General features: G+C 41.7%; 2 protein-coding genes across 4 annotated transcripts; both read right to left on the bottom strand.

The window, feature by feature from the left end:
* Positions 1 to 143,380: 143,380 nt before the first annotated feature.
* Positions 143,381 to 194,454, bottom strand: hgfb (hepatocyte growth factor b). Its single transcript, XM_063072792.1, has 18 exons — positions 194,315 to 194,454; positions 190,315 to 190,468; positions 183,970 to 184,082; positions 180,385 to 180,499; positions 177,570 to 177,712; positions 177,149 to 177,269; positions 176,424 to 176,542; positions 175,478 to 175,643; positions 172,341 to 172,474; positions 171,174 to 171,276; positions 167,008 to 167,138; positions 165,427 to 165,456; positions 163,710 to 163,821; positions 161,793 to 161,867; positions 157,896 to 158,039; positions 155,588 to 155,694; positions 153,403 to 153,548; positions 143,381 to 147,199 (listed from the first exon to the last, which is right to left on the bottom strand). The coding sequence occupies exons 1-18, from the start codon at positions 194,364 to 194,366 to the stop codon at positions 147,014 to 147,016; spliced, it is 2,151 nt and encodes a 716-aa protein (XP_062928862.1). The 5' UTR covers positions 194,367 to 194,454; the 3' UTR covers positions 143,381 to 147,013.
* Positions 194,455 to 313,475: 119,021 nt separating this feature from the next.
* LOC134359480 (voltage-dependent calcium channel subunit alpha-2/delta-1) lies at positions 313,476 to 1,075,473 on the bottom strand. Of its 3 annotated transcripts, XM_063072791.1 has the most exons (39): positions 1,074,555 to 1,075,473; positions 999,498 to 999,579; positions 995,227 to 995,343; positions 815,536 to 815,595; positions 745,105 to 745,149; positions 715,161 to 715,281; positions 612,157 to 612,288; positions 588,229 to 588,298; positions 578,594 to 578,644; positions 578,392 to 578,491; positions 516,746 to 516,904; positions 510,551 to 510,655; positions 501,906 to 501,984; positions 501,739 to 501,788; positions 497,293 to 497,382; positions 470,172 to 470,240; positions 467,820 to 467,894; positions 466,497 to 466,571; positions 453,270 to 453,326; positions 448,480 to 448,551; positions 446,969 to 447,040; positions 445,971 to 446,032; positions 439,729 to 439,805; positions 434,680 to 434,740; positions 431,714 to 431,811; positions 383,618 to 383,702; positions 377,697 to 377,759; positions 373,249 to 373,352; positions 372,097 to 372,192; positions 360,701 to 360,768; positions 357,284 to 357,322; positions 352,680 to 352,751; positions 345,690 to 345,842; positions 343,158 to 343,210; positions 339,856 to 339,911; positions 336,619 to 336,748; positions 333,936 to 334,048; positions 329,332 to 329,414; positions 313,476 to 321,112 (listed from the first exon to the last, which is right to left on the bottom strand). In XM_063072791.1, exons 1-39 carry the CDS (start codon positions 1,074,650 to 1,074,652, stop codon positions 320,996 to 320,998), a joined length of 3,309 nt encoding a protein of 1,102 aa, XP_062928861.1. In that variant the 5' UTR covers positions 1,074,653 to 1,075,473; the 3' UTR covers positions 313,476 to 320,995. The 3 variants fall into 3 exon arrangements, with proteins under 3 accessions (XP_062928861.1, XP_062928859.1, XP_062928860.1); XM_063072789.1 differs by lacking the exon at positions 453,270 to 453,326; XM_063072790.1 differs by lacking the exon at positions 453,270 to 453,326 and having other exon boundaries at positions 448,480 to 448,536.
* Between the last annotated feature and the right edge of the window lie 65,421 nt (positions 1,075,474 to 1,140,894).

The raw sequence follows: 1,140,894 nt of genomic DNA, 5'->3' as shown, positions 1-1,140,894 counted from the left end.
CTGCTAAGTTAGCGGATGAGTATGCGTTGACGCATAAAATGAAGTTTTCCCCGAGTAAAGGCTACCAGAAGGGTAGTCAGGATGGCGGGGAGAGTCCGCCGGAAAAGTCAGAAAGTAAGCCGGGGACTAGTGAAAAGGATAAGGTAGACCGGGAGCAGTCTGGTAGGAAGTCTCCTGGGGTCGTCTGTTATAATTGTGGGAAAGCCGGACACTTTGCGTCCAGGTGCTTTGCCCCAAAGAAGGGGACGGGAAAAGGAAAAACGGCAATGTTAAATGGCTGTATTGAGCTGTTAAACGAACCGCTAGGGAAGGACAGGTCTGAAAAAGTCCAGGAAGGGCGCGAGATGTTTATCTCGGCCGGATTGGTGTCAGTGAAGGAGAGGTTAAAACCAGTTCCAGTGCGGATCTGGAGAGACACGGGAGCGTGTCAGTCACTAATACTGAAGAGTGTATTAGAGTTTAGCTCAGAGACCCAGACTGGGGAGGTAGAGGTCAAAGGTGTTGGGGAAGGGACAGAGTCAGTCCCTTTGCACCAGATACGCTAACAGGGCAACCTGGTCTCTGGACTAGTCACGATCGGGGTGAGGTCCGAATTACCGATGAAAGACGTGGAAGTCTTGCTCGGTAATGACATCACTGGAGGAATCGTGTTCCCAGTCGTGAGATTGACAGGTCAGCCTGCCAGCATTGAGGCCCCACCCATGGACTCACAGGTTCATCAGGGGCCCGCGATAGTGAATTTAGCTGAAACGTTTCTGCCAACCTTGTATGAGACGGGGTGTAGTGAGACAAGAGGTAGTGAGGGAGCTGGGACTGATGTAGCAGTAGCCAGGCAAGAATTTGTGCAGACGCAGGAGCGAGACGAGGGGCTGAGGGTTTCAGCAGAGACAGCTCTCTCTAACACAGCTTTAACAAGGGAACTAGTAGGCTATTGTGCGGGGGAGGAAGTGCTAAGGAAAAAAGGGAAATTAAGTACAGTACCCGCAGATGAGGAATGGGGGGTGGTGCAAAAGAGTTATGGGGATGAGGTTTTTAACATGGCCCACGAGGTACCCCCCGGTGGACATTTTGCGGTGCTGGAGGAAACAGTTGGTGGAATCATGAAAGAGATTTACCGGCTGCCCAGGGGGAAGAATGTTATTGATCATGACCGACGCGAACTGAGACGGTCACCGGCTTTTGATATGTTAACAAACCTAGTCGGTGTTAGCGTGGAAATCAATGAAGCTAGGGGCCCCCTGATAAGAGGAAAAAAACATTTTGAAAAGATTAGGATGGGATCGATCAGATGGGAGAAGGCTATTGTTTTGGCCAGGTCTACTGATAAGGTCTCTCCCTTAATCCCCGAACAAAGCGAATCTTTAGAAGAAGTAATTAAACGACTCGCACCTGTGTGTTTGATTGTCCCGAGGCAATGCAAAGAACTGGGACGTTGGGTGATTGTGGTTACAATAGGTCAACCTAGTAAACAACACCCATATTTTTTGAGTAATTCAGTGACTAAAGGGCTGATGAACACAGAGGTGTGTATTGGCAATTTAATACAGCTGTCTGAAGCCAGTTTGATAGTTAACCTTGAAAAAAATGAATTCGGCCACACGAGGGTCACTTACCTGGGAATTGTGGTGACACAGGGGCAGCTGGCAGTGATGCAAGCTATAGTGCAGGCTATCGCTGACCTCCCAACCCCGACAGACAAGAGGGCCCTCAGAAGGCTCTTGGAGATGGTGGGGTACTGCAGGAAGTTTTGCAATAACTCTGCGGTCAATACCCGTCCCCCTCCTACTAAGCCCTTGTGAGAGAAAACTGAGTCGGAATGGGACGACCCTTGTTATTGTGGTCCGGGACAAAACCAAATGAGAGGTTACATTGGTCGCAATTCATCAGTGTTTTTGGCCACTATGAAGTTTGCTGAGCTGGAGCCTGGTCTAAGGGATTATTAATAACACGTGTAAAAGGAACAGAAAATGCGATGACTGTCTGTCAAGGTGTTGACAGCTTCAAACTCGCTGTGTTAGCCAAATAGCTGATAAAGATGTATATTTGTGGATGTATCAAATAATGTATTCATGTTTGTAATTTTTACCTCCCAGTAAAAATCCTTAAAAGGGGGGGAAGTGTGACGAGAATACACATAAAATTAAGATGTTTGCTGGCGGGGGTTAGCATCAGTGACATCAGCAAGTGGTCTGCCACCTGCCCTCAGGGGAAGGAGAGATAAGGAACAATGGAGCAGCATCTGGAGATGTGTAATGAAGGGACGGGGGAGAGAGAGCTGTCTGGAGCGGCTCCCCCCTTTGAACCTTGAACTGTTTGAAGTGATGGACAGGCGATACCCCAGCAGGGGGATAAAAAGGGACCGGTTCGCTAAGGCGACACACACGCCACCCGAGGTAACGAGACCCTGGAAGCGGTACGCTTCTCACGAGTCGGTGGGAAGTACCAGACAACGGCCAGGGTGGAAAGGTACGACCAGCAGGAACCCGGTGTGTGTCCGCCCTTGCCTGGGTGCCGGGTTCACTGCAGGGAATCGACCGCATCTGGAGGAGGGGTCACAGTCGGTGACCTCAGGTGACATCACCAAGGACCTGCCCAAAATCGCCGGTCTGTGAGTGAAGCCGTGTCTGAATGATCAGTTGTTCCTGTTCTCTCTCTCTCTCCCCCCACGTTGTCCATCGCCATGGCAACGATTACTGCGAACTGAACTACTAAACTGGACTGAACTTTGAGTCACTTTGAAATTTGGTCATTTACCCCTAGACAACGATAGAGCTTGATTGATGCTGTTATCTTAATTCTGTGCACATGTGTGGTTATCATTGCTGAACTGTTGAATTTATTATCCTTTCGATTACTGTGTTGCTTGTTTCTCTAATAAAACTTTCTTAGTTCTAGTAATCCAGACTCCAACTGAGTGATCTATTTCTGCTGGTTTGGCAACCCAGTTACGGAGTACGTAACAGGCCATACTATTTTAATGAGGATATATACTCACTAGCCACTTTATTAGGTACATCTTTCTTTTGCACACTGGATGAATGCCCAAGCTGATAAGATCTTTCATTGAATTTATTATGGTTATTATTCTGTTAAGGATTTATTGAATCTGCCCACAAGAAAATGAATCTCAGGGTTGTACGTGGTGACATATATGCACTTTGATAATAAATGTACTTTGAACTTTAAACTTTAAGCTTAGTGCTGTGTAGGACCACACTGCTGTCGCCCATCCACTTCAAGGTTCGATGCGCTGTGCATTCAAAGTTGCTTTCCTGCACATCACGGACATAACGCAACACCTTCCTGTCAGCTTGAACCTGTCTGACCATTCTCCTCTCACCTCTCTCATTAACAAACAAAAGAGAATCTGCAGATGCTGGAAATCCGAGCAACACACACAAAATACTGGAGGAACTCAGCAGGCCAGGCAGCGTGTATGGAAAAAAGCACAATTGACATATTAGAGCTGAAACCCATCGGCAGGACTCATTAGCAAGGCGTTTTCACACACAGCACTGCCATTCTGTGGATATTTTTGGTTTATCCTCATTATTCTCCATCAACTCTAAAGACTTGTGCATGAAAATTCTAGGACATCAGCAGTTCCTGAGATATTCAAACTACCCCGTCAGCACCAACAATCATTCCACAGACAAAGTCACTTATATCACATTTCTTCCCATTCTAATATTTGGTTTAAACAACAACTGAATCTCTTGACTATGCCTACATGCTTTTATCCACTGAATTGCTGCCACATGTTTGGCTGATTAGATATTTGCATTAACGAGCAGGTCTGCCTAATAAAGTGGCCGCTTGAGTGTATATGAAGTTGAAAAAGGCACTTAGATAATTTTGTTTGAGAAACAAATATCATTCACAATTTTTGTCTTTGATTGTAGGAGTCAAACGATGGGGAAGCTGTAAAACTAGGTGGAATGAATTACCATGAACAATTGATGTTTTCTACTACAGCAGCTCATCTTGGACAAGGAATACTGTTGACTTGTCTGCCTTAGTTTCAGAAAATTCGTACATGTACAATAGTGAGATGGCACAGTGTAAATGGATAAGTGAAGAATAAATAACATGGAAAACAGTTGGATGATGGGACTATTCAATTAGAAAAGATCCGAATATATATCTGAAAGTTGTTATGATGAATTGAAAACTCAGTCTCTGCATCAATGTTTAATGCAGCAACAAATGGAATAAAAATGAATCTATTTATTGACATGTTACTTCAATTACAGTAATGCCAAAACTGGATCTGGTTTTGAACTTTGTCAAGACGTCCTAAACATTCAGCAGCAAATGTCTGATTTTCCTCTGAGTAGCATGTACAAACTGTATATTCATATCTGTAGGATGAACAGTGGATAACTTGTTAGTAGAATGAATGGAAGTGAGGTCTTCTGAGATGAAGAATTCTGATGAATTAGTTTATCCAAAGGATGCAAACTATGGTAAAATGCTTTAAACAATTCACATTATCTTCTTATCTCCTTCACTTTCTTCAGTGGGAAGGAAAATTGGGCACTTGCAGATGATCCCCATTCTACAGTTTTATAGCCCTACCACAGTGGAATGTTACATCCACTGTTTATTCATCGAATTATACTAAAAATGAAGTCCTGTGTTTTATTTCCTTTGGGATATTTCCATGTAAATGCTTCTGATTGTTCTTGATAAAACTAAGAGAATAAACAAAAGAAACATCTATTCTTGGGTTATATTCTACACATGCTTAGGGACACAGATCGGTTAATCTGATAACAAACCATCAACATAATTTTTGATTCAGAAGTTTCCTCACAATAACAATGACTATCTCTTACTGAGTAGAGAGTTTCTCCTTTTGTTCTTAGCAAGATCCTCAGCGAGGCTTTAAGAAACAAGAGGGTTACAAGTGAATCATCTCTATGTAGTATCATTTCCATAATTTCAAAATCAGCCATAAGGAAATACTACCTCAGTTAAAGTTGGACTCAACAGTCAGCTAATAAATTAACTAGCAAAAAGTTGCCCTAAGTTTCTTTTGAGTTTTGTTAAACCTTGTAGGAGGAGAGTTTTCAGAAAGGAAATGGAACAATTTTGTTTCCAGCTTTGCCTATTTGATTTCAAACTTCCTTCACTTACCACAGTGTTTTTTCCTTTAAATATAAAGATTACATCCTGTGTCCTAGTTTTCTATCCTAAATTAATGAAGCTTCCACCATCAGTTTCTTTGGTGAGTACTTCTATCAGCTTGTCAGTACTGGAGGGTAATGTCAACATGAGCCTCACTGATGTCATCTACGGGTGCTACTCTTTTATAGCATACTTGTACAGCAAGGTAGCTCCATTAACACATACATTTCAACAGAAATTTCAATTTCTTATGCCTGGATGCAAATTGTATTTTCTGTCTGATATTATGCCAGCAATTGAAATTAACATCTGATCTCTTTCAGATATACAACCTCACTTACTTTCAAGACCACAATTACTGCTTTGCTAATAATTTGCACTTTTATTTTCAACACTGTGTAGTCAACTATATCTTTGCTACCAAATTACGTGAAATCAGAATTAAGTTTAATGGTTTCCAAATTTGTATTGATGGCAAGGAAGGTGAGAAGCCTAAAAACAGATTTAATAATAGGTCTCAGCAGGAAGCAACATTTTATTAAATTAACATGTTTAATTTTGGAAAATATGATTTCTTTCTTCAAAGATTAAAATGCTAAACACAAAATAAATCAGCATCTTGCACATTATGCAAAAATACAGCCACATATTACAAACAATCCACAACATGTGCTAGTAAAGTACATATTCTGACAATTAGATTAGATTAGATTATGAGGACACATCATCCTCTTTTATTGTCATTTAGTGATGCATGCCTTAAGAAATGATACAATGTTTTTCCAGAATGATATCACAGAAACACATGACAAACCAACTTAAAAACTAACAAAAACCACGTAACTATAACATATAGTTAAAACAGTGCAAAGCAATACCGTAATTTGATAAGAACAGACCATGGGCACAGTAAAAGTCTCAAAGTCTCTCGAAAGTCCCATCATCTCACGCAGACAGTAAACCTCCAGTGCTGCAAACTTGCCGATGTAGCACCCTGGAAGCATCTGACCACAGTCTGACTCCAAGTCCGTACAAAAATTCCGAGCCTCCGACCAGCTCTCCAACACCGAGCACCAAGCACCATCTCTGCCGAGTGCTTCAACCCCGGCCCCGGCAACAGGCAATAGGCAAAGCCGAGGATTTGGGGCCTTCGCCTCTGGAGATTGTCAATTGCACAGTAGCAGCGGCAGCGAAGCAGGCATTTCAGGAGTTACTCCAGGTGTTCCTCCGTGCTTCTCACCACTGTCTCCATCAAATCCGGATTGTGCACGGCCCCCTAGTTACACATACAATATTCTCTGTAAATTGTTACACAGCAAATCTGGAGCATTAGTAGAGTGTATGTCAACATACTATGTCAGAGAGAATTCAACTGACATATCTCTGTGAGCACTGGCTAAATTACTACTGCTGCTAAATCAAGTGAGTCATCAAATCGAGAGGTAGATATTTATCTGGAGAGAGGATTGAGGATTAAGGGATATGGACCAAACTGCAGACTGAGACTGAAGATGAATTGTAGCCATGGTTAAACACACTTTTAGGCCAAATATTTGGTTTGCATTCCAAGGAATTATGGGATTACCTCACCAATGTAACTATTCTTAAAGTGCGCCTATAGAACCTATGCAGGTAATTTCATTAATTGTTGGTGTTACTATAATACAGAAATGATTCTGGCCTCCTGTCTACACAAGTTTCAACTTGATAATGAGCCAGATCTGAAGCTGTGCTTGATGTTTTCCTATCCCCAGTCCAGGATGTAGAAGTAGTGATGGTACTAGAGAAGACTCATTCAATTACCCCACTCATTGGAGAGCAGAAATCAAAACAGCTCTACAGCTCTGCATCACACAGAGGATGTATTTACTAATTCATCATTTTTCAATTGTATGGATCTAAATAATGTCTCAATGTATGAGGTAAGACTGCAAAATGATTCACAACAAAATATCTGGAGTGTTAAATCTTTGTGCTCCCAAAGGTGGAGAGAGCAGCAAAGGTCATAACTGTCAAAACTCCTAAATGAGAGTGTCATGCTCAGAGAGATCCAGAGGATGATCAGGAACTCCAGCCACCCCAACCAGAAACTGTTTCAGCTGCTTCTATCTGGCAAATGCTACCACAGCATTAAGGCCAAGACCAAGAGGCTATGGGACAGTTTCATTCACCAGGCCATCAGATTTACCTGATTGCATATCTGACTGTGCATACATGTATACAAAAGAGTGATGTATACACTCTTAGTATTTGGGCAATATCCTCCCACATTTCCCTTCCTTATTGCTTGTAATTAGCGATGGAGATACAACATAATGATTTTTACTCCCTCATGTTGTGAGATTGATGCAAGGAATAAAATTCTAATTCTAAATTCTAATTCTAACTCATAATTCCATTAAAATATCTCAAGGAAATGTAAATTTTATATTGACAAATATCAATAATGAATCAAAAAATCCTTAACTGAGTTTTCACAGCAAACATTTCAAACAATAGGTGCTCAGTTGTCTGTCTGTCATGTATGACTGTTCAGAATACTTGGAAGAGCATATAATAAAAACAAGCCTTTTTTGAAGGTAGATGCAAATTGTGAACAACATACATCAAAGTTGCTGGTGAACGCAGCAGGCCAAGCAGCATCTATAGGAAGAGGCGCAGTCGACGTTTCAGGCCGAGACCCTTCGTCAGGACTAACTGAAGGAAGAGTGAGTAAGGGATTCCCCCTCCAGCTTTCAAATCCCTTACTCACTCTTCCTTCAGTTAGTCCTGACGAAGGGTCTCGGCCTGAAACGTCGACTGCGCCTCTTCCTATAGATGCTGCTTGGCCTGCTGCGTTCACCAGCAACTTTGATGTATGTTGCTTGAATTTCCAGCATCTGCAGAATTCCTGTTGTTTGCAAATTGTGATCTTAATTACTTCTGGGAAGTTAATTCTTGTAGAAGAAAGCTCTAATTTATCCATCTTCTCTGCCCTGTGTGGCTGTTGAATAAGTATGATTTTCCAGACTCTAAACAAAGAAGATAGAATGAATTATTTTATATTCATTTTGTTACTTAACAAGTTGAGTGTGCTCAGGGGTTATTTAGCAACAGTGATATCACGAACACAGTTGAACTTATGAGGGTGAAATGAATAGGAGGCTATATAAGACCATACAGGAGCATAATTAGGCTATTTGGCCCATCGATTCTGCTCCACCATTTCATCCTGGTTGATCCCTTTCCCTCTTAGCCCTAATCTCCTGCCTTCTCCCTGTATCCCTTCATTACCTGACTAATCAAGAATCTATCAACCTCTGCCCTAAATATATTCATTGACTTTGCCTCCACAACTGCCTGTGGCAACAAATTCCACAGATTCACCACTCTCTGGCTAAATAAATTCCTCCTCACCTCCATTCTAAATGGATGTCCCTCTTTTTTGAGACTGTGTCCTCTGGTCTTAGAATCCACCACCATAGGAAGCATCCTCTTCAGATCCACTCTTGTGAGGCCTTTCAACATTCAAAAGGATGCAGTGAGATCCCCCCCTCACTCTTCAAAATTCAAGTAAGTACAGGCCCAGAGCCATCAAATGTTCCTCATATGATAAGCCTTTTAATCCCAGAATCATTTTTGTGAACCTCCTTTGAATCCCCTCCAATGTCAGCACATCCTTTTTTCAATAAGGGGCTCAAAACTGATCACAATTCTCCAAGTGAAGCATCACCAGTGTCTTATAAAGCCTCAACATTATATCTTTGCTTTTATATTCTGGTCCTCTTAAAATGAATGATAACATTGCATTTGCCTTCCTCACCACTAACTCAACCTGCAAATTAACCTTTAGGGAATCCTGCACGAGGACTCCCAAGTCCCTTTGCACCTTGGATTTTTGAATTTTCTCTCCATTTAGAAAATAATCTACACTTTTATTTCTTCTACCAAAGAGCATGACCATACACTTCCCGACACTGTGTTCCATCTGCCACTTTTTTGTCCATTCTCCTAATCTGTGTAGAACACCACTAGTCACCGTCAGCCAATCAGAAAAGGCTCTCTTTATTCCAACTCTTTGCCTCCTGCCAATCAGCCAATGCTCTATCCATGCTAGTTTGTTTACTGCAATATCATGGGCTCTTAACTTGTTGAACAGGTTCATATGTGGCAACTTGTCAAAGGTCTTCTGAAAATCTAAGTACACAACATCCACCAATTTTCATTTTTCTATCCTGCTTTCTATTTCTTCAAAGAAGTCCAACAGATTTGTCAGGCAAAATTTTTCCCTTAAGGAAACCATTCTGACTACAGCCTATTTTATCATGTGGCTCCAAGTACCCCAAAACCACACTCGATTCCAAAGCCTTCCCAACCACTGAGGTCAAACTAACTCACATACAATTTCCTTCCTTCTGCCTCTCTCCCTTCTTGAAGATTTGCTGTATTCCAGTCCTCCAAAGCCATGCCAGAATCTATTGATTCTTGAAAGATCATTACTAATGCTTCCACAATCTCTTCAGCCACGACTTTCAGAACCCTGGGCGAACACCATCTGTTCCAGGTGACTTGTCTACCTTCACACCTTTCATTTTCCCAAGCACCTTCCACACATCGATATTATTAGGTGAAGTAAGGTGGGACGGGGGTGCAACTGGAGAACGGATACTACCACTTTAAACATATTCAATGACCTGGCCTCCACAGCCATCTATGGCAATGAATTCTACAGATTCACTATGCTCTAGCTAAAGAAATTCCTCCTCATCTCTGTACTAAATGGATATCCTGCCATTATGAAGCTGTGCCCTCTGGTCCTAGACTCTCCCACAATAGGAAACATCCTCACCATATCCATTGCACCTAAGGCTTTCAACATTCAATTGTTTTCAGTGAGATTCCCCCCCCCCCCACCATTCTTCCAAACTCCAACAAGTACAGGTCCAGAGTTATCAAACGCTCCATCATTAGTACCCCAGTACATGCTTTCTTAGATGTGAGTCCCAAAACTGCTCTCAATACTCCAAACACAAAAAGATCTGCAGATGCGAGGTCTCTTCCAGGAATGCCTAACCTGAAGAAGCTGAAATCTTCCCTTCAATGGGAGTGCAGTGAAACTCTCTCTCACTATTTCCTCTCTGTGATCTCTGCTGCCTTCTGACTCTTTGACCATGTGCTCACCTATCACCTACTATCTTGTACTTCTTTCTCCCCTCTCCCCACCTTCTTGCTGTGCATTCTCATCGTTCTTTCTAGTCCTGATGAAGAATCTTGGCTCAAACATCAACTATTTACTCTTTTTCCTAGATGCTGCCTGGCCTGCTGAATTTCTTCAGCCTTTTGTGTGTGTTGCTCAATACTCCAAGTGTAGTCTGACCAAATAAAGCCTCAGCATTACATCCTTACTTTTAATTTCTAGTCCTACTACTTGTCCCTCCAACTCTTTTGTCTGCAAACTTAACCACAAAGCCGTCAATTCCATCATCTACATCATTGTCATATAACATGAAAAGAAGCAGTTCCAACATTGACCCCTGCAGAACATCACTAGTGACCGGCCACCAACCAGAAAAGACTCCCTTTATTCCCACTCTGCATCCTGCCCATTAGCCAATATTCAATATGTACTTGCAACTTTCCTGTAATACCATAGGCTCTAAAATTGGAAAGTCATATATGGCACCTTGTCAAAGACCTTCTGAAAATCCAAGTATACAACATCCACCTACTCTCCTTTGTCTATCCTGTATACTATTTCCTCAAAGAATTCCAACAGATTTGTCAGACAGTATTTCCCCTTAAGGAAGCCATGCTGATATTAGCCTATTAACCAAAACCTTATCCTAATGATGGCCTCTAATATCTTCCAACCTGCCTATAATGTCCTTTCTTCTGTCTCTCTTCCATCTTAAAGAATGGAGTGATATTTGTAATTTTCCAGTTCTCTTGAACCATTCCAGAATCTAGTAATTCTTGAAAGATCATTAGTAATGTTTCCACAATGTCTTCAGTTATCTCTTTCGGAACACTGGAGTGTAATCCATCTGGTCTTGGTGACTTATCTACCTTCAGACCTTTCAGCTTCCCAAGCACCATCTCCTTAGTAATAACAACTACGCTCACTTCTTCCCCCGACACTCCCAAATTTCTGGCATACTGCTGAAGTCCTTCACAGTGAAGACTGATGCAAAATACTAAAGTTTGTCTGCCATTTCTTTGTCCCTATTACTGCCTCTCTGGCATCAGTTTCCAGCAGTACAATATCCACCCTTGTCTTCCCTTTACTCTTTATACAGAGTATTTGACAAAAAAACCTTTGCTATCCTTTTTTATATTATTGGCCAGCTTATTATCATATTTCATCTTTTCTCTCCTTACGGCTTTTTAGTTGCCCTCTGTTGGTTTTTAAAAACTTCCAAATGCATGAACCTCCCACTAATTTTTGCTATATGATATAACTTTACTGCCATCTTTAACTTCCCTTGTCAGCCACAGTTCACTTATCCTCCCTTTATCATGATCTTTGACATGTATGTATCCTCTGCCTTCTAAATCACCACCAGAAACTCCAGCTATTGCTGTTCTGCCGTCATCCTTGATAGTGTAATCAACTTTGGCCAACTCCTCAATCAATCCTCTGTAATTCCCCTTACTCCACTGATATATCTGATTTTATCTTCTCCCTCACAAACTGCAGAATAAATTCTATTATACATTTGTATTATAATTACTGTCTCCTAAGGGTTCCTTTACCTTAAGCTCCCCAATCAAACCTGGTTCATTACACAACACCCAGTCCAGAATTGTCTTTTCCCTAAACACAAAATACTCTGCAGATGCTGGGGTCAAAGCAACACTCACAACACGCTGGAGGAACTCGGCAGATAGTGCAGCATCCACGGAAACGATCAGTCAATGTTTCGGGCCAGAACCCTTCGTCAGTCTCCCATTGTAATTTGTATCCCACTGTTATGGTCTGGATCGGGGTCCCTTTAAATTTACCTTGTTTATGTTACGCTCCGGACCGTTGATTCCCTGCTTTCCCATGTCCCTCGGCTTTGGTGATTAGAGGCAATTAACGCTTGGCTGAACCGGTAGTTTATAGTCTCCGGCTTTCAGCCATTCGGCGCGGGAGCATCTCCAAAGTCATCAAAGGTACGGTGTGCTGATGTCATCTGGCCAGAGAAAGCCTAGTCTCTGCCGAAGCGAGTGCAGGTAATTCGCCCTTCCTCACCGGAGCAACCCTGTCCAGTTACCTTGCCGAAGCGAGCCTGCAAAGTTTCTTCATCAAGGTGGGTCCATCAGTTAACCCGCTGGAGAGAATCAGGAGCCTCTGTCTGCTGTTCCTGGGCCGAGTCTAGAGCTCGCCATTACCCGGAGGGTCCAAGTATCAAGTCCTGGCCCTGGCGGCATCCGAGTACCTAGTCAAGTCCTGCCTGGCGGTCTGTGATTCCTGTCCTACCACCCTCCCCCGTCTGAATCTCTTCTCTGCCCCTCTCTCCTCTTGCCCTCGTCTGTAGCCCTCGGCTGCACCTCGGTCTAGTTCTATCGCTGGAGCTAGATAGGAACTGTGTTGTTCTTTGGAGTTTGCCTTGCCTTGTCCTTGCCTCCGTGGGGTAAGTCAGGCTGTCTTGCCGTTGCTCTGCGGGGGGGTCCTGTCTTGTCTTGTCGTCGCCTCCGTGGGGTAAGTCAGGCCGTCTTGCTGTTGCCCCGTGAGGGTCATGAGTCCCGGCCCTATGTCCTGTTCCCAAGGAGGGGTCCCGGCTTTGTGTTCTGTGTATGTGTCCATGGTTACATGTACCTGCTCTTCCCGAGACCGAGGCTCTGTGTTCCCATGTTCCTCCTCTCCCTAGCCCATGTCATGTCCTTGCCTGGTTCTGGGGTCCAAGCCAGAGGCAAGACCCAGATACTGGGTCCTTGCCCAGTCTCTGGCTCGGAGTCCATACCCTAGCCTCTTCATGTCTCCTCTAGTTCTGGGATCCAATCCCGAGTCCTAGCCCAGACCCCTAGTCCCAGACTAGTCGTAGTCCTGAGTCCCTATCCAGTTTGTTACTCCTGCTCCTGCCTTGCTCTCCTGGTATCGAACAATAAACTCAATCTAAGTAACCTCACAAGATGTGTCTTGCATTTGGGTCCATCCTTGCTCCCAATGCCCCCGCCCATTGTGACACCCACATCCTGGCTATTGTTTGGAGGCCTGTATATAACTCCCATCGGGGTCTTTTTACCCTTGCAGTTTATAAACTTTACCCACAAGAATTATACTTCTTCCAATTCGATGTCACCTCTTTCTAAGAATTTGATTTCATTTTTTTTACCAACAGAGCCAACAGACTGCCTCTGCCTACCTGCCTGAACTTTTGATACAATGCGTACCCTTTTAAAATTTTGTCCCTATATATCACAACCCACTGACTGCAGTTTAGCCCTGCCATCTGCCTGTCCTTCCAGACAGTCTCACTGCACATTGCATTTAGTTGTATTTCAACTGCCCCATCCTCCACCTTATTACTCTGGTTCCCATCCCCTTGCCAAATTAATTTAAACCCTCTCCAACAGTTCGAGTGGACTTACCATAAGGATACTTGTCCCTTTCAGGTTCAGTTGTAACTGTCCTTTTTGTACAGGCCGTACCTTCTCCAGAAGAGATCCCAGTGATCCAGAAATATGAAAGCCTGCACCCTGCACCCTGCACCAATTCCTCAGCCACACGGTCAAATGTCAAATCAAACTATTCTCACCCTCACTGGTGTGTGGCAGCAGTCCAGAGATTACTACTTTGGAGGCCCTGCTTTTCAGCTTTCTACTTAACTCCTTATATTCTCTTGCGTTTTCCCTTCTCACCTGCCCATCACTCCCTTCTGCTTCTCATCCTCCTTCCCCTTATGCCATGGTCTACTGTCTTCTCCTATCAGATTCCTTCTTCTTCAGCTTTTACCTCTTCCACCTATCACTTCTTAGCTTTTTACTTCATCCTCTACCCACCCCACCCTTCCCCAACCCCACTAGTCTCATCTTATAGGCATCCGTTGGTCTCATGAGATGATGGATTTGCGCCTTGGCAGGCCTGGGCAAGGTTGTGTGGAAGACCTGCAGTTGCCCATGCTGCAAGTCTCCCCTCTCCATGACACCGATGTTGTCCATGGGAAGGGCATTAGGACTCATACAGCTTGGCACCGGTGTTGTCGCAGAGCAATGTGTGATTAAGTGCCTTGCTCAAGGACACACACGCTGCCTCAGCCAAGGTTCCAACTAGCGACCTTCAAATCACTAGACGAATGCCTTAACCACTTGGCCACGCGCCAACACATCTACTCCCTGACAATTTGCAGTCCTTTCCCTCATCCCCCCCACCTTCTTATTCTGGCCTCTGCCCCCTTTCATCCCAGTGCTGATGGTGAAGGCTGAGTCATTGGGCATATTTAAACAGAAGTTAATAGGTCCTTAAAGGTGTCAACAGTTATGGGAGAAGGCTAGAGAATGGGGTTGAGAGAGATAATAAAGTAAGCAAGATGGAATGGCAGAGAAGACTTCATGGGCCAAATTGCCGAATCGTACTGTTCTGTCTTATGGCCGCTCCAGAGATGCCGCCTGACTGCATGGGCCCCACCTATTCCTGCCTCTTCGTTGGCTACATAGAACAGTCCATGTTCAAAGCTTTCCCCCGTTATCCTCCCCAACTCTTCTTCCACTACATTGACAAATGCATTGGTGCTACTTCATGCACCCATGCTGAGCTTGTCAATTTCATCAAAGTTGTCTCTAACTTCCACCTACCCTTAGGTTCACTTGGTCCATTTCCGACACCTCCTTTCCCTTTCTCGATCTTTCTATCTCCATCTCTAGAGAAAAACTGTCAACTGACATCTTTTATAAACTTACCATTTCCCACGGTTATCTGGACTATACCTCTTCCCATCCTATCTCCAGCAAAAACGGTATTCCCTTTTTTCAGTTCCTTTGCCTCACTGCATCTGAGCCCAGGATGTGGCTTTCCCTTCTAGGACGTCAGAGATGTCCTCATTCTTCAAGGAATGGGGTTTCTCTTCCCCTACTATTGATGCTGCCCCACCCGCATCTCCTTTACTTCCTGTATAGCTGCGTTTACTCCATCTTTCCACCACCTTAACAATTTCTCTTGTCCTTGCCTACCACCCCATTACCCGCTGCATCTAACACAGCATCTGCCGTCTCCAATGGGATCCTACTACTAAACATAAACATATCTTTACCTCCACTCCCCTCCACTTTCCGCTGGGCTCACTCCCTCCATTAATTCTTTGCCCATTCATTCCTCCCCACTAATCTCCATCCTGGTACTTATCTCTGAAAGTGTCCTAAGAGGGAGGAGAAGATGGCGACGCAACGCAGCACGCGCTGCCGTTCCGAATTGATGTCGTATCTGTGAAGTAGGATGCCGTGCACAATCCTGATTTGATAGAGACAGACGTGAGAAGCATGGAGGAACACCTGGAGTAACTTCTGAAATGCCTGCTTCGCTGCCACTGCTACTGTGCGATCGAGAATCTCCAGAGGGAAGGCCCCAAGTCCTCGGCCTTGCATATCCCCTGTTGCCGGGGCTGGGGTCGAAACGCTCGGCAGAGATGGTGCTCGGTGCATTGGTGTCGGGGAGCTGGTCGGAGGCTCGGAGTTTTCAGACGGACTCGGAGTCGGACTGTGGTTGGATGCTTCCAGGATGCTGCATCGGCAAGTTGGCGGCGCTGGAGGTTCACTGTCTGCGTGAGATGATGGGACGTTCCAGTGACTCTGTGATTTTACCGTGCCCATGGTCTGTTCTTATCAAATTGCGATATTTTTTTGCACTGTTGTAACTATATGTTATAATCATGTGGTTTTTGTCAGTTTTTCAGTCTTGGTTTGTCATGTGTCTCTGTGATATCATTCTGGAAAAACATTGTATCATTGCATGCATTACTAAATGACGATAAAAGAGGACTGAGCGTCCTCATAATCTAATCTAAGTGTTACACCTGGAAGCTCACCTCCTCCCTCACATCCATTCAGGACCCCAAACAGACCTTCCAGATGAAGTAACACTTCACCTGTTAATCTGCTGGGTCTGTCTATTGTGTCCAATGCTCAATGCTTTCTCATCAACATTGACAAGACTCATCGTAGATTGTGGGACCGCTTCATTGAGCACCTCCGCTCTATCTGCCAAAAGAGGAATTTACTGGTCGCCAGACAGTTTAATTCCGATTCCCATTCCCGTTCTGGCATTTTGTGCCAAGATGAGGCCACCCTCAGGGTGGAGGAGCAACACTTTATATTCCACCTGGGTAGCCTCCAACCTGATGGCATGAATATTGATTTCTCTTTCCAGTTAAAAATATTTCCCTCTCCTCCTCTCTTCTATTCCCCACTCTGGCCTTTTACCTCTTCTCACCAGCCTATTACTTCCCCCCGGGTCCCCTCCTCCTTCCCTTTCTCCTATTATCCATTTTCCTCGCCTATCAGATTCTTCTTCTCCAGCCCTTTACCTTTCCCACCCACCTGACTTCACCGATCAACTATTAGCTATCTTGCTTTCCCTCTCCCCATGTTTTTATTCTGGTGTCTTCCTTTTCAGTCCCCAAGAATGTTCTCAGCCCGGAACAGCAACTGTTTATTCATTTCCACAGATGCTGCCTGATCTGCTGAGTTCCTCCAGCATTTTGTGCATGTTACTTTGGATTTCCAGCATCTGCAGACTCTTTTGTGTTTACAGTTTGCTGAGTTCCTCTGCCATCTTCTGTGTTTTGCTCAAGATTTCCAGAATCTGCAAAATCACAATATGTTTGCCTAGGGCATATTTTTGATCATTGAAAACTTAGGAGGTCAGCTTGCTGCATTGAACTGTTCCGAGAAAGATTAAAATAATTCCTCACATTAAAAAAATTGAAGAGAAAGCATGAAAATTGATAATTACCAACACCTACAGCATGTCCATCAAAGTGATCCAAAGGCTGAAAGTCAAGTTAACAAACCAATTAAGCAAACAGTAATATTTTTAAATGGATAACATATTTCAACAACAGTATTTAAAAAGTCAAATTAACATTAAACGAAAACAATTTTCTATGTGAAAATATCAAATATGCATGCTAATGCAATCTCTTATCATTTTCATATACAAGAAATCCCAGTGAATATGTAGGCTGAAGAGAATAATTACAAAAAGCATCATTACCAAGATTAATTCTGCTTTCATTTGCACTAAACAAGCATGAATCAAATACCGTTCTAAAATATCTTAACTCTTGCAAGCCTGCTTTTTCAAGTCACCATTCACATTCAAATATATTTCAAAGATAAGCTAGAACAAATAGGTTGATAAATATCTAAATGTAATGTTGCATTTACTGAGCATTTGAAGTGGTAACTCATTGATAGAAGGATAAGTGCTGTATATGTCTTCATTCATAATCTGTTAACACCATATGTTTCAAATTAAATAAAGAGCCAAGTTCAGATGTAAAGAAGGATGTGTTCACAGAGGTACATTATTCCTAGGTGATTAGGTCCCAGATTGGCTGGAGGCAGCATAAATGTTAATTGTTTTATGATGTGGGATTAACTTTGAACTTTAACCCAAAATGAACTTCCCCCTAGACACACAGATATCTAACAATTCGAGTTCAAGTAAAACAATACCTGCAGAACCCATACTCGCATTTGGGATCAATTTAAGTTAATAATTCTATGTAACCATTTAGTTTTTGAAAGGAACACTAATCGAAGTTGAGAGATGTATGTGCATCAAGGAGAGTGAAAACATAAACCTTCATCTGTACAGGAAGCTCGCTCACATTTTGTGTGCCGAGCACAGAAAGGCAACATTCCCCAAGGCTGAGGTTAGGATCATGAGGGAAACCATAGATTTCAACACCTGTTACTGACTAATGATGTGACTACCATCGAACTAAATTGCTGCCAGACAAGTGTTTTCGTTTTCAAACTCTGCAGTAATTGTTTTAATCTTTTTAATGCAGCAAGTGCGTACTGTATCTTAATTCTACAAGATGCATCAAGTGTAACAATTTTTTTTAGGGCTTTTGATAATCTATCCTCTGGGAAGCTGACGAGACGAGCTGCAATCCGGGTTTTGCATTATGTCCAAATTTACACCCGACTGTAGTCAACAGAGAGTAATATTAAGCAGAATTCAAGTTGAAGATCCTCTCATGGTTTCTTGTCCAACATGTTGCGACAAAATTGCCACCTCTGCATCTCCCTGTGAATTCCTTTCATGTTGGTTAGATTAAGCGTGAATTTTGGTGCTACAAGTGCTAAGTCACTAACAATATTGGGCACAATATGCACATAGACAGCTGTATATGCTTCATGAGGGTGCTAACGTATACAAAACCATTGTCTGCTGGAAGTTCATGTGATTGTGACATTAATCACTGTGCAGGGAGGATTTGTTTTGTTTAGTATCACGTAGGAGTAGAACATTCCATATAACACTATTTCATTCATTCAGACAGCAGTATGACACAAAACCAATAGAAAGAACCCATTTTTGGCTCTTTTCAGGAAGAAGGTACAACAGACTCAAGACCCTCACCACTAGGTTCAAGAACAATTATTAATCCTTCAACCATCAGGCTCTTGAACCAGAGAGGATAACTTCATTCACCTGTCACCCACACCTATGGACTCACTTTCAAGGACTCGAGTTCTTGATATTTATTGCTTATTTATTATTATTATTGTTGTGTTTTCATTTTTTTCTAAGATCAAGCTGCTAAAGCCTGAGGTACAGGGATAGCCAAGCCCATTCATTTCTCAATTTCTTGAAACCTTCAGACTATTCCAGTGATGTTTGGTATCTTGGTTTTCTGGAGATTTAAATAAATATTGCAGTGTATGTCTAATTTTTAATGCTATTGTGTAGTAACTTTGGGATGATTCTAGTTGTAGATATTGCTATTAGGACAATGGATACACTGTTCATTTTCATTATTATTATTTTCTTTATTTTTGTATTTGCACTGTTTGTTGTCTTTTGTGAACTGGTGATCCACCCTGTTGATGTGATCTTTCATTGATTCTATTACGGTCATTGGATTTATTGAGTATGCCTGCAAGAACATGAATCTTACTGTTGTATATGTGACATATACGTATGTACTTTGATAATAAAATCACCTTGAAATGATTAAAGCTATCACTCAATTGTAAGGGATAGCTGTTGCTGGATATGAGACTATTAGAGACAGGAGCAGAATTGGGCCATTTGGCCCAGTGAGTCTGCTCCACCATTCGAATATGGCTGATTTATTTTTCAACTCAACCCTATTCTCCTGCCTTCTCTCTATAACCTTTGAAACCTTTACTAATCAAGAACCCATTGTCCTCCGTTTTAAGTATACCCAATAACTTGGCCTCTACAGCTGTCTGTTGTAATGAACTCCACAGATTCACCAACCACTGGCTAAGGAATTTCCTCCTCATCTCTGTTCCAAAGACGCATCCTTCTATTCTAACAAACAAGAGAAAATCTGCAGATGCTGGAAGTCTAAGCAACACACACAAAATGATGGAAGAACTCAGCAGACCAGGCAGCACCTATGGAAAAGAGTGAACAGTCGACGTTGGGCTGAGACCCTTTATCAGGACCGGAGAAGAAAGATGAGAAGTCAGGGTAAGAAGGTGGGGGCAGGGGAGGGGAAGAAGAAATACAAGGTAGTAGGTGATACGTGAAACGGGGGGGGGTGGGCGGGTGAAGTAAAGAGCTAGGAAGTCGATTGGTGAAAGAGATAAAGGGGCCTGGAGAAGAGGAAATCTCGTAGGAGAGGACAGAAAGCCATGGAAGAAAAGGAAGGGAGAGGAGCACCAGGGGGAAGTGATGAACAGGTAAGGGGAGTTCTTCCAGCATTTTGTGTGTGTTTATTCTATTTTAAAGTTGTGCCCTCTGGTCCTTGACTCAAAGTTAAATATCTCTGTCAATTAGTATGATTGCAAAAATGTTTAGAGTTTTAAGGGATATAGAATTAGAAAACACCTACAGAGAGTATTGTTTCAAACACTGTAAAAAGTTTTTTTGAGTTCAGAATAGACACCATAGAACCATAGAACCATAGAAACTACAGCACAGAAAGAGGCCCTTTGGCCCTTCTTGGCTGTGCCGAACCATTTTCTGCCTAGTCCCACTGACCTGCACACGGACCATATCCCTCCATACAACTCCCATCCATGTATCTGTCCAATTTATTCTTAAATGTTAAAAAAGAACCCGCATTTACCACCTCGTCTGGCAGCTCATTCCATACTCCCACCTCTCTCTGTGTGAAGAAGCCCCCCCCCTAATGTTCCCTTTAAACTTTTCCCCCCTCACCCTTAACCCATGTCCTCTGGTTTTTTTCTCCCCTTGCCTCAGTGGAAAAAGCCTGCTTGCATTCACTCTATCTATACCCATCATAATTTTATATACCTCTATCAAATCTCCCCTCATTCTTCTACGCTCCAGGGAATAAAGTCCTAACCTATGCAACCTTTCTCTGTAACTGAGTTTCTCAAGTCCCGGCAACATCCTTGTAAACCTTCTCTGCACTCTTTCAACCTTATTTGTATCCTTCCTGTAATTTGGTGACCAAAACTGAACACAATACTCCAGATTCGGCCTCACCAATGCCTTATACAACCTCATCATAACATTCCAGCTCTTATACTCAATACTTCGACTAATAAAGGCCAATGTACCAAAAGCTCTCTTTACGACCTATCTACCTGTGACAACACTTTTAGGGAATTTTGTATCTGTATTCCCAGATCCCTCTGTTCCACTGCACTCCTCAGTGCCTTACCATTAACCCTGTATGTTCTACGTTGGTTTGTCCTTCCAATGTGCAATACCTCACACTTGTCAGTATTAAACTCCATCTGCCACTTTTCAGCCCATTTTTCCAGCTGGTCCAAGTCCCTCTGCAGGCTCTGAAAACCTTCCTCACTGTCTACTACACCTCCAATCTTTGTATCATCAGCAAACTTGCTGATCCAATTTACCACATTATCATCCAGATCATTGATATAGATGACAAATAACAATGGACCCAGCACTGATCCCTGTAGCACACCACTAGTCACAGGCCTCCACTCAGAGAAGCAATTCTCTACCACCACTCTCTGGCTTCTTCCATTGAGCCAATGTCTAATCCAATTTACCACCTCTCCATGTATACCTAGCGACTGAATTTTCCTAACTAACCTCGCATGCGGGACCTTGTCAAAGGCCTTACTGAAATCCATGTAGACAATATCCACTGCCTTCCCTTCATCCACTTTCCTGGTAACCTCCTCGAAAAACTCCAACAGATTGGTCAAACATGACCTACCACGCACAAAGCCATGTTGACTCTCCCTAATAAGCCCCTGTCTATCCAAATGTTTGTAGATTCTGTCTCTTAGTACTCCCTCCAATAACTTACCTACTTCTGGACGTTAAACTCACCGGCCTATAATTTCCCGGATCACTTTTTGATAAACATTCATTCAGAATGGGACACACTTACAGGTACACTACATGGTGTAGACCATGCCGAATGAGCTGAGGGCATACAGAGTGGCCCAGCTACTGGAAGACAGAGGGGGACAGCATAATGAATCATGTGCCACAGATGTTCAGAGGGCAATAAATTTTAAAATAATATGTGTCAATTCTGCATTTCAGAATGTATTTTCTGACTGAGATCTCTCTCAACCAGTCTAGCCTCGTCCGCAGTCTGATAAAAGGGCAAGGACTGAATTGCCAATATCTATCAGTCACCTTGGCCAAGCTCCTTCGCTGAATAGCATAGCGGTTAGCATAACACTTTTACAGCTTGGTGAGTTCTGGAGTTTGGAGTTAAATTCTGGCACCTTTCTGTAAGAAGTCTCTGTACGTCCTCTCGGTAGAATGCATTGGTTTTCCCTGGGTGATCTGATTTCCTCCCACACTCCAAAGACATACCGGGTAGGTTAATTGGCCATTGTATATTGCCCCATGATTAGGTTAGGGTTAATTGGGGTTACTGGGTTGCTGGGGTGGCAAGACCTGATGGGTCAGGGGGGCTGACTCTGTGCTGTATCACTAACTAAATAAATACATCCTTTCAGAGATGTTTACAATATCCAACCTTCAGCACAAGGGAGATCACTAGCACTTAATGAATAAAAATCTGAACACATTTCACTCTCTCTTGCCTTGGAGTATCACATAGGTACACACTAGACTTGCGAAGGTTGCGGCCTTCTGCGTGGTGATTTCCACCGTGAGCATTTTACATCATGGCTAAGACGTTCCTCAATGCAAGTAAGTGAAAATCAATGTCCATCCTCTGCTTGGTCCTAGGCAATGAGCAGTGCAGGGGAGTGGCTGATAGGCTGACAGCAGACATGATGTCCTCAAACTCAACCAACTATCTTTCCAATGTCATTTAAAGCACATGATGAAATCAATGGGGCTAACTTGGTGAATGTGGTAAACCATATATATATATGTTGTAACTGGGTTAACTGTCTGGACACACCCTTCTGCTGACTGCCCCTATGACTCCTCCCACAGACCCCTGAATAAAGGTGATTTTGCCTTGCTCCTCCTCCTCAGTGCAGGGGTAGATACTCAGCATGGAAGTCATATTTTACTGTGAATAAAAGCCTTTCAGTATTTACCCTACTTCAGTCTATTGGGGTTATTGAAGGTGCTTCAGTGACAATGCGAATTCAGTAAGAAAGGGGTAATGGCATATAGCAAGTATTATCTGAAATACGTGGAATCGGTTTTGGGTGGCCAAACCATTGTTTTTTGCTCTCTATACCATCCTAGTGTATTGAATGTCCAGTTTCTGGCTGATCAGCTGTATGTCACAGAGTCTCACCTTATGAAGCCTCCTCCCTCATCAATTGCTATAAAGGGGATGGTTGCAGAGAATAGAAAAACTGGAGTAAGAAGGGAAGACCTCAGCAACCCCTTCCTGACCAGGCTGACCATCAACATCCTACCTAATGGTGTTAGTAAAAAATGCAACACCACTTTACCAATATCTCCACAGCTTGTCAGCCCACTCCAGCTGATCACCGTAGCATCCACAAGGCAAAGTAAAACTAAAAACAACCAACACCACAATTTTGTCTATTAATGTGCCACCCAAAATATCAACTAATCACTCCGGTGAATTTGTTATCTGTCTTTAACATGGTTTTGCCTGTCCAACTTTTCCTTCGCAGTGCTAAATCAGTGGCTGTATTAAAACTGTTGCAAGGCTGCTGACTTTCAGCAGAAAAGCCTTGCATTCAACATCAAGCAGTTCTAGCCTGAAAGTTTGGCATATTCTCTGCTTTGGTAGCCAGCTCAACTAGGTGGTGTTACTTCATCTGCTGTCAACATTTTCTCTGCTCCTTGTTTGGGGGTGTATGTTCTGCACCTCCTGCCTCCCCAACCTCCCATCGCCTTTCTCACCCTTCATGCTTCGTAGGAGAGAGTATTGCCACCACAGAGTCTTACCATAGCCATGAGCCCAACTTCTTGTAGCACTTCCAGCCTGGGAAACTAATCAAGGCAGAAGTCAGCTAGTTTTGTGAATCATTGATGACCACAAATTGACAGCCTTTCATTTTTTTTCTCTAGAGAGTACCCAAGGAAAATTGTTCCATTCCAGTGACATTTGGACAAATACAACCCTATCAAAAAATAACCTCAGGTCTATTTCTGGAACATTTCTTGATGTTTTGGGAAGACCAGAATCAGACGCTGTTCAATTAACCCGGGCGAACAAGGTAGCTGAGGCAACAGCCTAAACTTCATAAACAAGTGTGTTTGCATCTTTTACAGTACAACTCCTTACAATTGTGTCACATTTTGATGTGTGCCCTGGTATGGGAGGGGACTGGTAAGAAGGGACTGATGAGGATATTTTCCTGTTTGCTCAGATTAGCAATATATTTCAGTTAATATGAAATATTGCTCCAGTGAATACCAGAAATGCAGTCTCAGGAGCATGACACTGTTTTTTTTTTGGATAATCTTTCTAACAAAATGTAATATAAGAGTTTTGCTCCACTAACTACGTTACCATTTTCTGCTAAAATGTCTGGCTGTCATGGGCACCGGAAAGGACGTCCCTCTAGAATTGAGCAATGTGATATTCTTGATGACAAGTCTTAATTTCATGATTAAATTATAATGGAATTAATTTTATACATTATATTCAGGTCTAGGGTGAGGCAATTGTGTCATGCACCAATTTTGCCTGTCAGGATGGTGAAGAAAATGAATCACTTTCTAGAGAAGATTTAATCCAGGTGAATTCACTTTGAACATTTGTGCTAAACAAATCACAGCAAATCTTCAATATTTGATCTGTTGTACATCTTGTTCCATCAGAGAAATTATGACTGTAAAAACAGAAACTAGATTAACTATTAATCTACACTAATATCAGAGAAGAGTTTCTTCCCCTAATATCCAGGGGAGGAGATAATAAAGGAAACAAATTGGCAGAAAAATAGAAAACAATAATGTGTGGATCTTCTTTCTAGTTTCTTTTACAATGTTCAAAGTTCAATGTAAATTTTATTATTAAGTACGTATAGTATAGTATATGTCATCATATACAATCCTGAGATTCATTTTCGTATGGGTATGTTCAATTAATCTATAGAATAAAAGCTACTTCAGAATCAATGAAAGATGACCCAACTAGGATGTTCAACTAGAGGGCAGAAGACAACAAGCTGTGCAAATGCTAAAAGAAGAGAGAATAATAAAATAAATAAGCAATAAATATCAAGAACATGAGATGAAGGATCCTTGAAAACGAGTCCATTGGTTGTGGGAACATTCCAATGATGCCACAAGTGAAGTTGAGTGAAGTTAGCCCCTTTAGTTCAAGAGCCTGATGGTTGAGGGGCCACAACCATTCTTGCACCTGGTGGTGTGAGTCCTGAGGCTCCTGTACATTTTTCCTGATGGCAGCAGTGAGAAGAGGGCATGGCCTGGGTGGAGGAGTCCCTGATGATGGATGCTGCTTTCCTGCTATAGCATTTCATGTAGATGTGCTCAATAGTTGGGCAGGCATTGCCTGTGATGGACTGGGCCGTAATCACTAATTTTTGTAGGATTTTCCATTCAAGGACATTGCTGTATCAATACCAGGCTGTGATGCACTACTCTCCACTACACATCTATAGATGTCTGTCAAGTTTCAGATGTATTGCCAAACCAGATAACATATCACATGTATCTGTTCTCATATTATCCTTCTAGGACTGGTGAGATTTCAAAAAGCATTTTAGAAATGTCTTGTTTAACATTAGTTTTGCACTGCCATTTCTATGGATATTTCACCTTATTCGCAGGGCCTTTGAACAATTATGATGGCCAAAATCTGGGGTGCAGGGCAATCATTTCCATGAATGTAAAGAAAACTTCTCTTTCTATGCAACACACACAAAATGCTGGAGGAACTTAACAGGCTAGGCAGCATTTATGGAGAGGAGTAAGCAGTCGACATTTCGGGCTGAGACCCTTCTTTAAGACTGGGAAAAAAAATGAGAAGTTAGAGCAAGAAGGTAGGGAGAGGGGAGGAAGAAGTACAAGGTGGTAGGTGATAGGCGAAACCGGGAAAGGGGGAGTGGTAAAGTAAAGAGCTGAGCAGCTGATAGGTGAAAGAGATAAAGGGGTGGAGATAGGGGAATCTGATAGGAGAGGGTAGAAGAAAGAAAAGGAGGGAGGAGAACCAGAGGGAGATGATGGGCAGGTAAGGAGATGAGGTGAGAGAGGGAAACAGGAATGGGAATGGTGAAGGGAGGGGCAATTGCCAGAGAAATCGATGTTCATGTCTTCAAGTTGGAGGCTACCCAGACAGAATATAAAGTGTTGATCCTTCACCCTGTCTATGGTCTCATCATGTAGTCGTGGAGGCCATTGACTGACATGTCAGAATGGGAATGGAAAGTAAATTTGATTGAGTTGCCGCTGGTAGATCCCCCTTTTTCTGGCAGACGGAGTGTAGGTGCTCGTTGAAGTGGTGTCCCAATTTACGCCAGGTCTCACCAATATACAGGAGTCCACACCGCATTCCTTACCTGCCCATCACCTCTCTCTGGTGCTCCTCCCCTTTCCTTTTCTTCCATGGTTTTCTACCCTCTCCTATCAGTTTCCCCCTTCTTCAGCCCTTTATCTCTTTCACCTATCAGCTTCCCAGCTCTTTACTTCACCCCTCTCCCTCTCCCGCTTTCAACAATCATATACCACCTTGTACTCCTTCCTCTCCTCTACCCACCTTCTTGTTCCAACTTATTCATCTTTTTCTCCTGTCCTGATGAAGGGCCTTGGCCCAATATATTGACTGTTTACTCTTTTCTGTAGATGCTGCCTGGCCTGCTGAGTTCCTCCAGCATTTTGTGTGTGTTGCTTGGATTTCCAATATCTGCAGATTTTCTCATCTTCTCTTTCTATGCTTGGCACAACAGCTTGACAGGAAAAGCAAAATCCTCCACCATCTTCTCTTAAAGCTTTCTATAACAGTCTCTCCACTCATTGAATAACTAAGGAGCCACTGGGTATCTGGGGTGGGGGGTAGGAGATAATGTGGGAAACCTCATTGGCTATCCAATATCTCCATCACATTCACTTTGCTAGATATGGACAGCACACTCATCAATTTGTACAATGTTTTGCTAATGAAGGGAGGTTTCCCCATTAGTAATACAAAAATACTAAGTTATTATCTATCTTGTTATATATATCTAAATCACCTTCAAAAGAGTCACCAATGAGAATATTGTGAGTTTAGATACACCTTAAATTCCACAGGGTTTATTACGAAAATTTCATTTTTTACATTTTAAATAAAAATATCAACATTGTCTCACTTCCCAATAAGTGAATGCAGATCTGTCATGGATATTTACAGTCTAGGGTTGGGGGACCTTTTTGCCAAGCTCAGCTTTTTAACACAATACCAGCCAGGCTTGTTAGGAATGGTCAAGAAACAATAAGAAGAATGCCAGCAAGACAGGGGTGACTAGAATCCATTCCTCTGCCTTCGGTTTCTGTGCCAGATGACTTGCTCATCTGCAACTCATTGCAACTTCAGTATTCAAGGAGATTGGGAAAATCAGGTTGGTGTTGGATTGCAAGAGAAGGAAGTTGTTGAATGCCTACAGGAAGGCTTTTTAGAGCAGCACATGCTTGCGCCTACCAAGGAAAAGGCTATCTTAGATTAGGTGTTGTGTAATAACCCAGATTTTATTAGTCAACTTAACACAAAAAAAACCCTTAGAAGGCAGTGATCATAATATGATTGAATTCATATGGCAATTTGAGAGGGAGAAGCACAAGTCAGATGTATCAGTTTCACAATGGAATAAAGGGAATTGCAGAGGCATAAGAGAGGAACTTGCCCAGGTGGATTGGAAGGGAGTAGCAGCAGGGATGACAGCAGAACAGAAGAGGCTGAAGTTTCTGGGAATAGTTCACAAGATGCAGGATAGACATGTCCCATGGAAGAAGAGGTTCTCAAATGGCAGGAATAGGCAGCTATGGCTGACAAGGGAACTTAAGGACTACATAAAAGCGTAAGTCATGATTTTTTTGAAAGTCATGATCTTTCAAGAATTACTTGATTCTGGCATGGTCTTAGAGGACTAGAAAACTGCAAATATCACTCCACTCTTTAAGGGTAGATACAAGTGTACAAGATGATACATAGAAACATAGAAACATAGAAAATAGGTGCAGGAGTAGGCCATTCGGCCCTTCGAGCCTGCACCGTCATTTATTATGATCATGGCTGATCATCCAACTCAGAACCCCGCCCCAGCCTTCCCTCCATACCCCCTGACCCCTGTAGCCACAAGGGCCATATCTAACTCCCTCTTAAACATAGCCAATGAACTGGCCTCAACTGCTTTCTGTGGCAGAGAATTCCACAGATTCACCACTCTCTGTGTGAAGAAGTTTTTCCTAATCTCGGTCCTAAAAGGCTTCCCCTCTATCCTCAAACTGTGACCCCTCGTTCTGGACTTCCCCAACATCGGGAACAATCTTCCCGCATCTAGCCTGTCCAATCCCTTTAGGATCTTATACGTTTCAATCAGATCCCCCCTCAATCTTCTAAATTCCAACGAGTACAAGCCCAAGATAGAGTGGGCAGCCAATCCCTTTTCTCCAGGGCAGCAATGACTAATACAAGAGGAGGTACTTTATTATTTTAAAGTGTTTGGAGGAAAGTATAGGAGGGATGTGAAAGGCAGTTTTTTTTTAACACAGGGAGTGTTGGGGGCACTGAACACACTGTCAGCGGTTGTGGTAGAGGCAGATACATCAGAGAGATTTAAGAGACCCTTAGACAGGCATACGGATTAAAGCAAATGGAGGGCTATGTGGAAGGGAGGGGTTGGATTGATCTTTGAGTAGGTTGAAGTGTTGACACAACATCATGGGCCAAAGGACCTGTACATGAACCATTCATTGGAGGAATAATTATTTATTTATTCAGATATTGTGCAGTATAGGCCCTTCTGGCGCTTATCAATCTCCCAATTTAAACCTAGCCCAATCACAGGACAATTTACAATGACGAGTTAACCTACTAACCAGTATGTCTTTGGACTGCAGGAGGAAACCGGAGGTCCCAGAGGAAACCCACGCAGTCACAGGGAGAATGTACAGGCAGCAGCGGGAATTGAACTCAGATTGCCTGTACTGTAAAGTGTTGTGCTAACCACTACACTACTGTGACTCCCCATGAATATGATTACATACTTCATGTTACTTCTATAATTAACAATTTTGAATGTACCTTTTATATTGGTGGGCTTTAGGAATCAGATAGTTTTAATGAACCTACACTGAACCTTCAAAAGTTCTGGCTGTAAGCCACTCCCCAGGACGAGAAAATTCATGTAGGTTATACTTATGTGAATATTCTCGATGATGATTTTATAATTGTTCTCAGAAATGAATTGTGTTAGTAAATTCATAAATAAATAATTTGTTAGAGTCTTCCTCAAATCCAGAAACTCATTAAAAACACACAGGTTCTTTACATTGAGAAGTAGGATTACAGTGCACATGGGATGCTTCATATCTGACAAGGTAGGCTGGATACATTATGACGGTTTGAGTTGACACCAAAACTGGCCCAGGAACGAGTGACCAACATTTAGAATTAGAGACACTGTGGGTGCACTTACCTGCCACAATCAGGTAACCGAGCTGGTCATTTGGAGAATCTTTGTCTGAACAATGAAGCTGAAGAAAGGGAGTTTTAATGGTGGAGTATATAGTAAGCTGGGTTGCAAACTGGAGGCTCATCATTTATATTCTATAGAAATAGAAGCAGCAAATGAAATAGATGTCTTCCATATAAGGCAACTGAAACTATTTTAAAATTCCAACTCAAATTGGATTTCAAGTCGTTTACTTTGGAATTTTATAATGTTGAATTTCTAAATCTAAAATCACTGAAGTATCTTAAATTCTGAAATCTCAAATCTTTGAAGTGCCTTCAACCAGCAGAGAGAGCAGATTAAAGATACTTCTATGATTTAAGGTCATTATTTTTATTTTAACACTATTAATTTCTAAAATGGCTACTTGCCTTTAAAACAGATTTAACTTAAAAATAAAATTACTCTTTTACATTCTTGTTTTGAGGATAATATTTGAATTAAAGGAACCGCCCAACCGGTGCATAATGAGGTCACAGCTAACACATTAGATGCATTTTTTATTCCCTGGCATCTTTCATACACATGTGCACGGTTGAATATTTCACTAAGAGACATTGAACAGGATTTGCTGAATTGGGCCCGTCACTCGCAGACCCGACACGCCTGTACTTACATGGGCTGGCATTAGCACCCTCTAACCTGACAAAATGTTCTCGATAGCCTCTGGGTCACGAGCGGAGTGTTGAGATCCCACCTACAGAATGCCACTGATGGGACATGAATCTGGGGGGTAGAGTTTTACTTCTGTCTGCTTCTCTATCTTATAGTCATATGATGCACACACCGTGGCCTGGGTCATTTTAATGTGATGACCAAGCTAGGCTGAAAAAGTGCACGAAGGGTCCCAGCCCGAAACGTCGACTGTACCTCTTCCTATAGATGCTGCCTGGCCTGCTGCGTTCACCAGCAATTTTTGTGTGTGTTGCACAATATATGTGGTAGGCTTTTTAATATTTTATAATATATTTTCTATTAACTTATATTCATTAATTATATTATTAAATAAATAGATTATTCTTCTAGCGTTTCTAATAGATCTAATTATTCATCACCAGAGACAGAAACAGTTGAAGAGACCTCAGACTCCTGGTGTAAACTGGACTTCGGATCCCCTTCCTGAGGCCCAGCGCTGTTCAAAGAGCCCACTGCCTCAGAGGAAGCCAGAGCCTTCCATCGAACCAAAGCCACATGGCAATTGTTAGTGTAGCTGTGGGGAACGCGCAGAAGCTAAAGTGAGGTGTTAGCCAGGATCGACACGATTCAGTCCATGAAAAAACAGAGGGCTATTCAAAAGCATCAAACTAAAGAAAAATGGTGTCTCCTGGTACAAAACCTCAAACTCCCATTGAAATTAATAGATCCTCTACAAGATCTAAAAGGAGCATGGGATTTTCCAGTGTTTTATTAGAGAGTTCCAGCAAGTCTGGGCCTGTGGCAGGATAAACACAATGTTCAGTCACTCAGTAAGTCTTGGACTCAGTCTGTGTGCATAGGTACATGACTTATTTAAATAAGTGCATGGTATAAGTCCTTCCGGCCTTTGAGCTGCACCACCAGCAACGCCTGATTTAACCCTAACCTAACCATGGGACAATTTACAATGACCGATTAACCTACTAACAGATACATCGTCCGACTGCGTGAGGAAACCGTAGCGCCCGGAAAAAATCCACGCACATCACGGGCAGAACGCACAAACTTCTTAAAGAGGGTGCCGGGACTGAACACTGAACTCTAGCATCCCGAGCTGTAATAGAGTCGCGTTAGCCGCTACGCTACCGTGGTGCTCAAGTTCTAGCTCGATTGGCCGACTGCCAACGGTTCCGTTCTGAACCGTGGCCCACTAAACCGGAGCTTCAAAATCAGAAACAGAATCAGGTTTATGATCACTGATGCATGCCGTGAAATTTATTGTTTTGTACAGTACAAGACATAAAAAAAATTAAATAGTGCAAAAGAACAATAATGAGGGAATATTTTTTGGCTGATGGACTATTCAGAAATCTGTTGGCTGGGGGAAAGATGTTGTTCCTTGGGACATGATGGGGTATTAAAGGTTTTTCCATTATTTTTTATTTATAGCATTCTGGAACAGCTTGATGATCTGGCTGTGAATTGCACTTCTGTATTTGACATCATAATCAGGCACAACAGCGATGCAGGTGGATGGTTCCCTGGTATCATGGATTCTTGATTACCTGACTGGCAGACCACAGTACGTGTGCTTGCAACACTGTGTGTCCAACAGAGTGATCAGCAGCACTGGGGCTCCACAGGGGACTGTCTTGTCTCCCCTTCTCTTCACCATTTACACCTCGGACTTCAACTACTGCACAGAGTCTTGTCATCTTCAGAAGTTTTCTGATGACTCTGCCATAGTTGGATGCATCAGCAAGGGAGATGAGGCTGAGTACAGGCCTACGGTAGGAAACTTTGTCACATGGTGTGAGCAGAATTATCTGCAGCTTAATGTGAAAAGGACTAAGGAGCTGGTGGTAGACCTGAGGAGAGCTAAGGTGCCGGTGATCCCTGCTTCCATCCAAGGGGGTCAGTGTGGACGTGGTGGAGGATTACAAATACCTGGGGATACGAATTGACAATAAACTGGACTGGTCAAAGAACACTGAGGCTGTCTACAAGAAGGGTCAGAGCCGTCTCTATTTCCTGAGGAGACTGAGGACCTTTAACATCTGCCGGACGATGCTGAGGATGTTCTACGAGTCTGTGGTGGCCAATGCGATCATGTTTGCTGTTGTGTGCTGGGACAGCAGGCTGAGGGTAGCAGACACCAACAGAATCAACAAACTCATTCGTAAGGCCAGTGATGTTGTGGGGATGGAACTGGACTCTCTGACGGTGGTGTCTGAAAAGAGGATGCTGTCTAAATTGCATGCCATCTTGGTCAATGTCTCCCATCCACTACATAATGTACTGGGTGGGCACAGGAGTACATTCAGCCAGAGACTCATTCCACCGAGATGCAACACAGAGCATCATAGGAAGTCATTCCTGACTGTGGCCATCAAACTTTACAGCTCCTCCCTTGGAGGGTCAGACACCCTGAGCCAATAGGCTGGTCCTGGACTTATTTCATAATTTACTGGCATAATTTACATTTACTATTTAACTATTTATGATTTTATTACTATTTATTATTTATGGTGCAACTGTAACGAAAACCAATTTCCCCCGGGATCAATAAAGTATGACTATGACTATGACTATGACTAACTGCCTTCATTCAGAACTTCTGAATAAACTGCAACTCTTATTATTCTTTACTTCTAAGCCAATGACTACAGTTTAACACAGAATTTGTATGTGAATATGCACACAAGGACTGAGCTGCAGTAAAACAATATTTCAAGTTTCAGCAATACACAAGACGTTCTTCAAACACTCAAATGGATACTAACGATACTATCTGGATTAAGTTATAAGCAAAATATTGCAAAAGCTTTATATCTGAAATGAAAGAGAAAATGCTGGCATTCTCAGTGGTAGGCAGAGTTGGCCTTTCAGTTAATGACCTTTGAGTTGGTATTGAGTTATTTGTTTATTCAAGAAAATTGTCTATTTTCTACAAAAAAAAATGTGCGAATGTGCTTATGTTTCCATATCCATGAAGTTTTGCTGTACAGAGTTTATCAGGATGTATCGTGAACATTTTATCTGACGCACTATCTTCAGTCATTTAGGAACGAAAGCTCCAAGTTCCATTTGTAATTTAAACTCAGATTTTCCATCTGTGTCCTGGATTTTGAGATCCCCTAGAGAGGAAATTGCTTCACTGTATCTACCCAATTGAATTATCTTGTCATTCTAAACACTTCAATTAAAACACTTCAATTAAATCTTCTACACTCACGAGAATACGTTAAATTTATGTAATCTGTCCTTATAATGACGATCTGGTATCTTTCTGGTAAATCTTGTCCAAGGCCTAGATATCACTCCCCTGAGAGGCAGCACCCAGCACATTTGTAATAAAAGAAGCTTCACTTCCTCCTTCTTTCGGGTAAGTCACAGACCAAGATTCTAGTTATAAAATATAATACAGCCTCCATTAAATCAAAAGTGCCAAAAATGAGTAAGGCAAAAGGAGTGCCTTGACAGCAGATACTTTCTGATACTTTACTGTTACGTTCAGAGTGACCGTGGTAAAGCTGGTCTTCTGCTTCTGTGGGTCAGACTCAAAAATATCATTATTCAGATCCACTGCCTGCACAGTCAGCGAATAGTGGCCCACTGTTTCTGCATCCAATAGGTTTGAGACCTTTAGCCACCCTGGTAGCCAGGCACCAGAAACATTCTGAGAATGTCAGAAAATGCAAAACATAACATGCATTTCACTTAGATGTTTCTGATATTAGAAAGTTACCGCAATAGAAAAAAAACAATGTTTACAATAATTTTAAAGACATCAAATATAATAAAACCAATGCAAGGGGCTGAATTTAAGTACTAGTTTCATGCTTATATATAGAATTGCTCCTTTTTAGCTAGTGTTTATCATTCAGGGTCTTGTAATAACTTGGAATAGTGTGTGCAGAATCTCTTGAGTAGCAATCACTGACTGAAGATGAGGAACAAAAGGAAAGATTGCAATGCTCTCTCTTAATAATTGAACGTTGTTGATGGAGGCTAAGTCTGGTAAAGACATCATGGAGTCTTCGAGTCATAGAAGAATACAGCACAGAAACAGGCCATTTGACCCATCTAGTCTGTACTGAACCATTTAAACTAACTATTCCCATCGACCTGCACTTGGACCATAGCCCTCCATACCCCTCCCATCCGTGTACATATCCAAGCTTCTCTTAAGCGTTGGAATCGAGCTCACATGCACCACTTGCGCTGGTAACTCGTTCCACACGCTGATGATCCCTGAGGGAAGGGTTTTCCTCTCATCTTCTCCTTAAACTTTTCATCTTTCACCCTTAATCCATGACCTCTAGTTGTAGTCTCACCCACTCTCAGTGGAAAAAGCATGCTTTGCAATCCCTCATAATTTTGTATAGCTCTATTAATTCTCCCGTCGATCTTCTATGTTTCAAGGAATAAAGTCCTAATCTATTCAATCTTTCTTTATAACTCAGGTGCTCCAGTCCCAGCAACATCCTTGTAAATTTTCTCAGAACTCTTTCAACATTATTTACATCTTTCCTGTAGGTAGGTGATCAAAACTGCACAAAATACTCCTAATTAGGCCTCACTAATGTCTTATACGACTTCAACATAACGTCCTATCTCTTGTACTCTCTGTGATTTATGATGCCAATACGCCAAAAGCTTTCTTTATGACCTTATCAACCTGTGACGTCATTTCCATGAATTATGGTTCAGTATTCCAAGATCCCTTTTTTCTACCACATTCCTCAGTTCCCTGTCATTCACTGTGTAAGTCCTACCCTGGTTGGTCCTACCAAAGTGCAAAACCTCACATTTGTCTACATTAAATTCGATCAGCCATTTTCAGCCCAATTTTCCAGCTAATGCAGATCACGTTGCAAACTTTGATAATCTTCCTCATTGTCCACAATATCCCCAATCTTGGTGTCATCTGCAAATCTGGTGATTCAGTTAACCACATTATCATGCAGATCACTGGTATAGATGACAAATAACAACGGACCTAGCACTGATCTCTGCAGCACTCCACTAGTCACAGGCCTCCAGTCAGAGAGGCAACCATCTACTACTACTCTCTGGCTTCTCCCACAAAGCCAATATCTAATCCAATTTACTAACTCATCTTGAATGCCAAGCAAGTAAACCTTCCTGACCAACTTCCCATGCGGTACCTTGTCAATTGCCTTACTAAAGTCCATGTAGACAATATCTACTGCCTTGCCTTCATCCACTTTCCTAGTAGCTTCCTTGAGAAACTCTATAAGTTTGCTTAGACATGATCTACCACGCCCAAAGCCATGCCGACTATCCTGAACCAGTCACTGTCTATCGAAATTCAAAATCAAAGTACATTTATTATCAAAGTATGTATGCAGAATAGAATTCTGAGATACATGGTCCTGCAGGCAGCCAGGAAACAAAGAAACACCATGGAACCCATTCAAGAAAACATCAAACACCCAACGCGGGAGAAAAGAACAAATTGTGCGAATGGCAAAAGGCAAGCAGACAACACATAGAACATCAAACATCAAACCAGGAATCCAGCAGAATTCAGTCTAGCTCAGTTCATTGTTGCACCGTTAGCTCAAACCGCTCAGAAGAAAAGAGCAAATAGAATCGAGGAACTCATGCAACCTGAACTCCAATGTCCCCCCAAAGGATTCCACAGTCTCTCCAATCAATCCTTGCTATGTGGATCCCCAGACTCCTTCACTTTTCTCTGAGAGCAGCTCGCGAGAGGGAGAGGAAAGCAGGTGAAATGCAAGCAGTCGGCACCGAGCACCTGCCCGTCTTCCGCCCTCGTCCTTGTCACCCTCAACCTTTCTTGATGCCTGAATCGGAGAAATGCAGTGGAGTCAATTATGAACTCACATCCTCGACGCCTCAGTCACAATGTTTGAACATCGACTTCTCTAACTTCCGCTAATGCCCCACCTCCCCCCTCGTACCCCATCCGTTATTTATTTCTATACACACATTCTTTCTCTCACTCTCCTTTTTCTCCCTCTGTCCCTCTCACTATACCCCTTGCCCATCCTCTGGTTCCCCCCCCCCCCACTTTTCCTTCTCCCTGGGCCTCCTGTCCCATGATCCTCTCATATCCCTTTTGCCAATCACCTGTCCAGCTCTTGGCTCCATCCTTCCCCCTCCTGTCTTCTCCTATCATTTCAGATTTCCCCCTCCCCCTCCCACTTTCAAATCTCATACTAGCTCTTCCTTCATTTAGTCCTGACGAAGGGTCTTGGCCCGAAACATCGACTGTACCTCTTCCTGGAGATGCTGCCTGGCCTGCTGCATTCACCGGCAAATTTGACGTGTGTTGCCTGTACTCTCAAAATTTCACTTTTGAAGGGCTCCCACTTCCCAAGTACACTTTTTCCAGGGAACAGACTGTCCCAGTTCACATTTGCCAGAACATTTCTGATACCATTAAAATTGGCCTTTCTCCAATTTAGACTCTCAACCCATGGACCTGACCTATCTTTTTGCACATTTACTTTAAAACTAATGGCATTATGATCACAAAGTGCTAAGTGATCTCCTAGTCAAACTTCTGTCACCTGCCCTGTCTCATTTCCTAAAAGCAGATCAAATACTGCATGTTCTCTCATTGAGACTTCTACATCCTGATGAAAGAAACTTTCCTGAACACACTATCCCATCTAGTCCTTTTACAGTATGGGATGCCCAGTCAATATGTGGACAGTTAAAATCACCTACCATAACAATCTTATGTTTCTTGCAACAGTCTGCAATCTCTTTACAAATTTGTTCCCTCGGACTGCTGGGTGGTCTGTAATATAGCCCATTTAGTGTGGTCAGCTCCACCCACAATGCCTCACTAGTCAAGTCCTCCAGTCTGCCTTGAGGGAGCACTGCCGTGATATTTTCCCTGACTATTAATGCCACCCCTCTTCCTTTAATCCCTCCTGCTCTATAGCGGGAGGAGAAGATGGTGGCGAGATGCAGCTTGTATCGGCCACTCTGGTGGTGATATTTGTTATCTGTCAAGTAGGGTGCCATGCACAATCCTGATTTGATGGAGACAGACATGAGAGCATGGAGGAACATCTGGTGAAACTTCTGAAATGCCTGCTTCGCTGCCGCTGCTACTGTGTGATCCAGAATCTCCGGAGGGGGAGGCCCTGAGTTCTCAGCTTTGCTTGTTGCTCGGCAGCTGGGGCAGGGTCGAAGCGCTCGGCAGAGGATGGTGCTCGGTGCTCGGTGTCGGAGGGCTGGTTGGAGGCTTGAAGTTTTCATATGGACTCAGAGTCAGCTGCGGTCGGGTGCTCCCAATGGTGCTGCATCGGCAAGTTGGCAGCACTTGGAGGTTCATGGCAGGGAGAGTTTCTCCCTTCTACCGTCTGCTTGAGATGATGAGGCTATTGGAACTTTGAGCCTTTTTTTTACCGTGCCCATGGTCTGCTCTTTATCAAATTACGGTATTGCTTTGCATTGTTGTGATTACCACAATTCTGTGATATTGGGAGCTGTTTCAGCGATTTAGCATATTTACCGATCATTTAGCGAAGAAGACATTCAGCATACACATGGCCTGAAATCATTTTGAAAAAGTCACATTTTAATTTAGGAAATATTTGGGAAAATTAAGTTGAAGGCAACTTGTATAGGGTTCCATGTAGAATCCGGGAGGGATATCATTGTTTCCAGCTGCAATGCTGTACTTAATGTTGTCAAATGGTAGATCAGCATCAGAAAATTTTACAAAGCCCACAACTTTTCCAATTGGGCTGTTTTCAGGAACTGTAAACATAAAACCTTGTGACTTGGGATTCCATTCATTCCTACATGTTACATGCACAATCAAAGTAGCTGTGCCTGCACAAAACAGACAACACACAAATGAGCAAAGTGCAAAGAAAATCAGTGATATTCAAATCTGATATTGAGATTACCATGAGATTACACATTTCCTACAAAGGAGGGAGCTACAAAAGATGATGTCCACGTTAGCCACAAAAGAGCTACAGTACTTAAACTATTTCTGCTTCTTATGGACATGAGAAAGTCTCCAGACTCTAGAAATCCAAAAAAACACATACAAAATGCAGAAGGAACTCAGCAGCTCTGGCAGCATCTATGGAAATGAATACACAGTCGACATTTTGGGCTGAGACCCTTCTTCAGGACTGGAAAGGAAGGAGGAAGATGCCAGAATAAAAAGGTGGGGAGAAGGGAAAGAGGATAGCTGGAGAGTGATAGATGAAGCCAGGTAGGTGGGAAAGGTAAAAGGCTGGAGAAGAAGGAATCAGATAGGAGAGGAGAGTGGATCATAGAAGAAAAGGAAGGAGGAGATGACCCAGGTGGACATGATAGGCCACTGAGAAGAGGTGAGGGGACAGAGTGAAGAACAGAAGAGGGGAGAGGAATCAGAATTAAAATGTTTGGCTGCCGGGAAGTTCTGCTTCTGGTGGATGGAGCAGAGGTTCTTGACGAAGTGGTCCCCCAACTTACGACAGGTCTCATCAATGTAGAGGAGACCACATTGGTAGTACCAGATACAATAGACAGCCCCGGCAGATTTACAGCTGAAGTGTTGCCTTACCTGGAAGGACTGCTTGGGGCCCTGAATGAAGGTGAGGAAGGAGGTGAATGGGCAGGTGTAACACCTAGGCCCCTTTCATTAAACACCTCCGCTCCATCTGCCAAAAGCAGAACTTCTCAGCGGCCAAACATTTTAATTCTGAATCCCATTCCCGCACCCGATGCAGCCTCCTCTACATTGGTGAGACCCGTCATAAACTGGGGGACCACTTTGCTGAGCACCCCTTTAGATCTTCCACCTGTACCCTACCATCGTTTTACTTCATTCCCCCTTCCACACCCACCCACCTTCCCCCTCATCTGGTCTCACCTATCACCTGCCAGCTTGTATTCCTTCCACTGCCTCCTCCATCCACTTTTTTTGGCCTTTGCCCCTTGCCTTTCCAGTCCCAAGGAAGGATCTCGGCCCAAAACGTCAACAGTTTATTCCCTTCCACAGATGCTGCCTAACTTGCTGAGTTCTTCCAGCATTTTGTGTAGAATGTACTCTGGTTTTATTTTGCCTTCACCATCTGGTCAGGAGGAACCTATATCACACTTTGGGATGAAAATACTCTCCCTTCAAATCCTTCTATCAATTTCCCAGGAATCAGTCCTTACTGATCATTGCTCTCCCTGCCGAGGGAAAAGTGCCTTTCCCCTTTACCCCACTTGAGACTCTCATCAATTTAAACAACATGGACACTCACTTGTTAAAGAGGGAGTTCCACCATCTGAAGTTTTGATTAGTATTATATGTCTGAATTCTTGACCTTCAAATGTTGAATTATCATAATCCAAGCCTTTATGACCAACCTAAGTACATTTAAAATATAGATAAGAAGTTATTTTCTCCATTATCCATCAATACTAACTGATATCAATGTCACTTTTTGGTATATATTTTCTAATGTACTTGCTCAACAACGTTTCACATGGAGTCACAGCAGATTCTAATACTGTACTGATACAGAGCTGTTTTTAAAAATTTGTTCTCAGGCATCAAGTCTCCAAATATTAACCACAAAATAATCTGCAGATGCTGTGAACAAAGCAACACTTTCAGTACACTGGATGAACTCAGCAGGTCGGGCAGCATCAGTTAGAAATGATGAGTTGACGTTTCGGGCCGAAACCTTCGTCAGGACTGGAGAATGAAAGATGGGGAAGGATTTGAAGAATGCTTGTAGCTTCAGTTGAAAGACCAGTAATTTGAAAGACAAAGGGGTGGGGGAGGGGAAGCATTGACGTCATAGCCCTGAAAACAATGGGTGGTAGAAGAAGGAGGCGGAACCATGAGGGAGCTTTGGGAGGGGGTAGAGTGACATAGGGATAGAGGAAGGAAGGGGGAGGGAATTACCGGAAGTTGGAGAATTCTATGTTCATACCAAGGGGCTGGAGACTACCTAGATGGTAAATGAGGTGTTGCTCCTCCAACCTGAGTTTAGCCTCATCATGGCAGTAGAGGAGGCCATGTATGGACATATCTGAATGGGAGTGGGAAGCAGTTGAAGTGGGTGGCTACTGGGAGATCCTGTCTGTTGTGGCGGACGGAGTGGAGGTGCTCGACGAAGCGGTCCCCCAATCTGCGTCGGGTTTCACCGATGTAGAGGAGGCCGCACCGGGAGCACCAGATGCAATAGATGACCCCAACAGACTCACGAGTGAAGTGTTGTCTCTCCTGGAAGGACTGTTTGGGGCCCTGAATGGTTGCAAGAGAGGAGGTGTAGGGACAGGTGTAGCACTTACGCTTACAGGGATAAGTGCCGGGTGGGAGATCAGTGGGGATGGACATGCGGATAAGGGAGTCGCGGAGGGACCAATCCCTGCGGAAAACGGAGAGGGGTGACGAGGGAAAGATGTGCTTAGTGATGGGGTCCTGTTGAATACTAATTTTATATTTAATTTAATATTTAATAATTAATTTAAATTAAATTTAAAATTAAAATATTAATTTTAAAGGTAAAGCAATTTCAGAAATAGTGTGTGAAAACAGGTAAAGTTATTAAACAGGCAAATACTAGGTAAAAAAAATCGCAAAGCAGATGAATATTTGTACATCTGCAGTACATAGACAACCCTCTTGGTTTCTAGTACCAGAACCACTAGTGAGGACGTTGCAGTACTCTCTTCCAATCCCCCCTCCATCTCCACCTTCACCCCAACTCCCCACCCTGTTTACTTAATTTAATTTAATTTAATTTCCTCTCTCCCACCACCAAATATTAACTTTACTTTGTAAAAATGGAGGAAAGTTGCACAGAAGATCAACAATGATATCAATGAACCAAGAGTGTTCTATAAACTGTCGAGACATATAACATATAATAAGGAAAAAGAAGCATTTTTTATACTGGCCTCTCATGACTTTTGCAGTAGGCATGCAAATATTTGTTTATGCAGATGTTCAACTGTAAGTAACAGGAAACCATCTGCATGTTTAAAGAATAACATCATGAAGTACTATTTAAATTTATTTAAATGGAAATCTCTGCAATTACCAGCTGTCTCTGGGTCACAATATGATTCCATTTTTACAGATATTCATAAGTTGATTTTGTTTGTAACTCTGAAAATGCAAAACTATCACTTGACTTGGCAACCTCACCTCCAAGTACTGCAAAGAATGGCCTCGGGAGGGTGAGGGAACTAGTTCTGTTTTGTAGGAAAGAATGTGTCTACATACATTGGGCTTCTGAATTTAGTAATATTATGGAAGCTCACTTGTAAGTCAAGCACTCGTTATTTGTGTATGGCCTGTATTTAAGATGAACCATTGTAATGATAGGAAACTGAAAGAAAGTGACAGTGACAAGAATAAATCTTGAACAATCCTGGGGACAGGGTGGGGAGTTGGGGTAAAGGTGGAGATGGAGGGGGGATTGGAAGAGAATATTGCAACGTCCTCACTAGTGGTTCTGGTACTAGAAACCAAGTGTTCTCTATGTACTGCAGATGTCCACAGTGCAATGGGCAAGCACCCTTTCACAAATATTCATCTGCTTTGCAATATTTTTTACCTAGTAATTTCCCATTTAATAACTTTACCTGTTTTCATTTACAGTATTTCTGAAATTGCTTTACCTTTAAAATTCCTGGTCAGTTTTTGATAATTTTGCTCACTGAAGTGAAGATAATGCAATATGTGATTTTTCTAAATATAAAGTAGCAGCTAATGTGTAACTGGCTATGCAGCACAATTGTCAGTGTCTTCATGGTAATAAATATATATTTATAGTTTATCTATCCTGTAACAAAATCCAGAAAATGTATTAAGATAGGGCGTATCATTCAGAAATTAAATCATTATTAAACACTTGGCTCAGAAATTACTTGAAAGTAGCTTCTCAAAAAAGAAATATTGCTGAATTATGTGGCAATACAGTTTATTAATTTGAAAGGCCATTAAAACATCAAGAAAATACAGCATCTTATATTTGCTAAATATATGGATAAAGAACATAAGAAATAGAATTTGAACTATTCTACCATTCAATATGAATATGAGTGATGTTTTTATGTCAACTTGATTTTCAAATGCTATCTCCATTTCTCTTAATTCTTAGTATCCAAATGTCAAAGGAATACACAGAACCCTATCAGAAACAGTGGGGAACAACAGCTCTGAAGTAGGGAGCTGAAAGAAATTAGCGCTACTAGAAAACAAGTATAGGAGATATTAATACAATTAATATCCAAAATCTGAAGACCTCTAACCCAGGGTTGGGCATTTGAAGGACGTGGTTGTAGAGATATTTGGAGACACTGAATGTCATCTTCCAAAATTGCATAGATCCCAGTTTAATTATAACAGAGCAAATGTAACATTACTTAAGGAGGGACAGAGAGACACACAAGAAATTATCAACTTGAATGGACAGGAAAATCATGTACCTACAGTATGTGTTTCCTGCAATAATTCTACACTTCCCTTTTGCCAGTCAATATGTAAGTCACCTTGTTCAATGGTATGATTTTGAATAATACTCATAATTACTTTCCTGTTCCATTTAATAACTATAAAAGACTCACACCTGCATCTCTTTTCTAAACTTAGCTAACCTGACTCCCATCATTAATCTACAGAGGACTATGTACTGCTCACACTGGGTATAGGAAAGCACATGCTGAGGACCACAAGTTGTGGTTCCCTCCAAGTTACACTCCAACCACACATGGCATTTTATTTTAGTGATCCTCTGTTCTTGCCGGGCCAAACTGCTCCCTATCCAACTCCATTGTGAGGCTAGCTTGAAGGTATGAATTGTATCAGTTAAAAAAAAGTCGTATCAACTCCTCCTTCCAGCTATAGGAATTGGGCAATTAATCATGGACTTGCCGATGTGGCCCCAAGCCCAGAGAAGAGTAGAGTAGAGAACAAATGGTTACACAGCTGGATCCACATGGCATTTCGTTCCTGCGCAGGCACAGAGCTGACAAAAAGTACCATTACTTCAGTTCAGAAGATCAGGCTTCTTTCTCATGAGCTTATGTGACAGTGGGATGGAACAAAACCATACATGTTCTTCATTCCTTCCAATTCGTTAATACTTACTTCTATTTCATTTTCCCAATTAAAAAATCTGCCTTTTGAATAGGAATCCAGCACCATACCGTAGGTAAGATGATTGTTGGGTGCAGCCAAATCATTATCCCAGCAATTAAGGGAGACAACTGGTGTACCAGGTGGGTCCGTTTCAGTGAGTACAACACTGCAAAGGAAGGTGAAATAGAACATCATTGTTCAGAATGGAAAACTCATCCTAACTTTATTGAATCAAAACTCAGTTCCATAATAATTCCATGCCTTGAACACTGAATTATTTGAAATGTTTAATTTCCCTCTTCGAAGTTATATGATGATACATGGTCACAAAAATAGACACAAGAATGTGACCTTGAGAGAAAGTTGTGTATATTTGGCAAGTTTGTGCAAAGTGGAACAGAGGTGATTCTGTTCGAAGTGGTTTGGTTCTTGGTTTAACTTTCTATGGATTCAGTCATCACAATACTTGGTATTGTTGGTTTTGATGGGATGTAACGTGAACAGTACTTTGCGTTAAATCTAGAATTTTTCTGTTGTTCATTAGAGATGACTACAGTGAGGTGATTAAAATATGTGTCTCACAAGAATAAAATCACAATAACTGAATAAAGTAATGTATGGATCTATTTCTTTTAGAGCAATGACTCCCTTTAGCACTGATTATGGAATGATAACTATGCATGGAAATTGATCTGCTCTCTCTCTCTCCTAGGCATAAACATCACCGAGGATCTCATGTGGTCCTGTGGTACCTTTTTCAACACACTGGCTGTGTGGTAAAAAAGGCACAACAGCGCCCCTTTCACCTCAGACAGTTGAAGAAGTTTGGTATGGGCCTCCAGATTCTAAGAACTTTCTATAGGGGCACAATTGAGAAAATCCTGACTGGCTGCATCACTGCCTGGTACGGGAACTGTACTTCCCTCAATCGCAGGACTCAGCAGAGAGTGATGCAGACAGCCCAGCGCATCTGTGGATGTGGACTTCCCACTATTCAAGACTTTTACAAAGACAGGTGTGTAAAAAGGACCCAAAGGATCATTGGGGACCAGAGTCACCCCAACCACAAACTGTTCCTGCTGCTACCATCTGTGAAATAGTACCGCAGCACAAAAGCCAGGATTAGCAGGTTCTGGGACAGCTCTTGCGGGATGTTAAGGATAAATTTGTCCCGGTGAGGAAGATAAAGAATGGTAGGGTGAAGGAACCATTGAAGGAACAAGTGAGGTGGAAAATCTAGTCAGGTGGAAGAAGGCAGCATACATGAGGTTTAGGAAGCAAAGATCAGATGGGTCTATTGAGGAATATAGGGTAACAAGAAAGGAGCTTAAGAAGGGGCTGAGAAGAGCAAGAAGGGGGCATGAGAAGGCCTTGGCGAGAAAGGTAAAGAAAAACTGCAAGGCATTCTTCAATTATGTGAAGAACAAAAGGATGACAGGAGTGAAGGTAGGACCGATTAGAGATAAAGGTGGGAAGATGTGCCTGGATGCTGTGGAAGTAAGCAAGGTCCTCAATGAATACTTCTCTTCGTTATTCACTAATGATAGGAAACTTGATGACGGTGAGGACAAGATGAGTGAGGTTGATGTTCTGGAGCATGTTGATATTAAGGGAGAGGAGGTTTTGGAGTTGTTAAAATACATTAGGATGGATAAGTCCCCGGGGCCTGACGGAATATTCCCCAGGCTGCTCCATGAGGCAAGGGAAGAGATTGCTAAGCCTCTGGCAAGGATCTTTATGTCCTTGTTGTCCACGGGAATGGCACCGGAGGACTGGAGGGAGGAGAATGTTGCCCCCTTGTTCAAAAAAGGTAGTAGGGATAGTCTGGGTAATTATAGACCAGTGAACCTTACGTCTGTGGTGGGAAAGCTGTTGGAAAAGATTCTTAGAGATAGGATCTATGGGCATTTAGAGAATCATGGTCTGATCAGAGACAGTCAGCATGGCTTTGTGAAGGGCAGATCATGTCTAACAAGCCTGATAGCGTTCTTTGAGGAGGTGACCAGGCATATAGATGAGGGTAGAGCAGTAGATGTGATCTACATGGATTTTAGTAGGGCATTTGACAAGGTTCCACACGGTATGCTTATACAGAAAGTCAGAAGGCATGGGATCCAGGGAAGTTTGGCCAGGTGGATTCAGAATTGGCTTGCCTGCAGAAGGCAGGGGGTTGTGGTGGAGGGAGTACATTCGGATTGGAGGGTTGTGACTAGTGGTGTCCCACAAGGATCAGTTCTGGGACCTCTAATTTTCGTGATTTTTATTAATGACCTGGATGTGGAGGTAGAAGGGTGGGTTGGCAAGTTTGCAGTCGACACAAAGGTTGGTGGTGTTGTAGATAGTGTAGAGGATTGTCGATGATTGCAGAGAGACATTGATAGAAACCATAGAAACCATAGAACCTACTGCACAGAAACAGGCCTTTTGGCCCTTCTTGGCTGTGCCGAACCATTTTCTGCCTAGTCCCACTGACCTGCACATGGACCATATCCCTCTATACACCTCCCATCCATGTATCTATCCAACTTATTCTTAAATGTTAAAAAAGAACCCGCATTTACCACCTCGTCTGGCAGCTCATTCCATACTCCCGCCACTCTCTGTGTGAAGAAGCCCCGACTAATGTTCCTTTTAAAATTTTCCCCCCTCACCCTTAACCCATGTCCTCTGGTTTTTTTCTCCCCTTGCCTCAGTAGAAAAAACCTGCTTGCATTCACTCTATCTATACCCATCATAATTTATATACCTCTATCAAATCTCCCCTCATTCTTCTGCTCCAGGGAATAAAGTCCTAACCTATTCAACCTTTCTCTGTAACTGAGTTTCTCAAGTCCCGGCAACATACTTGTAAACCTTCTCTGCACTCTTTCAACCTTATTTATATCCTTCCTGTAATTTGGTGACCAAAACTGAACACAATACTCCAGATTCGGCCTCACCAATGCCTTATACAACCTCATCATAACATTCCAGCTCTTATACTCAATACTTTGATTAATAAAGGCCAATGTACCAAAAGCTCTCTTTACGATCCTATCTACCTGTGATGCCACTTTTAGGGAATTTTGTATCTGTATTCCCAGATCCCTCTGTTCCACTGCACTCCTCAGTGCCTTACCATTAACCCTGTATGTTCTACCTTGGTTTGTCCTTCCAACGTGCAATACCTCACACTTGTCTGTATTAAACTCCATCTGCCATTTTTCAGCCCATTTTTCCAGCTGGTCCAAGTCCCTCTGCAGGCTCTGAAAACCTTCCTCACTATCTACTACACCTCCAATCTTTGTATCATCAGCAAATTTGCTGATCCAATTTACCACATTATCATCCAGATCATTGATATAGATGACAAATAACAATGGACCCAGCACTGATCCCTGTGGCACACCACTAGTCACAGGATGCAGAAGTGGGCTGAGAAGTGGCGGATGGAGTTCAACCTGGAGAAGTGTGAGGTGGTACACTTTGGAAGGACAAACCCCAAGGCAGAGTACAAGGTAAATGGCAGGATACTTGGTAGTGTAGAGAAGCAGAGGGATCTGGGGGTACATGTCCACAGATCCCTGAAAGTTGACTCACAGGTAGATAAGGTAGTTAAGAAAGCTTATGGGGTGTTAGCTTTCATAAGTCGAGGGATAGAGTTTAAGAGTCGCGAGGTAATGATGCAGCTCTATAAAACTCTGGTTAGGCCACAGTTGGAGTACTGTGTCCAGTTCTGGACACCTCACTATAGGAAGGATATGGAAGCATTGGAAAGGGTACAGAGGAGATTTACCAGGATGCTGCCGGGTTTAGAGAGTATGGATTATGATCAGAGATTAAGGGAGCTAGGGCTTTACACTTTGGAGAGAAGGAGGATGAGAGGAGACATGATGGATGTATACAAGATATTAAGAGGAATAGATAGAGTGGATAGCCAGCGCCTCTTCCCCAGGGCACCACTGCTCAATACAAGAGGACATGGCTTTAAGGTATGGGGTGGGAAGTTCAAGGGGGATATTAGAGGAAGGTTTTTCACTCAGAGAGTGGTTGGTGCGTGGAATGCACTGCCTGAGTCAGTGGTGGAGGCAGGTACACTAGTGAAATTTAAGAGACTACTAGACAGGTATATGGAGGAATTTGAGGTGGGAGGTTATATGGGAGGCAGGGTTTGAAGGTCAGCACAACATTGTGGGTGGAAGGGCCTGTACTGTGCTGTACTATTCTATGTTCTATGTTCTATGTTCTTCCACCAGGCCATCAGACTGCTTAATTCATGCTGACACAACTGTATCTCTATGTTATATTGACTATCCTGTTGTACATACTATTGATTATAATTTACTATAAATTGCACATTTCACATTTAGACAGAGATGTAATGTAAAGATTTTTACTCCTCAGGCATATGAAGGATGTACGAAATAAAGTCAATTCAATTCAATTCAATTCAATTCTCTCTGCAATGTGAATACACCTCTGCATGCGTGTCTTTATTTAATTGATATGTAGTTGCACAGATACAACAAAAAGCATTTGAAAGTCTGTTGCATTGAAGAAACAAATTTTTGGTATGACATTAAATACTTACTTGTAAATTGACGGGTGGCACTGAGGGGCATTGTCATTAATATCAATTATATTAATAGTTGTTGTTGCAGTGACAGAATGGACCCAATTGGAGTCATATGCTCTAATTTCCAGTATCTGGTTATGAGGAAAGACGGTGTCTTCATAATGAGAACGATGTGTCAGTTTAAGTTCACTTGTATCTATGAAATCCACAAAGCAAAACAACTCATTTAAATCGCTTCTGTTGTGAAAAAAATTGCTTTCATGGAATGAAGATATGTTGGAATTCAGAAACATATGTCAATATCTGTTCATCTACGAACGGTGATTCCAATATAATCAAATTTAGTACAGAAGTGAAAAATGTCAAAGGCAAAGTTACTTGAATGGTAAAGAAATTAAGTTACAATGAGGCAAAGGTTCATGCCTAGATTGAATAAAAGTGGAAATTGGAGAAAAAAATGGGGTAAGCAATGGAGATTATTTATAATAGACAATAGACAATAGGTGCGGGAGTAGGCCATTCGGCCCTTCGAGCCAGCACCACCATTCATTGTGATCATGGCTGATCATCCACAATCAGTATCCAGTTCCTGCCTTATCCCCATAACCTTTGATTCCACTATCTTTAAGAGCTCTGGCCATCTCTTTTTTGAAAGCATCCAGAGACTTGGCCTCCACAGCCTTCTGGGGCAGAGCATTCCATATATCCACCACTCTCTGGGTGAAAAAGTTTTTCCTCAACACCGTTCTAAATGGCCTACCCCTAATTCTTAAACTGTGGCCTCTGGTTCTGGACTCACCCATCAGCCGGAGCATGCTTCCTGCCTCCAGCGTGTCCAATCCCTTAATAATCTTATATGTTTCAATAAGATCCCCTCACAGCCTTCTAAATTCCAGAGTATACAACCCCAGTTGCTCCAATCTTTTGACATATGACAGTCCCGCCATCCTGGAAATTAACCTTGTGAACCTACACTGCACTCCCTCAATAGCAAGAATGTTCTTCCTCAAATTTGGAGACCATAACTGCACACAGTACTCCAGGTGTGGTCTCACCAGGGCCCTGTACAGCTGCAGAAGGACCTCTTTGCTCTTATACTCAATTCCCCTTGTTATGAAGGCCAGCATGCCATTAGCTTTCTTCACTGCCTGCTGTACTTGCATGCTTGCTTTTAGTGACTGATGTACAAGAACACCTAGATCTCGTTGTGCTTCCCCTTTTCCTAGCTTGACTCCATTTAGATAATAATCTGCCTTCCCGTTCTTACACCAAAGTGGATAACCTCACATTTATCCACATTAAACTGCATCCGCCCACTCACCCAGCCTGTCCAAGTCACCCTGCATTCTCATAACATCCTCCTCACATTTCACACTGCCTCCCAGCTTTGTGTCATCGGCAAATTTGCTAATGTTACTTTTAATTCCCTCATCTAAATCATTAATATATATTGTAAACAGCTGCAGTCCCAGCACTGAACCCTGCGGTACCCCACTAGTCACTGCCTGCCATTCCGAACGGGACCCGTTAATCACTACTCTTTGTTTTCTGTCAGCCAGTCAATTTTCAATCCATGTCAGTACTCTGCCCCCAATACCATGTGCCCTAATTTTGCCCACTAACCTCCTGTGTGGGACTTTATCAAAGGCTTTCTGAAAGTCCAGGTACACTACATCCATTGGCTCTCCCTTGTCCATTTTCATAGTTACATCCTCAAAAAAATTCCAGAAGATTAGTCAAGCACGATTTCCCCTTCGTAAATCCATGCTGACTCGGACCAATCCTGTTACTACTATCCAGATGTGTCGTAATTTCATCTTTTATAATTGACTCCAGCATCTTTCCCACCACCGACATCAGGCTAACCAGTCTATAACTCCCTGTTTTCTCTCTTCCTCCCTTCTTGAAGAGAGGGACAACATTAGCCACCCTCCAATCTACAGGAACTGATCCTGAATCTATAGAACATTGGAAAATGATTACCAATGTGTCCACGATTTCGAAAGCCACCTCCTTAAGTACCCTGGGATGCAGACCATCAGGTCCTGGGGACTTATCAGCCTTCAGACCCAACAGTCTATCCAACACCACTTCCTGCCTAATATAAATTTCTTTCAATCCATCCATTACCCTAGGTCTTTTGGCCACTATTACATCTGGGAGATTGTTTGTGTCTTCCCTAGTGAAGACAGATCCAAAGTACCTGTTCAACTCGTCTGCCATTTCCTTGTTCCCCATAATAAATTCACCCGCTTCTGTCTTCAAGGGCCCAATTTTGGTCTTAACTATTTTTTTCCTTTTCACATACCTAAAGAAGCTTTTACTATCCTCCTTTATATTCTTGGCTAGTTTACCTTTGTACCTCATTTTTTCCTCCGCGTATTGCCTTTTAAGTTACCTTCTGTTGCTCTTTAAAAGTTTCCCAATCCTCCGGCTTCCCACTCATCTTTGCTATGTTATACTTCTTCTCTTTTATTTTTAAACTGTCCATTACTTCCCTTGTCAGCCACGGCTTCCCCTTACTCCCCTTAGGAACTTTCTTCCTCTTTGGAATGAACTGATCCTCCACCTTCCGCATTATTCCCAGAAACACTTGCCATTTGCTGTTCCACTGTCATCCCTGCTAGGGTATTGTTCCATTGAACTTTGGCCAGCTCCTCCCTCATAGCACTATAGTTCCCTTTGTTCAACTGTAATACTGACACTTCTGAGTTTCCCTTCTTCCTCTCAAATTGTAGGTTAAAACTTATGATATTATGGTCACTACCTCCTAATGGGTTCCTTACCTCGAGGTCCCTGATCAAATCCGGTTCATTGCACAACACTAAATCTAGAATTGCGTTCTCTCTGGTAGGCTTCAGTACAAGCTGTTCTAAGAATCCATCTCGGAGGGACTCCACAAACTCCCTTTCTTGGGGTCCAGCACCAACCTGATTCCTCCAGTCTACCTGCATGTTGAAGTCCCCCGTAACAACTGTAGCATTACCTTTGCGACATGCCAATTTTAACTCTTGATTCAACTTACACCCTACATCCAGACTACTGTTTAAACTAGACGAGATAAAAACAAGTACGAACGTACATCTCAACATTAAAAGGTTCTAAAACTAAGGAAAAAGTTGAGGTATTTGGTCAGCTCAGAAAATTCCACTAAAGCTGGATTGTGCTGGACCTGATCAGTTGTGGGTAAAATATCCAATGGTGGATCTTTGATCTTTCAGGACTGCAGATAAGTGCACAGGATACAGTGAGCTTTTAAACTCCAACAGCAAAGAACTCACCACACATGGTGCTTCAGTACATACTGGTAATACCATCACTTCATCCTCTAACTAATAACTTAATTACATTTACAGATAGAAATACACCACACTGGTTTCCCTCTAAAGAGAACATCGGAAAAATATTGTTCACAATTACACACAGTCATTATAAATTCGGTAGACTGGCTTCCTGAGTTAGTTTAACATCCTTAATTGTGTATTTGTTTCTTGTTTTGTATTTGCTCCTGGTATTGAAGAACTTGCAACCTCAGTTTTCTCAGTATCGTGTGACATAAAAACATACTTTTCTGTAACTCTATAAGGTGATGAAGACATAGAAGATACTTGCATTCATCAGCTGGGAGAGCAGGGAGCAGGAGGTTTCTGTACAACCCTTATAAAACATAGGTTGGGCCACAGCTGAAATACTGTTTGCAGTTCTAACACAGAACTGTTGAAGGGCTGTGATTGCACAGGATAGGGTCCAGAGGAACCATAAGCAACCCCGAGATTCATTTTCTTATGCACACACTCAATAAATTCATAATAGAATAATAACCATAATAGATCCAATAAATTACTGCACCAACTAGGCTTTCAACCAATGTACAAAAGACAACAAACTGTACAGATACAAAAATAAATATTACTAAGAGATAAATAAACAATAAACATCAAGACCATGAGATGAAGAGTCCTTGAAAGTGAGTCCATAGGTTGTGGGAACATTTCAATTATGGACAAGTCAAGTTGAGTGAAGTTGTCCCCTTTGGTTCCTGGTTGAGTGGTAAATATAAATGACTTACATGAAAATGCAGATGGGATGGATTAGTAAGTTTGCAGACAATATGAAGATTGGTGATATTATAGATAGCATAGAAGATGGGCAAATATACAATGGGATACTGATTATTTGCAGATACAAGCAGAGAAAAGGCAGGTTGAGTTTAACCCAAATATGATGTGTTTCACTATGGAAGATGAAATATAAAGAGACAGTTCACTGTGACTTCCAGGAGAATGTGGTGCACAGAGGGATCTTGGGGTTCATGTTTATAGCCTCTGAAAGTAGCTACACAGGTTGATATGGTGGTAAAGAAGGCATATGGCATGCTAGCTTTTTGTTAGTCGAGGAGGTGAGTTTAAGAGTTGGGAAGTTATGTTGCAGCTTTATGGAAGTCTAATTAGGTTACATCTGGAGTATTGCACTAAATTCTATTTGCCCCATTATAGGAAGGACATTCAGTCCTTGGAGAGGGTGCAGAAGAGATGTACCAGGTTGATGCCTGAATTCAAGAGCGCGTGCTAAAAGGAGAGATTGAACAACCTTGGTTATTTTCTCTGGAGTGACAGAGTCTGAGGGAAGATCTGACAGAGATTATGGGAGACTAAATAAAACAGATAGCCAGTACTTTTCCCAGGGTTGAAACGTCTAATACCAGAGGGAATGCAGTTAAGGTGAGAGGGAGCAAGTTTAAAGCAAATGTGCAGAGATTTTTTTTTATTTACGCAGAAGGTTGTGAGTACCTGGAATGGGGTGTCTGGATTAGATTAGCTGGGCATTTAATTATTTAATTAGCTTGGCACAACACTGTGGGCTGAAGGGACTGTTCCTGTGCTGTACTGTTCTATATTCCAAGAAATTTCCTTCAATTTTATGATAAAATGTGTCAGGTCTTTTGTGATGGAAATTAATTCCCTCTTCAATAAAGAATAGTGAGATAAAACAGAAGTAACCCTTTAGTCGTTGGTTAAGAGCCAATGATAGGAATTATTGAACACCTGCAGATGCACTGACCAGTCACAATCAGAAAGATTTTACTTCTCCGATCTCTCATATAGAATTCTTTGAATAAATCACTGATGATAGGTAAGGGATATGCTCATTGTGGATTTTCAAAGAACTTTCCTCTCTTGCCCTTCCATCCTATCACAAACCATTCTGTGTTCTTTCTTGAAGTCTCCCACTTACATGGCTGTATTTGCTGAATATTTATACTCATTGACCACTCTATTAGGTACACCAGTTCCTTAATGCAAATATCTAATCTGTCAAACATGCAGCAGCACCTCAATGCTTAAAAGAAGGCAGAGATGTTCATAAGGTTCAGTTGTTGTTCAGACAACTGGGAAAGAAAGGTGATCTAAGTGACATTGACTGTGGAATGATTCTTGATGCCAGGTGAGGTGGTTTGAGCTTCTCAGAAACTGCTGATCTCCTGGTATTTTCAGATATAAATGTCTCTAGACTTTACCAAGAATGATGCAATAAACAAAAAAAATCTAGGCAGTTCTGCGGGCAAAGGGTTAATGAGACAGGTCAGAAAAGAACGGTCAGACTGATTTAACTGATAGTAAAGCTACAGTAACTCAGTAATGATGTGTTACAACAGTGGTGTGCAGAAGAGCAACTCTGAATACACAAAACATTGAACTTTGAAGTGAATGGCTACAGCAACAGAAGACCATGAACATACAGTCAGTGGCCACTTTATTATGTAAAGCAACATAAAACATAAAGCAAAGGAAAAATAATTCCCCATTTTTTCTTTCTTCCCAACAGCCTTACACCTTCATTGAAATTAATAAAATCAGGGATCTTGCATGGAATCCAGTTGCAAATTCCTCCGTACTAATGCTGGGAACTCACAGTAAGACTAATCACTGTTACCAGATTCCATGGGGAAAACAGTGACGGAGCATTTCGACACGTGCACATTTGACTAGGGCAAGCACAGAAGTCCTGACTTACTGCCAATGAAGTAACAATATATCATTTTGGAACCATTAGCATTTACCAACAGAACTTGGCTACTTTTGTAAAAGTCTAAAAACCGATATTTATCCTAATTTATTCGGGGTGCTTGGAGAATAGGAACTTCCAAGAAAAGTCTCCAGCCAGCTGTTCAGGCTGAAAATTTCCTTGCCACAATGACTCTAAAGTTCATAAATTCTTTGAACAGTTTAATTAGAAGTTTGCTTGAAAAAGGTTTGTGATGTTCATGGAATAATGAGATCAGCTGAGTAGGTCTTGAGACCAGTGTTGAAATTTTTGAGTATTGAAAACAAACTGATTCATCTTTCTTTACGAACTGCAAAATAACAGCAATTATTCAAATCACATTTCAAAAACAAAGTGAAATGTATAAAACTCACCTTCCTCAATCGTGAAACCTTTGTGTTTGCTAGCAAATTCGTAGAAGACTCTATCATCCACATCTTTGTCAGTTGCTGTGAATGTCGTTGTTGTTCGTCCTTCGTAGTCGAAGATGACCATGGCTTCAAAGTCAAATGGGAGATTGGTGGCTGTGGGTCCGGAGGTGACTGATGAGGCCAATCCAGGCCCTGAAGGCTTGCCCACATGTGGGACACAAGTGGGTGGGTGCTGTCGTGGCAGTGGATGCTGCTCAGGCCTTGCGCACAGCACGCTTTCGTTGCGCCTCGATGATGTGCCTGACTTCAGCTGCACGGGCTGCTGTGGTGATCTTGCTGCGCCAAGCTGGACGGTCGAGGGCAAGCGTCTCCCACATGTTGATGTCGACACCCAGGCCTTGGAGGGACGCTTTGAGGCAGTCTTTGTAACGTTTCTTCTGCCCCCCGACTGAGCGCTTGCCCTGACACAGTTCTCCGTACAGCAGCTGCTTAGGCAATCGGCTGTCTGGCATTCTGACCACATGTCCAGCCCACCTGGCTTGGGCTTTCAGCAGGAGGGTGTAGACGCTGCAGAGCCCAGCTCGTTCCAGGATTTCCGTGTCGGGGACTTTGTCCTGCCACCTGATGTGGAGGAGTCTGCGGAGACAGCTCAGGTGAAAGTGGTTGAGCTGTTTGGCGTGTCTGCTGTAGACAGTCCAGGTCTCGCTGGCGTAAAGGAGGGTGGTAAGGACCACTGCACAGTAGACCTTCAGCTTGGTGGTAAGGCTGAGTCCTCTCCGCTCCCAGACGTTCTCACGGAGTCTCCCAAAGGCGGCGCTGGCTTTGGCAATCCTGTTGTTGACCTCAGCGTCTATGTTCACTGCGCGAGAGAGTATGCTGCCCAGGTAGGTGAAGTTGTCGACTGTCTGGAGGTTCTGGCCCTTCACCGTGATGCGCGGCTCCTGGTATGGCTTTCCTGGGGCAGGCTGGTACATAACTTCGGTCTTTTTGGTGCAGATAGTGAGACCGAAGTTGTCGCAGGCTTGTGAGAAGCAGTCCATTTCATGCTGCATCTCCTGCTCTGTGCTGGTGTTGAGTGCGCAGTCATCAGCAAACAACAAGTCTCTGATGACAGTCTCTTGCACCTTTGTAACTGCCCGCAGGCGCCTAAGGTTGAACAACCTGCCGTCAGTCCTGTACCTGACGTGGATTCCTTCTTCGTAGTTACAGAAGGCATCTGTCAGCATGGCAGAGAATACCATACTGAACAGAGTCGGGGCAAGAATGCAGCCTTGTTTGACACCATTTGTCACTGGGAAGGCCTCCGACTCGTCGCCGTCATCCAGAACTTTCACCATCATACCGTCGTGGAACTGCCGGACGATTGTGATGAACTTGCTGGGGCAGCCAAACTTCTCCATGATCTTCCACAAGCCTTCACTGCTGACCGTATCGAAAGCCTTGGTTAGATCGACAAAGGTCATGAAGAGGTCGCTGTGTTGCTCCTGGCATTTTTCCTGGAGTTGGCGCGCAGCAAAAATCATGTCCGCGGTCCCACGTTCAGCACGGAAGCTGCACTGGCTTTCTGGGAGCAGACCTTGCTCAAGATGTTGGAGAAGGCGGTTGAGCAGGACGTGGGCCAGAATCTTCCCCGCAATGGACAAGAGGGAGATGCCTCGGTAGTTGTCGCAAGACTGGCGGTTGCCTTTCCTCTTGTAGATGTGGACTATGCTGGCATCTTTCAGCTGTTGCGGGACCTGTCCCTTTTTCCACATGGACTGGAAGAGTACAATCAGCCTTTCCATCATGACAGGGCCTCCTGCTTTGTATACCTCAGCAAGGATTGCATCGGGTCCTGGCGCTTTGCCACAGGAGAGTTGCTTCACTGCCTTCCTGACTTCATCTACTGTGGGGAGGGTGTCGAGGTTCTTGTTGATCTCTACCTGGGGCAGGCGGGCAATGGCCTCGTCGTTGATGTCGGCAGGGCGGTTAAGGACGTTGTTAAAGTGCTCAGCCCACCGATCCAGAATCTGCTTCTTCTCTGTCAGCAGCTGCATCTCATCTGCGTTGAGGAGGGGTGAGGAGCTGGAGGACTGGGGTCCGTATACAGCCTTAAGTGCATCGTAGAAGCACTTTATGTCGTGGCTGTCTGCATAGCCCTGGATTTCATCGGCCTTCTTGCTGAACCAGCTGTCCTGCATCTCGCGAAGTTTTTTCTGCACCTTTCTTCTTGCATTGGTAAAGGCATCTTTCTTGGCTAGTGACGTGGGGTCGTTCTGATGCGCTCTGTAATGTTGATGTTTCTCCGTTAGTAGTGCCTGTATTTCTTCATCATTCTCATCGAACCAGTCTTGGTTTCTTCGGGTTGCTGGTCCAAGATGTTCGAGGGTGATAGTGTAGACAGCGTCTCTGAAGGCCGTCCACTGTTCCTCAACGCTGGTCCCGTCTTCCTGTGGTGTGTCTGGCAGTCTGCCTTCAAGGTCATCGACGAATTCTTCTGCAACCCTGCTGCTTTTCAGCTTGGAGACATTCAGCCTCTTTGCAGTCTTCTGCCCTTGGGGTCTTCTCATGGGCAGAATGCGAAGCCTGAACTTGGACACAATGAGGCGGTGATCAGTCCAGCAGTCGGCACCACACATGGCTCTCGTCACTCTGACATCCATCCTGTCCCTCTTCCTGGTGATGATGTAGTCAATCAGATGCCAGTGCTTCGAGCATGGGTGCATCCATGACGTCTTCTTACGGGTGGGCAGGCAGAACAGGGTGTTGGTGATGACAAGGTCGTGTGTGGCCACGATATTGCCACAGTGGTTCCTGCAGCCTCATTATCGAGAATGTTTATAACATCAGGCGGGTTTCTTAGTAAACACAAATTAAAATAGTTCAATATATTGTCAACTATCAAATCTTCATAAAGTAACTTTAATCATTATCAGTTCAGCTCCATTGAAAACCATGTTCTAAAACTGGATACAAAGGCACGGTTGTGCAACAACTTCACACTTTCACAGAGTTGATGATAATCTGATCATTGATAATCAAAGGATAACCACTGCCCAGGGCATCCATTATATCCTGCATTCTGCTTCTTTTCAGCAACACTGAAACTATTATTAATTCATCTTGTTTCCACGCAGTCTCTTTCCCTTTTCCTTTATAATTGTGAACAACTGGTATTTGGTCTTATCTGCCCATTAATAGAAAGCTCTTCCAAGTCCAAGCTCTGACACGCCAAAGCAAGTTTCAGTCAAAGCATGTCACATGCGGGCAAACAAAACCAGCTTATCCAATCTCCCCCTATAATTAATGAGTTCTAGTCTAGGCAATATTTGGTGAATCTCCCAGCTCTCTCCAGCACAGTAACTTTTATCTAACTAATATTGTTGTAGGAGGAACACTGACCGAGAAGGATGAGAATCTAGCTCTTCTTTGATGTGCTTTTTTTTTATTTACCCAAGATATCAGATGAGACAGTAGTTTAACACTACATCTAGAAACTACCACCTCTGATGACACAGTATTCTGTTAGTCCCATACTGGTGCATTTGTCTTGATTTTAGGGATTAATTCTCTGAGCCATGAACTCACCAACTTCTAATGAAAGACAAAATCCTACTGGCTGAACCAATATCTACCTCTCTCACCAGGAGAACAGTCTAACAGATTCCCAAAATAATTTACATTTTTTTTATCCTCAAGAGTTTGGAGTGGGACTTGAATTGAGATCTTCTGATAAGAGGTGAGAACACCATCAACGTCTTCCAACCATCAGTAAGTTCAAGGGTGCTGTCTGAGAAGTCTAGCAGCCCAATCATTTCACAATTCCTTAGCAAGGGCAAATAAAGATGAGTAAGGACAAGTGGAACAGCCATTGTTGGAGTGGAGCAGTGTTAGAGTGGAGAGGTTTTGGCTCAATAGGCTTCATTGAGAACAAGCTGGGGCGAAGTAAATTTCTGGTAAGTTTCTACTGTGTTCTTGGTCTGTTGGAGCATTGTTAGTGTACTAAGACTGTCTCCAGAGGCTGTGTTCTGTTCTTTACATAAGATGTAGGAATTCTGCGAGACCTCCAGCGTCCTGATAACCATATCTGCATGAGGTGCACTGAGCTGCAACTTCTCAGAGAACAGGTTAAGGAACTGGAGCTGCAGCTCAATGAACTTCGGCTCATAAAGCAAAATGGGGAGGCAATAGATAGGAGCTACAGGGAGGTAGTCGCCCCTAAGTAGTGGGAGGCAGGTACCTGGGTGACTGTCAGGAGAGGGAAGGAAGTGGGTTACCATTGCAGAGTTACCCCTGTGGCTGTCCCACTCAATAATACGTATACTACTTTGGAAGCTGTTGAGGGTGATGACTAACCAGGGTGGAGGCGGCTGCAGGGAGCCGCAGTGACAATGGAATGAGGCAGATTCATGGTTTGACATGGACTAAATGGGCCAAAGGACTTGTTTCTGTGCTGTTGTGTTCTGTGACTCTATGAGAAGCCAAGAGAAAAAGGTGGCAACATCACAAAATTCCTGATATACACATCTGCCAATTTCTGCCATACCATGCCCCATCAGTGGTTTCCATGTGGACCTTAGAATCCACAGAGCTGAAGTGGAAGCACGTCATCCTCAATCCTGAGGGACAGCCTATGAAGAGAAGGTTTAAAATCATCATGGTCTAGACAGCTTAGGTGTAGAGTAACCGCTTGAATTGAAGAGTTCAAAATCTAAAGCACATAGCATACTGGTGAAGAGCAAATGAACCAAGTGAAACAAGGATTCATTTTGCTCTGGAATGTACTGCCAGAGGGAGTAATGTAGGTACATTCAATTACAGTGCTCAGAAAGGATCTAGATAAATATCTGAAAGGGAAAAAAGGAATGCAAGGCTATAGGGAGACACTGGGAGTGGGGGAGTGTGTTTGGGACTAGTTGGATTTTTATGACCAGATGTTGGTGAATCTGTGGGATTCTTTGCCACAGAGAGCTGAAGTTGATAGGTTCTTGATTAGTGAAGATGTCAAAGGTTACAGGGAGAAGGCAGGAGAATGAGGTTGAGAGAGAAAATGGATCAGCTGTGATCGAATGGCAGAGCAGACTTGATGGGCTAAAGGGCCAAATTCCGCTCCTATGTTTTTTGGTCTTATGGACATGGAGAAAGTATGGACAGGCCAAGTGGCCTCTCCTGCTGTGACTAATCTGTGATTCAGACTGCAGCAGAAATACAAACAAGGATATCAATGTGATGTGGGGTTATGGATTCTCTCATACAGGGTGCCTATCCTAAATTACGCAGCACAATACAGTACTTCTGTGCAATTTAAACAGAATATGTTGAGTAAATAGAACAGATCCATTGAAAACTGGGTGTCAAAAGTCAGGTTACAGCTGTTGAGTGTTTCCATGATCTGTCTGATCTCATTTTGGGCTGTCTTTCTGCCATGCTTTGATCTTAATTTACAGGTTTGTCGATTTTTTTCCTTTGCCATACAGCTCAAAAACTGAAGCAAATCTCTCCAGAGGTTTATTAACTCCAAACTGGCCAAATACCTTTGAAGCAACACCTTAAAAAATCTTTAAAAACCTCAACTCTTTCTTTCTCACATTACTGCCTGCTGCAAATTGAACCACACGTATGGTCATAGAATTCTAGAGACCATTAGGGACTCTTGGAGAGTTTGTCATTAGGGTGCCATGGTAGCGTATTGGTTAACACAACGCTATTACTGCTCAGAGCATTTCGGAGTTCAGAGTTCAAATCCAGCGCTGTCTGTAAGGAGTTTGTATGCTCTCCCCATGAACCGTGTAAGTTTTCTTCGGGTGCTCTGGTTTCCTCCCACAGTCCAAAGATCTGGTCGCCTCACTACAGGAAGGATGTGGAAGCCATAGAAAGGGTGCAGAGGAGATTTACAAGGATGTTGCCTGGATTGGGGAGCATGCCTTATGAGAATAGGTTGAGTGAACTCGGTCTTTTCCCCTTGGAGCGACGGACTATGAGAGGTGACCTGATAGAGGTGTACAAGATGATGAGAGGCATTGATCATGTGGATAGTCAGAGGCTTTTTCCCAGGGCGGAAATGGTTAGCACAAGAGGGCACAGTTATCAGGAGTAAGTTTTTTTTTAACGCACAGAGTGGTGAGTGCGTGGAATGGGCTGCCAGTGATGGTGGTGGAGGCAGGTACGATAGGGTCTTTTAAGATACTCCTGGACAGGTATATGGAGCTCAGAAAAATAGAGGGCTATGGGTAACCCTAGGTAATTTCTCAGGTAAAGACATGTTTGGCACAGCTTTGTGGGCCAAAGGGCCTGTACTGTGCTGTAGGTTTTCTATGTTTCTATGTTCTATGTACCAGTTAGTACGTTAATTGGTCATTGCAAATTGTCCTGTGATTAGGCTCAGGTTAATTAGATGGGCGGCCTGGCTGTGTGGCTCTGTGGGCCTCTCTAGGTCTGTAACCAAAAACAAAAATAAATAACCCGAAATGTTCAAATTGGTCATTTGTAATTCAATATCCTATGTTAAAACTTTCGCCGATTGTGACTTCCCAAATTCTTTCTACCATCTAGAACACTGAAGCTAGGAATGTGGTGGAATAATCTTTCTCGTTCTGACAATGTTCAAGCTCAAACCCATCTCTGAGGACCTGCAGCTCCTTAAATATCACTTAAGTAGTCACTCCTCAACACATAGTGCATGTAGCCAAACACTAACAAAATGCAGTATAGTCATTTATCCTGGGTCCTCTGACAGCATCATTTAAACCCACAACCTCACTGCCTAAAAGCGCAAGGACAGTGTCAAGTCTAACAGCTTCAGCCATTCTGCTTCTGACTGATACACAGACTCACTCCTCAGATGATATAAATAACGACCGCTTCCCTATAATCATGTCCAGGATGCAGAACATGCTCAGAAACAGGCAGAACTCGTAAAGAAGAAACACGCACATGGTGTTCTTAAAGGGGAAATTTAACTACATTTCATAAAAATAACATTACAATGCATGAAGCAGGTGCCTGGGTACTCACTATCTCCAGTTCACAGATCACCCTGCCCTAATCACATAATTATTGTCCCTTTAATGCACTGGTTAAAATTCTGAACCTTCCAACATCAGAGTGATTTGGAAGTACCTTCATCACGAAAGCTAATCGGTTCAAGATGAAAACTCACTGTTATGTTTTCAAGCCCAGATAGTATTGAGTGAAATAGCAAACCTGACCAGCAATATTCGAAGAATAAAGTAGTAAAACTTCTAGGAGTGAGAAAACAACAGGAACAAGCACAGTCAAGAAGAGAATCACATGGCACAGGAAGCTGAGGAACTGCTAAATCTTGCTACAAATGTGTTATTCATTACTGATGTCTGTGGTGACTTACTGAGTATAGTGACAAACTCTAGTAAGTTCAAAGCAATGATGGAATCTACTTGTAGGGGTATAAATAAAACATGTTTATCCAAGTCAAAAGTATGAATTTTGGGCCATTGGTTTTGAATGTGGAGAAACATGTGATTGAGGCTAGAACAGGAGGGTGTGGCACATCACAGATTAAATAAATATTGAGGTTGTGGAATACTTTTCCACAAGAAGTGGTTGAAAGGGATAGCACTAACACATTTAAAATAAAACCTAATATGCACATGAGCACAATGTAAAGAGAAGAAACTAACTGAAAGACAACACAATGGGAAATGGTGTGTGTGTGGAATGCTTAAACTGTAGGAGGGATTCAGAGGGTTGGGCAGCACTTGTGGGGTAGGGGGAAGGAATTGTGAATGTTTCAACTCAAAATCCTACATTACGATTGCGGTTGGAGTCAAAAATTAAAAGAAGAAGAGGAACCATGAGACAAGGGCCAGAGGTGAATGGTGAATCAAGGGTGGGCATACTAAAGGCTGGAGGGCAGATCAGAAACAGAGAAACACACAAAATGGTGAGGGAAGAGAAGATGGCGACGCGGCCATTCCGAATGAATATCGATATGCGTAACTAGGCGGGCTGTGCACCAATCCAGATTTGATGGAGACAGCCATAAGAGCACGGAGGAATACCTGGTGTAACTTCCGAAATGCCTGCTTTGCTGTCGCTGCTACTGTGCGATCGAGAATCTCCGGAGATGAAGTCCCCAAATCCTCAGCTTCGCCTATTGTTTGTTGTCGGGGCCGGGGTCAAAGCGCTTGGCAGAGATGGTGCTCAGCGCTCGGTGTCGGGAGGTGGTTGGTGGCTTGGAATTTTCAGACGGACTCAGAGTCAGACTGTGGTTGGATGCTTCCAGGATGCTGCATCGGCAAGTTGGCGGTGCTGGAGGTTCACCGTCTGTGTGAGATGATGGGACTTTCGAGAGACTTTGAGACTTTACCGTGCCATGGTCTGTTCTATTCAAATTACGGTATTGCTTTGCACTGTTGTAACTATATGTTATAATTATGTGGTTTTTATTAGTTTTTAAGTCGGTTTGTCATGTGTTTTCGTGACATCATTCTGGAAAAACATAGTATCATTTCTTAATGCATGCATTACTAAATGACAATAAAAGAGGACTGCGTGTCCTCATAATCTAATCTCATCTAAATCATGGAGGAACTCAGCAGGTCAGGCAGGATCTATGGAAAGGAGTAAGCAGTCGACCTTTCAGGTTGAGATTCTTCTTCTGAAGCATCATTTCCATGGTGCTGCCTGAACTACTGAGTTCCTCCAGCATTTTGTGTCTGTTGGTCTGGATTTCTAGCATTGCCAAATCTCTAGTGTTTAAGATCAGAAACAGAATCAGCTTTATTGTCACTGACATATGCCATGAAACTTGTTGTTTTTCAGCCTGGTAGTGGATAGGGAAGGGTCAAAATAGGAGACAGAGTTTGGTAGAGATAGGGACAGACATAACAAAAGAGGAAGATAGAGCCAGGAGGTGTGAGGGGGAGGGTGAAGATGAGACAGCTGCTGGAGGTTGATATGCAGGAACACAAAGTCTATCAGTGCTGGAAACTGTTAAGTAAGCAAAGTAATATTTCAGGCCATTAGGGGGAAGGTCAATGGCAGATGAAACCAAGATTCTTAATCCTAGTGCAGGGTTTTGACCTGAAAAGTCAGTAATTTCCACCCCCACCCCTCTTCCCCATAACAGATGTTGTTCAATCCATTGAATTCTTCCAGCACATTGTTAGTTGCTCCAGATTCCAACATCTGCAGTCTCTTGTGTTTTCCAAAATCCAGGGCTCTCCTAAAAAAGAGTACTGGCAGATCACCTTCAATTCACTAATTGCAGAGTCTCAAGAAGATGACTCATTGGTTACTCTTCAAAGTCAATCAGGAACGGGAAATAATTTTTTGCATTTCCAGGGTCACAGGCTCATCATAGAGAATCAGCATTGACCAGATTGAACTCAGCCTGTACTTATGATGCAGATGTTATTTAAGTTAATGGGAAATTACCTCTGAAAGAGTTTAGTTTTTTTATTGAATGCTCAAAACCAATGCACAAATGAGGGCAGACTTTCACATCCCAGGTTATGGAAATGGAACCGAATAAGTAAGCTGGGTTCTTAATGCTACAGGTTACTCACAAATAAACTAGAGATTGATCATTGAGGTTCTGGATGTCAATGGTGATGGTACCCGTGCATGATTTTGGTGGATCCTTTCCCACTTCATTCACAGAAATGATTAACTTGTATTGCTGTCATAAAGAGAATTCAGCATCTATTACTCTTGAGATCATTCCAGTCACCAGAAAACCCTCCTGATGCCTACAAACACCTTCATGCCTTGGTCATAATCAATTGACTCATTAGTCCTGGAGATGATTCCTTGTCTAGTGTCCAATGTAAGGTATCTCGCAGCACCACCGTGATCACTGATTACAACAAATTGGATAGAAATGGATGGTTAATAAACTTAATTGTCACTTAATCATTGATATCTGCAAAACTAATATTTAATAACATAGGGTGGGATTTACCTGGGAGAATATTAATGCACACACACACACACACACACCACACACATAGCTCAATAAATAAGCACATACAGCTCAGTTTCCTGGAATCATCATGAGTAGAAAAGCAAGGCCAAATCATTGCTCAGTTCAAGAACAATTTGAGAAGATGACTGCACTCTGCGCATTGGCATTAAGATTAATTGTAACATCATTGAGAGGTTGAGTGTGACGAGGTCAGAGTGGGACTGGGTAGAAACCCGCAATGACAGGATCACTGGATAATATCTGAAGGATGAACTGCTAACTTCAGATGTAGTTCTTTAGATTTTGATTACGTCCACTGAGCTGGCTAGTTTTATGATGTAAATCAAATGAAGAGTTTGCGTATTTTTCTTACTTCAATTTCTTCACGGGGGTCAGGATCTTTTGCAATGACGTTGTAGACTGATGCAGCGGCAGGGAATTCTTCTAGAATTGTTGCTGAGGCACTTGTTCCAAATGTTACAGATTAACACTCACTGTGAATAGACAATTTGCATTAACATGATTAAGATTTACATGGCATTTTTGTTCCTATATTTTTAAGCATTATATGTTTGCCCAATATTAATGCTGATCATTGATCCAAAAGACAGGTTTGAATCCCACTATACAAGCTGAGGAATTTACAATCTAGTAAAAAATTTGGAATGAAAAGAAACAAAAAAGACGCAGTAATAGAAAATTTGAAACTGCTGTATTTTTATAAAAATCGATGTTGTTCAGAGATGCCTTTTAGAGAAGGAAATCTGCCCTAAGTATGACTCAAGGGCCACCAATCTGGTTGACTCCTCAGTTCAGAGCAATTAGAGAAAGGTTAAGTATTAGGATTGCTAGTCATGTTCACATTTCGGGAAAGAATTAACATTATTAACTAGGAGCCTCATCTTAAGAAAGTAAACACACAAGAAGTAGAAATCATGAAATACTTACTAATTTTTGTTTAAGATATGAAGAAGGGATAAAATATAATTCAGCAATACCATGGCTTTACCGGAAAATATAAGTTAAATACCAGCTAAATAAAATTCCTTTCAAAAACATGGTAGAAAAACTTGTTTTAAGTCAATTTACCTCTCCGTTAGTTCTAATACAGACTGCTATTACTTATAAGCACATTTAGGGCAAGGAACCAAGGTCTTTACTGGATGTGTCAAAACCAGAAACACAATTTAACTTTCACCTGGAGTAAATGACTTCAAGTATGTCATTGTAATTGTCATTGTAGCTCTATAATTTATGCACAAACATAGCTAAAACAATAAACCTGTGAAACAAACATGAACTGGGTTTCATGCTGCTGACTCACTGGTGTTGTCCTGTGTCTCTCTTCCTAGCATAGTCATAGTCATGGTCATACTTTATTGATCCCGGGGGAAACTGATTTTCGTTACAGTTGCACCATAAATAATTAAATAGTAATAGAACCATAAATAGTTAAATAGTAATATGTAAATTATGGCAGTAAATTATGAAATAAGTCCAGGACCAGCCTATTGGCTCAGGGTGTCTGACCCTCCAAGGGAGGAGTTGTAAAGTTTGATGGTCACAGGCAGGAATGACTTCCTATGACACTCTGTGCTGCATCTCGGTGGAATGAGTCTCTGGCTGAATGTACTCCTGTGCCCACCCAGTACATTATGTATTGGATGGGAGACATTGACCAAGATGGCATGCAACTTGGACAGCATCCTCTTTTCAGACACCACCATCAGAGAGTCCAGTTCCATCCCCACAACATCACTGGCCTTACGAATGAGTTTGTTGATTCTGTTGGTGTCTGCTACCCTCAGCCTGCTGCCCCAGCACACAACAGCAAACATGATAGCACTGGCCACCACAGACTCGTAGAACATCCTCAGCATCGTCCGGCAGATATTAAAGGACCTCAGTCTCCTCAGGAAGCAGGGAGATTCACCATCTGATAGTGCACATCACACTTAATCACTTATTCACCACAGAAAACTTTGGATGCTGGATGGGTGAGATAAGTCAGCAATTGCATTTTTTTTAATGAAGTACTATGCTTCTTCATCAACAAAAATCTTAAATTTGATGGATTTGTATGGTTGTGGCATTGAATTACATTTTGTCATTTTAGCTAAGGGAGGACTGGACTTTTTATAACCTATGAACGTGTTGACTGCTGCCCTTAATCTCCATTCAATTAAACTTTCCACTGGAGCATGAATTTATCCCATCACTGATCATTTACTTGCACGGCTGTAGCGGTTTTTAAAAAATGTGTTTGAGGAAACAGATCTAAGTATGAACTCTGGGAATACAATAAGACTTATTCCAGAAACACTAACTGCAGGTTGGTCAGAGCCAAATTTAGAAAGATTAAACTTGCTCCAAGTGTCTTTGATCCAATAAAAGAAGTCATTTTAAAGAATGTGGTATAAATAATGTAAAACCCAATGGCTCATTTATTGCTCGCCTGTCATGCTGCCTATAATTTATCAATTCCTCAAGAATTATTTGTCCATGGAATTATTTGTCCATGAACTTATTCTCAAATAATTCCAAACTTAATAATTCTCAATCATTTGGAATTTAAATCAATCAATTGGCTGAATCCAAATATTATTATGATATTCAAAAGTATCTTTATTCTTCCAGAATTGTGCAACATATGTTTTTTTTTTACATTTGTTGACTTGGCTTGAAAAAATGTCATGGATAAATAGTTCCAAGTTTCTGTGGAAGTGTTGTCCACAGCTGTGTGGGTAAAGTCATGACACTGAGATGCCAAATGTGACCGATTATTCATTAATTCTACAGTTGGGAAAACAGCTGGTCAGGAGCAAGTTACAATTTGGATGTGCTTATCTACACTGCTGAGACTTTTTAACAATTTCTTCAACTTCAACAAAAGAAATGAGTAACAGTCACTGGAAGTTAACTGAATAAAAATAAATATAGAGTTACTCAGAGATGATGAGTTAATTTGTTATGAACTCATCCATATGGTTTATGGGGCCAAAATTCATGGTCCCTACCCTAAATGCTGTTATCTACTAAGCCAGGACACCATTTAGGAGAAATCAATTGGCTTCAAAGTCCCTGCCATCGACATCAGAGTTTCTGCCATAGACAGAATAAATCAGACAAGTTTTTCAACCTTGACTGCTGTTCAGCAATTCCTTCTGTACTCGAAGGCCAATTTTCACCTATAATGTGCCTTTGGGGATTTTTACTATGTAGGAAGAGCTATATAAGTGCATTTATATTTGTGTTTTTGCTTTTAGTTCTGAGGAAGGTCAAGTATGATTGTGATGCTACCAAGAACCTGCATAGCCCTAGAGGCATGAGGAATTAGGCCAGAGGACACCTACGGGAACTTATGCTGGTGGGTTGATTATCTTGAGAGAGGAAGAGATCAGTAAATGAAAAACATACTGCCTTCTTCATATATCATTTCCATAAAACATTTCTAAATTAATTGAATCTGCCTCTGCTCTACTTTCTTAAAATCAGATTAACTATTCCAAAAATTAAATCAGAATTTGAAAAATGTCCCACCAGCTCCTTGTGTAAATGCAGAATCACAGATTGGTGTTTCATCCACATTATCGACAAGGACCGTCAGGGTGTAAGTGGAAGTGTGTTTGAGATCTTTATCTGATACAAGTATAGGTAGCAGGTAGGCATTTCTCAGATTAAGGTTGTCATAGTCCAATGGCTTCACCAAGGTTATTGAAGCACCTTCAATAACTCCAAGAGACTGAGGTTTGGTAAAATACTGAAAGGCTTTTATTCGCTGTACAATACGACCTCCACAGTGAGTGTCTGCCCCTGGACTGAGGGGGAGGGGCAAGGCAAACACCTTTATAAAGGACTCTGTGGGAGGAGCCACAGGGGCAGTCAGCAGAGGTGTGTGTCCAGACAGGTAACCGAGTTACAACATATATACATGGTTTACCACATTCACCCCTCCTTTTTTTAAAAAGAGTCCCGCGGGGTGAAGTGACTGACAATACTCACAACAAGTATATTTACAGGTCAAGTCTATCAGGCGGTCGAGTCCGTCGCTGTGATCTACGTAGCACCGGCGATGGCGGTTGTGCTGGCTCCGGCCTGACTTGAGATGCCAGCACGTTAGGCGTTGTTAATCCCTCGTGCGTGTGCGTCGCGCCCAGTATGGGAGTGTCGTGTGGTGTCTGTGTAGGGTTTGGAGTGCGTAGTGTCTCGTTGGTGGGTATGGGGTCAATAGTCACCACGGAGTGTTCAGGGTAGGGGCCGGGTGCTCCTGCGGGTGCCAGGTCGTGGATGGAGACCGTGTCCTCCCGCCCATCAGGTAAAACCACGTAGGCATACTGGGGGTTCGCATGAAGTAAGTGAACCCTCTCGACCATCGGGGAGTATTTATTGCTCCTTGCATGTTTCCGAAGCAGCACTGGCCCCGGGGACATCAGCCAAGTTGGTAGCGTGGTTCCAGTGGTCGACTTTCTGGGAAATGAAAAGAGCCGCTCATGAGGGGTGGCATTGGTGGCTGTACATAACAGGGAGCGGATGGAGTGGAGTGCCTCGGGAAGGACCTCCTGCCAGCGGGAGACCGGCAGTCCCTTTGACCTGAGGGCTAAGAGTGTGGCTTTCCACACCGTGCAATTCTCCTCTACCTGTCCATTCCCCCCGGGGATTATAGCTCGTGGTCCTACTAGTTGCAATTCCCCTAGCCAGTAGGTATTGGCGCAGCTCGTCACTCATAAACGAGGACCCTCTGTCACTGTGGATATAGCATGGGTATCCGAACAGAGTGAAGAGCTTGCGCAGGGCTTTTATGAAGTGGTAGTGGTGTCAGGGCAGGGGATGGCGAAGGGGAACCGCGAGTACTCGTCAATAACGTTAAGAAAGTACAGATTGCGGTCGGTGGAGTGAAGGGGGCCCTTAAAGTCAACACTCAGTTGCTCAAAGGGGCGGGTGGCCTTGATGAATGGTGCCTTTTCGGGTCGGTAGAAGTGCGGTTTGCACTCTGCGCAGACTTGGCAGTCCCTGGTCATCATCCTGATCTCCTCAAGGGAGTAAGGCAGGTTCCGGACTTTCACGAAGTGGAAAAGCCGGGTGATCCCCGGGTGGCAAAGGTCTACATGTAGGGCGTATAGCCGGTCAATCTGTGCGCTGGTGCATGTTCCCCGGGATAGGGCATCGGAGGGCTCGTTGAGCTTCCCAGGCCTGTACATGATGTCATAGTTGTAGGTGGAGAGTTCGATTCTCCACCTCAGAATTTTATCATTTTTGATTTTGCTCCGCTGCTGATTATTAAACATGAATGTGACTGAGCGCTGGTCAGTTAGCAGGGTGAACCTTTTGCCGGCAAGATAGTGCCTCCAGTGCCTAATAGCTTCCACTATGGCCTGGGCCTCTTTCTCTACCGCAGAGTGCCGAATTTCAGGGCCTTGAAGGGTACGGGAGAAGAACCCCACCGGTCTTCCTGCCTGGTTGAGGGTAGCAGCCAGCGCAAAGTCGGAGGCGTCACTCTCTACTTGGAAGGGAATGGCCTCATCCACCGCATGCATTGCTGCTTTGGCAATGTCCCCTTTTATGCAGTTGAAGGCCGCGTGGACCTCGGCTGAGAGGGGGAATGTGGTGGACTTGACCGGGGGCGGGCCTTGTCTGCATAGTTAGAGACCCGTTGGGTGTAATATGAAAAGAAGCCCAGGCACCTTTTGAGGGCTCTGAGGGTGTTGGGAAGAGGGAGTTCCAACAAGGGGTGCATATGGTCGGGGTCAGGGCCAATGACTCCATTCTCCATGATACACCCAGGGATAGCAAGTCGGGTGGTCCCATATACACACTTGTCCTTGTTATAGGTGAGGTTGAAAGACTTGGCTGCTTGGAGAAATTTTTGGAGGTTGTTGTCGTGATCCTGCTGGTCGTTACCGCAGATGGTGATGTTATTCAGATATGGGAACGTGGCCTTCAGTTGGCACTGGTCCACCATCTGGTCCATTGCCCTCTGGAAGACAGATACACCATTCGTGACACCAAAGGGGACGCGCAGGAGTTGATAAAGCCTGCCGTCCACCTCGAAGGCAGTGTAAGGGCGGTCCTCCCGGTGGATGGGGAGCTGATGGTAAGCAGATTTTAGGTCTATGGTCGAGTACACCTTGTCCTGTGCTATCTGATTGACCATATCCGCGATGCGGGGTAGAGGGTACGCGTCGAGCTGCGTGAACTTATTGATGGTCTGGCTATAGTCCATGACCATCCTATTCTTCTCCCCGTTCCGAACAACCACCACCTGCGCCCTCCAAGGACTTATGCTTGCCTCAATGACCCCCTCCCTGAGCAGCCGCTGTACCTCCTGCTTTTAGTTGCCACAGGTTTACAGTCAGGGGTCAGGTTGGCGAACAGCGGTGGGGGAGGGATCCTGAGGGTGGAGAGGCCGCAAGTGGTGTCGGTAGTGTGGCAGTTGGCATGATGTTGGGTGGGATGTACGGGTCGGTGTGTGTGTGTGGTCAGTAGCGGGGTATGTGACATATCCCTACAAAACAGGGGAATTATGACAGTAATTGGTGGGAGGGGCCCATCATACTTCATTGTCACGCTTTTCAGGTGGCTCTAGAAGTCGAGCCCCAATAGGACAGGGGCACACAGTTGAGGCAAGACCAGTAACGTAAAGTCTCGATATTCTGTGCTCTGCACCACTAGCGTCGCTACACAACCCCCCCGGATGTCTGTTGTATGCGACCCGGAGGCCATGGTGACCCTCTGACTTACCGGCCGTATCATGAGTCCACAATGCTGTACCGTGGCCAGGTGGATAAAACTCTCCGTGCTGCCTGTGTCAAACAGACAGCTTGTCCTGTGCCCCTCCACCAGGATGGCCATTATTGACCTTGCGAGCTGGTGGGGAGCGCTTTGGTCGAAGGTCACGGAAGCCAGGGTGGGGTCGCTGTCTTGGTCCGGCACGGTGGGGTGCCCCGTGAATACCCGTTGGTCGTAGGCGGTGGGAAGTGGCGCCGACCAAGATGGCCGCCCCCAAGTCTCGCACGTGGTGGCGGCGTGCAGGGAAGATGGCCGCCCCCATGTCTTGCACGCGGCGCTGCTTGATCCTGCTCGCGGTTTTGACTTACAGACCTTGGCAAAGTGGCCCTTCTTTCCGCAGCTGGAGCAGGTAGCTTGTCAGGCCAGGCAGCGTTCCGGGGCTGCTTCTCCAGTCCGCAGAAGTAGCACTTCGCGGACTCACGACTGGCAGCAGCTGAGGTCGGTTCGCCGGCGGGTTGCGGGGTCTGCGGTGCCCACGAGGCCTTCGGGGGATCGCGTGCCTGGAGAGCCTCGGAGTTATGCAGAGCAGCCTCCAACGTATCAGCCAGCTCCATCGCCAAACTTAGGGTAAGATCGGCTTTTTCCAGCAGCCGCTGGCGCACGTACACTGACCTGGTCCCCGTGACGAAGGCGTCTCTCACTAGGAGTTCTGCATGCTGCACCGCCGTCAGCTCCTGGCAATCGCAGGCTCGCACGAGCGTCTGTAGGGCCCAGACAAACTCAGCACTCGACTCCCTGGGCCGCTGTTGCCGTGTCACTAAATGGTGCCGAGCATAGACGCTGTTTATCAGCCGCAGGTATTGTCTTTTGAGTGCGCTCATCGCGCCGTCGTAGCTCAGCTGGTCTCTGATCAGCAAATAGACCTGTGGACTGACCCTGGAGAGTAGAACTCTGCACTTCGCTATGGGGTCGGTCGCTTTAATCTCCTCTCGGTATGCTTCGAAGCAGGCCAGCCAGAGTTCGAAAGCGTTTCCAGCTTCAGGCATTTGCGGATGGAGGTCTAATTTGTCTGGTCTCATTGCATGTTCCATGCTTTAAAATGTACAGCGAATAAAATTGAAGCACCTTCAATAACTCCAAAAGACTGAGGTTTGGTAAAATACTGAAAGGCTTTTATTCGCTGTACAATATGACCTCCACGGTGAGTGTCCGCCCCCGGACTGAGGGGGAGGGGCAAGGCGAAACACCTTTATACAGGAATCTGTGGGAGGAGCCACAGGGGCAGTCAGCAGAGGGGCGTGTCCTGACAGGTAACCCAGTTACAACATATATATATGGTTTACCACATTTATATCTCCAGAATCTGAGAAGAAAAACATATCATCAAAAAGTGTAGTCACTGCTCAGTTTTTCTTCACCATGAAGGCTGTGGTTTCAGAATTATTTGATAAAGAAATATAAAACACTCCAGGTTGAACCTGAAGAACAATGGTGATATTCAATCCTAAGAGCAGTATCTGGGTGTTCTATACAATCACCGCTTCAATAACCCATGTGGGGAAGGCAAGGGCAAGCAATTGGAGCCTGCTCAGAAGTTGAAGGAGAATCACAAAACAGATATAACTTTCTAATTGCTGGTCATTATAACCCTGCATGAATTATCTCTGAGTCAAGAGATTGACATTCAAGTTCTTGTGAATCTAACGTGTGACTTGGAAGAGGCAGATGGAATACAGTGCAGTGAAGTGTATGGCCATGCACTTTTGTAGAAGGAATAAGGAATAAATGGGGAGACTTTATAAGGATTTGCTGACATTGGAGAGGCACCAGAGAAGGTCCATGAGACTGATCATGGGAATGAAAGCGTTCGTGTATGAGAAGTGTTTGATTGCTCTGGGCCTGTACTCATTGGAGTTCAGAAGAATGAGGGGGGATCTCATTGAAACTTATTGAATATTGAAAGGCCTACAGAGAGTAGATGTGGAGAGGATGTTTCTTCTGGTGAGGGGAGTCTAGGACCGGAGGGCACTGCCTCAGAATATCAGAAAGAGCCTTTAGAAGAGAGGTAAGGAAGAATTTCTTTATCTAGAGGGTGGTGAATCTGTGGAATTCATTGCCAAAGATGGCCATGGAAGGCAAATCATTGGGCATATTTAAAATGGAGGGTAATAGGGTCTTGATTAATAAGGATGTCAGTGGTAACAGGGAGAAGGCAGAAGAATGAGGTTGAGAGGAAAATGGTTCAGCCATGATGAAATGGCGGAGCAGACTCAATAGACCACATTTTGCTCCTATGCCTTATGGTCTTAACATGCATATATTTAGATTGATTCACAGTAATATTAACAATTTGTAAATAAAGTTGGGTATTTCATAAGAAATAAGACTGCATGTTTTATAATTGTACAAGAACCTGCACAAACCCCCAGACTGTCTGACTGCATTCCACAACTTTAAAGTGAGGTAACTGCCATTTTACAGGATCTCTTGATGGTAAACTTCCACAAGTGTTCCATTTTGGCTAGGAGGTTGGGAGAACTTATTACTCTTCATCAAAATATCATTGTCCAATCTCTTATATCAACCCAAGAGATTTTGAAGAGTCTCGGTTTAACATTTCAATTGAAAGGCCATTTCTTACTCTGTAATCTCCATTAATATTTCACTGAACTGGCAGCCTAGATTCTTCTGCTGAGCTCTCTGAAGACGTATTTGTACCGGCGACTTTTGACTCAATTAATTCAAACTACAGAGGATTAAATGAAAGCAATCAGAAATGTACAATATCCTTGGACCTCTGAGTAGTTACAATTGCATGCACTTGCCTTCCCCCACATAGAATACTTGAATACTGATTCTACAGCACATTCAGCTTCTGCTTTTGGAGCTGAATTTTAGCATTGTTGAAATGTAAATGGAAATCCTGTCTCAAAAATTCACATCTAATTCCACTCATCATTGAAATAGAATTAGCAAGAAACAGGTGAAAAGGATGTGTATCTGTATATTCAGGGTGAGAGTACATTACAAAAGGCAACATTCTTGAACAAGTTCTTGGTCCTTGATTGCCTCTTTAGTTCATATGTGTGCTGACTCAAATTTCTTCTTTATTCTCCCTCTTAAATATATCTCAAAAAAGCATTCGGCAGTTCAGGGAACATCTGCAGAGAGAGATAATCCTTCATCAGAACTGGAAAGTGAGAAAATCAGCATGTTGAGAGGTGGGAGGTTGGTAGTTCCAAGAGAAAGCCATTATGTGGAGATCAGGGTTACCCACGTAACATTATTACTTTTGCTGCTTTCTAACTAATAGCCGGACGAAGGCAATAAATGAGAAAAAGAAACAAAGAATGTGCGGGAACTATGAGGTGCAGAACACAGCAAGTAATAGGATTATCTCCTCTCCTCCTCAAGATAGGTATTGATCTGCATTAAGATGTGAAAGGTGGTTGCATCATCAGCATTTCCAGTTAAAATAATATTGATAGTGCGGAAAACACAGATAGCTGATATTAGTGGAGACCTAGCAACAGGTATGTGTTCCATCAAGATGCAGTGTCCAAGGACTCACAATAATGTGTATCTTGCAAGTTCCAGTCTCCACAGGACTGTGAATAGTATCCGGGCATTTCTTAGATATGCTTGTTCTTTATTTGAGCTTATGCTGTGCACAATGAAGGACAGTTTAACACCAAAAAAAAACCATGGTTGAGCCCGTACTTATCTTCATGAGATAACAAGAAATATATTGCTCTGGCCCTAATTGACCAAAGCACTGAGGGTGGAACTGAAGATGTAGTTTCATTACTTTTGTTCTGAACAAAAAATGTTGTGTGGTTAACATTCCTGGGTTAGTGAACAATATAGCATTTAAAATGACGTGATTAAATGTCAAGGTTCCTGGCAATCCTCCATAAATTAAGTGTGTTTGCTTCTTAGTATTAACGAAAAAATTGACAAAGGGAACAAGTAACAAACAATGGTCATGACCTCTATCTGATCAGGTTGCTTGTAATCTTTGGTATGGTTCAAGTTTCCTTTGCTTTTGTTTTCATGCATTTTATAAAGGTTAAACTACAGTTCTGTGCAAAAGTCTTAGGCACATATACATAGCTAGGGTGTTTAAGACTTTTGCACAGTACTGTAGTAATTTTATATATTGCTCTGTACTACTGCCACAAAAAAAAACAAATTTCAGGACACACGTGAGCAATAATAACCCTGATTCTGATATGGGTCTCTAGCATGGACTGAGAGTGGGGAAGGGCCAGGGAGAGGGGAATCATGGTTGGGAAAAGGGGAAGGGAGAGGGGAGAGAGTGGGAAGCACCAGAGAGACATTCTGCAATGATCAATAAATCAATTGTGTGGAATCAAATGACCTTCTCTGGTGTCTCAGAGCTGGGTGTGTCTGCACCTTCCCACATCCCTCCAGCAGCTCTCCTCATGTGTCATTCCTAACATCCCTTGCTCCCGCCACTGGCTCTTCGCACCATGTTGACAAGTACAGTACAGTACCAATTTCATCCCAGGATAATGGTCCAGCTCCCAAAGGATAGGATTACTTGTGTTGTGATCATACTTCATCAATAAGATCTCTAATGCCTACTTCCCTCTGGTAGGAACTCTGCTTATTCATGGAGACTTCTGGGCAGGGTGATATGGCGATAGTTCAGAACCAGCAACCTTCCCTTGCTGAGTGATCTTCAGGTTTAATTGGGATTGGATCTAGCAGGCCATATGACTCATGTCCACCTGCCTACTGCCAGGAGAGTAACATTTATATGTAGTTGCATAAACTTAACTTTATGGCTATTGGGATTAGTCACGGGTTTCCCAATTCTGATTTCTAGACTGTGAAGAGCTAACGCTGTGTTGAAACTCAGAATATCAGAGTCCCTGAGCTTTTATGAATATTGTGTTAACAGTTTTGAATTTCAATGTCATTTACAATGAAGACATTTTCGGAACTATCAAATTCGCTGTGCTATTGCAAAAAAATATTCTGGCCTATCCTCCCTTTGTTGGAATAAAGTGATGGTGAAGATTGCTGAAAAAAATTACATTGTTCACTTAAATGTTTGTAGATGCACCATTGTCTACTAACATATAGATTTGTGAGCTACAAGTTTTCATTTCTTCACTGCTGGGTGTTCTGAGAAGGAAGGCGAATGACAAACTCATAGTCAGCATAATTAGAATTCTGTACCGACTTTAACGCTTACTATGATGAATTTTAACACAATGGATTTGCTGAATGACAACCTCAAGAAATAGTTGAGTTTCGCGTTTCTGCACAGAGGACATCCTGCTTTCTGTCACCACGATGAAAGCTCCAAGTTCTACCCATCTCTACCCATTTTGGTAACCATGTTCATACCAACCAGCAAGTACTCACCCATACTCATCCAATTTATCAGCATTAGGTACATAGCCCTGGCAATTACAGAGCTTGACTAGATACTTCTTAAATATTGTGAAACTAACTGCCTTGGACACCCTCTTAGGCAGTGTGCCCAGATTCAAGCCAACTTCTAGGTGGAGAAGTTCTTCCTGAGATCTCCCCTATCTCCCTCAATCTCATGAAGCCACTTAGTCAGAATCAGAATAATGTTTATAGTCACTGGCATGTGTCGTGAAATTTGTTAACTTAGCAGCAGCAGCAGCTCAATGCAATACATGATAATACAGAAAGAAAAATTAAATAAATAAATCAACCAATCAACCAAACACAGTAAGTATATATACATATATTAAATAGATTTTAAGAAGTGCAAAAATAGAAGATTTTCTTTTTAACAAAGTGAGGTAGTGTTCATGGATTCAATATCCATTTAGGAATCCATTTAGTATCCATTTAGTGGATCAGGTACAAGGATGACTTGGAATTACACTGAATAACAGGTGTAATCAACATCACTATCAGCTTCTTAGCAGTGTGCAAATGCAGCAACAGCACACTGAGTATATTTGGTTTTACTGTTCAGTTCTGCATATATTTTCTAAGTTTTCTGGCTTGCACAGTGATTCAATGTTAGAATTTAACAGATTGTTCATCAGCCACAGGTTTAACTACTTGGATCAATGTTGTCATTATCAATATTCTCTTTCTTTCCACAACTTCTGTCCCAATCATTTCTACATATTTACAAAATCAATACTAATTTGACTCTCCTCCCCCAATAAAGCACCACTCAGCACACATTTGTCTGCAAAATCTTCCCTTTCTCCAATCATCGTGCTATTCATGTGGTCACATACTTTTTAATATAACAAGCCACGAAATTTACCACAAAACCCTAGTCAGATTTCTTAACAAATATTTCTAAAAACCCAAGTAACACACACAAGTTGCTGGAGAGGCCCAGCAGGCCAGGCAGCATCTATGGAAAAGAATGGCTTCGATTCCCAGCATCTGCAGATTTCCGCTTATTTGTGATTTCTAAAACCTTTTTACACTTACTGGTTTTATTTTCAAAGTATTTCTGACACAATGGGTCTGGACTGATTAGTTCTACTTTCTCCAAATGTTTGCTGGTTCCAACCCATAGATTAAGAAAACAGTAAATCTAACTTCGTTTGGAACATCCCAGCATTTTATTTTAAAAAACTGATCAAATCTGGTATTGTTTTTTCCCCCCATAATTTAATACTTCATTTTCTCCACTGTAAAATCTTTTACAATCAATGGATTCTGAAAACTCTGAGAAGATAAAACCGAGACTGTAGTGTATTACAGCACAGTACAGGCTCTTCAGCCCAAAATATTATGTTGACCTTTTAACCTACAGTACTTCAAGATCAATCACAAACAGCATGGGTCCCAGAACAGATCCCTGTGGAACTTCACTGGACATGGAACTCACAGGCAGAATACATTTCATCTACTAGCACCTTCTGCCTTCCGTGGGCAAGCCAATTCTGAATCCACACTGCCAATTTTCATGGGTCCCTTGCCTCCTGACTTTCTGAATGAGCCTAACATGGGAAAACTTGTTGTACACTTTACTAAATCCATGTACACCACATACACAGCTCTATCTTCATCAATTTCTTCCTTAAATTTAGAACTTTGGATAATAATCTTCTGGACGGAACTGTTGTATGGTTTTGAATCTGCTTTGGAAATGGTGACGGCTAGTTGCATGATATTTCTGCTCTCCATTGTAGACATTGTTTCACTGCGATCTAGCCTCTGTCTTGAACATTCTTGTATGATCAATGATGCTACCAAAAGACTTCTTTATCACCTTCTTTATTCAAATTTTTGAACTCTTTTGTTTGCTCCATTCCTTTCGAACATCTTTTTTCTTTCATTTTCAATGTGACGGATAACCCCTCCCCCTCTTTTCATTTTAATGTTGATCTAATCTCCCTACACACCACAGCAAATTTCTACTACATGTAAATGTATATGATGAACTAAGCTAATTTTTGATCCTTTTCATACATGCGACCCCAGCCTTTAGTACTCTGACTGGCTTCTTGTTGATTGTACAGTTTTTATCCTTTGCTCTTCCTTCACACATGATCTTTTGTTCTGACATACAAGTCTTCCTTCTATGCTTTCCTTCCAGCTTATCTGTACAAGATCTGTGTTTATAACATTTCGTTTATCTCAACTACCTCATCTGTTTTCTGTTCCAATGGTGGTCCAAGTGACATTGTGTTTGTCACTACCCATCTTCCTTTAGATTTTTAAACTCTAGTTTATTCTCCATTTATAGTCTCATAGGAACTCCACTGACACCTGGTTGAATTGAGGCATAAAATTCTTTAACTCTCAACTCTCCTGCTTTTCAGCTACTCTGTAACACCTCTCTGATCGTACACCAGACATGATATAGACCATAAAAACTGTAGTCTTCAAACAATGGCTTCCATTCGACATAAAAGCTAAAGATCACAGCACTCCAGACACGGAAGGATTGCTGAACCCTTTCTTCATTATGTGTCAGGTCTTCGAACCCCATTTCATTGTGATGTTGGCAGAGTTTATGCTGATACTCAGAGCACTTTCACTCCCTAACTTGTCTCCTTGTATGTGCCCTTCAACTCTGGAGATAATTATATACAGAGTGACCAATTAACATACCAAAACATTCTTTGTTATGTGGAAGGAAGCCCTAAACACCCAGGGGACGCCCACTTGGTCACAGGGAGAAATGTGAAAACTCCACACAAATAACACCAGAGGTCAGGATTAGACCTCCGTCACTGGACCAGTGAAGCAGCAACATTGCCTACTGTACAACTACACTACCTGATAATGGCCCCACCTTTGAAAATGCTCTAAACTGAAATGCCCAAGGTCCATGTCTGAACAAGTAGCATGAAACATCACTTACTTTCATTCAAATTAAACCCATCCACTGGCCTTACAAACTTATAAGTTGCCACATCACATTTGCAATTATTGTCCCAGTAGGCTCGTTTTCGGAAACTTGGATTGTATCTTGAGGAAATATTCTGCAGAAGCAAAAAATATATTGCTTTAATGATGTATTTTATAATAATTATTTATAGAGTTGTGACAATATTTTTATTTTTGCATGCTTTGAAATACTTCTCCCCTTTGCAACAATATTCTTGCATCATTTATTTTTGTAAAATATTCATTTTTTTATTATTTGGTAAAAAGAACTGAAGTTTGACAGAGATAACAGGAAACTTAGGAAGTATCAATATTTCTGAAAGGATATAGTATTTGACAAATTCACTGGAACTTTTTTGTAACCAGTAGAATAGAACCAGGGAGAACATGTGATTGTGGCAACACACATCAAAGTTGCTGGTGAACACAGCAGGCCAGGCAGCATCTCTAGGAAGAGGTACAGTCGACGTTTCAGGCCAGGACCCTTCATCAGGACATTGTTGCTTGAATTTCCAGCATCTGCAGAATTCCTCGTGATTGTGGCAACATTGGTTTTCAGAAAGCTCTTGAAAAAGTCCCACAAGACAGGAGAATGGATACAAGGGTTATCCTGTCTCACTCAATGCTTGAACAGACTTAACATACCAAAGGACCTCCTCTTCTTCAAACATTCCTGAGAAGATACTAGTTTTAGAAAGACTACAGTGCTGGAAATTGCCCCTGTGGAATATTATTAGAATTACTCTTTGCCTATTCTCAGAAGAACATAGTAGGTGAACAACTACTACATTCCTGTTGTAGGCAAAAAGAAGTTTAAAAATAATTTCAATTTCCACAAAAGAAAACCTAAGCTGAAAAAGTAGCTCATCTTACTTGAACACAGGTGGTTCATCTTCCAGATCTTGAACGTGGACCATGAGAGTTCCTTGGCAGGAAAACTGTCCTCTGTCTTCAACTCGAATAGCAAGCCTGCGTGTCTGTAAATAGGGAGGCAAGTCTTGGTTTTCTTTTGGTTTCAAAAATCACTTAAAATTTAGACCTGTAAATTATTCCAGCCAGAATACTTCCACTAATACCCAGCTACACTCAAAAACTATGATTTTATTTTGTTGGATAAGTTCATCAGAAAAAAGAATAAAATGAATGTTTATATGAACACTTTATCTGAGGCATTTAGAACTGAGCTTCTGTTCATTACCTTCAAACCGAACCGAGCTCAGAGAGACTCTTCAAATGTTAACGGCTATCTGGTTGACTGGTCCCTATCAAAGAGTAATTTGTTTCAGAGGGAATGAACAACAGAGTGTCAATCATGTCCCTGGATGTTTGAGCAGTGATGATCGGTAAAAGATGGGAGATAAGGGAAGCAGCAGCCCCACTTACATACAAGAAACCCAGCTCTGAATGTGGCCTCATTGGCAATACACCATCCCCTAATTGTGGGTGTCTTAATAAACATATTGATGACTGAGTTTGCTTCCTGATATCTCAACTCAACCAATCTCAATTCCTACTACAATGGCAACTAATGTGCTTAGCTCTTAAAATTGGAAAGCAGCAACAAAGCAGATGTTAAGAGAATAAATAATGATCTAATCATTTTTTTTTAAATTGTAATTACACTTGAGTACTAAAGAATGACAATAAACAATCTGAAACTAGGTTTTGATCTAATCAGTGAGAACTCTTGTTTCTTCATAAATGTTAAATAATTCCTTCAAGAAGCCAACCAAATCATAAGCTTAAATGTAGCTTCAGTCTTCCTGATTTAGCAAATACTTTACCCACTAACTTAAAGTTTATACATTTACCAACGTAAGCTATACATAAAAAAGAATTTTCTATTATAATTATAATAGGGTGGCATGGTAGCCTAGTGGTCAGCACAATGCTTTACAGTACCAGAGACCCAGGTTCAGTTTCCACTGCTGCCTGGAAGGAGTTTGTACATTCGTCCTGTGATCATGCGGGTTTCCTTCCACAGTCCAAAGATGTACCATTTGGTAAGTTAATTGGTCATTGTAAATGATTAGGCTAGGGTTAAATCGGCGGATTGCTGGGTGATGTGGTTCGAAGGGCCAACTCTGTAAAATCAATAAAATAAAATATTTTACTTGTCCTTTCAAAGTACAGGGTGAGTGTCAATGATTACCTTCTTTTGCAAAATGGGTTTTACTGAAGGATATGCTGATCCACATCTGTACATATATTCAGTGCTAAGTGTACATATGCATAACAGCAACAGGAGTGTTTTAGTCTCCAGCAAAAGACAGGAAGGATTGACTGGTCTGCGTAAAGCTATTAGCTGCTAAGATGCAATTGCCTTCAAACTAACGTACCCTTAACATTTCAACCGACTTATGTACAAGTATATCTATTGAACCAAGTCGTAAGCGTGAACACAACAGTAAGTGTCAGTTAGATTCTAATCGCCAAGGCCAAATCAACTCTGTCTCAAGAGTAAAAGTTGCTTGTTGAGCCTGTTACATAGCGGGGTCTGATATCTCAGTCAGCAAAATTGGCTTTTCATTTTCCTTTCTTTAATAACTTTTGCTAAGATAGTTCAATTTTGATTTTGCTTGTGTTTAGGACATACTTTTAAATGTCATCTGTTGAAATACAATTGATATATTCTTCTAGAACTCTAGAGAAAGATAGGAGGATTGATGAAATAAAGAACTTACATGATATCCTACATCATAGTCCACTGAGGAAACAATCAACACAGCACCCGATGCTTGATCAATTCTGTACACATTTCCACAATTAATTGGATATATATCCTTAATTTCAATCTTGTACTGAATTTAAGAGAATTACATAATTAGTTTCAAATCCAACATAATACCACACTGTCAGGAACTCCGTATCTTAAACACCTTAAAGAGTATCCAGGTCCTTTTATGTCCAATGCTCAATATAACAAATATTACAACAAAACATTCATCTTCATATGGATTAGGAATTTACCTTGTAGCTTCCACCTCAACCAACAAAGAAGTTGAGATGATGAGTGGGCAATCTGATCTCCAGAAAAACAAGGAAAAAGAGCTTTGGGAATTTCCAAAATTGTGTTAAAATTGAAGACGTGTAAGGACTGCGTGTACTCATAAACTAATCTAATCAAAATTCCCAGAATGAACGGTTACTGATCTATAACATGTATCTCCTCTTCAATGTCTTGTCATTAGTATCCCCGTATAATGTCAGTGATCCTAATAAGTTTATTTTGATAGCTTTGTTTAATTATAAGAAAGCTATTCAGATAACAAAACAATGCTTATAAAAACCACGATGCACATTGGAACTGTACAGAAAGGAAGTACCTACATTCAGAATATCTCCACTATCTTCATCTTTAGCACGCATGGTATAAGTGAGGGTGCCGATGGCAATATTCTCAGTAATGTTCAGAGAGTCTAAAAAGAGTTTATCATACTGATTTGGAGAGGGCATTCAGTGGCAAATAATCCCATAGTTATCAGAACAATAGATTTTGAATCACCTCGTGCATGTTTAAGCCTATGTAATAGCACGGTCATTTATATCCTGCTGTAAATCAAAACACAAATGAAATTAAAATCATAATATTTAAATTTCTGGCATTAATATTAGGCATATACATCTCAGGTTGTTCTGGTGACCTGTAATCTATCAGGTATCCTGTGGTAAATCAGTAACCTCCTCACATTCCCAAAGCTTTCCAACCATCAATGAGTAACATGGCAGGAGTGTAATAAAATAAACTGCATTTGAATGAGTGCAACTCCAATAATTTTCACAATGCCAGACTCAACGCAGGATAAAGCAGTCTACCTGAATAGCATCACAAACAGCATATGTTCTACCACTAATACACCAAAACTACAGTGTCTACCTTCTACAAGATGCATTGCACACTGTTTGGGCAGACTGGCAGCACTTGCCACTTGGTCTATCACCAAGAAGGACCAAGCTTGAGGGTGCACGGAGACACCACCACTTGCAGGTGTCTCTACAATCCACAGAACACTATTGTTGTCATGTCTGGAATTTGCAATCAAATGGCATTGTGCGTTGTCTTCATTAGAAATGACTGAACTGTCACGACCCCATTTTCAAGGGCAATTACTGGTAGTCAATTAATGTTGGCCTTACCAGTGACAGCAACATCTTAAAGACTGAAGACAAAAAGAAAATATTGAAGGGGGTGGGACAGATAGCTCATGTAAATCAGCTGTTAAAGCAGATATCTTAGTCCATAAAAGGAAAGATAGACATGTATTTCCACAGCATCTTTAGGATCTTTCACAATATGAGTATGTTTTACATCTACTCAAATATAGTTGAGATATAGTCACTGTTGTGTGAGGAATGGCAGCTGAATTGTGGCAAGGTCCCATAATTTGTTTACCATTAGATAGCCTTTTGTTTAAGTCATACAAAGTATTGTATAAACATTGGCCGTGACAAATAACTCATACTAACATGTCACTTCTAATGCTGTAGCATTCCCTTAGTCCTTCAGCAAAATGCTAGACTGCATTTTTTAAATTGAAATTTCCAGCGATGATCCAGAATTACAGAATCACCAGATGATTCCACTGTCAGTATACACCTCATTTAGAGCTGTGTCTCGTATGCCAAAGTGGGTTGGCGATCGCAGCAGAATCTGAATGGCAAGTAGAAGTCTCATTTAGACTTTATTAGGGAATGGTGCTCCTCCCTGTTCCATGGTTTTCTGTCTTTTCCTTTCAGGTTTCCCCTTCTTCAGCCCTGTATCTCGTTCACCAATCAACTTCCTTTACTTCTTTACTTCACTCCCCCTTCCAGTTTCACCCATCACCTATTACCTTTGACTTCTTCCTCCCCTCCCCCCACCTTCTTAGCCTGACTTCTTCTCTTCCTTTCCAGTCCCGACAAAGGGTGTCGGCCCAAAACGTCGACTGTTTACTCCTTTCCATAGATGCTGCCTGGTTTGCCAAGTTCCTCCAGCATCATGTGTGTTTGTGTGTGTGTGTGGCTTTAGATTTTATTAGGACTGTGATGTGAGTGCCTAATTTTCTTGATTATCAATATCTTTGTACAGCACTCAAAGGGTTAGCATCCAAAATGCAGAAAATGACGCAGTGTAATTTGTTGACTGAACTTCATATTTGCCAGAGAAAGGTCTTCGTTAAAAGTCTGTTTCTTTCAAACAACTCAGTACGAATCTGCAGCTTTAATTAGTCAATTATCCCAAAGGGCAAAGCAATCTGCACACCAATCCACTGTAAACCTCACTAACTTGATTTCTGAATGACGGGACTGACTGCAAGAGGAGATTGAGCTGAATGGGTCAATATACTCCAGAATTTACAATGAGACCTCAGTCTCATAGCAATATTTAATGTTCTTTGAGGCCTGGGCAGGGTGGATGATGAGTGGCTGTTTGCTCCAGTTGGAGATTCCAGAATACTTAATCCCAGGATAAGAGGGTCAACCACAGGGCTGAGATAGGGGATAAATGTCTTTACTTCGATGCTTGTAATTCTTTAGAGTTGTCAACCTTGGAGAGCTTGGTTGCTCAATTGTTGAATAATTTAAAAGCTACGATCAATAGTTTCCTCTCACATCTACGCCCCATTGATCATAATTCCTTTAACATCTCAGTGAATATCAATGCATGCAGAGGCACAAATGAAAGAAAATATTTTACGTATTCCACGGGTATTTCTCCACAGATCCAGAATAAATGATACGAGGTAGAGATTTGTTCAAAGAAAGGAGTGGTGAAAGTGAATATATTCATGTATTTTAGGAAAGAATTGTATAGATTCTTGCTACTCAAAACTTTTCAGGGTTTTTATATATTATTATTAACTACTGCAATACTACCACACTTATTCCCCTCTCTCCTCATCCTAACATTCCTTTAGAACAGGGGTTTCCAATCTTTTTTATACCATTTACCCCTACCATTACTGAGGGGTCTGTTGACATCAGGTTGGAAACACCTGCTTTAGAATATTAACTAGTCAAGATATAAGCGCACAGGTAAAGTCTTTGTGTTGGAAACCTATGGGCTAGCCAACTCTAGTTTTAGTTGAAGTAAAGAGGACCGGAAATTAGCCAAAAACTTAGATGTGTTGGGTCCTGACAAAGCTCAGCTAACATGGATGGAGCTTTATTCAGTTCAAAGCTGCTGTTCATCTAAAAACAGGCCATCCACAACAGAAAGGCGGTGATGGGAAAGGGGTGGTATAGTCTGAATGAGTGCTCTTAAACAGATAAGATAGAAACAATAGGTCCGGTAAGCCACTTAGAGTTGAGATATGGATAAATCTCTTCAGCTGGAAGTTTGTTATTTGAAATTGTTAACCTTGGAGAGGATAAATATCATAGAATCATAGTTATACATCATGGAAACAGGTCCTCCAGCCCAATTTGCCCATGCCAATAAAGTTGTCGACCGGAGCTAGAAATTTACCATTTGCCAAAATCTGACCAGAGATGATAGAGGACCATGGAATAAAGGGAAAAATGACATGCTGAGCCTTCCCTATCTACAAAGCTACCTAAATGACTTTAAAATATAGCAATTGTACCCACCTCTACCATTTTCTCTGGCAGCTCATTCCACATACTTACCACCCTCTGTATGGAAAAAGTTCCTCCTCAGGTCCCTTCTAAATCTTTCTCCTCTCATCTTAAATGTTGCTATCTAAGTCTTGGAAAGAGACTGTGACAAATCACCTAATCTATGTCCCTAATGATTTTATATGTTTCTATAAGGCCTCCTACATTCCAGAGAAAATAGATCCTGCCTATCAAGTTTTTCCTCATAACTCAAGCCCTTGCAACTCTTTTCTGCACCCTTTCCAGCTTAATGACATCCTTCCTATAGCTGCCAACCAGAACTGCACATATTGTAACATTCCAAGTGTGGTTTCACCAATGACTCATCCAATTATAGCATTTGGTCCCCACACTTGTACTCATTGTCCTGAACACATCAACAGTTTTTTTCACCATCTTATCTGCTGTGTCCATTTTTAGAGAATAAAATTCCAACAGAGAGAAATTAGAGTCCATCACATACTGGAGTCATGTCAGGATCCTCAAAGAGAAGACAAATTTCAAGACATTTAATCTATGTAAAGAGACATCTCATGAAATTTCTTTCCAGTTGATTATGGGAATTATGTACTTTAGATAGATAGATAGATAGATATACTTTATTGATCCTGAGGCAAATTGGCTTTGGTTACAGCCGCACCCACCAAGAATAGAGCATAAATATAGCAATACAAAAACCACAAACGATCAAACAACAATATGCAAATTATGCCAGAAACTCAGTGACATCCAATCCTTTGACTTTACTCCCTCCCACACTTCAAAAGATCCCATTGACTTTGATAGGGTAGGTGTCAGAGATAAGACCATGAGACATAGGAGCAGAATTAGACCATTTGACTCATTGAGTCTGCTCTGCCATTCCATCATGACTGACCTATTATTCCTCTTATCCTCATTCTCCTGCCATCATCCCATAAACGTTGATGTCCTTACTAATCAAGAATCTATAAACCTGTGCCAGTGTCTCCACAGCTGGCTATGGCAATGATACCTGTCAATTATCTACTCTACACTCCAGAATACAAGCACCCAAGTTACACAAATATACCTATAAATCTTTGCACCACAAAATTGTACATTTGTCCCATTTCACTCTCATCTAAAAAAATAAAAGTAATATACCTTTTCCTGGAACAAACTTTGATTCTTCACATACAGGAAGGTCATTCACATCTTCGATGGACACTTGCAGAAACTTCTGGTCAATGTAAGAGTCCTGTTTGAGTTGTACTCCCAGCTGAAATATTTTTTGATTCTTACTTTCAAAGTTAAACACATCTGTTGTAAACATGACACCACTGTCTGAAATTAAGAGAAAAGTTTATAACAGTTCTCTCAATAACTGCAAGAAGATAGTAAGTTTTTAAAGTGTAATTGGATAAATGTTAAATCCCAGGAGACTGGCAATTTGTAAGTTATTCACAGCACCCTGTCTGGCACCAACAATCATTCTACAGTCATAGTCACATTTCTTCCTCATTCCGATGGTTGGTCTGAGCAACAACTGAACCTCTTGACCATGTCTACATGCTTTTATGCATTGAGTTCCGGCCACATGATTGGCTGATTAGATATTTGCATTAACAAGCAGGTGTATCTGATAAAGTGCACACTAAGTATATAAAGGATACTCATTTTTCCATGAGAAGGGTGTAAAAAAAGGAGGTCATAGGTTTAAGATGAGTTAAAGAGTTATGGAGTATTACAGCATGGATACTGGTCCTTTGCCCCAACGAGTCCATGCCAATCACATGCCCAACCAACCAGTACCAATTTCCTGCTTTTTGTAAACATCCCTCTAATAGCCCTTCATGTATCAATCCAAGTGTTTCTTAAATGATATTATTGTACCTGCTTCAACTGCTGCCCCTGGCAGCTCGTTCCATATACTCACCACTCCGTCTGAAAAAATTGCCCCTCAGTCCTTTGTAAATCTTTCAGCTCTCACCCTAAATTTATGCTCACTAATTTAAGGTTCCCCTACCCTGGGGAATGAATTGTTGCTGTCCGCCTTATCTATGCCTCTCATAAGTTTAAACACTTCTCTAAGGTCACCCTTCATTTTCCTCAGTGTATTTTATTTATATATTGAGATACAGCGTGGATCAGCCCTAACCGGCCATTCAAACCGCAACTCCTGATTTGGTGCTAGCCTAATCACAAGCCAGTCTACAATAACCGATTAACTCACCAACTGGTACATCTTTGAACTGTGAGAGGAAACCGGAGCACCCTGAGGAAACCCACGCAGTCACGGGGAGAAAATACAAACTCCTTACAGGGAGCAGCAGGAATTCCAAGAGACAAAGATCTAGTATAGTCAACCTTTCTCTATTACTCAGACCATCTAGTCCCGTCAACATACTCATAAACCTTTTTTGTACTCTTTCCAATTTAACCACATCTTTCCTATAGCAGGGTGACCAGAACTCCAAGTGCAGCCTCACCAACATCTTATACAACTGCAGCACAATGTTCCAACACCTATACTCAGTGCTCTGCCTGATGAAGGTCAGCATGTTAACTCTCCTTTTCATCATTCTGTCTATCCTATTCTCCCTGTCCCACTGTACTCTACTATTCATTCAATTTAACTCACGCTATCTGCTTTGAAATCCTGTCTCCACTGCTTGGCCACTTCCCAAATTGATCAAGATCCTCCTGTCGATCTACAATGACCTTCGTCCTTATCAACGACAACTCCGAAAGTCATGTTACCTACAAACTTACTGATCAAGTCCTGTTTGGCCCAAAATGTTGAATGTTTATTCCCCTCCATAGGGGAATAAAAGCTGCTTGACTTTCTGAGTTTCTCCAGCACTTTTCCCTGTCAATATTTGTGGATCTGTTTCCTTATAGTATGCGGCAGCCCCCTGCGAACAAGATACAACCACATTTTTTTGCCATCAGCTGAAATTAATTCAACTGGTGGCTTCTGAGAGGGTTGCAAGACCAAAGGTGCCCTCTCTGCACACCAACCATATCATCAGTGGAAGGTTGGGAGAATGCCTCAGGTTTGAAAGAGCCCCTGCTGAATTTCTGAAGCTTTTCTAACATGAAGCTGGCAGATCAATGCAGAAACACGCTGCGTGACAATGAGGCCAAGCATCTGTCATGTGATATATCCTATCCAGGTTGTCATTTGGCAAATTAATCCTAAATTACTTACCAGGATTGATTTCAAATCCAGCAACTGAAGGAGACAAGGAGAAGGTATAAGGGTCAGTAGTCATTATGCTGGTACCTTTGGCTGTGGTTACTATGGTTCCCACAGGTTCATTTTCTTTCACTTTTGATGGATTACTCTCAAAGTTTATTGAGGAATCAATCTCTTGAACACTTTGAAGGAAGATACTGTATTGCAATTAGTAAAAGAACAGGTAGAAACTAAATCACTTACCAAGCCAGCAAATACAAAGACACTGGGTAAACTCACTTTGGTAAGTTATCAGCTGTATAAGCAAAATCAGGTGATGGAGTGAAAACCACATCTTAAAGCGCTCCTGAGAGAAGGAGATGTAGAAGACAGTCATGGCCAGAGGATAACCACAATGGAACAGCCAGACAAACAGCGTGGCTGTGCTGAACTTCTAAAAATGGCAATAAAACATTGTAAAGGTATTTCTCTGTTTGTACAGGGAATGTACAGAGAGGTGATATGACCACTACATTGAGTTAAATACAATAGAGGATTTCACCAGAATCTATTAGTCCAGTTAGGAAAACAAGGAACAAAATTAATTACATCAGTAAGAGAGAAGAAAAATGTACCCTCGAAAATCAATATAAAGAAATATAATGAAATTTTATTATCACAAACAAGAGAAAACCTGCAGATGCTGGAAATCCAAGCAACACACACAAAATGCTGGAGGAACTCAGCAGGCCAGACAGCATCATACTCCTCATCTACTCTTCATCTTTTTTTTCTCCAGACCTGCTGAAGGGTCTCGGTTTGAAACGTCGACTGTACTCTTTTTGATAGATGCTGCTTGGCCTGCTGAGATCCTCCAGCATTTTGTGTGTGTTGCCTGAAATTTTATTATGTTCATCAATTTGGGCTATTGTAAAATACAATTAAAATGTATCCCAATAAGTTGATTAATTGTGTACAAAGAAAACCAAGTCAGCATACACAGGTATATGTCATTATAGGGAAAACTCAGCACATCACAGAGACCTTGCTTGCTCCGGTAATCAAAATATGGTTCCCAATAACAGTCTAACGGGTAACTAACACAGAGGTTGACTGAGCTTTTGACAGAGCATGAGATTATAAACATAATGGATTGGTCACCATTAAAATTGTATATGATCCACAATAAGATTAAACTAGTTAAGGAATATTGTTGCAATCCAATAACAATTAATACAGCCAGGGCTTGAAGGGCGGTGCGACAAATTGAGGGCAACGCAGCGAAAATATTACTTTTCACTCCAATAACCGGCAGTCCAGATTTTCAGCCTGGTATAATGGATTCTGGATTTAAACTTTGAATTTCTAAGGGTATTTTCCATCTAGAAGATTTGTTCGATGAAGGAACGATGATGTCTTTTAGTCAAATAGTACAGAAATTTAACATACCCAATAAGGATCTTCTTCATTTCTTTCAGATGAGAGATTATATACAGAAAAAAACATCATTCTTAACTGATTTCTATAGTTCTGACATAGAAAAGAGGGTTTTTTGTTCTAAGGGTGAAGTCTCCATTGGTACTTTTTACAGCATCCTGAGGGAATGTTCTTGTGGAGAGGCAGAGCAGCTGGGAAAGGTCTGGGAGGAAGAGCTGGGAATAGAAATTACAGCTGAAACATGGAAAGACATCTGTGATAATGCAAAGAAAATATCAGTTTGTAATAGAACTGAAGAACTGCAACTCAAAATTCTGCATAGAGCCCATCTGACTCCAGATCGTTTCTCGAAATTTAAGATGGTGGTTTCTCCAATGTGTTCTAAATGTAAAGTAAATACTGGAACTTTCGCCCACTGTTTTTGGACTTGTCCCAAGCTTCAGGCACACTGGAGTGATATTTTGGGTGAAATGGAAAAGATTCTGAAGATGGAGCTTGAACTGGACCCAGTGTCTTTTCTCTTAGGCTTATCCAGCAGTCGTATTATTAATGCACACCAGAAAAAACATTTTAACATCCTGACTTTTTGTGCGAGGAAGAACAGTTTACTTTGCTGGATATCCAATAAGGCCCCTGGACTTTTTGGTTGGCGTAAGTTAATCCTGGAATACACTCCTTTGGACTTTTTGACATGTATGGTACACTCAAAAACAAATAGTTTTCATAAAACATGGCAACTTTTTCTGCAGTATGTAGATGTAAACCAGTCTGCTATACTAATAACGGCTTTTGTATAGGATGTTGGGGTGATGTCTATATTTTGATGTAAGTGTTCTGATAGCTGATATCTGTGAGGGGAAGAAATGTAAATGTAAATGTATCTGTAAATTGAAAGTTTTGTTGTGCTGAGCAAAAAAAAATTAAAAGAAAGAAATTTGGCTACAACCCAGAAATATAAGTTCCTAAATATGTCAATGAGGTATCATCATTGTATTAAAAATAAAAGAAATGGAAAAAAATTGTGCATGATCAGAAGGGTAGAAATGAAAGATTTTAAGCCAATCTCATTGTTCCTAACTGGGCTAGAAAACCTTGGGAATTATAACATAAGAGCAATGTTTTCAGCGTTACATAAGAAACTCATCATTCCCTGTATCTATTCTCAGCATGTGGAAATATTCATTTTGTGCCTGATAGGTGAACAGTGAATGCTGTAGATGCCAGGACACTTCCATAGAAGTATTACTGACCTCCCTCCTGCAACAGTATATGGCAAATTCTGATCTGTGCAGGTATTTCCAGCTCCAGATGAAAATGAGCTCAATCCATAGGTCGCTAATCTTTATTATGTTAATGATTCAGACCTATACATAACATGGGTGACAAGGAAGTTTACCGATTATAAGGTTCGTCCATCGTCATCGATGAAGACCTCGACACCATTCGTACTTTTTACGAGGTCAAGTTGCTAGCTCGACACTCAACCCTGCACGGATGGAAAGCGTTCCCGGGAGCGGCTCTACTAGATTCAAACTCAGGAACCTTTGCTGCCAGAGTCCAGCACTGATGTCGCTGCGCCACCAGCTGGCTTGATGGTGTCGAGACTAACGCTTGATTTGGATTTAAGTGAGGGAGAGTTGCGCAGCGTCAGCCTCACTCTCTCTTCCCAATTCCCATCTGGATCCAGTGGCAAGACAAGAGTCGAGACGGCTGGAGATGGGACTAGGCGCAGTGAATGACCAGGACGTCTTCTGTGTCTTGTCGTGCTCTACACGTTCCATGACGCTTGCAGAGACCGCCTTCTTGACCGTTGGACCTTCCATTGGTCTCGTCCGCTCAATCCGCCGGAGTCTGTCTTCACACGCTGGGATAGGCAACTCCCTATCTCACCGAGGGTTTGGGACCCGTCGGCTACCCTCACCTGGTTTAGCCGGCTTGTCGAAGCCGTTGCCCGGGGTGTGGCCGCTGTCGCATGCAAACAGCTACGGGGAGCCACAGGTGAGAGCTGAGTGCCAGGTGGGGACCAAAGGTGGACAAACCGCCCTGAGAAGAACGCGACATGTTCCCCCACCAGAGATGCTACCCCCTCCCTGACGCCCCATACACCCCACAGATTATACAAAAGTTGGGAATTGACAATAAGAAGCAATTCTTTGGACAGCACTGAGATTCGATTGGACAGAAAAGCGGCAAAGTAATTAAATACAGAGATACTTGAGGTAATGTAAGGGGGGGGGTACAACAAGGTAAAGGGATATGCAATAAGTGGTCAAACATTCAGTGTCGCAGAAGGTCAGAAGAAGTGTATGTTCCTAGATCCTAAACCATAGCAGGAAAATCAATAAGAACAACTTCATAAAGTATACCAAATGATCTTCATTATTAGCTGAGGCACCAAGGATTTCAATTTTATCGGAAGTAGCCCTTCTCCGCACTTATCAGTCATGGACAAGAGATTCCCTGGAATCAGCGTTTATGTTGAATTTCTTCAAGGAGGCATAGAGCACCTCCTTAAATATTTTCCCCTGCGCACCTGCTAAGACCTGAACTGTGGCAAGGGCTGGAATAGACCACCTGGTATCTGGTGTCAGGCATGCAGCATAAGCAGACAATCATTGCATAAAATTGCCCTCCTTCATACCCTGACAACCACATTTGTGGAAGAATCTGCCGTCAAGAAGCCTCAGCAGTCGCCTCTGCTGGAATAGGAGGAAATTATGCTCAGTACAAGGGGCTGCCTGAGAAGAAGATGAAGAATGCACTAAAACAAATGAAAATTGTACACATAACAAGTACATGGACATAATTTAGTAAGCAGCAATTCTGAAGAGCGAGCACGCACCTGAATCATGATGATGAGAATCGAAGTGACGATTGAATAATATTTAAACCTCTAAAAACTTTTCCTCATAAAAGTATTATTTAAATAAGGAACAAGAGAAAATCTGCAGATGCTGGAAATCCATCAACACACAGAAAATGCTGGAGAAACTCAGCAGGCTAGGCAGCATCTACGGATAAGAGCACAGTTGATGTTTCGGACCGAGACCCTTCCAGCAGGGGAATTCCTCTAGCATTTTATGTGTGTTATTTAAATAAGGAATTTGTTTAGAAATGGAAGATAGTGGGTTTAGATTTGAGGAGATTTCTAACATGTAGGTACTAGTTTCAGAAATCAGCTGAGCATTGCTTAAATTCACCAAACATCAATGAACGAGGAGAGAAGAGAGGAAAGAGAACTATAAGACCATAAGACCACAAGATATAGGAGCAGAAGTAGGCCATTTGGCCCATCATGTCTGCTCCGCCATTCAGTCATGGGCTGATCCGATACTTCCAGTTATCCCCACTCCCCTACCATCTCTCCATACCCTTTGATGCCCTGGCTAATTAAGGTACCTGATCCTGACCAGTTAGTTCCGGTCAAGATGGCGCCCATGTACTATGCTCCTTCAGTCAACATTTTCTGGATAGATCATGAAACCACATATTTCACTTCTTTTGTGTCTTTAATGTTTGTTTTTCATCTTGGATGTAATTCTGGAACTGTTGGAGCCTGTGATTTGCTGTTTGGAGGTCATTTGGGTGTTTCAGCGCTCTGCAGTCTCCAAGAGGATTCCAGAAGGCAGAAGTGGTGTGTGCGAACCTCATGGCAGGCAGGCTGTGGGACTGGGTGTGAGCCAAAGTTCGATACCATTTCACCGATGAAAGCTTCTATTGCACACCAATTAAAGTGACAAGAGGAACTGAAATATTGAGGCAAATGCAGAATGCAGAAAGTGACCACTCTGCTACCGGAGAGGGAGAGCCTGCCGCTGGGCCTGGAGAATGTTACCCAGGTTTTCTGTGTTTTGTATATGGACTTGGACTTTAGACTCATTTTCAGTCTTATTGTTTTTTCAGATTTTGTATTTTCCACCCAATCTTTGAATGTTTTTTGCATGGGGAGGGAGATTTGGGGGTTAATTTGTCTCTTCTATTTTTGCTTGTTTTTTTGTGTGGGGAGGGGGATTTGGGAGTTGATGTGTCTGCTGTGTTTTTTGTTCATTTTTTTGTGCAGGGATATGGGATTTGGGGTTGATAATCATGCTCCCTTTCTATTCTTCTTTGGTTTCATGGCTACCTGGAGAAGAAGAATTTCAGAGTAGTATACTTTGATAATAAATGAACCTTTGAACCTTTGAACATTTGATAAGATAGCGAATAAATTCAAATGTACAAAGGAGCAAAACAAAAACAATTAATTGAATTAAAACTGGAAGACACAATAAACTGAATGGTTTTGAACCTCTCAGGTCATCAGCTCTGAATCTCCAGATGCTGCTTTGCTGCCAGTTAAACTGGAAGGTTAAACACAACTCTGTAAACATCAAGCAGATATACACTATCATTCTACTCCAAAAATGTCCCTCAATAACACTGTTTCCCTATATCCAAACCTACTTTTAGAATCTAGAACATACAGCATAGTATAGGCTCTTTCAGCGGGTGATGTTGTGCTGACCTATTCTAAAATCACTTTAACATTTCTGTTCCACATAGTCCACTATTTTTTTTTCATCCATGTACCTATCTAAGAGTCTCTTAAACATCCTTAATGTATCTGGCTCTACTACCAACCCGAGGCTGGGCATTCCACACACTCACCACTCTCTGTGTAAAAACCCTATCCCTGTCATTCCCCTATACATTCGTTCAATCACCTTAAAAGCATATCCTGTCAAACCAGTTAAGGTCTCTCTGTGAAAAGTCTCAGGCTATCCACTCTATCTATGTATTTTATCATCTTATACACCTCAATGAAGTCACTTCTCACCCTCCTTTGCTGTAAAGAGGATAGCCCTAGCTTTCTTCTTATGATATCCAACCTAACCAATTGACAATTTCCATTAAAACAGCCAACTTTAAAGGTATAGGGGTACAATTTATGATCTAAAGTAGATAAAGCTGACTAGACATCTGTACTATTTTCTGCCAAATATTGCAATGAAATCTACGTGCAATATGCTGTTAAGTGGCTTTATTTCTTTCTGAGATAATATGTCATTTATATAGAATACTGACTGAAGTAAACTATTTACTGATTAATACACAGTAAGTAATTAAATAGCATTCTATTTCTGTAGTCCTTTCCTAAGGTTGAATTGGTTTTCTAATGGGAATGAAAATGTTTATACGAATTACCTAGTCACATCAATTTTCAAGTTGTATAACAGTTAATTAAGTGAAGCAATTAGCATCTGAAAAGGTTGCACTTTACAAATGATGGCAGGGTGCATGTTTTGACACATTTTGATGAATTAAGCAATTATTACTATCCTTGTGACTGTTAGAGATGAATTCTAAAGTCAGAGCTAGTATTCTGATTCTCTATGTTATACAGACACATTATTTTATGTCTCACATTTCAGCCGAAATGCCTGAAATGATTCAATATTTAGCTGTAATCTAGTAAGTGATTGCTATTACAGATGACAGGTTACCATATCAGCTTCCTCTGCCACAGTTTCGGCACATCTATCGTACCTTTGCAACCACACCTGGATAATGCCAGGCAAACCATAAACTTGGCAAACATATCTCAAATGAAATTTTCAACCACCAAATAATAAATAGACAGAATTGTGGCTGCCCAGGCTCTGGTCTACAAACTGTAACTAAAGAACATACTGTACTGTAGATTGACACCCATAATTTATCAACTCACTATGACTGGAACAGATTTCATACCTATAGATGTTCAGATTGGTATTGTATATTGTTTTTAATTATAGAGAGACAAGCATTGGAGCTGTAACATTGCGCTGAACTTTGTACTCATGGGCCTTTTCTACTTGCTCTTGTTCAAAGAGGTTATTTTAGATTTGGTGTGTCAAGTTCCTGTCAGCAAATAGGATAGTGCAATGCTCACTGCAAGGAACATTCGAACTATCTGAACAGGGTGAATGGCATGTCTTCTTCATCATTTAGCCGGTGAGAAGATAGAGACACTGGACAGCATAAAGAAAAGATCAAGTAGATGGTAACGCTCATCAGGAAAGAATGGACGTGTTTAGAGCTTCTCCGGAAAAGGGAAAATTGATGGGTGACTTAGCAGGCATTTTATAGAGATCACACAGTTTGAAAACACAAAATACTCTGTAGATGCTGGGGTCAAAGCAACACTTACAAAACGCTGGAGGAACTCAGCAGGTCGGGCAACATCCGTGGAAATGATCAGTCGACGTTTCGGGCCGGAACGAAGGGTTCCAACGAAGGGTTCCAGCCCGAAACATCGACTGATCGTTTCCACAGATGCTGCCCGACCTGCTGAGTTCCTCCAGCGTGTTGTAAGTGTTACACAGTTTGAAAAGGTGGATGCAGAGACAATGTTTTCAATTGTGAAGCAAGTCAAAGCTAAGGGCAATAAATGGATTAGTCAGTCACTAATTAAGGAATTCAGCAGAAACTTTTCCATTTAGAGGGTAGACTCAAACACAACGAGCAGTTGGGGGAGCTCAGTGCATTTAAGTAGAATAAATATCAAAAAGAAAAGACCAAATAGTTATGTACATAAGTCTGAATGACAATGGAAATATGAAGGCTAAGGAAGGAATCATAAGCCATTTGGGCTGAAAGCCTGTTTTTCTAGCATACCTGTATATTAATGTAATTCTCATAGATAATATTAAAGAATCCTTAATAAGCACTGTAGAATCAGTATCGGGTAGTGTCAATCAGAGACTATTTAATTCAGAGTCCAATCAGGCGCAAAAAGAGGAATAATGAGAGAAATTTTAAGGCCGGAACAGAGGAGAAAAATATTATAAAGAAATGTATTGTTTAATATCAGTAACTATTATAGACTCAAGAAATAAGATCCATAAAATTGATTTCCCTAATGGAGAGATATTCTTCAGTAAAATTTAAGTTAATGCTTCTTCTAGAATGCTGTTATACTTGAAATGGTTCCATCATGTATTTTTCCTGAGCAGTTGCATATAGGTATGTATATTGAGCAGACTTGGAGAAAATAAGGAATACTTCCCAAAGTACGACATCCAATATTCACCATTTTGTATACTAAGGTATAGCACAACGATAATTCATGTGAAAGGTACCATTTGCATATAGCTACAGAAGGGTAAGGCATCTTGGACAATAACATTTTGAATGGCATATTTAATGGGGATGTGCTAAAGTCACAGCATGGTCTTTATATACTTCATATAGGAAGCATATTGGGAAATATATGATATTGCATTTTGGTAAAAGGAACAATATAGTGCACTACTATCTGAATGGGGAGAAGCTTCAAACATCACAGGTTCAAAGGGACTTAGGAGTCCTCATGCAAGACTTCCGGAAGGTAATTTACAGGTTGAGTCTTTGGTTAAGAAGGCAAATGGAATGTTGGCATTTATTTCAAGGGGAATAGGAGATAGAAGCAACGAGATAATGCTGAGCCTTTATAAGGCACTAGTCAGGCCATACTTTGAGTATTGTCAACAGTTTTGGGCACCATATCTCAGAAAAAATGTGTTGTCATTGGAGAGAGTCCAGGGGAGAATCATGAAGATGATTCTGAGAATGAAGGGGTTAACATATGAGGAGTGTTTGGTAGCTTTGGGCCTGTATTCACTGGAATTTAGAAGAATGTGTGGGGATCTCATTGAAACCTACCAAATGTTGAGAGGAATTGATAGGGTGGACGTGGAGAGGATGTTTCCTATGGTGGGGGTATCCAGAACTAGAGGGCACAGCCTGAAAATTGAGGGGCGACCCTTTAGAACAGAGGTAAGAAGGAATTTTTTTAAGTCAGAGTGCAGTGGAGGCCAAGTCAGTGGGTATTTTTGAGGCAGAAGTTAACCATTTCCTGATCGGTCAGGTCATCAAAGAATATGGCGAGAAAGGTATGTGGGGTTGAGTGATATCCGGGAGCAGCCATGATGGAATGGCAGAAAGGACTCGATGGGCTGAATGGCTGAATTCTGCTCCTATGTCTTATGGTCTTATATGTTAACACATGACTACTGTTTCCATGACTGTACTACCTACCCTTAACAATCACTGTATTGTAGACATTCAACTTAGTGGCTCTCAACATATTTTGGAGCCTTGGAGAAGTCACTGTGGCTTGGTAAACTTTATCTGTAATCTGTAATCCTATATTCTAATGAAAGCAAACAGACTGGTTGTCCTGGGGACAAGAGTTCTTTGTATTTGCTGAAGGTTGATACTTATTAAAATAAAATGGGTAATTTGTTTAAAGGGAGCCAATAAATCTAAGAAATTATCACACAGAACTAATGATATCAACGAGTTTTTCATATGATTGATGCCTTCATTTACACAACAGAGTGAGCAATTTCCAGGAGTAAATCCAAGAGATTGGGGGGTTCGATAATTTCCATCCATATCCATGTCTTTGTGAACTTGCCTTGAATAATATTTAAGGAAAATGCATTTCTAAATATGTCATGATCTTAGAAATAAAATTAGACAGCAATGTTAACCTTTATTGACATCATAAATGAACCAGATTCCAAGTAGTTTAGTATTTGTGGTCTTTTATATATGTCCAACAAAAGAAACAGGAAACTTTGGCTGGAGAAAATGGAAGAGTTAATAATGGACATGAATGTACCTTGAAAATTGTGTAAGTTGATTTGGTATTGATGTACCAGGCTGGGTATTCTCCTTTGCAGTGATTATTACTCATTTTTGTTGAGCAGCTTTAGATGAAATTTCTAAAATGATCACTGGTTAAGAATTCAAACTTTAATCCCAGCACCCCACACGTAGTCAGCACTTAGAGCAGAAATCCATCAGAATCTGTTCATTTCTCACTTAATTAATGCTTCCACTTTGGAATGTTTTCAGTGTCCAAAGCATGATATAAACACAGGTTGTTGTTCATCACTCTGTTTCTCTGGTGTTTGCTCACAGCCGTGAGCAATTTCCATGAGTGAATGTATGCTCGAATTTTTATTCATTCAAAGTTCTGAAACAGACCACTTCTTGAGGGTGAATAGGTCAGACTGTGAATGTGAAACTGAGTATACAGAGATATCAGCAGTTGACTTGGAGTAAAGTTACAGATTCAGATGCTGGCTGGATAGGCCACCAGATGGATTAGGGTAGGTTAGTGATTTATCCAGTTCTCATAAGCTAAAACCAGGCATGTTATGTACATCACAGTAGAAAAGGAGCAGGGAAAGGTCCTTGAATCCTGCTTCAGCAAATGAAGATGGTGGCTGGTTTTCCAGCTCTGTCCCATATTCCTGTCCACGTCTATTAAATGCAAAGTTCCTTCAGTTTTATTCCTGAAAATTGCAAATGACTGAGTATCCAAGCCCTAAGAATCAGAGAGCCCAGTACGTTCACAGGTTCTGAAACGAAGAGTTATCTCCTCCTCGAATTTCCTTAGTTTCTCCATCCTGGCATTTTACCCAACATAGACTCTCCAGACTGAGGAAAGTTATGAAAAATCTTGTCCTAATCTTATGAATTTCACTCAATTCAGCTTACATCTTCCTCAAACATCAGGTAGACTTCAGGTGAATTCTCCTGCACATTATGAATTTGAATAATTGGATATATCTTATTTTAAATCTGAGAACCTGTTTCACTGAATTTGCATGAACGTTCAACCAAAAGTGTCAAATCTTCACTCAAATGCTTTCACTATACTACATATTTATCAGTTGTAAATTGTACATATTCTGATGCATGCAAATTCCACAAGGATGATTGAAAGTATTGCACAAAATTTGAAGTTAATATGAAGTACTGTAACAATAAACCACTGTCATGTCAGGAATTTTTGTCATGGCTGGTGAATTGCTTATTTGAAGGATTCACCAGAACTTCAGTATTATTATCCATTCAAACTTTAGCCACAAACATTGAAAATTGATGTGCTATTGTGTAACTAACAATGCCACATCTATGATCTGTCATAGAAGTCCCTTTAATCTATTCCAGTAAATACCAGAGAAATGGAATTATGAACAGCAACCTGTGTTTATATGATGTTTTGAACACTGAAAACATTCCAAACTGGAAACCATAATTTAGTGAGAAAGGAACAGATTTCGATGGATTTCTGTTCCAAGTGGTGACCGTGCGAGGGGTGATTAGATGTATAGGCTTGAATTCTTAACCATTTGATCATTTTAGAAATTTCATCTAAAGTTGCACAACTAAAATGAATAATGCTCACTATTCAGGAAAATATCCAGCCTCATATGTCAATACCAAATCAACTTACACAATTTTCAAGGCACATTCACATCCATTATCAGCTTTTCCAGTTCCTTCAACCAAGTTTCCTGCTTCATTTTGTTGGACATATATAAAGGACCGCAAATACTAAACTACTTGGAATCTGGTTTATGAATGATGTCGATAAAGACTATTCTTGCTGTCTGATGAAAGAAATTTCATTCCTAAGATCATGACATATTTTAAAATATGTTTTCTTCAAATATTATTCAAGGCAATCTCACAAGGACATGGATAAGGAAGGAGATCTTTGAACTCCTGAATCTCTGCAGATATCACATCCCCTGATTTAATTCATCTAATGCATTACTGAATTAAAATGCAGCAAGTAAGTTTGGAAGTCATGTTTACAATGTAAGGTCAACCCACTGCAGTTCACTTAAGTACAGGGAATGTGTTCAAAGCTTCCATGCATGTGAAGGAGCACCTTCACTCTGTTGGTCACCCGTGATTTCAATTTTAATTCTTCTTCCCATTCCCATTCTGACATGTCAGTCCATGGCCTCCTCTACATCCACAATGAGGCCACTCTTAGGTTGGAAGATCAATAGCTCAATACTGTCTGGGTAGCTTCCAACAGAACATTGACTTCTCTTACTTCCAGCAACTTTTCCCTTTTCACATTCTTTCATTTTCCATTCCACATTCTATCTCCCCTCGTACCCTTTCCCTCCTCCTCACCTGCCCATCATCTCCTCATGGTGACCTTCCTGTTGCTGGCTTAGATGGTGAAAACTACTGTGAACTAGCTGACTACCTACGCCTGTCCAAGGAGGGAATACTGCAAGTCAGAGGGTTCTCCAGGAATGGTTGCACCTTAGACATTGAATCATCTTAGAGATTGATTCGGTAATTGAGCCACTGATAGAGACAGATGAGCCTAAAGCACTGGAGCCATTGCAGTGTTAAAGATGGACCTTATGCAATCAGAACAAGGTCGGGTTGGACTGTGAATGGACCACTGAAAGGAGACAATGGTGATGGAAGAGACTGTGCTCAGCCGGAGCTGACAGTTAACGGGATCTCAGTTTTGAACTTGGATGAGCTTTGGCAGAGGCAGTTCAAGGCAGACCTCCCTGAATGCAGTCAAGATGAACAATCTGGTGTGTCAAGAGAGGACCACAAGTTCATGGCGTAGGTGACGAATTCTGCAAAACTGATGGATGGCCACTACCAGATCAGTTTATCTTTGAGAAAGAAAGAGATTAACATGCCAAATAACAGGAAGATTGCAGAACTGTGTGCCCTAAATCTATGGAAGAGATTTAAGAAGGATTTGTCATTTCTCAGTGACTACACAACATTCATAAAGGATATCATTTCCAAAGATTATGCCGAAAGAGGTGCCGGCAGAGGATCTAGATGCAGCGATGGGAAAGTCTGGTATATTCTACATCATGGTGTTTATCACCCCAGAAAAGTGAAACTTCATGTTAAGTTTGACTGTGGAGTGATTTTTCAGGGAATATCACTTAATGCTCTGGTGTTACAAGGACCAGATCTTACTAGCACACTGATTGCAGTCATAAGCAGATTTAGAAAAGAACCAGTGGTGATCATGGCAGAAATGAATCAATGTTTCATCAAGTTAAATTACCAGCGGGAGATGCAGATCTGCTGTGGTTTCTCCGGTGGCCTGATAGTGACCTCAGCCAAGATATGCTGTACTTTAGAATGGTGCTACATCCCTTTCTAGCAACTTCGTCACTGAGCTGTGCCAATGAAGAAGTGCAGAGAAGACAATGAAGAACAGTTCAGCTGCGAAACAATGGATAAGGCTTTACATTGCTTCTGCATTGATGACTGCCTTATGTCAGTGTCCTCTGAGAAAGGAGAGATAGCTCTCTATCATGGCCTTGTATCCATTTGCGTTTAAGGCGGCTTTCTACTCACAAAGTGAAGAAGCAACAGACATAGTGTGCGAGCTGTGATATCAGAAGAACAAAGAGCGAAAGACAGGAACAATATTGAATTGGATCAAGACATACCTTCAGTGGAGACGGTACTGAGTGTGCAATGGAGCATTCCATCTGATACTTCCAGGTTTAAGATCACAATCCAAGATAGATCACCTGCAAGAAGGGGGATCCTCTCCACAGTTACTTCCGACTATGATCCTTCAGGAATCTTGAGTCCAGTGGTGCTATGTATGTAAGAAAGAGCATGGTTGTGATGGCACAATACCAACATCAGTTGCTCATGAGTTGACAAGCTGGCTGCAAGAACTCTACCAGCTGGAAAACTTGAAGGTTGTTAGATGTTTGGAACCCCAGGAATTTGGAGGAGTTGCTGCTGCCCAATTAGTTACGCAGCTTTAAGTATACAAACGAAGATGGCTGTGGAGAAGTGACCTACCTATTGTTACACAACATGCCTCAGGATGCACAGTACTTATATCATTGGAAAGTCTAGGGTAACTCCATTGCAGTCCATTTCCATCCCCCATATGGAGCTCACCACTGCTATGATGGTAAGCCGCATTGGCACGCTGTGAGGAAGGATTTGAACACGCTGCTTCATAATTACATTCTGTGGACTGACAGTATTTCTGTGCTGAAGTATATCAAAAATGAAACTTCCAGAAATTCTTGAAGTCTCACAAGCAATCCGGCAGGTGTGGCCTCTAGAGGGTTGAAAGTGAAAGCATTCCTAAAGATTGAGACATGGGTATCAGGGCTTCAGTGTCTGTTTCTGCCTGAAAGCAAATGGCCTGTGAATGCTCATTATTCTGGAGAATTGCTGCTAGATGATCCAGAAGTCATGAGAAGTGTTACAATGAATGCCATGCAGATTAAAGAGAAGATGGACATGGTTACACATATAATCCATCACTCCATGTTCTGGACCTGTTTGAGGAAGACAGTAGCCTGAAGTCTTAGATTTAAGAACCTGCTCTTGTTTCTTAGTTGGGAGAGGAAGCAATTGGATATTGCTCTTGCTCAGTCTTCCTTGGATGAAGGGTTTTTTTGGAAAGAGAGATTGAAAAGGACAAAGGTCAGATCGACAAATGTTGTCTCTCAGTGGAGGAGCTCAGAAAGGCTGAAATGGAGATCAATGAGTTTTTCCAAAGAAAGGTATTTCCAGATGTACCCTCAAGTTTGCAAAGGAGAGGAAGTGTGAAAAGGAGCAGCCATATTTTCAAGTTCAATCCAGTTCTTGAAGATGGTGTCTTGAGAGTAAGTGGATGGTTTAGTCAGGCAGCCATGCCTGAAGAGTCTAAACATTCTCTTATACTGGCAATGGATCTTCTTACCTTAGGCATGTACATCAAGAGGTGAGTCATGGTGGCTGTAACCACATGTTATCCAAGTTAAATTAATTTCTAATATCATTATAAGATCATTTATTATTTTTGGCTTCATATAAAGGATTGAACATTCTTTTTTGACTTGGGACCCAGTTATTTGGAAGCCTGGTATATAGTGCCAAGTCCCTCGTTCAGTCTCAAAGCAATTTTGCTTTGTTTTGAAGTACAGCTGAACTACTATACATATTGTTGTTATCTCTTATGCAATTGAATGTCTATCTTTGCAACATAGCCAGACATGTCTGCTCTTTTAAAGATTTATGACAGTAATTGTTTACGAACCCGTGAAGTTGTCCTTTTTCTGCCTTTTTTTTAAACTCAAATATCTTTCTCCTCAGGCAAAGAAAAAAAAGTGCAGCAGTTTTTTTAAACTTGAATGTCTCGCAGAGCTTCAATGGATAGGTAGTTGTTTCAGGTTCATTTAAAACTTCCTCATTGACACAGTTATGTTTTCTAACTCAAAAACATAAAACCAATTGAAAGAAAAACATGGGCATCCAGAGGAACATGTCTTAGTTGTGTTTTTACTTTAAGCGTGGTGGTATGATAATGTATGCCATTCACGTACGTTACATATAACCCACAATGCATTATGTAAACAACAAAGAATGTTTAATCAAGCAATATATTTATAACATAACTAAAGTATTAGTATAATATTAAATACACAACATTGTTCAACTTCTGACGAAAGTCCGAAACGTCAACTGTACCTCTTCCTATAGATGCTGCCTGGCCTGCTGCGTTCACCAGCAACTTTTATGTGTGTTGCTTGAAATTCCAGCATCTGCAGATATCCTCGTGTTATTGTTCATCTTCAGTGATTTCTCTTGCCCTTCTGATTTTCAAATCTGATGGAGGATCTCTAACATCGATTATGGACAACTGACTTTCTATAGGTGCTTCATGGCCTGCACAGTTTCCCTAGCAGTTTATGTTTTTATTTCAAGTTTTCAGTGCATACCGTTTTTGTTTCAATTCCATAACATTATTCAAGTAATGTTGAATGGACAGCCTGTGATGGCAACACCTGTAATCTACAGAGGACCATTCTGATCACTGTATCCACCATGAAGAGGCACTTGGGATGCAAGCATCAGGCCCACCAGTGAAAATGAGGTGATTCATACAACCAGGAGCCTGCGCCCAAGCCACATTCCCCTTTGCAAAGAGTGATAATGACACGATGCCAGGTGGCATTTGGGCAACAGAACACTGCTAGACAGAATGAAACATCTGTGGCATATGGAGAAGAAATGCAAGATAACCAGGTGGCTTGTTTGTAAGTATCACCTCTCACAGATCTCTCCTGCATTGCATCATTGTGCAGGAAGTGTTAAAACCTGCCTCTAACTTAATATCATTAGCCATGAAATGAGGGATATAGAAATCCCAAAGAGACACAAGAGATCACAGGAATAATTGAGTGATACGTAGAATCCAAGATACAGCCTAAAATTTTTGTCACAAGTAATAGCATTCAAATCACTAATGGTTCATTGCCTGCGTTTACTTTTGGACAAGCTTCAAGAAGCAAACTCACTTTTGGATGCAAAGTAATGCGGGCAGTCTCTGTTCCATTAACCTTGCCATTGTAACTGAGTTTTATAGGAGAACCATTGAGAGTGTTCTGACAAGTTAGATCTCCATCTGGTATGGGAGCAGCTGAGCATTGGACCAGAAGTCCCTATGAAGGACTGTGAGAATGGCTGAGAGGATCGTAGGAGTCTCCCTACCATCCATCGGGGACATTTATCAGGAGCTCCGCTTACGCAGGGCCCTTAGTTTTATTAAGGATCCCACCCATCCATACAGAATCCTCTTTGACTTTCTATCATCAGGCAGGAAACTCTGATGCATAAAAACAAGAACGGTTGGGGCGGAGATCTTAATACCTGTTTATCTCCAGCTTTGGACCGTTCGGCTCCTTTACGGACTTTACCTAATAAATCTGCAAATTTGATTAATTTTTTCCTTTCTGATTCTGGGTCGACGGACATTTGGCGTTTTCTGCATCCTCAGGAAAAAGATTTTTCCTTCTTTTCACATGTTCATCATTCCTATTCAAGAATTGATTATTTTTTCATTGATTCTCGTCTCATTCCTTCAGTGATTAAATGTGATTATGATTCTATAACCATTTCGGATCATGCTCCACTTAAGCTTTCTATTAAAATTATGGCCAATATACCAAACAATAGACAATGGCGTTTTAATTCGCTGTTGCTTCAGGACTCGGACTTTGTTAATTTTATGAATGAACAGATTGAGCTTTTTTTTACAATTAACTATACAGAAGATATTTCGGTTAACACTCTTTGGGACACTTTTAAAGCCTATATTCGGGGTCAGATTATTTCGTATTCCGTTGCTTTGAGGAAGAAACAGAAGCAGGAGGAGATGGCAATTGTGGACAAGATTAAAGAAATTGATAAGAAATATGTTATGGCTCCTTCTGAGGAGCTATACAAACAAAGAACTGAACTTCAAATGGAACACAGTTTATTACTCTCGTCCTCGATTGTAAACCAATTAAAGAAAACAAGAAGTGATTTTTATGTTCACAGTGATAAAATTGGCAAGCTGCTGGCTAATCAATTGAAATCTAATTATGTTAAATCTCAAATCAATCAGATTTATAACCAAAATGATCGATTGATATTGGATCATGTGGGGATTAATCAAACCTTTTGTGATTTTTATTCTTCTTTATATCAATCAGAGTCTCCTCGAGATTCTAAATATATGAATGATTTTTTAGATAAGTTAGACTTCCCTCAGATTTCACGGGATATGTCTTCTTTATTAGATACTTCCATTACAATGGATGAGATTAAGAATGTTATTTTTTCTATGAATCTGGGGAAAGCTCCTGGCCCTGATGGATTTACCGTTGAATTTTATAAATGTTTTGCTTCTTTATTGATTCCTTGGCTCTATAAGGTTTTTGAGGCTTCTTTGAAACTTGGTAAACTTCCGGAATCTTTTAATAGAGCATCAATTTCTTTAATACTAAAGAAGGATAAAGACCCTGCTCAATGTGCATCTTATAGACCAATATCTTTATTAAATGTTGATTCTAAAGTTTTTTCTAAGTTATTAGCAAATAGACTAGAAAAAGTACTTCCTTCTATTATTTCGGAAGACCAAACGGGTTTTATTAAAGGTCGTTACTCTTTTTATAATATTCGTACATTGTTAAATATCGTTTATACTCCCTCACAAAATGTTCCTGAGTGTGTTATTTCTTTAGATGCCGAGAAAGCTTTTGATAGAGTAGAATGGCCTTATTTATTTAAGGTGCTTGAAATGTTTAATTTTAGCTTGAAATTTATATCCTGGATTAAACTGTTATATTACTCCCCTGTAGCCTCGGTTCGTACTAACTCTTTAAACTCACCTTTTTTTCCTCTCTTTCGTGGTACTCGACAAGGCTGTCCTCTTAGTCCCCTATTATTTGATATTGCATTAGAACCTCTTGCAATTGCTATTCGAGAATCTTCAAATATTACTGGGATAACTCGGGAATTAAAGTCCCATAAATTATCACTCTATGCTGATGATTTACTTTTATATATTTCTAATCCTGAGAGATCCATTCCTGCTGTTTTAGAGTTATTAGCACAATTTGGTCTTTTCTCAGGTTATAAATTAAATCTTAGTAAGAGTGAACTTTTTCCGATTAATAAACATCTTCCCTTATATTATAAATTTCCATTTAAATTGATTAATAATTACTTTTCATATCTTGGGATTAAAATTACTTGTAAACATAAAGATTTATTTAAGACTAACTTTTTACCATTAATAGACCATATTACTCAACTTTCATCTAAATGGTTTCCCTTATATTTAACTTTGATTGGTCGTATTAATGCAGTTAAGATGTTTTTTTTGCCAAAATTTTTATATGTGTTTCAGGCATTACCAATTTTCGTTCCTAAATCTTTTTTTGATAAAGTTGACTCTAAAATTTCTTCATTTATTTGGCAGAATAAGAATCCGAGACTGGGTAAAATACATTTACAGAAAGCTAAGAGAGATGGAGGTTTAGCATTACCTAATTTTAGATTTTATTATTGGGCTATTAATATTCGACATATGAAATTTTGGTTACTTGACCGGGACATATTATCTATTCCTAAATGGGTAGCATTGGAATTACAATCTGTTCAGGGTTATACACTTGGTTCTATTTTAGGTTCCTCTCTTCCTTTTGATTCGAAACGCCTTAAGCAGGTCTCTAACCCGATAGTTAAATATGCTTTGCGCATTTGGTTTCAATTCAGAAAATTTTTTGATCTTAATCAATTCGGGTTAGCGATTCCTATTTTAGGTAACATATTTTTTCCTCCCTCTTTTACGGATCGCGCTTTCCAAACTTGGAAGACTAAGGGTATTTTACGGTTTTTGGATTTATTTTTAGATGGTTCCCTTATGTCTTTTGAACAATTATCTAATAAATATAACTTATCAAGAATACATTTTTTTAGATATTTACAAGTTAGAAATTTCTTAAGTACTATACTTTCTTCCTTTCCAATGCTCCCTCCTATATATATTTTAGATTCGATAATTAACCTTAATCCATGTCAGAAAGGTGCATCGGCTATGATTTATAATATTATTATGAAACTTAGGAAAGCTCCATTTGATAAGATTAGGGTAGATTGGGAACAGGAATTGGGGCTTACCATTTCTGTGGATGATTGGGGGCAGATTTTACAATTAGTTAATACTTCCTCTATTTGTGCTAAACATTCCCTAATTCAATTTAAAGTGGTTCATAGAGCACATATGTCCAAAGATAAGTTAGCGCGTTTTTACTCGCATATTAATCCTTTCTGTGATAGATGTTCGGGACAGATAGCCTCTTTAACTCATATGTTTTGGTCTTGCCCTACTTTGGAAACTTTTTGGAGAGATATTTTCAATATTATTTCTAAGGTATTAAATATAGATATCTCTCCTCACCCTATTACTGCTATCTTTGGACTACCTAAAATTTCTAGTAATCTTTCCCCTTCAGCCCGTAGAATGATTGCATTTCTTACTTTAATGGCGAAAAGATGTATTTTACAACATTGGAAAGAGCTTAATGCCCCAACTACCTTTTTTTGGTTTTCTCAGACGATTTTATGTTTGAATTTGGAGAAAATTAGAAGTAACCTTTATGATTCTTCATTTAAATTTGAACAGATTTGGGGACCTTTTATTCGATATTTTCATTTAATGTAATATTTACCCTTCTTGTTTTTTTTCACTGTTTTAATGGAGGTCGGGATTGAGGACGTGATTTTAAGTTTAACTCTGTTTGGTTTCAAGTTAGCCCATTGCTTTGCCTTGCTTTTAGTTAGTTGCACAGTGGGTTTTTTTTGGGGGGTTTTTTTTTCTTTTTTTCCATTGATATATATAAAATTTAGTAAACTATTATGTTATCTTGGTTTCTTATGCTTAAATTACATTGTAGTATTTTCTTTTTGGTATTGTTATCTTTTGGAATTTTATTATACTTTAACATTGTATTAATGTTTATATGGCTTACCTTTTTTGTATACTTACTCAATAAAAAGATTTAAAAAGAAAGAAAGAAAGAACGGTCAGGGTGGGAACAGTTACTTCCCTCAGTCCAGTAGGCTTCTGAACACCCTGCTGCATTGCTTTTGAAGTGTCACCGGTTAATCTGTTTCGTACCTTACAATATTTAATTTATGCACTTTACTTTGTTTATATGCATAATTCATCTGTAGATTTTATCCTTAGTCATTGTGTGTTATATGTGTGTTATGTTTACTGCTAATGGCTGCTTAGACACTAATACACACAGATCTAAAAGATGCAATCAGTACAAAATCAGTGAGCTTCTGATGGGAACTGCAACTTTTAAACATGATTCTCAGCATTAAAAAAGTTAAATCATTGAAAATTTTGTGCTTTGTTAAATGAAATGCAACTAAATTTCTAAAGATATATTGGAAAAATATATTGGAATATATTGATATATTGGGAAAAAAGTAAAGGAGGTAGGGTAGGCTTCATGGTCAATAATGCTTGGTGCGACCCCTGGAATGTGTACGCCTTCACGTCTTTCTGTTTCCTGAATCTGGAATACCTTGTGCTGCTGCGCAGACCTTCCTGGCTGCCGAGAGAGTTATTATCACAGCTATGTATGTTCCGCCGCAGGCTGATACTGACCTGGAACTCAGGAAACTGTACGAGACCATCATCACCCCGGTGATTGTACAGCCGGACGCTGCTTTCATTGTTGCCAGAGACTTTAATCGAGTGTCGCAAACTAAAGTCTCTCCAAGTTTTGTCGACACATCCTGGTGAGCACACGGGGAGATAGCATACTTGACCACCGCTACCCTCCCTTCCGCAACACTTACAAAGCACTCCTTCATCCACCGTTTGGGAAGTCTGGCCACTCCTCCATCCTTTTTCTGCCTGTGTACAGGAAAAAGCTGAAACAAGAGGTGGCCATAGCTAAAACCGTCCACTGATGGCCTGACCAAACAGTCTCCATGCTACAGGCAAACACGAGGAAATCTGCAGGTGCTGGAAATTCAAGCAACACACATAAAAAATGCTGGTGAACGCAGCAGCCCAGGCAGCATCTATAGGAAGAGGTACAGTCGATGTTTCGGGCCAAGACCCTTTGACAGGGCTTCCTGATGAAGATCCTGACGAAGGGTCTCAGCCCGAAACGTCGACTGTACCTCTTCCTATAGATGTTGCCTGGCCTGCTGTGTTCACCAGCATTTTTTATGTGTGTTCCATGCTACAGGACTGCATTGATGACGTCAACTGGAATGTCTTTCATGATGAGGATGTGTCCGAGTTCACAGGAGGGGTCATGAGCTTCATTTGGAAGTGCTCGAGATGTTGTCACTCCAGAAATCGGTCAGGGTCTATACAAATCAGAAACCCTGGATCAACAGTTCCGTGCGCACTGCATTCAGCACAGGAGACAGAGCTTTCATCGCCAGTAACCACCAGGAACTCAAGAGATGCAGCTACGATCTACGCAAAGTCATCAAGGCAGAGGAATGACAATACAGGGAAAAGATTCAGACAAAACTCTCCACCAACAACACACGCAGTTTATGGCAAGGTCTGCATCACATCACAGACTTCAAAGCTCAATGCAGTGGTACTGCCAACATCACTGTCTCTCTCCCAATGAGCTAAGTTCTTTTTTAACTCTCGGTTCGATGTCACCAACACTGAGCCCCTGAGGAGAGCCGCCAAAGCAGCCTGCCCCATGGTCACCTCTGAGGCGGAAATACGCAGGTGATTCCAACAAGTGGACAGTCGCAAGGCTGCAGGACCAGATGACATCCTAGGGTGGGTACTCAGGATGTGCGTGGCACAACAGGCAAGTGTGTTTACAGACATTTTTAATCTCTCCTTCTCCCAGTATAGAGTGCCTTCCTTCTTCAAAATATCCACCATTGTCCCTATACCTAAAAAGACCAAGGTAACATGTCTGAATGACTGGCGTCCTGTCACACTCAACTCAATAATAAACAAATGCTTTAAGAGGCTCCTCAAAGACTACATCTGCAGCATACTACCACCCACACTGGGCCCCCTACAATTCGCCGACCGACACAACCGATGTTGCAATAACCACAGCTCTACACACCATCCTTACACACCTGGAGAAGTAGGATGCTTATGTGGGAATGCTGTTTTTGGACTACAGTTCAGCATTCAACACCATAGTTCCTTCCAGGCTCGACAAGAAGCTCAGAGACCTTGGCCTTCACCCTGCCTTGTGCAGCTGGATCCTGGACTTCCTGTCAGATCGCTGGCAGGTGGTAAGAGTGGGCTCCCTCACCTTTGCCCCTCAACTCAGGAGTCCCCCAGGGCTGTGTCCTAAGCCCCCTCCTTTACTCCCTGTATACCCATGACCATGTCGCCACCCACAGCTCCAATCTGCTAATTAGATTTGCAGATGATACTACATTGATTGGCCTAATCTCAAATAATAAGTGTGGTGTCAAGAAAACAACCTCTCCCTCAATGTTGCAAAAACAAAGGAAATGGTTGTGGACTACAGGAGGAACGGAGACAGGCTCACCCCTATTGACATCAATGGCTCTGTGGTTGAGATGGTGAACAGGTTTAAGTTCCTTGGTATGCACATCACCAAAGATCTCACTTGGGCAGTAGTACCGGCTGTATGGTGAAAAAAGCACAACAATGCCTCTTTCACATCAGACGGTTGAAGAAGTTCAGCATGAGTCCCCAAATCCTAAGGAGCATTCTACAGGGGCACAACTGAGAAAATCTTGACTGGCTGCATCACTGCCTGGTATGCGAACTGTAGTTCCCTCAATCGCAGGACTCTGCAGAGAGTGGTGCGGACAGCCCAGCGCATCTGTGGATGTGAATTTCCCACTGTTCAGGACACTTACAGTGACAGGTGTGTAAAAAGGCCCCAGGGGATCACTGGGGACCCTAGTCACCCCAACTACAAACTGTTCCAGCTGCTACCATCTGGGAAACAGTACCATAGTATTAAAGCAACATACATCAAAGTTGCTGGTGAACACAGCAGGCCAGGCAGCATCTATAGGAAGAGGTGCAGTCGACGTTTCAGGCCGAGACCCTTCGTCAGTATTAAAGACAGGACCAACAGACTCCGGGACAGCTTCTTCCACCAGGCCATCAGACTGATTAATTCACGCTGACACAATTGTCTTACTGTACATACTAATTATTACAAATTACTATAACTTGCACATTTCACATTCAGACAGAGACATAATGTAAAGATTTTTACTCCTTGTGTATGTGAAGGATGTAAGAAATAAAATTAATTCAATTCAATTCAAAAACCTCATTTCAATCTTGCTGTCCTTAAAAACGAATTTCACGTTGGAAAGATTGCTATTCCTTCAGATAATACAAAAAAAACGGTTTTAAAAATAAATAAAATAAATTTTATTATGAAGTTATTTCCAGTGTTTTCAAGCAACACACATCAAAGTTGCTGGTGAACGCAGCAGGCCAGGCAGCATCTTTAGGAAGAGGTACAGTCGATGTTTCGGGCCAAGACCCTTCGTGCAGATTTTCTCGTGTTTCCAGTGTTTTCATGTCCACTTTAATCCATGCTCGTTTGTATTGAGCTTTCTGTAGCATATTTTAAAAGATAATGAAGATTAATGCTTTTTTCTTTTGAGGTGTCTATGAGCATTTTTCAAACAGCTTTATTACTCTGCTTACTGGATTCCATTGTCACAACCATGGATTTGACAGTGCAGCAGACACGGCAATTGCACTCGTGAATATGCACGTATCAGCTAATTATTATTTCATAGCTCCATTCATTCCGTCGTAGTGTTTGCTGAGGTTTGAACTCAGAACATACCTATGCTTTGTTATCTGCATTCTGCCTTGCCTGAGAAATTGGGCTGTTGAGTCAACTGACTCTGAAGACTAGCGGTATTTGTTTTATTCTTAACTATTCTTTTCAGTCATAGTGTAGGCTTCGTTTTCCATTTGAGTGTTTTAGTCAATGACCCTGTTTGGCTTAGCGTTTATTGTTTTCTTTTTCCCTTTAACACTGATCGCATTAAAGGCTGTGAAATATCGACCCGCTACAGTGTCTTTCACCCCGCACTTGGGCCGTGTCCGAACCTGGTGACATCCATGGAATGTAATAGAAAACATGCCTTTCAATATTCTATGGAAAAAAAAAGTGGGCAGTATCAGCATTGCAGACTAAGATGCCTAAACCAATTATCCATTTATCATGAATTTAGAACATATCATGGGGATTTGTGTGAAATGGTTCTGCAATTAAATTGCCAAAAAAATCAGTACACAGGATAGATCTGGTTCATTGGTTCCCTTCAAAGGAGGAACTATGTCTGGTTTATAAGTGGCGCCAGCTTCATAATAAGTTACCAACCCACAACTGACCTCTGAAGTGTTCTGGTAAGACATTAACTAATTCAATGACAGGAAATAAAAACAGAAGATCCTTAGCAAAACTCAGCAAGTCAGGCAGCATCTGCGGAAAGAGAAGCAGGTAATGGCTTCAATCTGTGACCCTTTGTCAGAACATGAGTCACCTGGTATGGAATTGGGACGCAGCAAAGACCAGCATAGCACTGATGAATGTGCAGATTTCTCATTAACAGCCAGGGATACAATGAATTGGGTAGCTGTTCTGCAGAATAGGAAGCTACATACAGATGAAGACACAGTTGTAGAAAACAAATAACATCCCTGGTCCTTCCTCATGATCACTGAGTACCTCTTGTCCTACTTATTGGACAAACTGATAGCAGAGGCTACACCAAGGTACTGTACATAATGCAGAGCGAGTATTGTTTCAGAACACCAGGAACCTTATGATTCTTCTTCTCCCTCAGCAACTGAAAAACATTTATCCTTGGCAGAAGCACGTAGAGTGGCAAATGCACAAATGAACTCTGGATGGAGCGTCTCATCGCCATCACCAGGAATGACTCAGCAGTGCCACCACTGGCCAAATGTTGTGTGTCACAGAAGTCAGACTGGACCTGCAGCACATGGTGAGCGGTCCAATGCAAGGGGAAATTACTGTGTTATTTTATCTGTTCCAGATGCATCTGGTCTTGTCAAGATCTAGTCACAAACTTCAGAGAAAATCATACTAACTGTGTTTGTCCTGTTTCTTCTCAATATTATCCACAGGAGAGAGTGGGAATTTACCCCAACCCTGAACTCCAGTAATTGTCTATAAATCGAAGCAAATGTAAACTGAAAACCAATAAGATCTCCTATTGATAGATAACCTAGTTCTCTAAGCTAAACAGCAGATAACACTGGCCACATTGGAACAAAGTTCACACTACATCTGCTATGTGACAACACTAACTTTATCTAACATGTTACAGCATGCACACTATTAGCAGTGAGTCATGAATCAATGCACGTCATAATGAACATGGCAAATGAGAGAATAAATAATGTATGAATATGAATAGTATCATCAAATATTATTTACGTTGTTCTGCAAAACCTCAAAATTGCTCAAGGCCTTTTTTTCTCTGCTCCTCTGTTACAACTGCAATTTGGAAGTGAAATTGATGTTTGGATTAAGAATTACAACATGTATTTAAGTGGCTCATACTCACTGGAAAAACAAATGTTGAGAATAACTAATTCCATATGCAATATACAATTTGATTTCAGTCAAGGCACCCTATATAGGCAGCTGAAATTCTATTGTGTATTATTGAAGAAATTCAAAAGAGAATGAGTATAACATTAATAATCTATCAATAGTAAACAAGCTCTAAATTAGCCAACAGTAAACTACAACTGAAAGCTAGAGGAAAATCAGATTTTCAACTAAGTAAATCAATAAAGGTTGTATGTCGGTACTGTAAGATCAAGAGGCAGAGCCAAGTCTGCAATGCTGAATGTCATTTTCATATTCCTCATGTTTACGAAGCAGCCTTACTTGAGTGTTTTCTTCGAATATTGAAAGGTGCGGCTTTGCAGGCATAAAACTTGGACGACAACTCCAAAATCTAAGAAAGTAAAATAAACCCAGTTCCCAATGAATGATTTCCCTAAGTGCTACAATATTGAGAGAACGCAATTTCCAACTCCAAAAATAAAGCAAGGGAGAACACCATTTTTGTTTGCTCTAGGATCTTACATCTAATGTGTCTTGTGCGATCCAAAATAATCCCCAGCATTCTTTGCAACACACACGAAACGCTGGAGGAACTCAGCAGATCAGGCAGCATCCATGGAAGTGAATAATCAGTTGACGTTTCGTGCCAAGACCATTCTTCAGGACTGAAAAGGAAGCAGAATAAAAGGGTGAGGGATGGAAAGGAGGATAGCTAGGAGGTGATAGGTGAAACTAGGCAGGTGGGGAAAGGCTGGAGAGGAAAGAAATTGATAGGAAAGGAGAGTGGACCATGGGAGAAAGGAAAGGAGAAGGAGATCCAAAGGGATGTGATAGGCAGGTGAGAAGAGGTAAGAGGCCAGCGTGGAGAATAGAGGAAGACGGGAAGGGGAAGGGAACCTTTTCTTACCAGAAGGAGAAATCGATAGTCATGCCATCAGGTTAGAGGCTACCCAGACAGAATATAAGGTGTTGCTCCTCCACCTTGGGAGTGGCCTCATGTTTGCACAAGAGGAGGCCATGGACCATTATGTCAGAATGGGAATGGGAATTGGAATTCAAATGTTTGACCACCGGGAAGTTCCACTTTTGGTGGAAGAAGCAGAGATGCTGAATGTAGGAGTCCCCCAATTTACGATGGGTCTCACCAAAGTAAAGGAGGCTGCACCAGGAGCACAGGACACAATAGATGAGCTCAGCAGATTAGCAGGTGAAGTGTTGCCTCACCTGGACGGACTGTTTGGGACTCAGAATGGAGCTGAGGGAGGAGGTGAATGGGCAGGTGTAGCACTTTGGCTGTTTGCAGGGATAACTGCTGGGAGGGAGGTTAGTAGGTAGGGATGAATGAACAAGGGAATCATAGAGGGAGCAATCTCTGCAGAAAACAGAGGGGGAGGAGGCGAAAATATGTTTGCTGATAGGATCCTTTTGGAGATGACACAAGTTAGGATGATGTGTTGGATGCTGAGGCTCATGGGGTGGCACGTACAGAAAGGGCAAGGGGAACTCTATCACTGTTAAGGTGGAGGAAAGACAGGCTGAGCACAGATGTTCAGGAAATAGGGGAGATGTGGATGAGGGCAGCATCAAAGGTGGAAGAAGGGAAACCTTGTTCTTTGAAGAAGGAGGACATCTCTGATGTCCTGGAAAGGAAAACTAGATGCTGGGATCAAATGTGGCAGAGACAAAGGAACTGAGAAAAGTGATTTACATTTTTACAGGAGTCAGGGTGGAAAGAGGATTAGTCAAAATAACCATGGATTCTTTATCCTAATTAAGAAGTTTTGCAGTTTAAAAAGAACACCTATGCACACCTTGCAAAAACCCATTAACCTCTTCCAAATATCCAATCAGTTCATCTCCACAACCTCAAGTAACCAGTTCTTTCCACTCTTCAGCAGAAGTCCTTTCCCAGCCTTAAAAAGAAGTTTTCTGGAAAACAACGTATCTTGAATTTAACTAAAACTGAAAAGAAAGCACCTCCAGGATATTGAAGGCAGAGAACAGGAGCCCATTTCAGCCATAGAGACTGCAAAAAAGGATGCAGCGGAACCACAGAGAAAGGAGGTTAGAATGTGAAATGCACAAGAAATGTCCCAGAATGGTGCAAAAAGCCAAAAATGTTATCGATGTAGCAAATACTCCCAAGATGCAAATGAATGTTGGTTCGAAGAAAAAGTTTGCAGAAGTGTCAAAAACAAGGTCACATGGAGTGTGAAAGGCAGACAAAAAGCACAACCGAGTGAAAAGTCTCAAGCACAAAACTAATCAAGTGCATAAAGTGACCAAATGTAAAACAGAATCAGACAACAAAGAGTCTGACAGAGGTGAACTGTTATACCTTGAACTGCATTTGAGTTCAAAGAAGGGAACCTCATATTGTGGACATGTCGTTGACAAGAATGCCTTATGTAAGTCACAAGAGAAGACTGAAACAGGGCTACAGGCGCCCAAACAGAAAATGTGTCACAACTCTGGTCATACTTGGGACTTGTAAATTATTACCACCGGTTTCTCCTAAAGATTGCTACGGTGCTGCACCCATGAATGCACTGTTGCACACAGGAGCAAACTGGGAACGGTCAGAAAGATGTGAAAGTGTATTCAAGGAAACAAAGAGATTAATAACATCAGATGAACTGCTCACCCATTTTGACTCATCCCTGCCATCAGAGTGGATGCAATGCATCTCCTTATGACATTGGAGACATTTTGTCATGTATTATGAAAGATAGATCTGAAAGTCCAATTGCATTTGCTTCAAGATTGCTTGGGAGAGCAGAACACAACTACGCGCAGTTTGACTGAAAGGCCGTTAGTCTAGTATGGGGAATAAAGAAGTTCCACCATTACCTCTATGGACATAAGTTTATACTAGTGACAGATCACCAGTCCCCTGTGTCCATTTTCAATCCCAGGAAGGGAATTCCAGTGATGACTGCTACCCGGATGCAAAGTTGGGCACTGTTCCTATGACGTAGAGTTCTAGGGTACCAAACAACACAGCAACACTGATGGCTTGTCACGCCTTCCACTACTGGCAACTGAAGAAGAAAAGTTTTCATACTGTGATCTGGCAGAAGTGTTCCACACCGCATTGGTAGACGAGTTGCTGGTAAAAAATCTAAAATCTAAAAGGAATGACCCGACACTATCAAAAGTCTATGAAATCACGATGCAAGGATGGCCAGCTCATGGCAACCCCATGTTTCCAGAGTTCTCAGCAAGATGAGACCAACTGTCAGTATGTCAAAGAACGCTGATGTGTGGATCTCGTGTTGTGATACCCTCTAAACTATGCACCAAAATGTTAGAGAATCTGCATGAAGGAGACCTGGGTATTGTCAAAATGAAGAGTCTCGCCCAGAGAGATGTATGGTGCCTGGAAATAGATGAACAGTTTGAAGACTTGGCTAAAAGTTGTTCGAGATGCTAAAAAGTCAAAATGCACCCCCATAGGCACCATTTCACCCATGGGAGCAGCTGTTGTCACCGTGGCGAAGAGTACATATTGACTTTTAGCTGGGCTATTCATGGTCTCCATGTTCCTGATTGCTGTGGTGTTCATTCGAAGTGGCCAGAGGTTATACCAATGAAGTTAACAACCTCAGCAAAGACTATCTTCACCAGAAATGGCTTAACAGAACAGATTGTGAGTGACAATGGACCACAATACCTGTCAGAAGAATTCCGACTGTTCTTGAAGAAAAATGGTATCAAACATCTCAAGTCAGCTCCTCACCAACCAGCAATGAATGGGTTAGCTGAAATGTTCATCCAAACATTCAAGAAGTCCATTAAGGCAATGGACAAGGAGGACATTTCTCTACAGCACAAGAAGGACAATTTCCTTTCTGTGTATCGGAACTCTGTTACTGCAATGACAAGTCAAACACCTGCAGTGCTGTTCATGAGCAGGAATCTGAGATCTTGCATAGACCTCCTGAAGCCAGATCTACAGAGAGAAGTACATAATAAACAGTTCAGCCAGTTGCCAAGTGATACACCAAGGAGCTTCGATAATGGACAGGAAGCCCTACCGCGGGATTACCGAGAAGACAAGTGGACACCTGGTAGGATAGCTATAAAAACTGGACCACTGATGTTCTCAGTGGATGTTGGAGATAAGACATGAAGATGTCCATGGGCTGGATACAGGATACTCAATTGAAGAACACACCTGAGTCAACTGCGTTCAACAAGATGGACACATTCCAGTCACCAGACTTACCTCTCAGTAATGATGTTACTGACACCTGAAGCCAAGAACATTGTCTTAGACAAGACACCTGCTAAACCCAATGCCACTCCAGGTCTAGAGGTGCTATTCTGAAAGAAAGAGAGCATCACGCAAAAGACTGAGACTTTAGAACAGTGAAGTTAGTTATGGAATGTTATTGTGCAAGTATGTTTATTTGAAATGTGGCTTATGAAAGTGAAATTGAATGTTTTGAACACACACAGTTTTATGTTACATTAATGTGAAGGGGGAGGAAATATAAAGTATTTCTTTTAGAGCTATAATCCCCCCATTAGCACTACGTATGGACTGATAACTTACCTATATGTATTGATCTGTTGTCTACGCATGCACTGTTGTCTACACGTGCGCAATGTTGTTCTCTCTCTCTCTCCCTCTTGCTGCAATGTGAATACACCAGTTAAAGCCATCTCCCGCGTGCGTGCTTTTTATTTAATCAATATGTAGTTGTGCACGGGCACAACAGACACTGTGAGTGGAAAGGAACTGAGACAGGCAACTGTGTTTGTGGTTAGTGCTGAAGGCAATAACTTTGGTCAGAATGGTCTGACAAAACTGAGGCAGTTCCTCTACAGATGGAGGTAATTATAAACAATTTTGATTTGCCAATGAAGATGATTATTCTACAGAAAGTCAAGCAGCAAAAGATATCTCCTCAGCAAAGTAAAATGGCCACTATTTTCATATTTACTATATATTCAGCAACATAAAGTCTAATGTTTGCACTGTGTACAAACATTATAATAGTTTTCAAAAGTACTTAATATCTGAGAGATTTTCTTATCTCCAAATTGATATAGGCTATTCCATCAAATTTGAAGTAGAAGGTTATACTTTATGAAAACAAAGCATTATGATATATTAAGCAAACTAATTTCTTTTTCATCAACATGTTTGAATGTAAAACGTGTTAATGAGGCCTCCCTCTGTCATCTGGATGTAAGTGCCATGCTCTGCAGAATCTTCCCTCCCTTGCAGGTTTGCTGCAGGTTTTTTCATGCACTTCCTTCAAAACAAAATATTCACATGAATGAGGAACTCATATGTCAGGGGTACAAGTTTTCTTCACTGGTTAATGAATGGCCTATGGCATTTAGCATTGCCCTTTCCCATTGCATATCAGTGAGACTTTGTGAAGCAAGTTGCAAAAGATTTGATGCATAAAGCTACTACTCAAAGGCCTGAGTTATATATAAAGGTAGGCAGGCTAGGTGTTTATTCTTCGGAATATAGGAACATGAGGGGTGACCTTATATAAGTGCATAAAATCGTGAGGGATATAGACAGAGTGAACACACACAGTTTTTCCTTGGGAAGAGGAACTAAAAACTAGAAGGTATAGGTTTAAGGTGAGAGGTGAAAGTTTTAAAGGGGGCCTGAGGGCAACTTCTTCACAAGGAGGGTGGTGTGTATATGGAATTCAGAATGAGATGCCAGAGGAAGTGTTTGAGGCAGGCTCAACAAGAACATTTAAAACATTTAAGTAAGTGCATACCTATAGGGTTTAGGAGGGGTTTATAAGGATTTGGGTCAAATACAGGCAAATGAGATAAGCATGTCAGCATAGATGAGTTGGGCCAAACAGCCTGCCTCCATACTCTTTTACTCTGTCTCTAATGGCACAGTGAGCGAACAGGTATCTAAAACCCCAGTGAACAGGATATCTTCTTAAGCTATAAACTCTCAGGCTTCCAGCCAAAAACAGGTATCATTTTAACCAATGTTTCGATGACAAACTCTGCCATCTTCATCAGAGATAATGCCTGGGCATGTCTAGTCCGGTGGTATTTATACCCCTGTTGTCCGTCCCTCCTGATTGGTTAATCGAATTGTAAACAAGGTGGGACAGCAGAAACCTGATTGGATGAGGACTAACCAGTATATAAGAGGTATCTTTATTTGCCACCTTTAATTACATTGTATCATGACCATTTGTGTCATTTAATAGCCTCTCACATCAGCCTGTATCATAAACCCTCTCTTTAGTTCTTTCCTCTGTACATCATCCTCTCTCTCTTCATCTTAAAACCTGTTTACCTCTACCACTCATCTGTTACTGATGAAAGGACATTAATTCTACTTTTCTCTGTAGAAATGCTGCCTGACCTTTTCAGCACACCCAACTTTCATTGTTATTGTTGCAGTAGTTTAAATGCCATCTTCCAGTTTTAAAAAATAGTTACATAATTTTACATCTGTAAGTATTAAAAAACATATGTTCCAATAGTCACGCACAGCAAGAAGCACAGAGCAGAAAGCTTGTAATTGAAAGACACTGGCTTTAAAAGAAAATAATAAAAATCCCTACTATTCTTTCCTATTTGTTAGAACTGTTTTGTCTCTTGTATAATGTATATCTGACTTTTTAGAAATAAATCAATGTTCTTTTTAACATTTGCATTCCACAGAAAGTAATCTCCAATGTTATTTTCCTTCTTATAAAGTGTATTCAATGCAAATGTTTCAAGAACATAACGTGCTACCGATTCCATACTCTACTCTCCCTACAACCATGGCTGTGTGGCTAGGCTCAACTCAAATGCAATCTCTAAACTTGCTAATGACACAACTATTATTGGCAGGATTTCAGATAGTGACGAGGAGGCGTACGGGAGGGAGGTAGATCAGCTGGTTGAGTGGTGTGGCAACAACAACCTTGCATTCAACATCGGTAAGACCAAGTAATTGATTGTGGACTTCGGGAAGGGGAAGTCAAGGGATCACACACCAGTCCTCATCGAGGGATCAGAATTGGAAAGGCTGAGCAGTTTCAAGTTCCTGGGTTCAACATCTTTGAGGATCTGTCTTGGGCCCAACATATCTCTGCAACTGCAATGGCTTCATTAGGGGTTGAGGGGATTTGGTATGTCACCAAAGACACTCGCAATTTTTTACAGATACACCATGGAGAGCATTCTGATTGCCTCACTGTCTGCTGTGGAAGGCCACTACACAGGATTAGAAAAAGATTCAGAAATTTGTAAACTCAGCCAGCTCCATCATAGGCACTAACCTCCCAGCATTCAAGACACCTGCAAAAGGCAATGCCTCAAAAAGGCAGCATCCATCAATAAGGACCCCCATTAATCTGCCCTCTTCACATTGCTATCATCAATGAAGAGGTACAGGAGCCTAAAGGCACACACACAATGTTCCTCCCCTCTGTCATCAAATATCTGAATGGAAAATTGGAAAATGAACTCATGAACACTACATCAGTATTCTTTCCTCTTTTGCGCAGTGCCTATTTAATTATGTGTGTGTGTGTGTGTGTGTGTGTGTGTGTGTGTAATGTCCTGGTTCATATTTTTACCGTTATGCTGTATGTATTTCATTTTGGCAGTTCTGTAAGAGCAGTCTGTTCTGTTTCCAAGCTTGTTTGGGTTATTGCTGAAGATAGGAGATGAGAAGAAATGTGTGCCATCCAACTAGGATGGTCGAATTAAGGGGAGGTTTCTCCAGTGAGGGACACTAAGGTTAGGCTTGGGGCTTTTGTTCGAGAGGAGATGAAGAGAGAAGATGCTGGGGAGAACAGGTTGTAGCATATGATCCGTTGGGAAACCGGTTTGTTTGAGATGGATTGTGAGTGACGGTTGGAAGGTGGTGTGTGCTTTCATGCTGACCGAGGGCCCAGCGCGTGAGTGAGAGAGAAGTTCAAGATGAGCTCCAACTTGTGCACGCTTGACTGTTCAATTAGAATGGGCCCTTTTCTTTTTGTTATTATTTACTCACCCTTTAGTTAAGATTCATAAACATAATTCCTTTAATCGTATGCAGTGTGCTGTCTGTTATTATGTGGCATTAATTTGTAACAGGGTAGCAAAATACACAGCATCCACACAGACCGGGGTTTGGGGTGTAAGTGCACCTCAACCTCATGAGTTTGGAGGGGCAGGAGGTTGTCTTTCCTAGACTTATGCAGCCAAGGAAACTGGGGTGTTTCATATAGATATATCTCTTATTGTCATTTACAATTTTTATTACTATATATTTCAATGTACAGCTGCTGCAAAAGCAACATATTTCACAACATACGTATGCTACTGAGATTAAACCTGATTCTGATTTTGATTAATGAAGCTTTATCTTAGGTAATTCGTGAGATGCCTATTTCTTTTGTTAGGTTTGGAATCTGCAAAGCTTTCCCGTCTGCAAAATTGTTGGTGCAGTGGACAGTGAAGGAAGTTCGAGTCTAGGGTTACAACAGGATATAGAACAATTTTGAAAGTGAATGGCATGGAACTTAACTCAGTCGCATGTGAAGAATTGCATGTTGTGAAGTTAAAGTGGGGGAGGGCATACAGAGTGAAGAGCAAGTCTCTGGGAGTACTCAACAGAGAGGCATTCAGGTTCAGGGCATGGTTCCGTAGAAGTGGCAATACAGATCAACAGAACAGTGAGGAAGGCACATGGCCTACTTGTCTTCATCACAAACAAGAGAAAATCTGCAGATGCTGGAAATCCAAGGGTACAGCTGACATTTTGGGCTGAGAACCCTTGGGTGGACTGTACTCATTTCCGTTGATGCTGCCTGGCCTGCTGAATTCCTCCAGCATTTTGTGTGTGTTACTTGTCTTCATCGTCAGTTTAAGAGCTGGGATGTCACTTTATAGTTCTTCAAACCTTTGCACAGTGTGTGCAGTTCTGGTTGCCCCACCATAAAAAAGATCTGCGTGAAGCTAGGGAGAGTGCACCTCCAAGAGGATCACAACCTTGTCGTAGGGTTTGGAGGCTTGTGTGTCTCAATGACCTGGAGATCCATGTTGGCTCCAGTCAGTGCCTTGTGCTTTAGCTCTTGGTAGGGTCACCCCCATGTCAAACAGGTCAAGGGTAGAGGCCAGACTAAGAGTAGTCTCCAGTCCTCCAGGTTCAGGCGTTCAGCTCAGGGCTAACAACCCTGAGTGGTCAAAAGAAAGTTGTTATGGAAACAGCCACGAAGAATCCTGCTTTATCTGAGTGTGGATGGACAGAGATGGAGGGCATTCATTGCTGCCTGAAACACCAGCAGCATAACTGGCAGTAAGTAAGAGAGAGTGCACAAAAGATTTATAAGGGTTTTTGCCTGGCTTGAAAACCTTGAGTAACAAAAGACTGGATTGGCTGTGTTTGCTTTTCCTGAAGCAAATGAGATGACATAACAGAGGAATATAAAACCTATGAGAGGCAGACGTGGGCTAGATAGCCAGTATCCATTTCCATGGAAGGGATGTGTAAAACTTGGTTTAGATGAGAGAGAGGACGTTTGAAGGGGATTCTGAGCAGTCAACATTTTACAGAAAGGGGAGCTGTTATCCGGAATGAGTTGCTGAGGAGGTGGTACAAGCAGGAACAGTAGCACAAGACACATCTGGACAACAATGGAGGGAGGGACATGGAGGGATCAATGTGGGTGTGGGATTAGAACAGTGAACCTTCTATAAATGGTCACTTGAAATATGAACAGATTGTTGTGTACTTAACATTTCAGTAATACTAAAGTAATCTTTTATATATATATATAGGTTGATTAAGCATTCTTGTTTGTTTAAGTAGTTCATTACTGGTAAAATGTACCATGTGATACATGCATCTTGCTTAAATTAAACTCAAATGTAGAGCACATTCCCAGACTCCCATGTCTTTATTCGAATTAGGTTAATGTTTTGAAGTTCCTAAAATGTAACGTTGGCAACGAGGTATTTTTAAAATGAACCTGAGACAGCTATTGATCTGCTGAAACACAGTGAGATGTTTGACGTAAAGAAAAACACAGCCCAATACAGGTAGAGCCTTTCAAGTTTATTTTTTAAGCAGCACACCTCTTGTTGTTCGAAAGGGAAAGTATGATTGAGTTTAAAATAAAAAGTCAGAGAGCGGAAGAATTCACATGTTCATTAAGAGTTGAGTACTGGGTGATACTTTAAAAAAAGAGCAGAAATAGCTGGCTATGTTGGAAAAATTGATAAGCTTGATTACACAACAGTAACTGAAATATGTATACTGAGCTAATTCAACAATATTTTGAAGCAAATGAAATAGCAAATGAGAAATTTTGCTCAGTGCATTGGATTTAAAGGCATGCAGTTTGCTTTGAAGTTTAACCGTCAGAACCAAACCAGCAGAAACGAACTTTGCTGATATTATCAAAGTAATGCAGGAACACTTGGAACCAAAACCACTGTTAATTGCAGAATGCTTTTGGTTTCATAAGCAGAATTAAAAAGAGTCCATTTCAACATGCATGGCTGAATTGATTATCTGAGCATTGTCAGTTTGGTAATGGCCTGAACGATCATTCAGTTTGTGGAATCTTAAAAAGAAAGCATTCAAAAGCATCTCCTAACTGAAGCACAACTTACATTTAAAAGAGCAGTTGATATCGCTGTTGCAATGGAAAGCACAGACAGAGACATAAGCAAGTTAAAATCTGCAGATGCAGGAAATCCAAGCAACATACACAAAATGCCAGAGGAACTCAGCAGTCTAGGCAGCATCTATGGAAAATAGTACAGTCAAGAATTACGGGCCACGACCCTTTGGCAGGACTGGAGAAAAAAAAAACTGAGGACAGGGACACAATTGAGTTGCGGTCAGGAATGAAACTGAGCATGAATGAAGTTGCAGTGTCTAAACAGAAACCAGCCTTGCTGAACAAATGGTGTACCATCGTGGCAGGGACTCACTCTCATACACCAAGCAAATGCAGATTTAAAGGTGAGATGTCCAGAAAATGCAACAAAGTAGAACACATACAAAGAGCATGTCGGGCAAACAAAAGTAAGTGGACTGCTCAAGTGGGAGACAAAAAGCTGCTTGTCAAAATAGATGCAAAGACCAAAGCCCAACTTGATGAATGGAAGGCCAAAAAAGAAAGGAGTCAAAGGAGATATGAAAAGAGAGGATTTGTCACATGATGCTGTGGATGAGGAAATAAAGAGGAGAGATCAAATCATAAAGGGAGCAATGGAAGGATTAATATGTGAATACTCCAGTGAACTGAACGCACCTTCCCAAGATCAAGATGCACAAATTAGAAGAAGGAAAAAGAAGAAAGGCAGCTACCTTCCCGCAGGGCCACTTCCCGCACTCCCAGAGTCAACTCCTACAGCCACCATGGAGGAGGTCCCAGAACCTGAGATTGTTTTCACAGCCAGAAGTCTCACCTACCAAGCAGACTGACCTACCTTGTCAGGAAAGATGCTATCCCACAAGACTAAGAAACCCTCCACAGAGATTAAATCTTGAGGCCAGAAGGGGACAATTTAAAATTTACTATGCTGTGGATGTCTGTATATAGTAGTTGTATCATATATTATACTGTGTACTGTGTATAGTTAAGATGCATACTTTCGTGAGTTGGAGTTTATAGCTAAGTAGGAAGGGAGTTGTGTATTTAATATTTCATTAGTGTTTGAGTAATATTGTAGATATATTGGTTAACTAAGCATTCTTGTACATTTAAATAATTCATTTTGGGTTATTTGTATAAATACATGAACCGCATACGCCTCCACACTATGTGATGCCTGCACGCCTCACGTAAAGTAAACTCGAAGCTAGACCCTCAGTCCTGGACTCCTGCGTCTTCCTTCGAATTAGTTTAATGTTTTGAAATTACAAAACATAACACAGATGATCTTGAGAAGATTTGTGGAGGGAGAAAACAGAACTGACATTTTAAATTTAATGATAATTTACTCACATGAAAAAAATAAATCTATTTGTTTCAGTTGTCTTTTCTTGCCTTTTGATATACTGCTCAGCTATTAAAGCTGGTCCACAAAACAAAGAAGTTCTATTGACCTCTTGTGGCCAATGGAGATGTTCCTGAACCCTCTCTTCAATTTTTTGATGTATCAGGGTACAGCAGGCAAAATTGAGTTTCTCAACTGATTCCGAGGGTAAGCGGAGTAAAGGAATGGACTAAAAGGTGCAAGTTTAAGTTTTCTGTTAGCAGCAAGTCATGATTCTGCCAAATCTACAATTTCATAAGTACTGTAACCAGGTGACAATTGAATATCATTTTTTTTATTGTTAAAGCGCACTTACGTATTCACCTTGGTAATGCTAAACCAGCTGCCTGTGCCTTTAAGAGAAAACGGTGATGTCATTTTGTATGGGTGGAGTAGAACGGAGAGTTGTCACGTTCTAGAATGGATGTCGGATACTAGTTGTATGGTGAGGAAAGACATTGTACATGTGGATGGGCTAGATTTTCACGAGTAAGGTGATCAGCTATAGATTGCATGATTGGGTGATGTTCCTTATTGGCTTATTAGCGTGAGTGAGGAGAACCCATTTCCAGGTCTAGCCTGTATGTGTTTGGAAGTTATGCACGTGTGTGCCAAATAATTGCCACTACTTTATTGGTTTTGTATTTTTTTTAGTTATTTTCATACTGCATACGTAATATGTTACAATCTTGAAATTAAACCAAGATTGTAACAGCAGGAACAGTTTTTTTATTTCATTTCATCGTTTTTATTTTGATACCCTCTTTCTGCATTAAGACACCTAAAACAGATAAAGGAATTAAAGACCCGAAGAAGTATTTACGTGTTTATTTCGCCCCAGGCTACAAAAGTATGCTTGGCGATTTCTTAAGCCATCTAAGACAGCAATAATGCATAAGTTGCAGTAAAATTACACACCTGTAGGAAAGAAATCAATTTGCTAGCTTTCTTGATACTACCCAATCTTTGGAAAATCAAGCAATGCTAAAAAGAAGTTGTGAAGAGAAATATTAAAACTGTATGGGTTCAACCCTAAATGTCATGGAAGTCAAAATGTAGTGAGAGAAAGCTCAGCTTTCATCACAAAATCTTGGTATTGGCTAGGTCTGTTGAAAGATGCCTTGCATCCAATCTTGGCTGATGAAAAAATAACCGGAAACTTTGCTTATGAGTGCTCAAACCTGTTTACCCATAACACTGCACAAGAGAGAGAACACCTAATGCTTGGTACACCGTGCTGCCTTTCACTTTCAAGATCCGTGCATGAAAATTGCTTGCTCTAAACAAGGCAGCAGAGAAGTTTTCTGAATGTCATGGTGCGACAAACAATGTACAACTCCAAGCCGAATCAAATCAACTCCAAAGCAAACTTCATGGAATAATAGACTAAGTAATATGTTTCAGAACTCATATACACAGAAAATATGCTGTTGTCTGCACTTGCAAGTAGGGACCCAGCCATATGAAAACATTAAGCTGATTGAAATTTACTGGTCATTTGTTTTTTCTTATCTGGAAGTTCTGTTCCATACTATTTTCTTTCTAGTATTTCTCATCAAAGTTCATTTTAGTAAGTATTTTCATTGTCTATTGGAATAACATCCACTCTATAATAGCCTTTCATAATTTTCCTTGCACAGACACCACATTTAATATAACTTCAGCATCTTGTAAGTAATTTTATCCATCTGTGAAAGGAGAATAATTGGAAACTAATGTGTCCCCAGGCCTACATGTTTCTCATCTTCTAACTTGTAATCTTCGTATTAAGGTCATTACATTCATATGATCCACATTAAAAAGTTGCTTGCCGCAGGTTGAACTAACCTATAGATTACTAGCGTCAAAGAAGTGCCTGACTATACAACATTTATGCCGTTTAATGGGCTGTAACTCAATTTTGATAACTGAATACTAAAGCCGAAGTTTATTGAAATAGATTTAAAGTTATGGCAAATCTAGTGGATAATGTGTTTACAATAATCAAATGTCCTCTGTAGACCCATTGTTTATGTTTATTATTAACTGACTCTCAGTCTTGGCTGCAGATATAAAAGATTAAAATTGCATCATGTTAAATTAAACGTTATTGCATGTTGTTATAAATGGGAATTTGAGGCATATTTGTGAAAAATGACAAAAAATTTGAGAATTGAGATAATTGTATGATGATCCCATTTTGATAATTTCACCTCAATTTAAATATATTTGCATATTTCAAAAACATTTATCCGTTCAAATTATCCTCTAGAAGTTTCTCCAGATAAAGAAAATAAGTTGGGCCAGTCTTCACCAGAAGGTTTACGAGAATGAGAGGGCTAATGTGTGAAGAGCATTTGATGGCTCGTGCCAGAGTTTAGAAGGATGAGGTGGGCAAGATATCTCATTGAATTCTATTGAATACTGAAAGGCCAAGACAGAGCTGACATGGAGAGAATGTTCCCAGTAGTGGGAGAGTCTAGGACCAGAGCACACAGCTTCAGAATAGAGGGATGTCCCTTTTGAACAGAGATGAGGAGGAATTTAATTAGCAAGAAGGTGGTGAATCTATGGAATTGATTGCCACTGACAGCTATGGAGGCCAAGGCATTGGATATGTTTGAAGCAGAGCCCGATAGGTTATTGATTAGTAAGGGCATCAAAGGTCACAGGGAGAAAGCAGGAGAATTGGATTGAGGGGGATAACCAATCAGCCATGGTTGAATGGCAGAGCAGCCAAATGGCCTAATTTTGCTCCCATGTCTTGTGATCTACTATGACAAAATAAGAGAACACTGGGATAATTCTTTTCAAAACCAGCAGATAACCACATCATTATAATGTTTACATCTCGTGGATTCTTGGTTTACATGTATATTTGCTAGTCGGTGGTGTAGAGGCATCGGCACCAGATTTCAGAGGCGAATGGACCTGGGTGCGATCTCAGCCGGCCCCTTGCACGCTTTCCGTCCGTGCAGGGTTGAGCAGCAAGCCAGCAACTCGGCCTCGTGATAAAAACAGACAAATGCTAAGAAAGTGACTGAGAATGCCACCCAGTGCACCCCAAGGTGCGAAAAGGAACAGCAAATACGTATATTTGCAGAGTAATACAGGAATAATCACAGAGAGTTTAGGCGAATAGGTGATAGTTCAGATGCAGAGAGAGACTGATAGGGCAGGTGCTGAAAGGATGCTTCTCCTCATGGATGTAAGAACAGTTTCACAATAAGAAGTCTTCCATTGAAGATGGGGATCAACAGATTCTCTCTTCTCTCTTTCGGTGGATGATGAACCTTTGGAATTGTCTACCTCTGACGCTTGTGAAGGCTAAATCACTGAGTATAATCAGGGCTGCAATAAACAGATATTTGGTGTGTAGGACAATCAAGTGTCACGTGAAACAGACAGGAAAGGAGAAGGGAGGGCCAGAACAAAGCAGCCATTATTCTTATTAGATGGCAGAGAATATCTTATTCCTACTCTGATGTCTTATGTTGTTATTCTCCAGTGTACGTCTGGTTTTCAAAGTTATCTGAATCTGCACATATGCATACTTTACAGAAATGATCCAACTTGTCACACAGTCTCTTTGCACTTATTTGCATGTAGAGCACACTATTCCCCCTTTAAAAGAAAGAATGAAACTAATTTAACATTCCTCTTTTTAGTTTTACTAATTAATAACATTTTCAATTAGTGGTGTCATTTATGTTGATCCTAGAGTCTTTAACAGACTTTGTTGATGTGACAACCACTCCCCGACTCACTAAAGCTGTCTCTTCTCCATCCTTCAATCATCTTTTCTTCAACAATTGTAGGGCTCACTTCCAGAGTATCTTCAAATTCACAAACTTTATCATCGAATCAGAATCAGGTTTATTATCACCTGCATGTGTCGTGAAATTTGTTAACTTAGCAGCAGCAGTTCAATGCAATACATAATATAGAGGAAGAAAAATAATAATAAATAGTAAATAAATAAGTAAATCAGTTACACTATATGTTTATTGAATAGATTAAAAATCATCCAAGCCTCATATCACAGCCAGCCTCCCCTCATCGCTGGATCCTCTACAGTTTGCTTATCGTCCAAATTGCTCTACGGAGGAGGCAATATCCACCACACTGCACACAGTTCTCTCTCATTTGGACAACAAAGACACTTATACCAGAATCCTGTACATTGATTTCAGTTCAGCATTAAATACCATCATCCCGCAGAGACTAGTGGAGAAACTGTCACTGTTTGACCTTAACACTGCCAGGTGTCGCTAGATTCTGGAGTTCTTGACAGAGAGACCACAGTCAGTCCGTGTTGGCAGGAACATCTCTAACTCCATCACACTGAGCACTGGATCCCCACAAGGCTGTGTGCTTAGCCCATTGCTGTTTACACTGCTAACACATGACTGTGCAGCCAGATTCAAGGAGAACCTGATCATTAAATTTGAAGATGATACCACAGTGGTGGGGCTCATCAGCAAAAATGATGAAACTATGTACAGGGAGGAGGTCAAACACCTAGAGAGCTGGTGCAGTGATAACAACTTGATGCTTAATGTCACCAAAACCAAGGAGATGATCGTCGATTTCAGACGGTCTCAGCCTGAGCACACACCCCTCAGCATCAGTGGCTCCACAGTGGAGAGAGTGGAAAACATCAAGTTCCTTGGGGTGCAGATCTCAGACAATCTCACCTGGTCCAAGAACACCACTGGGATTGTGAAACGGGCCCAGCAGAGACTGCACTTCCTGAGGAAGCTTAAACAAGCATCACTCCCCACTAACATCTTATCTACATTCTACAGAGGCATGGTTGAGAGTGTGCTGACCTTTTGCATCACAACCTGGTACTCCAGCTGCAGTGCTGTCGACAGACAAGCCTTGCAGAGGGTGGTTAGGGGAGCAGAGAAGGTTATTGGGGTCTCCCTACCTTCTGCCCAAGACCTCTTTCAGAGTCGATGCCTCCAGAGACACAGTACATCATTAAAGACCCCTCACACCTTCTCCATGAACTGTTTGTTCTTCTGCCATCAGGCAAACATTACAGGAGCATCAAAACTAAAACCACAAGGCTACTAAACAGCTTCCTCCCACAAACAGGCAGACTGCTCTACCTGACTCTGCTTTTGGACACTTTTAACTCGCACTGGACACTTATAACTTGATTTTAACTGACGTGTGGCTGTTGTGTTTTTCTATTTATTGTTATGTTTATTATTTAGTGTTGCGTTTGTTATGTTATGACCTGGGAAACTCTGTCTCATTCTGCCCTGCAGAGCTGATGTACGGTTAGAATGACAATAAAGTTTTTTGAATCTTGAATCTTGAATCATACTAAAAACGGAAATTATATATATATAAATAAGTGAGGTATGGTGACAAGGCAAGCCAGCTTATGGCTCATCAGTTGAAGCGTCAAGCTGCATCATGACTTATTCCCCAGATAAGAGACACGCACCAAAACTTGACAAGCAATCCCAAAGAGATTAATAACATCCTTGCAGCTTTTTATTCCTCTCTGTATACTTCAGAGTTTCCCTCAGATATAACAAATATGGAACATTTTTTAGATAATTTGGAAATACCAACTCTTGAACCAGAGGAGGTGGAGAATTTAGATCGGGCTGTTGGACAGGAAGAGATTAATAATGCCATTATGGCTATGCAGAGTGGTAAGTTCCCAGGTCCTGATGGTTATCCGATAGAATTTTATAAGAAATTTAAGGATAAGCTCATACCGGTCCTTCTAGAAATGTTTCAGGAATCTTTGGAGAACGGTTCCTTACCCCCTACTCTTTCACAGGCAGCTATTTCACTACTTCTTGAAAAGGACAAGGACCCTGCTCAATGTGCATCTTATAGACCAATATCTTTATTAAATGTTGATTCTAAAGTTTTTTCTAAGTTTATTAGCAAATAGACTAGAAAAAGTACTTCCTTCTATTATTTCGGAAGACCAAACGGGTTTTATTAAAGGTCGTTACTCTTTTTATAATATTCGTACATTGTTAAATATCGTTTCTACTCCCTCACAAAATGTTCCTGAGTGTGTTATTTCTTTAGATGCCGAGAAAGCTTTTGATAGAGTAGAATGGCCTTATTTATTTAAGGTGCTTGAAATGTTTAATTTTAGCTTGAAATTTATATCCTGGATTAAACTGTTATATTACTCCCCTGTAGCCTCGGTTCGTACTAACTCTTTAAACTCACCTTTTTTTCCTCTCTTTCGTGGTACTCGACAAGGCTGTCCTCTTAGTCCCCTATTATTTGATATTGCATTAGAACCTCTTGCAATTGCTATTCGAGAATCTTCAAATATTACTGGGATAACTCGGGGATTAAAGTCCCATAAATTATCACTCTATGCTGATGATTTACTTTTATATATTTCTAATCCTGAGAGATCCATTCCTGCTGTTTTAGAGTTATTAGCACAATTTGGTCTTTTCTCAGGTTATAAATTAAATCTTAGTAAGAGTGAACTTTTTCCGATTAATAAACATCTTCCCTTATATTATAAATTTCCATTTAAATTGATTAATAATTACTTTTCATATCTTGGGATTAAAATTACTTGTAAACATAAAGATTTATTTAAGACTAACTTTTTACCATTAATAGACCATATTACTCAACTTTCATCTAAATGGTTTCCCTTATATTTAACTTTGATTGGTCGTATTAATGCAGTTAAGATGTTTTTTTTGCCAAAATTTTTATATGTGTTTCAGGCATTACCAATTTTCGTTCCTAAATCTTTTTTTGATAAAGTTGACTCTAAAATTTCTTCATTTATTTGGCAGAATAAGAATCCGAGACTGGGTAAAATACATTTACAGAAAGCTAAGAGAGATGGAGGTTTAGCATTACCTAACTTTAGATTTTATTATTGGGCTATTAATATTCGACATATGAAATTTTGGTTACTTGACCGGGACATACTATCTATTCCTAAATGGGTAGCATTGGAATTACAATCTGTTCAGGGTTATACACTTGGTTTTATTTTAGGTTCCTCTCTTCCTTTTGATTCGAAACGCCTTAAGCAGGTCTCTAATCCGATAGTTAAATATGCTTTGCGCATTTGGTTTCAATTCAGAAAATTTTTTGATCTTAATCAATTCGGGTTAGCGATTCCTATTTTAGGTAACATATTTTTTCCTCCCTCTTTTACGGATCGCGCTTTTCAAACTTGGAAGACTAAGGGTATTTTACGGTTTTTGGATTTATTTTTAGATGGTTCCCTTATGTCTTTTGAACAATTATCTAATAAATATAACTTATCAAGAATACATTTTTTTAGATATTTACAAGTTAGAAATTTCCTAAGTACTATACTTTCTTCCTTTCCAATGCTTCCTCCTATATATATTTTAGATTCGATAATTAACCTTAATCCATGTCAGAAAGGTGCATCGGCTATGATTTATAATATTATTATGAAACTTAGGAAAGCTCCATTTGATAAGATTAGGGTAGATTGGGAACAGGAATTGGGGCTTACCATTTCTGTGGATGATTGGGGGCAGATTTTACAATTAGTTTATACTTCCTCTATTTGTGCTAAACATTCCCTAATTCAATTTAAAGTGGTTCATAGAGCACATATGTCCAAAGATAAGTTAGCGCGTTTTTACTCGCATATTAATCCTTTCTGTGATAGATGTTCGGGGCAGATAGCCTCTTTAACTCATATGTTTTGGTCTTGCCCTACTTTGGAAACTTTTTGGAGAGATATTTTCAATATTATTTCTAAGGTATTAAATATAGATATCTCTCCTCACCCTATTACTGCTATCTTTGGACTACCTAAAATTTCTAGTAATCTTTCCCCTTCAGCCCGTAGAATGATTGCATTTCTTACTTTAATGGCAAAAAGATGTATTTTACAACATTGGAAAGAGCTTAATGCTCCAACTACCTTTTTTTGGTTTTCTCAGACGATTTTATGTTTGAATTTGGAGAAAATTAGAAGTAACCTTTATGATTCTTCATTTAAATTTGAACAGATTTGGGGACCTTTTATTCGATATTTTCATTTAATGTAATATTTACCCTTCTTGTTTTTTTTTCACTGTTTTAATGGAGGTCGGGATTGAGGACGTGATTTTAAGTTTAACTCTGTTTGGTTTCAAGTTAGCCCATTGCTTTGCCTTGCTTTTAGTTAGTTGCACGGTGGGTTTTTTTTTGGGGTTTTTTTTTTCTTTTTTTCTATTGATATATATAAAATTTAGTATACTATTATGTTATCTTGGTTTCTTATGCTTAAATTACATTGTAGTATTTTCTTTTTGGTATTGTTATCTTTTGGAATTTTATTATACTTTAACATTGTATTAATGTTTATATGGCTTACCTTTTTTGTATACTTACTCAATAAAAAGATTTAAAAAGAAAGAAAGAGAATTTAGATCGGGCTGTTGGACAGGAAGAGATTAATAATGCCATTATGGCTATGCAGAGTGGTAAGTCCCCAGGTCCTGATGGTTATCCGATAGAATTTTATAAGAAATTTAAGGATAAGCTCATACCGGTCCTTCTAGAAATGTTTCAGGAATCTTTGGAGAACGGTTCCTTACCCCCTACTCTTTCACAGGCAGCTATTTCACTACTTCTTGAAAAGGACAAGGACCCGACTCAATGTGGATCATATCGCCCCCATCTCACTTTTGAATGTGGATGTGAAAATTTTGGCTAAAGTGCTTGTGTGCCATTTAGAACGCCCCCTTCCCGAGATAATCTCAGATGATCAAACAGGTTTTATTAAAAATTGCCATTCTTTTTTTAATATCTGTCAACTGGCTGATGTGGTTTATTCACCCTGTGCCTCTCCGAGTCCAAAGGTTGTTATCTCCTTGGACGCAGAGAAGGCATTTGATAGAGTGGAATGGGTATACTTGTTTAGTGTTTTGGAGAAATTTGGATTTGGCAGAATATTTGTAGCCTGGGTGAAGCTATTATACCACTCGCCTTTAGCATGCATACCGACGAATTATTCTCCAACTGACTATTTCCCATTAACACGTGGCACTCGCCAAGGCTGCCCACTGTCCCCTCTTCTTTTTGCAATTGCAGTTGAGCCTCTTTCTATTGCACTTAAGTCAACTACGTTATTTCAAGGCGTTAGGAGAGGGAACATGGAACACCGTATATCCCTATATGCTGATGACCTCTTACTTTATGTTAGCAACCCTGTAGGTAGTAATCCTGCTACTGTGTCATTATTAGGTCAATTTGGAGCCTTCTCTGGCTATAAACTGAACCTTCAAAAAAGCAAATGCTTTCCCATTAATAACTTGGCCCTACAGATCCAACAGGAATCTTTGCTTTTTCCTTTATCTGAAGATGGTTTTGTATACCTAGGAATACACGTTACTCACTCTTTTACATCTCTGTTTGAAGCAAACTACAGGCCTCAGGTTAGCCAAATGAAGGCTGATTTTGAGAGATGGCGCAGTTCACCCCTGACTATAGCTGGGAGAATTCAATCAGTGAAAATGACTATACTTCTCAGATTTCTTTATTTGTTCCAGTGCTTGCCAATTTTCTTATCTAAGACGTTTTTCAAGTCAGTCGACCAAGCTATAACCTCCTTTACTTGGGAAAATAAGGTCCCAAGGGTTAATAAGCGTATTCGCCAAAGAGATCGTGACATAGGTGGAATGGGCCTTCCTAGCTTTGTTCATTATTACTGGGCATCGAACATTCAGAAGGTATTATTTTGGCTCCACTGGCCAGATATAAACTGGTGCCTGCTTGAGACACGGTCTTGCCACTCCTTGTCTCTCCCAATGTATTCTTCCTTGCCATTGCTGTCAAGGATGCTGTCCAAGTTGCATGCCATCTTGGACAATGTCTCCCATCCACTACATAATGGACTGGTTGGGCACAGGAGTACATTCAGCCAGAGACTCATTCCACCGAGATGCAACACAGAGCCTCATAGGAAGTCATTCCTGCCTGTGGCCATCAAACTTCACAACTCCTCCCTTGGAGGGTCAGATACCCTGAGCCAATAGGCTGGTCCCGGACTTATTTCCTGGCATAATTTACATATTACTATTTAATTATTTATGGTTTTATTACTATTTAATTACTTATGGTGCAACTGTAACGAAAACCAATTTCCCCCAGGATCAATAAAGTATGACTATGACTATGACATTGAAATTCTCTCAATTCACATCTAACCTCGTCGTGCTCTCCACACTCAAAATTTTTAATCAATTTCACTGCCATTGTAAGTTCACATCAGCTTCAGTTTTAGATCCCATTCATAGAAACCATCTATTTCCCCCCTCTACACTCGATTCAGTTTTTAGACAATGGGGTTTGAACGGTCTTATGCGCATTAAGGATTTGCACACTGGTAGTATATTTGATAGTTTTGATGACCTGTCCAGTAAATATGGCCTTCCGCATAACCATTTTTTAAAATACCTGCAGATTCGCCACTTTGGCAAGGAAAAATTTCCCTCTTTTCCTGATCTACCACCTGCTATGGTGTGGGAAAAACTCACTCTTAGCTTTAATGATAAAGGGCTGATCTCTGTACTATACTCTCAGTTGATATCTTTGGGAATTCAAGATCTAAACAAAACTAAGACTAGGTGGGAGGATGACCTTGGTATGGATCTGGCTGAGGAATTTCGGGCAAAAATCATTGAAAAGGGTTCATTCCTAGTCATGCTAGACTGGGGCTCATACAATTTAAAGTTTTACACAGGGTACATTTAAGTAAAGCCAGGCTTGCTGACATATATCCTAGGACAGACGCTGGCTGTGACAGATGTTCCTTCTCTCAGGCTGGTTTAGTGCATGCATTTTCGTCTTGCCCTCGGCTTTATGGTTATTGGACACTGGTTTTTAAAATTATCAGTGAGGTTTTGGGGGTGACACTGAGACTTTGCCGCTTATAGCTGTATTTGGTGTGGCAGATGATGCTTTGGGTTTAAATGCAAACCAGTTGGATATCATTGCATTTACATCGCTTTTGGCCCGAAGGAGAATCTTGCTGGTCTGGAAATCTGCCACTCCCCCATCTGCTGCTGCTTGGTTAGAGGACGTAATGTTTATTCTGAAACTAGGAAAGATTAAATTTACTCCGAGGGGGTCTGTGAAAAAGTTCTATTCGAAATGGGGACATTTCTTGTCATATTTTGGGAGTCTTAAGTAATTACCTACCAGTTGAGGGCATTTGATTGTACTTGGGGATTTGCCCCCTTTTAACACGCATATTGTTTACCTCATAGGGTGGTTGATGCATTGTAATATGAGTGTATTTTGGATCATCTGACAAGTTGTGGATGTGCGTGGGCCTTCGTTTTGAAGGAATGTGGAGGTATGGCTGTGAAATGTCTGTACTTGTATTTGTGAAGTGTTGTATTGTAAATGTATTAGCTGCCATGGTATGTTTGGGGAGGGCGGGTGAGGGGAGTTTTGTTTAGGGGTAAGATATAAAAGCAAAATGGAGGAAAATGTAATGCATTACATATTCTGTATTGTGTCATTCCTTCAAAAAAAATAATTTTTTATTTGAAAAGTGAGGTAGTGTTCATGGGTTCAATGGCCATTTAGGAATCGGATGGCAGAGGAAGGAGCTGTTCCTGAATCGCTAAGTGTGTGCCTTCAAGTTTCAGTACCTCCGTCCTGATGGTAACAGTGAGAAAAGGGCATGCCCTGGGTGCTGGAGGTCCTTAATAATGGACGCTGCCTTTCTGAGACACGGCTCCTTGAAGATGTCCTGGGTACTTTGTAGCCTAGTACCCAAGATGGAGCTGACTAAATTTACAACCCTCTGCAGCTTCTTTTGGTCCTGTGCAGAAGCCGCTCCTCTCCCCCCAATACCAGCCCATCAGGTGCTCTCCACGGTACATCTGTAGAAGTTTTTGAGCGTATTTGTTGACATACCAAATCTCTTCAAACTCCCAATGAAGTATAGGTACTGTCTTGCCTTCTTTATAACTGCATCGATATATTGGGACCAGGTTAGGTCCTCAGAGATCTTGACACCTAGGAAATTGAAATTGCTCACTCTCTCCACCTCTGAACCCTCCATAAGGATAGGTTTGTGTTCCCTCGTCTTACCGTTCCTGAAGTCCACAACCAGCTTTGAATTCTTAAACAAAAATAGTAAAAGTTTAAATTTCTGTGTTGACTTTAGTATGTATCTACTACCAGATACTTTGGTAGCAAGATTAGATTGATAGTTAGATCTCCACTTCTGATCCCTCCATGAGGATTGGTATGTGTTCCTTCATCTTACCCTTCCTAATCATCTTACCATTATTCTCTTGGATACCTTTCTCTGAGATGTAGACATTTTGTTCAACATTTTAAGCTTCTCAGTCATTTACTAGACTATTCTTGAAAACTTCCCTCCAACATCCTAATTATCATCTGTGGCCTGCCTACTGGATAGCACCTGAACCCTGTGATGTTATCGGAACCTAAACGTAATTGTCACAATTATACTTCATTTCAACTGCCGTGCTTTCATTTTCCCTCCCAGATTCTGCTGACCCATTCTGAACTTTCTGTGCCCCAACATGTCTACATAAGTATATCCTTATTGTATATACTGATCTCTGAGCTTCGCTACTTGAAACTAGAAACATGAAGGGACATGTCATCTCACTTCTTTTCACGAGCCACTCGAATTGAAGTTACTTGAAATCGGAGACCACTGTCAAAGCCAACCTCTCCTGTCACAAAAATGGACTTTTTCTATCGTGTAGTTAGTGCTCATGTAGGACCCCACTGATTTACTTCCATTTTGAATGGCCACCTACCAACAGCAGGAAAGAGTCCACATTCCTCCAAGATCCGATCTCAACTCACCCAACATTAATCCGTGGACAATTTTCACATTTGGAATCGTGCTCCCGGTAGATGGAATTTACAGAATTAAACATATTGTGAACTTGCTGCTTATCTCTTTTAGGCCTTCATCTATTGCTGTGACTAATGTTAAAGTTGCAAGGTCCTGATTTCATATTAACAGTGCCCAAGTACTCTAAGGAATGTTCTTCCATTATTCTGCAGTACCTGATTCACCCTTGGCTTATGGGCACCTTTGATGGAAAGATTTTATGTTCTATTCCAAACATGTAACCAAATCAGTCCAGTCATTCAAATTGTATTTATACACTTGTTATGATACTGAATCCCTCGGCAACACCTGAGCTATACCCACCTCTATTAGGATAGTCATCCTTTACTGCCCTTCTAGTCATCTAACTAATCAATAAACTTTATCTTCAAAGAATTCTGCAGAAATGGGATCTGGTTTCTTTATCACTTTAATATTTATTTCCAGTAATTGTAATTGAAATCCTGTAATTTGAGTGTCCTACATATTTCCATAGAATGCATTTGCCCGGAATATAATGCAAACAAAAATATATCAACCACAATGTACTTAGATATTTTTGAAATCAAACAACCATAAAAAGTTTCACGTTTAATGTATCAAAAACAGAAATTCTATCCAACTAGCATAGAAACAATTTATACAGAATTTTATGAAATACGAGCTATTTCTTCTAAGGAAATTAAACAGTTATGTCATCTAGTCAACAATTGACCCTTAATAATAGTAAATAATGAGTTATTTGCTGTCATTTAATTTGAGAACGCAGATTATTCATGAAACTCAGCCTGATGCTGCTTCCAAAGATGGTAATAGGGATTTAGAGCTTTAAACATAGGTCTTTGGTTGTTTTTCTTGCCCTTAATCCAAAGATTAACTTTATTATCTTTATTTATTAGCCATGCTGAAATGGAGTCTGGGTTGTATAGTAGAGTTAATTCAGTGAATATATCAGATCCTCAAATAGACGGTAGAAACTAGGAGTTAAGTTTAATATTAAGTCACTGGTTAGTTAGCTGACCTCACGACAGATGTAGGAGCACAACAATCAACCTTACTGAAGGTGTGGCTGGCAACGGTGTAACATGGTGAATATTCATCCACTGTGGTATGTGAGAAATGCCCTGCACAATGAGGCACTCCATTCCCCAACCTGCCTGCTCATTGGCCAGATCTCTCTGAAATCCAGCTTCGCTGAAGTCACAGGAACAGATTTTTAGAATCAGATTTCAAAACAGGCATGTGACCACAAAGGATGTTTAGCACTTTTAATAGCACCAATCAGACTGATTATATTAATATATCGATGCAGATATTATTGGTAAGAGTCACCCATCGCTTTCCAACCTTCTCACCCACTGTGAGCGCTATATTCTTGTGCTTCCTCAGTGATTTTGTCTTTACTGAGGTGCGTTGAAGAATCTGGCCAGCAAGCAAGCAGTTTGAGGAATGCAGTGTCATTGCTCAAATCCTGGGAAAATCAGGATTTGGTGATCAGTATATATATATGCCTCAAGATTGCCTGGAATAGGTCATTTTCAACTGTTCATGCTCTAGTCAGCAAAGACACCAAACATCTGTTCAACACTGGCTGGACAGTAATGACTGGAAACATGATGCAACATGCCCCTCGTGTTTCTCTCAAACACCTGTTTTGACAGGGTCACAGAAATCCTTGGGAAGGATGCCATAAAGAGAACTTGCCCATTTGTCCACATCCATCCATCCAAAGGAGATAAAACAATGTATCTTTGAAAGAATGTCAAGAATCTTCCAACAATCATCAATACAATGCAGCTCTCGAAGGTGTATGGTCGCACGGGGAAAGATGTGCTGTTGCCACTGTTTAGGTTGTATTTTATATTTTGGAGCCAAGTCTGCATTGATAACAGGACACGGTTAATTTTTGGGGTCCAAGTAGAAACAAACTAGCTAACTGCCCGCAATAAAACTAAAATGCTGCAGACACTCAGCAGGTCGGGCAGCGTCTATGGAGAAAGAAACAGAGTAATATTACAGGGCAAAGACACTTCTCTTGCTTCTCTCTGCATGGATGCAGTCTGACTTGCTCAGTGTTTCTAAAATCTTCTGTTTTTATCTTAGGCTAGTCATTACCCCTATGATGACCTGTGTGGGTAATCTGGAGTTTTCACTGTTCTTGCACAAGGCACAGTGTGAGTTTATTCCAATTGGGACTGTAGTCCAGAGGCCAGGGATTATGATGCAATTGGGCATATTATATAACTAGCCGGAAAACACAGGACTGCAACAACACACATGCACTTCACAGACTGCTGTGTTCAGCTAAAGATCCCGATAATTAGAAGCAGTGCTACACTTGGGAAGGTTACGCCCAAGTTCCACAGGGTAACTGCCCAGCCAATTCACTGTGAAAATTCAAACAAGAGCTCAGTGGCAAATAACAGTACTGTTTGAAATAGACTTCCAGGCCAGCAGGTCCTGAACTCAAAGGCTTGTGATCGCAGAGTCCTGGGGTTGAAGCCCAGAGGTTGGTGAGTCTGGACGTCAAAGACGAGAGGTCAGAGCCTCAAGGTCGGCGTCTGATGTCCAAGAGCCAGGGTCATGGTCTGGAAGTCAAAAGCTCAGAGGCAAACTGTCCTGGGGTTGGAGGCCAGTCTGTGTGTGTGTGTGTGTGTGTGTGTGTGTGTGTGTGTGTGTGTGTGTGTGTGGAAGGGGGCTTGTGTTCTTGTTATTGCTTGTTGTATATTGGCTGTGTGTTATTCTGCTGAACATGATGGATATGCAGTGTTGGTGCCGAAATGTGTGGCTGCTCCCAGCATATCCTCAGACAGTGTTGGCTGTTGATGCAGGTGACAGATTTCTCTGTATGTTTCGATGTACATATGCTTAATAAATAAATCTAAGTGTAAAAATTGTTTTGTAAAAAAATGCACGTTCACTTCCAAAGTTTTACAAAGTCTGCGATTATGGGAAGATACTGATAACGGTGAAAACTGGGAACATTTCACCTCCTCTCTTGGCCGATGGTCACAGCTGGATCCAAATGTTTCTGCTCCCGTTGGGGGTCATGACTTCCATCCTTCAGCCAAGAAGTTCGAGTCTTTTAAAACATGTGGCATGCAGCCTCGGCAAACATAGTGAAATATCTGCCGGGCCTTTTGCATAAAACCAATGAAGGTTCATGCTTGGGAGATCATTTTCATCACTTAAAGTTCCCCTTCACACACATCCTGAGGGGAGTCAAACCCATGCCCCTAAATATTTTCACCAACAGCCTCTTATTTTCACCCCTTTAAGATGGAGCCATTAGATATAGCTCTCATCAAATGCCACTATTCAGATCAGGGTTCCCAATTTTTTTTTTAATGCCATGGACCAATACCATTAAGCAAGGGGTCCATGGATCCCCGTTTGGGAACCGCTGATCCAGATGACTAGAATTATAGTAAGGCTGCACTTGGTATTTATGACTCTTACTCAGATGATCTAAAGTTCACTGACCAACTCTGGTGGTGATGCCCCATGTCAGATATAGTTGAATTTCCTGTGCAGAATTTTACTGGCCACATAGCATACCAAAACAAGAATAAACACCTGTAAAATATTGTTAAATATAATATTTTTATTATGTACGGATCATTTTGTAACAAAAATATTTTCAACATCTTTTAGATAAAGTGAGGAGAGAGGATATCTGGATATTGATGATACGAACTACCATTTTATAAGACGGTCATTTTGGATTGACATAGTACGAATGGCTCCTTTGGACAAATGGTTACGTTTCTCCTGCTCAACAGAAGATACCAATCTATATTTAAATATTTGCAGAATGTTTAATACACTGATTATTTAACAAGTCAATAGTTGTTTACAGAATTGTGCAACACAGATGATATTCACTGGTACCAAAAGTGTCACAGAAAATAACATTAATATACATTTGAACTGCTTGTTAAATATTAGCATAAAGTACAAAACAAGCAGCTTTTCTTCCACAATGGTTTATCTACATAGACTACCATAGTGTAGATAGAGGAAAACCTAGAATTTTTATAAAAGTGATTTCAATAAATAGAAACTGAATTTTAGCCCAGTGGCTCAAGCCTGGTTCTGCTATACAGCTTTATACAGCAATCCCATTCTTTCAGTAACATCGCTATCTTTACAGTACCCCACAGAATTAAAATCTTCAGGGCATATTTACATTTCCTGTTCCACATCAGCATCAAACATACAAAGTTAAAGCCCTCCTATCTATAGAGTGAAATGGAGAGAAAATATTTCATTCTACTAAGAGCATCAGCAGTACATCAGCAGAAACTGCAGGCAGGATTCCAAGTCTTAGACAAAGTCAGACAAAAGAACACAAAATTCAACATTTGCTTTTGAATTACCCTTACATCTTCACAACAGCCTGCTTGCATGTTTTTTTGCTCTTTTGGGAGTTGGAAACAGAAGAACAGGCAAAATTCAAAATTTAATCCCGTACGATCTTTGATGAAATAAACCAGTTCTTTGTACAAATTGAACTGCACAGTTGAGAAAATATTTTCTTCAAGTGATAAAGCAATGAAGCAAACAATACTCAGAAACATGTCATCAATGCACAGGATTATTCCAACCACTGCTGTCAATATCAAGGTAAAGGGGAAACATAATAATTAGAACTTTTCTTCTATGGCAATACCACGGGATCAAGCATGGCTTATTCCACTCTGGTTATGTGTGTTCTGGGGTATTTGATTTGTGAGAACCACAGACCATTCCACAAAAGGGGCAGATAGTGACTGACAGGCTAGGTGAGTGGTTATCTTACAAGGTGGTGAGCTCCTGGTTTTCTTTCCACTTGGGAAATCCCAGGGGTCAGTGGAGCTGTTAAATTTCTTCTAGGAGGCTTTGAGCACAGCTTTGAATTCTTTCCTGTGTGTGCCTGATAATCTGTTCCCATAACCAAGCTTGGAATGAATTGTCTGCATTGGGACTCTGGTTTTGAGTGTGCAAGTGACCTGGACTGCCCACTGTTGCTGAGTCACTGCCACCAGGGCCTCAGTTCTGGTGCTGTTAGCTGGAAGGGGACACAGATGTGGCTTCATTTATCCTTCCAATGGAATTGGATTTTGTAGAGGCAGAATTGTAGCATCTCTCCAGTGTCTTAAGATATCTGCTGTAGATCAAGATCTCAGAAACATTCCATAATTAGGGATTACTGCCACCGGGTGAACCATGAATTTTATGCCAGGTTTGTGGTTCTGATTTTCAAAATAACCTTTTCTTCAATCAACCAAAGGGAGTGTTGGTGCATTGACACTATTATCAATGCTTGCCTTCACCAAAATGTGTCTCCTGAAATGTGAGAAATGGTTTATCTTGTCCAGGGTCTCACGATGAACCTGTATTGCCAGAGGACAGTATCCAACAAGGTCAAGTTGATAGATGGCCTTTGTCTTTCAAATAATGAACGACAGGTTCATCTTCTTGAACACCACCGCAAATGAGTCAACTATACAGCAGATTCTACTCGGCCATTGCAAATTTGTGCCACTTTAAATACTTTGAACGCCATCTTGACTCAGGTAAACTCATAAGGTTTTACTTGAGGATCAAGAATTCAACCTGGTTGCTTTTCATTTGCATGGTCTCACCTCAGCAGTGCAGACACAAGCATTGCAAGAACACATAGAACTCCTATTAAGCCAGAAAGAAAGAACTGCTTGAATACATAGCAGATTAAATATTTTCAATGACAAGATAAATACTAGTTCCGATGATAAATCACTGAGCTGAAACGTTAACTCCCTTCACAGATGTTGCAAGAAACACTGAGATTTTTCAGCTGTTCTTATTTCAGATGTCCAGCATTTGTAGTACCTTGCCTTTATCAACACACTTCTACACCTTGCCACAATCTGATTTGTTATTGCAGTCGAGTGTGACGGTGTCCAGTTCAGGCAGTCACTGAATTGCACAGTTCAGGAACTGGTTAACGTTCTCTGAAAAGAAACGGTAGACTAAAGATAGAAAGTTTATCAGCAATTTGAATTATTTCTATTCCCAAACCAGCTCAGTAATGGGAAAGACAGGGAAAGACAGAAATAAACTACAATAATGACAATGAATAAATGGAGCTTGTACATTTTTAAACTCTACTTAAAGCTTGACCAATGCACATAATGCAAACACTCTTAAAATGATTATTCAGGCATCAGCTCCAAATCCGGTTTTCTTAGTATCAGTTAAACAGTTATGAAATATTAATCACAATCAGAGAAAGAACGGTCATTTGAGAATAAACAATGTTCAGGATTTCTGATTTATACCATAGTTAAGTCACAGGTCAGGAGGCAACGGGGCAGAAAAATATTGGCTAGCTGTCAAAGAAATAGCTTATGCAAAGAACTTGGTGAATATTTTACAGCAACTTTGTTCAAGAAGTAGCAGAAACACCAAATGCTGCAACGAACATTGGAAGGCTGAGAATGGGATTTATTTTTTTTAGATCTCATTCAGCTTTCCTAAAATGATCTGGGTTAAAAATAATATCCAGTTCTGGCCAGCAGACAGGTAAAGAATTACAAATGTCTGAAATAGAAACATATACCTTGAGAGAAGCAGGAAAGGTTATTCTCCTTTTCCAGCCCATTGCACACCTCAGTGACTCAGGGAATAGATCGAGAGTGAGGTGCCGCTCAGGTTAAGAAGACAGCACTGAATAGTTTTTGTTTTGCATTTGAAAATATATAAATGTACTTTGAAATTATTTTAGTTCTTGGAGGTAAATACAGACTTGTGCAAGAGACTTTGGAATAAATATGTAGAAATTAACTTTTAATGATAGCTTCAACAACATGATTAAAAATTGAGGAATTGATTGTCAAAGAATTAGATTAATATTTGACCTCAAAAAAATTCCAAGAAATTAACTTGAAATAAAGCATTGAAATTTTAAGGAATGTACTGAAATGCTTGTTCAAAACTGGGTAGGCAGCCTTGCCTAGTGTGCAGAAATAGATTTTCTATTGCAAACTGTATAGTTACGTACAATATTTCAACCGTTTTCTCAAAATCGTGAAACATGCTTCAGTTTGTCCTGTAACCATTCAAACGTAAACACAAATGGAAATAGTCTCTCACAAACAATGAGCAACAGATCAGACAAATCACTTGTCAAGTATCTAAGGACTTGACAAGTATCTGCAGCAATATAGCTCTTCAATTGATAAGTTATGTATTTAATAATTAAGGATTTCTGTGACATACAGTATAATCATCTCCATACATTGTTATTTCTTCTGTATGTCCTAAACACTTTATCTATCCATGATATATAATAGGACACCCTCACAAAAATTCCAGGACGTTTTGGTCTTGCGCAGCCTCGGCCAGGAATGATAACACCTTGTAGTAACGTTTCACCACTTTCTTCACAGACCAGAGGACCACCATAATCTTTCTACAAAACAAAAGCCAGAGATGTAAGTAATTAGAAGGATTAATGTCTTCATAAGTTTATTACAGATGAGCTTTGCTCTGATATTTGGAGTTAGTAGACAAAGTCTTATTTATGAAATGAAGCAATTTTATCCAGTAACGGTTGAAGACCCACATGCACAGACCAGCAAAAAGCCATTTGAAGACTGAGCCACCCAAGCATTAAAAGATATTTGATTAACATCTAGACTTAAGTATTAGGATAGAATTGTGCAAAAACACACTTTCTGTTCAGGGCCATAAGTTAGAGAATCACAGATGCAATGAAAACATGGGATTTTAAGATGAGAGTCAATGAACAGAGTTGAGAAATCTGAACATCACCCAGCAAATGTTTCCAAATGCACCAAAGGAAACTAGGGAGCTGGTATTACTGCTGTTGCCACAAATTAAAAAGTTGAGGTTTTAACAACCTTTTGCTTATTTGAAGTTTTATGAACTTTAAGCCATCAGGTCAAATGCCAGTGGGAAATCACAGTAGCCATTGATGGTGAAGGAAGAAGAAAAGCAAATCATGATATTTAGTTGTGGCTGATACACCTCCATCTTTCGCAAAACATAAAGAGAAAGATGATTCATCGATAGTGGATTTAGCACCAATTTGGATTCAACAGCCTGATGGCCAGGCCTTCCACTCCACTCAGTCAGCACTGTGGAAGTCTAGGTAACTAACTGACAGCACATTCTATATAAAATTGACCAGGCAATTGTAATTCATTTTCACATTAACATAAATTGCTTTTAATGAGCAATGAAACAAAAACTCCATTCACTGCAGTTCTGGCCTCCCACATGCACACAGTCTTCACCCTCACCTAACAGTGAACACACACAACAATAGTCCATCCAATCATTTATTTTTAAACCAAAACAGGGTGCAATTCAAAGAATTAAAGACTCCAGCAGTTGATGCTAATTGTTCTGCCATTGTTCAGCACTACATCATCTTCTAATTCTAGCTACTAGCAAGCACTCATCTCGACCATAAATTAGCTGTAATCTTTTAAAAGGATGCTTATTTCTGCCTTATTGTAAAGTGAAACGACTTTATAACCCAAGGCCAACAGGACCAGTCAGTTTGTTACTGTGCCAACCTCAGAAGAAAATGTGAGCAGAAGCCCAGCACAAAACACTTATGTTCAGTTTCCCAGTGCTTTTTTTTCCCCAGATTTTTGACTTTGATGTTCTGTTGAAATAGCCCTAGTGTACTTTAAGAGTCTGTTGGGGTCATCTACTGTGTCTGGTGCTCTCGGTGTGGCCTCCTGTATATCAGTGAGACGCGACATGGATTGGGATCTACGCTCTGTCTGCCAGAAAAAGTGGGAGCTCACAGTAGCCACTCATTTTAATTCCACTTCCCTTCCCCATTCCGATATGTCCATCCATGGCCTCCTCCGCTGTCATGATGAGGCCACACTTAGATTGAAGGAATAACACCCTATATTCCGTTTGGGTAGCCTCCAGCCTGATGGCATGAACATCGATTTCTCAAAATTTCGGTAATGCTCCCAACCCCTTTTCCTTCACCATTTCCCATCCCCTTTTCCCACTCTCACTTTATCTTCTTGCCTGCCCATCGCCTCCCTCTGGTGCTCCTCCTCCCTTTTCTTTCTTCCATGGTCTTCTGTCTCCTTCACCAATCAACTTCCCAGCACTTTACTTCATCCCTCCCCCTCCAGGTTTCATCTATCATCCTGTGATTCTCTCTCCCCTCCTCCCACCTTTTAAATCTACTCCCCAGCTTTTTTTTCTGCAGTCCTGCCGAAGGGTTTTGGCCTGAAATGTTGACTGTACTCTTTTCCATAGATGCTGCCTGGCCTGCTGAGTTCCTCCAGCATTTTGTGTGTGGGGCTTGGATATCCAGCATCTCTTGATTGTCTCTTGTTTGTCATCATCATCTAGTGTCTTTGTCTGCAGTGATCACAGCTTGGATGGGGGCCAGAAATTTATGACATATTTCGATAAAAATAGTTTCTTTTCTTAACTTGAAAAACCCTTCTTGTTACTGTGGATGAACAACAAAAGATTTACTGTATATCCTTTCCTTACTATGAGGGACACAGAGAGTTGGAAGGAGAAGGACAAGTTACCGCAATCAGGATGCAAAGGATAAACATGCGTTCACCTCACTGGCAGCTGCCCACAAAATTTTCCAGACTTCAGATTGCACAGTTCCTCCAAGAGGATTACAACCTTGTCGTTGGGTTTGGAGGCTCGCGTGCCTCAATGACCCGGAGAACTGTGTTGGCTGGAGTCAGGGCTTTATGCTTTGGTTCTTGGTACGGTCAGCCATGCCAGACTTGTCAAAGGGTAGAGGCCAGACTAAGAGTGGTCCACCAGTCCTTCAGGTTCCGGTTTCAACTCAGGGCTATCACCCCTGACTGGTCAAACAAAATTGTTACGGAAGCAGCAATGAAGAACCCTTCTACATCTGAGTGTGACGGTATTCCTGAGTCTCCACCTGGGACATGCATGACTGACAGCAATGAGAGGAAGCTACTCACGTGATGAAGGAAGCCCTGAACACTAACGGAGGTGGAGGACCTTCATTGCTACCAGCGGCATAATGGGCAGTAAGTAAGAGTGCACAATTACCATGATTGTACAATATTAAATAAACAACACTATTTTTGAAGGATTTGTGACAGTGAGCTGCTGAAGTAACAGCTTCTTCAGGTAATTAGACTACTAGCTAAGGATATGCTGCATAAAGACCTGTTTGACCCACACAGGTTGGGAAACAAATTTATGCCATCTACGGTATTCACCATTGCAAGTTCACTGTACAGCCAGCACTAAACATATTTGTAATATGCTTTATTATATTAACAAGGGGTCAGTTTTGTAAATATCTTGTACTAATTCAGGCTAACCTCCTCTGCTTAAGAGGATGCAGACACCGTTGTGAAAGTGATTACAACTTTTCATAAGGCATAACATGACCAAAACAGGAAATTGCTGCTGAGAATTTCTGGCATTTTCTGTTCTAGTTTTTAGATTTCCACCACTTACAGCTTGTTTTGATCTTCATCAACATAATACATAACTTTTGGCAAGGTACTTCCTGGCAAGCTAACACAGAAGGTTAGACTGCCTGGGATCCGGGGTGGTGGGGTGGTGGGGTGGTGGGGAGGATAGTGGAATAGGTTCTTAATCGGCTCAGTAGGAAGCAGACAGGGATGGTTGAGAATCATTTCCCAAACAGCTGGCCTGTGTATATTGGTGCAGTATAGTGGATGCTGCTGGGACATTTGGTTGTAAGTTAAGTAAATGATTTGGATTTGAATGTACAAGATGTGTTTACCAAGTTTGTGGTTGAACTAAAATAGGTAGTGTTGTAGATAGTACAGAAGATTATGAAAATTTACAGGGAGACCTTAATCAGCTAGGTATGCAAGCTGAAGATTGGCAAATGGCCTGCAATCCAGATAAATGTGAGGTTTTGCCCTTTGGAAATCAAACCAGGGTTTGACTTACATAGTGAACGGCAGAGCCTTGGAGAGTGTTGTGGAACAGAAGGACCACGCATTGCGGGTGCATGTTTCGCTGAAAGCAACGTCACAGTTCAAGAAGATCATGAAGGTGACATTTGGCATGCTGGCCTTCAAAATTATGAGTTCAAAACTATGATGTAGTTATGTAAGGTGTCGGTGAGCACTTGGAGAATTGTGCACAGTTTCTGTTTCAAGAAGGATGTTATTAAACTAGAAAGAGTGCACAAAAAGTTTCAGGATGTTGCCTGGACTTGGGGGCTGAGCTACAAGGGGAGGATGCACGGACTAGGATTTGATTCCCTGGAAAGTAGGAGATTGAAATATGATCTAATAGAGGTGTACAAGATCATGTGGGGCATAGACAAGGTGAAAGGACAATCTTTTGCCCAGAGAGTGGTATTAAAAATGAAAGGGCATAGATTTACGGTCAGAGGTAAGTGACTTAAAAGGGACATCAGAGTGTTCTTCTTCATGCAAGGGGTATTTTGAACGAGCTGCCATGAAGAGTGATTGAGGTGGCCACATTAACAACATTTAAAAGCCACCTAGATCTGTGAATGTATAGGAAGGGTTTAGAGGGTTGTGGGTGAAATGCTTTAGATTGGACAAGCTCTCTGGGCATCACAGTTGGCATGGCTGAGATGGTCAAAGGGCGCATTTCCATGCTATATGACTCAAGGTCTCCATTGCAACATCAGAGGAAAGAAGCTCTTACAGCAACTGGATAGGACACAGAAAAGAGGCCAGATAGTTGCTATCCATAGGACATTATAGACAGAAGCTGAAAAGACAGTAGGAGAATACAACTGTGGAAATGAATGCTATCAAGAACCTGGATGTAGTAACATAAAATAACTTAAAGCCCTCACCAATGCAGTAAAGTTCAATGGGTGCATCAACAGTTTCCATATTCAATTGTAACACTTACCAGAGCCACTGCTCATTGCATCAGAATTCATCCTTCAACACTAACAATATCTAACACCTGAAGAAATCAATTCAACCTCTTAGCTCAAAGTAGCAAACTGTGAGCAATCTGTAAGTAAGTGATGATTTCTCTTGATCTTGATGGAGCTAACGTGCAGAATCCCCAGTGTAACTACTCAGAAAAATGCAATGGGTTCACGCTCCACCAATGGACTCCATGAGGTATTCAGCAACAGAGCACAGACAGTACAAAAGAACATGTTCAGGATTTGTGCAAGTAGCCGAAACTTAGTGATGCTCTTGCTAAAAGGTGCCGGTAGCTTGACATACAATGCTGACATCTCCCAGCAGGTTCTGACCCATTATTCTTTTCTTGTTTTAGAATATTCACTTTGCCAGTTAAACACTCAGAGAGCTGCAAGTATATTGTGTTAAGATTCAATGCATAAGTTAGATAATGGTCTGTTTCATACCCAGAGCTTGAATTTTTGGTTTTAATCAATAAGAGCTAATGAAGGTCATCTCCGAAAATGATATTTTCAACTTTTTTAAACAAGACAATTCTATACCAATAATAAAAATGAATTTCATTAATTTTGCTTCAAAAATGCTACATGTGACCTTCAAAATCACCAGGTAGAGTAATAACCTGTATTCCATTTTGTTTGCGAACAATGGTGTTACAACACTGACCCAATTGATGGTGGTAAATGCTATGATGTTAACGTCGTATTATTAATACTAGCTTCAATTGCATTTGAGAGAGACTTAAAAATTGATGCATCACTTGACTGGTTTTCTTGTTAATCAAGAAAATCATTTTGTTAAACTCAAATGCAGGTTGAAAGCTGAACAAACAAAAACATGTTCATGCATCGTTCCCTTAACACGGATGGCACAGTTGATGTTGCTACCTCAAACTCCATCAGTCCTGACCTTGCACATCTCACATGTGGCTTCTGCACATTTTACTCAAGGGTTTTCTCCAGGTGACCATTTTCCTGCTAGATCCCAAATACATGTTACTCTGTTAACTGGCTACTGTCCCATAGGATGATGGTTGTGGTTCCTTTCAGTCAGTTAGTGGATACCCCACTCCTCAGAAAGGAACGGCGTGTGCATGAGTGGATTTAGGTGAGGAGGGGGTTGTACAGGTCCAGACCCACCCTCTTGAGATCGGCTCCCAAATCCAGTGTCATGGTGGAGTCCAAGACAGCTGGGAAAAGTTCTGTTGCAGTGAATGGCCAGACAAAGCTTCGATGCAAGGGATGCCCTTTCCGCGCTTCACGGCACGTGTTTGTTAGGTGGCCGTTGACCCTACGAGAGGGTTCATCCACCCTTTGACAGGTCTTGTTTTTCATCCTGCAGGGTGTCTAGCCACCCTCCTCACCAGGCAAGCCTGGTGGGGGAGCCAGTTTAGTCGCCGACCACCCGACCATGCGACAGGTAGTACTGGGTTACATGGTACCAGTAGCACTCAGACGAGTGACCTGACAGACTGGGTACTGTAAATATGTGGCAAAAGAAGCAAAGGAGAATTAGCGGGCATGTGAGAAAGAATAAGTTGCAATGTTACAAGGGAATAGGAAGAGAGAAAATGGGACCAATGGATTGCTCTACTAGGATCTGGCATGGACCTAATGAGCCAGGGAACACCTCTCTGTCCTTAAGTAATACAGTTTTGCATAAAACTCTAACAGTTTGCTAAAAGATTACATTTTCACCTTCTCGATGATTCTCTTACCTCACATGTACCAATAGTTCCATCTCCATTAGCTGCACAGATTTCAGTTTCATTAACATGGAAGCTTCCCTGGTGGTACTCATTGCATTTCTTCGGCCCAATGATATGGACCTGGGCTACCTTTAGCTCACCTTCATAGCCAGTACCTGAAGGTAAAGCAATAAAAAGACAAGTTTAAACTACCTGCATAATCAGCTGGTTATATAACTTTTCTCTAGTGATACACGTGCAATGGATTAACAGGATGTCAAGAAAATGCTACCAATAAAAATCTAGCAAGTAGCTTGGGAAGAAGAGTTGATCGGGAATCTCTTCCAGCTGCCAGATGTTAATGTTAATGCATTACTCAATGCTAGAAATATTTTGTTGACCACAATAGATGAGGAACTGGAATAGAAACAGAGACAGGAATGGAGCCATTCTGTTAACTCTATGGGTGTGAGACACTTACACAAGTGTAAAGAGACAGACTCATGGCTTCAGCCAAATCAGTTGAATCTTCCTTAAGGGAAATAAAAACGGTGTCAAAATGTTCTCACCAGCAGAAACAAGGATGGGTGGGAAGCTGCTAAAATACATTGATCTCCCCACATATGTCACCATATGAACCTCTTCTGCTGAAAGGAATGGAGGACCTATGGGAAAGGTGCAAGATCCTGGATTATCATGTTTGTAATGACATCACTGTGAATCCATCTGGTCTATCAACCAAAGTGGCAATGGACTTCTTGTCAGGCAAAAACCACCAGGAGCTGGAACCTGGGCTAAAAGGACCCAAGAAAAGAACTGAATTTATTTCTAAAACTCCCCTGTTGTGGCCTCAATTGAGTATATTGTAAGTCTTCCTCCCCAGTACTCACATCTTCCCCAAACTGATCTCTTCAGCACCATCTCAAGGTTCCTCAGCCTCATTTCCCAACAACCTTCTACTGAAATTGCATTATTACAAAAGGAAGAATATAGGTTTTATAAAATAGCAGAGTTTGCCTTCATGGTCAATCCTATATTCTTCCTTTCCCTTTTCCCCCACAGTGCAATGTTACCAACTGATTTGTTGCCACTAGCAACCAAAGCAAGCCTTTTTTAAATTAGGCATCTCTCCAGCTAGGAACAATCCAGCTTTTAAAAAGTTATTTTAAAATCCAGTCTTCACCATTTAATCATTGTATTAGTGTACACTAGCCAGATTAAGAAAATCCTTTAAAGCATGACAATAAATAGCTGTGTCTCAGAAAATGAGTCCAACTTGAAGAGTCTTTTGTGAGTCGATGGAATTCAACTGGAGGTGAGTCCCATTGTGAGATCTTGGACAATGTACCAGGACAAAACACTAGAGACCCAATTCTGAGCAACATCTTGGTATACCTTTTCTGCATACCTTTAGTTTAATAACATCTTTCCTGTAGCAGGGCAGTCAAAACTGTACACAATACTCCAAGTGCAGCCTCACCAACATCTTATAATTCCACAATCTTTTGTGTTTATGCAACCAATTCCAACCAGACCACGTAGTTGCAATTACCAGGGCCACCACATGCTGCTAGTTAATGCTGAACGTATTCACATGGTGAAGATTTTAGCTTTCTTTAGCCAGGTGCTACTGTGGCAGGACCTCCATTATCGAATCTGCCAGACTTTTAGCTCTTTCAGTGAAATATCCGGCTGAGTTCCACTGGCCTGTGCAGCCACTTCAGCACAGCATTGAAGATGTAAATGTACCTCACTATTTTTCAAACTTGACATCTCAGACTCAACATAGGGAGAGAAAAAAAACTTTTCCCTTTGCTTTGCTTATTTAAGCAGATTTCCTCTTTGTTGAATAATACCTTCATGTTCTGAGAGACTGATTAAGATATTTAAATTCAGTGGATGGTTTCAGTGCCTGGGGTTTAAAACCAAGTCAATAACATGCCGACAGGAAGAGCAGAACATTATCAATCAGTCTAATCGGAAAGGACAGAGAGAGCAGGCAGCAAAATGAATTCTCCAAACTTGGGGCAAGCTACTCAATTCCCTTTGGACGGTGAGATATTAACCTTTAGTATTCATTATCAATAAAACAAAATGAGGGGCCCACTTATGGGACAGCGATGAAGTTACATGATCCAATGTAGCCTATGTCGCCGTTGAGAATATCTGGGAAGAAATCTCCACCTTTTCAAATGTTAAAAATGCAATTATTCACCTTTGGTTTCTCCCCATCCAGAAATATTACAGGAGACACCTTCTTGTATTACACAGTGAGGCATAGGTAGGGTAATTTTGTAGACGTAATCAGTGAATTTCACCGGACTGAAAAGGAAATTTTAAAAAACCCATAAATTAAAGCATGAAACTGGCAGAATTTCTGTGCTTGATCAAATTCTGCTTGTTAGATATCCAAACGACTACCTTTAAGAGAAAACAAAGAGTCAATAAATAATTGTACACAAGTCTAAATCTTACTTTGATTCTATGGGGTTTTTTTTCTCAATGTACATCTTTGCAAATTTCTGCAATGTACCTTGTCTGCTTCTTGGAGTCAGGATGGCTTTAATCAGGTTTCTTAAAGGTGCCAGGCTATATTAACAAACCCACCAACAAAGGGAAGATTCACAAACAAAAAGCACTGTGAGAGGGATGGAGCAACTGTAATTCTGAAATACTTCTGTGAAAGATAGCTGCAATTTAGGTGGTGGGGGGAGGGTCTTACTCAAAATCAGATTTGATATATTTTATTAAACCAGTTATTGTGTGTGGGCACATAGTTAAGGCATTCGACTAGTGATCTGAAGGTCGTGAGTTCGAGCCCCAGCCAAGGAAGCGTGTTGTGTCCTTGAGCAGGGCATTTAACCACACATTGCTCTGCGACGACACTGGTGCCAAGCTGTATCAGCCTTTGCTCTTCCCTTGGACAACATCGGAGTCGTGGAGAAGGGAGACTTGCCGGTCTTCCATACAAACTTGCCCAGGCCTGAGTCCTGGAGAGTGAGGACTTTCCAGGCGCAGGTCCATGGTCTTGCAAGACTAACGGATGCCTTTAACTTTTATGGCACAACACTCTCAGGAACACAATTTTCTGAAGCGAGTGAGCTGTGAGGAAATAACTGAACAAGTGGGAAAGGATCTCTGCCCCACTCATTTGATTTTAAGTGGAAAATCTGATCAGTTCCATGAGCAAACCTTATTTTCAGAGAATCAGCCGGTTATCGGCATTAGTTGTACTACTGATAGAAGCATATGAGACTCAGTGAGAAAAGCAATATTAATGAGTGACAAGAGCAGTACAAATGCAGAGGAAGGAAGGAAAAAGCAGAAGTACCTCTGCAGAGCCAACAGCAGTAGGGAGATCAAACACTGGAATTATTTAGGGCTCAAAATATACATATAGGTGAAAAAGTGGACAGCTGGAAATAGCTGCCTGTTAGCTTGTTAAAATTGTTTGTAGCAAGATCAGAAACTGAATGTTTTAATATCTTAAGAGCCAGAAATAACATCTGGCTCTCAATCCTATCAGCTGCAACTGTAACCTGCATTAACTGCCAACTTCAGACAACTTGTGTGGACGTCCAACAAGGCCAACCCTCTGCCTTAGACATGGTACTGGCCCACCTTATGCAGAATTTTATGCTGGTGGGGCAATAGGTCACTCGCTGTGGACATGATCCAGACAAGTTATGTCAGATTAGCACAGCCCACAAATGGCCCTTTGGCCCCATCATATCCATGCTGACCCTTTTGTTCCTATACACTAATCCTATTTGCCCATACTCATGGAATTGTAGAGTTGCATCCATCCATTCTGATGCTTTGGTATGAATTCCACAACTAATCCATTGCTTCATTCTCTCACTTGCAACTTACTTGACGTCAAATGGCTATCTAAATCTCTTTAAGTTTTGTGGCATCTGTTTCAAGCATTCCCATCTCACACACTGGGGCAGGAGAATGTGATGGTTATGTTACCGATATGTATGAGTTCAGCAACAGCTGGGAATTGAAATTCAGGCAACTAAGTCATTTGGAATAAAAATTTTACAGCAGTAATTGCAGCCAGTTAGCCACTGGATTGTTGTAACAACTCAGAGTTTACCAGCGTCTTCAAGGACAATATTTCCACCCTCATTCATTTTTGGTATGTATCTGACTCTGGTCCCACAAGAAAAGTGGTTTCTCAAATGACCTAGCAAAATGCTGAGATTAAAGCCAACTTGTATTGGGCAAGAAATGTTGTCAATCAAATATCCCATAAATTAATAAGAACAAAATCACTCCGTGATCCTTCATCTCCATAAAAACTTTCTGTAAACTATAACTGGCTAGAAACATTTTGTTGAAGACAAGTCATTTTACATTCTCCCCTCCTGTTTTCAAGGATAAAACTTGGTGTAACATTTCCTTTGCAGCACTGGGAAAAGTTGCATTATCAATAAAAATAGAGAACACTTTAATGGATCTTGGCCCAGGTGCCCCTCTTTGACTATAAATTCGTAGCTGAGTGCTCAGTGACAAACCTGGACAACTTCAGCATTGCAAGATTGGATCCTTCAGGGCCACAGATTAGCTGAGATATTTCTCTCACTTGTTTGTGAGGTTCTTCGCTTGGGTCATCTTTGAGGATTCCCATCACAGCTTCATATCCTTTCAAGTCTTGATTGCTGAAAGCAAAAACACATACTATTACAAATGACTCTTTCAATCTTCGAAAGACATCACTTTCTGCCTGAAATCGCAAAATGGATGTATAGAAATATACTATCACATCAAGTAGAGTTTTGAATGGTAAATACATGAATACTTGATTCTTCTTGTAAGCTACTGTGCTTTTTCAAAACAGATAGAAAATGTAGCATATTAGAAACAGGAGCACGAGTGGCCATCTGGCCCATGAAGCCTGCTCTGCCATTCAATAAGATCTGGCCACGGACTAAGCTCCACCTCACTGTCTTTTCCCTATACCTCTTAATTCAGTTTCTATGCAAAAATCTATCTAACTACATCTTAAATAATTTAATGAGGTAACCTCTATTACTTCCCTGGGCAGAGAATTTCACAGATTCACTACTCTGTGGGAGAGCAGTTCCTCTTCATCTCTGCCCGCTATCTACTTCCCCAAATCTTGAAGCTATTTCCCCTAGTTCTAGTCTCACCTACCAGTGGAAATAACTTTCCTGCCTCATTCTCAGCTATCCCTTTCATAACTTTATATATTTGCCTAAAACATACGGAGACAAAGTTTCTAAGAGTCAGTATCTCCTGGGCCCAATATATTGATGCAGCTACAAAGAGGACATGTCCCCAAAGACACTCACAAACTTCTACAGACGTACCATGGAGAGCATTCTAACTGGCTGCATCACCAGCTGGTATTGGAGGGGGTGCTACAGCAAGCTGCAGACAGTTGTAAACTTAGTCAGCTCCACCATCGGCACTAGCCTCTGTAGTACCCAGTTCATCTTCAAGGAGCAATGCCTCAAAAAGGCAGCATCGATCATTCAAGCACCCCCATCACCCAGAACATGCTCTGTTCTTATTGCTACCATCAGAAAGGAGATCCAGGTGCCTGACAACACACACGCAATGATTTAGGAACAACTTCTTCCCCTCTGCCATCCAATTTCTGAGCGGACATTGAACCCATGAACTCTACCTCACTACTTTTTTTATTTTTACTTTTTTACTACTTATTTAGTTTAACTAATTAATATATATACTTACTGTGATTCAAAGTTTTTTTTCTCTCTGATTATTGTACTGCTGCTGCAAAGACAACAAATTTCACGACATACAGTATGCTGGTGATACTAAACCCAATTCTGATTCTGAAAATCCCCTCTTATTCTTTTGAATTCCCAGGCAACTCAATCTCTCTTCATAGGTTAACCCCCTCATCTCCAGAATTAACATGGTGAATGTCCTCTGCACAGCCTCCAAAGCTAGCATATATTTTCTCAAGTGAGTAGACCACAACTGCATGCAATATTCCAGATGTGGCCTCACCAGTAACTACCCTGTAGCAGTATAACCTCCCTGCTCTTAATTCAGTATCTCTCAATCCTGTTGTCTTCTTGGTAACCTTTTGCGATTCATGCATAAGCACTCCCAAGTCCCTTTGCATGTCAGCTTGCTGCAATATTTCACCATTTTAATAACAATCTGATCTTCTATTTTCTTTCCAAAGTGGAAGACCTCAGATTTATGAATATTGTACTCCATCTGCCAGATCCTTGCTCACTCACTTAATGTATATACTGTATGTCTCTTGGCATCCTCTGCATAATTTCTTTCCCACTCATCTTAGGATCATGAACATTCATTGTTCTTCAATGCTTCACTTTTAGTTTCAAAATGAACAAAACAAAAATAAGGTTCAAGATGACCACTTGCAAAAATGATAACACCCAAAAGATAGCAATGGGTGATGACTGCTGTGAAAGCCTCTTACAGTGATATAATGCTTGTGTGCATTTAAATGAGCTATCATAAATCACTCTTAACATTATTCAAATCTGAAAGCTGCCAGATATTTCAATCAACATGAAATGTACTGACAATCTCAAAATGAATGCCTAAAATTGTTATCGTGGTCTGTAAGATTTTTAAGTCATGTTTTCGTATAGTGAGACTAAAACTGATCCAGTACTAACTACTAATTACTGACTCTTCATCATCACCATGAAGTCTAAATTACACAACAGGAAGTCACTAATATTAAAGACATGTAGGATTATACCTGGGCTACTTCTAAAAGCTGCATATTTTGTTGGATTCATCATGATTACATTTTGTTTGGATCAGTCTCTGCTTTTGAAATCCTCCTTTTCCCCAGTTCATTCAGCTAGAAACATTCTGTCCCCTCATGAACTGTTAATAAATTGCATGCATTTAAAGTGAGACGGGGCAAGTTCAAAGGACATGTGCAGTGCGAGTTTTGTGTTTACACAGAGAATGGTGGGTATCTGTGCTGACTGGAGTGGTGGTGAAGGAATTCTAGAGGCTCCAGAAGTGAAACGATCTAAGCAATTTGCAGGCAAAATGGATTAGTTTAGCTGGGCATTGGATTATTAATTTAATTAGCAGAGCACAATATTGTGGGCCAGGGACCTGCTCCTGTGCTGTATTGTTCTGTGCTCTGTATTAACTAGCTTCAAAATGAGCATGAATATCATCAAGATGGGAATGAATACTCATAACATTTGAAGTCTCTGATGAAGGTTCTTCAGTTTGAACTGCAAACTATTTCTCTTTCTGTAGGTACTGCCTGGTCTGCCGAGTGTTTCCAGCATTTTCTGTGTTTTTTAAATATTTTCGATGTCCATCACTTTTAATTAATTATTGCTATTTATTTTGAATATCTTGTCTGAATATTTTGCACTAATTACCCACAGTTGCTTCCCTTTTAGTTTTTGATAGTGTTGACTAAAACTGACTTCCATAGCCACATCTTTCCTTAGCAAACGCCTCCAGTTCTATCTCATCCCCCGTGGGCTCCAATTGAAATTCTACCCTTCACAGTTCAGAATTCCCAACTATTTAAACCATCCAGCATTTCAATACACTGTTCTCCATGCATCCTGAGAAGAGCATGTGCACGTCCTTGAACTCTCTCTGAAACACCAAGTTGCTCCATCGCAAAATTGTTGTTCATTCAGTGCTGTAATAATTCACTTTTTCCTTCCTCTGGTTTCAAAGGCAGCAATCTTCTACAGTGCTTGAATTCCAAAACCCCTTCTAAATTTACCTCCTCTAATTTCTTTTGACCTCATCTCTCTCCCTCAATTCCACGGCTCACTATCTGTTCTCTGCTTCCTCTTTCTAACCCCAGATGATCTAGTTCCAGCTTCTTCCTCCCCTGTTCCCACCTCACTGAATCCTGAGCTCAACATAACATTGTATTTTAATTCCACTATCTCTACGTCGTCCCCATTTCCTTGGCTAGGAATGGTCACCCCAAACTGAATTATTTCTTTCACCTCCAGAATTCCCATTTCATTTTGACATCTCTCTGGTGTTCTTACCTCTCCAGACCTACTCAGCGCAAGCTGCCAACATGGCATTGAACACCTTGATACTTACTCAACTAACCCACATCCTCCTGACCTTGCAGCACTTCACTCAGTATGAAGCAAGCCTAATATATTTATTGCTTGGAGAAGGGTCTTCAATATGAAACCTTAACCATTTCTTTTTCCACAGATACCTCCTGTCGTGCTAATTCAGCATTTTTGGTTGTCGTTACGAACACTCAGGTGACAAAGCGATTCTCTCCTCTGAACTTCCACAGACAGTTTTCTGTTTTAAAATCAGAAAGGATTCAACTCTGCTCACAACACTGAATGCTGTGCCACGTGTAAATATAACCAAATGTTATAGATTTTGAACAGATTGTTAAAAGAAACAAGTTTTAATACCATGTGTAGAAACAGAGCTTGGTTGTGAGAACCCAGTCCTCTTTGATCAGGGTCCCTCCACAGAAATGCTTGTCCCTGAAAGACAGAGGAATAAGTTATCATTAAACTGTTACAGAAAGAAACCCAAGACACCTACAAGTTAAAAAAAACCACAAAATCCCTTTGGGGATGCAAATTGTAGGAAATACTCATAAACCCTGAACACAGAAACCTTGGGTTGTACTGTTGGCATGAATCAAACAGTAACTAATTGTAAATCAGGTCTGTAGGTCTGAATGGTCTGGTCTATATAGGTCTATATGTTGTGTAAATTCACTTCCTATTTTAGAAGGTGCCTGGGATTATTCTGGGGGCGGGGGGGGGGGTTGTAGTGCTGGTTAAAGGGGCAGTAAGGAAGAAGAGTATCTGTATTTTCATTCCACAAAAAGACTTCATGGTAAGTTCAAAAGTACCTGAGAAGTCAAAAGAAGGCTTCCAAGCTGTACTGGATTGTCAAGCCAAACTAATGCAAGGTTCTCAGCCAGGCTTCATGTGTGGTTGAAATGGATTTTGAAGTCAAAAGTTGTTGCACATACATATGCCATCCCAGAGCAAGTCAATGGGGTTTCATCATCTTATTGTCCATAAAGCCAACAGCGGATTAACATTAAAGTCATTCAACTGTAGTTTACATTTCTTGAGTACCATGATCCTCAGTAGTAACTCAATTAAATTGTCCACTGATTCCCTCACTCACTAGATAAGCCCCAGACCAACCTCAATGTTTTTGAACAAATATTTCCGTATATATAATGTAAACATTGAGGAACCATTCATTTTCACATGAATTAAGTGTTCAGTTTCCAGATACGTGTTCCAAGTGTATGAATGCTGTAGTATCACTGTGCAGTCCTTGTTTACATAGCCACACATTATAACTTTTATGACTGGCCACTGCTTGAAAGTATCAATACCATCAATGAAATTCATTCGGAGGCAGGTTCTTGCTTAAGTCGATGTCTTCTATGTAGAATTAGCGAGATACCCATCGACCCTATGCTTCTAATAACTAAACTTAACTTTAGAATTCTAGTAATACAGTACACACACACACACACACACACACAGAGCAACTTTTCCTACCTCTACCCTCTTAACTTCTTTGTTGTGTCCCACTGTTACAATTTGTAGAATAGATCACAAGTGTAATCCTCAAGATCACTAACATGGCGGTGCATGTTTATAACTGTTTTATGTTGTTCTGTTAGGCAATATCATTTGTTTTTAGTTATTTATTATCAAAGTATGTGTGCTATATATAACCTTGAGGTTTGTGTCCTTACAGACAGCCACAAAACAGAAAGAAACCAATAAACAAGGGCTGTCAAACTCCCAATGTGCAGCAAAAGAAATTGCGTAAACAATAAAAGCAAGCAACATTCAGAATTGCAAAAGTGAGTCTGCAGCCACGAAGCCATCACTGCTGCTGATCTGGGAGCCCGTTAGTTGCAGGACACAGCCTCAGTTTAGCACAGAGATGCGTAAACCTTGCAGAGCAGCAGAGTGAACACTGCCTCGTCCCTTTCACCGGCCTCTGCACTCTGACCTCCTCAACCACACAGACCAGGGAATCACCCAACAAAGGTTAATCTCCACAAATCTCCGGGTCAATATGTTCAGGACAGGGAGAAAAAACTAATTCTAAATGTAAAATAAAATCAATACCTGTGTGAAATTCCAAACATCGGGGCATCAAGACAAGGAAAGGAACATAGATCAAGTAAAAAATATCAAATCCTCTATCAAATTTGATTAAATATCAAATTAGGATATCAGCATTTGTTTTTTACAGTGAACTCTTTCACAGTGAGAGAAAATGAGTTCTTTCACATTAATTTATGCCATCAGGAAATTTGTTACCAGTTCAGACTGGCTTACCTGCGCCGCAGACTGACCATCCATTTAAACATTCTGGGTTTCGCTGGAAATCCATGCACTATCCTTAGTCCCATCTTTGGTGGAAGGCATTTGCCATTGTATGCCGACTGATCTGGGAAGAGAGAAGAGTTTTATATTAACCCTTGGGATTGACATAAATTGCTGAAACTTGTATTGCACATTGTTGATCTGTGATGGATATTCACTGTCCAGGCAACACACACAAAACGCTGGAGGAACTCAGCAGACTGGGCAGCATCTATGGAAAAGAGCAAAGAGTCGACATTTTGGGATTTTGTGTGTGTTGCTTGGATATCCAGCATCTGTAGGTTTTCTCTTGTTTATTCACTGGGGGGGGGGGGGGCTTTTTGCCGAGCTCAGGTTTCTAACATAGCAGCTGACACTTGCAGGGATCAAACAGTTGGTTTTGAGTTGGTTGACCTTCCAACCAATTTTTTTTACTCAGCTTCTTGTTGTAAACAGAAGCCAGTCTTTAAATCTTAATGTAAACGGAAAGCAAAATTTAGACTGAAGTTAAAAAGACAGCTTTGCAAACAAACAGCGCTGTCTGTAGAGCACGGACTGGTGGCCCACAGCACAAGGCTAATTGATTAAGAGATGCGGTGTAACCCAAGGGGTTGTGTTAATCAGTCCTGCATCAATCCAGAAAACATTGGCTATGTTATTGAGTTCAAGGAATTTTGCAGACCAAATTCTGCTCAAACTGTAGGCTTTTGAATTAACATGAAGCAAAAACTATCACTTTGCACATCCAGTAGCTGATCTACCAATGGTGGGAAGATTTGTGTACACAGCATTAATTGTGGGCATCTGGGAAATCTGTCCCCAGAAACTTTTAGACGACCTGCGTGAAAAGGTACCTGAAAAAAAAATCATGTTTGTGAAGTCGTCCAAGATCCTGATGAAGGGTCTCGGCCCGGAATGTCGACTGTTTACTCTCTTCTCTAGATGCTGCCTGGCCTGCTGAGTTCCTCCGGCGTCTTGTATGTGTTGCCAACATTTTGAAGTAACCCCTCTCCCCCACAAGCCATTACATTATTATAGTTGTTCAAATGAACTGCATACTATTTTGCTGCATCTGTATTTCAAAGCTCTACACATATTTCTGCTCAAATTTCTGAATCAGATGCTGTATGAAGAGAAAATAAGCTTGAATAAAGAATATCGAAAGCAGCTATTGACATGTAGGAAGTCCTGAACTCCAGCAGAGATGGAGGGTCCTTCATTGGGGCCCTAAATGCCAGTCGCGTAACCGGCAGTAAGTAAAGAATATCAGAAGAAAAAGAAAGAACATTTTTCAGAGCTATCAAACAAGGTATTGGTCTATAGTGGGAGGTGACGATAATAATAATTTTCAACAAAATTCAAAAGCAGCAAGGAGGCAGGAAATGTGTGAAGATTCTGCTCAAGATGTAGGCTTTTGAATTAACGTGAAGCAATAGGTTTCTTAGTAGACATGAGATCTGAGCAAAGAAACTAAGTCAAAATGTTTACAATAAAACACTCGAGGACAAGGCGAACTCTGCTTGGTTGACTGCTGAGCTTGGCAAAATGTTTGCAGACATTTTGGCTCCAATTGAGAAGCCATCATTGGAACTGAAACATCTACAAACATTTTGCCAAGCTTGGTGATCAACCAAACTTCCAAATACCAACCCGAGCTACCAATATTCTGCAATATTTCAAACCAACTTACTTGTTGAGGGCTTGTTGACTCTTCTCTCACCTGCATAGAAAGGACACCAAAGTTAATTTTTCTTGAATCAAGAGAATAAAAGCCAATATGATAAATATGAAGAACAAAAAAGCAGTTTGAGGAACTTCATGAAATCAGATAAGATTCATCCACCCTGGATCATTTCAATTTTATTAAATGTCTTGCCAAGACTACATTGATTCAAAAAGGGGTATTCAAAATAAACTATGTTTTGATTACTTAAATTGCAGTGAGAGTCCAATTAAAGTAAGCCGCAAGTTTCAAGAAGCAATATATCACAGATTCAATGAGTATGCATGAATTCAAATAATCTTAGTGAACTGTTTGTAATCCTCCACTAAAGATGACCAAAACATCAGATTTATTCCATATCAATGCCAAAAATTCTTGCTTAGTTTTTATATCTGCAGCTGCATATGAGAATGTCTTCTTGGAGAAGTATGAAAATCTGTTTAGATGGGGAGCCATAATTAGTTTATAAAAGTCATAAATAAAAGATTAATGGATCTTAAAACATTTCTCAACTCAAGCTTGAGAATTCAAAGTTAGGAGCAGTAAACATTTAGAACAGGCTTGAAATGAACATATTAGCATGCTCTCATTTGGACTTAGAAAAATGGAAATGATCAGGTTAGTTAAAATAGATGCCTTTTTCTGTTCCGTAGTTTTGGTGTATATATGTTCAGTTACGGCTAATGTGCATTAGCCGTTATATTCAACTATTTTAATGGTAATGGATCACTATTACCTTAAACTTCAAAAGAAAACTATATCATATGTTTAGGATAGCAATACCTGAACTCAGTTTAGAGAGATGACTGACACAATAAAGATCCACTCTATCCTTGCGGACTGAATTCACATACTGCACATATGCTCACGAAGAGCCCAACTACGCGACAGAGCTGTACACGTTCACTGAAACGTTCCAAAGTGCACCTCTATGCAGACATGGTGCATTTATGGCACCCTAGTTAGAACCCATCAGCAGAATAGTAATTGAATGAACTAAAGATCATTGAAACACCAAAGCAAAGTGAAATGTGTCATTTGCATCAACAACCAACACTGTTCAAGGATTGTGCTGGGGGCAGCCCGCAAGTGTTCTCACGCTTCTAGCACCAACATAGCAAGCCCACAGCTTACTAACCCTAACCTGTATGTCTTTGGAATGTGGGAGGAAACCAGAGCACCAAGAGGAAACCCACACAGTCACAGGGAGAACATACAAGCTCTTTGCATTCAGTATCTGATTGCTGGCACTGTACATTGTTACAGCATAAGCTGTAACGTTACAGCTACTCTACTGTGCCATCTCCTTCAGCACTATTAAAGCAAATGCACTAACCCTGAAATGTATCTCAATATTTAAACTGTAGGATATCAAATGCATGAAGTAGTGTCAGACACACACACACACGTAAAAATAAAGCTAGATTATCAGAGCCTTGTTCAGAACAATGGATCCTGACACCCAACTCTTGATCATAGTTGCTGCTGAGCAATAGTTTATAGAAGGTGGACTTCACACTATCTGGTCTTAGAAGATCAGGTACTTACAGGGTTCAATAGCACAGTAGTCCCAAGGAGTGAAACGATCATTGGTGTAACACCAGGGACCATGCAGGTCTCCATCCGGATTGCGACAGTAATTCTGCACCAAATTTGCAGGATGAGTGTACGCAATGGATCTGCACACAAGTGAAAAACAGCAGTTACAGAATGAAGACTCTTCTCCAAGCAAACATACCAAAATGAGATTAAAGTCACAATTATTAATCATTAAAGATCATATAGTGTGTGCTCCACTGCCTAGTGACAGGGTAGAGGGTAGTGAATAAGCAAATTGATTGAAAATGTGAAATGGAAACCTTCCAACGATATATTAGGATCATTGACAAGCACCTCTCCAGTGCTACAGAATTACACAGCATAGTGGGAATACCAGCAATGCAAATCAGAGTGGGATGAATTAGGAAACTTCTACCCTGGTTGTAAAGGAGTAGGCGTGAGGAGAAGATAGTGGTGCGATGCAGCACGCGTAGCCTCTCCGGTGAAGTGATATCGTAGTTGTAAGTAGGATGCCGTGCACAATTCTGATTTGATGAAGACAGATGTGAGAAGCAGAGGAACATGTGGAGAAATTTCTGAAATGCCCAGTTCGCTGCCGCTGCTACTGTGTGATCAAGAATATCCGGAGGGAAGGTCCCAAAATCCCCGGCTTCGTCTGGTGCTGGCGACCGAGGCTGACGTCGAAGCGTTCGGATAGAGATGGTGCTCGGTGCTCAGTGTCGGAGGGCTGACCAGAGTTCAAAGCTTTCGGACAACTCAGAGTCGGACTGTGGTCGGGCATGGCAGGGAGAGTTTTCTTCCTTCTCCCATCTGCGTGAGATGTGGGACTTTCCGGAGACTTTGAACTTTTTTACTGTGCCATGGCCTGTTCTTCATCAAGTTATGATATTGTTGCACTGTTGTAACTATATGTTATAATTATGTGGTTTTTGTTAGTTTTTCAGTCTTGGTCTGTCCTGTGTTTTCGTGATATCACACCGGAGGAATATTGTATCATTTTTTAATGCATGCATTACCAAATGACAATAATCTAATCCTCAGCCTTAGATTATGGCTCACTACTGTGGCAACCAGTCACACATTTACAGTGCTTAAATTGTTTTTGGATTTGTACAATGTTGATTCGGCAGTGGAGTTGGTACAAGATTTAACGGCTCCCTAATACATCTGAAAAAGCAGCACAACAGCTACACACTGCAAGGATTCAGACTTCTTTGCAAACAATTGTGCAGGGTAGAATATGTTTGGGAAATGAATGGGCATGCTGGTAATAGATCAATGGAATATTTAAAACAAGATGTTTGCTCTTCAGAAAGAAGAGTGTGGAAGTATTTAGAAATAATGAAGAAAAATGGTAATCAATCTATTGTGTAAGTTTTGCAAATTACACCATCATCCAAGTCACTGCTACCTTTAATCAGTTAAGTGTTGAAGCAATCTTTCAATAGCATTGTAAGCTTCACTCAAAATAATCAGCAGAAACAAACCCGTATTTTACTAAGTTTAGAAATAAAAATTGTCGACTTGAGTGGGTAATATCAATGATGAATGTGGAGAATATAAGAACATGGTAAAGGTTGACACTTACTTTTGGAACAGAATAAATGTTAATTCATGGTTAAACCACAGAATGCAGATTGTTAAATGGGCTTATTACTGTCCGGTAAACCAGGGTACTGAGCTTGTCCTGCATACTATCATACAGATTAATTTATTGCAACAGTACATCAAGGTAGTACTCGGCAAAATGCTAATACTACCAAATGAAGTGTTACAGTTACAGAGAAAATACAGGTAGACTGCAAGGTGCAAAGTTATAACAAGATAGATTGTGAGGTCAAGAGTCCATTTTATCATCCTATTAGTAGTCTTATTATAGTAAGATAAAAGCTGTCCTTCATCCTGGTGGTACATTTCAAAGTTTTTTTTAATCTTCTGCCTGATAAGGAAGGAGGAGAGGTAGAAGAAAGAACACCTGGGGTCTTTGATTATGCTGATAGCTCTACTGAAGTCATATCTCAATTTTCTGTGTTACGTACCCCGTAACTGGGTTGCCAAACCAGCAGAAATGGATCACTTAGTTGGAGTCTGGATTACTGGAACTAAGAAAGTTTTATTAAAGAAATAAGTAACACAGTACTCTAATAGTAAGGATATAAATGCAACAGGTTAGCAATGATAAAACACACATGTACACAGAACTAGGATAATAGGATCAATCAAGCTCTATCGCAGTCTAGGGGTAAAATTATCAGTCTCAAGTGACACAGAGTTCAGTTCAGTTCGCAGTAATCGCTGTTGTGCCATTGGCGGGGGGAGGAAGGGGGAGAGAGAGAGAGAGAGAGAGAGAGAGAGAAGAGCGAATGATGATATTCAAATCGGATTCAAACAGACCTTTGATATTCCTCGAAGTTAGCTTTCAGGCGAGCCCTTTGTAATGTCTTCTGAGGTCACCGACTGTGACCCCTCCATTCCGGATACGATTGTTCTTCTGCGATGAACCCGGCACCCGGGCAAGGGCGGACACACACACCAGGTTCCCGCCGATCGTACCTTTCCACCATGTGCGACTATGGTCGGTCCCGCGACCAGACCTCCAAAACTCCCACCAACTTGTGGAGGGGGGCACACCACACTTCCAGGGTCTCGTTATCTTGTGATCTCATGGTGCGTGTCATGCCTTAGCGAACCTGTCCCTTTTATCCGCCTGCTGGGGTATCGCCTGTCCATCAAACTTCAACCAGTTCAGGTTCAAAGCAACCGGTCTGACAATACTCGGAACTGTGTCTCTTTTCGTTAATCTCTCTCGTCTCTCATATTAGCATTTTGAATGTTTCCCCATTGTCTCTCTTATCGGCATCAATCTTCTGATAACTTGGTCTTTTGTCACACCTGTAAAGGTCAGCATCATCTGATTTGAATGCTGCAATCCTAGACTTCAGTATAGAATGGATCACTCGTAGTTTACTGTTTGGGAATACCTGGATTGTCCTTTTTGGTACACAATCATCAACATACTTGTAATAAACGTTATGATAATGATATACTCATCTAGGCTGCTTGCTGAGTCTTTGTACATGGACCAGTTTACCAATTCAAAACAGCCATGTAAAATCTCACTTGTTCCTTCAGAGCAGTACTGTATGACTTCCCGTATGGATGCTCATGTTTCAGCTTCTCCCTGTATACAGGGAGAGGAGGCACAGCCTGGTGGTCTAATTTACCGAAGTGTGGACAAGGGATGGCTTGGTAGGCATCTTTGATGGTCAAGGATGTTTGGACCCTTGGTGGGACAAGAACCATGTTGGTAGTACTTTGGTAATGTGTTCTTGAAGTTGGCTTGGTTGACGTCACCAGCAAAGACGAAGGGGGCCTCAGATTATTCCGTTTCAAGGCTGTTGACCACAGAATGCAGGATTCACGTCTAACTGGGATGGAAATATAGACTACTGTCAGGATAGCTGAAGTGAACTCCTGTGGCAGGGAGTATGGGCGACACACTGGATATTCCATGCTGACTGAGCAGGAGCTCATCAGGACCATCACATCTCAGCACCATGAGGTTTAATTAGGAAACACACCTAATCAAACTTGGCTCAAGGAAGCCGTACAGTCCATCTGGTGAATTCAGAAGATCTCCGTTTGAGTGCAGCAGTCACGTGAAGCAGGTGTAAGCCATGTTTACATGAGATAGATCACACAGCAGTTCCGCTGTTCTCGTTGGTAGATCAGCTTTGTTTTCAATGGCCAGAATATTAGCTAGTAGTCAGCTGGAGAAATGGAGGGAGGACTTGATCTCACACTATTTCTGTCAGGCCTGCAATACAAACTGAGGTAAGTAGCTGTGATGTAGCTTCCGAGGTCAGTGGAGTTAGCTGCACTGGGAGGTTAACTACAGACCTGGAAGTCCTGCAGTGGATTGATCAGGACAAGAAAGCAAGTGGATTCTTCTAGGCAGATCTGGATTTAGTTTGCCTGCAAGGCAACTTGCTGTTCCCGGATGTATCTGAAATGCTTATTAATTGCCAGCGCTGTGTGTGGACATTTGTGTGGGTGGGTAGTGTGTGTGATTCATCATTCTAAATATTGGATACTGGGGCATGCTGTTCTTTTGCTTTCCCCAAATCCACAGCTCTCAGAATTGTTTCTCTTACCTTTCGGAGTCCTGACTGTGGTTTTTCCATGGTGCACACGATAGGCCAATCCTAGTTTTAGCCACAGTTCCTGTGTAAGTTGTTCCATTTCCTTGGTAACACTCTGCACAAAAAAAAAACATGAAGTAAATCTTCACATATCAGCTTGAATTCTCATCTTATCTTAATCTTTCTTTTCAACATCTTTCCCATATTTTCTTCCTTTATCTATTTCTCTTAAAGCCATTGACTCAGAATGCATGTAATTTCACAAGGACTACTTCATCCAGACTGTCTCAATGTGCAGACAACACAATAAGGCAACACAGCACAGCTGTGCAAAACATTCATTGTCCATTTCTTCTACCTGAAGTATCTAAAATCCTATTTATACCTTCGGAAAATTTTCCCTGAAATTTAGTCTTCATTCATACTGTGGGAAATTCCAAATGAGCATTGAGCTATTGCCAGTTTTCACTGGTCAACAAGGTCCTGCAGTGGAACTTGTGCGCTTTGGACCTTCCAAGCTAATGTGAGGTTTTGACGAATCTCTGCTGATGTTAGCTGCTGGTTTCAGAAATGCTGATGAAGACCTCAGCAGAAAGCCATTGGCTGCACTCTAGTTCTACAAGCCACTCTCAGACGCTGACTGCCACATGCAACATGATGCCAGCACACACTGGGGCTTGTGCACAGGAACGCATATGGGTCTGTTCAGTCCATCTTATATTCATGGTTTTGTGTTTTTATTTTATTTATTTAGAGATACGGCACAGTTACAGACCCTTGCAGATCAATGCTGCCCAATTACACCAATGTCAACAATTAACTTGCAAACCTGCACATTTTTGGATTGCAGGAGGAAACTGGTGCACTGGGCAAATGTACAAACTCCGTGCAGACAGCAGCAGGATTGAAACCAGACCTCTAGCTTTGTAATAACATTATGCTGACCACTATACTACTGCGTCATATGACTGAAGATAATTGCAGTCGCTGTCAAAAGGTGAAAAGGCACACTACATTGAGGGAAAGACAGTAACTCAAATCCAATACATGGAAAGGTTCGTTTAAACAGTAACTCAAATCCAACACATACACCTCCACATTTAGAAATACTCTCATTTATACTTGAAAGAAATTTTTTTAGGATAATTTAAAATCAAGAGAGCCACTTGTCAACTTTACCTTCAGAAGGGGGAGTCTCTTTCTCGCATCGCGGTATATGAAAACAGTAGGCTATTCGAATTTCAGGATCTGTAGTGAAACACCAGGGGGCTTCCGCTCCATCAGGATTCCTACAGTAATTTTTGTTCAGGTCTCTGTGGAACAATCATGAGCGAATATTACAGGAATGCTGAGACCTGGATAATGGAAAAGCCTGACCTCTTACCCCATACAACATTACAAAATATGATATTCATGTTGAAAAACACTTGTAACTCAATATACAAGATCTAAGTAATTAATATATTCAAATACCCAAGATCTATGATACATTTACCACTAAATTCCAAGCTCTGTGTTATGTTATCATAACTAATAGAATTTGGAGCACACTGAGCCAACAGTCCTACACTATAGTATCGAATGAGCAAAACACAGTCCTGGATTGCAATGTCTAACATCCTCTCATTGTGGATACAGAAAGAGTGAAGAACAATACAACTTCCCTGAACCTACCACAGAAAGTAAATAGCAATCTTCATTTGTCAGTTATTGAGAATAATTCTCCTTTACTGGAGGTATTTTCCCCATTGTATTCACATGTATTCTGTCTTATTCACTGCCCCCATGAGGAAAGGTTAATGCTGTTCTCTGCACATCAAACTCTATCCTCTTCTTAATCCAGTGTACGGCCAACTTGTCCTTAACTCAGTTTTATTGTCCTTGATTAATTAAATGCTAACTTTTGTCAAAACTCTGATTTTTGTCAATTCTGATTTGATGGAGACAGACGTGAGAGCACGGAGGAACATCTGGAAAACTTCTGAAATGCCCGCTTCGCTGCCGCTGCTACTGTGTGGTAACCGGAACCTCCGGAACTGAAGGCCCCGAAATCCTCGGCTTTGCGTGTTTCAGCGGCCAGGGAGAAGTCGAAGGCGCTGGGCAGAGGATGGCACTCGGGAGGCTGTATCGGAGAGGCTGGTCGGAAGCTCGGTTTTCGGACGGACGGACTCAGTGTCGGCTGGGGTCGGCCGCTTCCAAGGTATCGGCAAGTTGAGGGTGCCTGGAGGTTTATGGCAGGGAGTTTCTCCCTTTTGCTGCCTGCTATTGGGGACTCGGGAGTCGATCGACTCGGGACTTTGAGACTTTTTTTTACTGTACCCATGGTCTGTTCTTTATCAAATTATGGTATTGCTTTGCACTGCTGTAATTATATGTTATAATTATGTGGTTCTGTCAGTGTTAGTCTTTGGTTTATCCTGTTTTCTGTGATATCACTCTGGAGAAATGTGTCATTTCTTAATGCATGTATGCATTTCTAAATGACAATAAAAGAGGACTGAGTGTTCTCATAAACTAAAAAAAATCTAAAGCTTTATCCTGGGATGAGGGATTTCATGTTTTAAGGAATCAAGTAATCAGGTGTTTATTCATTTTATTGCCAACATCAAAACTGAGCAAGCTTGATTCCTTGCATTAGTGCAGCTAACGGTGTGATTGGTTGCAGTCTGCTTCCAAAATTCTATTAAATTTTGATCTTAAACTTCTCATTTGCTGCTGTAAGACGTGAAGGACACACATTTGAAACCACAACCACAAGGACACACGTTTGAAACCACAACCACAAGGCTGGAATGTTAAATAATAATTATCAACAATGATAAGTCATTCTCAGATGGACGATGGAACCGACTCAATGGGCCAAATGGTTGAATTCTGCTCCTACGTCTAATGGTCTTAAGGTCTAAATTGACTTCAATGAAGCGGAATGCCAGAATCAAAACTGGTTTTCTGTTAGTGCTACTACATCACTGTTCCAGGGATCTGTGTTCAATCTTGGCCTTGGGTTCACATTGTCTCTATGTTTGATTGGGATTCCCATGGGAGGTGTGAAGTGGTTTGAGGGCTTCAGTTTCCTTTTCCTAAGACATGATGGAGATTGGCCTCAGTAATTTATCAGCATGTATAGGTTAATGGCAAAGAAAAAGAATTAAATGGGATGTGCAAGAGAGAATAACTTGCAGTTAAGAGCTTGGAGTACTGTGTGCTGTTTAGGTGACCCTGATTTTATTGAATGAGTTCAGGAAGGATTTCCCAGGATGCTTCCTGGATTTGCAAGCCTGAGTTACAAGTCGAGGTATTTTTTTATTCCCTGGATTGTAGGAAATTCAGGGCTGGAGGGGTGACCAGATAGAGGTATACAAGATCATGAGGGACATAGACAAGATGAAAACACATGATCTTTCTCCGCCAAGGAAAAGATACTAAAAACAAGAGTACAACACACACAAAATGCTGGTGGAACACAGCAGGCCAGATAGCATCCATAGGCAAAAACACAGTCGACGTTTCTGGCCGAGACCCTTCGTCAGGACTAACTGAAAGAAGAGATAGTTAGTGATTTGAAAGTGGGACGGGAAGGGGGAGATCTGAAATGATAGGAGAAGACAGGAGGGGGAGGGATAGAGCTAAAAGCTGGAAAATTGGGCAAAGGTTTAAGGTCAATGGAGAATATTTTAAAAGGGAAATCAGGGATAGCTATTTCATGCAAAGGGTGGAGCATATTTGGAATGAGCTTCCAGAAACAGTGGTTGAGGCAGGCACATTGACAATATTTAAAAGACATTTAGATGAATAAAGGGATAAGAGAGGTTTTGAGAATTATGGACCAAACCAAATGAGACTAGTTTGCTGGCAACACAGTCAGAATGGACGAGCTGGGCTGAAAGATCTGTTTCTATGTTGTATCACACTACAACTCCAAGTATGGCAAATGGGACTAATGGATTCCTCCCCAAGAGCTAGCATGGATCCAATAGGTCAAATGGCCAGCTTCACTGGTGCTATAAGTATAGTATTAAAAATAAGTTCTTAATAATTCTTAGATTTAAGAGAAGAAAGGAATAAATATATATGGTGACCGAGTTGGACAATGGGAGAAGGACTCTTGTGGAATATAAATACTGAAGTTGACCAGATGAGCTGAATGGCTTATACATTCTTCCCAACTTTTTGTTGAAAGCAATTATCTCATAAAAATATATTATGTGGAGAAAAAAAACCCCACACCATATGGAAAATATTACTAACTCATAAAAGGGAAAGAAAGAAGCATACACATGGCTTATAAAACCTCAGCTGAAGCCTGGATTACTCACTTGCACTTATAGTCCTCAGGAATGAAAGTGTGACGGTGAGGAGTCTGCGAATCCCACCGTTGGCAGGGGATTCCCGAAGGGGTGGTATTTACGGTTCCTCTATAACTCTTGCCAAGCCCCTTGAAACATTTTGTGGTCATCTCCAAATCATGGTCACAATTATGAACTGAAAAATTTCAAAGATTTTTTTTAGAAAGGGTCGTTTAGATAACTGAGTTGTTTTTGACACTTGGAAGTTATTACTGAGCTCACAATCCCAGCAAAGTACAGGGAGGAATAAACTGTCTTTGCCATTTAGCACTGGACATATTTCCCTCCTGATATTCAGGTCAATAAAATTAATTTCCAGCCCACAGTTTTCGGAGAAATGCTAAATTATATTCATGATGACAATTAAGTTCATAGATGCTCCTGCTCAAAATAAATAAACGTTTTAATCAGCAAATATCTTGAAATGATCTATTATATAAACTTAGAGATTGAGGAAGTGCACAAAGAAAGAAAAAAAAACAAGTTGAGAAGCTTTGAACTGTCTCCTGCATTAGAAAAAGTCCCTGGAGTGACGGTGGTTTAGTTAGATTCCCAAAGGATTAGCTGAACTCCAAAGTTCAGTTTCTGAGTCATTTATGATCAGAGGAGGGGAAGGGCGATTTTGCAAATAACACATATTAGTCACACCAGACATCACTAAAAAGATCATTACCTCTGTGTTCAACTGCTAACAATTCAACGCAAGAGGTGCAGTCACTACACCTTTCCCTCTCAGCTAGTGTAGAGTACAAAGGAAAATAAGAATCACACTACTGTATTCGGAACTGAATGCTTTTAAAAGTTAGAGAAGTGACCAGCAAAGACCAGGGACTTCAGCATAAATTGGAGGGCAAGTAAGTGGGAAGCCAACTTCTCTTATTTTCTAGCAGTAAAAAGAAAATAAATATTTACTCACCACATTCTTTAATTGCACAATATTCCCAAGGGGTCTTGGGGTCAAGCGTATAGCACCAGGGCTTAGCAAGGCCATTTGGATTTCGGCAGTAATTATCATCAAGCCCCTTATCAGGAAATCTGCACAGTAAACCAAAACAGTTGTAATGGCTGATTTGAATTATTCTCATTGCAATAGAGAAACAAAAATCAAATTCAAACTGACCCAAGAAGTTCCATGTATCCCAAGAAGAGGGAGTGTTCTACAAAACCAACAAATATTTTGGAACATAACAACCGCACAATTATTCTATGAGGAATTATTATATTTACATAACACTGCCATTTCAGGCAAATGATGGAAATGATAAGCACATTCAGCTTTCATGCAAATCTCCATGATCATGGGTCCATTGCAAAATTATAACAGCAAGTACATCAGCCTGAGATTTTTTTTTTCCCCATCCAAGTTAACCATCCTCAAGATTTCCATTACGCCAGATCAAGGGAAGTTTTCTGAACACTCTTGACAGAAGCTGTAGAGCCCATTCCAGGTGAATTCTTCCACTCAGTCCGAGTTCAAAGTACTGGAGCCCTTATTTATTTGTTAATTTGAATTCTGCAAGTTGGCATTAAATAGCACTTAATGGCTAGCAAAGTGGATCAACTTAGCTGAGTCATTTAGAACACTTTGTTTGATGAAGAAGTGTGAGACAGCAAGCGTCCTTGCACTACTCTGTCCCTCACCGTTCAGGGCTGAATCTGTGTCGATGCGGCTCTTGCAGGTCCCAACGCTGACATTCCTTTCCAGACACTGTGTGGTCCATGGGTCCTCTGTAACTTTCCCCATTACACATCATGCATTCAACTAAATATCAAAACAGGACAATTCTTAAAAAGAGGTTTTAACATGTTCATCAGTGATGACATGTAAATCAAAGAAGGCATGAAAAGGCTGAAGTGAATGAATATTTATGAGCAAGGTTGTTTCCTCTCATCGTACACCATAAATATCACACAAGGCAAAGCCAAAAGTATGAGATACACATTTTAACTACAGACTCTTAATTTCACTGAACCAATTCTGCAAACCATATTTAAATCTAGAATTTTAACATTTATGGAAAATAGTTTCATAATATCTGAGCACTTCAAGAGACCATGTTACCTTCTGAACATTGCGGAATGGCACAGCTCTCCGCCCGAATCGTTGGATCCGTTGTAAAGCACCACGGGCCTCCTTCATCGCCTTTTGGATTCCTGCAATAGTTCTCCTGCAGCTTCTTATTCCATTTATTTGAAGGCAAGAACCTAGTAAAGCAGATAAAATTTGGATCCAGTCAAAGATATACGCAGCCCATATCCAATCTAAAAAAAATTATAAAATATATTGAATTTCAAAGTGTGCAACCAGATAAATTTAACATCATCTGGACTTTATCAATTTCCTTTTCCTCTCTCCTCTCAGAACATGCTTTTAATCTAGTTCATTCGGGTGTAATAAAATGTCATCTAGATTAAGATTGAAAAATCTCAGTTCAGTTCCATGAATTGAATCAACAGCACAGAAAATGCCGGATTTGGTCATAATTAACATGTCTATTCAATGACACCAATGAAAAATGAATGACTTATTACTGGGTTTTACTCTGCATTTGATCACACAATATGTCCTAAAAGGAGAATGACACCAACATCTAATTCAGCCTAGATATTCTTCAACCGAGTGCAATCAATAAGGATAAGAAACTCTGCATTGAAAAAAGATTGCACTTATCCCTTTCCATTTTCTGAAAGCTCAAAACACCAATCTAAATGGCAAGCATTATATTTGCTGCATCTTAGTTAGTCAGAATTACATATCTCTATCTTCGTTCATCTTCTCATTGCTACTACCAAGGAGGAGGTTTAGGAGCCTGAAGGCACACATTCAACATCTCAGGGAAAGCTTTTTCCCCTCCGCCATCTGGTTTCTGAATAGAACCCATGTACACTACCTCACAATTTTTTTCCCTTTCTCTTTGCACTATTTATTTAATTACCAGTGACATAAAACATAGTTTTGATTGGAAATCATCTTTAAGTATTAAGATTAAATTAAAAATTATTACAGCACTAGTTTGATATCCATGTGCTCACTAAACCACCATGGGGTGGGGTAAGGAGTAGGATAAGGTAAAGTAATCGCCTTTATTAATTGAGGAATTGAGTTCCGGAGTCAGGAGGTGTGTTGTAGCTTTATAAAACCTTAGTTAAGCCATTTCTGGAGGATTGCATTCAGTTCTGTTGCCCTCATATTTGAATGACATTGAGACTTCAGAGAGGGTGCAGAAGATCAACATGCTGCCCGGATTAGAGGTTAGACAACCTTAGGTTATTTTGTCTGGAGTAGTGGATGCTGAGGGGAGACCTGACAGTGGATTATAAAGATTATGAGAGGCATGGATTGAGTATATAGCCATTATCTTTTAATTTCCCTCAAGGTTGAAATGTCTAATACCAAAGGATACGCATTTAAGGTGAGAAGGGTTGAGGTTCAAAGGAGATATGTGAGTAAAGTCTCCATCACATGCCCCACCCACCCCCTGCAGAGAGTAGAGTATTTTCTGCTTGGAATGAGCTGCCTGAGGTGGTGGTGGCGGCAAAGATGATAGGGGTATTCAAAAGGCATGAATGTGCAGGAAATGAAGGGACGTAGGCATTAGTTGAGGAGAAGGAATTAGATTAGTTGGACATTAGGTTGCTAATGTAATAGGTTTAGCAGAACAGTGGGATGAAAGTCCTGTTCCTGTTTTGTACTGTTCTATAAAAGAGGAAAAAATCCACTTGTAACTTTTGTTTCTAAAAATGGACAAAGTACATGTAGGGTTTTGAACAAAACATTAACCATACCTCTATCTCGACAGATTCTGAACTCCTCCAACATTTTGTTTTTTGTAATAAAACTAGATTCTGAAACCTGGTTTAGATTTCAGTCAAATTCAGACTGGGAGAAACAACTACATGAACAATAATTAGTAATTTACTTGAAACAAGACCTGTAAATGCACGGTTCTAAGTATAAAAGAAATAAATTTATACTGAAAGGAGTGAATCTAAGAATTGTGCAGGTGACACGGGTCAAAAATATCCACATCTTTTTGAAGTATGCAAAGAGCATTAAAAATGTGGTTACAAAGCATATTTCTTTTAATGGATAAAGGGTTGTTACTTGAACATTCTGACAAAATCCCTGAGAATGTCTCAAGATGGATATTTATCATGTTTTCAATAAGTGCTGATCAGCTCACAAAGTAATTTTGTGAGTGAAACTAAAGCTTATGCATTTCCTTTACATTTCCTTAGAAAAGCCATAAAAAATGTCAGAACATCTGCAAGTTACTAATCTTCGAAGAACAAGAGCATTCTTTTGTGAGTGATAAGAAGTATATTGGAAGAATCAAAGGTTTAGCTTCAATTACCTCCCTAGGGACTGATAAGTCAATAACATATATGTAGGAGGACTGAAATCTTTGTTAAACGATTAATGAAAAGTACATTTCTCTTTTTGGAAGATTTCTTAACATAACCCAAGAATTAAAAACGATTTTTCTACACATAGTTTCATATTCATGATAGTTTGTAATCTTTCTATGTAGCCAATTATTTTTTTCTTAATTCTTTTCTGCTATTGTCACAGTTTTCCAACAAGAACACATTTAATCAGTGAAGTCAAAGCAATTGGTGTCCTTTCATTGGTGAGATTTTGGAAGGTTGAACGAGCAGAAGAAAGTAGAGTAAAAAAGGTCAGTAACTAAATAAGATTTTAAAACACTGCACATTGTAAAACAAAAGAAATAGAAAGTCCCTAGGTGTGTAACTGTTAAGCACATTCACAACCTTGTCAAATGAACATAAACATGGTGGGTATAGCTCCTTTGGAACAGTTGCCATTAATGAAATAAATAACATATTTCAAGTCCGAGTATGCTTTTAAAAGTTACCGATGGTCATGTGGGATTGTCGAATTCCAGTACTGACAAGTTTGTCCACTTTCTGTCACTGACTTTGTACCCTGGTAGTTTTTTCCTTTCCCAATAATGCATTCTCTAATGAAATCTGCCAATAAAATTAGAATTCTGTTCATACCAAACACATAAATTAATACATCTCATCTATTGCAATATGTATTAGAGGAAGCATTTTTCTAAATGAAATACTTTCAAATGTACACAATGATAAGACGAGTACTGAGCCAGTATTCCCTGTCTTGACTACCCAATGCACAGAACAGACAAGGAGGAAGAATTTCAGCATCATAAGAAAAATCCCCTCACTTTACATCATGGTCAACATTCTTCAGATGATAAATTAAAGTAAGGGACCTTGTGAGGGAACGAGAGAACCAGCAAATTAGGTCTTGAAATCAAAATTATCTTTCAAATTTTAATGGATCCATCCCAAGCACATCTGAGTTTCCGCAGATTTCTTAAAAACAAAAGGGTTAATAGAATAAAAGTGTTAGGAATATAGAAATGAGAAATTAAGAAATCAATAATGGAAATTAAAGGAGGGTGAATAACTTAAACAAGAATTTTAATGGCCAAGTACACAAGTGACTAGGAATGCCTCACAGCTGCGAGAGCCTAGGTTCGAGCCCGAACTGGGCAACTGTCTGCCTGGAGTTTGCCTGTCCTCTGTAATCAAATCAATTTTGACTGAACGATCCACACACCTTCCCCTTCCAAAACCTGCTGATGAGAAAATTTGTTTACTGTGAATTATGCCTTCATTAGATTAATAGGCAAAGGGAGTTGCAGAGGATTAAGAAGCAGGAATGGCAGTAATAGCTCTGCTCTGAACCAATATTGGGCAAATGGCTTCTGTGCCACACTAAGTTACAGAAAATTGTTTCACTGTGAGGGGAATTAAATATCAGTACTTCCATTATACAGACCAATGGTGAGACTTCACCTGAAACACTGCACAATCTTTTTCTCATTATTTAAATAAAGATACAGTTTCAATGAAAACTGTTCAGAAAAGGTTGATTAGACTGATACCTGAATGCATAAACGTGGGACATGCTGAGCTTATATCTGCTCAGGTATAAGAGAGTGAGAGGCAACGATACAAGTCCTTAAAGAATCTTGACGTTACCGTTCAGGAGAGGATGCTTTCTCGCGGGAGAATGTAGAACTAACTTGTTACAGGTTCGGGAAGTGACATTTTCTCTCAGGGGTTATAACACCACTGAGAGAAAATATTTAGAACACCCTTCCACCACAGGATGAAGTGGGGAAGAGCAGGATGCTTGAAAGCGGACCGGACAATGAGGAGATGCCGTCGAGAAGGCAGAGCAAAGCGAGAGTGAACCCGTAAGGCGGGTGGAAGAGAAAATGCTGGATAATCCGGAGTGCAAAGGGCAAAGTAAAGGTGCAGATTGGGCAAGATGAAGCTCAAGTGGATCTGGAAGGGATACAGTGACGTGTGAGCAAGCCGACATGAAGGCATGATGGCCGAGCACACCGCGTAGGGCTGAACCAGGAGCAGGGATAGACGGAGTGAGGGAGCAACTAGCCAAGGAATTCGGAAAAATTATAAGATGTGATTGACAGTTGGCCGGGCACTACGAATAGATGCTGAGTGACAAGTCAGCTGACAAGGTTGGGTGAAGCAAGAACAGGTTGAGTAAACCAGGAAGAGCTCAGAATTAGCAGGCGGCGGGGCATGGAGGTGGCACAGGGGCGGCAGGATGGCCCAACTGCATCTAGCAAACTGACCGGGCAGGGTGAAGCTCAGACAGATCTGAAGGGGGTAAACTAAGGTGTTGGGCAAGAAGACCTGAAAAGAGGAGTATGTTGCAGAGGCTTTGTTATGTATGAGTTTTCATGGATTCTAATGGATTTCTTTATCTTCCTGCAGGCACCTGCAAGAAAATGAATCTCAGGGTTGTATACGGTGTACACGATAATAGCTTTAAATTAGAGCGGATCTGAATGGGTAGCAGGATATACAGAACGAGGGGGCAAGCAACTGGGGAGTCACACCACAGATCAAGCGGAGAGATTAGAAGTGGACCAGACAACGTGAAGTGGTCATGGCAGGGAGGAGCAGAAAGGATGCAGCTAAATAGGATTCGTACAGTATGCACAGGGGCAACATGGACATGGTGGGCCGAATGGCCTTTTACTGAGCAACTGAAGCTCTGTTTCAGTCATTTTCAGTCAAAGAGGGTCTGAATGTTTTAAGGCAACGTTAGATAAATGAGAGTTGAAAGGTTGCCTGGGGTGAGGGTAGGAATTAGAATACAGACAACACACAATGCTGGAGGAACTCAGCAGGCCAGGCAGCATCTATAGAAAAGAGTAAACAGTCTACATTTCGGGCTGAGAGCCTTTATCAGGACTGGAGAGAAAAAAAAGAGGAGTCAGAGTTAGAAGATGGGGGGAGGGGAGGAAGAAACATAAGGTGATAGGTCAAACCAGGAGGGGGGGGTGGTGAAGTAAAGAGCTGAGAAGTTGATAGGTGAAAGAGATACAGGGCAGGAGAAGGGGGGGATCTGATAGGAGAGGACAGCAGGCCATGGACAAAAGAAAAGGAGGAGCACCGGAGGGAGGTGATGGGCAGGTAAGGAGATAGGATGAGCGAGGGAAAAGGGGAAGGGGAATGATGAAGCAAGGCTGGGGGTGCGGGGCAATACCAGAAGTTCGAGAAATCGATGCTCATGCCATCGGGTTGGAGGCTACGCAGACGAGATATATGGTGTTGTTCTTCCAACCTGAGTGGGGCCTCATCGCAACAGCAGAAGAGGCCATGGACTGACATGTCAGAGCAGGAATGGGAAGTGCGATTAAAATGGGTGGCCACTGGGAGCTCCCGCTTCTTCTGGCAGAGAGAGCATAAGTGCTTGACAAAGTGGTCTCCCAATCTATGTTAGATCTCACCGATATACAGGAGGCCGCACCAGGAGCACCAGGTACAGTAGATGACCCCAACAGACTCACAGGTGAAGTGTACCTCACCAGGAAAGACTGTTTAGGGCCCTGAATTGTAGTGGGGCAGGTGTAGCACTTGTTCCACTTGCAAGGAAAAGTGCCAGGAGGGAGATCAGTGGGAAGGGATGATTGGACAAGGGAGTTATGTAAGGAGCGAGCTCTGCAGAAAGCAGAGAGTGGGGTGTGGGGGGAGGGAAAGATGGACTTGCTGGCGGGATCCCATTGGAGAGGACGGAAGTTAAGGAGAATTATATGTTGGACGTGGAGACTGGTGGGGTGGTAGGTGAGGACAAGAGGAACCCTATGCCTGGTGGAGTGGCAGGAAGATGGGCTGAGGGCAGACATGTGCAAAATGGAAGAGGTGAGGTTGAGGCCAGCATTTATGGTGGAGGAAGGGAAGCCCCTTTCTTTGAAGAAGAATACAGAATTACGATTACAGCACGATCAGCCATATTACTGAATGGCAGAGCAAGTCCTAGGCTACTCCAGCTCCTAATTTGCATGTTCCCATCACCTCTCAATTAACAATTAGCCTGTAAGTACATGCTTCCTAAATCATATCAGGCACTGCTTCAGTTTCGTTGACCTTACCTTTTCTCTCATACAGGTCACATTCTGAACTCTGCTTTCCTTTCACTCCTTTTGTTTTGCTGTTAAATGACAGCAGATGACATTTCTTCTCTGTCTTAACAAAGAAAAAAGCCCTGTAAACCAAAGCAGCAAGTTAGTCCCATTTTGCTTAGACCCATCACAGGACTAGAAGTAAACCACCTTCTGCCGAAGTGAAACTAGCTGCAAGGAGCAATGGGATTATCCGACCCAGATGCAGAACGCACAGACGAATAAACATAAGACACCAACGCTTAGTTGCAATAGTTTCACTCACACAAAATCATCTGAATAAGTCCCATTATTCTGGTGCAGAAGTATGTGCAATTTTAAGAAAAAAATTGCGTTTCATTCTATTCTTGCATCTGTGATCTTTTGAATTAGTGTTGGGATATCATACCGCAGTTGCACCAGGCATTGGTCAGCCTAATTTAACCTATTGTGAGCAGTTCTGGTCACCGCACTGCAGAAAAGATGTGGCAGCCCCAAAAAGCGCACGGCAGTGATGTTGCAGGATATTGTCTGAATGATAAAGCTTCAAGTGATTGTATAGACTAGGATTGTTCTGACGCGAGTGCAGGAGCCTGCAACTGGCTCACTGGTTTCCTGACCAACTGACCAAAAACAGTAAGGATAGGGAGCAACATCTCTGTCATGATTAATCTCAACACCATTGCCCCAGATAGCTATGCCTTTTGCCCCCTACTCAATTCCCCGTGCACGTGTGCTTTTATGGCAAGATTCTGCTCTAACTCCATTTAAAGTTTCCAAAAGATAAGCCACATCTCAGAGAACAATGAATTGCAGGACAGGAAGGAGATACAAAGCTGATTTACATGGTGTCATGACAACAACTTCTCCCTCAGTGTCAGCAGAACAAAAGAGCTGGCCATCACTTTCAGGAATGGGAGCACTGCACATGCTTCTGTTTACAACAACAGTGCCGAGGGCAACAGGGTTGAGAGCATCAAATTCCTAGGAGTAAATATCACCAACAGCCTGTTCAGGTCCAAACACATAGATAACAGAAACTAGAAAGCTCACCAATGTCTTTACTTCTTCGGGAGGCTAAAGAAATTTGGCATTCTCCCTCACCAATTGTCATTGAAGCAGCATGGAAAGCATCCTATCTGGATATATCATTGCTTGATATGGCAACTGCTCTGCCTACGACTGCAAAGAGCTGCAGAGAGTCGTGGAATCAGCAGGCAAAAGGTCACTCAGGGGATCTCCTGCTCACTTTGCTCCTGGGTTGCCAAGCTGGTCCCTTACAGATCTGGGTGGCAGGTAGTGAAGAGCTCAGCTCGAGCCAATTGCCTGCCCCTCTCCCAGAGTTACATTTGTGCCAAGGTACTCTTGGAGAAGGAGCGCACAGACTCGATGGGCACAATGGGGGATTTCCAAGGACACCAAGCCTCTCAGGGATTCAAATATTGAAACTGTAAATAGCTTATAAAGTCCTGATTATTCTATAGTGCCAGTTGTTGAATAAATTTATGTTTTAATAAGGTGGTGGAAACAGTTCAGCACATTATAAAAACCAATCTCCCCTTCATGGACTTTGTGCACTTCTTGCTGCCTTGGTCAAGCAACCAATATAATCAAAGACACTAACCATCATGGTCATTCTCTCTTCTCTCTGCTCCCATTGGGCAGAAGATACAAAAGCTTGAAAGCATGTACCACTAGACTCAAGGACAGCCTCTACCCACTGTTATAAGACAATTGAACTATCCCTCAGTAAGACAGGACATCACAATCCACCCTGTTACCAACTGATACCTTATTGTTTGCCATAACTGTAACACTATATTCTGCATTCTGTTATTGTTTACCTAACACTACCTCATTGTTCTGTTGGAATGAAATGAACCGTATGGATGGTACCTCAGTATCTGTGACAGATTACCAATTTATAAAATATGAAGAGCATTGGTTAAATCGTCACAAATGCAAAGTTTTTAACTAGGGTGCATAGGTTTAGGCTGAAATGGGAAAGTTTTAAAGGCAATCTGAGAAGCAGATTGTTCACATTTTAGGTGGTGCGTATGTAGAACAAATTGGCGGAGGAGATGGTCAAGGCAGATACAATCACAGTGTTTGAAAAACAGTTTACAGATACATGAATAGGAAAGGAACAGAAGGATATAGGCCAAAGGCAGGGAAATGGGAGCATGTAGCTAGTTAATTCAGTCAGCATGGGTGGATGAATCGGGTTGATGGGCCTGTTTTCATGCTGTATATCTCCGTGCCTATCCCAAGTTTGTTACTAATCTATGCCTAACTAGCTAATGTCATCTAACGCAGTATTTAAGTTGCTACAAAATGTCCATTTTGTCATTTGACTCATGTGGAAGGTGAGTTTATGATGAAGAAAAATAAAAGACTGTATAATCTGAGATTATACTTTTAGACTATATAATCTCAGTTTATACAGAGATTTAATCTGCAAGTGGCCACAATCTTTCCAAGACCATTTGGGAGTGGGAAACTGAAGGATAATTGGAAAATTGGGGATTGTATCAGATTCCAAGTAGCCAGGGCTTTCCTGAAAGAAGAGAAAGCTGCTGATATATCAAGCATGTCAAGTTATTTTCCAATTCCCTTCAACTCTGATGTTATGAACCGGAAGCCTTTATTAAGTTGCCTCAATATTTTTTTTCCCAGTACTCACTGCCTCAGAAACAAGATACCCTAGAAGCTAATACTGAAGAAAAAAATAATGTATTTAACTTAATGCTTCCTTTGAAGGTGTTTCAGTGTCACAATATGTACACCCAGTGGCCACTTTATTAGGGATGCCAGCACACCTGCTTGTTCATGCAAATATCTAATCAGCCAATCATGTGGCAGCATCCCAATGCATAAAAGCATGCCGACATGGTCAAGAATTGAGGTTATTATTCACACCAAACATCAGAATTGGGAAGAAATTGATCTAAGTGACCTTGACCAAAGAATGACTGTCAGTGGTTTGACTATTTTAGAATCTCCTGGGATTTTTACACACAACAATCTCCAGAGTTTATAGATAACGGTGCAAAAAAAAAACACAAAGAAAACATCCAGTCATCAGCAGTTCTGTGGGTAAAAATGCCTTGTTAATGAGAGAGATCAGAGGAGAATGACCAGACTGGTTAAAACTGACCGGAAGGCAACAGTAACTCAAATGACCATGCACTACAACAGTGGTGTGTAGAAGAGCATCTCTGAATGAACAACACATTGAACCTAGAAGTGAAAGGGCGACAGGAGCAGAAGATCACACTCCTGAGCCTAATAAAGTGGCCACTGAGTGTATGTACCAGATCACACAAACCTCTGTGATGCTCCCACCTATTAATTAATTCCAACAGAGGCGAGAGAATGATGACTTTTAAAATGGGCCACATTTCACCATCACCCAACATCAATTTCAAGCCACCGCTGGTATTTTTTAACTAACCTTACATGTACATTGCTAGGACTTGAGGGACTGAGTTACAGTGAGAGGGTGGACAGACTAGGACTTTTCAATGAAGCAAAGGAAACTGAGAGATGATTGTAGACGTGTAATAAAATGATGAGGAGTATAGGTAGGGTGGACACACTCAGGTCTTCTTTCCAGGGTTGGAGAATCAAGAGCTAGTTTGAAGTGACAGGGAAAATATCTAATAGTAATTTGAAGTGATTTTTTTCAAACACAAAAGAGAGTATGTATGAAATGAGCTGCCAGAGGAAGTGGTTAATGCAGGTACAATTAACAATTTTTAAGCCAATGGACAGATAAATTGATAGGATTGGTTTACAAGGGTATGGACAAGCACGGGCAAATGGGGCTAGCTCGGGTGGATATTTGTTGGCATGGATCAGTTGGGCTGTTTCTGTACTGAATAGTTCTAAATCACCTCCACAAATCCAGCTTCATGAATTATTTGTTTCTCAAATTCCTCTTCACCTGCATTGCTGTCTCTGAGCGCATGAACCATCCCACTACCACGGATGTGCCTCAGTGCTACTGAGCATCCATTATAGGTACTGTATTCGGAAGTCTGAATTTGAAGGAAGGACTTGTCGCATCGAATCAGAATGTGACTGAGATCTATTCGGCCAAGAAGATGCAGAGCAGGTACATGAAGGAGAAGAGGTAAAATGGGACTTAATGAACTCCCAGTCCAGAGTAGCACATCTTAAGTGTGGTTGTTCCTGGAGTGATCAATGATTGCTCATCAAATCAATCTTGGCTAATCCAACCACACTACATGGCAAAAGGTACTGGATACAACCCAGTTTATCACAGTTAAAGCCCTCCCACCATTGAGCACATCTACAAGGAGCATGGTTTCAGGAAAGCAGCATCCATCATCAAGGACCTCCACCGTCCAGGCCATGCTCTCGTCTCACTGCTGCCATCAGGCAGGTGTTACAGGATCCTCAGGTCCCACTCTACCAGGATCAGGAACAGTCATTACCCCCCAACCACCAGGCTCTTGAACCAAAGGGGATAACTTCACTTGCTTCACTCACCCCAGCACTGAACTGATTATACAATCTATGAGCTCATTTTTAAGGACTCTACAACTCATATTCCTGATATTTATTTTTTATTATCATTTTGATTGTTTTTCTTTCGTATTGTATTTGCACAATTTGTTGTATTTTATACATTGATTGTTATATGGTTTTTCAGTAATTCTATTATGTTTCCTTATATTTGCTGTGAATGCCTACAAGAAAATGAATCGTATGGTATCATATATGTACTTTGATAATAAATTTACTTTCAATTTGAACTTTGAAATCACTTGATGCAGATTTGACCTGGAAAAGTGAAAGTGGCCAGTGACATTTCCAGAGTAACAGGATATGACCTAAATGTGGTTATTATATTCACTCCAGGGAAAGGTCAATCATGTAGAGCTGAACGTATATTGTGACATAATCAAGTCTGAGGTTATTATACACTTATTACTCACAGTAACGCTGCCAAGCTCCCCTACTTAAATATCTTTCTGTTTACTCCATTAAAGACTACACGAATCTTTCATCAGAGCTTTTGCTGGACTCTCCTCCTTTCCCTTTTCCCATTCAGATTAGATTTCTCTCCAACCTGGCGGCGTGGCACTAATTTCCATTTCCTCCATATCACAATACAGTCTCCAACAACACTCCCAGCTCACACCTGCACCTCTACTTCAAAGCATGCTCATTTGATAAAACTTTCCAAAAGTAATGAATCTAGTCTCTATTTCGTCTCCAACTGATCTCTCTCACACACTTCCACCTTTTCCTTCACCTTCCCAACAGTGCCATTCACATCATATGCTTGCTACCTCCACTGCCCACACCTCACCACCAAGCAGCAATGCGGAAACAGTGTTTGCATGGGTCAGCTGGTCAAACTGCAATGGTGAAAATTAGATAATGAGGATACGCAGTCCTCTTTTGTTGTCATTTAGTAATGCGTACATTAAGAAATGATACAATGAAAATGAATACTTAAGGGAGGGAGGATCTATGTATAATGTTAACTCTGATGTCCACATGGGTGAATGAACAGTTAAATGGATGTAATATAGAAACTTATGCCTTCATGCTGCATACATAATTTCAGAGAAAAACACTCCCTATCAAAATATTTTCTGATCATACCAGCCAACATAATGAACCAATAAAAATTCTTGGAAACCATATATATTGACAAGACTTTCATTTGAATTAGCACAGAAAAGTATCAAATTAAAATTAAATAGAAGAACCTACTTTCAATTTCAGGCTGTTTAAATTGCCAGTTCAAGTCCGCATTACATACAGTACCTGTGCAGTTACTTTGTCATCAGTAAAGTGCATTAATACCAAGAAACTTTCATGGAGAGTGGAGAATGCATTCAGAATGTAGTTCTAGACCTTAAAACCATATCAAGGCAAGGTGGGTTTTTACAGTGGCTCCCACTCAATGCACCAAAGTAAATCAGAACTAGCTTCCCCTGTAATCAGCTGGAGTAATGCTCCACTTACTGGGAGCAGCTTTGGGCATCGAGGCAAGTGCAGAGCATCATTGCGTCTCCATAGTACTCCTCATAGAATTCTTTGTTCTGCTAACTTCTGTCAGATCCACCCAGGAAGCAGTAAACAACAACTGTTGAGATACCAAGGAGATTTTAAGCTTCTGAGGCATTTAAGAGTGATAGTGAGAAACTGGGGATGGATGCTAAAAGAGAAGGTTGATAAGGTAGGAACGATCAGGCAACTAGTAACTGTTCAATGGCATGCAGCTCCACATATTCCAATTGTGTTATGTGTAATGCCCAGATTATACTTGACCTGTAATATTCAATGCTTATTTACCTGCAAACAAATCTTTTGTATTTTGTACATCGCTTTGCACATTGCTCAACAGAGCGATATTCCTGAGTTTTATGCGGTAAGGACTTAATCAGCTGAAATCCAGATGTTTTCAGGAACTCATGAAGGGCGTTTTTTGCTGTCATGGATACGTCCACTGAAAAGAAAGGGAAAAATAAATATTAAACAAATTGCAACTATTTCTGTACCTCGAACGAAGGTCATTAATTGACCGCAGCCATTGCAAACACAGGGCAGGGTTGAGTTCTGATGCAGTGTTTATTCTTCTTAATCTGGGGTGTCTAAAACTTGCACCATAGCTCAAAATCTTCTGGAAAATTAATATTAGTTTTATGTTCCTTAGACCATATATAAAGGGCAATCCTTAAAGACACACTCCAGTCACTGGATTCAAAGTGCAATCCTATTTGTTCACTTCATTCACCGGAAACAAAGGACGAGCCTTACTGAGGTCTTTGGTTTTAGCCATATACTTTATTGACCTTTGCGTTTTGCTTGTAAATGGCCCTCTAATCCCACGAATAAACCTTTCCTACCTCTCATCTACCTGAACTCTGCCATTTAGCACAGAACTACAACTCTCAGTTTGCTGTCAAGGCCGCCCTGCCATCAGTCAGTACAGCGCGCCACGTTTCCTTAAATTTAACTTCCTTGGTCAAGTCTAATATTATTTATTTCTAAATCAAGTAAAACTCAAAGTAAATAATAGTTGACCCTAACGTAATTCCATTCTTTCTACTTTGATAAACATAATTGTAACACATTTCTTTAGTGCTTCCAATAATTACTTAAACACCGGTGTGTCTTTATTACAAGTTGTACGCAGCACTTTCCCAAATGCTTTTTGCAAAATCCGCATGTTCTGGTGCACATCATTTATTCAAAAATGACCTACCCGATGGCAATCCCTAATTCTCCCAGTGTTTACTCTTGTATTATAGTCTCTGGTAGCTTGCCAAGAATGAAACAGGATTAATCCATTTTAATGTTCCGTTTACTCCACTCTCCTTCAATAAGAATTCTCACAGTCGCCCAGTCTTCAAACATTCTATTCCTTTCAACAGCAAATTTGTTAAAACTTAGAGATGACAACTCTGATGCTAATTTCAAACTCATTTCAGCAGCGACATTTGACGATAAGTTTAACTAAGCAGCTGGATCTTCAAAGAGCATCCTACACCGTCTCTTCCAACTACACACAAGTCCGGCTCAAGGAAAGCTGTGCATTAAAGAAAGCTTTCTGGTGCATTATCACAGAGCACATTTCAGTCTTATTTTATGAATTACTTGATGTTTATCCATCATTCGCCCTTCACTGACATTAATTGCACCATCAATACCCAGATGCTCTTGTACTGTCCCATAATACAGGATATCACCGGCTGTTTACCCGCAGGCACCCAACATTTGTGGATTCCTCTGCTGGTCAAGAGTCACATCGGCAAATCTCCTACTGTTCTTGTCAGCAGGACACACGATCAAATTACCAGCCTACATTTAGCCTCGCTCTTCATAATTCCTTTAAATTGAGAACTGACCGATCACCGCAGCCAAGTTATTTCTGATGACCAAGAAGCAATGTAAATGTATATTTGTCGTTATTATAAATTTTAAAATCTCAAACACATGCAATCTAAAGAGAAGTGAAAATAAGTCAAGTCAAGTTTATTTTCGTGTAACTGTACACATGTATATCGTCAAACGAGACAACATTTCTCCGGATTAGGGTGTAAAGCATAGTAGTACACATATAAAACACAATAATTTAGGAAAGTAAGAATAAAATCTACAAATGAATTACGTTCAATAAACAAAGTGACGTGCATAAATTAAATATTGCAGGTTACATAACAAATTAAGCTGTGTCACTTCCAATGAGATGCGGCAGGGGTTCAGAAACCTCATGGCCTGAGGGAAGAAGCCACTTTCCATCCTGACCGTTCTTGTCTTTACGCATCAGAGTCTGTTGTAGAAAGTCAAAGAGGATACTGGGTGGATGGGTAGGATCCTTAATAATACAAACGTACTAAGGGCCATGCGTACGCAGCGCTCCTGATAAATGTCCGCGATGGATGGTCAGGAGGCCCCTGTGATCCTCTCAGGCATTCTGACAGTCCTTTGTGGGGACTTCCGGTCCGATGCTCTGCTGCTCCCACACCAGATGGAGGTGCAGTTTGTCAGGACGCTCTCGATAGTACTCGTGGGGGAAGCATCGCCCATCTAAGGTCTCCGCACGAAACCTTAACACGGTTTCTTGAGTCATCCAAAGGTTCTACCGCGTTCTTCAGCCAATGTTTTCAACTGCTTTGAGGTTCCCGATTTGCTTCTCGCGTGACTGATCTCCATGCCCAGGTCTCGTCTCAGATCCCCGGAGAATCGGGACTAGGAAAGAGCAGCAGCAGTCCAAATTAGATTTTCTAAACTGCAGACACAGCTGGGAAAATGGCACCTCCACAAAGTAAAACGGTTGTTTGTCCATTGTGGAACGAACTGCCAGGGGAATTTATGGATGCGAGTTCGATTTCAACATTTAAGAGAAATTTGAATAGCTACATGGATGGGAGGGATATGGAGAGCTTCGGATCTCCGAGTTCAGATCGATGGGACTAGGTAGATACATAGTTTGGCACGGACCTGATGGGGCGAAGGGCCTGCTTCTGCGCTGTAGTGTTCTGGACTCGGATATCTCTCACCGAAAGTTAAATAAAGAGTCGCTTATAAATGTCAAACTGATTAACAGGCTGAGCAGGAATAATCGTTAAACCATGTACAGAGCATATGCAAACCAAATACAGTACTTATTGTACACTCGACGCACAGCATACAAAGTACAATCCTCATTTAACATTCTAGCTCTGGCCGGATAGATTTTTAAATCATAATTAAACAAATGGAATTAAAGATGACAATAGTAAAGTGTGTACTTGGGCTTGATTCAGTTGTTAAGGTCAATAATGACTCAATTAAACAATTGTCGCAGTACAGTATAAGTGCTAGCTCTCTGGGCAGGTTTCAAGTGAAGAAGTTTCTTCGCCACGTTGAACAAAACCCAATCAAATTCTTTCTTTTTGCCAGCCAGGATTGTCTCCCTAAATTAATTCATTCATTAAAGACAGAATCTCATCAGTAGGAACAGTGAAATTAGTTTAGCTCTTCCATATCTATTTCTGAATGAAACCTAAAGGATGGTAGCGGAAGAGGTAAGAGAGTCCCTTCACCCTGCCCCTGATAGGGGGATGGTTGAGTTCTGGACAGTTGCAAAGTTAGCAGGGAGGACTCAGCCACTCTCGGAAAAAAAAACACTCCACCAAACTTTCAATGACACTACACGAGGGGATAATCCGCAGGGAGCATCACAATCTCGTCGGACGTTTCACTGCGTATTCTTTATCAATGAGACATTCAGAATAAGACGGGCTGTGGGGTAGGGAGAACCGTCAACTCAAATGGAACAAATATGGAGCTCCCATTGACTGTTCCGTAAAATCAGACAACGTTCCACGCGAAAAAAAACCTTCCAATAACACAAGGCAGTGAAGAGGTGAAACAAAGCCCTGCATTAATGCCTGCATTGATGGTCCAGTGTCTGGTGAGAGAGGGGTAACATTGCATTCGGAATTTTCCCGAAAGGACCCGAGTTGTTCATTGCGATGAAAGGAGAAATACCCCAAGCCGTTTCCAACAAGTGAGGTGCAACCTGTGGTGAGACGCTGAAGACACTAGGCCCATTCCAATTCTGAATAACAGCCACTAATTGTCTCTCAAAAGTCTGTCTTCTCCACAGTAACAAAGTAACTGCAGTTGCATGATCACAGTTCAAGCGCCCTCGGAGTTTGACTCCTTCAGGAACATTCGCCTCGCTATTTTAAGTTCGAGTTATCAGTTGCGGAGCATTGCTGGATTCAGTCAGCGCTTCCACTGAGCTGTCACCACTTCCACACCGCTTCAGACACACGCACACACAAAGTAGGAAACATCAAACCTGCAAGGATGGAGATGCAGAGAAACGACAGGATTCTCGCGGTCCCCAGCATGATGTATGTCAGCAACGCGCGCAACTATCCGATGGTGCTCTTGGGGTTTTATCCTCTTGTTGCAATGTTTTGCAAACATAGCCGGGAAAGTGCGTTTTATTCCCGTAAAATCTGTTCCCAAGCCAACCAATCCCGTTACTTCCCCGCCCCTCACCGATCTCCACCAGTCCCCGTGCTGCTCCGCTGATTTGGAATATTTTGGTCAACACATTGCAGAGTGAGGATTCCAAACTCAGGCAACCGAGGTTCCGGTGATTCCTGGCAGAGGTTAGAGATTTAAATATAGAAACCAGCAATCACCGAATCATGATCCCATAGCTAATGTCTTGGAACACATTGCTTCGCTAGTGAACTAAAAACAAACACGAGAAGCTGTTTTAGTAATTGTCACGTAATTCCCCACGGTGAAGACATTGCAGAAAAAGGTCACTTATTTCGGACAATTCAGTCATTAGCTGTCGAAAAAGTTAGCGCACTTTTTGATTGGTTCCTTAACACCCCGACTCTCTATGACTACGGAGTATGATACAACAACCCTGGCACTCTGTGACAGGGCAGATGATAAATGTAAGTGACATCTAGGACTGGGACCAAGGAAATAGTACATCTGGTGCCCCGGGAATCACCCCGTTGGTGAGACTAAAACTTGCTGTAAAACTTTGCCAGTCTTGCGTACACCTCAGGCAAGCGATTTGGAATTAATTACAGTAATGGGTCACAGAAAATGATTTTTTAATGTTCTGCAGTGATGTTGATCTAAAATGATCAACCTGTTTTTGGGCCACTTATTACATTACAGGAAAGCAGCTGTACAAATGCCGCGGGACTATGTTTCCAGCGTAAGACCAGAACCTTACAGTCAGAACCACATTGAGAATGTCCGAGGTCCTGACCTCTTCAGACACTTGGGTTATCTAGCATCAATGCCCCTTTGCACCCATATGTCCCCTGGCATAAACCAGAAACAGACCTGGATTTAAATACTGTTCACTCTCCTTTTAAGGACCCCTTTTAAGGATATTCCAAGGAACTTGACAATGAAATACTTGCGAAGTGTATTCATCAGAGCATTGTTAAAAAAAAGGTGGAGCCAATTTGCCCTGCATGTGCTGCTACAAACAATAATTTGATAATGTCCAGAAAATCCAATTTTCATGATTTTCATTAAGATAAACATTGTTCAGGTCACTAAAAAGCAAAGATATGGTAAATAGAGACTAAAGTGGACTATTGTATGTGAGTCTGTTCACCCCATTATAGGAAGGATGTCAAAGCTTTGGAGAGGGTGCAGAAGAGGTTTACCAGGATACCGCCTGGATTAGAGGGCATGTACTATAAAAGGAGGTTGGAGAAAATTGTGTGTTTTGTCTGGAGCCGTGGAGGCTGAGGGGAGATCTGATGAGATTTATAAGATTACGACAGGCACAGATAGATACAATATCTTTTTCCTCGGGTTAAGTTGTCTAATACCAGGTGCGAGGGGGTAACTTTAAAGGAGTTGTGAGGGGCAAGCTTTTTTTACACATCTGGAATGCACTGGCTGGGATGGCGGTAGAGAGAGATACATTAGGGACTTTTAAGTGACATTTAGAGAGGCACATGCATGTGAGGAAAATGGAAGGATATGGATATTGTGTAGGCATAAGGGATTAGTTTAGATGGCTAGTTGATTATTAATTTATTTGGTTTAACACAACATTGTGGGCCAAAGCACATGTTCCTGTTCTGTACTATTCTATGGTCTAAGTGTGTGGATACAGATATCCTACATTATAATATACCAGGGGTGCTATAATTTATGCATTTGCTGGGGCTCCTGGGCAAATTGGAACTGTGTCCTAATTCACCCTCCCCTCACTCCCATATGGGCTGAACTCAAAGTGACTTCAGCTTCACTGAAATAGATGCACATTGCTTATGTAATGTGTCAAGTACAAGGCAAAATATTACACTATAATAATATTGAAAAATGAGTCCTGTAAATATATTTATAATTTATCACAATTGTTTTTCACTTACATTCTTAGTATGTGTTAGCCTCTTTTTCTACGCACGCTATTTGCAGTTTCAGCATAGCCTTCATTGACAAAAGTTCTTCAAAGTTCACTCACAATTGCTGATACATTTTCCTTGGTGGAGGATTCATGATCTGTAAAATTACTTAAGTCATAGAATCATACATCAGTCTACCTTATCCATGGCAACTATTAAATACCCATTCAAATATAGTCCAAGCCTGTGGTGCCTTGCTGATTCAAATGTCCACACAAATACTTCATTGTGTGTTGTGAGGGTATCTGCCTCTCCTACCTTTTTAGGTAGTGCATTCCAAATTGCAGCAACCCTCCAAAACAAATTTCACCACCTCCCCTCTGACTCTTCTTCCTCATCTTGAGCACGTGATCGGTTGTTTAAGATGTTATGGAAAAAGATTTCCAACTATCTATGAAGAATTTCTGAAGATGAGGATTCTGAATGAATTAATTAATCGGGAAGTCACCAAAGGAAGTTATCCCTGGAGAAAACAGAAGTGGGGGGAGCAGCTGGCAGAATTGATGAAGAATGAAGTGATGGTGGGTTGAAAGGTATGGACTAGGGGAATGTGTTCTCGTCAGTCATGTGGGGGGGGGGTGTGGTAGGAAGGATGAGAAAATGGAGGTGATGCCAGAGAGGAAGTTTAGATAAGGAGCATTGCTTCTCTCAGACTTCTATTAAATCTTCTGTTCTCTTCCTAAACTGGGCTTGATTGCACAAATTAGCACTCTTCAAAAGTCAATACTTTCCAAGTATAGCAGAAATTAATACATTTACAGTCCAAACTATTCATTCAGAGGAATATCTTATCATCTATAATTATTGTAACCACCCTCGGAAACTTGCCAGTAAAGTATGAACTTAGGGTAAGTAGTAATCTCATTTTGTGATTGTCATGAAATATTATATAATAGATTGTGCAAAACTTGTAATGATAATAGGAATTGGTTTCATATGAGGAAAAAAGCCTACAGAGTTCATATCTCAGTCAGCAAAAAAAAACCCTGTTTTGATTTGCATACATCAGTACATCATCCATGTGTTAAATCCCATGCTTAAAGTTTATGTGTAACATTGTTTGTGCTGAAGAGAGTGGAAACATCTGTATGAGTGAGAGGACTGAAGCAGAAATGGTGAGTGGTATTGTTTGTCTGATGCCGGATATATGAATAAGCGCCAGATACACGTCTGGTTTTAGAGTGGAACATGCAAGTCATACTAAAGACTGCTGTATTGCTATATGTTAAAGCAAGGATTATTTTATGATGTGCCTCATTCATTGTTCTTGGAACTAAATCAAATGCAATATCCACCGTCAAGTAGGAAAAAGCCATTTAAGCCATCCCATGTCCACAATTCATTTGAAGTGTCTTCCTGAAGCTGTCTCAATGGCTGAAACATTAAGAATACTTTACGGCTCAGATGCCCAGGTCTACTAAAGATGCAGCAGTCTAATTGTTTATTTAGCAATACAGTGCGGTTTAGGCCCTTCCAGCCTTTGAGCAGCGGCACCTTAACGACACCCCAACAAACCCGATTAACCCTAACCTAACCATGGGATAATTTACGATGACCATTTAACCTAACTGGTACATCTTTGGACTGCGGGGGAAACTGGAGCACCCCCAGAGAAAACTGAGGCATTCCACAGGGAGATTTCTGGAATTGCACTCTAAACTGCAGAAAACCACGAGCTGTGATATGGCCATGCCAACCGCTACCATGTCTTCAATTGTCATCTCTGCTCCTTGTAATCAGCAGTAAGCTGGGGGTTTGCTTGCCGGAAATCCCGAAGTCATTGTCAATGAATTGTGCTGGGCAGCTGGGGGAAGTCTGGCAGTGGGATACAAAAGGGGTTCAGCAAAGGCACAGTGAGCCCTCCTCACCACTGATTTCACTGTTACCAAGGTGATCCAAAGATCAGTGCATCCTGTTTCCCAGAGCAAAATTTTCCCTAATATTTTGGAAAGTGAAATGAAGCATTAGACCAAACACTGGAAGGGAGGTGTTGGTCTGAATCTGGGGTTCTGTAGTCAAGACAGTAAGTATCTCCTTTCAAATACAGTTCACAGACTGGATTTACCTTCTGGGAGAAGGCACAGAAGCTTATAAGACCCTATTCAACAACAACTTCCTCCTTCCTACCATCAAACCTCTGAACTAATCACTTCTTTCCCATCCCCTTTCCAATGGTGCTGCCAACCTGGTGCTCCGACTCTGAACTCTCCCTCTCTAAGTTATTCAGTTATTGTCAATTTACTTCAGACTACACGGCTACCTATGAACCATTCTGTTGCTTTTTAATCCTTGCTCTATTTAATGTTGTATTTATTATCACCATACACACTGTTTACTCTGCAAGCTTCACATGAACAAGGAATTTCATTACATCCTGGTATCATAACAATAAATTAATCTGACTCTGAATTTTGGAAAATTGTTTGATTTTTACCCTTTCAGATTCCGACTTTTGCTCAAGCCCTTGGATCTTACTCAGAACTTCCCCCAATCCATAGGTTTAGGTCAGTTTTCAAAGATGTGCTGTTAGGTGCCCTGAATTCACTGACTACCTCATAGTGCTCTTGTACCTCCTGGTTCAGATCTACCCTGGGAGCTCCATAATGTTAATTCTACCATTTGCCATGATTCCTCTCCTGGAAAGATATAATCGTCTGGAAACAAAAATTTACGAAGGCAGAAAACTGGGAACAATGAGAAAGACCCTTGAAATCAATAAAAACTTTTTTTTGGCTGTTGATGAGCAAAGATGCTGTCAGAATAATATCTACCTACAATGGTCTTTACTTAAGTGGCACTGAACCGAGATGGCAACAAGAGTCAACCAGATTGGTGCATTTGGAGAGACCATTGAGAATGGGTAAGGATGGTAGATTTCCTTTTCTGAAGGACGTCTGTGGAGCAGATGTATTGTTAAGATAGCTCATCATAGTCACCAGCAACTTCAATTTTAAATAACCTTACATACAATCTTGACCCAGTGCAATTTGTCTACCACCAAAACATGTCTCCTGCAGATACCCTACACTCATCCCTGGAGCATCTGGTCAGTAAAGACGCCTACATCAGATTATTGTTTATTGACTACAGTTCTACCATCAATTCTAGTATTCCAAGCAAACTCATCACTGAACTCTGAGTCCTTGGAGTCAATGCCTCCTTCTGCAGCCAGATCCTTGCCTTTCAGACCCACAAACTACAATCAGTAAAGATAGGCAGCAATACCTTCTCCACAGTTATTCTCAACTCTGGTCCTCCACACGGTTGTGTCCTTAGCCCCCTACTGTACCATCTGTGTACTCATGACTGTGTGGCCAGATTCTGCTCTAGCTCCATGTACGAGTTGGCAGATAATATCACTGTTGTGGGACACATCTCATATACCAATGAGTTGGAGTGCTTATTGACATAGTGTGATGAGAACCACCTTCCGCTCAATGTCGACAAAGCATATGAGCTGTTCATTGACTTCAGAAAGAGGGGAGTTCGCGTGTTCCTGTCTACATTAATAGTGCTGAGGTTGAGAGAGCAGAAAGCTTCAAGTTTGTAGGTATGAACATCACCAATAGCCTGTTGTGATCGAACCACATTGATATCATGGCAAGAAAGCCTGCCAATGCCTCTGTTTCCTGGTGGCTAAAGAAATTCAGCATGTCACTGTCCACCCTTACCATTTCTTATCAATACACCATAGAAAGCATTCTGTCTGGATGTCTAACAGCCAGGTATGGCAGCTGCCCTGCATGTGATCACAGGAGACGACAGAGAGATGTGGACACAGCTCAGCACATCCTGGAAACTCACCTCCCTCTATGGACTCTGCCTGTACTTCTCATGCCTCAGTACATAGCTAATGTAATCAAAGACCTCACCCACCCCATACATTCTCTCTTTTCCCTTCTCCCTTCAGGCTGAGGATACAAAAGCCTGAAAGCCCATACCACCAGACTCAAGTACAGCATCTATCCCACTTAACTGATCCTTGAACAGACCTTTTCCACAATAAGATGGGCTCTTGACCTCACAATCTACCTCGTTCTGATTATGCACTCTATTGTTTACTTGCACTGCACTTTATCCTGCATTGTTACTGTTTTACCTTATCCTATCTCAATACACAGTGTAATCATTTGGTCTATAGGAGCAGAAGGAAAGGCAAGCTTTTCGCTGCATCTTGGTACACATGACAAAAATAAAGCAACGGGCAATACGTAACTTCCATAGCTATCATGGGACTGGAGCTCACATCCGTGGTTTCAGACTCTGGGCTGCCTGCCTAAAGGTGGACAAATCAGTAAGCAAAGAGAGGACGAGGGTCCATGGACATTCTCATGCTTTAGGGTGGCAGGGCCCAACATGCAAATACAAAGGAAAAGATTTAAACATTACCAACTCTGTTCAACTACAAAGATTCAAAGGTTCATTTTATTGTCAATGTATGCATGTACAATACAATTCTGATACTCATCTTCTCCCAATAGACATGAAATACAGAAAAACCATGGGAGTCTTTGAAAGAAAAGACGTCAACCCCTCCCCCCCAGCATGAAAAGGAAAAAAGAAACAAAACTTGCAAACCCTACCCCCTCAGCCTCTCCCTCACAGAAAGAAAACTAACAGATTGCCAACACAGAAAACGGTGGCTGGAACACCAAACTCCAAACCTCCCTCGCACTAAAACCAACAGATTGCTCACTCAGAAAGCAGCAGCCAGAACAACAAAAACCCAAAACCCCCAACCCTCTCCTCGCAAAAAAAACCAGCACCAAACCCCCAAGCCCCTCTCCCACACTCAAAAACTGGCAGGTCACCCACACAGAAAAATCAACAAGAACTACAGGAAAGATGTGTAAACCATAGGAAGGGTGCAGAGGAGACTTACAAGCATGTTGCCTGGTTTGGGGAGCATGCCTCATGAGAATAGGTTGAGTGAACTTGGCCTTTTCTCCTTGGAGCAGCGGAGGATAAGAGGTGACCTGATAGAGGTGTACAAGATAATGAGAGGTGTTGATCATATGGATAGTCAGAGGTTTTTTCCCAGGGTTGAAATGGCTAGCATGAGAGGTCATGGTTTTTATGGTGCTTGGAAGTAGGTACAGAGGAGATGTCAGGGGTAAGTTTTTTTACGCAGAGAGTAGTGAGTGCATGGAATGGGCTGCCGGCGGCCGTGGTGGAGGCGGAAATGATAGGGTGTTTTTAGAGGCTCCTGGATAGGTACATGGAGCTTAGAAAAATAGAGGGCTATGGGTCTGCCTAGGTAATTTCTAAGGTAAGGACATGTTCGGTACAGATTTGTGGGCCGAAGGGCATGTATTGTGCTGTAGGTTTTCTATATTCTATGTTCTATGTTCAAATACACAACCTGTATCACCCAAAAGGACAAGGGCACCTGGCATTTAGGACCACCATTACCTATAGGATCCTCTTCAAGACGCACAGCTTCCTAAAAAAAGCAGCTTCTGATCCTTCACCATTGTTACAACGCGCACCCATCTGTGCCAGCTTCCGAGATTTAGATGCCCTAACCCCCCGGAGTATAGATAGTTGGCGCAGCCCCTTTAAAGATTTAGGATAGTAAGCTAATTGGCAATCATGTATTGGGCAGCAAGGATTGAACATTTAAGGAGCACCTGAATTGAGGTACAGTGCTCCAGGGGTCAGATTCACTGCTGGAAATTCTTCAAATTTGATTTCACATTCAAGGTATTGAGTTACATGTCTACTTTGTATGGATTCCTGCACAGAGAGATGTTGAGGGGAATGTTTGGCCAAAAAAAATGGTTAAAAGCTCAACTGTGGATGTAGACACTCCATTTAACAAATCAGAAGCTAAGGGGTTGGTGGGGCTAAGAATGAAGTGATTGTGGCAAGACCAGTGGGATAATAGCCATAAGGGGAGACCCCTTTACAGAATACATAAAACCGTTGGGTTGATGGCAGAAGGGGGTAAAACAAGAAGGGAAGGAATTATATTGACTGGACTTAGAATGGGCACACTATGCTTAATTATCCCTTATATCTTGTTGGAAACCATCACTCTGTAATGTGTAGGTTTTGTCATCATTGTGAAACAGTTGAACATATTCTTTTACGAGTGAAGCATATAAGGTTGAATGAAAGTGAACGCTCTTTGGGGGTTGATTGTTTTCATTTAAAAACTTTACTAAGTTATAGAGGTGACTTTAATTCACAGTATTGTCTTTCATTACTTACAATCTATGGGATATTTTGGGGTAATTTAGTTTTCATTTAATAAAGAACTAGTGGGGGGTTTATTTCACAAACAAGAGAAAATCTGCAGAATGCTGGAAATCCAAGCAACACACACAAAATGCTGGAGGAACGCAGCAGGCCAGACAGCATCTGTGGAAAAAAGCGGAGTCGACGTTTTGGGCCAAAACCCCCCAGCGGTACTCAGGGGTTTTGACTAGAAACGTTGACTGCGCTTTTTTCCATACATAGATGCTCCCCGGCCTGCTGAGTTCCTCCAGCATTTTGGGTGTGTTGCAGGGGTTTTACTTCCCAACTCTCTACTCCACACTCCAGTCCAGTTGGTGGCAGTAATGCACCTCTAAGTTGGACTGCCAACCGCCTTTAAAAGTCAGAAGAAGAAGGTTCGGTGCTCAATCGTAAGCCTACTCATGGTTTTGTCTAGTGTTTGCTTTGTGCTCGGATTCTCAATCCAGTTTGAAACCATGTCTCAGTCCTTGCCTCAGATACTCCAGCATTTGGGTCCAAGCCATCCTTGTCAAGGACTCTGCTCACAGAACGATTGAGCCAACATGAACCCAGCAGAGTATCGGAGCCTTTTGTCAGCCGTGGCCAGCTACAACAAGAACATTTCAAGACAGAGTATGGAAACACATGACCTCCAGGCAGGGCCGGATTAACCTAGTAGCAAAAGTAGCATATGCTATGGGCCCCACATATTCGAGTGTCCCGCCGGCACTAAATGCTTGCAAGCTGCAGTTTGGTGAAATCGGCGTCTCTCCGTATTCTCTTGACTGTTAGAGTGAGTTTTGGGTAGATGATTCATTTACACTTAAATAAATGACTTCAGCCATCAGTCTTCTGTTCTTTGACAAAGTACTGTGGATTGAGATCATAGCAATGCATTTCCTAAAAGCTGTGAACCCAGTTTCATTTGTAATAATGCATCTCTGGCGCCTCTGAGACAAGAATGCTAAGTTTACAGGTAGTTGCGAAGACACCATATCTATGCTTTTTGAATATGAATTGTCCTCTATGCTAACACGTAACATACCAAATAATATATTATGGATTTTAACTTGCATTCCTAAAGGCCATGAATGCCAGCTTAGGCATACTGGCACCGGTAGAATGAATTTAATCAAAAGATGTGAAAACTTCAAAGAATTGCCTAGACTTTTAACTATGAACTGCCCTTTGTGTTTAGCAAATAAGTATCGAGCCTCAATCGCAAGGCGGTTAGACCTGTTCTGCCAGGGGTCTCTACCTGCTGTAACCTTGTTTTGTCGAATAAAGAAACTGCCTTGTACTTACCGGTAACGCAATGTTCTGTGATTTCATCCACGCCATAACAACGACGATCTGGCAATGCTGTTGTTTTCATGTCGGGGGAGCTGCATGCTGCATGGTACGGTATGTGTGTGCAGGTGTGTGTTGGCTCCTTGCTGTGTCGTGGTGACCTTTGTGCCATCTCCCACGCTCCCAAGCTGCTGCAGCATGTGCTGTTACCCCGCACCCTCCAGCGGCGCCGTGGTGAGCCTGCAACAAGATGCAACGAAGGCACTTCTTACACAGCTTTTCTGCAATAAAACAAGCCTTGGATGACATTTCAAATAACAATGATCAGGAGGCTGAGTGTCGACAACAGGCTCGTAGACTACTTTCAACCATGATGAAGTTGGAAACAGGAATAATGGTTATATTGTGGGATCAAGTATTACAGCATTTTCAAATGACCAGTGCTTCTTTGCAATCTTCTGGCCAAGACTTGAACACAGCTTGTGCACTCTATGAATCCTTGCATGGATACATTCAAGCTATGCGGTCTACTTTTTCAGACATTGAGCAAAAAGCCAAGGATCTGACTAAGTGTGAAGATTATCAACAGCAAACTCAAAGAAAACACAAGCAAAATCTTGCGTATGATGATTTCAGTGGTTCCAGCGCTCTTGAATCACTTGTTGAATTTCAAACGTCTTCTCAGAAGTTTAAAAGCCCGACACTTCTTGCCATTATTGACAGCTTTCTTTCTGCCCTGTCAAAAAGGCAGAAAGCTTATCTAAAAGTGAATGGTGTTTTTGGATTCCTTCATCAGTTACAGGTGTTTACACCTGAAGAGATCGTAAAGAGGTCATCAAATCTTATTAAATCATATCTGGAAGATCTGGAAGAAAGTCTTAATGAAGAATTTGTGCAGTTTACTGAACTGTTGAAAACTGATCTTGCTTTTCATATTGGCGCCAAACAAGACCTGGTAGAGTTACAGTTGTACCGTTTGATAACTGACAATTCTTTGGAGTCACGTTTTCCAAATGTAGAAAATGCCTTGCGCATCTGTTTGTCACTCATGGTTACCAACTGCAGTGGAGAACGCTTATTTTCAAAACGGAAAAGGATTAAAAATGAACTAAGAAGCACCATGGGTCAAAACAGACTGAACAATCACACTCTAATGAGCATTGAACATGAACTTCTGCGTGAAATAGACATTTCCAGTATCATCAACAAATTTGTTCATGCTAAATCTAGAAAATGTAACTTTTAAGTTGTAGTTTTGTTACTTCTGACATTTGAAATTGATACCTACTTGTAAGTAATACTATTACAGGTTTCCCCCGCTATCTGAAGGTAGGGCGTTCCTATCAGGCTGTTTGTAAGCCGAAAAGTCGTAAAGCGAAGAAGCAATTACCATGAATTTATATTGGAAAAATTTCTGAGTGTTCCCAGACCCAAAAATTAACCTACCAAATCATAACAAATAACACACAAAACCTAAAATAGCACAAGCATATAGTAAAAGCAGGAATGATATGATAAATACACAGCCTATATAAAGTAGAAATAATGTATGTACAGTGTAGTATCACTTATCAAAATCCAGAAGACAGCGAGCCAAAGTCGATTTGGAGAAAAAAAAATCGGCACGTACACACATGTGCACACAACTGCACGCACAAGGCTTCACGGTCATGGTAGTCTTTCTCGGGGTAAACACACATATAAAGCGGGCGTCTCTTTTCGTAAAAGCAAAAATCCTCTTTGGTTAGCGAAAACAGGTACTAATGTAGGTCTTTCATAACAGCGAACTGTCGTAAAGCGAATGTTCGAAAAACGGGGGCCACCTGTACTGAAGTGTCAGGCATTTGTCGTATTATCTGGTGTATAGCAAATGAAAAAATTGAATTACTTTACTATGCAAGTAAATAATTTATATTTTAATACTTATGTGCATTTTTAAAATTTAGGGCCCCTTTATAACATATGCTACAGGCCCCGCACTAGCTTAATCCGGCCCTGCCTCCAGGTCAGCATGAGCAAACTATCGCAGGGAGAAGCTAAAATCACTCGGGTGAGGCTGTCGGTTCCTTTGTGGAACCAGTCCTTCTTCTGACCTTGGAGAAATTTGATGGTGACCCGGGTTTTTGCTAGGGCTTCCTCATCCGATGCTCATTAGTGTTTGAACTCCAGCCATCTTGGTTCCCTGGGAAACGTGGAAAGATGGCCTTCAATATCTCTCTTTTGACTGGAAAAGCCCTGGCCTGGGCCACCACGCACTGGGGACGCAGGTCGAAGATTTGCACAGATCTGGAGGAAAATGTAGCTGCCATGAGAAAGGTGAAAGTTGTTCTATCACTCCCCAGAGCCAGCCAAGCCTCAGACCGCCTGATGAAGACCGGACAGGGTGGAGGTCAGCAGCTAACTATGTGATTGAATTTCGGACCTTGGCCCAAGAGAATGGCTGGAGTAGGGGGGCTTTGATGACAGTATTCTGGCACAGACTGAAGGATGCCCTCGCCTTGGGAGAACCAGCTGAGGACTTAGAGCTTTTGATCGACCAATTCATTCATCCCAATATTCGTCTGGCAGACCGTAAGTGGGACTACGTCAAGAGATCCAAGAGGGCTAAAACCCGAGCCCAGACTCAATGTATCATAGTTTCGCTCCCCCCCCCCACCCCCGATCTCGGACTATGATCCGCCTTTGTCCTGCTCAGGATCCCGTCGAGCCCATGTAAACCAGCTGCATAAGAATCTCTGCTGATCAGAGATTCCGGCGTCAGAGTCGAGGTTGCTACCATTACCGTAGGCCGAATGTCCAAAGCTGCAGGTGTTGGGAGAACTGTTCAGACAGTCCGGTGTAGGGAGGACTATGGCGAAAGCTGCACCACCCCTGACCTCACAGCTAAGGACGGAGATCTCCTGGGGTATGAACCGACGAGTGGTGAATGCTTTTTTAGACACTGGAGCAGGAGGAATTTTCCTGAACTTGGGGAAGTTCAGGAGAATTATGTAACTCACCCTCCATTATATAACTCACATTTGAGATACCCTAAAGAGTCTCTTTGATCATGGACTTTACGTCAAGCTGAAGAAGTCTGAGTTTCACGTAACCAATATTTGTTTTTTGTGCTTCATTATCTCTAATGGCAATCTCAAGATGGACACTAGTAAGACACAGGCAGTCAGAGATCAGCCATCCAGTGTGAAGCAGGTCCAATGATTACTGGGATTTGCCAACTTTTATTGAAGGTTTATCAGGATTTTCAGTTCAGCAGTGGCTCTGCTGGCTGCACTAACCAAGAGATCCACAGGTCCTTCAGTTTGGACTACTAAGGCAGAGACTGCTTTCGCAGATCTCAAACAGCAGTTCATGACGGCTCCTATTTTGATCGCACCCAACCCAGACCTTCCCTCCATCATGGAGGTTGACACCTCAGATATTGGAGTGGGTGCAGTGTTGTTTCAACAGACACCTTTAGACAATAAACTGCACCTGTGTCTGTTCTTTTCCAGGCGACTATCCTCGGCAGAAGTGAATTATGACATTGGGAATAGAAGGCTGCTCGTGGTCAAGTTGGCTCTGGAGGAATGGCGTCACTGGTTCTGAGGGGACAAGATCCCTTTTATCATATGAATGGACCACAAGAAGCTGGCTTATATTCAGGAGGTCAAGAGAAAAAGCCACATGGTCTCTTTTCTTTAACTATTTTAATTTCAACCTGATCTATCCACCAGGATCTTAGGACCAGAAGCCAAATGCCTTGTCCCTTCAGTGTGACGAACCTGAGCGAGAAGAGCAGCCTATCATTATTTTGCCCCAAACCAAGGTGATGGTGCCAATTCATTGGGAGATCAACACATTCATTCGCAAGGCCCAGGTGCAAGGGAACAGCCTTCCGGGGCAGTTGTTCATTCCCAGTCCCATACGGTCTCAGATTCTTCAATGGGGACATGCATTGAGATTAATATCTCACCCAGAGATTGCCAGGACCCTCAAGTTCATTAAGAAAAGATATTGGCGGCCTGGAATTGTGAGGGACGTCCATCAGTAAGTGCTGGCATGCAAGGGGTGTGTTCGGAACAAGGAGTCCTATCCACAACCTCAAGGGCTCCTTCACCCTCGGTCTGTTCTGACAAGACCATGAGCTTCACTTCTCCATGGACTTTGCCATGGGTCTTCCTCCTTCCAAGGGGAAGACTATTACAGTAATTGTAAAATATTTTTCGAAAGTCTGCAAATTCATTGCCTTGGAGAGACATCCATCTATGGTGGATTGTCCTACAGCAGGTCTTCAGGACCCATGGTTTTCCAGTGGATATTGTGCTGGATCACAGTCCGCAATTCACAGCAAGTTTCTGGAGGGTGTTTTGCAAACTGGTCGGAGCAACAGTGAGACGGTCCTTTGCACTTCAGCTGCAATCCAATGGCCAGATGGAGCGGGTGAACCAAGATATAGAATCTACCCGAAGATGCCTGGCCTCTGAAAGGCCAAACAAGTGGAGCAACATCTTACCTGATGGGGGCAGAGGTCACCCGCAGTACTTTAAGACATTCAGATGTCTCCTTTTGAATTCTAGTTTGGGTATTCTCCACCACACTTCCCTGAGCAGAGGCTGAAGTTCCTGCAGCTGAAGATCTTGGCTGATGCTGCAAGGAGAGATGGACTAGGGCAAGGGAGGTTTTGTTAGCTTCTACCCAGAAGGCTAACGTAAAGGCTGGTCGCAAAAGACAGGCACCAGTCTTGCAGCCTAGGCAACAGGTCTAGCTGTCGACTCAGGATTTGCCTCTACAAGTGGAGTCCTGGAAATTGGCACCAAAAGTTCACTGAACCCTTCGGGATTCACAAGAAAGTGAACCTGGTGTCCTACACATTGCAGTTCCCCAAGAACCTCAAGATCAATTCCACTTTTCACGTTTCCAACTTAAAGCCTGTGAACACCAGCCCATTAGCCACACCACCATTAGCCCCACTGCCACCCAGGTCTGTTGATGGGAGCAGGATTTTACCATGAGAAGAATTCTGGACTCACATACCATTCAAGGCATTCGGCAATGTCCCATGGACTGGGAAGGATTTGGACTGGAGGAGTGGAGCTGGGTGAAAGAGACATCCTGGCTCTGACTCTCATCCAAGACTATAAACATCAGCCCTCCGAGCAGCCAGGGCCATCAGGAGTCGGCCATAGGGGAGGGTAACCTGTTATGATACGCACTCATCCACGCCATCTTCTATGGTTTAGACGGTCTCAGTCCCCGGAGTACGAATAGCTAGCACCACCCCTTCAGTGATTTAGGACAGTTCTGCTAATTGCCAATCATGTTTTGGGCGCCAAGAATTAAGCATTTAAGGAGCAGCAGAACTGTGGTTCGGCACTCAACCATAAGCCTTCTTGAGATTTCATCTAGTGTTTGTTTTGTGCTCAGATTCTCAATCCAGTTTGAAACCGAGTCTCGATCCTAGCTTGGATACTTCTGCATTTGGGTCCAAGCCATCCTCATCAAGGGCTCTCATCACAATCATCTCTAGGTCTAAGTACTGGAATTCCCTCTCCAAAAGCACTATGGGAGGACCTTCACCAAAAGGACTGCAGCTCTTCGGGTGGCTCTCCACTGCCTTCTCAAAGACAATTAATGGGTAATAAATTCTGGCCACGCTAGTGGTCATCAGATTCAAAGTTGAATTATATTAAAACTTAACCACTAAACTTGACAAGATCTATCCTAGTTCTGAATCACTTTCAGCTCAGATCACCAGTTTCTTACTACATCCAATATTCCAACTGGGCACAAGTAAAGTAATAATATGTTAAATAAGATATTTAAATAGGGTATCAACATCAACTAGAATAATATGTTCTGGTGAGCTGATTCTTTCTATATGGATTTCACAATGTACTGTAATTTGCGCAGTTTGTTGAATTACAGCTCTGTCAAGAAAGAGCATAATAATAAATGCTGCTGGAACTGTATTCCCTCCATTTCCATGGAAGAAGGTTCATTGATCCTGCCAGTCATAAAGCCCTGAAAGAGCTAAAGGAGGACAAATACCAGCCGAAACAGCAGGTTATGGTGATGGTGGAGCACAACTTCTGTTTACAGAAGTTATAAACAAACATCATGTAGTTTTCCAAAATGGTCTGGATACCATTCAAGTTTATCAGAATGTCTGATGTATTGATAAATTATAATGAACTATGATTAAAAACTGTTGCCTGACTAATAACATTTGTTTAAAAAAAAAGCTATTTGGCTCATCTATTTGAATGACTTCAAGCCCAGAGATGTTTTAGTATTGGTCAGAATATATTGTGAGTGAATTGATATTCTGGGAAAAAATTCCTGGTGTGTAGACTGGAAAAACCAGGTTGATAGTGGACCCCAAGAAAGGGAGTTTGTGGAATGCCTCTGAGATGGATTCTTAGAGCAGCTTGTACCGGAACCTACCAGGGAGAAGGCAATTCTGGACTTAGTGTTGTGTAATGAACCGGATTTGATAAGGGGACTCGAGGTGAAGAAGCCATTAGGGGGTAGTAACCACAATATGATAAGTTTTAATCGACAATTTGAGAGGGAGAAGGGAAAATCGGCAGTGACAGTATTACAGTTGAACAAAGGGGACTATGGAGCCATGAGGGAGTTGCTGGCCAAAGTTGACTGGAAAGATACCCTGGCAGGGATGACAGTGGAACAACAATGGCAGGTTTTTCTGGGAATAATACAGAAGATGCAGGATCAGTTCATTCCAAAGAGGAAGAAAGATTCTAAGGGGAGTAAGGGGTGACCGTGGCTGACAAGGGAAGTCAAGGACAGTATAAAAATAAAAGAGAAGAAGTATAACATAGCAAAGATGAGCAGAAAGCCAGAGGATTGGGAAACTTTTAAAGAGCAACAGAAGATAACTAAAAAGACAATACGGGGAGAAAACATGAGGTACGAAGGTAAGCTAGCCAGGAATATAAAGGGGATAGTAAAAGCTTCTTTAGTATGTGAAGAGGAAAAAATTAGTTAAAACCAAGGTTGGACCCTTGAGGACAGAAACGGGTGAACTTATTATGGGGAACAAGGAAGTGGCAGACGAGTTGAACAGGTACTTTGGATCTATCTTCACTAGGGAAGACACAAACAATCTCCCAGATGTAATAGTGGCCAGAGGACCTAGGGTAACGGAGGAACTAAAGGAAGTTCACATTAGGCAGAAAATGGTGTTGGATAGACTGATGGGACTGAAGGCTGATAAATCCCCAGGGCCAGATGGTCCGCGTCCAAGGGTACATAAGGAGGTGGCTCTAGAAATCGTGGGGGCATTAGTGATCATTTTTCAATGTTCTATATATTCAGGATCAGTTCCTGTCGATTGGAGGGTAGCTAATGTTATCCCACTTTTTAAGAAAGGCAGGAGAGAGAAAACAGGGAACTATAGACCAGTTAGTCTGACATCAGTGGTGGGGAAGATGCTGGAGTCAATTATAAAAGATGAAATAGCGGCACATTTGGATAGCGGTAACAGGATCGGTCCGAGTCAGCATGGACTTACGAAGGGGAAATCATGCTTGACTAATCATCTGGAATTTTTTGAGGATGTAACTAGGAAAATGGACAAGGGAGAGCCAGTGGATGTAGTGTACCTGGACTTTCAGAAAGCCTTTGATAAGGTCCCACATAGGAGATTAGTGGGCAAAATTAGAGCACATGGTATTGGGGGTAGGGTACTGACATAGATAGAAAATTGGTTGACAGACAGAAAACAAAGAGTAGGGATTAACGGGTCCCTTTCAGAATGGCAGGCAGTAACCAGTGGGGTACCACAAGGCTCGGTGCTGGGACCACAGCTATTTACAATATACATTAATGAATTTATATGAAGGGATTATAAGTAACATTGGCAAACTTGCAGATGACGCAAAGCTGTGAAATGTGCGGAGGATGTTATGAGAATGCAGGGTGACTGGGACAGGTTGGGTGGATGGGCAGATGCATGGCAGATGCAGTTTAATGTGGATAAATGTGAGGTTATCCACTTTGGTGGCAAGAACAGGAAGGCAGATTACTATCTGAATGGTGTCAAGTTAGGAAAAGGGGAAATACAATGAGATCTAGGTGTCTTTGTTCATCAGTCACTGAAAGTAAGCACGCAGGTACAGCAGGCAGTGAAGAAAGCTAATGGCATGTTGGCCTTCATAACAAGGGGAGTTGAGTATAGGAGCAAAGAGGTCTTTCTGCAGTTGTACAAGACCCTGGTGAGACCACACCTGGAGTATTGCGTGCAGTTTTGGACTCCAAATTTGAGGAAGGACATTCTTGCTATTGAGGGAGTGCAGCGTAGGTTCACAAGGTTAATTCCCGGGATGGCGGGACTGTCATGTGTTGAAAGATTGGAGTGACTGGGCTCATATACACTGGAATTTAGAAGGATGAGAGGGGATCTGATTGAAACATGTAAGATTATTAAGGGATTGGACACGCTGGTGGCAGGAAGAATGTTCCCAGTGTTGGGGGAGTCCAGAACCAGAGGCCACAGTTTAAGAATAAGGGGTAGGCTATTTAGAAAGGAGCTGAGGAAAAACTTTTTCACCCAGAGAGTTCTGGATCTGTGGAATGCTCTGCCTCAGAAGGCAGTGGAGGCCGATTCTCTGGATGCTTTCAAGAGAGAGTTAGATAGAGCTCTTAAAGATAGTGGAGTTAAGGGATTTGGGGAGAAGGCAGGAACGGGGTACTGATTGTGGCTGATTAGCCATGATCACAGTGAATGGTGGTGCTGGCTCGAAGGGCCGAATGGCCTACTCCTGCACCTATTGTCTATTGTCTATTGTTGCAATGCGTATCCTGGAATTCCTCACTTGTGCACAGCTAAATGGGAATTGAAGATGGTGTGGTCGGGTGGGCGTGATGGTGGAAGCGCCCACCCGCTTCCGACCTCTTGTGCCATCTCCGAGTTCAGTGAATCATTCCACAAATTATTGTGCTGACAGCCCTTATACAATTTATATCTGAAAGTCAAAAACCACAAACCCTGGAAGCCTGAAATAGAACCAGAAAATGCTGGGAACACTCGGGATCTGTCAAGGGAGAAATATGCTTAACATTTCAGGCCAATGTCCATTCATCGGAGCTAACGTCATCAGAAGACAAGTATTTTTAGAGTTGCGGACATGGGGAGAAATGGAGAGGCCAAAGGGAATATCGATGATGCAATGGAGACCAAGGTTGCCCATAGGATGCAATGGATTCTGGCGCCACCCAGTTGAGGGAAATGACTGCTTGTTAATCATTGCTGAACTTCCTGGTGAACTTATCAGTGCTGATAAACAGAGGAAAATAAATGAGAGTGATAGAGAGGGAAATACTGGAACTGTGAAATGCAGAACACAAGGGTTTCTGGAAATCTGAAATGCAAGAGAAATGCACATACTCAACAGATCAGGACACATCAATGAAGAAAGACAGACCAAATTAGTGTCGGACGGATGATCTGATAACAGATCAGAACTGGGTGGTTCCAGTAGATACAGGGGAGGCTGTTATCTGAAATTTTTGAATTCAATATTGAGTCTCAAGGGTTACAACAGACTTAAACAGAAGACAAGTACTTTTCCCTGAGCAGCGTATCTTACTTCACATCTCCAACAGTTGCTGTTTGTTATCAGTCAGACACATCAAAGTTGCTGGTGAACGCAGCAGGCCAGGCAGCATCTCGAGGAAGAGGTACAGTTGACGTTTCGGGCCGAGACCCTTCGTCAGGACTAACTGAAAGAAGAGACAGTAAGAGATTTGAAAGTGGGAGGGGGAGGGGGAGATCCAAAATGATAGGAGAAGACAGGAGGGGGGGGGGGATGGAGCCAAGAACTGGACAGGTGATTGGCAAAGGGGATATGAGAGGATCATGGGACGGGAGGCCCAGGGAGAAAGAAAAGGGGGAGGGGTGGAAAAAAACACAGAGGATGGGCAAGGGGTATAGTGAGAGGGACAGAGGGAGAAAAAGGAGAGAGAGATAAAGAATGTATGTATATAAATAAATAACGGATGGGGTACGAGGGGGAGGTGGGGCATGAGCGGACGTTTAAGAAGTCAATGTTCATGTCATAAAGTTGGAGGCTACCCAGACGGAATATAAGGTGTTGTTCCTCCAACCTGAGTGTGGCTTCATCATTACAGTAGAGGAGGCCGTGGATAGACGTATCAGAATAGGAATGGGACATGGAATTAAAGTGAGTGGCCACTGGGAGATCCTGCTTTCTCTGGCGGACAGAGCATAGGTGTTCAGCGAAACAATCTCCCAGTCTGCGTCGGGTCTCGCCAATATATAGAAGGCCACATCGGGAGCACCAGACGCAGTATATCACCCCAGCCGACTCACAGGTGAAGTGTCGCCTCACCTGGAAGGACTGTCTGGGGCCCTGAATGGTGGTGAGGGAGGAAGTGTAAGGGCATGTGTAGCACTTGTTCCGCTTACAAGGATAAGTGCCAGGAGGGAGATCAGTGGGGACGGATGGGGGGGACGAATGGACAAGGGGGTCGTGTAGGGAGCGATCCCTGCGGAAAGCAGAGAGAGTGGGGAGGGAAAGATGTGCTTAGTGGTGGGATCCCGTTGGAGGTGGCGGAAGTTACGGAGAATAATATGTTGGACCCAGAGTCTGGTGGGGTGGTAGGTGAGGACAAGGGGAACCCTATTCCTAGTGGAGTGGTGGGAGAATGGAGTGAGAGCAGATTAGCCCTCAATCCGCAAACACCTGAAGCTGGAAACGCTTTCAAACTCTGGCTGGCCTGTTTCAAAGCGTAACTAGAGGAGATTAAAGCGACCGACCCCGTAGTGAAGCGCAGAGTTCTACTCTCCAGGGTCAGTCCACGGGTTTATTCGCTGATCAGAGACCAGCCGAACTACGACGGCGCGATGAACGCACTCAAAAGACAATGCCTGCGGCCGATAAACAGCGTCTATGCTCGGCACCGTTTAGCGACACAGCAACAACGCCCGGGGAATCGAGTGCTGAGTTTGTCCGGGCCCTACAGACACTCGTGCAAGCCTGCAATTGCCAGGAGCTGACAGCAGCGCAGCATGCAGAACTCCTAGTGAGAGATGCCTTCGTCACGGGGACCAGGTCAGTGTACGTGCGCCAGCGCCTGCTGGAAAAAGCCAATCTTATCCTAAGTTCGGCGATGGAGCTGGCCGATACGTTGGAGGCCGCTCTGCATAACTCCGAGGCTCTCCAGGCACGCGATCCCCCAATGGCCTCGTGGGTGCCGCAGACCCCGCAACCTGCCGGCGAATCGACCTTGGCTGCAGCCGGTTGTGAGTCCGCGAAGTGCTACTTCTGCGGACTGGAGAAGCACCCCCGGAAACACTGCCCGGCCCGACAAGCTACCTGCTCCAGCTGCGGAAAGAAGGCCACTTCGCCAAGGTCTGTAAGTCAAAACCGCGAGCGGGATCGAGCAGCGCCGCGTGCGAGACGTGGGGGTCGCCATCTTCCCTGCACGCCGTCACCACGTGTGAGACATGGGGGCCGCCATCTTCCCTGCACGCCGCCACCACGTGCAAGACATGGGGGCGGCCATCTTGGTCGGCGCCACCTCCCACCGCCTACGACCAACGGGTGCTCACGGGGCACCCCACCACGCCGGACCAGGACAGCAACCCCACCCTGGCTTCTGTGACCCTCGACCAAAGCGCTCCCCACCAGCTCGCAAGGTCAATGATGGACATCCTGGTGGAGGGGCACAGGACAAGCTGTCTGGTTGACACAGGCAGCACGGAGAGTTTTATCCACCCGGCCACGGTGCAGCATTGTGGACTCATGATACAGCCGGTAAGTCGGAGGGTCACCATGGCCTCCAGGTCACATACAGCAGACATCCGGGGGGGTTGTGTAGCGACGCTAGTGGTGCAGGAATATCGGGACTTTACGTTACCGGTCTTGCCTCAACTGTGTGCCCCTGTGCTATTGGGGCTCGACTTCCAGAGCCACCTGAAAAGCGTGACAATGAAGTATGATGGGCCCCTCCTGCCAATTACTGTCATAAATCCCGTTTTGTAGAGATATGTCACGTACCCCGCTACTGACCACACACACACACCGACCCGCGCATCCCACCCAACACCATGCCAACTGCCACACTACCGACACCACTTGCGGCCTCTCCACCCTCAGGATCCCTCCCCCACCGCTGTTCGCCAACCTGACCCCCGACTGTAAACCTGTGGCAACTAAAAGCAGAAGGTACAGCGCGGGGGACAGAGCTTTCATTAAGTCGGAGGTGCAGCGGCTGCTCAGGGAGGGGGTCATTGAGGCTAGCACAAGTCCTTGGAGGGCGCAGGTGGTGGTTATTCGGAACGGGGAGAAGAATAGGATGGTCATGGACTATAGCCAGACCATCAATAGGTTCACGCAGCTCGACGCGTACCCTCTACCCCGCATCACGGATATGGTCAATCAGATAGCACAGTACAAGGTGTACTCGACCATAGACCTAAAATCCGCTTACCATCAGCTCCCCATCCGCCAGGAGGACCGCCCTTACACTGCCTTCGAGGCAGACGGCAGGCTTTATCAATTCCTGCGCGTCCCCTTTGGCGTCACGAATGGTGTATCTGTCTTCCAGAGGGCAATGGACCAGATGGTGGACCAGTGCCAACTGAAGGCCACGTTCCCATATCTGGATAACATCACCATCTGCGGTCACGACCAGCAGGATCACGACAACAACCTCCAAAAATTTCTCCAAGCGGCCAAATCTTTCAGCCTCACCTATAACAAGGACAAGTGTGTATTTGGGACCACCCGAATTGCTATCCTTGGGTGTGTCGTGGAGAATGGAGTCATTGGTCCTGACCCCGACCGTATGCGCCCCCTGTTGGAACTCCCTCTTCCCAATACCCTCAGAGCCCTCAAAAGGTGCCTGGGCTTCTTTTCATATTACGCCCAATGGGTCTCTAACTACGCAGACAAGGCCCGCCCCCTGGTCAAGTCCACCATATTCCCCCTCTCTGCCGAGGCCCACGCGGCCTTCAACCGCATAAAAGGGGACATTGCCAAAGCAGCAATGCATGCGGTGGATGAGGCTATGCCCTTCCAAGTAGAGAGTGACGCCTCCGACTTTGCGCTGGCTGCTACCCTCAACCAGGCGGGAAGACCGGTGGCGTTCTTCTCCCGTACCCTTCAAGGCCCTGAAATTCGGCACTCTGCGGTAGAGAAAGAGGCCCAGGCCATAGTGGAAGCTATAAGGCACTGGATGCACTATCTTGCCGGCAAAAGGTTCACCCTGCTAACTGACCAGAGCTCAGTCACATTCATGTTTAATAATCAGCAGCGGAGCAAAATCAAAAATGATAAAATTCTGAGGTGGAGAATCGAACTCTCCACCTACAACTATGACATCATGTACAGGCCTGGGAAGCTCAATGAGCCCTCCGATGCCCTATCCCGGGGAACATGTGTCAGCGCGCAGATTGACCAGCTATACGTCCTACATGTAGACCTTTGCCACCCGGGAGTCACCTGGCTCTTCCACTTTGTGAAAGCCCGGAACCTGCCTTACTCCCTTGAGGAGTTCAGGATGATGACCAGGGACTGCCAAGTCTGCGCAGAGTGCAAACCGCACTTCTACCGACCCGAAAAGGCACCATTCATCAAGGCCACCCGCCCCTTTGAGCAACTGAGTGTTGACTTTAAGGGCCCCCTTCCCTCCACCAACCGCAATGTGTACTTTCTTAACGTAATTGATGAGTACTCGCGGTTCCCCTTCGCCATCCCCTGCCCCGACACCACTACCACGTCAGTTATAAAAGCCCTGCGCAAGCCCTTCACTCTGTTCGGATACCCATGCTATATCCACAGTGACAGAGGGTCCTCGTTTATGAGTGACGAGCTGCGCCAATACCTACTGGCTAGGGGAATTGCAACCAGTAGGACCACGAGCTATAATCCCCGGGGGAATGGACAGGTAGAGAAGGAGAATGGCACAGTGTGGAAAGCCACACTCTTAGCCCTCAGGTCAAAGGGACTGCCGGTCTCCCGCTGGCAGGAGGTCCTTCCCGAGGCACTCCACTCCATCCGCTCCCTGTTATGCACGGCCACCAATGCCACCCCTCATGAGCGGCTCTTTTCATTTCCCAGAAAATCAACCACTGGAACCACGCTACCATCTTGGCTGACATCCCCGGGGCCAGTGCTGCTCCGGAAACATGCGAGGAGCAATAAATACTCCTTGATGGTCGAGAGGGTTCACTTACTTCATGCGAACCCCCAGTATGCCTACGTGGTTTTACCTGATGGGCGGGAGGACACGGTCTCCATCCGCGACCTGGCACCCGCAGGAGCTCCGGGCCCCTACCCTGAACACTCCGTGGTGACTATTGACCCCGTACCCACCAATGTATGTACCTGCAAGACACTGCGCACTCCAAACCCTACACAGACACCACACGACACTCCCATACCGGGTGCGACGCGCACGCACGAGGGATTACCGACGCCTAACGTGCTGGCACCTGAAGTCAGGCTGGAGCCAGCACAACCGCCATCGCCGGTGCTACGTAGATCACAGCGACGGACTCGACCGCCTGATAGACCTGACCTGTAAATATACTTGTTGTGAGTATTGTCAGTCACTTCACCCCACAGGACTCTTTTTAAAAAAAGGAGGGGTGAATGTGGTAAACCATGTATATATGTTGTAAATCGGTTACCTGTCTGGACACACCCCTCTGCTGACTGCCCCTGTGGCTCCTCCCACAGAGTCCTGTATAAAGGTGTTCGCCTTGCCCCTCCCCTTCAGTCCGGGGCAGACACTCACTGTGGAGGTCGTATTGTACAGCGAATAAAAGCCTTTCAGTATTTTACCAAACCTCAGTCTTTTAGAGTAATTGAAGGTGCTTCATATACACACAACCTTTTTCTCTCTCTCCTTTTTTTCCCTCTGTCCCTCTCACTATATCCCTTGCCCATCCTCTGGGTTTTCCCCCCCTCCCCCTTTTCTTTCTCCCTGGGTCTCCTGTCCCATGATCCTCTCATATCCCCTTTGCCAATCACCTGTCCAGCTCTTGGCTCCATCCCTCCCCCTCCTGTCTTCTCCTATCATTTCGGATCTCCCTCTCCCCCTCCCACTTTCAAATCTCTTACTAGCTCTTCTTTCAGTTAGTCCTGACGAAGGGTCTCGGCCTGAAACGTCGACTGTACCTCTTCCTAGAGATGCTGTCTGGCCTGCTGCGTTCACCAGCAACTTTGATGTGTGTTGCTTGAATTTCCAGCATCTGCAGAATTCCTCGTGTTTGTATCAGTCAGAATCAGGTTTACTATCACGGCATAGGTTGTGAATTTTTTTTTAACTTTGCAGCACTGTGCAATCCAATACATGATAGAGGAAAAAGCTGTAAATTACAGTAAGTATATATATATATGTGTGTGTGTGTATCAAATAGTCAAATTAAATGAATAGTGCAAAAACATAAATGAGGTAGTGTTCATGGTTTCCACGTCCATTGAGAAACCGGATGGCAGAGAGAAAGGTGTTTCTGAATCGCTGAGTGTGTGCGTTCAGGCATCTGTACCTCCTTCCTGATGGTAGCAGTAAGAAGAGGGCATATCCTGAGTGGTGGGGGTCCTTAATGATGAGCACTTCCCTTTTGAGTCACTGCTCCTTGAAAGTGTCTTGGACATTACGGAGACATTACACCCATGGTGGAGCTGACTAATTTTACCACTCTCTTCAGTTTACTTCAATCCTGCACAGTAGCCCCCCCCCCCCCCACAATACCAGACGGTGATGCAGCTAGTCAAAATACTCTTTATGGTACATCTGTTGAAATTTTCAAGTTTAAAATTTCCAGCGATTTCCTTCCCCACTGCCCATATTTACCTCTCCGTGTTTAAATTCCTCAGAGAGATCGGCTCTGATTAACAAGTATTCATCTCTTTCTCATAAAAATTAGCAAAAGCAACCACACCACTTGGACAATCTTGTTCCCCACCCAATCGCAGAACTTCCCTTTGTTGTTCCATCCCTCCTACTCTCTGCAGCTGAAAACGTGCTTGTTCCCTCATTATTCCAGTTCTGACGAAGGGGCACAGACCCATTTTTCTCTCCTTCTCCCCGAGCTGCCTGACCTGCTGAGAATTCCCCACAATTTTATTTTAATACAGTTTATCTCTGGTGTCTTGGCTTTGTGATGGACATTTACTGTCCAGGGTCAGGCAGATTCTTGCTAAACTCAGCTTTTTAGATCAGTAGAAGAAAATATCTATGATTCAGGAAGTTTATTGTTAATCCTGCCCTCATACTCTTTGCCCATCTTCTTGGGAAAAAATATTGTCCAAGCTCAGAAAGCCCATTCTTGACTTAAATGTGACTGCAACTCAATCAGAAGAAACAACATTGTCTATGTTAGCCTACAGGTTCTACCATCTGACCTAACCAATGCAGTTGTGAAATCACCACATTCAGATGAGGACACGGCTAGATGACTTGCATAAAAAATAGATATAAATATTGGAGGGCAGTAAGGGTGGGGGGAGAGTTCCAGAGAGGAAGATATGAAATCCACTCCTCAGCCTCAAGCCAAGAAGTATCTCTTCCCAGTCCCTCTTCCTGCAGTAGAAGGTATATTTGTCCTTAACTCATTGGTATGTCTTTCTAGTTTGTCAGAACCATACTTGCATTTGGAAATAATTTGTAAGATTTTAATCTCTGTTCGAATTACTCCTCAAAAATATGCTCCATTTAAATTAAATAGACAAATTTAATCTGGTTTATTAGCTGGAAGTGTTTGTTTCTTTGTTGGTTGGGGGGAAGGGCGTCCATCATTTGAAATAATAATTATGAACAGTTAAATCCCTTCAGGAAAGACAGTTAGGTAAATTAGTCTTTGAGCTATAGGCTGATATAGTATAATCTCCCTAATACGAGGATACTAATAGATACCAATAGCTTTAAGATTTAAGGCTTTGGCTTACTTAGGACATTAGAACAGTTCCACAGAGTATTATCACCGACAATCACTAACACATCTAATGCAGCCCTGTTCATTTGAAAAGGGTAGCCAACATTGCCGAACAGAAAAGTTTCTCATTTATCATTATTTCATAGTACATTTGTTTTTAATTAACAGAATTTTAGAAAGTTTCTAATTTATTTTGAAAGATATTTAAAATGTTTTAATGATTTTATTTGTTTCTAGAGGCTGTTAATCATGTGAGCTGATGCTCTGAGAAGGCCATCAGGATAGTTCATAACTTGGTTAATATCACTCTCCGTCTAGTCAATGCTGCAGCTCATCTTGTCTTATAGAAGGGGTCATAGCAGGGATTCCGACTGTGTTGGAAGCTCTACAGACACAAACAATAGCTGTAGCTGTGGGGTAAGCTGGTCCGCGCGAGGCACTGGTTAACCACTGTACAATCCTGCCCATCAGTCATAAGCATTATCAAATCTGATAACAACTCTGTGTAATGTGCGTGAATAAGAATTCAGATCTAACTAACGTAACTTCTTGTTTATAAGATAAATGCCATGCCTGAGTATGTGATCTCCAATTGTATCCACGTTGTGCATCCTTGTATACTCGAATCTCACAATCGCTTGTTGGTAAATTAAAACAAAAGTGAGTGTTTTTCAATGATTGTTCCATTCACTCTCACATACAGAGTAGAAAGCAAGGTTTGATTAGTAACTGCACACAGGAAGTAATGTCGTTGAGATTGTCTCAACGTGTATGAGTGGTTGGGCTAAATTGTTCTGGCTATGGCCAGCAGCTGCAAGGCACTCACCCATTCAAACTGAAATCTTTGCACTTGTGTGCACTCAGCCCAGTTCTGGGACATTCACAGATTCATGGGGCTGAATAACTGTTCAGTCCACTGCAGATGTAACTATCCTGCATCTCATTCACATGACCCAATAATAATAAGAAACAAGTTTTCCAATCTTTGAAGGAAGGAAGATGGAGATCCATTTAAGCACACTTTTGCACACTTGAAGATCACAGACTTCATTTTGTTCAACACTGGTGTCCAGGATGTCATAATATATGTCTAACAAGGTTATCTCAGTAATGCAGAATAAATGAGAGTGGAAAAATGAAAAAAATAGATTCCAGTGAAGAGCGCTATCATTGTCCATATATGTAGTACAGAACAGCATAAGATGGCCATCCCCCCCCCATGATTCATCTGTTGTTGGCCCCCAACCAACATGTATTCCACACTCCCCTCCTACCCCTCCTCACAGTCCCCCACCCTGCTCTCATGACTATACCCCTTCCCCACACGAAACCACCACAGTGGGCTTCAGGGCTGAACAGGTGAGAAGATAGTTGAAACGTCTCATCTCAAGCAAGGCTGCAGGCCCGGATGGTGTCAGTACCAGGGTGCTCAAAGCCTGTGCCCCTCAGCTATGTGGAGGACTTCATCATGTCTTCAACCTCAGCCTGAGTCTCCAGAGGGTTTCTGTTCTGTGGAAGACATCCTGCCTCGTCCCTGTGCCAAAGACGCCACGCCCCAGCGGCCTCAATGACTACAGACCGGGGGCATTAACCTCCCACATCATGAAGACCCTGGAGAGACTTGTTCTGGAGCTGCTCCGGCCTATGGTTAGGCCACACTTAGATCCCCTTCAGTTCGCCTACCAGCCCCGACTAGGAGTTGAGGATGCCATCGTCTACCTGCTGAACTGTGTCTACGCCCACCTGGATAAGCCAGCGAGCACTGTGAGGGTCATGTTTTTTGACTTCTCCAGTGCGTTCAACACCATCCACCCTGCTCTGCTGCGGGAGAAGCTGACAGCGATGCAGGTGGATGCTTTCCTGGTGTCATGGATTCTTGATTACCTGACTGGCAGACCACAGTACGTATGCTTGCAACACTGTGTGTCCGACAGAGTGATCAGCAGCACTGGGGCTCCACAGGGGACTGTCTTGTCTCCCCTTCTCTTCACCATTTACACCTCAGACTTCAACTACTGCACAGAGTCTTGTCATCTTCAGAAGTTTTCTGATGACTCTGCCATAGTTGGATGCATCAACAAGGGAGATGAGGCTGACTACAGGGCTACGGTAGGAAACTTTGTCACATGGTGTGAGCAGAATTATCTGCAGCTTAATGTGAAAAAGACTAAGGAGCTGGTAGTAGACCTGAGGAGGGCTAAGGCACCGGTGACCACTGTTTCCATCCAGGGGGTCAGTGTGGACATGGTGGATGATTACATATACCTGGGGATACGAATTGACAATAAACTGGACTGGTCAAAGAACACTGAGGCTGTCTACAAGAAGGGTCAGAGCCGTCTCTATTTCCTGAGGAGACTGAGGTCCTTTAACATCTGTCAGACGATGCTGAGGATGTTCTACGAGTCTGCGGTGGCCAGTGCGATCATGTTTGCTGTTGTGTGCTGGGGCAGCAGGCTGAGGGTAGCAGACACCAGCAGAATCAACAAACTCATTCGTAAGGCCAGTGATGTTGTGGGGATGGAACTGGACTCTCTGACGGTGGTGTCTGAAAAGAGGATGCTGTCCAAGTTGCATGCCATCTTGGACAATGTCTCCCATCCACTACATAATGTACTGAGTGGGCACAGGAGTACATTCAGCCAGAGACTCATTCCACTGAGATGCAACACTGAGCGTCATAGGAAGTCATTCCTGCCTGTGGCCATCAAACTTTACAACTCCTCCCTTGGAGGATCAGACACCCTGAGCCAATAGGCTGGTCCTGGACTTATTTTCCTGGCATAATTTACATATTACTATTTAATTATTTATGGTTTTATTACTATTTAATTATATATGGTGCAACTGTATCGAAAACCAGTTTCCCTCGGGATCAATAAAGTATGACTATGACTATGAATATTGGGGATCACAGTGAAGGTTAAATTGATTTTCCAGCAACAACCCTTTAAATCACATAGTCTTCTTGACTAACTGTGTGATTTGCTCTTTGTCCAAATTCAAGTTAGAAATTGTACTGCATATGTTGATGATGTTATCATAAGCACAAGTCACAACAGAGAAACTCCTTTGAGCAAAGCGCAACTACAGCAGAAAGAGATAGGTCCAATTTCCAATCAAATGCAATTTTCCATGAAACTTAGGAATTTTGGAAAAATATCAGCTAACTGATATTTTGAAGACTGGAGGTTGAAGTTCATCATGACCAGAGCCTTGTTAACTTATGAGTTCAATAACTTGCCAGGTACAAACTCCCTAGCGATTATAATTTTTCTGCCACAATCAAGAGAAAATCTGCAGATGCTGGAAACCCAAGCAGCACTCAAAATACTGGAGGAACTCAGCAGGCCAGGCAACATCTATGGAAGAAAGTACGGTCGGCGTTTTGGGCCGAGATCCTTCGGCAGGACTGGAGAAAATAAGATTAGGAGTAGATTTAAATGGTGGGGGAGGGGAGGGAGAAACACAAGGTCATAGGTGAAACTGGGAGGGGAAGGGGTGAAATAAAGAGCTGGGAAGTTGATTGGTGAAAGAGATACAGGGCTGGAGAAGAGGGAGTCTGATAGGAGAGGACAGAAGGCCATGGAAGAAAGAAAGGACGGTAGGAGGAGGAGGAGGAGGAAGGAAGAAGTTTCAAAACCCAGACCACTGCCATCAATGTGGGTTCCAATGACCTCAAACACCTCCTAAGTGCCGATTGTGGAACCTCCAACTCCGACTCCGTCCTTGACCTCCAGGCTGGGTTTTTAGGCGCTGCCGCTGGAACCCCTGTTTCCCCTTCCCCCACCACCATTCTGCAATCCAGTCTCTTTCAGGTCCCATCACCAGCTGCTGGGCCCTCAGAGATTCCACCGTTCTCTCACCCCACCACCCCTGAACACCCCAAACCTCCCTTCCCCTCAGACACTACCAACCCCCTCTTCCCTCCGATCCCAGCTCTCATCTGTGCCGGATCTTCACCATTCCCTTTGACCTTCCCCTCTCTGAGGCAAAATGTTCTGTCTTAGGTGAGGGCTTCACCTTTGTCCCCCTGCAGCCAAACCTCAGTGAGTTCTGTGCCCGCCACAGCATTGAGCTTTTCTTCCGCCGCCTCCATCTCCAAGCCTACTGTCTTTGGCAAGGACTCTCCCCTCCACTCGGATGACCCCTTCTCCCGTCTTCAACCCTCCTCCTTTTCCTGGATACCCTGCCATGGTTTCTGCCTGCTCTGGACCTATTCATGCCAACTGCTGACAGGACATCAACCAACCCAACTTCAACACTCCTCCCTTCAATTCGAACCTCACTCCTTCCAAACGCTCAGCTCTCCACCCCCCTCTCTAGACTAATCCTAGCCTCACCATCAAACCCGCAGATAAAGGGGGTGCTGTAGTAATCTGGCAGACTGACCTCTACCTTGTTGAGGCCCAGCGACAATTCTCAGACACCTTCTCTTACTTGCCCCTCAACCAGGATCCCACTAAGAAGCACCAGGCCATTGGTTTCCACAGCATCAGTGATCTTATTACTTCTAGAATTCTACCATCCACTGCCACCAATCTCATGTTCCCACACCCTGCATCTCCCATTTCTACCTCCTACCCAAGATCAACAAACCTGCCCGTCCAGGTAGACCCATTGTTTCAGCTTGCTCCTGCCCCACTGAACTCATATTTGCATACCTTAACTCTGTTTTATCCCCCCTTCCTACCTGCATCCGTGACACTTCACACACTCTGGATCTTTTCGATGATTTCGTTCCCTGGCCCTCATCATCTTATTTTCACTAAGGACGTTCAGTCCCTATACATCTCCATCCCCCACCAGGAAGGCCCCAAAGCTGTCCACTTCTTTCTGGACACCAGACCCAACAAGTTCCCCTCCACCACCACTCTCCTCCGTCTAGCGGAACTTGTCCTCACTCTTAATAACTTCTCCTTTGGCTCCTCCAAATTCTTTCAAACAAAAGGTGTAGCCATGGGCACTCACACGGGCCCCAGCTTTGCCTGGCTGTTTGTTGGCTACGTGGAACAGTCAATGTTCCAAGCCTACATTGGTGCCTCACTTTTCCTACGCTACATCAATGACTACATTGGTGCTGCTTCCTGCACCCATGAGGAGCTTGCTGACTTCATCAAATTTGCCTCCAACTTCCAACCTATCCTCAAATTTACCTGGTCCGTTTCTGACACATCCTTCTCCTTTCTCAATCTTACTGTCTCTATCTCTGAAGACAGTTTATCTGCTGTTGTCTATTATAAACTCGTGGACTCTCACAGCTACCTGGACCTTATCTCTTACCACCCTGTTACTTGTAAAAATTCCATCCCCTTCTCTCAATTCCTCTGTCTGTTCTGTATCTGCCCTCAGGATGAGGCTTTTATTCTAGAACGAAACATAGAAACATAGAAACATAGAAAATAGGTGCAGGAGTAGGCCATTCGGCCCTTCGAGCCTGCACCGCCATTTATTATGATCATGGCTGATCATCCAACTCAGAACCCCGCCCCAGCCTTTCCTCCATACCCCCTGATCCCCATAGCCACAAGGGCCATATCTAACTCCCTCTTAAATATAGCCAATGAACTGGCTTCAACTGTTTCCTGTGATGTCCTCCTTTTTCAATGAAAGGGACTTCACTTCCTCCACCATCAACACTGCCCTCGATTGCATCTCTTCTATTTCACGCATGTCTGCTCTTACTCCACCCTCCCACCACCCTTCCAGGGATAGGGTTCCTCTTGTCCTCACTTATCACCTCACTATCCTCCATGTCAAGCACATAATTATCTGGAACTTCCACCATCAGCAACAGGATCACGCCACCAAGAACATCTTTCCCTCCCCCCACTTTCTGCTTTCCGTAGGGATTGTTCCCTATATGACTTCCTTGTCCATTTGTCCCTCCCCACTGATTCAGGAAGCCAAACAGACACTTCACCTGTGAGCCTTTTGGGGTCATATATGGTGTCCTGCACTCCCGGTGAGGCCTCCTGTATATCAGTGAGACCCAATGTAGATTGGGAGACTACTTCACTGAGTACCTACACTCCATCCGCCAGGAAACGTGGGATCTCCCAGCTGTCACCCATTTTAATTCTACTTCCCATTCACATTCTCATTGTCAATCCATGCCCCCCTCTACAGTTGTGATGAAACCACACTCAGGTTGGAGGAGCAACACCTTATATTATGTCCAGGTAGCCTCCAAGTGATAGCATGAACATCGATTTCTCAAACTTCCAGTAATGCCCCCTTCATCATTCCCCATTCGCATTTCCCACTCTCACCTTATCCCCTTACCTGCCCATCACTTCCCTCTGGTGCTCCTTCCCTCTTTTCCTTCTTTCATGGCCTTCTGTCCTCTCCCCTTCTCCAGCCCTGTTTCTCTTTCACCAATCAACTTCCCCGCTCCTTACTTCACCCCAACCCCCAGTTTCACCGATCATCTTGTGTTTCTCTCTCCCCTACTTTTAAATCTACTGTTCATCTGTTTTCCTCCAATCCTGCAGAAGGGTCTCGGCCCAAAAAGTTGACTGTACTTTTTTCCATAACTGATGCCTGGCCTGCTGAGCTCCTTCAGTATTTTGTGTGTGTTGCTATAATTTTCCTGTTTTACTTCCTGTCAGCTCACAATCTACTGTTATATCAGGGATGTTACTTGTATCTGCTACAATAAAGGCTGATTTATTGGTGTTAATTATACTCTGTCCAACATTCTGACTTGCCACACATTTTGTTTTTCCTTTACAATAGATACTGTGTTTAACTTTGTTAATTAATGAAAGATGGTCCTACCCTTGGGACACGTAGTAGAAACACTACTCCACGTGCTTAGACATTTGTGAGGACAGGATGTACGACTAGGATACAACCCAATACCTAACATAATATCTATGCATGAGAAAGACAGAACAAATAATTGTGATTATGGATAGTTAGTTCAACATTGAAGTGCAAAAGAACATAGAATCTGAAGACAACAAAACTGCAAGTAAACAAATAGTTGACTTGGATTTCAAAAGGTAATGTCTTGCTTGACCAATATTCCAAATAATTTACGGCATAAACAGATGCTATTGAATCTATTGACTCAGAAATCTCGGCCTTCACCCTGCCTTGTGTAGTTGGATCCTGGACTTCCTGTCAGATCACCAGCAGATGGTAAGAGTGGACTCCCTCACCTCTGCCCCCCTGACCCTCAACACAGGTGCCCCCCAGAGCTGTGTCCTAAGCCCCCTCCTTTACTCTCTGTATACCCATGACTGTGTGGCCACCCACAGCTCCAATCTGCCAATTAAATTTGCTGACAATACTACATTGATTGGCCTAATTTCAAATAATAATGAGTCAGCCTACAGAGAAGAAGTCATCACCCTGACACAGTGGTATCAAAAAAACAACCTCTCCCTCAATGTCACAAAAACAAAGGAGCTGGTTGTGGACTACAGGAGGATTGGAGAAGGCTCACCCCTATTGACATCAATGGATCTGGGTTGGGTTCAGAGGGTGAACAGCTTTAAGTTCCTTGGCATAAACATCACCGAGGATCTCACATGGTCTGTACATACCAGCTGTGTGGTGAAAAAGGCACAACAGTGTCTCTTTCCCTTCAGATGGTTGAAGAAGTTTGGTATGGGCCACCAGATCCTAAGAACTTTCTATAAGGGCACAGTTGAGAGCGTCCTGACTGGTTGATATGGTAACTGTACCTCCCTCAATCGCGAGACTCTGCAGGGAGTGGTGTGGACAGCCAAGCACATCTGTAGATATGAACTTCCTACTATTCAGGACATTTACAAAGACAGGTGTGTAAAAAAGGCTTGAAGGATCATTGTGGACCTGAGTCACCCCAACCACAAACTGTTCCAGCTGCTACCATCCAGGAAACGGTACCGCAGTATTAAAGCCAGGACCAACAGGCTCCAGGACAGCTTCTTCCACCAGGCCATCAGACTGATTAATTCATTTTGACACAACTATTTCTATGTTATATTGACTGTCCTGTTGTACATACCATTTATTATAAATTACCATAAATTGCATATTGCACATGCAGACGAAGACATAACATAAAGATTTTTTATTCCTCATGTATATGAAGGATGTAAGTAATAAAGTCAATTTGAATTCAATTCAGTTCAATTCAATATTATGGAGTGATATTCATTTCATTCCCCCTGATCTTTACCCCATAGCGCTAAACATTACTTTCACTCACAAAGACCTAATGTAGATGTGACAGCAACTATCTGCAGGATGAACAAAACTTGGGGCATCCAAAAGATGAAACAAATGGTTAAGATGCATTCAAGGTTTAGTTATCACCCTATCTGTCACTCTGAATATTCATTCCTTCTACAAGCAATGCACAATAGCATGATGCACTGCAGTTATATGTTAAGTGGCACCTCTTACTGACTTGGAATTATATCATCAGTTCTCTGTTATTAGTGGTCCTAAACCTTGGCAGTCCCACACAACAGCCCCGGGGGTGTATCTTCACTAGAAGTACTGCTTAACATAGGCAACTCACCACCTCATTCTCAAGGGCAATTGTGAATGGACTGTTGTGACTAACTGAAACCGGGCCACACAGAGGCTGTAACTGGGAAAGATAAAAGCCTTTACTCACACAGCAGACCTCCAGAAGAGAGAGTCCAAGAGAATCTCACTCTCCTGAAGTAATTTCTAGAAACATAGAAACATAGATAAACTACAGCCCAGTACAGGCCCTTCGGCCCACAATGCTGTGCCGGACATGTACTTACTTTAGACAATGCTGTGCCGAACTTTAGAAATTACCTAGGGTTACCTATAACCCTCTATTTTCTAAGGTCCATGTACCTATCCAGGAGTCTCTTAAAAGACCCCATTGTATCCGGCTCCACCAGCAGCCCATTCCACACACTCACCACTTTCTGTGTAAAAAACTTACCCCTGACATCTCCTCTGTACCTACTTCCAAGCACCTTAAAACTGTGCCCTCTCGTGATACCCATTTCAGCCCTGGGAAAAAAGCCTCTGACTATCCACACGATCAATGCCTCTCATCATTTTACCTTAATGTTTTATACTTCAAACACAAAGATAACAATAAATGATTGACTGTGTTTATATTGCTATAATCACCTAATGAACTTTAACATTAAATATAGTCAGGTACACCATTTGCAGAACTACATGTATGCAATGCTAGCACATCCCAACTAGCAGACCTTCTTTGAATTTTCAATATTGGCGGCTGTTACAAAAGCCTCTTGAGTACAAACTCCGGACAATCAAAATGAACTTATATTGTTACAGTGTTGAAGGATGGCCTCATGAATATATGACTAACCAGAAGGTTAAATGACAAAACTGACCTGTCCTCAATAGTGCACGAAATAGCAGGGGCATACCTTAACCGATGTGCTAAAGGCAGAAACATTCATCTATTGACAACCCCTATGCAGTTTCTATGGGACAGCTAGCCAATAATATAAGAATGTACTATGTCTAGAGATTCATTTCACTAGTCACAATGTGACCTGTACTAAAAAGAACGGGTTACACCTGAACCCGAGGGGGACCTATATCCTCTCTAGAGCTGTGAGGAGAGGGCGATAGGAACCGGAGTGATAGGGCTGGGAATGGGGCAGTTGGTATACACGCAGATGCAGTGTGTACTGAGACTGTGAGGAAGGACAGGCAGATGATAGGGGGAAATTGCAGTCAATAATAGGATAAAGTGTAACAGGGGTCAAAATTGAAAAGAGTGATGAATACAGGACTGAAGATATTGTATTTGAATGCACGCAGTAGACAAAATAAGGCAAATGATCCTGTAGTGCAGTTAGAGATGGGCTGTTGTGACGTTGTGGGCATCATTGAGTCGTAAGTGAAAGAAGATCATAGCTGAGAGTTCAACGTTCAAGGATACACGTTGTATGAAAAAGGTAGAGGGGGTGTGGTGGCTCTATTGGTAAAAATTAAAACCAGATCCTTAGAATGAGGTGACAGAGGATTGGAAGATGTAGAATCCTTGTGGGTAGAGTTAAGAGGCTGTGAGAGTAAAAAGACCCTGGATGGGAGTTACATATATACAGGACTCCAAACAGTAGCTTGTATGTCAGTTATAATTTACAATGGCATGTAATAAGGGAAATGTTGCAATAGTCATGGCGATTTCAATATGCAGGTAGGTTGGGAAAATTAGGTTGGTGCTGGATCCCAAGAGATGGAATTTGTAGAATGCCTATGAAATGGCTTCAAGAGCAGCTTGTGGCTGACTTCACAATGCTAGTTTGGGTATTCTGTCATGAACCAGGTTTGATTAGGAAGCTTAAGCTAAAGGAACCCTTAGGAGCCAGTAATCATCATAAGACAGAATTCACCCTGCAATTGGAGAGAGAGAAGCTAAAGTCAGATGTATCATTATTACAGTAGAGCACAGGGAATTGCAGAGGATTAAGAGAGGAGCTGGCCAACGTTGATTGGAAGGGATGACATCAGAGCAGCAATGGCTGAAGTTTCTGGAAGCTTACTTGTAAGGCGCAAGATGAAGAAGTATTCTAAAGGCAGGATGACACAATTGTGGCTGACAAGGGAAGTCAAAGTCAAAATAAAAGCAAAAAGGGGGCATATATTAGAGCAAAAATAAAGGGAAGTCAGAGGATTGGAAAACTTAAAAACCAACAGAGGGCAATTAACAAGCCATAAGGTGGAAAAGATGAAATATGAAGGTAAGCTAGTCAATAATATAAAAGAGGATAACTAAAGTTTTTTTAAGATAGGTAAAGAATAAAAGAGAAGTGAGAGTGGATATCAGACTGCAGGAAAATAATGCTGGAGAGGTAGTAATGGGGTGCAATGAAATAGCAGCAAACTTAATAAGTATTTTGTGTCAGTCTTCGCTATAGAAGACTCCAGCTATATGACAGGAATTTGAGAGTGTCGGGGAGCAAAAGTGAGTGTTGCTGATATTATTCAGGAGTAGATGCTAGGGAAGATGAAAGATCTGAAGGTAGGTAAGTAACCTGGACCAGGTGGACTTCACCTCAGAGTTCTGAAAGAGGTGGTTGAATAGACTGTGAAGGCACTAGTAATGATCTTTCAAGGATCACTACATTCTGGAATGGTTCTGGAGAACTGGAAAATTGCAAATGTCATTCCACTCTTTAAGAATGGAGGGATGCAGAAGAAAGAAAATTATAGGCCAGTTAGCCTGAGTTCTGTGGTTGGGAAGATTTTGGAGTCCACTATTAAGGGTGAGGTTTTGGCGTACTTGGAAGCACAAGATAAAATAGGCCAAAGTCAGTACGTCTTCCTTAAAGGGAAACCTTGCCTGACAAATCTAATAGAATTCTTTGAGAAAATAACAGACAGGATAGGCAAGGGAAAGTCATTGGATGTTGTTTACTTGAATTTTCATAAGGCCTTTGACAAGGAGCCACACATGAGGCTTCTTAACAAGATAAGAGCCCGTAGTATTACTGGAAAAATAGCAGCATGGATAGAAGATTGGCTGACTGGCGGGAGGTGAAGAGTGGGAATAAATCTAGTCCTTTCTGGTTGGCTGCCGGTGACAAGTGGTGTTCTGCAGTTGTTGGCATTGGGACTGCTTCTTTTCATGTCATACTGTATGTCAATGATTTGGTTGACAGAACTGATAGCTTTGTTGTCTAGTTTGTGGATGATACAAAGATAAGTGGAGGGGAAGACAGTGTTGATGAAGCTGGGAGTTTGTAGAAAGAAATAGACAGATTGAGAGAATGACAAAAAAGTGACAGATGGAATATAGTATAGTGAAGTGTATAGTCATGCACCTTGGTAGAAGGAATGAAGGTATGGATTATTTTCTAAATGAGGAGAATATTTAAAAATCAGATGTTCATAGGGACTTGGGAGTCCTTGTGCAGGATTTCCTTAAGGTTAACCTGCAGGTCGAGTCAGTGGTAAGTAAAGTTTGCACCCATTTAAAGAGGACTGTCGGGACTAGGCCAATGGCAAGAGTAGAAGCGACAGGCTTTGGCTCATTCAGGCTTCAGCAAAAGTGGGTTTCGGCGAGGCAAATTTTTGGTTTTTCTTTGCATTCTTTTTTGAGGAATAGAGAGCATGTCGGTAGGGTTAGTATTTTGCTCTGGGTGTCGGATGTGGGAATCCTGGGGATCTTCCAGTTTCCCAGATGGCCACATCTGCGCCAAGCGCATCAAGGTGCAGCTTCTGAGAGACCATGTTAGGGATCTGGAGCTGCGGTTCGATGACCTACAGCTTATTAGGGAGAGTGAACAGGAGACAGAGAGGAGCTACAGGGAGTTAGTCACCCCAAGGCTGCAGCAGATAGATAAGTGGGTGACAGTCAGGGAAGCGAAGGGAGGAGCTCAGACAGTAGAGAGCACCCCTGTGGCCATCCCCTTCAGTAATCGTTATCTCATTTTGGATGCGGTTGAGGGGGATGACTTGAGAGAGGAAGCCCACGGCGATCAGGTCTCTGGCACTGAGCCTGGTTCCATGGTGCAGAAGGGAAAGAGGAAGCTGAGGAATGCGGTAGTCATAGGGGATTCCATAGTGAGGGGAACAGACAGGAGGTTCTGTCAGCCTGATAGAGATACTCACTAGGTGTGTTGCCTCCCACGTGCCAGGGTACGGGATGTCTCAGATCTGGTTCAGCATATTCTGAAGGGAGAGGGTGAACAGCCAGAAGTCTTGGTACACGTTGGTACCAATGACATAGATAGAAAAAGGGAGGAGGTCCTGAAGAGAATTCAGGGAGTTAGGTAGGAAGCTGAAAAGCAGGACCTCTAGGGTGTAATCCCAGGTTTGCTGCCTGTGCCATGTGCTAGTGAGTGCGAGAGTAGCACAATCAGGCATATTAATGTGTGGCTGAGAGACTGGTGTAGGGGGCAGGGCTTCAGATTCCTGGATCATTGGGGCCTCTTCTGGGGGAGGTACAACCTGTACAAAAAGGACGGGTTACACCTGAACCCAAAGAGGTCCCCTATCCTATCGGGCTCATTTAATAGAGCTGTTAGGGAGGGGTTTAAACTAATTTGGCAGGGAGATGGAAACCAGAGTGATAGGGTTGAGGAAGGGGAAACCAGAAATGAATCAAAGATAGCAAGGCAATATCAAAGAAGATACTAAAAGATTTTTAAGTATATAAAGGGTAGAAGAGAGTCGAGGGTAGATATAGGACCAATACAAAATGATGCTGGAGATTTTGTAATGAGAGATGCAGAGATGGCAGAGGAACTGAATGCATATTTTGCATCAGTCTTCACAGTGGAAGATGTCTAAAGTATACCAGACATTCAAGAGTGTCAAGGAAGGAAGTTTGTGCAGTGAAAATTATGGCTGAGAAGGTGCTCAGGAAGCTTAATAGTCTGAGGATGGATACATTTCCTGGGCCTGATGGAATGCACCTTTGGGTTCTGAAGGAAGTAGCTGGAGAGATTGTGGAGGCATTAATTGATAGATTCTGGCATTGTACTGGATGACTGGAAAATTTGCAAATGTTACTCTGCTATTTAAGAAGGATGGGAGGCAGCAGAAAGGAAACTATAGACCTGTTAGCCTGACGTCGGTGGTTGGGAAGTTGTTGGAATTGATTGTTAAGAATGAGATTACGGAGTACCTGGAGACACATGACAAGATAGGCTAAAGCCAGCATGGTTTCCTGAAAGGAAAATCCTGCCTGACAAACCTACAGCAATTCTTGTGGAAATTACAAGCAAGGTAGACAAAGGAGATGCAGTAGATGTAGTGTACTTGGATTTTCAGAAGGCCTTTGACAAGGTGCCACACATGAGGCGGCTTAGCAAGATAAGAGCCCATGGAACTACAGAGGAGTTACTAGCATGGGTGGAGCATTGGCTGGTCGGCAGAAAACGGAGAGTGGGAATAAAGGGATCCTATTCTGGCTGGCTGCTGGTTACCAGCGGAGTTCCACAGGGTCGGTGTTGGGACCGCTACTTTTTATGATGTATGTTAATGATTTGGACTTTGGGATTAATGGATTTGTGGTTAAATTTGCTGATGATACAAAGATAGGTGGAGGACCGGGTAGTGTTGAGGAAACAGAGAGCCTGCAGAGAGAATGAGATAGTTTAGGGGAATGGACAAAGAAGTGGCAAATGAAATACAATGTTGGAAAGTGTATGCTCATGCACTTTGGTTGAAGGAATAAATGGGCAGACTATTATTTTGACGGGGAGAGAATTAAAAATGCAGAGATGCAAAGGGACTTGGGAATCCTTGTGCAAGGTACCCTAAAGGTTAACCTCCAGGTTGAGTCGGTTGTGAAGAAAGTGAATGCAATGTTGGCATTCATTTCTAGAGGTATAAGATATAAGAGCAGGGATGTGATGATGAGGCTTTATAAGGCAGTCGTGAGACCACACTTGGAGCATTGTGTGCAGTTTTGGGCTCCTTATTTTAGAAAAGATATACTGATATTGGAGAGGGTTCAGAAAAGATTCACAAGAATGATTCCAGAAATGAAAGGGTTACCGTATGAGGAATGCCTGGCAGCTCTTGGGCTGTATTCCCTGGAGATCAGGAGAATAAGGGGGGATCTCATAGAAATATTCCAAATGTTAAAAGCCCTGAACATATTAGATATGACAAAGTTATTTCCCATGGTAAGGGAATCTAGGACAAGAGGCCACAACTTCAAGATTGAAGGACGTCTATTTAGAACTCAGTTGCGGAGAAATTACTTTAGTCAGAGCGTGGTAAATCTGTGGAATTTGTTGCCATGAGCAGCTGTGGAGGCCAAGTCATTAGGTGTATTTAAGGCAGAGATAGATAGGTTCTTGATTAGCCAGGGCAACAAAGGGTATGGGATGAAGGCAGGAGAATGGGGATGACTGGAAAATTTGGATCAGCCCATGGTGGAATGGCCTAATTCTGCTCCTATGTCTTATGGCCTTATGGTATCAGTTGGAAATAAATTACTGACAGGTTTTTAATTCCTGAACCTTGTCCTCATTTTAGTTCATCCATAATTTTTCTTAAAATAATGTCACAACTCCAGAATGATCCCTAATATGAACAATAAAAGCTGGCCTTGTCAGTCATGCCAAATCCTAAGAAAATAATAAATCAAAAAATAAGGTTCCACAAGTACAAGAAAGGGAAGGTATGTTAGCATTATTTCGAAAGGTTTGGTGGGAAGCGAGAGATTCATCACTTCTTTCAAGACGCTAAATTGAAGTTCATCAGGATCTGAGTCTTGTTAGCCCATGGATCCAATAATTTGCTTGGTGCAATTTCTCTAGTGATTAGAATTTTCCTCTGTTACTTTCAATCAGTTCACAGTTTACTGCTGTCAGGAATGTAGTTTGTAGCAGCTACAATAAAGATCTCTTTAATTTATTTGTCATTTTCTTGTTTTCCACTATAATTTCCTAGGTTCATTTTCTATAGGATCAACACTCGCTTTGTTAGATCTTTCCTATCACAATATCTATTGATACACAACTTGGTTTTAATATTTCTGTTTACTCTGGTACTTCCTTATTAATCTTCATTAAGTATCAGATTAATGTTTTTGGTTATTACTTGCTGCTACGGATATTCCATTCAATCTTCTGACTTGCCACACATCTTGTGTGATTAGTTGTTTTTTTTTACATTTAATACTTTTGCGTTTAATCAATTAATGATAGTTGGTCCTACCCTTGGAACATATGACAGAAACACTACTCCACAGCTTAAACATTTCTGAGGAAAGGGTACACTGCTAGAATACAGACCAATAGCTAACATAACACCTATGAATAAGAAAGACAGAATAAGAAACTGCAATTATGGATCAGTTAGTTTGACATTGGAGTACAAAAGAGCATTGAATCTAAAGAAAAAAGTAGATTATCTTTCTGGCAGCCAAAACTGTAAATAAATAATCAACTTGGATTTCAAAAGGCAAAGTCTTGCTCAACCAACATCCCAATCTGATGTTCATTTTTTTTCCTGTGCTCTTTATCCCATAGACCTGGAAATTACTTTCGCTCACAAGGACCTCATGTAGATGTGACAGTAACTATCCACAGAATGAACAACATTCAAGACTTTTAAACTTGGATGTCTAAAGAAATCCCTTTGCCCAGAAAAAATGGTCCTCATACCCACAGATGAAACAAATGCTTACAATGCATTTAAGGTTTAATTATCACCCTATCCATCACCCTAAATGTTCATTTCTTCTATCACCAGTCCTGATATATTAACTTTTTAATCGCTTACCATAGATGTTGCCTGACCAGCTGAGTTCCTCTGGCAGTTTGTGTGTTTTACTCTGCATTTCCAGCACCAGCAGAATCTCTTGTGTTTTTATTTTCAGTACAAAAGTTCCAATAAAATCTGTCAAATTTTAACTGTTTAGATTGTCCATTGCATTGTATGGAATCTGCCCTTCTGAAAATCTAATTAAGTTGTGAATTGTAATATTCTGATAATGCCCCTTCCCAAGCTATTTTGCTGAAAACAATGACAGAGGGCAATTTTTGTTCGCTTTATCAAATTGTGTTCATTCAGGTGAACTGACAAACTCATCTCAATCTCTGAGGAAATCTTAATTGGCCACATGACGCCGTGACAGGTCTGATCCATTTAACATTCGGGTAACCAATGCATCCAACTGTCCATTTGAAATGGGAATCCTGGCCAACTTCCTGATCCCAATGATCAAAGAACCTCTTTATACAAATCTTCCACTTGCAGTTTCCAATTCCTTTTATTACTTTTCCACAATGTGGGCATTGTATCTCCGTTTATGTTTAAGCCGTTGTTGTGTTTACTTCATTGTAAAGGTTAGACAAATAAATTCTGATTGCAAAATAAGCTGTGATCTTTGTCAATATTTAGTAAGAAATTGGGGAGAGCCTGGAGTGCTTCAGCTTTCAGTTCTGCTTTACATAGATGGTTCATGTCAATTTGAATTTAGTGGTCTTATTGTAATTGACGTTTGTGCAAGGATAGATATCCCTTTGAGACACCAGTAGACTTTCAATATTTGTCACTACCAAAAGACATAACAATCCATTTGAACTCCAGTTTTAATCCATTTTCCAGAAGGCGGCTCCACAGGGAAAACAGGCAGCACCAACAGCAGGGAATGTTCCAAATCTGGGAGTGATTCAGGTCCCACACTGTTCACAGCTTGCCCGAGTTCTCATGTGGCTTACTAAAGATTGTACCTTACTTATTATAATGAAAGGCTCACTGAAACAGCAGTATTATTTTAAATTGGAATATCTGGCCCTTCAGTAAGTTCAAATGCACATACACAAGGATTCTTATGGAAGTAAACTACTGGAAACTGTTAAAATGGTTCTGAAATATTTTAAAAATTAAAAGCTCATAAAAGAAGCAGCTGCATATTTTTGATATGTGACTTTCTGAAATACAGTCGGCCCTCCTTATCCGTGGGGGATTGGTTCCAGGATCCCCCGCGGATACCAAAAAACGCAGATGCTCAAGTCCCTATTTAACCTATGTCAGTGCTGGCTTGAAGGGCCGAATGGCCTACTCCTTCACCTATTGTCTATTGTCTATTGACTTTAGGACCCAGGGGAGTTTTGGACCCACCGCCCGCAGCTGCTGCTGAATCCACAGTGTTTCTGTTCCGTTGACGGAAAACGATCACGATTGAGAATAAAGTGGAAATAATTAAGCAAACAGAAATAGGTGAAACACCATCGGTCATTGGAAAAGCATTAGGCTGCAGCCAGTCAACGATCGGAATAATTTTAAAGGATAAAGTGAGAATAATGGAGTATGTGAAAGGCCCTGCTCCGATGAAAGCTACAATTATTACTAAGCAACGCAGTGGTTTAATTATTGAAATACGTACATTTCTTAAGTGTTTCATATGCATAGAAAGGTAAAATATATACTAAGACAAACGTTTCACTAACTGATGCTAAATAATACCGGATGTACCTGTTCCGACTTAAGTACAAATCCGACTTAAAGACTGCCTGTACTTTAAATCATATCTAGATTATTTATAGTACCTAATACAATGTAAATGCTATGTAAAATAGTTGTTATACTGTATTGTTTAGGGAATAATGACAAGAAAAAAAAGTCTATACATGCTCAAACGAGTGCCGGAGAGAGAACTTCCAGGTTTTCCCGATCCGCGGTTGGTTGAATCCGTGCATGCAGAACCCTCGGATAAGGAGGGCCGACTGTACTTCGACTATACTTTCCATTTACTCCTGTGTAAAAATCATACAATACAGTACAACTGAAGAAATAGAAACCTTTGAAGCAAATTGAAGTATCTGTATACCATTATCTGTAAAAATCTGCTCTATGACATGAAAGGCATGTTGGTTATTATTTATTTTGTTAATTATATGTTCTTATTACATGGATATTGCTGGCAATGCTGGTTTCCTTGCACAGTTGGTTTATACTATGTTGAGTTCACTCCCCTTGGCCTTAACTTTATCTGTGGGCTTATATTCAAAGATTCAAAAAGCTTTATTGTCATTCTAACCATACATCAGCTCTGCAGGGCAGAATGAGACAGCGTTTCCCAGGAGCAGTGCAATCATAACATAACAAACGCAACACTAAATAATAAACATAACAATAAATAGTAAAACACAACAGCCACATATCACTTAAAATCAGATATAAGTGTCCAGTGCAAGTTAAAAGTGTCCAAAGCAGAGTCAGGTGGAGCAGCTATTTAGCAGTCTGACTGCCTGTGGGAGGAAGCTGTTTAGTAGCCTTGTGGTTTTAGTTTTGATGCTCCTGTAACGTTTGCCTGATGGCAGAAGAACAAACAGTTCATGGAGAGGGTGTGAGGGGTCTTTAATGATGTACCGTGTCTTCTGGAGGCATTGACTCTGAAAGAGGTCTTGGACAGAGGTAGGGAGACCCCAATAACCTTCTCTGCTCCCCTAACCACCCTCTGCAAGGCTTTTTTGTCGACAGCACTGCAGCTGGAGTACCAGGTTGTGATGCAAAAGGTCAGCACACTCTCAACCACGCCTCTGTAGAATGTAGTTAAGATGTTAGTGGGGAGTGATGCTTGTTTAAGCTTCCTCAGGAAGTACAGTCTCTGCTGGGCCCGTTTCACAATCCCAGTGGTGTTCCTGGACCAGGTGAGATTGTCCGAGATCTGCACCCCAAGGAACTTGATGTTTTCCACTCTCTCCACTGTGGAGCCGCTGATGCTGAGGGGTGTGCGCTCAGGCTGAGACCGTCTGAAATCGACGATCATCTCCTTGGTTTTGGTGACATTAAGAATCAAGTTGTTATCACTGCACCAGCTCTCTAGGTGTTTGACCTCCTCCCTGTACATAGTTTCATCATTTTTGCTGATGAGCCCCACCACTGTGGTATCATCTTCAAATTTAATGATCAGGTTCTCCTTGAATCTGGCTGCACAGTCATGTGTTAGCAGTGTAAACAGCAATGGGCTAAGCACACAGCCTTGTGGGGATCCAGTGCTCAGTGTGATGGAGTCAGAGATGTTCCTGCCAACACGGACTGACTGTGGTCTCTCTTTCAAGAAATCCAGAATCCAGCGACACATGGCAGTGCTAAGGCCAAGCAGCGACAGTTTCTCCACTAGTCTCTGCGGGATGATGGTATTGAACGCTGAACTAAAATCAATGTACAGGATTCTGGCATAAGTGTCTTTGTTGTCCAAGTGAGAGAGAACTGTGTGCAGTGTGGTGGATATTGCGTCCTCCGTAGAGCGATTTGGACAATAAGCAAACTGTGGAGGATCCAGCGATGAGGGGAGGCTGGCTGTGATATGAGGCTTGACAGGTCGTTCAAAACATTTCATCACTATGGGGGTCAGGGCAACGGGACAGTAATCATTCAGACAGGCTATAACTGATTTCTTTGCTACAGGGATGATTGTGGAGGTTTTGAAGCATCTGGGGACAATGGCTTGACTATGGGAGATGTTGAAAATGTCTGTCAGGACATCTGTTAATACACCAGCACATTCCTTGAGCACACGTCCAGGGATGTTGTCGGGACCTCCTGCTTTTCGTGGGTTGACCCTGACAAAGGTCCTCCGTGTTTGCTCTGGATCAATGATTGGAGCCGGCTGGTCAGATGGTAAAAAGGGACTGGCTCTCCCCCTTGCTGTAGCATTTGATGCTTCGAAGCAGGCAAATTTCTCTTTTACATGGTCACACGTTTCCTTTGTTTTTTCTTCCCCCAACCTACACTGCAATAATCTACAATCATCAATAAACCAGTCAGCATACCCTTTTAGGATATTGGAGGAAGCCAGGATACTTGACCAGATTCAAGTGGTCACAGGTGAACTCCACATAAACAACACCTTAGGGTGGGGCCTAACCTGTGTCTCCAAAGCTGTGATGCAGCAGTGCCAACTGCCGTGCCTAACTTCTCACCATCTCTTGACAGTTCCTGAAATGAAGAAGCAACCACATCTGTGGCTCTGGAACCACCCAGAAGGCTGACTGGGTAAGGGTGTGAGATTTCCTTCCCTGAAGAGCCAAGGCCTGACTCAAAAAAGTTAACTCTCCAAAATCTGGAATTATTCTTATGGGACATATGACACCATGAAATTACTCCCGAATAATGCACAAGCTGACAAAACACGGAGAAAGAGAGAGAAACATTTAATCGAAATACTTGGGAGGAAGTGAGCAAGCAATAAAAACTGAGAGAGAATGGGGACAAAGAGGCCAAGAGCAACACGTGCTAAGAGCACAAAAAATAGGGGAAGGGGTAGGCCTTTCTGCTCCTGAAGCTTACTCTACCAACCAATCAGCTCTTTGTCCATTGATGCCTGCATTCCTCAGTGCTGAGGATGTTTGTCTATTCTGAAGTGTCCAGTGAGCTCTGGAAAGTCGTGCAATTATGGTAAAGCATCTTAAACTTCATTCTGAAATCCTCTCACAAAATTAAATATACCATTTATACACTGCACTTTTATGTTAGCTTTCAATGTTGTGTACAAGGACACCAAGATTTCTTTGAATATCTATATTTCACAATCACTCACCATGTAAATTAAAGTTAGCATTTCCAATATTTCTGACAATACTTTTTCATATTGTGCTCTATCTGCCATGTTGTTGTGTAATAACGTGAACAAAGCCATCAGAGAGACACTGAAGCTAATGGAAATAGAAGTGTTTTATTCAACAAAATAAGACATTCTTGGAGGAAGAGCCCTGTTCAACCCAATATTACATGACATTTTAAGGTAACAGCAGGACAATTCTATAGTTACAATGTATCTACAATGCTTCCTTTGAATCACATACAGTATAGTTTTCACAGCTCCTTCTTCACACCAACACTCCAGACACACAAAACAAATGTTAATCAGCATTGTCTGGTTTTCAATCAACTGGTATCCACCGACCCAGGAAAACTATTCTTAAGGCCGCATTTTAAATTTAATCTACAATCCGTGTTCATGTCTGAAGAATAGCTGCTGTTGAACTTAATTACCCTAACTTTGGAATACACCTTAACAGTTGCCCAGTCAATTAGTTTATCAATCACCCCTCAAAATCTTTTCACATTCTCATTTACTATTTATATTCTGAATACACCACATCCATTGATTTCCTCTTGTCTACTCTACTGAGCATTAAAGTCTAATAGTTCAGTCACATGACATAAGCATTTATTATTCACAGACCCACAATGTGAAGAATGGAAACACGAGGAACATGTACTGAGGGAAGTTTTGACAATGCTAAAAAAGAATGGGGAGTGACGGAGAATACAACATGCACTGTGAAAGGAACAAATTGAAAAGCACAAGTGGGAAATGGAGAGAAAGAACAACACAAAGATGATGAGAGATTAAAAGTTATGCATGCTGGGTGAAGGGCAGAAAGACTGACAGAACCATTGGAAGAGAGAGAAAGCAAAATAGAAAGGCAAAATGGTCAAGAGAAGTATTCTTGCAAAAGAACAGTGAGTAATACATCCTGAGAGATTGACAGAAAGGATGAACAAAGTCATCAGAGACCCACTGAAGCTAATGGATACAGAAGTGTTTTATTCAACAAAATGAGACACCCTTGGAGGAAGAGGCCTGTTTGACCCAATATTACATGCCATTTTATATGCTAAAGATCAAAGGTAGCAGCAGGACAATTCTATAGTTACAATGTATCTACAGTGCTTCCTTTGAATTACATATAATGTTCACACCCCTTCTTTGCTCCTGCACACCCAAAATGAACGTAAATCAGCATTGTTTGGTTTTCAGTTAACTGTTGACTGCAGCTCCAGGAAACTATTGTCCAGGATTGCTTCTTAAATTTAATCTACAATCCATGTTCAGGTCTAAAGATTGTTTGCTGAAGTTAATATTTCCTATATACCCTAACTCCAGAACATGCCCTAACAGCTGCTTCCACATCGACAGACTCTGGAATAAAAACAGGAAAAGCTTATTTATCAGTATCATAAATTAAAAAGAATGGCAACTATATAAAGAAAGAACTTCCATCAGTAGATGGATTGAAAGTGTAGCGTAACTTATGATAACAAGACAGAGTTGGAAAAATGGGAGTGACTCATTGGCAAGCTGTGCAAGGACAGATAGCTTACAGATTCCTGCAACAGTCTGGCACTGGGTCTGACAGTAAGCGTGAATGACATCCTTTTCAATATGGATGTGGAGAGCATCCCAGCTCAGTATTTGTGGACGAACTAAAATGTTGCATCCAGGGGCTAGTACCTCAGTTCCATAATGCCATCTACATTTGTTACGCAGTGCAGGAGCTGTGGATACAACTACTCAAAGGAGCTTGCACAGCTTCATAGCAGGCAGTCATCAGTGCATTACCATGATTGCTATGACACTCTGCCAATCAGGGCATGAACATGCTGTCCTCTCTCAGGAAAGCATCTCCTCCCCCTCCTGCATTTCAACAGTGTCTTTGCTCTTGTTTATCAGCAGCCAGGCTGGGCTGTGGCATCTGATGCAGAAACAATAGAATTACAGGTGTTGGCATGTGGCCAAGTGGTTAAGGAGCTCGTCTAGTGATCTGAAGGTCGCTAGTTCGAGCCTTGGCTGAGGCAGCGTGTTGTGTCCTTGAGCAAGACACTTAACCACACATTGCTCTGCATCAACACCAGTGCCAAGCTGTATGCGTCCTAATGCCCTTCCCTTGGACAACATCGGTGGCGTGGAACCTTGGAACCATACAACCTTGCCCAGGCCTGCACCCTGGAAACCTTCCAAGGCGCAAATCCATGGTCTCACGAGACTAACAGATACCTAAGAAGAAGACAGGTAGGATTAAAGAACAAATACAAGAAATTTGACAGAGCTGTAGTTAAAAAGGTGTTAATGAAGAGGGCATTGTTGGCTGCTATATTTAGGTGAGGTCATAGTACTATAAAATGCTGGCAAGTGGTGGAGTCAGGAGGGAGGTTCTAAGGATACACAGAAATGGATACAGGATTGCTTTCATCTTCCTCAGAATTACTGAGTGGTTCAAATCTGCAACCTACGATCACTTCAAATTAGCTTATTTTTAAAACAGCAAATTTGATCATCAGCTGTCTCAAAAATCTAGACCTCCATGAGAAGAAATAAATAGGTTTTACAAGAACTGTGAGAGTATTTGCATGGGAACTGAAAAAGCCCTAAAGGTAAAGTCAATTCAACCTGAATAATATATAAAAATATAATTGAAAAGACAGTTTGATGCCGGACTGCAGTTTAATATGATGCTGTGATTAAAATAAAAACTGATTCTAAACTCTTGAGTCTAATACTTTATGAAGGGAAATACAGGAAAAATAAGGAGAACAGTCTTAGTTCGACTACTCCTCTCAAGACTTTGCAAAGTGCATCACACCCAATAAAAATCACTTTTGAAATAGCAAACAGTAGATGTTCAATAATCCAGCAGCCAATCTGTACACAAACAATAAAGGCCACAAGCAACTACATTACCCACTTTTGGCGCCGGCAATAGTGAAGTCTGGCTGGAAATCAGGGAATCATTCTTGCTCTTTCTCAAATACCACCAGGGACTTCTTGTGCCCACCTACGAAGACAGGTAGCACCAGGGATGGATGACTGCAAAGTTCAGCATTTGCTGAGTGTAACACCAATGTGTCATCCTGTATTATGCAATGCAAGGCCTGAATGAGAATTTAATTCATGGCCACCTGCTAAACCAGCTCTTCAGGAAATCAAACACAAATCTGCAGTTAGAGGGAGAAGTATGCATATAAATAGTACTTACATTTCAAACACTGAACTTCCATCAGAATTGATGTGATATTTGGAAAAGATAAAACTAGCATTGCTTATTTGCCATTATTTCCCTGCATTGCATATGTCAACCACACAGAGATGGGAATCGGAGAAAGGCCTTCAGGCCATGGAGCCTATTTTACCATTTGATAGGATTATAAACGATCAGTAACACCTTGTGTCTGCCTTGGTTAAGTAACGCTTTCTGAAAAGTTTCCATCCATCTGAGTTTTGAAATTTGCGAATACAGTAACTCTCAACTTCAAAAGCTTTGAAGACCGTTTCAGATTTCTCAATCTCTTCACATAAAGAAGAGCTTCCAACCACTATTTGTCAATGGCTCAGGTTGAATTTAAGGTTATGGCTTCAATACTTTTGTACAAATGTTGTGGTTCTTTGTTCTGGATTTTCCCTTCAGACTAAATAATTCAGTTTCTCTTTCATCCTTTAATCATCTGAAGACACTCAGGTTGATCACTGATTAATCTTTTATCCTCAAGGAAGGAACTCACAAATGCATCCTTTTGGCCTACTTTTAATTTTCCCCAATTCCTTTCAAATTACCAATCTTCACTAATTTCTGCCTAATATTTCACCCAAAATAGCCTCTTTCTTTGTTGTAAGGAAATACTGAAATAGGAAATATGGTGAATAAGTTACAATAGAGCTTGCCCTTTGAAAATGTCACGGGTATCTTCACGACCGTGTAATTTTGGTGTGGACACTCTACATCCACTATTGGGAAATTGTATTCTGAATCACATCCTTCATAGAAATGTCAATCCCATTGTGAAATATTCGGGTTTTTCAAAGCAAATTGCTAAGGAGACCACAGAATGTTTTCCAATCACAAACAAGAGAAAATATGCAGATACTGGAAATCTAAGCAACACACACGAAATACTGGAGGAACTCAGCAGGCCAGGCAGCATCTATGGAAAAGGGTGCAGTCAACGTTTCAGGCTGAGACCCTTCATCAGGACTGGAGAAAAAAGAATGAAGAATCAGAGTCAGGTGAGGGGAGGGGAGGAAAAAACTGGGAGGTGGGGGTAGGGGTGAAGTAAAGAGCTGGGAAGTTGATTGGTGAAAAAGACACAGGGCTGGAGAAGGGGGAATCTAATAGGAGAGGACAGAAGGCCATGGAAGAGAGAGAAGGAGGAGGAGAAACAGAGGGAGGTGACGGACAGGTAAGGAGATAAGATGAGAGAGGGGAATAGGAATGGGGAATGATGAAGGTGGAGGCACTTTACCAGAAGTTCGAGAAATCGATGTTCATGCCATCAGGCTGCAGACTGCCCAGATTGAATACAAGGTGTTTCTCCGCCAACCTGAGTGTGTCCACATCGCGACAGTAGAGGAGGCCATGGACGGACATGACAAAATAAGAATGGGAAGTGGAATTAAAATGGGTGGCCACTGTGAGCACTGGATTCAGTGGATGACCCCAACACACTCATAGATGAAGTAACACCTCACCTGGAAGAACTGTCTTGGGCCTTGAATGGTAGTGAGTGAGGAGGCATAGGAACAGATCAAGCACTTGTTCTGCTTGCAAGGATAAGTGCCAAGAGGGAGATCAGTGGGGAGGGATGAATGGACAAGGGAGTTGCATAGTGCGCAATCCCTGCAGAAAGTGAAAGTGGGGGGGGTAGGGGGGAGAATGTGCTTGATGGTGGGATCTCATTGGAGATGGCAGAGGTTATAGAGAATTAAGTGGATGCAGAGGCTGGTGGAGTGGTATCCCTCGTGGGTGGCGGGAGTACAGGGTGAGGGCAGACATGCACAAAATGGAAGAGATGCGGTTGAGGGCAGCATCGATGATGGAGGAAGGGAAGCCCGTTTCTTTGAGGAAGGAGGACATCTCCTTCGTTCTGGAATGAAAAGCCTCACCCGAGAGCAGATGTGGCAGAGATAGAGGAATTAAGAGAAGGAGATGGTGTTTTTACGAGTAACAGGGTGGGAAGAGGTATAGTCCAGGCAGCTGTGAGAGTCAGTGGGTTTATAATGGATATCAATAGATAAGCTCCCTCCAGAGATAGAGGTAGCGAAATCAAGAAAGGGGAGCGAGGTGTCAAAAATGGACCAAGTAAATTTGATGGCAGGGTGGAAGTTGGAGGCAAAGTTGATGAAGTCGATGAGCTATGCATTGGTGCAGGAAGCAGCACCGATTCAAACTTCGATGTGGGAAATGCTGGGGAGCGATGTAAGCTTGGAATGTAGACTGCTCCACGTAACCAACAAGATGGCGGACATAGCTGGGCCACGTACAAGTCGCTATGGCTACCCCTTTTGTTTGAAGGGAGTAGGAGGGACCAAAGGAGAAGTTACTGAAAGTTCCACCAGTTGGAGGAGAGTGGTGGTGGAAGGGAACTGGTTGTGTCTGGAGTTCAGAAAGAAATGGAGAGTTTTAAGGCCTTCCTGGTGGGTGATGGAGGTTTATAGGGACTGGACATCCATAATGAAAACAAGATGATCAGGGCCAAGGAACGTGAAATCAACAAGAGTGTGTGAAGTTTCACGGATGTAGGTAGTAAAGGACTCAACCGGGGTGGGGGGCGGGGAGGTATAAGACTGAGTCAGGGTATGCAGATATAAGTTCAGTGGGGCAGGAACAAGCAGAAACAGTGGGTCTACCTGGACAGGCAGGTTTGTGGATCTTGGGTAGGAGGTAGAAATGGAAGGTGCAGGTTGAGGGAATAGTGAGGTTGGTGGCAGCGGATGGGAGATCCCCAGAGTTAATAAGGTCGGTAATGTTGTGGGAGACAATGGCCTGGTGCTCCTTAGTGGGGTCCTGTTTGAGGGGTAAGTAAAAGGAGGTGTCTGAGAGTTGTCACCAGGCCTCAGCAAGGTAGAAGTCAGTCCACCAGGCTATTACAGCACCCCCGTCCTATCTGCAGGTTGATGGTGAGATTAGGATTAGTGCAGAGAGAGTGGAGAACAGTGCATTTGGAAGGAGTGAGGTTATAATTGGAGAGAGGAGTGGTAAAGTCGAGACGGTTGATGTACTGTTGGCAGTTAGCGATGAAAAGATTCTAACTGGGCAGAAGACCAGAGTGGGGTGTCCAGGAAGAGGAGGAGGGTTGAAGACGGGAGATGGGGTCATCAGTGCGGGGCGGAGAGTCCTTTCCAAAGAAGTAGACACGGAGATAGAGGCAGCGGAAGAATCATAGCGAGGGCATAACTCACTGAGGTGTGGGCACAGGGGGACAAAGGTGAGGCCCTTATTGAGTTCAGAACGTTCTGTCTCAGAGAGGGGAAGGTCAGAGGGGATGGTGAAGACCTGACCCAGAGGAAAGCTGAGGTGAGAGGGGGGAAGAAGGCTGGTAGTGTCAGAGGGGAGGATTGGGATGTTCAGGGAAGGTGGGGTAAGAGGAAGATGGAGTCGCGAGGACCCAACAGCTGGCAGTGGGACCTCAGAGAGACGGGATTGCAGAGTGGCAGATAATTAAGAATTAATTGATTTTTAATACCAAGATTATAAACTAACCCTTCATAATTTAAAATACTTCTGATATACAAATTGTTTTCACGATATAAGTATACGGGATTTAACTGAATTTCAATGCCATTTCCCATTTTTTTAAATTGTAGCTCACAGTAAATATTATTTGATATGATTGATAAATTTTTAGTCATCAAGTTGTAGAAAAGTACAGCACAGAAACAGGCCCTTCACCGCTTCTAGTCCATGCCAAACCATTTAAGCTGCCTAATCCCATCACTCTCTATACCCCATTGTGTTAAAGTGACTGGCAAGGTTGAATAATCTCACAAAACCCCCTCTTTTTAAAAAAAAATCATAATGACTGATTTGCAATTGGAAGCACAATTCTTCTTTTCCCCAGTGCACGGGATGTCGGTGTCATGGACAAGAGCATCATTGCTGTCTGCTCCTAAAGTAGAATGAGGTGCTACTTAAATTGCTGCAGCTTCTTGAAGTTTTACAGTGAAACCAACAGTTGGGAGACCATTTCAGAAGGCAGGTAAAATACAGTCCATTTGTTGTGAGTCTAATGACTCAGTCGCTGAATACAGAAATGGGTCCTTTGGCTTATCACATCCATACTGACCTTTTAGTCTAGCTACACTATCTATACTATAGTGGTCGCCAACCTTTTTAAGCCCCAGATCTCCTACTTCGGCCTTAGTGAAAGGCAAGATCAACCTACTAAATCGTTTAGTCACACGCATGTGCACCAGGCAGAAAAGACCGGAAGTAAAACCCCGCAACCCAGAAACAACCTCTCTTTACAAACAGCTTTCCGTAGCAGGAGTATTGCTATATTACCATTATCTTAATTAGTATTACTTATTTTTATAATGCTCACATTACAACACCTTTAATTCTATGTTTCATTGTTTAATTTTATTTCCGCATGAAAAATAAATGAATAAAATTTGACTGTTGCACTCAGTGTGATGACTGGGGCTGAATACTTTCTGCTAGTTCCCTGAAATTTGGCTCATAACTACAGACAGCCAGTCTGAAACAGTCTGTGAGGTGTCGTCAGTAAGACAGCTCCTGTACTTAAATTTCATAATTTTCATCTATTGCAGCACAGCGCCCTCGCAAACCCTCTGACAGACTGAATATTTGAATGGATCGTTTCCTTTGTTAGACTGAATGTTGAATCTGCCACGTTTTTCAGGGGTTTTGTATTGGTAAACTGTTACTGAGACACTAGTACAAGTTTCAGAGGTATGCAAGATAATGACACTACTGTTTTTTGTTTCCCAGTTATTTACATTTGGGGGAATGTTGGAATTTAGAGGGGGAGAAGTGTTGCAATGCGAGCATTATAGAGATAAGTTAACACAAATAAGGATAATGTTAATATAGCAATACTCCCGCTACGGAAAGCTGTTTGTAAAGAGAGGTTGCTTCCGGGTTGCGGGGTTTTACTTCTGGTCTTTTCTACCGCGATGCATGGCAAGGGAACTATGTGCACTGGGCAGAAAGAACGGAACTAAAACCCCGCAACCCGGAAACAATCTCTCTTTTACAAACAGCTTTCGGTAGCGGGAGTATTGCTGTATTACCATTATCCTAATTAGTATTACTTATTTTTATAATGCTCACATGACAACAGTATTTGTGTATTTATTTTTCTTTTTTTTTGGGATCTACTGGGAAAGTCTCAAAGATCGACCAGTTGGCGACCACTACTATACTAGAATCATCCAATCAGCAGAAAAAAAACCACAGGGGAACCAGATAGGTGTAGTACAATATTAAATGAGTTCTCTTCTAACTACACAGGGATAATTTCTATTGTGGCTTATCTTAGAATCATATAGAGTTACGACATAGAAACAGGCTCTTCTTCCTACCAAGTCTGCAGTGATCATCAACCGGCCAGTTATGCTAAACCCACACTAATCGTGTTCTCCTCACCTTCTCATCAACTACCCCCAGACCCCACTACTCATTTTGACATGGTAGGCAATTTACAGTGACCAACTAACCTACCAACCTACACATCTCGGGACATCGAAGTAAACTGCAGTACCTGGCGGTAATCCACTCAGTCACAAGGAGAACATGTGGACCCCATTGTTTAGAGAGCTTAAGGTAAAACAACCCTTAGGGGTAGTGATCAAAATATGAACAAGTTCACCCTAAAATTTGAGAAGGAGAAGCTAAAGTCAGATGTATCTGTATTACAGTAGAGTAAAGGGAAATACAGAGGAATGAGAGAGGAGTTGGCCAGAATAGATTGAAAAATGAGCATTGGCAGGGCTGATGGCAGAGCAGCAATGACTGGAATTTTGGAAGCAATTCGGAAGGCACAGGATATATACATCCCAAAGTGGAAGAACTATTCTAAAGGAAAGATAACACAACTGGGGCTAACAAGAGAGGTCAAAGCTGACATAAAAATCAAAGAGTGGGCATATAATAGAGCAAAAATAAGTGGGAAATTAGAGGATTGGAAAGCTTTTAAAAACCAACAGAAGGCAACTAAAAAGTCATTAAGAAGGAATACGAAAGTAAGCTAACCAGTTATATTAAAGAGGATACCAAAAGTTTTTTCAGATACATAAAGTGTAAAAGAAAGGCGTGAATGGATATAGGACTGCTGGGGAGATAGTAATGGGGGGCAAGGAAATAGCAGACAAACTGAATCACTCTTCACTGTGGAAGACGCTTGCAGTATGGTGGAAATTCCAGGTGTCGGGGACATAAGGTGTGTGAAGTTACCATAACTAGAAAGAAAATTCCTGGGAAACTGAAAGGTCTGAAGTTAGATACTGTAAGTCACCTGGACCAGATGGTGTACACCACAGAGTTTCTGAAAGAGGTGGCTGAAGAGATTGTGGAGGCATTAATAACGTTCGTTCAGGAATCACTAGATTCTGGAATGGTTCTAGAAGACTGGAAAATTTCAAATGCCACTCCACACTTCAAGAATGGAGAGAGGCAAAATAAAGGAAACTATAGGCCAATTAATCTGACCTCAGTTGGGAAGAAGTTGGAATTGATTATTAAGGATGAGGTCTCAGGGTATTTGAAGACACACGATAAAATAGGCTGTAATCAGCATGGTTCCCTCAAGGGAAAATCTTGCAGGTAAATCTGTTAGGATTCTTTGAAGAAATACCAAGTGTACTTAGATTTTCAGAAGGCCTTTGACAAGGTGCCACACATGAAGTTGCTTAACAAGCTGCGAGCCCAGGGTATTACAGGAAAAATTCCGGCATGGATAAAGCAGAGGCTAATTGGCAGGAGGCAACGAGTGGAAGTATAGGGAGCCTTTTCTGGCCGGCTGCCGGTCACTAGTAGTGTTCCACAGGGATCTGTGTTGGGAACGATTCTTTTTACATTATATGTCAGTGATTTGGATGATCAAATTTGTTGCAACGTTTGCAGATGATATAAAGATAGGTGGAGAGGCAGGTAGTTTTGAGGAAGTAGAGAGGCTACAGAGGACTTAGACAGATTGGGAGAATGGGCAAAGAAATGCCAGATGGAATACAGTGTTGGGAAGTGTATGGTCATGCACTTTGATAGAGGAATTGTAAGAATTGAGTATTTTCTAAATGGAGAGAAAATACAAAAAACTGAGGTACAGTGCAAAGGCACTTGGGAGTCCTTATGCAATATTCCCTAAAGGTTAATTTGCAGGTTGTGCCAGTGGTGAGGAAGGCAATTCCAATGCTAGCATTCATTTCAAGAGAACTAGATTATAGAAGCAAGGATGTAATTTTGGGAATTTGTAAAGCACTGGTGAGGCCTGACTTGGAGTATTGCGAGCAGGTTTGGGCTCCTTATCTTACAAAGGATGAGCTGAAACTGGAGGGGATTCAAAGGAGGTTCACAAAAATGATTCCAGGGTTGAATGGCTTGTCATATGAAGAGCGTTTGATGTCTGTGGGCCTGTATTCACTAGAGTTCAGGTGAATGAGGGGGTGACCTCACTGAAACCAATGAAATTGTGAAAGGCCTTGATAGAGTGGATGTAGAGAGGATGTTTTCTACAGTGGGAGTCTAGGACCAGAGGACACAGTCTCAGAATAGAGGGTAATCCCTTTAGAACAGAGATGAGGAGGAATTTCTTTAGCCAGAGAGTGGTGAATTTTTGGAATTCTTTGCCACAGTGGAGGCAGTGGATATATAAAGACTGTGGAGGCCAAGTCTTTAGGTATATTTAAGGCAGGGGTTGATAAATTCTTGATTGGTCGGGCATGAAGGCATACGGGGAGAGGGCAGGAGATTTGGGCTGAGAGGGAAATGGATCAGCCATGAAGAAATGGTGAAGCAGACGCAGTGGGACAAATGGCCTAATTCTGCTCCTATATCTTATGGTCAGGATTGTACCTGGGACTCGGGTTCTGTGAGGCACTGGCTCTACCAGCTGCGTTACCAGTGCTCCAGTTGTTTCTTGAGCAGGTGCCATTTTTTTGGTAGATCTCTGTAAGGGTGGAGTTTACAGATATGTGGGTGGAGCAGGCTTTCTAATGGATGAAAGGCAGCCTCTGTTTTGTTGTAAGTAACAACAATGAAATTTTACAAACATTTTCTGTATTAAAACCCTTGATTCTACACTGTTATTGTTTCTCCTTGTACTACCTCAATGCACCATCGCAATGAATTGACCTGTATAGATGATAGTGATTAGCACAATGCTTTACAGTACAGGTGACCCAGGTTCAATTCCCTCCGCTGCCTATAAGGAGTCTGCACATTCTCATAGTGACCGTGGAGGTTTCCTCCAGGTGCTCTGGTTTCCTCCCCCAGTCCAAAGACATACTGGTTTGTAGGCTAATTGGTCTTCATAAAATTGTCCCCTGATTAGGCTAGGATTAAATCAGGATGTATCTCCGTACTCAATGATTCTCGCTTTATATTTATCTTATTAATCAAACTTAAATTCCTCATCTATCATAGTGGAGCAGGATTCTTTCTTTTCAGAACGTTAGTCCAGGCAACTGGTCTCACCACCGACTGATGAGGGCAGGGTGGTAGATGTCGTCTACATGAACTTTAGCAAGGCTTTTGGGAAGGTCCCACACAGTAGGCTGGTCCAGAAGGTTAGATTGTACAGGGCCCAGGGTGAGCTGGCCAAGTGGATACAAAGTTAGTTTGGTGAAAGGAGTCAGAAGGTGGTAGTGGAGGGTTATTTTTCAGATTGGAGCCTGTGGCCACTGATGGGTCTATTGTTGTAGTTAACATCGTTGATGATTTGGATGAGAATGAAGTTGGCATGGTTCGCAAGTTTGTGGATAACAGCATAACTGATGGACGGTGAAGGTTATCCAAAATTACAGTAAGATCTAGAATGTAGGCCAATGAATGGCAGCAGAATTTAATTTAGACATGTATGAAGTGTTGCATTTTGTTGGGTTAAACAAGGGCAGGAATTACACAGTAAATGGCAGGGCCTTTGGGAATGCTGTAGAACAGGAAAAAAAAACTAAGGATAACAATATTATAGTTCCCTGAAAGGGCAACACAACTAGACAGTGTGGTGAAGTCATCACTTGGCATACTTGCTTTGAACAGTCAGGCCGCTGGGTATGAGTTGGGACATTATGTCTGAACTGAACGAGTCCCTGGTGAGACCACTCTTAGAGCATCGTGTGCATTTATGGCTGCCTGCCTGAAAAGAAGGATGTCATTAAGTCTGAAAGAATGCAGAAAGATTCACAAGAATACCAGGACAAGCCTGATACAGCTTGACTTATGAGAGACTGGTTAGTCTAGTCTATCTACACATCTCATAACCTTATAAACCTATCAGATCTCCCCTCGACCTCTACTGCTCCAGAAAACAAATACATTTGCCCCCCCCACATAACCTCTTCGCCAGGCGGCATCCTGGCAAATCACTTCTGCATCCTTTCCAAATCCTTGACATCCTTCCTATAAAAGGTGAACAGAACTGTAAGTATTACTTCAGATGGGCAGTTTTATAAAGCTGCAACATAACTTCGCAACTCGTGGCCAAAACACAAAATGCTGGAATTCCCCTCCTCCACAGATGTTGCCTGACCTGCTGAGATTCTCCGACATGCTTTCAAAGCGCAAAGTAAAATTATTATCAAAGTACATAAGTGTTGCTATATTCTATCCTGAGATTCATTCGCCTGCAGGCACTTACAGGAAAAAGAAATACAATAAACCTTTACAAAAAACTATTCGTAACAGGCAAAGACCGACAAGCAGCCAATGTGCAAAGTACAAACTTTTGCAGATAAAAACAAGACCAAGAACATGAGTTGTAAAGACTCCATGAAAGTGAGTCTGTAGGTCAGAGCAGTGGTGAAAGAAGTTATCCACATCAGTTCAGGAAGCTGATGGTTGTGGGGTAATGATTGTTCATGATGCTGGTGGTGTGGGATCTAAGTCTCCTGTACCACCTTCCCAATGGCAGTGGCGAGAAGAGAGCATGTTCTGGAGGGTGGAGGTCCTTGATGATGGCTGCTGCTTTCTTGTGGCAGCGCTCCACGTGGATGTGCTCAATGGTGAAGAAAACTTAGCCTGTGATCAAGGGGTGGGGGCTGTATCTAACACTTTCTGTAACATTTTCCATTCATGGGCATTGGTGTTTCCATACCAGGCAGCAATACATCCAGTTCCACTGCGCGTCTATAGAAGTCTATCAGACTTTTGCTGACCTGTCGGATCAAAACAAATCTCAAAGAGCTCTGGGACAGGACGAGGCAGCTCTCGAACAGGATGAGAACATGAAGCCTTGACTTGGTACTCAGGAACAGCCAAGCCTTGGACTTGGGATGACAGGAAACTCAGAACCTTGGACTTGGGACAACAGAAATGCAGAACAGAGCCTTGATCTAGGGCACAGGAACACAGAGCCTTGGACTTGAGAGATAGGAACACAGGGACATGGAATACAGAGCCAGGACCCCTCCTTGGGAACAGGAATTAGGGCCAGGACTCATACACAGAACCAGGACCCCTCCTTGGGAACAGGACCTGGGGCAAGGGCTCTACACAGAATGCTGAACACGACAAGATGGTACCCAACACAAGATAGTGGCAAATAGCCAGATCTACCCAGCAATGGCGTGGGCGCAGAGACAGTTCCCAACACTAGGTAGCGGCAAACAGCCAGACCTACCTAGCAAAGGCGTGGACACAGAGACAGTTCCAACTCAACTATAGACAGTTCCTTATCTTGACACAGCAAGGCTCCAGTGGTGGAACTTGACGAGGTTGCAGGGCAAGGCTCCAGAAGGAAGGGGAAAGGAAGGGAACAGTACAGCCTCAGGGTAACAGCAAAGATGGCCTGACTTACCCCACAGAGGCAAGGACAAGATACTGACAAGACAAACCAGCAACCACACTTGAACCCAGGGCCACTTATATTCCCAGACCCAAGACGAGCATCAGTTCCCTATGATTAGGCCCAACTGAAACAAGGGACAGCCGCAAGATCCGGAGTCCGGAGTCCACGGACCGGACGGTGAAGCGGAACACGGACTTCACAGACCAGACATGACAATGACTTCTCAACTTTTGAAATCAATTTCTCAACTAATAAGGGAAAGCATGCCATAAGTCTTCGTTACCCCACCCTATCAACTTGTGTAGCCACTTTCTGGGAACTAAGGATCCCTCTGCTCATTACTTTAAGGGTCTTGCCACTAACAGCCCCTTTACATTTGATCTCCCAAAGAATAATACTTAGCATTTGACCAGGTTAAACTCCACCTGCCATATCTCTGTCCTGATCTGCAATTGATTGATACCCTGCTGCATTCTTTTCCAGGCTTCTATGCTACTCAGACCACCACCATTCTTTGTATTATCTGCAAACTTAATAACCCACACATCTATGTTTTCATCCAGATCATTTATATGCAACACAACAGCAGAAGTGCTAGGACTGGTTGTGTTCTCCACAAAACACAACTGGGCATGGATCTCCAGCCAGAATAAGTCCCATTGGCCAGTACCTTCAAACTACTATGGGCAATCCCATCCTGAATCTAAGCAGCCAAATCACTGTGGATCCCATGCATCTTAATCTCCTTGATGGTCTCGTCAAACCTTACTAAAATCCACGTTGACAACATCCACAGCTCTACTTTCAATCACCTTTGTCACCTCCATGAAAAACTCACGTTAGTAAGGCATGACTTGCTGCGCTTTAAGCCATGCTGACTGTTCTTAATTAGGCCATGGTTTTCCAAATGCTCACAAATCCTATCCTTAAGAATCGTCTCCAGTAATTTCCTTACCACTGATGTGAGACTCACCAGTCTATAGTTTCCAGAATTATCTCTATTTCTCTTCTTCAATAATGGAACAGCATTAGCTATTCAAGCTCTCGGGGACCTCACCTGTGGTTCAAGGCCCCAGCAGCCTCATCACTTACTTTTCCTAATAACTTCAATAGGTTCCAATAGAAATGTATACAATATACATCCTGAAATTCTTTCAGGATGAAACTTGGAGTATATCCCATCAGGCCTTAGGGATTTATCCAACCAATGACACCCAAAACTATCTCCTTCTTTATTTTGAAATACCCAAGCAAGCTAACAAACTTCAAACTGATCTTCTAGTCCTCCATGTCCTTCTTTTTGGTAAATACTGATGCAAATTACTCATTTAAATCTCACCCACATACTCCATTTCCAAGCACATGTCCCCTCCTTTATTCCTGAGTGGTCAGACTCACTCCCTAGTTATCTTTTTGTTCTTGATGTAGTAAAAGAGTCCTTTTCTGACTTCTTTATAATTCTGAAATGCTCTGGTTGATTATAACTTCCTAAACCTCACACATATTTCCTTTTTCTTCTTGATTAAATTCACCACCAGTTGACATCCGTGATTCCTTTACATGTAAATCTTCCTTACTGGAATACATTTGACCTGTATTCACTGCAGTTGGTTTCAAACACCCTCTGCATGTCCAATTTAATACTCTCCCACAAGGCCCATACTTATCTACATCTGTAGCTACATTAGAACTGAAGGAGTTGTGATTACTGTTCCCTGTTGTCACACAGAAATTTCAATTACCTGGCTCATTACCCACACCAAATCCAGTATGGCCCTTCCTCTTGTTGGACTATAATTAATTAAGAAACCTTCCTGGATGTATAATAAATTATTCCCCATCTAAATCTTTTGAACTAAGGAGGTCCCTGTCGATATTGGGGAATTTGAAGTTACCCAATACACCAACCCTGTTACTTTTACACTTTCCCCTAATCTGCCTGTATATCTGTTCCTCATTATCTTTATGGTTTTTGTATATTCCCATCAGAGTTACTTGACCCTTATTTATGAGTTCTTCAAATATAGAGTCAGTGGATGGGTCCTCCATTATGTCCCTGATTACTGCTCTCTCTCTCTCTCTCTCTCTCTCTCCCTCACACACACACACACACACATACACACACACACACACACACAACATCACAGAGCATGGATCAGTGCTAGAAACTACTCTAAATTCATCACCATTGTTCATAAGTCTGCTAACATTAAAACACACACATTCCAACTTGTCGATCTCATTGTGCCTATTACCTTTCTCCTGCTTGTTCCCACTGGCCACATGCACTGAAAAACATTATTCATAGTGGGAGGTCACTTGAGAGATACACTTTGAAAAGTGACAGGACATTTGCTGCAAATATATTTTTATTAAATAACTTAACAGCCATCAATGTCTTGAGAATGTGAAACAGTCTGAATTTCCTGTCATTGTAAGTTACACAGGGGAAACAATAGATCAATGTCTATGTGGATGAGACTATGTTGAAACCCACAGGATCAGAGAAGGAACCAGACTTGGAATCCTGCCACTTTACACATTGTCATATACATATTGGTTCTGTCAATAAATATTTTAAATGTTTGTGTATCTGGACAGCCATCCCTCAATGGCAAAAGGAGGCTGCTTTGAAAGTCTGGATCCCCAAAAAAAGTTTTTGAATGTTCACCAATGGTCTTGTCAGTTGGAATATACTCCCATTGTAAATATTGAATTGAATTGAATTGACTTTATTTCTTATATCCTTCACATAAATGAGTAGTAAAAATCTTTACGTTACGTCACCGTCTAAATGTGCAATGTGTAGTAATTTATGATAAATAGTATGTACAACAGGACAGTCATTGTAACACAGAAATACAATTGTGCCAGCATGAATTAATCAGTCTGATGGCCTGGTGGAAGAAGCTGTTCTGGAGCCTGTTGGTCCTGGCTTTTATGCTGCGGTACCAGTTCTTGGATGGTAGCAGCTGGAACAGTTTGTGGTTGGGGTGACTTGGGTCCCCAGTGATCCTTCAGGCCCTTTTTACACCCCTGTCTTTGTAAATGGCCTGAATAGTGGGAAGTTCACATCTACAGATGGGCTGGGCTGTCCGCATCACTCTCTGCAGGGTCCTGCGATTGAGCGAAGTACAGTTGCCATACCAGGCAGTGATACAACCAGTCAGGATACTCTCAATTGTGTCCCTGTAGAAAGATCTTAAGATCTGGGGGCCCGTAGCAAACTATGGTAAACTATGCAATTGTAATTATTGATGTGGTATTTAATCACCTCTTATTTTTGCTATTCAAAATAAAGATAAATGTATTTTGATTTCAGAAGCATTCTACTGAGATTCTCCGAGGAGATTCTTCTAGTAGGTCTCCTCCTGAATACTTGCTTGTGCTGAATAAAGTTCTTCTTATGTCTGCAGCTCCAGCCTTCACATGAGTTATCCAAAATCACAACTTAATTTATTCAGCAGGGATAAAATCTGTATAACTTGCATAAATAACTTCTTTGCTATTTTGAACTAGAGTTCTGGGTCACCCCTATGTTGTTTTGGAAAGTCACATTAGAGCAAGAACCACAGGACAGTTTTGTCAGGTTTCTTCAGTAACATTGAATTGAAGCTGGCATGGTTAGGTTCAGTAAAGGACATACTACTAATCTATTTCAAATTATCATGATTGCTGGCATTTAACCTCATAGGTTTTTAACCTCACTGCCCCAGGTCTTTGGGGAAGAAAACTCCCGCTGCAACAAATGAGCTTTGCTAATGAATGGGTGGATATTGCAATATTGGAAGGGAGTGTAAGAGTGCTCCCAGATGGAGTGTGAGAACTTGATAGACTTGTGAAGAACAGGAGACACGTTCTTCATGATTGAAGGTCATCGAAAATGTCAGGTCCACTGGGAAAATTCACTGCTGCGTGGACATCAGTAAAAATATTCTCATTTCACATCGAAAGGAAGGAAAGTAAAGATTATTGGACTTCGAACAGCTCAGCAATGTCTTGAAGTTGAGATGATTGATCACGACCACTAGATAGATAATTTGTGATATTGAAAATCATGATATAAGCTGTTTTTGTAAGAACACAACCCTCATAAAACAGTGATCACCCACCGATGTAAACAGTAGGGCTATTTCATAAATTCAAGGGAAAAAATTATGATAAATACTAATTAGACCAAATAGCTCTTCTGTGCACTATGTTGTCTACATACTTATGCAAGTTTTATACTTTGGCAAGACAAGGGAAATATTACATTTTTATCAAAAGTTGTGGTCAGCTCTGTGTGACAATGCCCTTTTAATTTGAGAAATAAAACCATATGTAAAACCACATGATCCAGTCATGCTCTTCAACTTTAGTATTGGGAAACATTGGAATTTCACACAAACTTGCCTTGAGGAATCAAATCAGGATGCTGTATTCACAATTGTGAGGAACATTTCAGAATCAGAATCAGAAACACGTTTATCATCACCGGTATGTGTCATGAAATTTGTTAACTTAGCAACAGCAGTTCAGTGCAATACATAATACAGAACAGAAAACGATCAGTCAATTGCAGTATTGGTATATTGAATAGATTAAAAATCATGCAAAAACAGAAATACTGTATATTAAAAAAAAGTGAGGTAGTGTTCACGGTTCAATGTCCATCTAGGAATCGGATGGCAGAGGGAAGAAGCTGTCCCTGAATCGCTGAGTGTGTGACTTTAGGCTTCTGTATCTCCTACCTGATGGTAACAGTGAGAAAAGGGCATGCCCTGGGTGCTGGAGGTCCTTAATAATGGACGCTGCCTTTCTGAGACACCACTCCCTAAAAATGTCCTGGGTACTTTGTAGGTTAGTGCCCAAGATGGAGCCGACTAAATTTATGACCCCCTGCAGCTTCTTTTGGGCCTGTGCAGTAGCCCCCCACCCCCCCCCCATACTAGACAGTGATGCAGCCTGTCAGACAGCTCTCCATGGTATGTCTATGGAAGTTTTTGAGTGTTTTTGCTGACATACCAAATCTCTTCAAACTCCTAATGTATAGTTGCTGCCTTGCCTTCATTATAACTGCATCGATATGTTGGGACCAGGTTAGGTCCTCAGAGATCTTGACAGCCAGAAACTTGAAACTGCTCACTCTCTCCACTTCTGATCCCTCTATGAGGATTGGTATGTGTTCCTTCACCTTACCCTTCCTGAAGTCCACAATCAGCTCTTTCGTCTTACTGACATTGAGTGCAAGGTTGTCACTGCGACACCACTCCACTAGTTGGCATATCTCGCTCCTGTGCTCCCTCTCATCCGGGGTGCAGTGCTAATTTTTTAGGTGCCGGAGCTGACAAAAAGCTTGCCACTCCCTATATCTTCTCTCTATATATGAGGGGTGATTGATAAGTTCATGGCCTAAGGTTATACAGCTCTCGTTACATACATGTGCAGTTCAACTCTTTGAGTGATTATGCAGAAAGTTTGAAGTTAATAACTTTTGTGGTATTTCTGTTTCAGATAAATGAAAATTGCTAGGTTTTCTAAAATTGACTCCTTCCACCTTAGGCCACGAACTTATCAATCACACCTCGTACGTCACACCCAATTTGTGTACCTGCTCATTTCATGTACTGAGCAACTTCCTTGTCCCATTCATGTAATGAGTAGGTACACGAATTGGTGTGACATATATATATATGAATAGGGCTTCTTATAATGTCAAGCACTAAACCAAGATGAAAGAAATATATGAATTCCAGAGCTCCACAGAAATATAGTGATAGTTAAGACATTAACAAGATTATAGCCTATCACTACATTTCAGTGTATAACTGGCACAATAAAACAAATAATACTTAATTTAATAATATGACAAAGTATTGCACGGTTGCATTCACTAATTATTATAAAATATAATTATCAAGCAAGTAAAGAAGAAGATGGTAATCGTGTATTTTACCAACTTAAAAGCAATTACCTACTTACCAGATGCCACCAATGAGAAGTTTCTCAATATTTTCCACAAAGGGTCAGGCGTAATATGTGTTCGGGGGTCTGAAGCAACTCTTGTCCTGGCGTCATCTGCTGATCTGTGGTACCGCAGCCATGATGTGACATACAGCTCAGGATTCCACTGAACTAGAGGAAGTCCATGTAGTTTAACAAACGTAAGTACTGATACATGATCTATGAGAATTCTTGAGTGTGTTGTTGATATTCTCAATTTCATGTGACTGAATCCTCTCTCACACTCAGCAGTACTAATAGGAATAACTTGTGAACAGCTCAGTAATGGGCATAAATCTTGGGGGATGCGGTGTCTACGATCCTCCACATAACCTCTGAAGGCACTTATTACAGAGGAAGAAGAAAGCTTAAACCTCTTACAGAGATATGATATTGCAGCTTCTCCATAATTAGGCAGTAGTTCAGTTGGCCAGATATCTTTTTCAAGTACACACATTTCATTTAGCAGGGATTTATACAAACTTTGAGGTTTAGGAGTTTGAGAACCTTTCAAGGATGTTGTCGTGAACATACAGTGCTGCAAATTGTTTATAAGACTAGTAAGAAACTGTAGATAATTAATGGAGACAATTTTGTTGTTGCCTTTTAAGGTAATTTCTCCAAACTTCGCCTTTTCAACTGCCTCTTGAGCTTCTAGAGCTTTTTTGTACCAGGTTGCTCTTTCAGTCCATGTGGTGATCTTATGCTCCATTGGATCAGTTTGTCTGCATAAACAATCGTAGTAGTGTGTTTCTGTAAACACTTTGACAGTAAACCAAGTTCATGCAACGTGTACATGAGGAATTCTGCAGATGCTGGAAATTCAAGCCACACACATCAAAGCTGCTGGTGAACACAGCAGGCCAGGCAGCATCTCTAGGTCTCGGCCTGAAACGTCGACTGTACCTCTTCCTAGAGATGCTGCCTGGCCTGCTGTGTTCACCAGCAACTTTGATGTGTGTTGCTCATGCAACGTGTCATACATTAGAGCTAAGTCCAATAGAAACTGTTCTGAAGAGAGTCTTTTCAACAGACCTTCGTAGGTTTTTCTGTCACTCCCAGATCTTGTTTCATCCTTCATTGCTTTTTCAAAATGAAAACACAGTGCTTCGTAATTTTGCCACACTGCTGAAACTGTTCGAAACAAGGTAGCTACCCACCTGGTGCCCAGAACACGGCCTATTTTGCAAATTTGTTATTCTAGTTGAGAGGCACATTCAGACAGTTCCTTTTGATTTAGAGGTGATCTACTGTAAACAGAGTACAATTTGTCCATAAGTGATTGAAAATGATTTATTCCATGAACTTCTCTCACCGAATCACCTACTGCAAGTTCTAATCTGTGATTTAAGACAGTGCATCACATCACATCAGGGTAATGTTCCTTGAGAATTGTAGCAACCAGATTTAACACCAATCATTACGCTCGCCCCATCACTAGCAAATGCTACAAGGTTCTGTTTCAAGTAAGAGTCATCAAACCCATGGTTATTGAGATAGTTCAATAGATTCTTAGCAATTGTTGCAGCTTTCTGATCAGGCAGTTCAATTAGATCTAAAAACATAAAATGGGGATCACCTTCCTGATCACTTTCACATTTCAAATAAACTATTAGGGCGGTCTTAATGCTCAGGCTTGTTGATTCATCAATGAGAACAGAAAATTTGCCATTTATCTGCTTGATATGCTGACAAATTTTCTTTTTCATATTAATGGCTACATGATTAATTATCTCTGTAGCACTAGTGCGGGAATGCAGTCCAATTCCAATGTCAATACCATTATTTTTTTGAAGTTCCAATAAGCCAAAGTGATCAGAGTATGGTCTGTCATTCTGAGCTAAATAATATGCAGAATGAATAATAGAACAAGTTGCCCTTAGATGCGAAGCATTCATAGTGTCACATAATTTTCCAAGAGCATCTTCACTGGCTATATTTTCAACACTTAGAGCAGCAGTGTGAGCTTTTGATAGTTTGTGATCAACAATTTTTTTTCTGAGAGACTTCAAGCATGTATGTCGAACGGCTCCATAATAGGATACTTGGTTCATCTGCCATTCATTTGACAGCCTCAAACCCTTAGAAGTGAAAAGTGTCAGATTGCTTTTGTTTGCAACTGCACATACTTTACACCCAAGTTTATCATCCTTGAAGTCTAACCAGGGATGTTTCCTTCTTTACCTTCCACATTTCTTCAGTCCAAACATCCGAACAGAGATACAAGCCTGACTTCACAGGACCATAAATTTCAGAACTGCATTTGGACCCGGTTAGAAAATTTGAACTAGAAGCAGGCGAAACACAGCTTTTGTCACTTTTACTGTTATCAGTCTCTTGTATGTTATTCTTGTTACACTCCTCAGCTTGTTTATGAAAGAAAAAAGTTAGATTTAGATTTAGATTAGATTATGAGGACACTCAGTCCTCATTTATTGTCATTTAGGAATATGTGCATTAAAAAATGATACAACGTTCCTCCAGAATGATATCACAAGAAAACACAGGACAAACCAAGACTAAAACTTACAAAACCACATAATTATAACATATAGTTACAACAGTGCAAGGCAGTACCATAATTTGATAAAGAGCAGACCATGGGCACGGTAAAAAAAAGTCTCAAAGTCCCGATAGACTCATCATCTCACGCAGGCGGTAGAAGGGAGAAACTCTCCCTGCCATGAGCCTCCAAGCGCTGCAAACTTGCCGATGCAGCACCATTGGAAACACCCAACTGCAGGGGACTCTGAGTCCGTCCAAAAACTTCAAGCCTCCGACACAGACTCTGAGCACCATCCTCTGCCAAGCGCTTCAACCCCGCCCCGGCCACCGAGTAACAAGCAAAGCCGAGGACTCGGGGTCTTCCCCTCCGGAGATTTTGGACCACACAGTAGCAGCAGCAGCGAAGTAGGCATTTCAGATGTTCCTCCGTACTCTCACATCCGTCTCCATCAAATCAGGATTGTGCACGGCACCCTACTTGACAAATAACAGACATCACCACTGGAGTGGCCGCTGCGAGCTGCGTCACGCCGCCATCTTCTCCTCCCCGTTGCTTGCTTAGAAGCCATAGGGTTGTTAGTGAGAAAAATTTACTTTTGTATTAGCGAGTAATCTATGGACCACCACAGATGTAGCTTTACTATTAACGAGTGCTGGGGAGAGACTGAGGATCTGTGAAATGGCAGGAGGCTACAGCAGGGTATGTTGGGAAAGCAACGGGTCGAGCGAGGAGGAATTCCACAAATACCTAAATAAAAAACAGTCACAGCTCCAGGATTTCACCAAAAACGATCAAATATGCTAATGTTATTAGTGGTATTTTCCCCACCAGCCACCACCCCCCTCCCATACCCCAGCTTCCGTAAAATTCCCTCTATTTAATATGCAGCCGCTGTTAAATTCCCTGCTTATTTATTTTAATTTTTTTTTTACAGAGGTGCTGGAGCGGTGTTCCAGTGAGCTCCTGCAGCACTGCACCCCTGCTCTCATCACCACCTGAGATTCTACCAACAATCGCTGTATCATCAGCAAAGTTATAGATGATATTTGAGCTATGCCTAGACACACAGAGGTGTATGGTGTGCCCAGGGAGGGATAGCACCTCTGGTGGGGGGCCTGCCATGCCCTTTTTCAGGGCAGTTCGACCACCATTGGTCCCCATCTGGCGCTCAGCTCTCACCTGTGGCTCCAAGTAGCTGTAGCACGCGCAGCGGCCACACCCCGGTAAACCCGTCTCGGCAGACGGGCCAAACCAAGTGAGGGTAGCCGATGGGTATTCGATCCTCGGTGAGGTAGGGGATCTGCCTGTCCCAGCGTGTGAAGTCTGGCCCTGGCAGATGGAGCGGAGGAGACCGATTAATGGTCCAACGGTCAAGAAGGTAAGCCAGCAGGCGTTGTGGAGCGCTAAGAGCACGACAAGCCACTTAGACGTCCTGGTCATCCACTGCAAGAGCTGGTGATCTCTTTAAACTCACCCAGCAGTAGGCAGAGGCAAACCACTGCTGTAACCTGCCGGGTACATGATTTCCCAAAATATCAGAGTGGCGTGGAAGGGAATTGTCCACCAACTGGAATTTCCAGATGCGACCTAAAGTGAGCAAGCTAGCCACACAGTCATGGGTATAGAGAGAGTAGAGCAGTGCGCTAGGCACGCATCCCTGAGGTTCACCAGTGTTGATCATCAGTGAGCAGGAGATATTATCACCAATCCGCACAGATTGTTATGGAGTCGAGGATCCAATTGCAGACGGAGGTACAGAGGCCCAGGTTCTGTAACTTCTCAACCAGGATTGTAGGAATGATGGTATTAACTGCTGAGCCATAGTTGTACATGCGATGTTGCCTCCAACCTCGTTCAAATTTGTGCCTTCACCCTTGAAATAGCATTCCACAATTCATACCTGATTTTCTGGTACAGACCTGAGTTGCCAGCCTTGAAGGCCACAGATCTAGCTTTCAGCAGACAACATACCTCCTGGTTCATCCAGAGTTTTTGGTTTGGGAATGTACAGCAAACTTTGTAGGCACACAATCACCCACACAGGTTGTAATGAAGTCGGTAACAATTGCAGCATGCTCATCCAGATTTGAAGAAGAATCCCTGAATACGGTCCAGACCACTTGCAAACAGAGTGCAAGACTGTATTGGCACAACAAACATAGACAGTACATGTTCACATTATGTATCTGGTGCAGCAAAGGTATGTGTTGATATAGCAAAGGCCCTATGATGGATGGGGCAAGGGAAGCTGCAGCAAGCTCCTTCCAGTTGCAACAAGTAGGATTAGTGTCCACAGATGCAAGACCAAATGTAAGCAGTCCTATACTGAAAAAAAAAGTTAATTTAATCTGCTAACATTTTTCTTTCTCTTACTTCTGCATGGCTAAGAATTACAAGAATTTCCTTACACAAATAACTTGCAGAAATGTTTATCAGTCTAGCAATTAATCACCAGTGACAACAAGCTTATGACATTTCCTTAGGACGTAAGCTGCACTGCACTGATACTTGGTCCACACTCCAAGCAGTCTTATACTGAACATACTTTATATAACGTTGTACTGAGTGATGATAAATGACGTGTTATTTTCTCTGGGGTATCAGATAAAGGGCAATGAGAAATAATGTTCTGGCCTTTAGTTTGAGATTATGACACCTCACATCATTGTTAAATATCACAGATGCAAATAAAACCTTCTAGACAAACCAAAATGACTGATAAATACCATCTTAGAAGCCTAATTATATTTACATTATCCATTTATTCACCTGAGGTCCCATGGGTCATAACCACAATTAATTCCTCGGCTCTAGTTAGTTATTCACTCGCACCATTGGTGAATGAACAAGGTCTGACTACTAAAGAGATTGCAAATGAATATTTTGAAAAATCAGGAGCTTTGGGGGAAGGGGAAGGAGCAGGGTTTGAAAGATGCAAGTGAGATGTCTGAATACGTAAGGAAGCAAAGTGAAGAGCATAATTAAAATTCATGTCTGGCTAGAAAATTTTAACACATTTGGAACATCTGATTCATTGGGTGGTATGATCCACTTGGTTTATTAATGAAAGACATGCACACACAAGCACAGTAGTGATGCTTACAGAGTTGGTCATGGTGAGTTTCACAAATACTCAAGCCCATGTTCATGATTGGTCTGATAATCATCTTTCCTTATTCTGCTGAAATAATGACAGATTGTCTAAGCATAGAGACTGACATAATTGTGGAACTTATAGATTTTCAGAAGGACCAGACAAGATATCTCTTTAATGATTTGTATGAAGATTCAGAAACGCTGAAGCACTGATCAAAATTTCAAGGCTTTACAGAAGTCCAAAGGTTAGGATGAAAGAACGCTGCTTGGTTCAGAACACAGTGCATGCCAGTGACTTTATATGCATCTAAAATAAGAATAGTTAGAAAACAGTAAAGGGAGGCTGCAAAAGGCATCAAGTGTTCATGCAGTCAATATGGAAAAGTACACAAGATATATTTTAGGAAGATAAGTGGAAAGGAAGCAAATGAAAGATGCTTTTGGCATGATACTCACAGTACAAATAAATAATTACTGTCTCAGTTAGAATGGATGCCTGTTTATGGAAAGGACATTGCAGCTGCAGAGTTCAAACAACACTGATTTATCAAAATATAGTTGTATGGTTGTGAAATCAAGTCTGCTAAGGTGCCGCAGTGAGAATGTTTTTACAAGGGGGAAAAGTGAGAGACTTGAAAATTGCATTTAAAATTATGGCACAATAAAGAGAAAAAGTGATCACTCAATTGAGACCACAGTCAGAGCATTCACATCATATCCCTGAATCATTCTCTTGTCAGTAACTAAGTCAGATCGCTGCGCCTGGTAATACAGAAGTAATAAGGTCATAAGACCATAAGAATAGGAGCAGAATTAGGCCATTTGGCCCATCGAGTCTGCTCCACCATTCAATCATGGCTGATCCTTTATTTTTTTCTTCCTCAACCCCACTCTCTGGCCTTCTCCCCGTAACCTTTGATGCCATGTCCAATCAAGAACCTATCAATCTCTGCCTTAAATACACCCAACAACCTGGCCTCCACAGCTGCACGTGGCAACAAATTCCACAAATTCACCACCCTCTGGCTAAAGAAATTTCTCTGACTCTCCGTTATGAATGGACACCCCCCGTATCCTTAGGCTGTGCCCTCAGTGACATCAGTGGAGGGACGTGAGTTGCTCTGATTGGGAAGCCAACAAAGAACAAGAGTCAGGAGATATGGAGCTACAAAATACTTGCTAGAAGGACTCAGTAGGTCGAGCAGCTTTGTTTTGGGGGGTGGGGAGGCATCAGCGATGCTTCTGGTCAAGACCTTGCATCAGGAAAGAGTGGAGAGAGAAGATAGCCAGCATAAAAAACAGAGAGAGAGAACAACGAGATAGAGACCAGTAGGTGATTGGTGAACCAAGAAGGAATGAAGGATGACAGGTTTATGTAGTCAAGTAGGGGTGAGCTATGGGTGGAGTGGGAGACCGGAGGCAGGCAGGGTGAAGGGGAGGGTGAAGGGGGACACCACTAGGAGGGTGATTTGAGAATACAAAGGCTACCAGTGCTGGAACCTAAGTAAGTATGGACATCCAGAATGGTCAGGTCAAAGTCCCAACTCCATTCCATTTCAATTTATCTTCTCATTCAGATTCAGAACCAGAATCTCACACTTGTCCCTACATCCTCAGCCTTTTCTACTGCCAGGGAAAGGTCAGCACAATGTGGAGGAACAGTACCTTACATTCTGCCAAGGTGATCTACAACTAGTGGGAGGAATGTTGTTTTCTTTCCCCAATTTCTACTGTGTCTACACAGGCCTGCTTCCCCATCCTTCTGATCTACATCCAGTCCTCTTTGTCACCTTTCCCATACTCCCTATACAGCCCACCTTCCTCCCTGCTCTGGAACATCACAGTGTGTCACTGTCAATGAATCACTTGGAAAATCAATTTTTGTTCTATTGCCATTGGACTGGTTTTGTGATTGTTTCCGCAAACTGTATCAAAGCTGTACATAAAAATCTGCTACACTAATTTAGACAAAAATGTTATACAATTAATAATTTCAAACTATGTTAGTAATTTCCATCTGAAAATATGTTTTGTGGTTTACAAAGGCTCTTAACCAATGGAAGAAAGCTTCACATTGCTGTTGAAATTAATTCATTGTGCGATGGCAGGCCCGAATGTAAGTGGGAGATTTTCTATTTCCCTCTCAAATTCGACCAATAAGATGAATGTAACTGGCTCCCAACTGCAAGTTTCAGATTACAAGTATTAACCATTTCATATTTCCATGTGCCCACAGAGTTTTTTATATTAATTATAGATCCAGCTTGACCTATTCTTGCACTGGCTTAAAATGGAGGGAGAGAATAAATGTATTATGCATTCCAAACCAGATTAAAAATTCTAAAAGAATTGTAGTTTACCTACAGAAAAAAAAGGGTTTTGGTAACTTAACTGCTGAACTCTGCAAATCCGGTGAGCTAATAAGAATGCAAAAAAAAATGTAGCAATAGAAGGCCCTAGCAATGTCATCTAATTCAAGGTTCTCTGCTAGTGGAAATATTACAATCCACCTGCCTTGCATCTGAAGGATCTTGTATATTTCAATAAGATATCTTGCGTCCATAGTACCCAGTGCATCAGAAAGGTGATATTCATTACTAACAGCCCCCGTCACCCAGGGTTGCCCTTTTCTCACTGTTACCATCAGGTAGGATGTACAGAAGCCTGAAGGCACATACTCAGCGACTTAGGAACAGCTTCTTCCCCTCTAGCATATGATTCCAAAATGGGCATTGAACCGATTGCTCTACCTTACTTTTTAAATATATATTACTTGTGTTTTTGCATTGTTTTAATCTATTTTATATATATTTACTGTAATTGATTTAATGATTTATTTTCTATATTATCACGTATGCATTGTACTGCAGCTACTAAGTTAACGAATTTCACAACACTTGCCAGCGATAATAAACCTGATTCTGATTCTGATCACCCCTTCTCCTTGTAAGCTCTAAAGACTATAAACTTAATTTACATGCTCATGATAAAGTAACACTCTCATCCCAGGAACTAGCCCAGTGAAGTATCTTTTGACTGTCTGCATTAATTGTTCATCCTTTCTTAGATAAGAAGACTAAAGCTTACAAGTGAATAGTAATTCAGTTGTGGCCTCACTGGATTATTGTACACGATACTTCAGGTACCTGAATAGACTATTGAGAAAAGGAGTTTCAAATGGAATATAACATAGTGCAATCGTCCACAAACATCTCCTGAAAGTTCAGAAGTCTATGTGTTTGCCACCAGTTTGTGGCATTGATACTAGGTAATCCCAGTTTCTCACTGTCAGAATGAAATTCCAGACTCTGAATTCTTCCCATTTATCATTGTCCATGAAATTGCTCTTGTTGCTTGTCTTAAACTTTGGAACCACAGGCTGTCAAAATGAGACTTTACCTTTTTGGCACATGGAACACTATGAGGTTGTAGATTGACAAGACTGTGGTAATGAAAGTCAATGAAATTAAAGCAACAGCTGAAACTGGGTCATCTAGATCTCCGTGCATGGATAAAAGAGGGAATAGCAAGCCTAAGCAGCAAATGACTGCCACACACATCAAAGTTGCTGGTGAACGCAGCAGGCCAGGCAGCATCTCTAGGAAGAGGTACAGTCGACGTTTCAGGACGAGACCCTTCATCAGAGATGCTGCCTGGCCTGCTGCATTCACCAGCAACTTTGATGTGTGTGGCTTGAATTTCCAGCATCTGCAGATTTCCTTGTGTTTGCGAGCAAATGACTGTCAGCAACTTAACACAGAACTATCCATGAACTAGACTTAGTTGTATCACTATTAATAGAAAGCAGCAATGTAATGGTCTCAATAACAAAAAAAATCAGGCATCTTGGCTACAGTTCTATATCTGCGCATATTGGTATGACTAAATTTCATACTAAATTTATTCTAGTCACTTGTGGTTTTCAGAATTCTCCAGAAGTTTTGAATACAACAACCTTTAATGCAGTGTAAAATATCAGGTTTTGCTTTGACTTGTTCATTTACCAGGAAATATGCAAATGAATTATGTAAAACATCATGGAATATACTTTGCATGATGTTGCTTGTTCTGAAGACATGCCTATTCATTCCATGACTCTCCTGCTCAGGTAGACATGCTGAGATTCCCAATTAAAGCAGTATATTGTTCCTTTCCTGTTCCACAATGACACAGCTAAGCCTTTACATAGGTACTAACCCTATGATAAGCCACTGACATTGCTCCTTGCTACCATAGCTTGCTGTACTATCCCCTTGCATTGCTGCACATGGCGGACTTAGACTTAAACAAGGTTCCATCATGAGGTTGCAGGAACTATTACCAAAAATAAATTTTGGTGCTACAAAAATCAGAAATAAAATTTAAGTGGAAATTAGTGTTATTCATCTATTCTAGGAAATTAAAATTAACTGAGAGATTGCAGAGAGATTTAGGCCAGTTAGAAGAGTGGGCTGAAAGATGGCAGATGGAGTTTAATGCTGATAAATGTGAGGTGCTACATTTTGGTAGGTCTAATCAAAATAGGACATACATGGTAAATGGTAGGGCATTGAAGAATGCAGTAGAACAGAGGGATCTAGGAATAATGGTACATATTTCCCTGAAGGTGGAATCTCATGTGGATAGGGTGGTGAAGAAAGCTTTTGGTATGCTTGCCTTTATAAATCAGAGCATTGAGTACAGGAGTTGGGATGTAATGTTGAAATTGTACAAGGCATTGGTGAGGCCAAATTTGGAGTATTGTGTACAGTTTTGGTCACCGAATTATAGGAAAGATGTCAACAAAATAGAGAGAGTACAGAGAAGATTTACTAGAATGTTACCTGGGTTTCATCACCTAAGTTACAGAGAAAGGTTGAACAAGTTGGGTTTTATTCTTTGGAACGTAGAAGGTTGAGGGGGAACTTGATAGAGGTATTTAAAATTATGAGGGGGATAGATAGAGTTGACGTGGATAGGCTTTTTCCATTGAGAGTGGGGGAGATTCAAACAAGAGGACATGAGTTGAGAGTTAAAGGGCGAAAGTTTAGGGGTAACATGAGGGGGAACTTCTTTACTCAGAGAGTGGTAGCTGTGTGGAACGAGCTTCCAGCAGAAGTGGTTGAGGCAGGTTCGATGTTGTCGTTTAAAGTTAAATTGGACAGCTATATGGGCAGGAAAGGAATGGAGGGTTATGGGCTGAGTGTAGGTAGATGGGACCAGGTGAGAGTAAGAGTTCAGCACGGACTAGAAGGGCCAAGATGGCCTGTTTCCATGCTGTAATTGTTATATGGTTACATGGAAACCTGATTTTTATTACCAATTTGCTTTCATAACCTCATGAAGGGCTAGTCTTTATGCATCAAAAAAGTTTGTGATTTATTTTTAAGACAGAACGATTAATCTATATGCATATTACATCAAGATTAAGCTTCAGACGGGTTGCTCTAATTAGTGTAATTACCAAAGTCCAGCCTCTCCATTCCAATGTGATCACAGTTTGTCCACACACTAAGAAGCAGACTATTGAATATCCATTTACAGTATACCAGTACACAAATACACCAGTTCCACTCACTTGCAAATGAAGCAGCAGCAGAGGATGGACTAACTGCATTGGAGTCATTTTCAGCCCACTGTTACCTAGCATGTGCCACATCAATGCCTTTAGCATTGGTGACACAGTGAGCATACGTACAAGAGCAGGAATGTGTGTAGGATTTCATGAGACGGGCCTCACTGTGGTCTGGCACCAGCCCATGTTTACAAATCCCTGCAGAGTTTTCATTCTTACTCAAAAATCCTGATTCATTATTGCAAATTAAAATCATTGTTCTAGTTCAAAACAAATGCAGAAAACTGAACTCCTTGTTCAGTCAGTGTCATGAGGTAAAGTCCTGCTGGGGTAATTGAAGAAGCTTAAATTAAATAGAGCAATAGGAAATTTAAAATAATTGTTCTTTCTGAGATGACCATGATGTTGCATCTTACCAATAAGCCTCAAAAGCTGTCTTGTCATTTCCTGATCTGATCTACCCGTGAGCCCGTCTCCATGTTATGGTTGATCCTCCACGGTTGTCAGAAGTAGTAGAATCATACTATTCTTTTATCCCCCCCAAGTCATCACAGAAATGCAGCTAGACCTCCAAACACCTTTTGAGAGTTTTCAAAGATTCCAGCAGCATACAGATGAGGCAGAGAATGGCAGATGAAGTTTAATCCAGACTAGTGTGACAGATTGTACTTCGGCATGTCAAATCTAAGAGGGAATATACAGAAAAATGGCAGGACCCTTGGGAGCACTGATGTTCATAAGATTTTGGGTTGCAAGCCCATATCACCCTGAACATGTTTGCATAAATAGCTATGGCAGTAAAGGCAGCATACTTGCATTTGGGATGCTGTGTATCAAAGTAATAACACTTGTTAAATCACATGAGATTACTGTGACAGAGCATAGTACAATACAACACATTATGGGCTCTTTTGCCCACAATGTTATACCAACTGATATAAACATATTCCACAATCAATCTAACCCTCCTCCTACACAACCATAAGCCTCCATTTTTCTTACATTCATGAGTCTTATACCCAGGAGTCTTTTAAATGGCCCTATTGTATCAGCCGCTATCAACAGCCCCAGTAGTGCATTCCACACTGTAAAAATCCCAACTCTGACATTCCCACCACCCCATACTTCCTTAAGTGTATTGGGCATTGCCACCCTGGGAAAACAGGTGTTTGCTGACCACTATCTGTATGTCTCAATCTTATACACATCTACCAAGTCACTTCTCATTCTCCAGCACATCAAAAGAGAAAAGCCCTGGCTTGTTAAACTTTCCTCATAAGACACACTTTCTAATCCAGACAGCATCCTGGTACATCTCCTCTGCACCCTCTCTAAAGCTTGCATATTCTTCCTATAGTGAGGCTACTAGAACTGAACATAATACTCCAAGTGTGGTGTAACTACGGTTTTACAGGTCTGCAACAGCACCTTGTGGTTCTAGAACTCAATCCTTGAATACCAAAGATCAGCAAATCAGACAACTTCATAACCACCCCATCAACTTGCATGGCATATTTGTGGGATCTATTGATTTGGACCCCAAGATCTCTCTGTCCCTCCATATTGCTAAGGATCCTGTAATCAACTTTGTACTCTGTCTTCAAGTTCAATCATCTACACTAAGTGTATCACTTCATTTTTCTGGATTGATTTCCAACAGCCACTTCTCCACCCAACTCTACATCCTGTCTATATCCTATTGTAACTGATTCCAACCTCTACACCATCTACAACACCATCAACCTTCATCTTCAGAGTTACTAATTCTCACATCCACTTTCTCATCCAAGTCATTTATTTAATAATAATATGTTTTAAAATCTCAAGGATCAGAGGTCCCAGAACAGATCACTGCTGAACATCACTAATCATTGACCTTCAGGCAGAATGTATGCCACCTACTACCACCAACCTATGCCTTCTGTGAGCGACTAATTCTAGATGCAGTAGCCAAGTTTTCATGGATTGTATGCCTTGTGACTTTCTGAAAGAGCCTACCATGGGGAATCTTGCTAAATGCCTTACTAAAATCTATATCCGGCGCCTATAAAAAGTATTCACACCATTTGGATGTTCTCATGTTTTATTGTTTTACAACATTGAATCACAGTGGATTTAACTTTACTTTTTTGACAATGATCAACAGAAAAGACTCTTTCATGTCAAAATGAGAACAGATCTCTACAAAGTGGTCTAAATTAATGACAAATATAAAACACAACATAATTGATTGCATATGTGTTCACCCATTTCCAGTCAGTATTTAGTAGATGCATCTTTGGCAGCAATTACAGCTTTGACTCTGAGTGGATAGGTCTCCATCAGCTTTGCACATCTGGAAACTGCAATATTCCCCCATTCTGCTTTAAAGAACTGCTCAAGCTCTGTCAGATTGCATGGGGAAAAGTTCAGCTACAAATTCTCAATTGGAATGAGGACTAGACTCTGACAGCCACTCCAACACATTAACTTTGTTGTTTTTAAGCCATTCCTATGCAGTTTTGGCTTTATGCTGGGGCTCACTGTCTTGCTGGAAAACAAATCTTCTACCAAGTTGCAGTTCTCTTGCAGACTGCATTAGGTTTTTTATCCAGGATTTCCCTGTATTTCACTGCATTCATTTTACCCTCTAGCTTCACAGCCATCCAGGGCCTGCAGCAGTGAAGCATCCCCACAGCACGATACGGCCACCACCATGCTTCACGGTAGGGATTGGGTGTTTTTGATGATGTGCAGTGCTTGGCTTACACCAAACATAGCGTTTAGTCTGGTGGCCAAAAAGCTCAATTTTGGTTTCATCAGACCATAGAGCCTTCTTCTAGCTGACTTCAGAGTCTCCCACATGCCTTCTGGCAAATTTCAGCGAAGATTTCACGTGAGTTTTTTCAACAGTGGCTTTCTCTTTGCCACTCTCCCAGAAAGCTGCGACTGGCAAAGCACCCGGGCAGCAGCTGTATACGCAGTCTCTCCCATCTCAGCTACTGAAGCTTGTAACTCCTCCGCAGTTGTCAGAGGTCTCTTGGTGGCCTCCCTCACTGGTCCCCTTCTTGCACAATCACCCAGCTTTTGAGGACGGCCTTTTGAGGAGGAGAGAAAAGACTTCTGTCGTAGATAAGAGAAGTAAAGTTGGATAAGTTGCTGGGACCGGATGAGATGTACCCCAGGCTACTGTGGGAGGTGAGGGAGGAGATTGCTGAGCCTCTGGCGATGAGCTTTGCATCATCAATGGGGACGGGAGAGGTTCTGGAGGATTGGAGGGTTGCAGATGTTGTTCCTTTATTCAAGAAAGGGAGTAGAGATAGCCCAGGAAACTATAGACCAGTGAGTCTTACCTCAGTGGTTGTACATTGATGGAGAAGATCTTGAGAGGCAGAATTTATGAACATTTGGAGAGGTATAATATGATTAGGAATAGTCAGCATGGCTTTGTCAAGGGCAGGTCGTGCCTTACGAGCCTGATTGAATTTTTTGAGGATGTGACTAAACACATTGATGAAGGAAGAGCAGTAGATGTAGTGTATATGGATTTCAGCAAGGCGTTTGACAAGGTACCCCATGCAAGGCTTATTGAGAAAGTAAGGAGGCATGGGATCCAAGGGGCCATTGCTTTGTGAATCCAGAACTGGCTTGCCCACAGAGGGCAAAGACTGGTTGTAGACGGGTCATATTCTGCATGGAGATCAGTCACCAGTGGAGTGCCTGAGGGATCTGTTCTGGGACCCTTACTCTTCGTGATTTTTATAAATGACCTGGATGAGGAAGTGGAGGGATGGGTTAGTAAGTTTGTTGATGACACAAAGGTTAGAGGTGCTGTGGATAGTCTGGAGGGCTGTCAGTGGTTATAGTGGGACATTGATAGGATGCAAAACTGGGCTGAGAAGTGGCAGATGGAATTCAACCCAGATAAGTATGAGGTGGTTCATTTTGGTAGGTGAAGTATGATGGCAGAATATGGTATTAATGGTAAAACTCTTGGCAGTGTGGAGGATCAGAGGGATCTTGGGGTCCGAGTCCATAGGACGCTCAAAATAGCTGCGCAGGTTGACTCTGTAGTTAAGAAGGCGTACAGTGTATTGGCCTTCATCAATTGTGGAATTGAATTTAGGAGCCAAGGGGTAATGTTGCAGCTATATAGGATCTTGGTCAGACCACACTTGGAGTACTGTGCGCAGTACTGGTCGCCTCACTACAGGAAGGATGTGAAAGCCATAGAAAGGGTGCAGAGGAGATTTACAAGGATATTGCCTGGATTGGGGAGCATGCCTTATGAGAATAGGTTGAGTGAACTCGGCCTTTTCTCCTTGGAGTGATTGAGGATGAGAGGTGACCTGATAGAAGTGTATAAGATGATGACAGGCATTGATCATGTGGATAGTCAGAGGCATTTTCCCAAGGCTGAAATGGTTGCCACAAGAGGACAGAGGTTTAAGGTGCTGGAGAGTAGGTACAGAGGAGATGTCAGGAGTAAGTTTTTTACTTAGAGAGTGGTGAGTGCGTGGAATGGGCTGCCAGCAACGGTGGTGGAGATGGATACGATAGGGTCTTTTAAGAGACTTTTGGATAGGTACATGGAGCGGAGAAAAATAGAGGGCTAAAATAAAGGGTAAGCCGAGTAATTTCTAAGGTAGGGACATGTTTTGCATAACTTTGTGGGCCAAAGGGCCTGTATTGTGCTGTAGGTTTTCTATGTTTCTATATTTTCTATGTTTTCTATGTTTAAACCTAAATGTATTTTGGTAGATTGCCTTAAACCAGCCCATCAGGATTTGGAGGATTCTGCTACCAAGCCCCTGGCATCACGGCATAACCATGAGCACGTCACACACCTTCGGATGAGCCAAAGTCACCTGCTGTTACTCCATCCCTTTAATTATTCACTGGAATGTGTTTCCTCCTGATACCTGTCCTCTGCTGATTTTTATGAGGATTTTTCCTCCTGTTTAAAGTCAACGCAGGACCCGATCCAGGTGGTCCGTCTGAGCTCCGGACAGTTCATCCAAGCTCCAGACAAGCTCACAATGCTGGTTTTAGTGAGTTCTTGGGGAGAGGCCTGTGTAGGGTAATCTGATTGTTGGAAACGTACATAATTCACCTTCACTGAGTTGTTGTTTCACTTTCAGAGGCTGGTCTGACGTGATGATGTAATTAAGAAAAGGGTTTTTGTGCGCTTTGACTCCCATTCGGTTTTCTGATGTTCCATATATAAGTTGCTATGGCTTTTCCAAGTCATAAGACACCTCACCTCATTTTATTTGCAAAATTCTACAGGGTGAATTATGTGATTTTAAGCCCCGGTCTGATGTCTTTAGGGTACAGTGCCTATAAAAAGTATTCAACCCCCCCATTGGAAGTTTTCATGTTATATTGTTTTACAACATTGAATCACAGTGGAATAATTTTGCTTTCTTTGATACTGATCAACAGAAAATACTCTTCCGTGTCAATGTGAAAACTAAGTTCTACAAGTTGGTCTAGATTTATTACAATTATTAAACTCGAAATAATTGATTGCATAATTACTCACCCCCTTCAAGTCAGTATTTAGTAGTTGCACCTCTGGCAGCAATTACAGCCTTGAGTCTGTGTGGAAAGATCTCTATCAGCTTTGCACATCTGGACACTGTAATTTTCCCCCATTCTTCTTTAAAAAATTGTTCAAGCTCTGTCAGGTTGCTTGGGGATCATGAGTGAACAGCCCTTTTCAAGCCCAGCCACAAATTCTCAAATGGATTGAGGACTAGACTCTAACTTGGCCACTCCAGGACATTAACTTTGTTGTTTTTAAGCCATTTCTGTATAGCTTTGTTTTTGTGCTGGAGGGGTGGTCATTGTCTTGCCGGAAAACAAATCTTGCATCAAGTTGCAGTTCTCTTGCAGACCGCATTAGGTTATTATCCAGGATTTCCCTGTATTTCGCTGCATTCATTTTACCCTCTAGCTTCACAGCCTTCCAGGGCTTGCTGAAGGGAAGCATCCCCACAGCATGATGCAGCCACCACCATGCCTCATGGTAGGGATGGTGTGTTTTTGGTGACATGCAGTGTTTGTCTTATGCCAAACATAGCGTTTAGTCTGAAGGCCGAAAAGTTCAATTTGTTTCATCAGACCATAGGACCTTCTTCTAGCTGACTTCAGAGTCTCCCCCATGCCGTCTGGCAAACTCTACCCATGTGGGTTTTTCAACAGTGGCTTTCTCTTTTCTACTCTCCCATAAAGCTGTAACAGGTAAAGCATCTGGACAACAGTTACATAGAAAGGTAGAAAACCTACAGCACAATACAGGCCCTTCGGCCCACAGAGTTGTACCGAATATGTCCCTACCTTAGAAATTACTAGGTTTACCTATAGCCCTCTATTTTACTAAGCTCCATGTACCTATGCAAAAGTCTCTTAAAAGACCCTATCATATCCGCCTCCACTATTGTTGCCGGCCCCCCATTCCACACACTCACCACTCACTGCATTAAAAAAAACTTATTCCTGATATCTCCTCTGTACCTGCTCCCCAGCACCTTAAACCTGTGTCCTCTTGTGGCAACCATTTCAGCCCTGGGAAAAAGCCTCTGACTATCCACATGATCGATGCCTCTCGTCATCTTATATACCTCTATCAGGTCGCCTCTCATCCTCCATCGCTCCAAGGAGAAAAGGCCGAGTTCACTCAACCTATTCTCATAAGGCATGCTCCCAATCCAGGCAACGTCCTTATAAACCTCCTCTGCACCCTTTCTATGGCTTCCACATCCTTCCTGTAGTGAGGCGACCAGAACTGAGCACAGTACTCCAAGTGGGGTCTGATCAGGGTCCTATATATCTGCAACATTACCTCTCGGTTGTTGTATGTGCTGTCTCTCCCATCTCAGCCATGGAACCTTGTAACTCCTCCAAAGTTGTCATAAGTCTCTTAGTGGCCTGCCTCACTCGTCCTCTTCTTGCACGGTCCCTCAGTTTTTGAGGACGGTCTGCTCTAGGTAGATTTGCAGATGTTTAATAGGTTCAGTAGGTACGTTTAATGTCGGAGAAATATATACAGCATACTTCCTGAAATTCTTTTTCTTCGCAAACATCCACAAAAACAGAGGAGTGCCCCAAAGAGTGAATGACAGGTAAACATTAGAACCCCAAAGCCCTCCCCACCCCATGCACAAGCAGCAGCGAGGCAACAACCCCCCCTCCGCCCCCCACCACCCCCCAACAGCAAAATAGCATCGGTGCCCTCCACCGAGCACTCAAGCATGCAGCAAAGAATCAATAAGGACACGGGCTTGCAGTACCCCAAAGACGACTCGTTCACCCAGTGATTTGACGTACCGCAGGCTTTCTCTCTCTCTCCCTAATAAGGGAAAAAGAGGTGTCCCCGTTTCAGAGTGAGAGGGGAGACATAAAAAACAACTTGTTGATTTATGCTATTAAAAGTCTGATGTGTTGCTTGTTCCCGAGCTCTACACCCAGAGAGTCGGCTCCAGATCTCCGGTCTCTGGACTCACAACCCACGGCAGCTAATCCACTGCGCCCGATGTTCCGTGTTCTCCAGCGACGCCTCATTCAGGGGCACTGGCCTTGAATCAGCCCATCTCCAGGGACACAAAAATCCAGCACCCTGAAGGCACGCTAGCTTTCCAGGCCATGTCCTTGGGATATCAAACAGCGGCCGGTCGTGAGACCCTGAAAGCAAGTCCCATTCCCACAAAGAACTGAAGTCAGAGTGTAACTCCAGGTCAGGGACTTCAAAAGAACCTTGAAAAGGAAAAAAAATGAGATATCAAATATGGGAATAGAGTTGTTTCCGAAGATGCTAGCAAAGGAGTCACCATTTAGTGCCATCTTGACTTTGCTCTGCCCTCTGAGTTCCATATTCTTTCCATTTCTTGATGATTGACTTAACTGTACTCCAAGGGATATTCAGTGACCTGCAAATTTTCTTCTATCCATCCCCTGACTTGTGCTTTTCAATAACCTTTTCACAGAGTTCCTTGGAGTGTTCTTTTGACCTCATGGTGTAGTTTTGCCACGATACTGCGTCACCGGTAGCTGGACCTTCCAGATACAGGTGTATTTTTACTACAATCAATTGAAACACCTTGACTGCACACAGGTCTCCAAAAACAAATCTCCATTTAACTAATTATGTGACTTCTAAAACCAAATGGCTGCACCAGTGATGGTTTGGCACGTCATATTAAGGGGGGTGGGTGAATACTTCGCAATCAATTATATTGCTTTTTATATTTTGAATGTAATTTAGATTACTTTGTAGAGATCTGTTTTCATTTTGACATGAAAGAGTCTTCTTGCTGTTGATCAGTGTTAAAAACAGCCAAATTAAATCCATTGTGATTCAATGTTGTAAAACAATAAAGCATGAACACTTTGAATGGGGGTGAATACTTTAGGATGGTTATCTTCCAAGGATCACTGCTGTATTGAGTTCCTTCACTGGACAACAATAACTTTTCTTTTTTACCCGAGCTCCTCAATACACACTTGTTCAGATGTTACCTTTATGTCAAGAACATAAATTCTCCTTCATCTCTGGAGTTCATCTCTTCAGTCCAGTTTTCCATCACTGTTGAGATGAAGTGTGGAGCTGAGTGGTTCTGGGGAACTCAAGACGGACTTTTGTTAGGGAAATTACTTTGCTAAGGCAATTTGTTTAAAGTTGATCACATGTAAATTAGACATGGACTTCGAAGTAAAGAGAGCTTTATTCACAATATCATGCGGAGTGGAACCTCTAACAGTGGGTTTTGAACAAATAATACAGAGAGCACAGTTCCTTTTATGCAGGTACAAATCGATTGCAAAAGCAAAGGCTGTTCGATTAACTTTGTAAATTAGAAAAGATAAGCTAGGTTCACATGCAGTTCTCTTGTGATAAACCAAACCCCTAGCAACAGCCAAAACTGAAAAATTCAGTCTTCTGTACAACTTCTGTACAAAGTTTCTCTCATATCCTTGAGTCTAATTCTTACAAGATAAACAACTGCAGGTATTTATTCTAAGAGTCGACTCTGCTGAAAGCCAAGGTCATGTCTCTCACAAACTAAGCTGCAAACTAGTTTCCAGACTCAAAAAGCCAATATTAACCTCTTTGTCTATCAAAATCTTTAACTCACAATATCTTCCTCCACAGTCCCTTCCTTTTTGATCACAAGATCAACCATAAATAACAGAGTTACCATATGGGACCTCATAATCCAGAGGTAGCGGTCTCATTTTAAATGTTCCTCTTTATTATACTCCAGGTCATAAGTACCAGCAAGGGATTATAGAGATGGGGCGACTCGTTAAATGGGGTAGGGTTGCACATCTGAGTCAAGTGCTCAAAACACACACCATGACTATAGTGATAATAATCCCATAATGCACTAGCCTTCTCCACCAGCCACCAAAGGGCCTCCAGCTCCCAGAAGGGTTATAGTTATGGAATTCTTCTCCGATCTTACGTATCTGTTTTACACTTCTCTAGATACGGTTGGCTCAGTGGATTACTTTTTCAGACTCACCAGGAATATAGATACAACTTTCCTATCCTGGTCCTCCTTTCTCAGCTAAAATAAAATCGAAGTCCATCCTGTTTTTCAGGGCCGCACTCGAGTGGCTAGTACTTCAGCAGTTAAGCCTAACTGTGTATTATAAGCACAGGTAAATCTGGAAGCTGAAGCAATAAGCCCATGTATTGTTACCCACCTCATTTTCCTTCAGTATTTGTTTTTTCCAGTGCACTATTGGTCTCCAGAAGAAAAGGATGATACAGCTTACACTTCCTTCCGTGCACCCAGTCTGCTTTGCCTCATACCTTGACCTCTTTATAGGTAATTATCAGAACTTTATAGGGTCCCTTCCACCTAGAGGGGAGAGAGAGAGCCTTTTCCAGTGATCTAATAGATACATAATCACCTGGTTTAAATGGATGTGTATTTCCTTCCCCTGATTTGGCAGGGCTGCGGTCACTCTCCTTGATGTATTCTGATAGCTTCACCTAGAGCTTTTACTATTTACCCATCAGCCCGTTCAGCACAGTTTGGGCACTTGTCAAAAGGGGTCTGGAACCTGTGGGCATAGGTCTTCCCATCAATGCTTCAAAAGGGGTCAACTTAGAAACGATAGAAACCATAGAAACTACAGCACAGAAACAGGCCTTTTGGCCCTTCTTGGCTGTGCCGAACCATTTTCTGCCTAGTCCCACTGACCTGCACACGGACCATATCCCTCCATACACCTCCCATCCATGTATCTGTCCAATTTATTCTTAAATGTTAATAAAGAACCCGTATTTACCACCTCATCTGGCAGCTCATTCCATACTCCCACCACTCTCTGTGTGAAGAAGCCCCCACTAATGTTCCCTTTAAACTTTTCCCCCCTCACTCTTAACCCATGTCCTCTGGTTTTTTCTCCCCTTGCCTCAGTGGAAAAAGCCTGCTTGCATTCACTCTATCAATACCCATCATAATTTTATATACCTCTATCAAATCTCCCCTCATTCTTCTACGCTCCAGGGAATAAAGTCCTAACCTATTCAACCTTTCTCTGTAACTGAGTTTCTCAAGTCCTGGCAACATCCTTGTAAACCTTCTCTGCACTCTTTCAACCTTATTTATATCCTTCCTGTAATTTGGTGACCAAAACTGAACACAATACTCCAGATTCGGCCTCACCAATGCCTTATACAACCTCATCATAACATTCCAGCTCTTATACTCAATACTTTGATTAATAAAGGCCAATGTACCAAAAGCTCTCTTTACAACCCTATCTGCTTGTGATGCCACTTTTAGGGAATTTTGTATCTGTATTCCCAGATCCCTCTGTTCTACTGCACTCCTCAGTGCCTTACCATTAACCCTGTATGTTCTACCTTGGTTTGTCCTTCCAACGTGCAATACCTCACACTTGTCTGTATTAAACTCCATCTGCCATTTTTCAGCCCATTTTTCCAGCTGGTCCAAGTCCCTCTGCAGGCTCTGAAAACCTTCCTCACTGTCTACTACACCTCCAATCTTTGTATCATCAGCAAATTTGCTGATCCAATTTACCACATTATCATCCAGATCATTGATACAGATGACAAATAACAATGGACCCAGCACTGATCCCTGTGGTACACCACTAGTCACAGGCCTCTACTCAGAGAAGCAATTCTCTACCACCACTCTTTGGCTTCTTCCATCGAGCCAATGTCTAATCCAATTTACCACCTCTCCATGTATACCTAGCGACTGAGTATTCCTAACTAACCTCCCATGCGGGACCTTGTCAAAGGCCTTACTGAAGTCCACGTAGACAATATCCACTGCCTTCCCTTCATCCACTTTCTTGGTAACCTTCTCGAAAAACTCCAATAGATTGGTCAAACATGACCTACCACGCACAAAGCAATGTTGACTCTCCCTAATAAGTCCTTGTCTATCCAAATGCTTGTAGATTCTGTCTCTTAGTACTCCCTTGGTGGTCCTGTTAACATGGTTTCTCAAGGTATACTGTTACATATCCCGTGAGCATGACGTAATTACCTCATGATAGCGGGGTGATGTGATGTCACGTGATGGCATGGTATAAAAGAAAAGCCCGCCACTGTGACACAGTTCTCATTTTTATTTTTGGTGCAACGTTGTTGTTGCCGGTCAGATGTTTTGGAGATGCTACCGGTTTTGTTTGTTGCACATTCATTTTCCTCTTACAGTTCAGTATTGGAGAGTGAAGACATTACCAGTGTTATCCAAACCCAAAGGATTGGGTAAAGTTAACGTCGTTCGGCGTCTTGGGAATGATCGACCTTTTTGAATTTTTGTCGGGAATTGAGGCATGCACACTTGAGTTAAACCCCTGCAAGGTCAGGAAGGTTCGTGCAGTGACCACCCTCCAGCCAAACGGTCAGTTCCTTCAGGACACTTTATTTCTTCATGATTTCTTTGGACAAGGAAACTCCCGGCTGTGATCAGCAGATTCATCATGACTTCGAAGGAATTGTTGTTTCGGAGAAGTCTCTCCTTAATGACTGTATAAATCTCTTGGACTTTTGAACTTATCACTTTAAGTCTGTGCTAGGATGAGATCTCTTAAAGAACAGTTTACAAGTCTGACTGCTTTTTCGATATAGTCGCCTAACTGTTAACTTCCGGTTAAGTTAGCCGTCTGTTTATTTTTCAATGTTTTTGAGCAGAGGTTAATAAACCTTGTGGTTTGTTTATAAACCCTGTATTAGTTTCATATCCATTGCTGCTGGTGCATAACAATACAGAGTAATTAGCAGCACCTCACGTCATTTCAATCCCACCTTTTGGCATCTTTAGCTTAGTGTCTTTTGGTACTCCTTTCACTCTTTTCCCTACTTCCAATGATTGTGGTTATTAGGGCCCATGTCACTCCCAGGAGAATGCAGGGCTTGCCCCAATTCTTTAGTTAATTTCCTCAGAAAGTGCATTCCTCTGTCACTACTAAATTTACAAGTAATCCCAAATCAGGGAATAATCGGGAGGAGAAGATGGCGGCGCGATGCAGTTCGCAGCGGCCACTCCGGTGGTGATATCTGTTATCTGTCAAGTAGGGTGCCATGCACTATCCTGATTTGATGGAGACAGACATGAGAGCACGGAGGAACATCTGGTGAAACTTCTGAAATGCCTGCTTTGCTGCCGCTGCTACTGTGTGGTCCAGAATCTCCGGAGGGGGAGGCCCCGAGTCCTCGGCTTTGCTTGTTGCTCGGCGGCCGGGGCAGGGTCAAAGCGGTCGGCAGAGGATGGTGCTCAATGCTTGGTGTCAGAGGCTCAAAGTTTTCGTATGGACTCAGAGTCCGCTGCAGTCAGGTGCTTCCAATGGTGCTGCATCAGCAAGTTTGTGGCACTTGGAGGTTCATGGCAGAGAGAGTTTCTTGCTTCTACCATCTGGGTGAGATGATGTGGTTATTGGGATTTGAGACTTTTTTTACCGTGCCCATGCTCTGCTCTTTATCAAATTACGATATTGCTTTGCATTGTTGTAGTTACATGTTACAATTATGTGGTTTTGTCAGTTTTAGTCTTGGTTTGTGCTGTGTTTCTGTGATATCATTCTGGAGGAACAATGTATCATTTTTAATGCATGCATTTCTAAATGACAATAATCGAGGACTGAGTGTCCTCATAATCTAATCTAATCTAATCTACTTCATCAGTAATTTATCCACTGTCCTAGTGTCATCTATTCAAGTGAGAAAGGCCTCTAAACATTTAGAAACAATGTCCAATATTACTAACAGATATTTATATCCCCCACCTGCTGACATACGTACAAAGTCTATATAGTCAAAGTGCAGATTCATAAGTGGAATGGCTATTCACAGTTTTACCCTCAGCTGAGATGCAGGCTCCAGTGAGAGCAAATAGTGCATCGGCTTGCGCTGATGTTCCTGAAGGGAGGGAACCCACTTCCACTACCACATGAGGAGTCACCACAACATACTCAGCCAGTGTCTCAAAACCATTGGGTTTACACGATAAAACTCTTTCTCGGAGGGGTGGAGAGAAGTCAAGATGGTGCTAAATGGCGACTCCTCTGCTTGCATCTTCGGAAGTAGCTGTATTTCTATCTTAGACAGCTCTTTTTTTTCCCTTTTCAAGGTTCTTTTGAAGACACTGACCCAGAGTTACACTCTGATTTCGGTTCTCACGACCAGCTGATTTTTGATATCGCGAGGACACGGCCTGGAAGGCGAGCACACCTTCAGGGTTCCGGGTTCTTGTGGCTCTGGAGACAAGCTGTTTCTGGGCCCGTGCCCCTGCTGAAGCGTCGCGAAACGAACACGAAACATTGGGAGCAGCAGGTTCGCTGCCGGGTGTTGTGTGTCCAGAGAGTGGTGCCTTTCTGGGGTTGACCCGCTGGGCGTAGAGCTCGGAAAAGGCGACGCAGCAGACTTTTAACATCATAAATCAACGAGTTGTTTGTTATGTCTCCCCTCTCGCTGTGAAAAGGGGACACCTCTTTTTCCCTTATTAGGGAGAGAGAGAGAGCCAGCGGTATGTCGAATTACCAGGTGAACGAGTAGTCTTTGGGGTACTGCAAGTCCATGTCTTTAATGATGCTTTGCTGCACGCTTGAGTGCTCAGTGGAGGGCGCTGATGCTTTTTTGCTGGTGGGGGTGGGGGGGTCATTGCCTTGCTGCTTCTGCATGGGAGGAGGGAGCTATGAGGGTGTTTTAGGGTTCTAACGTTTAATTGTCATTCATTCTCTGTTTTCGTGTTTGTGAAGAAAACGGATTTCAAGATGTATATTGTATACATTTCTCTGATATTAAATTTATCGATTGAATCCATTGAACCATCAGTCAAAAGAATTAGATCTGGGTTATTTAACGGGGTAGAACACAAGTCAGGACGGTCAGGACGGGGGAGGTAATGGCTTCTACAGTCAGTACACAGTTATGTCGTACGGCATCATCGTGAATGGTAACAAGGTTGGCCGGATTAAGGGTGGGTGCTCTTTTAAAAATCGAACTTGGCTTTGGTAATAGCAAACCCCGTTCGCCTTGCTGCTGTTAAGTGTTGTGTGGCCATTGGACTGAGGAGTAGCGTCACTGTGTGAGGAGTTAATACTGTGCTGGAGTGTTTCAATATTGTAGGCGTTGCCTTTTCGATCATCACTGTCACCACTACAGCTCCTAGGCAGCCAGACAGGCCACTTACCGCGGGTGGTATTTGAGTGGAGTAACATGCCATCGGTCTTTTCAAGCCACCATGTTCTTAAGTCAGCACGGCGCTTGCATATCCCCCTTTTCACTAGTATATAACTGGAAGGACTGCCCAAGGGCTGATGTGCGGAGCAAATCCTTCTTCAGAACCTCATATGCCTGTTTCATCTCCGGGCTCCATTGGATTTGAGACGGTGCGACCTGTGGTCCAGCTGCCCGTTGCACAGCGTCATAGGTTCTGTATTCAGGAACCCGGAGTCGACGGTAATCTGTCATTCGAGGAATGCATCCGTTTTTTTAAATTTTCTGGTCGAGGAGATCGTGCAACGGCGGCACACGTTCAGGACTAAGTATTCTAGTGCTGCAGAACAGAGCCCAAATAGGTAACAGTTGTTCGGCAGAAATGTAACTTAGATAATGAGGTTCGGTGTCCATGGGCCGCCAGCTGGTTTAACAATTCTACAGCCAGCTGCAATCCGCCAGTGTCTTGGAGGCCAGCGGCAGATCATCAGCATATTGTAAAATGACACTGGTGCCTGGCAACAATAATGTGTTCAAATCGCTTCGTACTGCAGCTGTATATACCGCTGGGCTCTCGGTGGAGCCCGGGGCAACCTCGTCCAGGTATATTGGTGTCCATTATACGTGAAGGGGACAGGCATTGACTGCCCTGATGCAGAGAGACCGAGAAGAAAGCGGAGTAGAGGTCAATCATCGTGTACCATCGAGATTCGGATGGCATAGCGGCCACAATGGCATTTGTGTCCAGTACAACCGGGAAAATGGGCTGTATTATCTAGATGACCGCCTGCAAATCTTGCACAAACTGCCATTCATCCAGCCTGCCCAGTTTTGGGATTGACAATATTGTGCCTAAAAGGATTTTGGGATTTGTCACCGTCACTCTGGTATCGGGACCAAAATAGGTTACGCCAGTCGGACGGGTGCCCTGGATTTGCTCTTTTAACCGTTTCACCATCGGAGCCGGGTAGTTAGACTTTATTCCCAGGGATACATGAAGTACGGAGTGGTGTCCTTCCAGGAAGTAGTTGTCCCGAGAAAGATACAGCTGTATTTCAGCGGCTCTACCTTCAGGGCTAAAACAAATGGCTCTTAAAGCACATCTTGTAACGCTCTCCATTCTGAGCCTAGGTTTTCTTTTTCTATCCATCATCAATTTGAGTGAGAGTGCTACTTCGGGTCGCAAACGATTTAAAAAGGTTTGCACCGCTGATGGTGCACTCTGTTCCACGCATCTTTAAACTGAAAAATGTAATCTGTTACGGGCTTACCGCTTTTTTTCTCTGTTGGCATCTCGTGACCTCCCCAAAATCACTTTGCTGTCTGGCTCCTGCCTGGATTGTCTCGTTAGCCTATTCTAACCATGTCTGTCTGCATACTGGGGTTGCCTTCACCTCCATCTGCATTCGGGACCCAATCGCCATTTGTTCCCCCGGGTTTGTACTGACCAATTGTGGAATGCGAAAGGTTTCCTAATAGGCTTAGGGAGTCACTGATCATACTCCTAATATCTGCAGGGGTCCTGGGCTTGAGGATCGGTATATCTCCTACAGTTATCCGGAGTACCTGCGTATGGGTTGTACTATCAGGGAGCCCACTTTCCCAATGGCTATCGTTAGGTCCTGCTACCTGCTCTCCCGGCCTGTAACCGCATGTGTGCCCCTACACCCTGTGTAATGTCCACAGGTTGTGACTGTTCCTGTTCCATGGGAGCTGAGGCATTCCCTGTGCTCGAGGCAAACCCGTTTCTATGAGGGAAGCTGGTTCCCGGAATAGAACTGGGACAATTGTATTTGTTGTCGCAGCTATGCTGTGTGGCGGCTGTGCTAAACGTTCTTTCCATAACAGGATCTTGCGGCAGCCTGTCATCTAGAATTTTAGGATAGGGCCTCGCAGGGGGAGAAAGCGGTGGAGTGTCTACTTCCATTTTTTTTTGTATTTTTTCCTCCTCCACCTTACATTTAGGTTTTGGTGGCTGGTGAATTTTGGCCACTTCTTCCCATTTATTGAAACACCACATAATGTATTACAAAATTTATCTCAAGTCCTCATCCCTTCCTTTGGTCTCCCCTTTCCAGTAGCAAATTTTCTTTAATCAAAAGAGCCTCCATATGGCCATTCTCCCTGGCTCTACCCCATATAAATCACTAGAGAGAGTAATCACATACCTGCTATCTCCACCTTCCAGCCAGACCACTTCCGCCGGGGAGCCCGGATGCACTGGGGCTTACCCAGAAGCTGCTTAGTCTTCTTATACTGTTTTACCCTTTTCTCAGTGTGTTTATTCATCGGAGCACTTGTCAGTGGATCAACAGGCCTCGAGACTGTGTCTTCTCTTCGGGACAGCGCTGGTAGCTTTGGCGCATTTGCTTTCATTAATAGCCATTTCCTGCCTGTTAGTTTTAAGTTAACCTGTAGTCAAATTTAATTAGGTTTCAATCACAAAAACAATTTCTTTACCCCATTTCTGGTCAGGATTTATCCCAGTTTTAAAAGTCCCTATTGTCCTTTAATTTGACTATTCATTGGACTCCCAGTGAGTCTCGGACCCTGTCTTCCATCTACTGCCTTGCACCTCTACAGGAGTTCAGGGATGGTCATCAGCCGGGCTGGCACATCGTCTGCACTGGACTTGCCCTACTGATTTTGCCTCCCCTGGAGATTCACAGTGGCTCACAGTCAGATATTCCCCACGAACGTTTCCCAAGTGAAACTCACATTGTCAGAGAAATTTACTATCACCGGGACTCGCTTGGATCCCGTATCTATAGGGATCTCATCCTTGTCGCCAAATTGTTAGGGAAATTAATTTGCTAAGGCAATACGTTTAAAGTTGATCACATGTAAATTAGACACGGACTTCAAAGTAAAGAGAGTTTTATTCACGATATCGTGGGGAGTGGAAACTCTCGGGTTTTGAACTCCAAACAATTCAGAGCACAGTTCCTTTAATGCTTGTACAAGTCAATTGCAAAAGTAAAGGCCGTTCAGTTTACCCAGTGAATTAGAAAAGATAAACTAGATTCACATGCAGTTCTCTTGTTATAAGCGAAACCCATAGCAACAAAATCTAAAATTCCGTCTTGTGTACAACTCTATATTAACAAATGGTTTGTCTCATATCCTTGAGTCTATTTCTTACAAGATAAGGAACTGCAAGCATTTATTCTAAGAGTCGACTCTACTAAAAACCAAGGGCAAATCTGTAACAAACTAAGCCAAAAACTGGTTTCCATACTCAAAAAGCCAATATTAACCTTTTGTCTATCAAAATCTTTAACTCACAGTATTTTCCTCCACGACTTTGCTGAGTAAGTGATATCTGAATAAGTGCCATTTAATAGCAATGTTGTTGACAGCTTCAATCACTTTGCAGATGATTGAGAATGGATAGTTCCGTTTTTCCTGCTTTGATGTGCTTTGTTTATTGGATTTGCATTAACTTTCCTTCTCATCTGAAGAGTAAGTAGCACTTATGGTTTTCAGCTGGTCAAATATCACCTAGCAGGATATTCCTTCCAAATAAACTCAATACATTTAGCAACCAGCAGATGGCGTACCACATTTTAAAAATTGCATATTAATTCTATTAAAAGTTCTTTAGGATTGTTTGACAATCCTATCATGTAAGAAAATATTTTGAGCTTTTATTGTTTATAAACCTTCATTTAAAAAATATAAGCATACCAAAAGGCTCTTGTGGAGTTATTCCTGATGTAAAGTGTTCAGTTTACAGACTTGAGTCTTTTTAAACTTCCTTTTCTTCTGGCCAATATTCATACCCACTCATGACGATAAACTTCATATGGACACTTGACTTGCTTCCAAAAGGAAATTCACCTCCAGTAATTTTTTAAAAAATGACTTGTGCGCAATCAGTGGTAACCAGTGTCAGCAGTGGGGTTAGCAATAAGTCATAACCACATTAAGGATTCTTTCCTTAGCTTGATGATATTAAAAGAGGCCACAAACTAGTTCTGAATTAAAAACATCATAGCTGACTTGTATTATTAAAAAATGTTTATTATTAGCCATGAGGATTGTAAATAGGGTTACCCCCTTCATTCGGGCACTTGGATGTGTCATGCTCAGCTTGAACACCTTTTATCAGATAGTTGTGACATTTGAGATCCCATAACATTTGAGCGAGCATTAACTGCACTCTCAGCTTGCCCCCTCTGTAAGGATCAGAATAAAAAAATATAGAATAGTACAGAACAGTACAGCACAGTATAGTCCACAAAGCTATAACCTACTCCAAGATCAATCTAACGCTTCCCTCCCATAAAGTCCTCCATTTTTTATTTGATCCATGAGCCTATCTAGGAGTCCCTTGAATGTTCTTAATGTATCTACCTCTACCACCACTCCTGGGAGCATGTTCCAGAAATGTCCCATTCTCTGAGCGAATTGCCTGCTTCTGACAATCACCCCGCATCTTATACTTTCTAACAGTCACCTTAAAATTATGTCCTCTCATTTTGGCCATTTGCATCCTGGGTTAAAAGGCTGTTTGTTCTGACAATGCTTCAAAATTGCATCATACTTCACCTTCCCCCAGTTGAATACTTTCACATACTCTCTGCTCCTATCCCTGTCCAAAGCTATGGTGAATATCATGAAGTTGTGGTCACTGTCTCAGAACTGCTCACCCACTGAGAGATCTGTGATCTGACAAGGTCCATTGCCTTGTGCTAGATCTGGTATGGCCTCTCCTCTAGTTGGCCTGTCCACATATTGTGTCAGAAATCCTTCTTGGACACACCAATCAAATTCGGCCCCATCTAAACTTTTTGCACTAACGGAGGTGCCAATCACTATTAGGGAAGTTGAAGTCACCTATGACAACAACTCTGTTATTTTTACACCATTCCAAAATCTGTGTCTGGATCTGCACCTCAGTGTACCTTTTCTTATCGGGGAGAGGTCTATAGAATCCTCACAATAGAGCAGGGGATCCCAACCCGAGGTCTATGGACGCCTTGTTTAATGGTATTGGCCCATGGCATAAAAAAGGCTGGGAACTCCAGCAAAAGAGTGATCGCTCATTTCCTGTTTCTGACTTCCCCCACCCAGATTCAGTAGATGGTGTTTCCGTGACATCCTCCTTTACTGCAGCTGTGATACTGCCCCTGACTATCAATGCCGCTCTCCCAGATCTATGCTCTAAGTTCCTCACCCTTGCTTCTGATACTTCTCACACGGAAGGAGACATATTTCAGCTCATCCAACTGCCTGTATTTCTGCCCTATTTACCGCCTATCTTTACTTCTCTGTACATTGCAGCTACCTGTATAACAACTGCTCCATCTTCTGCCCTATCATTCTTTCCCCCTGCCCGCTGTGAACAGCTCTATTAATCCTGCCTACAGGGATATTGGTCCCCCTCAAGTTCAGCTGTGACCTGTTTCTTTTGTACAAGTCATAACTTCCAATGATCCACAAATATGGAACCATGTCCTCTCCCCCAATTCTTGAGCCACACATTGATTTGTCATATCATCCTATTCTCACCCTCTCTGGTGCATGGCACAGGCAGCAATCCAAAGGTTACTACTCTTGAGTCAAGTCTAATTTATTCTCATTTACCTATATACATGTATGCCGTCAAATCAGATGTTTCTCCGTACAGGGTGTAAAGCACAGTAATACGCATAACACACAATAACTTAGGGAAGTGAGGATAAAATCTATAGATGAATTGCATACAAAATAAACCAAGAAAGATGCATAAATTAAATATTATAAGGTACAGAACAGATTCACCGGTAACACTTTGAATTGGATGAGGCACAGAGTACAGAAGCCTAATGGCCTGAGGGAAGAAGTTGTTTCCCATTGTGACCATTGTTGTTTTTATGCATTGGAGACTCCTGCCTGATAGTAGAAAGTCAAAATGGATGCTGGATGGATGGGTGGGATCCTTGATAATACTATGCCAGGCTCCCGATAGGCGTCCCTGATGGATGGCATCCTCAGCAGTTCTTGCTTTTTAGCTTCTTCCTCTCACAATGGTGGCTCTCCTTAAAACTCGCCTCTTTTTATTGGCCACCCACACAATGAGACCTGCTCTTTTCAACGGTTCCCATACTCACAAAGATTTCCCTCTCACTATTCCAAAGTGAAACTAACCATTTACTCTCCATTCATACACACATTTCTTTGTGAAACCACGGTATCTAAAATTTGTCTAGTATTTATTGCTTTTGGCACCAGATCCACTTGCTTCTCCATACCTACTTAACTCACGTGACAGAGGAATCAATTCCCATTGCTGGAGATGAGAGCCTGAGCTAAGTGAGATATTAAGAACTTCAAAAGATCTCGACCCTTACAGTATTCCAAACCACCTACAACCTTCAGATGTATGAGGGCACCATGGGAGCAGACAGCCAAACTACTCCAGGAGGTGGGATGATTTTTTAACCACTTTGACACCAGTGCCTTATTTCTTTTCACCATAATTCATACTTGCTTCATTCCAGTCTGGATATCTACTTATCAAGCTCGTACACCCCTTATATTATCACCACCTCCCTCCTGCCTTTCCGAGTGGTACATCAGTTGCATGGACCCATGCTTTTGATCTCCTTTGGTGTTGTTGCCTTCCGTTTTCACTTTAAGACTACTGACCATTCCTATCCTTGCCCTTCTCAATCCCCTTGCCGTCCTTCTTGCTGCTTTCTGAAATGAACTCTTAGATTGGAAGCACAGTGCTGGCCAGGGATGAAAAAGCACTAGTTTGGGAGGAGAGGGACCTGTTCCACGTCCTGTCCCATTATCCTATTGTTGCCTCTGTGAAGCGACTGTTAAACATTATGCATCAGCTTTCATCTTAATGCCTACTGCAAAGGGAACAATGGACTTCTTATGCTCCTTACAGTTCTATAATGAGCACCTTGTTCACTGTAAGATTTAGTTGATGGCTGCAGGGCTTCCCTGCTGTTCTGTGTCAGCTCATTGCTGTAATGAATCTGCAATTCTCATTCCTTGCACTTTCTACTCATGTAATGTCATTTGCTGAACGAGAAGTTGGCTTTCAATGGCATGGTTTGAATGTCGGAAGCAATGCTTCACCACAAGATAAAACATAGGCCTGTCATAATTTTATGATGACATTACAGAACCTTGTCAATTCACAAAAAAAACACCACTATTCCTATATAAAAGGCTTGACTGGGTACCAACATTGAGCCAAGAGGTTTGTTCCATTTTTGGACAAAAATCATTTATAATTACCAGACTGGCTTTTCAGATCAATCAACCATGATAATTAAGCCAGCAAAACATTAATTAAAAACAGCTGTTTTGTCTCCTATGGATGTTACAATCTTGTACGAATCAACCATAACAATTGTCTATTTAGAAACAAGTGTCACACTATCTGTCAGTGAACTAAATAAGACTGGCCTGTTAACTTGGAACTACAGTCCGTAAATACAGGAGATAATTGCAGTAGCATAAACAAGCCTTTTCTTGGCATTAAATGGCTCCAATTAGAAGGAGATCGGGAAATTGGGTGTATTGTTGGGAAACAGAAAATAATTGACATGATATAGAGTTAAAGGTGACACAGAGCACACAAAGGACCATGTCTGGTTCTAAACAAAATCTGTCAAACAAAACTAGAAGAATTATTCTGATATTCCTTGTGTCTTCTTCAAAAGGCAGGCTCGGCATGGCACCAAGAATGACTAATTAGCTCTCTTCCCAGAGAAATAGGTCAAGCTGTGATACAAAGGAGCCTTAGAGTGAAACCATAGAAATTCTGGTTATGTAGTTATATATTGCCTGCAGGATGGACAAAATTAGCTGAAAACCGAGTCTCACGTTCAGAAAGACATAATAATGGTCTTGTCACACTTGAAATGAACAATATTGCCTATTTTGTTTCAGGTGAAAATTATCTCTTAAAAGTATCGATGCCTACAAATGAGTCAAGTCTTGCCCACAAAAATGAAAGGCATGATCAGGATTATATGCATTGTGTTTGTATCATTTTTAGAATTTTCTTCTTCCTTCCATTAAGTACTTCACTCTTATTGTTTGAAGCATCAATTTAATTCATGTGACAAGAAGAGAAACAGCAATTCTGGCTTGAAATAGAATTGCTTTATACCTAGCAAACTCAGATGGTGCACAGTCCACTAAGTAACATATTCTGTAAGTGATTTACAAAATCTTTTGTATATTCACTAGCTGTCAACAAATTATACTTCTAGTTTTGCTAATTTTTATTTCAATCTAAATAAAATCAATTTAGTTAAACAATCAAAAACCTTTTGGGAAAAATGAGCCATCCATAATTTACTTCCGAATTTGTGAAATTTTTAACTTTGAACAAAATGCGACCATACCTTGCTCGCAATAGTGTGTTTTTTTTTCACTCTAATTGATAAATTGCTTCTCTTCACTGAAGCTTTTACTCAAATTCTCTCAAAGTTTGAGGCTTTATCTTTTAACTTTGGAGTTTTAACTTCCAAAAATGTAGAGCACTCTGAGGGACTGCCAATGACATCACTCTCAGGTCCAAGGAGGCACACATCCCCACTAACCCTAGGCTCACCCCGATTAACCATGGTCACACCCCCACAAACCCACAGCCGCTACACTACCCTATCCTCCATACCTCACCACACAACACTCCACAACCTTATCTCTCCCAACCCCACATCTACAGACACCAGCCCTACCCTCAAACCTAATTCTAAGGTCTAAGGGGGCACCCCTCCCCCACTAACCCGAGGCACACTCTGATTAACCCTGGCCACACCCCCACAAAACCAATAACTTTTGTAAAGCGTGAGCAAGATCCAATAAAGGCAAGTGTTGGACCTGGTTAATGAAGGCCTGGACCAGATTAAAGTGGCAGGGTTGTGTGACACTGAATCTCAAATGACGAGATCAAGAAGCACAAGAGGGATGATTCGCCCACTGCCCGCATACTCTTTGTGTGTCAACAGGCACTGGAGTATCTCTTCAACTGCAAGGGCTTCCGCGCTTTTCCTAATAGGTTTTGAAAGAAACTGGAAATTGAACCATGATCTTTTTTCTCTCTACCAGGTCTGGTACTAATTTAAAAGTGGAATGATTGCTGTTTTCTGTTAAGGCAAGCAGAATAAGAACATGAGTGAAGAGGAAAAGGATATATTGACAGGATTGCAGGAAGGAGATGAGAATGCTTGTGCGAAGCGCAGGACAGTCAAGATAAATGACCATTTTGTATGCTGCCTCGGAGAATACAACTGATCGGTCGCTTTCACTGGGCATGTGCCATTGAAGCTGTGGATTACGTAACACTGCTGAAGTCAGCTCTATTGGGACTGAATTGAAGAGGAGTCCACATCATTGTATAACATCCTGCACAAAATGCTGGAAGAACTCAGCAGACCAGGCAGTGTCTAAGGAAAAGAGTAAACAATCGAGATTTTGGGCCGAGACCCTTCTTCAGCACTCGGTGGGGGGGGGGGGGGGAGGGTTGATATCTGAATCAAATGTGGGGGGGAGGGGAAAGAGGCTAGCTGGAAGGTGATAGGTGAAACCAGGTGGGTGGTAAAGGTCAAAGGCTGGGGAAGGAGGGATCTGATCAAAGCGGAGAGTGGGCAATAGGAGAAAGGGAAGGAGTAGGGGATCCGGGGGAATAATAGGCAGGTGAAAGTGCAGAATAGAGGAAGTAGCAGGGGGAGGAGTTTTTCACTGGAGGGAGAAATCAATATTCATGCCATCAGGTTGGAGGGTACATTGTTGTACATGTGCTCTTATGACCAATACTTGGACATGAATGTCTCCTATAAATACATGCAATTTTTGGGAAGCTATAAACTGATTAGAGCAGTGATATCTCTAGACAACAGGAACAGAACCTGATTTTCCCAATGAGACGGGAAGTGAAATTGATGCATGTTTTATTCATAAATATTTATTTTGAATTAGTTTTGAAATGCACACAAACTTTGAAATCGAATAAATAAACCTCATCATATTGCAGCGTTTCGATTTGTAGAAGAAAAATAAGTTAACAGAATCCATTACATCACACAGCATTTTTCCTCTGGCTTTGATGCTTGCCAAAAATATGCAGGAGCAAATTGTGCAAGGCATCCTTCCATTCTAAATGTTTACACACTAGCTCTGAGGCAGGCTTGCAGCGCTCACTAGCAGCTGGCAATTTTTGGGAGTATTTTTTCTGGTTTGGGGGTTTGGGAGGAGCCAGCAAACCGAAGGAGGCTGCTAAGTGGGAGCATATTTGAATTTGATGCTTTATAAAGGACTGCTTTGCCAACTTCTCCTTTAGATGGTGTTGTAAACTGTGGGCAGTAACCCTTAATATACAGTCAACACACATCAAAGTTACTGGTGAACGCAGCAGGCCAGGCAGCATCTGTAGGAAGAGGTGCAGTCGACGTTTCAGGCCGAGACCCTTCGTCAGGACTAACTGAAGGAAGCGTAAGGGATTTGAAAGTTGGAGGGGGAGGGGGAGATCCAAAATGATAGGAGAAGACAGGAGGGGGAGGGATAGAGCCAAGAGCTGGACAGGTGATAGGCAAAAGGGATACGAGAGGCGAGAAGATCATGGGACAGGAGGTCCGGGAAGAAAGACAAGGAGTGGGGGGGGGGACCCAGAGGATGGGCAAGGGGTATATTCAGAGGGACAGAGGGAGAAAAAGGAGAGTGAGAGAAAGAATGTGTGCATAAAAATAAGTAACAGATGGGGTACGAGGGGGAGGTGGGGCCTTAGCGGAAGTTAGAGAAGTCGATGTTCATGCCATCAGGTTGGAGGCTACCCAGACGGAATATAAGGTGTTGTTCCTCCAACCTGAGTGTGGCTTCATCTTTACAGTAGAGGAGGTCGTGGATAGACATGTCAGAATGGGAATGGGATTTGGAATTAAAATGTGCGGCCACTGGGAGATCCTGCTTTCTCTGGCGGACAGAGCGTAGATGTTCAGCAAAGCGGTCTCCCAGTCTGCGTCAGGTCTCGCCAATATATAAAAGGCCACACCGGGAGCACCGGACGCAGTATATCACCCCGGTCGACTCACAGGTGAAGTGTTGCCTCACCTGGAAGGACTGTTTGGGGCCCTGAATGGTGGTAAGGGAGGAAGTGTAAGGGCATGTGTAGCACTTGTTCCGCTTACACGGATAAGTGCCGGGAGGGAGATCAGTGGGGAGGGATGGGGGGGACAAATGGACAGTATGTGGTTAATCAGACAAACATCATGCTGCAGGATTATTACCTCTCCCAAAATGCAGGGCTTGCTAATAGCTATGAACAATCTAAAAGAGGCAACCTACACACTGCATTTTGAAATAGGATATGTACTAACAAAATGTAACCACAACAATGTTCCATCCTCTCCAGCTTATTTAAAAGAAACGTTCTATCCGGTCTTTATATCATCTTGTTAGAAAGAATCCTACTTATGAAGGAGGCTTCTGCTTACAGATGCGTGGCAACTAGTAACTTCTGGATGAGAGAGTGTTGGCTGTTAAACTGACTGTGTTCTTCCTTTTTCAATCACCTATTTCAGGTTCACCAATGGTGGACTGTGCATATGATGCTTTATGGAATTATATGTTTTTCTTGATGGCTTGCAATCACTGAACCTGCAATGGTCATAACGTACTGAAGTGTTATGTTTATCCGGTTATGTTATACGGCTCAGAATGTTGGACAACGTGGTTTTTGGGGAGGATGCAAAGAATATCATGGACGAAACGAATATCTAACGAGGATGTCATGAACAGAGCAAACACAAAAAGAGAAATAATGTACGAGATCATGAAAAGGCAACATAACTTCACTGGACATGTGATTAGGAAAGAGGAGTTATGGGAAAGATTGAAGGGAAGAAAGGGAGAGAAAGACAAAGACAAATGATGATGGAGACAGCAGCCAGAGAACTGGAAATGAATACCAATGAATTGATCCACTTGACCCGAAACAGGAGTGTGTGGTCCATGGCAATCAAAGCTCAAACTGGGCACAGCACCTGATGATGATGATGATGACAGCATGGAAACAGGCTCTTTTGCAGAACACTTCCATCTGTCTCCTTTTTTGGCTCAATGAAGTGATGAATTATTAAAATACAAGAACTGACTATTTCTGCAATTAGTCATTGAAAATCACAAACAATTATCAAAATATTTGAAAAGTCAGTTCCCATTTCATACTATGGCCTTTTGAGTATCTCTGGTAATTGTATTAGTTCTTGTAGATATGACATTGTTTGCTTGTTACACTAGATGTTTGTTGATTGTGTGTTCAGCCATGGAACTATTCCTGTAAACTATTTTAACTATTGTTTGGTTTTAGGATTCTTTCATGGCTCTTATGAACAACAATATGTTCTACTTGCGTCTGTGGGATGACCGTAACTCAAAGCAAGTGCTTTAATAATTTCATTTTGAACTCTTTGTAAATCTTCAGTGTGTGTTTGACATATTCTTGATACACATCTTCTAGAGCTTGCTTCCATTTCTGAATAAATTGTAGTTGTTAACAGTGATAGAACAAGAATACAAGGAAATGGACTGCTGGAATATGTCACAAGGGCCTTTAAGACTGCCCCACTATTTGACGTGATAATGGTGATCTAGGTTAGTTTAAACACAATTTCTGCGCCAGTCCCCTGTAACTATCAATTCCTTAATATTTCAGATATTTATGCCTTTCTATATAAATTAATGCCTGGCCTCCACCACCATTGAGAGCAGAGGATTCTAGGGGTTGACTACCCTATGAGAGAAAACTCTTCTCTGCACCTCAGTTTTAAAATGATTGGCTTTATTTTGTAGCCATGTGCCCTTACTGTGAACTCTCACAGCAGGGAAATTATCTCAACATTTCCTGTGCCAACCTGCCTTGCAATTTTATATGTTTGAACAAAATCACCCTTCATTCCTATAAACTCCAAAAACTACAGACTTCAATTAATTTGAGCCGATTTGTCAAACAAAATCATGTTAGTAACCAAGTTTGATTATCTTCAGCTTTTCTAAGTGGTTAGCTATTTCCTCTTTGGTTGTTGATGCTAGCATCTTGCCAACAACAAATGTTAATTAGGTGGCCTGCATTGCCTGCAATCCAACTTCTGCTTGGAACTTAGGTTGTTTTGAAAAATTTCAACCAATGGCTCCACCATCTATGCAGTCAGTTCCTCTAAAAGTTTTGGGTGCCATGGTAGTGCAGCAGTTAGAATGACACTATTGTTGCTCAGGCCGTTCCAGAGTTTGGAGTTCAAATCCGGCACCATTCTCTAAGGAGTTTCTGTACATCCTCCCCGTGGAATGTATAAGCTTTGGCTTACTCCCACGGAGCAAAGACTTACCAGGTAGGTTAATTGGTCAGTGTAAATTGTCCTATGCTTAGATGGAGTTACATTGGCATTGTTGGGGTCACTGGGGTGGCATAGCTCAAAAGACCGGAAGGTAAATATATAAATAATATCCATGGGTGTAAGCCATTTGGCACGGGCAATCTTAGTCACACATGTTTCTCTGATTGTCCACCTGCACTATGTTTCTTCTGTAATTGTAACGCTTTTTGTTTGTACTTCCTTATCTACTGGTGTGATGTGGGCACGTGGCCAAGTGGTTAAGGCATTGAACTAGTGATCTGAAGGTCATGAGTTCGAGCCCCAGCCGAGGGAACGTGTTGTGTCCTTGAGCAAGGCACTTAATCACACATTGCTCTGCGACGACACTGGTGCCAAGCTGTATGGGTCCAATGCCCCTCTCTTGGACAATATTGGTGTCGTGGAGAGGGGAGACTTACAGCATGGGCAACTGCTGGTCTTCCATACAACCTTGCCCAGGCCTGCGCCCTGGAGAGTGGAGACTTTCCAGGCGCAGATCCGTGGTATCGCAAGACTAACGGATGCCTTTACTTTACTGGTGTGATGAAATGATCTCCATAGATGGCCTGCAAAACAGGTTTGCACTGTACACAGTATATGTGACAACAATAAACCAATTCCCTTTATCCTTTACAATATCCCTAATGTTTGAAACCAGCCCATCTGTTATCTTAGGGATATTTGCAGAGAACTCCATGGTGAAGATTGATGCAAGAAATTGATTTAGCATATCTGCCATTTCTTTGTTTACTGTTATTAATTTATTGTCTTCATTCCTTGGAGATCTTATAACTACCTCAGTCACCCAGTTCCTTCTTAAATATCCATAGAAACTCTGTTTAAATATTATATGCTAGTGTCTGATCCAGTTGCTGAGTGATCTAGGGAAGTGTTGGGTCTGATGGCTGTTCGTATTTGATTGGTTTGGCTGGAGAAGGAAGTCTCAGCTATTCAGAGACTCTGATTGATTTAAACGTATTTTGTGGCACTTGGGCAGATCTGAGGATGCTGAACTGGGACAGCGAGTGGTAACATTGGGGCAGGAAAAGCCAAGACAGCAGAGCCCAGTTTATTCAATATGATGCTTAATGTCCTTCTGCCTTCACAGGTATCTTTCGGCGGGAGGAGAAGATGGCAGCGCACCGCACGTGCGCAGCTCTCCGGTGAAAAATGATGTTGTATCTGTTAAATAGGGGCCGTGGACAATTCTGATTTGATGGAGAATGGACGTGAAAGCACAGAGGAACATCTGGAGAAATTTCTGAAATGCTCGTCCCCTGCTGTCGTTACTGCGTGGTCGGGAATCTTTCGGTGGGTAGGCCTCAAAATCCCTGGCCTTGCCTGCTTTTGGCGACCGAGAAGGTGGTCAAATCATTTGGCAGAGATGCCACTCAGTACTTGGTGTTGGAGAGCTGATCAGAGCTCGAAGTTTTCGGATGACTCAGAGTCGGATTGTGGTCGGCATGGCAGGGAGAGTTTTTCTTCCTTCTCCCATCTGTGTGAGATGTGGGACATTTGAGAAACTGAACTTTACTGTGCTCACGGACTTTCTTCATCAAGTTATGGTATTGTTACACTGTTTGTAACTATATAATTACATGGTTTTGTTAGTTTTTTCAGTCTTGGTCTGTCCTGTGTTTTGTGATATCACACCGGAGGAAATAATGTATCATTTGTTAATGCATGCATTACTAAATGACAATAAAAGGGGACTACGTGTCTTCATAATCTAATTTACCTTTGCCTTTTGTCCTTCTGAGCTATGGAGGGTAGGAGAATGGAATGTTAACAGTGTGCCTTTCAGGGAAATAAGATACATCAGCCATTAAAAAGACAAAGTGAAAGGTTTCCTGTATAAAGTATTGTTTTGGTATGATGCGGGAATGCATGTGGTTGAGTGAGAATGCGGGGTGGTGGGTGATAATAAGCAGGAAGTATGATGGAGGGAGAAGGGAGGCAAGCTGCAGTCCAAAGGATTACGGCCTGACAATAGGGTGTATACAACCTTCAAAATCAGTCCTTCAGCTGTCAATATATGTGGAAGTCAGACTTTCACTCCCTGTTGGTTAACTAAATTGAAAGAACTGAACTTGTACAAAGTATGCCAAGGTAAATGAAAATCAATTGACTAACCAACTGTGAATTTATGATGGATTTGAATAGCCTCCGGTTATGAGGTTTAAACAAGGGAATTAAAATGGTCAGGAGTTGGCGAACTGAAGATCACTGCTAGAGGTTCGAGTGATCCTGGATGGATGAGGGGTCAGTGGCCACTTTTTCCCTCATTATAAACTCCAGTTAAGATCAAGACTTTCTGTAAAGCTAACAAAATATGTTACCGAAGGGTCTTGGGCCAAAATGTTGATTACTTTTATCCATAGATGCTGCCTGGCCTGCTGAGTTCCTTCAGCATTTTGTGAGTGTTGCTTGGATTGCCAGCATCTGCAGATTCTCTCTTGTTTAAAAATGTTTTACAATTAACATTTTCTCATCCCCTGATCTGCTCGCAAGTCAGGGCCAGCATGGGCTGATTTCCTTGGACCCAACTGGGTCTGAGATGTGCGATTCGGATAGCGTTGGGCATTAGTGCCTGACACCAACAGACAGGCTGGTGGGGGAAGAAAACGAAGGAGCCAAAGGCTGAATATTTGAGTAGTCAATTCAACCGGGGGCGGGGGCTTTGCACTTAGAGATCATGGTGTGGCGGATTAGTTTCAGAGGGGTAAGTGGGTTGAGCTGGTGCAGCACCAGCAGGTAGGGCAGAAGAAAAGATGAAGGTAACTTAGTGCCTCACAGTCCAGCGCTATACTGGGAAGCACCAATGGCAGGGTGAAGTAGTTCAAGTCACACTGCATATCCTGTAAAAGGAATTCCGCATGGAAACCTAACAGAGAAATTACTTTGAAGGGTTCGGGCCACTTCATCTCTGGAATTACCCTACTAAGTCTCCAGAGTGATATGAAAGACTTGAAACTGTAATGATTCAGAATCAGAATCAGGTTTAATATCACTGGCACACTGTATGTTGTGGAATCTGTTAACTTTGCAGTGGCAGTATAATGCAATACATGATAAATATAGAAAAAAATGAATTACAGTAAGTGTATATATATATAATAATTCAATTAAGATAAGTAGAGCAAAAGCAGATTTTTTTTTTAAAAAGTGAGGTAGTGTTCATGGATTCAATGCCCATTTAGGAATTGGATGGCAGAGGGGAAGAAGCTGTTCCTGAATCACCGAGCGTGTGCCTTCAGGCTTCTGTACCTCCTTACTGTGGTAACAATGAGAAGAGGGCATGTCCTGAGTGATGGGGTCCTTGTCGATGGATGCTGCCTTTCTCAGCACCAGTCCTTGAAGATGTCTTGGATACTACAGAGGCTAGTGCCCATGATGGAGCTGACTAATTTTACCACTCTGCAGTTTTTCAACCTGATAAAGGCAGACTTTCAATTGTAGAGTGTTGAAGAGCAGAGTTTTATGTAATTCCGCAATTACATAACTGAAATTATTTGCGAAGGTACTGTATCTGCTTTGCACACCGATTCTGCTTGGCTGACCCTCCAAGTGGGTTTCATTCACATTGCACATCTAATGCTATTTCACAGGCAATTCTGCACCTATGGTGCTGAACATGTAATATATGTTCTTGCCATAATTGCTCAACACGCCACTGAAGTATACTAAAGACTGCTCAGGAAGTATACAAAAAAATTCCAGATACATTCCACTCCTCTCTGTAGCGTTTAACCCCTTGTTCTTCTCTATAGGGAACTGAAAAGCAAGATTACAGGCAGGCCTGAATAGGAGACAATAAGTTATCCTTTTGCACATTCCTGAAACTTCACAACAAAAGAAAACAGCATTGCTTTTTTTTAAAATGATAGATCTAGCTAAATCCAAAGGATTTAAGTGGGAAAAAATATTCAATTTTTCTGAGTAACAATCTTCAGCCCCACAGGAGATTCTGGGAGTTTTGGTGTCAGCTACGTATTTCATTAGGGTGGTTTCTGTAGTTCCCTGCACCCAGTGATTTGTTTTACAGGGATGAGCGGAAGACAATATGCCATCAAAATATCTCAAAATCTTTGATAACATTTAGTATTTCTCTATGATGTTTAGAACAATACCTTTTTTCTTGGATACGGCTTTCTTTCCTGCTGTGAATATTTTTAATTATAATTCCCAATCTTAAGTTGCTAGTCTAAATCGATAACCTCCTCCCCTCCCTGCCAATCTCAACTAGAAATCATCAAAAAGGATGTTATCATTAACCTAACCTAGGTACTCATTCATAGTTAGCATCCAAAGTGGATCTTTGACTTAATCTCACCTAAATATCTGGCGAGGGCGAGGAGGAACATTGGTGCCTCTCAAAATCTCTTTTTCTGTCAACAAAAGAAGCATCTCAGCTTGGAACATCGACTGTACTCTTTTCCATAGATGCTGCCTGGCCTGCTGAGTTCCTCCAGCATTCTGTGTGTGTTGCGAGCATATTGTTAATGTTGAAATTACTTTGTAGTCTTTAGCAAACAGCATTTGAACACTCCATTCAGTTCATCTGTGTCCGTACTGACTACTTGTCTATATTCACCCAACTTGCCAGAAGTATACCTTAGCAATTCAACTGCACCTCAAGATCTCCTAGATCCTTCTTCCAACGTCACACAATAGACTTTAAGGAGAACTGAGGGAAGGTTTTGCACTCAGAGGATGGTGGGTATGTGTTATGAACTTCTGGAGGAAGTGTTAAGAGGCAGGTGTACAATTACAATGTTTAAGAGCCATTTGGATAGGTGCATGGATAGAGTTTAGAGTGATACGAGCCAAATTGAGACAAATGAGATAAACTGTAAATAGGCATCTTCATCGGCATGGACAAATAGGGCATGTTTTTATGCTGTTTAACTTCATGAATCTATAATCAAAAGTGATTCATTTACCAGTTATCATAAATGTTCCTTATGGGATTTTTGTATCTGCAAAGGAGAGCACCTCTGCTTTCTCAGGAGTCTGCAGAGATTCAGTGTGTCATCAAAAACCTTGGCAAACTTCTATAGATGCGTGGTGGAAAGTGTATTGACTGGCTACATTATGGCCCGGTATGGGAACGTCAATGCCTTTGAGCAGAGAATCCTACAAAAGTTGGTGGACTTGGCTCAGTACGTCACGGGTAAAACCCTCCCAGCCACTAAGCATATCTACATGAAACATTGCTGTAGAAAAGCAGCACCCATCATTAAAGATCCTCACCACCCAGGCCATGTTCTTTACTCGCTGCTGCCATCAGGTAGAAGGTACAAGTGCCTCAGGATTTGCACAATCAGGTTCAAAAACAATAACTACCCCTCAATCATCAGGCTCTTGAACAAAAGGAGATAACTTCATTTATTCCATTTCTGGTGTTCCCACAACCGATGGTCTCACTTTAAGGACTCTTTGTCTTGTTATTTCACGCTCTCATTATTTATTGCTATTTACTTATATTTGTATTTGCACAGTTTGTTGTTCATTGATCCTGTTTACAGTTACTGTTCTATAGATTTGCTAAACATGCCCGCAGGAAGAAGAATCGCAGGGTTGTATGTGGTGACATGTATGGTAATAAATTGTACTTTGAACTTTGAAGTTAACAACAATGATGATTCACTGTGCGTACAGAGCATGAGTTCTTCCTGACAAAATGGCAGCTAATGACACAGATATTGTACACTTCAGATGTTCTCCATCTACTCAACAACATTCAATTCCCTAGACCTGGCTACCTCATTTTTACCATGTTTGTGCAGTCCCTATACTTCTATCTCCATCAGGAAGGGCTTAAAGCTCTCACTTCTTTCTCACCAAAAGATCCAACCCATTCTCCTCCACCACAACTCTCCTCTGTCCCTTGCACTTGACAATTTCTCCTTCAGCTGCTCCCATTTTTTCCAAACTCAAGGGATAGCTTTGGGCACCCACATAGACCCCAGCTATTTCATTAGCTATGTAGTATAGTCCATGTTCCAAGCCTTCCTTAGTAACGCTCCCTCAACTCTTCCTTTGCTACATTGATGACCGCATTGGTGCTGCTTCATGCACCCCTGCCGAGCTTGTCATTTTTGTCAACTTTGCCTCCAACTTCCACCCTGCCCTTAAATTCACTTTTTCAGACATCTCTTTCCCCTTTCTCAATCTCTCTGTCCCCATCTCTGGAGACAAATTCTCCACTGATATCTTTAATAAACTTACCGATTCCCATGGCTAACTTGACTATACTTCCTCCCACTTTGTCTCCTGTAAAAATGCCATTCCCTTTTCTGAGTTCCTTTGTCTCCGCTGCATCTGTTTCCAGGATGCAGCTCCCCTTTACAGGACATCAGAGATGTCGTTCCTCTTCAAAGAATGGGGTTTCCCATCCTTCACCACTGTTGCTTTACTCATCTGCATCTCCTCCATTTCTCAGACATCCACACTCACCCCATCTTCCCACTGCCTTAACAGGGATAGAGTTCCTCTTGTCCTCACCTATCACCCCAGAGCCCCCAGATCCACGCATTTAACACATTATTCTCAGCAACTTCCGTCATCTTCAACAGGATCCTGTTACCAAACACATCTTTCCCTCACCACTCCCCAACTCCCTGCTTTCTGCAGGGATCGCTCACTCCATGATTCCCTTGTCCATTCATCCTTCCTTACTAATCTCCATCCTGGCCAGTGACAGAATTGCTACATCTTCCCATTCACCTCCATTCGGAGCCCCAAACAGTTCTTCCAGTTGAGGCAACACTTCACCTGTGAATCTGCTGGTGTTGTCTATTGTACCTGATGCTCCCAATGTGGCTTCCTCTCCATTGGTGAGACCGATATAAGTTGGAGGACGGCTTTGTCAAGCACCTCCATTCCATCTGTTGAAACCATAATTTCCTGTTGTACGACCACTTTAATTCCTTTCCCCATTCCTGTTCCGACATGTCGGTCCATGGCCTCCTCATTTGCCACGATGAGGTCAGTCTCAGGGTGGAGAAGCAACATTAAATATTCCATCCATGTGGCCTCCAACCTATAGCATGAACATCAGTTTCTCCTTTGATAATTTTTTCCCTCCCCCTTTCTTCTTCTTCTATTCCCCACTCTGGCATCTTACCTCCCTCCCTATTAACACTCCTGGTGCCCTTCCTTCTTTCCTTTCTCCTATCGTCCACGTTCCTCTCTTCTCAGATTCCTTCTTCACCAGTCCTTTACTCTCCCTCCCACCCAGCTTCACCTATCACCTTCTAGCTAATCCTCCTTCTCCTCCCCATACCTTTTTATTCTGGCATCTTCTACCTTCCTTTCCAGTCCCGAGGAAGGGTCTCAGCATGAAACGTCGACTGTTCATTCATTTCCATTGATGTTGCCTGACCTGCGAGGTCCTCCCGTGTTTTGTGTCTGTTATTGAAGCCAGTGGTGGGTACAAGATGTTCAGTGAGTGCTTTGATAGAAAAAAATATGAACTTGCGTGAGACAGTACTCCGGTGGGAAATTGCAGTACAAAGCTGCTTGGACCCTTTGTGTGCACCTCTGCATGTAGTGAGGGTGCAAAGGAGCGAACGAAACCATTACACCTGAACCAGTTTCTTCCCAATGAAAGAAGGAAAATCTGACAGTCAGCTAAATCTTGACCCAGACAGAACTGGGATGACCCAGGACTGATGTAATATAGTTCAAAAGAATTAAGGAAGTTTTAAACCATTAGAACAGAATTAGGTCATTCAGCCTTCTCTGCTATACAGTACCATCATGGTGGACTTATTATCCATCAAACCCATTCTCCTACTTTCTCCCGTAATATTTAATGCCCTGACTAATCAAGAATCTATCAACCTCCCCTTTAAATATATCCAAAGACTTGGCCTCCACAGACACCTGAGGCAATAATTCCATAGATTCCCTATATTCTTGCTAAGGATATTCCTCATCATCTGTTCTAAATGACAGCTCACTATTCTGAGGCTGTGCCCTCTGGTGCTGATTCCCCCATGAGAGGAAACATCCTCTCCACATCCACTCTATCTTGGCCTTTTTAATATTTGGTAGGTTTCAATGAAACTCCACGCCATTCTTCTAAACTTTAGTGAGTACAGGTCAAAAGCCATCAAATGCTCCTCACACTGTAACCCTTTCATTTCCAAAAAAACAATCTTGTGAACCTCCTCTGGATCCTCTCCAATGCCAGCAGATCCTTTCTTAAATAAAGGGCCCAAAACTATTCACAGTACTCCAAGTGCGTTCTGAGACCTTACATCCTCGCTTTTATATTCTAGTCCACTCAAAATGCATTCAAAAATTGCATTTACCTTCCTCACCACCACCTCAACCTGCAAGTTAACGTTTAGGGAATCCTGCAAAAGGATGCCTAAGTCCCTTTGCAACATGACTTCTGAATTTAGAAAATAGTCTACACCTTTACTCCTTCTACCAAAGTGCATGACCATACACTTCCCTACATTATATTCCATCAGCCAGTTCTTTGCCCATTCTCTTAATATCGAAGTCCTTCTGCAGACTCCCTGCTTCATCAACACTACCTGCATCTGCATCTAGCTTTGTATCATCCATAAACTTGGCCATAAAGCCATCAATTCCATCATCCAAATCATAGACATGTAACATGAAAAGAAACTGTCCCAACACTGAGCCCTGTGGAACACCACAGGGCACTGACATCCAACCAGAAAACGACTCTTTATTCCCACTCGTTGTCTCCCGTCAGTCCTGTAATACCCTGGGGGCTCTTGTTAACCAGCCTCATGTGTGGCACCTTGTCAAAGGCCTTCTGAAAATCCAAGTAAACAACATCCACTGATGATCCTTTGACTATCCTGTCTATTATTTTCTCAAAGAATTCCAACAGATTTGCCAGGCAAGATTTCCCCTGAAGGAAACCATGCTGACTTTGACCTATCTTATCATTGAAGTTAGACTAACTGGCTTATAATTTCCATTGTTTCTGCCTCCCTCCCTTCTTGGGGACTGGAGTGACATTTGCAATTTTCCAGTCCTCCAGAACCATTCCAGAATGTAGTGTTTCTTTGAAGATCTCTACAAATGTATCCACAATCTCTTCAGCCATCTCTTTCAAAACCCTTGGGTGTAGTCCATCTGGTCCAGGTGATTATCTCCCTTTCAGCTTCACAAGCATCTTCTCCTTAGAAATAGCAACTACACTTACTTCTACCCCTTAAAATTCTCATACTTCTGGCAACCTGTTAGTATCTTTCACAGTGAAGGCTGACACAAAATACTTTAATATTTTAAAAGCAAAATAGACAAACACAAAAAATTTAAAGCAATCACTTGAACACAATCATTTTGCTCAGAAACTTAAAAATGTTTAGAAGTAGCTAAATTAATAAAAAAAAAACTCTCTGTCTTGTGTAATTTCAACTCTATTGATATCAATGGGGAACAGGATCATTATTTGGAAGAGTATGGCAAGTGTTCAGTTCCTCAGAGTATTCCAGCAGTACTAGGCAAATAAGCAGCAAGTCACCGACAGTACCTTCTGGATGTGTTCATTCACACGTCCTCACACAGAAATCCAAAGTTGCTGCGAGTTGCAGGTTGCGCTAGAAATTGGTATGAATAATGGCAAATTTTGCCAATTTTGCCTTCATTATCAAGTGCTTTATGGATGAAGTAAAATCCTTTTCTTTTTTGTTGATGCTGCACATCTAACGTTCATCTGATACTTCATTATTTTGAGACCTCATAGCTTCATGCAAAAACTACAATGCCTTCATTTCTCATACAGTCCGCTCTCAAAGTAAAAGAAAAAGCTTTCACAAATTCAGCATGGTGAAGCATTTTAATGATTTAACTGATAAATCTTTTATTCTGAATATATTTGCACAAGAATAAAGTAACACAACATTTCTAAGATTATAAACTTTTTTTAAACAATATTGTACAAATTTATACAAAATTTCTTTCAGGCTTGTCAGGTTCCACAAAACGTTCAGAAAGCACACGAAGACCATAAATAAAACAATCCATTAAAGCAGGACCTGGGCACTCTGCACTATGGTCAACAACAGCACGATTCCCTTCATTCACATTGTAAGACAGCTTTGCAATTTGCAACCCAGTAAGGCTACAGGGCTAGATGATTTTGGGGGAAAAAAAGCTATTTAAACCTCATATAAACACGCACAAACAGCAGCACTGCTCTTCACCAATTCATCTAACAGCATAAGCTTTAAAGAAAAATCAACACCAAATTGTACATGTGAAAGGGTCTTCAAAAATTCACAGTTCAAGCATAACAAAAGCTGTTTCGTTGAAAATATGTTCAAAACCAAACTGTCTACGAACTGGCTAAGTTGTGGATGCAACAATTCTGTTTTAATTTCTTGCAATGAATCTGAAATTTTGATTTTTAAAAATCAACTATTAGACTAGAGTGTCATCTGTTTTCCTATTCACAGTTCTGGCTATGTAATCTCAAATTTGTGGATGAATACGTATTATGCATTATGCTTCTTCCTCTGTTTACCATGTGACAGTGGAGGATTAATGAGAAATGAAAACAAAAAGGATATTGAATGATACTGTCAAAATAGTTAGTTAAATTGTGGTCAGTGTCCAGTTTAGCCATCAATTGAAGAATGTACGCTCATTTAGAAACATAGAAAACATACAGCACAATACAGTCCCTTCGGCCCACAAAGCTGTGCCGAACATGTCCCTACCTCAGAACTACCTAGGCTTTAGCCATAGCCCTCTATTCTTTTAAGCTCCATGTAGCCATCTAGGAGTCTCTTAAAAGACCCTATTGTTTCCGCCTCCACCACCGTCACCAGCAGCCCATTCCACGCACTCACCACTCTCTGCGTAAAAAACTTATCCTGACATCTCCTCTGTACCTATTTCCAAGCACCTTAAAACTATGCCCTCTCGTACTAACCATTTCAGCCCTGGAGAAAAGCCTCTGCCTATCCACGTGATCAATGCCTCTCATTACCTTGTACACCTCTATAAAGTCACCTCTCATCCTCCATCGCTACAAGGAGAAAAGGCCGAGTTCACTCAACCTATTCTCATAAGGCATGCTCCCCAATCCAGGCAATATCCTTGTAAACCTCCTCTGCACCCTTGCTATGGTTTCCACATCCTTCCTATAGTGAGGCGAGTAGAATTGAGCACAGTACTCCAAGTAGGGTCTGACCTGCTCCATTACCTCTCGGCTCTTAAACTCAGTTCTCACTTCTATTTACTGAGGGACTCAGTCAATTCTTTGAGCTAATACAAACTTTGTCAATTTAGTTTATTGGGATAAACTAAATGAATAATTCCATTAACTAAAAAAAAATCAGCTCAAAAGAGAGACATCAGAGTGGAAAGCCCAATAGTGTTTAAAGAAATGCTTATGAGAAGAGTGGAAAAATCTTAATACTGTCAAAATATGCCCTTTGTTTAATATTTGGATTATTTCTACAGAATATCCACTAGGGGAGCTCAATCTTGCTAATACTTAAGATAGAGAAATGATCACATTTGGGAATCTATAAACCAGTTAAGGTCACAAGTTACGGTCAAATTTTAGGATCATTCTCTGAACCTTTATATACTCACTAAAGAGGTTGGAGACACAAAAGAAACATCAGAAGCTGGAATCTGGAGCGAAATATAAACTGCTCAAGGAACTCAATGGGACATGCAGTAGCTCAGAACGCAAAGATTGGGTTATGACCTGCAGTTTGTTTATTTGTTCACTGAAGAGTTATGAAGTATTATGAATATGGCTTTTGGGAAAAGGAATCACGACCCATTAGTCCAAAATACTGGATGAAGACAGCTCTGTCAACATTGTCATAAGCTTACTGAAAACGGTATACAAAGTGCTACTCACTAATCTACTAAATGAACTTTGGTAGGATTGGAAAACAATTTCTGGATAAACTAGGGAAATTTTACAAAGACAAAGGGCTTCTCTAAATAGAGTGCGTGCAGTAAAAATTACGAGAGGAATCTTCAGCATCCTGTGTTTGGTTGGCTGCCTTTCATATCTATATCAATGACCCGTATGAGGTTATTTGGGGGAACTGTTCATGTGTTCATGGTTGGGGAAAACTTTAGGCAAATGCTAGAGCCTTGAATACAAGATAAAATTGCTTCAATGAGATTTAAATATGGTGGGGAGATGGCCATGGTGACAATGAATTACTAGAGCTAGCACCAGGGCTCTGAGCTGCTCAATAATGTTACAATACATGCAAGTAATAATTCTCAACTGGTGCTGTGGGACAATGACAAAGACAAAAACGAAAAATGAAATATGGTTTTTCATCTCAAATGATCCAATACGAATAATATTTTCACAAAACTAAATTGAAATGTCAAAACAAGTCTGCTATTGCACTTGATAGGAAGGGAGATTTAATTTTGAAAAGAAACTCTAAGAAATATAAATTGGTCTCTTTCCAAAAATGTGCCATGTAGAGGGAACGTAAACAGGCCTGCTTTAACCTCTAAAACTGGCAGCAAGAGAAACAAGAAATGGGAACTTCGTAAGGAATCTTGCTCATCACAGAGAATGCTCTGATAATTCAAGCCTTTGTTATTGCCTGCGATACCCATGTGATGAAACTGGATCTACGGTATATGTGGAAGCTTATCATTCTAACAGAGAATGTCAAAACTAATTGAACTCTGTTAAAATAAAAGAGGATTCAGAAAAAAGGTTATAAAGAATGAATCCAGCATTGTGGAATAAATTCTTGTCATTGGCAAAGGAGACGGAGCAAATTCTGACTTCAACCTCATTTTATACTCACATTAGGGGAATCAGACTCAAACTTTTGGAATTCTTAAGCCACAACAAACAAGAATTACATAATTGCTTCATTTTCACTTTACAGGAGGAACATTTGATGAAATAAACGTTTTGAGAAACAACACCTATTCCAAATTCATATTTGGAACCCATTCACTTGACATTGATATGAGGTCTGACTATGTATTCTGACCGCCAGTATTAACTTGTTTCTTTGTTCAAGAAGAGAATCTGATTTTAATTGGAAGAACTGGTCACTTTCTGCAAAGCTGGATTGTCAGGAAATGAAAACCAGGAAAGGAACATCAGCAGCAAACAGTTACTATGGAAGGGAACAGATTGCCAATGCCATTCTGAGGGCTGTGTGCAGCACGAGAGTAAAACAAGAACTTTGCCAAAATCAGCATCTTATGAAAACCCTGCTTATCTGAATAGATTAGTAAAATATAATAAAGAGCAACCAGGGAAAGGGAGTACTCAGAGTAAACAACACCCATGATTAGAATTAAACAAATAAAAGAATTAGAAGATAATATTTGACAATTTAAAATTTATAGCTCCCAAGAGGAACCCTCTCTGCTAAGATTAACTTGAGTGGAATAATTTACCTTGCTATCACAGTCAAACTAAGCATAACATACACAAGCTTAGCCAAAGCCCATATTTGATTTTCAAATTAATGGTAATCACATTGATATTACTCAGACCTTTATATTAAGGCTTTCCTTTTATTGGCTGACACTGGATTAAAAGGGTTTAATAATATGTTATTCTTAACATCACTATTAATTGAAATGCATGGAGTTTTACAGCTCATGGTCTACCAGAAAGTGATTTCAATCAAAGAATTTGTACATTCAAAGACTGCACAACTCATCTTTATCATCTTATATCATCTTGTCATACCTTGCTACCTCTTCAAATTCCTTTGCACATCTTGCCGTGTCAGAACCAGATACCCGGGAAACCTAAAATTGTGAAGGCAATTCAAATAATCCTCAATTTAATATCAGAAGAATTTACAAAATTTACAGGAATTATTTAATGGCACTGTGCCAAATTCTGCCAAACACTTATGTGCACTTTCTATCAGAAATACCTCTTCCTGAACCTTCACTATGGAAACAAATTACTAAAATAAAAAAAAGTTTTGAACTCATGTATGCAGACCCTTCTATCATGATTGGCACTGTTCCCACTAAGCTGTGCCACACTTCCATACGTATAGCCTTTGTTCCCAAGCTGCTGGAATTGGATGCAACTAGAAAAAGTTTATGAACTGTGAAAGAATTGTGAAATGTGACAGATTTTCTTTGCTGTATTGCAATGCATGAACCCCACAATTAATAAGTAAAATCAAAAGTATGTGATTTTTCAAATTTCATTCTAAATATTCATAGTATGCCTGTTATAAATTTCAGGTGCAGTTTTCAGGCTGTGTAAAAATTTCCAGCTCAGTGTAATGGTTGGTCCAGCAGCTGTAAATAAAATCAGCGGGGATATTGGTGATTGGCCATTCTTTATGAAAGGAAATGGGGAATTTTCTGTGGGCTAGTTGTGTGGTGTGAGTATTTGTGACAAAGTAGGTATAATTTAGAAAGTGATTCATAAAAGCAGGTTGCAACAAAAAAAAATTGTACTTCCTAGCAGATACTCTTTTGGTATTTTCCAAATGATGTGCAGACTGTTTTAGCATCTTTTTCCGATTGTTAAAAAATGTTAAAGGCAGTATTTCTGAACAAGGTTGGAGCTGCTAATGAGCTAACACTACAATTGCATAGACAACTGATAGTTTCCTTGGGTGTATTGCCTTTTTATTCAAATTATAATGGTGCATGTTAATGAAGCCAACCCAATGTAATTACTGACCTCTGTACAAAATCCCCAATATAAAGAACAACGTAGGTATATTTGGTGAGACAATGTAACACTAACACAAATTAACCTAGTCTATTTTGGATTGGGTAAAAGCTGGTATTCAGTCTAGTTTTGGCTCTTGAGCAACATACACAAAAAGCTAGAGTAACTCAGCAGCTCAGACAGCATCTTGATTCTCTGGAAGTGCAGTACTATGCATCAGTTTGCTGCAGGTATCCATTGCCTTGATTTGGGAAGAAATACAAAATGGAATGGTATTACAGGGGATTATCATTCCTTGAAGCAGATAATTAATATCACCAGTGATGGATGGGGGTCAAAATATTTGCTACTGAGTATGAGATAAAAATATTAATTTAGTTTTGGTCTTTTCCAGGTTGACAAGGTGTAATGAGTGGTATGCTGCAGGAATCAGCTTTCAAGCTTCATCCCTTTTACATTAAAAACTTGGACGAGAGCATCAATGGTTGCTAAGTTTGTTGATAACACAAAGGTTAGTATGAAAGAAAGTAGCTGAAAAAATATAAATCTTTTAATGGATGTAGGTGAGTGAACTGAGTTGGCAAAGGGTCGGCACAACATTATGGGCCAAAGGGCCTGTACTGTGCTGTGCTGTTCTATATGTTCTACAGATCTGGCAAATGGAGTATAAAGTGTGCAGCTGTAAAGTTGTCCATTTTAGCAGGAAAATGCAAGAAAAAGTATACTATCTAAATAATAAGAGATTAGACAGCTCTGAGATGCAGGGGAATATATGTGAACATGGGCATGATTTACAAAAGGCTAGTATGGCAGGCAGAAATGAAGAAAGATACCTGATTAATTAAGAAGTTCTGATAAATGATCCTGGCCTGAAATGCCAACAGTTTGTTCCCCTCCATAGATGCTGCCTGACTTGCTGAAATAATGAGAACATAGAGCAGTTCAGCATGGTACTGGCCCTTCGGCCCATCACATTGGGCCAACATTTTTCTTTCATTCACCATTAGTTCCTCTAGCATTATGTATTGTAAGGGCAAATGGACAGAAAAAATAGGTAGGTTTTCCTTCAGTTACTAGGGCATTGACGAGACCACATCAGGTGTACCGTGCATAGTGCTAGTCTCATTACTTAAAGGAAGGTGGAAATTTGTAGAGAGCAGTTCCGGGAAGGTTTACTGCATTGATATCTGAAATGGGTGAGCTGTCAAGTAAGGTTAGATAGGATAGATAATTCAATTGAAACAAAGATACTGAGCACCTAAAGCAGTTCAAAAGTAGGGTATGTTGAAAAGAGGAACATATTTGAGAGACTGAGTGACCTACTTCCACATCTAATTGTTTTATCAGTTGCAATATTCTCAAGTAGCTCAAAGGCTTGATCTTTCAAGGTTAAAAGGACAGGAGCTAATATTATTCAAAGATTATGCATTCTGGGATGGAAAACTAGAGTACGGTGTTTAATTAGCTAAGCTTTATTCTTCTTTAATGTAGTAATTAAAGGTAATACAACCCATGAACTGGCCCTGTCACTGCAAGTATAAATATATGAAGCTTCACCAATGTGACAACAGAATAAAAAAGTTTGAAAGATGTCCAAAAATGATGGCTAAGAGGAAAAAGCCACACAATGTGAAAATATATATTTGAAGTATACATGTCCTGTGAATAGGAAAAGAGTAACTTTATCAAATTTGGATAATTCACAACCATTCAGGATCATTGCACGCAGCCCATTTAAGTGCCTCACATCAGTAATGAACGACCCTTTTGTCTTCACAGTTTAACTATACAATATCTGAAGTGAATTATACATTCACTCTGATCAGAGGATTATAGGAATCACAAACGCCTTTGCAATTGCTTTGAGGCAAGATCTCAGGCAAATATTGATTCAGATCCTTTGAATCAGACTCTTCATTGAATTCAATTAACTTGCAGGATTGCAGCGATCATGAAAAGGCTTGAAAAACATTTACGTATCAATCCAGCGCTTCAAGCAAGTAAATAAGAACAAAAGCAATATTCTAACCATTCTTTGCGATTGACTGTAGATGCATCTAATCCAGTTTTCCCTACAATAAGTCATCGTGCTAGCCCCAGCCAACAAGCTGTAGAATTCAATACAATTGAATAATTAATCATCCTTGTTTTATAATTCCACTCCATTTTGAAACTTAATCATCTAAAGAAGTTAATTTGCTTTAGAAAATCAGATGCGTCTGGGTTGGCAAAGAACAGTGTAAATGGTTTCCCTTATCTCTTATAAATTAGCTTTTGGCATTGGATATGTGAATTTGGGAGATGGGCATGTCCATCCTAAATGATGGTAAAATACTTTCTTTGCAGTTCAGGTCTTGACTAATTTTCAGAATCCTAAATTGCTTTTGGTTCAGTGTTCAGGACATAATTTACAGTTTAACTGATCTCCAGTATCTCCATGTAAGGTAATGAGTGGCCAAATTTGATGCTTTATCGAGAGTTTTAAAATTTTGAGTGAAGATTACAAAAAGTAATATTTCGAAATAATGAGAAATTAATATTGTTTTTCAATTCTTATAATACAAATGAAACCAAGATTAATGAACTGGCTAGAATTTCTTTGATGTACAAAAGTATCCATTTAAGGTGCCAAATTTTCATGGCTGCTCATAGCTGGATGTTTTGACCTTGCTGCCACCTGCACCCTCCTCATTTGTAAACTTTATCAGCAGTGTTGGCCAGATGGCAAAAAAATAATCAACCCTGCTAAAGCAGCATTTTAATCAGAATATGATAGCATATGATCTCATATTTATACCGATCAATTCAACAGGGATACTTGCATTGACCTCAGAGGGAGCTTCAAGACACAGCCTCAATATAACAGAAAGTAAATGTGAGGGTGAATTATTTGAGGATGTTCATGCTTGCCTGTTAAGAGAGATTACAGAAAGGTGAGGTTATTTACTCAACCTATTAAAAATAGGATACGCTTCCAAAAGTGATAAATATTGGTATTAGTTTTTTTTATTTTACATGCTGCTTGCATTATACTAGTGGCTCACTGGTGAGTTAGGTACCCAGCTGTAAGTAACGCCACCATTTGAACATGTGGCCAGTGGATTATACTGCCTGGGCAGAGATACAAAATGTATATAAATTACACTTGTTTTAGCTTTTGGGAGATCAAAATCTGCCTACAATTAGAATAGTTTCTGTAGTCCACTGGTTAACCCGTTACCCTGACTGTGAGGTAATGGGCTGGTCACATGCCGCTGTGACAATTTCATAAGTCCCAAATCTGACACAGAATTTTGCACAGCCTACTATCAGATCACTAAATATGGATGCTGTAGACTTTTTTAAAAAATGCCATGGAAAATATTCTGGGTCATTTAAAAGGAAAGCAATAAAAGTAGAGTTAATGAAGTCCTCTGTTAATTTGATGTTGCAGCAAGAAATGCCAACAACTTAAGGCGTGCAGGCAAAAGGGTCATAGAAAGTTGTGGACTGCACTTAAAGTCAGCTTCCTCAGGCAAAGGCTCTGAACCATAGTGATTTTAACCAGCTGCACAGTAAAACTATCTTCCTCTTACCCAAAGTATATTAAATACTGTTCCTGTATAGAATTAATATTTTATTACTTACATACCATGAAATACTGAATCGTCTTGCAAATATTTTACAGTAGACCTCTGTTTGAATGAAAATAGATGGCCCAAACAACCAAAAAGTTGCAATGATTTGCAGCCATCTTAGTTTTTTTTACTGATGCAGTTTAAATTCATTCGACGTACTCATTATTTCAGGAAAGTCCTTCCTTTCCACATTCCCTGGATATCTGATGTTGGCAGAGCAATCATTCCATGTTAATATAAATACATTGGAGTTATGAATAAATGAGAAAAAAATTACATAAAAGAACCTGTATATTCTCAATAAAGGCTCCACAAACATGTACTGAAGATCCTTAGTATTACCCCAAAGCTCTGTTCAACTTGAAGGCACAACCTTTTGTGTTTTGTTGTCATCGTAATATCCAGGGTTGTTTAACTGCACCTTAATTGATTAGTAAATAAAATTTCTACCAGATTCTGTACGAATTCCCAAATTACACATCCTTATTTGACATGTCTGCTATTACTAAATTTCCCTATAGAATTAAACATCTTCCATACATCAACTTTATCTGTTTTTCAATAAATTCTAATTTCATTTGCTACATTCCAACTATGATGGGAATTTTCCTGTAATTCAATTAAATGACTTGTATAACTCTTACTTCTCATATGTTGCAGACATTGGTCAGAAATAGATCATGAAAATCCAGCCCTCATCTTAATACTAGCCATTCAAAAGTAAATGATATCAATTTTGAGATGGCATTTGAGTATCATTCCCAATCTTCCAGCCTGTTCACTGCACTTTGAGAGGTATGTTTGACAATATTCAGTTGCTTTAAACAGTTAAATTACATATTACCTAAATTCCACATCAACAACAGTTCACTCATTCAATCGCCCTTGTACATTAACTATACTCCAATATTAAAACAAAAAAAGAGAAAATAGTAGCAGCATTTCATGCAAAAAAAGCATCAGTGTCCAAACTCAATTGCCACAATGACAGCTTTTTCATTCACAAGCCTTAACACAATTTCTTGTGTGGGGTACAACAATCATTATGCATTTGCTTCAGCAGACATGAAAGGCATCAAGCATAGAATTATGGCTTAATGATAGGGAAGAAGAGGGTAACAGGCATCCTTTGGTAACAGAATAGCAAACAATAACATAATAGTATAAGCCATAGAATAATCAGTGGACTTTGGTGTTTGAAATGGTTGCAATTACTGCTTAGTATCCAACATGGTAATGTCTAAGATTTCCGATGCCTTTTGCCATTGGGACACATGATCATATGTATATATTATCACCCCATTTAAATTATGTTAAAATTAATTACAGGCAGCTAATATAAGCCATGAACTAAGAATACCCTTCATCTTATTTCAAGAAAGCTAAACAAAATATGAACCTGATGATAAGTAAATCTAGATATTTTTAAAATCATTTGTCTCTTTGTATAAATGCATTAACGTTCCCATAGGTTGCCTGGCAGGTTTCAGTACTGACAATCCAATTTGCTACCATTGTATGAATGTTACATTTCTTTTAAACTTGACAATGGAGCACCTTAACCATTCTTCATATGGAGAATCAACAATGAATCTTTCACACAGTGATACACCAGGATATGGACATGGTCAGTCTTCTACTGCCTGGGGACAAATGTTTCCCTGGTTTAATCCAAGGCTACGGAGAGGTGGGTCTAGAAAGCTGAGATGGGTGTTCGTTCTCTGCGGTCATGATGGATAAAGCCTGGCACTGCTTAGCAGCCAGAGCAGAACAAGCTGAAAGCCTATCACGGACCATAAGGATGGGCTCAGACTAGAGCTCCCGCCACACTCAGAATCATCCTCCTGTTCCCAAGGGGAGGGAAAAGAAATACAATTAGTCACACTTCAATTTGTAGCAGCACTTGTCAGTTGATCCCTTAAGCTGAGGCAGCATCTACACACATTTCATTTTGCTTCGTTTTTGGAGCATTTTAAAACATCCGTGAGTATTACTCTGATATTCAGCATTGTAGGAATTATGATGTGTATGTTTCTTTAATGCCAAGGATAGACAACTCCATCTCTTGAAGGTAGTATCCAGCTTTGGCTACCAGCACTGGCTAAATGTGAAATTATTACAACCAACAGCCAGAATGTTTAGTACTATCAATGAAAGGTGAGTTTCCCCCCATTAACCGACAGGATTAACTTTATTTGAAACATACGATGAATTCACTGAAAATACTCAGATTTTGCCTTTCAACCACATATTCCTTACATTCCATCTGACCACCACAAGGAAAATGCACACTTGTGTAGATAAGGGAATTAAAAATTCCTATTCTCCTGACATGTGACAAACTTTCAATTCCTCTGGCATCCTATGCACTGTCTGAAAAATCATTTTGTCCTGCAAGCAATTGTGCAGGTCGATGTGCCATTCCCTATCAAACTGGTATCCACACTTAAGAAATAGCCTATGCATTAACTAAATATTTAGACTCTCAAACCAAAAAAAAACTTACAAGTAGCAAACTTTGACCTCATTTTAAAAATGGCAATTTTGGTTCAATTAAGTTTTATAATGAGACTTTGAAAGGGAGATTATCATTTACACAGAATAGACAAATCACAATGTCTCCCATATTTTACTGTTCATTTTACATTCCCCTGAGGAAGAGCAATTTCCTTTTTAATTACACAAACTACTCCAGTGAGGAGTAGTGCATTAGACATCAGGCTTCATACTTTCTATCCTGGATGACACTTCATGACCTTGAAATAGCAGAAGTAATGTTCTGAGAAAAATAAACTGGGAAGTGTGCAGAAAAGATTAATCTTTTGATTTGTTCTCCTGTGCCAAGCTAACCATGTGAGCCACAGCTGGCAAAGAGGCAAAGAGTGCTATTAAAATGATGCCAGTATAATTCCTCCATTCTTAATTTTGGTGGGGGTGGTGCTGGCTGTTTAGGCTGAGCTCTAATCAGACAGCCAAAGGTTATTATATAAATTGGGTTGCCATGATATAGGTGGTGCAAGATTGTGATGATAAGATGAATGCAAGGTGATTCTACTAAAGATGGCTGTGCACATTTATAGAATGCCTGAAATGTGCAGAAGTATGAATTAGTTTGTAGTGTTGGGTTGGTAGGAAATGGTAATGGGGCAGTTATTTCAGACCCAATAACTTCTGTGAGCTTGGCTGGTATCTGATCATTGTGGGAGACAATCAAGAGATTCCCTCCTTACGGCACACATTTTATGCCTTGCACTGTAACTTGGCCAAAAAGGTTGAAGGTAGCAGGAAGGTGAGCAGCACCTGCAGTGATTACTATGTTACCTCATTGACAAGGTTTCAAACCACATGGGAAGCACAGAACCAAATTCAGTGAAGATTAAACTGTTAGGAGGATAATTCCACTTGGTCTCCAAGGTGACAGTGACTCTGTATTTGCAGCAGATGATGCTGCACACCCAGACCACCATGCATTTGTCAGTAGGTTTTCTTGCAGCACAACACATTCATCATCTTAATTGTGGACATTCGGATCCAACAGACACAACAAATCTTGAAATCCCCTCAGATGACTGCGGGCAGCATGGTTCCAGGGTGGTCCAGGCAGTGGAATTAGTGCTTGAACACTCTAACAGTGTGATCCTCACTGATGCTGCTGTGCATGCAGTTACACACTAGGAGCAGAAGCCTCGAGGGCTCTCCTTGTCCAATAGCCATTATTTGGCTTATCATTTTGTGTTCTTGAGGACAGGAAGTGAAAAGTATTGGGTTTATGGTTACTATTGTTAAACACAGCCACAATGATAGCTTCAGTTAATTCAGCTACCAGTTCTATACCCTTCCAGCTGCCCCTATCCATTGATTTCTGCAGGACGGAATAGGATGGTAGAAATAGGCAGCAAATTCAATGGAATTCATTTCAGCTTCAAAACTGATAAGGAAGCTACATTAAGCAGATCCAACATTAAGGGCCTCCAACACGCAAGACATGTTTATTTTTCTCATTACACTATCAAAAAAGGTGCGGGTGCCTACGGACACAAATTCAGCATTTTAGGCACAGCATCTTCCCTCTGCCATCAGATTTCCGAACAGAAAATTAATGAACCTATGAATACTACCTCACTATTCTTGTCCTCTTTGTGCATTAATTGAATATTTTAATAAATATTGTAATTTATAGCATTTTTACACCTTGCACTGTACTGCTGCCACAAAAGAACAAGTTTCATGACATATGTCAATGATATTAAATTGATTCTGAGACCGGATATTAAGTGTATCCCACTGAAACAAAGCATGAATCAGAATCAGGTTTATTATCACCGGCATGTGTCATGAGATTTGTTAATTTAGCAGCAGCAGTTAAATGCAATACATAATAAAGAAGAAAAAAGCACAAAGTAAAATAATACTAGTAAAGTAAAGGCATCCGTTAGTCTTGCGAGACCGTGGATCTGCGCCTGGAAAGTCTTCACTCTCCAGGGTGCAGGTCTGAGCAAGGTTGTATGGAAGACCAGCAGTTGCCCATGCTGCAAGTCTCCCCTCTCCATGACACCAATGTTGTCCAAGGGAAGGGCATTAGGACCCATACAGCTTGGCACCAGTATCGTCGCAGAGCAATGTGTGATTAAGTGCCTTGCTCAAAGACACAACACGTTCCCTCGTCTGGGGCTCGAACTCACGACCTTCAGGTCGGTAGTCCAATGTCTTAACCACTTGGCCACGTGCCCACAAAAATAATACTATAAATAAATAAATCAATTACAGTATACAAATTTGAATAGATTAAAAATCATGCAAAAAACAAATAATATATATTTTAAAAAGTGAGGTAGTGTCCAAGGGTTCAATGTCCATTTAGGAATCGGATGGCAGAGGGGAAGAAGCTGTTCCTGAATCGCTGAGTGTGTGCCTTCAGGCTTCTGCTGAATGGCTGAGGTACAAACTATGGGGAAATCACAGGCTAGGGAAAACTGTGATGCAGTAGTATGGTGCTAGTCTGACCATTGTTTGGACACGGTTTCAAGCTCTGTTCAGAGAGAAGCAAAGATGATTTTCAATTAAAGGTCAATTCAGAACTGACATCATTTCAACAATAGTCAATCATTGCAGGGAGAGTAATAAAACATCTCTGCAATTATTTAGAAAATAATTTGAAGCAAGTTTGGATGCCAAGACAAATTAAATAACTGTCCTCATTTGTAAGACTGAATCTATTTTACACTCTTAACAAATGAGAGGAACACACTTATATTGAAATAAAATGTGATAAAATGCTGCCTAACCTTAAAAGGAAATCATTCATTCCATTTTATCTCAGCAGAATCTAGCACTTTAACATTATAGGTATCAGAACATAAAGAGATTGCTATCATAAAAGTCAAACAATTTTAAAAGGAAAATGTAATTCAAGGAAGTCAAATCAATACTACTGTTTGGTAATTTCTTAATCATTTAGATCTGCTATTAAACTGTGATTCTTTTGTCCTAAGCTTTCTATCAGAGGGCCTCAAATTCCAGTTTATGGACCCTTGATTGCTGCCCACTGCCCAAAACACACAGTATAAATAGTCTGAGTCTCCTGTCTGCGCATGCATCGAAATCCTAATCCTCAACGTAGTTATTCAGTTTAGCTGCAAACAGAGTAGACTGGATGATTTATACTTCCAAGAAATGCCAGCAGTGAGAGCCTCATTCCAGAATGGTCAAACCAACTATTCTAACACTCACTTCTGCTGTGAGGCATCCATCTGTGATACTGGTTCAGGGTTTATTTCTCCATTAGTACACCTTGATGAGCTGGGCATGCCCCAAAGATTACTTATTAGCAACAAATTTATATTTCTTTGATTGAATTTATCAGCCCTCTGACTGATTCCATAAAATCCACAGCCATGCTGGCCTTGATCTATCACAGGCATTCTCTCTACCCTATGCATAATAGATCCATTTCTCCCCCATCCTAACCCAGGAAATTGGGAGAGTGATGAGATTTAGAAGGGAAGGGTATTGTTTACAATGGCGTTTATTGGCTACATTGTATAAACACTCATAAAATTTTTAAAAATGTAGTTACCTACTCTTTTGAAAACCTCACACTGACCATAAACTAACTTCCGTCACAAACCTGCATCATCTATGCTTTTACTTTTATGTCAATAGTTTGTGATTTATTTGTACTTAACTAATACCTGCAATATTTTTTATCTATTAAGAGAACAAACTATGAAGCCTATGAAAATAAATTCAAATATATCAATAAGGAAAGCAAGAATAACATACAAGCAGTTACTTGTTCTAAGAGGAACTCAAGATGGATAACTCAGTGAAAACTTATTCTAGTTCAGAAAGGAAACTTAGTTGTAAAAACTTGCTTTGCAAAGTATCACACGAGAGTAAGTTCGCTCTGGACCACAATTATTCGTAGGGAGTTAGTTTCACGTTAATATCACACCTAAGAAGGAAACTAAAGAACAAAATCCAGTGAAAGTAACTGACCCTCCACACCACATCAAAACTTGCAGTAAAATGAAGAGAGGAGCTGACACCACGGCAGGGGCGCGACTCGTTGTGCATATAGGCTCATCCTATTAACAACGGGCAAAGTAGCAAGAAGGAAAAAAAGGGAACACAAAAAAAAAGACATAACAAGATGAGTTCATGCATTTTTTTGCTGGCTGCTGGCAGAGTTAATGCGAGCATCCACCTAGAGCAGAAAGTCACAGTGTAAATCACAAAACAGAAAATACCCCACTATTAACAAATTAAAAACACACACAATCACACGTCATCAGCAAAGACATCAAGCTTGTGAGCAACAGTGTTACTGTACTTTCAGGCACTGGATATACTGGGAAGCACTTATGCTACCTTGGTCATCATGAGAGATGAGGAATATTTGACCTTCAGCAAATTGAACCTGAGTTTATGCATAAACGCATAATGTGGATTTGTTCTGGTGACTAAATCCCCAAACATTTATGATGAAAGGTAATACAATGGCACTTTGTTTAATTGGATTTGTAAACTTCATCCTGAGGTAGCTGTACCTCATTTAGGATCTAAACAACGAAATTTTCACTTAGCATATAAATGATCATTGCTACTTTCAACTCAAAGAAAGAAGTTGTGTCTCTTCGACACTTTTAAGAATGTTTAGATAGGCACGTGAAAGTGATGGAAATGGAAGGATATGAGGGCAGAACACATTAATTTAGGTGGCTATTTGACTATCAATTTAATTGCTCTGGCACAACACTGTGAACCGAAAGGCCTGTCCTGTGCTCTACTGTTCTATGTGCTATGTTCTATACAATTCATAAATTGTATGGGTAAAAACCACTATACAGGTATTGTAAAGTTAGAAAATTCAGAACAAAGCAGAAATCATTTTAATATATGTACGCAAGCAGGTGGGGCCTCATTTTTGGCATTGTCTCAGGAAGGCAACAGAGAGGCAGCTCAGATTTTTTCTTGGTTCATTGGTTAAGAGTGTATTGGAACCTTGGTAGCTCTGAGGATGCTGTCTGCTAAAGATGTAGCTCACACAAAGAAGTGAAACAAACACAGAGAGTTGAAGGAACTCAACAGGTTAGGCTGCATCTATGGAGGGAAATAAACAGTCGACATTTCAGGCTGAGACCCCCCTCATCAGTACTTGACTCAAAAAGACAACTACACATTTCCCTCAATAGATGCTGTCTGGTCTGCTGAGTTCCTCCAGCACTTTACGTATGTTGCTGGAGATCCCCAGCATCTGCAGAATCATCTGTAACACAATAAAGTGCTCAGAGTTACAATGGTCACAAAAGGAAATAAAGGGAAAGTTGGAAATATACTCCTTCATACTAAGAATATTTATCATTGTCATGAATGCTTTTTAGACATGGATTCAATACAGTGGCATGCAAATGTTTGGGCACCCCGGTCAAAATTTCTGTTACTATGAATAACTAATCGAGTAAAAGATGAACTGATTTCCAAAAGCCAGAAGGTTAAAGATAACACATTTCTTTAATATTTTAAGCAAGAAAACTTTTTTATTTCCATCTTTTACAGTTTCAAAATAACAAAAAAAAAGAAAAGAGCCTAAAGCAAAAGTTTGGGCACCCTGCATGGCAGTACTTAATAACACCCCCTTTGGCAAGTATCACAGCTTGTAGACACTTTCTGTAGCCAGCTAAGAGTCTTTCAATTCTTGTTTGGGGGATTTTCGCCCATTCTTCCTTGCAAAAGGCTTCTAGTTCTGTGAGATTCTTGGGCTGTCTTGCATGCACTGCTCTTTTGAGGTCTATCCACAGATTCTTGAAGATGTTTAGTTCAGGGGACTGTGAGGGCCATGGCAAAACCTTTAGCTTGTGCCTCTTGAGGTAGTCCATTGTGGATTTTGAGGTGTGTTTAGGATCATTATCCTGTTGTAGAAGCCATCCTCTTTTCATCTTTGGCTTTTTTACAGATGGTGTGATGTTTGCTTCTAGAATTTACTGGTATTTAATTGAATTCATTCTTCCCTCTACCAGTAAATGTTCCCCATGCCACTGGCTGCAACACAAGCCCAAAGCATGATCGATCCACCCCCGTGCTTAACAGTTGGAGAGGTGTTCTTTTCATGAAATTCTGCACCCTTTTTTCTCAAAACATACCTTTGCTCATTGTGGCCAAAAAGTTCTATTCAAAAGGTTCAAAGGAATATCTAAACAAGCCTGATGCATTTTGGAAACAAGTCCTGTGGACTGATGAAGTTAAAATAGAACTTAAGCACTTGGGTGGATTAATCATGCTTTGGGCTTGTGTTGCAGTCAGTGGCACGGGGAACATTTACTGGTAGAGGGAAGAACATAGAACATAGAACAGTACAGCACAGTACAGGCCCTTCGGCCCACAATGTTGTGCTGACTCTCAAACCCTGCCTCCCACATATGAATGAATTTAATTAAATACCAGCAAATTCTGTAAGCAAACATCACACCGTCTGTAAAAAAGCCGAAGATGAAAAGAGGATGGCTTCTACAACAGGATAATGATCCTAAACACACCTCAAAATCCATAATGGACTACCTCAAGAGGCGCAAGCTGAAGGTTTTGCCATGGCCCTCACAGTCCCCTGAGCTAAACATCATCAAGAATCTGTGGGTAGATCTCAAATGAGCAGTGCATGCAAGACGGCCCAAGAATCTCATAGAACTAGAAGTCTTTTACAAGGAAGAATGGGCAAAAATCCCTCAAACAAGAATTGAAGGGCTCTTTAGCTGGCTACAGAAAGCGTCTACAAGCTGTGATACTTGCCAAAGGGGGTGTTACTAAGTACTGACCATGCAGGGTGCCCAAACTTTTGCTGTGGGCCCTTTTCCTTTTTTGTTATTTTGAAACTGTAAAAGATGGAAATAAAAATGTTTTCTTGCTTGAAATATTAAAGAAATGAGTCATCTTTAATTTCATGCCTTTTGGAAATCAGTTCATCTTTTACTCGCTTAGCTATTCACAGTAACAGAAATTTTGACCAGGGGTGCCTAAACTTCTGCATACCACTGCATATATAATTTTTTTAAAAGAGGGTAGACTTCCTTTGCTTAAAAATACTCTACAATGTGAGATCTTACTAATACTTCCAGAGCTTGCAGATTACTGACTTCAATTACTGACCTTCCTAAATTGAATTCACAGCAGAGATAGAACCATTTGTCATTTAATAGGCATTCTTCTGCTGGAGAGTTTTATGATTTTATGATATTATAGAGTCAATCCATACAGGAAAAATTAGGCTCCATGCACTGGAGACTAAAGTCCAGTCATAATTCACTGGATTTTTTTTTTTGCCTGAAAGTAAAGTATTTGAAGAAAGGATATCGAAAGCTGCAGTTAATTTTATGTTAACATTCCAAAAGAGTTATGGTATGTTATCAAAATAAAGAAACTATGGTCCAGAGCAATGTCACATTTGTGCAAGGTTGCTGTCTGGACACATCCTTGCCAGATGCTACTTTTACAAGTAGCCAATAGCAATACTTCCTGATATTCATTCACTGCACTCTCGTCTCTGTGAATCCAAACCTTGCATACTTACGTGCTCATCAGAATCAAAGCATACATCGGGACCTTTCCTGTGTCTGGGATTCTGAGCTAAAAGGCAAGGATCTGGTCCATCAGCTGCAAAGTTTCATTAAGGAAGAAACACTGTATAATAGGAGCCAACATACATTTCATTGTAGCTTACTTTATTATTCCCATTTGAATTCATTTTGTCGGCTGTGAATTGTGTGGACATTTTTATTCCATTTAGTGAGGGATTGCATCCTCAAAAGGCAAACTGATGAAATGGGCAAGATTGCCTGTATTCCTACAAAATTTCACAGCTTATCGATGCAAACAAAGGAGCAAATGCAATGTTTTGCTGAACTTTTCTCAGTTCAGCAAGAGTTTTACAGGGAAAACAAATAAACTAAGTACAAAACAAAACTTCTAGAAACTTCAGCAACAGCAACAGGGTAGTTAAGGATCGTACACAGAGAGGAACAGTAGAATGGACATTCAAGTAATCTGGGAGGAGTTCATTTTTGCAGGATAAGTATTTATTCTGCCAAATGAAGCACATCTTAAATGTTACCCTGAATTTCACCATTAAATTTTACCTAAATTCTTTGCACAGCAAGCCTGAGCGAAAACTTTCAACAGAGGGACTTAGTGGCTGACCACCACCTTCTCAAGGGTGATGAGACATGGCCAATAAATGCAGGACTTGGCAACAACTCTACATGCAAAGAGAGATTCCACATAAAATTTAAAATTATAAGCCAATTGGGCCAGAAACAATATTACTGAAAGTGTAGTCTGGTATTTTGTGAAAATCAGTAACTACTTGGGATATTCTAGCGAACTGGAGAAGAAATGGCATTCCCAAGATAGTGACATAATATACAGGCAACCACAAAGCCCAGATGCAGACTGATGAGTGAACTGTGGTTGCTGAACAATCAGAAAATACAGCCAATTATCAAATTTTAAAAATCTGCACAAAAATAACCTCCTATATGTGATTTTAATATTAACTAAATACAGGTGTCCCCCACTTTTCGAAACCTCACTGTTACGAAAGACCTACATTAGTTACCTGTTTTCACTAACAGAAGATGTTTTCACTGTTACGAAAAAAGGCAGCGCGCGCCCCAAGCAGCCGATCTCTCCCGGATTCGGAACGGTATTCTCGCCGCCATTGCTTAAACACGTGCTTGTGAGCATCCGTTAGCAAGATGAGTTCTAAGGTATCGGAAAAGCCTAAAAGAGCTCGTAAGGGTGTTACACTTAGCGTAAAACTAGACATAATTAAGCATTTCGATCATGGTGAACGAAGTAAGGACAAAGTGAGTTTGGTTTGTGGAAGTTGACGAAGATGATGTTGAAGAGGTTTTGGCCTCCCCTGACCAAGAACTGATAGATGAAGAGCTGATGCAATTGGAAGAGGAAAGGATAACAATCGAACCAAATGCAGTAGCCAACGGACCGTAAGTGAAGTCATCCAGGAACTGAACGTGAGGCAACTCCGTGAGATTTTCGCTGCAATGATAAAGTATGACTTTAATTTTGAGAGGGTACGTCAGTTTAGGGCATATTTGCAGGATGGTTTGAGTCCTTACAAAGAACTGTATGATAGAAAAATGCACGAGGCTAAGCAGTCAAGCAAGCCTTCCACATCAGCCACAGCAGACGACAAACCTCGACCTTCGACATCGAGGCAGGCAGACATAGAAGAAGATGAGCTGCCTGCCCTGATGGAAACAGATGACACCCCAGCGTCCCACCACCCCAACCCCCGGGCTGCAGAGAGATACCGATCTGCGAAGAATGCAGCGGTAGCCGGGAGGTACGCAGCACATCTTTAAGAAAAAAAGCCGAAATAAACAAGCTAACTAATTAGGTGCTGCCTGGCATCTAAATGTCGGCCCAGATCAGAGGCAATTGCTGATTGCGTCGCCTCTGATCTGGACCGACATTTACATGTCAGGCGGCACCTAATTAATTAGCTTGCTTATTTCGGCTTTTTTCTTAAAGATGTGCTGGGTGCGTTCCGGCTACCGCTGTACCCTTGCATGCTTCATGGATCGGTATCAGTTCACTGCCCAGAGGGTGGGGGCCACTGCACCACCCCAACCTCCGACGACTCAGCCTAACACATCATCATCAGTGTGCTCGATGTCTTCCCAATTCCAGTAAGTGATACTACCCTGTACATACATTATTTCTACTTTATATCGGCTGTGTATTTTTACGTGTTATTTGGTATGATTTGGCAGCTTCATAGTTTAAAGGTTACTGGAGAGCGCTTGCGCCGTGTTTCTGCCGAGAGCGCTTGCGTGAGATTTTTGCTACAGAGAACAGTGCAGCAATGACTGTGGAAAAGTATTTCTACTTTATATAGGCTCTGTATTCATATCATTCCTGCTTTTACTATATGTTATTGTTATTTTAGGTTTTATGTGTTATTTGGCATGATTTGGTAGGCTATTTTTGGGTCTGCGAACACTCACAAATTTTTCCCATATAAATTAATGGTAATTGCTTCTTCGCTTTACGACATTCCGGCTTACGAACCGTTTCATAGGAACGCTCTACCTTCGGATGGCGGGGGAAACCTGTACTTGGAATTCAGGTTTCGGAGATAATGGTATTGACATTCTGGTGGGGGAGTCTATATAGTAACAAGCTCCAAAAGATCTTTTAAAATACTGCATTGGAGCATTCTCAATAATACAAAATATGCAGGTACTGAGATGAAGGCATGGACACAGAATGAAGTCGTGACCTAACTTACAGTGTCAGGATTGACACAATCGTACACAATACTAAAATTTCCTTCTAAGGATCGAACAGTGTGTCCTTTTGTTCTCTGTCAATGCTGCTGCTCCATAATTAAAAGTTTCAATGCTGATAACCACTCAGAAATTACAACAAGTTGTGCCAACACAGCAAAGAAACACTGCGGTCTCACAGTTCCAGTGACCTGGGGTCAGCCCTGACTTTCACTGTTGGCTTTGTGGAGTATGCACATTCTCACAGTGACCACGTGGGTTTCTGAAGGGTGTGCTGAGTTCTCACACATCCCTAAGAGGACCTGATAGGATAATCGGCTATCATAAACTAACCCGCAATGTTGGTAAACGGCAAATAAATAAAAAGGGGATTGATAAAGCTTGAGATGCAAAATAAGTTCCAGGAATATAGGCAAATAAGTGGGCTGGGAGATGCATGGGAAGGAGATTGATATTATTGCCCTGATAGGGACACAATGGCTTGAGTGGTCTCCTGCTGTGTCATCTCACAATGAGTTAGTGGCCACGTACTCAGACGAGGTATGTTGGACTACCAAATGGTAACTATAACTCAACAAATATAAACATTCTGGTATTGTATGGTGGAGGTGCAAATAAGAGGTATCCATACTTTATAGTACTTGAAGCTGAAACACATAAGAGATTCGTAGATACAGTCACCTTTAAATACCTAGTGGATATTTTCAAGACCCAGAGACAAACAATCCGAAATATATTTAAAAAGATCATTTTGAAAATTAGCTACAGAAAATGGAGTTCAGTTGTTGAAATGAGTGCTAGGGAAAGTCTATTACCTGACATAAGTTTCGAACAAGTATAGGTTATTAGTGCGTATTCTGGAGTTAGGGTATATAGCATATATTAATTTCACCAGGACCAATCTTCAGACCTGAACATGAATTGTAGGTTAAATTTGAAATGCAGCCCTGAACAATAGTTTTTTTTCCCCTAGAGCTGAAGACTAGAGTTGATTGCAAACCAGACAATGCTGATTAACGATCACTTTGGGTGTCTGGAGAGTTGGTGTCAAGAAGGAGGTGTGTGAAAACTGTATGTAAATCAAAAGAAGCACTGCTGATACATTGTAACTACAGAATTGTCCTGTTGGTACCTTTGATCTTTAGCATATAAAATGTCATGTAATATTGGGTCCGAGTGGGCCTCTGCTTCCAGGAGTGTCTCACTATGATGCCTGTTGCTCATTTTTGTTGAACACACTTCTATATCCTGGCACAGCTCTTGTCTCTCTCTGGTGAGTTTGCTCACATCACAACAGAAGTTGTATGGAAAAATAAAGCAATTAAAATCTTTACGGTATCCATAAGGAAGAGTGAGAATGCTGTTGTTCTATTGTTACTATTGTTCTGCCGAATGTTGTAGGCGTGTTATGTTGGTGTCGGAATGTGTTGTGACACTGTGGACTGCCCCCAGCCCACCTTTAGGTTGTGTCAGTTGTTAACACAAACCATGTATTTCACTGTATTCCTTGATGTACACGTGATAAATTAATTAGCCTGAGTCACAACAGGAACTTGCTACTTGTTGGAGAAGCACTGAAAGCTACCCAACTATCATAAATTAGAGGTCTCCTTCGTCTGCGTATGGAGCCACAAGGTGATCGAGCGCCAGCACAATTTCACATTAGACCCACTTGTAGCTTTTGCTAGTAATTGTACATTTCAATCAACCTGATACCAAATTCCTCGGAGGATCAGAGACATTAAAGCTCCTGATGATGGGCAACTCCATCCCATCTTACACTACTGAATTGCTGATTTTGGTATCACCTTCAATCTTAAGGTACATTTACATTGACATCCAAGTCATTTTGAATGGAGGATACACTTTTGCTCTGCTTGCATTAGAGGCTTTGAGTCACAGGACTGACACGTATGCTTGCTCTCCACCAGTATGAACACAAGGTTTGTATTGGAGAGTTTCTCCGCATGGTAAAGCCTAAAAAAAACAGAAAAATCAGGTTATTGTTAGTAGAAACAAGAACTGGAATTATTTTTGAATAAAAATACTTTGCTAATGAATAATAACCAAAGGGGAAAGATGTGTATTGATTCTGTATAATTTCTGAACAAAGGATAATCTATTATCATTGTCTTTTAAAATATTATTATATTAACATCAAATATGTGTTAAATGCCTCAAAATGGATTATAGAGAGCAGTAAAGCAAATAAAGGCAATAAAGTGAAATTGGAGAATCGACAAGATGAAAATTTGTTGCCACCATTCATTCATTGCTGTGGGATTATCTTTCCAGAATATTCCCTCTCCACTTTGAGCAGCTATCAGCCAAATATTCTCAGGAATCTTTCAGGATGTCGCATTTCTTCAAGAAAACTTCATGCACCTTCCTTTTCTCTTTCTCCCAGTAACACAGGACATGATGGCCTGGGCTTGATCCTGATATCAGGTGTTTCCTGTTCTCTAGCTGTAAGGATGTGTTGATTGGCAGGTTAGTTGCTCCTCCCAATTACCCCTACTACAGGTGAATTGGTATAGGGTGCGGGGAATAGATGGGACAAGAGCTTACAGGGTTATATATGAGAAAATTGGGTTGTTGTGAATGTTCCTTGGTATTATCATTTCAGATGATTTATCCTGGGCTCAACATGTAAATGCTATAACACAGAAAGCACAGCAGTGCTTCTACCTCCTTAGAAATCTGTGAAGGTTCGTCATAACGTCGAAAACTTTGAGAAACTTCTATAGCTGTGTAGGGTATAGTATATTGACCAGCTGCGTCACAGCCTGGTATGGGAAACACCGATTTTCTTGAATGGAAAATCCTACAAAGAGTAGTGGATATGGCCGAGACCATTTTGGTTAACCCCCCCCGCCCCCCCGCTTCCACTGAACACATCTACATTAAGTGCTGTCACAGGAAAGCATCATCTACCATCATGGACCTTCACCACCTTCACCACCCAGGTCATGCTCGCTTCTCACTGATGCCATCAGGAAAGAAGTACAGGAGCCTCAGGACCCCCAGCACCAGGTTCAGGGACAGTTATTACCCCTCAAGCATCAGGCTCTTGAACCAGAGAAGTTAACTTCACTGAACTTCACTTCAATGGACGGTTCCCACAACACTTTCAAGGACTCTTCATCTCATGTTCCCGATATTTATTATTTTTTTCTCTTGTGTATTTGCAAAGTTTGTTGTCTTTTGCACATCGGTTATTTGTTGATCCAGTTAGGCATGGTTTTTTCACTGATTCTGTTACGTTTCTTGGATTTACTGTGTTTGCCTGCAAGAAAATGAATCTCAGGGTTGTATACGGTAACATATATGTATTATGGTAATAAATCCACTTTGCCGAATTTTTGTTCTGGAATGGACTTGTTCAATCGAATGGCCTCTGCCTACTTTGTAAGGAACCTCCTCCCATCACGAGGTCTGGATCAGAATGTCTGTTTCTGGAGCTCAGTGTCAGGCAAACAACATGGCCTGGCCAACATAACTGACTAGAGGGCCTGAGTTATAGGGAGACATTGGTCACGTTGGATCATTCTTCACTGGAGTGCAGAATGAGCAGGGTCACATGGAAGTTGATATAAAATCATGAGGAGTATGGATAAAGTGGATGTTCCTATTCTTTACCCCAGGGCTGAGGAATCCAGAACTAGGGATCACAGATACAGGATAAGAGGGGACAAATTTAAAAGAGACCCGAGAGGTCACTTCTGAGGGTGCTGAGTACCTGGAATGAGCTGCCTGAGGATGTGGTCGAAGTTTGCATTTATGAGGCATTTGCGTAGCTACTTGAAGGGGAGCGACTTGGAGGGTTATGGGCTGATTGTGAGCAACTGTGCCTAGTAGGGAGATTGCCATGGTCAACGTGGACTAGTTGAGCCAAAGGGCCTGTTTCTGTGCTGTATTACCGTGTGACTCAATAACGGAGGGTATCCAGGACATCAATATAGGAGATGTTGACCTGGGAGATGATGCTGACATTGGTCCCCTTATCCTTCCAATGAATTGGAGGATTTTTGCACAGAGAGCATTGGTACTTTTTCCAGTGCTGAGAGATCGAGAGATGCCCACGCCCCATCGACCACTTCCTGCCCTCCCTGTGAAAGACTCTCCAGTTCCACACTGGCTCATTAGCTTCCCGAGAACTCACAAACCAAAAAGGGGAGTTAAGTAATTCTTGAATGGCAGGCTGTGAATTACGAAAAGCGGCTGTCAGATTCCACTTTTGCTCCCTAAAGGGAATTTTTTGAGGGTATATTTTTTTCAAATGACAGCCAGTTGGAAGCATTGGAAATATTTCAGTATTATGAAGTACTGCGTAGACCAAGATTTCTGAGGCTAAGCCATCAAGGGATCAGGGGGTATGGAGGGAAGGCTGGTACAGGGTTCTGAGTTAGATGATCAGCCATAATCATACTGAATGGCAGTGCAGGCTCGAAGGGCCGAATGGCCTACTCCTGCACCTATTTTCTATGTTTCTATGTTTCTATCATGCGGACAGAGTCCAACAGTGCCATCTTTTGCTGGCGTCTTACCTTGAGCAGTTGCCACAATCCACAAGCCCACTGAAGGAGGATTCATTGTCATAAAAGTAATACTGAGTTTGTTCAGTGATACAGCTTGATTTTGATAAAGGTTCAGAGAAGTCTTCAATGTCGGCATCAACTGCAGACCAACAACAAAGGGTAAGTGAATGTCAAGCTGCAATGTTCTTTGTACCGCAAAAAGAGTGCAGTTAGTATAATACAGATAAGTATATAAAATAAATCCCTATAATAAATGTTTAAAATATTGCATTTAAAATATATTCCGTGGCCACTTTATTAGTTACACCTGCACGTTCGCTCACTAATGCACTTATTTAATCAGCCAATCATGTGGCAGTAACTCAATGCATAAAAGCATGCAAGCAAGGTCAAGAGGTTCAGTTATTGTTCAGACCAAACATCAGAATGGGGAAGAAATGTGATCTAAGTGACTTTGACTGTCGAATGATTGTTGGTGCCAGATGGGGTGACTTGAGTATCTCAGAAACTGCTGATCTCCTGGGATTTTCATGCACAACAGCCTCTAGAGTTTACAGAGAATGGTGTGAGAAACAAAAAAAAAAACAACTACCCAGAGAGTGGCAGTTCTGTGGGTGGAAATGCCTTGTTAATAAGAGATGTCAGAGGAAAATGGCCAGACTGGCTCAAACTGACAGGAAGGTGACAGTAACTCAAATAATCATGCTTTATAACAGTGGTGTGCTGAAAAGCATCTCTGAACACACAACATGTCGAACCTCAAAGTGGCTGGGCCACAGCAGCTGAAAGCCATGAACATAGGCTCAGTTGCAACTTTTTTTAGATACAAGAGGTACCTAATAAAGTGGCCACTGAGCATATATTCAGGGATTAGTGTTGTGTATTTAATATTTCAATAATATTTGAGTAATTTTGTGTGTATATATACAGATATATCTTCATTAAGCATTCTTGTTCATTTCAATAATTCATTACGGGTTATATGTATAAATACGTGAATTGCATACATCATCACGCTACCAAACGGTAAGTTTGTACCTCACTTAGAGTAAATACCTAGTTAGACTCACATTTCAGACTCCTATGTCTCCACCTGAATTAGTTCAGTGTTTTGAAGTTATAAAACGTAACAGTTAGTACCTTAAATGGAAAGGCAAAACGTCCTCAGTAAGGCTCAGTGGCCTCTTACGAGACCGCTAGTTAATTTAAGAACCACTGGCTACCAAAGAAGCTGTAGCCTTTGTACTTCGGTAAGACACAGACTGAGGAAATAAGACTGAAGGCTTTAGAAAAAGATGCTTAGTTCAAATGGATGAAATCCAGAGGGAGCCAGGTTAGGGAGGATTAGATGAAGAAAATAGAATTTACCAAAACACTGGTTTACATTACATGGGAAGTAAATTTGGAAAAAGAGAAGATGGGAAAAGAGAGTAACAACTACATCCACCAGATAGGGTAAGATGACAATTTAGGATTCTGTCAGGCAGTTTCCACTGCCTCCTGAAATACGTTTGATCTCAGCTGGGTGTTGGAGATTCAAGATTCAAGATTCAAAGATTCAAAAAACTTTATTGTCATTCTAACCATACATCAGCTCTGCAGGGCAGAATGAGACAGCGTTCCTCAGGAGCAGTGCAATCATAACATAACAAACGCAACACTAAATGATAAACATAACAATAGTAGTAAAACACAACATCCACATGTCAGTTAAATCAGTTATAAGTGTCCAGTGCAAGTTAAAAGTGTCCAAAGCAGAGTCAGGTGGAGCAGCTATTTAGCAGTCTGACTGCCTGTGGGAGGAAGCTGTTTAGTAGCCTTGTGGTTTTAGTTTTGATGCTCCTGTAACGTTTGCCTGATGGCAGAAGAACAAACAGTTCATGGAGAGGGTGTGAGGGGTCTTTAATGATGTACTGTGTCTTCTGGAGGTATCGACTCTGAAAGAGGTCTTGGACAGAGGTAGGGAGACACCAATAACCTTCTCTGCTCCCCTAACCACCCTCTGCAAGGCTTTTTTGTCGACAGCACTGCAGCTGGAGTACCAGGTTGTGATGCAAAAGGTCAGCACACTCTCAACCACACCTCTGTAGATTGTAGTTAAGATGTTATTGGGGAGTGATGCTTGTTTAAGCTTCCTCAGAAAGTGCAATCTCCGCTGGGCCCGTTTCACAATCCCAGTGGTGTTCCTGGACTAGGTGAGATTGTCTGAGATCTGCACCCCAAGGAACTTGATGTTTTCCACTCTCTCCACCGTGGAGCCGCTGATGCTGAGGGGTGTGTGCTCAGGCTGAGACCGTCTGAAATCAACGATCATCTCCTTGGTTTTGGAGATGAATTTCCCAGGTTTTTTTATTAGGTAAAGCAATAAGGCAAAGTTTGGGTGACTGATTGCATGGAAAAAATTAAATGGCAGTGCATAGCAGCAAACTTCGAGCTGCTGAACTTGATGCAAATCTTAATCTGCTGATTCTCCAGCGCCACACCAATAAATAGATAGGGTTAGGAGTCTCTTGGTGTCTGATGCAGCCACTTCATGTTTACTCTTGAAAATTTCCACCACATCATTAACTACATCAAACAGCACATCTCCTATTAGCCCTCCTTTGACAATTCCAGGCCCGAGAAACACCTTGGTATTCATAGGGTCTTGCCAATGCAAAAAACTTAAAAATATTTAAAAAGACTACTAGCCTATGTATCAACACCAGGTTAATTTCCTGAATAAACTGATTCTATAAGCAAATTATGTTCAAATGCTCTATGCTGGCACCAGATTTGCTGACCATATTATAACACAGTAGATCAGTTGCTTTCAACAGCATTATCCTGATTCCTTGCAGTCCCCCACCCCTCTGACTGTGGCTTCCATGCATAAGTGTTTTATACTTTAAACATATTTGCTTATTACTTATAAATATATTTATGTGGAATAAATATCAGTCACAAATTCTCCAGTTATGCAGCAATATGTCTGTACATTCATCAGCCAGTAACGGAGGACAGACGTCAATAAAGTTGGGTATGTTAAGCAACCATTGAAAGATACGTGGGGCTAGATGGTTACAGGAAGCCCAGTGATAAGGAAGTCCCAGGAATACATCCAAATTGGAATTGGCAACCACCCTGTCATCTTAATGAAATACGCAGTCAAAGCAGAAAATCAAGGCATAGTGTGAATGGCCGAAAGCTCACTCCTCCTCCCATGATTTGTCATTAATAGTCAATCCCGAACAAATGCTCATGTACCTGCTTCCAGAAAACGTGGCAAGGTGAAGCTGAGGAATAACTGTTGCAGTAGCGACCTGGACAGCAACAGAAAAATAAAAGAATGAAACAGTGCTCTCATGAGTGGCAGAGTGTACTTTTCTCATTCATAACCTGGGCAATTATTGCCATAACTCATTCTACATAGACCAAGGATATTAAGGAGGTGTTGTTATCTGCTGTGTTTGATTCCCAGCCAGGCAGTTAAAAATGTTAAGTTAAAGTTAAAGCTAGCCATGTCTGTTGAAAGTTAATGTCAGAACTTGGTAAATCATGAATTATTTAGCAATTCCTGGGAATATATTAAATAATCTACACTAGAAAAATGGTTAATACAACCAAATTTTTTCACCAATTACATATAATTGAATTTCTATTGTGAAATGATTTATTCATATTCCCCAATCCTTTTGCCACTTAATTAGATCATTTCAATTACTGCAATATTGTTGTTAATATTTCTAGGAAAGTTCTGAAAAATTGTGGAGCCTACTTATAATAAGCACTTTCCTGTTGACATTGTCATTAATCAAATAAGATTGTTAGGCTCAGTGTTCTACATCAAATCTGCACTCACAGCCAATTAGATAAAATTTACCCTTTCCTGTCTGATCTCCAGTCACCTAACCAGAGGCAAAGGTTTAAGCTGCTTTGGGCGACAGAGTTGTTTCGATTGAGGAAGGGGTACCGGACTAAAGAAAGTCGATACATTCTCCAGAGGGTTACAGCTTTACTGCCCTGCTTTGTCAAGTACTTTCGCTCTGGGATATCCCGATGGCCATCCATTTCAACTTGATTGCCCATTCCCATTCTAACATGTTGTTCCATGACCTCTTCTACTGCCACCCAGAGGCCACACTCGGGTTGGAGGAGCAAGACTTCATAATCCACCTGTATATCATCCAGTCTGATGGCATGAACATTGATTTCTCCAACTTCAGCTGATTTCTTACTCCCTCCACTTCCTTTAAACTCTGTTCCCGTTCTGGTTCCCCTCTCACCCCTCATCTTTTCGATAGCCAATCACCCTCCGGTGCCACTCGTCCTATCCTCCTTCCCTTTCTTGAATTGTCCACGGCCTCTCCTACCAGATTCCTTCTCCTTCAACCCTTTGCCTCCGCACCAATCACCTCCCAGCTTCTTACTTTATCACACGCACCTGCCCACCTGCCCCCTCACCTAGTTTTACATATCACCTGCTAGCTTGTACTCGTTCAGCTCCCCCCAACCCCAGCCTTTGTATGCTGTCTTTTTCCTCCTTCCTTTCCAGTCCTGATGAAGAATCTTTGCTCAAAATGCCAACTGTTTATTCACCTCTGTTGCGTTGCCTGACTTGCTGAGTTCCACCAGAGCTTCATGTGTTTTCTGGATTTCCAGCACATGCAGAATCTCTTTTGTTTATCATTTCTGCTGATTTTGTTGTTAATCTAGGTGTTTTATGCCCAAAAGCTACAAAACTACTGCATCACCTTTCCAAGTTGCTGGTGAACGCAGCAGGCCGGGCAGCATCTCTAGGAAGAGGTACAGTCGACGTTTCAGGCCCAGACCCTTCGTCAGGACTCCTGTACCTCTTCCCAGAGATGCCGCCTGGCCTGCTGCGTTCACAAGCAACTTTGATGTGTGTCGCTTGAATTCCTGTTGTTTGCAGCACCTTTCCCTGCTGCTTGCAAAGAAGCACCATTATTCCTCACACAAACATAGAAACAATCTTTTGTCTGGTTCCCTATCTGCACTCTTCAAATGTACCAGATAGATACATAGAGAGTCATAGAGTCACACAGTACTGTACAAAAGTCTTAGGAACATATATGTATAGCTAGGGTGCCTAAGACATTTGCACAGTACTGTTGTAATTTTATGTATTGCACTGTACTGCTGCCACAAAAAAAAAGTTTCATGACAAAAATGAGTGACGATAAACTTAATTCTGATATGGGCCTTTATTGTGGACTGAGAGTGGGAAAGGGGCAGGGAGAGGGGAATCATGGTTGGGAAAAGGGGAAGGAAGAGGGGAGGGAGTGGGAAGCACCAGAGAGACATTCTGTAATGATCAATAAACCAATTGTTTGAAATCAGATGACCTTGCTTGGTGTCTCAGGGCTGGGTGTGTCTTCACATGCACCTCCCCATGTCCCTGGCACTCCTTCTCTGCCACCTGTCCCACACTTTTCCCACAATGCTCTACCCTCAGCAATCCCAACGTCCTTTGCTCTAAGAAAATATACAAACTTGCTCTCCGCTCCACGTTGACAAGTACTGTGCAAATCTCTTGGGCACCCAAGCTGTATGTATGTGCCTAAGACTTTTGTACAGTACTATAGAACACTACAGAACAGAAATAGGTCCTTCTTTTTCACCATTGCTTTCCTTGCTGTTGGGTGCATCTGTTCGAATGTGGAAACTTGCTTATTAGCTCAGTTGCATGTTAGTCCAAAGAACAGGAAGCATTTAGTGAAGAAGCAATGTTGACAGCAAGCCTCCCAAAAGCATTTAATAGAGGCAGAGAAGTTGTTTCCAGTGGTAGGTGAGACTAGAACTAGGGGTCATGGCCTCAATATTTGGGGGAGTAGACTTAGGACGGAGATGAGGAAGAACTGCTTTTCCCGGAGAGCTGTGAATTTGTGAAATTCTCTGCCCAATGAAGCAATGGAGGCTACCTCAGTAGATGTATTTAAGACAAGGTTGGATAGATTTTTGCATAGTAGGGGAATTAAGGGTTATGGGGAAAAGGCAGGTAGGTGGAGATGAGTCCATGGCCAGATCAGCCATGATCTTATTGAATGGTGGGGCAGGCTTGATGGGCCAGATGGCCTACTCCTGCTCCTATTTCTTATGTTCTTAGTGGCACCAACCTTAAGTGAGCTAATCCAGCAAAATAAGCACCAGAGTGGTAGCAGAGTGACAAATCCAGAAGGGTTCTCAGATAAATCACTGCTACCTGCATTGGAAGAGTACTGCACTGCTGTATTTAATATTGTTTAAGCAATGAGGCCCACAGATGCTCCTCATCCAAACAAATGTGGGCAATGGAGGCACCGTAAGATTAGATGTCCGACATATAAAATTAAAAACAGATGTTTTCCTACATTGTTTCCCGAAACGCCTATCAGACTATATTCCGCAGTCACCCACAAGCACGAAACCCAAAATATTTGCACAATGATTTAAGATGAATGGGTGGCCCGACAAGGTGCCTGCTTCCTGCTGCCTACAAAACCCACTAATTTATTAATTTAGCTTAAACAAAGTAAATCTGATATGGAAGAAATATGAGAAATACTTACCATGCTGCACTGGACGCCCACCAACCTATGTTCAAAATATCGACTATGCTGGGCTAAAAGTGATTTCAGAAACAGTATTATTAATTCAGGACATTGATACAGAACCAGCCATGATATTAATTGTTTCTAGTTATTACATGAGCATTGACAAATATGACATTCCGATGTATAAAATGGAAGGGGTTGACATTGAAGAGTGGTTGGAATCACCCTCTAGCTCTCTGAGAATGGGTTTTCAGGATGCCAATGTTCCCTCTGTCTACAAGACTGTATTGCTTGTTGTTTTCAGGGCATTCAATTCAGCCAGCATTAACTGTGATGAACAAGTCTGCTGAAATCTATTAAGTTGATCCATATTCCAACAAAATATATTGAAGTATGCATAAATAACAAGCTTGGTTCACTTAAGATATAATAATGTCACATCAGCATTGTAATGAAAATAATATATAACTCCCCAGCTAGACTGACGTCCTGTTTGCCCAACTGATTCACTTGTCATTATCTCCACCTGAAGGGTGGGGCCTACACTGAGGGAAGAAACTAGCAGTTTAGTTCTGCTCTTTCTGAGGTGTTACAAATGCAGCCCCATGCTGTCCAATCATCAGAGAAAAATGACAAAGCAGATGGAAAAATTCTTAGGGCCAAGGACAGTTCTCCTGTGTAAAGTGTGCAGCCGTGTCCTTGGGGTGAAGTGACAAACACCTTTGTTTATGATAAATGCAAATCCTGTAGGACATCTCCCTGATCCTCACAGATTCAGTTCTTCAGGGCTTCACAGACCCACTTGGCTTAATGTTGCTTTGAAGCCACACACTGACTTCTGGAACATGGAAATCGAGAATTGAAATAAGATGCTGAAAACACATAGCACGTCAGGTGATATCTAGAGCCACAGAACAGTGCAGCACAGAAATAAGCCCTTCAGCCCATCTAGTCTGTACTGAACTACTAATCTGCCTGAACCCAGCGATCTGCACCCAGACAAAAGATCTCCATACACATCTCATCCATGCACCCATCCAAGTTTCTCTTAAATGTTGAAATCAAACCTGCATCTCTCACTTCCACTCGCAGCTCGTTCCACACTCTCACCACTCTCTGAGGGAAGAAATTCCCCCTCATGTTCCCCTTAAACATTTCACCTTTCACCCTTAACCCATCAACTCTAGCTAGTCTCACCACAGTGGAAAAAGCCTGCGAGTATTTACCCCTCATAATTTTGAATACAATACCTCTATCAAATTTTCGCTCATTCTTCTACAGTAGGGAGCAATGTCCTAACCTGTTCAAATTTTCCCTATTCCTCAGGTCCTGTCAATATCCTTGTAAATTGTCTCTGTATTCTTTTGATCTTATTGATATCCTTTCTTTAGGTAAGTGACCAGAACTACACACAGTACTCCAAATTAGACCTCACCAACATCTTTTACAACTTCAACATAATATCCCAACTGTCGTACTCAATATTTTATGCCAGAAGTTTTCTTTATGACCCTATCTACCTGTGGCACCACTTTCTCAGAACTATGGAGCTGACTTCCTCGATTCCTCTGTCCTTCTGCACTCCTCGGTGTCTTATTGCTTACTGTGCAAGTCCTACCTTGACTGGTCCTCCCAAACTGTAGCACCTCACACTTATCCGCATTAAATTCCATCAGCCATCTTTCAGTCATTTTTCCAATCGATCCAGGTCCCACTGCAAGCTTTGATAGCTTTCCTCGCTGTCCACTATGTCCCCAATCTTGGTGACATCTGCAAATTTTCTGATCCATGATCATCTGGATCATTGTTATAGATGACAAACAACAACAGACACAGCACTGATCCCTGCGGCACACCATTAGTCACTAGTCCAGTCAGAGGAGCGACCATCTACTACCAGTCTCTGGCTTCTTCCACAAAATCAATGCCTAATCCAATTTACTACCTCACTTTAAATGCCAAGCAATTGAACCTTCTTGACCAATCTCCCATATGGGACCTTGTCAAAGGCCTTGCTAAAGTCCATGTAGACAACATCCACTGCCTTGGCTTCATCAACTTTCCTGATAACTTCCTCTACAAATTCTATAGTTAGATCAATCTGTGGAGACAGTGTTAATGTCTCAGGTGAGGACTGATGGTGTGGTTCCAGCCTGAGATACTACCTGACTTGCTGAGTGTCACCAGCATCTTCTGTCTTTAAATCAAATTTCTAACTCTGGAAGAGCTTTAGATTTTTAATCAGGGAGCAGAGGTTTAATAAAAGACAGCAGGGCTCAGCTACTGGCTATAAAGTCACTTTGCACCATGATATTCATGACAGTACAGTATTTGGCATTAGATAGTGTGGTTCTGTAGCTTTCAATTGTCTCTCATTATAAAGTCAGTAAAACATTTTTAAAGATAAACTCTGCAAACTAGATAAATCATGTGAAGTGAAGTTTTATACAAACTATAACTTCATCCACTTGGCAATCTTTTCAGCATTTGGAGGCTTTGTCTTGGAAGAACAGGTACATTGAAATTGATTTTGTTAGCTTTACTTACAACGTAGACTGAACGAAGCCCAGCCGCAGCTTTTGTCTCACTTTCTGGATCACACACAGACTGGAAATCGTAGGATTTATTGAAGGCATACAGTGATGTGTTTAGAAGACGTTTCATCAGGCTTGGGTCAATCTCACCAAAGAATTTGCCAATCTGAAACAACAAGAAAATTGACAGAAGGATTTGATTTAAAATCCAGTGCCAGGAACTTCCTCACAAATTCTCTGGATCAGTCTCCATAGGATTAGATTAGATTAGATTCAACTTTATTGCCATTGGGCCGAGTACACATACAAAGCCAAAGAAATGCAGTTAGCATCTGACCAGAAATGCGAAGAATAGTGTTATTTACAAAATAACTGCAAATAAAAAGTAAGTGCTATAGCACACAAATATAAAAGTACTGAAACAGTACAATATAGATGCAATCATCCTTAGCGCTGTGATGTGAGGTTCAGCAGGGTCACAGCCTCAGGGAAAGAAGCTCTTCCTGTGCCTTCTGGTGTGGGAACGGAGGTTCCGGTAGCGACTACCGGATGGGAGGAGAGTTAAAAGTCCATGGTTAGGGTGAGATGCATCCTTGATAATGCTTTTCGCCCTGCCCAGGCAGCGTTTGTGGTGGATGTTCTCAATGGTGGGCAATTGTGTGCCAATAATCCGCTGGGCAGTTTTCACCACACGCTGGAGTGCTTTGCGGTCCAATGCGGGACAATTGCCATACCCCACTGAGATGCAGTTGGTGAGTATGCTCTCAATGGTACAGTGGTAAAAGTCCATCAGTAAATTCTGTGGATCAGTCTCCATAAATCAAAGAAGTGGATTTTGCAAAGTTGGAATGACTAGTCAGGACAAACATCAATGAAATTCCAGATGTGTCAGTTACTTTGCACAATTAATGACGTACTTGATACATAAAAATCAGCAGTCATTGTCAAAAACACTACAGATACAGCAATAAGGCAAAATAGTAGCACCAAATGGGCTGTTGCATTAGTTTATAAAATAACAGCGTCTGCACTAGCCAATCTTTCCTTGAGTCAAACACTCTAAAGGTGTTGTCTCACTTGCTGAGGACTTCCAACATTTCTGCCAACATGAGGCTTGGGCTAGTTTGCAAGCCTCCCACCAGACATTGTGAGATATCTGATCTCTTCAGATCTCAGCAAATCCTGACTGACCACCTCATAGAAAGATATGGGAAGTCTGCAGTGGCAATAGCTAGCTATCTTCTTGTCTGCCTAGACACTGCAGGTAGTGGGATCTCAAACATTTTCATGAATAAAGTAGCCAGTTTTAACTGAGCCATGTTTAGTTTATCCAGGATGAATAGCTAATGGATTTAGCATCTAAGCGAACATTTGAATCCACACTATTTGTGCCGTGCCCAGTAGAGCTGAATGTAGATGGATATGCCGTGGTATTTAATTGAATTGTTGAAGGCTGCTTAGATGCCTGAAGGTATCTCTTCCCCTCCCCTTCTTTCTTATTCTGGCTTCTTCTCCCTTCGTTTTCAATTCTGATGGAACACCTTGGCCTGAAACACCGACACAGATACTGCCTAACTCCATCATGGATCGTCCCAGACCCGGCTGTGAAAGGAAGAGGGCTGGCCATGGGGCTAACAGCTCCATCCCATAACATTCCAGTGCTGCACAAGTGCCAGAAGAAGTTACAAGGATTTCATTCCTGGGAGAGGAAGGGTCTTTGAAGTTGGGTTATTCCTGGGAGAGGAAGGATCTTCGAAGATGGGTTATTGCTGAGTACAAGTTGAAAGACTAGCCCAGGGCAGAGGACTCCGGTGAGCTATTGTTGGCGGCCTATGTCCTAGTAGGGGTGAGGGGCTTCAGAAGAAGAAGAAAAGATACTGCCTGACCTGCTGAGTTCTTCAGCATATTACGTTGCTCAGAAAACCTGATTTTTTTTTATTAATTACCTTCTTTCAAGCAAGTAAGAATACTGTTAGAAGTGGTGTGTAAGATTAGTTAGTGCAAAAATACACAACAAAAAAAAAGTATATTTCTGCCCCACAGAAATAGTTTGTATAGCTAAAAAGGCGCTAAAAATAAAGAATAACCCTTCCACTGGAATTACCTCTTAAAGCTAACTTCTCTTCACTGGAAGTCACATGATTGTAGTGGTCTTTCTAGTAATTCTATGGAAATTAGCAGGCTGGGATAGTCCAGAACAGATAGGGCAATGTAGATGAGGACTTGATTGAACATGTTAGGAGACCAAAATATTTGCCATGGTTTTCTAGAAAACATAAGTTTTAAGTGAGTAGGCGTGTTTTCAGGAAAGAAGGTGTCTAACAAAATGGAAGAAAGATATCAGGTCTCTCCTAAAGTAAATACCTCTTTGGGGAAAATAAAGTACTCACAGGGCCTGTTCCTGAGAAATTAATCTTTGGAGAACTACATCTCCAGAACTTACTGCTGTGGGTTTAATTTCAATACTTAAGAGATATTTGGATAGGTACATGGACGAGAGGAGTATAGGGGCCGATGGTCCAGGTATAGGTCGATGTGACTAGGGAGGTTAATGGTTTGGTACAGACTAGATGGGCTGAAGGGCCTGTTTCTGTGCTGTAGTGTCCTACGGCTCTCTGACTCTACCTAGGTGACAAATTTGTTGAATATAGATGGTCACGGGGTGTGGCTGGAAATAAAGAAGCCTTTTAAGTACAAATGACGACTGAAGAGAGTGGTTCCTAATAATCAAAGTGCTGACTGATTGAATCAAGTTATGATCAGGTGTTGATCAGAAACTGGGGCATTCAAGTTGCATAATGGTCACACAGGGAAAGTGATGACAAAAATAATTCATCACGGACCTTCTTGCTTCACGCTGGTTAAAAGATGACAATCAACCCTCTGTTTGATGGTGGAACTGTACCTCATCTCCAAAATGTTCATTAAAATACCAAAAGCATATGAGATTCGGCACATGCTTGAAACCTTGAGCAACACGCTCACAAAATGCTGGAGGAACTCAGTAAGTTAGGCAGCATCCATGGAGGGTATATAAATAGTGTCAAGACTTTCACATTTGAAAGCTTGAGGATTCCTGCAGCATCAGGTGACCATGTGATCTCTGTCTCGGAGGCCAGTGTTAAACTGTGAACCCTTACAAGCCATCAGGGCCCAATGGAATTCCTGGTAAGGCTCTGAAAACCTGTGCCAATCAACTTGTGGGGGTATTCAAAGACATTTTCAATCTCTCACTGTTACAATGGGAAGTTCCCACATATTCCTTAGCAGGATGATGGCGCCTAATGGCGTCTCCCTTGCTTGTATCTTCGGAAACAGCTCTATTGCTATCTTTGATATCTCTTTTTCCCCTTTCCCCTTTCAAGGTTCTTTTGAAGACCTTGACCTGGAGTTACACACTGACTTTGGTTCTTTGCGGAAATGGAACCCGCTCTCGGGGCCTCATGACCGGCCACTTTTCGATATGCTAAGGATGCAGCCTGGAAGACTAGCGTGCTTTCAGGGTGCCGGATTTTCATGGCTCTGGAGGCAGGCAGATTCAAGGCTGGTGCCGCCAAGGGACACCTCTTTTTCCCTTGTTAGGGAGAGAGAGAGCCTATGGTATGTGGAATACTGGGTGAACAATTCCTCCTTGGGGTACTGCAAGTCTGTGTATTTATTGACACTTTGCTGCACACTTGAGCGCTCGGTAGGGGGTGCCGATGCTTTTTTTCTGGTGTGGGGGTCGTTGCTTTGCTGCTGCTTATGCGTAGGAGGGTTGAGTTGGGGGGGGCCTTTGGGGTTCTAACATTTAACTGCTATGCATTCTTCAGGGCAGTCCTCTGTTTTTGTGGATGTTTGCGAAGAAACAGAATTCCAGGATGTACATTGCATATATTTCTCTGACATTAAATGTTCCTATTGAAACCTATTTCACAAGTGCCCGAGAAGAACAGCGTGAGCTGCCTTAATGACTATCGTCCAGTAGCACTCACATCTACGGTGATGAAATGTTTGACAGGTTGGTCACGGCTAAAATCAACACCTGGCTTAGGAAGGACCTGGACCCACTGCAATTTGCCTATCGCCACAATAGGTCTACAGCTGACACAATCTCAATGGCTCTTCACACGGGCTTGGATCACTTGGACAACACAAGTTGGAAGTATCAAAAGTGGTCATGAATCAGCATACAGCAGGGAGATTGAAAATTTTGTTGAGGGGGTGTAATACCAACAACCTCTCACTCAGTGTCAATAAGATTAAAGAAATAATTGTAGTAGAAGGAAACCTGGGGTCTATGAGCCAGTACTCATCAGCGAGTCAGAGGTGGAGAGGGTCAGTAACTTAGTGGATCCAGAACTGGCTTGCCCACTGAAGGCAAAGAGTGGTTGTAGACGGGTCATATTCTGCTTGGAGGTCGGTGACCAGTGGTGTGCCTCAGGGATCTGTTCTGGGGCACTTACTCTTCGTGATTGTTATAAGTGACCTGGATGAGGAAGTGGAGGGATGGGTTAGTAAGTTTGCTGATGACACAAAGGTTGGAGGTCTTGTGGATAGTGTGGAGGGCTGTCAGAGGTTACAGCGGGACATTGATAGGATGCAAAACTGGGCTGAGAAGTGGCAGATGGAGTTCAACCCAGATAAGTGTGAAGTGGTTCATTTTGGTAGGTCAACTATGATGGCAGAATATAGCATTAATGGTAAGACTCTTGGCAGTGTGGAGGATCAGAGGGACCTTGGGGTCTGGGTCCATAGGATGCTCAAAGCAGCTGCGCAGGTTGACTCTGTGGTTAAGAAGGCATACGGTGTATTGGCCTTCATCGTGTGGATACTCAGAGGCTTTTTCCCAGGGCTGAAATTGTTGCCACAAGAGGTTTAAGGTGCTGGGAAATAGGTATAGAGATGTCAGGGATTAAGTTTTTTTACTCAGAGAGTGGTGAGTGCGTGGAATGGGCTGTCGGCAACAGTGGTGGAGGCAGATATGACAGGGTCTTTTAAGAGACTTTTGGATAGGTACACGGAGTTTAGAAAAATAGAGGGCTATGGGTAAGCCTAGTAATTTCTAAGGTAGGGACATGTTCGGCACAACTTTGTGGGCCGAAGGACCTGTATTGTACTGTAGCTTTTCTATGTTTTTATGTTTTCCTGGGTGTCACTATCTCAGAAGACTTGTCCTGGACCCAGCATATAAATATAATCACAAAGAAAGCACAACAGCATCTTTACTTCCTCAGGAGTCTGCAGAGATTTGGTATGTCATCGAAAACCTTGGCAAACTTCTATAGATGTGTGGTGCAAAGTGTCTGCATTACGACCCAGCACGGGAACACCAATGCCTTTGAGCAGAAAATGCTACAAAAGCTAGTGGATTCAGCCAGTATATCATGGATATAGCCCTCCCAACCATTGAGCACATCTACATGAAAAGTTGCCACAGACAATCAGCATCCATCATCAAAGATTCTCACCACTCAGGCCATGGTCTTTTCTTGTTGCTACCCTCAAGTAGAAGATACAGGTGCCTCAGGACTCATACTATCAGGTTCAAGAACAGTTGCTACCCCTTAACCATCAGGCTCTTGACCAAAATGGGATATCTACACTCATTCTATTTCTGGTGTTCCCACATCACTGACAATCAGCACTAGCACACAACAGGGATGTGTGTTTAGCTCACTGCCCTACTCTCCCTTTACCTGTGACTGTGTGGCTAGGCATAGCTCAAATACCATCTATAAATTTGCTGGCAGAATTTTGGATGGTGACGAAAGGGCATACAGGAACGAAGTAGTCCAGTTAGTGGTGTCGCAGAAATAACCTTGCATTCAATATCACCAAAAGAGCTGATGGTAGACTTCAGAAAGGGTAAGACGAGGGAACACAAACCAAACCTCATAGGGGGAGCAGAAGTGGAGACAGTGAGAAGTTTCAAGTTTCTGGGTATCAATATCACTGAGGATCTAACCTGGGCACAACATATTGATGCAGCTGTAAAGAAGGTAAGACGGAGGCTATATTTCATTGGGAGTTTGAGGAGATTTAGTTTGTCAAATAAAACACTCAAACACTTCAATAAATGTACCCTGAAGAACATTCTGACTGGCTGCATGACCATCTGGTATTGGGGGTAGGGGGGTGGGGGGCTACTGCACAAGATCAAAGTAAATTGTGGAAACTGGCGTAATGAGTCAGCCCCTTCATGGGTACCAGCCTCCGTAGTATCCGAGACATCTTCGAGGAGCAGCGCCTCAGAAAGGCAGCATTCATCATTAAGGACCCCCATCAACCAGGACATGCCCTCTTCTCATTGCTATCATCAGGAAGAAGCTACAGAAACCAGACGGTACACACTCAACGATTCAGGAGCAATTTCTTCCCCACTGCCATCTGATTTCTAAATGGACATTGAACCCATGAACACCACCTCACTACTTTTTATTTCTGTTTTTATTTTGTACTACTTATTTTAATTTAACTAGTTAATAGACAAATACCTACTTAATGTAATTCATTTTTCCCTATATTTATTTATCATGTATTGCATTGTACTGCTGCGGCAAAGTTAATAAGTTTCATGACGTGTTGGTGATATATAGCCTGATTCTGATATTTCTAAACTCCAATATTTTTGAAATAAAGGCTAATACGCATTTATATCTTAATGTATCTGCCTTCTAGTTACTTGTCATTTACCTAGATTCCTGTTCTTCATGCTTTTTCATTGAGATAATAATCTGCCTTTTGATTTCTCTTGCTGAGGTGCATGTTGTCGTCTTTCCCACACTTGCTAAGTTCTCACCCACATTTAGGGTATTTATATTCTGTTGCAGAGTCACAATATCCTCATCACAACATGCCCTTCCACCAGCACGCCAACTCACAGTATCACTCAGTTCTCCCTTACTTTAAAATTATTGTCAACCTTTGTTTTGGATAAAATTGATTTACTTCACAAACAAGTATCAGATGGAAACGTAACAAAAATCTCAAGATCAAAATGCAAAGAGCTTAAGGCACTTACCTTTCCAATATATTCATCCTGGTTGGACATTAGTAGGAATCCACCGTCATCCAATATAACACAGTCAAAGTGCTGCAGAGAAAACACCACCGTAGGTGAACACCTTCTGAGCAAGGAATTTTCTTTTCAGTTCAGTCCTAAATTTCAGCCATTAATCATGAGACAAAATGCTAGATTCTGCAGTCAGATGAATCAGCCTCTCAGCTTTCCTCATCTGTCAAGCCCCTCAAGAACTTCATATTGTCGTAGAGAATATATGTCAGTGGGAGTATGCCAATGTTATTTAGTTCCCTCACAATCCATATCCACATGTTAGGAATCAGCCAAATGAATCTGTGTAGTACAGTACATGTTCTAAAGCAAGCGTACCTTTTCCTTATCCTTACTCTCTTACTACTTTTTAACTCTCTTTTACTCTCATTCTACAGCATCATCACTATAGTGTAACACTTTTCCCTTTCTAATTCTTACTTTAGACAAAATCTATTATTTTCCACATTATACTCCACATGCCACCTTCATGCTCACCCAATATCCCCCTGCAGATTTTACAACCTCTTTACACTTCACTTTCCCAGCAAAATTGGATACATGACACCCCATTCTTTCATTCAAGTCATTAACACAGGATCAAAAATGGCTGTGGACCCAGTATTAATCCATGGCCTCTATTCTCTGGGACAAGAATGGAAAGCCTGAATTCTAGTTCTGTTAGTTCTGAGGTGGCTAACTGTAGGTTTTCGTAAATAAAACAAAGTGAGGCATTTTATGAGTGAGAAAAACCATAACACATTTTATTGAACTCCAAACCCTGACCACAAAAGCACGCTGAAAACCTTTTCACGTAATTACGTCATCACATCAGATCAGCCAAATCCCAGCTCAATGTCGACGATTGTGAATTATGTCCATTTCACTAATTACGTTACCCTACAAACAAGTCTGATATGGGTGGCGGATAATTTCTGAGGTGATGCTCTCCTCCCAGTGCTCACATATGGTCTCCATGTGTTCCTGATACATGACCACCCAATAATTACAACTTGAAAGGAAAACCTTGGCAAGGGACCTTACAAAAGATTGTGGATTCTTAAGCACAAATTAAATCTGATAAAAAAAAGTCAGCTTTTTTTTTCGTGATCTTTTGTACTAGTTTAAAAACATTCAGTTAGAAGTTGGCCCTGCACACAACTCTGACCAATTCCCCAAAGCAAATCAATTGCCCATTGACTGATTGGGTAACGGCATTCATTTGTGTCCAAGACTCTCAGGGTTCTCTCCAGAATTACGCTGAACATTCCAGGTGAAGGGTCATAAAGTTTCATCAAAGCAAATGAAAAACAATGACTGAGGCCTAGAAATTAATATTTGAGTACCACATGTTTCTTTAAAATGCAAGGGTTTGGTGCATCAGATAAATTGGACCTTGTAGCATCGTGTCTTTGTATGAATAATGGACATCAATGTGAAGTGACACCAATCATCAAGCAACAGGGACTTGATACCGCTAAAGGCACGTGCGCCATACAGAATACATGGATAGGACTGCAAGGCCCTAAATGGAGAAAACTGACTAGCATGTATAATACTTAAAGGGAAGCACCATTGCTTACACTTTAGATGGAGAGTCTGATACAGGGGCAATCAGCTCAGGTGCAATAATGGAGCCAATTTGTGTCAGTTGAACCCTTCTATTTTTAATGCAATTCTGCCATCAAAATCAACAAAACCCCCAGAGGCCTGCTCCAGTACTGGCCTTGGTACTCTTCACATCAGTTAATCCGAGGCTGTTCTATGACTTCCAGCAACAGCTGCTGCTCATCCCTCTCCCTTAAGAGCTCGAGCCATAGCGTAATGTTGCTCACAGGAATGTGGCCAACATGCAAAATTATGTGTGCCCAATTACACAAAAGGTTATGAATCATGATAGTTACCATGACAGGGTCTTTCATGCATTACATCAATGAAAACTGTTTCCATCAGCAGATAGACAGAGTGATGCAGGAGTCCCAGACATGTTTTTAGATGAACATGGGTTTCTAACTCTACTGCACCTCAAAATAGCTACCAGATGACGCTACATTTTTAAAATCAGTTGGAGTTATTTATTTATGATCAGATCTTTGGGTGACACAGTGATTATATTTCTTTATCTTTGTGACAAAATCTTCCATTGTATTAATCAAACTACACCAAATTAATATTCATAAGTATATCAAGGAATTATTAAAAGCAATTTATTATTTTAATTACATTTTTAAAATTTCCTGTTTGCACAAGATCATTGCATATTCTACATTCAAAAATATGTAAGAATTCATGTCCAGATTGCAGTACTTTACAAAAATGCTGATATCCAGACGACATCGGCAACTGCGCAAAAAGCAGAAACTCCACTCTGTACACTTCAGAGCCCTACCAGTTACTGTTGTCATGGGCTGCCTGAAGTTTATGTTATGCATTCATAGCCAGTGATGAGTTTAACTGCTATTAATCAATCTATGTATTTTCTCGGAAAAGATACTTACCTAAATGACAGAAGATATTTCTCTTTTAGGAGTTAGTTAACCAACAAAACAAAATGCATTTGACTGAGCCAACTAATATTTACATTTCACATTGAATATATACATTGTAAACCATGTCTAGAATATTAATGGGATTTATTGTCCGACAAATCAGCTGGAAGGATCAGTGTGTCTAAATAGTCATTTTGCAGAGGGCAAGATTATTCAGAGAAACATTTGCAGATGTTGGGTATTCTGAATCATTTTTTTCTCGCCTGTATTTCCCTTGAATGAAATCTACAAAATTTATCAAGTACTATTTAGATAAATGGTGCTAAATGGTTTCCTTTCCTGATTTTCCAATTTGTGCCATAGATTTATGATTAACTTGATTTCCTTTGGCACAACTCCCGAAACTTTTATTGCCCATCCAAGCTTGTCAAATCAAAGCTATTCTTGACATTTTAAAATGATTCTTGTTCGTGTTCTACCATTAGATTAAGCTCCCACTAACAGCATCCTGTCAGCAGTTTTATAAATGTTAAACTGCCTAACTACCACACAGTAGTTCTTTATCTTCTCCTGGAAAACAACAGCTGGATTCAATTTATTTTACTTTTTGGAGTAAGGATTAAAAAATGCACATTAACAATTAGTTTCAGACAGGTTTACTACACTGACCAGCCAAGGACAAGCTCATATCAAAATTTATATAACAGAAACTGGAGTCTCCAGTACAGAACAGGACCCTCTATAGAAGAGTATTGTTTTGGCATAGAAGGAAGCCATTCATTTCATGAAGATGATTCTGGCTCCTGTTAGAGTAATCTTTTCAGACCCTTTTCCACCATTTTTCCTCAAAGCCCTTAATTTTTTCTCTCTCTCTCTTCAAATGCCTATACAGTTCCCTCTGGGAATCACCGATTGATACTGCATCCATCATTCCAACATGTTGTGAGCTGCAGATCCTAAATACAATATGCATAAAAAAAGCCTTGGTCCTTGAACGATCTTGCAAAACATAGCACTTCTTTTTACTGACCCCACCTAGAACTTCCATGATATCCATCAAATCTCCACAAAGGTTTCCTTCTTCAATGGAGAAGAATTTCAGCTTCTCCAACCTGACCTTGTGACCAACATTTCTCATCTTTGGCAACATTGTGGAAAATCTTTTCTGCATCTTATTTGGGATCTTCTCATTTTTGTAAAGTTAATTCTTTATAACATGATGCAATACTCAAGTTGTGGAGAAAGGTTTATAAAGTTAACAATAATGTCCCTCCTTTTGCTCTCAATGTTTCTATTTATATAAATCCTCAAATCACAAATATTTAATAATCTCTCTTTCAATATGCTATTTACACAGACTTATGCACATAAATTTAAGAAGTGGATCCTCTTCAGAAGAACTGGGACATCCTCACCCCTGCCACAGACTCACAACTTCAGGGAATTAAACTCTCCCTGGTTAGAATAAAACTTAGCCTGGAAAATCCATCATTGCAAAGGTAAGTGATCACGAACAAACACACAAGTTGATCATGTCATGAACTCACAGTCATACAGCATGGGAACAAGCCCTTTGACCAAACTTATCCATGCTAAGGTGCCCATCTCATTTGCCTGCTTTTGACCCATCTCCCTCCAAACCTTTCTTATCAGTGCATGTTTCCAAATGTCTTTCAAATGCTGCTATAATGATGACGGGTCTCGACTGTTTACTATTTTCCATGGATGCTGCCTGGCCTGCTGAGATCCTCCAGCATTTTGCGTGTGTTGCTCGGATCTCCAGCATCTGCAGATATTCTCCTGGTGTAACGATTCTACTAGTTTGACAACTTTTTTGCCTGCTTTTGACCCATCTCCCTCCAAACCTTTCTTATCAGTGCATGTTTCCAAATGTCTTTCAAATGCTGCTATAATGATGACGGGTCTCGACTGTTTACTATTTTCCATGGATGCTGCCTGACCTGCTGAGATCCTCCAGCATTTTGCGTGTGTTGCTCGGATCTCCAGCATCTGCAGATTTTCTCCTGGTGTAACGATTCTACTAGTTTGACAACATGGGTGCAGTAAAGGTGATCCTGGTCTTACCTTGCTATTTTTTGTGCAGTCACAGATCTCTTGGTAACACTGCAACAGGAAGCAATTAATTAGTACATTCATAATTTACATGCAAAATACATAAGTTACATCTGCTAAATGTGCCACTGTGATAATTCACCCTGGGAGAGATGAGGCAAAAGGCCTCTTACTCATTGATACAGAATGGACAGGGCTGTGAGGTCTCCAAAGACCTGAGTAACCGGCAACGGTATAACACTGTGGTGGCCATATTGTTAGCACTGCTCTGGTACTAGTAATCAAAAAATCAGTAGAAGTGTACTTAACTCTCATCAAGGTGGTAGCAGATTATGGGCTAGAGACTGCTTTACTAATGATACTAAAATAGCAGTAAGCAGCACTCTAATGCTGCTTATGAAAACTGCAACAAGATTAGGAACCTCTACTGCGAGGTCCGTAGAATAGCACGTTTCCCCACCTTTGGTTTCAGTGCAGCATCCTCTACTGATGCAGTTTCCCGTAGCTATTGCCATTTGGTCCGACAGCTGCTACTGGTTGCAGCCGCATCCCGAGGTAACGTCCCTCAGCAGGAGAGCGTTGCCACTGGACGATTGAACGCTGCTGCCAGGAGAGTGCTTCCAGGGGGGCAAAATGACCTCTAGAGGATGGCGAAGGGCTGAGCCTTGGGCGGGGGGGGGGGGGGATGCTATTTTACATGGAGACAATGGGACCATGGCAAAAAGTTGCATCGTTGTCCTTTGAAGTCAGAATGAAGTGTGTAACTGCCTCATGGCACAGGAAGATGTCTGGGTGCCAGGAAAAGTTGACAAAATCTCTCAGAGTTCGGGTGACCCGCTTAACACAGGAATTGGCAGTAATACGGGCAAAGGAAGTTCTAGCACTTAATGTAGCTATAAATTAGAGTTATAATGGTAAAACAATAACCAGAAAATTGCTGGAGTGCTGTAAAACCAATCAGATTACCTCATTTCAAATGAGATGCTGGAAATCCAAGCAACGCACACAAGATGCTGGAGGAACTCAGCAGGCCAGGCAGCATCCATGGAGAAGAGTAAACAGGCAATGCTTTGGGCTGAGACCCTTCACCAGGCAGTTCCAGCATTCTGTGCGGGTTGCTTGGAATACCCCATTTTGCTTGGGGAAGGAACACCTTGGCTTTTATATGAAAACTGACCTACACCAAAATGGTTGACACTTAACTGCCCTCCAAAATGGCTGAGCAAACCACTCAGTTCAAGGGCATTTGGAATGGACAGGGAATGTTGGTGTCAACAGTGGTCCTGAAGGCTCATGAATAAACTTAAAGGGAGATCGGTGGTGGAGAATGGGTTAAGGTTACAGTTTTATCCAAAGCCAATTCCAGGAAGAGACTTTTTGGAAGGGGGAGACTGAGGACGAACTAAAAATTAAACGAGAACTGGAGCTAAATCTGTACTCACCACAGCACGCTGGTGCCCCAGAGAACATTACACGCCCTCAAAAGGCCACAGAGAAACTCACAGAACACTACACTTCCTCATTTTACTCATGGTCAGATTTCTGAACTGTCCATGAACCCATAAATACTACATCACTATTCTTCTTTTTAAATGTCATGGTCATACTTTATTGATCCCGGGGGAAATTGGTTTTCGTTACAGTTGCACCATAAATAATAAATAGTAATAAAACCATAAATAGTTAAATAGTAATATGTAAATTATGCCAGGAAATAAGTCCAGGACCAGCCTATTGGCTCAGGGTGTCTGAACCTCCAAGGGAGGAGTTGTAAAGTTTGATGGCCACAGGCAGGAATGACTTCCTATGACGCTCTGTGTTGCATCTCGGTGGAATGAGTCTCTGGCTGAATGTACTCCTGTGCCCAACCAGTACATTATGTAGTGGAGGGGAGACATTGTCCAAGATGGCATGCAACTTGGACAGCATCCTCTTTTCAGACACCACCGTGAGAGAGTCCAGTTCCATCCCCACAACATCACTGGCCTTACGAATGAGATTATTGATTCTGTTGGCGTCTGCTACCCTCAGCCTGCTGCCCCAGCACACAACAGCAAACTTGATAGCACTGGCAACCACAGACTCGTAAAACATCCTCAGCATCGTCCGGCAGATGTTAAAGGACCTCAGTCTCCTCAGGAAATAGAGACGGCTCTGACCCTTCTTGTAGACAGCCTCAGTGTTCTTTGACCAGTCCAGTTTATTGTCAATTAGTATCCCCAGGTATTTGTAGTCCTCCAGCATGTCCACACTGACCCCCTGGATGGAAACAGGGGTCACCGGTGCCTTAGCCCTCCTCAGGTATACCACCAGCTCCTTAGTCTTTTTCAAATGGTTCAAATGGTTAATATCAGAGCATGTATACAGTACACAATCTGAAATTCTTACTCTTCGCAGAGATCCGAGAAACTCCGATGAATGAATGATAGAAACAGTAGAACCCCAGAGCCCCACTCCCCCCTCACAAGCCCATGCAGCTGCAGCAGCATCAGCCCATGCCCCCCCCAACTTGCGCCAGCAGAAGTACTGACCCCTCACCCCCCCCCACACATCATGTAAGGAATAGAAAAATCCCCCAAAGAGACCTTGATCTAGAGTCCATCAAAATCTATAGTCCATAACCCAGCACTTTGGTATCTCAGACAGGCTCTCTCTCTCCTGCAACAACGAGATCATAGACCAACAACTCGCTGTTCTGATCTTACAATCATTCGCATCGTTTTTTTTTTGCAGTATTTATTTTATTTTCTCATGTAACTTACAGTAATAGTTTGTCTTGCACTGTACTGCTGCATGATACATCAAATTTCAGTGACAATAAACCAGATTTATGTAGATATTTATTTTTTGTCCTTCATTGCCTTCTCAATTCAGGAACAGGTAAGAGTTAATTACATTGATAGGTCCAGAGTCACAAACAGACCAGAGACACAATCCAGGGACATTAGTGAAGCAGATGCGTTTTCACGACAACCCTGTAATTTCACAGTCAGCAAGAACGAGTCAAACTCGTTCTGACGCTTTTCATATTCACACATGGAATTCCCCAGAAAGGTGGAACATCCCAGACTTGCTCACTAACTTATCTGGAATCATCCCACATGCTGTCTCTATCTCTAACAGGATTTCAAAGGTAAGTTATGAATTATGGGGACTTTCAAGGTCTCAGACTCCAACTTCCTCAGGGAAAAATTCTTATGTCCAGGAACTTTTGACCTTCAGTGGGGCGAAAGGAAACTGAAGTCACAAGTACAATTATAAACATCAGTTAACAAGAAAGGATCTGCAACTGATTGTCCAAAATAGTTTCAACTTTAACAACAATTGTGGTTATTGTTTCTGAAAAATATTATCATTAAAGACAGCCACACATTACCCACAGCCACATTCCATGTATGACTCTGTAAATCACTCGTTTCATGCTCTTACCTTGCTCTTACTGACTACTTTTGTGAAGTTTTCCATCCAGGTGTTTACATCAAGCTTCACTCCGACAACTGCAAACCAATCAGAAATCTGTGCATCAGTACGTCCAAAGAGGTAGCAGCAGGAATTATGCTTCCTTCTTCTCATTTTGAAACTCAAATAATCTACTGTATTTGTCATTCTTTAACCAATAAATAGAAGAGCTATTTTCCTACCATCTTAGGTGAAATAAAAACCAGCATTGCTCTTCCTTCCTTGTGATTCTAACTGGCTGAGACTGGAATCACACTGAGCAGTACTGTATACAATCTGTGGTATGAAATCACACAGAAGCTGTTCATGCTCTTTAGCTGAAATAAGTATGCTGACAGCCTTTCAAATAAATTGGGACACACCCATCAGCTTTGAAGAGGTAAACACAAAAGATTTTGCAGATGCTGATTATCCTGACTAACAAACACAATACACTGGAGGAACTCAGCAAGTCAGGCAGCACCTATGGCAAGGAATAGTCAATCTGATGGGCTTGAAATGTTGACCGTTTATTTTTCTCCATAGATGCTGCCTGACCCGCTAAGTTCCTCTATAATTTTGTGTTTATAGCTTTGAATAGGTAAGCAATGTGCAGAACCAAGAAGTTTCTGGAATGTGCACGTGTTATGTCCATGCAACAGATGTGCAGTGTCGCCTGTGAACAGGATGCAAGAGAACAATCAACCACTTCTTGTGAGTAAGGTTTATATATTGTTCTGTGCCTTCTTCTGACATTAAAATAGCATTATAAGTCACCCTTAAATTACAGAGTGTGCTGAAAACACTCAGTAGGTCAGGTAGCATCTGGCAAACAGCTACAGCTAATGTTTCAAGTCAGGTATTTTTGCAGTATAGAGCTTAAAAAAGATAAAACAAGTTAAAATTGCCCTAAGGGCAGAGTAGGGTGGCCAGGCCAAAGGGAATATCTGATAAGGTGAGGCCAGGGTTGCCACGGGAATGAGCTACAGCTGGAGTCATCTGCTTCATAGTTTAATGAGGACCGATAGTGACAGACAGGCAGCAAACAACAGAACATATAAAAATTATGGAATGAGGGAAGTTAGAGAGAACAGAAGCAAAGGATCATAGAAGCTGCAAATTGCAGAGCTGTAAGAAATGGCCAGCAGTTCAACTGGAGCTAATGGTGAGAGAAAAATGAATCTAATATTATAGATAGATGACAATAGCACAACGGCCCACTTCCAACATGGAGAGAATACACTACCTGGAGTTGTCAGGCTTGCACAGTCAGACACTTCCCAGTCCTCACTCTGCTAACAGGAGTCACCTGCCACTCACTTCCAACTCATCACCTGCAGCCTATTTAAACCCTGCTCTCATTCATAGCCCCGGTTCATCCATCAATTCAGTCAGACTCAACTATTTGTTCCTGGCCTTCAGTTACCTTGTTGCCTTGCTTTGTTCAATATCCATTCTCTCTTGTTTTGTGGCCTCTCATGGCTTGTTATTTTGCAGTTTTTTATCAAAGAGATTGTCTCCATGTTTGGGTTAAGCCTCCTCTACATTTCCTGACAGGATAGGTGAACCCACAAATGACCCAACAGAGTGTGATTGCCTAAATGAAGCAGTGCATCGACAGGAGCACACAATCTCGCAGCCCCAGGAAACCATTGACCATCTGCTCACCACTCTCTTCCAACTCTCTGTCTCGATACTGCAACCCCGTGCCAGTCAACCACCTCCCTCGAAGCCCCAGATTCCCATGCCTGAATACTTTGACGGATACCCCCCCACCCCCGCCTGATATTGCAATTCCCTGTACCAGTGTGTCTTACACTCATCCTCCAGCCATCTTTGTATGACTGGAGGCCGAGCCAAGCTTGTCTTCATTGTTTCTCTTTTGACTGGGCAAGCTCTGACCTGAGCCACTGCTAAATGGGACAACAAAACTCCCCTTTGCAATAAATATGAGGATTTCACTGCTGAGGTATGCCAGGTTTTGACCATCCAGGAAGTGGAAGGGGGCAATGGATTGGATACTCCACCTGTATCAAGACTAACGCTGAGTGCTGGATTACAGAGTGGAACTCAGGACACCTGCAGCGGAGTGCAGCTACCTGAGAGATGCCCACCAACCTCGAAAGCCTCATCGCTCTGACCCTCTGTGTTGACAAGCATCTTATGGAACAACCCTTAACAGATCATCAGCCGGAACCCCAGTTCTGTTCCCAGACCACTTCAGGCAGCAGGACCCTCATCAGCAATACCTCCAAAACTATGGAGTTAGGGATCTCTCCCTTAACACCACCCCCACCCCCCAACCAAGAGCGGGAGAGTCAGTGGAGAAAAAACTTGTGCATTTACTGCGGAGCCACTGATCACCCATGTATCAAATACCCGCTGCATCCAGGAAGACAGCACCACCAGATAGAAACAAAAGGCCTTCTCTCTGGAAAACTCCCCTCACCTTTGTTCCAGCACCATAACTCAACTCACTCACTCTGTCCTCCTCCACTCCCCGACGCCTCTTTGTACACAGGAGGCTCAGGTGGATTCCAGTGCAGCAGGCAACTTTCTGAACTGGACTCTGTGTGTGCCTATCTCTAACCCCTTCTACATTATGGCTTTTGATGGATGTCCTTTGGGGCTTGGAACGCACACAGCCTGTGCACATAAACATCAAAGTGCACAGTGAGTTCATCTAATTCCTCTTTATCGACTCACCCAAAACTCCTCTCATCTTGGGCTACCCCTGGCTCTCCAGTCACGACTTTCACTTTGCCTGGTCATCCGGTTCTCTGCTAAATTGGGGACTCACCTGCCAGACCACTTGCCTGCAGCCTCAGCTGACCTCACCTGTGGAGCTGGAGGAAACTCTCGACCTCACCCAGTTCCCACTGGAATATCACGACAAAGTCATTGCCTTCAGTAAAAGGGAAACAAGCCTCACAGACCATACAAACTGCATGATCGACCTCCCCTGGGCACCACCCCTCCTCCAGGTGTCTGTTCTCCCTCTCCCCTCCTGAGATCCAGCCCACGAATGAACACATCGCCAAAGTGCTGCACAGTATGGCTTCATTCCATCATCCCAGCGCCGAGCTGGTGTGGAATTTTCCTTTGTCAGAAAGAAAGATGGGAATCTTTGTCCTTGCATTGACTACTGTGGATTAAAAAAAAATCATTAAGAACAGCTCCTGTCTTCCCTTGATGGATAGTGCATTTGAAACATTCTGCAGGGCCCAGGTCTTCACCAAACTGGATCTACAGAGCACGTACAACTTGATCTGCATTCACCATGGGGATGAACAGAAGATGGTATTCATAACAACACACATAAAAGTTGCTGGTGAACGCAGCTGGCCAGGCAGCATCTCTAGGGAGAGGTGCAGTCGACGTTTCAGGCTGAGACCCTTCATCAGGACTAACTGAAACATCGACTGCACCTCTCCCTAGAGATGCTGCCTGGCCTGCTGCGTTCACCAGCAACTTTTATGTGTGTTGCTTGAATTTCCAGCAGCTGCAGAATTCCTGTTGTTTATGGTATTCATAACACCCATTCACCCCTATGAATGCCTTCCAGACTTTCTTCAAACCAGGCATTTTCCAAGTCTTCCTCTACAAGATCCTCCAAAGCATGCTGGATAGGTATATGTTCATCTGTCTTGATGACATCCAAGGACTGCCAAGAAAACATCTGGCACATCCGTTCAGTCCTTCAGCATCTCCTTGAAAACCACCAATACTGCAATTTAGTAAAATGCCAGCTCCACACACCACTCACATCTGTCCTGGGTTATGTCCTTTCACCCCAAGGCAAAACCATGGACACAGAGAAAGTGAATACCGTCAAACAGCTACAGCACTTCTTGGGCTTCTCCGAACTTCTACCACTGGTTCATCAGAAACTAGAACCAAATCACCTTTCCTTTCACGTCTCTCACCAAGCCACCTACCTCACAGAGAACATGGTCCGTTGCTGTGGACCACACTTTCAAGGAACTTAAGAGACACTTCACCACCTTTCCATTCTCCGCCATCTGAACCCTTCCAAATCTTTTGTGGTGGGGTAGATGCATCTGAAAGTGGAAGCATCTGATGTGGGCACTGGGACTATCCACTTCCGGTGAGGACCAGATGGGAAGACACACCCTTGCACAATTTCAACTCCACACAGCACCGTTATGGAGTAGGAGACGGGGAGCTACTTACCATGTTGGAGGAATAGAGACATTGACTAATGGGGAATGTCGAACCGTTCTTGACCTGGACTGACCACCAGAACCGCATATGCATGCAACTCAACCCACGTTAGTCTTGCTGGGTCCTCTTCTTTGAACAATTCAACTACACCATCACCAACCAACCTGGCTCCAAGGACACTAAAATGGATGGACTGTCATGACAGTTCGACTCAGCCAAAATGGAGATCAACTCTAAGCCCATCACTCCATCCTTGCAGATCACTGCCCCACTCATCTGAGATCTTGAAAACCAGATCTGCCAGGCCCTATAACATGAGCCTGTTCTAGCCAACACCTCTGACAACCTGACACGGCGTACCTGGTTTTCAAGATCCCAGTACAATTTTTCCAATCAGCACCCCTCTGGGCTCCTGTGGCTCCTACCAGTCCCTCGAAGCCTGTGGTCCCACATTGACCTAGATTTTATCACATTGTGGATGGGAAGTGCAGTACCTGATCAATTGGGAAGGGTCTGGCCTGGCGGAGAGGTCTTGGATGCCATCCAGTTTCATCTTGGATACATCACTCATCAAGGAGTTCCACCAGACCCTTCCAAATCACCATGGGCCATCAGATGTGGCCGTAGGAGTGGGGGATCCTGTCAGGCCTGTACAGGGAGGCGTGTCCCAGTCTCCACTCAGCTAACAGGAGTCAGCTGCCGCACATTTCAACTCATCACCTGCAGCCTTTTTAAACCCAGCTCTCATCCACAGCTCTGGTTCACCCGTCAAACCAGTCAGCCACAACCATTTACTCCTAGCCTTGTTGTGTTCAGTATCTCTTCCCTCTTGTTCTGAGGCCCCTCATAGCTTGTTATTTTGCAGATTATTATTAAAGTAATCATTCTCCGCTAAATCGTCTCCACTCTCTGTAGTTGGGTCAAGCTTCGTCTACATTTCCTGACAGAAGTTGTAGAAGCAAACATTCCTTAATTTATTTGTTTTTCAATGTTCCCTTCTTCAAGCACAAAGTTCAAAGTAAGATTTATTAACAGAGTACACACGTCACCACATACAACCCTGAAATTCTTCTTCTGCGGGCATACTTAGCCAATCTCTAGAACAGTAACTATGATCTAAGCATCAGGGACTGTAAACTGTAAACAAATGGTGCAAATGCAGATATAAGTAAATAGCAATAAACATAGAAACATAATAAACATAGAAACATAATAACAATATACTGTAAAAGAGTCCTTAAATGAGTGTAGCTACCCGCTTCTGTTCAAGAGACTGATGGTTGAGGGGTAATACTGTTCTCGAATCTCGTGGTATCTGAGGCACCTGTACCTGCTGCCTGATGGCAGCATTAAGAAAAGAGCATGGCCTGGGTGGGAAGGATCTTTGATGATGGATGGTACTTTTCAATGGCAGCATTTCTTATAGATGTGCTCAAAGGTTGGGAAGGCTTTACCCATGACGTACTGGGCCGAATTCATCACCTTCTGTAGGATTTTCTGCTTAGGGGCATTGATGTTCCCATACGAGACTGTAATGCTGTCAGTCAGCACTTCCCATCACACGTCTATAGAGGTTTGCCAAGGTTTCCAGTGACTGCCTAACCTCTACAGACTCCTGAAGAAGTAGTGGCGCTGTTGTGCTTTCATTGCAATTATACTTATATGATGGGTCCAGGACAGGTCCTCTGAGATAGTGACCCCCAGGAATTTAAAGTTACTGACCCTCTCCACCTCTGATCCTCTGATGACTACTGGCTCTTGGACTTCTGGTTTCCCTCTCCTGAAGTCCACAAGCAGTCCCTTGGTCTTATTGACATTGAGTGAGAGGTTGTTGTTATTACACCACTCAGCCAAGTTTTCAATCTCCCTCCTGTTTGCTGATTCAGCACCCCCTTTGATACAGCCCACAACAGCCGCATCATCAGCAAACCTGTAGAAAGTATTGGAGCTGTACTTAGCCACACAGTCATAGGGTTAAAGCAAGTAGAGCTGGGGGCTAAGTACACATCCCCACACTGCTCCTGTGCTGCTGGAGATTGTGCAGGAGATGTTTTTGTGAATCCGAACTGACTGGGGTCCACAAGTGAAGAAATCTGGGATCCGCTTGCACAAGGGAGTATTGAGGCTCAGGACTTGGGATTTTACTGGTTCGTTTTGAGGGGATGATGGTGTTAAATGCTGAGCTGTAATCGATAAAGAGCATCCTGATATCTGCACCTTTGCTGTCTGGTCTTTTCAAAGACATGTGAAGAGCCCACGAGATAGCACCTGCTGTGGACCTATTGGTTCGGTAGCTGAATTGGAGAGGACCCAAGCCACCACTCAGACAGGAGCTGATATGCTTCAACACCAGCTCTCAAAACACTTCACCACTGTGGACGTAAGTGCCACTGGACGATAGTCATTCAGACAGGTTAGTGCGCTTTTCTTGGACACCAGTATGAATGAATGAAGCCTGCTTGAAGCAGGTGGTTACCATACATTGCCGGAGTGAGAGGTTGAAGATATTTGTGAATACACCAGCCAGCTGCTTGGCACAAGACTTCAGTACTCGGCCAGGTAGTCCATGCTTTCCTTGGATTCACTCTCTTGAAGGCAACCCATACATTATAACATATAACAATTACAGCACGGAAACAGGCCATCTCGGCCCTTCTAGTCCGTGCCGAACTGATACTGAGACCAAAGGAGACTTGGGGGTGTACGACGGTTCCTCCCTCTTCTGGTGGTCAAATCGAGCATAGAAGGCCTTGAGCTCATCTGGAAGCGAAGCTCTGCTGTCACCCATGTCAGAAGCTGGCTGAAGGTTCTGGGAATAGTTCACAAGGTGCAGGAAAGCTATGCCCCACAGAAGAAGTTGTTCTCAAATGGCAGGGGTAGGCAACAGTGGCTGACAAAGGAAGTTAAGGACTGCATAAAGGCCAAGGAAAGGCCATATAAGGTAGCAAAAGTGAGTGGGAAGTTCAAAGATAGGGGAGTTTTTAAAATTCAACAAAAAGAAACTAAAAAAGCTATAAGAAGGGAAAAGATGAAATATGAGGGCAGACTAGCCAATAATATAAAGCAGAATACCAAAAGATTTTTCAGTTATATAAAGAATGAAAGGGAGGCAAGGGTTGATATTGGACCACTGGAAAAAGATGCCAGTGAGGTAGTAATGGGGAACAAAGAAATAGCAGATGAACTGAATGGGTACTTTGCATCTGTCTTCAATGCAGCAGACACTAGCAGTGTGCCAGAGGTCCTTAAGTGTCAGGGAGCAGGAGTGAGTGCCATTCGTATTACAAAGGAAGAAGTGCTAGGTAAACTCAAAGATTGTCCCTCTTGGTGGCGCAATAATATCAGCGCTGGACTCCAGTGCGAAGGTTCCCGAGTTCGAATCTAAGTCGAGTAGAGTGTTGGGCTAGCAACTCAGCCTTGTAAAAACAAGAATAACTTGCTACGGAAACACCGTCATGACAGTGCCCCGATAACTCCACTGCCGAGTTAAGGGCTATTCTTCTTCTTCTTCTAAACTCAAAGGTGGGTAAGTCACCCTAAGCTAGATGGACTATATCCCTGAGTCCTGAGAGAGGTTGCCGAAGAGATAACGGATGCACTGGTCATGATCTTTCAAGAATCACTTGATTCTGGCATGGTCCCAGAGGATTGGAAGACTGCAAATGTCACTCCACTATTTAAGAAGGGAGGAAGGCAAAAGAAAGGAAATTATAGGCTAGCTGGCCTAACTTCCGTGGTTGGGAAAGTGTTGGAGTCTATTACTAAGGATGACGTTTTGAGGTTCTTGGAGACTAATGGTAAAATAAGTCAAAATCAGCATGGTTTCAGTAAAGGGAAATGTTGTCTGTTGGAGTTCTTCAAGGAAATAACAAGCAGGGTGGACAAAGGAGAGGCAGTGGGTGTCATTTACCTGGATTTTCAGACGACATTGGATAAGGTGCCACACATAAGGCTACTTTACAAGATAAAATCCTATGGTGTTACAGGGAAGATACTGGCATGGATAGCAGAATGGCTGACAGGCAGGAGGCAGCAAGTGGGAATAAAAGGGGCCTTCCCTGGTTAGCTGCCCATGACTAGTGGTGTTCCTCAGGGGTCAGTATTGGGAAACGCTACTTTTCAAATTGTTTGTCAATGATTTAGATAATGGAATTGATGGCTTCGTGGCATAGCTTATGGATGATGCAAAGATAGGTGAAGGGATAGGTAGGTCTGAGAAAGCAATACGATGGCAGCAGAACTTAGACAAATTGGAAGAATGGGCAAAAAAGTGGCAGATGGAATACAGTGTTGGGAAATGTACAATAATGCGTTTTGGTAAAAGGAACAATAGTGCGGACTATTATCTAAATGGGGAGAAGGTTCAAACATTAGAAGTGCAGAGGGACTTAGGAGTCCTTGTGCAAGACTCCCAGAAGATTAATTTACAGGTTGAGTCGGTGGTAAAGACAGCAAATGAAATGTTGGCACTTATTTCAAGGGGAAGATTGCCTCTTGCTTCTTTAAAGGCAAGGGGATAATGCTGAGCCTTTATAAGACACTAGTTAGGCCGCACTTAGAGAATTGTCAGCAGTTCCGGGCCCCATATCTCAGAAACGATGTGCTGTCATTAGACAGAATCCTGACGAGGTTCACGAGGATGATTCCGGGAATGATGAGATTAACATACGAGGAGTGTTTGGCAGCTTAGGGCCTGTACTCACTGGAATTTAGAAGAATGCGGGGGATCTCACTGAAACCTACCGAATGTTGAAAGGACTAGACAGGGTGGATGTGGAGAGGATGTTTCCTATGGTGGGGGTATCCAGAACTACAGGCACAGCCTCCAAATTGAGGGGTGACCCTTTAGAACAGATGTAAGGAGGAAATTTTTTTAGCCAGAAAGTAGTAAATCTGTGGAATGCTCTGCCTCATTGATTTCAGTCTAGTCTGAAATCTCCACTTTGCCTGAGAGAAGACTGTCCGGACATCATACCTGCACCTCTTATCATTCTTGAATCCCAGACTTGAATGCCTCTAATCTGACTCTCAGCAGATTTCATTGTTCATCCAGGACTTCTGACTGGGAGAAATCCTGAATAATTTTGTGGGGACACACTCATCCACAGCTGTTTTAATAGTCTGTATCGACCCTGGTGTAGTCATTCAGGTCCTCAGACGAGCTGACTGTGCCGTGGGAGGAGGGATGGGAAGAGGCCCACAAGAGAAAGGCCTTGAAGTACCAGCCCTTCGTGCAGGAGTGTAAAGACAAGGGATGGCAGGCATGGTTGTTCCCTGTGGAGATCGGCTGCAGAGGTTTCACAGCCAAATCAGCATGGCAGTTGTTGTCAGATCTGGGCCTGGACGAAAGGAGCAAAAAACAAGCAGCTCGCTGGATGGGAGAAGAGGCAGAACGAGCCTCTTGTAGGATTTGGAGTAGGCGAGTGGAGGGAACCTGGAAGCCAGGAGCAGATGGGCAGTGATTTTGCCACCACTGCCGGCCCACCAACTGGAGAGTGTCATCGTTAAGGGTTGAAACACTCGGTGAAGGTTGGGAACCACCTGATGACATCTGCTCCTGGCTGAAGGCTACAGTTACCTTATAAGGTAACTGGAGAATGCACCCTAACAGGTGCTTGTAAGAAGTTCTTGAACATGACCCAGTCCACTGGCTCAAGACAATCATGAAACCGTTCCTCAGCCTCCTGCAACCACCTCTTAGATGTCTTGATTGCTGGAGCCTTGATCTTTAGGCTCTGTCTGTATGCAGGTAGCAGGAGTACAGACAAATGATCTGACTTGCCAAAATGGAGTTTCAGGAAGGAACGACGGGCTTTATTTTAATTTAAAATTTCCTTAGTTTATAAACTGAAAGATGTTATCTAAAATTTAATCATCATGGCCTGGCCTAATCCCACTACAGACAGTCCCATTGTCCCATGTATCTCTGCCACATCCTCTCTGCAAATAAAATCTTCCTATTTCTAGCATGGGTTTTTCAACCTGAAATATTCCTAGTTTCTCCTTAAACAGAGACACTAAACAATCAGTTGGAAGAACTCAGCATATTGAGCAGATCAGTGGGAGGAAAGAAACTGTCAATGTTCAAGGTCAAATCCCTTCTTCGGGGCCTGACCTGAAACGTGGCCAATTCCTTTCTTCCCTCCGCTTCTGCTCGACCTGCTGAGTATTTTTTTCCCAGCAGATTATTAGTGGTTTCAGATTCCAGCGTCTGCAGTCCCTCATGTCTCTTTGAACAGACCCACTGAGTGTTTCCAGCATTTTCTGTATTTATTTTAGATTTCAAGCACCGGCCATTTCTGGGTTGCCTTGTGAGTCACGCTGATGTTTAAAACCATTGTCATGCTATGCAAAATTAGCGTTGTTGTTTACAGCCAAGCGCCTTCTGTGAATGATTTGCAGGTTCTTGTGGTTGTTTCACTTTAATTTGGCAAGCACAATCTTTACTGGGAACTCTTAAAGGGATATCTCCCTACATGAAGCCATAATTTTGAGTGAGGAGTATTCCCTATGAATGAATGGAAGCTGCGGTTATAAGAAAGGTGTGCTCCTGGAGAAAGAGGCATGGACTCTGTGTAAGAGTAGCAAAGTGGAAGTCTATGGGAACAGTTCAGCAGTCTTGATAGGAGTAGACCAGTGATGTCCCTTTGAGAATTTGAGCACAATCTCTAAATGTCTGATTTTGGGGAAGTCTGCAATCAGAGATGCGATAGTGTCCCAAACACGAAAAAAATCTGCAGCAGTCCTGATGAAGTGTCTTGGCCCGAAATCGTTTTTTCTTTTCCATAGGTACTATCTCCAGCATTTTATGTATGTTGTTCTGGAGATAGTGTCCAGTGCCACAAGTCGAGTTAGGCCTAGTCAGGGTTCAGGGTAGCACACAGAATACGCAGCCATCTATTCCAATTTAATAATGAACTGCAGCAGGGAGGAAGCATAAGAGGACAATCTGAATTCCGTTCCGACTGCCCTGAACATTTCCGACCACTATGTATTTAACAGTACGCAAGCATACAATGGCGCATTTGATTTCTTGTACTGCCCTAAACTCAACAGGAGCAGAGCAGGGGTACAGGAGGCATAGACTTTACCATAAGCAACGGGACCACCTCCAAAATTCAGCCCCAGGCACAGTGAAATTATCAGTGGAAAGATAAGAAATTAGTCCACAGTGAAGCAATAAAAAGCAACTGGTAACTTACCTGCAGGTTTTAAAAGCTTCCCGTCGATCTTAAGTTCAACTGCCCTACTGACCATAATGCCAGATTCCACACTGCTCTGTATTCCGTCCCATGTTTCTGTAATAAGAGTGAGCAGAGAGTAAAGAGCTCTTCCGCTACTTGTAATGATATTCTGACACGCAGCAGAGCAGTGCAATGTTCTCTGAATTCTGCGTTTCAAAGGGTGTATAATAACATTCCCATTCCTGACCGTACTGCCTGAACAGCTGAATATTTCTATTCTTTTCTACCTCAGGTCAGAGTTTCAGCTAGAGCAGTATTTAGTTTTGTCACAGGAATGTTGTGGCCGGTATTTATTCTTTAACAATTCCGTCCCAACGTAATCTCGTCATTAATCGCATGTAGGATCTGTTTTGCACTAATCAATGTGTTTGCTGCCAACAGAACAGCAATGAGCACATGTCAAAGATAATTTACCAGCAAGAAGCACATGGGATGTCTTGAGTATGTAGAGAGTGAATTGAAATGCATCACTCTTCTTTAAAAAAAATATATTACATTTCAGGAAGATCATTCAGCCTTCGGAATCAGTTAGGGTCTTACGAAAAGTTACAATATGGAAGCAGTCTGGGAGCCTGATTAGTCTACGTTGGCAATTATCCTCCTGTAGGAACCAATTCCATGTGCCTGTTTCTTGAGTTGCATTTCAATTGACAGCCTCTATCCCAGTTTAAAAAGATAGCATAGTCCATAAAAGATCCACCCTAGTGGCGTCAGCAGCTCCACTTCCCTGTGTTAACCAACCGGTTTGGGAGGCCCAAACTGACAATTTTACCCTGTTGAAAATCAACAAAGCTGGATGACAGGGGCCAATACAAATTCAGAAATGTTCCTCGGCCTTTGATCTCTCCGGTCTGACTGGCATCCATTCTTAACCATTCCCTTCAGCGCTTAGCTCATTCTGTGTCCCATTTCCTTCACACTCTGGCAACCCAACATATCCCCAGTTCCATGCAACAGCCCTGACATCACTTCCACTGACTTCAGCTGTGAAGGAGATTTAACAATTTAGACAATGCCTGGGTGTTAAATTAGCAAGTCTCCATGATAATTAATTACATTTCCATCTTTACTGGTTAATAACCCTGATCAAGCAAATCACGATAATCTTACTATTGATGTAAGGGGCAGTGAAGATGTAAAGATTGTTGTTAAGACTTCTTTTGTAGTAACTTGCTTCATAGGTCTCAGGATTTTCTGTCCACTCTTCTGCAGCACTGAAAGAAAGATAATATTAAAATGATAAAAGGCCATGCTGTAAAATAAAAAGATGAAAATGTTCAGAACGCTTTCTCTTTTTATTTATAATACTAATAAGGGATGAGGGATTCCCAGATGCAGAATGATCCCAATCACTCAATTAGATAAACATCCACTTTGCCAGCTTACCCTAACTAACCATCAGCCTGACCAGTCAGCAAGTGAATCACTGACTCTGTAAAGGACCGGGATTCCAATTGGGCTGTGATGTTGCTCTGCTAGGACCCAGCAGGGGGTTAGAAACGAGAGAGGATCCCACTGACACATTAGGGAGGCAGGTCAAGTTCCCAGACTATTGCTTAGCAGATCTTTTTAATCATTGTCAACATAACCCTTCATTATGTGCTGTATCATATGACATGGGTGATCATTGTTTTTCCATGACCATGATTGTTCTTGGCAAATTTTTCTGCAGAAGTGGTTTGCCATTGCCTTCTTCTGGGCAGTGTCTTTACAAGATGGGTGACCCCATCCATTATCAGTACTCTTCAGAGATTGTCTGTCTGGTGTCAGTGGTCGCATAACCAGGACTTGCGATATGCACCAGCTGCTCAAACAACTATCCACCATCTGGTCCCATGGACTCATGCGACTCTGATTGGGCGTTGGGGGGTGCTACTGAGGTGCTACATCTTGCCCAAGGGTGACTTGCAGGCAAGAGGAGGGAAGGAGCGCCTTACACCTCCTTTGGTAGAGACGTATCTCCACCCCACCACCCACATAACTCTTACTCTGTTCAAATCTCAGGGAAGTCAAGCTGAGGAAGGTTTATGAGTATGAGGGCATGAGATATAGGGAAAGAATGGATGCATTAAGACATTATCCCTAGGAGTGTGGGAAACAGAGGCATGACTTTACAGAAGTGTATAATTTCAAGAGGGGAACAGAAAGAGTGAATGCTCACAATCTTTATTCCCAGGAGTTGCAATCAAAAACTTGAGGACACAGGTTTAAGGTGAGTAGGGAGAATTTTAAAAGGGACCTGACAGGCAACTTCTTCGCAACAAAGGTGGAGTGTATATGGAATGAGCTACGAAAGTAGTGGTTGAGGCGTTCTGATAACAGTATATGGATAGGAAAGGTTTAAATGGATATGGATAATTGCAGACAAATGGAGACTCAATTAGATGGGCATCTTGGTCAACGTTACTCTATAACCCCAATACTTCATCAGCAATCAAACCAGAAGGAAAGTGATTAGTTGCACTTGAGGGCCTTTCTCCAAGGGTTTGTTATGGAAAAAGGGTCCAATGTGGTGCTGCTCAGCACGGCCCACTGATGAAATGGGGTAGGTACTATCAATGTGGTACTGTAAGTGTCGACCCCATGGCAAATGACCAAACTCCCTATAACTGAGGGCAGAGTGTGCATCAACTCTGTAGCACTTCACTCCATCTGAAACGAAGGCCCATTATGTGTCCCCATAGAGAAAAGCTTGTCGTTGGTTAATAGTTAGGAATTAGACATTGTAGAATTAGACCATGGTGTTGAAACGACCTGAGTGGAAAGACACATGAAACGTCCTGAGAAGAATGGGGCGTAGCGGTAGCTGTGACACTGCAACAGCTCGGGCATCATTGCTCCGAGTTCAGGGTTCAATCCCAGCACCCTTTGTGAGGAGTCTCTGTACATTCTCCCCATGGAAGGCATGGATTTTCCCCGGTTGCTCCAGGTAGGTTAACTGGTCATTGTAAATTGTCCCGTGATTGGGTTAGGGTTAAATCAGGGATTGTTGGGCATTGCTGGGTAGCATAGCTCAAAAGACTGGAAGAGTTATTCCGTGATGTATCTGTAAATAAAATAAAATAAATCTAGAGTTCCTACTCTTATGATTTCAGATTTGTGTAAACAACAGCTCCACATCAAAATGAAGTGTGGTCAACGGCAAATACAAACATTGAACCAAAATCAGTAAACTGAAGATAATATAAACTAAATTGAATAGGACAGCTGTAAAATTAAATGAATGCATTCTTAGTGCAGAGTAAACCTTCAGTTGTATTTGGTGCTCAATCCAGATAGCACAGTGTGGAATATTAAGGAATTCAAAACTGAACTAAACAGTTTATAGTGAATGTCATACACATAATATCAGATTCATTTATTTAAAATTGCAACATATTATTTCTTTTACATATTCTATTTTAACTAGTTCACATTCATTTAGCTATAGCTTTTCTTAGGGCACTTTGGAATGGTCTTCACAATAGAAACATTAAAAGCTTCCCGATAATAATAATTAATCTAGAGGTTATAGGCTGAGTGGAAATGAAGCTGATCTCTATTTCTCGCTCTGTGAGGTACATTCTTGATAAATTTAAGTTGTTGGAGAGTAAATATTTGCTCATTTTATTCAGAATCTTATTGCGCAGGAAGCTTCAAATTCAAGATTAGTTCAGTCACTTCGTTCGAATTGCTACTAGGCAAATTTTCATGTTCATGTTTAAAAAGTATTTTAAATAAACAAACACACAGCATTATCCTAAATGACAAACAGCAGATAATATATTTGTTGAAGAAATATTGACACCTTGATTGTGGGTTGTGTATGTTTTGTTTACCCTTTAGACCATAAGACTTAGGCTATTTGGCCCATCGTCTGCTCTACCACTCCATCATGGCTGATCTATTTACTCTCTCAAAACTACTCCCTTTTGTTTTCCCTGTAACTCATCAGGAACCTATCAAACTCTACATTAAATATACCCAATGTCTTGGCCTTCATAGCGATACACCATGCTCTGGCTAAAGGAATTTCTCCTCATCTCTGTTCCAAAGGGACATGTTTCTATTCTGAGGCTGTGTCCTCTAGTCCTAGATTCTCCCACTATTTGAAACATCCTCTCCATATCCACTCTATTGAGGCCATTCGATGCCCAGTAGCAATCATGGATATTTCTCCTCATTCTTCTACACTCCAATGAGTACGGGCCCAGAGCCATAAAATGCACCTCATACATTTACCCTTTCATTCCTGGGATCATTTTTGTAAATTTCCTCTGGACTCTCTCCAAAGCCAGCACTTTCTTATATATGGGGTCCAAATGTCATCCGACCAATGAGAAATAAAACCTCAACATTACATCCTTTCTTTTATATTCTAGTCCATTTGAAATGAATGCTAAGATTTCATTTTTATTCCTTACTGCCATCTTAACCTGCAAGTTCAGCTTTAAGGAATCCTGTACTAGGGCTTCCAAGTCCCTACGCACCTCCGATTTTTTTTAATTTGCTCTCCGTTTAGAAAATGGTCAATGACTTTATTCAATTTATCGAAGTGCATGACCAAACATTTCTCTACACTACATTCCATCTAACACTTCTTTCCCGATTCTCCTAATCTATCCAAGTCCTTCTGCACACTCACTGCTTCCTCAGCACTACCTGCCCATCCACCTGTCTTTGTACCATCCACAAAACTGGCCACACAGCTATCAATTCGATCATCCAGATCATTAACATTTAACGTGAAAAGTAGCAAATGCCTGGGGAATACCACTAGTCATGAGCCGCCTTTTGTCGCACTCTTTGCCTTCTGCCAGTCAGCTAATCTGTCCATGCTAGTATCTTTCTCGTAATACCATGAGCTCTTAATCTTGTTTAGCAGCCTCATGTGCAGTACCTTGTCAAAGGCCTTCTGAAAATCCAAGTAAACAACACCCACTGACTCTCCTTTGTCTATACTGCCTGTTATTTTCTCAAAGAATTCCAACAGGTTTGTCAGGCAAGATTTCCTCTAAAGGAAACCATGCTGACTTTGGCCTATTTTATCCAGTGCCTCCAAGAACCCCAAAATCTCATCCTTAGGAACAAACTCCAAAATCTTCCCAACCACAGAAGTCACGCTAACTGGCCTGTAATTTCCTTTGCCTCTCTCCCTTCTTAAAGAGTGGACTGACATTTGTGATTTTCCAGTCCTCTGGAACCACTCCAGAATCTAGTGATTCTTGAAAGATTGTTATTAATGCCTCCACAATCTCTTTGGCTATCTGTTTCAGAACCCTGGGGTGTAGTCCACCTGGTCCCGGTGACTTATCTATGGTCAGACCTTTTAGCTTCTCAAGCATCTTCTCCTTAGTAATGCAACTACACTCACTGTGAGTTTTAAGTGCATATTGGTGTGTACATGTAGCACAGCAGGATTATTCACAGTCCTTCAGCCAAATCATACTAGAGGATTTATTGATAATCCTCATGTGGCACTGAGATCCAACAGTATCTCATAATAAAATAGTGCACGCTATCACAAAAACTGTGCTCGCCATTCCCAACACATGTACAATTATCTGTAGTAATCCTACCTTCCAGGGTAAATTCTTGTAATACCACCATCAGTCGCTACGAATCTGGCGAGAACTCCAGCCCTATTTTATAAAGAGTTGTTAGATTATTAGATTTGTAGAACATCACTCTGGTAGTATCACAAAATGTTCTTACAAATACAGACTCTGATGAGACTTTGCAATTCCTTTTCACGTTTCATTACTGTGCTGTGAACCCGACGTTGAATTTCATGCCTATTGCCACAGCAGTGAATTGTAACATTCACACCTCCTCTGTGGTGTCATGAGCCGTGCAGGAAAAGACACTGGGTGACACAGAGTGTCAGTATTGTCACTGCCGGGCTGCTTCATATGGAGAGTGAAGATGGGGTAGGGTGGGCTGGGATAGAGTGCTGGAATGGAAGTCATTGGCACAATGGATAAAAATATGATGGTAGGTGTCAGTGCCCAGAAACTCCTGGATCACTCTCAGTGTGCTACATTGTTCCACATAGCCCAGGAGCAATCTTCCCAAGGGAACCCCACTTCCGATGGTCCAATGCAACGCACATGCACCCACAGAATGACTTTGACAGCTAGTGAAGCTTCATATTCTATTCCCTTCCAACACGTTGGCTATCAATCTATACACATCGGCTATCAACCGATAATGGTCTCGGCCCAAAACTTCGACTGTTTACTCGTTTCCATAGATGTGACCTGGCCTGCTGAGTTCCTCCAGCATTTTGTGCGTGTTGCTCAGATTTCCAGCGTCTGCAGATTTTCTCTCGTTTGTGATTGGGCTATCAATCTATGCCAAGTCTGTCAGAGTAATCTTGTCAAATCCATTCCCCCATTTAGTTTCCAATTGCCTATTCCTTCCTCCGTGTCTATTAATAGCCCTGTGATTCTCACATCACTTCACAGTAAGGATGGCTTACAATGGACAATTAATCTCACTGTCAGCACATCTTTGGGATGTGCGAGAACCCAGGGAAAAGCCTTGTGGTCACAGTGAGAAGGTGCAAGTTCCACAAGATAGCACTGGAGTTCAGGACTGAACTCAGGTTACTGATCTAGGAGGCAACTGCACTACCTGAATACCCATGGGCTGTTGTACTGTGATTGGGACCTTTAAGTGTTTATGAACATCCTTGGCACACACAAATGCAACTACCTGATGATTCAGAAAAGGGAAAAGATGAAGAAGGTATTTGTGTCATGTGGCAGTTTTGTTGTACTCATGTTCCCCTGACCTTGAACGCCTAAGGATCAAACCCAACCATTCTATTTATCAAGAGAGTTCTCCTCCACAATCCTGACCACTGGCGGCCAGCCACCCACACTCTTGAGATTTTGCATGATGCTATCAACTAAACAAGAAACAGTCCACCCCAGCGCATTTCATATCATGGTTGGGGATTTCAATCAGGCTTGTTTGAAGAAATCCCTGCCCAATTATCATCAGCATATAACTTGCAGCATCAGATGTCCCAGCACACTAGACCACTGCTATACTAAGTTAAGGAATGCCTACCATTCCACGCCCTGATCGCACTTCAGGAAATCAGAACACTTGGCTGTCCTACTTCCTGCGTATAGGCAGTCAAAAGAGCAAAGCTCCAGAGATCAGGGCAACAAAGAAGTGGCTGCAGGATTGCTTTGAATCAGTTGACTGAGCCATATTCAAGGACTCATCTGTGGGTCTAGATGGATACACCACAGTTGTCACAGACTTTATAAAAACCATTGTAGATGAGTGTGTCCCCACAGAATCATTCAGAGTCTTCCCCAGCCAGAAGCAATCTGCTGAGGGCCAGATCAGAGGCATCCAGGTCTAGAGAACAAGAAAGTTACATGATCTTCAGAAAGCCATCACACAAATGAAGTGGCAACTTTGGACTAAATTTGAATCAACGAGGTATGATCGACAGCTACAGCAGGGCTCGAATACTAGCACATCTTACAAAGTGCCATCAAGTGACATAGGTGACACCAGGGATTTGCTTCCAGATGAGCCCAATGCCTTCTATGCTTGCTTGGACCGTCAAAACATGGCGGAATATCGCAAACTCTCACAACCCTCAATGACCCTGGAATTTCAGCCCCTAAGGCCAATGCACGAGCAGTCTTCAGGAGGGTGAACCCATGGAAAGCTGTGGGCCAGATGACGTACCTGGCCAATCACTAAAGAGCAGTACTGTTTAACTGGCTGAAGTGTTCACTGAGATCTTCAGCCTCTGGCTTTGACAGTCTGAGGTACTCGCCAGCTTCAAACAGGCTTCAATTATACTGGTGCCTAAGAAGAATGTGGGGACCTGCTTCGGTGACTATTGTCCAGTAACACTTACATGCACAGTGATGAAGTGTTCTGAGACGTTGATGATGAAACATATCAACTCCTGCCTGAGTAGGGACTTGGATCTGCCCCAGTTTGCATAAAGACACAACAGGTCCATAGTAGATGCAATTCTATTGGCGCTTCACTCAACCCTGGATCATTTGGGCAGCAAAAATGCATGCCTCAGGATGCTCTTCATTGACTATGGGTCGGCATTCAATACTATCAAACCTTCAAAACAAATCAATGAACTTCAAGACCCAGGCCTCAATACTTCCTTGTGCAATTGGATCCTCTATTTCTTCACTTGCAGCCACAGTCAGTTCAGATTGGCAATAATATCTCGTCCACAATTTCCATCAGTACAGATGCAACACAAGACTGTGTGCTTAGTCCCTGCTCTACACTTATGGCTGTGTGGCTAATCACAGCTCCAATGCCATATCTGTTTGCTGAACCCACTACTGTCATTGGCCAAATAAAAGATGGTGACAAATCAGCATATAGGAGGAAGATTGAAAACTTGGCTGAATGGTGCCACAGCAAGAACCTCTTACTCAATGCCAGTGAGACCAAGGAGCTGATGATTGACTTCAGGAGGAGGAAATTGGAGGTCTATGAGCCAGTCCTCATCAGGTTATCAAAGGTGGTATGATATCTAAATGTTTGGCAAACCTCTTTAGATGTGTGGTGGAAAGTATATTGACTGGCTGCATCACAGCCTAGAATGGAAAGGCCAATGCCCTTGAATGGAAAATCATACAAAAAAATTGTGGCTATGGCCCAGTCCACTACAGGTAAAGTCCTCTCCACCATTAAGCATATCTACACAAAGCATTGACGCAGGAAAGCAGCATCCATCATCAGGGACCCCCATCGTCTAGGTCATACCTTCCTCTTGCTGCTGCCGTCAGGAAGATCCAGGAGCCACAGTACTCACATCACCAGGTTTAGGAACAGTTATTACTCCTCAATCATCAGGCTCTTTTGAGGGAACAATTGCACTCACCCATCACTGAACTTGTCCCACAACATATGGACTCACTTCAAGGACTCTTCATCTCAAGTTTTGATATTTATTGCTTATTTATTTATTTATTGCTTTTTTGCATAGTTTTGTTGTCTTTTGCACACTGGTTGTCCATTCTGCTGGTGCAGTCTTTCATTGATTCTATTATGGTTATCGGACTTATTGAGTATGCCCACAAGAAAATGAATCTCAGGATTGTATATGGTGACATATATGTACTTTGAAAATAAATTTACTTTGAAGTTTGAGCTTTAGTAACAATGTGGATTGAAAAACACATGTATACACAAACAAAAGACTAACAACTAAAATAGTTAATAAACTTGTCACATTTCTTCAAGCAGCCAAAGATTCCCTTTCACCCAAAAGGGGTTGATCATGGTTTACCTGGCACAGGCTCAGTTGGCAAAAAACGCCGCCAGGAGGAGCACTCTGTGTTGAGAGGGATAACTGCTCAGATTCCAGAATGGATGATGCACTTCAAACCCAGAAATTCTCCATTACTTTGAAATGAATTGCAACGGAAAAACTAGTTTCTAACAGCGAACCTCGCATTGTTGGGCATCCATCTCCATATGTATTGTACTTCCATGTTCCTTTGTTGCTGCACGTCCTTTGTTACAAGTATGCAATTTAATTTTTGGTCTCTCCTTACTTCTTCAGTGGAAGTTTATCACTTCAGACTTCTCTTTGTTAAAAGTCATCTATCTCTTGTTTGCTCACTCATCTAGAGCACCCCTGTGCTCTTTCAGAGTCTTACTGTCTTGACTATTTATACTTCTAGAAAGCTTTTGTCACTGACATATTTAATCATTTACCCTGCATATCCACATCTAAGTAGTTATACACATATAAACAAAAAGCCTGATACTAGTACTAACGCCCGGAGAACACCTTCTCCCATTCCCTCAGTACATTTTCACTACTCTCTACTCTTAAGCCAATTTTCTATTTTAGTTAATACTGATCTTTTGTTTAATGATCTTCTGATTATTTTGCATTCATTTTATGACCTTTCATTTTTAATCCCGCAACCTTGGGGACTCTGCCCCCAACACAATTATTTCAATTGGTTAGAATGACTAGCATTCATACATTTTTCAATGAACTTGGTAAGTTTAGAGGGAGTGTAAAAATCAGAACCGTGGCAGATTTATAAAGAGCAAGGAAATAGGGCCCTTATGTCTATAAATGGGCATGGGACATGGGGTCCTGATATGTTTAAAGAGAATACGGGAAATGAGGCCTCAGTTTGTTTAAGGAGAGCACAGGATATGAGGCCCTGGTGTGTTTAAATAGAGCACAGGAAATTAGGCCTCAGTTTGTTTAAAGAGAGCGCAGGAAATGAGGCACTGTTGTGTTGAAAGAGAGTTCAAGAAACAGGACCTTGGTATGTTTGATGGGAATGTGGTTTCCTGTGAGTTTAAAGGAAGCACATAAAACAAGGCAAGAAAAATGGCGGCCCAGTGAGTTTAAAGGGACAGCAAGAAACAGGCTCCCAGTGAGTTTACAATAAGCAGGGGAATTTGAGATAAAATGAGTCCGAGAAACTGGGCCTTGGTGTATTTAAAGGGAATGTGGGAAATCAAGCCCAGTGAGCCAACTGCCGAACCATCAGGATTTCAGAAGTATAGAATGGCTGATATTTGGAGTTTTACCTTACATGGTACCCTATCAAACACCTTCTGGAAGCCCAGATATACCATATCAATTGCACTTCCCTCATCAGCCCAGTCTTATGAAGTTAGCTAGACACAATTTCAGTCAGCAATCCATACTTATCCAAGTGATTCTTGTTTCTGGACCTTTCCCTTAACCGACCTGTCATTAACCAATTGTTCTTCATCCTTTGCTTGAACAGTCCAGTAAGATTTCAGCAAGGGTTGGAGGAAAGGCAAGTGAGAAATTGTTAATCACTTGAATGTACACTATACTGGTGGGGACTGTGATTCAGATATTCATTATTAATCTCCTGATTTTTCCATTCAGAACTTTGATTTTGTGTGTGTTCAGCCTCCGGTTGTCCTGCAGGCCAAGCACCTCCTCAGCAGGACCACTAATTACTTCATGTCATTTCTGCAAAACTAAATGCAGTTCCAAAGGCAATCCGAATCTGGTGACTGCTTAACCATAATACTAGGCTTAAGTTAATCAAAGCAATTCAAGTAAAATTCATGCCAAACAGAAAAGAATATTCACATGCTATTGTGCTTCCAGGCACCAGATCTGTTGTGTGGGAAATTCAAGGTCAAGTGGTACCATCATAAATTTCAGTTGGCTAGAAGCAGATCAGTAAAAATCTGTTTTAACTCAGTAATGCAAATTTCATAGACAATGATTGTATCTTTATTTAAATGTAGTGCTGACTTGAATGCTTTTAATAGATACAATAGCATCTAATATTTATTTCACTTCAGGCCAATGGATGCAGCCTATGCAAAACAATTGGGATTTTTTTTTGGCCTTCAACCACTGTTCATTTTCTATGTCTTGATGTGCCCATCTGTTGCAAATATAAATCCCCTGCATTGCAATGAAGTCACAAAATAACCAGGTGCCATACATGCAAACTGGAAACGCAATGCTTACGGTTTTTGTTTGCTCCAATGGTCTGTGACCAGTTCCGTTGTGAATCCAGCATCAAGCAACACATTATTAATCAGATCAGTCTTACCTAGAAAAGAAATGAGAAAACCAGACAGAAAATAAATGTACTTCCTTCATTAGAATAACCAAGTTTGGAAACCATACAAACACAAATAGCGGCTCCTCTACAGCAATCATTATAGCTTCAGACTCTATAAAAATTAGTTCATGGGAGGGCAGCTATTCTCTAAACATTGCACATTGCCCAGAACCAAATCATGTGATAAACAAGCCATACCCACTCCACTAACCATACTTGGTCTATTGTCACAATTTCAGTCCTCAGTTATGCCATCTCCAGGTCCTAATGTTTCAGCAGAAACTTGAATGGTCAATTCTGGATATTATAATGCAACGGTGATATAATACATGTGTTAGGGGATAACTTTAACACTTGTGTTATAAGCTACCTCCATTAAAAGTGAAACTTTTACTTAATTTCTGTTTTGGAGACATAACACTTTGGGTGTGCCCACAAGTCCAGCCTAATGAGGATCATTATACAGAGATTGTAGTTTATTATTAAAGTGTGTTTCATTCATTGTTCTTTTTTATTTTGATTCCTCGTTAGGTCTAATATTTTCAAAGAGCTTTGCATCTCATTGGTATTGTTGAAGGAATTTGCAAGAACTCCCTTCTTTAGAAGTATTGTGCTCACCCTTGAGCAGCTATGGGTTGAGAAGAGAACTTGCCTCCAAGGGGAATAGTGGGAAGGAACCCATGCTCTACTATACCATCTTGCTACTGACATGGCTTATAACCTCACCTGCACAGCTGCAAGATATAGAGAAGTCCAAGGGCATTCACCTGTTTTCTAAGCTGGATTAATAACTCTGACAAGTGTAATTGTGAAGAATACATTCCAAACCCACAATCTCTGTTACCAAGTGTATAGGATTATTGCTAGCTACATGTTCTCACCAATCCACAAACCATTCTGACTAGGAATTTGCACACCACTCCTTCGGTACTACGGAGGCTAAATTCTAGACCTCCTGATCCAACAAAACTGCGGAATCATCATCGTCTTTAGATTGCATGTGAACCAGGGAAGGCAATAATTGTCAATCTACCAACGATAGACTTTATAAATTAATTGTAAAGTCATTGGTAAAATAATGAAAAGTGTACAGAATTACATTATTCCCCTGCAATTATATCAACAAAGCATATTTTGCTATGTCAAATGGTATGTTTAAAAAATGGTTTCAAAGTGGTTGTTGTGATGTGTCTAGTGTGGTAGTGTAGTGAGTAGTGTTTATCGCTCTCACTTCCAGCTTCCACCGCTGGCTAGCAGTCTCACAAAAAGGAGGGCTGAATGTGCAAGTCTCTCCCTGCCAGTACATAGCCTCTCCAACAGCAAGCCTCATGTAGTGCCACCTCGCTGGCGACACACAGAAAGTGAGCTCTTTTCGGGCTCAGGCTGAAGTACAGAGGACAGGGAGGCGGTCTAGCCCCTGCACACATAGCACGTACGCCCACCATGAGTGGGCGTGCCCTGATGTTCATAAACCAGATACCCAGCTATGGGTAAATAGCCCCACTGCCTTGTGGGCAACCTCGGGAGAGACAAAGGCTATAGGGGTAAATCCCGAGTGGAGTCCCTAAGGTGGCTGGACGTCATTGAACATCCTTCCAGCAACTCCTGCAGCCAAGCTGGTACCAAACGTATTGCTTCATAAGCCTTCCTTTGGGCTACACTGGTGAGGCTGAGAGGGGGATCTTGATGACTGGGCATCTCAGGATCTCCATACCTTCTGCCCAGGATTGTGATGCTAACCAACATCACCCATTGTCCTTCCAGACAGATGGATGCCAACCAATCAACATGTTTGAAAAAACATTGTACCTCCCAGAAAGGAGTATACTGTAAATAGGTAGTTAATGAACTCTTGGATGGACTATGATTCCACAATCACAAGGTTTTATATCTATTGTCCATCAATAACCATGTAAAACTCATGAGTATAATTGCTTTTCTGTCGTAGTAGAATTGCTTTGATAACTATAATCTCGAGAATCACAGGCAATAGATATGTGACTTTCAAAGGTATCTTTATATGAAATTGAACTCTAATTTAAAGAAATTTTAACACACATATTTCCCCTGAAGTTAGGTGGATGAAAGCTTGTCTCAAAACCTGAGTTTTGATATTGCTTCTCAGCAGGAAGACTGTAACTCAGAAAACTTTACCAGAAATAATACAAGAAGCAGGAAAGATCAAGCCTAAGTCTGCGAATGTTTGGGAATGGTGGTTGTAGATTACGGAGAAGGATAACAAAAAAATAAATCGAAGACATTTTAGAAAGACTTGGATGCAGGTAGGAAACATAACATACAGGAATTTGGAGATTGGGTTCACTGGCTCCATTTGTAGAGCAGAGGGAGGCTGGGGAAAGTCAAAGATCCAGAATTGGCAGCACAGGAGCACAGTGCTTTAAAGCAGCCTGCCATAATATTGGGATTTGATTCCCACCGACGACTCTAAGGACGTTTATGTTCTCTCTGTGACCATGTGTGTTTCCTCTGGGTTCTTCAGTTTCTTCCCAGATGCCAAAGATGAACACTTAGAGTGAGTGGGTCCTGGCATGCTATGATAACAAGGGTAGCATGGCAACACTTACAGCCGGCCGAACATAATCCTCCCTGATTTGATTTGATGCAAGCAACATATTTCGCTGTACATTTGGCAAATGTACACCTTCAGAATACATACAGTGGGTTCTAGTTACTGAAGAAAACAGTACAGTATTTCAAGATGCAAAGACAGGACTGTGATACAAGGCTAAACACGAGGTTAAGAAGGACTCCAAACACTTTCTCTAATGTAATTTCCTGTCAGATGCTAAAATCTTTGACATGAGCACCTTAGTTGGAAGATTTTAACTGGTAACCTCTCAAATTGCCAGAGCTGAGATCCAATCTCATTACGAAACATGGACAAGTGCTTTGATTTCATGATAAATCAGGTGGCTATCCATCCTAAAGAGAAGGAATAATGGAAGTAACATTTCATGCAGGAGGTGACATCTTGTTCATGTAATTGATTAGTTCACTATACTTTCTGAGTCACAATCATTCCACAATCTAACTTATAGTCAAGAACATAACATTACTACTGTACCATCAGGGAAGAGGTACAAGAGCTTGAAGACCCACATGTTACAAATCTATCTTCATTATGCTCAATCCTGGCGTCCTATTTTCTTCTGTTATCTTTAAATTATAAATATTATCACTACTACTAAGCCTTTATGTGTGGTTTAGCTACTAAGCCCAGTGGAGCTGTTCGTACCGACAGAAAATAGGGCAAACTGGTGCCTTAAAATTCGTCGCTTTGGGAAGGTGAGGCTCGGCAGCTCATCTCGGAGAAAGAAAACTCTGATCTCAAACCTCTGCCACCTCACAGCTATACCCACTCATGGAGAAGGCTTCCTGAGTAAACCCCAAGGCAAATTCCAGACCTGGAGTCCCTAAGAAATTCCTACATTGAGTTCAACGCTGACTGGCAACTCCTGCGATGCTGCTGGTATCAAACTGTATCGGTCTCTGCCATTCCTTTAGATTCAACAGCTGTGTGGGGAGGGGGAGCTTGCTACAGGGGCAACAGCTTGCTTTTCATATTGTACTGCATTGACTTGCGTATCACGTAGACGGCTGCAATGCAACATCCCTGGCTGACCCTAACAAACGGAGGGCCTCAACTACTTCTGCTTCAATGCTGTGCAAATCAGAGTTTTCTTGATATATTCCACTTGATTATTTCATTATAAAAACATATCTACTGACCACTCTCTCTGTAATCATTTTTCCAAGAGAACATGAAATAAAACTCAACTGAATTATCAGTTCAGAGTAGTGTTTCCTGTATATAATATTGATTTCAGATAAAGGTCATTTTATTAAAGATATTCCAGTAAATCTTCAAGAATGATATACTGGAACACAACATTCATGAGAGGATTATCTACGTGGAACCCAGGGCAGTGGCAAATTTAATTAGCAAATTAACTAGCTAGTTCCTGAGGATGGATTACATTAAGAGCCAGGGGTCAGGCCTTTGACATCCTTTCCCAGCAAGAAATTTCTGTAGAACTTTTGTAAGGAGGTCAGTAAGTTTAATCTTGACTAGTTTCAGAAAAGGATCTTGTCATTAAGTGTAATTGCCCAGAATAACTTCGCCTACACCATTATTTTGGGCTGAAGAGTGATTATTCAATGGCTTCCCTGCACATTGGCATTTCATATGTAAAACTGAATGAGGTTATTGGTTTTTGATTTTACGATGCTGTCCAACAGCCCACCTTTCTAAATAAAGAAAGGAAGTCTGTACCATGAAAACAATTTCAAATGAGTATATAATTCACCTTGGAATCTATAAATTACTCAGCAGGACGAACAAGCACAAGGAGTACAAGAGAGTCCACAAAACAGCAGTTTTTGTACGATAATCCATTACACAATATGGATAAATAAATATCAGGTCTGATTTTACAGTATATTGGATCAGGAAAGGTTGTGGTAATGACGGCTATGTTTATATTTCATCTAAGTGCTCCTAACTGTTACAAATCTATCTTCATTATGCTCAATTCAGTAAGTTCTCACCACACTGCCAAAATATATTTGAAATATAAAGCTACACCTGTTACAATTTAAACTAGCTGTGCTGTTCTCAATTATGAATCCATTTTGGGGATTAGGATTGCAGATCATGCCCTAGGCTGACAATCTGCTTGAAGTCTGTTACAAACCTAGGGATCCAGCTGAGGAACTTCTGATTTTTTTCCATCTCCTAATTATATCTTTCAAAATGTAAAAATCAATATCACATAACACTATACCTCCTACTGTGAATTACCAAGCAGACTCAAAAGAGAGTAAACAGAGGAAACAGCACAATGTTAATTTTCATCTAGTTTACTTAATGTTTTATATACAGAACATAAACAAATATTAGTTTCAATTGCTGCACCAAAATGCTATGCTAATTTGAGTGGTGGTCTTGGGAATAAATAGTAACATTGGCAATAATGACAAGGAAAAATTATACTCTTATTTATGATCCAAAATGTTCTATGAATCAATCAAACAAAGAATTTGTGATGTCTATATTGCAGTGACTCAGTCTTTATTTATTGGTGAACATATTCTTCTCAAACACTTGCTTAATATCTGTCTTGGAGAACATAATGATACTGAAGTTAATTTCAAAACTGAATTAAAAATGTTTCTTATATTGATGCTTTGGTGCATAATCATAGAGAATAGTTAAAACAATTATCAGTGAACACAAGGATAAAATTGATTTTGTTATTCAGGTTCTATTTTAGATCTTCAGAGCAAAAGCCAACAGGGTTTGAGAGGAAATCTAATATTTCATAAAACATTTAAACCAGTTTTTTTTCAATTGAAATAGCTTAGGGTTGTGTGAAAATTTAAAATATGAAATGTTTTAATCAAAAATATTCTTTGCAAACAAGATTATTTTTGCTGGACCCAATTCGCCATTAATGAATGGCTTATTGCTGCAAAAGACAAAAATTTGCAGTAAAAACTAGTTGAGCATTCAGTAGCAGCGTTGCTTAAGTTAGCATATTGTTAAATTCTTTACCTACTCTCTGCTATTGGCTCATCTTAGCTCAGTTGATTGTACTCTCATCTCCGAGTTGGAAGCTACAGTCTGGATACAATTTACACTGACACTTTAATGAAAGAACTGCTACAGGCTTGAAGCAACTGTCAGCTCAGATTCTGTCCTTCAAATTATGCATCATCCTAATTTGGAAATACATCGCTATCACTATCTTGGGTTAAAATTCTACAATCCATCACCAAGTACCACTCTGGCAGCATCTTCACCACAAGGATTACACTGATCCAAATAAATAGCTCACACTGTTCTCTCAAGGCAACATTTCTTTTGCATACTCATTTATCAAGGCCAGACAGCAATGCCTATCCCTAATTGCTCTTGAGAATAATGGCAATGCAATCTGCCTCTTGAGCCACTGCCATCCTCAGCTGAAGATATTCCTAAAGTACTGTTGAGGTGGAAGTACAAGGATTTAAATCCAGCAACAATAAAGGGTCAACAATATACTCCCGAGTAGGATGCAGCGTGACTTGGAGGTGGACTGGCAAGCGGTGGCTCTCCCACATCCCCGACTGCTCTTGTCCTTCTCAGTAGCAGAAGTCATGAGTTCTGAAGGTGCTCTTGTGGAGGAAATGAATGTTTAGGGTAGTGAATTTGGCGCTAATCAAACGGGTTCTCTGTCTTGGGTGGTATTAAGGTTTTCATCCAGGGTATTTTATTACACTCTGTCTTGTGAATGGTGGAAAGACTTTGGTTTATCTGCAGATAGGCTGCAGGAAACAAGCCCTTGAACTATCCTTGTAGCCAGAACAGTTATGTGGCTGATCCCATTTAGATTCATGTCAAAGGTGACTCCTTACATGTGAACAGTGGAGTCCCCTTAGATTTCAACAGTTATGGTAGTGGCACTGTATGTCAAGGTGGGGTGATTTGACTTTCTCACATTGGAAATGGCAGTTCCGTGGCAAGATGCTACCCGTCACTTATTGGACCATGGCAGAATGTTGTCTCAGCCCTGAAGCCTTCAGACATAGGATATTTCATTTGCTGAGATATCATGAGTGGAAATGGACATCTTTCAAATCTTCAGAGAGCATCTCAATTCTGACTTGATGCTGAAAGGTCAGTGATGATGCAGCTAAAGACACTTTTGGTATAAGATTATGCCCTAATGAACTACTGCAGCTATAGACCTCCAACAACCACAACCACTTTCCTTTGTGTGAGGTACAACTCCAAAACTTTCAAACGCTTTCCCCTTGATATCTATTGACTTCAATTTTACCACGACACTTTGATCCCACACACAGTCCAACATTACCTCAATGTCAAAGACATTCTTGTTCATCTCCCCTCTGGACATCAACCCAAATAAAGTCCTTTGAGAGGTTGATAATGGCACAAATCAGCTTCTGTCTTAGAGATAACCTGTATCTACTTCAATTTGCCTACTGCCATAATAGGCCAACAAGAAGTGCGATTTCTCTGGCTCTTCACTCTATTCTGAATTATCAGGACTTGTAGATCAGGTTCTTAATCACCAACAGCAGCTCAGTAATCAACATGATCATTGCATCCAAACTCTTCAACAAGCTTCAAGGCCTGGACCTCTGTGTTTCCCTCTGCTTGTTCATTACCAGACCTCAATCAGTGAGGACTGGTAACAACATCTCCTTCTTGTTGATCATCAACGCAACTACACCTCAAAGCCATGTGTTTAGTCTGTTACTTCACCCTCTCTGCATACACACACACACACACACACACATGTGCGCACGATGGCGTGGCTCCAATGCCATCTTCAAATTTGCTGACGACACTATTGTTGAGACCAATTACAGGTGGCGATGAATCAGCCTACTAGAGTGAGATAGGTCATCTAGTTGAGTGATGCCACATCAACAACCTCTTGCTCAGCATCAGCAAGACTAAAGAGTTGATTGTTGACTTCAGGAAAGGGAAGGAGGGTGAAGAGTCACCATCTTTAAACTCCTCAGCATTAATGTCCAGAGCCTAGCACCTAGATGCAATCATAAGGAAACTGTGCGGCATCTTTAATTTTTAGGAGGTTAAGGATATCTGGCTTGAGATCAAGCACAAGCCTGTACTGTTGAAAGTATCCTGACTAGTTGCATAATGCTCTGGTACAGCAAGTTGAATATGCGTGAATGTAAGAAGCTGCCCAGATTCGTGGACTCTACTCAACACATCATGGGCACATCCTCAGCACCCAGACCATGCCAACTTTTTGCAGTGAACTTCGGACAGGAGGTACAGAAGCCACACCACCATGTTCAAGAACAGCTTTTCAGTACTCGGACCAACTGGTAAAAATCAAAATCAGTACAATCTTGCAATACTAAGACAACTTTGTACTAAATTGGATTTTTTATTGTTTTAATTGTGTTTTCTTGTTTAGAACTTCGAATAATTTTATTCATTTTTTATTTGAATACTACTTATATAATACTGTGTGCCTGTGATGTTGTGGTGAGTATTTTTCTTACACTGTGTATATACACATAATTGTATACACACAGTGTATACACTGACTTTGAATTCAGCTCTTTGATCCCCATTTGTGATAAAGTTTGGGGTTCAATGGTCCTCACAAAATCCAAGCTTATTGCTGGTGATCTTATCATTGATAGGATTTACAAAGTTTCCATCACTTTGATGATAATTGGAGATTTCTTGGTCAATAATTAATGGATTAGATTTGTCCTACTTTTTGGAATTTGGGCTTACCTGGGCAATTTCCACATTGTCAAGTAGATGCCAGTGTTGTAACTTCAGTAATTACATTGTAGAAGTATGTACTTTGGATTTTGCAATTTAATAAAAAAAATTACACTCTGTCTTGTGGATGGTGGAAAAGCTTCCATTTAACTGCAGATGAGCTGCAGGATGCCAGCCTTTGAATGTGGTTGATGCAGTTAAATATTGTAAATTTTCTTAAATGTCAAACAATTTATCTATATTTATAGATGCATTTTGGATGATAATTTTTACTGGTCCACAAATTGGTGGAAAAAAAATACAAAATTAGATTCTTTATCAATGTGATTTCAAGGGATAAGTCTTAGATTTAAACCACTTTTTCTAATATGTAATTCTTTCAGGTACCTGTGCTTTCAAAATTCAAACTAAACTTTCTAGTACCCTTCAAGAAGTCAATTATTTCTCCAATCTGTAATATTACCGAATCTTTCTTCCACCTCTCCACTTCATCAAAAGGATTTAACAAGTTAATTTTTCGGCCTTCCCTTCAAACTGCAGCAAATATCGGTGCTCTTAAGGTTGAATAATTCATTCATGTGAAGCACCAACTGGTCCTGAACAAATCATGGATGTTACTGGGAACTCTGTCAATGTCAGGTGCACTCATTTATTGGACTTATCACATGATTTTCAGCAAGGTTTTGTACCCCTACTGATTGTACCACTTTGTATTTCTCAAATCCATATGTGGTGATATACATGGTAATAGGATGCAGTGACATCATAGTGTGTGTGTGTGTGTGTGTGTGTGTGTGTGTGTGTGCACACGCGCACACACGTGACGCACATACGTGAGAGAATATCCACACTCAGAGCTGCTTGTTGTTAGAATTAGAAGAAATACTCCTCTATGAAACTATTGTGTCAGTTCTCATTTATTCACTCACAGGGTGTAATTTGTTGTCCGCCCTCAAATCAAAATCAGATTTATTAATATAGGCCAATGACATGAAATGTGTTATTTTTGCCGCAGCAGTGTAGTGCCGGACATAAAAATCTATAAGGTTAAAAATACATTTATTATCAAAGTATGGATACACTATATGACTCTGAGATTTGTCGTCCCATGGGCAGCCACAAAACAAAGAAACAAAATGGAAACTATTGAAAGAAAACATCAAAACCCAATGCACGAAAAAACATACAGAATTAAAGAAATAGTGCAAAGAAAAGCAATAATGAGGTATTGTTCATGGGTTCATAGACTGTTCAGAAATCTAATGGTACAGGGAGAGGAAGAAGCTGTTCCTAATTTTTTGAGTGTGTGTCTTGGGCTCCTGAACCTGCTCACTAATGGTAGTAATGAGAAGAAAGGTATGTCCTGGAGAGAGAGGGCACCTTAATAACGGATGCCACATTATTGAGGCATCGCCCTTCGAAGATGATGATGAGGGTTGTTCCTGTGATGGAGCTGGTTGAGTCAACAACCCTCAGCAGCCTCTTGGAGTGAATTCAAGCCTCCCTACTCGGCTGTGATACAACTAATTAGAATGCTCTCCACCTTACATCCATATAGAAACTCCACTGGCACGCCTTCTTCGTGATTGCAGCAACAATCCAGGGCCCAAGAACTACTCCACCACTGACCCCCTCAGTGAGGAATGCTGTGTGTTTATCGGTGAATAGTGGTGTCATGCTGAATTCATAGATGGTATCAGAGCTGTGTTTAGCCACACGGTCAGCAATGTAGCAAGAGTAGAGCAGTGAGCCCAAGCACACATCCTCGAGGTGCATTTGTGTCAGTAGCAATCAGGAGATATCATTATGGATCTGCAATATCTATAGTCTCCTGATTAGGACGTCAAGAGTCCAGTTACGGAGTGAAGTAGAAGCCCAGTTTAGAAGCTTGGTGATTAGTACTGGTGGAATGAAGGTGTTGAACATCAAGCTGTAATCAGTAACTAGTAGCCTGATATCTGCCTTGAAGTTGTCTGGCTTTCCCCAGAATTTAGGAGGCTATTAAGAATTAACTAGTTGGTGAGCCTGGAATTGCATACAAGCCAAACTGAATATGGACAGCAGGTTTAATTAGATCTTACCTGAAATCCAGTCATACTTGCTTTATGATACATTACATAATGTTTTTTTCATATACAGTATTAATATTTGGGACCCTTTCTTTCCAAGGTTTCTAGACTGTGGGTGGAATTTTAATGAGATGTCCCACAGGGGAACTTGGAATGAGTAACCTCAATGTCTAGAAATTCTTGTAGCCACAGTACTTAACACTTATAAGAGCACAGACTGATATCAGTGAAGAGCTAACAAAGTAACTGGATGATTTGCACAAGTTAACTGTGGCCAATAATTTGCAATACTTTTTGCTGTTTTAAATGCCTCCCTGTTATCTGAGTAATTGAATTTGATGATGAGCTCATAATTTTGTTCAGTTAAAACAAGAAACAGTCGTATGGTAAAATAATTGCAGAACAGTGTATCAGTGGAAGGAAACTGTACGATGTACTGCATATATGCATAATCACTGACAACATCCATGCCTGCTTGGGACCTTTTGATGCCTCACATAAATGAATCATTAGACCTCACGATCCCTGGTGTTCCATTTGCTCCAGTTGTGTCTGATGGGAAGGTCACAGAATTAGCTTTTTAAATTCTTTGATGAAGTGCCAGAGGTATATGGCAGACTGAGAAAATAGTTGAGGTCTTGTAGGGTGCTGGAATACTCTATGATTTCATTTTGGAAGCAATGACTACTGAATAAACTAGATAATGTGGTTTAAATTGAGGTCTAAACAGTGTAACTACTGTGACTGACAGAATTTAGTTCTGTAATTTTTCACAAGTTTTTGGCCAAAAAAATAGTCAACCATATGCAGGTTGTTAAAATTAGTTAAACTGCCTAAAAATATTTTCTTACATTTAATAATACCTGGCACCAAAGTTTACAATTGCAATCGCTGTTAACCAATCCATCTTTGTGATGGGGTCTTTTGTGATGGATGTAAACCCAACTGGCAGTAAAGTATCCAGATAGTTGCTTGCATAAACCCTAGAACCAGCCTGCACTACAACTCTCACTGTATTGAGTGGTGCACAGAGTTATGGATTCTCTCTGTCGACAAGCCGGCAAAGGCAGTTCAACCTCCCCAACTATGAACTTGTTTCTGATAGATTTTATTCTGCAGCTCTTGATCTTGTAAGCTACTTGAATCAGCACTATTGTGTAGCCCTCAAACTACATCAAGAATAAATTCACCTTGATACTTCGCTGCATTATCTATACAAGTGCTGGTAAAGCAACCTTGCAATATTGACTACTTTGAGGCAGTAATCTTGTTGTTACTTCACTGCAGACCAGTTAACTCCAAGAAATTAATAGGAAGTCTGATGGTGTTACAGTATTTTAAGTAAATGTGCAGGCAATGGTAGTCTATCATCAGACACTAACTCTGCCTGTATTCAGTGTGTAACAAAATTCCATCTCAACTGTGTGATGGTATTTTCACAATCATACACGTAGCTACTTCAAACCATTTTGGCTGATACACAAAGGATGTTGTAATAGCTTCATACTGATGATCTCCGTATGTTTGCTAAAATTATCTCTACTTCTTATCTGGAAAATAGCTAGAATTGCTCTCTGATGCTTTAAACATTCCTTGGTGGTTAATAATTCAAACCCACATTTATAGCATGGCTGTAAAGATTCATGAAACTACTTTTCCAGGCTGGTCCACCCTCACAATGTACATTTGTAGATCTACCTACTTTGGTAAAACATTTCAGTTAACTACCTGCGCAATCTAACTAGTTGTTAGCAGTAAATCTTCATCTATAAGAAGTAGGAAGAAAAATTTAAACTTCACTTTCAGTATCAAATAATTCATGCAGAAATCTAGACATTGCATTAGTATGAACAGTGAATATTTCTGCCTTATTATTTTACAGTCATTTTAAGCAATCTTTACATTTTGTTAACACAAAATAATCTGCAGATGCTGGGATCAAAGCAACACTCACAACACGCTGGAGGAACTCAGCAGGTCGGGCAGCATCATTGGAAATGATGAGTCGACGTTTCGGGCCGGAGCCCTTTGTCCTGACGAAGGGTTCCGGTCCGAAATGTCGACTCATCGTTTCCACTGATGCTGCCCGACCTGCTGAGTTCCTCCAGCGTGTTGTGAGTGTTGCTTTACATTTTGTTACTGGTTACCCAAGATAGTCCATTACAACTATGGGCAACTTAAGTTACATGTAACACATCATGTATCTATACCTAGGCTTTCAAAAGATTAATTTTGCTGTTTAACAAGGTCAAGTGACGAACCTACTTGTGGGAGAGCGGTGTGTCACCATGTCTGCTTTTCTTTAACCTTTCATCATTCCGACTGCGACATTATAAATCGTAGACACACAATATGTTTGACTTTAGTACTGAGGCACTACAAAGTGAATACTGTGTTATTTGCAGCAGTTGTAAACTTCTGCAAATTCTCCTTTTGCAACTTTTTATGACCAACTTGATCCCTATGGAATTACACGGCACTTGAAACTCTCACATCTTCTGTTACCTTCCATTTTGCTTTAAGAGCAGCTTCTATATACTCCTTCCTCTGCGCTCAATAGCACTGAGATATCCATGTGTGGGGAGTGGCTGCTATTTGCCGTCACATAATACTGCTCTTGTTTTTACACTACAGCCTTAACTGCTGCAAGTTGTCTGTATGCTACAAGTATTGTTGGGGCAAGCAGAAGGTAAGGTTCCCTGGTATTCTTGGCTGCCACCTCTATGGGTCTCACTGTGCGTCATACCAAATCAAACTGAGATTTTCAGTCCATGCCTGGACTCAGACCTGGTTTTGAGTGTATGATTGAAAAGCTCGAAGGTTGCAAAACTTTGATGTCTTGATAATGTTCTAATTACTCAATAGTTCCTCACAGTTCTGATTGTGTGTACTGAGTTTATAGCTCTCTGTTCTCTCAAATAGTTAAAAGTTTTCCTTCAACCTGCAAGGGAGAGATCTGAAACCTTGTGGAATTGTGGTCACTGATGTTCCTTCCAAAAGTAACACTGCTTTCTTACATTTCCTCCACTACAGCACTCTATGTCTCCACATTTTCCAATGGGGTTATCCAACTCAAGAACATCATTAGCCATGAGACACATTTTTCATCCTCCACAAATAAGGTGTGAATGGTTCCCAGTGCCCAACACTTCCTCATCCCCAGGACATCCATGGAGCCTAATAGTGATTTAGCAGAACTTTTGCTTTCTGAAATAATGCTACCAAACTCAAGCCTCCAATATTTACACTTCCAATTTCAGCTACCTCTACTCTTTGCAGAGATAAATTTTACTCCAAAATTGGTTAGTGTGCCTTTAAATGGAGCATGTCAGCTGTGCACACAACAGGAGCTGCTTGAACTCACTCATTCTCTGACTGTACAGATCTTTTGTACGTCACCAAAGACTCTAGCAAACTGGCTGCATCCCCATGTGGTGTGCGGGAGTCACTGCATACGATCGGGAAAAGCCAGCTCCATCATGGGCACTAGCTCGATCAGCATTGAGGACATCTTCAAAAGGCAATGCCTCCAAAAGATGGCATTCATCATTAGGAACCCCTATCACCCAGGGCATGTTCTCTTATTATTACTACCATCAGAGAGGAGGTACAGGAGCCTGAAGGCACACTCCTGAACAGCTTCTTCCCTTCTGCATCAAATTTCTGACTGGACAATGAACCAACCTCTGAATGTTACCTCACGATTTTTGCACTTCTTATTTAATTTTATATATATATATATAAATATATAACTTATTGTAATTTGAAGTATTTTTATGTATTGCCCTGTACTGCTGACACAAAACAACAAATTTCATGACAGGCAGTATATTGGTGATAATAAACTTGATTCAGACTCTGATTCTCACAGCCCTGATGTTGGAGAGCTGAAATGTTCAGGGTCTTTTTAAAGGTACTGGGCTTTGAAGGTCTTTTGATGCGCAGAAAGAAGAGCAACACTTTGAAGCTAAGAGAATTTTTCTTGGTGTTCAGTTTTCCCCATTGCACTGCTGTTGAATTGGTAAATTCCAGCAGTCTCAGTTTCAATTGTGATGTGACAGGGATCGTTGGCACTGTTGAAGCTCTGATAAGTTCCACCTACAAAGAATGTTACAGCTTCAAACAAAGCTGCCTCATCTACTTTCAAAAAGAAAATAATTTACCGAGCACCAACGACATAAATAGAAGGAATGAAGCCCTTTAATATGAGAGTAGGGAGCTAGGTAAACATTTAAAGAGCACAACCACAAAGTTTACAATCTTGGAATTACCTCTGGCGTTGCAACAAAAGGACAGGCTAGCAGCAGGAGGCAGAGGGAGATGGTAAAGGGTTACTTTTGAGATTAGATGTCTAAAATTGCCTCTTAAGGATTGGTACTGGGACCCTTGTTATTACTGTATGTGAGTGCCTTGGATGTTGATGTGAGGCAGTATCAGTAGCCTCACAGATGACATGAAGGTTGGGAGACTTGGACAGTCTGCAAAGATATATTAACGTTTTGGTGAAATAAACTGAAAGAAAGTCCGGGTGGAGTTTAATCCAAACCAGTGAGCAGTGATACACTTCAACAGCATGAATGAGCCTCAAAGATACACCATGAATGGAAGGGCCAAAGCTAGTATTGAGAAACAGTTGGGTTACATGTTCATAGATCCTTGAAGGATTCCAGTCACTTACAATGCAGTCAATGCAGGGAGACAATGTGGGTCAGAAGGCATTAGGATACAGAACTTCATTAGCCTGGGCACTGAATACAGAAGCAGGGAAGTTTGCTGTAGCTTTGTAAAACTTTGGTCGGACCCCAGTTGGAGTACTGCATGCAGTTTTGGTCAAGAAGCTACACAAAGATTGTGTTTTTTAATTGTAACATATTGATTTTTATGTCTTGCAGCACTATACTGTTGCCATAAAGCAAGTTTCATAATATACATCAGTAATTTAAAAAAAAGCAGATTCTGATAGTGCTGGAGAAGGGGCAGAGGAGGTTCACCAAAATGTTGCCTGGCATGGCACAGTTGAGTCATGAGGAATCTAGATCTCTTCTGCCTAGATCAGAGGTAGTTTTGTGGAGACATAAGATTATAAGATATAGGAGCAGAAGTAGGCTATTCGGCCCATCAAGTCTGCTCTGCCATTCAACTATGGGCTGATCCACTTCACCCAGTCATCCCCGCTCCCCTGCTTTCACCCCATACCCTTTGATGCCCTGACTAATCAAGAACCTATCTATCTCTGCCTTAAATACACCCAATGACTTGGCCTCCACAGCCGCTCGTGGCAACAAATTCCACAGATTTACCACCCTCTGACCAAAGTAATTTCTCCACATCTCAGTTCTAAAAGGATGTTCTTCAATCCTGAAGTTGTGCCCTCTTGTCCTAGAATCCCCTACTATGGGAAATAACTTTGCCATATCTAATCTGTTCAGGGCTTTTAACATTTGGAATGTTTCTATGAGATCCCCCCTCATTCTCCTGAACTCCAGGGAATACAGGTCAAGAGCTGCCAGACATTCCTCATATGGTAACCCTCTCATTTCTGGAATCATTATCGTGAATCTTCTCTGAACGCTCTCTGATGTCAGTGTATCCGTTCTAAAATAAGGAGCCCAAAACTGCACACTATGTTCCAAGTCTGGTCTCACGAGTGCATTATAGAGCCTCAACATCACATCCCTGCTCTTATATTCTATACCTCTAGAAATGAATGCAAACATTGTATTCACCTTCTTCACAATCGACTCAACCTGGAGGTTAACCTTTAGGGTATCCTGCACAAGGACTCCCAAGTCTCTTTGCATCTCTGCATTTTGAATTCTCTCCCCATCTAAATAGTAGTTTGCCCGTTTATTTCTTCTACCAAAGTGCACGACCATACACTTTCCAACATTGTATTTCATTTGCCACTTCTTCGCCCATTCCCCTAAACTATCTAAGTCTCTCTGCAGGCTCTCTGTTTCCTCAAACGTGATTGAGGTATATAAAATTATAAGGTGTATCAACTGGGCAGATTGTAGGAAGCTTTTCACAATATGAGAGGGAAATAAACCCAGACAACAGAGGTTTAGGTTGCGGGCAAGAAATCAGAGGGGATAAATGAGGGAGCTTCTACACCCAGAGACTGGGAAGTGCCTGGAAAGCACTTCCTGAGACAGCAGTTGAACTGGGTCACTACTAACATTTAAGATGCATCTAGAAGAACAATTAAAAGAATAATGGGCCAAGTGCTGGGCAACGGGGTTAATACAATTGGAGACCCTCTGGTTGGCAATGACAATTTTGGTCAAAGGCCAGTTTCCATGTTCTGTGATCCTATGACAAAAGTTAGTGCAGATATCAGATTTTTTCCTCAAAGATTCATATTTCTGTTTCACAGCACTAACAGAACCTTCAACACATAACAATAGGGATTGTTGTTTAAAACACAATGTGTACAATGAGTACAAAGAAACATCAACCATTCAGTTTACAACATATTTAAACCCATTCTACAGCAACAATTCAACAATCCATGACAAAAAATGCTAGTACGTGACAATATACAATATATGTTATTATTATTAAGCCTATAAAAGCCAAGGCTTCTTTCACGTTATCCCAAATCCAGCTTTTCTCAATGAACAATGCATCATTGGCGTTTTGTGATCAAATATAATGATTTGTTGGACAGACGCAACAGTATAGCTTACTAGAAAATGCAAAGTTTTCATTGGAACTTGCGGTGACAATAGATAATCACAAATCTTCTGCCCACAGTAATTTAATTAATTGTTGCATAATTTATGTTTATAGGACCAGGCTGAAACAGAGTAGCTGACATCAATCAAACTAGTCTCTAGTACAGGTGTCCCCCGCTTTTCGAACGTTCGCTTTACGAAACCTCACTGTTACGAAAGACCTACATTAGTACCGTTTTCACTTTCAGAAGGTGTTTTCACTGTTACGAAGAAAGACAGCGCACGATAAAAGGCAGCACGCGCCCTGAGCAGCCGCTCTCCCCCAGATTCGGAATGGCATTGCTTTAACATATTGCATTGAGCAGCCATTAGCAAGATGAGTTCTAAGGTGTCGGAAAAGCCTGAAAGAGTAAGGGTGTTACACTTAGCGTAAAACTAGACATAATTAAGCGTTTCGATCGTGGTGAACGAAGCAAGGACAAAGTGAGTTTGGCTTGTGGAAGTTGGCGAAGATGATGTTGAAGAGGTTTTGGCATCCCATGACCAAGAACTGATAGATGAAGAGCTGATGTAATTGGAAGAGGAAAGGATAACAATTGAAACCGAATGCAGAAAGTTTAGCAACTGCGTGAGATTTTCGCTGCAATGATAAAAGTACGACTTTAATTTTGAAAGGGTGCGTAGGTTTAGGGAATATTTGCAGGATGGTTTGAGTGCTTACAAACAACTGTATGATAGAAAAATGCGCGAGGCTCAGCAGTCAAGCAAGCCTTCCACATCAGCCACAACAGACGACGAACCTTGACCTTCGACATCGAGGCGGGCAGTCATAGGAGAAGATGAGCTGCCTGCCCTGATCGATGATGAGATGACACCCCCGTATCCCACTACTCCAACACCCGGGCCCCGGACAGATACTGTACCGATTCGCGAAGAACGCAGCGGTAGCCGGGAGGCACACAGCACATCTTTAAGAAAAAAGCAGAAATAAACATGCTAATTAATTAGGTGCTGCCCAGCACGTAATTGTCGGTCCAGAACAGAGGCGATGCAATGGGCAATCGGCACTGATCTGGGCCGACAATTACGTGCCAGGCAGCACCTAATTAATTAGCATGTTTATTTCTGCTTTTTTCTTAAAGATGTGCCGTGTGGCTGCTGGCTACCGCTATGTGCTTCGCGGCAATGTATCAGTCGGCGGCCTGGAGGGTGGGGGCCACTGCACCACCCAGCCTGCGACGTCTCAGTCTAACACACCATCATCAGTGTGCTCGGCACTGTTTTCCCAATTCCGGTAAGTGATACTACACTGTACATACATTATTTCTACTTTATATAGGCTGTATATTTTTACGTGTTCTTTGGTAGATTTGGCAGCTTCATAGTTTAAAAGTTACTGGAGAGCGCGTTTATGCCAACAATGCTTGCGTGAGATTTTCTGCCGAGAGTGCTTGCGTGAAATTTTCGCTACGGAGATCTGTGCAGGCAATTGTTGTAGAGAAGTATTTCTACTTTATATAGGCTGTGTATTTATCATATCATTCCTGCTTTTACTATATGTTACTGTTATTTTAGGTTTTATGTGTTATTTGGCATGATTTGGTAGGTTATTTTTGGGCCTGCGAACGCTCACAAAATTTTCCCATATAAGTAAATGGTCATTGCTTCTTCGCTTTACGGCATTTCGGCTTACGAACCGTTTCATATGAACGCTCTACCTTCGGATAGCGGGGGAAACCTGTATGTCATTATTTCGGAGAAATTTTTGTTTTCAGGATTTCTACAGAAAGCTAATTAGAAAGTAAAATCTATGATACGTTTCTAGAAGAGGGTAACATGCAACTGCAATTCAGGCCTATGAACCTATCTGACAACTTCATCTCGTGCCTCTAGTAACTGAGTATCAGACACAATATAGCAAACAAGCAAGTAGAAACAGTGCCAGAGATAAATGACCACTCTGGGGAAATGTTTTTTCTTCCTCAGTTCATATTTCATAGAGTTTCTTAATGCTTTCATCCTTCTCCCACTGTTTATAGCATTCCTATGAGTAGACATAATCTCAAAACCACTTTTTCAAGCTTTGTTCTAGCTCCTGGTGGGACAGCTGAGCAAATGATTATTAAAGTGCAGTTATCAGTTAACTGGATCTTGTAGCTTTTGAGTGAGGAACAACACTTCCCATTCCATTCCTAACATTCATGTCAAGTAAGCTGGATCTATTGGCATTGTGCTGAGTTATGGTCTTGTTGACATAGTTAAAAACATAGGTGATAGCACTACACAGACTGATTTCTCACAGGGCACTGCCAGAGTCAGCATACAGAAGGTGTTTTCATCCAGCTCTGCCAGAAAGGAAAAGTATATTTTTGGCCCATTCCACCACCCAAAATGTCATACTTCACATTACTTAAATTTGCATACAAAAAGAATTATTAAGCAAAAGTCAATTGTTCTGTCTTATTTCTCACATAAGACAAAGATCTACAATGTTATGGTTAAGGTGGAAATTATCTGTCATGAGCAGCATTGTTGATTGGAAACATTGAGAGTGAATACACACTAAACCAAAATCACAAATACAATTTCTATGTATTATCAGTTAAAAATAATTGTGTTCATCGTTTAGTCAGGGGATGGTACTCCATAGTACTGTTTCAGACCAAACAGTAATCATTTTCTGATGTAATTAAAATATAATTTTGACCATCAAACCAAATTATAAGTAATTTTCATTCTCAGTTAATCTATGATTTTAGACCATCAAAACATCAAGAAGCCAATCAGAGATAACATTAACTGAGTTTTTATTTACAAAACAATCTTTGAAAAAAATCACAAAATTAGAATCAATAGAAGGAAGAAATATCTGAATATACTAAAAGGTTCAAACAGAAGCAGAAGGCACTGATAACACAAAGTATGCTAACATGTCCTGTGGAGGATGCAGGCAAACTAGGTGGCGACTTACTCTCATACCGGTTGACTGTGCTTTTCACGGAGAGTGGCTGGCCTGTATTTTCAAGCATTAGACATTGCAAGCAGAGTACAATGCTTCCTTGATCAAACTGAAAACCCACAGATTTTGTTACTGAACTTTAGCAAATGGTGAAGATGCACATCTTTTTTTACTCTGCACATTGTAGTTGAGAAAATACCACGGCCGAAAGCTTCTTTCTCTTCCAGTTTTTCTTCAAGCAATGCTTCCTTAAATCTCACTTCAATTTAAATCAGCATTCGGAAGTTAAGCTCTTTGCAAACAGCAGCATTTATTATTGGACAGTGCCCTCAACCTTCAAGTGGTCAACGAGGCTTGAGCTGCTGTGATGGTTGAAATATGACAATACATTCAAGAATTGCCAGCAAAATAATCTGCAACAGCCCTTTTCAAAAGGAGTGCAGCTGCAGTATAAATTCATATACAGGTATTTGACACACCTACAACTTACTGCATCAAGAAACAATCAAAACAGACCTTAGCAAAAATATGTCTTGTCTTATACTATCATGTGAATTGTCAGCCATCTTTAACATACATCGTCAATCCTAAAGTTTTGTAGAATGAAATGTCCTCAGATCAGTGTAGCTAATACAGTTGCTAATACTAGTGACTGATAGAGAGCGAGGAGGAGAGAGGAGAAGGAGATATTAAGGAATTTCTCGATAAATAGACCAGATATTTTAGAGACTTTGAGTTATTTCTTGAATGCAAGTTTTGTTCTGCACAGCTCTGGTTCCTGCAATGATTTATTATGATTTATAAAACACTTTCCCAGACATTGCTGGCCACCAAAATCCCCCAAAAATTGGGACAATCTTACCTTAAGATAACAATATCACATTTTATGCCTTTTAGAACTTGATATGACCTACGTTTTTTCTTGAAGAGATGTGTGTTGCAACAACAGCTCCCAACAGACTCCTGGGAAGCAAACAAATGCAGTGGCCATCACACTGCTCTCCAAGTCTTTTCCCATGCAGCTCATTTCCGCAGACTCAGGTCTAGAAATGTCTCCTTCCTCTTTGGGCTGGCTATATTTACTGCATAAGTTTCGGGCTCTCAGTGGTTTGCATCCAGAACAGTTGGACAGCTGGTGAAGCCGGCAGAAACACTTGGTGTGGACTTGACAAAGGCATATCACGTTTTGTTAACCAGGCTAAATATTTTGGTAAGGCATCAGAGAAAACTAACAACAGGAATGTGTTAGATGTCACTTGCATGGATTTTCAGAAAGGATTTCAGAAAACTCAACACAAAAAAATAGCAAAATTAGGGCTCATGGAATTAGGACAGAAGCAGTATGAAAGCAAATTGGCTTAAAGGCAGAATGCAGAGTATAAATGTCTGAGATTGCACACAAAATTAGACAACAGTGTTCTATATGGACCACTGCATTTTGATATATATATATATATATATATATATTTATGACTTAAAGGTGTACAATAAACTACCCAAATTTGACACTGACATGAAAGAACAAGACAGATAGTGGCAGATTGTATGTCATCACATTTAAATTTCACCAAGAATAATTAAAAGTAAAAATTTTAAATAAAATTACATTTGTAAAAGTTGATGGATTGCAGTGAAATGCAATCCAATTAGTCCATAATCTGCAGCAGAATCAATGATTTGGTTTGATTCTGCAACTTGGCCCCTGAAATAATTGGGATCTATGTTCCATTTGGATCGCACATGGAAGTCCACAAACTCGATATTTCTGTTTAAACAGCAAGTTCAGCAGAGACCGTTATTTAACATTTTTAACATTAATGTCTCCACTTCAAAGAACAAAAGCCACATGAAAAATGTTCACAGATCTTGCCCAAAAGATGCTTTGCACATGTACTCATTCCGCTTAATACAATTTTGCCTACTTCAGCAGATTCTTACTGAAAGGCATGTAGCAATTCAGTTAATTTCCATTTTATTTTAGTTAGTGCACTACTGCAAAAAATATCCAAAAGTAGGAATTAGTTCCAAAATGATTTCTACATTCTGTCAGATGGTAATCCAATGTAATTAGAAACAGGCTGTGTCGACTTAACAAAGTAGGGTATATTTATATTGAGTAACCTTTGGCCTTACAGAAGTGCAGAAAGAGAATAGAGCATCAACTGTTTAAAATGAGTTCAAAACAAGCTTTATGTTGCTTTTCAAATCTGATACTGCAGATGCATTGCTACAAAGGAAGAAGGCAAGTGATACATTAATGGACATTTTAAATTCCTATGACAGGCAGACAAAACTTGATCCTCATCCATACTGACCACCTCTATATCCTGATCTATCATTGCCCAAGCAATGTATTCTGGATCTAAAGATCAGTCCTTCAATTACTTTTTAGTTTCCCACGACTCAAATAGGCCACAGCTGCCAGATCCATCAGGGAAGAGCATTTCAACTCTACTTCTAGGCCAGAAGGGGAGAAAAGGAACATTTTCCCAACAGGAACATTGTATCTTCTCAACGGGAAGTGTTGTACCTTCTTGCCAATCACCTGTCCAGCTCTTGGCTCCATCCCTCCCCCTCTTGCCTTCTCCTATCATTTTGGATCTCCCCCTCCCCCTCCCCCTCCCACTTTCAAATCTCTTACTGTCTCTTCTTTCAGTTCGTCCTGACGAAGGGTCTCGGCCCGAAATATTGACTGTACCTCTTCCTACAGATGCTGCCTGGCCTGCTGCGTTCCACCTGCATTTTGTGTGTGTTGCTTGAAATTCCAGCATCTGCAGATTTCCTCGTGTTTGCATTTTCCCAACAGGCTTAGAATTTAACCTGGACCAATTTCTTCCCTATCTACAATCTTTCCAAGGTACATACATGATCATAAAAGTGAGTTAATAGTTCGTGTCTAATTAAGCCACTGAGACTACTTCCACACTAAACCGGATAAATCCGTAACCGAAGCTTTTTCTCTTCGTTTTGACCCTCCATCTACACTGAAAAGGCGTTTTCCTCCCCCCGAAAATGGAACTTTTCTGAAATGCTCTCTGGAGTGTTTAAATCTGAAAACGCCGGTTGGGCGTTGTGGTATGTACGGGGTAAGCGGAGGTTTTAAAAAACCTGTCATCCCATTCATGGCTGTAGGAAATGTTTCCAGGGTGATCCCTCTGTAGGAGTGGGGAAGATGTTGGTGGGTCCACCTGGGGGTCTGTGTGTCTGTATGTGTAGCTATTGTAGTGGCTGTGAAGCTGGTATTGTGGCGGTGGAAAGTACTAGGGGGGAGTCACCATACTCCTCATCATTGCAAATCCCTCTGCAACAGAGTTAGTCAGTTTTTCAACGTTCGTCGTCAGCCGGGTCATACTGTCCATGAACTCCCTGTCAGTTGCCTCCATACGCTCCAATATCTGTTTTTTTTAGGTTTAAGTCCTCCTGCATGAGAGCCAACAGCTGTCCGTCGTTTGGCAATTTCCTTTTAAGTTTTTCTAGTCTGTAACTGGACAAACACTCACCAAGTATACTGTTTCCTCTTTGCTTGTTTTCTGTAGATGCGTCCCGCGCATGCCCAGGAGGAGGAGATTCGCCCAAATACCCGTTTTAATGTGGACAGAGGTATTTTCAAAAACGCCTGGTGTGGACGCCTATCGTTTTGACGCGAAACCGGAGTTTTCAAAATAATCCGGTCTAGTGTGAACGTAGCCTCAGTCATCAGCAAAATGATGAAAGGTACTGCCAGCAATGTTGCCAATTTACACTTATACTTTATTAAGCTCCATATTAATGTCCAATTGAAGTTGCACCCAGGTTGACTTGACTCCAGACCCATCACACGTTTGAACATGGACCAAATAGCTGAACTGCAGAAATGACATGACAGTGACTTCCCTTGACATCCAGATACACTAGTAAAACTGATGGCAATGGACACAAAGAAGTATATATTCGAATGGTTAGGATTCTACCCAAGCCCAGACATCACTGCAGTTGGTAATATCTGAAACTTTATGTTTCCTTAATGACTATACTTCAACCATAAACTCAGATGTGGGAATATTTGCCAATGATTTTGTAATATCCAATTCCAATTGCAACTCTTTAACAAGTAAGCATCCATGTCTATATGCAGCAAGATTTTAGAGAACATTAAGGCATAGGCCATAAGTGGCAAGTAAAGTTCTTGCCATGAACGTGCCAGGCAATGATAATCTGTAACTAAAAAGAATCCAATCATCCACCTTTGGCATTGAACAGCATCATTATCACAGAGCCCTCCAACATACTAGAGGTTACTATTGACCAGAAGCTTAACTGGACATGCCACATAAGCACCATGGTTGTAAGGATAGACCAATCCCAACATCATTCTCTAAACCCCACCAGGAAGAACAAACAGGGTGCACAAGAGGAGAGAACGGTTACCATCACCTGCAGATTGCCCTGTAAGTCACACAACATGCTGAATTAGAAATAGATAACCACTTCTTCAAAGTAACTGTATTTAAATTCTGGAGCTCCCTACCCAACAAGACCTTGGGAGCAATTTCACCGAAAGGACTGGAACAAATTCAAGGAAGTGGCTTATAACGACTTTTCCGAGGGCAATTAAAGACAGACAATAAATGGTGGCTTTGCTGATGATGCCAAATCCCAAGAAATGATTAAAAACAAATGTTCCATGATTTCCTCCAATTACTGAGCACTTGCCCCACACATAGCCAGTAAAGTCACTGAGTCCCTGTCCCAATGCCCTATACAATTGCCTTCAAGTATCCAAAGTCAGGAGGAGGTACTCATCCTGTCAGGGTGTCTGGGCTCTCTGACGATCTGTCCAAACCCCAGATACCCTACTAAGCTCCACTCTCTCAATCTTTCCAAGCAACTCTTCATTACTGCCTTTTCCAATTGATCAAAAATTTTTGTTAAGATCATTCAAAGTACCAGATATCCCTTCAAATTCCCATGCCGTGATTGTGTTTTCAAGAGGAACACCTTTCCTTGAAGATATCTTCGAGAAGTGTCCATCCACAACCAGGCAAAAGAAACTGTGGGAACCTTAAACCCAGCCACACCACTCGGACTGTCCATTATCAATACTTCGTCCTTCCCTGATTGCAATACCCCCCAATATTTCATTCTGTGATCTCTCCCGCAGCTCCCCACAAGTCTTCTACTGAATTCCATCGCAATCCCTCAGAGTCTCTTCCTGGCAATTACCTCACTGATCCAGGAATTCTCCTTTCCCCCATGCGATAATCCTTTCAAACATCTTGTTCTGTTGATCTGCCTGTCAGTTGCCTGGTGGGAAAGGGAATGAAAACGTTTGTCTGTTTGCTGTTACATCTGGCGGGAGTGTTTTTCAACTCCCTGCATCCTCAGGTTTTCTCACAACTCCTCCATTCCTTTCTAGCTTCCCAGAGAATATCCCCAAAAGCAACTTCAACAATATTCAATATTGTTTCAAAAGATAAATGATCGATAAGTGCCGACAGTAGGAAGGAAGCTGTCTGCGTCCATGGAGGTCCAGAATCAGAGTCTTGGTGGTGAAGTATGGCTGAACCACAAGAGAGATAATGGCTAAAGAGAACACCAGGTTGGGAAGCTTTGTTCCATTTCATTCGAAACACTTTCACTGCTTATGTTCGGGGATAGTCATACCCTACAACCATCAGGCTCTTGAGCCATTGCCGATAACTTCATTCACCACAACTCAACTTACTGACTCACTGTCAAGGACTTTTTACAACTCAAGTTCTCAATATTATTTGTACAATGTGCGATTTGCATTTTGGTTATTTATCTATTTTATGTATAGTGTATTTCATAAATTCTATTGCACTTCTTCATTATTTCATAAATTCTATTGCACTACCACTAACATCTTAACTACGTTCTAAACAGATGGGGTTGAGAGCGTGCTGACCTTTTGCATCACAACCTGGTACTCCAGCTGCACGCTGTTGACAAAAAAGCCTTGCAGAGGGTGGTTAGGGGAGCAGAGAAGGTTATTGGGGTCTCCCTACCTCTGTCCAAGACCTCTTTCAGAGTCAATGCCTCCAGAGACACAGTACATCATTAAAGACCCCTCACACCCTCTCCATGAACTGTTTGTTCTTCTGCCATCAGGCAAACGTTACAGGAGCATCAAAACTAAAAAAGGCTACTAAACAGCTTCCTCCCACAGGCAGCCAGACTGCTAAATAGCTGCTCTACCTGACTCTGCTTTGGACACTTGCACTGGACACTTATAACTGATTTTAACTGACATGTGGCTGTTGTGTTTTACTATTTATTGTTATGTTTATTATTTAGTGTTGCGTTTGTTATGTTATGATTGGACTGCTCCTGGGAAACGCTGTCTCATTCTGCCCTGCAGAGCTGATGTATGGTTAGAATGACAATAAAGCTTTTTGAATCTTTGAATCTTATTTTCCTGCAAATAATCTCAAGCTAGTATGTGGTGACGTATATGTACTTCGATATCAAATTTTATTTTGACTGTGAGAATTTCCCCTCCACCAACCTTGCCCATCCTCACCAGCACACTAGAGCCAGTGGTTCACTGACAGAAGGTCATCGACCTTAAATATTATTTCCTACTTCCACAGATGCTGCCTGCCCAGCTGACTATTTCCAGCATATTCTTGCTTCCAATTTCCACGGTATTTTTGCACTGGCCTGCTTCGATCTTGCTTGGTCTTTTTCTGTAGTTTATTTCCTTTCAAACTGGTTAATCTGCTATTTCTACCACTGTAGCTTGCAGTGCTGATCAGTGCCTGCAGATACTGTAACTCTAAGATAACTAGACTTGTCTTTGCACTTTCCCCCTTTCTGATTGGCCTTTACATGATCTTTTTGCACTCTATCACATTATGAATGAGTACAGCAGGTCAGTCAGAAACAAGAACTCTGTTTAGTAAATCAATTAAACAGATAACTGGGTGTCTCATACATGTGAGTGGAGATTAAAGAGAGCATGTTAGCATTGTGAATGCCTTTTGAGAAAACCGAAAGTCCTTAAGTTATTAATAAAATTAATTGACAAAGTACAGTACAGGTGACAAGAACACAGAATGCAAAGCAGAAGACTGGCCTAATAATCTGGAAGCACGAGCTCAGATACTAGCACAAGAGTTCCTTACAAGAATTCTCGGAGGGAAAGGCAGCATTTAGCATTCAGTAGAGATCAGTGGTCTATTTGCATCTCTTGATCTACAACCATGTGCTTAACTCTAATCTACCCTCTGAAGCAGTCAAGTTAGCCACTCAGTTACACCAAAATGAAACAATTAAGTATAACATTAAAACCAGACAAATTGCCCAACATCAAACTACACAATGGATTGAGACAGGTCAAAGCTCTGAAATCTAGTTGATCCTGTAATGTCATCCTCACTAATATCTGGCCTTTTGGTCCAGGGTTAGCAGAGCAGTACCACTAACTGGCTGAGAGTTAGCCATCAACTGTGCATAGATGGCCTGTGCTGGGGTTAGAGGACTATGAATGTATGGGGGTGAGAGGGAGGAAAGGAGCTTGTTTTGCTGCTGCTAATGTGTTGCTTAGCATGTTCTGTTTAGTGGTGTTCTGTGTCATTCAGCTGAGTATGGTGGGCATGCTATGTTGTGTTGGAATGTGAGGCAACATTTGTGGGCTTCCCCAGCACCTCCTTGCACGTGTTGGTTGCTAACTAACTAACATTTCCCTCTACTTTTCGATGTACATGTGATAAATAAATCTGATTCTGAATCTTATGCCATTAGAGGAAACTTTGTTGTCCTCCTTCAACGGTTAAGTTTTCACTTGCCATATTTAAGAAGGTTTGGAAGAAACACTGCATGCACTGAATGAATTCTGAGTGAAGAGCTAGCTCATCACGAAGAGTGGACTGATTCCCCACCATGAATTAACAGGTCAAGCACATTAGATTGGGTCAAATTTGAGTCGTGTGAAAATTATTGAGAATGAACATCCTTGACCTTGTCACTTTCAGTCCACAGTTCACCTGTCACAGTTCGGTTGTAGCATGTCTCATCTGCCATGCAGCAATGCTTTTGGATATCATATCATATCTACACCTATGTGTGACAAACAACTGTAAAAGAGATAATTTCAGAGTATTTCCAAGTTGGGCACTGTGAACCAACCCAGCTTCAAAAATATATTTAATCACAACCTATAAACTTAAGGCAAAGCATAGCCCTCACTCTACCAAGAAAATATCCTAATAAGTGAAAATTTTAAAGAATGCAACAGGAGCAGCCGTCAGCATAACACTGAGAATTCATTCTGCTAACACTACAGTAGAGCACTACTGTGTTAAACAGCAGAAGCAGCAGGCAATGGGCAAAGCGCAGCCATCCCACAAGTAGACCAGTTTAAAGTTCTTCAGCTCTGCCATATCTGGTCACAAATAGTGATGGACAATTAAGTGGTAAACAGGAGGGTGTGCCTTCACCATCACCAAGCATGGTAAACACATGCATGCAAAACTGGCCGAAGTATGCGCAATCATTGTCAGCCAAGTGAGTACTTTATCTCGACCCCCCCCCCCGAGACACCCATCATCATGGTCTTCAGCCAATTTGGTTCAATTCATGTGTCATCTAGAAACAGCTGACAGCAACAACCACAAGATCTGAATGCTATCCAACCTTTAGTAGTGAAGATATGGTCCAACATCAAATAGTGCTTCCAGCTGAGATGTATTAGCACAGTTACAACACAAGCAGCTTCCTAGCAGTAGACTAGAAACTGCAGAAGACCATAAGACATACCGCAGGAGCAGAATTTGGCACATCAAGTCTGCTCTGCCATTTCATTATGACTGATCTATTTCACTCTCAACCACATTCTTTTGTCTTTTCCTCATAACCTTTCGTGCTCTGACTAATCAAGAACCTACCTACCTCCGCCTTAAATGCACCCAGTGACCTAGTGTCCACAACTGCCTGTGGCTACAAATTCCACAGATTCATTAGCCCTCTGGCTAATGAAATTCCTCCTCATCTGTTCTAAATGGATGTCCCTCTATTGAGGTTATGCTCTCTGATCCTAGACTCCCCCACCAAAGGAAACATCCTCTTCACATCCACTCTGTCTAGGCCTTTCAACATTCAATAGGTTTCAATTAGAACTCCGCCCCCATCATCATTCTTCTAAATTCCAGTGAATACAGGCCCAGAGCCTTCAATCGCTACTCATATGATAACCCTTTCATTCCCAGAGTAGTTCTTGTGAACCTCCTCTGAACCACCTCCAATGTCAGCCCATCTTTTTTTAAAGTAAGGGCCCAAAACTGCTCACAATACTCCAGGTGAGGCCTCACCAGTGCCTTATACAGCCTCAGCATTACATCCTTGCTCTGATATTCTAGGCTTCTTGAAATGGCTGGTAACATTGCATTTGCCTTCCTCGCCACTAATTCAATCTGCAAATTAACCTTAAGGAAATCCTGCACAACGACCTTGCACCTCAGAATTTTGAATTTTCTCCCCATTTAGAAAATAGTCTATGCTTTTAATCCTTCTACCAAAGTGCGTGACCATATACTTCCCTATACTATATTCTATTTGCCACCTTTTCGCCCATTCTCCTAATCTGTCTTCTGCAGCCGCTATGCTTCCTCAACACTACCTGCCCCTCCACCCATCTTCATACCATCTGCACACTTGGCCACAAGACCATTAATTTCTTCATCCAAATCATTGACATACAACATAAAAAGAAGCGGTCCCAAAACAGACCCCTGTGGAACACCACTAGTCAGTCACCAGCAGCCAGCCAGAAAAGGTTTCCTTTACTCACACTCTTTGCCTCCTGTTAATCCAGTCACTGCTTTATCCATGCTAGAATCTTCCCTGAAATATCAATGGCTCGTAGTTTGTTTTGCAGCCTCATGCCCGGCACCTTGTCAAAGTTTTGGCAGGAGAAGATGGCAGTGTGACGCAGCGCGCGTGGCCTCTCCAGTGAAATGATATCGTATTTGTTAAATAGGGGCCGTGCACAATTCTGATTTGATGGAGACAGCCGTGAGAGCACGGAGGAACATCTGGAGTAACTTCTGAAATGCCTGGTTCGCTGCTGCTGTTACTGTGCGATCGAGAATCTCCGGAGGGAAGGCCCCAAAATCCTCGGCTTTGCCTGCTGCTGGCGACTGGGGCTGGGGTCGAAGCGTTCAGCAGAGATGGTGCTCGGTGCTCAGTGTCAGAGGGCTGGTCGGAGCTCGAAGTTTTTGGACGACTCAGAGTCGGACTGTGGTCAGGTATGGCAGGGAGAGTTTTCTTCCTTCTCCTGTTTGCGTGAGATGTGGGTCTTTTGAGAGACTTTGAACTTTTTACTGTGCTCATGGCCTGTTCTTCATCAAGTTACAGTATTGCTTGCACTGTTGTAACTATATGTTATAATTATGTGGTTTTTGTCAGTTTTTCAGTCTTGGTTTGTCCTGTGTTTTGTGATATCACACCGGAGGAATATTGTATCATTTCTTAATGCATGCATTACTAAATGACAATAAAAGAGGACTGCGTGTCCTCATAATCTAAAAAAAAAAGGTTTTTCTGAAAATCCAAGTACACAACATCAGCTGATTCGCCATTGTCTATCCTGCTTGTTATTTCTTCAAAGAATTCTAACAGATTTGTCAAGCAAGATTTTCCCTCGAGGAAACCATGCTGACTTTGGCCCATTTTATCAAGTGCCTCCAAGTACCCTGAGATATTATGCTTAATAATTGAATCCAACTTCTTCCCAACCACTAAGGTCAGACTAACTGGTCTATAATTTCCTTTCTTCTGCCTTCCTCCCTTCTTGAAGAGTGGAGTGACATTTGCAATTGTCCAGTCTTCCAGAACCATTCTAGAATCCAGTGATTCTTAAAGAATCATTTCTAATGCCTCCACAATCTCTTCAGCTACCTCTTACAGAATCCTCATGTGTAGTCCATTTAGTCCAGGTGACTTATCTACCTTCAGACCTTCCAGCTTCCCAAACACCATTTCCTTAGTAAGAACAACTGCACTCACTTCTACCCCCAGTATTCTTGAACTTTCAGCATACTATTGATATCTTCCACAGTGATAACTGATGCACAATACTTATTCAGTTCATCCACCCTTTTGTTGTTCCCCGTTACTATCTCTCCATGACTCTTCTTTAATGGTGATAAAACAGTGCTGCAGATCAACCTGATGCTGTTGGCAATAGTTGAATAAAGATTGAGATTTTCCATCATCAGTTTGTTAGAAAAGCATACTTGAGTTTCCCCTGTGTAAAAGCCCACTGAAATTGATATGTTGCAAGTTCTCACAACTATTGGCATGTAGCCCTGATGGTGCAGTCAACACTCTTTCAGCCACTGGATTGTATTGCTACTGAATGAGTTGCTACCATAATGATAGAAGCAAATGGGGCCAGCATAGCTGGGGAAACAAAGTGCCTGCACGAGGCATGTTCTAGCTGCACAATGGCTAAGGTGACCACTCAGGGTTATAGGCAAGAACACCTTGTGTGAGTGTATCAGGAGGGTCTCTGAGCATTATTTTTTATTTGCCATTTGGTTTCTTTTGCACATTTTTTTTTCCGCTTCTGTCTTTGTTAATGTATAGTTTTAAGTGGAATTCTATTGTTATATCTTAGTTCCTGTATATTCCTACAAGGAAATGAATCTCTAGGTAGTACATGGTAGCACAAACAAAATGGTGGAGGAACTCAGCAGGTCAGTAGGAATAGATGGAAAAGAGTAAATAGTCGATGTTTCGGGATGAGACCTTTCATCAGGAAGAGTCTTGGCCCGAAATGTCGACTATTTATTTGTTTCTATTGAGTTCCTCCAGCATTTTGTGTGTGTTGCTTGGATTTCTAGCATCTGCAGATTTTCTCATCTTCATACTATATAGTACCATCTATTTACTTTGAGCTTTGGAAGGTACGTGATATATTACACTGGAATTAATTTTGCATGCTGCTCTATCATTCACATTACATGGAGAGGTTCTAGCCCATAAATTTCTACAAATTCAGGAGCCAAGTTTCTGGATGGGCGCTAAGATACTGATAAAACTGTGTGGAAATGCTCTATGATAGTTTAATCTACAGCTGTACAGAACTACAGAATTTATTTTTGGAGTTGGGAGGAGGAACTTCAACTCACCCAATCAACTTCTCCTCAATCGGAATATCAGAGACGGAGCCTTCATGCTTTATCAGGCTTCAAACGCCCGTTTATTTTTTTACATTGATCCCATCCTAACCCGTTTTATTTTCCCTAGATTCCATTCAACCTCACTCCCCCACCCACCTAGGCTCATCTGCACACAAAGGGGCAATTTATATTGGCTAATTGACCTAGCGGTGTCTACTTTTGGTGAGATGCGGAAGAAAATGAGCGAACTCACAGAAAGAACACGTACACTGCACGTAGACAACTCTGAGGGGTCAGGATCAAACCTGGTCACTAGTATGCTAGCTGAGTCGTTGTGCTGTCCCATTCCCAAATGCACAAAGTTCCAGATAACTTTCAGTTATGGACTTAAAGGCCTGTTTCCATTGTAGTGCTGATGACCAAGATTAGATTGATGGGGAGGGGGAATAAAAGACTAGGTTGGATATGTTGCAGTTTTTTTTTAAATGGACAAGATGTGTTTTAAAAGGGTCAGGCAGTGATCTTCTACATCAAAAGAGAGACAAAGTACTTTATCAACATTACCAACATTACATTCGTAACAATCGGTAATGAGGCAAGCCCCGTGTAATGGAATACCCTGCACTTGTCTGGACTAGTGTAGCTCCAACATCACTCAAAAAACATCATTGACAACAAAGCAGTTTTCCTCAAAAATAATGCTCTCCACTGACAATTTATTGTGACTGCAATGCACAACAGCGATTCACCAAGGTGTTTTGGACAGTACCACCCAAATCTACAACCTCCACTGTTGAGAAGTACAAGTGCAGCAGGTTCTTAGGGACATCAAAATCTCTAAGTACCTTTCGAAGTCTTACACCATTCTGATTTAGAAATACTGAATAGCGGTGTTCCTTTGTTATTGCTGGATCAAATCCCTGGAGCTCCCTATCCATGCTGTGGGAGCCTTTAATCGCACATAGTCAGGAGCATTGCAAGACTTTCTCCAGGGAAATCACAACTGAACAATGAACGCTAGTCCTGCTTCCACAAATGAATAACTGAGGGGAAAAAAATAACCCTGCGCTTCAGGTTGGTTGCCTCATGGCATTTTGATGTCAACGAAACATAAAGGATTGAAAATGCTGTCAGTCAGTGGAATGACAATGCGAGCCCATACAAAAAGAAGCTGATTGAAGATACATTCTGAATGTCTCAAAGGGCGTCATTGCCGAGAAAACCTCTCTAGTATTTACACTCTACCTATTGATACAACACTTTTTGTTTCTTCCAAAAGGAATTAATAATTACTTTCCCATTAAACTAAGAGAATCATATTTACTGCAATTATTGTAAGAATACAGCAGGTCTCAAGTGCGCTAGGGGAATGACTGGAGCAGCATAGGAAGTTAATAAATTCTAGTGCAAAGTGATTTCACGTAGTGGATGACAGAACTGGGAGAAGTGTACAAATTAATTTTTGCAGAGTTTGTTATGGACAATGCACTATTTATCAACAAAACTGATTTCAAGATTCCAAGATGACTCTGCAAAATGGAGACTTTGCATGCAGCCCTGAAGGAAATCATTAAACATTCTCATTTAGGACCTGTAGAGCTGAACACTGCAGTCACAGCCTTGGTATCTCAGTAAGCAACACACATTCTGACTCTGACTTGGTAGCTCACTATCCATTGATAAAAACAATGCATTTCCACATAATACCTTGCATGTAAGTTCACTTGAACGAATAATACTTGAATTCTTCAAACTGCATTGATCCCGTGTTCTTATTCTCTTATACTCCGATCTTATTAATTCTCCACATAGAACATTGTTTGAAAATCAGGAAGTAGGTTTCTCCAGAAAAGAAGCCAACACAACATGTGCCAGAGTTCTGATACTTTCATTTGGCTCCAATAACTGGAAATTCACATGCACCACTGCAAATATTTACAGACAGAACTTAATTATTTGGCCAGTTTAATTCATTTTTTTTCTGATTTTAGGGTTAGGTAAAAATAACACAGCGTGGGAGTGAAGGAGCAGAAAAAGTAAATAAAAAGGAGTGTTCAAAGAAGAATGGAAGAAGTATAGTGATAAATGGAATGTGAGAAAAATACAGTGAGAGAGGACAGAGATGTAGAAGAGGAAACGTACACAGGGGCAGTGGGAAAAATAGCAGTTCCTAGAGCTTAGTTACTATGCCTCAACCATCAAGTTTTTGAACAAATGGGGATATTCATTTAAGCATTCTTTTATCTTCCAATTTCATGCTCATTATTTATTGCTATTTATTTATTATCTGCATTTGCACAGTTTGTTTACAGTTTACAGATCCTGCTTAGTTACTGGTCTATAGATTTGCTAAGTATGCCCGCAGAAAAAGCATCTCAAGGTTGCATGTGATGACATGTACCTACTCTGATAATAAATGTTACTTTGAACTTTGTACTTTAGTCTATCAATTACCAGTAAGCAGAAGCCCAAGATATTGTCAGCTTCACATGATAATAAGAGCTTGGTGGATTCTTTTTATTTAGAGGTATTAGTCCTAAGATCAGTTCTCCGCTTTAAAGTACATGCCTAACAATTTTCTCTGTAATCTTAACTGTAATTGCAGCAGATCCTATATTGGAAGTATTGCCTCCTCCTCTAGAGCCAAGTTGACAAAGAATCTCAATCTGCAGAAATGCAAATCATTTCATTTTTTTTATTGTTAATACTTTGACGGCTACAAGCTGAAATTAAAAAATCTCCTTTATTTCCCCGTAGATCTGCATGATTTGTTATTCTAATTAGTTGCAATTTCCACATATCTACAATTCTAATTAAGAAATGCCTCCGCTGAGACTACATGCAACATTTGGAAGAGATGAGGACATGTCAGTGGACTTATTGTCCCATCTGGAGCCAGTTTAACTTCCAGATCGTTTATAGCTTCATCCATTCTTTGCAATGAACCCAGGTACAGGCCACTGAAGTGAACACTATTTTTAGTAAGCTGCAGCAGTCTTAAGAAATTTTACAATCAACAGCCACTTTGCTCATGTCGTATCATTCATACATAATACAGTTTCCAAGTAATTTTGTGAGTAACGGCACAATAAAATGGCCAGAAAGCTAACATGATTCATTTAGGCAAACACGAGGAATTCTGCAGATGCTGGAAATTCAAGCAACACACGTCAAAGTTGCTGGTGAACACAGCAGACCAGGCAGCATCTCTAGGAAGAGGTACAGTCGAGACCCTCGGCCCGAAACGTCGACTGTACCTCTTCCTAGAGATGTTGCCTGGCCTGCTGCATTCACCAGCAATTTTGATGTGTGATGATTCATATAGGAACTGTTTTGCTCTTTTTCTCCCTGAAACAGTTTCCAGTGATTCCATGAATTAGGGAAACTCCCCAGTGAACTTGCTGTGTGACATTGCTCAAAGCACTGAGCAGGTATCTGATTTTTAGTAGTATTGAAATGGTTTTCCGAGTATGGAAACAGTGGAAAGGGTGAAGCAGTGAATGTGTTCAGGGAAACTGAACAAACATTGCACCTTTTGGTTTCAAAGTAAAGTCAAGATCAAGATAAAGGCATGAAGTGCCAACAGCTGCAGTTTGGCAGTCCTTCATTTCAGTAATCTTTTCTGTCCCAGGATGCCTTTCTCTTCTACGTTACTATTATTTCTGACCCATGTCACTCTGTTTATCTCACCTTCCATTATACAAGGCTCTTCCCATCCTCCTGTAAGCTCTGCCTTTTTGGGTTATTTTCTCTACTGCTTCACTTCTGTGTAGTTTTTCTCTCAACTGCCTCCAAATAGAGTTCCTCATTCCTCCTGATTTCTTTTTTACTTCCTCTGTCAGGGTTCATCTTCTTCGGCCTCCCCTACAGTTGCATCACGTTTCTTCCCTCTAGGTTGCAAATCTTTCAAGGTTTATATTTTCACAGTTGCAAACTGTTTTCTACTTACCTTGCCTATTCCCTCTTTCCCATTTTCCAGTGTCAGCCTCCACTTCATCTGATTCCCTGGTTTCTGCTCCCTTTTTTCATTTGTTTTTTCTATCCCCTCCTGTCCTGGATCCCAATTCCAGTTTGTGTCCGTTAAACGGAGTATTTACCCAACTCATTAGTCATCACCAAGAATTACCCACTCAACACACAAATTTCCAGCCCTTTCCCAACCATTCTGCTCCACCAATCTACTGACCCCACCAATGAACACTCCACCCCGCCTCTACCAGTCGCTAACCAAGCTCATTACCTAACAACAAGCCTCACTGCCCAAGCACCAAGCTAACCACTCATCTACCAGGCATACCGTCGTTATCCCTAATAGTCAGACATTGCTCTAAGCTCCTTAATGACTGAGAGGTTCTGTTCCTCTTGTGATCGCCACCTCTCATCCATATGTGTACTTCCCTTTTCCAGGAACTGACCCCAAGTCCACCCGCACTGAATCATCAGCCAAGCATTCTGTTTTCATGTCCCTGGAGTGAATCAGTCTTCTGATGACTGAACAACAATTTGCTTGGAATTAAAGCCACTTTGCCTGTTTAATTTTCAGTGGATAAGCAGTGGAATAAGGCTTCTGCAAAAGAGCCATTCTGGGGAAAGCCCTTGTCTGTCCATGAAACTTAATCGCATCAATATAATAAAACAGAAGGGGGTTCTGCAGATGCTGGAAATCCAGAGGAACACACACAAAATGATGGCGAACACAGCAGGTCAGGCAGCATCTCTGGAAAATGAATAAACTGCTGATCTTTCCAGGTGAGGCCCTTCGTCAGGACAGGAATAGAAGGGGGAAGATACCAGAATGAATAGCTAGGAGGAAGGCTGAAGAGGACAAGCAAGAAGGTGATAAGCACTCTTCCCTTTGAGCTGTGTGCGAGCACGTCCACACCGCTGCACAGTAACATATAGCCTTTGTTGCCGCACAGCTGGAATTTTCTTTTATATTATGTTAATGTAATTTTGAAAGCTATGATAATGTAACTCTGAAATACCCTGTAATTAATATAGCGTGGCAGGGTGGAGATACATCTCTACCAGAGGAGGTGTAAGGTGCTCCTTCCCTCCGCTAGCCTGCAGGCCACCCTTGGACAAGGCGCAGCGCCTGCTTAGGCCCTCTGAATAGGGTCACGTAAAGCCATGGGAGCAGGTGGTGTATGGTCGTACGGGCAGCTAGTGCAAATCACAAGTCCTGGTTATATGACCAGGCAGACAATCACCTGCCTTGTAAAGACACTGCCTAGAATTTACAAAATTTAAGGTGGAATGGCTGTTGCAACTTGTAGATTCTGAACTACTGCCTTCACATCAAAAAAACAAAAGATAAAAATTGGTGATACAGTTTTTTTTACACATCAAGGCACTGGCACCATTTGTGCGGAAGCAAAAGTTGCGGGTGAGTTCAGTAGTGGAAAAAAATGGTAAGAATGGAGGTTAGATCACTTAAAATGACATCTTAACTAGAGAATTCATATAGATGCAGTTACCAAATTATATTACCAGAAAAAAGGTGGAATTTTGGGCATGTCAACTGAAACTCCAAAAAAGCATGAAAGTAAGAGTGAAACTAGATGCGCAAAAGTAGTCTAACTCTGATATGGTCACAGTGGTAATTGATAACATTATCTCAACAATTAAAATTAATACCTATACATTTCATGTAAAAAAAATTCATGGACATGTGGCCAAATATGTAAATGTACACTGGGTTGGTGCAGCAAGAGCTATGGGTTTGAATTTGCTGAGTGCATCAGTTTTGTGCTTCAGAAACAGCTAATAGAAGCACTGTGGAAATCTGCTTTCCACACACTAATTGTACAGATATCACCACTGAAAATATTAATTTTGCATTTTATGTTTCAACCAAAAAATGAAATTTCGTATGAGACTGTGTTTGTGGGTATTTTGAAACTAACTACATGTGACAGCTTCACTATTGTGGAAGCAATATTTTTTTCAACAACAACCTTGATATTCAAAAAAAAATGGTGCTGTTTAAGTCAGACGGGGCAAATGTTATTCTTGGAATGAATAATGGTGTGGCAGCTATTGTTCGATGAGATATGAACGATCTATCTGAGCAACATTGTTTTGCGCGCAGAGAAGACACGGGATTAGATGATGCATGGGAAAAAGTATCAATTATGCAGGATATAGAAACACTGCTACTAACAGTATATACGAAGGGTGATTGATAAGTTCATGTCCTAAGGTAGAGGAGTCAATTTTAGAAAACCTAGCAGATTTATTTTCCAACATAGTCCCCTCCTACATTTACACACTTAGTGCAGCGGTCGTGGAGCATACGGATCCCTTCTGTGTAGAAGTCGGCGTCTTGGGTCTCCAGGTGGTGATTGATAAGTTTGTGGCCTGAGGTAGAAGGAGGTGAGTTGTACATCTCTCGTTTCATGCACGCGCAGTTCAACTCTTTGAGTGATTATGCAGAAAGTTTGAAGTTAATAACTCATCTCCTTCCACCTTAGGCCACAAACTTATCAATCACCCCTCGTATAATGTTCAGCTAGTCATTGAAGTTAAGTGAACGGAGTTAAGATGGCATCAGGTGGCTGCCTCTTCAAGCTTATCTGTGGAAACAAGTTAAATTCCTCTCTTTAAAGCGACGGTTTTATTACGGTGGATGATTTCCCACTCCTGCAGCTCGCCGGCTGACAGGTTCCGATATTTTCCAGGCGCACCTTGGGAGATGTGGCCCTGCGCAGCTCTGTGGACAACCAATTCCAGGTCAGGGTTGCCGACTGAGGCGTCACGGGAGAAGGAACATCAGGATTTCACCGGGCAGACATCTCTGTACTCAAGCGATCGCAACCTCGCTCTCTTTCTCTCAATGGCAGAGGGAGTTTGCAGAAGATTCTCAAGTCAGAGAAACTCTGATTAAAAAGTGATGCCACAGACTGTAGTATTGGAACAGCGACTGTTTGTTGGTCTCCCCTTTGGCTGTGAAATGGGTGACTTCTCTCTGTCTCTTATTAGTGAGAGACAGAGAGCCTGTGGCATGACGAACTGCCAGGTAAACAATAGTTTGTGTTGACTGCAGGTCGTGGTCTCTCTTCAGGTGCTTGGCTATTTCTTGGTGGGTCGTGGGCACTGATGCTTTTTTTGCTGAAATGGGCAAAGGTCGAGGGGGAGGATGATGCATTGACGCTTTGCTGCTGCTTGCGCAGGGGAAGGGGGAGAGGATTAGGGGTTCTAACGTTTTACTGCTGTTCATTCTTTTGGGGTTCTTCTGCCTTTCGTGCATGTCGACGAAGATCAAATATTTCAGGTTGCATACTGTATACCTTCTCTGATAATAAACAGAACCATTTGAACCATTTAGAAAAAGGAAAACTAGAAGAAGTAGTTAATGTCACAGAATATGATGTTGTGTCATTTAGACCATCAATGAAGTAAGATGGTTGTCAAGACATTTTGCTGTTACTACTTTAATGAGGAACTTTGATCCAGTATTGCAAAGAGCAAGTTAATGAATGTAACTACTGACTGAAGATTTTGACCAATCCAAAATATTGAGTAGTATTAACTGTCCCTAACGATGTTTTAGAAGGTCTGGCACCTCTTTGTAAATTCCTTCAGAAAATCTGTTTGAATACAATGGAAGCATTGCAGTATGAATAATCAAAAATTAACTAATGGTCACAGTATCCTGGCGATACCGTTTATTGGAGTGACACAGTGCAAGATCTGCTTGTATCTATAAGTTCTGACTTTGATACCGCGCCTATTATTCCATTCATTCAACATGTGTGTAATCACGTGGATAATAGATTTCCTGCCGACAAGTTAAGAGAATTACCAGCTTTTGACCCTGTTGCTGTTGCACACGCCAACAATTTTGAATTTGGAAAAAAGTATGTTGTACGACTAACAAAAAAATACTCAGCTACTCTTACAAACTACGACAGAAGTGTTGCCTCAAAAATATCGCAGCAATACTGTGATTTCAAATTTGTTGTTTCTGAGAAAGTTCGGAAAGTAAAGATGTTCACTGATATGTTGAACTATGTGCTTAGAAATGAAAAAATTAGAGAACTGTCAATTCTTGTTGACAGTGTTGGAACATTTCAAGCTTCTAGTGCAGACTGTGTAGGTGGATTCAGTCTTATGAATTCAGTCTAACATAAATTCAGAAGAAGACTGGAACTAGACCATTTGGATGATCAAATGAGGGTTAAAAGATATCTTTCATCTGGATGCAAAATTAATCTAGACAATATTTATAGGCAATGAGTTTGTAATAAGTACAGATGATAAAAAGTATGAAACATAATAGATTTTCTTTGTTGTATTGTATTTCATTATACCAATTAATAAATAAAATCAAAAGTATGGGATTTTTCAATTTTCATTCTAAATATTCATGGTATGCATTTTACAAAATAAGATATTTAAAGTACCACGAGTTTTCAGGCCATATAAAAGTTTCCTGCTGTTGGACTCTGCGGCTGCAAAAAAAATTAGAGGGAACGTCATTGATGGAAAGCTAAAGGGTGGGAAAGGTAAAGGGCTGGAGAAGAAGGAATCTGATAGGAGAGGAGAGTGGACGATGGGAGAAAGAGAAGAAGGGCACTGGGAGGGGGGGAAGGGGTGATAGGCAGATGAGGAGAAGGATTAAGAGGCCAGAGTGGGGAATAGAAGAAGAGGGAAAGGGGAGGGGAAAAAATTACCGGAAGGAGAAATTGATGTTCATCTATAGGTTTGAGGTTACCTAAATGGAATATGAGGTGTTACTCATCCACTCTGAGATTGACCTCATCATGGCAAATAGGAGGTCATGGACAGACATGTTGGAACAGGAGTGAGGATAGGAATTAAAATGGCTGGCCACCGAGAACTTCCACTTTTAGCGGATGGAACAGAGGTACTCGACAAAGGGGTCCCCCAGTTTATGTCGTGTGTCAACAATGTAGCGGAGGCTGCATCGAGAGCACTGGATGAAATAGACAATCCCAAATGATTTGCAGGTGAAGGGCTGGAATTTTGAATGGAGGGAAGGGAGGAGGTGTAGGGGCAGATGAGGCATTTCTGTTGCTTGCAGTGTTATTTGTCAAGCCTGAGATTAGTGGGGAGGGGTGAGTGGATAAGGGAATCATGCAGGGTGAGATCCCTGCAGAAAGCAGAGAGTGGGTGGGGGGGGGGTAAAGATACATTTGGTGGTAAGATCCCATTGAAGATGGCTTAAGTTGCAGAGAACCATGTGGTGGATGTGGAGATTCATGGGTGGTAGGTGAGGACAAAAGGAACTATGAAGGTGGTGGGAAGATGGAGCGAGCACAGATGTGTGGGAAATGGAGGAGATGGCATGAGGGCAGCATCAATAGTGGAGGACGGGAAACCCCATTCTTTGAAGGAGGACATTTCTGATGTCCTGGAAAGGAAAGACTCATCCTGGGAACAGATGAGATGGAGCTGAAGGAACTGAGAAAAAGGAATAACATTTTTACAGGAGATAGGATGGGAAGAGGTATAGTCAAGATAAACATGGGAATCAATATGATTACAAAAGATGCTGGTAGGCAGTTTGTCTCCAGAGATAGGGACAGAAATATTGAGATTGACCAAGTGAATTTAAGGGCAGGCTGGAAGTTGGAGGCAAAGTTGGTGAAATTGACATGCTCAGCACGGGTGCATGAAGCAACACCAATGCAGTCATCAGTGTAGCAGAGGAAGAATAGGAAGCACTACAAGAGAATGCTTGGGACATGGACTGTTCTGTGTAGCCAACAAAAAGGCAGGCATAGCTGGGGCCGATGTAGGTGCCCATGGCTCCCTCTTGAGTTTGGAAAAAGTGGAAGGAGAAACTGTTAAGGGTGAAGGCCAGTTTGGCCAGACAGAGCAGGGTGATAGTGGATGGGAGCTGGTTGGTTCTTTTATTGTGATGGAAGTGGAGAGCTTTAAGGCCTCTTGATGAGGGTTAGAAATGTATGGGGACTGGACATCCATGATGAAAATGAGGCAGTCAGAGCCAAGGAATTGGAAGTTAATGAGGAGATTGAGAGCATGAGAGGAGTCATGGATGTAGATGGAAAGGTACTGAACCAAGGGGGAAAGAATGGAGTCAAGGTATGCAGACACATGTTCTGTGGGGCAGGAGCAGGCAGAGACAATGGGCCTACCTGGACAGTTAGGTTTGTGGATCTTGGGTAGGAGATAGAAATGAGCAGTTTAGGCAAGGGAAACATGAGTTGGTAGCAGTGATTGGGAGTTCTCCAGGGTTGATGAGGTTAGTGATAGTGTCAGAGACAACATTCTGATGGTCTGGAGTGGAGACCTTCTCAAGAGGTAAGCAAGAGAAGGTGTCTGAGAGTTGCTGCCTGGCTTCATCAAGGTAGACAGCAATCCCTTTGACTGTGGATTTAATGGCAAGGTTGAGATAGTTCAGAGAGAGTGGAGGGCAATGCATTCAGATGGGTTAAGGTCCAAGGAGGAGAGAGGAGTGCTTAAGTTGAGTTGGTTGCTGTCTCATCAGCTGTTACAGATGAAAAGGTCTGGAGCAGGCAGAGAACCAGAGTAGGGTGTCCAAGAAGAGGAGGAGGGTTGGAGATGGACAAAGGGGTGATTGGTGCAGAGTGGGGAATTCTTGCCAACGAAGTGGGCTCAGAGGTAGAAGCAACGAAAAATGAGCTTGGCATCTTGGTGGGCACAGAACGCACTGAGATGTGGGCAAAGGTAAGACTCTTGCTCTTCTCTTCTGCGTTAGTTATCTGTGGGAACAATCCGCTCAGGGCCTGCCCCTCACAATTTCTCCACTCCATTGTAAGGAATAAAAAAGTGTAAACCAACAGACGCTAAAACAATGATAGGTAAAAGCTGGATGAATGCTCATTAATTATGGAAGTTAATTACAATACAGCCAGTCATTTTGGCAAGGCCATTCAGCAATCTGAAGAAAAGGGGAGGAAGTGATGAGCACCAAGAAAGGACAATTGTCCACAGCTTGGACCATGAATTGCAGTGACTGTCTGCTACCACCCACCTTGCTTCCAGATAGTCACCTCATCCTATGCTCAAGTTATTTTACCTCAATTCAACTAAAGCCCTTTTCACTTTACCCTTAGATGCAGGGGGGCAATGGAAGAGAAGCCACTGAGAAAACAACGGCACTGAAGTTCTCAGAGAATTAGAGTGACAAAGATGGTGAATACTTGGTCACTGGTACAAGTGAGTACAATGAGAGCTGTACTACTGTTGGAATGAGAGTTGAAATGCACAGTATAAACACATTCTAATCCCATTATCCACTAAGTAAATGCCACATGTAGGTGGATAAGTTATCTTTCCAACTAAAACAATGATGAGCAACAATAATGCATGAGAAGTGGAAGAAATTCCTCAACAGCTACTTTGAATAATACTTGCAGATGTCTTGCAACCACAAACGAGAAAGGAATTACACAGAGGGATCAAATGTTTCCTCATTGCTATCAGGGAGGTGAGAAAATTAAACTCGACTGGCTGACTACAGACAGCTTAATTGTGCTCAGATTTCACACAGCTCCTGAAATTACATTGCAACTCCTTGGAGTAACCAGCCCACGTTATTTACAACGGTCTTCCATTACCTCATTCACCCGAAAAACTGATCAGTAATTTTGACTTGTTCCCACATGCTGAGACTCTGCCAACAATTTATAACTTACAGTGCAACACACTGACAGCTATGGCCACTGTTACATCTCAAGCTTTAGATGGCCGTAACATTTCATTGAAGAAAAACAGAAAAGTAAACCTGACAAATTGGAAAACTTAACGAACTTAATTATTCTTCGTGCATGATTAAATTGCAGCATTTTAAACTGTGGGAGCCACAAATTTAATCAGTGGCCTTAACCCATCATATAAATATAATTGCAAAGAAAGCACGACAGTGCCTCTACTTCCTCAGGAGTCGGTGGAGGTTTGGCATGTCATCAAAATCCTTCGCAAACCTATAGATGTGTGGTGAAAAGTGAGCTGACTGACTGCGTTACCACCTGGAATGGGAACACCAAAGCCTTTGAGCGGAAAATCCTACAAAAGGGAGTGGATTTGGCCCAGTACCTGACGGATAAAGCCCTCCCAAGCGTTGAGCACATCTACGAGCCATAGAAAAGCAGTTCTTTTCTTGCTGTTGTCATCAGATACAAGGTACAACTGCCTCAGGACTCGCATCACCAAGTTCAAGAACAGTTACTACCCCTCAACCATCAGGCACTTGGGGAAAAAAGATGATAACTCCACTCATTCTATTCCTGGTGTTCCCATAACTAATGGTCTCACTTTAAGAACTCTTTACTTTGTTATTTCATGCTCTTTCATTTCATGTTATTTCATACTCACTATTTGTTGTCATTTATTTATATTTGCATTTGCGCAGTTTGTTATTCTTTGATCCTATTTCCAGTTACTGTTCTATAGATTTGGTAAGTATGCCCACAGGATAAAGAATCACAGGGTCATATGTGGTAACACAAGACCACACGAGACCATAAGACATAGGAGCAGGAGAAGGCCATTCAGCCCATCGAGTCTGCTCCATCATGGCTGCTCCCAGATCCCACTCATTCCCATACACCTGCCTTCTCGCCATAACCTTTGATGCCCTAGCCAATCAGGAAACTATCAATTTTCACTTTAAATATACGCACGGTCTTGGCCTCCACAGCTGTCTGTGTCAGAGCAACCTCTCACTCAGCGTCAACAGGACTAAAGAGCTGATTATTGATTACAGGAGGAAGAAGCTGCAGATTTACGAGCCAGTCCTCATTAGGGGAACAGAGGTAGAGAGGGTCAGTAACTTTAAATGCCTTTGTACTACTATATCACAGGATCTGTCCTGTGATATGCAAGTGTCATTACAAAGAAAGCACAACAGCTCTACTTTCCTAGAAAATGCATAGATACAGCATTTCTCTAAAACTATGATGAACTTCTGTAGATACACAGGGGAGAGTATACTGACTGGTTGCAACATGGCCTGGTATGGAAACACCAATGCCCAGAAATGGGAAAAGTCTGCAAAAAGTGATAGGTATAGCCGAGTCCATCACTGAGCACATTTACAAGGAGCACTGCCACAAGAAAGCAGCATCCATCAACAAGGATCCCTACCATCCGGGCCATGCTCTATTCTTGCTACTGCCACTAGGGAGGAGGTGCAGGAGCCTTGGGTCCCACACAAGCAGGTTCAGGAACAGTTACTACCCTACAACCAACAGGCTCCTGAACCAGCGTGGACAACTTCACTCATCTCAATGCTGAACTGCCTCCACAATCTATAGATTCACTTTCAAGGTCTCAACAACTCATGCTCTCGGTATTATTTATTGACTATTTTTATTTTCACAATGTCATCATTTGAACATTGATTGTCTCGGCCAGTCTTCATTTATAGCTTTTCATATATTCTATTGCATTTCTTTATTTTCCTGTAAATGCCTGCAAAAGATGAATCTCAAGATAGCATATGCTGACATATATGTAGCTTGAACTTTGCCCCCTCAAAAGAAGATCCTAAAGGGTGCATTCCAACTTCACTAGAGCAAGGTTTGATTTCGTGCTGGGACCTCCAAGTTGTACAATGCAACATTGTTGACAGCTGGATCCAATTTTGTAAACCACAGTTTTTTTGGGGGGACAACCTGCTCCATTTTCCCATAAATGGCTTGCAGGCAATTTTGTCAGAGTTTCAATTTCTCAGCAGAATTGTAACATTTTTCAGTAACATATTTTCTATAATCAAACGAGATAATATTTAATTTCCAGTAGAAGCCAGAAATGTTCTCATCATAACTTTTCACAAGAGGGTAGGATACATAAATAACTTCATCCCGGAAGCACAACTCGGGAAATATTTTCCTACTTCAGTAACAGGAGATTTAATACTCTGCTCCAGGTTTCCTCCAAATAGTGCAATCGAAATGTCTGTAGAGAAAGCCTTGAGCTGTTGCTTATTTAGTTCAGGATAAAGGAAAAATCATTCATGTGCCCATTGAAAACTAGTGATATATTCATACTGCTGGCACAGTTCTAAGTACATAGGGTTTAAAATAAAGGAAAATTTACTATCCCATTAATACTGAGACTTTGAACTCTTTTTTTATGAAAGGTGTACTGTCAGATGTCCAGAGCCATCCACAAACAAAAATTGTTGCACAGTTTGCATAGGACGTTACTGGTCAAACAGTTTGATTGTTAGACCATCTTAAGAAGCATTTATAAACACCTCTAGGCTCTGAGGACTTACGTTCTGATTTTAAATCTCTCTGATATTTCGACACTTTAGAACTACTATGAATGTTGGAAATAAGAAAAAATACTTGGAAAAATTAAAAATGAAAATATTATCAACTTAATTATATCAGTCTAGAACATTCACAAGTTTTTTAAACATTAAACTAAACAAAATAAGTTAAGCAAATCTGTTTCCATTTTCTAAGATGAAACATGTCTTTGAAGTGAATGGGGTCACCAGTGCTGGGCCAAGTCTGGTTGGCTTGTGATTGAAAAGACCAGTTCCCCCAGTGTAAAATTGGACAACTTTGCCATTGGCCTACAACAGAAATGGAGGGACAGGGAGCAGCTGTGATCAGCTGTACCAAATGCAGAAGTTCATCAGTCCTGGCCAAGTTTCACCTTTGTTATTCTGTCGTAGCCAAATCTTTCAATTTCCTGAATAATTTCTCTTGTCTAGCTCCATCAATCCAGTGAGTCACATTCCATTAAAAACTCAATGATGGAGGTGGACCCTTCCTCCCACACCCCGTCAGTGGCACAATTATTGAACCAATTACACAAAGTCCATCATTTCAATCCCTTTTCTTGTACTTGGGGTAAAACCCAATGCCATTTTGAGTCGTCTTTCAGCACTAAAAACACAAACCTTAATAAATCCATAGGGGATCATAATTGTTACCATTTCAAATGGAATATTTGTATTTGAAATGAAACATTGTTTTACCAAATGTTCTATCAAGATCATAAAATCCCCCTTATTGTTTAGCAATGATTATCAGTCTGTTATGGACAGAAACAACCATTAATAATTGCTTAAAAACCAGATGTGTAAACATGAGGCTTCATCCAATTCACAATTGAAACACATTTAACAGTTTGAAATGTGATGCAGTTTGTGGTTTCCGAGGACTGTCTGCAACCACAACCCACAGGAGATGTTTCATTTTATACAATTGGCTGTCCAATATTCATAGAACGAACAGCATATTTGAACTAAGTAGGAGGGATGACCTGCAAGTTTAGCTAGGGTTTGACCTGGCACTGGACCAATAATGTAACTGTTATCTTGAACCACATTCTAGTCAACCTGTAACAAAAGCTACAATGCTCCAGAATCTCAGCATTATCTAAGAGAAAGCAGTGTGATTGGTCACATTGGAAACATCCTCTCCCTGCTTCACTGCATCTTTCCTCAGTTCATTCTACAGGATGCATCAATTCGGCAGCATTCTTAAACAGCACCAGTAAAACTTCCAACCTGTATGCTCTTGGACAAGGAGCATGCCTAAGTTTTGCTCCACAAAATTAAGGAGGCAGTTCTCACTTCGATGGTTTAAACAGAGTGTGGGTTGTCCACTTCACAGAATCAACAATAAAATAACCCAGCAGAGGCTGGAAGTCGGCAATCCACAACAAAATGTATCTGAAGGGGAATATGGGATTCCACACTGATTTCACCACACTTCCACCACCGACTTTTAAACCTGACACAGTTAGTCTACCACATGATTAAACATCCACTGCCTGACAGTTCTTGTTCATGTAGCATGCAGCAAAGTTTTTGATCTTCTACCATGTTCCTATCAATCCCAATAAAAAAAAGACTTTGACTGGAACGTCACACCAAAGACATTGACCAATGGTACTTACAGTTTGGTGAACTGGGAGTCTGCCGGTCGATAAAATGGATGAAGTTCTCCAGGAACGCCGTGTTGTTGGTTGAAGGATTCAATCCATCGCAGTATTTCCTGAAAGGCATCGTTAACACGCACACACACACTATACCGGTCTTTCCACACGTAAACAAACATTGCCACAATGAGAGGGAAAAACGCACAACAACACACAAGAAGATCCGGATGTGCACATCACAGCACATAGAGCACAGCAAACATCAAAACACAGAGGACATTGGTTACGGAACAACATTCTAGGTTGCTGGGCTGAAAAGGTGTCAACAATGGTTTGAAAATTCCATTTTCTAACCATCCACAGAAAGGAAACAAAAAAAAACTGCAAATTTATCTCCCTTTTTTTCCAGATGCTGCCTGACCTGATGAACATTTTCTGTTTTCGCATCTAAGAACATCTCCTTTTATTTTCACAATGGCATTAAAACATTTTTGTATCATCAACTACCCTTTTATTCCATATTGCCTCCTTCTGTGGAATCCGACTAATTGAAACACATAGCAATGGCTATCACTATCAATGTCAGGAAATAATGGAGTCTCAATATTCCAGGAATGGTATTCATCATGCTTTATTTGAGGTTACAACCAATATTGAGATTCTTGCTAAAGGGAGACAATTATATTCCAATATGTTATTCATGTGTCTCTTCCATGCTTGGACTGGATATTGAACAGACTCTTCCTACAGGGTAGAACTAAGGTTACACTTGGCCTCTCATATTGTGGTTTCCAAAAGGGTATTAGTAATATGCAGCAGATGAAAACCTAGTTGGTTTTAGTTCTGAGTGGGCCATTAATTCCCCTTGATTGCTCCAACTAAGAATAGCTGAGATAACCATGGGAATCTCCTTATCTACACTATTGTGCGTTCAACCATTAGGACAGTAAGGATCCCTAATTACCATTGCCATAAATGAGTATTTTTGCAACTTAAAATTTAACAAAATGAATTCCCTTGACAGCTCTGAATAGCAGAACAAATTTCCAGTATCAAGTCCAATTTATTAAACCTACCAACATAACCGCTACTATATTAGAACTCTAACCAAAAATATGTTTTCCAATGCAGTGCAAGTTAAAAAATATTTTATTTGTGCAGCCAAGAGGAAGCCTAAGACTACTGTAATGGAATAGAAAACTTGTCACTGTACTTCTCATAACCTCTTTAGTCTGCAGAGGTAGGCTGATTAGGTCAATGCTATCCCTGTTCTAACCTGTAGTTTCTGGTGTGTGAAAGAGTCACATTGTAAAATATTTGAATGAAATGATGAAAGACGTCTGTCACAACTTATTCAATAAAGACACACATGCATATAATTTACTGAATTTCCTGTGTGGTTGACACACAAGGATATGCATGTATTGATGCCTTAAATGCTTAAAATTCACCAGTTTTTCAGCTTAACTGCAAAAAGCTGTAGAAATTGATTACTCTGTTTCCTGCAGCAGATCAATCTCTTATACTTAGAATTTGGTGCCTTTTGTAATGAAATTATCTTCATTTTATTGGAATGATTCCCATCTATATCCAGAAAAGAATTTACACTTTAAATGTTATGTTAGGATTGTGTGATTCACTAACGATATGCAAATAGTCCCAACAATAATGCTAACCTGTCTGTGCTTCAAATATTGACTAGTCAATTCTGGATGTCCTGAGTTGTCCAGGAATATAATTTACTGATTGCGATCAGGCTCCAGGCTCCATGTAACTTATTAGATAATCAGCTACTTCTCAAAATTGTTCAAAAGCTTTTCCAAAATTAACTTAACATTCATTTGATTCATTCACTACTGTTGTCCTGTTTGATTTCCCTTAATTATATTGTTTTATTCTTCATAATATTTCTTATCTGAATCTGCCTGTGATTTCTGTTTTATTAATTCTGCATTTTAATTTTATCAGGTTGGGCAAACGATACACCAATTAAAATTATGCCAGCACTTTTATCTGTCACTGTGGGGTTTTATGCGATTGAATGTACCTACAACTGGAGCAAAGAGATGATCTCATTGTATTGCTTGATGCCTATGAATTGATTTAAATTTGATATGTTCAAGAGCAATGCACACTTTGATTAATCTTCAGGTCTTCCATGACTCATTTTTACCAAAAAAGACTGTTTGTACTTAGACTATTGAAGATTTAATGACTGTTTACTTTAAGATACTCCTTGCATATAGAGTGAGAGAGCACCGGGCACAGAAGCTGGCCCTTCGGCCCATCTAGTCTAAGCTGAAGTATTATTCTACCTAGTCCCATTGAACCTGCATCTGGACCATATCCCTCCATGCCTCTCCAATATATGCACTTGTCCAAACTTCTCTTAAGTGTTGGAATCAAATCCTGACCCATCACTTCCACTGGCAGCTTGTTCCACACTCTCACCACCCTAGAATGAAGAAAATGCTACTCATGTTCCTCTGAAGCATTTCGGATTTCACTCTTAAGCCAATTCTGGTCTCACCCAACCTCAGTAAAAAGCCCTGCTTGCATTTACCCTATTCTATACCACTCCTGATTTTTGTACTCCTCAATCAAATCAGGTCCTCAAATCCCAGCAACATTCTTGTAATTTTCTCTGTACGCTTTCAATCATATTGCCATATGACAAATTGGTGTGCTTTATTTTGGACTGGAAACTGTTGAACTTAGGTGTGTCAGAACAGATGGAATGTAGGATGAAGGATGATGTTCTTCACTAAGAGTTTGACCGTAAGGCACAGGCTATTCAGCCCATCGAAATCTCAGCATTTGTGAATCCCTGTCCAAAACTCGGACACCTCCAGAGGTTGTCATCGGCCTGGACACTTTAAAACCAGTTAGTCCAGTGCCAGGTGTGCACAGTAAATCACGCCCCTCTTTCCCCAAACAGCCATGCTTTACATGCGCTCTCACAACAAAGCATTAAACTGAGCTACCTTGGTGCGAGATACACATATCCTGTGGTGTCGAAGTTATCGGGCATTATTGACTCTAAGTCTGAAAAGAAATAATTGTTAAGATGCTCATTATTGCTTCCAATTGCACCCTTTAGGTTGCTAGATTGACATTGAACACTTAGAAGAGAACTTCTTATTAAAAACAGCAAAAGTAATCATTCACCGTCCAAGTAATTTGCATAGCGTAACATTGTAAAAAAGTACACAGACAGCAAGCAATAATAGTATAAAAGAAGTAAACTAAAGCTATTAATGTAATGATAATGGGACACCAAGAGCTAATACATAAAAGGACAGATGCAATAAACACGGGAAAATATCCAAAAGGGGTAGGAGCTAGAGTGCATTACAGTATACTCTAAAGACAATACAATGAGGAAATTGACTAACAAAAAGATACTTGCCCTTACTTTTGGCTGTCAGAATCCATCAGAAAGAGAAAGCAGGGAACAGGAAAAAGGGTCAAGTAGAAGGGATTATAAAACAATATTTTATTCAATGAGTACTTGAATAAAAATATTGTGCTATACTGGGAGACTTAATGCACAGTAGAAGTCTGAAAAACACACACTCGCTTGAAGACTGAAAAACTATACGTGATCACCATTAATGTTACCTTCGAGAAACTGCATCATTTAAAGGTCTGTTTACTAAGAAACAAATGTACATCAGCACAAAGGTAATACAAGTCTGGTTGTATCCAAGGCCCTAAACTAGGGCTATACCATGCATAGTACTAAATATAACAACATTGCAGCCCCTTGAAAAAGGAAAGAGACTTTAGCTTCAACAGAATTTATTTCTTCAGTACTATGTGGAAATAGTGGTTTGCAGAATGAATGCAGTGAGTCGAGCAGTAGACATATGCTGCCAGTCTCTCTTTGTCATTACAAATCATGCTATCACTTTTGGACACTAGGCTGTTTTTTTTAGAACTTACTTGGTGGTCAACAAACTTCCTGCTGATCTTAAGGATGAAACACAAAATATAAACTTAATCCTTTAAAAGTGCACAAGCAAGGATTGGGGCTGACACAGCAAAGATGATCACCGGGAGAAAGACAAGGCTCTGGTGGAGTTGGATTATTCTGTTTTATACATGAATTGTTAAGTGACAGGTTTAAATTCTTGAAATCTGTATGCACGTCTGCTATTTACGTTTGTACTGAATAGCCTCAAATTCACAAGGATATTTCTCTAGCACCAATACCATCTTTTGAATGCACCCCAGATCAGTAAAATCGAGTAATATCTACCATATACTCAGGAGTATTCCACTTTGCAATAGTTTCCTGATGCTGTCCAACCCAATCATTTATAAGATTTCCTTTGCTTCTCTAGAACTGAGTCAATTTTTAAAAATCTGGATAACTTCCTTATAACAGAGTCCAATCCATAAAAATTTAAATCTACAGAGCAAAAATGACGCCAAGTGAGATTCCAGCACCCACCGTAAAATTTGAAGGTCCAATTCTCAAATTACCAGCAGCAGACTCCAATTTCATTTGATATTCTGCATTGATATGAGTGGGGCAAATGCTTTTCTATGTACTGATCAGTCCCAAAGAAATCTCTACAGATTGCAAAAGAGAGCAGGTGAATTTTCAAGAACTCTACGTAGTATAAACCCCAGCTGAGCTAAAGCAGTACTCTGATGTTGCACAATCATTGGCAGGGTGTAAGTTCCCAATGACGTTATGTAATTGTAAATCACGATGGTTTCACTACTGATGTTTTTTTTGCTATCAAGAACAGAATTGAATATTGCTATTGAGTTGTGTCTGCTCAGTCTTTGCTTGTACATGTCTAGTTTGCAAGAGACGGGGAAACATTTAAAAGGAAGACTGTAATAGCAGCCAACTAGTACAAAACTCTGAACATTTATTGTGAAGATCTGTGTTTAGCATGTTATTAATTATTTCAAAACAGAGGACTGATGGTTTGGTTTACTGTCATGCCTTACCCACATGACAACCTATTGCTAAATTTATATTGCCCTGCTATCAGCTAGGAAAACGTTCAACTCAAAGTCAGCAAATATTTCTGTGAGTTTTTGAATTCCCTATATAATGCTTTGTGCTACAAGTGCCAGGGCGTCTGTTCAATCAACTATTTGTTAAATGAAGTACAGAACACAAGTCTAAGTGGCACTCAGTGTATTTGAGGATTGGACAATTCGCACAGGTGTAAGACTATGCCATCCACGCAGCAGACAGGCTTGAGACATCACACATGCAAGTGAGGAATTGTTTTATTTTGCAGTTGCAACTCTAGGTGCAAGATAAAACAGAAAAATTAACTAGCACAAGGAGTGAGACTTGTATCACCTCTGTGAGCATTTCCTCTGTAAAATTAATTCAGGAAAAGTCAAATTATATCTGTAAATAACATCACATCAAGGGGAATATCATTTTTCAAAGTACCACAGTCTGGAACTTGTGGTCAGTGACGAACAAAAGGTGCTTACTTTTTCATACATAACCTTACACAAACTCTCTCTGGGCTTTCCAATTGACAGTAATGATAGTCAAAGCAACTGTTGGGGTACAGACAATGAATGAAGAGGATAAGTAGTTAGCTGTCTTCTTAATCAATCAGACTGAAGAACTGAAATATAAGCCTTGCAGAGATCCACAAAGAATGTGAGATTCAATGTAAAATTAGATATTGAACATGAAAGGTGTTGAGATAAAAGGGACAGAAAAAGAGGTACAAAAAATATTTTTCTGCTTTAAAATCCATGATAATGATTAAAATCTGAAGAAATTTGTTTTCACTTCAAAAAAAAAGTTGCTCATCCGTAATAAAAATTTATCATATTATTTATTTTTTGAGATACAATGTGGAATAGGACCTCCCGGCCTGTCGAGCCGCACCACTCCACACTCCCCTGATTTAATCCTGGACAAGTCACAGGACAAATTACAATGACCAATTAAACTACCAACGGGAAACATATTAACCCACTGGTACATCTTTAGACCGTGGGAACAAGGTCACAGGGAGAACCTACAAACTCCCGATATGCAGTGGTAGGAATTGAACCCAGGAATTCTGGTACTGTAAAGCATTGTGCTAACCACTACACTACTGTGCTGCCCCAATTTATTGTCACATTTTGTAGTTAACTAACAACCAAGGCTCATACATCGTACATCATTCTCAGGTTTTCAGGAGGTACTGATCTATCACAACTTGTGAAGAAGCAGAGCAAACTGTAGGGATGTACGCTGCTGACACTGGTAAATTAAGTTGGAAAAGAACAAGTATCTTAATAAATAGTCAGACATGCTTTCTGTATTAAGCTAACAAGCTAATAAGGACTTAATTGACTTCCTAGCATTAGATGGAACTTTCCTAAGACATAACTGAGTCGTAGGTCTACACATAAAGCAATTCAAGAGCCATGAGGTAATGTTGCAGCTCCATAATACTCTGGTTAGGCCAAACTTGGAGTACAGTCTTCCATTCTGGTTGCCTTGGGAATTAAAGAGTTAATGTATGAGGACCCTTTGATGGCTCTGGGCCTGTACTCACTGAAGTTTAGAAGAATAAAGGGGATCTCATTGAAACCTAATGAATATGAAGAGGCCTAAAGGGTTGTGGAGAGGATGCTTCCTACAATGGGGAGTCTAGTACCGAAAGGCACAGCATCAGAATAGAAAGGCATACCTTTAGAACAAAGATGAGCAGGAATTTATTTAGCCAGAGGGTGGAGAATCTGTGGAATTCATTGCCACAGGCAGCAGTGGATGCCAGGTCATCAGATATATTTAAAACAGGGGTTGATAAATTTCTTGATTAGCAAGCATATCAGCAGTTACACAGAGAAGGCAGAAGAATGGGGTTGAGAGGGATAACAAGACAATAATGATGGAATGGTGGAGCACAGTCAATGGGCTGAATGGCCTAACTCTGCTGCTATGTCTGATCATCGTAAGGCCTCATTGCAGGAGGATGTGGAAGCTTTGGAGAGGGTGTCGGCTGAGGCAAGTACATTAGGAACAGAAAGAAAAAGATAAAAGGAGGCCTATGTGGGAGGGAAGGATTAGATTGATCTTGCAGTAAGTTAGAAAGGTAAGGCAACATTGCAGGCTGAAGGGCCTCTATCTTGTTGTGCTGTTCTATGTTCTAAATCTCTGTAGGAACACTGGAAATGCAATAACTTCAGAAATAAATGGTCGTGATACTGTTTGCTTAAATCAGAGGGATATTTACTTCTGATGAAGAAGTCGTGACTGCTGACTGAGAAGTCTTTTTTCAGACTAAGGGTTAATGCTTACAATAAATGAAGACTGGTCAAGAAAATACAGGTCTACAATATGTATTCTTGGTATTGAATCATGGAGGTGACAGGTAATTTGGCTCAGGGTATAATAATCACTGTAAGAGTTGGTATTTTAAGTTATCCTGGGATGCTGAGTTCTTTGAATAAAACAGTGAAAAGAGAAAATTAGGCTTTGACTGATTATCATGGGGTGCAGACAGTGACTAATTTTCGCAACAAATTTGAACAGCGACTTCCTAACTTGGCAGGATTTCAGAAAGCTGTTGTCTGATGGCCATCACCAACCGGGCTACACTTGTAACACAAACTCGCATCAAACGCTTCAGAATAGAAAGGACAGGATAATTAATACCATTAGGCCACATAAACAATTATTGCCGCTGACGTAAACAGACCTTCCAATGGATGCAAAGAGCTAGAAGGTACAGCAGTACAATGATTCTAAAATTACATGGCAAGGGAAATTGTGCATATTCAGTAAGGGAACTTTGACAGAAAAAAAAGCACTCTTACAAGTTCAAAACATGCAGTTGCTTACATCCTTGCATGTCTGGTTTTCCGATGCTTTAGAATCATTGCTTCACACTATGGAAGACATCTACTGTATCTGACAACCTAATTCTTACTGTTGCAGAAACTTTATAAGTATCAAGTCGAGGTATTTTATTATGTTACAGTGCTAATACTTTGATCTTTACTGCATGCATTTCTAAGTCAGCTTGCTCTGTTCCAATACTTACGTTTTGCCTGGGTGATAACTTCTTCTAAGTTGGCTTTGATGTAGTGAGAGCCATAAGGTGGCAGGACTAATGCCAAACTAGAGAAAACAGATAGGTATTATCATATAATTAACATTATCATATACAGTACTCAAGAACCCTTATACATTCAGTGGCCACTATATCAGGTTCACCTCTACACCTTTTTGTTAATGCAAATACACTGTATCTGATTAGCCAATCACGTGGCAGTAACCCAATGTATAAAGCATGCACACATAGTCAAGAGGTTCTCTTGCTTTTCAGACTAAGCGTCAGAAAGGAGAATATGTGTGATCTAAGTGACCTTGGTTGTGGCTGCCAGCCGGGGGGGGTTTGAGTATCTCAGAAATTGCTGATTTTCACACACAAGTCTCTAGAGTTTACAGAAATGGTGCAAGAAACAAATAAAAACATTCAGTGAGTGGCAATTCTGTGGACAAAAACGCCTTGTTAATGAGAGAAGTCAGAGGAGAATGGCCAGACTGGTTCAAGCTGACAGGAAGAGAACGCAGTTCAAATAATCACGAATTACAACAGTGGTGTGCAGAAGTTCGAGTTTAATTATCATTCAACCACAAGGTCAAGGTGCATAACACAGTACCAACAGTCATACACAACACAAGGCACAACACCACATATAAGACAGCAGTAAAATACAGTCATACAAAAAAAAGTGCAAGTCCCTGAGTCCGTGAATGTTGCAGCACTCTGCAGTTGAAAACACAATACATTTTGTCTTCTGCTGAGCGAACACTAGAGGGCAGCACTGGCTCCAGCATGGATGCAGTGCCACACCACCTCCAGCGTTCTGGTGGAGTGCATCAATTTCGATGCCTCTCGCCTGGTTGGCTGCAAGCAGGTGACACCACAGAGAAAAACATCTCTGAACACACATCATGTCAAATTTGGCATTGGATGTGCTACAGCCACAGAAGACCATGAACATACATACAGTGGTCACTTTATTGGGTACAGGAGGTACCTAACAGGTCGGCCAATGGCTGTACTCCTCCCATAGGTGAGAAGTGCACAAGAAACCAGATCAATAAAAGATAGCATTGTTGCCTTGTGAAATGCACTGCCATTAATGTTCTTACACCAGTCCCTGGGGACTAATGGCAGCAAACCTAAGAGTTAATATGTTAATATTGCCTGGCACAGTGATTTAAACCAAAGTGGCAATCCAGCTGAAAACAAGACCTTTTTCCTTTTCTGATAACTATATCCCCCTCAACTGAAAGCAAGATGGTGCTGATACTTTAAAAATGTTACATGCTGGAAATGCACAGAAGTTTAGGGAGTATCTGGGGAGAGAGGAACAACATTATGGTTTCAGGATCAACTCAAAATACAAGCTCCTTTTTTCACTCATCACATATGCTGCCTGATCTGTTGAGTGTTTCAGTTTTTTTTCCAGATTTTCTTAGCTATTTTCTGAAATATGTGAACTGAATCAAAGTTCCCTAATGCATCCTGTGTTCTACTTACATTGAAGGCTGACACAACAATATGGGCAACAAGCAGAGCATATTTTCATTAACATGCCACAAAATTTATTTAAATATCAACAAATCCCTTCCAGATAAACACACCTGCTTCAGAATCACATCTTCAATCACCAATCTCTTGCTATTACAAATGTGCCAACTTCTTTCTGGGTTAAGCTTCATGATCATAGCTTTAAGTTATGTTCTTCTATCGAGGTTAAGAACCCTTTGCTGCACCTAATACAATGCACCCCTTTTGAGAGTTTGTTTGATTCCTTTACGGGTTTTCATGAAGGGGAATTCTGCCATGAACTCCTGTTTCTCGGGATAAAGGAGAGCCTTGGATGCAATTATTTTTAGCTATGTTCTTCAGTGATACATGGAGATATAGCCAAATCAAACATTTCACAATTCTGATTTAGAAATATCACACAGAGTAAGTTTTTAATTGTCACAGAAAGTCTATTTAAGAAGATATTCCAGAAACTTCCAAAAAGTAATTGTTTCAATTCCCTCATCTTCATAGTTAGAAGTGACAATATGCCAAGACTACACTAAAAAGGCAACTTCAGATGTAACACTTCCTGTTCATTTCACAAGTCAATGAGTCACGCAAAGGATTAACATGAATTTCCAACAACTTTGTACCATGACAGTTCTACGTCTTCCTCAGCTCAGCAAGATCCCTGTCAAAACCAAATAAAGGATCTTCAAACTCATCCTCAGCATTGTCACCTTCATCATAAATCCTCATCCGTTCTAGTATCTGACTGGATACAATAGATGGTTGGTAGTCAAACACTAAGCAATGAGTCTGAATGCTATTCACACCAATGGCACTAGTGCTACTGAATTGATGGTGGTGATTGTGGTGGCGAAAATGTGACTACTTTGAAAAACTAACAAAAGATCATAAAAGCAGATAATTGGCATTGAAGACCATTGCTTTATTGTTGATAAGTCAATCTCCTGAAATTCCCTACATGAAGGGAAGATAACATTTCAGAAACCAGTTAAGTCATTTATATCAAATACAATGGTGAGATTGCCTCTCAAATTATGATACACAAATCCAGTTCAATTTGCCAGTTATTCTCCTTCCCAATCCTGACTTAGAGTTCCTTTTAATTAAATATTAAGAAATGAGAACAATGTCAAAACAGTTTAGTTAAAGCTTACTTGTAACCTTATCCAGATATCCACTTACAATTTTATTCACCAAATAACATTGATGAAAATGTTCTGGGAGAGTAACCCATTTGTATGATCACACCTAGAACTGTTACATCACAGAACTATCACCTATCTCTAGTTATGTGAGAATGTCCTGCTTTCACCCTGTAGGATAGACTTGCAGAAACATGAATGACTCGATACTTTCGCCTGAATCGTTTCACAGAAATTCTTTGGAAAAAAAATCTTTGGCATAATGAAAACAGATTTTAAACTATGAGAGCATCCTTCATGTTCAAAAGAAGTTGCTCCAGGAAAACCCAACCTATACTAATCAGAGAAGTGGAATAAGAAATGAAAATGCTGGAAATACTCAGCCAGTAAGGATGCATCTGTGAAAAGAGAAACTGAATTCAAATATCAAATCAAAGGGTCAAATGAAGGGGCCTTTGATGTGAAATATTAACTTTGTTTCACTTTCCAGATCCGGTGAATGCTTCGAGTTTTTTCCCCCCAGTTTTGAACGTTCTTTTGGATCCCATCTGGTGATGAAATTAAACAAAACGACCCGAGAACCTGCTCTCGTTATTCTACAATCCAACCTGGAAGCTTATACCATCACTGAGGAGAGGAGCATATGGGGTTGTGATATATCACCGTGGTTAAATAGCTTGAAAACTATAGTGGTCAGGATTTATATATGACCAACAGCCACTTCATCTACATACCAATGCCTGACACAAATATATATCAAAACATAGCTGTGTTTTAAGAAGAGATATTAGAAAAATTGAAATAGGAGAGAAAACAGAGAAAAAAACATGGCTATCAATCTTGACAAACATCATCAAACAAGGAGCAAAGTATAACAGCATTTGGATTAAACTACATGCTGCTAGAATTGCATGGGTATGAGATATCTTTATCTGACCGTGTTTAAAAACTACTACTCAATCTCTGCTGATTTGGTATTGGCCAATGAGGCAAGAGCAGGTGCGTACACTAAGTATGCCTTTGGAAGCAGCTTGGAGCATGAGCTACACCAAGTTTCTCTTGTTACGTACCCCGTAACTGGGTTGCCAAACCAGCAGAAATGGACCACTTAGTTGGAGTCTGGTTTAACAGAACTAATAAAGTTTTATTAAAGAAATAAGTAACACAGTACTCTAATCGTAAGGATATAAATGCAACAGGTTAGCAATGATAAAACACACATGTACACAGAACTAGGGTAATAGGAATCAAACAAGCTCTATCGCAGTCTAGGGGTAAAATGATCAGTCTCAAGTGACGCAGAGTTCAGTTCAGCTTAGAACAGTTCGCAGTAATTGCTGTTGTGCCGTTGGAGAGAGAGAGAGAGAGAGAGAGAGAGAGAGAGAGAGAGAATATGCAAATCTGATTCAGACAGACCTTTAATGTTCTTTGCAGTTAGCTCTCGGGCGGACCCTTTGTTATGTCTTCTGTGGTCACCGACTGTGACCCCTCCGCTCCGGATACGACCGTTCTTCCGCAGTGAACCCGGCACCCAGGCAAGGGCGAACACACACACCAGGTTCCCACCGATCGTACCTTTTCACCCTGTGCATCTATGGTCGGTACCCGCGACCAAACCTCCAAACTCCACCAACTTGTGGGGGCACACCACTCTTCCAGGGTCTGCTTATCTCATGATCTCGTGGTGTGTGTCGTGCCTTAGTGAACCTGTTCTTTTTATCCCCCTGCTGGGGTATCGCCTGTCCATCAAACTTCAAACAGTTCAGGTTCAAAGCAACCAGTCTGTCAATACTCGGAACTGTGTCTCTTTTTGTTAATCTCTCTCTTCTATCTTATTAGCATTTTGAATGTTTCTCCATTGTCTCCCTTATCTCTCTCATCAATCTTCTGATAACTTGGTTTGTCATCACACTCTAAACTAACTAAGGAGCAGGAATATAATCAGTGAGAGTGGGCAGAGATTGGGTTGCAGCATGCTGCTGAAGAGATAACAGAAAACCTAGCTGCTTGTTGACAAAGGTACTAAAGTGAAATGTGTACAGTTTATTGTTCTGATGCCAAGTATTCTACCATAAGAATCGAACCAAGGGAAGAGATTTTGTATTTTTGGCAGAACTTTGCTAATTGTGACAATAAAGGCATTTAGATCCTTAATAATTGCCTCCAAGTCTGATAACTCATATCAAGAAGTAAACAAAGGTAATCATATTGTAAAGGTACTTTAATGCTAGGTTCATAACCTGTAGTGCTAGTGAAGCACTTAGCACAATCATTGCCATTTTACACATAACTTTCATTCAGGCACAGCACAATTGTTATTGCAAATGAATGCAGCAACTGAGAAACAGCAAACATAACTGTATGGTCAAGGTAGTTCTCCAGAGAAATAATCAGAAAATACAGGCAACATAACAGGAAAGGAAACCAAGATGAACAACCGTTATTCCACTTCCTAAAGATCCATGGAGTCTCATCTTGGAGCTGACTTACGAAGGGAGAGTTGCATAGTGTATATGGTGCAGTACTCAGAGGAACAGGAGACCCTTACTGCTCTTTCATGAGGTCTATAATTCCTTTAAGTTAAATTGTTGCACCACTGTAGTTCTCATTGGTCTAAAATGGCTAAAAGCCTGAAGTAGAAGCTTAAGTTCCAAGGAAAGACTTTCCAGCCTGCTGGTAGAGCAAATCCCTACGTGCAGAGACTTTCTTCAGAAATCACAGGCTCAGTTTCAGCCCCAAGCAGTTGCAAGTCGAGCATGAGTAAGATGCAGAATAAAGCTCCCTTTGCCTTGACTATACACTGTACCTTAACTACGATCTCAGACAGGCATTCAGTCACACCCCCAGTGAGTGTGATGCTATTGCTCGGGGTGTTTCACAGCTCGGAGTTCAGTTCCAGCCCGTTCTGTAAGGAGCCTCGGTACATCCTCTCGGTGGAAAGCACAAATTTTCCTCAGATGCCCCGGCTTCCCCCACAGTCCAAAGGCATGCTGGGTAGGTTAACTGGTCGTTGTAAATTGTCCTGTGTTTAGGTTAGGGTCAATCGGGATTGGGGTCTGCTGGGGTGGCGTGGCTCATAGGCTGGAAGAGCCAACTCCGCACTGAATCGCTAAATAGATAAATAAATAATAATGCAGAAGCGAGACACATTTCTTTCCCTCACCAGCCATCTGACTCTCGCTGAGAAATGGTTTCACATTTCCCAGATGTCTTCACGGATAAGAGAAATAATTTGCCTTGAGGTAACATTGAAAAAGAAGTCCCAAGGTACATTTCTAACGCCCCAAGGAAGAGTAATGGATTGCACAAACTGCTGGCATTAAGACAAGAAGCTTTAAATGACCTCACTACTGCATACTCAGCATGCAGATCACTTACTCAAATCTCTTATTGTGTTGCTTTTGAATAGACTGTGCATCACTCAAAAGACAAACAGAAAGGCAAACCTACTGGAAATCCACATGAACCCAGTCCCGACCATTGATATAACTGCCCTTAAAACTAACTGTGTTCCTTCCAAAACAAACAAAAATAAATATTCAGCCAAAAATGATTGGAGCCTCTTACCTATAATCTGTACTGTTTACGAGAGTCCATGTGTATGTTCGAGTTCCTTTGTCAATATATCTCTGGAAAAAGAAGTAATGATCATTAATAATGAATATAACATTACTTTCAATATCCTTTACATTGTTATAATTTATGTACTGTGAGCTTCAACTTAAAAATGTATTTATATATCTCCTTCACTTCCTTGAGACAGCCCAAAGTGCATCCTCGCTCAACACTGTAGTGCAGAGTAGCAATCAGAAACTGAAGAGTGAGCAGTGCAGGAGGGGGCAGATCCTTGGAAGATCAATCCCTCAGAAGAAATGAAAGAAAGAAAAAAATCACGTACATCTCTAACTGTAGGGAAGCAGAATAGTGGACAATGTTCTATCATTAGCAATGATTAACAAAGCATGTCCTGGCATTACATCTCTTCAACACAAACGCCCTAATAACATAACCTTCTCCTGGATGCTTGCAGTGGAGGTTAAATTTGTAGTATCACATTTTTTACCTCCATAACTTCATAAATAATCAAGAATAAAGATCACTGCTATTCATTACTTCAAGCAATTCATGTATGACGAATAAACACCTCTCGGGCCTCCAGCCGGGTACAGGTATTGATTATTACTGACATTTCATTGACAAACTCTGTCATCTTCTTCAGGGATGATGGCAGGGTGTGTCTATTCTGGTGGCATTTAGACCCCCATCGTCCGTTGCTCCTGATTGGTTACCCTATAAGGTTTCAGCTATTTTACCTTGTTTTCAATCGAATTCCAGTTCTTTCTTAGAGGGAAGATTCGTGTTCGTTAACATTCTTTTCCTCTAGTTTTATTTCAATGGCTTCCCTTACCAGGCAGTTCCTAAAGCCTTTGGCTCGGCAAAATAGTTCTGTGCCGAAGTCAATCCTATGCCATTGCAAACGCACTAGATCCTTTTTCAATTCATGTATGCTTTCTGAACAAAATCACCAAAGGCCAATTAAATAACCCATTAGCAGTAATCTGTACCTCATCATAAGATTTGATCAGCGTGTCTAGGGTCCTCTCACCATTTTGTCCTTCGATCATGCTGTGTCGTATCTAAAAGATAGAAAAATAATAAATTTGCACCTACCCAGTTCCATGCAAACTGCTTTGCAGCACTACATCATGTAGTGCTCAATGGAGCCATTTCCAAAGCTAATTTACTTCCAAATCCACGAGGCAAGGAATCAAAAGCAGTGAGTAGCAGTGTTAAAGCAGAGAGCAGTCTACTTCTAGCTTAACATTAAATAGCATAATGATGAATCAGTAAGAATATTGTCATGAATTAGAGATATTATAGATGATCATAACAGATAAGTAGTAGGAGGAAAAAAATCTGTGCATGGTTAATTAAAGGGAGGCAGCATGATGTTTTATCAATAGTAAGTATTAGCAAAGCATATCCTAACACTCTGGTTAGTCCAGTTGAAAACTTCAGCTTGCACTTTCTTACAGCCACTGGTTTCTCAGGGAATAAGCTGTACTTCCCCTGGATTTGCAAACTCAAAACATCCTAATGACTATTAAGAAGTACTGAGTGAATGTCAACACATCTGGGCTTTTGCTCTGTGGTTGAACTTGCTACTAAAGCCAAAGCAGTTCTAGATCATCACATCTGGTCCTCCAGTCTGCATCTAACGAATATTTAGGGAAGATAAAAGTTGTATAAATCTGCCTAATGATTAGGTGAGAGTTTTATTCACATTTTGTTTTATTTAACACATCTGCAACTAAGCTTCATGCTGAGATCCTAGGATGTGCTGGGACACATCATCAGTGATGTAACCTGGGGTCGCCGGGTGTTTCGGGTCTTTCAGTATCAAGGCGCTCCCACCCAGGTGACCAAGCCAGGTTTGATCAGGCCCCAGCAGCACTGGTTCACGGGCCATATGTATTGATCCATAGCCATCTGCAAGATCACTCAGCAGCCTCTGTGATGGTCCTGGTGGCTCATTTCTTTGCCGCCTCCGTAATGCCAAGGAGAGAGTAGGTTCTGCCAACAAAACCGCTACACCTCACCTCTACCAGCTTGCATTCATTTTAGTATGAGTAAAAAAATTTGGAAGGAATACATAATTGTAATTTTTTTTAAAGTAAAGAATAATGCATCACAACTAAATGAAACAATCCTAACACCCATAGTATCCAGGGAGTTCCACGTATCCATTAGCGGTATTTGACCAGCCACTGCAGTTTACTAATCGGATCTACTGAGTGGTTAGCCCTGGGGTTTATGACTCTTGGTTGCTGAAGGTTTGCCAGGCATGGTCTGTTCATAATTACACAGACAAGTTGTCACATTCAATAAGAAGCCTGCAAAGATTCTTCAAGTAAACACAATACCTGCACGACACAAAGGGCCAATAAAACAGAGGAGATTTGCTTCTGAATCTGTTCATATATTCGGTGTATGTAAAGTGAATCCAGACTTCACAGAGTTGAAATGCTTTGGCATGCCACTCTCGGTAGCTGCTGGGCATTCAAGATCATCTTACCTCAACCTTAATTTCATTCTCCAGTTCAGCATCTAGAAAATCCAAAGTGACCGGCTCCTGAGATTTGGGATTCTGAACCGAAAGAAATAATCATCAAAAAATAAGTGGTAAATACAAGTTGACACCAAGTTCAACATTTGAGCCTGAACCAGTAAAGCACAGATATATTTTTCTTTTCTTTCTTAATAAGGATGTGCAATAAAAGGTTAACAGCTGATACAACTAAGAAATATCTAGGAAAATATTTTTCCATGTAATATTAAGTTTGCCTTTTGTTATACTATATATATAAAATTATTTTTTTCTTCTAAGATAATTCTTTTGGCATAGATGGCTGCTGATTACAGATTAAACTTTGACCCATGTTAACACCCATAGGCATTATGCTATCACAACTAATTACTCTGATATTTAACTTTAATGTAACAAATAGTATGAACCATATCAGCAATGCTTATATTTTCTATTTGATGAATTAACTGCTATTACCTAGTGCAATAAGGATAATGTGTTCTCAAAATCAGAAGAGCACAACTTCATTTTATACAACCCAGGCTAAAAGTTTCAATTTGGTAGACAAATCCGTTGGCAACCATCAATTCCTTATAAAACAATTCTCTGCTATTATCTCATTTTTTTGCAATTTACAGTGATGCTTCAACACATTTTATTGGTATGTTTTATTCAATTTATGATGCATTAAGAGCAAAGCTCAATAAAATTAATCTCTACTAACTATAAGCAACTGTGGAGTCAGGTAATCTATTTTAACTATCCCATTGGGATCGCAGGGAACATTTATGAGACTGGTGGTATCACTTCTTAATGCCAAATGTGCAGTCAGTTTTTAGCAATTTGAGTTGGATTCTACTTTGGAAATCATTTCGTACACGGGAGTTGTAGGATTACAAGGCACAGCTAATGGCAAACGAATCACAATCAGCAGTGAAGTGTGGATTCAAGTTCCTAAACAGAAGGGCTTTCCAATTTTCAATTGGAACTGTACAATTTATCTGTAGTTGCATTCTGAATGTTAGGGAAAATTGTTTTTTTTTGTAATCTCAGCTGTCACTCCTGTTCAATGCAACTTCTTGGACATAGAAATTGAAAGGAATTCATTATGAAACTGTCAGAAATGGGAGTATTAAAATAATGAATCAGGTGAGAATATAGATTGAAATGAATGAGGAACCAGTGACGATTTGCTCGCCAACAGGGTGACTCCAACCTGTCCAAATCCAGAGCATGTAAGACATTTACTAGAGATGTTGGAAACAATAAACCTTAGCACCATCAGTCCTAGCTTAATTATGGAACTCAAGATCCTATCAAATGTTGTGCTTTCAACTCAGTGAACAATAAAAACAAATACATTGTTTACAATGTGCCAATTGTGTTTGTGATTCCTATAGCATAAGCAAAACTTATACTAAATATAGCAACTTAAAGTGGATTAGCGGCCAGTGCAGCCTTTATCTGTGGATCAAGGAGCCTTTTCTTGGTTCTGTCCAATGCACCAATGTTCTGGTTGGTTCCTGCAGAGAACCTACAGGCCGTAATTCCACAGAATAGTTTCACCTGATATAACTAAGGAGGTATGGGCTTTGTACATGTCACTGTACAGATTGCCCTCACTGAAAAAAACTAATGACACAGAATGAAATGACAGCAGTTCCATGCACAAAAGACTCCATGACATTACCAACCATGCAGCATGCATCAAGGTACGATCCAGTAAGCAGGTCATGTCACATTCCGATACACGTATTCATAGAGGGAAGAAAAGCTGAAAGTCAGAAGCAATTAAAAAACAGCAACAAAATAAAACTGATGAATTACAGAGGAAGAGACTGGCCATTTTATGATGGCTATTTGAAACAACCAGATCGGCTTATTTTGGCCAGGTACAATAAGTCAGATCAAATTATTTTATTAGATAGTGTTCAATAGCAATTGTAAATAATGAGGTAAATTTTCTTGGTTATTGCCAGTACTTCCTAAAAGAACTTCTGAAACATAAGAACCCATTTTAAGTGTTAGATGCCACTCTGCATTTCTCAGTGTGCTCCTGGACTCTACATTAAAGAGAAATTGCCTCTCTGACCCCAAACCAGTTACACATGGCATTGGATTGGTCTTTCATTTAAATCGGGGTTCTTGACCTGTGAAGGTAATTTTACTTACCTGATGATCTATTTTCTGTATTTCAGTTATTTTATACCAAATGTTTAATGTGTTTTTATGAACATTTTTTAACTTCTGCAACAAATCTGAAGACACCACGATCACTTTGCACTACAATGGACAATAGTTGTGTTCTTTCTTGTAAAAATTGTGCATAATTTATGCTTAAGTTTTGTTTTTCTTGTGAATATTTTGCATCAGATGCTGTGTACCTGTGATGCTGCAGCAAGGAGATTTACGTATTTATGCCTATGAAAACAAACATGACTTCAACATAAATTTTGTCACTCAAGGTCAATCTTGGGAATTGGAATCTTGAACAGGGAAACTGGACCTCAAATGACAAGGAATTAGAACTAAAACTGAACATGGAAATTCACAAGGGTTAAAACTTACCATTGGCCACAAGCTTTGGCTGGGAGCAAAAGTGTTGGCTACAAGTTTTATTCACTTTTGCACGAACAGCCCCTCAACTCGGGAATGAGACCAAACATCAGGGGATGATCGTAGGCCTCAGTTAACACTTGAACTCATTCACCACTTGCATTTGGAAATTAACTCAACCACAGATTGCAGTTTTTTTAAATTAATTTGAGATTCTGAATTTAGCAAACTCATTAGTGAGAGCCTGCAGTCATTATCAGCAACGTAATATGGATTCCTCAGTCTCTTCCACTGTATTTCAATTAATCAACGAGAACTTACCAAAAATGTACCAACAGGCAGCAAGCTAACAGCACATTTCCCAAAACACACCCATGCAAGTACTTCAAAGAAACACCTACAGAAAGCCTAAAAAGGTAGCAAACATCAAACACAAGCTAAATCAACAGAAAAGTTATCACTCTAAGTGAAATGATGGAAATTATTTTGGTAAACTGTATTTAAATTCCACTTGTCCTTTAGTCTTTTAGACTAACTCGTGCTGAATGTCATGCAAATGCTTTGGAGTGGAGATGAAAATGACATTCTGATGAATATCTGACTGAGAAATAGTTACAACAGACCCAAAAATTGCTAACTTTTCACAGCTGCATGTCTTATAGTTGAAAGGTATTAGCATGGGAATTAAGCTTGGAAATCCAGCCAGAAAAGACAGTGTACAAAACCCTTAATGCTGTTCGATATACAGAAGAAATATTGTTATTTGAACACCAATGGAACTAATTTTAAATAGATAATCCATACATCCTGTAACTTATTTAAAAATATTTCAAATGAAAGATCGTTTTGCAGACAACTATTGAGGATGAGCGAATTGGTTTAGTCGAGTTTTCCGAGCTCAAATCTGGTTTAAATTATCTTGTTGATCACTGTAAAATCTCTGTGAATTTCCCATTGTTGTCAGCCAAATTCTATCATATATCACTAGTATGCTTTTAACAAATTACATCCATGGGCAAGAGGTCATCTTCAGTTGGTGGTGTCTCAAGAGGTACTATCCAGGAGATATCCTCACTCATTACTACAATCGAGGAGGCTGAAGACCCACACTCAATGATTGCTTCCCCTCCACCCGTCAGATTTTTGAACTGTCCTCAAACCCATGAGCACTACCTTATCATTTTTCTAAGTTATATATGTTTGCGTCTTTGCACCGTACTGTTACCGCAAAAGGCTAAATTTCACATCATTTTAGACTGTGGTCACAAATCTGAATCTGATTCCGTGTGGTCATCAGGCAGCACATTGTAAAAGGTTCTGTTTTACAGTTTCCACACAACAGACATGTTACTAGGCTAAAGGGGATGTAAGCAATGCAGTTTACGCACACGCCCACAGGCAAATTGAGGGCACAGCCTACATATTGTTTTTTCAGTAAAATTGGACACAGACACTCCGCATTTCTTCTTGGTAAGAATCAACTCGGCAGAAGCAGGTGAAGTGGGGAATTAAATAAATTAACGTGACAGAGATAAAAACTGGCAATTCATTAATATATTTGACAATATATGTTGATGTTCAGAACCTACTATTCAACTTCTGGATTTTTTGTAATTATACAGAGAGAATTTTTAAAATCCAATATCAGGTTAGTATATAAAGCAGTGTATATGAATGCAACAATTAATTCTTTCAATGACAAATATACTTGTATAACAAACACTGCAATTTTCTTGCTGGTCAGGCAGCATTTCCCAAGAAAACTTCATGCCCAATGACATGCTCCTCAAACATATTTATCAAGATTTGGCCTAAAGCAGAAAATTGCATTACCAAATCTGAATCTATACCCTGGTTATCAGACAATTGAGGAATGCATGCAGTATCTGTGGTAAATAATTGTCAATACTTGTCAAACACTAACCCTTGTATTTTGCTATAACTGCAAACCAGCCACTGTAATTCTCAATGTTAAATTCCCTTTTAAACCATTACTATTTCCAGATAGAGCAGCCTGTTCTTTTTTGTTGGGGGGAGGGGGTCAAGAAATGTTAGTTCTAAACAGAAAATTGATTAGTTATCATCTAGACAAAGTCATGCTTCAGGATATTTCTGGTAGCAGGCCTGTTGTTAGGCCTTTGCATATAAAGCTTGCCAAGTCTTTTTCCCACAGCCTCAAAATTGGCAGCTGCGCAGCATCAATACTATTTCCACTACATTACCTGTGCATTAGGATGTCTTTTTCTTAAATTAACCTTTGGGATCCCTACACCAATTGACTGAAGTAATAAGAAAGGAAAGTGTTTAAGTCAATATATTAACAATTAATAGTAAATGTCTTTTATGGCTAAGATGCAGGTCAGATGTCAGAACAGAATGTCTGAGCATGTCCAAATTTACCCTCTGCAATCATCCCTCCATTCTTCATTACTACAAATATTAATTTGTAGAGTTTGAGTGTGAAACCTAGACTTCTGCACCACTGGAGAATAATCAATATCCATTTCAATATGTTTGCTTTAATATTACAGATGCAGCTGCATTCCATTCTCCGGAATTAAATTTTAAAATCCTGGCTTGGAAATCAAGTATTTAAAACGTGAAGCTGTCAAGTTAGGAACCACAACCACTCCCCATGAGAGGCCCAATTATTATTTCTCAATATTGAGTTAAAGTTACTGACAAGTTTCTCATATATGCTGCATTCAAGACAAATATTTACTCTTGTTCCAATGTAAATCTGTTATTTTCTGCTTAATTGCTAGGAAGTAGATACAGATTCCTCTGGCTGGAGAGTCCTGAAATATACTGAGATGAGAAAGAACTTCCTTCACCCAAGTCTGGTGAATCTTGGGAAGACTCTATGCTAATGAGTTGTGGAGACACTGGGGTTGAAAACATTCAAGACAGAATTGCCAGATATTTGGATATTAAAGAAAGGTGAAGGATGAATGTGGGAACGCCGTGCTGAGGTACAAGGTGGCCTTTGAGTTTATTGAATGGGGGAGTAGGCAAGGGGAGATGTCAATAGTCTACACCCAGCTGTACTCTTATGGTCTTATGGTCCTATTTTCAAGTGTTGTGAGCAACTCCCAAGTCAGGTTTATAGCCTCTGCGTTGTTATATTATTGGAAATGTTCAACATTACCTCAGCGAAAAGGGCAGCTCAGTTTTACAGGTAGACGAGAAAAGCGAATATATTAATTATCTTTTAAATCATATGAAACCAGTGGGAGCTCCTCCTGGTTCAATGGCATGCTTGTGACAATACTTGTACCATGACCAACCTCCCAGCCACTACCTCCGCCAGAACCATTACCTGAAATTTGCTAGAAGCTGTGGGCCATCCTTCTATAAACTGTCAGGAAATACCAAAGAAAGTAGTATTCTTCCTTTACTATGTTGTTCTAACACAAAGGTTATTCAGGAATTGGATTCCACCGTTGATTGAGATAATTAGGATGAACTCCTAATTGATTGAGGTAAGGCCAATTTATACTTGTGCGTCAAATCGATGCCGTAGGTATGGCGTAGCCGTGTACCCTACACCGTACCCTATGCCGTAGCCTGATGCACACCTCCCCAAAAATGTAACTACGCATCGTGGCAATGTAGACGGCAACAACTGTGATTGGTCCGCTTGGTAGCATCGCATTTCCTCCTACGCTGCAATAGCTTCCCATTGGGTAACTGAAGGGCAGGGAAGGAACTCTGGCTGCAATGCTTTCCGTAAAGCTTTATAGACCTCCAAAATTATGGAGGACCCTGTGCTTGACGTCAGTTTGTAGCTAGCTGCTACAACTTGTTGACTTCCACCTGAAGCTAACACTCGAATGGTGATTGCCAGTCTCTGAGTATACTGTGCATATACTGATGCGAAATAAATGGTTGGAGACGATGAACCAAACCGTCAAATTCTACCTCCCGACATCTGAAAATATTTGAAATGCATTTCCCCGTCCATGTCTCTCAGTGGCCGGACAAGCACAGAAAATTACCCTCCTTTAGTTTCAGTCGCCATTGTTTGAAGTTTGAATTTCTTCGTGTTGAGTTTCAACATGAAGAAATTCAACACAGTGGCATAGAAACCCCACCGCCAACTAGTGTTTTGGCGGTGAACTGCAAAGCGACGCAGACACACCAACGCACAAGTATACATGCTCACAACGGCGTAGCCCACTTGCGTAGGCTACAGCGTAAGCTAGTATGCACAAGTATAAATCAGCGTGTAGTTGGGCGCCACGGTAGTGCAGCAGATAGCGTGATGCTACTTCAGCTCGAGGTGAAGGAATTCAGTCCTACCATCCTTTGTAAGGAGTTTGTACATCCTCCCCAGAGAATGCTTGGGTTTTCCCTGAGTGCTCCCGTTTCCTCCCACAGTCCAAAGGCGTACTGTGTAGGTTAACTGGTCATTGTAAATTGTCCAGTGATTAGGCTAGGGTTAAATCGTGGTTGCTGGGGGCACAGTTCGAAGGTCCAGGGAGCTTATTCCGCACTGTATCTCTAAATAAACAAACTCCTGATTGTCCTCAAAGAGAGCCACTTGATGCATTTTACTAGGAAAGGCTAGTCCAATGGAGGGAAGTATTGGGTACTCTTCAATTAAATTCCACCTCAATTCAGAACTGAAAAGGGAAGGTATTAAACAAAGTGAATAGAAAAATATTTAAAACCATTATTAAAATTAATAAGTTTGAACTAGACAACTGAATAGAGAAAAAAAAATCAAGAAATCAGCATTCTGGAGTGACTGAATTATTAGTTCGTAGTTCTGGATCATAAACCGCCCTTTACATTAAATGGCATGCCAGATACATATTGATTGTAAAATTCCCACTATCTTCAATAAACTAATGTCAATACAACCACAGCCAACTATATATCTGTGGCATTCAATATGTCTATTTTCAAATCCTAATGAAAAATACCAATGCTGTTTGGTTACTTAAGAATTAAACAGGTTCGAGCAAAGTTGTCTTGTCAGGTTCAAATTCAGAGGAAAATGGGCATTTGAAAAATAAACAAATGACTTAATGTAACACACATAAAAGTTGCTGGTGAATGCAGCAGGCCAGGCAGCATCTCTAGGAAGAGGTACAATCAACATTTCGGGCCGAGACCCTTCGTCAGGACTAACTGAAGGAAGAGCTAGTAAGAGATTTGAAAGTGGGAGGGGGAGGGGGAGATCCAAAATGATAGGAGAAGACAGGAGGGGGAGGGATGGAGCCAAGAGCTGGACGGGTGATTGGCAAAAGGGATACGAGATGATCATGGGACAGGAGGCCCAGGGAGAAAGAAAGGGGGAGGGGGGAAGCCCAGAGGATGGGCAAGGGGTATAGTGAGAGGGACAAAGGGAGAAAAAGGAGAGAGAGAGAAAGAATATTTTTATACATATATATATATATAAACGGATGGGGTACGAGGGGGAGGTGGGGCATTAATGGAAGTTAGAGAAGTCAATATTCATGCCATCAGGTTGGAGCTACCCAGACGGAATACAAGGTGTTGTTCCTCCAACTTGAGTGTGGCTCCATCTTGACAGTAGAGGAGGCCGTGGATAGACATATCAGAATGGGAATGGGACGTGGAATTAAAATGTGTGGCCACTGGGAGATCCTGCTTTCTCTGGCAGACAGAGCGTAGGTGTTCAGCGAAACGGCTTAATGTGCCATTGAACTGTTGAAACGTCAGCCTCCATCTATTTCCGGTCCATCACTGGTCCATCTTTTCCCCCATTGTTAGTAATCAAACCCAAATAGAGTTGGCCTCATGTTTATACTCAACTGTTGTGAGGGAGGAGGGTTTATTCGCTCTCATCCATTTGATCTCTCTTTCAAATATTTTCTTAAGTAATGATTAATAGTAACTTTGTCAAGCAATTAATACAAAATATAACCGTAGGGAAAGGTGATTTCCATCCCAGATCACCACTTTGGAGAAAGGTACCTCTTTTCTACTCCTCTTCCTAAACATTAATTCTAATTTCAAGCTAAACAATTTTTCCCCAATTGTGTTACTAATTCTGCCCAGCACCTTTTGCTGCTTCTGTAGAAATAGTGGGGTAATTGCTAGTAACTATGAGCTTTTGTAGTGTATTTGATTCAGGGTTATATTTGTGGAAATGTTCATTTTTACACAGATACATCTAAACCAGGGCATAAACATTTTTTATGCCGTGGACCCCAGGTCAGGAAACCCTGATCAGAATGACAATTAAAAACAAGTTGACCACAGAATGGTCAGACTCACTTTCAAGGACTCTGCATCTCATGTTCTAGACATTTATTGTTTATCTATTTTTTTCCTTTATTACTTTATGTATTTGCACAGCTTGTTGTCTGTTAGACTTTGGTTGTGCGTCCATCCTGCTGGGTGTGGTCTTTCATTGATTCTATTGTTTTTATTTTATTTACTCTGAATGCCTGCAGGAAAATGAATCTCATTGTCCTTGGATAAAAAAAATTACTTTGAACTTCGATAACTACAAAATTTTAACACTGAAGCTTCAAAATTTACCTTGTTCTTACTGTTTATTATTGAACAACTAAATTATCAAAATGTACTGTAACATATAAACACACCCACACACCATACGTATATATAATGCACAATATTCTTTTAGAAACACACAAATCAGGAAAATTAATTCTCTCATTAAAGTTGGAATGTGCATGTAGTTGATTACAACACCAAGAAAATGAACGTTTGGTTTAATTCATCTCCAACACTTACTCTTCCCTCATGCTCCTCTGGTCCATGGTATTCAATATCATCGGCTAAATGCCTTAAATAACAGAACCTAAACCTAGAGGAGCTGGAGTGGAGCACTCCCGACAATTTGATGAGACTGTAGAAGCCATGGATTAAGTAAACACTGTATAAGCTCTTTATAAACCTAAAATATACTTTGTTAGCAGTACATGAACTATTGGCTAATTGTAGGGATTGAAATTTGCCAGGAAAACACAGCTTCAGAATATTGCAAGTTGAAAGAGCAATTTTAAAAATCCACCATTATTTTTGTTACCAATATTTTCTTCAGTGAATGTTACTTTTTGGCATAACAATCAGTTCATATTGCACTAAGCATATTAATATGGGATAAAACAGCCGTGGTCGGACACTGACACTCATGGAAGTTTTAGGACAGACTGAATTATATTTTATCCACTCTGTGGGTTCACCTGCTCTTCAAGCTGGAATGCTGATTCCTTCAACCATTCTGAACATGCCAAATAGCACATTTTCAAACATCTTTAATGACTGTAAGAACAGCCAGTTAGTTTATTTATTAATTTTTGTGTCAGAAATTACACATCAATTTCTTCCTTTCTCTTTGGGCTGCATTGTTTAGGGTGATTAAGCTTATCTATTAACAGAAGCCTTTGCAGTCCTGAAGCATACCATAGTTCACTGTACATCAATCGCCACTTGTACACACTTCGAAAAGTATAAATATATTCAAAGCATGCGGTATCCTAGCAAAACTATTAGTTTTGATGGTACTGACAGAACAGCTTAGATTAAACGATAAATTTATCTAAATGATATGCAAGTGAAACAAAATTGAACTGCTCATTAATACCTCATATTTCAGATTTAACTTGAATGTTGAATATATAATTGTCTGAGATTTTACAATTGGAACTGTCAGTGTGTGGCGTTATGATACCATGAAACTGGTTGTGAGTGAGAGTATTTCACTACAGAAATCCAAATGCCATTGTCAGTGATGAAGCACTTCCTGCAGGTTGGTGCTACTTCAGCATGCCTCAGTGAGAGGGCATATAGCAACCGCCACTGTCAAATAGCCTGAGAAAGGCCTGCTTTGTTACAGAAACTGAGAGGTTTTTTTTAATACTTTATTTTCAAAATTTTCAAAAAAAACAATGAAAGCAACAAGAACATACCAGCTCAGACATGTATAAAAATGAAATAAGCAAAAAAAAAGGGACATAACATTAGAGGGATGCATATTGTACAAAGTGCTCAAAAATACTAAACATTAAATCTCAAATGAGGGCCGTGAGAAATCAGCTGGGAGAAAATTGCTCATCCGCCCCCGGCCTCGTCCAGCTAGGCAAGAAATGGATCCCAGATAGCCGAAAATTTTTAAATTGAATTGGTTCTCAAGAACCTAAGTTTCTCCATCTGTATGACTGAGATCCTATCAGCCATCCATCTCCGAAAGGAAGGGGGAGAGGGTGATTTCCATTCCCTCAAGATAAGTCTTTTGGCAACAATCGTCCCCAGCATCAGAGACTGTTGTATGGCTGCAGGGAAACAAATAGTAGATTGCGAGCAGCCAAATATAGCGAGACCAGCTTCCAAGGGGAAGGATCTTTTATCGGCCTCTGAGTACCAGTCGAATATTTTGGACCAAAATCCAGTCAGTAATGGGCAAAACCAAAGGTGTGTGACAGCGTGGCTTCCATCCCTTGGCATCTATCACACATTGGCGAGACAGAAGGGTAAATCCTGTGCAATCTAAGTTTAGAGTAATGGAGACGGTGGACAACTTTAAACTGGATCAGTTGGTGCCTGCTGTTAACAGAGCAAGCCTGTATCATAGACAAACACTTATCCCAGGCAGCTTCAGATAACTCAATGCCCAACTCCTCTCTCCAGGCGTCTCTAATCTTCACAGTAGACGCTACAGTGCAATTATCAAACAAACGTACAAACTTAGAAATGAGATGCCTGGAGTCAGGAGGGTTCTTTAAAATATCAAAGAACATATGTATCCCTGTAAGGATTTCAAAATTACAAATCTTAGACTGAATGTAGTGTCTAATTTGTAAGTAATGAAAAAAGTGCGAATGAGGCAGCTCAAATTTCTCTTTCAGCAGACTAAATGTTGCAAACCGTCCCTCTATGTACAGGTCCTCAATAGAAACTAGACCCTTCTCCCTCCAAGCATGGTAGGTTTTATCTGACCATGAGGGTAAAAAGGAGTGATTGAAACAGATTGGTGTTTGTACAGAGGTCTCTGGTAAATTCAGAACGCTCCTAATCTGATTTGGAATTCTGATGGAATTTTTCAAAACAAAACTCAAACTTTTTGAAGTCCCAGGCTTCTCTAACTTAGAGAACAGCATGGCTGGCAAGGAGGAATTGACAACAGAGTTAGTCTCCATACATAGTCACAAGAGAGCCCCAGGGGCTAGGTTTTCCAGAGCCCCCTGTTGCCAAAACATTAAAGTCCCAGCATTGACAGTCCAATAATAGTGTCTAAATACAGGTAATCCCAGCCCTCCTTCAGACTTGGGCTTTTGTAAATGAATTTTCGAAATCCTGTGATTCTTATAATTCCAGATATAAGACAATATTATGGTGTCAAATTCTTTAAAGAAAGCTGATGTAGGAAAAAAGGGGAGATTTTGACAAAGATAGAGAAATCTAGGAAGGGAAAACATTTTAATTGAATTTATACGATCAGTCATGGACAGAGGTAGGGTTTTCCAACTTTCTGTATTCTGCTTAAGTTTTGAAATAAACTCCGCAAAGTTTAATTTGAATATTAATTTAGGATCTTTGGGGATTGTCAAGCCAAGATAAGTAAGGTGATCTTTAACTACTTTGAACGGGACACTTTCCAAAAAAAAACCCACATGTAGTCGTTGGAGGGGGTACAAGGTCACTTTTTGTCCAATTGATTGAGTATCCTGATAGTCTGCGAAAAGAGGTGATTAAATCTAGAAGAAGAGGAACTGACTTTTCTGAGTTTTGTAATTAGAGTATCACATCGCCAGCATATAAACTAATAAGTGTTTCAATACCTCCCACTTTCAAACCCAGGATATTTGGGTGACTTCTTATTTTTAAAGCAAGGGGCCTTGGGAGTTTTTAAATGGTGTTTTAATGTACATATTGCTTAACTGGTTCCCTGGCTCCAAGATTTTTTTTTACGCCTACATGGATTGCAAATAGATTAGAATTAGATTAGATTTTTAGAAGTTGTAATCTTAAAATATTTTGAGGGGAGTTCTACCTTGATCAGATATATACTGTATATTTTGTGTGCTCAAATTGTTAGCCAAAAACCGTGAATTCTGATGAATTGGGCCATCAGTTAATCAGGACTGCCACTTATTTGGGACAACTTTTAAAAAACAAAAACTAATCCTGAAAGTAGCTGTTGATTCCCTTTGCTTATTTGGGATACTATTCCACTCATTTGGGGCAGGAGACAGTTATTGAACAGTTGCTAACCAGCGTCAGTTGCGTACATTGGCATGGCTTTTCGACACAACAGTGTACTTTGAGAGAACAGTTTTTAAATAGCGTTAGTTACATGTGTTTGTGTTCAAAAAGCAGCAATTTTTGTCACTAATAGTAGGTCAGCAATAATTCCGAACTGTTTTGCTCACTGCAATATCAAGCAGTCAGGCTTGGAGATGCCTGAAACAGCCAGGAGTGTAAATGAAATGATTTCACTACTTCAACAGTTAGAAACTATCAAGAATTTGAAGGCATCAACAATCATCTTGAATGTTACATTGAAAATGAAGATTTGAAGGAAATAATCATTGAAAGCATTGTATGAAGGCAGTCCATTATGTGCACCAGACATCTGTGCTGATTTTGTTCATTTATAGTCAAAAGAATGCGATGTCGATGAATTCCTCTGTCAATAAGTATTAGGAATGAATATTTAATTTTAAGTACTGCAGTAGTTTTGATAGCGTTCTAACTTGTTCTGTATTTCACTTAAATATATGATTTGTTACTCAGTTTGTTTGCTTTCTAAATATACATTTTTAACAATTTCCATGCAACTTCGGCTAATTGGAGCAGCAGTTTAATTGGGCCAAAAATGTCCAAAAGTCCCGATGTGTCCCAATTAACTGGATCCACTGTTCACACGAGGAAATCCGCAGATGCTGGAATTTCAAGCAACACACATAAAAGTTGCTGGTGAATGCAGCAGGCCAGGCAGCATTTCTAGGAAGAGGTACAGTCGATATTTCGGGCCGAGACCTTCGTCAGGACTGATGAAGGGTCTCGGCCTGAAACTTCAACTGTACCTCTTCCTAAAGATGCTGCCTGGCCTGCTGAATCCACTGTTCATTGCTTTTCCTTTTCTGGTGCACTGCCTGCGAGGAATTTTTAATCTATTATTCACACAGTCAGCTTCATGGCACCACAGTTATTGCTGAGAAGAGAGAAATCTATGCCATAGCAATCACAAGATTTGCACTGGCATTCATTTTGATAGCAAGCGCAGTCATTTCACCGCTGCTTGCAAAATTAACGTCTACTTAAATGAAAACCTCCAGGAGGAGGACATCAAACATTGGACAATTACCTAATTTCTAACTATCTGACAAACATGCAAATATAATAATCGGCTAACTACCATCGAAATATTTAACTGTTGAAAGATTACACAAGTGTTGAGAATTTTCTATTGAGAATCATCGATGAGCATATAGAAAGAAAACGGATCATGCTATCAAAAGGCCACAAGTAGAACACAAGTTATGGTGATTTGTAGTATATATTTTACAGAGTATACATTAATAGAATCTGTGTTTACACTGCTCATCAACAGAATCGGCATAAATAAATGTTCCCATGGAGTTCATTTTGAAATGGCTGTTTGAAGAATTGTGACTATGGAGAGTTTTCATTAAAACATTATGCAAGACTGTTGCGGAAGCACAAAAACAAGACAGAAAGTAAAACCAAACTGAAGGCATACTTAATTAGAAAAGGCCTGCCTGAAAATCTGTTGAATTTTGACCAAAAGAAATGAAAGATCTGAGGCGGTTTGTCTAGGATTTAGGGTGTTATAATTTAATGTGCCTTTTGTAATAAAATATATGAGAAATCTATACCAGACTCAAATGTGCAGCCTGTAGGAATGGATGGGAAAAGAATTTGCAGCGTTTCAGGTAAATGTAGTTGTACAAGTGGCATTGACAGTTTAATTTCTGTTGAGATTGAAAGAGGTCCTGTTGATCTGGCAGCGATTACATGGGAATTTCAAAACTGAAACATTGGGGACGTCTAAGGAATGAAGTGGTGTGAAACAATTCCACACTACACAGGCATTGTACATTGAAAAAATGTAAGATTTATTGGCTTTCTAAGCTGATCAAAACAAAATCAGACAGTGAAATTACTGGTGACAACATAACCCAGAAAGACAACTATCTAATTAGCTGGTCAACAAGCTACAGAACTTCTTGGCAGATTCTTTTGCACACACTGCTCAGGTTTGTTCAGTACTTTCACAGTGAGCTTCCCAATATTAACCTCTCAGAGACTAGTTTGGAGCAGTTCCTCCATTAAACATCATAACTGCCAAGGCCTTGGCAATTTTGTTCTTCACTACAGCCCAGACAGTGAAGACCATGGATAAGGCAAGGTAGAGATTCTTGTGGGAGGGCAAAGCAGAAAACATTGAACAACCTCTGATGAGGGCAAATGAATTTGCAATTCTGAGTAAAAACAAGGGACCTTGGGCTCAATCATGTTTGTGCTTATTTCAAGGATCCAATAGCCCAGCTGATGAAAGAGCTGTTATACTCAAGGCACACCAGTCCTTTAATTAAATGGTGATCTTGAAAGGATGCTCAGTAATTGGTGAGACACTCATGTGGTGATATGTCCTCACTGACAGCTGACTTAGGATAATCATATGTCGATAAAAGGAGATTAACTCAGTTATTGAAAAGAATGAGGCTAGTTATTGAGAGTTCATTCTTGGTTAAATTTTGGTATCAGTTCTTCAATTAATGATACATGATAAGACACCGACAGATTTTAGAACCCTGCAGCGCAAGAAAGACACTACCAGTATTTGCTGACATCTCTCTAGAGAAACAAATAACTCATTCCTCAGCAAGGGAGCAGGTGAAAAACCAGAGGTGCGTGAGGTCTGATAAAGCCTATGCATTTTATTGACAAATGTGGTTTCTAGTGCCCTCTTGGTAACTCTAAACTTTGTGTACAGAAGGAGCAGTGTATCTAATTGAACCAACTGAGAGAAAAGGCCAAGACCTCTGTCCATGGGCTCATAAAAAAATAATCAATGCTTCCTCTCTTCCAAGTCCCAATGCCTGGGAATTATTATAAAATTTACAGCTGTGATCATTTATGATTTACGATTTACCCTTAGACCTGGCAAATTTCAATCCCCAATTACTATTCACACAGGAAAAACAGTATTTCTACTATGAATTAAATACACTTAGTCATGCTCATCTCCTTGTATGATATTACATGAAATAATTTAGGTCTAAGAAGCAATTTCTAATGAAAAGATAAAATTGAAGTTCTCAGGTCAGTACATATTCCCGATAGCTTAGCCCACTGCAAGTTTACTCGTTAATCAAAGACACCAAAGTGTCAGCTGTCTTCGCTGTGTACCTTTGCTCTGCAAGGGATTCCATTCAGTTCTCTTTCGGGCACGTAGCACCACAAACAAACAGGCAAAATTGTAGAAACATCAGCATTCATGTTGGGAATGTTATTCGGGCGGGGGGGGGGAGAACTGGAATTTTTTTAAATATCCAAATAAAGTGCTAATTCCATCAAGTTTGAACTCGGCTTTCAAACAGTTTTCCAGTCAGAATCAAACAAGGTTACTTACTCACGTTCACTTCTGTCTACAGTAAGACAATGACCCATCATGTACCTTGAACTCACACCCTCCCCCATGCTATCCCTGCAACCACAGTAACCTTCTCCGCTGTGTAGGTGCAAACTCCAGGTTTCATGGCTGAGTCTAGCCTCGAGTGCCTTCTCAACCTCAGGTAGAGGATTACAATGTCCTACTTCCAAATTGGCCTGATAGCTTTTTCAACTCTTTCTGAATGTCTACTCTGAGCAGAGACATTAAACAACTATTGAACAACAGGAATTCTGCAGATGCTGGAAATTCAAGCAACACACATCAAAGTTGCTGGTGAACGCAGCAGGCCAAGCAGCATCTCTAGGCAGAGGTACAGTCGACGTTTCAGGCCGAGACCCTTCGTCAGGACTAACTGAAGGAAGAGTTAGTAAGATATATCAGTTAATCCTGACGAAGGGTCTTGGCCTGAAACGTCGACTGTACCTTTTCCTAAACAACTATTGAAAGTAAGTTAGACTATATAAAAGACATGAATTAACAATGGAAATGTATTTTAAAATATACATATTAATTAACCCAATGAATTTACCTTTTACACTATTTTTTTAACTTAGTCATTTTTAAGTCTTGCTCTGTATTGTTGCTGCAAATCAAAGATTTCAAGACATATGTCAGTGATAATATGTCTGATTCTGACACTTAATCTCAATTTACCCTGGTTAGCAGTCTGATTCAAATAAATGAGGCTGCATCAGATATGTCAATCATGACTGCCTTAAAGATGAGGAATACAGCAGGGGAGGAAAAAGTCAGGTGTGTCAGCATTTAACCTCTCGGCATTCCCGATTTCCACATTGTTTTGTACTGCTATGGTTGTCAGATATGCAGACATTTGCACTGATCCCCAAAGTACTGCTGGCTGGACATTACTACATAGGTCATAAGCCTTTTGTTCCACTCAATTTATCCAGATTAAAACTTGGGTTCCACTCACCATTGCACACATCACTTACAATGTTCACCTTACATACAATATGACACAGAAGAGAGTTTATAAATGGAATCTGCAAAATATATGCAAAACATACTATATGGATAAGTTTATTTGCAAAAAAGCATCCGTTAGAAGCAAGAGGAGTATACATTTTCAAAAGGTTAAACCATTATCATTACAGAAGTTCCATATTATTAATAACTGCTGCTGATACATAATATAACCACACTCATAAATAACTCAGCTCAATCAGTCGGATATCTTTAGAGAGCAGGATCACATCATTGCCAATGTTTCCAAAACTTCTTTCAGGATCAAACTAGACTAATATGCATTTTCACAGAAGCTGCATTAAAAATTGTTTTGACTAATGAAGGCTAATGTGCAAATTTGCTCATTCTTTTCTTCCAGCCAACTGGTAGGTACCCACACCCATTTAAAAATTGAACCTATTATTAGTTGCTTAAATATAAAGGTTCTGCAGGGTCACTGACGTTTTTAAAATCATTCCGTGATTATGTGGTGTAAAACAAAAATCAAATCACTAGATTATTGCCTTGTGTAAAACAAAATAAAGTTTTCATTTTTTCCCCTGTTCTATTATAATTAAGTTCCAGTATTACAGCAAAACTATTTTAGGAGTTCAACGGGTTATTATAGTCACACAATAATACATTTGAGTTATTAATTTGAATTGTAAGTGGTGAGTGTCAAATGTACAAAATCAATAAATAATCTGGGATGCTACATTCAGACAATTCCTGGGTTATCCAGCTTTAATGACTTCAATACAGGTTACTAACTTCTTTAGAGCCTGAGATAGTAGGTCCTCATGCATTTACCATTAGAATCTATACGTTTAATGTAACTCACCTTAGGCTGAAGATTTGGATGAAGCAATACATAACCATTAGGATCGATTGCAAAATAATATCCATTAGGGCCAAGCTGTTATAACATTAAAAAGACTTATAATCCAAAATATTACAGATTTTATGTAAAAAGAAAGAAACCATTTTTATTACTGTAATGATATTCAACATAAAATGCAGGATCCAGGTTTTATTCAAAGGCTGTGGTAGTTTCCTTTCATGGAAACCAGTTCACATTTTCAACAGATTAGAGCTGTACTTGTGCTAGTGGTATGAATGCAATTATGTATAAATATTTATTAATGTTAATAGTACACATTCAGTATGCAAACACACTGAATCACAACAGCAAATCCATTAAACATTGGTACAATTTCAATTCAAGCATTTAAAATATTGAGTTAACTATTATACTCATTACTTGAACTATTTACGATGTAAAGCTACTGTGAAGATGAAGCAACATTTTCTTCAAAAGCATCAGCTAACCCATTAGACAGTGGATGGTTCATTAGCTTACACGTAGAACTGAAGGATACAGGTATAATGGATTAAACTGAATCTGCAGGGTAATAGGCATGGGAAAGAAGCTGTATTTGTTATGGAGTAAATACTCTGGCCAACAGTAAGCTGCCCAGACTTACCAGTGGCATAAGGACAGGCTCTGCATAATTCCCCAGCATAACTTCCTCAAAAAACAAAACCATTCCAGTCCCTACTACAGGTGGTGTTAGGCTCACCTGGGAGCAGTCTGAGGTGGGGAATGGGGCAAAAGGCTGAATAAAGCCATGGCCATCAATTTGCTTAAAAGTCAAAAAAGTCTGACTGCAAACCACATCCTGGGCTCAACTGGCCATCAAAGCTATTAAAAATCAATGCCATTTCTAGATGTTTTCCAGTGAATTTAATCCAAGAATTAATTAAATACCTTTTATTTACTGGAAAACTGAACCCCAAAAACCAAAGTAAATTCAATGAGAAAACAAGTATGTGAACTAAGACCAACTGTGCTTTAGTCCTTCATGACTGTTATTGAACTTACAGGAGATGATCTTCCGAGTTGCCAGATTTTCCAGGCTTAATGCTGGGGAATTGCCAAGACTTTGCCAGTGTCAAGGAGTGATTACACCAACAATCAGCAAGTTTAAGACTTGCACATTTGCAGTGCATGCGTGGAAATCCCAAGACTGCTGGCACTTGTTTACTACTGCACAGAATATCCATTACTTACTTACAAAGTCCAGACAATGACTCAGAACACGGCTTGGAAGGAGAGCCAAAATTAAAAATAAATGACCAGAGAGGATTTCTGAACTATACTTACTGTGTAACGGGGAGTTTGCCTCTTTACATCAGCAAGAGTCACATCAATGCCCATCACTCCTAGAATCAGCTGGTTCTGAAATGGCAGATTGACGAAATAATGATCAATAACTTTTAAAATTGATTATCTGTTAAAATATTTGCATTCTTTTCATTTTTTCAATATAGAAAAGCATTAGGCAACATATGTACTAGGTGACATGAATCTGCACAATATCTGCACATTGGGATAAATTCAAGTGTGCGCCAAATCTTGGGAATTAAGGACCGATTTGGGTCTGACCCGGATCTGGGCCGTACCCTCCAAATATCCGGACCTGCATCTCGGGTTTTTTTTTTGCACTACCTTACTTTCCATTTTTCTATTTTCTATTTATGATTTAAAATTTAAATTTTTATTATTTACTATCAATTTGTAATCCAGGGAGCGGGAAGCACAGAATGAAATATCACTATGATGATTGTATGTTCTAGTATCAATTGTTTGGCAACAATAAAGTATTTTAGTTTAAATCTTTTTAATATTAGAACACTATGACAAAACTGACATCATAGTTATAACCATCGTCACATGACAGAAGCTTTATTGTTGAATGAACAAAATATTTAATACTTCTACTTTCCCTAACTAAATGGAAAATTTACCATATTAAAAGGTTTTATTCAAATGCAAGTTGTTACTCTCTCAATTCTCTTTTACGTTGGCAGATCAACTGATGATCCCACTGGTGATAGCACAGGACAGTTAATATCTTAGTCCATGTGTATTTTGTAGCATTTTAGCTTCTAATTGATAGCAATTATTTTATTTGGTATCTTTAGTTAACTATTATAGCTTGTTTTTCTCTTGCTTCTTAATGTCTATTAGCAGTTGGCTGAAGAAACAAGACAGTTTCTCAGCCATTCTGAGCTCAGTTGGATTGATCGATGCTCGGCTAACCATTTAACATCAAACAAGCAGAGTTGGTGACATTCGTACTGACAGCTCCAAATATATTTGGATGATGCAAGCTATTAAACATACAGCAAGAGTGCAGACTCTCTCTCTCTGCCCAGGTTAAAGTATGAAATTTGTTGCTTTATAGCCACAGTACTGTGCAAAAGCATAAAATTATTAGAAATTACAAAATAAATAAAATAGTGCAAAAAATGCTATACAGTGCAATAAAAGAGACATGAAAATCTGAAGACGCTCTGGAAGAGCCTTATTATGATTTCACTGGGACCAACGTATTGATAGATCATAAAGAAGACATGTCAGTGGCTCTACTTCATTAGGGGGTTGAGGAGATTTGGTATGTCTCAAAAGACTCTTGCAAATTTTTATAGATGTTTGGTGGAGAGCATTTTGTCTGGTTGCATCACGGGCTGGTATGGAGGTTCAAGTGCGCAGGACCGCAAGAGGCTGCAGAATGTTATAGACTAAGCCAATTCCATTATGGGCACTACCTTCTCCATCATCGAGGACATCTTCAAGAGGCGGTGGCAAACGTTACTAAAGGAATGAGCCTTTTTTTCGGTACTATCATCAGGGAGGAAGCACAGCAGCCTGAAGACCTACAGCTTCTTCACCTTTGCCATTTTTGCACTAATTTATTGCATTTGTAATTTTCTGTCTTTGTATTGTACTGCTGCTGTGAAACAATTTTCACATCATACAAGACGACGATAATAAACCCGATTCAGATTCTGATAGCAGACAGAGGCGGCAGAATTCTCTAAAGTTCTCCATGAGTGGCAGGGTAGGGAATGTGAGAAGACAGGGGAAAACAAAAACAAAGTGTTAACAAGAATAGTGATCCAGTGTCTTAAGTTTTGGTTACATTGTGATGGAACGATGGAACTTGTGAGAATGTATTGAGGAGACATTATGTACTTTGTCCTTAAAGGTCTGAGGGGATGATATAACATAATGGCCTTTTAAACTGAGGATAAGTTAGGAGATCCATTGCAAGGATATAAAAGAGAGAGATGAAGGGATTGAACAAGTATGAACTAGGCTCTTTCTCAACCATCTTATTATCAGAGTGGATATTGATTCATTGTAAAATCTGTAATTGTGAAAAATGTCCTTCAATTTCAGGCAGTGTTCAAAGACTGCAGCCAATCTCTCTGGCAGTACGTGTTCAAGATAGTATCTGATAGCAAGCAATATAAAGCTGTTGTTAATAATAAGGTGAAAATTCCAACCTCTACTTCAAAACAATTCAGAGTTTTGCAGGAAACAGTTCCACAATAATTCATAAAAGCCTTGATGAAAAGCCAATAAAAATTGCAGATACGTGATGAACAATAACTGTTTATTGCACAGATTTAAGGCAAACAACACCAGACTCTCCAACTTAAAACATACCTGGTTCCCACTGGCATCTTTAGTTAAGTTGAAGACGGGCAGAGTTCCTGTGATAACAAGACCGAGTTCCTATTGTAACGGTAAAGTGACAGGTACATATAGAGAGACAGGAACATATGACACACAGATGCACATAAAAACAGCAACAGGTTAGAATATCTGTGGAAATAAATTAATTTAAAACATTTTAATCAATTTCAAATTAACTAAAATATCAACTTCCAATGAATGCAATTTATCTGGAAAAAGACAACCATTGAAGTATTCAATTCTAAAAACACATCATAAACTATATTAATTCATTTTTAATTTGAGCTTCACTGATGAAATGCTCCCACCCTCTTCTCTGTGCATCAGGTACTGCTCCTTAATTTTTTTTAAATTGCACTCTTTCAGGTTTCTTGCTTTGTTGGTTGCCTGTAAGCAAACAAACCTCAGGGTTGTATAATTTATACATTCCTTGATAGTAAATGTACTTTGAAACTTTGAAGTACAGCTTTGTTTTAAGTAGGCTGCACTGCACAAATACAAGGTAACCCAAGATGGAGACAAGTAATCTTAAACAGCTGTACAATTAAGTTAAACCAAATTCTTTCATGAACAGCAAGAGAGCAAACAAAAATCATCACTGGGTTTTGCAGTAATCCTAGTTATGAACCATGAACTGAGTTTGTTTGCCTTAATAAATTGGCAGCATTTAATGCCAAGATTCTTAGAAAATTTTCAGCTGATTAAAACACTAGAGAACTCTGATGTATGAGTACTAAATACTGCATGCCAAAAGAGCTAAGGGAGACAGGACAGCAGGTGTTGAAAAATTCAACTACAGACATCCCACCTCTCCCGGAAGTTCCGGGAGTCTCCCTCATATTGATAGCGGCTCCCTGACGCCCTGAAATTATATACAATGTCTCGGAAATCGATTTTTTGAGAAAGAGAGGGAGAGGGAAAGGGAGCATGATTGGTCTCTCTTCATGCTAAGAGTGGTCCCCAACCACTGGGCTGCGAGGAATCAATTTGATCTGGCGATATGAGTCAGCTGCACCCTTTCTCATTCCCTGTCATGCACTGTTGAATTTGAACACATGCGAGGCCATGACGCACGCGACATCCATGTCAGCGTGGGAAGATCAACTCCTCGAGCTTGCAAATTGCGACGGGCTGAAAAGTATGTTTGACATAACATCTCTGCCAGCATTCTGGATCAAAGTCAAGGCTGAATATCCTGAGATAGCCACGGAAGAACTGAAAATGTTGCTTTCATTTCCAACATATCTCAGCGAAGCGGAGTTTTCTGCAATGAATGCAACGAAAACTAAATTGCGGAATAGACTGGACTTAAGGAACCCCCTTCGAGTATCGCTGTCTCCCATCACCCCTCGATGGCACCGTCTTGTTGCAGGGAAACAAGCCCAGGGCTCCCACTGATTCAGCGATATTGGTGTGTTGCAATGATTTTATATGTTCATATGAGGAAAATATGCGCTGTGTTTAATATCCAAACGTTACTTAAAATGTTATGATGCTATTGACTTATAATTGACTTATCACTATATTCATGCAAGGAAAATATACGCTGTGTTTAATATTAAATTCGTTAGATAAACCCTTTTAGAAATGAAATTGAATGTATTAGCCACCTATAAGTGACTTATAGTTGACTTATCACCTATATTCCGGTCGTGATTAACACCACACCCCCCCCCCCACCCCGGTCGGCCGGTCCACAAGAACATTGGCAATATTAAACCAGTCCGCGGTGCAAAAAAAGGCTGGGGACCTCTGCTAAGCAGACCTATCAGTTTTCTCTGTGGGCGGGCTTTACAGTGTTGCTCGCTGCACTGTTTGCAACAGTGACTTTTCTATTGCCCATGGTGGGTTAAAATGTAAAAGACATGTTGAGGTGAGTTTAACAGGTGTCATTCATTTATTAGCATAGCTAACGTTATTTAAACTAGCTGGCTGGCTGCTAAGGAGCTACTCTATTGATGTCCTACGTGATGGGCCAAACTCCCTGTAGACTTGCTTAAAGTTGTAATAGAATAAACATGATAATATAACATAATGTAAGTACATATTTTAATGTCTCATTTTCTGCATATACCCAACTTGGTTTACAGATTAGACAAAATCACTACACAAAGTATTACATACACCCTTGAAGGTCAACGGGGGACGGATCTGGGGTTGCGGGGAGCCGGGGTGCTACCTCCCTGAAATGAGTTTTTGCAGGGTGGGATGTCTGCAACTATGCAACTTAATTTTTCCAGCATTTAAAAAACTGAAAGTGTTCAGAAGGTCAAACAGCAATGCAAAAATAAGAAAATAATATTATGAAATTTCCACTAACTGATGTGATGTAATGATCTGCAAGGATGTCAACGTTTTCAGTGCACCTCAGTACATTAAACAATAAAAAATACATTTACCAAGCATATTTTTAGGTTGTACAAAGATATAGACGTGGAGAACACAGAGTACACTGTGATGTGGTGCAGAACAAAGTGGTCAAATTAAGAATTATTTTAAAAACTGACAGTTTGAAACAAAAGAGAAATAAACAAGTCGAAACAGAGGTACAGCCACGTTTATGCAGGAAAGGAAAGCTTGGCTTCTTTGAAATTATTAAATTCTACATTCACCTCAAAGCGAGACCTCGAACCACCTCCTCTCTGAGGTGAAGCTTTTAGACTTTTTAAAACTTCTGATTCCATTTGCTTTGAAAGCAGATGGCAAAACTCTGAACAATTGTGATTTTAGTGTATAGAAATGTAATTCTTCAAAGAACAGGACTTATAATTACACAGTCTTCACACCAGCATCCAGGACTTGCAAAGTACCGAAACAAAAAATGAGTCGCTGTTTCCTCAACTTATGCTAGAGAAATGCAAGATGGTGAAGACAGGAGGTCACAGCACGAGAGAAAGTGCAGGAGCCGTAGACAAAAAGACCCTACTCTGATTCCGTCATTGTCCTCCTACATTCCAACAATCCCCAACACAAGCTGGAAGGACGGCAGCCCATTTCCATCTGAGTATGTTACACCCCTTTGGGCTTAAAATTGAACTTAATAATTTCAGGAAACCACATCTCTTTTCACAGATGTGGCTATCATTCTCTCTTTCAATATTCTTTTTTTCCCCCCTCTAAATGCTGTTTTTAAAGTAATGGTAACAATGATAGGCACTTCCCTTGTCTCCATTTCCCCCAAGTCTTCAAAATTAAAATGCATTTGACTTCCTACTGCTCCAGCTTCAATGAAAGGTACCAACCCAAAATGCTAACTCTTTTTCTCCCCATTGGTGCTGCCTAAATTTCTCAGCACTTTCAGTAGGTTCTATTTTAGTTTTGAATTTTCAGCATCTGAAGTTTCTTGCTTCACCTTAATTGCCAATGTTAGGTATGATCACGAGCACATGGAGAGCAGTGGCTTTAATCAAATAAACACAGCTACAGTTCATCAGGAGTTTGAGATTTAGTATGTCACCAAAGACACTAGCCAACTTCTACAGATATACCACGGAGAGCATTCTAACTGGCTGCATCACCATCTGGTATGGAGAAACAACTGCACAGGAAGGATCGAAACAAGCTGCAGAAAGCTGTAAGCTCAGCTCCATCATGGGCACTGGCCTTTCCAGCATCCAGGACATCTTCCAGGAGTGATGCCTCAAAATAAAAAGCGTCATCCATCATTAAGGACCCCTATCACCCAAGGCATGCCCCTTTCTCATTGCTATCATCAGGGAGCAGGTATGGAAAGGCACACACTCAATAATTCAGAAATACCTTCTTCCCCGCTGCCATCAGATTTCTGAACGGACATTGAACCCATGAACACTACCTCACTAACTTTTTTTTTTAAAACTTTGTATTTTTGCACTATTCATATTTTATTTATATATACACACACACACACACACACTGAAATTCACATTTTTCCTCTCTTTTATGCATAACAATATACTGCTGCCACAAAGACGCCAAGCTTGACAACATATGCTGGTGATATTAAACCTGATTCTGAACAAACACACGAGATACTATTCAATCAGCATAGTGTGGATGTGGATCTGTTTTCGGAATGCAATTTCCTTTCATCATGTTTCTTGTCACTACTGTTCTGCAACCAGGTTGCGGGAATAGCATATGACCCTTTACAACTTGCAGCTCCTGTTTTTCACCCTCACCTTGGGAAAGACCTCTGCCCACCACACTCTAATGTAAAGCAGTTGCATTTATTAACATTTCTGGTTTAATTTGCTTTGGGAGGTGATTGTAAAATCCTGAACAAGTGTGATTTTAGTATACAGAGATGTTCCTCTACAAAGAACAGGACTTATAAATTACAGAGACTTCACACCAACATTCACCATCGCCAAACCCAGAAGGAAATATTTACAATACCCCACCACTTTATGAAGCGGTTGTGTTCCAAGAAATCCATATATAACCCAATTTTCCACAATGCTAACCTTTGATAAAAGATGACAAACATTCTTCCACATTTTATATTTAGTTTTCCCCCACTTGAAGTTTGAAAGAGCAATTTTTATTCGCTGTTTCTTGTCAGAAATTTGTGAATTCCCCAAGGGTGAATTACCATTACCCAATCTGCAATAATGCAGGGATTTACTGGATAATCAAATTTACCTCCAAAGAAAATGTTGCAGTCTAATTATGGGAGGTTTCTATTTGCTCAGAAAATCTGTCTTGGGTGGCAGGATGGAGATAAGTCTTTACCAAAGGAGGTGTAAGGCGCTCCTTCCTTCCACTAGCCTGCAGGTCACCCTGGAGCAAGGTGTAGCACCCGCTTAGCACCCCCCTTTCCCCGCCCCCACTCTGATTTGGGTCATGTGAAGCTACGGGAGCAGGTGGTGGATGGTCATATGAGCAGCTGGGTCAAATCACAAATCCTGGTTATGCACTTGCTGACACCAGACAGACAATCTCTGAGGAGTATTGATAATGGCTTGGGTCACCCGCCTCGAAAATACACTGCCCAGAAGAAAGCAATGGCAAACCATTTCTGTAGAAAAGTTTGCCCAGAACAATCATGGTCATGGAAAGACCATGATCACCCACGTCATATGACATAGCACATAACAAACGGACAAATCTGCCTTTAAAAGGTAGGAAAAGAGGGGAAATGAACAAGATTTCAAAGAGCATGTTTAAGACTTCTATTTGATTAAGAGCTCAACAAAAATAAATATCCTGACCAGTTTGATTAATGGAAAAGAAATCGGGGGAAAGGGAAAGGGAGTGGGAGTGTGGTGCAATAACAGTCAAAAGAAAGTGCGTAACTGGTAATTGAGAGACACTGGCAAAATAAAATCAACTGATCTATTTTATTTTGAGAGACAAGAGTAAAATAAAATTAAGCTGATTTATTTTTTGGAATGAGAATGGGACAAGATGAGGGAACTGATTAAGATATAACTTGACAAGATGAGAAAACTGGAGGGCATAGGTTCAAGGTGAGAGGGGAAAAATTTAAAGGGGATCCTCGTGGCCAATAGCAGGCAAGTAGAATTAATGCCATGTAGACACTGGTTGGCAGGGGTGAGTTAGGCCAAAGGCTCTGGTTCTGTGCTGGCCAACTCTATGAAGCAATAAAGAGATAAAATTAAAATTAAAACAAAGGAAAAGGTGTGAACCATAAAGGAGAGTGTAACATCGTAGGCTAACGGCAGAGGGCAGAAAAAAGACAGAGAGTAGAAGTTGAAAGCAGTTCATTAGACTGACAAAAGGGAGGAAGATGTGTTCCACAAGGACCACCTGTACCATACAGGTTAGGGTTTGAAAGGCAGAATAGGCTCCAAATCTGGGAATGGTAGTAAGCAGCAACAAAATGTGGAGTGAGCACGAATAAAGAGAACCACACAATAGTACAATAATAAACTTGCAGAATGGTCATTTTAAATGGGAAATCAATAGAAATAAGCACAAGGCTGGGCACTTTTGGAAGGAAGGACAATGAAATGAAACATCTTTCCTCTTACGGAAGAATCTGGAACTAATGAGCAAGCTCATTTCTGTGGAGCTCATTTCCTCAGTGAGCAATAGATGCAGATTTTTGAGCAATTTTAAAGCAAGGAGTAGATATTTGATAAGGTGCCAAAGATTACTGGGGTGGACGGGAATGCAGAGTTGACATGACAATCAGATCAGCTGCGGTATTGTTAAATGGCAGAATGAACTTGATGGGTGGAGTGGCTTAATTCATGCGTCTCTTTGCCTCACAATAAGCCCACACTTGTGTCTTCCTTTGAGATTGCCAACACTCGTCAAACTGCCAGCTGAGGGCTGAGTAGAGGCACCTGAATGCCAAAGCACACAATCATTCAATTTAATACCTCCAGTCACCAGCTCAGAAATGGACACTTCACGTGCTGCGGATTCACCTGGAGGTTGGATCTGCAGATGGTGAGTCACCAAGCAGAACGGGACTGTGGCCAGGACAGAGGGACGCAGCAGCAGTGTGGAGTTTCAAAGAAACTGGAGGTTTCAGATACAGAATAATTAAAGACCAGGAGGACATTCAGTCCATCATGGCTTCTGCTATTTTCTAACAGAAAAATAGTTTTATCACTAAACCCTACTTCATAGCCTTCCAAAGTTCCCCTCACTGCACAATTATCCCATTCCCTCTTGAAATTTACCACGGCACCTGCGTCACATCTTCATACAATAAATTCTAGAGTCAACCACAGAGTGGGTTTAAAAAAAAACATTGCTTAAACCTCTTTTAATTCTTTTCCCTTTTGTTTTGTGCATGACCCCCAGTCCTCAACCTTCAACCAAATGAAGCAGATTCCAACCATCCACTCTATCCAGACCCCACCCTTCCCTGTTTCATATATTTCTAACAAACCAACCCTCAGCCTTTCCTGATTTTACTTGGAGATACAACACAGTAACAGGCTCTTCTGTCCCAATTATACTCAAGTTACCAATTAACCTACTAACCCACATGAATGGGGGGGTGGGCGGGGGGAGGGGAGGAACTGGAGCACCTAGAGGAAAACCACACAAATCACAAGAAGAATGTACAAGCTCCTTACAGACAGCAGTGGAATTGAACTGGTGTAAATAGTAATAGCTTTATGTTAACTGCTATGCTACCATGCTGCCACCCAAGAAAACAGCTCCTACCTTTCCAAAGCATCCTCACCCCAGGAATAATTCTCATCAATATTTTCAGTACCTTCTCTGATGCTTTCAACAAGATAGGCAGTGTTTTATAAAGGTTTGGCATACATTCCCAACTTTTATACTTAATGTCTTTACTGATAAAGTCCAGAACTGTGTAAGCCTTATCAACTGCTTTCTCAACCTGCCATTCTGTTTTCAATGACCTGTGGACTCATACACTCAAGCACTTCTGCTCCTAAACAGAACTCTTAATCCTCTTTTGATTCTCCATATTCTCCCCACCAAATCGCAACAACTTGGACTTCCCTGCATCAAATTGCATCTACAACCATTCCAATAAGCTGCTGTTTTCTGCTTATCTATCACCATTGTTCATAACACTGCCAAGGCCTACCCCTGTTCCATTAGGAACACAGCTATTCACCATCTTCCAGTCCGAAATACAGACATTAATCAAAACCCGGGGTTGTCTTTCAGCTCCTTCCTGCCTAGTGTTACAAATTTATAAACACATTATCCACCATCTCATCAAACATGTCTGTAAATCCATGTTCAACACATTGATTAGATGATTTTCATTAATATTCTTACCACATCCAACAATCCTATGAAACTGATCTGAATTTAATTAATCCTGTTTCCTTAATGCGACTATTAAGCCTGTTGAAACAAGATCAGATCAATTATTGCTCATTGAATCCACATCATAGAAATAGATGGCTCAACCCAAGTGGCTTTCTGCTAATCGTTCTCCCCAAAGCCTTTCATCACCTGTTTTCATATAGCCCTTCGAGAAAAATCCTATCAGAATAAATCCAAGCCTATTCTTTTCTCAACCATGTACTTAAACTCATTGTCCACTTCATTCGTTACCTCATGTACATAAAGCAGGATAGTTTCAGAGTTGTTGTGTCTTGTTGGGAACAATGTGGCGAAGTGAAAAGAGGATTAAGGCTCTGTTCAGGACTTTTAATTCTAAAAGCTCCTCTATCATTGAAGTTAAACAGCCTGGCCTCTAGCTGCGTCAGAAAGTTTCCCTACAACAGATAGCTGCACAGCTACATATGAAAGGATAGGTATATTGATATGTCTGCTGAAAACTCCAAGTCCAATGCCACTGAGCATGGAGTCATCAGCACCAACCTTTAAAGGGCTTCAAGCCCTATTCGGTTCAAAATCACTAAGTACTTTATAATGACAAGTATAGAAAATAAATAACTGAGGAAAATAGATTAGATGCATTTAGGAAAACATATACACTCAGTAGCCACTTTATTACGTACACCGGCTCATTAACACAAACATCTTAACAGCCAATCATGTGCCAGAAAGTCAATGCATGAAAGCATGCAGACGCGATCAAGAGGTTCAGCCGTTGTTCAGACCAAGTATCAGAAAGGGGAAGAAATGTGATCCAGGTGACTTTGACCGTGGAATGATTGTTGGTGCCAGACGGTGTGGTGCGAGTATCTCCGATACTGCTGCTATCCTGAGATTTTCACGCAGTTTACAAGAGAGTGGTGTTGAAAACAAACCTCCAGTAAGCGATGATTCTATGGTGAAAGCACCTTGTTAATGAGGTCAGAGAAGAATGGCCAGACTGGTTCAAGCTGACAGGAAGGTGACAATAACTCACAACCAGCTGTTGCAACAGTGGTGTGTAGAAGAGCATCTCTGAATACATGGCACATTGAACCTCAAAGTGGATGGACCACAGCAGCAGAAGACCAGGAACACACACTCAGTGACCACTTCTTTAGGCACAGGAGGTACCTAATAAAGTGGACAATGAGTGCAAGTACACGTTCGAGAAAAGAATTAACTTGGGTTTTCTTTTTCCTGATGGGACTGTTCTAGAAGGACACTATGAAAACAGGTATCAAAAGACTTTGGGGGAAATTATTAGCAGAAAGCCACTTGGCTTGAATCAACTATTTCTATGATGTGGACTTAATGAGTGAAATTGATCCGAACTTGTTTTAACAATGCAGTGCCTTCAACATATTGCAAACATATATTTCATTAGTGTACTGAGTGGGGTCTTACTGCTTTTCTTTCCCCATCTTATTATCTTCAGCAGAATTTAACTCCTTTCTAACATCGTTCTTTTAGCATCAATCACCATGGTTCTCATTAAATACCCCTGCAGGTTTTGATGATGTGTTAATTGATAATCCCAGGAGTTTCATCTCACCTTTAATAATTCTTTTTTTTAAACTGATACGCGTGAATTCCATAAGTGGAAATTACAAGAATTTTATAGGTTTACGTGCACAATTCCCACTGTCATTAACGGGCAGTGGCATGTTTGCTGATAATTCAGCCGCAGCACATTTGGAGACAATACCAACAAATTCTGACAGCTGCAATAAACCAGAGAAGTGCCAATGCTTTGCCAATGTATGCATAAAAGGCAACAATCACATGGGATAAAGTTTCTTTCAAGATTTTTGAAATGCTAATTGGAATGACTCATTTTAATTTTTGTAAGTGACAGAATGGTATTTCTGCAAAGTAAAATGGTCCCTAATTCCCTCTCCAATATGGTAGAGTGAGAGAGGTCACTCACTCGGGCTGCACAGTTTAAGATTGGAAAGGCTGCCAATCCTCTGATACATTTTATCAAAGATGTCCTACATTTAAAATATTAATGAAAGGAGTGATTAGGTCAATAGAAATAGAAACTACTTTTAAATGTGACACTGCTTTTAAGTTACAGCACTGAAGCTATTAACTTAGTCTACCAGCTCATAAAAAAAATCAGTAAATGTCCAGCTTATAAATATTGTAGCCATTTCAAAAGATCAATCTAAAACTCACTGGTAGCGCCACAACATGATTTCAGCTTTTAATCTAGTATTTCTAAATGTAAACACTATTATATCACTCTGCTATCTGTTTCTTCAAAAAAAACCTTTGACTTTATTATCATATCTATACCTTGCTATTCTGATAACTCAACCAGGGGTTGAGAACTCACCATTTGAGATTATGGCCTGCTTAAAGGAAATTTTTGATACTTTCTTTTATACAACCAATGAATTTTTTAAAAACGTTGTTATTGTTCTTGTCAGCACATTGATTTTCACTGCCTCTTGGCTTTAAAATTCTCAGATAAAATACCCATGATTCTCTCGTATCCCTTTTGCCTATCACCTGTCCAGCTCTTGGCTCCATCCCTCTCCCTGCTGTCTTCTCCTATCATTTTGGATCTCCCCCTCCCCCTCTCAAATCCCTTACTCACTCTTCCTTCAGTTAGTCCTGACGAAGGGTCTCGGCCTGAAACGTCGACTGCACCTCTTCCAAGAGATGCTGCCTGGCCTGCTGTGTTCACCAGCAACTTTTATGTGTGTTGCTTGAATTTCCAGCATCTGCAGAATTCCTGTTGTTTGCGTTTTTAAATTCACTACTGTGAAGTCTCTTCCGGTGATGCCTACACCGAAGTTGTTTAGATCCTCTCTTCGACGGGAGTTCAGTGAAACCATCTCTCACTGCTCCCCATCTGTAATTTCTTCGGCTCTTCAACTTTTCGACCACACTTTGACTCAGACTCGCTATCACAGCCATATATCCTTTCTTGGAACGTGCCTCCATCGCCAACTTACTCCAGTTGGCTTTAGGATTCGTTTCCAAGCCTCTCAATTTGGACCTTCTGAGCATCCCAGGTACTCACATTTTATTGACTCTGCCTCTCGCCGCTTCTCCCGTCAAGCTCTGAAGGCGACTCTCTCCGCCATGAGGAGGTACTTGGTGTCCCTATCCCAGACCCTTCCACACCTTCGGGACACTTTCTTCGCCGTCTGTAATGGTCCTACCCGTTATTTCATTCTCCGTCAGATTCACGCCTGCAATCGCTGTTTTTTTGACTTTGTCATGTTAGGCAAAGATCGCAAGATCCTACATCTACGGACTCCAGAGCCTGCTGGCCATGAAACTAGCAGGCATGAACTTCAGATTGCCTCTGCCATTGATCTCGCCGGCTCCAACACCTCAGGGCATATTCAAAACCCGGACTCCAGCAACGACCATGGAGACATTCAAAGTGATTGCGCAACCACCAACTGCGACTCCAGCCTTGAACTCCAGGCCAGATCTTTATGTGCTGCTGTTGTGACTCCCGTCTCCCCTTCCCCCACCAGCACTCTGCAACCCCGTCTCCCTCAGATCCCACCGTCAGCTCCTGGGCCCTCAGAGGCTCCATCTTCCTCTCACCCCAACCATCCCCTCTCCACTGACACCCCCAGTCTCCCCCCCCCCCCCCGATCCCAGCTCTTCTCATCCATGCTGGGTCTTTACCATCCCCTCCGACCTTCAACTGTCTGAGGCAGAACGCTCTGTTCTCAGTAAGGGCCTCACCTTTGTCCCGCTTCGCCCACACCTCAGCGAGTTCCGTGTTCGCCATGATGCAGAACTTTTCTTCCGCTGTCTCCGTCTCCGAGCCTACTTCTTCGGCAAGGACTCTTCCACCCCCACCGATGACCCCTTCTCCCGTCTTCAACCCTCCTCTTCTTCATGGACACCCCGCTCTGGTCTTCTGCCTGCTCTGGATCTCTTTATCGCTAACTGCCAACGGGACATCAACCGTCTCGACTTCACCGCACCTTGTCCCCATTCCAACCTCACTCCTTCGGAACGCTCTGCTCTCCACTCCCTCCGCACTAATCCTAACCTTATTATTAAACCCGCTGATAAGTGGGGTGCTGTTGTAGTCTGGCGTACTGACCTCTACCTTGCCGAGGCACAGCGACAACTCGCGGATACCTCCTCTTATTTACCCCTCGATCGTGACCCCACCAAGGAGCACCAGGCCATTGTCTCCCACACTATCAACAACTTTATCCGCTCAGGGGATCTCCCATCCACTGCTACCAACCTTATAGTTCCCGCACCTCACACTTCCCGTTTCTGCCTCCTACCCAAGATCCACAAACCTTCCTGTCCTGGCCGACCTATTGTCTCAGTTTGCTCCTGCCCCACCGAACTCATTTCTGCATACCTCGACACGGTTTTATCCCCCCTTGTTCAATCCCTTCCTACCTATGTTCGTGACACTTCTCACGCTCTTAAACTTTTCAATGATTTTAAGTTCCCTGGCCCCCACTGCTTTATTTTCACCATGGATGTCCAGTCCCTATATACTTCCATCCCCCATCAGGAAGGTCTCAAAGCTCTACGCTTCTTTTTGGATTCCAGACCTAATCAGTTCCCCTCTACCACCACTCTGCTCCATCTAGCGGAATTAGTCCTTACTCTTAATAATTTCTCCTTTGGCTCCTCCCACTTCCTCCAAACTAAAGGTGTAGCTATGGGCACCCGTATGGGTCCTAGCTAAGCCTGCCTTTTTGTTGGCTTTGTGGAACAATCTATGTTCCGTGCCTATTCTGGTATCTGTCCCCCACTTTTCCTTCACTACATCGACGACTGCATTGGCACTGCTTCCTGCACGTATGCAGAGCTCGTTGACTTTATTAACTTTGCCTCCAACTTTCACCCTGCCCTCAAGTTTACCTGGTCCATTTCCGACACCTCCCTCCCCTTTCTAGATCTTTCTGTCTCTGTCTCTGGAGACAGCTTATCCACTGATGTCTACTATAAGCCTACTGACTCTCACAGCTACCTGGACTATTCCTCTTCTCACCCTGTCTCTTGCAAAAACGCCATCCCCTTCTCGCAATTCCTCCATCTCCGCCGCATCTGCTCTCAGGATGAGGCTTTTCATTCTAGGACGAGGAAGATATCTTCCTTTTTTAAAGAAAGGGGCTTCCCTTCCTCCACTATCAACTCTGCTCTTAAACGCATCTCCCCCATTTCACGTACATCTGCTCTCACTCCATCCTCCCGCCACCCCACTAGGAATAGGGTTCCCCTGGTCCTCACCTACCACCCCACCAGCCTCCGGGTCCAACATATTATTCTCCGTAACTTCCGCCACCTCCAACAGGATCCCACCACTAAGCACATCTTTCCCTCCCCCTCTCTCTCTGCATTCCGCAGGGATCGCTCCCTACGCAACTCCCTTGTCCATTCGTACCCCCCCATCCCTCCCCACTGATCTCCCTCCTGGCACTTATCCGTGTAAGCGGAACAAGTGCTACACATGCCCTTACACTTCCTCCCTTACCACCATTCAGGGCCCCAAACAGTCCTTCCAGGTGAGGCAACACTTCACCTGTGAGTCGGCTGGGGTGATATACTGCGTCCGGTGCTCCCAATGTGGCCTTTTATATATTGGCGAGACCCAACGCAGACTGGGAGACCGTTTTGCTGAACACCTACGCTCTGTCAGCCAGAGAAAGCAGGATCTCCCAGTGGCCACACATTTTAATTCCACATCCCATTCCCATTCTGACATGTCTGTCCACGGCCTCCTCTACTGTAAAGATGAGGCCACACTCAGGGTGGAGGAACAACACCTTATATTCCGTCTGGGTAGCCTCCAACCTGATGGCATGAACATCGATTTCTCTAACTTCTGCTAATGCCCCACCTCCCCCTCGTACCCCATCTGTTACTTATTTTTATACATACATTCTTTCTCTCACTCTCCTTTTTCTCCCTCTGTCCCTCTGAATATACCCCTTGCCCATCCTCTGGGTCCCCCCACCCTTGTCTTTCTTCCCAGACCTCCTGTCCCATGATCCTCTCGTATTCCTTTTTGCCTATCACCTGTCCAGCTCTTGGCTCCATCCCTCCCCCTCCTGTCTTCTCCTATCATTTTGGATCTCCCCCTCCCCCTCCAACTTTCAAATCCCTTACTCACTCTTCCTTCAGTTAGTCCTGACGAAGGGTCTCGGCCTGAAACGTCGACTGCACCTCTTCCTAGAAATGCTGCCTGGCCTGCTGCCTTCACCAGCAACTTTTATGTGTGTTGCTTAAAATACCTTTGTTGGCTAGTGAAATTTTTTCGGTGGCAAGTTGGAGAATTGTCTCTACCAAAGGAGGTGCAAGGTCTTCTACCCTCCACCAGCCTGCAAGTAACCCTTGGGCAAGGTGTAGAACCGCCCCTCCCCCCACCCCGATCAGGATCACATGAAGCCAGGAAGCAGCAGGTGGATGGCCATACAAACAGCTGGTGCATACCACAAGTTCTAGTTATGTGACACTGGCATCCAGCAGACAATCTCTGAAGAGTATTGATAATTGCTGGGGTCCCCATCTTGCCCAGAAGGTGGCAATGGCAAACCACTTCTGTAAAACAATTTGCCTAGAACGATCACAGTCAATGAGACCATCATCACCCATGTCATAAGACACGGCACATAATTTTTCCCTCATTAGGGAGAGAGAGAGAGAGAGAGCCTGTCGTATGTTGGATACTGGGTGAACAAGTAGTCTTTTGGGGTACTGCGCCTTTCTTGATGATTTGCTACACACTTGAGTGCTCGGTGGTGGGGGGGGGTGCCAATGCTTTTTTCTGGTGGGGGAGGGAAGCCGTTGCTTTGCTGCTGCTTATGCATTAGGGGGGGCAGCTGGGGGGCGGCTTTGGGGTTCTAACACTTAACTGTCATTCATTCTTTGGGGCACTCCTCTGTTTTCATAGATGTTTGTGAAGAAGAAGAATTTCAGGATGCATACTGTATACATTTTTCTGACATTAAATGTACCTATTGAACTAGTTAATTATTGGGCTTTGTGTCTATTTTACAATGGATTAAGAAGAAAAGTGCATGAGTTCCATGGGGTAAAAATTTGCTCTCTTCGGTACTTAAGCCCACAACATAGTGGTGTACGGTTTAGTGCAAAAGTCTTAGGCACCCTACATTTTGTATACAGCTTGGTTTTAAATATTTTTTTCTTCTGCATTAGTGTCTCAAGGAAAAGAACACATTTTAGATTTCCAAACATTCATTTTCCAAAAAAAAGTTAGAGTTTTTTTTATTTCATTAAAGAAAGTAACATATGAAGCAATAACAGCACGATTGCTTTGTAGGCACTGTTTTAATATCTCAGTGTAAACAAAGATAACAAACAGGATGCTAATGATCAATGACATAATGAATTGAATGAACTAAACTAATTATCTGAAACAGAAATGGGTGTAGAAGGAATCAAACAAGGTGAAGGACAACCAAACTAAAAGGTGAGGGTGTGGCAGATGTGACAGTTTAACCTTCAAATCATCAATTCTTACACCATGGCAAGAGTGGGCATAGCAACAAGGCACTGGGGGGGCGGGGGTCGTCCTGCATCAGCAAGGGCACTCCCCAGCAGAAATCTTGTGGCAGACTGGAGTTTCAAGATGTGCCGTCCAAGCTCTTGTGAAGAAGCACAAAGAAATGGGGAAGATTGAGGTCCAGAAATGCAGTGGTCGGCCATGGAAACTGAGTGTAGCAGATAAGAGATGTCCCTTCTCTATTGGAAGAAATCCAGCACTGCTACGAGTTCTGAACCCACAGAAAACACTGAAACTCAAACACACCACTCTACAGTCCCGAGGGGTCTTGTCAGAAGGTGGTCTTCATGGAAGAGTTGCTGTCAAAAAGCCATTCCTCTGAAGGGGAAACAAAGCCAAGAGACTCACCTACACACAAAAACACAAGGGTTGGGGCTGAACAATAACAGCAAGTGTTCTGGACTCGCAAATCAAGATTTGAAATTTTGGCCCAAACTGGAGGCAGCTTGTATGTAGAAGAGCTGGAGAGCTCTACATGGATGATTGTCTGCATCCAACAGTGAAGCACGGCAGAAGTTCCTTGCAAGTTTGGGGCTGTATTTCCACAGATGGATTTGGTGATCTGGTCAGAATTAATGGAAACCTCAATGCTGAGAAGTACAAGCAGATTCTCATCCATCACATAATACCATCAGGGAGGCGTCTGATCGGTGCCAATTTCATTCTGCAGCAGAGCAATGACCCCAAACACACAGCCAAGTTCAGAAGGAACTACCTTCAACAAAAAGAACAAGGACTTCTGCAACAGATGGTATGGCAATTTCTCCAAGATACTCACAGGAACCTAACAGCTGATTTTCTTATAAAATTGCACAACAGTGTATCAAAGAGTACCAATGCAGTTTTGAAGACAAAGCGTGGCCATACAAAATATTGACATGATTTGGTTTTATTTAACTGTTTACTGATCTTTACAGTAATTTTTTGATATTTAGAAAATTTTCATTTCATTAGTTTTGAAAGCATTTTTGCTTTACAGAACCTTTTTACATGTGCTTAAAACTTTTGTACAATACTGTATATGTACTAAATGTCACTTCTGAAATTCAGTTTCATTAAATCTCTGTGACTCCATCACACATGCTGAAAAGTAACAGCAGCAATTTATATCTCAACCTAGTTTTAGTTCATCAGCATTGTTAAATGTTACCTTTACTAAAATCTAATTTTAATTATGTATAGAAGTTGTTTTTAACCAGTTTTAAATCCAGGCTCAAGCAAAAGAAAATTCAATACATCTTCATGCTTTCTTCGATAATAAAGAACATAAACCTTTACCATTCAGATCCCAACAGAAAAGCTGATCTAACAACTTATTCCTTTGCTGGCCTGCTTTGTTTACAGTGCTTTACTGATCACAGCAGGGGGATGGGAACCAGAGTGATAGGGTTGAGGATGGGGCAGTTGGTATACAACCTGACACAGTATTCAGTGAGACTATCAGGAAGAACAGGGCAGATGATGGGGAAAAATTGCAGTCAGTGGGATGAGTTGCAGTAACAGTGGGACAAATTCAAAGAGGGTGACAAATACAGGACTGAAGGTGTTATATTTGAATACATGCAGTAAACTGAATAAGATAAATTGTCTTGTAGTGCAGTTAGAGATTGGCAGGTGTGATGTTGAGGGTATCACTGCATCATGGTTGAAGGAATATCATAGTTAGGAGCTTAATGTTGAACCAAAAGAAAGGCAGGTAGGCAGACAGACGGGGGTAGGTTGGCTCTATTGGCAAAACAGAAATCAAATCCTTAGAAAGAGGTGAAATGGGATCAAAATAGCTTCAAGACTTTGGCCTCAATACCGCCTTGTATAATTGAATCTTTTATTTCCTCACATGCAGACTCCAGTCTTGGCAACAACATCTCCTGCACGAGGTCCATCAGCACAGGTCCATCAAGGGCAAAGCCCTCCCCACCACAGAGTGTTGTTACAGGAAAGCAGCATCCACCATCATGAACCCTGAACACCCTGGGCCTGCGCTCTTCTCACTGCTGCTATCAGGAAGAAGGTACAGGAGCCTCAGGACTCACACCACCAGGTTCAGGGACCATTATTACCCCTCAACCATCAGACTCTTGAACCAGAGGGGATAACTTCACTGCCCCATCACTGAACTGTTCCCACAACCTATGGTCTCACATTCTATAGACACTCTTGGTCTCATGTTCTTGACATTTATTGTTTATTTATTATATCTTTTGTTTCCCTCGTACTTGCACAGTTTGTCGTCTTTTACTTGATAGCTGTCTGCCCTAGCTGTCAGATCTTTCATGATTCCATTACAGTTAGTTGATTTATTGGGCATGTCCACAAGAAAATGAAACGGAGGGTTGTATATGGTGACATACAAGTACTTCAATAATAAATTTACTCTGAACTTTTGAAGGTGTAGAATCCTTGTGGGTAAACTTAAGAAACTACAAGGGCAAAAAAAGACACTGATGGAAGTTATATCCAAACCTCTGAACAGTAGCTAGGATATGGGCTATGGGAGATAGAAAATGCATGTCTGAAGGGCAATGTTATGATACTCATGGGGGAATTTTGATATTCAGGTAGATTTGGAAAATTAGGTTGGTGCTGGATCCCCAGAGAGAGAATTTGTCGAATGCCTATGAGATGGCTCTTTAGAGAATTTGTGGTTGAGCCCACTAGAGGAAAGGCTATTCTGGATCAGGTGTTGTGTAATGAACCAAACGAAGACAACTTAAAAAAAGCCATAAGGAGGGAAAAGATAAAATATGAAGGTAAGCTAGCCATTAATATCAGAGAGGATACCAAATGTTTCTTTCCAGATATATAAAAAGTAAAAGAGAGCCAAGAGTAAATATTGGACCACTGGAGAGATTGTAATGGGGTACAAACAAATTGCAGATGAACCAAATCAGTATTTAGCATCCTTTTTCACTGTGGAAGATATTAGCAATATGCCAGAAGTTCAAGAATGTCAGGGGGGCAGAAATTACATTATATGTCAATGATGTGGATATCAGAATTGATGACTTTGTGGCCATGTTTGTGTACAATACGAAGACAGGTGGAAGGCAGGTAGTATTCAGGAAATAGGGAGGTTTTCAGAAGGACAGGCAGATGAAGAGAATGGGCAAGGATACAGCAGATACAGTACAGTGTCAGGAAGTGTAGGGTCATACACTTTGGCAGAAGGAACCAAAGAACAAGTTATTCTCTAAGTGGGCAAACAATTCAAAAATCCAAGGTGTAAAGGGAGTTCGGAGTGCTCGTGCAGGATTCCCTAAAGATTAGCTTGCAGGTTGAATTAGTGGTGAAGAAGTTAAATGGAATGTCAGCATTCATTTCAAGATGACTAGAATATTAAAGCAAGTATGTAATGCTGAGACTTTATAAAGCACTGGTGAGGCCTCACTTGGAATATTGAGAGCAGTTTTGGGCCCCTTATCTAAGAAAGATTGGAGAGGGTACAGAGGACGCTCATAGGAATGATACCATGAATGATTAAGTTATTGTATTGAGGAATGCTGAATGGTTCTGGACCTGTGCTTTTTGGAATTTAGAAGAATGAAGAAGCATCTTGTTGAAATCCATTGAATGTTGAACAGCTTAGATAGGGTGGATGTTTCCTGTTATGAGGGAGTCTATGACCAGAAGGCACAGCCTCAGAAGAGTGGGAAGTCAATTTAGAGCAGAGATGAAGTGGAATTTCTTTAGCCAGGGGGTGGTAAATCTGTGGAATTTGTTGCCACATACAGCTGTGGAAGCCAGGTCCTTTGTTGCACTTAATGCAGAGGTTGACAGGTTCTTGAATCATCAGGGCTTGAAAGGTGTGGGGGAGAAGGCAGGAGAATGGAGTTGAGAGGTAAAATGGGTCAATCATAATGAAACAGTGGAGCAGGCTCAAATGGCCAAATGATCCAATTCTACTCCCATCTCTTACGGTCTTACGTTTCTGTCGGTTCTTAATTTCAAAGCCAGTCAACCTGCAGTGGATTTCAAAAGTTTTTAAAACATTTCTTACATGGAATACACATTGGATTGAGTAAACCATTTGCTTCAGGTGCCCAGAATGAACACCTTTCCCACGTCACCCTCGAGTTGAGTATCCTCGACTTGTACCCTCCCTATCCTCGTCCCTTTCTCTGGCTCCTTCCTCCTTCCTTTCCAGTCCTGATGAAACGTCTCGGCCTGAACTGCCAACTGCTTACTCCTTTCCATAGATGCTGCCTGGCCTGCCGAGTTACCCTCGAGCAGAATTCACTATTTAGAGAATCATGGCCAAGAACTTGCACCTTACTGTACATGATACAGCTCAGTGATGCAGCCATAACAAGGCCACAAAATTGCTTTCATTCTTCAGAAACCTTTTTCTTATTCCTGTGGCACCATCAATTATTCACAAAGTGGTAAGAGAAGGGGTGTGGAGTCATATCGAGCAGTCCCAAATGCACCACCATTATAATGCAACTTAAGGTGAGTCTATGACATTAATAGAACAGTACATCTTCAGGAATCGTGTCATGACTGTCTTGGGGTTTGGGATGGGCAAATCGGATTATTCTGCAAATATGACTACGGCGGTCAGTAATTGAGCTGACTGCAGGACATCTCACTAATCCTTTACTGTCAGTCAGAATTCTGCAAGGTTGACCAGGCTTCTTGTTGTTGACGTCATCTGTCCAACTTGGTTCTTAGAAATGACAGTGAGACGTGTGTTAGATGGATTTTCTCTCCCCACAAAAGTCTAGTGACTAATACTGTAATTAACTGACTAATCTCTGGCACTCATATATTGAAAAATAGCACTGAGAGAAAGCTAAACCAAGAGGAAAACCCAATTGCTTTTATTGATGTGAATTTAAACTCCCGATTTTCCTTGGCTGGATAGGGACACACATCTCCTGCTAACTTGTCCAAGCTTCTCACATCCAAGTTCAATTATATTCATTATGTTACATTGCTTCTACGTGGACCTCGACTTCTGGCTGCTCACCCTCCCACTTAAGAACGCCGAGGACTCGATCCGAGATATCCCGTACGCCGGCACCCGGGAGACAACATACCACCCTGGAATCCTGTGCTCACCTACAGAGTCACTGTGTGTTCCCCTATCTAATGAATAAATCTTTGCTTTAATTTCTGGCCCATAATGCACAAGGAGTTGGTTATAATTTGCCAAGGGTTTCAATACTGATGCTCACTGAGTGAGGAAATGCAAGTGGCTGCATTTGGCATCAACCACACAAAATGCTGGAGGAACTCATCAGGCCGGGCAGCATCTATGGAAAAGAGTAGACCGTTGACATTTCAGGGTCCTGACGAAGAACCTCGGCCCGAAACGTCAACTGTTTACTCTTTTCCATAGATGCTGTCTGGCCTGCTGTGTTCCTCCAGCATTTTGTGCATGTTGCTTGGATTTCCAGCATGTGCAGATTTTCTCTTGTTTGTGATTCTGTTCGGCACCAATTGCCTACAATAAACAGACAATGAATTGTTTTCATCCTTGGAATTAGATTCATATATCCTAGACACATTATTCAGAATATACTGTTACAATTTTTGTTTGTAAAAACCCCTCTTCTGAACACTTCTTCTCTACTTTCTTCCCGTGTTGAACTGTCATTTGGCTTATTAGTTAAGTAAAAAAAATTAATTACAACACAAAACCAGGGAAATTGCTCAACAAATTGGGTAGCAATGGCAGGGAGAGAAACTGAGTCAATGTTCCAAGTTGAGACATCTTCATCTGGACTGGAAACTGAGAAAGCAAGTGTGCTTTATGTAACAGAAAGTGAGGGTGGAGAGAACACTAGTAACAGCTGTGATAGAATGCAGACTAAAGTTGTCAAGGTAACAATTACTATATGCAGTACATCAACAGTAAGGGGAAGAAAAAAATATCAAATTGGAATTAGACAGATGTGTCCGAAACCTTTGCTTCCAGTTATCTGTCACTTGAATTCTCCAGATCACTGTCACTCAGACTTTTAACATTGGCCTCCTACATTGCTTCAACAATATCAATTGTAAGTTTAAGGACCAGCATCCCATCTTCTGTTTGGACATGTTGTAGTTCTCAGGACTTAGTACTGAATTTAATTATTTCAGTTAACCACCTCTTTCATTCCCGTCTTCACAAATATGATTGTAGCCCCTGGTTTCAATTTGGCTCTTTTTCTTGTTAAAGTGTCAGTTTTTAATGTAACTGTTACCTTGTAAAGTTTGCTCTGCGTTCTATCACAGACATTCCTTCACAGTTCTCTCCAACCTCTTCCAAGCTGCCAAACACAGACATTCTCTCACTTTTCCCGTTCTGATGGAGGATTCTTGAACTGAAGCGTCAACCACTTCCCTCTTCACTGGTGCCAACTGAGCTGCTAAGTGCTTCCATCAGTTTTCACCATCTATGCTTTTCTTGCTCCATGTACTGATTGCAGTTATGTTACATAGGTTTCATGAGAATCCCTCATTGACATAATGGCTACAATTGTTATTTTAGATAAAGAAAATGTCAATTTTCTAACAAACTATTCCAGCATTTAGGGGGGAAAAGGTCTATCGCTTTATATTTGTTTCTGTGCCTCCCCGACAACTGTGGTACTTCCACAATCCTCCTCTTCCTTTTTGTCTCACTCCATTTTTTTCTCTTTTTCTTTCTACTTCTTGGATTGTTTTCACTTCTCTGCTTTCCCTGTCTCCCTCCAGGCTTCCCTTCTTATGGTTCCTTCTCCTTGCCATATACCCTCTCCTTCTTGCAGTAAATCTCTGATTAAAAAACTGAGCAACAGCAGAAAATGGTGGAGGACCCTCGTGTTTATGATAAAATATTGGTTTGTTTTTATAAACTTTGTTACTTCATCTTCTACCTCAATCTCAAGTGTCCATCCCTATTATTAGGTGACTCTGTCCAATGCTTCATGTGTTGGTATCATCGGATTTTGTTTTAAATGCTTCATTAGTTGTAAGAATTCTATGATACATTCGCCTGCTCAGCCTGCTTGATGACAATATCACTGGCCACCAGAATCTTTCTGAAACTGATGAGATTAACTTAATCCTTCATGAGGGGGAACTATACATTGCACGTCAATCGATCCTTTGCACCCCTCGTGACGACATCTTCTAAGCAAAAGCATTATTTGTGGTCTCAAGATGCAAGTGCTGTAAAAAATCATGGGTATTCACTTTGATTGAAAGTTAATTAAAAAGTTATTTATACTATGTGTCACATGAATGTGTCATCAGCTGCATTTTTACAAGTATGTAATAAAACACGGTCAATTAATAACAAGATGAGGGACTGAAGAAACTGCTGAAATAAGTTTTATTATCTGCAGTTTGATGAATCTCACAGGGGAGAGTATTAAAGTGAGCCAAAAAAAACTTTTCAAGTGACATTGCATGCCATTTAAAGCTGAGGAAAGAGTGTTACTGTTCTTTGAATCCTCATTCTGGAAGACAAATGAATACACATATGACAAAATTAAAGAAAAATGTAATAGTGGTTTGAACAAAATAAAGTACACAGAAATGGATGAAGGTTTCATATGGAATGAGCTTCTTGATGGGAAGAACAGACCTTTGTATTCACTGGGTCACATGAGAAGAGCATAGTTTAAGCAATGAGACATCTTCTGTATTTCTTTCTTTGGTTATTATATCATTAAGATAGTTCAAGTAAATTGGCAACAGATGTGTAAGATGCCATATGCTGGTTCAACAAGTTCATGCAGGTCAGCTAAAGTAGAGTTGAGCTAAATGTTTAGAAACAAACTGCAAAGTGAATGATTCCACAGAAGGCAGGTTAAACGTCTGGTGTGCAGATGTCTACACTCCCTACCAGTTACAGGGAATTACTGCTTATGCACATTGTTCGATATAAAAGAATGGTTTCAGTGGTTGGAGATGTACATTGATTATTTATTAACTGTGCCTGTGTACCACACCCATCACTCCTGACAGGTTCTTTATCTCAGTAATGAAACTGTGGAGAAACGCCAACTATCTTCCTCTCTGGCACACACCAACACAGCAGCGAAATGGAATAAATGGATCATCCACGCTCTCACAGTGCTGGCAACTAACCAAGAATAATGACGAACAGTGGAACCAAAATTGAAATCTGCAGATGTTGGAAATACAAAATAAAACAAAAAAAAAAGTCAAGCAGGCGAGGCTGCATCAGTAGGTAAGGAAACAGAGTCAATTTTCAAGTTAGAGACCTATCCTCAAGACACAGAACGGTAGCCTGAGGGATGTATGTTTTAGGAAAGTCAAAGGGTGAAATCAGCAACTCCCATAAAAGGATAAAATAATCTTTAAGAATTCTGAAGGGAAAATGATAAATGTTTAACTCACTCATAAAAGATCAAAGGGCAATCACACTGCAAACAACTTTAATCCATGGATTTCCTAGATCACTGTTCAACATTTAAGAAGTTACTCACACAGCTGCAAGATGAATATCAATATTTTCTTTAATTTATTGTATACCTACATAAAATCTGCCCAGCTGTAGCAGATGCAATAAAGCTAGTAATATGCAGCTGCATTAGAGATTGTAGCTAATGGATTCAGCGCTGATTGATTTACAGTTTGATGTAAATCAACCTCTCTGATAATAAATGCAGGTTGCAGTATTTCTAAATCTCTTCACAACACATTTAACCTTGGTACACATTTACAACAAAAGAGATACACGTTTACATCCACGACAGAGCACTTAAACCTAATCACAGACTGGGACATTAAACTCTTCTGTTAGACTGAGATTTACAGCCATGATTAAAATGCACTCACACCAGAAGTCTCTTGGATCACAATAGACACATTGCCCATAATATAGCCACAAAACACTAAATTGCTTCCTGCTCTTTTTTTTAAAAAGGTAGTTGCTTTTGGTTCTACCCCCTTGCACTTTAAGAGTTCCAAGTTACTTGGGCATATGCACATTTCACATGATTTTAACTGACTTTCTCTTTTAAAGTAACTAATTTAGCATTGAAACTGACTTCCAGAGCTTCTTAATCTCTTTATAGGCTTTATTATTAAATCAGCCTTAGACTGTTTAGTTCTGGATTTGACTCATAAAGGTTTTGTTTCTTTGTCAGACCTCCATGGATTTGAGACGAATTCTTAAAGTCTGCATTACCTCCAACACAGTTACAGCTGATTAAACTGTTGTGTAGCAGCGTGGTTATAGATAAACCTGTCTGTCCCTCGCCATTGTGGCATGTCACACCATGCTCCCTCAGCACGAGAGCAGACAAAGTTGCTTGAGTAGTCACAGGAAAACAGCTTAAGGAGGCAATTTTAGTGCTACAAACTTGCCCAGCACTTGCCAAGTGTCAATGCTCATCAAAAATCCAGAATACAAACCAAGACCTCATTCTTTCATAAAAATCTAATCTTGTACACACGTATTTAGGTTGAATGCATCACCTATATGCAAGTTCAGTCTTTTCAGTTTTTTCCAGAATCTTGTAAAACAGACAAAAGACATAACACAGAAGTTTCCAATTGGATCATGAAGCATCTGAATACATTGATATGTGAATATTAATATATTTTTGCAAATGGATGCATCAGCAATGCTCAAAACCAAAGCAAAACCTTGGTGCTCAAATTAGAGAAAAAGGCATACGATGTATCATCGGGCTTTTATTCCCCCCTGTCAAAATGCTAAATAAATTCAAGCTCTGTTTTGATTTAGAGCCACAGCATCACATAGGTCAGAAACAGCCCCCCATCCCCACCCTTGTCCATGTTGACAAACCGGTACACTTCTGTACCAATGTCACAACTTCTAAAGAACTAGGACAGTACAGTCATGAATATTTCCATCACTGCTAGTTAGCTCTTTGAGAGATGAACACCAACAATAACCTTCTAATGCTCCTCAATCTTTGTAGTCCCAGTTTTACAAGTTGGAAATACAGTAATTAATCCTTTTCTTGACATAAAGGCATCTTTGAAAGAGTCTGCTGTGAGTGACTTAAAAAAAAAGTCATTTTTAAAAATCATGAAATATGCAAATTCATTTGAGGCAATGCAGTGTTGTGGAGGGAAAGAAGTGGTTGACATTACAGGTCAAAACCCTGCATTCGGACGGAGTGAGGAGGTAACATGGGCAGCACAAAGACAAGAAAAGGGGTGGTGAGAAAGAATTCTGAGGTGACTGGGGGACTGGAGGGGTGTGGGATGACATGCGAGTAGTGTGAAGTAGGAGAGGGAGCAGTGATGGAGCTGGAAGGCTATGACGGGTGAATGTTAGCTACAGACAGAGAGGAAAAAGAGGAGGAGTAAGGTGGGGGTGGAAGGGAGGGGAGAGGAGAGGAGTGTAAAGAGACAACTCCTGCAGTGGTTTTGTCCTGGACCTGCCAAGTTCCTCCAACATGTTTGTTGCTCCAGATTCCAACATCTGCAGTCTCGCATCTCCTGCCCTCACTCTGCTTTTTATTAAGATAAAAATTTTTTTTTGTTGTTGTTGATCTTCCCATTGACAGACTACTCTAGCTGCTGGGACATCCTCCGTTGACATGAATAGAAGTCTTGTAATGTACGACTCAAGATAATAGGTTTGTCAAGTGTCCACCAGCTTCACGTGTTACTTATTTCAAGCAAGTGATTTTTTTTTGTGTCTTACAAACCTTCCCTCTCCCCTCCATATTAACTGCCTTTATCTTAAGAATAGACAAGGTGCAACTTACAGAGATGGGTATTATTCCACCAATGTATGCACTTTGCTATTTTTATCTGCTCTTAAAATAATTTCAAGCATTTCTGCCAGCACTGAAGTTTCACACAAAGATCAAATGACCTCTATTTTAAGATCCTCTCACTTTCTAAGCTTCCACCTCAATTCAAAGCGTCCCTAGGATCTGACAACATTGATATCAACAGCTGAGGAGCCAAACACAAATGAAGAATTTCCAGAGAAAGCAACCTAAATGCTCATTTAGTATATACACAATTTATATATAATGCAACTGCAATTATATGAACACTTGTTAGAATATCGTAATTGAAACATTCCAAAATATCCACTGTCAAGAAATACTCATGATATAAAACGGTGACACTTATGCATAAAATTACTTTTTATCTTTTTGTGAACTAACATTAACTTCAATACTAAAACACAACTCAAACAAAGGGTTATTTTCAGGTTAATTTATGTCAGTTACACTTGTGACAATAATTCAGAAAACGTGTAGCTCAGGTTGTCAATGGTTGGGTTGAGTTGTTCTCCAGTCTTGGCAATTTACTTGCAAACGTTTCGTCACCATACCAGGAGACATCATCAGTGCGCTGTTAATTTGTGCCCCAAGTATTATGTCAGCCAAACTTGGAGAAAATTCTCCACAAGAATCTATGAACACCAACTGGCTGTCAAGCGGTATGACCAACTCTCCGTAGTCTCTGCCCATGAAGATCAAGAGGGGCAGAAATTCAATTAACAGCAATTAACCAATGTTGTCTCCTTGTATGGTGACAGAACATTTGCAAGTAAATTGCCATAATCGGAGAACAACTCAACCCAGCCATATTTATGACAATCCTGCTGATTTCCCTTGATTGCAGTGGAGAAACTGCAAACAGATCAGCTTATGAAGACAGGCGGAATCATTGACAACAGCTCAGAGAATTCCACATCAACTCTACTCGTGAATAAATTCCAATGCTGCTGATAGTGTCCTGGTGAAATGACAGCAAATAATAGGCGTTTGCTGCCTTTGCCTCTGCAAAATGTGGGCGATTACTTTGACATGCAATGTGAATAAGAGATTGTTCTAGTGTCAAGTGTAATCATACCAGTGCATCCAGGTATACGTTAGTCCACTGAACTTGTTTTTCTTTTGTGCCAGCTAAAACCATTGGTCTCCCAAGTACATCCAAGTATTCCTATATTAAAAAAGAGAATGGAATAATATAATCAGGAAAAAACAGATGTTATTTTTTCCAATTATGCTAAGCACAGAAAAGTAACACTTGATTCCAGGTTATGTTACTGACAGTACAGCTTTAAGTTTTCAAAGGAAAAGGTATGCAGTGTAAGTGTTTTCTCTTCCATAGTTTAATTCATTTTAAGACCCAAATTAGTTTGTTGTAGGGAAACTGTACAGTATGAAAGGCTAAGTTTTTCTTTAAAACTTGTAGGGTTTTTATTATTGGAAACTTCAAGGCAAAATACGCAAGTTAAAATTCTGGTACAAATGAAGAAGCTTATTTAACAGAGCCAGCGGGCTGATCAAACCAAGAAGGGAACAGAGACAAAGGCAGCTTCAGAGTGTCCCAGGAACACTGAAGGTGAAAAAGCCGACAGAGGCATAAACCTAAGTCAGTTGCATAGTATGCAGCACCTTCTAAAATGTTTACATTAGAGATTTTCTAGTTTCGATCCATCAACTTCACCTCAGAACATTCTTTGGGGACACTCCCAACAACTAGTCTATGAAACTACCATAGGTTTTTAAGGGATTATCTCCATTTAATAGCGATGTACAAGTTCTACAAGGCCCCCAATTCAGTCAGACTGCTGTCTCAGAAGGGGAAAGGTCCCAGACCTTCAACCCAGTTTTGCCATTCAGTAAGACCATGACCAAGTCAGACCAAAACATCAGACCCCTCAGGAAAAATGCATTGATTATCGTGCGCCTTTCAACTGAAGATGGTAAAATTTCCAGATTTTCATTGTGGAAAAAGTGTTTGCCAAATGCCCCAAGAATATCATAACCTGTTCTGCATTGTCCCACCGGAAGAAATCATTTCCTTACATCAATCTATCCAATCCCTTGGGAGGATCACCCTTCAGCCTTCTACATTCCGCAGATTAAAAGCCAGGATTTTGGAGCCAGTAACCCAATAGGCTTCATTTTTAGCCAAACCAATATATAAAAGTCTTGAGGTAAACTGAATGCAGATGGAGTCTAGCTGAGGCCCTGCACAACCTCAATCTCTAGAGTTTTAAAACCCATAGATCTCTTTGATATCAACTCCTGTGCCTCCTGGATTTATAATAATAGGATCATTACATGGTTTATTGCACTGCTGGTCAGCTGTAGCCGTGTTTAAAATAGCCTGCTCCTTTGAAGGCAGCAATTTTAATTGTGGTTTGATCAGGCAATGTTTGGAGACTTGAGCGAACTCAGCAGTTTCAGGCTTAGTTCAGAAGTATCAATATTTTTATTGGCATCTTAAATAAAATAAGATCACAAGACACAGGAGCAGAATGAGGCCATTCAGCCCATCAAGCCTGCTCTGCCATTTCATAATGGCAAATCCACTTTCCCTCTCAACCCCATTCTTCTGCCCTCTCCTTTGTCTTGTTTGCCTGGGGTAATTCCTAACTTAACATACTGCTTCAGTAAAGGTAACCCTCTATACCAGGGGTTTTCAACCCTTATTATGCCATGGTCCCCTGCCATTAACCGAGGGGTCCACGGCTCCACAGGTTGGGAACCCCTGCTCTATACATAGAGTCGGATTATGCCAAACTCGGCTCCCTGTCTGAATTCACTTTCTGATTTTAGTTTCTCTGGATGTCGATGACCAGATGTTCTGACTCTCCACTTCTAAAAGGTGTCCAACTAGGTGGAGCGAGTAGACCTCTGGGAGTAGATCCTGAGACATGCTTCATTCCACCATTAAAATATAGCATTTTATCTCATATGTACTACTTTGTCTATATTTGGATGGATCTACAGTACAAGGTAATATTTAGCTGTAAATACAGAACTCTTGCTGACAACCTGCTTTATCAAAGCTTGGTAAATAATATTTCAATATAATTGCTCAGAAGAACTGTGACTTCTGAAGCATACCATGATCTGACACAAGGTACAGCTGGCCTTTGGAGCATTGCTCAAAATGTGAGACTGGGTGGTGGAGGAACAAGAGAGAGTGAATGTGCTGGAATCTGAAAATGAAACAAACCACTGGGGGAATTCTGAGGATCAAACAAAGGGATGGCCAGCTTTCAGGCTGAGTCGTAACACTGGATCTCAATCCAGGAGATTGGATAGTGCCACCTTTTCCATGCACAAATCCCACATTTCAATGTAACCCAGGATATATAGGCTTAGATGACCCATGACCAATCCCTGAACAATTCTGGGAAATAGTCAGTGACCTTTGGAAAATGAGAAAGTGGTGCATGCATCAGTATGGTACGTGGTGCATCTGACGTACAGCTCAGAAACTAATGAAACCAGATTTCATCACACCATCTCCGGTATGTTCTGCATTTCTGCACACAGGCGTCAGGAATGCATTGCCGTAGACATTATAGCAAGCTGGCCATCTCAGATCCCAGCCCCCTACATTTGCCTATTAAATATGATTGGTCAGAAATAGTGAAATGTATAGAGCAATGTTACTAGTATCCCTCGGTCTAAAAGTAACCGAAATGCAAGTTTTTCCATCTACTCCTAAAGATGCAGAACAGCACACACAAAAATACTGAAGCAACTTCACGGGTCTGGCAGCAGCTATGGAAATGAATGGATAGTCAACGTTCTGGGCTGAGACTCTTCTTCAGGACTGAGATCAAGGGGGAAGATGCCAGAATAAAAAGGTGAGGGGGGGGTGGGGGAAGAGGGGAAGGTGGCTAGATGGAAGCTGATAGATGAAGCTAGGTGGTTGGGAAAGGTAAAGGGCCAGGGAAGAAATCTGACAGGAGAGGAGCTACGCTAATAGAAGAAAGGGAAGGAGGAGGGGACCCAAAGGCAGGTGAGAAGAGGTAAAAGGTCAGGGGGAGGGGAGAATTTGTTTACCAGAAGGAGAAATCAATATTCATGCCATCAGGTTGGAGGGTACCAGACGGAATACAAGGTATTGTTCCTCCACTCTGAGGGCCTCATCTTGGCACAAAAGGAAGACATGGACCGACACGTCAGAATGGGAATGGAAATCAGAATGAAAATGTTTAGCCACCGAGAAACTGCTTGTGGCAGATGGTGCAGAGGTGCTTGATGAAGCAGTTCGGGAGCACCGGACACAATAGACGACCCCAAGGGGAGGATGTGTTTAGTGGTAGCATCCCGTTGGAGATGGCAGAAGTTGCAGAGGATGTGTTGGATGCAGTGGCTGATGGGGTGGTAGGCAAGGACAAGATGAACTCCATCACTGTTGAGACGGTGGGAAAATGGGATGAGTACGCATGTTTGGAAAATGGAGGAGATGTGGATGAGGGAAATCCTGGTTCTTACAGCAGGAAGACATCTCTGGTGTCCTGGAACAGTAAATCGGGTCCTGAGAACAGATGTGAAGAAACTGAGGAAAGGAAATAGCATTTCTACAGGAGATGGGTGGGAAGAGGTATAGTCAAGATAACCGTGGGAGTCAGTAGGTTTATAATAGAAGGCGGTTGACAGTTTGTAGACAGAGAGACACACAGAGACAGGGAACGGGGGTGTCAAAGATGGACCGAGTGAATTTAAGAGCAATGTGGAAGTTAGAAGCAAAGTTAATAAAACTGACGAGCTCAGCATGGAGGCATGAAGCAGAGCCAATGCAGTTGTCAATGTAGTGTAGCAAGAGTTGAGGAGTATTACCAGGAAGGCTCCTAAAGGTACTGGTTTTAGAAGAACAACATAATTTCCTCAGCTAATGATAATTGTCATAAATGCTAAAAATTGTGCATTACTGAACTAAATGCTCTTGGTATTCAGGATTTAGGTTAGATTTACCAAATACTGCCTTTGGACACATTTGCAAGTCAGCATTCTTCCAGCAATCTAACTGGACTGAAACTCAGTTCAGGGGTCAAAGTTCAACATTTCTATTCACTGAGCTCCAGTACATTCTTCTCTGCCTTATGTAATGTGATCATTTCTAATTTACAAGGACAGGAGGAGTCGAATAGAGTCAGATCTATGGTGATAATATACAAGTAAACTTTTGGCTCTGTTCAGTTTTTAAGTACTGTTTAATATCTCAACGCAAATTGGAAGCTATTTGAGATTTTCACCTCAAATAATTTAAATTTCCAATTATCAACAAATTATTCATCGTCCTATTCTTCTCCCACTTATTAAAAATCTACAGCATAAAATAAGGCATTTGGCATAAAACACAAAATTCTGGAGTCACTCAGCAAGTCAGACAGTATCTGCAGAGAAGGAAACAAAAGATAACGATTCAGAGAAGATCACTGGATTTTCTGCCTGAACTGCTGAGAATTTTCGTACTGTTTTTGACTTGAGCACACTTAGAAAATTAGCAAGCTCAACCCGGTAAATTATATTTTAATATTACTACCTGTGTGTTAATACGTATTGCTCCAATGCTGGGAATTTCAAAAAAGTAGCCTAAAATGTAAAAAGAAAAGATGTTAAACTGGATTCAGAATCTTTCTGGTGTAACATGAAAAAATAGATCAGAGTTTTCCTAATATGTAATTGATAAAAAGTTAGTTGACCAAATACCTTTATTAGTACAGGCCATCCACTGTAACGGGCCCTTATCATAGTTATGCTGGCCAACTGAAAAGGTGAATACACGCACCTAAAGCAGGAAAGGAGGTTGATTCAGTGATTGGGAAAACCAATACATCACACATTCTATTTGTACACAGAACAGATCTTTGTAGTAAAGATCGAGAATTATAAAATTAATGAAAGGATTTACGTACTTTTCATTATTTATTCCTTGATCAATATCCATACAATTTTAAATAAGCTTTAGGTTAAGCTTCAGATTCACTTAATACAGACACAATGGAGATTTTATAAACACTGCAAATACATTGCAAAATTCAGATAGAAATCATTAACTATCTTCCACTCCCCCAACTGCTGCTGCTTGGTTAGAAGATGTAATGTTTTTTCTGACATTAGAAAAGATTAAATTCACTTTGAGGGGGTCTGTGAAAAAGTTCTATTCGAAATGGGGACCTTTCTTATCATATTTTGGGAGTCTTAAGGAATTACCTACTAGTTGAGGGCACTTGATTGCACTTGGGAAGTTGCCTCCCATTTAACACTTATAATTTACCTTACAGGGTGGTTGATGAATTGTAAATATGAGTGTATTTTGGATCATCTGACATATTGCAGATGTGTATGAGCCGTCGTCTTGAAGTAATGTGGGGGTATGGTTGTGAAATGTCTGTACTTGAACTTGTGAATTGTTGTGTTGTAAATATATTAGCTGCCATGATATGTTCGGGGAGGGCGGGTGGGGGGAGGTTTTTTTGGGGGGTACGATACGAAAGCAAAATGGAGGAAAATGTAATCGATGATATATTCTGTATTGTGTCATTCCTTCAATAAAAATAAAATTTAAAAAAAAAAGAAATCATTAACTAAAGAAGTTATCCTGTTGGATTATTTTTATCCTCTTGCTTCCTTTCCTTCAGCAGAACTTGACTTCTACATGAATGGCTTTGAAGTATTTTGAGAGTTTCCCTATCAGAAGATCATGCTTCACCCATTTGTAAGCCAATTCAACTCAAATCAAGGACAGAAAATTGACATAAAATTTACAGATGTATCAGAAGTATCCCAGTGATTTACACCATAGAGACCAGAAGGAAGCATTGCATTTATCTGTATTCTTACATTTTGCTTTCACAACATCTCAAGACGCTTTACAACCAATGAAATCATTTGGAAATGTAATTCCTCTTGCCACTCAGGAATTTTGGCAGCCGATTTGCACAAAGCAAATCACTAGACTGTGGTTCAGAAAGAGATACTGGCAAAGGCATCAAACACAATTGACTTGCTTTTCTTTGGGGATAGTGTCAGTTAAGGTACATCATATCTCATGCCATGCCTCTTCTGAAGTGGCCTCTCAAACAGTGATGCGGAGAAGTGGCAGTCCTAATATTCAAAACTCTTAGAAGCAAAAGCACTAAATACTGAACCACTGCTAACATTTGTGCAATCAGCTCATTCATATCACAGGCAAAATCCTTTGAAACCTGACAAGAACAACAGGAATTCTGCAGGTGCTGGAAATTCAAGCAACACACATCAAAGTTGCTGGTGAATGCAGCAGGCCAGGCAGCATCTCTAGGAAGAGGTACAGTCGACGTTTCAGGCCGAGACCCTTCGTCAGGACTAACTCAACGTTTCAGGCCGAGACCCTTCGTCAGGAGTCCTGATGAAGGGTCTCGGCCTGAAACGTCGACTGTACCTCTTCCTAGAGATGCTGCCCGGCCTGCTGCGTTCACCAGCAACTTTGATGTGTGTTGAAACCTGACAAGACACTGCTTTTGGGTTGTCCTGGGTAACAGGATCAAGCAGTTACTTTTTGGCAAAGGCAGAAAAGCCCAAGATCCACACTAAGAATAATGCTAGTGTCAAAGTTACCAAAGTTTTTTCCATTTGCACGAAAGGTCACATGGCAATTGAATCACAAAAAATATTTCATTGTGTGAAGTCCAAGTGTTTGAACTGGAGCTAGTAGTAGGATGTGAATGGAAAAGTGGGCAAGATGAGGGGAGAGGATATGGTCGTGTATAAATATGGCAATAGAAAGACAGCTGGCTGTTATAGGAACAAAGGGTTCAGGAGTCTGTGCATGTTGAGGACAGTCAGTAATGGAACCAACTTCTCTTTCTGGGGAAGTTAGGGGTGAACTTATGCTGGGCCCACTGCTACAAAAACATCTGCAGAATTTACTCCACACCAGGTTCTGAAGAACCCACTTACTTTAATTTCATGGCTTGCAGATTGGTGCAACGACAGCTAACCAAACTGACCCCTCTCCCCCCACTTCAATTCCCACGCCATGCCTGCTCATTGACAAAGGCAAGGTTTTGAACTCAAAGCACAAGGGTGGGAGATGACGGTGAGGCACAGAAAGGCAAGGTTCAGTAATACAGGCCAAGGTTAAAAAGACGGAAGTCTCAGAGATGTTGACTTTGAACATGGCGATATGTCAAACTATGCATCATCCTGTGTCCAATGAAGCATCATTTTTCCCTGCACTAGCATTTAACAGCAAAGCTCAGACATTACAAAGGCAACTCACTCCCCCCAAGATGTTAGTTATTCTTAGAGTGGTTTAGTTTGCAGCTCTCTTACTGGTGCACTTTTCAAAAGATCTGACCAAAATTATCTGAACTAAAGTACCACCATTAACAAATATTTATCTTCTGTGGTAGCTTGTTTACAAAATGTACACAAAGCAAAGGATAGGCAATCTGGAAGAAGCCTCAGTGAATCTTCCCAGAGGAAGGGAATAAAATAAAGATCACAGCCCTTTGAGATATTGTTAAAAACTAAATAGAGGAAAGCACAGACTACGAAAAGAAAGGCATCTTCTAAAGAAACATGAATACATGTACAGCATTCACACGGCAGCTTTAATGTAACTAAAGCTTGCAGGATGCTTCATGCAAGGGAGGATGATGCAAGAACAAAGGCTAATGAAGCTGATTAATGGTAAGAGTGGGATTTCCATACACCTGTAGATTCTAGACATCTCCAAGTTGCATTTGTGTCTATCTATATCATTGATACCTTTCATTAAGGATGAATCAGTTCCAGGAGAAGGTCACTTACATGGTGCATTAAACCCCATTTCTCATTCATGAATGCTGCTTCTCCTGCTGAGAATATCTAGCATTTTCTGTTTTTACTTCAGATTTCTAGGATCAGCAATACGACATTTGGGTGTATCTGCATTTTGCTTAGCACTAACAATTTTTAACTTGTGCTCTAATGTGTACATAACGTTGAAAAGGCTCATCAGTGATATTAATTCTCTTTATTGCTGGAAATGCTGGATGAACATTCTGACGAATCAGAAGACCGACACTTAAGCAATTTTTTCTTAATCAACTAATGGGGTGGCAAGCCTAGCGGGAGAACTGCAGGACTTCTCACAACTTACAGAAGGATGCGCAAGAAGTCCTCCCACCCGAATATGTCTGAATATTCCTGCTAAATAATAATCCAGAAAACGTATCGTAGACTCTATTGCGCACTCGGCAGATGTGTACAGGCTCATCGTGATAAGCTCAGCTGTGGACTCAAATGGGAACATGAGCACCACATGAAGGGCTTGCTCAAGCTGGCAAGCGGCAAAACAACACCATTACAAATAGAGATCTGGCTCTCACTCAAAGGTTACAGTAAAACTGGCCATGTGGTTTTATTTGTTCAACCAGCATACATCAAAGTTGCAGGTGAACGCAGCAGGCCAAGCAGCATCTATAGGAAGAGGTACAGTCGACGTTTCGGGCCGAGACCCTTCATCAGGACTAACTGAAGAAAGAGTTAGTAAGAGATTTGAAAGTGGGAGGGGAAGGGGGAGATCCAAAATGATAGGAGAAGACAGGAGGGGGAGGGATAGAGCCGAGAGCTGGACAGGTGATAGGCAAAAGGGGATACGAGAAGATCATGGGACAGGAGGTCCGGGAAGAAAGACAAGGCGGGGGGGTGACCCAGAGATGGGCAAGAGGTATATTCAGAGGGACAGAGGGAGAAAAAGGAGAGTGAGATGAGTAACAGATGGGGTACGAGGGGGAGGTGGGGCCTAGCGGAAGTTAGAGAAGTCGATGTTCATGCCATCAGGTTGGAGGCTACCCAGACGGAATATAAGGTGTTGTTCCTCCACCCTGAGTGTGGCCTCATCTTTACAGTAGAGGAGGCCGTGGACAGACATGTCAGAATGGGAATGGGATGTGGAATTAAAATGTGTGGCCACTGGGAGATCCTGCTTTCTTTGGTGGACAGAGCGTAGATGTTCAGCAAAGCAGTCTCCCAGTCTGTGTCGGGTCTCGCCAATATATAAAAGACCACATCGGGAGCACCGGACGCAGTATATCACCCCAGTCGACTCACCTTATATTCCGTCTGGGTAGCCTCCAACCTGATGGCATGAACATCGACTTCTCTAACTTCCGCTAGGCCCCACCTCCCCCTCGTATCCCATCTGTTACTCATTTTTATGCACACATTCTTTCTCTCACTCTCCTTTTTCTCCCTCTGTCCCTCTGAGTATACCTCTTGCCCATCCTCTGGGTCACCCCCCCGCCTCCTTGTCTTTCTTCCCGGACCTCCTGTCCCATGATCCTCTCGTATCCCCTTTTGACTATCACCTGTCCAGCTCTCGGCTCTATCCCTCCCCCTCCTATCTTCTCCTATCATTTTGGATCTCCCTCTCCCCCTCCAACTTTCAAATCCCTTACTCACTCTTCCTTCAGTTAGTCCTGACGAAGGGTCTCGGCCTGAAACGTCGACTGCACCTCTTCCTACAGATGCTGCCTGGCCTGCTGCGTTCACCAGCAACTTTGATGTATGTTGCTTGAATTTCCAGCATCTGCAGAATTCCTGTTGTTTGGTTTTATTTGTTGTTTTTTTTTCTCTTACTTGACATTAAAGGCCACAGCTAGCTTGCAGTCATTAAATGCAACAACCACAGAAGATTCTCTGAAATTACTTAGATACTGGAAAAGTCTTCAGTTTGCCAGGCTTGCAAGTTCATGTCCACTTTCAGAAGGGACATTAAACCCACTCACACAAATATACAAGCACGACAAATATAATCACGTTTGGGAAGAGACAAATCGTTACAGAAAGGCAGCTTGCAGTAAAACTCTGCTCACTTCAGAAAGAGGCATTTAATTCTACCTTACACTTTGCTAATGCTCAGGACAGATGCATCAAATCAAAATGGCTGTTTGACAATTTCAAATTAAATGATTAGCTAATTGATCAAAAGACAAATAATATTCAATTATTCATAGCATGGCTCTTCAACACTGCAAAGTACTTTTTTCACTGCTTGCTACTCAAGTTCATTGAATCTTTACTTACAGTATTATACAATTTTTAATTAATTATTCCTGTGAAGAACAAGTGGAATATTTGTCCTGATATTAACCAAACTAAGAAACAATGGAGGGTAATTTGCTCAAACGGTTACTCTATTTTATCTCATCCAATTTCAAGAAAGCATTGCTGTTAGTCGACAAAGTAACTTCCACAACAGGAAGCACCGTCCACTCCCAAGCCATCAACAGTTATGCGGAAGGAAACATCCTGGATCATGGAACCCACAAAGATGTGACATCACCTTAAACAAATGGGAGAGGCATGCACAACATTTAAAAATTTCCTGAAAGGATGTGATGGAAACCAATGCAATACAGACATTTAAGCGTCTCATCAATAGGTATATGAATATGCAGAGAATAGGGAGATTATGACACTGTGCAGGCAGATAAGGTTAGTGTCAATAGATATTTAATTACTCCGCATCATGTTCTGAAGAATCCTATTACTTTAAGTTTTATGGCCTGCAGATTGAGGCAGTGACAACTAACCAAATTGACCCCCTCGTCCCTACCCTCCAACTTCAAATCCCCCCCCCCACCATGCCTGCTTGTTGACAAAGACAGATTTTGAATTAATGGTTTGACACAACATTATGGGCTGAAGGGGCTGTTCCCCTGCTCTACATTCCAATTGTTCGGCAGGTCAGACAGAAATGAGTAGAAATAGGGATAAAATTTTGGATATTTGGGTGTATAAACTCTTCTCAGGTTTCCAGATACAAGTATCGATTATAACCAAAGTTTCAATGAAAAACTCAGCCATCTTCATCAGGGATGATGCCTAGGCACATCTAGTCCACTGGTATTTATACTCCCATAGTACATCCCTCTTGATTGGTTTGTCCTCATCCAATCAGGTTTCCACTCTCCTACCTTGCTTATAATCAAATTCCAGTTCGCAGAGCGAGACGTTCGTCTATGTTAAAATTTTTTACCTCCAGTTTTATTTCAATGGCTTCATTTACCAGGTGGTCCCAATAGCCATTGGTATGGCACAGTAGCTTTGTGCCAAAAATCAATCCCATGGCCATTGTGAACGCAATGTTCTAAAGTCTGGGAAAGTGTGCCATTTTTGTTTGCATTCAAGGTGCTGATTGTTCTCATTAACTTATTTCTAGTCTTGAGCTGTTCAGGGCCAAGATAACATTCACACAAATAAACAGTGGCATCGAGAACCTTGTCTTTCAATAATAGTTCCCCAGCAATCTCATAAGTGAATTAGTAGTTTTATGCCATTAACATAGAAAGACAGCTGTTTCCTTTCTTGTTTTAAAAAGGTGTCTGGCAACAGGTATTCATAGGGCTTGTTTGTTGCAGGAGAAACACCCGACCCCCTTAAAATTAGCAAGCAGAATAATAGCTGTCTACAGGCTTGGCCCCTCCAAGAGGACCACAACCTTGTCGTAGGGTTTGAAGGTTTGCGTTCCTCAATGACCCAGAGAGCTATGTTGGCTGGAGTCAGGGCCTTGTGCTTAGGCTCTTGGTAGGGTCACCTGTGCCAAACAGGTCAATGGGTAGAGGCCAGACTAAGAGTGGTCCACCGGCCCTCCTGGTTTGGAGGTTCAGCTCAGGGCCAACAACACTGACTGGTAAAACAAAATTGTGATGGAAAAAGAATTGAAGAATCCTTCTTCTGAGTGTGACTCTGTGGACAGACAGAGATGGAGGACCTTCATTACTGCCCTAAACGCTAGCAGCAAAACTGGAAGAAAGTATAGGGTTGGTCTTGTTCCATGGGAAAAGAATAAGTGCTCCAAAAATATTTTTATAGCTGACGAGATGCAGGACCAACTTGCTGCTGGTGAAGGACCACAGCATATAACCACCTTAATGAACCAGCCCCACATACCGTCCCTTGTTTGAGATATTCCTAATAATCTGTCAGTGACTGGATGACGTGTCTGATGACCCGCATGCACCCTGTGGAATTTAACTGAACATGATGTCTCAGAATGAGAAGGGCATCTTGCCTTCTTGATAACACATCAACCAGCAGGCTGTCAATCAAACCTGCAGCTAAAATAGTGCACAAGCAGCGTTATCCAGGTTAGATGCTTTGTCTGGACTGGAATCCAGGCTGCTGGAAATTAAATATTGAGATGTGTTTAATGTAATATCTTGCCACACACTGTTTTCACTTGCTGATTGTTTAAATGAAAGAGGATCTGACAGAGAGCATGATGAAACAGTTCGGTATGCTTGTCAAATCCAAGAATCCAACAAAGAAAACAGGTAACAGTGTTGCAGTCAGCCGAGAACAAACCGCAGTGTTTATTACCCTTGCTTCTGCCTGTACAGCCTCTGCAGGCCTTTGCACAGGAATTTGCTGTGTAAAGTGAGCCCGTCCGGTGTAGCATCCTCTGCAAGGATACCTGGACCAGTGAGACCAGAGAAAACATCTGTACCTCATCAGACCAAAGAACTATGCAGTGTCCAAACTAGGAACTACACATCAGGTCAAAAGTACAGAAATTAACATAGAGGAAAAAGAAAATTAAATTCACCAATAATGAAAATCAGAAGGAAATACAAATTCAATTGTTTAATTTTTATTAATGTAGGTATCTTATACCAATCCATGTGTCTCCATTGTAAGTCACTGACTAAGAACTTGTTAAGCAAAGGCTCTGGAGAAGGAGAGCATCTCCTTGAAGTCCACTTTTAACTGCATATGTACACCCACAGCCTCATTATCTGATAAAAGTGATCTGTTTTTCACAAAACCTAGACATTATTATAGGAAGTTTGTGCCCTATATTTGAATGTACAGACTAAAAAGCTGGCTAGATCTTTGCTCAATCCACATCAAATGCATTGGTAATGTCTTGTTTTGTTTGATAGTGTTTCAGAACTAATATTATTTGACTGACAAACATTCTAATTGAATAAGGATATTTTTGAAATAACTTAAATAACTATAACATAAACCTTACAAGTTAATGGGATTACAGTTATTGTTTTAAGCTTCCCTTTAAAGTAACTTGCCCATCACTAGGAAATATACTGACAATGACATGGAGCATTTGTTATTTCTTGAAGCAATTCTAAATACCCAGATTGAGACAGACACAATAGAAAACCCTTTGTCTGGATTAAACCAATTTGTACAAACAAGACAAAATATGCCCCCTATTGGATTATAAAATACTCCTTATTGAACCAAACTCATTTAGTATAAATTTGGAAAGTTACAGTCCTGGCAATACCAGCAAGATCATTTCTATTAATACTACCACAGTATTTTTATATCAAAACTAATAGGCTTTACAAGCCACTTACTTTTTTGTCCTGGTTATATGTTGTAAAAATTTCTTGGGCTCGTTCTTCCCCACCATCTGTAAATAACATGATGATCTTGTTGCAATTCGCTCGGGACACATTAAACTACAAAGAAATAATGGAGAACGTCTATTCAATTTCAGTCACACGACATGCCATAGATATGATATAATAAAAAAGTGGTATACATTTCATACAGCTTGAACTAGAATCCTTTTTTAAACCTGTGGGATTCCATTACAAAGTTGGAGCTTTAATTTAGATATTCCTTTCATGTTTAGCGTTCTGCACCATCCCTGTTGGTAAGGCCTTGGCTCAAATGGCCTGGAACAAATTTTTCCCTCTCCAATACCCAAGTAATTTGCTATAAAGTTAGGAATCAAATAGAAAAATCTCATTATTGTGTTCCAGCCATCTTCACATAGCATATTCCATCGTGCAATCTTTCAGAAGGCTGTCAACTGATATCACAGCAGACAAGGCAAAGACAATAACCTGCTCAACTGATTCATTTGACAATAAACAGCTAGGTGAATAAAAGCAATCATAGGTGTCATGATGCCCACTCCCCCCTCAAAAGATATAAAACAATGAATTGCTGTACCAGTACATGCATCTGAATTGAATGGCCAGGCTTTCCTATCCATTAAATGAACTGGAAAAATATACATTTTGTGCTGTGTTGTAATCAGAACAAGATCCTAACCCCTTATATAGATAAAGATCCAATACCAGTATATCCCAAACTGACCTTTGCCTGACAATTCCTTTATTATGAACAGTACACTTACAAGTTATGGCATCTAATTCAAAAGGTTTTGTTTTACACCACCGCTTAAATGCAGCCTGGTCATACAATGCACTTTCATATACCTATAGGAAGTCACAAAAGTGGAATTCCTTCATTTGTAGAAGTATTATTTTAAAATTAGTGTTGATGCAATACAAAAAGACACTGGAGTTTTTAAAAAATATCTGAAGCACCCCATTTCCTCTTTATTATAATAGCATAGAAATAAACGACAATTTGATTTTTTGGTTGTCATAAAGGGCTGATAAAGGTAAACAGGGTCTCTGTACACTCATGACCATGTGGCTAGCCACAGCTCAGCCACCATCTATAAATTCATGAATGATAACACTGTTGCTGACAGGATCTCAAAAGGCATAGAGGAGCAAAATAGATCAGCTGGTTAAGTGGTGTCGCAACGATAGTCTTGCACTCAAAGTCAGTAACTCCAAGCAATTGATTGTGGACTTCAAGAAAGGGAAGTCGAGAGAACACAACCTAGTCCTTTTAAAGGGTTGACAGTGGAAAGGGTAAGCAGCTTCATATTCCTAGGTGGTAATATCTCAGAGGATCTATGCTGGGCCAACGTTTTGACACAAATACTAAAAAGGGACGGCAATGGCTATATTTCATTAGGAGTTTGAGGAGACTAGGTATGACACCAAAGACACGAGCAAATGTGCTGTGGAGAGCATTCTGGCTGGTTGTATTACCAGTTGGTACAAGGGCTCCAACACGTAGGATTGCAAAAGGCTGCGGAGGATAGCACATTCCTCAGCCAGCTCCGTCATTGGCACAAGCCCCTCCACCATTGAGAACATCTTCAAAAAGCAGCACCTCAAGAAGGTGGTGCCTCAGGAGGGTGACATCCCTCGTTACGGGCCATCCAGGACACACCCCTTTCTCATTATTACCATCAGGGAGGAGGTACTCGAGCCTGAAGCCACACACTTCACTTTAAGGAACAACTTTATTTTCCACTTCCATCATCAGATTTTTGAACGGTCCATGAACACTCCCTCACTATTCCTCTTTTGCACCATTTACAATGTTAGGGATAATGAACATAAATCTGATCCTGACCATCACGAAAGGAAAACATCTTTGTAATGATGGCCAGATCAACAAGAACACTTAAATTTTAGAATCGGAGACAGACAAGTGGGTAACAGTCAGGAGAGGGAAGGGGAAGAGTCAAGTACTAGAGAGTTCTCCTGTGGCTCTCCCCCTGAACAATAAGTTCTCCTGTCTGGGTACTGTTGAGGGGGGATGGCCTACCTGGGGGAAGCAACAGTGGCCGTGCCTCTGGCACAGAGTCTGGCCCTGTAGCTCAGAAGGGTAGGGAAAGGAAGAGAAAGGCAGTAGTAATAGGGGACTCTATAGTAAGGGAGTCAGACAGGCGATGCTGTGGACGCAGGAAAGAAACTCGGATGGTAGTTTGCCTCCCAGGTGCCAGGGTCCGGGATGTTTCAGATCGCGTCCAAGATATCCGGCAGTGGGAGGGAGAACAGCCAGAGGTCGTGGTACATATTGGTACCAATGACATAGGTAGGAAAAGGGAAGAGGTCCTGAAAACAGACTACAGGGAGTTAGGAAGGAAGTTGAGAAGCAGGACTGCAAAGGTAGTAATCTTGGGATTACTGCCTGTGCCACATGACAGTGAGTATAGGAATAGAATGAGGTGGAGGATAAATGCGTGGCTGAGGGATTGGAGCAGGGGGCAGGGATTCAGATTTCCAGATCATTGGGACCTCTTTTGGGGCAGGTGTAACTTGTACAAAAAGGATGGGTTACACTTGAATCCCAGGGGGACCAATATCCTGGCAGGGAGGTTTGCTAAGGCGACTGGGGAGAGTTTAAACTAGAATTGTTGGGGGGGGGTGGAAACAAACTGAGGAGACTGGGGAAGAGGCAGTTGGCTCACAAATAGAGAAAGCTCGGAGACAGTGTGTGAGGGAGGATAGGCAGGTGATACAGAAGGGACACACTCAGGCCGACGGTTTGAGATGTGTCTATTTTAACGCAAGGAGTATTGTGAACAAAGCGGATGGGCTTAGAGCGTGGATCAGTACTTGGAGCTACGATGTGGTGGCCATTACAGAGACTTGGATGGTTCAGGGACAGGAATGGTTACTTCAAGTGCCGGATTTTAGATGTTTCAGAAAGGACAGGGATGGAGGCAAAAGAGGTGGGGTGTGGCACCGTTGATCAGAGATAGTGTCATGGCTGCAGAAAAGGTGGACGTCATGGAGAGATTGCTTGTGGAGTCTCTGTGGGTGGAGGTTAGGAACAGGAAGGGGTCAATAACTCTACTGGATGTTTTTTATAGGCTTCCCAATAGTAACAGGGATATCGAGGAGCAGATAGGGAAACAGGTCCTGGAAAGGTGTAATAATAACAGAGTTGTCATGGTCGGAGATTTTAATTTCCCAAATATCGATTGGCACCTCCCTAGAGCAAGGGGTTTAGATGGGGTGGAGTTTGTTAGGTCTGTTCAGGAAGGTTTCTTGACACAATATGTAGATAAGCCTACAACAGAAGAGACTGTACTTGATTTGGTATTGGGAAATGAACCTGGTCAGGTGACAGATCTCTCAGTGGGAGAGCATTTTGGAGATAGTGATTATAATTCTATCTCCTTTACAATAGCATTGGAGAGAGATAGGAACAGACAAGTTAGAAAAGCATTTAATTGGAGTAAGAGGAATTATGAGACTATCAGGCAGGAACTTGGAAGCTTAAATTGGGAACAGATGTTCTCAGGGAAAGGTACGGAAGAAATGTGGCAAATGTTCAAGGGATATTTGCATGGAGTTCTGCATAGGTACGTTCCGATGGGACAGGGAAGTTATGGTAGGTTACAGGAACCGTGGTGTACAAAGGCTGTAATAAATCTAGTCAAGAAGAAAAGCTTAAAAAAGGTTCCGAGAGCTAGGTAATGTTAGAGACCTAGAAGATTATAAGGCTAATAAGAAGGAGCCTAAGGAGGAAATTAGGAGAGCCAGAAGAGGCCATGTGAAGGCCTTGGCGGGCAGGATTAAGGAAACCCCAAGGCATTCTACAAGTATGTGAAGAGCAAGAGGATAAGACGTGAAAGAATAGGATCTATCAAGTGTGACAGTGGGAAAGTGTGTATGGAACCGGAGGAAATAGCAGAGGTGCTTAATGAATACTTTACTTCAGTATTCAAAACAGAAGAGGATTTTGGTGATTGTAGTAATGACTTGCAGCGGACTGAAAAGCTTGAGCATGTAGATATTAAGAAAGAGGATGTGCTGGAGCTTTTCGAAACCATCAAGTTGGATAAGTTGCCAGGACTGGATGAGTTGTACCCCAGGCTACTGTGGGAGGTGAGGGAGGAGATTGCTGAGCCTCTGGCGATGATCTTTGCATCATCAATTTGGACGGGAGAGGTTCCGGAGGATTGGAGGGTTGCGGATGTTGTTCCGTTATTTAAGAAAGGGGGTAGAGATAGCCCAGGAAATTATAGACCAGTGAGTCTTACTCCATTAGATGGGAAGTTGATGGAGAAGATCCTGAGAGGCAGAATTTATGAACATTTGGAGAGGTATAATATGATTAGGAATAGTCAGCATGGCTTTGTCAAGAGCTGGTCGTGCCTTTTGGGGCTAATTGAATTTTTTTTGAGGATGTGATTAAACACATGGATGAAGGAAGAGCAGTAGATGTAGTGTATATGGATTTCAGCAAGACATTTGATAAGGTACCCCATGCAAGGCTTATTGAGAAAGTAAGGAGGTATGGGATCCAAGGGAATTGCTTTATGGATCCAGAATTGGCTTGCCCACAGAAGGCAAAGAGTGGTTGTAGACGGGTCATATTCTGCATGGAGATTGGTGACCAGAGGTGTGCCTCAGGGATCTGTTCTGGGACCCTTACTCTTCATGATTTTTATAAATGACCCGGATGAGGAAGTGGAGGGATGGGTTAGTAAGTTTGCTGATGACACAAAGGTTAGGGCTGTTGTGGATAGTGTGGAGGGCTGTCAGAGGGACATTGATAGGATGCAAAACTGGGCTGAGAAGTGGTAGATGGAGTTCAACCCAGATAAGTGTGAAGTGGCTCATTTTGGTAGGTCAAATATGATGGCAGAATATAGTATTAATGGTAAGACTCTTGGCAGTGTGGAGGATCAGAGGGATCTTGGGGTCCGAGTCCATTGGACGCTCAAAGCAGATACGCGCGTTGACTCTGCGGTTAAGAGGGCATACATCAATCGTGGAATTGAATTTAGGAGCTGAGAAGTAATGTTGCGGCTATATAGGACCCTAGTCAGATCCACCTGGAGTACTGTGCTCAGTCCTGGTCGCCTCACTACAGGAAGGATGTGGAAACCATAGAAAGGGTGCAGAGGAGGTTTACAAGGATGTTGCCTGGAATGGGGAGCATGCCTTATGAAAACAGGTTGAGTGAACTCGGCCCTTTCTCCTTGGAGTGACGGAGGATGAGAGGTATGTAAGATGATGAGAGGCATTGATCGTGTGGATAGTCAGAGGCTTTTTCCCAGGGCTGAAATGGCTGCCACAAGAGAGCACAGGTTTAAGGTGCTTGGGAGTAGGTACAGAGGAGATGTCAGGGGTAAGTTTTTTTAAATGCAGAGTGTGGTGAGTGCATGGAATGGGCTGCCAGCAACAGTAGTGGAGGGGGATATGATAGGGTCTTTTAAGAGACTTTTGGATAGGTACATGAAGAATAGAGGGCTATGGGTAACCCTAGTAATTTTAAGGTAGGGACATGTTCGGCACAACTTCGTGGGCTGAAGGGCCCGTATTGTGCTGTAGGCTTTCTATGTTTCTATCATGGGTATTAAATTAGAAAAAGCTGAAGAAGTAATCCTCCTTTGATCAGAGGTTAGAAGGACATCTAAAAGTATGTTCAAAATCAAATATATTAGTTTAGACATTTTCCAGAGGTAGGTGAAGAACTGGATGACAAAATCTGAAGTGATACGATGAATATTCGTTTGCACAGCATGTTCTGAAAGAATGGTGGAAACACATTTAATGGTACCTTTCAAGTGAAGCCATGGGTAAGCAGCCCAAGAGTGGAATGATTGAGTGAATGAAGAATAGGCCTTTGAGCTGCTTTACGATTGGGTGTTAGGATGCTGAGAATTGAGAATAATCTGCTTGTAGAGCAGCTCACCTTATCCTTTGTTAATTTATTTTCAATTGCCACATGTTTCAGAATGGAAAGTAATTGAATTGCCCCTGTGCTGTTCATCGATCACACAATAGATGTTACATCTTTATTTGCTCAGTTTATTTAATCTTTAAGATTACTAGAATCACCTATATTAATTCCATTGTTGTAACAATGAATTTGCATAATAACTCAGTTTAACTACAGATTTAATCTCCATATATGAAAGTCAGGGTACTTACATTCAACAACTGTTCAAAAGCAAACGTAAACCCTTTCTTATAATCAGTGATTCCTTTTGCTTGTATTTGGTTAACAGCATCTTTGAGGACCTTCTTATTTCGCACATTAGCTTGCACAAGGTGTCGGAAGCAACTGACAGATTTTGCTACATTGTTAAACTGGGAAAAAAAAGCAAAAAAGAAAATCAATAAGATACATTTGAAAAATAATACAAGAAACAGTTCTAATCTCCCACTCCAATGTCCTGGTCCTGGTCCAAACTTTAATGGCAATTGGCAGACCCACCAATGACCCATTATTAAGTGCACTGTCAGATCTCAATCTATACCACATTGACCACACCTGAGGCTAGTTGTTATGAATAGTAGATTTCAGATGAAATAGTTGAGCTCCAATTGATTGGGCCGATTTTGTCATAACTGCAAGCACTGGCCAAACAGCTCTTTACTGCCTTCCAAAGATCTTTGATGCCAGTTATGCCAGTGGGATTTTTAGGCATGTGGATGGCAGATTGTGACTGAAACTCTCCCTTGGCTCATTTAACTCCAATTTCAGAAGATATCATCTGCTGTGGAGTTATACTTGAACAGAATTCCTTGCCTTTTACATAGCAAAGGAGGAAATCAGTAATGTTAAAGAGCAGTTCATTGCTTTTACATATCTTACATATTGCATAACTTAATATAAAGTAACATCGCACAGGCATCCCCGGGAAACATCAGAACATTTAATGGAAGCTCACCGCCACTTACAGTCTTGCTCAAACAATCTGTGAAAAACCAGCCTAACCCACTTCAGAGAGCAGCACACACAAAGTGCTGAAGGAACTCAGGAGGCCAGGCAGCTTCTATGGAAAAGCGTACAGCCAACATTTTGGGCTGAGACCCTTTGGTAGGACTGGAGAAAAAAAGCTGAGGCGTAGATTTAAAAGGTGGGGGAAGGGAGAGAGAGAGAGAGAGAAGCACAAGGCGATAGGTGAAACCTGAAGGGGGAGGGATGAAGTAAGGAGCTGGGAATCTGATTGGTGAAAGACATACAGGACTGGAGAATAGGGAATCTGATAGGAGAAGGCAGAGGGCCATAGAAGAAAAGGGGGAGGAGCACCAGAGGGAGGTGAAAGGTAGGTAAGGAGATAAGGTGAGAGGGAACGGGGAATGGTGAAGCGTGAGGGGTGAAGGGTGAAGGGTGAAAGGTGGGGGAAGTGGGAATTACCGATGTTCATGGCATCAGGTTGGAGGCTACCCAGACAACTTGAATGTGGACTCATCATGACAGTAGGCCATGGACTGACATGTCGGAAGGGGAATAGGAAGTGGAATTAAAATAGGTGGCCACTGGGAGATTGCGCTTTTTTCTGGGAAAGGGAGCATTGGTGCTCAGCGAAGCAGTCTCCCAGTCTGCATTGGTTCTCACCGATATGCTGGAGGTCACACCGGGAGCACCGGATACAGTAGATGATCCCAACAGACTCACAGGTGAAGTGTCGCCTCACCTGGAAGGACTGTTTGGACCCTGAATGGTAGTGAGGCAGGAGGTGTAGGGGCATGTGTAGCACTTGTTCAGTTGCAAGGATAAGTGCCAGGAGGGAGATCAGTTGGGGAAGGATGAATGGACAAGGGAGTCACGTAGGGAGTGTTCCCTGCACAAAGCAGTAAGTTGTGGGGGGGGGGGGAGGAAAAAATGTGCTTGGTGGTGGGATCCCTTTGGAGATGGCAGAAGTTCTGGAGAATTATGTGCTGACTCAGAGCCTGGTGGAGTGGCAGGTGAGGACAAGTGGTGGGATTATGGGGTGAGGGCAGACATGTGCAAAATGGGAGAAATGTGGTTGAGGGCAGCGTTGATGGTGGAGGAAGGGAAGCCACTTTCTTTGAAGAAGGAGGACATCTCCTCAGTTCTGGAATGTAAAACCTCATCCTGAGAGCACATGTGATGGATACGAAGGAACTGAGAGAAGAGAATGGAGTTTTTACAAGTAAAAGGATGGGAAGAGGTATAGTTCAGGTCACTGTGAAAGTCCATGGGTTTATAATAGACATCAGTAGAAAAGAAGTCTCCAGAGATACGTTCAGAGAGGTCGAGAAAGGGAAGGGAAATGGACCAGGTAAATTTGAGGGCAGGGTGGAAGTTGGAGGAAAAATTGATGAAGTCGACAAGCTCCACCTGGGTGCAGGAAACAGTACCAATGCAGTCATCGATGTAGTGTAGGAAAAGTTGGGGAGTGATACCAGTGTAGGCTTGGAACACAGACTGTTCCACGTAGCCAAAAAACAGGCAGGCAAAGCTGGGACCCATGCAAGTGCCCATGGCTGCACCTTTTGCTTGAAGGAAGGGGGAGGAGCCAAAGGAGAAATTATTTAGAGCGAGGACAAGTTCCGCCAGATGGAGGAGAGTGATGGTGGAGGGGAATTGGTTGGATCCGGTGTCCAGAAAGAGAGGGAGGGCTTTGAAGCCTTCCTAGTGGGGGATGGAGATATATAGGGACTGGACATCCATAGTGAAAATAAGATGACTGGGGCCAGGGAACTTGAAATTATTGAAAAGATCAAGACCGTGTGAGGTGTCACTGATTAGGTAGGAAAAGACTCAACCAGGGGGTATAAAATTGAGTCAAGGTATGCAGATATAGGTTCAGTGGGGCAGGAACAAGCAGAAACAATGGGTCTACCTGGACAGTCAGGTTTCTGGATCTTTGGTAGAAGGTAAAATCTGAGGTGCATGGCGTGGGAACTATGAGGTTCGTGGCAGTGTATGGGAGATCCCCAGGTTTTGTTTTTTTTTACAAGAATTATGTGCTGGGTGTGGAGGCAGGCGGGATGGTAGGTGAGGACAAGAGGAACCCTATCCCTGGTGGGGTGGCGGGAGGATGGGGCGAGGGCAGACCCACTAATTTTGCCAATAATATTTTCGAGTATTTTAAATTTTGGTATAAATACTAAAATGAAATATTCTGACAAATAATGAGAATGTATTTTACAATAGATTTCCATAAAGTTATTGTATCATTGTTTACAAATATGTTGTATCATCTTTTTTCAAATCACAAATTTGAATACCTAGGGTATTGAATTACCTGGGGGCAATCATCAGTGATAAAGGATCAAGACCAGAAGTCCTGGCAAGAAGCGCACAGATAATGACTGCACTATCCAAACTCACGACAATATGGAGGTTCAGCAACATCACCATGAAGTACAAGATCAGACTCCTGCATGCACTGGTATTCTCCATCTTCCTGTACGCTTGTGAGACATGGACCCTCACAGCAGAGCTACAGAGGAAGATACAGGCCTTGGAAATGAGATGCTATCACAACATCTTGGGCATCTCATACTTGGACCACATCACAAACGAGCAGGTCCGCAAGACTATCCAGCACTACATTGGCCCCCACGAAGACCTTCTCACAACGGTGAAGAAAAGAAAGCTGAAATGGTACGGCCACATAACAAGATCCAGTGGCCATGCAAAGACCATTCTACAAGGAACTGTAGAGGGGAAAATAAGGAGAGGTAAACAGAGGAAAAGATGGACGGACAACAATAAAGAATGAACAGGGAAAACAATTGCGCTGACCCACGCTCCGGCACACAACTGCTACAGATGGAACAGACTGGTGCAAAGCTTGTCATGACAGCACCCCGATGACTCCACCAGGAGTTAAGGGCACAAGGAAGGAAGGAAGGAAGGATATTTGAATAAAGACTCTGACTCACAGCTCAATATAAAGCTGCTCTAGTGTCCAAATGGCAGCAACTCTTCATCCTCCATGAATGCTTAAGGCAAAGTATACTACTACAAAGTGGCAGTTCCAGGCCACCAATCAACCAACCGCTGGCCAGGCAGAATGGGAAAAGTACAGTCTGAATACTTATCATTGATGCGCATAGTTGCCCATAAAAAATACAATCTGCTTATAAAAGAACGAGATAAATGCCTGCAAGTAAATCGCCAAGATTGGACAACTCAACACAAGCAAAGCTGCACAAGGTTTGGCCAGTACCCAGAGATTCTATTACTCTATGTTTTAATTTTAATATTTAATACGGCAGGACAGCCTAATGAAACTACTCTGTTAGAAAAAAAAGTCATTCCATTAGGCAGTGGTAGAGTGGCAAAATCACACAGGGGTTTAGGCAGTTCTTTTTATAACCATTGATGCATTTATCCAATATATTTTCGACAATATTTTTTAAAATGAGCATCATTGCACAGCCACTTTTCGCTCAATATCGGCACGACCAAAGAGCTGATAAGTGACTTCAGAATGAGGAAACCGGAGGTCCATGAGCCAGCTCTCATCAGGGGATCAGAGGTGGAGAGGATCAGCAACGACAAATTCCTTGGAGTGATCATTTCAGAGAACCTGCACTGGGTCCACCAAGTAAGAGCCATCACGAAGAAAGCACGGCAGCACCTCGGCTTTCTTAGAGGGTTGCACAGTCTCAGCATGTCATCTAAAACTTTGACAAACTTCTATAGATATGTTGTGGAGAGTATACGAACTGGCTGCATCACGACCTGGTATGGAAACACCAATGCCCTTGAATAGAAGAGCCAACTAACAGTAGTGGATACGGCCCAGTCCATCGTGGGTAAAGCCCTTCCCACCAACCTTTTGTGTTCTCGTATTTACTATGAATGCCCACAAGTAAATTAATCCCAGGGTTGTATATGGTGACCTATACGTACTTTGATAATAAAAATTACTTTGAACTTTGAAACTTAAACATGTTGTTCTTTTGGTTTGTATGCTTTTGTGGCAATTGCTACCCAGAAATTGCAGTTACACATAAATTGTAAAAGAAATAGTTTAGTTGGCCCAACCAGGTAATGTTAATAAATGCTAAGGTCTGATATCAAAAAAGGATGCAAATTGCTTGGCAGTCATGCATAGTATATAACTGATCGAACAAGTGTTTGTTCCACGGCTGTCTGACACAATTATTTCTTAATATGCTACAAAGGTGATTTGTCTAAGTTTTGATTTTTTGATTTTTTTTTATTTTTGATTTTTCTCACCATCAACAAGGAAGTATCACAGATCAAAGAGTCAAAACAGCAAGGAAAGGATTTTCAGCAAGAACTGGAGTACTTCCTTGATGGACTTTTGAGTGTAGTTCACTACTCCATGAACTTCAGAACCACTGACCTAGTTAATACTCTTCCTGGTTACTGAGAACACTCAGTTAGGCAAGCAACTGTTTCATCCCAAACACAAAAGACTGACTGTTGGAATATCCGTTCAGAAATCAATTCTAATACCATACTTTGAAGAAAGTTGTTTACAATTTAGTAGGTAAATATCGATAATTCCTCAAGAAATTCCCTCTTTAGCTGTTTCCAACCTCAGGACTCCTGTGTACAGATGTTGTGATGTACTATCTGCTAAAGTTTTGTGGATGGACATGGGAAAACAACAAATATTTCTGTACATCAGGAACATTCATTATCTTTGACAGACAACCAACTGGGGAGAGGACAGCCCAGCATCCGTCACTGGATAGTGCTTGGTCTAGTTCCTATTATTTGGTGGTATCCACAGCACTGAAGGTCTTGCTCCCGAGTAATTTGTAAAGTCAGCTTTACGCAATTGGGGGGGGTGGCGGTAGCATAACCTTTCTCATTAGGTCAGATGAGTTGGGTTACTTGGTGCAGACTGCAAACTATGGGTCGAGTGAAACTCAGTAATCACTAGAGTGTTCAAATTTCCAAACCAACAACAGTCTCTTTTAACTCCAGCTTTGGGATTGGCTCCAGTGATAAATTCAGATACTAGTCTTGTGCTCTGAAGAGGAGTACAATGTGAACCAACTGCATGTAAATCATTTCTTCTACCTCACTACAGGCCAGTTCATTCAGGTACTTTTACCAATTTCATACTGCAATCATTGAAATCCCATTACTGATATATCTTATATATAATTAGATTAAGACCAGATAGCCAGGTGGAATACTATGCACTCGGCTTTTATCACAACCTTCTCAAGAATATACCCAAGAGCAGATGAATAAAAAATATTTTTCATAGTCTTTCAGGAAATATCACAATAACAATGAAAGCAAACTCATTGTTCCTCACCTTGCTAGAGTACCTGTTTGCTGATCCTAGCAGGTACATACCTTGGTTCCTTCAGGTCAGCAAATAGTGACAATTCCCTATCCTTGCACACTTGCAAATAATGGCCAATACCTGTCTTGCCTTCTGTTTACTTGGTACATCGTAAGATCTCTATTCATTTGCCTCACGATATTTTAATAACATTAAGATGAAGAAATCTGCAGATGCTGGAAATCCAAAGCAACACAAACAAAATGCTGGAGGAACTCAGCAGGCCGGGGAGCATCTATCAGTATGGTTGACATTTTGGGCCAAGGCTATTCGCTACTCCTGATGAAGGGTCTCAGCCCAAAACATCAAATGTTTACTCTTTCCAACAATGCTGCCTGGCCTGCTGAGTTCCTCCAGCATCTTGTGTGTGTTATTTAATTAATATTGCTTTTTTAAAATATTATGTTTCCTAACATTATATTCCATCTCCCACTGCTTTCCCCTAGTTTCTTCATCTGTGATGCTTGTTTTCCCTATCTTTGTATAGCAGTCAGACTTGCATCTACTCATCTGTATATTCCCTAGAACTCACTGCCTATGCACCCACTTGCCAAGTAAATGAATCCTTTTTATTCCTACTCTCTATTTTCTGTCATATTAAAATACTACCCACAAGACCAAGAACCCCCATCTTGTTCAACGGAGTTTTGTACAGTGGCACCTAATTGAACATCTTTTGGAAATCAAATGCATTAAATCTACCACTAGTTCTTCTTTCTCCTTCCTGCTGAGGACAGTCTCAAAGCATTTAAATAAATCAAATTTCACACGCAAGTCTAAGCTACCTTAATGCAAAGGTTAAGAATGAATGTATCAAAGAGGTCAAGCAGCCCCAATAATCAAAATTAGGGTATTTCACTGAATTTTTATTCATAATATTGATTATGAAGGTGGAATTAACAGAATTTTTTGTATATTAATATTGAGGCAAAAAGCAAGATAGCTTTCCAACTTCATATATTTCAGCCAGCATAGGAAAATATTTCAAAATTATCTGGTAATGAAGGTGAGAATTGGTATCTGAAGTACACACCAGATATACTTCATTGGCTGCAAGAGAGCTTTGTAAGTTCAAAAAGTATTGAATTAAACATGTTATTTCTTTGCATGTGGCTGCAGAAACCAGTTATACGTTTGAAGTTACAGATAATAAAATCAAACAGTCAGAAGATTAAATGTAGTTTTAAAAAAACAACATATTACATAGAAGGTAAAATTATTAGCAAGAAGAGAAAAGTTAATAAGTAACAGCTCCTTTAATTCCAAATAATCTTTTCTCTCTTGCTTCTACAAGGTGGTAACAACTATAGATGTCCATGGGAGTTTAAGCTTGTCACCATAATAGGCTGTGTCTTGATTCATTTGGATTCCAAGCTGTATTTAAAATAAATTCCTTTCTGCACTTTCTTTCTATGCTTTTCGATCAGCAAGTTTGCATTATGATTGTTGAAAAGCTGTCATTCACAACTCTATCTCTGCATGATGAATGGATTGCATGTGGTTGTTTAAAGGCCAATAAATCTTTGTACAAAGACTGGAGCATTGAGAAAAGCTCGAGAGTTCCCCAGCATTGTTCCCACTTCTATCGCTACAAATATGGCTTTTCATAGCAGGTTTTAAATCCAAAGATTTACTATTAGAATATCAAAAATATGTATCTGTCATGCAAAATATTTGTCATTGAAATAGTGCAATCAGCAGATGAAAAATTAGATTTCTGCCAATTGTGAGCATAAGTATGAGAAAGTAAGTGTGCAAACACGAGGGACATCGAGAAGCATGGAATTCACTTTTAAAAAAATAGATGCTCTAATGTTTCTTTGAAAGCTTGTATTAATCATTGTTATTGATGTATAACGTCTATCATAATAAATTCCAGATGTATGGTATAAAAGGACTAAATTCAAAATGAGGGTTGATCTATAGCATTTGGTTAAATTCTGCAATTGTCGGTACTCAGTGAGCCTCATTGCAAAATTAAGTACAATAAGAACACATTTAAAGCTTTAGACCTTTTTCAAGAAAAAATATTGCCCTGACATATCATGCAAAACACATCAAAGTTGCTGGTGAACGCAGCAGGCCAGGCACCATCTCTAGGAAGAGGTACAGACGACGTTTTGGGCCGAGACCCTTCGTCAGGACTAACTTAAGGAAGAGGAGAGGAGTAACTGGAGGCTACCCAGACGGAATATAAGGTGTTGTTCCTCCAACCTGAGTGTGGCTTCATCTTTACAGTAGAGGAGGCCGTGGATAGACATATCAGAATGGGAATGGGATGTGGAATTAAAATGTGTGGCTACTGGGAGATCCTGCTGGCATGAACATTGACTTCTCAAACTTCTGCTAATGCCCCACCTCCCCCCCCCGTACCCTATCCATTATTTATTTATATACACACATTCTTTCTCTCTCTTTCCTTTTTCTCCCTCTGTCCCTCTGACTATACCCCTTGCCCATCCTCTGGGTTCCCCCCCCCCCCCCGCTTTTCCTTGTCCCTGGGCCCTGGGTCTCCTGTCCCATGATCCTCTCATATCCCTTTTGCCAATCACCTGTCCAGCTCTTGGCTCCATCCCTCCCCCTCCTGTCTTCTCCTATCATTTTGGATCCCCCCCCCCCACTTTCAAATCTCTTACTAGCTCTTCCTTCAGTTAGTCCTGACGAAGGGTCTCGGCCCAAAACGTCGACTGTACCTCTTCCTAGAGATGCTGCCCGACCTGCTGCGTTCACCAGCAACTTTTATGTGTCTTGCTTGAATTTCCAGCATCTGCAGAATTCCTTGTGTTTGCGTGTCCTGACATATCACTTTTATTTTTAGAGAGACAAACACTTGTTTGTCCTGTTGATTAATGAGCCAATTCTGAATCTACAATAAGATGATTATACCAGAATCGGGCTCAATATCACCAGCAAATGTCATGCAATTTGTTAACTTTGCAGCAGCTGTACAAAAAACTGTGAATTACAGCAAATATATACATATATAATAGTTAAATTAATTAAGTAGTGTAAAAATAGAAATTATAAAAAAGTAGTGAGGTAGGGTTCAATGTCCATTTAGAAAGCAGATGGCAGAGGGGAAGAAGCTGTTCCTGAATCGTTGAGTGTGTGCCTTCAGGCTCCTGTACCTCCTTCCTGACGGCTGCAATGAGAAGAGGGCACGTCCTGGGTGACGGGGGTCCCCAATGATGGACGCCGCCTTTTTGAGGCATCATTTCTTGAGGACATCCCCTTGCTTCCAACAGCTCATGATCAGACAAGTGCGGTAACAGGTGAGAAAATAAATAAATAAAATGTGAAAGGGACTGTGGTTAATTAATGAAAAAAACAAAGACTTCTGCTTTAAATGACGTTTGGTGACCACATTTACAAGAGTTGGGCACTGATTGGGCTGCAAGGCCAGGTATGAATGGTATCTGGGATCCTTGGCACAGCAACTTACCCAGTGCCCTGGTTTCAAGTGTATGCCATGGTGCACAGCAAGAGGTCAGGTATATGTGCATCTACCTTCCTGAATCCACTACTGGCTGCTCCTCATCACAACTAGCCCATTCCTCATTGCAGTCCTGCTGGCTAATTCTCCTTGTTTTCCAACCTCATTGAATTTGGAAACCTGTACACAATGACTTAAAAGAATTTATTTTTCCCAACTAGCTCCTGAGTTTATATTGTTTACCAAGCTTATGTAATATCAGGGGGCTTCAAAAGCAAGGATATTTCAACAGATGATGTGGTGACTTGCTCAGTGTATGAGAATGAGTTAGCCTTCAGTACTAAGAAACAATAATAATTCACCAAATGTGCAAACTCATCATAACTGTAGCATCATTTTGTGCAAGTTTCAATACCATTGAGGAATTTCAATGGAACCAAAATTGTTTGGTGCATTGAGTAGAATGTAAGAAAGCAAAAAATTCAGTTTATGGACTATTTGATTTGGAGACTCACAAGTACTACATGGAATCTGTCTGGTTTTCGGGAACCTAGTTCGCTTGAAGAGGAACTGCAGAAGTTCTCATGTGTTCAGTATTTTGAAACTACCCTGTCCTTTTGCCAAAAGGGTTTATCAGGCGTGTTTGTTGGCTGAAGAAGAGCACGGGCCGTTGATGCAGCTTTTATGTTATTTTCACTGAACTAAAGAAAAATTAGGCTTCCTGCACTGATGCTCAGCGGTCACGCTGTGCTGCTGCAAAATGCTTCCCGTCATTAAGTACCAGTGAGGCCTAGGATAGCCTGAGCAGCTCGGTCAATAACCTCAGATTTCATCAGAAAAAAATCATTCCCTTGTCATAATATTTCAGGTAGGCTGATGATTGTCAACTTGGGACGGTCTGAAACAGCACCCAGGGGACTGGATGATTCATTTTCTAGAGAGGCTGATGCTTGGAAAACAACCTCATTTAAAACCCCTCAGGCAAATGATAGATTTCAACTTCAAAAATAAACAGCTGCATCTCTCAACAGTGCTAATATTAACTTGCTTTCATTTTTTTTTATTATGTTCCCAGACAGATTAGTTATAGTGCAGCAATTTTGATAAATATCTTTCTTAATAATAAACACTAATTGTTCTGGAGCTTCTAAGATATACTCATAATAGCACCAAGTGAAATTATTTATCCAGGTCACAAAGATATTTGGTAGTTTAATCTGGGCAAAACAAAACTAAATAGTGCTCAAATAGTTGAAGCCAGCTGTATTGGAGAGTGTTAGAGTGTTTTTCTAGAGCTGTGCATGAGCTTAATAGCTCACAGGGTCTCTGAAGCTATTTGACCCATTGAAACCATTTTTGGCTCAACTTAAGAGCAATCTTACTTGACCCACTTCCTTGTTCTCTTTGTTATAGTCCTGAAAATTATGTTCTTTGAGATATTAATCCAGCTCCCTTTTTAATATTACCATTGGATCTGCTTCCACTACTTCCTCAGGTCCAAAACGCTTATTGTTTAATATAGGGAGGGAGGGGAACGTCGACTCAGACCATGAGAGGACTGCGTCGGGCATTTTCATGCCTTACAAGGCGCAGATTGGAATATAAATGCTGTTTATCTGCCAATCATTCTATGTCTCCAATTCATGAACCTTTTGCCCATGGTAATAGTTTCTTCCTTACTGCTCTGAGTGTACCTTCATGGCTATAAACACCTCTATCAGATCTTCCAACCTCCTGGGCTCCAGGGACCAAATTTTCTCCCGTCTGCCAATATAACCAACATCCACCTTCCCCAGTAAATCTCTTCTGCATCCTCTTCATTGCCTTCAGATTCTTCCTAAAGTGTTGAACCCGAAACTGGCCAAACCAGTGTTTCATTACAGTCCTTCAAGACTTCTTTGCTCTTGTACTCTAAGCCCGGGGTACCATACACTTCTTAACCACTTTAAAACCTACTCTACCACTTTGAAAGAAATGTGCACATATACTTCCAGATCTCTGCTCTGACAACCCTTTCAGAATTGATTCTCCTTGCTTATATCGTAGGCACTCTCATACTTAAGAAGCATGTATTAAGCACTTGAATCGCCTAGGCAATGTCGGCTACAGACCAAATGTCCATAAATGGGGTTTGTATAGATAGGTACTGGATGATCAGGATGGATGTGGTGGGCTGAATGGTCTGTTTCTATGATGTATTTCCATGACTCTTTGACTTTATTACCCCATCTATCTACTTCCTCATACCTTCAACTCTGTCTAGTTTTTGCTTAAGCAAAATTGTAATTACATCATTATTACTAGAGACTCCACAGGAGCCTATTCATCCTTGGTAAAGACCAATATAAAAACTTCATACAATATAGTATCTCAGCTATGGTCTCTGGTTCTATGAGTAAATTTCTTTTCTTTTCGATTTTTAATTTTTCCTTTTTGTTTAGTTTTCTTTTATGCTTTCCGCCAATCTTTTCCCCTCCTTTCTTTGGCTCTAATATGTTCTTTCCCCCAGCCCTCAGTCTGGAAATGCCACATTTCTTGTAGAGACACAAACATACTGATCAACAGTTTTCCTCAACATGCCTCTGACATGCCTTCCCTTTTCGCCCCATTATGTCTTTGTTACTGAAGTTATATTTGCATAATTAAAATCCCCATTATTACTACTCAGAGACCTTTGCACATCTCTGCAACTTCTACCTGAATTTTCTTCTCAATCTCCTTCGCACTAGTTAACAGCCCTCAGTGTCGACCTAAGAGTGAATTTGCACCCCCAGTGCTTCTATATTCTAAACAAATAAATTCTGTTATTCCAACATATTGTCTCTTTCTCTCTCCCCCAATCAATATAGCCACTTCCCACTTGTTTCTACCCTTCTCTATCTTTCATCATAGCATTTTATAAAGCATTGTAAGACCAGTAAAGATGTCAAGTGCAATAGTTGCTTGATAGAATGCCAATAATTAAAGTTGTTAGATTGCGGGTGGCTTTGACAAATCTAATATGTCAAAATTCTAACGGTATGATAAATATAGCTATCACAGGATTTATTATTACAGTGTTTCAAAATGAAGAGTATTGGACATTTTAAGCTGATAGATGCTATCAGTGTTCACCAAAGATTACTTCAATAAAGTATGCTTTCAAGAAAAGCAATAACAAGAAGCCAATATATGCTTAAATGTAGCATCTTTATCAGCATTCCTAAAAAAAAGATGCTATCACCCAATACTTTCTCAGCATTCATAATAAAAACTGGTAGAAGGCAGAATTTTATGGGTACTTGTACTTGAATCGTTCCCTGTAGGTAATTACTGAGCCTCTAATTGTTGTAGCTGTCCTGAAGGCAGGGATGGAATATAGCACTCATCTAACAATGGCACGGTTTAAATTCTAAGCAATAGCTGGCTGTTTCATAGACTAATTAATATTGCGACCAAGGGAAATCTTTTAAATCATATCAATTTAATTGATTTTTTGGGACCTTTCTTTTAATGGGCGGGGGTTGTGGGTATCAGTAATGGGCTTTGTTTCCTTTGTGAACTAAATATCGAAAAAGATGGGTGAAAGTTAACAAGAAGATTGAGACAGTAAACATAATTATTCAACTGGAAAGTGAAATGGAGAAGATAAACTGGCACAACCCTGCTGGAAATATAATTCTACAGAAATAGGCAGAAGGGAAAATAAATATCTACATAAAGAGTTATAAAAAGGATACATGAACCATGTTTGAAAACAAAAGGGATTCATATTTACCAGAGAATCTACTACCAGGTGCTCTTAAATGGAATGATGAAAATCTCGGTTCGTAAGTTTTTTAAAAGTATCATCTACTTTGAAAATATGTAAAATACTTTATCATTTCAAAAAATATATAAGTACATTAAAGTACAATACAGATGTTTAATAATTATGCATAAAAGCATTTATGTACATTAAAATACAGTATAAAAATAGGTTGACACCACTCTGCATTGTTATTTTTCCCTCATACCACCTCAATGTACTTATGTGATGAAATGATCTGTATAGATGGCAATCAAAAAATATTTTTCTCATTATCTCAATTCATGTGACAATAATAAACCAATTTTTCAATTTAAATAATTTGTGTAACTAGAAAAGTTCATTTCATTATCAGACTATGCTTCAACCAGGGATATCAGACTACGTTTTAACCAGGACTATTAAAAACATTTCATGTTATCTGATACTGACTGTATTTTTAAACCAAATATAGCTGCCTGCCTAGCACACTGACAATCTGATGAGGCAGGCTCCTGTCAGTGTTACTGGAGAAACTGCACCCATATTGAGGTGAGCTTATAGCTTGTAATGCAAAGGACATGACAACCTGCCAAAATAAAAATTCAGCATAATACACATGAAATAATTTTATTCAGAGGTTTTGTTTATTTGTTCCAGAAAGGTGTCAATGAAGAACGGGTTACTTTACATGAACATACATTATGGGGGGAACCTCCACAATTCTTCATCGTCACATAACTGATAAGGAATGTATTAAGCTCTTAGATGAAATAGATAGCCCCGATATGCAGCTCACATTTATAAAGGGCCACAAAACCTCACCACTTCTCAGAGCTATTGTTATAAAATTTAGTTATGAGTGCAATGGATAATGCTACAAAACAAACTAAAATAAAGCTGCATTACTTTTGTCTGGCATCTATTGAATTTATTTCTGCTTATGTTTTATACTATTTGAAAGACTCAGACAGGGACTGGCAGTGGGTATGAACTCACTCTCAAGTGTCAGGCACAATGCTGCAAATTCTAAAAAACTGGAACTTCAATTGCAAGTCATTATCTCATGAAGAGGGCCAGACAAGTCCCTCAATGCCTGACATCTTGCATTCTCGAGTTTAGGCTGTTATCCAGATTTCCCTTCCATTATTTCAGTGTTTATTATTAATTGCCCACAAAGTAAAAGTGATTGTGTTAATGAAAAGGAGATTAGTCAGACAAAACTAAAATTCTTCATTGTGACTATTATTCCCGAAAATTTATCATTCGATATATATAGAACAGTTTTCCCTTTACTATCATCAGTTCCATTTCTGCTGGATAATAATACAAGATGATATAGGAGAAAACACAAAGCAGGCACAAATCTGGTAAGTGACATCTTCTTTCTGAGGGAGAGAAAATTGATAGGCATGACAAGTATGTGAAAGACTATGGTAAGATGAAGACAGGCTCATCAATGTGTCTATCCAATGTGTTGCAATTGTAGAGCCACATAAAACTGGAAACAAGGAGGAAAAAAGGAACCATACCCTGGGGGGGGGAGGTTTAGGGGGCTGTATCTCTTCATGTTAATAGCCTATCATCCACAGTTAACAGATCCGTTAGTATTTACTTAGTCCCTTAAATAAAATTCGAGATCATGATGTTAGAAGCAATGTACTGGCACGGTATGGCCTCTAGTATGTCGGACAGACCCGACGTAGATTGGGAGACCACTTCGCCGAGCATCCGCCAGAACAAGCGGGATTGCCCAGTGGCCACCCATTTTAGTTCCACTTCCCATTTTCATTCCGATATGTCCATGCATGGCCTCCTCCACTGTTGGGATAAGGCCATGGTTAGGGTGAAGGAACAAAACCTTATATTCCATTTGGGTAGCCTCCAACCTGATGGCATGGACATGGATTTCTCAAACTTCCAGTAGTGCCTCCACACCACCCCCCCCCCTCACCATTTCCCATCCCCTAGTCCCTCTCTCATGTTATCTCCTTCCCCACCCATCGCTTCCCTCTGGTGCTCCTCCCCGACCTTTCTTCCATGGCCTTCTGTCTCTTACACCAACTTCCTAGCTCTCTGCTTCATCAGTCCCCCTCCAAGTTTCACCTATCCCCTGGCGTTTCTCTCTCCCCTCCTCTCACCTTTCAAATCTACTCCTCAGCTTTTTATCTCCAGTCCTGCCGAAGGGTTTCAGCCCGAAACGTCGACTGTACTTTTTTCCATAGATGCTACCTGGCCTGCTGAGTTCCTCTAGTACTTTGTGTGTGTTGGCATAGATAAAGATTGGCTGACTGGCAGAAGTCAGAGAATGGGGATAAAGAGGTCCTTTTCAGGAAGCTGCTGATATCCATTTAAAGCATTGGGATGTCAAGAATTTTTGAAGACAGATGTTGCAACCTCAAAACTAAAGCTGCATGAGATGTCCTCTTTCCTCTCCACATCCTTAAAAAAATACAGGGTGCTAAATTTCTAGAAATAATGTTACAATCTTACCAATCCAGGAGAAATGCACTGCTCTGTTGATTACTAATGCCAAGGATCATTCTATTTAAGCTCTTTAGGAACAGTAAAGGGGAAGAAAACCGCCGATGCTAAGTTACTGCCATTTTTTTGCCAGGGGTTGTACTTAATGCTTTATATTTGATTCTTCTGAAGGCACTAAAGCCAAGACTTTAAGAGGCAAGTGACTAAACACTCATACGTATTAAGCACCTGTGAACAAAGGTGAATTTTAAAATATTTCAAACATTAAACAACGTTACCAGTCTTAATTACCACTAAAAGGCGTGAGCCAGAAGCTTCAAGCTCAATACAAAGGAATAGTTAATTTGAAGGAAATTTAAATTATTACCACAGGAGGGTGCTGTTGCAGTGGACCCTTTAGTAATTCCAGTTCTCTGTCTTGGACAGACCCTCAATTTTGCAAATAATTTAAGTGTTTATTTCCTCTGGGCTTTCAATGTCGATTCACAGAATGGTACTACTTTTTCCCATTTACAGACCATTCAGAATGAGCTCTGTGTAATAACCATTTACAATCTCAAAGGAATATATGGGTTTCAATAAACATGTTGCACTGGAAATAGAATTGGCAAACAGTCGGGAGTTTGGATAATTACTGTGCAAGGTTGCTTGAGCAGTTGGAATAAATTCAAACGATAGCTCCTGCAAAGGTGCCATTATTTCCCAAACTCAGGGGAATTGGATCTCCTTTGCAATGGCTTACCCTCATCCCCTGAACTTCATCACTGGTAGACTTCCCTCTGGAGTTCAGCCATTGCCCAACTCATGAAGGTGATGCATCCCTGGGAAAATGTTTGATAAGTAGAGTTTCGTAAATCAAAAGGGTGGAAAAATATATTCTGAATATTTTGCTATGCTTTACAGGCCGACAGTGGGAAGATATTCACAAAGCAAAAAATAGAGTTTGTAAATCGAAGAGCTGGATTGCAAAGAGTTTGTGGCATTATTGCCAAAACTCAAAGATCAGGGAATACAGTACGCCATGGTGCTGCAATTCTTTGAGGTACAATTTGAGTTCATTGTAACTGTAAGATTAACGTACGGTAAGATTAATAATCATGAAAAATTATACAAGAAGTCAGGCAAGCAGCAGGTGTGCGATAAAGCTCAGGTTCTTAAGTCTATTGTTAGAATCTAGACTATTGTTAGCTCACTTAAAAAGACATGCCCCCCTCCTACATCTCTCTCTCTCTCCCCTTCCTTTTATCTATCTATCTATCTAGTTATCCATTACATATTGCTATTTAACTAGTTATGGTTCTATGACTATTTATTATTTATGGTGCAACTGTAACGAAAACCAATTTCCCCCTGGGATCAATAAAGTGTGACTATGACTATGAACTACCTATCTAACTATCGATCTATTCTTGCCACCAGAAGTATCTGGTAGTAGATGCATACTAAAGTCAATGCAGAAATTTAAACTTTTACTATTTTTGTTTAAGAATTCAAAGCTGGTTGTGGACTTCAGGAAGGGTAAGACAAGGGAATACAAACCTATCCTCATAGGTGGAGAGAGTGAGCAATTTCAAGTTCCTGGGTGTCAAGATCTCTGAGGGTCTAACCTGGTCCCAACATATCGATGCAGCTACAAGGCAGGCAAGTCAGCGGCTCTATTTCTTTAGGAGTTGAAGAGATTTGGTTTGTTAACTAAAACACTCAAAAATGTTGATAGATGTACCTTGGAGAGCATTCTGACAAACTACATCACTGTCTGGTACATGGCGCTACTGCACAGGACTGAAAGAAGCTACAGAAAGTCATCTTTGGTACTAGCCTCCATTGTACTCAAGACATCTCCAAGGAGCGGTGCATCAGGAAGACGTTGTCCATTATTAAGGACCCCCAACACCCAGGGCATACCCTCTTCTCATTGTTACCGTCAAGAAGGAGGTACAGAAGCCTGAAGGTACACTCAACGATTCAGCTTCTTCCCTGCTGCCATATTCCTAAATGGACATTGAACCCATGAACACTACCTCACTTTTTTAATATATGTTATTTCTGTTTTTGCATTATTTTTAATCTATTCAATCAATCTATATATACACATACATACACACACTTTCTGTATACTTATTGTAATGGATTTATTTACTTTTCTTTCTATGGTATCATGCATAACATTGTACTGCTACCGCAAAGTTAGCAAATTACGCAACACATGCTGGTGATAATATATCTGTTTCTGACTTTAATATTAAGATCATTATGAATGTTGTTGACCAACCTGCCTGGAACTGAAAAGTAACTAATTAGTCCAAACACTTGAACTGTAAGATTTGTAAGAGTCCGCGCCCATATTTAGATCAATGCCAGTCCCTCAGCATTTCCCCTAAACTCCATCTCAAGCCCTGATCCTCCTATCATCCGCACCATGCATAATGAACAGTAGCCAATCACCCTAACAACTCACGTTATTGTGATGTGGAGGAAAACTGAAGCACGTGGAGTAAACTCGTGGTCTTGGAGAGAGAGTGCGAACTCCACATTAACAGCAGTTCATATGAGAATTGAACCTGGGTCCCTGGAGCTGGCAACAGCAGAATTATCTGTCGTGGTCCTTGCTGTCCAAACTCTTCATATTTCTGTAAATGTTCATTTTCTTAATATAATGGTGTTCTGGTTCTCCTTTCATGGCACGGAGGAACTCAAATCATTAAACCAGTCCTCCGATATCAGGGCAAAACAGACATTCACATAGGGGAAGAGATTGCTTCATGAAGCCTTTGGGCTGCCAAGAGTAACAACCAGTTTCTGTCACACATGACTTGTGCATAATCGCCAGCAAGTTGTGCTGCCCTAATTAATGGCAGGGACCAGCTTCTCAGGCGTGAAGGGGAATCAGGCATAAATGAGCCGAGTGTTTCTGTTACAAATGTTGGCTTTAAAAAAGCTGACGTCTCATTCAAAACCCAATTCTGCTTTATCGACCTTCCAACTGACGGCGTGAAAACGATTGGAAATTACTGAGGGAGCACAAGTGATGTTCCACTGCCCACATTAACCTTAGGCTGCAGTCCTACTACCCAGATCCTTGTCAAGATCACAACCAGCGACGATGTGGAGGAATTACAGAGGCAGAGGATGTGAAGAAACATCAATAAAGATACAATCAGAGAGCCGAGGCACCTTCAGCTTTTCTCTCACCTCGGCTCCATCTGCAAATTCAGCTCTCTCAAGCTGTCAGTCACAATGACAGCTCTTGTGATAATATCATCAGCGTTTGTTGTCCAAGGGGCAGAAATACCATAGCGCTGCTAAGATTAATCCTGTCAATAACACGTCTTTACAGAATCACCCTACCTATTCAAAGTATTCAGAAAACGCTTAATGAATGAATGCTAAATCAATGCAATCCATTTAAAACAATAAAACGTTAAACATTGCTTCATGAAACTATTTATTTACTTAATTGAGACATAGTATGAAACGGGCCCTTCCGGCCTGTTTAAACACCCGATTTAAACCTAGCCTAATCACGAGACAATTTACAGTGAACAAATAACCTACCAACCAGTACATCATTGGACTGTGGGAGGAAACCAGAGCACCCGAAGAAAACCTGGGGAAAATGTGCAAGTTCCTTATAGATAGTGACGGGAATTGAACCCAGGTCACTGGTACTGTAAAGTGTTGTGCTAACCACTAGGTACCATGCCATAACTTGCTCATCTTCTACACTGACAAATCCTTAAGGCCATTTAGACCTTCTTAGAATGATCCACCCCCATCTCCCAACTATTTCTATATTCAATCTACCCTTAGACAATGTGAAAACAATCATTCCACACCCATTTATATACGGAACAAAATATAAGGAATTTAACAATGATAATGATTAAAAGTGACACAGATGCAGAAGATCTCCAGAACCACACTGTTTCCATTCCAGAATCTTGAGAAAACATTGCGAATACTGGAAGATCACATTAAGGGCAGCTACAAGCTTCACTTGATTCAACAATATTCATTTAGATTTATGAATTTTGCATATGTTGAAGAAAGCTGTGAGAGAGAAACCAGGAAACTGAAATCTAGTTAGCTTAACATCCATTATCACTATATTGCCAGGATAGAGAGACTGAACACATGAAAATTTTCATCTGATCTGATTTTTTTTCTCTTCTTCTTCTTTATTGCATTGAACTGTTGCTGCTAAGTTAACAAAATTCTAGACACATGCCGGTGATAATAAACCTGATTCTGATTCTTAGATTAGATTATGAGGACACGCAGTCCTCTTTTATTGTCATTTAGTAATGCATGCATTAAGAAATGATACAATGTTCCTCCAGAATGATATCACAGAAACACAGGGCAGACCAAGACTGAAAAAAACTGACAAAGACCACATAATTATAACATATAGTTACAACAGTGCAAAGCCATACCGTAATTTGATAGAAGAACAGACCATGGGCACGGTAAAAAGTATCAAAGTCTCTCGAAAGTCCCATTATCTCACGCAGACGGTAGAAGGAAGAAAAACTCTCTTCCCGCCATGAGCTTCAAGTGCCGCAAACTTGCAGATTCGGCACCCTGGAAGAACCTCAACCACAGCCGACTCTTGAGTCCGTCCGAAAACTTCGAGCCTCCGACCAGCCCTCCGACACCGAGCACCATCTCTGCCGAGCGCTTTGACCCCGGCCCCAGCAACAGGCAATAGGCAAAGCCGAGGATCTGGGGCCTTCCCCTCCGGAGATTCTCCATCGCACAGTAGCAGCGGCAGCGAAGCGGGCATTTCAGGAGTTTCTCCAGATGTTCCTCCGTGCTTCTCACGGCTGTCTCCAACAAATTAGGATTGTGCACGGCATCCTACTTCACAAATACGATATCAATTCGGAGCAGCCGTGCGCGCTGCGTCGCACTGCCATCTTCTCCTCCCCTCCCCTGAGTCAGAATCAGGAATAATTTATAGAAGATAGGCATGTCTGACCACTCTTCCCTTCTCTCCCTCATAAACTTCTGTTCCTTTACCACTCTTTCTTAGGGAGGAACAGGGTAAATGAAAATGGCTCATGGAAATATTTATCTGTATATCAAGGTAATGGATGTTAGCTTACATTTTTACACAGCTCTGGTTACCCTACACATGCAACAATGAGAACAGTCTCTTACTGTACACTTAAGGAGGGCACAACTTGCTCTAGTGTGATATCGGAATCCCACACCATCACTTACAAGGAAAGCTTGTACAAATTTGGGCTAAAGTCCATGGAAATTAGCAGGTTAAGAGGTGATTTGATCAACGTTTTTAAATATATCATTGTACATGGGGACATAGCCTCAAGACTGGGGGGTGTAGATTTAGGACAGAGATGAGGAGGAACTGCTTTTCCCAGAGTGTGGTGAATCTGTGGAATTCCCTGCCCAATGAAGCAGTGGAGGCTGCTTCACTAAATATATTTAAATCAAGGTTGGTTAGATTTTGCATAGTAGAGGAATTAAGGGTTATGAGGAAAAGGCAGGTAGGTGGAGATGAGTCCACGGCCAGATCAGCCATGATCTTACTGACTGGTGGAGCAGGCTCGATGGGCCAGATGGCCTACTCCTGCTCCTATTTCTTATGTTCTTATGTTCTAAATTGACAGGGAAGGAGAGAATTTAATGTCCAATGGTTGGGAAGTCTAGAAAGTAACAAAATCTGAAAATTAAGAGTCAAATCTTAGCAGTGAAATGAGCAAATACAGATGCAGGTAGTCTGAAACGAATGACAAATCTTGAGAACAGATGGTGGAGCTTTTAATCTCAACACAATTTGCTATAGATATTGCTTGAATTTCTGATAATGTCCAGTGGTTGAACTGAATGTTCCCTGTTTTGATCTTGTGATAATGAAATCAACTAAAGCCGAAAAACACAGAGATAAATTGATTTCCTAATGGAGCTCCATAAATCCCAGGCAGAAAAGCAAGCAACACTTTTAGTGTCAATGTTTCAAAAGATCTCCTGAAACATTATTGGATCACAGACTCGTAGAAAAATTATAGCACCGTAAGAACACATTCAAGTCCAGCAGATTTATTGTGCTCGGTATCATTCCATTTCGTGTTGCACCTAAAAAGAAAGTGCTGTGTCTCACCATGAATTTCAGCTGATTTTTCATCATAATTCGATCAACAGAGCAACCAAAGATACTCTGCGTCCGACTCGTCAGCTTGCAGCACAGAGCCACCAAGCTTCAACAAACACCTAAATGTACGTTCAGTTTTTTTGTTAATGCTTTTCTTTAATTCACTCACCACTTTTTTAACTAACATCTTAAAATTGTTACTTTCTTTGCAAATCACTTTAACTGGTTTTCAGAATCAGGTTTATTGTCACTGAGGTTAATTGTGAAATTTGTTGTTTGGCAGGAATGATAAATTGCTATAAGTTATAGTAAATAAATAGATAGATAGATAGATGGATAGTGCAAAAAGAAGAATAGCTAGGTAGTGCTCATGGTTTATGGACCATTCAGACATCTGACAGAAGAAGGGAAGAAGCTGTTCCTAACAGGCTGGGTGTGTCACTTCAGGCTCCAGTACCTTCTCCCTGATGGTAGTAATGAATCAGAACCACATAATTATAACATATAGTTACAGCAGTGCAAAGCAATACCATAATTTGATAAAGAGCAAACCATGGGCACGATTAAAAAAAGTCTCAAAGTCCCCGAGTCGATCGACCCCCGAGTCCCTGATAGCAGGCAGCAAAAGGGAGAAACTCCCTGCCATAAACCTCCAGGCACCGTCGACTTGCTGATGCCTTGGAAGCAGCCGACCACAGCCGACACTGAGTCCATCCATCCGAAAACCTCGAGCCTCCGACCAGCCTCTCCGATACAGCCTCCCGAGCGCCTTCAGCCTCGCCCCGGCTGCTGATTCGGGGCCTTCTGCTCCGGAGATTCTGGTTACCACACAGTAGCAGCAGCAGCGAAGCGGGCATTTCAGAAATTTCTCCAGATGTTCCTCCGTACTCTCACGTCCGTCTCCATCAAATCAGAATTGTGCACGGTCCCCTACTTGACAGATTATAGGTATCATATAGGTATCATTCACCGGAGAGGCCGCGCGCGCTGCCGTTGCGCCACCATCTTCTCCTCCCTTCAAAGATGTTCTCGACGATGTACAGGCTTGTACCTATGATGGAGCCGGCTATGCCTACAAATCTCTGTGGCCTCTTTTGACCCTGTGTATTGGAGGCTCCATAACAGACGGTGATGCAACCAGTCAGAATGCTTCACTGGGTACATTTGTAGGAATTTGTTAAATTTCTTTAAACTCCTAACGAAGTTCAGTACTAACAGGCCTTTGTCATGAATGCAGTCTCCTGTGTCAGCTCCACTATGAGACAAGTAGGTGTGGCTGTGGGCATTGCGTACTGGAAAGAGTAGTTGTGGTAGGAGATTAAGTCAAGTATAATTCTGGCCAACAATTCCAAATAATGTTCTATTAAAATATGTCAAATTTGAATTTAGATTGGGCTTTCCCAGTTTTCCCAGTACCTGGAGGCATATGACAAGATTAGCAGAACTCAGCATGGATTCCTTAAAGGAAAATCCTGCCGGACAAACCTATTACAGTTTTTTTGAGGAAATTACAAGTAGGCTAGACAAGGGAGATGCAGTGGATGTTGTATATTTGGATTTTCAGAAGGCCTTTGACAAGGTGCCACACATGAAGCTACTTAACAAGATAAGAGCCCATGGAATTACAGGAAAGTTACATACGTGGATAGAGCGTTGGCTGATTGGCAGGAAACAGAGAGTGGGAATAAAGGGATCCTATTCTAGTTGGCTGCCAGTTACCAGTGGTGTTCCACAGGGGTCCGTGTTGGGGCCGCTTCTTTTTACATTGTACATCAATGATTTGGATTATGGAATAGATGGCTTTGTGGCTACATTTGCTGATGAAACAAAGATAGGTGGAGGGGCTGGTAGTGCTGAGGAAACGGAGAGTCTGCAGAGAGACTTGGATAGATTGGAAGAATGGGCAAAGAAGTGGCAAATGAAATACAATGTTGGAAAGTGTATGATTATGCACTTTGGCTGAAGAAATAAACGGGCAGACTATTACTTAAATGGGGAGAGAATTCAAAGTTCTGAGATGCAACAGAACTTGGGAGTCCTCGTACAGGATACCCTTAAGGTTAACCTCCAGGTTGAGTCGGTGGTGAAGAAGGCGAATGCAATGTTGGCATTCATTTCTAGAGGAATAGAGTATAGGAGCAGGGATGTGATGTTGAGGCTCTATAAGGCGCTGGTGAGACCTCACTTGGAGTACTGTGGGCAGTTTTGGTCTCCTTATTTAAGAAAGGATGTGCTGACGTTGGAGAGGGTACAGAGAAGATTCACTAGAATGATTCCGGGAATGAGAGGGTTAACATATGAGGAATGTCTGTCCGCTCTTGGACTGTATTCCTTGGAGTTTAGAAGAATGAGGGGAGACCTCATAGAAACATTTTGAATGTACAGAGTGGATGTGGCAAAGTTGTTTCCCATGATGGGGGAGTCTAGTACGAGAGGGCATGACTTAAGGATTGAAAGGCGCTCATTCAGAACAGAAATGCGAAGTTTTTTTCGTCAGAGGGTGGTGAGTCTATGGAAGTTGTTGCCACGGGCGGCAGTGGAGGCCAAGTCATTGGGTGTATTTAAGGCAGAGATTGATGGGTATCTGAGTAGCTAGGGCATCAAAGGTTATGGTGAGAAGGCGGGGGAGTGGGACTAAATGGGAAAATGGATCAGCTCATGATAAAATGGCGGAGCTGACTCGATGGGCCGAATGGCCGACTTCTGCTCCGTTGTCTTGTGGTCTTAACAAGGAAGATAAAACAGTGAAGGATATCCCTACAAGAGCTTGCAAATTGTGAAATTAATACGTGAGTAATAAACTTAATATTTTCTGTACAGCTTAAATTATGCAGAATATTTTAATATGTAGTTCTAATATTCTTATTATATATTATTATGGATTAATAAAATAATGGTGTTGAAATTTGTAAAGAGACTGGGATTCATAAATTAGAAATGCATTGGCTTCAGATTATAAACATTAATAATTTTATAAGTTAAACACAATTATTTTTTTCAAATAAAAATGCATTAGCCTACTGGAAAATTGCATTTACTTAAAAGATGCAACAAGTGAAAATTTAGAAAAGTGAAAATTGAGTACAGTATCTAATTAAATGTTGGTGAATACTAAGAGGAAATCTAAACCTGGTCACTAACACGTTATGGTACTCAATTAATCTTCTTGCTAATGTTTCCACTTATATCTCTAATTTGAAATTTGTTTCAATTATAAATTACAATGACAGGGCAAGTGAAAGTCTTTTCCATGACACTTCTAGTCTGATAGCTATTCAGAATGTTAAAAAATTAAAACAATTTCAAATTACCTATAACATTTTGGTTCAAACTCTGTTAAGTCACAGATAGTTAAATCAGTTCAATGTGAAAATGGTTCAGGGGGCTCAAATACAACAAGCGTTCTGAACTTAGACATCTGGGTTCAAAACACAAAGGCAAATACAATGAAGAATTCATGGCCCCCCACACATATTCTTCCCCTTGCTCAATGATCTCCTTCACATACTGCATATAAAGTTGTAAAGCACAACACGTTTCTGATTGAATTTGGTACTGATTAACATGATCTTGAGCAAAACAGAAGCCAATGCTAATTATATTGTCTGAGGTAAATAACATTGGACATGAATAAAAATCAACAGAAAGAAGGGAAAAAAAACCATTTCTCTTGAAAGATAAATATTAAAGATCTTCTAAGATTAGCTTTACTTGTCACATGTACATCAAGACATTGAAACGTACAATGAATTGTGTTTTGAGACAACGAGCAATACAGTCCAAGATGTGGTGGGGGCAGCCCACAAGTACCGCCATGATTTCTGACTCATCAAGACTGATTTCTATACGGTTTCAATATTCTAGTACCAGGGAGGATGCCATGGTCAGCATAGACGAGTTGGGGCAAAAGGCCTGTTTCTGTTCTGTATTACTCCATCATTCTGAAATGACTGACACAGCAGCGCAGCAGAAAGTGTGCTGCCTCACATCTCCAATACCCAGGTTTGACCTTGACCTTATGTGCTATGGGCAGTAAGATTGCACGTTGCCTTTGTGACAGCATAGGTTTCAGGCCGGTAAACTGGTTTCCACCTGCATCCCAGAGATGTGCCGGCAGGCTGATTGTTGATTTTAAATTATCCCAACAGTAGGAAATTGATAAAAGGATGAAAGGGAAGATGTCGACTTAAGAGCAAATAATGCTTAGAACTAGAAGGAAATGTTGCTTCTGTACTAATCACATGCAAAAGTCTGACAATGTCAAAGCTGCAATACATAGAATACAACCTTCACAGTGTTAGTTCAACCTTCCTCCCTTCAAAGAAAATAATGTCAATATTCTAGGTAAATTAAACTTGCTTTCAAAAGTGCAAGGTCAAGTCTACTGGTGTGTGTTGACGTTGAGCGTGAAGTGCAGTTGAAGATTCCATCTGGTGTGTTTGACGCACTTTTCTTAAGCCTGCAATTTTGCAAATCACCTTTCTGATTTTATAAGTTCACAACAGGGTTTCCATTGACATTGGCTGGAAACAATACACTGATGGCTGAAGGTTTTTCCTCATCTGTGTTATCTTATCCAGATCTACTTAACGTTTAAGAATTCCAATTACATGTAAGAATAAGCAATCTCAGAATAATTCAATCTCACCTTAGGCAGCAATAATACTGGAAATTGCCAAGGCATCCATACATTGTTTAATATCCGCAAGCATGTTAAGTTAAATTGCTGTTTTCCTTTCTTAGTCCAATCGTATAACGTAGCAGTAAAATGACAAATATCAAAACAAAGTTCCATTACAAACTGTAATAACATTATTTATTCACATTTGGCTCTCCTTTCCTGTATTACTGCCGACTGTAATTTATCCCTTTGAATCACAATTCCCTTGTGCCTGTTAGAATTGAATCTACATTGTTAGAAGTCTATTTTACAATTTTAAAACACTAAGCACGGACAAGTTGGTTTCTAAGTTGCATTTAGCTTGGGGCTTCTACACTAATCACATTCTTGGTTATCTTGTTCTGATTGTACATAGAAAGCCTTGCTACATTCATCTTATTGATTCCCCTAATTATTATCATCCTTTAATCTTGTTTTTTGCACCCTGCAAACAGACGGAGCTCCTTTTGTCTTTCTGTGCAGGCTCACTAACGTGGCATTGCAGCACGTATCATTGCTTAATACTTCCAAGATCGATCTTTTTGACTTTGTAGGAACTGCTGTAATTACGTACTCAATGTCTTGTCAGCAATGGCACTCAGATCCTTAGCCTTGTCCATTTTTCTATTTAATTATAGTTATTATTTTAGTACTATATTCAGTTACCTCAGAATGAAAAGTAGACTACCATTAACTTGGTCACTTGTTAATCTTCTCATTTGCTTAAAAAACTGGTATTTTATGTATCTGAAGCTATAGGAGAAAAGCAAAACATCTACTTTTAGTAATAGGCTATTTCCCAACAGCTTCAGACAATGTAGTCAACCGTCATCAATGCAGTGCAGTTCCAATCATCCAAATGATGGGAAGCACAGTAGCGTAGTGGTTAGCACAACACTTTACAGGACAGGGGATTCGGGTTGAATTTTTGCTGCTGCCTGTAAGGAGGTTGTACGTTCTCCCCATAACTGGATGGGTTTCCTCCAGGTACTCTGGTTTCCCACCATAGTCCAAAGATGTACGGGTTGGTAGGTTAAATTGTAACTTGTCCCGTGGTTAGGCTAGTATTAAATTGGGTGATCGTTGGGGTGTTGTGGCTCAAAGGGCCAGAGGAGCTTATGCCACACTGTATCTCAATAAAAAAAAATCAGAAATAAATTATTTCCAAGGACAAGGGGACAACATCTGGAGAGAGGATGAGGAAGGTGGAATTTTGAGGACTGAGAACTGATTCTACTACAGTATTGGGTTTCCAGAAACGGTAAAAGTTGCACAGTGCCAGTGACAGTCTTCCATCTTGAAACAACCATTTTCCCCTCTACGAGGTCTTCAGCCAATTCAGAGTTCATTCACTGACTGCTCCATCAACTTTTATAAAAGGATGGTAGGGTACAGGAACTGGGGTGTACAAAGGCTGTTGTAAATCTAGTCAAGAAGAAAAGAAGAGCTTACAAAAGGTTAAAAAAAACTAGGTACTGATAGAGATCTAGAAGATGATAAGGCTAGCAGGAAGGAGCTTAAGAATGAAATTAGGAGAGCCAGAAGGGGCCATGTGAAGGCCTTGGCAGACAGGATTAAGGAAAACCCCAAGAGTAAGAGGATAAGGCATGAGAGAATGGGACCAATCAAGTGTGACAGTGGAAAAGTGTGTATGGAACCGGAGGAGATAGCAGAGGTACTGAATGAATACTTTACTTCAGTATTCACTACAGAAAAGGATCTTGGCGATTGTAGGGATAACTTGCAGTGGACTGAAAAGCTTGAGCATGTAGATATTAAGAAATAGGATGTGCTAGAGCTTTTGGAAAGCATCAAGTTGGGTAAGTCACTGGGACCAGTCAGGATGTACCCCAGGCTAATGTGGGAAGCGAGGGAGGAGATTGCTGAGCCTCTGGCGATGATCTTTGCATCATTAATGGACAGGAGAGGTTCCAGAGGATTGGAGGGTTGTGGATGTCATTCCTTTATTCAAGAAAGGGAGTAGAGATAGCCCAGGAAATTATAGACCGATGAGTCTTACTTCAGTGGTTGGTAAGTTGATGGAGAAGATCTTGACAGGCAGGATTTATGAACATTTGGAAAGGCATAATATGATTAGGAATAGCCAGCATGGCTTTGTCAAAGGCAGGTTGTGCCTTACAAGCCTGATTGAATTTTTTGAGGATGTGACTAAACACATTGATGAAGGAAGAGCAGTAGATGTAGTGTATATGGATTTCAGCAAGGCATTTGATAAGGTACCATATGCAAGGCTTATTGAGAAAGTAAGGAGGCTTGGGATCCAAGGGGACATTACTTTGTGGATCCAGAACTGGCTTGCGCATAGAAGGCAAAGGGTTGTTGTAGATGGTTCATATTCTTCATGGAGGTCGGTGATTTGGTGAGTGGTGTGCCTCAGGGATCTGTTCTAGGACCCCTACTCTTCTGGATGAGGAAGTAGGGGGATGGGTTAGTAAATTTGCTGATGACACAAAGGTTGGGGGTGTTGCGGATAGTGTAGAGGGCTGTCAGAGGTTACAGCGGGACATTGATAGGATGTAAAACTGGGGCGAGAAGTGGCAGATGGAGTTCAACCCAGATAAGTGTGAGGTGGTTCATTTCGGTAGGTCAAATATGTTGGCAGAATATAGCATTAATGGTAAGACTCTTGGCAATGTGGAGGATCAGAGGAGTCAGAGTCCATAGGACACTCAAAGCTGCTACACAGGTTGACTCTCTGTGGTTAAGAAGGCATATGGTGCATTGGCCTTCATCAACCATGGGATTGAGTTTAACAGCTGAGAGGTAATGTTGCAGCTATATAGGACCCTGGTCAGAGCCAACTTGGAGTACTGTGCTCAACTCTGGTTGCCTCACCACAGGAAGGACGTGGAAACCATAGGAAGGATGCAGAGGAGATTTACAAGGAGGTTGCCTGGATTGGGCAGCATGCCTTATGAGAATAGGTTGAGTGAACTTGGCCTTTTCTCCTTGGAGCGACAAAGGATGAGAGGTTACCTGATAGAGGTGTACAAGATAATGAGAGGCATTGATCGTGTGGATAGTCAGAGGCTTTTTCCCACCGCTGAAATGGCTAGCACAAGAGGGCATAGTTTTAAGGTGCTTGGAAGTAAGTACAGAGGAGATGTCAGGGGTAAGTTTTTTTATGCAGAGAGTGGTGAGTGCGTGGAATGGGCTGCCGGTGGCGATGGTGGAGGCGGAAGTGATAGGGTCTTTTAAGAGGCTTCTGGATAGGTACATGGAGCTTAGAAAAATAGAGGGCTATGGGTAAGCCTAGGTAGTTCTAAGGTAAGGACATGTTCGGCACAGCTTTGTGGGCCGAAGGGCCTGTATTGTGCTGTAGTGTTTCTATGTTTCTAAAACCCTTGAGGGGAAGTTTTGGAAATGATATAAGGGCAAGAGGAGCTTATTTAAATGTTTCAGTTTCTGAATGAGCAGACATGCATGTCAATGCTGTAGGGGTGAACCTCAAAAGCCTCCTGTGTGGGGATTGGGAGGAGAGTGCGGTGGGGCCATTGCATGGTCACTACTGCTAAGAAATTTGTGCCCACGAATGCTCCAGCAAAGTCTACATGATTCCTCTGCCAGGGCAATGCTGGCCAGTCCCAGGGACGAAGAGGCATTGCTATTGATTGGCATCTTCTGGACATGTTAGCATCCCGAACTGTGCATAGCTAATTGCTCTACCTGGTGATTTATCCCAGGCCACCAGACAAAGCTTTGAGCCAACACTTTCATTTTGACCAGATCGAGATTAGCGGCACATAGCCCCTCCAACACTTTAGCTCTCAGCTTGGATGATACAACAACCCTCAATCCCCACATAAGGCAACTTCCATCAAGGGCAAGTTCATCCTGCCACTGGTAAAAATGGGGAACCGGAATTTCTGCTGCACATTCCAGCCATTTTGGGTGGCCATGTAGACCTGAGTCAGTGTGGGCTCTTTTCTGCTTTCCCTTTCCAAAATGTCTCCCATGATAGGGAGACTTTCAATTTGCATTAGGGAGAAACTGTCAAGAGAAGTGTTTACTTTTGTAAATTTTTCAGTTATTTACTGTTCAAAGGATAAATGGAACAATCCATAAGCATTTGCATGTTTAGTGTCTTCTTGAATTTGATCTGTAATTGCGTCCTCCAAGAAACTGCGCCCCCTCTGTATTTGCGCTGCTCTGTTAGTGCAACACCCTTTTGTGGATTGAAAATGGACACTAGTGGCTGATGATCAGTAATGAGGTTAAACTCTCTCCCATAAATGTACTGGTTGAAAAGGTTTACACTCCAAACCAGACACAAGGCCTCCCTGTTAATCTGTGCATAATTTTTCTCTGCAGCGGTAAGGTGCAAAGGCTATGGGACGTTCGCTTCCATCACTCATAAAATGTGACATAACTGCACCTATGTATACCATAAAGGCACACACTTGGCGATTCAGGAACAGCTTCTTCCCTGGCAAGTAGTCATCTCTTCTTCATTTAAAACTTCCTTATCATCACTGGTATGTTTTGTAACTCCAAAACATAAAACTAATCAACAGGAAAACATGGAGCTGGGGATATGTGTATACTTCGCTTTTACTTTAGTGAGGCATGCAAATATGGCACGGTGGCTTAATGGTCTATACCATTCATGGACTTTGTACATATAACCCATATTTATGTAAACAATGTTTAATCAAACAATATATTTACAATATTTATCAACTGTTATTGAGACATCAAATACACAACACATCCAGTCCAGGTGACTTATCTTCCTTAAGTCATTTCAGCTTCCCAAGTACCTTCTCTTTAGCAAGTATACTTATTACTTATTAAGATGATCTGCTAATTCTTTGTTCCCATAACCATCTCTCCTGTGGTCCGAAATCCACCCTCACCTCTTTTTTACTCTCTATCTAAAAAAATCTTTTGGTATCTTCTTTTATATTATTGGTGAGCTTGCCTTCATAATTCATCTTTTTTCTTCTTATAGCTTTTTTAGTTGCCATGGTAGAAGATTGGCTTACTGGCAGGAGGCAAAGCGTGGGAATAAAAGGAACCGTTTCTGGTTGGTTGGAAGTGACTAGTGATGTTCCACAGGGTCTGTGCTGGGACAGCTTCTCTTCACAATATATGTCAACGATTTGGATGACAGAATTGATGGGTTTGTGGCCAAGTTTGCAAACCATAGAAGATAGGTGAAGGGGCAGGTAGCATTGAGGAAGCAGTAAGGCCAAAGTAGGACCTAGACTCCACATCCACTCTATCTAGTCCTTTCAATATTTGATAGGTTTCAATGAATGATAGGACTGAAGAAAGGTATCAGTCCAAACCGTCTTCTGTTCATTTCCATAGATGCTGCCTGACCTGCTGTTGCTCCAGCATTTTGTGTGTGTTGTTTATAGATGAATGGTTGTGCCCTAGTGAGTGTAATGGAACAGTGGGACATAGGAGGATAAATGCATAGTTCATTGAAAGCAGCATCACAGCTAGTCAAGGGATTTAGCATGCTGGTTTTCACCAGTCAGAGCATTAGGTGGTGGGACATTATGGTGCAAATGTATAAGTCTTCGATAAGGCTGCTCTTGGAAATCTGTGTACTGTTTAGATCACACTATTATATCAGGAAAACATGGTAAAACTGGAAAGAGTGCAGAAAATATTTAGCAGGATGTTGTCAGGATGAGAGGGCCTGAGTTATAGGTAGTGGTTGGTTAGGCTAAGTCTTTATTCCATAGAACATATGAGAATAGAGGGGTGACCTCATAGAGATGTTTAAAACAAAGAGAGGCATAAACTGAGTGGATGGAAACAGATTTTTATACAGGTCGGGGAGTCCAAAACCAGAAGACATAGATTTAGGATGGGAAATAAGAGGGTCTAGGACCTGACTGGCAGCTTTTTCCACATAGAGAATGATGGCTATATGGAACGAGCTACCAGAAGTAATTGCGGAAAGGACAATATTATGATTGAAGAAGCACTTGGATAAGTACAAGGAGGGACAGAGCTTGAAGGAATTTTTGCAGAAGGACGAATATTGAGACTAGCTGGGTGGGCAACGTAGTCAGCAGGGACTCGTTGGGATGAAGGGTCTGTTCCTATGTTGTAATGCTCTATAAGTTTGTAGTCAAGCTAGCTTGTGAGAAAATAACTAAAGTTTTCAAAGAGGGGCAAGATCAATATCAACTCCGAAAGAGGGGGATTATTGATAATACGTTCTGTCCTGGAGGCTACATCCAGAGGTAAAATGATGATACTAAATGCTGGGCTCAAAAAAGGCTGCTTGTTATGATTCAGTATTGTCTGTTGCATACAGTGGTGCTATAACATTTGTGAATCTGTCGAATTTTCTCTATTTCTGCATAAATATTACCTAAAATGTGATCAGACCTTCATGTAAGTCTTAAATCTTGATAAAGAGAACCCAATTAAATAAATAACACAAACAATCATTCTGCAGAATTGCTGTTGTTTGCAAACAATCATTATACATGTTCATTTATTTATTGAGAAAAATGATCCAATATTACGGGAATTTGTTGGAAAAGTATGCAATCCTCTGGGGTAGTGCCTTCTACAAAAGCTATTTGGAGTCAGGCGTTCAAACCAATGAGATGAGATTGGGGTTATGGGTTGCAGAGGTGCCCTGCCCTATAAAAAAGACACACAAAGTCAGGTTACTGACACAGCCTGCTCTTTTCAAGAAAGATCCGTTTACGTGCACCATGCCTCGATCAAAACAACTTTCAGAGGACGTTAGAAGAAGAATTTTAGAGTTGTATGAAGGTAGAAAAGGCTACAACAGCATTTCTAAAGACCCGAGTGTTCAACTGTCCACAGTGACAGAAATTGTCTCCAAATGGAAGAAACTCAGTACTGTTGCTATTCCCCATTGGAGTGGGCATCCTGCAAAGATTATACCAAGAGCTCAATGTGCAGTGCTGAAGGAGGTAAAAAGGAACCCAAGGGTAACAGCAAAAGACTTTCAAGAATCTCTAAAACTTGCTAAAGTCTCTGATCATGTGTCCACTATAAGAAAAACAATGAACAAGAGTGGTGTTCATGGAAGGACACCACGGAGGAAACCACCGCTCTTCAAAAAGAAAAACATTGCTGCACATCTCAAGTTTGCATAAGACCACCTGGATGTTCTACAATGCTCTGGGACAATGTTCAGTAGACAGGTGAGACAAAAGTTGAACTTTTTGCCAGAAATGCAGAGGTTTCCAGCATCTGCAAATTTTCTCTTATTCCTGATCTTAATCCTACAGAATTGTTGTAGAAGGACCTGAAGCAAGCAGTTCATGCAAGAAAACCCACCAACATCCCAGAGTTGAAGCAGTTCTATAAGGAGGAATGGCCTAAAATTCCTCCAAGCTGATGTTCAAGACTGATTAACAGTTACCGGAATAATTGGTTGAAGTTATTGCTGTGCAAGAGGGTCACACCAGTCACTGAAAGCAAAGGTTCACATACTCTTTCCAACAAATACATGTAATAGTGGATCATTTTTCTCAATAAATAAATGCACAAGTATAATGCTTTTGGTGTTATTTATTTAATTGGGTTCTTTTTATCTAGTATTAGGATTTATATGAAGACCTGATCACATTTTAGGTCATATATATTCAGAAATAGAGAAAATTCTATAGGTTTACAAACTTTCTGGCATCACTGTAGATAGTCGCTTTTCTGATGTTAGTTGTTGCCCAATATCAGTTTCTAGGGATGTCTGGCATGGTGTGTGTAACCATGAAAATATTGTTCACACCATATTCATGTGCGTGTTCATACTGTAAGCCTGTTACACAGCAGAGTCCTGTGGTGTGCCTGCTTTTTAACTACGTGGTACTGTCATATTCATTGTATCACATTTAGATGGAGATGTAACATAAAGATTTTTACTCCTTGTGTATGTGAAGGATGTAAGAAATAAAGTCAATTCAATTCAAAACAATAATACTTTTTCTGCTTTAAGGTTGTTGAAAGAAACAGGTACCTGTCACTGAGCAACTTCAGGACAAGTTTTTAACACGAAAAACAGTTTTTTTTGCAGTGTTTCCCTGTGGCTAATCAAGCAGAGTCTCATTTCTCCAAGGCCTTCACATGGATTGGCAAAAATGCAGAAGAGAGCAAGCCCAGTGCCAAAGCTAATGCATTGACTAATCTCTGGATTGTCGAATGCAACATAAACAGTTGTGTGGTTTGAATAGAAAATATTGCTGCCCTTCCTGACTATATTATGTTCTTAGCATGTATAACTAAGCTCAAGAATCAAACAGATGGAAGTACCTTTAACAGCAAATAACATCAGGGAGGTTGAAGGTGATATTGTGAAAACCCAAAATAATGTGATATGCAGCATAAAATGCAATATTTCTGATGGGGATTGAGTAGATTTTTATGGTACAAAGCAAAGATATCTTGTTTAAAGTTGATGTGCAGAAAGGAAGATTATTTTAATCCAGCGGTATTAGAAGTCCAGGCGTACTGGAAATAGCTGAAAGCCAACAACTTGAGGTAATGAGCGAGACGCAAATGAGACAATTACTGATTGCATTGTTTTGCAGAAAAAGTTACCCTTGCATTGTCATAAACACAAGAAATTTTTATTCTGACGTCTTCCCACTTCCTTTCCATTCCCGGTGAAGGGTCTTGGCCTGAAACATAGACTGTTTATTCATTTCCGTAGATGCTGCCTGACCTGCTGAGCATTTTATGTGTGTTGCTTATCCTTGCATTGCAGATTTGCTGCTTTTTACTGTAGATCATGCCTCATGAGATGGCAGTGGTAGATGAACAAATACAAACCAACACTTAACAAGTACTCCAAGCTTCCATATGAAGTTGAGTTAGAGAGCCATAGCAAGATCCAAGAGTGCAAAATGGAATTGGAACTGTACTATTGAGACTGAATCAGTCAATTGTCAGTGTTGCATTGTCCCTTACAGAGTCATGTTTCAGTTGCCAGAAGTATAAAGCAAGGAACAAAAGCAATTTCAATGGCAATTTAAAAGAGCAGATGAGTGGACTTTATACTTGTATGCTAGAACAAAATAAACAGAAGCAGGAATAGACCATTCAAGCCCTCAAGGCTAACCTCCCATTCAATATGTCATACAAAGCTTGTACCTCTTTGTCACTTTCCTGTGTAAACACCATTTACTTGATATTTAAAAAACATTGATCTCTGACTTGAATCTACTCAGTGACTGGGACTCCATAACCCACATGGGTAAAGAATTCTAAAGATTTAATCATTTTGGGGGTGAAGATGTTTGGTTCCAGATACCTCAGCCAGAAGAATATTACCTATCCATCCATCCTTCCAAGCCCCTTAACATTTTGTGTGTTTCAATGAGATCACCTATTATCTCACCAAATTCTGGACAGCAAAAGCTACATATATTCTCAAAGTCAAATTCAGAAGCAGCTTTAATATTACAGGCATATGCCCTGAAATTTGTTGTTTTGTGCCAGAAGTACATTGAAATACATAATAATAAAAACTATACCATAATTAAAGTATATATACTGTATACACCAGACTACAGAGGTAAACTAAGGATGCAGAGACCAAACGAATAAATGCACTCTTCCCCAAAGAACCAAGAAAAGTATTCGCACAGTTCCATTGCAACAACATGCCAATACCTGAACAGCCAAAACAGCAACTGAGGAGTACTGGAAGAGTATAAGGGAGAAAGGAACATCACATAACACCAGTGTCCAATGGCTGAAAGACCTACAAGCAAGCCTCTGCAACCTCCCAGAGGATGAACCAGTCACCATCACAGCAGGAGAGCAAGTATGAAGAACTGGACATCACCGGGGCCTGATATGGTCCACGCCTATCAGCTGAAGAAACTAACGGTAGTATATACATGGATGGTAGCTCAAATAAACCAGCTGCTTGAAGCAGGCTCCCACCCTGACTGGCCAAAACAAGGAAGAACAGTACTCATGATGAAGGATCCTCACTAAGGAGCAACACCATCAAACTACTGGTCTACAACCTGCATGTCAACAACATGGAAGCTCCTATCGGGCATCATAGCCACCAAGCTGAAGGAACCTGTGTGTAAATTCCCGATTCCCACTCAGAGGGGGATTGGTAATGGATCCAGAGGCTCCAAGCACCAACTACTGCTGCACAAAGCAGTTGTGCGAGACTCCAAGACTAGACAAACTAACCTAAGCACAATCTGGATTGACTACCAGAAAGCATATGACTCAATGCCCACCCATGGATTCTGGAACATCTGCCTCTGTACAAAGTTAACAAGACACTAAACAACTTCATCAAGAACATCAGTGAGCAGTTGGACAATGCTAGATGTTAACCCAAAGCCAATAGCACAAGTGACCATCAGATGTGGAATATACCAGGGTGATGCACTATCCTCACTGCTGTTCTGCATTGGCTTGAACCCCCTCAGCCAGATCATCTCAAAGAATGGATATGGGTACAGGTTCAAGAGTGAAGTGACCATCAGCCACCTCCTGTACATGGATGACATCAAGATGCATGCCAGAAATTAAAGAGGACGAGGGCTTGAAAGTGTCAAGGCCGCAGTCCTGGAAGAAATGCAAAACATCCATGAGTATGTCAGGAAGATGGCCCCTAAAGATGACCTGTTAGGAGAATACCTCAGACAGCAGGCAGATGACACAGAAAAGGAAGTGGATGAAGCAGAACCAGAGGACCAGAGACCACGGCAGGACAAGCCACTGCACAGGTTGTACCATCACCAGATACCAGAGGTGGCTGACATTAGAAAGTCCTACTGATGGCTGGAAATGGCAGGGTTGAGGGACAGCAAAGAGGCACTGCTCATGGCTGCACAAGAACATTAGAAGCTATCTATTGTTCTTGTCTGGTCTTATAGTAGCAGGGTGCAAGATGACAGTATACACTGAACGGCACAACCTAGTTGCAGGAATTGTGCACAGGAAGATCTGTGCTGAGTACGGATTGGACACTCCCAAGTCCAAATGGGAAGCACCCTGAGAAGGTAGTGGAGAATGGCAGAGCTAAGATCCTGTGGGACTTCCAAATACAGACTGATAAGAGGTACTGGCCAACCAACATAAGAGGGAGAAGTGGAGAGTCGTCATCGTGCCCGTTGCCGGCTCCCTAGGCCTGAGTTGACATAGTAGTAGTAGTAGTTGTAGTAGTAGGCCAACCAACCAGACATAATAATAGTGGACAAGGAGCAGAAGAAAGCAATAGTAATAGATGTGGCAAACCCGAATGACAGTAATATCAGGAAGAAAGAATACAGGAAGCTGGAGAAATACCAGGGCTTGAAAGATCAGATAAAAAGGATGTGGAAGGTTAAAGCCAGAATAATCCCAGTGGTGATGGGAGCACTTGGAGCTGTGACACCTGAAGTGGGCGAGTGGTTCTTTATAAGACACTGGTCAGGCCGCTTTAGAAGTATTGTCAACAGTTTTGGGCCCCATATCTCAGAAAGGATGTGTGTCATTGGAGAGAGTCCAGAGGAGGTTCAAGAGCATGATTCCAGGAAATGAAGGGGTGAACATATGAGGAGCATTTGGCAGCTTTGGGACCATACTCACAGGAATTTAGAAGAATGCAGGGGGATCTCATTGAAACCTACCAAACTTTGAAAGGTCTAGATAGGGTGGATGTGGAGAGGATGTTTCCTATGGTGGGGGTATCCAGAGCTAGAGGGCACAGCCTCAGAACTGAGGGGCGACCTTTTAGAATGGAGGTAAGGAGGAATTGTTTTTGCCAGAGAATAGTGAATCTGTGGAATGCTCTGCCACAGACTGTGGTGTTGGCCAAGGCCATGGGTATACTCAAGATGGAAGTTGATTGTTTCCTGATCGGTCAGGACATCAAAGGATATGGTGAGAAAGCAGGTGCATGGGTTTGAGTGAGATCCGGGATCAGCCATGATGGAAAGGTGGATTAGACTAAATGGCCTAATTCTACTCATGTGCCTTATGGTCTAAATCCCGGGAACAACATCTGAGATCTCTGTTCAGAACAGCACACTACTAAGAACCGCAAGGATACTGCACCAAACCCTCAAGCTCCCAGGTCTCTGGTAAAGAACCCCAGGTGGAAGGAAAAATACACATACACACCACCCATAAAGGGTGAGAATAAAAATATAAGATAATAAGACTTTGAACCCTCTCCAGTTTTGGCACATCCTTTCTAAAATAAGGGGCCTACCTGCTCACAATACTCCCAAGTGAGATATCACCAGTGCTTTATAAAGTTTCAACATTACATCCTTGCACATATATATATTAGATAGGGGGAAAGAAAAAACCTGAGGTAGTGTTAACAACAGGAATTCTGCAGATGCTGGAAATTCAAGCAACACACATCAAAGTTGCTGGTGAACGCAGTAGGCCAGGCAGCATCTGTAGGAAGAGGTAGTGTTCATGGGTTCATTGTCCATTGAGAAATCTGATAGTGGGAAAGAAGCTCTTCCTGAAACATTGAGTATGTGTCTTCAGGCTCCTGTACCTTCTCCTTGATGGTAGCAATGAGAAGAGGGCATGTCCTGGGTGGCGGGGGTCCTTAATGATGAATGCTTCCTTTTTGAGGCATCACCTTTTGAAGGTGTCCTGGACGCTGGGGAGGCGAGTGCCCATGATGGAGCTGCCTGAGATTACAACTTTCTGCAGGTTTTACCAAATCTGTGCAGTGGCCCCTCCAGACCAGATAGTGATGCAACTAGTAAGAAGGCTCTCCACTGTACACCTGTAGAAATTTGCAAGAATCTTTGGTGACATACCAATTCTCCTCAACTCCTAATGAAATATAGCCACTGTTGTGCCTTCTTTGTAACCGCATCAATATGTTGGGCCCAGGACAGACCTGCAGAGGTATTGAAATCCAGGAACTTGAAACAGCTCACCTTTCCACTTCTGATCCCTTGATGAGAACTGGTGTGTGTTCCCTGGAATTCCCTTTTCTGAAGTCCTCCATCAACTCCTTGGTCTTACTGATGTTGAGTGCTAGGTTGCTGCTGCAACGCACTCAACCAACTATCCTGACCCTGTACACGTCCTCATCACCATCTCAAATTCTGCCACCAGTAGCTGTGTCATCGGCAAATTTATAGACGGCATTTGAGCTCTGTCTAGCCACACAGTCATGGGTGTAGAGAGGAAAGCAATGGGTTACCCATGTATCCCTGAGGTGCACCAGTGTTGATTATGGGAGAGGCGAAGATGTTATTTTTGATCTGCGCCAACTGTGATCTCACAGAGAGGAAGTTAAGGATCCAGTTGTAGAGGGAAGTACAAAGGCTCAGGTTATGGAGCTTGTTGATTAGAACTTAGAGTATGATTGTGTTGAGTGCTGAACTGTAGTCAATAAACAACAGCCTGATGTAGGTATTACTATCGTCAAGGGGATCCAAGGCAGAGTGGAGAGCCAGTGAAATTGCATTCTCTGCGGACCTATTGAAGTGACAGGCAAATTGTAGCAAATCGTAGCAAATCCAACCCTTGCTTAGGCAGGAATTGATTCTGTTCATGACCAACCTCTTAAAGCACTTCATCACAGTAGGTGTGAAGGCCACTGGACGATAGTCATTCAGGCAGCTCACTCTGCTCTTCTTGGGCACCGGTATGATTATCGCTCTTTTGAAGCAGGTGAGAACGTCCAACTGCAGCAGTGAGAGATAAGAGCTGTCCTTGAAAACTCCTGCCAATTGGTTGGCACAGGTTTTCAGAGCCCTACCAGGTACACCATCAGGGCCTGATGCCCTGTGAGGAATCAGCCTCATGAAAGATGTACTGACTTTGGACTCCGAGACTGAGGTCACAGGGTCACCAGATGCTGCAGAGATTCACAAAGGTGTAGTTTTATTCCCCGTTTCAAATTGTTCATCTCAGCAAGCAGTCTAGCAATGCATAATTGCACTTATTCTATCTTCCTTAGAAATGGAGATGGGGTCTGTGCACAGTATTCCAAATGTGGTACCACCAGAGCTCCATAAGACTGTATGATAAAGGTCAAACCAAAAATCCTGAGCTAGTAAGTTAACTTCCAGTGATGTCTATGAGTGTAGGCAGATCCCTCTGAACACTATCTTTCAACCACCCATATGAAAATCCATTTGTTTTCTATTTATTTCTAACAAATCTAAAAATCACACAATACTACAGCATTCTATATATGATCTGCTTTGTCCCTACCACTCATTTAACCTGTCTATATCTCCCTGAAGCCCCTTTGCGACGTCCTCACAGCTTTATATCATTAGCGAAGTTCACACAACGAAGAACAGGATTGCTCAGCGCCCCTGCCACGAGGAGTAATACCAGCCTATTTTTAGTAAAGTTGTTCGGTAGCAAACAGCGCACTGCCATGCAAGTTGACACTACCACAGATCATTTGATAATAACTTCAGTAACTTGCTCTTGCAAATTAAATCAGGCAGCATTAACAGAAAGCTTTTCCACACAGAAAACCTACTCTGGTGGGACTTTGCAGACATTAAGACAAAGGAAGTACTTAGTGCAAATGCAGCAGACATCAAGTGAGCTACCAGTTACTGTAGCAGACTATGAAAGTAGGACAAATTTAATGGTAAAGGACTAACTCAGACTGGCTTGATAAAATGCTTAAAGCAATGACAATTCAGTCAAACCCTTAACAATATCGGAAAGAAATGGCAATCTGTTCAAGATCATCTCCACTGGCATAACAGTCACTGTGTGCACATTCATATTAGAACAAATACAAAGCCATTCCAGTATGAACTGAGATCAATTCTATACACTCTAAAGTGACAGGCTGAGAACAGACAAAGACAATAGGTGCAGGAGTAGGCCATTCAGCCCCTCGAGCCAGCACCGCCATTCACTGTGATCATGGCTGATCATCCACAATCAGTATCCATTTCCTGCCTTCTCCCCATATCCCTTCACTCCACTATCTTTAAGAGCTCTATCTAACTCTTTCTTGAAAGCATCCAGAGAATTAGCCTCCACTGCCTTCTGAGGACCTGAACGGGCTGAAGGTAGAAAATGGCAAGAGTGGGCCACAGACACCATGGTGGCATCTGAGGAAAACAGAATCCTTAGCATGTGATCAGCCCACAATGTCACACTGAATAAATGATAGTCAATGAAGAATACCCCGAATCCACTTCATTACACATGCACATGGAGTTACCAGCATCAAAATGGATCTCTTCTAAGCTCACATACAAATGAAAGGTTTCGGCAAAACCTAATGAATATTCTTCTTTAATCAATGGTGGGAGAGATCCAAACTGATCCTGTTAACTCTATGTGCATGTCTTATGTAGTGGTTTCTGGGTATTTTTCAAAGTTCAAAGTAAATTTATTATACAGGAATATATATGTCAGAATCAGAATCAGGTTTATTATCACCGGCATGTGACGTGAAATGTGTTAACTTAGCAGCAGCAGTTCAGTGCAATACATAATACAGAAGAAGAAAATAATAATAAATAAATTACAGTATATTTTGAATAGATTAAAAATCTTGCAAAAACAGAAATAATATATACTAAAAAAAGTGAGGTAGTGTTCACGGCTTCAATGTCCATTTAGGAATCGGATGGCAGAAGGGAAGAAGCTGTTCCTGAATCACTGAGTGTGTGCCTTCAGGCTTCTGTATCTCCTACCTGATGGTAACAGTAAGAAAAGGGCATGCCCTGGGTGCTGGAGGTCCTGAATAATGGACACTGCCTTTCTGAGACACTGCTTCCTGAAGATATCCTGGGTACTTTGTAAGCTAATACCCAAGATGGAGCCAACTAAATTTACCATCCTGTGCAGCTTCTCTCGGTCCTGTGTAGTCTTTCCCCCCATACCAGATAGTGATGCAGCCTGTCAGAATGCTCTCCACAGTACATCTATAGAAGTTTTTGAGTGTATTTGTTGACATGCGAAATCTCTTCAAACTCCTAGTGAAGTATAGACACTGTCTTGCCTTCTTTATAACATCGATATGTTGGGACCAGGTTAGGTCCTCAGAGATCTTGACATCCAGGAACTTGAAAATGCTCCCTCTCTCCACTTCTGATCCCTCTATGAGGATTGGTATGTGTTCCTTCGTCTTACTCTTCCTGAAGTCCACAATCAGCTCTTTCATCTTACTGACATTGAGTGCCAGGTTGTTGCTGCGACACCACTCCACTAGTTGGCATATCTCACTCCTGTACACCCTCTTGTCACCACTTGAGATTCTACCAACAATGGTTGTATCATCAGCAAATTTATAGATGGTGTTTGAGCTATGCCTAGCCACACAGTCATGGGTATATAGAGAGTAGAGCAGTGGGCTAAGCACACACCCCTGAGGTGTACCAGTGTTGATCATCAACGAGGAGGAGATGTAATCACCAATTCGCACAGATTGAGGTCTTCCGTTAGGAAGCTGAGGATCCAATTGCAGAGGGAGCTACAGAGGCCCAGGTTCTGCAACTTCTCAATCAGGATTGTGGCAATGATGGTATTAAATGCTGATCTATATTCGATGAACAGCATCCTGACGTAGGTGTTTGTGTTGTCCAGGTGGTCTAAAGCCATGTGGAGAGCCATTGAGATTGCATCTGCCGTTGACCTATTATGATGATAGGCGAATTGCAATGGGTCCAGGTCCTGGCTGAGGCAGGAGTTCATTCTAGTCATGACCAACCTCTCAAAGCATTTCATCACTGTCGATGTGAGTGCTACCGGGCAATAGTCATTAAGGCAGCTTAAGTCATTAAATCACCAGATACAACCCTGAGATACATTTTCTTGCTGGCATATTCAATAAATCCACAACAGCATAACACTATAACAGAATCAATGAAAGAATGCACCAACTTGGGCATTCGATCGATGTGCAAAAGCCAACACATTCTGCAAATTCAAAAAGAAAGAATTGTAGCAGTGTGCTACACACAGCACTAAAGTAACCACACAAAGTCAGTGAGTTGGAGTTGCGATAAAAGAGATTTATTCAAACTTCGCGGTCTGCTTTAAGGCCTTCCCATTCCCACCCTCCCTGGGTGGGACTGCTGTGGGGAATGCATAATCGCAGACTCTCTCCGCGCGTGGGATTTTCCCCCTGCTGGTGAAGATGGCCTAGCGTCCTTTTTGGGGCCGGCCTCTCTATTGGCGCGCGCCGGTGCGTGTGTGCTAGAAAGTGGGTCGCCACAGAATAATGGTAATAAATAAATAAATAAATAATAAATATTGAGAACATGAGACCAAGAGTCCTTGAAAGTGAGGCCATAGCTTGTGGGGACATTTCAATGATGGGGAAAGTGAAGTTAGAGTCATAGAGAAGTGCAGCACAGAAAAAGGCCCTTTGGCCCAGCTGAAACCATTTAAGCAGCCTACGCCCATCAACCTGCACTGGGACCACAGCCCTCCATACCTCTGCCATCCATGTACCTATCAAAACTTCTCTTAAACATTGAGATCAAGCTCACATACACCACTTGTGCTGGCAGCTCATTCCACATTCTCATGACCCTCAGAGTGAAGAAGTTTCCCCTCATGTCCCCCTTTTATCTTTCACCCTTAACCCATGACCTCTGGTTGCAGTCCAACCCAACCCAAGTTGAAAGACCTGTTTGCATTTACCCTATCTATATCCCTCATAATTTTGTATACCTCTATCAAATCTCCTCTCAATTTTCTAAGTTCTAAGGAATAAAGTCCTCACCTATTCAATCTTTCCTTATAACTCAGGTCCTCCAGACCCAGCAACGTCCTTGTAAATTTTCTCCGTACTCCTTCAAACTTATTTCCTGTAAGCAGGTGACCAAAAGTCCACATAATACTCCAAATATGGCCTCACCAACGTTAAATGAAGTTACCCATTTGGTTCAAGAGTCCGATGGCTGAGGGGTAATAACTGTTCCTGAACCTGGTGGTGTGAGTCCCGAGGCTCTCGTACCTTCTGCCTGATGGCAGCAGTGAGAAGAGAGCATGTCTTGGGTGGTGGGGGTCCCTGATGATAGATGCTGCTTTCTTGTTACAATGCTTCATGTAGATGTGTTCGATCGTGAGGGGGGCTTTACCTGTGATCAACTGGGCCATATCCATCTACTTTTTGTATGATTTTCTGTTCAAGAGCATTGGTGTTTCCTACCAGGCTGTAATTCAATACTCTCCATTGCATATCTGTAGAAGTTTGACAAAGTTTTAGATGTCATGCTGGATCATCACAAACTCCTAAGGAAGTAGAGGCACTACCATGCTTTCTTCGGAATAGCACATATATGCTGGCCCAGGGCAGGTCCTCCAAAATAATAATACCAATGAATTTAAGTTGCTGACCTCTCCACCTCCGATTCTCCAATGCTAACTGGCTCGTGGACATCTGGTTTCCTCCTCCTGAAGTCAACAATCAGCTTCTTGATCTTGCTGATATTGAGTAGGAGATTGTTGTTAAGGCACCACTCAGCCAGATTTTCAATCTCCCTCCTATATGCTCACAACACGCTGGAGAAACTCAGCAAGTCAGGCAGCATCCGTGGAAACGATCAGTCAATGTTTCAGGCCGGAACCCTTCATCAGGACCAATAGGACCTCCTATATGCTGATTCATCACCATCTTTGATTCGGCCTACTACAGTGGTGTCATCAGCAAGCTTGAATATGGCATTGGAGCTGTGCTTAGCCACACAGTCATAAGTGTAAAGCGATAGAGCAGGGGTCTGAGCATACAGCTTTTTAGTGTTCCTGTGCCGATGGGGATTGTGGAGAAGATGTTGTTGTCAATCCGAACTGACTGGGGTCTGCAAATGAGGAAATCAAGGATCCAATCACAAACAAGAGAAAATCTGCAGATACTGGAAACCCGAGGATCACACACAAAATGCTGGAGAAAGTCAGCAGGCCAGGCAGCATCTAGGAAAAGAGTACTGTCGACGTTTCAGGCTGAAATGTTTGAAAAAAAAGCCTAGATGCTGCCTGGCCTGTTGAGTTCCTCCAGCACTTTATGTGTGTAGATCAAGGATCCAATTGCACTAGATGGTATTAAGACCAAGGTGCTGAAGCTTATTGATTAGTTTTGAGGGGATGATAGTATTGAAAGCAGAGCTGTAGTCGATGAAGAGCATCCAGATGCATGCACTTTTGCTGTTCAGATGTTCCAGTGAGTGGGGAGGCAATGAGATGGAGTCTGCTGTGGGCCACTTGTTCCAGTAGGTATACTGGAGTTGCTTCTAGGCAGGAGTTGTTATGTTTTATTATCAACCTCTCAAAGCACATCATTACCCTGGATGTAAGTGCTATTGGACAATAATCATTGAGGCAGGTCACCATGTTCTCCTTAGGCACCGGTATAAGTGAAGGTTGTCCCCTTGCCTCTTGAGTCTGATGTCGGCCTCCCAGACGAGATCACAGAGTCAGCAGGTGCTATAGGTACATTCGGTTTGAGATTTAGGCACTTGGAGACAGAATCAAGAAATGTTGGCAGTTTTATCAGACAGATCCTTTACACTTGCAACAAAGCACAAGACACTGCCAACAATTTTAGCTCCTAAATCAGGGAAACACATTGTGGCAACATCAAAGGTATGAAAATAGCAATCTTTCTACTGTAGTTGGGCCTTTTTGTCAAGTGCAGAATGCTCTGTTGCTGCTACTGCACAGAAATTTTCACTTTGGCAGTAACAATATGATCTACATGTTAAATATTGTCAATGAAAACTCAGAAATTGTCTCTGAAATTGCGGCAAACACCAGAAGGACCTAATCTTATAAAGAATCCACAAAGCGTCAGAATTGCATCAGTGTCTCGATCGGAAATCTTTTCCCAATCATTGCAGCGAGTTAGAATATGAACAGGAAAAGATCAAATAGTCACACAGCAGTAATATCAACTACTCTGACAGAAAAGTTTTTGGTTAAAATACAAGAGTTATCAGCATGAATGCAAGTGGAAGAAGCTTTATATACAGGCCCTGTTTAGTGGTTGATTAGACCATCAAAAAATGCCTTTGCCTTCTTGAGAGCCAACTTTCACAGTGCAGACAAGTAGACTACAATGAAAAAGGAAATGATTTTTTTCTGGTAATCATCAATAGCTGTTAGCAATTATTATGAACAGAATGGTATCAAACATTAGATTAGACTATAAGATTAGATTATGAGGACACTCAGTCCTCGTTTATTGTCATTTAGAAATGCATGCATTAAAAAATGATATAATGTTCCTCCGGTATGATATCATAGAAACACAAGACAGACCAAGACTAAAACTGACAAAAACCACATAATTATAACATATAGTTACAACAGTGCAAAGCAATACCATAATTTGATAAAGAGCAGACCATGGGCATGGTAAAAAAAAGTCTCAAAGTCCTGAAAGCCCCAACATCTCACGCAGACAGTAGAAGGGAGAAACTCTCCCTGCCATGAGCTTCCAGCTCCGCAAACTTGCCGATGCAGCATCCTGGAAGCACCCGACCACAGTCCAACTCTGAGTTCATCCGAAAACTTCGAGCCTCCGACCAGCCCTCCGACACCGAGCACTGAGCACCATCTCTGCCGAGCGCTTCGACTCCAGCCCCGGCCGCCAAGCAACAGGCAAAGCCGAGGATTCGGGGCCTTCCCTCCAGAGATTTCGGATCACACAGTAGCAGCGGCAGCAAAGCAGGCATTTCAGAAGTTTCACCAGATGTTCCTCCGTGCTCTCACGTCTGCCTCCATCAAATCAGAATTGTGCAAGGCCTCCTACTTGACAGATTACAGATATTCATCACCGGAGAGGCCGTGCGCGCTGCATCGCGCCGCCATCTTCTCCTCGTCCTGATTCATCCCTCATTGATCGACCTCCATTATGGACACTAGCCTCCCCACCATCGAGGACATCTTCAAAAGGAAATATCTCAAAAAAGGTGGCATCATTCCTAATGTGCAGGACATACCGTACCTCTTCTCATTACTACCATCAGAAATGAGGCACAGGAGGCTGAAGAAACACACATTGTATTAGGAACAGTTTCTTCCCCACCCCACCCCCACATTCAGATTTTTGAATGGAAAATGAACCCATATACACCACTTCACTATTTTCCTTCTTTATTACTACTTATCAAATTTTTAATATATATTTCTTGTTGTAATTCAGAGTATATTTTATGCTTTGCACTGTATTGCTGCCACAAAACAACAATTTCGCAGCACAAGTCAAAATGTGATTCTGATTCTGATTCCAATTCTGATATATTGCAGTTTCAAATAGAACAGCTGAGAGGTCAGTCAGAATAGTCAAGGAAACTCTTAAGGACTAAACATCGCAGGTATAGTAAAAACTCAACATGAAAACAAATTACTGTATTGCTTTGCCCTGTTGTAACTATACGTTATAATTATGTGCTTTTTGTCAGTTTTTTTAGTCTTGGTTTGTCTTGTGTTTCTGTGATATCATTCTGGAGGAACAAATTGTATCATCTCTTAATGCATGCATTATTAAATGACAATGAAAGAGGACTGCGTGTCCTCATAATCTAAAAATTTGAGGGCTGGCTGATAAAGTAGGCATTTCAGTGAGAAAGAAGGTAGCTTCTAGCAGAATGAGCATAATCTTAGCCACACTGCTGCCCACTACACCTGGTAAGAAAGTCCAGAGTTTTCATGTACATCAAAAGATCTGCTGGAAATTAACCAAATGTGGATGGTGAAGCACTCAGTCATTTCCAAGTTGGATTGAGTGCAGTCTTTAAATAGTCAAGTGGCACAGCATGGAAGTCTGACAAAGAAAAGGAACTACCTTTGAGCTCCAATGCTTCAAAGTGCATTTAACATCAAGAGTGGTAAAAAATGAAAGAAGACACTTGACTTGTTTATTTCTGACAAAAGGTCTCAGATCTGAAACATTGACTGCTCAGAGTCATGTCCACTGGCATATGTCATGAAATTTGTTGCTTTACAGCAGCAATATATTGCAATACATAATCATAAAATTCTATAAATTAAAATAATAATGTATGTATATGAAATAGTTAAGTAGTGGAAAAAGAGAGCAAAAAAGATAAAAAAAATAGTACGCTAATGTTCATGAATTTATTGTCCATTCAGAAATCTGATGGCAGAGGGTAAGAAGGTGTTTCTGTAACGTTCCAGCCTGTTCTGGCTCCTGTACCCGGTAGCAATGAGAACAGGGCATGTTCTGGGTGATGCTGCCTTTCTGAAGTATCACCTTTTGAATGTGCTTCTCTCTCTGCACAGTGCTGTTGACGCACTGAGTATTCCTTGCATTTACTGATTGTATGCACTATTTAAGGACTTAGTTCTACCTCAATATACAAGGATTCATTTCCTTCCCCCACCATGAGAAAGTCCAGTAAAATGATGAAAAGGTGTATTATGTAATAATTTTAGTAGAATTTCTCTCAGTAAAGGGTTCAATGGAAAACCCTGCCAGGGAGTAGAATGTCATTAAGAGTGTCTCCACATTTAATTATCCATATGCAGACTTCATTACTTGATATCAGTTTCACAGGGTAATATATGTCATGGCTGTGCAATTATTTCAAATTCAAAATTTCAGCTATTTAAACGACTGCTCACTTATTTCAGCAGAAGTAACTTTAAGAACTTGGCAGTTCTTTTAAGAGTTTGTCCTGCAGCAGAAATCCTCTGTTGCTTTAATAAGCACAGGATTTATACTTCTGTGCAGTCATATCTAAAGAGTGAAAATCTACTGCATATCTCTCCTGATGTCTATGTCCATGGACCTTAATTTCTACGATACAGCGGTGACCACTCTTTAAAACTACTTCTTCGGTTGGAAAAGTATTGTGATATCCTGAAATTATCATAAAAGGTACATCATCAATTCAAGCCTAGATTCAAATACAAAGAGATTACTCATACTATTAAAGCTGGTTCTGATAGCTGAGCAATCTTATTGGAATAATCTTAGTGTTTGTTTTAGCACTGCAATGAAGAAGCTGATGATTTAAAATCTCACTGGATCAAGGATGTAATTATTTCTTTGGACTGCTGGTAGACTCAGAGCCTTAATATATTTATCTAGCCTTACATTTAATCCTGCCAAAATATTTGAGAGCTAACAGAAGGACTTTTTAATCATTACTCCTTCCATATTCTAAAGATCAATAAAGATTCAAGCAGTGCAGGAGAAGCTTAGGGCCCTGGTTCGCCAATTCTTCACACAAATCCTGACCATCAGAAAGAACAAGCATTTAAACATTAACAATGAAACTACAAATACTGGTATTATTTAATAAACCAGACAATATTTAGGGGTGTCCTCGGATGCTCCTTGTTATGCTTTGTAACTCCAGAACATAAAAAAACATTCAAAGAAAACATGGAGCCGGGAATAATCTATCTAAATTTCTCAATTTTTTACTTTATGCAAGGTGCGCATATATGGTGTGGTGGCATGATGATGTATGCCATTCACACACTCTAAAATATACTCATAATCAATCATTTTAATAATAGATAATACTCAATCAAACAACATACCCACAATATTACTCAAGTATTACTAATAGATTAAATACACAACATTCCTCCCTGCTTATATATACTGTACAATACAACAACTATACAGACAGCCACAGCATGGTAAATATTAAATTGTGCTATTCAGGCCTAAAGATTAATCGCTACTGAGGATTTCTTACTCTTGTGAGAAAACATCTTTCCTAACAAGAGAGGTCACTCTAACAATCTCAGGTCTGGGCCTCCTCCCTGATGGTTGTAGGAGTTCCCACTGAAACTGCAGGAAGGGGTTCTGACAGCTCTGGACCCCTTTCTTCCCCTTTGCTCGGCTTTTCTCTCTTGATGTACTTGATCCTTGCTTTCCTTACAGTCCTGATCTTTATTCTCACATTCCTTCTCTCTTTCACACTCCTTTTCAACTTCCTGTCTTTCTTTTTCTCACCTTCCTTTTTCTTCTAGTTTTCTATATCTCTGAATTTGCTGATTTCTCAAGAAATTAGGTCTCATTTATCCTCTTCCATTTCCACAGTATTTATATCCTCCTCCTCTTTCTTTTCCTTTCTCTTCTTTCTAGGATGTGCATCTTGATCTTGGAAAGGTGCATTTAGGTCACCGGAGTATTCCCTTATTAATCCTTCTATCGCTCCCTTTACGATCTGATTTCTCTTCTTGGTTTCCTCATCCACACTAATCTGATGAATCTCTGTTTTTGTATCTCCATTGATTCTTTTCTTTTTAGCCTTCCATTTATCCAGCTGGGCTTTGGTCTCTGTGTTTACTTTAACAAACAGCTTTTTGTCTCCCACTTGAAGTTCATGCAATAGCCTTAAGGCATTAGAGTGGATTCTGGTTTGTTGTACTCACTAAAGCCGAATGCTTGCAACTTTCCTGAAACTCCTTGAACTCTCTTCAGCTTAAAGCCAAGCCACATTACACAAGTAACTGCCTGATCAACATTATCTGCAGCCTTCTCAAATATATTGCCTACAAAAACTGTTATAGTTGGCCCAAGGCTTTCATCTCTTTCATGGTTCCTCTGAGCAGCATGGTCCTTCCTTGGCCCAGTATGCTTTCCAACCAGAGGCACAGAGGTTGGCACAAACATCTGTTTACCCTCTGTTGGGCAATGGCTCATGGTGTACAGCACGGAAACAGTTGTAACTCCAAAATATAATAACTAATTCAAAGTAAGGGAGCCAGGAACAATGTATCTTAGTTTTGCTTTTATACTTTAAGTGAGTCACGCACATATGATGTGGTGGTATGATGACATATGCCACTTAAACTAAGAATGCTCAATCAAACAACACACCCACAATATTGCTCAAATATTACTGGTATGTTACATAAACAACATCCCTGAATGCTGATGTTTGGGCGGATCAAGTCAACTTGCTCCTTTGTACTATCATGTGATGAGGTTTCAAATTGGTCACATGATTTCCCCCCCCCCCACCAATTACCACCTCATCAGACCCATGCAGTGCCCCAGTCACTTTTAAAAACAAACTGTTCTGGTGAAATTATTTCCTTACTGAGTGGAAATAAGAACACTAAAATTTAATTACATAAAATCAGTAGAATTCATAATCCAACAAATTCATTTGTTCAATGAAACCAGATTTCAGAAGCATCAAAATTTTCTTCACACGAAATAAAACTCCTAATTAAACCTATTTATCTTCCAAAGTGCTTTAATTCACATCAGTATTCAAAACATAACTTGCTGCAAGTTTATGCTGTCTCAAATTATCAATACTGTTTATGATGTAAACACTGATTCCACCTTTCACAAACCATCCCTCTCATTCTGCTGGGTCAGTGTATTACAAATATAATGTTATGTCTACAATTAAATTTTATATAAGCTCTTCTTTAACTTGAAAGAAATTACGAATTTTCGGCTCATTATGGAAAAAACAAGATAGCACATTTGCCAACCAGTGCCAACATTGTGCTTCCATATGGAATACAACAAAGGTTACACACAGAATGAATTCACTTCCATCATTTCCTCAGTTAAACGCTTCAAATGGAATTTCAGAACAGTACCCTGACAGATCTGGAGTAGGATTTCTATTTCTAAGAACATTTATCTTGGACCACTTAAACGAGACTAAAGGTTTAGTTTATTGTAGTATCGACAGATGCCAGTGACAATGAAGTTCGCTCTTAACCTTCTTTCATTTAAGGGGTTAGCCATTAACGGGTCTGGATTGGTCCATACCTCTGTCCAGAAACCACTGAAGTACAATCCCATTGGGAATAAAAATGGATGAATAAGGGGCTATCAAAAATGACAGAACTTTTCACTCCTGATCAATACCTTACAATAGACTAAAATCACAGTAAAGACGACAATAAGTTGAACAACGGTCAACATAATGAAGACTGGAATTTGTCTACAATGAAAAAAAAGTCAGATGAAAAGAATTAAATCTGTTCAGGATGATAACATGTTTTGGCTCCTTAAATTTCTGTAGAAGTTGAAGAGGTTTTCAGGATTCAAGGGGTAAGCCAGAGATCAGGTACTGAAATGATGCTTGACCTGCAGAGAGTTTCCAGCATTTTCTGTTCTTAAATCAAACCACAGTATTGCTATGGCAATACAGCTAAGTTACTGGTAAATGAAGATCCTCGATATGTTGACAGTGAAGAACTTAGATGGTAAAGCCACTGATATTCAGGAGAGAAAGGATTCAGAGGTGTTTAATTGGCAATTGTGACAGCCCAAAGCCAAAAACCATCCACAGTTTGCTATAGACAAGAACATGCTATATACTATTTAAAGAAAGGCATGAATCGAGAATGGGAATGATATTTTGATGATAACAAGCATCATCAATAAACAGTTCCAGTTCTAAAGTTGATGAAACAACAGGAAATGACTGGAGTGCAGATCCTTTGCTAAATATTCCTCACTGAAATCTGGATTAACCAGGTATGACTACATCTCTAGTGCATACTTCTCACAAGAAATAACTCCACGTCCTCCCATCAAAACTGCCAATAAATTTTACAGGTATTGTTTCATGTTAAGTTATAATTGAAGGCTGCAAGTAAAACTTTCAGAGCTTCACATTGTGAAGGAGGGGACACTCCATCCACTCTGAAGATTATACTCTCGATATCTGATCCACGGTAAAGCCCCAGACAGCACAGATTTGATTCATCAGATTTTTCCATGTGCACTCAGCTGTAAATGAATGAGATTTGCTGATTGCGGTGTCAAGAATTCATCTTTTTTTCATGTGCAGGTTGAAATGTACAGATCTTTGACAAAAAAAAGGACAGGTGGATAAAGTAAGTGTGACAAGAGCACTGAAATATAATGGTCCTTCTATCCGTCACTGCATTCTGTTGTGGGGATTTGGTCATCTACTTGTGTGTGTGGCTTTGTGATTGAACCACTCATTGAATTTTATGTCATATTTCAAATAGTTCTGTTTCACAAAATGGAAATTGTAGGTCATTAAAGCAATCCCATTTTCTGAATTTAGTGTCAGTATCATTTTGTCTTCCAGTTAGGTTTGACACCCAATCTTCAGCAGATGCTTTTTTTTTAAAGCATGGATGAACAAATAAGCTTTCAATCCTCTTATTTAAAAAAATCACATCAATATTTTGTTGAGGGGTTTTCAGGAGCTGAAGTTGTTGAATAACTAAGAACATTTCCAACAATCTAAGATGTTGCAGTTATGAGTTACAGCTGATGTAGTGCTATGTACTGCATGAAACTTCAGAGATTGTTTCTTTGATTGTAAGTTTGAGAAAGCAGCATTCTAAAATCATCACTAGGGAATCATGGCTAATCAGCATATTCTGGAGCTTGTTCAGAATCAGAATCAAAATCAGGTTTATTATCACCGGCATGTGACGTGAAATTTGTTAACTTAGCAGCAGCAGTTCAATGCAATACATAATCTAGCAGAGAGAAAATAATAATAATAATAAATAAAATAAAATAAAACATAATAATAAACAAGTAAATCAATTATGTATATTGAATAGATTATTTAAAAATGTTCAAAAACAGAAATACTGTATATTAAAAAAAGTGAGGTAATGTCCAAAGCTTCAATGTCCATTTAGGAATTGGATGGCAGAGGGGAAGAAGCTGTTCCCGAATCACTGAGTGTCTGCCTTCAGGCTACTGTATCTCCTGCCTGATGATAACAGTGAGAAAAGGGCATGCCCTGGGAGCTGGGGGTGTTTAATAACGGACACTGCCTTTCTGAGACACACCTCCCTAAAGATGTCCTGGGTACTTTGTAGGCTAGTGCCCAAGATGGAGCTTGCCTTGGGTGCTGGGGGTTTTTAATAATGGATGCTGCCTTTCAGTAGGCAGATGTAAGAGTGTGCACCTAAATAATTAATATTGTGATCCACCTCGTTCAAGTGACCATAATTAGCATTAAAACAGAGGGGCACATAGCATAGAAAAATTTCAAAATACTAACCTGTCTTGAATGATTTCTAAAGGTCTTATAAATCTTGAGACTGGAGCTCCAACCTGCCACAGTAGACCTCAGTAACCATTAACAATTACTCGCTTGAAGTCACTTGAGGAGATGTTATTTTTATCTTTCAATAATATGTACTGTTCATTCTATGGACAGTTCATTGGTTTATCCCCGTTTTTGTGGCATATAGCTGTCACTGCTGACTCTGATTGTTAAGATGCTCAAGAAGCGCTCAGTAGTGTTTTCACTAAAGGATTAATGACGGTAAGGTGATCAATGGACATTTCGAGAAGAAATGGTCTGTGGTTATTTACTAGGATACACCTCATTCTGATAAATTATTGGCCATGTAGTTTCAAAATAAATTACTGCTGATTATAATGTTGCAGTCAGCCAAGAACTAAGAAATAATATTTGACAACAAAAATGAAGCAATAAAACCACCAGTTCTGAAACTGTTACTCATGTAGTGTGACGGCAGGCATCATTTTCACAGTAACTACCATAGAGTACAATTTCCAATTTTGTCACAGAGAACAAAATAGTATACAGCATATGGCTCTGGCAAGAAATCCCATTAAACTGGCTAGATCACAAAGCTAGACAGAAATAAATTATCACGTTCCCATCGAAGCATGGAATAATGAGGGGCAAGAGCCGAACCTATCAGTCACCTTCTCTCATTAGAGGTCCAAAAGCTTGCCAATAACCCCATTTCATTCTCAGCTTACAGTATTGATACTGCTCAGTCCCTCGAGCCTCTTTCTAAATCTAAAGCTGTACTCTAAATCCAATGCCATTACTCTTAACCATGAAAATTAAATACATCTAAACCACTTTGCCTTGTCCTTGACAGGCAGAGAGTTAATTCTATATAAATGCTGCAGCCGTGCTATAGAAGAGCATTAGGATGTCATTATCCAAACATCAAAACCATGGCTTATGTCACCTCTGTAGTCTTTTCGCTAATGCCACATGGCATGTCTGATTCAACTAACTAGACAGACAAGCAGCAAGCAAGCCGCTTCTACATCACTATTAGTACTATCCTTAGCTAAGTGCAGAAGATGAAGCACACCAGTTGTCTCTGAGGTATTGTTGATCTGTAACCAATGGATGGCTTTAGTCTGGTTGCCCAGCAAGTGCAGGGAAAGGAAAACATCACCCGGCTATACTAGTTAGCTTAGAAGACAAAGAAAGATTCTACTCATCCTCCAGCTTGGAAACGACCAACCAACTGTCTATGTGCATCACTTGTACAAATAACAGAAACAAGTTGCAATTCTCAGGATCTTCACTTTACTGATGAAGGAACCTAATAAAGAGCTATCTAGATGGTTGGATTTCTGTAATCAAACTGTCAAAGAATGATATTTTTACATATTAATGACAAAGGATTAAATTGAGAAAGCTACAGAGTAGCAGACCACTCAGCCTACTGATACACATTGGCATTTCTGCCCCTTGTTGTTTTTTCTCCAGCATTCTTAATTTGTTGGTACATCTTTCTAATCCTTACTCCCTCATACAAATAACCCATATTTCTCTTAATATGCCATGCCACTTGTTTGCGAGGATATACTTGGAGCTAGCCCTGGCTAAGTTGCTGCCATGTTTCTGTTGGGGAGTGTCAGATTGTAGGTATCAATGCAATAAAACAACACTGATAGTTCTTTCATCCTTTTATCCAAGCTGCTCCAAAGTCCTTGCTATAACTGACCAGGCCTGATTCAAATTGTCTACAAGGCTGTGGCTCACTCATTCTTATGATCCTTTAGGTAAACAAACTGCATTTTCTATTTAAATATTATTTTAACCTAACTGAGCAGGAAATTTCAGAATGATGTTGTTTATTATAATAAAAACAACAGCTTACCTCAAGGCTTTGAATAATATTGGAAGTGAGTGGAGAAGTAAGTTTAGATGTGTTTATTTCTTCATCCTGAATTAGTGAATCATAGCAAGTTAGATTGGGATGCTGGATCTTCAAGAAAATAAGTTTAGAAGAAACTGCCTTACTATAAACATGTTTTGTAGTGGTATTTGCTAGAATTTACAGTACTGTGCAAAAGTCTTGGGCACACATATATAGCTAGGATGCCTAAGAACTTTTCACAGTACTGTAGTAATCTTATGTAGTGCATTGTACTGATGATGCAAACAAAAACAAATGTCATGACATATGTGAGTGATGATAAACATAATCCTGCTTTGTGTCTCTACTGTAGATTGAGAGTGGGAAGGGGGCAAGGAGGAGGAAGCATGGTTGGGAAAAGGGGAAGGGAGAAGGGAGGGAGTGGGCCGTGCCAGAGAAACCAATTGCTCGGAATCAAACGGCCATGCTTGGTGTCTTCACCTGCACCACCCCCTGCCCCCCGCAAACCTTCCCTGCCACCTGCCCCACACCCCTCCCATCCCCACCATACCCAACATCCTTTGCTCCTGCCAGTCTTATAAACTCGCTCTGCCCTCCACGTTGACAAATACAGTACTGTGCAAAAGTCTTGAGCATCCTAACTATATATATGTGCCTAAGACTTTTGCCCAGTACAACAGATGTGCAGGAATCAACATGAACCTCAGCTCTGGTAGTTTATGGTCAGACAACCTGCTGGGGCTCCCTGTCTGGACTCAACCATCAACGGCAGCTGGGGTAGGAAATGGATTAGTACCACCTTACCCGACTTATTTCTGCATCCTACAGAAGAGAAGACAACATGAATAAACCTTTGAACTTGCTACAAGTGGATGGGTGTTGGCTCAAGTTATGAAAGAATAAGATCTTATAGTTGCTTAGATGTGTGTTAACAGTTTAAAATACTGTATCCAAAATTTGGGAGCTGGGCAAATGAGTTTTTGTTGTATTTCATTCTAGGTTTGAACAGCTGCCTCCCAGACTGCCAAATGGGCAGGTAATTGCAGTGACCGGCACATATTTCTCAAGTTTAGTTATTCATGTGTTATCCAAGGGACCATGGCTATGTTTCTGCATCATAAATAGAATTGGTGCAAGTTCTCACACTCTTATCAACAGTTGCATTACTTCATATGTAACTGCACAATCTCCCAGGTAACGAAAATTTGGTAGGATTTGAAACTATACCTGTAAGACTAGTGAGATTGAATATGAGACCAGACTTCACCATATCAATCTAAAAAGCATAGTTTTAATAAAACAAGTTGTTCTTAGACCAGTGCCAAAACTAAATGGTAAAAGAAGTCAGACTATTGAGAACATTTAGATTATGAAGCATGGACCCTTCTAACGAAGTCAGCTCAAACATGACTCCTGTTCCACACTGTACTGCTTAATCCCCCAAGGACATGGGAGCAACGCTAAATGAGTCAGCCACAGCTGAGGACCTATCGGATATCGTGAAGCAGAAGGAAAAATAAGATGCAACTCAGGGGTTGGTGCAAAACCAAAGGGAGATATATCAATGGAATCCCACCAAGATATTACCATATCAAAGAAGTTCCTCTAAGATATCAATAGAACTTGCTACAAAGGTACCAATTAAAAGCACAATATCAAAGGTAGCCTCTCTGTCTCACCAAGATATCAAAGGAGTTCATTCACGGTTTCTAGTATCCACCCCATATTTTGTTAATTTAAATGAACAATATTTGAATATTATCATCACCCAAACGTTTATTTACTTATATCTCCAATAACTAACTTGCACTGTATGTCATAGTCAATTCACGTATCAAAGTGACAGTGCTCCATTTCGATGCATTTATTCAGTCAGTACAGCCCACTTCTCAATTACAGTAATTTGCAGCTGTATGCTGTTGTATTAATTAACTAGTGTCCTTTCATCCATCACTTTTTTAATTCACAGCAGTATTAATTTATTAATCTGACTGTGCCCACTTGTCACTGAACTGACTAATTTATTAGAACCTAGCACTCTTATTAACATTAATTCCTGGGTCTTTTTAATGTTAAGCTTCTTTATCCTTGCCTGTGAATCAGAAGATTATGGGTTCATGTTCCACTGAATTACCGAATCAATACATGCAAGATATGGGATGGTGTTTTGTCCGTCCTCTCAGATGAACAACAGTGTTTCCCCTGCATCACTAGAGGAAGAGAAGGACATTTCTTCTGGACCCTTTGTCACGAAAAGCACAAATCTTCTGCTCGTACTTTGCTGTGTGCCAGCTGCTTACTGTATTTCTCCATCATGAAGTGCCATCACCAAACTTCAAAGTGAATGTGAGGAAGTAAATATGTTACAGAAAAGCCATTTTCTCTTTCTAGATATCAGTTATTCTCACTGCTTGTTACTGAGTGATAAAGGATGTCAGTTTCTGTATGATTCCTCTCACTATTAGATTTAGAGTCAATGCTGCCTTTTAAGTTCTGGTAACACTAATTTCTACATTATCTTACTAGCAGTAAATATTTTGAGTTTGTTGTCCCCATTTTTTCAGTACATTCCATGTAAAATACTTCATTAAATTTTGGCTGTACTTGTTAACCTAATTTGTATAAAGATGTATCCAATGTCATGACGCAGTACTTCAGTTTGAAAGTATTAGTATCTGTTAAATAGGGGCCGTGGACAATTCAGATTTGATGGAGAATGGACGTGAAAGCACAGAGGAACATCTGGAGAAATTTCTGAAACGCCCGTCCGCTGCTGTTGTTACTGTGTGGTCGGGAATCTTTCGGAGGGTAGGCCTCAAAATTCCCGGCCTTGCCTGCTTTTGGCGACCGAGAAGGAGGTCGAATCATTTGGACAGAGATGGCGCTCAGTACTCGGTGTCGGAGAGCTGATCAGAGCTCGAAGTTTTCGGATGACTCAGAGTCGGATTGTGGTCGACATAGCAGGGAGAGTTTTCCTTCCTTCTCCCGTCTGCATGAGACATGGGACATTTGAGAAACTTTGAACTTTACTGTGCTCATGGACTTCTTCATCAAGTTATGGTATTGTTGCACTGTTTGTAACTATATGTTATAATTATGTGGTTTTGTCAGTTTTTTCAGTCTTGGTCTGTCCTGTGTTTTGTGATATCACACCGGAGGAAATTATGTATCATTTCTTAATGCATGCATTACTAAATGACAATAAAAGAGGACTACGTGTCTTCATAATCTAATTGCATTCTCATTCAATAATCAAATAAATTATCTGCAATGAGATATAACACCACAGATGCATGGGAAATGATCTTGCCAGACACAATAAAACAGAGCAACTATAGAAAATTAATTGATACTAGTTTTGCAAAAGTTCTACTGAAGCTGAATACTAAAAATATCAATTTATTTTCCATCTTTTTAAAAAAAATAGCTGAGATCATATTAAATTCAGAAATTGTAGTGTTCCAGGGTTTTATCTAAATCTATTGATCAAGTTTCAACCCATGGCACTTTACCTGCAGTGGAAGTATCCTAAGCTACAAAAGCAATGGAGAATGTGAGGCAACACATGTTTTATTGTACCAAGGGGTGGAAACAAGATCAGCTAAGAAGAAATCAAACAACTATCGATAACCCAGAGAAGAAGATTATAGATCACCTGAAAATTGTGTTTTATCAAATGACCTGAAGCTTTACTACATAAAAAGAAATTACTAGTTATCACATTAAACCATTTTAGCTGGTGATTAAATATGCAGATGCTAACTACTTAAATGCCATTTTACCTGAAAGGACATACTTTTATCACTTCTTGTCCATAAAAACAAACCAAAGACATAATACTTAAACATTTTTATCTGAGGGACGAAACTGAATCAAGCGTGTCAGCAAGGCAAATTGACATTTCAATATTCCATTACGCAAGTTGCATGAATTTCCATAAGGAGCAAAGCATTTACTGCAGTTTTGCTGTAAACCACTAAGGAAAGCTAAATAAGGCAAATTTTAAGAGTAGTTTCCTGTCAAATGGCAAACTAAATGTGAAAGAGTCAAATATCATAATGCAAATATCATTCATTTGATATATCCTGCTCTTTTGTGTAGTGTAAATTCAATTGATAAAACATCCATCTTTTTTTATTATTTCTGGAAACTACTAAATGTTTATGTGCTCATGATATCGCTCAGTGAAATGTCCTTCCAGCCATCTCTAAGAAAGAAGTGGAAATCTTTATTTCCCCCCATAATTCTCTACCATTTGTGACAATTACCCAGCATTCTGTTAGCTTAGACACATGTTCATTGTCCTGTAATAAATTAACGAAAAGTATACAAATAACAAATAAACACAAGAGATCCTGCAGATGCTTGAAATCCGGGGTAACACACGTAAAATGCTGAAGGAACTCAGCAGGTCAGGCAGCATCTATGGAGAGGAATAAACAGTTGGTGTTTCAGGTCTTGGACAAAAATGTCAATTCCTCCAGCATTTTGTGTGTGTTACAATTAACTAACATCATCTAGTTAACTGGAAAATTAAAAGATAGCTTCTAAAAGATGACATTTCATGTAACTGCTGCATTAGATAGGTTGAATGGTGGGGGAAATACTCTATCAATGGCAGGCACCATCATTTTACATTCATACTGACTGCAAGCCATTGTTTAACCTGAATGGCACTCAGCTTTCCTTTCAGTAGCCAGATTTTTAATAATATTCTTGAGATTCTTGGGATGCTGAAGTGTACATGAGAGAAAAACAACTATTTAACTCAATCTCTAATATCTTTCAAATGTATTTACTTCAAAATAAATGCTTTATTTAATCAAAACTGCTGAGCTATCCCTCGAGCTGATTCACACATTGGATATAATTACAATCTCCCACAGAGCACAGTTTGACTCCAGCTAATGACACGTTTCTTATTCTGCTTTGACTCAATTTAAAATTGTGTGTAGAATTGCATATATATAAAGAATTTTCAATGCCATCAAATATGCTGTTTGCAGAGTGTATACTGAAACTATTTTCATAATTTCAGCCTTTTGTTGAATTGCAATCCCTGAAGTACTGATAAGGATTTGGGTGGCAAGAGCTGGGGGTTGTGGCACCCTTTAATGTGTGTTAGAACACCAGTTGTGAGGCCCAACCGTGAGTCCATGATCTTCTGTCTCTGAGTGTGACTACCATGTTAGGATTACGAGGCAAGAAAAGCTTTGGACATGTGAAGGACCACCAGCCACAAATACCACAGCAGGTTACCACATGGACCATTCAACTGAATTGATTACTGTAGTACTCACCGAAACCACGTTCACATAGTCATCATCGGAGAGTGTTTCCAGCATTTCAGAAACCGACGTCCGAATTAGTTTTAATGTCAGTCCACTAACACTGCCGCTCCTTTTTTATAATGAGAAAAGAAAGCAAAAAAAGGGAAAATAATTTAATTTCCACAAGGAAAATAGCATCTACAATATTTTGTAATGCTTGTACAATACTTACACGTCGACAAGAATCAGCATGTCCTTTGGTGAAGCAGCACCCTGAATGTACCTGAGAGAATTAAACAAATAAGTTATGCATCACTAACACTACAACAGGGGATTCTGCGCAGAAACTACTTTAAATATAATATTGCTGTTTGAGGTTAAGTGGGCAGTGGGGTGGAGGAGTGCTAACAAAGTGTAATAAGGTAACTATGTCAGTAGCGGAAGAGCATGGAGTCTCATAAATTTGATAGCTGGTTGATTAATTAAAAAGGAAAGTTCTAAAAATAAATCTTATAAACTTCTGAAAGGGGGATTTATTCTATTAATTCAAATCTAAAGTTTGCTGGATTACGTTGCAAGCTTGGTAATTAATAGCAAAACCTAACTGCTCAGTGTAACCATACACGCACACGTGCACCCTCACACACATAAGCATACTCTTGTGTACCTATACCCACATGTACAAACACGCATTCATGTACACACATACATGTATTCATAAATAGATACTTACATGAACATACAGATGCACAACTACATTTAGACGCATGCACACATGTAAACTCATGTACACAGACATTCATACACAGATGCACATGTACAGGCATACACACACACACTCATGCAAGCATGCAATGAACTTACATATCTGCACACACACACACACACACACACACACTCATGCACAAGCATGTGCGTATGCACACACACGTACTAACACAACTCGTACACATGCAATTATACACAAACAATAGGTACATTTAATGTCAGAGAAATGTATACAATATACATCCTGAAATTCTTTTTCTTTGCAGACATCCACGAAAACAGAGAAGTGCCCCAAAGAATGAATGACAGTTAAAACGTTAGAACCCCAAAGCCTCCACCGAGCTCACATACACACATTCACATAGTTGTGTGTGCACACACTCTTGCACATACACAAGCAACCCCACAAGCATGCAAATGGACACACACACACACACACCCACCAGAGGATGGCTCACTGGAACACTGGGATGCAGATCAATAATAATGAATAAGAGAAAGAGGAAGAAAGAAAATCCAATAACACTAACTAGCAGCTCTACCATTCTCTTACGTGAATTCCAACCTTGAAGAAATTCTCTTATACGTCACAGACCCAAAACAATGATTGTTTCTCATTTCACAGATATGGATTGACCTATTGAGTATGTCCAACATTTTTGCTTCATGAAACTAGCATGAGATTCCAAAACTTTAACATACTGGATTACATGGATCTGTAGATTTAGATTGCAAATAGGTTTTTTTTGCGTAAGCCAACTGTGAGCAAACAAGCTCTAACCCAAGATCCTTAACTAGCTTCGTCTCTGTTGGTGTCTGCATATAGGATATGCCTCTCGTTCCCTTGGCACCTGTCTTAATTTCCTAAAATGAATACTTCCACCAAGTTTGACTTGATGTGCATCTGTGCAACAGTAATGAAATCACTAAAGTCTTTCAAGCTGATTTTTCTTAATGGGATCTTGGTAAACTTAAATAATATAATTTGTATATCACATGCAAATCTAGAATGAGAATGAGTCTGTAAATTAAGAACACAGAATTATAATTTTGTTGTTAATTGTAACACTTTGAGATACATGATGTAAAATTCATATGATGCAAGCTAAAAGATCTCCCAATTTGCTTACCTTGATGATAATACTTCAAATTGGGAACAGGAAATGTTAAGTTTTAATTGCTGAAAACTTAAAGCCCAGGAGAATACTTGTGATCTCTGATTAAGTGAAGAATTTTAATATGTAAATTCCCACTTTGAGATTAGCAAAACATGGCACAGTAATTGCATATCACGTCTGGAACAATGCATGCCAGCCACTTGCTTGCTTGCGGTCATTGTCCTGTCTATCCCTTCCCTTTCAAGATGATTTCACCGTAACCATATATAAACTGCATCCCACTGTGCTCTCAGGTGTAAGGCCTGAGCTGGGCCTACACTGGAAGAGTGAAGGCGCAGACCAGGGGCTATGTTGGCGGAGCATGGGGCCAGAACTGAGACTTTATCAGAGGGAGGGGCAGGTTGAAATTTGGGCTACATCCAGAGGTCATAAGGGTCAGGGCTGGGGCCACAGTGTATAAAATCTGTGCCTTAAAAATAGATTCAATTTACTTGGATTAAAAAATGTTCTGTGTGGAAATTCCTGGTCTATGATCACTTAAAATGGAGGGTTATTCCAATGGCACTGAGAACCGCGTAGTTGCAAGAGGAAGTCCCGCTATATCGGCAAAAGGAGTGTACCTCCTCCCAAAACCCCTTCCCATCTGTACCATCAAACACCCCCTGACCCACCTGCAACTCAGTCCATCTGTCCCACACTGGTCTCATCCCAGAGAATGGGAGCAGGAGCAAATTATTCTGAGCCAACCTTGGAGGAATTATCTAGGGAGAAAGTATTTTCACTCTCTCTAAAAATGACTGCAAAAAAAAAGCTTTGATACCCGTGCTGGGATTTTCTGCAATAGGCACCTCCATTTTGACAGCACCCTGGGCTCCACAAACAACCACTGGCAGAAGAGAAAGTAATCAAAACTTGACACCAGGCCACCTTCGAAAATGGGCAAAGTATTTTCTGATGAGAACTTCAAAAGTAGGAAGGTAAGGAAAGGGGGTTTAGAGCTTCATATCCAGTAGTTAAAAGCACAGTTAGTAATAGTCAGCAATTATCAAGAATTATTAGGGATTATCAGGGATCAAGAAGTTATTAAAGGAGAAAAGCAGACAGTTATGTCAGGTGCTGCAATCTCTGTAACCTTTTATATGGTTATAGGAGTGAAGGAGATGACAAAGGCAGAGAAGGGCAAGGCATTTGAGAGAGGTATGATGTTGAATGTAAATCTAGAATCAATACAATGCAGACAGGAAGCACAGAGATGATGGATGAAAGAATTGATCTTACTGAAGGGCAGAACAGCCTCTGGGGGGCAGGAGCAGGAAGCTGATCATGGTGTTTTTTTTTAATGTTACCTGCAGGGTTTTGGACGACCTCAGTCTACAGTGAATAAAGCGTGGGAGAAAAGCCAAAAGTGACTTGGAATATTCGAGGCTAGAGGCAACAAAAGCATGAATGAGGGTATTGTCAGCAGATGAGCTGAGCTGAGGCAGAGTCAGGCGACTCTATTAACCACATTCACAGAGGGAGTGCAGATACGTGGACCACAACGCATCTCATGTTAACAAAAGCAACAAGGTTGCAAACGGACTGCTGGAGAAGGAACAGATTCAACGGTGAGGGACTGGAACTTGCGGCAGTTCTGAAGCTGGAAACTGTTGCCTTCCTAATACTCAGCAGGGAAAACATTCTGGACTTCCAGAGTGGGATATTAAACAAGCAATCTGACAAACCCCAAGTAGCTGAGTGGTTGAAAGAGATGATGGTGAGGTGTGTCTGGGAGTTTCCATGCACAAGGAAAACTGAATGCATAAGGAAAACTGAATGCATTTTCAGATGGTGGACGGTATGCATCGGATAAGAAATAGGAGGAAGTCAAGAATAGAACCATTGAGGTAATACTAAGGGGGTCTCTGCAGGCGACTCCCTTCCTATGACTGAATAGGTGCAGAATGGAAGCAGTTGGATGTGATTTCGAGCAACTAGGTAAAGATGAGTGTTGTTGGAGGATGACACAGTCAACCACATTGAAGGCTGCTAACCAGCTGAGGACACCGCTTAATGGACAGCCTCTGTGTCTGTCACATAGTCTGTTCAGTGGAGAGGCTCTGACCCCACCCCCCCACCCCCACCCCCCCTGTCAATGCTTAGTCACATCTTCGGCAAAATTTGCCAGTTTCTGTATCATATCAACACACACCATTCTGTCAAGAATTTCAAGAACCCAAATTAACTTTCTAAGGATATATAAATATAGTTTGGATTTGAACAACAATTGTAATTAGATCTAGTACATTACAATGCCTTGATAATTACATTATCAGAAAAAAAGACTAACCTCTGATGTCAAATATATTTGATTGACATTAGTTCTGCTTTCACCACACTTCAGTGCACAAGGATGATAATTAACCGATGTGAAGCCATGCCTGACTTCCTGAACTACCTCCTTTCAGAAACAATCATAGCTGCCAATCAATGAGCAGGCTATCGGTGAGCAGTAAGGGGAGATGTATTGGTGCTTATGTTGTTCAAAGTGTGTTCATCTGTAAAGAGCCTGTGTGTCCTCTCAGGACTTCCTCCGGGTGTTCTGGGTCCCTCCTTGGTCCAAAGGCGTACTGGTTAGTAGGTTAATTAGTCATTTTAAATTGACCTAAGATTTGGCTAGGGTTAAATATGGGGTTGCTGGGCAATGAGACTCAAAGGGCCAGAAGGGCCTGTTCTGCACTGTATCTCTGAATAATTAAATGTAGTTACACTTTATTAGAACATCCTGTACACTTGCTCATTAATGCAAATATCTAATTAGCCAATCATCCGGCAGCAACTCAATGTATAAAAGGATGCAGACATGGCCAAGAGTTCAGTTGTTGTTCAGACCAAACATCAGAAAGAGGAAGAAATATGATCTATGTGACTTTGACTGTGGAATGATTGTTGGTGCCAGACAGGGTGGTTTGAGTATCTGAGAAAATGCCAATCTCCTGTTCTCTGGAGTTTGCAGAGAATGATGAGGGAAACAAAAAGCATCCAACGAGCAGCAGTTATGATGGTGAAAATGCCTTGCTGATGAGAGAGGTGGGAGGAGAATGGCTACACTGAGTCAAGCTGACGGGAAGGTGGTGGTAACTTACAAAACCACACGTTATAACAGTGCTGTGCAGAAGAGCAACCCTGAATGCACAACACATTGAACCTTGAAGTGGCTGGGCTACAGCAGAAGACCACAAACATCCACTTTGTGGCCACTTTATTAGGTACAGGGAGTACTTACAGTCAACAACAGGACTGAAACTGATCAACTAGTCTTGTCAGTCACTTTTAATTATTGGTCTCCTTTCTTAATTTTTGCTCATTTAGTTGCACTTTATCTTTTAACTGGCTTTAAATAGCATTCAGAAGCCAGGAGTAATATCGGAAAATAATTACAGTATATCCTTCAGATCAAAGTCTAAAATAATTGTTTATTATTTGATACAAGTCTGGCAACAAGACTTACTTATAACTAATTAAACTGCTTGAGTTAAGTTTGCTCCCCTATCAAAGTAATGAATATATTGCCAACTTTGTCCAGCCCTCACAATATCTAAAAGGTGATTTCTGTGCGAATTTGCCTTTTGAGAATTTATTCCAAAGTTTATTTCTGTATATATTAAAACTTGAGGTGAACACAAAAGTAATGGCAGTAAGTTTTAACTATCTGCTTTGCATGGTCTGGGATCACCAATGCATGGACATTTCAGGTTTCGTTCTGGGAGGCACAGAACATACAACATAGAAATCTACAGCACATTACAGGCCCTTCGGCTCACAATGTTGTACTGACCATGTAACCTACTCTAGGGACTGCCTAGAATCTCCCTAGCGCATAGCCCTCTATTTTTCTATGCTCCATGTACCTATTTAAGAGGTTCTTAAAAGACCCTATTGTATCCGCTTCCACCACTGCTGCCAGCAGTGCATTCCATGCACCCATCACTCTATGTGTGAACAAAGGAAAGATTCATCTGAAGATATCTGGACACTGGAAATTTGAGTGGGTTCTCCCTCCCCTCCTCCGAGTTATCAAACCTACTTCAGTGTCCAGGTCACAAACAAGAGTAAATCTGCAGATGCTGGAAATCCAGAGCAGCACAGACTGGACAGGACTGCTGAAGGGTTTCGGGCCGAGGCATTGACTGTACTCTTTTCCTAGATGCTGCCTGGCCTGTTGAGTTCCTCCAGCATTTTCTGTGTGTTGCTCAATATCCAGGTGTCTCCTAGCCTGAGACCTCAAATCAGACCAAGTTTAGTTTGCATTTGTTATATTATTTATTTTTAGTCGCGCTTTCTCTCCCTACCTCTGTTGTGGCCCAAGAGAATTGTGAAGAAAAATAAATTAGTTACACTTTCATCAATTGAGTGAACTAGATTTGTGAAGTAACACAGCATGTGGAGGTTAAACAAGAGCTATGCTAAAATAACTTCAGAAAATATTCAGATAGATTGCATCTTTCTCTCTCGGGTGAACTCCTTTTGCAATAATATTGCTCCTGAACAGCTTATCTATTGAGTAAAAGTCAAGTCTTCCCAGTCTTCCCAAAATGTCATCCTTTTAAGATGAGTAAAACACATAGAAGTTGCTGGTGAACGCAGCAGGCCAGGCAGCATCTCTAGGAAGAGGTACAGTCAACGTTTCCGGCTGAGACCCTTAGTCAGGACTAACTGAAAGAAGAGATAGTAAGAGATTTGAAAGTGGGAGGGAGAGGGGGAGATCCAAAGTGATAGGAGAAGATCATTTCGAATCTCCCCCTCCACCCCCACTTTCAAATCTCTTACTATCTCTTCTTTCAGTTAGTCCTGACGAAGGGTCTCAGCCGGAAACGTCGACTGTACCTCTTCCTAGGGATGCTGCCAGGCCTGCTGCATTCACCAGCAATTTTTATGTGTGTTGCTTGAAATTCCAGCATCTGCAGATTTCCTCGTGTTTGCGCTTTTAAGATAACTCTCTGTTAGCCAATGTTTCCCTTCTCTTTCAGATATACAACATATCCAGAACATATTCTGAACCCTAATACAGTATTTCATAGGTAGTGTGACTTCTCAAACATCATGTAACACTCTACAGTTTATCATTTCTATCTTGTACGGTGCCAGACATTTAACTTAGTATTAGTGCTAATGGCCAGGAGAGGCTATCACCAGTGAGGTTCACTGCCTTGTTTGTGCATTCTACTCAGCAGCCTGAAAATTCCAATTTCCAAAACCACTGGAGCAAAATTAATTCAGATATAGATAGTTTAAAAACAGATCTTTAATCAAATAACTCAAAACCACATTTGAGTACTGTAATTAAATGTGATATTTTTCACTGCAGCTATTCTAATGTGTTCCAACACACTGCAATTAAAATGACTAGGTCAGGCATTCTGCTCCCAATTCTTCAGCAATTTGCATAAGATTTACAGCAACACTTATAGGTTTCGTGGAAATGCAGAATAATAAAAAAAAGAGAATCTATTGAGCACCTTTGAGACACAGAGCATGACACTATGGCATGGAGACACTAGACTCAGGCGGCACATGTGTATTATTCATTATATTTGATTGACACTCTCAGCACACTGAGCTGCAAGCAACGTATTAATTAATAGTTGATGCCTGTACATGTCTTCGATTCCACCCACACAAACCTCACAGTAACTGGGAGAACAGCATGCAGGACATTCCACTGACCAACTGTACTCATTATCCCATTTATAAATTTTCAATTTGATACTAAAATATGCATTTTCTCCTCAACTCTGTCATCTATTCCCTTCCTCTATTATATCATCCTATTGAGGGTCCCCTTTTGTTTGAAATTTCTTCAGGGAAGGCAGTCAATCTCTCCCCAAGCCTGTTTAATTCTGGTTCCCAGTGCCTCAACTGCACCTGCTTGTAACCTCCCCTGAGGCAAATTCGCATTCTGATCATGTGGTGGAAAGTCAAGCTGAACAGCAGAATTTATATATGTCCCCTCAATGCTTCAATTAAGTATCTTGAATGGAAGAGATCACAAACTGAAGTTTATGCAATATTAATAAGCTGCTGAACATAAAATTCTTTGAAGTCTATGTTATTATCTCGTTATTTACAAAGTCTTGAGATTTATATTACCATAACGCCGAGTCAGCTGTGCACATCCTCAAAAGGTGGGAGACAAAATGCAAAGTCACCGTTGCTCATTTAGGCTTGCTGATGGTTGACAAGTGCTGGGAGAAGTTGAGCTGTGTGCTAATTGCTGCAACTTGGAGCTGGGGAATGCAAGGGTCTGGTGGGGAAGGACCACAGTATAGGGTTTGTCTGTTACTGGAGAGGGAAAGGCTAGGCTGGGTGAGGAAGCTCCTGAATTATTGTAGTAATGAACCACCCAGGGGGCAGGAGTGGCAAAAGTGTTATTGGTTTTAAGAAATGTAAACAAAACACTGCTTAAAACAGTGACTATGAATATAAGAATTAAAATGAATTGTGCAATTTAATCTTGTATCTTTTTTAATGATGAATAAAGTCTATTTTGATAAAATAATACCACATATAACCATATAACAATTACAGCACGGAAACAGGCCATCTCGGCCCTTCTAGTCCGTGCCAAACTCTTACCCTCACCCAGTCTCACCAACCCGCACTCAGCCCATAACCCTCCACTCCTTTCCTGTCCATATATTTATCCAATTTAATCCTTAAACAATAACATCAAACCTGCCTCAACCACTCCTGCTGGAAGCTCGTTCCACACAGCTACCACTCTCTGAGTAAATAAGTTCCCACTCTCTGAGTGAAGAAGTTCCCCCTCATGTTACGCCTAAACTCTTGCCCTTTAACTCTCAACTCATGTCCTCGTTTGAATCTCCCCCACTCTCAATGGAAAAAGCCTATCCACATCAACTCTATCTATCCCCCTCATAATTTTAAATACCTCTATCAAGTCCCCCCTCAACCTTCCACACTCCAAAGAATAAAGACCCAACTTGAGGGGCAATATTTGCAATATTCTTATAATTGAAACTCATTAATAAATTTTGTAGAGGTTAGTCGTATCCTCATCATTCAGGATGTTATAATGGTCCAAAGAATCAGAACACGGGAAGGTTAAAGCACACGTCTTTATCAGCACAAGGAGCAGCCAAAAGGTGAATGTAGAAATATGAGACAAGCTGCCAAAGGTGCATTATTCTACAGATAGCTATGCAAAAACAGCATCTTTTTGTCAGCCTCAACACAGAATTTGCATTGAATGGTGCAAGGCTGCTTTTATTCTTAAAGATTAAAAAAAATCTTTCATGTTTCTGCATCTACTGTCTCTAATTCATTCTCCTTTGTTGAGGAACAGCAAAGCACACTCCTCACCACCAGCTCAGCTGACGTGGCTTTGCACAGAGAGAAATGAACAGCCACCTCCCATGCTAAATCGCAAGGTGCTTTATCATAGACATGTAGACATTGACCACACTGGAAGTGCTCGAATAGTGATTCAATCAATGTTGTGTGACAATTAAAGGATTAAATAAAATCCACACAATTGATTTGAGCACCCGTTTTATGCTGTTTTCACTTCCCCAAAACAGACTTTCAGTAAACCAAATAAAAGCACAGCAAATGACTAAGCTCTACATCGCAGCGAGTAAGCCTTCAACACCCTGGTAATGTGCCTTTATCAGTACACACTGGTTAATCAGCTTTCTACTGCACTGCTCCTGTAAATTCACAAAGCAAGTTTGAGCAAAGGTGCTCATTAGCACTCAGAAATCAGTACCGACTTGAATAAATGAATGCTGGGTTGGAGAGAACCAAAGCTTATGACTGAATATAATAGCCATCCATCGGCATTAATAATCTTCCTTAAGGCACCTAAATAAGTACAAGGTTCTTTTCGTTCCCTCGATGCTTTATTGTAAATACACATTAAGGATTGAGGAGTGCTGAAAGCTATGCGAACGTATGAATTTCTGATACCAGTCACACTCACCAGGGTCTTCTTCGAACATCATACAGATCAATCCTGTTGGCAGTTTTTGTTAGATCCACCCATGGAGATGCTGAAAGGAAAACAGAAGGCTGAATGTGGTGAAAGTATCGATTAAATCAGTTCCAACAAGTTCAAAGAATTCAACAAAGAATCCAGCTTCACAATACCTGATGAAACTAGGGATTTATATTCATTTGTACATAATCCATAACCCATGGCCAAATGCTCCCATAGTAAATGAAATATCTGAGTTACTCTTGTAGTTAAAGAGCTTTTAGGTCAGTTGGGTTACTTGGTTATTAATTACACACTTCAGACAGTTGATAATGGTTATTTGCCAGCACAAAAAAATTACAAAATTGACTCTGATTAGGGTTGCCGCATTGCTCTGGAATAGATGGAAAAATTAGCGAGGAGGAATTGATTGCTCCTTCCATTTTTGTCTCTGTGTAGATGAATATTGATGTAGATGATAGTTAACTGAGTTATGGCAATCGTATTGTCCACTTATTGGTCATCTCTAATTATTCTGCATTTTGGTGGTTAACATCTGGAATACCCTGACAGAAATGGTGATGGACTCAGCTGTAATTCTTCTGTTTAATAGGTATTTAGACACACACATAAGTACGCAGGGTATCGAAGGATGTTGTCCTAATGTAGGCAAATAGGATTAGTGTATGGAGTGAAGGAGAGGAGGCAATTAAGACCCAACAACGCTGGTTTGTTCAGTGTTACACAGAGGCCAGATGACAGATCCTTGGTAAAGTTATCCAGTTAAAATCTATGGGTCAAGTACTGGAAGATGGGATAGATGGATGTGCACAGGTCAGCATGGACTTCATGGACAGAATGGCCTTTCTCCCGTCTGCATCTCTCCACAACCCATTGCCCTACTTTATCCAAATCTCTGTAAATATTTTGCCTTCAAGTATTTCCTTATTCCTGAACAGCAGCATCCCAAAGTTTAATGGAACATTTTAGCAGTCAGAATCAGTACTCTTATGAAAGGGTTGCAACTTTGCTGCCCATTTGAGATGACCTGCCAAACACAGAGTATGAGGGGTCTTGTTGCAGGATCACAACATTTAGAGAACTCCTAATACATGATCTCGAAACCGCCAAGTGAGAAAAAAACTGAACCACTATGAAATCTCTGATATTGCCCAGGCAATGGAATTGTCAGTCAAGTGACAACACCCTGGAATGGCTCAAAATTTTCACAGCTGAGGCTCAGCTGATCAATACATGCAGGAGGAGTGATGAACCCAATGAAGGGGAGGGCTGAGAGCAGTGCCAGTTCATAACATTGAGCAAATTAAAGAGACTATGGAGACTATTTGCCATAATTGTGCTAATGGGAACATCTATCAAAAGTTTTGTGTGTGTATATAGATATATAACATTCCTATGCAAAAGCACTATTGCCACATATGCGACCCCTCGCGGTGGCATACGATTACAATAAGTATATTATCTTAAATATCGACGGGCTGCAATCAGCATGACAGGTCATTCATTAGTGACACAGCATAAGGTTTAAAAAGAGCTCAGGTCCTATATACATCAACCTCCAACTCCAGTGAGGAAGAAATTGATTGCTTTCTGAGGCCATTAGGGTTACCTAAGTTGACGAAAGAACAACAATACCTTGACTCCGCTATAACATTGGAAGAAATTATATCAGTGATTAAGACCTTACCTGCTGGGAAAACTCCGGGCCCAGATGGATTTACAGTGGAATTTTTTAAATGCTATGCAGAGGAGCTAGCTCCACGACTGCTGAATATGTACAATGAGGCTTTTCACCCAGGCCAATTTCACTGGCCAAAGAAGGGTATACGATATTTAGGTATTAACTATCCCCCCTCAATTGAAGGATTTAGTGAAGGTAAATTTTGATCCACTGTTGCAGAGAATTTCATGTGATGTAGACAGATGGTCATCACTGTATTTGTCAATGTCAGGAAAAGTGAATGCCTTAAAGATGAATAACATTCCAAAGATTAATTATCTGTTCCAATCATTACCAGTGCAAATTCCATTAACATATTTTAAGCAGTTTGATAAAATAACTAAGGCTTTTATTTGAAATGGTAAACGCCCACGCTTAAACTTTAACAATTACAATTGCCAGTTGAAAGGGGGGGGGGGCTTAGGTTTGCCAAAGTTAATATACTATTATTATGCCTTTACTCTTAAACATTTAGCACGTTGGTCTCTTCCTCCGGAGAGAGCGCCTCCTTGGTATCGTATTGAGTGTTCTGCTCTTCCTCCCATCCCTCCATTACAATGTTTGTCCATCAAGTTACCTCCTGAGGCAAGGTGGCACCCAATTATATCGCATATGCATTTGTTCTAGAATAAAATAGCGGATTATTTAAATTTAATCCATATTTGAATGAAGCCTCAAGTACCTGGATGAATTCAAAGTTGTGTATTAATAAGTCTCCTTTCTTCTGGAGGGAGTGGCAAGGGAAAGGCATAATTAAATTGGGAGACCTTCATAATGGTGATAGTTTAAAATCTTTTAATCAATTAATCCAACAGTATGATATCTCTAGGTCACAATTTTGGAGATAACTTCAACTGCCCCATTTGCTACATACAACTTTTGGTTCTGCACAGCAACCCCCACAAGCTGCTACGATACTGTCTACTGTACTGGCTGCATATAGTAAAGGTCACGAAACTTCAACTTATTATTCAGCGTTAACATAAATCTCTGGGGACAAAGTTCTGTTGGGTCTTAAAAGAGCATGGGAAAAAGACCTGAGTGTGACTTTTGAGACAAAAGAGTGGGACAAAATTTGCAAAAATGTCAAAACAATGTCAAGAGATCGGAGACTGCGCCTTATTCAGTTTAAGATCCTACATCATTTCTATTGGACTCCAGCAAGATGACATAGATTAGGGTTGAAAAACACCCCTGACTACTGGCACTATGAGGCAGATAAAGGGGACTTAGTACATGCTCTCTGGTCCTGTCCCAGAATTCAAGAATTTTGGATTATGATGCTTTATACTTTATACTTTATTGTCACCAAACAATTGGTACTAGAACGTACAATCATCACAGCGATATTTGATTCTGTGCTTCACACTCCCTGGATTACAAATATTAAAAATATTAAAAATAGTTAAAATTAGTAAACATTAAAAATTTAAATTATAAATCATAAATAGAAAACTGGGAAGTAAGTTAGTGCAAAAAAACCAAGAGGCAGGTCCGGATATTTGGAGGGTACGGCCCAGATCCGGATCAGGATCCGTTCAGCAGTCTTATCACAGTTGGAAAGAAGCTGTTCCCAAATCTGGCCGTACGAGTCTTTAAGCTCCTGAACCTTCTCCCGGAGGGAAGAGGGACGAAAAGTTTGTTGGCTGGGTGGATCGTGTCCTTGATTATCCTGGCAGCACTGCTCCGACAGCGTGCGGTGTAAAGTGAGTCCACGGATGGAAGATTGGTTTGTGTGATGTGCTGCGCCGTGTTCACGATCTTCTGTAGCTTCTTTCGGTCTTGGACAGGACAACTTATATACCAGGTTGTGATGCACCCGAGAAGAATGCTTTCTACGGTGCATCTATACAAGTTAGTGAGGGTTTTAGGGGACAGGCCAAACTTCTTTAGTTTTCTCAGGAAGTAAAGGCGCTGGTGGGCCTTCTTGGCAGTGAACTCTACTTGCTTGGACCAAGTCAGGTCATTTGTGATATTGACCCTGAGGAACTTACAGCTTTTGACCTGTTCCACTTGTGCACCACCGATGTAAATTGGGTCGTGCGGTCCGCTACTCCTTCTGAGGTCAACAACCAATTCCTTCGTCTTGCTGACGTTGAGGGATAGGTTATTGTCTTCGCACCATGCCACCAGGTTCTCAATTTCCTCTCTGTACTCAAACTCATCATTACCCGAGATACGGCCTACAATTGTTGTGTCATCAGCAAACTTATATATTGAGTTCGATGGAAACTTGGCTACACAATCAGGTATTCAACATTCAGGTATACATATTTCAGGTATTCAACTCCCTTTCTGCCCTAGACTTTTTGTCTTGGGAGACACACTTGAGTTACTTGGGGATGAACACTCTCAAAATTGGATCCAGATAAGTATAATGGTAGGAAGACTAATTATACTTAGAACTTGGAGGAACTTGGGGAGACCATCATTTCAGGAGTGGGTCACAGAAATAGCCGAAGTGGTAGCTTTTGAATATATGTCTTACAAACAATTTATACACAAAAATGGGGCAAATATTTAGGTTTCCTGGGGGGGGGGGAAATAGTGGTGAATGTAATGGTGAAGGATATTGCTGAATGGCAGCCTTTTCTGTTATTAGAGCTCTAAATAGACACACATGGTTATTATATTGATATTTATTTCTGCCATGTTTGTTTTTATTTTATGGATAATTTTATGATTTATGTAATTCTAACACTGACTCAAGGGTTCGGGGTTAAAAAAATTTCTGGAAATAAAATTTGAAAAAAAGAGTTCAGGTGCTTTCAGGACTTTTCAGCGGGCTGCAATCATAATGATCTATCAGGCATTCACCTGGGGCTCAATAAAAAGTAGTAAGGTCTAAGTGGAGCGGCTAATGTGTGAGTGGACAGTGTTAGAGTGGTCAGGCTTTGGCTTAACAGACTTCAGCAAGCAGAAGCAGAGGTTCAAGTAAGTTCCTATTTTTTTCCCCCTGTTAGTACATAGCTCATGTGCTGAGAATGGGTCCAGAGATAGAAGTATGCTTCCTATGTAAGATGTGGAAGTCTGGGAGACGTGTAGTCACTCTGATAACCACACCAGCACAAGGTGAAACTCCAAAGAAACTGGATTAAGGAACTGGAGTTGCAGCTCATAGAGGAGCTCATACAGAAAATGAGGAGGTGTTAGATAAGAACCACAGGAAGGTATTCCTCCCTAAGTTGTAGGAGGTAGGTACCTGGATGACTGTCAGGAGAGGAAAGAGGATATGCAGCCAGTGCAGAATATCCCTGAGGCCATTCCCCTCAATAATAAGTTTACTGCTTTGGATACTGCTGGGGGGACAACCTACCAGCGGGTAGCTGCAGTGACCCAATCTCTGGCACTGAGTCTGTCTCTGTGGCTCAGAAGGGAAGTAGGGAAAAGAGGAGTTCAGTAGTGATAGGGGATTCCATAATTAGAGGAGCAGACAGCAGATTCTGTGGATGAGAAAGAGATATCTGGATGCCATGTTGCCTCCCAGGTGCCAGGGTCAGGGATGTCTCAAATCACAAGAGATACATTCCAAAGATGAAGAAGTATTCTAAAGTAGGGTTTCCCAAACTGGGGTCCATGGCATAAAAATGATTGGAAACTCTTGTTAAAAGGGAGAATGAGGAAACGGTGACTGACAAGGGAAGTGAAAGGCAGCATAAAAACAAAAGAGAGGGCATATAATATAGCATCAATTAATGGGAAGTTAGAGCATTGGGAAGCTTTAAAAATCCAACAGAAGGCAACTAAAAAGTCATAAAGAGAGAAAAGATGAAATATTAAGTTAAGCTAGCCAATAATATAAAAGAGAATACAAAATGTTTTAGTTTCCACTGTATGAAGAGTAAAAGAGGGACAAGAGGGCATATCGGAAAATGTCGTAGGATAGGTAGTAATGGGGGGGTACAAAGAGATGAATTCATAGGTATTTTACGTCAGCCTTCACGGAGGAAGACTCTAGCAGAATGCCAGAAATGTAAGAGTGTGAGGAGTCAGAAATGAGAGTTGTTGCTATTACTAAAGCGAAGGTACTTGGGAAGCTGAGAAGTCTGAAGATAATTAAGGCACCCAGGCCAGATAGACTACACTCTCGATTCTGAAAAATGTTCCGAAGAGATTGTGGGCACATTTGTAATGATCATTCAAGAATCACTAGATTTGGGAATGGTTCTGGAGGACTAGAAAATTGAAAAAGCCATTACATTCTTTAAGAATGGAGGGAGGCAGAAGGAAAGAAATTATAGGCCAGTTAGCCTGACAGTGTTGGAGAGACAGTGTTGGAGTCTATTGTTAAGGACGAAGTTTTCAGGTACTTAGAGGCACACGACAAAATTTGCCAAAGTAGGCATGGTTTCCTTGGTTGCCGGACAAATCTGTTGGAATTCTTGGAAGAAATAACAAGCAAGATAGACAGAGGAGAATCAGCAGATGTTGTGTACTTGGGTTTTCAGAAGGCCTTTGACAATGAGGCTGCTAAATAAGTTAACAGCCAATAATATTACAGGAAAGATATGAGCAAAGATAGAGCATTGGCTGACTGGCAAGAAGCAAAGAGTCAGAATAAAGGGGGCCTTTTCTGGTTGGCTACCAGCGACTACTGTGTGTCACAGGAGTCACTGTTGGGACTGCTTCCTTTCACATTATATGTCAATGATATGGAGGAAGGATTTGATGACTTTGCAGTCAAGTTTGCAAATGTTATGAAGATAGGTGGAGGGGCAGGTAGTGTTGAAGAAGCAGGGAGTCTGCAAAGAAACTTAGACAGATTGGGAGAATGGGCAAAGAAGTGGCAGATGGAATGTAGTGCAGGGAAGTGTATGGTCATGCACTTAGGTAGAAAGAATAAAGGCTTAGACTACTTTATAAATGGGGAGAAAATTCAGTACGGAGTAATGTGAGCAGTTTTATCCCCTTATCTAAGATGTCCTGGCATTGGAGAGAGTCCAGAGGAGGTTCATGAAGACAATTCCAGGAATGAAAGGTTTAGCATATGAGGAGCATTTGATGACTCTGAGCAAGTACTGACAGGAATTTAGAAGAATGGGGGCGGGGGGGGGAAGAATCTCATTGAAACCTATCCAATATTGAAAGGCCTAGATAGAACAGATGTGGGGAAGTTGTTTCCTATAGTGGGCGAGTCTAGGACCAGAGAGCACAGCCTCAGAACAGAAGGACGACCATGTAGAACAGAGATGAGGAAAATTTTCATTAGTCAGAGGGTGGTGTATCTGTGGAATTCATTGCCAAAGACGGCCAAGTCATTGGGTGTGTTAAGGGAGGCGGTTGACAGGTTCTTGATTAATCAGAGCATCCAAGATGATCTTGGAGAAGGCAGGAGAATGTGGTTGAGAGGGATAAAAAATAAGCCATGATGAAATGGCGGAGCAGACTCGATGGGCCGAATGGCTTAATTTTGCTCCTATGTCTTTTGGTCTCATGGCCTTATAACTGAGGGGCTTCCTCACTCGATCTAGTCCCTCCCCCTTCAGCAGCAGAAGAGCCGTACAACGTGGTCCTTCCCCTGCAGTGTCTGCACCAAGCTTCAGTGCGCCCTTCGGCACGTACTCTGCAGTCTGGAACGGGGAGTTCAGCAGCTTTGTGCACATCAGCTAAAAAGCAAAGCAAGGTTATGGGAATCTTAACCTCAAGCAGTGCAACGCCCACTATGTAAAACTGTAAAGGATCAATATAAAGAATATGGTGACCTAAATATATTGCATTTTTTTTCCACTTATTGAACCAGTTTTCAACTTTGCTGCAATCCCAGAATTTATTATCCATCCATAACTACCCATGAATGTTGAAGGCAAGAGAGTGTGAGTAAGAATTCTCACCAGTGCTGCATCATTAGAGGTTCAGATGGTACAGTGAGATTCAAAACTAATCTGCTCACACTGGGGCAAAGTTCAAGATGAGAGGGATATGTGAAGTTAGATTGAGAACTAGTGAAAGCAAAGAAGAAATCCTTCTTCTAATTACTCCGGGACAAGTACCAAATTTGTTAAGTTGAGCGGCTATGAAAGACAAAGCTAGATCAAAGATCAAGAACGTGAAGAAATTGTCTGTATCAGTTGTATTTTTCAAGTACAAGGATAGCTTATGCTGAACTTGGCAGCATTCAAAATTCACCTGAAGGAGGATGCTACCTTTTGGTTCCTGAAAGTACAATGTATACCTTGCAGCATATAGGAAATAGAATGGGACAGATCAGGAAGTTTATAGAAAACATGTATCATTGAACTTTTATTTAAGAATGACTTTTATACCCACTCTGATGATTTACTTAACTGACTAGCTAAGAGAGAAATCCTCACAAATCTTAGATGTTACATGATTACCAGGAGAATGAATAAGGTTGACATTTAAAGGAGTACTCAGTGATAATGATTCACCAGAAGCTCCTCTCAACCCTTGATAACTGGCCAAACAAACTTTGACTGAGAACGCATGTAGGTTTTGCCGGGACTTTTCACAGGAAATTGACAAACTGTTTTTTAATACAAGGGGATAGGATTATAGATACCATTCATCTCAAAAATCAGTTTAAAGTTTCCAGTTTACTCATCTCCCACCTCTTTATACTGATCACCACTTTACATCTTCCTTCTCTACTTTCAATCACGATGCAGGGTCTCAAATTATCGGCTATCCCATTACCGCCACCGATACTGCTCGAGCCGCTGAGTTCTCACAGGAATTACAAAAATGTTGGCATTACAGAGAGACTGCTGGGTTGTTTTCATTTGAACATCATTGACGACATTGAGGAATATAAAATGAGAGTACTAGACTGGTGGACAAGATGGACCCCATTCTCCTGCGGATCAGTAACCAGAGACTCAACTGCAGAATAGGTTAAGAAAATGATCTTTGAGCTAGACGAATCCGCAATTCACCACTTGAAATTGTGGTGGAGACAGAAACCCTCATCAAAACTAAAAAGCACCCAGATGAGTTTGTGAAGAACAATAATGCACAAGGCAATAGGACAAGAGCCAAGAGTGATTATAACCAAATTAGCTCACATTGGGACAGCGTGGACTTAATGGGTCTTTTTCTGTGCTGCATGATTCTCTGATTTATTTTCAATTTTTCAACTCATTCTGTACTCTCCTAGAGATTGGAAATAGTAGGTGTAATAAATATATTGACAACCCATCTCTGTAAACATTTCATTGCTACTATTCTGATTCTGTATTCTGATAGCAGCACATGCTGGGATGTCACTCTTATACATTTGCAGACGGTCTAAAGAAATTGAACTTAAACTGAATCCTTAACTGATGGATTCAGAGTGACAGGCATTCACTCTCTCTGATTCATCAAACAAGTTTGGCAAAATGCAAATCATGTTCAGTAAAACAACCCAAGAGGAAAGAATTTGCAAGCAGTATATAAGCTTGGAGAAAACAGATCTGACATTTTATCTCTATGGAATAAGGTTCGATCTTTGTGTCTTGCGCCTTCACAAGTTTTTCTAAGAATAATAGCCTTGAAATTCCATTCAATTTTTGGCACTTTTCCAGTTTTAACTCAAGGTATATTATTTCACTGGCCAGCAACAAAAGCCATGTCCACCAGCCTGGACACAAATCACAAGAACAAAAATTGCCAGCATGTTTTTCAAATGACACTTCAGAATGCCACAGCCTCAAGTTTCCAAAGTTCATCTGCAAAAAGAAGGACTGAGACATACATGGCAGTAGTTTATAATCATCAGCTGAGCCATGGAGATTGTGGGGTCGGGATTGTTGAACTGAAAGGGAAATGAAAGTTTGTGTGGCAGATGCAAAAAGGTAGTACTGACACAATATTTTTCTCTTGACGTTCAGCCTTGAAGATAAGATTCTGGTATCCACATACCTCAATCAGGGCCTCTCCAGACCAGTACATCAGTCCCGTGGCATCTCTGTGTGAGCCATTATCATGCAGGAGGAAGCACAGATGGAAGAAAAGAGAAGTGGGCAAAACTTCAAAGGCACTGCAAATAATGGAACACTCTCTCCCCAAGTGAGAAAATTGAGTAAACGCAAGGCTTTGTTAATCTACATCTTCCAGGGAGAAAGGAATGTACGGAGTCATGCAGCGATACAGCACAGAAGCAGGCTGTTCAGCCCATCCAGTCCATGCTGGTCTGGTTTTCTGCTTAGTCCCATCTATCTGCACCCAACCATGGCCTTCCACACCCATCTCATCCATGTACCCATACAAACCTTTTTTCAATTTTACAATTGAACCCATATCTACCACTTCCGCTGACAGCTTGCTCCACACTTGCACCACCCTCTCAGTGAACCTCCCCCTCAGATTACCCTTAATTATTCCACCTTTCACCCTGAACTATGACCTCTAGTTCTAATCTTACCCAACCTCAGGGAAAAAAAAGAAGCTGCAGATATTTTCCATAGTTACATTCTTCTTAATTTTGTATCCACTTTTACAAGATCTCCCCTCTTTCGCCTGTGTGCTAGGGAATAAAGTTCTAAAGTCTCGATTATTCTAGTGCCTAGATCCCTAATCTGCTCACATAACTTGAACCACTGACAGTGCACCAGTGAAAATTCTTATTCACACTCTCTTCCCTTCAAAATCTACAACCATATGGAAAGGTGGAGTACAATTCTGATTAATTAACACGGTTGTGAAGTGGTTACGCTTCTACAAAAGAACTCTGGGTCCTCGATCCAGAGCCACAAATTCAAATTTGACACGGGCAGCTGGAGAATTTATTAACAAAAAGCCAGTAATATCATTAGAAGTAAATATAACATGACTGGACTTCTTTGAAAACTCATCTGCTTCCCCAGAGTACATCAAGAGAAATCTGCCAGCCTTAACCATCCTGGGCTATATTTGACTCAACACTCACCAAGACTAGTTATCTCTTAAATCCATCTTCAGTTTATGGGTAATTATGGATAGAAAATTAATGACGGGATTCCTAGGTATGTACACAAACTTCAAATTAATAAATTTATCATCAAAGTACATGAATGTCACCACATAAATCCCTGAGAATCATTTTCAATGGTGCAGAAGGGAAAGAGGGAGAAGAAGGGTAAGAGGAAGAAGAGGGAAACAGTAGTGATAGGGGACTCGATCTTCAAAGGACAGACAGGTGATTCTGTGGACGTGAACAGGACATCCCGATGGTATGTTGCCTCCCAGGTGCTAGAGGCAGGGACATCTTGGATCGCATCCACTGCATTTTGGAGGGGGAGGGAGAGCAGTCAAATGTCTTGGTATATATTGGTACCAATGACACAGAAAGGAAAAGCAATGCAGTCCTGAAGAGAGAATTTAGAGAGCAAGGCAGAACGCTGACAAGCAAGTCCTCTGGGGTAGTAATTTATGGATTTCTACCTGTGCAAGTAGAAGCAGGATGACTTGGCAGATAAAAGTGTGGCTGAGAAGCTGGTGCAGAGAGCAGGGCTTCAGGTTTTTGGATCAGTAGGATTTCTTCTGGGGGAGGTATGACTGGTACAAAAGTGATGGGTTGCACCTTAACCTGAGAGGGACCAATATTCTCGGGGACTGGTTTGTGAGAGCTGTTGAGAGGGTTTAAACTAACCTGGCAGGGGTTGGGAACCGGAGTGAAGGGACTCATGATAGGATGGATGGTAAAAAGGCAAAGGTAGCCTGCAGTCAGACTGTCAGGAAGGGCAGGCAGATGATAGGACATAATTGCAGCTAGCAGGGTGAGTATCAGTGCATTAGACATGTAGACTCAAAAAGGATAGCAAATACAGTACTCAAAGTGTTATATCTCAATGCACGGAGTATAAGAAATAAGGTGGATGACCTTGTTGCACTTTTACAGATTGTCGGGTATGATGTTGTGGTCATCTCTGAATTATGGCTGAAGGATGGTATTAGGTGGGAGCTGAAAGTCCAAGGTCACACGTTGCATTGGAGGGATAGGAAGGTATGCAAAAGGGGTGGCGTGGCTCTGCTGGTAAAGAATGGCATCAAATCAGTAAAAAGATGTGACATAGGATCAGAAGATGTTGAATCCTTGTGGGTTAAGTCAAGAAACTGCAAGGGTAAAAGGACTCTGATGACCGTTTTATACAGGCCTCCAAACAGCAACTGGGATGTGGGCTACAGGAAACAATGGGAAATAGAAAAGGTGTGTCAAAAGGGCAATGTTATGATAGTCATGGGAGATTTTAACATGCAGGTTGATTGGGAAAATCAGGTTGAGAGTGGATCCCAAGAGAGTGAATTTTTTGAATGACTACAAGATGGCTTTTTAGAGAAGATTGTCATTGAGCCTATTTGGGGATCAGCTATACGGGATTGGGTGTTAAGTAATGAACCAGAGGCAATTAGGGAGCTTAAGGTAAAGGAACCCTTAGGAGCCAGTGATCTCAATATGATTGAGTTCACTTGAAATTTGATAGGGAGAAAGTAAAGTCTGATGTAGCAGTATTTCAGTGGAGTAGAGGAAATTACAGTGGTATAAGAGAGGAGTTGGCCAGAGTAAATTGGAATTAAATGCTGGCAGGGATAACAGAAAAGTGTGAAAATTTTAGATGTCATGCTGAATCTCGTCAAATTTCTAATGAAGTCGAGGTGCTGCCGTGCTTTCTTCGTAATTGTGCTTACATGCTAGACCCAAGACAGGTCCTCCAAAATAATCACACTGAGGAATTTAAGTGCTGACCCTCCCCACCTCTGATTCTCCTGATGAGGACTGGCTCATGGATTTCTAGTTTCCTCCTCCTGAAGTCAATAATCAGCTCCTTGGTCTTGGTGACATCGAGTGAGAGGTTGTTGATGTGGGAGCACTCAGCCAGATTTTCAACCTCCCTCCAGTATGCTGATTCATCACCACCTTTGACCCGGCCTATGACAGTGGTGTCATCAGCAAACTTAAATTAACTTAAACACAACCAGAAGCTTCTACTTTTCCATTCTGTGTGTGCAGCTTGCCTAGTCTAACCTGACTGTTCGTTCACCTGGGAGCCAAGAACAATATTCAGGGATGATTCCAGATACTGGGGGAAATAAAGAAACTGCAGCAGGTACTTTGACAGCACTGGAGAACAAGCACAGGGTTGACACCGACTTGTTTGACCTGATGTGTGCTGCACATCAAATTCACGCTCTGGCCTCATTAACATGGATCTCATGGCCAGTCAGTACTAACTGCAACGCTGCTGGATTGAGAGCACAGATCCAGGACCCGGTTTCCTGTACCAGCTCAAACAAGCCAAGAACAATCTTTTAAAAATTGCTAGACCTTCAATGATTTTGGAATTCAGCCAAAATAGTAGTGAAGGAGAGAATACAGCTTTTCTTGTCACTGTGTTTGTACTTCTCAGAAGACTGCAGTTGAGACAGTGGAATGCTTTTAATTTGAAGCTCTAGGCTGTCACAACATCGGTTGAAAGAGCCTAAAAAAATCCATCAATAGTTGTTCAACATTGTGGAACAGATCGGAATAATATCAGTGGCAGAGAGTGGGTGGTACAGAAAAATCACACAAAAAAATGCCAGGATCTCTAATGTTGTAATTCAAGAAAGCTCTGTGCCTTTGATGCTCTTGATATCATTAAGACAATTAAAAATCTATCAACATCTGCCTAGTACTCAGAGAAATTCTTTGTCGTGTTGAAATCCTGTCCGTGGCTGTCTTCAGCAGGTAGGGTCAAAATTATGGGATTCTCTCAGAGAAACCTCTCTAGTGCTTTACCTCTTTCCATACTTCTACTTCCCTCTCCATCTCCAAACCTCTCTATCTTCTGCACACTCTATGATCCCTCTGCCTCTTTATTAATTTGCCCACCTCTTTATCTCTCTCTTCCTTTACTCTAGGCTATGCTCCATCCTCTCTGCCTTTAAAGCCTCTTCCTCTAACTCCCTGTCCTTCTCTAATTTAGTCTTTAAAATTTGACTGAACCAGTCTTTTTCTGAGCGCTCTAACCAGTGGTCACTTGTCATAAGTGAGCAAGGATATTAACTCAAATAATCCCATTGTTAAATTTGTACGGGTGGAGTACTGGAACACCAAAGGGCACAAAATCTCATTAAAAGTTGCATATAGGTCCTAATCAATAATAGTGTTGTAGAAGATGGCATTGAATAGGAAATTAAAGCTGCATGCAATGAAGATACAATTCTAATTCTGGGTGATTTCAATCTACACGTAAATAGGGCAAACCAAATTAACAATATCATAGAAATGGGACTTCTGATCTATATTCACAATGGTTTACTAGAGTAACCAACTGGTTACCAGATCATCTGAGTCTGGATACCATGTAATGAGAAAGGATCAATAAACTATCTTGTTCTGTGTGGTCACTTGAGGAAGAATTCATTAATGGTAGAATTCTTGATTACGAGGGATAGTGAGAGAGACTAGGGTCCTGAATCTAAATAATCAAAACTATGAGGACATGAAGTTCATGTTGGCTGTGATAAATTGAGAACATTATTTAAAACAAGGGTTCCCAACTGGGGATCCACAGACCCTTTGCTTAATGGTATTGGTCTATGGCATAAGAAAGGTTGGGAACCCCTGATTTAAAGGGACAACGGTGGACAGAAAATGGCAAACATTTAAGGAGCACTTTGATGAATTATAACATTCATTTATTCTTATAATGCACAGAAATAGAACAGGCAAAGTTGCTCATTCATGGATTTCAAAATAAATTAGATATAGTATTAGAGCCAAGCAGGAAAAACATAAAATGATCAGACAAAGTTGCAAACCTGAGGACTGAGCAGTTTAGGTTTTAGCAAAGGAAGACAAAGGCAATGATTAGGATGGGGAAATAAAGCATACAGTGAACAGCAAAACTGACTCTAAAGGATATCTGTAGCAAAAAAGATTTGTGAAGACAAATGTTAAATCCCTTACAGTCAGAAAAAAAAACGTGTTTTTAATAGGTAAGAAAGAGCAAAGAATACAAATAACCTCCCAAAAATGTTGAGGAACACACTGAGGGGGTGAAACTAAATGAAATTTTGATTAGTAGGGAAATGATATTAGGGATATAAAATGTGATGAAGATCAATAAATCCTCAATGTCTGATAATCTGCATTCCTGAGTATTTAAGGAAATGGCCAGGGTATTGATTGTCATTTTCCAATATTGGGCTGTTTCTGGAACAGTTCGAGCAGATGAGAGGGGAGCAAATGCATCCCAATCAATAAAAAAGTAGACAGAGAAAAAGCAGGATATTATTAACCAGGAGTAAAACACAAAATGCTGGTCAGGAAGCATCTATGGAAAGGAATAAAGAGTCGACATCTCAGGCCAAGACCTTTCATCAGGACTGTAAAGGAAGGGGGAAGAAGCCAGAATAAGATGGTAGGAGGAGAGAAAGTCCCCTCTTACTACTTCTCTTCTACCCATCTGCCTATCACCTCCCTCTGGTGCTCCTCCTCCTTCCTTTTCTCCAATGGTCCACTCTCCTTCTTCAGCCCATAACCTTTTCCACCTATCACTTCCAAGCTTCTCGCCTCATCTCCCCTCCCCCACCACCTGGCTTCACCTATCATCTTCTACCTTGTACTCCTTCCCCTCCTCCCTCCTCTTTATTCTGACTTCTTCGCTCTTCCTTTCCAGTCCTGACAAAGATTCTCAGCTTGACTCTTTAATCCTTTCCATAGATGCTGCCTGACCTGCTGAGTTCCTCCGGCATTTTGTGTGTGTGTGTGTTACTCTGAATTTCTAGCATCTGTAGCATCTCATGTGTTTAGGATTACTAATCGGGAGCCTGATGTTGGCGATAAGAAAACGTTAGACTCCATCACAAAAGATGTCAAAGCAGAACACTTGAAGAGTGACAATGTCAATATGGATGCATTAAGGAGGAAATCATGTTTGCTAAATCCCTTGGAAAATGTTGAGAATGAAGCTAACAAAATAGGTGAGGGGGAACCAGTGGATAAAGTATAAGTGTACTTTAGGAAAACTTCCCTAGGACCCATGCAAGAGATTAACATGTAAAAGTAAAGCACATGGGTGTGGGGGTAAGATCCTTCTGTGGATAGAGATCTGGTTGAATGACAGTAAGGAAGTCTTTTCCTGAGTGGCAGACAGTAACTAGTGAGGTACCACGGGGATCAGTGCCTGACCCCAGCCATTCTCAGTTTAAATTAACGATATGAATAAGAGAAGCAAATGCATTATTTCCAAGTCTGTGGATAACACAAAACACAGAGAGTGTGAGCCTTGAGGAGGATGTAGAAAAGCTCCAGATTTGAACAGGTTTAGGAAGTGGGATGATATGTGACAGATGCTGCATAATGCCGAGAAAGTTACGCGCTTTGTTGCAAAAACAGAAAGGGAGCTTATTATCTCAACATCAGTGGACTGGAAAAGCAGACGGTGTGACAAGACTCAGGTATCACCGTGCACCAGCAGCTGAAGGTAAGCAGGCATGTTGTATGCTGACCTTCATGGTGAAATGATATGAGCACAGCAGGAAGGGTGTCTTTCTGAAATTGTGTAGGTTCCTGATGAGGACTGTGCACTGTTGTGATTCCTAATCTGAGGAAGAACAGTCTTGCCATGGATGAAATTCAGCAAAGATTCACTAGACTGATTCCTGTGATAGCGGGACTGACACATGAGGGAGATTGGGTTGATTGTTCCTATCTTCTCTGGAGACTAGATTAACTCACAGTAACATGAAAAATGTTCCTGATTGCTTGGAAGTCTATAACTTTCTAAGGTTAAGGGTAAACTGCTCAGGACTGAGATGAGGAGAAGTTTCTTTTCCTGGAGATTATTGGACATGGACAATTCTGTACCACAAACAGAGGCTGAAGGCAAATCATGAATTATTTTCAAGAAGGAGTTTGATATTGCTTTATTGCGCGAGAGGTGTTGAGGGTTTATAGCGAGAAAAGACAACAGAATACTGAATTTGGACGATCAGCAAATGATCTTGAAAGTCTATTCCTACTTCCAATTTCTATGTTTCTTTGTCTCAATGGTTCAGTGTCAAATTTCAAACGTAGAATGCTTCTGTGCCCTTTGCTACATTAAAATGTCATATACCTGTATATCCAAGCTTCCTCTGATCACAGGATATTAAAGCCACTGGTAGTGGCATCACCCACTGTCCATTCTTATTTCCTTAAGTGTGGCCGGCTGGTGGTGCAATGGCATCAGCGCTGGACTCCAGAGCGAAGGTTCCTGAGTTCGAATCCAAGTCGGGCCACCCCCCGAGCACGCCTTCCATCCGTGCCAGGTTGAGCGTCGAGCTAGCCACTCGGCCTCGTAAAAAAAAGGGTCGAGTCTGGAACGTTCATATCGTGACCCGGTTAATCTGAAAGGAGACCAATCCTGACACTATGCACCAGACAAGAATGGCCGACTGGCTGGTGCAACACGCTTAAAAAAAAAATTTCCCTAAGATTGTTAGGGTAGTTAAAGTCAATTCAACGGGGCTCCTTGTATTCAATATTCAAATATTCAGGCAGTTAACACGTAAGATATTCTTTTCTGTCCAATATATTTCATTAACTCATTGCTCTCTTGAGTATGCACACAGCTACAGTTTATTTTTATACACGGTTAATTATCTAAGAATGCAATCCTATGATGATTACTGGCCAATTATAATACAAATAAATCTCATCTCCACTTCATGCTTTTATGCTGTATCAACAGTGAAAAACCATTCATCTTCGGGCTGTGAATATATTTGAATTCATTATTAGATTGTACACAACAAAGTGTAGGTAGAATCATCAGTAAAAACGACAGAAAGCCCACACAATACAGTTACAAAAGGATATGCTGCAGCACCACAACAATCTATCCAAGTAAAAAGACCCACTGACATTCAAGTAGACTTGTTTCAGTAAAATAGTAAAACAAATTTCATCACAAAACTAGTATGTTGTATTCTTTTTTTCTCGTTCCTTATATTGTGCCTAACATCTTTGAGTACCATTTCTAAGTTGCTCACAAAGAGCATCACGTTGGATTTGTACACACATCACCCTTTGCTTAATTCTCTACCCAGTAGCTGCCCAGGAAGCAGACTCATAAATTGACCATTGATAATATTCATTGCAAACCCTTGACCCATCAATGCAGTCAACGGTATTGTGACATCCTAGCAGCTAATATAATAGCTACCTCCTGTCCTCCCAAGTCTGACAAACTGAACAATGTTAGCTCAGCTCAATCAGGCTGAAACCAATGCACTGAGGCTTCAAGCTATCAATTGATAACCTCATTATACTGGATATGGAATTTTTCCTCAAGAGCAGATTACTCTTCAGTGACTCTTACTAATGGTTTACAGTCAGTCATCCTTGTTAAAAATAACATCCGTGATTAAGGACATGGAGTGTGGGGCAAGTAGGTACTCCATAGAAATTAAAACTCTTAACTGATATAATGATGGTAATGAAAGGTCAAGCCAGTGCGAATGAAGGGTCTCAGCCTGAAAGTCAAATGTTTATTCATTTCCATAGATGCTGCCTAATCTGCTGAGTTTCTCCAGCACTTTGTGTGTGTTGCTCTGGATTTCCAGTATCTGCAGAATCTCGTGTTGAAGAAGTGAATTCAATGTATTGATTAAATGTCAACTCACAGAATTCCTGGAAAATGCCTAAACTTTGTTAACAGCTCTTACATCTCAACAATAATATCCATTATTTACTTATCCTTTTAAATCTAATGGTGCTATTAGCACACCACTGTCTTTCCCTTCAACTCCATTCTTATTCATCTCTGCCAATGTTCCACAGGACAATTTACTTGGTGTGGGCTCAGAGTTCCCCTTTGCTTTCAGTCGTGAGTGGTCAAATCTATACCTCAGCCATGAGTACAACTGCATCTGATGGGTTAAGGAGTTGGGAACTGCTGGCAGTTTGCAGCTAGAGAGAGGTGGGAGAATGGAGCAGCTGAAATTAGTCAAAGCAGAGCACAGACCAGTGCCTAAAACAAACAAACATATATCTGAGCACTTCCAAGTGTGAAGGAAGTGATCTACTTCTGAACCAACTGCAACTCCACCTTTGCTGTTGACAGCTGGCTAAGAACATGATAAGGATTTAAGGTGAGATCTTCTTTTTCTGTAGCACCTCAGATGCTTATTTTGAACTATGTGTAACCCTGTTTAATCTGGTATATAACACAGGCAAAAATCATGTTTATTAATTGGCAAATCACCAAAGGCTTTGATCTCAACAAACACACACAAAATGCTGGAGGAACTCAGCAGGCCAGGCAGCATCAAAGGAAAAAAAAGTACAGTTGATGTCTATGATCACAACAAACTGTATTTTGTGATTAGATTTTAGCTTGCTTTTAATCTTTTATATCATCTTCAACATCATTTCCACTGGAGACAAGCACATTCCATATATCATATTCTCTAAATTGGCTGTTGTTGCCAAAGAATTTTGTTAAAATTCCATTTTAAGGAATGAAAACTTTTAAATACAAGGCCTCTTCATTTTCGTGATCTAGCTTTCAACCATTATTCCTAAGTATTACCCATGCCTTTGGTTCTGAGAGTGATGGCTCACAAGAGTGTAAGCCAATATTTCAAAACATAACTGATGAAACAATGTGTTCATTGAGATGTCATTCTCAATCCAAGATGTCACAAACAAAGTCTTATCAACCTGTTCCAATAGGTTCACATTCACTCTTCAACAAACAAAACCAAAACTAGACATACATTTAGTGGCCACTTTATTAGGTACACCTGTAGACCTTCTCATTAATGCAAATATCTAATCAGCCAGTTATGTGGCAGCAACTCAATGCATGAAAGCATGCAGACATGGTCAAGAGGTTCAGTTGTTGTTCAGACCAAGCATCAGAAAGGGAAAGAAATATGAGCTAAGGGACTTTGACTATGGAATGATTGTTGGTACCAGACAGGGTGGTTTGAGTATCTCAGAAGCTGCTGATCTCCTGGGAATTTCATGCACAACAGTCTCTAGAGTTTACAGAGAATAGGGTATAAAACAAAAAACATCAAGTGAGCAGCAGTTCAGTGGTCAAAAACACCTGGTTAATGAGAGCAGTCAGATGAAGATGGCCAGACTGGTTCAATCTATTGGGAAGGGAACAGTAACACAAATAACCACACATTACAACAGTGGTGTGCAGAAGAGCATCTCTGAATGCACAGCGCATTGAACCTCGAAGTGGATGGGCTACAGCAGAAGACCAGGAACATACAGGAGGTACTAATAAAGTGGCCACTGAGTGTATCGTGTCGAATGTGTCCACCTTGTGAGAAAATAGATTCAAGGTTTCATGGAGCATGTGCTTGGGTTGATAGTTCAGAGTTGATTGCCGAGCAAACGTCGTCAATCTATACGGAAAACAGCCTATTTAAAGAGCAGAGGGAACAAAATATATAACTAAATTTTCAGCACTTTTTTCCATCGCTCCTGGAACAATGCAGCAAAAGGAAGTAACTGCTTATTTTTTGAGCATTGCTTATCAATCTCTTGCAGCAAGCAGTTCACCAGGTTTGAATCATCTCCATTCTGACTCAGAATTGCATTATCATTAACATGTGGGATTAAGTGTCTTCAATGAAGTAATGGACTCATTGCATACAAATTGGCCAAATGAAACAACAGGAGCCTATTAAATAGCTCAGAAATGCTTTCGTCAACTCAAGGACCTGTCTATTGGTAAAACAGAAATTAGCCTGTATTATATTTCATCTGACAGCCTTAAACATCTAAAATCAATTTCAAGAGTAAATTAGTGGCCTAACCAATGATTTTACATCACTCACCGATTACCATGATTAACCTTCATGGTGGATCATTAATTTAAATACTGCAACTAATTTTAAGGTAAATATATACATCCAATATATGTCTATTATCTGCAAACATTTTTCTATTGTAAATTTGTAAGTCTGTATTTAAAATAGAAATTGGTTCTACAATAATCTCCATGGTAAGGTTATAACACTAACGACTTTCAATGTCCTCAGTAGGGGGAGGTGAACTGCATTTTATGAAGAGGCACTTGTTTAAATAGTTGTTACTTTCATTCTCCCCACTAGGTGCCAACCTGATGGGGAGAATATAGTACCCTCTCCACTCAAACACTATATAAAATGCACATGGAGTCCAAAATTCCCATGTCTATTCACCTAATCCCACTAACAGGGGCACTGAAGTCAGAAGTGATGAAAAAGGGAGCGAGAAAGGGATATACATTGAAATTGCATCTCTTGCCAAGTTAAGATCAGCCCTATGGTCCTACCTGATAGTTTGCTACTCCAGGGTTGTTTGACATATCACGTATACATGTGGTGACGCCCAACAATCCAAATCCAGAAATTTAACCAAACTGATTACGTTTCTGGACTTGGAGGCTGAGCATCTCCAAATGTATATCTGATACATCAAACAACCCAGGAGTTGCAGACTATCAGCTTGGACCATAAGGGTGATCTTAACTAAGCAAGAATGAAACCAGCATGCCATTTCAATATATATTCTTTTCCCGCTCTCTTTTTCATCACTTTTGATTTCAGCTCCTCCATTATTGGGAATAGGCAAATCGACATAGAAACATAGAAAATAGGTGCAGAAGTAGGCCATTCGGCCCTTCGAGCCTGCACTGCCATTTATTATGATCATGGCTGATCATCCAACTCAGAACCCCGCCCCAGTCTTCCCTCCATACCCCCTGACCCCTGTAGCCACAAGGGCCATATCTAACTCCCTCTTAAATATAGCCAATGAACTGGCCTCAACTGTTTCCTGTGGCAGAGAATTCCACAGATTCACCACTCTCTGTGTGAAGAAGTTTTTCCTAATCTCGGTCCTAAAAGGCTTCCCCTCTATCCTCAAACTGTGACCCCTCGTTCTGGACTTCCCCAACATCGGGAACAATCTTCCTGCATCTAGCCTGTCCAATCCCTCTAGGATTTTATACATTTCAATCAGATCCCCCCTCAATCTTCTAAATTCCAACGAGTACAAGCCCAGTTCATCCAGTCTTTCTTCATATGAAAGTCCTGCCATCCCAGGAATCAATCTGGTGAACCTTCTTTGTACTCCCTCTATGGCAAGGATGTCTTTCCTCAGATTAGGGGACCAAAACTGCACACAATACTCCAGGTGTGGTCTCACCAAGGCCTTGTACAACTGCAGTAGTACCTCCCTGCTCCTGTACTCGAATCCTCTCGCTATAAATGCCAGCATACCATTCGCCTTTTTCACCGCCTGCTGTACCTGCATGCCCACTTTCAATGACTGGTGTATAATGACACCCAGGTCTCGTTGCACCTCCCCTTTTCCTAATCGGCCACCATTCAGATAATAATCTGTTTTCCTATTTTTGCCACCAAAGTGGATAACTTCATATTTATCCACATTAAATTGCAACTGCCATGAATTTGCCCACTCACCCAACCTATCCAAGTCACTCTGCATCCTCTTAGCATCCTCCTCACAGCTAACACTGCCACCCAGCTTCGTGCCATCCGCAAACTTGGAGATGCTGCATTTAATTCCCTCATCCAAGTCATTAATATATATTGTAAACAACTGGGGTCCCAGCACTGAGCCTTGCGGTACCCCACTAGTCACCGCCTGCCATTCTGAAAAGGTCCGTCCCACTCTTTGCTTCCTGTCTGCTAACCAATTCTCTATCCACATCAATACCTCACCCCCAATACCGTGTGCTTTAAATTTGCACACTAATCTCCTGTGTGGGACCTTGTCAAAAGCCTTTTGAAAATCCAAATATACCACATCCACTGGCTCTCCCCTATCCACTCTACTAGTTACATCCTCAAAAACTTCCATGAGTTTCGTCAGACATGATTTTCCTTTCACAAATCCATGCTGACTTTGTCCGATGATTTCACCGCTTTCCAAATGTGCTGTTATCACATCTTTGATAACTGACTCCAGCAGTTTCCCCACCACCGACGTTAGGCAAACCGGTCTATAATTCCCCGGTTTCTCTCTCCCTCCTTTTTTAAAAAGTGGGGTTACATTAGCCACCCTCCAATCCTCAGGAACTAGTCCAGAATCTAACGAGTTTTGAAAAATTATCACTAATGCATCCACTATTTCTTGGGCTACTTCCTTAAGCACTCTGGGATGCAGACCATCTGGCCCTGGGGATTTATCTGCCTTCAATCCCTTCAATTTACCTAACACCACTTCCCTACTAACATGTATTTCGCTCAGTTCCTCCATCTCACTGGACCCTCTGTCCCCTACTATTTCTGGAAGATTATTTATGTCCTCCTTAGTGAAGACAGAACCAAAGTAATTATTCAATTGGTCTGCCATGTCCTTGCTCCCCATAATCAATTCACCTGTTTCTGTCTGTAGGGGACCTACATTTGTCTTTACCAGTCTTTTCCTTTTTACATATCTATAAAAGCTTTTACAGTCAGTTTTTATGTTCCCTGCCAGTTTTCTCTCATAATCTTTTTTCCCCTTCCTAATTAAGCCCTTTGTCCTCCTCTGCTGAACTCTGAATTTCTCCCAGTCCTCAGGTGAGCCACTTATTCTGGCTAATTTGTATGCTTCTTCTTTGGAATTGATACTATCCCTAATTTCTCTTGTCAGCCACGGGTGCACTACCTTCCTTGATTTATTCTTTTGCCAAACTGGGATGAACAATGGTAACTTTATATGTGCATTTCAGATGGAACATTACATTTCCTATCAGAAGAAAGGCTCCACTCATCAAACCAACATAGTTAAATGCATGGGATTGATTACAATTACCCTCATCCTATTTTACATTAATTCCCATGATTATAGCATCAGCAAAACATTTTCACTGAGACTGCGTCATGGTCCAGGAACCTTGATAAACAAATCTTCAAAAAAAAAATAAAAATGCAACTTCATAAACTGAACCTTGGATAGACTATCTGAAACAGACAATTCATTCAAGACCCAACCCTAGATAATGTGGCCACTTAAAGAATATGACAAATCAAACCTTTCTCTGTGGGGGGAAAACAAAAATCAAACAAAAGACTAGAGCATTACAACTTGTGATTAACACAAAGTTGATGGCAATAACTTTGATTATTTTTCTCTTTAACGAGGTCATACAATGGGTCATGAACCTTTAACTGATTCATAAATGCTGCTTTGGCCATACACAAAAAAAAGGAGAAATCAGTGGCATTTCAACATTACCATTAATCTACAATTCACAATGCCATTGCATATTAATCTTGTAAACTTTGTTTACCTGGATAGTATCTAGCCAGGCCAGTTGCACTTCCAAAAACTTGCCACATTAATGTAGGATCTTCTTCCTTGTTACGCTTAAAAATGGGATCTAATGCTGCCGTCCAGTTGAGTTCATTTAAAACAATAGTTGCTGAAAAGCAAGCAAAAACACTCAGTTACTCATCAGCCTGTTACTCAAACACTCAAATCAAAGAGAAAAATAACTTATATTTTCTGATTAATTATTTCTAGACAGGAAAAGTATGGAGATAGTTTAGTACCACTAAACGCCACATTGTGTAACCAATACATTTCTCTTTTATGATTATGATTATGAGGACACGCAGTCCCCTTTTATTGTCATTTAGTAATGCATGCATTAAAAATGATAAAATGTTTTTAAAATAATCAGAATTAATCTGGCACAAAAGGTATTTTTGTTATAAAAATCTGAAAGGATGAATGAATTGGTCAACCACCAGTGAATGTAGTATCACTTTTTGTGTCACCTCGGCCGTTGTCAGGATTAATTAGGTCTTGCATTGTTGATAGCAGCTTCTGACATTTCATTTCTATTAGTAAATTCATTATAAAGAGAACGGCTTCTTCTTTACACTTAATACTTTTTCTCACTTGTGTTCAAAATTGTCCAAGAATCTACACTGCACACATTCAAAGTCTTGTGGAATACACAAGCTTCCTCCAAACAAAGTCTGATCTTCCACAATGTAACCGAATATCCTATGAATTCTGGCCAAGGTTCAATATTTGTTTTTTTTCCCCAACATACTTTTGCCAGCTTTGGTGAGGATTTCACCTCGGGTACACTGAAGTCCCAGGAAGCATCTGGCACAACAGTGTTGCAAATTAGATAAAGCACAAGATCATAAAGACCATTTGTCATATTTTGTAAGCTTCTACGAGTCTGTGGTGGCCAGTGCTATCATGTTTGCTGTTGTGTGCTGGGGTAGCAGACACCAACAGAATCAATAATCTCATTCGTAAGGCCAGTGACGTTGTGGGGATGGAACTGGACTCTCTGACGGTGGTGTCTGAAAAGAGGATGCTGTCTAAGTTGCATGCCATCTTGGTCAATGTCTCCCATCCACTACATAATGTACTGGGTGGGCACAAGAGTACATTCAGCCAGAGACTCATTCCACCGAGATGCAACACAGAGCGTCATAGGAAGTCATTCCTGTCTGTGGCCATCAAACTTTACAACTCCTCCCTTGGAGGGACAGACACCCTGAGCCAATAGGCTGGTCCTGGACTTATTTCATAATTTACTGGCATAATTTACATATTACTATTTAACTATTTATGGTTCTATTTCTATTTATTATTTATGGTGCAACTGTAACGAAAACCAATTTCCCCCGGGATTAATAAAGTATGACTATGACTATGACTTAGTTTCTTTCTCCATAGAAAGAGGCGATAGAGCTCGTCTGGGCTGAGCAGTTCTCAGAGCACTCCCATCACACCCACAGGAAACGTTCTTCCTAAGCCCTCGGCCATTCAAGCCCATTAAACCCTTGCTCCTCATTCTCCCACCATCCTTCTGCCCAAAGGGTAACGTACCTAATTAACCTAACAACCAACCACACCATTGGGATGTAGAGGAAACCAGAACACCATTGGGATGTAGGGGAAACTAGAACACCCAGGAGAAATGCTTGCAGTCGTAGGGAGGACGTGTGAGCTCCACATAGACAGCACCAGAGATTAGGATCAATCTCGTGTCACTGGAGCTGCGAGACAGTGGAACTACCTATGCCAAATTGAATTTTAAAGTTTGCCATTTTCTCTGCCTTTGAGATGGCACAGCTGCAAGGTACATGTAAATTCGCTGCCTTTTTCTGCAGACATTTGTCAATCAGATCTAAGGGATTTTAAGGACTAGTACAATAAGTACTGTGGATGATTATCCTATCCTTTTTTGGCAGTGCCACCTGTGTGGCCAATATTACTGGTGACAGAAGGAAATCTCAGCCATTAGTCTTGATCAAGGCGTGAAAAGGCAGAGGAAGCTAATTCAATCATCTCCTTCAAAAACAAATTGGACATATACTCAATGACCTAAGGCTGAAGTCCAGTCTTGACTATGATCTGCATTCATTTTCTGATGCTTTGTCCAGCAGACAAAACATCAGGAAATCTGTCTTTATTTTGAAATTTAATCATCTAATATCTCAAGGCGGAAGAGGAAGAAAAAAATCAAAGCTGTAATATTGTGACTGTTTCTGGTAAAACTGTGCATGAGAAAGCTAAAAGTCATGCAGAAATCCATCACTGAAATGATGTTGTAATCCCAAGTTGGTTTCTGTTCTCATCTGATATAAATCAATATACTAATTTCACTGCTACACAGCAAAAGAAAATGAGATATTTCATTGCACAAAGGGAACAGCACTACCCCCAGTGATATCTTCCAGATAAGCATCTCCATGCTTTTATCACCAATAAATTACTCAAAATTGTGAGTTCTTGACAAGAACAATTTAAATTTTCTAATAAAATTGAAGTCAATACAATGGTTTTGTAGAAATGCTTTCGAAGCAGTGGAAATGAATACAAATAGTTAGTGATTTACTTGGCATGCTTTTTCAGCGGAGTGCCGGGTAATGCTGAGCACTGCATTTGTGATGAGGTGAACCCAAGCCATCCCAACCACAATCCATTCCAGCTGCTACCATCCGGGAAGCGGTACCGCAGCATAAAAGCCAGGACCAACAGGCTCCAGGACAGCTTCTTCCACCAGGCCATCAGACTGATGAACTCACTCTGATTTGAGTGTACTCTATATTACATTGACTGTTCTGTTTATTATAAATTACTATGATTACACACTGCACATTTAGATGGAGATGTAACGTAAAGATTTTTACTCCTCATGTATGTGAAGGATGTAAGAAATAAAGTCAATTCAATTCAATATTCTTTGGACCATTCTTAGGATGTTGTAGTCACTGACAACGAATGCCCATTCATTAGCACCCCTAACAAAATGCTGAAATATGTCACCATTCTGACCTGTTGCAGTTTATTCAGTGAAGGTCTTGACATTGTACTGGAAGTAGGGAGTTCCTCAATTCTGATCTAGTGATAATGAAGAATCACTGATACATTTTCAAGCCAGAATGGAGTGCAACAAGACAGGAGCTTTGATATGATGGTGATACCATGTACCTGCTGTTTCTGTTTTACTGAGGTTGTGGATTTTAATAGGAGTTAAAGGCACCTTGGCAATTCGTTGCAGTGCGTTTTGTAAATGGTGCACACTGCATCAACTGCTGCTCAGCCATCACTGTAACATCTTAAAATGTTTAATTTAACACAAACTGTACAAAGGGACTCATATAATTAATAATGTAACATTCTTTGATACACCAGTCAAATAATTTAATATTCTCAATAGTTAATACTTTTTTCCTTAAGAATGCCCAGACCCTCAATGTAAACTGATCGCCCGCATAAATGTTCAACAACTTTATTTGCTTGTGATTCATCAGGAGTACAACATTTTAAAAAATATATTACTCTCATAGAAAGGGATGAGAGAAAGGCTTATAATGCCAGACCTCAAACCTCATCTACCACGTTATGCTCTAAGCTGTCAGCAATTTTAGATAAGTTACTAAAATAGAGTATACATCTAATAAAAGTCACAACTTTTGCTTTGGCAGATCTGATATGAAATGTGAGCTGATTATTCAGCAACATAAACAAAACAGAGCTATCACAAAATTACGAAAACAAATCTCATATTTTCTCATCTCCTCAAAGTACTTTCAAAATGCAAATCAAACTTCATGTGACTCCTCCATCTGTCCTACCTAAAAGAACTTCCAATTAAATTCTGTTACGTAATGTTTAGGATGTAAATGTTGCAGTTGTTCTACAGTTAAATAATACAATTAATGTACAGACAGTAAGTTTCCACAAACATCACTGAAATAAGTGATTAGTTGAACTATTTTGCTGATCTTAGTTGAGAAATAAACATGGGCAAGTGTGTGAACATAGAAGCCCTAAGCCTTTGAAAGTCATGTGCATTTTTTGCAGTTTACTTGACCAAGGAGATTGTCAGTTTAACAATAAACCCAAAAGATACTATTTCTGATCACACAGCTTTAAATTATTGTATGCATGTCCTGTTTCCCTGGCCAAATTTAAATCAATGACTTTCCAACAGAGTTGCATGTGGCAATAACTTAAATTATTAAAAATTGTTTCACTGTTTAGCAATTCAACTGCTTAGTACATCAAATCCATCAAAATCATGGGAGGTAAAAATTTGGTGCACATTGTTTTCCTCGACCTCTCTAATAATGGGCTTGGAGGGTTATGGGCCAAACGTGGATGACTGGGGCTAGCACAAAGAATGGTGTGGTTGGCCAGTTGGGCTGAAGGGCCTGTGTACATGCTGAATTACTCTATCAATACAAACCTGAATTTCTGATAATGAGTAATATCAGAAGTGATCTTTCACTGACCCCAAACTGCAGCCTGCTAGCCCTTGGAACACAAGGTGCTTTCTTATCGTAGCCCAGGGCACAGGCTCCAATGGGGAGGTGCACCCATTATCTGCATGGCCCAGCAGAGAATCAGGTGTCGGAGTGGCATACTCCACTCACAGAATGCCTTTGCCTCCAAGCTCTCACTGAAATGGGTTTCTTGAGAAAAAGATTTCAATTTTAATTTTTAAGCTATCCAGTATACTTGAATACATGTAAATATAGATATTCCATAGAAAACGGACTGTCTACATTAACAAATGTTGAAAGTTATCAGGGAAGCAATAAAATATATCAATAGATAAAATTACTGTTCTTTTTTTTAAAAGTAAAAGCACAAATCAACTAAAAACAATTTAAATTAGCTGAATTGAATTTGAGTTAACTTAGAGCTATTTAGAGCTTTCCCACCAGAGATTTCTTACAATTAATTCCAGTGAAGCTCTATCAGGGGAAAGCTTAAAGTCAGATCTCCCACTCTGTTGAACTCCACAGGGAGAACACCCACACAGCACAGGAGTAGCTGGCAGCACAGTGAAAGATGCTGCTAACAGCTTAAGCCAGCACCAGTGTTGGACACCAGGGCTTCTGCAAAGATGCAGGAGCAAGTTCAGTGAAAGTGCTGGAACCTGCCAGCCAATCTGCTGCATTGTTATGAGCTGTCCCGGCCTAAAACAAGACTGTGGCTACTTGTTCAGCTTTATTTTTATCTTTTGACCCATTAGATAACAGAAAAATAAATGGCTTGCGATGACTGCTAGGTAAGTCTGAGGCCAATTTTATCTATTGGCAGTGACAGCCACAAACATGACACAAGAAGCCGCAGCTACCAAGCTGGCAACTGTAATTCAGTGAATTTAACAAGAGCTGTGCTGCAACACAGTTTGGCTGTCTCTGCCATTTTTAGGCACTGCTGAGTATTGACAGCAAAGCACCGGAACTAAACCAATCAAAGATCACCCAGGTGAAACCAATGACAGAAAACAAGACAACAACGTATCTTTTAGCTTCTGCAACAACAAGACCAGACTAATTAGCAGGCTTGCATAAAACCTGCCATCCTTGCAAATCTCACTGAATAATCCCTGCCTTTTACCAGTGGAAATGTTCAGCCGCTCCACACTGTAATACGCAGTGAAAAGCTATTGTTCTTGGAACTTTAACACATTCACACTTATCCTGAATAATCCTTGTTTCTAAGTACAATTTCATTATAATGAAATTTAAACATTAGGGAAATTTAGAATTTGTAGAATACAAATACAATTCCATTATTTCTCTAACTTGAATAACCCTCTTTTCTAAATAAAAAATAAAAGTTAAACTGTCAGGTAAATTTAAATTTAGAAAATACATAATTTTGTTATTTCTGTGCATATTTTAAATGCAGCATAATCACACAGAGGTCACAATTGTAGAGATTTGTATTGCCACTTTTAAAACAAAATAATTTCAGGAGGATTTTGTTTTTGATCCTTAGGGATCTATTTCCCCAGCTACATCTAAAGAGGCACCTTTCAACACAGTGGTGAGGGAAGCATTAGTGAACAGAATGACATTACATTCATGATAATTTCTCAGCCTTTACCTCTGCCACCCACAGCAGAAGTAAAATCCAAAGCCAAATCACAAACAGCAATCAAGCTATGCATTTGAAAGCAAAAGGATTATGTTGGAGTATAACTTATAGAACGAATCTCTGGCCCGCAGTGATCTGCTGAGTAGCTCTCCTCTTAACTCTGCCATAGTTATGAAATCCCAACCCAAGTCCCAAAGGCACATTCAAGAACACCTGGATATATCTTATTCCAGTAGCACAGGATGAAGGCACAAAATGAAGCCAGCTGAACTAACATACACCTCCCAGACCTATTTATTTGGGACTGTCGTCTGGTTGACACTTCCAATGATTTAGACTTCAGTGCGATGTCCATCTCCTAGACTCTTCCTTCACTAATACTACATCACATGCTTAGCTACTGAAATGATTGCCAATTAAGGCATCAGTTCCACACCGCAGTACCAATTCCCTAACCTGCTGCTGTTACCTACTCGGCTGCATTCCACAGGCTCGCTGGAAGCCCAATTTACTCTGCTGCTGCACTGCAGGACCAAATCCCATGACTCTGCTACCTTTTTGCCTTTACAACAACTCCTATTTCAAGACCAATTCACAAAAAAAAATTATTACTGCATTGACCTATTCTGCTGTCTGCCTTCTGTTGGTTGAGGTAGTAATGGATTCTTCGCACTGCATTGTCTAAGCTCTGACCCACTCTTGCAGAGAGATCCCGCTATCCTGGTAGACCCTCAGCTCCATTCATCCAGTCCTAGACAAGCTGTTGCAACATAACTCTTAAACAGGGCCCAGATCCATATGCTCTCATCAGCTGTCTCTAACTATGGACCCAGGTCCAAGGATGCTCGTAACTGACTCCAAACAGTTTTAGGCAAGTTGAGAACCCAGTCTCTCTGCTGCCACTGGTATAGTATGGTCTGGTATGGAAACACCAATGTCCTTGAACAGAAAGTCCTACTAAACGTTGTGGATATGACCCAACCCATCACGGATAAAGACATCCCCACCACTGAGCACATCGTCATGGAGTGCTGTTGCAGGAAAGCAATATCCATTGTCAGGGACTCCCACCATCCAGGTTATGCTCTCTTCTTGCTGCTGCCATCAGGATGAAAGTACAGCAGCCTCAGGACCACCGGGTTCAGGAACTATTATTACCCCCTCAACTACCAGGATCTTGAACCAGAGGGAATAACTTCATTCGGCTTTGCTTGCCCCATCATTGAACTATGGACTCACTTTGAAGGACTCTTCATCTCTTGTTCTCAATATTTATTATTGCTTATTATTTCTTATTATTTTATTATTTTTTATTTGCATAGTTTTGTTGTCTTTTGCGCACTGGTTGTTTGTCTGTCCTGTTGTGTGTGGTCTTTCATTGATCCTGTGGTATTTCTTGGATTTACTGCATATGCCCACCAAAAAAAAATGAACCTTAGGGTTGTATATGGTGGCATATATGTATTTTCATTATAATTTTACTTTCAGCTTTGAACATCTGAATCCTTGCATTCCTTGTAATGAAATGTAAACAGTTATTCCATTCCCTCTTTTAAACCCCACTTCTCTATTTCATCATTTAGATATCCTGTCCTAGTGTCCCTCCTTGGCTTTCGTATATTTTCAAACTACACAAATTTCCACCATATGGAGCTCAGTGTATAGAACATAGAATAGTACAGCACAGTACAGGCCCTTCAGCCCACATTGTTGTGCCGACCCTCAAACCCTGCCTCCCATATAATCCCCCACCTCAAATTCCTCCGTATACCTGTCCAGTAGTCTCTTAAACTTCACGAGTGTATCTGCCTCCACCACTGACTCAAGCAGTGCATTCCAGGCACCAACCACTCTCTGAGTAAAAAACCTTCCTCTAATATCCCCCTTGAACTTCCCACCCCTTACCTTAAAGCCATGTCCTCTTGTATTGAGCAGTGGTGCCCTGGGAAAGAGATGCTGGCTATCCACTCTATCTATTCCTCTTAGTGTCTTGTATACATCTATCATGTCTCCTCTCATCCTCCTTCTCTCCAAAGAGTAAAGCCCCAGCTCCCTTTTAAACCCCACCTCTCTATTTCATCATTTAGATATCCTGTCCTAGTGTCCCTCCTTGGCTTTCATATATTTTCAAACTACACAAAATTTCCACCACATGGAGCTCAGTGCTGGAAGTGAAAGGATCAAGAGAAGAATCACACTGTCCCACAGCATGGAGTATTGACACTTCACCAAACTAATAATCTAACTGGGCGTACTCACTGCTGTATGGGTATCTGTCATTAATTAACTTCTCTCAACATATTTACTTCATTGAGCCAAGAGCCAGAGCTTGCTACAGCTAGACTTCAACAGCTGTAGAACTGAGATGAACTGATGGGTGCGTCATGATTTTGAAATCCGATCTTCCCTCCTGACCAATGCAGCATATAATCTTATATTGCCTGCAGGTCCATTTAACTTACCTTTCAAGAGATGAGTTACGTCAATCATTTTGTCTTTTTTTCTATGCAGAAATTTAAGTGGCTAGACTATGTAGTGCCAAGGGAGAATGTGTTAATTACCACTATGCTGCACAGCAGCCATTCCCAAGAACTACACCTTTACAAATTTCATAGCACCATGCTTTGAGTGAGAGTCTTATGGCAACGTTTACCCCCGTTTCACCTGATCAGAGACATCCCACTCCCTGAACCTCCACTCAGTTTTACAAGCTTGTGTTCCCTTTTCAATTCTGACAAAATGTCTCCACCTAAAATGTTTCCCTTCCGACAGATGTAGTCTTGAGTATTTCCAGCACTTTCTGCTTTTGTTGTAACAGAGAAGCAGAAGATCTTTTTAAAATAGTGAGGGACTATGCAATGTTGGTGTTCAGAAAGGCCCAGATGCTCTTGTATACTAGTTACTAAAAGTCGCTCTGCAGGTTATGAAGAAGTCACTATGCAAGGAGTAAAGAAATCTCACAACAAGACTACATCTGGAGCAGTGAGAACAGTTTTGATCTCCTTGCCCGAGAAAAAGATTACTTGCCCTTGAAAAAGTGCAGCGACAATTCACCAAACTGGTTCCAGAGAATAATAAGCTTCCAGTACAAGGAAAACCTTGAGAAGACTGTGTTTTCAGTAATTGAATTGCTGGTGTGCTGTTTTGTACTGAATGGAGCAGCACTGTAATCTCATTGTCCTCAGCAATGATAATAAAGCTCAAACTAATTAACTAATCACGAGAGTTTCGAAGAATGAGAGGAAAACTCAAACATGAGGAAATCTGCAGATGCTGGAAATTCAGTTAGTCCTGACGAAGGGTCTCGGCCCGAAACGTCGACTGTGCTTCTTCCTATGGATGCTGTCTGGCCTGTTACGTTCCACCAGCGTTTTGTGTGTGTTAGAGGAAAACTCAATGAGGTTTCCAAATTCTCACAGGGTGTTTGCAAGGAGGGTGTTTCCCCTGGCAAAGGAACCTAGAACCAGAACCTAATTTCAGCAACACAAGAGATTCTGCAGATCCCTGAAATCTTCAGCAACACACATAGATTGCTGGAGGAATCAACAAGTCAGGTATCTATGGAGGGAAATAAACAGTCAATGTTCTGGCCCAAGACTCTTTATTAAGACTCATGAAGGGCTTCCAATATGGGAGCAAAGGATGTACAGGACAACTGGACCGAGGTAGATTAGTTACGTTCTTAATGAACAGCAGATAGCATTTGAAGGATCAAATTGTTTACTCCTGTTCCTACTTCTTCTGTTCTAACACCTTTCCTCCAGACAGGTCAGCTGTTTTTCAGCCCTTCAGTCATCATAGAACGTACAGCATAGAAATCTACAGCACATTACAGGCCGTTCAGCCCACAATGTTGTGCCGACCATGTAACCTACTCTGGAAACTGCCTAGAATTCCCCTACCGCATAGCCCTGTATTTTTCTAAGCTCCATTTACCTATCTAAGAGTCTCTTAAAAGACCCTATTGTATCCACCTCTACCACTGTCGTTGGCAGTGCATTCCACACAACCACCACTCTGTGTGTGAAAAACTTACCTCTGACAACCCCCTTGTACTTACTTGCAAGCACCTTAAAACTGTATCCCCTCGTGTTAGCCATTTCAGCCCTGGGAAAAAACCTCTGACTATCCACACGATCAATGCCTCTCATCACCTCATACACCTCTAATTCTCCATCGCTCCAAGGAGAAAAGGCCAAGTTCAGTCAACCTATTCTCACAAGGCATGCTCTCCAATCCAGGCAATCCGACAACACTACCATCCTTGCTCTCTCGGGCTCCGCACCATCACACACCATTCCCTTTGTCCTCTCCACTCCGCCCACTTCTTAAAATTTACACATGTTTAATGCCGAACATTTTTCGAATTCTGATAAAAGGACTGATCTGGAGCATTTTCCTGATATCAACCTCCACGGATTCACCCTGATCTGCCAGTGATTTCCAACATGTTCCCTTTCGTTTCAGACTTCCAGCATCTGCATTAATTTGCTTTGAAGGTTTACACACTGTTGCCTATAAGCTCAGTTTCACATGTTTGTTGAGCTGAGCTATTGTTATACTTAGCACTAACAATCCCTCTTTCCCCACCAGCCCTTACAAAGACCATGCGATTGGACAATAAGAGATTTCAAACAGCTCTTTGGAGGTTTCCACATGAATGGATCTGCTAAATCTCTGTCTGGGTGTTTCCCAGTGAGAGTTACTTTGCCATGTTTTTGACGATCTATATGCAGCAAACGTTCAAGGATCCATCTTCCTTTTTTCCCCTTTCATAAATCACTCAGTTTTTGAGGATGGCCTGCTCTAGACAGATTTACAGCTGTGCCACATTTTTTCCATTTCTTGATGATTGACTTAACTGTACTCCAAGGAATATTCAGTGACTGGGAAATTGCCTAACTTCTCCTAATTTGTGCTTTTCAATAACCTTTTTGCAGAGTTGCTTGAAGTGTTCTTTTGTCTTCATGGTGTAGTTTTTGTCAGGATACCGACTCACTAGCAGTTGGACCTTCCAGATACAGGTGTATTTTTACTACAATCAATTGAAACACCTTGACTGCACAAAGGGGATCTCCACTTAACAAATTATGTAACTTCTAAAGCAAATTGGCTGCACCAGTGATGATTTGGTGTGTCATATTAAAGGTGGTGAATGCTTATGCAATCAATTATTTTGTGTTTTATATCTGTGATGAATTTAGATTACTTTGCAGAAATCCGTTTTCACTTTGACAGGAAGAGTATTTTTTTTGTTGATCAGTGTCAAAAAAAACAAATTAAATCCACTGTGATTCAATGTTGCAAAACAATAAAACATGAAAATTTCTGGGGGGGGGTGTGAATACTTTTTATAGGCACTGAATTTTGACAAGTGGAATACGAATCTGACAGGTGTTTTGAGCAGTGCATGAACGTTAGAATGCAGACTCTTTAATTTGTATCATATTGCAGATTTCAGTGTGATGTGCTTCATGCTTCTTTGTGAATGTTGAATCAACATAATGCTTGGAACCAAGAGCTTCGCTGTACATAGGAAAAGGTGGAAGTGCGTGACACACGAAGAGCCAGGTCGGCATGTGCGCGTCTGACACTGGGGAAATACACGGCATGTAATCCTGGATGGTGCACAGACTACCCTGCCTATTTTCCCAGTGGGCTCAGTTCCATCTGGAAATCATTATCAGTCTGATCTAATGCGAATACTGTTCAATTTCTAGCTTTGTAAAAGTAACACTTGATAAAAGCTCAGTGGACATAAAATTATTTGTACCATCAGCCATTCATTCACACACACACACAAATATATATATATATATGTATACATACACACACGTATTATTGTATGTATATATGAAAATTTATTTATTACTATTTGGATGACTTAATTATCCACTACTCACTCTTAATACTGACAAATACACAGCTGCAACTGAGAACAATAATTACATTTCTCTGACAGACAAAGATTGGAGGCTCATTACCCTCAAAATGAAAGCATAACCACAGGATCGGGGCTCCTTGATTGCCAAACAGTGGAATTCCAAATACAAGCTGTCACTACTAATGCCACAGATGAATTGATTGTAATCTACGCCGGCATATACTGTGATGTTGTCAAGTTTATCTGAAAACCCTCACCCAACATTTTAGGAACAGCTTCTTCCCCTCTGCCATCAGATTTCTCAATGGTCCATTAACTGATAAACATGACCTCATCAGTTCTCTTTTGCACTATTTATTTATGTAAATTATAGTAATATTTTTATGACTTACACTGTAACACTGCTACAAAACAAATTTCATATGTGTCAGTGATAAGAGACCAGAGTCTGATTCAGCAATATGCAAATAACTTTTGAATTGGGAAGAATAGTATCACTACTCATCGGTAATACAGTTTTTTGTACTCAAATTTACTCTAAGATCAAAGCTGCAATTTTATTCCGCTGAGATCAATTACAATGGAGGTAATTGTGTATTGTCTGCAGAAGGAGCTTGTTTGACAGCTGAATGGATTTCCTTTCAAGTTCATTTCAAAAACCTGAGCACAGAATGTGGGCACTTGCCGCACTGTAGTACTGTTGGAGTGGTGCACAGTTGGAGACCCCGGTTTTGTGATGAGACATAAAACTACAGGCCTGTCTAGCCTCTGATAAACAGTCCCATGCTGCTAACCACAGAAAGGCTGAAGGAGGGGAGCTGGTTCTCCTGCTGTACTGGCCAAAGCTTACCCATCGTTCAAAATCATTGTTTGTTATTCTTTACCACACTTGCGGCTGTGGGACAACGCTGTGCACAAATTGTCCGCAAGTAAACACTAACAGCATTTCAAAAATATTTAATTGGCTGCAGAACACTTCACCTATGGTCAAGGCATCTCTTTTAAAAATGCCAAATTAATTTAATCTTCTCCTATCAATGTGTGACTGTTGCCAGGGTAATAAACCTAATTCAACAGAAACAACTGAATGCAAAACAAAATGCTTTCCAAGATTTCTATAAGAAAATACAACTTTATTCAATATATAACATTAAGGCAAAATACTATCAATGATGAGAAGCTGAGATCCGAAATTAAAGCAGGAAATGCTTAGGGATTTAGTCAGTATCTATGATGAGAGAAAACTAGCATTTGAATCAATAACTTTTCATTCAAATAGATTTTTTTTAAATTCCATAAACAATATACAGTACTGTGCAAAGGATTTAGTATCTCTCTCTCCCCCCCTCCATACATATACACACGTCTGTGCGTGTGCCTGTGTCTGTGTCTGTGCCTGCGTGTCTGTGTGTGTGCCCGTGTGTGTGCCTGCGTCTGTGTGTGTATGTGTCTGTGCCTGCGTGTCTGTGTGCGTGTGCCTGTGCCTGCGTGTCTGTGCGTGTGTGTGTGTGTGTCTGTGTCTGTGCCTGCGTGTGTCTGTGTCTGTGCCTGCATGTCTGTGTGCGTGTGTCTGTGTCTGTGCCTGCGTGTCTGTGTGTGTCTGTGTCTGTGCCTGCGTGTCTGTGTGCGTGTCTGTGTGTGTGCCTGCGTGTCTGTGTGTGTGCCTGTGTCTGTGCCTGCGTGTCTGTGTCTGTGCCTGCGTGTCTGTGTGCGTCCCTGTGTCTGTGCCTGCGTGTGTCTGTGTGTGTGTGTCTGTCTGTGCCTGCGTGTCTGTGTGTGTGTCTGTGTGTGTCTGTGTCTGTGTCTGCGTGTCTGTGTGCGTGCCTGTGTCTGTGCCTGCGTGTCTGTGTGTGTCTGTGTCTGTGCCTGCGTGTCTGTGTGCGTGTGCCTGTGTCTGTGCCTGCGTGTCTGTGTGTGTCTGTGTCTGTGCCTGCGTGTCTGTGTGCGTGTCTGTCTGTGCCTGCGTGTCTGTGTGTGTGTCTGTGTCTGTGTGTCTGTGTGCGTCTGTGTCTGTGTGTCTGTGTGCGTGCCTGTGTCTGTGTGTCTGTGTGCGTGCCTGTGTCTGTGCCTGCGTGTCTGTGTGTGTCTGTGTCTGTGCCTGCGTGTCTGTGTGCGTGTCTGTCTGTGCCCGTGTGTCTGTGTGTGTGTCTGTGTCTGTGCCTGTGTGTCTGTGTGCGTGTGTCTGTGTCTGTGCCTGTGTGTCTGTGTGCGTGTGTCTGTGTCTGTGCCTGCGTGTCTGTGTGTGTGTCTGTGTCTGTGCCTGCGTGTGTGTGTGTGCGTGTCTGTGTCTGTGCCTGCGTGTGTGTGTGTGCGTGTCTGTGTGTGTGCCTGCGTGTCTGTGTGCGTGTGTCTGTGTCTGTGCCTGCGTGTCTGTGTGCGTGTGCCTGTGTCTGTGCCTGCGTGTCTGTGCCTGCGTGTTTGTGTCTGTGCCTGTGTGTCTGTGTCTGTGCGTCTGTGTGTGTGTGCGTGTGCCTGCGTGTCTGTGCCTGCGTGTCTGTGTGTGTGTCTGTGTCTGTGCCTGCGTGTGTGTGTGTGCGTGTCTGTGTCTGTGCCTGCGTGTCTGTGTGTGTGTCTGTCTGTGCCTGCGTGTCTGTGTGTGTCTGTGTCTGCGTGTCTGTGCGTGTGCCTGTGTCTGTGCCTGCGTGTCTGTGTGTGTCTGTGTCTGTGCCTGCGTGTCTGTGCGTGTGTGTCTGTGTCTGTGCTTGCGTGTCTGTGTCTGTGTCTGCGTGTCTGTGTCTGTGCCTGCATGTCTGTGTGTGTGTGTGTCTGTGTCTGTGCCTGCGTGTCTGTGTGCGTGTGTCTGTGTCTGTGTCTGTGTGCGTGTCTGTGTCTGTGCCTGCGTGTCTGTGTGTGTGTCTGTGTCTGTGCCTGCGTGTCTGTGTGTGTGCCTGTCTGTGCCTGCGTGTCTGTGTGCGTGTGTCTGTGTCTGCGTGTCTGTGTGTGTGTGTCTGTGTCTGTGTCTGTGTGTCTGTGTCTATGTGTGTGCCTGTCTGTGCCTGCGTGTCTGTGCGTGTGTCTGTGTCTGTGCCTGCGTGTCTGTGTGTGTGTCTGTCTGTGCCTGCGTGTCTGTGTGCGTGCCTGTGTCTGTGCCTGCGTGTCTGTGTGCGTGTGTCTGTGTCTGTGCCTGCGTGTCTGTGCGTGTGTGTCTGTGTCTGTGCTTGCGTGTCTGTGTCTGTGTCTGCGTGTCTGTGTCTGTGCCTGCATGTCTGTGTGTGTGTGTCTGTGTCTGTGCCTGCGTGTCTGTGTGCGTGTGTCTGTGTCTGTGTCTGTGTCTGTGTGCGTGTCTGTGTCTGTGCCTGCGTGTCTGTGTGTGTGTCTGTGTCTGTGCCTGCGTGTCTGTGTGTATCTGTGTCTGTGTGTGTGCCTGTCTGTGCCTGCGTGTCTGTGTGCGTGTGTCTGTGTCTGCGTGTCTGTGTGTGTGTGTCTGTCTGTGTCTGTGCCTGCGTGTCTGTGTCTATGTGTGTGCCTGTCTGTGCCTGCGTGTCTGTGCGTGTGTCTGTGTCTGTGCCTGCGTGTCTGTGTGTGTGTCTGTCTGTGCCTGCGTGTCTGTGTGCGTGCCTGTGTCTGTGCCTGCGTGTCTGTGTGCGTGTGTCTGTGTCTGTGCCTGCGTGTCTGTCTGTGTGTCTGTGTCTGTGCCTGCGTGTCTCTGTGCGTGTCTGTGTCTGTGCCTGTGTGTCTGTCTGTGTGTCTGTGTCTGTGCCTGCGTGTCTGTGTGCGTGTGTCTGTGCCTGCGTGTCTGTGTGCGTGCCTGTGTCTGTGCCTGTGTGTCTGTGTCTGTGCCTGCGTGTCTGTCTGTGTGTCTGTGTCTGTGCCTGCGTGTCTCTGTGTGTGTCTGTGTCTGTGCCTGTGTGTCTGTCTGTGTGTCTGTGTCTGTGCCTGCGTGTCTGTGTGCGTGTCTGTGTCTGTGCCTGTGTGTCTGTGTGCGTGCCTGTGTCTGTGCCTGTGTGTCTGTGTGTGTGTCTGTCTGTGTGCGTGTGTCTGTGCCTGCGTGTCTGTGTGCGTGTCTGTGTCTGTGCCTGTGTGTCTGTGTGTGTGTCTGTCTGTGTGTCTGTGTCTGTGCCTGTGTGTCTGTGTGTGTGTCTGTCTGTGTGCGTGTGTCTGTGCCTGCGTGTCTGTGTGCGTGTCTGTGTCTGCGTGTCTGTGTGCGTGTGTCTGTGCCTGCGTGTCTGTGTGCGTGTACGCCTGAAACTTTTATGCAGTACTGTCCCGTTCATCCACTTCTCTTCCATCCAGCATGCTTCACGTTATTCACGTTATTCATGTTCATGTTATAATAGCACCACTGTTGCTGACTGGGCTTTGCCTGCGATGCTTCTGGATGAAGCAGGAAGCAGGCCCGACCAACCCTCATCTTGTTATGCATTTTCACTAAGTCCGTAGTCAGCAATTAAATGAAACTTTTGGACACGTTTACCCTTGCAGGTATACATACATTGGCTCTACCTGGGGTAGTCATGTCCTTAATACAAAGGAGTGTAAACACCTGTTATTGTATGTTGAATACATCTCCCCCTCTCATGCCTCTCATTTGTAAGGTATCTGCTCAAAGTGTGGAGCAGCATCTGGAATTTAAATACTGAAGCCAGACTCTGCAACATCTGGAATAGCAGAATGTATTGCTGTGATATTTCCCTCATGCTTACAGATTAGGCATTGGCTTGTTATGTGTTCCTTGGCCCTTTTTCTGATCACCATAGACACACACAGGTGATGTGTTTAATTTCCATTTGTACACTCGCCATGATTTGTGGAGATGCTGTCTGGATTTGCTCATCGATTGAGAAGCCAGTCCTTGGGGCTCGGTGTGCTGAGTCTTTCTGAAGGCACTTGCTAATCACCTCCTGCAAGTTCCACACACAAAATGCTGGAGGAACTCTGCAGATCAGGCAACATCTCTGGGAAAGAAAAAAACAGTCGACGTTTCAAGCCGAGACCTTTCTTCAAGTCTCTTCAGGACTTTGTGTGTGTTGCTTTGGGTTTCCAGCATCTGCAGATTTTCTTATGTTTGTGATCCTGCAAGTCTTATGCTTCGTCGGCCCTGAGATAGCTTTGCAGGCAACAGAACACATGGAACCACGGTTTATATGACTTCAAACACTAACAGGAACATTTTTGTGATTCCAGTGAACAGGGAGATGTTTGTTTTAATAAAACAGTGGTCATTCATGAGATGCGATAACTTGGGGAGTGAAAGTACACCCTATTATACCCGAAATTTCCCTCATCACCATTTTATCTTCTGTTAAAATAGCTGTTACACATTTCACATAGATAACTTCTGGTGAATTTCTGGGAAAGAAATCAAGGACTATCCTTGTAAGAGTAACCTGTTTCCCCACTGGATATTTTTCAACTAAAAGAATTATCATTTTCTGGATTACTTTATTAAAGTGATAAGCTGTGCATATTATTTTGTGGAAATTTTGTTTAACAGGCACAAAGATGGAAAATAATACAGGAATTAGCAAACAAGTCTACAAGGTATAAAATAGATTAGATTTAAAGAAATCTCATTAATCACTTCACTCTATTCCAGCTACCCCTTCATCTCTACTGAGATATCATACAAAATTATTCAGTTAATTGTGTATTTTCTGATCTAAAAAGGCATTTAACTTTACCGTATTTTAGAATTTGAATTTAAGGTAAAACTTGTACAGATTATCATGTAGACAGCATGCACAAACTGTGATATGCTCTGAATACAAAGCAGAAATTACACTTTTAGTAGGTTTAGCTAAATAATAGATCAATTCAAATAATAATCTAAATGAAATTTTAATGAGATTTTCACAGATACACAGGATCAGTTTAATCTCTGTAATCTTACTTTCGTTGCTGTGGACCCAGCATGGGACTTGAACAAAAGTAGCCTACCAGCGCAGAATACTAATGAGGAATTCTGAATGCATGGTGTATTTAAAAAACATACAGGCATAGCATCCACTTGTGGCAAAAGGCATAATGGTCTTATTTTCTCAACATTTTAATCGCTATTATTTAAAAAACAATCTGATTATGAATTTGTCCCTATATGGTTATTAAGTTACAATATTATCAGCCTTATTGAAGGTACAGACATACTCCTATTTACAATCATTATTAACTCCGTAATCCGGTTAACTCAGTGGCTGTTTCCTTTGCAAAACCTTTAAATGAATTTCAGGTGTTCCCCAACTTTGCACTGTTAAACAAATAATGTCTTGAAAATGTTTAGTATCACTTTCCAATTTCTTCTCTTATAGTTCATCACGGCAGAAACATAAAGTCAGGAGTTAAGCATTGAACTCTTCACACAGATCGGCAAACGAAGTTTCAAGGTATCTCATGGTTAAAGGTTACTGCAATCCTAGGAAACAATGCTTCCCCTACAGGAAAAGTCGACCAAATCTCATACAACCTCTTCTTAAAAAATCAGCAATGTTTGCTATTTGCCTTTCACTGGCTTATTTTATAGTCCCAATACACACATCACTGATGTAATTACTGCTTATGTAACAGTATGACTAGTTAGTTATGAGTTCTAGTGCCAGAGAGAAACTGTTACTCAGTTGGCTTTTCTAAGGGTATAACATTTTCAAGGTTATTTAAGCATTACCTCCCATTCCATTGCATTAGTTTGCTTCGATGAAATCAGCATCAAACCATAGCAAAAGAATGTAAAACTAGCTACTAAATTCACTATCATTAGGGTGACAATTATTGTCCTCTGCCAGTATGAAAAGAAAGATAGATTAGTGTGGCATATGTAACTGTAAACTATAAATTAATATGTGCTCAGGAGTTGATTCTTTTCAAAGTTCAAAGTAAATTTATCATCAAACTACATATTTCTCACCCTGTGATTCATTTTCTTCTGGGCATTTACAGTAAATACAAAGAAACACAACAGGATCAATGAAAAACTGCCTTCGAAGGCAGACAAACAACCAATACAAAAAGAAATTAAAAACAAAATAATAATAATAAATAAGCAATAAATATCGAGAACATGAGTTATGGTGTCCTTGAAGTCGAAAGTCTAAATTAGTTAGTCTCCAATAGAATCATAGAACACTGCAGCACATAAACAGGCCAAACCACTAATCTGCGTAGCCCACAGGTTGTGGAATTTTTATTTCCATACATGACTCTCTTTCACATAACGTTATGCAATGCCTGAGAAGCTGGGATAATCACAACAGGTGTACAATGCATTCTGACAAATCTGGCAACTAGGCAGCTGCTAATTTTCAATCACAATGCATCGTGTTAAAAGTAAATTGCAAGTCGAGGGAAAATTAGCTGAACAAGATGTTAGCTTCTCAAAGTTTGAAGTGAAATCAGCAAATATATTACACAGTATAAAATTCTATAAACTGAAACATGTAATTTATAAATTAATTACAATTATATAGTGATTATATATAACAAACATCCCAATTTCACTGGTACAATCTCCCTGTATTAGTATGCAAGCAATTTCAATTCCACACTCAATGGCGGGAGGAGAAGATGGCAGCCACTCCAGTGGTGATGTCTGTTACTTGTCAAGTAGGGGGCCATGCACAATCCTGATTTGATGGAGACGGAGGTGAGAGCACGGAGGAACATTTGGTGAAACTTCTGAAATGCCTGCTTCGCTGCTGCTGCTACTGTGTAGTCCCGAATCTCTGGAGGAGAAGGCCCCAAGTCCTTGGCTTTGCTTGTTGCTCAGTGGCTGGGGCCAGGTCAAAGCGCTCGGCAGAAGATGGTGCTCGGAGAGGCTGTGTCGGAGGCTCAAAGTTTTCGGACAGACTCAGAGTCCGTTGCGGTCGGGGGCTTCCAATGGTGCTGCATCGGCAAGTTGGCAGCACTTGGAGGTTCATGGCAGGGAGAGTTTCTCCCTTCTACCGTCTGCGTGAGATGATGAGGCTATTGGGACTCTGAGACTTATTTTTTACCGTGCCCATGGTCTGCTCTTTATCAAGTTATGGTATTGCTTTGCACTGTTGTAACTATATGTTATAATTATGTGGTTTTGTCACTTTTAGTCTTGGTTTGTCCTGTGTTTTCTTGTGATATCATTCTGGAGGAACGTTGTATCATTTTTTTAATGCATGCATTTCCAAATGACAATAAACGAGGACTGAGTATCCTCATAATCTAATACTAATTTAAGTGTATCAATACATATGCAAGCATGGACGTACAGTACACACGACAAGTAAACTTTTTATGTTGAAAGGTAACCCTTCCTGGGCTTTGTCTGTTTGGTGGAAGTAAGAGTGCAAGACTTGCATTTCTCGTTTGTCTTGTTATACCCGTTAATCACCCCAGAATGTGCTATAATTCTTTCCTACATCATTGTTGAACTTGTGCACCAATGCTGATGCTTGCAGAGGTTTATAATCAGGTCACCCAGCAGTAGTCTAAATTAGTTAGTCTCCAATAGAATCATAGAACACTGCAGCATATAAGTAGGCCAAACCATTAATCTGCCTACTCCTATCGACCTGTACTCAGAACATAGCCCTCAATACCCCTCTAAACGCAATTTCTCTTAAATGTTGAAATCAAACCCGCATCCACAACTTGGGCTGACAGTTCATTCCATATGTTCACCACCCTCTGAATGAAGTTCCCCCTCATGTTCCCTTTAAATATTTCTCCTTTCACCCTTAACCTATGACCTCTAGTTATAGTTTCACCCAACCTCAGTGAAAAAAGCCTGCTTGTATTTACCCTATCTATATCCAACATACTTTGCAAACCTCTATAAACTCTCCCTTTAATCTTCTACATTCAAAGACATAAATTCCTAAACTATTCAATCTTTTCCTATAACTCAAGTCCTCCAGACCCAGCAACATCCTTGTAAATTTTCTCTGTACTCTTTCAACCTTATTTGCATCCTTTCTGTAGGTAGGTGACCCAAACTGCACACAATACTCCAGATTAGGCCTCACCAATGTCTTATACAACTTCAACATAGCATCCTGACTCCTGTACTCAGTACTTCCGATTTATGAAGGCCAATGTGCCCAAGGCTTTCTTTATGAACATATCTACCTGTGGTGCCACTTTCAAGGAATATGGATCTGTATTCCCAGATCCGTCAGTTCTACCACATTCCTCACTGCACTACCACTCATTGTGTAAGACTTAACCTGGTTGGTCCTCCCTAAATGCAACACCTCACACTTGTCTACGTTAAATTCTATCTGCCATTTTTCAGCCCACGTTTTCAGCTGACACAGATCCCACTGCAAGCTTTGATAGTCTTCCTCACTGTCCTCTACACCGCTAATCTTGGTGTCATCTGCAAACGTGCTGATCTAGTGAACCACATTGTCAACGGATTATTGATGTACAAACATTTGTAGATGACAAACAACACTGGGCCCAGCACCGATCCCTGTGGCATTCTACTAGTCACAGGCCTCCAGTCAGAGAGGCAACCATCTATCACTCTCTGGCATCTCCCGCGAAGCCAACGTCTAATCCAATTTACTACCTCATTCTGAATGGCAAGTGACTGAACCATCTTGACCAAAGTGAACTTGTCAAAGGTCTTGATGAAATCCATGTAGACAACACCCAAGCTTTGCCTTCATCAATTTTTCCAGTACCTTCCTTGAAAAATTCTCTAAGATTGATTAGACACAACCTACCATGAACAAAGCCATACTGACGATCCCTAATTCGTCCATGTGTATCCAAATACTTATCTATCTGGTCCTTTAGAATACCTTCCAACAACTTTTCCACCACTGATGTCAGGCTTGCTGGCCTATAATTTCCCAGCTTATTCTTAGAACAACTTTAGCCATCCTCCAATCCTCCGGCACCTCACCTATGGCTAAAGATGTTTTAGATATATCTACCAGTGTCCCAACAATTGCAGCACTAGCTTCTCACAAGGAATATACCCCTCAAATCATCCTCAGTTAAAATGAAGTAACACACACAAAATGCTGGAGGAACTCAGCAGGCCAGGCAGTATCTACGGAAAAGAGTACAGTCAGCATTTCGGGCAGTTGAAGTTTTTGGCTGAGACCTGATGAAGGGTCCCAGTCCGAAATGTCCACTGTACTCTTCACAGACACTGCCTGGCCTGCTGAGTTCCTTCAGCACCGGTGTCTGTTTGTGTGCGTGTGCGTGTGTGTTTTGCTTGGACTTCCAGCATCTGCAGATTTTCTCTTGTTTGTCATTTAAAATGAAATTGTGCATGAAAAATGTGTGCATATGGTTTCATTTAAATTGTATAATTAGAATCCTTGCTTAATTTGAAATTTCTAGAATTAAATAAACCTTGAATTAATAGTAAACTGAAGAGATTGTGCAGATGCTAGAAATCTGCAGTAACACACACAAAATATGGAGGAACTCCACAGGCCAGACAGCATGCACGGAAGGAAATAAACTGTCGAAGACGGTGGAGTGCTTGATCGAAGTGGTCTCTCTGGGTCTAACAAATGCTGCAAATCTTTGTCTTAAACATTTTTCTTGTGATCTCAAGACCCTGTGGACATTGGTAATACAAAATATTGCAAGTTTCATTCATTGGTTCACTGGTAAGACCAATGGCAGAGAAGCTGTGAGGCCTCAGTTGTTGCACGGACCAGTGTCACCTGTTACAGCCACCCAGGGGAGGATGCGCCTGAGATGGTTTGGGAGAGAACAGGGGCGCGGTGGGCATGCTGGAATCCATGCTGGGTTGGGGCTGGTCTCTGCAATGGAAAAACCTACACAAAGTAGTGGATACGGCCCAGTCCACCATGGGTTAAGCCCTCCCCAACATTCAGCGCATCTACACGGAGCACAGTCGCAAGAAAGCAGCACCTATCATAAGGGACCCCCTCCCCCCAGGTCATGCTCTCTTCTCACTGCTGCCATCAGGAAGAAGGTACAGGAGCCTTGGGACTCACACTACCAGGCTCCGGAACAGTTATTACCATCAGGCTCTTGACCCAGTGGGGATAACTACATTCAACTTCACTCACTCCATCACTGAACTGTTGTATCGACTACCCATGGACTCTTCATCTCATGTTCTCAATATTTATTGCCTATTTATTAACTATTATTATTATTTCTTTCTTTTCCTTTTGTATTTGCACCATTTGTTGCATTTTGAACATTTGTTGCTTGTCCACCCAGTTGGGTGTGGTCTTTCAATGATTCTATTATGGTTCTTGGATTTATTGAGTATGCCTTCAAGAAAATGAATCTCAGGGTTATAAATGGTGACATATGTGTATTCTGATAGTAAATCTACCTTGAACTTTGAACTGAATTCTAAGATTTAGTTCTTGAATAATGATTGGAAATATCCCTCAGCACAATATTCCCTCAGCTGTTTTTATTTCCCCAAGGACTTCAATCTCATCTGCAAGTACATTGTGTTAAAAATAGACCTGCAGCCGGTGAGCAAGCTATGCATACTGATCCTCACTGGGTACAGCATCTCGAGAAAACATACCGGCAGCAGTAAAGTAGCACTGATTAAATTCCGGAGCCGACAATCACAACTTACTTCTTCAAATCCAAAACTTGCAAAATAATCCCAACAGTGGAGAAGGTCAGTGAGGAGAGTGCTGTGTTTTGGATTAGCCTATGATGTCGCCATGTCTAAAATTAAGGATGGAAACTTCTTCACTTGTCTCTTTGAGTCCCCGTATAATGGGGTTGGAGATGTTAGAAACTATACTGCACAAACAATCTTTAATTTGGCAATAAATTGTCAAAATTACAGTAAGGCCACAAATATAACTGGTATAGAAAATGTCCCAAAAATATCACCATGGCCGGAAGCATAATTTGTTCTATGTTTGTTCAATACATTCCTGTTAGTTCCTTCATAATGTCATCAACAGAATATTATTGTAAGAATCTTGTATTATTCATCAAAATCAGAGAAGCTGGGTCTGAGATTGGGTAGGGTTTGAGGATTATGGAATGACATCAGGTAAACTGTTCCTTCAAACAAACTGGAAATCCTTACTGCACCTTAAGTTTTCACAACCTGAGGATGTCCGATAGATCTTGCACCATCTCCATCTGTACAAGCTAAAACCAATTGCAAACTGTGCAGTGGATCTAATCTAACCTTTTAAATTCATTGTGAATATTCTCAAACAATACTAAACTAAAGCCATATTAAAGAGCACTGATCTTCCTAAGTCTACACTGCACTTGATTCTAGAATGCCTCCAAAGTAGCAAACAAACTTTAATATTGGTAATGTCATCTTAACACCATTACATCATCATTGGCATCCTTACAGAAATATCCTGTAAAGTCCTTCAATCATACATATCTTGATTAGGTAAATCTAATTCTTCTGTATTCAGGGTAATAAAAGCTGATCTATGCAACCTCTTCACATCATTTAATTCTTTCATTCTGATGAATCACCAGGCTCCTTGCAAGAACGTCCTTGGAAGGGCACTGGCGAGTGTGGTAGAACAAAGGGATTTGGGAATGCAGGTCCATAATTCATTGAACGTGGAATCACAGGTAGATAGGGTTGTAAAGAACACTTTTGGCACAATGGCCTACATAAATAGAAGTATTGAGTACAAGAGATGGGATGTTATGTTGAGGTTGTATAAGACATTGGTGAAGTCCAATTTGGAGTATTGTTTGCAGTTTTAGTCACTTACATACAGAAAAGATGTAAATAACTTGAAAGGATACTGAGAGAATTCACAAGGATGTTGTCAGGTCTGGAGGACCTGAGTTACATCGAAAGATTGACTAGGTTAGGACTTCATTCCTTGGAATATAGAAGACTGAGAGGAGATTTGATAGAAGTATAAAAAATTATGAAGGGTATAGCTAGGGTAAATGCAAGCAGGCTTTTTCCACTGAGGTTGGGTGGGACTCCAATCAGAGGTTATGAGTTAAGGATGAAAGGTGAAACGTTTAAGGGGAACATGAGGGGAATCTTCTTCACTCAGAACATCATGAGAGTGTGAGTGAGCTGCCAGTGCAAGTGGTGCATGCATGCTCAATTTTAAAAGTTAAAAGAAGTTTGGACAGATACATGGATAGGAGGGATATGGGGGGCTATGGTCCCAGTGCAGTCCAATGGGAATAGGCAGTTTAAATGGTTCGGCACGGATTAGATGGACCGAAGGGCCCGTTTCTGTGCTGTAGTTTTCTATGACTCTATCCTGTGAGTACCAGAATTTCGGACTGTGGCTAACCATAGCTCTGTACAGCTGTACTGACCAGTGTTAATGATGGTGAAATGCCAATCAAGCTGGTATCAAACTTTCCAAACTCTTACCCAATTGGGCAAGTATGACACGAACTTCTTAGTCTAAGTTTGAAGATGATGCAGTCAATCAGAAAATCACAGCTTTTCTCTGATAAAAAGTGTAGATGTGGAGTCAGATGCCATGCCGGACAAGCTCAGCTTTATGAAGAGCCTGGATTCGTGAGGCTCGCAGCCACTCTTACCTTCAGAGACTTGTGCAGTCACCTAATCAAACCTGTGAACTTGACTTTACTGCTGGATATCCAGTGAATACTTTGTGGAGTGCCAATTGCTTGGTTCTAAGCCCAGAAGTAAAACCCTGCCACCACAGTGAGTCTTATTCATTCTTGGGCATAATTGAGTTGTTTATGCATGTTGAGAAGCTTTCATGTGCAGATATCTTCACCCATCACATAAAATGAGCACTGCTACGGAATCCAAATCTATGGTGAAATTTGAACATTACTAAACTCTTGTTCAGACAAGCACCGAGACACTATTCCATCCGAGGAGGCATTAAATGTCATGGGTTGAGCCTTTGACTGCAGTCATTGCCTGCCGTCTACCATGACTGCAGGACTTGTATGTGTCCAGGATAAAGAAGTGAGCAGGAAAAATCATTGTGGACACTATCCAGCCTGTGAACTGCCTTTTCTAAAAACCTCCCTTCTGGAAAGTGCCATAGGGCTATTAAAGCAAACAAAAAACACTTCCATGGCCTTCCGAATCTTTCATCAATCAACTTCCCAGCTCTTTACTTCATCCCCTCCCCCTCCAGGTTTCACCTATCACTTTGTGTTTCTCCCTCCCCTCCTCTCCACCCACCTTTTAAATCTACTACTCCTCAGCTATTTTCTCCAGTCCTGCCGAAGGGTTTCAGCCCAAAACCTTGACTGTACTTTTTTCCATAGATGCTGCCCGGCCTGAAGAGTTCTTCCAGCATTTTGTGTGTGTTGCTCGGATTTCCAGCATCTGCAGATTTTCTCATGTTTGTAAAGAAAAAAAAAATCATGGCATCTTAAAAGGTTCCTCCCCGGGCAGCTAATCTGGTCAACCATTCTAGTTAGCCCTACCACACACCCCTCTATTTATTAACCCCATCATTTCACTGCATTGTTATCACTTTAAGCCAGTTTTTATAATGCTGCCTAACGTTGTAAATTAATGCTGGTATTCATGTATTCATGCACATTCTATCACATATCCATATTTTAACCTCTAACTTTCTTTTTATAGAATTCTTTAGTAGTAGTAGTAGTAGTAGTAGTAGTAGTAGTCATACTTTATTGATCCCGGGGGAAACTGATTTTCGTTACAGTTGCACCATAAATAATAAATAGTAATAGAACCATAAATAGTTAAATAGAAATATGTAATTATGCCAGTAGATTATGAAATAAGTCCAGGACCAGCCTATCAGCTCAGGGTGTCTGACCCTCCAAGGGAGGAGTTGTAAAGTTTGATGGCCACAGGCAGGAATGACTTCCTATGACACTCTGTGCTGCATCTCGGTGGAATGAGTCTCTGGCTGAATGTACTCCTGTGCCCAACCAGTACATTATGTAGTGGATGGGAGACATTGTCCAAGATGGCGTGCAACAGACAGCATCCTCTTTTCAGACACCACCGTGAGAGAGTCCAGTTCCATCCCCAGAACATCACTGGCCTTATGAATAAGTTTGTTGATTCTGTTGGTGTCTGCTACCCTCAGCCTGCTGCCCCAGCACACAACAGCAAATATGATAGCACTGGCCACCACAGACTCGTAGAACATCCTCAGCATCGTCCGGCAGATGTTAAAGGACCTCAGCCTCCTCAGGAAATAGAGACAGCTCTGACCCTTCTTGTAGACAGCCTCAGTGTTCTTTGACCAGTCCAGTTTATTGTCAATACGTATCCCCAGGTATTTGTAATCCTCCACCATGTCCACACTGACCCTCTGGATGGAAGCAGGGATCACCGGTACCTTAGCTCTCCTCAGGTCTACCACCAGCTCCTTAGTCTTTTTCACATTAAGCTGCAGATAATTCTGCTCACACCATGTGACAAAGTTTCCTACAGTAGCCCTGTACTCGACCTCATCTCCCTTGCTGATACATCCAACTATGGCAGAGTCATCCGAAAACTTCTGAAGATGACAAGACTCTTTATAATTGATGAATATTGTTGTTTTTTGAGCAACAGACCACAGCAAATTCTGAAGACATGTAAATATACCGAATAAAGTTGATCCTTATAGAGTCCTCGGAGACAGGAGGAGAAATAGTCATTTGGCCAGGAAGCAAGGGATGATGATCAGCCCAGAGAGAAGGTACATTGATTCATTTATTCAGCACTGCTGTGATGTAAACACAACACTCAAATCCAAAGGATAAGTTCTAAGCTCCAAGATTTCTTTTAAGCGTGTCGTACCAGACATTTAGCCATTCTTGGCTGGCACGTGGTGTCAGGGTTAAGTGGGTCACGTTATAAACGTTCCTGACTCGACCCTTGTATTTTACGTGGCCCAGTGGCTAGCTCAACACTCAACCTGGCACGGATGGAAAGCGTGCTCGGGGGAGGCCCAACCTAGATTCGAACTCGGGAACCTTTACTCCAGAGTCCGGCACTGATCTCACTGCACCACCACCACCGGCCATCTCCAAAATAAATCAAAGGTATGAAATTCTTAACACGGAGTAACACCCAAGGAGAAAAGTCAACTTTTCTGTCATGGAATTTCTGTCCAAGAACAAAAGGTCAGAAAATCTAGGTATTTTTCTCAGATTCCTGACCATGTTAGGAGTCAATATCAAAACAAAACTGCAACTGTTGAAAATCTGAAATAAAAATGGATCATGCAGGAACTAGGCATCAAGGTGAGGTAGCATCTGTGAAAGGAGAAACAGAGTAATAATTCATGTTTAAGCTGTTAGGTCAGTTAGTATCAGTGATCGGTATTTTTCTTTGTGTGTTTTCTCTATTTCACAAACCTAACTCATCAACAGGACACTGACGCCACCTTATCAAAGTTACCTGCCTTTGTCCCATTGATCACGGCCACATCCACTCTGCAATCTAAACCTAACTTTCCAGAACACAATCTAACAAAGCTCACCAATGCCTCAACTTTCTGAGGAGGCTAAAGGGAACTGGACTGTGCATATACTCACTTCCTTCTACAGATGCACAGTAGAGAGCAACTTAACAAGCTGCATCACAGCGTGATATGGAAAATGCCCTGTGGCGGACAGGAAGGTCCCACTCTCACTAGTATCAGCTCATGAAGACGAAGGACACCATTTCAACCGGATGATAGCCAGAATCTTGATTTAAGCAAGAACAAAAGATGAACCAGAATTTCTCGAAGTGTGGTTATCTACAGAAGGATTCATTAACAAGCACATCGACATGGATCCAGTATATGAATCCTTACAGAGAAAAGAGGAACAATGACATCAGCAATGAGTAATCTCGGGATCTGGACAGCGAAGTAAACACTTCTAACGGTCCTCCCTTGAAGCTAACCAATCAGAATCTTCTACGGCTGAACTGTTCACAGTGTTTTCAATCAGCCAACCAGATCACGATGTCTAATCAACATCCATTCGAACCCCGGAGTATACAAGCCAGCATACTGAGGAGACAACACCCTCAATGGCACACTGGCGATGGCTTCTCGATTGGGGCCAAAATGTCTGCAAACATTTTGCCAAACTCTGCGATCAACCAAACTTCCAAATAGCTGACCTGAGCTACCAATATTCTGGACAGGAAGGCTCTACAACGGGTCGTCAAAACTGTCAACACATCACCAGCACCAGCCTACCCACCATCAAGGGCATACATACAGAAAGGTGTCAGAAAAGGGTCAGTGACATCACGAGAGATCCCACCCACCCATCAGGGAGGAGATTACATAGCCAGGATCACCGGACTCAAAAATGTTATGGTTTGTAACTCCAATACATAAAACTAAACTAAAGAAAAACATGGAGCTAGGAATAACATGTCAAGTCTCGCTTTTATTTTTAGGGAGATGTGCACTTACGACGTGGTAGTGTGACGACGTATGCCAATTCACCTTATAACCCACAATGAATTACGTAAACAACAAAGACTGCTTCATCAAACAATATATTTACAATATTAAATACACAACAAGAAAAGTTACTTACTTCAAGCTTTAAGGATGACCAACAGCTCTACCCACTAAACCACCCCTCCACACCCCCCACTACGACTACTTTATCGTTTCCGGCCTGTCACCTTATGTATAGTCTCTACTGTGTGTAGTGTTGCTTTATGGACATACAATCAATCTACTGTACCGTGTAAAAGTCTTTGGTACATATATATAGCTCGGGTGCCTAAGACTTTTGTACAGTACTGTATTTTATGTCCTTTCAGTTACCAAATAACACGACTGAGCTAATACAAAGCTAAGTACTCTTATTTCTGTTTCCGAACCACCTTCCTATTTTAACCAATCTACAGTACTGTGCAAAAGTCTGAGGCACCTGGATTTATATAGGTATCTAAGACCTTATTACAGTACTGTATGTACCTGTATATAAGCTATCTTACATATTTATATGTGTTCTTTCTTTTTTTGCTGCATCAGATCCAGAGTAACAATTATTTCATTCTCTTTTACTGGAAATGACATTAACCAATCTTGAATCTTGAGTCTTGTAGCATGCTTCCTCTTTCACACTTAAGGAGGGTCTATGACCCGAAATATTAACTCCACGTCTCTCTCCACATACATTCCTGACCTGTTGAACATCTCCAACATTTTCTGCTTTTCTTTGGTTGTCAGCGCTTTCTTTTCTACTGAATTGGGATATTCCTGTGAAAGGATGCTTTGCAGATAAAAAAAAAATCACTCCTCACAGCAAGCACACAAAATGGTTGGTAACAGTTGAAGCAACTGTTGAAGCAACCCCCTGGCCTTCAGCATTATCATGGAAAAGGATAGAACCAGAGGGGACGGGAAAATTTTTAATTGGGGAAGGACAAATTATGAGGCTATAAGGCTAGAACTTGCGGGTGTGAATTGGGATGATGTTTTTGCAGGGAAATGTACTATGGACATGTGGTCAATGTTTAGAGATCTCTTGCAGGATGTTAGGGATAAATTTGTCCCGGTGAGGAAGATAAAGAATGGTAGGGTGAAGGAACCATGGGTGACAAGTGAGGTGGAAAATCTAGTCAGGTGGAAGAAGGCAGCATACATGAGGTTTAGGAAGCAAGGATCAGATGGGTCTATTGAGGATAGAGGGTAGCAAGAAAGGAGCTTAAGAAGGGGCTGAGGAGAGCAAGAAGGGGGCATGAGAAGGCCTTGGCCAGTAGGGTACAGGAAAACCCCAAGGCATTCTTCAATTATGTGAAGAACAAAAGAATGACAGGAGTGAAGGTAGGACTGATTAGAGATAAAGGTGGGAAGATGTGCCTGGTGGCTGTGGAAGTGAGCGAGGTCCTCAATGAATACTTCGCTTCGGTATTCACCAATGAGAGGGAACTTGGTGACGGTGAGGACAATATGAGTGAGGTTGACGTTCTGGAGCATGTTGATATCAAGGGAGAGGAGGTGTTGGAGTTGTTAAAATACATTAAGATGGATAAGTCCCCAGGGCCTGACAGAATATTCCCCAAGCTGCTCCATGAGGCGAGGGAAGAGATTGCTGAGCCTCTGGCTAGGATCTTTATGTCCTCGTTGTCCATGGGAATGGTACCGGAGGATTAGAGGAAGGTGAATGTTGTCCCCTTGTTCAAAAAAGGTAGTAGGGATAGTCCAGGTAATTATAGACCAGTGAGCCTTACATCTGTGGTGGGAAAGCTGTTGGAAAAGATTCTTAGAGATAGGATCTCTGGGCACTTAGAGAATCATGGTCTGATCAGGGACAGTCAGCGTGGCTTTGTGAAGGGCAGATCGTGTCTAACTAGCCTGATAGAGTTCTTTGAGGAGGTGACCAGGCATATAGATGAGGGTAATGCAGTGGATGTGATCTACATGGATTTTAGTAAGGCATTTGATAAGGTTCCACACAGTAGGCTTATTCAGAAAGTCAGAAGGCATGGGATCCAGGGAAGTTTGGCTTGGTGGATTCAGAATTGGCTTGCCTGCAGAAAGCAGAGGCTCCTGGTGGAGGGAGTATATTCGGATTGGAGGGTTGTGACTAATGGTGTCCCACAAGGATCTGTTCTGGGACCTCTACTTTTCATGATTTTTATTAACGACCTGGATGTTGGGGTAGAAGGGTGGGTTGGCAAGTTTGCAGACAACACAAAGGTTGGTGGTGTTGTAGATAATGTGGAGGATTGTCAAAGATTGCAGAGAGACATTGATAGGTTGCAGAAGTGGGCTGAGAAGTGGCAGATGGAGTTCAACCCGGAGAAGTGTGAGGTGGTACACTTTGGAAGGACAAACTCCAAGGCAGAGTACAAAGTAAATGGTAGGATACTTGGTTGTGTGGAGGAGCAGAGGGATCTGGGGGTACATGTCCACCGATCCCTGAAAGTTGCCTCACAGGTAGATAGGGTAGTTAAGAAAGCTTATGGGGTGTTAGCTTTCATAAGTCGAGGGATAGAGTTTAAGAGTCGCGGGGTAATGATGCAGCTCTATAAAACTCTGGTTAGGCCACACTTGGAGTACAGTGTCCAGTTCTGGTCGCCTCACTATAGGAAGGATGTGGAAGCATTGGAAAGGGTACAGAGGAGATTTACCGGGATGCTGCCTGGTTTAGAGAGATGCATTATGATCAGAGATTAAGGGAGCTAGGGCTTTACTCTTTGGAGATAAGGAGGATGAGAGGAGACATGATAGAGGTATACAAGATATTAAGAGGAATAGATAAAGTGGACAGCCAGTGCCTCTTCCCCAGGGCACCACTGCTCAATACAAGAGGACATGGCTTTAAGGTAAGGGGTGGGAAGTTCAAGGGGGTTATTAGAGGAAGGCTTTTTACTCAGAGAGTGGTTGGTGCATGGAATTCACTGCCTGAGTCAGTGGTGGAGGCAGATACACTAGTGAAATTTAAGAGACTACTGGACAGGTATACGGAGGAATTTAAGGTGGGGGGTTATATGGGAGGCAGGATTTAAGGGTTGGCACAACATTGATGGCCGAAGGGCCTGTACTGTGCTGTACTATTCTATGTTCTATATTCAAAGGCCAGGCCTCAACATTTAGCATAGCATTTTCAGGAAATGTTTGTGGCACTGTGTTTTTGCAGATGCATCCCACTCTGTGAAATTGTAATTTATTCAGGTCTGTGCTGTTCTCTGCCAAGCATTGTGAAGATTACAGAAGCCTTCTGTCACCTTTTACTGACTAAAAAGCTCTTGACATGTGACTGGAACAGATACAAAGAATGATAGAAGAATTGTTAAAGCTCACATGGTGGGATTTTCAACAAGAAAACATAACCTCTGAAAGGAAGCTCCAATAGAACATAGTGCTGATTGAAGTTGAAATTGAAAATCAGCGTGTAATCATTAATCGGTCTTTAGTCATAGTGGTAGTTACTTATATAGTGACTTAATCATTAATCCTATTCATTTGAATGTTGGTGATGCTCAGAAAACTTCATTCCTGAAAGAAGAATAAACTTAAATCAAACTATTTACTCCAGTTAGAAAAAAAAGTTCTTTTCAGCCCACAGGACATTCTACCTTTTAATCTCAACCCTTGATCTTTCTCCATTACAGTTACCAAACTGCCTTTCAGAAATCTGAATTGATTCTATTCCCACCACTTCTATTGTCAGTATGCTCCAAATCAAAAATGCTTCTTGAGTAGACAAAGCTTTTATTTAGAGAAATAGCATGGAACTGGCCCTTCCGGCCTTTCATGCCGCACTGCCAGCAACCCACAGATTTAAACCTAGCCTAATCAAGAGACAATTTACCATGACCAATTAATCTAATAAGGCTTTGCACTGTGGGAGGAAACTGGAGCACCCAGAAGAAACCCATGTGCATACAGGAAGGAACAAACTTACAGAGGATACCGGAATTGAACTCTGAACTCCGAGACCCCCAGCTGTAATGACATCGTTCTAAGTGCTAGGCTGCTGTGGCGCCCCCACAGTCCACTTGTATCCTCCCCTTCATTCTTCTTCACCCACTGGTAAAAATAGCTGTACTCCATCTTCTATAAACCAGTCATCAACACCTCTTTGGTCATTTCTCAGGCATTTCCCAAGCTCTTTCCAATCAATGAAATATCTCTGAAGTGTAGTTGCTGATAGATTGAGGAAAACACAGCAGCCCATGGACCCACAAACAACAGTGACATAATAATCAATAGTGTCAGTTCATATGGCCAATTGATTGCCAGTTATTGATAGTACCCCAGGGAGGTCATTCCTGTCCGTCTGCAAAATGCCACCATGAGAACTTTCATCTCAGAGAGGAGTAAACTTGATGCAACTTAGCAAGCCAGCACCTCTGACAAGGCCACTTCCTCTCCTCTGCTTTCCATTCACTTGATGGTAGAGAGATGGGATTTGTGCTCACTGATAAGCCTGCGCTAATTTTATCTCTGGACAACATTGCTGCTATCTGTATATTCCATGTTTATAATTTGATGCAGTTGTTGAATTCTATTTAAAAGAAGTGCCTCACTCTCCAGCAGAACCAAATGCATTTCTTGCTGAACCTTAATAAAGTCTGTTCATGTTACTCTCAAAATCTGTTGCTTGAAACATTACCAAAGCTACATGATTATAACATATATGTTTTACTGTATTTGACCTAGATATGGACACTAAAATCCTTTCACTTCATTAGATCTGCTGTTATGGATCAGAATAAAGACTAAGAATCAGTCACACTGTATTCCCGTACCCTGTAGCCAGAGATACTTTCCTAAATAGCCAAAGGCTGCACCCTACATAATGGAGTCACTGTTTGCTCATAAAGTACAGATAAAGTACATAAGCTCAGGGTACATCGGAGAACAAGAGAATATATAAAAGCACAGAGCAGAAAAAAGACACTGTATCAAGAAACATGTTGATTTCTACCCTACCTGGTTAAAGTCTAAAAAGAAAACTCTGCATGAATTGTTTCTGAGACAACAACCTGTATTTCCACTGAACTTTCAATTTTAGAAAATCACCTCTCTATATTACAGACAGTAAGGAGCACAGAGAATGGATGACAAAACAAAAGGAACATTAGGAGCAACACACACAAAATGCTGGAGGAACTCGCCAGGCCTGACAATATCTTTGGAAAATAGTGAACAGTCGACGTTTCAGTCCAAGACCCTTCAGCAAGACTCGGCCCAAACATTAGGAGCATTCCTGTTCATACTTCGAACATTTTCTAAACATTCCCTTTACTTTATTAAGTACAATTATTAAATATGTTAGTGCAGTCTCTCATGGTTTATTTAATATTATTGTGAGGCTAAATGACCCACTCTTGGATACTTCGTTTTCAGGTGACATTTGTCACTTTTAATACCGTTCCTCTTTTCGAGAATTTAGAAATGTACACAAGTTCCCTCGGTCATTTGTAACATTACAATATTCAGTACTGATCATTCACATTACTTTATTATGTGCACGACAGTATAGACTATCCTCACTGATTCCTCCAACTTTAGTTCAAATTACTACTTTTACTGTAATGCCTTTTAAAACTGATTTTCAAGACTTACTTCAATACATCTTTTCTGCTAATTTTGTGGATATTACACTATCCTGCAAACTAATTCTACGTGTTTAAAATCTTTATGCTGCACCATCAGATTGTTTTGTCCAACACCTGCTTAAGTAGGCACCCCCTTCTCCGATTGAGTCTGCGACAATCTCACAGATATCTAGGAATGTGGTAGAGCAACATTTCCCTCATCAATATTCAACTTTTAATTGGGAGATGATATTTTTAAAGTGGAAGCTGACAGCATAGAAATTGTCTGTATAAGTAACAGTGCATAATCTTGATGAGGCACACACTACACTGGCCAAATGAAGCCAGTTTCAGAGCAGAGAAAGTCAGACCCTAGTCTCATGAGTTTATTGTCAATAAGTTTCGGGAACCAGTAACACCCCTAAACGTCATGGGGCTGGATAGCAGGATGTGGCATCAACTGAGGTCTTCAGATAACATGAATCTGAAGAGTGTACGCGCAATTTTTATTCAATACCATGTTCGCTTTGCACATTACAGTTCCATGAGGACTCATAGCTGTCTTTAGAGACTCAGCATTAACTCCAGTACACCCATAGCCAGCCTTTGATAAGTATTCTATGTGGAAAAGGTGAGCAGCTTCACGTTCTCTGCGATAGGCATCATCATCTCTGAGAATCTTTCCTGGGCCCAACATATTAGATGCATTATGAAGTAGTCATGCCAGTGGCTATACTTCATTAGGAGCATGAGGAGATTTGGTTCATCACCAAAGACTCAAGCAAATTTCTACAAACGTACCATGAAGAGCATTCTGACTGGTTGTATCACTGTCCCGTATAGAGGCTCCAGAGGGCTGGGGACTCAGACAGATCTATCATGGGCACTGGGCTCCTCACCATCAAGGACCGCAAAAGAAACTGACATTCATTATTCAGGACTCTCAACATCCAGGAAATACACTCTTCTCATTTCTACCATCGAGGTACAGGAGCCTGAGGGTGCACACTCAACATTTTAGAAACAGCTTCTTCCCCTCCTCCATTATATTTCTGAAACACTCATAAACCCATGAACACTAATTCACTATTTTCTTCCCTTTTCCACTATTAAGTACTTATTCTTCATATTTCTTATTGTAACTTACAGTGATGTTTTATATATTGCACTGCACTGCTGCTGCAAAACAACAATTTACACAGCATATGTCAGTGATTATAAACTTGATTCGGATTCTTGACTGACCTCCAAGTCTTTTTAAGATAAGGTTATCAAAACCCTTTAAATTTAAGTGCAGATGTCAGATCAGATGTACACAATTAATCACCACACTCTTCAACCACTGTAGAACATGTATTTCATTCATAAACACCAGCATTACTGACCTGCTTTCATAGTCCTTAATGCGAAGAGTCAGTCACGATTTAACCACACTGATGGGGTTAGTGTCATTTACAGGCGGGACGGTTATTTTAACAATTTAATAATTTTCAGGTGGTAGTTACTTATTTCTCAGAAGTTTGGAAAAGACTATCAATGGAGATGATCTCCAAACTGGTAGGTACTAACCTATTTCCACCAGAAAAAAAAATCCTATTACATCTTTAGAATATTAGACAGATCTTTTTAGGTTTTGTGATTTACACTTGTGTCGATTTATCTTCCTGCAACCTCAAAGGATGGATACCAATCAAACACCAATGCTTACTGACCGCATCACTGGCAGGTGTTCATTAACTGCCCAAACATTAGGCAGACATTGAGGTAAATTAACCAACTCAAATGAAAAACAATCACTCAGTTATTCCTACTGCACAGGCCATGGAGATGGGTTGCAGCTCAAGTCAGAATAGAAAGTCACTATCTAATGAAATACCAGAGAACACAGGCTCACAGTTTTTCCCTGGGTCAGTTTGCTCTTAACTGATACACTCGTGAATGTCAAAGCTGAAGTGAAGTTCAGATGCAGGATCATCTGGACTCTTTTTTCCATGAATGAACTCAACACTGAGATCAGGGGTAGAGCAGAAATATCCTGATCTGATGTGGACAATGACCTGGGATGGCTAGTGGGTTGCCGACTTTGGTTGAAAAGATCATCTTACAGTAATGTTTTCAGTTATTTCCAGCACTTTGTGTTTTAAAGTTGATTTTATTGTTTTATAATTTAATTCCGTCTAAGGACCCTCGGGACACTTGTTCAGAATGCAGTGAGCTATCCGAAAGCCACAAGGGGGAGAGGGAAGGAGAGGGGGAGAGGGGGAGAGAGCGATAGATACATGTGACCAATTTATTTGAATCTTCAGTTTTTATATGGGTGAGCATCAGAAAACATTAATTTAATCACTTTGAAAGCACTGTATCGATCAAAAGTGCTCTCGGTGGTTTATTATAGTCAAAACAGGCTGATCTTAATAATGCTAACAAGAATTTGTCTTCTTGTGTTAATAGGCTCTAAACTTTAAATGAGTTACATTTTCTTAGTAGCACTATGCACAAATAGAAGTATTAAGATTACAGTCTTGCCAACAAAATTACAAGCAGTTTTGTATAAAGAGTACAACATGTGTGTAATTGGAGTGTTATGGAACGCCATTGCCTGGTGCATGTTGGGTAAATAGCATATTTACCTGAATGGACTTAATGTCCTTATTGGAGAGTTTAGCATTGAAATTTATTTCTGTGCAGAAATACAGCCAACAATAACAATTAGAATCACAGAGCCATAAAACACAACTGCACAGAGACAGGCTCCTCAGCCCATCTAGTCTGTGCTGACCTGTTAATCTCCTAATGACTAGCACCCAAACCGTAGCCCTCCATACCCCTACCATCCATGTACCTATCCAAATTTCTCTTAAACGTTGAAATCAGACCCATGTCCTCCTCTGCTGTTGTTTGTTGTTTGTTCCACATTCTCACCACCTCTGAGTGAAGAAAATCCTTTAAACATTTCACCTCTTACCCTTAACCCATGATCTCTAGTCTCCTCCAACCTCAGTGGAAAAAGCCTGCTTACACTTACCTTACCTGTACACCTCATAATTTTGTATACCTCTATCAAATCTCCAAGAGAACAAAGTCCTAACCTATTCAATCTTTCCCAATAAATCCAATCCTCAAGTCCCAGCAACATCCTCGTGAATTTTCTCTGTACTTTATCTATCTGAATATCTTCTCTGTAGGTAAGTGATTAGAACTGCACACAATATCCCAAATTGGGCCTCACCAACATCTTATACAACATCCACATAACATCCCAACTCCTGTACTCAATACATTGATTTATGAAGGCCAATGTGCCAAAAGATTTCTTTTACGACCCTATCTACCTGTGACATAGCTTTCAATGAATTATGGATTAGTATCCCCAGATCCCTTTGTTCTACCCCACTTCTCAGTTCCCGACTGCTCACCATGTTGTCCTATGCTGGTTTGTCCTCCCAAAGTGTAATACCTCTCGCCTGCCTGCACTAAATTCCATCTGCTATTTTTCAGCCCATTTTTCCAGCTGGCCTTGATCCTGTTGCAAGCTTTGATAGTCTCTCGCTTTCCACTACACCCCCAGTTTTGGAGTCATCCACAAACTTGACAATCCAGTTTCCCGCATTATTATCCAGATCATTGATACAGATGACAAACAACAACAGACCCAGCACCCATTCCCGCAGCACTCTACTAGTCACAGGCCTTCAGTCAGAAAGGCAACCATCTACTACCACTTTCTGGCTTCTCCCGTGAAGCCAACGTCTCATCTAATCTACTGCCGCATCTTGAATGCCAAGCGACTGAACATTCTTAACCTCCCACGCAGACAACATGCAGACAACATCCACTGCCTTACCTTCATCAACATTCCTGTTAACTTCCTCAAAAAACTCAATAAGATTGGTTAGATGCAACCCAGCTCACACAAAGCTATGCTGACTATTGCTTATCAGTCCCTGTCTATACACTTACATATCCAGTCACTTAGAATACCTTCCAATAACTTACCCACTATTGACGTCAGGCTCACCAGCCTATAATTTCTTGGCTTATTCTTAGAGCCTTTCTTAAACAACAGAACAACATCAGGTATTCTCCAATCCTCTGGCACCTCACTCGTGACTAAGGACATTTTAAATATCTGTGCTAGGACCCTTGCGATTTCTGCACTAGCCTCCTACAGGGTCCGAGGGAACACATTGTCCAGCTCTGGGGATTTACCCTCCCTATTAGTCCTCAATACATCAAACACCTCCTCATTTGTAATCCGTGTACAAGTTCAAGTTCAATTATATACATCCATACATGAATACTGCTAAACGAAACACCATTTGCTCTTTTCTGCCTATATCTGCTAAGTGCCTCCTTCTTTTTCTTAAAGAGGGCCTCAATATCTCTTGAAAACCAGGGATCCCTAAACCTGCTATCCTTGTCTTTAATTCTGTCAGGAACATATTAACTTTGTACTCTCAAAGTTTCACTTTTGAAGACCTCCCACTTACCAAGTACACCTCTGCCAGAAGACAACCTGTTCCAATCCATACTTGTCAAATCTTTTCTGATACCATCAAAAATGGCCTTTCTCCAATTTAGAATCTCAACCCAAGGATCAGACCTATCCTTCTCCATGATTATACTTAAACTAATGTTATTATGAACCCTAAGTGTGCACTGCTCCCCTACATAATCTTCTCTCACCTCCTCTGTCTCATTCCCTAATCAGAGATTTAGTATCTTACTCTCTCTAATTGGGACTTCTATGTACTGATTAAAGAAACTTTCCTGAACACATTTAACAAACACTCTCCCACCCACCCCTTTTACAGTCTGTCAGTCCCAGTCAGTATGTGGAAAGTTAACATCACCTACAATCACAACTTTATGATTCTTGCAACAGTCTGTGATCTCTCTACAAATTTGCCCCTCTAAATCCTACCAACTGTTAGATGATCTGTAATATAATCCTATTAATGTGGTCACCCCTTTCTTATTCCACCATATAGCCTCAGTAGACGAGCTCTCCAGACACTCCTGTAATATCACTGCTATGACTGGTAATGCCTCGCCTCCTGTACTATCCTGCCTAAAACAATGGAACCCTGGAACATTGAGCTGCCAGTCCTGCCAAGTCTAACTCATGGCTAAAGTGTCATAATTCCACGTGCTTATCCATGCCCTAAGCACATCCATCTTTGCTACAATACACCTTGCACTGGAATATACACAACTCCGAACATTAATCACACAATGCTCAATCTTTTGATTCCTGACTTTGTATGTAGGCTTAATAACATCTTTCCCCACAACCACTCCAGTATCTGTTCTTGTACTCTGGTTCCCTTCCACCTAAAACTCTAGCTTAAACCCACACCTTCTCCCATGCAGAACTAGCAAACCTTCCCGCAAAAATATTTGTTCCCCTGCAGTTCAGGTGCAAACCATCCATTCTGTACAGGTCCCACCTTCCCTGGAAGAGAGCTCAATGATCCAAAAATCTGAAGCCCTCCCTCCTGCACCATCTCCTTGCCACGTGTTAAACTGTATGATCTCCCTGTTTGTGACCTCACTACCATGTTGAATGGGTAGCAATCCTGAGATTACAACCCTAGAAGTCCTGTCCTTTAACATAGCACCTAACTCCCTAAACTCACTTTGCAGGACCTCATCAGCTTTCCTACCCGTGTCACTGGTAGCAACACGGACCACAACCTCTCGCTGCTTACCCTCTCACTTAAGAATGCTGAGGACTTGAACTGAGATGTCCCTGACCCTGGCACCTAGGAGGCAGCATACCTTCTGGGAATCTCGATCTCATCCATGGAACCAATAAATCTGCTATCACTACAGCTCACCGTTTCTCTCCCACTCCCTTCTGAGCTACAGAGATGGACTCAGTGCACTGTGAGTTTCCTCTGCTAGGTCATTCCCTCTCCAACCAAACAGTGTGCAAAGTGGTATACCTGTTGTTGAGGGGAATGGCCACAGGGGTACTCTGGTCTAGCTGCCTATCCCCTTTTCCCCTCCTGATGGTCACTCTGTTACCAGCGTCCTGCACCTTGGGTCTAACTACTTCCCTGTGTGTCCTGTTGGAAAACCCCTCTGCTTCCCAAATGATCTATCAGCTTTAGTTCCTTAACATAACCTGAAAGAAGCAGTAGCTGGATACACTTCTTGCAGGTGTATCGATCAGAGACACTGGAGGTCTTTCTGCCTTCCCGCACCCCACCAAAGGAGTCATCTACTATCCTGCCTGGCATTCCCACTGCTTTAACTGTATAAAAAAAAAGAAAGAAAGAAAAAATAATTAAATGAGAAACTCTACCTACTGTCTCTGCCTCTTTTCACTGACACTCTATGAACCAAAGCCTGAACTCTCCACTCTAACTCTGGCCCACTCCCATAATGGATGCTCCACTTCAACCTAACTTCTTTTTATTGGCCTTTACCAAGTGCTTAATTACATACACTCCAACGCCTCCTAAGGAAATGTTGTGTGCAGAATGTTCCGACTGCCCTCACTCGCTTCTTTTGAAATCTCTCTCCCACTATGCAATCCGATGTTTCCTCAGGAAATGTTGTGTGCAGAATTCCTGGTCTCATTTGCTCCCTTCATTTCAAGAGCCACAAGATAAAGTTTTGTAGTTTCAGTCCTTTTTAAAGTAACTATCTAAATTGGCTAAACAGGGAATAAGTAACAGAAAGAGTGACAACTGGAATGCTGATGTCATGTGAATCCAAAAATACAACCAAATATATTCAATAGATATCAGCTCTACGTGCTTATGCTATTATATGACAGCGGCTGCAGGAATCAGATGATTATATATGCCAAAACAAATGAGCAACAATACTGCAGAGAAAGAATTTCTAGAGAGTGCAGAGGATGGATTTGTTTTTTAAAACAAGCATGTCAAGCAGCCAACTGGGGAACAGATTATCCTAGGTGAGCTATTGTGCCACAACAGAAGATTAGTTTTGATATTGTTATGCTAGATACATTATGGAATAGCCATAGCATAAGAGAATTCTTCACTGAGATGAAAAGTAAAGTGGTTCAATTCAACTCTATGGTTCTGAGTTCAAAGTAAAGGAAACTACAGGGGTATGGGTAGTGAACTGGCTGTGATGAATTTGGGAAGTTTAGTGGAAGGCAATGACTGTTGTTTAATGATAAATGCAGAAGCTGCAAAAATTATATATTCTTGCTTAGTGTAATCAAATCAAATGCAACGCAACTGTGACCAAAAAAACAATAAAGGATAGTATTAGATCATTAGATGATTGATATGAAATTACCAAATTGCCAACAGCAAACCAGACAATTAGAGGCAGTTTAAATTTCAGCAAAGCAGACTAAAGAAATTGATTAAAAGAACAAAAATAGAGTAAGAGAGTAAATCTCCAGGGAAAAGTGGACTTTTATGTTACTCACCAAATAAAATTTCAATTTTTTATGTTGAAGAACATAAAATTAAAATGCAGGCTCCCTACAATTTGAAACATGGGAATTATTAATGGGGATCAGGCTGTAAACTCTAATGATCCAGCACCCTTTATAGGATTCAGGACATGGAGCAAAAGTGGAAGAGCTTAAAAGAGGTAATTCGCAGGACTTGTTTGTGCATTTCACTTCACAGGATTTTAAAGGATGCACATTTGCTAATTGTTCACTAAAAGTTGATGAGCTACTTACCTAATTGCCAGGAGCAAATAAAAAGTAAGGGCCAAACAGAGTATCCATGTTGGAGTAGCCACTCTGGCAGAGGTCAGAGTAGGAGATGGGTACAGAAGCTTTGCTTAAGAGGCTGAGTCAGTGGCTCAGGTGTTGGGAGTGACAGAATATCATTAAAAAATCTTTGTCGAGGAAGCACAGGGAAGGTTTTATTTCACTGTTGATCCTCAGTACTTGATTCAGTGTAGGTAGGATGGTAGCTATGGTAGTAGAATGCTCCTCCTGCGAAATATGAGAACTCAATGAACCAAATGGTCTCCTAGATGACTGCATCTGTGGCCGTGCATCCAGCTGCAGCTTTGTGTGGACAGTCAGAGGCTTTATCCCAGGGCTGAAATGGTTGCCACAAGAGGACACAGGTTTAAGGTGCTGGGGAGTAGGTACAGAGGAGATGTCAGGGGTAAGTTTTTTACTCAGAGAATGGTGAATGCGTGGAATGGGCTGCTGGCAACAGTGGTGGAGGCGGATACAATAGGGTCTTTTAAGAGACTTTTAGGTAGGTACATGGAGCTTAGTAAAATAGAGGGCTATAGGTAAACCTAGTAATTGCTAAGGTAGGGACATGTTCAGCACAACTTTGTGGGCCAAAGAGCCTATATTGTGCTGAGGGTTTTCTGTGTTTCTGACAAACTGGGTCAAGGAACTGGTATTGGAATTACTTTACTTCATCTGGGAATCTGAGAATCAGAATCAGCTTTAATATCACTGGCATTTGTTGTGAAATTTGTTAACTTTGCAACACTTGAATAGACATTTGATTAGAAGGAGTTTGGCATGGATTTGCACGAAGGAAGTTGTACTTGATGAATCTTTTCGGTTTTTAAGTAACCAAAAAGGTAGACGAGGGCAGGGCAGTGGATGTTGTCTATTTGGACTTTAGAAAAGCGTTCAAGATCCTGGAATCCAGGAAGAGCTATTTAGGTGGATTCAGAATTGGTTCAGAGGTAAGAAGCTTAAGTCTTTCCCATAACGTTGAGTGGTGACTAGTGGTGTGCTGCAGGGATTAGTTTTGGGATCTTTGCAATTCATTATTTATAGGAATGATCTGAATGCAAATGCACAAGGCTTGATAAGTAAGTTTGCAGGTGACACAGAATTAAGAGCTATCGATAGTGAAAATTATCTTAGTGAACTAGGGGGAGCAGAAAATAGAACATGTAGGACTTCAGCATACAAGTTTTAGCTTGTGTGTTTCAGCTTACCTCTGACAAAAACCTTCCCATTAAGCCGGATGGGAAAGGAATAAGTGGGGGTGAAATTACTTAAATTTCCCACATCAATATCAAAGGGACAACAGATCCTGATGAAAGACCAAAAGAAAATTCCCTTGAATAACTGCTGAGCAACCTAAATACACCTAGTAGCATGCCTAATTTGCTTTGAGTTCCAGTGGCATGACATATTGTAAAATAAACAACTTGAAATAGTAGCTCTGTTTCAGCCATGGCCGAACAGGTTTGGGCTTCTTTGTTTGACTCTGCATGTGGGCACAATCCACAGACTTGCTGGAAAACATAGGGTTAAATGGTCCTCAATTCATTAAAGCTGAAGGTATCTTCATTGCTCAGACAGGCAGTATCCTCAACTCGTACTTCCCTTCAACAAGGAAAGTAATCATGCAGCCCTTCGAGTTTACGCCTGCTCCCACAGCATTCCCATCAGTTCCAATCCCCACTTATTATCCTCTTATTGATTCTTTCACATGGCCACTAGCTTGCAGCAATTCTTCTGACATCCACATGTACTAAGGTAATTCACAGCAGCCAATTAATCTTAACTGGTACATCTCCAGGATGTATGTGAAAACCAGATCATCTGGAAGAAACCAACACTGCCCGAAGAGAAATGCAGACTCCATGTGTCCAACCCTGTCCAACCCTGAGGTCAAAAAATGGTTCCCTCAGAGATGTCTGGCAGCTGCACTAAAATTAGCTCATTTTGGTAGTGTGCTTGGTACAGACATCGTGGGTGAAGGGCTTCTTCCCAAGTAGCGATGTTCTGTACACTAAATGCTGTGAAAGTTTACCTCACCATGTAAGCACAATGCACAAAAAAACGCCAAAACCCATGGTTACAAACAATAAACCATGTTTTACTGAGTTAAAGAAAACAGACAGACAATTTCTCCTTTGCTTCTCATAAAGGATACTGTAGATTCTAAATTAACAAACAACTGATTTACGAGTACTTCTTCCAATTTAGATTGCTGCACTCACTGCTCACAATGTGCTCTCCCCTTCTTAGCAAAGGAAACAGATTGCATGGTCACTCTTCTGAACGCCTCTGGTTTAACACACAAACATAGAGCTGTGCTTTCAACTGCTTATTACTTTAAGAATCTATCCTACTCTCACACTGATTTCTTGACCATGCCTTCCTCCCACTCTGTTCAGTGCAGGGTGGGAAGCAAAGCTTCACCCCTTGGCCTTAACTCTATGTTTCACAACATTAAGTTTTAACTACCTCCACACTCATCACATTTTTGTTTTTGGGGTCTGGTAATGGCGAACTGGTTACCGTGGAAGAGCAATGGCTTGATACCCAAGGTGGTGGTATCTATCAGAACGTACTCATTTGCATACTAGAGATCTGCTTGGCAGTCTCTGCCATGTTCCTGGACTGTTGAGCTCTTTTACAGTTTATCAAAACTCCTCCTCCTCTGCAGAATCACCTACATCTCCCCAATTTACTGCCGGTTACGCCGCTGGGCAGCAATGAAGGTCCTCCATCTCCGGTGGTGTTCAGGGCTTCCTTCATCATGTCAGTAGCTTCCTCTCCGTTTTCACAACCGTCAGTTGAAGACGACCTGAGTGGAGACAGTCACACTCAGATGCAGAAGGATTCTTCATTGCTGTTTCCGTAAGTTTTGTTTTACCAGTCAGGGTTGGTAGCCCTGAGCTGAACCATCGAACCAGGAAGACCGGTGGACCACTCTTGGTCTGTCCTCTACTGTTTGGCATGGGTGACGCTACCAAGAGCAAAAGCATAAAGTCCTGATTCCAACCAACCCAGCTCTCTGAGTCATTGAGGCACGCAAGCCTCCAAAACACCACAAAGTTCTGCTCCTCTGGAGGACATCTTCCCTAGACCCATCTTTCTTTCTGTGTGGATCCCATCGTCACTCACTTTTTCCACCCACCATCGTTCCTGTGATTGTGTTTAATTTACCCCTGCTACCAATCCTTTTTGCCAAATTTGCTGCCATCTCCTCCCACCCTCAGCCCTCTTCCCCTTTAAAGGTTTGCTCATTTTAATATGTCAGTATTAGTGCAAGGTCATTGACCTGAAATGGTAAAGTTGTTTCTCTCTCTACTGCTGCTGCCAGATGTACCAAGCACTTTCCCTATTTCCTATGCTGACTTGTAAAACAATGAAAAGATATGCGTGCAGAAGCTATAAGCGGAAAACACATCAGGTTTATAACAAGCCAGCTTGAGATAAAAAGCTTGCTCAGCAAGGATCACAATTACTGTGTTACGAGAAAAATAAAAATCAAATTAAAGCAAATGATACCCTATAATCTTCACATGGAAGCTGAATTAGAGCTGGGACTGACTAAAGCTCTGATTTACAATGCCTTGTTTGATAACTATAATTCCTTCAAGTATTTCCAACATCATGGATAGGCTAAGAGCATTTAACCAAATAAATGAAATGAAGCCCTCATCTTTGATGCCAAGAAACCCTGATGCAGATCTATCAATCTGTGTCCCTCAACAATCTTTGAAATGTGCCGCATAATGAGCTGGCTGCTGCTTCAACTCCCAGGATAAATTCCACATTACAGAAACCAATCTCTGGTTTAGAATGACAAAGGATATTTGTGTCTGATGTCCTGCCAGTCAAATGCAGTATTGATTTCCTTCAGAAAGGAAAACACGCTTAACCAATATTCGCTAACAAAGGAAGTTTGCTAGTGTCAGCCAGTGAGCGGGTCCTTTCAGTTTGATGAATATATTGAAATGGTAAATCAATTCCAAACAGCTCCACAGCAGATGTTATAATTTTATTAAAAATTGCAAAAAAATCCAACAAAGGAGATGCCTTTCCAAAACCTAGATGGGCAAATGCCCATTGAAACTTCTGCTCACCGTGTGTACATGATTACCTGCCCACGTTCAAAACTCTTTTTTATGTGACTTACAAACTTAATGATTAAACTGATCAATTTTTGTAAGAAAGCATCAAGCTTAGTGAGTGAGTGATCATTCAATGGTTCAGTTGCTCCTGGTGACACATTAGGAATGCGGTGACATGGTAGCAAAGGGACTACTTTTTTATCATTAATAAAGCAAACAGATATCGATGGCATTCTCAATTGCCCCATTCAGTTCTGTTATACTGTTCCAGAGTTTCATTAGTGGGCAATCCTCCCAAATAAGCAAATTATATAATTTACTACAGCTCCAAGCAAAGTTGACACAATGGCCCCCAAAGGTGAAGACTGGCTGCACACAGTGCTTGACCAGTTCTTATTGTATACAGCAGGGTCGCTACTTGGTCCAAGGTCTCAATTCATGAATGGAGTTCAGCACAGGGAATTTCACTTCCAGAGATTTGCCTTCCTTGCTTCAACGGATGTGACATGGTGAGGTAGGGTTCTCCACAGAGAACGCTGGAACGGAAAGAGGCACTACATAGATTCAACAGGTTCCTGCATCGTGAAATCTTCGGCATCGGAACTGCTCTCTACCATTTATGAATTACTACTTGCAGAAGGACATGTGGGCAAGTGGAGTGGCAAGGAAAGGGAGGCAAACAAGGGAAGATATGTGGAGATCCCTGAATGGTCATGTTCAGCCAATTGTTCAACAAGAGCTCAAAGCTTGTGTAACAACTTTGCTTCAGAGGGGTAGACCACAACACTGCAGAGATAAAACACTGATGCTTGAGAGGAAAGATGTGAAAACTGTCATGTATTTAATATTTCAACCATATCTGAGCAATATTGTTTGATTAAGCATTCTTAGTTTAAATAATTCATTACGGGTTCTACGCAAAAGTATGTGAATGGCATATGTCATTACGCCACTATGTCATATTTGCATGCCTCCCTTAAAAGTAAAAATAAAATTTACACACATCTCTTAGGTTCTGTTGTTCCCATTTGCCAAGAAGAATTGGTCTGTCAGGACCTGTGGTGATTTTAAGGTCGCCATCAACCCAGTACTGAAAGTAGATCAATACCCCTTGCCCTGCACAGAAGGTGTTCTTGGAAACCTTTCTGGAGGAAAGCACTTCAGTAAAGAGAACTTAGGTGAGACCTACCTACAGATGGAGATCAAGAAGAGTCCAAAGCGTTTCTCACCATAAACATTCACAAAAGGCTTTATTGCCATAAAAAGTTTATCTTTGGATTAGCAAATGCACCCGCACTCCCACAGAAAGCTATGAACCAGGTGCTGCAAGGGTGCCCTGACACTCAGTGTTACCTGGATGACATCATTGTGACCGACGAGGATGACATAGAACATCTCCAAAACTCAAGACGGGATTAAAAAGATTGGAAGGTTACAGGCTCCCTTGTTTCTCTTCCAATTAGTTTCATGTTTTAGGGTTACAAAACATAACAGTGGCAGTAAGGACCTCAGAGTACAATGCAACAAGTGTGAATTCTTTAAACCAAGTATCACTTCACTGTGATTACACCATTGATGCACAAGGATTACACAAGTGAGCTGAGAAAATACAAGCAGTGATGGATGTCCCCAAGGCCAAAGGACACGTCACAGTTCCAGTCCTTTTTTAGGATTTGTGAACTACTATAACAGGTTCCTGCCAAACTTCGCTTCTGTGCTCCATCCCCTGAGCTCATTACTACAGTGAGGGAAGAAATGGCAATGGACAAAGCAGTGTGAGGTGGTTTTCAAAAAGGTTTCCAAGTTGAGAGTTAATGTGTTAGAGAAGCTACATTTTAGTTATCCAGGCATGGTCAAGATGGAGGCATTGTCAGATGGTGTGGAATAAATCAGCAGATCGATCAGTTTGCCAAGAACTGCTTGGGATTGCCAACACATTCAAAAGAAAGGTGCCCAGGGCTGTGAGAACCACTTCCCGTAGTCCCAGAGCTAACTCACACTTGTGCGCCTCACTTAAAAGTAAAAACAAAGTCTACACACATCTCTCGGGCTCCCTTGATTTTTTTTATTCCAATTCATTTTATGTTTTGGAGTTACAAAACAGAACACAAACTAAGTGGCAAACCTGACAGGTCAAAATCAGCCGGAGTGCTGTTGTGGTGCTCTTACCCTGTGAAATAATGGAAGGGTTTGGCTTCAGAGGAAGATGGTGGTGCCGTTTACGATGGCCATCTAGGTCTGCAGAGCACCAGGTCAATTTGCACTTGGCAATATTAAATACTCCATCTCTTCTCTCAAAAGCTTTTTCATTATAATTTGATACACACATTGTCTTTAAAGGTTTTATTGCCAAAGAACACATCCATTTTTATTGCAGTAATATACTTACCTGTATGTTTCAGGCTCCACTTGACTGGCCTAATCAATTCATCTAAACAGTGATCACTGTCTGACACTCAGAATTCTGAAACTGACCTGAAATTTATGAGAGCCTCCAATAGAAAGGGGTCTACACTTCACCTTTAATGATTTCAGCAGCAGCTATTACAAGAGGAAGATTTCATTTCGGAAGCTCGCTTCCTTTATATTTATGAAATGCGTGTACCTAATCCCATCACACAAGAGATGATTGGAAAGGAGATGTTCTTTGCTGACTTGCTATATTACAAAAATCAGAGTAAATTGCACAGTCGCATAGACAAGTCAGGCACTGCCAATTTAATAAAGCCAAATAGAAGCAGCTCAGTGTTGTCTGCTGAATAACAATGAAAAGCAGGCAGCAAGACAGTTTTGCTTTCAGGAGTAAACGTGGCACGAATAAAGAGCTAGGCTTTTCTGTAATATGCACACTATAATAGCCCAGTGCAGAACCATCAATAACACTGAGACTGAACAGAGCCACATGGGAAAGCTGACATTTCCAGAGCTAAGCCAAGTGAATGTTATCAATTGTACTGAAAAAAAAAATCAGACCTAATCATGTCATTGGAGGCTGTGACGTGGCCACCAATCAGGTCACACCCCAAGGAAATGAGATGGAAACATGGAGAACTGTTTGGGTGTTAAACAAAAGGGCATGAATCACCATGGCAGAAGAAAAAAACTTATGACACACACTCTAATTTGATGGCACACAGAATGGAGAAAATCATTGAAAATGTAAAAATCTCAAATTATATTGCAGTATTATATAACCATATAACAATTACAGCACGGATACAGGCCATCTTGGCCCTTCTAGTCCGTGCCAGACTCTTACTCACACCTAGTCCCACCGACCTGCACTCAGTCCATAACCCTCCATTCCTTTCCTGTCCATATATCTATCCAATTTAACTTTAAATGACAACATCAAACCTGCCTCAACCACTTCTGCCGGAAGCTCATTCCACACAGCTACCACTCTCTGAGTAAAGAAGTTCCCCCTCATGTTACCCCTAAACTTTTGCCCTTTAACTCTCAACTCACATCCTCTTGTTTCAAACTCCCCCACTCTCAATGGAAAAAGCCTATCCATGTCAACTCTATCTATCCCCCTCATAATTTTAAATACCTCTATCAAGTCCCCCCTCAACCTTCTACGCTCCAAAGAATAAAGACCTAACTTGTTCAACCTTTCTCTGTAAGAATAAAGAACTAACTAGTTCAACTTTCCAAACCAAAATTCAGTTAATTAAGTGGAAACTGCAAATAATTCTCTAATCTCAGCCACATTGGAAAAGACTAAACTAAACACTCTATTTAACTTCTGAAACAAGATCCACAATCCCCTCCTAATGAAGTTTTCATCTCCATTGTCGATGTCACTAATGAAGTCTGGAAGGGTTGATTTTAATTTTACCTTTACCTTTCTCCCTCAGAATTGAAAAGCAGCCAGAATTCTCAGCCAGTGTAGAAAGTCAAAAAGTTAATCAAGTGCATCCTGAAATGGGCAGGCACAAACAACGAGCATGCATCAGCTAACTTCATGCTGGTGCCTGAGACAATTACTTTTTTGAAGCTCCGTGGAAGAGCAAAAGAGGACATCTGCAGTCAGAGCACCACAAGCTGGAGGTCAAAGCAGCAGCCAAACCTGCTACTGTCCAATAGACTCTGGACAATTTTAATCAGAAGACAAAACTTAGGACAGTGATGATGGATAACAGGCTAATAATAGAACTAATGCTGGGACTAGAGAGTGTGTATGTCATGGATACAGCAGAAGATGGTCCCATGTTATGTTTAACCTGGCCTTGACTGGGGCAAATCAATTAACCTGATGGTGGGATGTTGCACTTTGGGAGATCAAATGTAAAGGGACTGTTAATGGTAAGGCCCTGAACAGTATGGGTGTGCAGAGAGATCTTTGGACCTCTGAAAGTGGCCAAGTGACGTTTTGTAACTTCAAGACATTAAACTAATTCAAAGGAAGACACCGGAGTCCGAAGTGCGGGTCTAACTTCGGGTTTGCTTTAAGCGAGGCGCACATGTATCACGTGGTAGGAGATGACGCACGCAATTCACGTATTTATACATATAACCCGTAATCAATTACTTAAATGAACAAAAATGATTAATCAACCAATATATATATACAATATTACTCAATTATAACTGAAATGTTAAATATACAACATTCCTCCCTGCTTAGCTATTATCTCCAACTCAATAAAGAATGCATCTCAACTATATATGCAGAATACCATATAACACAACTACTATATACAGACATCCACAACATAGTAAATTTTAAGTTGTTCTAGTCAGGCCTAAAGATTTAATCAGTCTGGACGATTTCTTAGTCTTGTGGGATAACCTCTTTCCTGAAAAGGGCGATTGCTCTGTTTGGCAGGTGTGACTTGTGGCTGTGAAACAATCTCAGGTTCTGTGTCTTCCTCCATGGTGTTTGTAGGAGTCGACTCTGAGACTGCAGGAAGTGGTTCTGACAGCTCTGGACACCTTTCTTCTCCTTTCCTCTCTCTGGATCTACTTTGATCCCTTTCCTTTCGAGTCTCACATTCCTTTTTTCTTTCATGCCTTTCTCTCTCTCATTCACAATCTTTCTCTCCATCTCTTCCCTCCTTCTCTTCTTCTAGTTTGTGCATCTTGATCTTGGGAGTATGTATTTAGTTCACTGGAGTATTCTCTTATTAATTATTCTATTGCTCCCTTTACAATCTGATCTCTTCTCTTGGTTTCCTCATCCACAGCATCATCTGACGAGACCACTGTTTCTGTATCTTCATTGACTCCTTTCGTTTTGATCTTCCATTCATCCAGCTGGGCTTTGGTCTTTGCAGCTTTTGGTCTCCCACTTGGAAGTTCATGCAATAACCCTAATGCACACAGAGTAGATTCTGATCCTTTAGACGCACAAAACCAGTTGCTTGCAACTTTTCTGAAGCTCCTTGAACTCTCTCCCAACTTAAAAGCAAGCCACGTTTCACAAGCAACTACCTGATTAACATATCAGAAGCTTTCTCAGATATGTTACCTGCAAAAACTGCTGTATCACTACTCTATCAAGTGCTTTTATCACTTTCATGCTCCCTCTGAGCAGCATGGTCCTTCATTTATCCAATATGCTTAATATTTCAATAATATTTGAGTAATCTTCGATATATTGTTTGATTAAGTATTCTTGATTAACTAATTAATTATGAGTTATATGTAAAAACACATGAATTGCATAGATCATCATGCTACCACATGATAAATGTGTAAGTTCCTGCACACAAAGTTCCTGCATTACTTTGAAAATATCAGCAAAACTCACTTCAGATGGTTTATTTGAAGCAGTCAAACTTTAAAGCAAACTGTATGCCCTTAAACCCATTACACGAGCAAAACTGGTACTCGTTTCTTCTTAAAACAACACACACAAGATGCTGGTGGAACGCAGCAGGCCAGGCAGCATCTATAGGAAGAAGTACAGTCGACGCTTCCGGTCGAGACCCTTCGTCAGGACTAATGGAAAAAAAGAGATAGTAAGAGATTTGAAAGTGGGAGGGAGGGGGAGACCGGAAATGATGGGAGAAGACAGGAGGGGGAAGGATGAAGCTAAGAGCTGGGAAGTTGATTGGCAAAAGGGATACAAGGCTGGAGAAGGGGGAGTATCATGGGACGGGAGGCCTTGGAAGAAGGAAAGGGGGAGGGGAGCACCAGAGGAAGATGAGAACAGGCAAAGAGTTATTGTGAGAGGGAAAGAATGAGAAAAAATAAATAAATAAATAAATAAATAAATAAATAGGGATGGGGTAAGAAGGGGAGGAGCAGCAGTAACAGAAGTTTGAGAAATCAATGTTCATTCCATCAGGTTGGAGGCTACCCAGACGGAATATAAGGTGTTGCTCCTCAGGCTGGAGGATTATTATCACCTGTTACTCATTTTTTATGAACCAGTTTCTTCCGTTTTCTAACTTTTTAAAAAACTCAATAGTGTCTTCCATTCTGAAGAACATCTGTTGTGTTGCTTTTTTTAAACTCAGCCATCACTGCACATTCTAGGCTATATTTTTAAACTCAGCCATCTCTGCACATTCTAGGCTATGTTTTTTAAACTCAGCCATCTCTGCACATTCTAGGCTATGTTTTTAAACTCAGCCATCTCTGCACATTCTAGGCTATGTTTTTTAAACTCAGCCATCTCTGCACATTCTAGGCTATGTTTTTAAACTCAGCCATCTCTGCACATTCTAGGCTATGTTTTTAAACTCAGCCATCTCTGCACATTCTAGGCTATGTTTTTTAAACTCAGCCATCTCTGCACATTCTAGGCTATGTTTTTAAACTCAGCCATCTCTGCACATTCTAGGCTATGTTTTTTAAACTCAGCCATCTCTGCACATTCTAGGCTATGTTTTTAAACTCAGCCATCTCTGCACATTCTAGGCTATGTTTTTTAAACTCAGCCATCTCTGCACATTCTAGGCTATGTTTTTAAACTCAGCCATCTCTGCACATTCTAGGCTATGTTTTTAAACTCAGCCATCTCTGCACATTCTAGGCTATGTTTTTTCACTAGCTGTTGCTCTCACTGCATTTCTTTCAGTTCAAACATCTTGCTGAGCTTCAATAAGTCGATACCCCTCTCAAGTTCACTTTAAAAATACTTCGTCACCAGTGTTATGTTCTTTGAGTTATTCTTCCCTTATATCGAGATAGCCTGCCTTTACAGAGAAGACACACAATTACATGCGTTACATTGCAAAGTATCAAAGAAAAATCTACTAAAAATGTTGAAGGAAGTGGTCTCGGCTACATTCATTTAGAACTGACAACAAAAGCATATATGAACATCCCTGTTAGAGTGACTTTTTTTGGGTAGATGATTCGTTTACGCTTAAATGACTTTGGCCACCAGACTCCAATTTGACAAAGTACTGTAGATTGAGGTACAGTCGACATTTCAGGTTTTCTCAAACTTCCGCTAATGCCCCACCTCCCCCTCGTACCCCATCCGTTATTTATTTATATACACACATTCTTTTTCTCTCTCTCCTTTTTCTCCCTCTGTCCCTCTCACAATACCCCTTGCCTATCCTCTGGGCTTCCCCCCTCCCCCTTTTCTTTCTCCCTAGGCCTCCTGTCCCATGATCCTCTCATATCCATTTTGCCAATCACCTGTCCAGCTCTTGGCTCCATCCCTCCCCCTCCTGTCTTCCCCTATCATTTCGGATCTCCCCCCTCCCCCTCCCACTTTCAAATCTCTTACTAGCTCTTCTTTCAGTTAGTCCTGACGAAGGGTCTCGGCCCGAAACGTCGACTGTACCTCTTCCTAGAGATGCTGCCTGGCCTGCTGCGTGCACCAGCAATTTTTATGTGTGTTGCTTGAAATTCCAGCATCTGCAGATTTCCTCGTGTTTACTGTAGATTGAGTCCACAACAATGTGCTTCCTAAAAAGGTGTGAATACCAGATGCTTCTGGCGCCGTAGTTTGGCCAGATGCTGTAGTTTCGAAGACTATTATCTATAAATAATAATTGTCTTCTATGTTAGCACGTAAAATGCCAAATAAATGTATTGTGGATTTAACTTGCATTCCTCAAGGCTGTGGATACCAACCCAGACATGTTGGCGTCGGAAGGAAAAGATGAAGTCAGAAGGTGTGATGTTTGTATGTAGCTTCAAAAGGAAGCATTGTCTATGCATTGTCTATGACTTTTTAAAGTAGCGATTGCCTTTGTGTTTAGCATATAAATATCGAGCCCACATTGGCTAGCAGACCTTTCTCCCGAAAGCGTCTCCGTCCGTACGATGCCTGCTGTACCTTGTTGTGTCGAATAAGGAAGCTGCTTTGTATCTACCAGTGACTCTGTCTCCCTGGTGATTTCATCCACGCCACAACAATCCCAATATAAAACTCCTTTTCTATTAAAGATTCTGATCAAACATGTGTTAAATAATACTTAACTTAATTAACTCAAAGGAAGAGGCCACATTGAATAAAAATTCCCAATTTAACATGTCCCACGCTCCTGTGATCATAAACAATGCATATCCATCTTCAGGAGAATCAGCCCAGAAATGTCAACTCTGATTCTCTCTCCAGAGATGCTGCGTAACCTGCTGAGTATTTCCTGCATTAGCAGATTTTATTGCTTATCAATAAATTCTTTCACTTGGGGCAGAACTGAGGAGCTCATCAACTTGGACCTCAGAACATCAGGACCAAATACAAAATTCAAGACAAGCTGAAGATCAGGTGGCAGCAGATCTGACTTCTTGCTCAAAATCAGAGGTAGAATATTCTTATGTTGAGGATGGGATACCTGACTCATGGGAAAAGCTAAATATAGGCATGAGCTTTACTTAATCTCTTTCATATTAACGTATTTAATTATTTGTCAGTTTTAAAATGTTTTAATTATATTTCATTTTAATATATTTTAGGTATTTAAATACATGTTAATAATTTTAAATATCTCAGACCATGAGAAACATTTTATTTATTTACTTAGAGAGACAGCACAGAATTGGCTCTTCTGCTCTTTTGAGCCACACCACCCAGCAACCCCTGAAAACCACACAATGCATCCTTAATCTAATCAAGGGGCTATTTACAATGACCAATTAACCTACTTACCAGTATGTCTTTGGACTGTGGGAGGAAACCAGAGCACTTGGAGAAAAGCAACACATTCTGCAGAGAGGATGTGCAGACTCCTTACAGTGATGCCAGTATTGAACTCTGAACTCCGTAATAATGCTGCACTTAACGCTACATTCCCTTGGCACCCCAAACTTTTTCAAAGTTATTTTTAAATAATTCAAAAGCACTTGGCCTAGACAAGTTGCCAAAAAGTTTGCATCGTGGTTGTTGATGGCTGGGTGTTGCTCGGAACCGCAACGTGAGGCTTATTTGCCAACTGCACCTCATGGGACTCAGTCTGCTAAGTCCCTCATGCAGATCGATTGTTGCTCTAGGCTAAGTGATCTTGCCCAGGATTATTTCTTTGTATTTTCCCTGTTGACCTGAATTTCAAATCAAAGCTTTCAAGTATATTTTCTCAGTAGCCATTCCTCTTTCCATCTTCATTAAGTACTATGTCTAGAATCACTGCTCCCGTCAGCCTAGTACATGTTTAGTGCTGTTCCAACACAGTTACCACTTAGGATCTTTGACACAAGCACAACAAAATAATCTTACTTTCACCTTCATTTAAGACAGGTGCATCATTCGTTTTCACAAATTCTTAGCTCTTCCATAAATTTTAAAGAATTCAAGAAATTGAATGGATTTAATGATTCATGATGCAGGGGATCTCCTCAGCTAGCAGTTCAATTTTACTGGAAAAATCTTACCCAACATCTGAATCTGCTTAGTATACAATCATACCCTGCTGTCCAATCTAATTTAATAAAGCAACATACTGCACATCATTATTATTGGATGTTAAAACTACTTATCATAAGTCTTGTAAAATTACAGAACAACAGGCCATTTTCTCAGAAAGACTCTGTTCTTTGTTTTGTTCTATTCATTCCACATAAAGACAGAAAGACAAGCTATGAATGCCACAACTTAAAATGATTTGTAATAGCCTCTGTATCAAATCTAGCAAAATAAACATTTATTGACCTTAGAATTATTATTTTGGAGTAACTAGGGAATTATGCAATTGGTGAAAGTTCAGTCAAATGAATATTTCTGGTTATCTGTGATGATCTCCAACACAGTGCACTGATAATTTTTACCTTTCCAAACTGGCTAGGTTTGTGTCAGGGATATCCAAACCTCTAGGTTCAGAGGGCCATTTGCAGGTTAGAGCGAAGGACTGCAGACAATACATGTTACTAACACTGGTGTGTGTATTAATATGTTAGCCTAGGGATACCTTCAGGAGTGCACACTGGTTTTGAATGGTGACAATGGATATTAGATGCCATCTACACAAAATTCTAACCCCCATCATTGTTCTGGTAACTGTTGACAATTATCAGCCAAGCAAGGAGAGAAACTTCATGAAATCACCAGTACTATATCCAGTGGGATTCCTTTTACAGGGAATTGGAATCGGAATGACTTTGTTATTGCACATGTACTGAGGTACAGTGACTTTTTAAAGGATCTATTATAAACAATACTTGAAGTTTTTCCCCAATATGGCCAGTCTCACATGATTCAAATTATTCACCACCAGTAATACCTCATGGATAGCTAAACTTTTAAAAATTCAAAACTAGTTCTTCTTTCTTGCAAAAGACATTTATTAATCATTTTAAAAAATCTCTTCTCTGCCTCTGCCAGCAGTTACTAATTAAGATGGTTATATTTCTATCAAAAAATTCCGCCACGAGAACATGGACATCAATGTAATTGAAACAAATTTTCAATGCCTTAGATACTATTCCTAATTCAATATTCAGGTTTATAATGGCATCCTAACCACATTACTTATTTATATAAATCTATTTAATATGAGCCAGTCCATAGGAAATAGTTTCAATGGTAGTTGTACACACTATTTTCTTCAAACCACAGGATACAGTATAGGAAACAAAAAAGGTCTGATTTTCCATCGTGCCTTCCACAATATCCCAGAATGCTTTTCTGGAGTCATTTTTGTCACTCGGGAAACCGAATTGGTCATGTGCACACAGAAAGAAAACACGACATGATAACTACAAAGTAATCTCTTCAGTAATTTGAGAAATATCAGAAAGAAATGGGGACACCAGGGATAGCTCTCCTAATTTCCGGAATTGTGCCTTGGGATATTTAGTGCACATCTCAAGGCCCATCAGCATGGCATCATTTGAAAGACAGCCTGGCCAACAGTGCAACTGGACTGCCGTCCAAGCCCAGACCTTTATGTTTAAAGTTTGTCCACAATTGGCCAAACTGAACGCAAAATTTCAGTCAAACTTGCTTGAAGATTATTATTATATTAATCTATTACCAATACGGCTGCTTCCACACAAAGATCACCTGCACATTTGACCTGGACTAGATTAGTAAATCTATTAGCTTACCCATGTTATATCACTTTCTGATTTCATAGTATGAATCATCATTGTGAAAGACTTGTCCAAAAGGACGCAAGTAAAGGACAAGTTCACCTAATTTAGCACATACTCGTATCTCTACAAACAAGATTAGTGGTTAAAGCTAAAAGTAGAAAATAATAAAATCTAAAATTCATTATAGATGCAATCTATTGGCAATAAAGATGCAGGAGTATATTGCCTTCAGTTTCAGAATCCTTTCAAGAATAACCTCGCAGATTGTAACATTTACCCGTGATGCTGCCTCAGTCACATAAATTCAAGGCAAATCGCTAAAGCGCTCAGCCATCACTTTACTACCTCAGCCTTTTGATTGGCCAATTACTTCATTTTTTCTTCCATTTTCCTTGTCTGCACAGCACATCCTTACACAATACTTAAAACAGTTGCTCCATGGTTTCCTGGATAATTTAGGCACAAAATCAAGCCAGTAAACTCTGCGTGGAAATAAGGCAGCTCTGCTCTGAGGTAGTCTGCAGCACTGGCGGTTTAGTAGGATGAAGATCAGAACACATCACCTCTGAGGGGAGCGGTACAACAGGACCTACCAACAACTGCCAAAGAGACACGGGATGACTGTCCATACAGCATTTTGCTTCCCTCTCCTTACCTGTTATCCACGAATTGCCATCTCCTACCTTCACACCTCCCCATCCCCATCTCTACTTGGTTCCATCCGCCCATCATCCCTCTCCTCATCGGGCTCCACATTTCACCTTCCGGCTCGTCTCTTCCCCTCCCTTTCAACTGCTTCCCCTCGACACACCCAGGACCTCAAACTGAAACATCACCCATCCCTCTGCTTCCATAGATGTGCTCCTCAATCAGTTGTCATAAAAGTCTGATATAAACAAATAAGGTATTTACACACTGCATCGATGGAGACCTGGAAAGATGCACTACCTACGGAGGAAGCATGGGAAAAGAGCTGGGCTGCTGGTCAGATTGAAGCTGAGGGGCTTCAGGGTCCCCATGCCCACCATCCTACTAGCTAATGTGCAAGCCATAGAGAACAAGGTGGATGATCTTAAAGGGAGACTGACCTACTGCAGGGAGATGCAGAACTGCTGTGTATTCTGTTTCACAGAGACCTGGCTCTCCCCTGCCACCCCCAACTGTGCCATCCGACCGGAAGGTTTTTCGATCCATCAGATGGAGCGCACGGCATCTTCGGGCAAGAGGAGGGGAGGTGGTGTCTGCCTACTGATCAACGCTGGGTGATGCTCGGACACAGTGGCACTGACAAGCTCCTGCAGCCCGGGCCTGGAACACCTGTCGCTGAAGTGTCGTCCCTACTATCTGCCACAGGAATTCACCTCGGTCATACTGACAGCGGTCTACATTCCCCCCCCAGGTGGATGTGGAGTGTGCTCTGAACATACTGTATGCCAACATCAGTGAACTTGAGACCAGGTATCCGGAGGCTTTGCTCATTACAGCCGAGGACTTTAACCAGGCCAACCTCAGAAAGGCGCTGCCAAAGTTATCCCAACATGTCTCCTGCCCCACTAGAGGCCCGAATACACTTGACTACTGCTACACAGCAGTCAAGGATGCCTACCGTTCCATCCCACGAGCTCACTTCGGAAAATCGGACCATCAGGCCGTACTCCTCCTCCTGGCTTACAAACAGGAACTGAAGCAGAAGATCACAGTGTCAAAAGTAGTGTCGCGTTGGACGGAGGAAACGGATGAGGTCCTCCGTGACTGCTTTGAATCGGTGGACTGGTTAGTATTCAAGGACTCAGCACCTAACCTCGATAAGTATGCCTCAGCTGTCACGGACTTTATTTGGAAATGCACGGAGGACTGTGTGTCTCGCAAGACCATCCAGGTATTCCCTAACTGAAAAACTTGGATGAATTATGAGCTCAAGTCCCTTTTAAAGGCTAGAGCTGTGGCTTTTAGGTCCGGGGATAGCAGTCGCTACACGGAATCCAGGCGTGAACTCCGGAAAGCCATTCAGGGCGCCAAGAGGCAATATCGAGCTAAGTTGGAAGCCCAGGCTAACCAAAAGGATGCCAGTAGATTATGGCAGGGTCAAATGAGATCACTGGGCGCAAAGAAAAGGCTGGGAATATCAATAACTGTGGTGCTTCTCTTCCTGACGAACTTAACGTATTCTACGCAAGATTGGAACAGAAGAGGAGCGTCCCACTCCCTCTGGATGAACCAGACCTGGTGGCATCGAGATCATCGTCACCGAGGAGGACATTAGAAGGGCGTTCCTGAAGATAAGTCCAAGGAAGGCGACGGGCCCAGATGGCGTCCCGGGACAGGTTCTCCGAGCCTGTGCAAGCGAGCCAGCTGGAGTGTTTGCTGACATCTTCAACTGCTCCTTGCTTCAGTCTAAGATCCCCTCGTGTTTTAAGAAGGCAACGATAATCCCAGTGCCGAAGAAGAGCAAGGTGGCATGCTTGAATGACTTTCGACCTGTGGCTCTGACATCAATTGCTATGAAGTTCTTCGAGAGATTGGTTATGGCACACATCAACCACAGCCTACCGGTTAACCTCGACGCTTTGCCATTCGCCAATTCTCTCTGGTCCTACATTCCTCCTTAAAACACTTAGAGAATAAAGATGCATATGTAAGGCTCCTTTTCATTGACTACAGCTCTGCCTTTAATACCATCATTCCAAATAAACTGATTCCTAAGCTCCGGAACCTGGGCCTTAGCACTCAGATCTGCAGCTGGATCTTCAACTTCCTCACAGACAGGACCCAGGCTGTAAAGATAGGGGACAAGCTCTCCTCTACAATCACTCCGAGCACCGGTGCCCCACAAGGCTGTGTACTCAGCCCCCTGCTGTACTCACTGTACACCCATGATTGTCTAGCTAAGTTTCCATCAAACTCAATATACAAGTTTGCTGATGACACAACAATTGTAGGCCGTATCTCAGGTAATGATGAGTTTGAGTACAGAGAGGAAATTAAGAACCTGGTGGCATGGTGCGAAGACAATAACCTATCCCTAAACGTCAGCAAGACGAAGGAATTGGTTGTTGACTTCAGAAGGAGTAGCGGACCACACGACCCAACTTACATCGGTGGTGTGCAAGTGGAACAGGTCAAAAGCTTTAAGCTCCTCGGGGTCAATATCACAAATGACCTGACTTGGTCCAACCAAGCAGAGTTCACTGCCAAGAAGGCCCACCAGCGCCTTTACTTCCTGAGAAAACTAAAGAAATTTGGCCTGTCCCCTAAAACCTCCACTAATTTTTATAGATGCACTGTAGAAAGCATTCTTCTAGGGTGCATCACAACCTGGTATGGAGTTGTCCTGTCCAAGACCGAAAGGAGCTGCAGAAGATCGTGAACATGGCGCAGCACATCATACAAACCAATCTTCCGTCCGTGGACTCACTTTACACCGCATGCTGTCGAAGCAGTGCTGCCAGGATAATCAAGGACACGACCCACCCAGCCAACAGACTTTTCGTCCCTCTTCCCTCCAGGAGAAGGTTCAGGAGCTTGAAGACATGTACGGCCAGATTTGGGAACAGCTTCTTTCCAATTGTGATAAGACTGCTGAACGGATCCTGACTCGGATCTGGGCCGTACCCTCCAAATATCCGGACCTGCCTCTCGGTTTTTTTGCACTACCTTACTTCCCATTTTTCTATTTTCTATTTATGATTTAAATTTTTAATATTTACTAATTTTAACTATTTTTAACATTTGTAATCCAGGGAGTGTGAAGCGCAGAATCAAATATCGCTGTGATGATTGTACGTTCTAGTACCAATTGTTTGGCGACAATAAAGTATAAAGTACTCTCTAAAGCTAATACCTTCCAACTCAGCAAGATGGTATGACAAGGAAGGCTGAAATTGGTAGCAAAGGGCTGGCTGATAAACACGACGGCACTGATAGGCTGAAATGTGTTTACTCCAATGCTAGGAGTATAATGGATAACGAAGGTAAACTTGGAGGCTGGATTAGTGCATGGAATGATGAAGTTATTGCTGGCACAGAGACCTGGTTGCACGAGGAATAGGACTGGCAGCAAACATTCTTGGGTTTTGTTGTTTTAGATGTGATGGACAGGAGGGTAAAAATGTTCAATTCTGTGTGACTCTTGAATGTTTACCAAAAATTGGAAATAAATCTTTTTGATTCCCTCTTCAGAAAGAGTAGGATTCAGTGGCAACTCTGTGGCCGTGGTTTATGATGCACAATTTCTAGCTCAATGCAGGACGTAATGATCTGATTCATTGTATCTTAACATGTGACAAGAAAAGAAAAACAAAAGCAATTTATTTGCAAGATGCAGAACTGGCCTTTCACAGCACATTGCTGATCAGTTTGAAGCTGGCTTAGTTAAAGAAATGCACACAGCTCCTGGAAATGGTAGGTTCGGTGAGCTGAGCACTTAACAATTCTGCAGCTAGCAGAATTTCTAGGCTATTCTCTGAACATTGTGAAGACGTGGCAGAAGCTACCACAGCTTTGTAGTACTGCAGGTGAAGATGGCATGGAATGATGAGGGTGTGGGGAAAACGGGCAGAACACAGGTTGGGGAGTTTGTAGTATTCAAGGGGCTGGACTCAGGTCAATAGCAATGAGGAATCGGAGAAAGTAAAGTAGGAGATAATCCCTAAGAATGCAGAGTTGTGAGGAGATGTGGGGAAGACAGATCGCCATACTAGAGTTGGAGATAAAACTCCTGGCTCTGTTAACCCAGAAGCACTAGAGTGGAAAGATGATGAAATTTACCCCTTCCCACATTCTTTAACCTTTGTGGGTTAAAAATCAAAGCACTGCGTCCTCCAAATTGACAATTTCATTTAATAGCTGCAGTGACCATTCTTCTGAGAACAGGGTGAATGCCCACCTCCACTACGAACTGAAGTGGGTTAGGGTCTTTGATTTCATTCTAATGAGGTCACTTCTCAATTAAAAGTTGGAAGTCATATTGCAATTATTGAAGTTTGGCAGAGCGTAACCATGAGCACAGAATATGCAGTCAATGGCAAACGTCCGGGAATGCCACAGTACTCTGGATATTTAGTATAAATCTCTTGAGGTGATATATTTATGACTATCAGTAAAATTAAAGTGCATGCAATCTCATTTCAATGCTGCATTTTATAAATTAATTTATTCTGATTTATTCTGTTAATGTGCTTCTCTGGGTGATTTGAAAATGCGTCAGTTTCTATCCTTGTGCCACAATGCTATATCCATAAGGTCGAGCTGAGCAAACACACCAGAAATCTGCACAACAGACAGGCAAGCATAGCTAATATCTGTGGAAATAATCAGATTTCCACGGGAGACACAAGCTGGCAGTTTTATTAAGGCTGTTGCCATGGCAGCACCAACAATAGCAGTTGTTTATGAATATATTTATGTAGCTTCTGCAATTGAGCACATGATAAATGGGGCTGTCATTGTACTTCACTCATAAATAATGGAAAAAGGAATAACAGCCATTCGATGCTGCTACCTTCTGGCAAATTAGTATGGATTACCCAAACATCTCAATAATCTCACATGGAATATTAGGATTAATTTCTTTTTCATAAATCTCTCAATTTAACTCACCTCCAGTGCTTTACAAAATAGCAACATAATTTGTTTAACAAGACATCATACTAACAAAATTCATCGCTTGTCCAGGAAGAGGATATCAGTCATAAGGTTTACAAGCACTGCTTTGCTTAAGGTGACATGTGCATCAAACTGCCCTGTGTACTACTTCAGGCAAGGAACAACTATTGTAAACCCAAATCATTTCATATGCAGCCGCCGCCTTCCATACCAATATTAGAGTCATCAATTAAAGATGGTAAAACATCAAGTCTACTGAAGTTGTGTTTCATTTGCTTTAAAACAAAAACATTTTGGTATTTATATTAGAACCTCAAAATTAGGAGAATATCACCACACTGGACAATAAAAGGTTTATCTTTAATTCTGCAAGCACGTGAGATTTTATTGATGTTATCTGCATTTAAAAAGCTACAGTCAATTAATATATTTAGAGTGTAAATCCATCATTGTAGATCGATTAAGCAAGCACAATACAAATTTCACGCAGGAAACATAACGTAAAGCACACCCATTATTTAGTTATTTATTGGGATACAGCGCAGAATAGGCTCTTCCTGCCCTTTGAGCCGCGCCACCTAAACCCAGATTCAATCCCAGCCTAATCATGGGACAATATACAATGACCAACTAACCTACCAGGCGGCATGTCTCTGGACTGTGGAAGGAAACCAGAGCACCTGGAGGAAACCCACGTGGTCACGGGGAGAACGTACAAACTCCTTACTACACACACAAAATGCTGGAGCAACTCAGCAGTCAGGCAGCATCTGTGGAAATGTGTCAGCAGTTGATATTTCGGGCCAAGACCTTTCAGCAGGACTGGGTCTAAAATGTTGACTGTTTACTCTTTTCCATTGATGCTGCCTGACCTGCTGAGTTCCTCCAGCATTTTGTGTGTGTGTGTTGCTTGGATTTCTAGCATCTGCAGATTTTCTCTTGTTTGTCCTTACAGACAGCAGCAGAATTTCTCTGTTTGTCCTTACAGACAGCAGCAGACTTGAACATAGTTCACTGGTATTGGAAAACATTGTGCTAACCATTCTGCTCCTACGGCATCCCACAAAACTTAATGTTAGTACAAATACAATATAGATTCAAGGTATGAACTCCTCTCCCTACAGTGTTCTGACAGCCACGTGGAAACTGGATCTAGATGGCCTTCTACATTAGAAATACAATTTTTAAAAAATGAGAAGAAAAGCAACTTTAATTCACACAATTTATAGACAATTCTTTGTCCTTTTGACAGTTGTACTTGACAACAACCAACTGCAAATAAGCTTTATCTTCTTTCCTGAAAACTTGTATAGCGAAAGATGTCTGAGCATTGTGTGGCTCACATTCAGAAAAACATCGCATGCTGTGGTTTTACCAAGGGTAAATATAATTTACCTATTGAATCCAGGAACTATATTTCCGATCATTTGCAGCAGAATCTTAGCAAATGGTCTTTTGGTGATGAAAAATTACACATCCAGTGCATTAACTGTATTCACCACTTTGATGCCTCACTAGCACTAAATCTGATCATGACCTTTCCAGGTGTTTTTTAACTCGAGTTTTGCAGCACAAAATTAGAATCTCACAGTTATTTCTCCTGCGTTATTGTACCTTTTCTCTTGCCATTGTGAATTACAACTACTGTCTATGCTTTAATGTTTTAATATAAGAAATGATTACATGCATCTAATGATAGTTTTACAAGAAAAAAGAGAATACTTTGGAGCTGTATTACAACATAATCTCAATATTTTGCTACTGATTAGAGCAGAGGCCCACAAGCTTTTTAATGCCATGCCCCCCACCATTCACCGAGGGGTCTATGGGCCCCAGTTTGGGTTTCAGTATCTTCTCAGAAACATTGCAGTCAAAACTATTTCCTGCCAGCCAGTGCTGATCTACTGAACAACCCTGTGTCTGAACTTCTATTGCATATTGTTAGCTCACGGATTACTCATCTTAACCTCGCCAAAGAGCACAACAGGGCCTAAATAATCAAGCGTGCCCTCAAACAGGTCAAAGTATCAGAAATAGAAGGCAGGGTGAGATGTATTTTTAAAAAAAACACAGCATATTTTAAAGCTGGAACTTTGGCAGAAGGTTGCCTCTTTGAGATCAACTTATAAAATTAATAAGATAACTGGAGGTCAGTAATAAACGACAATGTAACATCAGGACTTGACTTTTCAGATTAACCAAGAGCAGAAATTCAAGGTAGAAACTCAAATGACCTACTATGCAGTATTAAAAAGGAATTACAAATGCCTCTTAAGGTTCTCGTAATGTTCCTTAAGGTTGTTATAGCCAGGGGTGGTAATGAACACAAGCTCCCACCATCTATTAAATGCTCCCAATGGCATGGGCCTCAAATCACTCCGACAACCAACTCCAGCTCCTGCCCTTCACTTGTGGTTTAGCTACTAGGCCGGGCTCCGGCTGAACCATTTCTACTGACAGGAGCAGGGGCAAAGGCGGGTTACAGGTGCCTTAAAACCAATCACTTCAGGTACGTGAGGCTCATCAGCCATGGTTGGCAGCTCATCTAGAAGGAAAACTCTGATCTCGAATCTCCGCTGCATTGCAGCTATACCCACTAATAGGGAAGGCTTCGGGAGTAAACCCTGAGGGGAAAATCCGGAGCCACAGTCCCTAAGGCAGTTCTACATTGAGTTCAATGCTGACTGAAAACTCCTGCGACGCTGCTGGTACCAGACATCCCACCCTGCAAAAACTCATTTCAGGGAGGTAGCACCATCAATTTGCAGGAGACTTCCGGGAGAGGTGGGATGTCTGTAATAGAGTAGCTCCTTAGCAGCTAGCCAGCTAGTTTAAATAAGGACCTATAAAGGTGACCTGACTTTGACTCTGAAAATGGTCTAGGTAATGTGGAAGGTTTTCAAAGTTATCAGATGTGAGTCACTCCTCTTTGAGCGATGTCTCCTACTGATCACAAACAAGAGAAAATCTGCAGATGCTGGAAATCCAAGCAACGCACACAAAATGCTGGAGGAAGTCAGCAGGCCAGGCAGCATCTGTGGAAAAGAGTACAGCTGACGTTTCAGGCCGAGATACTACTTTGTTCTCATTTCTGATCCGATCAACACTTTTTTTTACAGGATGACTCTGGCATTTCGGCCATTTATGTTTGATAGGGAGACTTGCTGAGACCTCCTGGGACATGACGAGTTTGGATCATTCCCAATTTGGATTGATCTCTTAGAGGTTTCTTTTGGTTCCAGTTGTTCAGCATTCTGCCCCAATTGCAGCAAAAATATGTTTGTTCACATGTTATTAAAAGCTGGTTATTATAGGAGTCACTACTATGACCAAATCATCGCAGAAATGAATTTTAGATATCATGCTACTACTGATCTCATTTGGACAGCAAAAAGATAAATTAATTCTGTACAAAAAGGAACAACTCAAATCAACTAACCCCCATGAGGAAATAACAAGTGTCAACTCTCCCAGAGACATGCACAAAACTGGTTGGCAACATGATGTTTGTCCGTGCCGCACTGGCTTTGCTCGTACACAGAAAAACTTTTAGACCTCACTCATATAGAAAGATCATCACATGTTATCCCTGGATGAAATAGGATCAATTTTTTTCACTACCTTGAATATCATTTCCTGTCAATTGTCCTAAACTTTCTCGACAGACTACTTTATAGTAAATTAGTACCACAAAACAATGAATTTCACATCATATGAGGCCGTGATAATAAACCTAATGGTGGTTCTGATGCTCTTAACTTCAATCGAACCAAAGTTTGGAGACGGTGTATAATACTCAGCTGCTGAATGGGGGCGAATTTCCAGCCGTTCTTATGTCTGTTCCAATGTTACTGAGGGGTAACAGTGAGAAAGCTTTCCCTAAAAATATACTCTCAACGTACATCCAACTGCTAAGTTAATTTGTATCAATTTACACTCAAAGGATAGGGTCCACTTTTATCTCATTATTTCTTCAAGCGAGAATATTAACATTTTATGAAGTCATATGGATATTATTTAACCAGAACTTTAATGCTGTTAGCAGTAATGGAAAAGCAAGAGCTTCATCATGATGTCTTTCTTAAAATGAAAGGTCAGCTGAAAAGGCCTCTCTATAAATTTACTCAAGACGGAAGCGAAGTTCAATACTTTACGCTGTATTGACTGTTAATTTGACACCTTCTAGCTCTCAAGCTGTTAATGAATTTTGAAACCATTAAGAAAAAAGTTCATTTTGTAAACAACATGGCTTAAAACAATCACTTAATAACAACTCAGTTTAAATAGCTTCCATTTTAAGACAGACAAGTAATGTGCTGTATTTTAAACACAAGAAAATCTGCAGATGCTGGAAATCCAAAGCAACACACAAAGTACTGGAGGAACTCAGCAGGTCAGGCAGCGTTTTTTAGAAATGAATAAGCAGTTGACGTTATGGGTCGCGACCCTTCATCAGGACTGAGAAGGAAGGGGGAAGGCACCAGAATAAACAGGTGGAGGGAGGGGAAGAAAGCTAGCGAGGAGTTGATAGGTGTAGCCAGGTGGGTGAGAAGGACCAAGGGCTGGAGAAGAAGGAACCTGATTGGAAAGGAGAGGGGACCATAGGAGAAAGGGACCCAGGCAGAAGTGATAGGCAGGTGAGTTGAGGTAAAAGGTCAGAGTGGGGAATATAGAAAGGGGCAAAGGGGGAATTTTTTAACCAGAAGGAGAAATCGACAATTCATGCCGGCAGGTTGGAGGGTACCCAGACTGAATATAAGGTGTTGCTCCTCCAGCCTGAGGGGGGCCTTATCATCTCAGCACAAGAGGAGGACATGAACCGACATGTCATAATGGAATGCGAATGGGAATTAAAATGCTTAGCTGCTGGGAAGCTCTGCTTGTGGAGGTGGACTGAGCAGAGGTGCTCGTCAAGGTGGTCCCCCAATTTAAAATGGGTCTCACCGATGTAGAGGAGGCCGCATCGGGAGCACCAGACACAATAGACGACCCCAAAAGATTGGCAGGTGAAGTTACCTCACCTGGATGGACTGTTAGGGCCCTGAATGGAGGTGTATGGGCAAGTGTAGCATTTAGGCCCCTTCCAGGGATAAGTGCCAGGAGGGCGATTAGTTAGGAGGGACGAATGGACGAGGGAATCATGGAGGAAGCAATCCTTGCAGAAAGGGGAGAGTGGTGGGAAAGTAAAGATATGTTTAGTGGTGGGATCCCTTTGGAGATGGCAGAAGTTGCGGAGGATGATGTGTTCGACGTGGAGGCTCATGGGATAGTAGGTAAGGACAAGAAGAACTCTATCACTGTTAAGGTGGCGGGAAGTTGGAGTGAGCATAGGTGTTTAGGAAATGGTGGAGATGCAGGTGAGGGCAGCATCATTAGTGGAGGACGGGAAACATCGTTCCGTGAAGAAGGAGGACACACCTCTGATGTCTTGGAAAGGAAAGCCACATCCTGGAAACAGATGCAGTGGAGGTGAAAGAACTGAGAAAAGGAAATGGCTTTTTTTTTCACAGGGGATAGGGTGGGAAGAGTTATAGTCGAGATAACTGTGGGAATCAGTAGGTTTACAAAAGATGTCAGTTGACAGTTTGTCTCCAGAGATGGAGACAGAAAGATTGAGAATGTATTTACTTGAAAAACCTATTAAAAAAATAAATGCAACTCCTTTTGTTCGAGTCAGAGTTGTGACCTTTTGGCCCACCACGTCCATAACAACTTTATTATTCTTTGACACAAATCTCATTACCTGCCTTGGGTATTCTATGCCTTGCCTGTTCAAGTGTTTATCCGAGTGGATGTATCTAATTCAGCCAGCTCCTCTGGCAGCAGGTTCCATATATTACCCACACACAGTAAAAAAAAATTTCTACCTCAGATTCCATCTAGAAATCCTTCCTCTAAACTGAAACCTATACCCTTTTATTTTGATATCCCTACCAATAGGGGAAATATACTCTCTGCACTATCTATACATCTTATACTTACAGTGTGTATATATATACCTCCATCAGGTCACTCCTCAGCCTTCTTTACTCCAAAGAAAACAAATCCAGCTTTTCCAATCAATCAGCATCACTGCACTGTCTTGAGTACAACCTCATCCTTCCTATAATGTGGCAACCAGAACTACAGACAGCAGTCTAAACCAATTTTGTAAAGTTGCAATGGCATCTCCAAACTTGTATATTCTGTGCTCCAGCCGATGAAGACAGGCATGCCATTTGCCTTCTACGCCAGCCAATTAATTTATTTCTCGAGTTAAAGCGCACAACAGGCCCTTTTGGCCCTTCAAGCTGCTCTGCCCAGCAATCCTCGATTTAACCCCAGCCTAATCACGGGACAGTTTACAATGATCAATCCGCCTACCAACCAGCACATCTTCAGACTGAGGGAGGAAGCCGGAACCCCCAAAGGAAACCGCACAATCCCAGGGAGAACGTACAATCTCTTTATAGACAGCGCTGGGATCTGGGCTCCAATCGCTGGCACTGTAAAGCGTTGTGCTAACCACTACACTACCATGCTGCCACTTTCAGGGAACTATGCACGTGTCCACGGTCTTTCTGGTCACCAAACACATTAGTGTCATATTATATATACTATGACTGCCTCTATCTGACTTTCCAAAATGTATTACCTCACATGTTCCAGGATTAAATTCCAATGGCCGATGCTCCACCAACTTTCCATCTAATCTGTAAGCCGCTTTTGACTTAAGTGACCTTCCTCGCTACCCACCACACCAATTTTCATATCATTGTTAAACTTATTAATTATACATTCACACCCAAGTATTTAATAATTTACCACATACAACAGTGGTCTGTGCACTGATCCCTGCATTACGCCACAGGTAAAACGGAAGTCCAATCAGAAAAGCAATCCTCCACCATCACCCTCTGCTTCTTAGCACCAAGCAAAATCTGGATCCAATTAGCTAACTTATCTTCGATACCCCATGTTTTAACCCTTTAGACCAGCCTACCATACAGAATGTTGCCCTTGAACCAATGAAGGATGCTTGACAGTTGTAGCAGAGTTTGAATGCTATCACCTCTTATAGAGTAAAATCAAGTGGCAGAGGTGACAACAGGGCTTCCCTTCCAGAGGAGCTCAGTAACTTCCATGCTTGCTTTGACCATCAAAACATGGAGGAACCATGACGAACTTCCACAGCTCCCTGATGATCATATGATTTCAGTCTCTGAGGATGATGTGTGAACAGCCTTCAGTAGGGTGAACCCACGAAAAGCATTTGGCCCAGACACTAGCTGGTAAGTACTGAAAACCTGTTTTGGTCAACCGGCTGGAGTGTTGACTGGTATCTTTAGCCTCTTGTTTCAGCAGTCTGTGGTACTCAGCTGCTTCAAACAGACTTCACTTGTACCGGTGCCTATGAAGAACATGGTGACCTGCCTCAATGATTATCGTCCAGTAGCACTTACATCCACAGTGACAAAGTGCTTTGAGAGGTTAGTAATGCAGCTTATCCACTCCTGCCTAAACAGCGACTTGGATCCACTCCAATTTGCTTACATTACACTAGGCCCACAGCAGATTGTATCTCATCAGCTCTTCACTCATCCTTGGAACATCTGGACAGTAAAGATGTATACATCAGGGTGCTCTTTATCGACTACAGCTCAATTCAATTCCAGCATCCCTTCAAAACTCAATTAATAAGCTTCAAGACCTTGGCTTCACTACCCTAAGCAATTGGATCTTCAATTTCCGAATTCACAGACTCCAGTCCATTCGGATTGGCACAACATTTCCTCCACGATCTCCATCAGCACGGATGCAACACCAGTCTGTGTACTTAGCCCCCTGCTCTACTCACTTTATACTTATTACTGTGTGGCTAAGCACAGCTCCATTGCCATATACAAGTTTGCTGACAACACCACTGTCATAGGCCGAATCAAAGGTGGTGATGAATCAGCATTCAGGAGGGAGATTGGAAATCTGGCTGAGTGGTGTCACAACAACATCTCCCATCTCAATGTCAGCAAGATCAAGCAGCTGACTAATGGAGCAGGAAACCAGAGGTCCATGAGCCAGTCCTCACCACAGGATCCGAGGTGGAGAGGATCAGCAAGTTTTAATTCCTCAGTGTTATCATACCTGAGGACCTGTCCTGGGCTCAGCACATAAGTGCAATTATGAAGAAAGCACTCCTTAAGAGTTTGCAAAGATTTGGCAAGATATATAAAACTTCGACAAACATCTATAGATGTGTGGTGGAGAGTATATTGACTGGCTGCATCACAGCCTGATATGGAAACACCAATGCCCTTGAATGGAAAAAGTAATGGATACGCCACAGTCCATCACGTTAAAATTCTCATCATTGAGTATAACTTCACGAAGCGTTGCCACAGGAAAGCCGCATCCATCATCAGGGACTAACAGCATGTTACCTTCCTGCTGTTGTCATCAGGAAGAAGGTATAGTAGCCTCAGGACCCACACCATTAGATTGAGGAACAGTTATTATACCTCAATCATCAGGCTCTGGAACCAAAGAGGATAACTTCACTGAACTTCACTTTCTCCTTCATCGAAACATTCCAACAACCTATGGACTCACTTTCAAGGACTCTTCATCTCATGTTCTCAATATTTATTGCTTATTTTATTATTATTATTAATTTTTTTTTGTATTTGCACCGTTTGTTGTCTTTTGCACACTGATTGAACACCCATGTTGGTGCAGTCTTTCATTGATTCTGTTATGGTTATTATTCTATTATGTATTTATTGAGTATGCCCACAAGAAAATGAATCCCAGAGTTGTATCCCAGGGAGAGGAGAAGATGGCGGCGTGACACAGCGAGCATGGCCTCTCCGGTGAACGATATCTGTATTTGTCAAGTAGGATGCCGTGCACAATCCTGATTTGATGGAGACAGACGTGAGAAGCACGGAGCAACATCTTGAGAAACTTCTGAAATGCCCGATTCGCTGCCGCTGCTACTCTGCGATCGAGAATCTCCGGAGAGGAAGGCCCCAAATCCTCGGCTTTGCCTGATGCTTGGCGGCCGGGGCCAGGGTCGAAGCGCTCGGCAGAGATGGTACTCGGTGCTCAAAGTCGGAGGGCTGGTCGGAGGCTCGAAGTTTTTGGACGAACTCAAGAGTCGGCTGTGGTCGGGTGCTTCCAGGATGCTGCATCGGCAAGTTTGCGGTGCTGGAGGTTCATGGGAGGGAGAGTTTTCTTCCTTCTGTCGTCTGCATGAGATGATGGGACTTTCGAGACTTTAAGACTTTTTTTTAACCGTGCCCATGGTCTGTTCTTTATCAAATTACAGTATTGCTTTGCACTGTTGTAACTATATGCTATAATTATGTGGTTTTTGTCAGTTTTTTAGTCTTGGTCTGTCCTGTGTTTCTACGATATCATACTGGAGGAACATTGTATCATTTCTTAATGCATGCATTACTAAATGACAATAAACGAGGACTGCGTGTCCTCATAATTAAATCTAATCTAAAATATATGGTGACATATATGTACTTTGATAATTACTTTGAACTTTAAATTTGGAAACACCTTACTGAAGTCCACATTGACCATGTCGATTGCTCTGCCTTCATCAATCTTCTTGGTTACCTTCTCAAACATCCCGGTTATCTTCACTGCTTGTGAATTGGATGATGCATCACCAAAAAATCTAAAATATCCTGGTTTAATCTATTTTACCCACTGTAATATGACTGATGGTGTTAAATTTGCTAAATGGATATGCACTTCGTGGCAATGATCATTGTTCGCAAACAGCACCTGAAAAACAAGTCCATACAGTTCAGTTCAGAACCGTCACCATCCAAAGGCAATTGTGTGTGATGGCATCATGGGATATGTAGTCATGATGGTAATGGGAAGGGGAGGTATCCAATTATACCCGAGAATGCATGATGCAGCACTTAGCCTTTCTTAGAAATTACATTTTCCATTATTCTGCTTTAACCCTTGTCATGTTGGAGGACTTTTTTATCCAGTTGGAGAAATTAAAATGTCAGAGTTGAGAAATGTTGGCATTGAATATGGCTGAATACTTACTGAGATATTTTCTTTGTTGTCTTTATGCAGTTTAGAGTGTGCCTGCTGATATCGTTGTGTCTGCTGGAATTCATGGCATCTACAAAAGCTGTAGCAGTAGAGGACCAGGTATAGTTTCTGGACCCGATAGCCAACGTGAGGGCAAATGCACTAAGAGGTCCATTTCTCCGAGAACACCATATATCTGTGTGGTCCCACAGAAAGCAGCTGTAGCCACGTGACTCCATGATATATCACCTAATCTGACTTTAGCCATTCTCCCCAAGAGCCTTGCCAATGGAAGCCTGTTGAATTTATTCAAATTACCCAAATCCTGGATTATATCCAAAATCAAGAGCTTATCCTCCAAGCAGATGGTAGCAATGACCCTTGCCACATGCCTGACAGATTGTCCTTGCCTAAATCTCAAAGCCACAGCATTAATATTTATTTCTGTAATTCCAAATTCAACATTACCGTTTTCTTTAGATTTCTGCCCTACTATGGAAGTGATCAACGGTTGCTTTATTTTAAGTTATGATCTGCTTACAACCCACAGTACTCTCATTGCAATCTCCTAGGTGCACACATCAAGCAATCTATAAGCAGGCAGCTTTATAATCATTTACTTCATTGTCACAAGGATTCCCTGACAAAACTGGTTGTTAATCTTCAACAAATTAGACACCTACATAAGGCTGAGATTGAATCCAGAAAAACCCTTTGATATTAAAAGGCACGCTTCAGTAAACCGATCTGGTCTACGTTCACATTCGTGTAACGGTAGCGAAGATGGCCCCACCGAGACATAGCAACGCTTTGCTGGCAGCTAAAAATCTACTAACAATCCTACTAAATATACACTTCTGGAACCGCGGTCACTGCAATCCGCAGCCTGTAATTTCTCGCTGGGAGGTGTGCTTTTGAACCATCTGTATGGGCTGGTGGTTTTGTGGTATTCAGAAACATGCTGCGAACTCCACTCTTGAGGATGCAGGTACAATGGTGGCAGCCATTGCTGGGGCAGACTTGGGGCCAGACTGAAACTTCGGGCTAGATGGAAAGGGGGGAGGGGGCACATGACTGAGAGTCAATAATGAACTGATGTTTGGCTGGTTTAAGCACTAAAGTAGATTAAAAAGATTGAGGCTTCAAGGCCAAGGGTGGAGGATGAACTGCTGTCCAGCTCACTACACTCTGAGGCCTTACTCACCTCAGCACTGACCTGCAGCCATCGGCACTTGCTTCAGCGCTGAGCTGACCATAGCAGCAGCCTGCAGCCATCGGCGTTCACCACACCACTGATCCTGGCTCCACCGCCGCGGCCTGCAGCCATCGGCGTTCGCCTCACCACTGAACCTGGTTCCACCGCCGCGGCCTGCAGCCATCGGCGTTCACCACACCACTGAACCTGGTTCCACCGCCATGGCCTGCAGCCATCGGCGTTCACCACACCACTGAACCTGGCTCCACCGCCGCGGCCTGCAGCCATCGGCGTTCGCCACACCACTGAACCTGGTTCCACCACCGCGGCCTGCAGCCATCGGCGTTCGCCTCAGCACCGAACCTGGCTCCACCGCCACGGCCTGCAGCCGTTGGGCCCCTGGACCAGCTGCAGCACTAGACTGTCTTTGTGGCTGCGGGTTTACTTTCAGGGGCTCTGTGTTTCACGTTCTGTGGATTGTTTGTTTTTTTTACGTTTATACGATTTGTTCTTTCTTTTTTCCACACTGTCTTTGTGGAGTGGTTTTTTTTGTGAACTCTATAGTGATTCTTTGTTTTGTGGCTGCCTGCAAGAGGATGAATCTAATGATCGTATACGTAATACATACTTTGACAAAAAATCTACTTTGACTTTTTGACTTTGATGTACATGGGAGTGGAATGGGAGAGTCTGAGCAACTCGTTCGGACAAAATAAATACAGTATGTATGAATTGCAGAGCCACTATAGGGCTAAAAAATTTTGAGAATCTGTACTTCAATAAACTAATCGGACACAAATACACCCTGTAGCATTGACTCTAAACAGCCACGGATGATCTTAAAACCCTGCTCTTTAAGGTTTATGTGGACTGAATACAATGAGAAAGTTAGTTCGAAGGACACTTAGTGTTCTTACTGCTCTGATTTGTTTCATCAGTCTCCAGTTGCACCAACAAACCGATCCAACTAGTTCAGTGTGACAATCTTCCATTTCAGGGGAGAACAAACGGCTTTTTCTTGTTCAGCACTGCCAGGCAGACACAGGGTTTGACTGGCTGACAGTTGGCATTTAGAGGAGCTGAGAGCATAAGGTTAAACGAAGCAAGCTAGAGAAATAAGGAAAGTTAGGTGAAATAATTTTCCTCTGCACAAAATATGCGCTTGACTGGCCCACTGGAAATAATCAGCTGCCCCGTAGAGGGAAAGGGCTCGAGGAAGAGAGGTTGGCCCACTGTTGATGTCAGAATCAGATCACGGCTGATTTGAATCTGATATCAGCCTCACAGGTCTTGATATTACCAGACATTTGAAAGGAAAATCAGATGCGGTTTAGAGTGAGAAGTAATAGTGATGCTGCCGTCACCCTTGTTCCCTTCACCCTCTTACTTATCACAAGTGCAAAGAAAGTTGTCTGCAATGGCTACAGTATTGGGTACTCCCTACTTAATGATGATTATGTTGCTGGACAAGCTGAGCAGACAGATTACAGAAATCTTACAGACACCCAACCAGGAAAGAAAAGCAATTTTGAACAACACTACAGAACGTAAAAAAAATTGCAGTGTACACAAGATCAAGGCAGAAGCTAAAATATCAGACTTAAAGAAAATAGCTATTTAATTTTAAAATGCTATACTGTTTCTAAAAGTGTGACAATTCACACTCATAAAATTGAGATCTCATTTTGGTACCAAGGTTGTTAAACAGCAATCATGGTTTAGTGCACCTATTAAAACATCATGCATCAAAAGATAACATTCTCAGAACTTTCTTATGTATAGCAAGCATAGACTAAGTAGCTGTGTGTGCCTGCTTCTGAAATTCAACCTCCTCAATATAAATAATGAGGATACGCAGCACCACCCTTACTTCTCACTGCAAACCACAGCTTAATTTCTGTTGAAAAGATAGCAAATGCCATATTTCTCATATAAGAGCAGTTCAAATCTATAATTACAAGTGGGAAAAATTTCAAACATGATCAAAATTTTATTTTGTTCATTCAATCCTTATAAAGAATGAAACAGAAAAATTCTGTACCTATTCTCCCAAACTTCCTTGACAGAAAACCTGGAGACATTTTCTGTTTTCCGAGGACTGACTGAAATAAGGTTGGAAAAAGAATACAGGCTGCAGAAAATGCATTCCAGAAGGACCCAACAATCTTATACTTTTGACATGAAACCTTCAGATTATTCTATAATTTACTGTGCTAAAATCATTTAGTTAGTTGGGCACAAGTGCACCTCCAATTTCAGACATGGGCAGATGACTAGGTCAAACATAGCGATCCAAAGTTTACCATCTAAGATTGAGTACCAATGTTAGTTTCTGTAAAATGCCACGACTCTCTCCCTCATCATAGAGATACTTCGTAAGGGGTGAAGTTGTTACATTTATACATGAGATAAGAATCAATTGCGCATGATCTTTTTAGTCAGAATTTTTTAAAAGCTATTTTGCATTTCTTATTTTCTATGGGGGGGGCTATTTTCGAAGGGGGAGGGCTGCTGCACAGGGCTGCTGCTTAATATGCAAATATTAAGAAACTAAAAACTAACCGGAGACACCAGTAAATGACCTGTCACAGCAATTTATGACTCAGTATTTTCACACCATGTCTGCTCATTCCCATTAGCTAATTAAATTACATGAAAGGGGAAAACCAATAGCACACAATCCCTACTTCGCCTGAAAAGCCACCCTCAGTCTCAACTACTGTACGCTTGCTGCATTTTCAATGATCACTTAATGTGCCATATCAAAATGCTGTTGCTTTGAGCACACCGTAGTTCACAAAACTATGAACTGAAATCCGCAGCTGAAATGACAGCAGAACTGTCAGAGATTTACGTCTTCATTTGGCAAAATTTATTTACTTTTTGAGATACAGTGTGGAGTTGTCCCTTCAGGGCCTTCGAGCCACGTTGCCCCAGCAACCCCTGGCAACACTGAATAACCCTAACCTAATCACAGGACAATTTACAATGACCTATTAGCCTACCCGGTATGTCTTTGGACTGTGGGAGGAAACCAGAGCACCCGGGGGAAAACCCACACATTCCATAGGAAGGACATACAGAATCCTTATGAGATGGTGCCGGAATTGAACTCTGAACTCCCGAACTGTAATAGCGTCGTGCTAACCACCTCACTACTGTGGTGCCCACAGCATTTACAGTAACATAGAACTGTATAAAAATTACAACCTAGAGACAAGCCATTCAGTCATTCCTATATGCGCTGCTTTTTAAAAAAAAATCATCTAATCCTACCTTCAAGCTTTGTTCTTTACTCATTCGTACATGTCCAAGTACTTGCAAAGTGGGTTCAGGTTTGCTCTTTCTCCACATTTTTCAGGCAGCAAGTGCCAGACCCTACTATCCTCTGAGTGAAAACATTATCATCTCCCCCACTGAATACTTCCACTATCTTCCTTAAATGTATGACCCTTCATTTTTAACTGTTTCACTAGAAGGAAATATATCTTTCCTCTTCACTCAAGTCCATTGTAATTTCGTATACTTCTCATCCTGCCTCTACCTTTCTCTGTTCACAATAAATTGAATTCACTTTATTTCTTACATCCTTCACATACACTAGGAGTAAAAATGTTTACATTACATCTCTGAGCAAATTATAGTAATTTGTAATAAATAGTATGTACAGTAATATATACAACAGAACAGTCAATATAGCTTAGAAATACAATTGTGTCAGTGTGAATTAAGCAGTCTGATGGCCTGGTGGAAGAAGCTGTCCTGGCTTTAATGCTGTGGTACCTTTTCTCAGATGGTAGTAGCTGGAACAGTTTATGGTTGGGGTGACTCGGGTCCCCAATGATCTGAGTATATACCAATTATCAACTATCCTGTCAGTTTAGTTCTTCATCCTTCTTTCACTCTGGCCTCTGTCCCCGAACCTTTATTACCTTCAAACTGTCATCACCCTTCAACTATCAGACTCCTGACATAGATAACTTCACACAAGTTTAATAAACCCAGTGTTATTTATTTGCATTTATTTCAAGTTTCTAGTATCGACAATATTTGGCTCATATAAAAAGCAGCAATTTTTCCCACATAAAAACATTTGCCTATTGTTTTCAGTCATTGTCAATTTTAGCAGAATGTTATGCACAAAACACATCACTGAGTTGGTCTACTTAAACATAAAATATGTTTCAACAATAGTGCAATAAGCAGAGTTCCTCCAGTGTGGAATGATATCTTGGGTTGCATAGCCCAGGGCTGCTAATTACACCATTTAGTAATTTACATTCAAAAGTTACTGCTTTTCCAGTTTTTTTTTGCAGACAGCTTTACAAGATAAGATCTTGAGGGATCAGTGGGAGACTGTTACAATGGAAAAGAAATTAGCTGCATCCCATCAGTACAATCTTGTTATTAATAGCCATGGATTTGCCTGTGGTTTGCATTTTTTTGATCCACCTAATCAAGTCTAAAACTAAATATTCTTATTGTGAAATTATTTATCTATGAAAAGTAATTCCAAGACACACATTCATAAAATATTTAATCTTCCATTCCCATTGTTCACATTTATGTAGTACATGAATTAGTTCAGTTCTGCATCCTTTTTTCCCCTGTAAACAGATGTAGAGTATAAAAATCCTTTGTGCTTAATCTCTTCTCATTGGCAAATCCCCTCCATTGGCAACAAATCAATCTAGTGCATATAGAGACATAAAAGACTGCAGATGCTGGAATCTGGAGTAACAAACAATCTAACGGGTTAAGCAGCAACTTGTGGAAGGGGAAGTAGTTGTCAATGTCTCCAGTCAAAGTTCTGCATTGGGACTGAGTGCAGAGAGGGGAGGTGGGCAATATACTGAGAGAGGGAGAGTGGTGGGGCAGGAGCCCAAGGTGATTGACTCCACCAGATAAGGGAGAGTAGAACAGCAGAAGGGATAGTGTATTTGGGAGGGAAGTGGCAGGTGGAGTCAGACGCAGAGAAAAAAGAAATGAGAAGTAGATCAAACAAGGTGGGGGAGGGGAAGGAGTATGAAAAATGAGGGTGAAAAACTGAAAAGGAAAGAAGACCTTCTACGGGGCATCACTGAGAGCACACTGACTGGTTGTATCACCGTCTCGTACGGGTACTGCACCAACCTTGATCGCTGGGAACTGCAGAGAGTGGTACGGACAGCCCAGCACATCTGTGGATGTGAACTATCTTCCACTGAGGACAGTTATAGCAGCAGGTGCAGAAGGAAGGCATGGGAGATCATCAGGGACATCAGTCACCCCGACCATAAACTGTTTCAGCTGCTTCCGTCTGGCAAACAGAACCGCAGCATTAAAGCCAGGGCCAATAGGCTACGGGACAGCTTCTTTCTACCAGCCATTAGACTTATAAATTTACATGTCTGTACATTGCGATGGAGTCATAACACAAAGATTTTTACTCCCTGTGGGATGGATGTACGATTTAAATAAATTCTAAATTCTAAATCTCTCAATTTGGAATCTAATAAGGAGATAGTAATGGAATCGTGAGGGTAGAGATGAATGGCAGATGGAAACAGAATGGTGGGAGTGTGGAGAATACAGCAGGGAAAATGTGTGGGTTATGGATGGTTGGAACTGGGGTGATGGGGTTGAACAAATCTCCCAAATTTCTAAAGAAACTACCAAACATACAGTGTTTGCTGTTCCTTTCCACGTCTTCTGGAGCATCATTGGTCATGATCTTTCAATAATCTTTGGATTCTGGCATGGTCCCGGAGGGCTGGAAGACTGCAGATGTCACATCACTCTTCAAGAAGGGAGGAAGGCAAAAGAAAGGAAATTATAGACCGGTAAGCCTAACCTCAGTGGGTGGGAAAGTGTTAGGGTCTATCATTAAGGATGACGTTTTGAGGTACTTAGAGACTAATGGTAAAATAAGTCAAAGTCAGCATGGTTTCTGTAAAAGAAAATCTTGCCTGGCAAATCTATTAGAATTCTTCAAGGAAGTAACAAGCAGGGTGGACAAAGGAGAGGCAGTGGGTGTCATTTACTTGGATTTTCGGGAGGCGTTTGATATGGTGCCACACATGAGGCTGCTTAACAAGATAAAATCCTGTGGCATTACAGGAAAGACACGGGCATGGATAGAGGAATGGCTGATAGTCAGGATGCAGCAAGTGGGAATAAAAGGGACCTTTTCTGGTTGGCTGCCAGAGACTAGTGGTGTTCCTCAGGGGTCAGTATTGGGACCACTACTCTTCACATTGTTTGTCAATAATTTGGATAGTGGGATTGATGGCTTTGTGGCAAAGTTTGCAGATGATACAAAGATAGATGGAGGGGTAGGTTGTGTTGAGGAAAAAATGTGATTATAGCAGGACAACACAAATTGGAAGAATGGGCAGAAAAGAGGCAGATGGAATAGTGTTGGGAAATGTATGATAATGCATTTTACTAATAGAAATAATAGTGTGAACTATTATTTAAATGGGGAAAAGGTTCAAACAACAGAGCTGCAGCAGGACTAAGGAGTCTTCATGCCAGAAGGTTAATTTACAGGTTGAGTCTGTGGTAAAGAAGGCAAATACAAAGTTGGCATTTATTTTAAGGGACTAGAATATAAAATCAAGGAGATAATAATGAGCCTTTATAAGACTCTAGTCAGGCGTATTAGAGTATTATCAACAGTTTTGAACCCCATACCTCAGAAAGGATGTGTCGTCTTTGGAGAGAGTCCAGAGGAGGTTCACGAGAATGATTCCGAGAATGAAGGGGTTAACATATTTTATACTTTATTGTCGCCAAATAATTGATACTAGAATGTACAATCATCACAGAGATATTTGATTCTGCACTTCCCGCTCCCTGGATTACAAATCAATAGTAAATATTAAAAATTTAAATTATAAATTATAAATAGAAAATAGAAAAATGGAAAGTAAGGTAGTGCAAAAAAAAACCGAAGGCAGGTCCGGATATTTGGAGGGTACGGCTCAGATCCGGGTCAGGATCCGTTCAGCAGTCTTATCACAGTTGGAAAGAAGCTGTTTCCAAATCTGGCCGTACGAGTCTTCAAGCTCCTGAGCCTTCTCCCAGAGGGAAGAGGGACGAAAAGGTGTTGGCTGGATGGGTCGTGTCCTTGATTATCCTGGCAGCACTGCTCCGACAGCGGGCGGTGTAAAGTGAGTCCAAGGACAGATATGAGGAGCATTTGGCAGCTTTGGGACTGTACTCACTGGAATTTTGAAGAATGCAGGGGATCTCATTGAAACCTACCGAATGTTGAAAGGACTAGATAAGGTGGATGTGGAGAGGATGTTTCCTATGGTGGGGGTATTCAGAATTAGAGGGCACAGCCTCAGAATTGGGAGCTGACCTTTTAGAACAGAGGTAAGGAGGAATGTTTTTAGTCAGAGAATAGTGAATCTGTGGAATGCTCTACCACAGACTGTGATGGAGGCCTAGTCTGTGGGTATATTTAAAGCAAAAGTTGATCATTTCCTGATTGATCAGGGGATCAAAGGAAAAGACGAGACAGGAGGTGTATGGGGTTGAGTGGGATCCAGGATCAGCCATGATGGAATGGCGGAGCAAACTCGATGGGCTGAATGGCCTAATTCTGCTCCTATGTCTTATGGTCTTATCAGGTGGCAACCTTGACATTTCCTTAGCATTTGTCTGTTTTTTACGAGACCGAGTTACTTGTTCGATACTCTACCCAGCACAGATGGAAAGCACGCAAGGGTTCGAACCCTGGACCACTCGCCTCGAAGTCTGGTGCGGATGCCACTACACCACCAGGCAGCTTACCAAATATACAGCAAGCACCCAATTTCGTATTTGGGGTCAATACCAAAGATCGAAGCCTGATGGTCAATCAGAAGTCTGGAAATCAGGGCCCAGTGGCCGAAGCTCTGGATCTGTGATTTCACTGGGTTAGCTGAAGGCCCATTGTCTGTGAGTTCACTGGTGGTTAGAAGCCTAGAGGACTGTTGTGTGGGTAAGTGGGAGGGAAGTAAGGAGCTCATTTTGCTGCTATTTCATTACTGTTGTTGCTTCTTGTGTTGTTCAGTGAACATGGTGGCCATGCTATGTTGACAATTATGGGCTGTCCCCAGCACATCCTTCGGTTGTGTTGGTCATTAACACCAATAACACATTTCAACACATGTGAATTCATCTGAATCTGAATCTAACAGGGTAGAAAACAGAATTAGTTTTGCTTTTACTATTTAATATCGTCAAATATAAACAACTGTAGCACACTTCAGATAAACTCATTGTATTTAATTGAGTTTCATAAAGGAAGAATCTAAAACTGTGGGGTCAGTCTGTCAATTAGAGAACAGCATTTCATAATGAAATTAGTAATTACACACATGATAGTGAACACGTCAAATGTTTTATTCTGAACAAGAATTAATTCTACGACAATTTTAATTTTAAGTCTGACATTGACAGATTTGTATTGACCAAAGTTATTAATGGCTTTAGAGGAAAGGAAGGGATATGGTGTTTGGTCACAGAATAGCCATTATCTCACTGAACACTGGCACACGCCCAAGGAATTTAACAACTTTCTCCTGTTTCCATGTTATTATGAGGGAGCAGTAAGATTGTACATTACTGAATCCTTACAAATGATTTCTGGTGTAATTCTGAGCAAAAATGTAAAATAAAAATTGCTGCCCAAAAAGAGTCATTTCAATTACTGAAATTGCAACCTTGAACATTGATAAAACACATCCAAATTCTAGTAACATACATCAAAGTTGCTGGTGAACGCAGCAGGCCAAGCAGCATCTCTAGGAAGAGGCGCAGTCGACGTTTCAGGCCGAGACCCTTCGTCAGGACTAACTGAAGGAAGAGTGAGTAAGGGATTTGAAAGCTGGAGGGGGAGGGGGAGATGCAAAATGATAGGAGAAGACAGGAGGGGGAGGAATAGAGCCGAGAGCTGGACAGGTGATAGGCAAAAAGGGGATACGAGAGGATCATGGGACAGGAGGTCCGGGAAGAAAGACGGGGGGGGGTGACCCAGAGGATGGGCAAGAGGTATATTCAGAGGGACAGAGGGAGAAAAAGGAGAGTGAGAGAAAGCATGTGTGCATAAAAAAGAGTAACAGCTGGGGTACGAGGGGGAGGTGGGGCCTAGCGGAAGTTAGAGAAGTCAATGTTCATGCCATCAGGTTGGAGGCTACCCAGACGGAATATAAGGTGTTGTTCCTCCAACCTGAGTGTGGCTTCATGAGGAGGCCGTGGATAGACATGTCAGAATGGGAATGGGATGTGGAATTAAAATGTGTGGCCACTGGGAGATCCTGCTTTCTCTGGCGGACAGAGCGTAGATGTTCAGCAAAGCGGTCTCCCAGTCTGCGTCGGGTCTCACCAATATATAAAAGGCCACATCGGGAGCACCGGACGCAGTATATCACCCCAGTCGACTCACAGGTGAAGTGATGCCTCACCTGGAAGGACTGTTTGGGGCCCTGAATGGTGGTAAGGGAGGAAGTGTAAGGGCATGTGTAGCACTTGTTCCGCATCTCCCCCTCCCCCTCCAGCTTTCAAATCCCTTACTCACTCTTCCTTCAGTTAGTCCTGACGAAGGGTCTCGGCCTGAAACGTCGACTGCGCCTCTTCCTAGAGATGCTGCTTGGCCTGCTGCGTTCACCAGCAACTTTGATGTATGTTGCTTGAATTTCCAGCATCTGCAGAATTCCTGTTGTTTGCGTTCAAATTCTAGTAATACTGAGTGCAAACTAGCATTAGTATTTGGCAACTGTCCCTACTATAATCCCTAACAACCATTAAAGTGTCCTGCGGAAGAAAATAATGAGAGGCAAAACAATTTTTGCTAAAAATCCAAATGCACTACTGTTGAACAGGAATAGAATTAATGGGATATGAGATGACTTAAGGAGAAAGAAACTAATGAGGAAAAAAATGCCCTCAAGAAATAAAGCTACTTTTGAAGGTCAGGAAAATGTCATGGGTCAAGAAGGGGTAGAATTTGAAGTGGAATTATTAGATAAATAACCAAATAATATGAAGACCACAGCAGTAACAATATGTTAAACATTATTTTAATTCAAATGTCAAAATTATTATAAAATTATTTGGTTTCCATATCAGTTATTGCTGTTAGTAAAATACAATACTTTTAGGTTCTAAATTAGAAAGCAGAACCACAAAGGTTCACTGATTTCGCTAAAGCCACATGCAAATTGCCAACGGGTCAAAAGAGCACAGCTAAGTGCACATCTCAAAGATTAGAGAGGGAGGAATTATTTTTGATTGTTGGTGGTGTTTTGCAAAGTGGGAATTGTATCATTAGGATGTGCTTCCCTTGAATCAGCCTAGGATTGTTCTCCTGTTGAATTGAATAACTAACTAGTGGTGCAGATAGATTTTTAACAGATTGTCACAGAGAGTGAGAGGTGGGAAAAGGTTTCAGTTGAGGGGAAATTCAGAAAAAATAAGTACAAGTTGTTTTACACTAGACATAGAAAGGACTGAAAACCAAAGGTCAAGACAAGGTTATTGACCAAAATTGAGAGCAGGTGCAGGAAGAGGATGGCACCAGTGAACAACATGACCGGGGGGGGGGGGGGGGGGGGGGGAGGGGAATCAAGGAACTACGTCTTTCTCTTCGTAAATGTAATCTGTCTTTTAAATGTGGTTCTGCTGCTATTGAAGCATGCAATCTACATTTTGGTGGTGTGTTTTTGGGCCGTTTTAGTAATCTGGCGATTTGCTGTCTCCAAGGAAGTTTGGCGAGATTTTGAGCGAAGTGTGTGGCTTGAGGCCAAGAAGCCTGTAGACGGGGCATGCGCCTATGATTGACTCCGTTTCTCGCTGAACCTGCCAATTAAAGCATTGAAGACTGAAATTAACAAAGACGAGAGCAGAAGCCGAGTAGGTCTTCAGCGCCATCTACCTGCGTGGGTGAACGGTCTCTCTCTCTCTCTCCATCTCGCTTGCTGCTCCTGACGGAAGGTACCCATGTACGAATGGTCCCTCTCTCCCCCTCTCTCTCAATGCTGCTGGAGTCCATAGGGCTTATGTAAGGTTTCATCGACACCTTATGAACTCTGTTGTTCATGTTATGATGTCCTGGTTTCTGGCCACTCCTTTTTTCCTGTTGCTGTTTTTGTGCAACCTTCAATGGGGCGGACTAGCTCTGCAGCCATCAGAGAGCGTGTGCGGGATTGAATTGAACTGAGCTGAACTGAACATACCTAGGCTCTTTCAATGTCATTGTAACTTAATGTTTTGTATACTATACATCTTCACTCGGCTTTTTCTTGCCATTTACACAGTATGTTCTTATGTTTGTTCATTGGGGGTTTGGTGATTTTCTTTTAACAGGTTCCCTGGTTTTCTTTGCTTCGTGCTTGTCTGTGGGAAGACAAACCTCAACGGTGTAAGGTTGTATACTGCATACTTACTTTGACAATAAATGCACTTTGAATCTGTGCCTCTTGAAAGTGATAACCAAACAACCAGAAAATGGCACAAATTTTCTTTACTCCTGTTAGTGTGATTTTCAACTTCCCAAAAGTATTTTTTGGCATTGGTCAAAAATTTGACAGGTGGATTTTAAAATGCAAGTGTAAGGGGGTTTCGTCTTTCATGTTACTGTGGAGGCTAACTAAAATGGTTTCTTTGTTATGTTATACTTAGGAATGGCTTCTGTGTTATGTTAAACACTGAGAAAGTTCTTCCCGCTAGCAGTTTGTTGAATCACGTTACTGATAAGAGGATGTTATGAACCATTTGGGATAGTTGTTATGGTTTTGGTTTATTTGAAGATACTTTATGCGCAGGGTTTTGGGGGGCAGAAAGTGGGAGAGCGAGACAGAGGATGGACCAGGTGCTGTGATGTCCACTAACAGGGTCGGACCCCGAGGAGGGCGTTCGGCGAGGATACGGAGACGGACTCGTGTGGAGCGTCTGGTCGATCACCGTTGTTGGTCCCAGGCGGCCGGTCGAGGTGGCCTGAGGGGTTGCAGGGTGAAGAAGAAGGTTCTTGAGCTCCAACTGTTTTGTACATGAAGAGATTGAACTTTGATAAGTGTGGCGCCTTTTATTTTCCTTTTATATTTTATTCTCTATTAATTATATAGTTCCAGTAATATCTATAAACTGTAAATTATTTAATTGTATCTGGTGTATTGTCTGTTGGGTGGCATGGGGTACATCACACAAACTAATTACGCAATTTGGCGGGGCCGAAGCAGTTTCCCTAGATGACAGCGAGCCGAGCGACCCTGAGGGTGGCCAGGGGGGCGACACAAGTATATACACTTTGGTAGGAAGAACAGAAAAGCAGAGGATTGTTTTTCATGAAGAGAGGTTACAGAGATCTAAGTATGCTTATACAAGAAGTAGAAAAAGGTAGATTGTAGATACTGCAATTGAAAAAAATGATGGAACGTTGGTATATAGAGTAATGAAATTCCTGTTACAAATGAATAAAGGGTTGGTGAGAGCTCACCTGGGGAACTCTGGCCTCTATTCAAGTAGTGATATGCTTGCATTTGAGACAGTTCTGAGAATGTTCATTCTTTCGATTCCAAAGATGAAGCAGCTAAATAATGAGGAACAATTGCTCCAGTTTGGTCTTTGGATGAATGAAAGACTAAGACTTTGCAAATCTAGGGAATGAATGAGAAACCACTTATGAATATTTCCAAATTTACTGGGGAGTTTAGGATCAAGAAGCATAATTTCAGATTATTTATTGACTGATTGAGATACAGAGTGGAGGAGGCCATTCCAGACCTTCGAGTTGCACCGCCCAGCAATCTCCCAATTTAATCCTAGCCTAATAGACAATAGATGCAGGAGTAGGCCATTCGGCCCTTCAAGCCAGCACTGCCATTCACTGTGATCATGGCTGATCATCCACAATCAGTACCCCGTTCCTGCCTTCTCCACATATCCCTTCACTCCACTATCTTTAAGGACTCTATCTAACTCTTTCTTGAAAGCATCTAGAGAATTGGCCTCCACTGCCTTCTGAGGCAGAACATTCCACAACTCTCTGGGTGAAAAAGTTTTTCCAAGTTAATCATGAGGCAATTTACAATGACCAATTAACCTACCAACCCATACATCTTTGGACTGTGGGAGGAAACCAGAGCACCCAGAGGAAACCCATGCAGTCACGGGAGGAACATACAAACTCCTTACAAGCAGCAGTGGGAAATGAACCCAGTTCACTGGCACTGCAAAGTGTTGTGCTAGCCACTGTACTATCACACCATTAAATTTTGGGAGTATGAATCTTTGGAATTCTCTAACTCAATAACTATGGGCACTGAGCTGTTGAATATGTCCAACTTATATTTGAGCAACAGAACAATCATGTATTCTGGGGATCAGACAGGAAACTGAGATGACACTAAGATCAAACCAGCTGTGAATTTAAGCAACACACATCAAATTTGCTGGTGAACGCAGCAGGCCAGGCAGCATCTCTAGAAAGAGGTACAGTCGACGTTTCAGGCCGAGACCCTTTGTTAGGACTAACTGAAGGAAGAGCTAGTAAGAGATTTGAAAGTGTGAGGGGGAGGGGGAGATCCAAAATGATAGGAGAAGACAGGAGGGGGAGGGATGGAGCCAAGAGCTGGACAGGTGATTGGCAAAAGGGATATGAGAGGATCATGGGACAGGAGGCCCAGGGAGAAGGAAAAGGGGGAGGAACCCAGAGGATGGGCAAGGGGTATAGTGAGAGGGACAGAGGGAGAAAAAGGAGAAAGAGAGAAAGAATGTGTGTATATAAAATAAATAACGGATGGGGTACGAGGGGGAGGTGGGGCATTAGCGGAATTTAGAGAAGTCGATGTTCATGCCATCAGGTTGGAGGCTACCTAGACGGAATAGAAGGTGTTGTTCCTCCAACCTGAGTGTGGCTTCATCTTTACAGTAAAGGAGGCCATGGATAGACATGTCAGAATGGGAATGGGATGTGGAATTAAAATGTGTGGCCACTGGGAGATCCTGCTTTCTCTGGCGGACAGAGCGTAAATGTTCAACAAAACGATCTCCCAGTCTGCGTCGGGTCTCGCCAATATATAGAAGGCCACATCGGGAGCACCGGATGCAGTATATCACCCCAGCCGACTCACAGGTGAAGTGTTGCCTCACCTGGAAGGACTGTCCGGGGCCCTGAATGGTGGTAAGGGAGGAAGTGTAAGGGCATGTGTAGCACTTGTTCCGCTTACAAGGATAAGTGCCAGGAGGGAGATCAGTGGGGAGGGATGGGGGGGACGAATGGACAAGGGAGTCGCATAGAGAGCAATTCCTGTGGAAAGCAGAGAGAGGAGGGGAGGGAAAGATGTGCTTAGTGGTGGAATCCCGTTGGAGGTGGTGTAAGTTACGGAGAATAATATGTTGGACCCGGAGGCTGGTGGGGTGGTAGGTGAGGACCAGGGGAACCCTATTCCTAGTAGGGTGACGGGAGGATGGAGTGAGAGCAGATGTGCGTGAAATGGGGGAGATGCATTTGAGAGCAGAGTTGATGGTGGAGGAAGGGAAACCCCTTTCTTTAAAAAAGGAGGACATCTCCCTCGTCCTGGAATGAAAAGCCTCATCCTGAGAGCAGATGCGGCGGAGACGGAGGAATTGCGAGAAGAGGGTGGCATTTTTGCAAGAGACAGGGTGAGAAGAGGAATAGTCCAGATAGCTGTGAGAGTCAGTAGGCTTATAGTAGACATCAGTAGATAAGCTGTCTCCAGAGATGGAGACAGGAAGATCTAGAAAGGGGAGGGAGGTGTCGGAAATGGACCAGGTAAACTTGAGGGCAGGGTGAAAGTTGGAGGCAAAGTTAATAAAGTCAACGAGCTCAGCATGCGTGCAGGAAGCAGCGCCAATGCAGTCGTCGATATAGCGAAGGAAAAGTGGGGGACAGATACCAGAATAGGCACGGAACATAGATTGTTCCACAAAGCCAACAAAAAGACAGGCATAGCTAGGACCCATATGGGTGCCCATAGCTACACCTTTACTTTGGAGGAAGTGGGAGGAGCCAAAGGAGAAATTATTAAGAGCAAGGATTAATTCCGTTAGACGGAGCAGAGTGGTGGTAGAGGGGAACTGATTAGGTCTGGAATCCAAAAAGTAGTGGAGAGCTTTAAGGTCTTCCTGATGGGGGATGGAAGTATATAGCAACTGGACATCCATGGTGAAAATAAAGTGGTGGGGGCCAGGGAACTTAAAATCATCAAAAAGTTTAAGAGTGTGAGAAGTGTCACGAACATAGGTCGGAAGGGATTGAACAAGGGGTGATAAAACAGTGTCGAGGTATGCAGAAACGAGTTCGGTGGGGCAGGAGCAAGCCGAGACAGTAAGTCTGCCAGGACAGGCAGGTTTGTGGATCTTGGGTAGGAGGTAGAAACAAGAAGTGCGAGGTGTGGGAACTATAAGGTTGGTAGCAGTGGATGGGAGATCCCCTGAGCGAATAAAGTCGGTGATGGTGTGGGAGACAATGGCCTGGTGCTCCTTAGTGGGGTCACGATGGAGGGGTAAATAAGGAGATATCCGCGAGTTGTCGCTGTGCCTCAGCAAGGTAGAGGTCAGTACGCCAGACTACAACAGCACCCCCCTTATCGGCGGATTTAATAGTAATGGTTAATAGTCCTGACAAAGGGTCTCGGCCTGAAACGTCGACTGTACCTCTTCCTAGATATGCTGCCTGGCCTGCTGCATTTACCAGCAACTTTGATGTGTGTTGCTTGAATTTTCAGCATCTGCAGAATTCCTCGTGTTTACTGCTGTGAATTTACAATGTTATCCTCTTGGGGCTGCACGTTAAGAGTTTGCGAAATGTTTTACAGCCCTGGCTGTAAGATTGAAGTTAAATTTCCTCCATTGTCTTATATAATTATACTTACTGTGTTTTTCATTGCCTTGCTCCTTACCTTACCCATCACACCCTGAACATCACCTGTTCCAACTCCTTCCTTCTGGTAGGCACTTTAGATCACTGTATGCCAGGACAAATAGGTACAAGAACAGTTTCTTTCCGTATGCCATCAGTCTTATGAACACTTGAATTTTAGTCTATTATAAACCAAGTCCACCTGTACATTCACAGGTATACCTCATTGTATATAGTTCATAATTATTTGCACTATTGTTTTGTTTGCTTTTTGATTCTGTACAGTGAGAGCTCAGGGAAACCGGCATCAAATTCCCTGTATGTGTCCACATACTTGGCGATAATAAAGGATTCTGATTCTGATTACTGTGTTTTTTTGTTCTGCATCTGGAGGAACCGTTATTTAATTCTCCTTTGCACTTGTATAGTAGAAATGACATTAAACAATCTTGTCTGTATGGAGCTTATACATTCCCTCCATGACCACATGAGGTTCCTCGGACTGCATTGGTTTCCCCCACATTCCAAACACGTACTGGTTAGCGTTGATAACTTGTGGTTCAATGGATCATTTTAATATCAGAAGACATATACAGTATACAACCTGAAATTCTTACTCTTCACAGATGCCCACAAAACAATATTTATCAAAAATGCCAACATACTATTTAATAGTTCATTCACAGCTTTATTGTTCTATTTACCTATTTGAATCTGGCAGGAAGCATCCCATAGCATATCTTCTTTGTCAAAACAACGATGGGTTTCACCATAAAGCATCAAGAGTATGGTTCAAATTTATGCAACATACCAGCAATGCTATTATTGTTCTTTGATTAGGAAACTAATATCTCCCTTTGCTATTCAGAAATAGCCAGATAGAATACTTCAATTGTATTAAATATTTTCTGTTTAGATAATTGAAACCATGGTATTACTTCTACTGCAAGGTCAGGGTTATTCGATATGAACTTTTTATGAAAGCTACATTACTGTCATTGCCTAAGGCAATGGAGTCTTTATTCGTCCACAAATGACTGACCTATGAGGCCTTCCAATTCAAAACAGAAAATTGATTAACTCAAATCCTTTGAGCATTATTAAAATCCTTTAACTGCCAAAGAAGCCTCTGGCACCCATTAAGCTAGAATATTAGAAAATTCACTACTTAAAGTTCAGATCACGTGAAGCACACATTGCACTATTGCAACCAAATACAACATTAACTATGATGAAATTAGTACCATGCAAAATGGGAGCACATCAAACAAAAATGGAAAATACATCGGAACTTCCATGGAACATTTGAGCTGTTGCGCTGACATGTTGCAGGAACTGGACAACATTCACGCAATGACTGAGGGAGTTAGATATGGCCCTTGTGGCTAAAGGGATCAGGGGTATGGAGGGAAGGCTGGTACAGGGTTCTGAGTTGGATGATCAGCCATGATCATACCGAATGGCGGTGCAGGCTCGAAGGGCCAAATGGCCTACTCCTGCACATATTTTCTATTTATAAATGATAAATTACATCTCTGTAATGTAAGTAGCAGGCCGTGACCACAGTCAACAAAAGAGTCTAACCAGCCTTGGTATGCAACAGCATTTCTGAGTTACTGCCATCAATATTTTAGGATCACACCTGACATGAATGTCAACTGGAACAGCACAGTACCAGGTCACTTACTGAATATCCTGTGGCAAAATCACTCAACTCTTGACTCAACAAAGCCTTTCCACAACCTACAAGACAGAATTCAGAAGCAACGGAGGATATTCTCCACTTGGCTGGACAAATATAGCACCAGCAAAACTTGTAAGACCTGAAGATATAAGAGCAGGAATAGGCCATTCAACCCATCGAGTCTGCTCTGCCATTCAGTCATGGCTGATTTATCTTTCCTCTCAAACCCATTCTCTCCATAACCTTTGACGTTCTCATGAAGCTAAACCCCAAATAGCACAAAGCAGCCACTTGATTGGCATGACAGGTACCACCGTAAACATTCACTGCTCCACCCCTCCGTGCAGAAAAGCGGCGTTACACCCATCTACGAATGGCATAGCAACAACTCACCAAGTTATCTTCAACAGTTCATCCGAAACACTCAACCTCTACCACAAAGAGCATGAAAGTCAGCTCATGTCAGTTCCATCCAAGTCACATACTCCCATCTTGGAAATATAATGTTTTCCTTCATTATTGCTAGGGAATGGTTGGAAATCCCTACAAAATAGCATTGGAGTAATTTCACCAGAATGATGGCAGCAATTCAAGATGGTTCAACATCACCTTCTCAAAGACAAATAGGAACAGGAAAAACAAACACAACATCTGTGGATTAAAATATAAATCACCTACATGCTTTTTAAACAGAAGGGAATCGACAGATGCTGGAAATCCAGTATAACGCCTGCAGAATACTGGAGGAACTCAGCAGGTCAGACAACATCTATGGAAATGAAGACACAGTCAACACTTTGGGACAGGAGCCTTAAATGAATAAACAGTCGACGCTTCCACAGATACTGCCTGACCTGCTGAACATTTTGTGTGTGCGTTATATGTTTTATACTGTATTTTTTTTTAAACAGCCAACTATTATAGGGAGAGAAATTTTGAAGTTATCAGTCTGAAATACATTTGTTAATTTACTGAAATTAACATGCAAAGAGCTGGAAAAAATTGGCATATAACACATTAAACTAAAACATAGCTGAAGGCATAAAACTTTGAGAAAGAAGTGGAAAAGAACATTTAAAAATGAATGAGTTGCAGGCAGAAAAGAGGCAAACCCTGGCAGTCCAGATTTACAGAGTATGTGAGCTGTGAGACAACGGACATTTCCTCAAGAGGTAATACTGAAATTGAATCAGAATGAAAGTTATGATAGGGCCAATGGTGGAATATCAGTCGCAGGTAATTAATATCGACTTCCAAACTGGCTGACTTTAAATAGTTTGCGCAACAGTCAAGAATGGATCAAACAAGTCTACCGCAAATACAGTTCAGAGTACCCACACTCCAGCGTCAGTAATGGTTAGCTCAGATTAAAAAACAAATTTGATTGAAATTAATGTATTATTTCAATGGAACCAAATGTATGGAGATTAGTACAACTAGCAGCCAATTCTTGTGCCCTGTTAGTGCTTGCAAAAAAAGACAAATGTAAAGTGCAAGGTAAAATTGCACAGGCTTACTATAAATTTGCTACCAAGCACATTCACTTCAACTAAATTATTTTACAACCTTTTTCTATAACAGCATGAACATAGGCACAAAATCTGCTCTCAACCCAACACCTACATGTAAATATTTTTTTCCAATGTTACGCCTTGTAGCATCCAATGGAAATATATAAAACATTTCTGTGCACATTTATTAATAAACTGAAGAAGCAGCAACTTGGTACATAGCTGATGAGTGATCATTCTGAACTGGACATCATTCCCAAGAGCTGTAATCTTCATGGTGCATCAGGCAACTTGTCCCATAATGTGATTACACAAGATGTATGAGCCATGGGAACTATCAGAGTAATGAGCACTCCCATGCAAAATTCTGAATACATGCAGAGCAACTTCATGTTTATGGAGTCATAACCATGCTTTAATCATTGAAGTTAAGATATTCGTTGCCCAATGAACACTGCCAAATATGATTTACATCCTGGGGAATCCTGCCACACAACAGAAATCTGTATATTCAAGTGCTGCAACCTGATTTAGGAAGCAATACTAACAGACTCATTTGCCTGACAGTTAAGATTGGGTTACGGCATGAAAGCTGGGATTAACATAGTATGGAGAAAGTTCAGTGTGGCTCTAAGTTGCACAGCTACTTCATCTGATTTTAGGACCCACTGGCTTCCCTTGGGAATCTTAGATGCTGAAATATCTTCAAACCTATTCAAATACAGGAGAATAGACATGTTCACAGAGGAAGAGTGGATCTTAACACACTAGGATAGACACACACCAGACAATTGTGCCTTCCATATCTTTATAACAAAGGACTTATTTTTAATTTGTTCACAGGATGGGGACAAAGGCAGCAAAGCCAGCATTATATCTAGATTGACCCTCGAGCTGAGAGGCTGCATCCAAGGAGAGTTAACGTTCAACCACATTAATAAGTCCAGGGTCACAGAGATCTGCAGATTAATGCATCATGTGAGCACGTTTCACCATAAGTATTCTGGCACTATTGCTATATTTCAATTTTAATTATTTACTTAAATTCTGCAAATTTTATGGTGGCATGTGAACTTATACCTTCAATATCTAAGCCTCGGGGTGCAAACCCAATAACATTTTTACAATCTTCTTTTTATTCAACAGCACTTGTTCGAAGTGCAGTGACTTCTCTTCAACCATTTGGTTCTTGAACCAAATTGCACCATCCTAATCACTGCCACAGTGTAGCAACATTGTGACCAATTTCACTACTTCACAATGCAATTGATCTTTTTTGTTCTAATTACCCTTTTTGTAAAATGTTAAATGTTATATGTTAAAATTATATTCTTCTGGTGAACGTTGTATTTCTGATACAATATGCTGATGATGTTGCTAAAAGTGAGTTTCCATTGCACCTGTGCATATACGGTTTTGTACCAATGGCATTAAACTCAACCTTGATTACAATTGAATTATCAAACTAGTTGCTTTTCTGGCTAAAGGTTGTTCAGAAATAATCATTCAAAATATTAGGAAAATAAAAATGAATAGAAATAGAGCAAATAGATTTGCCAGGTTGATAACTTCTTCAAAGGTGTGTGGCAGATGAAAGCATGGAGTTTTGAGAAGCTGACAGCAAGTTTCAAAGGTTCTCTCTGTAGTTCAACAGCAGTTTGCCAGAGAGAAATGGCTTCCAAACCAGTTCACAACACATCCCAATTTCCCTTTGAGCATAAGGATATGACAGGAGATTTCCAACCCAATTTTCATTTGCTTTGGGTGCTTGACCAATACAATACCACTCAGGTATACAATATAGATTTTTCCAAAATTGCCTGCGTCGAAGTCTCTCATCGTTTTCATGAGAAATAGAACATTTTTTGACATTAGTATACAAATATCATGCAAACTATTAACGCATTTGGTAACCTTGCTTTGACTGCAGAATATATCACTTTATAGCTACAATGGTTATTGGTCAGAATCGGCAGTAAGTCTGCCCCCTGTAGGATCCTATGAGATAGCACCCAGGACATTCACAGCAAGGACAGAGTCACTGCTGTTCACTGCCTCTGTCTCTCATTGGCTCACATTCATTCTTGGTCTCAATGGGAGACACCAACTTACATTGATTTTACTGGTACTCCATCAGTTTCTTGGAATACCCTCTTCAAAGTCAGCCGCCCATAGAAATTTGTCTCAATCCTATGTTTGCTGCATGACAAATGGCAAACTCTCCGACAGTGATTATATTCCAGAACCAAGATCCCTAGACCTCATTAATTGAGCTACAGAATACAAAGAAAGCTTCCCTTCCTATATCTGAAGGTCAAGCTAATATGCTGTTAACATTCGCCGAAGCATGTGAGAATATGGGCCCTACACTCAACAACCATAAGAGTAATCAACTCTGCCTACCTGTTTTTGCTGTATGCACTGCCCTCCAACAAGAGAAATTCACAATGAGACTGGGGAACATCAGCCATTTTCCATATCTCATAATCTATCAACTCTACCCATTGATGCTGCATAAGATGCTGAGTATTTCAGCATTTTGGTTTAAGGTCAGATTAAGAACATCGGCAACATTTGGATTTCCATCTCCTTAGGAAGTACCCACCCACCTGCCCCAACAACCTCCTCCTACCCTTAGTATCAGAGTTATAGAAAAATATAGCACAGAAATGGACCCTTCAGCCCATTTAGTTCCAACATATCATTTAAACTGTCTACTCCCATCGACATGCACCCAGACCATACCCCTCCCTATCCATGTACCTATCCAAACTTCTCTTAAACGTTGAAATCGAGCTTGCATGGATCACTTGCATTGGCAGCTCATTCCACTCTCTCATGACTCTCTCAGTGAAGAAGTTCCCCTCATGCTTCCCATAAACTTTTCACTTTTTACCCTTAACCCATGACCTCTTGTGTTGGGCATGTGGCCAAGTGGTTAAGGCGTTCGTCTAGTGATCAAAAGGTCGCTTGTTCGAGCCTCAGCTGTGGCAGCGTGTTTGTGTCCTTGAGCAAGGCACTTAACCACACATTGCTCTCGTGTCTGTGCGAGGAGTGGCGACCCACACAGACTTCCAATCTGCGCCTTGTAAGGCATGAAAATATCCGACACAGGTCTCTCATGGTCTGAGTCGATGTTCCCTCCCTCTCTCCTCTTGTTATAGTCCCACCTAACATCAGAGGAAAAAGCCTGCTTACATTTACCCTATCCATACCCCTCATATTTTTGTATACCTCTATCAAATCTCCCCTCAATCTTCTACTTTCCAAGCAATAAAGTCCTAACCTATTCAGCCTTTCCAAATAACTCCGGTCCTCCAGTCCTGGCAACATCCTTGTAAATTTCCTCTATACTCTTTCAACCTTATTTACATCTTGCCTATTGGTAGGTGACCAAAATTGCACACAATATTTCAAATTAGGTCTTATCAACTTCTTGCACAACTTCAACATAACATCCCATCTCCTGTACACTAAACTTGGATTTATAAAGTCCAAAATTGCAAGCTCTTTCTTTACGACCCTACCTACCTGTGGTGCCACTGTTAATAAATTATGGACCTGCATTCCCAGATCCTTTCGTCCCACAGCATTCCTCAGCTCCCTACCATTCACCGTGTAAAACTTACCCTGGTTGGTTCTACCAAAGTGCAACACCTTACACTGGCCAACATTAAATTCCATCTGCCATTTTTCAGCCCATTCTTCCAACTGCTTCAGATCCCACTCTTTGATAATCTTCCTCGATGTCCACTGCACCCCAGTCTTGGTCTCATTCACAAATTTGTTGATCTTTGAGAGAAGGGAGGAGAAGATGGCGGCACAACACATCTCGCAGCGGTCATTCTGGTGGTGATGTCTGTTATCTGTCAAGTAGGGTGCAGTGCACAATCCTGATTTGATTGAGACGGACGTGAGAGCACGGAGGAACATCTGGTGAAACTTCTGAAATGCCTGCTTTGCTGCCACTGCTACTGTGTGGTCCAGAATCTCCGGAAGGGAAAGCCCCGAGTCCTCGGCTTTGCTTGTTGCTTGGTGGCTGGGGCGGGGTCGAAGTACTCTGCAGAAGATGGTGCTCACAGGGGCTGGTCGAAGGCTCGAAGTTTTCGGATGGACTCAGAGTCCGCTGCGGTCGGGTGCTTCCAATGGTGCTGCATCGGCAAATTGGCGGCACTTGGAGGTTCATGGCAGAGAGAGTTTCTCCCTTCTGCTGCCTGCATTAGATGATGAGGCTATCAGGACTTTGAGACTTTTTTTACCGTGCCCATGGTCTGCTCTTTATCAAATTATGGCATTGCTTTGCACTGTTGTAACTATATGTTATAATTATGTGGTTTTGTAAGTTTTAGTCTTGGTTTGTCCTGTGTTTTCTTGTGATATCATTCTGGAGGAACGTTGTATCATATTTTAATGCATGCATTTCTAAATGATAATAAACGAGGACTGAGTGTCCTCATAATCTAATCTAAAGTTAACCACATTACCATCCAGATTATTGATATAGATGACAAACAACAATGAACCCAGCTTCGATCCTTGCGGCACTCCACTAGTCACAGGCCTCCAGTCAGAGAGGCAACCATCTACTACCACTCTCTGGCTTCTCCCACAAAGCCGCTGTCTAATCTAATTTACTATCTCATCTTGAATGCCAGGTCACTGAACCTTCCTGACCAGCCTCTCATGTAGGACCTTGTCAAATGCCCTGCTGAAGTCCATGCCTTGCCTTCATCAACTTTCTTGGTAACTTACTCAAAGAACTCTATAACATTGGTTAGACACTGCATACTACGCACAAAGCCATAATGACTATCACTAATCTGTCCAGATCTATCCAAATGCTCATATATCCGGTCCCTTAGATTACTTTCCAATTACTTTTGCACTACTGAACTCAGGCTCACTGGCCTATAATTTCCTGGCTTATTTTTAGAGCCTTTCTTAAAGAGTGAAATAACATTAGCTATCCTTCAATGTTTTGGTACCTCATCTGTCTCCATGAATGATTCAAGTATCTTTGCAATTTCTGCACCAGCCTCCCATAGGGTCCAAGGGAGCACCATGTTAGGCCCTGGGGATTTATCCACCCTAATTTTTCTCAAGACAGCAAACACCCCCTCCCCTATAATCTGTATAGGGTTCATAACCTTGCGGCTACCTTGCCTCACTCCTAAAGACTCCGTGTCTGTCTCCCGGGTAAATACAGATGCAAAAAATCCATTTAAGATCTCCTCCATCCCTTTTGGCTCCATGCATGGATTACTATTTTGATCTTTCAGAGGACCAATTTTGTCCCTTGCAATTCGTTTTCTCTTAATATATCTGTAGAATTCCTTAGAATTCTTCTTCATCTTGTCTCCGAGGGCAATGGCATGCCTTCTTTTAGCCCTCCTGATTTCTTTCTTAAGTATTCTTAGCATTTCTTATACTCCATAAGTACCTCATTTGTCCCTACCTACCTATACCTGCAATACACCTCCTTTTCTCTTAACCAGGGCCTCAATATCTCTTGAAAACCAATGTTCCCTAAACCTGTTATTTTTACCTTTTATTCTGACAGGCACATATAAGTTTCTACTCCCAAAGTTTCACTTTTGAAGGCCTCCCACTTACCAAATACTCCTTTACCAGAAAACAGCCTGCCACAATTCACACTTGCTGGATACTTTCTAATACCATCAAAATTGGCCTTCCTCCAATTTAGGATCTCAACCCATGGACCAGACCTATCTTTTTCCATACTTACTTTGAAACTAATGGCATTATGATTGCTAGATGCAAAGCATTCTCCAAGACAAACTTCTGTTACCTGCCTTGCCTCATTCCCTAACAGATCAAGTATCACACACTCTCTCTCTCTGGGACTTCTATGTACTGATTAAGAAAACTTCCCTGAACACATTTGACAAACTCTGTCCCATCTAGTTTTTCACAGTTTGGGGGTCCCAGTCAATATTTGGAAAGTTAAGATCACCTACTATTATAACCTTATTTTTCTTGCAATAGTCTGCGATCTCTCTAGAAATTTGTTCCTCTAAAGACTGTGGACTGTTGGGTAGTCTATAATATAGCCCCATTAATGTGGTCATACCTTTCTTATTCCTCAGTTTCACCCATAAAGCTTAACTAGATGAGTTCTCCAGTCTGTCCTGACTGAACATTGCTGTGACATTTTCCCTGATTAGTAACGCCACCTTTAATCCCTCTCACTCAGTCGCATCTAAAACAATGGAATCCCAGAATATTGAGCTGCCAGTCCTGCTTCTCCTGCAACCAAATCTCACTAATGGCTATAGTATCATAACTCCAGGTGTTGATCCATGCCCTGAGTTAATTTGGCTTCCCCACAATACTTCTTGGATTGAAATATGCACACCTCAGGACACTAGTTGCGCCATGCTCAACCTTTCGATTCCTGACTTTGTCTGAGTTCTTAACAATATACATCTCCACAGCCTCTCCACTATCTGTTTTGGTATTCTGGATCCCATCCCCTTGCAACTCTAGTTTAAATGCGCCCCCACTCCGTGCAGCAGTAGTCCCTCCCCCTGCAATATTAGTCCCCCTCCAGTTCAGGTCTTTTCTGTATAGGTCCCAACTTCCCTGGAAGAGACCCCAGTGATCCAAAACCTGATGCCCTCCATCCTACACCAACTCCTTAGCCACATGGTACACTGTATGATCTTCATAGCCCTACCCTACCAGCGGGTGGCACAGGTAGCAATCCCGAGAGTAGAACCACTCTGTGGAAGAGTTCATGTTTCTCACATTGGCCTCAACAACTGTCGCAAAACTGACAAAATCAGGAGGGGAGGAGAAGATGGCGGCGCGACGCAGAGCGTGCGGCCGATCCGAAATGATATCGTACTTGTGAAGTAGGATGCCGTGCACAATCCTGATTTGATGGAGACAGACATGAGAAGCACAGAGGAACATCTGGAGAAACTTCTGAAATGCCCGCTTCACTGCCGCTGCGAGAATCTCTGGAGGGGAAGGCCCCAAATCCTCAGCTTTGCCTATTGCCGGGATCAGGGTCGAAGCACTCGGCAGAGATGGTGCTCGGTGCTCGGTGCTCGGTGTCGGAAGGCTGGTCGGAGGCCCGAAGTTTTCAGATGGACTCAAGAGTCGGCTGTGGTCGGGTGCTTCCAGGATGCTACATCGGCAAGTTTGCGGTGCTGGAAGCTCATGGCAGGGAGAGTTTTTCTTCCTTCTCCATCTGCGTGAGTTCATGGGACTTTCGAGAGACCTTGAGACTTTTTTTTACTGTGCCCATGGTCTGTTCTTATCAAATCACTGTATTGCTTTGCACTGTTCTAACTATATGTTATAATTATGTGCTCTTTGTCAGTTTTTCAGTCTTGTTTATCTTGTGTTTCTGTGATACCATTCTGGAGGAACATTGTATCATTTCTTAATGCGTGCATTACTAAATGACAATAAAAGAGGACTGCATGTCCTCATAATCTAAAAAATCAGAGTGAGAGCAGGGCATCCTTGATCCCAAGGGATTTCCTCACAAGAAACTTGCATTGGGATCCATTTCCATTCACAACACTTTATTAGCAAGGAGTCAGAAAGTTATAAAGACACATAAGATTACCCAAGAAATCATGAGCTTGATTGAAAACTGGCTTGGCAGTTTTTCAATACAGGCATCAATGTGTCAAAGGCAGAAGATTAGCAAAACATGAGATGAATCCACCTGCCACAGGTGTTCAGAACAATGGAACCAAAGTACGTAGCAACAGAGGTATAAGTGAGGTAGCAACTTTTGAAAGCCAGTTGGAAAGGCTCAATTGCATTAACTCAGTGGTCTGTAAATGTTATTTGCAGTTCGTTAACACAAAAACACGGGAACAAAATAACATTGCAATATCTCACTAGATGGCCATATAGAAGGTTCTTGTCAAAGTTTTCATGATACAATAAAGTTCACCTTAATTCAAATATTTTGAGTAAGATTTCAAATTATCCTCTGGGTAACAGTGTCAATGCCCATCAAGGCAAGCAGCGGATATTTCACATCTTATCATCATGTACAAGAAGAATGCAATTTTCAATTTGACTGAGAAGGAACTGATTATCTGGCACATGGTCTGGTACTTAGAAATATTGAGCATCCTTTGATGCAACAACTGGATACCCCTTTTAGATCAAAATGTAAAACAATTAATACGGCTGACTCCATACTGCATGAGGAAGGAAACACCCAAAATTATACTGTCCAGTAGGACATTTTCCAAGTGTTATTTTTTCAGAGAAAACAGACCTGTGTATAGAATTGAAATAAATATGGCTTAAATATCAACTGATATGAAATAAGATTCTTGTACCACTTTGTGAACAACATGCATGGCACGCCTTGAAGGCACTGGTTCCTGGTGAAAGTGAAAGAGGTCACACAAAGGTATCATCAACTTACCTTACAAGTTAAGTGGGAAACTGACCTTCCTGCATCAAATACTGAAAACAGGGCCTGATAAGGCTATTACACAACTTTGCACAGACCTGCTAAATGCCAATGGCGTTTTTGATTGTGTTACTAACTACAGATCACAGTGGATGTCCTTTAGGCTCAATGGCCCAATTATGGATAGAAGTCGCCTTATTCACAGCAACATTATTTGCTCCCTATAGTGAAACAGGGACTCAAAATTAACATGGAATATGGTCAATAAAAGAGTAATAAGCTTACAGCAAATTATTTTGAAGATCATCCCCATTCATCTTTGGCATCATCAACCACATAGTCTGTGCAATTGTTACCAGCCCACTACAAATCTCTACGCTAATAATCTAACAATTGTTGAGCAAAAGTCAAAAATTCCTTCTTCAGGTTTGTCCCTTTCAACAATTTCTCAGTTTCCTTCAAAATTCATGCCACATATTGGCTCTCCTTGAACAATAAGCATTGGGGAAAACCTGCTTGCCATTTCTGAGAATCCCTTTCCCATAATGCACCTACCATTTCAGACAGAAAGTCCTCAATGCTAACACTCATGTACCACAGAGAATTCAAAACATTTTCCATGAAGATAGATTGAGTGCAGACTACTCACAGCCCTCGTAGATGTCTGTGGGGATGTGGACAGCAGTATGGTTGAAGTCCACACGGCGGCGGAAGGCTTGGTTTAGTTGAAAATCAGGTTTGATCCTTGGACGGGTTTCATTTCTTTCAGACTTTAGGGAGGAAGAAGAATCAAAGTAAGAACATTTGGCAGCTCTGGCAGTCTCACACTTTGGGTATAATTTCAGACTACAGAGACAATCACAGCTGAAATGAAATTGTTTTATCATGTTGTTAATGCCAGAAAAATCTTGCTATAGAAAGTTCATTTGCCCACAAATACTAGTCTTGTATTAGTTGGACAATGACAATCCATAAAAACACAAAGTGATTTTTGTTTTAGAGATGTTAAAACCACAAGGAGAAAATTTTAGAACCAGCTAAAATTTCTCAAATATACAAACATGGTTGCACTTTTATTTTTCTAGTTAAAAAGCAAGAACACATTTTTTTAGTGTGGAGATCTAAAAAGTTGCTTTGCATCTTCAGGTTTCAAATGAAAAATGTTCTTAATTCCACTAAGGAGTCAGTGTCACACAAGAATGAAAATGGAACGCCCATCCAGAATCAGGTCCCTGGTGGGTGACGGAAAAATCGGACATAAGATCAGATACCGATAGTGATGAGAATTTTCCATCTCCACCCAACCCTGTACCCTACAAATCTTCATGCTGAAACCTTGGCTAGAATCACCTGTTTTGCCTTGTGTGGAGTGGAAAGATTGGAACATACATTTTATTAGTGCTCCCTCTCTACTCCATCTACATTTTAATCTCAGGCCTTCCAATTCCCATCATGCTCTGCCCACCCTCTTTCCTTCAGTGTCCAGCCAACGTCCTCCAACATGACTCTGAGAGCTGGCACAGACTTACTGAGCAGAATGGTCGCCTTCAATGCCTTGAGAAAATATAAAAGTGTGAAGTACACAGTATGTGTGGATCACTGAGTCTGCTCTGTCATTCAAAGACATCATGCATAGCTCCATCTGGGTCTCAGCTCCTTCTGATCTGATATTCTTATCCAACTTCAAAGGGCACTGGTGCACGTCTGAAAAAACAGAGAACCCCTTCCCACTTGTACGGACCAAAGGATAATGGGTTACATGCAGAAAGGTTAAACAAGGAGGAAAGAAGAAAACAAACAAAATATAAAGATAATATACAGGGCAGATGGGCAACTTAGTGAGCTGCTCCTCAGTGGTGTTAATACCTCACAGTAGCTACTTTCCATTACAGCCACTTCCAGCCTGTCCTCAGAATGATTTTTTAATTCTCTTGTATACTTAAGAGAGTCCTGTTGAAAGCATGTAAATATATGTCATTCACAAGATTATCATTTGCCTCATCCATCCCTCGGCCAGACTCTCCACAACATAAAACTAATTTGCTTCCTGCTCAGATTTCCAGCATCTGCAGATCTTCTCGTTAGCTTTCTCACTTTCCCACTTGTGAAGGATCTTACACCTGAGAAGTGAACTCTGGCTCTCCCTCCAAAGACGCTGCCTGACCCTCCATGTGCTTCCAGCAGTTTCTTTAATTTAAGCTCAATCAGTCCCTATGAAAACAGAGGTAGGCCATAAGTTATGTGAAATGTCTTTTGACTTTGAGCTGTCCCAAGCTCTCCTAAAGTCAGTGAGGCATTCTGAACTGTGGTCTCTGCCAGAATATAGAAAACAAGAGTTGTGGACTGCAAGTTCCAACTAACAGCCTAACAGCAGGACAACCTGTTGTACTGATCTTGATTGAGAGATGACATCAGCTACCATTTAATTGCCTTTCTTCACAACGATGTCTTTCATTTTTTATGTACACCTAGTGGGTGAGTGAGCAGATGGGACCCGAGTCTTATCAGAAACAGAACTTGTCCCAACAATTAAGTGCAGCTACTGTTTTCTGCTTCTAGTGTTCAAACCACTGGAATCATTTGTGAACCATGGTTGTACTTTCTTCAAAAATGACAATATATTCTACACGCCTGTCCTACCTCACCACACACATTATTTTAGACCGTTATGAAATCATCCTTTTTTTGCAAAAAGTAACTCTCAATTTTCTGATTTTGCCTGATATTGTAATTTCCCAATTTTTATGACCTGCTTTTCGCTCTCCGTGCTTTTTTATAGGAAATAAACCAGAACTCTGGAATTACTGAGTAAGTTTTACATTCCGACTCTCTCTGGACAATCCATCAGATTTTTTTTTATTGAAGCTTCCCTTTTCAATTGCAGTTGACTGATATTTGCTCTCGCTCTCTGCACTGATGTCTAACAAGGCCACACCACCAATGTCACACTAATTTTTTGCTGCAATCACTATGTTGCCATGGTTCGTTAATTCCAGACAGATTTTACACTGCTATTTGCATCTTTAGCTTTGGAATTAGCTCAAAATCCTCCCTAAAGGGAGAAATATAAACTGCAGACAGCTGGTTAATGGCAAGGCTCATTTGATTTTAAACCTAGGAATATAGCTATTTTGGAATGAAAGGGAAAGGAGAGTGAGCGGAGAAGCTGAATCAATTAAATGTAACAGCAGCAATATAAAACACAAGTAGGTAGACAGCAAGCCCAAATGAATCAACAAAAATAATGGATTGATCACATAATTAGAATTTTGTGAAGGGATCCATAATGGTGGGGAGTGAAGGGAGAAATAAGTTTGAAAAAAAAATCCAAGTTCAACATCAACCACTACCAAAATTAACTGACAGGTTAAAGGAACAGAACAGTGAAGTCAATTTTTACAGGTCTGCATTTTTCCACTGATTATGTGAGAAGTATAGAATCTTAAACAATTACATTCGAAGTGACAATGCTTATTTTTCTGGTTAATCAACTCACATTTACCTCACAAGAATAATTAGAACACCTCAAGGAAAATCAGGCACTCACAAGAAAGCACACTGCCTACGGTCTTGTGAAATGTCACAGTCACTTGCACGACTTCTCTGGGATTGAGTGGAATTCACAGCAGAAGCCCGGCGAACCACCACTGGAAGTCAGTAAACCTAAGCCATTCAATTTCACTCGGAGAGACTTTCGGCACAAGAACGCATCCCAGGAGCACCCGACTGCACAAAATGGCCTTTTGTCCTTAAAATGCAATTATATTCAAAAAAAAAGATCCATCTCCAGAGTGAATTGAAATGCAATCAAAAAGGGAATGGAAAGTCTCACAAGAAATGGTTGCAAGATTAAAGTTTTCATCTATTCTGACTTGGCAGTTAGTTATTGAATTATATTTTCTCAGGCTGCCAGTCTTTGAAGTAGTTCTTGAATTTTAAGGGAAATGGATCCTAAGTAAGATTTCCTTGCTTCCAACAGGCAAATGTAATCAAATTCCGCGTCCTGCAATAACAGTGATAATTGTACTTTAATCAACCCCCAGAGCAAACCACTAACTCCAATGTCCGCACAGGGAAAAAGATCCATATGAAATAATCAGCTGCGCACTCATAATTAATGACTGCAACAACTATTGGTATAAAATTTCTTTGTTACCTTTCGATTTCTTCTGGCTTGGCTGTCACCTTGACACCTTTATAAACCTGAACTCATTGCCCATCGCTCCACAATTGTTCCCTGTCCATGAATACATCCATTTTCAAAGTTATAATCTTGCTTTCAAATCCTTCATTATCTTTGTCCTTCTGCTTCTTTAACCCAGAAGCTCATCTGAGATATGTGACTACTTTGACTCTTGCCTCTTTTACCATTCTCTCATTTCCAGCTGCCATTGCTGAAGTGCTTTACTTTAATTCAGAGTCAGAATCAGGTTTATTATCACCGGCACGTGACGTGAAATTTGTTAACATAATAGCAGCAGTCCAATGTAGAATATATAGAAGGAAAAAGAAGTAAGTAAATCAATTACAGTAAGTATATATGATTAAAAATTGTGCAAAAACAGAAGTAATATGTATTTAAAAAAGTGAGGTAGTGTTCATGGGTTCAAGGTCCATTTAGGAATCGTACAGCAGAGGGGTAGAAGTTGTTCCTGAATCACTGAGTGTGTGCCTTCAGGCTTCTGTACCTCCTTCCTAACAGTAGCAATGAGAAGAGGGCATGCCCTGGGTGATGGTGGTTCTTAATAATGGATGTCACCTTTCTGAGGCACCACTCCTTGAAGATGTCTTGGATACTACAGAGCCCAGTACACAAGATGTAGTGGACTAATTATCGTTGCCTTCTTAAAACACGAGGGGATCTTAGATTGAAGCAAGGAGCAGTTGAAGATGTCAACAAACGCTCCAGCTAGCTTGCTTGCACAGGCCCGGAGAACCCATCCTGGGACGCCATCTGGGCCCGTCACCTTCCTTGGATTTATCTTCAGGAAGAACCTTCTAACGTCCTCCTCGGTGACAATGAATCTCGATGCCACCAGGTCCAGTTCATCCGGAGGGAGTGAGACGCTCCTCTTCTGTTCAAATCTTGTGTAGAATACGTTAAATTTGTCAGGAAGAGAAGCGCCACAGTTATTGATATTCCCAACTTTTTCTTTGCAACCAGTGATCTCATTTAGACCCTGCCATTGTCTACTGGCATCCCTCTGGTTAGCCTGGGCTTCCAACTTGGCTCGATATTGCCTCTTGGCGCCCTTAATGTCTTTCCGGAGTTCACACCTGGATTCCGTGTAGCGACTGGTATCCCTGGACCTAAAAGCAGCAGTTCTAGCCTTTCAAAGGAACTTCACCTCATAATTCATCCAAGGTTTCCGGTTAGGGAATACCCGAATCGTCTTGCGAGACACACAGTCCTCCGTGCATATCCAAATAAAGTCTGTGACAGCTGAGGCATACTCATCAAGGTTAGCTGCCGAGTTCTTGAATACTAACCAGTCCACTGATTCAAAGCAGTCACGGAGGACCTCAACCGTTTCCTCCGACCAACGCGACACTACTTTTGACACCGTTACCTCCCACTTCAGTTTCTGTTTGTAATCCGGGATGAGGAGTACGGCCTGATGGTCCGATTTTCCGAAGTGAGGTCGCAGGACGGAACGGTAGGCATCCTTAACTGCTGTGTAGCGGTGGTCAAGTATATTCGGGCCTCTAGTGGGGCAGGAGACATGTTGGTATAACTTTGGCAGCGCCTTTCTGAGGTTGGCCTGGTTAAAGTCCCCGGCTGTAATGAGCAAAGCCTCCGGATACCTGGTCTCAAGTTCACTGATGTTGGCATACAGTATGTTCAGAGCACACTCTATGTCCGCCTGGGGGGGAATGTAGACTGCTGTCAGTATGACTGAGGTGAATTCCCGTGGCAGATAGTAGGGACAACACTTCACCGACAGGTGTTCCAGGTCCGGGCTGCAGGAGCCTGTCAGTGTCACTGTGTCTGAGCACCACCCAGTGTTGATCAGTAAGCTGACACCACCTCCCCTCACCTTGCCCAAAGACGCTGTGTGGTCCATCCGATGGATCAAAAATCCCTCCGGTCAGATGGCACAGTCGAGGGTGGCAGGGGACAGCCAGGTCTCTGTGAAACAGAATACACAGCAGTTCTGCATCTCCCTGCAGTAGGTCAGTCTCCCTTTAAGATCATCCACCTTGTTCTCTATGGTTTGCAAATTAGCTAGTAGGATGGTGGGCATAGGGACCTGAAGCCCCTCAGCTTCAATCTGACCAGCAGCCCAGCTCTTTTCCCATGCTTCCTCGGTAAATAGTGCATCTTTCCAGGTTTCCATCGATGCAGTGTGTTGTTGTCAGCTCTTTGAGGTAGGTGGACGTGTCCCGCGGGGATTGATCGGCGGGTTGCGTCGTCGGACACTCCGGGTTGGGCCGACTAACAGGGGAGGCTCCGCTGCCACTTCCAGCTGCCAGGAGCCCCGGCTGTCGATTGGATTGGGCCCCGAAGCCGACATTTAATCCCAGATGGCTGAGCTCCTGGCTGAAACAAGTCCGTAAGCCGAGTCACGGTTGCGGAGGCCTCCGCTCCAGCGGAGCCTCAGGCTCAATTTCCGAGGTCGTCGGCAGAGGCCTCACTTCCGGCAGCTGTGGATGGCCACCAACGGGGCTTTACGGTGGTCACTCCGGGGGAGCGTCTGGGGCACCTTGAGGTCTCCGCCGTCACTTCTGTGTGGTCGTCTGCTCCGGAGATGTGCTGGTCTGAATGGGCCGCGTCTCCAAGCGCTCCGGCACGGTAGCAGACCGCGGTTCTCTGGGGACGTGGTAGGCCTTCCTGGTCGGGTCCAGGTGCAGTCTGGAGTTTAGGAAGCAATTCTGGGGCGGTGGTCTCCAGCTGGGTCAGTAGCTTCGCCGGAGTGTTGTTGATCTTGATAGATTGGAGGTTTAGAAGGGTTTCTTGGGTATAGGATAGTGGAGAGGGCAGTTTGCTCGGGAGAGCACGCGCAAAGTCGCCAGATACTGGCGCCATCTTTAAATATACACAAAAATGTAACAGTGCACATAATACTGGTTATGAAATCAGGCAGGTGGAGGCAATGATCCCAAGTAAGGAACTTGTCAACATACAGATTACTATGATGTGACCACATGAAAAGCAAGAGTTAAGTATTACAAGGAAAAATATATTTAACAAATACAGGGGAAAGGGGGAAGGGAAAAGGCTATGTTAACAGAGAGGTAGGGTCATGGCAATAGACTAAGTGATTCAGGAATGAGTTAGACACAAGTCGAAACCACATTTGGATATAGGTAAATGATAGTAACGAATCAATCACTCAAATAAGAGCTGTTTACAAATTACAATAAATGGGAAGAGAAGTGGAAGAAATATGCAAAAAAATTAGAGTCAAAGAAAATTAATAATAATAATTAATGGAGTGTTCAAAATCCTAAAAGAAAACTGGGCAGAAATGATACATAAATGGTATTCTTGCAATACAAACGCGACTGGAATTTGTAAGAAGTGGATAAAAGGAGCTTGACCCAGAACAGGCAGAAATAAAGTAGGGAATGATTGAGGCAATACTGGTTGCAGTAATTCTGTGCAGTCCAAAACAATAACCAAAATAAATCCAAGCAGAGGAGCAAAGTTGAGAAAAATTGAATGTCAGAAATAGGGAATATAAGAAACCTAACTGAAAGCCTGAAAAATAGAGAGGGAACTTTGAAAACAAGACTGATGGAAGCAATCATACCAGCAAGGAACTTACCAACATACAGATTACTGTGATGTGACACTGGAAATACAAGCGTTAAACATTACAAGGCAAAATATATTTAACAAATATAGGAGAAAAGGCAAGTAGCAGTTCTTAATAATAAAAGGAACGTTAAGGCTGAAATAAATTTGATCAATGTTTGCCAGATAGACAAATCAAATGGACATGAGTTCAAATTTCAAGTTTATTGTCATTCAACCACACACATTTATACAACTAAACAAAACATTGTTCCTCTGGGCCCAAAGTGCAAAACACAGTATGCACAATCACACACAGCGCACGGCACAAATAGATGCAATCAAGCACATACAATGCAGTCACAAAATAAAATTAGCACAAGTCCCTGAGTGAAATGGCCAGAAGATTGACAGGTGCATGTTTACGTGAGACAGTATAATGTCACTGACAATATTATAATAAAAGCAGTCACATAAATTTGTCAAAAAGCAGCAATAAAAGTTGAAAAGTGACCAGTGCCAAATGAGAGTGTGGGCGTGGGTTAGAAAGTGGGATTAACAGGAGGCCAAAGAGATTATGGAAGGGATGAGAGGGGTCTTTGACAATGCTGGAGGCACTGCTTATGTAGTGCTTCTGATATATGTCCTCAATGCGGGTGTTGGGGAGGGGGCAAGAGACCCTGGTGATGTTTTCAGCAGTCCCCACTACCTGTTGCAGGGTCTTACATTGCAATTCCCATACTAGATGGTGATACGGTGATGCAACGGGTCAGGACACTCTCGACAGAGCTATGCTAAAATGAGGCGAGAATGGGAGTAGGAGGAATCTCACTTGCCTCACTCTCCTACAAAGTGGAGGTACTGATCTTGGCTAAAGAGACGGGGTTAAGGGACCAGGTGAGATCGTCAGTAATATGAAAGCCAAAAAACCTGGTACTCCTGACTCTCTCCACAGAAAAGCAGTTGATGTGACCTTCCTGAAGTCCACAACCATCTCCTTGGACTCATCTATGTTAAAACTCAGGTTGTTGTGTTTACATCAGTCCACAAGCTGTTCTACCTCCTCCCTTTATGCAATTTCATCATTGTTGCTGATAAGGCCAAAACTTTTACGTCGTCAGCAAACTTAACGATGTGGTTAGAAATGGATTAGGCAGTACAGTCGTGTGTTAGCAGTGTGAACAACAATTGGCAGAGCGTACAGCCTTGGTGGACACTAGTGCTCAGTGTGATGGAGCCACAGATGTTACTGCCAATACGGACTGCCTGTGGTCTCTTTGTCAAGAAAGCTAAGGTCCAATTACAGAGGGAGATGTTGAGACCCAACATGGACATTCTGGGGAATGATTGACAGCAGAACTGAAGTCAATGAACACATTCTGACTTAAGAGACACCAATGCCCCTGTGATACAGGACTGTATAAAGGGCAGAAGCTATAGTAGACCGATTTACGCGATATACAAACTGGTAGGGAAGCCTGGATTTAATGCTGTTCCTTCCAGTAATGCTGTTACTGATTGGCTTGCATTTTAATAGCCTTATTAACTGAACTGAACTGATTCCAGATGATTTCCAACTAATACCAACTAATTAATTTCTATCCTTCATCTCCACAAATAAAAATGAAATAAGTTTTAAAGTAAACTAATACAACTCAAGAGGATAAATTCCTGGACTCAGAACAAGATGGCGCTGCAGACACATGGCGATGTTTTGATGGCTACACAAAAAACTTATAACTCTTCTGAACTACTACTGAGGCAACATGCAGTCTATATTTTCCCTTTAGGTAACGTACTTTTAAAGCGGAGTAACGATCTAGCCATTTTACGATCTCCTGAAGGATTCAGTCGACTTAACTCTCAAGAATGCGTGTTCAAGTAGATGAAGGTACACTGACATAGCTGAAAAAGAGAAAGGAGGGGAGGACTCCAATCCAGACTGAAACATCAGGGTGTGAAACGTCCTCTGCCTAGTGTCTTCTTAGCAAATGTACAGCCTCTGGAGAACAAGGTTGAGGACTTAAGGGCAAGATTGCTGAACAGGAGGGAAATGAGGAATTGTTGTCTTTTCTGTTTCATGGAGACATGGCTGACTTCAGAGATGCCAAAAATGTTGGTAAGACCCAAATGCTAATCAATACACCAGATGAACTGAACTACTGAATTGAAGAGGGAAAAGTGTGGGGGGTCTGTGTTTTGTGATTAATTCTTTGTGGTGCTCAAAATAGCGGTCTTGTTGCACTCTTGTTTCCCAGACCTGGAGCATCTAATGATTAAGTGCAAACCATTCTACTCACCAAGAGAGATCTTCTCGTGATCCTGACCATGTTTACATACTGCCAAAGGTCAACATTAAGCAAGCACTTGAGGTATTGAGTGCAGCAACAAGCAAACAGGAAACAGCCTACCTCAACACCTCTCAAGTCATTCTGGGAACTTCAATCAGGCTTGCTCAAAGAAATATCTGACCAATTATCATCAATAAATCACCTGCAGCACCAGGAGTCCCAACATACTTGACCACTGTTGTATTGCAATAAGGAATGCCAACTGTTCCATCCCGAGACCACATTTCAGGAAATCTGACCATCTGGATGTCCTCCTCTGACCTGCATACAGGTAGCGTCTAAGGACCAAGGCTGCAGAAGTAAGGACAACGAAGGGGCAATTGTGGGGGGCAGAGGAGCAGCTATGGGACTGCTTTGACTCATTGGACCAGGGCATGTTCAAGGACTCATCAGAGGATCTGAATGAGTACACCATGGTTGTCTCAGACCTTATAAATTCAGTCATGGATAAGAGTGTCACCACAAAATCATCTAAAGTCTTCGCTAATCAGAAGCCCTGGGTGAACAAAGAGATCCGCAATAAGTTGGGTGCCGGATCAGTGGTGTTCAGGTCCAGTGACCAAATAATAATAACAACTTTATAGAGCACTTGTCATGCAGACAATATAGTTCAACGTGCTTTACAGGGGGCGTCACGTGATGACGTGGGATTGAGACGTGTAAATCCAGCTCTCCCGTAAAAAATCAGCAAAGTACCGTTTAAACAAAACAAAGTTAATACCTTCCGAAAATTATTTATAAACTTTGCAAGACTACTTTACGATATGCCTCCTAAACCGCAACAGAAGTAGTCTGCTGTTGCGAATCCGCCGCGAGATGGGAAGTAAAAAGGGCCTACTGCAACGATGGAGCCTCGAACTCAGGTTGGATCTCCTTCGGTAGAACAGGGAGCAATGGCGGTGGTAGCGGTCTCTCCGAAGATGCCAGAAATGCGCATGCGCAAAGAAGAGCGCATGCGCAAATCGACACAACTCAAACTACAAGAGCCGACAACCACTGCAATTGAAAATGACTCAGAGTCAGAATTGGATTCCGCAGAGAACACAGATGAAGTAGAGGAGAAAGAATTGGAAGCGATTGGAAGTAAAGGAGATGATGGAAACATAAGAGAGGCTGTATTGCAATTAACGGCTGAACTAAGAAAAGTAAGAGAAGAGCTTAGAGATATGAAGATGTGCTATAATAAAGCTATGGAAAGACAGGATAAAATGGATAAGAAGCTTCAGAAGATGGAAAGAGCAATGAATGATAGAGTGGAGAAAACAGAAAATGATCTGCTTGTCTGGAACTCGGAAAGAAATCGACTCTTGGAGAAAGTGGACATGTTGGAAAATTTCAGTAGATGTAATAATATTAAAATTGTTGGTCTTAAAGAAGGTATGGAGGGAGAAAATCCAATAGAATTTTTTCAAAGATGGATCCCAGAAGTTTTGCAAATGGAAGAGGAGGCTCGACCAATTGAAATTGAGCGGGCACATAGAGCTCTAAGACAAAAACCAAAATATGACCAATATCCACGATCGATTTTAATAAAATTCTTAAGATTTCAAGACAAGGAAAGGATTCTACAGGCAGCTGCTCAAGCTGCCAAGGACAGAAAAGGGCCATTGATGATTCAAAGGAACAAAGTTTTTTTCTACCCTGACATAAGTTATGAACTTTTGAAGAGAAGGAAGAATTTAATCCAGTGAAAAAAACCCTATGGGATCACGGTTATCAATTTATATTGCGTTATCCTGCAACCTTGAAGATTTTTTTGCCTGGTGGAGAAAAAAGATTTTTTGATGACTACCGGAAAGCGGAGGAGTTTGTGCGAGATTCTCTGAATATTCACCAGATACAAGAACAAATCCAGGGGAGCGAGATAGATTGAAGATGAAGATTGGGTCAAAGAATGGACTTGTTGGATTTTTGAAGGCGGATGAACATATAAATATATTATTAATTATACGAGGCGGGTAAGAAAGGTTAAAATTGGAGGAATATTAGTTGGGAATAGTAACATTAATTTTGTCTATATATATATATATATAATTTTTTTTGTTGCGGGGGAGCTAGAAGAAGCACTGACCAATTGCTACGCTAATCATGTGTGCAAGCGTGGCTTTAGCCATGACCCATAAAATGGAGGGGGGTAGTGTTGTGTATCTTTTCATTCACAACATTAGTGGGGGGGGTATTTTGTTTTTTTCTTTTTTTGTATCCTTTTTATCTTTTTTTATCTTTTTTGCCTGGAGGGTTGGGGGGGGGAACACATAGCAACATGGTGAAGTTCAAAGAGATTCCCCAAGGAACTATGAGAATTGAGAAGATAAGTAATGTTTTAGATTGGAGTAACTTTGTTAAGAATAATGACTAATTTATTGAATTTTTTGAGTTTTAATGTTAACGGGCTTAATGGACCAGTGAAAAGAAAAAGAATCTTAACACATATTAAGAAAATGAAGATAGATTTAGCTTTTTTACAGGAAACGCACCTAACAGAAACAGAACATCAGAAACTAAAGAGAGATTGGGTGGGTAGTGTTGTTGCGGCTTCATTTAATTCAAAAGCGAGGGGAGTAGCAATTTTGATCAATAAAACGTTACCAATTAGAATACAAAATGTAATAACTGATTCTGCGGGGAGATATGTGATTATACATTGTCAACTTTTCTCTGAACTATGGACTTTTATGAATATTTATGCACCAAACGAAAATGATGCAAAGTTCATACAAGAAGCTTTTTCGAATTTGGCGGATACACATGAAAAAATATTAATTGGAGGAGACTTTAATTTTTGCTTAGACCCAATCTTAGATAGATCAACTAAGGCTGTTATAAAATCGAAGGTAGTAAATCTAACTTTATCATTGATGAAAGATTTAAATTTGATTGATATATGGAGAAGAATCAGTCCTAAAGAAAGGGACTATTCGTTCTATTCTCATAGACATAAAACTTACTCAAGGATAGATTTTTTCCTATTATCAATGCATATTCAACACAGAGTGAAAAATATGGAATATAAAGCAAGAATATTATCAGATCATTCTCCTTTATTAATGACAATAATAATGGCTGATAAGGAAGAAGTGGCTTATAGATGGAGATTTAATTCAACATTATTAAAACGTCAAGATTTTTGTGATTTTATGAAAAAGCAGATTCAATTTTTTTGGGATACAAATTTTCATTCAGTGGATGATAAATTTATATTATGGGATGTGATGAAAGCATACCTTAGGGGCCAGATAATAAGTTATACGTCTAAAATTAAGAAAGAATATATGGCAGAACTAGATCAATTGGAAAAAGAGATTACAAAATTAGAAAAAGAATCTCAAAGATATATGTCAGAAGAAAAACGAAGGCAACTTGTCAATAAGAAGTTACAATATAATACGCTTCAGACATATAGAATGGAAAAAGCAATTACAAGAACTAAGCAAAGGTATTATGAGTTAGGTGAGAGAGCACATAAAATTCTTGCCTGGCAGTTGAAAACAGAACAAGCTTCCAAAACAATAAATGCAATTAGAACAAGGGCAAATAAAATATCTTATAAACCTCTTGAAACAAATGAAACCTTTAAAAGTTTCTATTGTGAATTATATCAATCAGAATCACAAAATGATGTTAATGAGATAGAATGGTTTTTATCACAAGTATCTCTTCCAAAATTGAATTTGGAAGAACAGAAGGGATTAGATATGCCTTTTACATTAAAAGAAGTTGAAGAAGCTTCAGGATCACTCCAAAGTAATAAATCTCCAGGAGAAGATGGTTTTCCACCTGAATTTTATAAAAAATTTAAAGATTTATTATTTCCTCTCTTTATGGAACTAATACGTCAAGCAGAAAAAACACATAAACTCCTAGAATCTTTTTCAACAGCGATTGTAATAGTATTGCCAAAAAAAGACAGAGACCCTATGAAACCAACATCATACAGGCCTATTTCTCTATGGAATACGGATTATAAAATAATAGCAAAAATTTTATCAAATAGATTATCTAAATATTTACCAAAATTAATACATATGGATCAAACAGGATTTATTAAAAATAGACAATTGGCAGATAATGTAACCCGGCTACTCAGTATAATTCATTTGGCACAAAAAGGGGACGAGAAGAGTATAGTAGTAGCCTTGGATGCAGAAAAAGCATTTGATAGATGAGAATGGGATTTTTTATTTAAAGTATTAGAAAAATATGGGTTAGGAACATCTTTTATAAATTGGATTAAAACTTTAAATTCTAACCCTAAGGCTAAAGTAGTGACAAACTCTCAAATTTCAACACCATTCCAGTTAAAAAGGTCAACTAGACAAGGTTGTCCATTATCACCTGCTTTATTTGTACTGGCGATAGAGCCATTAGCAGAACTAATCAGAATTGATCCAGATATTATGGGTTTTAGAGTTAATCAGGAGGAATATAAAATTAATCTTTTTGCCGATGATGTTTTGATTTACTTAACATACCCCAACATTCGTTACATAAATTATCTTCTAGATTGGATGAATATGGGAAGGTATCAGGTTATAAAATAAATTGGGATAAAAGTGAAATTTTACCTCTTACTAAAGGAGACTATAGTCAATGTCGATTAGTAACCCAATTTAGATGGCCGGTAAATGGTATAAAGTATTTAGGTATAAGACTTGATAATGATGTACAGAATTTATATAAATTTAATTATTTACCACTATTGAAAAAAATTCAAGAAGATTTTGACAAATGGATGATACTACCAATAACATTAGTAGCTAGAGTCAATGTTGTAAAAATGAATATATTTCCTAGATTACAGTATTTCTTTCAAATATTACCAATACAATTGCCACAGAAATTTTTTCAAGAGTTAAATAAATGTGAGAAAATTTCTTTGGAAAGGTAAAATGTCAAGAATATCATTGGAAAAATTGACATGTAAATTTGGGTTAGGAGGGTTACGACTTCCAAACTTTAAAAATTATTATAAAGCAAATCAACTTAGATTTATTGCATCTTTCTTCGATGATCGAAAACCAGCATGGATTAAAATAGAATTAGACAAGATAGGAGAAAATAGACCTCAAGATTTTATATATAAATGGGAATCTAAATGGATACGGGAAAAGAAAGAATCTCCTATATTAACACATTTGATTGATCTATGGAATAAGATAAATGTTGATAATGAAACACAGAAATCTCTATTAGCAAGGAGACCTTTGTTCCAAAACAGACTTATTCCTTTTACAATGGACAATCAACTTTTATATAATTGGTACCAAAAAGGGATTAAATTTATAGGAGATTGTTATGAACGAGGTATATTGATGTCATTTGAACAACTAAAGGATAAATATAAAATATCAAATAATACTTTCTTTTGTTACTTTCAATTAAGGGCTTACTTAAAAGGTAAGCTGGGTCAAACAATGTTTTTGCCAAAACCTAATGAAATTGAAACTTTAATTCAAAAAGGGAAAAGTAAAAAATTTATTTCTTGTATGTATAATTTGATTCAAGAACAGACAATTAAACAAGGAATCCGTAAGTCAAAGCAAAAATGGAAAACAGATCTGAATATTAATATTGATGAAACAAATTGGTCAAGACTCTGTCTTGACAGTATGACAAATACAATAGTTTGACTTAGATTAGTACAATATAATTTTTTACACCAATTATATATTACACCACAAAAAATAAATAGATTAAATTCAAATCTATCCGATAAATGCTTTTGGTGTAATCAAGAAATTGGTACTTTTTTACATTCTACTTGGTCTTGTTTTAAAATTCAACCCTTTTGGATAAATTTAAGAGTCTTATTGGAACAAATTACTGGAACTCAACTTCCACATAACCCTGTATTATTTCTATTAGGTGATATTGATGGGATAAAGCCGAAACTTAAATTGAATAAATATCAGAAAGAATTTATGAAAATTGCATTGGCAGTAGCTAAGAAGACTATAGCAGTTACTTGGAAATCTGATTCGTATTTAAGTATGGATCGTTGGAATAATGAAATGGCTAGTTCTATTCCACTCGAAAAAATTACTTATAATTTAAGAGATAAATATGTAACATTTTTGAATATTTGGCGCCCTTATTTGCAAAAGATAGGATGGCATATTTAAGTGCTCCGATAAAGATCTTGGTCCCTTGGGGAAAGTAACGAATAATTATACCAAATTTATTTTGAATCCCATGGAGCATGTGGAAACCTTCCAATACCCAGGCGGCTCTTCTTTTTTTTTCTTCTTTCTTTTTAGGTAGGACTATATATGGGGGGGAGGGTTAAGGGGAGGGATTATATTATAAACGTGCTTTACAATGGGATGAAAGTACAAACATGAAAATAAAATTAAAAATAAAAATGAAGGACAAGAAGCTGTTACTTAAAAAGGTTAAATAAATAGGCTTTGAGTTGTCATTTAAAAGTGTCAACTGATTCAGCATCCCATACAGTCTTAGGTATTCAATTCTACTGTTTAAGAGGGTAGCTGACCTGCCAATTATTTTTTGAAGGAAATTGTTTAATTTAAGAGACCGGTGGTAGAAAAGCTGAGACTCGAGCAGGATTATGAAACAAAAACAATTATGTGATATACTCTGGTCCCAGATCATTAAGAGCTTTAAAAACAAGTCGCGAAGAAGGGTCTCGGCCCAAAAAGTTGAACGCTTACTCTTTTTCATTGATGCTGCCTGACCTGCTGAGTTCCTAAAGCATTTTGTGTGCTTTGGATTTCTACCATCTTCAGATTTTCTTGTAAAGTAAGAGAACTTTAAAACTAATTCTAAAAGATCCAGGAAGCCAATGCAGAGTAGCTAGTATGAGAGTGATATGTTCCCTCATCCTGGTTTTGGTTAAAGCTCTAGCAGTGGCATCCTGAATGAGTTGAAGTTTTTCAATAGATTGCTTCGGAAGGGCAGTTTAAAAGTGCATTGCAGTAATCTATTTGGTATAAAGGCATGAGTTATTTGTTCAGCATTATTACATGGCAGAAATGGACTAACTTTGCAATATTTCTTAAGTGTAGAAATGCTGCACTGGTCACTTTCTTCACGTGGGATTTAAAACTCAAATCTGAATCAAGGATAACACCCAGCTTGTTACTTCTGGTTTCACAAGGGGAGCGAAGTCCCCAAGTTTACTAAGTTTATCTCTTTTGGCTTTGGGACCAACCAAAATATTTCCATTTTAACTTCATTTAGTTTTAGGAAATTATTGCTCATCCATTTGTTTATTGCAGACATGCCAGAAGTCAGAGCAGATAGGATATTATCATCATCAGGCTCAATGGAGATATACAATCATTTGTCATCTGCATAACTGTGGAAATCTAATTTATGCTCTCTAGTGATGTCTCCTAATGGGACCATGTATAAGGGGAAGAGCAGGTGACCAAGAGGGCTTCCCTGAGCATCACCAAAAAGCACATTACATCTCTTTGGAAAATTGGTCACCAAGACATATAAAAAAAAATGCTCAAACCCGACCTCCATTAAAAACAGTTAAAAAAAAAACAAGAAGAGAATATAAATATGGACCGAGAGAAAAAAAATTACATTAAATGAAAATGTTGAATAAAAGATCTCCAGGTCTGATCGAATTTAACTGAAGAATCATGAAGATTACTTCTAATTTTCTCCAAATTTAAACATAATATCGTCTGGGAAAACCAAAAAAACGTAGTTGGAGCATTAGTCTCTTTCCAATGTTGTAAAATACATCTTTTCGCCATTAAAGTAAGAAATGCAATCATTCTACGGGCTGAAGGAGAAAGATTACTGGAAATTTTAGGTAATCCAAAGATAGCAGTAATAGGATGAGGAGAGATATCTATATTCAATACCTTTGAGATAATATTAAAAATGTCTCTCCAAAAAGTTTCCAGAGTAGGACAGGACCAAAATGGAGGTTGGGTTTGAGGACGTGATTTTTAAGTACTTTAACTCTACTTGTTTCCCAGTTAGCCCATTGCTTTGCTTTGCTTTTTAGTTTAGTTGCACGGTGGATTTTTGGGGGTTTTTTTTTCTTTTTCTATTGATATATATAAAAATTAGTATACTATTATATTACCTTGTTATTTTATGTTTAAATTACACTGTTTGTATTAATTTTTTTCTGTATTAATATTTCCTGTAATATATTATATTCTAAGTGTATTAGTGCCTATATGGCTTACCTTCTGTGTATTTATTCAATAAAAAGATTTAAAAAGAAAGAAAGAAAGAAAAAAAAATGCTCAAAGATATATGAACGAAACCAATAAAGGGCACTACCAGAGAGGCCAACACAATTCTCAAGGTGCTCTTGGAGAATGCTGTGATCAATTGTGTTGAAGGCAGCACTTAAATCTAGAAAAATTAGAAGTGTCACTCTGCTGGCATCAGTAAATCCAGGTACGGCCTCTGGAAAGCCATCTCACATGCGAAGTGGCAATTCTGGACCAAATTGGAATTACTAAAGGATGCTTGACAACTGTGGCAAGGCTTGAATGGTATCTCCTCCCACAAAGTAAAAGCAAGTGACATATGTGACAACAAAGTTTCACTCCCAGAAGAGCTCAATGCCTTTTCTGCTTGCTTTGACCATCAGAACATGGAGGCACCTTCACAAACTCTCACAACCCCCAACCGCCTTGTAATTTCAGTCTCTGAGGCTGATATAAGAGCATCCTTCAGGAGGGTGAGCCCACAGAAAGCATCTGGCCCACACACTACATGGCCAAGTACTGAAAACATGTCCTAATCAACTGGCTGAAGTGTTCACTCATATAGAACCATAGAACCATAGAAACTACAGCACAGAAACAGGCCCTTTGGCCCTTCTTGGCTGTGCCGAACCATTTTCTGCCTAGTCCCACTGACCTGCACACGGATCATATCCCTCCATACACCTCCCATCCATGTATCTGTCCAATTTATTCTTAAATGTTAAAAAAGAACCCGCATTTACCACCTCGTCTGGCAGCTCATTCCATACTCCCACCACTCTCTGTGTGAAGAAGCCCCCACTAATATTCCCTTTAAACTTTTCCCCCCTCACCCTTAACCCATGTCCTCTGGTTTTTTTCTCCTCTTGCCTCAGTGGAAAAAGCCTGCTTGCATTCACTCTATCTATACCCATCATAATTTTATATACCTCTATCAAATCTTCCCTCATTCTTCTACGCTCCAGGGAATAAAGTCCTAACCTATTCAACCTTTCTCTGTAACTGAGTTTCTCAAGTCCTGGCAACATCCTTGTAAACCTTCTCTGCACTCTTTCAACCTTATTTATATCCTTCCTGTAATTTGGTGACCAAAACTGAACACAATACTCCAGATTCGGCCTCACCAACGCCTTATACAACCTCATCATAACATTCCAGCTCTTATACTCAATACTTCGATTAATAAAGGCCAATGTACCAAAAGCTCTCTTTACGACCCTATCTACCTGTGATGACACTTTAAGGGAATTTTGTATCTGTATTCCCAGATCCCTCTCCTCAGTGCCTTACCATTAACCCTGTATGTTCTACGTTGGTTTGTCCTTCCAACGTGCAATACCTCACACTTGTCAGTATTAAACTCCATCTGCCATTTTTCAGCCCATTTTTCCAGCTGGTCCAAGTCCCTCTGCAGGCTCTGAAAACCTTCCTCACTGTCTACTACACCTCCAATCTTTGGATCATCAGCAAACTTGCTGATCCAATTTACCACATTATCATCCAGATCATTGATATAGATGACAAATAACAATGGACCCAGCACTGATCCCTGTGGCACACCACTAGTCACAGGCCTCCACTCAGAGAAGCAATTCTCTACCACCACTCTTTGGCTTCCTCCATCGAGCCAATGTCTAATTTAATTTACCACCTCTCCATGTATACCTAGCGACTGAATTTTCCTAACGAACCTCCCATGCGGGACCTTGTCAAAGGCCTTACTGAAGTCCATGTAGACAATATCCACTGCCTTCCCTTCATCCACTTTCCTGGTAACCTCCTCGAAAAACTCCAACAGATTGGTCAAACATGACCTACCACGCACAAAGCCATGTTGACTCTCCCTAATAAGCCCCTGTCTATCCAAATGCTTGTAGATTCAGTCTCTTAGTACTCCCTCCAATAACTTACCTACTACTGACGTTAAACTCACCGGCCTATAATTTCCCGGATTACTTTTCGATCCTCTTTTAAACAACGGAACAACATGAGCCACTCTCCAATCCTCCGGCACTTCATGTGTAGACAGCGACATTTTAAATATTTCTGCCAGGGCCCCTGCAATTTCAACACTAGTCTCCTTCAAGGTCCGAGGGAACACTCTGTCAGGTCCCGGGGATTTATCCACTTTAATTTTCCTCAAGACAGCAAGCACCTCCTCCTTTTCAATCTGTACAGTTTCCACGGTCTCACTACTTGATTCCCTCAATTCCATAGATTTCATGCCAGCTTCCTTAGTAAATACAGACGCAAAAAACCTATTTAAGATCTCCCCCATTTCCTTTGGTTCTGCACAAAGCCGACCACTCTGATCTTCAAGAGGACCAATTTTATCCCTTACAACCCTTTTGCTCTTAATATACTTGTAAAAGCTCTTTGAATTATCCTTCACTTTGATTGCCAAGGCAACCTCATGTCTTCTTTTTGCCCTCCTGATTTCTTTCTTAAGTATTTTCTTGCACTTCTTATACTCCTCAAGCACCTGATTTACCCCCTGTTTCCTATACATTTCATACAACTCCCTCTTCTTCTTTATCAGAGTTGCAATATCCCTTGAGAACCAAGGTTCCTTATTCCTGTTCAATTTGCCTTTAATCCTGACAGGAACATACAAACTCTGCACTCTCAAAATTTCCCCTTTGAAGGCTTCCCACCTACCAATCACATCTTTGCCAGAGAACAGCCTGTCCCAATCCACGCTTTTTAGATCCTTTTTCATTTCTTCAAATTTGGCCTTCTTCCAGTTCAGATCCTCAACCCTAGGACCAGATCTATCCTTGTCCATGATCAAATTGAAACTAATGGTGTTATGATCACTGGAACCAAAGTGCTGCCCTACACACACTTCTGTCACTTGCCCTAATTCGTTTCCTAACAGATCCAATATTGCATCCCCTCTAGTTGGTCCCTCTATATGCTGATTTAGAAAACTTTCCTGAACACATTTTACAAATTCTAAACCATCCAGACCCCTAACAGTATGGGAGTCCCAATCAATGTATGGAAAATTAAAGTCCCCTACCACCACAACTTTATGTTTCCTGCAGTTGCCTGCTATCTCTCTGCAGATTTGCTCTTCCAAGTCTCATTGACTATTGGCTGGTCTGTAATACAATCCCACTAATGTGGTCATACCTTTCCTGTTTCTCAGCTCCACCCATAAGGACTCAGTAGACAAGCCCTCTAATCTGTCCTGCCTGAGCACTGCTGTAATATTTTCCCTAACAAGCAATGCTACTCCCCCACCTTTCATTCCTCTGCCTCAATCACATCTGAAACATCGGAACCCTGGAATATTAAGCTGCCAGTCCTGCCCCTCCTGTAGCCAAGTTTCACTAATTGCTACAACATCATAATTCCACGTGTCAATCCACGCCCTCAACTCATCCGCCTTCCCCGCAATACTCCTAGCATTGAAGTATATACACCTCAGAAGATTTTTACCACCACTCACAACCTTTCTATCAGCGGATTTGCTTAATCTTTCAATATCATTTATTTTCACCCCAGCCACACTGTCAGCTCTGGCACTCTGGTTCCCATCCCCCTGCAAATCTAGTTTAAAGCCTCCCCAATAGCACTAACAAACCTCCCTGAAAGGATATCGGTCCCCCTGTGGTTCAAGTGTAACCCGTCTCTCTTGTACAGGTCCCACCTGCCCCAGAAGAGGTCCCAATGATCCTGAAATCTGAAACCCTGCCCCCTACACCAGTTCCTCAGCCACTTGTTCCTCCTCCAGAGCATCCAATTCCTACCCTCACTGGCACCTAGCACAAGTAGCAATCCTGAGATTACCACCCTTGAGGATCTCTAACCTTTCGCTTCGGCAGTCTGAGGTACCCTTCTTCTTCAAGCAGGCTTCAATCATACCAGTGCCCAAGAAGAATGTGGTAACCTGCCTCAGTGACTATAGTCCAGTAGCATTTACATCCATGGTGATGAAGTGCTTTAAGAAGTTGGCAATGAAACATATGAAATAGAGGCGGGAGGAGAAGATGGCGGCGCGACGCAGCGCACGCAGCTCTCCAGTGAAATGATATCGTATTTGTAAGTAGGATGCCGTGCACAATTCTGATTTGATGGAGACAGATGTGAGAAGCAGAGGAACATCTGGAGAAATTTCTGAAATGCCCGGTTCGCTGCCACTGCTACTGTGCGATCGAGAATCTCCGGAGGGAAGACCCCAAGATCCCCGGTTTTGCCTGCTGCTGGCGACAGAGGCTGAGGTCGAAGTGTTCAGCAGAGATGGTGCTCGGTACTCGGTGTCAGAGGGCTAATCGAAGATCGAAGTTTTCGGATGACTCAGAGTCAGACTGTAGTCGGGCATGGCAGGGAGAATTTTCTTCCTTCTCCCATCTGCGTGAGATGTGGGACTTTTGAGAGACTTTGAACTTTTTTACTGTGCCATGGCCTGTTCTTCATCAAGTTATGGTATTGTTGCACTGTTGTAATTATATGTTATAATTATGCGGTTTTTGTTAGTTTTTCAGTCTTGGTCTGTCCTGTGTTTCTGTGATATCACACCGGAGGAATATTGTATCATTTCTTAATGCATGCATTACTAAATGACAATAAAAGAGGACTGACTGCGTGTCCTCATAATCTAATCTAATCTAATATCAACTCCTGTCTGAGGAGAAACTTCACAACAGGTCAATAGCAGATGCCATTTTGTTGGCTCTTCACTCAACCCTGGAATATATGGACAGTGAAGATATATTAGGATGCTCTTCATTGACTACAGCTCAGTATTCAATACTATCATCCCTCAAAACTAATCAATAAGCTTCCAGTCCGAGGCCTCAATACCTTCTTGTGCAACTGGATCTTCAATTTTCTCCCTTGCAGACACCAGTCAGTTCTGATCAGCAGCATCTCCCCCACATCCCCATCCGCCCAGGTGCACCACAAGGCTGTATGATTCGCCCCCTGATCTACTCGCTTCATTCTTATAACTGATACTGTAAGCACAGCTCCAATGCCACATTTAGGCTTTCTGACGTCACCATCGTCATTGGCCAAATCAAAAGTGGTGACGTATTTCAGTGGAGAAAGGGAAATTACAGTGGTATGAGAAAGGAAAGTAAATTGGAAGGAGCTGCTGGAAGGGATATCAGCAGAGCAGCAATGACATGCATTTCTGGGAAAGATGAGGAAGGTGCAGGACATGCGTATTCCAAAAATGAAGAAATACTCAAATGGTAAAATAGTACAACCGTGGCTGACAAGGGAAGTCAAAGCTATTATAAAAACAAAAGAAAGTGCATACAACAAAGCAAAAAATAGTGGGAAGATAGAGGATTGGGAAGTTTTTAAAAACCTACAGAGAGCAACTAAAAAAATTATTAGAAGGGAAAAGATGAAATATGAAAGCAAGCTAGCAAATAATATCAAAGTGAATAGTAAAAGTTTTTCAAGTATGTTAAAAATAAAAGTGAAATGAGAGTGGATATAGAACCTCTAGAAAATGAGGCAGGAGAAATAATAACGGGGGACAAGGAGATGGCTGATGAACTAAATGAGTATTTTGCATCAGTTTTCACTGTGGAAGACACTAGCAGTATGCCTGATGGTGTAGTGTGTGAAGGAAGAGAAGTGGATGCAGTTACTGTTACAAGAGAGAAGGTGCTCAAAAAGCTGAAAGACCTAAAGGTACATAAGTCAACCGGACCAGAGGAACTGGACCCTGGGATTCTGAAAGAGGTAGCGTTAGAGATTGTAGTGGCCATTAGAAATGATCTTTCGAAAATCATTGGACTCTGGCATGGTGGTAGGGGACTGGAAATTTGCAAATATTACTCCACTCTTTAAAAAAGAAGGAAGGCAGCAGAAAGGAAATTATAGACCAGTTAGCCTGACCTCAGTGTTTGGGAAGATGTTAGAGTCAATTGTTAAAGATGAGGTGATGGAATACTTGGTGACACAGAACAGGCTAGTACAAAGTCAGCATGGTTTCCTTCAGGGAAAATCCTGTCTGATGAACCTGTTGGAATTCTTTGAGGAGATTACAAGTAGGATAGATAAAGGGGATGTAGTGGATGTTGTATATTTGGCCTTTCAAAAGGCCTTTGACAAGGTGCCATACATGAGGCTGCTTACCAAGTTAAGAGACCATGGTATTACAGGAAAGTTACTAACATGGTTAGAGTATTAGCTAATTGGTAGGAGGCAGCGAGTGGTAATAAAAGGATCTTTTTATGGTTGGCTGCCAATGACTAGTGGTGTTCTGCAGGGGTCAGTATTGGGACTACTTCTTTTTATGCTGTATATAAATGATTTTGATGATGGAATAGATGGCTTTGTTGCCAAGTTTGCAGATGATATGAAGATTTGTGGAGGGGCAGGTAGTGTTGAGGAAACAGATAGGATGCAGAAGGACTTAGATTAGGATAATGGGCAAGAAAGTGACAAATGAAAAGCAATGTTGGAAAATGCATGGTCATGCACTTTGGTAGTAGAAATAAATGTGCAGACTATTTTCTAAATGGGGAGAAAATCCAAAAATCTGAGATGCAAAGGGACTTGGGGGTCTTTGTGCAGAACATCCTAAAGGTTAATTTGCGGGTTGAGTCGGTGGTGAGGAAGGCAAATGTCATGTTAGCATTCATTTCAAGAGGTCTAGAATACAAGAGCAAGGATGTGATGCTGAGGCTTTATGAAGCACTGGTGAGGCCTCACCTTGAATTTGTGAACAGTTTTGGGCCCCTCATCTTAGAAAAGATGTGCTGGCATTGGAGAGAATCCAGAAGAGGTTCACAAGGATGATTCCAGGAATGAAAGGGTTATCATATGAGGAACATTTGATGGCTCTGGGTCTGTACTTGCTGGCATTCAGAAGGATGAGGGGGGATCTCATTGAAACCTTTCGATTGTTGAAAGGCCTAGACAGAGTAGATCTGGAAAGGATACTTCCCATGATGGGAGAGTCTAGGACAAGAGGACACAGTCTCAGGATAGAGGACCACCCTTTCAAAACAGAGATGTGGAGGTGGTGAATTTGTGGAATTTGTTGCCACATGCAGCGGCGGGGGCCAGGTTGTTGGGTGTAATTAAGGCAGAGATTGATAGGTTCTTGATTGGACATGGCATCAAGGATTACGGGGAGAAAGCCGGGAACCGGGGTTGAGGAGCAGGCAGATAAAAAGGATCATGATTGAATGGCGGAGCAGACTCGATAGGCCAGATGGCCTAATTCTGCTTCTGTCTTATGGTCTTATGGAATCAGCATATAGGAGAGAGACTGAAAATCAGGCTGAGCGGTGCCACAACAACAACCTCTCATTCAATGTCAGCAAGTCCAAGAAGCTGATTATTGACTACAGAGAAGGAAACCGGAGGTCCATGAGCCAGTCCTCATTGGGGGAATCAGAGGTGGAGAGGGTCAGCAACTTTAAATTCTCTGCTCATTTCAGAGCACGCAACTGCCATTACAAAGAAAGCACAACAGCACATCTACTTTCTTTTGCAAAGCTTGCAAAGATTCAAAATGTCATCTAAGACTTTGACAAACTTCTATGATGTGCGGTGGAGAGTATACTGACTAGTTGTATCACAGCTGGTATGGGAACAACAATGCCCTTGAAAAGAAAATCCTTCAAAAGGTACTGAATACAGCACAGACCAACACGGGTAGAGCACTCCCCACCACTGAGCACATCCATAAGGAGTGCTGTCACAGGAAAACAGCATCCATCATCAAGGAACCACTACCCAGACCATGCTCTCTTCTTGTTGCAACTATCAGGAAGGAGGTACAGGAGCCTCAGGACCCACACCATTAGGTTCAGGAACAGTTATTACCCTTCAACCATCAGGATCTTGAACCAGAGTGGATAACTTCACCCAACTTCATTAACACCAACAATGAACTGTTCCTACAACCTATCGACTCACTTTCCAAAACTCTTCATCTCATGTTTTCAATATTTACTGGTTATCTATTTATTATTATTAACGTTTTATTTGCACAGTGTGTTGTCTTTCGCACGAGTTGTTTGTCCATCTTGTTTTGTGCAGGTTTTCATTGATTCTATGGTGTTTCTTTGTATCTATTGTGAATGCCCGCAAAAAACAAAACTTGGGCTTGTAGATGGTGACGTATATATCGTATGACAATAAATTTACTTTGAACCTTGATAAATTTAATCATCACATTTAAAATGAATAACACAATTTAATAGCTTATACATCAAAATGGGATGCTAGACAAAACTGAGGAGGAAACATTGTGAAATGGACATAAAATTGATGTAAATTGCAGCATAGGAAAACGTGATGTATTGCACTTTATAATGGAAAATAAGGGGGTCACATTTTATTTGGAATAAGATAGATTAATAAAGGGACATGGAAGCACAAATACACAAATCACTAAGAATCAATTCAGTTAATAAGGTTATTAAAATTGAAGCCAAACAGCAGGGCTTATTTCAGGGGATATTGTTGAAAAGTACAGAAGTTGTACTGAAATGTATACTTGAATCTTAGCTGGACCATTCTTTGAGTACTATGTACTGTTCTGGTCCCTATATCATAGTAGAGGTGTTGGAGAGCAGCTAAAGAAAGCTTACTGCACGAAGATTATAGCTATTAGGAAAGATTGAAACACTTGAAAGGGGAAATTGGATGATGAAGTGATAGATGTTTGAAATTATGGAAAACTAGAAACTCACATACAGACTGTCATTTTTATGTATTGATGATAGCTCCAGCTGGAGACCACTGCAAAAATCTATTGACACTCCAATGCATGCATAGGGCACCAAGGTCAATTATTTCCGGGCCATTCACACTACGGTTTTGCTTAGACAGGGGCTTTTGGGTACATAACATTGACATTATCATGCCGTGTTCTTGCATTGATATGGGTTTCTGAATTCAGGGCCATAAACACAGAACTAGGGCTTATCCTGGGGATAAGGTGCTGTTCCAGCTCATGTTAAAAAGGCTACCAGGTAGGCAATCACTGAAGAGCCCAGTAAATCCATATGAATAGTCCTGATCTCTTCTGTTGAATTGGCTGCTTCAGTGAGATGGGCTAAGTATTAGAGCCAGCAGCAATCACAGGGATTATTGTCCCTGCAAACCATCACCCATTATACAATGTACAGGTACAATTCTTCATTAATCACTGGAGAAGAGTGTCGCCCAATGCCATTTTCCACCTTTAGCTCAAAGTCAAATTTCCCTCATTACTTGGACCACCAATTCCCTCAGGCCTTATCATGGTGGGAGACTGTGGATTAAAATGCAGACATGACCATGAGCTGATTCTGAGCAGAATCCCACAGAGGGCTGCACAAGGCATTTTACCTGGCGTTCTTTAGAGAATCACTCTTATGCGGCCCAAAGCAAAACTGACCCCTTATGTTTCCAATGGAGAAGAGGTTATCAATGTTGGATAGAGGAAATGTATTTATCAGGAGTCTGCGCCTAATTGTGAAAGCATATGGTGAAATTTGTTGGCTTGAACTGTACTGAAGAAGGGAATTGAAGGTTATATCAGTAAAGGTGGTGGAATAAGGTTTAAATGGAGTACTTACTTGGGTATAGACCCGGTGTAGTATATGACAGACACCTGCTATCATTTTTTGCACTTCTACAGATTGCTTTAAATATTCTATTTAAATTAAATTATATCTACGTAATAGACTACAAACAATGATTGCAGGAAAATCAGTGAGCATCAATAGATAAAACCAACAGGAACCAAATAGGAATCTTTTTTTAAGGATTCTTTTTCTAAGATCCCTTTCACGGACAGCTTGTAAGCCAAAAGCAACAGTCATATAATGACTTCAAGCTTGGCTTACGGTTTGAAAAACATCTTCCAGAAAAAGGCCTTCTGCACTGCAGTTCCGAAGACCCTATAGCAAATTGACTGCAGGTTTTTTTGGCAAGATGTGACATCATAATGTGACTCTTATCACAATGGCTTTCTAAAATCTGTATGCTTAAGTAACAAAAGATAACTTTTGCAATATGACCTCTTCATAGGAGTTAGATGTTAGAGATAGTGTCTGGGAATCAGTTTTAAGCTGTGGTTAACCAGTTCCTCACAGGAAGAAACTGGAGCAACTGAAGGAAACACACATGTTAATGGGGAGAACGTATGAAATCATAACAGGCAGTGGCAGGAATTGAACCCAGTCCATAATAGCATTACGCTAACCACTACACTTTCATGCTGCTCCCTTTTTAAAACCTCCTTCAACAATTTTGGATTTGGGCAAAAGAGTGCTGTTGTTTTCTGCCCTTAGCATCTTATAAGACAATGGAGAACCATCTGTCATCGCTGAAACCAATTGCCATGGTAATCCTCCAAAACGGCCACATATTTTATGGCAGGAATGGGTATTTTATTGAACCAAAATCATGAGACATTGCTGTCGAAAAAGTTGGTATTTACAAGTGAGTATTTTCAGAAATGATAAAAGTACAAACATGTCGGTAAAATAAATTTTTTATAGTTAATCATTGAAATGGATATTAAAAAATATACAATTTGAAAATGCAGCCAAGTGATCACAAAAACAACTAAATCTATGCAGTTGTTTTTCCTAAAGCTGCAAAACCTGACAGTTTTTCTTCTTCAGTTAATTCTAAGTTGCTTCCCAAAACAGTGAAAAGTGGAGGAAAAGCCCTCCAATTTTCTTTTATTACTGTGTTTGTCACACATGCTGATGTTTAATGTTAGCACGTTCTTAAGTGATTCAAAACAAAGATATTTTGGAATTTGTTGTGTCCCTTCACAAATGAGCTGCATTCCAGAATTAATTTAATTTTGTCAATTAAATGTACAAATTATGATTAAAATGCCCCCTGAATTCCCAGCATTCCTACAGCTGCCAAGCCTGATTCCTTGGTGTAGGTATAGTCTCTGGGCTAGCCAACAGGTCCATTTGCTGTAGCCAACCAGACTGGGACTGACGTGACGCCTCTCAAGGTCAAATAGCTGGATAACCACAAGAATGATGTGACAGAATCCATGGAAACAAAATCTAAGCAAGAGATGGTACCTCCAAGATTGGAGAGGGAAAACTAATTGAAAAGTGATTTTGGAATGGCAAAAAGGAATGCAGCTCTTTCAAAATTATTAAAATATTTTGGGAAACACTTCAGAATTAAATTAAACAAAAACTTCAGGCTGTTTCATCTTTCAACAGTTCTATATCTAGTTGTAATCTAAATTCATCAGATCTACGATCTAATAAATCCACATAACCTGGAACCTCTTGAATCCTTGGTCTTGCTTTAACACCTGTAATAATGAACACTGTTACTGAAGAAAATCACTTATGCATGCAGTTATCAAAGTGGCTATCATATCATTATCATTTGCTAAGGAACAAGGAGACTTATTGCAGAACTCAATTAACGTTACGAATACATCAACCATACTTGGTCGGGGTGGAATCCCCAAAGAGCCATTATCCAGAAACTCCTAAATTATACCAATTTTGTCAGTATCCATTACTTATATAAATATCCTGCCCATCATTTTAAACATAGATCAGAGCTTAAAAATAAGAAAAGGAGAGTGTAATGCTTCTGAATAATTGGGTCTTAGGAAAGCAAATTCATATAAATATTTCCTTTTATATACGACTTACTGTTTCAATTTTACACCTATTGCCCAGATCATGCTGAAGAACATGGAAGAGTGTAAAATGAAAATAAGTTTTAAATGCAACTTGTCAGAGGAATGTTACGTTTCTGACAGCAACATTCCAAGAGGCAGTGGTGACGCACTGGGATCCTGACAAATCTCAGCAGGATCCAAAACTCTCAATTTATTTTTATGTCTGCTTTGTATCCACTTAATTGGAGCGAGTACATGTGCTCTTCTCTTTAGCCTCGGGGCATCATAACGAGCAGGGATGTAGGGATCCGCATATGGGCATAAACAGTTAGAACTGATGCAATAACAATGTCGAGCAACTGCACCCACAATTCCTCAACCTCCTATGCAAGCTATCTACATCACTCCAAAACAGCACGTCTGGTAATAAATAAAAAGGCAATCTCCCCACCAGTGGGCAAATGCTGGAATTGATTAAGTACTTGTTTTTTTAAAAATTGTTTTTGTTCTGTGAAAGATAAGCATTCACTACTCAGGTCCTCTCAGGAATTTAAGCTCCCTTGGCACCACGTCCAGGAGTAGCAGTATATTCCACAAAAAACTTCAATCAAGTCAATAACTAGTTATTTCCTCTGGAAATGCTGGTACCGATCAAATCAGAGACCCTAAATGGGAAGAGTGAGACCACTGATGGTTTATAACTGACCGATCATACTTACACTCATCAGATCATCCTTTGCATTGTAGTAGACCACATCATTATCCTGAAACAAAGAAAAGAAACAATAATCAATATACAAAAAGACTTGTATGCTTCTTGATTCAACAGTCTACAGCTTGCTTGAATTCTTCCTCATCAACTTCCAACTTTTTGACTGCCTATCTCATGAAGATATTTAAAAACTTTATTCAATCCTGCTGAATATTGACCTCAACCAGCATAACATATACACTCCATATGTCTTACTATACGTCGACTGTACCTCTTCCTGTAGCTACTGCCTGGCCTGCTGCGTTCACCAGCAACTTTTATGTGTGTTGCTTGGATTTCCAGCATCTGCAGATTTCCTCGTGTTTGCGTAATATATACACTGTTCATCTGCTGTGTGCTCAAAGCTCACAGTGAAATGAATTATTTTAAAATAAATAGCAAAGGAATAATTTAAATGCCAATTATCACAGAATAATTAACAAACATACAGAGCACTGTTAGCTAAATTAGCTCTTCTCTGTCGAGTGCTGATTTATTACCTCGTTCCTAATTCTTTAGTCTGAACATTCACAGGTACATGTCCTTTGTACTTTGAAAAAGATTGCACTCCAGCCACACACTGCCATGCCAGGAATTTGCCATGAACCCCTGGCATTCCTGCAGCTCAGTATGGAGAGGTCCTCTCTCAGGGCTGGTGGAGGAACAAGCAGGGCAGACATTGTGGGTTGCAGGGTTGTACCCAGACCAGTGTGGTGAATCCAGGTCAGTGCTCAGAACTGGGAGCAGTTTCTCTACTATTTTGGCAACCCACCCGGAACTGACAGAACAGGTGAAAATATGGAATTAAGCCAACACTCAGATCAATCATAATCTTACAGAGTTCCAAAGGTTTGAGAGAGGAGTTGGCCAGATCTGATTGGAAAAAAAAACACTGGCAGGGATGACAGCAGAGCAGCAATGACTGGAATTTCTGGAAGCAACTGGGAAGGCACAGGATATATATACAGCCCCAAAAGGAAGAAGTATTCCAAAGAAAAGATGACACAGCCATAGCTAACATCAGAAGTCAAAGCCAACATAAAAGCCAATGAGAGGGCATATAATAGAGCAAAATTAAGTGGGAAGTTAGAGGATTAAGAAACTTTTAAAAGCCAACAGAAGGCAACTAATACAGTCATTAAAAAGATAAAGATGGAATATGAAAGTAAGTTAGCCAATGATGTTAAAGAGGATACCAAAAGTTTCTTCAGATACATGAAGTGTAAAAGAGAGGCGAGAGAGGATACAGTACCACTGGAAAACGAGGTAGTAATGGGGGACAATGAAATGGCAGATGAACTGAGTAAGTATTCAGCATCAGTCTTCACTGTGGAAGAGACTAGCAGTATGGTGGAAGTTCCAGGTGTCAGGGGGCATGAAGTGTGTGAAGTTACCATAACTAGAGAGAAGGTTCTTGAGAAACTGAAAGGTCTGAAGGTGGATAAGTAACCTGGACCAGATGGACAGGGTTCTGAACGAGGTGGCTAAAGAGGGCTGTACCCATGATGTACTGAGCTGACTCTGCCACCTTCTGTAGGATTTTCCGTTCAAAGGCATTGGTGTTTCCATACCAGGGGTAATGCAGCCAATCAGTGCAAACATCTATAGATGTGTCGTGGAAAGTTTTTGATGTCAGGCCAAGTTTCCAAGCTGTATCTCAATAAATAAACAAATAAATAAGATTCCATGGAGTAAGTGGTAAACACCACAAATAATTTAAGGCATAACCCTCACCATCCACAAGCAAAGAAGAAGGAAGTAATGAGCAATGAGATTGTTGATTCTGAATTGGAGCAACAAATCTATTTCTACGCCATTACATTACAACAGGGAAGAAAAACTAAGATTCTGTTACCATGATGGTTCTTCTAAATGTACAATCACTAACAATAGGTAATAAAAGTATTCAAAATGATGGAGAATAACCAATGCAGCCACGTTTGTTCCATTCCCAATCCTCTTGCCTTTCTCGGATGGTGTGATATATCCCCACAAACAATCCTGATCCTGATTACATACTCTCATTCTGACATAAGACACCAAATGTTATCCTCATTATGGTCTCAACACATACACTAACAGTGCAACTGCATTTCAAGTTTCATTCCATTTAAGCATAAAATCAATTTACAATATGCAAGATTCCAGTAATTTTTCAAGCTACTTTTCCACAGGAACCACATCGTAAACTTCAGCTCTCTTAAAAATTCAGCCCCAAATAACTTGATCCTTATCCCCAAGGGTGCTATTCCTAAGTGTATCAAATCAGTTTTGACACATGATCTGAACATCCTCTTTCCACTCAAAAAAAAATTTCTCTGTAAAAGAAGAGGAGACGGTGTTCAACTCCATTTTGCTGATTAAGTGTCCGTTAATTAGAGAATGAAACATTGAGGAAGACTGAAACAACAAGGTGAATGTGGAAGGCGAGCGAGGGTTCAGTGCCATCTGGCTGCCTTTTGATCACTGATGAGATCGCTCTGCTACCAGAGAAGAAGTCTGTCTGGCGGCTTGCTGTGACCAGCACGTAGGCCTCTGCGTTCGATGATGTCAGAGGATGTTACCGAGGATCTGCATTTATGGATGGACTATTGTGTTTATGAGCTGTGGACTTTTTCAGTCTTGTGATTTTTATATTCTGTTCTTTCGCGTTTTGCTATGCAACGGAGGGGGTTTGGGGGTTGATTTTCTTGTTACATTTTTTGTTCAGGGGTTAGGTTTCATCTCTGAACGACTTCCATGTTTTTTCTTTGTTTCATAGCTATCTGGAGAAGACAAATCTCAGAGTTGCATACTGAATACATACTTCGATAATAAATGAACCTTGGAACTTTTGAAATTTGACTTCAAAACCACTGCACACTACGTTTAAGGTTGTGTCCATCCCTCTAATTCTTAACTCGTAGCTGCTACACTCACATCTCCTGTTCATGTTTCCATATTCATCGACTATACCTTGACAAAGCTGGCAGAGGTACATTTTGTTGCTTTTGTGCTCCAGAAGGTAAGCACATAAATGAAAAATTTGAACAAGATGTTAATTCAAAAAGCAAATATGATTTTTGCAATAACTGAGCAAGTCACAAAGGAGATAATTAGAGTACTGAAGTAAACAAGATTACAAGCGAACTGTTACAGAAAAACAATTATGTTGAAACAAAATGTGAATTATTAGGATATGATTCCAGAGTCAATTTGGCTGAGAGCCACACCTCCGCCATCCCCCTGTTCTATTCCCTATACACTCATGACTGCATGGACAGATTCTGCTTTAACTCCACCCACAGGTTTGCAGATGATACCATCATGGTGGTCCATATCTCAAATAACGATCAGTTAGAGCACAGGAAGGAAATAAGAGAGCTCAGCCACATGAAATTAGGACAACAGCCTTTCTCTTGATGTCAGCAAAACAAATGAGCTGGTGATTGACTTCAGGAAGGGGGTGGGGGGTGATGCATATGCTCTCATCTACATTAACAGTGCTGAGGTTAAGAACTTCAAGTTCCTGGGAGTGGACATCACAAATAACCTGCCCTTGTTCAACCACGTAAATGCCATGGCCAGGTTAGTTCATCAAAGCCTCTGCTTCATCAGGAGGCCAAAGAAATCTGGCCTGCCCCTGTCACCCCTTCCCAATATTTATCCATGCACCACAGAAAACATCTTCTCCAAATGCATCGCGGATTCATATTGCAACTGCTCATGATCACAAGAAACTATAGAGTTGTAGACGCAGCTCAACACATCGCAGAAATCAGCCTCCCTTCTATGGACTCTGTCTATACTACTCACTGCCTCAGTAAAACAGTCAGCGTAATCATAGAACGCAAGGACGAGGAAATCCGCAGATGCTGGAATTTCAAGCAACACACATAAAGATTGCTGGTGAACGCAGCAGGTTAGGCAGCATCTATAGGAAGAGGTACAGTCAACGTTTCGGGCCAACACACAAGGGGCAATTTTTATGTATGTTGCTTGAGCGTAATCATAGATCCTGCCCATCCCAGTCACTGTCTCTTCTCCCCTCTCCTATCAGGCAGAAGATACAAAAGCTTGAAAGCACATGCCACAGTGCTCAAGGACAGTTTTTACAATGGTGTTATAGAACCACTGAATTACTCCCTACTAAGATAAGATGGACTCTTTATCTCATTATAATCTTGCAGTTTAGGAATAGAGGAAGAACTCCAAGTTCAGTCAACCTCCATGTTCCTCATCCCAAAAGCTTCGGTAAGCAAAGAAAATCTACCAATACGGACAGAAATGAGGAGACAAGGTAAAACAAAATTAGCTTAATTCCATCTCAGGATATCCTCAGCATCACCATCATAGCCCCTTCACGTTTGTTAACCTTGTAAACAATAATATAGCAGTAAGTTTCTCATCCATTGCTAGATTGTTCAAACTTTAATGAAGCTTCTCCATTATTACATCTGTCACAGTAGGGAGATATATCCAAATAAAAACAAGATAGCTTATCCTTAGTCATATGAGCTCTATGTACCACCTTAAATTGTATGAGGGAATGACGAGCACATAACGGTGAAATATTAACCAGTTTAAAAATTTCATTCCAAGTCTCCTCAGATATTGATGTCTGTAAATCTTGTTCCCAGGGATTCTTAATTTTGTCTAAAGGAACATTCCTCGTCTCCAATAACAAGCCATAAATATTAGATATTGAACCATTATGAAAAGGTGTCAAATTGAAAATTATGTCTAGCAACTTCTTATCTGAGCTTATAGGAAATATGCATAATTGAGATCTTAATTAATTCATATATTTTGGACTTGTCCGAGTCTTGAAAAATATTGGAAGGAAGTTTTTCCACACTTTTTCTTTACTTTTCAAAGTCAATTTTAAGCCTAATCCTCTGACAGCCTTATCTGGTATTGTTGCAGGACAAGATATTAAGCTGAAGACATCTGATTTACATATTTTGGCCTTTAGCTCTCTTATAGCTAGGAGGGCGCTTTGTTTAAATGGAAAGATGTTTTTCCTCCTACTCATACTCGATACTTATGCGACACTATGCCATGCTTAGATTTAGAGAAGATTCGTTGTTCAATTTCTGAATCTCGTCAAGACTTTCAAACATTGTGGGGACCTTTTCTGAATTATTTTCAAAACCTTCAATTCATTGTTTAAATTCAGATGTTGGCTATTATTATTTTTTGTTATATGAGAAGGTATTTTACCTTTTTTCTCCTTAATAAACAGCTTCGGTCTTGGTAGGGGTTAGATTCTTTTTCTGCAATAAATTACTATATTTCAATATAACTATTGATAAACTTACATGAATACGGGGTAATGAGATTGTTATTATGAATAGATATAATGTAATTGGTAGGTTTTTAAAATCTTTTTGACCTTTTATATATTCCTTCTTGTACTCCGTATTCTTCTATGTTGAAACTAATAAAAATATTGCAAAGATTGTTCAAACTTTGAAGTTTGCAAACAAGTTTTCCTCTTCTGATCCCAAATTTGATGAAACTAACTTATATTATCCAAGTTTCAATGATCAGACATAAAGATGTCTTTGTATTTTCTGAGCTGAACTGAATATACCTGAACACTTTCGTTTCTATCTTTTATATTGTGTTTTCTTGCTCATTTTTTATGCCAGTGCGTGATCTGGATTTTTGCACATGGAGGGGGGTGGATATTGCTGTTTTCAAATGGGTTCCATTATTTTCTTTGTTTCATGGCTATCTTTGAGAAAGATGAATCTCAGGGTTGCATACTGTATACATACTTTGATAATAAATATACTTTGAACCTTGAATATTTGAATCTAAGTACTATGTACAATGCCTGGCCAAAGTTGAACAATACTTACTGCATATATGAATTAAAGTACAGTTTTGGATTCACAACTTCAAATGACAAAATTATTACATTTTTTTTTGTTAATCGCCATGCTATCTTCGTTTAGCATTTTAATTAATGAATCCGTCATCATCTCAGATCACTTTCCAAGTCACTTTTTGTCAACCACTCATCCTATAAGCATAAAACCCATTTCCTACCCTATTTGTACGACCTAGGCATTGAATTTAATCTGCCTTTGCTGGTGTCATATACAGATCTTTTCAAAGTATTCAGAAATCACTGGTTACTTCTGAGCAACAATGCTGTTAATTTACATTGGGTTTCTGAATGCAAGGCATTATTGTAGGTCAGGGGTTCCCAAACTGGCATCCACAAACCCCTCGCTTAATGGTATTGGTCTGCAGCATAAGAAAGGTTGTGAACCCCTGTTGTTGGCAAACAATATGAATTCCAACAGCAGTCACTGAAAGGCACCGATCAATGGCCTCGCATGTCCCTATCAGCTACTTTCCCAAGCAATTTCCTTTTGCTTCTGTTCTTCCTCGATGTTCCCTCCCTCCCCTCTGTTCTTCCACTAATTTCTCATCCACAAGCACTTCTTATTTAAAATTCCTCCTGCTTTCATACATTTAAAATTTGTATGTATTCTATCTAGTTAACAAACATTTCATATGGTATTTTTTGTCATCCTGTCCTATTATTGGAAATATAGTTTTTCACAAATAAAGAGCAGACTGTTATAACACATGATTCTTAACTAATCATTACATTCCACTAATGCGTGCTCCCCAAAGAGGTATCAATACTATTCTTTTTACACCTGGCCAACACGAGCATAGTCCTGGTTTTTTATTTCACTCTATTAATCCCATGGCTCCATTTCATTTTATAGCTGATTTTCTACTTGTACTTAAGCTGCAAATCTGAGTGTATAATTATTGTGGCATTCTCCAACTGAAAATTCAACTTCCCATTTTCACTCTACCCAGCCCAGTATTTAGTTGCTTCTAATACCTTTTGCTCTTCAGCTCCTTTTTGATTCAACTCTACTTCAGGTACTTTGCAGGGGGCATGCAATGACTGTTCTACAACAAATGGCGGAGAAGGGAGAAGTGGAACTTCAGTCAGGAGACTAGGGGAGGTTGATAGGAGATGGAGTGATCAGTGAGGAAAGGGAAACTGTCTGGAGGGTCAGGAGTGGGACTCAAATACAAGACAGAAGTAAAGAGCAACCCAACGGAAAAGCAGAGCAAAAGGAAATTGGACAAAATCTAGTGATAAGAAGTCTGAAAATCTGATCTAGTTTGATGGGAGGAAGATGACAGGGTTGAAGTGAGGTGTATGGGCCGTGGAATTCAACATACGAAACAGCAGTGGCAGGACGGGGCATAACAACAGCTATTGAAACTACAAAAGATAGTGAATTCGGTCCCGTACATCACAGGTAAAGCCTGCCAGCCACTGGGCACACCTACATGAAATGCTGACGAGAGAAAGCAGCATCTGTCAAAGATCCTCATCACCCAGGTCATGCTCTTTTCTCACTGCTGCCATCAGGTAGAAGGTACAAGAGCCTCAAGACTTGCACTGCCAGGTTCAATATCAGTTACTACCCCTCAACCAACAGGCTCTTGAACAAAAGAGGATAATTCCCACAGCCAGTAATCTCACTTTAAGGACTCTTCATTTTAGTATTTCATGCTTTCGTTATTTATTGCTATTTATTTATAGTTGCATTACAACAGCTTGTTATCCTCTTTGTTCTTGTTCTTTCATTGATCCTGTTTACAGTTACTCTTCTATAGATTTGTTGAGTATGCCCACAGGAAAAAGAACTTCAGGGTTGTATGTACTCTGATAATAAACTTTGCTTTGAACTTTGACAAAGGGCTGAAGTATAGGGAAGATTCCCTGCAGGAAAGGCAACAACAACACCAATGGCAAGAAAGTGGGGAGTGATGCTTGTTTAAGCTTCCTCAGAAAGTGCAATCTCTGCTGAGCGCGTTTCACAGTCCCAGTGGTCCAGGAACACCACTGGGATTGTGAAACGGGCCCAGCAGAGATTGCACTTTCTGAGGAAGTTTAAACAAGCATCACTCCCCACTAACATCTTAACTACAATCTACAGAGGCGTAGTTGAGAGTGTGCTGACCTTTTGCATCACAACCTGGTACTCCAGCTGCAGTGCTGTCGACAAAAAAGCTTTGCAGAGGGTGGTTAGGGGAGCAGAGAAGGTTACTGGGGTCTCCCTACCTTCTGTCCAAGACCTCTTTCAGAGTCGATGCCTCCAGAAGACATGGTACATCATTAAAGACCCCTCACACCCTCTCCATGAACTATTTGTTCTTCTGCCATCAGGCAAACGTTACAGGAGCATCAAAACTAAAACCACAAGGCTACTAAACAGCTTCCTCCCACAGGCAGTCAGACTGCTAAATAGCTGCTCTACCTGACTCTGCTTTGGACACTTTTAACTTGCACTGGACACTTACAACTTGATTTTAACTGACATGTGGCTGTTGTGTTTTACTATTTATTGTTATGTTTATTATTTAGTGTTGCGTTTGTTATGTTATGACTGCACTGCTCCTGGGAAACACTGTCTCATTCTGCCCTGCAGAGCTGATGTACAGTTAGAATGACAATAAAGTTTTTTGAATCTTGAATCTTGAATCGGCAACCGGTAAAGCTGCGGGACTAACCCAGAGCACTGTGAACAACACCGGGCACTATGCAATAGAAGAGATTTGCTGGTTTTGGAGGGAGAGCTGCATAGATTTCTAAAAATGACAGTCACCTTCATGTGTGAAATTATAAGGGGAGATTCTACAAACTAGGAACATGCCAACTGGAAGTTAGGAACTTCAGGAGCAATCTGATCAAGGTTTGCAAGACCTGGAGAGTGACTGATATGATAGATACTTTAGTTGGCAAGTCTAACATGTTGGACTATAACATACATTTTCAGTCCAGGTCCTTCTGGAATCAAACAGACAAACCTTCTTTATGAAAAATTGTTGGAAAATTGGAATTCATACCAAAAATGCCAATTGATCTTACTTCATCTTTTTTATATTGCAATGTTGAAACTGATAGATGTTTGTTAGCCAGTGTTATTAGAATATTGTATAAAGGAGCATTCATGGAGTTAGGTGACAGATTTGCAGTGATCTGTTAAATGGCAGAAAAGTTGTAAGGATTTATGTAGCTTATTTCTGCCTTCTTGCTACACCTATTGAAGGTAACATTATATGGGAAACTGACTAGAATTTGTGCAATGTAAAAATCTGTAGTTAATATGATCACTACCACTTGCAGAAAAAATAACCTACTTACTAGCTGTACTGTAATAAAAGGTGAATTATGATTAATTTATTATTGTAATGAAAGGAATCTGAATGCCACCATCATGCTATTTATTATAGGTATAGTTTCAGGAATTTTACTATTAGTTATCAATGGAATAAATTCCTTCTGCTCCAACATCCACCAGCTCCTAACCCCCATTTACCCTGGATTCCAGTTCCCTATTTTGCTTGCTCGCAGATGGCTTCTCCTTTGCCAGACTATTTAGGTAATGTTGTATATGTATTGGCTGATTAAGCATTCCTGGTTGTTTAAATAGTCCAATGTGGATTATATGCATAAATGCATGAATTGCATACGTCATCCTGCTGCCATGTGATTCGTGTGCACCTCGCGTAAGGTTAACATGAAGTTAGCCCCGCATAGTGGGCCCCCATGTCTTCGTTTGAAGAAGTTTAATGTTTTGAAGTTACAAAACATAGCACAGACCTTCTCATCCATCGCCCACTGGAAAAAAACCAGGAGCAAAATACACCCAATATCCAAATTCCCAGTTGTTAAATGGTAAGCTGCAAGGTCATCTGCGGGAGTCATGGGATAATAATGGCAGACCATTGGCCTACCGTATTCTCGCAGTGCAAGTGAAGCTAACGGTCTAAGATAACATTGCACTGAATCTAACAAAGGAATGTGTGATTAAAAACTGGCATCATTAAAATTATATGTGAGGCGATTCAACTGAGGAACCGAAGGGAAACAGTTAATTCCCTTGTAATTATATTCACTGGTAGACAGTTTAATCAGAGGCCCTCTAAGAACGTGTACCGCATTCCTTTTGATATCAGAATTGCATTACAAGAGCCAATGCCAGGGATTACTGTTGGTTAATGAGTCAATTTGGAGCATCATTCAATTACTGCATAATAATAATGAATATTAAGAATAGGAAATAGACCACAAGGGTATTTTAGATCAAAATTCTGGTAACAAATACTTCAAATGTGAAATACTTCTGCGTCCTCAAGTTCTACAAATGATTAGTCCACAGCAAATTGTGCCAGTTGACCCCAAACGGGTTTTAACCACCTCAAGAAATCTCGTAGGAGGCACGTCTGATTTTAAGTAGTAATTAAGTAGAGGCTAAGGAAGCTAATGCCAATGTCTCAGCATGAGACCACATAATCCTTAATCTATTTATTTTTGTATTCCAAATGTGTAATAACAGACGTGACTGAAGATGGCATGAAACTTCAATTTAAGTAACCTCCTAGCCTGTTAATGCTTTATCCCTCCTCGCACAGTTCATTTCTCCCTTTCCTATTTAATAACTTTCCTCAAGATCAGGTACAAAGGGGCTGATTGCTGCTCTCGAACGACTGTCAATCATCCTGAAGCCACCTATAAGGAAACGCACAAAACCGGCTAACAACTTGCAAGCATGGACAGACGTTGTCGAATGACTTCGGTAAATGTACATGAGTTAGACTGACTTCATTCCTCAAGATTCACAGTAAAAACATTTTTATAAATTTAAACAACAGGAGACATCACAGCTGAAATTTCAGATAAGCTTGCTCTGAAGAAGTGGAAACTGAATGGGAAGTGTTGAATACATTTCACTGAGCACATGTTTTCAATAATATTTCAGGTTAACTTAGTTATCACACATAGATCAAAACACAATGAAATGCATTGTTTGTGTTAACAACTCACACAACCTAAGGATGTGCTGGTGGCAGCCCACAAGTGTCACCACACATTCCGGTGTCAATGTAGCCTGCCCACTACATTCAGCAGAACAACAAAAGCAACAATAACATGACAATAGCAACAAAACAATAACAGCAAAACAGGCCCCTTTCCTCCCTCCCACCCACTCACATAGAGACAGGCTTCCAACCCCACAACAAGCCACTTCCACACCTCCAGTGGACGTGCAAACATTGGGCCTTTGACTTCCAGACACAATGATTCAAGGTTTTTGACCACTGGGCCTTGATGTCTGGACTCACTGAATTCGGTCTTCAATCGTCGGGCTTCAGTCTACACTATCAACCCTAGGACTCAATCACATTATTTGAATTCCACACATCAAACTCTGGACTCACTCAGATCTCCGATCCTGAGACTCACCAACCTGACGGGGGGGGCTACTAGCCCTTGTCCGGGGGCCACTAGCCCTTGTCCAGGGGCTTGCCGACCTGACATCTGTCCACAAAGTATCACAGGTCTTTGTCAGCGGAGCACTCTGATCTGGGCTTTGCCACCAGCTCTTGTCCCTGACTCTGCTCCTGACATCTAACTCTACCTGATCCTTGTCTCTAAACCCTAGATTGACCCCTAACTCCCCATGCTGTCCCCTGAAACCATCCCTACAAACCTAAACTGTATAAATCTGAGGCATGAATTCGATGGACGTTGCAGCTCGGAGACAATTTACGCAAATAGTCAAATGTTCCAAGAAAATATCCTCCAAAACAGTGGGTAGAGTGTAGCTTACCCAGTCACTTTTTAATTATTGTGGGTAGTCCAGATTTTGAGATATCAGTATGATCACCATGTAGTGTAGATCAAGAGAAAGGAGAATAAAACTAAGAGTTATAAAAAAATATTTTTGAACAGTAACATTAACTGTTTCCATTTCTACAGGGGCTATATTGTCCGCAGAGTGTTTCCACCTTTTTCTGTTTTGATTTGCCTTCACTTGGAGACTGAGAGTTGCACCAGAATCATGATGTCTCCTTCTCAGAGTTGTGTTTGAATTGAAGGCTGGATCAATCTTATCCAGGTTGTAGTCCAGCACTGCTCTGCCAAATACACCTGTTATGTGACAGTAATGCTGGATGAAAAGGTGCATATTAGTCCAACAGGTTTCCACTTAGATGCATTAGACAGCAACTTGTTTGTGGCTTAATGCCAGAATTCTCCTTATCAGAGAAGTAAGACTTTTTTTTTGATGAAGCATCTGGTGCTGCCGTTTACCTTCACTGGGAAGGGTAAAATTGTGACCAGCATAAATACTTAAGTGGCTTTTTTTAGAGGAAAGATGAAATATGTCACAATAGAATGACATTTGATTTATAACCCTTTGAAAACTGAAACAGCCTACTCTATTCAATTTACTCAGTGTGCCGTGTACAAACACATGAAATGCAGCATATATTGCAGGTTTTGAATTGTTGGGAAGCTGATCTTGAAAGGGCTTTTGAACTAGCTGTAACTGTTTTATCGGTTGGAGATGTGAACTTTACCACCTTGACTATTCTTGCACAAATGCTGATTCCTGAAAATTACACTGAGAAGCTCACCTTGAAGTGTTTCCACTTTTCTCACAACGTCGACACCGATGAGGTATCCCTGCATGGTTGATTCTTGATTTACACATGTGTGAGAGGTTCTCCAGGCACTCCCTCTGAATTTCCATTTAATTTATTGATCTTTACATTCCTGGTTTAGAGAAATCTTGAACAAGTCTTCAATGACTTAGCTTGTGTTGGAATGGTATAGGCAGAGGGAAGTAACTGTGTTTTCCTCCAGTGCTACATTCAAACTGCAGAAATTTGTTACATTTAGCACTTTAAGGCATTCCAGCCTGTAACTCAGACCTCCATGAAAAACTGCCAAAATTGTTCACAAGCATATCAATAAATTGACATTATGCTGCAATCTACAACTGGCCACTTACATGGAAAGTGATTGTGGGATTAATAAAAGTACTTAGCTGTCCAGTGCACTGTGACCATACAGATCAGCAGTGAACCCAAACCCCGTGGTTCAATGTACTGCCAAGAGTTCCAGAAACATGAAATAATCTAATTTTCCCCTAGCCACTGGAAGACTTGCTTCATTCCCAGACCATGAATCTATACACATGACCAGCTTCAATCATCAACTAGTGACTCGATAACAAGCTAAAACTGCTGAGATCCATTCTATTATTTTTCCACAATGGCCAATTCTGAAGACAAATATTAAACCCATATATTATTTTCTGAATCCTTCGAATTTTGAGCATAATTTACATCTTTTCTTGTGGAACCTCCTCAAATCCCTTTTGGAAGTGAGTATTCTTAAGTTCAAGATTACTTAGTAAGCATTTATTGAAAAAGATCAAGAACCTGGTTCAGAAGGTATCTTCCCCAACTAAAGCTATGGTTAAATAGTTAAAGAATCAATGCAGCACAGCAAGAGGCCATTCTGCCCATTAAGTATACTCCTGCTCTTTGTACAGCATCCTCCTCCCACCCTTTCCTCATGGATGTTTATCCTTGAATATTTACCCAATCCTCTTTTGAAGGGCACAACTAAGTCTGCATCCACGACATTTCAGGAAGAATATTCCAATCATCACAGTTAAATTACTAATAAGTTTTTGTGCACAATCTAATTATCAATCTTAAATGTTAATAATTAGAAGTTAAGTGAAACAAAAAGGGATACAAATCATTTTATATTGTGCCCATTTTCTTGATGCAAGATCCAATAATTGAATATAAGAGTAGTTACTTGCAAGTACCAACAGGCTATTTCCTGTTTTCTATGACCGTTTTCTTTTCAGGCAACCTTGGTGGACACTTTAAAACAGATGTTGTGTCATTTAGAAACCTATGCCCTGTTTTAGGTCCTTGGTCAAACTGCTGGGCAATAGAGTAGTGGTTAGACTTACTTGACTCTGGATTCTCATGCAGCCACACCTTTATGTTTCCTCCCATGTAATGTAAGAGAAAGCCCTTCAGCTCACTGATTTAATACAGGCTCTTAGACGTAGCTCCTTTATCCCATTCCACGTTACCTCTACAAGCTATGCTCTCTGGCGCATCCATCAACTCCAACGCAATGGGCAAAATCTGCAGTCACCAGTCTTCTTGCTACTACCATTGCACCAGAAGTGCAAACACCCTAGATTCCACACCACCTGGTTCATGAATACTATTACCTTACAACTATCAGGCTCCTTAACTGACACGAATAACTATGTTCACCACTACACTGAATTGATTCTATGACCTACAGACCATCTTTCAAGGATTCTTTACAACTCATGTTCTAAGTATTATTCTCATTACTTGTATAGTCTTCCTTTTGCACATTGCAATTTCGTGCTTGTCAGTCTGTTTATGTTCAGTTTTTTGTAAAATCCTGTAATTACCTGCAAGGAAATGAATCTCAAGATAGTATATACATACTTTGATAATAAATGTACTTTGAACTTATCTCAAAACAGATACATTATTAGAAAACACACTTATTAATTTTTTCCCTTTGGAATTCCTTAATAGCTCAATTATAAGCTTTTTCACTGTGCAATCTACATTATTTCATTTACAAACTGGCATTATCTCTCTTGCAACAACACTTCTAAACTATGTCGAAGCTTCCTGGTAATTGCACAGCAAGACCATCAGTTTATCTCCATGCTCTTAATAATTAAAATAAAGAGTGATTTTTTTTTTTTGTTTTCCTACAAATTAGAGTTTGGGTTCAAGGTAGTCGATGAATATTGGACAATCTCACCATGCAGCAGTTGATAGAGCTACAATCTAACCAGCACACTTACAGTGTGCAATGGGGAAAGAGCAGCTTAATTCTGACAGAATGTAAGAAAACTAGGATTTTTATTGCCTTAAATATTTCTAAATATCAGTTTAAATTAGAAAAGAAATGTCACCAGTTTCCAAGTTATTAACAGTCTCCTTCATATTTATATTTTGTTAGCCAACTATTTTAGTTATTCTTTGCCCTTTTACAGTTTTCCTTCATAAGGAATACTTGTTTTACAATATTTCAGCACTCAGAGTAGGGATGCCTTTTATTAATCATTACACCCAGAGGTTATTACTACATTGGTCAGGGTGAATAACTATGGAGAAAGGGCAGAGCCCATCACAATCAAATAAACAGAAACCTGTGAGATCAGAGACCTATCCTGCCAAGGGTAGGCAGATAAATGATCACAATTTCAATCAAAAGTGCTGCTCTTAAGTTTATCAAAAATGGAATCCAGTTACCAGTTGCTCTTCTGATATTCTGGGCGTCCTGCATTCCCTCAGGATATGTATCTGGCTATCACTGCAGGACTTCCTCAGGAAAGTGTCCTTGGTGCAAATACCTTCGGCTATTTCATCAATGATCTTCCTTACATAAGAAGAGCAGGAGTAGGTCTCCCAGTGATTGAGACTCCACAGCCCTCTGGCATAGAGGATTTCAGAGATTCAGCATCCTATGTGAGAAGCTCCCTGTACCTCATTTTCAACTGTATGGCCTCTATTCTCGTGATTACATCACTTTGTTCAAAATTCTGTCACCTGTGACAATTATCTTGACATTTACCCTGTCTTGATCCTTCAGCAACAGATACATATTCCAATAAGATCACCATTTATTCTAAACTCCAAATATATAGTTCTTATTTACTTCGTTGCTAGTGGAAAGGACAACCCTTCTATCCAAGGAATTAGCCTATTGAATCTCTTTGGAATTTCCTCCAGTACCAGCACATCCTTCCTTAAATATAGGGAACAAAATTGCATACAGTATTCCATGTGCAATGGTATCCTACACAACTGTAATAATATGTCCCCATTTCTAAACACCAACCCCTTGACAATAAACGTGATTATGCCATTTATCTTCCTAACCACTGGCTACTTTTTGTGATTTGTGTACAAGAATATCTAGATCCTTCTGCACTTCATTCTCTTTTTCCTATTTAGATGATAGACTGCCGTCAGATTCCTCTTACAAAAGTGCATGACTTAACACTTCCTCAAATTAAACTTCACTTGCCACATTTTCACTCTCTGAACTATCATGGCATCATTCGTCAGATATCAGAATATTCAGCGATGACGGTCCATCGGGTATGGGCTGGTAACTGGCAAGTACAGTAACATACACACCATAGAAGTGCCAGGCATCGAACATCCCCAACGAAGGAGAATATAATGGCAATACCATCACCAAGCCCGTCAACATCAATATTCTGGAAGTCATCATGAATCAGGGATTCATCTGGACCTACCACATAAATACCGTGACAACAAGAGCAGGCCAGAGACTGGGTATGCCATAGACAGTGGCATCCCAAAGTCTATTCCACTATCTACAAGGCACTAGTCAGGGGTGTGATCAAATACTTTCTACTTTCCTCAATGAGTGCAGATGCAACGACATCCAAGTTCTATCTAGCAGCCCACTTGAATGGCATCAACTCCATTAACTATTCATTCCATTCATCACTGATACACGATCACAGCAGTTACTTACCTCAGTTCATAGGAAGCCCATCATTCACAGGCTCCCCTCCACATCGTGCAACATTCTGATTTGAAATGTATTTCTGGGCCTAAAGCCTGGAAATCCTTGGCTAACAGTACCGTGGGAGTATCAGTACTCGAGGAGCTGCAGTGATCCAAGAAGGCAGTTTGTCATCACTGCCTCTAGCAGGTTAGAGGGATGCGAGGCCTGCACCCCAATAAAGGCGTAGATTTAAAAAAAAACTAACTTTACATTATCATATAAACACAATCAGCTTGACTGATTGATTGCAAGCAATTTCAAGTTCCTAGGTGTCAATATCTCTGAGGATCTATCCTGGACCCGACAAATTGATGCAGCTACAAAGAAGGCACGACAGAAGCTATACTTCATTAGGAGTTTGAGGAGATTTGTTATGTCACCAAGGCCACTCACAAATTTCTACAGGTGTACCATGGAGAGCATTCTAACTAGAGGCATCACTGTCTGGTATGTGCGGGGGGTGGGGGTGGGTATAGGATCGAAATAAGCTGCAGCAAGTTGCAAACTCAGTCAGATCCATCATGGGCACTAGCCTCCATAGTATCTGGGATGTTTTCAAGGAGCGATGCCTCAAAAAGGCAGCATCCATCATTAAGGGCCCCCATCACCCAGGTCATGCCTTGTTCTCCTCCATCAGGAAGGAGATATAGAATGTTATGTTTTGTAACTTCAAAACATTAAACTAATTCAAAGAAAGACCTAGGAATCCAAAAGTATGGGTGTAACTTCACCTTAAGCGAGGTGGTCACGTATCCTGTGGTAGCATGATGACACATGCAAGTAACATATTTTTCATATAACTCATAATTAATTATTTAAATGAAGAATGCTTAATCAACTTACTATACATATACACACACACATACACTCACGCAAGATTACTCAAATATTTTTGAAATATTGAAAATGACACAGAAGCCTGAAGGCACAGACTCAATGATTCAGAAACAGCTTCTTCCCCTCTGCCATCTGATTTCTAAATGGACATTGAACCCATGAACAATATCTCACTTCTTTTTTATTCCTATTTTTGCACTACTTATTTCATTTAACTGCAAAGACAACAAATTTCATGACATGCGCCGGTGATATTAAGTGTGAATTACTGGCAAGCAATCTGGGGCTTGTGGAGACTCATTTCCTCAGTGAAGGAGTCAAAGAATATTTTTTTCTCTATCGCACTTGCCTCTTATTCACAAATCTTTCTCCCCACCCCACCCCCATTTTGCTTTCTGTGCCCGATTTTTCAACTTCAACCAAAACTTCCAAATTCAGGATCGATAATGATTATAAGCAACTTAGCAATTTGATTGGCTAAGACAACAGGCAACTATTGGTAGAGAGTGGAGAGTGCAGTATCCTTTTAATGTCTCATTGACAGCAACCTGCTGTGCAAAGCCTTGTAGGCAGTTTGCATGCAAATACATGGAAAGTCTGACTAAAGTAGTACACCATATTGTCAATAAAAGCATAGGCTACTCTAACGATGATCAATGATTAATACTACAAATGCTGCATGTCAGTCACTAACTGAACATTGTTGATGCATGTTTTGAGCAGGTGTTGGATTCTGCCAGATCTGAATTTCACATGGCGAGTTTGAAATGAAATGTCACAAACTGGCTATCAGCAACGAAACAGTAGAGGATATCAGTGCTAAACATAATCCCTATTTAAGTAAAACCACTGGATTCAGCTGATACAGGAAAATTAACACTAATAGAAGTCTAATAGAGTCATGGAGTGCTACAGCATAGTTACAGGCCCTTCAGCCCATCTAGTCCATGTCCTCTTCTTGCTACCATCAGGGAAGAACTACAGAAGCTTGAAGGCACACATTCAGCAATTCAGGAACAGCTTCTTCCCCTGTGCCATCTGATTTCTAAATAGACATTGAACCCATGAACACTACCTCACTACTTTTTATAAAATTCTGTTCTTGCACGACTTATTCTAACTGAACTATTTAAGATATATATGTAATTACTATAGTGCAGGTTTTTTTCTATATTTATCAGGTATTGTATTTTAATGCTGCTGCAAAATTAACAGATTTCACAACATATGCCAGTGATATTAAAACTGATTCTGAATCTGAACCATTTTTCTGCCTACAACAGGAATTCTGCAGATGCTGGAAATTCAAGCAACACACATAAAAGTTGCTGGTGAACGCAGCAGGCCAGGCAGCATCTCTAGGAAGAGGTGCAGTCGATGTTTCAGGCCGAGACCCTTCTGCCTAGATGCATTGACCTGCAACCAATACCATAGCCCTCCATGCCCCCCAAATTACTCTTAAATGTTAAAATCGAACTCACATCCACTTTTGTTGGCAGTTTGTTCCACACTCATAGCACCCTCTGAGTGAACCTTCCACCTCCCCCCCCCCATTGTTCCCCTTCAGCATTTCACCTTTCACCCTTAACCTCTGGGTCAAGCCTACACACACATTAGGGTTAGGAACAAAACATGGAGTAAGGCACAGTTAAAAGCCTGTAACTGAGATTGGAGTTAAAGCCATATTGCCAGGACAAAGCAATGACTAAACTTCAATGTACATCATTTCTGCCATGTTCTGTCCTCGAGGAAAAGCAACATTCACAGAGGTGGTTTACCAGAAAGATGAAGTCAACTCTCAAATGATTGTCAGTGTACCATTGTGCCTGCATGCTAAACCCAGTGTCACATGGAAGCCACACCAAACCACCCCGTATGCTCAGCTCCAAAATATATTTGAATGGTTCTTGTCCATTTTCAGTTTTGACCAAGTACATTGTTTGCATATGCTTTTAATACATTTAAGGTAAATAGTTCAACGGTTTTGTTTTTCTACACAGATATGTAATAACTAAAAATAACTGACAAGTATCCTAATTATATTTTGTAATGTTATTTCACACTTTGGTGAAGTTATAAAATGAAATGTATTTGAAACAATATTGTATAGATGATCTGAAAATAACAAACCACGAGGATTACAGTGAGATCCCAATTCATGTGTCAAAATAGATTAATTTCTGACCAAGGGTCTTCAACTTGAATTGTTAACTATGTTTCAGATGCTGCTTTGTGTACTGAGCGTCTCTCACATTTTCTGTTTCTTTATGCAAAATTTCTAGAATCTGTAGCTTTTTAGTCTCAGAAATGTTGCACAATTGGATCAATAATGCTCTATCTTTTAGTCCTTGGAAACCAAAGGCACTGACAATTATAATTAAACTGCCTTTTCATTTGCCGCAAGAGGTAGGATAGAAATGTGTTTTTAATTACAGGTGATATAGACTCTGTTAAAAAGAATCTACTATTATTGTTACTGCTTTATGTCATGGGTGTTTGGGAAGCAGATTTACTATTTCAAACATTTCTTCAAAAATATAAAATGCAGGGAAACAAAATGGATATTTTAAACAATTACAGGGAGAGGCAGAGAACAGGGAAAGGTAATTTAATCTGATTATCTACAACAAGCAGCGTAAACACTAATTAATCACGTTCACCAATTTCTTGAAGCATGTCTACTGATGAATTTAATAAACTGAGGATTGCAGTACCCCTCTCTGTGGCTAATTAGGGATCCAGGTGTAGTTAATTGCACTAATTAGCAAAGTAAGATTCAAGTGACAGGCGCAATTGAAGGATATTTCATTTCAATAGCCATTAGACAGATCTATACCTGAATTTCAATTTTTTTTTAGATTATGAGAACACTCAGTCCTCTTTTATTGTCATTTAGAAATGCATACATGTATTAAGAAATAATATAATGTTTTTCCAGTGATATCACAGAAAACAGGACAGATCAAAGACTAACACTGACAGAACCACATAATTATAACATATAGTTACAGCAGTGCAAAGCAATACCATAATTTGATTTTATTTTTTTATTTTTATTTTTTTATTTTATTTTTTATTATTTTATTTTTTAATTATTATTTATTATTTTATTTTTTTTTATTATTATTAAGTTTATTTTTTTATTCAGAAATATAGCTTGGTAACAGGCCTTTCTGGCCCAAAGAGCCCACGCTGTCCAATTACACTCATGTGATCATTAACCTTTGCAACGTGGGAGGAAACAGGAGCACCCTGAGGACATGGTCACAGGGAGAATGCAGAAGCTCCATACAGACAGTGACAGAAGTGAACCGATTCCACTGCATGACTCTGCCACCCTTAAGTTTGTTACAGTTTTGTTGGTAAAACAAAATGGTGATGACCAGTGAAAATGGAAGAAAGCAGAAATTGCCAGATGTACTCAACAGGTCAGTTAGCATCTGCAGCAGGAACCTGAGCTAAAATTTCTGGTTGCCCTGCTGAGCATCTGTTTTAGGTTCAGATTTCCAGCAGCTGCCTCTCTGTTTTTGGAACAGTGAGAGTGGAAAACCATGCTCAGTCCAATACACTGCTACAACTGGCCCATCTGCGAGTCACACAGCTCCTAATGACCTTGGACCTCAGTTCCACAGTCAGCCCACAAATGAGTGATGACCAGTCCTTTAAATGCTGCACGCCTCCTCCTCCAACATCCAGCATAACCTTTGAGAGTTTGTGCAAACAAATGTTCGGATTCAGGTTAATTAGTTTATTGCAAGTACGATGAAATGTGTCACTTGTGTGTTAACAAGCAACACAGCCCAAGGATGTGCTGGGAGCAAGCTGCAAGTGTCAGCACATGTTTCAGTACCAACATCGGGTGCCCTCAGTGTTCAGCAGAATTTCACAAGCAACAGCAACCATGCAGCGACACTGTGACGGAGAGCATGTCGTACAGGCACACCTTACACAAACAAACACACACACAAAAAATACATTGCCTTGTCATTCCGTCGTTCTGCTAAATGTGTGCACTTCAGTTAATTCCCCGGTATATTCTCATAATGGGTCCTAAACTCCAGGAGGGGAGGAGAAGATGGTGGCCCGACGCAGCGCGCGTGGCCGCTCCGAATTGGTATCGTATTTGTTAAATAGGGGGCCGTGCACAATCCTGATTTGATGGAGACGGACGTGAGGAGCACGGAGGAACATCTGGAGAAACTTCTGAAATGCCCGCTTTGCTGCCGCTGCTACTGTGCGATCGAGAATCTCTGGAGGGGAAGGCCCCAAATCCTCGGCTTTGCCTATTGCTGGGGCCGGGGTCAAAGCGCTCGGCAGAGATGGTGCTCGGTGTCAGAGGGCTGGTCGGAGGCTCGAAGTTTTCGGACGGACTTAGAGTCAGACTGTGGTCAGCTGCTTCCAGGATGCTGCATCGGCAAGTTTGTGGCACTGGAAGCTAACGGCAGGGAGAGTTTCTTCCTCCAACTATCTGTGTGAGATGATGGGACTTTCCAAAGACTTTGAGACTTTTTTTACCGTGCCCATGGTCTGCTCTTCATCAAATTATGATATTGCTTTGCACTGTTGTAACTATATGTTATAATTATGTGGTTTTTGTCAGTTTTCTTTAGTCTTGGTTTGTCTTGTGTTTCTGTGATATCATTCTGGAGGAACAAATTGTATCACTTCTTAATTCATGCATTACTAAATGACAATAAAAGAGGACTGCGTGTCCTCAATATCTAACCTAATCTAATCTAAACTGAGTTTATGTGCTCAGGTTGGCTTTATGCTGCCTTGCCTGTAATACACAACAAGATATTCCATTTCTTTAGTCATGGAGATGTGTAAATGTGTATATGTTGTTTAAATACTGTACTTAAGATAGATTCTTCTATTTATTCTGTAATATGATTGTAACTAGATTGTGGAGTACATCATATTCTATTTCATGTGTAGTCTTTTAGTTAACACTGTGGGTAATTAAAGACGGTATGTCCTGGTGCCTAATAAACCGTGGCTCTTCATGGTCAGTAGGAGAGTGAGATTGGGGTTCACACTGAACAACGTATGGAGCTATTATTGTCTTTGCTGGTAGATAACTTTCTGTAAACATTGGCAGTTTTCTTTTCACTAATTTTAGTAAGTTTGATTTTTGAAGCACCAAATAAACACCCTTACACTAAAGTGCTAAGTGACTCCGGCCATTTTTCTCTTTGGTCATAACCTGCATGTCTAACAAATACAAACAACAATCGCTAAACAATCAAATCAATTTTAAATGTCCCTGAAAATCAGAGCAATTTAAAAACAGTTAAATTTGATTTACATTTTTTTAAATTACGTCAAAATAAACCTAAAATCACGTTCGGTCTGTTAAAGGGAATTCTGAGTTTGCATTCTGATAGTGTTTTTGAATGATCTATTTTTAACCAGGAAATGAAGCGTCCTTGAGAGGCCATATCACCACTCATGCTACTTCCCTTTCGAAAAGGAATTACAATGGTAATTTTTTTTTGTTTATGCAGTACAGCCAAGAGGCTCTTTCACAGTCACAGAGCATAGAACAGTACAGCACAGGAACAGGCCATTCGGCCCACAATGTTGTGCTGAATCTGCTAAAAAGCGAATCAGAAACATCCAAACACTAACCCCTCCTACCTGCACTAGATCATCATAAGTGAAGCTGATGTAAGAACCTTACACATTTAGTGATATAGTGAGAACTTCTTGCATTTCTCTACAACACTGGTGACCATTCTGCCTGTTGTGTTTGTGCTAGCTCACAGAGCTTTCACATCAATCCCCTATCCCCATGTAATTCCCGGTACATTCTCATCAATTCCCCTCGATTCACCAAGGCCACGTTATAGGAGCCAGTTAACCTACCAGAGCATTTTTCAGATGAGAGAAGAATCCAGAGCACCCAGAAGAAACCCATATGGTTTCAAATGAATGGACAAACCCCAGACAGACAGCTTTAGAGATTACGATCAACCCTGGGTCAACGGAATTGTGAGGCAATGGTTCAACCAATTGGCCGCATCACACTCAGAGTGTAATGCATTCTCTAAAATTGAACAGATAAACAGAAAAAAAGATACTGGACATGAAATGGAAATCAGAGGGATGAATGAAGCAGATTCAGCTTTGGATAAAGGAGGGAGGAGATGATGGTTGCGCGACGCAGCGCGTGCAGCCGTTCCGAATGATATCGTATGTGTTAACTAGGGGGCCGTGCACAATCCTGATTTGATGGAGACAGCCATGAGAAGCACGGAGGAATATCTGGAGAAACTTCTGAAATACCCGCTTCGCTGCCGCTGCTACTGTGTGATCGAGAATCTCCGGAGGCGAAGGCCCCAAATCCTCGGCTTTGCCTATTGCCGGGGCCGGGGTCGAAGCACTCGGCAGAGATGGTGCTCGGTACTCGGTGTCGGAGAGCTGGTCAGAGGCTCGGAGTTTTCGGACGGAATCGGAGTCAGACTATGGTCGGATGCTTCCAGGATGCTGCATCAGCAAGTTTGCGGTGCTGGAGGTTCACCATCTGCGTGAGATGATGGGACTTTCGAGAGACTTTGAGACTTCTTACCGTCTCAAATGGTCTGTTCTTTATCAAATTACGGCATTGCTTTGCACTGTTGTAACTATATGTTACAATTATGTGGTTTTTGTCAGTTTTTCAGTCGGTTTGTCATGTGTTTCTGTGATATCATTCTGGAGAAACATTCTATCATTTCTTAATGCATGCATTACTAAATGACAATAAAAGAGGACTTTGCGTCCTCATAATCTAATCTAATCTAATCTAATTTCAAAAGAACAGGCACAGGCCACTGGGCCCCCTGTGCTCTTTCTATTGACGACCATTTTGTTTTTAAAATCTTAATCTTTCAACCAATCCATTAACATTTTTCACTTTTTGATTGACCACTCCAAGCAGTACAATGTACCCTCACAATATTAAGTACTTTAATATTACTCCATTTCACCTACCAGCCCCGACTAGGAGTTGAGGATGCCATCGTCTACCTGCTGAACCGTGTCTACGCCCACCTGGACAAGCCAGCGAGCACTGTGAGGGTCATGTTTTTTGACTTCTCCAGTGCATTCAACACCATCCGCCCTGCTCTGCTGGGGGAGAAGCTGTTAGCAATGCAGATGGATGCTTCCCTGGTATCATGGATTCTTGATTACCTGACTGGCAGACAACAGTACGTGTGCTTGCAACACTGTGTGTCCAACAGAGTGATCAGCAGCACTGGAGCTCCACAGGGGACTGTCTTGTCTCCCTTTCTCTTCACCATTTACACCTCTGACTTCAACTACTGCACAGAGTCTTGTCATCTTCAGAAGTTTTCTGATGACTCTGCCATAGTTGGGCATCAGCAAGGGAGATGAGGCTGAGTACAGGGCTACGGTAGGAAACTTTGTCACATGGTGTGAGCAGAATTATCTGCAGCTTAATGTGAAAAAGACTAAGGAGCTGGTGGTAGACCTGAGGAGAGCTAAGGTACCGGTGACCCCTGTTTCCGCCCAGGGGGTCAGTGTGGACGTGGTGGAGGATTACAAATACCTGGGGATACGAATTGACAATAAACTGGACTGGTCAAAGAACACTGAGACTGTCTACAAGAAGGGTCAGAGCCGTCTTTATTTCCTGAGGAGACTGAGGTCCTTTAACATCTGTTGGACAATGCTGAGGATGTTCTACGAGTCTGTGGTGGCCAGTGCTATCATGTTTGCTGTTGTGTGCTGGGGCAGCATGCCGAGGGTAGCAGACACCAACAGAATCAACAAACTCATTCGTAAGGCCAGTGATGTTGTGGGGATGGAACTGGACTCTCTGACGGTGGTGTCTGAAAAGAGGATGCTGTCCAAGTTGCATGCCATCTTGGTCAATGTCTCCCATCCACTACATAATGTACTGGGTGGACACAGGAGTACATTCAGCCAGAGACTCATTCCACCAAGATGCAACACAGAGCGTCATAGGAAGTCATTCCTGCCTGTGGCCATCAAACTTTACAACTCCTCCCTTGGAGGGTCAGACACCCTGAGCCAATAGGCTGGTCCTAGACTTATTTCATAATTTACTGGCATAATTTACATATTACTATTTAACTATTTGTGGTTTTATTACTATTTATTATTTATGGTGCAACTGTAACGAAAACCAATTTCCCCCGGGATCAATAAAGTATGACTATGACTATAATAAGTACACTATCAATCAACTTCCTATAAATTATCAGAATATGTCCCAAGATATTGGATTTCCAATCCTCCATACCAGTGTCGTCCATTCCCTTTGCCATGTTCCCAGAATAGCTGGAGAAAAGTCAGAACAGCTAAAGAACAGGGCAGGGACCAGCCCTCTGGCAGACAATGTCTGCGCCAAAAGCTATGCCAAATTAAGCTACATCTTCTCTGCTTGCACATGATCCATATCCCTCCCTTCACTGTACATTCATGTGTATATCAGAAAGCCTCTATCATATGTGTTCTTACCACTATCCCTGCTAACCCATTCCAAGCCCCTATTATTCTATGTGTAGTAAAATAGTTGTCCTGCACATCTCCTTTAAACAGCCCACCACCACCACAACAACAGTGCATAAAGAACCATTATGCATGTTCTTTAGTCCTTGGGGGGGGAAAAAATTCTATCTACCCTACCTAAGCCACTAATAATGTTAAAACCTCCATCAAGTCTCCCTTGGCCACTGACCCACTAGAGAAGACCCAAGTTTGTTCAACTTCTCTTTATACCTCATACCCTCTAATCAAGGCAACATCCTTCACCAAACCTCTTCTATAACCTTTCCAAAGCCTTTACAGCCTTATTTTAAAAGAGACAACCAGAATTTTGATGATATTTAACAGCTCTTTGAAAGAATCAATCTTGGTCAAGTGATTACATAGTATCAGTTTCTACAATGCTGGAAAATAGGGGTTACAGGACTCTCAATCAAACTCCTTGCTGGTCACTCATAACATAGTCATCATTCATTTCTTCAGTGTCAATACTCCGGTAATTCGTAAAAAAAAAATTATTTGCTTTATCGAGATACAGCATGGAGTGGGGCCTTCCGGCCCTTCAATCTGTGCCACCCAGCAACTCCATGATTTACCCCTGGGTGAATCACAGGACAATTTACTATGACCAATTAACCTACCAACCGGCACGTCTTTGAACTGTGGGAGGAGACCCACTCAGTCAAGGGGAGAAGGTAAAAACTCCTCAGAGGCGGCAGTGGAAATTGAGCTCGGGTCACTAACCCTGTAAAGCATCGTGCTAAGCACTATGCTACCGTATCGCCCTTAAACATTTATTTTAACTTTCATCATATAAAAGCAATAGTTTCTAAACACACATAAGTATGGGGTAAAATGTATCAGGCTTGGTTTGATGAAGTATTATTTATATATTGTAATTATGATTCCACCGTTATCTCCTAACAGAATAGTTTACTTCTACTAGCATCGTTACTTTTTGTTAAACATTATCATTGCCTCACATAAAACTGGCATTAAGTGAACGATTTACTGCCGCCTGAAGTTAAACAATCCCTACATCTCATTAGTGTGACAGATTGTCGCTTACAAGTTTGTCACATTTGAATTATGAGGTCATTGCTACGTCTCAAATGATTACAGGTCTGTCACAAAACACCACCAGAATATTTATTTTATTATAGTTCTTTTCCATTATCACCATCCTTATTGGAGATCATTTGTCTGCTAGGACTTTGAGGAGATGTAATTTTTCTCATTCTCAACCCTGCAGGTTTCATGCATGGATCTGTTTGACATCCATTAGAAACATCCTGCAATTAGAGTAATTACCAAATATTAAATGATTGAATCAGTGATAGTCATGACACAGGCAAAAAGCCAAGTCCACCTAGTCCCCGCATATGGTGCTCAGCAGACTTGCCATTCTGCGTGCTCCAGGCCCTGTTCATGATCTGTTTCTCTTTGCAATATTGCCAGAGCTGGGATTTGATTACATTTCCTCTCAGTCATTGAGAACATGTGAGGAGCTCCAATACAATAAACCAAAGTCTCTACTTAAGATAGAGCTACTAAACCTATAGTTTAGTATGGGCGGTCTCTCCATTCTCTAACCGCCATGAAGTCATTGTGAAGCACTTGCAATATATAGACCTGTATCAGCATTTCAGAAGATGATTGCCAAATGTTCAAATGTCAAAGTTCAAAGTAAATACATTATTGAAGTATATATATGCCACCATATACAACCCTGAGATTCATTTTCTTCAGGGCATACACAGTAAATTTTTAATAGAATAATAACCATAACAGAATCAGTGAAAAGACTGCACCAGCTTGGGCATTCAACCAGTGTGCAAAAGACAACAAACGGTGCAAATACAAAAAGAAAAAAAAATAATAACCATAATAATAATAATAAATGACTGATAAATATTGAGAACATGAGATGAAGAGTCCTTGAAAGTCAGTCCATTGGTTGTGGGAACATTTCAGTGATGGGGCAAGTGAAGTTGAGTGAAGTTATCCCCTTTGGTTCAAGAGCCTGACGGTTAACTATTCCTGAACCTGGAGGTGTGAGCCCTAAAGCTTCTGTACCTTCTTCCTGATGGCAACATCAAGAAGAGAACTTGGCCTGGATGGTGAAGGTCCCTGGTGATGAATGATGCTTTCATGTAGACATGCTCAAAAGAGGGGAGGGCTTTACCCGCGATGGATAAAGTCATTCCCAGTTGCTGATCCTCTCCATTTCTGATCTTTCAATGAGGACTGGTTCATGGACCTATGGTTTCGTCCTCCGGAAGTCAATAATCAGTTGCTTGGTCTCGCTGACATTAAGTAAGAGGTTGTTGTTGTGACACCACTCAGCCAGATTTTCAATCTCCCTCCTATAAGCTGATTCATCACTACTATTGACTCAGCTTATGACAGTGAACTTAGATATGGCATTGGAGCTGTGCTTTGCCACATAGTCATAAGTGTAAAGCAAGTGGAGCAGGGGACTAAGCACACAGCTTTGTGGTGCATCTGTGTTAATGGAGACTGTGGAGGAGATGTTGTAGACAATCTGAAATAACTCGGGTGTGCAAGTGAGGACATCAAGAATCCAATTGCACAAGAAGTTATTGAGACAATGGCTCAGTTATTAGATCAGAGACATCTAACTCTACAAGTTCAAAGTATCTGTACACATCTATTTGAAGTTTGACCCCATGACCAAGAAAAAAATTGACAGGTAAGTAAGGTAACTTCAACAGAAGTTTAAAAAAAAGTTGGTTATGGAGACCTGGACTTTCTGTCAGATTGCAGCCAGGTGGTAAGAGTGGGCTCCCTCAACTCTGCCTCTCTATCCCTCAACACAGGTGCCCCTCAGGGCTGTGTCCTAAGCCCCCTCCTTTACTCTCTGTATATCCATGACTGTGTTGCCACCCATAGCTTCAATATGCTAATTAAATTTGCTGGTGACATTACACTGATTGGCCTCATTTCAAATAATAACGCGGCAGCCGACAGAGAAGTCATCACCCTGACACAGTGGTGTCAAGAAAACTACCTCTCCCTCAATGTCGCAAAAACAAAGGAGCTGGTTGTGGACTACAGGAGAAATGGAGTCAGGCTAACCCCTATTGACATCAATGGACCTGGAGCTGAGAGGATAAAGAGCTTTAAGTTCCTCGGCATCCACATCACCAAGGATCTCACATAATCTTTACATACAGGCTGTATGGTGAAAAAAGCACAACAGCGCCTCTTTCACCTCAGACGGTTAAAGAAGTTGGGCATGAATCCCCAAATCCTAAGGACCATTCTACAGGGGCACAACTGAGAGCATCCTGACTGGCTGCATCACTGCCTGGTATGGGAACTCTGCGGTGAGTGGCGCAGACAGCCCAGCACATCTGTAGATGTGAACTTCCCATAATTCAGGACTTTTTTAAAGACAGGTGCGTAAAAAGGGCCTGAAGGATCACTGGGGACCCAAGTCACCCCACCATAAATGTTCCATTTGCCACCGTCCAGGAAACGGTGCCACTGCATAAAAGCCAGGACCAACAGACTTCTTCCACCAGGCCAGCAGACAGATTAATTCACGCTGATACAATTGTATTTCTATGTTATATTGACCATCTTGTTGCACATACTATTTATTACAAATTACTATAAATTGCACATTGCACATTTAGATGGAGACGTAACGTAAAGATTCTTATTCCTCGTGTATGTGAAGGATGTAAGAAATAAAGTCAGTTCAATTCAATTCATTTCTGATTTTCTACAAAAATCTGAAAATGAAAGGTGGTCACTTGGAAGGTACCCTACTTAAATCATGGTACAAACTAGTGAAGTAGGACTCTGGTGTTGGAGGGGAATAACTGTGGCAGCTATATCTGCCCATGGAAGCAAAGATAAAAGTGACCACCACATGGTCCTTGTGGAGCAGATATCCTGGCTTTGCACTGAAGGTACACTCCAACATATTATGATTATGAGGATACACAGTCCCCTTTTATTGTCATTTAGTAATGCATGCATTAAGAAATGATAAAATGTTTATATGGCAATATAAGTATGTGAAATCAGACAAGCTTAAAATAGTTCTGGCTCAAAACTGGGCATCCATGATGTGTGGTGGATCATTGATTCCAGCAGAAATTTACACCTCTGCATCCTGTAACCTTCTTACCCATCATATCCCTCACTCTGACGTTACCGACAAGCCAGAAGAACAACCCTGGTCAAATGAGACTTACCAGGGGCACTGGAAATGAAAATGTGAAGGAGCCAGCCTCATAAAAGTGCAAAATGTGACTATTATCAAGCCAAGCAGTAAACACAACAGTCAGAAGTGTAGTCTAGCAGGGAAGGTCAGTGACTCCTCACTCCAACACATCTAAACAAGCGCAATGGTGGGCAATGAAGCAGCTAATGGGAGGTGGTGATTCCGAGTACATTTCCATTCTCAACAATGGCTGGGCCCACCAGGCAAGCAGATAGAAGCATCCACTAGCTTCTTTAACCAGAAGTACTGTGGATGAGGCAGTTCAGCCTTTAAGCTTCCTCCATTATCATCACAGAAGCCAGTTTAATTCACTCAATCATTATTGATGCCCACACTTTGAAATTTATGATAGAAAGTCATTTGTAAAATAACTTAAGATGGTTATTTATTTATTTAGAGATACAATGCGGAACAGGCCTTACTGGCTCAACAAGCCGTGCTGCCTAGCAACCCACTTATTTAACCCTAGCCTAATCACAAGAAAATTTACTATGACCAATTAACCTGCAAACTGGTCTGTCTTTAGAACGTGGGAGGAAACCAGAGCACCTGAGCAAACGCATGTGTTCACGGGGACGATGTACAGACGGTGCCAGATTGAACTCTGAACTCCAACGCCCCAAGCTGCAATAACATTGCACTGACCACTACATGACGCCCCGCCGTCAGATCTAGTGAACTCCTCCAGTGAGACCCAAGGGCAATGACAGTCCACCAATAATCACATCTTCCGATGTGCAAGATATGATTCCAACCACTGGAGAGTTTTTCACCGTATCAGGGCCCCAAGCAGCCACACTTACTCAGATGCCACTTTGATGCCAAGGGCAGTCACCCTTACCTCACGCTCAAGTTCAGCTCGTTGGTCCATGTTTGTGGCCCAGCTGATAGCGCTGCTGCCACACAGCTCCAGAGACTCAGGCTGAATCCTGAACTCATTGGCTATCTGCCCTGAAAGCACCTTCCTTCTGTGACCATGTGGCTTTCTTTCACATGTTCCCAAGGCAATGCCAGAAATTGGCTTAATTATCCCTCAATTAACCCATACGTAAGAGAGAAAAGGTAACGGGGAAACAAAGTGGGGAATGGGACTGCTGGGAATTTCCTGAGACCCATCATAAACCCTACAGCACCACAGGTATTACACAAGAAAATGGAAAGACAACTGGGCTTAGCCTGTCCACAAATACAGTAAACAGGATATCCCAATCATCTACTCTTGTCCTTTGAACACCAATCCTTCATCAAGAACACTACCAAACATTATATATCAATGCAACAGCCTAGTTGGTTCACATGTGACCCCACTGTCTGAGATATGGATACAGTCACACCTGGTCTTTTTTTCCAAATCCAATACACACCACGGGAAATAATATATTTATTATCTACCTCCCCAAAAGTTTCTGTCTAAAAGAGATTTCTCATTCTTCAGCTTTATTCGCGTCTTTCCCGACAAGAAAACTTGTAAATATCTAGCATGTAGGATACAGAAAATTATTTTGGAGTGCTTTACAATTAGGTGAGACGCAAATGGAAGAATTGCTAAATTTTTCAGGGATGGGTGTTAAGAAGGTTTGTGAAAACACAGATGAAAGTAAAAGGAGCAAAGATATGCTGTGGCCTGAGCATAGTTCGGACAAATGGACACTTAGTTTCCAATAGCTGGGTAGAAGAAGTGGCCAGTGAGTAAAAGGCTGTAAAGTTTTAGAACAAAGTTTATAAATGAATATGCACAAGGAATACACAGAAGTACAAAGGTGTTTCCCAGCAGAAAGATATAAAAACAAAGGTTATAGCATAGCACTTATGGTGCAGATCAAACTGCTGCGGAGTCTGGAATGGCCAGAGAAGCGTACTCACAAAAGGGTTAACTGAGGGGCTGTGGGAGGTGCAGCATGGTCAACTGTGAGTCCTCAGTGGTACCTGATATCAGGTGCTGATGTCAGAACAGTATATACTATACATATGTCAGTAAACCAAGTGACAAGGCATATGTGAACAGCCCTTGGTTACAAAAGACTTAGGGCTGTTCATGTCTCCTTTACCACTGACGGCATTACAAAAGTAAACAGATTGTAAAATGGACATCTAACTCAATAAGCTCCATTTTATACCATCAGAAACTGTTTAAGATTTTTTCTAAACATTTAAATTAAAATGTCTCCATCGATGCTGCGTGACCTGCTGAGTTCCTCCAGCATTTTGTATGTGTTACCCTGGATTTCCAGCATCCGCAGAATCTCTTGTTTAAATTGCACCACTGCCCTTTGCCCAGCTCTCCAATACTTTGCTTCCCCGATTCTTCTATTCAGATTTACACTCATCCAAAAGAAATTTGTTCTCCCCTTCAATTTACCTGGATTTCCTTCCAACTCCCCTCAGTATTGACAGAATGGAACATGGCCTTTCACCCGGAGCTCCCAAATACAACGAGGTCAAAGATCAGTAGCCAATTCAACCGCAGTAAGTCAGAACAATCCAATTCTGCCAATAAACCAATTCCAATTCCTAAACTGCTGAGCGCACAGTGGTCAATTTTATCTCTGCTTACTCAAAGTACACAAAACAGTGAAATACATGATCCTCAGTGAACTTAATAAAAATGAGGTGACTCAGTGCAGAAAACTGAACTTGGAACTTGCATTTGAAGAGACTTGGAGGCCATTTATTCAATATTTTCATATGATGTAAGTTGACCCTTTCTGAATCTTTTGTAATAAATTTTTGTTCATGTAATTTTTTTGCTCATTACAGCTGGGGACTTTAACCAGGCCAACCTCAGAAAGGTGCTGCCAAAGTTATACCAACATGTCTCCTGCCCCACTAGAAGCCCGAATATATTTGACCACTGCTACACAGCAGTCAAGGATGCCTACCGTTCCATCCCACAACCTCACTTTGGAAAATCGGGCCATCAGGCCGTACTCCTCTTCCCAGCTTACAAATAGAAACTGAAGCGGGAGGTCACGGTGTCAATAGTAGTGTCGGTTGCACGGAGGAAACGGATGAGGTCCTCCGTGACTGCTTTGAATCGCTGGACTGCTTAGTATTCAAGGACTCGGCAGCTAACCTCGATGAGTATGCCTCAGCTGTCACGGACTTTATCTGGATATGCACGGAGGACTGTGTGTCTCACAAGACGATCCGGGTATTACCTAACCCGAAACCTTGGATGAATTATGAGGTCAAGTCGCTTTTAAAGGATAGAGCTGCGGCTTTTAGGTCCGGGGAAACCAGTCGCTACACGGAATCCAGGCGTGAACTCTGGAAAGCCATTAAGAGCACCAAGAGGCAATATCGAGCCAAGTTGGAAGCCCAGGCTAACCAAAGGGATGGCAGGATCTAAATGAGATCACTGGGTGCAATGAAAAGGCTGGGAATATCAATAACTGTGGCGCTTCTCTTCCTGACGAACTTAACGTATTCTACGCAAGATTCGAACAGAAGAGGAGTGTCCCGTTCCCTCCAGATGAACCGGACCTGGTGACATCGAGATTCATCATCACCGAGGAGGACATCAGAAGGGCCTTCCTGAAGATAAATCCAAGGAAGGCGACGGGCCCAGATGGCGTCCCAGGACGGGTTCTCCGGCCCTGTGCAAGCGAGCTAGCTGGAGTGTTTGCTGACACCTTCAACTGCTCCTTGCTTCAGTCTAAGATCCCCTCGTGTTTTAAGAAGGCAACGATAAGCCTTGTGCAGAAGAAGAGCAAGGTGGCATGCCTGAATGACTGTCGACCTGTGGCTCTGACATCAATTGCTATGAAGTGCTTCGAGAGATTGGTTATGGCACACATCAACCACAGCCTACCGGTCAACCTCGACGCTTTGCGATTCGCCTACTGAAGCAACCAGTCAATGGCAGATGTCATCTCTCTGGCCCTACATTCCTCCTTAGAACACATGGAGAAAACAGACGCATACGTAAGGCTCCTTTTCACTGACTACAGCTCTGCCTTTAATACCATCATTCCAAATAAACTGATTCCTAAGCTCCGGAACCTGGGCCTTAGCACTCAGATCTGCAGCTGGATCTTCAACTTCCTCACAGACAGGACCCAGGCTGTAAAAATAGGGGACAAGCTCTCCTCTACAATCACTCTGAGCACCGGTGCCCCACGAGACTGTGTACTCAGCCCCTGCTGTACTCACTGTACACCCATGATTGTGTAGCCAAGTTTCCATCAAACTCAATATATAAGTTTGCTGATGACACAACAATTGTAGGCCGTATCTTGGGTAATGATGAGTTTGAGTACAGAGAGGAAATTAAGAATCTGGTGGCATGGTGCGAAGACAATAACCTATCCCTCAACATCAGCAAGACGAAGGAATTGGTTGACTTCAGGAGGAGTAGCAGACCGCACGACCCAATTTACATCAGTGGTGTGCAAGTGGAACAGGTCAAAAGCTTTAAGTTCCACGGGCTCAATATCACAAATGACCTGACTTGGTCCAACCAAGCAGAGTTCACTGCCAAGAAGGCCCACCAGCGCCTTTACTTCCTGAGAAAACTAAGGAAATTTGGCCTGTCTTCTAAAACCCTCACTAATTTTTGTAGATGCACGTAGAAAGCATTCTTCTAGGGTGCATCACAACCTGGTATGGAAGTTGTCCTGTCCAAGACCAAAAGAAGCTGTAGAAGATCGTGAACACACCCCAGCACATCACACAAACCAATCTTCCGTCCTTGGACCTTTACACCGCACGTTGTCAGAGCAGTGCTGTCAGGATAATCAAAGACACGACCTATCCAGCCAACACACTTTTCGTCCCTCTTCCCTCCGGGAGAAGGCTCAGGAGCTTAAAGCCTCATAGGGCCAGATTTGGAAACAGCTTCTTTCCAACTGTGATAAGACTGCTGAACAGATCCTGATCCGGATCTGGGCCGTACCCTCCAAATATCCGGACCTGCCTCTCGGTTTTTTTGCACTACTTTACTTTCCATTTTTCTATTTTCTATTTATGATTTACAATTTAAATTTTTAATATTTACTAATTTTTACTATTTTTAATATTTTAAATATTTAATATTTGTGATCCAGGGAGCGGGAAGCGCAGAATCAAATATCACTGTGATGATTGTATGTTCTAGTATTAATTGTTTGGTGACAATAAAGTATAAAGTATAAAGGAGCAGAGTTAACAACAGATAATAATTTCAGCCGTTGTAATATGACAGCCTAATTTCTGTTTGTTTTTTTAGTTTAGTTTCTTTTTAGTTTAGGGTTTTTTTTCTTCTTATAAAATATCTTCTTCATGGTCAATTGCTATGAGATTGGGAGACTAAACTATATTTGTCACTTGGAATCTGTGTTTGTACATGTTAACCATTATTAATGTAATCCCAATCTCTTTGTATCATTACTATTATTGTTATACTTATTAATTTTGAAACTTAATAAAAAGATTGAAAAAGAAAGAACTTGGAACAGAAATGGCTGCTGCTCAACTTCCCATATAGAGTTTCAGTTCATGTTCGCAGAGCTCTCACTTTTATAATCTTCTGCAATAATATTTACATGCTTAAGGAAGTCTTTGCATACCTTTCGATTTTGCAAGTCCCTTTTCTGTTCTGTGAAATGTTTACCCAAACAGCACAGAGATGTGAGGCTTGATGTACTGAACCATATGTGGTCTCTTTCCCATTCAATAACTTTTTTTTAATAAGGAAGTCTTGCTTTATTTCTCAGGTGAATAAACCCCTGTATATGATCACTAAACACCAAATGGAAAGAAATTAACTGAGGTAACAAGTGTTCTCATTCTCAGTCAAGTTGTTTTTTTATATATATTTTAGGAGCTATTTATTAATCACCGTACTTTTCTTCCATTAACTCTTAGCTGTAAAATTAAGGAAATTAAATTTGCACTTGCACATCCAAAAAGTAACTATCAATTAAAACTTTGCTGGATCCTGTCACAATGAAATATTATTATACTTGAACTTCACATTTAAAATTTTGATTAAAGAACTGGCTGGCTGTCTGATTCAAATGAAGCTAGTGAGCCTTACAATTTTTAACCAGACAAAATGAGAATGGAGGTTAATTAGAACTAGGAAAAACAAGGCTTAGCAAGTCAAATAGCTGCAATAATTAACTGAGCAAAATGACCAATACAAATTGCAGTCTAATCATGGAAAATTGCAAATTAATCATGTTAAAAAATACAATTACAATGAATCTTGCTAACATCCCATATGCTAAAATTACCATAGCTAACCAACCATCACATAGATGGAATGCATTTGTGAGAAGCTGTTAGATGAATGAAGACAAATTCTGTCAACGCCTGAAATGTGAAAGCAAAATGCAGGGGTATTACTGTGATCAAACAAATGTTACATTTCAGATTCTTGATTAAAATGCTTCCCTAACTTCTGCATTAATTTCACCGGGGGTGGGGGAACTCAGGAGATTAAAGGTACTTTAAAGAGGAAAAGTTGCTGCACTATGGTTGGCAATAGCAAATGCAAGTAACATTTTTCATGGCAGTAATACACGGCCTGTAGACACATTTTGGTGGTGTAATTTAATAGTAAATGGTACTACATCAACAATGTGTGTTTCTTTTTCTTAAATATAGTGTCCTCCTGGTTTTGGGAAGGTAGACATTACATGCTGTGTTCGTGCTGGAATTGATTTGATTTTGATGCAAATGATACATTCTATATGCAACAAATAGAGAGTGGTTGGTGCGTGGAATGCACTGCCTGAGTCAATGGTGGAGGCAGAAACACTCGTGAAGTTTAAGAGACTACTAGACAGGTATATGGAGGAATTTAAGGTGTGGGGTTATATGGGAGGCAGGGTTTGAGGGTCGGCACAACATTGTGGGCCGAAGGGCCTGTAATGTGTTGTACTATTCTATGTTCTAAATAAAGCTAATCTTTAGACCTTAGATTTAGAACCTCAGTTATAGTTTGCAAATACAGTAGGTGAAACTTTGACAAATTTTCTTGCTCCTCACCCTAGTCTCAAAGTTCAAAAGTTCAAAGTAAATTTATTACAAAAGTACATATATGTCACCATATCCAACCCTGGGATTCATTTTCCAGCGAGTGTACACAATTAATCCAAGAAACACAATAGAATAAATGAAAGATTGCACCCAACAGGATGGGCAGACAACCAATATGAAAATGACAGCAAACTGTGCAAATACAAAAGAAAATAATAACAATAATTATAATTTAAAAAGAAATATAAGAACTGAAATGACACATTTTAGAAAACCTTATGCACTTAAATTAACACTACCTAGGACAGAAGGGGGAAGGTGAATAACAGACATTAAAAATATACACAACAATTAGATAAAACTTCTAAGAATATCTTTTCATTAATGGAAAAAGGATTCAACACTCCACGTGAGCATATGCAATTCTGATAAGAAGTACACACCACTAAACTTAAATGAGGGCACAATCCAGAAAAATGAAGACATTATGACTATTGAATAACAGTTAACCAATGGGAGAGCATGACCCTCCATGGATGACATCCCCACGATCTGAGCAAACTAGATGTCAACAAGGAAGCGTCAAACGCCTGACTCAAAGTTGGAGACCTCTTCCCAGAACCAGAAGGGTTCCTTGTGCCAATACCAGACCAGGTGGTTAACACAAAAATGATCAAAAATACATAATAAAAGACCAACAAATTCAAGATGATAAATGCAGAAAATGTCAAGAAAAACCAGAAACAATCCAACACATTACAGGATCCTGTAGCAGTTTAGCTCAACCTGATTACTTGCACAGTCACAATCAAGTGACAACCATCAATCACCAAAATCTCGCTTTAAAATACAAACTCATAAAAAAAAATCATACCTTACTATAAATCCAGAATCAGAATCCCACAAATTATATTATGATCGATCCGTTATTACTGATAGGACAATCCATAATAACTCTCTGGATATAACAATACAGGATAAACAAGGAAGAACAATCAATAAATGACAAACTGCAAAAATATGATGAAATAAAAGATGAAATTGAAAGACCTTGGAACATGAACAAGGTGTTCATTGTCCCAATAATAATGCCTACAACTGATATCATCCCAAAATCACTACACAATAGCATTAAACAATTAGGCCTACACAGCAATATTTATGTAAGTCTTCAGAAAGCCACAATACAAAATACCCACTAGGATAGTCCGAATGTTCCTAGAATTGAGAAATGAGTGTGGTAACTATGCTCGTATCTCAGGTTTTACCTTGATCGAGGGAAAAAACATAATTATAAAGTAATAAATAAGCAATAATATCGAGAACATGAGATAAAGAGTCCTTGAAAATGAGTCCATAGATTGTGGGAACAGTTCAGTGATGGGGTGAGTGAAGTTAACCCCTCTGGTTCAAGAACCTGATGGTTGAGGGGTAATAATTGTTCCTGAATCTGGTGGTGTGATTCCTCAGGGTCCTGTACCTCCCTGCTGATGGCAGCAGTGAGAAGAGAGCATGAACTGGGTAGCGAGGGTCCTTGATGATGGATGTTGCTTTCCTACAACAGCGTCATTATAGATGTGCTCAATGATGGAGCAGGCTTTACCTGTAACGGATTGGGCCATATTGAATTTTCTTTGCAGGGTTTTCCGTTCAAGGGCATTGGTGTTACCCTACCAGGCCATGATGTAATCAGTCAATATACTCTCCACCACACATCTATAGAAGTTAGTCAAAATTTTAGATGTCAAGCCAAATCTTTGCAAACATCGAAATAAGGATAGGTGCTGCTGTGTATCCTTCGTAATGGCACTTACCTGCTGGGCCCAGAACAGATCCTCTGAAATGATAACACAGTTGAATTTAAAGTTGCCGACCCTCTCCACCTCTGATCTCCCAATGAGAAATGGCTCGTGGACCTCCGGTTTCCTCCTCCTGAAGCCAGTTCCTGGAGGAGCCAGTTCTTTGGCTTCTGCCAATATAGCTCAGAGTGATCCACTAAGTTTTCTAGCAGCCATGAATTTTTTCATACTAATCTTTCCTGTGTCTTTGGAAAATTAGCTAAGAATATTAAATCTTTACTTTAAGAATAAACTTACAAATTCAGTTGAGGGTTGCTGGATGCACAAACACCTTTTTGCCTGTTTTTATCCAGCTGTGTATGCACTCAGCCACCAGGGAACATTAATACTAATAGGAATACATTGCAAAGACTCTGGAATTGGTCTTAAGATGTCCTGAAAATGTAAGCAATCACTGCCCCACAGTGTTGTGGAATCAATTATTTAGTATGTTCATAAATGATCTGGGTTGAGAATTAGTATGCAACATCTTTGAGTTTCAAGATGATACAAAGCAGATGAAAGCAGCAAATTACAAAGCTGATTTGAGTTTACTTGGAATCTGAGCTGGTGATGGTTAAAAGTCATTGTAAAGAAGTAGCGAATGAGAAAAAAAAAAGGCATTTTTGGAAAATAAGATCAATTGAGTTGCTGGTTGACAATGCTCACCGGCAATGAATAAAGCAAGTCAGATGTTGGATGCATCAAAGGTCAAGGTTTACCAAATGTACAAAGGTAATCCAACCACGTTAATCACTGGTATAAAGACACTTCGAACAAGTAATGTTTGTGAAATTGAAGAAAATTTGAAGCCAATGAGGGGACATGAGAGTGCAATCAAAATATCTGAGAGATTAGATGATGACATTCAATTATGCCAGATGATATATTCTTCCAGAAAAATATGGGTGGATAGATATATTACTACTTTGATATGTTATCTGAGATATGGAATATTATGTGTGTCACACACCTAGGTAGTTTTGTACGAGTGGTTCACAAACCTTTCATGACTACTGAGCTTTGCCTACCTGCATGACATGAACTAGCAACTTAGCAGTTCCTATGTTCTCATCGGCCTAATTTGCAGGGACAGGTTAGTCACTGGTGAGATGTCATGTTGGATTATTGCAAGATGAGATAAAATTTGAATCATGGTGATCACACAGCCTTCAGGCTGGTGAGCCACAAATGCTTTAAAACAATGACCGAGCCTTTCGTGGCAGCATTCTACCATGTACACATTGAGGAACAGCTGATCACTTTCGAGCATTTGATCCCAAGCAAATTTTCCTGAAGACCACAATCATTGAATTATTAATTTCCACTGATAAACATTATCCACCTGTGGAGAGGTCACCCCAGTGGCACCAACCGCTCCATTTTGTTGATTTTCAATTAGAATGAGTAGATTAGAAAATCCTGATCTAAAATATATCCCTCCCCCTTAAAATAATAGTATTTAGTCTCCTAAAAGCTGTACTTTGATTTCTTGCTTCAACCCTTGTGTCTTGCTATCCAGCAGCAGCTCCCGGACAATGAATGTGAATGTCAAGATACCGTCAGAATACAAAGAACTATTCTGGCTAATGAAGTCTGCATTACAGCAAAGATCGCAAATGGCTGCTCTAAGGCACAATAAATTAAAATCCATAGGTCAACAAGTATCCTTGATTAAAAAAGGGCTATGACTTAATCAACTGCAATTTATTACAGACACTGAGCCTTTAACACTGATCAAATTAAATTTAATATTCATTGCCAGCATTTGCTGTGAACTTTATTGAAGATAATGAGAGAGGACAGGTTTATACGGAGACCGGGCCTTTTCATCTCTGGCCTACAAAAGCCGAATTTTAGACGAAACATTAATCAAATTCCCAACACATGCCCTTTCCAAGTCGTGCTTCCGTCAGGATTTCTTTCATTTACAAATCCATCATTTTTGAAACTGCTCAATGGTTCTATCAGAGGTATCTGTTTTCTTTGATTTTCAGTTGAAAACAGGGATATGGAACATACATCTCCCCCAACTTTCCCATAACGAATCACAGAGAATGCATGGGAAGCTTGATGGGGTACACCCAACTTAGTATCATTGGGACAGGGGATCAGAGGGTGATAAATAAAGACTTGTGGGCTGAATGCAGAATAAACAAAATACCCAGCGTGTTTCTCAGGTGTTTTTTTTTGCAGAGTTCCAGTCAAATCTAAATTTTCACGTTAATGGGAATGTTCTAAAGGCTCACTAATAATACGAATTAGAAGAACAAATATGTGGGGAGTTCGCAGATAGCTCTAAAAACAATTGGGTTGTAATGAATGGATATTTTACCTTCCTTAATTCAGCATCAGAATCAGGTTTATTATCACTGGCATGTGTCTGGATAACGTATATTGAATAGATCAAAAATCATACAAAAAACATAAATAATATATATTTTAAAAGTGAAGTAGTGTTCACAGGTTCAATGTCCGTTTAAGAATCGGATGACAGAGGGGAAGAAGCTGTTCCTGGATCGCTGAGTGTGTGCCTTCAGGCTTCTGTACCTCCTACCTGATGGTAACAATAAGAAAAAGGCATGCCCTGGGTGCTGGAGGTCCTTAATAATGGATACCGCCTTTCTGAGACACTGCTCTTTGAAGATGTCCTGGATACTTTGTAGGCTAGTACCCAAGATGGAGCCGACTAAATTTTCAACCCTCTGCAGCTTCTTTTGGTTCTGTGCAATAGCCCCCCTGTCCCATACCAGACAGTGATGCAGCCTGTCAGAATGCTACCCATGGTACAACTCTAGAAGTTTCTGAGTGTATTTGTTGACATACCAAATCTCTTCAAACTCCTAATGAATTATAGTTGCTGCCTTGCCTTCTTTATAACTGCATTGATACATTGGGACCAGGATAGATCCTCAGAGACCTTGACACCCAGGAACTTCAAACTGCTCATTCTCTCCATTTCTGATCCCTCTATGAGGATTGGTATGTGTTCCTTCGTCTTACCCTTCCTGAAATCCACAATCAGCTCTTTCATCTCACTGACGTTGAGTGCCAGGTTGTTGCAGCGACACCATTCCACTAGTTGGCATATCTCGTTCCTGTATACCCTCTCGTCTCCATCTGAGATTCTACCAACAATGGTTGCATCGTCAGCAAATTTATAGATGGTATTTGAGCTATGCCTAGCCACACAGGACTGGGCGTAACGGCTCGGATGGGGCAGAATTTGTTAGATGTGTCCAGGAAAGCTTTCTCCAGCAATGTGTAAATGGCATTGCCAAAGGGGGGGGGGGCCGGTAATACTGCACCTCGTGTTGGGAAAAGAGCTGGGCAAGTGTCTGAAGTGTCAATGGAGGAGCACTTTTGGACCAGTGACCATAATCTATTGGTTTTTAAATATTTATGGACAAGGATAGGACTGGTCCACAAGTTAAAGTCCTAAATGGAAGCAAGGCTAATTTTGATGGTATTAGATACGTAATTACAAAGGGTGATTGATACCATAGATCATAAGACATAGGAGGAAAATTACGCCATTTGGCCTACCATGTCTGCTCTGTCATTTCATCTTGACTGATCCATTTCCCTCTTAACCCCATTCTCCAACCTTCTCCCCAAAACCTTTCACACCCTGACTAATCAAGAACCTACTAATCTCTGCCTTAAATGCACCCAGTGACCTGGCTTCTATAGCTGCCCATGACAATGAATTCCACAAACTTAGCACTCTCTGGCTAAAGAAATTCTCCTCATCTCTGTTCTAAATGGACGTATCTCTATTTTGAGGCTGTGCCCTCTGGTCCTAGACTCCACTACCAAAGGAAACATCTTCTTCATATCCGCTCTATCTAGGCTTTTTAACATTCAATAGGTTTCAATGAAATCTCCCTTCATTCTTCGAAATTCCAGTGAGTACAAGCCCAAGAGCCCTTTCATTCCTGGAATCATTCCTGTGAACTTCCTCTGAACCTCTTCCAATTCAGCACATCCTTTCTTAAATAAGGGATCCAAAACTGCTCATAATCTCCAAGTGAGGCCTCACCATTGCCTTATTCAGCCTCAGCATAACATCCTTGCTTTTATATTCTAGTTCTCTTTAAATGAATGTTAATATCGCATTCGACTTCCTCACCACCGATTCAACCTGCAAATTAACCTTCAGAGAATCCTGCACGAGGATACCCAAATCTCTTTGCACCTCAGATTTTTGAGTTTTCTACCGGTTTATAAAATAGTCTGTGCTTTCATTCCTTCCACCAAAGTGCATGACCATACATTTCCTGGCACTGTATTCCATTTGCTACATCTTTGTCCAATTTGTCCTAATTTGTCCAAGTCCTTCTGCAGCCTCTCCGCTTCCTCAACACCACCTTCCCTTTCCACCTATCTTCGTATCATCTGCAAACTTAGCAACAAAGCCATCAATTTCATCCAAATCATTGACATAAAATGTAAAAAGAGTGGTCCCAAAAGAGAATCCTGTGAAACACCACTAGTCTGAAAAGGATCCCTTCTTCCTGCCAATCTGCCAATGCCCTATCCATGTTAGTATCTTTCCTATGGTACCATGGGCTCCTATCTTGTTTAGCAGCTTCATGTGCAGCACCTTATCAAAGGCCTTCTGAAAATCTAAGTACCTGTACACAACATCCACCAATTCTCCTTTGTCAATCCTGCTTGTTATTTCTTCAAAGAATTGCAACAGATCTGTCAGGCAAGATTTTCCCTTACTGACTTTGGCCTATTTTGTCATGTGCCTCTAAGTACCCTGAAACAACATCTTTAACAATAGACTCTGTTACGAGAATACACATAAAATTAAGATGTTTGCTGGCCTGGGCTAGCATCAGTGGCATCAGCAGTTGGTCTGCCACCTGCCCTCAGGGGAAGGAGAGATAAGGAACAATGGAGCAGCGTCTGGAGATGTGTAATGAAGGAATGTGGGAGAGAGAGCTGTCTGGAGCGGCTCCCCCCTTTGAACCTTGAACTGTTTGAAGTGATGGACAGGCGATACCCCAGCAGGGGGATAAAAAGGGACAGGTTCGCTAAGACAGACACACACGCCACCCGAGGTAACGAGACCCTGGAAGCGGTACGCTTCTCACGAGTGGGTGAGAAGTGCCAGACAACGACCAGGGTGGAAAGGTACGATCAGCGGGAACCCGGTGTGTGTCCGCCCTTGCCTGGGTGCCGGGTTCACTGCAGAGGATCGACCACATCTGGAGGAGGGGTCACAGTCGGTGACCTCAGGTGACATCACCAAGGACCCACCCAAAAGTTGCTCGTGAGCAATCTCGCTGGTCTGTGAGTGAAGCTGTGCTGAATGATGAGTTGTTCCTATTCTATGTCTCTCTTCCCCCACCTTGTCCATCGCCATGGCAACGATTACTGCGAACTGAACTTTGAGTCATTTTGAAATTGGTCATTTACCCCTAGACAACGATAGAGCTTGATTGATGCTGTTATCTTAATGCGGTGCACATGTGTGTTTATCATCACTGAACTGTTGCATTTATTATCCTTTCGATTACTGTGTTGCTTGTTTCTTTAATAAAACTTTCTTAGTTCTAGTACTCCAGACTCCAACTGAGTGATCCATTTCTGCTGGTTTGGCAACCCAGTTACGGGGTACGTAACAACTCCAACATCTTCCCAACCACTGAGGTCAGGCTAACTGGCCTATGATTTCCTTTCTTCTGCCTCTCTCCCTTCTTGAAGAGTGGAGTGACATTTGCAATTTTCCTGCCCTTCAGAACCATACCAGAATCTATTGATTCTTGAGAGATCATTAAGAACTCTGGGATGTAGTCCATCAGGTCCAGATGACTAACCTACCTTCAGAACATTCAGTTTCCCAAGCACCTTCTCTCTAGTAATAGCAATGGCATTCACTTCTGCCCCTTGACACTCTTGAACTTCCAGCAAACTACTAATGTCTTCCACACTGAAAACCTATGCAAAATACTTATTCAGTTCATCCGCTATTTCCTTGTCCCCTATTACGATCTCTCCAGTGTTATTTTCCAGCAGTTCAATATCTACTCTCATCTCTTTTACATTTTATATATCTGAAAGAAAGCTATTGTTATCATTTTTGATATTACTAGCTAGCTTAATTTCATACTTCATCTTTTCCCCCTTATGGTTTTTTAATTGTCTTCTGCTGGTTTTTAAAGATTTCCCAATCATCTAACTTCCCACTAATTTTCACTATTATACGCCCTCTCTTTTGCCTTTATGTGTGCTTTGACTTCCCTCGTCAGCCATGGCTGCATAATCCTGCCTTTAGAATATTTCCTCTTCTTTGGGATGTATCTATCCTGCACCTTCCAAATTCAGGTATCCCCCACTTTACGCAAGTTCACTTTACGCCACTTCGCTTTTACGAAAGACCTACATTAGTACCTGTTTTCGCTAACCGAAAGAAATCCGAAGAGGATTTTCGCTTTTATGAAAAAGGGCAAAACGTGACAATAGCGTTCAGCATTTGTTTTGCAGTGAGCCGTTTTAGAGGCAGTGCGCACCCTGAACAGCGAGAGCAGAGCAGAGCGCCCCGAGCAGCAAGACGTAATTAAGCGTTTCGATCGTGGTGAACGAAATAAAGACATTGTGCGTGCGTTGAACTTTCCTCCGATAGTTCTGCTTCATAAAGGCTGTGTATTTATCATATCATTCCTGCTTTTACTATATGTTAGTGTTATTTTATGGTTTATGTGTTATTTGGTTTGATTTGGTAGGCTATTTTTTGGGATTGGAATGCTCAAAAATTTTTCCCATCTAAATGAATGGTAATTGCTTCTTCACTTAACGCCATTTCGGCTTACGAACGGTTTCATAGGAACGCTCTACATTTGGATAGCGGGGGAAATCCGTTGCTCCTAGAAATTCCAGCCATTCCTGTTTGTGTCCTCTTCCAATCAACTTTGGCCAGTTCCACCCTCATGCTTCTGTCATTACTTTTATTCCACTGTAGTACTATTACATACTATTACATCTAACGTTAGCTTCTCCCTCTCAAATTGCAGGGCGAATTCTATCATATTATGATCACTGTTACCTAACTGTTCCATTACCTTAAGCTCCCGAATCATATTCAGCTCATTACACAACACCCAATCCGGAATTGCTTATCCCCTAGTGGGCCAACCACAAACGGCTCCAAAACGCCATCTCACGGTCGTGCCACAAATTCTCCCTCTTGGGATCCAAAATCCACTTGATTTTTCTCAATCTATCTGCAGATTGAAATCCCCGTGACTAACGCAACATTATCTTTTTCGCGCCAACACGAGGAAATCTGCAGATGTTGGAATTTCAAGCAGCAGACACACAAAAAATGCTGGTGAACGCAGCAGGCCAGGCAGCATCTATAGGAAGAGGTACATTCGGCATTTCGGGCCGAGACCCTTCGTCAGTCATATTATCTTTTTGGCATGCTTTTTCTATCACCCTCTGTAATTTGTAGATCACATCCTGGCTACTTTTTGGAGGCTGTAAATAACTCCTATCAGGCTCTTCTTACCTTTGCAGTTTCTTAATGCTACCCACAAGGTTTCTACATCCTCCGATCCTGTATCACTTCTTTCTGAAGATTTAATTTCATTTTTTACCAGCAGAGGCACTCCTCCTCCTCTGCCTACCTTCCTGTCCTGTTGATAGATTATGTATCCTTGGATACTAAGCTTCCAGCTACAATCGTCTTTCAGTCGTGACTCAGCAATACCCACAACATCATACCTATCAGACCCTAACCGCACTATAAGATCATCTACCCTATTACATCGACTAGTGCATTCAAATGTTACCTTCAGTCCTGTATTTGTCACCTTTTTCAATTTTGTCCCCCTGTTGCACTGCAACTCATCCCACTGACTGCAATTTTACCCTATCATCTGCCTGTCCTTCCTGACAGTCTCACTTTACTCTACCCCTGCTTGTAAGCCGACATCCTTATCCTCAGACTTATCAATCTGGTTCCCACCCCCTGAGAAGTTAGTCTAAACCCTCTCAACAGCTCGAGCAAACCTGCAGGCTGGGATGTTGGCCCCCCTCGGGTTCAGGTGTAGCCCACCCCCTTTGATTGAGAGAGGCTGTTTGCAGGTATTGGGACATTTGACAAATGGGAATCTTGTAAAGGTGAAATAGGCATGGCTTGGGTTCCTGTTAGAGTGATTGTTCAAGGCAGCATAGATTAGGGAACCCTAGTTCATGAGGAATATTGAGGCTCTAGCTGACAGTATGCAGAACACTGAGTTTCCATTCCAACCTAATAAAATCTCACATGCTTCCTAAAATGCTGTGCTCAGGATGTTGTTCCATAGTGAGGGATATTGTTAAACTAGTTCAAATAACACGCCATTTACACCATGCGTATTTCAGGACTGATAAAGCAGCCCTTGATGATTCAACTCTGTCGGGTGGAAATAGCTAGCCCAAAGGGCTTCGGCCCGAAATGTCAACTGTGCTTTTTTTCCATAGATGCTGCCTGGCCTGCTGAGTTCCTCCAGCAGCAATTGTGCAGCAATTAAAGCATCATCTCTGCTTGAGATAGCACAAATACCTGATGCAGCTTCTACCTCAGAAAACAGGTCTTCACGTCAGATTGAGCTAAAGGCTGGTACCAAGTGATGGGGCAGTGAGATATACGGAAGCAAAGTGTAATCCTGAAAAGGCAGTGACTTAACTTTTAGTTCTAATGCTTACGATTATTATGATTATGATTATGAGGACACACAGCCCCCTTTTATTGTCATTTAGTAATGCATGCATTAAGAAATGATACAATGCTTTTCCAGAATGATATCACAGAAACACATGACAAACCAACTGAAAAACTGACAAAAAACCCACATAATTATAACATATACAACAGTGCAAAGCATTACCGTAATTTGATAAGAACAGACCATGGGACAGTAAAAGTCTCAAAGTCTCTTGAAAGTCCCATCATCTCACGCAGACGGTGAACCTCCAGCGCCACCAACTTGCCGGTGCAGCACTCTGGAAGCACCCGGCCACAGTCCAACTCCGAGTCGGACCAAAAAACTCCGAGCCTCCGACCTCCTCTTCGACACCAAGCACCGAGCACCATCTCTGCTGAGCACTTCGACCCCGGCTCCTGCAACAGGCGATACGCAAAGCTGAGAATTTGGGGCCTTCGTCTCTGGAGATTCTTGATCGCACAGTAGCAGCAGCAGCGGCAGGGAAGCAGGCATTTCAGAAGTTACTCCAGATGTTCCTCTGCGCTTCTCACGGCTGTCTCCATCAAATCCAGATTGTGCACGGCCCCCTAGTTACATATATCGATATCATCCGGAACGGCCGCGCACGCTGCATCGCCATCTTCTCCTCCCTTCTAATCTTAAACCTCAAACCTCTTTCCAGTACTTTCTTCCACAGAACAAAGGCAGTTAAGACCGAATAACAGATAAAACAAGATATCGGAATGAGCAGTTGCGCTCTTAGCTTAATCTCCCTTTCAGCTCCTCTGCAAGCTTTTAATAGAGTTTGTGGGTCACTCTGCAATGGAAACAGTAAGGAACCGTGGATGCAGGGAGGCTGATATCCTACAGTTCCGAGCTCACAGTTTAGAGATTGACCCCTGTACTACGACATGTTTCTGAAAATTAGGTTGTTAAACATTGTTATAAATCAAAAGAAACTGCCACTTGACATGATGTTTACGTGTTAACGATCAGGGAGGTTAATTTATAATGAGGTGCATGCATAATTAGATTTAAAACTAATAGACTTTCACCGCCTAGTAAAGAGACAATTATTTTTAGATGCATGTAATTTATTATACATGATTAACAAACAGAAGGTGTATGCTTTTGATGCAGAGAAATTTGAGGGGCCAGGTAATCCTGGGTACAACGTTCCCTGGATGCAGAGGACCATACCAGCTGCCCCTCCAGTGTTGCAGGCTCTAAGTGATGAGTGGACATCAGACAAGACCTCCTGTTACCCCACTACAGAAATCCCTGACACCACTCACATCTTAAAATGGTGTACAAAGACGAGAGGGTTCAATTAGGAAGATAGAAAGGATTTCCACTGGTCAGTATGTCTGTTATTAGAGGAATTAAAGGTAGGGCAAAGATAGAACTGAAAGGTTAATGTTCAGAATTCAGTTAACCAGAAACGGACTATTCTGTTGGGAGGATGGTAAATATTTGGGGAAAGGGAATGCAAGACACAAGAGAAAAGACAAAGGATTGGGCCTAAATGGGAGGCTCCTTGGGAAGAACAGTGGGCCAAAAAAAACTTTGTCAGATGTAACTCTGACTGGGTGTTGGTGGCACTTGGGGAGACAAGTGTCTATAATTGAGGAAAGAAGTCTAGAGCAAGGAGTACTTCCCCTTCATGTTTATGTGGCCTCCATCACACCACTCCCACAGAACAATGACTGAGACTGTGAGCACACACACACACACACAAGGACTCAAATACTTGCACTAATGGCACTTTGTGCATTACTGTGATATTCTGGTGCTGCTGCAATACTTATTTTCCGCTACTTATCTATTTAATATTGTTTCTGTATTACTGTCTTGCTTTTATCTACCACTTTATTTAATTGCCTGAGAGGAAGCCAAACAGAATTTCATTCTACCTATGTATAATGACAATAAAGATCATTCAAGTCAATTCAATTCAGAATGACAGCGCGACATAGGTGTTTAAATTTTTGCGTGAAGCACTCCTCACTTCCTTTCAGCTGGAAGGCCCCTGAATCTGCCAGGTTTACCCTACTGAGCCACAGAGCTCATTCTAATAGCCTCCCCACTCACTGTGGGGGGAGCTGATGTCTACCTCTTAGCCAACTTTGTTCAAGTCCGGAGCAGGATGGTTAGGATCAGGTTTTACATTACCCAATCTATTGATGTTCCATCTGACCCCGTCTGTCTCGTCTTGTAGTTAAACTTCTTCCATCCACAGCCCCCCCCCACCACTGCCCCAGTCCACACAGCAGCCTGAATGGCCTCCTTCTACGGTATATGCCATTGATTAGATGTGATGCAAGCCTTGAATGAAATTCCCCACGTAGGTGACTGCTGTAGTTTCCTTACTTGCGTACTGCATCTGTATCTGTGCTGTGGCACATGAGGTTAGGGAGTACTCTGTCGAACAGGGAGCCAGCTGACTCTGATCCAGCAAGCACAAGGCTGACATCTGGAACCTGCCGTGGTGCAGAAGTGCCATTCCCTGGTGTTAGAGTAGTTGCTTTCAGAAGCAGAACTAACTGCAGGCACAGCTGGTGCTTCCCCACACCATTCCCCTGCTGGAAGCCTTTTTCCTTCAGATCTTGGATTCACTTCTTAATTGTGGTCTATAAACACTGCACCACACCAGCTTTGGCAGCCTCTTGCAGAGACACTCGTTCCCAAAACATCCATCATCAGAAGCTACCGTTGTAAGCAATGCTTTCTTCATCGCACGCTGTGACTGTATTACTAAGTTTAATATTGACCATAGGGCAGTTGTACTGCACTCAACCATTAGCTCATTACTGCAATCAGCACAGACTCAAATTGTCATTCATTGAAGTCTGTGTGCTATAAAGCTCAGGTCAGTGATCAGTATGCTGAACAGTCTCTACCAGCAAACAACACTGAATTCCGCAAATTATTCAACCTTCCAAAAGTGTCCAGAGAGATTACAACAGACCAGTTTTCACACAGCCTTAAAATTTAGATGTTTACTAGATTATTTCTGATTCAAACTTATAATTCATGTTTAGACTTCTCAGACTTTTCTAAAGTTCTGACAATTATCACACCAGTCCGTCCTGATCTTCAGTTCAGCTTGTCTGCTCTTTGCTGAATGAATCACTGATGTAAGTCGTGACATTTGTGATTTTATGGTAGCAGTTCAGTGCAAGACAAAAATTACTACAAGTTACAGAGATAAATGAATGGTGCAAAAGACAAATAATGAGCTGGTGTTCATGGACCATTCAGAAATCTTATCATGGAGAAGAAGCTGTTCCTAAAATTTTGTGTTTGATTGTTCAAGCACCACTGCACTGGGAGCAACAACAGCAGGGCATATCCCAATTATGAGGGTATTTAATGATGGATACTGCCTTCTCAAGGCAACTTGTCTTGAGACATCTTCAGTGGCAGGGAGGGTTGTGTCCGTGATGGAAATGGCTGAATCTACAACTCACAGCAGCCTCGTGCAAACCTGCAAACTGGAGGTTCCATAGCAAACGGTGATGCAACCAGTCAGAATGTTCTCCAGAAACAAGAGACTGAGACTCAAGATAGATCCTCTGAGATGTTGCCACCCAAGTGCTCACACCCACTCACCCTCCTGAAGTCCAAATAAATTTCTTGTTTCTGACAATGTGTGTAAGGTTGTTGTTGCAATAGCCAATCTCACTCCTCTGCGCCATCTGAGATTCTGCCAACAACAGTGATGTCATCGGCAAATTTACTGGTGGCATTTCAGCTGTGCCTAGCCATACATACATGATGACCCTCCTACCGTCTTGGTACTTCAGCTCCGCCAAAACTCCACAGTTTATATCCACATGCTCACTTACTCCTAATACAACAAAAATTTTTTTTTAATCCTGACATATTTATTTAAATTTAGTTTCTCGCACTACTCAATTCCTTTCATGAAGACATAAAGTTGGAGCTAGGTTAGGCCTCTGTCCTTTCAAGTCTATGACCAATCCCCTCAGTATCATATTCTTTTCTCCTCATACGTTTTGATGCCTTTTTGCACCATAAAAAAAATCTATATTTGGTGACTTGGCTTCCACAGACTTCATGGCAGATCATTCCATATTCCTTTACCCTCTGAATGAAAGTTCTCCTCAGTTCAATTCTAAATGTCCTACACCGTATTCTGAGAACATGATTTTTTTTTATCCCTCCCAGCCAGGGAGTGACATCCAGTGTGTCGAGGACTGACAACATTTTGCAAGTATCAATGGGATTCTCTCTCATTATTACAAACTCTTGCCATTTTAACCTCTTCTCATCAAGGAATCAAACTGGTGAATTCTTGCTGTAGTCTCTCCATTGTAATAATACCCTTTCTTGGGTAAGGAGATAAAAGCTACATATATTGCAGGTACAGTCAAGTCAAGGCTCTGTAACTGACTCCCATACATACAATGAAGCCCAACATACCATTTGCTTTCTAAACTGATTGCAACATATATTGTTTGGTTTTAATGGCTAGTGTACAAGAACACAGACAGCTTTGGAAATCAGTACATGTATTTCCTAATCTCTCTTGCCAGAGAAATAAAACTGTGGCTCTATTTTACCTATCTAGATGCAAAACATGACATTCATCCACATTATGCTGAAGTTCTGCCAAATGGTGGCAGTTTCCGGTAAATTGTCAGTGTGCTCAGACATAGCGGCTCCTCCAAGTCCAACCAAAGGTATAGTTGTTTGCTATTACATCTTTTTTTACAATCACAAGACCCTGTTGATGTTAAGAACATCAGGCACTGCAGGTCTACCCCGTCAGCAAGTTGCCCGATAGCACTTGGAGCTGGATTAGTTGTATATCATGTCTTGGACACGTTTATTATGAACACAAGATCCTGTTGGACATTGATAATGTAGAGTACAAGTCCGGTTCACTGGTTCTTTGGCGAGACTGACAGTGGAGGAACTCCATGGTGTTGGTTGTTGCTCAGACTAGGCCCTCATGCCGCGGGATCGCCTGTTTCAGCCGCCCGGGGTGGAGTCGCTGGAAGCAGTGTGGCATGCTAGGGGTGGTGACTGGTCTCTCCCATCAGTGATGCCCTTCAGTGTTCACTCAGTGGAAGACAAGCTGGACTATGCTTGTCTGTGGCAGCACGAGCGCATGAGGAGGAACTGCTACATGCTTGTTCTTGCAGAAACGTGGCTCCATGACAATATCCCACGCACCATCATTCTACAGGCCATAACACTCAGGGACTTGGGTTATATTATTTTCTGTGACTGTATGTTTTACCCCTGAACCATCAGGCTCTTGAATTTCACTCAGCACTGAACTGTTCCCACAACCTATGGACTCACTTTCAAGGACTCTTCATCTTATGTTCTTGATGTTTATTGCTTATTTATTTATTTTTATTTTTGTATTTGCACAGCTTGTTGTCTTTTGCATGTAAATTGTTTTTCCATCGTGGGTGGGTTTTCAATGATTCAATGGTGTTTCTTTGTACCTACAGTGAATGCCTGCAAGAAAATTAATCCCAGGGATGTACATGGTGACATATACATATGTACTTTGATAATAAATTTACATTGAACTTTGAACTCTGTACTCCTATCGCTGTTTTATATGCTACAGTACATGTGCCTTGTGCTGAGTGTGACCTTTGGTGTTGTGGTTTGCACCCAGAGGAATACTGCTTTCTCTGGCTGCACTCATGTGTGTAGTTAAATGACAATTAAACTTCAGCTTGAACCTAATCTGCCACTATTTTCTCTCTTAATGAACTTGTGTAATCATTCTGAGCATCTGCCACATAACTCCAAATCCTACCCACTTCATGTTGTCAGCAAACAGAGATACTACACATCAGTTCTGTTTGTAGTACTGATGTGAGCACTACACATCACTGAGAGGTGTTGTGAATTACTGGGGCACAAGCACTCATGCTGCAATGCCCCTCTCATGTCATCACCACTCGGAGAAAGCCCCATTCGATCCTCCTCTTTTCTACCTCTCATACAACTTTCGATCCACACCAGCACAATAACCCAATTCCATGTGTTAATCACAAACAAGAGACAATCTGCAGATGCTGGAAATCCAAGCGACACACGCAAAATGCTGGAGGAACTCGACAGGGCCAGGCAGCATCACTGGAAAAGAGTACAGTCGACATTTCGGGCTGAGACCCTTCAGCGGGGCTGGAGTAAAAAAGACAAGGAGTCAGAGTTAGAGGTGGTGGGGGGGGAGGAAGAAACACAAGGTGATAGGTGAAACCGGGAGGGGTGAAGTAAAGAGCTGGGAAAATGATCGGTGAAAGAGATACAGGGCTGGAGAAGGGGAAATCTAATAGGAGAGAACAGAAGCCCATGGAAGAAAGAAAAAGTGGAAGGAGCACCAGAGGGCAGGTAAGGAGTTAAGGTGAGAGATGGGAAAGGGGATGGGGAATAGAGAAGGAGGGCAGGGACCATTACCAGAAGTTCAAAAAATCAATGTTCATGCCATCAGGTTGGAGACTACCCAGTCAGAATATAGGATGTTGCTCCTCCAACCTGAGTGTGCCTGCATCGCAACAGCAGAGGAGGCCATGGATGGACATGTCGGAATGGGATTAGGAAGTGGGATTAAAATGGATGGCCACCAGAAGATCCCGCTTTTTCTGACGGGCAAATCAGTGGCTCGGATGACATCGGGTCTCACCAATATACAAGAGGCCGCGCCTGGAGCATTGGATACAGTAGATGATCCCAACAGACTCAAAGGTGAAGTGTCGCCTCACCTGGAAGGGGCCCTGAATGGTAGCAAGGGAGGAGATGAGGGGCAGGTGTAGCACTTGTTCCACTTGGAAGGACAAGTGCCAGAAGGGAGATCAGTGGGGAAAGATGAATGGACGAGGGTGTCGCTCCGATCGATGTGGAATGCAGAAAGTGGGGTGTTGGAAAAGATGAGCTTGGTGGTGGGATCCTGTTGAAGATGGCAGGAGTTACGGAGAATTATATGTTGTTCATGAAGTCTGGTGGGGCAGTAGGTGAGGATAAGAGTAACCCTATCCCTGGGGGGTGGCGGGAGGATGGGGTGAGGGCAGACGTGTGCAAGATGGAAGAGATGCGGTTAAGTCCTTCTGTCCTCTGCTATTAGATTCTCCCTTCTCCAGCCCTATATCTCTTTCACCAATCATCTTCCCAGCTCTTTACTTCACCCCTCCCAGTTTCACCGATCACCTTGTGTTTCTTCCTCCCCTCCCCCACCCTCTAACTCCGACTCCTCACCTTTTTCTCCACTCCTTGGGTCTCAGCCCAAAACGTCAACTGTACTCTTTTCCATAGATGCTGCCTGGCCTGCCGAGTTCTTCAAGCAATTTGTCTGGGTTCCATGTGCTAATTAATTGCTTATGTGAGATTGCTATCAAATTCCTCCTGAAAATCTAAATACACAACTTCCATCGGTTCTGTCCCAGCTATTCTACCATCTATAGCCTCAGAAAACTGTAACAGACACACCAAACACAATTTCCCATGCTTAACTCCATGGTTGACTTTGGCTAGAACCTTTAACCTTTTCTCCCACCTTTTGTAACAGACCCTACCATTTTCTTCACAACTGATATGAAATTAACCAGTCTGTAGTTCCCAATTTTCTTTTAATGTAGTGAGGCCAAATTTTCCAGCTTCCAAGAAGTACTATATATCTATGGAATTTTGGGAAATGGCAACCATTGCATCCACTATTCCTACCTCCTACACCAGGCTGGGATGCAGATTAATAGTCCCAAAAACTTGCTCTTAACTCTGCTCTTAAACGCATCTCCCCCATTTCACGTACATCTGCTCTCACTCCATCCTCCTGCCACTCAACTAAGAATAGGGTTCCCCTGGTCCTCACCTACCACCCCACCAGCCTCCGGGTCCAACATATTATTCTCCGTAACTTCCGCCACCTCCAAAGGGATCCCACCACTAAGCACATCTTTCCCTCCCCACCTCTCTCTGCATTCTGCAGGGATCGCTCCCTACGTGACTCCCTTGTCCATTCGTCCCCCCCCATCCCTCCCTACTGATCTCCCTCCTGGCACTTATCCGTGTAAGCGGAACAAGTGCTACACATGCCCTTACACTTCCTCTCTTACCTCCATTCAGGGCCCCAAACAGTCCTTCCAGGTGAGGCAACACTTCACCTGTGAGTCAACTGGGGTGATATACTGCGTCCAGTGCTCTCGATGTGGCCTTTTATATATTGGCGAGACCAGACGCAGACTGGGAGACTGCTTTGCTGAACATCTACGCTCTGTCCGCCAGAGAAAGCAGGATCTCCCAGTGGCCACACATTTTAATTCCACATCCCATTCCCATTCTGACATGTCTATCCACGGCCTCCTCTACTGTAAAGATGAAGCCACACTCAGGTTAGAGGAACAACACCTTATATTCCGTCTGGGTAGCCTCCAACCTGATGGCATGAACATCGACTTCTCTAACTTCCGCTAATGCCCCACCTCCCCCTCGTACCCCATCTGTTACTTATTTTTATACACACATTCTTTCTCTCACTCTCCTTTTTCTCCCTCTGTCCCTCTGAATATACCCCTTACCCATCCTCTGGGGACCCCCCCCTTGTCTTTCTTCCCCCGACCTCCTGTCCCATGATCCTCTCGTATCCCTTTTGCCAATCACCTGTCCAGCTCTTGGCTCCATCCCTCCCCCTCCTGTCTTCTCCTATCATTTTGGATCTCCCCCTCCCCCTCCAACTTTCAAATCCCTTACTAACTCTTCCTTCGGTTAGTCCTGACGAAGGGTCTCGGACTGAAACGTCGACTGCACCTCTTCCTAGAGATGCTGCCTGGCCTGCTGCGTTCACCAGCAACTTTTATGTGTGTTGCTTGAATTTCCAGCATCTGCAGAATTCCTGTTGTTAGTCCCAAAAACTTGTTGCTTTTAGGAACATAGAACAGGACAGCATAGAAACAGGCCATTCGGCACACAATGTTGTGCAGAACCAATTAACCAGTTAGTAAATGCCTAGGTAAACTAATCCCATCTGCTCACACAATGTTCATAACTCTATTATCTACCCATTATCTGCTTTAAGAGCCCCTAAGTGCCTCTGTTCTATTTGCCTCCACCATAAGCACATTCTAGGCACCCAAAAGGCACTTTTGTCCTGAGGAAAAAAACATGGCTCCCGCCTATCTGTGCCCCTCGATCTTATAAGCCTCTGTCATGCCTCTCCTCAGCCTCTGTTGCTCCAGAGAAAACAACACAAATTTAGAAACATAGAAAAATGGAGAACCTTCAGCACAATACAGGCCCTTCGGCCCACAATGCTGTGTCGAACATGTACTTACTTTAGAAATTACCTAGGGTTACCCATAGCCCTCTATTTTTCTAAGCTCCATGTACCTATCCAGCAGTCTCCTAAAAGACCCTATTGTGTCCGCCTCCACCACTGTCGCCGACAGCCCATTCCACGCACTCACCACTCTGAGTAAAAAACTTACCCCTGACATCTCCTCTGTACCTACTTCCAAGCACCATAAAACTGTGCCCTCTCGTGTTAGCCATTTCAGCCCTGGGGAAAAGCCCCAAATTATCCACACAATCAATGCCTCTATTTGTCTAGATTCAATTGGATATTAAAAACAGAGAGATATGGGTGCAAAATATAGGCTGAAGATTTGGATCAGGGTTGAAAACATAGATGTATTTTTAAAATTTGGCTGATTTAGTAGATTACTAGTACCATTTTAAGTACCACTAATTTATCCCGTAAAAGAGTTGGGATGTCATGTTACAGAATGGTGATTAGGCTGCAGTTGGAGGTTTTTTTTGGCTCAGATGACCAAACATGACAGGAATTAAGCTGGAGAGGTTGCAGAAACTAGCCATGAGGACACTGTCTGGATTGAGTTATCAAGAAAAATTGGAGAGGCTTGATGCTTCCTAGGAAGAATGAGGGTGAGAGGTGACAATGACAATGGTATATAAAATCATGAGGTTTATAAAGGGTAGAGAGTCAATATAGAGTTTGTCTAAAACAAGAGGTCATAGGTTTCAGGTGAGAGGGAGAATGTTTTAAAAGGGATCTGAATAGTACATTTTTTCACACATGGTATGTGGCATCTGGAATGAGCTGCCAGAACAATAACATAAGTTAGGAGGCATTTGGACAGGTGTTTAAATGTTCGGGGCACTGAGGGATATGGAAGTAATGCAGGCAAGTGGGATTAATATGGATAGGTGTGATAGTCTGCAAAAATGCAGTTGTCTGAAGAACCTGTTTCAATGCTGAACAACAATATGACTGATTTCATTTTGAACATGCGCTCATTTCTTTATATTCCTTCCTTTTAATCAACTTTGTTTCCTCAGCTTCAAGTAATTTCCACTTGCTTCCATGAAAAAGGATCAAAATATTTGCTTAATCGTGCTGCTGTTTTCCTACTCTTCATCATTTCTCGTGCTTCTGAGGAATGTGCACTTGCCTTCGTTGACATTTTTTACATTCTTGTATAAGTCTTTACACACTACTTCTGACTGCCTTGTGAATTCTCTTTCAGACACCATTTTCATTTATTCCTTTTATCAATCCCTTGATCCATTCAGTTAAAATTTCCAAACTACTCCCAGTCTTCATTCTTGCTGCTTTCACTGACAACTTTATCAAATTTCTCATTGGATGTAATGCATCCTTTAACTTTTGTTAACCCTGGTATTTTGCTGGTTTTCTTCAGAAGGAATGCACCTAAATGAAGCTCCTCTATCTATGGTAGCCAATTCAGTTCAGATGCCATCAAAGTTTGCTTTTGTTTAGATTCAGTACCCTGGTCCGAGACTGATCTACTTCACTCTTCATCTAAAGAAGACATTATGTTGCAGGCACTCTTCATTGCAAGATCCTGTACTACAGGAGTTTTAGCTCACCCCTTCTCATTTTCCCTCCAACCCCCCTGTTTGAAGCCATCCCTGCGACTGTTTGGAAACACTCCCACTTAACTCTGCCTCCTTGACTTTGAGCCAATAATCTCTCCCACTCTTGCATCGTTTTCAAAATCTAAAGTGTTACTGACGGCAGTACAGTGTGTGTTATGGTGGCAGTACAGTGCAGGCATGACAAATCATTATAAGTTATGACAATAGATAAATTCATGCAAAAGATGAATAGTGAGGTAGTGTTCATGAGATCATGGACTGTTCAGAAATCTGATGGACGAGAGTAAGAAACTGTTCCTAAAGTGTGAAGTGTGGGACCTCAGGCTCCTGTACCTCCAGCCTGCTGGAAGCAATGGGAAGAGGGTATGTCCAAGATGGTGAAGGTCCTTCATGTAGATGCAGTTTTCTTGAGGTACTGCCTTTTTCAGATTTCAGCCCCACTTCCTACCTCCTTTAAGGTCAGCCTTAGATCTCGGCACTCAAGTCTCAGTCACTCCCATGAACAGATTTCCTTTTGCTTGGTGTACAGTTTTCATTGAACAGATGGATCTTAATTTTTGTTAAAAATACAAGTTAGCGCTTCTTAAATTATTTCAGGGATCTGGAAAAGGGAAAGAAGAGAGCTAAGGCCATAGAAGGCAAAAAGATCTGACTAACTGGAGGACTGGCCAATGGGCTACCAAAATCAGAGCTGAACTTTCTAGGAGCTGCTTGAAATACTGTACAAAGCAATTTTAAAATGTGTAAAAAAATAAGCAAAAGTTCCCTCTTTATTTCCCCGACTCTTCTAGGGATTTGGTAGATGAGCTTTGAAAACAGATTACCAGGGTGCAGTTCTATTTGTTTTAACACACTGAGAACAGTGAAGATTGGAACTCTGGCCAGATACTAAAGACAGGATTTCATTGATCGCAAATGTGTTTTTAATGTCATTATTTTACATTAGTAATAAAGACAAATATGTTAAATTAAGGGACTATTAAAAGGAAAGATCTTTCCTTTAAGCACATGGGAAATATTCTGTAACTGAAAGATTTCCGAAGCTTCTGCTGGGACAGACATATGATCTCAAGGGAAATCTGAGTCAGTTGTCTTTCAATATTTTTGTTCCATCTGTACACCTGTATATCAAAAATCAATAACGATAAATATTTCAGTGAAAGAATCTGGATTATTTAAAGTAAGTCATATCAGCTATGGGTGGTTTACAGTATAGCATGTAGCTTAAAGGTGCCAGCAATGACTCCACTTGAGGTAAGAACTATTTTGAGTATAGGGCATTCACTTGAAACGTTGACTGTTTTCTCTATCTTCACTCAGTGTCATACCTGTTCACTTACCTGCTCGTTAATGCAAGTATCGAATTAGCCAATCATGTGACAATAACTCAATGCATATAAGCATGCAGATACGGACAAAAGGTTCATTTGTTGTTCAGACCAAACATCAGAACATGGAAGAAATGAAATCTAAGTGAAATCTCGGCCTGAAACGTCGACTGCGCCTCTTCCTATAGATGCTGCCTGGCCTGCTGCGTTCACTAGCAACTTTGATGTGTGTTGCAGAAATGAAATCTAAGTGACTTTGACCATGAAATGATTGTTGGTACTCGATGGGTTGTTTGAGTTTCTCAGAAACCGGTGATCTCCTGGGATTTTCACGCACAACCATCTCTAGAGTTTACAGAGAATGGTGAGAGAAACAACAGACATCTTGTGAGCAGCAGTTCTGTGTTTGAAAACGCCGTGCTAATGAGACAGGTCAGGGGAGAATGGCTAGACTGGTTCAAGTTAACAGGAAGATGACAGTAACTCAAATAACCACATGCTACAACAATGGTGTACAGAAGAGCATTTCTGAATGACTAACTCATTGCAACTTGAAGTGGATGGACTACAGCAGCAGAAGACCTCAAACATAACGAAGTGGCTACTTTATTTGGTACAGAAAATATCTAATAAATTGGCCAATGAGTGTAGATGCTGTTGGGCCTTATGACCATTTCTAGCATTTTTGCCTTTTATTTCACCATTCTACATCTGAGATTACTTTTGCATTTCAAACTAGCCTACTGTCATCGGGAGTGATTCATGTTTAACTCACTCCTGCTTCCGTTTAAATGCTAGATTGCCCTGATGAAATTTTGTGGGGCATAATTAAATCTTGAATCATCATAACTTTGTTTGCAATAAAGAAGCTTCAGATAAAGTCTTTTTCACAATTGTTTCCATGATCAAAGTTGTCTCCTTGAATTGCTGCCTTTCAACCATTGAGATGATATGGGAATGTTGTACAGGAATATTTTCCAGAGATTGCCAGCTCATTGGCAATATGCATCGGTGCTTTTGACAATTTGGATGTTCTGGAATACACCCATCTTCCACTCAGTATATAAGACACTAGATACATTTGTGATATGAATCTATATTATCTATAAACTGGAAACAATTGTAATGGGTAATTTGTTCATATTTTTCACACTTTCCAAGATACAGTGAAAAAACTTCATTTTGAAATCTATGCAAATAACATGCAAAACAATGAACAAGGCAGTACAAATTTAAGAGCAATAACAAAATGCAGAATGACACAAGTACAGATAGACAATCAGGTACAAGAACCTGATTGGGTGATCAAGCGTCAAGCGAATGAGAGCAGAATTGTGAGAATTAAAGAATGAAGATTGAGGACCCGAGTCACCCAGACCACAAACTATTCCAGCTGCTACCATCCGAGAAACGGTACCGCAGCATTAAAGCCAGGACCGAGAGGCTCCGGGGACAGCTTCTTCCACCAGGCCATCAGACTGACTAATTCATGCTGATACAATTGTATTTCTATGTTACATTAACCGTCCTGTTGTACATACTATTATTACAACTTGCTATAAATTGCACATTTAGACAGAGACATAACATAAGATTTTTACTCCTCATGTGTACGAAGGATGCAAGTAATAAAGTCAATTCAATTCTTCACACAACAGCTTGGCAATGGCCTGTTTTGTTTTCAAATGTTACATAATTGTAGGAAATGCAAAATTATTTTTAAACCATACTGTCATAGTAAGAATCTGCCAAGTTTTTATATATATATATATATATATATATATACACACACACACACACACACATACACAGTGCCTGTTAAAATTATTCATTTCCTTTGGAAGTTTTCATGTTTTATCGTTTAACAACATTGAATCACAGTGGATTTAATTTGGCTTTTTTGACACTGATCAACATAAAAAGACATTTTCGTGTCTAAGTGAAAACAGATGTCTGGAAATTAATTAATTACAAATATAAAAACACAAAATACAGATTACATAAGTATCCCCCCTCCCCCCCCCCCCCCAAGTCAGTATTTAGTAGTTGCACCTTTGGCAGCAATTACAGCACTGAATCTATGTGGATGAGTCTCTACCAGCTTTGCACATCTGGACACTGCAATTTTCCCCCATTCTTCTTTACAAAACTCCTCAAGCTCTGTCAGATTGCATGGGGATCAGGAACGAACAACCCTTTTCAAGTCCAGCCACAAATTCTCAATTGGATTGAGGTTACAACTCTGCCTTGGCTAATGCCAGGGCATTAACTTTGTTGATTTTAAACCATTCCTGTGTAGCTTTGGCTTTACGCGGGGGGCCATTGTCTTGATGGAAAACAAATCTTCTCCCAAGTTACAGTTCTCTTGCAGACTGCATCAGGTCTTCCTCCAGGATTTCCCTGTATTTTGCTGCATTCATTTTACCTTCTAGCTTCACAGCCTTCCAGGGCTTTCTGCAGTGAAGCATCTCCACAGCATGATGCAGCCACCACCATGCCTCATGGTAGGGATGGTGTTTTTTTGATGATGTGCAGTACTTGGCTTACGCCAAACATAGTATTTCATCTGCTGGCCAAAACGCTCAATTTTGGTTTCATCAGACCATCATAGAACCTTCTTCTAGCTGACTGATTCAGAGTCTCCCACATGCTTTCTGGCAAACTCTAGCTGAGATTTCATGTGAGTTTTTTTTCAACAGTGGCTTTCTCTTTTCCACTCTCCCACAAAGCTGCGACTGATTAAGCACCAGGGCAACAGTTGTGATATGCACAGTCTCTTCCATCTCAGCCACAAACTGTACCTCCTCCACAGTTGGCATAGGTCTCTTGGTAGCCTCCCTCACTAATTTCCTTCCTGCATGGTCACTCAGTTTTTGAGGACCGCCTGCTTTAGGTAGAGTTACAGCTGTGCCATATTCTTTCCATTTCTTGATGATTGGCATAACTGTACACCAGGGGATGTTCAGTGACTTGGAAATTTTCTTCTATCCATAACCTGACTTGTGCTTTTTAATAACTTTTTCGCAGAGTTGCTTGGAGTGTTCTTTTGTCTCCATGGTGTAGTTTTTGCCAGGATACTGACTCACCTGCGTTTAGACCTTCCAGATACAGGTATATTTTACTACAATCAATTGAAACACCTTGACTGCACACAGGTCTCCATCTAACTAATTATGTGACTTCAAAAACCAATTGGCTGCACCAGTGATGATTTGGTGTGTCATATTAAAGGAGGATGGATACTTATGAAGTCAATTATTTTGTGTTTTATATTGTAATTAACTTAAATCACTTTGTTTTGAGAGATCTGTTTTCACTTTGACATGAAAGAGTCTTCTTCTTTTGATCAGTTTCAAATAAGCCAAATTAAATCCATAGTAATTCAATGTTGCAAAGCAATAAAACATGAAAACTTCCAGGGGTAGTGAATACTTTTACTGTAAGGCACTGTAATTAAGGAAAACATCACATATAGAAGAACAGCTGATATGCAGCCTCCCTTGAACACATCCACTCTCCTATCCTTTCCAGACCATGGAATTCTTGAAATTGTTTATTCATATCTAAATGACAACCAGTCTAATGCTATAAGATCCTGTTGGCCTCACCACACATTCCCAGTTCCAAACAAAAACAGAAAATGCTGTAAATTTTCTGATCAGAAAACATCTGTGATGGCTCAAATAGTGAAGTTATCTGAATAATTATTTCCTATTTCTAGCATCTAAATAGTGTTTATAAGTTCCAGATATACTGAACTAATGCTCTCAACTCAGTTGAGCAAATATGAAAGGCACAGTTTGGAGCAATATATATTTAATAAATTCAAGTAATGTTCAGATGTTGGCTTGAGGCTACCAGCTAATAGGTTATTAAATTTAGAAACCACTGGGTGTTTTTCTGAATCGGTCATTCCTTTTGTTTCCTTAAATATAATATCTGAAGTAGAAGACCAGGCAATTTCAGTTGAAAAAGTCACAGCACATAGAAAATAAGAGGAGGAGGGATGAGACATTTATTAACCATATTTCATTTTGTGATGGACAGAATTAAAATTGACTTGATGTTGAAAATACTCCATGAATCACTGCAAAACTTTAGCACCATTGGCTTCTTTTTGTTGAGTTAGTCAAGTAACAGAGATGTTGAGTCAACTGCAGCCTTGTTTTTCAGCATTGAGCCACAAAGGGGCTTTGCTTAACAAATACACTGAACTGAACTTACCCAAAGCACAAGATGGTTGAGATCTTTTTATCCGACACACATCCCCGTGAGGGAAACGTGACTAGCATTTACCTTTTGCTTAAGCAATTCTTCAGCTCTCGCTTTCTAAGCGAAGAGCAAACATTTTTGCAGTAGCTAAAGAATGCACAAATCATCAATTCAATATGCAGAGGAACAAACTGAAAATAAAGAAAAACAAGAGCCCAGTCTGCATTAGCTATATAGGATTCAGCCCCTGATCTCAACATACCAAAGTAATAACATTCTGTTGTATGCCACTTTCACATCAGAGACCCAAATGTCACTTGCCGACTGAGGAGAGATTGACGTGCGATACAGATCGTCACAGACGTCTGCACAATTGGTGTAGACGAAATATGATTTAAAAAATCAAAGATTCATATTCAAAAAGGTCAGGCACTCTGTAAATATAAATTTAAAAGCAATCTTATAGAGCACAATGTACAAGTATATAATATTACCTTATATACTGTACACGAGGAAATCTGCAGATGCTAGAAATTCAAGCAACACACATCAAAGTTGCTGGTGAATGCAGCAGGCCAGGCAGCATCTCTAGGAAGAGGTACAGTTGACGTTTCAGTCCGAGACCCTTCATCAGGACAAAGTGCAGTTAAGACTAAGTCCTGACAAAGGGTCTCGGCCTGAAACGTTGACTGCACCTCTTCCTAGAGATGCTGCCTGGCCTGCTGCGTTCACCAGCAACTTTTATGTGTGTTGTTGTTTCCATTACTTTTTGTAAGCTTTTCCATTCAAAGGCATAGGTGCTTCCATACTAGGCCGTAATGCAACCAGTCAGTATATTCTTCACCGCACATCTATCAAAGTTTCTCCATGTTTTAGATAACATGCCGAATCTTCGCAAACTTCTAAGAAAGTAGATGCACCGTCATGCCTTCTTTGTAATGGCAGTTATGTGCTGGACCCAACACAGATCTTCTGAAAAGATAACGCCAAGGAATTAAAGTTGCTGACTCTCTCCACCTCTGATCCCCCAATGAGGACTGGTTATGGACCTTCAGTCTTCTCGTCAATAATCAATTCCTAGGTCTTGCTGACATTGAGTAAGAGATTGCTGTAGCACCACTAGGTCCCTCTGTTCCACAACATTCCCCAGGGCTTACACATTTACTATACAAGTCCTACCCTGGTTTGACTTCTCAAAATGCAACACTTAACACTTATTGGAATTGAAATCAATTGCCAATCCTCAGCCCAATTACCTAGTGGATCAAGATATCCCTGTAACTTTTGAGAATGTTCTTCACTATTCACCTATTTTAGTATCAACTGGAAACTTACTAACCATCCAAACAGTTTCTACAAATAAGGAATAAAGGTCCCACACTACTGACCTGTGCAACAACACAGAGACCTCTGGTTCAAGAAACAACCTGTAACAATCACTTTTTGTTTCTAAACATTAAGCCAGTTCTGTAATACAATTAGCTACCTCTCCCCGGATTCCAGGTGATCTAACCCTCTATGCTGGTTTGCCATGTGGGACCTCATCAAAGGCCATTTAGATAACTTCAACTGCCCTAACCTCATCTATTGTCTTGGTTACCTCTTGGAAAGAGAAAAAAATTGCCAGACTATTTCCCTGCACAAAGCTGCGCTGACTATCCCATGTTATCCATCCCAAATCTCCTGGACCTGATGGAAGGCACCCTCGGGTTCTGAAGGAAGTAGCTGGAGAGATTGCGGAGGCATTAACAATGATCTTTCGAGAGATCCTGGCATTGCACCTAATGACAGGAAAATTGTAAATGTTACCCGCTATTTAAGAAGGGTGGGAGGCAGCAGAAAGGAAACTATAGACCTGTTAGCCTGACATCAGTGGTTGGGAAGTTGATGGAACTGATTGTTAGGGATGAGATTACAGAGTACCTGGAGGCACATAACAAGATAGGCCAAAGCCAGCATGGTTTCCTGAAAGGAAAATCCTGCCTGACAAACCTACTGCAATTTTTTGAGGAAATTACAAGCAGGGTAGACAAAAGAGATGCAGCAGATGTGATGTACTTGGATTTTCAGAAGGCCTTTGACAAGGTGCTGCACATGAGGCTGCTTAGCAAGATAAGAGCCCATGGAATTACGGAGAAGTTACTAGCATGGGTGGAGCATTGGCTGATTGACAGAATTCAGAGAGTGGGAATAAGGGGATCATTTTCTGGTTGGCTGCCAGTTACCAGTGGAATTCAGAGGCGTCAGTATTGGGACTGCTGCTTTTTACATGTATGCCAATGATTTGGACTATAGAATTAATGGATTTGTGGCTAAATTTGCCGATGATACAAAGATAGGTGGAGGAGCGGGTAGTGTTGAGGAAACAGAGAGCCTGCAGAGAGACTTAGATAGTTTAGGGAAATGGGCAGTGAAGTGGCAAATGGAATATAATGCTGGAAAGTGTATGGCCATGCACTTTGGTGGAAGAAATAAACAGGCAGGCTATTATTTAGATGGGGAGAGAATTCAAAATGCAGAGATGCAAGGGGACTTGGGAGTCCTTATGCAGGATACCCTAAAGGTTAACCTTCAGGTTGAGACGGTGGTGAAGAAAGCAAATGCAATGTTGGTATTCATTTCTAGAGGTGTAGAATATAAGAGCAGGGATGTGATGTTGAGGCTCTATAAGGCACTTGTGAGACCACACTTGGAGTATTGTGTGCAGTTTTGGGCTCTTTATTTTAGAAAGGATATACCGACGTTGGAGAGGATTCAGAGAAGATTCATGAGAATGATTCCAGGAATGAAAGGGTTACTGTATGAGGAATGTCTGGCAGCTCTTGGATTGTATTCCCTGGAGTTCAGGAGAATGGGGGGGAGGGATCTCATAGAAACATTCCAAATGTTAAAAGACCTGAACAGATTAGATATAGCAAAGTCATTTCCCATGGTAGGGGAGTCTAGGACAAAAGGGCACAACTTCAGGATTGAAGGACATCCATTTAGAACAGATGTGCAGAGAAATTATTTCAGTCAGAGGGTGGTAAATCTGTGGAATTTGTTGTCACGAGTGGCTATGCAGGCCAAGTCATTAGGTGTATTTAAGGCAGAGATAGTTAGGTTCTTGATTAGCCAGGGCATCAAAGGGTATGGGGTGAAGGCAGGAGAATGGGGATGACTGGAAGAATTGGATCAGCCCATGATTGAAGGCAGAGCAGACTCAATGGGCCAAATGGCCTACTTCTACTCCTATATCTTATGGTCTTATTAGACCAAGTCTATCTAAATGCTGGTCAATCGTGTCCCTCAGAATTCGCTCCAGTAACATACCTATCACTTACGTCAGACTCACCAACCTGTCTTTGCTGCTCCTCTTAAATGATGGACCAGAGCAGAGTTTCTCTGACTGACCACCCTCAATCAAGTTCAGGTGAGAGGAAAATTGACCAGAACAGATTTACCCTGTTTTTTTTGCAGACATAGAGGAAAAAATTAGTTTTTCCATTTATCAAGCTGATATCTGCATTACAGCTATACTTGAAAAGCCCGGGCAGAGCGGGGTTTGGATAGTGAGTGGTTTGTTGTGAAGGGCACACAGATAATGTGGCATATTGTGCATTGAGCTATTTCTCAGTATCCAGAGGGATGAAAGGCTTCTGTGTAAGTGCAAACCGTGTAAGGTGATTGAGATGGATCATCCTCTTTGCATCTGAGTGAAGATGTTGGCAAAGGATGAACTCCACCATTGCTGAGGTTGTAAATGATTATGGGGAGTCTCTTCTTTCTCCTGCTGGATAGTTAATTCACAACCAGATATGACATGATCCTATTTATATGTGAAATTGTGTTATTGATGTCCAGATGATTGAAGATGAAACTATTCAGCATTGCCATTTTCAATGAATTCAACACTACCCAATAACTCAGAGCTTAATTAAATTACCAATCTTGACACAGTTCCTACTCTTCCACTTTGACTGTTATCACACATTAACTTTATGTACTGTAAAGTTTATATTGTTTCCAATGTTACAAACAACACCAAACACACTGTTCATTAAAGCAGGCACCGTGAAAGTGAGTCCAAATCTCCAAAGTTAGTTGAACCTCTCATCTAGATTACAGTTATGAAACTATCCATTATTCTCATTGCAGCATCTGCTACATTCTCCTTGAGCTGCACCTCTTGCATGTTTAAAATTCCATCCATATCTATTATCCATTGATATTAATTGTAAAGAATATTAAAGAAGGACTCATTCACATGCATACGCGGTAAGCGGCAAATTCCCTCAGCATTTTCTTGGTCTGAAGCCAGTCCATCAAATGAAAGTTTAAATTGGCTACCAGGCATCTTTCTTTGTAGAAAGAGAAAAGGGAAATAAAAAGACAGTAGACCAGATGCTGAACACTATTGTGGTCTGTGATTATACTGAAAAAAGAGCACACAGCTTATAGACATACCATGGGATCTTTAGGATTTTCAGGACACCCAATCACCCTCTTGTCTGTAGAGTTCAAGCCCACCACCTGGTCTTTTTACTTACGGTTATAGACATGCAGTATCAAAGTAAGATGAAAGGGGTGGCAAGATTAGGATGACGTAGTGCAGGCTCCAACAAAGTTCTGGATATAGTAGAAAATGAAGTTCGACCAATTTAAGAGCCGGGCTGAATCGGAAAGGTTGGGTTCTGGCCGAACTGAGGCAGCGGGGTGCGGGGTCCAGGCCCCAGAGCATTCCAAAGCAACTGAACCCAGTGCTTTGATGATTAGGCACCGGGCCTAATTGAAAAGGTCAGGGTGTCGGGGCCCGAGGCGAGGGATGGGCAGGCTCAGCTGGCTGCTCCGCAATGTTTTCTCAGCTCTGCGCTGAACTACGGGTCTCGGGCTCTCTTTCACTTCAGTTCAGAATGTCACTCGCTTACAGCTATTGTTTGCATAATTTGATTTGTTTTTCTTCTCTTTTCTCTCAGCATTTGGGTGCTTGGCGGTCCTTTTTAATGGGATCTTTTTGTGTTTCTTTATTTCGTGGCACTTGTGAGGAGACAATTCTCAAGGTTGCATAATGTATAAATTGATAATAAATGCACTTTGAACTTTGAAGACCCCTCAAATTCCCTAAAACACATGGGTAGACCTGATAATATATCTACTTAATAAATATTTTTGATTTATTTTATTGTCAGTAAAAATCACAAATTGCTGGTGAACAGGGATGGCCAAGGTGGAGGTGCGGAGTGAAGTGATGATGGCACTAAATGGCGACTCCTTCGTTTACATCTTCGGAAACAGCTCTATTTCCATCTTTAATCTCTCTATTTTTCCCTTTCAGGGTTCTTTTGAAGACACTGAACTGGAGTTACACACTGACTTCGGTTCTTTGCGGGAATGGGACCCACTCTCGGGGTTTCACAACTGGCCGTGGTTCAGCACGCCAAGGGCTCGGCCTAAGAGTTCGGCTCGCCTTTGGAGGCCTAGGATCTCGGGGCTCTGGAGACGGGTGGATTGGAGGTCAGTGTCATGGCAGGAGACTCGTGTATTGTCGGGGGGGGGGGGTTGGAAGATCTACGGCTGTGTGCCCAAAGACTCAAGATCTTTGGGCACAGAGTTGAAAAAAAGGGACATAATGGACTTTTAACATCGTAACCCAGTGAGTCTCCCCTCTTGCTGTGAAATGGAGACAGCTCTTCTCTCTTACTAGGGAGAGTGTGAGCCTGTCGCATGTCGAATACTGGGTGAACAATGTAGTCTTTGGAGTACTGCAAGTCTGTGTCTTTACTGTTGCTTTGCTCATGCTTGAGTGCTCGGCGATGGGTGCCAATGCTTTTTTTTGCCGGTGGGGGGGGGGGGGATTGTTGCTGCCGCTTATGCGCGGGACGGAGGGGAGCTAGGCAGGACTTTGGGGTTCTAACATTTAACTGTTGTTCATTCTTTGGGGCACTCCTCTGTTTTCGTGGATGTTTGTGAGAAAAAGCACTTCAGGATGCATATTGTATACATTTCCCTGACATTAAAAGTACCTTTGAAACCTTGCAGGAAGAGATAAGAACCTGGCTCAATTGAGAACATCAGGACTGAACAAGAATATGAATCAATTGCTTGTTGTTCTGACTTAGCTGGTTAATTGTTAAATGCAAGGTCTTTTTTTCCAAGAACTATTTACTAATCAATGCAAAAGTTGTAACAACAAAAACTTGGTTAGTATTAAAACTGTCACTGCAGCATGGATAGATGACAAGAGCCTGGTCGTGGCTCAGGAGCTTTAACCAAACTGAAAGGTACAACGGAGAAAAGCACAAATTTTCAGTTACTATTCATTCTGTTCATCAGTTGTGGATCTCCACCATTCTCTCAGGAAGATTGATGCTGAATCCCACCTGATAGGCTATGAGACAAATGGAAGAATTTGGCCTTACCGCAAACTCTTCTCTCCAGGTGTGCTTTTGCTGAAATTCCTCTGCTGCCGTTGCAAGTCTCTGTAAGCAGACAAACAAAGTATTTCATGAGCTTTTTCATTACGGAACGTATTTTATTCTCTGCAGTTGTAAATTCACCTCTATGCACCTGTTATGTGCTTATGATGCTGCTTCAAGTCTTTCATTACACCTGTGCATACATGTCCTTGTACATATGACAAACTTGACTTTGAACTCTAAAACCAGAGGCTGGATATACATTTTTTTGTCACAATGGCCACATATACCATGTTTGCAAATAAACTTACTCCCACAAATTGCATCATCAACCCAAGTATTTTCTGAGTGATTTCAGTGATTAAGCTGCCTCCGCAGAAGTCAGTAAAGGTGTAACTATCATTACTTTAACATTATTAATTGAGCTCCTCAGCTCCATCCAAAGTAAGTGGAATTTCCCGGTGGTCAACCATTTCAAATCCTGTCCCCAGTCCCCTTTCCAACACGTCGGTCCATGGCCTCCTCTTTGGCCACGATGAGGCCACTCTCAGGGTGGAGGAGCAACATTTCATACTGGTAGCCTGGTGGTTAGCAGAACGCTTTACGCTATAGGCGACCCGGTTTCAATTCCCACTGCTGCCTGTAAGGAGTTTGTACGTTCTCCCCGTGACCGCTTGGGTTTCCTCCGGGTGCTCCGGTTTCATCCCACTGTCCAAAGACATACAGGCTGGTAGGTTAGTTGGTCATTGTAAATTGCCTTGTGATTAGGCCAGGATTGCAGGGCAGCGTGGCTCGAAGGGCGGGAAGGGCCTATTCTGCGCTGTATCACAATAAATAAACGAACAAACTTCCATCTAGGTTGCCTCCAACCTGATGGCATGAATATCAATTTCTCCAACCTCCAGTATTTCCCCTCCCCCTTCCCTGTTCTTCATTTCCCCACTCTAACCTGTTATCTCTTCACCTTACCTGCCTATCACATCTCCCTGGTGCCCTTCCTCCTTCCTTTTCTCCCCTGATCCACTCTTCTCTCCTATCAGATTCCTTCTTCTATAGCCCTTTGCCTTTTCCACCTAACAACTCTCAGCTTCTTACTTCATCCCTCTCCCCATCCCACCTGGCTTCACCCATCACCTTCAAGCTTGTCCTCCTTCCCCTCCGCCCCACCCATCCCAACTTCCTCTCTGGCATTTTCCTCCTTTCTTTCCAGTCCTGATGAAGAGTCTTGGCCCAAAATGATGACTGTTTATTCATTTCTACAGATGCTGCCTGACTTGCTGAGTTCCTCCAACATTGTGTGTGTGTAGTTTTTACATGGAGCCTTCAGGCTAGATAGCAACACTGGGACAAAGATCACCTTGAAAGGAGAAAAAGGTTTTCTCTGTCCACTGGAGCTGTCTGACCACCTTGTGCTTTTTACCAGATTTCCACCACCTGCAGTATTCTGTTTTTGAAGTGGAGCTGCATGGAGGGCAGTCAAAATAATGGTAGAGAAGGAAACGAGTTATTCTGCTGGAGGAATTGCAGCAAAATATAGAATAGTTTTTCATGGATTTAAGAGGTCATTTTGCTTCTATTAAAACGTAATGTATGCCAGCATTAAATTAATAAGAAGCTAACATCCCAACAAAAAAATCAGCACCTCCACTTAATAAACCTTCAAAAAAAAGTCATAAATTTAGATTAGTATTGGTATCACTTTTATTACCAGTTCGGCCACTCAGCATTAAATTCAGCAATTTTCAAAAACTGGATTTCCAGAGAAATAAGGGAATGAGTTACTGTGCCAGACTAAAAAGGTATAACACAGGAGAGAAAGACTTGCATTTTTATGCCCCTTACATATTTCAGGAGGATGCAACAAATCAATGTTTATACAGATTAATATTTAAATTATCAGTATTGGTCTGGCTGCAAATCTGCACACAGCAAAAATTCCACAAACAATTATATGAATAACTCATCCTCTATTGATGGGTTTGGTTGAGAAAATAATGAAAAACTCTGAGGGATGCCTTGGGAGCTCTCACATACACTGGAGCAGGCACTGGGGGGTTCGCTTTCAATCTGCAATTTTGAAGCTACCGCTTTCAACGCCGCAATATAGAGCAACAAACTAATTTTACTGTTAGCTTGGAGTAAAGGAAATCCCCTGTAGAAAGTCTGAACTTTCGCCACCATGAAACTTTCAATACTGCCACTCTCCGCCGACATGGTCCAGTACAAACAACAGAATTGCCTCAGACAATATTGCCACGTCATAAGATTGCATAAAAAATCCTTGCCGGTATTCAAAGTCAATTAATTTCCTGATCTTCTGATCAACTTTGAATCATCTGGTTTATCTGGTCATTCATTCCACTTAAAGTTGTTTTACATCACAGTTTGACCAGCATGTCCACCTATATATCAGTCTGCATACTTCATTATTTACTGACTTAGAGCACCATCAGATGTGATTACTTCTCTACTTTCAGAACAGTTTGTGGAAGAGGTAGACTTAAGAATCACACAAGGAACAAATACATCTCAAAGGTAGACGATAGCACTCAACTTTACTTTAGTACAATAAAAAATCTGGATATTCAAACTTAGTTTTCAACACAGGGGGATAAAACCAGCAATACCAGAATTTTCATACATAGATTTAATTTTCAAACAAAAGTAAGACAAGCTTTGTGTTTTGAAAAGTAATAAAAATCCTAACATTAAATAAATATTAGATAATTATGGGATCCACAGTAGTTTGTCTGGGGCACAACACTATTACAGCTCAAGTTTGTGCATTCAGAGTTCGGAATATAATTCCAACGCCATCTGTAAGAAGTTTGTACTTCCTCCCTATGACCGCGTAAGTTTCTTGTGGGAGCTCCTGTTTCCTCCCACATTTCAAAGATGTACCAGCTAGTAGGTTAATTGGTCATTGTAAATTGTCCCGCGATTAGGCCAGGGATGAATAAGTGGGTTTCTGGGCGGTGCAGCTGGTTGGGCCAGGAATGCCTGTTCCACGCTGAATCTCTCAATAAAAACAAATAAAAAATAACTTTGCTGGTTTTAAGTTTCTACAGATCTACTATGGAGAACTCGACATGGCAGGCTGCATCACCCACGGCCTGGTATGGGAGCTTCAAGACACAGGACCAAAAAAGTCTGCACTGGGTTGCAGACACAACCAGCTCCGTCACAGGCACAAACCTATCCACCACCAAGGATGTCTTCAAAAGTCAGTGACTCAAGAAAGCACATCCCTTACTAAAGGTCCTCACCACCCATGAGCATTTGCCCTCTCCCCATTTCTCCCAGCAGGGAGCCCGAAGACCCACCCTCTGCATTCACATTTCTCAACCCATGAACAAGACATCATTATTTGTCTTTTGAATCAATTACTTTGATTGTAAATTGTAGTCTTCTTTTTGTCTTGCACTGTCCTGCTGCCACAAAACAACATATTTCACACCATGTATCAGTGATAATACACCTGATTCTGATTCTGCATACTGGGCTTAAGAAATTCCAGAGGGTTCTTGCAACATCATTATTTTACATGAGTACAGTTATCTATGTTCTGATGTAAATCCTGGACAAAATATATTGCTTATTTATAAAAGCAGTCACACAACATAGAACAATACAGCACAGGGCAAGCCAGTCAGCCCACAGCATTGTGCTGATCTTGATACCAAACTTCTCCCAAGTCCTCCTCGTGTACCGTCCATCTCCTTCCCGTCCCTTCATGATGTGTCTAAAACCCTCCTACTCCACCACACCACAATTCCGCTACCGTCCCAGTAATCTACTCTACACACCTACTACTCTCTGCCTAAAAAAACGTGCCCGTCACGTCACTTTTAAACTTCTGTCCCCCACCCTTCAACATTAAAAGCATATCCTCTAGTGTCTGATGCTTCAATGCTGGGGAAAAAATTCTGACTGTCTACTTTATCTATGCGCTTCAGTTTTAAAAAACACTATTAGGTCTCCCTGCTAGTCTCTAATGGTCTATCAATCGAACTGTTTCAGGTGGTGGCAGTGGGAAGTGCAGAGAAGAGGGAGGTATAGAGTTGACTTGTTCAAGTTCAAGTTTAATTATCATTCAGCCATATAGGAATAAAGGCAAACAAAACAGTGTTCCTCCATGGCCAACAGCACACAACACACTGCACATAGCACAAGTAGTACAAATGGTTACATTTCAGAAAAACATACAGTCACAAAGTAAAGGATATAGCCCAAGTCCCTGAGTGGGATGATTCGGAACTGATGGTAAGTTGGCCTGATCCAGCTTGTTCATCAACTGAGTGAACACTGGGGGGCAGCACTGAGCACACACCGGCGAGCAGCACAGATGGGCGGGGCCAGACCCAACCCAAGTACAAATTCCAGCACAGGCTCTCCCACACTTTTTTATACAAAACTATAAAAGTTTATTTACATCACAAATACACAAGGTGCAAACATTCAATATTTACAAGACAGTGAGTACACTCAAACACTGCCCCAGCGTCTCCTTTCTTGAGTGACTGCAACAGTTGATCCCCCAACCTCAGCTCAGTCCTCGCCACAACCGAGGCATCACAGCTCCCACACCATCAGTCTCAGCGACGAACCAGTGAACCAGACTTGCGGTATTCTAAGTCTCCAATATCCAACAGGGTCTCGTGATACAATAAAAACATCCTGAAAAGTGATTCGCACTACACACCATCCAATACAAGTCCAGGCGACTACACAACAAGAGTATGCAATAAGTCCAGCTCCATCACTACCGAGCAACTTCACTGATGGGATCGTCCTATAGCACTCGATGTTCGTAATATCCAGCAGAGACTTGCAATCATAAAAGAGACATACCATAAGAACAAATACACTCTTAATAGGACATGGAGTGGCCGCTGCATCTGAATGCACCGCCATTTTACCGGAGGAAAGACGCTGCTGATTGGTTAAGAATAAACCAAGATGTCACGCTGCTCCCTCTCTCCTAAATTTCCCATTAGAGAGACAGCCTGTTGATGGTGAGTAAGTGTCACAGACCTGGGTACAGAGGCAAAGCCACATGAGCACGGGAATCTTCACCAGTTGCTCTGTTATTACTCAAAGCAAAACAATAAGTATGAGTGTCAAGGCAAATGAGCACCAAATTCAGCAAAACATTGCATACTATATCTTTACCTTTAATCAGCTCAATACGTATTCCTCAAAGACTGCACTTTGTGTGTCAACATTTCTGACTGAAGTTCACAGAAAATCATTTCAGCAGTTCTATTGTGAAAGACCTTGATATTTTGAAAGGTTCAGCTAGCATTTGATAGTTAGTGGATTCTGCTATTTGCTGGAGCAATTATCCTTCATATTTTTAAGTTTGTTACCTCATTCTTGCTCCTATAAACGTAAACAGGAAAAGTATCCTGCTATTGATCAAACCCTTAGTAACACTGACATATAGAGAAATCATGGGGTCCGGGTCCACAGTGGCTATGCAAGTGGATAAGGTGGCAGAGAGGTGGACGGCATTGTTGCCTTCGGTGGTCGGAGAATATAGAGTAATGAAATCATGCTGCAGCCGTACAAAACTTTAATCGGATCACACTTGTGTGCACTTTTAAAACGATAGTGGGGAGGGTGCAGAAGTAATGCTGCTTGGATAAGAGGGGATGAGAGAAGAAATATTTTGTTCGCTCAATCAAGTGGCAGAATGCATTGCTTCTGACTGATGGGCTTGATGCGTTTCAAACCAAGAAGACAGTGCTCCACGGTAGGCTTCAGACCCTGGAGCTTTGATCAATGAAACAGGATTCGGGGCAGGGTGGAGAGAGGCTGGCAACTGCAGTTCCAATTGTCCACTTGTTGCGGATGGAGATGGCTGCAGATGGTCTTTCTATACGCAGTGACGTTGTACAAGAGGGGAGGTGGACAAGTGTGATGGAGGAAGAAGCTGGAAACCTGACAGCCAGTGGAAGCAATTCCCTCTGTTCTGGCCCAGAAACAGAGCTTCAAAATATTTACCCATGTTTCCTTACGACACAGCAGGAGTCTATTCATTCCATCAAGCCCATGACAACTGCCAAAGCTTTGTCATCAATCTATTTTCCTGAAACCTCTTGAATTCACTCTTCAGTTCCCTGATTCTCCGACCACCAAGGAGTAATTTACAATGGCCAAATGATCAGGCAACCAACATATCTTTGGGATATGGGAGAAAACTCACATGGTAACAAGAAAAATATGGAATCTCCACATGGAGCTGAGCTATGAAACACCTGCACTACCCTCTCCTTAATGTTGTCCTTTCTGATACTAGGCTTCTCAATGCTCAGCTGCAGTGAAATGGATTGGTTGTCTTTGCTCCTTTCTACTTCTCAGACAAATTTGCTCCCTCATCATCCTTTCTATGTTGATCACAGTGATCAACTGTGTTGTTCACTGCCTTAAATTTCACCTGTACTTCACCAAATACTATACAGATGTATCTATGAAAAAATACCGTTGGTGCCATTGGCAAGCATTTTGTCCCACTTCCAGCAAGATTTTTTTCTCTCAGTACCTACTCTTTTAACATCAACTCTGGAAGGTTTTGTATCAAGGTAGGTACAGTCATCCTTCAGCCAATAAAAGTAAAGCCAAGGGATCCAGGGCTTATGTTAATTTGGTAACTAGGATTTATATCTGTCACTCTGTTGGCTCAAAGACAAAACTTGCTCCTAGGAATAAAAATTGTGTTCAGTAATTTGTCTAAAGATCACAGAACCCAAAGAATTTGCTTGTGAGGCAGCTTAAGATAAGAAAGTAACTAATGAAGCAACACCTAATATTCTGGGTAGCTTCCAACCTAATGGTATGAATATTGATTTCTCCTTCTGTGAACGAAACAACATGCCTCCCTTTCTATTCACCACTCTGACCTTTTATTTCTTTGCACCTGCCTACTACTCCCCCCTGCGTCTCCTCCTCCTTCCCTTTCCCCATTGTCTACTCTGCTCTTCTATCAGATTCTTTCTTCTCTGGCCTTTGACCCTTCCCACCCACCTGGCTTCTCCAATCACCATCCAGCTAGCCTCTCTCCCCCCCCCCCACCATTTAATTCAGGCATCTCCCGAACTTCCCTCTTTCCCTCTCAGTCCCGAAGAATAGTCTTGGCCCACAACATTGACTGTCTACTCTTTTCCATGGACGCCTCCTCACCTGCTGAGCTCCTCCAGCATTTTGTGTCTGTTGCAATGAAAAGATAGATTTTTGTTTTTCACTCTGATTGTGGGTCAGAGTTTACTGTGAAGATCCTCTGCAGCATTTGAAAACATAACGTGAACAAATGCACTTATTTCACATGCATGCATTCAATGCATGCAAAATAAATCCTGCAAGAATTCAATGTAAGCACCTACACAGTCTTCAAGTAGCATTAATGGTAAAAGCATTCAAGACGCAGCTAATGACATACATTATTGCCTCCTCAACAGGGAACCTAACTCAGCCAAGTTTTTTTGGTGATCTGCTCAAGGAACACTCAGCATCAAGATATTCCTAAGAAAGGAGAGAAAATAAATTAGCTCCCTGCACTACAGGATGACCAGGCTTGGGCATCACACAAGATCTGCACTTGACATTTTTGGGCTGCACTATACTTAAATCTAATTTTGGAACTCATCTTTTGGGGAGTAATTATCAGGTCTAACTCCAATATATGATGCCTTGATTAAAGTTAGCCCACACTAAGTAATTTCAAGAAAGATGTTAATGATCTAATTAGCATACTCATTTGGAAGAACAATTTTGCTCTAATGCTCCTGGCTGGCATTTCCGATCATGTTGTCCTCATCATTTTTGATCGCTATTGTTATTACAGTTCTTGCAAAATATATCAGCGGAAGCCCATGGGGGAAATTGAGCTGTGTCAGGATACTGCTGCATTCCTTCTTAAAACACTGTTCAAAACCAGCCTATGCCAAGGCAATGAAAAAAAACCTTCACTCTCTGCTTGTCATAAATGTCTCTTATTTATAGGCACTCTATTTTTCACCCCACACCATTACCAACACAACAATAGCCCACAGCCAGGCATTCACTAGCTATCAGTCAGAAAATACCATGAAACAGAGAGGGCTATTATATATGAACACATTTAGAGCCATAAGTAAAGCTGCTGTTCTGATGTTTTACTGAGATAGAGTTTGGTCACCATACTGAAACAAAGGTTAAATTTTTAACCTCAGAGCTTCATAGTATTTTAGGACAAAATTTTGCACAAAATATTCCATTTTTCACCATAAAATGTGATCCCAAAAGACAGATGCTTTGTTGTTTCAGAATGTGATGAATGATGCGATGACTGTTCTCATGGGAGGAATATAGTTTGACATTTGAATCAAAGCCTGGGATGGCGACAGGGCTACGCAAGCTGCATGGTGCACGAACGAGTTCATCTGGGCTGCATGACTTCATGGGCAAAGAGCACAAATTCGTTCATGGTCAAGAAGGAATAATAGTGTTCAGTGTTAATGGAAACTAAACTAAGAAAAGCAAGCACCCAAAAATTTTGCATTGAAAGCAACATGATTAGAAAAATTCCAGTGTAAAACATCCAGATTCAGAAGTCCAGACATACAAAATTGGAACTACCCCTTACACTTCCGCATGCTCTACTATTTAACGAGTTTGTGGATCCTCTGAGCTTGACCTCAGCTTCACCTTCCTGTTTGCAAGTCGTAATCTTCATTTTCCAAAAGGACCCAAAGTCTCTCAACCTCAGCCTAGAATATTTCCACCAATTCAGTTTCAACAAATATCTGGGAAAGACACTGGCGGGAGAAGAAACCTCCACCTTCACATTATCTGGACAATGCTCTACTGTGAAACTATATTCACTAATTTCAGATTCTCACAGACAAGAAAACACTCTAAACATCGACATTATCAAGCTCCCTACAACATCAGATATTCTTCAAAATATCAGCCTTTTTTGCCCACTGACTTAGCTCATCTATAGCCCCTCACAGGTTTTGTGGGCTTATCATAACTTGCCTTCCCCTCTTTGATCAACAAATAGCCCACAAAACAGCCTATACATGGTTCAACCAAAAAAATCATGAATAACAGAAACTATTAAATTTTAAGTTCTAATCTTATGTAAAAAGTTCCATTTTAGTTTTGATGAACAAATGTATTTTGGAATTCAAATTCCACTTGATGCTCTCCACCATGAAATCCTTCCTAGGACAACTCCCAAGGAGAACTAAGACATGAAAAGAGTCTTAGACTACAAGAACATGCAGTAGACCAGAGGGAGATGAGGACTGGAGCAAATGCATTCTTTTTCAGATCATTTGTGTTTGAGTTAAAGAATCAAAAAGAATTCCAGCTGAAGGATAAATAGAATAATAGATTTTGAACTAGACGCACATTTCTCCAATTTTAATGACACCTTCTACGTTTGTATATAGGCAATTCATCAAGACAACATTAAATCACCTTACATCTAATTTCCTTTTAACTTTATTGATTGTCCAAAATATAGTGGATTCCAGTTAATTGGGACTAGTACTTTTGGCCCAAACTGCCTTCAAACAATGCTTTTGACAATTTCATCCTCCAAATCTTCATTTTCATGGTAACATTCAAGATGATTATCGATACCTTCATATTATTCATTGTTCCTAACTTGTTGAAGTAGTGAAATCATTTCATTTTCAATCCCGGCCGTCCCTGGCATCTTCAATCATGAATGCTTGAAAATGCAGTGAGGAAAACTGCTTATTCCTCACCAACGATCAGTGACAAAAATCATTGTTTTTTTTTAAAACACAAACACACGTAACTGACACTATTTAAAAACTATTTGACTTAAGCACCATCTAATGGCCACGCATTGCACACATGTATAACTGTCCTGTGGGGGGGGGGGGCAGAATGTAGCTTATTCTGACTGTCAAAAGTCACTTCTGCAATGATTGGTTAGTTTAGACACTACAGCTGTTTTCCCCATTAATTAGCTGTCTGGTTTCCACTTTCAAATAACCTGGGTATATAGACAGCACATGTGGGAGGTTTTCTCTCTTCCTTCCTTTGTTTAAGGCAAGTGGTGCACATGACAATTGGGAAAGTATGCTCTGCACGTGCTTTTAGATAAGTATGTTTGTTGAATATTCAGCCTTGCAGTCACTGTAACTTGGGAACATAAATGCTTGGTTGAATTTTCACTGTTTGTAAACAAATAATTAATATGCTTATTCACAGTTAGTGCTTTCTGTCTCGTTTGCTAGACCCGCAAACCTGATTCAACATTACACCAACATAACTAGAAACTGTTTAGCAACAGGTTCCTGTTCCAATTAAGCTTCATAGTGTCCCAAATAAACTAAGGAAATCCTGGCTACTTTTTCAATCTGTTTTGTTCTTTTAAGTGTTGTGCCAAATAAGCAGGTGCCCTAATTAACCGATGGCCCAATTAACTGGAATCCACTGTATTATCAAGGCTTCCTTTAATAGCTCAGGTTTCTTGTTTTGTGTGATTAAAAGTTTAAGGAAATGTACAACTGAGAAGTCATTAGATTTAATTCAGTCATCAAATTAGTGTTTGAAAGTTACCAGGGCCCTTGTAGGCCTTGCCAGTCTTTCGTTGCTTTGAACACCCATTACTTGAAAAGAAGACTGTCTCTTTTATATGACAATGTTTTTACAGATGAATTGGAAGCCACAAACGGGGGACAGGGCTGTGGTGGGGAGCATTAGCGGGTAGCCTTCTGTTTAGTAACCTTCTGCTAACTTCCGGGTCCAGTTTACCCTGGAAGCTGCGGCTAAAGACTTGGAGGCCAGCACTCAATTCGCCATTTGCAGTCTATACAGTGACAGTAGACCAGCTGATGTCAGGCAGTAGGCTCTACGTGCTGTGAGTATCAAAGAACGGCTGGGATTGAGCACCATGGAACACCCTAGGAATGACCAGGTTCCTCACTGGCACATAGTGCAACTTCAGAGTTCTTCGAGCAGTAATGGGTTCAATGGGCAAATTTAGCGATCCGTGACTTACTTTCGTCTCAGAATTTACTCTGACAGGCACGTGATCTTGAGGGTATTCCACGCAAGCTACAGCGGACTGTTTATTTTAGGGTGGGAAATTAGGAAACATGTCTAGTTTTTCGACTTAAGCGGGAATTATTTACAGTCTCAGATTAAAGGGTGAATGACCAGAATTTGAAAACAACTCTTAACTTCCATATTTTTTCCTGGAAGACCTTTGAAGTTTAGCTGTTATAATCCAGGAACAGATAACTGATTGATCCAATTTCTAATGTTTGTTTCCCTCTTTTATTTGGTTAATCCAATTTTACCTTCTCAGATAGCACCAGAGGAGCGAGGATGACTTCTTTTACTCCATTTTTCTAGGTTGAGGTGACTGATGAGGCCAATGCGGGAATCATAGATGAAGGTGGGAGATGACTGAGTGAGTAATGGGTCACTTGTAAGGTGCAGCAGTCCCTTCACGGCTCCTGTGTGCTCCTGGTGTACTCCAGGTTCTCAATATTAACCCACATACCCCTCTTCTACTCTGAGCAGTCTTAAGTCAGAGATTCCCAGGAGTCGGTGGGGAAACTGCAGTTTTTCACACACGCCTTGTGAACATTCATAGAAACATAGAAAATAGGTGCAGGAGTAGGCCATTTGGCACTTCGAGCCTGCACCGCCATTCAGTATGATCATGGCTGATTATCCAACTCAGAACCCTGTACCAGCCTTCCCTCCATACCCCCTGATCCCTTCAGCCACAAGGGCCATATCTAACTCCCTCTTAAATATAGCCAATGAGCTGGCCTCAACTGTTTCCTGTGGCAGAGAATTCCACAGATTCACCACTCTTTGTGTGAAGAAGTTTTTCCTCATCTCGGTCCTAAAAGGCTTCGCCTTTATCCTCAAACTGTGACCCCTCGTTCTGGACTTCCCCAACATCGGGAACAATCTTCCTACATCTAGCCTGTCCAATCCCTTTAGAATTTTATACATTTCAATGAGACCCCCCTCAATCTTCTAAATTCCAACGAGTATAAGCCTAGTCGATCCAGTCTTTCCTCATATGAAAGTCCTGCCATCCCAGGAATCAATCTGGTGAACATTCTTTGTACTCCCTCTATGGCAAGAATAACTTTCCTCAGATTAGGGGACCAAAACTGCACACAATACTCCAGGTGTGGTCTCACCAAGGCCTTGTACAACTGCAGTAGTACCTCCCTGCTCCTGTACTCGAATCCTCTCGCTATAAATGCCAGCATACCATTCGCCTTTTTTACTGCCTGCTGTACCTGCATGCCCACTTTCAATGACTGATGTATAATGACACCCAGGTCTCGTTGCACCTCCCCTCTTCCTAATCGGCCACCATTCAGATAATAATCTGTTTTCCTGTTTTTGCCACCAAAGTGGATAACCTCACATTTATCCACATTAAATTGCATTTGCCATGAATTTGCCCACTCACCTAACCTATCCAAGTCACCCTGCATCCTCTTAGCATCCTCCTCACAGCTAACACTGACGCCCAGCTTTGCGTCATCCGCAAACTTGGAGATGCTGCATTTAATTCCCTCATTAAAGTCATTAATATATATTGTAAACAACTGGGGTCCCAGCACTGAGCCTTGCGGTACCCCACTAGTCACTGCCTGCCATTCTGAAAAGGTCCCATTTATTCCCACTCTTTGCTTCCTGTCTGCTAACCAATTCTCCACCCACACCAATACCTTACCCCCAATACCGTGTGCTTTAAGTTTGCACACTAATCTCCTGTGTGGGACCTTGTCAAAAGCCTTTTGAAAATCCAAATATACCACATCCACTGGTTCTCCCCTATCCACTCTACTAGTTACATCCTCAAAAAATTCTGAGATTCGTCAGACATGATTTTCCTTTCACAAATCCATGCTGACTTTGTCCGATGATTTCACCGCTTTCCAAATGTGCTGTTATCACATCTTAAATAACTGACTCTAGCATTTTCCCCACCACCGACGTTAGGCTAACCGGTCTATAATTCCCCGGTTTCTCTTTCCCTCCTTTTTTAAAAAGTGGGGTTACATTAGCCACCCTCCAATCCTCAGGAACTAGTCCAGAATCTTTTCCTCCGCCTTCCATAACAGAGCTCAGAACAAAGAGACTGCTTTGGGAGTTTGGAGCAGGATATGCAAATGATAATGGAATTGTGAGGGGCATTGTGCTGGGAACACTGGCTTAGGACACAATATGATGCTCGTTTGTTTCCCCTTCTAATGAACTTGTATTGGTGGCATTTTCCCAGAAGCTAAAAATACCTCTGGCAGGCCTCACCCTTTTTGCCATTTGCAGGCACATTACACGCAATGGTGAACTTCTCATCAATATCTGCCTTCATCAAGATGTGACTCAGTAAAAAGACATCTGCTAAGTATAAACACTGTAATCTATTTAGCTAATTGCTGCCTCACTCAGACACACTCCTCCTCAGCCCCTCCACAGTAGTGGCCTTATGTTTGCTGCACTATTAATGACAAAGCTGCTGGTCGTCATTCCTAAGGTACAGAACTGGCAGTAACATCCCATGTCTTAAATGAGCCATTGACCACTGACATCTGGAAGCTGTGGCATCAACACAACAATTTTCTTATTTAAATATCTGTCCCCATCAGCAATTAGTATGAACAAGTTACAATACTTAAGTATCCTTAAATATCCTTACACGTTACACACTGACCAGAACCAGAATCAGAATCAGGTTTATTATCACCGGCATGGGACGTGAAATTTGTTAACTTAGCAGCAGCAGTTCAATGCAATTCATAATCTAGCAGAGAGAAAAAAAATAATAATAATACATAAACAAGTAAATCAATTACATATATTGAAGAGATTTTTTAAAAGTGCAAAAACAGAAATACTGTATATTAAAAAAAAGTGAGGTAGTGTCCAAAGTTTCAATGTCCATTTAGGAATCGGATGGCAGAGAGGAAGAAGCTGTTCCTGAATCGCTGAGTGTGTGCCTTCAGGCTTCTGTACCTCCTACCTGATGGTAACAGTGAGAAAAGGGCATGCCCTGGCTGCTGGAGGTCCTTAATAATGGACGCTGTCTTTCTGAGACACCGCTCCCTAAAGATGTCCTGGGTACTTAGTAGGCTAGTACCCACAATGGAGCTGACTAGATCTACAACCTTCTGCAGCTTCTTTCGGTCCTGTGCAGTAGCACCTCTATACCAGACAGTGATGCAGCCTGTCAGAATGCTCTCACAGTACAACTATAGAAGTTTTTGAGTATATTTGTTGACATGTCAAATCTCTTCAAACTCCTAATAAAGTACAGCCGCTGTCTTGCCTTCTTTAGAACTACATCGATATGTTGGTACCAGGTTAGGTCCTCTGAGATCTTGACACCCAGGAACTTGAAGCTGCTCACTCTCTCCACTTCTGATCCCTCTATGAGGATTGGTATGTGTTCCTTCGTCTTACCCTTCCTGAAGTCCACAATCAGAACTTTCGTCTTACTGACGTTGAGTGCCAGGTTGTTGCTGCGGCACCATTCCACTAGTTGGCATATCTCACTCCTGTACGCTCTCTCATCACTATCTGAGATTCTACCAACAATGGTTGTATCATCAGCAAACTTACAGATGGCATTTGAGCTATGTCTAGTCATACAGTCATGTGTATATAGAGAGTAGAGCTGTGGGCTAAGCACACACCCGAGGTGCACCAGTGTTAACTGTCAGCGAGGAGGATACATTATCACCAATCCGCATAGATTGTGGTCTTCCATTTAGGAAGTCGAGGACCCAGTTGCAGGGGGAGGTACAGAGGCCCAGATTCTGCAGCTTCTCAATCAGGACTGTTGGAATGATGGTATTAAATGTTGAGCTATAGTCGATGAACAGCATCCTGAGTAGGTGTTTGTGTTGTCCAGGTGGTCTACAGCCATGCGGAGAGCCACCGAGATTGCATCTGTCGTTGACCTATTGTGGCGATAGGCCAATTGCAATGGGTCTAGGTCCTTGCTGAGGCAGGAGTTCAGTCTAGTCATGACCAACCTCTCAAAGCATTTCATCACTAACGATGTGAGTGCTACCGGGTGATAGTCATTAAGGCAGCCCACATTATTCTTCTTGGGCACTGGTATAATTGTTGCCCTTTTGAAGCAAGTGGGAACTCTTTGAAGCAGTGAAAGGTTGAAAATATCCTTGAATACTCACACTAGTTGGTTGGCACAGGTTTTCAGAGCATTACCAGGTTCTCCATCGGGACCTTTTGCCTTGCGAGGGTTCACTCTCTTTAAAGACTGTCTAACATCGGCCTCTGAGACGGAGATCACAGGATCATCAGGCACAGCAGAAATCTTCACAGCTGTAGTTGTTTTCTCCCTTTCAAAGCGGGCATAGAAGGCGTTGAGTTCATCTGGTAGTGAAGCATCACTGCCGTTCAAATTATTGGGTTTCGCTTTGTAGGAAGTAATGTCTTACAGAACCTGCCAGAGTTGCCATACATCTGATGTCGCCTCCAAACCATTTGAAATTGTCTCTTCGCCCTTGAAATAGCCCTCCACAAATTATACCTGGTTTTCTGCTACAGGCCTGGATTGCCAGACTTGAATGCCACAGATCTAGCCTTCAGCAGACGACGTACCTCCTGGTTAATCCATGGCTTTTGGTTTGGGAATGTACAGTAAGTCTTTGTAGACACACACTCATCCACACAGGTTTTAATGAAGTTGGTAACAAATGCAGCATACTCATCCAGGTTCGAAGATGAATCCCTGAATACAGTCCAGTCCACCGAATCAAAGCAGTCCCGTAGTCATAGTCATACTTTATTGATCCCAAGGGAAATTGGTTTTCGTTACAGTTGCACTATAAATAATTAAATAGTAATAAAACCATAAATAATTAAATAGTAATATGTAAATTATGCTAGAAAATAAGTCCAGGACCAGCCTATTGGCTCAGGGTGTCTGACCCTCCAAGGGAGGAGTTGTAAAGTTTGATGGCCACAGGCAGGAATGACTTCCTGTGACGCTCTGTGTTGCATCTCAGTGGAATGAGTCTCTAGCTGAATGTACTCCTGTGCCCAACCAGTCCATTATGTAGTGGATGGGAGACATTGACCAAGATGGCATGCAACTTGGACAGCATCCTCTTTTCAGACACCACCGTCAGAGAGTCCAGTTCCATCCCCACAACATCACTGGCCTTACAAATGAGTTTATTGATTCTGATGGTGTCTGCTACCCTTAGCCTGCTGCCCCAGCGCACAACAGCAAACATGATCGCACTGGCCACCACAGACTCGTAGAACATCCTCAGCATCGTCCAATAGATGTTAAAGGACCTCAGTCTCCTCAGGAAATAGAGATGGCTCTGACCTTTCTTGTAGGCAGCCTCAGAGTTCTTTGACCAGTCCAGTTTATTGTCAATTCGTATCCCCAGGTATTTGTAATCCTCCACCACGTCCACACTGACCCCCTGGATGGAAACAGGGGTTACCGGTGCCTTAACCCTCCTCAGGTCTACCACCAGCTCCTTAGTCTTTTTCACATTAAGCTGCAGATAATTCTGCTCACACCATGTGACAAAGTTTCCTACCGTAGCCCTGTACTCAGCCTCATCTCCCTTGCTGATGCATCCAACTATGGCAGAGTCATCAGAAAATTTCTGAAGATGACAAGACTCTGTGCAGTAGTTGAAGTCCGAGGTGTAAGTGGTGAAGAGAAAGGGAGACAAGACAGTCCCCTGTGGAGCCCCAGTGCTGCTGATCACTCTTTCGGACACACAGTGTTACAAGCACACGTACTGTTGTCTGCCAGTCAGGTAATCAAGAATCCATGACACCAGGAAAGCATCCACCTGCATCACTGTCAGCTTCTCCCCCAGCAGAGCAGGGCGGATGGTGTTGAATGCACTGGAGAAGTCAAAAAACATGACCCTCACAGTGCTCACTGGCTTGTCCAGGTGGGCGTAGACACGGTTCAGCAGGTAGACGATGGCATCCTCAACTCCTAGTCGGAGCTGGTAGGCGAACTGGAGGGGATCTAAGTGTGGCCTGACCATAGGCCGGAGCAGCTCCAGAACAAGTCTCTCCAGGGTCTTCATGATGTGGGAGGTCAATGCCACCGGTCTGTAGTCATTGAGGCCGCTGGGGCGTGACGTCTTCGGCACAGGGACAAGGCAGGATGTCTTCCACAGAACAGGAACCCTCCGGAGACTCAGGCTCAGGTTGAATACATGGCGAAGTACTCCACATAGCCGAGGGACACAGGCTTTGAGCACCCTGGTACTGACACCATCCGGGCCTGCAGCCTTGCTGGGGTTGAGACGTTTCAGCTGTCTTCTCACCTGTTCAGCTGTGAAGCCCATCGTGGTGGTTTCGTGTGGGGAAGGGGTATAATCATGAGAGCAGGGTGGGGGACTGTGAGGAGGGGTAGGAGGGGAGAGTGGAATATGTGTTGGTTGGGGGCCAACAACAGATGAATCATGTGGGGGTTGGGCAGGGGCCACAATGTCAAATCTGTTAAAGAACAGGTTAAGTCCGTTGGCCCTGTCCACATTGCCTTCAGCTCCTCTGTTGCTAGTTTGCCGGAACCCAGTGATGGTCCTCATCCCACTCCAGACCTCTCTCATGTTGTTCGGCTGGAGTTTCCACTCAAGCTTCCTCCTGTACCTGGCTTTCAGGTCCCTCTGTATTGCCCTCAGCTCCTCCTTATTTCCATCTCTAAACACCCTCTTTTTAGCGCTCAGGATGTCCTTAATATCCTTTGTTACCCATGACTTGTTATTTGAATAACAAAGGACAGTTCTTGTCAGAACATTGCAGTCCACACAGAAGTTGATGTAACCAGTGATGCACTCTGTGAGCCCATCAATATCCTCTCCATGTGCTTCTACTGCCTGCAGTTTGTTACTGTCAATGTTTCAGAGATTTCATATAATTGGGGCACTGTGCAGAACATCACTAGTCCAGAAAGAAACTGATGGAAGACAGAAATGAAGGTACTATGTTGTACTGCAGACATATTCTATTCTGCTTCCGAACTTTCATTTCATTGATTTCAGGGAGCAGCCATAACATTCCAGATAGCCCTCCAGGTCAAGAAGATATTTCCAAAAACTTGTATTTAAATTCTTAGCCAAATTTCATTTTGGAGTCATACCCATTCCTTGGCATCTCAATTTAGAACTACTTATAAGTTGAATGATAAGATTTAGTGTCAAGACTTTCTTCAGTTTGCAATCATATGATGCTGCTCAGTTGTTCCAGCATGTTACTCAGCCAGTCCAAGAGCTGTGTTTTACCGCCAGATGTTTTTACCCCACAGCTGATGCAGAGCTTTGCACTTTGGAGTTTTTGATTCCCTTTACACCCCTACAAAAGCACACTAAAAAAAACAATCATTATAACTAGAAAGTTTACATATTCAAAGACCTCTGAATCAGACTATAAAAGTACCATCATTCTTTGCTCATTATTTAACAGGTGCTTTAAAAAGCAGGAATACCAATCTCTCTTAGTTAATTGCACATGTTACTCCCACATAAATGTGACTGGTGCCTAACAATCCTTTGAAACAGCCTTAGAATGATGTGGTTGTGTTAAGTCATTGCAGCCACTTAAGAAACACATCCAGCATTACCTGCTCAGCCATCATGGGTACACATGGTAAATTGTGCACCACAGAATATTAGTCACCATCCTTAATTATTGCAGTAACATCAACATCCACTTATATTGATTTATGCTGCCGAGGTAACAAAGTGCATCGAGCTCTTCTCCTTGATTAATAATACTCCACAAATATTCATTCACGGTGCAGTACTCTGTATGTTTAAGCTCCCACAGCAGAATTTTTAACACCTCCTGGAGCCTGTCAAAGAATACTAAATTTTTCATTAACTTTCATTTTTAGGAAATGGATCCATTCAGTGGCTCCTCAAAGACAGAATTTTTAAAATTGTAATGGGTCGTCAATCACTTTAAAGGGTTATACAGCAATAGATTATTTTTATTTATCATTAAAAGCAGGAGATAAGATTCACTAATGAATCCACTGGAAGTATTAAATTGGATTTAGTGTTAGTCACGCGATAGGAATAACGCTTCAATTATTAATTTCTAACTTAATGATACAAAATATACTTCAAATTATTTTTGGCTGACTGATTAAATCCCATTAAAAAATTGCAATGAAATTAAAATTTAGATAGCCAGCATATTAATTCTTGTTAGAATTCTATGATTTAGTCTCTCCAAATTACACTGCAGGATGAATAGCTGAAGAACATTCAGATGTGAAGGGGGTTAAAATTGGATATTCCCCAAAAATGGAAATAGACCATAAGACCGTAAGAAATGCAGCTCTGAATGCAGGATTATAATTTATGCCCACTATCTCCGACCGAGGCCACAGACCAGGTCAGCACCTCCTGCTCTCTCCAGGAATTTCAGGGTCCAGCCAGCACTACCCTACTGCTCATTATAGCCTCAGTGGGAAGCCCAATTTTATGAGTGGGAGGCACAAGCGAAAGCCAGACTGGATTATTTAAAGCCAGACCTCACCACTGAAAAGAGAAGTACTTGGTTATTGCAACAGCTAGCCAGCAGAGGACCGACTTAGCCGTGACATCTTAGCCCTGGGAAAGCTGCTGCTTCCCTTCACTGCAGCATCCGACCCATGTGGATAACCAACAGCAGTGCAGAATCACGTAAGGCAGCATTTCCAACTCTCCTCCCCTCATCTCAGTTCTCCTTCGGTTCAATCCATAATCCCTTCCGCAGATGGAGGCTACAGTCACCTCTTTCCTCCCTCTTTCCCTCACTAGATCAGAGTGTGGTGAATCTCTGGAATTCTCTGACCTGATGGATGGTAGAAGCTGGATCATTCGACATATTTAAAATGGCAGTAGAGAAATACTCATTAGACAGATAGAGGGGAATGGCAAAATGGCACAGAAGAGGAGTTGAGGCCAGTATGGACTATATTAATTTGGGGGTGAAGAAGAGGCTTGAACAGTCCGATTCCCTGTCCTGCTCCTGTCTTAGTCTTGATTTTGTTTCCTTTCAGGTAGCTACTATCTACAGTCAACCTCAGAGAATGCAACACACTCAACTCCCAGCAACAGACACAAGCAAATTTCCCTGTGCACTAGCGGACTAAAAATATCTCCAGTCCAGACAAAAAGTTCGAAGTTCAAAGTACATTTACTATCGATGTATGTATATTATACAACCCTGAAAGGCAGTCACAAGACAAAGAAACCCAAAAGAGCCCATTAAAAAATATCTAATGTGCAGAGAGAAAAAGCAAATTGTGCAAACAAAAAAAGTAAGCAAATAGCATTCAGAACAAGAGTGAGTCCACAGACACGGAGCCTGGAGCAGTGGGAGCAGACCACACCCTCAGCCTCAGTTCAGTGCAGAGTTGAGTAAATGTCGGGGAGCAGCGAGCAGATCCCGCCTGACCCTCGCCTCTTGTCCAAACACCCTGCCTCAATCTGCTTAGAAAGTGTAGACACTGCTGTACCTTCCTGACTAGTGAGGAGGTGGTGTGGGTCCAGGTTAGATCATCTGTTATGTGCACATCAAGGAACTTTGTGCTCTTCACTCCCTCCACCATACAGCCATTGATGTGCAACGGAGGGTGGCTTGTTGAAGTCCACAATAATCCCTACTATCTCTGTCTACACTGAATCTCAGGTTGTTGTTCTCATACTGTTGGTCAAGCCTCTCTACCTCCTTTCTGCATGCTGACTTATCATTGCTGATGAGGCCGACCCACTGGGCTATCATCATATAACCATATAACAATTATAGCACGGAAACAGGCCATCTAGGCCCTTCTAGTCCGTGCCGAACTCTTACCCTATCCTAGTCCCACTCACCTGCACTCGGCGAACCTGATGATGCGGTTTGGGCTAAATTCGGCACTACAGTCGTGAGTCAGCAGCGTGAACAGCAGCACACTGAGCACACAACCCTGGGGGTTACCAATGCTCAGTGCGATGGAACTTGAGATGTTGCTCAAACTTAACATTGTGAATGACTATGATGCTTCACTTCCAGATCAGCACAGCGCCTTTTACGCACACTTTGAAAGGGAGAATAAATCTACAGTTATGGGAATCCCTGCAGCACCAGGTGACCCAGTGCTCTCTGTCTCAGAGGCCAACGTCAGAACCTCCTTCAAGAGCGTGAACCCTTGTAAGGCAACAGACCCCAATGGTGTACCTGGTAGGGCTCTGAAAACCCGTGCCAAACAACTGGCGGGTGTGCTCAAAGACATTTTTAATCGCTCATTGCTACAGTCAGAAATTCTCACCTGCTTCAAAAGGGCAACAATCATACAGTGCTCAAGAACAGAGTGAGCTGCCTTAACGACCATCCAGTAGCATTCGCATCTATGTGAAGTGCTTTGAGAGGTTGGTTATGACTACAATCGACTCTTGCTTAAGCAAGGATCTGATCCCACTGCATTTTGCCTATCACCACAATAGGTCTACAGCAGATGTGATTTCATTGGCTCTTCACATAGCCTTGGATCACCTGAACAATACTAATACTTCCGTTAGACTGCTGTTCATTAACTACAGCTCAGCGTTTAGCACAATCATTCCTACAGTTCTGATAAAAAAGCTCCAAAACCTGGACCTCTGTACCTTCCTCTGCAACTGGATCCTCGATTTCTTCACCAGAAGATTGGAAACAACACCCCCACGTCGCTGACAATCAACACTGGCACACCTCACTTGGCCCTCTGCTCTATTCTCTCTACACCCGTGACTGTGTGGCTAGGCACAGCTGAAATGCTATTTCTAATTTCAGATGGCGATGAGAAGGCGTACAGGAGCATAGGCAGATCAGGCAGTTGAGTGGCGTTGCAGCAACAACCTTGCACTCAAATGTCAGTAAGACCAAAAGATTTGATTGTGGACTTCAGAAATGGTAAGACGAGGGCACACACACCAATCCTCATTGAGGGATCAGTAGTGGTGAGGGTGAGCAAGTTCAAGTTCCTGAGTGCCAACATCTCAGAGGGTCTATCCTGGCCCAGCACATCAATGTAATTACAAAGATCGCACGATAGCAGCATTATTCCTTTAGCAGTTTGAGGAGATTTGGTATCTTACCAAAGACACTCGCAAGTTTCTCCGGATATATCATGGAGAGCATTCTAACTGGCTGCATCACCATCTGGTACTGGATCAAAATAAGCTGCAAAAAGTTGTTAACTCTGTCAGCTCCATCATGAGAACCAGCTCCCCAGCATCCAGGACATCTTCAAGGAGTTGTGCCTCAAAAAGGCAGCATCCATCATGAGGGACCCTATCATGAGGGACATGCCCTCATCTCATTGCTATCATCAGGGAGGAGGTGGTACAGGAACCGGAAGGCCCACACTCGGTAATTCAGGAATTTCTTCCTTCCTTATGCCATCAGGTTTCTGAATGAATATTGAACCCATGAACACTACCTCACTTTTTTTTTCCTCTTTTTGCACTATTTATTTAACTTTTATATATATATTCACTTTAGTTTACAGGTTTTTAATTATGTATTGCAATGTGCTCCTGTCACGTAACAAGAGATTTCACGACATATGGCAGTGATTTTAAACCTGAACCTGATTCTGATTCCGGTTCATGGACCGTTCAGAAATCTGATGACAGACAGGAAGACACTGTCACTAAATTGTTGAGCATGGATCTCCAGCCTCCAGTTCCCCCTTGGTAGTAATGACAGTAGGGCAAATCCTGCATGGCGAGGGCCCTTGCCAATGGATGCTGCCTTCTTGAGGCATCCCTTCTTCAGACATCCCACCTTGCAAAAACTCATTTCAGAGAGGTAGCACCATCAACTTCCGGCAGAGGTGGGATGTCTGCAATAGAGTAGCTCCTCAGCAGCTAGCCAGCTAGTTTAAATAACGTTAGCCATGCTAATGAACAAATGACACCTGTTAAACTCACCTCAACACGTCTTTTACAGTCTTAACCCACCATGGGCAATAGAAAAGTCACTGTCGCAAACAGTGCAACGAGCAACACTGTCATTATTTTTGACCCCCTATTAGGCAGGGGTACACTTTAGGGTAGTCTAGGGTGATGTACGTTTTCTTTTTTTGGAACACTCTGCCATGGCGCGCGCTTGCTCGTTCTCTCGCGCTCACTCTCTCGTGGTCACTCTCACGCTCTGTCTCGCGCTCTCTCTCTCGTGGTTGCTCTCTCACTCTCTCTCGCGCTCACTCTCTCGTGGTCACTCTCACGCTCTCTCTCGCGCTCTCTCTCTCTCGTGGTTGCTCTCTCACTCTCTCTCGCGCTCACTCTCTCGTGGTCACTCTCACGCTCTCTCTCTCTCGTGGTTGCTCTCTCACTCTCTCTCGCGCTCACTCTCTCGTGGTCACTCTCACGCTCTCTCTCACGCTCTCTCTCGCGCTCACTCTCTCGTGGTCACTCTCTCGCGCTCACTCTCTCGTGGTCACTCTCACGCTCACTCTCGCGCTCACTCTCTCTCGTGGTTGCTCTCTCACTCTCTCATGGTCTCTCTCACGCTCACTCTCTCGTGGTTGCTCTCTCACTCTCTCTCACGCTCACTCTCGCGCTCTCTTTCTCTGTCTCGTGGTCAATCTCGCGCTCGCTCTCGCTCTCTCTCATGCTCTCTCGCTCGCTCTCAAAAAAATTGATTTCTGGGATATTGTATATAATTTGCGAGCATCAGGGAGCCACTATCAATATGCGGGAGACTCGCGGAGCTTCCGGGAGAGGTGGGATGTCTGCTTCTTGGTGTCCTAAGTGAAAGGTTATGCTTGTGAGCCCTCTGCAGCCTCATGCTGTCCTGTGCATTGGAGCTTCCATAACAGGCTGTTAATCTACAGAAATTTGCAAGAGACTTTGGTGACATACTGTATCTCCAGAAACTTCTAATGAAGTAGAGTGACTGGAAGGAGATGCATTTCATCTAGATATCCTTCCTAAAGCATTCACTGGAGTGAATTTATCCCTCTTGCTGAGCACCCCATATTGCATAGCCACCCACTTCCTAATACTGCACCCGCATCAAACACAGGGCCTTGCACGGCACACATATATACAAATTCTTCACTGCCTTGGAAGCAATCTGGAAACCATCACATTTGAATAGCTAATGCCAAAATCCTTACAAATAATCTTCTTCAGCAGAAGAACACCAAAACCTCAGCAATAAAATTGGAGGGAGCAATTGGCCTTGAATTATCCCCACTCTCCGCCGTAAACCACTGCAGAGCAGGACTGGATTCATGAATATTGTATTCCCTGGCAGTCAATGCAGAATTTCACAAAGTAATCACAAACCAGCAGCAATTCCAAGAAAGAAATACAAACAAAAACATTGATTTCTGTACCGCACAGGTATATGCCACACAAAGAGCTCTTTCACATTCACTTAACAGCATCATATTTCATTGTTTCTGAGTTACATAAGTAGCAAACCCTCACAAAGGACAAATAACAGGGGGATTTAAATTCAAATGCCTGTATTTATAATTTCACCTTTCTTTCACAGCTAAAAGGTGTTTAATCAGTGCCAGAACATACATCCTGCCATCAGATAAATTAATCAACACTTTTGTCATGCAGAGAACTACTGAGTCCTTCAATAATTCAGAGGTACACCCTGTGCTTTCTTCCTCCAGTGAACCTTCTGAATTCCTGATCAGACGTCACCAGTCAGCACCAGACCAAGGCTGGACTCATCTTTTCAGTAATTGGACAGTTCAAAACAGGGATGGTTAAATATAGAATCATTTTCATTTCAGGCGAAGCTACAAGCGTCTCCTCTGAGGAAGCACCTTCAGTGACCAGCACTGCGATAATGTACTTTGGTGTCCCACTGCTCATTAGAGCCAACATTGGTCAGTCGGATCAAATGAAGGAAAAAATACATTGCAGAATTTCAGCTGTTAACAAAATATTATCAAGACTTCAAAAAGGAATAAGATGAACAGGCTGATCAAATGACATCTAGTCTCATATATTTCCAACCTTGATAGCTCAGAGACAAACAAGCTCCTTTGTTTAACTTTCTGATTAGTGTTTTGCCTTCTATTTTCCCTGCAACATACAGTAGCTCTGCCATTTTTCTTTGCTTTATGCGATGACTTAGTACGATTCAAATGTCACAATTGAATTTTTTAATGTCTTATTCCATTTATCCACACAACTTCTAAGTCATTGCCTTAACTCAGGTTCAATAAGGTGAACAAGCAACCCTGTGTGATCAGACAATACGTGGCCAAGCTTCAGAATCTAATGTTGCTTGGTCGCAGGTGGCGTGATTCGAGTGAAAAGACGTTTTCTTTGTCAGGCAGATCAGAGCAGCAGTCTGATTGATTGGCAAGACCCTGCACAAAATAAGCCTTTGCATTTCCAGCTGAAGTTAAGAAATGTTTACATACAACTACAGCTTGAAATTAGCTTTCACATTTTCTCATTAATAATGTAGTTGTTGTTGGGTTGCCATAAATCCATTGTCACTCAACCTCGCAACATTACGGATGAACGAGAAATTGCCAAATTATCCTCTCAATCCCAATTAACGTTTTCCAAAATTTACTAATTTTGTATTCATAGCTGGCAGACCCTTTTAATAAGAAGCAATCTCAGTTTCTCTGAGCAGGTGGATAATCTTTGCCATGCATCCTCATTTATTCTCTTTCTGGATATAAAGTGCAGATGTCTGCGCTCAGAACCATAAGATCCATTAATCTGCTGCTTTTTGTAGAATCTTTACTACATCTCAGTGTTCTGCGTGCAGTCAGTGCATTCAACTCTGATCCGAGCAATTTGCATTTCTACATCAAGAACTTTTATAGGGATCAATCAAACAGAAATCAGATGCTGAGACACATGAGGAAGTATTAAGTCAGATGACCCAAAATTCCAGTCAAAGAGGAAAATTTGAAGGGATGTGTCAAGGAGGAAAGGCAAAGGTAAAAGGCTGGAAACAATAACCCTTTGGGAGTCAATGTGGCCAACGGTCAAGCTAATAAATATAGAAAAATAGGGAAAAAGTACAGGCCACTGACTTCTTTGAACCTGCTCTGCCGTTCAATATGTTCAGGGTGGAGCTTGTACCTTACTGCTGAGAAATGTATACATCAACAAAATAAAATTCATAATTACACAGACACAGAAACTGCTTCTAACTGGGTGGAAAAGCCTTTTCCACCATTGAGACACATCTACAAGGAGCACTGCCACAAGAAAGCAATAGAAAACCTACAGCACAACACAGGCCCTTCGGCCCACAAAGCTGTGCCGAACATGTCCTTACTCTAGAGATTACCTAGGGTTACCCATAGCCCTCTATTTTTCTAAGCTCCATGTACCTATCCAGGAGTCTCTTAAAAGACCCAATCATATCTACCTCCGCCACCGTCGCCAGCAACCCATGCCATGCACTCACCACTCTCTGCATAAAAAACTTACCCCTGACATCTCCTCTGTACTTACTTCCAAGCACCTTAAAACTATGCCCTCTCATGCCAGCCATTTCAGCCCTGGGGAAAAAGCCTCTGACTATCCATATAATCAATGCATCTCATTATCTTGTACATCTCTATCAGGTCACCTCTCATCCTCCGTTGCTCCAAGGAGAAAAGGTCGAGTTCACTCAACCTATTCTCATAAGGCATGCTCCCCAATCCAGGCAACCTCCTTGTAAATCTCCTCTGCACCCTTTCTATAGTATCCACATCCTTCCTGTAGTGAGGCGGCCAGAACTGAGTATAGTACTCCAAGTGGGGTCTGACCAGGGGCCTATAGAGCTGCAACACTGCCTCTCGGCTCCTAAACTCAATCCCATGATTGTTGAAGGCCAATGCACCGTATGCCTTCTTAACCACAGAGTCAACCTGCACAGCAGCTTTGAGTGTTCTATGGACTCGGACCACAAGATCCCACTGATCCTCCACACTGCCAAGAGTCTTACCATTAATACTATATTCTGTCATCATATTTGACCTACCAAAATAAATCACCTCATACTTATCTGTGTTGAACTCCATCTGCCACTTCTCAGCCCAGTTTTGCATCCTATCAATGTCCCCTGTAACCTCTGATAGCCCTCCACACTATCCACAACACCCCCAACCTTTCTGTCATCAGCAAACTGACGAACACATCCCTCCACTTCTACATCCAGCTCATTTATAAAAATCATAAAGAGAAGGGGTCCTAGAACAAATCCCTGAGGTACTCCACTGGTCCTCAGGACCTCCATTCAGAATACGACCCACCTACAACCACTCTTTGCCTTCTGTGGGCAAGCCAGTCCTGGATCCACAAAGCAATGTCCCCTTGGATCCCATGCCTCCTTACTTTCTCAATAAGCCTTACATGGGGTACCTTATCAAATGCCTTGCTGAAATCCATGTACACTACATCTACTGCTCTACCATCAATGTGTTTAGTCACATACTCAAAAAATTCAATCGGGCTCATAAGGCACGACCTGCCTTTGTCAAAGTCATGCTGACTATTCCTAATCATATTATGCCTCTCCAAATGTTCATAAATCCTGCCTCTCAGGATCTTCTCCAACAACTTAAAAACCACTGAAGTAAGACTCACTGGCCTATAGTTTCCTGGGCTGTCTCTACTCCCTTTCTTGAATAAGGAAACAACATCCGCAACCCTCCAATCATCCGAAACCTCTCCCATCCCCATTGATGATGCAAAGATCATCGCCAGAGGCTCAGCAATCTCCTCCCTCACCTCCCACAGTAGCCTGGGGTACATCTCATCCAGTCCTGGTGACTTATCCATCTTGATACTTTCCAAAAGCTCTAGCGCATCCTCTTCTGTAATATCTACCTGCTCAAGCTTTTCAATCCACTGTAAGTCATCCCCACAATCGCCAACATCCTTTTCCATAGTGAATACTGAAGCAAAGTGCCTCAAGGAACATAATCTATCATCAAGGAACCTCAGCATCTAGGCCATGCTCTATTTTCATTGTTGCCAGCAGGAAGAAGTACAGGAGCCTTTGGTCCCATACCACCAGTTTCTGCAACCATTATTACCCTCTACCCATGAGGCTCCTGAACTAGCATGGATAACTTCACTCACTCAATTCCACAACCTATGGACTCACTTTCAAGAACTCTATAACTCATGCTCTCAGTGTCATTTATTTATTCATTTATTCATTCGTTTATTTATTTATTTTCATTTGCCTTTTTGTATTTGCAGTTTCTCTTCTTTTGCAAATTGATTGTCAGTCTTTGTGCATCGTGTTCCATTGATCCTATTACATTTTTTTCTTCTACTGTGAATGCCTGCACGAAAATGAATACTTTGATAATAAATTTACTTTGAACTTAAAATCTCAATAGCTTTGAAGTACCACGGATGCTCAGGATCACTTTCTAGTGACAGCGACAAAAAATGGAAATAAATCTAATCCTGCACAGCACAAGGTATTCTTGGAAGGTGGCAATTCAGCCCTATTGTTCGGATAATGAGAAGAACATCACCCTGCAGCCAAGTACGGTGTATCAGACCTATCTGTCTCACTGGCTCAATAAAAATACCCCAGATCAGTTAAGTGGATCTGTTTGGTTCAAAATTTGAAGTTCAAAGTAAGTTTATTATCAAAATGCATATATGTCACGATATGCAAATCTGATATACATTTTCTTGTGGGCATACTCAATAAATCCCATAACAATGATAGAATCGATGAAAGACCACCACATACAGGACAGATAAGCAGTGTGTAAAAGACACCAAGCTATGCAAATACAAAAAGAAAGATATAATAATAATAAATAAATAAGCAATAAATATCAAGAGCATGAAATAAAGAGCCCTTGAAAGTGAGTCCATAGGTTGTGGGAACAGATGGAGCAAGTGAAGTTATCCCCTCTGGTTCAAAAGCCTGATGGTTGAGGAGTAACAATTGTTTCTGAACTTGGGAACTTGGTGGTGTAAGTCCAGAGACTCCTGTAGAGTCCTGGGACTCCTGTACCTTCTCCTTGATGGCAACAGCAGGAAGAGAGCATGACCTGGGTGGTGGCAGTCCCTGATGATGGATGCTGCTTTCCTGCGAAAACGCTCTGTGTAAGATGTGCTTAATGGTGAGGAGGGTTTTACTGGGCTGCATCCACTACTTTTTGTAGGACTTTCCATTCAAGGGCATTGGTGCTTCCTACCAGGCAGTGATGCAGCCAGTTAATACACTCTCCACTAACCACCTATAGAACAGTGTCAAAGTTTTAGATGTCATGCCGAATCTTCACAAACCCCTGAGGAAGTAGAGGTACTAATTCAAGGTAAGATTTTCAGAACAACCTGCAAATGTAATGCAACCTCATTTGTTACAATTATAACCCAAATCAAGGTACTTCAGCAAGATCACTCTGTACATGAGCTCTAGCTGCTTCGTAAGATGTTGGATGAAGGGAACGGAGACAATTAAAAGGTTAAGTGAAGATTTTGACATATTAAGAAGCTTCTACAAAAATCAATATCATAAAAACACTAATCTGATCAGCATGGGTCAAGGAACTGATGTGGTTGTTCTTTTAGACACCTTGATGGCATTGGAAGTTTGTGAGTGGAAACAGATGACTCTGCTGAAGGGGACCTGCAGTTCCTGCTGACTCATATCTACTCATCACTCCAAGGGGATTCAAAACCCATCACGATGCTGCCAGTCCATAAGCAATTTCCCTGAAATGAGGAGCAACAGCTTACCCACAAACACGACTGAGCTCTGCCTCGTCAACTGGAACAGGTGCAGCAAACCATTAATATTTATCACCGCCAGAACACATCACTCAGGTTGTACACAGGATGACACAACAATTCTGAGCAGGTAATTAATACCCTGAAAAGCTTAAGTTAATGGACAGAACAATCGAGAGATTTGGAGCTGGACCAGATGATTCAGAGCCCAATATCTATGTTGCTGAAAATATGTGTGTCAATGAACCTAGCTCTGCTTCAGTGCATTTTCATGTGTGCATGTATATATCTGTGTACCTGGGTAACTGTGCATGCTCTCCAGTGTGAATTTATGCACACGAGTGTGAGAGTGTAAAGCTCCCTTGTTATTGTTATTTGTGAATTAGAACAACATTTACTGCTGTTTTGCAATGGCTGGGTTATAATAATTGCTAATCCATCTGTATTTTCCTCAGCTGGAATATTTTCAGACAAACTTAATGATTGTTGGTGAAATTCTAAAATACCAATTATCATCACCACTTCTCTCATTCACTTTGCTTCCGATAGGATTGAAATGCTTTGGGAGATACCGAGGAATCAGTGCACGTTGTGTGTAGAAATGGGATATAACAGCACTGTGCATGGACATTGGGGGATAACTTTAGAATCATGCAAGTTAAGTTAGTCTTAAGGCTATGGAGGAGGAGTTGTTTTGGTGGAGGCAAGAAAGGGGTTAAATAAACCAGTGGGAAAGCCCTGGATCTTGCAAAACGGACACTCAGCAGCAGAGATTAAGCATTTTAATGCAAAAATGTGAGAGGAAACCGTAGCAGCCGGAGGAAAACAGTGCGGTTCACAGGGAGGGCGTACCAACTCCTTACAGATGGCGCCAGAATTGAACTCCGAATGGCGGAATGCCCTGAGCTGTAATAGCGTCACACTTCCGATCTAAGATGACGTTGCTAAGGGCCAGCAACTACTTACTGGCGGTTACCAAAACAAAGAATACAACTAAATTATTAATGACACTTTTTTAAAAAAAAACGATGGTAAATGATCACCGCAAACAATGGAGAGGAGAGAGAAGGCGAGGCTGGGTCGAGGGTCAAAGTATGTGGGTACAAAGCGGAGTCGAGCTGAGGTCGAGGCATATTCAAGGCAAAGTCAGAGTGGAGGAGAGGCAGATTCGAGGCCGGTTCACCTGAACCAAGAACGAGGTTTGATCAATCTAGGCGCCAGGCCGATTTGGGAAGGTCAGGTACAGGCCGAAGTGTGGCAGCAAGGTCCAGGCCCACAGCGTGTCGGTGTGACAAGCTCTGGGTCCTGGAACGACCCAATGATTGGGCGACTTAAACACCCAAGAGTGAGGTTTGATCAATCTAGGCGCCGGGCCGATTTGGGAAGGTCGGGTACAGGCCGAAGTGTGGCAGCAAGGTCCAGGCCCACAGCGTGTTGGTGTGACAAGCTCTGGGTCCTGGAACAACCCAATGATTGGGCGACTTAAACACCCAAGAGCGAGGTTTGATCAATCTAGGCGCCGGGCCGATTTGGGAAGGTCGGGTACAGGCCGAAGTGTGGCAGCAGGGTCCAGGCCCACAGCGTGTCGATGTGACAAGCTCTGGGTCCTGGAACGACCCAGTGATTGGGCGACTTAAACACCCAAGAGCGAAGTTTGATCAATTTAGGCGCCGGGCCGATTTGGGAAGGTCGGGTACGGGCCGGATGGATTGAGAAGACAGGGTGTCAGAACCAGAGGCGAGGTTTGTTCTGGTTCTGCTCGCTGCTCCATGGCATTTACTCTGCTCTTCGCAGCACTGAAGTTGAGGTTGTGGCCTGCTCTGGGCTCCACGTCTGAGGACTCACTTTTGTTCCAAATGTTTCCTTTTATTGTTTGCATGCTTTGTTTTCCCTCTCTGCAAAATGAGTGCTTCTCGGTCTTTTTTTTTATGCATTCTTTTGATTTTTCTTGCTTTGTGAATCTTTGCCTGCAAGGAGGTGGATCTCAAGGTTGTATAATACATTACTTCCTACAAAGCAAAACCCAATAGCATGAATGGCAGCGTTGCTTCATTACCAGATGAACTCAACGCCTTCTATGCACACTTTGAAAGGGAGAATATAACTGCAACTGTGAAGATCCTTGCTGCACCCGGTGACCCTCTGATCTCTGTCTGGCAGGCTGATGTTAGGCTGTCTTTAAAATGGGTGAACCCTCGGATGACCCTGACGGAGTATCTGGTAAGGCTCTGAAAACTTGTGCCAACCAATTGGCAGGAGTATTCAAGGATATTTTCAACCTTTCTCTGCTACAGGCTTCAAACTTGCTTCAAAAAGGCAAAAATTATACCAGTTCCTAAGAAGAATAATGTGAGCTGCCTTAATAACTATCGCTCAGCAGCAGTCACATCGACAATGATGAAATGCTTTGAGAGGTTGGTCATGACAAGACAGAACTCCTGCCTCAGCAAGGACATGGACACATTGCAATTTGCCTTTCGCCACAATAGGTCAATGGCAGACGTAATCTCAATGGCTCTTCACATGGCCTTAGACCACCTGGACAATACAAACACCTATGTCAGGATGCTGTTCATCGATTATAGCTCAGCATTTAACACCATCATTCCCACAATCCTGATTGAGAAGTTTCAAAACCTGGGTCTCTGTACCTTCCTCTGGAACTGGATCCTTGACTTCCTAACCGGAAGACCACAATCTGTGCAGATTGGTGATAGTATCTCTTCCTCGCTGACGATCAACACTGGTACACCTCAGGGGTGTGTGCTTAGCCCTCTGCTCTACTCTCTCTATACCCATGACTGTGTGGCTAGACATAGCTCAAATGCCATCTATAAATTTGCTGATGATACAACCATTGTTGGTAGAATCTCACATGGTGACGAGAGGGTGTACAGGAGTGAGATATGCCAACTAGTGGAGTCGCAGCAACAACCTGGCACTCAAAGTCAGTAAGAAAAAAGAGAGCTGATTGTGGACTTCAGGAAGGGCAAGACGAAGGAACACATACCAATTGTCATAGGGGGATCTGAAGTGGAGAGAGTGAGCAGTTTCAAGTTCCTGGGTGTCAAGATCTCTAAAAACTTAACCTGGTCCCAACATATCAATGCAGCTATAAAGAAGGCAAGACAGCGACTATACTTCAGTAGGAGTTTGAGGAGATTTGGGATGTCAATAAAGACACTCAAAAACTTCTATAGAGGTACTGTGGAGAGCATCCTGACAGGCTGCATCACTGGCTGGTATGGGGAGGCTACTGCACAGGACCAAAAGAAACTGCAGAGGGTTGTAAGTTTAGTCGGTTCCATCTTGGGTACTGACCTACAAAGTACCCAGGACATGTTTAGGAAGTAGTGTCTCAGAAAGGCGGCGTCCATTATTAAGGACTTCCAGCACCCAAGGCATGCCCTTTTCTCACTGTTACCATCAGGTAGGAGGTACAGAAGCCTGAAGGCACACACTCAGCGATTCAGGAACAGCTTCTTCCCCTCTGCCATCCAATTTCAAAATGGACATTATAGACAATAGACAATAGGTGCAGGAGTAGGCTATTCAGCCCTTTGAGTCGGCACCGCTGTTCACTGTGATCATGGCTGATCATCCACAATCAGTACCCTTTTCCTGCCTTCTCCCCATATTCCTTCACTCCACTATCTTTAAGAGCTCTATCTAACTCTTTCTTGAAAGAATCCAGAGAATTGGCCTCCACTGCCTTCTGAGGCAGAGCATTCCACAGAACCACAACCCTCTGTGTGAAAAAGTTTTTCCTCAACTCCGTTCTAAATTGTCTACCCCTTATTCTTAAACTGTGGCCTCTGGTTCTGGACTCCCCCAACATTGGGAACATGTTTCCTGCCTCTAGCGTGTCCAATCCTTTAATAATCTCATATATTTCAATCAGATCACCCCCTCATCCTTCTAAATTCCAGTGTATACAACCCCAGTCGCTCCAATCTTTCAACATATGACAGTCCCGCCATCCCGGGAATTGAACCCGTGATCACTACCTCACATTTTTTATATATATTATTTCTGTTTTTGCATGATTTTTAATCTATTCAAAATACAGAATTGATTTTGAATTACTTATCAATTTATTTACTTATTTATTTGTTATTATTTTCTTTTTCTTCTATATTATGTATTGCATTGAACTGCTGCTAAGTTAACAAATTTCACGACACATGCCAGTGATAATAAACCTGATTCTGATTCTGACATACTTTGATAATAAAGTTACTTTGAACTTTTTTGAACTTTGAACCACTTTGTTACTGTGATGCCATATATCAAAATGCCTGCTGATGAAGGGTCTCAGCCTAAAACGTTGACTGTACTCTTTTCTATAGATGCTGCCTAGCCTACTGAGTTTCTCCAGCATTTTGTGTGTGTGTTGCTGATGATCGTGCTTTTGAAGTGGACACGATGGAAACACGATGGTGTGCACCATGGCCTTACTGCACAAGGCTCAGCGTCTTGTGATTTTCCCCAGTGGAATGGGAACGTTCATGCAGGTCACCAGAATAAGTACATTGCAGGAAGGCAGGTATCTCCCACAGTTTGACCTCACGTAAAACTAAATGTAAATGATGAAGTCCTCACTCAAAGTGAATTACACTGTATCCTAGGCCAAGTGCTTTTACTCCAGAATGTTAATGGGATGCCAAGCTTTGTACACAGTACTATAGGGAGGTTCGACTATGATCTTACAAATTTAGAAGATATTCAGCTAGTCAAGCAGCATATCTGATAAGAGAAAGGCCATTCAGAGCATGTTCTATAGATGCCTCCTGACCTACAGCAATTTTTTTTCTGCTTTTTTTTTTAATTTTCGTCTCACAAATATCAGTAGATTACAGTGAAAGCCACATGGAATATCATTATTCCAGCTCTGAGACTGTAACCTTCAGTACTCTCGTATTATGCAGAAATAGCAAAAGGTCATTCAAAACATGAGAGTGTTTTAATTTGCAGTGAACTATCATCTAAAATCATTTCCACCACCCACCACTATGATTCATCAACAGGTCTTTTAAAGGTTTTTTTTAAATTTCTTGCATTTTGAGGAATAATTAATTTGGACCGGGCAACTTGACGACGGACCTTCCACCTCACCAAGGGATTAAGTCAGCCTAGAGCAGCAAAGTGCATCCTTTCCCTGAGCTTCAACTAACATAGTATTCCAAGTTTTATGTCATGCTGTTGGATTTAACATTATATGAACTTTTCAGACAAATGTTATTCCAAAGAGTACAAGGCATATTTAACCTGAACTACGCCATAAAAGGTGACAAAAACAGAGGATTTTTTTCTCAAAATGTTTCTTGTAAATTAGTGAAAATTATAATTTATCCATCATGTATAAGCTATGCATGCTCTTTCTTTTAATTAATTCCCTCTGCTCTTCTCCAAGTACAAACCTGATAGATTTACACAGTTTCAACACATCAGATAAATGTCAAGCCTGTTTCATGTTATTAAGGCTGCCAGGCTTCCTCATTTAAATGTCTCATTGCAAAAAAGTTTTGAGCCACTATAGGCTTCTCTCACAAAAGATTATTAACCTCTTCACTAACCTAAACTATAATAAGTAAGAATTTCCAGACTTTTCTGGTATATCCATAGAATTATTAGGCCACTCTTCAGTGAATTCAGTGTGTGAATCCTTGAGCTGTATTGAAGTGATAAGGTGTTATACTTCTCGATATAAAGTCTGACTCTGGTTCATCTGAACCTTGCAAAACATTAATGTCTACCCGTTGAAAAGGAACTATATTTCATCAACGACAACCTACTATGGTGCATTCTGGAGTCACTGAAACACAATGCATTAAGACTTTTTGCAAGACCATTTATATGTTAATTTTTATGATTAACTTTACAACAATTAGTTAGTTATTTTCTCTGACTTTGTTGTAGTCTAACAGGATGCCACAAAGTCCAGTTATTTCTCAACCCAACATACATCAGCAATCAGACATGTTTTCTATGGAAGTGCTCGCAGCCTGCAGTCAGCAAGCAGCATGGCACTGGATTGAACAGAACTGGGCTGAAACTGAAGATTTCTGAACTGCTTTGTTGACTTTGTGGCTTGATGCTTTATATTTGTGCTCTTGTTTTGCCGTTTGCACTTAATTTTTTTGCGTGTTGCGGGGTTTGATGTTATTTCTTGTTTTATGGCTGGCTGTGGGAAGACAAATCTCAGGGTTGTACCCTACATACATACTTTGACAATAAATGTACTTTGAATCTCTTCTCCGTGGATTGTCACCTTGTCTTGGTGGAGAAACTTGTGTGGTCCTGTGATCCCGAGAGCGATGCCGTCTGGAGCTATGATTCTGGTAGGGTCACCCATGGCAGTAAGGTCGAGGGTGAGGTCCCGGACAAAGAACAATCCAACCAAGACGTCAACGGTGGAACAGGCAGACGAAGCTACTTCGAACTCAACGGCTGTGAAGACGGATGAAGGCTGCAACAAATCCATCAGGTCCAATCATCGTGGTTTCCGTGCCATTGGAATCAGTTGGTTGATTTGTGAAGTATCGTGTGCTTCTTGGAGTGCAACATCAAGTACACGTTAAACAAATACACACACATGCGTCTTCACTCTGTGGGCCACTTCTTCAGAACGAAGACCATCATCCTCGATCTCGAGGGATAGCCACGATGATGACGATTTTGAATCTTTGAATAGCTGTATCATTGTACAAGTCAATGTCAGTATCCATTAGACCATTCAGACTGATTAACGGCTAGTTTTATTCAACTTCAGTTCTGCTCGTCTCTCAATAATGAAAGCTGCCATGACACAGACACCATGTTGCTGATTTATGAAGATACTTGGGCTGAGTGATTAATAAGTACCTTTCTGGTGTTGTAAAATTATTTCTCAAAAATCCAAGACAGTAACCAAAAATTACCATTAAAAATTACATTACATCAACTCTTGCTACCTCAAAATACTTAACTTGCAAAAAAGCACAAGTATTAGCCTCTTTGATTTCAATGTATTTTGGGGCAGAATGGCCAGAAGATGAAGAAGTTGTCCTTCCCTTCAGTTCGGCACTGGAAATCATGACCCAATCCACAAAGAGCGCATTTCTTGAAATGAATGGAGAAATAGGAACAGACAGCCAATCATGCAAAGTAGCCATTGTCCATTAAAACATCAAACTTTCATGAAAGAATAAATTAGGACAGATAAAATAATATTTGAGCTTCCATCTAAAAATATTTACACTAAAATGAAAGTAATGTGATATCTTTATTTAATGCTTGAACTGCTGTAAATATTTTGTGTACTTTGATAATAGAAGTTTAAAGCAGGATAACTTTGGTTTATGTTTTCTCCCAGATGGTTCAATTGTTGCTGTGTGCTAATTCCAAGACCATAATGTTAACAGAGGGCTTTCACTTCGGTTTTCAGTGCTAGGTTGTGTCTTGTGAATAAGTGAATTCTAAATAATTCCACTTCCCACAGCCAAAGAAAGCAGAAACATAGCTGACAAACAAGAGAGAATCTGCATATGCCGGAAATCCGAGTAACACACACAAAATGCTGGAGGAATTCAGCAGGCCAGGCAGCATCTACGGAAAAGGGTATATTCAACGTTTCAGGCTGAGACCCTTCGGCAGAACTCTTTCTGCTGAAGGGTCTCGGCCCGAAACGTCGACTGTACGTTTTTCCATAGATGTTGCCTGGCCTGCTGAGTTCCTCTGGCATTTTGTGTAAGAAACACAGTAGAGCAATATTGGTGACAACCTACAGCCATATATGTATCAAGCTTGTTGACATAGGTATGTTTATATAGGATGATAACAAGTACATGTCTAAAATTTAGACAAAAGTGAGATATGTGGCTACATTAAACATATCCAACAGCAAATCTATCTCTTAGTCAGCTGACAAATATGGCCTTGATTGGATATCCCACTCTCCCATCTTCTCCTTGACAAACAGGAGTATGAAAAAACAAAACCAGTCCTGGCACAGAGTGTAAACTATACGTTAAAGATCCTTGGGGTAAATCTTGGAAAAGTATAAAATTAGTAACATTATACAGATCAAAAAATAATATTACGTCTGAAAGCATGTGCAAAGCTTTAAAACTTACTTAAGGATCTAAAGCCCATGCAAATATCTCTCAGAAGAACATTATCCTCACAGTTCATGTGACAGAGCTTTGGGAGATGCTCTTCAATATCATTTAGTTCAATTTCAAGATTATTGTCATTCAACTGTATTTATACTGCCAACTGAAACAACATTCCTCCAGACCAAGGTGCATACACAGTACCTATAACTCACACACAACACAAAGTAATATTACCACAAATAAATTAACAAATAACAAGGCATATTCCAGAAGATTGACATTTAGCATACGCTGCATTTACGAGACGTTCAAAAGTAAAAAGCATAATGCTACTGGCGTTTCATATGCGATGAGACGTGGGTGGTAACAGGGAGTTCAGTAGTCACACAGCCTGGGGGTAAAAGCTGTTTCGCATCCTAACACTCTTTTGATAATGCTACAGTACTCCTGCCTGACGGTAGAGGGTAAAGGAGATTGTGGGATGGGTGGAAAGGATCCTTGACAATGCTAAGGGCTCTGCACATGCAGTGTTCCTGACAAATATCTCAGATGGGTGGAAGAGCGACCTCAGTGGTCCACTCAGCTGCCTTTGCAAACGTTTGCAGCGTCTTGCGATCGGATCCCGTACCAGATGATGCAGCTAGTCAGGACACCCTCCATGGTGCTCCTGCAAAAATAGGTTAGAATGATAGGGGCAGCCTCGCTCGCCTCAACCTCCTCAGGCAGTGGAGATGCTGTTGTGCTCCCTTAACCAAAAAGGTGGTGCTGAGGGACCAGATGAGAGTGTCCATTGTGGGCACTCCAAGAAAACTAGTGCGGCTAACCGTCTCCATGGATAAGCCATTTATGTGCAGAGGAGTCTGTGACCCACCTCTTTGCACACTGCCAGTTTGCAGAGAGGGTGTGGAGGAGGATGGACGGGCTAGTGTCACGTTTTATCCCCAGCAGCGGCGTAACAGAGAACTCTCTGATCTATGGGCTGTTCCCGGGGACGCACACGGAGACCAACATCCGGTGCTGCTGGCAGATCATCAACTCGGTGAAAGACGCTCTTTGGTCGGCCCGAAACTTGATGATCTACCAGCACATGGAGATGTCCGTGGGAGAATGCTGCCGACTGGCACATTCTCGGCTGCAGGAGTACGTGCTGAGGGACGCACTGAAACTTGGTGCAGCCACCGCAAGGGCCCGGTGGGGAAGGACCACAGTATAGGTTTCTCCACCCATGGGAGTGGGAGGGGTCGGGGGCGGGGAGTATACCCCTCAACAATGATATGGTAAGCTGAACTACTGGAGCGCCACGTGGGAGGCTATAAATATGGATATGTACTGACTATAACGGAAACGTATGTAAAGGATGAAAAGTTATTGAATGGTTTATTGTATATATTTATTTTTGAATAAAGTATATTTTGAAATTTAAAAAAATTTACGTGCAGTGAGCATGCACCATCAAAAAGTCCGCAATCATCTCTTTAGTCTTGTCCATGTTGAGACTCAAGGAGCTGTGCTCGCACCACTTATTTTATATTAATCCACATGGCTAATAACTTTACAAGAAAAAATCCTTTAAAGCCACACCATGTTAATTGCTGGAGGTCAATTTCCCATTTAAAGCAAGCCTAAATCTAAAATAATCTTAACACTATTATTTATTAATCCTTCGGTAATTTGTCAGGCCGGGCTTGCTACAGAGATGTTCCTGATTTTAATGGCTGCAGCAATGTTATAAAACCAGCAGCAACATTTACATTTTAATCTGTTTCTGGAAGTAATTTGCAAGAGAAAAAAAACCTCAGAGGAATTTACCTAAGAAGAGATTCAAAGTTTGTCACAAATAGAGAAACTGCAATGTCAGTAAAGCATAGATTAACTGGAGCCAAGCTAACTCATTACTGTCATTAAATATTGTATTACTTATTGAATTACAGAATATTAAATTGCCAATGTATAGCTCAGAAGTATTGAAGCAAAACTACTGACATTTCCTCAGTATTCTCTATTGTAAAGTGTTTATATCACTCTGCATGAATCACATCCAGTCAAATTTCTTTCATATGTCAATGTCCTTTTAAAAGATTAAAGCACCAAAATACATTTTAGTTATTTCTTTTTAAATATTTAGAAGTCATTAGAATATCTGAACTGCCAGACAGAATTAAACCACGCGGCTCTCTATATTACCGCACTTTCATGCGGGCCACTAGCTTGATCCCAAGTAAATTAGCAAAATTCTACAAACAGAATTCTGATTCCACTTTGTTTTTGATAAAGGTGGATGCTCTCCCATAATTACCAGACTATCTGGCTTTCTGATACATTACAAAAAAACATCAAAATAATGTTTGATAATTTTGCATCTGTGAAACTTGGCTTAGATACAGTCAGAAACCGCTTTCCCTCATTTGATGAATATTCTCTTCTCAGTTTTGTTCTATTTCTCAGCTGCTATCTATGTAATCAGACAGAAGAAAGTTCGAGAAGTAGCCCTTTCAGCCTTTCTTCTTCAGAATAAAATGTGGAAGAGTGGAATGTATAAGAGACATTATTATCATTCTGATATTAATTGGGTTATGGAAAGTAACAAGAGTATTTGCAGTGAACTTCAATATGACCACACAAAAATCACTGTTGCTGCATGTGTACTGTAAATGACAACACTGATTTCAAACCTCCCCTAACAACCTCTTCTCAACAAGCCCCAATAAACTGGTTCTTACCATTTCCATCTTTGCTCCTTTACTTAGAGAGAAAGATCATTTAATACCAGTCTTTGAATTTGCATTACATTTTAATTATTATTGCTGCTTGTTTCAGTGGTCCTTTGGCAGCCTTTTGGGACCTTCCTTAAGCCACAATAATTAAAGAAAAATAACTTGTAATGATCTTCCACAAAGTCCTGAATGAGGCAAGGCAGTAAAAGGTATGAGCTAATTTTCAGAGGGCAAGCACTTGCATGTAGCTCTTAGCTATTGTGACTTAATGTTCCATTGTGGAGACTAGGGTCAAATTTTACTTGATCTAGTCCACGTTAACATTGACTTGAGAGGCAAAACAGTGCTGCCAATAGCAAGCCAACCATCTTTGTTGTTGACTTGAGGGGTTAAGGATGGACTTATTTAGAACTAATGTCAGAGAATGCCCTGCCCACAGTTTTTATTAACGCCAGCCAAGTCATGTCTGTCAAATTTGGAAAGGACTGACACTCAAAGACATTCAAAATCCAATATAAGTCCATAGAAAGAAAGAAAATTAAATCACTCAAAAACATTTAATCAGGAAAATATATTCACTCAAACATAATCAATTCACAAAAATATAAGTGACTTTATGTTAACTCTGGTCTTCTGAAACTCTTCCTCCACTTTGAAATTTATGTGCTCATCTTCCCTGCAGCAGATCTAACCTGCCACAGGCTCAAGAGACAGATTCCGCTCCCTCTATATCTATAACTGCTGTTAACTGCAGCACCATCTCACTGTTTTTTTCTAAGGAGTCCAGCATTGGAACATTGTGGAAGAATGATTGTGGTTTCTTCACTAGCAATTTCTCCAGCAATTTCAAGACTCCCAAGCTTAAACGGGAATTCAGAAGTTGATCACACTTGCTCTGAAACACGTCTCTATTCAATTGCTATCACTTTCTAGCCAGTTGCAGCCCCAGCTGATGCCACCTGATCACCTGACACCACCCGATCAGCTCACACCAGCTAAATAAGCAGGTTGTGCTAAGCAGTCACTTGCAAACCTCCCCACTACATGCAGCTTAATACAGTATTATGTATGAAATTTCATGTCTTTTCTCATTGCAGGTTGCAGAATTTCTATGGAAACATGAATGAGGGGAAGATATATGGTCTGATTTATAGCTGTTCATACACCTTCAGAAAGTTTCAAAAGCTTTCTGAAATACTTTTTGAAGCATTATCTCTGTTGTAACACAAGAAATACAACAGCCAGATGAGAGGTCATCGTTTTTAGGACAGGCATTATAAAGAATTCAGAAGACGCACCTTTACCCAGGAAATGGAGAACATGGAACCTGCTACCACAGGGCACAGTTGAGATAAGACACATGAGCAAGAAAGGCTACGTCAGATAGAAAACTGATTTGCTTGGCAGCAAAACTGGACGAGAAAATTGAGTCAGATGGTGCCTAATCTGGTTTGCAGCTCGAGTTCACATCCCACCCCACTCCCACACTACCTGCGGTTATGTACATCCAAACCGATTTGCAGGTTCATTAATAGAAAGCCAGGGCAATTCAACACTGGCAGCTGGGCCACAGGTGACAAAACCTGGAGATCCTGGCTCCTGACCACCATCACAGTTCACTGGCCTCAAAGGCGGTTTCAACTGTTTCCCTCGTTGTTCTTTCTTTTCAAATCTTTTTATTACTATTACCCAAAATTAACAAGAGTACATCGAAGTAACACTTACAATGTCTCAAGGAAAAAAAAACATTATTTTAAAGATTGAAAAATTTTTGGTGACAAAAAAAAGAGAAAAAAAACCCTACTAAGCAAGAAAAAGTGAGAAAAAAAAACTCCATTAGGTGTTCAACCCCGGAGCCATGCGTCATAGAAAAAGCTTCTAAAGATAAACATCAAACCGCCAGCAAGAAAAAATATGTACCAAAAATTTACAATTAGATCATGGAAGAAATCTATCAATTAACTCAAATGATAATAATGAGCAAATGAACCCCATCTTTTCTCAACATCAAACATAGGTTCAAAGGTTCAACTTCTAATTTTCTCCAACTAAGACACAGCATCATTTGATTCCCTCATTGTTGATGAAGCATTTTAAAAAGTTTAAGATGTTAAAAAAATATATTTTAAAGACATTTTTCTGGTATAAATTAAAATATTAATTTAATTAGTGAAAACAAAGCATAGAATTCACTCACTTTCTTTTTACACGCAGATCATCCAAATAAATGGGACCCTATAAGATACGTTAGCCACAGCTGAGGAAACACACTCTATGTGTATCTGGCTCACTCTTGCTGTGGATGATACTGAACCATCCTGGAATCATTCCCACTGAGGCATGGGCACAAAAATCAGGAATTAACTGAACTGAAATCCATTCCACAACAAGCCAGAAATTGCCCGCGGAACCATCAGCTGGCCATCAGCAAAATACTGCTGACTACACTGGTAAATTGGTTTACTATTGTCACATGTACCAAGGTACAGTGAAATACTGCCTTGCATATTTGTACAGATCAATGCATTACAAGATTTAAACTTAAAGAGCTATATACAAAAAGTTGCTCCATATTACATCTATAACAGATATTCCAAAATACTGTGAATTACTTTACATACAATACTGTGCAAAAGTCTCAGGGGTGGGTGGGTGTGTGTGTGTGTGTGTGTGTGTGTGTGTGTGTGTGTGTGTGTGTGTGTACACGCGCACAAAAGTCTCAGAGAGAGAGATATATATATATATATATATATATATATATAGAGAGAGAGAGAGAGAGAGATAGAGAGAGAGAGATAGATAGATAGAGAGAGTGAGAGTGAGAGAGTGAGAGTGAGAGGGTAGAGAGGGAGGGGGAGGGGAGGGGGAGGGGGAGGGGGAGGGAGAGGGGGAGGGAGAGGGAGAGGGAGAGGGAGAGGGAGAGGGAGAGGGAGAGGGAGAGGGAGAGGGAGAGGGAGAGGGAGAGGGAGAGAGGGAGAGAGCGCGCGCACGCTAGGGTGCCTAAGACTTTTGCACAGTGCCGTGTTTGCCAATGTGGAGTGGAGAGTGAGTTTGTAAATCTGACAGAAGGAAAGGATGTTGGGAATGGTGAGGGTGGAGCGCTGCAGGAGGGGTGTGGGACAGGTGACAGAGAAGGATTGCCAGGGGCAAGGTCATTTGATTCCAAACAATTGGTTTATTGATCATAACAGAATGTCCTTCTGGTGCTTCCCACTCCCTCCCCTCACTCTTCCTCTTTTCACAACCATAATTGCCCCTCTCCCTGCCCCCTTCCCACTCTCCATCCACAATAGACACATAGCACAATCTGGTGTATCGTCTCTCACATATGTTATGAAATTAGTTTTTTTTTGTGGCAGCAGTACAGTGCAATACACAAAATTATGTATACCTAAAACTTGTGCACAGTACTCTATATACACCTTTTAAAATTTTTAGTTTATAATAATTTCAGGTGATAGTTATATAGCTAATTAATAATTTAATTGAAGTTATTCAGCACAAGTGCCAAGGCAATACAGTATACATTTCTCTGACCATTAAGATTCAAAAGTTAAATTAACTATCTCTTTCGGCGCACATTTCGCGAAAAGCACCAAATCATTCCAACCTGTCTGATTATCAGAATGAGGTCTGGGCCATGCTGACAGGCAAAGCTGCCAGATTGATTACAGAAGCTTAGAAAACTGAAACTTCAATAATGTTTCTGTCTACTTACCACCCACACACCTGGAACGTTTTGAAAGTCTAATGCAGTTTTTGGCCAATTTTGCCTACAGTTTAATATACCTTGGTAATGAAATATTTAACTGAATTAAATCTTCTAATGAGCATTTGCAACAATATTACCTTGAGGAAAAAATCACAGTCAGGATTGTACTTCCGCTGCACAGATGAGCCTATCTCGATTGGAATGCCTTTACGGTGAAATGGCGGCAGTTGTGTGCGGAACCACCAGCATTTTCCTTCAGAACTCCCTACGAACTGTGCATTTCTGAGGATGCGCACTCGGACTCCTCATTCCCAAACTTGCTGGAGATGTTTGCTAGTGGCTTTGGAAATGGTTCCAACAATTAACTTCGCATGATTTATTCTATTCATTTATTGAGATACAGTGCAGAACAGACTCTTCCAGCCCTTTGAAATGCACCGCCCAGCAACCCCCGATTTAACACAAGCCTAATCACGGGACAATTTACAATGACCAATTGACCTACTAACCGGTACATTTTAGGACTGTGGGAGGACACTGAAAGAAACCCATGCAGTCATGAGGAGAATGAACAAACGCCTTGCAGACAGCAGCAGGCAATGAAAATGGGTTGCTGGCACTGTGAAGCGTTGTGCTAACCACTACATTACAGGACACAAGAGACTTTCAGATGCTGGAATATAGAACAACACACAAGGCTGGAGGAACTCAGCAGGTTAGGCAACATCTATAGAGGGACACGCACAAAACGGTGGAGGAACCCAGCAGAGCAGGCAGAATCTATGGAAGAGAGTAAAAAGTCACTGTTTCAGGCCAAGACCCTTGATCAAGACCCTTCATCTGCAGTTTGTGATCGACAGAGGGAAATGAACATTCCATTTCCTTCCACAGAGGGAGCCTGACCCATTCAGTTGCTCCAGCAGGCATACAAATAGGGTACAATTTCACTGGAGAATCCATGAAAGAACTGGACCAAGGAAGCTCTCCAGTGTTTGAAATGGAGAAGAACAAGAAATTAAGTAATTTTAAGTTTGTCCTAAATTGCTTCAGTTTGTTTTTATTGGGTAATTTTAATAACTGGATAGTCCTGTAAGTTCTTTTTCCTAATAATTATCTACCTCCTTTTCAAAAGCTGCAATCAAATCTGTATCACTTGCATCCCATGGCAGTACGTCCCAGAGTGGGGAAAAATAATTCCCTTCCATTTTCCCTTGCAGTTGATTCCAGATAATTGGGCCTTCAGTTTATAGGGACAGGCACTTATTGAGACAACCCTTAAACAACAAGTACAAATTAAGAAAATAGCCCAGATTGCCTTTGTTTATTTGGGACACTGTGCCACTTAATTGGGACAGGGGACTTGTCAAACAGGTTCTAACTAGTGTCAATTGCGTGGACTCGTGTGGCCATTAGATACTACACCGTGCTTAAGTGAACAGTTTTTAAATAGTATCACTGAGTGTGTTTGTGTTCAAAAAACTGTGATTTTGTCATCGCTAGTTGGCAAGAAATAAACAGTAAGACAACTCTGAACTGTTTTGCTGACTGCGGTTTCAAGCATTCAGGCTTGGAGATGCCAGAAATAGCCGGGAGTGAAAATAAAACGATCTTCAACGAGTTAGAAGTACAAAGAATTTGAAGGTATCAACAATCATCTTGAACATCAAATGAAAATGAAGATTTGGAGGATGCAATCATCAATAACAATGTATGTAGGCAGTCTGTTGTTTACAGTAGGTGCCTGGCTGATTTCATTCATTGCATACTGTGGATGAATTCCTCTGTTGATAACTATTAGGAACTAATACACAGTTTTATAGCACTGTAGTATTATAGATAATCTTCTAATTTGTTCTGTATTTCACTTAAATACATAATTTGTTATTCATTTAGCCTTTTTGTATATCGTTTAAACTATTTCCATGAAACGTCAGCTAATTGGGGCAGCCGCTTAATTGGGCCAAAATGTTCTTGTCGCGATGTGTCCCAATTAAGCAGAATCCTCAAGAGTTACACATTAAAGTAATTCATATAAAGCTTGAATGCAAGAGAGCAAGTTGTAAAATAAAAGTATCAACATGTTCAGAACATTAGCATCTGCACTGATGGACATTGAAGCTAATTTGAACACTAATCGTATTTATATTGCCACCATTATTTACGGTAGTCATATTGTACTTATACTGAGCTGTCAGCAGCAAGTGTTCAATATTTTCAACATGCAAACCCTGGAGGTGGAAAATTCCCTTTGGCTGCTTCGACTAAATATAATGTTCTGAAAGGAATCATTTTTTAAATTCAGTTCAGCCAATTGAAGACCGGGATGTAGTTACCAATCTGTTCTGGAAGATGCGTTGATGCTGGAAGAGGAAGATGGATTAGATCTATTTAAACACAGGATAAGGGCTACAATTGCTTTTGCATAGTGAGTACTTTTTTTAAACAAAAATTAAATTAAACCTAAAATCCACTTAAGTCACTAAGTATCCAAATATTGGTCTGGATATTCCCCTTATATCATAGGTGTACTCACAAGAGGCACCCAAACAGCATATAAAGCAGCTTTCAGCATCATTATCAAAATTCATTTTGACGGTCTGAGGACCTGAATGAAAAGTCAAGGCCAAGGCAATTAGCAGGAACTATCATCCTCACCTAATAACCCCTATCCAATTTAGTATTCATGGCCTATCTATATCGACGATTTGGTTAACAGGACCAAATGCAACAACCCATGCCTTCTGAGGGCACAAAACCAAGTTGAAATACAGGTAGCGATGAGGATGCACAAGAGCTTTAGGGGGATATAGACAGGGTGTGAGTGGGAAACAAAGGCAGCCAGAGTTCAGTGTAGGGAAAAAAAAAATCAGTAGTTATTTAGATTGGTAGAATAAAGCAAATGCTAAGTTTATTTTAAATGGTGAGATATTGAGAAATTTTGACAATCATTGGGATCTAGCTGTCTTTATACACAAGTCACTAAAAGCTAACTTATAGATACAGGAGACCATTAAGACAAAAGATATATTGCCCTTAATTGCAAGGGGATTTGAGTAGAAAAGTACCGATGTATTTTCTGAAGTACGTTCTTTATCCAATTTTCACCTCTTTGCCCAGAGAAAAATGTTGTAAAAGTGAAGTCTCACCCGGCTAGTTCCAGTGACAACAGGTCTGTTACATGAGGAGAAGTACAGTAGACTTATGTTTTGTAGAGTTTGGAAAAATGCGAAGTAACCTCATTGAGACAAACTAAATACACATTGAGCATGACAGGGTGGTTGAAGACAGGATGTTGCCCTGAGGAATCTACAAGGGATTACAGTCACAAAGTAAAGGATGAGACAGTTAGTTCTCAAATAAACAGAAATTTCTCCATTTAAGAGATGATAAATCTTTGGAAACCACTGTCTCATGGGGCTGTGAAGTCTCAGGCATTGATTATTTTCAAAATATAAATTAATATTGGACCTGTGTTCCATTGGGAGCCGCACTGTGACTTCTGCTGTTTGTAATATATGTAAGAGAACAAATATAAAGGGACAGCAACACACACAAAAAATGCTGGTGAATGCAGCAGGCCAGGCAGCATCTATAGGAAGAGGTACAGTCGACGTTTCAGGCCGAGACCCTTCGTCAGGACTAACTGAAAGAAGAGATAGTAAGAGATATGAAAGTGAGGGGGGAGGGGGAGAGCCGAAATGACAGGAGAAGACAGGAGGGGGAGGGATGGAGCCAAGACCTGGAAAGTTGATTGGCAAAAGGGATACGAGGCTAGCGAAGGGAGAGGATCATGGGATGGGAGGCCTAGGGAGAAAGAAATGGGGAGGGGGGAAATCCCAGAGGATGGGCAAGGGGTATAGTGAGAGGGACAGAGGGAGGAAGAGAGAAAAAAGGGGAAAGAATGGGGGGGGAAATAATTAACTAATTAATAGATAAGGGATGGGGTACAAAGGGGAGCTGGGGCATTAACAGAAGTTGGAGAAGTCAATGGTCATGCCATCAGGTTGGAGGCTACCCAGACTGAATGAATATAAGGTATTGTTCATCCAACCTGAGTGTGGCTTCATCTTGACAGTAGAGGAGGCCGTGGATAGACATATCAGAATGGGAATGGGACATGGAATTAAAATGTGTGGCCACTGGGAGACACACACAGTTATGGAAGGATCCTTAACAGTTTTGACTACCTATAAAATGATTGAAACATAAGATTATTGAGGGATTGGACACGCTGGAAGCAGGAAGCACGTTCTCGCTGATGGGTGAGTCCAGAACCAGGGGCCACAGTTTGAGAATAAGGGGTAGGCCATTTAGAACGGAGTTGAGGAAAAACTTTTTCACCCAGAGAGTGGTGGATATGTGGAATGCTCTGCCCCAGAAGCCAGTGGAGGCCAAGTCTCTGAATGCATTCAAGAAAGAGATGGATAGAGCTCTTAAAGATAGTGGAATCAAAGGTTATGGGGATAAGGCAGGAACTGGATACTGATTGTGGGTGATCAGCCATGATGACAGTGAATGGCGGTGCTGGCTCGAAGGGCTGAATAGCCTACTCCTGCACCTATTGTCTATAAGAGGGATCTTAGGGTCCAAGTCTATAGCCCCTGAAAGTGGCCAAGCAAGTTGATAGGCCTTTATTAGTCAAGACAGAATTCAAGAGTTGGGAAGTCATGCACTAGCTTTATAGGACTCTAGTTGGACTCAATCTGCAGTATTGCATATGATTCTGGGATCATGACAAGGCTCAACAGAGGGCGCAGAAGAGATTTACCAGGATGCTGACCGGATTCGAGGGCATGTGCAGTGGGGCGAGGTTGGACAGACTTGGGTTGCTTTCTCTGGAGTGCTGGAGGCCAAGGGGACAGACACATGATAGAAGTGTAAAAAATTATGAGAGGCATGGATAGAGCAGACAGTGGAATCTTTTTGCCAGGGTTGAAATGTCCAATACAAGAGGGCATGCATGTAAGGGGAGAAGGGGAAAGTTCAAAGGAAATATGCAGGGCAAGTTTTTATTTCACACAGAGTGTGGTGGGTGCCAGGAATGCAATAGAGGTATTTAAGAGGCTTTCAAACAGGAACATGAAAAGGCAGAGAATGGAAGGATATAGATCATGTGCAGGCAAAAGGAATTGGGGGTCATGAGATTAATTAGTCTGCTCCAGACCAAAGGGCCATTTCCTGGGCTGCACTCCACTCTTACCAGACTTCTGGATATTATTCTGGGAATTAAATATTTTGGGAATTAGGGAATATGTGAATAGGATGGTGTGACGAAAAACCAAGTTATCAGAAGATTGATGCAAATGAGAGAGAGAAGTGAGACAATGGAGAAACATTCCAAATGTTAATAAGAGAGGAGAAGAGAGATTAACGAAAAGAGACACAGTTCCGGGTATTGACAGACCGGTTGCTTTGAACCTGAACTGTTTGAAGTTTGATGGACAGGCGATACCCCAGCAGAGGGATAAAAGGAACAGGTTCGCTAAGGCAAGACAGACACCATGAGATCACGAGATAACGAGACCCTGGAAGTGCAGTGTGCCCCCACAAGTTGGTGAAGAGTTTTGGAGGTCTGGTGGTGGGAACCGACCATAGACGCACAGGGTGAAAAGGTACGATTGGCGGGAACCTGGTGTGTGTGTCCGCCCTTGCCTGGGTGCCGGGTTCACCGCGGAAGAACGATTGTATCCGGAATGGAGGGGTCACAGTCGGTGACCTCAGAAGACATTAAAAAGGCTCATCCAAAGCTAACTGCGGAGAACATCAAGGTCTGTCTGAATTCGATTTGCATATCATCCTTCTCTCTCTCTCTCCAACGGCACAACAGCGATTACTGCGAACTGTTCTAAGCTGAACTGAACTCTGCGTCACTTGATCATTTTACCCCTAGACTGCGATAGAGCTTGATTGATTCCTATTATCCTAGTTCTGTGTACGTGTGTGTTTTATCATTGCTAACCTGTTGCATTTATATCCTTACGATTAGAGTACTGTGTTACTTATTTCTTTAATAAAACTTACTTAGTTCCAGTAATCCAGACTCCAACTAAGTGGTCCATTTCTGCTGGTTTGGCAACCCAGTTACGGGGTACGTAACAGATGGTCATGTAGATCAGCCACGATCTTGATCAATGGCAGAGAAGGCACAGTGGGTTATTGGGCTGAAAGGCCAACTCCTATTTCTTATGTTTTCCTGTTCTTTTGGTAACACTGAATAATTTCTAGGCCTATTATATACCTTTGTTAGCTACTGAAAATTCCAGATCACATCAAAACAAATAAAATGAAATAAAAATAATAAAGCTTATTGATATTGTTCTCTCATTAAACGTTCACAATTTTATAAAAGATTTTTTCTCTGACATACTGTATAATTAGCCTGAACAATTGCAGCCACATTCTGACTCGAGCCACGACTGAAAGACAATACATGCAAGACAATACAGTAGTTAAGACTTCAGCTGCAACTCCAGCCCTGCTGGATGAGCTAACACAGGGAATAAACACCAGTCCCTTGCTTCCCCACTCCACCGCAGGAGGAACGTTACTTCAAATAGTTTACAGCACAGTTGCCACAGCTGGTTACAAGTCAACTGCAGCATCCGTGGCTGAATCATGTAACAAAGTGAGCACCAAAATTATACAGGTCAGCTCTGAAACAAGGATCACTGCAGAGAACAATGTGTATCATCAAGAGAACAAACTGAGTGAGACAAAGGACTTAATCCAATCTCCTCTGTTCAGATAACATGTGATCTAGTTCACAGCTTTAAAGTAAGGTGACTGACAAGGAAATAAATGTCACCAGTGTAATTTACTAACCTTGCTACAAACCGTTGATTTAGTGGCTTGGAAAGGAATGACTTCCTGATATGCCTATGATTTTTTTTACCTGTCTCTGATGCACAGAGCTTTTACTCAAAGGTTAAAAAGTTCGATAATTTGGCTTGATGTTAACATTTAATTTCTTGTCTGTGGTTATTTTCAACATTCAATTATTTTTGTTGAAATGTTCTGGAGCAAATGGAAGGGCTCAAAATTTGAACACAAGGAAATCTGCAGTTGCTGGAAATTCAACCAACACACAAAGTTGCTGGTGAACGCAGCAGGCCAGGAAGCATCTCTAGGAAGAGGTACAGTCGATGTTTCGGGCCAAGACCCTTCGTCAGGACTAACTGAAAGAAGAGTTAGTGAGAGATTTGAAAGTGGGAGGGGGAGGGAGAGATCCGAAATGATAGAAGACAGGAGGGGGAGGGATGGAGCCAAGAGCTGGACAGGTAATTGGCAAAAGGGATATGAGAGGATCATGGGTCAGGAGGCCTAGGGAGAAAGAAAAGGGGGAGGGAGGAAACCCCAGAGGATGGGCAAGGGGTATAGTGAGAGGAACAGAGGAAGAAAAAGGAGAGAGAGAAAAAGAAAGTGTGTATATAAATAAATAACAGGGGGAGGTGGGGCATTAGCGGAAGTTTGAGAAGTCAATGTTCATGCCATCAGGTTGGAGGCTACCCAGACGGAATATAAGGTGTTGTTCCTCCAACCTGAATGTGGCTTCATCTTTACAGTAGAGGCAGATCCATAGCAAACACGAAGGCAGAGGACACTGAGAAAGCATGACAGCTAGCCATGTTAAAGTTTAATAGTAATGGTATTCTGTAATGAAGGCTGGTTGCTGAAGGTAGATAACTAGTTGTATAGCATAGGATAGAAAAGATATTGGGGAAAATAGATGCGAAGGGATCCAAGTTTCAACAGAGGCATCAGGTTCCGGAACTTTGATGACATGGCAGACTGAGAAAGAGAAGAAATTACACACAGCATCCGATGGTAGTCACCCCTATTCCGATTGAGGAGTGAATACAAATGAGCTGGGTCCTTTTAGCAGCTGAGCCTGCGATCGACTGGACAGCTTGGAAGGATGTGTCACCAGGGAGAGGTCCTTCCGGTCATTCAAATAGAGAGCACCCCAACCCCTTCCTGGACATCGATGAGAGGGGCTTTGAGCCTGACACATTTACCTTGCTGGTACCCCTGGAAAGACAGAGTTGCAGCTATCAAAGAATGAAGGGGTGAAGATAAAGAACGTGATTAAACTGCAATTAGCCAGCAAAGAAGGAGGCAACAGGCCTACGTATGACAAAGCTGCATTTTTAAAGACTGTTGTTCAAATTTCTGGAACAATCTCTCTGCTTAGCGTCTTGTAGATAGCCATCAGGGATGACAGAGTAGATGCAGATATAGATTGTTTCTCAGTGTTTTATTTCCTAATTTCCTACATCTATAAACTATGTTTAAATATATATTGTCCTTTCCTTACAACTGGCAAATGGAAGTATTCCCCTTCCCATGTTATGTGCTAATTCATCCATTCTTTCACCGAGCGTCAAGGGTAGAAAGTAACGCTATGTTGCTTGGATTTCCAACATCCACAGATTTTCTCTTGTTTGTGATCGGAAACTATATTCTGCATTGTGTTATTGTTCCCCCCTTATACTACCTCAATGTACATTTTCAAATGTGTACAAATTGCAAAATTAAGTTTTTCACTGTATATTGGTACACTGTCAATAACACATAATAACCTCACACTATCAATTTGTTTTCAACCTGCCTTGATGAAAGATTTGACCAATTACAGCAAAATACACATGTAGTGCTGGGTGGCAGCAAAGATTAAATATATTCTGAAGGTAAGGAAATCATAAATATTCCATCCATGAAGTTCCCTCCACACTGACCTTTTAATTCCGAGGTGTTCCCATTATATAGATTCATTAGAATTGTACAACATTCCACCTCCTTCAGTCCTCTCAGTGATGCCTTTCCTCTCCAAGTTTATACACTAGCCTAACTCAAACAAAATAAATTTGACATTACCTCACCCAACTCTTACTAGAATTATCTCTTTTGCTAAATGATATAAAAAAAGGCATCTGTTAGTCTTGCGAGACCATGGATCTGCGCCTGGAAAGTCTTCACTCTTTAGGGCACAGGCCTGGGCAAGGTTGTATGGAAGACCGGCAGTTGCCCATGCTACAAGTCTCCCCTCTCCACGACACCGATGTTGTCCAAGGGAAGGGCCAATACAACTTGGAACCACTGTCGTCACAGAGCACTGTGTGGTTAAGTGCCTTGCTCAAGGACACAACATACTGCCTCGGCTGGGGCTCGAAATCACGGCCTTCAGATCGCTAGTCCAATGCCTTAACCACTTGGCCATGTGCCCACACTAAAAATAAATGATATATTGTTGTATAAAAGAGTAATACAGATCCCTCATTGCCAAGAACTGTGCAGTTCACTGTGAACCAAGTTAAAAGACTAAAGCACTGCAGCCTTGCCACATCCTTATCCAGAAACATCTGCATCCCCAATACTGGTGGAACAAAGAGAGTGAAAAGACACCATTGTCTGCAATCATCTTCAGTCAGAAATACTGAGTGAAATAAAAATCTACCCTGGGCTCTTCCATCACAGCAGCCCATTTTCAGCCAATGCAATTCCTCCATGTCACAGCAAGGCACATTGAGAGCTGTGGACTCAAATAATTGATCTTCTAGCCAAGCTGCGTCAGTACGTTTCCAGCACTGGCATTGAGGAAAGAATGTGGACAATGTTCCCAGATACATCTTGTTTGCAAAAAGGAAGACAAATCCAGTCCCACTGTATTCCAATCCATGTCTTATCTCAGTCATCATAACAAGACAGAAGGTCCCCACAATGATGTTGTCAATTAGCAATTATCCTGTTGCTCAGAGTCAGTTTGGGTTTTGACAAGAGTACTCAGCTTGAAACATAGATTACAGTCTTGTCTCTATTCATGTGAAGAAGCCACTCATTTCTGAGGCAGGATCAGGGTGACCACTCCTAACATCAAAGCAGAATTTAACCAAGTATGGCCATGCAAAATCTCATGGCTGCAGAATCATGATGGGTACTAATCTCTTTGGCAGGTCACTTCTTAATATCCCAGAGGCTTCCGTCCACCTGCAAGGCACATGACAGAACCGCAGTGGAAAACTCTCACGTACAGCTGCAACAGCACTCCAATTTTGACATCTATGAAAACAGAATTTCCTTTTGTGGTAATTGACCAGTCCATTTATACTCTCAACTAACAGCACATACCATCCACAAAATGCCATTCAGTCATTTTCCATGGGTCCTTTCACAGTAATTGCTAAGAACATAACCTCAGCCATCCAGGATTAGCAGCAAGAATACTGGAAATCCATCGCCTGCAAGTTCTCGTTCAGGCCATGGGGAGATACATCATAGTTCTTTCATTGTTGCAAGGCTGATAATTTGGAACTACCTTCCAACACCACCGTGGAGGTACCTTCAACACAGACAACAGTACTGCAAGAAGATAACTCAAAGCCATTGGAAGCTGTATTTAATACTGGCCTTATCAACCCCCGTCCTAAAAAAGGAATTAAACAAAATGTACTCAGTTTATATATAATTGGATCCTTGCCTATTTAGATATCTCTCTAAATGTCTCTTTAGATTAGATTAGATTATGAGGACACTCAGTCCTCGTTTATTGTCATTTAGAAATGCATGCATTAAAAAATGATACAATGTTCCTCCAGTATGATATCACAGAAACACAAGACAGACCAAGACTGAAACTGACAAAAACCACATAATTATAACATATAGTTACAACAGTGCAAAGCATAATTTGATAAGAGCAGACCATGGGCACGGTAAAAATAAGTCTCGATACCCCCAACATCTCATGCAGACAGTAGAATGAAGAAACTCTCCCTACCATGAGCTTCCAGTGCCACAAACTTGCCAATGCAGCATCCTGGAAGCTCTGTCCAACTCTGAGTCCGTCTGAAAACTTCCAGCCCTCCGACACTGAGCACCGAGCACCCATCTCTGCTGAGCGCTTCGACCCCGGCCCCGGCTGCCGAACAACAGGCAAAGCCGAGGATTCGGGGACTTCCCCTCCGGAGATTTCGGATCACACAGTAGCGACAGCAGCGAAACAGGCATTTCAGAAGTTTCACCAGATGTTCTTCCGTGCTCTCACGTCTGCCTCCATCAAATCAGAATTGTGCACGGCATCCTACTTGACAGATAACAGGTATTCATCACTGGAGAGGCTGCGCGCGCTAAGTCGTGCTGCCATCTTCTCCTCCCGCCATAGTTAAACGTAATCCAAAAAATCAGAGTAATGCATACACAAGAACCAACATTTCTTATTTCACTGGAGAATGTTTCGGGAAAATGCAAATGCAGACTTTACAAGGAGAGCCGAAGGCCATCAAGTGCATAAAAAGACATCCAGCTTCTTGCTAAAGCGTAAAAAGCAACAATGAAATAGCTTGCTGGTAGGATAATAGTGTTCATCGCAGTAAAAAGATTACTTGGGCTACTTTCAAGGTTCACAGCCCACATTTTAAACACTAAATCTGGTAGCAAAGCAGGCATTTGATTGATTTTTCTCTCGCCGTGCTCTGGCTTGCACAGGGCAAATACGGAACTTCAAAGGATTTGAGGAAATTGGAACACTTAGGTGGCATGAATATAAACCAGTCTTTTATTATTTGGACAGAAATGGAAGTCAAAACAGTAATCATCAGAAAAGATAAGCACTGACCAGGATTTCCTCTTCATGCCCACCCTATACCCCTTTTAAAAGTCTGGGAACTGCTCTGATTCAGCAAACAATTGAACTCACCAGGCAGGGCAAGATTGTAAGTGGCAGAATGTAAACAATACTCTCGATACTCCTTGGTAGGGCTGGGAGCCCGCCACTGAAGTAGTGGCAGGTCCCCACTGAGAATAAACAGGGAAGTGAAGTAGTCTTTGAAGACTGGGTAGTTACGCTATAATCTCTAGTGAGAGTACTCATTGTTGTTTGTATATCGGATAGGGCTTAAGGTCTGCACTTGAGTTTAGAACTTCGCGCTCAGCAAATCCAAAACCATCACAGTTGACACCCAAGGTACTTATTTTATCTTAACCACTTAATAGATATACTTACTGTAATTCAGTTTTTTCCTCTATCTTTATTTATCATGTAGTTCATTGTACTGCTGCTGTAATGTTAACGAATTTCACGACATATGCCGGTGATAATACAGCTTATACTGATTCTGATTCAAAGGAATTATTTGAGAAGAATTATTATTCAGCAGTAGTCCAACTCAGAGTGCGCTCGACGACAGTCATGGCACTCCACCTAGTACTATAAAATGGTCATCATCATGGCTGCACAGGCAAATACTGGTCAATATTATGTATGTGTTAGTAATATAGCAGGAACATAGAACAATATCCTGACTGCTTCTCAAATCGAACATGAAGAATACTTTATTCTTCAAGTCAGAGACTGCAATGCTGAGGGGATGGAACATCCAGGAGGCTGCAGATTAGACAGACCAAACCCTGTTGAGTGATCTGCTGAACTCAGACCACTATAATTTGTAACAGATCCCAACAAAATAGCAATAACTTGTGGCTGGAGACAACAACTAGGCCCCTTTTTAGATAGAAGCCATGCACCAGGTTGGAACCACATGCTTATGTGATAGAACCTGGTGACCCATATGTTAATCCCGAACCATGGGCATATTGTACATTTCTTCCAAGCACACACGAGGCTGCACCCCAGAGGTACTAATGAAGTTTGAAGAACAGATGCTTGGGAACAAACATTAGAATTTCTAAAAAGATTGACTATAGCACAGTAAAAGAATAATACAGAGACTGGTTCCTGTACAGGGGGCTGCTGCAGCTTCCCCGGAACAAACTTCCCATCAAGTTTTTGGACCTTTGATTATTCAGTTTTCAGATACCTTTAAACACAAATAGTCTAAAAGCTCCTGGAGACAGGGATCCCAGGTAACCTATATTAATGCTGTGAAGCTGACTTCATGAGTCTCCAAACCTTCCAACTATTAAGAGATCAGTTATTTGGTATGCTAAATGACAATAGCAATCTGGTCTGCAGGCTTGCTTGAACTATGCAACTTAGCAAGAATTGTCCAGTTTGAAGTAAGCCTGTTGTGTTACACTCCACCTCTTCAGCAATAAGCCCAGTTGCTGTGGGACCAGCAAGTCTGTGACTCAATGTGGTGCTTGTTTACGAAGCTGTGATTTTAACTTCAAACTGATTGCTGCTTGCCATTTACGTTAAGGACTGAAGACTGGCTCCTGTTTACAGAAACATTCGATTCAAGATTCAAGTATATTTATTGTCAAAGAATGTATAAATTATGCAACCTTGAGATTTGTTTGCACACAGGTAGCCACAGAACAAGAAACCCGAAAGAACGCAATGAAAGAAAAAAAGAATAAAATTAAAAATCAAAGACCAACATTCGAAGTGCAGGAGAAAGGAAAAAAAATACAAATCATGCAAACAACTGAAGCAAACAACAACATCCCAAACCAAAACTGAGTCCTCAGATCTGAACCCCAGAACAGCTCGGAGTAGGCCCAAGGTCTTGCTAATCAGTTCATCGTGTTAGCGGACATGGAGCACAGGGGCCAGGGCAGTCTTCATAGCCTCAGCACCATGGAGAGAGGAGTGACCGTCGCAGAGAACGTGCGAAATCAGCTCTCGTCCCAGATCCCGGCACTCTATGTCTTTTCAGTCTATCTGGGCAGGCATTCAGACTGACCAAACAATGGAACAGCAAAAGGCTCCGGCACCCAGAAGAGAGGTGTGAACATTGTGGATCAAGCAGCTAAACAAATAATATTGGTTGGAAGCTTGATTTATTCAAAAACAGCACTTTGATCTTTAGAAGTGTCAGCTGCTGGCGTTTAGAAACCTAAGAATGGGCGACAAAGAGGCCCCTGGCCAAGACACAATGAATATCCATCACGCTACGCAAAGATGGATTGACACCTACACCAAATCAGAAAATACTCTGCACCCCAATCAACCATACATGGGTCAGTGCCTACTTAGCACCCAAAGGAACACACCCAGCCTAGCAGTTATAGCTTAAGATTATTGATTTTATTTTATGGCACCCACTGTGAATGCTTCCAATACAAAAATTAAAGCAAAAATATACTTTGAATTTAGTGGAAACAGAGCCTTCCATTTTATTAATTTGTTTTATTAATTAAGGTTCCAATTCCCAGTAGTTTAATAAACAATAGAATTGTTCTGTACAAACTGAACATTGTGTGTTTTTGTAACTTATTTAGCTATGCTTCAATTCCATTTTTAGTCATGGAATTCTTTTATTACCCTGGCTACAAAGTAACACCGACATTCCAAAGTGAAGGAATGCAGGGTACTTATCAGTCCAAAAGATCATCCGAAACCACACTATGTTGAGTTCTTTTTAAATGTATGTGACTCATGTGCAAAACCTAAACACGAGGAAATCTGCAGATGCTGGAATTTCAAGCAACACACATAAAAGTTGCTGGTGAACGCAGCAGGCCAGGCAGCATCTCTAGGAAGAGGTACAGTCGACGTTTCGGGCCGAGACCCTTCGTCAGGACTAACTGAAGGAAGAGTTAGTAAGAGATTTGAAAGTGGGAGGAGGAGGGGGAGATCCAAAATGATAGGAGAAGACTGGAGGGGGAGGGATGGAGCCAAGAGCTGGACGGGTGATTGGCAAAAGGGATATGAGAGGATCATGGGACAGGAGGCCTAGGGAGAAAGAAAAGGGGGAGGGGGGGAAACCCAGAGGATGGGCAAGGGGTATAATGAGAGGGACAGAGGGAAAAAAAGGAGAGAGAGAGAAAGAATGTGTGTATATATATAAATAATGGAATATTTAGGCAAAACCTAAATATTTCTTTGAATAGCAATTAAATATATTCATAAAAAGAAACATTGGCGTGGATAGTCCCGAGAGGCAGCAGCTTCCCACTTTGTCCACACCCCCAAACTATAACTCAGCTGAATGTAGAAAGACAAGCTCACTAGTTCAGTGTCCCTGCGCCAAACAACAAGACCCTGTGTGGGGGGGGGGGGGTCTTGAACAATACATGTCAGCGAACAGGCCAAAACAATGAAACACCCCTGAAAATATCTGACAATCAGCAGAGTTTCGATTATGTCTCTGATTTCAGTCAAATCTGCCATGGTTTATCAGTACCTCTGAATCAGACGTGCGTAGAAGCATTAAACAAAGCTATTAGTGAAATACAGAATTTGGGAAAAACTAATTATTCAAACCCCTTAAAAATAAGAAATCAAATCAAACACAAAAAAAAATCAAAAAAATTACTTTTAAAAATTCTTTCCCCTGCATATCTACCATAGAAATAAATTACCTATCAGATTGTACTCCATTTACCCAGGAACAAATTCACAGGATTATACTGAGAATCCTCAGTAAGTTCCAAATCAGGCATTGGATTTTATATTTTTATTAAGGAGTAACCATTCTAGGAATGTTACTGGCCTATGGCCAGAAAAACAGGATTGAAACAACCCAGACTAATTCATTTACATCTTCCCCCCACCCGTCCCACAACCACTGGTAACAGATCTAAAGCATTCAGAATTCTAAGCAGTAGAATTTAGTAGCAAAATTGCTGGCAGCGATACCTCACCAAACAGTACTGTGGGAAGATGAAATAGCATTGCCCTCCCCTGGCAGTTACAAGGCTGCATTAATCTACAACACAAAATTTCAGCCTTAATCAAAGGTTTCTGTTTGCATACCGTCCACCGCAACATTTTCCCACAAACAACCTGAACACACTTCCAAGATCATCTAACAGTCGATTTCAAGATTTTGAGAACTGGACTAAAAATGTTTCCACGTGAATAAGAAAAAAGAGACAAAAGAGGAAACTATGCATTGTTCAAATGCACACAGTACAAGGGTATGCTGAAGCCTTTGAAAAGAATGATCTATCAATTCCATTGAAAATAAGCTTTTATTTAAAAGTGCATTTTTTAGTAAAATACAGTAAACGATTTTTTTTATTTAGAGAATTCTGAAGGAGAACATGATTAAAAGAATAGTTTCAATAAGAGCGACATTTTGTAAAATCATAGTGGTTTAATAAGAGGGAATTTATTCTCTCGCTTTTATTAACTATTACATTGAGATCCCATCTACTCTTTCCAGTTCATGGGTTTTAGAAACATCATAACATCATTCAAAGGGTTAAGGCAGAGCTTTTCTGATACTGTGATTAACCTTTAAACCTCAGACAATCATAAACAGTTTAGTTAGCTACCCAGACAAAGTGCTGGAGGAACTCAGCAGGACAGGTAGCATCTATAGAAAAGTGTAAACATTCAACGTTTCAGGCCAAGATTGGGTAGATTTAAGCTTTTTCAGGGTAGGCACCTGTCGAAGAGACTTCGTAGTAGTCATAGTATCACAAACCAGTCTTGCTGAAGGGTCTCAGCCCAAAACGTTGACTATACTCTTTTCCATAGATGCTACCTGGCCTGCTGAGTCCCTCCACCATAACAAAAGAATTTACCAATCGGGATGAATAAAGTACTTATTGTTATTATTATCCCATTCCAAAAACTTAACAGAAGTCACTCTCATTAACAAAACTTGATACTCATCAATGACTGCATTTGACAGTTCAGCCTTGCAGTTTCTCTTCAAAGTGGCCATTACATATCACCTTTCCCAATTCTCTTTTTATAGATCACTGGCTTCTGTAGGCCTTACCTAGCTCTCTCTCTCATGGTCTACAGCTACTGATGCTCTTGCTGGCTTTAATCCCTTGTCACTGTAAATCCTTAACCTTACACAAGTCTTCCTTCCTCATGCAAACACTAACTTGTTAAGTAACCATTACTTCTCAGCTGAGGGTCATTTTCACTTTCATGAGATTCACTTACTTGGTGAAAGACTTATTTTTGTAGGACTGCAAAGTTGTTGCTGTTGCTACTGAGAATTCTCATTACATAGTCTTTGCTTTGAAATGTCTTAAGAAACCTATACTGGGACCAGACAGCATCCATCAGAATAGAAGGAGGAGTGAGTGAGTATGTGAATATCATGACAGAAGTCAGGCAAGGTTGTGTCTTTTCACCAGACTTATTCAACCTGTATAGTGAAAATATCTTAAGAAGTATCAAAGACATCAAAGGATTCACAATTCCAGACCGTAATATAAATAACATCAGATATGCTGATGACATCGTACTAATAGCTAACTCAGAAACAAAACTTCAAGAACTACTCACTACAGTGGCAGCAGAAAATAATCACTGAGGCCTCTCAATCAAAGACAGAAAGCAGGGTCATCTCCAGAAAGACAATCATCCCACAATGTGTGATCAAGATCAGAAACACAAACATCAAATAAGCCAACAAATTCAAATATCTTGGCAGCCTAATAACAAGTAATGGCAGGTGCGACACAGATATCAAATACAGAATAGCAATGGCAGAAGAAGCTTTCGAAAAGATGAAGACTATATTAACAGACAGAAAGATGAGCATGTACACTAAAAACAGAATACTGCAGTGCTACATTAATTCTATCCTGACTTATAGAAGTGAATGCCAGACCATTTCCCCAGCAATGGAAAAGAGACTAGAAGCAGCTGAATTATGGTTCTACAGGAGAATGCTAAAAATATCATGGACCACACACACATCAAATGAAGAAGTTCTCAGAAGAGCCCAAGCAGTTCGATCACTCGTACCAACAATAAGAGAAAGACAACTCAGATTCCTAGGACACATCATGCCGAAAGATGAACTAGAAAAACTCATACTTTCTGGAAAGATCAAGGGGAGCAAACCTAGAGGAAGACCTCGGTTAATGTGCATTAGTAGCCTAGCCAAGTGGCTACACAGAGGAAATGGAAGTCATCCAAAGAATAAGGGATAGATCTATGTGGAAAACCATGATCACCAATGTCCGCATCGGATACGGTACCTGGACAGACTAAGTACAGAGAGGTACTCAACTCAGATACAAATGATCATTACAATTATTCACTTTGTCACTTGTTCTTTACAGGTAACAAATCTGAATTAGTGGGGTGATTGCGTAAAGTTTCTCCGGGCTTTCACAGCTTTTCTAAAAAACTAAAGCCTTTCAAACAGTTTCACAGTTTTTCAATGCGGGAAAAAATGCTTCTAGAGGCAGGATATAGCATCGCATATGTTTTATTATATTGTTTAATCTTTACTAAAAAAAAACTAGGACAAGGTTGCAGTTTCATCAACTGTGTTGAATTCCTGGCCTGACGTGATTTTGTAATTGAAGCACATGTTGCAACACACACAAAATGCTGGAGGAACTCAGCAGGCCAGGCAGCATCTGTGGCAAAGAGTAAACAGTTGACGTTTCAGGCTGAAACCCTCCATCAGGACCCACAACACACATTTGTGTGTGTTGCTTTGGAATTCCAGCATCTGCAGATTTTCCTCTGTTGTTTCCTAAGCTCTTTTGACTGTATAGACTCTGACATATTCTATTTTTGCTCTGTTTGCTTTCCAATATTATTTTTGTTTAAAAATTTTTTTGAAGAGAACATTCAAAGCATAAATGTTCCAGTGACTAGTTCTCATTTATTCATTATCTGGGCATCTCGGGCAGGGCAAACATTTATTGCCCACCCTTAATCGCTTATGGCAAGCGACTTTTTTGAACTTACCTAAAGCAAGTAAGCTAATCGTTCACCAGCAACTTTGATGTGTGTTGCTAGAACCAACACTGTGTGTGAAAGCAAACTATTGACAACTGTGTGGTTAAAAACTTAATATACTGTAAGGAGCAAGGAAATGCTTGTGACACATGCCTATAGGTCAGAATTGTGAATGATTCACTCAGAAGTGCATCGCACCTTTAGATTTTTATAACTTAAGACTTCTTTCCCATCGTACCGGTAAGCTGTTTCTCAGTTAGAATAGAGAAACAGCCATGAGATATCAGAAAGCGAGAGAAAGAAATTAAGTATTGGAAGCAGTACAGAAAATTTGCATATAATAACATTTCTCCAGGGGTGCTTCAGGATGTTTCAAATATTACTACATTTTTCAAAAGTATTTCCTTTCCAATCATGTTTTTTTGGGAAATGTTGTTATTCCCACATTTTATTTCTCCAGTGATACAGCACAGAATGGAGAGTATCACTAAATATAAGAGTACAAACACCAGCAAAATACAAATTAGGGCAGACTAGAAAGGCAATCAGATACGAGCTTAAAATACACACGGACCAACTGAGCGATTGAGAGACCTATTTGCAGAGAGACCTATAAAACCAGCTTCAAAACTGCATTAAAATGTATTTCATTACTACCCTGAAATTTTGCGTGAAACTGCAATAAACTGATCCAAAATTTAAGAACCGTCCCACGAGCTTCTTAGCTTTTTCTTGATATCTCAAGCTAACATACAACAGAACTTGATTTTCCTCTATAAAAATCAATTTGATCTTCCTGTTTTTTTTAAATAAAACTTTGGGACAATATTTTTTAAAATGATGTCACACTGTGACTGATGAAAGATTAACAGAATTAATTGACAAATTCTAGGGTACAAGTCCAATTATTCTTCACCATTCAGGCTGGTGTTTAATTGCTGGGTGATATTCTATGCTAATCTTCTCGATCTTTCAAGACGGACAGAAACAACACTGGTATTCAAGTGAGACATGCAGCAGCTTTATTCAGAGACTTCGCAAAATGGACTGTATCTTACTGGTAACGTGACTAAATAAGAAGCAGCCTTTTGATTCCGATTTTTTAGCCTGATGTCACAGTCTGCCAGCTGCTGAAACCATTATTCACGCCTTTAAGAGCCTCCACTCAGGATTTCTTGAATAGTCTATGGCCAAATTCCCATCTTCCACACACTCAGTAAACTTAAACTCCGTCAAATCTCTCTGCCCTTTAGCTTAACTGGCTCCAGTTCCCAATAAGTCAATCAATACTGTTGCACTCAGTGACTTCTATTACCTCCTGATCCTTAACTCTAAAATTCCTATCTGTTATGTATTCATGTATATATTGAACATTATGGGTTGCTGCCAAGCTCCCTGTGTGTTATGCGCTGAACGGAAGGTGAGAGGGCATTCTGGGTAGATGACTTGCTAGTAAAATAAACAGCTGATAAAAAGATTTGTTCCTCAGCTCGCCGTCTCTTGTGTGTGCTATTCACGGCCACCCAGTTTCCCAAGTACCACAAATATAACAAACGGCAACAAGGCGACAAGTCCTCACATGATATCTATCGTTTTGTTTCCTTCGGCAAGAAAAATCCACGTGCAACGATGGCAGTGTGCCGCCGTGCAGTGTGGGTGAGCAAAGAAGACGACGCCGCACGCCGCGAGAAAACGGCCGCAGGAAGCATGGTGGGCGAAGAGTCCAAGGGGAGAGAACGAGAACGGGACGGTTAATAAAACAAGTGAGAGAGGGAGGGAGATGGATAAGACTAGTTAACTTTTCTGGAATGTGATTCTGCTTGCTATGTCGAAATGACAGAGCAATGGAGTTCATATACTGAAAGATTTGAATATTTTGCACTGGCAAATCAAATTTCAGATGATATCTGTATTGCAACTTTTCTGATTGTGATGGGTGCAAAAACGTTTAATTTTTTATGCAGTCTAGAGCAACCTGCTAAGCCTTGTGATAAGCCTTATGAAGATACATAGTTAAAGTTTTAAAGTTCTATTTACTTGAATGTTTGATGATCGCTGAAGGTTTTGATTTCATAAAAGGAATCAACAGGAGGGCAGGTCTACTTCTGTTTGTGGTGGTGCTGAAACAATTGTCTAACACGGTGATTTTGGGCAGTCACTGAATGATACGTTATGTAATAGACTCATATATGGTTCACATGGTGAGGCAATTCAGAAACGTTTGCCTGCTGAACAGAGACTAACATTACAGAAAGCAATTGAGATTAGTACATCTATGCAGATGGCAGCAAAAAAAGCACACCTATTAAGCCCATCTTCCCAAGTTCATAAAGTGTCTACGAACTTTAAGAATAAGACACCTATTGGCAAGCATTGCTATTGTTGTGGCAAAACTGGGCATTCAGCAAAAGAATGCTGGCATAAGGATTTAAGTTTGCTGAAGCTGTGCCAAAAAGGGACATACCAAATGCGTCTGTAAAAGTAAAAAGACACTATCAACCAAATACACTGCAATGAAGAAAAGTCACTTTTGGAAGAACAAAAACATGAGAAGAAGATGGAACATACTGAGGACGGACTGAGTGACTCACTCTGTGCTTGAAGAACCTTTGCATGTTTTATCTGTTTCTGGATATTGGGTACCCCTGCTGTTGGACGGGGCCGCAGTGAGGATGCAGGGGGACACGAGTCTGCAGTATCACTGGTGTCAGGGACAGTTTACAAGGAGAAAGTGCAGCAGCTCACCCCAGAAAGAGCAAGGCTGACTTTAACGACTTACAGTGGTGAGGTTGTTCCAGTGAGGAAGTAGGACATGTTACAGTGGAGATTATCAAACAGAGAAAGAAACATCCACTGTACATTGTTAAAGATAGTTATCCAGTGCTTCTGGGCTGCTTGTGGTGGGAGCAGCTTATACTCAACAGACACGAAGTGCGCGATTGGTGGGAGCACTGGTCTACAAGAAGCATTGAAGAAACACGTAGGAGTATTCAACAGAGAACTGGGCAGTATGAAATGAATCAATGTTAAGCCCAACACAACAACTAAACGCTTGAAGGCAGGACCTGTTCCATACACCCTCAAATTAAAGTTAGAGGCTGAATTGGAAAGATTGGTCCAGAGTAAGGCATTGAACTAGTGTCTATAAATGGGCAACTCCAGTGATTCCTGTCTTAAAAAAGGATGTAGAGACTTCAAGGTAACCATTAACCCAGTTCTTACAGCTGAACAATACTCACTTCCCCTCAATGATGACCTTTTATGTAGGATTGGCTGGAGGACAGACATTCACCAAGGTTGAACTTACGTCAAGCGTACTTGTAGGTGCATGTGGAGCCAGAGTCACAAGGGCTGTTGACCATAGTGACTCACATATTGTTCAGGTACCGAAGGCTTCTGCTTGGCATCACCTTAACTCCAGCACCTTTTCAATGAGCAAGCGACCAGATCCTGAGTGACTGACAGGACAGCAATGCTGTTCGGATGATTTACTCATTACTGGGAAAAATGAACATGAGCACCTACAGAACCTGCATGCTATGCTACAAAAACTCAAGGAATGGGGTTTAAGGGTCCAGAAGAGCACGTGTGAGTTATTTTGACCTTCAACTGAATATTTGGGCCATGTGATTGACAGCTCAGGTCTTCACAAGGCACCATCAAAGGTGAAAGGATTTGTGAAAGGTCCATCACCACAGAATGTAAGTCAGTTAACATCTTTCTTTGAACTACTAACTTACTATGCAAAGTTTGTTCCTAACCTAGCTAACATGCTGAAACCATTTCATGAGCTATTACACAAATCAACAAATTGACAGTGGACAGATCACTGTGAAGAGGCTTTTAAAAAGGTCAAAATAGCTTTGTCATAGTCTGAAGCACTAACACACTTCAACCCATCACTGCCCATACAGTTGGCCTGCGACGCATCACCCTGTGGTATGTGGGCAGTAAATCTCACACACCATGTCACCGGGTGAAGAGCATCCAATTGCTTTCGCATCAAGGACATTAAGCAAGGCAGAAAGTCACTATGTCCACATTCAGCAGAAAGCACTCGCAATTGTCTTTTGAGTTAAGAAATTCCATCAATTCCTCTTTGGCCGACCATTTACACTACTGACGTATCATCACCCTTGACACCAATATTCCTTCCCTGGTTTATGGTCAAGTGCAACATTGGCTCTGTTATTATCTGAATATCAGTACGATATAAAGCACAGGAGGTCCAAGCAACATTCAAATGCTGACGGACAATCCAGACTTCCCTTAGCTGTTACAGCTCCAAAGCCATTCCTGAAAGAGATCTTTTATTTCAAGGAAGTACCTACAGCTCTGTGAGCTGTAGCTCAAGTCTGTAAGCACCCACGTACTGACCCTGTTCTACCTACAGTGGTGGAAATGGTCACCTACGAGTGGGTAGGAGAGCCAACCCTAGAACTGAAATCTCTTACCAGGCTCGATGGAGGGAGCTCACAGTCCAAGCTACATGTTTACTACGGGGCTACCATGTTGTTATTCCTCCACCATTAAGAAAGTAATTGCTTGACAAGCTCCAAGCAGGACGCTGTGGCGTAGTGCGCATGAAGGAAATCGCACGCAGCTACTTCTGGTGGTCAGGACCGGACGTAACCATTGAAGAGAAGGTCAAAGCGTGCCCACACTGTCAGCAAGTGAGAAATGTTCCTCAGCTTGCTCCTTTTAATCCATGGGAATGGCCTGAAGAACTATAGCAGAGGATTCACATAGACTTTGTAGGACCTGTAGAAGACCATGTCTTCTTAAGTCACAGTGGATGCACACAGCAAATGGCCTGAGGTTGCCATCATGAAGAGTTCTTTCTCTGAAAAATGCACTAAGGAGCTACATTATATCTTTAGCCTTTTTGTGCTTCGTCAACAGCTTGTAAGTGACAATAGCCCCCTACTTCTATCTAAGAATAGTCTTACTGAATGATTCATACAAACAATAAAACAAGCCCTCAAGACTTCAGTGGGAAGTGGATCCCTCAACCAACAATTTTGCACTCTCTTGCTGACATACCACAACACCAAAATGGCTGCCGCCACTGCACTTTTGAAAAGACAGCTTCACATCCAGTTTGACTTGCTTAGACCCAAAAATATAAAGCAGATTGTGCTAAATGTACAGAAACCCCAAACAGAAAGACATGCCAGAGCGAAGTATACAAGTTTCACAGCAGGAGAGAGAGTATTTGACCCATAACTACAGCTCTGGAACAAAATGATGGATAGGTGCAACGGTGGTGACATAAAAATGATCCTGTGTCGCACACAGTGGAAACTAATAACCACAACATCTGGAGAAGGCATGTTGATCAGTTGTTGCCAACTTTTGAGGCTAATGAAAACCAACACAGATTGACCAGTCCAGATCCAGTTGTTAAAATGGGGCAGGATTCTGGGACAACAAATGCAGAAACTCCATTAAGATCAAATGACACAGCCAGTGCTCCCCCATCACCTGGCTCACTAGTAATGCAGTACCCAACCTGTCATCTATACGCGCACAACCAAAAGATAGAATTACTTTGATATAGAGAAGTAGTCGATACTCCCCAGGTAGTCAATACTCTTACAGGAACAGGCAGCCTCCAGATAGATTGAACCTCTAGCTTAGTGACTAACCCTCAGCACATGGAGCAAAATAATACCCAGGGTTATGTCTGGGAAAAGAGGCTATCTACTCTCTTTGCCTAGGTAAAAAAAAAAGTTTTTTGTGATTGGTTGAATTTGATGATTGCCCCATTGAATGTTAATTGTTCAGCAGCTGGTCTGTGTGTGAGAAGGGGGAGAAACCTTTAAAATAAGAGGACAGGGATATGTTAGGTATTCATATATATTTTCGCCCTTATGGATTGCCGTCGAGCTTCCCTGTGTGTTATGTACCAAACATAACATGAGAGGGCATTTTAGGTGGATGACTTAAAGCAAAATAACAGCAGCACATTTGTTCCGCACCTCTTCGTCCCTTGTGCGTGTTATTCAAGGCCACCCGGCTTCTCCATCACAAATAAAACAGTATCTTCTTTTCTGCCTTTTGTACGTCAATGTTGAAATCGCCTTAGAAATTCATTCATGGCCTTAGCCCTAACTCTATAACTGTAACAGACCTGGAGCCTGTGTTTCTAGCCTCAAGTGTTCCATCTATTAGCTCCTGAAGATCCCTCCGGAAGTTTCGCCCAAAACTACTTATTTCCCCTTATTTTCTCCTCCTTTGTGATGCTGCTGAATTCTTGGCCAAGCTTTTGGTTCTCTCTCCTTTCATGTCCCTGCAGGGTTACATGTTAATTTTTGTCTCAAAATTTCCTCTCAAGAGCCTTATTGGGCTTTATTCCATTGAAAATATAATTCCCATTTTCAAATTGCTATTTGTAATGGTGTTTGAGGAAATCAGGCCAACAGCACTAAAGTCTGACAATTAGTTTAAACTTTGCTTCAATGTCAACTAGTTCTAGAAAAATAACAAATGATTAAGCTTTCCACACATAATTTAATCTGAATTTAAACAGAGTGCAAACAAATTATTGCGACAATGTAGTTCTTTGCATAGATTAGGGGCAGCACAGAGGCAAAATTGTTAGCAATATGCTTTACAGAGTAGAAAAGCTGGGTCCAATTTCCGCCACTGCCAGTAAGGAGTTTCTAGGTTCTCCCCATGACCATGCGGGTTTCCTCTCACAATCCAAAGACGTGCCGGTTAGTTGGTTAATTGTTCATTGATTACGCTAGGATTAAATTGGAGAATTTAATCCCATGATTATGCTAGGATTAAATTGGAGAATTGCCTTGAAAGGCCAGAGGGGCCTATTCCACACTGTATGTCAACAAATAGAAGGATGACTAAAGAAAATCTATCCACAGGCAGACATCCCACCTCTTCCGGAAATTCCGGGAGTCTCCCGCATATTAATAGTGGCTCCCTGATGCCCGCAAATTATATACAATGTCACGGAAATCAACTTTTTTGACAGCGAGCGAGAGAGCGCAAGAGAGAAAGCAAAAGAGAAAGCGCGAGAGCGACCACGAGAGAGAGCGAGGGAGGGAGGGAGGGAGAGACAGGGGGAGAGGGAGAGGGAGAGGGAGAGGGAGAGGGAGAGGGAGAGGGAGAGGGAGAGGGAGAGGGAGAGGGAGAGGGAGAGGGAGAGGGAGAGGGAGAGAGAAAGCGCGTGAGAGCAAGCAAGCGAGAGTGCACGAGAGCAAGCAAGTGAGAGCGCACGAACGAGAGGGAAAGCAAACAAGAGCGAGAGAGTGAGGGAGAGAGCACGAGCGAGCGAGAGAGAAAGCGAGAGAGAGAGAGAGAGAGAGAGAGAGTGCGCGCGAACGAGAGTGCGCCATGGGAGAGTGTTCCAAAACAATATAAATCGTATGTCACCCCAGACTACCCTAAAGTGTACCCCTGCCCAATAGGGGACAAAAATAATGAGTGTTGCTCGCTGCACTGTTTGCAACAGTGACTTTTCTATTGCTCATGGTGGGTTAAGACTGTAAAAGACATGTTGAGGTGAGTTTAACGGGTGTCATTCGTTCATTAGCATAGCTAACGTCATTTAAACTAGCTGGCCAGCTGCTAAGGAGCTACTCTATTGCAGACATCCCACCCCTCCCGGAAGTCTCCCGCAAATTGATGGTGCTACCTCCCTGAAATGAGTTTTGCAGGGTGGGATGTCTGCACAGGTGTTGTGCAAATAATGTAATAAGAGCATGGTTTTTGAAAACAAATATCCAATGCAAAAGTCAGGAAAAGAAAAAGCAGAAGCTGGTCTCTTCAGAATCAGAATCAGGTTTATTATCACCGGCACGTGGCGTGACATTTGTTAACTTAGCAGCAGCAGTTCAATGCAATATATAATCTAGCAGAGAGGGAAAAAAAAATACATAAAACATAAGAATAAACAAGTAAATCAATTACGTATATTGAATAGATTTTTTAAAATGTGCAAAAACAGAAATACTGTATATTTTAAAAAGTGAGGTAGTGTCCAAAGATTCAATGTCCATTTAGGAATCGGATGGCAGAGGGGAAGAAGCTGATCCTGAATCGCTGAGTGTGCGCTTTCAGGCTTCTGTATCTCCTACCTGATGGTAACAGTGAGAAAAGGGCATGCCCTGAGTGCTGGAAGTCCTTAATAATGGACGCTGCTTTTCTGAGACACTGCTCCCTAAAGATGGGTCCTGGGTACTTTGTAGGCTAGTACCCAAGATGGAGCTGACTAGATTTACAACCTTCTGCAGCTTCCTTACAGTAGCCCCTCCATTCCGGAACCTTTGTGGCATCTCTTAGCAACCAATAGTGAGAAACTGTTTTCATGGGCTCAAATCTGAAGAAGCTGGGTAAAGACATGGAAAACAAGAGGATGAACAGAACATCGCTAATAGTCCAATGGGAAGAATTTCTTGCATGCTGAACATGCAATTTTAATCGCAAAACATGTTTGGTGATGATACGTTATTTCATCAATGGAAACATAATTCTCAATGAGCAAGGCATTGGGCAAACACTGGCTACAGAAGTCTCTCACTGACATCACACTTCCCCGAGCCTCATGGGAAAATGGATTACTACCTCAATTGTAAATCAATGTAGCTGCAATCTATCACTTGCATTACATGTACTGAATAATGTAATGCTGGCAGGAGCTGTGCATCTATGGTGGTTTAGCAAAGGGCTAAAAGATCACGGGGACCACTTCATGCCATGGTTTTTCTATTACAAAGAATTAGTAAGACGTTTCCATGAATACAGTATAGCGCATCTATTTTGGTAATCTCATTTGGGCATGAGGTACAGAATGCAAAGTAGCCAGCTTGTAGCATCTGTCAGTAGCCTCAGCTGCAGAGTACAACATGAATCTCTGGCCTTGCATTCAGTAGCAGTGGAGGCAAGTATCCTCCTGGGGATCTCTACCACCAGACGTTGCTTGAGCAAGTGCTGTCGAGGAAATAAATTTATGCTGAACAGCAGCAGCGAGGAGTCAGGCCTTCACTTCAATAATACTTAAGATGTCAAGAGCATGCATTAATTTAATCCCTAAAATACAAGGAGACTTTGAAATTGCACATTCTGGAAGCAGTGACGTTGCAAGTCTGGGGATTTCTTGATTCAATCTTGATACTGAAACACAATTATATCCAGTCTTAATCAGGCTGTTGAACAACGACCCATCATGGAAGAGATGCTTTGATCATGAGCGGTAAATATACAGGTCACACCTGCTCACCAGTTGTTCTTAAGGATCGTTGCCCATGGCATATAGTGCATCACTGCTCATGTTACCAGAATGGCTGGCAGCAAAGTTGCTTGGACTGCAACGTCTCCACTATGCAAAGGTTACAGTCAGCATAAGGCGCTCACAAATAATATACCCCCTCTTATCAGTTAAGTAAATTCCACAGGGTGGGACAAACAGGGAAACTCAAAAATATAAATATCCAATGTGAAATCGTTTGTTGCAAAGGAGTTTTATGTTTAAGGCGGAGTGGAGGAGGCTGACAGGTGAAACAAAGAGTATTTTATGATGAGCTGAAATAATGCGACAGTTAAAAGATTTCCTTTGTTTCACCCACAGCCTTCCCACCTTCCTTGTCTTGCTTCCTTCCCAGTTCTAATGACGGATTCTGCAAATGAAACATTCGCTGAGCTTTCTCATCATTTTCTGTTGTTAATCAGAGAAATTGACAGAAGGAGACAGTAGGATCAAAGAGAAAAACAAAATTGACAAAGAAGAGCACCTTAAAAATAAGTTGAAAGACAGTGATGTAAGGGGCATAAGACCAAAAGATACAGGAGCAGAATTAGGCCATTTGGCCCATCGAGTCTCTATATACACACACACACTATATATATATATATATATATACACACACACACACACACACATATATATATACACACACATATACATACACACATATACATACATATATATACACACACACACACACACACATATATATACACACACACACACACACACACACACACACACACACACACAAAGACTTTTCCTCTACAGCTGCCTGTGGCAAAGAATTCCACAGATTCACCACTTTCTAGCTAAGGAAATTCCTCCTCATTTCCGTTCTAAAAGGGCACCCCTTTATTCTGAGGCTGTGTCCTCTGGTCTTAAGACTCTCCCACAATAGGAAACATCCTTTCCACATCCACTCTATCATGGCTTTTCACCTTTCCATAGGTTTTAATTAGGTCACCCATCATACTTCTGAATTCTAGTGAATACAGGCACAGAGCCATCAAATGCACTTCATATGACAAGCCATTCAATCCTGGAATCATTTTCATAAACTTCCTTTGAACCCTCTTCAAATTCAGCACATGCTCTCTACGATATGGGGCCCAAAACTGCTCACAATACTCCAAGTGAGGCTCACCAGTGCTTTATAAAGTCTCAACATTACATCCTTGCTTGTATATTCTAGTCCTCTTGAAATGAATGCTAACATCACATTTGCCTTCCTCACCACAGATTGACCTGCAAATTTAACTCTTTGCATCTTTTTTTTGTATTTTCTCTCTAGTTAGAAAATAGTCAACCCTTTCATTTTTTCTACCACAGTGCATGTCCATACACTTCTCAACACTGTATTCCATCTGCCATTTCTTTACCCATTCTCCTAATCTGTCTAAGTCCTGCTGTAGCCTCTCTATATCCTCAAAACTACCTTCCCTTCCAACTATCTTCATATCAACTGCAAACATTGGAACAAAGCCATCAATTCCATTATTTAATTCACTGACAGATAACATTAAAAAAAAACGGTCCCAACACAGACCCCTGTGGAATGCCACTAGTCACCGGCAGCCAATCAGGAAAGGATCCCTTTATTCCAACTCTTTGCCTCCTGTCAATCAGCTACTGCTTTATCCATGCTAGAATCTTTCCTGCAATACCACGGGCTCGTAGACTGCTAAGCAGCTTCATGTGTGGCACCTTATCAAAGGCCTTTTGAAAATCCAAGTACACAACATCAACCGATTCTCCTTTGTCTATTCTGCTTTTACTTCTTCAAAGAATTCCAACAGGTTTGTCAAGCAAGATTTTCCCTTGAGAAAACCATGCTGACTATGGCCTATTTCATTATGTGCCCCCAAGTACCCTGAGACCTCATCGTTAATAATTGACTCCAATATCTTCCCAACCACTGACGTCAGACTAACTGGCCTATAGTTTTCTTTCTTCTACCTCTCTCCCTTTTTGAAGAGCAGAATTTTCCAGGACTGAAGGCTTTCAAAGACAAGTAATAGAAACCTCAAGTTGAAAGAAAAGATCCAGGACTGCAGCAAAGTATTAAATATATTAGAAGACGGTTCAATTTATAATCCTCCCATATCAACATGGGTGATGCCAAAAGCCTCAATAAACTAATTAGAAAGGCTGGCTCCATTATAGGAGTCAAACTGGACACACTGGAGACTGTGATAGAACAAAGGTTCCTACAAGAAATCCTGGCAATTCTGTACAATGTTTCTCACCCTCTGCTTGCCACCTTGGCTGAACAGAGGAGCATTTTTAATTATAGACTAAGACAACAGTGCTGCTCCAAAGAGCTCTATATGAGGTCATTCTTACCCATGGGCATTAGGCTCTATAATGAGCCAACTTATAGTCAGGGAAGTAATGACCCCCTCCTGTTCAGACTGTTTGAGGTAATGCATTTTTTTTATTCTTTCTTACTTCTAATATTTGTATATCTGTGCACTTGTAATGCTACTGTGACACTGTAATTTCCTTTGGGAATAATGAAGTATTTATCTAACTACCTACAGCAATACCGCACTAAACCCACCCAGCCCACCTGATTTGTTGTTGAAGTCTCCCAAAGCCGAGTGTGTATTGGTGACAGGGGGAGGATACAGTCAGTGTTACACCGTAGAACAAACGTGCAGGAGTTCATTTGCATTCACCCAGTGACAATCTCCCAAGATCCTTTGAGCTGCACAACTTCCAGATATAGCATCTTTGCTAAACAGGCCATTTCAGATACCGTCAGCCTTCTTCAGTTTAAGACCCTATTTATCTTGTAGTTCAACCTGCCTTTTCAACATCTTGCAGTCTCCACCCATCCCCAGAAAAACACAAAAGAACACAAACAATTAAAAAAAATTTAAATAATTGACTCTAACAGGATTGTACTTCTGAATAAACGATTGCTTATTTTTCTCCCTACACAGACTGAATAATTATGCCACAACAGCAGACCCATGCCTGGTACATGGACTATGAGATGCAAAAGGCAATTTTCACTGGACGTAGATCTGTCCTTACATATGGGAAATCAAAAAGACTAGAAAAAATGAAATTCTTTTTTTGCTTTGCTACAGACACCAAACGCTCCTTTGCTGCATGCACATTTTAATGTTTAAATGATAGGTCATGCTCATGAAGAAAATAGCTCATTCTTTGTGTTTATTTTATATAAAAGCCAGGCAATCTGCTTCTCAGACATTCAGGAAGCAATAGAACTTGCGTTCACAGCACACTGTTCCATTCAGAAAATTCATGTGAAAGGAAGCAAGCAATTTTTCTTTCTCCTGGTTTGAAAATCGAGATGTGGTATAGCCTTCAAACACTTTACCTCAAATGCAACAGTGGCTTAATAGAATAAAGCCAAGGGCCACAGTCAAACATGGTTGGTTCAAGGTGGAATTTGACCAAAGAAGCTCAATGAAAATGTTACTAAAATGGCTTTGGTACGTGGTTTGTATAACATCTGACCATCTTGGTTAAAGGCAAATGGAAGATGGAGAAGCTAATGGAGAAAAGCAAAACTGAGGCACTGTTTCGCAAATTAACTTGTTGTCTCAAACATTTTTTATCCTTGGAAGAAAATGGCTGGAGACATTGCTCTTTACAACAGATATTTAATTTGAAGCCAGTGCTAAATAATACCTTGCAATTTTTCACTTTTTTAAAAAAAAGCAGCAACCTTTTTTTTTGACAGATTGAATGTATAATTCATCAAGTGCTTTGTCTTCATATTAGACCCAAATGGCCAGAATCGCAACTCAATCCCAGAGTTTTCTTGGGTCAGAGGTGAAACTCAATCCCACTCCGGCAGCTCTCAGTAGTGAGATGGCCTGAGGAAGACTGGACTGACCTCCATCCTCAGAAAGATCCCAAATGTTGTTGGCAAAATGCAAATTTATCTCCCAATACTCCGCAGCACAGTAATAAATTTTTCTGCCATTCACCGATTTTCAGTGGCAAAAAATTAAAATTGACATTGACGATTATAAATAGAATGCTATAAATATTAAAATGTGTTCTCAGTGGTTTCTCAATCCCCAAGTCCACTGCACAGCATACACACAAATACTCCTGAGACAAGGAGCTCAAGCAAGGTGCTTAGTTAGGGACCTGTTACTTTTGATCTTTCTATGCACAATTTTGCACCAGGTCATATCACATGAAGTGGTCATTTAAAAACAAAAGTTATTGTACCTAACCAACATAACATATGCTTCACTGCTTTGTCTTTTGATGAGACATTAAAAATGAGTTAACATGCTTATAAACTTGTAAATGTTAACAAGTTTAACCAAGTCACCAACTTAAATATTGTCTGATCTTCACAATAATACTGGTGTTACTTGATTTGAAGTTGTAGATTCACCATATATTATCGGAGTATTATCCATTTTTTGGTAAATGAACACCACCTAAAATTTTCTTTGGAAACATTTATCTCCTCTTGAACAATGGCTGAATTCACTTCAGTGAAACCATTGACCATGCAAGTCTTCAAAGGCGTTGGGTATTGATCACTACAACTGAACAGTGAATGTATATTTTAGAGTTTCTTTCCAATTTTCCCAAGATCTAGACTTCATAACTCCACTGTCTTCAGCATAACATTCCCACACCCCCCCATTCCTAATCTGGCAAGAGGTTTTAGGGTTAATTCCACCATGCAGACTGAACTACCTCGTTATTTGTGTTATCTTCTTTCCCCCATTCTAAATACTTCTCCTCCATTTCCCACGACAAATGCCAAAACACCCTGAATTTTCTTTGAATTGGGACTTTAGAAAGACTATGTTCTGTCGTACAGTATTGGAGCTAGAAAGAATGTATACTAAAAAGCTGCACATTAATGTCTTGTGGTGATCAGCCTTCCATAGTCTATTTCTTCAAACATTCCTTTACTTTGTGGACTGAACTTTATGCATACTTACTTAAAATTCAGTAGGAAGGAGAGGTGAAATGGTGTTTGAATTATTCCCTCTTCATGCATTATTCAAACAAAGACAATCTAAATTGTGGACCCTTATCCAAGCAATATCAGAAAGTCCACATTAGCGAAGAGAGATCTCATTTCCTCCAGCACATGACTCTTAGGGATCATTCTGGGGTTAAGTCATTATGAATAACACAATTAAGGATTAACTAAAATGAGAGCCAGTCTTCAGGAAATGAAACCTGTATGCAATTTAACTTCCAGCTTTATGGCCAGTGAACCCAATCATGTGAGTGTAGGACATACAGGGGAAGACAACAAATGGATGTTCAGGACAAATCTAACCTTCTGGTTAGTTGTATATTGATGGAGCCATCCTTCAGCACTGTAACAAAGGGGATATATTTTGGGTATCTGGCTCTGGGAATACAGTCAAGATTGTTTAATGTCATTTCCAGGACACAAGAGTAAAGGAAAATGAAATAACTGTTACTCTGGCTCTGATCCAGCACATAAAAACACAGTAAGACAAAGAAGACAATAATAATAGTATTAAGCACAATAAATATAAATACTTAAGATAACTTACATAGATAGATTGATTTCATGTTCATAAAGTGACATTGGGAAGAGGAGAGTCTGTACATAAGGTGACTGACAGGAAATGATAAGGTAGTGGTGGTTGTGGTGTGGATGGGTGAGTTCGTGAGTGGAGGTGTTGATCAGTCTTACTGCTTGCGGAAAGTAAGTGTTTTTGAGTCTGATGATCCTGGTGTGGATACTATGTCCTCCCTGATGGGACTGAGACAAACAGTCCATGAGCAGGCTAGGTGGGATCCTTCATGTTACTGGCCTTTTTCTGGCACCGTTCTGTATATACAGTATGTCCTTGATGAAAGATAGGCTAGTACCAGTGATGCATTGGGCAGTTTTGACTACCCATTGTAGAGTCTTCCTGGCCACCAACAGTGCAGTTTCTGTACCGTGCAGTGAAGCAGCTTGTTAGGATGTTCTCTAATACACGTCTGTAGAATGACCTTAGTATAGATGTGTGTAGTTCGGCCTTTTTCAGAAAGTTGAGTCACTGTGATTTTCTCCGATTGTGTAGAATATGTTCTGGGCCCATGAAAGGTTGTGTGAAATGTGCACTCCCAGAAGTTTAAAACTGCTCACAGTTTCTACTGATGTGCCACCAATGTAAAGGGGAATGTGAGTGGCGTGAGCTCTCCTGAAGTTGATAACCATCTCCTTTGTCTTGTTAAAATTAAGGAAGAGGTTATTTTCCTGGCCCCAAGCCTCGAGCTCTTCCACATCCTCTCTGTAGGCTGTCTCATCGTTGTTGATGATAAGCCCCACCACTGCCGAGTCATTGGCGAACTTGACAATGTGATTGCTCGTGTGTTTGGCCATGTAGTCATGTGTGAGCAGAGTGTACTGCAATGGGCTCAACATACAGCCCCTGGGGGGGGGGGGGTACCCGTGTTGAGGATGAGGAGGAGAGAGGAGCAGTTGTGCATCCTACCTATCTGAGGGAGGTCTGTTGGTTAGGAAGTCCAACGCTCAGTTGCACAGTGGTGAATTTAAACTAAGGAGTAGGAGTTTGTTCACCAAGGTCTGTGGGACAATAGTGTTGAATGCCAAACTGAAATCCAGAAATAGACATCATTATTGAATATTCAGCTGGGTTTTGTTCTTTAGGGCGTGCTACCATTGTAAATGTGTAATTCTGTAAATTTACCTGTGTTTCAAATTTCAAACTATGTATTTATTGCTAAAGGTATCCCGCATCTGAATAACCTCTTGCTTATGAAGTGACTTTTTTCAGACCAATGCGTAAATCTATTCATGCACTTAGTGTGACTCATACACATACCTCACAACAGGATCTCTCCCTGTAGTTCTGGTTATTTCTACTGTTGTGTTGATAGAAAACAACTCCCACTTTCAGGAGATAAACTGCGTTTTCTACCCTCAGTATTGTTTCTTCATAGAATATATTTCACAGGCATCTGTGGCAGGATTTGTTCTGAATTTATCTATTTATTCAGATAATCGCAGAGGCCTCTCAATCAACACCAAGAAGACAGAAAGCATGGTCATCTCCAGAAAGACAAACATCCCACAATGTGTGATCAAGATCGCAAATACAAACATCAAACAAGTCAACAAATTCAGATATCTTGGCAGCCTAATAACAAGTAATGGCAGGTGCGACACAGATATCAAATACAGAACAGCAATGGCGAAAGAAGCTTTCCAAAAAAAATAAGACCATATTAACAGACAGAGAGATGAGCACGTACACTAAAAACAGAATATTGCAGTGCGACATTTATTCTATCCTGACTTATGGAAGTGAATGCTGGACAATTTCTCCAGCAATGGAAAACAGACTAGAAACAGGTCAATTATGGTCCTACAGGAGAATATTAAAAATATCATGGACCACACACACACACATCAAATGAAGAAGTTCTCAGAAGAGCCCAAGCAGTTCGGTCACTCATACCAACAATAAGAGAAAGACAACTCAGATTCCTAGGACACATCATGTGGAAAGATGAACTAAAAAACTCATACTCTCTGTAAAGATCAACGGGAGCAAACCTAGAGGAAGACCTCGGCTTATGTACATTAAAAGCCTAGCCAGGTGGCTACACATCGAGGAAATGGAAGTCATCCAAAGAATGAGAGATAGATCTATGCAGAAAACCATGGTCACCAAAGTCCGCATTGGATATGGTACCTAGACAGACAGACAGATTGAGATATAGCGGGAAACAGGCCCTTCCGGGGCTTCAAGCTGCGTCGCCCAGCAACCCCCGATTTAACTCTAGCAACTTACAATCACCGATTAACCTACCAAGCAATAAGTCTTTGGCCTGTGGGAGGAAATCAGAGCATCCAGAGGAAACCTACGCGGTTACAGCAGGAATGTGTGTAAACTCCTTACAGGCAGCAGCGGGAATTGAACCTGGGTTGCCTGCACCATAAACCGCTGTGCTAACCATTATGCTACCGTGCTGCCCAATCTCATCGTTATATTCAGAAAGAGGATGATCCAAACCAAAATCCCTGATGTTGCTTCACAGAAACAGCAGACTTTGGTCCCAAAATGACTAGCAGCAGCTCAGCACACTACCTGGAAATAGGCTCTTCATCACCCATTCTGACTATTTGGTACCCATTTACATTAACCCCACACTAAACCTACTTTAATTTCTTGTGCTTATCCAGCACCACAAACCACTGAATGTAATCATTCACCAAACTCAAGGGATAGTCATAGCAGCTAATTATCCATTCAAACCATACACAATCTGCAATGTGGGAGGAAACTCACATGATCACGGACATGATAGGGTCCTTTAAGAGACTATTAGAGAGATACATGGAGCTTAGGAAAATAGGGGGCTACGTGGTAGGGAAATAACAGGCAGCTTCTAGAGTAGGTTACATGGTTGGCACAACATTGTGGGCAAAGAGGCCTGTAATGTGCTGTAGATTTCCATGTTTCTAAAACATGCAAACTCCACATAGAGAGGTTCTGCAGCCAGGACTGGAAGCAGCCTGCTGGAGCTTTGATGCAGCAGCTGTACATCTGCACCATTGTACTATGACTTTGTGGTCAGTTATGGATGTGGATGGTCTCCTCAGCAACACTAAGAAATATGACCAGTGCCTCTATTTCTACCTGCTTAGAGTTTATTCAACTTGTGTCAAATGCAATGTGGCATGCTATTCCTTAATAACTTATAAAATAGTATCAATAATGCAGCAAGTTCATTTGGAACTCTGGCAGTGGTAGTGGAGCATAACTAAAAATCAAATTTCAGTAACAGCTCAATGGCTTCATCAGCAACAACCTAATTTCATCTAATGTCAAATTTTGCACACTTGCCTTTCTTAAGCTGCTCATTACATAAACAGAATCTTCCAGACACCACTTCAGATAACTGAGGATGTCCTTCCTCTGTAGCTTTTCCAATGAGAATATCATCCTGTTTACATAACCATGGATCCCTTGCAGCATCTCATCCATTGTCACCAGAGATTATTCCAGTTGTGAGTTTACCACATACACTGGCCTTGAGTAAAGCTCTGACAGGTAAATATGGTTAAGAAATATTGACTTGTATTGTCAATAATATGGGAATAAGCACAGGGGGTAGGTTTAAATTTAGAGAATACTTTTACTCCGACCAAATTTGTAAACACATCTTGAGACATTCTGTCCCTCTCCTGCACTAAAATCAATTACGGGAACTGCCACTCAGGGTCATTTCATAACCATGTAGAAAATCTGGTCAAGAAGAAAAGAAGAGCTTACAAAAGGTTCAAAAAACTAGGTAATGATAGAGATCCAGAAAATTATAAGGCTAGCAGTAATGAGCCTAAGAATGGAATTAGGAGAGCCAGAAGGGATCATGAGAGGGGCTGGGCGAGCAGGAGTAAGGAAAACCCCAAGGCATTCTACAAGTATGTGAAGAACAAGAGGGAAAGACATGAGAGAATAGGACCAATCAATGTGACATTGGAAAAGTGTGTATGGAACTGGAGGAGTTACGGGGGTACTTAATGAATACTTTACTTCAGTATTCACAACGGAGAAAAACCTTGGCAATTGTAGGGATGACTTACAGCAGACTGACTAGCTTGAGCATATAGACATTAAGAAAGAAGATGTACTGGAGCTTTTGGAAAGCATCAAATTGGATAAGTCACCGGGACTGGACAAGAAGTACCCCAGGCTACTATGAGAGGCGAGGGAGGTGATTGCTGAGCCTCTGGCAATGAACTTTGCATTATCAATGGGGACGGGAGAAGTTCTGGAGGATTGGAGGGTTGCAGATGTTATTCCCTTATTCAAGAAAGGGAGCAGAGATAGCCCAAGAAATTATACACCAGTGAGTCTTACTTCAGTGGTAGGTAAGTTTATGGAGAAGATCCTGAGAGGCAGGATTTATGAACATTTGAAGAGGCATAATATGATTAGGAATAGTCAGCATGGCTTTGTCAAAGGCAGATCGTGCCTTACAAGCCATCATCCCCATAATCCTGATTGAGAAGTTGTAAAACCAGGGCCTCCGTACCTCCTTCTGCAAATGGATCCTCAACTTCCTAACCAGAAGACCACAACCTGAGCGGATTGGTGATAACATATCCTCTTCGCTGGTGATCACACTGGCGCACCTCAAGGCTGTGTGCTTAGCCCACTGCCCTTCTCTCCATATACACATGACTGTGTGGCTAGGAGATGTCAAGTTTTTATGCTGAGAGTGGTGAGTGCATGGAATGGGCTGTCGGCATCGGTGGTGGAGGCGGATACGATTGGGTCTTTTAAGATACACGGATAGGTACATGGAGCTTAGAAAAATAGAGGGCTATGTGTAACCCTAGGTAATTTCTAAAGTAAGTACATGTTCAGCACAGCGTTATGGACTGAAGGGTCTGTATTGTGCTGTAGGTTTTCTATGTTTCTATATTTCTAACCTCCCAGAGAGTAATAATCTAATTTGTATTAGATATCACCAAGGTATTCTTCAATTAATCTGCAACCATTTTACCAATTTCCTATGTCATTCCCATGTGTTTAGTGCTTCTTAAGAGTTTCAAAGTACATTTATTATCAAAGTATGTATTCAGTAGACACTCTTGATGTTTGTCCTCCTGCAGACTGCCACAAAACAAAGAAACACAATGGAACCCATTTAAAGAAAACATCAAACACCTAATGCAAGAGAAAAAGAACAAATCGCCCAAACAGCTAAAAGAAGCAAACAAAACACGGAATGTCAAACACCAAACCGCGGCGTCTCTGAAACAGTCCAGGAGCTCCAGCTACTGAGTCAGTGCAGCTTAGCGCTGTGTCAGTGACTGCAGGCCTCAGCTGAAGCACCTCAGTCAAATCTAGCAAACAACAGGAAAAGAACGACAGAAAAACATGGAACATGAACCACAGGGTCCTCCAAAAGCGAGTCCACAAGCAGGGAGCACGTTCAGCGCTGAGGATATTAAACATCGAGTTGCAGAGGACCCCCCCCCCACCAAAAAAAAGAGTCCCAGAGCCACGAGCCACACCAAGGCGATCAAACCTGCACCTTCCTCCAGCAGCAGATGTAGGCAGATGGCGCTGAATGCCCACTGGTCTTCAATCTTGCTCCTCCTCAGGCTCAACTTTCAGCCTACAGTTTGGCAGTATATAGTTCTGGCATTTGCTATACGGATCTGTGGCCTGTACTGCCACTGTACGAATCTCCAGATACTAATACTAATACCCAATAGGTGCTGTATAGGCCTCATTCTTCACATTTCACACATGCAGGAGTCTTACTGAAGTTCAAAACCAAAAAAAAACCATCAGGTTAGTCTGCATTTGTGGAAAGGGAACAAAGTTGACATTTCAGGTCAAAGACCTTTCATCAGATGTTCTCCGATCTGCTGAATATTTCCAGCATTTTCTGTTTCGTTTCATATTTTCTACCACCAACAGTTTAATGACTTTTCCTGTTGCAGTTTAATTAATTGGTTGAAAACACTGACCCCACCAGCAAGTTGTTATCATTGACACTTGCAGAATGAAAAGGAGGAAGTCATGAACTTGTACTTTTCACAATGCAGCCGGCAGCTATTTGGTCCATGCTAGATCAAATTAATTTCAGTTATTTTCCAAAAGCCCGGCAGCTAAGCTTCTCTCATGCACGCCCATTTGTTTCTTTCTGCCCTTAGCCTACATTTAATGGTAATTTATTGTGGTAAATTAAATTTCCGGGATGAGGAAGGAATCTGGTGAACCCAAAGGAAATGTGTGCAAACTCTCTGTAGATGGCAGGGTCCCTGGCACAGTGAGACAGCCCGTATACGCCATGCATCTGCCTAATTCAGCTTCACCACCAGGCACCAGGTAGAATGGTATCCAAATAACCCCCCATCACTGGAGAGACAAGATACTTATCGGTTTATTAAACTCAGTCTGCCACAATGCAACGGGCAGGTTGGCTTGAAATGAAATGACACGGCTCTTGCTTTCCAAGTTCAGAAAGCTCAGCAGGAAAAGAAAGACATGATCATGCAGCTCCACAGAGTGAGTTCAAATCTTTCGTCATTTGAAAGGTGGCCTAGAGAATCTCTGTGGATTGTCACCTTGTCATGGTGGAGATCCCGAGAGCGATGCTGTCTGGAGCTATGCTCCTGGTAGGGTCACCCATGGCGGTAAGGTCGAGGGTGAGGTCCCTGACAAAGAACAATCCAACCAAGACCTCAACGGTGGAACAGGCGGACAAAGTTACTTCGAACTCAACGGCTGTGAAGGCGGATGAAGGCTGCAACAAATCCATCAGCTCCAATCGTCGTGGTTTCCAGGCCATTAGAATCAGTTGGTTGGTTTGTGAAGTATCGTGTGCTTCTTGGAGTGCAACATCAAGTACACGTTAAACAAAGACAGGCGTCTTCGCTCTGTGGGCCACCTCTTCAGAACGAAGACAATCATCCTCGACCTCGAGAGATAGCCACGATGACGACAACGAGAGAAGCAGGATTGCTATCCACGTGCCCCTCAAGGAAGCCTTCAACCTCCCCTAGTGGGAGCTGGTCGATACCTTCAAAAGGACTGGTTAAATGGTGTAAAATTGATTATGCCATCTGGAAGAAATTCCGGTTGGGACATCAGAGCTTTATAAACTTTTATAGAAATTCTCATAACTGGGTCAAGGGTCAGGGCCTAAATTTGTACTCACTTATGGGAACAAGTGTGCAGAGGAAAATCATTCCCACAGGAAGTAATGTATTTTAAATATTCTCATGCCCTCACTGTTTGTACATCAGTGTATATTTGATTAATTTCTTTCCTAATTTGCAGCCTGTCCCTTTACAGATTTTACTTATACTTACTTAGCCTGGATTGAGAAAGTGCTTGATTGGAAGTGGTGGCTTCTCTGATAAATATAAAAACACTGGATATGCAATAAGAGTCCAAAAATTTTTCAAGAAATAACCGTCCAAAACAAAAGTCTTAAAGAAAGAACTGATCAACATGTTTCAAATTCTGCTGATGAGGGAACAATTTTGAGCAGGGTTCCAGGAAACGTGTTATCTTGAATAACGTTATGGAAGAATTAACATTTCCACCAGCTCAGGAGTAAGTAGTCCACTCTGCCTGCCACTGTCTCCCCCACCCCCAAAGGACAGCATCTGTCTTACTGAAACTTTTCCTCAACATTACTGTGGGGTACTGCTTAAATTACATCCCCAAACTGCAGAGCAGGACTCGAGTTTATGTCATTCTTACTCAGATCAAGAATGCCAGCAACTGCGTCAAAGTTGTATCCTGTGTCTGAAAGTAAATGTGATAATGTCTGGGAAGAAAGCATCTCCCAAGAGTCGTGCCAAAGTAAAAGGAAGGCAAGCAGCAAAGGAATATGACTCTATCTGCAACCATAATATTAGAAAGCAGGTAAACGCTGACACTGTAAGCTCCTCATGACTTTCATATACCCTTCTGTGAATGATGATTTTAATTATCAAGTATGTTACAACAAGCACAATTTCAAGAGAACGAGGCTGTGGAGCTGGCCAGGAACGCCATTTCAACAGGGAGAACGATACTGGTAATTCTCTTAGAGAATTTTGCACATGCCGAGAAAACGCTGGGCCAGAGAAACACCCAAGTGTGGCAGATGTAGCCTCCAATCAACAAAGGCTCACTATGCTACATCTTCACAAGGAGTTCTGAAGAAGGCCTTGGCCCAAAAGGTTGACGGTTTCTTCCCCTGCGTAGATGCTGCCTGACCTGCAAAGTTCCTCCAGCATTTTGCATGTATTGCTCTGGATTTCTAGTACCTGCAGAATCCTTTGTGCTTATGATAAGCTACAGCTTTGAGTTGTTAGAAAGAAATAATATTACATGGTAAAGGCATTTTAACACTTCCATTACCGTGGCAGGATTAATGAGATAAAGTCCAACTTAGAACAGGTTGCTCTTCAGTTAATAGATAATTTCAGAAAACACAAAATCAGGAATAAATAATCCCTTATTCTAAGAGATGTATTTGAAACCATATCTAAGTAAATAGACTGTAAAAGGCAAAGCATAATTCCAATATACTTCATCACTCACCTCGAGTTGCAGTGGGAGAGGATAAAGGTGGGGTCAGAGGCTTTTGCAGACCCAGGCGGCTTCTTCTAGTTCATCCATGAAACAGATTATTCTTCATCTTTTTTCATGTCTTTCTTTTCTTTTCAGGGTGGCAGGGGTTCTGTAGGAGTCCATGATCTACAGCTGCAGCTCAAACTACGGTTCTCCGCGGGCGGTGAGTTCTCATCCTCAGACTCACCGTGCAGCCTGGCACTTCGATATCTCCGGGCACACCTTCAGGGTGCAGACCCTGCGGACAACCCGGTTTCTCGCTGACTTTGTCAGATGAAGCAACGCAGGAGATTTAAGCATCGATGCAGCAGGCAGCGTGTTGGAAGGTCCCTGCACTCGTGGGGTCCCTCATTCTCCCTCTCTTTTGATGGTGAGTGAGTCTGTTTGTCCACGAGCTGGGGGGGCTCGGAGAAGCGACACAGAAGATGATAACATTGAAACAGCGAGCTGCTGGTCTCCCATTCTTGTAGTTGCAGGAGTAATATCTCTCTCCCCCTCGCTAGTGAGAGAGCGAGAGAGCCTGTCTGAGGTGTAGGAGTGTTGGGATGGGCAGTAGTTTTTGATGGACTCTAGACCATGGGCTCTTTGGGGGCTTTGCTATTGCTAGCATGGTGGGTGGTGGGGGTTGGTGCTTTTCCTGGAGCAAGTGGGGGGAGGGGACCATTGGTGCTTCCGCTGCTACTTGAGCGTGGGAGGGGCGGGGGGGGGCTTTGGGTTCTAATGTTTTTCTACCATTCATTCTTTGGGGGTTTTTTTCCTGTTTCATGGACAGCTGAAGAGCAAAAATCTCAGGCTGTATATTGTATACATTGCCTGATATTGAATTGAACTACTGAACCATTGAATTATTGACTAATATGACTTGTATAGTTTCACAACTGACTTGTCTGTGACAAACAAGCCACGTATTAGAAATAAGTGCAAGAGAAAGCCACAGTCCTCATACCTGCACCAGCATTCAGTAAGGTCAAAGCTGTTCTTTAACCTCGGCACCATTTTCTTGCAGAACCCCATTACCCAAAGTCCTCAATACATATAAAAAACTATCATTCATTCCCTCCCATTAATATACTTTCACAGCCTCCTAGTGTGGTAAATTCCAAAGATTCCTTAACCCCAGTGGGAAACAATTCCTTGTCATTTCAAACACGAGGAATTCTGCAGATGCTGGAAATTCAAGCAACACACATCAAAGTTGCTGGTGAACACAGCAGGCCAGGCAGCATCTCGAGGAACAGGTACAGTCTGTTTCTCTTCCTAGATTTGCAGCCTGGCCTGCTGCGTTCACCAGCAACTTTGATGTGTGTTCCTTGTCATTTCAATCCTGAATTGTTGTACTCTTGCCTTGAGATTATTCTATCGTTCTCAGTATCTCTGCCAAAGGAAACATCAACTCTAACACTAATATGCAGGGTTTCTCTTTGAATATTATATTGTATTTATGTTTATTACTGTACACACATAACTGTCCTGGATGCATCTAATCAACCATGGATAAGGGATCCTGGAGATAAAAAAAATACAAGTCCCAAAATCTGGCTGAGTCAATTTACGACATCAATATGGAAACTAATGAATATTTTATGTTTAATTCAGTAAAGAATTGCAATAAAAATTAAAGAACAGTACTATAATCCAATTTTTCACCCAAAGATCTGTACTGCAGTCCTCTGGCTGGTAATTGGAGACAGGGATAATAATGCAGATATTGAAGTGCTCCGTTTATATTGTTTTAAAAGCTGCACTACGTTGAAATATGACTTGCAAGAGAGAAAATTGTTTCAATTCACTTAATTTTAAGTTTTCAGATTTCAGAGTATCAATCATCTCTTATTCTCTTAAAATTATCATCAGCTTTTGACTACATATTGCAGATAATGGACTCGATTCATACAATGTTTTCAATTATTGTGTCCTCTAAACCTTCAGTTTCATTGTAACATTCAAGATGATTGTTGATACCTTCAAATTCTTCAGAGATCATAACTTGATGAAGTAGGGAAATTCCAAACAGGAGAAAATCTGCAGATGCTGGAAATCTAAGTAACACACACAAAATGCTCGAAGAACTCAGGACTGAACCCTAAGTCTTGGCCCGAAACATCGACTTTACTCTTTTCCATCGATGCTGCCTGACCTGCTGAGTTCCTCCAGCATTATGTGGAAGTAGGGAAATTGTTTAATTTTCACTCCCAGCCATCTCTAGCATCTTCAAGCCCATATGCTTGAAACCACAGTGAGCAAAACAGCTCGGAATTGTCTTATTGTTTACTTGTCCAAAATATCAGTGACAAAAATCACTTCTTTTTCCAAGACAAACAGATACAACTGACACTATTTAAAAACTGTTCGCTCTAAGTACGGTGTAGTGTTTAATGGTCACAAGTGAACATGACTGCCACTAGTTAGAAACTTTGACTACAGTCTCAATTAAGCAGCATAGTATATATATCACACACAGATGTAAAAGAGCGTTGGATCAGCTGTGATTTTCAAAATTTTTTGAAAAGCCACAGATAACTTCATTCCTAAATGGGAAAGTAACAAATCCTGTTTACATCATTTACCTCCAAAAGCAAGAATCATGCCCTGTTTTTGGCCAGGCCTCAGTGATTCACAATTAAGATCCAGTGAGAATGACTAGTACATCAATAGAACACAATTCTGACCTGTTAATTGGAACCCCATTTGCTTTGGGCAAAGTGCCTGGCACAACGAATGAAACTGTCACAGTAAAACCCTATCAGGGATAAACACAATTCAGGAAAGGCACAAGAAATCATCTTGGAGTGAAAAAGGATATAGTGCTTTCCCGGCGTACATAACAAATAAACTCTTCTCGGACTTCCAGCCGGGTACAGGTACTGACATTTTGATAATTGTACCCGGCTGGAAGCCCAAGAAGAGTTTATTTGACCTTGGAGTGACTTTAGACCCCATACTCAACAGCCTGGGCTACCAACATCAATATCGGAAATGACTGGACCACTGCCTGGCTCCATCTGGCTGGAGAGACTGCATGGATTTCAACATTCTACAATTTACCCAATTCTCTGGCATAAATATAATACTTATGTAATTTACAAGGTAGGAATAAGGTTATTTTTCTAAATGTTAGCATTATTTTCAAGGAATACCATCTAATCATTATAAATTTACTGTTTTAAAATTAAAATTTACTTTTAACTTTGTTACTCCGTTCAAATTATCCGTTAATTTGAATTGAACCGCACCTCCCACAGTGTTTTATTAAAACTGATAAATTCAAACTAGTAGTTAATTAGAACATTTAAACTCAGTCTGAATTAATAGAAATTAAATCAAAATGTGCCATCAAAATACCAAAGGGTTAATTTTTATTCCCTTGTCCAGAAGTAATGAATGTTAGAGCACCATCCACTCAGAAACAGCATCCAGCAGTGCACTCCAATTTACAGGATGTCAGTCTTTTGCGTAGATAATGCAACCTGTCAGCTTGATAAAGGTACTCCTCCATGTTTTTGAGAACTACTGCAGGCATCAAGGTTCCAGAAGGATCTTCGGGTGTTATAATATTGCTGTGGACAGTTTGGCCGAGAAAGCTCACGACAGAAAGCCAAGTGTTTCTTCAGTGATTGATGGACACCAGGATAAATTTGTGAATGGGCAAAGGTGAACGTGTCCATTATTTTCTGTATGTTTTCGCAATAGTACAATAGGAAATATAACGATCTCATAAAAACTGCTAAGAAAATACACTTGCATGATCTCATACTTCTTGCACCGCCTTAGTCAATCTCCCAGCTTTACTAACTGAAGGTTTGGATTACCTACAAGTCACCACTTTCACTTTTAGTATTCCCATTACTTGCTGCTTCTTATCGTGACTATACATGCGAAGTTTGGTGAGCTCACCAATTCCTGCACATCTCTATTTTAAAACATTCCTCATAACCCATCTCTTTGACCAAGCATTCGGTGACATTCTCTTGTCATTTACCTTACCTCAGCTACTCTCCTTAGAGACCAAATTAAAACAATAGGAGGAGGTTCTGTTAAATGGCAAGAAATATGTCTTGTAGATGGGGCATCTATTGTCAAACATAGGAAGGCACAAAGCAATTGACATTTAAAATAATAATACTAAAAGCCTGATTAATCATAGGTGTATTAACATACTGCTCTTCTGTTTTCTTATTACTTGTTTTCTTAATCATTTAACTGCTTATTTTCACATTTCTCTGTTCCCTTGATCCTCCCTGAATCCCGACCTGTGGTGACCCACTGCCACAGTGCTACCACTTAATAATCATTAAATCCAGCACAGGTGAACATGCAAACAGATGCCCGAGTCCTGAACACCCACCCTCTCCATTTCTCTCACCTCGGCCAAACCTATCTCTTTGACCAAGCTTTTGGTTATTTACCAGTACCTTATTTATGTGCCTCAGGAAGCCACTTGTTTGACAGCACTCCTGTGAAGAGCTTTGGAATATTTTGATCCAACCTGGGCTATGTGCTAGGGTAATTCCAGGCAGTTTCTAGAGTAGGTTACATGGTCAGCACAACTTTGAGGGCCGAAAGGCCTGTAATGTGCTGTAGATTTCTATGATGTTATGATTCTGTGATTACATATCCTATAGAAACAGAAGTTACTGGTTGCAAACACAAGAAAGTCCGCAGATGCTGGAAATCCAAAGCAACACATGAAAAATGCTGGAGAAACTCAGCAGGTCAGGCAGCATCTATGGAAAAGAGTGATCAGTTGACATTTCAGGCCGAGACCCTTTATCAGAAAGTTACTGTTACTGTGTTGCTATGCATGTTTTTGCATACTTACACAGTCACACCTTCTTTTTGTACTGTGCTCCAAATGAGTTGTTGTCAAGAATTCTTCCAAATATATTTAAAATATATTTCATTTAGTGTTTATATTCTAGCTTTCATGTTTCTCTGTCCTTTTCCCAGGCCAAATCTTTGAGATTAGTTCTGGGCAGTCCAATAACATTAGACTGATGGATAATTCACCATTACTCACCCCTACCCTCTACAAATGGAGAATGCCAGCATGAGTTAACTAACAAGACAGACCTGCAAACTGGCTGACCCGTAAAGTGTTTCATATCAATTTGTCACATTCAAAATGATCATCTGAGGACATTTACCACTTATAGCTATATATCAACCTTGCGACAATAAGTAATTCATACCATTCACAACTTCCTTACCACATAATCCCCATGCCACGTCCTGCACATCAGGAACTACACCTCTAGAAATGTAACACTAGCTTAAAAATGGTGGTGATTGATGGGGTGGGGGGGGGGAAGAGACATTTATTTTCTCTCTTTTATTATTGTATATGTTCTTTCTTTTATTATTGTATTTTTGAACATAGAGCTATGATTTTTTTTAAATCAACTCCAACATTTCAGTCAGGTCGCAGACAACTAGTAACCATTGTGACGAGAATACACATAAATTAAGATGTTTGCTGGCCTGGGCTTGCACCAGTGGCATCAGCAGTGGTCTGCCACCTGTCCTCAGGGGAGGGAGAGATAGGAAACAATGAAGCAGCATTTGGAGATGTTAATGAAGGAGCCATCAGTCTGGGTATTGTCTAGAGCGGCTCCCCCTTTGAACCCTGAACTGTTTGAAGTGATGGACAGGCGATACCCCAGCAGGGGGATAAAAAGGGACAGGTTCGCTAAGGCAAGACACACACGACACTCGAGGTAACGAGACCCTGGAAGCGGTGCGCCTCTCACGAGTCGGTGGGAAGCTCTTCGACGGCTGATCGGAGGATCAGCCTTAAACGCACAGGGTGGAAAGGTACGATCAGCGGGAATCCGGTGTGTGTCCACCCTCGCTTGGGTGCCGGGTTCACTGCAGAGGATCGACCGCATCTAGAGGAGGGGTCACAGTCGGTGACCTCAGGTGACATCACAAAGGACCCGCCCGAAAGCTGCTTGTGAGCAATATCGCCGGTCTGTGAATGGAAGCCGTTCTGAATGATCAGTCGTTCTCGTTCTTTCTCTCTCTCCCCCCACGTTGTCCATCGCCATGGCAACGATTACTGCAAACTGAACTAAATTGATCTGAACTTAGTGTGTCACTTTGAAATTGGTCATTTACCCCTAGACAACGATAGAGCTTTATTGATCCTGTTATCTTAATTCTGTGCACATGTGTGTTTATCATTGCTGAACTGTTGCATTTATTATCCTTTCGATTACTGTGTTGCTTGTTTCTTTAATAAAACTTTCTTAGTTCTAGTAATCCAGACTCCAACTGAGTGATCCACTTCTGCTGGTTTGGCAACCCAGTTACGGGGTACGTAACACCATGCATTTTAATTTCTAATTTTCTATATCTTCTCCTAATGCTGAAGTTTCATTCAACAACTGTCATGTGACATTCTGCTTCTTATAGACATTTAACTAGAACTACAACAAGCTATTATATTTTGGAGCAAGCACGAGTAAACCCCTAAGATGTCCAGAGTCCTAGCAAGTAAAATTCCGTGCTGATATTTTCATCTTTATGAATGTTGGGGCATATTCTGGACTTAGGATATGCAGCAAATGTTAATTTCACAGCAGCAATTCTTCAGATTTGAATGCAGATTCAATTTAAACCGCAACTCTGAAGAACGGGTTTCCTGGAGCTGCAGTTGGGATCAATGGCAAAGAAAGAAACATTCTACTTTGATCTCAGTGGCCTGCGCATGCATGAACGTGGCCTAGAGCCAGTGGGAATTAACATTCATTTTGAGTGTCTGGAGTGTGGGTGTGAAGAAGGAGATGTTTGAAAACTACGTGTAATTCAAAGGAAGCATTGTAGATACATTGTGACCGTTGTTAACTTTAATCTTTAGCATATAAAAATGTCATGTCATATTGGGTCAAGCAGGAGCAAGAGAGTCTCGACGGCTGAATAAAACACTTCTATATCCACTAGCTTCAGTGTCTCTCCGGTGACTTTGTTCACTTCACGACAATGAACGTGCAGCAGAAGCAAATTCTACAGCCTAGCAGACACCCACTGAGTTAGTACAGAGCAAGGAACAATTTAATTTTATGTCTCTTCCAGAGCAGGTTGTAGACTTAATTAAATAAGTTCAAAAATTATGAGGTTACAAATGGAGTTTCACCAAGTAATTCACTGTGCTCTTGTCATATAATAGCAGACTCCAATAAAAAAGTAAAGAAACATCATGTATGATCATATGCACATATGAAACCTTATCCACAGGAACATGACAATGACAAGGATGCATCAGCAAATAAGCTGTTAATTTACCCCTGTGTCACTATTCCAGTGATTCAGATCACAATTTTAAACTCTCATGTACAATCTGGATAGGTGCAGATAAATATCCTGGAGCTCCCCGCCCCCCCACCACCACCACTACCCCAACTACAGCCTCTCAGTCCAAACTATTAGAAATAAATTAATAGGTACACTAATTGGCTATTCAATATATTCATATCATGGAGTTCTGCAGAATATAGAACAGGCATGGCAATTGCTTTAGAATCTCATTACATCCTAAGTGTACTGGATCTGCATTTAATTGCAAACCTTCTTACCATCTATTTACATTGTTTTCAAATTTGAACATGATGAAATTTGCTGTGTAGTCATAATATTATGAAGGAACTTTAGACAATATCAAGATGTATTCAACTCTACCCAAATAAATATCTCTAATGAGAAATCAGTGTCAATTCATAATGATGTGGATGTGCTAACACTGGTCATTTTGTCACCAAAAACAGAAAACTCTTCAATAGTCTAATGGCCATGCATGTACAAAATTGCTCTTACATTTACCCACACTATCATCCCCATGTTTCAGACCAATCTATTACATGTGAAGATCTTTTGGATGGCTCAAGAAGTGATGAGGCTTTTTATTGAAGCAAGCTTTTCCTGTTAAGTAAGCAGCATACAGACAGAGTGAATCAGTATTTCACATCAATCAAGTCTACTCTGATCTAAATCAGGACGCAATTTAACACCACAATGTAAATTCCAACAGGCCACTGCTTCATTCATTTTATACCAAGATATTTTGCAATATTCATATTTTATAGTGCATTGAATGTACTGGTACGTCAGAGTATTTTGTCTCCGGGCTCAACATATACTTTAATAATAATTTACAGATTTTGTTATTTATTTTTATTGAATCACATATTTTGACTATTTTTCCTTCTGCTTCTATTCTTCTTGATTTACAATATTCATAGATTTGAAGTATGGAATTGGAAGAATTGAAAGCCTAACGTCATAGAAAACTGAAAATACCATTTCATGCAATTATAGAGAAGTTCCAAATCTGAAGAAAGTTATTCAGCCCATTGTATCTGTGCCAGTCAGAAATAAGATACCAAGCCTAATCTCATCCTCCACCATTTGGTTCACCGATCTCAAACATACATTAACATATTGAATAAAGGAGCAGGAGGAGCCATTCTGCCCTTCAAGTCTGTTCTACTATGCAGTTTGATTATGGTTGAAATCTGATGAGGATTTCTGCCTCAACCAGCCACTCAGGCAGTGAATTCCAGTTGCCTACTAAAACCTGGAGATAACAAATAAGTTTTCTTTTCTCCCTCCTTTCTAATTGTCCTATCAATGAAAAGCTTTGTGCTGGCAATATAAAATATCCCACCCTGACTCCGTGCTATTGGAAACTCTCCATCCTAATCCACCCCCCCCCGCCCCCCACCCCGTGTGGTGCATAGTTCTGCAGATCAAAGATCTTCATGGACATATTCACTCATCTTCAAGCAGGAGGGAGCATTCTAATCTTTTATACTGTGCAACCTCTCAAGAATATGCTGCATACAATATCCATTCAGTACACGATGCATCGTGTTAACTTGCATACAATGTCCATTCTTCTCTTTGCATCACTCTGTTTCAAATGATATTATCTCTGTCACCCTGCCTCTCTCATTGTCATCCTTTGCAGAATGTTCCGTTCCTGCCTCTTTGTACTACTGTGTCTTATACTGGGGGAAACAGAGCCTCTTTGTTGAAAAGATATCCAGCCCACCTCTCATGGCATCCTACAGAAAATGTCTGGGCCCCTTCTTTCTTACTGACAACCTACAATAATCCCTGTCATTCCAAATAAAAGTTGCAGTACCAAATTCTCAGCACTACCCTGCATAAAACACCCACTCTGGACGCAGTCCCAACTAGTCTGGCACTGTGGCCAAACAACACTGAGTCTGCTCTGTCATTCAAAGAAATCAGGACTGTCATTATCTTGGCCTTAGATCCACTCTCTTTCCTGTTTCCCCTAACACTCATCTCCCTGACAGCTCAATAGAGTATTTCAACCTTAAATTCTTCCCAAGGACAATCTACCTTTGCAGTAAATATGGTTGTCATGCTTGGTTTCTTCATCCATGTCATTAATAATGGTATTGGTATTGGCGTATTAATTGTCAAAACACAACTTGTCTCGCATACTGCTCAAATTCAACCATGCAGAGTATGAAATCCTCCTGCATCTCATAACCAAAACTACATTTTGCTTTTTTTTCCCAACACTGATACTCTTAAAACTTCCAAGCAAATCACTGACAAATAGAATTATATGCAGTTGTCAAGCCCACTACACCATATGCTGTAGGTGGCAGTGTCCCTTTCATCTCGTCAACGGTTTTGTTCTGCCGGTAGTACACTATACATCCATATTTAGTGGAGGATTCATTCCACGTGATGAAAACAGGAAATATTCAAACAGCTAAAACCATATGCTCAAAGATGGTGCTGAGGTGCAAACAGAGTGTGTTTAATTTGCCTCATACAGCAGCGAGCCCTGTGCCTTTTTTCCATGACAGGTTTCCGACTTCATATGCTGTGTGTGTAGAAAATGGGCAGTCTTTCCAAGTGGGTCTCATCCAACCAAAGGGACGGTTTCCATGCTGCTCTCTATAGCTGGATCTTCCAATTTAATCCTAACCAACAGGCATTTCCTGAGTGAAGCCAAAATGCCATTGAAATATCACAGAATTACTGGCACCTCCACTCTCACACACTCTGGATAGGAAGGATCTTCAAAAACATGGAGCAAGAAGCAAATTTGTGAATCCTCCTCGAAGGTGTAAAATCTGTTTGCTGAGGGAGCAAACATATACAAATTTGGTGCCCAGTTTGCTTTATATTAATGCTACAGTTACATTGTAGATGTGGTTTAAATCCAGATTCAGATATTAGTTTAAATGCAAACAACCATGCATGATCGCCATGATGCGGAACTTTTCTTCTGCCGTCTCCGTCTCCGAGCCTACTTCTTCGGCAAGGACTCTTCCACCCCCACCGATGACCCCTTCTCCCGTCTTCAACCCTCCTCGTCTTCATGGACACCCCGCTCTGGTCTTCTGCCTGCTCTGGATCTCTTTATTGCCAACTGCCGACGGGACATCAACCGTCTCGACTTCACCGCACCTTGTCCCCATTCCAACCTCACTCCTTCCGAACGCTCTGCTCTCCACTCCCTCCGCACTAATCCTAACCTTATTATTAAACCCGCTGATAAGGGGGGTGCTGTTGTAGTCTGGCGTACTGACCTCTACCTTGCCGAGGCACAGCGACAACTCACGGATACCTCCTCTTATTTACCCCTCGATCGTGACCCCACCAAGGTGCACCAGGCCATTGTCTCCCACACTATCAACGACTTTATCCGCTCAGGGGATCTCCCATCCACTGCTACCAACCTTATAGTTCCCACACCCCGCACTTCCCGTTTCTACCTCCTACCCAAGATCCACAAACCTGCCTGTCCTGGCCGACCTATTGTCTCAGCTTGCTCCTGCCCCACCGAACTCGTTTCTGCATACCTCGACACTGTTTTATCACCCCTTGTTCAATCCCTTCCGACCTATGTTCGTGACACTTCTTACGCTCTTAAACTTTTCGATGATTTTAAGTTCCCTGGCCCCCACCGCTTTATTTTCACCATGGATGTCCAGTCCTTATATACTTCCATCCCCCATCAGGAAGGTCTCAAAGCTCTACGCTCAAGTGCTACACATGCCCTTACACTTCCTCCCTTACCACCATTCAGGGCCCCAAACAGTCCTTCCAGGTGAGGCATCACTTCACCTGTGAGTCAACTCGGGTGATATACTGCGTCCGGTGCTCCCGATGTGGCCTTTTATATATTGGTGAGACCCGACGCAGACTGGGAGACCGCTTTGCTGAACATCTACGCTCTGTCCGCCAGAGAAAGCAGGATCTCCCAGTGGCCACACATTTTAATTCCACATCCCATTCCCATTCTGACATGTCTATCCACGGCCTCCTCTACTGTAAAGATGAAGCCACACTCAGGTTGGAGGAACAACACCTTATATTCCATATGGGTAGCCTCCAACCTGATGGCATGAACATTGACTTCTCTAACTTCCGCTAGGTCCCACCTCCCCCTCGTACCCCATCTGTTACTCATTTTTATGCACACATTCTTTCTCTCTCACTCCTTTTTCTCCCTCTGTCCCTCTGAATATACCTCTTGCCCATCCTCTGGGTCACCCCCCCCCCTTGTCTTTCTTCCCGGACCTCCTGTCCCATGATCCTCTCGTATCCCCTTCTGCCTATCACCTGTCCAGCTCTCGGCTCTATCCCTCCCCCTCCTGTCTTCTCCTATCATTTTGCATCTCCCCCTCCCCCTCCCCTTCCAGCTTTCAAATCCCTTACTCACTCTTCCTTTAGTTAGTCCTGACGAAGGGTCTCGGCCTGAAACGTCGACTGCACCTCTTCCTGGAGATGCTGCTTGGCCTGCTGCGTTCACCAGCAACTTTGATGTATGTTGTTCAGATATTAGTTTACCACTTTGAAATGTAAGGCGTCGTACTCATTCCACCTTCAGCCTTAAAAAAAACCTTTATGCTCTTGTCTCTTGGTGCTAATATGATTTCAACAGCTCTTGGCTTAAACTTCGTAGTGAACAACAATTCAGGCTTTTTGCACAATATAAACTCCTGAATTGCTGAATGATATGTATTTAATTTCAGCAATATTACTGGGACCACAAGACTAAACTCCAGATTTAACTTTTCCCTGTGATACACCATGGCAATAGAGGTTAGTCCATATGGCAAAAACAGTTGCTAAGTAAATGATGCTTTGAAGCGAGAGAATAAAGCAGTTGCATTTTGTAGAATAACCCCACTAATGGCATTTTCCTTTGAATGACATTTCTGAAATCTAAAATCAACAAAAATAGCAAAGAGAAATAATCAGTGAAAGTTCTGTCGGTAACTTTTACATGATTAATTGCATTTCAAAGCCAATCGTCATCCCAATTACTAAAACCAAAGTGAAAAATTGAAAGATCTCAAATGAAACAGAGAAAGATCAATGTACTGAGACTGAGCACCACACAAGTTAGATTTTTTTTAAAATCATTAGACTGTCAAAGGCCACAGAACAATTGGCCCTAGTTGCAGAACTTTGGTCTTCGTGTTCAAATTCTGGTATGGGATTACAGTAATCCATCTGTCTAAAATACTAATCTTAAACTAAATATAAATAAAAAAGTGAATGCAATAAAACACTTCCTCTATCTGTTAATTCTTATTCTCCATTTTACAAGATGTAACCTGTTTTCAGAATGATGTTTTCCAAGGCCAGCTTCTACTCAGTCCATGAAAATTTATGCAATTGTAGCACAAACAAATCCAGATCAATGTTCAATTTCTCTTTAAAAAAGATCAATTTGCCAGAAGAAAATGGTTTATCAGCCCAAATAGGATTCGATAGGATTTATTAACTCCTAGACAAGAGTTAATAATGAAACAATGTTATTACAGATATTAAACAAGAAGAGTGCCATCACATCAGTGGAGTTTAAATCTTTAAAATTTGACTGATAATTGTCTTTTTGGAGGACAGGGTGGGTTATTGGTCCATAAGCAGCGTATGGAGCTGCTGGCCAATGATGGCTCCCCGACTATGCCGGCCTTTTTGATGGCTACGTTGGGCAGTCCATGTTCCAAGACTTCCCTCAAAATACTCTCCACTACATTGGTGACTGCATTGGTGCTGCTTCATGCACCCATGCTGCGCTTGTCAATTTCATTAATTTTGCCTTCGGTTTCCACCCTCCCTTTAAATTCACTTGGGCCATCTATGACTACTCCCTCCCCTTTGCCGATCTCTCTGTCTCCATCTCTGGAGAAAAACTGTCTAGTGATATCTTTTATAAACCCACTGATTCCCACAGATACCTTGACTATACCTCTCTCCACCCTGTCTCCTGTAAGAATGCCCTTCGTCTCCACAGTATCAGTTCACAAGATGAAGCTTTCCTTTCTAGGGCATCAGAGATGTCCTCCTCCTTCAAAGAATATGGTTTTCCTTGTTCCATCATTGATGCTGCCCTCACCCACATCTCCTCTATTTCCTGAACATCCATGCTCACCCCATCTTCCCACTGTCTTAACAGTGATTGAGATCCCCTTGTCCTCACCTACCATCCCATGAGCCTCTGCATCCAACACATCATTCTCTGCAGCTTCCGCCATCTTCAATGGGACCCTGCCACCAAGCACATCTTTACCTCCCCCACTCTTCCCCTTCCATAGAGATCGTGCTCTCTGTGATTCCCTTGTCCATTTGTCCCTCCTCACACGTATCCCTGCAAGTGGCAGAAGTGCATCACCTGACTATTCACTCCCCTCCTCCACCTCCATTTAGGGCCCCAAATAGTCCTTCCAGACGACGCAACAATCCATATGCAAATCTGTTGGGATTGCCTACTCTATCCAGTGCTCCCGGTGCAGCCTCCTCTACATTGGTGAGACCCAACATAACTTGGGGGGGGACCGCTTTGTCGAGCACCTCAGCTCCATCCGTCAGAAGTGGATTTTCCTGATGGTCAACTATTTCAATTTCTATCCCCATTCCTGTTCCGAATGTCGGTCCTTGACATCCTCTTCTACCACAGAGAGGCTACTCTCCAGTTGGAGGAGCAACATCACATATTCATGTAGCTTCCATCCTGGGGCAGGAACATTTATTTCTCCAACTTCTAGTACTTCTTCCCTCCCCTTCCCTTTACTTCTATTCCCACTCTGGCCTCTTACCTCTTATCCTCACCAGCCAACCACCTTCCCCTTGTGCTCCTCCCCATTTCCCTTTCTTCCATGCTCCATTCTCAACTGCTATCGGATTGCTTCTTCTCCAGCCCCTTGCCTTTCCGACTTACCACTTCCCAGCTTCTTGCTTTACCTCCCCTCCCCACACACCTGGCTTCACCCATCACCTTCAAACTTGTCCTCCCCCCCTCCCCCTCCCTCACCTTCTCAGTCTGACTTCTTCTCCCTTCCTTTCCAGTCACACTGAAGGTACTCAGCCTAAAATGTCGACTCTTCGTTCACTTCCATTGCTGCTGCCTGACCTGCTGAGTTCCGCCAGCATCTTGTATGTGTTCCTCAGTCATAGAGTCAGAAGAAATAGGAGAACTTGGTCCCCTTCTTGTATGGGGCTCTGTTGTCTCAGAAGACACATGCAGTTTTGTGAGAGGACCTTTGGTTAAGATAGTCTATGCTGTTGATTAGGAAACTGAAGCCACTTAACATGAAGTCCTGCTGAAGAAACTTCGACGGTTCTTTTTTCCACTGATGCTGCCTAGCCTGCTGAGTTCCTCCAGCATTTTATGTGTGTTGTTAACATAAACAATGACGAGTCATTTACAGCAGCAGTGTAGGAAACATCACAAAGCACCTCACAGGGTCCCAACCCAAGCCAAAGAAGCAGTTTTTAAACAGCAGCAAAAAAAATACGTGAAAGAGATAAATGGCATTTAAGGAGGGAACTTTAGCACTTGGAAGATGAAGGCATGGCCTTAAGTTTGAGTGGGATCCAGAGACCGGAGTTAGAAGATCTCACAACCAGCAGTAAGGTTGGAGGAGATTGCAGAGACAAGGGCCTGGGCTGTGTGAGCATGTGAGGGGGTGGAAGGGGGAACAAGGTTGGTGAGTAAGCCAATGTGAAATCTGTAATTAAGGTCCATGAGATCAGAGAGGAATGAACAAAACCTGATGTGCCTTAAGACACAAGTTTGAGCAGGACCTTTGTCTTACAAATGCTGACAAGGAATGCTTCAAATAGAGTTACAAAGAAATGATAGAGGCTTTATCAGCAGATGAACTGACAGTGAAAGAGCTTGCAGAGTTATTAATACTGCAATTGCTACTTAAGGAGAGATTAGCTTTATTTGTCATATCAAAACATGCAATGAAACATGTCGTTTGCATCAACGACCAACACAGTTTGAGGATGTGTTGGGGGTGGTCTGCAAGAGTTGCCTTGCTTCTGGTGCCAGCATAGCATCCCACAACTTATTAACCCTGACCAAGGATGTTCGAGGAAACCTGAGCACCAGAGGAAATCCACGCAGTCACGGCAAAATGAACAAACTCTTACAGGCAACGGTGGGAAGTGAACCCTGGTCACTGGCACCGGAGCAGTGTTACCCCAACTGTAACAGCACTTTAAGACTGTCATTCATTCAAGAATTGTGTCATGTGACTTTTTGCTCTCTTGAATGCAATAATGCAGAAATGCCAGAGACAATCTTTGAAGAGCCCCTGCGAAAACCATGCATATTTCATTGTGTCTCACATCTACAAGTCTGCACACTCTGCAATGGATTTTCTTCAAGCTTGAAAACCCACTGAGCACACAAACCTTACAAAGGTGATGGAATATGGGAGTTAACTACACAAGTATGGAACACCGTGTTGAAAACTGTTCTAGTTTAACAGCAAAGCAGTTGACACTGGGCAGAGGAGACAGCGGCTCACTCCAAGGCAATGGCTTGCAGTCATACTATTCCAGAACAATGTATGGGATTAACAGAATGGCAGAGAGGCTGAGCCAGTGTTGACAGCACATACACTGAGTTTTTGGAGTATAATGTCAATTCTGAATCAGGTTTATTATCACCGGCATGTGACGTGACATTTATTAACTTAGCAGCAGCAGCAGTTCAATGCAATCCATAAGCTAGCAAACAAAAAAAATTAAAATATCAATAACAAATAAACAAGTAAATCAATAACGTATGAATAGATTTTTTTAAATGCAAAAGCAGAAATACTGTATAGAAATATAGAAAACCTACAACACAATACAGGCCCTTCGGCCCACAAAACTGTGCCGAACATGTCCTTACCTTAGAAATTACCTAGGGATACCCATAGCCCTCTTTTGTTCTGAGCTCCATGCATCTGTCCAGGAGTCTCTTAAAAAACCCTGTCATATCCGACTCCACCACCGTTGTCAGCAGCCCATTCCATGTACTCATTACTCTGAGTAAAAATCTTACCCCTGACATCTCCTCTGTACCTACTTCCAAGCACCTTAAAACTGTCTCCTCTCGTGCTAGCCATTTCAGCCCTGGGAAAAAGCCTCTGACTATCCACACAATCAATGCCTCTCATCACCTTATACACCTCTATCACGTCACCTCTCACCCTCCGTCGCTCCAAGGAAAAAAGGCCAAGTTCACTCAACTTATTCGCATAAAGCATGCTCCCCAATCCAGGCAACATTCTTGTAAATCTCTTCTGCACCCTTTCTATGGTTTCCACATCCTTCCTATAGTGAGGCGACCAGAACTGAGCACAGTACTCTAAGTGGGCTGTGACCAGGGTCCTGTATAGCTGCAACATTACCTCTTGGCTCCTAAACTCAACCCCACAGTTGATGAAGGCCAATGCACTGACTTTGAGTGTCCAATGGACTCGGACCCCAAGATCCCTCTGATCCTCCACACTTCCAAGAGTCTTACCATTAATACTATATTCTGTCATCATATCTGACCTACCAAAATGAACAACCTCACACTTATCTGGGTTGAACTCCATCTGCCACTTCTCAACCCAGTTTTGCATCCATCAATGTCCCGCTGTAACCTCTGATAGCCCTCCACACTATGCACAACACCCCCAACCTTTGTGTCATCAGCAAATTTACTAACCCATTCTTCCACTTCTTCATCCAGGTCATTTATAAAAATCACAATGAGTAGGGGTCCCAGAACAGATCCCTGAGGCACTCCACTGGTCACCGACCTCCATGCAGAATATGACCCATCTACAACCACTCTCTGCCTTCTGTGGCAAGCCTGTTCTGGTTCCACAAAGCAATGTCTCCTTGGATCCCACGCCTCCTTACTTTCACAATAAGCCTTGCATGGGGTACCTTGTCAAATGCCTTGCTGAAATCCATATACACTACATCTACTGCTCTACCTTCATCAATGTGTTCAGTCCACATCCTCAAAAAATTCAATCAGGTTCGTAAAGCACGACTTGCCCTTCACAAAGCCATGCTGACTATTCCTAATTATATTATGCCTCTCCAAATGTTCACAAATCTTGCCTCTCAGGACCTTTTCCATCAACTTACCAACCACTGAAGTAAGACTCAGTGATCTATAATTTCCTGAGCTACCTCTACTCCTTTTCTTGAATAATGGAACAATATCCGCAACTCTCCAATCCTCCGGAACCTCTCCCGTCCCCATTGATGATGCAAAGATCATCGCCAGAGGCTCAGCAATCTCCTCTCTCATCTCCCACAGTAGCCTGGGGTGCATCTTGTCCAGTCCCGATGGCTTATCCAACTTCATGCTTTCCAAAAGCTCCAGCACCTCCTCTTTCTTAATATCTACATGCTCAAGCTTTTCAGTCTGCTGTAAGTCATCCCTACAATCGCCAGGATCCTTTTCCATAGTGAATACTGAAACAAAGTATTCATTAAGTACCTCTGCTATCTCCTCTGGTTCCATACACACTTTTCCACTACCACAGTTAATTAGTCCTGTTCTCTCACGTCTTATCCTCTTGCTCTTCACATACTTGTAGAATGCCTTGGGATTTTCCTTAATCCTGTCTGCCAAGGTTTTCTCATGATCCCTTCTGGCTCTCCTAATTTCTTTCTTAAGCTCCTTCCTGCTAGCCATATAAATCTTCTAGATCTCTATCATTACCTAGTTTTTTGAACCTTTCGTAAGCTTTTCTTTTCTTCTTGATTAGATTTACAACAGGCTTTGTACACAACGGTTCCTGTACCCTACCATCCTTTCCCTGTTTCACTGGAACATACCTATGCAGAACTCCATGCAAATATCCCCTGAACATTTGCCACATTTCTTCTGTACATTTCCCTGAGAACTTCTGTTCCCAATTTATGCTTCCAAGTTCCTGTCTGATAGCCTCATATTTGCCAATACTCCAAGTAAACAATTTCCTAACTTGTTTGTTCCTATCCCTCTCTAATGCTGTGGTAAAGGATATAGAATTGCGATCACTATCTCCAAAATGCTTTAGAAAAAAGTGAGGTAGTGTCCAAAGATTCGATGTCCATTTAGGAAACGGATGGCAGAGGGGAAGAAGTGGTTCCTGAATCGCTGAGTGTGTGCCTTCAGGCTTCTGTATCTCCTACCTGATGGTAACAGTGAGAAAAGGGCATGCCCTGGGTGCTGGAGGTTCTTAATAATGGAAGCTGTCTTCCTGGGACACCACTCCCTGAAAATGTCCTGGGTACTTTGTAGACTAGTACCCAAGATGGAACTGACTAGATTTACAACCTTCTGCAGCTTCTTTCGGTCCTGTGCAGTAGCCCCTCCATAGCAGACAGTGATGCAGCCTGTCACAATGCTCTCTATGGTACAACTGCATAAGTTTTTAAGGTGTATTTGTTGACATGCCAAATCCCTTCAAACTCCTAATAAAGTATAGAGGGTGTCTTGCCTTCTTTATAACTATATCGATACGTTGGGACCAGGTTAGATCTTTAGGGATCTTGACACCCAGGAACTTGAAATTGCTCACTCTCTCCACTTCTGATCCCTCTGAGGATTGGTATGTGTTCCTTCGTCTTACCCTTCCTGAAGTCCACAATCAGCTCTTTCGTCTTACTGACATTGAGTGCCAGGTTGCTGTTGCAGCACCACTCCACTAGTTGGCATATTTCACTCCTGTACGCCCTCTCATCACCACCTGAGATTCTACAAACAATGGTTGTATCATCAGCACATTTATAGATGGTATTTGAGCTATGCCTAGCCACACAGTCATGGGTATATAGAGAGTAGAGCAGTGGGCTAAGCACACACCCCTGAGGTGCACCCGTGTTGATCATCAACGAGGAGGATATATTATCACCAATCCGCACAGATTGTGGTCTTCCGGTTAGGAAGTTGAGAATCCAATTGCAGAGGGAGATACAGAGGCCCAGGTTCTGCAGCTTCTCAATCAGGATTGTGGAAATGATGATATTAAATGCTGAGCTATAGTCGATGAACAGCATCCTGACGTATGTGCTTGTGTTGTCCAGGTGGTCTAAAGCCACGTGGAGAGCCATTGAGATTGCATCTACTGTTGACCTATTGTGGTGATAGGCCAATTGCAATGGGTCCAGGTCCTTGTTGAGGCAGGAGTTCAGTCTAGTCATGACCAACCTCTCAAAGCATTTCATCACTGCCGATGTGAGTGCTACCAGCTAGTCATTAAGGCAGCCCACATTATTCTTCTTAGGCACTGGTATAATTGTTGCCTTTTTGAAGCAAGTGGGAACTCCCACCCGTAGCAGTGAGAGGTTGAAAATGTCCTTGAATACTCCCACTAGTTGGTTGGCACAGGTTTTCAGAGCCTTACCAGGTACTCCATTGGGACCTTCCACCTTGCGAGGGCTCACTCTCTTTAGAGACAGCCTAACATCGGCCTCTGAGACAGAGATCACAGGGTCATCAGGTGCAGCAGGGATCTTCACAGCTGTAGTTGTGTTCTCCCTTTCAAAGCATGCATAGATGGCGTTGAGTTCATCTGGTAGTGAAGCATCGCTGCCATTCATGCTATTGGGTTTTGCTTTGTAGGAGGTAATGTTCTGCAAACCCTGCCAGAGTTGTCATGCATCCAATGTCGCCTCCAACCTCGTTCGAATTTGTCTCTTCGCCCTTGAAATAGCCCTCCACAAATCATACCTGGTTTTCTGGTACAGGCCTGGGTCACTGGACTTGAACACCACAGCTCTAGCCTTCAGATGACATACCACCTGGTTCATCCACGGATTTTGGTTTGGGAATGTACAGTAAGTCTTTGTGAGCACACACTCATCCACACAGGTTTTAATGACATCAGTAACAACTGCAGCATACTCATCCAGGTTCGAAGATGAGTCCCTGATTACAATCCAGTCCACCAATTCAAAGCAGTTCTGCAGGGCCTCCTGTGCTTCCCTTGTCCAAACCTTCTTGGTCCTCACTGCTGGTGCTGCTGTCTTCAGTCTCTGCCTGTGCAGATATACAGCTAGGTGATCAGACTTCCCGAAGTAAGGGCGTGGAATAGCACGGTAGGCATTCTTATTGGTGGTGTAGCAATGGTCCACTGTGTTGTTTCCTCTGGTATTGCAATTGATTTGTTGGTGGTAGTTGCTAAGTGAATTTTTCAGACTGGCCGGTTAAAATCTCCCAAAACGATGATGAAGGCGTTAGGGTGCACTGTTTCGTGCATGTTGATCCCATTGCTCAGATTATCTAAAGCCAGCTTGACATTGGCCTGAGTGGAATATAAACTGCTACCAAAATGACCTCAGAGAACTCCCATGGTAGGTAAAAAGGATGGCACTTTACTGCTAGATATTCCAGGTCAGAATTGGGACAGCACTGATATATTTGTGCACCAAGAAGAGTTGATCATGAGGCATACTCCTCCACCTCTGCTTCTGAGAGACTCTATAGTTCTGTCCTGATGTATAGTAAACGTGTAGATCTGAATCGTTGCATCCGGTATGGAAGGGGTTAATCAGGATTCTGTAAAACAAAGGACACACATGGTCCTAATGTCCCTCTGATTCAGCGCCCTAGCTCTGAGATCATCGATTTTACTCACTGGAGGCTGCACGTTCGCCAGAAAGATCATCAGTATAGGGATTTTAAAACCCCGATCTACACCTGCGCTTGCTCCAAGGTATCTTCCATGGGCGCTTCCGACGACAATCAGTGTTGTTTCCATCAGTTTTAAGCAGCGATAACTCGTTTAAACAAACTAAGGTATCTTTGTTGACTATACTGACCTTGGAAGCAGTTGTGCTTTTTAGCTGTAACAGGCTGAAATGGGAATATTTAATTGTATCCATTGAGAATACTGCTGCTATGCGAGTCATGCCTAGGCACCCCAGAAGTCGAATGTGGCAACATATCCCTGATAAAAAGGAGGGATGGGCAAAGACAGATCCTTGTTAACACCAGAAGTAAGAGTACAACCAAATAATTCTCCAGCTACAAAAGTATAGATCAAACTGAAAACAATTGAGCAATTTACTAGACAATTGTTGGTCCTCTTGACATACTTTAATAAAGTGGTATGCAGGATATCTGTGACTCATTTGTCAGTTCTGGAAATAGCTTGCCTGAGTGCTGTTTTAGACATAATTGAAACTTCCACTATTTCCTTCATCTCCTGGGTTGCTTTGATTTGAATATACCCACATGATTTGTTACATATTATTCATCTAATAATCTTCTCATTTATCTCTATCTCTGGGTTTTGGTTTGTCTTTTCATTGTTATTTGAAATAACTCTCTTCAGAGCAACACACACAAAATGCTGGAGGAATTCAGCAGGTTAGGCAGGATCTATGGAAAAGAGTAAACAGTTGACACATCGGCCCAGACCCTTTTTCAGAACTGAGAGGGAAGGTTGGAGATGCAGAGTTAAAAGCCTGTTTCCCCTCCACCCACCTTTTAATTCAGGCATCTTCCCCCCCCCGCCCCATTCTCCCTCAGTCCTGAAGAAGAAAGTCGGCCCGAGACGTCGACTGCTTCTTACTCTTTTCCATAGATGCTGCGTGACCTGTTGAGTTACTCCAGCATTTTGCATGTGTTGATTTGGATTTCCATTATCTGCAGAATCTCCTGTGTTTGTGATTAATAATTTTCTTCACCTTGCCACCCCTTGTTGTGCCATCTGTAGATCTGGATGGTTTTGAATCTTTGTCCAACTCCAAATCATTTACATATCCTGCAACCACGAATGGTGCCCACGCTGACCAGCTGCTCACTACTCCCTGACGCATTGATCAGGCCCCCATTCATAAACACTAACAGCTTCCCTACACTAATTAATTCTCAACTTACTCAGAACATTACCTCCTCACCACAGAAGCACTGAATATAAACCAACTTACGAAGAATAACAAGCATGCCTAAGGCTATAAAAATGCAATACTGTGGGAAGCACATAACTAAATCACCAGACGACAGAGCTGTCTGCCTCCGACTGACCATACAATAGAATGTGCACACAATGTATTATCCTCCTCTGCAAGCCATTTGTAAACAGGTCTTGCATACCAGCTAGTTCAAAGTTCAAAGTAAATTTATTATCAAAGTACATATATGTCACTATATACAACCCTGAGATTCATTTTCCTGTGGGCATACTCAATAAATCCATCATAAAATAACAAGCATTATAGAGTCACTGAAAGACCACACCACCTTGGGCATTCAACTATTGTGCAAAAGCCAACAAATTGTGTAAAGGCAAAATGAAAGAAATAATAATAGTAAATATGTAAGCAACACATATTGAGGACATGAGATGAAGAGTCTTTAAAAGTGAGTCCATAGGTTGTGGGAACATATCAATGATGGGGCAACTGAAATTGAAGGAGGTTATCCCCTTTGGTTCAAGACCCTAATGGTTGAGGGGTCATAACTGTTTCTGAACCTGGTGGTGTAAGTCCTGAGGCTCCTGTACCTTCTCCCTGTTGGCAGCAGTGAGAAGAGAGCACGCCCTGGGTGGTGGGGGTCCCTGATGATGGATGCTGCTTTCCTGCGAAAACGTTTCATGTAGATGCGCTGAATGGTGGGGAAGGCTTTACCCTTGATGGACTGAGGCACTATTTTTTGTTGGGTTTTCTGTTGAAGGGCCTGGTGTTTCCATACCAGGCTATGATGCAGCCAGTCAATATACACCCCACACTGTTCTCCTGGCCAATGTCCCCAATGTCTTTTGCCCAATCAGACTCTGAGACATCCAGTTCCAGTTTAGCAGAATACCATCCATTCCGGAAACCTTGAAGGCTGCTGCTTTTTCAGCTTCCAAAGGGAACACGATATACTTTAATACTTCATTTTCTTTTGAAATTACTCGTTCAATTTTTTTTAATGAAAGTAATACTACTCCACTATTGAAAGACAGTAACCCCGGGGCCTTTTCAGATGCAATGTGATGGCTCTTTGTCCATTTTTACATTTCCATTGTGACAATACGTTAGTTATGGTCAGTACTGGGAGAGCCTCTGTTCCACCAGCACTGGGGGCTGCCAACAGTTGGAGCTTATAATATTAGGTTGGGTTATTAAAATTTGGAGGTCATTTTATTATTGAGATGGCACTAGCACACATAAAGGCACAAACAGCTCTTCAAAGAGCAGCAATCTGCTTCGAAAACGATGGCTTCCTTTTGCAAAAAAATGAGAAACGACAGATACCCAAATTGCCAATTAGCTGTAACCAGGCCGATAAGGTGATTTTGCACGGGTAGATGCAATCTCACTGACAGATTACCACCAAGCACATGCCTGCCTCTCTGCCCTGATCCTTCAAGTACTTTGTTTACCTGAAATTCTGCAAATCTCGTAGCCTTAATGAACTTCGGGGACTAGAGTGCAGTCTCCAAGGCCTTGGTAGCTTGTGGACACGTAGCCAATTTATAGCCCTATAACACAGCATAACATTAACTTCCTGAAATAACAGCTCAAACTAAATCATTTTTTCTGGAAACACAAGTTCCACAGAGGTGGAGGGATTTAAACTTAGGTACTTAAATAAATCTGGAAATTTTTTTAGAAGTGCTACTCTCAGAAACGAGAAGCACAAAGATAGCAGGTTATTAAAACTGATCTGGTTCATTCATTTGCCTCTGGAGAAGAGATCTCAAGATCTGGACTATAAGTGACTAACTCTTAACTGCCTCCTCAGTTCCGAACAACTAAGGATGCCTGTGATGTCCACTTTCAATGGACAAATGAAGTAAATATGAATGGTGTGTTGAAATGTAGGCACCACTAATCACAACAGTGGGGCAGTTCTTCCACTTTAAAGAGTTGATAGAAGGTTACTTAGCTGAGCAGCAGTTTGCGATTCACAAGTATTGGCTTCAGTTCCAATTAAATGGATATCCACAACCGTGGAAGTAGTATTCCCAGCTCACGATGTGTGAAATCTGCCACATTAAATCCGCTGCAAGAGATGCCATTGTGTGGAGATCAATGGAAAAGAGCAGCTGCCAGGAGATCAGAATGCAAATCTTTTTATTTCACTTCAATTTAAATGTATTCAATAATTCTTAATTACGTGAAGTAAGTTTTCATGTCTTCATTTGTTCTTTTAAATTTAATTTTTGATTATAATTTTATATTTTATTGCAACCTGGGTGTTTTTAATTGTTTGGGAATGTGAAAGAGAGGCTCAGTTTACGGGCAGGGCCTCAATGACTGTCAATGTCGATCTTGGAGCAAAACCAGAAACTACATGCAAGAGCTAGGAATGGAAGGAGGTCATGAACCTCAAGCCTGTAAAACAAGTCCATACGTTGGTAGCTGATCCAATCTTTGGTCTCTAATCCCCTTTCCTACCCATTCCCCATAACCCTCAACTCCCTGTGGTCAGAGCAATCCAGCACTCAGCATTATCTATCAGCTCGGAGGCTTCCAAGGGAACATTTCTGAAGACAAATAAACAACAGATAAGTTTAATTTTCCCAGATATTTATCACTAATCCAACCAGTTCACCTTAATAAGATCTCCACTGCTAAAAAGAGATTATTAATCTTTCCATTTGTTTGGCTTGAGATTTCGAAAGAGGAAACGTGTAGGAATCCCTGAGGTCTTTCACAGCCATATTCTGTCAAACCAACCTGCTTGTCTTGGTGTCAAAAAGCTGCATTATTTAACAGTGTCAATGAGATGTGTTTGCGTATGATTTTCAAACTTGCAATCAGCAATCACATGATTTCATCAACCACAGGAAAATGTTACCCAACTGTAACGTAGTCATAATGATTACGTCTTTTGATGATTTATCTGCAGAGTTTCCATTGAATAAAGCATCAGAATGACAATTTATTAATGAATTCCTCCAGACCTTTGTGGTATAGCATTAGAATGACAAACACAGTTCAGATAATTCAGTGTCCCTGCAAAGATAATATTTGTGTTGTGTAGTCCACTGAACTGTTCCATTTACATTCTATGGTCTGCACAATATTCTACATAACTCATTCAGGTACATCAGTTCATAACAATGCCACAGCTCCAGCTACTAATCACTATCCAATGATTCTGCTTGCAATGTACTCGTGTGATTGCTCGCTGGGGTGGAGATTTCATTGAAACCTAGTGAATGTTGAAAGGACTAGATAGAGTGGATGTGGAGCAGATGTTTCCTATGGTGGGGGTATCCGGAACTAGAGGGCACAAGCCTCAAAACTGAGGGGCAGCCCCTTAGAAGAGGTAAGGAGGAATTTTTTTAGCCAGAGAGTAGTGAATCTGTGGAATGCTCTGCCACAGACTGTTGTGAAGGCCAAGTCCATGGGTATATTTAAGGTGGAAGTTAACCGTTTCCTGATCGGTCAGGACACCAAGTGGGTGTATGAGGTTGAGTAGGATCCAGGATCAGCCATGAGGAAATGGCAGAGCAGACTCGATGGGCTGAATAGCCTAATTCTGCTCGTAGGCCTTATGGTCTTATACATACAACCCTGACTGATGCTCACTGAATTTAATCACACAGTAAGAAATACTAAAGGTTTGGGCTGAGCTGCTTTTTCTGTTGTGTCATGACAGCCCACCTCCTTTTCTATTTGTTCCCTGAAGTTTCAAAGTTTCAAAGTGCATTTATTATCAAAGTATATACTGTTTAAACTAAGCAACCTTGAGATGTGTCTGCTTACAGGCAGCCACGAAGCAAAAATCCCGAAAGGAACTAATTAAAAAAATATAAAGACCAACACCCAGAGTGCAGAGAGAGAAAAAACACAAATCATGCAAACAACAGAAGTGATAAACAGCGTTCTGAATTGAATTGAAAACTTAGATCCGAATTCCTGGAGCAGCCCGGAGTAGGCCCAAAGCCTGTGTCTCAGCTCATCATATTAGCGGGACAAATTGCCACAACGCTTGCAGACACAAAGCGCAGCAGCTGGTGTAGTCTCACAGCCCCAGCACCGTGGAGCGAAGAGTGCACATCACAGGAGAGCAAGTGAAATTGGCCTGACCCTCGCCTCCATGCCCGATACTCTACCTTTCAGTCTACCTGGGCCGGTGTTTAAATTGTCCAAGCACCGGACCATGCCTTGCATTAGGACCCAGGCCTCGCTGTAGCGATATAGTCTGGGCCTAGACTTTACTACCTAGACCAAAGCCATTCTCGACCTCTCCAAATCAACTCTGCACCTAGAGTGATCCAACCTCACACCCGGATTAGTTGGACGGGCATCGAAACTCCTCCGCCTCGATTCCTTCTCTCCAACTCCATCTGTGACACCCTCTCGAACATGTTACGCTTCAACTTTGCAACACACCAGAACGGCTCATCTCCCAATCAGCTTCGCCTTCGCTCGCTCTTCATTGTTTGCAGTGATAATTCACCACAGTTTACTTCAGAAAAGATGTTACTTGTAATGTTTTTAGCCAAATTTCTTGCCTTTCAGCCTACCAGTAAGCTATCGCCCGCCTTCAGTAGTGTCATCTTGAACTGGAAATGACGATATGTCTGCAATTTGGATTTTTTTTGGGGGGTCAAGTTTGTGCATCAAAATTTACATATGAATGTATACATTAGGAATAGGAGTCGACCTTTTGCCCCCCAAAGCTGTTCAAAGTTGATCTGATTGTAACCTCGACTCCGTATTCCTACCTACACATAGTAACCTTCCACCTGCATACTTACCAAGAATCTATCTATCCCACCTGAAAAATATTCAAGGCAACTGTTTCCACCAACCTTTGACAAAGAATCTCAAAGGGCCACGACCTTCATCTCCATCTCAAATGGACAACCCCTTGATCTTAAAAAGGGACCTCTCACGCCGGACTTCCACCTCAACACTTTGCAAGAGGGAATTTATTGTCCACACTCTCTGAAAATCCCTCAAAATTTCATTAGCTTTGAGGTCCGGCTCCATTTACCAAAGCACTCTTCCTATTCATGTAACATAATTACCAGTTAAGGATGCTGAAAGTAGTTTCCAGTAAGGTTGCAAAGATGCAAAGACCCCAATAAATCGCAGCTCATTTCTTTTGCTAAAGGTAGCAGAGTGGCTTCGAATATCACCATTGCAAGAGTCTCCAGCATTCGACCTTCTTTGCACTACAAGAAACACATCAGCTTGCTGTGCAGTAGAGCAGGAAGGTATAGCCACCACTTCGCACACAAGGATTCATCAACTTCAGCAGCTGGTTGGAATTGGCAGTTCGTTCTGAAGACCTGCCTGTATAACAACCTTAACATGAGGAAATCTGCAGATGCTGGAATTTCAAGCAAACACATCAAAGTTGCTGGTGAACGCAGCAGGCCAGGCAGCATCTCTAGGAAGAGGTACAGTCGACGTTTCGGGCCGAGATCCTTCGTCAGGACTAACTGAAGGAAGAGCTAGTAAGAGATTCGAAAGTGGGAGGGGGAGGGGGAGATCCAAAATGATAGGACAGGTGATTGGCAAAGGGGACATGAGAGGATCATGGGACGGGAGGCCCAGGGAGAAAGACAACAGGGAGGGAGGAAGCCCAGAGAATGGGCAAGGGGTATAGTCAGAGGGACAGAGGAAGAAAAAGGAGAGAGAGAAAAAGAAAGTGCATATACATAAATAAATAAAATAACGGATGGGGTACGAGGGGGAGGTGGGGCATTCGTGGAAGTTTGAGAAGTCAATGTTTATGCTATCAGGTTGGAGGCTACCCAGACAACCTTGCTAATAGGTGCACAATTCTTCATGAGAAGGATAATATTGGGAAATGGTATATAAGAAAAAAATATAGAAAGCAGACAATTCAGCTCCATAGATGATGCCTGTCTTGTTGAGCTCCTCCAGCATTTTGCCTGTGTTGCTCAAATTTTCCAGCATCTGCAGGATATCTTGTGTGTGTAGAAAGCAGTTCAGTCAACATTGTGAGGATGATATCAGAATAGACTGGTAACCCCAGCAAGACTTTGCCAAGTATAATAAGAGTAATCTTCACTCTCTGTAGTACCCAGGATCATACTTGTCTGAATACTTTATTGCTTGTGTAGCAGGGATTTACTTCAAATACCCCTTTTGAGGACAAATGCCTTGAAGTGCTTCAATAGTGGCCTCCTTTTAATATGTTTGCTTGTTGCTTCCGTTCAGGGTTGCCTGGGTTGGAATGACTTGCATAATGTAATTGGAATTAGTGCATATTGTTAAAAGCTTTCATCCAAACACATGTAATGCAAGGATTTTCTTTTAAACACAATGCATCCATTTTCTTGCCACTTCTGCTCTAATGTATTCAATTCACTTGCAGTTCTTCACTCTCTTACTGCCGATCGATAAACTCATTTATGAATATGATTACCTACTTCTATCACTTATCTATAAGAAGTCTCTTAGCCAAGCTCATTCCGTAATTGGATTTTCTGGGAACGTGGCCATTACAGGGTGATGAGGTCACCACACAGGTAGTGGGCGATAATTTACAGAGATCAGTTCTCCGAATCATTTTAGTTGAAAATGAAGTTCGGGTAAGTTGATGTTGGAGATCTTATTTTGGGACTCAAGACAGGTTGTGCAGGTAAACCCAAGCAAATTGACTTAGACATGAATGTGCATGATAGAAATATGCAAAGTATTGCTCTGTATCTCTAACCCTTGCTCAAGTAAAATGCAATGACTGTGGCAAGAAAATTACTCAAAGCCTGAGGATGCCCTTGATGGCAGTTTTTACTAAATTGAAGTGCGCCTTTTAATGATTTCATAGTTGAATCATCCATCCATTAAGTATGGAACAAACAAACACAGATACACTAACAACTAGACTTATCTATCACACTGGTTGTGTGTTCCCTCAAACTGAAATAGTTACCTTTCTTCATCATTGAACCTTCAATAAGTTCTTTTTTTTTTGTAATTTATTTTTTATTGAATTTCATCATCAAACAATTAGTGTGATAATTTGGCTCCTAAACTCAGAAGTTTTCCCTCCTAATGGGGTCTGACTGTCGTGTACGTACATCTATTGATGCTTCTGGACACATCTTCAGTGATGTTCCTGGAATCATCGGGTGTTTCAGGTTTTTAATTTGGCTCCTAAGCTCAGAAATTTTCCCTCCTAATGGGGTTTGACTGGAGACTCACTAAAGTGGTTGAATTTGCCAGCAGAAATGGTCCCACCAGACCATCAGAGAAATACAGAATAGACAATAAATAAGTATAGGTTTAAAGAACACTTGAATTTCTTGATCTATCATACATTTCACTGATCACATTAACTCCTTCAACATCTGGTTTTACCGATAATTAAATGTATTCATATATAATGGTCGGCTGGTGGCGCAGTGACGTCAGCGCCAGACTCCGGAACGGAGGTTCCCGGGTTCGAATCCAGTCGGGCCACTCCCGAGTACGCTTTCCATCCGTGCCGAGTGTTGAGCTCACAACTCGACCTCGTAAAATAAAGATAAATACTGCGAAATGTCTGTGTGAGGAGTGGTGCCCCACGCAGCCTTCCGATCCGCGCCTTGTAAGGCATGAAAATGCCCAACACTGGCCTCTCAGGCCTGAGTCGACATCATCATCATCATCATATACAATGCCTCCAGAAAAAACAACTACGTTGCTAGAAAGTGGACACTTAACTTTGCCATTTTGCAGGCACTTAAAGTACTTGCTTTCCAATCCCACCATTTCAATGCAATGTTGACTTTATTTTACATCCTAGTGGCACATTAGCTCAAGGCTGCCTCTTTCTCCAAACATCAAAGTTAGGCAGTGTTTTATTGCTAAAGGATGTCCCTGCAGATGTTGGAAAACCTGGTACATATTGGCAGCACTCTGTAATCCCAATATAAGCACAGCAACCCCAGAAGCAGACCAAAGCATCAGACCATTTCAAAAACAGATCCAACTCATTCAATGTGACACTTCAATATATAGCCTGCCTCAAAGGGAAACAGAATCCCATGAATTATAATTTACTGCTAGTAGAATTATTATTGGCATATTGCAACCACAATTCTAATGGATATCTAAATCACATTGGTTCAATTTTTTAAACAACGGGGAAAACAAAGCAGAATAGTATTAGATGGTTCTTTCTGAAGCACTAAGTATTTTGATTAGTGCCATCAATCTGCTGTGTGAATGTCACAATCATTCATCCTGTAGGAAACTGAATGGGAATGAAGACTTGGTATAATGAAGCCCTCCTAATGGAATAATGTGTTGGCGCGTGGCCAAGTGGTTAAGGCGTTGATCTAGTGATCTGAAGGTTGCTATTTCGAGCCTCAGCTGAGGCAGTGTGTTGTGTCCTTGAGCAAGGCACTTAACCACACATTGCTCTGCGATGACACTGGTGCCAAGCTGCATGGGTCCTAATCACAAAATAATCTGCAGATGCTGGGATCAAAGCAACACTCACAACACGCTGGAGGAACTCAGCAGGTCGGGCAGCATCAGTAGAAACGATGAGTCAACGTTTCGGGCCGGAACCCTTCGTCAGGACTGAAGAGGGAAGGGGCAGAGGCCCTATAAAGAAGGTGGGGTAGGGTTGGAAATGGGTCCCAATGCCCTTCCCTTGGACAACATCGGTGGCATGGAGAGGGGAGACTTGCAGCATGGGCATCTGCTGGTCTTTCATACAACCTTGCCCAGGCCTGCACCCTGGAAACCTTCCAAGGCGCAAATCCATAGTCTCATCAGACTAACTGATGCCTATTAATGGAATAAAATATTTTTTCAAAATAACATACCTAATAGCACACCCATCAGAAGGCAGCTTTGAAAGCTTAGTTGTTTGTAGGGGCACATATCCTGTAATTACCTGAAAATTGCATTTAGCACATCCACTCTCCTCTCCTATCAGATCCCTTCTTCTCCAGCCCCTTGCCTTTTCCACTTATCAAGTCCTAGCTTCTTGCTTCATCTCCTCTCCCCCAGACAGCAGGCTTCACCCATCACCTTCAGGCTTGTCCTCCTTCCTTCCCCGTCTATCTTCTCCCTTCCTTTCCAGTCCCGACGAAGGGTCTCAGCCCGAAATATCGACTGTGTATTCCTTTCCAAAGATGTTGCCTGACCTGCTGAGTTCCTCCTGGACTTTCTGTGGGTTGCTCTGGATTTCCAGCGTCTGCGGGGACTCTTGTGTTCAGTGCACAGGCACAATTTTGTTTCTGCAGTGCTACGAGGGAAATTACTCCAAAACCTAGCTTTTCTTTACATCTTTGTGCCAGGTTGAGGTAAATTCTATGGCTCTGTCACTGCATACTGCCAATGAACTCCTCGTCATATCAACGGAACAGAATCAACACCATGGATTTTCCAGCCCGCAGAAAGGAAATCCATCTTCTGATGCCTTAACGGGTTAACCTTCCACATATATAAGGAGCCCAATGAAATCAATGGAATATATCAGCTGCCAAGAAAGACAAATAAAGCTTTTAAACTCTGAAGTTGGCTTTAAAGTTAATTGTTTTGAAGTGGAAAAGTTCCCAGTGCTACTTTAATAACTGGCCATGAGTGTTTTTAAATGCTTCAAGTGTCAAAAAAGTGTTACCATTTAGCTAAAAGGGCAGCCGTTCCATCAGCACAGCCGTCCACTGACACTGGAAGAGGTTCTGCATGACAATGCGCTATCCTAGGCCAAGTCTTTAAATGAGAAGCTCGGATGCTAGTGGGAGATAGTTTCCCATATCACACTAGAAGGAACAGAGCAGTGCAGGGAACTGAGGAACACTGGTCAAATTTTGTTAACCTTTACAACAAACATCAAAGACTAAAGAAAATTAGAACATAAAATAGGTGAAGGAATTTGCCATCTGTCCCAGCACGTCATCTGGTCATAGTTGATCTATTCTGCCCTCAACTCTTCTTCCCTAGTCCCTGCATTCCTTGATTGATCAACCTCTATTGATCTAAATACACGTCAATCTATAGATTGCTGCTATCAACGCTCTCCATCACATCCGCAAAGAGATCAATCAAGTATGATTTACTCTTCATAAAACCATGTTGATATGAGACAAGCTAGTTCCTTCTGCTTGCACCTGATCCATTACCTACATATTCATGTGCTATTGTCATAGCTGCTTCCACACCATCTCCAGGAACCTACCATTCACTATGTACAACCCACACACCCCTTTTAAACTTTCACCTTAAATACATTGCAGTTGTCATTTTCACCCTGGGAAAAAGATTTTGGCTGTCTATGCTTGTCATCGTTTTATAGACTGAAATCAGGTCTCCTCTCAGCCTCGAATACTCCAAAGAAAAAAACTCCGTGTTTGTCCAACTTCTTATAGCTAATACACTCTAAATAAAAACACACACAAAATGCTGGAGGAACTCGGCAGGTTAGCAGCATTTATGGAAATATCGACTGTTATTTTCATTTCCATAGATGCTGCCTGATCTGCTGAGTTCTTCCAACATTTTGTGTGCATTGCTCTGGATTTCCAGCATCTGCAGAATCTCTTGTATACATAAATAAAGACCCTCACTTAGATGGAAAATCTACATTTCACCTGTATAGTCAAAAGGGTCCCAAACATATTTAGCTCCTCCTTTTCCTAAAAAATATATTTTCAAGTTACAAAGTAAGTAATAGAGTTCAGTCCCAAAGGATTCAACAACAGTGGTGACATGTGGAGAGATGTTTATTGAGTCATACAGTCAAACAAGATGGAAAAGGGCCATGTTGGCCTACTACGAGCACCCTTACTGGAGTGCACTCATCAGTATTCAGCCCATCTTGCAGCACATGGCCCATAACCTTCTATGCCTGTGATTCAAGTACTTGTCCAGACATTTAGATATTGTCAGCGACTCTACTCCCACCACTTTTTCTGTCAACGATTGCAAGTACTCATCACTCTCTAGGTCAAAAAGTCCTCAGGGTCTGTTTAAATCTCTTTCCCTTATCCATAAGATTTGGACTCAAAAGATTTTAGATATCTGGTGATTATGTGTCTCACACAGCTCAGTCCTTCAAGCATTTATACTTTATGTAGCAATTAAGAAATGCCAAGGAAGTCTTTCTTGTTAATGGATGGAATTGATTATTCTTCCTTCAGAACTGGCTCTAATCAGTCAATCGCTTCCTTCTGCAAATTAGCTTGGATTTAAACAACTGACAATATTTGAGAGTGTCCTTCGGTACATGTCCTCTCGATATCAGGGCCTGCATTGCTGATTCTCATTCTCTTTCATGGGGTTGTGATTTCTTTGTAATAGATCCCGGCATTATATTTTATCCCAAGCTCCACACCAGGCAAGATTAATGCAATTGTTAAACTGGTTACAATTGCAGAACAATTCTTTTTCGTAAAAACGCCAGTTAAATGATTTCCTATGCATATTAGATCTTCAGCTTTTCAGTATCAAACTCAAGCAAACAGCAACTCAGAATCAGAGCAACTTTCCTTAAACACTGAACTCAAACTTGTAGCAATAGGGCTGAGGTCATACAATGGCATTTCCCCATTGCAGCTCTCCCTTCCAATTCAGAATTTATTCCTCTGAACTATCTGCCAAATGGAATACTGCTTACATATTGTGCCAACAACCAGAACTATTTCACTAATCTAACACCCACTACTTGGAATAATTTACCTTAGTGTGAGCACTGTCACTCAAGGGAAAGACCCAGATTTCCATGTCTTAATGATGGCAAGTCTAATGACACTCATTATTGTATTTTCTCAAAGAGTTATACAACACTAGAACAGGAAGGAGCCCAAAGATTATTTAGGATTAATCCCCTTTTGTGCCATCCCAATTGTACCACCTCACTCCCAAATCAGTGAAGATAGCATCTTCCTCAATACAGACATGCATAAAATATCACACACTGCTGCTTTTGCATGCATGACCAAATGTATTAAAGAATATTTGATCTGGTCCATTCCAGTCTAATTAGACTTCAAAGATAAGCATTAATTACTGCCAATCCGCCTCTCTGATACTAAAACTTAAAAAATTGAAAATGTGAAGTCACAGTCCTATATACTCCAGGGCATCTGATATGTCCTCCTTTTCAGAGAGTATGGCTTCTGTTCTGCTGTGGTTGATAGAGCCTGATCTCACATCTCCTGTTTCTCATACTTCTGTTCTTAGCCTGCCTCCTCCCAGATAGAAAAGTGATAGAATTCCCCGGTCCTTACCTTTTGCCTTGTGGGCCTCTGCATGCAGCATATGATCTTTTGTCATTTTTGCCACCTGTTACAAGATCCCACCCTCATGCATACCTTCACCTCCCTAACCTTTCCGCCTTCCACAGGGACCATTCCCACCATGTTTCTCTGATTCGCTCAACCCTCCACTCCCATTTCTCCCTTATTCCTCGCATTTTCCCCTACCTTTGCAGTAAATGTAAAACTGTCCTGACACTTCCTCCCTCAACATTATCCAAGGACCTAAACAGTCCTTCCAAATGAGGAAAAGGCAAGACCTGCATCTCTTCCAACCTTGACTATTGCATTCAGCACTCCTGATGTGGCCTCTTCTGCACTGATAGGAACAAGTACAGACTCCGTGATTGTTTCATAGAAAGCCTTCATTCAGTCCACAATGACCACCCCAAGATCCCAGCTGCAGACCATTTCATCTCCCTTTCCTATTCCCCATTCCCAAAAACCTGTCCACTCTTGGCCTTCTCTGCTGCCTTGATAAAGGCCAAGGCAAAGTGCTGGAATAACACATTATATTCTGACTGGATAGACTACAGCCTAGAACATGGATACTTGAACTTCCCAGCATTAGAGATCCTACCGCTCCTCCTTTTTTCCCCTCTCACCCTCTCCAAATTTTCCCTCCTCCCTCTGATCTTCTGGTCCACCCAATTTTTCTATCTCTTTCTATCCTTCCTCTGGCACCCCCCTTCACCCAACTTCATCCTCCTTCCCATCCGGGCTCCATCCTCCCACTTCACACATAGCTTCTCCCTCCACAATCCCCACCTTTCCCCTGACGGTTCCCATTCCTACCTTCACTTATCCAAATACAACACTAGCACATTCCCACTTTTCTCCCTCCTGCAGCTGTTTTCTATATTCACACTTGGTCCATCTGTTGTGTCTTTTTTCCTCTCTCTCTCTCTCTTCTCCCCCCCTCCCGTCTGCCTCCATCTATCACTCACCTGCCACAGTCTTCCAACTCCACCCCCTTTGATCCATCCCCCACCACCACCTCGCACTACCTGCTCGTTATCACAAACTCTTCCTCTGACCACCAATTACCTCAGAATTCTTTCTTTCCATTCCTCTTCTTTTCCTTATGCCAGCCATCTCGCCTCTCTCCTTTCAGCTCTGATGCAGGGTTTCAACCCAAAACGCCAACTATTTCTTTCCTCCCACAGAAACCGCATGGACCGCTGAGTTCCTCCAGCTGATAGTTTGGTGCTCCGGATTCCAGCACCTGTAGTCTCTTGCGTCTTCAAGTTTATTCACTGACGATGATTTTAAAGCATAATTACTTTCTTTTTCCTGTTACTTTTCCTTCTGACACCGCAGGGTAGCACAGTGCATTGCTTGCCAGTGCCAGCTATAGGATCGGGGTTCAAATCCTTCCGCTGCCTGTAAAGCGTTTGTACATTCTCCCAGCGATCGCATGGGTTTCCTCCAGGTGCTCTAGTTTCTTTCCACATTCTGAAGACGTACAAGTTTGGGTTAGTAAGTTGTGGGCATGTCATGTTGCCCCAGAAGCAGGGCAACACTTGTGGGCTGCCCCCCAGCACATCTTGGACTGTGTTGGTTATTGACACAAAAAAACCACATCTCTGCGTAGGCTTCAATGTTTCGATGTACATGTGACAATAATAAATTTGATCAATCTTCCTTTCACTCTCTTTACATTCCTTACTGTTCCAGATTTGCCATTCAATTCACCCCCATCCTACCCAATTTAAACTTGCTTCTTCAATCCTTGTGCTTTTAGACTCACAAAGCTTTGCTCTCTTATTGACTAAGGAACAACTAGATGAACTATTCGCTTGGGTTGGACATGCTCAATTTCCTTCATTCCACATATCTAATGACCTGAAGTCGCAGAATCATGGTGTTTTGGTAGCAACATGAATAGCATGTTTTTCATTGCCTAATGCTATAAAACTCTATTTACAATAGATTCTTCTGACTAACAGATAGATATTCACCTGAGAGAACTTAAGAAGAATCTTCAATACCGGTGTAAAGGAGATGAGACCCTGATATGTCATTAGAAAGCAGGTGCAAGCAGAATGCTGACGTTACAAATCACTGTAAAATATGTTTGCGCTGTTTGTTTCTATAAATAGACAACCCCAGAATGTCTGCCATCTGCTTACTGTATTTATCAGAAGGTTAAGATATCATATTCTTAAATCATTGGATACAAATTCAAAATAAAGCAAGAGGCTCGGGAGGTAGTTACCATACAAGCTTCTGAAGAAGAGGTGCTTAGTGTTGAATGAACGAGACAAATACCATTGCTGCTTTTTTTTGGATCTGAATGAGAGAAACTGCTGTGAAAAATCAACGTTGCAATTGCCTTGCAGATTTGGCATATCACGAGCCTCACCGCACTTCCTATCTTTATTCATTGAAGTTCAAGATATCACAGATAAAGGACAGCTGAATGATGTTGGATATCTGAGTGCACACCAATCCATCGCCACCAACATCCGTAACAGGACCAAAGCTCTGGAGTGGCTGCACCACATCCCTCTCGATCCTTGGTGTTACTGACGTTACTCTGGTTTGTCAGCCAAGGGGTTGCTCCAAAGGCTGACCAAGGGTTAAGTACTGACCAGCGAGCCATGGAGAACCCTCCTGTTCTCCCCTGTTCAGTGCCACGGAACCTCACCTTTCACTCCTGTTCTAATGATTCACGTGAAATAAGCAATGCCTTAACAATATCCAAAGAGGGTAAAACATCCTTCTGGGCTCAGAGTTACATAAATTTTAGTCACGGATTTTGCAGCTGGCATGTTACCAGAGGAAAGAACGGTTAGCAACGGGAGCTGCTTTTCAAAAGCAAGAAATTAGGGCACGCCATAATTGGATAGGAAGGAGCACTTGCCATACCAGCAAGGTTGGATTGTCAGCAGATAAGTGATAATTTAATATCTATTAACTTTACTTTGCAGGTGGCACTGTGGCCCGTGAGTCAGAAGAGTCTCACTTCAGGGAGTTGACTACACAATCTAAGCTGGTATTTCAATGAGATCAGACTGCACCATCAGAGGCCTTTGAATGATGGCAAAGGATATCAATTTCTGAACCCACACACACTAAAGCTCCCTTGGCACTATTCAAAGATGATCATGAGAACTCTGGCCAACAATTATCTTTTGGTCAGTATTGAAAAGCAATGTAAGAAAATGTTGGAAACACTCAGTAGATCAGGTCAGTGTTTTGATATGCACCCAACCGCGCCAGCTTCCAGGGTTTAGACGCTCTGACGCACCAGAATATGGGTAGCTGGCGTGGCCCCAATAACTGACGGCTATGTTTTAGTGCCAGGATTTTAATATTTAAAGAGCACCTCAACTGAGGTCCTGCAAGAATGCCACCTCTCTCTCTCCCCGTTTCTCTGTCTCATCTATTCTTAAGGTGAGGCTTTTCAGGACTTTTTCGTGTCTCCTACCTCAAGCTGCGCTTTGCCAGCTCTACTTTAGATTCCTGTCCAGCATCTAGTTTAGAACCCTGTCCTTGTTTCAGTCTCATATCGTGTCTCCATTCTAGTCTCGGATACTCCAGCACTTGTGCCCTAACCATCCTCACCTAGGCCTCTCATCACAGTCGGAAGGCCTTCAGCCTGAAATATTAACTCAACCTGAGCTGCTGAGTGTTTGCAGCATTTTCTAAACAGCTAGAAAAACTCAATGGATAAGCAGTACCCGTGGGGGCAAAGGGATGGTTGATGTTTCAGAAAAAGATCAGTACTCTGAGCGGAGGAGGAAGATAACCGATGTAGAAGTGAGAGGGAGATGCTTTTGGCCTCAACATGGCAGTAGGGGAGAAAGGGACAAACGGGTCAGTGTGGGAATGGAAGGGAAACTGAAATAATATGGAACCAGATGCTCAGGATGACTCGTTCCTACAGAGCACAGGTATTCTGCTAAATAGTCACTTTGGGTAAGTCTGATCTTTACGATGTAGTGGAGTGCAAACACAAAGAACTAATGGGTGGGAATGGAGGGGTCACTGTATCATTACCTTACCTGGAAGAGCTGTGTACGCCCCAACTGCTGGCAAAGGATGGGACATGGTACACCTCTTACAGCTGCAGGGTAAAGTGTCAGGGATGGAGAAGGGTAGGGGGAAGAAGTGGATCAAGGAGTCTCGGAGAGATTGGCCACTATGGAATGTAGAAGGAGAAATGGGGAGGAGATGGGAAGATATGACTGATCATGGGGACCTATTGGAGTCAGTGGAAGGACGTTGGATGCAGGGGTTTGTAGGGTGAAAGGTAACAGCCATGGAAACTACCTCTGTACTGCTTGGTGGGGTGGAGGGAGGTAACGTGAGAACAGACATCTAGGCATGGAGGAGATGTACGCGAGGGCTCCAGCAGCTAGGGCAGACGGAAAGACATGCTTCTTGAGGTAGGAGACACGATAAAGGTCCTGGAAAACCTCACCTTGAGAATAGATGAGACAGAGACAGAGAAACCGAGAGATGGAGGTGCCATCCTTGCAGGAAACAGTATGTGAGGTTTTGTAATTGACTTATGCCTACAACCTGAGGAGGTACAATACTTGTCCCTAAATCTCCCCCCTCACCATTGTTCAAGAACCTAAACACCCCTTCCAGATGAAGCACAGATTTACAGAGAACTCTTCTTAACTTGCCTATTATGCGGCCCCCTCTGCTTTGGCAAAACCAAGTGTAGACGAGGCGGCTGTTTTGTCGAACACTTGTGCTTTGTCTGAAACTGTCATCTAGAGCTTTGGCTTTATGTTATTTACCTCCCCTTCCCACACTGACCTGCCTATGCTCAGCCTTACCTAATACCACAGTGAGGACAAACACAATCTAAAATAACATACTCCTCCAATACCTGCTCCCCCACTCAGCTCCATCTGCTCATCATCCTTCCCTACCCACCTATGAAATCTATCCCTCATTCCCACCGAACATCATCCACCCATCATCTCCCACTTCTCTGCTCCTGCCTACCTATCAGTCCGTTTCACCTATCCCCCTCACCTCTATGCAGATTACTTCATAACACTTCTATATACCAGTTCTCTTCCCTCTCCACCAGAAATGGCATCCGGCCCTTTGCTGCCTCAGATGATACTTAACCTATTGAGTTCTTTCAGCAGTTTACTTTACTCCAGATTGCAAAAATTGCAGTCTCTCATGTCTCCAACACTTTCTTTTTTTGTTTCAAATTTCCGGCATCTACTGATTTTTGGCTTTCATTTAAAATGCATCACTGCACCCCTAGCTGTGAGGATTTTATGACACCAAAATAAGCTGTTTGCTTTAGCAGCTAAATTAAATTTCAAAATTAATTTATTGGCTTTAAGCCCCACCCCAGTTATCGCAAACAATAACGAAGAGAGCAGACAGCCGGCGTCAGTCACCTGTAGCTACAATATTTATACAGGTATAAAATGATGGCGGAATGGCAGAGTGAGAGCTGGCAGCTGATAGGTAATTCAAAATGAGAGGGGGAGATATACTGGGATTTTATTAAAGGAATCTAATTATTAACAAGCCCGCAACGACGGCATCCTGATACCTAACCTTCCAGCACCAGTAACTCTATATTGCATGCAACTGCACTGGTCATCAGTATTGCCACTAATGTGGGAAATAAAATGAATAAACTACATAATTATGATTTCTAAGAGTGATAAATGTAATGATGCAGTGATCTATTTTGAGGATTCTGTACATGAAATCATCCAAATATCTCAATCAAATTGTTTCCTTGACATCTCACTCAGGATCCTTTGTTCTCTTCTGATTTCACTTGTCTTGGAGAACCAGCCTCTCATTATCGAATGCCAGGCTATAAAAAGGTACAAATTACTTCATTAACACTTCATGAAAATGAAATGACTGGGTGAAATAATTTGGAAGCAATAAGGAACAGCTGCAATAAATTTAAATTAGTTGTTTTGCTGCATCAAAGGACGAGAAATAGCTCTTGTTTATAAAAGTGGGAGTGTTGCATTGGAGTGTGAATGCTCTACACTTGAATTAAGAACACTTGTATTAATTTGCAGGGTCGTTCTGGGGTCACTTCAGATCATATTCGCCACCCAGGCTAATTTATGTGGGAAGCAGCAATAGATGATGATTGTGAGTAATAGTCAGTTAACTCACCAACAGTATTAATTTGTCATGAAGAGTATAGCTAGTGGATTTATTTTGGAGTGGGAGTTGGGTGTTATGAAAATATAGAAGAATTCTTATGCAGGGAAATAGTCCACACAATGGTAGAGCACAAATTATTCCTGATTCATACATATTTCCTCACTATGTCTCTGGCAGTGATGAATCTCGTACATCACCTACCCTTCCAAACAGCCACAATGGATATATAAGCAACACACATAAAAGTTGCTGGTGAACGCAGCAGGCCAGGCGGCATCTCTAGGAAGAGGTACAGTCGACGTTATCCACTGCCTCCTCTACTGTAAAGATGAAGTCACACTCAGGTTGGAGGAACAACACCTTATATTCCGTCCGGGTAGCCTCCAACCTGATGGCATGAACATTGACTTCTCAAACTTCCGCTAATGCCACACCTCCCCCTCGTACCCCATCTGTTATTTATTTATATACACACACATTCTTTTTCTCTCTCTCCTTTTTCTCCCTCTGTCCCTCTCACTATACCCCTTGCCCATCCTCTGGGCTTCACCCCTCCTCCTTTCTTTCTCCCGAGGCCTCCTGTCCCATGATCCTCTCATATCCCTTTTGCCAATCACCTGTCCAGCTCTTGGCTCCATCCCTCCCCCTCCTGTCTTCTCCTATCATTTCAGATCTCCTCCTCCCACTCCCACTTTCAGATCTCTTACTAGCTCTTCCTTCAGTTAGTCCTGACGAAGGGCCTCTGCCCGAAACGTCGACTGTACCTCTTCCTAAAGATGCTGCCTGGCCTGCTGCATTCACCAGCAACTTTTATGTGTGTTGCTTGAAATTCCAGCATCTGCAGATTTCCTCGTGTTTGCGTTTTACAATGGATATATACATGGCCTCTGCAGCTTCCTATCATTGAGGCGCCTCTGATCAATATGCTAAATATCAAAACATTGCACTTAGCCATGCCCAGCAGGCAAGATATAAGCCCTTTGGCAATATTACCTGCATTTTGACAGTAGCCTTTTGGGCCAAAGGTGAATGAGTTGTAATCAGGTTCCGAAACAAGATGCAGCCTAGATCTAAAACCGCCACTGCCTGTAAGGAGTTTGTACCTTCTCCCCGTGACCATGTGGGTTTCCTCCTGGTGATCTGGTTTCCTCCCACAGTCCAAAGCTGCACCAGTTGGAAGGTTAATTGGTCATTGTAAATTGTCCTGTGATTAGGCTTGAATTAAAGTGGGGGATTGCTGGGTGGCATGGCTCAAAGAGCCAGGAGGACCTATTCTGTGCTGTACATCTCAAAAAATAAATAAATATATGTCACATTCACTGCATTAGCAAAGTTAACTTTTTAACTTTTCAAATTTTAACTTTTCATTAGCAAAACCAGGAAGTAGTACAGATGATTCAAATGGTGTAATCAACCATAAACCCACATATCATAGTCCTGTAGAGTCATATAGAATGCTTCAGATGTGCAAGTTATTAGTGACATGAACACAAAACATTTTATTATCACTAGACATAGCTTGTAAAATGTACTGCGGCAGGAAATTATTGCAGCTTGTGAATAAAATGACATAACAAAGAAGAATTACAATGCAATGGAATCCCAATGCTCCTCTATATGGCTCTAGAAATCTCAGTAAAAGGCACCAGCTTAAGTACCTTCTTAACTATTCAGACTGGAGATTGACGGTAATGACAAGGAGTCTGAACTCTAAGTTGGATAATGCACCATCTGGCGATGGTCAAGACATACCTCTTCTTGCAGCTGACCTTCAGATTTACCTTTTGCAAATCTGTCCATGTCAGCCCAAACTTCGACATTGGCCTGATAATTCAATAATAAGTTTATTTTTTTTCATTTTACAACAATTGGATTTATCAGTCAATGAAAATTGTAAAATTCAGGACAAAGCTAAGCAAAAGGAAGAGAAAAATTTAGGAGTTGGCCCTCTGCCACAACATTCAATACAGACTCTCAAAGGCTCCTATCAACCACTGTTTCCTGTGGCTGAATTGTTAGCGAATCAGAGGACAAGAGTTCCAACAGATGATCCTGTACAACATAACTAGCCTTAAAAACTAAATTTCAGGAAAATTAAAATTTTTGCCAAAGTATTAAAAACATAAGCAGGATAGGGCTTTCTGAAACCTACCTCTTAGCCAAACTGCATGATTCAATTTAATTATTACATTGCGATGTAATGAAATCTTTAAATACTGTCTGATGCACATTTTGCGCTCTAACTCAGTCCAGCTGTCCATTTATCATTCACACTGCAGGACATCTTATTTCTTCATGGGTGTTATATAAAAATCAAATTTGCATATGACTGCTGTACAAAATGTTCTCCGCAATTCAATTAATTTCTGTGCTACTGATCATTTGGAACATTACTCCAAGTCAAAGAAAATATAACTCAGTCCATTCTGGCACATAGGCTGCCTTTGGCTAATCTTTCTGTCACCAGCTTTAATGGAGCTTTATAAATAATTCAGTTTTTAATAATGCAGCAAACTTATGACCCAGCAAGGAAAGCAGACTTACAAGCCACACCACATCTACTGACTTAGATTTGTATCAGAGAATGATGCAGTATGAACAGAAGCCATTCAGCCCATCAAGCTCTGCCAAGAAAGCTGTTCCATCTGCACCAGCTCCTATAGCCCACCCAGATAGACAATAGACAATAGGTGCAGGAGTAGGCCATTCAGCCCTCCAGCACCGCCATTCACTGTGATCATGACTGATCATCCACAATCAGTATCCAGTTCCTCCCTTATCCTCATAACCTTTGATTCCGCTATCTTTAAGAGCTCTATCCATCTCTTTCTCAAAAGCATCCAGAGACTTGGCCTCCACAGCCTTCTGGGGCAGAGCATTCCATATATCCACCACTCTCTGGGTGAAAAAGTTTTTCCTCAACTCCTCAAATCTCCACAAATGTACATACACATCGGTGGACTAAGCTTCTTGTAAAGCTGATATATATAATTTGTAAAGCATTTTCACTTCCATTCCAATGGTTTTGTAGTTGCATAAGGACATGACCTGAATATGCTAGTTGATTAGATTCTAATTTTTAAAAATCAGTATCTCATTGCACATACCGTTATAGTACAATGAAAATAAATCTGATTACTTTCAACAAATTATTGTCTCCACCAAATGGATAGATGACTTGAAAAGCTGACCCCACTTTTCTCAGCAGGGTCAGAAGAGCAGCCAATGCCCTCCGCTCCTTTCTTTCAGGTCAAAGCTCACGCTATGTGCCCAAGCTATGCTTGAAACTTGCTGGGTATGTAGAAAAATTGTTAGTTCAGTCCCATTCAGGCCCACTATTTTCTCCTTTACATTGATGATCATTGTGGTGGTGGACTTTACTGCACTCAACAATGTCAATATTTGCAATGCTAATATCTCCTCTGTTCTCTTTTTGACATCACCCGTGTCCAACTCTTCCCTTACTTGATATCTCTGCCTCCATCTCAAGGAATAGGTTGGTGATATTTCCCATTACAATCCACAGCTAGTTGACTGCACCCTCTTCCACCCTGTTTCCTGTGAGGGCTTCATTCCACTCTCTTAGATTTGCTACCTCCATCAGGAAATTATCCACATTTATGCCTTCCTATGTTTCCTGAAATTTTGCTCCCACCTGCTTTCCCCTAGCCAGAATGAGAATAGGGTTGCACATGTCCTGAATTTCCACCTCTGTAATAATCATATTCAAAGCACTAACCACTATATTTTTCCAACTTTCAACAAATTCAGCTATTCTGAAGAGAGCACTTCTTCTCCAGCTCCCTAATCCATTCTTCAGTCTCCACCAGCTCTTCACCCCCTCCCCACCTTCTCAAGGCACCATGCAGGAGGCATAACACTTGCACCTTAACCTCATCCCACTTTCTGGGACCCAAGTACTCCATTGAGGTGAAGCAGTAATTCATTTGCATGTGTACTTTCTCTAGCAGGGCATTTGACATTCAGTACTCCTTTCAGTCCAAAAACTGACCCAGAGCTTCCATTCATCTATCACTTCAATTGTCCATCCCAATATTACTCTGACATCTGTCTTTCATCTCTTATGCTACTTCAATAATATCTGACATAAGCATTTTATAAGACCAAAGGCCCATTAAGATATAGGAATAGAATTAAGACATTTTGACCATCGAGTCTGCTTTGCCATTTTATCATGGTTGATCCATTTTCATTCTCAGCCCCAATTGCCTGCCTCTATCCTTTCATGTTCTGTCTAATCAAGGATCTATCAACCTGTGCCTTAAATATATCCAATGACGGCCTCCTTAGCCACCTGCGGCAATGAATTCCACCGATTCACCACTCTCCGTTCTAAAAGGACGCCCCTCTAATTTGAGACTGTGTCCTTCTGTTTAAGCTCATTGCCGTCCTCAGGACTCAACAGTGAACTCATCCATTTCAGGCATCCTAGCCTGTTTTTTCTCTCACTCTCTGCAGGTGAAATTCCTTTCAATTTTATTGTGTGTTTATTTCTGTCTCCAAGGTTTTCTTCTTGACAACTTTAGTCTGCACCCTTTCTCCCTATTCCCTCTACCTTCTTAAGCTCTGCATTTAAAACACACCTCTCACTTTTCCAACTCTGATGAAGAGTCCTTGATCTGCTGTGTCAGCTCTGCTTCTCTCCCCACAGATGTCGCATGGCCTGCTAGACCTTTTCAGCACTCTTTGTGTTTTTGTTTATAGCATCATCTTATAGCCAACTGAAACTTCCTCCTTCTGATGGGCAACAGGAGTCAAAGGGTTAGCAAAGGTTGACACGAGCAAACTAGTGCTGGGAATGAATTTCTTTGCACTGGTGAATGGAGGATCATAGATTTTCTTTCAGTCTCCAAAGTAACTTTAGTGGGAACTGCAGATGCAGAATATAAACAGAGTTTACGCAATGTTCTATTAAGTTGACAGTGGGCGCTCAGGAGATGCCTTTGATGATATGCATAGTGCATACCACAGCATACTAGATTCTGCTGACAGTATAAAATGGAATGTGCTAAGAAATGGAAAAATGAAATTCCAATTGAAAAAGAACTGTTTCAGTCCTGGAAAACTATAACGAAAGCAGACAATATTCAGCAGATCAGGCCACATGGGTGAAAAGAGAAACAGCGCCTACGCTTCAGATCAGTGATTTTCCATCAAACTTTAGAAAAGGTTTTAACTCACAGAGAAGGAAGGGGTTGGAGAAAACAACCATGTCTGAGGTAGATCAAATGGCACAAAGGCCTGTAGTACCAGTCGAGAGAGTGTGATGAAAGCTTGTTCATCAGCCAAATCACTTTGGAGAAACTGGGAACATAAGGAGAAGAAAGAGAACAGCAAAAAAAAACTAAACTAAAAATAATGTCATCAGAACAGGTAAGACAAAGCTGGAGAGACTGGGAGAGCAGTATAGAGAAAGAACAAGGAGGAGAATGGGTAGTGATGAAGATCTTGTCAAAGTCTGTGTGATTATAATGCATATTGGTGACTATTATACACACAGTGACCACTTTATTAGGTACACCTGTACACTTTTTTGTTAATGCAAATATCTAATCGGCCAGTCGTGTGGCAGCAACTCAATGCATAAAAGCATGCAGACATGGTCAAGAGGTTCACTTGTTTTTCAGACCAAACATCAGAATGGGGAAGATATGTGATCTAATTGACAATGACAGTGGAATGATTGTCGGTGCCTGATGGAGTTGTTTGAATATCTCAGAAACGGCTGATCTCCTGGGATTTTCATGCACAACAGTCTCAAGAGAATGGTGGGATAAACAAAAAGCGCCTTGTCAGAGAGGTCAGAGGAAAATGGGCAGTCTAGTTGAAGCTGACAGGAAGGTGATAGTAACTAAAGTAACCATGTGTTACAACATTGATGTACAAAAGAGTATCTCCAAATGCACAACACTTCAAACCCAGAAGTGAATGGGCTACAGCAGCAGAAGACCACATCATACAGGAGGTACTCTGTAAAGTAGCCACTGAGTACATATGACAGTCCAGAGAAAGACCAAGGGATAAACTGAGCATGCTTCTCAAGCTCAGTCGTAACTATTGTGACATTGCCACTTTCTACACCAGTGTTTTCAGTTTGACTATTTCATTCTTTTGTCACGGATTCCCCTCCAGAATAGCTGATAGAGTTCACAAATGCATGTGTTTCATTCCCCACACTTCTCTCCTCCCCTACTGAGCGAGGATAGGATTCCCCTTCTCCTCATCTCCCACATCAAATTTACATTCCCTACTATTTCCCACAATTTCAAAGAGATTCCACCACTAAACATACCTTACCCTCCCACCCTTTCAGCATTTTGTCCATCTGCAACCCCCTGGTTTTCTCTTCCACTTCCACCAACACATCTTGCAGCTCTTAAGACATACAACCAATGCGCTTCTACCTCTTCCCTTCACAACATCCGAGGAACAAAACATTTCTTCCAGGTGAAGCAATAAATCACTTGTACTTATTCCAATTTATCGTATTGTTCTGGCTGCATCTTCATTCAGTTTGCAATGGCAGCCATTCTCCTCCATTCCACTCCAGTTCTGGCCTGTGTTTGCTCTCTTACACTGTTCCAATGATACTCAACAAAAGCTCGAGGAACAGCCTCCCATCCTCCAACTACGACATTACAGCTCTGAAGGCTGTACATTAAATTCAGGAATTTCAGATTATTTGCCTTTCCCATTTGTGTCACAATCAGCTATTTCAGATGAAAGGTCAACTGTCAATGATGACAACTCTCTCTCACCACAGATGCTGACTAGTCTGCAGAGTATTTCCAGCATTCTTTTACTTCAGATTTCCAGCAAACATAGTGCTTTGTATCTCACAGCCCCTGTATTATTTTTCTCTTCCCATTCATCTCCTTCCATGTGTATCTCCTTCTGAGAGATCAATTGTGGAAACAGGCCACTTGCCCCAGTTTGTCCATGCCAACAACCCTCCTTCAACCAATACTAACACTACTTGTATCACCTCTGCCCTTTGTTCACTCATCCCTCCCCATTCTCTGCAACATAAAACATGGTTAGTTTCGAAGTTTTCCCGGTTCAGATGAAAAGTGATTAACTTGAAATATTTACGATGCCTCTCTCTCCATGGATGCTGCCTCACTACCAAATTTTCCCTGCACTTTTTGTTTTACCATTAGAATCTTGATAGAGCTAGCTTTATAGCAGAATCATAATTAGCAACACTACAATATTTTTAATTATAGTTTATGAAATTGGACTCTCATATTTCACAATTATCATTTTCAAACTAAGGAGAAATGGATTTGCATTCTGTTTTACATAATCTGAATAATATACTGCATACAATAGATGTTTAAAAACCTTTATAACCACAGTGCTGTAAAAACATCTCAAGGATAGATTAATTGGCTGAATAATTAAGGATTCATTAATTCAGATAATAATGTCACATTTTTGTATCAAGGACATTTTGAATCTCAGTTCTTTTAATGTGTATAAAGCAGCGACTGCATTTCAAATCAAAGCATGTTAATCCTGTGAGCTGTCATGTAATTGCTACACAAACGCTCAAGGTTCAAGTAATGAGGGGAATAAAAAAAATGAAATCCAGCCGCAGCAGCTTGAGTGTTGGATTTTTGAGCCGGGGCAAGGACTGTGGTCACAGTAGTACATCCGAGAGCGCAAGAACTTTATGGAAAGCGCCTTTAGGGTGGCAAGCACAACACAGGATAAGAATGCTCAGATAGAAAGATAATGGATAACATTCCCCACCCCCCACTCCACCCAGGCAGTCCAGAGGAGGCAGATGTATGGTGTAGGAATCTCACTCAGGAACCGATTTTCCCTTTTGGGTGCCCTTCAGGTTTGATGGTTCCTCGCGGAGTGCAGTGAGAGCCAAGGTCGTGGCACCACAAGTGCAGGAGGGAGACCGGAGGGGAAGAACAGTGAAAGAGCACTGACGATGGGGCATTGAATAATTAGGTGGGGAGGCAACTGCCTCTTCGGAGCCAATATGGCGCCTCGGTATGGATCTATCCGAGAACCTGCAAAGCATTTCTGAAACCTGAGAGTGGAAAAGCAGAAGTTGTCTTCCACACTGGCAACAATGGCATCAGTAGGAAAAAATGAGATCATGCAAAGGTTAGATTAGAGAAGCAGGAAATAAATTCATAAGTGGGCATCTACAGACAGTAATGGTAGAAAAACAAGTAAATGAATAGGCAAATTAACTAAATGCATCATAGCTACTGATATGGCGCAGCAGGGAAGATGTTATTTTCCTGGGAGTGCTTTTGTAGCAGTGGGACTTGCAGAGATCAGACAGGTTAAATTTCTACCAGATTGGGGCATTTCCTGGTGCCTTTGGAGAGAGGTAAACCAGCTTGGCCAGGGAATGGGAACGGTAAGGAGAGTTCGGGAAGGAGAGAGACAGAAAACAGAAGCTAGAACAGAAGCAAGCAAATAAGCAAAATAAATAGGCATCAGAATGGGATCAAAGAATGGAAAATGATAGGATGGCAGTATTAATAACACAAAATCTTAATGCTTTCAGAGTATATGAACTTACGCCACAAATAACTTAGAGACAAATCAATATAATCTGCAGAGTAACCAAAGCTGAGAGCTAAGCTTCCAGATATTTAATATTTTGGAACAGCAGAATGAACGGAAAAGGAAACCGGCTGGGACTATTAAGATAGGAAGGGTTAAATGCAGTGGTAATAAAAAAAAACTTGGCTCAGCTCATCATGAAGTAGAATTAGAATCAATTTGAGTCAAACTAGGTAGAAGTAAAGGACAGAAAGCATTAGTAGATATTATTTACAGGCCAGTAAATAGTAGATATAATATTGGGCATTGTATAGATCAGGAAATAGGAGATGCATGTAACAGTGGTAATCCAATAATTATAGAGGATTGTAACATACTCATAGACTTGACAAATTAAATTTGCTACAATAAAATATTATCATAGAATATATACAAGATGTATTTTGAGATAAAGAGGTTGTAAAGCTACTCAGGAAAGAGACTTGAACGTAAATAAACCTGTAAATGCTGAAATCAGAACCTAAAACGGAAATGCTGTATGAACTCACCCAATCAAATTGTGTCCATCAGTAGAAGTCAAAGCCAGTCAATACTCAGGAGAAAGACCCTCATCAGTACCCAGAAAGAAAGCAATTAAGTTGCCCTAAGAAACAGAGAAAGTGTGGGGGTGGGGACAACGCTGTAACAGTGTGGGCAACAAAGTGGAAGGCCAGTTTTAGGGTGAAACGATACCCATAGAATGAACAGAGACTAGTATTAACTTCTCACAGGGATAGAGACATCCCTGTACACAAGTCAATGTGCAGATGCAGCAGGCAATTAGGAAGACAATGGTATGTAATACTATTAACAGAGAATACAAGCCTGAAGATATTCTAGAATCAGAGGCTTTGGCGAGACTGCATCTGGAGTACAGTTGACAGGAAGGATATACATGCTTTAGGAATCCAGCAAAGGTTCACATCAGCAAAGTTTCTTGAGTGGATGGGTTTGTTATATAAGAGACTGAGTATATTCTTACAGGACTTGACAAACAAGATGCAGGGAAGATGTATCACCTTGTTGAGGAATCCAGGACCAGAGAACAAGGGGACACAAAATCAGAAAAAGACTTAGGAGAGGTAGAAGGGGAAATGAGGCGGATTTGGCGAGCAGGATTAAGGAAAAACTCAAAGGCGTTCTACAGCTACATGAAGTACGTGAGACAAGAAAGCAAACAAGTGCCTGGAGTTGCAGGAGGTAAGGGAGGACTTTACTAGAGCACAGACAGTACAGTACAGCAACAGCCTTTCGGCCCACAATGTTGTGCCAACCAAATAAATTAGTAATCAAATGGCCAACTAAGCTCGTCTCTTCTGCCTACGCAATGCCCATATCCTTCCATTTTCCCCACATTTATGTGCCCATCACATTCCAGACACCCACCACGCTCTGTTTAAAAAAAAACTTGCCCCTCATATCTCCTTTGAAGTGACCCACTCTTACTTTAAATACCTTCTCTCTGGTATTAGATACTTCAACACTGGAAAAAAGATATTACCCATCCTTGCCTCCCATAATCTTATAAATCTCTATCAGATCTCCCCTCAGCCGCCACTGCTCCAGAGAAAACAACCCAAGTTTGTCCCACCTCTCGTTGTAGTACATGCCTTCTAATCCAGGTAAACCTGTTCTGCACCCTCTCCAAAGCCTTGACATCCTTTCTATAATGGGCCAAGCAGAATTGTGTGCAATATGTGAAATACTCCAGATATGGCCTAGAGTTTTATAATATGCAAAATAACATTCTGACTTTTGAGCCCAGTGTTTCAACTAATAAAAGCAAGTACGCCATATGTCTTCTTAACCACCCTGTCAACCTGTGTAGGGAGCTATGAACTTGGACCTCAACATCCCCCTGGTTGATCAACACTGTTAAGCGTCTTGCCCTTAACAGGACACTTTCTCTGCATTCCTCCTAACAAGGTGCAACACTTCACATTTGTCTGGGTTAAACTCCATCTGTCATTTCTCTGCCCATATCTGCAACTGATCTATATCCCACTGTCTCCTTTGCCAGTCATCTATACTATCCACAAAACCACCAACCTTCATATCATCTGCATACTTACTAACCCACCCTTTTATATTTACATGTATATACATCACAAATAACAGAGATCCCAGTATAGATCCCTGTGGAACACCACAAACCCAGCTAGAATAAGAGTTTGACCACCACCCTCTGTCTTTTATGGGCAAGCCAGTTCTGAGTCCAAACGGCCAATTCCCCACAGATCCCATGCATCTTAATCTACTCAATGAACCTTCCTAGAGGGACCTTGTCAAATGCCTTGCTAAAATCCATGCAGACAAGATCACAGCTGTACTTTCATCAATTACCCTTGTCACCTTGTCAGAAAACTCATTCAAGTTAGTAACACATGACTTGTCCAATACAAAGCCATGCTGGCTCTCCCTAATTAGACCACGGTCTTCCAAATGCTCATAAATCTTATCCCCAAGAATTGTTTCCAATAACTTCCCTACCACTAGTGTGAGGCTCACTGGTCTATAATTTCCAGGGTTATCCCTGGTTCCCCCTTGAAAAATGGAACATTTTCTACTCTCCAGTCCACCAGGAACTCGCCTGTGACTAGAGAGGACATGATGGTATTGGTCAAGGCCCCAGCAATCTCTTCACTTACCTCTCTCAATAACCTGGGATATATCCCATCAGGCCCTGGGGACTTCTTCACCTTAATGCTCTTTAAGAGACCCAACACGATGTCCTCACTTACCTCGAAATGCTCTAGCATATCAATATTAATTGGCATGGATCTCCCTATCCACCACATCCTTCTCCTTGTAAATACTGATGTACAGTTCTCATTAAGGACCTTACCCAAGCATATTTTCCCCCTTCTATCCTTCAGTGGTGCTACCATCTCCCCAGTTATCCTCTTGCTCTTAATGTATGCATAGAAAGTCTTTAACCCTACTTTCCAAGGACTTTTCATGGCCCATCCATGCTTTCCAAATTCCTTTGTGTTCTTTACTGGCTTCCTTATAATCCTCAAGGTCTCTGTTTGATTCTAGTTTCCTATGCTCCTGTTGAAGCTCTTTAAAACTCTGGTTAGACCACACTTGAAGTATTGTATTCAGTTCTGGTTGCCTCATTGAAGGAAGAATGTGGAAACTTTAGAGAAGGTGCAGAGGAAATTTATCAGGATGATGCCTGGATTAGAGAGCATGTCTTATGAGAATGGATTGACTGAGCTCGGGATTCTCTCTTCAGAGTGATGGAGAATGAGAGATGACTTGATTGAAGTGTATAAGATGAAAATAGATAGACATCCAGAAACTTCACCCAGGGCAGAAATGACTAATATGAGGGGGTATTGTTTTAGGGTGATTAGAGTAAAGTATGGATGGATGTCAGAGGTAGTGGATTTTTTTTTATACACAGACTGTGGTGGGTGCATAGTACATGCTTCTGGGGTGGTGATGAAGAGATACTGTATACATTAAGTACATTTAAGAAAGATAGGCGCTTGGATAAAAGAAATTGAAGGGCTGATTTTGTAAGGGAGTCATGGTTGATAGATAAGCTTACTGGGAAACACTGAACGTGCAGTCCATAATTTTACACCATTGAAATAATGGATGTAAAGTATAAAAGACATGGCAACCTCTTGATATTTGCAACAGCTGGGTAAAGTTCCCAGCTGATGGCATACGAGTACCAAGGGAGGGATTGTTCCATTTCTATACTGTATTACCAAACTGAGATTACTGCTCTAAAAATCACTCCTGTGTGTCATTTTGTTTCCTTAACTGCTCTGTGGAGGTCAAGACACTGGGTGTATTTAAAGGTTGACAGGTTCTTGATTAGTAACTATATCAAAGACAATGCAGAGAAGGCAGGAAAATGGGATTCAGAGGGAAGATAAATCAGCCATGATAGAATAGCAGACAGACTCAATAGGCCAAATGGGCCAAAGACTTCTCCTATGCCTTAAGGTCTTATGGACAAGAAAACGATGGAAGAAGCATAATGTAGGAGATGATCGATATAAAAGAATGCTTAAATGGTGTGAGATTTTTTAACCTTGAGTGCTTAGGAAGATCAGTTAGCATGTGAGTACAATATATAATTGAGGATGTAAATGGTTTGATAGCTGTTATCAGAAGATGGATATGAAAATTCCAGATCTGAAATGCTAACTGTTTTCCCACAGATGCTGCCTGACCTGCAGGGTTCTTCTACTGTTTTTCAACTGTTGTTTTCGTGTCATGTTGGCTCTGTTTCCTTCTTACCTTACAGTCTCACGGCAACATCACATTCGTTATACTGACCAAAAGCAGCAAGTAACAGGAATTCTGCAGATGCTGGAAATTCAAGCAACACACATCAAAGTTGCTGGTGAATGCAGCAGGCCAGGCAGCATCTATAGGAAGAGGCGCAGTCGACGTTTCAGGCCGAGACCCTTCGTCAGGACTAACTGAAGGAAGAGTGAGTAAGGGATTTGAAAGCTGGAGGGGGAGGGGGAGATGCAAAATGATAGGAGAAGACAGGAGGGGGAGGAATAGAGCCGAGAGCTGGACAGGTGATAGGCAAAAAGGGGATACGAGAGGATCATGGGACAGGAGGTCCGGGAAGAAAGACGGGGGGGGGGGTGACCCAGAGGATGGGCAAGAGGTATATTCAGAGGGACAGAGGGAGAAAAAGGAGAGTGAGAGAAAGCATGTGTGCATAAAAAAGAGTAACAGCTGGGGTACGAGGGGGAGGTGGGACCTAGCGGAAGTTAGAGAAGTCAATGTTCATGCCATCAGGTTGGAGGCTACCCATACGGAATATAAGGTGTTGTTCCTCCAACCTGAATGTGGCTTCATCTTTACAGTACAGGAGGCCGTGGATAGACATGTCAGAATGGGAATGGGATGTGGAATTAAAATGTGTGGCCACTGGGAGATCCTGCTTTCTCTGGCGGACAGAGCGTAGATGTTCAGCAAAGCGGTCTCCCAGTCTGCGTCGGGTCTCACCAACATATAAAAGGCCACATCGGGAGCACCGGACGCAGTATATCACCCCAGTCGACTCACAGGTGAAGTGATGCCTCACCTGGAAGGACTGTTTGGGGCCCTGAATGGTGGTAAGGGAGGAAGTGTAAGGGCATGTGTAGCACTTGTTCCGCTTACACGGATAAGTGCCAGGAGGGAGATCAGTGGGGAGGGATGGGGGGGACGAATGGACAAGGGAGTTGTGTAGGGAGCGATCCCTGCGGAATGCAGAGAGAGGGGGGGAGGGAAAGATGTGCTTAGTGGTGGGATCCCGTTGGAGGTGGCGGAAGTTACGGAGAATAATATGTTGGACCCGGAGGCTGGTGGGGTGGTAGGTGAGGACCAGGGGAACCCTATTCCTAGTGGGGTGGTGGGAGGATGGAGTGAGAGCAGATGTACGTGAAATGGGGGAGATGCGTTTAAGAGCAGAGTTGATAGTGGAGGAAGGGAAGCCCCTTTCTTTAAAAAATGAAGACATCTCCCTCGTCCTAGAATGAAAAGCCTCATCCTGAGAGCAGATGCGGCAGAGACGGAGGAATTGCGAGAAGGGGATGGCGTTTTTGCAAGAGACAGGGTGAGAAGAGGAATAGTCCAGATAGCTGTGAGAGTCAGTAGGCTTATAGTAGACATCAGTGGATAAGCTGTCTCCAGAGACAGAGACAGAATGATCTAGAAAGGGGAGGGAGGTGTCGGAAATGGACCAGGTAAACTTGAGGGCAGGGTGAAAGTTGGAGGCAAAGTTAATAAAGTCAACGAGTTCTGCATGCGTGCAGGAAGCAGCGCCAATGCAGTCGTCGATGTAGCGAAGGAAAAGTGGGGGACAGATACCAGAATAGGCACGGAACATAGATTGTTCCACAAACCCAACAAAAAGGCAGGCATAGCTAGGACCCATACGGGTGCCCATAGCTACACCTTTAGTTTGGAGGAAATGGGAGGAGCAAAAGGAGAAATTATTAAGAGTAAGGACTAATTCTGCTAGACGGAGCAGAGTGGTGGTAGAGGGGAACTGATTAGGTCTGGAATCCAAAAAGAAGCGTAGAGCTTTGAGACCAAAAAGCGTAGAGCTTTGAGCAGCAAGTGTCAGTCGGTACATGTCCTACTGACTTGCCCTATCACAAATATTCCTTTTGTTCTAAATATCTCATCCCTACATTCTCTATTAGGTTATAATTCTATCTTTTCAAGTTCAAATGCAGGATCACAGACAGAAATGTGCCTGTCTCTTTCTTCAGATGCTGCTTAACCTGCTAAATGTTTTTTTCCCCCTCAGGTTGGGCAAGTCTTACTGTCATGGTAGAGCGTTTGGTTTGACTATGCCAGGAATACTACAAATTGTTCAGCTCCTCGTTTCAAAATCAGTGCAGCAAAAGCTCACTAGATCAAATTTACAAGATCTGTGATCGACTTTGCCAAGAGCTCAAGAGCAATTTAACTCTGACTATCCAACAGCAGTAGGACTTTTTTAACATAAAAAATTGAACCAGCAAGTGACAGATCTTAACCATCAATCTCACAGAAGCAGAAGTATTGAATAGCACATCAGAATCAGGTTTATTATCACCAGCATGTGACGTGACATTTGTTAACTTAGCAGCAGTTCAATGCAATACATAATCTAGCAGAGAGGAAAAATAATAATAATAATAAATAAAATAAAACAATAAACAAACAAGTAAATCAATTACGTATATTGAATAGATTATTTTTAAAATGTGCAAAAACAGAAATTCTGTATATTAAAAAAGGTGAGGTAGTGTCCAAAGATTCAATGTCCATTTAGGAATCAGATGGCAGAGGGGAAGAAGCTGTTCCTGAATCACTGAGTGTGTGCCTTCAGGCTTCTGTATCTCCTACCTAATGGTAACAGCGAGAAAAGGGCATGCCCTGGGTGATGGAGGTCCTTAATAATGGACACTGCCTTTCTGAGACACCGCTCCCTAAAGATGTCCTGGGTACTTTGTAGGCTAGTGCCCAAGATGGAGCTGACTAGATTTACAACCTTCTGCAGCTTCTTTCAGTCCTGTACAGTAGCCCCCTCCATACCAGACAGTGATGCAGCCTGTCAGAATGCTCTCCACAGTACAATTATAGAAGTTTTTGAGTGTATTTGTTGACATGCCAAATCTCTTCAAACTCTATCTAATAAAGTATAGCCACTGTCTTGCCTTCTTTATGACTACATCAATGTGTTGGGGCCAGGTTAGATCCTCAGAGATCATAATGATAACATGCACCCTCTCGGGGCAAAAAAAACAGCCATGGCTATCAAGAATGTTAAAAATAAAAAAAGGAATATAATTTTGTTAAAAAAAGTTGTAAGTTTAAGGATTGAGAATGTTTTAAGCATTGGCAAGGAAAGGGAAAGTATGATGTAACAGAAGATTATCAAGAAACACTATAAAAAACATCAATAGGGAGGTAAAATTAAGGTAAATTTAAGGTGGACTACTTCCAGACAGCAAAAAATATATAAGGGAAAAAGAAAATGCAAATTACAGTCTTCCAACCCCAAGACAGGTCTCCAGGCATATAACCTCCAGAGGTCTCATGAACTTGCAGACAACAGGCCTCAGACTTTTCAAGTGGGCTCCCAGAGTCATAGACCTAGGGCTTTGGCCATCGGACTTCAACTTCCGGACTTCCAATAACTTTCAGACCAGCCGATGTCAGGACCCCAAACTCCAGGCCTCAAACTTCAGACTCACCAACTTGCATTCCTAGGGGTCATCAGACTTCATAGAAAACATAGAAAACCTACAGCATAATACAGGCCTTTCGGCCCACAAAGTTATACCGAACATGTCCCTACCTTAGAAATTACTAGGCTTACCTATAGCCCTCTATTTTTCTAAGCTCCATGTACCTATCCAAAAGTCTCCTAAAAGACCCTATTGTATCCGCCTCTACCACCGTTGCTGGCAGCCCATTCCATGCACTCACCACTCCCTGCGTAAAAAACTTACTGCTGACATCTCCTCTGTACCTACTCCCCAGCATCTTAAGCCTGTATCCTGTTGTGGCAACCATTTCAGCCCTGGGAAAAAGCCTCTGACTATCCACATGATCAATGCCTCTCATCACCTTATACACCTCTATCAGGTCAACTCTCATCCTCCGTCGCTTCAAGAAGAAAAGGCCGAGTTCATGCCGCCTTTACGCATGGACATTCAATCCCGGGTCCTGTCGATCTGGGGAATTCACTGATCTAGTAGGCCACTAGCCCTTATCCTTCCTGGCCCTCATCCACAGCACTTGCTAGCCTAGGCTATGAGCGTGGAGTGGAAACCTAGACTGCAAGTATCCTTCATCATACATGCACATCACTGGCCTTCAACCACAGTGGCCTAGACCCCAGATGTATCTCTAATTCCTCCATATCCCTGTTCCTAAACTCTAAGCTGACCTCCAACTCCCCCCATCCTTGCCCCTAAACATCAACCTGACCCCTAACTCTCCTCTCTGTGCCCAAAATCATCCCTACGACTTTAAAAAACAATTAAGTCTGAGCCACGACCTTGATGGAGATCATAGCTTGGTGCCACCTTGACCAGAAGGGAGAAGTGGCTTGCTTGAAGAATAGTGAATTCACTGTTGTCACTTTCATAAGTTTTGCAGGTTCTACAACAGTTCCCATAGATTGGAAGGGAGCAAATGTAACCATACAATTTAAGAAATAAGTGAATGAGAAAGTAGAACTTGTGAAAAGTTAACCTGACATCAGTCACAGAAGATCAGGAAAGAGAAGGCATACTTGATAAACCTGTTATAGCTGCAATCAGCAGGATACCTAATGTGAACAGATGACATTGCATACTTGTGCTTTCAAAATGTCTTTTAATTGTCCTGTGAATTAATTACCTTTCATCCGAGTCCTCCTCCTATTTCTCATGTTCTTGTTCAATTTGATGTGACTCACTCACGTCATTGAAGAGAATCAATTTATATTTGTGGAAGTTGATGGCAGGTTTTGTCCAACCTGTTGGCACAATCATCGATCTCTCAAACTTACGGTAATCTCTGCCCCCTCCCACCTCCTCTCATTTTCCATTCCCCATTCCGGTTACCTTCTCACCCCCTTTCTTCTTTTCACTCTCCTTCAGGTTCCCCTCTTCCTTCCTTTTAATCCACGGTCCACTGTCCTCTACTATCAGATTCCTTCTTCGGCCCTTTACCCCTTTCACCTTTCCCTTCCGGGTTCTTATTCTATCCACACACCTTCCCCCTCACCTGCCAGCTTGTACTCCTTTCCTCCTCTCCACCATATTCTGACCTTTACCCATTCCCTTTCCTGCCCTAATGAGGCATCTTCGCCCAGAATATTGACTCTTTGTTTCCCTCCATACATGCTGCCCAATTTGATGAGTTCCTCCAGCATTTTGTGTGTGCTGTTCAAAATTTCAAGCAACTGTAAAATCTCTTGTGCTTATCGTTTTTGTGAAGATTTGACTCCAAGATTGAGATCCCCAGCAATGGAGTTTCGGCCTAAATAAACACCCTACAGCAGGCCTGGCTTTCAGAGCTGTGCGCACAGCAGAGCGTAAGTACGCCACAGCACTTTTGAACATCGCAGTGCCACCTGCCTCAGCAATAGATCAGAGGGAATCAGAGAAGTGACTGGGATGCATTCCATCCTCCTTGGCTTCAGGTAATTCGAAAAGTTATCATCAAGGCTGGTAGGGTAGTCTCGAATGAAAGGAAATTGCAGGTATCCTGAGATCTCTGACCAAACCTCCAGTACTTCAACAGAAGACCCGACAGGGAGAGTGTGTACATTCCACGCGGTATAAACAGAAACTCCGCAGGTTTTCATTAGTGGCAGATTTCTGAATCAAGCACAAGATATGACACAGGATCTCACTAAAATAGCATTATGCAAACTATCTGCAGCCTTTCTTTCCATCCTAACTGCTGTGTTTATTCACGTAGGGCATTCACCTTTATCTTCCAGTCATGGGAAAATTACTACATTTCTAGGAACTCTAATCGCTACTGACATGACTGAAGATGAAGCACTGATGGTCAATTCCCTGTGAACTTTGGACATGATTTTGGTGCACATCCTGAGAATTAAAATGTAACTGAAATAATACCCTATCCATGTGCCAGTGCAATTGCACTAGCCATAAGGAAATTCTGAATCTTTGTCTCAATTAGGAAACTGCTCCTCTTTGTATCAATCTTTACACAATGACTAAATTATCAATCACGACACAGTGTTTATGTAACTGAGCAAATATGGTGTCTCTCATTCCAGATTTTTCACTGTACAAACTCAGTTCAAGGAGCCTCAGCTCTCTGATCTCCCTTTCTGCCACAAATTGTCACATACACTGCACCCAGCCCAAAGCTGAGTAAGACAGCAAGAGACTCTGAAAAACAACCCCGTTTTCTACAACTTGTCTTACAACAAACAGCATTAATAATTCAAGGGAACAAAGTCAGTGTTGCTTTCACTTACTTAAATGAATAAATAACTGATGAAAGCTGGCACAGTTTGCCATTCTATTATTAGACAATAGGAGCTGGCGGGATACTTTGATAAGGCTGTGTGTAGGTTGTTGCACTTTTGTTGATTTCAAGTGTCATCTTCCCAGGCTAGTTTATCACAAACCTTTTATTTCTAAAGAATAGCCAACCATTTATCCAGCTGTACTGGTGATAGGTTCGCTTCAAAGTCTGCTTTGCAAAACTTGATTTGGCAAATAGTTTGAAATTAATTTCAATGCTTTAATGCTTTCTTTATAGTAGTATATAGTATGTGTGTGTGTGTGTATATGTGTCCATTTTCGGTACGTGCAAATGTCTCAGCCATATGGGAGCAGAGCTCACACCCCATTTCAGTGAATGCACTGTAATCACAGTCAGTAGAAACCAGAATCTGTGTCACACAAATAAAAGCAGGCATTGGTGCAACAAAGCAACATAGTTACATTAATAAAACTGATGGAACGATAAAGAAATTAATGAACTAGAACTCATGCGTCATCTGCACTGCTACTATTTCACAAACTGTTACTCACTTCTTCATTAAATATGACGACCTAGTTTTCTCCAGTGGCTCAGCAGGTTAATATATTTCCCAACCTGGAAGTGATCTATTAAGGGCAGAAAAAAAAATTCCATGCCTGACTCCGAACACTATGAGTTAGAGCTTTTCTCTCTGGAGCAAAAGCAGATAAGAGGTGACTTGATAGCGGTACATAAGATGATCAGAGGCAAAGATAGAGGACAGCCAGTGCCTTTTCCCCAGGGGGGCAATGGCTAATACAAGGGACATATTTTTAAGGAGACTGGAGGAAAGTATAGGGAGTATGAATGTCAGAGGTAGTTTTGCTTTCCGCAGGGAGTGGTGGGTACATGAAACGCTCTGCCAGGAGTGCCAATAGAGGCAGATACATTAAGGACATTTAATTGACTCTTATATAGACAGATGGATGAAAGAAAAATGTAGGGCTATGTAGGAGGGAAGGGTTAAAGAGGAGGTTAAAAGGCACAACACCATGGTCTGAAAGGGCCTGTACTGTGTTGTACTCCTCGCGTTCTATGTTTACAAGTGAGTTGAACAATTGGCTCCATTATCCCAGGAAGAGGGTGGAGAGGTTCAAGTGAGCTTCTGCTCCTGCCTGTTCTTCAGCCAGCTCCTCTGGCTGTAAAGTGAGCTCATGGTCAGGCTTATCACACTCGATCAGTCAGTCGGTCAACCCATTCTTCAGAAATCGTCCCAAGGACAAGTCACTAGAGAGCCTCCAAGTCCCATAGAACTGCACTGGAGTTATAAAATTCTTCAAGATACAAGGAAGGGGTGCCAAGACAAGAAGAGCTTAGAACTGTGCAAGCTAATTTTAGTTGAACAGGGTATTATTTCAGCTACATTTTAACTCTCAGGATGTGCACCAAAATCATGTCCAAAGTTCACAGAGAATTGACCATCAGTGCTTCATCTTCAGTCATGTCAGTAGTGATTAGAGTTCCTGGAAATGTAGTAATTTTCCCATGACTGGAAGATAAAGGAGAATGCCCTACCTGAATAAACACAGCAGTTAGGACGGAAAGGCTGCAGATAGTTTGCATAATGCTATTTTGGTGAGATCCTGTGTCATATCTTGTGCTTGATTCAGAAATCCGCCACAAATGAAAACCTGCAGAGTTTCTGTTTATACCGTGTGGAACGTACACACTCTCCCTGTAGGGTCTTCTGTTGAAGTACTGGAAGTTTGGTCAGAGATCTCAGGATACCTGCAATCTCCTTTCATTTGAGACCACCCTACCAGCCTTGATGATAACTTTTCAAATTATCTGAAGCCAAGCAGGATGGAATGCATCCCAGTCACTTCTCTGATTCCCTCTGATCTATTGCTGAGACAGGTGGCACTGCGGAGTTCAAAAGTGCTGTGGTGTACTTACGCTCTGCCGTGCGCACAGCTCTGAAAGCCAGGCCTGCTGTAGAGTGCTTATTTGTCTTCCCCAGATCGACGGGACCTGCGATTGAACGTCCATGCGAAAAGGAAGCATGAAGTCTGACGACCTCTACGAATGCAAGTTGGTGAGTCTGGAGTTTGAGGCCTGGAGCATTTCAATTCTGAACAGCATCCCAAATTTGCAAATAATGATAGTTTCTATTTTTCATTGCACTCTGAAAAGTAGAAAACTAGCTTCCAGAGGTCATCAAATCAAGTTCTTGTGGATGTTTGGTGGGGTACCCTTAGATGCTGCAATAACTGGGCAAAATGACATGGCTTCCCATCTCGCCAAGTATCGGACTCACCTCCACTCTTTGACAAATTCAGTTTTGGGACAGCAAGGTACCCCTCACTCAGACTAGCCAAGTGGGACAGCACATCTAGTCACCAACAAACCAAACTGGAACAAGCTGAATTGCTTAAATGAAACCAGATAGGTTGGCACAGATCTGGCTCCCAAGTCAGAGCTGTTCATAGACTAACAGCAGGAACTGGGAAAAGGAAACAGATGTATGGAACAGGTGAAAATTTTAAATTGTTTCAAATGTGTAATGTAATGTTCCCGGGGCATGTAACTGATATCCCAAACAAATGATGTTGTAAACCTTACACTACCCTTTGCTGAATATGAAACAAATCACTATCTTTATTTGTGAACAGGGCAAAATACACAGTTCAAATTATGCAAAGCATCCTTTGTAAATTATGAGTATGTGACAGGACAATGGGCAGAAAAGATGCTACTTGCAAGGTGCTTGGCATCCATTTTCAGATGGAACCAATAACACTGAATACAGAAGTGTACATGGTATGAATCTGAAACTTCTAGCCATTTTTAACTTCTCACAAGTTGACAGTAGATTCTAGCCCTTTATGACAAAGTAACCATATGTTTACCTTATTTAACTCTTCACATCACTTCATACCAGGATGTCTCTTTACGCTATGCAAATAAATAAATAAACACTAAAGGCAGGAGCAGTTAACAACTTTCCTCAAGCCTGCTCTGCTATTCCTTAAATCGTAAATACATGAGAAATGGTAACAAGTGTATACTACCAAGCCTTTCCTGGCATTCATCCTGAACATGGTTGATCTTCCAGCATTATTACTCTGAACCTTCATCCCCTGAAATCTACTAACCTCTGCCTTGAATGAAAATATGTCACCGCTGTCCACCAAAATTCAAGGGAGGGAATTTAGTGAAGATATTTTCTCATGTCAGTTATAAACAAATCCCGTGTTCTCAAATTGTGCACCCTAAACTTATACTTAGACCATATGACATAGGAGCAGAATGAGGCCATTCAGCCCATCGAGTCTGCTCTGCCATACCATCATGGCTGATCCCGGATCTCACTCAACCCCATACACCTGCCTTCTCACCATATCCTTTAATGCCCTGACCAATTAGGAAACGGTCAACTTCCGCCTTAAACATACCCATGGACTTAGCCTCCACCACAGTCTGTGCAGAGCATTCCACAGAATCACTACTCTCTGGCTAAAAAAAAAATCCTCTTATCTCCGTTCGAAAAGGTTGCTCCTCCATTTTGAGGCTGTGCCCTCTAAGTTTTGGATACCACCACCAAAGGAAACATCCTCTCCATATCCACCCTATCTAGTCCTTTCAACACACTTATCAGTAAGAAGTGTCATTAAACATCGTGCCCTTAAGCTATATAAGAATGTTGTATTTTATACTGAAATCTCTTCTAATTCTTCCATTCAGCTCAAGTGCACTCAATTGCTCCTCATATGGCAAACCCAACATCTCTAGAACCAGCTCTCACTATCTCAATGTTAATCTTCTTTCCTAGGAAGCTGCTTCTTTCAAGGAAACAGAAATTGTACACAACACACATGATGTGGTCTCACCATGGCCCTACATAATTGCAATACAACTTCCTTTCTCCTCTATTCACGCTAGCCTTCACTGACTTGTGTAGAACAAACCTGGGTTCCTTTGAACATCAACACCATCAAAGCTCTCACCATTTAACAACTAGTCTGCATTTCTGGTATGTTTACTTCATATTTTTTTCCTTATTATATTCCATCTGCATTGTTTTCACCCACTCACTCAGCTTGATATCACTCAAAATATCGTCCTCCATTCTCACAATCCACCTAGTTTAGTGATGTCAGCAAACCTAGAAATATGACATTTATGATCAATCTGAAAAAAACTCATCCGTTACAGCGTGCCAAACTGAGAAAAACGATTTATTCTCACTCTATTCTTCCTGTCCGAAACCTGTATTCTATTCCCATTAGTACAGTGTTCCCAAGTATACATGGTCTAATTTTGTTGATCAATCTCCAGCGTGGTATTCCACAAAAGCCTTCTGAAAATGTAAACACAATATATCCCTTTTCAAAGAACGCCAGCAGATTAGATAACATAATTTTCCCTCAATAGATCCATTATGATTCAGCTCAGTAGTTATTCTTTTCAAGCTGTTTTGTTCTTTCAGTCATTATTCTTCTCTCACTGCGTCACCTTCAATCATAAACTGCAAGCGTTATAAAACATGTCAATAGCCAGTAAATGTTAAAGCCAGAAAGAGAGAAAGGCTGTTTTAAATCTTGAACAACAAATAAAATTTTGCATAAATGAGACTCCAGGCATGCAAAAATTAATTTTGATGCCAGAGAGTTTGTTTGGTAGTTATTAAGATTTATGATACTTTTAAAAATGACAGCGACTTTTGACGTGCCATTGACAAGCCCTGTCTCCCAGTGCCAAGTTTAGTTTAAACCTCTCACATAGACAGGAATGCCGCACTGTTTCAATGTTAGCATAACACGGTGAAGTCATTTTCTGCACTTAACTTTAATTTCAATACCGTGCACCTTCTTCCTGAAGTTGCAAACTGGGAACGCCATTAGTGCTGACCATTATTTTGACAGTAGATTCCTTTATGATAAAGTAATCATCTATTTAATATTACCCCATGCATCTCTTACTTAATTGTTCACAGTTCTGTTAACGTTAACTCCAAGTTGCGTCTTTTCTAAAATCACATTGTGCTTTACTTTTCTCTTCATTTGATGATAGAGAAAATAAACCATCAAAAGATAAAGACAGCTCCCCACCAGAGGAGTCATTATGACCTCTGTATTGTATATGTGCCTATATTACTATGTATACTGTTGCTGGTTGTCCTGTTACCTTCATTACAGTAAGTACCATTAAAAGGATGCACCATAGCTCAAGAAGCTAGTTTTGTAACTTGGCCAACATTTCTGCTTGCTTAATGGATTTTTTGGAAATGATGTGGTGATTCAAGGCTTGGAGCAAAATGCAGTGCATTTACACAGTGATCTCAAGGTAGTTCAGGCGAGGACATGCCGACGGCACTACAAAAGCAGAAACGTATGCAAGTCAGGTTTAAGTCTGGAGACCCGTCTACATCCTACAATTCTCAATTGTGTGATATATTTTCCCCCTCGGTCAATCACGTTTTCTTGGGCATTCCCTCAGGATCTTGCTTTCCACTTTCCACTCCTGTTCTCCAGACTTTGAGATGATTGGTGAGGCCAGTGTGGGAACTTGAATTATTTCCAAAGGAGGTGCCAAACAGGGCAAGCCCATGGACATCTTGTGGTGAGATGCACTCTGCCCACCACTCATGCTGCATGATTGTGTGTTTTGGTGGAATGTTACAATTTTTCAAAGAGGCTCTATAAGGCTTGGTCAGACCGCACTTGGAGTATTGTGAGGAGTTATGGGCCACTTATCTATGCTGGCTTTGAAGAAGGTCCAGCAGTGGTCTACAAGTATGATCCCAGGAATCAAAGGGTTTAACATACTAAGAGTGCTTGATTGGCTCTGAGCCTGTACTCGCTGGAGTTTAGAAGAATGGGGTGACCTCAGTGAAACCTATTGAATATTTAAAGGCCAAGAAAGACTATAGTGGAAAAGTCCAGGACCAGAGGGCACAACCTCAGAATAGAAGGACACCACTTTAGAACAGAGATAAGGAGGAATTTCTTTAGCCAAAGGGTGGTAAATCTGAGGAATTCATTGTCATGGACAGCTGTGGAACCTCAGCCGTTGGGTATATCCAACGCGGAAATTGATAGGTTAGTAGGAGTGTCAAAGGATATGTGGAGAAGGCAGGAGAATGGGGTTGAGAGGGAAAATAAATCAGCCATGATGGAATGGCAAAGCACACTCAATGGGACGAATGGCCTAAATCTGCTCTTATGTCTTACGGTCTTAGAATCTTATGCTCTATGCACCAGGTAATCTCTGCCCACCTTACAGTTTAGAATAATTTTTCTGCTTTGGGAATTTGGTGTGGGCTGGTAAGAGACATAATTTACCAAATGGAGCCAGCCATATGTAATTAAGGCCTCAGTGCTGAGGAAGCTGCCTGGGAGAAGAATGTAGCATTAATTTGGTAACCCTTCCTGTGGATTTGGAGGATTTGGCAAACATGCTAGTGGTTTCTTTCCAGAGTCTTGACGTGCCTGCTCTAGGCTAAACAAACGAAAGGGAAGGAATTACTATAGTGGTAGACCTTGCCAGGTCTGAGATCTTGATTTTCAAGTACCATTCTTTTTAGTTCTCCAAGGGCTATCCTGGCCATTGATGGCAGTAGTGAGTTTCACTTGCTCTATCTGCCATCACCAAGAAGTGGATGGGAGCAGTACCTACGTTTTCCAGGGTTTGGCACAAACCTTGTTGTTAGAGGACAGTCTTGGACAACGGAAGCCTCTAGCAGAGGACCCATGATTTGCAGATGTTGAGTCTAAGAGCAATCCTCTTGCATACTTTAGTAAATGAGTCAATACTGACTTGAAGCTCTGCATATGAATGTTGTTTGCAAACCACAGCCAAACTGCCTTAATTATTAACAAAACTATTAATTGCAGTCTGCTTAGTGTTCTACCAATGAAATATGGGCAAAGCTTTCCTTCCAAACATCCCCTCTCCCACACCCTTTGCCACAAGACCAGCTTCATACTGCAAGGTCCATAATTTGGTGCACTGAGTGGGTTGAATTTTCCTTTCCAATTAGCCTGAGGCAGATTATATTGCAATGCAATATACACATGCTAAAAGCATCAAAATTTTTTACATTTTCATTTAAGTACACAGAATACTACTCATATTACATAGAGGTACAACATCTTCAGTGAGGTGCTACCACTAAGCACATCTTTCCCCCCTCCCCCCCCCATTGCACTCTAATTTCCACAGGGATCACATTCTTCATAACTGCTTTGTCTATTCATTCTGTTCATCTCTCCCCACTGATCTCCCACCTGGCAGTTATCCCTGCACGTGGGACAAGTACTACACCTGTCCCTACACCTCCTCTCTCACCACCATCTAGGGCGCCAAACAGTCCTTCCAGGTGAGACAACACTTCACCTGCAAGTCTGGCGGGGTGATACTGTGTCTGGTGCTCCCCGTGTGGCCGTCTCTACATCGGTAGATTGTGGGACCCTTCACTCCGTCTGCAGAAAGCAGAACCTCTTGTATTTATGAAATACAACAGAAGATCAAATGGACCTGATTTCCTTTTGGAAATTGACGAGAAGTCAGCATTTTATTCTAATAATAATTCATTCATACATGAGGTTCAGCAGATGCGGGAAATCCAGAGCAACACACACAAAATGTTGGAGAAACTCAGCAGGTCGGGCAGCACCTATGGGGAGGAATAGACAGTCGACATTCTGGGCTGAGACCCATCATCAGGACTCAATTAGTATCCTTAGGTCTCAGAATGCTGGCCGATTACTCAGCGATAACAAGGAGAAATGGAGACAGATTCAATGCCAACATCACACTGGTCAACCATTAAATAATTTCCCGAAGTTCATTCTTCCAATTACACATGCAAGGAAAATGGCCAAGAGAGCTGCTCTGGACACTCAGAGAGGACAGCACTGAGGAAAGGAAGGAATCAGATTCATCTCTGTACTGTCAGTTATAGATGGTACACAGTAAGTAGGTTTAGATTCGTTTCAAGATTACATAAATTTCTTTAGTGGAAGCGCCTGATTACACAGCTCAGTTTCATAAATTTAAAATCGATCAACAAGCTTGGGGAAGTGGCTAATGGCTTAAAATCAGGAGGAGAATTTGGGAGCTGCAACACGGGCCATCAAGATAACCAAATGTCAGTTTAGAGAGTAAAAATAATTTCAGAATGATTTATGTAGCTTTTTTACTGATTTATATTGAAAAAGAGTTTGCTTCATTAAATGCAGACTTACAGGTTGGTCCTAGTATTTTCAAATACAGATGACTGGGTAGCAATGATGTCTCAATTTCCATCATATACTCAGGGTTTTTAACACATAGTCATAGTTATAGTCATACTTTATTGATCTCGGGGGGAAATTGGTTTTCGTTACAGTTGCACCATAAATAATAAATAGTAATAGAACCATAAATAGTAATATGTAAATTATGGCAGTAAATTATGAAGTAAGTCCAGGACCAGCCTATTGGCTCAGGGTGTCTGACCCTCCAAGGGAGGAGTTGTAAAGTTTGATGGCCACAGGCAGGAATGACTTCCTATGACGCTCTGTGCTGCATCTCGGTGGATGACATCCTATGAAGATTAATAAGGGAAAAGCTTCAGTGCAGGTACATGATTTAGATCTGTGCTTGGTGGAGCGGCAAGATTAGTTTAACCAATAAGGATGTTACAGTTCGAGTTTCTCCAGCCTCTAGATTGTGCCTAATGTGGAATTCATATCCCAAAGGCAACAAGTCTTACTGTACCTAGGCAGTTTGTTCAGTCTTCCTATGAACTTTCTATACTTGATAATGGAGTACAATAGATGGAAGGGAAGGAGAGAGGGTCTTGGGGGAGGGAAGGAAGTGCAATGGCCAGGCAGAGGAGAGGGGAAAGGTGTGAGGTAGAGGGGTTAAGTAGAGAGAAAGGACGTGATAGCAGTGATGTTCATTTTCAACCCCACTGCCAAAAGGAATGGATCTTCCAGCCTGGGGGAAACCCACCTGATGTTCATTCCACTGAATTCAAAGAGACAAGCATCAACTAGGCTCTGCAAAAGATGGCAGATATGCTGGGTTAGGGAACCGTACAGGCATTGAATTTTAAAGTTCTCTTTTGTAGGCCTGAGAGTATCCCACATACTGCTTCCAGGATGACTCCTACACTGTCCAGGTTTGGGTTGAGTGCCCCCGGATCCAACTTACATTAGGCACACCTGACATTATCAAAGCGACTTATACCGTAAAATTGTTTACTTGCAGGGATGTCATCAGTAGCAATAGACAGTTGATGAATCAATAGCATTGAGATAACTGGCTTCCTCTGACTTGCATCATGCTGAGCCAAGATTACTGAAGGAAGCATGCAATTTTTGAGCTTTGAAAACCTGAGAAAATGAACCCTCAGCAAGAATCGATTAATTTTTGTCGTAGATCTGTAAAACCGCAGTCATTTACAATGAAATTATCTCCACTAATATTTATATTACACTTACTTGGTTTAGTTACTACATTTCAAATTCTCACACAAGTCAAGACCTTGTTCAAGAACTTGCAATGCCGGTGAGCTCAAAGCGATCTTTGAACCAACTGTGTATTGTTGCGTTAAAATGTGCGGACAAATATAGAAACCAGAAATTCGTTTATACAGCTGTCACTCAAACAACATCAATGAACAGTGTGTTGTCTCTGACTGGATCAATACTTCATGAAATCCATACCTGTAAAAAATCATGGTTATCATTTTTATACTTATTTTTGAAAAATACTTATTTGTATTTTTCACGCAGGTGAGACACAGCCTCAAAATTAGCGCTGTAACAACTATTTTCAAATAAATGTCATTCAATTTAATAAAGTTCAATCAAGATTTTCCACTTAAACAAAGGTCAAATTCATCAATCAGAGTTAAAACTGACAAATCTGAAGAGTCCATATTTGATGTTTAAACTAATTAATGAATCAGTAAACATTTACAAAATTCATTCTTGGTGAACCCATTGACTTTTACTGGCTACACCATTTAAGGAATTGACTGATGTCTGGAACATTCACTTATTCAATATCACAAAAGATTGTTATTGGTTTGTCCCAAATACTTTTAGCTATCAAATTGCATTTGAAATACCTTCCTAGTCTGTGCATTGTCATGCCTTAATCTTCTGGCTGCAGGCAGAACTAAGGGATTACTACTGACTCCATTTGGCATAGGGGTAACTGTAGCAGCACAGCGTGAATTTCCATAAGAAGGAAAGGCCTTTTCCCATCACAGTAATGAATGCAATGCCTTGCCTTGTATCTGCAACAAATTTCACAAAAGACCAAAAATGCTTGTGATGTTACACCAACATATCAAGAGTGCTTACTGTACTATCCCACACCCTCACTTTAGAAAGTCTGGTCACCTGGCTGTATATCTACTCCCTGAGCATAGGCAGAGACTGAAGACTGCAGCAGCGGTGATGAGGACTAAGAAGATATGGACAAGAGAGCCGCAGGGACACTTTGAGCCGCAGGGCTGCTTTGAATTGGTGGACTGGACTGTATTCAGGGATTCAGCTTTGAGTCTGAATGAGCATGCCACAGTTGTCACTAACTTCATTAAAACTTGTATGGATGAGGGTGTGCCTATGAGAACATGCTGTGCATACCCAAATCAAAAGCCTTGGATGAAGCAGGGGGTTCACAGTCTGCTAAGGGCCAGATCTATGGCATTCAAATCTGGCAACCCAGGTCTGTACAAGAAAACCAAGCACAACTTGTGGAGGGCAAAGGAAAACCAAGTACAACTTGTCAAGAGCAAAGGAAAAATTCCAAATGAGATTGGAGGCGGAATTGGATGCATGTCAACTCTGGCAAGGTTTTCAGGCCATTACTTCCTACAAAGCGAAACCTAACGTTTTGAGTGGCAGCAATACTTCACTCCCAGACGCGCTCAACACTTTATATGCACACTTTGAAAGGGAGAATCTGTTTTTTTTCTTGGGGTTTTTTTTCTTTTTTCTCTTTTGGGGTTTTTTTTTGTTTGCATATTTTTTTTTCTTTTTTAATGTTTAATCTCATTATGAGTTTGGAAGTCTTTTATATCTATGTTACTTAAAATTCATTTTATATATGTTGATGAACATTTTTCCAATCTCTTTGTACCAACTTTGTTATTGAGTTTGTAATTTTGAAAAATTAATAAAAAGATTTAAAAAGAAAGAAAGAAAGGGAGAGTAAAACTACACCCTGCAGCATCTGGTGACCCAGTGATCTCTGTCGCAGAGGCCAACATCAAAGTGTCTTTCAAGAGGGTGAATCCTCGTAAGGCAACAGGCCCCGATGAAGTACCTAGCAGGGCTCTGAAAATCCATGCCAACCAACTGGCAGGCGTGTTCACAAAAGATTTTCAATCTTTCATTGCTACAGTCAGAAGTTCTCACCTGCTTTGAAAGGTCAACAATTATACTAATACCCAAGAAGAGCAGGGTGAGCTGCATTAATGACAATCGCCCAGTGGCACTCATATCTACAGTGATGAAGTGCTTTGAGAGGTTTGTTATGGCTAGAGTTAACTACCGTCTCAGCAAGGACCTGGACCCACTGCGATTTACCTATTGCCACAAACAGTCTATGACGCATGCTATCTTATTGGCTCTTCACAAGGCCGTGATCACCTGGACAATACAAATACAGTCGGCCCTCCTTATCCGCAGGGGATTGGTTCCAGGAACCCCCCCCCCCCCCCGCAGATACCAAAAAACGCGGATGCTCAAGTCCCTCCTTTATCATGTCTCCGTGCGGTGGACTTTAGGACCCGGGGGAGCTCAGTGTGGTGGACTTTAGGATCCGGGGGAGCTCACTGCTTCTGAATCCACAGTGTTTCTGTTCCACTGATGGAAAACGATCACGATTGAGAATAAAGTGGAAATAATAGAGCGATCGGAAAGAGGTGAAACGCCATCGGTGATCGGAAAAGCGTTAAGCTACAGTCAGTCAACGATTGGAACAATTTTAAAGGTGTGACGAGAATACACATAAAATTAAGATGTTTGCTGGCCTAGGTTAGCATCAGTGACATCAGCAAGTGGTCTGCCACCTGCCCTCAGGGGAAGGAGAGATAAGGAACAATGGAGCAGCGTCTGGAGATGTGTAATGAAGGGACGGGGGAGAGAGAGCTGTCTGGAGCGGCTCCCCCCTTTGAACCTTGAACTGTTTGAAGTGATGGACAGGCGATACCCCAGCAGGGGGATAAAAAGGGACAGGTTCGCTAAGACAGACACACGCCACCCGAGGTAACGAGACCCTGGAAGCGGTGCGCCTCTCACGAGTGGGTGAGAAGTATCAGACAACGACCAGGGTGGAAAGGTACGATCAGCGGGAACCCGGTGTGTGTCCGCCCTTGCCTGGGTGCCGGGTTCACTGCAGAGGATCGACCGCATCTGGAAGAGGGGTCACAGTCGGTGACCTCAGGTGACATCACCAAGGACCCGCCCAAAAGTTGCTTGTGAGCCTTATCGCCGGTCTGTGAGTGAAGCCGTGTCTGAATGATCAGTTGTTCCTGTTCTATCTCTCTCTTCCCCCCACGTTGTCCATCGCCATGGCAACAATTACTGCGAACTGAACTTTGAGTCACTTTGAAATTTGGTCATTTACCCCTAGACAACGATAGAGCTTGATTGATGCTGTTATCTTAATTCTGTGCACATGAGTGGTTATCATTGCTGAACTGTTGCATTTATCATCCTTTCGATTACTGTGTTGCTTGTTTCTTTAATAAAACTTTCTTAGTTCTAGTACTCCAGACTCCAACTGAGTGATCCATTTCTGCTGGTTTGGCAACCCAGTTACGGGGTACGTAACAAAGGATAAAGTGAGAATAATAGAACATGTGAAAGGGCCTGCCCCAATGAAAGCTACAATTATTACTAAGCAATGCAGTGGTTTAATTATTGAAATACATACGTTTCTTAAGTGTTTTATATGCCTAGAAAGGTAAAATATATACTATATACTAAGACAAACGTTTGACTAACTGATGCTAAATAACACCGTATGTACCTGTTCCGACTTACGTACAAATCCAACTTAGAGACTGCCTGTACTTTAAATCATCTCTAGATTACTTATAATACCTAATACAATGTAAATGCTATGTAACCAATTGTTATACTGTATTGTTTAGGGAATAAAGACAAGAAAAAAAAGTCTGTACGTGCTCAAACGAGTGCTGGAGAGAAAACTTCCGGGTTTTCCCGATCCGCGGTTGGTTGAATCTGCGCATGCGGAACCCGCGGGTAAGGAGTGCCAACGTACATATGTCAGGATGCTGTTTCTTGACTACAGTTCTGATCAAAAAGCTCGTGAACCTGGGCCTCTGTACCTCTCTCTGCAACTGGATCCACAGTCTGTGCGGGTCAGAAATAACATCTCCACCTTTCCTGATAATCAACAGGATGTGCTTAGCCCACCACTCTACTCTCTCTACACCCATGACTGTGCGGCTAGGCACAGCTCAAAAGCCATCTCTGAATTTGCTGGTGATGCAGCAATTGCTGGCAGAACTTCAGATGGTGACGAGAGGGTGCACAGGAGCAAGCTATATCAGCTAGATGAGTGGTGTCACAGCAATAACCTTGTATTCATCAATCAGTAAGACCAAAAAACTGACTGTGGACTTCAGAAAGTGTAAGAAGAGAGAGCCCACACCAGTCCTCAGAGAGTGATCAGAAGTAGAAAAAGTGAGCAATTTCAAGTTCCTGGGTGTCAAGATCTCTGAGGGTCTAACCAGGTCCCGACATATCGATGCAGCTACAAAGAAGGCATGTCAGTGGCTATACTTCATTAGGAGTTTGAGGAGATTTGTTATGTCACCAAAGACACTCACAAATTTCTACGGATGTACCGTGGAGAGCATTCTAACTGGCTGCATCAGCATCGCCATCTGCTATCTGGGAGGGGGAGGGGGCGGGGTGGCTACTGCACAGAGGCAAAATAAACTTCAGGGGTTTGTAAACTTAGTCAGCTCCATCATGGGCACTGGCCTGCAGGGTGTCCAGAACACCTCCAAGGAGAAATGCCACAGAAAGACAGCATCCATCATTAAGGACTCCCATATCCCAGGTCATGCCTTGTTCTCATTGCTACCATTAGAAAAGAGGTACAGAAGCCTGAAGGCACACACTCAGCGATTCAGGAACAGCTTCTTCCCCTCTGCCATCCAATTTCTGAATGGACATTGAACCCATGTACACTACCTCACTACTTAGTTATTTCTGTTTTTGCACTAGTTAGTTAATTTAACTATATATATATATATATATATATATATATATATATATATACACACACACACATACACACACGAGTGTATATATACTGTAATTCACATTTTCTCTATTATGTATTGCATTGTACTGCAACATATGCCAGAATGCCAGAGATATTAAATCTGATTCTGAAATGTTGATAAATGTGTGCAAATTGTCAACAAAATTAAAAGGCAATGGAGTACCACATTGGTGATATTAGTTAAATATCTGAGTCCATTGTTAAAAATAAATAAAATTAACTGTATTATTCTATAATTGCTGACAATTCTAGCTCATTTTCAGGATCTAGAAATTGGTAGCAAGACCAGCATTCATCGTCCATCTCGAAAAATAGAAGAACCAATTTAAAATAGGACAATGATCCAGATGTAGTCATAGAGAGAAAGAACACTACAATACAGAAACAGGCCCTTTGGCCCATTGATCTGCACCCAGCCCACAGCCCTTCATACCCCTCCCCTCCATGTACCTGTGGCAATATCTCTTAGATAATGAAATCGAACCCACATCTCCCATTAGCACTGGAAGCTCATTCCACATTCTCACCACCTTCTGAGCAAAGAAGTTCCCACTAAACATTTCACCTTTCACCCTTAACCCAAGATCTCTCATTCTACTCTCACCCAACCTCAGTGGAAGAAGCCTGTTTACATTTACCCTGACTACACCCCTCATAAATTTGTACACCTCCATCAAATTTCCCCTGGATCATCTACATTCAAGGGAATAACATCCTAACCTGATTGGTTTGAGCTGTTCCCAGATCTCAGCAATCCATTTGCAAAATCCAAGCATTCAGAAGACACACAAGCGAACAACACACTGATGATGTCTCCTCGTATGCTGACGAAACGTTTGCAAATGGATTGCCAAGATCAGACAAAAACTCAACCCAACCTGACCGTCAACCACCTGAGCTACACATTTTTCAAGTTATTTCCAAAGTCCGAACCCATTCAACATTTCTCTATAGCTCAGGTCCTCAAGTCCAGGCAACATCCTTGGAAGTTTTCTCTGCACTCTTTCAATCTTATCATACCTTTCCTGCAGGTAGGTGACCAAAACTGGACATAATACTCCAAATTAGAACAATGTCTATCCAAATACTTATATTTCTGGTCCCTTAGAATAACTTCCAATAACTGATGTCAGGCCCATTGGCCTATGATTTCCTGGCTTATTCTTACAGGCTTTCTTAAACAACGAAACAACATAAGCTACCCTCCAATCCTCCAGTATCTCACCCTTGGCTGAGGATGTTCACAATAGCTCTGCCATGGTCACTGCAATTTCTGCCCTAGCCTCCCACAGGGTTCGAGGGAACACCCTGTCAGGTCCTGGAGATTTACCCACTCTAATCTGCCTCAAAACAGCAAACACCTCCTCCTCTGTAATCTGTATAGGGCTCATGACCGTGCTGTTGCATTGCCTCACATTTCTTGACTCTGTGTCCATCTCCCAAGTAAAAACAGATGCAAAAAGCCCATTTAAGATTTCCCCCATCACATTCAGCTCCAGGGGACCAATTTTTTCCCTTGCTATCTTTTTGCTCTTTATACATCTTTAGAAGCCTTTAGGATTCTCCTTCACCTTTTCTACTAGAGAAAACTCATGTCTTCTTTTAGCCATCCTGGCTTTCTTCTTAAGTGTCTCTTGCATTTCTTACATCCTTCAAGTACCTCATTTGTTCCTGCTTGCCTCTACCCACTTATGCACCTGTTTCTTTTTCTTAACCAGGCTGTCAATATCTCTCGAAAACCAAGGTTCTCTAAAACTTGTTATCCTTGCCTTTTATTCTGACAGGAACATAATTATACTCTCAAAATTTCACTTTTGAAGGCCTCCCACTTACCAAGTACACCTTTGTCAGAAGACAACCTGCTCCAATCCATACTTGCCAAATCCTTTCTCATACCATCAAAATTGGCCTTTCTCCAATTTATAATTTAACCCTGAGGACCAGATCTGTCCTTTTCCATAATTAGCTTGAAACTAATGGCATTGTGATCATTAGATGTAAAGTATTCCCCTACACAAACTTCTGTCACTTGCCTTCAAACTTTTGATTCATGACTTTGTCTGAGATCTTAACAACATCTCTCTCCAGAGCCATTCCACTTACTGTTCTTGCACTCAGGTTCCCATTCCCCTGCAACTCTAGTTTAAACTCCCCTGTGGATATACGTCCTCCAGTTTAGGTGCAAAGTATCTTTTCTGTACAGGCCCCACCTTCCCTGGAAGAGAACCCAATAATCCAAAAATCTTATGCCCTCCCTCCTACAACAACTCCTTAGCCACATATTAAACTGTATGATCAGTTTCTGGCCTCACTCGTACGTGGTATGGGTAGCAATCCTGAAATCACAACCTTGGAGGTCCTGACCTTTAACTTAGCGCCTAACTCCCTGAACTTACTTTGCAAAACCTCATCCTCCCACTTAAGAATGCTGAGGACTCGATCCAAGACGTCTCAGACCTTGGCACCCGGTAGGCAACATACCATCTGGAAATCTTGTCTTCATCCACAGATCATCTTCCTGTTCCCCTAACTAATCCGCTATCACCACAGCTCCCCTCTTCTCCCCCCATCCCTTCTGAGCCACAGATACAGACTCAATATCAGCGACCTGAGTGTGGTGACCTTCCTCTGCTTGGTCATCCCATTCAGCAGAATCCAAAGTGGTATGATTGTTGATGAGGGGGATAGCCACAGGCCTTCCCTCTCCTGACTGTCACCCAGTTTCCCGTGTCTTGCGCCTTCAGAAGAACTACCTCTCTGCATGTCCTGTCTATCACCCCCTCAGTCTCCCAACTGATCCAGAATTCATCCAATTCCAGCTCCAACTCCTTAACACAGAGTGTTAGAAGCTGAAGCTGGATGAACCTCTTGCAGGTGAAGTCATGAGGGCCACTGGCTCCCTGCCTTCTCACGTCCCACATGATGAGCATTCAACTATCCTGCGGGGCATCCCCACTGCTCTAACTATGCAATTATAAAGAAGGAAACAATAAATAATCTGGAAAAAAATCTACCTGCAGCTTTTCACCTTCTCTCACTCAAGCCTCTCTGAAGCCTTGAAGAGCTAAAGCCTCAAATCTCCACTGTAACAATGTTCACTCCATCAAAGGCTGTTCCACTTGCCCCTGCCTTATATTTATTTGCCTCTGTTAATGAACCTTGATCTCTGATAGGCTACTGTTCAAATGCCAAAACCCCCGAGAGGTCACTAAGCTTTCATGAGAACCAAAGGAAGTTAAGGATCCAACATGTCTGACTATTAACACTATTTAGCTTCATTTTGGATATGCTAATTTAGTACAGAGGCATTTAGAAAGGACTTAACTTCCTCAAGTCAGCCAATAACAGTAACATTTTTACCGCAAACATAGCTTTGCCTTTTACTGACAATCAATCTAAGTCCATTAGTTGAATCACAAGGATTTTACATAGGGCCAACAAAGCTGATGACGCAAGTCATTTTTGCTGCACTGCCTTACTTTGGCCTATATTTAAGCATCCTTGTGCTGAAGACGGAACTGTTGACATCCAGCATTGCATTCATGTTACAACCGTATTATGATGATACAATCCAACTCAAAGAAAAAGCTGGTCATACTCTTTATTTCCAATTGCGATTCAAAATAGATGCCACATATACCTATGGCATTAAATAAACTCAGTGCCATTAAATCCAAAAGAAATCCAACCAGAGATAAATTATAGGTTCATATAATTACAAATGCTTATCTTTTCAATAACAGCAACCTATTCATATTTCACCACATGGACGCTGCAAGGATCACATTCACTCAGTTCAGGTATTTAATAATTTGAACCAAACTATCATGGCAAATCTAGAAATACCTACAAATGCAAGAGTATTCTGAACTACAGGAGCTTTAGACCCCAGACCATCAGATTCATGTAAGAAAGGATGCGCAGTCATTGAAGAGAGTCCAGAGGAAGTTCAGAAGAATGATCACAAGGATGAACGGGTTAATGAATGAGAAACATTTTGATGGCTCTGGACCTGTACTAGCTGGAGTTAAGAAGAATGAGGGTGGAATTTCATTGAAACCGATCAAACATTGAAAGACCCAGATAGAGTGGAAGTGGAGAGGATGATTCCAATAGTGGGAGTCTAGGACCAGAGAACACAGTCTCAGAATACAAGGACATCCTTTTATCACAGAGATGAGGAAGATTTTCTTTAGCTAGAAGCTCCTGAATCTGTGGTATTCATTGCCACAAATGGCATAGAGGCCAAGCCATTGGGTATATTAAAAGCACAAGTTGATAGGATTCTTGATTAGTAAAGATGTCAAGGGTTACATGGAGAAGCCAGGAGGAGAAAGGGGTTGAGAGAGAAAATAAATCAGCATGATTGAATGGAGGAGCAGACTCGATGGACCAGATGGTCTAACTCTGCTGTTACATCTTATAGTCTTCTGGTCTTATTCTTTATTTTTAATTATTCTACTAGTACGATTAACACTGATGCAGGGTTGACCAGAGGGAACTGCTGTGGTAGTTGGGTAGATCGTCTGATTTCCTTCATTCCACTATCAAAACTACCTTTTTAAATCCTCTATATCTGCATTCATGTTGAGACTAGTATCCTGCCCTCTGAAGCACCTCTTTATTGTGTCATTGCATGCATTTTATTCAAATGTGACTTAAATTTCCCCTCTTCCACATGCAACAGGGTATCACAAATAATCATAACCTTACAAAAGGACCTTCAAAATATGCATTGTGGCAATAATTATGGGTTCAGAAATGTAATTATAATTCCAATGATGCACAAATTGGAGAACTCAGAAAAACCATTGACCTTAACTTGAGCTATTAGTGTAAACAAATTATATTTATAGGGCCTAAAATCACAAATGTACAAAGACCCAAATGTATTCACGCAAACTTCCTTAGTCACTATGAAATGTAATTGCCTGTGATATGTCTCTCATAATTTTGAACATTTCAATAGCCTGGTCAATCTCTCCCTATAATTTAGGCCCTCTAGTCTTGAGACAATCATTGTAAATGTTTTCTGCACTCCCTGCAGTTTAACCAGATCCTTCCTATAACAGAGCGACCAAAACTGTACACAGTACTGAAAGTGATTCTTTGTCAATGACTTTTACAACTGCAATATGTTCTAATTCCTCTACTCAATGCTTTGACTTACAAAGGTCAGTGTTCTAAATGCCTTTTTCTCTACCATGTCTACTTGTGACAACACTTGTAATGAACTAACAGGATCCTCTGTTCCTTTACACTCCCTGGTGTCCTACCATTCTTGTATAAGGCTTACATTGGTTTGATTTTCCAAAATGTATCATCTCACTCTTACCTCTGTCGAAATCTATTTGCCACTCCTCAGCCCACGTCCTTGTTCTATGTTCTATAAAAATGAAGGACTCTGTAAGCGTGGAGGTTGGACTGATCTTAGAGTAGGTTAAAAATCCAGTATAAAATTGTGGGCCAAAGGGCCTGAACTGTGCTGGAATGTTCTATGTTCTATGCTAGCTAATAAAGATAACCTTTTTAATTTCCAACATCTCCTAATTTTGCATCATACACAAATTTAAACTTATTCTTGACCTCCAGCACCCAGGGCATGCCCTTTTCTCACTGTTACCATCAGGAAGGAGGTACAGAAGCCTGAAGGCACACACTCAGTGATTCAGGAACAGCTTCTTCCCTTCTGCAATCTGATTCCTAAGTGGACATTGAAACCTTGGACACTACCTCACTTTTTTAATATATATTATTTCTGTTTTTTCCATGATTTTTAGTCTATTCAATATATGTATATTGTAATTGATTTACTTATTATTATTATTGCTATTTATTTTTGGGTTTTTTTTCTTCTATATCATATATTGCATTAAACTGCTGCTGCTAAGTTAACAAATTCCACATCACATATCGGTAATAATAAACCTGATTCTGATAATGTAAAAAAGTCAGATTTCTACACTTGTGTTGCTTAAAATATAATTCCAAGTGTTTGGAATTATATTTAAAATATAATTCCAAATGTTTCACCCATAGATGAATTGAGGAAATACATGCATACAAATTAGGAACCCCTCAAGAACACATTGCCTTTCATACCTATTAGCAGATATAATTGTAATCTTCACTCCACAGCAGCAACCCTTCATTGCCTTTATTATCAAGAACCTAAATCTTTATTAGAAATATTCAGAAACTCTGCTTCTGCCATTCCAACATGCCTTAATTCTGATACAAAAATACAGTGGATTCTAGCTAACTGGGGCACATCAGGACCAGTACATTTTGGCCCAATTAATCGTCTGCCCCAAATAGCTGAAGGTTCATGGAAGTAGTTAAAAACATAGAAAAAAGACAAACTACTGTTTAGCTCAGTAACAAATTATGTATTTAAATGAAATACAGAACAAATTAGAACACCACCAATACTACTACAGTACTATAAAACTCTGCATCAGTCCCTCATAGTTATCGATGGAGGGTGTACAGAGTGTCAAAGGAGGGGTAGCACCTCTAGTGAAGGAGGTTGTTGTGTCCATTCTGGGGCAGCTCACCTACCTTTGGTCCCCATCAGACATTCAGCTTTCACCTGTGGCTCCAAGTAGTTGTTTGCGTGTGACAGCAGTCACACCCTGGTTCGCACAACACTTTACAGTACAGGCGACCCGGGTTCAATTCCCACCACTACCTGTAAGGAGTTTGTACGTTCTCCCCATGACTGCATGGGTTTCCTCCAGGTGCTCTGATTTCCTCCCACAGTCCAAAGACGTACTGGTTGGTAGGTTAATTGGTCATTGTACTTTGTCCCATGATTAAGCAAGGATTAAATTGGGGGAGCGTTAGACGGCACAGCTCGAAGGACCAGAAGGGTCTACTCCATGCTGTATCTCAATAGATAAAGAAATGCTGATAGCTTCACGTTCTTCGTAGTTCCTAACTTGAAGTAGTGCAATCTTTTCATTTTCACTCCCGGCTGTTTCTGGCACCTCCAAGCCTGAATGCTCGGAACTGCAGTAAGCAAAACAGTTCTAGATCGTCTTACAGCTCTTTTAAGACCAAATATCAGTGACAAAAATCACTGCTTTTTGAACACAAACACAAACACCTGGCACTATTTAAGAACTGTTTACTCAAAGCACAGTGTAGTGTCCAACGGCCACATGATGTGCATGTGACTGATGCTAGTTCAAAACCGCTCAGCAAGTCTCCTGTCCCAATTAAGTGGAATAGTGTCCCAAATAAACAAAGGGAATCCTGGCTATACTCTAAATTAGTTCTTTGTCCTTTAAGAGTTGAACCAAGTAAGCAGCTGCCCCAATTAACTGATGGCCCAATTAATGGGAATCCATTGTATATGTAATCATTAAAGTGCATGAAGGGGGCTCCTCTGCATGACTGAACTCTCAGGCTACGTCCACACTACGCCGGATCATTTTGAAAACGCCTGCTTTGAGTAAAAACAACAGGCATGCACACTAAGCGTTTTTCAAAATATCTCTGTCCACACTAACACGGATATTTGGGCTAATCTCCTCTACTGGGCATGCGCAGGACACACAGAAAACAAGCGAAGAGGAAACGGTATACTTAGTGTGCATTTGTCCAGTAACAGAGTAGAAAAACTTAAAAGGAATTGTTCTTGGCTCTTGCGCAGGAGGACTTAAAACTAAAAAAAAAACAAATACTGCAGCGTATGGAGGCAACTGACAGGGAGTTCACGGACAGTATGACCCAGCTGACGACGAACATTGAAAAACTGACTAACTCTTGCATTAATAAAGCACCTTGTTAAATGTATAAAACATGTCTGCATCAGTGTTATCTTGCATTTCCATACAATGTTACATTAGGCTGTTACACATCTATTGTCAGGGAATTACTTGCATAAATAGATAAACTACCTTCATACAACCAAGGACAGAAAACAGGGCAAAGTGAGTATACTTATTTATTCGGTAAGCTATGGGTCAAAGTACTTGGTGAGTACATTTCTAACTCTTCTGGCTTCAGTCTCGTTGACGTCTGTTCTGAAATTGTTAGGTCCTGTGAAGCGCAGGATCAAATATCGCTGTGATGATTGTACGCTCTAGTATCAATTGTTTGGCGACAATAAAGTAGTAAGAAGAAGAAGAAAACAATGAAATGCCGCGCTGCCGCCATTTGTTCCGGCACGCCATGACAGCGGTTTTAAAAAGCTCCGGTTACCCCGTACACACTGCAACGGATATGAGGCGTTTTCAGATTTATTCACTCTGGAGACCGTTTCTGTAAATCTCCATTTTCGGGGGATGAAAACGCCGTTTTAGTGTGGACAGAGAGTCGAAACGAAGAGAAAAGGCTTTGTTTTCAAAATTATCCGCCGTACTGTGGACGTAGCCTCAGTGCACCGACAGCGGGCACACACTGCAGAATAAGATCCACAGATTAATTCCACAGACCAATCAGCTTATTAATTTTGAGCACACGTGCGCGTCTCCTCAGTAGGCCGAGTGCTCGCAGAGACACCAAACAAAACACCCGGCAGCCCTCACCCTCCATCCTTAACTAATTCTGCTGATGTCAGTGTAAAGGGAGCAGCCAGCCAGCATGCTCAGCGGCAGGGAGCACTACACTTGCTTTGCCAGTAGCTGCGAGCAGTAGCAGGGATAACAGAAGCTCTTACATCTGCGCACCAGATCATCGCCAGTCACCCATCAGAAAGCCTTTCAGTCACCACGGAGCAGCTGTTAAAACTATCCACCCTCTAAATCTCAAGCAACGTGCTCAGAGAGCCAAAAAAAAAGAAAATCACCACGGGCGTCGACATAGGATTTCCATTTAGAAAGTGCAAAGACACAAGCGCATTCCATGGCAATTGCCAGAGCAATCACCAGTCAACCTTTTCTTTTGAAATCTAAGTCTACGGCATAAACGTCAGATGAGTTTTATACCAGAGTCTGATGTGGTAAGCTTAACCCTTTGAGTGCTATGTCTTGGAGTTTGTTATAAGGGGCTCCGGCATGAATTATCTTTGGAAGAATGTTGTGTGCCATCTTACTTATATTAAAGAATAATATAAAGCACAGGTATTAGTAATGCTGTCTTGTGAAATACATCGAATGGAGCAGGCCACCACAACAATTCCCATTTCTGTAGATCTATTGGACACTTCCTTCATGGTGCATCTTTTCAGTTCTTAGCATCTGCTGTTTCAACCTGTCACCTGCCTGAACACATTGATTAACTTTGACCCCAAACAAATTTCTTCTTGTAAATCCAAAGCAAAACCATCCATCTCACGCACAATCACACTGACATAACCTAACTGCCATGGGTTCAATTGCACCACCACTGCTGTGATACAACACCAATGGCTGATGCACTTTCCACCACTACAGGACCAGGATTCAGACAGGAATACCATCTGCAAATATACTGTGATGACTCATAATCTAAATATATTGCAAGTGACTCAAAATCCTGACCCTTGAATAGGTATCAAATTGGAAAGCCCAGGTGACTAGAATGAACAGCTTCTTCCCCATTGCAATCAAAATCAAGGTAGATTTATTATCAAAGTATAATAAATCTGAGATTTGTCCTCCCAAGGAAGCCACAATACAAAGAAACACCATGGATTGTCCACGAAAACATCAAACACCCAATGAATGAGTAAAAGAATTGTGCAAATGGCAAAAAGCAAGCAAACAACACATAGAATATCAAACATCAAACCAGTGGTCCAACAGTATTCAGTTTAGTTCAATCCGCGCCACTAACCAGTGTAGGCCGCAGGCCATCCTTTGCCGAAGCACCCCAGCCCACATTGATTGTCCCAATCAAACAGCTCGAAAACAGCAAAGAGAAGGAGTAACCAGATTCCGGGAACACGTGCAACATGAACCTCAAAGTACCCCAAAACAGGATACGAGCATCGTCAATCATCCCGGCAACATGGATCGCAAGACTCCGACAGCAGCTCACAAGCAAGAGGGAAGACGAAGACCAGTCAAATGCAGGTAGACAGCGCCAAACTCCAGCCCATCCTCCCACTCTCGTCCTCATCGGCTTCACCCTGGCTCCTCGCCTCAATCAGACGGAAGCAATGGAGTCGCTCACACCCTCGGTGCCTCAATCGGAGAGCAGAAACGGGTCTCCGGGCTTCCAGGCCCCCACGCCGTGAACTCCACACCAAGTACCACCGAACTCCTGAAGCAATTCACACTTCTGAACTAATTGTCCCCTTCATATCTCCTTCCATGTTCCTGAAGCATTTATTCTACCTCTTCCATTAGCATTTAGCATTTCTCCTTTGAGTTTTCAGGGCCATACTTGGCATCCTGATGTTTCATTGCACTCATTGCTCTAATTATTGCTCTTTTTGCTCAGACTGTGTATACACTTTACTCTGTCAGCTGCACAGAAGCAAGGAATTTCATCACACCCTGATATATATGACAACAAATGAATCTGAATCTGAATGTGGTGGTACTGTATGGTGGTGTAGTGGTTAGCACAACGCTTTACAGTACCAGCGACCCAGGTTCAATTCCCTCCTCTGTCTGTAAAGAGTTTGCACATTCTCCCAGTGACCACATGGGTTTCCTCCCACAGTCCAAAGACATACCAGGTGATAGGTTAATTGCTCATTATAAATTTCCAGTGATTAGGCTAGCGTTAAAGCGTTACACCCAAAATGCTTCTTCAGATACATCGAATGAGGAGACATAGCCTCAAGATTCGGGGAAGTGGATTTAGGACAGAGATGAGGAGGAACTGCTTTTCCCAGAAAGTGGTGAATCTGTGAAATTTTCTGCCCAATGAAGCAGTGGAGACTACCTCAATAAATATATTTAAGACAAGGTTGGATAGATTTTTGCATAGTGGGGGAATTAAGGGTTATGGAGAAAAGGCAGATAGGTGGAGATGAGTCCATGGCCAAATCAGCCATGATCTTATTGAATGGTGAGGCAGGCTCGATGGGCCAGATGGCCTACTCCTACTCCTATTTCTTATGTTCTTATCGATGACACCCTCGTAGTGTGGCCTCATGGACTCCAAGCGCTTCAAGTGTTCCACGACCATCTGAACAGCATACATCCAAATTTTCGATTTACGATGGAGATGGAGAAGAATGGTTGCTTCCCGTTTCTGGACATTCTAATACAAAGGAAACCAGACGGTAGCCTCGGACAAGGCCTGTATCGGAAACACGCTCACACAAACTTATACCTCAACAATAACAGCCATCATCAAGCCTTCCATAGAACGGCTTTCGCTACTTTGATTAACTATGTGAAAAATATTTCGGACCCAGAAAGTCTCCAAGAGGAAATAAAATGATTACACAAGGCATTCCTACAGAATGGCTACAAGGTGAAGACAATCAATCAGGCCCTTAAAAAGGCCAACAGAATAACCCGGAAACCTAACCACAAGGAGGAACCCATCACTACTGCCTGTCTGCCAGGATCCTGAAGAAATACTGGATTAATACCATCCACAAACCCATAAGAAAGCTTGTGCGGGTTAAAGATGACCTGGGACTCAGGACAACTGGGGTTTACAGGACTCCCTGTGAATGCAGAGCAGTGTATATCAGCCAGATGGGACGCACGGTGCAAACCCACATCAAGGAGTACAGGAGGTGAGACAGCAGAAACCGGATTGGATGAGGACTAACCAATCAGAAGGGGCAGACAACAGGGCTATAAATACCATCAGACTAGACATGACTAGGCATCATCCCTGATGAGGATGGCAGAGTTTATCATCGAACTGTTGGCTAAAATTGATACTTGTACCCGACTGCATGCCCAAGAAGAGTTTATTCATCATATATGCCAGAAAAGCACTGTTCAGCCTTGAGGAGCACCTCAAGGATGGTTAAATTAGTGTAAAATGTGATGCAAAGTCAACTTTCCCTCAGGTCAAGTTCCAAATACAGTTTTTAACCCCAGCCTAACTGAATTTTATCCAGCACACTAATTTTGTAATCTGAACTGAGCAGCCATACAGCAAGTAATTCAGTATTATGGAATTTAAGGCCTTTCGGACATAAGCTGACCTTTACAAAACACAATTAGGTCGCAACCTAGAGACTCTCATCACATTAGTCGTGGATGACTAAGAAACAGTTCCCAAAAGGCGTAATAACTGTGTACTCATCCAATGCACCTAACAGCATCAGAGTTTAAAATCAAAGTTTAAAATCATACCCACTATTCTCTGAGATCCCATGGAAGGCAAGTCAAGAGAAGTGACTGAAAGTAAACTGGGGAGAGCATTAACACACTTAGTCAGAAAGCAAGTCAATTTATGAACAGAAGTACCACAACCTATTCCATTTTTCTACAAAATTTATGCAGTGTGTTTCCTGTTTAAAGATGCAGAGATTAAAATATGTTGGAAGCACATTGTCTTATTTCAGTTTCTTCAAACAAGATCTTTTTCAGCCCAAAATTCTTATTTTAAAAATATTCCAAATTGGAATTGAACGTCTGTATTAAATTTGAGAAATCAGCATACTGTCCACACTTTTTTAAAAGATATTTTACTTGATCATTTAATGTTACTTAGTTTTTTTTAAATTTTGAGATATAGCGTGGAACAGGCCTTTCAGCAATGTCCAGCAACCCACCTATTTAAAATTAGCCTAATCACAGAACAATTCACAATGACCACTTTACCTATTAACCAATGCATCTTTGGACTGTGGGAGGAAACCAGAGTATGTGGAGGAAACCTATGCGGCTCACGACGAGAACATCCAAACTCTTTACTGATGGTGCCGAACTTAAACTCCGAACCCAGGAATGCCCCAAGCATCGCGCTAATGGTTACGTTACTGTGGCGCCCAGTAGAGAGTCTTTTTTAATTAAATTTTTTATATAACACTTTAGGTTGTTTGAGCATTCATGGCACAAAGTGAATCCTGAATATGTTCATGGAAAGAAGACTTTATTCACCTAAAGGAAGAAAAAGGGGTTAGAAAGGCAAGTACATCTGTTTTTTCAGTGAGGGTGAAAAGCACTCAGCACCTACACAAAGCCCACTAATGTCATAAGTAGTACAAATTGCATGAAAAGCCACACTCTCTCAGCAACACAAGCTTACAGAGTGCCTGCTAATGGACAATTTTCATCAGCCTCCATATGGTCTTCATCCATATCAATTAGCAGTGAGCTCTGGACAGTTCCTTGAATTGGATTTCTACCCATCCATCCTGGCTGGGTGCATCTAAGCTAGTTTCACTTATAGCTTTCATAGACAACTGAGAGAAGAAAATCTCTTCTGTCTAGGTTCAAGTGCTAAAAGCAAGAAGCTGCCTAACTCTGGTGGAAATGCAGCACTGCATCCAGCACAACGATAGCAGGCAGCTTTGGATCACTGTGAGGAAAGAGCTAAGTGGAGATCAGACCATGACCACACAGGAATAGAAAACTCGTCTTAAGAAAGAAAGATTGGAATTTTGAATTAACTTGAAAAACTTACTAAACCAATGTTGTTCTGATCATTCCTTTCCCCTACTCAGGAAATACAAGATGCTAATGATAGAGCCCTTAGCAGGAAAGCAGGTGTCATAGCATTACAGGTGACTGCAGAGCAGCAAGAAATGCAATGCATAGAATGACTTCACAACAGGACTCTGTATCCACTAAGATATTTTTGACAGCTGGCTATTATGATATGTATTAGATATCCCACTGGCTAGACAACACAATCACAGCTTATCTCTGGTTAACTCTTGTGGGGAAGCTATTGAGACTGCAGAAAGTGCCTCTACTCTCAATCGAAAATTTTCCCCTCCTTGATTCAAGATTGCCATTTATCTATTCTGGATCACCCACTATGAAAGAAGAGCAATTTCAAACCACCCTAGCTTAACAGGACAACTATAAATGACTGCACAAGCAAAATCATCACATATTCTTAGAGAAAGCAGAACAGGAGGTGAGTTTGTTGATGAGGTAAGTGGATATTTCAGAATAATAGTTATCTGGTTAAAGGTTAATTTTGTTCTTCAGACTGCTAAATGCACTGAAGTATCTGTCTTGAAATCTGTTGTCCAAGTTCTTTTTGGATTGGCTGAGAAGATTGAGAATCCCTTAATTTTTCCTATGATGTTGACAGTGTCCTAAAGTTTGACAACACAGACTAAGAGCTTCCAAATGTTTACTGACATTTGACCTTCAATACTCATTGTAGTAATAATACTTTTACTAGGTACACCTGCTCGTTAATGAGAAATATCTAATCAGCCAATCACGTGGCAGCAACTCAGTGCATAAAAACATGCAGACATGGTCAAGAGGTTCAGTTGTTGTTCAGACCAAACATCAGAATGAGGAAGAAATGTGATCTAAGTGACTTTGACGGTAGAATGATTGTTGGTGCCAGACAAGATGGTTTGAGTATCTCAGAAACTGCTTATCTCCTGGGATTTTCACACACAAAGTGTTTGCAAAGTGCAAGAAACAAAAATCATTTAGTGAGCAGCAGTTCCATGGATGCAAATGCCTTGTGAATGAGGGAGTTGAGAAGAGAATGGCCAGACTGATTCAAGCAGACTGGAAGGCAAGAATAATTCAAATAACCACGCGTTACAACAGTGGTGCACAGGAGAACATCTCTGAACACACAACGCGTCAAACCTTGCAATGGTTGGACTGCAGCAGCAGAAGACAGCAAACATAAGCTCAGTGGCTACTTTATTAGCTACAGGGGGTACTTAATAAAGTGACCATTAAGTGTATATACATTTACAATCAAACAAAACCAGTAGCTGGAAACACCCAGCAAGTCAAGTAGCACCTGGGGAAAGGCAACGAAAGTTAGCATTTCAGGTTGAGGACTCTTCATCAGAACTGGAAAAAGGAGATTTAAAATGTTTTCAAAAAGGCAGCAGGAAGATTGATTTGGACAAAAGAAATACATGTGATTGGGACAGGCTAGGTGTGAATGTAGAAGCCAGAACTGTGGAAGAATAGGAGTACAATTAGGCTGTTTGCCTTTCAAGTATGATCTACCATTTAGCATGATTATGGATGACCATCTGAATTCTGTTTCAACTTCTTCTGCATTTTCCAAGATCCCTCTAGCCCAGGGGGTCCCCACGTTTTTTTTTTATCCCATGGACCAATACCATTAAGCAAAGGGTCTGTGAATCCCAGGTTGGGAACCCTTGCTGTAGCCCTGGAAAACTATCCAAGTCCTGATGAATGGTCTCGGTCTGAAACATCAGCTCTATATCCTCTCCATGGATGCTGCCAGACCTGTTGAGTTCCTCCAGTATTCTGTGTGTGTTACTCTGGATTTCCAGCATCTGCAGAAACTCGTGTTTAAAAATATCCAAATCCTTGAATACATTTAATGATGTGACTTCTGCCACTTTCTGCTGGAGAGATTTCACAGGTTCACATTCTCATATAGAAAATAATTATCCTCCTCTCATTCCCAATTGGTTTATTCCATATCTTTAGACCATGATTCCTGATGCCGGACTCCACTGGGAATATTTATCCTGCATATAATCCGCTTAGCCATGTTTCAATTTTGTAGGGTTCTGTGAGATCCCCTTTTCATTCTTCTAAACTCTAATGAATATGTGTCTAATTAAAAATCTCTCTCCTTACATCAGATCCCACTTCCATAACCTGTCCAAACTGTCCAGAACTGCTCTGCATCCTCCTGATTTCTCACTCAGCTTTGTGTCACCTGCAGATTTGGACATATCGTATTTAGTTCCCTCCAAATCATCACTATCGATTCAGTGGCTTGCTTGCCTTTTTTTTTGGTACACCTGTACACCGGCTCGTTAATGCAAATATCCAACCAGCCAAATATGGGGCAGCAACTCAATGCATTAAATCATGCAGTCATGGTCAGGAGACTCAATGGCTCAGACATCAGAATGAGGAGGAAATGTGATTTAAATTACTTTGACCATGAAATGATTGTTGGTGCCAGACAGGGAGGTTTGAGTATCTCAGAAACTGCTGATCTCCTGGAATTTTCACACACAGCAGTTTCAAGAATTTACAGAGAATGGTGCAAAAGACAAAATAAAAACCCAGTGAGCGGCAGTTCTGTAAACAAAAACACCTTTTTAATAAATCAGAGGAGAATGGCCAGATTAGTTCAAGCTGACAGGAAGGCAATAGTAACTCAGATAACCTCACATTACAACAGTGGTGTGCTGAAGAGCATCTCTGAATGCACAACATGTTGAACTATGAAGCAGATGAGCTACAGCAGTAGAAGACTGCAAATACACACTCAGTAGCCACTAAGTGTATATCCTAAATAGCTGGTGGCCACCACTGATCCCTGTGGTATCCCGCGTCACTACCTGACACTCGCAAAAATACTTGCTCTTTGATTCCTGTCAACCAACCAGTTCTCTATCCAGACACCACTTTACCTCCAATCTCCTTTTCTATAATTTTGCACGTTAATCTTGAATCATTTTGGCTTTCTAAAAAAGTGTTATTCAGAGCAGGGCAGGCTACTTGAATAGGGAGAGGAGAACTGAACCAATAGATGATTCACATCTGAAATTGACTCTTTTAAGCAGGCCGGAAAACCTTGGGCATTTGCAGATTTTCAGATGTTTCAGGTTAAGAGAATTAGTCGTGAGCAAAGCAAATACGAAAATACTTTGCTCCTATTTCACCCTCCCACTATGAGCTTCTCTTCTCCAAACATTGTGGGCTTATTTCATTATTCTCCATCCCTTTCTCCTAGGGATATGAATAATAGTTTCTTCATCTACCCTGTGGTCTAAAAGGTCCACTTTACTGATGTGAGCAACACAGGACCACCAGCAACACCTGATCAGTGCCTGGTAGACTTACATTTAAATGAAGTCACCTTTATTTGCAATGCACAAGTCCTCTGTATTTTCTGGCTTCCTTAATTTCATTGAAGTTTAATGGGAAACTCCTGCTTAAATTTGTGCCCATACTATTTATTTTCTCACTCCTATCACCTGACCCATCCATAATCAGAAACAAAGTATCTGCTCCTACTAGCAGTCTGAAATATAAACAGAAAACGCTCAATATATTAAGCAAGTTTAATGCCCTGCTCTGATGAAACTCTATTGCTTTCAGTCCTTTGTTGCTCAACCTGCTGAGTATTTCCATTCTAATCTATAATCACTTCATAAGAATGCTTAAGATGTCGTGTCATCTCTTTACGGCCAACTGACAGCTGGAATTAAGCACCTTCTGACATTGTCCTTTTTTTTGGATATCAATCCAAACAAAAGCAATTTTGTTCCAGCACCTGTTAAGATAGACACCTACAAACAATTAAGAGGATCAATAGGTTGTGTAAACAACTATTGTGCGACTACAAGCTAAGCCTTACGGTTTGCTGATTCATTACGAGCTTGCGATGCAGGACTGACGCTCTGTGTAGTCAGTCAAATCTCTGATAATATGGAAGCCTGCCATCTCACTTTCCAAGCTCAACAACTGAGTAATCCACACAAGGTTCAGATAAGCCTGCTCTGACATGTATCTGCCTCCTCGTTCTCCTCTGCCTGCCTGTAGGTTAGGAATGTCTGAATGCATGATTACAACGAACATGCTGAGTGCATTCACCGATATCTGCAAAGATAAAGGGCAAATTGACATTTCTCTTTGTTATAATTCTGACGCAGCTCTGACGAGGGGCCTACTGCACAAATGCTAATTTTCTCCGTTCACCCACTAGACAGAAGCTGCCATATATTGCCTGTGATTATGTTTCAAATGTGCAGTTTGCTTTCAGTGTACTGGTATAATAAAATTCAGTCATTATATTACTAAATCAGTTGTACCCATATCTCAAGAATAATATTTCTGCACCCAAAATCAAATATAAAATTCAGTCATTATATTACGAAATCAGTTGTACCCGTATCTCAAGAATAATATTTCTGCACCCAAAATCAAATTTAGAGACTCGAAGGGTTTTAATACAAGATATTTCAATACACAAGAGCTCTTCAGAATTCAACTTTAAAAGTGCCCATAAAAGATAAAAGGTAAAAATACCTGTGAAATGGAACTTATAACTGATTACAACTGACTTTCACTATTCCGGTTACGCATAAAATATCAGTTTTCTGAGCGATACAGAAACCACGTCAGGGAAATAACAAGCTCCCTCAGGGTGGACACAGACGGTGAATTCATGTCACTGGTTCACATCCATGCTTCAATTTTTATTGATAGCCTGAAACTACAGCTCAAAAGTCACTTGATTTATGCAAAACTAGCAGCAATCAGATTCAAGATCGTTTAATATCATTTTCTGTACAGAAGTATAAGGAGAATAAAATAATTGGTACCCCGGATCTGATGCAGCACCAAAAAAATCACGGAAGATAAAAAAAACACAATAATAATAATAAATAAACACACAATAAATATAAATACATAAGATTGCTTATATACATAGATTGATTGTATGTCCATAAAGTCATCTAAGTTCTACATAAGGTGACTGATGGAAAATAATAAAGTAGTGGTGGAGTTCGTGGGTGGAGGTGTTGATCAGTCTTACTGCCATTGTGCCATGGAAGTTTAAGACTTGTGCATAAAAATGAAAGTTCCAAACATCCAAACAGCTAACTGTCTCTGCTTTCCTGATTATGCTCCAAGGTTAAACTACGGAGTCCACTGGTGCAGTTGAACTTCAACCTCAATCGGAGCACTGGCATATTTTCAGCATTCTGTGAACTTGCTTTAGATGTACTGTGTTGCTTTTTATTTGTACTGATTGATCAAAACTCAGGTATCAGATCACTAATTGTGTTTGGGAATAACAGTCCTTCCACCCAAATATATATATATACACACCAATCAGAGATCCAAATTAATTTAAACCTAAATTTCTGAGACAAAAAAGGCAAGTTACTTTCAAGCAACACACATCAAAGTTGCTGGTGAACGCAGCAGGCCAAGCAGCATCTATAGGAAGAGGCGCAGTCGACGTTTCAGGCCGAGACCCTTCGTCAGGACTGTTGTTCAAGTTACTTTCAAATCTCTTTACTATTCTTTAACATTGGGGAGCAGATGTTCACAATAGGTTAATGGGACGTGTTCTGTACCACCCTCGACCCAGTGTAGAAACAGAGAACTGTCCTGCTCTATTTGAATGGAGAAGGACTGGTGTAAGGCAGAACGTTAATGTAATTATATTTATTTAATTCGATCAATTTAAATATATTTCATTGTTTCAAAAAATATTCAGAGTATATTTAATTTTTAACAACTCTTGAATGTTTGTGAATGTTAGAAGCATTCGAGCTCTCAGATATATTTTCTCTAGTTTTTAAATCAGATGCATACACCACATATTTATGCATATATATTGTATGTTGTCAAACAAAACATTCAGAGTTGTACAATATTCTTCTGTAAATGCATCACTAAATGATATTTGAAACTTTCATTTCTGCTTATATTCTTCCCATTACTTTTCATGCCTTGGTCTAATTGTGTACCAAGTTGTTACTATGGAAAACACTCCACCAACCGCAAACATGTCATGGCGCTCTTATAAAAAACTGTGAAGTCAGCAATGAAGTCTCCTGTACTCACCTTCAGAGCCTTCACTTTGTTGCTAAGCAGTTTTTCTATTTCTCTGGCTGCACTTTCCACTAACTGTCGTGCGTTGTTTGTTTCAACAGTGTAATACTGTCTGTTTTTTAGGTAAATCTGCAAGGAAATTATGAAAACCACTCAGTGTAATCACCCCTTGGCTTTATAAAGCTGCATTGATGTAAAAGTGCGGAAAAGCACATGCAGCAGTGAAGTTTTATACCTTTAGAGCTTGTATACAGCTCAAAACAGTCAATTCCATCAGTGTAATATCCCATGATAGACATTTCTTTGTTTCACATACACTAAATGAGGATATTTCCTCAGACACTTCCATCTATACTTCCTCATGACATATAGGAGACCGTTTCAACACGTCAAATTTACGCTTGCTCACACAGAAGTAAATTCCTCCACTCACCTTCCCTTAGCCTATTTGACCCACGTTCCCATCAGCTGCCCCCAGATTGGACCACTCACCACGACATGGGGAAAGTAATTTACAGTGACCAATCAACCTGCCACCCTGCACACCTTTCATCTGTAGGAGGAAGCCAGGTCACCCTGGGAGAACACACGAGCTCCACTCTCATGGCACCGGAGGTGAGGACTGCACCTGTTTGGCAGTCACTCCACTCACTGTATCGTTGTTCCACTGACCTGATGTTTGTATTTCACCGTTTGTGAGCCATTATTTATGGGGATCAGCGTACATATGCCTTGAATATTTCTATTGATCAGCTGGCCATTCAGGCAGATGAAGTTACAGAAAGAACTCGGGCTGAATCTTACATGTGTGCTTTAGGTGATCCTTCATCCATCAATACCAGCAGCAAAAGATGCCAATCATTATTTAAAATCACCAGGAAATGTACTGTTGCTATTGTAACAAAATATATTAATGGTTGTGAACAATGATTGTTACTTGAAGGCTTTCACACCTTTATTTGAATGAGTCACATGACTATCCGCTGACATACAATAATGTCTACGTGAGGGACTGTGAGGTCTATCCAGAAAGCACCTTTGCAGAATGGCACATATTTCTTCTTATTTTGTACGTACATACTTCAAATGACTTACTTAAACCTTAAGATCATAAGACATAGGAGCACTTTCAGGCCATTCAACCCATTCAGTTTCCTCTGTCATTCGATCATGGCTGATTTATTATCCCATTCTCCTGCCTCCTCCCCTTAAACTCTAACACCTTTACTAATCAAAAAACTTAACCATTTCCGCTTTAAATGTACCCAATGACTTGGCCTCCACAGCCATCTCTAGCAATTAATTCCACAGATTCACCACCCTTTGGCTAAAGAAATTCCTCCTGATTCCTATCCTAAAGGGATGTCCTTGAATTCTGAGGTGGTGCCCCCTGGTTCTGGACTCTCCCACGACTTGAAGCATCCTCTCCACATCCTGTCTATCTGCGCCTTTCAATATTCAGTAAGTTAAAACCCATCAAAGAGTGTCAGCATTCCAACTGTATTTGCAGATCAGGCATACAAGGATTAATTTAAGAGATTGGAGAGGTAAAGCTGGATATGGTAATCAAGATGTGTGATTAACTGCACTGCGGGCACCATGCCAACTTTATATTGCCTACTCGTCAAGTTAATTGTTTGCATGGAAGCAGTTCTTATCCTAGCATCAGTAGGGAAAGTTATAAATGGGTAGTATATTGTAGGTGCTGAAGGTGAACCAAAACACGGTGCACACAATGCGAATGTTATTATTTCTGCATTCATCAGAGCACAGCATCCATGTCGATGTCTGAGTGGTGCAGTTGAACTCAGCCTGCTCTCTTGTAATCTCAGCTTATTGCCTCCAGAGTTAGCAAAATTGCAAACTCCAAAAGAAGTAAACTAGCAACAAGCCTTTAGCAACAGATGATCTATATGATCAATGATGGTCGTGGTCTTGATGCCCATGAACACACATGCACAGTTTGAGGGGAGAAGCTAAAATCACAGTGTTACAGTGGAGTAAAGGGAATTACAGAGGAATGGGAGAGGAGCAGGCCAAAGTTGATTGGAAGGGGATACTAGCAGGGATGACGGCAGAACAGCAAAGGTTGGAGTTTCTGGGAGAAATTTGGAAGGCATGGGATAGACACATCCCAAAGGAGTCGTATTCTAAAGGCAGGCGATGCAACAAGGGAAATCAAAGTTAACATAAAAGCAAAAGAGTGGGCATATAACACAGCAAAAATGAGTGGGAAGTTAGGGAATTGAGAAGCTTTTAACACCAACAGAAGGCATTTAAAAATGCAACAAGGAGAGAAAAGGTGAAATATGAAAGCAAGCTAGCCAGTAATATAAAAGAGGATACCAAAAGTTTTTTCACATATATATAAAGAATAAAAGCGAAGTGAGAGTGGATATTGGACTATTGAAAAATGAGGCTGGAGAGTTAGTAATAGGGGACACGGAAATGGCAGACAAACTTAATCAGTAATTTGCATCAGTCTTCACTGTGAAAGACAACAGCAGTGTGCCAGAAATTCGGGAGTGTCGGGGGCACAAGTGAGTGTAGTTGCTATTACTAAGGAGAAGGTGCTTGGGAAGATGAAAGGTCTGAAGGTGGATAAGTCACCTGGACCAGATGGACTACACCCTATGGTTCTGAAAGGGGTAGCTGAAGAGATTGTGGAGGCATTACTGGTGATCTTTCAAGAATCACTAAGTACTGGAACGGTTCCGGATGACTGGAAACTCGTAAATGTCACAGGAAATTATAAGCCAGTCAGTCTGACTTCAGTGGTTGATAAGATGGTGGAGTCATTTATTAAGGATGAGGTTTCAGGGTACTTGGAGGAGCATGATAAAATAGGGCTAAATCTGCATTGCTTCCTTAAGGGGAAATCTTGCGTGACAAATCCGTTGGAATTCTTTGAGAAAATAACAGACAGCGTAGTCACTGGATGCTGTTTACTTGGCCTTTGACAAAGTGGTGCACATGAAGCTGCTAAGCAAGGAGCCTGTGGTCTTACAGGAAAGATACTAGCATGGATAGAAGTTTGGCTGACTGGCAGAAAGCAGAGTAGGAATAAAGGGAGCCTTTTCTGGTTGGATGCTGGTGACTAGTCATGTTCTGCAGGGGTCAGTGTTGGGACTGCTTCTTTTCACATTATACGTCAATGACGGAATTGATGGCTTTGTGACCAAGATTGTGGGCGATATGAAAATAAGTAGAGGAGCAAGTAGCTGAGGAAGCAATGAGTTTGCAGAAGGACTTAGACAGATAATGTGATACACACAAAATGCTGGAGGAACTCAGCAGGCCAGGCAACATCTATGGAAAAGAGTAAACAGTCATCAGGACTAGTGAAGGGTCTCGGTCCAAAACATCGACTGTACTCTTTTCCATAAATGTTGCCTGGCTTGCTGGGTTCCTCCAGCGTTTTGTGTGCAATACGTTGATTTGATCTGCAGTTTTCCTATTCCTTGTGTTGGGCAGATCAGGTGAATGAACAAGGAAGTGGCAGATGGAATATAGTGTAGGGAATTGAATGGTCATGCATTTTGGTAGAACGTGTAGACTATTTTCTAAACAAGGAGAAAATTCAGAAATCAGACAGCAAAGGCATTTTGGAGTCCTCGTGCAGGATTCCCTAAAGTTAACTTACGGGTTAAGTCGATGGTAAGGAAGGCAAATGCAATGTTAGCATTCATTTCCAAAGGATATAAAAGGCCAGTTAGTGGTAAATCTGTGGAACTTGTTGCCATAGGTGGCTTTGGAGGCCAAGTCATTAAGTGCATTTAAGGCAATGGTGGAATGGCAGAGCAGACAAGATGGGCCAAATGGCCTAATTCTGCTCCTATGTCTTCTGGTCTTATGGCCTTCACACACAGAAAGTAAAGGTTGGCCCCACCTGGAAGTCCAAAATGACTGCGCTAGAGTCATATCAGTGTTGCTTGCCAACCAGTGTGGTTGGTGCCTGTTCTGCACACTTGTGGAGATGTTAAGTGCACGCGTGCTAACCCAAAGCAATATGTGCCTTTCAGAAAGAAACAAGCGTGTGTCACTATATACTTCATTTTCGAGCCCATAGATACAGATGTTACCCTGCTTAATTTCACCATCCCCCTCCCCCCCACCTTTCAAGTCCCAGGACTTCAAATACATGATAAAACTTTGAAAACACAAATTCATCAATTTCTTGGTGAATAGCAAGCGGCCCCATATTATCAGAAACACACTTCCTGATGCACCCAATAACCTGCTGAGCTAGCTAAATGGGTAAGAGTCTGCCATCGTCATCCTACCTGTTCCAACTGATCAATTCCACTGGAACTGCGGACCAACTTCACAAGGTCCTCCTTCATCTTCTCTGCCCATGACCGAATGCTGCAAGACAAAGAGATCTCTTACATTTATGGATTGTGGCTTCGTCTGTCACAACTACAAAAACAAACAGCATTTTGTCTTCACAGAATCACCTACTGCAGTTTGGTTTAATTGTGTTAATGCCATTCATTTTTGTCCCAGCTTCTAGTACAGATGAAATTTTAAATATTAACAGTCATCCCCAAGATTGGTGAGGCTTGCTTTTCCTCATTTAGTTTTCTTGTATGAACTTTTCACAAACTGGAGATTGGAATGTCAAACTGCTGCAGATGTAAGGTGATTTGAAGTTTCAAATTGGAAACCATTTTGTTGAAAGTTGGTCAAAAAGAGATGAAATCCTAATTAGCTACAATTTAACTGAACGGTGTGGCAGATACAAGGCTTACATATTCTACACCTACATTCTGACATGGTCATCTGCTGCTGTATTGAATTCTAAGGGTCTTTTATCATGAAAAGCGCTGGTGTAGACAGCAGAGAAGACAGGCAAAGAATACAGCGGGATATAGATCTGTTGCAGATAAGAGCAGAGAAATGGTAGATGGAGTTTAACGCGGTCAAATGTGAAATGTTGCACCTTGGTGGGTTAAATGAAAAGAACAGTATTACACCCTTACATTGTTAAAGGCAAGACTCTTGACAGTATTGATGAGCTGAGATAACCTGGGGTTGACGTTCATAGCTCCCTGAAAATGGCTATGCAGTTTGATAGGGTGGTTAAGAAATCATATGACATGCTTGTCTTTATTAGTCAAGGCACTGGGCTCAAAACATAGAAACACAGAAACATAGAAAATAGGTGCAGGGTTAGGCTATTCGGCCCTTCGAGCTTGCAACACCATTCAGTATGATCATGGCTGATCATCCAACTTAGAACCCTGTACCAGCCTTCTCTCCATACCCCCTGATCCCTTTAGCCACAAGGGCCATATCTAACTCCCTCTTAAATATAGCCAATGAACTGGCCTCAACTGTTTCCTGTGGCAGAGAATTCCACAGATTCACCACTCTCTGTGTGAAGAAGTTTTTCCTCATCTCAGTCCTAAAAGGCTTCCCCTTTATCCTTAAACTGTGACCCCTCGTTCTGGACTTTCTTAACATCGGGAACAATCTTCCTGCATCTAGCCTGTCCAATTCCTTTAAAATTTTATACGTTTCAATAAGATCCCCCCCTCAATCTTCTAAATTCCAGCGAGTATAAGCCTAGTCGATCCAGTCTTTCATCATATGAAAGTCCTGCCATCCCAGGAATCAATCTGGTGAACCTTCTTTGTACTCCCTCTTTGGCAAGAATGTCTTTCCTCAGATTAAGGGGCCAAAACTGCACACAATACTCCAGGTGTGGTCTCACCAAGGCCTTATACAACTGCAGTAGTACCTCCCTGCTCCTGTACTCGAATCCTCTTGCTATAAATGCCAGCATACCATTCGCCTTTTTCACCGTCTGCTGTACCTGCATGCCCACTTTCAATGACTGGTGTACAATGACACCCAAGTCTCATTACACCTCCCCTTTTCCTAATCGGCCACCATTCAGATAATAATCTGTTTTCCTGTTCTTGCCACCAAAGTGGATAACCTTACATTTATCCACATTAAATTGCATCTGCCATGAATTTGCCCACTCACCTAACCTATCCAAGTCACCCTGCATCCTCCTCACAGCTAACACTGCCGCCCAGCTTCGTGTCATCCGCAAACTTGGAGATGCTGCATTTAATTCCCTCGTCTAAGTCATTATTATATATTGTAAACAACTGGGGTCCCAGCACTGAGCCTTGCGGTACCCCACTAGTCACCGCCTGCCATTCTGAAAAGGTCCCGTTTATTCCCACTCTTTGCTTCCAGTCTGCCAACCAAAAGCCAGGAAGTTATGTTGCAGCTTTTTAAAACTCCAGTCAGGCCGCATCTGGAGTAGTGCATACAATTCTGGTCGCCGCATTATAGGAAGGACGTTGAGGCTTTGTAGAGGGTGCAGAACAGGTTTACCAGGATGCTGCCTGGATTAGAGAGCATATGTTATAATGAGAGGTTGGACAAATTTACATTGTTTTCTCTGGTTTGGCGGAGGCTGAGGGTAGATGTGATCAAGGCTGATAAGATTGTTAGAGGTATAGATAGAGTAGACAGACAGCATCTTTTTCCCAGGCTTAATACCAGAAGATATGCATGTGAGGTGAGAGGGGTTAATTTCAAAGGAGGTGTGAAGTGCAAGTTTTTCACCAAAAGTGGTGGGCGTTTAGAATGCGCTGCCTGGGGTGGTCGTTGTGGCAGATGCATGAAGGACTTTTTGTTGCAAGGACGAGGCTGAGGACGAACCCAAGTGCAGGACACAGGCGCGGAGGCAGAGTCGTGAGGCGTTTAGCACCGCCACGAACGGGGAACCGGTATCCAGGAGAGTCTTTACACGAAGACAAGGTTTACGTGGAGCATCCAGGAAATGATGAGGAGCTTAGAACTGCCAGTCCCAAGGAATCAAGAAACAAGGTTTACTCACACTAGAGTCAACCAACAAACTGGCAAAGCATGGCAGTGCCGCCTGAGTTTTATCCCATGTTCGTTAATGGGAACTAGGTGTGTTGTAATTAGTGGAACTGGAAATCAGACGAGGGGATTAAGGCCCAATTAAGGAGGTAATAGCCAGACGGGACCAGGACACTTTTAGGAGACATTCAGATAGGCACACAAATGTGAGGGAAATGGAAGGGTACAGAGATTGTGTAGGCAAAATAGATTAGTTTAGTTGAGTTTAGTTGGCCGTTTGATTACTAATAAATTGGTTCAGCACAACATTGTGGGCCGAAGGGCCTATTTGTGCTGTACCGTTCGATATTCTATGTTCTTTGAATGCAAGTATGCAGAATGGAATTCATGGACTGGTCTATCTATTCACATTTTAAAGTGTAATCAGCATAAGCCATTGATTTAGTACAGTGACATGCAAAAGTTTGGGCATCCCCGGTCAAAATTTCTGTTACTGTGAATAGCTAAGTGAGTAAAAGATGACCTGATTTCTAAAAGGCATAAAGTTAAAGATGACACATTTCTTTAATATTTTAAGCAAGATTACTTTTTTATTTCCATCTTTTAGTTTCAAAATAACAAAAAAGGAAAAGAGCCCAAAGCAGAAGTTTGGGCACCCTGCATGGTCAGTACATAGTAACACCCCCTTTGGCAAGTATCACAGCTTGTAAACACTTTCTGTAGCCAGCTAAAGAGCCTTTCAATTCTTGTTTGGGGGAGTTTTGCCCATTCTTCCTTGCAAAAGGCTTCTAGTTCTGTAAGATTCTTGGGCCGTCTTGCATGCACTGCTCTTTTGAGGTCTATCCACAGATTTTCAATGTTTAGATCAGGGGACTGTGAGGGCCATGGCAAAACTTGCAGTTTGTGCCTCTTGAGGTAGTCCATTGTGAATTTTGAGGTGTGTTTAGGATCATTATCCTGTTGTAGAAGCCATCTTCTTTTCATCTTTAGCTTTTTTACAGACGGTGTGACATTTGCTTCCAGAATTTGCTGGTATTTAATTGAATTCATTCTTCCCTCTACCAGTGAAATGTTGCCCATGCCACTGGCTGCAACACAAGCCCAAAGCATGATTGATCCACCCCCATGCTTAACAGTTAGAGTGTTGTTCTTTTCGTGAAATTCTGCACCCTTTTTTCTCCGAATGTAACTTCGCTCATTGCGGCCAAGAACTTCTATTTTAACTTCATCAGTCCACAGGACTTGTTTCCAAAATGCATCAGGCTTGTTTAAACGTTCCTTTGCAAACTTCTGACGCTGAATTCTGTGGTGAGGCTGCAGGAAAGGTTTTCTTCTTCTGACTCTTCCATGAAGGTCATATTTGTGCAGGTGTCGCTGCACAGTAGAACAGTGCACCACCACTCCAGAGTCTGCTAAATCTTCCTGAAGGTCTTTTGCAGTCAAACAGGGGTTTTGATTTGCCTTTCTAGCAATCCTATGAGCAGTTCTCTTGGAAAGTTTACTTGGTCTTCCAGACCTCAACCATTCCTGTTAACTGCCATTTCTTAATTACATTACGAACTGAGGGAACGGCTATCTGAAAACGTTTTGCTATCTTCTTATAGCCTTCTCCTGCTTTGTGGGCATCATTTATTTTAATTTTTAATGTGCTAGGCAGCTGCTTAGAGGAGCCCATGGCTGCTGATTGTTGAGACAAGGTTTGAAGAGTCGGGGTATTTATAAAGCTTTGAAATTTGCATCACCTGGCCTTTCCTAATGATGACTGAACAAGCCATAGCCCTAACAAGCTAATTAAGGTCTGAGACCTTGGTAAAAGTTATCTGAGAGCTCAAATCTCTTGGGAGTGCTCCTTTCCTTTTTTTCACTCTAAAATTGTACAAAACAAAAATAATAAACTAATCTTGCTTAAAATGTTGAAAATAATGTTTCATCTTTATGACTTTTGGAGATCAGTTCATCTTCTACTCACTTAACTATTCACAGTAACAGAAATTTTGACCGGGGTGCCCAAACTTTTGCATGCCACTGTATATACATTCTTTCCTGAAAATGAGAAAGGGGAGAGTTTGAACCTTTCTTCAGATGCTCTGAGAAGTGGAGGTTAGAACGAGGGGAAATTTAGTTCTGAAAGGACGTGCTCCCAATCCACTGCTGAGCTTGTCCACCTTAGTTTTGTTAAAACATTGAAGGCAGCAGCTAAAAGTAGATGTAAGTCATCCTTGAATACATTAGCGTAGACCATTCCATTGATTTTACATTGACACTATGAATTTAGTGTGGAATGAGGCAGGAACTGGATCTGCTCTACCCAGGGTTCTTGACTAACAAGGCAAGGGTTCAATGGACACTTCAAGTAATTGTGTTGGACTTGGGGCCCAGTCCAAAAAGTAACACCAGCAGAGGGTAAAGCACAGCTCTGGACGCTCAGCTGAGGTTTAGCATCTAATGGGTGTACCCTATTCTAAAGGATAGATGAGAGTCCTTAACCTAAACAAGCACCGATAAAGTTGAGGTGAATCCTTCCTTTTAAACAGTTCCAGATTCTAAATGATGACGTGTGAATTCCAACCTGCCTTTGGGGCAGAACACAGGAGATAATTATTTTGGATTGCCCTGGATGAAAGCATGATACTGGGTAATGGGAGCCTCCAAATGAACCTTCAGAGTCCAGTTTAGTGAATAGCAATAGATGTTCTCTTCTCCACCTCCCTCAAGTAATACAGAACATCTACAAGCAAAGTTGACCCAGATCCTTTCAAACATATTTCAGCGCTCGCTCCACAGATTGTAGGCAAACATCCAACAATTAGATTTCCACTGCAGCCTGCCACAGAAAACTGTCAGAAGCACAGCGACAAGATCACTGTATGACATGAACAAAGTAGGAACACTAATAAATTATGAGTTTTCCCAGAAGTTATCAGTAAATGAGTTGTAAAATCTAAACTTAAGATCTGAATTTCACGCTTTAGTAAGGCCAGATTTTTTAAACTTCTGAAGTAAAATTGGTGCTTTATTGCAAGATTCTGACACTCTTTTGTACATTATGATCAAGTCAGTGGTGAGGAAGGCAAATGCCATGTTAAGCATTCATTTCAAGAGGTCTAGAATACAAGAGTAAGGATGTGATGCTAAGGTTTTATAAGGTACTAGTGAGGACTCACCTTGAGTATTGTGAACAGTTTTGGGGCCTGGCATTGTACAAGGTCCAGAGAAGGTTCACAAGGATGATTCCAGAAACAAAAGGGTTATCATATGAGGAATGTTTGATGGCTCTGGGTCTGTACTTACTGGAATTCAGAAGGATGAGAAGGGATCTCATTGAAACCTTTTGAACATTGGAAGGCCTAGGCAGAGTAGGTGTGGAAAGGATATTTTCCATGGTGAAAGAGTCCAGGATGAGGGGATGAGGGGGCACAGCCTCAAGATAGAGAGGCGCCCTTTCAAAACAGAGATGCAGAGAAATTTCTTCAGCCAAAGGGTGGTGAATTTGTGGAATGTGTTACCACATGCAGCTGTGGAGGCCAGGTTGTTGGGTGGGTTTAAGGCAGAGATTCAACATGGCATCAAAGGTTACGGGGAGAAGACTGGGAACTGGGGCTGAGAAGAACAAAAAGGATCAGCCATGACTGAATGGCAGAGCAGACTCAATGGGAACAAATGGCCTAATTCTGCTCCTGTATGTTATGGTCTTATAATTAACCTTGTCCTTGATATTGTACTCTGTTCAATGTCAACAATGTCAATCTCTGAAGTGGAAGATTATTGCTTCTATCAACATTGATCACTCTTTTTAAACTGAAGCCTCTTTTCTCAAACTCCATTTACAGGATTTGAAACATCATTCTTTACAGTATTTGCCCAGTGTTTTGGATTGTTATTTGAATAAAACAGCCACTTCACTTTCATGCTTCAATGGATTCCTGTGATTTTTGTTTCTGAGTCATTAATGACAAAAACAAGTGCACATTTAAGACTCAGATGGGAAATATTCATAGAGCCGAGTCACCTTAAACAGCTTGTTTAAGAATAAATTGCTGAAGTATGAGTCTATTAACTCCGAGGGAAAGTTTGCCAAAGCAACAGGATGAATATCAGCAAGGCGCATTTCACATTGCTTACTTAAAATTTGCTTAAATTTACCATCTAAAATTAACTAATGTGGAGAGTAAAACGACAGATGCAAAGACATCGGCGCAACATTAAACTGCTCGTGATTTTACTCATCTCTCTTACTCCTGAAAGCGGGCATTATTGTCTGCACTAAACTGTACGGAAGACGGTGGTGGTGACTGTTGTAGTGTTTCTGGTGAAAGTAGCGTTGGGAGTGAATTCCAGGATATACTGTGGACTCAATAACAGTGAAGGAAGAGCAATATACTGACGAACATGTGTGAGTTGGAGGGGCACCTGCAGGCTCTGGAATTCCTATCAGCTGTTATCCTTGGCTTTCCTCCTCTCAGGGACGTCCAATGTAGCCCAAGGTAAGCAGATGCAGTGCACTTGGTGGACAGTACGTCCTGCAGCCTCCGTATATTGGAGTGAATGGCTCAGTTAGTTGACAGGCTGCCAAACAAACAGGCTGCTCAGCTCATCAAGGTTGTGAGTTTCCTGGTGTGTTGTTGGAACTGCAATCATTCACCAAAATAAAAGAGTCCCATCACTCTCTGTGTAGATGTATGAGTCACCTGCCACAGATTTCCAGCTACTGACCGACTGACCTCATAGCCGAGAATTAAAGCTGATTGATGGTGATGGAATTCAGCGATGGTAACGCCACTAACTGTCAAGGGTAGTCAGTAAGGCTCACTCTCACATTGTTAAAAATAAACAAATTTTAACTATGCAAAGTATAGTATTCCTTGCTGATGTTTGCCCTGTTGCCTTGGCAAACTTACACTTGTAGTTAATAGACTTAAGGCTGATTTATACTTCTGCGTCAACTCGACGCCGTAACCGACGCAAGTGGCCTACACGCGTTGTGAGCATTTATACTTGTGCGTTGGTGTGTCTGCGTCGCTCTGCAATTCGGGCACGTCGTGCATGCACACACACCAGCCCGCGCAAGGCTTCATGGTCAGGGTAGTCTTTCTCAGGGTAAACAAGTTTAAAGCAAGTGTCTTTTTTCGTAAAAGCGAAATATGTCCTCCATAATTTCGGAGGTCTGTAAAGCTTTATGGAAAACATTGCAGCCAGAGTTCCTTCCCTGCCCTTCAGTCACCCAATGGGAAGCTATTGCAGCGTAGGAGGAAATGCCATGCTCCCAGGTGGGCCAATCATAGTTGTTGCGTTCTGCATTGCCGCAACACGTAGTTACATTTTGGGAGAGGTGCGCATCAGGCTATGGCGTAGGGATCTGCATAGGCTTTGCGTAGGGTTCGCAGCTATGTCGTACCTACGGTGTCGATTTGATGCACAAGTATAAATCAGCCTTTATACATCTGCAGTTATCTGAAGTGACCCGTTTCAGGTGACGTAGCTCTATGAATTTGCCCATCTGAGTCATGATGGGGTCTTAATAAGTTGAGACAGTTACAGCTTAATTGGAGATCTCTTCATCATTTGCACATCAAATTCACACCAATAGAATCAACCGTTAAGTGAGTTTAAGAAAGATACAAGATGATGTCACAGCAAGTGTTCAACGATGGCATTGGAAAACTCAAACAGAGGGTAAAATAGTGCATGTGTGTATATATATATATATATACACACACACACATAATATATATACATATTAAATATATATATTATATATATATTTATATATATATTTATATTTAATATATATATGTGAAGAGAGCAATAGGTTACATATTTGAGTTGAATTGCATTCTATATTGATTTGGAGTTTATGGCTAAGCAGGGAAGATAGTAGTATATTCAATATTTCAGTAATATTTAAGTAATATTTTAAATATATTGCATGGTTAGCATTCTTTGTTGTTTTTTTGTAAAAGTATGTGAATGGCATACGTCATCACACCATCATGTCATGCATGCGCACCTCACAAAAAGTAAAAACAACGCTCATCTGAATATCTCAGACTCCCTTGTTTTTCTTTTGATTAGTTTTATGCTTTGGAGTTATAAAACATAACAGTTACACGTTCTGACCTTATGATGGGAGTAAGGTCACTGAAGGAACAACAAACAATGGTTGGACCTAAGGCAGAGGAAGGTCTTGGAGCTCTTGTTGGCCTTTACATACGTACAGGCGTCTCCAGGCTTTTGCGTGCCGGACCACAGAGAATCCAGCAGGAAAAGCTTTATGGTTTTTGTGATAAGTACAGGATTGCACTTCACAGCTTTCTTTTCCTAATATGCTTAAATGTTGCAGCATGCTTTACAAATTCTGCACCCAAATATTTTAACTATATGGTAGGGAGATTTGTACAGAGACTTGCTGGTCAAAGCAGTCGAGAAAGAAATCTCCCTTCTCCAGCAAAAGTGAAATGCTCAAGTCAGGTGGCACAGGATCATAGTGGTTAACACAGCACTATTACAGTGCCAATGACCCAGGTTCAATTCCCTGCCATTGTCTGTAATGAGTTTGTACATTCTCCTCCTGACTGCTTGGGTTTTTATCCTGAGCGCTGCAGTTTCCTCCCACATTCCAAAGATGTACCGGTCAGTTGGTCTCATGGGTGTAATTGTGTGGCATGGGTTCATTGGGCAGTAAGGCCTGTAACTGTGCTGTAACCCTACATTAATAAACAGGTAAGGTCTGCAATGCAAGCAAAATAATTGTTCACAATCATTTAAATATTCCACAAATATGAAAATGAACACATTGGAAATTTTTTGCTGCTAACCTAAGAAAAAAAAAAGTCAGCACTAAAAATACAGAGTGCTTCCTCAGGGGAAAAATCAGCTGTCCTAAATATTATAGTGAATTCCATTAACCAAAGGTTTTATTGCCAGACATTTGTGTAATTGAAACTAATCTTTAACTAAACAAATTTCTGAGTCCCGACAAACTTATTGCTTATTGTCATGACTGCAGTGCCACGATTATTTGGTACTTCTGACAGGATTTAAACATCAGAAACCATCCCAACTTTTAATTCGGTGAATGTTTATCAGTCTGGTCAGAAATTAGGCCAGGGCTCAGTCTTCATGGCCAGCTTCCAAGAGTTTCAGGCTATCCCCAAGTGAGCGCAGCTTCTCGCTCTTCCTTACAAGGCCACAATACATCAGAAAAGTAGCAAACGCCACAAAGCTGGGCCTACTTAAGCAACTGTCATCTAGTTACTGCTCACACATCTCTCCCAGGACCACTGGACAACTTAATAACAAAAACAGAGGCCACAAATGTCCAGGATCTGGTCACAGGAAATAAACTAACTTTATTTACACTATCATTTAGGTCATTTCCTCATCTATTTCACTGTTTTTAAGTGGTGATCAGAAATTATTCTTCAGTGACCTAAAAATCCCTCCATTTTTGGGCATTTATTCCGGCCACAGCTATGGCAGAATACAGCATTGTGGATCACTCCCTCAACCACTGAAAAGTTCCAAATGACATCATTTGGTGCAGGAGGCAGGGGTTCAGATTTCTGAATCATTGGGATCTCTTCTGGGGAAGGTCTGACCTGTACAAAAAGGACAGGCTGCACCTGAACTAGAAAGGGACCAATATCCTGGAGGGCAGGTTTGCTAGAACTGTTGGGGAGGATTTAAACTAGTTTGGCAGAGGGGTGGGAATCAGAATGAGAGTGCAGAGATTAGGGTTGTAGGACAAGGGCATGATGCTATGTGTTCTTAGTTGGTGAAGGAGGACAGGCAGGGAACAAAACATAAATGTAGCCAGTTAGAGGGGTAGAACTGTGTATTTCAGCGCTAGGAGTATTAGGAATAAAGGGAATGAATTTAGAGCATGGATCAGTACGTGGAACTATGATGTCATGGCCGTAACTGAAACTTCACTGGAGGAGGGGCAGGATTGGCTGATGCAGGTGCCGGGGTTTAGGTGTTTTAAAAGGAATAGGATGGGAGGTAGAAAGGTGGGGGGGGGGGGGGAAGTAGCATTACTGGTCAGGGATAGTATCATGGCTATAGAAAGGGAGGATGCTGCAGAGGGAGTGTCCACTGAGTCGTGTGGGTGGAAGTCAGAAATAGGAAGGGATCAATCACTGTGCTGGGAGTAGTCTATAGACTCGCAATTAGCCCTCGGGACACAGAGGAGCAGACAAGCAGGCAGATTTTAGAATGGTGCAAGAAATACAGGGTTGTAGTTATGGGTGATTCCAACTTCCCTCATATTGACTGGCACCTCCTGACTGCAAGGGGGATGGGGCTGAATTTGTCAGGTGTGTTCAAGAAGGATTCCTGACACAGTATGTGGACTGGCCGACGAGAGGAGAGGCCATACTGGATCTAGTTCTGGGTAATGTGTCACAATAGGGGGCATTGATGGCGGACCCAAATGCAAGACACAGACACTGAAGTACAAGGAACAGGACTTGACTAGAGTAGGGACGAGACAGGATATAGACAAGGAGCAGGGACAAGAACACAGACTAGAGCTTGGATATGGACAAGAAACAGGGAAACCAGACAAGGAACTATGAACCAGGAGCCAGGGCACACAGAGCCAGGACCCTTCCTTGGGAACAGGACGTAGGGCCGGGACCCCTCCTTGGGAACAGGACGTAGGGCCGGGACCCCTCCTTGGGAACAGGACGTAGGGCCGGGACCCCTCCTTGGGAACAGGACGTAGGGCCGGGACCCCTCCTTGGGAACAGGACGTAGGGCCGGGACCCCTCCTTGGGAACAGGACGTAGGGCCGGGACCCCTCCTTGGGAACAGGACGTAGGGCCGGGACTCATACACAGAATGCTGAACAAAGAGACGGATCCCAACACAAGGTAGCAGCAAACAGCCAGACCCACCCAGCAAAGGCGTGGACACAGAGACAGTTCCCAACACTAGGTAGCAGCAAACTGCTAGACCTATCTAGCGAAGGCATGGACACAGAGAGACAACTCCACACAACAAAAGGCAGTTCCTTATCTTGACCTAACAAGGCTCCAGTCTTGCTCCGGTGGTAAAACTTCAGCAATACAGGCAGGGTATCCAGGCTTGGTGAGCAGGCAGAGGGTCAGGCAAGGGGGGGAAAGACAAGGAAAAGAACAGAACAGTCCAGCAGGGAATCCCTGGTTTGCAGAGGTATTTATGTCTCAGCCCCAAAACGAGAATCATGTGCCTACAACAGAAACTGAGGAAATCCAGAAACCCTGGAATAAGGAACTATGGACTGGACCGTGAACCGGAATACAGACTTCACGGACCGGACCATGACATAATGAACCTGATCAGGTAGCAGACCTCTTGGTAGGGGAGCATTTTGGTGAGAGTGACCACAACTCCCTTAGCTTCAGCATAGCTATGGAAAAGGATAAAAACAGACAAAATGGGAAAGTGCTTAACTGGGGAAGGGCTAACTGAAAGGATGAGGCAGGAACTAGCAACAGTAAATTGGAAACAGAAGTTCAAGGGTGAAAGCACAGAAGTACTGTGGAGGAAGTTTAGAGACAACTTGTGCTGGGTTCAGGATGGGTTTGTCCCACTGAGACAAGGAAAAAATGGTAGGAAAAGGGAACCGTGGCTGATTAAACAAGTGAGGCAACTCGTCAAGAGGAAGAAGGAAGTATATGTTAGATATAAGAAAGAGGAAGCAGGAGGGGCTCATGAGAATTATAGGGTAGCCAGGAAGGAGCTTAAGAAAGGACTTAGGAGAGCTCGAAGGGGCATGAGAAGGCCTTGGCATGTAGGATTAAAGAGAACCCCAAGGCGTTCTATGCGTATGTGAAGAACAGAAGGATGACAAGAATGAAGGTGGGGCCGCTAAAGGATAAAGAAGGCAACATGTGCCTGGAGGCGGAGGAGGTTGGGGAGGTCCTAAATTAATACTTTGCTTCAGAATTCACAAGTAAAAAGGACCTTGATCAGGGTGAGGTCGAAATAGAACAGGCCTGTGTGCTGGACAATGTGGAAATTAAGGAAGAAGAAGTGTTGGATCTTCTTAAAAACATCAAGATTGGTAAGTCTCTAGGGCCGGATGTGATATACCCCAGGTTGCTGTGGGAAGAGAGAGAAGAGATCGCTGGAGCAGTAGCTATGATCTTTGAATCCTCTTTGTCTGAAGGGGAGGTGCCGGAGCATTGGAGAATGGCAAATGTAGTTCCCATGTTCAAAAAAGGAAATTGGGAGAATCCTGGGAACTATAGACTGGTGAGTCTTACGTCGGTGGTCTGCAAACTATTGGAAAGGATTCTTAAGGATAGGATCTACGAGCATTTGGAGAAGTACAGTCTACTCAAGGATAGTCAACATGGCTTTGTGAAGGAAAGGTCATGCCTCACAAGCCTAATTGAGTTTTTTGAAGAGGTAACAAAAGAAATTGATGAGGGTAAGGCAGTAGATGTGGTCTACGTGGATTTTACCAAGGCATTTGACAAGGTTCCCCATGAGAGACTCAACCAGAAAGTCATGAGGCATGTGATCAGTGGAACTTTGGCTGTTTGGATAAAAAATTGGTTTGTAGGAAGAAAGCAGAGGGTAGTAGTGGAAGGAATGTATTCTACCTGGAGGTCGGTGACTAGTGGAGTGTCCCAAGGATCTGTCCTGGGACCCCTGCTCTTTGTGATTTTTATAATTGACCTGGATGAAGAAGTGGAAGGATGGGTGAGTAAGTTTGCAGATGACATGAAGATTGGAGCAGTTGTGGATGGAGCTGTAGGTTGTCGAAGGTTACAAGAGGATATAGACAGGATGCAGAGTTGGGCAGAAAAGTGGCAGATGGAGTTCAATCCGGATAAGTGTGAGGTGATACATTTTGGAAGGACAAACCAGAAGGCTGAGTACAGGGTTAATGGTTGGTTACTTAAGAGTGTGGATGAACAGAGGGACCTTGGGGTTCAAATCCATACATCCCTCAAGGTCGCTGCACAGGTTGATGGGATAGTTAAGAAGGCCTATGGGATGCTAAGCTTCATTAATAGGGGGATTGAGTTCAAGAGTAGAGAGGTCATGTTGCAACTCTACAAATCTCTGATGAGACCACAGAGTATTGTGTTCAGTTCTGGTCACTTCATTATAGGAAGGATGTGGAAGCTATGGAGAGGGTGCAGAGGAGATTTACCAGGATGTTGCCTGGATTGGAAAACAAGTCTTATGAGGCAAAGTTAGCAGAGCTGGGACTTTTCTCTTTGGAGCGTAGAAGGATAAGAAGGGACTTGATAGAGGTCGACAAGATTATGAGAGGCACAGATAGGGTGGATAGCCAGTACCTGTTTTCCAGGGCACGAATAGCAAACACCAGAAGGCATATGTACAAAGTTAAGGGAGGGAAGTTTAGGGGAGACATCAGGGGTAAGTTTTTTGCACAGAGGGTTGTGGGTGCCTGGCATGACTTGCCAGGGATGGTGGTGGAGGCTAAAACATTAGGGGTATTTAAGAGCCTCTTGGACAGGCACATGGATGAAAGAAAAATAGAGGGTTATGGGGTAGTGTGGGTTTAGAACTTTTTGGGTTTTTTTATGGAATATATGGGTCGGCACAACATCGAGGGGCGAAGGGCCTGTACTGTGCTGTAGTATTCTAGTGTCTAGTGTCTAATTTTTTTCAGGACCCTTGGAGATTTAGTGGTGTCAGTACCACAAGCATATTTGCACTGTCTCTCGAATTCTAGGGCCCACAACCTCTGTGATACTGGCCTATGGCAACGGAACCATCCGAGAGACAAAAAGAAGGCACGCAATATAAATCAAGTATTGACATTTGATGCTTTAATCTTGCTGACCTTTCTGCCTACTGTATATCAATACAAAATCCAATTATTTATTGCTGTCATGAATGAAAAAAAGCACAATGGAAATGCTCCATGTGAAACTGTATCTCACTAGGCCAGTTACCCTTCAATACACTGCCTGACAGGCCCCATCCTCAACTCTGCTGGGTGCTGTCTTATCTCTGACAAAACACACAGTAAAAGGCTCAAAAAAAGCAATGGTCCTGACAAAAGGGGCTAATATACCGACAGGATTACATATTTTCACCTCATGAATGAAATAGCACTTAGTATTATTTCCCAATCATGGAAGTGGGCCTGCCTGTACAGAAAGCAGTCTGCTCAGTCTTATTGTAGAGGTGTCTATTCCACTGAGAAAGGACCTTTACTAACATCTGTACCGTGTATTGAAGCAATCAAATCCCACAATTGCTCAAGTTCAGGCACACTTTTAACGAAGCATCAACAGCATAACCTCTTCCCTAGTAGTTTCTGGAAGCTGGTAACATGGTGACTTTAAGGCATCTGTTCGCCTTGCAAGCCCATGGATCACTCTCCAGTCTTCACTCTCCAGGGCGCAGGCCTGGGCAAGGTTGTATGGAAGACCAGCAGTTTCCCATGCTGCAAGTCTCCCCTCTCCACGACACCGATGTTGTCCAAGGGAAGGGCAGGGGCCGATACAGCTTGGCACCAGTGTCGTCGCAGAGGACTGTGTGGTTAAGTGCCTTGTTCAAGGACACAACACGCTACCTCGGCTGGGGCTTGAACTCATGACCTTCAGGTCGCTAGTCGAATGCCTTAACCACTTGGCCACGTGCCACAGGCCATTTTAAAGGGCCTTTCACAAACTTTGGGTACTACAAAACATGTTCTAGTCAATGAGTTACTTCAGAAGTGCTGTCACTGCTGTTACACAGGACATAAATTTAGTGACTATACCCACTAAATTCACTTGCACTACTTTGTCAAATTCCTGCCCATCGTCAGAGGCAGCAGAGAGGAGCAATGTCACTGCATGGCCAGATTCTTCTTTAACCCCAAGTTTGCAGATGATATCTCTGAAGCGGGCCATATCTCAGATAATGATGTCTGAGCACAGGAAGGAGGTACAGAGCTTAGTAACAGAACAACCTTACCCTTAATGTCCTCAAAAGATCTGCTCATTGATTTCAGAAAGTGGGACAGGGCACAAGTTCCTGTCTTCTTCAATGGAGTTGGGGTTGAGAGGATTGAGAGCTTTAAGTTCCTACGAGTGAACATTACACGACCAGGTCCTATCATATTGATGTCATGGACAAGAAAGCTCACCAATGCCACTACTTGATCAGGAGTCTAAATAAATTCAACATGTTGGCTTCGAGCCTTACCAATTTTTATTAATGCATCATAGAAAGCTCAAACAGGAACCAAACACCCCTCTATGGACTCTGTCTATACCTCCTGCTGCCTCAGTTAAGCAGCCAGCATAATCAAAGATCCCACCCTCCCCGGGCTTGCTCTCTTCTCCCCTCTCCGATCGTGCAGAAAAAATGAAAGCACATACCATCAAACTCAAAGACAGATTCTATCCCACTGTTATTAGACCTTTGACTGGGCCTCTTGTACAATAAGTTGGACTCTTGACCTCACAATGTACATCATTATAATCTTTCACTTTATTATTTACCTGCTCTGCAGTTTCTCTGGAACTTTTACATTTTATTCTGTGTTGTTGTTGACTACATAGCAGTCATAGAGTCCATTCTCACGTAGTACGGATACGAGACAACACTCACCAAGATTATGCGAAAGTCTCCAGATGGTTGCTATGCACGAATGCTCCGGATGGCTCTTGACATGAGTTGGCAACAGCACATGAAGAACGTCGAGCTCTATGACGACCTACCGATGCTCTCCACTAAAATCGAGGCAAGAAGACTGCAACTATCGGGGCACTGTCTACGCCACCCCGAACTACCTGCCAGCCTAGTCATCATATGGGAGCCCAAGCACGGGAGGATGAACCCTGGGCGCCCTCCCAAGACTATGGTCAACATGCTCCTAGAAGACAGCGGTGCAGCTAATGTAGATGAACTGAACACACTGATGAGGGAGAGGGAGAAGTGGAGAGTCCGTCATCGTGCCCGACGCCGGCCCCCTAGGCCTGGGTCACCGTAGTAGTAGCAGTAGTAGTAGTTATTGACTAACCTTGTTCTACCTCAATGCATTGTGTAATGATCTATGAACAGTATGCAAGACAAGCTTTTCACTCTCCTTGGTATCTGTGACAATAATAGACCAACACGAATACCAATCTAGACTCTGGTAGGAAGAAGGTCAACAAGAAGCCAAGTTTTGCCTGGCTAAGTGTGCAAATATTTCTGTCCATTCTCCTTACCGCAGTTCCTGATTGGTAAATCCTGTTAGCAGCTGTTCCAGTTACAACTGCCTTGTACCACTCAACTGGGCATAGCTGGGCCTTGCTATAGTATGCCGGCTTCAGTGAGGTGGAACATTAATTGCATTAACAACATTTGCTAAAATAAACATACGCGGCACCAACTTCCCTCTGCCCTCCCACCAATTATGCCTCGGGCACCTAGCCCACCGGCTGCACAGTGACAGCCATCCCGCAGTGCTACAGAATCGCACTGATTTGCGTTCTGATTTTAATTCTTTGCTCCCGATCCTGGGCCTGCAGACCTGCTGGGTAATACCAGACGGGGCGACTCATTCCGATCCGTGAATCAAAATGCCAAAAATAGGTAATAGCTAAAAATGCAGCGAAACACTAAAAACGTTCTGGATGTACTAGAGATCTGTGCACAGATATAGCAAAGGTTCACAGTTAAAGCAAATTCTAAGGAGTTAATATCATGAGACCATAAGACATAGGAGCAGAATTGGGCCATTTGGCCCATCGAATCTGCTCTACTATATGACAAGAAGGACAAAGGTGAATCAGAATCAGGTTTAATATGACTAGTATATGTCATGAAGTGTGTTGCTCTGCATAAAACCACTAGGCCATACAACACAGGAGCAGAATTAGGCCATTCAGCCCACCAAGCCTGCTCCATCATTCTATCATGGCTGATCCCGATCCCATTCAATCCATACATCTGCCTTCTCGCCATATCCTTTGATGCCCTGACCAATCACGAAACGATCAACTACCGCCTTAAATATACCCATAGAGTTGACCTCCCCCGCAGTCTGGCAGAGCATTCCACAGATCCACTACTCTCTGGCTAAAAGTAATTCCTCCTTACCTCTGTTCTAAAAGGTCCCCCTTCAGTTTTGAGGCTGTGCCCTCTAGTTCTGGTTATCCCCAGCTTAAGAAACATCCTCTCCCTACCCACCCTATCTAGTCCTTTCAGCATTCAGTAGGTTTTAATAAGATCTCCCCCCCCCACACATTCTTCTAGATTCCAGTGAGTACAGATCCAAAGCTGCCAAATGCTCCTCGTTAGTTACCCCCTTTATTCCCAGAATCATCTTCATGAACTTCTTCTGGACTCTCTCCAATGACAACACATCCTTTCTGAGATATAAGGCCAAAAACCGTTGACAATACCCCAAGTGCAGCCTGACTAGTGTCTTATAAAGGCTCAGCATTACCTCCTTGCTTTTATGTTCTATTCCCCTTGAAATAAATGCCAACATTGCATTTGCCTTCAGACTCAACCTGTAAACTAACCTTCTGGGAGTCTTGCACAAGGACTCCTAAGTCCCTCTGCACCGCTGGTGTTTGAACCTTCTCCCCATTTAGATAATAGTCTGCACTATTGTTCCTTTTACCAGAATGCACTGTCATACATTTCCCAGCACTGTGTTCCATCTGCCACTTTTTGCCCATTCTTCCAATCTACCTAAGTCCTGCTGCAATTACATTGCTTCCTCAGCACTACCTATCCCTCCACATGCCTTCATATCATCCACAAACTTTACCCCAAAGCCATCAATTCCACTATCCAAATTATTGACAAGCAATGTGAAGAGTAGCGGTCCCAATACTGACCCCTGAGGAACACCACTAGTCAGCAGCAGCCAACCAGAAAAAGCCCCCTTTATTCCCACTCGCTGCCTCCTGCCTGTTAGCCATTCCTCTATGCATGCCAGTATCTTTCCTGTAACGCCATAGGATTTTATCTTGTTAAGCAGCCTCATATGTGGCAGCTTATTAAATGCTTTCTGAAAACCCAATACTGTAGCAGCAGTATATTGCAATACACAAAAAAATACTATAAATTACAATAACATTTAATCACATTCAATTGCGCTCTTGGTGACCAGAACAGCCAAGGTCTGCAGTTCCATGAACCCACTAGAGGCCAAAGTTGGCCTGTCCTGCCTTTGGAGGGCTGTGGATGTACATGAATGGGCTTGTTCTGTTGCTTGTTTGTTCTGTGCTGTTCTACCAAGCATTATGATCATAATAAATTGACAACATTTGTAAGCTGCCCCCAGCACACCATTAGGTTGTGTTGGTTGGTAATGCAGATGCTTTATTTCACTGTATGTTCCGATGTACATGTGGTAAATAATCTGAAACCTGAATCTGAAGATAAAGGAAATTATTTTGCCAATTTTAACTCAGTAGTGCTGAATTAATAATCCATGATACCTTATCAACATTATCAAACCAATCCATGATTTCCTTTGCCTTCCCGCTTCCTCAACCTGTCTGCAAGTCTCCTTCACTCAGCCTTCCCTTCCCCTAATCTCAATCTGTCCTCTCCATCTCAATTCCCCTTCCCTTAGCTCTGTCCTTCATTCACCATTTTCTTTCATGTCATCTGTCTGAGCCCCAACCCCTTCTCCTCTCCCACTATTCACATTACTGTAATCACCCACCCCCGCTTTTCCCACTCCCCACATTTTCCAGCTGTCATGTCCTCTGCCCCTGATTGTGGCCTTAAACCCAATCCTGGGCTATTTTGTGACAATCCAGTCATTCCCAATCCCAGTAACAAATCCCTCTTACATTTTCCGCCCATTCCATCAATTCATGCCAACCACCTTTCATCCTTCCACTCCTCTCTGGTCCCAGCAGCTGCTGTACATCCCTCTCAATCCCCAGCATTCCCCACCGTCAACCACCAGTCCCATCAACCTCTTCTCCAATGACGATCTTCTTCCCCAACCCTAGTCGTAGCAAGCGTTAAATATTCCGCCCCATCTCAAGTCTCCAAGAATGCATCCATCCTCAACATCTCCACAGCCCAACCCACAGCTGCAGACCCACTAACCTCTCACAACTGTCAACAGTCTTTAACCCTACTTCCAGCAATACCACAAGGCAGGAGCTGTAGTCCTTCATGCCACAGATGACTCTTCTCCATAGAGTTTCAGGAGAGGTTCAGTCACCCAATCAATGCTAGATGTTCTCAAGAATTCATTATCAATTCATCTGCTTTCGTATTACAGGCAAGCCTTGACTCCAACCAGCAGATCTGCCACTAGGCTGTGTCGTCACTTCCACCCTTCTTCTCATCTTTGTTGCTGCAATACTGCCCCTCAACTCTAACAAGTTTTTGGATAGAATGGTTCATCTTCAGGATAAGCAGGGGAATAATCTCCAAATCATTACAGAATCAGCCATATCTATCAGCAGGATAAGCAATGTAATGTTAGCATCTCCTCTCAGGCCAGCATCACCAATATCCATGCTCTGATTGCGCACAACCATGGCAATATGTGGACTACACCTTCTGCATTCAGCTCCCAGTGGATAGGAAGAATGTTCCATGGACATTATTAAAGTCTCCTTAAAAAAAAGATGGCATCCTCACTGACTCACGATAATGATTATCCCATAACTATTCTAGATGTTGCCAAGCACCTAGAATCTCTGCAGCATCTACAAGTCGTGAAGGAACACACAATGAGCCAAACTACTTAGTCCCTCATCTAGCAAGCAGCGCCAGCTGGACCCGCAGCAGGGTCTGTAGATCTGACATGAGAATCTTCAGCCACCTCAGATCACACAAAACTGGAGAGAAGGCCAGGTGACCCCTTGAGGTTAGGGATGAGGAGGATCTAATTATGAAGATCTAATTAAGTGCTAAATAAGTCTACAGCACTCTCTCCATTAGCCTTGCCAGAAGGCCATACCAATTATTTATTACACTCTCTGTGAAGCTGTTCTTCCAGACATCTGTCTTGCACATTTCTTTCAGAAGTTTGAACAAATGTGATTATAGAACATAGAATAGTACAGCACAGTACAGGCCCTTCGGCCCACAATGTTGTGCCGACCCTCAAATCCTGCCTCTCATATAAGCCCCCACCTTAAATTCCTCCATATACCTGTCCAGTAGTCTCTTAAACTTCACGAGTGTATCTGCCTCCACCACTGACTCAGGCAGTGCATTCCACGCACCAACCACTCTCTGAGTAAAAAACCTTCCTCTAATATCCCCCTTGAACTTCCCACCCCTTACCTTAAAGCCATGTCCTCTTGTATTGAGCAGTGGTGCCCTGGGAAAGAGGCGCTGGCTATCCACTCTGTCTATTCCTCTTATTATCTTGTACACCTCTATCATGTCTCCTCTCATCCTCCTTCTCTCCAAAGAGTAAAATCCTAGCTCCCTTAATCTCTGATCATAGTGCATACTCTCTAAACCAGGCAGCATCCTGGAAAATCTCCTCTGTAGCCTTTCCAATGCTTCCACATCCTTCCTATAGTGAGGTGACCAGAACTGGACACAATACTCCAAGTGTGGCCTAACCAGAGTTTTATAGAGCTGCATCATTACATCGCAACTCTTAAACTCTATCCCTCGAGTTATGAAAGCTAACACCCCATAAGCTTTCTTAACTACCCTATCCACCTGTGAGGCAACTTTCAGGGATCTGTGGATGTGTACCCCCAGATCCCTCTGCTCCTCCACACTACCAAGTATCCTGCCATTTACTTTGAACTCTGCCTTGAAGTTTGTCCTTCCAAAGTGTACCACCTAACACTTCTCTGGGTTGATCTCCATCTGCCACTTCTCAGCCCACTTCTGCATCCTATCAATGTCTCTCTGCAATCTTTGACAATCCTCTACACTATCTACAACACCACCAACCTTTGTGTTGTCTGCAAACTTGCCAACCCACCCTTCTACCCCAACATCCAGGTCGTTAATAAAAATCACAAAAAGTAGAGGTCCCAGAACAGATCCTTGTGGGACACCACTAGTCACAATCCACCAATCTGAATGTACTCCCTCCACCACCACCCTCTGCCTTCTGCAGGCAAGCCAATTCTGAATCCACCTGGCCAAACTTCCCTGGATCCCATGCCTTCTGACTTTCTGAATAAGCCTACCGTGCGGAACCTTGTCAAATGCCTTACTAAAATCCATATAGATCACATCCACTGCACTACCCTCATCTATATGCCTGGTCACCTCCTCAAAGAACTCTAACAGGCTTGTTAGACACGATCTGCCCTTCACAAAGCCATACTGACTATCCCTGATCAGACCATGATTCTCTAAATGCCCATAGATCCTAACTCTAACAATCTTTTCCAACAGCTTTCCCACCACAGACGTAAGGCTCACTCGTCTATAATTACCCGGACTATCCCTACTACCTTTTTTGAACAAGAGGACATTTTCCTCCCTCCAATCCTCCGGTACCATTCCCGTGGACAACGAGGACATAAAGATCCTAGCCAAAGGCTCAGAGTGCAGAGGAGATTATTCACTATGATGTTACCTAGAGTAAAGGAGTTACTCTAAAGTATAGGAGTAAAGATTGGATAGGCTGGACGTTTTCCCTGGATCAAAGAAGATTAAGGGGTGATGTATCAGAGGTATATAAAACTCTTAAGAAGCACAGATTTCCTCTTGATTTCCAATTGGTAAATCAAGAGGGTTTAGGTTTGAGGTGAGCAGAAGGAGTTTTAAGAGGGATTTGAGGAGGAAGTTTGTTTGCAAGGAGAGCCGTTGAGATCTATAACTCACTGTCAGAGGAGGTGATGGAATCCCATACAATCTCCTTGTTTAAGCAATATTTCGACAGGCAGAGAATACAGACCTCCTGCAGCAAATGGGACTTGCTCAGATCAGCAGTTCCCAACCTGGGGTCCGTGGACCACTTGCTTGATGGTGTTGGTCCACAGCATCAAAAAGATAGGGAGATGGACAGAAAGGTTGTCATGGACACAGGGAACTGAAGGGCCCATTTCTGGACTCTGCGGCTTCATAGATTTATTGATAAGCAAGATCAATTTCAACAGCTAACCTACTGATTTCATTCCAGAGCACTTGCTGATTTAAAAGGAACCAATTCCAAAAATGTCTAGGCTGATTATTCCTGGAACGTGCTGCGGTGTTGGCTAGAAATCTAAATAATTGCTGGAATGTTTAAAAAGTTTCAATCAAGAAATATAGTTAAGCTTTAACCAAGTTACATAACTAGAAAGGCAAACAATGCACAATATCATTCTCTAGTACTGCACATAATCATTTGTTCAAAGGGAAAGGAACAGTGCTCTCCATGTAGAAATCAGGCCAGTCAGCTCATAGAATCAAAAGTGCTTGACTACTGTGTACTGATTGGGTGTTATGACTCCTTCACAATGTTCTCTATTTATACTCATGTGGCTGTCATCTTTCCTCGTGGATAAAGAGTATAATTTTAGCATTCAGAGCACAAGAGCAGAATTTCTGCTGTGGCAGCACACCAATGTAAATTTGTGGTGGTTCCTTATGGTACATAAAAATAAAACCTGCAAAGGCAGGAAATCTGAAATTTAAAAAAACAGAAAATGCTAGTAACACTCAGCAGGTCAGTCAGTATCTGTAGAAAGAGAAACAGGTTTAATGTTTCAGGCCAAAGCATTTTCTGTTTTTACTTAAATCACTGGATCCATTTGTCAATACTCGTAACCTAGCAACAGAGCTCCGCAGTATCATCACACTTTCAGAGTAAGCAGAGTTGCCATGGTGAGGATCTGGCGAGTTCAATCTTCCTGTCATAAGGAAGTACAACCAATTACTAGAAAATTCCAGCCAACTGCAGCTGCCCCAGGGACCTGCCACAGCACTTCCTTTGTCTCACCCAGTACCATTCCCACCACCAAAACTGAAATTTCTGGAAAGACACCGCTGACAGTGACGTCAAGCCAGCAAATGTCAACTGGCAGTACAATATCAGCTAAGCCGGGTAACTCAGCAGTCAGAAATCTCACTGCCATACACTTATACCAGTCTGCTACAACAAGAAAATCAATTCTGGGCCTCTTCACTACAGGAAGGACGTGGACACTATAGAAAGAGTGCAGAGATTTACAAGGATGTTGCCTGGATTGGAGAGCATGCCTTATGAGAATAGGTTGAGTGAACTTTTGGCCTTTTCTCCTTAGAGTGACAGAGGATGAGGGGTGACCTGATAGAGGGGAATAAGATGATGAGAGGCATTGATTGTGTGGATAGCCAGAGGCCTTTTTTCCCAGGGCTGAAATGGCTGACATGAGGGGACATCGTTTGAAGGTGCTTGGAAGTAGGTACAGAGGGGATGTCAGGGGTAAGTTTTTCACACAGAGGGTGGTGGGTGCATTACACTAACGGCGACAGTGGTGGAGGTGGATACAAAAGGGTCTTTTCAGAGCTATGTGATACGGTAATTCTAGGCAGTTTCCAGAGTAGGTTGCTGGTCGGCATAATATTGTGGGCCGAAGGGCCTGTATTGTGCTGTAGATTTCTATGTTCTATGTTCTGTACCTCTCCCTGCAACTGGATCCTTGACTTCCACGTCAGAAGACCACTGTCCGTGAGGACGTACGTCAGTGATAATAAACCCGATTCTGATTCCGATTCTGCTGTCGTGTGTTTTCATTGCTGTAATAATACTTATTTATCGATTTGGAAACACGACGGACTATTGCAAAGAAAATCAATGCCTGCAACATGTTTCATTATGTCTCATGCAACAGTGGTGTCTTAAGGTAAGGAAGTTTCATTGGAACTTCTGGTGAAAAATAACTTTATGTATTACACCACCCACAAATTAAGAGACATTTATGAAATGACTCTAGCCAACTGAAAGAACCACCCTAATCTCTTGTTCACACCCTAAGACGTGTGACGGAGGTTGCATCATGGCCAGGAATGGAAACAGGTGTTCCTTTGAACTGAAAAGCCAACAAAAAGTCACAGATATGGCCCAATCCACCATGGGTAAAAAAACCTCCCACCATTGAGCACATCGACACAGAGCGTTGTTACAGGGAAGCAGCATCCTTTCCATGTAGGCCATGTTCTCTTCTCACTGCTGCCATCAAGAAGGTGGTACAGGAGGCTCAGAACCCACATGACCAGATTCAGGCCCAGCTATTACCCCTCAACCATCAGGCTCTTGAACCAGAGGGGATAACTTCACTCAACACACTCGCCCCATCACTGAACTGCTCCCACAACCTATGGACTCACTTTCAAGAACCCTTCACCTCATATTCTCGATATCCATTGCTTTTTTTTTGCGTTTCTGCAGTTTGTTGTCTTTTACACATTGGCTGTTTGTCTGTCCCGTTGGGACCAGTCTTTCATTGATTCTATTGTTTCTTGTATTTGCTGTGAACGCCCGCAAGAAAATGAATGTCAGGGTTGCGTATGGTGACATGTACGTACTTTGACAATAAATTTACTTTGAACTTTGAAGACCTTGTTTTCCCTCGGTGTGAGCTTAATCTAAGTCAGCCAAAGGTTAGCATCTTCTGCTGGTTCACTTGTCACTGACAAAGGATGCACGCAGGGACGCATACACAGACAGAAAATCAGCCTTTTGGATGATATTGATCAATGGCTTGGATTTCACTCTCACAGCTTACAATGTCATCTGAAACCTTTGCTATGTTGCTGCCTTATAAGTTAAGCACTATTTCATAAAGTGGATAGTTTATGTGAGTTTCTGTGCCAACTAGTCATTTGGCATATAAGACAAGAGAATGACCTTTACAGCAATTTGATAAATTGGCCATCTTTTGTGCTAGTAAAGTAAGTCACTAATCTTATGAAATCTGTATAATGACCTACCGTATAATGCTAGTTGTTTTGCAGAGAATGCATGATAATGTAATTAATATTAACATATGCACTCAGAAGCCATTCATTTTGCATTAAATATAGCTTCACTGTTTTATGTGCAATTAGCAAACTTGTGTTGCTGCATTGAAAAGATGTTTCATATGACATCTCACATTATCAGAGAGAACATTAGGAATCTATGAATATTTGCACTTGTACGGTAAATCTACCATTACCTGCCTTCATTTTAATGTCAAATATCCTTTAATTTAATTTTCATTACATCAGGGGAATTCATTTAAATATCAGAGGATCAACCAAGCTCCATAAAAGTGCACTTTCCAACTTTATTTTGAGTCATGCTTTTGTTTGAAAAAGACCTATGACTTTTTAACATTTGCAGATTGATTGATTAAGAAGGATATTTTCTGCAAAGTATTCAGATATTATGCTTTTTATTTTTGGTTCCATCGGGAGTGCATTTCTGGAGATGATTGTTTGGTAAGGCTGATTTGGTAAGTTACATAAAAAAATTATTTCAAAATATACTTTATTCAAAAATAAAATTATATACAATAAACCATTCAATGACTCATGTTTCCATTATGGTCTCTACAGATCCATACTTTTGGCCACCCACGTGGCACTCCATTGGTTCACCTTACCACACCATTGTTGAGGGGTATACTCCGCGCCACCCGACCCCTCCCACTCCCGCGGGGGAAGAACCCTAAGCCGTGGTCCTTAATTGAAACAAGTATACTAACTTCAAGCTTCCACAAGAGATTGCATAAGTGAGGCGACATGGTAGCATAGTGGTTAGCACAACGCTTTACAGTACAGGCCACCCAGGTTCAATTCCTGCCACTGCTTGTAAGGAGTTTGTACGTTCTCCCCGTGACCGCATGGGTTTCTTCCAGGTGCTCCTGTTCCATACCAGAGTCAAAAGTTGTACCGGTAAATTGTCGCATGATTAGGTTCAGATTAAATCGGGGGGGGGGGGGGGCGGAATTATTGGGCAGCACGGCTTGAGGGACCAGAAGAATTTTTATTACTCAAAGCTGTCATCTGCATTACCCCCACTAATGACCATTATATACCTACAAGCAAGTGATTGGTCAAAGGTACAATATCCTTATTCTTGAAGAAAATGCATAGCTAGCATTATGAAATACGCCTCCAACACAGATTCTTATTAATACAAAATGCCCTGAGTTTCTTTGTAGGTTTATCCTGGTTAATATTAATTTTTTGAAAGAAAAAAATTAAGCAGAACTACTTCTGTTGCTACTTCACCGGCTTCCGTACTTCTGCCTCTCATGTTCAAGTTCAATTTGAAGCTTAATTGTTATTCAACCATACACTTATATACAGCTAAACAAAACAGCGTTCCTCCGAGGCCAAGGTGCAAAACACGGTGCATACTGTCACACACACAGCGCACAGCACATATTGTTATGATAGCACATGCAGTCACCAAATAAGAACTAATATTAGCACAAGTCCCTGAAGATTGATGGTGCACAGGATATTGTGCTGGAACCACTCACTGTGAAGGTGTTAAGGTCCAGTGCTACCAGCGTCCCTGTATCTCACCCAAATGGCCTCACTTCAGAGGTGAGCTCAGACAGTCGATGTCAACAAAACATTTTGACCATAGGGAACAATGTCACAGTTGAGCCCAGTCCTGCCTTGAAATGGAATATGTAAAAGATACTGTTTCTGGTAGGAGCCATCAGACAGCAGTTGGAATGGAGAACCTTAGAGAAAATGAAACGCATGCTCCTTCTATTGAATGGGGGTACTCCTGAATGACACTGTATTTTGCCATTTTAATATATCAGAGCCTGTACTTCAGATGCTTTGCTGGGGAAGAGAGCAAAAAAGAGAAGGAATATTACTGATGGAAAAGAACGAATTGCTACTTGAATTACGAGGTACAGAAAACACTGTCCTTAAGGCAGCCATTAGTAAGGTTTCATCTTAGCAAGATAACGTGCAATCAGAGCAAATTAGAGTTGAACAGAAAAGCACGGGTTTTGTAGAAAATACAGAGAGGTTGTATTGCTCAAACAGGCTGTACAGTACATTTATAGTAGGGAAGAGCTCTGATCCTTTCCTTGTCTTTTCCTCCCAGCAGCTGTCTAACCGCAACTAAAATGTTAGGTTAAGCTAGGTTGAATGAAGAGTGGGAAGTCAGAACAGTTAAAATATTTCAGTCTCTGTAACTTCCCACATGTTGATTGATAATATACATTGTGCAATACTTTCACCTGAGGACCAAGGAACGTGAATTGGAAAGCTGATGTTGTTACTTGTATGTTTTGCCTTGGTGCCTGCGAAAACTTTGTCACAAATAGAATTTATTGACCTATGCAAGAGGTCCACTGAAGATAATGAGAAGGAATAGGATGAAGTTCAAATCTCCCTTTTATGATTCAGCCGCACTCAAATCTAGACTTTCTAAACAGAATTATACAGGACCATAAGAAATTATCATAAGTCCACTGTATCTTAAAGGGCCAGCAACTTCAAAATAATTTTAATTGCAGGAAACCTCAGGAGGAATTATTAGCAAACTTGTCTGGCAATATTAGGTTGTTTACCCTCCACTGAGTCCCTGAAATGTAAAACACATGCTCAACATTCCATGAGTTTATCACCCATGGCTGATAAAGATTAGCTTTATTCGTCACATGTACATCGAAACATCAAAACATACAGTGACGTGTCATTTGCATCAACAACCAACACAGTCCAAGTATGTGCCGGGAGCAGCCCACAAGTGTCACTATGATTTCAGCGCCAACACAGCATGCCCACAACTTACTACACCTAACCCGTACAATTTTGGAACATGGAAGAAAACCAGAGCACCGGAAGAAAATATGCAGTCACAAGGGGAAACATACAAACTCATTACAGACGTCCGTGAGAGTTGAACCCAGAACACTGCCACTGTAAAGTCAGTGCAAAGTCACAAACTGCTAGGTTACTGTCCTAGCAACACACAACAAAGTTGCTGGTGAATGTGGCAGGCCAGGCAGCATCTCTAGGAAGAGGTACAGTCGACGTTTCGGGCCGAGACCCTTCGTCAGGACTGAAACGTCGACTGTACCTCTTCCTAGAGATGCTGCCTGGCCTGCTGCGTACACCAGCAAATTTGATGTGTGTTGCTTGAATTTCCAGCATCTGCAGAATTCATCGAGGTTACTGTCCTAGCCTCAATGTGCTTACCATCTGAAAGACAAAGATTGGCTCAAGGTACAATCTTCCATCCACCCACAGACTTCAGAAAATTAAATACAACATCAAGGGCTTGCCAGGTAAATGGCCTCCTTGGGAGAACCCCAGTGTAAATCGTTGACGAGAGGACCATCATCAACAGTGCTGATTCAAATAGCCAGTGTGTGCTCACTCCATTTCACATGGACGGTTAATTGTGATGTCAGCCAAATCTTTCCAGGAATGCACTGCAGTCAACCACCAGCAACATCTCTCACAACTTAGCTGAAGCACCCAAGCTTCTAATGAAATTTCAGGGGGTGAAATATTGCCCTTAGTTCAAGCCTTCACTCATATTGTTCCATCAATGCACCTTGTCAAAATTTGCCCTGAAAATTCAAAGCTGCCATGAGACTAGTGGCAGGATAAAGGGAAATTTTGATCAATTACTCAGGAGGTGTGCAGCTTGTAACAAAGAATCTGTTGAAGAACTCAGCGGGGCAAGCAGCACCTATGGGAGAAAAGGAATTCACAATGTTTTGGGTCAAAACCCTGCCTCAGATGCTGCTTGGCCAGCTGAGTTCTTCTAGCAGATTGTTTTTTTTTTGCTCCAGATTCCAACATCTGCTGTCTCTTGTGTCTCTATTGTGCATTTTCAAAATCAGTTCACATCTCCTGAGATCTCCTGTGCTATTCGAATGATTCAAGTGAAGTCAAATAATCTGCTCAGTCTTCTCAGTAATAGACCCCCTTGCCAATTCAACTTCAACATAACTTCGTTTTAGTCGGGAATAGTGACATAAACTCTTGGTAACGTATATCATTTATGTGGAAGATATTTGGTAATTGAATGTATGTAGTTGAAAGCTGTTGCCCTCCAATGCAGTTGAAGCCATGCCAAGTGCAAGTTCTACTGTGTGTCATGGGTTTGTTCTTTGGTTGGCACCACAACTGGTTGATCTCTACGAGGACTGCATTTGCACTCAGCAAACCTGAAGATAACATATACATTTCAAGAATAAAACTGTCTCCAACTTTTTTGAACATTAAGACAGAACACAGCTTCTACTGCTTCAATGCTACAACACTCACTAAATTCAGCTCTCTGAATTGGCAGCTTTAAAACACTGATTTGACTAAATTAAGCCAATGTATCTCAATAGATTATTTTACTTCAAACTTACTGTTTGCATTTATTAAATAATTCAGAGTTATTATTGAACATAGTGCAAACCTAAATTCTTGTGCTGTTGAGGGTTTTCTGTATTAAATGCACAGAACCAAAGTGTGTAATGCAACACCTCCACAGATTTACCTGGCTCACTTCAAAACAGCACGGTTTTCAGGTCCACAGATAACTAACATGCAGAGCCAGCCCTCAGATTTATTACTGACTAGGGAATTACACAAGGGTAATATATCACAGAACACAGGATGGATAAAATATGTAATTCTGAACAATGGGAATTGGGCCTGTGTATTTCTGCAGCCTTACGTTGACTGTACTTTTCAGTCTACTGCACGGTTTCTACTGTACTTTATAATGTCTGACATGCTCTCCAATTGTCTTTGCAAATATGTTGCTTTCACCAAAATAAAGCAGATTAAAACTGGAACATATGATATTTGACTTTACTGTGGTAGAATAATCATTTAATCTGATTTGGCTACAGGAAAGATTTGGCTGATTATCACTGCGGAAGGTGATGTGGAATAACTTCATGACCTTATCAGAGGTTTTGTCCTCTGATAATTCCCACAACCTGCTTAACTTTAAAAAGATTCATTTCATATGTGTCAATGGAATTTGATAAATATTTTACACATAGAAAATGAGCAAGAAATATTGTGTGGTGCATAGAAATGATTTCCTAAATCCGAAACAAGTCCAATCAGAATATAAAGTTCCAGTCAATATCTGTTTTCTTCATGAAATAATGAATAGGGTTTTCCTGATGGAAATAGTAATAATATGGAAAGGAGAAAATGCTATACTGTGGTTAATTAGTGATTTGGGCCTTCTGCTTATTGTCAACATTAGTCACCTTTTGTACCAAGCCTTTGACCATTCAGTCCAAAATTATATTTATGTCTACCTCCGAGTTTGCACTGGCCAATCACACTGATGTGGAAGTGATGAGCTGATGCTCTGGAGTGTTAGATGGAGATGAATCAGGACTGTGTGCATCTCTGTTTTTTTCCCATTGGCCTTTTAGTAATTTTGCGGTCACTATCCCCCAATGACTTGTGGTAGGAAGTGCACAGGAAACACGTTAACCTGGATTTTCAGACTGGAGTGATGAAAGTGTCAGCATAGCCCATGAAAATGACAGCAGCTCCTGGAGGCTAAGCCGAGAGATGTAGAGGGGGTGTTGCTGCTCATCCACACCTGCTCTATCTTAGACTGAAGAAATTAATTAAGTGAAAAGAACTCCGGGTTTACATAAGCTCACCATGAAATACAATGGAAACCTGCTCTATTACTGAAGCATAGTGACTTTTTAAATAACATACAAATATATCACTGGCATTTGGCAAAACCCCATCAGCTTAAGTTTAAGCATGTAGATTGTAACTACTTCAAATAATGCAAGTTTTTTTTAAAAAATCAAACTTTTTAACACTTGGCTTCAACTAGAGTAATGTGCAACCCCCTACGTTCAAACTGAAGAGTATTTAAAAATGTCTAAAAACTAACGTTTCTTTACTTTCCTGTTTGTTGTAAGAGATGTCTTCGGTGTGGGAGCCTGCTCATAACATGCGACATCACACTTGCCCGATAGAAGAGATTCGCTTGAACTCTTACTGACAGCAGTCTGCTTCAGAAATCACGTCCGATGCAACCAGTCAGTTGTGGGCAGTTTTCTACAAGGTCTGTGGTGAAGACCACCACTTTGATAGCAAAGTTCTGGATGAACAATAGGGATTGGACTGATTCCCCCTCCGAGTCAAAGTCCAATGTCCAGACTCTCAAAAGTAATGTATCTATTTGAGAACTGACAGGTCAAGGAGAACTGGGCTCACAGTAAGTATTCTCACAAGTTATCCTTGTAAAAGAAATATCCAATAATTACATCAAGAATTCTCACTATTTTTGCTCTCTTTTTACACAACTAATTTAATTTATATATATGTTTACACATATATTTCTTATTGTAATGTATAGATATCTTATGTATTGCACTGTACTGAGGTCGCAAAACAGCAATTTCCACAACATATGCCATGACATTAAACCTCGTACTGATTTTGATTCTGATTCTGTTAAAAAGGTAGTCTTTCTCAAATTCAAACCTAGCACTTCAATTCAAAATCAAATACATAACAGGCATCTAATTTAAATAGCAAGTGCAACATTCCTCCACATCCAAATCTAATTATTTAAATATCTGAGCAGAATATAGGGAGTTCAGATGAAAATGAAACGACCTGGTTGTAGTCTAGTCTGATTCACAACAGCCTCTTTATTTCCATTCCTTCATTTCTGCTCACTGGGTATTTGCTAGGAGCCTATCCATTACACTGTATTGTTCTGTCAGATCATATGTACACTCTTAGAAATCAAATCCCTTTTTGCATTGGATTTAAAAGCAACATTCATTCTTAAACATATCAGCCACTCAGTCCCTACAGATGTAAATTTGCATTTCTGCTTTAGAGATTTCTCATGCACTATTTCCCCACCTTGAGTTTTCGCTCACCAAAATTAGGAGGGTGAATATTCAGAAATGCCTACTCCTTCAGGGGCAGGGCAGAGGCTGACTCCACAATGTGCAGAGAGAATGGGACACTGAAAGAGAATATCAGAGCTGTGTTGCTATCATGAATCCCTACACAACTGGACAAAGAGAACACTGGCAGAAATCCAGAATAGGCCCCTCAGCAGCAAAAACGTAAAGATTTAAGGGCATGATAAATGCATCAGGAAGACGTCAGAGGACATGGCATCCTCACTGGAGAGTAAATACCATCAATGACACCCAATTATTCTGAAAACTGGAATGCTTAAATACACAAACACTTCTTCAGAAAAAAAGACAATTAGGCCTCACATTGATTTTTTTCCTTGGAACTAAATATTCAGGTGTAAAATATTTAATTCTGATCAATTGGAAGATGAAATAGAATTGTGGAGTTCGGTCAGTCATTTGCTGTGCATTCAAATACCCACCTTGAGTGAAAAATAAGCCAAGGTTGGGTAATGGGTCAACAAGGGTCAACATATGACGGCGAGAACACTGACTGCAAGTGAATGATTATTGACAGGAAGAAAACCACAAATGCCAATGAAGTTCTACTGGTTATGACTTCATAAAGCATTGGAGTAATGAACTCACAACAATGTACTGACCTCATCATTAAAGCGTAACAGTCAGAAGCGACCAATGGGTCACATAAACGTTAGAAAGATAACTCAAACCAATAAAAGTATCTGCCATTTGATCTAGACAGTCACTCTTTCCAATCATGAATAGAAGTTTTTCTTTCTGTTCATGCACCATTTACATCTAACCACCCTTTAGTACATAATTATCATTTGCCCTTTGAACTAGAGCTGCCTGGAGACATCCAGACCTTTGACACAGTTGTTGTAAAGTAACAGCAATATATTTCCAAGTCAGGACGGTGTGTGCTTCGAAGGGAACCTGTACGTGTTGGCATCCCCACTCGCGACTTTCTTAGTGGACGTCGCAGGTTTGGAAGTTGCTGTTGGGGAAGCCCTTAAAGAGTTGTGGAGTTGCACTTTGTAGTTGGCATACACTTCAGAAGCAGTGGGCCCACCAGTAGAAGGAGACAATGTTTGGGATGGAGGATAGGAAGCCAATTAAGTTGGGAATTTATCCAGGATCACACTGAGCTTCGTGAGTGTCAGTGGAACTTTAATCACTTGAGCAAACGCACAGTATTCCATCAGACCTTAAATAGTGCCTTTATACATTCCATTAATTTGATTACTTAAAATACTTCATTTTATATGCTAATTCCTTTTTTCTGGGAATAAGATTGTTTCATATTTTTAAATTAATTATTGTTATTTTAGGACTATTCTGTCTAAAAGCACTTGGGTAATTTTCACTCTATGCCATGACAACCCATTTTACATATATCCTGACTTTAAAAATAGTGAGGGCTGTAAAGCAGCCTGTCAGCTCATAATCACCTGCTCTGTACAATCACACAAACTCAAGATCCACCCCAGTCAGTTTTATTTTTAACCACATTGCTCATCCTAATCAAATACAAAGATTGCAAAAGTTACCATTGCTCTTTTGTAAACTATAATTATTCTTTCAAACACCCACATAGTGTACATTGGATATCAACACAGAACATTTCATGGGTTATGAGTCTTCATTTTCAAGTAAGCTGTTGTCAGCTCGCTCCTCAGCCTTTGCTTTACCCACTATAAACTTAGCAGAGAAGTCTTATATTTCTAATGACGCCATTCAATCTACAGGGCCCATGATGGCTCCTACTCAAGCAAACCTCTTAGTTTCCTTTCCCCTCTCCTTACTTCCCTACATTCCCATGATGTACTCCCTCTCTAACATGCACATTCCATTTGATTTTCTGAGCCATTAACCTATGCGACGGCATAATGTACAACAGCCCATTCAGAATTAAAATCAGAATCAGAATCAGAATTAATATCACAGGCATAGGTCATGACTTTGCAGGAGCAGTAAAATGCAATACATAGTAATAGAGAAAATGATGAATTACAGTAAAAATATATTTTATAAAATAGTTAAATTAAATAAGTAGTGCAAATATAAAAATAAAAAAGTAGTGAGGTAGTGTTCATGGATTCAATGTCCATTCAGAAATCGATGGCAGAGGGAAAGAAGCTGTTCCTGAATCACTGAGTGTGTGCCTTCAGACTTCTGCACCTCCTTCCTGGTGGAACCAGCAAATCTTCGAGCCCTTCACCTTGAGCAAACCCACACCTGCCATGAAATTAGACTGTGTCCTTAGCCTGATGTTATCCCCATACTAGCACAGCTGAGGTTAGAACATCAGCATGTCAAAGACCATAATGCAAAGATACATCATGGCACACTGTGGTACAGTGACTTCCTGAAATATGACAAGGGTTACAAATACTCCCATGAGATCAGTGATGTCTGGTTCCTGAGAATCAAGAGACCCCTGTGATAGCTCGGCTGGCAAAGTCAACCTGAAACTGAATCAAACAGACCAGTGGATCTGAACGCATTACATCTAGAACGAGTGGGATCAGTCTGAATAGTATCAGTCCCAGAGGAAACAGCCAGAGAGAGATCAGCCCGAGTAGTATTAGTCTGAGAGGAATCAGCCTAATTAGTATCAGCCAGAGTCGTGTCAGCCCGAGTCGTGTCAGCCCGAGTCGTGTCAGCCCGAGTCGTGTCAGCCCGAGTCGTATGTCCGAGTCGTATGTCCGAGTCGTGTCAGCCCGAGTCGTATGTCCGAGTAGTGTCAGTCCGAGTCGTGTCAGCCCGAGTCGTAAGTCTGAGTAGTGTCAGTCTGAGTAGTGTCAGTCCGAATCGTATCAGCCAGAGTAGTGTCAGTCTGAGTACTATCAGCCAGAGTCCTGTCAGCCCGAGTAGTGTCAGCCCGAGTAGTGTCAGCCCGAGTAGTATCAGCCCGAGTAGTGTCAGTCCGAGTCGTATCAGCCAGAGTCCTGTCAGCCCAAGTAGTGTCAGTCAGAGTAGTGTCAGCCCGAGTAGTGTCAGCCCGAGTAGTGTCGGCCCGAGTAGTGTAAGTCAGAGTAATGTCAGTCCAAGTCGTATGTCTGAGTAGTATCAGCCAGAGTCGTATCAGCCCGAGTAGTATAAGCCCGAGTAGTGTCAGCCCGAGTAGTGTCAGCCCGAGTAGTGTCAGTCCAAGTCGTATGTCTGAGTAGTATCAGTCAGAGTCGTGTCAGCCCGAGTCGTCTCAGCCCGAGTCGTGTCAGCCCGAGTCGTGTCAGCCCGAGTAGTGTCAGTCCGAGTAGTGTCAGTCCGAGTAGTGTCAGTCCAAGTCGTATGTCTGAGTAGTATCAGCCAGAGTCGTAGCAGCCCGAGTAGTCTCAGCCAGAGTAGTCTCAGCCAGAGTAGTGCCAGTCCGAGTAGTGCCAGCCCGAGTAGTGTCAGTCCAAATCGTACGTCTGAGTAGTATCAGCCAGAGTCGTATCAGCCATAGTATTAGCCCGAGTAGTGTCAGTCCGAGTAGTGTCAGCCCGAGTAGTGTCAGTCCAAGTCGTATGTCTGAGTAGTATCAGCCCAAGTCGTATCAGCCCGAGTGGTGCCAGTCCGAGTGGTGCCAGTCCGAGTAGTGTCAGTCAGAGTAGTGTCAGTCCAAGTCGTATGTCTGAGTAGTATCAGCCAGAGTCGTATCAGCCCGAGTAGTGTCAGCCCGAGTCGTATGTCTGAGTAGTATCAGCCAGAGTCGTATCAGCCCGAGTAGTCTCAGCCCGAGTAGTCTCAGCCCGAGTGGTGCCAGTCCGAGTGGTGCCAGTCCGAGTGGTGCCAGTCCAAGTGGTGCCAGTCAGAGCGGTATCAGTCAGAGCGATATCAGTCAGAGCGGTATCAGTCCAAGTAGTGTCAGTCCGAGCGGTGTCAGTCAGAGTAGTGTCAGTCAGAGTACTGTCAGTCAGAGTACTGTCAGCCCGAGTGGAATCAGCCCGAGTGGTATTAGTCCAAGCGGTATCAGTCAGAGTAGTATCAGCCCAAGTCGTGTCAGCCCGAGTCGTGTCAGCCCGAGTCGTATGTCTGAGTAGTATCAGTCCGAGTAGTGTCAGTCCAAGTCGTATGTCTGAGTAGTATCAGCCAGAGTTGTATCAGCCTGAGTAGTATCAGCCCGAGTAGTGTCAGTCAGAGTAGTGTCAGTCAGAGTAGTGTCAGTCAGAGTAGTGTCAATCCAAGTCGTATGTCTGAGTAGTATCAGCCAGGGTCGTATCAGCCCGAGTAGTCTCAGCCCGAGTGGTGCCAGCCCGAGTGGTGCCAGTCCGAGTGGTGCCAGTCAGAGCGGTATCAGTCAGAGCGGTCGGTATCAGTCCAAGTAGTGTCAGTCCGAGCGGTGTCAGTCAGAGTAGTGTCAGTCAGAGTAGTGTCAGTCAGAGTAGTGTCAGCCCGAGTGGAATCAGCCCGAGTGGAATCAGCCCGAGTGGAATCAGCCCGAGTGGTATTAGTCCAAGCGGTATCAGTCAGAGTAGTATCAGCCCGAGTCGTGTCAGCCCGAGTCGTGTCAGCCCGAGTCGTATCAGCCAGAGTAGTGCCAGTCCGAGTAGTGCCAGTCCGAGTAGTGCCAGTCCGAGTAGTGTCAGTCCAATTCGTATGTCTGAGTAGTATCAGCCAGAGTCGTATCAGCCCGAGTAGTGTCAGTCCGAGTAGTGTCAGTCCGAGTAGTGCCAGTCTGAGTAGTGCCAGTCCGAGTAGTGTCAGTCCGAGTAGTGTCAGTCCGAGTAGTGTCAGTCCGAGTCGTATGTCTGAGTAGTATCAGCCCGAGTAGTATCAGCCCGAGTAGTGTCAGTCCGAGTAGTGTCAGTCCGAGTAGTGTCAGTCCAAGTCGTATGTCTGAGTAGTATCAGCCAGAGTCGTATCAGCCCGAGTAGTCTCAGCCCGAGTGGTGCCAGTCCGAGTGGTGCCAGTCCGAGTGGTGCCAGTCCGTGTGGTGCCAGTCCGTGTGGTGTCAGTCCGAGCGCTGTCAGTCCGAGCGCTGTCAGTCAGAGTAGTGTCAGTCAGAGTACTGTCAGCCCGAGTGGTATCAGTCCAAGCGGTATCAGTCAGAGTAGTATCAGCCCGAGTCGTATGTCTGAGTAGTGTCAGTCCGAGTAGTGTCAGCCCGAGTAGTGTCAGCCCGAGTAGTGTCAGTCAGAGTAGTATCAGCCCAAGTAGTGTCAGCCCAAGTAGTGTCAGCCCGAGTAGTGTCGGCCTGAGTAGTGTAAGTCAGAGTAATGTCAGTCCAAGTCGTATGTCTGAGTAGTATCAGCCAGAGTCGTATCAGCCCCAGTAGTATAAGCCCGAGTAGTGCCAGCCCGAGTAGTGTCAGCCCGAGTAGTGTCAGTCCAAGTCGTATGTCTGAGTAGTATCAGCCAGGGTCGTATCAGCCCGAGTCGTCTCAGCCAGAGTAGTCTCAGCCAGAGTCGTATCAGCCAGAGTCGTATCAGCCAGAGTAGTGCCAGTCCGAGTAGTGCCAGTCCGAGTAGTGTCAGTCCAATTCGTATGTCTGAGTAGTATCAGCCAGAGTCGTATCAGCCCGAGTAGTGTCAGCCCGAGTAGTGTCAGTCCGAGTAGTGTCAGTCCGAGTAGTGCCAGTCCGAGTAGTGTCAGTCCGAGTCGTATGTCTGAGTAGTATCAGCCCGAGTAGTATCAGCCCGAGTAGTGTCAGTCCGAGTAGTGTCAGTCCGAGTAGTGTCAGTCCGAGTAGTGTCAGTCCAAGTCGTATGTCTGAGTAGTATCAGCCAGAGTCGTATCAGCCCGAGTAGTCTCAGCCCGAGTGGTGCCAGTCCGAGTGGTGCCAGTCCGAGTGGTGCCAGTCCGTGTGGTGTCAGTCCGAGCGCTGTCAGTCCGAGCGCTGTCAGTCCGAGCGCTGTCAGTCAGAGTAGTGTCAGTCAGAGTACTGTCAGCCCGAGTGGTATCAGTCCAAGCGGTATCAGTCAGAGTAGTATCAGCCCGAGTCGTATGTCTGAGTAGTGTCAGTCCGAGTAGTGTCAGCCCGAGTAGTGTCAGCCCGAGTAGTGTCAGTCAGAGTAGTGTCAGCCCGAGTAGTGTCAGTCAGAGTAGTGTCAGCCCAAGTAGTGTCGGCCCGAGTAGTGTAAGTCAGAGTAATGTCAGTCCAAGTCGTATGTCTGAGTAGTATCAGCCAGTGTCGTATCAGCCCCTTTTTTTTTTTTTTACAAAATTCTTTATTACAAATGTCGGTGCTATACAATATTTACAAACCCAGTGACTAACATATTTACTACACTACAAACAGACAATACATCTTAAACCAATATATTGCCATCCTCATCAATGATGGCATTTACACCCCGCGGAGCCCAACGGTCCCGGAACACCTCTACGGTCGCCGTGGACTGTGCGTATTCCTTTTCAATGTTCACCCGGGCACGAACATACCCCCTAAACATAGCCAGGCAGTCCGCCCGGGGAGAACCTCCTGCCACCCTTTTCCAGGAGCCACGGATGGCAATTTTCGCCAGCCCCAGGAGCAAGTTGACAAGGACATCCTCATCCCTCTGTGCCCCCCTCCTTACTGGATGACCATATATAAATAGGGTGGGACTGAAATGCAACCAGAAGGCGAGAAGCAGCCCACGCAAAAACGCGAAAAGGGGCTGCAGCCTCACACACTCCCGCAGAAGTGACACGCGGCTGGGAGATCCGTGTACAGACTAAAGAACTTATTGCAGGGCACCGCTTTATGCAGCACCCTCCAGCCGAGATCCCCAAGGTGCATGGGGAGGACTCCCTTGTAAAGGGACTTCCATTGGGGACCCCCCTCACCTCCAGGTGGAAAGACCGACCGCCATGGCGTGTCGGGACGGTGGACAAAGGCTAGGAAGTGGAGGGTGTGGAGCAGCAGCCCATAAAGGTACCTCCTGCCTGCATCCCTGAATGGGATTGTGGGTGTCGATGAAAGACGGCTCAAGTTGTGTGGATTCGTCTCTCGGGTAAGGCTGCGGGGCCTGGGCCCGACGAGCAGCTCAGCTTGAGTCGATCCACACACCTGAGCCGCACCGACATCCGCTGAGGCAGGGCAAGGGTCGGCCAGGACCCCGCCCTCTGCCAGAGGAGGGGATTCCCGGCCTGAGGCAACCATGTTCCAGACTCTCAGTAGGTCCTGATAGAAGCCGGGCAGCCTCTGCAAAGCAGCACGGCTGACGCCTGCCGGTGGTAGCTGCATATCTTCGTGAAGGCAGCAGCCCCTCCGGAGGAAGAAAATCGCCAACACGTGCCACCTGGGAGGGCGCTCGGCGTACAGGAATCTCTGCAGAGTCCTGAGGCGGAGAGCCGCCAGTCGTGTGCGTACACACACCAGCGACTGTCCGCCCTCTCCTACTGGGAGACTCAGAACCGCTGCAGAGACCCAGTGTTTCCTGTTTCCCCAGAAGAAGTGTCAGCCCGAGTAGTGCCAGTCCGAGTAGTGCCAGTCCGAGTCGTATGTCTGAGTAGTATCAGCCAGAGTCGTATCAGCCCGAGTAGAGTCAGCCCGAGTAGAGTCAGCCCACGTCGTATGTCTGAGTAGTATCAGCCAGAGTAGTGTCAGCCAGAGTAGTGTCAGCCCGAGTAGTGTCAGTTCAAGTCGTATGTCTGAGTAGTATCAGCCAGAGTCGTATCAGCCCGAGTAGTGCCAGTCAGAGTAGTGCCAGTCAGAGTAGTGCCAGTCCAAGTCGTATGTCTGAGTAGTATCAGCCAGAGTCGTATCAGCCTGAGTAGTGTCAGCCCGAGTCGTATGTCTGAGTAGTCTCAGCCCGAGTGGTGTCAGCCCGAGTGGTGTCAGTCCAAGCGGTGTCAGCCCGAGCAGTGTCAGCCCGAGCGGTGTCAGTCCGAGCGGTGTCAGTCCGAGCGGTGTCAGTCCGAGCGGTGTCAGTCAGAGTGGTGTCAGTCAGAGTGGTGTCAGTCAGAGCGGTATCAGCCCGAGCGGTATCAGCCCGAGTGGTATCAGTCCGAGTGGTGTCAGTCCCAGTAGTGTCAGTCCCAGTAGTGTCAGTCCGAGTAGTATCAGTCCGAGTCGTTATATCACCAGGTAATGGGAGGGCTGACCACACTTTGCAACTCACCAGCTACGGCACCAATAACATCCTAGCATCTGACATGTTGGAAAGTGACCTGGCCTGGTGAGACCCCCCTCCTGTTCAGCTACCTGACGGATCTGCACACATGGATTGCAAGATTCATCTATTCCTTTAATTGCCTTTGTTCCTCAAAATGCATTACCTCCCCTTCCCTGGATCATATTCCCCATGCCACATCAGTGTTCACCTAACCAACTCATTAATATGTCAACATTCCCACTGTGTGCCGGTTGGTTCAGTAGATACTGGAGGTTACCGAGTTCTAATGTAAATTTATTGCCACTAAGTTGTTTGTGAAGAGAAAGTATAGTAGCTTAAAAATTTAATATTAAATCAGATGGTTATCATGTGTTTCTGGTTTCTGGTCGTCCTTTTTTGTTGGTATTCTGGGCGATTTCAAATCGGGGCAGCCTGCAAGTAATGAACACTGAGCTAAACTGAATATGCCTGGGCTCTTCTGATTTTTGTGTTTTATATTCTGTGTTTTTCACTTGTTTTTTTTTAGTTGCCATTTTGCGTGATTTGTTTTATTTGCACATGCAGAGGTTGGTGGGGGGGCGGATTGACTTTTTCTTTCTTTGAATAGGTTCCACGTTTCTTTTCTTTGTTTCACAGTTGTCTGTGGCAAGACGAGTCTCAGGGTCGTATACTGCATTCATACTTAGATTATAAATGCACTTTGAATCTTTGAGTCTGCCCGACTGAAAAATAAAGGCTATTTACATACAGTTGCCGTTCAGATCACAGCACACTATAACCATATCAATAGGGAGTAAATCAGTCAACACCAGATCAATCTGGCATAACATCTAACTCAGGGTTAGGTAAGAAGAGATGTGCACACTCCTCATTTATTCTGTGCAAGCTCCACCGACATTTAATCACAGGTTTCTCAGCCATTTGGCTGCTGCTGCTGCTTATTTTGGGTTTTTTTTTCAGACACCAACAGATCAATGAAAACACCACTGGCTATTACCACTGATATTTTAAATTGCTGCGCATACTTATTTGTATAACTTACAACATCAAAGTAAGAACCTGTGAAGGATACTTCATGCATTTGCATAATGAGCTACTGAACTAAATCAGTCAGATACACACTGCAACTTTATTGATAAAACCCTAATTTGCTATTGAAATTTTAATGAACTTTGGTTGCAGACACCCTAGTATAGACTGAAAATGCACCTCAAGGTAAACTGGATTATTCCTCAGGCAATGAAACAAAAGGTTGAAACTTCAATAAATTTTATTTAACATTAATACTGCCACAACAGTTCAAACAAAAGCATTAGTCATTGAAACACTATGGATGTCAAGGCCTAACTCATTAAAACCTCATTTTATTTGACAACCTGCAGCTAAAGAATTGCTGTGTGTTGAAAAATTACAGCAGGATCCAGCTCATTTTCATCCATTGCCCAGTCCAACATTTCCTCAAGTTTAGGCTCACTGGATGGGACGTGCAGTCAGAGGCGAGTCCGTTGCAAACCTGTCCTGGGAGGTTGGAAAGGAGCCTTTTCAAAATTCTCATCAGTGCCCTAAATCATGTTTTTCATCTCGAATACAGTTGTGATTCAGAGCTGGTAGAGCTTGGGGCAGAAGCAATATCTGACAGTCGTTAGTCCACTTTGTTTACTTTGGACCCAAGAGTGAAGAGATATTGTACACCCAGTGATACTGAACTATGTTGAGAATCATCAATATTTTATTTCGCAACTAATGAGCACATTCTTGGGGCTTTGTGATTTTTCCTCAGCAGCCTATTATCCCTAGTCCCTCCCCCACTCTCCTCTCCTCTGTCTTTCTTCTCCACTACCCTCCTCCCCATTTATCATTTCCTCGTTTCCATCTCTCTTCCTCCTCTACCCTTACCACTCCCTCCTTCCACTTTCTTCTCCTTCCCCACCACCATTCCTCACACCTCCTCTCCCTCTCCCTTCCATCCATTGGTCCCAGGGCGATACACCTAGTTGGCAGGGCTTTACTAATGTGGCAGTAATCACCTTCAGTGGTTCCCTAAAGTAACCCCCATCCCATCTGGCCTCCAGATATCTACCAGTGCAATAACAGAAAGGTAACTAACCATCCAAGTTGCTGAAGTGTATTCACAAATACACTTTCTGCCTTTTATCAAACCTTAAACTTCCTCCAAATCCAGAATTACCCGAAGTAACCATCCCACGCTTACAATGTGCTTTGTCAAAATGGCAGCTTTCAGAACCTGTACTGTGGAAAAGGACCGAGGAAAAACAGTCCTTCTAAAGAATACATACTGCAGGATAGCATCAAATGTGAAAGTAAATGAGCAGCCAAATGCATATTTGAAGAAGAAAACTCTAAAAGGAAAACTGGAAGCAGCAATCCCCAACTGCATTCACACAAGCCAAATGGAGTAGGCTAATGAAAATGGTCACTTCAAAAATCAGTTGAGATGTATAGCAAGGCAGTTCCACCAGCCACAGATTTTTGGAGCTGAGCCGAGAGGTTACATGTAGAAATATGCATGCTCTAAATATATACAGCTACACCACTGGAACACTACATAAGTCCTCTCCACAATTGACTAATAAGGCTTGTACTCTAGAAGCCAAGATGTAAAATCTTCTGTGAAAACATACATAAAAATGCACAGTACTACTGCCAGACTGTAACACTGCCCTGCCCAGGGACCATTCTAGATATGACTGTGGATGGAGGATTAGTGTACAGTAAATATGTGGTTGATGGCCAGCACAGACTCAATGGGCTGATGGGTCTGCTTCCATGCTATTTCGCTCTATGTCTTATCCACGTAGAAGGGCAGTAACGAATGCCACTACCGGAGAGCTGGCTTCCTGCACCAGCCTTCACTGCACAGCAGTAGTTACATTCAGTCTGACTTGTCTATAATAAATACTGCCTGAATTACATTGAAGTAGGAAATAGCAACCCGACAGCAAAGATCAGTTACTTCAGTCAACGTTCAGGATCCCGCAGAATAATAGTTGATGATTAAAACAGTTTGAACACTGAGGCTTCAGGAAGCTTCCATGACTCGTAACAATTTAAAAGGAGCTCCAAGAAGCAGCATCCTGTTTAAAAAGACATGATGGAAACCCATTAGTAACCAGAAAACCTATTCAAAATGAACACCTTCATTAGTTTATCACCGTAAGACTAAATATGATAGACTAACAGAAGAATTAGTGCAAATCCATGCAGAGTAAATAAACAGCATCACGACAATGGGGTCCAGGCTAAGCCAAGAGCAGAGAATCAAGGTGATTATAGCTGACTTCATCCCTAGTTTTCAGGATATAAACCCTCTCAGTAATAAGATACTTGTTCAGGTACCATCTACGCTATTGCTGGTTGGTGGAACAACCTTCGGAACGATCAACAAACTCATACTTTCACAAACGAAGAATACGCTGAAACAGCAAGAGTTTGCATGGATGTTGCTATATCTGTTAAATCAAAAGGCATGGAAGTGTTAAAGTGAGTGAATTCAAAGGCCTCAGCAGCATTGTGTATTTCAGGCTGAAATACATATTGGTGGATTGCTGCTGGATTTATTTGTGGCAGATTGCAGTGTTAGCTGTTGTAGAACCAGTGACCCATGCAATGTTGTTTATTACAGGATACACATTCAACTTGTCTGCTAGGCATAAACTGGCACAGCAGAATTCCCCTTAATTGCAACCCACACTGCTCTTGGCTACTAAATTGCTCGCTAGTCTATGACTCCTTTCTGGTATTGACTTGTTCATGGATTAGTCACATTTTCAGTATAATAATGTTCTTGAGCATTAACCCTAAAGAGTGAACCAATTATACTTAATTTAGACATTAACCACGAAGAAAAAGAATTTTAGGATGTATATTGCATGCATTTCTCTGACATTAAATGTACCTATTGAAACCTATTGAAAGCATTTGTACGCTGTCTGTGACAGAGTTTGAGTGAGATGGTGATAGGTGCTGCGGGTAACTGTGTTCTTCTAAAGTCACATCTTCGGTGCTTCTGCCAATATAGTATCGGAAAATAAATCTGTGGTTACTTAAGTAAAATACAACTTTCATTCTGAAAGTTTTTATGTCTCCTGGGAAGTGAGAGGTAGATCAGAAGTTATAGAACAAAAAATTCGAAGTGAGTTTATTAGGAGGGATGGGTTATTTAAAAACACGAACAGAAACATTTATCTTGTTATCAAATCTTTGAACCCTGTCATAATTTGTATCCTTCATCACTGCTACTATGCAGAGGCTTATATTCAACTTCCATCAGGGTCTTTTTATCCTTGGAGTTTCTAAACTCCATCCACAAGGATTCTACATCTTCCGATCCCGTGTCATTTCTTGCACGGGATTTGATTTCACTTCTCTACCAAAAGAGCCACTCCATCCCCTCTGCTCACTTACTTGCATTTTTGATAGGATGTGAATCCCCGGAATGCAATGCTCACAATGTCCTACCTACCAACTTCTCACTGTGTTATAAGCTCACCTACCTTGTTTCATATACTGCATGCAGTCAAATACCTTCAGTCCTGTATTTGCCACTCTTTTTCTCAAATTTGTCTTCATGCTGTCTGAAGTTAAATTCCTATCCCTTCCTCCTGTCTTTTTTTTTGTTCTGGACTTCAAACAATCTTTCCTGTACTCCCCTTCACTTTTACTTCACCCGTACCTTCCCCAGCTGTTGAATCCACCTCCTTACTATTTAGTGTCAAGCCCTATCTACAGCCTTAGATGTGATTCACCTGGACCCTAGTCCCAGCATGGTTCAGCTAGAGCCTGCCCAACAGAATGCTCTCTCCTTCTCCAATACTGGTGCCAATGCCCTGTGGATTCAAACCCACTTCTCCCAGACCAATACTTGAGCCATGCATTTAAATTCTTAATCTTATTGACCCTGTTCCAACTTGCATGCGGTTCAGGAAGAAAACGAGGGAATATACTTTATACTTTATTGTCGTCAAACAATTGATACTAGAACGTACAATCATCACAGTGATATTTGATTCTGTGCTTCCCGCTCCCTGGATTACAAATTGATAGTAAATATTAAAAATTTAAATTATAAATCATAAATAGAAAATAGAAAAATGGAAAATAAGGTAGTGCAAAAAAACTGAGAGGCAGGTCCGGATATTTGGAGGGTACAGCCCAGATCCGGGTCAGGATCTCTTCAGCAGTCTTATCACAGTTGGAAAGAAGCTGTTCCCAAATCTGGCCACACGAGTCTTCAAGCTCCTGAGCCTTCTCCCAGAGGGAAGAGGGACGAAAAGTGTGTTGGCTGGGTGGGTTGTGTCCTTGATTATCCTGGCAGCACTGCTCCGACAGCGTGCGGTGTAAAGTGAGTCCAAGGACGGGAGATTGGCTTGTGTAATGTGCTGCACCGTGTTCACCATCTTCTGCAGCTTCTTTTGGTCTTGGACAGGACAACTTCCATACCAGGTTGTGATGCATCCTAGAAGAATGCTTTCTACGGTGCATCTATAAAAATTAGTGAGGGTTTTAGGGGACAGGCCAAATTTCTTTAGTTTTCTCAGGAAGTAAAGGTGCTGGTGGGCCTTCTTGGCAGTGGACTCTGCTTGGTTGGACCAAGTCAGGTCATTTGTGATATTGACCCCGAGGAACTTAAAGCTTTTGACCTGTTCCACTTGCGCACCACCGATGTAAATTGGGTCGTGCGGTCCGCTACTCCTTCTGAAGTCAACAACCAATTCCTTCGTCTTGCTATGTTGAGGGATAGGTTATTGTCTTCGCACCATGCCACCAGGTTCTTAATTTCCTCTCTGTACTCAAACTCATCATTACCCGAGATACGGCCTACAATTGTTGTGTCATCAGCAAACTTATATATTGAGTTCGATGGAAACTTGGCTACACAATCACGGGTTACAGTGAGTACAGCAGGGGTGGTACCTTTTTGATGCTGCTTTTTAAATTTAATTTATCAGCTGTTTACTTCTCTCAGCAACAAATTTCAAAGCTACTTAAAAAAAGACTACTGGAAGAAATTAGTGAACCATGCATCATTGTGAAGGCAAAAGGTATATGTTAATGTTTTGAGTCAAAACACAGGACTGAGGGAGAAGAGGAGGGATTGCCAGTACACAGGAGTACAAGGGAGGGGAGGGAGAGAGGCTAGGAGGCAAGAGGTGGAACCAGTTGATGGGCACATGAAACTAGCTGGGCGACCGGAAAGATGAACAAAAGAGGAGAAAAAATAAGTAGACTGACAAGTGCATGTGGGAGGGGTGAGATTAGCTGCAATTAGGGAATTAAATGTTCATACCATTTGGCTGTCAACCAAGTGAAACATAAGATGTTGTTCTTCCAATTTGTGTTGGCTTCTCTGTGGCAATGGAGAATGCCGAGGAGAGCCAGGTCAATGTGGGGGCAGGAAGGAGAGTTAAAATGACATGCAACCGGAAGCTTGTCTTCAAATTTCAAAGCAGTCTATCATGCTAAATAATTGTGGGCCTGGTTCTCTGGAGCCAGTCAGCACATTCCGACACACAATGTGGCAACACTGGAATTATTTTTGTTGGATGCAATTTTAAATACCGTGAGTAAAATCAGCGGCAATCCTTAAATCGCACTGACCTTACAGTGATGCTGAGCCAGGAGGCCCCAAACCTAGCTCAATTGCCTCCCATCTATATCAGTGCCAGCATCTCAAACAGATAGCAGACCCCCCCAACGCCCGACCATGTAGATTATATACAGACTATTTTCATCAGTTGTCAGAGAACTCCAAAAGAGCCTGCCAAATTTCAAAACGACACAGAACAGGTATTTTTGGGCTACTGGATATTAGATCTGCCTGGTACTGTGCCCATTCTATAGCAGTCAAAGACACATGACCCTATTCTTGGTGCTTGATAACACATGAGCAGATAAATTAGAAGCAGGAATAAGACACGTGGCCACTTAAGGTCATGGCTGATCTGACTCCAACCTCAATTCCACATCCCCATCCACCTGGGGTAATCTTTCACCCCCTTGCTTAACAAGAATCTATCTACAGTACATCTACCTTAAAATAATTGAGATACAAGACCAAAAGACTCAAAAGTACAGCCAATATTAACTAAATTCCTCATTCATTGAAAAAAAGGATCTGATTCATGAGTTCTTAGGGTTGTGATTTGCGTTTTAAGTTGAAATATTCTGTTTATCATGAACAGTATCATCTTCAATTACATCTGATGTACAGTAACTGTAGATCAGTATTTCTCAACATTGCTCTTTGCTGTTTAACTGGTAACAAACCAGTGAGTTGAGACCGAGAGGAAAGTTGTTGAGTCAACTGCTAATTATATGTCACAAAAAACTGGTGCCAACACAGCCAGTCTCAATTGGCAGAAAAGAGACGTACTCTGAAATGAGGCCAGCCACAAAATAAATCTGCACAGGAGTGTCCTGGGCTCCCACATCGTTTGAGAGTACTGTTTAAAGAAGAGTAGAGACAGGATAAATAAGACAAACGGATACGGATATGAAACAAAAAATAATGTTTCAAAAACATTAAATGAATGAAGTGGCCAGGGTTCCCAAATGGCACGTTGCACCAGTCTGGAATATAAACTGGTCCCTTCGCGTTACCGTGCACTGAGTTTGTTTTGTTCGTCTTTGCAAATGCCTGCCTGGCAAATGATTTAAGAGTAAGCCGTCATTAAAGAAGTTCTCTGTTGCTAATTGTGGGGGCAGTGAGTCGGAGTGGGGGGTGTTCTGGTCTTCCTTTAAAAGAGTTGCATTAAAAATATCAGGAAAAAAATGGTGGCTGCAATAACATAGATTAAAAATAGAAACTGGAAATGTAGGTGACAGGTGAAGTAATTTGGGCCTCTGATGCCTTCTCTACACTGTTTTCTTTTTTACTTCACATTTTGCTGTTGCTGCTATTAACGCTGTACATCTGCAGTGCTACTGAGCTGTTTGGACAGCCCCTTCCTCTTTAAATAGCACAGCTCTTTTCAGGTTATGTCCTAAAATGGTTTCATTTTGCAGCCTGGCTGTGAAGCCAGAAGAAAACGGCAAACATCAATATTTAAATAAATAGTTTAATTTTATTACACAAGGTAAAATATTAGAAGTCACAATATTATCAATGAATAATTTTTCCAATTATATAATAAGTAAATTACCAAATGTCTTTCTAGCTGCCATTTTGAATTTAACTAGATTTGTTCATAGTTCATATAGATTATAAAAGAGTATTAAATTTACTTCTGTTAAAAAAACAAGAAGGTTCTTGTCTTGATTTCCGATCAGAACACCACTTAATCAGATAACCGGTTGGCATGCTAAATATTATGTTATGCTAACATGATTAAATAACTTACGGAAACAGCATGCTTTGGATCAATTAAATTTTCATGTCTTATCAGGCTATATGAATTGGCATATTTCTCAATAAATCATGATAAAAATAGCTTATTGTTCATTTAACTCCAAACTAACCGATTCGAATGGTTATCGACTTTAACACAAGTTTCAAGCGTGCCTAGATATTTCTTTGTTGCTTATACACTGAACTTGCACTGTGCTGCTAAGATGGTAGGAAGGTAAACTGCTCTGTTTATTCTGCACCCTGTAACCAAATACTGTCAGGCAACTGGCAGCTGACTAAGTTAATGTATCCCTAGAAGGGGAGTGTGAAGGCACATTTCCTTATGAGAGCTTAATCTGAGTCGGCCTCAGATCAAGCACTACACCTGGGCTTGATCCGGTCCAATAATGGGGCTCACCATCAATTTCCTGAAAGCAATTCCGTGCCTAGGCGGCTAAGATGGTGATGGAATCTCGGTTTTTTGGAATCTCTTCTGTCCCTATGCTGCACCAGTGGGCAATTGCATACTATGCACTTTCAGTCTCCTGGGAAAGGCTATCTGCACCTGAATCTACAACCAGGTAGACCTGGCCCAAATATGGCAATCCCATTCAAGTTATTAGATGCTGGAGGAAAGGTAAATGTAGCTTTTTCCTAATTCAAGTAAGTTGGTTTCAAAATGCATCAAGTCTTTTAAATCGAAGCAATTTTCTGAAACACTTTTCTTTTTTGATAGCTCCCAGGTGGCGCAGAATGCTTGTAAGAATGATCACGTTCACAGTTTACATCACTGAGGCCTGGAGGCAGGGCCCCGTCTGCTCTCCAAAGCCTCTTGAGAACAGCTTCAGTCACTGCTGCATTGCATTCAGCCACACTAATGTGCTGGGAGCAGGTCTTCCGAAAGAAACGTGTCTCCGGGACCATGCTAAAGGAAGCAGTGTGGCAGCCAGTGATTTTGGAGCAAAGGGAGGTCCACATCAAAATGTTGTTGCTACAGGGCACTGCATCTGAAATGTATTCTTAGGTGGCTATCCCAACCATCTCCCTTGTTAATGGGCGGGAAAATAAACTGAAGTGAAAATTAATGCCATTTCCCCTTTGTCCCTTTCTATTTCCGTGACTATTTTGCAGCTTGAAACAGTAAATACTACCTTGGAGAAATGCGAGGGTGTTGAATTAGACAGTGCGTCTGACAGAGCCACCAAGTAACCTGCAGTTAATGACTACATCTACTGCTGTTTATTCTACTTTCCTGTGCTGTATTAACCTCAGTAGCTCCTACAAGCTTGTTGCCTCCTGATTAAAGAACACAAACTTTCAAAAAGAAATGCTAAAATTTTTGCATTTTATTATCAGTAAAGAACTTACATGCCATAAGATAATGGACAGCTATCGTCCCTTGGCCTGTCTACACTTGGTCCTGTTTCAAACGGTTATGGTCACAGGCAGCTTAACTCATGTCATTTAACTGCTTTATTTTGTTTTTTTTAATTTTTGCTGTATGTAGCTATGGGAAATAAATTACTATCTGGTTATCTGTTCTCATATAAAATGCTTGTGCCTGCCTGCAAGTATCAGAAAAAAAAGACAAGATTCCTGCATTTCTGTTGTGACTTTCATAACATTAGGATGCCTCAGCACCAGCACAATTTAAAGTTTTGTAATAAAGGAAATAGCTGGCTGGTGGTGTAGTGGTATCAGCACTGGACTTTGAGGTGAAAGGTCCTGGGTTCAGATCCAGCTGGTCCCTTGCATGCTTTCCATCTGGGCTGGGTTGAGGGTTAGGCTAGCAGCTCAGCAGCCTTGTTAAAAAAAAGAGACAAATGCGAAGGAAATGGCAAAAGTGCCACAGGGCACAAAAAGGAACAACAATAAGTGCTGCAGACACTTCTATATTAGTGATAAGTGATTACCCATAGTAATGTGGAGCACATTAATGGACACTGGATACCCCCCTAATTTTCTAATATTATGTTCATGTTATTTTTATTGCTTTGGTTTGTTATGTTGTTCATTCACAATTTGATTAATGCTCAGTTAATATTTTAGTGGGTTGGTTGATGGTTACAAGGGGCAAAGCTTATACAGGCACTTGGGGCAGCTGAGGGGTCCTGGGGGGCAAGGGAGAGCGCACGTGTTGGAGTGGATGGAGACGGCCCCACTGCATGCACGGTAAGCCGATGCGCTGTGTTCCGGTATTTCCAGAAAGGAAAATGAAGACGTTATTTTAAACTTCTGCACGCCTAGAAGTCCCTTTTGTGTCCAAGTGTGCAACATAAGTTCTCCCCTTGGTGGGTTATTGGGATACTTTAAGAGACTACTGTCAAAAAGACCAATACAAAAACAATTGTTTCAATGTTCTGTTATTTCAATATATATCATAATTTATCCCACAATTTAATCCTCTAAGGAACCAAAACTTAATTTAGATATTCCCTTTCTTTTAATATACCATAGAAGCTCATTGTTTTAATATTATTTAGTAGCTTACTCTCATGCCCTAATTGTAATTTTTCATTGAAAATGTATTTAGTACATGAACTGGAAGACAACAAAGGGATCTAGACCGCAGCTTCCTGGCCAGCACAGACATCATGGGTTGAAGGGCCTCTGTCTGAGCTGCATTGTTTTATTGTCCATGTTATCCCTTGCTAGCTTCTCACAACATTGTAAGTCTTTGCTTTCAATTTGATACCATCCTTAGTTAGCCACAAGTGATTCAAAATCCATGTAGGGTGTTTCTTTTTCAACTAAAAAAAACTTCCCCTGACCAATAGTTATCCTTCAGTCAGAGGCACTTAAAACAAGCTCATTCCGGCAAACCTTTGCTCAGATTTATTCGTTGATGTCGATGTGGGGAAAAATGATTAGAAAGTGTCAGTAGGGTATGGGATTTTATGACAAGCTGACATAAACACAATGAGTCAAAACTACCCAGAGATAAAGCAAATACAGTCGGCCCTCCGTATCCGCAGGGGTTTGGTTCTGGGACCACCAGCGGATACCAAATTCCGCAGATACGCAAATCCCGTATATAAAATGGCATAGTATTTGCATATAACCTACGCATATCCTCCCGTATACTTTAAATCATCTCTAGATTACTTATGATACCTAATACAATGTAAATGCTATGTAAGTAGTTGTTATACTGTATTGTGTAGGGAATAATGACAAGAAAAAAAGTCTGTACATGTTCAGTACAGACACAACCATCATAGCTCTTCTGGGAATGCTGATGCTGCCTTGGCATCAGCCGATGCGGATTCTCCCGTGTTCTTTAAGTTCTTTAGGCTGTAGCACTTTACATAGCTAGCCAGCCATCCCTTACTAGCCTTAAACTGCTTCCTCTCGCTCACAACACAAGTAGTGAATGAACGAGACGCGAGGCAAACAATGTTCAAACAACGAGTGCTGGAGAGAGAACATCCGGGTTTTTTTTTTCAATCCCGATCCGCAGTTAGTTGAACCCATGGATGCGGAGGGCCGAATGTAGCTTCATTACAGGGTTGACAAAATTACTTCCCAAAGCTAACAAGGCAGTGCAAATAGCTAATGTAGTGTCAAATAGGGACACTATTATAATAAATACATTAAAAATACATTTTCAGAATGTTCTGAATGTCCCAATGTTTTCTTTAGCATTTTCTATAAGGCTACATTTATAAAACACAAAGCACGAAAGATGTCAGCTGAACCTCAAGGGTAGTCTCACACCATTTTTCTCCAGTACCGCCAAAGGGTTTCGGCCCAAATCATCAATTGTACTCTTTTCTATAGATGCTGCCTGGCCTGCTGAGTTCCTCCAGTATTTTGTGTTCGTTAATCTCACACCGTTTGCATTTAGGATTCTTCCTACTGACAGACTCCTGAGTCAGAGTGCAACTTTCACATTGTTGACTTGAAAGCTTGGAACGCGCGCGCACCCGCACACACACACACACACACACTCACTCACACTCTCTCGCTCTCTCTCTCACACACAAGCACTCTCTCACTCTCTCTCTCACACACACACACACACACACACACACACAACAGTACAATAAGGACATCTGCTTTAAAATATGAAACTTTTCACTTGTAATCAGGTCAAAGCTAAGCAAATATTGTTAAACGCCAACAGAATTTCAAAATTCTATGTACATTTATTATCAATGTATATACAACATACAAACTTGAAATTTGTCTCCTTAAAAGCAGCCACAGTACAAAGAAACCCAGCAGAACCAATTAAAGGACAGCCAAACATCCACTGTGCAAAAAAAGAACAAACTGTGCCAACAATAAAAAGTAAGCAAGTAACATTCCGAACTAAAATTCGCGAAAGTGAGTTTGTAGTGAGTTGGCCGAATTAGAAGTACATTTTCAGACTTTCAGGCAGCACACTGTAAACTAATAAAACTGCCCCTCTGCTCTGTTCTCTGGCTTTGTTGCGTAGCATTAAAAGATTATCAATCACTTTCTACTTGATAATCTCCTGCATTTGCTTTAGGCCTATCATTACTCAGGAGCTGAGAACATGAGGATGTATACTCAAAACAACACCCCTATTAAATGAATCAAAATGCAGATAAACAAATTGAATTGAATGCTGCTTCTTTAATAAACATGGTTATTATCCATCATATTGATGACTTTCTTATTATACCCTCTAGACTTCCATAACTACCAGTGATCAGAAATTATAACTTGTGAACAGAACTGTGAACAATTACCTTTTTCATTGCACATTATTACATTCTGGACAGACAATACAAATCACAGCTCAGAGACCAGGAAATTGGATATATTCTGAATAAGTTACCATTAAACGGTGATAGTGCCCAGTAAAGCAAATCACTTATTATAACAGTAAAGAAACTTGAAAACTCACAAACAAGAGGAATTCTGCAGATGCTGGAAGTTCAAGCAACACACATCAAAGTTGCTGGTGAACGCATTAGACCAGGCAGCATCTCTAGGAAGAGGTACAGTCGACGTTTCAGGCCGAGACCCTTTGTCAGGCCTAACTGAAGGAAGAGTTAATAAGAGATTTGAAAGTGGGAGGGGGAGGGGGAGAACCAAAATGATAGGAGAAGACAGGAGGGGGAGGGATGGAGCCAAGAGCTGGACAGGTGATTGGCAAAGGGGATATGAGAGGATCATGGGACAGGAGGCCCAGGGAGAAGGAAAAGGGGTCGGGGGGGGGACCCAGAGGATGGGCAAGGGGTATAGTCAGAGGGACAGAGGGAGAAAAAGGAGAGTGAGAGAAAGAATGTGTGTATAAAAATAAATAATGGATGGGGTACAAGGGGGAGGTGGGGCATTAGCGGAAGTTAGAGAAGTCAATGTTCATGCCATCAGGTTGGAGGCTACCCAGACGGAATATAAGGTGTTGTTCCTCCAACCTGAGTGTGGCTTCATCTTTACAGTAGAGGATAGCCATGTCATCAGTTTTGGTAGTGATTCCTGTGGTTGCTGAGAACTAGAAGAAGCCAAGAAGCTGAATAGTCACTTACAGTGTCTTGATGGTCAGATACAGGCCAATCTAGCACAAAGACCTGAAATAAACTTCAGTCCCCAACCTTGGTGTACAACATTTGAACATTAATTTGAAGCATTTTCCATTGACCCAATAGAAGAGCCCTAAACAATACAGCAGATGTCATGCTTCCTGTGTGGAATATATTTGTGCACAACACCCACCATTCTGGATCCCAAAGCACTGTCTTGCTCCAGCATCCTGCACCGATTGCATCTATTAATCAGGCATGCAATTCCAAGTTTTTGCTTCCATCCAAATTAGCTCAGAATTGTGCGCCTATTAGTAGAACTAATATCAACAAAAGCATTACCAAAGCAGTCTGAGTGAGCTTGTGTTACACTTTAAAATTTATATTACTTTAGATTTTCCTATCCATCAAGGTTAGAGAAAGACTCTCGAGTATCTCCTGGCAGTTAATACATTGGTCTGCTATCCTAGACATGGACGAGATGAAACACGGGTGGCAGTGTAGTCCCAGTCTGAAGGAATTCGTTAATATGGATGTATTAAATTCAACCCATTTATTTCTCCTGGATTTCCCCAGCTATTGGTAAACAGCCCCACTGTTGGGCAACCTCAGGAGAGACGAAGGGTACGGGAATAAACCCAGACAGCAAATCCGGAGTGGAGTCCCTAAGGTGGCCGGACGTCATTGAACATCCTTCTGGCAGCTCCTGTAGCCAAGCTGGTGCCAAACATATTGCTTCGTAAGTCTTCCTTTGGACTACACTGGTGAGGCCGAGAGGGGGATCTTGACGACTGGACATCTCAGGAGCTCCATACCTTCTGCCCAGGCTTGTGATGATCATCATCATCACCTACTGTTCCTCAAGGCAGATGGATCACAACCACCGCCACTTCAACTGGAGACCTTACAAAGTAGGAGAACTGAAAGTAATGAACTTTATTTCCACAAGTATACTTCTGTAGGCTTCTACAACATAATCATCTTCACATATAAACATCTGGCGTTTTCTTTCAGCCTCCTTTTGGCGGCCACACCTTCAGTCATCAAGTCTCCAAACTCTGGACTTCCCTGCTCAAGTCTCTCCTCCCCTAGGAGTCTCCCAATGTGAGATAACCTCTCAGTCAAGTTGTCGGAATAGCCCTCATATGGCTCAGCATAAAACTTGAAACACTGGGAAGATTTTATTAATTTTGAAGTTCATTAATATATGAATAATTATTATGTCAGAAAAGGTTGATGCTTTTTCCCCAGCTTCACCTTGGTACTGGGATAAATTTAGTAAAGACGATCAGGAACAGAACTAGAAGATACCTGGACAAATGAGGATTGATTAGCATGGATTTGTCAAAGTCATATCGTGCATGACTAACTAGCTGAAGTTCAATGGTGAAGTAATAGAAAGGATAATAAGACCATAAGACATAGGAACAGAATGAGGCCATTCAGCCTATCGAGTCTGCTCTGCCATTCGATCAATCACCATGATCAACCCTATTCTCCTGCACTCCCCTCATAACTTTTGACGGTTTTTCTAATCAAAAATCCATCATCCTTCGCTTTAAATATACCCAATGACTTGGTCTCCACAGCCATCTATTGCAATGAATTTCACAGATTCACCACGCTCTGGCTAAAGAAATTCCTCCTTATCTCTGTTTCAAAGGAATGTTCTTCTATTCTCGGACTGTGCCCTTTTGTCCTAGACTCTCCCACTATTGGAAATATTCTTTCCATGTCCACTCTGTCTAGGCTTCTCAATTTTTAATAGGTTTGAATGAGATTCCCCCTCCACCACCACCACCTCATTTTCCTAAACTCCAGTGAGTACAGGTCCAGGCCCATCAAACACTCCTCATCCGTTAACCCTTTTATTCCGGGGATCCTTCTCAGCAACAATGAAGGAAATGCAGTTGTTATGATGCATATGGACTTTCCAGGCAGATTTGACAAAGTGCCATATAATGGGCCCGGCATCAAAATTGATGACCATGGAATAAACAAGGCTGAAGAAAAGTAGAAAATTGGCTAAGCAATCATAAGAAAATAAACAGATGATTTTTGGACTGGAGGGAAGTGTAAAGTGCAACCTCCAGGGGTTGGTTCCGGGAACGACTGCTTTTCCTAATCCATATTAATGGCTTTGTTGGGTTAGAGTGCAAAATTTTTACTTTCTTTGTAGTTTAATTTTCCTTTGCTAGCTTTGTATTTTTATATGCAAAATCTTCTCTATTCCTGTAATTGGTTAGTGAATTTTCTAGCAATTGCAAAACAGCTGATTCTGTATTGCTTCTGGAAGCTTCTTAATTTTTCTACAGGCCAATTGAAACTGACTATTTCATAGATAATCGTTATGATGGAATAATAACAACTTCTTTGTTTTTGGTCTTTGTATCATTCTTCGTTCCAATTACACTCAATAAACAGCATTAACCACCAAGTTTTTATGCCTCATTCTCTACCTCCAAAGAATCTCTGGATCATAAAATCGCCGGATGCAGCACCTTAGAGCTGGTTGCACAATTTCTAAATTTGGGAATGTCACAAAACTTGGAAGCACTGTGAACTGTGAGCCAATCTGAAATGGACTCAGACGGATATAGGCCGGCAGATGTATGCTAAGTGAAACTTCACACAGAGATAGGTCTGAGGTGCAACATTTCAATGGGAAGAACAAGAACAGGCAATATAAACTAGAGACCACAACTCCTAAAAGAGTACAAGCACAGAGTGATATAGGTAGATAGATAGATATTTTACTGATCCCAAAGCAAATTACAGTATCACAGTAGCATTATAAATGCACAGATATATAAATATTAGAAGTCTAACAAGGGGGGGGGGGTCATCATTTCCCCAGCTGTAGGTTGACTCATTACAAAGCCTAGTGGCCAAGGGTAAGAATGACTTCATTTAGTGCTCTTTGGAGCAGTGCAGTTGTCTTGGTCTATTACTGAAAGTGCTTCTCTGTTCAGCCAAGGTGGCATGCAAAGGGTGAGAAACATTCTCCAGAATTGCAAGGATTTTCCGTAGGGTCCTTTGTTCTATCACAGCCTCCAGTGTGTCCAGTTTGACTCATATAACAGAGCCAGTCTTTCTAATCAGATTATTGAGCCTGCTGGAATCACCCATGTTGATGCCATTGCCCCAGCACACCACCACTTTGAAGATTGTACTGGCAACAACAGACTGGTAGAACATGTCAAGGAGAGGCCTGCACAATCCAAAGGACCTCAGTCTCCTCAGGAAGTAGAGGTGACTCTGGCCCTGCTTGTACACAGCCCGTGTGTTGGTGCTCCACTCAAGTCTGTCATCCAGCTGCATCCCCAGGTACTTGTAGGTCCTCACCACACTCACATCCTCACCATCAATAGTAACAGGGAACAGTACAGGTTTACTCTCCCTAAAGTCCATCACCATCTCCTTTGTCTTTCTGATGTTGAGCTGTAGATGATTCAGCTTGCACTGTTTGACAAAGTCCTCCACCAGGGCCCTGTATTCATCCCCCACCCTCCCTTTATACACCCAACTATTGCTGAGTCGTCAGAGAACTTCTGCAGATGACATGCCTCGGAGTTGCATCTAAAGTCCAAGGTATACAGGGTAAACAGGAAGGAAGCCAATACAGTCCCCTCTGGGGCCCCAGTGCTGCTTATAGCGGTTTGTATAAATAAATAGCATTCATAAAGGAAGTGGCAAAGTATTTGAAAGGAAGTACAGATTTATTGGGAAAGGGCATCATTAGGACCAAAAAGATTACTCTTATATTGAGCTGCCATAAACACTTAGTGGCTAATTTATTAGGTACACCTGTACGTCTGCTCATTAATGTGAATATCTAATTAGCCAATCATGTGGCAGCAACTCAGTACATTAAAGCATGTAGACATGGTCAAGAGGTTCAGTTGTTATTCAGACCAAACATCAGAATGGGGAAGAAAATTGATCTAAGTGACTTTGACTATGGAATGATTATTGATGCCAGACGGGGTGGTTTGAGTATCTCAGAAACTGCTGATCTCCTGGGATTTTCACGCACAACAGTTTCAGGAGTTTACAGAGAATGGTGCGAAAAGCAAAAAATCATCCACTGTGCTAAAGTTTTGTTTGGTAAAAATGCCTTGTTAGTGAGAGAGGTCAGAGGAGAATGGCCAGACTGGTTCAAGCTAACAGGAAGGCAACAGTAACTCAAATAACCATGCAATGCAATAGCAGTGTGCAGAAGAACATCTCCAAATGCATAACACGTCAAAACTTGTATTAGATGGAATATAGCAGAAAACCATGAACATACATTCAGTGGCCACTGAGCGCTGCTGTTGAGGTGAATGGCCTCCTTTTACGCTGTGACATTAAAACAACTGAAAGTACTTGACGTACCATGAATATCTTGGATCATCCTGGCCTAAGATGGTATTTGATTCCAAGTTATTTCATTCCCACAAAACAATGCATCGGTAATACAAAATGGGTAAATAACACTGCTATTTAAATCATGAGATCTAAATCATGAGATCACGCTTCCAGAAGAACAATGATGCAAATGAACTTACCTCACAGCCGGTCAGTTAAAACCCAGGTCAACAAAGTAAGACAAGCCCAGGGTAGAGTGAAAAATGAGTTTATCAGCATCTAAGATGCCTTTACAGTCACAGCAGTCCAAAGATTTGACTTGATCCCAATGAACGGATGTAACCCCTAGCAGGGAAGTCTGAAATACTTAACAAAAATCACTAAAGGCTTGGCTTGTTTTCGATCAACGATTCAGGAACTGTTTCTTCTCCTCTGACATCTGATTTCTAAATGGACATTGAACCCATCAACACTACCTCATTACCTTTTTGCACTATTATTTAATGTAATTATTATATATATTGTAATTCAGTTTTTTAATATTATGTATTGAATTGTAAAACAACAAACTACACCACATATGCCAGTGATCTTAAACATTCTGATATAATAGGTCTCACACTTTTCTGGCAATGAAGGCACAGCCCCACATGCAACATCAAAGGAGGCAAAGTGAAAACTGATCGATAAATCCTCGTGAAAGAAGACAAACTTTGTCTCCTTTTAGAAGTCACAGAATAGAACTCACAAAGTCAATGGAAGAGAACAGAAAGCCAAGAATTGTAGAATTAATGAGGACCTCAGCTGAGAATTATACAATATCTAATTCATTAATTAAGGGTGCCTTCATAAATTGAAAACGGACTGCTCTTTTCAAAGAGAAAACCACAATCTATACAGCATGCCAAACAGCATTTTAAAGAATTGTGCTTTTCTATTTGATATTTTCCATACAATAAACAAAATGATCAGAGACACTTATCCAAATCTCTTCATAGTCTACAAAGTTAAGTCCGATATATCACTGCATAATAATTTTCCACCACTATCTTTAAAGAGTCTGTACGTTCTCCCTGTGACTACGTGGATTTCCTTCGGGTGCTCCCCTTTCCTCCCACAGTCCAAGGACGTATGTGTTAGTAGGTTAATTGGCCACATGATTGTAAATGGGCGGCACAAGTGTGCTGGGTCAGAAGGGACTGTAACCATGCTGTATCAGTAAATACAACCTGGCCACGTTAAACTCCCTTCAGTCAAGTCGCGAATGGATTTAAAGTGTCAAGAGTCAAGGAATTTTTTTTAAACTTTTAAGAATATCCTTATAATTGAAGGTTGTTTTAATGCTTTCTGAAAGTCAATGAATTAATGAATTTTAATTTATCACTGTCTGCTATAGTTTTAGCTGCGGTATAAATCACAGTGACATCCTTCCGTTTGCCCAGGAACTTGTGTTAATTGCGGTACCTTTTCACGTGAATGTGGCAGCAGTGCTTTACCACAACATCAGAGACCAGGAGTCCATGTGGTTGCACACTGGCTGAAAAAGTTACCTTATTTCTCATGATTTATGTGCGGCGTCTGTTACTCTGCTGACACTCCTACCACTGGGTTGATTAATTCATTCCATTTCTAATTGTGTATAAATTATTCAGTCCTCCTCAGTTTCTGCACATTAGACACAAAAACTCACACTTCCAGATGCAACTTCCTGCACTCCAGAACTGAATCGGTCACAGACCTGAGAAAAATGACAGGTTCAGTGAAACAGGAAGACTGGAAACAGCAGAGATGCAGCACAGACAAATGGGTCAGCACTCTCCTTTTGGGCCTTGACATACTTAGGATAACAACTCAGCCCCCAAACAAACATTTGTATTCAAACCCTCACAAAATTCAGGAAACACAAAGGTTTTCTGAGATTATGCACAATCCTAAGCAAAGAATCTGTGTTTGGAATATTACTGGCAATATCAGCTCCTGTGAGCCTAATCCCATTACAATAAATCACTGTCTTATGACATTCAAACTGTCATATTAGGAGGTCCCTGAAGACCCTGCAAAATTATTCTAAAGTCATGGATCAAAAGTCTTACTTTTAAATACCAGCTCTAACAGTCACTCAGCTGCAGTTCCCTACAGTAGACTGCTGATATGGCATTGCCAAGACTCATACATAGAATAAGCCTGGGTCAGTGGAGCTAGGTCTGTTAGAAGGAGTCTGTTCTTATTCAGAAATGATTGAAATGTTAATCTTAGGATAGCTTTAACAATTCTCAACCTGTCTTCCTCCCAGTTGGAACCAACACAGCGGGCAGACCTGCTGGAGGTCTACATAACTTTCACCGCCACAAATCAAAACAGAAATCAATAATAATGAGGAATATTTGTAAATGGGAGTGAATGCGAGGTTTTCAGAATTGTTTATCTTGCAAGATTTGAAATTCTATCTGAGTAGTAATTGTGATTTAAAAAAGAAATGATTTGACTGGAGACAGCAGAAAATAACGACACAGCTAATCCATTTAAAGGACAAAGCAGCACGCCAACAGATCAATGTAAAATCTACCATAACTCAAGAATTGTTTCTACCAATCATGATGATCATGTACAAAAATCCAAGGATCATACAGACACGGGGAAATTTGATTAAGCTATACCATTAATTTGCTCAGTATCTTGCCTATAAATTAGTGACTGAAATTTTAACAGTTCTTTGTATTAATGTGTAAGCAAGTATTTTGACTTGCTTTTCTTTTATTGATGTTTCATAACATGGATGTCATTTGCAAGGCTGGCTTTTATTGTTCATTCTTAACTGTCCTTGAGAACATGCTGAGGAACAGCCCTCTTAAATTGCTACAGTTCTTCTGGTGAAGTAACCACAAAATGCTACTGGCTACTCTGTAATTCTAACATTATTTTTATATACTGTAACTTTTTATTCTTTACAATTGTCGCGTGTTGTTTCTTGCCGTATGTTGTGCCAACACACCACAGCAAATTCCTTATATATGTACTGCAAATGTATACGGTGAATAAAGTTGATCCTTGATAGGATTAAAACTTAATGATAATGACGATATCACTGATGACATCATTCTAGTTCCAAATCATGATGATGACATGCAGGACACATTGTTTCCATGTATCTGGTACCCTTAGTTCTTGATGGCAGAGGACGTGGGTTTGTTTGGTTGGTGCTTTCTGGGAAACTGAAACAAATAACTGCAGTGCATTTTGTAAATGGTACACTTTCTCCCATTTACAAAATACATGATATACCTGTGGTGAAGGGAATGATGGTAGATTCGGTGTTCATTTTGCAGAATGCTTTGCCCTAGATAGTGTCCAGCCTATTCAGTGCTGTTGGAACTCGGCTATCAAAACATTTTAAGCACTCCATCATGCCCATGGCTTGTGCTTTTAGGCACTGGAAGGACTTCATGATGTCAACAAATTGGATTTCTGTGGAAGTCATTAACACTATTTTCAATGTTGGCTGTCATTCACAGGAATTGTCCTTCGACATATAATTTAGATCAGGCTAGCGTTACAATATTGTAACAATACTCTTGAATTCTCTGGAGTACCATGGATTAAGGTATGATCTTGAACTGACCTATTACAGGGAAAAGTAAAAGTAGGGGTTTAATGTCAAGGGGACATATTAGAGCTAAGCCATTCAAAAATCACTTCCTTGCATTGTACATGGAAATCTGAACCCTATCCAATGAGGCTAGTTCCATTCAAAACCAAAGTTTCTTCTTTTTTACTGAGTAAGGATTGAAAAGGCTATGGAAGGAAGACAGGTGGATGGTTAAGAAGCAGATTAACCACGTTGCTTTGGCGGAACATGCTTCAGAGATCTGAATGGTTGATTTCTGCATATGTGCAAAGAATATTCATGGAAGCAGTAACAACATTTGATAATATCAGCATCAAGATCCCAGGGATGGTGTTTCATGGGTTGGCTGTGCATTAATATTATCCAGGATGTTGTGCACTTGAAACTGATATGACCATTGGGAACAACATAGCAACATGATATGCATAATGTAAATGTTTGTGCAGTCATCTCACATCGCATCTTGCTATTGTTTATTATGTCCAACCCTTGAGTCACCTATGTTAACGTCCTGCCAGCATGATCCCTCTTCGTGACATGCCCCAATCCGATTCATTTCTGAGCAATGGAATCTATTGACTTTCCATGACAAAATCTTCACAAGGTACCTGTCACAAAGAAAGAACACACTACTACAAAGGCGGAAATCTAGACAGAGCTGGTGGACCAAAAAGTCCTGCCCGAAATGTCGAATGTACCCTTTTCCATTGATGCTGCCTGGCCTTCTGAGTTCCTCCAGCATTTTGTGCGCGTTGCTTGGATTTCCAGCACCTGCAGATTTTCTCTTGTTTGGGACCAAAAACGTTGTTCCACAAAAAAAGGAACAAAAGGACTCAAAAGGGAAAAACTACTCTGAAGATCAGATATTAAAACCTTATTTGGGACTTTTAAATCCAGGCAGAGAAGGTTACTACTGTATTTCCAATTGTATATCGATTAGACCTGAGCTTTATACTCTACAATAACCAGAAAGTGATACAGTCTGAAGCTGCTATGATGTACTGAACATTATTTTCAAATGGGTGGGACTGTAACACCAGCTCTCCAATTTCTCCTTGGCTTTAAAGCTGCATTATATTCCAACTTTTGGTTCTTTAGCTCACAGCTAAGACAACTTCCGTCATGACCAGTCATCAGGAAGTGTGTTACGTTTCAAGCCCACAGCAGAGTATTCAGCGTATTACTGATTGCCAGATAGGTTATGGAGAAAAATTAAATAATACTGCAGGCAGCTTCCCCAGCTCAATTGTAAAAGGGTGATCGCGGCCCTTTTTTACTTCAAACTCACTCTGTCTTTAGCAGTATTAGAACAGTTGTGAAGTTGAGTGACCGATCCAAAATACTGACACTGTCTTTCTTCCATGTGTTGGCTAACCACTGAGTATTGTCTAGAAGTGTGTGATTTTATTTTGGATTTCCATCATCTGCTTTTTGTTCACTGCCTTTCCTCGACTTCCTGAGAAGACAGCCGCCAATCGGCTGATTATAATAATTGCAAGGCTTCCTTGCTCAGTTCAAAGGGCAGTTAAAAGTCAAAATAGTCGAATGCGATGGGTATCACGTACAGACCAGACAGAAATATGTCTGTGTGACATATGTCAAGTATGACTATGACTATGAAATATAAAGGAAATACAATAAAGCTGGATGTATTCAACACGTTAGGGACTATTTAAAAAGAAGAAACAGAGAGAACTTTTCAAGCTCACAGACAGAAGAGATTCTGCACCTGCAGGAAATCTTGTGCAATGTACACAAAATGATGGAGGAACTTAGTAAGTCAGGCACTCTCAATGGAGGAAAATAAACAGTCGACATTTCGGGCTGAGGCCTTTCATCAGGATTGGAAAGAAAGGAGGTGGACGCCAGAATAAAGTAAGTGGGAACAGGGAGAGGAGGTACAAGAAGGCAGATGATAGGTGAGACCTGGTGAGGGGGAGAGTGGCTGGCTGGGAGGAGGGGGCATGACGTAAACTTTTCAAGTTGATGATCTACCATCAAAATCCGAAGCCGTTACAGATCAAATAATTTTAAAGTGCAAATACAATAGGAGGGAAGGACGGATCATAAGGTTAATGGTAGGGCTGGAGGCTGGAAAATTGTTAAGATATTCATCCTCTACTGTAAGAATGCAAACACTCGATACAGTAGCAAGTGTACTTGCACACCGCTTCCGAAATTTGACTCTAGGATTTTGGAACCCAAACGCAAGAAAAAAACTAAAGGTCAATGTGGCCACCAAAATCTAAGCACTGGACAACAGTGATGGAGGAGTGAATGATGAGGTGAAGAACTGTGGGAAGAGCACCGTGAGCATGACAGAAAATAAATCAGAGGCAGGAGCACTGGCATTGCAGAGAAAGAGAAAAGAATGCTGGAATGGGCAGAGGGTGAAGAGGGCTTCAGTGCACAGAAGGATTAGACTGTTAGAGAATGTCCACTCAGAGACCATGCAATTTAACGTCAAACAGAATTATAGTAATTATGAAATGCACATCTGCAATACCCTTCAAATCTTCTGCATGCAATGCACAAAAACGTAAGAATATTTGAACATTTTTTCTGCAAGAAATAAGACAAACTGGCTGTTGCACACAATCTTCAACTGAAAGAAGTGCAAAAAGAAACAATATCTAAGTTTTTCCACTTTTTTTATACTCCTTCTGCCAAGGTGAATAATGATACAATTGCTCGCGTTACAATCATTTACAAGATTCTTGCACACCCACTTATCTACTCTGCAACCCACCGCCATTTCTCTGCATTCCCTCACAGCTAGGCTTTGCACTCATCTTCAATTAAATATGGATAAAATTGATGCCCTGATCTGACAGTAATGGTGAGAGTAAATAACCACAGTCACAGACTTTCCCACTAGGTACACAATTACCTGAATATTACTTATTTATTCTGTATTCTTTACGACCCGTTAACTATCCAGGGTTATATATCTTCTCTATTAGCTCTCAGATTTTATATGATGCCTTGCTGAATGTCTTTGAAAGGTGTAAGTATATGATGTCTGTTGGTTCTCCTTTATTTACCCCATTACTTATTGTAGGTCTACATAAAACTTAAAATATAATCTTCAAATATAACTTCTCTTTTATAAAAGTTTGTGATTTTTTTTGAATACTCTGTTTGCATTTCTTTAATTATACAGAATACGCCAATATTTTCCTAACAGCTAGCACAAGACAGATCTTTCCCCTCCACTGGCCACAGTAGCTAGCAGTTAGCTCAATACTACACAGTGCCAGTGATCTCTGACCATCAGGTTCAATACCTGCCGCTGTCTCTAAGGTGTTTGTGCGTTCTCTCCGTGACAGCGTGGCCTTCCTCTGACTGCTCTGGTTTCCTCCCACATTCTAAAGATGTACAATTAGGGCTAGTAACATTGGCAGGCTGTGTCTGGTCACTGAGGTAAATCATGAATTTCACTGCATATTTTTGATGTACACATGACAAATAAATCTCCTTTTTTGAATACCATACGAACACCAGATATATATTTACTGTTTTCTAATCTGTTGGAACAATTCTAGAGGCTGGATTGTTTTACAACATCTTTATACTTTTTTATACTTTATACTTTATACTTTATTGTCGCCAAACAATTGATACTAGAACGTACAATCACAGCAATATTTGATTCTGCGCTTTCTGCTCCCTGGATTACAAATATTAAATATTAAAAATTGTAAAAATAGTAAAAAATAGTAAATATTAAATATTTAAATTATAAATCACAAATAGAAAATAGAAAAATGGAAAGTAAGGTAGTGCAAAAAAACCGAGAGGCAGGTCCAGATATTTGAAGGGTACAGCCCAGATCCGGGTCGGGATCCGTTCAGCAGTCTTATCACAGTTGGAAAGAAGCTGTTCCCAAATCTGGCCGTACGAGTCTCCAAGCTCCTGAGCCTTCTCCCGGAGGGAAGAGGGACGAAAAGTGTGTTGGCTGGGTGGGTCGTGTCCTTGATTATCCTGGCAGCACTTCTCTGACAGCGTGCGGTGTAAAGTGAGTCCAAGGACGGAAGATTGGTTTGTGTGATGTGCTGCGCCATGTTCATGATCTTCTGCAGCTTCTCAACCAAAGTATCCACTATCTTTAGAGCTGCGGCAGGAAAATCCCCTGAGTCTGACTGTACATGTAATGCAGGACTGACTAAACAGTATCTCAACTGAAGTCTCACAAGTCTATTGTACTTTCAGTACAACATATGGCCATGTACAGTGCCTCAAAAAAGTATTCAACCCCCAATCTTTTGTTCACATACAGTAAGTGATTATTAGAACCAGGGATTTTGATCAATTTAACTGAGAATTTTTATTTGTGAATCACATGCTCCTTTTTTCACAGTGGAGCCCAAAAAACAGGGAAAAATTGTAAAGCCTAAGAAACTAAAAATTCAAAAACTGAAATGTCAGAACTTCAAAATATTCATCCCTCTTTGCTCCATACTCAGTTGAATCATCTCTCGCAGCTATTACAGCCAGGAGTCATTTTGGATAAGGCTCTATTAACTTTGTACAACGTGATGGAGCGAGATTTACCCATTCCTCCTTGCTGTGTCAGGTGAGTCGGGGAGCAACAGTGGACAGCCATCTTGAGGTCTTGCTGGAGTGATTAATCAGGTTAAGGTCTGGACTCTGACTGGGCCACTCAAGAACATCAATATTCTTCATTTGAAACCACTCGATTGTTGCTCTGGTAGTGGTCATCGTCTTCCTGAAAGACAAACTTCCTCCCCAGTTTCAGCTTCCCGGCAGAGGTGAGCAGGTTTTTATCCAGGATTTCTGTACTTAGCAGCATTCATCTTCCCATCAATCCTGACCAGATTTCCAGTCCCTTCTGCTGAAAAGCATCCTCAATGCACGATGCTACCTTCACCACACTTTACAGTAGGGATAGTGTTACAGGGCTGATGCACGGTATTAGCTTTTCATCACACATACCACTTAGTGTTGGTGCCAAGAAGTTCCACTTTAGTCTAATTCAAACCACAAGACCTTCTTCCGCATCTTTAAAGTATCTTCTAAATGCCACTTTGCAAAGTCTTTATGGGCAAGGATATACTTTCTTTTGCAGGGGCTTCATCTTGCCACCCCTCCATAAATACCCTTTTAGTACAAGGCCTTAGAGATTGTGAACTTCATCTCCAGCTGAAACCACTGACTTCTGCAGCGCACTCAGACTGACTGTTGGTGTCATAGTAGACTCTCTTACAAGTGCCGTCCTTCTAAGCAATTAAGTTTAGAGGGGCCACCATACCTAGGCAGTGTTGCTATGGTTTCATATTTTTTCCACTTTTTCACGAAGGACCACACTGAGCTCTGAAGTATGTTTAGTGCCCTTGAGATGGCCTTGAATGCTTTCCCAGATTTGTGCTTCCTTGACTTGCCTTGAATGTCCTTTTCACTTCATGGTTTGGTATGTTGAAAATTGACCACACTATTGGACCTTACAGAGAGAGGGGGGCTATTTGCTCTTATGAATTCATTGAAAACAGGTGATCCTCTAATTTTTTACATCAACAAATTGGGTGAGTTGGTAAGGTGATATACAGTATTGCACCTGAGGAAAAAGTTAGCATAGTAATTACAAAGGGATGAACACTTCTTCAGCCTCAAATTTTGGTTTTTAATTTTTTGTAAACTGTTGACATGTTTTGGAATTTTCTTTTGCTATGACATGATGTTTTGCAGATTAGCAAAAAATTCTACTTCAATTTTTTTTTAAATTTAGAAATTGAGAAAATAGTTGTGGGGGCTGAATACTTTTTCAATGCACCGTAGTTTTTAAATTGCTTGCTTTTGTGAAAGAACTGCACAGGTTTTGTTAGCTTTTTGGTAGGTGCAAAAACGTCTATGAAAGTTGAAGGACACCAGTGTATGTTATGAGATGAATTTTGAGAAGCTGAACAAATGTACAACCAGATTCTTCAACCCATCCAGTGGCACCTCATGGACAAACTCACCAAAGTCTCACTACATATGCCATACATCCCACATTGATCATATGATCCCTAATTACTGGTTATATTCATACATTCCTCACATATTCCTGAACCAAAATTTATTTAGAGATACAGTGAGAAATGGGTCAAATAAGCTGCACAGCCCAATCCATGTACTTAACTCTAGTCTAATCACAAAGCAATTTACAATGACCAGTTAACCTACTAACCAGTACCTCTTTGAACTGTGGGAGGAAATTGGAGCACCCGGAGGAAACGCATGTAGTTATAGTGTGAATGCACAAATTTCTTACAGACGGTGCCAGAATTGCACTCCGATCTCTGACGCTCCAATCTGTAATAATATTGCGCTAGCCACATTGCCCCAATTTTGATCCAAGAAACAAGATCTTTCTTGAACAGCATTTCATATATCTTGTACTTTATTGGAAGGAATATACTTCATTCTCCTGCCCTACATGAGAACAGCCCTGCCATCTCCCTCCTGCCTCCATCCCTGTGATCCTGATTTCTCAAGTTGGGTCACAAGTGCCCACCTATAGTGCAGCTGTGATACTAAAATGATGCCTGCTGTCATTTCTCCTCTTGTTGTCACGGTGCCCATTAACAGCACCCTTTATTGGTAATTGGCATCAATATTTATAGCTTTCTCTCGGAAGGAGAAGTGCAATGAGAATGCATGAGCAGAAAATGGAATAGGCACTGTTACGTACCCCGTAACTGGGTTGCCAAAACAGCAGAAATGGATAACTCAGTTGGAGTCTGGATTACTAGAACTAAGGAAGTTTTATTAAAGAAACAAGCAACACAGTACTCTAATCAAAAGGATAATAAATGCAACAGTTCAGCAATGATAAACACACATGTACACAGAATTAAGATAACAGGATCAATCAAGCTCTATCGTTGTCTAGGGGTAAATGACCAGTTTCAAAGTGACGCAAAGTTCAATTCAATTTAGTTCAGTTCAGTTTGCAGTAATCGCTGCCGTGGGAGATGGACAGTTGGGGGGGAAGGAGAGAGAGAGCAAAACGAATGAATATTCAAACAGCTTCCACACAGACCTTCGATATTCTTCGCAGTCAGCTTTCGTGCGAGCCCTCTGTGATGTCATCTGAGGTCACCGACCGTGACCCCTCCGTTTCCAGATACGATCGTTTCTCTGTGGTGAACCTGGCACCCAGGCAAGGGTGGACACACACCAGGTTCCCGCCGATCGTGCCTTTCCGCCCTGTGCATCTATGACTTGTCCCGCGACCAGCCGTCCAAAACTTCCCACCGACTTGTGGGAGACACACCGCTTCCAGGGTCTCGTTACCTCAGGGTGTCGTGTGTGTCCTGCCTTAGCGAACCTGTCCCTTTTTATCCCCCTGCTGGGGTGTCGCCTGTCCATCACTTCAAACAGTTCAGGGTTCAAAGGGGGAGCCGATCTTGACAGCTCTCCTTCCGTTAAACTCTCCCGTCCCTTCATTAACATCTCCAAATGCTGCTCCATTGTTTTCCTTATCTCTCTTTCTCCTGAAGACAGGTGGCAGACCAACTGCTGATCCCACTGGTGCCAGCACAGGCCAGCTAACATCTTAATCTATGTGTATTCTCGTCACAGCACAGACAAAAGTCCCCGTCAACAAAGACTGCGGGAGTCATTAACTACGGGGAAAGGACATAAACAGCACTGGTTTGGAAGGTGACAACACAGTACACCTCAGGATAGCGATACCTGGGAGGACAGAATGGAGCATTTGAAGGAAGTAGGCTGAGAAGATAATGGTCAATAATTAATTCAGGTTAGGCTGTCCCACTACAATCACTGTGAAACTATGATGGAAGGAATTTCTCAGTGACAGTGAACCCGAATTAAACTATATAAGTATTTGCTCTCAGTATGAAATACAGTTTTAAAATTGGTTACTGTGCTAAAAAAAAATTTAAAACTAAGATATTTTAAGATATACACACAAAATGTTGGAGGACCTTAGCAAGTCAGGCAACATCTACGGAAGTGAATAAACAGTTGACTTTTTGGGCCGAGGCCCTTGTTTATTTATCTCCATAAATGCTGCCTGACTTGCTGAGTTCCACCGGCATTTTGTGTGCGTTGCTTTGGATTTCCAGCATATGCAGACCTCCTTGTGTTTATATTTTAAGATATGCTGGGCAATCCTGTACTACACTCTTACGTTTGACAATCCCGTCAATTTGCATGTTGCTGTTCACCAGTGTTACAACAAACCAATAGTCGTGCTATGTACCTGTAGCCACAACAAAAACATTATGTAACGCCACACGGTGGTTCTGAGGAGAACACTGTGAGGCAAAATTTGACGCTAAGCCACAAGATAAAAAATCAAAAGCTCAATCAAAGAGATGTATTTGGAAGGAGAGCCATAAAGTAGAAAGAAGAATCGAAGGACGGCGGGACGTAAAAATAACAAAGTTCAGGGCCTTGGCGTCTGAAGGCGTGACAAAACCTGGGAAGTGATAAATGATAGACATAGTGAGATCAGGAATCTCAGAGGAATGCAGGGTTGGAGAACTTTAATGTAGTACATTTTAATGTCTTGCTGAATTTGAGATTTACTTGAATTTTGCATTTTTGAGCAGCAATATTTTATATCTGATTTTATTTAATTTTAATTATAAATAAGACTTTTCTTAGTAATCCTGCTACATCAAAGTGATCTTAAGGATTGCTACTCTAATGTTACAAAAGTTTGAAACCATTTATCACCAGCATTAACAAAGCTTTAAAATCTTTTGATCATGCTTCTAGTTTTGAAGTACACAGAATAATAACTTTTCATCTATTTCACTTCATAATTCACCTTCTATTTACAACTTTAAATTATTGTTAAAGTCTTCTTTATGTATTGATCTGTGGTAATTTATAAGCAACACTGCATTTCTTTTTTATATTTTAATTCAGGCATTTTTCTCTACTTACAACTCTGGTGCACTGATATCAAAGTATTTGCAGTGATGCAAAAGCTGACACAAGAGTTACAAGTTTTGATTAGTGTTTAAGTAGTAGGGGAAGAAAGAGGTTAATTATCTTTGCAGATCGTCCATTCATCAAATGCAGAATGAGAAAACTGCATTTGAATGACATCTTCTACGTTCTTTTCAAGATACTCTAAATTACTATACACCAATAACACATTTCTAAAAATCAGAAATTGTTGTAAATATAGAATTACATCTAATTTCCATACAGTGAATTGTCTCTTAATAATGTTGACTTAATATTGTCCAGGACTCTTGAGGATAATTCTGATGTATTTTTCCATAGTAGTGCTCTGGGGTCCTTCACGTACATATTCGAGAGCTTGGGTTCAGCATCGCATCCTAAAATTAATAGTTTTTCAGGCCTGGGTTAGAGTGTACCCTAAATCTTATGTGCCCATCTTTCTGTAGTGGGACTCAGTCCAGAATCTCCTGACACAGAGAAAAAAGACTTGACACCAATACACTCCAAGTGAGCTAAAACACTGTTGTTCTGGTATTTAAAGAGTTAATGCTGATGTTCTGGACATTGCCACTGATGGCTAGAACAGCTGATAACTACTCTATTTCTTTATTTAGGCAACTCTGATATGGCAGGCAAATTCTTCCTAAAATATAAATCTGAGCACACACACTAGCTAACAGATATAAAAATATACCACTGCAGATTAACAGTGACTGAAAGATGGCCCCATTCCCACAAGCACTGAAATTCCAGCGTCTGTGAGTACAAGGCGAGCTACAACCTCACACCACCAAAGTACAAAGGTTAATGGAGACATGATCTTTCAAGTAACAAGCCAAAGACTGAGAAAATCTAACCACAGTATATGGCCAGTAGCTATCATTGAAGTTAACCCCCAATACTTAATTAAAAAATGACAGTTGTATGTAAAGAAACTAGTCTTTACCCACACATTTTCCATCTGAAATAATTTCCATAAAATAACTCTGACCCAAGTTCCACTGAGGCTCCTACCAAACTGGAAGCCGCCTGTCCTCAGATCCCAGGCCCATCTGTCTCAGAGCCATTAGAGACCTTGCATCTCAAAGTCCAAGCTGTGTGCCAGCCCTAGGATTGCATGCCAAATCCAGTACCAGTTGGCCAGACGGACATCACAATGTGCTCTGCAACACACATAAAAATTGCTGGTGGACGCAGCAGGCCAGGCAGCATCTCTAGGAAGAGGTACAGTTAACACTTCGTGCCAAGACCCTTCGTCAGGAATAACTGAAAGAAGAGATAGTAAGAGATTTGAAAGTGGGAGGGGGAGGGGGAGATCCAAAATGATAGGAGAAGACAGGAGGGGGAGGGATGGAGCCAAGAGCTGGACAGGTGATTGGCAAAAGGGATATGAGAGGATCATGGGACAGGAGGCCTAGGGAGAAAGAAAGGGGGAGGGGGGAAAAACCCAGAGGATGGGCAAGGAGTATAGTGAGAGGGACAAAAAGGAGAGGAGAGAAAAAAATAAATAAAATTTAAAAATTAATAATAAATAAATAAATAAATAAATAAAGGGGAGGTGGGGCATTAACGGAAGTTTAAGAAGTCGATGTTCATGCCATCAGTTTGGAGGCTACCCAGATGGAATATAAGGTGTTGTTCCTCCAACCTGAGTGCGGCTTCATCTTGACAGTAGAGGAGGCCGTGGATAGACATATCAGAATGGGAAATGGGACGTGAAATTAAAATATGTGGCCACTGGGAGATCCTGCTTTCTCTGGCGGACAGAGGGTAGGTGTTCAGCAAAACGGTCTCCCAGTCTGCGTCGGGTTCGCCAATATATAGAAGGCCACATCGGGAGCACCGGACGCAGTATATCACCCCAGCTGACTCACAGGTGAAGTGTCGCCTCACCTGGAAGGACTGTCTGGGGCCCTGAATGGTGGTAAGGGAGGAAGTGTAAGGGCATGTGTAGCACTTGTTCCGCTTACAAGGGTAAGTGCCAGGAGGGAGATCAGTGGGGAGGGATGGGGGGGACGAATGGACAAGGAGTAGCATAGGGAGCAATCCCTGTGGAAAGCAGGCGGGGGAAGGGAAAGATGTGGTTAGTGGTGGGATCCTGTTGGAGGTGGTGGAAGTTACGGAGTCAGGTTCTTCAACTGATGTCCCTGCTGTCACTGAGATTCTTTCAGCCTCGCTCCTATAGGGTCAAAAACTGCATGGTACAGTATTTACCCTGTGGCCTTCCTATAAAATACAGAACTAACGGTCAAGAGAAGATGCGGGCAAATTTGAGCTGCATAATTACTTTCTAAACACAGCCTTCAGGCTGAGACCAGGAGTGCTGCTCTCCCACACCTCCTAGTGGCTTACTGTGACCCTGAGAACGGGATCACCACCCATCTCCATGGACCAGTCATGGAGGTGAAGAGCAATGGACTAATTTCTTTAAAATCAGAATACTGGGGGAAAGCCGGAATTAAATTTTCACATGCAGGATCGAATGGAACAATTGAACCATAATGAAGATAAACACTGGAAAGGCAAATGTGTACGTTTATATCAACCCTAGAAATAGATCCAAGCACCAGAATATACTACAACTCCTCATGTGTCACAAGCAGACCCCAGGAAAGTTTGTCACAATGTTTCTCCAAGCTATCGTTCTAATCCAGGGGTTTTGCCTCTGCAGATTCACTTTGCCAGCAGTAAATCAAAAGGCTGCTTTAATAAATGCTATCTGGAGTACAAAAACAGGCCCAAATTTCTTAAGAGAGCACAACAATGTACTTCAGGGTAGGGAATGTTCTTAACCAAAACATTTTACTAGCAACTGCACGTGCTGGCAAAACAACCTCCCTCACAGCCCTGCAGCACAAGGATTGCTCTATTTAAAGGACCCTGCTGGGTCTTCCATTGAAATGAAAATAATGTCACATTCTGGATTAGAACTTGCCTGCGGTTATATTTCAAAACTAACATGGGCCAGCCATACAATGCCATCCAAACACAAGTGTGTTGTACCTGACAGCCAGCAGCTCTTTCAGGTTGATCCCTCAAAACTGCTTACGTCGTTTCTTCCTTCAGTAAGGCTAACTGTGTTATCTTAATGATTAAAGTTTATTTTTAAGGGAGGATGAGGTCACTGTGTCATTACCAAATATTAAAAACCATTCCTTCTTGTCCCTATAATCCTGGCTACTTGCACATTTATGGACCCACCGACATATGTGGTCTGCTAGATTCTTTGTGAGAAGGTAACCGAGCCGCCTATCACTTTCTGACAGAATATGTAGGGACAAGGAAGAGGAGGGAGTGAATGTTTCTCACCGCGCTCACATGACATGAAGTGATGTAACGATGCACTTCAGCATAGTGGGCTAATTGTACCTTTTGTTTACCAACAAAAGAAACTGTGCCAAACACTTATCCAGACGGAACGGCTCTATTAATGCCAAGCGTCCATCAATGAAAGCAGACGGCGTCAGCCCCATTGAAGCAGCTACGGCAAACCTTTCTCCCATCGATCTACCCTTCTCAACTTTTGCAACAAGTTTCTTTCAACGTAATTCTTTTTTTAAAATTCTGAAGTACAAAGCCAACCCTCCATGAAACATGGCAGCTCCTTCTAAATCACTCACAGCATTTTAAATTAAATATTAATTTCGCAGCGGCTTTAAACTTTTGAGTAGCCGGCGTTCACTGGTCAATGAAGCGTATGGACACACTGTATATTTTGTGTGTACACACAGGTCAGCCAAATGAAGGGCGTTTCTCTAAACGTATTAACGTATCTCCAGGTCACTGATCTGGTGACCAGATTGCAAATGCATCCCAAGACTTCCTCCCCTCATTTTATTTTAAATCAGAGACACGCCGTGAGCTCCGGTAAAGACCATTGGAACAACCGTTAAGGCAAGCGCCAGACAGCGGGCATCACACAGAGTTACAAGGACAGGCAGCGTACTGCTTTTTTTTGTTACTTACTCGTTAGCTGGAGGAAAGCTTTCTTGCGATGTACATGATAGCATCAGGCACAACTGTATAACTGCTATTAGACCGACCGAGCTCCTGGACGCAGCCATCTTCCACCGTGAATGTATCTCGCAAAGTGCGGGGGAAGATAAATAAATCCCCCCCTTCCCCAAAATGGCAAAATCTTTCCAAGTTAATTTCAGGCAGATGAGAACAGGGAGAGAGGGGAAGAAGGTTCCAGCAAGAGCGAAAAATAATGATGATCTCAAACTATAACATTAGCAACAGATCTGAAGAGCCGCCATCGGCCCCGGTTCCATCTCCAAACAGCTTAGTTTTGTTTTTGTTTTTTTCTCTCTCTCTCTTGGGTCGGGATTTGTTCTGGGATTGTGTAGGGCGCCGGTGATCTCCAGTGTCCTGGGCTCCCGATACGCTGCTGCAAGCGCCCTGTGACACCAGTTCATCGATCCCCCCCCCCCCCCTCGCTCTATCCCCTCGGTCCCGCACTAGTTTCCATACAAGGAATACCAGGAATACACACAAACACGCGCGCTCGCCGCTCCGTCTCCTGTCGGGGAGCCAGCGGCTGATCGCTGTCACAGAATCATCGCACCAAACGCTGGTTTATATCGGCGCTGTTAAAGCGAGGTGCTGCGTCTTGAAGTGACGCTCTGCAAACACATTAGGCGGCTTCATCATTGCGCCTCTTCCTCCACTGCGTTCTCCTTTGACTATCACATTTCCTTAAAATGTTAAATTATAATCGATGATGGATCACAATGCCAAGTACACACCAACCACATACTGCACACTTCAGCTCGGGAGACCCCGTTCTAATATATCGTAAGGGGAAATAATATCCCAATGCCATCTGGCAGCAGTTCGCTTTTTGATAAGCGCATCTTCCAGTCTGAGGTGTGCAAGCGCGAAATAAAATCCCTTTCCAAAGGCTAACTTTCATCCGTGTAGGGTGTACAATATTGAGGGTGAATAATATTGTTGCTTTAATTATTGAATCATGTGACTAACTGCTTTCTGGGCTGCAACAACGTGTGCAATAAAGTTCCAAAGGTAGCTTGTGAGGAGCTTTCGAATGAACAGCTTACACCACAGAAGGGTTGCACAGTCAGTAGATCTGTTGCCTCCCAGCTCGAGTGACTTGGGTTCAATCCTGACCTCCGGCGCTCTTTCTGTGGAGTTTGCATGTGCTCTCTGTGTAAGTTCCTTCTCTGGTTGATGGGTTAACTGGACAATATCAATTGGCCCTTAGTGTAGAGGCTTGGTAGAGCTTTGGGAGGAGTTGAAGGGGACATGGGAAGAACAAAATGGAATTGTTGGAATTGGGTAGTTGACTGTGGGCATCAGATAATCCAAAGGGCCCGTTTCTATGCAGTGCGACTCCAGGACTTTATTTGTGTGGTCAATTGGTCTCCGCCAAAGTTTGTGCACACATTCAGATATGGGTCAGAAGTAAAGTTACTACACCAACTGATGAGCGTATCCTGGCTAATTTGCAAAACAGGCTAGATCTATCAGCATGGAAGACGACGCCTGAGGAAATAACCTCTGAAAATGCCAAGGAATTTCACCTGCCATAGAAGTTATTGTAAACAGAGATAGCAGACTGATGGGTGGGAAATCTGATGATGTTCTGGGGGTTATGTGTGTGTGACAGGGGTGGTGGGGAAAGCTGGCTAACATTACAGTGGGGGAAGGCACAGAGTGATAAGGGGAAGCTCAGCAGGTCAAACAACATCCATGAGAGAGGTGGATGTTTGAATATTCTTTTCAAGGTCCTTCATCATGACTGCCAATTACAATCCAGAATCTTGACCCGAAAAGTCAACTGCCCACTTCCTTCCACAGTTGCTGCCTGGCCTGCTGAGTTCCTCCAACACTTTTGTTGCAGATTCCAGCACCTGCAGGCTCCTGTGTCTCCATTACAATGGGATTATTCAGCACAAGTACAGTAGTAAGTGCAATCACAGAAATCAAGAGCATCTCATCCCTGCATGCAGGGTGAAAGTAGAGAAGAGCAGGTCAAAATGATGGTAGTTGAGCCATATCCCACTAGAAAGGAAATTACTGCTGTCATAAATCACAGAGGAGAGGTTTATGTAACATCAAGGAGAATGACCAAGACAAGGATTGTATTTTGAATGGCATATATACTGTTGTGACACAAAGTCACTGGAGAGACACTGAAGCTAGTGGATATAGAAGTATTTATTTAGCAAAAATGAGAAGCAGGCATCATAATTCGAGACACTCTTGGAAGAAGAGGCCTTCTTGACCCAATATTACATGACATTTTAAATGCTAAAGATCAATTTGTAACAAGACGATTCTATAGTTACAACGTATCTACAGTGCTTCCTTTAAATTACATATAGTTTCCAAACATCTGCTTCTTCCCACCCACACTCCAGACACCCAAAATGAATGTTACGCCCCACTGACCACTCCCCATTAGGTTGCATTCATGCATAAGCAGGCATCTGAGATTAAAGTGGAGTGTTTCTTTGTTTGCCATTTGACCCAACCTACAGCTTCGGGAAGCCCATTGTTCTGAGTTGCGGTTTAAATTCAATCTGAAATCCACATTCAAATCTGAAGAATGGCTGCTGTTGAAATTAAAATTTGCAATATATCCTAACTTCAATATATGCCCTAACATGCATCACTAACATAAAACACAGCAATTTTCAAAATTAAAATTAAAATTAATAAGCAAGTCATAGTCACAGCAGCAAACTACGTTATCGTGGGAAGGCTTATATAATGCAGGAAGGTGCTGTTAATTGGAAGTACATTGAGGTTGAGAATATATTTTGACAAGACCCTGAGAACTGAGTACAATGTTACACATTTACTCTGGGGAATAAAAAGTACCTTCACAGAGGAGCAAGTGAATTAATTAGGTCTTTGAACAAATGAAAAAAGGTTTCAGCCAGTTAGAGAAAATTGAAATTAAGTTGCTATTAAACCAAAAAAATGGTGCTGAGCTCCAGTCATTTTTTGGTGTGATCCAAAAAGATACACCTAGATTTTCCCACAGTTAAAACAGAAGAAAGAGAAATGTGATGGTGGAGTAAAGGCAGTCGAAGGATATACAACTGGCGCAAGGAAAGCCTGAGCAGTGAGTCCTTTATGATACCAATGGGTTCATATAATATGACGCTTCTAACTGGAGAGTTGGGCAGTGGTTGGTTATTCCAAGGACATTGGCCATCAGAAACCCATAAATTACAACCTCAGGCACACTGCTCAAAAGCAAAAGAAAATCGCATGGATAAAGGGGGAGGTGTTGCTGACTTTGAGGTCAGAATTCTAATAATTCTTGCTGGGAAGAGCATTGGTTCTAGTTCCTGACCTTAGGTCCTCAATGGCCATTCTGGGGCTGGCACAGTCTGCCTCCTCTGTAACATTCATATCAAGGCAGACCTCGGACGGATGATTGTCCTGCAACAGATTCCAGAGCCTGGGAGTTAGGAAGGAACAGGTAACAGATTTCTATAACATTCTTCCCCGCTACTTCTATGAAGTGGTTTGAAAACATTAAGATTAATGCTTGGAAGGAGATTAATTGCCTGTTAATTTTAGTCTGCTAATTTCATCGACAGTAACCTTCCACAATTAAAGTTCTTAAAGGGAAGATTTTATATCTTGAATATATTAACAGTGAAGTCTGAGTATAATAAATCAACATCAAATGAACAGAAAAGTAATTAACCATCCTCAACTCAACTTGATCACAGGAAGTTTAATTCTGGTCTGATTTCACACACCTTGAGATCAGACCAGAGTTAAACTCCTTGTTTCGATGAATTAGTTAGTCTCCGTAAGTGTGGAGAATGGATAATATTCCCATATTTAACCCTCAATATTAACGAGTATGATTAAAAAAAACAGTGCTCACTCACAGACACACAGCCACCTAGTTCTACCCTACCTAAACTTCTTTGGCATCAGAAATGCCCCATCAATTAAAATGATCTTGTGTTAAATATGACACATGTCCCAGCAAAGAATATTGCCTGAAAAGAATGTAGAATGAAGGAAAATTTTGCCATATGGCTGTTCTCCTTCAGTATAAGGATGAGTCACTCTCCAGATTTGTTCTGAATTGGCAGGAGGTCACTTTAGTTTGTATCTATAATATTATTCTACACAAGCCCCATCACTATTATTAAGATATATTTTAGTAAGTAATTTGGTTTCTTTTGAACTTGTCAGTATTAATTTGTTTAAGCAGAAACCTAGCTGTCTGTCCAAGATAGTGAACAGCCTATATTGAACAAAAAGCCGGCTCTGATCTTTCACTCAATAAAATTTGGGTATCATTTTATAAGCTAAACATGTTTAAGATACCAAGAGATTTTTTAAAAAAATTATAATATAATTAATTTTAATCAAATTAGTAAGGCAGTATGGAGAACAGGGACTTTGCCTATCAAGTCCACACAACTCAACAACCAACCATCTATTTTCACTAGAGTCATAGAGTCATAGAACACTACAGCACAGAAACAGGCCCTTCGGCCCATCTAGTTTGTGCTAAGCTATTAATTGCCTAGTCCCATCAACCTGCACCCAGAACATAGCCTTCTATACCCTTTCCATCTATGTACTGTACCTATCCAAATTTCTCTTAAATGTTGAAATTGAACCCACATCCACCACTTCCACTAATGGCTCTCACCACCCTCTGAGTGAAGAAGTTCCCCCTCATGTTCCCCTTAAACATTTCACCTTTCACCCTTAACCCATGACCTCTAGTTCTAGCTCACCCAGCTTCAGAGGAAAAAGCCTGCTTGTATTTCCCCCTCATAATTTTGTATACCTCTATCAAATCTCCCCTCATTCTTCTACACTCTAGGGAATAAAGTCTTAACCTGTTCAACCTTTCCCCATAACTCTGGTTCTCAAGTCCTGGCAACATCCTTGTAGATTTTCTTTGCACTCTTTCAATCTTATTGACATCTTTCCAAAAGGTAAATGACCCAAACTGCACACAATAATCCAACTTAGGGGCTCATCAACAACTTATACAACTTCAACGTCTCATGCCAACTCCTGCACTCAGTATTTTGATTTATGAAGGCCAATGTGCTAAAAGCTTTCTTTATGACCCTATCTACCTGTGACAGCACTTTCAAGGAATTATAGATCTTTATTCCCAGATCTCTCTGTTCTACCATACTCCACAGAGCCCTCACAACATGCTGGAGGAACTCAGCAGGTCAGGCAGCATCAGAGCCCTACTGCTCACTGTGCAACTCCTACCCTGGTATGTCCTCTGAAAGTGCAACTCCTCACACTTGCCTACTTTAAATTCCATCTGCTATTGTTTAGCTCTTTTTTCAAGCTGGTCCAGATCCCACTGCAATTTTGATAACCTTCCTCACTATCCACTACACACCCAGTCTTGGTGCCATCTTCAAAGTTGCTGATCCAGTTCACTACATTATCATCCAGGTCATTGGTGTAGAGGACCCAACACCAGTCCCTGCTGCACACCACGAGTCACGGGCCTCCAGTCAGAGAGACAACGATCTATAAACCACTCTCTGTCTTCTCCAGCGAAGCCGATGTCTAATCTAATTTACTACCTTATCTTGAATGCCAAGCAACTGAACTTTCTTGACCAAACTTCCATGTGGCACCTTATTAAGGGCCTTGCTAAAGTTCATGTAGACAACATCCACTGCCTCACCTTTATCAACATTCCTGGTAACTTTCTCGAGAAGCTCTATAAAGTTGATCAAAATATACATAAAGGATTGGCCTCCACAGCTGCCCGTGGCAAAGAATTCCACAGGTTCACCACTTACAGAAAACAGTTTCTATATAGCATTAGTTGCATATGCTTGTGCTGTGTTTTGCATTTGAGCCAACAGATGCTGTTCCAAAAAGCAGTGATTTTTGATCATTTTGTACCAGTAAATTTATGTTGGATTATGACACTATTTCATGCAGGAAGGCAATGAAGGCAGTCCATTTTCTGCAATAGGTATCCGCGCTGATTCTGTGCAATACATACCCACGCTGATTTTGTTCTTTTACAGCCAATCAAAAGAACATGGTAGCCTACACTGGATGAATTTCTCCGTCAATAACTATAGGAACTAATATAATACTGTACTAGAACTAACAGTGTTCTAATTTGTTCTGTATTTTATTTAAATGCATAATTTATTGCTCAGTTAAATGGTAGCTTGTCTTTTTTTATACCTTTTAAGCTATTTCCATGAAACTTCGTCTAATTGGGGCAGTTGCTTAACTGGACCAAAATGAACTGGTTCTGATGTGTTCCAATTAGCAGGAAACCACGGTACTTGTATCCTATAAAAACCCGATTTTTACTCTCTCCACATTTCTCACTAATAGCCTCCAGATTCTACCACTCACCTACATATTGGGAACAATTTACAAAGACTAATTAACTTGTCAGCCCCCCAGGTTTTTGGGATGTGGGAGGAAACTAGAGCAGACCAAAGAAACCCATGGGGCCACAGGAAGAACACATAGCCACCACCCAAGATAACAAATGAACCTAGGTTATGACACTGTGAGACAGAGATTCTATCAGCTGCACCATAAATAAGTAATTCTCCTTAGTTATAGATACCTAAATAAGGCCATAGCAATACACACAAAATGCTGGAGGAACTCAGCAGGTCAGGCAGCACCTATGGAGGGAAATGTACACCAAACATTTTTGGCCAAGAAGCTCATTAGGACTGATCAACTGTCAATTTCTCTCCATAGATGTTCCCTGATCCATCAAGTTCCTCCAGTATTTTGCGTGTGTTGCTCCAGATCTCCAGCAACAGCAGTTTCTCTTGTGTCTCCATAAATAGGTCTGTTATTTGACTTGAATTGAAGGTCAAAATAAATAAATAATACAGAAGACAACAGTTAAAATATTTTATAGAGTATATTGCTGAATAGATTGAATATAGATTTGTTTACCATCATTGTTCAATAAAACCGTTTGTCCATGAATAGCTAGGGTTGCAGTTCTCGTAAGATTGACAACGGACAAAAATACTTCAGTGGATTCAGTGAAGGTAGTATATGTGTGTGCACATGTGAGTGTTGTGTATGTTGTGTGTGAGAAGAAAAGAGATAACGTTTTGCTTGATTACTTTAGACAAGTGTGAATTATTCAGTCTTCTTCAAGAAATTAAATAGGAGAGATAAAAAGCATTATTGATTAGATGAGATTCCAACTGGATGGGAACACAAGAACATAAGAACAGGAAGCAGGAGTGAACAATACTGATCTTTCACCTCCAGAGCTGATCAATGCCTTACTGTAGAATCTCCATGTAGCTTGATTCCCTTAATATCTAAAAATCTATTGATCTGCATCCCAAATATTCTCAATAACTGAGCCTTCACTGCCCTCTGGGGTGGTGAATTCCTCCATTCTAGGGGTAAAGAAATCTCCTTTAGGTCCTGAATGGCCAACTCCAACTTTTGAGACTGTGACCCTTGATGCAAGGCTCCCCAGCCAGGGGAAATGTCACTCTGTATCTATCCATCAAACCCTTTTAAGAATTCTATACGCTTCAATGGAATTACCTTAGAATACTAAACAAAAGAGTAACTCTTAATCACTTGTATGACAAACTCACCATCACAGGAATCATTTTGCTCAATCCTTGCCGCATCCCTTTAATCATAAATATCTTCCCTTAGGCAGTGAACTAGACCTGTATGCTATATTCCAGATACAGTCACAATGGGGCTCAATACAATAAGAGTAAGGCAATTCCTGCATCGCACACAAAATGCTGGAGGAACTCAGCATACCAGGCAGCATCTATGGAAAAAAGTATAGTCGATGTTTCAGGCCAAGACCCTTCAATGAGACTCAAGACAAGACAAATCTACTTTAATACTCATATCCTTATGCAATAAAGACCTATTCTTTGCTTACTTTCCTAATTAATTGCTGAATTTACATGTTAACCTTCTGTAATTCACACATTGCCAGATTGAAAAACCGAGGCATTTTCACTATCTCATTATTTAAAAATACATAAACTATATTGCCTTTCTATTTGTTCTATTGAAATGAATAACCTCCATTTTTCCACATTATGTTTTATCTGTTATGTTTTAGCCCATTCACTTAGCCCGTCAATATCCACCTAAAGCTTCTTTGCACCTTCTTCATTCCCCATATTGCCACTTAACTTTAAAGCAACCTTGAGATATTACACTCGGACCTCAATCAAAATCATTGATATAAATTGAGAACATTTGAAGGTCCAGCACTATTTTCTGAAGTGACAGTTTCCAAAACTAAATACAACCCAGTTATTCCTACTCTCCATTTTCTTACTTAATTCTAAATTCCTGAATGATTTACCCCCTCCCCATACCATATATCCCCATTTTGTTGCACAGCCTCTTACATGACATGTTATTGAAAGTTTCTGGATACAACATCAACTGGCCATGCCTGTCTATTCTGCTAGAAATAACCTCTAAAAGTTTCAACAGACCCGTCAGACATGATTTTTCTTTCATGAGACTATGTTGTCTGCGTCAAGTCCTACAATTATTTTCAGGTACTTGGTTACACCTTGTTTAATATACATTTCATTTTTTTTCCACTGATGTTGGACTAACTAGCCTGTAGTTCCCTGCTTTCTTTCTCCTCCCATCTCAAGTAAATGGGGTTATATTTGCAACCTTATATATGGAAACCATTCCAGAATTTATGGAATTTTGGAACATGATGCACTGAACATTCAAGATTTCCACAGCCACCTCCTTCCAAACTCTAGGATGCAGGTCATCATGTCCTGAATATTTGTCAGCTTTATGTCTCACTAATTTTGTTAGTACTTGATTTTTACAAATACATATTTCCTTGAGTTCCTCATCTACCTTAGACTTTTAGACTTCCACTAATTCTTATGTCTTCTACCATGAGGACAGGCAGAAAGTCATTACATATTTCTGGTTTAGGGGACTTTTTTTGAAGTTAAATCACTTTGATGTGATAAACAAAGACAGATTCGAACTTCAGTAACCTGAAACTCATACTTTAATTCATTTCCCAAAGAATATATATATATATTTTATTGATACTTCCCACTATGTGAAGTCTCCCAAAACATTTCTACATGTATATAGATATAATTGCTATATTTTGCTGGTAAGATTTTAACGTGAAAATTTAATCAAAATATTCTTGGTCTTAATATTAGGAATCATTCAACTGTTAGCCTTTTTTCAGCATTTAAAAAATTGAAGCAATTATAAATGCAGCCCACAATCAAATTCGGAAAATTCATCAAGTTCACTACAGCTCTAATGGCATTATAACGTTTTCATGATATTCTATATGCATCATAAGTGATTTTCATGGCCATATAAAACTTTCACATTGTTATTATTCATGTAACCCTAAGGTCAGAGATCTAATTGGATCAATTGCATTAACTTTTCTTTCATTAATGGTTCAGACCCATAATTCACAAGTCTCACAGGGAATTACTTTCCCATGAGTTAAGGAACTACAATTTTGCAATGTGAATTGTAAGCAATAACTCAGTTTTGTGACTTGCTGCTTTTAATATTTTTTTCAGAAGTGCATTAAATAATTTAAGATCAGTAATAATGCCAAAATATGAAATTTTGCATCAATAGATAAATTTGAAATATATATGTACTTGTTCTCATCTAACTTTGTGTCAGTGTAACTGTTGGAGTTTGAAGCAACTTTTATCATATTACTGGGGTTTAGTTGAGCTAATTCACCGGGTATCATAATTGATTAAGGAGTGGCTCTCCTTGTGAAGAAAGAAAGAGATATGAGCTCTTCATCTTCCCTTAGAGTTTCAAATCATTATCTTATGAATCACGATGGCTTCATGGACAGTCAGCGGCCCTTAGCAACAGGATTTATACAGGTTGCATACAATGTCATCTCAGTATCCTGTACAGTTTCATTAACACCCCTTGAAAATTAGACTTTATCTCTCATCCTAACATCTTGACACTTCGTAAACACGAGATATTCTGCAGATGCGAGAAATCAAGAACAACACAGAAGGGTCTTGGCCTGAAACACCAACTGCTTATTCTCCTCCATAGATGTTGCCTGATCTGCTGAGTTCCTCCAAAATTTTGTCTGTTATTCTTTACCACTGCTAAATAATAGAAAACATAGAGTTAGAAAACCTACAGCACAATACAGGCCCTTCAGACCACAATGCTATGCTGAACATGTACTTACTTTAGAAGGTTACCTATAGCCCTCTATTTTTTAAGCACCATGTACCTATCCAGGAGTCTCTTAAAAGACCCTGTCATATCTGCCTCCACCACCATCGCTGGCAAGCCATTCCACACACTCATCACTCTCTGCATAAAAAATGTACCCCTGACATCTCCTCTGTACCTGCTTCCAAGCACCATAAAACTGTGCCCTCTCATGCTAGCCATTTCAGCCTTGGGAAAAAGTCTCTGACTATCCACACGATCAATGCCTCTCATTATCTTGTACACCTCTATCACCACTCATCCTCCGCTGCTCCAAGGAGAAAAGCCTGAGTTCACTTAACCTATTCTCACTAAGTATGCTTTCCAATCCAGGCAACATCCTTGTAAACCTCCTGTGCACCCTTTCTATAGTTTCCACATCCTTCCTGTAGTTAAGTGACCCGAACTGAGCACAGTACTCCGTGGAGTCTGACCTGGGTCCTATATAGCTGTAACATTACCTCTCGGCGCTTAAACTCAATTCCACAGTTGATGAAGGCCAATACACTGTATGCCTTCTTAACCACAGAGTCAACCTGCGCAGCAGCTTTGAGTATCCTATGGACTCAGACCCCAAGATCCCTCTGATCCTCCACACTGCCAAGTGTCTTACCATTAATACTATATTCTGCCATCATATTTGATCTACCAAAATGAACCACCTCACACTTATCTGGGTTGAACTCCATCTGCCACTTCCCAGCCCAGTTTTGCATCCTATCAATGTCCTGCTGTAACCTCTGACAGCCCTCCATGCTATCCGCAACACCTCCAACTTTTGTGTCATCAGCAAATTTACTAACCCATCCCTCTACTTCCTCATCCAGGTCATTTATAAAAATCATGAAGAGAAGGGATCCCAGAACAGATCCCTGAGGCACACCACTGGTCACTGGCACACTGTAGGAACAGAATCTAAAAGTCATGGTGGAAAGCTTGGTAACACCAATAGTCCATTAGCATCATGAACAAAGTGGAATATGACCTGTCTACAGCGACACTTTGCCTTCTGTGGGAAAGCTAATTTTGGATCCACAAAGCAAAGTCCCCTTGGATCCCATGCCTCCTTTCTTTCTCAATAAGCCTTGCATGGGGTACCTTATCAAATTCCTTGCTGAAATCCATATACACTACATCGATGGCTCTACCTTCATCAATGTGTTTAGTCACATCCTCAAAAAATTCAATCAGGCTCATAAGGCACAACCTGCATTTGACAAAGCCATGCTGACTATTCCTAATCATATTATGCCTCTCCAAATGTTGATAAATCCTGCCTCTCAGAATCTTTTCCATCAACATACCAACCACTGAAGTAAGACTTACTGGTCTATAATTTCCTGGGCTACTTCTACTTCCTTTCTTGAATAAGGGAACGACATCCGCAACCTCTCCTGTCCCCATTGATGATGCAAAGATCATTGCCAGAGGCTCAGCAATCTCCTTCCTCACCTCCCACTGTGCCTGGGGTACATCTCATCTGGTTCCAGAGACTTATCCAACTTTATGCTTTCAAATCTCCAGCACATCCTCTTTCTTAATGTCTATATGCTCAAGCTTTTCAATCCGCTGTAAGCCATCCCTACAATCGCCAAGATCCTTTTCTGTAGAGAATACTGAAGCAAAGTATTCATTAAGTACCTCTGCTATCTCCTCCGGTTCCATACACACTTTTCCACTGTCACACTTGATTGGTCTTATTCTCTCACGTCTTATCCTCTTGTTCTTCACATACATGTAGAATGCCTTGGGGTTTTCCTTAATCCTGCTCATCAAGACCTTCTCATGGTTCCTCATGGCTCTCCTAATTTCATTCTTAAACTCCTTCTTGCTAGCCTTATAATCTTCTGGATCTCTATTCTTACCTAGTTTTTTGAACTTTTCGTAAGCTTTTCTTTTCTTCTTGACTAGATTTTCAACAGCCTTTGTACACCACAGTTCCTGTACCCTACCATCCTTTTCCTGTCTCATTCAAAAGTACCTATGCAGAAGGGCAACATTTGCCACATTTCTGCCGTACATTTCCTTGAGAACATCTGTTCCCAATTTATGCTTCCAAGTTCCTGCCTGATAGCCTCATATTTCCTCTTACTTAATGCTCTCCTGACTTGTCTGTTCCTATCCCTCTCCAATGCTATGGTAAAGGAGATAGAATTGTGATCACTATCTCCAAAATGCTCTCCCACTGAGAGATCTGACACCTGACCAGGTTCATTTCCCAATACCAGATCAAGTACAGCCTCTCCTCTTGTAGGCCTATCTACATATTATGTCAGGAAACCTTCCTGAACATACCTAACAAACTCCACCCTGTCTAAAGCCCTCACTCTAGGGAGATGCCAATCGATATTTGGGAAATTAAAATCTCCCACCACGACAACCCTGTTATTATTACACCTTTCCAGAATCTGTCCCCTTACCTGCTCCTCGATGTCCCTGTTACTATTGGGTGGTTTATAAAAAACACCCAGTAGAGTTATTGACCCCTTCCTGTTTCTAACTTCCACCCACAGAGACTCAATAGGCAATCTCTCTATGACTTCCTCCTTTTCTGCGGCTGTGACACTATCTCTGATCAGCAGTGCCACGACCCCAATTCTCTTGCCTCCCTCCCTGTCCTTTCTGAAACATCTAAAGCCCGGCACTCGAAGTAACCATTCCTGCCCCTGAGCCATCTAAGTCTCTGTAATGGCCACAACATCATAGCTCCAAGTACTGATCCACACTCTAAGCTCATCCATTTTGTTCATGACGCTAATGGACTATTGGTGTTAGCAAGATTTCCACCATGACTTCTAGCTTCTGTTCCTACATTGTGTCCTAAAGGCACGAGCCACTAAGTTTAGATTCTTGCTGCATATTTCCCTTTCTGAATCTCTGAATCTCATTACTATTTGAATTTCCATATTTATTATCATTTGTCAGTCAACTGTCCACCTCCCAGCGTATCTGACCTTTAAGTATGTACTTGACCTTTATTGTCTGAAATTCTACTCCAGTCTCAACTTTCTGTCATCTGCAAATCTGGTTAATATGTTTGACTCCCACAACCTGTGAATCATTCACATCATGCATTAAAAAAAGGTGTTCTCACTGGTCTTTTTGATACCTGCTGGGAAACCAGTATCTTGGTGACTCAGTTCCAACCAAGAGCAGTATTCTTGTTTTAAAAAGTTTAACCAATTTTCACTTCAGTTCAGAAACCTCTTGTTCCATGACGTCTTACATCCTGAACTTCTCTGGCAAAGTTCTTACATGAAACTAATTGAATAAAATTGTCTTCTGAGGCTTTCCTTTTATAAGTTCCTTTTACAAAACCACTAACTCAGTCACTGCTCCTCAATGCACAATAAATAGGAAGATACTGAGGAGAGGTGTAATATTTCCTCAGAGCAGTAAAGGAGAAGTTGAAGAGTGAGTCATTCTTGTGAGCCTCTTTATGGCCATTACAATGTGTCACTGGCAGATGGCTGAGCAGGTCAACATACATTAAGCAAACAAGCAATAAAAGAGAACAAAACCTGGTACAAATACACGGCAGGTGGCTGGCAAAGGGCAAAGTCAACTTCCAAACTGCAGGATGTCATCAAAAGCTCAAAAGGTACCAACAAAATGTTGCAGACATAAGTGAATATTAGGAATGTTGCAAACCTACAAACACTTTTGCTTATAAAATCATTCTTTCTGATGCAGATCCATCATCGTTTCTGTGCAGACCACACCCAGAAACTAGCATTTTGTTTCAGTTATATATATTAATCTGGCATTTCCTGCTCTTTTCCAGTTTTGATTTTTCCTCTTTTTTTCTGTGTCTGAATAAGATCGCCTTCTCCAGAATACCAAATGGTGAATGGTGAGAGGAAACCTTGGAATTAAATAAATAAACCATTAATCTTCTAAATCATACAGTAAGTGAATGGATGGGGGGGGTGGGAGGGGGACTGGACAGGAGAAAATCTAAAATTCAGAGGCTAATCATGTTTTAGCAGGAATAAACTCTGTGTTGATGAGCAAGAATTTGTGAGAAAGGTTTTCTTCACCATCTGAATACTAAACATTGGGATGATAAAGAATAGCCAGCAGGGAGGTGAATTTAAAAACACAAACACGAGGAAATCTGCAGATGCTGGAAATTTAAGCAACACACATCAAAGTTGCTGGTGAATGCAGCAGGCCAGGCAGCATCTCTAGGAAAAGGTATAGTCGACGTTTCGGGCCGAGACCCTTCGTCAGGACTAACTGAAAGAAGAGCTAGTAAAAGATTTGAAAGTGGGAGGGGGAGGGGGGAGATCCGAAATGATAGGAGAAGACAGGAAGGGGAGGGATGGAGCCAAGAGCTGGACAGGTGATTGGCAAAAGGGATATGAGAGGATCATGGGATAGGAGGCCTAGGGAGAAAGAAAGGGGAAGGGGGAGCCCAGAGGATGGGAAAGGAATATAGTAAGAGGGACAGAGGGAGAAAAAGAATACATAAAATAAATAAATAAATAATGGATGGGGTATGACGGGGAGATGGGGCATTAACGGAAGTTAGAGAAGTCAATGTTCATGCTATCAGATTGGAGGCTACCCAGACGGAATATAAGGTGTGGTTCCTCCAACCTGAGTGTGGCTTCATCTTTACAGTAGAGGAGGCCGTGGATAGACATATGGGAATGGGAATGGGACGTGGAATTAAAATGTGTGGCCACTGGGAGATCCTGTTTTCTCTGGAGGACGGAGCATAGGTGTTCAGCGGTGAATTTGCCTCTTCTAACCCCCTCCCCCATGGATCTTACCTTCATATGGAGTGCAGCATCTCACTGTGTGAACAATGCCCACATTCTCACATTATATAGCTAAGTTCAAAGTTCAAAATAAATTCATTATCAAAGTACTTACTGTACATGAATCAGAGTCAGGTTTAATATCATTGGCATATGTCATGAAATTTGTTGTTTTGGGGCAGCAGTACATTGCAATATATAATAATAAAAATGATAAATTACGATAAGAAATTCATATAAAAATTGAAATTAAATAGGTAGTGCAAAAAGAGGGCAAAAAGTGAGGTCGTGTTCATGGGTTCATTGTCCATTAAGAAATGTGATGGTGGAGGGGAAGCAGCTGTTCCTGAAACGTTGATTGTGTGTCTTCAGATTCCTGTACCTCCTCCCCAATGGTAGCAATGAGAAGAGGGCATGTCCTGAGTGATGAGGGCCCTTAATGATGGATGCTGCCTTCCTGAGACATCATCTTTTGAAGTGTCCTCGATATTGGGGAGGCTAGTGCCCATGATGGAGCTGGCTGAGTTTACAATTTTGTGCAGCTTTTTCTGATCCTGTGTAGTGACCTCTCCCCCTGCAGACCAGATGGTGATGCAACCAGTTAGAATGGTCTCCACAGTACATCTGTAGAAATTTGTGAGAGTCTTTGGTGACATAGCATCTCCTCAAACTCCCAATGAAATAGAGCCACTGTCATGCTTTCTTTGTAACGGCATCAATATGTTGGTACCAGGATAGATCTTCAGAGATGTTTTCACCCAGGAACTTGAAACTGCTCATCCTTTCCATTACTGACTCTTCAATGAGAACAGGTGTGTGAACACTCACCCTCCCCTTCCTTAAGTCCACAGTCAACTCCCTGGTCTTAGTGATGTTGAGAGCCAGTTTGTTATTGTGTTAACACTCAACCAACTGATCTATCCCTTTCCTGTACACCTCCTCATCATCATCTGAAATTCTGCCAACAATAGTTGTGGCAAAGCAAATTTATAGATGGTGTTTGAGCTGAGCCAAGCCACAGAGCTGTGGGCGTAGAGAGAGTAGAACAGTTGGCTAAGTGCACATCCTTAAAGTGTGCCAGTGTCACCATATACTACCCTGAGATTCATTTTCTTGGGGGTATACACAGTAGATACAAGGAAACGCAATAGAATCAATGAAAAGCTACACACGAAGATGGACAAACAACCGATGTGCAAAAGAAGACAAACTGTGTAAATTCTAAATATATTTGACAACCTCCCAAAAACTTAGCTGAGTATCTAGCCCATTCAAAATGTATTTGACAACTCCCAAGAAACTTAGCTGAGCAACAGCCCATTCGAAATATACTTGACAACTTCCCAGAAACTCTCCAAGCATCTAGCCCATGTAAAGAATTTTGACAAGTAAAAGGATGTAAAAGGTTGCTGATTTTCACTTTTATCCAAAGGTAAAATACTGCAGAGGTTGGAAAGCGGAAGTAAAGCAGAAAGCATTGGAAATATTCTGCAGGTCAGACAAAAGAGTGAAAACGAGATCATATTTTAAATTCTGATCGTCAGTTCCAATTGCTTGTAATCTTTCCTCAGTAGTGGGAAAAATATGAAATGCTGCCAGTTTCAAATTGCCATGCAAGGTGAGAACAGAAGGAAAAGTTTATAAATTAATAAACATTTTAGAGAGAGCAAATTTTAACAAAACTGGGATATACTCAGATTCGTCGTCGTCGAGGCTATCCCTCGAGGTCGAGGATGATGGTCTTCGTTCCGTTGATCTATCTATGGGCTCTCAAGTGACTTATGAGTCCAATCTTGGCTTTGAAAGTTCTTCCGCATTCAGGACCGGTAGTTCCAGATGGCAGATCGGGCTTTGGTTGTTGCTGCCTCTATTTCCATTTTCTTCTCTTTTCTTCTAATTCTGCACATCTGTTGGCTTCGAAAGTTGCTGTTCCTTCTCGGATGATGGCTTGCCAGAGTTTCCTGTCCTTGGCATTGGTTTCCCAATTGTTGATGTCGATGTTACGTTTCTTCATGTTGGCTTTTAAGACGTCTTTGAATCTCTTCTGTTGTCCACCTCTTTTACCTCTGCCTTCTTTAAGCTGGGAGTAGAAGATTTGTTTCGGGAGATGTTCGTCTTTCATCTGAACAAAATGTCATCAAGATGAACTACGTCATCAAGAACCAACTAAAATGGAACTCAGATTAAGGTGTAAATGAAAATACAATATAGGATTATGGAGCTGGAGAGTGGTGTAACACAGAAACAGCGAGATCATTCAGTCCAATGAGATCATTCCAGCCACTAAGATCCCATTCACATCCATTTACACTAATAACTCCACTCAAATCATCATCTCCAGATTCGACCACTCACCAACACATTAGGGACAATTTAGTGTGGCCAGTGAATCTCTCAAGATGCATGTCTTTGGATTGTAGGAAGAAACCCACACAATCAACGGAAATCATGGAAACTCCACACAAAGAATACTAGTGGTCAGGGTCAAACCCAGGTCACTTAAATTATGAGGCAGCTGCACCAATGTTCCCTCTCATTTGTAATGATCAGTGTACGCAATAATCTTGTGCTGTGCAATTTTTTGCCCAGTGGCAACAACGTGTGTGCACTGAATTTTTTGAGTGGAAGTAGATCTGAAGCTATTCTAAGGATAATAAGCCATTCTGTTTTAAATAAACTAGCTGTTCTTTTGTGTTTCCACGCCATTTGCTTCTTTGGAATTCAACATAGTGAATCAATAATTTCTTTAATAAAAACAGTATAAAATTTGCAGACAAATCATCAGAAACTCCACATTGTCAACACCGTCCACAGCAGAAATCTGAAAAGGAAATGTGATTGCGTACGATCGTGAAATATAATGAACATGCCGACAAGGTAGAGGGTGACAACCTTTCGTGCACAGTTTAAGCACCTTTGTGCGCGAGTAGCAAAAGATGCGTGTACACGCACACCTTAGAGGAAACATAGCACCGCGCTGCCTATACAGTAAACACCAAAATAGTGTTTATAATTATAAGATCAGTGGAATTCTGAAAATGTTTCTGAGGGTGTAACACATCAACCATAAAAAAAACTAATTCTTCAGGCAAGTGAGAATTTGTAGTAGTAATTAAGTTTTAACATGGTATAATAAAAACTCAGTTACATTTCATTTAACAAGGATAACATTTTCATTGTTTATTTACAGTGTATAACATTTAAAGTTCACATTCACATTCGGTGTTGATGACGGTGTAGTACCCGACTCTCCAGAGTTCCATATAGAAAGCAAGGTACCACGAAAAATAACTTGAGCATTTAATTGTGCGTGTGTAGATGCCAAAATTTACTAATGTATTCTCTTCACTATAACAGCCTCCAACAGGATCATTGCTGCTCTTGTTGTAAATTCCAGGTTAAAGTTTCAAGGCAGAGCAAAAAGCAAAGTGCAGGAGGAACCCAGCGGGTTAACCATCAACCATGGGTGGAAAAGAACGGGCAACGTTTCAGATTGAGACTGTCAGGACTGAGAGGGGAAAGAAAAAATAGACGGTATAAAGAAGAGTGGGGGAAAAGGTGAAACAGGGGCCAGCAGATGGAGAGTCTACTTTAGATGGGGTGTCCATTGGTACTCCTTAGCAGATAAATAAAGTATCTCCTAAGGAGCACTAATTACTTCAGAGACTTAACCTGCTGCTGGTATACAGAATTATATGCATAATATGTGAGCCAGCTTGTTTGCACATGGGTAATGCATTTGTTAATTGTTGGTAGAATAATAACTTTACAATACTTTTATTTGAGTGATTAATCAGAATGGTGGTGGCACAGTAGTTAAATTAGCAGACCAGCATACCTGAGACACAGCCCCCAATCCAACAATCACTGGTATGAGATTCAAATCTAGATAATATCCATCGCCAATGATAACCTGAAGCCACCTGGCTCACTAACGCCCTTCGGGGGCATTAATTTTTCAGAGGAGAAAATGTGCTATTCTTACCTGGTTTGGCCAACATGTGGCTCCAGATCAACTGATATGGCTGACTTTTAAACGAGGTCTAAAATTTCCCAGAGCAATTAGATATGGACAATAAATGCCCGCCTTACCAGTGACACCCAGAACTTGAAAAACTATAACATTAAAATAGATCATCTTTACCGTGGTTTCTGGGATTAAATTTGTCTAAAAACTTCTGGCACAGTGTATATGAACCCAGTTTTGTATACGTTTCTTTGCTAATTTGTGCGTGGAATCCAAATGATCTTTACAGAGTGAACCAAGTGCATCTAACAAAGAATGGGAAGAAAGGGAAACTATTTTGAGAACTACTTTAACAATGCTGAATAAAACTTTTCTGTTCCTTTTGTTGATTCTGTATTGTGCTTATGTTTTGTGAATAACAATGGCAATGTCAGCATTGTATGTCATAGGGTTGCACAGTAGTATAGTGATTAGTGCAATGCTTTACAGCACCTACTGTAAGATCACGGTTCAATTAATGCTGCTGTCTGAAAAGAGTTTGTACGTTCTTCCCAAGACCACATGAGTTTCCTCCAGGTTCTCTGGTTTCCTTCTATTTTCCAAAGACATACAGGTTAGGATTATTAAGTTGTGGACATGCTCTATGTTGGCACCAGAAATGTGACCACACTTGCCTAGCACAATCCTCACTGGTTTGATTTAACACAAACAATGCAGTTCACTGTATGTTTCAATGTACATGTGACAAATAAAACTAAACTTAACTTGAAGTGTATTGTCTTGGATAAGATTTTGACATCTGTGCTCAACGTAAGCAGTCAGGATTTATGGTTTTCTCTCTCACAACTTTAATTCAGATTCCTTCAGGTTGTCACATGCCATCAGCCTCCGAGAGTTACTCTGGTAAAAGCATCCACATCAATATTAACAGACGAACAAGAACAATATTAACTTCCATGAAAAGCAACTTTTTACCAGGCAGATCATTCCAACGTTTAAAATAGTTAATAATAATTTTTACAATTATTTATTACATCAATAAGGTTTTTATGACAGAAACATAGAATAAACATAATCAAAACAGTTGTATTCGCAGGAGGACATGTCGGACCAGACTTTCATAGCAAATGATCAGAGATACTTAAAATGGTTCATATCGATTTAAATAATTAAAATTTAAAAATAAAATTAGCTAATTGATTTACTGCAAAACACTTATGAGAGTAAGAAATTAATTGTAAATTTTAGAAATAAAAATGATGAAAGGAAACATGTAGCTTACATGCATTTACACATCCAATCAGGGTGAGCAATCCCCATTCCAAAGAATGGATTTGCACACATTCCACACATTTTAAGAACATAAAAACATAAGAAATAGGAGCAGGAGTAGGCCATCCGGTCCATCAAGCCTGACCCGCCATTCAATAAGATCATGGCTGATCTGTCCGTAAACTCAGCTCTATCTCCCTGCCTTTTCCCCATAACCCTTAATTCCCTTACTATGTAAAAACATATCTAACTGATTCTTAAATATATTTAGGTAAAGAAACCTCAACTGCTTCCCTGGGCAGAGAATTCTACAGTTTCACCACTCGCTGAGAAAAACAATTTCTCCTCATCTCCGTCCTAAATCTTCTCCCCTGAATCTTGAGGCAATGTCCCCCTAGTTCTAGTCTCACCTACCAATGGAAACAACTTTCCTACTTCTATCTTATCTATCCCTTTCAAAATTTTGTATGTTTCTATAAGATCCCCTCTCATTTTTCTGAACTCCAGAGAGTATAGTCCCAGACGACTCAATCTCTCCTCATAGGTTAACCCCTTCATCCCTGGAATCAACCTGGTGAACCTCCTCTGCACTGCCTCCAAAGCCAGTATATCCTTCCTCAAGTATGGAGACCAGAACCGCACACAGTACTCCATGTGTGGCCTCACCAGGACCCTGTATAGTTGCAGCATGACCTCCCTGCTCTTGAATTCAATCCCTCTGGCAATAAAGGCCAACATTCCGTTTGTCTTCTTAATAACCTGAAGATTTTATTATCTTCTTGGCCTAAAGCTGGAAAGAAAGAAAGATTGGCTTTATTTGTCATATGTACATGGAAACCTATGTGAAATACATCATTTGTGTCAAATCACATCTGCAAGGACTGTGCTGCGTCCAGCCCACAAGTGCTGCCATGCTTCTGACACCAGCATAGCACTTCTACAACTCACTAACCATAACCTACTTCTTTGGAACGTGGGAGAAAACCTGAGCACCCAGGGGAAACCCAAGCAGTCATGGGGAGTAGCACTTACAAATTGAGTTTGAATTTTATGAAACCGTATGGAGTATTGCTAGTACAGGCAATCTCTGGGTTACATAATGGTTCCATTCCTGAAGACTGTCTGTAAGTCATTTTCTCCATAAGTCAGAAACGTTCAACTTTCTTCAGCTACCCAATTGATATTGGTTTACATACACTTGATATAATTCTCTTATTTCATTCAATAATCACCTTGACACTACCATAATTAAACTAAAATAACATATATTGATATCAGTCAATAATGAATCCCAAGGAATATTTTACTTATATTATTATTATTAACTTGAAAAATGCTTCTAAAATATCTGGGAGAATTAGCATAAAGTCATATTTCCTAAATCAGATCATTCGCATCCCAAGGAGCCCCTGTATTCTTGTTGGACAGAAGGATTTCACCTCAAAGATGTCTCCATTGAATTTGTATGCGGCAGGAAGGATAGGCTATTGTGCTTCATTGTTTGATCTCAGGTAACTCATTCACAGGCAGAGGACAGTTTGATCTTAGACTTTGTATCTAGTAGCCACATCAGTATGCCCCTTTACATTACATGCAGAACTGTACACACCCTTTGACAATGGTGAGACCCCAGGAGACTTGCCATAAGATCACAAATAAATTACTGCCCGTGGTACATGACAGTGAGTATAGGAATAGAATGAGGTGGACGATAAATGTGTGGCTGAGGGATTGGAGCAGAGGGCAGGGATTCAGATTTCTGGATCATTGGGACCTCTTTTGAGGCAGGTGTGACCTGTACAAAAAGGACGGGTTGCACCTGAATACCGGGGGACCAATATCCCAGCGGGGATGTTTTCAAAGGCTATTGGGGAGAGTTTAAACTGGAATTGCTGGGGGTTGGGAACCGAACTGAAGAGACAGAGGAAGGGGCAGTTGGCTTACAAATAGAGAAAGCTTGGAGACAGTGCGAGAGAGAGGATAGGCAGGTGATAGAGAAGGGACACACTCAGACCGATGGTTTGAGATGTGTCTATTTTAATGCAAGGAGTATTATGAACAAAGTGGATGGGCTTAGAGCGTGGATCAGTACTTGGAGCTATGATGTTGTGGCCATTACAGAGACTTGGATGGCTCAGGGACAGGAATGGTTACTTGAGTGCCAGGCTTTAGATGTTTCAGAAAGGACAGGGAGGAAGGCAAAAGAGGTGGGGGCGTGGCACTGTTGATTAGAGATAGTGTCACGGCTGCAGAAAAGGAAGTCATGGAGGGATTGTCTACAGAGTCTCTGAGGGTGGAAGTTAGGAACAGGAAGGGGTCAATAACTCTACTGGGTGTTTTTTATAGACCAGCTAGTAGTAACAGGGGCATCAAGGAGCAGATAGGGAGACAGATTCTGGAAAGGTGTAATAATAACAGGGTTGTTGCAGTGGGAGATTTTAATTTCCCAAATATCGATTGGCATCTCCCTAGAGCGAGAGGTTTAGACAGGGTGGAGTTTGTTAGGTGTGTTCAGGAAGGTTTCCTGACATAATATGTAGATAGGCCTACAAGAGGAGAGGCTGTACTTGATCTGGTATTGGGAAATGAACCTGGTCAGGTGTCAGATCTCTCAGTGGGAGAGCATTTTGGAGATAGTGATCACAATTCTACCTTCTTTACCATAGTATTGGAGAGGGATAGGAACAGACAAGTTAGGAAAGCATTAAGTAAGGGGAAATATGAGGCTATCAGGCAGGAACTTGGAAGCATAAATTGAAAACAGATGTCTCAGGGAAACATATGAAAGAAATGTGGCAAATGTTCAGGGGATATTTGCGTGGAGTTCTGCATAGGTACGTTCCAATGAGACAGGGAAAGGATGGTAGGGTACAGGAACTGTGGTGTACAAAGGCTGTTATAAATCTAGTCAAGAAGAAAAGAAAAGCTTATGAAAGGTTCAAAAAACTAGGTAATGATAGAGATCTAGAAGATTATAAGGCTAGCAGGAAGAAGCTTAAGAATGAAATTAGGAGAGCCAGAAGGGGCCACGAGAAGGCTTTGGTGAGTAGGATAAGGAAAACCCCAAGGCACTCTACAAGTATGTGAAGAGCAAGAGGATAAGACATGACAGAATAGGACCAATCAAATGTGACAGTGGAAAAGTGTGTATGGAACCGAAGATAGCAGAGGTACTTAATGAGTACTTTGCTTCTGTATTCACTACGGAAATGAATCTTGGCAATTGTACGGATGGCTTACAGCGGACTGAACAGCTTGAGCATGTAGATATTAAGGAAGAGGATGTGCTGGAGCTTTTGGAAAGCATCAATTGAATTGAATGAATTGAATTGAATTGAATTGAATTGAATTGAATGATCTTTATTGTCATTGTACATAGGTACAATGAAATTCTGTTTGGCTTCCTCTCAGGCAAGTAAATAAAGCGGTAGATAAAAACAAGACAGTAATAGAAAAACAGTATTAAATAGATAAGTAGCAGAAAATAAGTTGCAGCAGCGTCAGAATATCACAGTAATGCACAAAGTGCCATTAGTGCAAGTATTTGAGTCCTTGTGTATGCATGTGTGTGCTCGCAGTTTCAGTCATTGTTCTGTGGGAGTGGTGTGATGGAGGCCACAGCTCTGGGATAGAAGCTGTTCCTCAGTCTATTTGTTCTGTCTTTTAGTGTCCTGAACCTTTTGCCGGACGGCAGCGGGTCAAACAGGGAGAGGCCGGGGTGTGTGGTGTCTCTGGTTATGCTGATTGCTTTCCTCCTGAGTCTGCTGGAGTAGATGGTGTCCAGTCCTGGGGGCTCCATCCTGACAATTCGCTGGGCCGCCTTCACCAGGCGATACAGGTCTTGTCGCTCAGCGGCTGTGCAGCTGGCATACCACACTGTGGCGATAAGTTACAGGGACCGGACGAGATGCTGCTGTGGGAGGTGACGGAGGAGATTTCTGAGCCTCTGGCGAAGATCTTTGCATCATCAATGGGGACGGGAGAGGTTCCAGAGGATTGGAGGGTTGCAGATGTTATTCCTTTATTCAAGAAAGGGAGCAGAGAAAGCCCAGGAAATTCTAGACCAGTGGGTCTTACTTCAGTGGTTGGTAAGTTAATGGAGAAGATCCTGAGAGGCAGGATTTATGAACATTTGGAGAGGCATAATATGATTAGGAGTAGTCAGCATGGTTTTGTCAAAGGCAGGTCATGCCTTACGAGCCTGATTGAGTTTTTTGAGGATGTGGCTAAACACACTGATGAAGGTAGAGCTGTAGATGTAGTGTATATGGATTTCAGCAAGGCATTTAATAAGGTACCCCATGCAAGGTTTATTGAGAACATAAGGAGGCATAAGATCCAAGAAGCATTGCTTTGTGGATCCAGAACTGGCTTGCCCACAGAAGGCAAAGAGTGCTTGTAGATGGGTCATATTCTGCATGGAGGTCAGTGACCAGTGGTGTGCCTCAGGGATCTGTTCTGGGACCCCTACTCTTCGTGATTTTTATAAATGACCTGGATGAATAAGTGGAGGGATGTGTTAGTAAATTTGCTGATGACACAAAGGTTGGGGGTGTTGTGCATAGTGTGGAGGGCTGTCAGAGGTTACAGCGGGACATTGATAGGATGCAAAGCTGTGCTGAGAAGTGGCAGATGGAGTTCAACCCAGAAAAGTGTGAGGTGGTTCATTTTGGTAGGTCAAATATGATGGCAGAATATAGTATTAATGGTAAGACTCTTGGCAGTGTGGAGGATCAGAGGGATCTTGGGGTCCGAGTCCATAGGACACTCAAAGCTCCTGTGCAGATTGACTCTGTGGTTAAGAAGGCATACGGTGCGTTGGCCTTCATCAATCGTGGGACTGAGTTTAAGAACTGAGGGGTAATGTTGCAGCTACATAGGACCCTGGTCAGACTCCAATTGGAGTACTGTGCGCATTTCTGATCGCCTCACTACAGGAAGGATGTGGAAACAATTGAAAGGATGCAGAGGAGATATACAAGGATGTTGCCTGGATTGGGGAACATGCCTTATGAGAATAGGTTGAGTGAACTCAGCCTTTTCTCCTTGGAGCGACGGAGGATGAGAGGTGACCTGATAGAGGCATACAAGACGATGGGAGGCATTGATTGTGTGGATAGTCAGAGACTTCTCTTCCCAAGGCTGAAATGGCTAGCAAGAGAGGGCACAGTTTTAAGGTGCTTGGAAGTAGGTGCAGAGGAGATGTCAGGGGTAAGTTTTTTTTTACACAGATAGTGGTGAATGCATGGAGTGGGCTGCCAGCAACAGTGGTGGAGGTGGATATGATAGGGTCTCTTCAGAGACTCCTGGATAGGTACATGGAACTTAGAAAAATTGAGGGCTATGGGTAACCCTAGGTAATTTCTAAGGTAAGGGCATGTTTGGCACAGCTTTGTGGGCCAAAGGGCCTGTACTGCTCTGCAGGTTTTCTATAAATGATATGTTCTGGTCAGTTCATTTGTGCCAGTTCATCCATTCATGGTTACTGTTGATAGGCTGACAAACATCAAAAAACATCTCCAATCATTCGAAAAGCATTTGTCCCCTCAAGTGGATGTAAAAGATTCTAATGCATCATTTAAAAAGAGTAGGCAATGGTGCAGTAATTTAATGCATTTGAGAGCAATATGGAGCCATATTGGTATTGGAATTGGAATTGGTTTATTCTTGTCACATATACCAAGATCCAGTGAAAAGTGTGTCTTGTTCATACAGATCAGTTCATTACACAGTGCGCTGAGGTAGAACAAGGTGAAACAATAACAGAATGCAAAATGAAGTATAACAGCCACAGAGAAAGTGCAGTACATGTAAATAATAAAGTGCAAGTTCACAACAAGACAGATTGTGAGGTCAAGCATCCAACTTAAAGTATTAGGAATAATTTAATAGTCTTATAACAGTGGAGTAGAAGGTATCCTTGAGCCTGGTGGTATCTGCTTTTAGGTTTTTGTATCTTTAATCTGATGGAAGAGGGGGAGAAGAGAGAACGTCCAAGATGGGTGGGGTTTTTGATTATACACGGTGCTTTAGTGAGACAGCAAGAAGTATAGATAAAACAGTGTTTCGATCACAAACTTAGTTCAATTATGTACTATTAGTTTACTGGAACCATATGGATGTCTGGCAGACCCTTTGGAACACAAGGTGCCTTTTAAAATACAAGACGGGACAAACTCCACAGCATTGCTGATAAAGTCTTCCCTTCTGATTTATGATTAATTGGAAAGATCAAAGAATGTTGTAGCACAAAACAGGCTATTCACTTCACAGTGATTCCACTGATCCAAGGAGCACCATTACCCTTAGCCCACATTGCAATTCCTGATCCATTGCCCTGTAAGTTACTGAGCCTCAATGACATATCCAAGTTCACGTTAACTGTGATAAGGACTTCTAGTTCTGCCGCCCTTTCAAGCAGTTGGTTCTTTTGGTGAAAAAGTATCTGCAACTATGTACAAATTACTTTAGATCAGTTCTTGCTTTCACTCCGTTATGTTCCTCACCTTTTGCATAAATAGATATCCTCACAAGTTCCCTTGTTCCACAGAAAACAATTACAGACAGTCCAGACATTACTGGAATTCTCCCCTACTGGCAAAATCCTCATAAATCTCTTCTGTACTCTCATTAATATAATTGCATGCTACTTAATGCGATGACCAAGCTGTATGCAGTACTTCAATCACAAACAAGAGAAAATCTGCAGATGCTGGGAATCCAAGCAACACACACAAAATGCTGGAGGAACCATTCCCCATCCCTTTTTCCCTCTCTCACCTTATCTCCTCGCCCACCCATCACCTCCCTCTGGTGTTCCTCCCCCCTTTTCTTTCTTTCATGGCCTTCTGTCCTCTTCTATCAGACTCCCCCTTCTCCAGCCCTGCATCTCTTTCACCAATCAGCTTCCCAGCTCTTTACTTCATCCCTTCCCCTTCAGGTTTCGCCTCTCACCTTGTGTTTCTCACCCCACCCCACCACCTTTTAAATCTACCCCTCAGCTTTCTTTCTCCTGTCCTACCAAAGGGTCTCGGCCCGAAATGTCAACTTTTCCACAGATGCTGCCTGGCCTGATGAGTTCCTCCGGCATTTTGTGTGTGTCGCAGGCAGTACTTACTATGGCCAAACTGACTTTATATAAATCAAGTATAATATCCCTGTTCATATATACAAAGTTTCACCAAATAAAGTGAAGAATCCATAATCTTTGCTCAATCCCTGATCTGCCTGCTGTCATTGACCTGAAATAGTAATCTTTGTCCTCTCTCCACTACTGCTGTGATGAAGAGCTTTGAGAGGTTGGTCATTGTGAGAATTAACTCCTGTTTGAGCAAAGACCTGGACCCACTACAGTTTGCCTACCACCATAATAAGTCTACAGCAGATGCAATCTCACTAACACTACAAATGGCCTTGGTCTACCTGGACATCAGCAATACCAACGTCAGGCTGCTATTTATCGATTATGACTCAGTGTTCAACACCATCATCCCCTCAGTACTAATCAATAAACTTCAAGACCCGGGCATCTGCACCTCCCTCTGCAACTGGATCGTTGACTTCCACCTCAGGAGACCACAGTCAGTCTGCATTGGAAGTAACATTTCATCTCTGACATTCGACACTAGTGCACCTCAAGGATGTGTGGTTAGCCCGCTGCTCTACTCTGCACTCATAACTGTGTCGCTAGGCACAACTCAAACACCAGCTATAAATTCGCCAATGACACAAATGTTGTTGGCAGAATCTTAGATATTGACAAGGAGCAAGATACATGGGCTGGTTGAGTGAAGTCACTAGAACAACTTTGAACTCATCATCAGAAAGACCAAAGAATTGATTGTGGACTTCAAGAAGGGGAAGTTGAGAAAACACATTCCAATCCTTATTAAGATGTCAACAGAGGAAAGAGTGAGTAGCGTCAAGCTCCTGTGTGTTAACATCTCTGAAGATTTATTCCCATATTGACGCAGTTACGTAGAGGGCATGCCAGCAGCTATATTTCATTAGGAGTTTGAGGAAATTTGGTATGTCACCAAAGACTCAAAAGTCAATGTCAGCAAATTTCTACAGATGTACCATGGAGAGCATCCCAACTGGTGGCTTCACCATCTGGCACTGCACAGGATCAGAAAAAAGCTGCAGAGTGTTGTAAACTCAGCCACCATGGGCACTGGCCTCCCCACCATCAAGAACACCTTCAAAAGGTGATGGTTCAACCTGGATATGCCTTCTTCTCATTACTACCATCAGGGAGGAGGTACAGGAGCCTGAAGGCACACATTCAACTTTTTAGGAACAGCTTATTCCCCTCTGCTATCAGATTTCTGAATGGTCCATGATCACATGAACAGTACCTTACTATTTTACACACATAAAAGTTGCTGGTGAACGCAGCAGGCCAGGCAGCATCTCTGGGAAGAGGTGCAGTCGACGTTTCGGGCCGAGACCCTTCGTCAGGACTAATCCTGACCCTAGTCCTGACGAAGGGTCTCGGCCCGAAACGTCGACTGCACCTCTTCCTAGAGATGCTGCCTGGCCTGCTGCAACTTTTATGTGTGTTGCTTGAAATTCCAGCATCTGCAGATTTCCTCGTGTTTGCAACCTTTCTATTTTACGCTCTTTTGCACTACGAAATTCCTTATTGTAAATAATAGCACTTTTTGTGTGTGGTACTGTACTGTTGCTACAAAACAATAAATTTTATGATGAATGTCATTGACAATAAGCCTATTTCTGATTCTTATTCTGAAAGATGCCCTCTAACCTCCTTACTCTCCGTAGCATATATTAAACCTACATACCCTCTTTTTTGCCCTGGACAGAGGATAGAGAGGAACAGTGAATAAGTGCCCACACCTCCTCATACAATCTATAAGCTGACATTTTTCATATAATTGGATGTTATTATGTGGTATTCTCTGCTGACACAATCTCTCACTGTTCTGTATAGAAAGAATGCTGTCTTGGGAATTAACTGGAATTCAAGCCCGTCATATAAATTATTTAAATCTATACGCTGTCAGGCATACTTTATTTTCATAAACATTTCATGCTTTTGACATTATAGTGGAATCAGTCATAAATGATATCTGTGCCTGCCACTGAAATTTGATGTTCCTGACACCATACCACCACCATTTGAAGGTAGATTGCAGAGCTTTCTAAACTCAGTTCAAGGTTTATTATTAGACTGCTGTCATTGCAGTGCTAAGGCCAACGACGAGAGAAGCTGGCTACATGCTAATTGCTGGAAGTCTTGCAGAAAGGCTGAGGAAAACTCGCTTTCACCCAAGGTGATGGAGTTCTGAGATAGATATCCTGAAAGATGACAGGGGCAGAAACACCTCTCACAATTAGTTACCAAGAGCAGTACTTGATATCCAGCACTCTGCAGGCCTGATGATAAATAGCTGAGGCACAGAATTAGCCAAAGTGACTCTATTTGACTAGTGTGGGCCAGATAAACCTTATTTTGTACTCTATTTCTACAATTCTATTAAAACAGTGCAGTAATGACTTTTCATAACTAGGACATATCAGGACTGAGTTAATAAGATAAGGAGCTTTGTGTTTCTGCTGATCGCATACATGAAATTAGATTTTAAAAAGTCTGTCTATCAATTGGTGATCTTGTGCCAACAGGCCACAGGAATGAAAGGGTTAGGATTTCTTTTTTAAAAGTACCACTATGATAAAGCAGGTTGTTTGCCTGAAAGATACATTTTTCAACAAGCTCTACTGCACATCTGATTCAGACTGGAGCTGACTGTGGAGCCTCTAATGCTACCATTAAGTGGAAGAAGCAGAAAACCGTTCTGCTGTCCAAAACCAACAACTTTCACATTGAGAAGCAAAATTACTACCGAGTACCACATGAAGTGTCTGAACCCCTTCTCCTTTTGTACGTCTGCCCTTTTATCAGTGGCTTTCTGATTTCCTGAGCTTGTGAAGGGAGGTGGCAGGACTAGCAAGGGGAGAAGCATACAGAAGCTAACCGTGGACGCCATGGCAGCATTGTGGTTAGCGCAACGCTGTTACAGCTCAGGCTGTCAGAGTTTATGAGAAGAAATTACTTTAATAGACAATAGACAATAGGTGCAGGAATAGGCCATTCAGCCCTTCGAGCCAGTACCGCCATTCACGGTGATCATGGCTGATCATCTACAATCAGTACCCCGTTCTTGCCTTCTCCCCGTATCCCTTGACTCCGCCATCTTTAAGAGCTCTATCTAACTCTTTCTTGAAAGAATCCAGAGAATTGGCCTCCACTGCCTTCTGAGGCAGAGCATTCCACAGAACCACAACCCTCTGTGTGAAAAAGTTTTTCCTCAACTCCGTTCTAAATTGTCTACCCCTTATTCTTAAACTGTGGCCTCTGGTTCTGGACTCCCCCAACATTGGGAACATGTTTCCTGCCTCTAGCGTGTCCAATCCCTTAAGAATCTTATATGTTTCAATCAGATCTCCTCTCATCCTTCTAAATTCCAGCGTATACAACCCCAGTTGCTCCAATCTTTAGTCAGAGGGTGGTAAATCTGCGGAATTTGTTGCCACGAGTGGCTGTCTAGGCCAAGTCATTGGGTGTATTTAAGGCAGAGGTAGATGGGTTCTTGATTAGCCAGGGCATCAAAGGGTATGGGGAGAAAGCAGGGGAGTGGGGATGACTGGAAGAATTGGATCAGTCCATGATTGAATTGCGGAGCAGTCTCGATGGGCCGAATGGCCTACTTCTGTTCCTACATCTTATATTATATTATATTATATTATATATCTATGGTCTTATAGCTCAGAGTTTAATTCTGATGTCATCTGGAAGGGGTCTGTACATCCTCCCCGTAGAACATACATGTTTTCTCTAGGTACTCCAGTTTCCTCCCACAACCCAAAGATGTACTTGTTAGCAGGTTAATTGGTCATTGTAAATTGTCCCATGATTAGGCGAGGGGTTAATTCGGGGTTGCTATGCCTGAGGAGCCAGATGGGCCTATTCAATGCTGTATCTCAATAAATAAATATAACATTTCCTCAGGGAGGGAGGCTTGGCAACAAGCTCTGATTGGAGGGACAAGAAAGAACAGAGGTAGAGCTGTCAAGAAAAGTGGACAATCAGGAAGGAAGGTATGATTAAGGAAGAGATGGCCAGTGTTTGGGGAGGGGCAAGTGGGATGGGGCAGGATGAATGATAGGGTGTAGGGTCCAGAATCAGGAGGAGATTAATCAATGAGGAAAGAGAGGCTATCAGGAAATGGAGGAGGGATTGAGGAGAGGGTTGATCAATGGAGAAAAAGGATACTTGGAAGTGGGCAGACACCAAGAGTGGGAATGAGGTAGCAATCAGCAGGGAGACTGGCTATAATCAAAAAATGGAGGAGGGTGTGCACAATTAAAAAAAAAGGGGGGGGAATTAGGAAAATTCTGGAGGGACAACCATTAAAGGGAAAGGGCTCGGGAGAGGAAAAAGAGCATGATTTAGGAGAAGAAGCTACACTTGGAATATTGTGCTCATTTCTAGTCACCTCATTATAGAAAGGCGGTAGAAGATTTCGAACAGAGATAAGAAACAATTTCCTTATCCAGAGTGTGATGAATCTGTGGTATTTATTGCCACAGATGGCTGTCAAGGCTAAGTCATTAGGTATATTTAAAGTGAAGGTTAACAGGTTCTTGATTAGTAAGGATGTCAAAAGTTACAGGGAGAAGTCAGTAAATGGGGTTGAGAGGGAAAATAAATCAGCCATGATCAAATGGCAGGGCAGATTTTATTCATTCATTATGTGCCATGTCAAATGACGTAGACAATCATGGACATGACCATGATTAGAGTCACAGACATGGAGAAATACAGCTCAGAAGCAAGCCCTTTGACCTACCTAGTCCATGCTGAAACCACTTTAATTACTTACTCCCATCGACCTGCACCAGGACCATAGCCTTCCATATCCTTACTATCCGTGTACCTATGCAAACTTCTCTTAAATGTTGAAATCGCGCTCAATGCACCACTTGAGCTGGCAGTTCATTCCACACTCTCACAAACCTCTGAGTGTAGAATATTCCCCTCATGTTCCCCCTAAACTTCTCATCTTTCATCCTTAACCTATGCCCTCTGGTTGTAGTCTCACCCAACCTCAGTGGAAAAAGCTTGCTTGCATTTCCCCTAACTATATCCCTCATAATTTTGTATACATCTATCAAATCTCTCAATCTTCTATGTTCTAAAGAGTACCGTCCTATCCTATTCAATCTTTCTATATAACTTAGGCCCTCCAGACCCAGCAACATCCTTGTAAATTTTCTCTGCACTCTTTCAAACTAGTTTACATCTTTCCTGTAGGTGGGTGACCAAACTGCACACAATACTCCAAATTAGGCCTCACCAATGCCTTATACAACTTCAACATCCCAACTCCTGTACTCAGTACCTCGATTTCTGAAGACCAAAGGGAGAAAAGCTTTCTTTATGACCTATCTACCTGTGATGCCACTTTCAATGAATTAAGGACCTGTATTCCCAGATCCCTTTGCTCTACCACACTCATCCGTGCCCTACCGTTCACTGTGTAAGACCTACGCTGGTTGGTCCGACCAAAGTGCAAAACCTTGCACTTGTCTGCATTAAGTTTCATCTGCCATTTTTCAGCCCATTTTCTAGCTGATGCAGATCCCTCTGCAAGCCATGATAGCTTTCCTCACTGTCCACCTACACCTCCAGTCTTGTTGTTAATCTGCAAATTTGCCAATCCAGTTAACTACATTATCATCCAGATTGTTGATATAGATAACAAACAGCAATGGACCCAGCACCGATCACTGTGGCACATCACTAGTCACAGGCCTCCAGGCAGAGAGGCAACCACCTACTACAACTCTCTGGCTTCTCCCACAAAGCCACTGTCTAATCGAATTTACTCTCTCATTCTGAATACCGAGCGACTGAACCTACTTGACTAACCTTCCATGTGGGATCTTGTCAATTGCCTTACTAAAATCCATGTAGACAACGTCCACTGCCTTGCCTTTATCAGCTTTCCTGGTAACTTTCTCAAAAAACTCAAAAAGATTGGTTAGATATGAACTACCAAGCATGAAGCCATGCTGGCTATCCTTAATCAAACCATGTCTATCCAAATATTTATATATCCGGTCCCTTAGAATACCTTCCAATAACTTTCTCACAACTGATGTCAGACTCACCGGCCTATAATTTCCTGGTTTCTGTTTAGAGCCTTTTTTTAAACACCAGAACAACTTTGGCTATCCTCCTATCCTCTGGTACCTCTCCAGTCACTAAGGATGTTTTAACTATTTCTGCTAGGGCCCCGGCAATTTCAGCACTAGCCTCCCGTAGATCTGAGGGAATACCTTGTCAGGCCTTGGGGATTTATCCACTGTGGTTTGCCTCAGGACAACAAACACCTCCTCTTTAATCTGTGTAGGCTCCATGAAGTTGATGCTGCTTTGCCTCACTTCTATAGAATTTGTATCCGTCTCCTAAGCAAATGTGTGATGCAAAGAAGGCATTTAAGATCTAATAAGAGACACTGTTGGGTATGGTGGTAGAGTCTGAGACAATAAGGACATATAAGAGACTCTTAAGTAGGAAGGTGGATGGAAGAAAAGTGGAAGGTTATGGCTGCGTAGGAGGGAAGGAATAGATTGATTGTGGAATAGGTTTACATAGGTCAGTGCAACATTCTGGGTGAAGGACTCAAACAGTGTTCTGTGATCTATTATTCCATCAAGATGAGGAGGAGCAGTCAAAAAAAGGAATGTATAGCATTTAGGAGAAGGAGAAGGATATAAAGGGAGTGAGGGAGATGAAATCAGAGCTGGAGAAAATGGTGCACATTTTCAGATCCCAAATTCAGTGAGTATATTATGTAACTTACGTTGCAATGATTTCCAGCAGCTCCTTAAGGATCATTGTGTACGGTGCATGTCAGTCACTATTTCCTGAACACAGTCATCCTGGCTGGCTATCGCATTCTTGGCCGATGAGTTCTGCTAGAAGTTACCTGAAATATGCCTTCATCCCATATTACCTACACATACGTTCTCAGTAAAGTTGGTTCCATCAGCATGCTTGTGACTCCTGTTCATGCACTTCCTTTGGTTGTTCAGTCAATTTAGACCATGATTTTAAACAGTCAATGCATTATCAAATACCAGGTCTAAGGATATAGGTATTTGACCGCAAGGCCATAAGACCATAATATAGGAGCAGAAGTAGGCCATTCAGCCCAATAAGTCTGCTCCACCACTCAATCATGGGCTGATCCAATTCTTCCAGTCATCCCCACTCCCCTGCCTTCTTCCCATACCCTTTGATGCCCTGGCTAATCAAGAACCTAACTATCTCTGCCTTAAATACACCCGATGACTTGGCCTCCACAGCTGCTCATAGCAACAAATTCCACAGATTTACCACCCTCTGACTAAAGTAATGTCTCCGCATCTCTGTCCTAAAAGGACGTCCTTCAATCCTGAAGTTGTGCCCTCTTGTCCTAGAATCCCCTACCATGGGAAATAACTTTGCCATATCTAATCTGTTCATACCTTTTAACATTCAGAATGTTTCTATGAGACCCCCCCCCCCCGCCCCTTCTCCTGAACTCCAGGGAGTACAGGTCAAGAGCTGTCAGACGTTCCTCATACAGTAACCCTTTCATTCCTGGAATCATTCTTGTGAATTTCTCTGAACACCCTCCAATGTCAGTATATCCTTCATAAAATAAGGAGCCCAAACCTACACACAATACTCCAAGTGTGGTCTCACAAGTGCCTTATAGAGCCTCAACATTACATCCCTGCTCTTATATTCTATACCTCTAGAAATGAATGCAAACATTGTATTCGCCTTCTTCACAACCAACTCAACCTGGAGGTTAACCTTTAGGGTATCTTGCACGGGGACTCCCAAGTCCCTTTGCATCTCTGCCTTTTGAATTCTCTCCCCATCTAAATAATAGTCTGCCTGTTTATTTCTTCCACCAAAGTGCATGACCATACACTTTCCAATATTGTATTTCATTTGCTACTTCTTTGCCCATTCCCCTAAACTATCTAAGTCTCTCTGCAGGCTTTCTGTTTCCTCTGGGTATTTGCCGGTTTCTACTGATCTTGTTGGAAAGTTGTCCAGCATTGTGATTAAATTAGGGCGTAGGATGTTATTTGAAAGTTGAAAATGTACAGAATTCTTTAAAGGAAAAAAATTCTCGAGATAGAACCAAAAAGCTTACATAAATAGATTCACAGAGGGGTTATTAAGAGATTACAGAAAGCACAATAGGAAGAATAAAACATGAGCTCCTTAGGGATTTAAGGAACCTAATACTGAGAAAAATAGAAAACTTTTAGAGAGTGATATATGCCAAATCAGTAGTGATCAGAATAAGAAAAATAGGCCAGGGAAAATGCCAACAGTAATGAACAACAATAACAACTTGATTTTACATGGAGCCTTTTATACACATCATCCTTCAGCGGACCCTTATCTAACAGAAACTAACACTAAATTAGTGGAGGAAGTATTAGAGAAATTTCAAGGAAAGCAGACATAGATACTCAGAAGAGCAGGCCAAGGCAGAACTGTAAAAAGAAGGCGAGAATTTAAAAACTGAGAATTAATGAACGACTGAGAAGCTATTGTAGGTTGAAAGTATATCGGAGGGATACAGCACAGAAATGCATGCCAACCATCATTATAAGGTCATATTACTGGATAAGAAGCCAAAGGCTTTTACTATGGGTGCTGAGACATAAAACCTACCAGGACAGCTGAAGAAATTGCATTTAATTAAATGAACTTGACTTACAAGAAATAAGCTAACGTTCGTGGTGGTGACTGAAACAACTGGATTAGCAATGAAGCCAATTAACATATCAATCTGTGCAGGGAGGGGAAATGGTCATCCTTGCAGGTCCGGCTTTAGTAAACTATGATAAGATTCACCACCAAATTCGCCACGCCGGCACAGCCTTTGACGTCAGAACTGACATAAAGCTTTTAGTCTGCAGGGCAGCAGTGATTCTCAGAAATTCTCTCCCCAATGAAGCAGTGGAGGTTACTTCAGGAAATGTATTTAAGACAAGGTTGAATAGATTTTTGCATAGTAAGGGAATTAAGGATTATGGGGGAAAGGCAGGGAGGTGGAGCTGAGTTTACGGCCAGATCAGCCATGATCTTGTTGAATGGCGGGGCAGGCTCGATGGGCCAGATGGCCTACTCCCTGCCCCTATTTCTCATGTTCTTATGTTCTTTCTTGTCAAATGCTTCTGAGAACTGGAGCAAGGCACCTCAAGGCACAAGGGGGGGAAAAGAACACCAATCATATCCTTCTAGAGCTCTCCAAATTCACTCAAAGAATAATCAAACAAAAATCAGCATTGAGGCCTAAATTGCCCTCACATGGCTACACTGTGTCCAACTCACTTGCATGACCAATTCCAGATTCCCAAAAGAGACATGATTTAAAGCTTGGCCATGGAAGATTACCAGAGTGGGGTGAGAAAAAAAATCGTTATTATTGTGTGTACATAATAAAGAACTTCAGTTCCCTGCATACAATGCGAGCACACCAGAACCAGAAGTAATGTTGGTGAGCTGGGTGGCATGCTCGTATGGAGCTAGAAGCCATATACTGTAAATAAAAATGTGCTAGCATTAAAACCCACGCAAAGTTTGTTTTGTATCAAGAACAAACATAAAATGCTCAAGTTACAGAAGGAGCATTTGCAATGGTGTTGAAAACCTCACGGCCATGCATTGGATACCCAGAGAAGCTCTGATTAAGTGGCATAAGAGCACATCATCCTACAATCTACCCACATTGTCACGCACATCACCCCACAAACCACCCACCCTGTCACCCACATCACCCCACAAACCACCCACCCCATCACCCATATCACCCACAAACCACCCACCCCATCACCCCACAAACCACCCACCCCATCACCCATAAACCACACACCCCATCACCCATATCACCCACAAATCACCCACCCTGTCACCCCACAAACCACCCACCCCATCACCCATATCACCCACAAACCACCCACCCTGTTATCCACATCACCCACAAACCACCCACCCCATCACCCATAAACCACCCACCCCATCACCCATATCACCCACAAACCACCCACCCCATCACCCATATCACCCACAAACCACCCACCCCATCACCCACATCACCCACAAACCACCAACTCTGTCACCCACATCACCCAGAAACCACCCACCCCATCACCCATATCACCCACAAACCACCCACCCCGTCACCCACATCACCCATAAACCACCCACCCCATCACCCATATCAACCACAAACCACCCACCCCATCACCCACATCACCCACAAACCACCCACCCCATCACCCACATCACCCACAAACCACCAACCCTGTCACCCACATCACCCACAAACCACCCACCCCATCACCCATATCACCCACAAACCACCCACCCCATCACCCACATCACCCATAAACCACCCACCCCATCACCCATATCAACCACAAACCACCCACCCCATCACCCACATCACCCACAAACCACCCACCCCATCACCCATATCACCCACAAACCACCCAGTCCATCACCCACATCACCCACAAACCACCCACCCCATCACCCATATCACCCACAAACCACCCACCCCATCACCCACATCACCCACAAACCACCCACCCCATCACCCATATCACCCACAAACCACCCACCCTGTCACCCCACAAACCACCCACCCCATCACCCCACATCACCCACAAACCACCCACCCCATCACCCCACATCACCCACAAACCACCCACTCCATCACCCATAAACCACACACCCCATCACCCATATCACCCACAAACTACCCACTCTGTCACCCACATCACCCACAAACCACCCACCCCATCACCCATAAACCACACACCCCATCACCCATATCACCCACAAGCCACCCACCCCATCACCCATATCACCCACAAACCACCCACCCCATCACCACACATCACCCACAAACCACCCACCCCATCACCCATATCACCCACAAACCACCCACTCTGTCACCCACATCACCCACAAACCACCCACCCCATCACCCACAAACCACCCACCCCATCACCCATATCACCCACAAACCACCCACCCCATCACCACACATCACCCACAAACCACCCACCCCATCACCCACATCACCCACAAACCACCCACCCCATCACCCACATCACCCACAAACCACCCACCCCATCACCCATATCACCCACAAACCACCCACCCTATCACCCACATCACCCACAAACCACCCACCCCAACACCCATATCACCCACAAACCACCCACCCCATCACCCACATCACCCACAAACCACCCACCCTATCACCCACATCACCCACAAACCACCCACCCTGTCACCCATATCACCCACAAACCACCCACTCCATCACCCACATCACCCACAAACCACCCACCCCATCACACACATCACCCACAAACCACCCACCCCATCACCCATAAACCACCAACACCATCACCCACATCACCCACAAACCACCCAGCCCATCACCCATATCACCCACAAACCACCCACCCCATCACCCACATCACCCATAAACCACCCACCCCATCACCCATATCAACCACAAACCACCCACCCCATCACCCACATCACCCACAAACCACCCACCCCATCACCCATATCACCCACAAACCACCCAGTCCATCACCCACATCACCCACAAACCACCCACCCCATCACCCATATCACCCACAAACCACCCACCCCATCACCCATATCACCCACAAACCACCCACCCTGTCACCCCACAAACCACCCACCCCATCACCCCACATCACCCACAAACCACCCAGTCCATCACCCCACATCACCCACAAACCACCCAGTCCATCACCCCACATCACCCACAAACCACCCACTCCATCACCCATATCACCCACAAACCACCCACCCCATCACCCATAAACCACACACCCCATCACCCATATCACCCACAAACTACCCACTCTGTCACCCACATCACCCACAAACCACCCACCCCATCACCCATATCACCCACAAACCACCCACCCCATCACCACACATCCCCCACAAACCACCCACCCCATCACCCATATCACCCACAAACCACCCACTCTGTCACCCACATCACCCACAAACCACCCACCCCATCACCCACAAACCACCCACCCCATCACCCACATCACCCACAAACCACCCACCCCATCACCCACATCACCCACAAACCACCCACCCCATCACCCATATCACCCACAAACCACCCACCCCATCACCCACATCACCCACAAACCACCCACCCCATCACCCATAAACCACCAACACCATCACCCACATCACCCACAAACCACCAACGCCGTCACCCACATCACCCTACAAACCACCAACCTTGTCACCCACATCTACCACCTCCTGCTTCACATGTGGTAGAGTCTGAGTTCCCACATTGGCCTCATAAATACATATTTGCCTGGAGTGGAACACTCTGACAAACCTCTACAGATGTACTGTTGAAAGTATCCTAAATGGTTGATTGATTTAATTATTTATTATTATTTTTTTTTTTCTTCTGTTCTGTATTATGTATTGCATTGAACTGCTGCTGCTAAGTTAACAAATTTCACGACACATGCCAGTGATAATAAACCTGATTCTGGTTGCATCGTGTTCCTGTGATTTAAAAGTGCAGGGATCTAAGGAGCTGCAGGGAGTAGTAGATTCTGCCAATACATCAGAGGTACATCGCTCCCCATCATTGATAGTGTCTACCTCAAGAAGGCAGAATCTATCATCAAAGATCCCCCCGTCTGGGCCTTCTCAACTTCTCGCAGATACCATTGAGCAAGAGGTTGAGAAACCTGACCCCCCCCCCACCCCCCAAACCACCAGGTTCAGGAACAGATGCTTCCTTTCAACTATTCAGTTCTTGAACCAGCCAGCACAACCATAATCATATACTTTAGCAACACTCTGACTATTCAGGTCACTTTACCTAAAATGGACTTTCTATTTTTATTGTGTTCTTTCTTGAAAAAATATGTAATTTTATGTTTCTTTTGTGTGAATGCTGCTTAAATGGCCTTATGTGCCGATGAAATTGCAAGTAAGTTTTTCATTGCACCTGTCTATTCATCTGCTTGTCAATATAACAATAAATTCCACAATTGACTTTGAGCAAATCGTCCTCGTTCTGAGAGCTATCTAAGAAAGTAGAAGAAAAATTGATGAACTAGGCCCAGTGTGAAGTCAGGTATGGGCATGAGAACTTCCAATGAGCTAAAATTGTAGAGGGTGTCAGCTGAAAGTCACAGCAAAGTCATTCTCAGAAAGTTGCATAAGCAAATTAATTTTGGATTCATGGAGGCTGGTGACAGATGTTTTCAACTGATATAGTCATTGTTTCTTCTGTTGACTTTTGCAAGACTCTTGCAAAGAAGTTTTTTTTTAAATTAATGAATAACTGGTCCAAAGACAGATGCTGTAAAAGAAACAAGCTTCTTGGGATTTGCTTTCAGGAGCTGATTACTGACAGCAATATTGGCATTATGTTGTGGAATGACATAATTAGTCCCTGGCAGCACTGGCAGTCAGTCACTCTAATGGGAGCAGTAGCGTTGGAACAGAGATAAGCAACTGCCTTTGAAAAATGGTTGCAGATTGCATTTCATAATGTATCAAAGTTCAGGAATGAATAGCAAACACCTCCTTGAAAACTCATATTATCATCCTTAGCTGTATAAAATAATTCAGGAAATTAACTGAAGAATTATTAAACAACTCTAGTTTGACGCAATGTTTGCTGAAAACACCGATGCAGGGTCTTCGGAATAACATGTCAGCCCAAATGTTTGCAGAAATAGTCCAAAGATGATTCATTTTATCTGTGATCCTGGATTGGGGAAACGGTTAAGGAAACTGTGACAGGAAAGGAAGAGGCTTTGGGAAGAAGTGAATGAACAAGGGTAGGGAGAACACATCATGTTTTAAATTGCAGGAACTAAGGACCACTGACTGAAATAGTTATTCCTTGTTTAGATGTGCAGATCAATTTCCACCAATGCCCGCAATATTAACTCATAGAGAAGCAAGCCAGAAAAGATCCAGAGAAGTGCTCCAACATCCCCGGACATAAACCTTGAATTTCCCTTCCTTATTGTTGATCCCTAACCTTATTCCATGGATTATTGCCCAGAGGCCGGGTGGAAAGCTCCTGTTTCGCCTGGCAATCCGATCTTTTCAGTCACATTTAGAGGTGAACCATGCTACAGGATGGTGATGAAACACTGTCGTAGAGCGCTGGGCTTTCTCACTAAGTGGGCCCATCTCTCACAAGGCCACCCTTCTGTCTACAGAAAACGTTGGTACATGGGAATGCAGTGAGAAAGCCACTCAGAAGCTACATATGATCTGTAACATAATATCACCCATGAGGATCCTATTCAATACTATTTTAATACAACAAAACAAGAATGTTAGGATGTGACTATAGTTTCTTCCAGTCTCTGATTTACTCTAACAAAAATATCAATGTTTTCCATTTGAATTTTTTCCAATTAAAAGAATAGCAAGAAGGCAATTACAACAATCTCAGCAAAAATGGAGGTTGGTGATGCTAAAAGATTTTTTTGTGTGACTCTGGTCTGGAAAGTGGCTTTGGTGGATTCCATTACATTAGCTCATTACACTCCATATGTCAGGCCAGAATCAATGGGTTCATAGTGTTCCACAAACTGATACCCAATAAGAATAACCGTGACAGGTGGATGCTGCAACTATTTGGTTTCGCTTGAACAAATGGACCCAGACTCAGTAGTTCCTCCAAGACTCGCTTTATTGTTAATACAGAGAAGAAAATAGACAGTTGTGAGAAATGCTTTATATCGTACACTACCTACACCACTAATAGGTAGGGCCTAACTTAAGCAACCCCTAGTAGTCTACACAGCCGAGTATACTTAGCAACGTCTGCGTGGTCCCTGAAGCAGGCGATCGACCGTGGACCTGCTAGGGTGGAGGTCCCTGGTGTCAGTTCAGCTGCTCGGCCCGAAGGTGGGACCCAGGCAAGTGGTCTGCCCAAGAAAGAATTTTCCTACCTTTATAGCACTATCGCCACCTCCCAGTCCAGCTGGAAGGGGCTAGGTATCCAATCCAACGCTTACACGACCCCAATTTGGGCCAGTCCAAGCCCTGGCCACGTATTAAGCCAACATACATCCTCCATACCTGCAAGTACCATGGTCGGGTAACCTATAACATCCGGCCTTTGCCCCCTCAAGGACAAGGCATCCTATTAACCTTACAACCAAACAATGTAAAAAAAAATGTTCTTTAGAGACAAGGTGATTAATTACTTTTACACAAATCAGCACTTTTACTGTGCTCTCAGCCATGTTATCCGGTAGACCAGAGCCACATATTGTTCTCCCCTTATCCAGTATCAAGGGTCAATCTGCCCAACAACATAACAGGCCCACAAATTCCTAATTATTAACTATTTCCTTGCTGTACCAATTTTCAGACCCACACACCTCACCCATACACTATACACTTACCTATACACATAGCCGCAAGAGTTTTTCAATTAAATTCGTTGCTAAGGCTGCACTGAAGAGTGATAAAGGAAGAAAAGGAAATTGAGTAGAACCAATGTCTTCAATGCAATGAGTTTGGATCATCTGCTGAAAAAAAACTAGAAAAGAAGATAGGCATAGTTGGATCACATTATATTTGTGAGTAGTTTACTGACAATGATTAAGGGTAAACTAATAGACAGAAAATGGAGAGTAGGAACAAAGGTGTCATTTTCAATTTGAGAGGGTGTGTCTTTCGGGATACTACAAGGAGAGGTGCAAAGGCTCAGGCTGTTTACAGTCTATATCAAATAGATTGATCTGGAGACCAAGTATAATATATCTAGCACTGCTGATAATACAAAGCTGGGTGAAGATATGAGTTGTAAGACAGATGCCATGAGGTTCCAGAAGTACACGAACAGGTTAAGGACAAGCAGGTGGCAGTAGGAATATAGAAAAATGTGAGGCCGTCTGCTTCAGTAGAAAAACGAGAAAAGCAGAGTTTATTTTTAAATGGTGAGAGATTGAAGACTGTCAGCTTGTTATGCACATGAATCACTGAAAGTTAACATGTGAGTAACATGCAAGTAAATAGGATGGAAAATGGTATACTGGCTATTACTGCAAGAGGATTTAAGTATAGAAATAAATATTTACAGTCCTAGTAGGACTGCACCCAAAATATTTTCAGTTGGTGTTTTCACCTTACCGAAGGAAGGACATACTTGTGATAGAGATGCAACAAGGTTCAACAAGCTGATTTCTGGATGAAGGAGATTGTCCTGCAAGATATTAAGCCTTTACTCTAATGTTTAGAAGAACAAGCAGTGATCTCATTGCAGCAAGCAACGTTTTTAAGGAGCTTGACAGCTTAGATGCAGGGATGATGTTTCTTTGGTTGAGACTCTCGATCCGGGAGTCACAGTCTGAAAACAAAGGATTGGCTATTCCGATGAGAGGTGAAAATAAACTTTCTTCATTGAGAATCTTCATCATTCCCTGTTCAAGAGTGCTTTGTGTATTCAAGACAACTATCAAAAGATTTTGGGTATTAAGTGGAATGAGGGAGGTTGTGTTGGCAGAATAACAGTGTCCAAGAGTCAAACATCAGCCATGATCTGGATCAGTGATTGAGAGGGCATGAAGGGCCAAATGGCTGTTCCCGCTCTACTTCTTTAGGACTGAATGAAATCTACTCTTTTCCTCTATGTACAGTACGTACGGCCATAAGACCATGAGCCTTGGAAGCAGAATTAGGCCATCCAGCTCACTATTCCTTCATGGCTGACTTAATTATCCCTCTCAACCCCATTCTCCTGCCTTTCCCTGGTAACCTATAACACCCTTACCATCAGGAACCTATCTACCTCTGCTTTAAATATACCCAACAACTTGGCCTCCACAGTCACCAATGGCAAAAGAAATTCACCCTCTGGTTAAAGAAATTCCTCCTCATCTCTCTTCTCAGAAATGAGCAGAATCAGAATAAAGGCTGACCCCGACATCAGTAGGTATTGAGAGATGGGTTAGACCAGGGGGTTAATGATAGGGGCCCTTAGCATAAAAAAGGTTGGGAACCCATGGGTTAGACAGTTTCAAGCTTAAGGACGATTCAATAAGCAGGGCTGCAGCAGTGTGATACCCTAACCCGCAGTATTAATATACCGAGTGTCATCCCTGAACATGGTACAATAGCAGTCATGGAGTCTAGTGACAGCACAAGTCTCTCATTCACCTTTACACCCACAACGTTTTAGCTTTATTTCAGAAATGCTAGACAATTTTTGAAACTGCCTCAAATGTCACATCCATTTGCTCTTATCTCATCAAGTCAAAATACCACTAAAACTCCTCAGGGCTGTCAGTCATAGCAAGCTGAATAGATGGGAAGCCTCACAATGTCTTTCCACATGGTAAAAACATCTATTTCATTTGATGTTAAAGGAGGAAACTGCCTCAATAAATGCAGAGGCTGTCACCCTCTGGCTTCTGAGCTTTGAATAACATGTCTCAGAGAAAGCTTGGCACCAGCCTCCACAGGAAACATCCTTTTTCAGCTCTTCTCCCTCCCTCTGTGATGCCCTTGTATGTCTACCAGCAGCAGCCCACCACACGATGTAGCACATTGATTCCATTGTTTGAAGCAGATATCACGTTCTTAATGTCAATCCCTCACAAAGTAACAAAGCCACTGCTGACCATCATCAGGGACACCCACCACCCAGGTCACGCTTCCTGCCACCAGGAAGAAGATACAGGAACCCCAGGACCCACACCATATTTAGGAACAGTTACTACCCCTTGTCAGGGCATATTCTGAACTTAGGGTGTATAGCAAAATATTAACCATAAGGTCATAAGACCATAAGATATAGATGCAGAAGTAGGCCGTTTGGCCCATCGAGTCTGCTCCGCCACTCAATCATGGGCTGATCCAATTCTTCCAGTCATCCCCACTCCCCTGCCTTCACCCCATACCTTGATGCCCTGGCTAATCAAGAACCTATCTATCTCTGCCTTAAATACACCTAATGACTTTGCCTCCACAGCCACTCATGGCAACAAATTCCACAGATTTACCACCCTCTAACTAAAGTAATTTCTCCACATCTCAGTTTTAAATGGACGTCCTTCAATTCCGAAGTCGTGCCCTCTTGTCCTAGAATCCCCTACCATGGGAAATTATTTTGCCATATCTAATCTGTTCAGGCCTTTTGACTTTCGGAATGTTTCTATGAGATCCGCCCTCATTCTCCTGAACTCCAAAGAATACAGGCCAAGAGCTGCCAGACATTCCTGATATGGTAACCCTTTCACTCCTGGAATCATTCTCATGAATCTTCTCTGAACCCTCTCCAATGTCAGTATATCCTTTTTAAAATAAGGAGCCCAAAACTGAAAACAATACTCCAAGTGTGGTCTCACGAGTGCCTTATAGAGCCTCAATATCACATCCCTGCTCTTATATTCTATACCTCTAGAAATGGATACCAACATTGCATTTGCTTTCTTCACAACCAATTCAACCTGGAGGTTAAACTTTAGGGTATCTTGCATAAGGACTCCCAAGTCCCTTCGCATCTCTGCATTTTGAATTCTCTCCCCATCTAAATAATAGTCTGCCTGTTTATTTCTTCCACCAAAGTGCATGACCATACACTTTCCAACATTGTATTCCATTTGCCACTTCTTTGCCCATTTCCCTAATCTATCTAAGTCTCTCTGCAGGCTCTCTGTTTCCTGAACACTACCCGCTCCTCCACCTATCTTTCTATCATTGGCAAATTTAGCCACAAATCTATTAATACCAAAGTCCAAATCATTGACATACATCATAAAAAGCAACGGTCCCAACACCGACCCCTGTGGAACTCCACTGGTAACCAGCAGCCTGCCAGAAAAGAATCCCTTTATTCCCACTCTCTGGTTTTCTGCCAACCAGCCAATGCTCCACCCATGAAAGTAAATCCCTGCTAATTCCATGGGATCTTATCTTGCTAAGCAGCCTCATGTGCAGCACCTTGTCAAAGGCCTTCTGAAAATACAAGTACACCACATCTACTGCATCTCCTTAGTCTACCCTGCTTGTAATTTCCTCAAAAGAATTGCAGCAGGTTTGTCAGGCAGTATTTTCCTTTCAGGAAACCATGCTGGCTTTGGCCTATCTTGTCATGTGCCTCCAGGTATTCCATAATCTCATCTCTAACAATCGATTCCAACAACTTCCCGACCACTGATGTCAGGCTAACAAGTCTATAGTTTCCTTTCTACTGCCTCTCACCCTTCTTAAATAGCGGGTAACATTTACAATTTTCCAGTCATCCAGTACAGTGCCATAATCTATCGATTCTTGAAAGATCATTGTTAATGCCTCCGCAATCTCTCCAGCTACTTCCTTCAGAATCCAAAGGTGCATTCCATCAGGTCCGAGAGACTTATCCACCCTCAGATCATTAAGCTTCCTGAGCACCTTCTCAGTCATAATTTTCACTGCACAAACTTCACTTCCCTGACACTTTTGAATGTCTGGTATACTGCAGACATCTCCCACTGTGAAGACTGATGCAAAATACACATTGTTCCTCTGCCATCTTGCATCTCTCATTACAATATCTCCAGCATCATTTAGTATTGGTCCTAAATCTATCCTAGATTCTCTTTTACTCTTTATATACTTAAAAAAGCTTCTAGTATCTTCTTTGATATTAGTCTTCCTTTCATAATTCGTTTTGTCCTGCCTATTGACCCTCTTAGTTTCCTTCTGCAAGTTTTTAAAAGCTTCCCAATTCTCTATCTTCCCACTAGCTCTGGCTTTATTGTATATCCTCTCTTTTACTTTGGCTCTGACTTCACTTGTCAGCCACGGTAGTGCTCTTCTTCCCTTTGAAAATTTCTTCTTATTTGGAATATATCTGTGTTGCACTTCCCTCATTTTTTTTGCAGAAATTCCATTGCTTCTCTGCTGTCCTTCCTGCAAATGTCCCTTTCCAGTCAACTTTGGCCAGTTGTCTCATGGCAGTGTAATTTCCTTTATTCCACTGAAATACCGACACATGGATTTTATTTTTCCCCTCTCAAATTTCAGTGTGAACTCAATCATATTGTAATCACTGTTCCCTAAGGGTTCCTTAACCTTAAGCTCTCTTATCACCTCCGGATCATTGCACAACACCCAATCCGGCACAGCCGATCCCCTAGTGGGCTCAACAAGAAGCTGTTCTAAAAGGCCATCCCAAGACATTCAACAAATTCTCTTTCTTGAGGTCCAGTAGTGACCTGGTTTTCCCAATTCACCTTCATGTTAAAATCCCCAACGATTATCAAGACATTGCCTTTCTGGCGTGCCTTTTCTAATTCCTGCTGTAATTTGTAATCCACATCCCAACTACTGTTTGGAGGCCTGTATACAACTGCCGTTAGGATCCTTTTACCCTTGCCATTTCTTAACTCAACCCATAGATACTCTACACCTTCTAATCCTATGCCATCTCTTTCTAATGATTTAATATTATTTTTTATACACAGAGCCACACCACCCCCTCTGCCTACTAACCTATCTATGCAAAACACCGTATATCCTTGGATGTTCAGCTCCCAATGGCAGCCATCCTTCAGCCAAGTTTCAGAGATGGCCACAACATCATATTTGCCAATCTGTAGCCGAATTTCAAGATCATCCATTTTATTCCTTATGCTGCGTGCGTTCAAATGTAACACTTCCAGTCCAGTATTTGTTGCTTTCTGTTTTAACTGCACCACACCTCTATTGCCCTGTAACTCATCCCACTGGCTGTGATTAAGCCTCATCTCCTGCCTGTTCTTTGTATAATCTCTTTTGCACGCTATCTTTGATTTATTTCTGTTTTCCCCTTCCTCAGCCCTATCATTCCGGTTCCCATCTCTCTGCCAAATTAGTTTAAACCCTCCCTAACAGCTCTATTAAATGTGCCCACAAGGATATTGGACCCCTTTGGGTACAGGTGTAACCCATCCTTTTTGTACAGGTCATACCTCCCCCAGAAGATGCCCCAGTGATCCAGGAATCTGAAGCCCTGCCCCCTACACCCATCTCTCAGCCACACATTAATATGCCTGATCATGTTATTCTTGTACTCGTTAGCACATGGCACAGGCAGCAATCCTGAGATTACTACCCTAGAGGTCCTGCTTTTCAGCTTCCTACCTAACTCCCTGAATTCTCTTCAGGACCTCCTCCCTTTTTCTACCTATGTCATTGGTACCAACGTGTACCGAGACTCCTGGCTGTTCACCCTCTCTCTTCAGAATACTCTGCACCCGATCCGAGACATCCCGTACCCTGGCACCTGGGAGGCAACACACCATGCAGGTATCTCTACCAGGCTGACAGAACTTCCTGTCTCTTCCCCTCACTATGGAATCCCCTATGACTACTGTATTCCTCATCTTCCTCTTTCCCTTCTGCACCATGAAACCAGGCTCAGTGCCAGAGACCTGATTGCCGTGTTTGTCCTCTGTCAGGTCATCCCCCTCAACAGCATCCAAAATGAGATAATGATTACTGAGGGGGATGGCCACAGGGGTGCTCTCTGCTATCTGAGCTCTTCCCTTCCCTTCCCTGACAGTCACCCACTTATCTAACTCCTGCAGCCTCGGGGTGTCTAACTCCCTGTAGCCCCTCTCTGTCTCCTGTTCACTCTCCCTAATAAGCTGTAGGTCATCGAGCCGCAGCTCCAGATCCCTAACATGGTCTCTCAGGAGCTGCATCTCGGTGCACCTGGCGTGGATGCGGCCATTTGGGAGACTGGAAGATCCCCAGGATCCCCACATCCGACACCCAGAGCACAATACTAACCCTACCGACATGCTCTCTATTCCTCAAAAAAATGCAAAGAAAAACCAAAAACGAAGTCCACCTACCCAAATACCTCGCCGAAGCCTGAATGAGCCAAAACCTGTTGCTTCTGCTCTCGCCACTGGCCTACTCCCGACAATGGTTGCCCCACTTATCCCTTCCGTACTTTTATTAAGTTTGTCGAGCTCAGTTGCCGCCGCTGATAGGCCCTGCACAATGGACTAACTTCAGCAACAAACTTCTGTGGAACATGGACTGTCGAATAAATTTAAAATGCGGCTCTGCACAATAGATTCCTAGAGCTGTGAACTGCAGATAATTGAAAAACCAGGCAGTGCTGATTAACATTCATTTTGGGTGTCTGGAGTGCGAGTGTGAAGAAGGAGGTGTGAAAGTTATAGCTACATGTAATTAAAGGCAGCATTATAGATACATTATAAAAACAGAATTGTCCTTTGATAGTTAGCATATACAATGCCATGTAATATTGGATTGAGCAGGCCTCTTCCTTCAGGGAGTGGGTCATTTTGTCAAATAAAAGACTACTTTATATCTCCCAGCGGCGTCTCTCCAGTGCTTTGTTCACATTACACTCCTCAACCATCAGGCTCTTGAACCAGAGGGGATAAATTCACTTTCCCATCACTGAACTGGACTCACTTTCAAGGATTCTTCATTTTGTATTCTTGATATTTATTGCTTAATTATTTATTGTTATTGTTATATTTCTTTTTTTCTCTTTCTTTTTATATTTGCACAGTTTGTTGTTTTTTTACACCTTGGTTGTCCGTCCTCTTGGGTGCGGTCTTTCATCGATTCTGTGGTGTTTCTAGTATTTACAGTGATTGCCCACAAGAAAATGACTCTCAGGGTCCTATATGGTGACATACATGTACTTCAATAATCAATTCACTTTGAATTTTGAACGTACATTTATCATACTCCCATGCACACAAGTACCAACACAGATGCATCTGTACTAGGGGAATTGGATAGAGGAACCAAAGGAGAGCAGCTGGAGAAACATCTGAGGGTGAGCAAATTGTTGTCACTCGAAATGAACAGAAACAATCTGACCAAACGATGAAGCCAAGGCAGAGCCCATGGTTTACTGACTCAGAGAGAGAAATTAAATGCAGGAGCTCTACATGGAATAAAATCAGAAATGATAGGAATACTCACCTGGTCAGGCAGTATCTGCGGAGAGAGAAACAGGGTGAAGATGTCAGGTCAGTATCAGTTCATCAGTATTAGAAGTTAGAAACCAAACAGATGTAATGCTGCTGAGGAGGAAGGTCAGGTGGAGAAAAAGGGAAAAGCCGATACGTGCATACTGGTCTCAAATCAGAACTGATGAAGGATCATTAACCTGAAATATTAGCTCTTTCTGTTTCCACAGATGCTGCAGATTTGCTAAAGCCTTCCCAGTGTATTCTGATTTTTTCAGATTTTCACCTTGTACATGATCCATCAGGGCTTATTGCTTCCTGAAAACTATGCCGAAGATTTCTGCTCAATTGGTGGGACACAAATAGTTTCCCCAACAGGTCAGGAGTCAGGCAAGGTTGTCCACTCTCCACTGCTTTGTTTGTGCATTGCTCAGAACTGTTTCCCAAGTCCATTGGGAAGGACAAGAGAGTAAGAGGGATGATGTTGCCAAGTCAAAATCTCTCTGTACGTGGACAATATCGCTGTCTTCTGCTGGAATCCATGAACAGTTTGCTGATTGATTGGCATCTGCAACCAGCTTGAGCTGACGTCCAGAGCCAGGGTCTACCATAGGAAGTGTGAGGCCATACTCTTCAATAACTGGCCCATCCAGTCCAACGTCCCCTTCACCATCAGGCCCAACTTCCTGAAGGTGCTGGGGATCTAGTTTGAAGGGGCTGGAGCATGCAACAAGAATTGTCTGGAGTAGGTTGGGAACATGAAACAGGAACATGGAAACAGTGTACTCTGTCAATAACTGGGAAGAACATGGTCGTCAAGTGCCTAGTAATCTCAGGGCTGCCGTAATTGGTGCAGTGTGGCCTGTTCCTAGCTCCTTGCTAATCACTTGGGATGTTTCCCTGTTTATCTAAGGGAGCAGTAAATCTGATGGGTCACGATGCACAAGTCCATTGGGAACATGGGATAAATGTACCCAACATTGCCCTCATCCTGATGACTAACTATGTTTAATTTAATTTTTATTTAGAGATACAGCATAGCAACAAGACCTTCTGGGCTAATGAGCCTGCACCACTCAATTGTACCCATGCGACCAATTAACCCGTACGCCTTTGGAATGTGGGAGGAATCCGCAGCTCCCAGAGGAAACCCACATGGTCACGGGGAGAGAACGTGCAGACTCCTTACAGACAGTGGCGGGAATTGAACCCGGGTCGCTGGCGCTGTGGTGGCACTACTGCGCCACTATGCTATGTGCAGTTTGATCAATCATTGTGTGGATCCAAAGTACGTGGGCACAGAGTGTCGCTGTGTGCAGGGGTTCTGCCTGTCCCTAGTGTTGTGGAAGGTAGAGCTAGCCCTGTTACTGTCAGCTGGAGGTTGTAGCAACACCTGCCCTCTGTGGAAAAGTTCTTCCGAGTAAACACCTTACAAGTCCATTAGATAGCCGTCATCACGGAATGTCCTGCAGACGTTGTGGGTCAAGGACACGATGGCAGAATGCCTCATCACCAGATCTGTCCAACAAGCACCAAGATCTTGCATGGCTGGTGATGAAAGCTGCCTGCCAGAGAGCTCCTTACTGTATCATTCACAATGTATGCTGTTCGCAGGACATGGAAATGGTCACCTACCTCTTTGCAGACTGTGGATTTACCAAGAAAGTGTGGAAATGAGTTCAAGGCTGCATGTCCTGATTAGTCCCCAGCAGCTGTGTAACAGAGGGCCCACTGATCCGGGGACATACACTGAGACAGACATCAAGTGCTGCCAGAGGTCACCGGCTCAGTGAAGGACGGCCTTTGGTCTGCCTGAAACTGGTTGCTCTTCCAGCACAGTGAGGTGTCTATAAGCAAATGTTGCTGACTGGCACAGTCCAAGCTGCGGAAAGGCGTGCTGGCAGACACACTCGGACTAGTGCGGCCAATGCGAAGGCTTTGTGATGAAGAACTACAGTTTAGGCTCCTTCTGCCACCCCACAAGGAGGAACTGAGTTGGGTGGAGAAGCTCCTCAAGAATAAAAGGGGAGACATGAAGAACCTCAGGGAGCCAACTGAGGGTCAATGGTACTATATTTATTTGTGTTGTTTGAAAAGACAATTTCAAAAGGATTAGTTTCAAGAAATTAATCGCGACAACATAAACAAATGCTGAAGGAACTCGGCAGGTTGGGCAGCATCTATGGAAATGATTCGTTTGGGGCCGAGACCCTCCTTCAGGACTGGAAAGGAAGGCGGAAGATGCCAGAATAAACAGGTGGGTAGAGGGGAAGGAGGATAGCGAGAAGGTGATAGATGAACCCTGGTGGATTGGAAAGATAAAGGGCTGGAGAAGAAGATTCAAGATTCAAAGATTCAATAAACTTTATTTTCATTCTAACCATACATCAGCTCTGCAGGGCAGAATGAGACAGCGTTTCTCAGGAGCAGTGCAATCATAACATAACAAATGCAACGCTGAATAATAAACATAACAATAAATAGTAAAACACAACAGCCGCATCTCATATGAGTGGAGAGTGCATCATAAGAAAAAGGGAAGAAGGGACCCAGGAGGAGGTAACTTGGTACCCAGTAGGTGAGAAGAGGTAAGAGGCTAGAGTGGGGAATAGAGGAGGGGAGAGGGCAGGGAATTTGTTTTTACTGTAAGGAGAAATTAATATTCATGCCATTAGTTTGGAGACTACGCAAACGGAATATAATGTGTTGCTCCGCACTCTTAGCACAAGAGGAGGCCAGGCACCAACATGTCAAAATGTGAATGGGAATTGGAATTAGAATGTTTGGTCACTGGGAAGTTCCGCTTTTGGCGGATGGAGTGGAGGTGCTCGACGAAGTGGTCCCCCAATTTACGACAGGTCTCTCCAATGTAGAGGAGGCTGCATTGGGAGAACCAGAAAAATTAACCTGTTTTTTTTTAAGTTTACACTATGAATATAACAACCATGAATGTTATGGTTTTCTTTGCACTGTTTCTTCATATATGTATAATTGGACATACTCTTCATCAAGTTCCCCTAGTGTTAGTGATGCACTTGCTGAAATGGATGAAAAAATATCCATCACTGACATGACTGGTTGAATGTACCAGCTTCCTCTGCAGAGGTGTGTGTTCACTGTGGTCTGAGTGAGGCAAACAACAGTAAAGGGAAGATGTGTACATTGCAGGTGCAGATCCTGTTGTCATAGTAATGTTGTGAGCACCAGATGTGTCTGTTGATCTGCTTCATTCACTCACCTGCACTTGAGATGTATTTTTCAATTTCTGCTTCATTGTTTGTCCTATATTGTGGGTCGCTGCTGAGAAAGGTGAGTGACTTCAGCATTTCAACATTATTGTCCACCACTCGGACCTTGTTCTGGCTGTGTGGTTGCTCTTCTGTGGTCTACTGCACAGCTTTGCCTAATGGAAATCCAACATCACAGTTCTCTGTGCCCTGCCCTGTATCCTCTCAGTAAGAGATTAGCTACAAATCCAAACAGAATTAATTCCCCATGTGCTATATTATCTGTGACCACGAAGTCTTTGATGCATGCAATTAGACAAACTTACTACTGCACTATGTAGAATAATGTCTTTGTTCTTTAGAATATAGAACATAGATCATTACAGCACAGTGCTGGCCCTTCAGCCCACAATGTTGTGCTGACCTTTTAACCTACTCCAACATCAATCTAACCCTTTCCTCCTACAAAGCCCTTCATTTTTTCCATTTATGTGCCTATTTAAGAGATTCTTAAATGTTCCTAATGTATCTGTCTCTACCACCTCCCTTGTAGGGTGTTCCACACACCCTCCACTCTCTATGAAAAATACTTTCCTCTGACTTCCTCACTATACTTTTCTCCAAACACCTCATAAATTATGCCCCCTTGTATTAGCTATTTCTGCCCAGGGAAATATCTCTGGCTATCCATTGATCTATGCCTCTTATCATCTTGTACTCCTCTATCAAATCACCTCCTATCTTCCTCTGCCACAAAGAGAAAAATCCTAGCTCAATCAACCTATCCTCATAAGACATGTCCTCTAACCCAGGCAGCATCCTGGTAACTCTCCTCTCCACCCTCTCTAAAGCTTCCATGCCCTTCCTGTAATGAGGCAACCAGAACCGAACACAATATTCCAAGGTTTTTATGGAGTTGCAACATTACCTTGTGGCATTTAAACTCAATCCACTGACTAATAAAAGCCAGTACACCATATGCCTGCTTAATAACCCTATTGACTTGCACAACAACTTTGAGGGACTTATGAATGTGGATGGATCCTGAGATCCCTCTGTTCTTACACACTGCTAAGAGTCTTGCCATTCACCTTGTACTCTACCTTCATGTTTGCCTTCCAAAGTGTATCACTTCACACTCTTCCCAGTTAAAGTTCATCTGCCACTTCTCAATCCAGCTCTGCATCTTGTCACTGTCCCTTTGTAACCTATGACAACCTTCTACATTACCCACAATTCCACCAACTTCTGTGTCATCTGCAAACCTACTAACCCAGAAGTAAGGAGATGTCCTTGTTCTTCAAAAAAAGGGGCATCTGTCCCTCCGCCATCAACGCTGCCCTCGTGCACATCTCTTCCATTTTGAACGTGTCTGCCTTCATCCCATCCTCCTACCATCTCATCAGGGATAGGTTCCTCTTGTCCTCACCTACCACCCCATCAGCTTCCACACCTATTACATAAATACTCCATTACTTCTGCTACCTGCAATGGGATCCCACCACCAAGCATATTTTCCCTCCTGAGCCCCACTTTCTACTTTTCACAGGGATTACTTCCTACGTGACTCCCTTGTCCATTCGTCCCTCCCCACCGATTTCCCTCCTGGCACTTAGCCTTACAAACGGACCACTTTACCTACGCTCTGTCTGCCAGAAAAAGTGGGATCTCCCAGTGGTCCCCCAGTTTTATTCTACTTCCCATTCCCATTCTGACATATCAGTCCCTGGCCTCCTCTACTGTCGTGATGAGGCCACATTCATGTTGGAGAAGCAACACCTTATATTCCGTCTGGCTAGCCTCCAAACCGATGGTATGAGCATCAATTTCTCGAACCTCTGGTAATTGCCACCTCCATTCCTATTTCCCTCTATCACTTTATCTCTTTCCCAGCCCATCACCTCCCTCTGGTGCACCTTCCCCCTTCCCTTTCTTCCATTGATTGTGTCCTCTCCTATCAGATTCCCCCTTCTTCAGCCTTTTATCTCTTTCACCTATTGACTTCCCAGCTTTCTACCTCACCCCTCCCCCTCTCCCAGTTTCATCTATCACCTACCACCTTGTACCTCTTCCACCCCTCCGGCCCCCCCCCCACCTTCTTACTCTGACTTCTCATCTCCTTTCTCCAGTCCTGATGAGGGGTCACAGACTGAAACATCAACTGTACCCTTTTCTATAGATGCTGTCTGGCCTACTGAGTTCCTCCAGCATTTTGTGTGTGTTGCTTGGATTTCCAGCATCTGCAGATTTTCTGTTGTTTGTGAACTTTCTAAGCCATGCTTCCACTTCCTCATCCAAGCCATTATAAAAATCACAAAGAGAACAAAAATCACAAAGAGTTACAAACCAAGGCACTTGTTAAAAATTTTGTTACTTGTTACACTTGTTACAAATGAAGATACTGGGCTTGTTCAGAATCACACATAGTTTTAAGAAGAGGAAACCCACATGCAATATTCTTAAACTGGAGATGTTTTTACATAACGTAGTGTAAAATCAGCTTAAGTTACACCTGCATTTTTTTTTCACATTGCACTACTTATTGCTTGGACATGCAAGAAGTATACAGTCTTTGCCCTCAGCTGCCAACAACAGTGCCTATAAAAAGTATTCACCCCCCCCCCCGCCAAGCTGTAAGTTTTCATGTTTTATTGCTTTACAACATTGAATCACAGTGGATTTAATCTGACTTCTTTTGACACTGATCAACAGAAAAAGACTCATGTCAAAGCAAAAACAGATCTCTACAAAGTGATCTAAATTAATTACTTAGATAAAACACAAAATTATTGATTGCATAAGCATTCAGCCCCTTTAATATGACACATCAAATCACCACTGGTACAGCCAATTGGTTTGAGAAGTCACATAATGGAGATCTGTTTTTGGAGACCTGTGTGCAGTCAAAGTGTTTCAATTGATTGTAGTAAAAATACAGCTGTATCTGGAAAGTCCAACTGCTGGTCAGTCAGTATCCTGGCAAAAAATACACCATGAAGACAAAAGAACACTCCAAGCAACTCTGCAGAAAGGTTATTGAAAAGCACAAGTCAGGAGATGAATACAAGAAAATTTCCAAGTTACTGAATATCCCCTGGAGTACAGTTAAATCATCATCAAGAAATGGAAAGAATATGGCCCAGCTGTAAGTCTGCCTAGAGCAGGCCGTCCTCAAAAACTGAGAGACTGTGTAGGAAGGGGACTAGTGAGAGAGGACACCAAGAGACCAATGGCAACTCTGGAGGAGTTACAAGCTTCAGTGGCTGAGATGGGAGAGACTGCGCGTACAACAACTGTTACCCGGCTGCTTCACCAGTCGCAGCTTTACGGGAGAGTGGAAAAGAGAAAGCCACTGTTGGAAAACACTCACATGAAATCTCAGCTAGAATCTCTCAGTTTTTTAATGGGAGACTCTGAATTCAAAGAAACTGGCATAAGCACCACAAGGCTCGGGACAGACTTTATCTTTAACTCTGAATTCAGCTGGAAGAAGGTTCTATGGTTTGATGAAACCAAAACTGAGTTTTTTTTGTCCATCAGACTAAACGCTATGTTTGTCGAAAGCCAAACACTGCACATCATCAAAAACACACTATCCCTACCGTGAAATGTAGTGGCTGCATCATGCTGTGGGGATGCTTCACTGCAGCAGGCCCTGCAAGGCCTGTGAAGGTAGAATTGCCACAAAATACAGGGAAATCCTGGAGGAAAAAGTCTGCAAGAAAACTGCGACTTGAGCAGTTTTGGGAAGAAGGATGCGGAACAATTGCTGTGTCCAGATGTGGAAAGCTGATAGAGACCTATCCACACAGACTCAAGGCTGCATCTGCGAAATACTGACTTGAAGGGGTTGAATACTTATGCACTCAATTATTTTGTGTTTTATATTTGTAATTAATTCAGATCACTTTGTAGAGTTCTGTTTTCACTTTGACACAAAAGAGTCTTTTTTCTGTTGATCAGTGTCAAAAAAGCCAAATTGAATCACAGTGGATTTAATGTTGTAAAACAATAAAACACGGAAACTTAACAAGGGGTGAATACATTTACGGGCATTGTATCATAACTGGGATTTCAGTACAGGTCACTGTCCACCAATGCTTAAACATTGTGTTACTCTTTCAAACTGCAGTACACAGTCAAAATTAACAGCTTATTTGCTGTTGCTGTTAATGGTGACCTGACATATTGGGATCAGAATCAGAATCAGGTTTATGATAACATTGCCACATTAGGAAAAAAAGGATCAGTGATGAAACATTGTGTATAATTCAGGAGAAACACAGAGTTCTAACAAAGCAACAAGGAACCAAGGAAAAAGCAATAGAGTCAGATTAAACACCCCCACCATTACGGGCTGATGAGAGAGCTTAGGCACGATGCAATAATCCATGGAAGGACAAATCTCGGATGCCTTGCCAACTCCCAGCAAACATAGAAGAGCTAACTTGCAATTTTTCCAGTTCATTTAGAGATGCTGTTTACCAATCAAACTGCAATAAAAGGCAGGCTTTTCTTGGCTAAAAGGATATGGACGTCATCGGGAAAAAGCTGCTTAACGGATAAAGTTAGGCAGCATGGACTCTTTTTAGGAATCCGTAGGTCCAAGGTGAACATCCCTGAACCTGCAAATATACAGAGAATAGAAGCAGCCCCATTCGGTGATAATTGCTGATAATTTATCTCAATTCCACTTTCCTGCAGGGACCCCATAATCCATTCCCCCTAACCATTTGAATTTCAACCACCCTCTATCTTGAATAAGTCCAGTAAGTAATATCCATAGCTCTCTTGTTTAGAGAATTTCAAGAGTCTTCACCTACCTGGTGAAAAAAATTCTTCCCCTTTTTGTCCTGAAAGACCAAAACTCCTTAATTTGAGACAGGCTCTCCCTGGATCTAGGCATCCTAGCAAAGGGAAATATTAATTCCCCACCTACCTGTCAAATTTAATCATTTTGTATGTTTTGATGCGATCGTTTCTAATTCTTGAAACCTCAGGAAGGTATAAGCACAGTCTGCTTAATCTCTCCTCATAGGGCAAACTCACTATCCCAAGAACCAGTCCTTCCCTCCAATTTACACACACAAAAAATGCTGGTGAACGCAGCAGGCCAGGCAGCATCTATAGGAAGAGGTACAGTCGACGTTTCGGGCTGAGACCCTTAGTCAGGACTAACTGAAAGAAGAGCTAGCAAGAGATTTGAAAGTGGGAGGGGGAGGGGGAGATCCAAAATGATAGGAGAAGACAGGAGGGGGAGGGGTGGAGCCAAGAGCTGGAAAGTTGATTGATTGTCAAAAGGGATACCAAGTTGGAGAAGGGAGAGGATCATGGGACGGGAAGCCTGGGGAGAGGGGAGCCCTGAGGGTGGAGTGCAGGCAAGGAGTTATAGTGAGAGGGACAGAGGAAGAAAAAAGAAAGAGAGAAAAAAAGGGGGAAAATATATTAAAAAATATTAAATAAACAAATAAGGGATAGGGTGTGAATGGGAGGAGGGGCATTAACGGAAGTTAGAGAAGTCAATATTCATGCCATCAAGTTGGAGGCTACCCAGACGGAATATAAGGTGTTGTTCCTCCAACCTGAGTGTGGCTTCATCTTGACAGTAGAGGAGGACATGGATAGACATATCAGAATGGGAATGGGACATGGAATTAAAATGTGTGGCCACTGGGAGATCCTGATTTCTCTGGCGGACAGAGTGTGGGTGTTCAGCAGAATGGTCTCCCAGCCTGCATCGGGTCTCGCCAATATATAGAAGACCGCACCGGGAGCACTGGACGCAGTATATCACCCCAGACAACTCACAGGTGAAGTGTCGCCTCACCTGGAAGGACTGTTTGGGGCCCTGAATGGTGGTGAGAGAGGAAGTGTAAGGGCTTGTGTAGCTTCCCTCCAATTTCCCTTTCTAAAGTATAATGTAGATGAAAAAAACATCAGCTTGGACTGCTGGATTTGTTCCAACCTTGGGCCATCTCCTGAAAGGTTTCACCAGGGAGAGAAACTTTCACTGCTCTCCCATTTGAACCTCAGAACGTTGCTGAGGGTCCAGTAAGATATTGGTTAAATGAAGCTTCCGGTTTAAGATGGTGCTACCAAACGCATGTGACAGCTCACTGGTAGCTCAAAACGCAAGAAATTTGACTAAAAACATTACTAATAACACCTTTTCTGAAGTAAATTGTAGCGGATTATCACTGCAAACAATGAAGAGGTGAGCAAAAGTGAAGCAAATTAAAGGGATGAACTGTGCTGGTACGTTGCAGAATCAACACAGTGAGCCATTGAGAGAGAGGAGTCAAGGCAGAGGAATTCCAATAACCGTACAACTAGCCGGGGTGCGAGGTTGGAGAAATCAAGAGTGGCTTTGGGTTGAATGGTGAAATCTGGGCCTGGAGCAAGTCCCTGGGTGGCGTGTTCCAGCTGAAGCAGTGCCCGGGTCCTAGTGCAAGGTACCAAATGCTGTTTGGACAGTGTAAACTATATACTGGAAAGGCAGGGCACTGGGATCGGAGGCAAGAGCCAATTTCGCTCACTCTCCCGTGACGTTCACTCCTTTCTCCATGACGCTGAGGCTACGAAGACTTCCCCTGGCTGCTGTGCTCCATGTCCTCTGATATGACGGACCGATACTGAGGCTTGGGCCTACTCCAGGCTGCTCCGAGTTCGGATCTAAAGACTCTTTTAGTTTGGAATGTTGTGGCTCACTTTTATTGTTTGCATGATTTGTGTTTCTCCCCCATTTCTCTGCACGTCAGGTGTTGGTCTATATTTTAATTTTTTTTTAAATCAAGTTCTTTCAGGTTTCAGGCTTTGTGGCTGCCTGTAAGCAAACAAATCTCAAGGTTGTATAATTTATACCTTCTTTGATAATAAATGTACTTTGAAATCTTTGAAGTTATTGAAGTAATGAACAGAGCACAGGAACATTGCTTGAGAAACAAGAGCCCAATTTGCACCACGGCAGCTGGTAAATTCAAATTCCAGTCATTGAATCAATGTTAAACTTTTTCAGGAAGCTAGTCTCAATAATGGCAACAAGCACAAAGTTCTGGAACTTAGCAGGTCAGGCAGCATCGATGGAGAGGAATAAACAGTCAATGTTTTGGGCCAAGACTCTTCATCAGGATTGGAAAAGAAGGGAAAAGAAACTAGAATTAGAAGCTGAGGGGAAGAGAAGGAATACAAGCTGGCAAGTGATGGGTGAAACCAGAGGGAAGGTAGCTGGGTGGGGTGTGGGAATGAATTGAGAAGTACGAGGTGATAGGTTGAAGCAGTAAAGGGCTGAAGAAGAAGGAAACTGATAGAAGAGGAGAGTGGGCCATGGGAGAAAGGGAAGGAGGTGGGTGGTTTAACGATAACCATAGAACAACTGGCTTTTGTTGGTTCACTCTGGCTCACTCCTGTTCTTTAAGAAAGGAAACCTGCCCTCCTTACCTTGTCTAACCTATAGGCAACTACAGAACACTGTTTTGACCTGCACTTGTTCTGTTCAGAGCAGTTAAGGATTGCTGGCAATATCTGCAATCTAAGAATGAATGCATTTAAAGAAGAATCCAGTCTACGTGTTTAAGGAGCATTCTGATATATTCAGATCAGGCTATGGTTGAAAATAAAACTGTGCAGCTCGTGCCTAGTTAGTCACCTTGGCAGCAGGGGTTGGGAGATGCATTGTGCAGGAATGTAATTAGTTGGTGTCCGTGATCAAAAGTAAAACCAGAATATTATTCTTTCTTTGTGTTTCATCGTCTTTTATTAATCTCACTTTACTGTGCCTCATTCATCAGTAATTGAATTTCGCCCTTGGTATGCATGCAGCACTCATTAAAACATCTGGTGAGCAGCTAAATGACTTGCCAACTGATAAAAATTATTTTTAAAAATTTGCATAAGGAGTTTCAAGGACCAGAAATAATGCAGAGACAAGAACCATTGGGTATTACTTGGCCAATTTATCTTGCTTTCTGTTGTTAGTACAAAGTTGGTCTAAGGAGGCGAGACCTTTGTAATTTACAACTAAAAGAGAAAGAGAGCATCTGGCTTCCTATATTTAATTGAACGTGGAGCCCTGATTATAGCTTAGTAAAATATGTGTCTCCATTGATGCTGGTTCTCTGGAGATTGGAAATTATCAGTGAATCATTAATGACACAGATTCATTGACAACACTCCTTCATTGTGAAAGGCCTTCATTCCTGTTCTCCACAGGAAATCATTTTGGTTCTGCCTGTGAAACAGGTAAAACCAAAGTCCAAAGCTCAGGATGCAAGGAAGCAGGAAAACAGTACTTCAAATCCTGCCTTTCTTTGCCACCGTGCTCTCACTAAGTGACATTCACTCTCACTGTATGAATGGACACATTCCAAAATGGAGATGTTCCTTACTCCCATTGAGAATGTTTTTTTATCCAAATTGGTCCTATATGTTATGAGTATATGAGTGTCAACAACAGCATTTTAGTACACCTCCTATCATATCAACACTTAAAACGGTGGCCTATGATATTCAAGTTGACTACATTATTGCATAATACAAACCTACTCAGTGAAGAAGTTCCCCCTCACGTTCCCCTTAAACTTCTCACCTTTCACTCTTAACCCATGACCTCTGTTCGTAGTCCCACTCAACCTCAGAGGAAAAAGCCTGCTTGCATTCACCCTTTCATAATTGTTTATACCGCTATCAAATCTCCCCTCAATCTTCTACATTCTAAAGAATACAGTCTAACCCTAATGCATTTGTACTGGTGAATTAAATAGGAATGAAGCTGTACCGATAGGTTAAGGAGGGGGCACTGCGAGAAAGCTTGATGCAATGTCTCCCCTTGTTCTGGGTCGCTCTTCAGTAATTGTATCAGTTTCTTTTGCAGGGAAAGTAAGGATGTGTTATTGCAGGTCGGGTTAAAGGACTCTGAAGATGTGCATATTGAGCAAGTTGTGACTAGGTGTGGACAAAAGTGTGCAATAAACATGAGGGTTGTAGTAGAGTTGAAGGCATGAAGACCAACAAAAGGCATAGTGAGGTGCCTTGTACATGGAAAAACCACAGAAGGAAGGGAGATCCATGCTGAGATTAACATCAAACTTTGTAGAGAATACTTCCTGTCAGAGTCCTGATAGAATTATTAAATTTCTTTCTGTATTCCATTGGAGACACTTCTTTTGGGAGCTTGATTCCAGCACTGACCTTTTCCAGTCAATTCTTTTCATTTCACCTGGCTACTTTTCCAGAGAAGGGGGGAACAACCATCTCCACCAGTGGATTATGTAACCCAGGGATCTGCAGGGACATCATTCTGCATGTGGACACCATCAGGCAGATAGGATTGGTGTCTAGATTACTTCCATCATCAAACATCACTTCCATTGCAAGATGAAGTAAATGTTCTTCCATTTCAGCATTTCCACCATAAAAGATTAGATTACTGTTGCTTTTAGTTTGTTTTACATTCTGGTGCCGTGTTAAGGGAGTGTTATGGTCACTGTCATGCCATTTTTCAAATGAGATTAAACTGAGACTCCATCCCCTTTGAAGCAAATGTAAAAAATTCTGTGGCATCATTTCAGAAATGACCAGCACAGTTCCTTTTGATGTTCTGGCCAAGATTTATCCATTATTCAAATGTAGTAAAATTTTAGCTGATTATTTTCAAAACGCTATTTGTGGGAGGTTGCCATGCACAATATTGTTTGCATTTTCCTACAATAGTATCTACACTTCAGAGGATCAGAGGTTCACTTTATTATCAAGGTATGTATTCAGAATACAACTTTGAGATTTGCCTTCTCTGGATAGCCACAGAATACAGAAAACCATGAAAGAAAGACATCAATTCCCCTCGCACGAAAAGAAAAAAAAACTCTCAAACCCCAAACCCCCCCAACCCCTCCCTTGCACAAAAACTAACAGATGACCCAAACCTCAGCCCGCCAATCCACAACAAGAAAGAATGGGCGAGAACATGAAAAAAAATGTAGAATTGAAAGAAGCCAATATGAATTACAGTTAGTTTGAGCTACAGTCCAATCCATAAATCTCAGAATTTCAATAACATCTCCAAGAGCATCGGAATCCAGTGGCCTCTCCGAGGGCAGTGACTCAAACCAGCAGCCCCTCCCAGGGCAGTAACTCCAACCAGCAGCCCCTCCCAGGGCAGTAACTTGAACCAGCGGCCCCTCCTATGGCAGCAACTCAAACCAGCAGCCCTGCCAAGGGCATCAACTCGAACCAGCGGCCCCTCCGAGGGCAGCAACTCGAACCTAGCAACCACTCCGACAACCACTCGCTCTCCTCCACATCTGCCTCAATGTATCAGTCTTCCTCGATACTTTAATTGGCAAGAAATATAATCAATCATGGCCACCCAGCTCCTCTCTGAGCTCCTCCTTGTGGTCGCTTGTGCTTGCATTTCTCTCCTGGAGTTTTCTCGAGGAATGCAGAGTGCTAGCTCACTCGATCGAACTACAGACTGTAAGTCACAGACCACAAAAGTTTCAAAAACAAAATTAAGATAAAAAGAGTGAGTAGAAGATGTAGAAAAGCTGAAATGATTGACTATCTGGAAGATGTCACCCGAAGAATCGTTGGTTGGTGCCGTCTTGACCAGATAGTTGTTGTGATTCAAAGTGAAATCACTTCACCAGTAACAAGGGGCTTGGGGATGAAAGGGACATGGAATACTTTGTAGAAGTGCAGGTCTTTATTTTTCTAATAATCAAAACATTTCAACTCATGCAATATATGTGCAAAAGGTTTAGATGGGGCAGAATTTGTTAGGTCTGTCCACAACGGATTCCTGACACAATATGTGGACAGGCTGACTAGAGGAGAGGCCAAAATGTATCCAGTACTAGCAATGAAACTGGTCAGGTGAGAATTTTGGAGACGGTGACCACAACTCCCTGACCTTTAGCATAGCCATAGAAAAGCACAGAAGCAGACAATGTGGGAAAATATTTAATTGGTGGAGGGCTAATTACCATAATATTAGACAAGAATTTAGGAGTGTACATTGGAACCAGGTGACTACAGTAGGACCACTCAGAGATAATGTGTGTGAAGGCGGATGAGGTGGGGAAGGTCCTTAATGAATACTTTGCCTTAATGTTCACCAGGGAGAGGGATTTAATGAATGTGAGGTTAGAATAGAACAGGCTAATGTGCCTGAGCATGTTGAAGTAAACAAAGAGGCATTGTTGGAATTTCTGAAAAATACAAGGATCGATAAATTCCTAGAGCCATATAGGATATGCCCCAGGTTACTGCAAGAAGTGAGGGAAGATTTGGGGGTGGTGCATATGATGATTTTTGCATCCACCCTGGTCACAGAAGTGGTACCAGGGGACTGGGGGTAGGCATCTGCTGATATGTTGTTGAAGAACTGTAATAGAGTTAATCCTGGGAATTATAGACTAGTGAGTCTTACATCAGAGTGGGCAAACTATTGAAGAGAATTCTTAGGGGCAGGATTTACATACACTTGGTGAAGCATTGTATTATTTTGAACAGTCAGCATGGCTTGTGAGGCAAAGATCGTGTCTCACGAGCCTGATTGAATTCTTTGAGGAAGTGACAAAACAAAAAATCAGTAGTAGATGTGGTGTATATGGACTTTAGTAAGGTGTCCGACAAGCTTCCCCATGGTGGGCTCATTCAAAAGTCCTGAGGCATGGAATCCATGGAAACTTGGCAGAATAGACTCAAAATTGACATGTGCACAGAAGGCAGAGGGTGGTAGCCGATGGAGCATATTCTGCCTAGAGGTCGGTGACTCATAGATGCTGCCTGGCCTGCTGAGTTCCTCCAGCATGTTGTGTGTGTTGCTTGGATTTCCAGCATCTGCAGATTTACTCGTGTTTGATGTAGCAGAAGGTTACAGACTACGTTCAGACAGTTGGAATTAGTTAGACTGGCATCACATTCATTGCAGACATGATTGTGATGACCAAAGGGCCTGGTCCTATGCTGTTCTATGTTCCTTGGTTTGAATCTTCTGAATGTTCCACATCCAATGAGAAAAACAAGCTCTATGTATCTTTATAGGGCATTGTCAGCAAGAAAAGCCAACATTGCTAATCTGCTTGTAATATTATAGGATTTCAGAAGCAAAGCAGAGTCACCCCATTGCTTAAGGGCCTTGTTGGTAATGCTGATGTCAACTTGGGAATGCTTATTAGAGTGAATGATTCTGTAACAATGGGCCTCTGAAAAAAATGCACAGAGCCATCTAATTCTTGAGGCACAAGCAACCTCTTGTGGTAAGTGTCATGATTACAGCTGCTTTATTGCTGCCTGTAAACAGGTAATGCAATATTGCAGGTTCCAGGACATCATTTGACATTTTCAAATTTCAAATTGCCATGACATTGGCCAGACAGCAAGCTCGCGATAGCAGCAGTAAAGGGTGTGGTTTGATTTTGGAAGTTTATTTCTGCTTTGGTCAGGTCAGTGACGCAGGGGCACAGCTAGCAGAGCTGCCGCCTCAAGGATTGTCTGTGCAGAGCTTCCGTGCTCTCTCTGTGATCCTGTGGGTCCAGTTTCCTTCCATGTCCTGAAAAATGTAAGGGCTGCCAAGTTAACTTGTGCCCTAAATTGCCCCTGTTGTGCAGATGAGGGGTAGGATGTGGGGGGAGGCCCGAGTCCATTCTGTCTTTCCCTTCGATTCGATGAGTGAGCATTCCAAAACCTGGAAGGGAGAACTGAGGGACTGAGTGTGTCACGTTCAAACA

This window comes from Mobula hypostoma, chromosome 20, assembly GCF_963921235.1.
Source record: "Mobula hypostoma chromosome 20, sMobHyp1.1, whole genome shotgun sequence".
NCBI classification, from domain to species: domain Eukaryota; kingdom Metazoa; phylum Chordata; class Chondrichthyes; order Myliobatiformes; family Myliobatidae; genus Mobula; species Mobula hypostoma.
This window is presented reverse-complemented; position numbering and strand designations above follow the sequence as displayed.

Coding starts and splice junctions, on each gene's coding strand:
- hgfb (XM_063072792.1), bottom strand. CDS start 194,366: ATGCTGGGGACCGCGAGAATCCTGTCGTTTCTCTGCATCTCCATCCTT. Junction 184,083..190,314: donor TACAAAAGATTTGTTTGCAG/GTAAATAAGCAT, acceptor TTTGGTTTACAG/GGCTTTTTTCTTTGTTAAGA. Junction 167,139..171,173: donor CACAGTCAGGACTCCGAAAG/GTAAGAGAAACA, acceptor ACTTGTGTGCAG/ATCCATTGCGTACACTCATC.
- LOC134359480 (XM_063072791.1), bottom strand. CDS start 1,074,652: ATGGCTGCGTCCAGGAGCTCGGTCGGTCTAATAGCAGTTATACAGTTG. Junction 510,656..516,745: donor CTTTTGAACAGTTGTTGAAT/GTAAGTACCCTG, acceptor ATTTCTTTGTAG/TTTAATGTGTCCCGAGCGAA. Junction 336,749..339,855: donor GCCACGTTTTCTGGAAGCAG/GTACATGAGCAT, acceptor GTTGGTCTGCAG/TTGATGCCGACATTGAAGAC.